The following is a 1,101,705-nucleotide window of genomic DNA, read 5'->3' as shown; positions in this document are numbered from 1 at the left end:
GGGTCATTCAATCGGTTAAGCATCTGAATCTTGATTTTGGCTCAGGTCATGATCTCAGGGCCCTGCGTCTGGCTCAGCGGGGAGTCTGCTTGAGGATTCTATTTTCCTCTCCCTCTGCCCCTCCACACCTCTCCCACTCCCCCCACAATGCGCGTGCACATTCACTCTAAAATTAAAAAAAAAATTTAATGAAAATTTTTTAATGAAAAATTTCAAACTGAATATTAGAGGAAATGATATAATGCACACCCATCACCAACATTGAGTAACTGCTGTCATTTCCCTATATTTCCTTAATTGTTTTACTTTTAACAAAGTATTTACAGTAAGTTACAGGTATGGAAAAAAACTTCACCCCTAAAGTATGATTCTACAAAATAAGGACATCTTCCTACACAACCACAACTCAGAGTCTCTATAACACTAAGTTAATGCAAATTTCATAATTTATAATAATTAGCCCACGTGCAATTTTGCCCAATTGTTCCCAAAATGTGTCTTTGTTCAAATCAGGGTACAACCCAGAATCACAGGCCGCCCTTGGTGGTGATATCTGTGAGACCTCTTTCAACCTAGAATCCTTGTTATGATAGCTGTCCTGCAGAAAACTCCTTCCAGATTCACCCTTTGCTTCGTCCTGGTGTCGTCCAGCTTGCTCCTCTATCCCCTAAATTTCTTGTAAACTGGAAGTTAGTTGTAAAGGCTTCAGGGATTCAGGCTCAGTCTCTGGGGCAAGAATCACCTGAGATGAGGCTCAGGGAGGCCTTTAAAACCAGGCGGGGGGCCAGAACTGTGGTGTGTCCAGCCTACAAGGGCACGCAAAGCTCCCGGCTCTGTCTGCTTAAAAAGCTGATCCGACTTCAGCAGGGCTGCCCTGGCCGGTGAGGCTCGGCTGCTGGTCCGTGGCCTGCACTTTGGGTAGCTCGGGGACAGCCTGCGCAGCGAGGCCTGGCTCCTGGGGGTGGGGAGGAGGGGGAGTCTCTAGGGTCAGCAAACGCCCGCTCCTCCGCTCCTGTCGGTTGGGAGGTGGGCGTGGCATTGGGATCAGGCAGGAGACAGTCGCAATTGTCACACTCTTCAAGTCTCTAGGGATGCTCCAGGCAACGGCTTGTCCCAAAGTGCCGGAACATTCTGACCAGCCAGAGACCTCAGGGTCTCAGAGAGAGAGTGCTCTGCGGGGGTGGTGGCCTCAGATGCCCCCTCCCCTGGACTGCGCCCCTCAGTCTTGGCCTCGAGGGCCCTGAGGGCCTGGCCGGAGGCGCTGAAGTGGGAGAGGAAGGAAGCGGGGAGCAGAGGAGGCCAAGGCTGCCGCCTCCCAGCCTCAGAGAGGGGCCTCGAGTAAACAGGAAGGCCTGGCGGCTCCACGGTGGGGGGGCTTCGGAGGGGTGGGGGCCAGAACCCTACTGCACATGTGCAGCCTGTGAGCACAGGGCTTCCTCGCTGGGGAAGCTGACCCAGAGAGGTTGTGTGATTTGCCCCAGGCCACACAGCAAGGCAGGAGCACCGGGCTAGACCCTCACCTGCCTCTCCTACTTCTGTCCCCTTCCTGGGGTTCTGGTTCAGGGTCTCCTGCCTGTGTTGCCTTCCATGGTTCATGGGTGCTGGGTGAGTGTTCGGCTTACTTCCTATGAACTCTGAGCCTTACAACTCGGAGTCCTGACCCGGTGGAATTCTTCTGCCTTCCGGATGGTCCTCAAGGGTTCTTTGGACCTCGGGGAGTGGGTTTCATCAGAAAGGCCAGCATTGGGCAGGAAGCAGGTACCTGGACCTGTCCTTGGGGAATGAGAAGGAGACTGAGGGACTTCTCTCTTCTAGAACAGAGCTGAGTCTGGCGGGACCGCTGACTCTTGTGACCACCATGTCCCCTTGGGGAATCATTCCCCCTCATCCGAGGCCCTGTCCTTGGGCTCAGCAAGCCTCCAACACCCACACCCTGAGGCCTCAGAATCACAATGTATGCAAGCTTGAGCTGCTAGCCCATGCATTTATCCCGTCAGTATTTCTACTTCTCAAACACCTCCCGCAGGCCGGGCGCTATTTGAAGTGATGGGGATGGGGCAGCCAACAAAGCCAGGCCCTTGCCTTCATGGAACTTTCGTTTTAGAGAGGGAGACAGACCCAAAAAACAATATATAGCGTGTCAGATGGAGCCCAGTTGCTGGTGTGGGGAGGAGGCTATTTTAAATGCAACAGTAAGGGAAGTCCTCACTGATCATGTGACATGGGACCCATGACTTAAAGCCCTGTGGTTATCTAGGGGAGAGTGTTTCAGGGAGCGGGAAGCGCAAGTGCAAAGGCCCTGAGGTGGGTATGTGCTCGGGGCATTCCAGGAACAGCAAGGAGGCCAGCGTGGCTGAAGTGTGGGGAGCGAGGGGGAGCAGAGCAGAAGATGAGGTTGGAGAGGGGACAGGGGAAGCCTCACTGGCCATTTGAGGGGCTCTGGCTTTTACACCGAATGAGACGGTGACCCAAGATGGGTGCGGAGCAGGAGGGATGGAACTTGGCTTAACTTTAACAACCCCCCCTTTACGGTGTGCAGAATGGGCTGGAGTAAGGGTGGCAGCAAGGAAACTCCCTAAGGAGGTGACTGCAATATTCTAGGAGGTGCTCCTGGTGACCAGGGTGGTTGGTGGCTGTGGGGCGGTGGGAAGCCCACAAACACTGGGAAACTGGGAGAGCCACGTGTCGGTTGGATGAGGGGTGTGGGAGTCAGGGTCCACCTCAAGGCTTGAGCAGTGAGAGGAGGGGTCTGTCACGGTCTGGGATGGAGGCACCGAGGCGGGACCAGTTGGCACAGAAGTGACAGAATGCGTTTCTGGACACACGAAGTCTGAGCTGCCTATGTTACCCCCAGGAGCCTGGAGCCGGGGGGCGAGTAGAGAGCTGGGAGCTATCAGTCTGTGTAGATGGTACTTAAAGCCACTTGTCTGGATGAGGGCACCCAGAACAGCACTTGTCAGACTTAATGTGCACACACATGCCCGGGGGGTCTTGATAAAATGCAGGTTCTGAGTCAGCAGGTCTGGGCAGGGCCAGAGAGCAGCTCTCAGGAGATGCTAAGACCACGCTTAGAGTGGCAGGGGACTAAAGCATATTTTACGGCCAAGACCCGCTGGTGGGTGATGAAATCGATCTAGTGGCTTGTGATCAGCATTTTAAAGGAAATGAGACCAGATGGATCCCATCGTAAGGGTATATATGTTCACAAAACGTGATTATTTGAGCCTGAGTCCCAGGGTTTGTGCTGGGACACAAAGTCATGGTCCCAAAGGTTTGTGAAAACCTGACCTGGGAATGAGGGTAAACAGAGAAGGGAAGAGGTCCAGGGGCCAAGCCTGGGAGGATGAGGAGAAACGAGTAAGGAGGCAGATAAGGTGACCAGGGAGGTGGGAAGAACAACAAGACGGAATATTCTGGAAGCTAAGGGAGGAAATACGGGCCCAGATTTGAATTATCCTCTGCTTCTCCCCAGCCCTGTTGTCATGCACACTTGAGTCTCAGTTTCCTGGACTGTAAAATGGACACATGACAGTCTCAGCCCATTAGGGGGCTGTAAGTTGGCACTCGGCACAGGCTGGAAAAGCTTGTTAATGGTGAGGTGATTCTGATTCTCGTCCTGGGCTTCAAGCTTCTCCAGGCCACCAGGCTGTCCTCCCATTGTCCAGATGAAGAAACTGAGACCCAGAACATAGAAAGGCCTTGCCTGAGGCCACCCAAGAGAGAGCCTGGATACCCCGACTCCCAGTCCCGTGCTCTCTTTCCTATGTACCCACTTTCTCCCTTGTCCTTGTGGGTTTGGCCCTGATGTCCTCAGCAGCCCCTGGCTCCAGGCCGGTGCTGGAGACAGACAGCCGCCTGGGGGGCTCCCCAGGGACTGCCTAAAATTCCTCCTGTGGCGAGTGGCCAGGGTAGACGTGCTCCATCCCTTCCTGCAGCCCTGGCCTTCCCAGACAGCCAGGAGGAGGAAGGAGCAGAATTTGTGCACCTGCCCACTGTGGGGTCGGGGCACAGGGGCCTGGCCATTGGCCACATGTCCCTCTGGCGTGTGGCGAGGCGGCCCCTGAAAACATTTGTATCAGTCAGAGCCCCAGCAGGAAACAGATGGCACGCTCCAATGGGATAATCTGAGAATTTAATGAAGGGCCTGTTTACCCAGGTGTGGACAGGGTGTAGGGAAACCACAAGGGACAGCTGTGAGGGCCATGACCACCCTTGGCCTGGAGAGGGCCTGGTCAGGGCTGTGGCCTTCAGTGGAGGGAGGCTACTAATTTGCAGTGATTCTGCAGGGAAAGAGCCAGAGGAATGAAACATCCCCCTCCCCCCTCTCTCTGATCTGTGCAGGGCTGAGGGGGTATGAGAGGCAATCGATGTGTCCATCGAGATGGAGATGGAAGATGGCTAACCCAAGGTCTGTCCCCAGTTGGGAGACCATAGGACCATCAAGCTTCCCAGGAACAGGCGACCCAGATGAGCAGTGGCTTCTTTCACGGGGGAAGAGGAGCAAGACCTGCCTCAGTTTCCCTATGCCTCCATGGCCCCCACCCCTGCCTTACCTTCCTGGGTACTTCGTGCTTTCAGTAAATAGATCTTTTTTTTTTTTTTTTTAAAGATTTTATTTATTTATTTGACAGAGATAGAGACAGTCAGCGAGAGAGGGAACACAAGCAGGGAGAGTGGGAGAGGAAGAAGCAGGCTCATAGCGGAGGAGCCTGATGTGGGGCTCGATCCCAGAACGCTGGGATCATGCCCTGAGCCGAAGGCAGACGCTTAACCACTGTGCCACCCAGGCGCCCCTCAGTAAATAGATCTTAAGGTCCAGAGGGTCCTGGGCTCTGTGCTGGGGACACAGCAGTGCAGAGGGATCAAAGCCCCCCCTCAAGGGGCTTCTAGTCAAGTGGAGAGACTCACACAACAGGACTCCGCACAGGCTAGGGCATGGTGGGGAGGCCTGGGGTGCTGTGGGAGCTTCAGGGTGACCTCCTCGCCACAGCTAGGAGGTCCCAACCTCTTTCTTCCTCCACAAGGTCTTTGGGGTCAGGGCTCCAGGCCCTCCTGTAACTGTCTGGAGGTTTTTCTGTCCCTGCCTGTAGCCTCTCCTGCTTTCTAGAGAACCCAGTGGGTCTTGTTTAGAACGTGTGTGGGGATGGATTGTGCAGCACGGGGGAAGTGGGAGAGAGGGAGTTTTGGGGAGAGCCTCCTATGGGGTCCCTGCTCTGGCCCTGGATGCCCCCCACCCTGGGACACGCAGAGCCACAGCGACATGGGTCTTCTCCACATTTAGCAGAGAAGGAGGTGAGCTTGGAGCCAGGCAGCCCTGAGGGCTCCACTTTCCTGCTGGGGGTCACGTAAGCTTCAGGGAGCCTTGTGTTCCTCTTTCGTAAATGGTTTAACGTCACTGGCCTCCAGGGGTGGCTGTGAGGATTCAGAGCTGATAAGGCGACCGCTAGGGTGGGGCCTGGTGCACTGGGGAGTTCAGCCCCGGGGGCTGGATTAACTGTCCCTGGGGTACAGACCCTGTTCTGAGGGCCTCGGGGGAAACCCCTCCATCACCCCCGCCCTTCGCCTGGTGGTGCCCACCCCCCCCCGCCATCTCTGTGCCCGCAGGAGCAGCCAGAGGAGCGGCTGCTCTTGGGACCAGCCCATCCTCCCAATTGCGGCCTTCCCACCTACAGCGCGTGGAGGGTCTCCCGTGACCCCACACCCAGGCCTGGCCAGGCAGCTCCAGGGCTGGGCAGCAAACCTTCCCCCAATCCCCACCCAAGGAGCCACGCCCGCCCTTCCCACCCCTGTGTCAGCTCCTGCAGAGACAGACACACTCCTGCTCTGCTCCCTCCGGAGGCACCCAGGGCTCCTGCCTTCTCCCCCCTCCCTGGGCCTCTATTTCCCCATCTGTGACCCAGGACGAGGATAAAGAGAAAGGCCTCCTGGCTCCATCCCGTGGGTGGGTCCAGCCAGCACATAGCACGATTTGTCTTCTCAAAGCCAGCACCTTCTGCTCCAGAACCCTCCATGATACCCCCCCAGCCTTCATTCAAGGCATCCCTCCAGAGCAGGGCCAGAGTCTGCCTCTCCAGGCTTCCTGTCCCCACCACACCCCCTGCGGGTCCCACAGTGGTCCGACCCCTTCCCGCCTCCTCGCCTTTGCTGGGGCTGGTCCCCTGCCCAACATACCTTCTCTACCCCCTTCTTCTCCACCTCTCCCCCGACTCACCCAGTCCTTTGGAGGCCAGGCAGCTCAGGCTGCTTCCTCTGAGCTCCCTTAGCCTGACCCTAGGTGCTACCTGGGACCAACAGCATGGTGGGCACACAGTTGGCACTCACTGTTTGCAGAATGAACAAGGGGCAGTTCTGGCATTGTCTCCCAGGCTGAGGGAGCATTGATGGGGGCGTGCTTCCCGTGCCAGGCCCAAGCTCAGCACCATAGTGCCTGGACCTTCCCAGATCTCACAGCAGCCTGGCCAGCAAGGCACCATGGTGCCCACTTTACAAACAGGGTGACCAAAGGTATGGAACCTCACTCGGGGTCTTGTGGCTCAGAGCAAGGAGAGCACCAGGACATCTGACTTCAGAAAGGCCGTTAAGGAGTGTCCCTCTTTCATCTGGAGCTGTCTTTTGTCCCTGGAGGATTTTCCACCCATGGCCGGGGCAGACCCATTCTTCCCCTGTCCTCCCTGGGCCCTGAGACCTCAGCCCCAGCTGCCATTTGGGAGTGTTCCTTCCCTATCCTGAGCCTCAGTTTCCCTACCTGCAAAGCAAGGAATGAGAAGCCAGCGTCAGGCTTCTGTAAGCCCCTTTTGGCGCTCAATGACACCTGTTTGAGTTCCAGCTCCACTATCTTTTTGGGCCAATTATCTCGCCTCATCAGTCCTCTGTTTCTTCATCTGCAAAATGGGAACAACTGAGCTCAAGGGACTAGGAGCTCCACCTGAGCCTCCTTGGTCAGGGCCCGGCCTCTGAAAGGTCTCCTTGGTGGGCTGTTAGGGTGATTGTTTTCATCTGCCCCCCCAGGGCCTACCAGATGCGCCCCATCAGCCGGCCCTGGAGAGGGTGGGGTATGTGGGGAGACCAGCCTGGAGCCTGGGCCCTCCCACCCCACTGCCTCCCCACCCCCCACAGGGCCCCCCACCCAGCGACAAAGCCCGTGGCACTTCCTCTCCCCGCCTGGCAGGCCGCCTGGCCCGGCCCCTTCTCTAAGGAAGCGCATTTCCTGCCTCCCCGGGGCCAGGCTGGATGAGCCGGGAGCTCCCCACCGCTGCCGGTCATACCACTGCCTCCAGCTGCAACCCCAGGCCAGGACTGCTGCCGCCACTGCTGTCCACAGGAGCCCAGCACCCCCTCCCCGCTCACCACCGGCCAGCGACCCCCGGCCCGGCCCTGCGCCCCCGTGACCACTTCTCCTGACCCCTCGGCCGCCACCTCAGAAGGCTGGAGCGGGGACGCCGTCGCTCCGGCCGCCTGTTCCCCTTGGGTTCCCGCTCGCGCCCACGCCGGCCCCCACGCCCGCCTGCAGCCCTGCCCCTGGACACCGGATAAGGCCCAGCGCACGGACCCCCTGGTGGACAGCATGGACCGCGGCACGCTTCCCCCGGTCTTTGCCCTGCTGCTGGCCGTCTGCTGCCTCAGGCCCACAAGTAAGTGTCCAGGGACCCCGGGTGGGGAGACTCGGCCCCAGGTGTTCCCGGGGCCTCCCCCCTGGTCCTGACCTCATGCCCAGTGGGGCTGTCCCGGGGGAGTTTGGACAGCCCAAGGTGGACACCATAGGGTGACCAACCATCCCAGTTTGGCAAGACAAAGAACTTTCAGCCCTAAACATCTCAAGCAAATGGGAATGAGTTATTTGCCTTAACCGTGGCCTCTGGCCTCTGCCCTCCCAGCTATGTCTAGTTTCTCCCCAGAAAGCCCAGGTCCCAGAGTGCTGTGCAGCCCTGGGAGGGTCTCCTGCCCTCTCTGGGCCTTAAGATTCCCATCTGAGGAACCTGTGGGAAGGTGGGCGTGTGGATTCACAGCACTGGGGCTCTTGGTTTAAATCTCACATGGTTACTTCCTCACGGTGCGATGTTGGGGGACTGCCTTTGGGCCTCTGAGCAAAGCCGGGGCGGGCACGGAACCCCTCTGGGCTTGTTGGGGGTGGGGGGGGCGGCGGCGAGGCCATGCTTGTAGAGAGCGCTCCGGAGCAGCTGGAGGGTTCTGTGTCGTTACTGCGGCTTCACGATTCGCTTTAGATTCCTGCGTCTCGCCTCCCCAGGGCCTGCGAGCGGCACCAGAACACTCGTGAACTTAGCGCTCTCCCTCTGCCTCTACTTACCCTCTCTTCCTCAAAATGCGGCAGGGTAGGGACATAGGCCCAGACTAAGGGTTCTGCAGGGGCTCCTCAGCCTGGGGCCTTTTCCAGGCAGTCCTGGCTCTGCGGCCTTCGGAAACTGAGCCGATGAGAGGCCGTGAGGAGCTGGGGACTCCCAGCCCTTCGCCCCCGGACAGTCCGATGGGCACCCCTTCACCCACGGCACATCCAGAAACACCCTAAAGGATCTGGGCTTGGGGCGGGGGGAGAACATAAGGGAAGAGCGCAGCAGCGGCCACCTCCCCACCTGATCCCACCTCGTGGCAATTTAAAGCCCCTAGTCCTTGGCCTCCAAACCCCTACCACTGCCTCGTTGAGCACACAAAACTGTCGCAGACACTAAGTGACCCAGCACAGATTTGGCCCTAGCCTTGTGGCTCCTAACCACGTGTAATACGCACCCCCCCCGCCCCCCTATAGCTCCCGGCAACCCTGCAAGATGGCTGCCTTTATCTCCCCATTTCACAGGCTGTGACCTACCAAGTTCACACAACTCAGACAGAAGCCTACCTGAGCTCCACGATGGGCCTCCAGGCTGCCCTGCCTTTCTCCCGCCTCTCCCGCATTTCTAGCTTGATAGCAGTGTCTTCTTCGTCATCATCAGAGAAAGATCCATGTAGATGTTTGGGTCTGGTTTTATTAGGATGGAAGGCAGTGGTGTGTTGGCAAATACTGAGCATCAGGGGTGGAGGGTGCTGGGGCTGGCATCTGTTCATGCCCATGGTGTAAATGCTCCCACGTGGCTGATTTCAAGCTACCAACTCACCAAGCTTGCAGTTGGGATGGAGGGTCCCCAGTACCTCTGTCCGGTATTTTTACCACCCATGTGCGACAGACATCTGACCTCAAGAGCATAGGTGATAGTAAAATGGAGCAAAATAATTAGGAAGTAATGAGTTTTGATATTTATTACCATTTTAAAAATACAACTTATGGGGCGCCTGGGTGGCACAGCGGTTAAGCGTCTGCCTTCGGCTCAGGGCGTGATTCCAGCGTTACGGGATCGAGCCCCACATCAGGCTCCTCCGCTATGAGCCTGCTTCTTCCTCTCCCACTCCCCCTGCTTGTGTTCCCTCTCTCGCTGGCTGTCTCTATCTCTGTCAAATAAATAAATAAAATCTTTAAAAAAATAAAAATAAAAATACAACTTATTTTTAAGCTTATAAAATTTAATTTTTTAAAGATTTTATCTTTAAGTAATACTCTACACCCAATGTGGGGCTCGAACCTACAACCCTGAGACCAAGAGTCTAGACCATACATACACTCCATGGACTCAGCCAGCCAGGTGCCCCCAAATTTAATTTTTTTAAGATGTTATTATTTGAGAGAGAGAACAAGAATGAGTGGGGTGGGGGGCGGGGGAAGGGGCAGAGGGAGAGGGAGAAGCGGACTCCCTGCTGAGCAGGGAGCCCCACACGGGGCTCAATCCCAGGACTGTAGGATCATGACCTGAGCCAAAGGCAGACCTGAGCCACCCAGGTACCACCCAAAATTTAATTTTTAATAATGGCTGTGTTTAATAGCCAGCTGGAAAAAACTGGGAGCAGGTACCAGTACCCCAGTGATCACAGGGTTCAGGGACATTCCAAACCACCCAGCTCAACTTTTTGACAGTCTGGGAAACTGAGGCCCATAGAGGGTAGATCGAGGCCCGGGGCAGGGTGTGGAACCCAGATCTCCACGCTGGGAGGTGGGGTGGGAGTGACCTAGGCATCCTCAATCAGGCCAGTAAAAATGGGTCCAAAACAGGTCCAAGGAAGGGTCCAGCCTCTGGGAACCCAGCTTGGCAGAATTTCTCAAAACCCTAACATGTGTACCAGCTCAACCTTCAGCTCTTTGGAGTTATTGCCCAACTCTGTAAACGTCCGTATGGTCCATAGGTGCCTGTAACAAAAACCCATGTGGAAACCACCCAAATGTCCATCAGTCTGGGCCCTGGCAAACGAGTTAGTATTCAGTGATACCATACAGCCGAAACCGAGAAAAAGTTGAATTTGTATCTACACTGCTGTGGACGGATGTCTGGGACACGTGTGAGGTGCTCGAACAGCAGCGACTCCATTACTGTCAGGGTGAAATAGTGCACGGTACGCATAGGGACGATCTCCACGTCCCTGCTCTCCAGCGCAAGCTTTCTCTAGGGAATTGTCTCTAAGACACTTTCTCGCCACACTGGGATTTTTTTTTTTTAAGAGCAAACATGTAGATTTTTAAAGAGCAATTTAATTATACAGTCACTTCAGTCTATTCTTCAAAGAAAACAGATAAGAAGGGGGGAAAATCACTTCCCAAGTTCCTTCATTCATACAGACATTGTTGGGTGGGCTGCCTACTGGGTTTTTTCTAGCTCTTTAAGGTAACTTTAATGCAGATGATCAACATTTGGGAGCCTTGGGTACCCTTCTTATGACCCAGATGGTGTCTAGATTCGTCATGTAGACTCCATAAACGTCCCATTGTGGTTCTGGAATTTTCTTTCCCTTAGATGTGCCATCCCGTCGTTTGTCTAACGAATCCCTTATTGCCGAATATTTAGGTGTTTTCCCCGTCGAGGCTAGTTATAAATACCACCACCGAGCACGTTTTTGGTATGTGCACCTCTTCCTGTATTTTGGAGTATTTCACTTGGATAGAGTCCCAGAAGTGGGGGTGCTGGGATTTAAGGCCCATGTTGGGTGGCTGGGATCAAAGAGTGTTTCCAAAGTGTGGACAAGCCTTCGCTGGAGGAGGGGGCAGAGGCATGATTGGAGCCCTGTGCTGCCTACCACTGGCGTGGGGATCTGGGCCTCTTCAGAGAGGGGGCGAGTGACACTGGACAGACACCGCGCTTCGGGGCAGCTTCCCATTTGCCAGGAGGTAAAAGAGGAGCTGTGTGAGCCAGGAGAGGAGGAGCCCCTGGGGACGGTGGGGACATGAGCCAGGAGAGGAGGAGCCCCTGGGGACAGTGGGGACATGACCGTTGAGATTCTCATCTCAGCCAGACGGAGAGTGACACTAAGACCCAGCTCCAGCCCCGGTCTGGGGACATCAGCCCTGGATGCTGAAGGGGACCAACATCCAGGGCTGAGCTGACTTCATAGCTGGGACAGGGACAGGGGTGAAGAGACAAATGTCCCCGCTGACATTGATTTGGCACCCACTTTCTGCCACACGCCATCAGACTTAAGTTCACAAGAGCCCAGTGAAGCAGACACACCTGTCTCCCCCACATCACAGCTGAGGACACTGGGGCACAGGCAGGTGAGGAAATTTGCCCAAGTAACTGCCTGGAGATGAGCAGCCGGGGCTGGCGCCCTGGGTCGGACCACCGCACCATACTGCCTGAGGGGAGATGAGAGTTGGTCCCCTTCTTGCCCCGACCCTGGCCCTCCCAGCTGGAGTGCCGCTGGGCCAGTCCCGACGAGAAGACTTCCACAACAGGGCTTTGAAGTTTGAACAGAAGTTGACCAAAAGGTCAAGTAAAGGAAGACCATTGGTCTGGGAGAGAGCAGGGCAGCTGCAGGCCATGAGGTGTGTTTGGAGGAAGAGGTCACCCCCCCCCCAGTGGGCGTGAGTTCCCATGAGAGCAGTCGCCAGTCCTGAGCCTCCTTGTGCAGCACGAGCCTGCAGGACGCGACGCAGGTGTCCTCTGACCAACGTTCGCAGCAACTCGGTGGGGAAGCTATTGTGATTGCCATCCTCCCCCTGGTACAGATACGAACGCTGAGGCATGGAAAGGAAGCTGGCAGGTGGCAGAATCAGGATCTGAAACTTGGCATCCATCAGATCACTGCCCCCCCCCCTTTTAAAGATTTTATTCATTTATTTGAGAGACCACAAGCAGGGGGAGAGGCAGAGGGAGAGAGAGAAGCAGGCTCCCACCGAGCAAGGAGTCCAGAGCGGGGCTCGATCCCAGGACCCCGGGATCATGACCTGAACCGAAGGCAGACGCTTAACCGACTGAGCCACCCAGGCGCCCCAGAACCCTGTACGTTTTAATTCCATGTTAGGTGGTGGAGTGTGGACTTGACGCTGTGGGCACTGAGTAGCCGCAGGGAAGACTAGAGAAGGGAGCCTTGAGGCTTCTCTGGGGTGGCTGAGCTGGAAGCTGGGACATCTGGGAGGCTATAATGGGAGCCTGAAAGGAGCAAAGGGGGATGGATAGCTGGGCGACTGAAGAAGAGAAAAAGCAGAGAAAGCCCATGGGAAAGGTTCTGCGCTGGTATTAGGAAGTAATGAGAGTCACTGTGTTCAGAAGCCTTACTGGGTACCAGGCTGACACACGGCTGTGCGCCAGAACCAGATTGCCCGGGTGCAAATACAGACCTTGGTACGTAATAGCTGGGCGACCTTGGGCAAATTCTGGTACCTCATGGATTTTGCTTCCCCAGGCGTCAGGTGGTTACAATAACAGTACTCACCTGTAGGGCTGCTGCAAGGATCACATGAGTGAACTCGTGTAAAGCCTCGAAACAGCACCCGGCTCTCAGTAAGCATGATGGAAGCTGTTTTGCTAATGGGGAAACTGAGGCTCAGAGAAGTTAGGCTTTTGCTCAAGGTGACCATTGTTTTGAGGGGTAGAGCTGGGACTTGACCCAGGCCATCTGACTCTGGAGTTGCTTTCCTTGACCATTATTCTCTGTGGCCTTTCAAGGTGCTGGGGTGACCAGGCAGAAAGCCCCGAGGTGGCTCTGTGCTCCTGGGTGGGGGCGGAGGAGGAAGGGGACAGAGGTGGGGAGGTGGCTCCTGGGTCTCTCGCTCGGGGCCGGGTCACCCAAGCCCCTAGCGGCGCCTCCTCCAACCCGGGTCCCGGGAGGCCCTGGCGTTTCCCTTGGTGCCAGGGGATTGTTTTCAGCTCTGTCTGGGCCCGCCTCCGGCTCCGGGAGACAGGCCCGGGCGTCATACTCCCTCCTGTCTCCCCATTCTCGTCTGCGGGGTGGGGGCAGCCAGGATTCGAAAAGGCCCCAAAATAAATGGACCTCTTATCTGATCTCCCAGCCTGGCCCGTTATCTGATCATTACATAATGGCCAGGCCTGTGGCCTCTCCCGCTGACGGCATGGAGGAGGTGGCCCCGGGCGGCCCAGGCAATCCAGGAGGAACTGGGGTTCCTGGAAGTCTGGGGAGGGGGGCAGGGAAAGTCCGAAGGAAAGGAGGAAGGCACTGCGTTAATCTGTAGGCCAGACCCCGGGTCACACGGAGAGAGGAGGGTCTGAGGCCCAGCCCGGTCAGCCATGTGCTGTGTGACTTTGGCACATCCCGCCTCTCCGAGCCTCAGTCTCCCCATCTGTATAGGAAAGGTTTGGACCAGGTAGCAGCCAGAAAGTCTGTGTTCACTGATAGGGAGAGGGAGAGAGAAGGTGGGGAGCATTGAGGGGCTTAGTGGGTCACCAGGGGGTGGGACAGCAGGAGACGATGTCAGCTCTTGCGTCTGCTGGGATGAGGGGGTCTGCTGGCCTGGGACACCAGTGACCTCCCTGTCAGAGGTCCCCCACCTGCAGACTGCCCTGTCCCACCACTTCACCCCTACCCCTAAGACAGTCCATTCTTCAGTGACTGAAGTCAATCAAATAATTATAACCCAAAGAACTGCCATATGGCCTGTTCTCATGGTGTCCTCCCAACAACCTCTGTGAGTTCTGTGGGTTCCAACTGTCCTTTCACAGATGAGGAAACTGAAGCCCAAGTGGTGAAATCGTTCACCAAGCCACATAGCCAGTAAGTGCGGGCCTGAGATTCAAACCCAGGTCAGCCTGGCTCCAGGGACCTTGCCTTGAATCAAAATGCCATATGACACTTACACTGTGACCCTCGCACACAGGACAGGGCTGGGGCAAGGACTTACAAGGCCCATAGTCGCCAAACATCCTTGTCCTGAGCTTATCCCTCCCAAGGTGCTGCTGGCAGGTGGCGTGGCCAGGGACGGCCATCTTGAGTCCTTCTCTGACCTCTGGGGCTTCTGAGCCCAGCAAGGCTGGCTTAGGAAAAAGACAGCCCGATAGCCTGGGATTCGGAAGAAGCCTCCCTACCCCCCTCCTCTGAGCTGGCGACGGCTGGACGTGCGGCCAGCCCCTCCGCGCCCATCTTTGATCTCCAAGAAAACAGGAAGTGAGCGCGACAAGATGGAGACACAAACTTCCAAACAGTCTCCCCTTCTCTGTCCTCCTTCCCTCCTCCGGAGCCCCCCCTTCCTCGGCACATTCCTTGGGACGAGGTGTAGGGGCCTCATTTCCTCTTCCTCCTCTGCTGGGTCAGGGTGAAATTCCATTCCCTTCCCTCAGGACCTGTGTTTCCGGGCAGCCCAGGAGCAGGCTCCGTGGCCCAGGCCTCCTCCCACAGCCGCCCTCTGAACCCGGGCCGCCCTTCTGGCTTGCTCCCTCCCTTGGGGCCAGGAGACTCTCAACCCTCCTTGGCCCCATTCCTTCCAGCCTCCTCGAGACGCAGGAGGGGAAGTTTTCCTCTCCCGGTCTTAGCTGTCGTCTCCCTTCGGAGTGAACCAGCCCAGAGGCTTGGGTGTGGGCACCCGCGAGCCCAGCCCCACAGCTAGGGTTGCCGGACGTAGCAAATAAAAATATAGGATGCCCAGTTAAATTTGAGTGTCAGATAAACAGTGAAAAAAATTTCGGTATAAATACGTCCCATGCAATAGTCAGGATATACTTATACTTTTAAAAATTCATCATTTTTTAAATTTATTCAAATTTAACCAGGTATCCTGCATTTATTCTGTCAACCCTACTCTTAGTCGCACTGCGACCTCAGGCAAGAAGCTTTTCCTTCCTGAGCCTTAGTTTCTCCATCTGTGGAATGGATATAATGATATCCACCTTGTACAGTCGCTAAGGGGATGCAGAAGGCCCTGAGCCAGTGCCAAGCGCTAGGCATTCCAAGCATGGGTGTGACTGTCCCCACCTGACTCTCACCTGGTGCTCTCTCCGGCTGTGCTTCCCCAACAGGTCTTGCAGAAACAGTCCATTGTGACCTACAGCCTGTGGACGCCGAGGTGACATACATTACAAGTCAGGTTTCTGAGGGCTGCGTGGCTCAGGTCCCCAATGCCACCGTTGAAGTTCACATTCTCTTCCTGGAATCCTCAAGGGTGAGTGCCTGGTGGCAGGGCTGGGGTCAGGGTCCCAGAGAAAGGCCCAGGGCCGATGGGATGAGGGGAGCCTTCCCTGCGGCTGGCTGGGAGCAGCCGGCCACGTTTTCACCAGGACCCCCGACAGGAGGGAGATGTGGGCATCTCACAGGGCCAGTAAGGGATGGCATTTCTGGGGCCAGTGTCCCGGAGGTCTTCTGGATGTCACAAGTCCGAGGTGGGAAGGGCTGGGTGTGGCCAGGGGCTGGAGAAAAGCCAGGTGGGCAGTGGAACGGACCAGACGAGCTCTCACCTACAGTGATGGGGAGCTTGCTGCTTCTCTGCTGACTGGGCTCCCCTCTGAGCTTGGGTTTTGAGCAAATGCTTCCCCCCGTTGAGCCCAAATCTCCCTCCCTGCAGTGTCCCCCACTGAACATCAGTGACCTGGCCAGGCAACCCATAGAGATTGGAAGCCACTGATGCCACCTTGGAGACCACTGTCCCTACAGAGGTCCAGCATTAGCCTAAGGGCCTCCTAATGATAATAACACACATAGGGAGTGCTTGCTATGTGCTAGGTTCTGGGCGAGGCTCGCGATGTGCTAGGTCCGGCTAGAGGCCTACTGAGAGCCAGGAATGTCTTCCATGTACGAAGCCTCCCCAGGGCCTATCTGCGAGAGTCTGGTATGACCCCCACTTTTCAAAGGAGGAAACTGAGGCAGGCCTGGACTGGTGAAGCTACACGCCCAAGGCCAGAGTCCGCACTAGATTCTGGGAGACCTCCAGCTCGGCTGTCCCCTGGCTCGCCAGCAGGTCTGTGTTCAGGCAGCATCTGGCCTGCTTGGGCTGGTGGCCACAGCGGGCTGTGTGGCCTTAGGTCCTGAAAGCGATTTAGTGGTGTCAGCTCAGTAAACTTGTGGCCAGGCTGCTCCTGAAACTGTTGAGTTGCCCCGCGTTTGTGTGGTGATAAGACGGTGCCCAGACCACCAATATCGGGGGGGGCCTGCTCCCCACCGCCCTGCCTGCCGCCAGGACTGTGGGCCTCGATAATCCCCAAACTGAGATAGTGCCAGACACACGTTAAATGGTTTCCAAAGCCATTGTAATTTTTTTCAAGTTTCGTAATGATATGGAACATGAGATTGCCCTCCTTAAGTTCATTTTGCTTGTTCTGATGACCACGTCTCTGGGTGACTGGGATCCCCCCCACACCCTAATCACTCAGCAATGGGCCAGAGTCCGAGAAAAGCCCCCTGCCAAGTGCCCAGGTCGGGGGGAAACAGATGTGTAGACAGCCAGCCAGGATCTGGGTGATGGGTGCTCTCTTGGAGAGCACAGGGCAAGGGTTCTGTGGCTGCTGTGGGATTAGACAGGGCTTCCTGGAGGAAACACCACCACGAGGATGGCCAGGAGTGAAGGAGGTGGTAGAGAAGAGCTGAGGACAGAGTGAACCACAGGCAGGTGAGTGGACCGTGGTCAGGGTCAACATGTGGTTCACCGTGGCCGGAGCTTATAGTTCACCTTGGGGCAGGGCTGGGGAGATGAAATGCCCTGTCACCATTTTACGGAGTTTGGTCTTTCTCCTGCAGACAGAGTCACTGGAGGGTTTTTAGGGTCATGGTAGGATGCTAGTGTGACTCGTGTCATCCTAGAACTCATGACAACAGACACCCCCCCCCCCCCCCGTCGCTCTCTGCCTCTTCTGGAGCATCTGGTTCTTAATCCAAGAAGCCCCAGGCCTGCCAGGCACATCTGTTTGTGGGGGTGGTAGAGAGAGCTGGGGTTCAGGAGACTGGGGTTCCAGCCTTGGCTACATCACAGACCGGCCCCTCATAGAGTGCCTGGCACACAAAGGGGGCTCCTTCCCCTCACTCTTCCACACACACACATGTCTTGAGCTCAGGGACTCGGCGAAGAATCACAGAGTAGCAGAATCTGGCCCAGGGCCTGGCAGATAGCAAATAAGCGTGTGCTGAATGCCCCGCTCGGCGGCCTTGATACAGCAGGTTCCGAACTCGGGTTCCGGAGCCCGACGGTCTGCAGACTGAACTCTGCCTTCCCACCTTACAGCCGTAGGACCTTGGGCCACCCCTCTAGGCCTTGGCTTTCCACGGGAAATGTGGGGACGATAACAGTACCTCCCTCACGGGGGCTTTGCAAGGATCCAGTGGGGGTAGAGCACGCAAATACTGAGGGCGGGCCTGCCCCGACTGACTGCTCAGGCTGCAGTAGCTCTGTTTGTTTTCGGTCTGTGTTATTACCCGTGTATCCATATGTATATTATGATAACAACATCTTGTCGTTATTACATGTTATTATCTTTGGCCTCCGGGTCTCACCTGTGAATACCCTCCTCTTGCTGGACATGCTCTAGTTTCCAGAACATCTTCACATCAGCCCACTAATTCGATCCCCAAGGTTATTGCTACCAGGTAGCGGAGGCAGGGGCTGTGAATCTCTTTTCAGAGGGGGCAATCGAGATCCAGCCCGATGGAGCTGGGCCTGCCCACCAGGAGCTCCTGGTCTCCCTGCCCCAAGGGCCCATGATCCTCCCAGACCCTACGCTGTGACAGGGAAGGCACCTTCCTCTCCAGGCAGCCCCCAGGAATCGGGGCCACAGCCTGACAGTCCCCCACCCCCACCAACAGTCCTTGCCAGGTGCCTGCTCGGTGCCCAGCCTGTGTTGGGCACTGACGGGGCAGAGAGAGCGCAGACCCGACCTCTGCCCTTGAGCTGCTTCCAAGCAGAGGTGGGCATCCGCAGCCCCGCTCCTGAGCGAGGGGATTGGCAATGGGGGGCACGCAGGGCTGTGGAGGGAAAGGGGCATTAGTGAAAGGCTCTCGGTGTCTAGGCAGACAGAGAGGGGGCTGAAGGGCATTCCGGGCAGAGGGCACCGCACACGCAAAGGCCTGGGGCCAGAAACCTGAGCTGGCAGCGTGCGTGGGTGGCAGCTGTCTCAGCAACCAGCCCCAGCCCTCCCGAGGTACGGCCACCGTCTTCAAACCCTGGCACACAGAAACGGCTTTCCCGGCCACCCTGCGTAGACTACGAATCCTCAGATTTCCTGTGGGGGGGCGGATGAGCTGCGGCAGCCAAGAGGCTCGGGGAAGAGAGGTCCATGGCAGACAGACGAGGGGGCCTTTGGGCAGGGGCTCTATCTCGCTGGGTCCCCGAAGGGCAGGCCGGAGCCTGGATTCCGGGAGGGGGCCCAGGGTCACATCCTGACCCGCGGAGACAGGAAACCGGCCTGGTGTCTCAGCGATTCCCGTCAGACCGACTGCACGGATCTGCTGTCGTCCTCACAAACCCCAGAGCTGGGGCAGCCGCTGATTCACCCTACTTCTGGTCAAACCCCGGGGAGCTGAGGATACCCCACCCACCCCCAAGCAGAGGGAAGCTGCCAGGCTCTGGCACTGACTCATTCCTGACCAGAGGGGCAGGCAAGGCTGCTCAGGCAGAGAGGGCGAGCGGGAGGGGGCCCGGGGATCCCCCAGACCGTCCTAGGAGACTGTGAAGGGCCGTGGAGGGCAGTGTTGCTCTCAGAGCTGGGCAGTGGGGGCCCCTGTTCAGGCCCTACAATTAATGGCCCTTCTCTGGGCCTCTTCCAGTTGCACCCCCCCACCCCAGGATAGGGTATCTGCAGGGCCAGAGGGACATGCCCACCCGGAGCCTGCCCCCGTCCCCCGAGTCCATGCCCTGGGTCCCTGGACTCCAGAATTCCCTGCCCCTGTGTGCGGAGCCTCCTCCCAGGGCCGCGTGGGGCTCTTTCTCGTCCCATCCTCTAGAGGGGGCACTGCATGGCTGGTGGGCGAGGTGGCTCTGTGTAAGGGGGCGGGCATGGCGGAGCTTGGGCATTTGGGCTGGGTTGCCCATATCCGTAGTCATGAAGAGAAGGAGGTGAAAAGAAAAGGCAGCTGGGAGCCGGGGGCTGCCATTTGTATTCTTATCCCAGGCCTTGCAGATATGAGGGGCAGGTTTGGGGGAAGGGCACGACGGATGGGGGGCCCAGCAGGGCTCTCTCACGGCTGTGTCCCCCAGGGTCCAGCTCGGGTCAGTCTGAAGTCACTCTCGGGCGGTTGGGTAGATGGATGGGTAATGGAAGGAAGGAGAACTGTGCATGCACGCGAGCGTTTGCTGAGTGACCCTCCCCGCGGGGTAGTGGCGGCACTCGCTGTTCGTCTCTGGTTGTTGCTGAGGGGTCTTAGCTTGTTCTCTTCCAAGCCCCTGGATAGACTTGCGCCTACTTCTGTGCCCCTTCACGAGCACCCAAGCCCCAGCCTGGACCCAGCACTGACCTCTCAGATTGGGAGAACACAGGCCGACCATGTGCTGCCCCCAGAAAGCAGCACGTCTCTCCTGGGAGGTTCTGGAAGCCCACTCGGTGTCCATCTGGCTAGAGACCATGACTCTGGGATGCCAAACACGGAGACCCCAGGAGGCAGGATAAAATCCAGGGACCACACGATACTAGAACATCGCTGAGCCCAACTCCTCAGACACAGATGGGGAGACTGAGGCCCAGCGAGGGGATGCCATAGTGAGGTGTGGCTTCAACATGTTCCAGCTCTAGCTGACTGCTGCCGACCTTCAACGCCAACCTCCCCAGCCCCCAGACCATGGCACTCCTCTGGGTGAGGGGGCGAGGGGGGACACACAGGTCGTGAGAGCCAGTCTGCTGTGTGTTTAGCTGGACAGCGGACACCCCACCTTGCAGGCAGCATCTCCGTGAGTCCTCGCAAGTCTGTGAAGTGGGCCTATTGCTCAGCCGATTTTCCAGACCAGGAAACTGAGGCCCAGAGAGGAATAGTGACTGCCCAGGGTTGCAGGTTAATGACTGAGCCCACATTTGAATTCAGGTCAGTCTGGCTTTGACCCCTTGCCCCTGCCGTCCTGCCAGTATGTATCATCTGAGTCTGCTGGGGTGGACGGAGGGATGGCTGGCTCCAATCTGGCCGGCTCCAGTCTGGACCTAGGAGGGTGGGGGCTGCAGGCAGCCCCAAGGCTCCACTCCTAGAAGAATTGCTGGAAGCAACTTTCTATAAGTGGCTACTACTGTTCAGGGCCTCCTCACCGAAATCCCCCCTTCCCGCCACCAACCGCTGGGCCAACAATGGCATCTGTGGGACACTGGCACAAAAATAGAAACTCAGTCTCCCGCCCACCCACTCAGGGAAGGGGCGGGGGTAGGCCTGAGTTGGCCCAGGTCAGAGCTGGGAGTGAGGGGCCGGCCAGCCTGCCTACCTCGGCTGGGCTCCCAGAATTCCCAGGATGCCTTTTGGAAGACTGGGAGCTTGGGGGGGGGGGGTGGGCAAGGCAGACCCCTTGCTTTGCCTCTGGGCTCTGGGCTGGGGTGGGGGGCGGGGGGAAGGGGGAAGTCAATGTGCGTATGAGTGACTGTGATGATGAGTCAGGGCCATGGGATGGAAATGTTTGCTGTGGAAACCCTACTGGAGTTTTCTGGTAACCAACCGGCCTCAGCTAGGTCCGGGAGCTCAGAGACCCCCGGGGGGCCAGGCTTTCCCGCCTCCCTGAGCTTGCACGCTGCTCGCTTGCTGTGTGCCCCTGCCCCACGGTTGCCCCTCTTTGGGCCTCAGCCCCCACCTCCTTTCCAGCCGCCAACTCTACCAGGAGGGACACGGTGACAACTGAGTGGTGGGTGAAGAGCTGAGTGTCATGACAAATGTCCCCGCAAAGTTCCAGCGTCATGACCCGATGCTGACTTCCGCTTCTCTTTTTTAACTTCCTTTATCTAGAGCCCCACCTGGTATCTGTTCCCAACCCTGTCCTCCCAAGTGGGGAGACTGAGGTACAGAGGAACAGGGACAGTACCCAGCGGCAGCAAGAATAGATGTTCACAGGGCTCTTTCCGGCCAGCTCCGTGGCTGCGCCCCTCGCTGCCTGTGGATGCCCACCCAGGGCAGAGAATGGACCTCATCCACTGCGGCCCGCAGCCTCCAAACCCCCGGGGCCCATCTCTTCACTGCGAATGGGGCCCCAGAGGTCACTCCCCTGGGTGAGGACAGACAGATGGGGCTGGACAGTGATGAACTGTAGGGTGGTCTGGAAGAACAGCAGGGTTGAGAGGGAGGACACGGTCCAGGAGAGCTGCCCAGAGGTCTAGGGGCAGTGGGCTCCACTCTGGCACCTGACTTTGCCCCCCACAGATCCCTTGGTGGCTTCCCTCCCTGAGCCTCAATTGCGGCACCTGTAAAATGGGAGGATACCTGAGTCTGCTTCAGTGAAAACCCACGTAACACGCTCAGTACAGGGTCAGGCGGGGATTAGGCTGAACCATGTGAAATTACTGATATTCAGTTGTTTTTTTCCGACAACTTCATCCAGATAACATTTGCCCATTTAGAGGGTACAATTGAATGGTTTTTAGTAGATACACAGGGTTGTGCAATCACATCCGACTGTTCAAGCTAATAGTACACACGCTATCAGGGTAAGGAGGCGGGGGCAGGTCCATTCTCAGAGATTCTCAAAGATTCTCATTCTCGAGGATTCTGGCAGGTCGGCTGTCCCGGGCCTTTCCCAACACCACCGAGGTGGGTCTCGCTTTGCTCGGGTTAATTTCAAGTAGTCTGCCAAGTATACTTCAATTTTTAAATAAATTAATGAATTAAATAAAAATTTCAGATAATCATAATTCTGGAACAAAACGTCAGTTCTGACATTTAGCTTTGTATTTCATATATTACCGAAATATATTAAATACAGCATTTAATTTTTGAAGTATTTAGAATGCATAAATATTGATTTTTTTAAAAGGTTTATTTATTCAAGTAGCCTCTACACCCAACATGGGACTCGAACTCACAGCCCTGAGATCAAGAGTTGCACATTCCTCTGGCTGAGCAGCCAGATACCCCTAGAATACATAAATATTTTAAAAAATTGATTTAAATAGATATTTTGAAAACCAAGAGGTTATAAACCCATTAGAAAACTCTAATAAAAAATGTGAACTTATAGGGGCACCTGGGTGGCTCAGTCGTTAAGCGTCTGCCTTCGGCTCAGGTCATGATCCCAGGTTCCTGGGATCGAGCCCCGTATCGAGCTCCTTTCTCAGCGGGAAGCCTGCTTCTCCCTCTCCCACTCCCCCTGCCTGTGTTCCCTCTCTCGCTGTGTCTCTCTCTGTGTCAAATAAATAAAATCTTAAAAAAAAATGTGAACTTATAAAACATACATTTGGAGCATTTATCATCCTTCTACAAATTCACATAAAAATAGAGATCCGAAGATTGGCAATGCCAGTGGTCACTAAAATGAAGAAGTTACTTGTAAAACGTTGAAAATGAAATCAATTATTCCCTCTTTTGTTTTAAAGAGCAAAGTTACAAACAAAGAGTGACTATGGTGTCATTATTGACTAACGGAAATATTTCTGGGCAGATTTTTCCAGTGGCTGAAACATGCTCTCTGGCTCTGTGACATCAGCTGGGGAAATGGCCAGGAGATAATTGCAAGGGAGATCTAAAACTTTCCACTGATGTCTTCATCTTGAAATACTGCTCTCCTCTCTGATAAGTATGAGGAGGCTTGGGGGGTCGGGTTTTATCTCGGTTGTAGAGGCTGCCAGCCTCAGAGAGCGGCTGGGGCTCATTGCTCGGTGGAATGTTTCCATTCATCTTTGTCCTCGCGAGTCCGTGGCGGGGCTCCTGAGGCCTATCCCTGCCTGTTCACTGGCTCAGAAAGTCTTTGAGCGGGGGCGCCTGGGTGGCACAGCGGTTAAGCGTCTGCCTTCGGCTCAGGGCGTGATCCCGGCGTTATGGGATCGAGCCCCCGCTATGAGCCTGCTTCTTCCTCTCCCACTCCCCCTGCTTGTGTTCCTCTCTTGCTGGCTGTCTCTATCTCTGTCGAATAAACAAATAAAATCTTTAAAAAAAAGAAAGAAAGAAAGAAAGTCTTTGAGCAGAGCTGAGGTTCGATCGTTCTTTCTTCTTTTTTTTTTTTTTTAAAGATTTATTTATTTATTGGGGCTCCTGGGTGGCTCCGTTGGTTAAGTGTCCTCTCTCTGCCTCTCAAATAAATAAATAAAATCTTTTAAAAAATTATTTATTTGAGGGGCGCCTGGGTGGCACAACGGTTAGGCGTCTGCCTTCGGCTCGGCGTGATCCTGGCATTGTGGGATCGAGCCCCACATCAGGCTCCTCCACTATGAGCCTGCTTCTTCCTCTCCCACTCCCCCTGCTTGTGTTCCCTCTCTCGCTGGCTGTCTCTATCTCTGTCGAATAAATAAATAAAATCTTTAAAAAAAAAATTATTTATTTGAGAGACAGCACGGCGGGAGGGTCAGAGGGAGAGGGAGAGAGACTCCCAAGCAGACTCCATGCTGAGCACAGAGCCCGACTCAGGGCTCGATGTCATGACCCTGACAGCGCGACCCGAGCCGAAGCCAAGACTTGGACACTTACTTAACCGGCGCCCCTGAAGTGGTTCTTTCAACAGAAGCTTTGCCTTGGGGGTTCGCTGTGTCCTTTTCCTTCTTGGGAATAAGGAGGTGTAGAAAAATGTGGTGGGGCCATGTGGTTAGAGCATGCATACCTGCTGTGTGATCCTGGGCAAACAACTTCACCTCTCTGTGCATTTCCCCGTCTGTTAAGTGAGAATAATGGTGCCTACCTCTTAAGGTTGTTACGAGGATTAAGTGAGTCCATAGGTAAAGCACTCGGAACAGTCCTGGCACTACGTAGGGGTTAGGGATTGTTATTACCGTGCATGTGGATATGACTGTTGTTAGGGAGGCGTTCTAAATGCATACACCATGGTAAACGAACACTTTTCATGCTGTAGGTGCCTCTCGGGATGTGATGATTTCAAGTTCACGGTCTTGTATCAAAATGATGGTATTATATCAACAGAAATATGGGCGTTTCGGTACTTTAGGAAGGCAAACAGGAATGCGGGAAACCGGGAAGGGCTGATGCCTCGACACTGCTGCCTAGGAACAGTGAAAGGGCACAGGGTACCATCCAAGTCACACAGGTGCTCACAGGCCTGGTATACAGCAGGCGCCCCACAGAAACCGCAAACTTTGATCTGCTGGATAAAGTTCAGGCTTATCGCAACTTTTTAAAATCTCTTTGGGTTTGATGAGACCAATCGCCTTCATCCATTCAGCCAATATTTTGTGAGCATCTCCCGACGGCCGGGCCCAGTGCTGGGCCCTGGGAGGCAGGGGCAGCCCAGCGGGGCAGGGAGAGTGGAGGGGAGGCTGCTGAGGAGGGAGTCTTTACGACTGATCCTGGTGCAGGCCTGACTGGTCTGTGTGTGTGTGTCTTTCTCCTGTCCCCACCCCAGGAGCTGTCAGAGCTGGAGCTAACTCTCCAGAAGGCCCAGCAAAACGGCACCCGGCCCCGAGAGGTGCTTCTGGTCCTCGGTGCAAACAAGAACATGCTTTTACGGTTGCAGGCCCCAGGAATCGCACTCAACCTGGCCTTCGTGAGTGTTAACCTCCCGCCCTGGGCTGAGGCTCTGGCCATGCGAGGCCCCTGCTCTGTGTCTCTGGGGGCCAGGCTCTCCTGCCCCGGCAGCCCTGCTTCTCTTTTTCACTCTGACATTATTCACCCTGCCTGGTGAATCCCATGGGGCCCTGCTGAGAGAGCCCAGGAGGCAGCAGGGTCTGGGGTGAAGAGTCCAAACCCAGGTGTGGGAGCCAGGTTGATGGGCAACCCTGGCCAAGTCCAGTCGTCTTGCACAGCCGGCCTTCCCACCTGCCGGGTGGCAGACCTGCATCCAGGGACTTCCCATAAGGTAATCTCGTCACTGTCTCTAGAAAAAGTTACACGACAGGTTTGAAAATATTTAAGTACAAAGGAAAAGGAAACCTAACCATGGTTTAGTAGTAGTGATGGTAACGAAATGGGATTGGGAGAGACATTTATTTATTTGCTCTTTACGCTTTGTTGAATTTGCAAGCTTTGCTCTAGGGAACATGGCCTACATTGGAGAAAAAAATATTTTGCAAAAATTCCAGTTTTAAGTGTCAGGCACGTCCACCAGAGAGAGGAGGTCAATGGGCTGGGAGCCACAGCAAGGGGGGGTCAGGGCTGGAGGAGGTGGGGTGGCCTGTGGGCACTGACTCCCCCACTGGAAGGCCCTGGGAGGTGGTCCCCAGATGGGAGCAGCTGCTGTTTACAGCCAGAGAAAGCAAAGGGCAGGGATGGGGGCGGACAGCAAAGCTAACAAGGGGGAGAGAAACACAAAGAAAAAGGGAACTAGGAAGAGCCAGCCTGTTGTGGGAGAGACAGACGGACAGATACTCAGATGAGAGAGGAGGAGGAGGAGGAGGAGGAGGAGGAGGAGGAGGAGGAGGGCTGGGAACCGAAGACAGACCCAGATCCAGGGCTGCCTGGGAGTCAGGCCCAGAGAAGGAGATGTTGGGGGTGGGGCGAGGAATCCAGGCTCACAGCAGGCACAGCAGAGACAGACAGACAGAGCCAGTGTGAAAGCCCAGGGAGCCACGGAAGCCAAGCAGGAGGGCAGAACTGGACCAGCCCCATGTGGTACTTCCCTCTGTTCCCAGGGGGGGTAAACCGAGGCCCCATGGAGAGCCAGGGCTTACCGGGTCCCCTCCCACTTAACTCTCCCCCCTTCTCGCCTTCCCTTTCCCCTTCCGGTTCCTGGGCCCTGAAGGCAGGGATCTGAGCCCTGGCGGGCCCTGGGTGACGCAGGGAACATGAAACGCACCCACAGGGCAGGAAGGTCGCAGCAGCTGCTGGCTGGGTCTGGGCCACGCCTTCCTCCCAGGAGCTAAGAATACTCAGGGATGGGGGTGGGGCACTGTAGGAGCTGTGTGTGTTTGTGGGGGGGGGGTACTACAGCTACCTGAAGAGGGGGCAGGGACTCCACCAGAGGGGCCACAGTTGGGTTTGGAACTTGGGCCTCTGTGTCTGACCCAGCACCGGGTGACTGACAAATGCCTTGCCTTTAATCCCTCTTACACCCCCATTTTACAGATGATGACATCCCCCAAGAGTCAGACTGTGTAAAGGTCCCTAACCTCCTCCTGCTCTAAAGCACTGCCCCAGCCCTTCCACCCTGGGGGCTGAGTTCCTCACCCAGGTGCTCATCACTTTGCCCCCTTGTTTAAATCCTGCTCCATTCTAGGTGGACCATTCTATGGTATCTTGCCTACTGCCACTGCCGGGGGCAGTCCCCCTTAGTATCTAGCCTGAAGCCCTTATGCTGCTGTTGCTTCAGAGCAATGACCCTGGCTTTGAAGATGGAATGCAAAGGAACTCTGAGTCAGGGGCCCCAACAACTTCCTCTGACTCCTTAGACTTCCACAGAACACCTCTTCCAGGAAGTCTTCCCTGTTTCCTTCCCCAGGGTCTCTCCTTGAGGCCTGGGCAGTAGAGCTGGTGAGGTGCTAGATCCCCCCACATTCCCATCCCTGTCCATCCAGAGACCTGTCTCGTTCCCTTGCTTCTATTAAATAACATCCTCCGTCTTCTGTTGTTTCAAGTGACTTGATGTGCAAGTAGTTTCTGGATGGTAAGATCCCCCAGGACAGGGACAATCCCCATTAGTCTTTCATTCATGCATTTATTCATCTGTTTCTTCTTTCTGTCCTTCCTCCCTTCCCTTGTGCAGGGAGCACCTGCTGTGTGCTAGGTATGTGGGTAAAGCTGACACAGCAGGAAAGTCAAGTATTTCTCAGTGCCTACTATGTGTCCAGCACCATGCGGGGATGGGCAGGGCAGACCCATGATGTCACAAGTGTGGGTTGTATGAGTAAGACTGTGGAGGGGTGGGGAGGTGATGTTTGGACAGTAGGATGAAGAAGGATGTGTCTCCGTCTGGCAGCAGGTGTGGAAGGGCGATGAGACAGATCTGGCTCTGGGTGGGAGGCTAATGAGGGGGCTCTGGACTTCAGATCCATCAGCCTCAGCATTCTCAGCCCTGCCTCCTCCACTCTGCCAACCAGCTGCCTCCCCAGATTACCTCCCAACCTCCTGAATGGGACAGAGGGGGCTCGGGGCCCAGGAGCAGCACCCTGAGCCTCCCTGTGTCTTCCCAGAACCCCAAACTGATCTTCCAAGGGCACCCAGGAGTCAACACCACGCAGCTGCCACCCTTCACCACCAAGAAGCAGTTCCTCGACTGGGCAGAAACGAAGGGCCCCATTGCATCTATCGCTGAGCTGAATGACCCTCAAAGCATCCTCCTCCGTCTGGACCAAGGTCAGCCTCCCCCACAGCCTCTCTGGACTCAGGACTCAGCTCTGAAGAAATGTGAATTCCTCAGGCCCATTTCTCAGATGTGGACACTAAGCCTCCACAATGGGATGTGATTTGCCGCAGGTCACATGTAACAAATGAGTGCTCTCTCGGGACAGTAATTTTTGGCCTAGAAAGCAGCACTTTTATTTATTGTGCACCTACTATACGCTCAGTCCTATGTTAGGCATTTGGAGATTCTGTGCAGACAGACCCAGATCCTGCCATCCTGGAGCCAACACTGGCGAGGAGATGGCAGTAAATATGTACACAGATGAATAAATTCCCTAATTTCCAGCCATGGTAAATGCTGGAAAAGAGGAAAGTGAGGTGATGTGCTGGTGGTCACAGGGCTGCACCCCTAACATGCACTATGGGTTCATGCCTTTACTAACCCTGTGTCCACAGCTGAGGAAACAGGCCAGGGGGCTTGCCCCCAGTCCCTTGGCAGTAAGTGGTGGAGGGGAGATTTGAATTCAGGTCCTCCCGGGCATCCCACTTCTTTGCTGCTCCATCCTGCCCAACCCTCCCCCCCTTTACTGTGGGTGAGGCCGAGCCTCTGTATTAGTGCCAGGCTTTTCAGGGAGGGAACTGAGGTGCGCTTGTCCCCACAGCCCCGAGGGCACCGTCCTCCTGCAATCTGGAACCCCTCAAGGACATGGGCCACACTCTCGAATGGAGCCCGCTCACCCCCGCCTCTGTCCGGGGCTGCCGTTTGGAAGGGGTGCCTGGCCACAAGGAAGCGCACATCGTGAGGGTCCTGCCAGGCACCGAGGCCGGGTAAGGGTGCCCGCCCCGCCCCCACCAAGCCCCGCCCCCACCAAGCCCCGCCCATCCCTGGCGAGGTTAGAGCGTCTTTGCCACCACCTTAGCCCTGGGACCCTCCCCTGTGGGCCAAGCCCCGCCCACCTCCACGCCCCTCCCGCCGGCCTGCAGTGACAGGTGAAAGAAGTCGGCGGCCGCCCACCCGACCCGTCCCGACCCGTCTCCATCAGGCCCCGCCCAACCCCGCATTCCCGCGCTGCGTTGACGCCGGGGTCTGTCTCCCCGCAGGCCCCGCACGGTGACCGTGAAGGTGGAGCTGCGTTGTGCTTCGGGGGATCCCGACGCTGTGCTTATCCTGCAAGGTCCACCCTATGTGTCCTGGCTCATCGACGCCAACCACAACATGCAGATCTGGGTGAGTCTTGCTCCGCGACCCAGACAGCCCTGCTGCGCAGGCCTCACCGAGGCTCCCCAGAGAGAAAACGCAAACTCCCTGCATGAGCACCCTGGCCCTGAGTCTTGACACATGCACCCCCTTCCTCTGTGCACCAGCTATTCTGCCTTCAGACCTTCACCCAGATGGTACCTCTTCCACGAAGCCTTCCATGATCCCCTGGAAAGGCCCCTACCCCAGCCTACAGGGTCAGGGAAGATTCCTGAAGAAGGGAGCCCCAAGCTGATCTGAAGGACAAACGGGAGCCAGTAGATGAGGGGAGGTGGCCCAGGGGTAGGAGACTGTAGGAGCAAAGGAGAGAGTGGCCCTGAGGCCTGGCATAACCCTGCCGGGCTGCGTGCCCCCTGACTGTGTCTGTGGCTTCCTGCTCTGTCGTTAGACCACTGGTGAATACTCCTTCAAGATCTTTCCGGAGAAGAACATCCGTGGCTTTGTGCTCCCGGATACACCCCAAGGCCTGCTGGGGGAGGCCCGGAGACTCAACGCCAGCATGGTAGCATCCTTCGTGGAGCTCCCTCTGGCCAGTGTCGTCTCGCTGCAGGCCCACAGCTGCGGTGAGCACCCTCTTCCCTTCCCTTGCCCCCTCCTGGGACCAGTGGCCAGGGCGCGGTGCAGCACCACCGAGCCACTGTGTGAGCCCGGCGCTTGCATCGGCCGGCGGGAGCCCCATCTTCCCCATCCACAGGCCGGGTCAGTGAAAGTAGCTAGTTATGGAAGCACTTGGTGCCCGGTGCCCGGGGAGTGCTCAGTGACTTGCCTGCCGGCTTCTGCTGCCCTAGCAGGTCGTGGGCTGCAGACCTCTCCCCCACCCGTCCGGACCACCCCTCCCAAGGAGAGCTGCAACCAGGAGCTGCTCCTGTCCCTGATCCAGCCCAAGTGCTCGGAAGACGTCATGACTGTGGTGCTCAAGAAAGATCTCATCTCAGTAAGCGAACCCCTGGGGACCTGGGGAGCTGGTCCTTCCTTTAGGCCAAGAGTCTTGGGATCCTGACCCAGGCAGAGAGACAAATCCCATCCCTCTGCAAGCCTCAGTGTTTCCACCTGTGAAATGGGCTTGATAATGGACCTGCCATGCAGGAAGGGTTAAATGAGGTCTGACACAGTAAGTGCTCAGTAAACGGGTACTAGTCATCGTTCGTTAATCCTAAATGCAGGCTGAGCCGGGCGGGCCCTTAACACAGGATCCTTACGGTATGATCTCCGCCTGATGAGGAGCAAGGGTACTGACTATAAGAATAACCTGGGATTTTTTTAAATGTGAAAAATTAGGAAAGAAAATCTCAACCTTCCTGGCCAAAGACCATGGCTACCAGCATTCTAGTGGGTTTCTTTCTGGAATGTGTTCTCTGTATTTCGTATATGGTGTTATCTCCAGTGCACTTGTCTGTCTCCTGCTATATTCACTTACTGTATTTTTAGAACTTTGACATATGTACTTAATGGCACTTTAATAAGCACAAATTATTCCATCATATTGGCATACGCCATAATTAACTCCTCCCTTGTTAGACATTTAGGCTGCTTCCAATCGTGCAACAGTAGGAAGACGCAGAAAATATCACCATGCATTCTTTATATAGGATTGTTTTCTTAGGCTAGATTTCCACATGAGCGAGATTGCTGGGTCAGAATGCATGAATATGCTGTAAGTTTCGATACATGTTGCCAACCCACTTTCCAAAAGATGATTCCAACTTTCCCTGCTGATTTAGGAGAGCATTTTGACGCTCTCTCTCCAGACTATTATTTTTGTTTAAAAAAAAAAAAAAACACCTTTGCCGGGGTGCCTGGCTGGCTCAGTGGGTGCAGCATGCGACTCTTGGTCTTGGATCATGAGTTCAAGCCCCACGTTGGGCGCAGAGCTTGCTTAAAAAATAAAAAATAATAATAGAATTTTAAAAATTAAAAAAAACCTTTGCCAACATGAGAGATGGGACATGGAGCTCCGTTCTTGTTTCAACTTATAATTCTTTGATTAGTAGTGAGGGTAGGCATGACTCCATGTGACTTATAATCACCTAAGCTCAGTGCTCTTCTTGATGACTTTTATAAGCATTTTATAGAAAGAAAAACATTGCAGGCCCTTTGTGCACCATTATTCGAAATAATTTCTCTTTGTTATATCTCTAAATTTTGGCCAAAGTGATTTTTGTGTTTGGGGACATTTTATTTTATTTTATTTTATTTTATTTTAATTTTATTTTATTTTATTAGATTTTATTTATTTATTGGACAGAGATAGAGACAGCCAGCGAGAGAGGGAACACAAGCAGGGGGAGTGGGAGAGGAAGAAGCAGGCTCATAGCGGAGGAGCCTGATGTGGGGCTCAATCCCAGAACGCCGGGATCACGCCCTGAGCCGAAGGCAGACGCCCAACCGCTGTGCCACCCAGGCGCCCCTGGGGACATTTTAAAAACATTGGGCCAGCCTTGCTGCCCATCTCCCCCTGTGTGATTTCTTCTGTTCTGAGGCAGGAAATCTCGGCCAGAGCCTTGACAAATCACCCATCATCTCAGGGATCTTTAGAATAATGCTTAAATCTGTAGTTAGGCACACGTGGAAGTTTTGGGGGGTGTGGGGTACAGGGGCAACATGAAGTGCCACCTGTCTGCTACCCGTCTCTTCTCACCCTCTACCTCCCTCCGGCCCAGCAGGTGCCAGGAGGTGAAGGAGATAGTGCGGGGCCCCACTGGCTGGTATGACTGCTGCCCAGGCCAAATACACACACACACACACACACACACACACACACACACAATCTGCCCATTTTCTCTGAGTACAGCATCCATATAGAAGAGAATACAAAGAAAAGGGTAGGAACAGAATTACCCCAACATGGAACATTCTGCCCGCTCACTGACTTAAGAAATGTGGTCAGTGTGCAGAGCTGGGATTCCAGGCCTATGTGTCACTGGGGCTTCACCCAGAGTCATTTTTATTTGGTGGGCCGTTATCTCCTCAGGTGGCTCCGGGCACCTGAGGGGCGGTAGCCATCAGGGGTGGCATTCTGGAGGAGACATGAGTTAGCTGGGTTCAAGTGGGAACTCCAACAGCTCGCTCAACTCGAAGACGCCAAGATTCTTTGACTCTGTGATCCCAAGAGCGTGACTGAAAAATTCTAAGACTGATTTTTCTAAGACCGGAGGTGGCAAACTGTGGCCCTCTGCCTGTTTTGTAAATCAAGTTTTATTAGCATACGGCCACACCCATTCATTTACATACATTCTAGAGCTGCTTTCAGGCTACAATGGCAAAGTTGGGTGATTACAATAGAGACCACATAGCCCACAAAACCTAACAGATTTACCATCCGGCCCTTTATCCGAAAAATTTGCCAACTCCGGATCTAAGAGTCTAGGGTTCTTTTTTTGTTTTTTAAATTGTATTTATTTGAGAGAGAGAGAGACCAAGAGAGCAGGGTGAGGGGCAGACAGAGAAGCTGACTCTTCGCCGAGCAAGGAGCCCGATGCAGGGCTCCATCCCAGGACTCCAGGATCATGACCTGAGCCAAAGGCAGACACCTAACCAACTGAGCCACCCAGGTGCCCCAGAGTCTAGGGTTCTGAGACTGGATTCTGCTGGTGGGATCTCCATGCCCCTGGGGCTGTGGGCAATGATTATATGTAGAACTCAAATGAATGTGTTTTTTTTTTAAAGATTTTATTTATTTGACAGAGAGAGACAGCCAGCGAGAGAGGGGACACAAGCAGGGGGAGTGGGAGAGGAAGAAGCAGGCTTCCCACCAAGCAGGGAGCCCGATGCAGGGGCTCGATCCCAGAACGCCGGGATCACGCCCTGAGCTGAAGGCAGACGCCTAACGACTGCGCCACCCAGGCGCCCCATCAAATGAATGTTTTTAAATACATCTGCGTTTATTCCAATTATATACATTGGGAGGAAAGTAGCAAACCAAGCTGTCCCAGGTGGTACTGCTTAGGACCAGGCTAAGGACAAAAGTGAGCGTGGTTCAGGAAAAGCATTAAGTCTTAACTGGCGTAGTCTGGTAAGATCTAACACAAGTGAAGAGGGGAGGAGAGCAATGGCTGTGACTCGGGAGCCATGAGCTCTGTCAGTCCTGGTGCTGGGGTGGAGGGACAGGCCGCAGAGAGCCCCACACGTCCTGACGGTGCCCCTCCCCTCCGACCCTGGCCCAGACTCTGAAGTGCACCATCACGAGCCTGACGTTCTCGGACCCCCGCTGTCACGCCGAGGACAGAGACGACCAGCTGGTCCTGCGCAGCGCCTACTCCAGCTGTGGCATGAAAGTGACCGAAAATGTGGTCAGGAATGAGGTAAGAGCAAGGGCGGGCAGGAAAGGTGTCAGCCAGCTTAGCTGGTGCCTCCTGACCTTCCAGGCCGGGCGGGGGGCCTTTGGGAGAGGGGGTGCGGTGCTCAGTTGGAAGACAAGCTTATTAGCCCTCGGTTAAGCCTCAGTCTCCCCATCCATAAAATGGGTGTGTTGGGTGGGATCCCCTCTGGGGTACTTTCTGGCTCTGACCTGCTCCTTGGCTCTTTTCCTGCAGGTGGTCGTCAACCTCTTGTCAAGCTCATCACCGCAGTGGGTGAGATGGAGGGTTACCATGCTAACCCATCTGGTTCAGGGTCCTGGCGCCCCTTCCTGGCCTGGGAGGGGAGTAGGCCTCAGGAAACTCAGGCCCCGATTCTGGCAGTCCATGTTAGCTTCAGGGTGCCTCAGTCTTCCCTTCTGTACAACGGGAGCAGCACTGTTTCGGGTTACATTCTTGGCCTCTCAAGTCAGAAAGTTCTAGTACGTACTAGCTGTGTGGCCTTGTGCCAATCAATTAAGCCTTCTGGACCTAAAGGTCATATCTGTAAACAGGGGCCTACGAAAGGATCTCCCCCATGGGGGCGCTTCTGAGCAGTCACTGATATGACACATGGGGAAGCATTCGCCCAGGCCTGGAGCAGAGCAAGGTCTTGATAAAGATTAGCTTTGTTTGTTTTGTTTAAAGGGGGGGTCAGGCAGCAACTCGGGACCCTGGCTCGTGCTCCCACCCCCGCCCCCCTTACCTTCCTAGCCGGGAACCTCCCAGACTGACCAAGCCCCCCTGTCTCCCACAGAAGAAGGTGCACTGCATCAACATGGACAGCCTCTCCCTCCAGCTGGGCCTGTTCCTCAGCCCGCACTTCCTCCAGGCCTCCAACACCATCGAGCTGGGCCAGCAGGGCTTTGTGCAGGTACTGGACTGGACCACGTAGGCCTGCCCGCTCTTGGGGTTCTCAGAGCCTTTCTTGGCACCATGAGTAGAGGGAAGGTGTGCACTGAACTCCCCAGAGGAAAGAGAGAGCCAGCAGCATGTGTGGCGGAGGGGAGGGACAGCCCAGGGACACTGGGTGGAATGTCCCCTCCTTCTCATTTGCTCTGGGTGCACCCAAGACTGTCCTTCCACCGCCAGGGGGAGCCCCAGAATGAGTCTAGCTTATTTCACAAGGGTGGTGTCAGGTAACTGACCATGTCACTCTTACCTACCCACGTAGGTGAGCATGTCCCCACCAATCCCGGAGCTCGTGCTCCAGCTGGACAGCTGCCACCTGGATTTGGGACCCGATGTGGACACTGTGGAACTCATCCAGAGCCAGACCGCCAAGGGCAGCTGTGTGAGCCTGCTGTCCCCAGGCCCCGCTGGTGACGTGCGCTTCAGCTTCCTCCTCCGTGGCTACATGGTGCCCACGCCCACGCCCGGCACCCTCAGCTGCACCGTAGCCCTGCGTTCGCGGAGTCTGTCCCCGGTGAGTGGGGCCCCAGCTTCAAGGGTGCCTTCGGGTCTCGGGTTTCCAGGAAGGGAAGTGACAGCCCATAATGGGGGACCAGCTGGTAAGGGGCAGAACCATAGACTGGTGTGCGGCTTCTGGTTACCAAGGCTACTCCTTCTGCCACCGACAGCCTGCTGGTGGCTTTGCTGTGCCCTGGACATTAGTAGGATTTGCAGCTACGTCCATCCACCCTTCCTTCCAGTACCCAGCCTTCCTTGCTTCCATCCATCCTCCCATCCCTCCTTCATTCCTTTTTCTTCCATCCACCCATCCTTCCACTATCTATCCATCCTTCCTTCCAACCACTTATCCATCCACCATCCATCCACCCATCTATTCTTCCGTCCATCCGTCCGTCCTTCCACCCATTCATCTGTCCACCGTCCATCCATTCATCCACCACCCATCTATCCACCCTTCCATCCACTCATCATTCCACCCATTCATCCTTTGCATCATCCATCCTTCCATCCTTCATTTCTTCCATCAATCCATCCTTCTACTGTCTATCCATCCTTCCTTCCAACCACTTACCCTTCCACCATCCATCCATCTGTCCACCATCCATCCATCCATCCACTCATCATCCCACCATCCATTCATCCTTTGTATCCATCTATCCATCCTTCCTTTTCTTCCATCCTTCATGCATTTCTTCCATCCATCTTCCATCTGTGTCCTTCCATTCTTCCTTCCACCCACCCCTCCATCCTTTCTTCCTTCCAATCATTCATCCTTCCACCATCCTTCCATCCTTCATGCCTTTCTTCCGTCCTTCCATCCATCCCCCTTCCATCTATCCATCCTCCCATCTGTTTATCCTTCCATCCATCCTTCCCCCTTCCATCCATCCTTCCTTCCATCCTGCCTTCTACCATCCCACCCAGTCCTCCATCCATGGTCCCTCTTTCCCACCCAGTCATCCATTCATTAGTTGATACTTCTTACCATCCCACCCAGTCATTCAGCCATAGTCCTTCCACCATCCCAGTCAGCCAGCCAGCCTCCTGCCATCCCAACGAGTCATCCATCCACCCAGGAATCCGTGCACTCACCCATCTTTCCCCATAATACAGTCACCAATGTCATTAAACAGGAGATCTCAGCAAAGAGGGTTAAAATAAAGGACACAAAATTCTGATTTTCTGCTTCCCCATCCAGGGGGGAATCCCTGTCCTCAGGCACACAGCCCTGGACACACATATCCCCAGGTCCTGGCACACAGAAGGGTCTCCAGGATTAGAAACGTTTCTGGTTGTATGAAGCTAGGCAAGCCTTTGGGGCCACTCCTGAGTAGGCCTGCCCCTTCCACTCTCAGTAGGCTAACCTGGCTTATCTCTCCCAGGTGTTCACAAGGGTCACAGATGCAGTGCAGAGCGCCCCACAGTCCTCATGGGATTCGGGAGTCTCCCAGGGAACATCCTGGTAGCAGCCAAGGGTTGTCCACCCAAACCCCTCCCTCAGCACGACTTGCCCTAAGGCTCACAGCTAGGAAGTGGTGGGATGGAATCCAAAGCCAAGGCCCCAGGGTGGGTTGGGACAGGCCAGGGTACAGAGCGAGGGAATAAGCCCGGTAGCTGCCGCCTGCAGGCTCTGCTATCCACCACTCTCTTCTCCTCCCCCAGGACGTCCACAGGACTATCTCCCTGCGTCTGAACATCGTCAGCCCTGGCCTGCCTGGTGAGTCTCTCTAGGGTTCCAGAAGCTGAGGCCAGCATGGAACCTGATGGATGGCCCAGAGGGCTGCAGCACAGACACATGCAGGGAGGACCCCAGAGAGAGCATCCCTGGGACGAGGGACAGAAGGGCCCCAGCAGCCTAGCATAGGATCCATGCTGCACCTTCTAGATAGAAAGCCTTTGCTCCTGACTACCCCATGGACCAGATCCCAGGCATTTGGGTTTTCCTAATTCCCATGGTTGCTAGCTGACCTTGCTTGGGGTGGGGGTGGGGGTCCTGGAATCAAGTGAGGCAGAAGGCACGTTAGAGCAGGGCTGGCCTCACCCTCTTAAGGCCCCCAGTGTGGAGAATGCACCTTCAGCCCGGGGCCCCCAACAGGCCGGAAGGGTCACTGACACTGGGGGCAGAAGTCGGGGGGGGGGGAGGGCACCTGCTTCCTTGCCACCCTACCTGGGTTAGGATGGGGCCCTGACCCTGACCCATGACCAAGAGAGCCGGGCTAATCACCCTACTGCATCCGTGGGAACTCCGTTCCAAGGGAAGGCCCATACTCACCCAGGAGTCAGGAGTGTAGACAGAATGAGGCTTGGGAAAACCCAAGAGCAGAGCTGAAGAGCCCTCAGAAGTACTCTGGCCCATTCCTACCATAGTAGAGGGCTCTGAGGGGGCGGGGATTGACCCAAGGTCACACAGTGGGGTGGGGCAGGCTCTGCACTCCCAGGCCCCACTCACTCTTTGCTCAGATTATACCATCCATTCTCCCTACAACTGCACCTCCATCAGCCTTGGAAGGCAGAGGCACGGCCCACAGGCCTGGCTGGGCCTTCTGGTGGATGGTCAGAACAGCCATGGCTCAGTGCCAGGCACGGGTGTGATGAACCCATCTGCTAGATGAGAAGACTGAGGTCCAGAGAAGTCAGGGTCGGGGGCCGAACTGGGACTGATGCCCAACCCTGTGCTCCTGGCCAGCCCACCACGGTAGGGGGCTAGGGTGGGGGCCGCAGCGCTGACTGCAGCCATCCTGCCCTTGCGCGCACAGACAAAGGCCTCGTCCTGCCCGCCGTGCTGGGCATCACCTTCGGCGCCTTCCTCATTGGGGCCCTGCTCACCGCCGCTCTCTGGTACATCTACTCGCACACGCGTGAGTACCCCAGGCCCCCTGCATGAGTGCTCAGGACCCCTCTGCCACCATCACCTGGGGGAGCCCGGGGGAGCCTCTGGGGGAGTGGGGAGCCCTGGCCGGGGCCCTGACCTCCGCCCCTGCCCCCAGGTCCCCCCGGCAAGCGGGAGCCCGTGGTGGCGGTGGCTGCCCCGGCCTCCTCGGAGAGCAGTAGCACCAACCACAGCATCGGGAGCACCCAGAGCACCCCCTGCTCCACCAGCAGCATGGCGTAGCACCCGGCCCGGAGACCTGGGGGCCCCCCAGCCAGCCCTCGCCCAGCAGGAGAGACTGAGCAGCCGCGAGCTGGGAACCACTGGCCATGAACTTGTCCCGGGACCCCAACCCCTCCACTCGACCAAGGATGGACCCTGCCCTCTGCGCCCACCCCTCCTGCCTCCCTCTCCGAGGCCTGCTGCCAGCGGGGGCACCAGCGTGGAGCACCTTGGGGTCCCCCCGCCCCACCCCACAGAACCTTCAAACCCAGCGGGCCTGGACTGCGGCTGCCCAGGACCACAGAGCGAGAGACCACTGCCCTATAAGTCCACGCTGTTGTAGAAACCGAGTCCCTGTCATTTTCGCCTGGATCCAGCACCTGGTGACCTGGGCTGGGTGGGAGGAGAGAACTCAGAGCAGACTCACCAGCCCACCCAGGCCTCCTCCATGGAAACAAACAGAAGAGGGCCAGCCCAGAGCCACCCGGACCTGCTCCCAGCGGCCTCCACACCTGGACTGGACCTACGCTGATAAGGGAAACAGAAGCCTAGGGGTGCCCAGCCTGGGAATAGGGGAGCCTAGCTCCTCCCCGCAACTGTCACCTGGAGATCCCGGAGGCAGGCATCCAACGGGAAGTGGCCCGTCTGGCCTGGACCCACCCCTATATACTCACCGCCAATAAATTAGACCATGAAATCAGTGCTGGGCTGGGCTGGGAAGCCTAAAATGGGTGGGGAGGTGACAGCTCTGGGGTCAAACCCTGAACCTGCCACTTGATTGGCTCTCTGACTGTGGGCAGGTTCCGTGGCTACTTCAAGCCAGCCAGTTCCCTCATCTGTCACGAGGTCTCTGTGGGAGGTCTGCAAATCCATACCGGGCCTGTGGCCAACGGACAGGAGTCCGGTGTTCTCGCTTCAGACCCGCCCGACAGCCTGGGCTCCTACCCGCTCCGGTTCCTGCATCCGTGGCAGCCCTCGGGCCTCTACCGTGTGCTTTAGGAAGCTAGGGTTTAAGACGCTCCAACATTTTGCCATTTCTTTTTTTAAAAAACAGTTAAAGGCTTTAATTGACTCCAGCCATCCTCGTCTCTAGTGGGTCCCAGGCAGGAGCCCTCTCGTCCCCAGAAGGCCACTAAGAGGTAATCTATCAACCAGCACCCAGCAGGACCCTAGGCCTGGCCAGGCAGCTCACACAGGAAGCTGGGCCTGAGCCAGGAGGCAGGCAGGGTGGCAAGGGAGGTGGGCTGCATAGTCTGGCCTACTACGACAGCGGGAGAACCAGGAAGCCCCCTGGCTGTCAGGAGGAAGGAGAGGCCAAAGGCACCCTAGGCTCAGACAGAGGATGTCCCATCTTAGCCTCCCCCTCTAGCCCTCGATCTTGCTGCCCAGAGCCCGGAACCTGGGCCAGTCTGGACAGAATCAGAAAAGCAGACAACAAAAGGCACCTAACAGGAGTTCATGGAGAGATGCAGGGCAGGCGTGGGAGACCCCCACTTCCAACCCCACTGCCTGGGCTACTGGGACAGGGCAGGTTCCAGCAGCTTCAGGACGCCGCCCACCAGGTGCAAGCTGCCCGTGACCAGTACGTGGATGGCGGCGGCCTCCCGGAGCACACCGGCCCCGCTGCCTGCCACCGGGTGGGCAAGGAGGCCCTGAGGGGGACTGGGTGGCTGAAAGACGGGGTCCCGGCCTTGGCTGATCCACTGCAGGGCGTGGGAGATGCAGCTGAAGACGAGGGAGCTGGTGCTGTGGGTGCAGGGTGGGCGGGAAGCCAGCAGCAAGGACGTGGGCTCACCAGGCTCCGGGCTGGCGGGGCTCCAAGGGTCCGGGCTGGCCTGCTCCTCAGCCAGGCGGCTCCAGTGCTGCTGGTGCGCAAGACAGCGGAGCAGCACCTGGTCCAGGGTCACCATGAAGTTCTGCTGGTCTGCGAGGCACAAGGAAGGGCGCATCAGCCACAGGAACAGGGGCGGGGGGCGGGGCAGGCACGCTGGGAGCACCAGCTCGAAGGGCCTCGGAGTGGGCCGTGTTGGGAGGAAACGGAGACGCAGACGGTGACTCACCCCCGGTCCCGGGGCCCAGCGGGACGCAGGCCCAGGCAGTTTAGCTTCAAAGCCGGAGCTGTTGTGCACCAGACCCCTCCCCCCACCAGCCCAGTTGCCTTCACCTGGAAAGCAGGATCCAGCACACGGGCGGGCTAAGTACAAAGGCGGGGCTAAGTACAAAGGCGGGGCTAAGTACAAAGGCGGGGCTAAGTACAAAGGCGGATTCCTGGACGCCTCCCGACAATCTGCTGCGGGGCCTGGGGATCTGCATGTGTTTTACACGATTTCAAATTTTTTTGAACGTGACCCACAGTAAATACACTTTGCGATGGCAACTCAGTACTCACACAGGTGTAGACAGGTGTCTGGGACAGGATCGTCCTAGAACAGTACCTCCCCTTCGTGCAAGGCACACATATATTTTCTACTTCATTTGAAAAGTGCTGGTTTATACCCACTAAATGGATGGTAAAACCAATGGCGGATTGCAGCCCGCAGCTTGAAAACCGTCCCCCCCCCGCCCCAGGAATTCTGTTTTGATATGGTGGTCACAATATCCGAAACGGACCAGAGAGTATTGGTCTATACAGTACCAGGAATCTAGCTCCTACCCTGGACCTCCCGTTCAGAAGCCCCCACTGTCACCATCAGAGCAGGCCACTGAAGGGCCTTCCGCGCCCCCCGCCCCCCACGCACGCCCAGAGCCCAGGCCTGTCACGTCTTACCTGCGCTGCCAGCAGACGACACGTCTGTCAGGTTAGGGCAGAAGACAGCATAGTCAAACTGACAGGGCTAGGAGGCCAAGAGGAAAGACTTGGGGTCAGAGGCCGAGAGGGTGCCCCACCACCCTGACTGGCACACAGCACTCCCATCCCCATCTCGGGAGATGCCCCACTCAGCTGAACTCGAGTGATGCCGTATAAACCCAGCCAGAGCACCGCAGCAGCCCGTCTGCCTCAGTGTACCCTGCAGGCCCGTAGCCCGGGCAGCATGGCCCACTGTACGAATGGGGACATTGAGGCTGGCTGGGGAGGGGGGACTTGCTTAAGATCACCCAGCTACGGAGCAGGCCCCAAATCCAGGATGGGGAAAGGCTTTGCCTGCACAAGGAGAGACAGGAACAGTCAGCCTCCTGGTCTGTCAACTAGGAAATGATCCCTAGGAACCACCTCGGCCCCGACTGCCTAGGGCACTCAACTTCCCTGAGCAGAGAGGGGCCCCTCCACGCTCTGTAGCTCAGAAACTCCTTGAACCATCTCTGAAATGCCATCTCTCATCTAGAGTCATATGCTAGTGGCTGACGGAGCATATGCCAAGCGAGTCCAGAGTCTGTACCTTACGCCACTACCTGGTCCTGCCTTTAACTCTGGGCTTCGGCCTGACCCCGCAGGACGAGGGCAGTGACCTAGACCTCCCGACGAGCCCGGGGCCTTTACGTTTAATCCTCAGTACCGTTCAGGGGAGCTCCACCTTAGAGTTGGAGAACAGAGGCCCAGGGGTGAAGGCACCTCTGGGGATCCCACGGCCAGAACCAGGGCTGGTCGGCCTGCCCCCCACCCCCAGCTGGCCCCTCACCTGCAGCAGCTTCAGCAGGGCCGCGGGATCCCGGTCCCCGGTGGCGTTGAAGAGCAAGATGCGTACCTCAGGGCCGCTGGGGGAGGGGCGGGGATGGGGGATGGTCAGAGAGGGGCACCCATCTTTGTTCCAGAAACTTCCCCTCCTGCCCCCTGGTCCAGCCCCAGCAGCGCCCCCCAGCGTCTGGCCCCTCTATCCCCGAGGCCCCACCCCCCTCTCCTGGCCCAGTCCTGACCCTGACCCTGTTCTCCTTCGCCCCCCCACCCTTTCCCCAGCCAGGCCCCACGCAGCCCCACCCCGGAAGCTCACCGGCTCGGCCTGTGGCTGCGGTGCAGCGCCTGGCGGAACCAGCGCACGCAGGCCTGCACGCTGCTGGCGGTGTGCGCACCGTCCAGGTACCAGGTGAGGGGCCCGCGCTGCAGCACCTGCGTCCGGCCCAGCCACTCCGTGTCCCGAAGCCCTGCAGCGGGGCAAGGTGGCCGGCTCCCACCCTAGTTCTCAACTCACACACACACACCCCACACCCCCATACTCCCAGGGCCCTGCTGCCGCTCTCCCTCTCAGCTGATGAGCCAAACCCCCCCCCCCCCCCCCCCCCCCCCGCTTACTCTTAGGCACCAGTCACTGGGATCAGCTTGTGGGCTGCCTCCAATGATGGGATCTTCCCGGCAGCCCTGGGAGGGGACTATCATCTTTTAGTCCCATATTACAAGCCCTTAGCCCAGAGAGATTAGGTCACAGAGCCAAGCGTGCCGGGGTGTGATCTGAAATCTGCCTGGCTCCCGTCAGGGCCCTGACAGTGGGCCTGGCACAGTGGGCACACTGGAATCATTGGCGAAAGGGGTTTAGCTGCTCCGAGCACCTACTATGTGCTGAAAGCTTTGGGGATGGGGGAAGCAAGAAGCCTGACAATCTCCCTATTCTCTCCAGACCTCACGGGCTTACGATGATGACAAGAACGCCAGTAGCAGCAACCACTGACTGGGCACTGTATCCCAAAGCCACCAGGCCCTGGCCTCAGCCCCTTAGTGACAATGGGTCCTGTCATCACCTCATTTGGCAGGTGGGAAAACTGAGGCTCAGAGTCCATGAACCAGGGAAGCTTACTGACTTCAGAGGCCTTTGTCCTGGGCACCATCTCAAACCGCCCCCACCTCTCAAACAGGAAACTCAAAGAAACATCTGAGGGGGCCCGGCCGGGCAGGCATGTCCAGCTCACCATGCCGCATGTGGGACGTGGGCTGGAACACGGGTGCCAGGGGCATCTGCCGCAAGACGCTGGGCCGAGACACCTTCAGCTCCCCGAGGCCTGAGGAGGGAGGGGCTGCCGTGTGGACTGAGCGTACACAGGACCTTCAGACGCAGGCTCCAGGGCCCCCTCCCCACGCGGCCGCCCACTTACCCTGGTGGCCCTTTTGCTGCAGCCAGCAGCGAGCCAGCTGCAAGGCCAAGGCAGCATTGGACCGCTGGTGCTCTCCCTCCAGGCCCAGGGTCAGCGGCGGCCCCCCTTCCTCCAGGGCTTCCAGTGGTGGGCACAGGTAGAGAGGACACTGCCAAGGAGATGGGCAACGGCGGCTCAGGGGAGCCGTCCCTGACGCTGTAGTTCCTTCCATCTTTCCACATCAACCAGAACCCACCAACCCTGCTCGGAGAAACAAAATGTGCTCCAGCTGGTCGAGCAGTTGCCCCTCACTGCACAGACGGGCACGGTGAGGCCCAAAAGGCTGACGTGCCCTGCCAGTCAGCGGCCACCCCCGCCGCAGGGCTTCCAGACTCACAGAGATGTGCTGGGCGCGGTCCTGCAGCACTGCCAGGGGACCGTCGGGCTGGAGCACAGTGAAAGCAGGGACGCCACACTGCGAAGGAGAGGACGGGAGGGAGACGGCTGCAGCTTCAGCCCATGCCTGGGTCTGGGCAGCTCACTTTGCCTCCCCCCAGAGGGGAGGGCAGGGGGCTCTTACTCCGGTCCCACACAGAGCTGAGACAAGAACCCAGACCCTGCTGATGCCCAAGACCCTATCCTGAGTCAGGGTCCAGAGGGCCCTGCCCCAGCCCCACTTCCCAGGCTGTCCATGTGCCTCCTCTCCCCAGGGCTGCCTGGTACCTTGAAGATGCCCCCTTTCTGCCATGCGATCTCTTCCACTGTGTCCCCCAGAAGGCTGGTGTGGTCGATGCCAAGAGAGGAGACGCCACACACCACAGGCTTCCTGCAAGAGACAGAAGGGCCCTGACGGTGCTGCCCTGGGCTCATGGCCACTGTCCTTCTCCCCAAGCTGCAGACCTCACCTGATGATGTTGGTGCAGTCGTAAGCGCCACCAATGCCCACTTCCACCACCGCCAGGTCCACCTGCAGAGGACCAGGAGCACATCAGGGGTCCCACACACCCAGCCTGCTGAGATTCCTCTCCCCAAGGCCTCGGACACAGGACTTGGGGGAGCGGGCACGTACCTTCTCTTGGAGGAAGATGTGGAAGGCCATGAGTGTGAGGAAGCGGAAGTAGGCGGGCATGGAGACACAGCTGCTGCTGTCCTGTGGGCAGGAACACGTCAGAGCCCAGGGCCCCGCCGCCTCTGCTCTGGGGAGATGGGGCTCTGGGACGCCCAGCACCCTCTGGGGTCTCTCCAGCGCCCCCTCCCCTGCCCGCCCACAGCCCTCCTGCGTGCGCACCTTGGTCTCCTCCAGCCGGTGGTAGAGGCGCCAGAAGTGCTTGGTGAAGAGCTCGGGGCTTACGGGCTGCCCGTTGATGCGGATCCGCTCCCGCACCTGCACCAGGTGGGGAGAGCTGCCGGGAGACCTGAGGTCATCGGGACTCCCTTCCCGAGCCCCTCACACCTGTCTTCAGAAACCCAGATCTGACCATGTCACTGCCCTGCTGACGATCCTTCCGGGACGTCCCTCTGGCCTCCAGCGTCCCAGCTCCTCACCCAGCCTCCCGGGCCCTGGGGGCGCTGATGCCGCTGGCGTGTGCTTCGCCTCTCCCACATTGCGACAGCTCCCTGCGGCCCAGCCCCTCCCGCCTATCTGGAGTTCCTTCGGCCTGCCCCCCTCACCTGGCTCATTCCACACGTCTTGACTGAGTTGGCCCCCTCCCCTCCTACCCAAACAGGCTGATCAGGAATGTGCTCTGGGCTCCAACAGGCCCCAGGGCTTTACACATCACACACGCGGCAGTCACTCTGCCAACATCTGCCCCCACACCGTCTGTCTTCCTGCCCCGGAGGGCAAGGCCCCATCTGTGCGCTCAAGGTGCAGCCCCAGGCCGGCCCACGAGGCTACAGGGGCCGAAGTCAAAGGCTGGGTTTTACCGAAAAAAATACAAAAAAATTTTGTTGAGGTTTCATTATTTTTTAAAGTAACCTTCAGACCCAATGTGGGGCTCGAATTCACAACCACAGAGATTGACAGTCGCACGCTCCAGCCACTGAGCCAGCCGGGTCGTCCCACCCCAAAAATCATTTTAGAAGCATGATCATCTGTCAGCTTATATTTGAATCCTCCAAGCCCCTCTCGTATTAGAAGTCCTTCCCTACATTTCTTTCTTTTGAACAAAGAACTGCGGAGAGAAAATATGGCCTGATTTCCGACGGTGACAGAAGTCACTTGATGGAACTGGTAAGATAAAAGGAAGCAAAAATCATAAGTCCTTCCGCCACGAGGACCAAATCCTGAGCACTTCACCGCCACCGTAATCCCACTGCCTTACTGGTGACCAGCTAAGGAGAGGTACGTGCAGTGCAGGGAGGAGGGCCCCACGTCTGGTCCACACCCCATCGTCTGGTGTGAGTTTGGGTGCCTGAGGCCAGCGGGGCGGAAGGGAGGCCCCGACACGTGGACATCAAAAGCTACCTCATCGCTTAAGCCCTAACAAGCCAGGTTTTCTGCTCCTTACTGCAAAGACATCCAAATTGATAAATATTCCTCTGTGATTTTAAAGCTGTAGGTGGGGGCGTCTGGCTGGTTCAGTCGGTAGAGCGTGCAACGCTTGATCGTGGGGTTGTGAGTTCAAGCCCCGAGTTGGGTATAGAGAGGGCTTAAAAATTTTTTTAAATAAAAAAAAAAATAAAAACCTGTACATGGAATTTAAGTTTGTAAAAAGCTCTCTGATGACTCCAGCTATGTACCTCGTTTACACATTCGAGTTGCTGCCCACCCCCTCCCGAATCTGTTTCATGACAAAAATTAAGGACTGCCACAAACTTTGGGCAATACGGTAAAAGCTAATGGAATGGTTATTGAATCAATCAACATTGGGCAGAGAGGCAGCTAAGCTCCTGCTAGCTCGTTCCACGCACCCCCCCGCCCCAGAGAGCTGAGATCCCACATTCCTGCACACCTCAGTACCTAAAGAATCCTGTCTTCAGGCCATAGCTGCGGAGAATACGTTCGGTGAAGGCACAAGTGGAACCCTAGAGAGAAAAGGTGTCCTGTGAGCGGGCCCTCACCGTCCCACCCCATCAGGTGGATAGCCTACCCCTGAGTCCTATCCCTCACCTTCCCCTTGGTCCCAGTGACGTGAATGATGTTCAGCTGGTCCAAGTCTTCCACCTGAGACATATAGACAACTGCCTCAGCCACAGACTCAGAGGTGGGGTGGGGGTGGGGTCGGGGCGGTCCCAGGCCCCGCCCACCTTACCTGCAGCCCACTCCGGGCCAAGTACAGCTTCATCGCTTCCAGCTGTGTCTGAGGGTCTCCCCGCTGGCGCTTCACCTGCTCCAGGTAGCCAGCATTGGTCTGCAGGGTGTTCAGTGTACGCACAGCATCCTGGCAACCACGGTCCCCAGGTAGCAGGTTAAGACTCACCAGCGGTCCACAGAAACAGAGGGACCCCAGGGCATCAGTGGCCAAGCCAGGGCACCATGCCTACCAATGCCAGCCCTGTGGCCCCAGCCTAGAGGTTAGGCACTGGTGAGACAGAAGTGGCATCTTTCCAGCTCTGGCAGAGACGGGAGCCTGGGGCAGTTTGGCCCCACCCAGGAGTGTCAGGCAAAGCAGGTTACAAGACTTAACGGGAGAAGCCTTGCTTCCTGTTCGCAGTTTGGGCTTCCCAGTCTTACGCCCCCCTCCAACACCGGGGCCTTTGCCCTCTTCCCTCCAATAGCATGCACAGCTATACTGGGCCCTAAATTGGGGGGGGGGGAGGTTGCAGGAGCAGAACCACAGAAGGCTGGGGTCTTAGAACTGGAGGAATTCGAACTAGGAATCCCTGGAGGCTTCCATGCCCAACGCTGAGGATGGGGTTCCACTTTCTGACCCAAAGAAGAGCTGCTTGAAGCATCCACATGGGGGAAAGGAGGAAGCTCAAGGAAGACGGGTATAACCGGGGTCACCCAGCCAGGAAGGGGGGTAGCTGCAGCCTCAGGAGAGTCTACACTGGGAGTCAGAGTGGAGATGCTATTTATTTCCCCTTAGGGCCTCAACAGCTGACCCATTAAACTGTGTCATCTGCCTGGCAGGCAACAGGTGTGGTCTATGGAAACCGGCCCCTACAACAGAGCCAGGTGGAAATTTTCTGTTCTCCAGATTCTTACCCCCACCAATACCCTGATTCCTGCCTGCTCACCAATCCCAGACACTTGGATCTCTATCTCCTGAATCCTGGAGACTCCAACCCCTGATATCAACTCTTGAATCTCTCAAGTCTGAACTCCTGAAACTCTTTCCCCTCCTACCCCCCACGCGCCAACCGCAAATTGGGACTCTGGACCGCCTATCACTGGGCGCCCCTTCCCACTAAGGCGAGACGACACTTCAGCCTCAGAATTCCCAGAACCGGCGGCCCAGGCCCAACTTCCTGGTCCCTGTCCCCACCCCCGGGCTCCAGGATGTCCCCGCCCCCGAGTCCCCCACTGCCAGGCTCCCGGTCCACCCCAGCCTCAGGCCGCGGAGTCCGGACGCTGTGTGGCTCAGGCCCGGCCCACGTGTCCTCGCACGACCGCCAGTCTGCCCGCGGGATACCTGATACTCCATGCCCGGCTCCTGCGGGGCGGGCCACGCGCTCAACCCTCGCCACGCCGTGACCCCGGTCGTTGCACCGCGCGGAGAAACTGCTGCCAGGAAGAGAGCGGCGCGCAGGTGGCAGCGTGCCTGCGACATAGTCCTAGCGCCCGTTACCTAACTCGCTAGGCCAGGCCCGGAGACGCCCCGCCCCGTCTTGCCTCGCCCCTGCCCTCCACCAATCAGCGCCGCCCAGGGAGTCCTCCGGAACCAATAAGAATCTGCGAGATGCCATATTTGTGAGGGGCAGGCCCGGGGCGGAGCGGAGCGGAGGGTTTCGTCCCTGTTTGTGAGGGGCACGCTCCCTGGGGCGTTCTCTGCGCTCAGCATCTCCGGGACCCGGCCACACCCCCCAAAATAGTCCCAGTCTTCAACCCTCAGCCAGGTGATCCGCCAGAACTAGCCCTGAGCCGGGACAGAAGACGGAGCTAGCGGACACATGTATGGAGGTCATTGAATTCAAGCCCCGAAATGACGCGGTTTAACGCAGAGACCGCAGGAGGCGGGTATTGGACTCTGCACTTCTGAATCTGACAACCCGATTGCGAGGCAATAGACCAAAACCCAAGCACCTTCGCCGCTGGGGCCACTGCCGTCCCTGGACAGCCTGGGAAGGCGTCCTGGAAGAAGCCACATCCTGGCAGAGGCCTGGGGATGAGGCGGAGTCAGCGAGGTGGCGGAGCGGGTGGGGGGGGGGGAGGTTTTCAGGTAAAGGCAGGGAACGCAGTGTGAAAAGGAAAGGATTAAGAGGGAGAGGGAGGGGCGAAGAGGGGAAGAGAGAGAATGGGAGAGAAAGAGAACCAGCCAGAGGGAGCTGCACTTCCACCGGATGGGGCCTAGTGCCCCAAAATGCCAGATCCAGCAGGACCTTGTAGCCTAAGAAATTTGGATTAAATTTGGACAACAATAAAATGGTCTTAAAGAAAAATGACAAGGGGCGCCTGGGTGTCTCAAGCTTCTGTCTTCGGCTCAGGTCATGATCCTTGGTCCTGGGACTGAGCGCCCCTCCCTGGGCTCCCTGCTCAGCAGAGAGCCTGCTTCTCCCCTGCCCCCCTGCCACTCCCCCTGCTTGTGCCCGTGCTCTCTCTCTCAAATAAATAAAGTCTTTAAAAAAAAGGTAAAGAAAGATGACAAGGTCAGGTTTGCACTTTGGAAGACTTACTGTGTGGAGAATGAACTGGGAGAGCCACGTGGGAAGGAGACAGTAATCTGTCCTAGCCATGGGTGAGGAGGACTCATCCTGGACTTTTTCCTGTCTTTGACCTTCTTGGCCCACTGCTTTCATGGAAAAAATAGCACGGAGATTCCTTTTTTTTTTTTTTTTCCTCTCTTCTTTTTTTAAATAACAAGGTATGCCTGTAATCTCTTTTTCAGATCCCTCGGTGGGATTAAAAAGTTTCTTTCACATAGCATTGCCATGCTCCCTGCTCTTGGTTCTCTTTCCCCTGTACTCATTCTTCAAGCATTTTCTCGTGTCCCCGACTGAGATCATTGCAATGACCAAACAATTTCAGAATGCTGTGATTTTTATGACATTCCTTAAGCAAGTTAATCAAGATGTTGCATTCTTCAGTGTGCAAGTGTAGACATAAGAGGACGCAGCTTTAGGAGAAGGCGATGGAACACGACAGAGCAGCCTGACTCTTGGCCACCCCAGTGATGAGGGAGCAGAAGGCAAGCCGAAGACAAAGCAGAAGCTGACACCCTGCAACCTCCCCTTACCCCCCCACTCCTGGATGGGACACGTGTGACATTCTTCCAGGAATCCTCCAACTATCTTAATAGTTAATGCCTTGCTAGAGGAGAAACATAGCCCTAACTTGAACATGGCAAGGCCTCCAGGATCTTGTAGGTCCCCTTTAGCGTATGAAAGTTCTTTTTTCCTTACCTCCCCCAACCCCATAGTAGATAATCAGCCATGGATCACAACCCCCGTGCTGCAGCTCTTTCCGCCCACGGGTCCTCTCCGTGTTCTTTAATAAACCACCATTTTGCACCAAAGACGTCACAAGAGTTCTTTCTTGGCCGTGGGCTTCGAACCCTAACGTCTTTCTGACATCAACCAGGAGGGCGGAAGTGAGAGTCACCGGTGAAGAATCCCCATCCAAAGGCTGGTGGCCTGGGCGGCGGGGCAGCTCCCGGCAGTGAAGGCTCCCGCGCCCTCCACAGCTGACCTGACTCGGAGATTCCCTTTATATAGCTCAGGTGCCAGAGGGGTGTGTGGATTTGGGGGGGTGGGGTGCGGGGTTGCTACAGACAACCCTCTCGGGAAGTCCCCACAGACAAAAGACAATCCTTCAAACAACTGATGGGATTCCAGCACCTCCCTCTCTCTTTCCTGCCAGCATTGGGGGCAAATATTTATCAGAGATTGTTTGATTTTGAAATAAACATATGACCTGTTGGAAAGATTCCATCATTGGCTGGACTTCTGCTCTTCACATCACCGCTGGGCACCCTGACCCTGGCCCCATGGGAAATAGAGAGGTGCTTCATTTCTTGGTTTTCTTCTCCTTCTTCTTTATCATTGAAATGTTCTCTATGCATATGCATATACTGCCTAATAACTGCATAAAAATGATTGTAAAGGAGCTTTACATGTTTTTCTTTGTGGGATCCTGGTGGGCTCAGTCCATACAGCATGCAAGTCTTGACCTCCTCGGGGTTACAAGTGAGAGCCCCAGGTTGGGTGTAGAGTTGACTTAAAAAGAAAAATCTTTAAAAATAAAAATCCAGTGTTTTTCTTTTGCTCACCCCCACCCCTCACCTTCCTCCTTTGGTGACCTTCAAGTAGGCATCCCACAGTTTTCCAAGCCCATGAGGTGACAGACTCATCTAGACAGCTATAGGACTTTGTCCATGCACGTGGCAATATTTTCTGCATCCTAACACTCCGTATTCGACAAGAAGCTTACAGGGATCCCTCGAATGTACTGACTTAGCAAATAGTTAAAGAGCACTCCTCTGGGCCAGGCCCTGTTCTAAACACTTTTTTTTTTTAAAGACTTTTTTTTTAATTTATTTATTCGACAGAGAGAGACAGCCAGCGAGAGAGGGAACACAAGCAGGGGGAGTGGGAGAGGAAGAAGCAGGCCCATATCGGAAGAGCCCGATGTGGGGCTCGATCCCGCAACGCCGGGATCACGCCCTGAGCCGAAGGCAGACGCTTAACCGCTGTGCCACCCAGGCGCCCCTAAACACATTCTATAGAGTTGGTCATTTATCCGTCGTGACCCTATAAGACAGGTACTAGTGTGAACACCCTCCAAAAATGAGGCGGCAGGGAAAAGGAGATCCCGGAGGGAGACTCCCTCCTCCCAGGTCAGCTTGTCTACATTCCTGAATCTTAAGGAATCTCTTTCTCTTTGCCCTGAGCAGAGGAGTTTGTGTCATTCTCCCCTCAGGCCTTCTCTAGAGCTGGGGGGGCGGGGCAGTGAAGGGGTTAATTTGCATTCTTGAAAATCATTGAGCTACTGACTTCAGTTCCACTTGGAAACAGAAATAGATGCCCAGGCACGAAGGCAAGCAGCAGCCCCGAAAATTCCAGGGGTCTAACTGGTATCATCCCAGTTGTGCAAGAAATTACAAGTGGTGACTGGGGCCTTGGCAAAGCCACCCAGTGGCCTTGGGCAGGTCATGTCACCTTTCCCCTGGACCTCTGTTTACTCCATGGTCTCCAAGGACAATGTTCATCATAGCCACTGACACGGGGAAATTTGTAGGAGTCATTTAAGGGGGGGGGTGGGTAGAATAGAGTTATCTTCTTTTCCTTATTAAAACTTCCTATTTTTATTTTGTTTTTAAATCCTAATATTTTTAGGGGGTGGGGGGCGCCTGGGTGGCTCAATCGATTAAATGTCCGACTCTTGATTTCAGCTCAAGTCATGATCTCAGGGTTGTGAGATCAAGCCCCTCTTTGGCTCCGCGCTGGGCGTGGAGTCTGCTTAAGATTTTCTCTCTCTCGTGGGGCGCCTGGGTAGCGCAGTCGTTAAAGCGTCTGCCTTCGGCTCAGGGCGTGATCCCGGCGTGATGGGATCGAGCCCCACATCAGGCTCCTCCGCTAGGAGCCTGCTTCTTCCTCTCCCACTCCCCCTGCTTGTGTTCCCTCTCTCGCTGGCTGTCTCTGTCAAATAAATAAATAAATAAAATCTTTAAAAAAAAAAGAGAGATTTTCTCTCTCTCTCTCTCTTTCTGCCCCTCCCCCCACCTCATGTGCTCTCTGAAAAAGATTTTTAAAAATCAAAATAAAATCGGGGCGCCTGGGTGGCACAGCGGTTAGGCATCTGCCTTCAGCTCAGGGCGTGATCCCGGCGTTATGGGATCGAGCCCCACATCAGGCTCCTCCGCTATGAGCCTGCTTCTTCCTCTCCCACTCCCCCTGCTTGTGTTCCCTCTCTCACTGGCTGTCTCTATCCTGTCGAATAAATAAATAAAATCTTAAAAAAAAATAAATCCTAATATTTTTTGAATGGCTAATACATCATATCATTCAAATAGAAGTACAAAAAATGTACAATGGGAAGCTTCCCTCCCATGCCAGGTCCCAGCATCCTAATTCCCCTCTCCAAAAGCAATCAGTTGTTTCCCGTGATCGTTCCAGAGATATGTTATGCATTTGCAAGCAAATATAAATATATCGAGATCTCCCTTTCATACTTGCAGATAGCAGACTATATACACAAGTCTGCGTTGTACTCTTTCCATTACCTTTATATCCTGGACCTTATTTTGGACTGTGTTGGTACCTAAGAGCTGCTCATTGGCTAATTTGTTTTTCTGAAGCGAGCAGTACTCCCTGGTGTGGAAGTATTACTGTGGATTTAGCCAGTCTCCTACTGATGGACATTTAGGTTTCTAATGTTTTGCCATCACAAAAGTGTTGCAACGGGTAACATTTTACCCTCATCATTTCTTCCATGTGAGCACATCTGATGGATGAATTCCAGGAAGTGCAATTGCCAGGTCAAAGGTGATTGGCATTCAACACCTTCGTACATATTGCCACATCCACATCCACATTGTCCTCCAAAGGGTAGGTACGATTAGTTTCCACCCCCACGCCCAAGCATGCACGAGCCAGCCATTTCCTCACCAACACACCTTAACCAACTTGGATCTTTGCCAATTGCATAAGTGGAAAAATGGATTCTCAAGGTAGTTATCATGTGCATTTATTTTATTTGGAGGATACTGAGCATTTGTTAGGTTTAAAAACCATGTGTATGGGGGCGCCTGGGTGGCTCAGTCGTTAAGTGTCTGCCTTCAGCTCAGGTCATGACCCCGGGGTCCTGGGATCGAGCCCCGCATTAGGCTCCCTGCTCCGCTGGGAGCCTGCTTCTTCCTCTCCCACTCCCCCTGCTTGTGTTCCCTTTCTCACTGACTGTCTCTCTGTCAAATAAATAAATAAATAAAATCTTACCAAAAAAAAATTTGTATGTGTAATCTGCTAACCTCTTTCGTATCATTGCTTTTTGTTTTGAAAGCCACAGATGTTCATAGAAGGAAACAGAGAAATGTGTAAAGGAGAAAATCAAAGACACCTTCATCCAGGTGTGGAGAACAAATGTTGGCTTTTTGGTGCCAGCATGAAAGTGTTCTTGCTCTCCAGAGAGAACAATACAAAGAAAGCCATTGTCTGGAGAGAAAAAAAAGAAAAAAAAAAAAAAAAAACAAGGGTGCAAGAAAATTGGCAAGTGGGTCAGTGCCCCCCCCCCCGAAGGTGGATCTGCAGGTGTGTGTGGAGGGCAGTAAGAGCCAGGGATTCTACTTCACCCCTACCCTCGCAAAGGGAAAGGATGTCATATCCATCCATTCATTCATTCATTCATCTATTCACTCATTCACCTTTGTGCCAGACCCTGGGCTTGGTACTGGAGGCACTGGGTTCTGGGGACAGACGACAAAGTCCTGCTTGCAGAGCGCCCTGTCCAAGGTGGGAAGACAGTAAAGAAGGAAACTCAGAAAGGAAGATATATATTTGCAAACCCTGATAACCATGATCAGAGCCATCCTCACTGCTACAGAGGCAGGGGGCTAAGGCCCAGAGAGGGACAGAGACAGCTTGGGGTCACACAGCAAGTCAGCAAAGGCCCCACGCTGGGCCCCAGGGTGGACTTTCTAAACTCAGATCTGCCTGGGTCACTGCCCACTCTCCTGGCCCATCACGCCCTCCAGATTACCAAAGCCCGTAAGCTCACTGTCACCTGGCTTCTACCCACCTCCCGCCTATTCCACCCCTGCAGGCCACCATCCTTGCAGCTGGCAAGGACCGTAGGAATTGGCCTTGGTGTCTCCCACCTCCAAGCTTTTGCTCACATTTACCTTTGCCTGAAATACCTTTCCCCTATACTTTTCCTCTTTGCTTTTATGGGCAGGTTGCTTTCAGCTAACTTTTGTTAAACACTTATCCCTGTACTTGACATTGCAATCTCTTTTCAAGTTCTCGAAAATTATGAGAATTAGAAGTTGGCCCCATTTTATAGGTGGAGAAATGGAGGTTCACCTGTTGTCAATGCGCTGTGTGACCCTGAGCAGTTTGCTGGCTTTCTCTGATCCTGTCTGGCCCTTGGTCTCCTCCTTAGTAGGGTGAGAGCTGAAATGAGCTCTGTCCCAGCCCATCATTTCTGGGATATCTATGGGTGGGTATTTCACTGAGGACAAGAGTCTCCAAAGGCCACCGTACTCCAGAGAGCCTGGACTAGAGGGGTCCAGCTGTCTCTCTCCTCCTTTCGGGGGGCCAGGGCACAGAGAGGCTGGTTTCAGTCCGGCCTCCTCCCCAGGGGCCTTCTGTGCTCAAACCTGCCGACATCTGTCTTACCCAGCTTCAGAGGGGGAAGAAGTGTGTGGGATTTTTTTTCAGTTGATCGTCTCGCTCAGTACCCGTGACTGTCTTGAGCACCTCCTCCCTCGGGGGTGGCAGTTAGGAGCCTCCCCCTTGCCAGGTGCTGCGCGGAGCCCATTCGACCAGGAAGGAACCGAGGACCGGAGGTGCGGAATCACGGGGACAACACACCCGCTGGCAAGTGGCAGAGCAAGGATTCAGCTCAGTCCCAGCTCCGTTTGATTCCAGCTGCCACTGATTAATTTATTTTTTTATTTTTTCCCCCTACACCCAGCGTAGGGCTTGAACTTACAACCCCGGGATCAAGAATCGTATGCTTTGCCGACTGAGTCAGCCAGGCGCTCCCAGCTGCTACTGATTTAGACCCTCTGATCAAGCTTGGGAATCCCTGGCTAGTTTTTCTCCATTGGTGACTTGGATTTTCTTAAATAGTTAACATGAATTCTTTCTAAACATCAGCTTTGTGGAGAGATCTTTACGTGCTGCTTCTGTTCCTGGACCCATTTCTCAGGGGAGGCAAAAGAAGGCCTACTAGGGAAAATAGCTCAGTCACTCACAGGGGTCTGTCATGCTGGGCCCCGGACTCCATCACCAGGCCACCCCTGGACCCTGCCCCCCTGCCGGCCCTGTGTCCTGCCAGGTGACCTGGTCATTTGATCAACAGGGCTCTGGCCTTGAGCTGGCTCTTACTTCAGAGGGAGGCTCTACTGCCTCGGGAGCCATGCGAAATGCGAATACCCCACAGCCCTCGGGGTGTCCTCAGTTCTCTGCCCCCTAGTGAGGGAACCCACACCGTGTGACCCTGGGCAAGTCACCACACCTCCCTAGGGTCCTGGTCTCTAAGGTAAGGGGACCTGGATGACCTCACAGGGGCCACTGATCTCAAACCCTGGCATCTGGGGCCACCCCTCCTCTGCTGCTGGGCAGAAGGTTCTGTGGATCAGGACGATCTGGGTAAGAGCGGCCTGGCCTGGCGTGCAGCCCCAGGGGACTCCGGCTGATGGCAGCCTTACGGTTCTGAGCTTCCGACCACAGTCCCGAGAGAGACGGAGGCGCTGACTCACTGTGTGCCCACTCAGCATAGAAGAAAAGAGGCTTGATGAGGCCAAGCAACTGTCTAGTGCCTGTCAGGTCCTGAACCTTGATCTCACTCGGACTCTTGCAGCCCGGCCGGTTCTACCCCAGCTCCAACCAGTGTTCGTCCCAGCAGGGCTAGAAGGGCCGGGGGGGTGGCTGGGCCAGTCTCCTCACCTTTCTGAGCCACATTTCCTCATCTGCAAAGCAGGGGTCACCGTCGTGCCCACCTCAGAGGGGTGGGGTGAGGAAGAATGGGAGGGTGCTGGGCCAGGAGCCCAGACCCAGCTCTGGATGGGGGTTGGAAATCTTCAACGGGCTAGGTCCCTAACTGCTCCCAACCACACCTCTGAATCTATAAAATGAAGACCGCAGGGGCCCAGCAGGTGGAAAGCACCGGACCAGGATTGCCGTCATTACTACTATTATTATTTAAATGACACTAACAAGCCTTCCTGAGAGAGCAGGCCAAGTTCAATCCCGAGATCCACTCTAGGAAACCCGCCCACAGTGCCTGGAGCACAGGAAGCCCCACAGGGGGGCCTCCACACCTCCCGAGTCGGCTGTCAGTTCTGCTCTGGACACCCCTCCCCAAGAACTTCCCCACTCCCACAGGGGGCGGGGGCTTCCGTGGAGCCTCCAGCGGGGTTAGAAGGGGGAACTGAGGCCTGCAGGAGGGCCTCTATCACCCCAAGCCCGTAGAACAAGGTTTATAGATGACAAGGTTTGCCCGTGGGGCCCCACCAAGTGTGGGGTTATCACTGTCGATGGCCTTGGGACCCGAGGCATATTCACACACATTACAGGGAAGAAAGAGATGGAAGCTTGGAGAGGCAGGCCACCTGCCCAAGGTAACCAAGCTCTCCTACCTGGAAGGAGGCCGTTTTAGCTGAGAAAGGGCTCCCCGATGGGCCCGGCCGCTCCATGGCTGCTCTCCACCACACCGTCTCAGCCCCTGGCCAGCAGGGCGCCAGGGACCTGGCACCTTTCATCCCTGGGCTTCCCGCACCCCAGCGGGGCTGGGCACAAAGTGATTCGTGGGGGAGGGCAGCTCTGCCACGCTCTGCCCAGGGTTCAGCTGGGCCAGAGAAAGGAGGGGGAATAGCGGGGATTCCCTCTCACTGCCCCTTGGCCTGGGCCTCCCCCCCTCCCGTGCGCAGGGAGGATGGTCTTACCTGATAGGTGTCTGCTCGCACCCTTGGATCGGCCCGGGGAGGGATCTCTCTGGGGAATCTCCCAAGTTCAATGAGTTAAATAACAGCCCGGGGAAGGTTAAAGGTGAGTGGGGAGGCGGGGGGTGCACAGAGAAGGGAGCTCTTGGGAAACTTCCAGACCTTGGGGCTGGGCTTCCCGCAGAACAGGGCTGGCCTTATCTGGCCTCTCTTATCACAGCCCACCTCCCCCTACAGTTAGGGCCCTTTGCGCCCAGGCTGGGAGCCCTGTGTAGCGGGGTTAGGACACCCAGGCACCCTTGACCTGAGGAGTGGGGGCCTGCTGGGGGGAGAGGCTTTGTTTCCCCAAATCATCTGCTCAAAAAGGAGCCAGGACACCGACCACGTTCCCAGCCTGCAGGGCGACACGGAGAGCCAGCCCAAAGGAGCTGGTGAAGGCCTCTCCCCCTGACAAGACACGGCCTCTTCAACCCGCTGCTGGCGTGGGTTGACTCACTGTGGTAGTTGGGACTCAGATGCCAGGCCCTCCTCCAGGTGCCGCGGGGGCACGCTCCACAGGGCCCTGCCCTCTGGGAGCTTTGATTCCAGGCCACGCCTCTCCCTCCCAGCACCTCTGGGGGAGCTCTGTGTTGGGGGAGCTTGGAGCCCACAGCTCCGGGGCTTAGGGTTTGTTGGTTTAAAATACGGTTTGACTGCATGAGTAAAAATGTGAATTCGGGAAATAGGAGAAAACACAGAAGGACAAAACCATCCAGAATAACCACGGGTAATGTGTTCCTGTGATTCCTTGTTTTTATAAAATGAGTTCAAGCAATAGATATTTTGTTACCTGCTCTTTCCACGCGTTGTTTCTGGAACATCTTTCTGTCCCAGCGCGCATGCATCCACGTCCTTTGTCACAGCTGCCTGGCATTCCATCGCAGGCCTGTGCTCTGCGCGTGTGGCCCGAATCCCAACCAGCAGCATCAGTGGGTTAGAGGTGCCCACCCCAACCTGGGAGTCCCGGGTCTGGGTGTGGGCCAAAGTGGGGAGCTGCTCGAACTTACTGAAGCAGAGGGAGGTTTTCCCAGCTCTTCCACACACACAGAACTGCCCTGAAGGTCACAGACCCACTGGGAGAAGGTAGCAGAGAACGGGTTAGGGGAGGAGCCGTTGCGTGGCCACTGAACACTTGGCCACATGGCCCTTACATCTATAGGACAAGAATCAACACGCGCCATCTCTACTGGGTCATTCCACGATGTCACAGCTCCCGTCTGAGACTACCCAAGACTAGCTGGATCCCTAATCCTCCTTTACGGTAGACGCTGCCGGTTCCTGGCTTCGGTCCCCTTGGTCCCGTTCTCCAGTAATCCTACGGCTCTCGGCAGGCCTTCACCTGAAGCACCCACCACTGACCCCGATGTGGCTCCGGTCAGGCCTCCCTCCCACTGTTTGGACCCATCAGTGGTGCTTGTCCACGTCACCACTCCCTCCTGCCCAGAACACCCTCTCCCTCTGCTCCCTTCGCACCTCATCGTTGCTGCTCTTGAGTCCCTGAGGACGTCCGAACACTGGAGGGCCCATGGGGTCAGACCTGTTTCTCCCTCTTGCCATGTGATCTCCTCCTGCCCTGGATCTTTCCAAACCATGGCACTGGCAGCCCCCCCCCCCCAAGTGTGCCCCCAGCCCAGATTCCGGGGGCCCTAGATATACACCTGCCGATGCCACTGGATGTCCGTCTGTCCTCTCCATCTGACCATGCTGGACCACCCATGCCTTGGCCCGACCTCCCGCAGCCCCCTAGGTCTCGGGGACGGCAGGCCTGTCCTCCCTCCAGCAAAGCCTGGGACTCTGGACTCCTCTCATTCACACTCGCATCCAACCTGAAAACAGACCTACCCTCACAGCCACGCATAAATCACCACATGCGCCAGCAGCTGCCTCACCAGGCTGGTCCGAGCCCCCGTCACCTCACGCCTGGATTATTCCAGCAGCCCTAACTGCTCCCCCCGCTTCCAGCTCTGCCTTGGTTTTTCTCAACATAGCCACTGGGACCTTTTGAAACGTGTGTCCCCCTCTGCACAAGGCTCTCTGAAAGCTTCCTAGCCCTGGATCCTGGCACTTGTACTACCCTCTAACCCCCCATTCACCCCATTTCTCTTGGGAATTTCTGCTCCCTTGTCACCCTGAGCCCCTCCACTGACTCCCACTCTTTTCCCTTCTTATTCCACTTTATCGTTTCCACACACTCTATCCCATCAGACTAGTTCGAACTTACTAGAATGTGAGTTCCATAGAGGTGGGGATGGCCACGGCTTGGTAGCTGTATTGAGTCTAGAGAAGTCTGGTCCTTGGAAGACGCAGACAATAAATACACCCTGAACGAAGGAACTATACTACCGGGCTGGTAGTGAGGATTCAATGAGGTAATGGGCTGTCACTGTGTCAGTGGAAACTTCTGGTAAGAGGAATTGCTGGGTCGGAGAACACTAGCCTCTCCCAGAGCAGCTTTTTATCTCCTTCAGAGAAAACATCTGACATTTAGGCCAGCCCCGTGAGTTCTCCCTCATCAGGTCATTCAAGACCTATTGACTTGAGGGGCGCCTGGGTGGCTCAGTCGGTTGGGCATCCGACTCATGGTCTCAGCTTGGATCATAGTCTCGAGGTCGTGAAATCAAGCCCCCCAACCGACTCCACATTGGGTGTGGAGCCTGCTTGGGATTCTCGCCCTCTGCCCCTTCCCCTGCACGCAAAGTCATTTAAAAAAAAACAAACAACTATGGACTCAATAGCCATTAGGACACCTCGCAGTTGTTCCATATGGATTTGATTACTTGCTAGCTGTGTTGAGTTGAATAGAAGCCCACGTCCACCTGGAACCTCAGAATGTGACCTTATTTAAAAAGGTCTTTGCAGGGGTGCCTGGGCGGCTCAGTCGGTTTAAGTGTCTGCCTTCAGCTCAGGGTCTCAGGATCGAGTCCCGCATCGGACTCCCTGCTCAGCGGAGAATCTGCTTCTCCCTCTTCCTCTGCCGCTCCCCACCCACCACTTGGGCTTTCTCTCTTCCTCACTCTCTCTCCCTCAAATAAATAAAAATCTTAAAAAAAAAAAAGGTATTTGCAGACGTAGCTGGTTAAGATCATACCAGGTGAAGGCGGACCCGAAATCCAACGACTAGTGTCCTCCTCAGAGAGACAGCCGCGCACAGAAGGCAGAACACAGGGTGAAGACAGGCAGAGACTGGCGAGCTTCATCTACAAGCCAAGGAAAGCCAAGGACCGCCAGCCATCACCAGAAGCTAGGAGACGGTCATGGAACGTTCTCTCGCAGAGCCCACTGATGGACCCTGCTGACACCTGGGGTTCAGACTTCTAGCTTCGAGAACTGTGACAGAATAACTTTGTTGTAAACCACCTAGTCTGTACGACTGGGTGATTTTCTACAGCAGCTCTGACAGACACTGGTCAGGATGTTTGGGGTTTTTTTGTTTTTAACTTCTGGCCTTCTGTGAAGTTGGGATCTGGAGATCTGGTTCAATTTCTACAGAGACAGGTTAAGAGTTTTGCCAACCTTCCTTCAGGCATCCCCTTCAAAAGGCCTCCTCCTGTGACAGGATGTAGAATTTGCCTTCGAGGCGTCTGTCCCCAGCTTCAGACTCACAGCCAGTGTATCCACCAAAATGTGCTTCTCCTCCAAGGACCGTAGCTCTGACACCTGACGCCCCAACCTTTCCTCACTGTTCTCTGTCCTCCTGCCCACTCGCCATCCTAACCCAAGTCACTGCCACCTCCCCCAGCCCCTGGAGAGCATCCTTCACCTGCTCTGGTCCTTTCTGTCTTGCCTCCCCGAGGCCACCCACTACTCAGCAGCCTGAGGGGTCTTTGCAAGTTACAAATCTGTTACCACGCGGCTGACGGCGAGCCTTCTGCGGCCTCCGGCCTCGAGTCAAGTTCGAGCACGTGCGTGAGCGACCACAGATGCAGCGTCACCACTGCGGCTGCCGCCCACAGCAGACCCTCCCCGGGCAACCGAGACCCTGCCTTATCGGTCTTCCCTCTCCCTCAGACACCGAGGGGACAGGAGCAAGGGAGCAGCATGGCACCCGCTCTTTGGAGGAGCAGGACAAGTGTTCTGGAAGGTACTCAAAAAAAAAAAAAAAAAAAAAAAAGACAAAAGTCTTCTGCAATTATGTCCAGGGACATGAACCGGGATGAAGAAAAGAATCAAGACTTGACAAATCAAATCCCAATCGTTAGGCCCAATGAACCCCAGAGGGTGAGGAGCTGGGGGTCTGAACACAGAACACAGCACGTAGCCACTTACTGAAAAAAAAAAAAGTCAACTTTAATTATAACTGACCAAACCGTGTCCAGGAATGTCTCCAAACTGAACAAAAGAAACATGATAAAATTCTCTATTGAAGAAACCAAGTTTCTGCCAACCCCAGGGCTTCTGAGGGTTGCGCCAAGAGCAGCCCACTCCTGGGGCTGGTTCTGTCCCCCACGCAAGTTTCTCATCCTGAGAGGAGGGCTGGCGACAGGCGAGGGACCTGCCCCTTCCTCCTATCATGCTGGGAACTCTTAGAAAGTCACTGGGGGGGGTGTGCCTCTCCTCCCACCCCGTTCCTGTCTCAAGGTAAATGGAGACCCTCCGGGCATCATCTCGAAAGCCAGGGAACGAGGCGAGGTACCCCAGTGCCCTCCTGGACTTTCAGCCAACGCTTTCCTCCAGTCCGCTCCGCTGGGGTGCCCAGCGCCCAGGGTGGGGATGAAATAAAATAAGCACTAGAGAAAACTCAAATGCCCCATCACCTCCACAACGCAAGTCACAGAGCAGAAAAGAAAGAACGCTGCCCTAATGCAAAGCCCGGGCAGCCGGCCCTCAGAAGACGCGCTCAAACTCCGTCTGGTTGGTGGTGGCGGGATTGCGGCTCTGGTTGGCGGACTGCTGGGTGATCTGGCTGCCCTTCCGGCGTGGCGGCGCCAGATACTCGAACATGGACGTCAGGTGCGTCGAGAGCATGCCCTTGAGATCCGAGGGCATGGGGTCCGACCAGAAGAAGTCGTGGTTGAGGGCGTCGTCACTGTCGATGCGCTGTGCAGGATCCAGCACCAGCAACTTGTCGATGAGGTCCAGCGCGTAGGGGTCCCGCACGTAGGCCTTCAGCCGGTCCTTCACCTTCCGTTTCTGGCCCTTGACCAGGTCCAGCTTCTCAAAGAGCTCATACTTGTCCACATTGGGCCAGACCTGCGCAGGACGCAGGGAGAGAAATGGTGTTAATTCAGGGGGTGCGTGGCTTGTCCCCTGGTTTGGCACCCGAAAGGACTAAAACTTCTCCATTCCGATGCTCCCAGACCACTCCTGGAGGGCCAACTTGACCTCTCCAAGGTAAAAGCAACAGTGACCATGTATCTGGCACACACCAAGTGCTAGGCCCTTTTACACAGTCTTCTGGAATACGCCCACCAAGCCCGACGCAGCCATTGTTGTTCCACAGACGAGAAACTCCACTCTGACGTGAGGGATTCCAATGCCCTCCCCAAGGCCACGAACTGTGATGGGGTGAGACTCAAGCACTGTGGCCCGTGAGGCTCTAAAGAGCAGGCCCTGTTCCTCCACCAGCCACCTCTCCAGAGCTTTCCTTCTATTCCACTACCCACTCCTCCCTTGCCAGGAAGACTTGGGATCTCTGCATCCTGTGGGGCCCGGGGGCCCAGGCAGCCTGGCCACGCACCTCAGGGGTGATGGAGCCACAGAGCTGGCTGATGAGGGCAAGCTGGTGCTGCTCGGTGTTGCCCTGCATGATAGGGCTGCGGGTCCACATCTCCGCCATGATGCACCCAGCACCCCACAGGTCAATGGGGGGGCCGTAGTCCCGCTCCCCTGGGAAGAAGAGCGCACCAGGAGGGCCCCTTGAGCCCGAGGGCCTCCTGAGACGCAATGCCCCGGGGCCGGCGGCTCAAGAAGCCCTGGCAGTGGGGGACTAAGGCCGGGTAAGTGCCCAGCCCCTGCCCCCCTCCGCCCTCTCGGGAGTCCTCACCGAGCAACAGCTCCGGGGGCCGGTACCAGAGCGTCACCACACGGTTGGTATAGCGGTTGGGCTGGCTGTTCTTGGCCAGGCTGAAGGCCCGGGCCAGCCCGAAGTCGGCCAGCTTCAGAACCCCGTCGCGAGTGATGAGCACATTAGCCGCCTTCATGTCCCTGTGCAGGATCTGCAGGAAGTGCGAGACGGCTCGATCGGGTTTCTGGGGGCCCTTCGGTCACACCCACCCAGCAGTGGGAGCCAAGGCCAACCCCAGCCTCAGTCCCTCTTTCCCCACTCCAACGCCCACCTTGTTTCTGTGGATATAGTAGAGGCCGTTGAGCAACATCTGCATGACCTTCTTGATCTCGGACAGCGTGAACTTGACTAAGACATTGCTCAGCAGCCCAGCAAGGTCATGCTCGCAGAAGTCAAACACTAGGTATATACTGCCTTTGCAGCGGTTATACGGGGAAGCTGAGATGGGAAGAACAGGGGAGGGGGTGAGAAAAAGAAAGTAAAAAATCCCACGTGCAACCCATTTTCCCACAATCAGCTTCTACCCCTCCAACCCGCGGACCCTCGGATATCCAGCTGTGCATTCCTTCACTGGAAAACTATTTCCTGAGTGCCTCCTCTGGGCCGGGGGCTGTGGCAGGCCCTGGGGCAGCAACAGCTACGATGAAAGGACCCGAGAGAGCAGTCACAGTCCATATGTCTGGGTTAAGAAGAGGCAATTTAGCTGTGTCCACTTCCAACTTTGCAAACAAAGCCTTAGGCTGTAAGTCTCATTTTCCCCATCTGAAAATGGGGGCAAGATCCACACCACTTACCTTTGGTTCGACAGATCTCAATTAAGTTGACCACATTCTCGTGTTTTAGAAGTTGGAGGATCTTGATTTCCCGCAAGGCTGTAATGGGGAACTGGGTGGGAGAAAGATAGGAGGGAGTCAGAGGCAAGCGACTGAACTACAGACCAATGAACAAGCCACGGGGTCCATGTTAAGGGGCACAAGTGGGGAAAAAAAGAGTAAGATCATGGGCGCTGAAAACAGCTGCCTCAGACGTTTTATTTGTAAAATGGGTGTAAGAATAGTATGCGCCCCTCAAGGAGTTGATTTGAGACAATAAACCGAAACAATGGAACCTGACACACACTTCGATGCTCCACAGTTTCTTCAACCTTTAAATTTTAGCTCTACGCCTGTATTTTAGTAGGTGGTAACAAAAACAGCTATTTAAAGAAATGTCCCGGCTAAGAAGCAGGTCTCTGGGAAGCTAGACAAGGGCTAGGAGGAAGTATGGGAGGGGACTGCTCCTTCTCAGCAGAGTACCAGTCACCCTCTTAAAGCCGTCACGTGCAATTTCTTTTTACCTTACACAAAACAAACGCTAAGGAAACTGTTTAAGCACCTAACTTCAGGAACCAAGGCACACTCTGCAAGCATGAGCTCCCCCTCCTGGCCCCAACCGTATTTACCTAAGAATGAAATACCAAAGGCTCTAATACATTTGAATAAAAAAATTCCAATTTAGAAGTCAAATTCCCTGGAATACAGAAATTCCCAAACTACCCCCCCTCTCTTCAGGCAAGAGCCCTAGCAGAGGCAGGGTGGAAACCCAACCCTGTGCCCAGGGGAGCCGGCAGGCCCGCCCACCCGGCCCATACTCACCCCCTCCTTCTCGTTCTCCATCAGCACTTTCTTCAGAGCCACCTTTTTGCCGGTCTTACGGTGCTTTGCCTTAAATACCTCCCTGCAGGCCGAGAGGGGGACCCAAGAGGTTTCATCAGGCCGTTTCTGCAGGGCCCGCCCCTCCCCCACCAGAAGAAGAGGGCAGGAAAAAGGGATTCCCCGGGCGGGGCTGGGCCCGGTACCCAGGGCACTCCCCTACCCTGCCACCCGCTATCTGCGGTCCTTCTCCGAGTCTCTACTTCCTCCCCTCAGCCTCCTCACCCCAGGCGTCTCTCGGAGAGCCCGCTCCCCTCGCAGGCTCCTCTCTGCATCCCCTCCCCGCCCCCCATCACGGGCCTCAGGCTCCTCCCCGCCAGCCGGCTCCAGCAGGCCCTGGCGGCTTGCGGCGCGGCCTAGCGAGACCAGGAGACACGTCTGGTGCTCCGAGGCTTCCCGACCACCGGGGCCCGGCCCTGGGAGTCCCGACGTCGGCCCTGAGGGGTGCAGGCCCAGGTTCCCGGTCCCCCGGGGGCGCAGCCTTACCCGAAGGTGCCTTGGCCGATCTTAGCGAGCTTCTCATATTTGGACACCTCATCACAAAAGGGGCACTCCACCGAGTCGTACTGCTTTGCCATGGCCGCCTCCAGCGCGCCGCCGCCACCGCCGCCGCCCCCAGCCGCCGCCGCCGCTGCTCCCGCTCCGGGTCCCGCCGCGGTGCTCCAGGCCCCTCCGCGGCCGCGCCACTTCCGCCTCCACGGCCACTTCCGGCCTCGCGGCGCCGACCCCGCCTCTTCCGCCCGCCGCCCGCCGCCAGGCCCCCTGGGACTTGTAGTTCCCGGGAGGCCAGGAGGAGCCGGAGCTGCAGAGGCGCCTCCGCCGCCGCCGCCGCTGCCCCCGCCTCCGCCGCCGCCACTGTTGGCGGCGGCCCCGATCGGGGGCGCGGGGAGCCGGGGCGCCGGGGCTGGGGCTCGGGGCGGTGCGTCCCGCTGCATCGGCCCGGGCCGCCGCTGCTGCCGAAGCCGCTGCCGCTCTGGCGCCCGATCCGGGGCCAGCCGCAGTGCCCTGCTCCTCCTCCTCCGACGGCGCCGCCTCCGCCGGGCTGCGCGGGGCGGCGGGCGGGGGGGCGGCCCCCGAGCCGCGGCCTGGGGGCTCCCTGGCCGGGCCCGGGCCCGGGGCGGCCGGGCGAGGGGGCAAGACTGGAAGAGCCGACGAGGAGGCGGCCCGAGAGCCCGGGAGGGGGCGCGTTATAAAGGGGGAGGTGCCCCGGCCTCGCCCTCCCCTCCCCCTCCTCCCGCCCCCTCCCTCCTCCCTCCCACCCTCCGCGGCCGCACCTGCCGCCGCCGCCGCCGCCGCCGCCGCCCGCCCGCCCGCTGTCCGCCAGCCGCCCTCGGCGCGTCACCGCCCGCGGCCCCTCCTCCGCCTTCGGAGGTGGGGCCCCGCGCTCTACACCTGGCTGCGGGGCGCCTTGCCGCGTGCCTCAGTTTACCCCCACATGTCAGCTGCCGCGAAAGCTCTCTCCTCCCCGGCTCGGAGTGCCCCTCCACTGGCGAAGGCGGGAGGCGCCGAGGGAGCGGCCTCCGGTCCTGGGAGGAGAGAACGGCCCCCGCCGCCGCCTCCCCGGGCCCCAGCCACCCGCCGTTGACATGGCAACCGACGGCCGCTAGGGGGCGCGGCGACACTGGAGGCGGAGAGCAAGCAACGCCCGGGCCTTCGAGCCCTGGACCCCCTGTTTTCTGGGAGGCAGGGATGAAACCCACAGGAGCCCCATCCCTGCCGAGCTGCGCCCCAGCTGGTCAACCCCGGGTCAGTAATCACAAAAATAGCTAGCAATTACTCAGAACCTCTGTGAGCTCAGGAATTGCTGGGTATTCCCGCTGAATCCTGAATCAGCCGCCCCATCGGCAGGTTAACTAGCCCATTTTACAGAAGAGGGCCTTGAGGTTCCAGGAGATGAGGTCACTTGCCCAAGGCCACAGAGTGACAGCGCTGGGACTGGAACCTGGTCTGTCCGGTTCTGAAGAGGAGTCTCCTGAGTCAGGCTACTTACGGTCTGGCCAGGGGTATCACAATGGTGCCGTTGGAGGCCTGCTGTCTCTATGCCAGGCCCCAAGCCCACCGCCCATCTCCTTCTCCGACCCTATGCCCCCTTCCCCTACTCCAGCCCTTCCCCAGCATTTTCCTGATATCGTCCCGGCTCCAGGAGCCTCTAGATTCTTCCTCCAGCTCTACTCAACAATCAACCCACATCAAAGCTGTCCTTTTTACCACCTCTGCACCCTTTCAGCCTGCCCCTCCTCTCCAGCCCTCTGCTGATAGGTCCTGAGTCCTGGTCTTCCCAGTTTGGTCTCTCCATCTGTCCCTCTCACTGTCCTTCCAGGTCCTTCTAAAATGGGGTCTTCCTGTATTTCCCTCCCCCACTGTGTTTCAGGAAAACACAAACTGTGACATGTGAGGCTCTTTCCAGCTCTCTCCCAGACCATGGCGGCAGGAATCTCCCTCCTGTGCTTTGCTAACTCCCTGGACCTTCCCTCCTTCAGGGCTGTGCTCCTCATTGCACCCTGTTACCTGTCTCCCTGCAGGAGGCCCTCAGGGTGGCCCGGCGGCTCTTATCCTCCATGGCTTAGCCTTGTAGCCTCCTTGTAGGAGGAAGTAGGTCTGATGATCCCGGCATCCCAAGAGACCCTGTTCTGGGGGAAGGCCCTGCCACAGAGGGCCTCGAGGGTCGGGTGAGCAGCAGAGAGCCTCCTCCCAAGGGCAGTGTGAGGCCATCAAGGGTTTTAGGCAGTCATGAGACATGTCAGGGAGTGATCTGGGGTCAGCTTCATGGGTACACTATAGAAGCAGGGAGGCATTGGCTAAATTGGGGGTGGGGAGGGCAAGGAGGGAAAGAATAATAATAATTGTAGTAATTACAATTTGTTGAGGGAAAATAAATGGTCCAAGCCATACATTCATCACTTTCTGAGAATTATCTCAATTCTCACTGAGCTATATGAGGTAGGTACTATTATCACCTCTATCGTACACTTAAGGACACTGGAACGCAGAGGTAACATCACCTGGCCAGGGTCAAGCAGCTGGCCTGCAGCCACATTGGTATTTGAACCAGGTTAATCTGGCACAAACCCCAAGCACTTAGGCATGTCAGGACTCTACCCATCCGGGCTGTGGGCAGAGCTAGGGCACAGCCAGGGCACAATACCACTTGGCCTAGGTGTCCTGGATGCCCATGGGAGGTATGGGAGGGGATGGTAGTATTGGGGGGTACCATGGTTTCAGGTGGCCTCCACCATCAGACTCTCAGGCTGGGGCCCCTGCCTCTTTCCCACGAGCTCTCCCTAAGTCACATCCTGTGGGCAGAGGCCTCAGCAGATGTTCCGGTGATGTTGTCACCTCCACCCTCCCATCCCTAGCCTGAACCCCAACATCCGCCAGTCACTTCCCCTCAGAGCTTTGGGCCCTTGGCCCTCCCTAACAGAGGCAGTCAGGAGCCCTTCAGAAGGCTGCCTCCCCTTCCCCCGGTATGGGGTCCCGGATCATCCAGGTGGAAGTGTGAAGAAATAAGGTCCTAGCTGGAAATGATTTCTCACTGACTCTGACTTCTGATTTGCTGGTTTGAAGAAAATGTTTCCTGCTTTCCTGGACCAGCTAAGCCGGCCAAGCCAGGCTTGTGGCCAGGACTCAGTAAATGTTTGCTGACTGACTGACCAGACTCTGTGAGAGCCTCTGGTCCTGCTGCCATTTAACAGTTAGGGAAACTTAGGCACAGAGTAGAAGAGGGAGTTACTGGCCAGCTGTTTGACTCTGGCCCAGCCCTTCTGTTTTCCTCTCTTGAGCAGGGATAGGTCGGGGGCATATGGAGGGAAGCCGAAGACAGGCTCATGGGTGGGTTGCTCCTGGCCGCTGGTATGTCCCAGAGGCAAAGGGGCACTGGATACGGAGAGACCAGACAGAGGACGGCAGTGAGATGCTTGCGGCCCTGTACGCCGTGGACATTCTGCCCATACCAGCCCTGTGTTGATACATGTCATTTCCCCGGAGCTTTACAGCACCCCTCTTGAGGTGGCTCGCATTGGGCCCAAGTTATAGAAGGGGAAACAGAGGCTCAGAGTGGTGATGTGGCCTGCCTGAGGCCACACAGCCAGGAAGCAGTGGAGCTGGGACTCAAAGCCAGGTTTCTGCTTTCAAAGTCTAGGGTCAGGGTGGTAGAGCATGTGACTCTCGATCTCAGGGTTGTAAGTTGAAGCCCCACATTGGGCATGGAGCCTACCTAAAATTTAAAAAACTGAAAAAAAAAAAAAGGGGGCGCCTGGGTGGCGCAGTCGTTAAGCGTCTGCCTTCGGCTCAGGGCGTGATCCCGGCGTTCTGGGATCGAGTCCCACATCAGGCTCCTCCGCTAGGAGCCTGCTTCTTCCTCTCCCACTCCCCCTGCTTGTGTTCCCTCTCTCGCTGGCTATCTCTCTCTGTCAAATAAATAAATAAAATATTTTTTAAAAATTAAAATTAAATTAAATTAAATTAAAAAAATAAACTGAAAACAACAACAGCAAAAACAAGGCCCAGGGTCATTTACCATCAGCCTACACAACCCCAATACCAGACAACTGGGTCCAGCCGGGAAAAGACTGAGACCTACAGTATAGCAGGCATGGGGCCAATACGAACATGAAGGGCCAATTCCTCTCTCAGGGAACGGGAGGTCTGTCTGGAACATGCAAATAAAAACACAAGTGAATGTAATATGGGTAATACTGGCAGTATGAGCGTTTTATTTCACTGCCATGGGATCATGGCAGGGATGGTGTATTTGTCCCATTTTATTGGTGGGAAAAACAAGGCTCAGCAAGGTGACCTGACTTGCCTGGGGTCCTGCACATGGGATCTGAACTCAGGTTCGCCTGGGTCCAGTGCCTTTGACTATGAAGTTGAAGGATTCCGATCCCTAAGAGTACCTGGCCAAAGGGCAGGCAAATGAGTCACAGACTGGGGGGAAGGGGCAGGAGGGAGGGGACAGAAACCAGAGCAGGGTTCCCTAGGGCACTATGGCTCAATCTAGAGCTGGGGCCACTCAGTGGAGGCAAAACTTGCATCCAGTTGTTGGGGGGAAGAGTGGTACTGCGGGCGTGGGTCCAGCCGAAGCGGAGCCGGAAGGCAGGAAAGCACTTGTACGTTCAGGGCTAGGAGCCCACGGGCTGCTCTGGGCCGGCCTCCAACCCAGGCTGAGGAGGGCCTGCGGGACAGCCACCCGCCGGCAGGTCCCCAGCCACACTCCCAACGGCCACTCCAGGCAGCACAAAGGGGGCTCTGAATTCAGCGGAGCCGCCACACTGAGCCCCATTCATTCTCCCAGGGATGCAGCAACTGTCCTGGCGCCCAGGCCAACAGCAGGAGCGCCCTAGCGCTCACAAGCCACAGCAGCACAGCCTCAGCGCGGCCGGACTCCCGGCTCTCTCGGATCCTGGGCTCTCCCCGGGGGTCTTCTGGGCCTGTGCCAATCTGCCCCCAGCCTGAACCTCCCCCATCCCTCAGCAACAACCACCAGGGGCTGCTCAGGCTACAGCAGACTAGTGTGGGCCAACATTTGCTCCTTTCATCCTCCCAACCACCCCTGGAAGCGGGAGCTCCTGTGACCCTATGTCATGGATAGAAACTGAGTCCCGAAGAGGCAGTGTCTTGGGAAGGGTCACACAATCAGCACTTAGCCCGAGTCACTGGGACTGGCTCCCAGGAGAGAAGCCAGGGGAGCCACCCTCTGCCTTCCAAGAAGACCTCTAGTTACCAGCCGCAGGCCCTGCTCTCTCTTCTGACAGCGGGAGGTGGGAAGGAGCACCGGCCTGGAAGCTAGGACACCTGGGTGTCTGTCTGTCTCGTCTCTGCTCCTCTTCAGCCTCCGTTTGCTCATCTGTAAAATGGGGACAAGAGAAACAATATTTACCTCCTAGGACAAGAGGACTGAGCTCTCTGGCTGGAATGTACTAAGAGACCAGAAGACGTTAGTCATCATTATTTTTACAGAGGACGCAGGAAGGGCCCCATCTGACCTTGGACTCCTCGCTCATAGGCTGGGTTGCCAGCCGGGGGGGGGGGGGGTAATCATGCCTAATCATGCTGGAGCCTCTGTGAGTTAACCGTGTCCCTTGCGTTTGTGCCCGTTCTAGAGATCAGGTGCCTGGGGCTGCAGAGGGAGCAGTAACTTGCTTGCGGTACACAGAGCTGGGGTTTGAATGCCCTGGTCTTGTGACCACCTCGACCCCCAGCAGCTGCTGACAGCCTCCGCAGGTGTCTGGGACAACCTGTGTAGGGGAGTTTCACTTCCTCATCTCTGTCCTGCCCATGTGAGCAAGACACACACGTACACACACACACACACGCGCGCGCGCACATTGTAGGGTGGAAAAGCAGCAGGCTGTGGGCTAAGGGACCTAAAAGGGGGCCATGTAACCCAGTCTGTGCCATCAATCTGCCGTATGACCTGGGTCAGTCCCTCTGCCTGTCTGTGCTTCGGTCTCCCCATGTCTGTACAATGGGTGTGGTGGACCAAATTATCCCCGTGTCCCTGCTGGCTTAAGAAGGAGGGATCACGCCTTGGTGGGCACCCATTCTGTACCAGGCTTTGCACCAAGTGCTGGACCCTGCGAGGTAGGCAATGCCCCCGCTCACGGCGAGGAACCTGAGGCTCAGGGAGTTCAGTGGCCTAGCGACAAAGTAGCCAGCCAAGGCTGGAACTTGGGTCTGGGTGGTCCCAGGGCCACAGGCCTAACCACAGCACTCTTTGCTGCCACCGGTCCTTCCCCCAGACACTGAGGCTTAGAACAAACTGCCCCGTGGGCAGGCCTGACTCCCGGCACCCTTCCAGCCGCTGGCCAGACCCCCTGACAGCCCCCTGCCCAGCGGGCTCCATTCCTGGGGCCTGTGGTTTGTCCCCTGGGGCCCTCCAGGTCCCATGGGCTTGTGGTCTGCCCCCTGCCCCCTCCAGCCAAGGCCAAGGAAGCAGCCCACAGGGGCCCAGAATGGGGGAGGCCCTGGCCCCCGCCCCCTGTGGAGAGGACGGGGAGGGTGGAGCTGTGGGAGTTTCACTGGTTTAAAAATATACAGAGGAAACGAGCGAGAGGGTGTGAGAAAGGGGAAGGGGAGGTGAGGCAGGAACCTTAACGTTGGTGTCCCGAGCCTCGAGAGGCCACTTGCCCACCGGCCAGGGGCTTTGCACAACTTGCCAAGATGACAGAGGTGCCCAAGAAAGCCAGCAGAAAGTTCAGTGAGTGCGGGGTGCCCTTTGCACTGCCCTTCATCCCTCTGTCTGTCCGTCCAGCTCAGCCTCTCTGCATTGTTTCTTTATCATGGTCTCATTTCCGTTTCTCTTTCTGTCCATCTCTGCCCCTCTCTGGAGCTCCCTGCTTCTGAGTTCCCTGTCACCATCCCTCTGTCCCTCTGGCCCCCTGTAGCTCTGTCTCCAGCTGGTTCGGCGCTCCATCTCTGCTTCTTGTCTCTGACTCTGCCCATCTCTGTTTCTCTGTCCCTGCATTTGTCTGTGTGTCCATCTGTGGTTTTCTTGGACCCCACGGCCGGGCAAGGGAAGACCTCCACACACTCCACACCCTGCCTCTGGGACTGGTTCACACGGAACCGGGGGGTGGGGGAGGGGGTTGCTGGGTTGGAAGTTACTGGGACTGGAGTGAGAGTGGGTGCACCATGGGATGCTGTCCCATGTCCCCAGCAGCAGTGACGCTGGGCCCCAGTGCAGCTCGATGAGGGGTCACACCCACCAAGGCTCTATTTCCCCATGTCGGTCCCCTCCTGGTCTCAGTGAACTTCTGCTTCCCCTGAGTCCTTCTGCCTGTCGCATGGGGGTGGGTGGGGGCCGGTGTACAGGGCCAGGATTATGACTGCATTCCACCGATGAAAATACTGGGGCCCAGAGACTTGCCTGAGATCGTATAGGGATTCAGAGCAGGGCTCAATCCCATGTCCCTGAATTCGGGCCTTGGTTTCCCTCCCTGTCCCACTACTGTTTCCTCCAGAACCCCCGTGCCCAGGAGACCACAGTTCTTGGTCCCCCTCCTGGTGACTGGCACATTTCTGGCCCATGGCATAGCTTTCTGAGAGCGGAACATCAGACTTTTCTGACAGTGTTTGGCAGAAGGCAGAGGCTAAGGCGAAGTAGGGAGTGGGTAGGGCTGGGAGGGAAGACCCAGAACTCTGAGCCCAGCAGTCCAGAGCCCTGAGGCCTCATCCAGGCTCAGCCCTGCTGTGTGCCCCTGGGCAAGTCCCTCCCCTCTCTGGGCCTCAGTTTCCTTTCTCATCAATGGGAGCATCCTACCTGTATATTCCAACATAGTGGGGAGGACCTGAGGAGTCAGAGGGTGTCCAGGAAGTGAAAATGCCCTTTTCGCTCATCTGGAGGCCATAAGGTTGTCAGATGGAGGTGACTTCGAGGAGGGGCAGTCCCACAGCTGGGGGCGGGGCGGAGGGACCGCACACACGCACCCCTGCGGAAATGAGGAGATTGGTATCACCCGAGCCCTGCCGCCTGAGTCAAGACCTTGCGCTCAGCTGACAGGAAGGACAGAACCTCAGAGAGTGGGCCCCCCAGGCTCCCAACAACCCCCTTCTCATTTCATCCCCGCCCCAGGTGCTCAAACACATCCGCCTCCCTCCCCCTCTCCCCATGCACGCAAACGCGCTCCACCTGCTGGTTATGCCCCCTCCGCGGTTCCTTCCACAGCTCTAACCTGCACTTGGTCATCTGCGAAAAGGGCAATTAAACTTGTGCCATTGAACTGTGCTGGGAATTCAGTGAGGTGACGCCTGAAGCATATCTGGCCAACCAGAGGCATTTACTGTGATCACCATCATTATCTTCGTTACTCGTGGAGGCTATTATGTTCTCTACATGCTTTCCTTCAGTCCTCCTGCTGCCCACAGGAGGTGGGTACTACAATCTCTATTTTGCTGATGTGGCGAATGGGGCTCAGAAAGGTCAAGCGACTTGCCTAAGGTCACACAGCTAGGATGTGCAAGAGAAGGGATTGAAGCCCAGGGCTCCGTGACTCTGGAGCTGTCGCGTTATACCATAACAGAGGGAATACCTGTGAAGCCCTGACCCTCCCTGAGCCCTCAATAAGGGGAATGACATGTATTTTTTATTGCTATTATTATCGCTGCTAACATTAACTCCTTTCCCTCCTCTTGCCCCCTGCCAGAGTTCTTCAAGTTTAAGGGCCTCGGTAGTCTCTCCAACCTCCCTCGGTCCTTCACGCTGAAACGGTCCTCAACCACCATCAGTCTCGGGTCCCATCTGGAGCCTGACCCCTTTGAGGCTACACAGGATGACATGGTGACTGTCCCCAAAAGCCCCCCAGCCTATGCCCGCTCCAGCGACATGTACAGCCACATGGGGACCATGCCTCGTCTCAGCACCAAGAAGGCTCGGGACCAACAGGCTACCCAGAAGACCAAGGAGGTGGACCCAGAACCCCACTTGGTGCCCCAAGGTCTGCCCAACCCTCCAGGCTTGGAGGCAGCCAAGGAGGTGGTGGTGGAGACCAGTGTCCCCCTGGAGGACACCCCAGCAGTGGGACCCAACCCTTCTGCAATGGGCCCCACGGAAAAGCCTGAGGATCCCAGTGCTGACAGAAAAGAAGAAAGAACCCCCAGGAATGTGTCTCCAGAAAGGTAGGTGCCCACCGGGGGGGCGGGGGTGGGACCTGCACGAATGGTGTCTCCAAGCCTCCTGCCAATAGAGCCTGGAGAGGACCACCCCCCCCAACAACACACACATCGAGGGGGAGGAATAAAAATTCTGCTCATTAACCAAGTGCTTACTACAGACCAGGCACTGTGCTTCATCCTTCACTTGCAATTAATTCTCAAAACAAAACAAAACAAAACAAAACAAAAACAACTGGGAGGAGATTCTGTTTTTACTGTATGACAGATGAGGAAGTTGAGATTCAGAGAGGGAAAGTCATCTGCCCCAGTCAGGTTTCACATCTGGCAAATGACAAAGTGGGATCTGAACTAAGACCCACCTGACTTGCCCTAGGTGACCTCCAGCAGGGGCCTTTAGCAGCTGGGTGGCTCCCAAGCCCCATCACTGGATCCCTGCCCAGCGCCCCCACACCCAAATCACCACCTTTAGTTCTGCTGGACACCACTGCTCCCCCTGGTTGCCACTTAACTTGCTTATAGGGTGAGTTGAGTTCATGCAAAAATACAAACAGTGATGATACGACCCTGGCTCCCACTGAAGAAGCACCCATCCTACTGGGGGTCAAAACCAATGTTCCCCACAGACAACTCTGTAAAGGCATCTCTTACAAATGGCGAAACTGAGACTCAGCCAAGGCGGAGCTGGAGTTGAGCAGAAAACTGCCTGCCTCCTGTGGCTGCACAGATCTCACCTCTCATGTTGTACCCACCACCTTCAAAGCCCTATAGCTGGGTGCTTCGTGCCCTTGGGAGACCCCTCAGTCCCAACCACAGCAATCTCCAGCTTTCACCCCTCACAGTCTTTGTCCAAACCACACCCATCAGATGTGCTTCTTGAAATAAAGAAGAACCCCCCCCCCCCAGCTGAGCAAAAATAACTCTAGGGCTGGTTCTGGGAGCTCTCTTCAATGGCTTTTCCCTGAGACACCAAGCACAGCTTTTGTGTGCTGGGGTAATTGAGTCTAGACCTCTGTTCAATGAGGAGCAAGACTTAGTAAAGCTGCAGAATGAATCCAGCCCAGACTCTGCCTCCTACTGACCCCATGACCTTGGATAAGTCTGTTTCTTCCTCTGAGCCTCAGTTTCCTTGTCTGATGGAAGGGCAGAATGATAGCACCTACCTTGTAGGGCAGTGATGAGAATTCAAGAATAACATACAGGACTTGTAAAATCTTAGCACAGTGCTTGGCACACCACAGAGTAAGTGCTTTTCTTTCGTCTCTGATTGCTCCAGGCTGCTGGTCTTTCTGACATCCCCCTCCTTAGTTCAGCCCTACTTGGGCGTGGAGAAGCAAGGATTGTATGTAAGGGAGTGGGCCTGATAGGTTCTGGGCCGTTCTGAGGCATCCTAAGCTCTGAGATGTGCATTGGGAGTTTGCAGGAGCGGGGCGCATGGAGGGGCGTGTTTAGGGGCGCGGCCTTTTCAGGCTGCACGAAGAACTGTCCGGGGAAGGTGGCGTTGGAACGGGGCGGGCCGAAGCGGAAGGGTGTGCTCGAGGGGCGTGGCCTTCCCAGCCCCGGACACTGACAGATGGGGCGAGGGCGGGGCGAGACAGGAGGCGGAGGGGCGCGAGGCGGGGCGTGTCCTTCCCGGCCGGAGGTGTAGGCTGTGGAGAGGCCCCCGGCCGAGGGCGAGGGGCGTGCCCGGGGCGTGGTCTACAGGTCAGGCTCCGCCCCCGGCGTACTGCACTGAGCTCCACAGCTCCGTGGCCTGAGAAAGGCGGGAGCCGTCGGGCTGAGGAGGTGTCCAGGCTGCAGGCAGTGACCGCGGGGAACCATGACTGCAGTGGGACGAAGATGCCCCGCACTGGGACCCAGAGGGTGAGTGACCAAGCTGGGCCTGAGGACCGCCTTCGAGGCTGGGAATGGTTTGAGGGGGAATCTGTGCCCTTGGGGCAACCAACAAAGCAGGATGCCCTGTTAGCATCAGGGACTTTTAAGCTTCCTTTTGATGTAATTCTGTCCCTGCCTTGTCCTTGCACAGGCTGGGCATTACTCCTCACAACAGCTCTAGAAGAGGGACATTATTATCATCCCCATTTTACAGAGGAGGAAAGGGAGATTTACTTGCTGGTCTGCAACAGTATTGAAGGTTAGAACTCCACCTTTCCGGCTCCTGCCCTTAAAGGCTGGGCAGCCCGTTCCCCTCCAATAGAGCCAGGGTCTCTGGGAAGGATGGTCCTGAGAAACCTTGAGGATGCCAAGTCTGGGACTCAGGCTTCCTCCCTATGTGCAGGGGTCCTAGTGGTCCTGGCAGTGCCTCCGGCATCAGGCCTGACCAACAGCTGGCAGAGGAAATAGAGAGACTGCCCTCCATCCCCCAATCATCCAGAGTGTCCAATGGTCCTGAGGGGGGTGGGGTTAGCAGATCCGATTGAGGCCCCTCCTGGTGTCCTGAGACCCAGTGTCTCACTAGCCCTCCAGACCAAGCAGGAGGCCGGGAATTAAACGTTTCTTCCAGACGCCCCCAAAGCCCAGCCCTGCCTCCCAGAGTTAGGAGAGCTGCTTTGCCTGTATGATCTCAGATTTGCCCTGCCCTACTCTGGACCGCAATCTCTCAGCAACCCAGATGGGACTGGAATGGTCTCTGATGATCCATACAGTCTAGAGAGGAGGGTACTTGAGAATTGCCACTGAGCAAGACTGGGGCCCCATTTCCGAATGTCCCAAGGGGGTCCTCTCAGTGGCTGCTCAGGGAGTGGTCTAAGCTGGGGTGGATGGTGTCCCTCCCCTACCCCCTGGGAGGCAGGGTGCACCTGGAGCAGAAGGAAGGAAGGGGAAGAGGTGAGGCTGCAGGAGTTTCCGGGTGCCCTGTTCCCTGCTGAGATCATGGGGATGAGGAGGAAGGAGGGAGGAGGGGCCAGTAGCACAGGGGCTGAAGGCCTTTAGATCCCAGATAGGAGAGCACCAGCCTTGCCTCACCCTAATGCCCAGCACCTCAGCCTTCTGCAGGGAAATAGCAGGTCCAGAGAGCCCTGACCCCCTCCCCTTCAGTCTGTGTTAAGGAGAAGGAAGGGGAGGCCCAGTGAAGGAAGGAGGCAGGAACACCTTCCACCTGCACCCATGCCTGCACACAGGAACTGTCAGGCCAGGGTCCTCTAAGAGGTGGTCAAGATCCGGTGCACAACCGGCCAGGCCCTGCCTGAAGCACCCCACGGATGCTGTCTACTACACAGGCCCTGTGAAGGGGAACCTCTACTTGCTTCATTTTACCAATGAGGAGACCAAGACTCAGAGAGGGGAAGGGATTTTCCTGGGGTCACACAGAGATTAAGTGTCAGAGCCTAGATTTGGTCCCAGGCTTGACCAACCCCCGTCACTAGGCCACAATTCAACTCCCGCAAGTACAAATCTCACAGCCATTTCTACGTTACTTAAATGACCTCCCATATGCCCCTGGAAGGGAGATAAAGGGAGCTCATTTTACAGATGAAGACACTGAGGTTTTGCAAGGTTAATATCTTGCTTGAGAGGACACGTTTCGTTGAGTTGAAATATCATTCACTTTAGTATTTCTCTGATGCAACTCTGCTCTGGACACTCTGGCAAGTTTCGGGGAGACAGCAGTGAGCACAGCAGACAAAACCCTGCTATCATGGAGCCCCTGTTCCAGTATGGGGGAGAGGTGATAAGACAAGGAGTTTTACAGTCAAGCAGAAGAGAGAAGTGCTAGGAGAAACACTGAAACCAACTAGGGGAATTGGTCACCATGGGGGTGTCTGGTGGTAGCAATTTAGGAAGGTTATAGCCAGGAGAAGGTCTCTTGGAGGTGATGTTTGAACAAAGGGATGAGGGAACAAACCCTCTTGATACCTGGAGAAGAGTGTGCCAGACCAAGGGAACAGCAGGTACAAGGGCCCTGAGGTAGGAGAGTCCTTGGCATGTTCGAGGAGCAGCCAAGACCCACAGTGGCTGGAGGAGAGGAAGGTGGGGGGCTGGGGAGTGGAGTGGTGGGAGGCGAGGCCAGAGAGGAAACGGGTTCAGATAATGGAAGGCCTGGAAGGCCCGGCAAGGACCTGGCTTTGACCCAGGGAGATGTAGCCATCGCTGGCCTTGAGCAGAGGAGGGCCTCACTCTGACTTACGTTTTATGAGGACCTCTCCTTTGCGGCGGCTTTGAATGGAGTCCTACTCACTGTAAAGTGTCACACCCAAGCGTCCTTTCCTCCCTGCTAGATCACAGACACCCAGGCCCCTCCACCCCCACTCCCAGGGCTGTTCAGAGGGAGAGGTGGAGAAGGTGGCATCCCACAGGAGAGCCAGGAACATCCAGCCCTGTGCCAGGCACTGAGAACAAGCCACGAACCAACCGCCCCCCCACCCCATTTCCTTTTGGAATGTTGATTCTGGTCCAAGAATTCGCAACACTCCCCAGAGTCCCACGACCCTCTCGGCCCTGCAGAGTGACGTCAGCTGCTGGGCATCTGGTAGTGATTACCTACCAGGGGAGGGGGCTGCGGTGGGCCCAGCCTGTTGGGCCTCCTCAGGCTCTGGGCGGCTGGTCCTTGTCTTCCGAAGGGGCCCAGCTGCTCCCGACTCTCATTTCCTGTGGAGACTTTCTCACAGTCCTCGAGACCCCCGGATGCCTCAGGCTGTGGGAACTGCTCTGGCTCAGGAAGGACGGACTGTACCCCCACCCCCAGCTGGAGCCACATCCCCCGAAACCCGCAGGGGACCTTGTTTGCAGAATCCGGGACCTCTGTGGAGTATGGGGAGGAAGTCGGGTAGATGGCTGACTGCACAACATTGAGCAACTTGCCCTGTCTGACCCTCAGTTTCCCCATCTGTAAATTGGGGTCAATAACAGCACTCGCACGCGCCAGGGGGGCATGGTGAGGACTAGATTGGCCCAGGTCAGCGTCAGTATAAGGAGCTGCTCTTGCGCTCGCCACGCCCACGTTATGGAAGAGTTCACTGAGCGCCCACGAGGGGCCCCTGCCCAGGGTCACGCTGCTTCCTCCCTCCCAGGGGAGGGCCCTCTCCAGAGCCCAAGAGGGTCTTCTCCCCTCCCATCCCTGCTCCATTTCTTCTTCTTGACATCGATTCTGGGCTTGTGGTCCCGTTGAAATATTAGTTTTCTTTGCCCTCCCCTCCTCACCTTCTCCTCATCTCCACCCTGGAGCGCTCCCCTTTTTCCAGGGGAGCCTGCCTCGTGCAAGGAAGGAAGTGGAGCCAACCCGGATCTGATCTGAGCAGCTGTGTGTCCCGGACCAAGTCACAAACTTCAGTTTTCTCCCCCTCAAGTGGAGCCTCCAGATTTCAGGCATTCAGTCAGCGTTCCGTACATGCCCTCCCCTTTCCTCTTCTCCAGCAGAAGCCTCGTCTCTGCCCCAGAAAGAATGGCCCCCATCTGCCCTATCCACACAGGGCTGGTACCCTTTTTAAACACCTGCTGACAAGCTCACCACTGGCAAGAAGACTGAGGGTACAAAATGGTGGCAAAGGAGCAGGGATGTCTTCAAGACAGTGGTGGCCCATCTTACAGGAGGTGGGGCAGGGCAGGGGCTAAAGCCAAGAGCCTACCTGGCAGAGAATCCCAAGGGCCCCATGGCAAGGTGCCCCAGGGAAAGACAGGGCTTTCTGCCTCCGCTCTCTCTGCTCAGGGCCTTTAAAAACCAAGGAGCACAGAGCAGTATTGCTTTCCTGCCGGGGTGAGTGATGGTCGGAGTGAAGGGTGGAAAAAATCTTCAGTCCCCCAGGAAGGGCAGAATGGGAGATCTCCATGGCTAGGAGCTGGGCAGCAGGGGGAGCCACACAGGGTTTGGGAATTCCACATCCTTCCTTCTCAGGAGCCTTGTGGCCCCTCTGGGGAGACAGTTACACCCATTTTACAGAAGCAGCAGTTGGACTTCAGAGAGGCGAAGGCGGGGGGGAAAGCTGAGAAGCAGGAGGCAAAGGCTGGGGAAGTGTCCGCTTGAGGCCATATGGCAAGGCCTGGAGGCCCAAGGGAACAAATTGGGGGTCAGAGAGACGGTAGACGGACAGCCGGCCTCTGCAGAGAGGGCCAGGGTGGGATGGGACAGCAGCTGCTCCCTACTGCCTCTTCCCCAGGATCCCTTGGGGAGCCTCACCCTTTCTCCCGGGCCAGGATGGAGGCCTCGAAAGTAAAGCTCAGATTTAAACCTCTGTTGGGGAAATAAAGGATAATGGGCTCTAATTACTGCTCATTAATCCAATTAATTAAGCTAATGTATGCAATAAGTGGTATCAGTTATCAGAACAAATCAGTTAATACAGGCAATTAAAGGGGTTGGTTATTTGAATAATTAATGTGGCTGATTAATGGGACTGATTTAGCTCAATTGTCAGTATTATTTATTAATTGATTTCACCACTAATATTTGATAGGAAGTGCCTTTTAAGTCCATGAAATAAAAAATAATTAATTGATGGAGCTGAGTTTTTCAAAGTGGAAGCTTTGATTTCTGCATTTGATCACTACAACAGGAGGGAGAATGTTCTAGAAATCTCCAAGCACACTGAGATCTGAAGGCCAAGTAGAACCACTCTGGACCTAAGGGAGATGGGAGGTTCCAAGCAGAGGGAACATCATGTGCAAAGGCCCTGAGGCTGGAGGGAGCAGAGCTCTTTAGAGGGAGTGGAAGCAGGCTAGAGTGCAAGGAGGAGCAAGGGGAGAGAGAAGGGATGGCTGACTGTGCCAGCCACAGAGGGCTGAGCCCTGAGAACCAGACTTTGTTGCATGGGGCTGCTGTGTGACATGTATTCATTCAAAAAAATCTTTATGGGGTGCCTGGCACTGCTCTAGGCAGATCCTAATTCCTGTCCTCTCAGAGCTTATATTCTAGCGAAAGAAGATAGACAATGCATGGCAGGTCAGATGAAGTGCTTCAGAGAAAAAGTAAAGAGGGAAGGGAGGTGGGGAGTGTTGAGAAGTTCACACTTTCAGATAGGTGGTGGGGGAAGGCCTCAATGAGAAGGGGACATTTTAGTAAAGACCTGATGGAGGGCAGGGTGGGAGCTCAGTGGTATCTGGGGGGGGGGGAGTATATCAGCCAAGGGAACAGAAAGTGCAAAGGCCCTGAGGTGGGGACAAAAGCCAGCAAGAAGCCGAGCATGGCTGAAGCAGCGAGAGTGAGGTTGAGCAGGGTAGGACATTGGGTGGCAGAGATGGTGAGAAGCCAGTCTGTAAGGCTGTCATGGGACTTCAGCCCTCACTCTGAGTGACACTGGGGCCACTCCAGTGGGTGGAAGCCAAGGAGATCCGTGGTCTGAGTTTCACTTAAACAGGAGGGCTCTGGGGGCTGGAGTGAGAACAAGTCACAGAGGACACACATAGAGGCAGGGAGGCCAGTGAGGAGGTGTGGCAATTGTCCAGGCAAGTGATAACACTGGATCAGGGGCAGACATGGTGCCATTATGTCTTGGAGACCCTGGAGTGCTGTAGGGGGAGGGTGAGCTGATGGGGACTAAGTATGGCCCCAAGCTGGCAGCTTCTTGGGCCTTGGCCTCTGCCCTGAGCTCCCCCATTGGCTCTGACCACCCCAGCCCACTCGTACCTTGGTGCAGGCTCCCTCCTCCCCAAGGCTCTGTTCCCTCCCCAGGGCCCAAGGGGAAGGAGACAGGAAGCGGGAGGAAACACTGGGGCGATCCCAGTGTCCTGGCCAATCTGTTCCCAGCAGTGGGCGGATTTCCGGGACTGAATAGCCGGAAACTCTGGGATGGGACACCTCACCCGGGAAAAGCTGGCAGGGGTGAACGTGCAGGGGAGGGGTCCCCACTCCACCTCACTCCCACCGCTGCTAGACAGACAGAACCAAAAGGGCTGTGGCCGGGCTGCAGCTTGAGAGACCATTTTTAAGTCAGGAAGGACTTCGCAGGAGGGAAGTTTAGCAGCGGGGACTCTAGAATGTCAGAACAGGGAGGGCTGTCAGACAGCTGCTCAATGAGGAGCCCCTGGCCTCAGGAGCTGGGGGAACCCCTGTGTGGAATTCTGCCCTGGGGATACACACCTTATCTGTGATTTTTAACGCTCAGATTTTTGGTTTATGTTTTAAATTGTTTATTTTATTAAATTTATGACATTTAAATGTAAGTATCAGGCTTCTGGATGGGAGGAAGCAGTTCCCCAATGTTTGACCTTCCTCCCTATTTCGCAGGTGGGAACACTGAGGCCCCTCCTAGCCAGAGAACCAGGGCCCAGCCTGACAACATTAATCCTAAGGCTAGTGATCAACACTGGCTGAGTATTTACTATTCATGTATTCCTTGAGGCCGCTGTAAGCTCCTGTGTGCCAGGCACTGTGCGGGGGGCTTAACAACGAATGAGACAAAGTCACGGCCCCACGAAGCTGTCAGGCAGCTGAGAGTCAACAAATAAATGTAAAATGGTCATTTCAGGCAGAGACTGAGAAAAATAAAGCAGGGCTGAGGACAGAGCGAAGGACCAAGGACTACTCTAGGTAGGGGGTCAGGGAAGGCTTCTCTGAGGAGGGGCATTAAGCAGAGCCCTAAATAAACTAGGGGAGGGGCAAGCTGCCTGACGATCTGGAGGCAGCACATTCTAGACGGAGAGAACAGCAACTGCAAAGGCCCCCAAAAGAGTGAGCTTGGCAAGGAGGTCAATGTGTCTGGGCAGAATGAGGGATAGAATGAGTGAGGAAGGCATGCTGGGGTTGGCAAGGCCGGTGGGCAGGCGCCACCAGGCCACGCCAGGCCCTGTAGGCTGGGGAACATATGGCCTGGTGGATGCCTGTTTTTCTGGCATAACGATGGTACCTCTTCACTATCACAAGGGAAGAAAGTTCTGGTTTGGGTGATACATTACATAGCCAGCCATTTGCAGGCCACGGAGAGAGGTTTAGATCTTGTAGGGTGAGAGGAAGGCGCCCAGGGGCGTGTGGGGGGTGCTCAGTGCATGTGACCCGCTTGTTTTCACCTGAGTGCCGCTGGGGGTGGAGTGGAGGCAGAGTGGGGTGTGAGAACAGACAGAGAACCAGTGAGAAGGCTGCGTGCCGTGTGCTGCACAGAGCCCGCCGGGCTCATGGATGGAGCAAGGGCCGGCCCTCGGAGAGAAGTGGTCAGGATCTATTCTGAAAGTAGAGCTGCAGGATTTCCTGATGGGCTGGGCGTGGAGCGTGAATGGAAGAGGAGGCACAGATGACTGCAGATTTTTTGGCCAAACAAAGCAGCAAGGATGCAGCTGACATCAACTGAGATGGGAAGCGGATGTTGGGGCTCAGGGGCCCGGCTGCAGGGGGCGGGTACCGACGGGCTTGCTTTGGATACGACAAGTTCGCGATGACTTCAGACATTCAAGAGGAGATGCTAAGGAGGCAGTTGGGTTTCTTGGGCGGGAGTTGAAGGGGCAGTTCCAGGCTGCAGCAGAGAAGGGATGGCATTTAAGGTGGGGGGGGGGCTCACAGCGCCCCCTCCCGAGGAAGGATAGCGTTTGGGAAAGACAGCCACTCCGGGCCTCTGGCCTCTCCAGGTCCCTGGAGGCTGAGGGGATCGATTCCACCACAGCCAACAGTCACCAGCACGGTGTGCTGCTGAGTGGGCCATTCTGCACTAGGGAGAGAGTGTAGGGTGGATGGGGGGCGAGGAGGCTAAGCCCCAGCCCGGGGCCACCGGCATTTGGAGTGGAGTGGGGTAAGAACGCTCCAGAGTCCTGAAGTGGGGTGAAGACAGCGTGATTCAGGAAGCCTGTCAGGCATGTAACAGTGATCAGCTCCCAGAGTCCTTGCAACAACCAATGAGGCAGAGGCTGTCATTATCCCCAATTTCCAGGTAGGAAACCCAGGCTCAGAGAGGTGAGGGGACCTGTCCAGGGTGGCACAGCTGGCGAGCAGAGGAGCAGCCCTGACATCAGGTTCCAGTGAGTGCTGTCAGCTGTGATGCCCCCGCCTGCCTTTGGTATGAGCCCTCTGGGACACTAGGGCCAGGTGCTGGCATCACACAGGTGGGCAGAGGCTGGCAGCTGGGGAGCCAGGTAGGGCTGGGGACACTCACCTCTCCTCTCTCCTTCCAGGGTCGCCGGAGAGCCAGAGGCTAGTGGAGACTATGTGAAGGTAAGCAGGGCCGAGCAGCAGTCAGCGGACGGCTCAGAGCCTGCTCCACGAAGGGCAGAGTTCTTTTCTGAGGCTTGTTGGGGCCAGACCTCACTGCCTGTTCCCAAAAGGAGAGGGTTTCAGGGTCGGGGCGGCACTTGGGATTCGGTTTCACTCCCAAGGATCTTTCTTCCCATGCCTGCCATCGTTCTATCCTGGCCCCAAACCCAGGAACCCCCATCGTTTACCACCTGCCCCCCCCGCCCCGAACCTGCCAGCTGCCCTGGGCCCTGGGGTGTCTCCATGCGCAGCCCCAATCCCACCTGCTCTCTGAGCATGTGCTGGTATTGAGAGGTGGGAGCAAGAAAAGATAGCTCAGTTTTCATCACAGAGAATGGGCCCAGCTCCCATTTACCACAAGCTTAATTTGTCCTGGGCACTGGGAATGTTGAGAATGCACCTTTGAAACAATGATGATAAAAAGAGTAACATAATATCTTGTGAGCCTACTGTGTGCAGAGAGCCCTGTGCTGGCTGCCAGCATTGGAGGGGAGACAGCTCTGAGCTCTGTACATGAATGAGGTCTTTGACTTCCTTCCTCATCACTGAGCAGGGAAGGCCTTCCTGTATCCATGTACATACAGAGAACTTGGGGCCCAGAGATGCCCATGGACGCACAGTGATTTGCCCACAGTCACACAGCTACTAGGCGGCAGAACTGAGACTGCAATCCAATTTTGTCTGATGCCAAGACCATGGACAGAGTCCTTGGCCTTTCACCTCCAGGAGCACACAGAGCCAGCCTCCCTGCTGAGTATGGCAGGGACAGCAGAGGGCTGGGAGCATCAGGTCTCGTGTTCGAAGGGCTCCTGGTTCACGTGGGGACCAGGAGAGAATCACATGGTGGTGTGGCCTCGTGTTTTGTAATCCAGCAGATTTAGTCCCAGATCTGCCACTTACTTGCTACGTGACTTTGGGTATGTGGGTCACTTCCCTGAGCCTCAGTGTTCACCTATATGAAATGGGGTAGCAGTGGCTCTTCCCAACTAGGGTTGCTATGGGCTCAATGAGTCCATGCTTATAAGTAGGGTTGCTGGGCCTGGAATAGAGCCGGCTGGCCCGGCTCCTGACCCTGTGGACATTCCATCCCCCGAGATACTGCCTATAAAGCCCTGTGTAAGTGACTAGCCATGAGGCAGCATGGGAAGTGCTCGGATATCTGCCCCTCGCTATCATCAGAAGCCTCAGATAGGAAGCCATTGGAGCTCAGCAGGTAGAGGATGACTTTCAGCTTGGACTATGGGGAGGGGGAGATCAAGGAAGGCTTTCTGGAGGAGGAGACATTGAAACCAAGCCATTACAGTTGACCAGGAACATTCACCAACATCCTGTCCCCAAAGGAAAAGCTGAAAAGGAGCAAAGACAAGCAGAGATAGACAGTAGAGTGGTCCAAGCAGAGGCAAGTGTGGGCAAGGTCAGAAAGCAAGCTGAGTGAGCCCAGGGAAGTGCAGCCCAGGGCTGTGACAAGTTGAGCTGCTCCTGGAATCTGGGCCCTGGCTCTTCAGCCCTTAACCACAGGGGGACAGAGGGCTCAGGGAGAACCGGCACCAAAGCCAGTGGGTAGACACAGGGGACATACATTTTAGCACCCTGCAGTTTTCAGATACCTAGCAAGGTAGTGAGATCTCCATCACTGGTGGTAGTAAGATCCCTGTGAGGATTATTAGCTTTGTATTTTTCCTTTAGTTTATGGGGCTAAAAATATACTTTAAAATACTATAAAAGAAATAATGCCTGTTCACTGGAACTAATTAAAGGATGAAGTCAAAAGAACATTAGTTTTAGCTTCAAGCCTCAGACGGTGGTAGAATCAATAGTCTGTTACCAACAATCCATTCCTGCCCAGAGGTACTAGCTTCCAGAACTCCAGGGTTCTCAGACCACAGTGTGAATAATTTGATTCCAAGTCAAGGATTCTGAAGTTCGAAGACCATAAAATTCCACACTCCATGCTCAGAGCTTCAGGTGTATTTGTGGAAAACAATGGAACAACTGAGGCCCAGAGAGGTGAACTCATCTCCCTAACATCACACAGCCGGTCAAAAGGATTTGTACCCTAGGCCTGACTGATGCAGAGTCAGTGACGGCTCCCCCTTAATTCTAGGACAAAAAGTCCAGACTGTAAGACAATTGGCGATAATAACATGCATTTATTGAGCACTTACTTTATGCTCGGCAACTTAATGTGCATCAGACTCAGCCAAGGCTCAGAAGGGTTCTGTTAGGTCAGCACAGGTATGTTTTCCAGAGGAGTGAATCCAGGCTCCAAGAGAAGGGGCTGGTGGGGTGGAGGTGGGGACCGGGCTAGCTGAACCCACGTTGGTGTCCTAAGCATTGAGCCTTACTGACTCTTTGCACCCCCAGAGTCTGTCAGTCTAGCCTCCCGCAATTCTCGATCGAGTCCCTGATTCAGGTGACAAATCCTGCCTGGGCTCTGAGAGATTTCCTGAGGGCACAAAGGATTTGGTCAAATGCATACAGGGCTTTTTCCAGCTTTAGATATGATTTAATTCAAAGTCTTTGCCTGCTCCGGGTCAGTGAAGGGTACGGTGAATCGGGGGAGCCAGGAAACCCCCCTCCCGGGCCCAGACATCCCCACCCTATCCCTCTGCCCCCCACCCCCCGCGACCGCCCCCCTAGACGGTCCTCTGCTCCGCTTCCCCGACTCCAGGCAGCCCTGCGGGGCTGGAGCGCAGGGGGCGAGGGGCGGGGAGCGGGGGCGGGCGGAGGGAGGAACAATGGCCCCCTCCCCTCCCCTGACCGGCTGGAGGGTGGGGTCTCCCCGCCCCGCCTCCCCGCTCCTCCCCCGCTAAGGCGATGAGGTAATCGCGCCGCTGAGAGGCACGCGCAGCCGGTGCCCAGCCCGGTCGGTCCCCGCGCCCCTGCCCCGCCGGCCGCCGCCCCCCGCACCGGCCCGGCACCGGACGCCCGGCCCCACCATGACCGAGCGGTGCAGCCTGTGGAGTGCCCTATCGGCCGCCGCCTGCTGCTTCTACCGCGGCTCTTTCGTGCAGGTGCAGGTGAGGGGGCGGCTCGGCCCCGCCAAGCGCTCCGGGCTGGGACTCCGGCCGCTCCGCCCCGGGCCCGGCGACCGGGAGCCGCAGCCGGGTGGCGCCTCGCAGGGTCTGGCGGGGCAGGGGCAGGGGCTGCGGGAGGGGGCGGGGTCGCCCCAGCCTCACCTCTGGGCGACCGGCCGCTCCGCAGGGTGAGGGTCCAGGCTGCCGCTCTCGGGACTCGAGGCTGAGGGGCTGCCGTTTCGGTCCTGCCTCCTCCGCAGGCGGAGCTGAGCTGGGGTACTGGGTCCTGGGAGCTGCGGTCCCCGGCGTCCTGCCGGTACTCCGGCGTGCGCTCCGGCCCCTGCGGCTGACCCGGGCAGCCTAGCTCCCCATTGTACCGGGAGCTCCGGGCTGGGGTCCGAAGGCTGAGTGAGGGGCGGGAAGCTGAACGGGTGCTGCGGGTCCCGGGGCTAGGGCCAGAGCGCCCGCCACTCTCCCGCCCTCTAGGTGGGCTGGGGCAGGCTCGGGGCGCGGGACTCCCAGCCCAGCCGGCCGGGCAGTGCGGATAGGCGCCGCGGCGGTGAAGGGGTTAAACGGAAGGGGGTGGAGGGGAGGACCTGGACCCCGCCTCTGCGGAGCATCATCTGGGGATGGCCTTGCTTGGGGTTGCCAGACCGTAGGAAGCTGGAGGGGGCTTGCTGGGCGCGGGCTGGGGGTTAGGGGTTAAGACCCTGACCGGGGATCTCTGCGCTTTTGCCTCCGGAGCCCCCTGGGGGACGCCGGGCGCGTCACCTCTGCGCTCCCCCGGGCTCACACACACGCTCCGAGCCCGCCTGAATGACGGCCCCGCCGGCAGCGGAGCGCAGCATCCCCGCACCGGCCAATCAGGCGCGCGCAGGCGGGGAGGCGGTGAGATCATCTCTGGCCAATAGCGGTGCGCCGAGCGCAAGGATGCTGCATTCGCGCCCCAGCCCGCAACTCCCACCCCCTCCCCGCCTCCCAGTCTTGGGAGCTGGGGACCCCCTAGTCGAGAGTGAGGAGGAGGAGGGCACAGGACCCTAGGGTTCCCCAACCCTGGGTGTGTGGGAGGACCAAGTTGGTTCCCCCAGATCTCCCTGTGACCATTGATTATGGCTGGAAAAGTGGAGTCCAGTCTCCCCACTCCCCGCCCCGTTTACAGATGAGGCTACCCAGGCTCAGAGAGGGAAAATGACTAACTCAAGGTCACACAGTGGTAGGCAGAGTCTTGTGGCCAGGTTCTTTACCTCATAGCCCACTCCCCTTCTTTGCCTCATGTCTATCTTGCTCCAGCCGTGGAACTGGGGTGAGTTCTCAATTACATGCTTTTTTGTCAAGGAGAAGAACCCCAGAAACCTGGGGTACTGGTGTTCTCTCCTTTGTGACTTCCAGTCTTCCATCCCCAGGGTGTGGTGTGGTATAGGGAGGGAGGCCAAGGACCCTGAAGAATAGGGAACTCCATACAGAAGTGTAGATATATGAGGATACCTCCATTTCAGTCAGCCCTCGGCCTTCCTACCCTTCAGGGGTATCAGTTTCTTTTTTTTTTTTTTTAAAGATTTTATTTATTTATTCAACAGAGATAGAGACAGCCAGTGAGAGAGGGAACACAAGCAGAGGGAGTGGGAGAGGAAGAAGCAGGCTCATAGCGGAGGAGCCTGATGTGGGGCTCGATCCCATAACGCCGGGATCACGCCCTGAGCCGAAGGCAGACGCTTAACCGCTGTGCCACCCAGGCGCCCCAGGGGTATCAGTTTCTACCCTGGGTAGAGGGCGTACAGAAGCCCCATCCCCAGGACCTGTCTTTTCCTGAGCACCTGTACCATCGCTGACCCCCACCATCTGTCCCCAGAGCCCTACAGGCCCCTCAAAGCCCCAAGTTTTGTGGGCCCATCACCAAGCTGCTCTGCTCCAGCTTTGCCCACCTCAGAGAGTGTCTCATTGTCCTCCCAGATCTCCATCTGAAATCCTCTCTGACCCCTCCACCCTCCTCCCCGTCCTGATCAATGGCTACTTAAATACTCTTTTCCCAGTCCCCACCCCCGTGCCCCGCCCTTCCCTGCCAGTGCCTGGAAAGCACTAAGCCACTCTCCACACAGCAGACTGAATCTTGAAAAACCCTCTGTGGCTCTGCTGTGGCCTCTGGGTAAACCCCAGCTCCCCACAGCAGCCTGACAGCCCCGCTCCACCTGCCCCCATCATCCTCTGCCCCTTTGAAGCCCCCACCCCACCCCAAGACCTTGGCTCTGCCTACAGGGCCCTGACTCTGCCACTGTCTTCCCAGAAACTCTTCCCTGCCCACCTGTTTGCCTATCTGTCCCTGTCCTGATGCTTTTACTGGGCTCATCCAGTCCTTCTGCAGGCCTCCGTGGAAACATCACCTCTTCTGGGACTCGACTCTGACTAGATGAGGAAGGACACTCTTAGCTGCTCCCAGAGCTTTCTGTGTATCTCTGAACATTCAGAAAACTGGAATTGCTTGTCAGTGTCTGCGTGGCTCTCTGAGATCACCTGCCTTGATGACCTTGGGGCCTCAGCCCCTGGCACAGGACCTGTCCCAAAGTGGGGGCTTAGTCATCATTGAAATAATGAAGTCAGAGACTATAGATATCACTGAAGCTGGGGATCAGGGTGTCTTGGGAGCAGTGTGGATTGGGGTAAACTGAGGCAGTGTGGGAGCAGAGGTGTGGGGAATGGAGCTTGCAGAGTTAGGCTCTGAGATCTTTGGAAGGTCTGAAAAAGCAGGGAGTGAATTAGAGGACCCTCGGGCCCTGGTGAGTAGGGGGTCCTGGAAAGCGATTGTCACCTGCACTGAAGCCAGGCCCTCTAGGCCCTCTTTCATCTGTCTTGCTGTCTGGCCAGTTTGGGGCCAGATCTACCTGTCCTAGAACAGCCATCTTTGGGGCCTGGAGTTGGGGAATGGGAGAGGAAGCAATGTCGCATGTCCTCACAGTGACGAGGACATCTATGGGCTAGTCACAGTACCCTGGAGTATTGTCTCCTTTCATCCTTGCAACCCAATGAGGCAGGTTCTATCATTATACCCATTTTACAGAGGAGGAGACTAAGGCCCAGAGAACTCAAAGGGCACAGCCAGGATTGGGCTGGGCTTTGTGGTGGGGCTGCACCTGGCAACGGGAACTCCCCTCCCTCTGCTCTTAGATATCCAACCCAGGGCCATGGTAACCAGGAAACCAGGAGTCTCCCCCTTGGGCAGGTGGAAGGGGGGAGTCCTGGGCATTATCTTCATTGAGTGACCTTTGGCTTCCCTGCTTGGCCACAGATTTGCCATCTGGCCAGGATTGCTTGAGATGGCAAGGAGGAAAGGGCCTTGGGAATTGTAAAGGACAGCAGAAGTGTCTGTGTGGGGGCCTCTGATTCCCTGTTTATAGCTGCCTCCTCCACCCTTCCACTGTATAATTCAGCATCCCAGAATGTATCCTCATCCATCCAGCCTTATGTTTTTGTCCTTGCCTTTGCCTGGGTACCTGCAGCCTTACCTCCCAGATCCACCTGTAGAAATCCTGCCTCTCCCCAGTGCAAGATCAGTTTGATCTTTTTGGTGCAGAGTGAGTGTTTTGTTGTTACTGTTCCCTCCAGGAAGGCTTCCTGGACCACTCCACTTGACTTCCATTTTATCTTCTGTCTTCTAAAAGCAACCCGGCTCTGTGCCGCTGTCCAGTACCGTGGTGCTGACCTTATTCTGCTCAAATGTTCCTTTCTCTTTCCCTTCCCCTGCCTAGACTACAAGCTTCCTTGAGGACAGGGCCTGTTTTGTTTACTGTCTCATTTACTCCTGGCGCATAGCACAGGGCCTGGTACACAGTAGGACTAACTGAGATTTCCTTACTCCTGCTGGGCTGGGGACTCACGGGTGAGGACATTTCTGGCACCTGTGCCTAAATTTTCCCAGGGTCCTGGGATGGAAGCAACTCACCTGGGGTGGGGAGGGGTTGGGAGAGAAGAAGGGAGAAGGCTTGGGACCAGATGCCAACTCTTTGCTGTCTCCTTCCCAGTTCTCCAAGGAGAAGTACATCCTGGACTCCTCTCCTGAGAAACTGCACAAGGAGTTGGAGGAGGAACTCAAACTCAGCAGCACAGATCTCCGCAGCCATGCCTGGTACCACGGCCGCATTCCCCGTGAGGTGAGTGGGCCCTGGGCAGGACCTCAGCCCTAGACGTTTCCACCCACCACCTCGGCCAGGCCCTCCCAAAGAGGCTCTGACCCACTGCTTGGTGGATTCAGTCCGAGTGGACTGCAGTGAGGTCTAACTCTGTCATTTACTGACTGTGTGACCTTGCACAGTCACTTCACCTCTCTGAGCCTCAGTTTCTTCTTCAGTGAGATGGATGGTAATGATAGTACCTGCCTTAAAGGGTTGCTGTGAGAATAAGTGAAACAATGCCTATAAAGTGCTTAACTTGATGTCTGACACGTGGCGGGCTCAATGTTATTATTAGTGTTGTTATTGCTATTATTATTACTATTATTTTTAACTGTTTTTTTCCATGGGTCTATACATTGGCCTCTTGTGTGTTTGGTTAGTGAGTGTCAGGGCCTAGGATTCTCAGTTTTGGCAAAATTGAGTTTCTGTGCCGAGGCCCAGATGGGCTGATAGTCACCTGTTCCCTCTTTCATTCATGCTATGGATCTTTGTCAAGCATCGACTCTGCCAGGCCCTGTGCTGGGACCAAGAATGTGGAGAGAAAATGGGTGATGGCTCCCCCGGAGGGTCGGTAGTCCAGTCAGAGCCCAGTCGAAGAAGGGCAGGAACAGAGCATCCATCAGGGAGTGAGGGCCGGCCCTGAGGAGGGGGTGCTGAGCACAGAGGCCAGTGAGAGATGGACAGGAGTTCACCAAGTGGGCAGGGTGGGAAGGATGTTCCAGGCAGAGAGGGCAGCCTGAAGGTACAAAGGCCCAGAGTCCTGGGAGAGCACTGGGTATTTGAAGGAACGAAGACTGGGAATTCACTCTGAATTCATTCTGCTCCTGAGAAGGAGCAGGTCTGAGAGCTGAGTTTCAGATTATGGCGGCCCCCAGCTCTCCCAGACTCTGTGTCCCTGTGCCTTACATTCCAGGGTGTCGTGTCCTCCCATTCCCGAGCCTCTGTGCACCTGACCCAGGGCCTATGGCTGAATTGCCGCCTCCACATCTGGGTCACTGTGTCCCCCTTCCTAAGCTTTAGATATCTCTGTTCCCTGTGTACCCCAGATCCCGGGTCTGACCCTCCCCTGCCCCGGCCCTGCTCCAGCCTGATCACTGCCTCCCGCAGGTATCGGAGACCCTGGTGCAGCGCAACGGCGACTTCCTCATCCGGGACTCTCTCACCAGCCTGGGGGACTATGTGCTCACGTGCCGCTGGCGCAACCAGGCCTTGCACTTCAAAATCAACAAGGTGGTGGTGAAGGCCGGGGAGAGCTACACCCACATCCAGTACCTGTTCGAGCAGGAGAGCTTCGACCACGTGCCCGCCCTTGTGCGGTACCACGTGGGCAGCCGCAAGGCCGTGTCAGAGCAGAGCGGGGCCATCATCTACTGCCCTGTCAACCGCACCTTTCCGCTGCGCTACCTGGAGGCCTGCTACGGCCTGGGCCAGGGCAGTGGCAAGGCTGCCAGCCCCGCCAGCCCCTCGGGCCCCAAGGGCAGCCACATGAAGCGGCGCAGCGTCACCATGACTGATGGGCTCACCGCTGACAAGGTCACCCGCAGCGATGGCTGCCCCACCAGGTAAGCGGGGACCCCTCGCTAGGCCTCAGTCTCCCCGTTTGGCAAGTGAGGGTATCCATCATCAGAGTGCTGGTGAGGAGTGGGAGGCCCAGCCCCTCTGACCTGGGAGGAATGAGGAGGAGGAGGGGCTGAGTGCAGGGTCTGCAGACAGCCAGGCCCCCAGCCACACCCAGTCGGCTACCTGGGCCCTGACGCTCCCCTCTCATGACCATGTTCCTACCCATAAAGGGCCCTCTCTCAGATACCCCCCAGCCTAGGGGACCCCTGGGTGCTGTCCTGTCCCTGCTGCTCTCCTTCCCGACCCACGTAGGTAGGCCAAGGCGGGCATTAGAGCAGAGGGCTTTGCAAGGGGATGGGACATTGCCAGCAACACTTTGATGACACCCAGTTTGCCTCTGGGGCTGGGTGAGACGAGGCCAGGCAAAGCCACAGCAGGGACTCATTCCTGAGGCTCTAGTGTGCACCCGGCCCTGTGCGGAGGGCTGTCTGCCCAAGCTCATCAACTCCCATGTCCTTCTGGGAGCTGGCTCCTGTGCACACCCCACTTTACAGATGAGGGAATAGGTGTAGAGAGGGGAAGCCGCTTGCTGAAGAGTGGGAGGACTGAGATTCAAACTATGTCTGCAACTCCAAAGTCTGTACCCCTCATTTCTATGGCCTCCCTGGTTGTTTGCAAAGAGACCCGCCATCCTGTGCCACCAGCACTTGGATAGGTCTCATCTCCCTAGGCCTGGGCTGGGTGCTATCAGCCAAGGAATTGCTGGTTGGAGTCTCCGTGGGCAGTAGCTCCTTTGCCTGTGGTTTAGAACCAGTGCCCATAATGGTGCCAGGATCTGGTGCTCCTCAGAATGTAGGAGCAGTGAGGAGATGCCAGCCTGGTGGGCCTGGTTCCCTCAGGCTCCCCATCCTTTCTGCTAGGCCTGCTTCCCAGGCAGTTCTCTAAGTTGGAGGCAACGTTCTCAGGGAAGAGAGCGGTTGTGTGGGTAGTGGACTATACAAACACTCCCCGCTCTGGGCTTCAGTCTTACATTTGCCAGTTAGTACTACACTCTCCAAGCCTTTTCTGCCTCTGACGTTCAGTCAGTCTAGGATGGAGGCAGAGGTGGGGGTCCTAAGGCCAGCTGAGGACCCTGCCCTCTGGGCTCTGTGCTCATGAAGGTATCTGCTCCACAGCACCTCATTGCCCCACCCCCGGGAATCTATACGCAACTGTGCCCTCAGCATGGACCAGATCCCGGACCTGCACTCGCCCATGTCACCCATCTCCGAGAGTCCCAGCTCCCCCGCCTACAGTACTGGTATGGCCAATGGAGGGGAAGGGGCCCGTGGGGGGAAGCTGGTGGGAGTGACCTTGTGTGTGCACACGTGCTCTGTTTGTCTTTGATGACTTCTGTTACAGTGTGTGGTTACGTGTGTTTCTACCTCTTTACTGAGAGGGATGCCCTGCAAAAATTCACACTAAAAACCAGACAGCGGAACTACTGATAGTGTCTCTACGGGTTGTCACACATTTTTCCCTAAACACAGGCTGGCCAACCTGTCATAACTACAAATTTGCCTTCGAACCAATTCCCCCAAATGTAAAAGTTAAAATTCCTTGCCCCAAATGATTTATCAGACTTTTTCTGAGCAACATGGCAGAGCGAAGTATCCAGGACTGAGGATTTCAAGCCCAGCTCTCCCACGTGCTGGGTAGTGACCTCAGGCAGGGCAGTTGACCTCTCTGAGCCTCAGTTTTCTCCTTGTAGAATGAGGATCGTGGAAGTACTTACTTCCCAGGATGTTAGGGTTAAATGGGCTAAGGTACAAAGAAGGATCTCACAGGCAGGAAGAGCTCAATATACATCACCTCTCATTTTGGGTGATGGTTTCACTGCCGTTGACCAGCATATGGCCAGCATGTTGCCAGCTCCTGGCACATGTGTACTCAATAAATCATTGCTAATTCATTGAGAAATAATTCCACACAATGAACTCCAGCAAGTGCTTATTAGCATCCCTGAATCACGGCAAGCTCCTCTAAGTAGTTCAGTGGTTCCCCAAGGCTGCAGTGGCCTTAGGGTAGGAGCGAGCAAACTCCTGGGGTCCAGGCAATTTGGGAGTATCCTTGAGGCCTGGTCAGTTTACCTGAGGCTGCCGGGCCTGGCCTGGGTGCAGGGAGGTGGGGACATCACCCCTATAGGGTGGGTGGAGCCTGTCCTTTGGGAAGAGGGTGGGAGAACTTCACGGGGTGGGGAGCTCTGGTAACTAGTCCTCTCCCTTTCTCTCCCTGCAGTGACCCGTGTCCACACCACCCCTGCAGCTCCCTCAGCCACAGCGCTGCCTGCCTCTCCTGTCACCCGCCGCTCCAGTGAACCCCAGCTGTGTCCCGGAAGTGCCCCAAAGCCCCCTGGGGAGTCGGACAAGGGCCCTTACGCCAGCCCCTCCCACACGCTCTGCAAGGCCTCCCCATCACCATCGCTCAGCAGCTACAGTGACCCGGACTCTGGCCATTACTGCCAGCTCCAGCCTCCTGTCCGTGGCAGCCGAGAGTGGGCAGCAGCTGAGGCCTCCAGCCGGCAGGCCAGGAGCTATGGGGAGAGGCTAAAGGAACTGTCAGAGCATGGGGCACCTGAGGGGGACTGGGGCAGGGCCTTCACAGCCCCCATTGTGGAAGCCACCTCTTCCTTCAACCCAGCTACCTTCCAGTCACTACTGATCCCCAAGGATAATCGGCCACTGGAGGTGGGCCTCCTGCGCAAGGTCAAGGAGCTGCTGGCGGAGGTGGACGCCCGGACACTGGCCCGGCATGTCACCAAGGTTGACTGCCTGGTAGGTGCTGGGAGAGCACTGGGGCAGGGAGAGAGCCTCTGTCCTGTGGCTTTGGCACAGGAGTCCAGGTGGTGAGGAGTTGGCATCTAAATTCCCCAAGTATAGTGAGTGGGTCTGGCTTCTGGCTTCATAGCTGTCCCTAACTTGCTGTGTGACTCTGGGCTGATCACTTTACCTTTCTGGGCCTCCATTTTCTCTTAAAAACAGCAACAACAACAAAAACAGCAACAACAACAGCACAAGATATTCTTGCTTCCTCTAGTTCGGCACTGGAACTGGGTGGTGCTGAAAGCCAGAGCTCCCTGAGGGCAGTTTTTGAGCCTGGTGAGAGTCAGCCTGGCTGTTCCAGAGAATGTAAAAGCCGAGACTACCTGCCCCCACCCCCCCTAGTGGACAAAATAAGCAAAACTCATAACCTGGACTCCTAAATTGTCAATGCCTGAGCCTTTGAATGATTCTCGACTATCTAAGGACCCAGAGTCTCTCTGCACCTCAGTTTCTCCCTCTGAAGTTTGAGGGGAACTGATTACTTTATGTGAGGTCCACACTGGCCTCTCAGCTCAGGAAGCAAGAAAAGAGTGCAGATATATTGCCCTGTGGAGAGTGCTAGGTGTGAAGGCAGCAGTTCTGGGTTCTAGGCCCAATGTGTGACCTTGGACAAATCCTTTCCCTCCCTGGGTCTCAGGTTTGTCTTCTGGAACAAAGATGTCCTGGTCACCTTTGCCCATATCAAACACCTCTGGGCATTTTCCCACTTATCCCTCATTTCACGGAAATGAGGGGGAAATGAGGTTCATTTGCTCCATGGCAGAGGGTGAGAGCTGGAATTCAAACTCATCATCCCAGCCAGGCTGCCCTCCTAGATAAAGCTCTCTGACTCCCAGATGGCTTGGGCCAGCCGCGACAGGAAATTAATCAGCCCTCTGGGCGTCCTTGCAGGTTGCTAGGATACTGGGCGTTACCAAGGAGATGCAGACCCTAATGGGAGTCCGCTGGGGCATGGAGCTGCTCACCCTCCCCCATGGCCGGCAGCTACGACTAGACCTGCTGGAAAGGTAAGGCAAGCACCTGCACCCGGGAGCTCGCGGGGAATCCCCCGGACTACCTCGCTGCCCTTTTGCTGTGGCCGGTTGGCCAATCAGAGTCTCTCAGCCCGGCTCCCATGGGTTCCGGCTACGCCCTCTATCCATTGACGAATCGCAACTGCTCGGTACCGAGCTCCAAGCAATCCTAGTTTCGCCAAAGCCTGAGTCCTATCTCCGGAGTCATCTTTTGCACCCTCTTGACCAATCACACTCCGTGAGCCGTGGCCCAGCCCATCAGTTCTGGCTACTCTTCTTTCTTAAAACTGTTCTGCCGCGTGAATTCCACTGATCGATCACAAGCCCCTCAGCCTGGCGCTCCGAAGCCTCCGGCCCCGCCCATGATTTACACTGACCAATCAGAAGCCCTTAGCCTGCTTTCCCTCGCTCTGGCCGCGCCCCCTAATCTCATTGACCCTTTCCAATCTGTCACTTTGGGCTCGGCCCTCCGCCCCTCGGCGCCCAACCACAAGCAGTAACAGGACCCCTCCCCTCTGACCTGGCCCTGGCCGCTGTGACAGGTTCCACACCATGTCCATCATGCTGGCCGTGGACATCCTGGGCTGCACGGGCTCCGCCGAGGAGCGCGCAGCGCTTCTACACAAGACCATCCAGCTGGCGGCTGAACTTCGGGGGACGATGGGCAACATGTTCAGCTTCGCTGCGGTCATGGGCGCCCTGGATATGGCCCAGGTACGGAGGGGTGCATCTCGAGCTGGGCTTCAGGAAGTCGGTATCTGGAGGAGCCCTGGGATACGTTCGAATAGGGAAGAACTTGGTGACTTTTAGGCAGCATCGGTGAAAGGGTTAACTGTTGAGAACTGAGTTCTCTAAGCGGTGACCTGCTCCAAGACCAAGTCTTGCCCCTTCTTGGGGCCTCAGTTTACCCACCTGCAAAACGAGTGAGGAGCATTATATGAGTTTCAAGAATATAAGATGGCTATTAGCGAGCACTTAACATATGCTAGGTGCTACACTCAGTACTTCATAAGCATTGATTCCTCAGAACAATCTTGTGAAGTGCCTTTATTGTCCCATTTTACTTATGGAGAAATTGAGGCACAGCAGTACTTGCCTAAAGTCACACAGTCAGAGACTGAAGAAGTTGGGATTGAAAAGCGGGTCTGTTTCCAAGCCCGAACCTCCTCCACACTCTACACTTGCTCTCCCATGCCTAGTCAGTAGTGACCACAGCTCCCAGCTCTGCTACCTAATTTTGCAATGACCTTGGGCAAGTCATTCCCCTCGCTGAGCCACAGTTCCCTCATCTGTAAAATGAGCTGTTGCAAGGCCTCACGGGAGAATGTGAAGAGCAGCCAGCACTGTCCCTGGTACATGAAAGATGACCATGATAATAACTAGTATCCCACATCCGGGTGTCCACTCAGCAGGGTGGCCTGTGGCCCATGCAGGTCCCTTCCCTGGCTGGGCGCTCACAGTCTGCTCTCCCCAGATTGCCCGGCTGGAGCAGACATGGGTGACCCTTCGGCAGCGACACACAGAGGGTGCCATCCTCTATGAGAAGAAGCTCAAGCCATTTCTTAAGAGCCTCAACGAGGGCAAAGGTACCTCTCCCACCTTGCTGTGTGACCCTTCCCTGTCTGGGCTGGCAAAGACTCTCCCGGTGTGGACGATGACGAGAGCTTGACTGAGCTCTGCCCAGGCTAATCTCTTTGGGCTCCCTTTCTGCACTTGGCAACCTTAAGAGCAGCGGTCAGGACCAGGCTCAGCCCTCGGGGCTGCGCCAAGGCTGCAGCAGGGTCAGCTGGAGGGGCTAGTCTTGGGAGTCGGGAGCCCTGGGACCTCAGGCAGATCCACCCGCTGCCTTACCTGTTGGCCGGGAGCGCTGCGGGTGGTGGGGCCTCCAAAGTCTCTAAGCGGTTGCCTTCCTCCCTGCAGAAGGCCCGCCGCTGAGCAACACCACGTTTCCCCATGTGCTGCCGCTCATCACTCTGCTGGAGTGTGACTCGGCCCCGGCAGAGGGCCCTGAGCCCTGGGGCAGCACGGAGCACGGCGTGGAGGTGGTGCTGGCCCACCTGGAGGCTGCCCGCACGGTGGCCCACCACGGAGGCCTGTATCACACCAACGCAGAGGTCAAGCTGCAGGGTGAGTCATAGGTCGCATCTGGGGGGTGACACGGTCACTGGTCACCCTGTCCGGGTCTCCCTCCACCGGATTGGCTCTCCCCTTTCCTCCAAACCTCCATTCGCATTTCTCTATTCCTCTGTCCGGCCCCGCTCCCTGACTCCTTTTCCTTATCCCTGTTTTTCACTTTCTTATCAGTTCAACTGTTCGTGAAGGCACCGGGTGGGGGTGGAGGAACACAGAGATGATTCAAAGAGCACCCTAGCTGTGTATCTTTTCTTTGAGCCTCTGTTTTCTCACCTGTGAAGTGGACTTCCTAACAGGATTACTTTACAAGTTTGTTTACAAAGCGCTCGGCCTGGGGCTGAGACACACCTGCGTGGTCCTCAAGGTGCTCCCAGTCTAGGCGAAAGGGAGAGCTCCCTCGTTAAAGAAGTGGAGAGAGAGTGGCTTCAAGCAATCCAGCTTTTACTGCTTTAGGCATTATTTAAGTCATAAAAGTTCACTGTAGGCAAATTGCAAATTCAGCTGAGCAAAAAGAAAACACCAAATCACCCACAATCACCCAGAAGCACGTGGTGAGAACATCCTGGTGTTTGTTTTCCTTTTTCTTTTTTTTTAGAGAGAACAGAATTTTTCTTACAAAAATTTACTTGCAAAATGTGTATGTTTCTTAGAAAGAGTTTTGGAACTTAGAGAAAAAAACAAAAAAAAAAGAAAAGAAAAATCTCTCTAAATTGACATTCATATTTTTATCTTCAGTAATTTAAATATTAGATGTTGCAAACGTGGTCATGTTCATTGACAAACCTTGTTGGATTCCTGGTGGAGCTGGGGGGTAAGGCCCTTAGGGACAGGGCCCTGAGGGATGTGTGGGCTTTCGGCAGGACCCCCAGCCTTCCCAGCTGGAGGGTCGTGCCCTGACCCTTGTGCTCTGCCTTGCAGGGTTCCAGGCCCGGCCAGAGCTCCTGGAGGTGTTCAGCACCGAATTCCAGATGCGCCTCCTCTGGGGCAGCCAGGGTGCCAGCAGCAACCAGGCCCGGCGCTATGAGAAGTTCGACAAGGTCCTCACTGCCCTGTCCCACAAACTAGAACCTTCTGTCCGCTCCAGCGAGCTGTGACCCCCGCGGACCCCTCCCCTCTGCAGCTGCGGGCAGCAACAGGGACAGAGGGGCACAGACCTCTCCCCAGAGCACCCCAGAGACACTGTGATCAGCCCGAAACTATTCTGGGCCCAAACCAGGATCTCCCGTGCACCTCCAGGGACCTGCATGGACCCTGGGCTCCACCCCACCTGCTACGTGCCCACCAAGTCTCCCTTCAGGAAGAACCAGAGCCCTGTTCCTCCCTCCAGCTTCTGCTTCTCTCCTGCCTGCTGAGGTGCCCTGTGTTCGAGCCATGGGAGGGTCCTCACACCTCACTCTTCTCCGGGCATCTGCCCGCAATGGACACCAAGGCCTCCATCCAGTTGTAAATATGTCTGTCTGTTCTGTAAATAGATGTACAGAAGCCATGTTCTTTCTTTCATATAATAAACTTTTATGACTCTTTCTTCTGTCTCTCAGGGGGCCCTGGTGGAAGGAAGTGTCTTTTCGCTTAGGTGAAAGGTGGAAAAATTCAACGGTAAATACTTTTTTAGCACCTGGCACATTCCAGATTCTACCAGGAGCCAGAGTTACAGCCCATACTGAAACCTAGTCCCAGTCCGGGGGGGCTCACAGACCAATGGGGGAAAGAACCAGCTAATTCCAACCAGGGGGAGAAATCCTGGCTAGCCCCTACTCCCATACCATTTCCTGCTTTGGGAGGCTCAGCAAAGGTTCCCACAAACGCACAACCAAGCATTCTTGGAGTGGAAAGGGTTGTTGAAATTTAGGATTCCAACTCTCCCCTGGAAAACAGAACTGGAGGGAGAAGGAACTCTCCCGGGGTCACAGCAACAGAATCTGGGTGTCCTGACCTGGAGTTCTTTTCTTTTCTCAACAGAGGGAACTACTTATTTCTTTTCAGGGCCCCAGAAAGGTGTGTGTGTGTGTGTGTGTGTGTGTGTGTGTGTGTGTGTGTGTAGGGTGGGTGGGTCAGGGAATCTCTAAGAAGGGCCATGAAAGCAGTTGTGTGTGTGTGTGTGTGTGTGTGTGTGTGTGTGTGTGTGTGTGTGTCAGGGAATCTCTAAGAAGGGCCATGAAAGCAGGTGTCTTAATTCCATGGGGAGGGGAGGTAGGCAATGTGGATCAACACAATTCCCATCCAGGCTGGAGGCCTGGAGAGCCTGTTCACTGAATATGAAACGTCTCGGGTCCTTTGCCTTCTGAATCCTTTGACAGAGAGGCTGGATAACCCAGTGCATCAGATCTTTGCAGCAGCTCGACTTGGGTTCAGTTCTATTATTTACTAGCTGGGTGGCCTTGGACCGAGGCTTAACCCCTTGGATCCCAATTTCCTCCTCAATAAAATAAGGACAAAAACAAAATCGATTCCCTAGGATTGATGTTAAAGCACTTAGGGCAGAGTAGCTGCTAGGTAGGGGACTGTCATTTTTCATACATACTGGATTGCCAATAATCATTTATTGATTACTTCCCGACTCAAAACACTTTATGTGTTTGTACCTCATTGAAACATCATCGTTTCTCTGTAGGGCAGATACAGTTACATTAAGACATATAAGGCTCCTAACACTAATGGCACCTAGTAGGTGCTCACCAAAAGCTATATTACTGAGAGCTCTTGTCATATTAAAAAAAAAGAGCATGGAAAAGGAGCTTTGCAAGGTTTAAGGTGCCGCACAAGTTTTTGCTACAATTGTTACGTCACCCTTTGTGGTCATAATCTTTTATTCTTTCGGCGCTATTATGGTCTCCTAGTTACCGTGGCCATGGAAACGCGGCCCGCCGTCCCGGATTGGGATGGTTCGCGGGCTCCCCCTACAGGCTATCTTCCTGTCCTGCTGCTGGATGACGGCTCGGGCCTTTCCGTGGGGAGCCGGGAGTTGTAGGCTACGGAAGGCGGCTGCCGCCGAGAAAGGCACGCCGGGAATTGTGGTCCTAGGGAGGGGCGGTTGGCCCAGACCCGGCTCCCGCCACACCCGCATGGCGGCTGCGACTCGCGGCTGCCGGCCCTGGGGCTCGCTCCTCGGGTTGCTGGGGCTGGTCTCGGCTGCGGCCGCCACCTGGGACCTGACTTCGCTGCATTGCCACTTCGGCACCTTCTGCGAATGTGACTTCCAGCCCGACTTTCAAGGTGAGGAGCCGCAGGAGCCCGGAGCGCAGGGGCCGGCGGACCGGGGAGCCCTCGGACTTTGGGGTTGCGCCCGGGCCAGACCTGGAGGGTAGAACCGGGGCGCGGGACCCGCAGACTTCCGGGTGGCCCGGGCCGGAAGTGGGCCGGGCGTTGAGGGACTGAGAGCCTGGAGCATCGAACTTGGGGCGAGGGTTTGGGGAAGCCTGTTTGGGGTCGAGGCAGAGCTCTGTCAGGATGGAGAGAGGCATTTGACAGCAGAGCCTTGGGGGGTTGGGCCTCCACAGTGGACTGGCCATCAGGGAAGAAGCCTGCCTTGAGCATAGGCCGGAGTCTTGGGCCAAACCTGTTGACAGCTCGCAGCCACTTAGAGCTGAGCGCAATGCAGAGGGCCAGCTGGTGGGAGCGCTGCCGAGCGGAGTCAGGTCTGAGGGTGGCTGCCGAAACCGCAACCCGAGTCCTCAAAGGCCCTACTCCCTTTCCAAAGACAGTTTGTAAAAGCGTCCGAGACACAGGGATCCCTAGACCAGGTTCCAGACATGACACCTCCCCACCCCCTTCGGTGACAAGCGTGTGTCTTCATCTCAGATACTGTCCTTCTTGTGGCCCTAGGTCTGGAGTGTGACCTGGCCCAGCACCTGGCCGGCCAGCACTTGGCCAGGGCATTGGTGGTGAAGGCACTGAAGGCCTTTGTGCAGGACCCAGCCCCTACCAAGCCACTGGTCCTCTCCCTGCATGGCTGGACAGGCACCGGCAAGTCCTACGTCAGCTCCCTGCTGGCACACTACCTCTTCCGGGGTGGCCTCCGCAGCCCCCATGTACACCACTTTTCCCCCGTCATCCACTTCCCCCACGCCAGCCACATGGAGCGCTACAAGGTAGGCTGGTGGCATCCTGGACCACCATTCACCTGCATGTTGGGGTGCCAGACCGTAGGGAGTGAATGAGTCCTGAGTCCAGAGAAGGGGGGGGAGTCACTCGCTCCAGGCCACACAGCCAGTTGGAGCCCCAGCTCTCAGGACCCATCGTGAAGAGAGCTTGAGATGGACAAGGGACACGGGATTGTATAGTTGCAGGTATTCTGTATGGAGCACTTACCTTTGCCAGTCTGCGTTACCTTCTTTCGATAAAGCATGGTCCCAATTTGAGCCTTGGAGTAAGCATTCAGTAAATAGTAGCTCTTACTACTATCGTTGTCGATTGCAGGGTCCTTTCCAGGCTGGTCTGTTTCAGCTGTCAACATTATTGAGAAGGTTCAGGGAGCAGAAAGGAACCTTCCTCTTTTATGGAAGTAGGAAGTATCAGAGAAGGAGTTCTGAACAGGCAGATGTGAGGCCTGGGATTGAGTCTCTCTCTGCTTGCTGACTTGCTGTGTGTGTGAGCTTGAACAAGTCTCTGACCCCTCCAGGCCACAGTTTTGCCACCAGCCCCATGAAAGGATTAGTTAGTTCTCTCTGGGAGACCATACGTGCCTGGGAAGGAGATAGTTCTTCCCTTGGGAAGAAGTCTGAGGTGAGAGGAGTACCTCCAGGTGCCTTCAAAGTCCTGCCTCTCCCCTGCAGAAGGATCTTAAGAGCTGGGTCCAGGGGAACCTCACAGCCTGCAGCCGCTCCCTCTTCCTCTTTGACGAGATGGACAAGCTGGACCCAGGTCTGATGGAGGTCCTGCGACCTTTCCTGGGCTCCTCCTGGGTTGTGTTCGGGACCAACTATCGCAAAGCCATCTTCATGTTCATCAGGTAGGCCCACCTTTGCAGCAGCATGGTGCGGGGACATTTGTCCAAGGCCTCAGCTATCCAGTCTCGGCCTGTGGTCCCACACCAGAATACCTTTCCCCCTGAGCCCAGTTGGGCTTTCCCAAAGCCCCTCACACTCTGGCTGTGACGCCGTTCTTTAAATTTTGACATTCTCAAAGCCCATTCTGGGTTCAGTCTTTGGGATCCTCACTGTTTCTTTGTGGAAGCCCGGCTAGGCTAAGAGTTTTCCCTCCTTTGTGGCCAGGACGACACAGACCCGAGAAAAATAGGACTAGGATTCTAGTCCCATCTCTAAGAGTTCTAGCTGTGTTTCCTTGGGCAAATCACTTCACCTCTCTGAACTCCCATTTCCTCTTCCGCACAGCAGGGCCAATATTAATGCCCCACTGTCCTCCTAGGGGCTGGGGGAGGGAAGGTCAGTTAGGGGACCCAAAAGTGTTTTGTAAACTTTAAAGTGCACGCACATATAGGTGAATTTCCAGGCGTCATGGTTGTAGACACGGGCTCTGGAGAGGGGCAGTGGTTCCTATGGTATGTTTGCAGTGGGTTTGGCTCCTGCCGGTACTGAGCTGGGTGCCCAGGCTCAGGTCGTGTTAAGCGGCACATGGGAAGCAAGGGCCAAATCCCGCCCCCCACGGTCTGAGCCGTGGCCCGCATCCCCCATGGTTTCAGCAACACTGGTGGCGAGCAGATCAACCAGGTGGCCCTGGAGGCGTGGCGCAGCCGCCGGGACCGTGAGGAGATCCGCCTGCAGGAGCTGGAGCCCGTCATCTCCCAGGCTTTGCTGGACAACCCGCACCGTGAGTTCAGCTTGGGACCCCCCACCCACCCAGGGTAACTTCAGCAGGCCGAGGCTGCACACCCACATCTGCTGGGCTGGGCCAGGTTCTCCCAGGGTCTGACGTGCGGCCCACTGACCCGGTACTTCTCAGCCCAGGCTTTGGCGCTCCTGGCTGTCATACGACCTCCCTGAGCCAACGCAGATGCTTCTCGCATGTCCCCTTCCTGCAGATGGCTTCTGGCGCTCAGGCATCATAGAAGAACATCTCCTAGATGTCGTGGTGCCCTTCCTACCACTGCAGCGGCACCACGTGCGGCACTGCGTGCTCAACGAGCTGGCCCACCTGGGCCTGGAGCCAAGAGAGGAGGTCGTCCAGGCTGTGCTGGACAGCACCACCTTCTTCCCCGAGGAAGAGCAGCTCTTCTCCTCCAACGGCTGCAAGACTGTGGCCTCCAGAATTGCCTTCTTCCTCTGACTCTCTGGATGGTGTCCTTGCCCTCCTCTCCCTGGCCAGGCTGTGCAGGAAAGCCCTGGGGCCTCTGCAGTAGGCACCCTTTTCCCAAGCCTCTTTGGAGAGTGAGACACAGAACCCAAAGTGAAGATGAGGAGGCATGCTGGCTAGGCCATGAAGACAGAGGGCCCTGGCCTCTTCACTGGCCTGAGGGCCTCTTGGCCTTTGCTTCCTTCCCTAGAGAAACCACTGGTGACCCCAGGACTTCAGTGAGCCTTGACCTTGACCTCCAGCCTAAGCCTTCTTAAAATGTGAATTATAACTCAGGGACTGTGGCTCGTGGTTGCTCTCTCCCTCTTCGGTCTGTGATTCTTGGCCCTTTGCTCTGGCATCATCCTCTCAATCATTCATTCCACACCCCGTGTCCCTGTCCTGTAAACCCAGGTGGAGACTTCTCAGTCTTCATGAACAGAGGGACTCAAGCTGCCACTTGGGCCTGGTTTTTAAAGTTTTTAATTTTATAAAAGAAGAGATACAATAAACTTAGCCATGGGACCAGAGGAATGTTGGCTCAGGTATCTAATTGCTCTGGAAGGAGGCTATTTTGCTGGGTGCCAGTGAATGTGTGTGGGGGTTAGAATCTCTCCATACCTAGCAAGACGTGAGGGGGCTGAATGGCCCCTTCAGGGAGCAGTGTAACTGCTGGGCCAACCTTTATTTTTCTGGGGTTCTGGCTCAGGCCCTAGGTAGTCGGGGGCTTTCTGAGATTTGGGCTCAATACCCAGGTGACCTTGGTTTTGCTGGAACCTGGGCTTGTGTCCTGCCTCCAGCTCTCGGCAGTCATGGTCTTGCTGGACCTTTGGCATTGGTCCTGAGTGGCCTCAGTGTTGCTGGGGCTCCAACTTGGATCATAGAAATCCTTGGTCTTGCTAGAACTTCGGATCAGTCCCCCACTCCGGCCGTGGGTGGCAGCCTTACTGGGTCCCCAGCTCTGGCCATGGGCAGCCTTGATCTTTCTAAGCCTCTGCCTTGGGCCCTGAGTGGCCTTGGTCTTGTTAGGCTTTTGTCTTGAGCCTTGGGTGGCCTACGTCTGGCTGGGCCTTCGGCTCTGGCCCTGGGTAACCTCTGTCTTGCTGGAACTCCGGCTCTGACCCTGGGCAGCCTCTGTCTGGCTGGGCCTCCGGCTCTGGCCCTGGGCGGCCTCCGTCTGGCTGGGCCCCAGGCTCTGGCTCTGGGTGGCTTTGGTCCTGCTGGGGCTCCGGCTCTGGCCCTGGGCGGCCTCCGTCTTGCCGGGCCTCCGGCTCTGGCCCTGGGTGGCTTTGGTCCTGCTGGGGCTCTGGCTCTGGCCCTGGGTGGCCTCCGTCTTACTGGGCCTCTGGCTCTGGCCCTGGGCGGCTTTGGTCCTGCTGGGCCTCCGGCTCTGGCCCTGGGCAGCCTCCGTCTTACTGGGCCTCCGGCTCTGGCCCTGGGCGGCCTCCGTCTTGCTGGGCCTCCGGCTCTGGCCCTGGGCGGCCTCCGTCTTGCCGGGCCTCCGGCTCTGGCCCTGGGTGGCTTTGGTCCTGCTGGGGCTCTGGCTCTGGCTCTGGCCCTGGGCGGCCTCCGTCTTGCTGGGCCTCTGGCTCTGGCCCTGAGTGGCCTCCGTCTCGCTGGGCCTCCGGCTCTGGCCCTGGGCGGCTTTGGTCCTGCTGGGGCTCTGGCTGTGGCCCAGGGTGGCCTCCGTCTTACTGGGCCTCCGGCTCTGGCCCTGGGTGGCCTCCGTCTTGCTGGGCCTCCGACTCTGGCCCTGGGCGGCCTCTGTCTTGCTGGGCCTCCGGCTCTGGCCCTGGGCGGCTTTGGTCCTGCTGGGGCTCCGGCTCTGGCCCTGGGCAGCTTCTATCTTGCTGGGCCTCCGGCTTTGGCCCTGGGTGGCTTTGGTCCTGCTGGGGCTCCGGCTCTGGCCCTGGGCAGCTTCCGTCTTGCTGGGCCTCCGGCTTTGGCCCTGGGTAGCTTTGGTCCTGCTGGGGCTCTGGCTCTGGCCCTGGGCAGCCTTGGTTTTTCTGGGGCTGTGGCTCAAGCTTAGGTCTTCTCTGTTGTTCTCCAACAGGTCTGAGGATTGAGTCTTCAGCAGTGAGGAGCCGGAGGATGTCACAGCAGTGGCTGAGGTGCTTTTGTATTCCTGGCAGATAGTGGACGTCTCTGTCTCTGAGGTGGACATGGTCCTGACTGGGAAGGATGTGCCAAGAGCATCTCTTAGGCTGCCCTTCCCAGACAGCTCCAGGAAAAGGAGGTGTAGGCCTCACCCTTGCCTTTATCCCAGAGGCCTTGCATGGCCAAGGGGAAGATCTGCCCAGCGCTCCTCAGCAACCTGAGCCCTGCAGGTGGGCCAGGGCTGTGGGATAAGTGGGAGTCACTGAGGGCTCACCATGCACCCTTCAAAGTGAGGATTATTCCTCCTACTTTATAATCACAGAGCTATAAGTAGCAGAGCCCAAATGCACATGCAGGCCAAGGAGTCTCTGACCCCTGACCTTTGCCTGCTCTGCTGCTTTGGCTTACTCAGGCCTGGCAGGATCACTGGGGACTTACAGCCCAAGATGGAGCCTGAAGAGGTCTGCTCAAGGTAGCTGTCGGACAGGGACCTCACCCTGCTGGGTGCAGGCTCCCGCTTCTCCTCCTAGGGCAGAAGACAGGTGGGGCAGTTGCAGGCCATGGGAGGCCCTGGGCAGGTGGCTCAGCTCTGGAAGGAAGGCCAGCAGCTTAGAGCTCCTCAGGGGGCCCCAGCTGGGGCTGGGCGGCAGGTGGAGAGGTGAAGACTGGACAGAAAGGGGAGTGATCAGACTAGATTGGCAGGGCACTGTGAGAAATTTCGGCAGTCTTCAAGAGACTGCTTGGGCCTCAGGTCTGCCTTCTGCAAAATGCAAATTCGTTTCAGTATGGGATAGTCCTCTGTCAACTGTAAAGTGCCGTACCCCGGGGCATGGCTAGTGAGGAACTGAGCTTTTTATGCTTTCCATTCTATCCCATTTTGTCCTCCTACATATCTGGGAGGGAACTACCGCTTTTACCATTTCATGGACCAGAAACCAAGGCTCCAGGAGCCTAAGCAGCCTGCCCACGACACTCAGCTAAGAAGCAGAGGAACAGAGCTTGAATCCAGGCCTGCGGGACTCCACAGCCGGGCTCTTGGCTGCCAGCCGCCTCTGGCCCACTCACGCCTGCCGACAGTACGGGATGTGTGGAAGCGGGGAGGGGGCAGGCAGAGCCCTAGCAACCAGCAGGCGCCAGCTCCACATCTCCCTGAGGGAGGGAGCTCACAATGACCCGGGGTGGGGGGCACGAGTTTTGTATTTTTGTGTTCTAGTGTGAGCTAGAGACTGTAGCGCTAGCCTTTTCCATTTACGGCCAGGGATGCTGGTCTTCCATCTACTTCATTTTCATAGCCTCCTTTGAACACAAAGGTACTTGCTGTCCGTCAGCAGCTGAGCAGACAGATCGTGGGCCTTTCCCAGGACGGAATTCTTGACCAGCGATGAGAACAAGCAGTCAACTTAGATGCATCTCACAAACAAGCTTAGTGAAGGGAGTCCGAGACAAGCAGGCACACCGTACTTGTCCACTGATGCGAAGACATGCACGTTCAGTTGTGATGTTAGGGATCAGGACAGCCTTGGGGGTGCACTGGGCTAAGGGAGGGGCCCAGCAGGGGGCACGAGGGGGCTTTGGGGGAGCTGGGAGTGTGTTCTTTCGATAGGTAATGGCGTCACAGGTGTGCTCCGTTTGTGAAGATTCATCAGCTCACTCACCGTTGATTTGTGTACTTTTCTATATTTATGTGACATTCAATAAAAAGTTCTTAGAGATGGATTTAAGAATTAAGAAAATCCAGGCACAAATGCCCAGTGCACACAGAATTTATGAAGGTGAGTGTGGCAAGGTGTGGGGAGGCTTCTCTGTGAGGGGCCCACATCTTCGTGCCCTTCCTCAGGGGTGCCCCTTATTGATACCATCCCCAACTCAGCAGAAGGACCCCAGCCCAAGTCACACAGTGGAGCGGTGGGCAGAACCAGGCCTGGATGCCAGCCTCTAGCCAGTCTGCCGTCCTCAGCCCCGGCTCCAGCTACGCTCCACCCCAGACCTCAAGGGCCATAGGCCCCAGCCTGTGTCCCACTTACCTTTTCCTCCTCCTGGAGGGCCTCAGCTTTGTCTGGACCTGCTGGTTCTTCCTTGGGGGTCTGGGGAGGGGCCTGGAGCTCTTCAGAGATCCCAAACAAAGGCTGCCACTGGAAGTGCAAGGCCCGCGCCTTCTGGCGCGCTCGTTCCCGCTCCCTGAGCTGCCTGCCAAGCCATGGCCACAGAGTGCTGGGTAAGCCCCTCTGACTTGGCCCACCATCCCCGGGGTCTAGAGAGTGGCCCGAGGAGGCAGCGGGGACAGGAGGAGCCTTGATGCCCAGCCATTTCCCACTCCGGGCCCGGGGCCCCCACTTGAGGAACTTGCCCCACAATGCCTTGAGGGATGCCAGCCTGCAGGCTGCTCTCCAACACCTGATCCAACTGCAGCCTGGCCAGGTGGGCCACCCGGCTGCAGAGCACCTCCTCCACCGGCATGCCCGGGAAGAGGCTGGCCATCAGCGGGAGCAGCTGCCAGGAGAGAGCCAGGTGTGGGCCAGGGCAGGGGCCAGACGACGTGGTGCCACCCTGCCCTTGCACAGCCCTTCTCAGCGCTGACGTGGGGAGGGTTTACAAATTGCTGATTTTAAGGGCCAGATCTCCTTGCCCCAGGAACTGGGAGAAGCCTGCGAGGAGGCCCACCGGGAGAGGGCGCCCTGACACAGCCAACTGTGGGTGCCTGCGCCAGCTCAGCGGGGTCTGACTGCTAAGCTAAGCGTATACCCTGGGGCAAGTGTACTGACTTCTCTGAGCCCTACCCTCCTCACCTGCAAATTGGGGGGGGGTGGTGGTGGTGATAATGTTAGCTGTCTAGTGGGGTGCTGAAGAGGGGTAAATGGCAATGCTGGCTGAAGTGGCTGGAACAGTCCCTGCCATAGTGTAAGTGCCTGGCATCGACAGCTGTTTAGTTTTGCTAGGAAATCAGGCTTCTTTTAGGAACAGGGAGTATCTTTAGGCAATGGCAGGTATTGACTCTGGAGTCTGTCCCCTACCCCTCGCACCCTGGCCCAGCAGGAACCTACCTTGGGTTGCTTGGGGTTGAGAAGCAGGACGGTAGCAACATCCAGGCGGGCCCCTAGAATGTTCTGCAGGAGCTGCCGGCTCCTGGCACGGTGCAGGTAGTACGCGGCCTTCTGGGGGTTGTGCCGGATGGCCATCGAGAAGTGGCTCTCCGCCTTATTGAACTGCCTGCAGGACACAGTGGGCCACAGGCTGCAGTGCGCTGGGCCCCGGGGAGGGACATGGCGGCTCCCGGGCCCCCCCTGGGGAGTTTGGGGGAAATCAGGCTGACCTCTGCTCCCCCACCTCCACCATATGCCCCCCTGCGCTGCTCTTCTACCAGCTACACTCTTAATGGCCCCAACACTTAAATGCTAGTGTAAGACCCCAATAACAGTGAATGTTTTTAATATCCTGGAGGAAGGAGGGCCTTTCACAAGAATCTCACAAACCCAGCAGCTAAAAATGAGAAAATTAATTTGACTATGATTAAATCCCAAATTACTGAATAGCCAAACCACCACAAAGGAAAGCAACAAATAGGGGAAATACATTTTCCCAGAGAAGGCAGATAATAAGCTAAGTTTCCCAGCCTACAAAGACCTCCTGTAACAACAACAACAAAAAGCTTTAATGAGCAATTTATTATTTTCTTTTAAATCTTACTTATTTAAGTAGGCTCTACGCCCAACGTAGGGCTCGAACTCACAGCCCCAAGATCAAGAGCCACATGCTCTACTGACTGAGCCAGCCAGGCGCCCCTTCATGAGCGATTTAACACCAAAAGGGGCAAAAGGTTTGGGCCAGCCATAATGACCAACATGCACGAAAAAGATGCTGGATTGCACTAGCACGTTAAACAGCAACGTAAATCAACTGTGGGGGAGCGCTGTTTTCTCCACTAGATTAGCAGAACTGAAAACAGTCCTAACACCCCCCACAGTGGAGGTCTGGGGAAACGAAGACTCTCCATTCCTGGAGGAAGTTTATAGTGGCTCACTGTTTGTGGAGAACAATTGGATATTATTTTTTTAAAGATTTTATTTATTTGATAGAGAGGCAGCCAGCAAGAGAGGGAACAGAAGCAGGGGGAGTGGGAGAGGAAGAAGCAGGCTCCCAGCAGAGGAGCCTGATGTGGGACTCGATCCCAGGACTCTGGGATCACTCCCTAGGCCGAAGGCAGATGCTTAACGACTGAGCCACCCAGGCGCCCCTGGATATTATTATGTTTTAAAATGTTAAATGTCCACAACCTTCAACAACAGTTTAGCTCCCAGCAATCTAACTACAGCACTACTAGTATAATGCGTGAAAATGTATGTCTCGCATGCTCATTACAATAAAAAACAAAAAACAATCCAATTAGTCATCAGTAGAGAGTTGTCTAAAGAAATGAATTGTGGTACTTCCATAGAATGGAATACTGTGCAAATAATAAGAGAATGAGGTAGTCCTATATGTAATGACGTTGGAAGTAAAAAACCAAGTCAGAAAACAGTTTGGCGTGACTTTACTTTTGTAAAATGATAATTGTTAATATATGTATAGGAAAAATCTGGAGGGATCTTTACCAAACCTATGGGGGGACTAGTGTCGGGAGACAGGTATTAGAAGGAACGTTCACGTTCTGAATTATACATTACCAAACACTTCAGTTTTTTTTACAAAAAGCTCAATTACCATAGCAATATTCAGAAAAAAGTGAAGAATTTTTCACGAACACTTGAAAACTAAAACGGTTATTTAGGAGACACACCTGGGAGAGCACTGGATCTTGACCCAGGGGTTCCAGCAGGTGGCTCTGTGCCAGCCCCACCCCACCCCCTGCACCTCCCTCCACAGCCCAGGACCGCCCGCAGCTCGCACCTGCTCCTCTGCTCGCAGAAGCCCATCTTCTCCTGCAGCAGGCCCATGCGCAGGTTGGCACCCTCGTCCTGCGGGCTCAGCGCCAGCGCCTGCTGGTAGTCCGCCTCCGCAAAGGTCAGGTTGCCCAGCTGGAAGAAGCAATCTGGGGCCCCGGGACGGACGCAGGGCTGAGCAGGCCCCCAACCCCAGTGCCCAGGAGCCCCAGCCCAGCCTGCTCCACCCCCCCTCCAGGGGATCCTGAGACTGGTGGCTGTGAACTCCCGAACTCCCACTCCCGTGGGCTGTGCAGGGCGCCTGCCAAGCTTTTCCGTGCCTCAGGGCACCTTTTCCCAGCCGCCTGATTCTGAGCACTTTGAAGAGACTGTAGCCAGTTTGTCTAAGGCAGGATGTGTCCCCAGGGCCCTGAAGCTCTTTCCCTCCCCGCTCCCTCCCTCTGTCAGGGGGCTCAAGCGCCCAGCCCAGGGCTTAGGGGGGCGAGGGGCCGCCCCCACTCACCGCCCCGGTTGATGTAGAGGCCCTTCTCCTGCTGCTCGTCCTTGAGGGCCTTGTTGAGCAGCAGCACGGCCTCCTGGTAGGCGCCCTGCAGGTAGCAGTGCACGGCGAAGTCGTTGTAGGTCAGCAGCAGCTGCCGTTGAGCCTGCCGCACCGTGCCCTCCTGGCTCTCGCTCAGCATGTCCAGCGCCTTCAGGAAGTCCTCCACGGCGGCGTCAAACTCCTGGAGCCGGCGGTGCACGGTACCCCTGTGTGGGAGGGACATGAAGGCCAAGGCACCCCCCCACTGGTGCTGGTGGCTCGAAGGCCCTCCCTTCATGCGCTACTTTGGGTGTGGGGCTGGCTCTGGATCACTACTCGGAGAGCCTGCTGGTCACAGGGAGTTTTGCTCTACCCAAAAATAGCTTCCAGCTTTCTTTCTAGGAAGTAGGTGCGTGAGTGCCAACCTCTATGCTAAGGCCTGTTTGTACCTGGGACAGATGTTTTACCCCAGTTTATATGAGAAAACCTAGACTCAAGCAAGTTAAATGGCCCCAAATCACATAATAAGCCCTGGGGGAGGGGTAGATTCAAATCCAAGCCTTGTCCACTGAGCTAGGCTGAGCCTCCCAGCGGGAATGCTCAGCAGGCCTGGGCGTCCGGGATTCCCAGGTGAACAAGGGTGGCTGCCTGCCCCTCCTCCAAGGGCAATAACAGTTAAGACCTCTCCCTGGCTTTGACTCTAATGGGGAGTAGGGAAAGATTATTAGAGGCTACTTGGGGAAACTGAGGCCTGGGGAGGATTGAGGCCTCTTCTGAGACCAAGCAGCAGGACCCAAGATGGGTACCCCCACAACAGAGTACCGGAAGAGGAAGAGGCTAGGGTCCAGAGGGTTGTTCTCGATGGCACAGTTGATGCACTGCAGAGCATGCTGTAGCTTGCCCTGCACGGCTAGGATCCCAGCATCCTGACGCGCCTGCTGGGCTTGGTCCACCATCGTCTGGAGCAGCGCCTTGGCCTGTGGGTGCTTGGGATCCAACAGCAAGGCGCTGTGCAGGTCTCGATAGCAAAGGCTGGGCTGCAGGGGGCCAGGGATGGCATCAGGGCAGCCAGCTAAGCTGCTGCTGGACAGGCACACCTCCAGACCATGCCACCCACCCTCGATGTCCCTGCATTGCTGTGCCACCTTTTTTTTCCTCATGAAAGCAGCAGGGAGCATTATGGGATAATCCCATCCCAGGCCCCATCCCCGCCGGTCCCTTTCCAGATGCAACACCCTACTGTAGCAGATGGCTCCTCCGTGGAGGACTTCAAAGCTCACTCAAGGTGGGGGGAGGGTGTGTCCTCCTGACTGTGACTGTCACATCCTCCCTATGCTCCCATGCACATGCCCTCCCCAACTCCCCTGACCTCTAAGCCCAAGACAACTCTGAGGACAGATGCAGGCCTGGGCAGGAGCAGAAAACATCCCCAGGCAAATACCTTCCACTGGGAGAGCAAGTCTGTCAGTCAGTCAACAAACAGTTTTAACAAGCATCCTGTGTCCTGTAGGGTAGTGGGTTGGACGGTGAGCAAACAGTGTGGACAGCAGTTGCAAGTGGAAGTCAGGAGGGGGAAGATGGCAGAGGCTCGGGACAGGGCTTTGGAGTAGGTGGGCTTGGGTTCAAGGGCGGCACCACGGAGAACTGGCTGTGTGACCTTGAGCAAGTCACCCAGGCCCTCTGGACCCATTTCCTCATCTGTGAAGAGGACAATGGGTTGTAGCTACTCAAATGATTACCTCAAGGATACCTTCAAGGTCAGCATGAGTCAAGGGCTTAGAACGTGCCTACCTATTACAGGGGCTGAGGTGGCAGGAGGGGCCAAACTCCCACAGCCAACAATTACCAATAATTACTAGTCTCCTGTCTTGGAAGGAGAATCTCTCGCTGACTCACTGCGGGGCCCAGAAGCCCAGCCCCCAGCACAGGGAGGCTCAGGTTTCCAGCTACCCCAGGATGGACCACCTGGTGACTGAGATGAGCCCGTCTATCCCTTCTCCCCCCTGAGTCTCCTAGGCCAAGCCCGAGCACCAGGCATTGTTGTGGATCCCTCCCTTTCCCTCCTGCCCTTCCCCAACCGTCTCTGCTCCTGACTTCCAAAGGACTGTGGGACTGGCCCCTTTCTGGCCACCCTCACGGCCACCCTCCCTTCCACCCTCCCGTCCAGGTGGATGGCACCCAGGCTCCCAGCCTCCAGATTTGCTCCTCTAGCCCAGACTCCTCCTGGCAGCCACAAGAGCTTTCTGAAGCTCCCTGCCCCAGGGAGCACCCTTTTGAGGCTCCTGCTGCCCCCAGGAAGAAGTCATGGGCCTCCTCGGTTCACAAAACCCTGCCTGATGCCCTCTCATACCTGCAGTCCCTCCTCTCTTGTGACCCCAAGTCTCCCTTGCTCCCAAGCTATTGCCTGTACTATCTGGCTCCAAGCCCAGACAGTGAGGCAAATAAGGAGAGACAGGAAAGGAGGAGGAAGGGCCACCTTATCTAACAGATCCTTGGGTGCCCCCACACTGTGCTGCTTCCCACATTTGTGAAATCATTCTCTGTGCAATCTGTTCAAGGACGTCTCCCTTGGGCTCTAACTTCCCTGAGGGCGGGGATGGCACAGGTTTCTCACCTGGTGGCTCCTGGGGGCTGACATAGGCCTGGCACAGAGCTAGATACGAGTGATAGCTGGACAACTATGCCGAGTGGTCAGCGAATGTCCCTACCACATGGGCAGCCTAATGGCCTCCCCTAATCTCAGGGTATGCTGGGGGCACCCACACAGGGGGAGGGCCACCCCCACCCCACCCACCCCACCTCCCCCACCTTCTGGAAGAAGTTGTAGAGTCTGGCTCGGAGGATGAAGACATCGGCATTGGTCGTGCCAAGCTTCACCTCCTTGGTGACGAGCGAGAGGCAGTCCTGATGCTGTTCGAGGGCCAGGAGACAGGCCATGCTGAGGACAGAGGGCAAAGACACTCTGTCTGCCAGGCAAGAGGGGCAGGAAGGGGCTGAAGGGAGAATGCAGCAGTGCACTGGGCACTCACCATCGGTAACGGAAGCTGGCTTTCTCCGGCTGGAGCGCAGAGGCTTGCAAGAAGACTTTCAGGGCTTCCCGGAAGGCACGTTGCTCAAACAGGCACTGGCCCTGGGGATGCAGGGGGCAGTCCCTTCTGCTTGTGACTCTGGCCCAGCAGCATCCACTAGCTACAGGGAGCACCCACTGGGGCAGGAGGTGAGAGAGACAAGAGCCAGGGACACAGCCCTTTAGATCTGGGAGAAACTTTAGGGGACAGAGACAGAGATGGAGAGAAATGGAGAGAAGGTGACAGAGATGGAGAGAGATACAGAGCGAGGGAGTGACAGAATTATACAGTTGGCAAAAGAGAGCAATACAGAAACAGGAACAGAGAGAAACAGAGAATCTTGGACTTTGTTGGTATTTTGTAGTTTGATATTTTTTATTTTGAATTGTAATTGGGGGGACACTATTACCTTTTTAGTGCTTAGAGCCTCTAGATGCCAGGTTTGTGTGGTCCGGTACAGTAGCCACTCGCTTCATGTGGCTATGCAAATTTAAATTAATTAAATAAAATTTAAAATTCAGTTCCTCACTCACACTTACTCTATTTCAAGGGCTCAGCAGCTCCATGTGGCCAATGGCTACCAGATTGGACAGTGCAGAGTAGACCACTGTCATCACTGCAGAAAGTTCTATTGGGCAATGCTGCAAAACTTTATCCAGCCCTGGTTTTAAACCAACTCTGGAGGTGGGAGAGGTCATGAGAGGGGCAGCAGGCACAGACGCAGACACAGGGACAAGAAGGGCCCTAGAGAGACAGAGCTGGTCCCAGCAGCAAGGAAAACCCCCCACAGCTAGAGGGAGAGCCAACAGGCTTGGATGTGAGGTGGGCGCAGTGGGCGGGCTTGCAAGCAGCCCCGGGCACCTGCAGGTAAAGGACCAAGGTAAGCCGCTCCAGGTACTTGGTGTTTTCTGGCTGGAAGGAGTAGGCCCTTCGCAGGTTCTGGGCGGCCGAAGAGAAGTCACAGAGTTGGATGTAGGCCTCAGCTCGTAAAGCGTAGAAGTCTACCTGAGGAAGAGGGGACCCAGGCTGCTGTCCCCTCTCCACCGTCTGCTGAGGCCTGATGCTCAATAACCAGAAGGGACTTGGTGGCCCCGAGAGGAGGAGCCAGGCAGCCAAAGTGACAGTGAGGGCAAAGTGTCAGCAACCGCCCATACCCACCCCCTCACCAGCTGGGAGTCCAGGTGGAGGGCACGGGAAAAGAACAATACCGCCATCTCCCAGTCCTCTTTCTCCAAGCACTGCAGGCCTTGGTGGTAGCTGTGGAGGCAGGGGGGCACAGGCAGAGGGGCTGGCCCTGCCTTTGACCAGCCCAGGGCATACAGCTGTGGCCGTGGGAGTGGGTTGGGAGGAGGGGGGACGTGAGCGGAGAGACAGGGTGGGGTCAGTAGACAGAGACCCAGGGAGAGGAGCCTGGTATTCTTGGAGCTCATCCCCGCCAGCAGCCTTTCATCTGCTGAAGTGGAAGAGCCCTATTATACGGTTGAGTTCACTGAAGGCCAGAGAGGGAGACTAACTGACCCAAGTCTGTAGGGCACACCACTGGGTGTGCAGGATAGGAACCTGGGACCGTGGGACAAGGTAGTCACTCACTACTCCCTGACTTTGAGGGGCACTGTTAATCCCGTGACCTTCGGTTTTACATCATCCAAGTTCTGGAACACCTGGCTGCTCCCAAAGATGCGCTGTAGGGTTCCCTTTGGGACTGGAAACACCCATGGCTTTGGGATGGGCTGTGATGGAGCCGGGTCAAGCTCCAGAGTATCCTAGAACCAAGGGACAGCAAGCTGGGGCAAGCCTCAGAGATGACCCCTGACCCTCTTACACGCTCTCCTCAGGTGTTTTACAGGATGGATGAGGGCTGGAAATGAGGCTGGTAGGAGGCACAATTTGGGTTTTGGTGGCACTCCCAGTCCCATTTCCTTTAGGGATGTTCCAACTTCACTCTCTCCAGTCCTGCCTCTCTCCCTCTCCTATGTCAAGGTCAGGGGCCAGAGTTCTTACACTCACACTGCACTCTGCTCTCCTTCTGGTCCTCCTCAGCTCCACCTCTTAGTTCCGGAACTCCCAAAACACCCCAAAACTCTAACGTCTCCAGCTCAGGCCCTACCCCAAGCTGCAGGCCCAGGAGGTCCCACAGCCCTTTGCATATCCTGTGGGACCCTCATGACTAGCAGGGCAAATTGAACACCTCACCTGACTTCTGCCCCAGGCGTTCCCACATTGGTGAGTCCACCTTCTCAGGCAGTCACCTGTGTCCTATCAGTCCTCGTGTCCTGTCTGTCCCACTTCCTGAAGATCTCTTAGTTCCCTTCTCTTCTCCGGCCAACTCTGACCTCCCCAACCGCTCACACGTCTCAAGCCCTCACTTTTCTGCACTGCGGCCAGGGACTTCCTGAATCGCACAACTTATCCTGCCTCTCCTGTACTTTTTAAAAACCTTTCCTGCGAACTCAGCCTCGGCCTCTTCTCTCCTGACCCTCTCCCGCACCTCTCTGGAGTTTGTCATGAATTCCCTTCCGGGAGGACCTCTGCAGGCCCGCTGCCGAAGTTGCCAGGAGCCATCTCCAAGACGCCCATAGGCTCCGCCCCCTCAGGCCACGCCTCCGGGATCCAAGGGTTGTTAAGAGCCGGAAGGAGGTTAGCAAATTTATCAGCCGGGGAGGCTGAGGCTACGTCAGGCAGAGGACTTGCCAGGTTTCCGCAGCGAGGCAGGGCCACAGCAGGGGCCAGAACAAGGCTCCCTCCTCCCAGCCCGGAGGTCATACAAGGGCTCCGCGAGTTCACAACAAACCCCACAGAAACACCGTGAGGAGGCACCGCGGAACGCGCTGAGGCCCCAGAGAACACCACCGCCCCGCCACTTCCGCTCCTTAAAGCACGCCGGCCCGTAGCCCGCCCGGGATTGGACGCTGGGGACAGCTGGCCACCGCGATTGGTCGACGGCTGAGAACGTCAAGGGGCGGGGCCGAGGACGTGAATAGGAATATCATGCCGCGGCTCGGCAGCCTGAGAGCGACGCTGTGGCTGAGGCGCGCCATGAGCCTGGGGGTTTTGGAACCCCGGCCGCCGGGGAAGCGGTGGCTTGTGAGTGGAGTGGGGGGCGGCGGCGTAGGGGCTCCCGGGCCCTAACTAGCTTCTGTTCTGACATTGTCTCCAGACAACATTCCCCAGATTCCTTGTCTCGGTTTTCTCATCTAGAAAATGGGTCCAGTATTCTGACGGGCCCTAAACTTCTGGGAACTCTGCTCTGACCGCTCAGCTCGCGGGGCCCTCAGCCTTCTGGAGTCTCCGGGGTTTCTGGGCCCCCTTCTTCGCGCCCCTTTCCCACTCTACCCTGCCGTCCGTTTTCCTTTCTCTGGCTTGGATCCTAGGGGGCGCTGTGAGGTAGAGGGTGGCGAGAAATGTCGGGCCTCAGTTTCCCTGGTGCCGCCCGCAGGTGGCCGGCCTGGGGAACCCTGGACTGCCCGGCACGCGGCACAGCGTGGGCTTGGCGGTGCTGGGGCAGCTGGCGCAGCGGCTGGGTGTGGCGGACGGCTGGGCGCGCGACCGGCGCTGCGCCGCCGACCTCGCCCTGGCCTCGCTCGGGGATGCCCAGCTGGTCCTGCTTCGGCCGCGGCGCCTCATGAACAACAACGGGCGCAGCGTGGCCCGGGCGGGTGAGTTGAGGGCACCCGAGGAGGCGGGCCGGGAGGGCGCAGGGGCGAGAGGGGGGGTTCTGGGCGGCGGCAGATCTGTTCACCTCCAGGTGCCTGTTGAGCTCCAGTTGCTGCGTATGGCCTTGGGTACTTGGAGGAATCTCAGGTTCTTTATATGTGAAATGGGGTTAATTGCGGTCCCTCCTCATGAGAGCTGTGAATCGGGACAACCTCCCCCCCCCCCCCCCCGGGCTGATGGGCAGTAACCAGGGCCACTGTTGTCTGTGCCCAGCGGAGCTGTTTGGGCTTACTGCTGAGGAGGTCTACCTGGTGCACGATGAACTGGACAAGCCCCTGGGGAAACTGGCTCTGAAGCTTGGGGGAAGCTCCAGGTGAGGCCCTGAGCAGGTCAGGGTGGGCCAGGGAGGAGCCTCCCAGTTGGAGTGGGGTATGAATGCCGATCCCAGTCTCGGCAGGGAATAGGGGTGTTCTGACCCCAGCCGGGGCTGGGAGGGGTGAAGGGTGCCAATCTAGGGAAGCACTAATTGGCCCTTCCGTATCCCTTTGAAGGGGCCACAACGGAGTCCGTTCCTGCATTACCTGTCTCAACTCCAGTGTGAGTCTGCCCCTCTGTCCTGCACTGGGTCTGGTGGGCCAGCATGGGGCCCCCGACACTCCTTATCAAAGCTCTCTGGGTCCCTCTGATCCCCACAGGCAATGCCGAGGCTGCGGGTGGGCATTGGGCGCCCGACACACCCTGACACGGTGCAGGCCCACGTACTGGGCTATTTCTCCGCCGCTGAAAAGGAGCTGCTGCCTCCATTGCTGGAGCGAGCTACTGACCTGCTCCTGGACCACATCCGTGAGCGAAGCCAGGGCCCCCCGTCAGGCTTTGTCATCACTGGACACGTGCCTGCCTGACCACCATGCCCACACACCTAGCCATGTTCACAGAGGTGCCACGCCAACTTGTGGTATCTGCTTTTTATAGAACTCTTCTCTGGGCTGCCCCAGGCTGCCTGTGGATTAAAGAGGGGACTGTGGCCACAGTGGTCCACTTCTGGAATGGGGATTGGTCTTCTCTCTGTGTCTTACTTGGAAAGTAGAGAAACTTCAGGAAGACTAAACTTTTTGAATCTTTTTGGAGAACCAGAGGTGTGGATCTGTAAGATTAAAGATGCGGCTTGAAGCTGAGGCCTCCTGGGTAGGGGGTGTCCCCGGGGATCCCACCCTTCCCCTGCCAGTGGAGGAAGGGCCAACAGGGTCCAGCAAGCCCCCTTCCCAGGCGACGTGTGGGCATGCCTTAGCACACTGAGGCCTTGCCACACTTTTCTGTGGGGAAAATGTGGGCTTAGAGAGCTGGGCACAGCCCCCAGGCCATACAGCTGCAGCGTGGCAGAGCTATGATCTGTACCTCAGCTGGCTGCTGTCTTGCCGTCCCTGGGGCCCTTGGCACTCTCACCTCAGGGCAGCTGTGCGCCTGGAGGGTTCCCACACGGGTGGTGTGTGAGAGCAGCCTGAGGTCCTCAGGGTTGGGTGGGATGTGGGCCCGTCGAGGTACCACGCCCAGGTCCCCCGGCTGGTAGGGTGTGATGCTGGATAGCTGCTGGGGCAGAGACCCCATCTTGGGTGGCTGGGTGCTGGGCTGGCTGTGGAGAAGAGACTGGCATCACCACCTCCATTTCATAGTTGAGGAGCCTGAGGTTCAGAGAGGCCTTGGGGAGCCAGGTTTCTGGTGGCCCGGGGTCAGCCAAGAAGAGCCCCTGGCCAAGTCCCACAGCTGCTGCCTCTGAAGTCATACAGAAGTCATACTCACTCACCTCTCCTTGCGTGGGCCATGGGGCTGGCTCTCTCGCCGGGGCCACACCGCCGGCTGGGGACTTAGGAGCGTGGCCGCGCTGAGCATGGTCAGCAGCTGCTGCAGCATCTCCTTGAGCTGTAGCTGGAACACAACATCAAAGTCGCCGTCCTCCTCATCGGGTTGCATCTGCCGGTGAGAGTGGGCCATGGGGATTAGGCCCGGAGTGGCCCCAACACCCACCTCTGGGAAACTCCAACCCCGGTGCCTGTTTTCTCCAAGTGTGCCCTGGCTATGGTGGGATACCCATTCTCCAAATGTGAAGCCTGAGGCACAAGGCCTTCCAGGGCCTCAGCGAGGGACTCGAGCAACTTTGAGACCTTCAGGGGATCTTTGGAGTGCAGGATCAGGAAAGGACAGACTTGCCAGGAGTCTCTCTAGGGGAAAGGTACGGCCTCTGGCCCTGGCCTGGCCCTCTCCCGGTATCCCCATTATCTCCAAGCAGTGTTTGACATTGGCCCACTCCCCCCGCCCCTGACTTTTACCCACTTCCTGTCACCTGTAGAATGTCCTGTAGGAAGACGGTGGCTTGGGCCAGGGCTGTCTCCAGACTTGCCCGAACCTTCTGCTCTTTGGTCAGCTCCTGCTGTTGCCGTTGTGCCTTAGCTTGCTGCCTCTCCAGCTGCAAGTTCAGCTGGTCTCTCTGACTCCTGCACCCAGGACCGGGACGAGTCAGCCCCCTCCCCGTGCTAGGCCGTTTCTCTCTAACCCACAGGGGCCCTCATCCAGCCCCAGGCCTTAGCCTGCTAGACAGACAAAGCCTCAAGACCCCCTCGAGAAAGGGGAAGCCACTGGCCTGTGTCATGGCATGTGGCCTAAAAGGGATGGGCTCAAGACCCCCACCCCCCCTGCTTGCCCCCACTGCTCACCCCTCTCTCTGGGCCACACCTCAGAGCCTGGTTGTCCTGCTGCAGCTGCCCAAGGCTCTGCTCCAGTTGGCTCAGCTGGAGGCGCAGCTGCTCGGTCTCCACTGTGCCCCGCTGATGCTCGAGGCACTTCTCGGTCAGCATGAGGATGATCTGCGGGTGCAGGCAGGTGGCCATGCCCTGGGCCTACTGCAGGCCCTCTGCCAGCCACGCTCCCCCACCTCAACCAGAGCTCACCCCGTTGTACAGAGAAGCCAGCCAAGGTCCTGGGGACCCAGCACCGTGTCTGGTCAGAGCCCCCGGATGCCCAGGGGTGGGTTCCACTTCAATGAGTTATGGGGCTTTAGACCAAATAAAGAAAAGCCAGAGGTGCACCCAGCACCCAGGAGACCCCACAGAGGACCCCGTCCCCTCACTGCTGCCTCCCTCATGACTGGGCGCCAGCCTGGGGTCCAACCCTGCCAGGCTGTGTTTGCCCTGAAGCAGCACCCCTAGGGTTCCCTCCTGCTTTATGTGCCAAATGCCCTGTGATTGAGGGCCTGGCAGGCACACCTTATGGTGGCCTCTGCTATGCCTGGCCATGACCTTCTGGGTGTTTTCCAGCAGATCCAGCTGTTTGCACAGCTTGTCCTGGGTGCCCTTGAGCTGCTCATTCTCCTGCAGCAGCTGCATGCCTTGCCGGGATATCTTGGACAGCTGCAGGGTGACCGTGTTGTTCTCTATGATGGCCCGCTTCGTCGTGTCCCACATCTGGTTAGTGGCCACCTTGCGGAACTCGGTGGCCACCAGGTTCACACGCTGGATGATCTCTTTCCTCAGTCTAGTCAGTATGGGTGGGAAGGAGGGGGCATCAGGCAGAGTTGGCACAGGCACTGCCCTCCCATGTGGGGTTCCCCAGAGTGCTCAGGGCCACCACTATGCTCTATTTCCCAGGATGAGCAGGTCTTCAGGCAGGAGGCTTTTCATGGTAGACCCTTTGTACCTCTGGCATTTTGACCCATATTAATGTATTATTTTTACCTATTGAGTAAATATAATTTAAGTCACCAAAAGTGGCAAAAGGAAGTCCAAAGATTCTCTAATGCCAGGGTAAGGATTAGAGCTGGGCGCTTATCTGTTTTCTCCTACTCTTTACAAATCACCAGCCAGGCTGGGGAGTTCTTGAGCTAGTGCAATCCCCCCAATTAGAAGCTGAGGCTGTCGGAGTCCTGAGGACTGAACTGTGCTTCGCCCCAGCACCCAGCTGCCCACCTGTCCTTGTCCAGCACGGACTTCTTCTCTAGGTTGTACACGTAATCCTTGTATTCACTCTCCTGCTTCCGTAGCTGGTCCTCCAGCGACGTGAACTTGTCTGTGAGCTCCTCCTTCTGCAGCCGGAACTCTTCCAGAGCTGCCAGCTTCCCCCCTGCCCCACCGCAGGGCACAGGCCTGGTGAGGGGCCACTTCGGGAGGGCAGGGCCCCCGCAGGGCAGCAATGGCCTTGAGCGATCCTCCTCCCTCCCCACTTCCTCCATGTCCTCTTGCCCTCCCTATGCTTCCTAATCCAGTAGGGCCAGACCCCTGGCCCTACAACATGTCATGCCCAGTCCTGCCCACGTTCATAGTCTTCATCTGGAATGCCCCCTCTTCCCTGCCACTAATGTTATGAAGCCTCATTCAGTTTCCACCTCCTCAGAAAAGCCTCCCTTGACTTCTGTTTTCTGGAAAATGACATTGACAGCAGCCACTGAACTTGAACACCTTCTCTAGGCCAGGCTCTAATGCTGTCCTTAATCCTCAAAACAATGCTTGCCAGCTAGGTGACCTTGGGCAAGACAATTCAACTTCTTGAGGTGCTTCCTCACCTACAAACTGGGTGATAGTATTTCCTTCCCTGGGCAGTGACTGGGACGATTAGAGAAGATAATGCGTGGGAAGAAGCCGCACATAGCTGCTGTTACTCAGGGTAGACCTATTATACCCATTTCCCAGATGAGAAAACTGAAGGTCAAAGAGAAGTGCTTGCCCAAGGCCACAAAGTCAGTGGCAGAGCTGGGATTAGAGCCCCAAGAGCAAGAGCGCTGGGTTTCCACCCCCATGGTGTGTGCCCCCAGACTCGCCTGCCAGTACTCCCCCTCACCAAGGATGATGTTCTCCGTAGTGAGCTGGTCCTTGGTCTCCTGGAACTCATGGCGCACCTGGGCTAGCTGTGCCTCAAAGGCATCTTTCTCCATCTCCTTGGCCAGCTGCAGGCTTTGGAGCTGCTCATTGAGGTCAGTGATCTCATCCACGCGCTGGTTGAGTGTGCGCTTGAGGAAGGCCACGATCTCCTTCTTGTTGTTGGCCAGCTGCTCAAACTCCTGGCGGAACAGCTTCTCCTGAACAGCCAGCTCGTCCCACTTGCGCTGGTACCTGGGGCGGGGGTGGGGCAGAGATCCAGGGAAGTGGGCAAGCCAGGCTTCCACGCAGCGAGGCCCGTTCCCCTGCACCTCCCATAGAGGGGCATTCGAGGTTCCTCACGTGGAAATCCAGCCTCATCTCCCACTGTGCCCCCTGATCTGCACTCATGACCACAGCTAACACCTGTGCTCAGCGCTTTACATCCATTACATCACCAGAATGTAAGCTCCATCAGGCCAGAGCCTTTGGTATATTCACAGCTATGTCCCCAACACCTAGGATAGTGTCTGGTATATACTAGGCACTCAGTGTGTATATGTTGAATCCATGAGGAAGTGGGTACTATGATAATTATACCCATTTTACAGATGAGGAAATGTAGGCTCAGAGGGATGAAGAAATTCCTAGTAAGTGGCGAAATCAGAATTTGAACCTCAGTCAGTCCGTCTGACCCTAAAGTCGAGGCTCTTAACCACAGTGTTTACTGCTGCAGTTGGCCAGCTCTGCACCCCCACCACCAACACGTTCATGCTTTGCAATCCCAAACCTTTGAACATGTCTTCCTTGCCTTTGTTCACTGAGTGAACCCTGGTGAGCCTCCTCAGTGGAGCCTTCTTGGACCCGAGCCACATTTGTGACCCTCTTTTTGGTGCCCTCCTGTCAGTGGGTCCTTGTTCCAATGGGCAGTCAAGACCTGATGTCATATCTATCTTCAGTTGGCAGACCCTGACCACCTCCACCTCTGTATTCTTGGGGCCTGACAGAGGGGCTCTGCAAACAGTAAGCACCTAATAACTGTCCCAAATGCATTATCCCCAAATACATTTCATCTGGTGTCTCAGCTTGAGAGAAACTTGGGAATTTTTAACAGTATCATATAATTGATTTACTGGTGTTCCCAGTAGAATAATTTGTAGAAGTTCTTTGGAAAGATGTTTTAGTTCATTATTTACTCAACCAACATCTTTTGAAGGGCTACTGCATACAGAACATTGGGCGGTACAGAGCTGAATGACCTGCTTTCGGAGTGAGGAAGCAGCTTGGTGTAGGGAGGTCAGAAGGGCCAGGGCTCCCAACCTAGCACCTCCTCCTGGGAGTGACTTCCTTCCCTGAGTCTCAGTCCCTCCACCTGTACAATGGGGATGATGTCAGGACCTCTCGTGGGACTGTTTCAAGGATGAAGTGAGCACCAGCACAGGACCCACCTGGTGCATATGAAGGACTCAACATTAGCTGTGAGTATCTGCAACATCATCTGGGGAAGAACTGCCTAATGGTCACTAAAGGGGTTTGTCTTTTAAGGGTCACCCTGAGACTAGGCTGGTGCATCGTAAGTGGGAGGAAACTAGTTTTAAAATAAGAAAAATGGGCAAGTTAGAGACCCCTCCCACACACACTACCATCTCACACTACCATCTACGCCACACAGTTACAGGGAGACAACCCTCCTCATTTACTTGGGCCCAGAGTGAAAAAACACCTGAGAATCAGTACAGGCACTCTGGGAGTGGGAGGGGTGGTGGAAGAAAGGACATAGGATCCACCCCCCTGCCGGGGGCTGCCATTTTCAATTCATCCCACTGATTGAACTCTGTCCTTTTATAAAGCACATAATCCCACGGGGCAGGAGTGAGGCAGGGGGAGGGGTACTTGCCTGAGGCAGGGTTGCCAGTTAGCATTAGGACCCCAGGAATCTGGGAGCCGAGATAGGGTGGGGTCAAATTGTGAAGCTTCTCAATGTTACTTATGAGAAAGCAGGCTGGGGGTGGGGGTGGGGTCTAGACATCACATGGGAAGCCAAACACAGGCCTAGGACCCCCTGAGTGAGCCTGCTCTTTCGTCAGCTGTAAGCAGGGCTTCTGACCCAGCAGACCAGCCTCCCTGACCCCACCCACCGGGCCAGCCTGTCCTCCAGGTCTCTGATCTGGATGTGGTAGAATTCTCGGTTCTCCTCGCTTAAAGCCGTTTCCATGGGCTTGTTGGCCATGTTGGGATCCTTCTTGCCACCTTTCTTCTTCTTGACCTCGGGCTCCTTGGCCCCCTTGGTTGCCTTCTTTTTGGGAGCCATGGCGGTGGCAACCACTACTCCAGGGCCCCTTTAAGAAGCCAGATGGTTGCTAAGGAAGGTAGTCCCATACATAGCAACAAACTGAGGGAGTGAGGCAGAGCTTAAAGGGACCCTGCCCTCTTCCTGGCAAGGCCGGGCTCTAGCAACTGGCCTTCCCCTCCAAGGCCAAGCACCACAGAGGCCCTGGGCCGGGGTGTCCCAGGCCATGGCATCTCAAAGATCGGGATGCCAGGCTCTTGGGGCACTTTTTTGGGCTCTGGGGAGACCTCACCTTCCCCCAGGTGGAAATGTTACAATGGGTGAGCCCTAGAAACCACCACCTTGCCAATCAGAGAGGGGGGACCTTCCCAGAGTCCCGAGAACCAAAAGAAGCTAGTGCCCAGGTCAATGAACCTCTCCCTTGACCCCTCTGAGACCAGCTTGTTAATTCTTTGGTGATATAGCTACATAGCAAATCATTTTCTCACTTCATCCGAAGCATGGTGGGGAGGCAGTATGCTAAGAGATGCCCTGTATCAAGGCTCCTAAGCTGGAGTCCCAGGACGTCCCTGTCCAGAGACTGGATCCGTTTTCCACAAGGCTTAGGGGAAGTGTCCCATTTGCTGACCCAGGCAAACAAAGGCTCACTGTAGGCTTTGACCTGGGATGGCAGCATCCTGGAGCAGGGGGATAGGTGGTCAGTGTCCTGCTGGCAGATGCCCTGGCTTGCAACTGTGAGCCCCACCTAGGCACCGGCCCCACCATGCTCCATCTCCCAGCCCTCATCTCCAGCCAGCTATGCCTGTATGCCTGCTGTCCACCCAGTGCTTATAAGAGCCCAGGCACTCCCTGGGATGGTGGCCAGGTGCTTTTCATCCCTGTTGTCCTAGGGCTCAGCACTTAGTAAGAGATCGCTGCAACTTTACTCTGAAAGTCTGATGGTTGGACAAGGGGAAAATCAGTATTACTTAAGCATTTGGGGCCAGTTTGAGTGGCTAGATCTTGTGATCTAGATCTTCCATTGGGCTGTTCCTGAGTTGTATCCTTTATAATAAAATAGCAAAGTGCTTTTCTGAGTTCTGTAAGTTGTTCTATGAATTATCAAACCTGAGGAGGGGGTCTTGGGAACTCTCGAATTTGTAGCCAGCTGGGCAGAAGTATGGGTAGCCTAGATATTCCACTGGTAGCTGGTAGATGAAGTGGGGGCAGTTTTATGGGACTGAGCCCTTGACCTGTGGGGTCTGCACTAAGTAGTGTTCAAAATGAACCACTGGACACCCAGCTGGTGTTGGAGACTCAGAGAGATAACATAGAAAAGTGCCATGCAATTGGTGTCAGAAGAAAACATATCTACTCTCCATCCCCAGTTCTGTGTTACAGACATTTAAGCTGGGGTGCACTGTTCTGAGCAGGTGTGGGCCAAGAAGAAGGGGGCTCCCTTACCCTCCAGCTCCAAGTCTGGGGCCACAGCTCCATCCTGGGAGGGCAGGCTGCTGGGCTTCCTCGTACGTCCAGTCCTATGTTGCAGAATCTCTGTTCCAATCAGGTACAGCAGAGAGGACTTCCCACACAGGCCCACCGGCAAGATAGAAATTCGGTGGGAGGCAGCAGGCTGCGAATACTTGGACCTTGGGCCCCACCTCAGTTAGCTTGGGGGCAGGGGCATTCCACACCAGTGGGGGCAAGCTCAGAAGACCAGGGGCTGCCACCCCGTAGTGCTCACTTAAGGAGCGCTGTCACTCCGGGAAAAGTGGGTCTGGCTCCCAGCTTGGGGGCAGTGGTTTATGGGTTCTGCTCCGGGGAAAGACAGGCTGTACAGACAAAGAGCTCCACTGTTCTACCGGAGGGAGCTCACTGTTTGGATCAGAGCTTCAAAAACTTCACGTGTAAGGACGTTGTCAAAACCAATGGAGATCTTGGTAGAGAGCAATGAAGAGGACTGGCTTAAGCCAAGAACCATTGGTTGAGCTCCTGGTTCCCTGGGATTCTTCTGGATAGGCCAGGTCTGTCTGATCCAGGCTGGGCCCATCCTGTGCCTCTCAACCAGCTGGTCACTTGTACGCCCGGTGTGGCTAGATGTTGGTGGGGGCAATGGAGGGACTGCCTCCTGTCACCAAGCAGACTGGCCCAGTTTGCATTTAATATGGCAGTTGGAGAGTCATAAGGGTATAAGAACAGGAGTGGTGAGACCTGCTGAGGTCTAGGCTTGGTGAGTACAAGCCCATTCCTGCCACATTTCAGTGGTCAAAGCAGGTCACAGGCAGCCCAGAGGAAAGGCGAGGACACGCAGAGCATGGTGGCCACTTTCACAATTGACCCCAATCTTGTTCTACTCTCTGCTTTCAGCTCTGGGAAGAGTTTCTTCAAGTTTCATTCCAGGACTTGGTGTAGTTTTAAAATATGGTTTAACAAAGCATGATACCTTGGCTCTGGAGTGACAGGCCACTCAGATCCTGAAGATAAACCATTTGAACAAGTTCCTTGCTACCAGAGAAGTGGCTTACTCAGCGTTGTGAAGGGAGGTTTTCAGTCTTGTGTCCCTCACACTTGTGTGTGGAAATGTCGTCTCAGTGCCTCCTCCGGCATGCTGAAGAACCTCCAACACCCAGGGCTAGAACTCGACTGCGGTCACAAGGTCTGTTCCTTCCAGCTCTGTATGAAGATCGGGAGGCACTGCCAACTGGGGGCACAGGCGAGAAGCCGGGCATTCATGGAGCGGGGCTGTCCTCACCGCTCTCGGAAACAGGGCTCTTTCAACACTGGCCCCAGGGGCCCTTGGCTCACAAGGAAAGCATCAACCAACCAGAAAACCACTTCTGAGCATGGGAGTTTGTCTTAGCCCGTTTGGGCTGCTGTAACAAAATGGTAGATTGTGTGGCTTATAACAACAGAAATTTCTTTCTCACAGTTCTGGAGGCTGGAAGTCTGAGGTTGGGGCCAGCAGAGTCAGGCAAGGGCCCTCTTCCTGTTGCAGACTTACTGTTGTGTCCTCCCAAATTAGAAAGGGCTGGGAGCTCTGTGGGGTCTCTTTTATGAAGAGCAATAATCCCATTCATGAGGGCAGAGCCTCCAAAGGCCCAATCACCCTCCAAAGGCCGGACCTCACACCATTACCTTGAGCATTAGGTTTTCAGCATATGAGTTTTTTGGAGGGGACACAAACATTCAATCCATAGTGGATATCTTTATTTTAAATTGTGGTAAAATAGCATATAAAATTTACCATCTTAACCATTTTTTAAAAAGATTTTATTTGTCAGAGAGAGAGGAAGAGAGAACACAAGCAGGGGGAGCTATAGGCAGAGGGAGAGGGAGAAGCAGGCTCCCTGCTGAGCAAGGAGCCCGATGCAGGACTAGATCCCAGGACCCTCGGATCATGACTTGAGCAGAAGGCAGACACTTAACTGAGCCACCCAGGCGTCCCCCATCTGAACCATTTTAAGCGTATGGTAGCATTAGTATGTTCACATCGTTGCACAACCACCATCATCCATCTCCAGAACTCTTCTCGCCTTGTGAAACTGAAACTCTACCCATTAAACACCAAGGACCTACTCCCTTCTCCTGAATCCTTGGTGATCACCATTCTACTTTGTCTCTATGAATTGGACTACTCCAGGGGCCTCGTATAAGTGGAATCATACAGTATTTGTCATTGTGTGATGGGCTTATTTCACGTAGCATAATGTCCTTAAGGTTCATTCATGTTGTAGCAGGTGTCCACCTCTTTGGGGCTGAGTAATAGTCCATTGTGTGTATATGGCACATTTTATTTACCCATCCGTCAACAGACACTTCGGTTACTTCCATCATTTGGCTATGAATAATGCTGCTATGAACATGGCTTACAAAGATCTCCTAGAGACCCTGCTTTCAACTCTTTTGGGTATATGCATAGAAGTGTGACAGCTAGGTCCTATGTGTGACCTAGTCGTGATTTATAAGAAGAGATACATCTTTGGACTTCTCTGTTTCTGGCACAGAGCTCCTAAAACCCTTGTAATTTCCTAAGTGATAAGTGTGATAAAGGTGTCTCAATATTATAACAAACTTCTTTCAACCACATCTGAGTTTATGTTAATGAGGCGACTTTTGGAAAGCACATAAGGATGGGGGCTGGTTTCCAGAGGAACCAACCTTGTGATTGGAGGGTTGGAACTTTCAGTCCCACCTCCTGACTGCTAGGGATGGGGAGAGGGGCTGGAGGCTGACTCAATCACCAATGGCCAATGATTTAATCAACCGTGCCTACATTATAAAGGCTCCATAAAAAAAAACAAAACAAAACAAACAACACCAACAAAAAGACTAGGTTTAAAGAGCTTCCAGGTTGACAAACCACAAGCCATCCATGTGTCCCTGTGCTGGGCCCCAAACTCCTTGGGGACAGAAGCTCCTTTGTTTGGGACCTCTCCCTATGTATCTCTTCATCTGGCTGTTGATTTATATCCTTTAATATCCTTTGTAATAAACCAGTAATCCAGTGAGTAAACTGGTTTCCTGAGTTCTGCGAGCAGCTCCAGTAAATTAATTGAACCCAAGGAGGGGGTTGTGGGAACCTCTGATTTACAGCCAGTGGGTCAGAAACACAGGTAACACCCTGGACCTGTGATTGGTGGCTGACGTGGGGGGCAGGGCAGTCTTACGGGACTGAGCTCTTTTTTTTTTTTTTAATGATTTTTTATTATATTATGTTAGTCACCATACCGTACATCCCTGGTTTCCGATGTAAGGCTCAATGATTCATTAGTTGCGTATAACACCCAGTGCACCATGCAATACGTGCCCTCCTTACTACCCATCACCGGTCTATCCCATTCCCCCACCCCCCTCCCCTCTGAGGCCCTCAGTTTGTTTCTCATAGTCCATAGTCTCTCATGCTTCATTCCCGCTTCTGATTACCCCCCCTTTCTTTATCCCTTTCTTCCCCTACTGTTCTTATGTTCTTATGTTTCACTTAGCATTATCTCCTCCAGTGCCGTCCATTTTGCAGCAAATGTTGAGAACTCGTTCTTTCTGATAGCTGAGTAATATTCCATTGTATATATGGACCACAACTTCTTAATCCAGTCATCTGTTGAAGGGCATCTCGGCTCCTTCCACGATTTAGCTATTGTGGACATTGCTGCTATGAACATTGGGGTGCATATGGCCCTTCTCTTCACTACGTTACGGGACTGAGCTCTTAACCTGTGGGATCTGATCTCTGGGTAGAGGGTGTCAGACTGGAGCTGAATTGTAGGACACCCAGCTGGTGTTGGAGAATTGCTTGATATGGGGAAAATGCCCACACACTGGAATTGGGTGCAGAATCAGGATATGGTGATTCTATTCTTAATTTTTTGAGGAACCTCCATCCTGTTTTCCACAGCACCTGTACCATTTTGCGTTGCCACTAGCAGTGCAGGAGGGTTCCAATTTCTCCACATCCTGGCCAAAACTTGTTGTTTTCTCGTTTTTGTTTTTTGGTAGTAGCCAACCTGACGAGTATGAGTCCATATCTCGTGGTTTTGATTTACATTTCCCTCCATGTGCTTATTGGCCATTTGTATATTTCCTTTGGAGAAATATCTATTCAGGTCCTTTGCTCATTTTTGATTCAGGTTTTTTGTTGGTGAGTTGCAGGAGTTCTTTATATTATATATCTTTATATTATATCTGGATATTAACTCCTTATCAGATATATGACTTGTAAATTTTTTTCACCTATTCTCTGGGCTGCCTCTTCACTCTGTTGATTGTGTCCTTTGATATACAGAAATTTAAAATTTGGATGTGGTTTAAATGATCTAGTTTTCCTTTTGTTGCCTGTGCTTTGGGTGTCCTCTGAGCATGGGATTTTAATGAAGAGAACAAGCCTTCTCTGAGCCCTTCCCCTCTGCAGAGGGAGCCCTCCTGCCAAGAGAGGACTCAAACTCTGCTCGTCACTGTTTGATCCAATTGAAAAGGGAAGCATGTGTGTTGACAAAGGGTCCTCCAAATCATTTTTCACTCTCTCAGTGACCGTTTCCACCAGGCAAGTTGTCATTTGCTCAAAGGATGCTGGAGGTCAGCAGTGGCTGGTTTTGACAAGCTTCTTGGCAACATTACCTCAGATGCTACTTTTTACTCTAAGGAGTAGAACTCTGATTGCTGTCTCTGTACTTTGGGTTTCTTCCCTACCTTTAGAGGTGGAATTACTTGGTTTCATTCTAGGATATACTCTTTTGTGATTGGTGTGAGGAAAGTGCTTGGCTTATGGACGAGGTCACCATGCCCACGTACTTACTCTCTGACAGTGTTCCTTCATGACAGGTAATGCACGGGGAACCAGGGAGGTGTAGCTTGCTGTCCTGGAAAATCTGATTTTTATTGTTGTGTCTTATTTCCACTCTTTTTTTGGTTGCTGTGTAAATGAATCATTTTTTTAAAAAAAGACCTATTCATTTATTTGAGAGAGAGAGAAAGCGAGCAAGCTCGCCCATGCAGGGTGGGGGAGGGGCGGTGGGCCAGGGAGAGAATCTCAAGCAGACTCCCTGCTGAGCGCAGAACCCAATGTGGGGCTCGATCCCACAACCCTGAGATCATGACCTGAGCTGAAATCAAGAGTCAGACGCTCAACCGACTGAGCCATCCAGGCACCCCTAAACTAATTCTTAAAGAGTTATTATCAGTTCCAACCCATACAGACTCATGTTCTGTATTCACATCAGAATCCTGTCGTCTTTTTATACCGGTCATGTTTTTCTTTCTTTTTTTTTTTTTTTAAAGATTTTATTTATTTATGTGACAGAGAGACAGCCAGCGAGAGAGGGAACACAGCAGGGGGAGTGGGAGAGGAAGAAGCAGGCTCCCAGCGGAGGAGCCCGATGTGGGACTCGATCCCAGAACGCCGGGATCACGCCCTGAGCCGAAGGCAGACGCTTAACGACTGCGCTACCCAGGCGCCCCGGTCATGTTTTTCTGATAGTAGAGAAATTGGGCTCTGGAGTCAGATCGCCATGTTTAAACCTAGGCTCTGCCATGTGCCACCTGGGGGTCTTGGCCAAATTACTCTGTCTTTGTGTCTTTGTTTCCCCATCCGTCATAGGGTCAATAAGGATACCTAACTCCTAAAATTGAGGAGATTCAGCAAGATAGATATAAACACTCATGCCTGACACATAATTGCTCAACACATATTAAGTACAATTGGAATTATTATCTCTCTCTCTATTTTATTCTATGAAGCGCTTTTAAGCCACGGGTTCGTCTTGTGACTGGGGATATAAGGTAACACAATGACCACCCTTTGCCTCATGGGTGGCCACTGCCCTGACTTTGGTGTATTTATCATTCTCGTACACGCATTTGCACATTTGCAACACGTGAATCCATAAGCAGTATGTGGCGCTTTTTATGAGGCTTTACCGCCTTACATAAATGCATCATTCTGTGTGTATTCTTCTGTAACTTGCTCTTTTCACTCAATATTAACTTTCTAAGATTTATTCACGTTGACAGGTGTAGGTCACGCCTCTTTAACTGCCACAGAGTTAGCCACAGTTTACCCGTTCTCTAGCTGAGGGACATATAGCTTGTTCCCAAAGGACTTCCGCAGACTCAGCTGGGGTCCAGCGGCAGCACCATCAGCGCGGAGCGAGCGCTTACCGTACTCACCACGGGCCAACTCGGCAGCACTCCTCCATAGGCATTCCTCACAGGAGGGGACGGAATCCCTCACCAGGGCCACGTGGAATGAGACCGACAGTGGATTGGACCCAGGCCTGCATGAGGCTGAGGTCTGTGCTCCTAGCCACTCTGCCAGTCTGTCTCCTAGGGATGAATGCCTGGTATCACACCATGGCAGGGGGACAGGCCCCCGAGCAGGATCTGGGTGACACCCTTCAGCCTGGCCCTGGCCCCCTGGAAAGGCAGAGTGACCAGCTACAGCTCACAGACCTCTCTTGGTCTAGCATTGCTCAGTTACTGATTCAGCCCCGTCTACTTTGGTTTCAGAATCCCCCGTTCCTCCAAGAATATCTAACACCACGGGAGACTTTTTGGAGGGGCGGCCCCCAGGCTCCATCTGTGCTGTGTAACACCAGAGAACTGCCAGAAGCATGAAAAGGGTCGGGTCTCTGCTGTTGGCTGGTGGTGAGGGGGGTGGAATGGAGAGAGGTGTCCTGGGTCAAAGCATGTCAGAGACAATCAGGGAGAGACTAGCAAGCCACTAGCGTGGGCCTGGAAGGAAGGAGTAAATGGCATTCACTCTGCTTTAACGTAAACTCAGTTTGGAGTGATTTAGAATTTAAACATACTGATCTTGGATTTCATTCCAGGGGCCTGGTTACGGGGGCAGCGACTATTGCTATAAGACGGTGAATGTCTGATGTCCCCCAGCTGGAGTGGGCTTTGCGGGCTACTGCCTTGCTCTTGGCCTCGGCCTCCTCATCCGTGAAACTGGGAAGGGAGCCACCCCGCAGATGCAGTACACGAGGGGTCTGACGTGGGGCAGGGCCTCAATGAACGGTCACCGTCACCATTACCTCCCTATCAGGCAAGTCTCACCAGCGGACAGTGGGTCGAGGAGGAGTAGCTTCCGCCAACTGGCCTCAAGTTGTTAGGTGTCTTCATGCCTTGAAGGAGATCAGGATTTGAATGAGACAGTGACTGAGGACCAAAGAGTAGATCAGAAGTTCCTACAAAGAACCCCACTCCCAGGTGCCTCCTATTCCAGCAGGCTTCCGGTGCGACCCCAACCTTAACCTAAGGGTCCACTCCCCAAGCTGGGCCAAACCCATCTCCGTCTGCGCAGGTTCTGAACAGGCTTCCGGAGCAACAGGATGTGCACCGGATTTCGATCTGGAGAGCTCCTAAGGCCAAAGGGCAGCAGGAAGGGAGGAGAGAGCATGAGATGGATAAAGTGCCCTCATCGCATGCCCCAAACATGCTGCCACCAAGTAGAGAGTGTCTGCAGACAGAGGCCTGCAGTGTCTGAGCTAGAGAGACATTCCCGAGAAGGAGAAATAAGACCAGGAAGCGCTCCCGTGACCACAACCAGTGCCCTGTTGCTGCCCGGGGCCCAAGACAAGCTTCGTGAACTGTCCTCAGATGTGAGACCATTACAGATCTTAGCGTGGACGATGCTGACTGGGGTCTAGAAGATTCTGGGCCACAGCCGGGGTGGCAGTCTCATCTGCAACGGACCACCTCAGAAGCCTTCGTCCTCCGGCTCTCCGGAGTAAGGCCAGACCAGGAGTCACCGAGGACACCGTGAATGGGTGCTGATTGATTTTATTAGACTCGAGTGCTTCAGTACAGAACGGTACAGAGATGATACATGTTTGTGCTTCAATACTTTCCAACACTGAGATTCTGAGAATTTCAAGGTAAACAAGTTTCAAGACAGACTAGCTTTTTTAAAATATCCTTTTGATAAATTATTTTTATATAAATAACAGAGAAAGGAAACCCAACATGTTCGACGCACAAGGCCCTGAAGCGCGAGCCCCATCTGGTCAAGGGGAGGGGACGAAACAAGCAGTGACAGCAGGAAACAAACCAGCGCAAGCACCTACAGCTCTGTCCTAAGGAACCGGGGTAGCTTCGGAGGGCGAAGGGACACGAGAGAAGAGGCCTGAAAACTAATCTGAGTGCGCCGGGGAGATTCCAAAGCCTTGAGAAGAGAACACCACGAAGCGTCTAACGGGGAGGGCGAGGCACGCGGTCCGAAAGGAAAGCGGGCGGCCGCGTGGAGCTAGCACGCACCACGTCTGCAAGGACGTCACGAGACAGTAATATGCACACGGTCTGCAGGGCTTCAGGGGTGGCGGGGGGCTGGGCAGGGGGCATTTTTGTGACTTCCACTGTCATATTTTGCGACAACAGCAGCAGAACACGTGGTGCGCTCACCATCGGAGAACGGAGAGCTGCTGAGTCTTGAGGATGACGACACATCCTTTCTGCATTTGCTTCTTTCATTTTTGCTTTAGAGCTAAGTTTCATACAGAGAATAAAAGGATCAATTTCTCTTACAAGCACGACGACATATGACCCCACACAACACAAAATAAAGTATTATGAAGTATCTTAAACTGAGGATAATCTGAGTGGGAAGAGGGTCTGCATAAACCCAATGGGCGTTTTTTCTGGCGGTCCGAAGTCGTAGGGGCGCAGACCCTTCTCTACAGGAAAGGGCCCTCTGCCCAGGAGCCTGCGAAACCCATTCCATTCTAGTTTGTTCCTAACCCTATAGCTCGGCCCGTGCTGACCCCACTGAGAAAGAGGAGCTCTGTTGGGGGTGGTGCCCAGGGAAGGAAAGGGTCTGGCCAAAAAGCCCAGCCTAACTGCTTCCCCAGGAGACGGAGGTCCTGGTGGGAGCTTGCTCCGCACTCGCTGGACACCAGGACTTAGGCCACAAGATCGCAGCACTGTGGACACAGGCGGGGGGTGGGGAGCGGTGACAGGCCGCACGCAAGCAGGCCAGCACCCGGCTTGACTTCACGTGAACACCTCCAGCCCCTCCCACAGCCCCAGCACAGGGAGGATAAACCACCGGGGAAGGCTAAGAGGTTGCTTCCCGCTCAAACCTCACAAGATGTCACCTGATCTTCAGTGCCAAGCTTATCTGGTTGCGAGCAGGCCGAGGGGTAAGAACTGGAGTGAAGCCAACAGATTAATCCTCAGTTTGCAATATTCCAGGAACAGACATCTCTGTGATTCCCAAAAAGAACAGGAACAACCCAAAACAGATTTTGTAAAACACCCAAACGTCTACCTTCCCATACTCAAGCAATTTGCGCATATCGCACTGGGTTATATACAAGGTCATGGAATCATAATAATGGGGAGAAGGTGTCCATTCATTCTAGACAGTTCTACAACTTCTCCAGCAGGGTGTCCCTTACACGGGAACTTCTCCTTTTAGGACACATATAGAAGATACTCTTTTTAAAAAACACAATGCATTATTTTCTTTTGTTTCACACAAGAAGAGGGCATCATTAAACACGAGAACGCAGCGGCGACAGTGCCGGCCAGGGCGTGCAGAGCTGGGGGAGGCGGTGGAGGGATGGGGTCAGCAAAGTAACCGAGGCGGGCAGCGGTAGGGGCTGTGGAGCACTGTGGGAAGAGGGCTCGTTTTTTGGAGGGGTGGCTTATGTTTTTAACTGCTTATTTCTTCATCTGTTTTATTCAGTTTCTTCAGCGTGTCCAGCAGTTTCTGTGGGGTGAGAATGTGCGTGGATCCTGGGGGGCAGAAAAGACAGTGAGCTTGCTGGCTCCAGTTTCCACCACGTCTCCTTTCCTGCTCTTCCGTTCCCCAGCTCTGCATCCGTTCCCCCACCCACACCCTGGTCTAGAGGAAGCAGGGAGGGGGTCAGGGGTGGGGTGTTGAGGCCACATCACAATAGGCCTGGGAGACATTTGGGGACTGTGGATAAACCAAACACATCCTCTGGCTTAGGCAGGGTCCCAGGCTATACCAAGGGAGGAACCCGCCTCTCCATCTGGGCTTAGCGGCATCTGCCAGGGGATGGGGCGCCTGCGTTTCTGATTCTCTCTTGCACTCGAGGTGAAGCCAGGGAGAGGAATTCAAAACCATATGGCAGGGGAAAGGCTGGGAAGGAGGCGGGGGCTGGCAGGGGGCTGTGTATGGAAAGGGTGGTGCCTGCTAGGGAGGGAGTGATGGGCAGAGCACCCTGCGGGAAGCCACTGACCTCTGATAGCCAGTGGGCTGGTACTGCCCTTGTGGGTGGGACCTCAGGCGTGAAAGGGGAAGGGCCAGGGTACCTGAGGCCTTACCTTGCAGAGACCGCACATTGTAAGAGATTAGAAATGCTTGCAAAAAACTTAAGCTAATGGAATTAGATATACTTCTACTGCAAAAATAAAAAAATAAAATAAATAAATGAAGTCCTTTTTCATAAGGAGAGAGAGAGAGAGCTAAGAAGTGCAGTAAAAAAAGATGCATGGACCGTGTGGCTTGGACATGGACTTTACTGGAACAGAACAGAGGTGACCGGTGTGTGAACATGAGGCCGGCACACATGCAGCAGCGGGCTTCAAAGAAAGAGGTCCCGGTGGGAGAGGAGAACTGAACAAAAGAGAGCCGTACTTGAAAATGTGCCTCCCTGGAGGTGCGGGCGAGGCCGTGGGCCTTGTGGGAGTGGGGACAGAAACTGCAGAGTGCCAGACTTCCACCCTGAGGGTAGGCAGAAGAAAGCTTTGGCTGGCTTGTTGGGGGTGATTCCAAATACCAGGGTCCCTGTGCCTTCGACCACTATGCGCTCAGTGGACCCGCGACTGCTGGGACTGCAGACCTTGAACCTTCCTGCTCCGTCAGACCTCTAGCTTGAGGGGCTTCTTCCAACATCCCCTCCTCTATAGTTCAAGCCCTGGCCACCCTGTCACTGCCCCGGGGGAAGAAACCGGTCCCTGGCTACTTAACAGCCTGCACCAGCCCCTGTGCTCGAAAGCTGACCCACTGCTCTGCAGACCTGAGGCTCCTTCAGCAAATGTCACTGGGCTTTCAGCAGGATGTCCCTGGGTGTTTTCACAGCACCGCCCTCCCCCAAAGGTACTCTTCCTGTGAGTCCTAAAGAAGGTCAAAGGCTACTCCCCAAGTGAGAAAGCAGGAATAAACATTGCCAAATTCTTAACAGTGAACCACTGCCAGAGTGAGGGCCTTCCGAATCTCAACTCCATGCAGTCTGTGCGTCTACATCTAGAAATCCTCCGGGTATTTTGTGCAGAGATTAACTTGGGGGCTTTCCAGGTAAAGGCAACAACAGTGCACATGCTAGAGAACCTTTCCTAGTACCCTGCCATGCCAGCCAGCTGAGTTCCAGGAAACAAGATAGAAGACTCGATTTGCTGGAAAAATCAAAAGGGAGCCTCTGGTCAGATGCCTATCCCAAAATGCTCCCTACCCTTGCTTACGTGCAAATTCAGTATCTGAGGGAGGCCAGAAAAGGTTAAGGAATCCATGCTCTAGAACTTTCTACCATCTGATGGCTGACCATCTGGTGTTCCCAGTCTGACTGAAAGAAGAAAATGTCCAGGACCAAGTATCTCTGCACTAGGCCTCGGGATTCCTGGGCCCAAACTCACTGGGTGTCTTTAAGGACCCAGACCAGCTGGTGTTAATCTGAATCACCTGGGAGCTAATTCTTGTCACCCAATCACCTGTCTTGTTTTACTCCCTCGGTCAAGCTTTTCACCACCACACACTGCACACGGAGCTGGGTGAGCCTGTAATACACATACTGCAGACCTGTGTTTTGGACCCACGGGGACCTGACCAGGTAGGTGCTGCAGAACCCCGAGCGGGTTCCACTGCTCTGAGGGTCCCTCTTATGCTCCATAACTGCAAGGCTAAGAAGTACAAACGGTGGTCTCCAAGCACAGTCATCCCAAAGACAGTCAGAGCATGGGCCAGACACAGTGAGCTCGGCCAGGACAAAGTCTTTCCACACTGAGAGAATCTGAAAATCAGAGTGTTCTTACAGATCGGCCAGTCTAAGCATTCCTGGGTTTGGCCGAAGCAGACCTACCACCTCAGAAGATCCAGGGAGGCACGAGGGAATGTGTGCATTTAAGAGCAGCCCAGGAGAGTTTGATGACCTACCAGGTTTGGGAAACATGCTCCGGCCCACCCCACGTCCTAAAGATGGGAGAAGGAAGCCCAGAGCGGCAGGGGGCTCGTCTGCAGCCCTTTGGTGGAACAGCCAGGCCCGGAAGCCATGCCACTGGTCTCAATTCTGGGCACCCTGGGCTCCTGGCCCTGGGAGGGGATAGGCAAGTGAATGCTTAAATAGCAGCTGGGCAATGGGTTGGCTCTGAACTCATATTCGAATCTGAGTCCCACTGAAAAATGACCCTTGTCTGACCCCAACTGGGAATAAAGCAAAACATTCAATATAAAAAAACAAAAACTTTCTTCCAAGTGCAAGTGCTGTGTGGCAGCTTTTCGGTGCACCTCCACTGGCTTCGGACGGCCCCTTGGACATGCCCTCAGGGTTGGTACTTTTAACACAATGCCCCCAGAGCTTGGGGTGAAGATCTAACACAAAGACTTCACTTTTGGACAATATGGAGGGACGACTGATTTATGGGATTAAGGTGAGGCTTGGTGGCATCTGTGAACTTCGGCTACCCACACCCTCTCCCTTCAACCGGCACCTGGGAGAGAGAGGTGCCAGAGGACAGAGTGGGTGCTGGTACCCACATGTGGGGCCCACCGGGGACACTCATTCACTGCTGAGCGGGAAAACTCATGTCTTAGAAGCTAAGTCACTGCAGACACTGACTTTGACAGGAGACAACCCCGGCCCTCTTCTGTCCCGCACTGTCCTCGGATAATCACAACAGAAGGGAGCAAGTCATATTTTCATCTGCCTTCTGACCTCCCCAGGATTAGGGCTCCACGTCTCGTGTTTTCCCAATGGAACTCTCTAAAACACAACACTGTCCCCAAAAAGCATTTCAGAAGCCAAGAGTACACAACTCAAGTCTATTTGTGTTCTCTGATCAGATGGCAGCTGAGACCCTCTGTGCTGACTGAACATAAAAAGAAAGGAAACCAGCCTGCGAGGGACAGGCGTTTTCTGAAGCAGGGACTCCCAGAGCGAATCCTAGCTGGAGCCCCTGGGGTCTGGCTTTCAGTCTTTCAGACCTTGCAAGTGGTCTGCCACTGCTGCAGCCTGGACTGCACATCTGTCCTTCTGTAAGTCTTAAAACACATGCTGCAGGCAAAGCTGCTCACCTACCTGCCATCTGTGCACAGAACCAGATGTCTGATTACCGACCAACCAAGGTACTTCTAAACAATGACTATTTTTTTTAAAACAATGACTATTTTTTAACAATTGCTTTTATTCACCACCCACTGGCTGCACTTTCTAGGGGAAGGCAGCTGGGCAGGACGGGAGGCAGCCCAGGGCCACAGCCAGCCGACCGTGCAGCGTGCAGGCTCGTCCCACGTGCGGCTTCTACCCTCACTACTGCCCGGGGGAGCCATCTCTCAGCCACAGGGAGGAAAGAGGAGACAAAGTGCATAGCTGCCTGTTCCGACCTTTAGAGCGAGTCCTTTTTTGGCCTAAGCATGTTCTCTTTATACAAACAAGCATGCTTCTGGTGCTCCCCAGTTATGGCTCTGATGGCCCAGTCCCCTGAGGTTCATCAGAGATTGCAAATGCATGAGGGTAGGCCCGCAAGCTTTGAGGCAGCCGATCTGAATGACCGAATTAGAGGGTCAGAGCTCCAGGAGCCTGGGGCCCTGCGATCCAGCCTCTCTGCATTCTGCACACTTTGTGCGTGTGGGGGGGGGACCTCCTGCAGTCACACAGGTGCTCATGGCAGAGCTGGGGCTAGAGTCCAGGCCTCGCCACTGCTCACAGGTGATCCGTGCTCCATGACTCACCGGGCCACCTCTCAGCCCAGGCAGGGGGTGGGGGTGGGGGTGGGGGTGGGGGTGGACACCGTCAGGGGGGTACATGAAGTCAGGTACACAGAGTGTGGCCTCGTCACAGACTGCATAAGAAGCTACAGAATAACTAATGTTATAGGGGGGTTCTTCAGTAACCATCTGTCATGTAACACATCAGAAGAGATGCCCAGCACATGTGAGGGATGGAAAGAGAGAGGAAGGAATGAGGACAAGAGTCAAATCTGGATGATCCAGCAGACAGACACGGGTTCCTGGCTAACAGGAAAAGGTACAAGTGTGGTGGGGGAGAGAAGACACTCTTTCAAGCAGCACAAGGCGTTAAGAACAGATTTTAACCCAAAGGTTCTCAGATCTCACTGAGAGACTTCAGTGGGAGACAGGGGTATGATGACTCAACTCTGGAAAAAAATCCACAGGAGAATGAAAATAAAAGCAGTTATGGAAAGATAAGTGACTACGAAGGGCCATTTTCCCTAGACGAACATGAGACCCGAGCTTTCCTCTGGTGCCTGGAGTTCACCAAGTACACAGTGGCTCGTGACCCCATCACTGCTTAGAAACTGTTCCTCGAGCCAAGTGCCTGTCCTGGGAACAAGGAATTTCTGTGTCTAACTACCACTGCTGTGGAGTCCATTCTGACGCGCTCCAACGAGCCTCCCCCACGATAGATGCCTGTGGATATCTCCACTGGACTTCTGCCTTCTTAGACATGATGGTCCCCTGAACGCCTGCTGGCCCCAAGTCCCCACACCCCAACACAAGCAGGACGCTATGTGTTCCCTGCCTGGTGCCCACAGGTTCCCCCGGGCCGGTAGGCTTGCGTGCCACGCCTCCGGCATCCCTCAGCTTCCAGCTCCTCTGAAGGACTGGTCACAGCACTTATGATCACTTCCGGAATAAAACCCAGGGGGCTGCACTGCCTGACTGAGCAGCAGGTGACCCAGGGCACGAGTGAGCTGGCAGGCCAGGGCCCAGAGGCTCTCGCGGCAGGGTCTGTGAAGGCAGCACCGGACACATTTTCAATTGGTGTTAAGAACTGCAAGCATTTTCTTGTTGAAAGAAAATCAAATAAATAAACTAAAAAGGGAAAAAATAAAGAAAAAGAGTGACGGAATAATCAAAGAAAACCCTTCAGAGTGGAAGAGTTTCTTTTCTGTAATAAGCTGCTTTTACTTTGTTTCTTTGGCTCTCACTCCATTGTTGGAGCCTGATCCTCAAAAGATACCCTAGAGGACTCCCTGAAGTCGGGGTGTCTCAGGTCCATGAGAAATTTGGTGGGAGTGAGAATGTGAGTAGAACCTGTGGGAGAACAGAGTCCAGCTGACTGCTTGAACAACGGTACGTTATAGGAGCATGCCAACTCAGGCCTACGTTTTATGCAGCCGATGAGGTGCGAGAAAGCAAGACGCGAGCACCGCACACGCACACGGGCCTCAAGGACAGCCGGCATGCACGGAGCAGGTGAGGCCACGCCGCGGACGTCAGCTGTCTGCGCAAGGCCTCTCCGCAGATCTGCAGGGGTAACTTTATCTCCCCAGGGTTCCACCCCCCACCAGGGAACCGCAAGTCAGGACCAAAGTCGAAGTGGGAGATCTACACCAAAGCCTGGCTGTGACAGCTTCTGTCCAGGGAAGCCGTGTTTGAGCTGAGAATTATTCAGCATATGCATGCAACACACACACGAGCAGGGGACCGAGAGAGCTTTGTCATGGGGTCCACGTAACAAAAAGGAGAAAACAACACAGGGAGAAACGGCAACCAGCTGGGGAAGTTCCAGGGAATGGGGAGGGGAAGGAGAGGATGTCCAATCTCCCCACTCAATGGTGGTCTCTAGAAAGGGGGTTGAGAGTGCCAGGTCCATCTTGACACACCCAGGAATGGCCATGCGGACTGGTATGCAGAACCTGTTCACTCTGAGAGCTTAGGGGGCACTGTGACTTGGTCACCCCAAAGCGGAGGTGTAAAACTGACACAGCTTATAGAGATTGGGGCAAGGCCAGGGCAGTTGTGCCGACAGCCTTCTGTCAATGTCAAGAGGCAGCCCGGGCAGGTGCAATCCATTTCAGTAAGGGCAAGATGGGGCAAAAGGAAGGCATCTGGGGAAAGCACGATTTTTCTCAGCTCACTCTTCCCCATCCAGCCCTAGAAACTGTGGAAACTCCTGCAGGCATGAAAAAGGAATAAAGTCTTCCACTGCCTTAAGTCAGTTCTAAAGAGCAGCTTCCTTTCTTCTGGAAAGGAAATGTCAGAAAGGGTATGGCCGGCCTAGAAGTCGTAGGCCCCTTAGCAGAGTCCAGCAGTCAGGCCAGTAAGTTTCGGGCAATATCTGCTCGCATGCTGTCTATCTCCAACTGACAGACAAAGGAGGGGGCGATAATATACCTTCCATCCACTGAGCATCTTCTGGATAGGAGGCCCAATGCCAGGAATCTGACAAGTCCCACCTCAGGCCCAGTAACGAGGCTGTTAAGTGGGTGTTCTTAAACCCGGTTTGGTTGGGTAACAAAATCGCAGCATGGAGACGTGGGGCGCTTGCTCAAGGTGACCCACTTGGCAGTGGCCGAGCAGGGATGGGAGTGTGGGTGTGGTGGAGTCTGTGATCAGGTGCTTCCCACCGCTTGCAGCTGCCTCTCATCACGAGACACAGCGCAGACACGAGGAAAGAACCTTTTGCCCCTTAGCTGCTGCTGTCCACAAACTTGTCTAGAGACTAAGTTTTGCAAGGGCAATGGAGAATCGAAGACAGAATGAAACACCAAAGCACGGAATGGGTCAAAGTGCGACGAAGCAGCCCCTTCCCTCTAGAACACATGCCCCCACTCACCTATTAGCACTTCCCACTTTCCATTGGCTTGGGTCACCTCGTAAGCACAACGCATCTCGTTCAGGCTCACGCCCCCAAGGATGAAAATAATGAGGCGGGGACCACTGCGGTACTCCCCTGGGGCCTTATTCTTATGCCAGTGCCCATAGCGGGCGCTGGGGTCAGGGGAGAGAGGGAGAAGGGAGAGGAAGGGGAGAAGGGAGAGAGAGGAAAAGAGAGAGAGATTAATTATGTTTATCTGCACTTAAGTATTTAGCACTTCATACCTCGGTGACTTATTTACACATTCATTCTGTACACCAGTGACCAAAACAGAGTAGTAGTAAGTGTTGGTTGAGCTGAACCGCTGTGCACATTATCAAGGGTTCTGGCCGCTCACGCTGTGAGCTTGTCACTCTCTTGGAAACAGGCAGGCTCAAGTTAGCTTTAAAGTTTGATGTGTTACATTCCACAGCTTCTCCCCTCACGGTGGCCGTCAGGCTTCTGCCCTCGAGCGTATGGGTTTCTAGGCTTGTCTGGAACACTCTGCTGGCAGTGAGTGGTGACGACGGAGTCAAGGCCCGTCTTCAGGCTGGCACGCTGATTCACGCACTGAGCACCTCACTGGGCCACGGTCTCCTCCAGCACCAAGGTGCCGACCCGAGGGAGAGTCAGCCGTGCCCACCAAGAGCTCTTGGTTTAACTGGGGTGGGTGGGGAGAAGGAAGCAGGTCAGAATCGTGCTACAGAGGAGCTCAGTGCTACTGGGACACACTCAGGGGAGGGCCTTCTAGCATCATCCGGGCATCACTGGAGAAGTCTTCCCAGGAGACGTGACACTGAGCTGCCCCTGAAAGACAGGCATTTCAGTGGTGGGATGGTTCCCAGAGGGGCCCCCCGTCCCTGGGCTTCTCTTAGTAAGTCTTCACCTTGTCCTCAGAAACAATGAGAAATGGGTTGCTCCCAGGTTAAGAAAATGGAGGAAACAAAACAAAAAGCAAAACAAGGAGAGCGAGTCTCTAGTGAAATCTCCACCCTTCTCCCTGACTAATGAAAGCAGTAAAGTCACTTTCCAATCCTGAAGGTGCCGGGGGCACATGTGGGTCAACACGGAGAGCATCCTTTGATAGTCTGCCATTGTCACCCTGCCTGGCCGCGGCACTACTGGGGATTTTGAATTTTACTCCAATGTTGGCAATCAACATTTGGCCTCCACTGGCATCAGAGGGGATATGCAATGACACAGGGGCCACGTGGGCCTCCAGCCTTGGCCCAAGAGAAGGTCTAAAAGTGAGGGCAGCAGGCTGGGAGGCCAGAGAGAAGACAGGCAGGCAAAGTGCGAGCAGGGGGATAAGGCTGTAGAGCGTTCATCCCGCGAGCTGCGTGCTACTCCAGGGCCCAGCACACCCTCTTTGGAGCTAGCGATGCTCCTGTCCCAAGTTCTAATGTTCATTCAGCCTTGACTGTTCTCAGGAGTCACCCCAGGTTCTCACAGTCAGAGAAAAACAGAGCTGCACCTGGCTTGGAGGCTGCCACCTCAGGAAAGGTAACAGATGCTGCTGTGGTCAGGGAACAGCCTGGGCCACATAGACGAGGGAGGCCAAGAAGACTCTGGAGGCAAAATGCCTTCAGACGTCATCGCAGAGCACAGCAGGGAAGGCTTCCCGATGCATGGCAGGGAGGAGAAAAAGAGGAAACGCTTTTGAAAACAGACCCCAGAAGATACCATGAGCGACCAAGAGAACACACAGTGTTGGAGAACCCAGGGACAGAAGGATGGATTGCGTCTACTCACATCTCCAAGCTGAGATATCTGAGCGTCACCAGGTACGTGGCAGAAACCCAACAAACCCAAGGCATCCACACTTGTCATCTACGTTTGCATCAGGAATGATTCTGAGAAACGCAGCTCTATGCAGACAGCACATTCATTCCCTTCAATTGATTAATCAAAAGCGAAAGCAGAATACACTGAGCACCTACTATGTGCCGGGCTCTGTTTTAGCAACTGAGGCTAAAACAGACACAAATCCCCACCCTCGTGAGGCTGACATTCTAGTCGGGGGAGACTGGCAGTAAAGCAAGAGAAACACAAATACTATACGATGTGCTGGTATAATCCACAGTGTGAACAAAAAGGGAAGAGGGAGAAGAGGGTTGGAGGAGGCTATCATTTTTTTCCCCTCTATTTTCTGTAACAGCTTTATTGAGAGATAACTCACATGTCATTCAATTCCCTCATTTAGTGTGTACAATTCAGTGGTCTTTAGTATAGTCACAGAACTGTGGACCATCACCAATTTTAGACCATTTTTATCACCCCAGAAAGTCCATACCCATTAGCAGTCACTCCCCATTCCCCCACCTCAACGCCCGCACCCCCCCGCTCCCCATCCCCAGCAATCGCTCACCTACTTTCTGTCTCTACAGATCCGCCCACTCTGGACATTTAACACAAATGAAATCATACAAGGTGTGGACTTCTGTGACTGGCTTCTTACACTTAGTATAATGTTTCCAAGCTTCACCCGTGTTGTGGCATGCGTCAGTGCTTCATTCCTTTCTTTGGCTGGATAATATCCATTGTATGAATACACCATGTTTTGTTTACCCATTTATCAGTTGATGGAAATTTGGGTCATTTCCACTTTTGCGCTATTATGAATAGTGCACCTAGGAACACTGGTGTAGTGTAATGTTGAAAAAAGGTAGTCAGGGAAGGTGGAGATTAGGGGCAAGCCATATACTGTCCCCATACACTGGGGACAGATAATTGCAGGCAGAGGGGAAAGCAAGTGCAAAGGTCCTGAGGCAGAAGTAAGCCTGTCATGTGCAGAGACGGAAGGTAGGGTGGCAGAAGTGGAGAGAACAAAGGGAGGAGTAAGGAATGAGTCAGAGTGGAGTGGGAAGCCAGAGTGTGAAGGGCCTCGCAGGCCGCACCACGGACTGGGCCTGCACTCTGGCTGTGATGAAAAGCAGTGGGACGGTTCCTGTGGATACTGCTGCTTCATAACAGGACTACCGTGTGGCTGACAACCAACCAGAGATGGTCCCACTTCTCCCCTGGCTGGCTCAGGATTCCCACTCACCTGACCGCGGTGGTACTAAAGGAGGCAGAGGAGCGGGTGGAGATATAAGGGTAGTGCTTGGTATCAAGTTTGTCTTCAATAGTGTCCTGGAAAGAAAAGAGACAGATAGTGGGCTTTTGCCTTTTGTTTGAGAAGGGCCGACAGAACCAAGGCAAGATGATTCAAAGAACAAGTCACTTAGCAAAGTGACATGGCCAAGTCTGTAACAAGCAGAGCTGCCCTGCCCTGCTGCCCACTGCCGGTGCCTGGCACAGTGTTCCACAGGGACCAGATCCTCTACAATCGGCTGGTGCACTGAGATCGGTTTGTAGGTCTGCTTCTTTAAGAGAAGTTAAAAAAAAAAAAACCCCAAAAAACTGCAATGGGGCGCCTGGCTGGCTCAGTTGGAAGAGCACGTGACTCTTGATCTTGGGGTCCTGAGTCCAAGCCCATGTTGGGTTACTAAAAAAAATAAACTTATACAAAACAAAACAAAACTGTATTAATTTTTCTTACTTCCCTTCTAATTTGTTTTTTTTTTCTTGTATATTCTATGTGAGTTCTTTGTGAGGTTATAAATGTTGCATTCTGTCCAATAAATTCCTGATACTTGCCATCAGTCTTGTAGAAGCTAGGCATAGGCAGGGTCTCTCATGCAAGACAAGACCTTACACTTCAGTTTTCCAAGGGTCTAATTATCCAGTGGGTGGATTCCAGCTATGCACCTCCTGCTGTCTAGAAATCTCCACCCCTCCTAACAGCTACCATGTGAAGCCTACACACGTCTCTTCACGGGGCTGGGGACAGGGGCAGGAAAAGAGTGAGGAGAACAAAGGAGCAAATGAAACAGAGAGGTGGGCTTTGATTACATTACAAAGAAATGTAATTGGTTTCTAGATGTTCATGTTCACCCATCCTTTTGGTTTGTGGGTTTTAAATATAGGAAGTTGACTCACTATATATATTTAAAATATACTTATTTTAACATATAAGTCAGCAGGAACACAGACTGCTTGAATTGACAAAGGAATTCTGGGAAAGTCCCTTCATTGTCAGGACCCCAGTCTTGTCCACCTATGGGAGCAGGAGCTGGACAGGGTAGCTCCAAGACCCACCCCAAAGATCTAGTGGGGCAGGATTCTAAGCAGGGTTCCTTCGAGCTACAAGCAGAGAGCAGAGGGACACCTCACATTCACAAATACGAAACACCTACTATGTCCAAGGCACAGTGCCAGACGACACATGAGCTGAGGGCGGAGGCCAAGGTATAAACAGCTGACTCCAAGCACTGAACAGATACCTATATGTAAACAGCGTCCCTGACACACACTACAGGAGTCCAGGGCAGCCTCTGCGGTGCTGGGAGGTCGGACGGGGGAAGTGTATGGGAATGGTCAGACCTGAAGGGGACTTTGAAGGAAGGCAGGGCTCAGAAGTGGAAAGGGAAAGCACCACAGGCAAAGCATGGATGTGAACAGAAGAGCAGAGGCAGAAACATGCCTGGCAGGGTCCCTGACTGGCGGGGAATCTTAGGGAGGGACTGGTTCGGGTCGCATCCCGAAGGCCCCTCCACACCCCCACCCCCACAGTGGCACTGGTTACTCATCTGACCTGTAGATGCCGGGATGTGTTTGCTTCTTTGGATACAGCACCATCGAGGGGCTCTACTCTGGGGCTACGTCATATGGATCATGGGGTCTGCATCTGGTGGCCTCTGGGGATGGCTCTTTCTACACCCTCAGGACAAGGCTATGGGGCCTAAAAGAGCCCAGAGACTGGATACAAATCCTCCGGGACAGAGAACCCCAGGCCATCACCACCACCCCACAGCAGGTGAAGCTGGAGGCCTCTGGGCCTGTAAGTGAAGAGCCCCAGGCCCTGGCTGTCCCCACACACCCTCACAGCCCTCCCTCGCTGACCTCCATGATGTCTTTAATGATCGGGGTCCACCTCGAGAGCTGGTAGGTCTGCTCGCTGATGCGCTCCTTCCGCTCGGGCTTGCTCCTGCGGCGCAGCGTGGACTGAGTGCAAACACACGCGAGATTAGATGGAGTCAGGGGTCATCTGGGCCCCTGTGACTTTGCTGGCCCTTGGAAATCGCTCCCGAGGACTCCCTTCAGAGAGTCAGCACTGGCAGAGTACGAAGTGGGAGGGGTTTTCCTGGAAAAGTTCAGCATGTGCCCCTTGGGCTTTTGCCCAAGAAACTGGAGCAAACGTGGTTCTTTAAAGCCACGAAAAATGGCAAATGTGGGTCAAACATATAAGCGCCATTCAAAAAAATCCTGGTAGTGGGGCACCTGGATGGCTGTCAGTCAGTCAAGTTTCTGACTCGATTTTGGCTCAGGTCATGATCTCAGGGCCATAAGATGGAGCCCTGTTTTAGGCTCTGCACTCAGCACAGAGTCTACTTGAGATTCCCTCTCCCTCCCCCTGCCCCTCCCCCCACTGGCACATGCATTCTCTCTCTCTCTCTCCATCTCTCTAAAATAAATAAATAAAATCTTTAAAAAAAAATCCTGGTAGTTAAAATAAGTTTGCTTTCAGTTATAGGAGAAAAGACTGCTTTGGGTAGTACTTGGCCTTTGATCTTGCTTCGAGAGTCCGGGGTGCATGAGTAAACCATCTCCGTTTCCATTTGGGTGCCTCTTGTGAACAATGGTCTAACAACACCAAACTATCTCCAGCTCTGGGTCTCTGGTCTGGGCTCAGGGACACAGTTTTTGACTCTAAGACTCCAAAAGAAGCGCATTTGCAACTCCAGCTTCAGAGCACCGTTGTGTGAACAACTCGGCGTAGGAAGAAGGTATACAGGGAGGTTCCCGGCAGAGAGCGCTGAACAGTGCTCGGGCCTCTTCCTCGAGCTCTGGAGCCACCTGACGCCCAGCCTCTTCTAGAGCGTGCCATGTGGTCGGGCTTCCTGGACACCCTGCCCTGGCCTGGCTCTGAACCATCACCAGTGAAGAACCAAGTGGAGAATCTGCTTGATGCTAAGCACTGTGCTCTCGCCCTCACAGAAGATGCTGGACCTGGGTGTGCAAAGGCAGAGTCGGACTGACCTCAAGACGCAGATGAAGCTCGCGTGACTCCTGTTTGGGGCTGGTTCAGACACAGCTCAGCTTTAATGACCCTGTGCAACTTCTTGACGTGCACACCTTGGTTCTGGGAGTTACACTTGTATTTTATTACATCTCTATACCTTTATTCCTCTGATTATAGTTTTCTTTTTCTCAATGTTGAGTGTATGTGTCACAAGGCACGTTAAGTAAGTAGGGGAGAAACGATAAGACATGCCAGCTTCCCTTTGCCTCTCCCTCCCCCTACGCAAGGCAGGCCCCTTACGTCAGTGACGATGGGCACCCCCAGGTGCGCCATGTTGGTGATGATCTCGCTGTCCTCTGGGGGGATCTGGGCATGCTGGATCAGTTTGTTCAGGTTCTCCTCAGTGATGCCTGCGAAAACAAGACCCCCGGTCACCACACCCAACCACCGTGCATCATACACTCAGAGGCAGAGCCAATCACCGGAAGGGGGACAGTGCCCCTTCTTCTCCTCAGGGTTAGGAGAAATGAATCTTCACATTAACTCCATGTAAGATGAGGACAAAATCAGCATTTTGATTCTACTCTGGCCACTCTGTCCCAGGCTATGACCATCAGCAACTGCCCCATTATGGTCTATATTTCCATCCGTCTCCCGCTTCCCAGCCATGCCTGCCCACCCCCACCCACCTCAAAGTCAAGAGTCTCAGTGTCCATCTTCTGCACAATGGACACTTATGGGCAACTATGGTGTGCGTGAAAATCAGTTATTTAAAGGCAGAGATTACAAATGTGATGCAAGGATCTGGCAGACACGCTCTCACAAATTGGCTTTGCAGTCAGTGGCCTCTCCCTGCTCCCACCCATCCTCTTCCATAGATGCCACACCTTTATCACCTCTAGAATTTATTGCCTCTAGTTGCAACTGATTTGCCTACATTTCCCCAAATGTAAAGAGCCCCTGGGATCTCTGTATTAAATATCCCTTTCCATGTCTCCTAAACTACTTTTCTGCTTTGTCTTCTCTCTCCTACCCGCCTCATTTGCCCAAGGGCCTATCCCCTCTTCTCTATCCCACCATTCCTACCATTCTTCAAAAAGATGTAGAGAAGGATGATGCGGATTTTGTCGTAAGTGCTGACATTTGCATCCAGCAGAATGGGGACGATGGCTCTCATGGGGTCCTTGATCTTCTCCCCTTCAGCATCTGTGCCCATGGCCAGGTCCTGCAGAAAACACACCATGTTGGCCCCATTCCTGGTGATAGTCTGGATGGATGGGAACTATGAGACAACTGATGGCCCATAAATGGGATTTGTTGCTTGGCTGGGGAAGGTCCTATGCAGGGGCTTCTGCTCTCGCAACGCCCCGTAATCAGCACTGCTGTCATGAGCACTGTTTTCTATGGCGTCAGTGAGAAGTGACGACAGCCCCAGGGTTCATTTTGCAAAAACAGAAACCACCATGATTTCTTAGCCATCTTGTTTGAAGGTAGGCAGCTCCCTCCGGGTGAGTGCCAGTGCACCTGCAGGGACTCCTCAGGTCAAGCCTCCGTCCTGGCGGGGCCCCTAGAGGTACAAAGCCCTGCTGAGGGATGGGGGCTGAAAGGGTTGCACCTCCCACACATGAAAAGCCCTGGCATTTTAAGGGGCCGCTGCCTGGCTAGACTCTCCCCATGTGCTCCCCGTTGGCACTGAAGGACACGCTTTTTGAGTTTTAGCTACTTCAGGTTTTCAACCTGTTTTTAATCTTCCAACTACTTTTAGGGCAAGGAGAAAAACAAGGGCTCCCGAAACTGCAAATCCAACCCAGGGAGATGAAGGAGGAGAGAGGGGCTGGCAAAAGGAGGATGAGAGAGAGCACAGTGAGAGCCCCCGCTTCATGACTCAGGCAAGAGTCAGATCCACTGTTGAGAGGCCAGAGAAAGCGGCACATCGGCCTCAGCAAACCAAGAACTGTTCACCAGTGGCTGCAACTCTCCCTGGAGTCCGGACAGGGCTGGCCTGAAGGTTCCCTCCTCAAATACCCCACCAGTCCATAACCATCAGTCTCGAGTTCATGGTCTGTCCAGGTCAAGGAAGGTGGGCATCCGCAGACCCCTTTACCTCTCAGAGCTACCACCAGCCTCAACAGACCTGAGTTGAATACTCTCTAAAGGTCCAATTAAACGTAACAAGTTCAACAAATACCATGGAGCACTTCTGAAAAGATGTACGCTTCCAAGGATTCATCCCGCCTGCATTTCTACTGATGGAGGGATGCCCTATTTTCCGGACAGTCCAGTTCTGTTGAAGAGGACGTCCTGTGCTTGCCGAGATCGCCCGTGAAACTGATGGACTTTCGCAGAGGCCACTTCCCCTTGGAAGAACGTCAATGAATCAGGACAGGTCTGACAAACCCAAGCTGGCCTGTCACATCGTGCCAGAAGATGTAACTCTTAGCTTCACACTGACAACCTGAGCTGTTCTTTCTCACTGCGGCTTCACACTTACTTAATGCCCTCCCTTGCCATAGAAGCTGACCCTAGCTGAGAAACGTTCTCACACTAGAATGGACGGCCAGGATTAGTGACTCCACACAACGCTCCTGGAAAATGTGGCAGCATTGTTATTTCCCTTTGCAGATGAGGAAAATAAGGCAGAAATGGCACATCAAACAGATTGGTGACAGAACTCAAATCCCAAACTGCTGACTTTCAGTCCTAATCGTGATCAGGGAGGCTGTGGGCGAGTTTCTGACACGCTACTGCACTAGCTTTTCTCAGCCTCTAGGTCTCCAAAGCTGGTGTGGCCACGGCAGGGGAAAAACACACTCAGAAGATAAAATTCAGCCAGCCTTGTCAGTGTAGGGCTCAGAGATGCATAGATCTCTCTTCAGACATTCCAGGGAGCCAGTAGAACGTCAGACATGCAAAATCCAAAAGACACAGCATTCCAGACCAATCTAGTCCCTACCATTGAGAGTGGAAGTACACTGACTGGCTCCAGAGTTGAGACAACGTGATCTAGCAGACTTCCCCATCTCTATATTCTATGATTCTGCGGGATGTTCAAGGTCAGAAGTTATAATTCAGCTCGGTCAATGGGCACAGCAAAAAGAGAAGGAAAAGGTCCTACCTGCTCCACTCGGCAGAGTTTATCCACGGTGCCTTGGTAATGCTTCATGCAGTCCTCGGCCAGGTGCAGGTGAGTTGAATACTAGGAAAAAGCAGAGTCTGTGATCAAGAAATCACTCAGTGGGGCGCCTGGGTGGCACAGCGGTTAAGCGTCTGCCTTCGGCTCAGGGCGTGATCCCGGTGTTATGGGATCGAGCCCCACATCAGGCTCCTCCGCTATGAGCCTGCTTCTTCCTCTCCCACTCCCCCTGCTTGTGTTCCCTCTCTCGCTGGCTGTCTCTATCTCTGTCAAATAAGTAAATAAAATCTTAAAAAAAAAAAAAAAAAGAAATCACTCAGTGACTCGCGCAACATCTACTGAGCTCCTACTACATAGGAACACTATGCAATGCACCAAGGAGACTCCGGCCTCATAAAGGAGATAAAACATGCATTCCAGCAGGAACACAAACATCATGACAGAAAATTCTATGTCAAGAGAGGGACAAACCACATTCTAAAGGAGGCAAGTGGAGGAGTTATCCTTTATGGGGGTAGGATGGTATGAGGGTTCTACAATGTGTCCACGAATTCTTTGACACCCCTCCTTCTAGGAGGTGGAGCTTAATTCCCCCCTCCTTGGGTGTCGGCTGGATTCAGTGATTCACTTCTAACAGAGAGTGTAGGATGGGATGTCGGACACTCCAGGTCAGGACGGAAAAAGCCCTGTGACTTCCTCCTGGCTCTCTCCCTCGGGTCACTCACTCTGGGGGATGCCAGCTGCCATGTCATAAGCGCACTGAAGCAGCCCAGGGGAGAGCCCCTGAGGTGAGGAACTGAAGGATAAAGAGAGAAAACGATGAAGAGGAGAAAAGAAAGTCATAGGAAATAAGCTATCCAGCCTTTCAGCTTTTCCTAATAAAACTGGAAGTTAATTAAAAATCTGTGGATTTCAATGTATCAGTTAGTACAGCAGGGTTCTGAGAGGTTTTACTACAACTGTTTATACTGAATATTCAAATCCGTCACTGGGATCGTCGTACCTTGCTGAGCTCTTTCTGGTACTGGGGCATCTTCTTCAGCATCTGGGACAGGTCCCGCATGGTGGTCTACAAGGGGAAGGAAAACAGGGTCTCACTGCAATGGCCCTGACCTAAGAGGCTGTGCAAGTGTGGTGGGCGCCAGGCAGGACAGCAGCCAGCACCAGACTTCCCAAATGCACGCTCAGAAACTCTCGAGATGAATCTGTTAAATCCAAGATCACCGTGGGTTTAGATTTCCAGGCCTCTGGTTCGAAAAATTATTGATCCAAATACCACAACTATCTTATAGGTGGGCAACTGAACTCCGAAGTGTAGCAATTATGTTTTACTTATTGGACTAGAAAGTTACTGAGAGCATAATTCTTGCCAGGAAAGAGCAATTTTTCTTTTTTGCGCTGCTCTTCAGCACACTCAGCTCAAGCAGTCTTGAAACTGAATTCACATTTCATCCCAGCAGAAAGGCTGTAGGCTCTACGGTTGTGTAGACAGGTAGAAAGAAGGAAGACCGTGGGAAATGGCTGGGATGTGCATCCTGTCAGGTGAAAGGGGTCTGTTTACTTGCTAACTGTGTGACCCACCTAATTCTACTCTTAGCCAACAAAAATGTATTGAGTTACTACTATATGCCAGGTTAGGTGCTGGAGACACAGGAGTAAAATGAACAAAAAAGAGACCTTCTTGCCTTTGTGGAGCTACCATCTAGCAGACGAGCCACTCCGACTGAGAGGGTTAGTGTTCTCCAGAAAATCCCGAGTGTGGGTGCGGAGGCGCAGAGAGGCACCTCACCAGTCTAGGGAGGAGTAGGGACGGTTTCCCGGAGAAAATGATGCCTGAGCCAAAGGACCAGGACTTCACAAGGCAAGGCCCAGGAACTGAGGCATGGCTGGAGCAAGGCGGTGGGTGCAAGAGGGTGGGGGGCAGACCTGAAAGTCTGGGGAGCCTGGTGGCCCAGTGCTGTAAGGTGTGTCCCTGGGTAAGACTTGACTCTACTGGAACAGAGTCACCAAATGGTTTTAAGCAAGGGACTGACACAATCAGAGCTGTATTTGCTTTGACCACGATGGGTAAAGCATGTCTAATCAACAGTGAGGATGAGGAGAGGACCAGGCAAGTTATGAGTTCTAATTCCACCACAAGCTAAAAAAGGTTCCATGGTTCTTAAGGCTTAAACTGAATTATGATCTAAAACAGTATATATTAATTCTCAGAGTAATAAAATGAAGATCTCTATAGACATCAAAAGATGTCTTGATCTCAATCTTGAATGCAAAAGTAAGACAAAAGGATATTAGATGAAGAGGGGACGATGATCTCCTAACTCACTAGTCCTGTGCCAAGGAGGTGCCCTGCCGGCGGCCCCCAGAAGCAAGACAGGGATTAGCCTAAAGGACACGGGCGCTCTAGCATGCATTTACCTTCTCTCCAGTATTCATTCTCTTGCTGGAAGAAAAATCTTTCAGAGAACGGGTGACCTCCCTAGAAGACAGAAGGAGGCAGCTAAGTTTCACAGCAACACATTGGGCCTCCACGTGGCTGCTACGGAAGTGGTGCTAGATTCTTCCTTTAGGAATACGTGGCAACTTTCCTGCCAGTAAGGTATGCATTTAAAGTGGTTTTTGAGGGAGAGAGAGGGGACACATCATTTTCCTAACTAATATTCTAAACCAGGGTCTCCGGGGGGGGGGGTACGGGATGATTCGAGAGAACAAATTGTTAGTACATCTATTAATGTTTATTTTACTCCATCCTTCTTAAATTAATGTTTTTGTATATACTATAAAACATACGTACTACAATCAATTACATAGTTAATTCATAAATAAACTTGCATATTGGAAAGTGAAGCAACATTTTCCTAAGGTTGAATGATCCAAAAAGTTTGGGGACCACTTTTCTGAACAACTGAACTATCCCAGACTGTGTTCTTTTCCCACTCTTCGTTGTGAATTTACTGAGGACATCACCAACTCGACATAGCAGAGAGAATGTCTTTCTGCAAAAGCAGAATTATTATCTATAGCTTAAACGTCTTACAAAAACATTCAGATGTTAGGGGCACCTGAGTGGCTCAGATGGTTAAGCATCTGACTTTGGCTCAGGTCATGGTCTTGGGGTCCTGGGGTGGAGCCCCGTGCTGGTCTGGCAGGGCTCCCTGCTCAGCACAGAGTCTGCTTCTCCCTTGGCCTCTGCCCCCCCCCCACCACTGTGCTCTGTCTCTCTCTCTCAAACAAAATCTACAAAAAAAAAATTTAGGTGTCAGGAACATTTTGAAACATTTTCAGAGCAAGGTACGGGTTCCGTATATACACGTCAGCTCTTGCTTGGAAATTTTAGGAATAACAATAGCGGAAGAAGATCACACAGCGGCTATACAAAAGAAAATCATGTAAAAGAAAATCAAACTGATACAGTGGAATCTGGATCTTTCAATGGAAGGACCTTCCTTCCTTCCTTCCCTCCCTCCCTCCTTCTCTTCATTCATTCATTCATTCATTCATTTATTCATTCATTCATTTATAAGTCGGCTCTATGTCCAACGTGGGCTTGAACTCACGACCCTTAGATCAAGAGTCGCATGTTCTACTGACTGAGCCAGCCAGACGCCCCAGGCATTGGCTTTAAACAATTAGTGTTTACAAAGCATTTCCTGAGAGTTACGGATATATTCTAAAACTACGAAGAGCCACCTAAACACAGAATAGATTTTCTCATTTGGTGAAACTGGCGTAGCTCAAGCTGAGATTAGAAGGGATTCATCATCGCTGGTTAGCATGTTGGCGAATTCATCCACTGAGCGGCTCCGGGCAAGTTGCCCAGTGTGTGCACATTAGCAACTGCCACCTGGAGAAAGGTCTCGCCCTGTACTCTGGGGTGAGCCCTGGAGCTGGGGTGGCAGGGCTGGCTGGGGTCCCTGGGGAGGGGCGGAGGCAAGGGGCTCTTACTGGGACACTTCTGCGATGTGCTTATGGCGCAATGCTATCCACAGGTCATCATCCTCGTCCAGGAGCACTTCCTTCACCCGTGCCTCTCCGATGCCACTCGTCTCGTACCTAGAGAGGAGACGTCCCCATGAAATTCATCCAACCCCCTCCGATTTACAACAGACAAGAGCTTACAGTCCTCAGTTCTCATGGATGATCCCACTACAGGCCTGCGACCATCTGATGGGGCACTGTCCCTAGCAGGTGTGCTGGATCAGCACCTGACACGGCAGCAGTTTCTCGGGCAGGGAGAGAGCCAGAGTCAGTGGACTTGAAGCTCTGTTTTAAAATCTGCGGGGTCACCTGGTATGTGCTCAAGCCAGGATACAGGTGGGTTCGGAGATACTTGTAAGGGAAAAGCAAAGATCACGCTTGCTCCTTCCTGGGAAGGACCGATCTCACCCTCAAATGTGTGGTACCTAAATTTTCAGTTTTAAAATCAGGTGCCTGCGACAGGTCCTCAGCATATTTTTACATGTGAAATCACGAACATCTAAGGGAAAGCAAGAATTACAGGTACCAAGAGGGAGAAAAACTGACATTCAGTCATATGTTTAGAAGCTTCATTTTGAAACCACTATCTTTATGATTAATGTTATAAAATAAATGACATGAGAACAATACAGTCTGTTTCCAAAAAAAGAAAAATTAGTTTTTAGAAACTGAGTTTTGGGTAATTGTTACCAAGAAAAATGTTGTTTATAATGAAAACAGCTCCTTTTTGCAAATAAAGTTCAGTAAGAAACTTCTGTTGATATATTTTATCATCATATTTCATGACCTATAATTAAGAAGTTTTACCTCTGAATAAGATACGCACGCACGTGCACGCGTAGACACACACACCCAACATATGAACCCCTCAAGCAGGCTCTGAGCTGAGGTGACATGAGCCGTGAACTAAAGATCTAAAGTTCTTGTTCTCCCCCAAAGGGGCACGAGCTCCCAGCTGCTAATGCCAAGTGGATTTGGGGACTCACAGAAAAGCGTGCAGGCTCATTAGCAAGACTACTTCAACGCACCGCTTTCCCTAGGATGAAAGACGTCCTTTCTCTTAGATTAGAGGCGCATTCCGTTTGTCTGCAAAGCCGCACCGGGTCCACATACTTACTTGTATACATCATTTTCGATGGGCAGCAGGTCATAACTCATAGCTTGAAAAGTCAGTTCATGAAGCACAGGGGAGCTGGGGTCGAAGCCGCGGTCCAGGATCAGGAGCTGGGAGCGCGCCTTGTCTGGGCCCTGGAAGGACAGACACAGGGAAGGCTTTCACAAGCCACCCATACAACTCCAGTCTCTCCCACTGGCGCAGCTGCCCCTCCTGTAAAAGCAGCCCCGGGAAGTGACCTCGGAGATAAAACCTACTAAAATAGCACTGACCAGTCCATTTGCTGCTTGACAGGAATACCAGTAAACACCGTGCAAAATCCAATGCGTCTATTTCCTAACAAGGGTCCTTTAAAGTAGATCCAAAACTGTGACTGGCGTCCAAAGTGAGCTTATGAAGGAGCACCGCCTGGGTTTGCTTACAAATAGCGTGACCCACTATCTAGTCTGCCTGGGACCGAGGGGGTTCCCAGGACCCGGGACTTTCAGTTTGAAAATTATGATAGTGATAGAATAGTTCTGTCCTGATTGTAGTGGGGGCTATATGAATCTCCACATGTGATGAAATCGCACAGAACCATCCACACATGCGAGCACACGTACAAACTAGTCCGATGTGATTAAGGGCTGGAGATTGTGCCAACATCAATTTTCTGGTTTTGATATTGTACTATTGAGGGGGTTCCCAGGACGCAGGACTTTCAGTGCTAACACTGGGAAAGTCCCAGCAAACAGAAACAGATGGGGCACCCTGACTACACTGAGCGGAATCTGATCCCCCCCACCCAAGGGCTCAAGCATCTCACTGGAGGCCAACAGGCAGGAACAGTGGCACCCATGCACACTCTGTAAGCAACAGAACCGAGCTGTCCCCAGGGCTGCCATACAAAACTGTGGTCACTTGGTGAGAGAGCCACGCGGACCAAGTCCAGACTTACCTCGCCCATTGTTGGGTCATCGGCTTTGTAGGCATCGAGCTTGTCTTGGATTAGCTGAGCCAGCAAAGCATTGTCCTTGTATTCCCTGACAAAGGAGGAGTGACACAGGGTGAACCGGCCATGCACTGACTGCCCGGAGGGTGGAAGGCAGGAAGTGCAGGAGGCTCAGGGGAGATGAGCTTCACCTATATTGTTCTTCTACGCTGAGGATATATTCACGTATTACATATATGATTAAAAATGACAAATAAAATACTTCACTCAGTGCCTGGAACATAAATGATTTTCTAGTCCCTTTAAAAAAAAAATCCAAATGGATACAGAGGTAGTCTTCCCAACTGGCTTCAGAAAAGCAAGCACACTTCAGCAGAGGTTCCTGGCCATCCACCCTCCTCCGTGACCAGGTTGTCTGAGCCTCACCCACCCAATTCTCACTTTCCTCAATTCAAATCCCCTTGGGTCTTGTTCTGTGTTGTTGGCAGGTGATATTTCTGCTGCCAGAGCCAGAACGATATAAGTGAGACCCAGTGGACCTTTCCTCTTGGCCAGGCCTGACAGCACTTCCCAGGGCTCCTCCTGACGGTATAGAGTGTGTAGCTGCTGCCTGTCACCTGGCCAGGCTCAGTGCTGAAGCAGCTCCGTTCCCAGTCCCGCTTCCCCCACAAATGAACTCCGAGCTCCCCCCACCCCGTCAGGAGATATGGCCCATTTCTTAATTTCCACCGGGCTTTTGTCAGCGAATACCAATAACAGAGGGAGGGGTTTTTCCATGGCTGCACATTCCAGCAGACAAGGTGTCAGTACGGAGAGGCTGCCACGATGATCCTCGGCACCACCAGTTCAGGCCCTTCATTCCCCCTGCAGCGGCCACCCCTCTGGGTCTCCCTGCCTCACCGCTGCTCTCACTCCCAACGCGCTGCACTCACTCCCCCGTGCAAATCCCCCCAAAGGTCCCCACTGGTAACCACTGAGCGACAAAATCCCAAGCCTGGCCTCCAGGGCCCCCAAGAATGGCTTCAGAGTTGCTCTACTAAGTTGCTCCACAGCCCTCCACAGACACTGTGCCAGAATGCCAATCCTCCTCAAATTTGCCCTTTGTTTTCCCAACTTCAAACTTCCGTTCATCCCAATGGGAGAGCCAACTTGCCCAGGCCCTTGGCTTGTCCTGTCCTCAGGCACTGGTCTGGCAGGGCCTGTAGTTTTGGTGCGCACAGCTTACGCACATGTGGGTTGGTGTGCATGTTACCTACCCTTCACAGATCACAGGCTTCTACGTGCAGGGCCTGTGTCTTCAAGATAAGGACTGTCTCCCCAGCACTTAGCACACAGCAGATAAGTAATAAGTGAATGACTTTATAAAATCTGGGAATATGTCCTTTGGAGAATTATCCTTGTATTTTATCTTACTCTGGAACACCTTTTACAAAGACAGTATTTGTTTTAAAAGGTTAGAAAGAGCTAAAAAACTACAGGAAGCCTGGGTTGTGGTTATACGGGGTTCACATTTAGCTGTTCGTTAACTGAATATATATATTTCCTGCTCTTTTCTGGATGCATTATTACCTTTTACAATAAAATTTAGAGAATATCAAAAACGTTGGAAGAACGATTATAAATGCAAGATACTCAAATCTTGACCCTCTTGAGACAACTGCCAGAGGAACCTCAAGATGAAAGGAAGCTCCTCGCCCGGTGGACACATGGGAGGCCACTGAAGGCAGACTGGCGCGCGGCCTTACCCCCGATACCGCACAGCCGGGTACTCCTTCAGGGTGGCACACAGAGTTGCAATCTGCTCTGCCAGGCGCTCCAGTATAGGATTCTTCATCTGAGCCTTGTGGGGACTGTAGAAGCTCTGGAAAGAGTCCGCGGAATCCAAGGAATACACCTGAGAAGGAAAAGAAACAAGAAAAAAAATTTTATAATGTATATCATGTTTGCATCCAAAATGGTGAGCTGTTGGGAGTTTTCTCCAACCTTGGAGTGAGTCTATGGAACATGTTTTCATTTATTCTACAAATACGGGCTGGGTGTCTGCTGCGGGCCAGGCATTGTGCTAAACACTTGGGAACTATCAGTGACCAAAACACGACGGTCTTCGAGGAATGCGCAATCCTACACGAGAATAACATAACCAGAAACAATAAGCACAACGAAAAGTAAACTATATGATATGTGAGAAACGGGTTTAAGCGTGTGAGAACACAACAGAGCGGGGAAAAGAATGCCTGGAGGGCCGCAGGGAGGGAGGACAGCAGGCTTCCTTGAGAAGGTGATGTACGAGCAAGGTGAGGCGTTTCTCACCAGCAGGAGACTTCCACGTGGAGGTAAGAGCTAGTGCCAAGGCCCCGGGGCAGGCATGTGTTCAGAGTGTCTGATGAACAATGAGGAGGCCAGAAGAACAGGAGAGGAGGTTAGTGTAAAACCTTCTAGGCCATTCTAAGTTTAGTTTTTATAATTAAGGGACAGACTGGAAATCATCTGTGACTGGGGGCAAATAAAGGAGCTTTTTTATGGATTTAATAATTTCTTATCCTTAGTAATATGTTGTTTTATTCTAGAAGTTTAAAATTTCCTCTCAAATGACCTAGTCTATCAGCTATCAGTATTTTCTCAGAATCTCACTTATGTAAACTACCCTGATCTTCTAGAAAACCTGCGTTTTAAAAAAAAGTTTATTACTTTTTAAAAATATATGAAATGCAATCTGATTGAATATGTTAAAGTTGTGTTTTGTTTAATCCAGGTAGGCTCACACAGAGAAAAAAAATTCCTGCCTTCAAGCTGGAAACAGGCTTGACGTTCAGTGCTAAGGGAAAGACGCCGTCTTTAGATGTTCACACTGTATGTTCTCCATCCCTCCTTACCCAAGAACAGGTCACTCTCTGACGTCTAGAAGCTGATCTATAAAGATGCCGTAAGCCACGGTCAACTTTTACAAAATGCCTAAGCGTTCTGTTAGTTTTGTTTCTTGTTTGCCGGGAGAAGACATGTTAACCAGTCTTACAAAACGAAGATACAAATTTTGTACGCTCTCTCACAATCAGCGTCACCTTTACTGGCTTAACAACTTAGTTTTTCCCCAAGGGAAGAGGTTTGCCGCCGCGCTCCGGCATCGGAAGTGTTAACAGCCACTGACAAAGGCTACCATCTGCTCCCCCAGCAGAGCGTGAGGGAGGTGATCTCTGCACAATCCAGTCTCCTGTGCAGCAGATGGCTGTCGTCTGATCCCTTCCCCTGCTCTCCTTCCCTGCTCTTGTAGGACTGGCTACCTTTGGTTATTCAAGGAGTCAGCCAGTAGGCGTGAACACTGTGAGCAAGGATGAAATGCACACAAAGAAAGGCGTGAGGGCTTTAAAAAAAAAAGTCAGAAATAACCCGAGAGTCAGATGAGGGCCTCGGGCAGACGCGTAAGTAACTCTGTTTTCATTCCATCAATGCCCACTTACAGCAGGTCATTTGACAATTCAGACTATGATGCCTTCCTCCCCCACTCTGCTTACTGCACTCCCGTCAGGACTTGCCCAAGGATGCAGACTTTCTACGCACTCCCCACTCAGGCTCACCTGGGACTCGTAAGGGAGAAATGCAATGTTGATTTCCGTCAGAGTTTTGATGACTTTGGCTGCTCGAGATTTCACCAGCTCATTAAACAGGGCATCTGGACAAGCTGCAAGAAGGACAAAAGACAGCGGGTTTCCCCGTCCACTTGCAGGTCCATTTCAACAGTTGCACACATCTGGGGGATTTTCTATTTTATTAGGATTTTAAGAAGGCAACTAGAAAGTTCGTCCCATCCTAGACTATCCCTTATCTCTAGGGTACAAAAGGAAGGGTAAAACCACCTAAATGGCCTTCAATATGTAACAGAGAAGCAAATGGCAAAAAAGACTATTGAGAGTTAACGAGCTAATAAAAACTACTTTCTGATACCAAGGAAAGGACAAAACCCAGGAGATTAAGAAGGGATAAGGAAAAGGCCTGTGATAGGAACAGACACCACACATCTGACACGTTTATGAAAAATGCAATGAGGAAAAACAAAACCACCGGCAAGACGGTGCAGGCATTTCTCCGGGACCCTCGAAGGAGCTCGGCTGCATGGGAGACCCACTTGGTGGGGAACCCGGGACTGCCAGGGGCTCTCCGGGGCCAAACAAATGGCTTCGCATTCTCAGAAATGCATTTTTGGTTTATTATTACTAATGTCACCTCTCTGCTTTTTTATGCATATTCGAACAGTATACAATTACTCTTTGCAAGAACCTTTCCCATTTTCTCAGTGGTGAGCTCTGTAGGGCTTTCCCTAAAGAGAAGAACGGTGGGTGCACTGTTATTGCTGAAGTTTTAAGCTAGCCAGCTCAACTCCTCTCTCCTTGCTATTAACAAATATTGACCAAGATGATTCTGCACTAGGCTCCATGTGCAAAACCTCCACAAAATAAGAAAGTGAACTCCAAGACAATGACGCAGTTTCCGTCTGCTACCATCACCGCCGGACTGGACAATCTTAGTTGAAAAACTGATGGAAATTCACTACAGTTTATGGTGATACCTGGAAGTCTATACAGTGAAATATCAAAGCTAGCATTGGAAAATTCTTCTCGGCATTAAACCTCCTAGTCCTTAGAAGAGGTGCTATTTTTCATTAGGAAGGACTGCATGACCGAGTAGGTTTGTCTTTGCGTGTTTATTTTTGTCTCTTATGCAATTTATCTTCTGAAGGGAAAATAAAAGCTCAGGGGAAACATGGCAACAACCCATTTCTTCCCTATTGATCAGCCTTGCTGTGCAGAAACGCTAACCTGGAAGGACAGGGGTAGCAGCTGCCGGCAGTACTTACAGTCCGTGAAGAAGACGTGCGCAGCCCGGTACTTAGCGGTTGGTGGGTCCTTAAAGTCACCGATGAGAGAGTGGACAGACTGTAGAGGGGAAAAAAAGAGGGAATTGAAGAAGAAAATGGGAACTATATCTGAACTGGGTTAAATCTGAGCTGCTTGTACAAAATTGCAGGGGATTTTTTATGTATAATTCATGTTTGGCCATAATGGAATTCTGAAGACTTAAAATTAGGATTGTTTCAGAGTTTAGATGAACAAAAGCCTTCTTAGCTCACTCCAGAAGACAGCACAGTTCTTTGGAGCCACTATAACTTGGGTTCCTAAGAAGATATTCACAGAAGAGGAAACTGGTCCAAAACCTTCCAGGAAACTCATACTGATGAAGTTCTGGCAACTTCAGATGTAAACCAGTTTTCGAAAGTGAAAAGAAAGGGAATGGAAAACTGAAGGGAATTTATACAGATGAAGAGACCTAAGAACACTATCAACCAAATGCAAGGAGGTGTATCTTGTCTGGATACTGACTTGAACCAACCTCCCAAAATGTTGCAACAAGTAATTTTCAACACAATCTGGACATACACGACCTGGAGGAAACGGACCCAAAAGTATAAAATGCCAGAGTTCTGAAGGTGGGTCACTCATTAGACACAGTGGATCTCCTCCCTAGAGAAGGAGTGCAAGAGGGGGAAATTAGACTGACCCGGGCCTGGCCTTCTGGACAGCGGTGGTGTTTCAGAGAGCTTAACGCACTCTCGCTCCACACCGCACCCCTCCTTCCCTGTCTGTGGACTGCACGCTTCATCAGAGCAGTGTGTTAAATGCGCGCTTAACCTAGAAACGTCAGACACTCTGCGCCACAGATGCCACGCCAGCACGTGCAACCTTAGCCAAAGCTCTTCCGGGAGCGGGACTTGCCTTCTCGGACGGAGTGATGAGATACACAGCCTCCAGGCTGGGGAGCGGCTCTCTGCGCTTGTTGATGTCTTCCACGACTAGAAAACAAACAGCGGCTCACGGTCAGCAAGCAAACAGAACCAGGGGTCACAGAACTAAAACAACCTAAACAGACCACCTTCAGACAGCTGCAGGTGAAAACCTCCAGGGCGTGGGGTGGGAATCATTTGCCTTCTCCTTGGAGTTACCACATTCCACTGCCTCACAATGCTCAAGAGGTTAGAAAACCTGAAATTTTATCACACTAAATATTTCCCATTTCGGTTTAAGTAAACTCCTTGATCTCGTGATTAAAAACGGAAAAAACCTCATTCGGTCACAAACAGTCTTTTATCCCTTCTTTGGTTTTTTTCTCATGTGTCCTAAATAATTCCAATTCCTTTAGAATTTGCACGTTGAGTTTGTTTACCAACAGTTGGATAGTTTTTATCATTTTCTTCTGTATATCACGTGAAGATATTCCAAACATGCCCTCAATACAGTGCCGTCCTTCCCAATAGTTCAAAGACTAAACATTATATTTTGTTAACTACAAGCATTTGGTTTGCTTATTTCTTTTACAGTTATGTCAGCTACTTCAACTGGAAAGAAGAGCTTCTGGGATAATCCTCATCTTTCCAGCCACCTGATAAAGCTCAGGATGTGCTATCTATGCTGTACTGTCCTCTGGTACAGAGAGAACAGTAAAATCACTTGGTGCCATTCTTCTCATGCAGAGGATTTAAGCAAATAAAAGCATCACTTCAGGGGCGCCTGGGTGGCTCAGTCGTTAAGCATCTGCCTTCAGTTCAGCTCATGATCCCAGGGTCCTGGGATCGAGCCCCACATCAGGCTCCCTGCTCGGCGGGAAGCCTGCTTCTCCCTCTCCCCTCCCCCTGCTTGTGTTCCTTCTCTCTCTGTGTCTCAATCAAATAAATAAAATCTTTATTTAAAAAAAAAAGCATCACTTTAGGATGATACCTTGTAACATTTAAAAAGACTTTTTACCCCAAATAATGTTCAAATACCAAAGTCCTTCAATTATCTACTCTACCACTAGTTACAGATTTCTGAATTTCATAGGCCAACAATACTTCCCCCAAAATGTTTTGGGGGTTTCACATAGGATTGCTAACTTTTCAATTCTGCCAAGCAAAAACCTTTTTTAGAACCCACCTTTGGGAGTTGGGAAAAGTCTGTGTGCAGCAGTGGGAGAGCTGAGCCCTCATCTACCACAGGGAGCTAAAAGATAACATCTACCATCAATGAATCCAAAGATAACAGTCTAAGTATTTATCTAGAAACTGCAAAAGGATAACCAAGAAAGAGCAGACCCTGAGGGAGAAGGGAGTGGGCCAGGATGCTGCTGCTTCTTCATTAGAAGCTCCTTAGCTCCATTTGGCTCTTTCCCCCCTTAACTTTTGTGCATATTTGCTTTGAGAGAGGAAAAAAATAGCTTTAAAAATTCAATGAAGAGGGATGCCTGGGTGGCTCAGTCGGTTGAGTGACAACTGACTCTTGATTTCAGCTCAGGTTATGATCTCAGGGTCCTGGGATGGAGCCCAACGTTGGGCTCCTCGCTCAACAGGGATTCTGTTTGGGATTGTCTCTCTCCCTTCCCCTCTGCCCCTCCCCCAGCTCTCTCTCTCTAAAATAAATAAATGAATCTTTAAAAAAAAAAAAATTCAATGAAGAAAATAACTTTGTAAGCTCAAAACAGGGGCAAACCCAGTCTTCGATCCCTGAATGACAAGAAGTCACAGTAAAAGCTATGTACTCTCATTTATAGGACTAGGCTTCTGGTGACAGATACACTGGATTTGGAAAAGTATTTTTAAAAATGAAGGACTCACATCCAAGGTGTGATTATACCCCCCCCCAAAATCATGACATACATATTCATAGTATATATTTCACATAGAATTTAATAAGAAAATCCATGATATATTATTACCATAATTTCACAATTTAAAAACATTTAACACCAAATAATAAGAAAGACATAATCTTAGAATAAAGGACAAACCTTTGAATGAGATTCATTTAGGTTATTGAAATCTCAACCCTCCTAGTTCTTCCTCCAATAATTGTGGTTTGGTAGTAATTTTGACAAAGACCAGCAACAGTCTGCAAGCCACAAATCATATAAAGTCTCCAGGGGACAAAAATTAGGAAGTACATTGCAACAGGTATGTTCCACTCAACATTTTTTTCAGAGGAAAAACAAAGGTTAACTTCCTTGTTTGAAACAAGAGCTCAGAAGGTATTGCTTTTCAATCTTCTGAGATAAGCTCAGAAGAGAATGCTGTTTCAAAGATTAAAACACAGGATCCCTCTTGAAAGGAGCCCCTGAGTAAGACAAGGGCTACACACCAATGTGAATAAGAGCTCAAGGACAGGAGCCAGAGGTCTGAGTCTTAGTCTCAGGTGTGAGACACTGGCTAGGGACCTTGAGCAAGTGACTTACCTTTTTTAAAAAGCCTATTTGTTGTGAAATTATAACATGCATTCCAAAGAGTGAATAACACATAAACATACAAATAATTACAAAGTAAACACCTGCATAAGGGCCTCCCCAGTTGGGAAACAGAACTGGCCAGCACGAAGAGAAGTGCACTTGGCATACCCTCCCTCCCCTCCCTCCAGAGAGAACCACTGTCCTAAGGAATGGGATCACTTCTCTTCATGGTTTTACCACATACACCTGCATTAAACAACAGCATAGCTTAGTTCTGCTAGTTTTGAACTTTATAGAAATGAAAGCACACTCTAAGTACTCTTTTGTATCTTCTTTCTTTGGCTCAACATTATGTGTTGAGCTTGTTAGCCAGAGTTCCTTCATTTTCGTTGTCTATACTATTCTGCTATGTGACTCTACCATGATTTATTTAACCCTTGTACTCTTTTTTTTTTTTTTTTTTTTTAAAGATTTTTTATTTATTTATGTGACAGAGAGACAGCCAGCGAGAGAGGGAACACAGCAGGGGGAGTGGGAGAGGAAGAAGCAGGCTCATAGCGGAAGAGCCTGATGTGGGACTCGATCCCGGATTGCCAGGATCACGCCCTGAGCCGAAGGCAGACGCTTTAACGACTGCGCTACCCAGGCGCCCCAACCCTTGTACTCTTGATGGATGTTTGGTTGTTTCCAATTTGGGGCTACTATGAACAATGCTCCGTGAACATCCCTGCATGTGCATTCTGGGCACACATGCCTGAAGTTGTCTAGGACAACCGTCTAACCGTCTGGCTTATAGGGCACATACACCTTCAACTCTACCAGATACTGCCAGTGTTTTTCAAGGTAACTATACCAATGGACACTCTGTCATACAGGAGTTCCCATTTTTCTACATCCTATCTGTCACTTGGCATTATCAGAATTTAAATATTCCAATTTGATGAGTGTATAGCAAGATCTCATTCTGGTTTTAACCAACTAATGTAAGTGGGCAACGTTTCATGGATTTCTTGGCCATTGGGATTTTCTTCTTTGTTAAGTGCCTGTTCAGGTCTTTTGTGCACTGTTTCTATTGGTGGCCAGCCTTCTCCCCCTTGATTTAACCTGCCTTTTGGCACATTTACCAGATATTTAATGATCGTCTAGTCCTGCATCGGGTGCTAGGGATTTAGCGATGAACAAGCCTTGGGTCTCTCTCAAGAACTTACAGCCTGACCACCCAGGTTGTTGGAAGAATCTGAGGTCAAGTGAGATAGTAACGAATAGGGAGGGGGAAAGCTTGCCACAAAGAGGCCTGAGTTTCACTCAAGGGCAGAGAGAGAGCTGTGCTCACTTGTTATCCCCTCGGTCATGATGTCCGTCATCTTACAGCAAGAGGACAGCATCCTCATGCTCAGCTGATCGACCACCAGCACCTGGAAGCAAGAAGAACAGCTTACGGCCTGCATGGGATTTGCTACAATTCTCTCATCAGCTTACTGTGTCAGACTTCAAAAAGCGCCCCAGAAAAACAGAATATTGTTATAAATACTTCCCATGGGCCAGAAGTGTGCTAACATACATGCTACCTTCCCCCCCATGCCACACCCAAACCTGACCCTCTAGAAGTTAGAACTTGTTCTTGCTGACTTAATTTTATAAGCTTAAAAAATTAAAGTTTTTCCATGATGAAGAAAATGACTACTCATAAAAAAGGCAAAAAAAGAAAAAAAGAAAAAAGTCATCTACAGCACCCACACTCAGAGAAAACCATATTGGAGATTACTTTTTCAGAGCATAAGCTTTTTTTCTTTTTAATTTTACAAGAGAACGAATACCCGTGCCACACATATGGCATGGAAGATGAGGACTTTGCTGCCAACACCATGAGGCTGTACCAGCACACATGTTGTCTGGGAGCATACTCGATCTCAGTCCAGACTGGAAGAACAACAACACGCCCGCCAGTCCTGGTCTAAAAGCTTCAGACCTGCAATTCTTCAGCGAACCACTCCTGTCTCCATTCAGCCCAGAGTGGAGAGAAGCCATTAGCTGAAACAAGGCTACTTCTCCTCCCCTTTAATGATATACACCGAGGTAACAGGAGCTAGACACCATGGGGACCGGAAAGCTCTATGAGCCGATTAGTTTCATTTTATGAGGCAACTTCCTCAAGATTAGTTTAAAATTCACAAGTCCTTAAGTCTATTACTGATGGGAAGGGTAAGAGAGAAAGAGGAGGACACGGATAAAGAGGAGGACGGACGTGCTGGCTAAAACAGAAGCTCACAAGGCTGAGGAGGAGACCAAAATCCACGCAGCAAAGTTGTTCCTGGACCAAGTGAACTTGAAAATGTATGGGCTCTTGACTGTAGGACAACTTAGGGGCAAGAATCATTGGTATAAACCCTCCAGTGACACATGGGGAAGTTCAAGTAAAACAGCGTGTTCTCCTGGCCCCAGACAACCAAGTGACTTTCTGAGTGGAGGACAGCACGCTTTCCCACTTGTATCACCCACTCCGGTAAGTGAGGACGTAATCAATCTGCCTGGCTTAAGGACTGCTTCCAGCATTGCTCTCAATGTTCTATAAATAAACAAGCTTCCTTCTTTGTCATAATACAGTCACAGATAAATGGGGCCGGACCAGACGAGGGCTTTCTAAACTGTTGTGTGGGCTCCTTGGAAATGTTCTCCGGAGGGACTTCTTTCTCTCCATAGCAAGCAGAATGATTTCACCTTCTTCTGCTTCATAGAAGAGGTTCTAGGCAATATTTTGTGTGAATAGAAAAGTTCCACTGCTAAAGTGTCCCACCAGGTGATCTTTAAGAGAAGCTTTATGACCAAGAGATTTCCTTACCAGGACTGCATAAAATGAGGCAGAATGGATTACCTTCTTTTGTACTTTCTGGACACAGCAAAAGTCTTGATTTCCTATTTATATACCTTTCCTCCAACCCTGTTTTCTTATATTTTCCACATGAACTCACCTGTTAAGACCATTAATTGTGCTCTTCTACTTACCTTCCACTCCCCCTTCTTCTTTACCTTCTTTATTACATCATGCATGATCTCTAAAAAAGGAGAGAGGAGAAAAAGAAAGGAAGGAGGAAAATTTAATGTAATGTTAACAACTTTCAACACCTGCTTATTATATTAGACTAGGTCATTTCCCCCCACAGACTTTGTTTTCTCTGTCATGCAATTCAACCAATCTGCTTACTGAGCCATAATCAAATTACCACAAACTTTGGTTCCTTTATTTTTTTTTCTTAATTTTTTTTTTAAAGTAAGCTCAAGGCCCAATGTGGGGCTTGAACTCATGACCCTAAGATCAAGAATTGCATGCTCTACTGACTGAGCCAGCCAGCTGCCCCTCTTCCTGTTCCTTTAATTTGGTGGTTCTCAAACTTTTTGGTCCCAGGACTTCTTTACACTCTTAAAAATTGAGGACTGCAAAGAATGTTTGTTAAGTGGGTAAATATCTACTGATATTTACCATATCAGAAATTAAACTGAGACGGGCACCTGGCTGGCTCAGTTGGAGTGTGCAACTCTTGATCTTGGTGTTGGGAGTTCAAGCCCAAGCTACCCACCTGGGTAGCTCAGTCAGTTAAGCATCTGACTCATAATTTTGGCTTGAGTCAAGATCTCAGGGTCCTGGGATCAAGCCGAATGTTAGGCTCCCTGGTCAGCGGGGAGTCCGCTTGTCTCCCTCTGCCCCTCCCCCTGCTCATGCTCTGTCTCTCTCTCAAATAAATAAATCTTTTAAAAAAAATCTTTAAAAAATTAGACTGAGAAATTTTTTAAGTGATCATTAATTCACTTAAAATAATAAGAGTAGGGGCGCCTGGGTGGTTCAGTCGGTTAAGCATCTCACTTTTGATCTCAGCTCAGGTCTTGAGCTTTGAGCTTTGAAAAGGTGAAAAAAAAAAATAACAAGAGGGGTGCCTGGCTAGCTCAGTTGGTAGAGCATGCTGACACTTGATCTCCAGGACATGAGTTCAAGCCTCACATTGGGCATAGAGCTTACTTTATAAATAAATAAATAAATAAATAAATAAATAAATAAATACAAGAAACATTGTTATGTTAACATGTTATGTTAACATAAATAGCATTTTAATTAAATGTAATTATATTTTCTACAATAAAACAATTTTTAGTAAGAATATTGGCTTTTTTAAAAAAACATTTCTGCAACTCTCTTTAGCTTCATAAGACAGCTGGGTTCTATCTGCTTCTGCAATCTGTTATGAATCATACAGCATCTAGAAAACTCTACTGTGTACTTGTGAGAGAATAAGAGTGAAGAAGGCAAATAACATCTTAGTTTTATTATGAAGACAGATTTGCTCACGGACTCCCCACAGGATCTCGGGTTTTTTGAGATTTAAATCTCAAAATTAAGTGGGTAAGAGGCTATGACAATACCTCAGGCCACATGAGCCCCCTCAAGCTCCAAAAACAGATGTGAAGGGCAGTTGTGATGTCTTTCTAACCCTGAGCACATCTGTGGGATGCTCCCCCCCAAAATCACCATTTTGGTAAGCCACAGTTGCTAGAAATGACACAGCACACACAGGTCTACCAGCCATGGAGTCTTCACAGGAAATAAAACTTTTGCCACTCTTTCTAAATCCAGGTGATACAAAGGCCTGGAAAGACTCAAAGGTGAGCAGTTGCCGTCAGCAAGTGTGTCTCAAACATTTAGGTCATTCTCTAGAGTATGCTTCTGAATTCTGCTTTTGATCATGTTCAATCATCTGATGTGTCATAAGTTTCCTAAAATCTTTAAGAACTCTGGGGCGCCTCGGTGGCTCAGTCGGTTAAGCATCTGCTTTGGGCTCAGGGCAGGATCCCAGGGTTCTGGGATCAGTGTCCTGGGATGTGTCGGGCTTCCTAGGAGCCTGCTTCTCCCTCTTCCTCTGCCACTACCCCCTGCTTGTGCTCTCTCTGTCAAATAAATAAATAAAGTCTTTTTAAAAAAAATCTTTAAGAACGTTTTATTTGATTATAAAAAAACTACACACTGCAGTAAGCATGGAAAACACAAAAAAGTATAAAGAAAATATCACATACTACTTGTATACATAAAAAAAAATCAAGAAGAAAAATCACCTGTAATCCTGCCAACGTGAAGTACATAATTAACATTTTAGTTTATTTCCTGCTAGCTTTCTCCATGCAACTCTACATAGTTAAGATCATGCTGTATATGTAATTTTGTATTATGCTTTTTTCATGAATAAGCTCATTTTCCCCATGTTAATAAAAATGCTTCCTGATTTTAAATGCCTGCATAGCAGTCCCTAGTTTAGTCAACCACTTTCACAATAGCCATTTAGATTACTTCCCATATTTCAGTGTGGTGAAAAACTGGGAACAAATACATCCAATGATAGGGCAGCGCTTAAGTCAATTGGGTTATGTTAATATAATGGAATACAATGTACTCACTAGAAATAATGATACGGTAACATATCTATTCACTCATCCACTCTCTCATTCGATAACATTTGCTGAGTAACCACTGTTTACCAGTCAGTGGACCAGGCACCAGGAATGAAACACAGAAAACATGGCAGAGCTCCCACAGAGCTTACGGCCTAGTGGAGGGAGCAGACGTTGAATCAAGTGCAATCTCGGCTTCTCATAAGTGCTCTCCAAGGTGAATAAACAAAGGTTATGACAGGGGAAAAAAAAAAAAAGGTGTGGACGGCTACCTTAACGGGAGGACCAGCTACGGCCTCTCTGAGGAAGTGAACCTCCTAAGGAAGATGCCAGCCATGCGAAGGCTGGAAAGGATTAGGAGCGGGCACAAAGGCGTGGGCTGGAAAAAGAGTTTGACATCTTCTTGGAACTGGCGATCATTATAAGGTGAGTTGGAGGCCAGATCATTTCGGGCCTTGATAAGGAGTATGATTTTATCTGAAAGGCACTGGAATGCCACTGAAGGCAGGGACATGATCTGATGTGCCGTAGAGGGGAGACTGGAAGGGATGAGACCAGAAGCAGGGCGTAGAGCTAGGAGGCCTCTGCAATCAGGAAAAAAAAAAATCAGCATGATTGGTGGCAGGGGTCATAGTGAGTAGTGGATGGACTTGATACATATTTTGGAAGTAAAACCAACAGGTCTGGCTGCTGAATTGGATGTGGAAGCCAGGGTGTGGGGAAGAGACATAGATAACTCCTGCGTTTTTGGCTCAAGCAAAGAAATTGATGTAAAGAAATTTGGAGATATAGAGAGAAAAGATTTAGAGGAAGAACTGACTTGTAGGAGAATACCAAGAGGTTTTTGGTGTTTTTAATTAAGATTGAGGTGGCTGAGAGACATCTGAGGGGAGATGGAGAGCAGGTAGCTGGAGGTAAAAATTTGGACTTCAACCCTTCCTGTCTAGGTACTCCCATTCCAAAATTCTCGGGAGATGCATCTGTCATGGGTATTGTTAACAGCCAATTCTAATGCTGCCCTACATTTTTCTAATCCAATACCGAAAAGGAAACAAGGATTAGAGCCCATTTTAGCATTAAGAATCAAGTAGCTGGGGCTACTTCCCCACAAATAATCCCCGGCAATCACACTTCATCTCTCTTGTAAGGCCTCTTTGTGTGGAAAGAAACAAAGCCTTCTGAGGCCGGTCCAGCCAGCAGTCTTATCTCTGCCCACCAAACTGTGTGTATAAACAGCCAAAACGTCCACCCCACCACCCAGCTAGACACCAGGGCAGCTTCAACTTCCCCAAAATCACGAGGACCACAGCCCTGGTGGACTCTGCTTCCCTCATGCACGAGGAGGTAAACAAGAAGGTTCCCTCTCAGCCACATGCTCTAGGTCCTGGGTAACTCCCAAATTCCACAATTCCGCCCACGCCCTGAGAAAAACAGCAGGTAGCTAAGATTATCTGGGACATCTCCACATGCACCCAATATACCAAGTGGAGTCCTAAAGCACAGGCTCTAGGGATAGCTGCAAACCCTTCCCCCCTTGTGAAGCCCTGCCCTGACAGCCCCGGCACCCAGGACTGTCTTTCACAGTGCTGTGTGTCAGGACACCTAAGCCCATGGCACACCAAAACATCTGAAATAGCACGACTAATATTAGACGGGCTGGAAGCTTGGGAGAAATGTGAGCATCACCAAAGTCCTTAAAATCCCCCCTTAAGTGGGGGATTCAAATATGCTAATGCTCTGTCCAGACCAGGTGCATCATCTGAAGGAAAAGTGCCTCCATTCTACAAAGAGATTTAAGGAAGTCTAAACTCAGGCCACAAATGCCCTCCTCTTTACCAATCCAAAGCGCAGGGAAATTCCAGAGTCGTTCTGGCTTAATAGTGGGCAGTTCTTCTAAAAGACGCCCTCTTGAATATAAAGCTAGTCACTCAAGCAAAGGTCACCCCCATCCCTCATGATTAAAAAAAAAAAAAAAAAAGTCAGACCAGGGAAAATCCAGGTTCAGGCATTTGCTAACGGTGTGAACTTGGGCAAGTTTAAAATGTTTTAAAAGCCTGGGGCACCTGGGTGGCTCAGTCAGTTAAGCATCTAACAATACCCATGACAGATACATCTGGGGCACCTGGATGGCTCAGTCAGTTAAGCATCTGCCTTCATGATCCCAGGGTGCTGGGATCGAGCCCTGCATTGGGCTCCCTGCTCGCATTGGGCTCCCTGCTCGGTGGCGAGTGTGCTGCTCCCTTTGCCCCTGCCCCTGCTCTCTCTTTCTCAAATAAATAAATAAAATCTTAAAAAATTAAATGTTTTAAGCTTTAGTTTTCTTAGCTGCAAAATTAAAATTATAATACTCTAATGACCGGTTATAAAGATTAAAGAGGTACAACGCTTAGTCAGGGCCTGGCACTCCACAAGAGCACCGACTGTCTGTCACTATAAAATACGTTATTCGTACAGACAAGGAATTACTTCCTTATGAAAATTATGACACATCACTTCCACCAATCAAGATTTTTGCTATAATGTAAAAACCTATTAAGAAGAAATACATATTGAAAATACAGCTTTTAAATAATCACAAAAATATTAGATAGCAATCTCTACAGGTATTTCGCCCAAAACTTCAAAGCTTCTCTGACCTCCAACACACATGTAATACGTTTTGAACTAAAGGCACAAATGTGTCAATGTAGACAATATAAATCTTAAATGTAAATCTAAAATTGAACAGAAGATTCCTTCTACCCCTTCTGAGGAGAGAGAGAGAGAGAGAGAGACCTTTGTTTATCTCGGAAGAGATGCATTAAAACCGAAGCACACGTGGGGGCCCAACACAGACGCATAGGACTGTATTTTTAAATTGCTATTACTTAACATTCTGAAAATTCGCTTAGACAAGAACACAAAATGGTGTATGAAATTGGTAAGGAATATCGGCCTGCAGCAATCATGGGAATCACATTAAAACCCTTATGAAGCTGCCACATACAAAATAAATACATAAGAACCAAGAGCACTTTTACCGGGCAACCAGGAGGACAGCTCTGCTACTTACCACTGCATTCTGGGCTGCGACTCCCCCCTCTAGACTCTACCCAGGCAATTCTGCTCTGAAGCAACGACAAGTCTATTCCTCTTTCCCTGGCAGCACTTCAAATACCTGAAGATGGAAACCACACGTCTCTTTGTCTTGCTCTGGGCTGGAGGGTCTCCTTGCTAAACAACGGGACCTGCTAGGTGGAATGAGTTTAGGGCTAAACAACACATGAGAAAATGGTTCAAATACTTGGAAACATGACTTCCAAGTCCTGTCAAGGTCTTCCCTAGGGGGCGCCTGGGTGGTTCAGTCAGTTAAATGGCTGCCTTCAGCTCAGGTCATGATCCCAGAGTCCTGGGATCGAGCCCCCACATGGGGCTCCCTGCTCAGTGGAACTTCTTCCTTTCTCTCTCCCTCTGCCTTTCCCCCTGCTTGTGCTTGCGCGTGCTCTCTCTCTCTCTCAAATAAATAAATACAATCTTAAAAAAAATATATCTTCCCTTAGAAATATCTATTTATACACAGACTACTGGTAACCTAGTAACAAAGCATTTACCGGTTTGTCTTCATGTAGTTCTTCATAGTATAGAAGTAGCACATTTTTGTTGAAAAATTCAAATAGATGTATAAATACAAAATGAAATGTTCCTCCTTACTCCCACTCTTGAGGGGAAACAACCACGAACAAGTCTAGCAGGCACCCTTACAGAGCCTTTTCATGCATATACAAGTGTATATGGGAATGTATGCACGTACACTCATGGCTCCTTGGCTGAGGCCTGGGAACGTTCAATAACTTTCCATGATTCTCCTTCTTTGGTGCTTAAGAGCCCTTATGTTGGAAAGAACCTTAGAGATCATTTAAGACCAGAGTCTAGGTCCCTCATTTTGGGATTGAGATAAACCCCTTGCAAAACAGAGCCATCCGGAGTGCGCAAGGCCATTAAATGGTCATTCCAGAGTGAGCAGATATGGGTCTCTGGATCCCCATTCAAATGCGCTTCCCACTATACACACAGTCTCTTGGGCTCTAGCATGGACTGGACTTTGAAACTGAAGCTGGGTGTGCTTTTCTGTTTCATTTCTATGATCACCTTGACATGGTAAAGCTAACTGATTCAGATGGCTTTTGGAGCCAGATCCTCCACTTACCAGCTGTAACCTTGGGCAACTTATTAAATCTCTGTGTCAGTTTTCCCATCTACAAAATGGGATGACCACACATGCCCCATAGAGTTAGTGTGGAGATTAAATGAGTTCATGTGTGTAGCGCACTCAGCTCAGTACCTACCACTGTTGATTTCACCATCACCATCTATTTCAAGTGGTATTTGACCTCCCTAAGATGGAAGGAGCCAGTGATTTCCAATTGGTTTCTTACTGCTCCTCCATGGAGTTTGTGACGTTTCCTGTTCTCCAGTTTGTTTCTCTGCATACAGATTCTTTCATCCACTCGATACTGATGACTTACTGAACACCTGCTGTATGTCAGAACTCCTTCCCGACATTGCAAAGACCACAGTGAACAAGCTAAACAAGATTCCTGCTCTTAAGGTGCTTACACCAAATATGGAAGGCAGAGACAGCCAATAAACACAAGGAGGTAAACAAGATCATTCTAGAGAGTGACATGTGCTCAAAGGAAATTAAAAAGGTTAATCAACAAGAATGTGATGGGGGTTTGAGAGAAGGTCCTCTGAGGAGGTGACAAGGAGGACAAACACTGTGTTGTTCCAGGGGGAAGAGTTTTCTAGGCACAGGAAGAGCAGGTGCAAAATCCTCAAGTCAGGATCAAGAGTGGTAGAGTCCTTGGGGCGCCTGGGTGGCCCAGTCGACTGTTAAGCGTCTGCCTTCGGCTCAGGGTGTGATCCCGGCGTTCTGGGATCGAGCCCCACATCAGGCTCCTCCCCTGGGAGCCTGCTCCTTCCTCTCCTACTCTCCCTGCTTGAGTTCCCTCTCTCGCTGGCTGTCTCTCTCTCCGTCAAATAAATAAATAAAATCTTAAAAAAAAAAAAAGTGGTAGAGTCCAGGAACAAAGAGAAAGCAATTATGGGGAGACCCAGCAAGCTCAGTGAGGAAAAGAATGGGTCAGGATGCACTCTGAGAGGTCGCCCCGGAGTCTCACCTGGTCTTTAAAGCAGTAACTCCTTACTGAGGACTCCACAAGTCACACATAGTATTTTGCTCCTGGAACACTAAGCCTCATTCATTCACCTTCAAACATGACAACTCCCTCCCATCCCTGAACCCTCAACTCCCACCCTATCTCTGGCATCCAGCATAAAATAATGATCTAGCAAATGCCTGTAGAATGAATGAATCCCCGAGTGGCATAACTGAGTAGAGCTTGCTGGGAGTGAAATGAGCGCTTCTGTTCCTAGTGTATCTCATGACCGAGTGAGGTGACTCCACCCAGTAGCTCGCTGCAACCACCTACACACCCCCTCCCAGGGCCGCCACTCCCTGACATCCCCCAAGATTCAGAACTCCCCGTTCAAAGATGACTGCCAGAGAAAAGCAGTCTCAGGGACTCTTTCCCAGGGACTGCTGGGGAGAGAGAACTCTTTATTCTTGAGGAACATGACGGGTAAACTATGGCTATAGTTTCTGGCTAGCCCCAAGTTTGCAAGCCAGAAAGATCTAGAAATGTTCTTCCCATAACTCTCCTCACTCAAATGCAGTGAGGAGTGTGGGTATTATGTGAATGTACAGATACAAATGCTCAAATCCAGAGTTTCTGCCATCTTAGCATTTCTCAATTAATTTTTAACCAGTGTCTGAGATAATCACAACCTAGCCAAAATACTTTCAAAACCTCATATTAAAGAAAAAGCACAATCAGGGGCGGCTCAGTTGGTTAAGTGTCTGCCTTCGGCTCAGGTCATGATCCTGGGGTCTTGGGATCGAACCCCACATCGGTCTCCCTGCTCAGCGGGGAGTCTGCTTCTCCCTCTCCCTCTGCACCCCTGCTTGTGCCCCCACCCCATCTGAAATAAATAAAATCTTAAATATATATACATGTGTGTGTGTGTGTGTGTGTGTGTATAGTCATCAGAAAAGGGCACCTGGGTGGCACAGTTGGTTAGGTGACAGAGTCTTGGCTTCTGCCAGGTCGTGATCTCAGAGTCTTGAGACTAAGCCCCGTACTGGGCTCTGAGCTCAGCATGGAGTCTGCTTGGAATGTCTCTCTCCCTCTGCTCCTCCCCGCCCCCCCCCCCCGCCTCTCCCAAGTAAATAAATAAATCTTAAAAAAAAAGTCATCAGAGAATTTTAGATGAACATTTCAAACTCAAAAAACAAATGCCATTTTGCTTAATATGGAATTGTTCCAGAGTGTCTTCATCTGAAGAGAGGCACCCCGGCTCACTCCTATAAAACATTACCTAAAATTATAATTTAATATAATTTTGTGTCTGAACTGTACTTTGTGAAAGTGAGAGACTAAAATAGAGATCACAAATCATCAGCCACAGGGCAAGGATGAGGTGCTGCTCCCTGTAACTGTTCAATGACAACTGCCTAACCTGGGAATGTTGTGTTTAGGTTAGCTTTTTAGGGAGTGGGGAGTGGGAGGGAAGGGAGAGGCCGACTGCTGGAGCGATCACAAGCTTTAGAACATTCAGAGGCTGGTGAACAATAACTTGATCACATTGCCCTTGCAAGCACACCCACAGATTACATAAGACTCCAGTGCCCAACGTCATGACATCCAACACTTGGGCTGCGGCCAGCATCTGAGAGGAGAGCATGATAAATAAATGCCTGACGTCCAAGAGCCCAAATCCTAACCTCAGGCCCATAAAGATGCCACATGGAGTTGCAGCAAGGACTGTTCACTGTCTCTTTTACAGAAGATTCTCATTTTCCATCTAATTGTCCCCACTCCGCTTCCTAAGGTTTAGAGCCAAAAGGTTAAGGAGCTAGAGAGTCTCTAAAGCAAAGCCTCACAGACCTTGGAATTTTGATTAGTAGAAAGGAAATCTCAAAGTAAGGACAAAACGAGATTAGAAACAGGAGCTCCCGGTAGCACTTTAGATGCAGTCACCCCACCTCAGCTCCAAAGAAGCATCTTCTTCCTAAGGTAGCTTTCCACATAATATCCTTGGATTAAAGGAGATGTGAAATCACCAAATACACACAAATAGAAAAATCAATTAAAAATGGAAACTGAAACAATTCCTATCTTCTTAAAATCAACAGCTTATAGTAGTAAATACTATTTAGTTGCATTAACGTTCTGCATAAAAAGACCAAAGACACCAAATGGTGAAATGGAGATTAATATTCTAGGACAGACAGCACTACGATTAGCTTGTAAGCACTACTGAATAAGACATTTTTAAAAGGACTCAAGAACGAGGGCCATTTTTATACGAGACAGTGATACTATCATGCAGTTATTTGGGAAGCATTTTGCATTGGCTAAAGAAAAAAAGGAAGGAAAAAAGAAAGAGAAAGAGAGAGAGAGGATGGGAGGGAGGGAGGAAACACACTGCCCATATACATCACCAACAGCAGCAGACCTCATCTGTTAATGTCCCCTTTGGTCTGCCAGCCTGTATTTGTTTTTCTGCAAAAAGCTTGTCCTCAGGACACCTGGGTGACAGTCAGTTAAGCGTCTGACTCTTGGTTTCAGCTCAGGTCCTGATCTCAAGGTCATGAGACTGAGCCCCACGTCAGGCTCCATGCTGAACTCGGAGTCGGCTAAAGCTTCTCTCCCTCTACCCCTCCCTGACTCTTTCTCTCAAATAAATAAATCTTAAAAAACAAAAAACAGCTTGTCCTCCTCCTAGTACAGACTATGATGCCTGCAGTAATTCCTCCTTGAACTGCAAGGACCTAGAACAGGTATCTAGCTTGATCTTGGCAGGAACATAAGATGTGGCCAGTATCTTAAATTTGTAAGTGTAGAATTTCAGGGCTTCAAATCACATTTCCTGACTTAAGTGGGAGTTTTCTCCCAGTAAGGACTAAGGATTAGAGAAAATATACTTTGGAAAGAGGGAGAAAGAATGGGATGTTTCATATAATCCCAGAAACCCAGAGCAGACAAAAGATCTAGCCCAGGGGTTTTTAGTAGAGGAGTGAGGATGCCCCCCCAGGGGCACTGAGCAATGTCTGGAGACATTTTTGGTGGCCACGGCTGCAGGACGCTATGGCATCTAGTGGGGAGGAGCCAGGGATGCTGCCAAACATCCTACAACACAGGCTCATAGAGCCCAAACGCCAATAGTGCTAAGGTTGAGAAACCCTGATCCAGTCCATTACATGGAACCCAAGAGAGATAAGTGACTTGTGACAGTGGTGGTAGGAATCATCTTATTTTCAAGTCCAAGATTCTCACTGGCCCAATCTGTTCTGTTCTAAGATTTAACCTGCTTCAGGTCATCAGGTCTGAGATGTGAAAAAATATTTAATCTTACACAGCATGGCAAGGCCATAAGCTCAAGCTCCTTCTGGAACCAACAATTCAGCTACTGTAGAGGCATCAAACTGCCAGAAGACAAAAGCCTCAGGGAGGCCTCCAGAAGGAGTAAATGCTCCCCCCTCACCACCACTCTCAGCCCCCAGCACATAAAAAGGTCTAATTCCAGGAAGGCTGCTTCCTTTTCCCAAATCCATGTAACTGGTTACAATTATATACCCGGAAAAGAAAACATCCTCCAGGGGTTTGGGCCCAGGATCAAGCACGGGGAAGAAGGTGGAGCTCTGGGGAGAAAGACTGAAAATCCAGAAGCAGCTGAGTTTGCACTTTCACCGAATACACAGGCTGGGTGCTTTCCTCTAGCCAGGCTTCCACACACTATAGAAAAGACGCTGCTGCTTACTACAACTGAGAGTTGGTTTGTTGTTGGCAAGAAAGGGCGGGGGGGGGGGGGGGAAGTGGCCCAAAGAGCCAGTCATTTTGTTATATTAAGAATCTAGGGTGTGGTGGTCCCCAGCTTCTGGTCGCTGGCCACTCCTCTCCTTCCTTCCTAGAATGAAGTTCTTATAAATGATAAAGTCTTATTTTCTACAGTAGATGTGTGGTAAGTGACTTAGCAAGCCTAGGAAAGCTGAACCCATCTGAAGTGGAATCCTAAGCCAGCAGTAGGGAACACGGAAAACCAACCAAAGGCATATCAACAGTTTTAGGAACTGGATGCACCAGGTACCCCTGGAACTTAAAAGAATGTGTGTGTGTCGGGGGGGTGGAGGGGTGGCGAGTATAGGGCATGTTGGTAGAAAGGTGTTTGGGAAACAGTTATATCCTAGGTTCCTTCTACCACTTCCCATCACTGCATGACTGTCCTTCTCCCAGCATAGCAGAACACTGAAAGTTTCCTTTCCAGAGTATGTAGAGTGTACAGGGTCCCTGGACCATGAGACTCAAGGCACAGCTCAGAGCCTGAGTCTAATACTGAAAACAGAGGGACTAAATGACCATGTGTACAGATTGTTGAGAGCTACCCTCCATATCTCTGGCCCTCTTCATCCACTCAGCTCCCAGAATTCTGATAGCCAGACCTTTATCTCTCAAGCAGGAGACAGACTTCTCCGGGGAATGAAGCCCAAGAAGAAAAATCTAAAGACACTGACATTGGGGATTTCCCAACAAAGAGCCCACCTAATTCAGCCCCATCCTCAAGGTCAGAGCCCCAATAAACATTTAAGTCTCTCATCTCAATCACAAGCAGCCAGATAGGGTTTGCCACCCATCTAAAGAAAGTTCCTACATGGAAAATAGAGACCAAAACAACATCGAAACCTGGAGCAAATACTGGGGCATCCCCAGTGCTCAGTCGTTAAGCTTCTGCCTTCAGCTCAGGTCATGATCCCAGCGTTCTGGGATCGAGCCCTGCATCGGGCTCCCTGCTAAGTGGGAAGCCTGCTTCTCCCTCTCCCACTCCCCCTGCCTGTGTTCCCTCTCTCGCTGCCTCTCTGTCAAATAAATAAATAAAATCTTTAAAAAAAAAAAAAAAAACCTGGAGGAAATAATTATGCAGATAATTTTTTATTTGTTTATTTATTTTTAAAGAGACATATAGGAAGATACCACATCCATGAAACAATAAGAGGCTATAAAAAAATTAAAACGAGCTATTAGAAATTTTTAAAGAACATGACAGCAGAAATTTAAAATTAAATAGAAGGGTTGGAAGATAAAGATGAGGAAATCTAGAAAACACAGCAGAATCAAAGAGGTAAATAATTGAAAAGATAAGAAAATTGGAGGACCAGTCCAAGAGGTTCTGCATCTCAAGAGTACTAATTCCATAAAAAGAAAACTCAGGAGAGGAAATCATTGTGAAATTTTTTTTTAAAGATTTTATTTATTTATTTTATTTTAGAGAAGGAGAGAGAGAGCAGGGTGGGGAGGAACAGAGCGAGAGGGAGAGAGAATCTTCAGCAGACTCCACACTGAGCACAGAGCCCAACTCAGGGCTCGATCTCACGACCCTGAGATCACAACCTGAGCTGAAACCAAGAATTGGATGCTTAACCAACTAAGCCACCCAGGTGCCCCTGTGAAATTATTTTTAAAATGTTCCCAGTAATAAATGGCATAAGTTGCCAGGTGGAAACGCCCACTGAATGTCTAGCACAGGGGTCAGCAAACTATGGCCTGCGGGCCAAATTCAGTCTGCAGTCTGTTTTTGTACAGACCTTAAGCTAAGAATGGCTTTTACACTTTTAAAGGGGTGGGGGAAAAGGAAGAAGATGTGGTAGAGATCATATATGGACCACAAAAACCAAAGTATTTACTACGTGACCTTTTAAAGAAAAAGTTTTCTGACCCTTGCCCAGCACAATGGATAAGGACAGACATATACCATGGCAAATGACTGCGAAAGTCCAGAACATTGAGGACAGAGTAGAAGTTTCAGAGGGGAAGATATAAAACATATACTAAAGGATCAGAAATCAAATGCCTTCAAACTTCTCAAAGGCAGCACTGGAAACAAGACAACAATGGAACAGTCTTCAAAATTCTGAAGGAAACCAATTTCCAACATAAAATCCTATGCTCCTCCGAACTATCAATTAAGTATGAGAGTAAAATAAAGATGTTTTCTGACATGTAAGGTCTCCAAAGAACTACCTCCCCTTTTCCAGAAGCTCCTGGGAGGTGAGCTCCACCAAAACAGGAAAGAGTAAACCAAGAAAGGAAGATAAGAAATACAGAAGACGGGATGATTCAAAAAACGTGGCGGGGGGGGGGGGGGGGGCGGGGGGCGCCTGGGAGGCGCAGTCAGTAGAGCATGAGACTCTTGCTCACCGGGTGCAGAGATTACTTTAATTAGTTAATTAATTAATCAATCAATTAAAAAACAAGTGAGGTGAAAAAATCCCAGGAGGATGGTGAAGAGACGAAGGTCCAGAGTCACAGTGGTGCACAGAGGGAAGCCAACCGGTGTCAGCACAGCGTGGCTTTACGTTTCCCCACAGGCATCGTGTCTGGTGCCCTGCACGGTTCCCTGCGGTATCATCTCACCCGGTGCAGCTCTGCTGCGATGAATTCTTTCAACCTTTTTTTTTTTTTAATGTCTGAAAAGTGTTTATTTTGCTTTGTTACTGAAGGATACAGTATATTCTCTGGGGTTTAGCATTCTAGGTTAGTATTTTGTATCTCGCAGTCCTTCATAGTTACTGCTCTACTGACTTTCAGCTTACATTGCTCCTGGCAAGAAATCTGCACCATCTTTATCTCTGCTCAGTATATAGTGTGTCTTTTCTCTCTGGGTAATTAAAAATTTTCTTTTTATAGCTGCTTTTAAGCAATTTGGTTATGATGTGCCTTGGTGTAGAGTTCCTCATGTTGCCTATGCTTGGGGCTCACTGAATTTCTTGGATCTAAGAGTTTATAGTTATCAAAAAATTTGGAAGAAGTTCAGCCAATATTTCTTCAAATACTGTTTCTGCACACCGCCCCCCCCCATTCTTCTCTCCTTTTGGGACTCCAATTATATGTACGGTACTCTTTGAAGTTGTCCTACAGCTCACTGATGCTTTTTGTTTTCTTCTTCAGTCTTTTTTCTGTGTTTCACTTTGGATAGTTTTTATTGCTATATCTTCAAGTTCACTATTTTTTTCTTCCACAATGTCTAACCTAACTCTTCAGTAAAAAGAGAAATAAAAACAAAGATAGCAAGAGGTTAACAATTGCTAAATCTATGTAGAAAGTAAGTAGGTGTATTATACTATTCTTTCAACTTTTCAGTAGGTTGGACATTTTTTTTTTAAGATTTTATTTATTTATGTGACAGAGAGACAGCCAGCAAGAGAGGGAACACAAGCAGGGGGAGTGGGAGAGGAAGAGGCAGGCTCCCAGCGGAGGAGCCCGATGTGGGACTCGGTCCCAGAACGCCGGGATCACGGCCTGAGCCGAAGGCAGACGCTTAACGACTGCGCTACCCAGGCGCCCCGGTTGGACATTTTTAATAAGATTGGGGGCAGGGAAAGAATGGGTATTACCACTGTATGAGAAACTGACCAAATCTTTCAGTTTCGATTAAAGCGTGAAAAAAAGTTATTACTTTAACTTGACTTTCAAAGTTCCTTAAAGGATAAATAGGAAGGGTGAGGTGACACAGAGGGAGAAACACCCCACTACATAACCAAAACAGTAAAGTTCAAGGTAACTCACCCAGGATTATCTGAGGGAAAGCAAACTGGAAACTCTCAGCAACCCCATGATTGCCTCATCTTCAAATCCTGAAGAACTTTTACCCAAAACATGACTAGGTCTGCAGGCTGAGTAATTTTTAAGGGGTCTGCCTCACAGTAGTCTACTGTGGAAAGCCTAGAGTGTGCAATGAACAGAGCAGAGGGCAACCCTAGCTCAGCTGCAATGTTTTACTTTCCTCAAATCCCTAGCAACTAGTCCCGACAATACTGATGTGTCCGGAGACCAGCGAGAGGCCTCTCTCCTTCCTCTCCTAGCACACCGGTGCTCAAGAAGATGGGTGAAAAGGAAGTGTGAGAGAAGGGGCCAAGGTCTGCATCGCCGTGTCACTCTCAGTATGGGGGCTCTGAAAACTATCTAAGCCTAAAAGGTCTTCCTTTTCCCCCTCAGCTGCCAAACAGAAGCAGCTTTGTTCCTACTGCCATTAAAGGAAGTTCATGAGGATCATCTGTGACTGGATTAGAATCAACTGGAAAGTCCAGAGCTACATCTAAGCACGATATAAGTGGCCTTTCCTCCCTCACTATTGTAACACTGCTAGTGGCTTATACTTGTCACTGCGAAAATCTACAGTGGCACAGACATGAAAATAGTACTCTGTCCCCAATAGCCACAGAGAAGGGGAAAAAAAACCTCCCACGGTGTTTCATCCAACAGACTAGTACAATCTGACTTCCTGCTCTGGGTGGGAGTCTGGACTAGACGCTTCTAAGATTGTTCCCAGAGCCAAGATTCTACACTTTGATGCCACCTTGACATAGTATAAATCCCAAATCCTCAGAGCTTTACAACTATATCCTCATTTCCACCTCAAAACAATCCTGAACAATGAAGTTCATACAGACACAGATTGACTTTCAGATACAGAGAGAAAAACTCCGGAAAAGTACCCAAGTGCCAAGCCTCGGAGCTTGGAGAGCAAAGACTCACCCTTTCCCGAGGAGTCCTGGTTGCCGGCTCAAGCTCGCTTTCAGACAGTCTGACGATGGGCCATGTGAGTCACAAAATCATAGACACTGCTCTGCTAGATTCACCTTCCTGTCTCTGACTCTCGAGGCTGCTGGCTACTCTTCCTATGCCCATCCGAAATGTTGGCGTCCCTTGGGGGAAAACCCAGGCCCTCTTCTGGCCTATACCCTCTCCTCTGTGATCTGACCCAATCCCACAGCTTCAATGACCTGATGACGCCCCAATCCAAGTCTCCAGCCCAGACCTTCTGGGCACATCTGCCCACGGCATACTGGCCATCTCCCCTTACACAATCCATAGGCACCTGAAAAACAATGCCTATAAAAGCACACCTCCCCTGGCAAAACTGTTTCTTCTCCTTTCATATCTCAGTGAATGCCATGACCTTCCAATTGTCTGCCCAAGCCGCCCAACTCCTTTTCCTCAACCTGCTCATCAAATATTCACGACGCCCTGACCCTTCTACCTCCACAGACTCCTTCATGTCGATCTTCTTTTCAGCCACTGCTACTTCTCCATCCCCGGCAGAGCTCACCATGCCCACCTCAACAGTCTCCAGCCTGAGCCACCACAGGAGCTTCCTAATGGGATCCTCTGCCCTCAGTCTCCCTCCCTCCCACCAGCCTCCACGCAGCAACCAGAAATCTTCCTAAAGTAAATTCTTGTTCTTTCTTTTTCTTAGTAGGCTGCACACCCAATGTGGGGCCTGAACTCATGACCCTGAGATCAAGAGTCAAATGCTCTACCGACTGAGCCAGCCACCCCCTAAATTCTAACCATGTCTCCCCCTGACTTAAAACCTTCAGTGGTGTTCTGTTGCTGGAATAAAAATAGAAGTCCTTCACAAGGGGTGCCTGGGTGGCACAGCGGTTAAGCGTCTGCCTTCGGCTTAGGGCGTGATCCCGGCGTTCTGGGATCGAGCCCCACATCAGGCTCTTCCGCTGTGAGCCTGCTTCTTCCTCTCCCACTCCCCCTGCTTGTGTTCCCTCTCTCGTTGGCTGTCTCTATCTCTGTCAAATAAATAAATAAAATCTTTAAAAAAAAAAAAAAAAAGAAGTCCTTCACAAGGGTAAGAAAGCCCCAAGCACCTCTCCAACTTCTCTCTGCACACTCCCTCACCCCATAGCTCCAGCCACATTGAACTTTTCTTTCTCATTCTCTTGCCATGCTGGGACATTCATCTACTTGACTGACTCTCCCCCGGGCCCCACCAACACCATTCTTCTCCCGCCTAGCTCCTCTCATCCTCCAAGTCTCCCTCATTCCCCAGGCCTTGTTGGAGGCTCCCCCAGGTGCTCCAATATCATCACACTATTGTGCCCCTCTCAGGGCACTGACCCCGATGGGCTACCATTGCCTGTCTGAATCCCACTAGGACCAGATCTACTTATACACCGTTATATCAGCTGCCCTTAGCACAGCTTCTGACACAGGAGACTGTATAAATACTGGTTGAATGAATGAAAACACTTGGTCCCAGAACCCTCTGAGGCATGCCGAAAAGGAAACAAGCTGTGATATATGGTTGGGGTTTCTCTGACATCTCAGAGATCCTCCAAACAAGGAGTGACTGCTGGAAAGTCTGATTCAAATCTGTATCTTCACAGCTGGGTTCCAGGAATTTTTTTGTTTGTTTTTCTCTACTTTTCTCCATCTCTAATTTCGTTGTTGTTGTTCCCAAGAATGAAATAGGTTTTGCTAGTGTAATAAATACTTAATATCTCATTCACTTCCTACAAGGTCAGCTTTTAGGACAGATAATTAGTAGAGATTTAAAATGAAACATCACGGGATGCCTGGGTGGCTCAGCCGGTAGAGCATGAGACTCCCGATCTAGTCCCAACAATATCGTTGTGAGTTTGAGCCCCACACTGGAGGTAGAGTTCACTTAAAAATAAATAAATAATAAATAAATAAATAAAGTGAAATATCAGTGGCATATGAGAACCAGGAAAAAAAGAATACTGGAAATCTGCCCTCCGAGAGCTTGCAATTTGAGCCATTAGTAGTTACTCCTGCTTCAGGGCCTCAGAGACACAGATCGAGAGCAGATTGGTGTATATCAGAAGCAAATTGCTTTGTTTTAAGCAATACAAATTCTCCCAAAGAGCATCAGAATGGACATCCGCTAGCTGTTGTCTAGTGATTATTAGATCCCGTGTCTATGAAAAGCATAGTAATTCATTTCCTTGACTCTTCTAATAACTTATTCACTAACCTTAAGCAGTAAACTAATCTCTATAATTATACCCGTAAAGTAGTAATAACCCCTTATAGTGACTCTTTATTGTCTTCCAAGCAATTTTTTTGTTTATTATTTAATGTGAGCCTTAAAAGAACTGTGTGATGCTGAGAGCAGCATTCCTAATTTTAAAAGAGGTTTAATAAGATGTCCAGGTCACCTAGCCACTAAGTGTGAGAACCGGGACTATCAGCTAGATGTTCTGACTTCTGGTCCAGAATTTTTTCCACTTACCCAATACTGCTTCTCATGGATAAAATACATATAATACCAAAAAACTGCGTGGAGGGAAAAAGGTAAGGAAAACTCTTACTTGCTGATATTCAGATGAAGTCTTGGACACCTCACCCTGACTTTAGGGCCAGGGACAGCCCTGCACACTAGCAACTAACTGGTTGAAGCAAGCAAAAAGACCAAGCTAGGGATTCTCCAACATTTCTCATGTAGGTGAGCCATGGGACTAGCGTTCACATTTTATAGCTGTTGAATTGCTAGTGATGACTATAAAATTTGGCCTGAATGCTCCACTAAAGAAAAGATACTTCATTAACTGCCAAACACCTGTTTGTCTAAGAGGTGCTGCATGCCAAAAAAGCCAGAGGGAAAATCTTTCAGCGCACATTCAATAGGCCCTTTTTGGATCCTGTGGCAGATAATATGCTCTTTTACATCTGATGGGTAACACACATGTTACCTGAGTCCCAAACCACCTGTTATGGGAATTTTGCCCCAATTTAAACTGCTAAAAAAGGTGAGGGGGGAGAGCACGCCTGGATGGTTCAGTCAGTTAAGCCTCTGACTCTTGATTTCAGCTCAGGTCATGATCTCAGGGTGGTGATCTCAAGGAGCCTCGTATCAGGCTCCGTGCTGGACGTGGAGCTTGCTTAAGATTCTCGCTCTCCCTCTGCCCTCCCCACCTCTTGCATGCTCTAAAAAAAACAGATTAATTAAAAACTGTCAATCCATGGGGCGCCTGGGTGCCTCAGTCGTTAAGCATCTGCCTTCAGCCCAGGGCGTAGTCCCAGGGTCCTGGGATCAAGCCCCGCATCGGGCTCCCTGCTCCACTGGGAGCCTCCTTCTTCCTCTCCCACTCCCCTGCTTGTGTTACCTCTCTCACTGGCTCTCTCTCTCTCTGTCAAATAAATAAATAATGGCAAGACAAAGCTGTACTCAGATGAAAATTCATATCCTTTGATACTTTATGAGGAAAAAAATTAACCAATCATTTGATTCAAGAAATTAGAATAAGAGGGGAGCCTGGGTGGCTCAGTTGGTTAAGCGTCTGCCTTCAGCTCAGGTCATAATCCCAGGGTCCTGGGATCAAGCCCCACATTGGGCTCCCTGCTCAGCGGGAAGTCTGCTTCTCCCTCTCCCCCTGCCCCTACCCTGTTCATGCTCTCTCTCTCTCTCAAATAGATAAATAAAAATAAAAAGACAATTAAAATAGACAAGTCTCTAGCACATATTTCCATGAAAATAATAACACAAACAGGGTAAAATGAGAGAGAGGATCATAACAATTAATACAGGAGATATTTTTTAAATTAACAAATTTAATTTAAAGTCAACAAATTTAAAATTTTCAAGTTGAAAGGCCTATTTTATAGGGAAATACAAATTGCCAAAATTAACTAAAGAAGTAGACAATTGGACAAACAGATGAATCAAATACTTATCCTCTCTCCTCAAAAAGCAACAAACGCAAATACCTTTATGGATAAATCATTTCTGACATTCAAGGAAGGGAATTCTTATGTTATTTCATCTATTCTGAAACATACAAAAAGATGGGGAACTTTCCATTTCATTTAATGAGAGAGAAATTCAGATATAGAAGATCTAAAAAAGATTTAAAAGAGAGAAAAAATACACATACATAAAATATGGTGCTCAACTGTTCATTCCAAATACGTACTGAGTGCCTACTATGTACCAGTACTATTCTAGGTGCTAGGGATACAACAGTGAACAAAATAGTCTATGCTCTCGTACGAATTACATTTGGCTGGTGGAAGCACGGATAAACGAGTAAGTACGAAATGTCAGATAGTGACAGTTCAGCACAGTAAGGAGGGGACAGGAAATTCTGGAGGAAAGTTTTCATTTTATATAAAGTAGTCAAGGAAGATCTCACTAGTAAGGTGGCATTTGACCAGAGACTTAAAGGAATTAAGGGAACAAGCATATTTCAAACATAGGGAACAATAAATACAAAGCCCCGAGATGGGAATATAATTGAAATGATCAAAGAACAACCAGAGGGCTCCAATATTAAAAAATACATATGTAAAAATAATAAGTAGAATTTAACAATACAGAAAAAGGATAATACATGACAACAAAGTAAAGCTGTTTCAGAAATGCAATGATATCCAATATTACAATTAGATTATACTAATAGATTAAGAAAAACTACATGATCATTTCAAAAGAAACTGAAAAAGTAGATAATACTGATTTAAAAAACAAACTCTTAGTAAGCTGGAACTAAACAGAAGTAGTTCAAATATCACTTTCTCAGGGAAGCTTTCTCTAACCTTCCCTAACTTAGGCCAGGCCTCCCTGTTACACGTGCTCATAGTGTCCTATACCATTTCTCTGTAATTCTTATCACAATTGTAGCTAATCATTTTTTGTACTATCTGTAAGACAACAACGTTAAAATCCTTTAAAAAAGTGAGGAGTTTAGGGGCGCCTGGCTGGCTCAGTCATTATAGCATATGACTCTTAGAGTCGTGAGTTCAAGCCCCATGTTGGGGATGGGGCCAACTAAAAATATAATATAATATAATATAATATAATATAATATAATATAATATAATATAACGTAAATAAGGAGAGTTTTTAAAAAATATATTTATTTATTTATTCATTTTAGAGAAGGGGGAGAGGCAGAGGGAGAGAGAACCTTAAGCAGATTCCATGCTGAGGGTGGAGCCCTTTGCAGGCCTCCATCCCACAACCCTGAGATCGTGACCTGACCTGAAACAAAGAGGTAGACGCTTAACCTTTGTGCCACTCAGGCACACCAGGAAGTTTTTTTTTTTTTAAAGATTTTATTTATGTATTTATTTGAGAGAGAAAGCATGCACCGTACGTGCAGGTGATGGGAGGCGCAGGGAGGAGGCAGAGGGATAAAACCTCAAGCAGACTTCATGCTGAGCCGGAAGCCCCACTCAGGCTCAATCCCAGAACCCTGAGATCATGACCTGAGCCGAAATCAAGAGTCAGGTGCTCAACAGCTGAGCCACCTAAGTGCCCCTAAATAAGGAGTTTAAAAAATATGATACTTTTGAGATGCCTGAGCAGCTCAGTGAGTTAAGTGTTTGCCTTCAGCTCAGGTCATGAGCCCAGGGTCCTGGGATGAGTGCTTTTCCCTCTGCCTACGGCTTCCCCTGCTTGTGCTCACGTCCTCTGTCTCTCTCTGATAAATAAATAAAATCTTTAAAAAAAAGAAAAATATTATACTTTTAATTAATAAACTGGGAATGAAGACACAATGAGACCACTCAGCAAAAGTAACTTCTAAATTTTAAATGAATTGTGTAAAAGGACAGAATCACAACCACTACAAGAAAAAGTAGGGGTTTTATTGTTGTTGTTTTTTAAGGCTTTATTTATTTGAAAAAGAGAGAGTGCACTTGCCCACAAGCAGGGGAGGGGAAGAGGGAGAGGGAGAAACAGATTCCCTGCTGAGCAGGGAGCCCCCTGCAGGGCCAATCCCAAGACCCTGAGATCATGACCTGAGCTGAAGTCAGACACTTAACCAACTGAGCCACCCATGTACCCCCCAAAAATTTGTTTTTAATCAAAAGTATACAGAAAGAGGGGCACCAGTCATTAAGCGTCTGCCTTCGGCTCAGGGCGTGATCCCAGGGCCCTGGGATAGAGCCCCACATCAGGCTCCCTGCTCTGCTGGGAGCCTGCTTCTTCCTCTCCCACTCCCTCTGCTTGTATTCCCTCTCTCGTTGGCTGTCTCTCTCTGTGTCAAATAAATAAAGTCTTAAAATTACACAGAAAGATAAAAGGTAGAAGATTAATGAAATAAACTGGTCAGATTTATTTACATACTTATCATTTATTGAAGATTTCCACTTTTACATTTAAAAGACAGTAAAAATGGTAACTTCAAATGAAAATAATATGTAGATTAGAAATGTAATTTTAACAATCTAATTTAAAAATTGGCAAAGGAGGGGGTACCTGGGTGGCTCAGTCAGTTAAGCATCTGACTCTTGATTTCGGCTCAGGTCATGGTCTCAGGATTGTGAGACTGAGCCCTGTGTGGGGTTCCACACTGTGTGTGGAATCTGCTTAATATTCTCTTCTTCTCCCTCTGCCCCTTTCCCCTCCCTCTCTAAATAATAAAAATAATAATAAATAAATAAAAATGGGTAAAGGATCTGCGTAGACATCTTTCAAAGAAGATCTACAAATGGCCCAATAAGTAGATGAAAAAAAATGCTTATCTCTAGCCATCAGGGAAATGCAAATCAAAACCACAATGGAATAGCCCTTCATATCTACAAAGATGGCTATAACAAAAAAGACAGATAATAACAAGTGTTGACAAGGATATTATGAAATTGGAAACCTTATATACTGTTGGTGGGAATGTGTAGCCACTTGGGGAAAGGAAATGGTAACTCTTTCCTCAAAGAGTTAAATATAGCTACCATATGACCCAGCAATTCTATTCCTATGTATCTGCCCAAGAGAATTGAAAAGACATGTTAAAAAAAAATAAAAATAAGATAGAAATAAATGTAACATGTATTATTCTATTCCATGAAAATGGTATATCACTCCACTTACTTAAGCCTTCTTTGATTTCTTTCATCAGTGTTTTATAGCTTTCAGCATATAGACCTAGAACATATTCCACTAGATTTATACAAATATCTCATTTTCTTTTTCATTCTACTATAAATGGTACTATTTTAAATTTCAATTTCTATATGGATTTTTGTAAACTGACTTTGTATTCTGCAACTTTGCCAAACTATATGTAATCCTCTTCATAGGGTTGCTCCCTTATTTGTGAAGCTAAGAATTATGATTTTCACATTGCAATAAAGCTAAGACACTAAAATATTAAAAGTAAATTTGTTAAAATGTCGATTCTTCCCAAACTGATCTATAGATTTAACACAATTCCAATCAAAATACCAGAAAATGTTTTTAAATAGAAATAGATATGCTGATTCTATAATTTATACAGAAAAGCAAATGAACCAAAAAAACCAAAACAATTATGGAAAAGAAGAACAAAGTTGGAGAACTCACAATACCTGGTTTCCAGTCTTACTTCAAAGCTACAGTAATTGGCACAGAGTGGATGTTGGTGAAAGCATACATACAGATCAATGACACAGAAGTGAGTCCAGAAATGGACCCACTCATATATGGCCAACTAATTTTCAACAAAGAACAAAGACAATTCAATGGAAAAAAGGACAGTCTTTTCAACAAATGGGGCTAGAACTGGACACTTACATACAAAAAAAATTGACACACACACAAATGAACCTCCTAACTCACACGATACACAAAAATTAACTCAAAATGGATCAAAAATTAAATATAAGGCCTAAAACTATAAAACTTCTAGAAGAAAAGACAGAAAATTTATAAAACACAAAATATTTGTGAATTTGGGCTGAGCAAGGATTTCTGAGATAGGATACCAAAAACACAATCCATAAAAGAAGAAATTTATAAATTAGAACTTTTCTGAAAAATACTGTTCATAGAATGAAAAGACAAGACACAAACTGTGGGAGGAAAGATTTGTAAATCATGTAACTGATAAAAGACTTCCACCCAGGATATACAGACCTCTCAAAACTTAATTGTAAGAAAATAACCCAATAAAAAATATGCAAAACATTTGGACATTTCAGCAAAGACATACAGATGACACTAAATGCATAAAAAAAAATGCTTCTCATCATCATCAGTCATCAGCAAAATGCAAATCAAAACCATCATACGGGGGTGACTGGGTGGGTTAAGCGTCTGCCTTCAGCTCAGGTCATGATCCCAGGCTCCTGGGATGGAGCCCTGCATCAGGGCTCCCTGCTCAGTGGGGAGTCTTCTCTCTCTCCCTGTGCCCCTCCCTACCACTCATTCTCTCTACCTCAAATAAATAAATCTTTTAAAAAGATTAAAATAAAACCATCATACCAATACCTATCAGAATGGCTAAAGATTGATTGATTGATTGATTGATTTTTAAGTAGGCTCCATGCGAGGCAGGCGTGGAGGCCAACATGGGGCTTGAGCTCACGACCTTGAGATCAAGCAAGACCTGAGCTGAGATCAGGAGTCAGATGCTTAACCAACCGAGCCACCCAGGCGCCCCAGAATGGCTAAAATTTTAAAAACATATAATACCATGTACTTACAAAGATGCTGGTAGGAACGTATATGGTATACCTACTTTGGAAAACAATTTGGCAGTTTCTTATAAAGTTAAACATACACTTACCACATGACCCATTAATTCCACTCCTAGGTATTTACATATCCGAGTGATCTGTTCACATAGAACCTGTGTGTGAATGCTTGTAAAAGCATATGCAAGTATCCAAATGCAAATAACTAAGATGTCCTTCAGCTGGCAAAGTGATAAACCAAGTGCATCCACACAAAAGAACAGCAGTCAGCAATGAGAAGGGACAAACTACAGACACAGGCAACGTGATGAGTCTCAAGCGCATTGTACTAAAGTTAAAGAGGTCATATTCAAAAAGCCACATACTGTATGATTCCATCGATGTGACATTCTGGAAGAGGCAAAACTATAGGGACAGAAAAGTGTTCAGAGTTTGCCCAGGGCTGGGGTGGAAGGAGAGGTTGACTAGAAAGGGCAGCACATGGGAATTTGAGGGGGTAATGACATTGTTCTGTATTTTGGGTATGGTGGTGGTTACATGACTGTATGTAATGGCTGAAATGTGAAGAACTATTCACTGAAAAGGGTGAATTTTACTGTATGCAAATTATACCTAGATTTTAAAACTGGAAAAAATACAATATGTATGTATTTCAAAAAATACTTGCTATTTGTATGCTAACCAAAGTTTCTACAGAAAAAAGAGGAGTGTAAGAATGAATGGAGATTGCTTCTATCTAGGTGCCCTCTCAATTTCTGACACATCCTATGAATCATGGCCTGGTCTGAAAAAGGTATGTACTTAATGTGCAAATCGAAACTGCATTCTTTTCTAGAGGAATGTGATTCTTACAAACAAACATGAGAAGAAATTGCTAGCAGCTAGAAAACAACAAGAAAGACAAATAGAACTCCCTGCATCGTTGTAACACACTGACAAAAAACTTCAGGGAACAGAAATAAACTGTGGATCACAACATGGATTTATATATCGAAACGTCATCTATTAACAAAGAATAGATATAAAATGCCACAGAAAATGAAATCCTCCTTTCCCTTACAATCTCTTTGTAGAGAGCAGAAAACAAGTACATTTTACAGAAAGAAAATGAAGAAAAAAGGGCAAAGATACAAGTAGAACTGGAAACAAGTTGGGTCAGATTACAACTTGTCCATAGGTTCTTCAGGCTGATTCTCCCATTTTCCAGTTCATTTGCACCTCTGTCAAGAAAATTTTTTTAAAGATTTTACTTCTTTATTTGAGACAGATAGAGAGGGCCTAAGCAGGGAGGAGGGGCAGGGGGAGAGGGAGAAGCTGACTCCCCACTAAGCAGGGAGCCTGATGCGGGGCTCGATCCCAGAACCCTGGGATCATGACCTGAGCCAAAGGCAGACACTTAACCGCCTGAGCCACCCAGGTGCTCCTTTCAAGAAATTTATCTTAGACTCCCTTCTCCCCCAAAACTTTGGCCCCACAGGACATAGCTAGTTTATCTTGTGCTCAAAATCCTCTAACACTTACTGACCCTTTTTGTGGATCTTTTCATGATGATAATATTTACTGAATTCACTGTGTGCTAAGAACTGTGCTAAGTGCTGCACTACGTCATATAACACTCATAGAACCCCCACAAGGTAGGTGCTATTATAACTCATTTTATAGTTTAAGAAATTGAGGCACAAAAATGGTCCCTTATTTGCCAAAGTCACATGGCTAATATGCGGTGAGCCAGAATATTATGCCAGGTAATCTAATTCCAAGAGCCCATTCTCTGAATTGCTATACATAAAGATTAAGTCATTCATTCAGCATCTACTGAGTCCCAAGCACTAATTCACACACTACGGATAGATAAAAGAATAAGACAAGCTTTACTCTCCCCTGAAGGAACTTCCGGTCTAGCTGGGCAAGACTAACACAACGACATGTAATACACTGAGTATATCCTGTGTAGGGGAAGCAGAAGAGGGGGTGACAGGGAAAACTTGGAAGTAACAGAGAAAGTTCCTCAGGATTGTCTATGTCTGTCACAACAGTATGAGTGTCCCATATTTCAGTCTCCCATAGTTCCTAGCAGGCTGTGATCGAACAAACATTGTTGAATGAACAGCTTAAAGTTGACCTACCTCCTCTACTTCTGTTGTGCCTGTACCTACTGCCACTCTAAAACTCAACTCAGAAAGATGTGACAAGTAGCCAAAAACTACATTTATCTTGTCCTCCATTGTATGCTTCATTCATTGACATTGCACAGAGTCAGCCACCGTTCTTAGCATGGAGTCAGTGGTGAACATGCCAGATAAAAACCCTGCTCTCATTCAAGTGGATCAAACAATCAAAGAAAAAAAAAAAAAACCCACAAAAAAACACAAAACAACTCCCCCCAAAAAACAAACAGAAAAAAACTGAACAAGATCATTTCAGTTAATGTGAAGTGCTACAAAGAGTATAAAATGAGGAAATACAATCAATAGTGACTATCAGGTGTTAATTTAGTTTGGGAAGACCAGGCTGCATAGGGAACATTTAAACTGCATGTTGGTTAAAAAAATTATTTATTTTACTTTTATTTTTAGAGAAAGAAAGGAAAAACTAGAAAAGCCCATCCAAAATTAGGTGCCAGAATTAACCTGTGTCACTGACAAATAATTGCAATATTTTTTCCCAAAATTTATACATAACTCAAATGTTATCAGAACAGATGCTGTTCACGCATTCACCAATTTTATGTAAAACTGATTTGCTTTTCATAAACAGTGGTCTTGCTTTATTTCAGAAAAGAAATTTTGGCCATATTGCATTACTGATTTTTTTTTAACCTTTATGCTGGCTTCTAAAAATGTGGCGGGGGGGGGGGGGTACTAAGGAGCTACAGCATGAACAAGGGTCCTGGCAAAAGGATGCAAAAATTTATTTCTATAACACTTAACGTTTTTATTTTAAAAGCACAGTATTCAAATAAAACATCTGAAAGAAAGTAACATGTAACACAACATTGCATATTTCAAAACCCTTTAAAAGGCTACTGGGAGAAAATGGTATATATAGAAAAATGAAAAGAGTTATTTTTTAACTAATGTTGCAAGGAAATGGACATTAGGTTTTAAAAAATTAATTAACACTGATTTTGGCAAGTCATTTAACTGCTACGAGCCTCCATTTCTTTCCCACAGGCAAAACGACATTAAAGGATCCCTCATGGGTCCTTCCAGCCCTAAACGCCTTGATTCTCCTAAGAAAATAGAAGGTAGATGATTCAGAAACTTTACTGCATGAGGAAGGCAGGTGTTACTGCGGGCACTTTTTAAAACTTGCTCATTTGGGTTTCAGTTTTTAAGACAATTTTCTTCTGATGCAATAGGTCAGGAAAGGCTGTACAACAAGTGGGAATATCTCCTATATATCAACGGAAAAACTAGGGAAGAAAAACAGTTGTGATGCTCAAAAGAAACGCTACACACATCTAAAAACGTCTGATGAGAGAGCGCTGTAATAATAGAATCACTGGAAAGGAAACGGTCATTTCCACCACTTTTATTCTATTTCCTTTCTTATCCTCTCCTGCAGAGAAAAGCCCAGTTTTAATTTTTTCCTAAATCCGAAAGAGGTAGCAAAAGCCACAGAAATCCTTACACGTTTTTTATTAAAGAAATCGCCAAAATATTGAAGAGGCATTATGTGTCTACACCTATCATCAATCTTACTTAGCACCGAGGACGCCGTTTCCAAATATTATCACCAACAGCCCTCACTCCGCTGCAGCCGACACTCACCACCATCCATTTTTAAAAATCCATTTACGCCGAGCCTTTCATCCAAACCCATCAACAACCATTTCCTCCCTGCAACAGTGGTTTGGACTGCCCGAAACGTCCAGCCAAGCCAGGGCTGGGTCCTGCCAGCAGGGAGACTGCAGACTGCGGTGCTGGGCAGAGCAGGGCAGCTCCTGCCGCCGCACGCTAAAGCTTTCCGCCTCCTCCCGAGTGATTTAAGAGGGTTCGGGACCCAGATAAGACCCCGCCCTTGCAGCCACGACCCCAAAACGGGAGGAGGAGAGAGGCGGCCTCAGCTTAGCAGAGCCAAGCCTTTGGATAAACAGGCTGCTCCTCCCCAGCGGCCAGCAGCGGCCGGGGCTGGGCGAGCGGCGCGTCGCGGCCGGTGCGCGCCGAGCCGCTCCCAGGTGGGTCTCCGCAGCTGGGGACCGCGGCTCTGGCTCCCGGAGGGGGTGGGGGTGGCGGCGCGGGCCGCGATCTCGCTCGTCACGATTCACCAAGCAGAGTGGGAAAGAGGGAGGGACTGGAGGCAGAAAACGGAACGGAATCAGGGAGCTCGGGGAATAAAGAAGGCAAGGAAGGGGAGAGGGAAGGGGGGAGAAGATGATGGGAGTGAAGAATGGGGGGGGCAGGGGAGGGTGATAGGTGCAGAAGGGGAGGGTAATGGGCTGCAGGGGGTAAAGGCGAGGTGAAAGGGAGGGATAGGGTGCTGGGGGTTCGGGAAGGGGGAGGAAGAAGGAATGGCGTGAAGGGGGGGATGGGGTGAGGGGGAGAAAAATGGGGGTGAGGAGGGAGCGGTGGGGTGGTAAAGAGGGAAGAGCGGGATGGGGATGCAGGGGCGGGATGGGTGAAGGAGGACGGGGTGAAGAGGGGAAGGGTGGGCTGCAGGGGGAGGAATGCGGGAAGGGGAGAGCGGGGGAAGCAGGGAAGCGGGCGCCGGCCGCAGGAGGCCGGGAGGGACTTCCCTGAGAGGAGGGCGGCGCCGGAATAACGGGACCCTCCCAGCCCCGAGCCCCCAGCCGGGCGGGGCGAGCAGCCGGCGCCGAGGCCGGGGCGCCGCGGGCAGGTACGGTGCCCCGCTCCTGCCGGGCAACCGCAGCCCTCGCCCGCGGGAGGACCCCGATTCCACTTACTCTCTCCGACCACGGCTTTGAGGCCAATGGGGGCCATCGCGCTGCGCGAGTCTCCGGGTTTCGAGTCTCCTCAGGCGACGCCCGCGGACACGGCTACCTCCCCGGGTCCGCGCGCTCTGCCGGCCGCAGCCCTCTGCTCCGCAGCCGCGCTCGGGCTCGACTGACGCGCGGACTCGCCGCGGAGGCGCGGCGCGAACCAGAGCGAGGCTGCCGACCGGCCGGCGCGCGCGCGCGCGGGCGGGGCTGGCCGGGGGCGGGGCCTTGTGCCAGCCGTCAGCGTCACCCGCGCGCCTCCGCCAATCGCACTGCGGCCCGGGAGCCCGGCCCCGCCCTCCGAGATGCGGCTGGACGCGAGGCGGTCCCTGGCTGGCGCGAAAGCCGCGCCCTCCCCCTCACCTCACGCGCCGCGCGCACTCTGGCAGTCGCGCGCTCCTGGGGCGCAGGGTCCTAAAGTCCCGTGCGCCGCCTCCGCACCTGGCCACAGGCTCCTGACAAGCTCCCTCTTCCTGAAACCGCGTTATGTCCTGTCTTTCCTCTTCCTGGGAACCCTCCATTTTCGCCTGCCCACATGAGGAACTCAGAGACTCCTAACCACAACATAACTGGAGGTTTATCGGCATCATCTCTCTCTGGGTACCTATAGCCACATACCCACCATTCACTGAGCTCTCATGTGTCAGACTCCACGCTAAGCGCTTTACTGCATCATCTCAATAAATCCTCACAGTAATTAAGAATTGTTTTTAATCTCTATTTTTAGATGAAAACAAAACAAACAAAAAAAACCCGAGGCTCAGAGAATTGAGCACTAGAGTTGCTCTCAGGCTGTGTAACATTCATTAGCAAATATTGAGTGGTCTCCCACTACTCTATGCAAGCTACTATTCCGGGTGTTGGAGCTACAGCCATGTACAAGGCACACTCGGATCCGAGTCTTTGGGCACTCAAAAGGCTAGAAATCTCGAAGTCCCAAGTCTGATAGGAATATGCTGTATTCCAACTCAGGTCTCAGCATCTCCTTACAGGAGTCCACATTACCAAAGTGGTCCCAAGCCAGTTTTTGATGGACTTTTTTTTTTTTTTAAGATTTTATGTATTTATTTGATAGAGGGCGAGAAACAGAGAGCACAAGCAGGGGGAGTGGTAGGCAGAGGGAGAAGCAGGCTCCTGGATGAGCAAGGAACGCGATGCAGCACTTGATCCCAGGACCCTGGGATCATGACCTGAGCTGAAGGCAGATGCTTAGCCGACTGAGCCACCCAGGTGCCCCTTTGTGGACTTTCTTTATTGATGAGGAAGGTTATTTTTGAAATATGGCACTGGACTCACCTCTGGCTTCAAAGAAAAGCAAATGAGTTGAGCCAATTAAAAATCAAAAAGGACAGGAGAGCTAGAAATCATAAAATCAGTGAATACTCATTAAAATCTTGGAACAACTCTGTGAGTTAAGTCCTCTTTTCTTAATATTATTAAGAAATGTAATAATATTTACAGATGAAAAAAATTGAGATTCAGAGAAGCTAGGAGCTTTGCTAGTAAGTGACAAAGGAAAGATCTAATTCCAAAATCTGAATTCTGAATCATTATTTTACACCAAGCAGTTAAAGAAGCTGAGGCCCATAGGAGGACTTTCCAAAGGCCACACACAATGAAGAATGGCAGAGCCAGGACAAGAGGCCACATGTCCTAGTTCAGCGACCAGCCCCAGGGCAGGAAGATTTGACCATCTTCTTGTCCCCACCCCAATCTACCCCAACAGAACTTTCACATGCTTTCACAGGGAGAGTAAGTGCTTGCCTATCATTTCGTCTGGGCTCTGCCTGTTACCCAAGGAAGGTATTGATAGTCTCAGGGTGCATTTGGGGAAGGGGGAGATAATTTGTAAATGTGAGGGAGCCTAGGATGCACTTGTAAGGCTGCATGCTCCCCCCTTAGCCAGCAGAGATTGCCCTCAAGGAGCCAGTATTCTAGCTGAGGAGACAGACAGGAATCAAGGAGTCAGACACAGCATTGAGTTACTGTCCTAATAAGTGATGAAACAGGACAGGGGCTGTGAGAGTGAGTAACAGAGCACGTGACCCGGTGGACCTGGTGAGGTACAGTCAGGGCAGGCTTCCTGAGATGAGTAAAAGGTAGCAAGAGGGGTCTGGGACAGTGTCCCAGGCAGATCTACAGAAAATGCAAAGACCAAGTGTCAGAAAGGACTCTGGCTTTTCCAGGAACAGAGAGGGGACCAGTGTGGCTGGAGGAGAGTCTGAGGGGCAGGATAGAGAGGAAAACCCCGAGGGGTAGGCCTCACTGCAAGGCTCCAGGACATTTTGGTAGCCTGGAATCTGTGTGGGGACTTCCTCAAAGGTCACAGACAATAAAATATAGCAGCTTGTTATTTTCTGCAGAGGGAAGGACAAAAAAAGAAATCTTTTCCTGTGGATGTGTACCTGAGATGTTCACTAGGGATGGCAAAAATCAGAACGGATGCTATTCTAAATAGGCTGGTTGAAAAAGCAAGTGGGGTGACAGACTGTGAACTCACTCAGGAACCCCTGACTCTGGACTGGAAGATTGGAATCTTTCCGTATGTGAAATCCAAGACCTGTCTCGAGACCTCCTGACATCGCTGAGCCTTGGTTTCAACATCTGTGAAACAAGGACAATAGAACTTCCTGGCCTCAGAGGAGGCAGCGAGATGACCTACACGTTAAGGTAAAATCCTCCATCAGTCATCATGCCTATTGCCCTTTGCTTTGTATTCTTTATTTGCATATACGTTTGATACACCCCAGGCACCACGCAAAGGGCCCTCATGAATTTTCATTGAATTCTCACTACAGCCCCACGAGGTCAGTGCTATTATTATTTATTTTTCCTGGTGCGCAGGGAGGTCAAGTCACTTGCCCAAGGTCACATGGCCCTAAGCGCAGACCGGGGACTCGCGCTCTGACTTTCTGGTGCCCAGGGGAGAACATCCAACGTCCAGGCGCAGCCCCAGTGCCCTGACCCTCTCCTTAGAGAGGTCTGGCTGTGTGGACTGCTTGCTGGGAGCATATCAACAACCAGAACCTGGACCTCTTGGGAATTCGTACCCAGGCTAGCCCTCAGCGCGGCTCCCCAGCCCAGCGCCCCAGCCCAGCCAGAGCGCGGGGCGGGGCTGCGGCCGCAGGATGCGCTGGGCTAGTCCGAGGCCCGGCAGGTGCGCTTGCAGCTGCGCATGCGCGGCCTGCAGCCTCTGCAGAGCCCTGGTGCGGACTAGCCGCTGGGGGTAGGAAGAGTCCTGTGATTTACGCACGGGTCATGTGACGGCAGGGAGCCTGCTTGTGGGTTGGCCGCTGCACCTCCAGGAGACAGGCAGGTGGGGGGATGGATGCAGAGTGGAACAGGAAGAAACTGGAGGTCTGAGCATAAGGGTGGTGAGCAGCGTGGAGGGACTAAGAGACAGGAGAGAGGGACAGACGAGCCAGAAGTGGCAATGGGGCTGACCAAGTTGAGCCAGAAGCAACCAGCGTAGTTGTTGCCACCAAACCTACTGATACTGTGGACCCAGTGGCTTGGGTCCCCTGCACACCCAGGGCCTGTTGGAGAGCCCTTCTTTCACAGTCTCGGGCTTGCACCTAACCCCCTCTGCTTTAAAGCCTCATCATCAACTGCATTTGTCCACGTTCACCTCCACCCCTTCCCATGGCCACTGGACATTTAGATTCCACTACATTCTTTTAGTAGCAGATTCTAAAGACTTCAACAAGATAATATTTGTAAGATTCTTTTTTTTTTTTTTTAAAGATTTTATTTATTTATTTGACAGAGATAGACAGCCAGCGAGAGAGGGAACACAAGCAGGGGGAGTGGGAGAGGAAGAAGCAGGCTCATAGCGGAGGAGCCTGATGTGGGGCTCGACCCCGGAGCACCGGGATCACGCCCTGAGCCGAAGGCAGACGCTTTAACCGCTGTGCCACCCAGGCGCCCCAATATTTGTAAGATTCTTTACCTAGTACTGGGTACCTAGTAAGGACCCAATGAATGTTAGCTATTAATATCATTAACAATAACATGAAGCTGTGTCCTGCCTTTGTTGCAGCTGTAGATTCGTGGCAGAGAATGAAAAAGTAATTGTCTCCATCACAGCCACCCACAGTCCTCAAACCTACAAAAAGCTGCTGGGCCTAGAGTCCTTAAGTTTGGTACATCCTTGGCCCCTAGAGTGAGTTAACAGATTTTTGTATTTGAGTTCAGAATATAATATCGAAAGGGCTTTTTTTCAAAGTCTAGGCCAGGGTCTCAAATTCAAAGGACTGTAGAGGCCATGTGGAAGGGAGTAACCACCCAGAGGTGGCCAACTGCCGACTACATGCCTTGCCCAGAGGGGCAGTCCTTACTCAGCTCCAGTCAATAGTTTTTCATGCAGCAGCCAAGGGTCTTGATGGTAAGAATTGTGACATCTCCCAATGGTTAAGTATTGCTATGGACTAAAAATATTTTTTTAGTAACACCACCATTGGCCAAACAAAAAACATCTGAGGACCACATCCAGCCCCCAAGGCACCTGCATGCAAAACTCTGGGGAACCAAAGGGAGAGGTTGGAGTCCTCCATTTGGCAGGTTCCCAGAGAAGCCCTGACTTTTACTCCCCTCACATAGAGCCCCATTGTGGGCAGGGCTCTGGACAGGCATAGTGATAGTGTGAATGCCTGACATCAACCACCAAAACCTTTCCCACTCAGCCTTGAGAGGCAGGAAAGAGTCCCTTTGCTCAGCCTGGCTCTGGGGCAGAGATTAGGGCCAGCCACTTTTCAAATGGACTAGTGAACACTGTAGTGGAAACCTCTACAGATGGCTGATGTGGACAGTTCAGACTTGCCTGGACTGTGAGAATCCCAGGAATAAGGAAAGAGCTATCCCCGAATGCCAGATACTAGAAGTCTCAGTGACCTCAGCCAGTGGGGGCTTAAAGCTATTTGTTTTGTTTTGTTTTTTTGTTTGTTTGTTTTAAAGATTTTTATTTATTTGACAGCATGAGAGCGAGCACAAGCAGGGGGAGCGGCAGGCAGAGGGAGAGGGAGAAGCAGGGGCCCTGCCGAGCAGGGAGCCCAACATGGGGCTCGATCGCAGGACCCTGGGATCAGGACCAGAGCTGAAGGCACATGCTCAACTGAACGAGCCACCCAGGTAACCCCTTAAAGCTGGTTTTATTTGATTTAGAAAAATAAAGAAATATGGCATTTTTTACACCGTGGGTATCAAAGAGCAATTTGTGTCTTTTACACTTTACATTAAATTGTTATAGGATCTCAGAGGAAGGAATTTTCATTCCAACTGGGGAAATAGTTTTGTTTAGATGTGTTTTGCTTCTGGCCAGTTTGACTAGAGAGATTCATGAAAGAAGTAGCAGTTTAGCTGAGCCCAGAAGATGAAGAGAGAGGTCAAATCCAATCAAGAAAAGAGGATGCGGCGCCTGGGTGGCTCAGTTGGTTAAGCATCTGCCTTCTGCTTAGGTCATGATCTCGGGGGGGCCTGGGATTGAGTCCCGTGCTGGCCTCCCTTCTCAACGGGAGCCTGCTTCTCCATCTCCCTCTGCTGTTCCCCCTACTTGTGCTCTCTGGCTCGCACTCTCTCTCTCTCTGTCAAATAAATAAATAAAATCTTAAAAAAAAAAAAAAAAGGGAGCATAGACCCGTGGTTCCCAAAGTGTGTGCTGAGGCACCCTGAGGTGCCACAGCAAATTAACAGAAGCATAGTAAAATATTTTAAATTTTGGAGAGAAACAATGATATCATCTGTTGGACACTGAAAACTAGTAGCTGGAGTAGTTCATAGTTTCAACATCAGACTTTCCTACATTCCTTTCTGTGACATTTTATCTTTGTAAAGCTGGGTTTTCATCAATTGATGTGACACGAAGCACATAACCCATGCAAATCAATGCGGAGCATGAAATGAGAGAGTCAATGTCTGATGTGATTCCAAGTTCTGAGAAGATGCACATATACTTTTCGTAAGTAATGGTGGTTACTTAAGAATTCTGTTTAAATATCTTTTCTTTCAATTTATGGGTATTATTTTTTCTTTCCTTTTTTCTTTTTAAAGATTTTATTTATTTATTTGAGAGAGAGAGAGAGAGTGAGAGAGAGAGAGAGATCATGATAGGGAGAGAGACAGAGAGAGGGGGAAGCAGACTCCCCACTGAGCTTCGAGCCCGTCCTGGAGCTCGATCCCAGGACCCTGGGATCATGACCCAAGCCGAAGGCAGAGCCCAACCAACAGAGCCACCCAGCCACCCCTCTTTCCTTTTTTTTTTTTTTTAAGATTTATTTATTTATTTAAGTCATCTCTACACCCAGTGTGGGCCTCGAACTCATGACCCTGAGATCAAGAGTTGCATGCTGATGTGGACAGCATGTGACCCTGAGATCAAGAGTTGCATGCTCTCCCAACTCAGCCAGCCAGGCTCCCCCCCTTTTTTTTTTCAAATGCCCATTAAGTTGTTAGGACAAGTTGTTCGGTCCTAACTACTTACTAAACAAAGCTGATAGGTATTTGTTTTGGTCTGGGATGCTATGAGAAAAATGACAGACACAGAGGCTACTGTCCTTGGGAACCTCTGGCATAGGCCAAGTGTGGTGGTATTCAGCAATGCAGCAGTATTTACTGAGCACCTACTATGCGCCAGACAGCATCCTAGACACTGGGGATGCAGCAGTGACCAGGAAAGAAAATTCCCATTGGTCATGAAGCTGACATCGTAGAGGGAGAAACATAATAAATAAGTAAATGATAAAATTATATAGTGTGTTAAAAGGTGATAAGTGCTATGATAAAAATAGTAAGGTGATCAGGAGTAGGCCTGGGAAAGGGCAGAGGATAGTTTTACTTTATTTACTTTATTTTATTATTATTATTTTCTAAGTAGGTGGAGCCCAATGCAGGGTGAAATTCACAACCATGAGATCAAGGCCTGAGCTGAGACCAAGAGCTGAATACTTAACTGACTGAGCCACCCTGAGCCCCTAGTTTTGCATTTCAAAGAGGAGAGACAGGCAAGCTGGGCTTCAATGAGAAGGCTTTGGATATGAGTTCAAAAGTCAGAAGGCAGGGACACCTTCGTGGCTCAGTTGGTTAAGCCTCTGCCTTTGGCTCAGGTCATGATCCCAGGGTCCTGGGATAAAGGGCTCCAGGCTCAGCGGGGAGTCTGCTTCTCCCTCTGCCTGCTGCTCCCCCTGCTCCTGCACTCACTCTCTCTCTCAAATAAATACATAAAAATCTTTAAAATTAAAAAAAAAAAAAAAGGAAGAAAGGTCAGAAGCCAGATACGGTGTCCCTGTCAGAACATAGGCTATGGATGACACCAGCAAGAGTGACTGGGATGACCCAGCTTAGGGTTGGTTATGTGAAGGACACTGGGAAACACTCAGTTTAAGGCTGAGCAGAAGGAGGGGACACCAGAAGGAGGCAGGAGGGAAATGGCTGGAGAAGTCTAGGGGAGCTGGGGGTGCACAGAGATGGGTTGGCAGAAGAACAGCTGGGTGAACCACAGATCAGGATCAAGGGCACTTTTTTGAATGGGGGAGAACCTCTCTTTTTTAAAACAAAACATTTTAAAAACACAGCAAAACAATAAAGCACATTCCCATGTGTCCCCTCCCCCAAATAAAGAAGAGTTAATGGTTTGCTTTAGAATGTTGTTGTTGATAGAAAAATAGATCTGGTTATATAATGTGGAATCCCTTTCCTCCCGAAACCCTGCTAAAGAAATAGCAGGGGAATTATAAAAAGTTTAAATCCGTAAGGACGCAAAGAACGGGGCATCGACTGGCTCAGTCGGTAGAGCATGTGACTGTTGATCTCAGGGACCTGAGTTTGAATCCCACGTTGGGCATGGAGCCTATTTAAAAAAAAAATTGCAAAAACAAAAAAAGGACACAAAGAACAGAAAAAGGAGGGAATGGAAGATGAGAGACAGTGACAAAACTCTGGAAGATGGACATGTAGCTAAGGGTTAATGACTGCATAGAGAAGAGGAGGTGGAAACATGAATCTTCACAAAGAGACCAGACTCAGCCACAGAACCGCGGAGGAAGCTCTGGATTCACTGGTACCAGGTACTCGGAAGGTGGGAATGAGGGGTAGGGCTGAGTAAACAAAGGACTGGTAAAGACATGGGCAGTCCTGCCACCAGGTCCCTGCCCTCACCCTGCAGAGCCGGGTGACCCCCCTCCCCCAGCAGAATCGTGAGGAGGTGGAACAGGAGGAAGAGGAGGACGTCAAGGACAACAGCAAGCCTGTGGGGGACCTACTATGTGTCAATCACTATTCCAAGATCTTTACATACATCGATCCATTTAACCCTAACAGTCGCCTGTGAGTTATTTACTATTATTATCCCCATTTTACAGAAGAGGAAACCAAGCCATTTGTCCAAGGGCTCACAGCCAACAAGAGAAAGGCCAGGATCCATACCGTGCCATGTGGGAGGTGAGGATGGACAGGAGAACACGGTGCTCTGTGGTTTGGACTTCATTTCTCTCTCCATGAAAAGCCATGGAAGGTTTTCAAGTATGGAAGTGACATTTATTTATTTATCCATTTAACATTTAATAAATATTCATCAGGTGTCTGCGGTGTGCTGGGCACTCTGCCAGGTGCTGAGGACTCTAGGGTAAGCATATAGACACAATGCAGGGCTGAGCCAGGGCAGGAACAGGGAGCCAGCGAGGCCTGAGGAGGGCCACCCAGTCCAGCCACGGATCTGGAAAGGACTCTTGGGAAAGGTGAAGGTGAGATTTTGAGGCTAAGCTGAGTTTGAGTGGGAAAGAGGGGTAGGGATGACGGGGTGTATCCTGAAGAGAAGCAACAGCAGGGCAGAAGGCCCAGTAACCCATCCGTGGCCGTGTTGGCACAGCCCACGTCGCAGCCGAGCGGAGGCTGGATCAGAGGGGAAGGCACCAAGGGAGGCGAGGCTCAAGTCAGAGCTCTAGAGTCTCTGGGAATCTTCTGGGGTGGGCATGGGAGGGGCTGAACATAATTGAGGTGAATCAAAATAACACTTGCCATTTCCTGGGTGCCCTTGTTTACCAAATGCTTCAAGCACAAGATCTCATTTAACCCACCTTGAAATGCTGTCAAGGAGATATGATGATTTATATACTTTGCAGATACAGACACTGAGATACAGCACATCCTGGAGCACATAGCAAATTCCTGGCTGAACCAGGATTTGAACCAGGCACGTCTGAGCCCAAAGCCTGAACTCTTAACCACACGGTTCTTTTTTTTTTTTTTTTAAGGTATTATTTGTTTGAGAGAGAGAGAGAGTGCACGTGCAAGCGAGCATGAGAGCAGGGAGGGGCAGAGGGGGAGAGAGAGGGAGAAAATATCTGAAGCAGACTCTGCCCTGAGCACAGAGCTCAACGTGGGGCTCAGTCCCACAACCCTGAGATCATGACCGGAGCTGAAACCAAGAAACCAAGAGTTGGACGCACAACCGATTGAGCCACCCAGGTGCCCCTTAACCACACAGTTCTGTTGCACCTTCAGATTTCAGAGCTTCTTTGAGCCAGGCACAGAAAGGTACACTGTGATTCCATGCGTTAGAAAGCTTCAAGAACCATCTAATCTATGATGATAGAGCTATCACATGGGGGCGGAGGGCAAGGAGACTGACTGTGAAGAGAGATGAGAGGGCACCTGGGGCTCTGGAAATGTTGTATCTTGTGTCTTGACCTGGCTGGTGGTAACATGGGTGCATATTTGTATAAAAGTTCACCAGGCTGCTCACTGAATTAGGTACTTTGTTGGATGTATGTTATACTGCAATTTTTATTGTTTTAAGATTTTAAAAAATATATTTTATTTATTTATTTGAGAGAGAGAGTGAGAGCACGTACAAGCCAGGGGAGGGAGAGGGACAAGCCGACTCCACGCTCAGCATGGAGCCCAACGTAGGGGCCCGATCCCATGACCCTGAGATCATGACCTGAGCTGAAATCAAGAGTCAGATGCCCAACCGACTGAGTCACCCAGACACCCCACTTCAATTTCAAAAAATTTGTTAAGGTAATCTTTGCCCAATGTGGGGCTCAAACTCATGACCCTGAGATCAAGAGCCACATACTGGGGGCACCTGGGTGGCTCAGTGAGTTAAGTGTCTGCCTTCAGCTCAGGTCATGATCCCAGGGTCCCAGGATGGAGCCCCGCATCAGACTCCCTGCTCAGAGGCGAGTCTGCTTCTCCCTCTGCCCCTCCCCACATACATGCTTGCTTTCTCTCTCTCTCAAATAAATAAAATCTTTAAAAAAAAAAAAAAAAGAGCTACATTCTCTTCCAACTGGAAGGCACCCCATGTTATACTTCAATTTTCTTAAAACAGGGCTTTCTGGAAGAAGTGCCGTTTGAAGTGAAATGGAATCATTCTTATGATTATTATATTATAACCATAAACCAAATGCTTGTGGCATACCAGACATACCATTTGTTGAGTGCTTATGATATGTCAGGCACTGAGCTAACTGCTCTACATGTAATTATTTTGTTTAATCTTTACTGTGGTCCTGAGTAGAGAAGTATTATCCTGCCCATTTTACAGATAGAAAATTGAGGTTTTAAGAATGAAGTGACTTGTCTGGGTCACACAGGAAGTGACTTAGCTGGAATTCCGGCCCAGGTTTGTCTGACCTCCCCAAGTCTGTGCTCTTGGCACCACCTGCTCCCCCCACCCCCTCGGGGAGGGGAGGGGTGGGCCTTGGTTTACAGAGGATGAGGCAGGAGAAACCAGAGAAGGCTCTGAGCACATTGGAGATGCTATGAGGCATGACCGCTTTCGAGGCTCCATACCTAATTTCGCTTTCGTAATTGTGTTTTCCCTTTCTTAAAGACAGCACCCACCACCCCTTATTGTGGATGCTTTAGGGTTCTACCTGCAGAACCTGCATCTGCCCTGGCTCTGACAGTGGCTGGGAGGATGGCTGCTCCATCAGGAGAATCTCCATCAGGAGAATCTAGAGTGTTACTTAGCAATACCTTAACCCCTGCTCCAGCTCATGGCAGGGCACCCTGGGATGTCATCACACGCCAACCCCCCCAACACCAGTGTCTTGTAAAGCGGACCCTGAAAATCTCAGAGCCTAAAAAAAGCAGGGATGCCCGCCCCTCCCAACTCAGATTAAACACAGGCTGTCTTTCCGGCCCCTCCAGCTTCCTGCCTCCTCTCCACGCCCCTCCTCCCTCCCTCTCCTCTCTTTGTCTACTGTCTTCCCACCTCCGCTTTTCCCTACTCACCCCTCTCCCTGACAGCAGCCTCCTTCCCACCTTAGCCCACAGAGAGTCAGAGGCCCAGAGCCCTCCCCACCCTGCTTCAGACCCAGCAGGACTCTCAGCGCTCAAAGTCTGGTCCTGCCTTGATGAGTGGCCCAGGCCCGGCACTTTTTCCCTCCGGGTATCAGTTTCCCTCCCTCCCATTTATGCATAACCTGGGCCCTGGGCTCCTTGTCTTGAGTCACACTGGGTGTCTCCCACTCTCTTCTGAGTCAGGAAGCATGTAGACAAGGGGGTCCATCTGGGGGACCTGGCTTCCCTCCTCACCAGCTGGCCACTCAGGGCCCTGACATTAGGCAAGCAGGGAAGGCAGGCTTTGGGTCCTGGGTCTGATTGTCCACAAGCTCAGGGCTCACTGCCCAGATCTTCGGGGCATCCCTGTTGGGGTCCCTGGTGGGGTCTTCTTGACCCCCAACTCCCTCCCTCTCTTCCTTCTGGGTAGTGACCCTTCCCCTAGCTGTGGATAAGCCCCCCCCTCCCTTAAACACATCACAGCCACACCCTGTATACGGCAGGAGCTGTTTGAGCAGATGTTTAATATACAAAACAAAAATAACAGTTATTTTGTTGAATGGATCCCCGAGACATTGAAGCATCTGTTTTCGACATCCCACCCCAGGGCCTAAAAATGCCTGCCGCCTTCCATGGCAAAACCACGACCACCCAAGAGCTGTTTGAGTATATTTATAAGTAGTTCTCTGCCCGGATTCACTGGAAGGCTACAAATAGTCCCCCACACCCCCAACCTTGCCTCTGATGGGGCCTCATGAAGGAGGAGACAGAACCTGGCATTCTGCGTTATGGGCTATGGCTTACTTTTGTTCCCCCTTGGTGTTTTCTTTGCTACGAACAAACCAACCAACCTATTTTACTCTAGAGATAAATCTCTTGGATTTACAGTTTTACTATGAGACCCATATCTTGCTACCCACCCCCCTACTGCTGGCCCAACTTTGGAAGCTCGCGTTGATAGAGTGCCTGTCTCCAAATTCTCTGCCAGGGCTGTGTCCATCACCGTTCCCCATCCCTGCATTTTCCCCTCTGACTGCAGCAGAGAGATCCTGGAATGATGTCATCAGACTGCGTGTATTCGAGTTTTGTGTATTTTTTTTTCTCACTTTTCATTACGCAAGTAAGACGGTACACCTCTGTTAAAAATATCTCAAAAATAGGGGCACCTGGGTGGCACAGTGGTTAAGCGTCTGCCTTCGGCTCAGGGCATGATCCCGGCGTTACGGGATCGAGCCCCACATCAGGCTCTTCTGCTATGAGCCTGCTTCCTTCTCTCCCACTCCCCCTGCTTGTGTTCCCTCTCTCGCTGGCTGTCTCTATCTCTGTCCAATAAATAAATAAAATCTTTAAAAAAAAAATCTCAAAAATAAAATAAAAAGAATTTTTTACACTAAAAACCCCATGGGACACAGTTAAAGTTGTACTCAGGTGAACATTAGCAGTCTTAATGCTTTTATTTATGAAAGACTCAAAAGTAAGTGAACCAAGGATTCAACCTAGGAAATTAGAAAATCGAGTAAAATAAAAGAAGAAAGAAAAATAAGATGAAAGTGGACATTAATGAAATGGGAAAAACATGCTAAGAGAATAAATAAAACTTGTTTGAAAAGAAAAAAGATCAGTTTAAAGAGACCGATAAAATGAGAGAAATCTTAACTAAAGGAAAGTCCGAAGAAAGAAAGCAAAGAGAGAAGGTAAAAATATGCAACATTAGGAATGAGGAAGGCAATACAAACACAGATATGGATGTTATTATTTTTAAATATTATAGTAATAAATTGGAATAACAAAAGGAAATAGATTATTTTTTTTTAGCAATACATAAACTTTCAAAATTTACCTAAGAAGTAGAAATAACAGACTAAGAACCATGGGAGGGTTTAGAAAGACAATTAAAGAGATTACATCCCAAAAGACTCTGGGGACAATAATAGGACAAACAGAGGCACCTGGCTGGCTCAGTTGGTAGAGCATGTGACTTTTGATTTCTGGGTTGTGAGTTCAAGCCCCATATTGGATGTAGAGATTACTTAAAAATAAAATCTTTAAAAAAAATAGGACAGGGCACCCGGGTGGCTCAGTTGGTTAAGCATCTGCCTTCAGCTCAGGTCATGATCCCAGGGTCCTGGGATAGAGCCCCACATAGGCTCTCTGCTCAGCCGGGAGCCTGCTTCTCCCTCTCCCTCAGCTTGCCACTCCCCCTGTTTGTGCTCTCGCTCTCTATCAAATAAATAAAATCTTTTAAAAAAAAATCAAAGCCATGAAAGAGAGGGGAAAAGAGACAGAACTATTCCAGATTCAAAAATTAAAGAAATATTGGGGCACCTGGGTGGCTCATTCAGTTAAGGATCTGACTCTTGGTTTCAGCTCAGGTCATGATCTCAGGGTTGTGAGATCAAGCCCCGAGTTGGGCTCTGCGTTCAGTGTGGTGCCTACTTCAGATTCTCTAAATCTCCTTCTGCCCCTCCCCCTCTCTAAAATAAATGAATAAATCCTTTTAAAAATTTAAAGAAATATGACAGCCAAATGCACTGGAAGCTACTTGATTAGATTCTGGAGTTAAAAAGAAAAAAAAACACAGCTATAAAGACATTAGGACAGAGATTCTGAATACAGACAGTGCGCTAGGGGCCCCTGGGTGGCTCAGTCTGTTAAGCGTCTGCCTTCGGTTCAGGTCATGATCCCGGGGTCCTGGGAACAAGCCCCGCATCGGGCTCCCTGCGTGGCCAGGAGCCTGCTCCTCCCTCTCCCTCTACCCCTCCCCCCTGCTTGTGCTCTCTCGCTCACATGCTGTCTCTCTCTCTCAAATAAATAAATAAAATCTTTGAAAAAAAAAAAAGACAGTGTGCTAGATACTATTATTACCTTCAGTTCCTGCTGGATGGGTAATGGAATTTTCTTGGTTGGGATAATGGGATTTTGTTTATGTAGAAGAATGTCTTAAATCTTAGGAGATACTTTTTAAAAAATGTGCTAAAGAATAGTGTTTGATGTTCGCATTTCACCTTTCAAGTAGTTGAGCAAAAAAATTTTAAGTGTGTGTGTGTGTGTGTGTGTGTGTGTGAAGAGCAACGCCGCTATGAGTGATGTGGGATAAGAGACTTCATGCAGTGTGGGTGCTGGTGGAATAGACTGTGCAAGGCCTCTATACCTGTTGGTAGTTGGAGAGATGGAAGTGGCATGCTTGAGGGCAAGGACACAGTAGAGCCCACATCTTATCTCTCACCCTCTTCAGCCTCAATGACACAGGTGACCTGCAGGAGTACTGGTGTCCTTTGCCATGGCTGCACACCTACCTGATCCCAGTACTCAGACAAGTTGAAGGAGAAGACCTGGCAGGAACCAGGGAGGCTACAGGCCCAGGATGCCCAGAATGCCCAGAACCGACAAGGCGAGTTAGCAGATCAGCGATAGCCACGTGTCAGCTACAGCAAGAGCCTGAGGCCTTCCGTCAAACCTCAGCGCATGAAAAATGGCTGCTCCTTCCACATCTTGAGCAAATTGATTCTGTGGCCAACCCAACTTGGAACCACACAGGGGAGAGAATTCTAGGAAACTTGGTTCCAGCTAAGTTGACACAGGACAAAGTAGAGCATTAGTGTGTGTGTGTGTATGTGTGTGTGTGTGTGTGAGAGAGAGAGAGCACAAATGTGACAAAATGTTAACAATCGGTGAATCTAGGTGAAGAGTGCTTAACCTTTCTATAAATTTGGAATTTTTAATAAAAAGTTAGAGGTGGGAAAAGGCACCAGGCCCAGATGGTTTTGCAACTGAGTTTTATCTAACCTTTAAAGATCAGATTATTCTTAGGTTATATAAACTATTCTAAACCACAGGAAAAATATGGAGAGTTTGTAATCCATTTTACTAACATTACCTTAGTACTAAAACACAATTTAAAAAAAAAGAAGAGGGATGCCTGGGTGGCCCAGTTGGTTAAGCATCTGCCTTCTGCTCAGGTCCTCATCTCAGGGTCCTGAGATGGAGCCCCACGTCAGGCTCCCTGCTCAGCGGGGAGTCTCCTTCTCCCTCTGCCTCTGCCCCCTCCCTGCTTGTGCTCTCTCTCTCTCTCAAATAAATAAACAAATAAAATCTTTAAAAAACAAACAAAACAGAAGCAGAAGAGAAGAAAACTATAGATCATTTTCACTTTTGGGTCCCAACCTCCACCCTTGAGAATAAGAGGTTTTTGTCACTAGGAACATAGTCGATTTATTACATAAATAAACTAAAGAAGGAAAAACACAAATAACTTTCTAACCAGAAAACCATGTTATTTCAGCATTGCCTGAGCTCCCGTACCACGCTCTACACTGGGAAAGCTATAATGGTTTGTACAGTGGAGTTTCCGCCCTTTTGAAAAATCACAGGTTTCCTGTAGTTGAGCCTTCAGTCAACCAGAGGAAGATTAAAGAGAGACCACAATTGGGTTCTAAATCGGAAACAATGACATTCCAAATGGCATTGGAAGAAGAGTGAGGGTGAACGAGAACCCAGGGCTGAGAAGTGTGAGCTGGAAATGAAGTTTGAGCTCCTAGCCCTTTACAGATAGGAAAATGGAGCTCCGGAGAGGGGAAGGGACTTACCCAGTTTCATAGGACGCCCACCCAGCCAGGTTAGCATGGACTTTAAGCACCCGTTCCACAGCTCCAGAAAGCAAAAGCCAAGCAAAGACTATTTTCTAAAACGAAGCCGACCCTACCACCTGCAGGTCGGCGGGAGGCACAGCAGGATCCTGGGGGCCAGAACGAGGGGAGTGGGATTGGTACTTTCCCTCTTGCCTCAGGTCCTAGTTTTGTTTAAATGTTCGATATTTTATTCATCATGGAATTTTTGGCATTAATTTTTAATTAAAAATACTTCATTAGGGATGCCTCAGTGGCTCACTTGGCTAAGTGTCTGCCTTCAGCTCAGGTCATGATCTCCAGGTCCTGGGATCGAGTCCCGCATCAGGCTCCCTGCTCAGTGGGGAGACTGCATCTCCCTCCGCCTGCCACACCCCTGCTTGTGCTCTCTCTCTCTCTTCGTCAAATAAATAAATAAAATCTTCCGAAAAATACTTCATTAATGGGGTGCCTGGGTGGCTCAGTCACTTAGTTGTCTTTGGCTCAGGTCATGATCTCAGGGTCCTGGGATGGAGCCCCATGTCAGACTCCCCAGTCAGCATGGATTCTGCTTCTCCCTCTCCCTTCCCTTCTGCCCCTCTCCCTGCTTGTGCTCTCTCTGTCTCTCTCTCACATAAATAAATAAAACATTGGGGTGCTTGGGTGGCTCAGTTAGTTAAGCGTCTGGCTCTGGGTTTTGGCTCAAGTCATGATCTCAGGTTCGTGAGATCAAGCCCCACATCGGGCTCCGTGCTCAGCAGGGAGTCTGCTTGAGGATTCTCTCCCTCTCCCCTCTATCCCTACCCCCACTCACCTCTCTCTCTCTCAAATAAATAAATCTTAAATAAAATCTTAAAAAATACTTCATCAAACTATTATTTACCTTGATTATTGAGATTTTTGGCACATACCCCCCATCCTTAAATTTTGCACCCTAGACTAGTACCTCACTTGTTTCCCATTCTCATTGCCTTATACTCCTAAAACCTGGAATCTTCATTCCTATTCTCATTCCCTCCCCCAACCCAGCACTGACATCTCATCAGAGGATCTCATCTCTTTTGTAGTAAGAACACAGGCAAAAATCCTCCCTCCCTCCCTCCCTCCCTCCCTCCCTTCCTTCCTTCTTCCTCCTAGCTCCTCTATGCCAGGTGCTGTATTAAGTAGACAGAGGGTCTCTGCCCTTAGGCAGTTATCAAGTAAGGAGGCATCCAGAAAATGCAGTGAAGTGTTACAAGAGATTTAAATGGCCGAGAGAAGAAGGACTGCATCTGGGATCATGGGAAGAAGAGTCTAGATGGGTTCCGTCCTATTTCCCATCCATACCTGCTGCTTCATCTATGTCTGAACCACAAATAACAAGTTATTAAGCACTTCCTATGTGCCCAGCAGTAGTCTACAAGCATTAGCTCATCAGATCAATGGCCCCTTGTGGTAGAGATAACGCTTTTACCTTCATGTACAAATGAGGAAACGGAAGCTCAGAGATGAAAGTCTTCACTCAGAGTTCCACAATTGGTAAGGGGCAGAACAGTGATTCAGTCTGAGGTCTGCCTGACTCAAAGCTGATTCTTGTAATCATTATTTGTCATATTTGTCGTTCAGCAAAATTGGTGCATGCCTACTATGTGATAGGACCTGTTTTAGGGGTGGGGGATACAGCCATGAAGAAAATGGTTAAAAATTCCTGCCCCCATGTGGCGTTCACTCTGGTGAAGGACTGGCAATAAACATGTAATTAAATCAAGAAGATAATTTCAGATAATAATAAGTGTCATGAAAAAACCCAAGCAGGGTTATGGGATAAAGAATCTGTATGCCAGGCAGCCTCTGCGAAGATGGAGCATTTGAGATGAGACTTGAATCTAAGGAATCTACCATGTGGATATTGGGAAAAGGAAACAAGAAGTGCAGAGGTCCTGGGGTAGGGCTAACCTAGGCACATTTATGGAACAGACCAATTGGTGTGGCTGGAACACAGGGAACAAGGAAGAGGGAGGGAGGCTATGAGGTCTGGGGCCATGTCACACAGTTGACCGTAATAAAGAGCTTGGATTTTATTCCGAGAGCAATGGAAAGCCTCTGGAGGGATTTAAGCCGGAAGGAGATGCGATGTAATCCATGTTTTTAAAGGATCACTCTAGTATGTGGTTTGACAACCTATTGCTATTTTAGGCCAGATGATTCCTTGTTGTAGGGGGGCTGTCCTGTGCCTTGTAGAATGTTTATCCCACCCCTGCCCTCTACCCACTAGATGCCAGTAGTACACTCCCAATCGTGACTACCCAAAGTGTCTCCAGACATTGTCAAATGTCCCCTGGAGGGCAAAAGTTGTTCCCAATTGGGAATGACTGCTGTAGTCATAAAAGCAAAGAAGGGTCCTGGAATGTTCCCTTGAAAGAGCTTGCAGAACCTGACAGCTAAGTGCAGTGCCTCATCTCAGACTGGACCCTGCATGGCGACGGGAGAATGCAAGGTGCTACTGAGTCAACTAACACAGCAAGAACATGAGTGTTTGGGGCACCTGAGGGGGGTGGCGCAGTCGGTTGAGGGTGTGACTCTTTGTTTTGGCTCAGGTCGTGATCTCAGGGTCGTGGGATCAAGCCCTGTGTCAGGCTCTGTGATCAGTGTAGAGTCCGCTTGAGGTTCTCTCTCCCTCGGCCCCTCCTGCTGTGCACTCTCTCTCTCTAAAAGAAATACGTAAATCTTAAAAAAAAGAATGTGAGTGGAAGATTAAATAGAAGTATTGAATCAACAGTAATTCCACCAAAGTTGCTAACTGTGCTACAGTTACGTAGGAGAGTATCCCTATGCTTAGGAAATACACACTGCAGTCTTTAGGTATAAAGAACCATAATGTAGGGGCATGTGGGTGGCTCAGTGGTTAAGCGTCTGCCTTTGGCTCAGGTCATGATCCCAGGGTCCTGGGATCGAGCCCTGCATTGGGCTCCCTGCTTGGTGGGAAGCCTGCTTCTCCCTCTCCCGCTCCCCCTGCTTGTGTTCCCTCTCTCGCTGTGTCTCTCTGTCAAAATAAATAAAATCTTTAAAAAAAAGAACCATAATGTATAAAGTCTATGCTTAAATAATTCAGAACAAGTTATAAACAAGCATAAATACATACACATGCATGTGTGAATGTTAAATAACACACATACATGTATAATCCTACAATATATGTTTATATCTATACATTCTTATGACATGCATGCAAATGAGTATGTATATATAGGTATATATATCTCCCCAGGTTAGGAAATAATAATTTTATCTGAGCAAAGGGTGTACAAGTGTGTTGCTTGTACTATTTTCATTCTTGCAACTCTTCTGTGAGTTTGAAATTATTTCCAAAGAAAAAGTTCAAAAAATTGCTCTAGTTTCCTACGTGACAAGTGGACTGGGACTTGGTGGGTCCTTCGGCTTCCCGAAACTCTTTGGGTGAACCTCTGCCTACCCGGCGACCCAGCAGCTCCGCCTCCGCGCATGTACCTAACTGGTATGAGTGTTTATGTCACCTGAGACTTGTACCGGGAGGTGCGTGACAGTGTATTCTTACTAGCCTCAAATGGGAACAACCCAAAAGCTCCTCAACAGTAGAAGGGATAAATGAGTGGTAGCTCCGTAACACGATGGAACAAATACACACAACACCACAGTTAAACCTCAAAGATGTAACACTGAGCGTAACAAGCAGACACAGAAGAGTGCCCGTTATATGGCGACGCCCTTTCTTTGCAGTTTGACCCCAGGCCAAATGGATCTGTAGTGGTCGGGATTGGAATATAGGTTACCTGTGGGTGGGGAGAGGGACCAGGCTGGTTTCTGGGGCTGGAAATGTTCTGTTTCTTGATCTGGGTGGGTGTCACCTGCCTGATTACACACATAAAATTTGATCAAGCTATGCACTTAGGATTTGTACAATTTATTGTCCAAAACTTTTATTTAATAATAATAATAATAAAGACCACTGCGGCTTCTGTATAGAGACTAGAGTAGGGGTGACTGGGGGAGCCACAGGGGGGAGAAGAGCAAAGAGGAAGTGAAGTGAGAGAAAGAGAGGGCTCAAGAGTGAACCCCAGATGAACAACTGGCGGGGGTGGGGGGTGCTGCTGACTTAAGATGGGAGGTCTGGGGGAGGAGTGGGACCACTGCACCCCTCCCCGTCCTCCCTTTCCCCAGGCCCTGTAGAAGTTAGATTTCCCTCCACAGCCGTGTCCCAGTCACCGCCAGGGGGCAATAGGGCCCTTCCTGACTGACAAGGCAACCGGAAGCCCGCAGTGGGAGCTTCTGCTGCTGGGGACAGCTGTGGGGCATGGTGCCTGGGTGGCCTCCAAGTCACCGGCACACTGTATTCCTTGCAGAAGAATCTTGTAGAATGGGGATGGAAGGAAATTAAAACCTAGAGCCCTGGAATCTGAAAATCGCGACTCCGGCCCTTTATGTTTAGGATGGGGCCAGGCTCCTCAAGGTGGCCATGAGGTCTTGCTGCTGGCATTCTCCACCTCTACCTGCCTCCACTCAATTCTCCCCCCACCTCTGGGAAGAGATGGGCTCCCTGCAGGTGCACCCTCTCACACGTGTGCTGTTTCTGCAGCCCGAGCCTCTCCTGTGGGCATCCAGCACATGCCTCAGGAGTCACTCCAGGATCCTTTCTTGACCACAAATGTGGGTCAGACTGGCCCCCTCTCCATCTTCCATCATACCCCTTTCTCCCTAAATTATATTAGTCAATCTACCTGATTCTTCAGCTCATCTGTGGCTCTGAGAGACAAGGGAGTGCCTGGCATGGGCTCTAAGAATATTTGTTGGATGAATAAAAAGACAAATAAATGAGTGAGTGAACCTAAGGTTGGAAGAAGATAGCATCTCAGTTAATCCACTTGGGGTTTTGAAGTTAAAGACCTGGGTTCAAGTACAGACAATGCCACTTATGAGCTGTGTGACCTTGGCAACTGTCCTAACCTCTCTGGGCCCCAGTCCCCTTTTCCAATTATCATAGTTACTATACAGTTTCAGTGATATGACGCATGTCAGTCCCTTAGCCTAAAATCTGCATATAGCATATGCTCAATAAAATGAGAATTTTTTTTTGGTGTGTGTGTTGTTTAAAAATGTAAGGGTGTGTGTGTGTGTATACAATTGTATCTGTTTCTGTAGGCTATATAATAAACTGTTTGCTTATGTCAGGGAGTGAAATTGGGAGAATAAGGTAAAATTTTCTTTTTGTGCTTTACATACTTCTGTGGCTGAATGTCTTAGGTTAAGCATATTTCGTAATCACACGGCCTTTAAATGAACAATGAAATCCAATATCACATGAAAGAATCCCCAACATCATTAGTCATAAGAGAAATGCAAAACAAAACCACCATGAGATACCACCCGTCACCAGTTGAAAGGCTAAAATCAAAAGGCTTGGGGCGCCTGGGTGGCTCAGTCGGTTAAGCAACTGCCTTCAGCTCCGGTCATGATCCCAGAGTCCGGGGATGAAGCCCCAAGTTGGGGCTCCCTGCTCAGCAGGGAGTCTGCTTCTCCCTCTGCCTCTACCCCTCCCCCCACTCATGCTCGGTCATACATGTGCGCCCACGCGCGCTCTCTCTCAAATAAATAAAAATCTTAAAAAAAAATCAAATCAAAAGGCTTACCAATACCAAATGTTGGCAAGAAGGTGGAGCAACTGGAGCTCTCTCACACTGTTGGTGGGGGTAGGAAATGGGACAACTATTTTGAAAAAATGTTTGGCAGTTTCTAGTAATAAGCATACTTCCCCCATAACCAGAAATTCCACTCCTAGCTATGACTCAGGCACCAGGAAGAAAGAGAATATGTGGCTGCAAAAAGACTGTATGCAAATGTCCACAGCATCTTTATTTATAATAGCCAAAGCCTGGGAGTAGCCCAAACGTCCATCAACGGGAGGATGTGATAAACTCTTTATGGTGTGTCTACACAGCGGATGCTACACAGCAGAAAAAGGGGATGAACTGCGGCTAGAGGGGACAACACGGGTGAATCTCAGAAACATGATGTTAAGCGAAAGAAACCAGACACGAAAGAAAATGTACTGCATTGCTGTTTCATTCCATTTATATGAAGCCCTAGGACAAACAACGGATTTACAGTGAGAGTCAGAACAGCGATCACCTTTGGAGGAGGATGGCCTGGCGTAAGAGAACTTCTGGGGTGCTGGAAAGGTTTCACAGCTTGATCTGGGTGATAGTTTCACACATGCATATGTAGACGAAAGTGGGGCACCCGTAGACCAAGTGGGGCGCCCGGGTGGCTCAGTCAGTTAAGCGTCCACCTCTTGGTTTCGGCTCTGGTCGTGATCTCGGCGTCCTGGGATCGAGCCCCGCTGTGGGCTCCACACTCAGTGGAGATTCTCTCCTTCTCTCTCTCCTCTCTCTCAAATAAATAAATCTTTAAGAAACCCCAAAACCTCATCAATCCATGCACACTGGTTCACAGCAGCTTTATCTATGACACCTCAAAGCTAAAACAACTCAGATGGCCATCAGTAGGCAAGTGGATGAAGACAGTGTGGTACAATCTTACTGCACAGGGTAAGCCAGCCATAAAAAGGAGTAAACTACTAATACAACACCATGGATGAATCTCAAAATTATGATACCGAGTTTTAAGGGGCGTCGGTGGCATGCACAACTCTGATCTCAGGGTTGTGAGTTCGAGCCCCACGTTGGGTGTAGAGATTCCTTAAAAATAAAATCTTTTAAATTATGATATGAGTTTTAAAAAAAGCCAGACAAAAAAGAATAGTAGGGTATGATTCTGTTTATATAAAATTCTAGAGAACATAAACTCTTCTGTAGTGATGGGAATTAAATCAGTGGCTGCCTCCCCGCTAGGTGGGTGGGAGAGAGGACAGAGAATTACAAAGGGCCAGGAGGAAACACTGGGGGGTCAGGGGTGTGTTTCATACCTTTATCGTGCTGCTGGTTCTGCAGATGTGTTCCTATGCCCCAAATCATCAAATCTAGACTTTATTTTTAAAATTTTTTAAACCATTTTTTAATTATTTACTTATTTGAGAGAGCAAGCAAGAGAGAACACAAGCAGAGGCAGAAGGAGAGGGAGAAGCAGACTCCCCACTGAGCAGGGAGCCCGATGAAGGGCTCGATCCCAGGACCCCGGGATCCTGACCTGAGCCGAAGGCAGACGCTTAACTGACTGAGCCACCAAGCACCCCAAATCTAGACTTTAAATATGTGCAGTTTATTATATGCCAATTATACTTCTATAAAGCAGCAAAAACATTTTAAAAAACTCATTGTGCATTTGATGTATGTAAATTAGGCTTCAAAAATAAAAGAAAAAGGAAAGAAAGAAACTCTTGTCCTGACCCTGTTTCCCAGATCGATACTTCCAGCCTCGTCCATGTCCCACGGGGTCCTTTCTTCTCACCTGGAGCACCCCAAGAGAATTTCTACAAATCATCGCTCAGCTGGTGCACCTGGGACCCGAGGCTTCTTTACAACAACCCTACTCCATCTCTCCCAGCCCTGCTTGGGTTCCACCTCCGAAGAAGCCACCTGGCTTTGTGCCACACCCTCCCGGCTCAGGGCTCCTGGGATCCTTGCCTCAAACCTCTATCCTGACATCTTCCGCTGTCCACCTTGTACTATCCGCGGAGACCCACCTGTCTTCCACACTCGATACTGACAGTCATCGTGAGAACAGCTGCTATTCAACGGCGCCGGGCCAAGCGCTGTACGTGGTTGATTTCATTGTCTCTCTACATCAACTAGGAGGACAGGGATTATTAGCTTCCTTTTGCCAAAGCCGAGGCCCAGGGTGGGAACAGCCCATGGGACCTAGTCCCTACAGCCATAGGAAGGTTAAAGAACATTCCAACACTACTCTTGCTCACCTTGATAGCAGCTGAGGCCCTTTCTGGTGGGCGGAGAGGAAGGATTTAGCATCTTTGGAATTCTTCAGAGTTACAGGAAGATACCTTATAGGGAGAAAGGTGAGTCACTTTAGGTAAAAGGAATTGCCTTCAAGTTCCCAGAGCAGGAAGAACGTGGAGGAAGTAGGCAGCATGGGTAGAGGACAGGCTCGAGGACGGTCTCTCCTTGGGGTTTTTTATTCTTATTAAATGTCTCCACATTTGCAGATGGGGCCCTTGGCACAGGGGTGGAGAGGGAAGACTCCCGATTAGCGGGTTCAGAGACCTTGGTTCTGGGTTTGCCAGTAGCTAGGTGGGGAGCCTTGAAAACATCTGTGTGTCCGTTTCCCCGTCTGTCCTACCGGCAGGGGTAGGCTATGTAGTGAAGTAAACCTGGGTTGAAAAACTGGCTTCCCAACTTCCCACCCGTGTGACTGACCTTGCCTCTCTGAGCTTGCGTTTCCTCATCTGCAAAATGGGGATAATAACAGTGCGGCCCTCGTGGGACCATCAGGAAGATAACAGGTCCAAGGGCCTGGCCCTGTGCCCAGCACGTGCCATACCCGTGTCCTTCCCATCATTATTCCTAGATGACGAATAAGAGCATCGGGGTAGTCCCTGCCCGGGCAAGGTGCAAGCCCAGGGACACAGTGGATCTCAAAACCACGTCCAACATTGGAAGAACTTCTCCATTTGGCACGATCCTCTCCACAAGGGAACGGGGCAGCAGAGGGGTCTCAGCCCTGGGTTTCAGGGTGGGGGGAGGATTTTGTGCCTGGCCAGCTCGGCAGAATGCTTAGCATTCGCTGACCTTCAGCCACTAGTTGCCAGAAGCACCTCCTCCCCCACCCCACAGACAGCAGACATGGTGATAATTAAGAACACCCCCGTACACACATTTCCAAAGGCCCCCCTGGAAGGGGGTACCAGCCCAGCAGCTGTCTCCTCACTCGGGGCTCCCTGCACTCGTGCACAGGTCAAATCCTCTCTGAGGGTGTCCGGGGGGCTGGGTGACTGGGGTCGAATCCAGTCCATGCTGCACTTGCCAAGCCAGCGGGGGACCTCGTGCGAGACTGCCCCAGCCTGCTGTCACTGACTTGGCTATTTCTCATGGAGCCACTGTATATGGGGTAGGACAGCACCGTCCTTGCAAGCTCCCTGCTCCTGGGTCCCTACCTGGTCCTTGTGGTCCTCACACAGTGGCCCTTGCCCACCCTGATGCCCAGCTCTGGACTATCTCCCCACCGCCTCTCTTCCTCTCCACCACCCCCTTTCTCTTGGGCCTCTTCTCTGTTCCTTTCCATGCCATGGCTTCTGCCCTCCAGGCTGGGCCCCTTGAGGGTGTGGGAACCAGGTCTCAGTCACCCTGGCCCACTCAGGGACTCAGAACCCAGGATTATTCTCATTCTATTCGGAAGGACCGCAGGACAGAAAGCAGTAAGACTTAAGGGAGAGAGGAAGGAGGGCCAGGCTGGGGAGGAGGTGGCCCCACCTCGAGAGGCCCAGCCCGGCCTTACCGCAAGCTTAGTCACATGGAGGGCTGGGTAGACCCGGCCAGCGCTGCCATCCTGGCCAGGCGCTGAGTCACCAGCTGGTGAGGGGCAGCTGCAGCCCAGCGGGAAAGCACGCCTGACATGGCAGTGGCCCACGCGGGTTGGTGAGGCCTGAAACCCCTCCTGGCTGGCTCTGGAGGAACTGGGAGTGACTAGCAACACTGGCTGGGCAAACACATCTCTCCAGGACTTGCCAGGAAGTCAGGAACCCAGCGAGGCTTGAGGTCTCTGCTCTTGGTGTGTGTGTGTGTGTGTGTGTAGGGGGTGGGAGGCCGTCTCTCACTCTGGAGGGGGGGGTGAGGTGAGAGGTAAGACTTAGTGCATACATCACCACGATGCACAGGCTTCTTGACAAGGGACCTGGGACGGGCACCAGGCCAGGGCCGGGGCTGAGTGCCTGCTGTAATCCTTTCATCGGGGCAATTTGTCACCATGTATCAAAAGCAGCAAAAGATGGTTTCTACCAGCCATTCTTCTTCTGGAAATTGATCCTCGTCAAATAATTGAGAAAATAAGCATCCGGTCATAGGCAAGTAGTTTAATGGAGCCATGCAAAGGAATATCACACAGCCGTGAAAAATCAAAAGAAAGAAAAAGTCAGCAGCATGGAAAGATGTTCATAGCATATTGCTAAGTGAAAATCAAAACTGGGTGAGCAGACAGTGGGCATAGCAGAGAATCTCTTTTCGTGTTTGAAAACTAGATGAGGGGCGCCTCGGTGGCTCAGTCGTTAAGCGTCTGCCTTCGGCTCACGGCATGATCCCGGCGTTATGGGATCAAGCCCCACATCGGGCTCCTCCACTGGGAGCCTGCTTCTTCCTCTCCCACTCCCCCTGCTGTGTCCCCTCTCTCGCTGGCTGTCTTTCTGTCAAATAAACAAATGAATGAATAAATAAATCTTTAAAAAAAAATGAAAACTAGATGAACCCATGAGTTTGGGTCCGGAAGGATGGTGGTGTGTTGCAGTATGTTGCAGCTTGGTGTACGGCTCTTACCTTCAGCTCTTCCTTGCTGTGTGACTTTGGATGGGTCACTTAACCTCACTGAGCCTCAGTTTTCTCTCCTATAATATGAATGTCCCCGAAAAGGGCCTCTTTCACAGAGCTGTGGGGAAGATTGATTAAGGCAGAGGATGTAAAGCCCACAGCTGAGAACACCAATGTTGATTCTATTTTTCACTCCCTGCCTGTTTGCTGGCACCCGGATACTCCCTTGTCTCACTTTGTTTTTGTTTTAGTTTTAAAGATTTTATTTATTTATTTGACAGAGACAGCCAGCGAGAGAGGGGACACAAACAGGGGGAGTGGGAGAGGAAGAAGTAGGCTCCCAGCAGAAGAGCCCAACGTGGGGCTCGATCCCAGAACGCCAGGATCACGCCCTGAGCCGAAGGCAGACGCTTAACGACTGAGCCACCCAGGCACCCCCTCTTGTCTCACTTTGGTGCTTTGGGGCCCAATATGGAATCATGACCTGTAGAGGTGGTGAGCACCCCCTTCCTGGAGGTATGCAAGCAGAGGCTCCGAATGGCAGGGACTTTGCAGAACAGACTTTGCTATCAGGCGGGGATTGGGGTGGGTGTGGCCGCCGCAGGCAGGAGCATAGGCAGGTCTAGGAACAAGGTCGTTGAGTCCCAGGGATCAGGTGGGTGTCCCTGTCACGTTCCTCTCCAGTGCCCTGGGCAGCGTTCTGCACATCACCCAAGCTCCCATCATGTCGACGCTAGGGATGTCATGTTGAATGAAGACAGCCCTGTCATCAGAGAGGAAAATCTATTTCAACAAATACCTGCACACGAAATACAGTAATTATGCATGAGCTGATTGCGATGGAGGAGGGGGATAAGGCACTAGGAGAAGAGGCGGACAGGAAAGGCTTCTCTGACAAAAGGTCGTTTTAGCTGAGGTCTGGAGGATGGACGGTGCTCGGTGCGGCAAAATCGGGAAAGGAAATCAGCATGTGTGTGAGCCCTCATGTAGACAGAGCAAGGCTAGTTTGAGGGTATGAAGGGTCAGTGTGGCTAGAGAAGGGCCAGGGGAAGAGGGGCAAAGGGGAGGCTGGCAGGAGCCTTCGACGCCCTGTTTGGAGTCTGGGTCTGACTTTGTCCTGAGGACAGTGGGAGCCACAGCAGGTTTGAAGAAGGGGATGACACTGTCGTATTTGTGTTTTACAGCAACCCAGCTGGCTGTCCACTGAGGAACAAAGGGCGGCAGGAGGTGCGGAGGCCACTAAAGGGCTGGGCCATCAATGGAACGGGGTGTGGGGGGGCAATTATGGGGCCTGGACTTGGGTGTGGTGGTGGAGCTGGCCACAAGAGGAGCAAGAAGGGGACTGGGCAGCCAGAGTCCAGGTGGCAGGTGGAGTGGCTGTGAGCTGTGTCTCCTTCCACTACCCAACAGTTAATAAAGAGGGGAGGTCCAGGCAGGGTGCCAGAGTCTCTTCCGCACCAGGGGCCATGCCAACTGGGTAAACAGCAGTGGACACATGATATTCCTTAAAAACAAAATCCTGATTCATTCACATTCCCTGTTGTTTACCCAAGGTGTTTGTTTTTTTTTCTCCTGGGCTATTTCAGGTCTGACAGGTTTGTGGGGAGAGCAGAGCTAGGACTCAGAGCCAACTGGGAGGGAGAAGGACCAGTGGGGCAAGGAAGGGCCCCTCCTCCTTCTTACAAAGCCAGGAAGGATCCTGGCCTGGGCCCCTACTGTATGTTCTGGGGCAAATCCCTTCCTTTCTGTGGGCTGCTGTCCAAGCTCTGGACCCTTCTGGACCCTCCCTTTCAAAGTAAAGTATAGCCTTTACCTTTGGGTCCTAGTTTCTAAATGTGCCTTAGGGTGGGGTGGGGTGGGGCAGGGCAGCCCTGCCGGGAGGCAGTTTAACAGAAGCCACTTCCTGACAAAGGACGGATGAATCAGGGGCTGTAGGTGGCATATCTGCCTGAGAGGGGGTAAGGCCCAGCAAGTGCACGTGGGTAGTCTTCCGTCTCTGCTCGAGATCTGGACCATTCCTCTTCTTTGTCCACATGTCTGGTATCTTCCACCAGGCTCTAGGGCCTGGGCCAAGGGAGGGGTATGGGAGAGCTGGTGGATAGATATGATATCCAGAGCCCTAGAAAAAAAGCAGAGACACCCCCCCACACACACCTTGCACTGTTGAGAAGTTCCTTTTTTTTTTTTCTTAAAGATTTTATGTATTTATTTGAGAAAGAGAGAGAGAGAGAGAAATCATGAGCAGGGTGGGGGGGAACAGAGGAAAAGGGAGAAGCAGGCTCCCAGCTGAGCAGGGAGCCTGAGCAGGGCTTGATCCCTGGGATCATGACCTGAGCAGAAGGCAGACGCTTAACAGACTGAGCCACCCAGGTGCCCCAAGAAATTCTTCCTTATAGAAAGAGCTCTTAAAAACCAATAAGAAAAAAGATATACATTCTTACACAAAAGCAAGCAGAAGATATGAATAGTAAAAATCCACAAAGAGCCAAGAAATGTATGAAAACATGCTTTAATTTATTCAAAACTAAAACTGAACAGTAAAACAGCCTCAAGTGTAGGGGTAGGGGTTCCCAGCTTTTCAGAGTTGAGAAATTCTCCTGATGTCTAATTTCCTGAAATCCTTTCCTCTTCCTCATATAGTACTGATGACTGTATTCATTTTTCTTTCCTTAAAAAAAAATAAGTTATTCTTCCTCCACCCAAAGATCATAACTGGCCTGATTTATTAACATAAAGTAGTGGAGAACTGAGAACTTTTTTTTTTTTTAAGATTTACTTATTTATTTGAGAGAGAGCAGAGGGAGGGGCAGAGGGAGAGAGAGAATCTCAAGCCTGCAGAGCCCAACATGGGGCTTGATTCCACCACCCTGAGATTACGACCTGAGCTGAAAGCAAGAGTCGAACACCTAACCGACTGAGCCACACAGGCGCCCCAAGAGCTGAGAAATTTTTTTTTTAAGATTTATTTATGAGAGAGAGAGAGAGTGCACAAGCAGGCGGAGGTGCAGGGGGGGGGGGAGCAGACTTCCCACTGAGCAAGGAGACTGATTTGGGACTCCATGTCAGGACCCTGAGATCATGACCTGAGCTGAAACCAAGAGTTGGATGCTTAACTGACTGAGCCACCCAGGCACCCAGAGAGTTGAGAACTTTTAAAGATGTTTACAATCGTCTCAGAATAAAGTAAAAAACCCTATGTTCTGGACACTCAAGGAGCCTCCCATCCGGTCCCACCTATCCATGGCAGGGGCCCCTCTCTCCTCTTCCCTTGGAATAGCCTCTGGGCCAGTAATGACTGATCTCCCTTGCCTTTGCTCATACTGACACCTTTACCTGGTGTGCCCTCGTCAGGCCTACCCACGTAGCATTTAAGTAAGTGTTGCTATGTGCATCGATGGAATATTATCTTTTGAAAATCCTTATAATTGGTAATTCTTCCAATAGAGTAGTTGTGAGGGCTGTCGGATGAGGTAGGGAAAGCCTTTGGCATGATACCTGGCAGGTGGCACGAGGTCCATGAATGGTGGCTATCCCTGGGTCTTCATCGACTAGGCTTCTTCTCGCCAATCAGGTCTCCGAGTGTTATCTCCCAGACTGCTTTCCGAGGTGGCACCCCCACTCCTGTCAGTTTAATCCTTTGTCCTATTTTATCTTAATGCTTCTCCTTTCTGAATCATCTTGTTTACTACTGTCTTTCTCCCTCCAGCAGGAGAACAGGGCTCTGCAAGGGCATGGATCCTGACTACCAGGTATACTGATGTATCCCCAACACCTATGACAGCGCCTGACACACAGCCAGAGCTCTGGATAGTCATTTATCATTTTAAAATCAACTTTATTGGGGCGCCCGGGTGGCTCAGTCGGTTCGGCATCTGCCTTCGGCTCAGGTCATGATCCCAGGGTCCTGAGTCAGGCTCCCTTTTCAGCAGGGAGTCCGCTTCTCCCTCTCTCTTTGCCCCTCCCCCATCCTTGTGCAAGAGCGCTCTCTCAAATAAATAAATAAAATCTTTAAAAAAACTCAACTTTATTGAAGTATAATTTACATACAACAAAATGCTTCCATTTAAAGTTTTATAGTTTGGTGAGTTTTTTGTTTTTGTTTTGTTCTGTTTTTAAGTTTTATTGAATCCAGTTGATTTTTTTTTTAAGTGAGCTCTATGCCCATCGTGGAGCTTGAACTCAGGACCCCAAGATTAAGAATTGCATGCTTTACCGACTGAGCCAGCCAGGCGCCCCTAGTTTGGTGAGTTCTGACAAACACGTACTCCTACATTACCAGCAGCCCAGTCAAGGCGTAGACCATTTCCAACCTCCTTCAAAGTTCCCCTCTGACTTTTTTTGTGGTCAATTCCCCTCCACTCCAACCCTAGGTAAAATTGTGAATGAATTTTGAATTGGGACTGGCCCCAAGGTCTGGAGAGAGCTATTCACATATGCACACAGCATTGTATAGTTTATAATGCCTTTCTACTTTCATAATCTTATTTGCTTTTCACATATGAGGCCATGGATGCTCAGAGAGACTAGGTGACATGTGACAGAGGGTCTCCAAAGCCAAGAAGTGGGGGGGGGGGGCTGCGCTAGGGGCCTGGCATTTTGGGCAGTTTGTGGGTACTCCAGGCTGACAGTCCCAGGTATACCAAAACGGGTGTCAAAAGGCTGCTTGTGGTCCCACCTCCAACCCCAACTGGTCCAGGCCTCCAGTCTGACTGAGGAGATGCCCTGGGGTGTCCGGATGCCAGGTGGCTCCAGCTATACACCCAGGGCTATAGTTTCCAGTCCCTATAGTTTGGGCTGTGGAGAAAAATGCAACGAGGCTAGCAGCCTCTCTTGCTTCTGATTACTTCTGTCCAGTTGCTCAAAGAGAACAGACAGACACTGGGTGTCAGGAGACATGACTTCTGGCTGGGTTCTGCCTCTGCCCTGCTGTGTGACTTTGGCAAGTCACTTTCCTTCTCTGAGCTTCAGTCTCCATCTCTGTAGAGGAAACCCTGGCAGCTTGACTTCAACTCCACCTGATGAGTCTCTGTTGCATGAATCCATCCTGCCCTTCAAAGCCTGGCCTCAGCCTGTGCTCTCTCCTCTCCCTGGAATGCTGCTCTCCAACGTCTGCTGTCAAAATTCTGGTTTTTCTTCTTGTAGCTCGGGTGCTCGTCCCTCTGTGATTTTCCTCAAAATGGAGTGTTCTGCTCCCTCAAGTTTCTATATGCTCTCGAGGGCAGGGACTGTGATGAATGACGAGAGAATGGTAGGTTCTATTTATGGAGGTGACCAGTCCTGTGCCAGGCACGGTGCCAGTCACTTGTGAAGTGCTTTAATCCTCACAACAAAGTGTCATTATTCTCACTCGATAGATAAGGAAACTGAGGTTCAGAATAATGCCACTTGTCCTGGGTCACAGAGCAGGTAGGACAGCTTGGACAACTTCTCTTCCCCCAACCCCAGCATTTTTTTTTTTAAAGTTTTCTTTAAGTACTCTACACCCCATATGGGGCTCAAACCCACCACCCCCAGATTAAGAGTCCTCGCTCCTGGGACTGAGCCAGCCACCCCTCCCCCCACCCCACATCTTGCAGAGGGCCTAGCAAGCAGGTATTTATCACCTACCCATATGCTGAATGACTGGTAAGCCACTGACTGCATCAGTGAGTGCCAGTATCACATCAATCAACTTCAAAACCAAGTACCTGTGCTCAGTAACGCTAACTTTTATTACCACCATTCTCTGCCTTTGTCACAGCTACATTAAGAACTGCCCAATTACAGGGTGGGATACATGGGTGGTGAGTACTCAGTCACCAGGGTAAGCAAGCAGAAACCGGATGACCTTTGGGATGCAGTAAGGGGAAGTCTGAGCATCAGCAGCCAAGGACGGCCTCCGCCACCCCAATCCTTGATTTGGGGGATCCCAGTTGTTAACCTGTTTTCCCTCCTGGCTTGGGGAGGTGGCGAGGGGTAGGACTGAAACGCATTCCTGTGGTATCCTGGACCCACCCATGCCCAGCCCTGCAGGCCTGATTGATATCCACAGGCCATGCAGGTTCGTGGGTTTTGAGTCTTTTATAAACTGGCAAGTTCTATTGTTTTTTCCATTCCTGCCCTGCCCTGTCTCACAAGCCACCTCCCGAGTGAAATACCCATATGCTGAGCCTGAGGAATGTCCGCCTGGCACTGGCACCGGGGGTGCCTTCTGGGCTCCGAGTCCTCCCTGCCACCTTCCCTTTCCCTGCACTATTGTGCAAGACAGGCGGGCACACCTTCTGGGGCAGGTCGGATCAAGGCCAGGAACTTCCTGAGAGCGGGAGGCAGCGGGCGGGGCTGGGGGCGGGGGCGGGGGCGGGAGGAGTGGGGTGCGAACGCCGAGTTCCCGCACCTCGGCCTCGGCGTCCCCTACCAGGTCCCCACGACCTGCTTGGCGTGATTCTCTTCCCGCGCAGATAGGGGAGGAGGTGACCCCAGGCTGGAGCCCCCCCAGGGCACTCCCCGTTCTTTCAGATGCCCCCACCGGCCCCATCTCCATCTCTTTCTTGGGTTCGGTCTGGGTCCGGTGCGCCCCCCAGCGCGTCACTGCTCGCTCTCCCTCTCTCGGACTGGTCTTTGTCCGGGTCTCGCCCGCAGTCCCGCCGTCCCCGGCCCCCCGCCCTCCCGCCGGCGGCCGCGGCGGGGGCGGGGCTCGGCTCGGGGGGCGGGGCCGGGCGGGGCGGGGCGCGGCGCGGCGGGGTTGCTGCGCCGCGGGCTGGGGCGCGGGGCGGAGGCGGCCGGCGGGACCGACGCGGCCGGGGCTGGAGCGCGGACAGAGCGGAGGCCGCAGCGAGGGGCGGCGGGAGCGGGCCGGGGCCGAGCTGCATGGCGCCTGCGGCGTCCTCCTGAGCGACGCGGGCAGCGACGGGCGGCGCGCGGATCGGGCCGCGGCTCTTCCTCGCCATGGGGGACGTGCTGTCCACGCACCTGGACGACGCCCGGCGCCAGCACATCGCAGGTGAGTCCCGCACCGTGCAGCGCGCTGGGGGTCCCGCGGGGAGCCCCCGGGCCACGCCCCCAACCCGGTCGCCCGGCGGCGCGGGAGCCGGGTCTCGGGGGGAATCAGGCCCCGGGCGAGGCGGGAGTGGCTGGACACCAAGTCCCGCGTCCGAGCTTGTTGCCTCCACGTTTGGGCGCTCCTTCCTGCCCCCTTATGAGCTCGCCCTTCCCCCGCCCGAGGGAAGTCGAACCTCCCCCTCCTCCACTGGGGCCCCTTACGAGCCGGTCCCTTCGAATCCCCCCAGCACACTACCCTGATGGAGCTATGGCCCACTCGGCCAGCGTGTCCTGATATTTCTCCCTCGCTGTCCGGGTCCCCACCTCGTCCTGGCCCCAGCTCTAGTACACGTGGCTGAGGCTTCTAGGGACAGGCCCATCCATGCCTAGTCTGAGCCTGGGGAGTAGGGCTAGGGATAGATGGGGTGCACAGGAGGGGTAGGTCAGAACCCCTGCCTTTGACTCAGGCTCAAGCAGGGTGCTCCTGCTGGCAGGCGTGTCCAGGGGGCTGGTCAGGGCTGGAGCCCAGCCTCCTCAGCCCCCTCCTTGAGCTAACCCTGCTCCCAGCCTGTCACTGCACGGTGGCCACTTCTCAGAAGGGCGACTGACCCCAGGCTTCCCTGGGGAAGCCCCAAGATTGCGGCAGGGCCCGGGGTCCCTCCTCCCCCAACCCTGGAGAATGGAGAGGTGGGGTGAGAATCTCAGACTGCCTGGGAAACTTCAGTTTTGTGGTTCACCTCTCCCGCCCTGGGTGAGGCTGTCTGGGTGGAATCCCAGCATCTGTTTCCCAGCCGTGAGGTCTTAGAGAAGCCTCTTAATGGCCTGGCACCGCAGTTTTCTCCTCTCTGACACGGAGTGAATAATTTCTTATTAATGGATTGTTGAGAGACTCAAGTGACCCACTTCAGGTAGCTTGCTTAGCACAGGGCCTGGCGCAGAGGAGACACCAATGCATGGGGTGCTGGTCCATGGGGTGGGTGCAGCCCGTAGAAGGAGTTATCTGTTCCTCTTGTCGAATTTGCCACTCCCTGTCCAGTGAACCCAGAGCACCGTGTTCACCTACATTTATCTTGGTGTGTCCTGCAGTCCTGTAGAGTTTCAGCAGCTGTGTTCTGCCTGCCTGTACCCCTTGAGAAGAGGGACCTGGTGTCCCTTAACTCTGTGTCTCCAGGTCCCCACGGGTGAACACAAAGGGAAGGGTTGTCCAGTGACTGTGGTACTGGGCCTGCTGCCCGAGTTCCCCCTTTGGGCCAGGCCTGGGCCCCGGGCGCAGGGGTGAGGGTGAGGTAGAGATGAGTCAGACCCTCTCCAGCCTCACACCAGCAGGGGGTTAAGTCCTGGAAAAGCCTTCTTATAGGACCGGCCTGGACTCTGGGAGGAGGAAAGCCTGGGGCGGAGTCTTCCTGTCCCCTCCCTGTCCGTGGCAGCCTCCTGGGGCTCTGTAACAGTCCATCCATTCACGACCTCCTGTTGGGGCCCCTCACCCAGCCTGGGTGGGGTGTGCTACTCCTTCTTCAGTGGGGTTTTTTCCTTCCCCCACACCCAGCTCTTGCTCTCCCCCCTCTTCCTACCTCCTGGGCTGAGAACTGCCAGCACCCCCCCACCCACCCCCATTTTACAGGGGTGGAGACTGAAACCACAAAAGGTGAAGTGTCCTCTCCTGGACAGGGTTGGGTTTGTTTTGTGGATACCAGGCTGGGTGGAAGAGGGTTGTACCCACTCAGCCTGCTGGCCCCTCTTCCCTTCTCAACACTTCAGTGCTATTAATAACCCTCTTCAAATGCCTCAAATTCCTGGTCCAGGCTCACCTGGGGGAGCCTCTTAAGTCGGGGTTGGGAGGTTGGAAGCCGGGGAAAGCCTCTAGCCCCCTCCCAAGGAAGCCAGCCACCTTAGAAATTGCTTTTGGAGGGAATGAAAGCTAGCCTTTGCCACCTCCAGTGATCCATGCACCCTCCTCACCCCACCCAAGGAGCAGCGAGCACTTTCATGCCAGACAATTAAAATTCCAGAGCCCTCCCTACCTGGGGCCACCCCTTTGGAAACGTCAGCATTTAGAACATCCCTTCCCACAGTGCTCTGGGCTCCGAGGTCTGTTGGGGTTCTGTGGTTTGGCGGGCGGGTGGCTCCTGCAGCTTCGTGCCCACCCTGAGCAGGTGAGCACGTGAATGCCAGCCTACAAGTCCTGGCAGAGGTCAGGCACACTCCTGCCCACGGTGCCATTTTGCTGCCACGGTGCCTTTCATCCTGGGATTTCAAAGCCCCTGACAAGCAGGGGCTTGTTCTCACAGTAGCAGCCCCGTGGGGCTGGCGGCAGGATGATTCCCTCCTACTTTTCATGAGGGAGCTTGAGTGGAGGAAAGAGCCCTGACCTGGGAGCCGGGAGGCCTGGGTAACCTCAGGCAGTCAGTTACTCTCTCTGGGTCTCAGTGTCCCTACCTGTAAACTGAAGGCTGTAGGCTGCCTGATGGCTGTAGTCCCTTCTGGCGCTCAGAGTCTAAGGGTCCCAGATTTTCCCCGTGAATCTCCTCCAGATTTGGGCCAGCTCAGGCTTCCAATACTGACTCCACATTCTGGCAGCTGAGGTCAACTTGGGCTGGCATCCTACTCTCAATTTTTTAAATCTGTAGAATGGGAATAATAGTAGTTTCCTGCTGGGAATTTCCTGCAAGGATTTAATGAGATAATGCTGGTAAGAAACTCAGCCCAGTGCTTTGGGGCATAGCAAGTGCTCGGCAAACAGTTGCCATTATTATTGAGAATTGTCATTTATTTTTTATTTTTTATTTATATATTTTTTAAAGATTTTATTTATTTATTCGACAGAGATAGAGACAGCCAGCGAGAGAGGGAACACAAGCAGGGGGAGTGGGAGAGGAAGAAGCAGGCTCATAGCAGAAGAGCCTGATGTGGGGCTCGATCCCACAATGCCGGGACCACGCCCTGAGCCGAAGGCAGACGCTTAACCGCTGTGCCACCCAGGCGCCCCTGTCATTTATTTTTTAAAAAGATTTTATTTATTTATTTGACAGAGAGAGAGAAGCTGCTGCAGGGGGAGTGGCAGGCAGAGGGAGAGGGAGAAGCAGGCTGCCCACTGAGCAGGGAGCCTGATGTAGGACTCAGTCCCAGGACCCTGAGATCATGACCCGAGCCGAAGGCAGGTGCTTAACCCAGGTGCCTGAGAATTGTCATTCACTCTGTTACTGATTCTCTAGTAGGTGAGGAGAGTGGCCAGGTGTTTGGAGTTTGAAGGGGGCAATTGTCGCTGTGGTTTGGGTCCTGTTTCTCTGAGATTCGTCCTGTCCCTGGCATTACCAGTGGGTACTGGTTCCTTGGATGCAAGAATACACCAGGGTTTTTAGAAACCTTGAATTCTGCGTTCCTTGTGCCTTGGCAAATGTGTGAGATGGATGTAAGCTGTCTTGAGTGCGTGTGGGGGGCAGTGATGGCCCCCCCCGCCATGACTCGGAAGGAGCTAGGACATGGAGAGGTGGAGGATTTGGCCAACCCACACCTTCCATCTGGCCCAGAGGACAGGGCTGGGATGAGAGAGTGGAAGTGTGTGGGTGGTCCGTGTTGGTGCTATAGGAGGGGTTCTTTGCCACCAAAGCTAGGAGAGAATAGGTGAGGGCGGGAGCTTACTATTGCTCAAGGCGTGTAAGTAGGGGCTGGGTGCTGTGCCCTTGGCAGGAGTCCTGGCATTGCCTCGGGGGAGGGCCCTTCTGCCTCCAGGACAGCCATGAAGGACTCAGCCCCTCTGGAAATTCTGTTGGCCGGGATGAAATTATGGGAGCCGAGGGAACCGCGTGCATGCATAAACTCCCCGTAAGATTTATTACCCGAAAGGGCTGGTAAGGTAGTTGGCCAATACCTGTGCTCCTCCCTTCTGCCGGGCTCACCTTTCCCTTTGCTAATTCTTTTTTAAATAGCAGCTTTATTGAAACATAATTCACCTGCCAGACAATTCACCCACTTAAGTGTACAGTTCATTGGGTTTTGTGTGTGTGTGTGTGTGTGTGTGTGTGTGTGTTCACAGAATTGTGCAGTCATCGCTACAGTTGATTTTAGAATGCTTTCATCACCCCAGAAACGCTGTGCCCATTAGTGGTCACTCCCTTTGCCCCCCGCCGTCCCCCACCGTGGCAGCCACTGCTTGTGTTGGCGGGTCACACGGTAACGCACGCACGAGCCACGCGAGAGTGTAAGGTGAGAAAGTATCTTCTCCCTTCGCTCCCACCCCTCCGGAGAAACCGCTGGAGTTTGATGTGTCCCTGTGTCCAGACACGTCTCTGGGTACACACGCGTTTAGCTCTGGCTGTCAGAGTTCCAGTGATGTGTCTCTGTGGTTGGACTTTTTCTCACGTCATCTGTTGTGAACATCTTTCCGTGTCGGAGCGCGTGAGTTGGCCCCGTTCTTCTGCGGGTGGGTTTCCTTCCGTGCGTGGTGCCGTTTATTTCCCCATCCCCACCGTCAACGGACATTTACTTGGGTGGTTTCCAGTGTTTTGCGGGAATTCGTGGCGCTGCCCAAACCTCGCACGTGTCCCGGGCCGGATTCTGGCGTCAGAAAGGCCTCGAGGTGGAACTCAAGGATCACGTTTTCACGTACTGACACCTCGAGCCTCTGAAAAGCCTGGAAACATTTGAAACTCCCTCCTGTTGGTTCCGAGTGCCTCAGTGCGAAGTGTTATCACCCTTTTTGACAGGCGGATAGGAGAAAAAGGATATCTCGTTTCTTTATAGAGCAAACCGAATAATGCCTTTTTCCGGATTGCGTTTGCAAACCTATCTCTCCACATTGGGGAAGGGCTGCAGGTCCCCAGCGTGAAGGGAGGAAGGTGTCCCCTTTTGGCCCACCCTCCCCCCCAAGGTGCGTGGCTTCCTAGTTGCTGCCCCGAGCTTTACAGAGAGACCAGGCTGGCCGGAAACAGTGCCCAGCCCCGCTTGGGCCTCTGCCCCTTAGCCAAGGTCCGGGTCAGCCCCTGGGGGTGAAGTGTCTGGGGATTCTGCTTTGCTCTTGTGTCAGTCTAATATAACGCTCCTTTTGTTGGCGTTGACCTTGCTCTGCCCCTCTGTCCAGCCTCCACTCTGTTCCTTTCCCATCGCCCAGGCCTGAGCTCTGGCCTCACCCCTGCATCCTTCCCCCACACATGGCCACAGAGACCTTTCTAAGCCCAAACTGGGCCATGGTCCCCGCCTGAGGAATGAAGTTTAGAGAGGGGGCTGGGAATCACTCCCCACCGTCCTGCGAGCCCCAGGCCAGTTTTTAGCAGTATTTCTTCTCTGTGTTTATTGTTCTGCATGCCTGAGACCATGACTCAATTTTTGTCTTGCTCCTTTCACCAAACGATTTATAATAAACATCTCTCCCTGGTCTCTACAACCTCCCTGCAAGCATTCCCAGAGACTGTGTCGCGTTCCACCCGAGGCCATCGTACAGACATTTTCTTAGCCTTACCCCTAATGCTGGGTATTAACATATCCCACTGTGACTAGACACTTGGTTTTCAGGGGCAAACTGAGTCACTGTGTTTGTTTCCGTTCCTGCTCTGGTCAGCTTCCCTGCTGCAGACAGACTCATCCCCTTGACCTGCTGTCCCCCAGCCTCTTCCACCAATCCGGGCATTTTGAGGGAGGCTTCTTTCTGGGCGCCTGCAATCCCTCTGAGTGTCTTTCCGGGGGCAACGAGCCCCAAGGGGCTGTCTGTGAGCCAGGGACAGAGACTGATGACATTGGCCTTTGGGTGTGTGTGACCAGAGGAGTGTGGCTGCTTCCCCAGCCTACCGCCTGCAGGGACTCCACTGATAGGTCTTCTGCCCGAGGGCAGTGGCTGATAGAGTAGGGAGGGGCCCTATCAGGCTCTGAACCCTATCTGTCCGATTAGCCATCCTTTAACTGAGCACTTCCTGTGTGCCAGGCCTCCCTGGCCTGTATTATCTCACTGAATCCTTACCCGCAGTGCCGTATCCCAGCATTTAAAGGTAGGGCAGAGCAGGGCAGCAGCAGGCCCACACTCGGGAGCCCAAGGCCTTAGCTGTTAAAACCATCCTTCGCTGTGGGTTCCTGGTGCCTAGATTGGGCCTGAGGACAACGTGGAAAAGGCCCCAAAGAGAGGCAGGAGGTGGGGGCAGAGGGCCTGGGAGGGGAACAGAGCGGCATGTGTCAGAGGCTCCCGTGGGTTGCACAAATATATCCCTCCTGACATTACTCAGTCTGAGACTCAAGTCACTCTTTGACCAGTCCTGTTCTCCTCCACGTGGCCCCCTCCTCCTCCGCAGGCAAGGCTCATGACTCACTCACCGTGGGTCTCCTTGAGGCAGGCATCAGGCATCATCCTGCGGTTGCAGAAATTCCTGAGCCGGAGCCGCTTTTTCCTTTCCCCCTGCCCTTCCCCCATCCGCTTCCCTGCCGCAAGATGGAGGGTTTTTCTCTAGATCGTGCTGGGCAGAGTTTTAAGGAAAGAGGAAGGCAGATACCTAACTTTAAAACTCTGCAGGGTGGGACAGAGCCACGCCCCTCTCCCGGTAGAATCTTAGGGCCTGAGTCACAGAAGGGCTGCAATCTTCTGATCTCACAGATTTAAAACTGGAAGAACAGGAAGTGCCCACCTAGGGCCCCGGGCACCTGGTTCGCCCCCCCCCCCCCCCCGAACTGTCCAGGTTTAGGGATGCGCTCCCCATGGCCTACGGAAGTGAAGGGACCTGCCTGGTGACAGAGTGGATGGCGAGTTAGAGGAAGCAGGGAGTCGAGAGGTTTGGCGCAAGGCTCTGCAGTCAGACTGCTTGGGTTCGAGTCCCAGCTTTGCCACTGGAGGGACTGGTCGTTTGGGGCAAGTCAGTTACCCTTTCTGAGCCTCAGTGTCCTCTGTGAAAGAGAAGGACAGCACTGGCTTCTTAGGGCACGAGGTCAGGAGTGGCGATCTCTGGATGGTACAGCACACAGGGCCGGTGAGGGGGGCGAGGACAGCATGCTGTTCAGGAGTGTGGCACTTCACCAAGGGACATGTGTCAGGTTGGTCCTGTGGCCAGAGGCACCTGTACCCTGTGCCATGTGCCCCAGGAAGAAAAGGAAAAAGAGAAAGACAGATGGGGACACCCACCCCCTGCCTGGCCAGGTGTGTCTAGAACTAGGCCTGTGGGTCTCAAGCCTGGTTCTGCTAACCATTTGCTGTGTGACCCTGGACCAATGGCTGGGCCTCTCTGTGCCTTTTCTCCCCATCGGTGGCCCCAGTATCTACTCGTGGGAATTCTCTGCCACTGAAAATCTTTTCTTAGGGATCTCAAGGTAACTTCCAAAGGCAGGGCTGGGAGGGTTTTGATGTTAGAAGTTGAAGTGGAACGAAGTCCCCATTGTGTGCCTGTGAGACCCCACAGAGGTGTGATGAGCTCTGCCCCAGACACACTTGGGCGTTCTTTCTTCTGTTCTTTCGGTCAGTAGTTACTGAGCCCCTCCTCTGTGCCAGGCACCGTACTAGGCACCAGGGACACGCTGATGCTCGCGCCTCCGTGGCTCTTGCCCACGTGGCACTTTCTGGCTGCTTCTCTGCAGGGTGAGCGAGGAGTGTTCTCGGAAGGTTCTGTAGGAAGGTGACCTAGTGGGGAGGGGAGGGTTGAGGTGACGTGGGGGGAGCCAAAGGGCTGGCCTTGGAGGGGAGGGGACTTTGTCTGGAGGATCCTGGGGAGGCTTAGGAGGGTAGGTGAGAGGAGGAGAGCCCAGTGGGGAGGGATGGTCTGGACCAGTCTGATGGGTATGGGACATGTCAGGGGACAGTGTGTTGGGGGAGACAGAGCAAGCAGGCGTCTGTGATGGGGACATGTGAGGCTGGGGAGAGCCGGTGTCTGTTCTTGCCAGCCCCGTGCGGTGGGTGGATCCCGTAAGGGTTTCATTAAGGCTGCCGGTGGTCCTGCAGCCTCTACTCCCATTCCACCAATGACGGGAGCCTCACGTCCTTCCTAGGCAGCTCTGAGCATGAGAACCTTCTTCCTTTCCAAGGGCAGAGCGGGAAGAGGGCTGGGCCTGGATTCTAAGAACCTGGTTTTGAGATCCTGTCTCAACTACCCTGACATTTGGCAGCTGTCTTCCCCTCTCTGGGCCACAAGTTTCTTACCTGTGAAGTGGGCATAACGGTAGCCCAGACTTGCGAGGTGATGAGATATTGAGGAGATGATGTGGGTAGAGCTCTTTGCGTTTTAGAAAACCCTGGCTCTTGTTGCCGTTCATCCTTACTGTGCATATGGCCCATGATAGGACATTGGCCAGGGGTGTCCCTCCTCTCACTGCGATCCAAAGTGCAGGGCGTGGGCTCCAGTGGGTGACGGGGCGCCCAGCAGGGGCAGGGGAAGAATGAATTGTGGTCTGCAAAGTGTGAAGCCCGCTCTCCCACCCACAGATCTGTGGCCAAGCCAACTGTAGCAGCTGTCCAGTCCCCTCATGTCGAAGAGAGCTGTTTGTGGCCAGCCAAGTTTGTTAAGCCAGAATCTTCTAGAAGAGGCCTTTGGGCCGGAGACTGCTCACTCTCTTGTGCTCCACCCACCTTTAATCACTCTACCTGTCTGCAGCCATTTATGCGTGCAGACTGGGAGGCGAGAGCCTCAGGGCTGCCAGGTGACCTTTGGCAGCTCCTCTCCCTCTCTGGCCTTGCTTTGCCTATCTGTGTAATGGGTCACTAGGACAATCTGTGGTGCCCTTCTAGTTTCAACCTCTTGGAGCCTGCGGACCGTGGGCTGCATTGAAGGGGAAGGAGAAATATTTGTTGCATGATGCCATCTTGCTGTGGAAGGAAGCGCTCTCTGGAAGCTGTCTAATGCCCAACCCGAGCCTGGTGGTGGGGATGAAGCGTTGACATGAGCCCTGATCTCGTGGGACTCATGCCAGCCGCGAAGTTTCCATCAAGCTGGATGTGATGTGGTTTCTGTTACAAAGACAGAGGATCTTTATGTTTTCCAAAGTGCATGTTGGTTTAAACCACTTGGTCAGCCCAGCCTCCAGAGTAGCATGTCTGGCCTTGCCCGAGAGGCAGCTGGCTTCTGCCACCAAGAGCCCTGTGGCCTTGGGCAAGTTGTGCTCCTGCTTGGAGCCCGAGCTGTCAGTAAACTGGGAAAGCGAGCCCTGCTTCTGGGGTGGGAAGCTTCTGGGAGGCAGTTGTTCCTGGCCCAAGGAAGGTGCTAGGCGGATGCCAGTTCTGTTTTAGCTGAGTCTGGGGGGGAGCTGTCATTTGCCCTGGCCTGCCAGGGATTTCGGGGGTGATCTGGACATCCAGAGGGGGTGGGAGCTGACAATTGTACTTCTGTTTCACTTTTTGTTTTTGCGTTTTTGTTTATTTTTTGGAAGGGTTCCCTGGTGGGAGGGGGGCGGAGAGAAGAGAGAACAAGGCTTCAGCTTTGGGAGGCTGGGCCGTGCTGGGCTGGCTGGGAAGGTTGGTCTGGGGTTTGCTCGTGGTCTCCTCAGGCCGCAGCTCCCCCTTGCCCTGAATTTCGAGCTTGCTGATGGACAGGGTCTGCTTTTCTTTTTCTAGCCTAGACCCTTCTTCCTCTTAGCTGGGAGGGACCCTTTGCAATCATCTACCCCAACCCTCCTCTGTTTCATGATTGAGTAAAACCGGGGCCCAGAAGGAGCAGAGTGCATACCTCGGGTGTCGGAGGCTGCAGGGCTGGGATGGGAACGTGGGCCTCTGACCCCTGCGTAGAGTCTTCTCCATCCCTGTCCCCATGCACAGCCCCAGACTGGTCAGGGAAGGAGCGGTTGGCCTGGGTGGGGCTGGAAAGGTTATAATTTTGAAAACCGAGTAAACAAACAAGGCCGCCGTGAGAGAGAGGAGCCCTGTGCTGGCCTTACAGATAGGCCTGTGTCTGAGGAGACAGCCCAGGCCTGTCCCCATGCAGACAGTGAGGTGTTGTGGTATATTAAAAAAGGCAAAGCTACCCTCCCCTCATGCCCCCACTCCCATATTTAAGGCTGCTGGGAAACAGGGAGGGGGGCTGCTGCCCGGCCTGGCCAAGGACAGCCCTCCCGGCTCGGCTCAGCCATCATTCACGGCTTCTGGGTGACTTTGGGCAAGGGGGCTTCCTTCTGGGCCTCATCCCCCCCCCCCCCCCGTCCCTAACGTGCAACGACCCCCTCTCCTAAGGAGGCTGGCGAGGGTGGGGGAGGATTTGAGCTGGGTGGTTGAACCCAGGGAGCCCAACAGAAACTCTTCATTTCTTTGTGGCTGGAGGCGGGGCCCCCTCTCCGAGCAGAAGGGTTACTTTCTCAGTGACCTGAGAGTCAGCCTGCTTCTGGGGGACAAACCTCCAATCCAAGGCAGGCCGGAGCAGGCTGCTCAGCTCAGCTTTCCTGTTTTCCTGTTGAGATAGGGCAGAGTCCGAGAGGAGCTGCTTCTGGGCCTTGCCCCGCAGTCTGGGGCTGGGCTGCATGTCTGGCCTGGAGCCCCCCAGGGTGGGGCCCAGCAGACTTCCTGTGAGATTAGGGGCAGAGCCTCTTTGCTCTCCTTCCCTTTTCCTAAGTTCCCTGTGTAGCCTCGGAGAGTCCAGCTCTGTGCATGGGCGCTCAGTCTAGCCTCCGTTCTGAGCCTCCGTTTTCCCCATGGTGCAAGGAAGGGGTTGGATGAGAACCTCTGCGAGGCTCTCTGGGTCAGGTTCCAGCCTCTGAAAGGCCTTGCAGGACCCATAGGATCCCCCCCCGCCCCGCCCCAGCCAGGAACACCTTCTCTGGGCCCCACCCATGGCGGACTTGTTGGGGTCCCCCGTCCAGGCCCCTCCTCACGTGGTGGTGGTAGATACTCCTCTAGGGTATGAGTACCGTGAGGGCTCAGTCCCCGTGGGCTCCCCGACGTACACAGTATGGCCTCGCAGGTCAGAGCCTGCCCCGCCAGCCGCTAGCCAAATGCCCTTAGGACAGTTATTTGGATCTTTTATGCCTTAGAATCATTAGCTGTAAATTGGGAGGAATAATAATAAACTTCTCCGGTGAAATTACATTATGCGTGTTTATTAATTACATTTATGCAGCCTTTAACACAGTGCTGGGCACCGTAAATGCTCCACAGTCATGTACAATGAACATGTATTAATGCAAGTTGTTTTAATTCCCCAGCAGTGGCTGAATAAGAAATGTCATTACAAGGTTTATAGGTCTTGCCGCGGAGGGGCCCCGAAGCTGTTTGGGCAGAGCGTCCGGGTAGGTGGAGAGGGTGCCTTGGGGGGGTAGAGGGGAGGGGGCAGATGCGGGTGGGTTCAGAGCCCTGGTGGCTGGTGGACTTCCCCTCTGCCCATCTGGAAGGAGTGGTTTGGGTCTCACTGTGTCTGAGACCGCAGGCCGGGAGTGCGTGCGGCCGCACACGGCTTCCTTCCTCCAGGCGTGTATTCCTCTCTGTCTGACTCACGCCTTTGTGCCTGCCTGTTGTTCTTGTCCTTGAGCCCCCGGGGGTGAGGCCAGGAGAAGCAGGGGCCCAGGGATTCGCTGGCGGGCAGGTGGACCCTATCCCCGGTGCAGAGGAGGGGACACCTGGGTCCTGGTCCTGGCGCCCCTGTCGACTCACGGGGTGTCAGGCACCGAGCACGTGCATGGACCAATGGCTCCCTCTGTGCTTGGCACCCGAACCAGGTTTACCCCGGCCCTGGCCCGTGGAGAGCTCCAGGCTAAGCAGGAGAGACGCCTCTAGCCAATGGTTACCGGTCACTCATTAGTTAATTATCAGAGGGCAAAGCGTGACCAGATGCCCACCCTCCTGGGGAGCTCGCAGGCGTGCTGGCCCGTGAGGACTGCGGTCCTATCCGCTCTGCGGTGCCTCCCATCTGCCCTCTGGCCACAGATGAGGAAGCAGGCTCCTGGTGACCAAGGGACCCGCCCAGGCCCCTTCCCTTCTTGGTGCCTCAGTTCCTCGTGGGGAAAATGGGCCCGTCGGGGAGGGGTGCTGCTGCTGGCTGTCCCCTGGGTTTTAGGCTGACCAACACCAGCCTCAGGGACTGCGCAGCCTGTGTCCCTGCGCAGAAACAGGAGGTGCGGAGGCCACTGGGACTAAGGCACTGGGTCCTGTAAAGGCTGTGTGGGAAAGGGCTGCCCAAGGAGGGCGGTCCTCCTCTGTTCCCAGCACCGGCAGGGGCAACGGCAGAAACGTGGCCCCAAGGCCCTGGGGAACCCTGGCCTGCCATTCCACACCAGGTGCGCGAGGCACATGCCACACCAGGAATTTACCTGAATGTAGCTAAAAGGTTAGATTATGTTACAACATCAGTTACAACAGGGAAAAAAAAAAGAAGGGAGGGAAACAGTGTCTATCAGTAGCTGATGTTCAGTGGTACAGTGAGAAGCCACGAACTGGCCGGACTTCAGAAAGAGGATTCTCCCTCTGCTCCTAGGGGTGGCAATAGCAACAGACGTTCGCTGGGCACTTTCCGCGCCCAGCCTGGGAGGCACCTGTGCCCGTGCATGGATGAGCGGGGGGTGGTTCAAGCCAGAGATGGTGGATTGAGTCCCCAAATGGAGTCCCTTTCTGTGCCCGGCCGTGAAGCTAGGTGAGGGTGGGGCCGGTGAAGTGGTGAGGGGTCAGTGGGTTCTCGTCCAACTGGAAGAGTCTGCCCCCCACCTGTCCCCCAGCCCATAGGTGTCCTCACTCAGCGTTTCGCCAGAATGCTGCTCCCGGCCCCCCCAGTGATGAGTGTGGCATGCTGGCCGCTTGGTACGGGATATGGGCTGCTGGAGGTGTGTGAGGCACACCGGGCTTGAGGACCCCTTTCAGCAGTGCGCAGGGCTTCCCTCTGGCTGTCTTTCTCAGGACCTCAGTGCTCTGTGCCTCAGTCTCCCCAGCTGTATAGTAATGGTGGCTGTGACTGCCATACTGTGAGCTTTACGATGCCGTGCCTGGTGCCTGGCACATGGTGTACTCAGAAGAGGTTTCTGCCCTCGGGGTCCAGTGCCCCCAACAAAGGAGGCTTGGCCTTTCAACTCTGAGCTTTCTCAGAGCTCCCCTCTCTTCTTGTTGATGTTGTTATATAAGCAGTTTCTGACGATCAAAGAAAAATTAGAAAATAAATGGGAAGAAAAATGAAAATCGCCAATAATCCTAACCACCCAGAAATAATGATTTTCAGGTGTTTCCTGATGCATAATCCACAGTGGGTTGTGCGCATCTGCATACGTGCCGTCTCCCTGCAGCAAGTCAAATGCTTCCAGAATATTCCATCATGCCCCAATAGTCTGCTTTTTAAAATTTATTTATTTATTTATTTATTTATCTATCTATCTATTTATTTATTAATTTATGAGAGAGAGAGAGAGAGGGCACGTGAGTGGGGGGAGGAGCAGAGGGAGAGGGACAAGCAGACTGCACTGAGCACAGAGCCCAACACGGGGCGCAATCTCAGAATCCTGAGATCACGACCTGAGCTGAAACCAAGAGTCAGATGCTCAACCGACTGAGCCACCCAGGTGCTCCCCCCAGTACTCTGCATTTTTACTTGCTCAGCCAAACTCCTTTTGCTGGGCATTCAGGTTGTTTCTATTTTTCATGGTTGTCAACAGGACTTTGTTGGATAGCCTTAAATCATTTCTGTGGGATTAATCTGTCCATTCCACCATTGTTTGAGAGCCTGCTCAGAGCCAGGCCACGTATGGGACTGTGGGTGCCGGATGGGGGGGCAGCCATGGTCCTTACCCCTTCCTGGTCCCTTTCTGGGAGGACAGACCCAACATGAGTTGGGTTCCTTAGCTGGGTGGGGTTCGAGGTGTCTTGGAGCTGGGGAAGCAGCAGTAACCCAGACTCGAGAGGCAGGGCAGGCTTGTTAGAGAAGGGGATGTCTAGGTGGGGCTGAAACGGTGCAGGAGGAGGAGGAGAGGGTCACTGCAAAGGCCCAAAGCTGAGAGAGTGTAGGTATTTGGGGGAAGCAGAATTCCCCAGAAACTGGTGGTTTTGCTCTGGTTCTTGCTGCCCCTAGGAGTAGCTCCCTCAGGCACAATACCTCAGTGATTATCATGCAAAGTGCCGGCACCTCTGTTCCTCCCTGGGGCTGGGATCTTCTAACTGGGGACACAGAAGCAGGGTCACGTGCCTTCCCCAGGTAAGAGTCCCCAGACCCAGGCCTCCTGTCCGTCTGCGTCTGCGGGTGTCCCTCCAGCCTGCCAGCCCAGAGCCGGCAGAGGCGGCTCAAGGGCGGGGCCTCCTCAGCTCCAGTTTCTCCAGACCCTCTGCAGGTGCTGTATCGTTTGACAGAATCTGCTGGAAAAGGAAACTGAGGATCCGAGCTTAGAGCTTAGGTGACGGGGCTCGGTTTGTGTGACAGGGGTGGTGACCTCTTCTGCTGCTGATACGTGACCTTGAGCTGGCCTGACCAGCACCTGACCCGGCCCCAACTGCACTGGAAGCCTCCAACTGCAATGGGAGGGGCCCTGGCTAACACTGCCCCTGGGGCTGGGAAGGGTCTGTCCCCAGGCCTGAGCTGGCCTTTCGGAAAACCCTGTTCTCTTCCTGTGTCTTAAGATGCCTCGGGGACCCAAGTGAGGCCCTCTGGTGTAATCTCACAGTCAGGGACAAATAATTTTGGTGCTGGGCGTACATCACTAACGGGATAGACAGGGTCCCTGACCCTGTGGGGGAAATGGACACTCAGCAGTTAATTATTAAATGGACGTTGTGTTGATGGTTAACGGGAGTTCTGACCTGAATTGGGGAGTGACTGTGAGGGACAGTGCTTCTGGTACCCCAGCCCGACGGGTGGAACTTGGATCAGTCTGATCGAGCTGGAACGGTGAGCCCGCGGGTGTAGTCCTGGGTCGGGAGGGAACACTTTCTTCAGTCACAGTCGGAGGGAGTTAGGGTCTTGAGGGTCCTGTGCAGAGGAGTCCAGCTTCTTCACTAGGTAGCCAAGACGGAGAGCCAGGAAGGGTGAGGGACTTGCCCAAGGTCAGGTGGCAGGCAGGGGCCCAGCCTCGGGGCTGCCACTCTTAACCCTGAATCATTGCCTGGAGCCTGTGCTTGGAGCCTGTTTGTCACCTCCAAGAAAGACAGTCTGTCCCCACCTCCCTTAAGGGATCCCCAGGGAAAGTAGACATAGAACTTGGACCTCATGGCTGAGAGCAGAGTTTCCCATGAAGCACAGATGGGGGTCACACAGGCACCTGGAATGAGGAATGTGAGGCTGGCAAGGCCTCCCAGGGGATTTGTCTTCATACCTTCCCTTCTGGAGCCGGAGGAGACCTGCAGCTGGTGACCCAAGGGTGGGGCAGGTCCTTCCTCCTCTGCGGGCTCAGGCCACAGGAGTCTTGTTATTTGAATAAGCTTTCCATCTTCTATCTGCATAAAGCCACTCCATGCGGAGGGTCCCTGGCATTCCAGCCCAGGATTGGGTTTCCTTCTGGCCCAGCAGCAAGCACATGAGTGAATTTTCATATTGGCTCATCTTCCTCCTTCCCCCACCCTTGTCTCCCTTTGTCTCTCCTTCCCTGGCTTGGAGAAGGCAGGCGCTCTCCCCCTGCCCCACCTCACTTGCTGTCGGGTCGGGGAAGCAGCCCGGGGTATATGCGCATGCGTGCTTCTGTGGGAGAAGGATGGATGGGCCGGGGGTGTTCTGGGTCCCGAGGCAGCTTGGGAAGGGCCTGACTTGGACTTGGTGAGAAGCATGTTGGCATCTGATGGGCACTGGCCCTTTTCCGGTAGGGCTGGGTCACAGTAACTGGCACTTCCTAGTGATTGGCTCTTATTGGAACGGCAGCTGGTATTTATCAGGTTCTTACCAACAGTCAGGCAGAGTGCCAGACGCTTCTCATGCATTGTCTTATTTCGTTCCCACAGCTCCTCTTTGAGGTGTGTATTATTTTTCTCCCGGTTTTATTGATAAAGAAACTGAGGCTTGGGAAGTGACAGTCAGTAGCAGATCCGGTCTGTCTGGTCCCAAAGTTTGTGTTTTTATGGCTCACCTTCCTCCTGTGACAGAATCTTCTCTACAGTCTCCTTGTGGCCATCCAGCCTCTGCTTGCACAACTTCAGTGACAGGGATCTCCCTCTCCCTTGGGGTTACCTCTCCCACAGGGGGCATCTGAGATACAAAGCCCTCTCCGGAGTTCTGTCTGTCTTTGGTTGGTCACTTGAGAACAGGTTCTCGTTGGGCTGGGACGTGGCTATGGCTGGGTTTCCCCAGCATCTGTTTTCCCAGGGAATTATCCGGCTCTTTTGTTTGGGGAGAAGAGCTAAGTCCTCCTTCCTTTCTCTGAGCAGCCCCTACCTGGGACTCGGCCCTTTACATGCCCTTCATCACATACTGAGCAAGCCTGAGCAAACTTGATGTTGAAACCCTAGAGGTATTTTCATTAGTATTGATCTGGACGTCTTAGTCAGTGCAATAAGACAAGAAAAAAAAAAGAGAGAGAGAGATAAATGCAAGATACCAAGAGAAGAAGACACACATGGTCCTGCCTGTGTGGAGTTCAAAGCACTTTTCCATCTAGCTTCTTTCTTAGCTTAAAAAAAATTTTTTTTCATTTTAAGTAATCTCTGCACCTAATGTGGGCCTCAAACTCACGACCCTGAGATCAAGAGTCACATGCTCTTCTGACTGAGCCAGCCAGGCTCCAGCTTCTCCCTTAGCTTTGTCCACCTTGTGAGGCTACCTGTGGGAAGTGGAGGCTCAGACAAGGAATTCACCCACCTGCGTGCCACGGAGTGGAGGGGCTGTGGTTGGCTGAGGTTTAGTGGTGTGTGGTTTGTTGGGTTCTTGCTTTCAGAATCTTCATTGATGTTTCTGTCTCCACTTCCCATTTCTGATTGGTTAACCTCTGAGGGATCAGGGCCCAGAAAGATTGGACCCCAAATATGTCACCTTTCCACCCCCTGAGTGGCCCCCTGAGGGACCGAGTAGCTGTTCCATTTCCCCTTTGCTGGCCCCCATTTCATGGCACGGAACACATTACAGAACACTGCCATATGCACAGGTGGACACACCATGGGACCCGTGAGCTTGTGAAAGACCCCACTACGCACCTGAACACATTTCCTGGCCATCAGCACTCGGGCAGATGGAACTTCTTTCCATCTGCAGGCATCGTTGTTGATAATACAGGACCCCATTTGGTCAGGCTCTAGATTTCCTTTCTTTGAATCCATATGACAACCTGGCCAGGTGGGTACTGCTGGTCTTCCCAATTTACAGCTGAGGAAAGTACTACTATTGATACTCAGAGTATTAGTCACATGCCCAAAGTCCTACTGCTGATGAGCGGTGGGGTTAGTATTTGAATTGAGATCTGATTCTGGAACCCTGACACCACAGTGTTCTGTGAAAGTACTCTTGACATAGTAGGTATTCCTAAATATCTGTGGATGGATTAATGCTTTCTCGAATATCTGAATTTGTGCATTTTCTGTGTCTTCTGCTCAGCACACTCTCCCCACTTGGCCCTCCTCCTGCACCTAGTTAGCCCTTCTTCATGGCTCTGGTGCTCCACTTCCTTCTGGAAGTCTTCCCCGACCCCACCGGCTGGGTTAGCTGCCCCTCCTCTGGGTTTCTGTAACTTCTCCTGCTGTTCCCAGTTGGAGGCTTACCGAGCTCATTGTAGGTTTTGTTGACAGTCTGTCCCCCTCATTAGGTAGCCAGGAGTTTGTCTAGTTCCCTCCTGCATGCCCTCTGCCCCGCGGTTGATGAATTCGGGCAACATGAAATGTGTCTTGGCTGGCACAGGATGGCCCCTGAGATCCTCACCTGACTTTGGCTCTGCCCCCAGCAGTCATTTCGGATGGCCCTGAGCTGACTGATGGGAGGACCTGAATTTCAGGCCTGGGCCCTGTCCTCCGCTCCTGCCTCTTGGTGGCTGATGGGGACGTGGTGGCTGATGGGGACGGGCTGGCTGGTGATGCTGGCGCCCGGCTGGTCACGGAGGAGGGGCTCCGTCAGGAAGGTCTCTGCCTGGGCATATTAAGGTCGAACTCCAGTCTGGGCACTGAGAGGAAAGTCAGCGGTGGGTTCTCACGCAGGTCGGGGACGGGGTTCCAGGCCTGTGGTGGGCACGTCCCAAGGCGAGCGCCCCGTGTCCTCAATCCAGCCTCGGTGCTCTGCGTGTGGGGCTGAGAGCAGGCACGTGTTGAGGAACACCTGGGGTGTGATGGTGCGGGTGCTGCCCGGCGGCCTGGGGGTGGATTGGACAGGTGGTCGGGCCCCGGGTTCGAGCGCTCCGGGGGTGTGGCGGGGTGAAGAGAAGGGAATGGAGGTGAAGGGTGTTGCTGGGAAGGCCGCAGGAATGGGTGAGTAGGTGCGAGGGGGCTGGGGTTTCGTGCTCACAAAATCGCTGTCCTAGATCTTTGCGCATCCCGACGACGACAGCGGGGGCAGAGAGAGCAGCCGGGTGTCCCCAGCGCAGGGAGGAGAGTACCGAGGCCCAGAGGCGAGGCTGTTGGAGCAGAGCGGGGATTTGTTCTGCGTCTGTCTGGTTCCCAAGCCAGGGCTCTCAGGGCAGGAGGCTGGGGGACTTGTACAGGGCCGTGCACAGTGGGCGGTGGGTGATCTTGGAGCTGGGTGGGGGTCCTCCAGGCTGCCTTTGACCCTCCCTTTGATCCTTTTGTCCTGTTCTGTTGGCCTGGGGTCATGGTGCAGAAGCCCAGCCTGAGGCTTGCTTGCCTGAGTGGAGGTGATGCGCTCCCTGGCAGGCATAGCGCCGGGCCCTGCGGTGGGCCCAGGGGAGGTGTGGTGGGTATGCCTGGTCCTGCCCTGACTGGAGCGGGGTGGGGGGGCTTGGCCTCCCTTCTCCACCCTCCGCAGCTTAGCCCTGTGCTCTTGGGTTCTGGGCTCCCGGAACAAGCTGCCAACTGTAGGCTGTGGGCACGGGTGCTGCCAGGCAGGGAGGGAGGGCCTGGAGGGGATGAGAGGGCTTTTGTTTCCCTGTTTGTGTCAAGATGGGAATCGACTTCCTCCCACCCAGCTGCCCCGAGGTATAAAGGAAAGGGCAGTCCCCGGTGGGCGGGTCTTCAGCCTGCCTTTTTTTCTTTCTGGCATTTCCCTGGGGCTCCACTTCAGCCACCTGCCTCCTTAGGCCCTCCTGCCTCAAAGCAGGCTCTTCCCCGGCAGACCTGGGTCACTGAGCCTTGGTTAAATATTTGCCAACTGAGAAGAGCTTTAAAGGCAGCTCGGTGAGAAATCCCACCGCCTTCCCCCAAAGCTACCTTTGCGATGGGGGGCTCCCCAGCCAGCCTCTGCCCTCCTCAGCCTCTTTCCTGGGCCCACGGTGGCCGTTTGGGCACCTGAAGCTGGATGGCGTTCCCTCCGGGGGTGGCCTTCCCCACTCAGCACTTGTTTGCCGGGCACCCCCCAGGCCAGGCATGAGCTGGGGCCAGGGAGACGGCGGGAGCGAGGTCTCTGTCTGGGGAGCCGGGTGGAAGGAGCCTTTCACAGCTGCAGTTGTGAGGAGAAGTGGGGGCTGTGGGTGGAGGCTGCGGGTGCTGGGCCTGTCGGGGGTTCCTAGGAGGTGACGTTGGAGCCTGGGGAGGAGGAAGAGGAGATGGCCAGGCAGAGGGGGAGCTCTGAGAGAGCATTCCAGGCTGGAGACCCCAAGACCAGAGCCAGTTTTCTGGGCACTAAATTCCCCCGACTTCTTTCTCTTCACCCTGCTCTCACGAGGAGCTGGGCCACAGACAGGACTGTGGGACCTCGAGTTGCTCCTTCCCCATTCCCCCAGCCTCAGTTTCCCCATCTGGCCAATGAAGAGCTTGGACTTCATCTCAGAGCACCCTCCCCAGGTGCACCTGTTGTCAGCATACGTCACTGGCCATTAATAAGGGGACACTCCAGGGCAGAGGTTCTGCTGGTGCCAAAGGTTAAGATCACAGCGGGATACCTTTATACTGCTCACCCTGCCCTTTGACTATTTGCACCAAAGCGGCATCTCCTGAGGACCCCTCATCGCCAGCGACGTGTGTGTGTGTGTGTGTGTGTGTGTGTGTGTGTGTGTGTAAAACTACCATATTATGCCCATTTTACAGATGAAGACACTGAGGCCCAGGGAGGCTGTTCTGAGCTCAGGGTTTGCTTCTTGCTTCAAGCTTGGCCCCAGAACACACTGCCTCTGTGAGAAATCCACTCTTCTCTCCCAAAGCCAGTGCTGCACTGGGTGCTGGGGATGTAGAAGGGAACAAGGTGCCACGTGTGGGTGGGGCAGCTGCCAGGCGGGCAGGGAACATCCTGGCAGAGAGACTACACATGTTCCCGAGCTCTTTCTCTGTTTCTGCACACACCTATCTAGGTGTCGGGATAGAGCAGCGGGCATGGTCTTACCTGTGTGACGCAGGCCAAGTCACTGCACCTCTCTGAGGCTCATCTATAAAATGGGTTTGAGAATAAATCTGGGTGGGCGCCTGGGTGGCTCAGTGGTTAAGCGTCTGCCTTCAGCTCAGGTCATGATCCCAGGGCCCAGGGATCGAGCCGCGCAGCAGGCTCCCTGCTCAGTGGGGTGTCTGAAGAATAAATCTGGGTGAGGGTTAAGTGAAATAATGTTGATGATAATTGTTAACATATATGGCAGCTGCCTCTGTGCCTGGCAGGGGGCCAAGTGCTACAGGCATTAGCTGGGGGGCCCCAATTATTATTATAATTATGTGCCAATGGGCAACACAGGAGATATTTGAGTGGGGCCTTGAAGGCGGGCTAAGACTTTGAACTATGGCATCGAGGGGGAAGGGGCTCCTGCTGGGGGACACAGTGCAGGTGAAAGCATGGAGGTGGGGGACTGAGGTAAGTAGGAAACGGCCAGGGTGGGCCCGGGGGAAGGAAGTGGGGCTCAGAACCTGGCGGCTCCTGGATCCGATTCAGTGTAGCGTCTGCAGGCTGCGGTGTGCCAGGCCCCGTAACAGGTGCCCAGAGCGTGGTGATGGGTGAGCCCCCCGGTCTCCTGGGGTGTTGGAGGCCAGCGAGAGCCTCCCCGAAGCACTTGGCGTGACTGTCCAGTATGTTTCCACGGCACTGGGAGCCTGGGTTCAAGCCTCAGCTTGGATGCAGTCTCCTCCACCTGACAGCTGGCTGACCTTGGACAAGTCACTGGGCCTCCCAGCTTCTTGTTCCTCGTTGGGGGCGACACCATACGCAGCTCCTGGGGCTGCCGCCAGAGCTCAAGGTCAAGTGCGGTAAAGCCCCTGCAGAGTAAGCCTGGTGTCAGCAGCCAGCCTTGTGCCTTCCCGGCTGTGTGACGCCAGGGAGCCTGCTTCACTGCCCCGCACGGTCCCTCCTCTGTCCACTGGGGTAACAGCAGACCCTCCCCTCCGGGCCCCACGTGGAGTCCCTTGCAAGGAGCTGGCACACCATCAGGTGACTGTCACGATTGGGCCTTGGCATGCTGCGGGCTGCTGTATTTATGGGGACATGTTTTTCCTTCTTAATAGCTGGCCCCAGGGAAGGGGTGACCAGCAGAGGGTCCCTTGAGGGCACCTGAGGCCGGCGGAGAGGGAACCTCGTGGGTGGCAGTCACCTTCCTGAGCAAGAAGGACGGCTTTGTGCATATCCTCTCATTCCTGGGACCTGGCCCTAGCCCCTGGGCTGGGCATAAGCCTCCCTTTCTGTGGTGAGGGATCTCTGGGGTGTGTGTGGGGAGCTTTATTGCTCAACGAGGGTGGCTCTGTGCCGGGGGGCGGCTCTGACTCTAGATCGCTGCCTCTGGCTTCTGGCTCTGAGCTTCCTGCTGCATGCTGGGCCCTGTCCCAGATGTGGTGGGTACTGCCAGGGGGAGTCTGATGGGGAATGGGCCTTTACCCACTGTGGGATCAATGGGGGGCTATGGAAGTAAGTGGGGGGGGGCCCTTACTGAGTTGGGGGCATCCTAGGGGCAGGGGCACTGGGGGGCTGAGAAATGGGCTTAGAGAAGGAGGAAGCAGTGTTCCTGACCTGGAGAGCAGCCTGCACAGGACCCTGTGGCAAGGAAGAGCGTGCAGGAGTTCAGTCTTTGTCCCAAAGGCAGTGGGAGCCATGGAAGGTTGTTGAGCAGAGAAGGTTCAGGGATATCCCTGTGGCTCCTGCATGCACAGGATCCAAAAGAGCCAGGAGTGGGTAGAAATTTGGAGGAGGGGGCAGGCATGGGATGGGAATGACTTGGCCGGGGGGCAGTGACTAGTGGCAGAGTCAGGGCTCAGCTGTACTGCTCAGCTGTACTGGCCTCTTGACTGGCCCCTAGTCAGCTAGGAAGTTCACCTTACCCTGAGGGCCTTGCCCTGGGTAGTAGGGCCTGGCTGGGGTGGGAATCCGGGCCCAGAGTGGAGTCCCCGGGGCCTGCCGCTGCTGTACTGGTGCCCTGAGCAAACTCCTTCTCTGAGGGTTATTTGTGGGGTGACCTTGAGTCAGTCCCTTGCCTTCTCTGACTGCTGTCTCCCTTCTGAACAAGGACTGGCTGGTGGGGGGGGGGGGGCACTTAGCTGATTTAACCCCCTCTCGGCTGTGGCTCTGCAGGGTTCCGGCTCCTGGTTCAGGCTCTTCTCATGGGCGGAGGGACCGGATGAGCCGGGAACAGGTCTGGCACGTTGCCCTCAACTGGGGCCAAAGCAGGGATGGGCCCAGTGTGAAGCCCCCGTGGTTGGCACGAGGCTGATACGATCTTGGCTGTAGAGTGCCCTCTTCGTCCCGGGGCCCTGCGGTCCGTGTGGAGGGGGTCCTGGGCCTGGGCTCAGATCCCGCATCTGCTGCTCCCCAGCTGGAGGACTTGGCAGGGATCCCGGCTCTCCTCGCCTGAAACGTTCCACCGGTCCGGACACCACCTGCCCCAGGGCCGAGTCACAGATGAGGGGAATGATCTCTGCGTGATGGGTGCTGGGCTTTGGCAGGACTGCAAGAAAGTGTTCGAGGATCTGTGGGGCGCCCCTGTGCTCCTTTCTCTCATCCTCAGCTCCACAAGCCCCTTCTCCTGCATGAGCCTCAGTTTTGCCATCTGCACAGTGGGCCAAGCCCCCCAGCCCCCCAGAGTCCGCGGGGGACTGCAGGCCACCCTGGGGCCTCCCACAGTCTTGCCCAGCCCCCGCTTTCTGAGTGTAGGAAGCAGCGTGACCCTTTATGTTGTCAGTTTGGAAAATCAGAGATTAACGTTCTTCCGGTTGCCTTGGCTTCTGTTGGTGCTGCTCCTGGGGCTGGGCTGGGCCCGGGGTTGCTCGGCTGGGCCAGGGGTGTTTCAAGGGCCTCTCCTTGAATTACAGGGACCTCGGACAAGGGGCACTTTATGGGAAACCCCGTTGGCAGCATGCCTCCTCTTTGCCAGAGTGAAGGCTTCATGCCCGTTAGCTCATTCATCTTGATCTTATAACCTGAGCAGGCAGATACCGTTGTGCCATTTTGCAGAGGGGGAAACAGAGGCTCAGAGAGAAGCACCTTGGCCAAGGCCACACAACTCGTAGATGGCAGAGTCAGGACTTGAACCCAGAGCCCGTGTGCCCAGTAGAGATGGTACCTTGTACCCAGGTAGCGTTGATGCCAAGTCCTGCCCCTGCCCCCCCCGACTTCACTTCCAGTCCTTCCGTCCAGCCTGGGGGGCCTGTGGTCAGCTCCGACTCAGATCTGACTCAACAGCAGCTCAGAGGAGATGCTGAGGCCAGCATCCTGGTCAGCTCCTGGGGCCAGGGCAACACTGATTAGATCATCATAGAGATTGTAGATCAGCTGAGCCAACAGGGACCCACCCACCCATCTTACAGATGGTACAATTAAGGCCCAGAGAAGATGGGACAAGTGAGGATCCAGTAGGTGTGAAGGTTCCCTGCCAGCTCTGACCAGATGGGGGCTGGAGACCCCGGGCTTCAGTACTGGCTCTGACAGCTGTCAACCGTGTGACCTTGGGAAAGTCACTTTGCCTCTCTGAACCTCAGTTTCTTCATCTCTAAAATGGGGATAGTAAAGTGTGCTTTGCCTGCCTCTTGGGACCAGGTGAAGGCCCCAGAAGAAAGTTTAAGGCAGGGCTTTGGAAATGGTATTGTGGTGCCATGTGGGAGACCGTTGGATAAGGAGGCTTTATGGGGTGGGGGCTTTGTACAGACTTTGAAACCCACCTCTTTCCCCTTCTGGGCTGTGCATCTCTGAGTAGGTCACTGGGTCTCCCTGAACCTCAGTTTCCTTATCTGTAAAGTGGAGTAATAGTATCTGTTAGGGTTCAGTAGGCTGCTGTGTTGAACATGTGTAAGGTTTTAGTGAAAGGCACACCTGATAAACTCTGGGGGCTCTGGGGACAGAGTGAGGAGGCCTGGATGGTAAGGGGTGCCTCTGGGTCACTCTTGATGGTCCCAAAAGGTGCAGCCCTTGGATTCTAGTTATCTGGGGGCAGAGTTGTGCTAAGATCCACAGAGATTCGGATGCAAGTTCCCGTATTCCATTAGCTGGCTGCAAGGTGTCACTCCGAAACAAGCCCCGTGAGGGAGTGTGTGTGTGCGCATGTGTGCGTGCGTGTGCGTGCGTGTGCGTGTGCATGTGCACGCGCATGTTTCACTCTGGCCCCCGAGTCCTGAGCCAGGTGGAGCCCACTACCCTCATACTGCAGGCTGGATGTGGAGCTGGAGGCCCCGGGGAGGGGGCAGCGGCCCCCTGAGGTCCCAGAGCACAGCGGTTGTCTGGGTGCAGATTGGGACACTCAGGTCCACTTCCAGAATTCACGGGTTGCCTTCTTGGGCCAAAGAGGGCCTCAGGAGCCCACAGGTGGGTGCTTCCCATGACAACCCCGTGGAGGTGCTCAGTGGGTTTTTGTTGACCTACAAGTGAAGTGACTTCTTGAGCCATTCATCTTTCCAGGCATTGGCTTAAATACCTGTCAAGTGCAGGGTTTTATTCGGCTCTGGGGCCATTTGAAGAATCCGGGTGTGTGCACGGGGCCCTGAGTCAGAGTGGGGTGAGCTTACTGCCTAATTCTGCAGGATGCGCTGGCGGAGGGGCACCGGCTGGGCTGCGATGCACGCTGGGCACTAGCACTAGCACACACTGACGATTGCGCCAGGGGAGCCCCTCCAAGGTCAGGTGGGCAGTGGGGCTCCTATGTGCCTCTTGCGGACCCCTGGCCTGGCTCTCCCACGCCCTTACCTTTGCCTGAGCCCCTCCTTCCTCCTAGTGGGCTCTCCGTTTGTCTGGCCTGTCAGCTGAAGACATACCTATCATTGTCACTATTATTTTGTGGTTCTTGTCCCGGTTCTTTAAAAAAAAAAAAAAAAGTCTTTCCTGGATTTTTTTCGAGCTATAAAAATTATATCTGCTCATAAAAATTTCAGTCTCTTACCATTGTTGTGATAAGCCGAGCGCTATTGTGATTACTAGTGACATCACAGTCACGTTTAGGGAGGTCCTGAGAGCACTTGCTGAGCTATCCCGCCACATGGCCCATCTTACGGCACCTGCTTGTGCCAGGCCCACCCGCCCGGGGTTTGCAGTCAAATCTCAGATGGATCTGAGTGGCCCTTCCCTTTCCAACTTGAGGCTCTGAGCTGGCTGGGAGGCTTCTGGGGCTAGGGGCTGGCACAGTGGGAACTCCTGCCCCAACCTTGCACTTGTCACCCGGAGGCTGGGAGCCCGGGGCTGGAGGCTGGGTCCCTGGCCCGTGCCATCTCCTGAAGCAGCACCGAGGCTGAGTCAGTGCAGGAGGGAGGACGGATGAGCTGTGGAAGGTGGGTGAGGCTGGCACATGCCCTCACACTGCTCCGTGCCAGCATCTCTGTACCTCCCAGCCGTTCCTGGGCCCAGGACCCCCCAGGGTCGGCCCTGCCTCTGGGGATGGAGCCACAGCCTGCTTCCTGTCTGTCCTTGGTGGGAGGGATGTCCTGTGGGGCCCTGTGGACCATGGTCAGAGCCAGGAGCGGGAGGGAGTCAGCAGTCTGTGGGTCTAACCCCCACTGCCTCAGGCTGGATGTGTGCCCTCTGGGGAGCCTCTCATACTCTGGGGCTCAGAGTGCCCTCTGGGGTGGTGAGCCTTGGTCTGGGTGGGCCCAAGTCCATGGCACATAGGGTCTTCAGACACTCTGGGAGGAGGCGGGAAGAGCTGGTACGGGCAGGTGTGGAGGAGAGAGGGGCCCCCGAGGCCTGGGGGACCGTCCACAGACACTTGGGCCGGGATGCTGCAGTGGGGATTTGAGCCATAAAAATCCCAGGGAGACAGCCACTGTAGGGTGGCAAGAAGGGAAAAAGTGGGGTGCTGAGCAGTGCTTACAGGAAGGGGGCTGCCTGGGCCCTGACCCCAGAGCTCAGCGGGCGGGACGAGCATCGAAGGCCAGGGCGGTGCCCATCGGGGTTCTCCTCCAGCACCGGCCGGACAGGCCGCTGGGGACCCTGTTCGGGGCTTCTCCCCTGTGAACCCTTTATCTCAGGAGGGGACTGCACCCCCTTCCCCAGCCTGCCTCTCTGAGGTCTTTCCAGCCCCCAGTCCTAGGCCCCCTACGGCGCCGGAGTCCTCGTCCTCTGGCTTCCTGTGGCACTTCCTTTGTACCAAGCACAAGCCAGTTCCTTCCAGGCTGTCTTAGGACATCTCTCAAGAATGTGCTCAGCGTACCCTTGCCAAGAAGCCATCCTGCGGCCCTGCTCCCTTCTAGCCCCCCACCCCCCAGTCTTCCCTTTCTAGCCCTCCTTCGGCCAAACTTGGGCCGAGCACACCCAGTTTCCTGGCACTGCCTGGGACCCTCCTTGAATCCTTAATCCTTTGAGGAATGATGTCACTGCTGCCCCTGGCCCGGCGGCTTCCCCAGTCCTGTGGGGCCTGGCGCAGAGGGGACGCCTAGTAACTGGCAAGTGGACACCCCCCTTTGCTCAGCACCTGCCTGTGCCAGGCCACAGGGATGAGCAGAAGGGCGCCAGGGCCACGTTCCCCGGGGTGCAGTCAGCTCTTAGATACTAGCATCCCGATCCATTAGGCTCCCGACTTGGGAGAACAAGTTTGGATAGTAAGGGACCCCACTCTGTGATCTCTTTGGTTCTGGAATTTCAGGTAGCCAAGGTTTTATCGGAAAACAGATTCAGATCTATATGGTTCTCGAGTTTGGATAGCGAGGCATGCCTGTAATTGTAGCTGGGTGAAGCTGCGGGGGTGGGGGCAGGGGTGCTGTCCTCTTTTTGGGGGTACAGGGTGCCTGGGGCCACTGCCTCTTTTCCTATCCCATTTTCTGTCCATTTCAGCCCATACCCTCTCCCCTCTCCACCCTCTGCCTACCCCCCCCCCCCCCCAGTCCTCATGCCCTCCACTCCTGGACCCTGGTCCCACAGTCTCACTCCAATAGCTTGTCCGCGTCCCATTGGGAGGGCTGCAGTGGATTTTTCTCCTCACCCCCTACCCCACCTGTTCCTCCTCAGCCCGGGTACTTCAAGCCTATCAGCTTCATCTTCGCCTTCTGGCTCCTAATGAGTCCCCTTGTTCTGGTTTTCACTTCCTCAGCCTCGCTAGCTTCCGCTCCAACCTCCAGCCCACCCCCCACCCCTTGCCCTGGGGCCTTCATGCACCTGATGGGATGATGGGATGTTGCCTTGCCCTTCCCGTTCTCCTCCCCAGTCCAGCCCCCGGGCCTTGAAAACCTAGCCACCGTCTGCGGGATGCAATATCTGGGTTTTGCTGAGAGCATGCTGTGGCTTAGGCAGACCTGGCTTCGAGTTCTGCCACAGGACAGCAGCTTCCTCCTGGGCCTGGCTTCCCAAGGGTCAGGGAAGATTCTGGCCCTCCTGGAAATCATGCTCTGAGGCTGGCGTACCGGGGGCTGGTCAGGCCTCCCAGAGCTGAGGCTGGAGGACCCTGGAGATCCTGCACAGCGGGAGAGTATCCGTGGGGTGTCTGGCTGCTGGGGGCAGAGTCGGGACAAAGCCCCGGGCTGAGGCTGCCTGGCCTGGTGGCTGAGACCCTGGCCCTCCAATCCTGGGTCTGCAAGCCACCTCGTCCCTAAAATGGGAAAACAACAGCACTGACTCCCTAGGGATTTCATGAAGATTCTTTGGGGTCCTGCATGCAGAACTTGCCCACCCACTGGCTCAGGTTCACACTCGCTAAGCCGCAGCTGTGAGGATGGTGACGATGATGTGATTTATCAGTATTAGCGTCACCTACGGTCCCATTTTCTCTCTTTGGCTCCAGTTCATTACCCCTTCTTGCCTGCTCCCCCCACCCCTCCCAATCCTGCCTCATCGTTTTTCAAAACAATTCCCATGGTCTTTGAGAGAGTTCTGGTTGTTTATGGTTTTTAAAAAATAGGCATTCAAATTCCTCATTTGTTTCCCCCCCCTCCTCTCCCCAGGTTGGAATCTAGACAGCCATGACCTCATTCCAGGAAAGGGGACCACAGACAGGGTCTGTGGAGAGGGGGTCCTTGAGCTGAGCTCTTCCAGAGGGAGTAGAGGGAGTGAGCCTGCCTGAGACCCTGGGTGGGGATGTGGCCACATGCTTTCAGCCCTTCTCCCTGGCCACCACCTCCTAGCAGGGCTCCTGGACTGCATCCCAGCTCCGCCACCCACTGGCTCTGTGACCTTGAGCCGGTGACTTAAGCTCTCTGGGTCTCAGTGCTTCTTCTAGGTCTTCTCTAAAATGGGAATAACACCAGCCCTACCTCACAGGGCTCTTGAGAGGATTAAATGAAATGCCTGAGAAGCAGAGACCAGCCCTAGGAGGCACGGCGTCTCATCAGCCCTTTCTTTGAGGAAGGACCGGGTCTTCAGACCTGGAATCCAAGGCTGGCAGAGATGGCCTGTCCACCATGGAGTCTAGTCTTCTTAGTGTTCAGGGAACTGAGGCCCAGAGAGGGGAGCCGCGGAGTGAGCCGGCACAAGCCCTAAGTCAGGACTCGAGTGGCAGCTTCTCGGGACCAGGAAATCTCTCCCAAGGAGAGGGCCTCCTTGTCATGGGTCACCACCCTCCCTGGGCCTCAGTTTCTCCATCTGTAAATAGGGATACCCAGGCAATGCGGGTCCTGAGCGTCTGGTGTGTGCTTGGCGAGCCCTGGAGGCCACGAGAGTCACCTTCTCTGTTCAGAAACTGCTTTGGCAGCAGAGAAGCAAAGGGCCCGTGGAAGCAAAAAGGTGGTTAACTGGGTAGATGAGTTCAGTTTAGAATGTTTATTTATTTATTTTTACTGGGGAAGGAATCACGTTGTAAAATAATTCAAATGCTGTAAAAGTGAATAAAGCCGAAAATGCAGTTGGCTCGGCCCTCCCGTTCCCACACCCAGGGGTCCCACCCAGAACAGGTGGGGGAGTGCTGCCTTCCAGACCTTTTCCTCCGTCTCCAGACATAAACAGTTTATAGGCACGACCAGGAGTGATTTTAAATGAGGTAATATTCAGCACGTGGTTCTGTAACTCGCTTTTCTTCGCGTGGCCGAGTGTGGGCACCTTCCCCCGGGTGGCACCTGTAGGTCCTCCCGTCCCAGGTGCACTGGTAATGGGCTGAATCCGTCCATGCACGCGCATCTGGCTCGTGCCTGCTGATTGCCTGCGTGATATATACACCTGTTCCTCTGCGAGTCGTTCCGAGGGTCCTTCCTAGAGGGTCCTTCCTAAAGGAGGGAGTGCGGCATCCTGGGCCCCGCGTGAACCCTTAAAACTGTACGCGCAGCTGCTGGTCAATTTCCAGCACCCAGGGCTCCGAGTTAAGGTGTCCGCTCCCCCGCACCCTGACTGGCCTGACGGGGGAGCACGGACCTCTCTGCCTGCATCTGCTTGGTGGCTGGTGCTCAGCGTCTTCCCACTCATCTGTTGGTTTCTCGTCTTTTCTCTTTGGTGATGTCTGTCTCAGTTGTTGCCTGTTTTCCTGTCCGAACATCCACCCATCGTGTGCAGGGAATGCACCTGTCCGGCCAGGAACGCGAGGCAGGTGAAAGCCGGAGCTTGTGCCAACGATTTCTTCAGGAGCAGGAATTCGGAGCTGGGCTGATGCCCCTCCCTGGGGTGGGGCTGCTGCTCGCAGGTAACCACGACGACCTCACAGTCTGTTTGTTCTTGCCTTCCAGAGAAGACCGGGAAGATCCTGACGGAGTTCCTGCGCTTCTACGAGGACCAGTATGGCGTGGCCCTCTTCAACAGCATGCGCCACGAGATCGAGGGCACGGGCCTGCCGCAGGCCCAGCTGCTCTGGCGCAAGGTGAGCGGTGCTGAGCCGGGGGCAGGGCGGGCCCCGGCATGGCCCTGCTGAGTGGCTTCCCGTCCCTGGGCCTCAGTGTACCCTTGTTGCCTCCATGGTCTCTAGGGGCCCCACCCAGCATCTTTTATTACTTTTTTTTAAGATTTTATTTATTTGAGAGAGAGCACAAGAGCGAGTGAGCACGAGCAGGGCTGCGGTCAGGGGCAGGAGGAGGGCAGAGGGAGTGCAGAGGGAGAGGGAGAAGCAGACTCCTGGTTGAGCAGGGAGCCTGATGTGGGGCTCAGTCCCAGAACCCTGGAATCAGGGCCTGAGCTAAGGCAGACGCTTCACGGACTGAGCCACCCAGGTGCTCCCACCCAGCTTCTGAACAGGGAAATAACCCGGTGGCCTTGCCAAGACCCCTTCACTCACCGTGGGGACTCCCTGCCAGCTCAGCTCCTCCATTGGTAGAGCTGGGGCTCTGGGATCATCTTGCCACACCTGAGTTCAAGCCCAGCTGCTCTCTCTTTTTTTTTTTTTTTTAAAGGTTTATTTATTTGAGAGAGAGTGTGAGAGCGTGTGCCCGTGAGAGCGGGAGGAGGGGCAGAGGGAGAGAGAAATCTCAAGCAGGCAGCAGAGCCCAATGCGGGGCTCGATCCCAGGACCCTAAGATCATGACTTGAGCCAGAATCAAGAGTCAGACGCTTAACCGACTGAGCCACCCAGGTGCCACTAGCTGCTTCTCTTAAAGGCCTCGTGCCCGTGAGCAAGTCACCTCACCTCGTGGATCTTAGTTTACCCATCTGTGGAATGGGGTAAGAGCACCCGCGCATGGTGGTTGTGAGGACGAGAGGACCAGTCAGCCGGGCGCCTGGAGCAGGGAAGGTGCTCGGGGAGCACTGGCTGATGGTGTCAGCATCATCAGCCTTGTCATTAGCCTGTTAGGAGCAGGATTGTGTTTGCCCAGTAAATATTTGTTGAGGGACTGGAAGCTGTGCGACTCCGGGCCACGGGTCAGCATGGACTGAAGGAGGCACACAAGGCCTCCTGGGAAGGGGCCCGGTGGTGACCGGCCTCCAAGTGGTGCCAGGGGCGGGACAGGCGGAGAGGAGGTGAGGGACAGTTGGAACACGGGCTGGGCCATGAGTGCCTCGCTGGAAGCCGGCAGCCCCAGGCCTGAGCCTGAGGGGTGAGAAGCTAGTCCTTGCTGCTCTGGGGGTGGGACAGGGGCCCTGAGTCAGCCCAGGGAAATCCAGGGCATTCCCATTCAGTGACCTTCCTACCCACCCCGGACAGCCCAGGGGTGGCAAGGAGGAAGGGTGCCAGCCCCACCTCTTCTGCAGGTGGCCTGGCCCCACAGTGGCCCAGCAGCAGCCCAGAGGCTACTTGCTCCTGGCTGGTGGCCTTGGGGCAGAGTGCCAGCCAGCTTCCCTCTGGGGAATTGGACTGGCTGAGCTGATCCCTCTGGGAGTGGGCTCTGAACCAGGTCAGCCAGGCCACCCCAGTGCTGCCGCTCAGGTCCTTCGTGGCTGAATCCTGGTTCGTGGGCTCCAAAGCTGTTCTTGCCCACCTTGCTGCGCCTCCCCACCCAGTCCTGTTGGCTTCCTCCCAGCTGCCCGGGTCAGCCTGTTCCTGGGCTTGGAGGGGGGGAGTCGGGACAGGACTGTAGGAGAAGGATGGAGGCTGGAACACTGTGCTCTGGGGGGAGAGAACTCGGGGGACCCGGCCCAGAGCTGCTTGCTAGCTGCTGACTTGGGCAGTTGAGTCAACCCTCCGGGCTCGGTCTCCTGACCTGACAGGTGGGTACCTCCTGCGGAGCGCTGTGGAGCTGACTGCGCGAGAGAATGAGCGGAGCAGGTGGGGCTCCTAAGGGGTGCGAATCCCAACTTGCCAGGTGACCTCCAGCCCGTGGCCTCACCTTCTCGAGCCTCCGTTTCTCTGTGTGTGGACTGATACCCAGAACAGCCATCATGGGCCAGAGGAGTGAGAGCAGCCTGGGGAGGGGGTGGGGATGTCCAGGGCCGGATGGGATTCAGCTCACGCGGAAAGGGACCAGTATGGGGCCGCTGAGGTGGCAGAGCAGAGCGAAGAGCCTCAGAAGGCCCCAGACTTGGGAGAGTTGGGGCTGTCTCCTTCTTGCCTCCACCCTCCCCCAAACCCAGGTGGTGGAAAATGTGTCCACTTACCATGACACCAAAGGGGCTGGAGCTGGTTTTTGGGACATGTTACCCTTTGGTGACTTCTCAGCGGAAAGGACAGCTGGAGGCATCACCTGAAACGAGACAGGTGGGCCTGCAGTCAGGGCCACACACTGAGCCAGGCCAGGTGCGGAGGCCACTCTGGTCCCACAGAAACTCGGGAGACAGCAGTAAACTGTCACACGATAAGCTGGGTCCTACGAAGGAGATCACAGAGTGAACTCAGTCCGGGGCAGGGTGTCTGGCCTCCTCTGGGTGACCCACCAGGGCTTCTTGGAAGAGGGGCCATCTCTGCTGAGGACCTGCCAGGAGGGGAGAACATCAGACTGAGGGAGCAGCGTGTACAGCGGGGCCGTTCAGTGGCTCGGCCAGGATGGTGGAGGCAGGACGCGAGCCAGGTTCCAGATTGCTGCTCGGGGTGGAGGGCAGGCCAGGGCTGCGCGGCTGAGCAGCTGAGCCTCCGAGCATCACGTGACCCTTCGTGGCTGGTCCCTTGGTATAGTGGCCCGCTCCCCACCCAGTGACAACGGAGGCCGAGGTGGTGCCCGGAAGTGTGGCCTGGAAGGGTGTCTGGCACGTGCCCACTCGTGCGGTGTCACAGGCAGCCTGGGTCCCAGTGACCCAAGACAGAGTGGTGTGTCTGACGGCACGAGGCATGAGAGTCTCTCTGCGGGAGGGACATCTGTAGCAATGCCTTTAGTACCCGTTGTAGGAAAGCCGCAATGACCCGTCAGTAAGAGGAGTAAAAGGAAATCACCCCCAGTCCCTGAAAAAGCAGGGAATTTTGGTCCCATCTTGCCACTCAGGAAACTGGCCATTGTGATAAATCAGGATAATATCATAATAGAAATAACAATGTTAATTGTCATAGTATCAGTTGTTTTTATTAGAAATAATACAGTAGCAATAGTAATAGTAAAAACCCCAGAAATTGTGTTAAAAATAGCAGCTGTGCTGTGTGGGCGCGACATCGTTCTGAGGGGTTATACTTGTGTCCACACCTGCAGTGTGGACCCTGAGGCTCAGAGAGGTGGAAAGGCTTGTCCAGGCTCCCGTGGTGTGGGGGGTGGGGCTGGGGCTGGAATCCGGGCCGTCGGAACCGGGGTCTGTGCTCTAACCATTCGCCACCCACCGAAGGTTCCCAGCCCAGCGTTGGAGAGCTTTGCAGAGTCCAGAATAATTTGCCTGGGCTGGCAGGTTCCGTTTCGTTTCCTGCAGGCCTTCCAAGGGAAACATGACTCTGCCATTTGAAAGTCTTAAAACCCAAACCCGCAAGCAACCGCCCATTACGGGCTGCCCCAGGATCTGGGGGTGGACTCCGGCTTGGGGGGGCGGTGGTTGCTGGGAAGGCCTGCCTGGGCCTCCCGCTGCCCCTGAGGTGGGGCTCCTGCCCTGAGCTGGGAGGAGGACCAAAGGGCGGGGGGCAGTGAGGAGGGTCTTACCAGGGTGTCAGGAGAGCTGTCTGTTCTTTCTTTCTAGAAAAGATGGGGATTTGAGAGCTGGCTTTGAGAGGAGGCCCCTGTCTAAATATAGCCCACTGAGCATAGCTTTGTGACTCAGGCAAAGCCCACTTGTGTGCGAGGTGGGGTGAGGGGGGTGGGGGGGGACCATTTTCTTTTCCTGTAAATATTTTTATCCCTGGGTAGGAAGCAGTCGCGGGGTCCTATTGTTTGAGTACAATGGGCCCTCATTTTCCAAGAGTGTTTTGGCATTTCCCCTTGAAGAGTAGTGGGAAGGTTGCAGGGGAGAAGGGGCCCCTGTGAAGACACAGGGCCCTGGGGGCGGGCAGCTTGGACCAAGGCTCACACCTGACTGCAGTGCAGAGGCAGACCCGAGCAGGGACGCTGGGAGGGGTTAGGCGCTGTTCATAATAGTACTTTCTCCCTGTATTACATAGGACGCGTGTTTATTTCTGCAGAAGGCTCCATACTTATTGCAGAACAGATAGAAGCTTTTGAAACTCCATTCATCCCGGAGTAAGCCTGCCCCCTGTGGCCTCTATCTCCCTTTCCTGAAACTTCCCGGTGTGGGTTTGCTCAGGAAACACGCTCTCAGGCATGCCCCCCCCCCCCCAAAGAAGTCAGCCTGTGGAGCCGGGAGACTGACACAGCCCGGGGAGTCCCAGCAGCAGCCATGGAGGCTCCGGCGTGTCATGAGCCGAGCAGACGGCCTGTCAGGTGCACGTGATGCTTGCCCGTGGCCTCTTACACAGTCCTCAAGATACCTGGCCGAAGTCACTGCTGTCCCTGACCTCATGGTACAAATGAGGACACTGAGGCTCAGACAGGGGATGTGACAGGCCCGAAGTCACACTGAGTCAGAGGTGGAGTCAAAGGTAGGACTTCTCAAGGAAGGTCTGGGCGTTTCTGCTGCCCACATTGTCATCGGTCTGTCAGGATGCTGGTCCAACTCTGAACCTTCCGACTGAGGTCCCCTCCAACCCCACCCAAATGCATGGAGTTCATCTTATTAGCTGTCAGAGCTGGGGAGGCTCCCTGGAGCCCCCTTGGCCAAGTTTTTGTTACCCTGAGGGGAAACGGAGGCCGAGAGCAGGAAAGAGACATTCCAGGGCACCAGGGCCTTCACCGTCCTGGCCCGTGGGCATTTCCCGTCAGGCCGGTGTGGCTGCTGGGGTGGTGGGTGGTCGGGGAATTAGCCTGCCATGGGCTCCAGAGACCTGCCCCAAGGTAGCCGTGCCTGTCTAGGGCCAGGACAGGCGGGAGACCTTGGTCCTGGCTGGGCCCCGAATGCTGGTGCCTGGCCTGGGTTCGAGTCCTGCCATCGCTGTGGCTCTGGCTGGACCTTGGGAAAGCCCCCCTGCCTGAGCCTCCCTCTCCGCATGGCTGAGCTGCAGCCCTGCCTCAGAGAAGGACTCGGGGAGCTCGGGATGGGGGATGTGCTCAGCAGCTCCCCCTTCTTGGGGGACCCCATTGCCCGGCTGGGCTGTGGGGGAGCCGGGCCTCACTCTCACCCCACTCACAGGTGCCATTAGATGAGCGTATCATCTTCTCTGGGAACCTCTTCCAGTACCAGGAGGACAACAAGAAGTGGAGGAACCGCTTCAGTCTCGTGCCTCACAACTATGGGCTGGTGCTCTACGAGAACAAAGTGGTGAGGCCCCCCCCACCTCACCCCTGCTCTGCTCCTTCTCCGCAGCCCCCACCCCCAACCTGCTTGTTTGGCTGGCTTCCCTCTAAACAGCCCAGCTCTGGGGGTCCCCTTTCCCTTTGCCTCCCCATGTAAGCAACTGGCCGCTGGCCCCTACCCACCTCAGATTGTCCAGTCCCTCCAGTTCCAGGGCCAGAGCTTCTCCCCACTGCCCGTCCCCCCAGCCCCCAGCCCCCAGCCTGCTTCCTGGCTGGGCTTCCTGCAGCTCTCCGACCACTCCCATCCTTGCTCTTCAACGGTCGTGACCAACTGCTGACACAGGAGTCTGGCCATTCCCCCCTCCCCCCACTTACCCCAGGGTAGCGATCCCATCTTTTTCCTTCCTGATTCCTCTGCCGCTACTGGCAGCCCCCCTGCTGCCTGGTGAGTGTCCCGCCCATTGTCCCTTATCTTTGCCCTGGGCCTTGGGGGAAGCGCCCCCTGGTTGAGCCACAGACCCAATTTCTTCTACCAGACATTTTTCCACAGTAGCGAAGGATAGGCCGGAGTGCTCTCTGTTCAAGGAGAATCGGGGTTAAAGAAACATAAACAATGTGTGCAGCAGCCTGATGGCCTCTGGCAGGGGTTCTCGAACTGGTAGCTGGCTTCAGAACCACCTGGAGGGTGTGTGACAGAGGTTGCTGGGCCTGCCCGGTTTGATCTGGGTCTGAGCAGGGCCGATAATTTGCATTTCTAACAAATTCTTAGGTGATGCTGATGGTGTCGATGACCTAGGACCGCACTTTGCAAATCAGTGCCCTGGAGGTCCTGAGCCACTGTGAAGAAATGTGTTGGGTAGTGACACCTAGTGGCCAGGGGCAGCACAGCAGCCCTGCTGTATAAGCTACTAGTTAGAGCCGCTTTTTACCCGCTGGGGTAGAAGAAAGCAGTGTCCAGACCTAATTCTCCTCCAGAGGGGACTTGTGTGGAGCTCTGAACCCACGAATTTGCCGGACAGTCAGGGTAGTGGTCAAAGACTCTGGACCCAGGAGGCGCACAGACCAGGTTCATGTCCTGGGTTGGCTGCACGCGGGCCGTGTGGCTAATGATGGTACTCACCTCTCGGAGTGTGAGGATTTTGTGGAAGGAAGCAATGCGGTGCACTTAGCACGGTGCCTGGTGTGTCATAAATACTCAGCCAGTGCTGGCTGCTGCTGATAGGGGCGTTAGTGCTGGTAATGCTTACTGCGTCTGGCTGAGGCCCTGAGCTGATCATGTTACGTGGATCGTCTCACGCGGTCTGCACGCAGCCCCGTGGGGTAGGAGCTGTCGTCGCCCTGGTTTAACAGGTGAGGACGCTAAAGCATAGGAGGTGAAGGAGCTTAATGTCCGCAGCACAGAGACGGTGTCCAGTGGAGCTGGGATTGGAGCCCAGAGCTGGGACCCAGGTCACTACGCCAGGTGGTTTCTAATCCCCGCAGTGGGTGGGCTCCTCCTCCTCCTCCCTCTCTCCCTCCTCCCCTTTCCCTTCCCCTCCTCCTCCCTGCCTCAGGCAGGCCACACTGAGAGGGCCCTGGAGCCAGAGTTGGAGATGGGGCTTAGGCTTGGCCACGCTGTTACACCCTGGGACCATCCCTCTTGTCCCTTCCTCAGGCCTACGAGCGGCAGGTCCCACCCCGGGCTGTCATCAACAGTGCAGGCTACAAAATCCTCACCTCCGTGGATCAGTACCTGGAGCTGGTTGGCAACTCCTTACCAGGTAAAGGACTCCCCCCGCCCCCCCACCGCCTGGTCCCAGGCTGAGATGCCCTGCTTAGATCCAGGAGGTGGCCGGGGGAGAGGGCTGCCCTGATCCCAGAGCTCCAGCCTCCATGTTTGCAGAGAGAGCGGCCAGGCCTCGAGGGACCGCACGTGCCCCCAGAGGGGAGGCTGAGGGGGGTTGCCTGAGGCCCCCCAGCGAACTAGGCGCAGGCGTTGGCTCCCACCCGCGTGCCCACTTCCTGAGCCTTACAGTTGCAGCTCTGCCGGGGGGGGGGGGGTCCCACTGTCTGCCCTTCCCGTGTCCCTGAGGCCCTGTGAGACCCCTGGAGAAGGTGACCGGGGTCACCCTGCTTTGTACACGGTGGAGTCAGTACTGCGTTTGCGAAGAGTTGTTCTAGGTGTCCCGTCCGCCCCGCCCTGTCGGAGGCTCCTAGAAGCCTTACAGGAGCACGTCTGCCTGCCCCATGATCCCAGGGAAACCGGGGGGGGGGGGGCGATCTGGGGGGCAGCCTGTGCTCCCAGATGGGGCTTGGGGTAGAGCGCCCCGTGTGGTTGAGGGCTCAGCCAGAGCCCAGCATTCCAGGATTCCAGCCCCGACTCTGGCTTTGTTTTTGTTGTGTCTTCTCCGGCAACTCGGCACTGGGAGGACTGACCTCGGGGTGTTGTGTAGACCCTGCGAGGTGCTGTGTGCGCCCGCGCCCCACACAGGCATGCAGAGCCAGGGCTCGAAGAAGAACGGTCACTGTGTTATGAACAGTGGTGAGGTCCCAGCCCAGGACCGCTTATCTCACTGGATCTCGAATATCCATGGGGACAAAATAGAGAAAAATCTCCTTTTATTTATTTTCTGGGAGGGAGGCGGAGCCCTCCCTCCCCCTTGGACATGTAAGCCTCGCTTTGGCCTCCACAGCTGAAATTTGAAGGGACACCCAAGAAGGTAACGCCCAGCCTCTGAGCCTGAGGGCTCCAACCGCGTTGCTTGTGCTTTAGGCATGGGGTTCAGAGCCTTTCCCGAGATGCAGTGCCCGCCCTGAGAAATGGGTCCAAACAGATGCCACGGGATTCTGAGGTCCCGTTAGCTGGGCTGCGGCGGATGCAGGGACAGAGAGGCATGCTGCCTCCGCCCTGACTTGCCGGTCAGCCCGGAACAGGCGAGCCCTCTCTGGACCTCAGCCGGCCGTGGCAGCTGGGCCCAGGGATGCGCCGCCTGCCGGCCCGGGCAGACGGAAACTGCAGAGGGCAGTGGCTCAGCCGGCGCTGTCTCCGCAGGGACCACGTCGAAGTCGGGCACCGCCCCCATCCTCAAGTGCCCCACGCAGTTCCCGCTCATCCTCTGGCACCCTTCCGCCCGGCACTACTACTTCTGCATGATGACGGAGGCCGAACAGGACAAGTGGCAGGCGGTCCTGCAGGACTGCATCCGGCACTGCAACAATGGTGAGCAGGGGGCGGGGCGCCTGGGTCACTCCCGAGTGGCGACACCTAACGGCTGAGTGCGGTGCGGCAACCCTGCTCTACGAGCTGTTGTTTCTGGCGGGGGGGGGGGGGGGGGTTGGTTGTAGGGAGACATTGCGATGCTGCCTTTTAACCTTCTTCCTTGAAGAAGACAGTTCTGTCCTGCTCAGAGAAAATTTGGGAAATTGTTCTCAGAGCGGGTGTGGTTGTTGAGCCCTTGGACCCTGGAGCACAGAACCACAGTCCTGATTCTGCTCCTTCCTAGCAACATGACTTCAGGACCAGCTTACCTCTCAGAGCCTGTATAAAATGGGATAATAGTCCGTCCCGAGTCTTAGGGTGTTTGTAAGGATTCACAGTGAGAGTCTGCTCGATGCTTGGTGTAATGACTAATTTATTCATTTGTTTAATTTCTCTTAAAAGATTTTATTTTTAAGCAGTATCTACCCCCAGCGTGGGTCTCGAACCCACAACCCCAGGTCAAGAGTTGCACACCCCACTGACTGAGCCAGCCAGCCAGGCACCCCAGGACTTCTTTTGTTGCATCATTTGTTGCCTTACCCCTGACCTATAGGGTAGCCTGGGAGTTCATGTCCTTTCTCAGGGCCTCGGTGTTCCCTTCTGTAGAGTTTTGAGGTCTCTTTCTGCTCATTCATTCAATGAACATTTTTAGTGTCTGGGCGCGGAGGCTGCAGGAGGGAGCCCGCCCCGGGTCCTGCCCCTGTGCTGCCGGCAGCCCCATGGGGGAGGCAGATGTTAAGCAGGGGGGGTGGCTGTGCCCGGTGCTGGGTGGGAGCCACCCCGGGAGCCTGGAGGGTGTGCATGTGCTGGGGGGTACTGACCTGACCCTTGTGTGCAGAGGGTGGGCTAGCTGGAGCTGATGGTTCTGCTGAGACCTGAAGGATGAATGGTCCTCGAGTGGGGGGAGCAGCGTTCTAGCCTGGAGCGTGGAGGGCAGCCTGGAGGCGGGGACAGTTTAGAGGAGGAGGTGCATGGAGCCCTGCAGTGGGGGAGGGTGACCCAATGCGCTGGGGGGCACTGGGGTCCCGACCAAAGGGCCCTGCAGGGCTCTAAGGAGTTTGATCAAAAAATGGGGACAATAGGGGTACTGAGCATCTTTGTGCCCTCGGGGAAGGAGCAGCCTGTGCTGAAACCTGAACTTGCTTCCTGGTGACCGGGCCTGGGGCGGGCAGGAGGCTACCACCCCCACCCTCCCTGCCCGGCATGCCTCCCGTGGTGGTGGGTGGACAGCGTGGGCACCCACGCCTGGAGACCCGGCTGCCGTGGGGACTCGGGTCGCCCCACCCATCCTCTCTGTGCTGCAGAGTCCGGTCTGGAATCTGTCAGGTGGGAGGAACCAGGCCTTCAGTCGGGCCAACCCCTGTCACCTGGGCCAGGCCCTGCCACCCACAAAAGGCCTCCTGTTCCCAGATCCCCTGGGGCTGTGGGGCCAGGGCTGGGCGGAGGCCATCTGGGCTCTGACTGCCGGGCCTGGGCACCCGCCCCCGCTCCTCCCTTCTTCCTCCCTCCCTGCCCCAGCCCTGGCCCAGCCCTGCCCTCTCCAGGTTTCCAGGGCTAATGGCTGACCTGGCAGGGCCACCCCAGGTTGGGGGTGGGCTCCCCACGTGCACAATGCGAGGATGACAAGCTCGAGCTCGGTGGGATTGCCGGGAGGGCTAAATGAGCTGGTTTGGGGTGAGCTCTTGGCCCTGTGCCTGGCACAGCTGGGAGCTCACCTGGGAGGCTGGGGAGAGCCCTGTGGGTGGGTGCGGGTGCTGTGGGCAGGAGGGGGCGGGGAAAGAAGGGGCAGCCTGCAGCTGGTTTTAGAGGAGCCTTCCTTCTACCCTGAGAACTGTGGGAAAGTTCTCTGCTTCCTCTAGCTTGGAGGCTGGGCCTGGAATTTGTGGATCCTGGAATTGCTCACTCTGGGGGCTGCCAGGAAGTAGGGGGGGGGTGGGCGGGGAAGGAGGCCAAGCTGGGGGGACGCCAATTCGTCCCAAGGCCCCCCTTACATCCTGCATTCCTGGAGCAGCTGGGGGTGGCAAGAGGCAGCTGGGGCACTGAGCTGAGCCCGCAGGGCGGGCCTGGGCTGCAGAGGTCAAGGCCTCTTCCTGTCTGACTGCTATCCCCCTTAGCCTGCTGCTTGGGACTGAGGAATGCAGTTTCCTTTCTCAGTCTGACCCTGATGACCCCACAGGCAGGAAGTCTCCAGGTCTGGCTGGAGTCCGCTGGTCCTGTGTTGGAGCCCTCCTGTTGCCATTCCCTAGCTGTGTGTCCTCGGACCAGTAACTTGGCGTCTCTGAGCCTGTCTCCTCCATCAGGAAAAGTGGGACTGAGAACAGCCATCCCTCACGGGGCCGTGTGAGGATGAGATGAGGGAATGTGTGCGAGGTCTTAGCCCCGGCCTGGTGTCTTGGTCTGCTTGGGCCGCCATAACAAAGCGCCAGACTGTGTGGCTTACGCAGTTGTGGAGGCTGGAAGTCCAAGATCAAGGTGTCGGTAGGTTAGTTTTCTTCTGAGGCCTGCCTCCTTCGGGCCTTGTCCCTGTGTCTTTACACAGCCCCCCCCATGGTGTGTGCATGTTTTACACCCAGATTCCTTCTACTGATAAGGACACCAGTCATACTGGATGGACTCCCCCATGACCTTATTTTACCTAAATTACTTCTTTAAAGGCCCTATTTCCAAATACAGTCACCTTCTGAAGTACTAGGGGTTAGGTCCTTAGCATAGGGATTTGGGGGGACACCACGCAGCCCCTCACAGCCAAGCTCAGGGGAAGAGCTCAGGAGGGGGGCCCTCGTTGTATGAGACTCCGCGGCCCAGCATGCGGAGTGGAGCTGTCCTGAGGGTCTGAGACCGCACGTCTGGCGGGAGCCAGGGCCCGGGACATCGCAGCCTCCTTCCCGCTGCCCCCACCCAGCATCTCACCTCCCTGCCACCTGGAAAGCAGCCCTGCCTTGCCAGTACCCCGGCTTGTTGTCTGTAGAATGGCAATGCCCTCAGGTGAGAGCGGTTGCATGCAGCGCACAGCCCGCGTGTTCTCGGCAACACTTGGTCTTGGGAGACCGTGCTCCTCCTCCCTCCTCTGGCCCAGTGGGCAGCACTCACCTCGGGCTCTGCACAGCAGCCCAGCTGGGGCACCCCTGAAACAGCGGGGAGACCCCTCCTGCCCCCAGCCTGGCCCAGGGAGCTGCCACTACAGGGATGGCTCTGGGCCCATTTCCCACCGCTGACCCCCTTCCGGCGCGGACAGGCGGTGACTCTGCGGTCAGCCGGATGTGAGGGGGTCCTCCCCACGCCCGGAGGGGCTTTTTCTCTGCGGGGGTGACTCAGCCTGTAGTCACTGCCGTGGGAGCTGGGGTTTGGGAGGCCCAGACTGCTGTTTCCCCTTCCTCGGCTCCGGGGACGCAGCGGTCGGGGGCACGTGGCCAGGGTGGCCGCCCCGCTGCCTGGCTCCGCGTGCTGAACCATATTCTTCCCCAAGTCGATTTTGCAACTTCCTGCTGCTCGCCTCCCCTGGCAGCCGTTCCGGGGGGGCTGTGCCTTGTTCCCCGACCCACCTCGCTGGCACGGGGGAGGAGGGCAGGCTCATGCGGGCTGCTGCCAGCACTACCAACAGCACGAGTCTAGAACTGGTATGTCGTGGTCAGACTGGAATGACACCCTGTCACTGCCAGGTGTAGTAAAGGGCGATGCAGCACGGTGCTGGGTTCGGCTCTGGGGCCCCTGCGTGACCAGTTCCCAGCCCGTCCTCACGGCTAGAGCCTCGCTGTGGCTGTAGGAGACCAGCCTGGGTCCCTGTTCAGAAGAGGAAACTGAGGCCCTTAGGGTTCCATGATCTGGAGCAAGGCTTGGCAAGCTCCAGTGCACAGCCCAGAATTTGGCCCATTGCCTATTTTTGCAAATCCAGTTTTACCAGCTCGTTGGGTTTCCACGGTGTCTGGCTGCTTTGATGTCGCGGTGGCAGAGCGGCGTGGTTGCCACAGAGACCATCTGGTCTGCAGAGCTGAAAATGGGTACTGGCTGGCCTTCTGTGGGGAAAGCTTGCAGGCCCCGACGTGGCCAGTAGGGGAGGGAGCAGGACTGGAATGAGGACCCCGGGGTTCCTCTGGCACCCTCTCTGCTGTGCCGGCCGCTTCTCCCGGCAGGGTGGGGTGACCTCGGGTCCCGGTTCTGCCACGCACTGCCCTGGGACCCCCAGCCGGTGGCCTGACCTTGCAGTCTGCTGTCGATCTGTAAAGTGGGCTTGAGGACAGTCTTGGGGCGGTTGGGAAGATTTAAGAAGATTAAGGAACACATGAAGGAGAGTGCCTCGATGCTGTCGGCGGAGGGTTATTACCGCTGTCACTGTCACCGCAAACACGACCACCACCACCTCTCTCGAGGCCGCGGGGCTGCAGGTGGGGGTGTGCATGTGTCTGCACACACGGGAGGGTGCGCTCGGGCAGTCAGTTGGTCTTGGTGAGGGCCATCGGGCCATCCCACCGACCTCCTCTCCCACTCCCTCTCCGGAGCAGGGATCCCTGAGGACTCCAAGGTAGAGGGCCCTGCGTTCACGGACGCCATCCGCACGTACCGCCAGTCGAAGGAGCTGTACGGCACCTGGGAGATGCTGTGTGGGAATGAGGTGCAGGTGAGGCCGAGGGGGCCGACGAGGAGACCGTGGATGTCACCCCAAGGTCCAGAGGGCGGGCCCAGGCACAGAGACTGTGGGCTCGGGGCACTCCTGGCTTGCAAGGAGACAATAAGATCGTTTTGGACAGGTGGAAATACTTACTTGATTCAGTACTGAGCACCTATCCTGACCCGGATGCTGGGGTGCTTCTGTGAATAAGAGGGATGCGGCCTTGGCCCTTGCTCTCTATCTAGCAGGAGAAACAGACATTTGACAAATAAACGCACGTACTTCTGTGTGCCAGTGAGGGGGGTCGGGGGGTGTGGTATTCCAGACAGGGAGGCAGCAGGTGCAAAGGCCCTGAGGTGGGACCCCCTGATTCTGAGGATCCTGCAGGTCCCCCGAGCAGAGAAGCTGGGACGTGGGGGATGATGCTCGAGAGAGAGGGCAGTGGAGACATGGAGCCAAGGCCAAGCCCAGAGGAGTTGGGGCTTGAGTAGAATGCGGAGAGGAACCTGCCAGCTGGGCGTGCTCTAACCCCTGCCCCGGCTTGTGCCTCCTGGTCCTAGATCCTGAGCAACCTGGTGATGGAGGAGCTGGGCCCCGAGCTGAAGGCGGAGCTCGCCCCACGGCTGAAGGGAAAGCCGCAGGAGCGACAGCGGCAGTGGATCCAGGTGGGTGCGTGTGGCCCAGAGGCGGGGGTGCTGTGCCCGCCCGGCACCCTCGCTCTGGCTCTGACGCCGTGCCGCTGCCCACAGATCTCCGACGCCGTGTACCGCATGGTGTACGAGCAGGCCAAGGCACGCTTTGAGGCGGTGCTGTCCAAGCTGCAGCTGGCCCGGCCAGCCATGGAGGCGACCATCCGCACGGACATGGACCAGATCATCACCTCCAAGGAGCACCTGGCCAGCAAGATCCGAGGTAGGCCACCTGCCATGTTTTGGGGGCCGGGGTGGACCTCCCGTCTGTGCCATGGACCCGTGTACTTTTCACGCCAGTGACTCGATTCATCGGTCATTTTACAAAATGAAAGCAAACGTGAGCCGTTGTTCGTCCAACCTCTGGCAGTTGTTTTGTGTACATTTCTGCAAACGCAGACCTTGAAGATGTCCGTTTTGTCGGGGACGTTCAAGCGTGTTGTTCAGCTTTGGCCGGTCACGGGCTTGAGCGCGGTTCATAGGCATCAGTTTAGCGGGGGTGATGCACTCGGATCGCGGTTCACTTTTTAGGGTCAGCGTACGTTCCCTTCCGTTCCCGGCCCCCTGGCCGCCCCGCACACCGGCCGCCTGCAGTTTTTGTGTGTGTCCGTTGCCTGGGGCCCCTTCTCTCCTCTGTGTTCTCATCATGAGCTGCGTAGAACACAGGGAGCTGACAATTATCTGGTGCAACGAACAGCAGTAGCCGGGCAGAGGAGAGGGAGGGACCTCACGGCACCCCTGGGGGGAGTGGCCTCGGTCTGAGTGTCCTGGGCTGCTTGTGCGTGGCCGCACAGGGCAGCGGCCGGCTCAGCGTGTGCAAAACGCAGAGGCTCACGGAGGCTACCAGAGTGTGCGTTGCTTTGTTAAAGCAACACGTCCCCTAGAGATGTGTTTCCACTCGAGCAAAGCGGAACGACGCTGGTACCTTTGGTTCCTTGCCCTCAGACTTGTAGAAATACCAGGAGCCAATCTCAGAAGCCCCTGTTCTCTGACGCGTGGATCTCTGAATCAGTTTGCTGGTGTCACGAGGGGTTTTCTTTAAAAGCTGATAGGGTAGCGACCCCTGGGCTCTGGGTCCCACCCGCTCACCCGGCTCCCTCGGGGCGCAGCCTTCATCCTCCCCAAGGCAGAGGTGTGCGTGCGGAACCACGTCCAGCCCTACATCCCGTCCATCCTGGAGGCCCTGATGGTGCCCACCAGCCAGGGCTTCACCGAGGTGCGGGACGTCTTCTTCAAAGAGGTGACAGACATGAACCTGAACGTCATCAACGAGGGCGGTGCCGACAAGCTGGGTGAGGTGAGGACAGGCCCCTGGCCCCGGGGACGGAGCGTGTGCTGGGCCTGGGTCCACTCTGCCCCCGCCAGGCCCTCACTGCCGCTCCGGGCATAACCTGTTACCAGAGGGTCTGCTGGAGACCAAGGGGCTGAGGGCGTGAGGCACTGGGGGCAGTAGTCGGAGGAAAGGGGAGTCACTGACCCTTGTCCACCAGGCGGGTTACTGAAGTCTCAAAGGACTAACAGAGGAGGGAGAGGAGGGAGGGAGGGAGAGGAGGGAGGGAAGGAGAGGCAAGCCTCTGACAGGAAGTAGAAATAGGTGCCCTTTCAGGTCCCTCGCCCATGGAGACGGCGCGTCTCTGTCACTTCTCAGTTACCCAGTTCTCAGGGTGCATAGCCTTCCACAGACCCCATTTTGGGGTACTTGGCTGCCTGAAGCCCCACGTGGTTGTCAGGTGCAGATCAGACGGATCCTGTACTCTTTGCCCTCCTCTTCCACACCCTGACCTGAGGAGTCCACAGACAGTACTAATCACAGAATTTGAGAACCAGAAAAGACCTTAGAGATCATGAGAAACTGTTGCCTGATTGTGAGGCTGAGGAATCGGGAGGCTCAGAGAGGGGGAGCCACTTGCCCGAGGCCACACAGCACCCCAGAAGGGATGAGAACCTCTCCCCTGGCCCCGAGCTGCTGGACTGTGCTCCAGCCTTCACATCCTTGTCCCTCGGGGCCCGGGCGAGCCGGGGGTCTGCAGGGCCTGCGACTCCGGGGGCCCCGGCTCAGGTCCCCACTTCCCCACAGTACATGGAGAAGCTGTCCCAGCTGGCGTACCACCCCCTCAAGATGCAGAGCTGCTACGAGAAGATGGAGCCGCTGCGGCTCGACGGGCTGCAGCAGCGTTTTGACGTGTCCAGCACCTCCGTGTTCAAGCAGCGAGCCCAGATTCACATGCGAGAGGTGGGCCCCGGCACCTCCCACCTTCCTCAGGCCCCGTCTCCTGGGGCGAGGCTCTTCCCTCCATGGCCTTCCACCCTGGCCCTGCCTCCTCGTGGGCCCCACCGCAGCCGCGCTCAGCCCCTGGAGTGCTCAGGCCTGCTCTGGCCTCTCAGGTGCTCCCATCTGCTGGAACACCTGTCCCTCTGTTCACCTGTTAATCCGGACTCCCCTTTCAGGTCTCGCCCTAGAGATCCCTTCCTCCAGGAAGCCCTCCTTGCTCCCCAAGCCCCTCCCCGCAGGGCCCAGGACCTCTGTTTCCTTGAGGCAGGGACTGGCCAGTGCCCAGCACAGTGCTAGCACCCAGTAGACACTCAGTAAAGATGGGGGTGAACCCGTACCTGCCCACGCAGGCTGCCCCCGTGCCTCCCTAGCAGAGCTGGGGGCACGGGCTGAGGAGCCCCTCCGAGGCGCGCAGGAAGGGGCTGTGGTCACTCCAGGGCCTTCACGTGCCCGCGCTGTGCCCTGCAGCAAATGGACAATGCTGTGTACACCTTTGAGACCCTCCTGCACCAGGAGCTGGGGAAGGGGCCCACCAAGGAGGAGCTGTGCAAGTCCATCCAGCGGATCCTGGAGCGGGTGCTGAAGGTGAGTGGCCTGGCCCGAGCCCCGTCCCTGGGCTGGTACCGAATTTGCTGCCCCTACGGGAGGCGCCACGGACCCCCTTGCACGGGCAAGGATCCCAAGGCTCGGGCCAGACCCGCGGGCTTCCAGCCCCCTGACCCGTCTCTCCCGGCAGAAATACGACTACGACAGCAGCTCGGTGCGGAAGCGGTTCTTCCGGGAGGCGCTGCTGCAGATCACCATCCCGTTCCTGCTCAAGAAGCTGGCGCCCACGTGCAAGTCGGTGCGTGTGCCCCTCGCCCCCCCCACTGCGGCAGCCCCTCCCCCCAGCCTGACCCCCCGCTCCTCTGCCCCTGCAGGAGCTGCCCCGGTTCCAGGAGTTGATCTTCGAGGACTTTGCCAGGTTCATCCTGGTGGAGAACACGTACGAGGAGGTGGTACTGCAGACGGTCATGAAGGACATCCTGCAGGGTACGGGAGGGTCAGCTGCGGGGCGGGGTGGGGGGAGCCTCACCGTCGGGGGGGGATGGTAATAGGGCTGCCGAGGGGTCGCCCTGGTCCCACCGGCTAAGCTGCAAAGAAAACCACGAGGCTTAGGCCTGGGGGTTGTTTGGGGCACGCTGTGTGGCCCTGGATGGGTAGCATCACTTCTCTGTGCTGTCCTGAGTGTCCGCTCAGGGCGCTGGCCTTACAGATGCGGTCAGATGAGGGACAGGAGGACACAGTGGTGGCCAGCTTGGGCTGCTGGTTCCCAGCAGTGAGGCCTGGGCTAATCACCAGTCCTGAGGCCGGGGGCGATGAGGGGGGGGGGGTCCTACTGGGCACCGTGGAGGGTGGGGTGGCGGCCGCGGGCCCTGTGCTGGCCGTCCTGACCCCGCGCTTTGGCTCCACAGCCGTGAAGGAGGCGGCGGTGCAGAGGAAGCACAACCTCTACCGGGACAGCATGGTCATGCACAACAGCGACCCCAACTTGCACCTGCTGGCCGAGGGCGCGCCCATCGACTGGGGGGAGGAGTACGGCGGCAGTGGAGGGGACGGCGGCAGTGGAGGGGACAGCGGCAGCCCCAGCGTCCCAGAAGCAGCCACCCATTCGGAAAAGCGACGGCGTGCCAAGCAGGTGGTGTCCGTGGTCCAGGACGAGGAGACAGGGCTGCCGTTTGAGGCCGGCTCTGAGCCACTACCACCTGCGTCCCCGGACAGTGTCACCGAGCTCCGTGGCCTGCTGGCCCGGGATCTGCGGGCTGAGAGCCCCCCGCCGGCCGGCCCTCTGCTCAACGGGGCCCCCTCCCAGGAGAGCCCCCAGCCCCTGGCAGCCTCTGAGGCCTCCTCGCCGCCCGCCTCACCCCTCCGGCACCTTCCTCCTGGAAAGGCTGCGGACCTTGAGCCTCCCAAGCCTAGTGACCAGGAGACCGGGGAGCAGGTATCCAGCCCTGGTGGCCGCCCCCCCATCCACACCACCACCGAGGACAGCGCAGGGGTGCAGACGGAGTTCTAGGCCAGTCCCCCCTGGGCTTCTGCTGGACATGGCGCACGGGCCACCCCCTCCAAGACACTGGCAGGCTTGGCTACGGCGGGGAGCCCTGGATCTAGGCCTCGGGGTGGAGGGCTGGGAGGGCTGTTGTGGCACTTCGGGTCTGGGCAGGGGTGGCCCACCTGAGTCACTTTATTGGGTTGGGTCACACTTTGTTCCCTGTTTTCTCTTCTGGGGGCTGATCTCGGGCTTCCTGCTTGTGCTGGGAGCTGGGCTCAGCCGAGGGGGCTGAGGAGTACCCGGCGGCCGCCGGTTCCCTGGGTCCTCCCTTCTGCTTTCTGGGGCCGGTTTCCCTCGCGGGTCTTACCCTCTTTCTCAGACGGATGTAGACTTGTTGTTCGCTGTGTTACTCGGCCACTGATTCTCTCCCTTCTCACCAGTGGGGGAGCTCATTGGAACCAGGAACATGGGGCATTGAGGCCCAGCTCTGGGTCCAGACCACTGTCCTCAATCCTGGCTGGGCCTCCAGAGGCCAGTTTTGGAGTGGACACTGGCCTTGCTTGCCCTGCTCTGGGTGAGGGGAGGTGCACAGACTTCAGGCAGTAGCCAGGCTGGGGATGCTGGGTTGGGGGGGATGCCTCATGGAGGAGGAGGAGGGGTGAGGGGCCGGGACTGGAATGAGAAGGGCCCAGAATGTGCTGGTCTGTGGAGAGGAAGTGTTCCAAGGGAGGGAAAAGGTGAGCGGCAGGGAGGTAGTGCTGGGAGTGTCTTCAGAGCAGGCTGAGGTGGCCGAGGGAAGGCTGCTGGAAGCTGGAGCAGGCTTTTGGATTCCCCACCCCCACCCCAGCCGAGTCTGGCTCCTGCCTGTTAGCACCCAGCCTCCGGGAGTCCCTCTGTTCCCCCTGCCCCTCCTGCGGCGACACACTCGGGGCTGGGACGGAGGGGCGGCAGGCTCTCAGAGGTGGGGTTTGGGGGGGTGTAGTTTCTGAGGGCCACCCCCAGGGTACGCAGTGTCCACGAGGGGAGCTGGGTACGGCTCCCCAAGGCACCACTGGTGGCCCCTCTGAGGATGTGGGGTCAGGCTGTGGCTTGGCCCCTGCTGCCTGCAAGTCACCTCACCCTGAAAAATTCCCTCCTCAGATGGGGGTGAAGGTTGAGCGAGGCAACTCCTCCCCCAGGCCCTGGGATCCCCTGGCTTCCCCAGCCCCCTCTGCAGCCCTGCCCCCTCCGTCCCCTTTATCCACTTCCTTGGGCAGGGGCTTCAGACCCACAGGACGTGTGGCGGTGGCTGGTGCTCAGGGACCCCGGTCCCCCCAGCCCTCATCTCAGACGTCTCACTAACCTTCTTCCACCACGTTCCGTGCTCACATCTCCTCTAGTGCCTTCTCTTGGGGTTTTCTCAGTCATCCTTCCCAAATATTGTACTGAAAATATTATGCGAACTGTTTAAGCTTTACTAATCAATAAATGATTTAAAGCCATCGACCTGTGTCTGGGGAGACCTGGGCCAGAGCTGGTCTAGGAACACCAGTGCACCCTGACTTTCTGGGCTCATCATCTGACCCCCTCTGCCTGCCTGGCTGGAGGACACTGACCTGGAGTGGGGTGCAGGGGGCACAGGGGACTGGCCTGACGGCAGCTCGGCTTTCTCAGCTGGATCGGCTTTCTCAGCTGGATTGGTGTAGGTGTTCCGCAGGTGGCCTCTGGTGACGGGGAGGCCACGAGGGCTGGCAGTGGCTTTAAGGCCAAGTAGCCCCAGGGCATCCACAGCGGGGATAGGCCCCTGGGCTCAGGGTGGGTCGCAGCGGTGGTGTGCACATTCTGGGGACTCCTGCTCACTCAGCATTCGCTGAGCACTGCAGGGGGCGGGCACCCGCAACCTGTGTAAACAGGCCCAAGAAGGCGTGGCTCCCTGGATGAGGTTACAGGGCACCCCCCCCCCCGACACACACACACACACACACACACACACACACACACGCACACACACAGCTGGTGGGGATGGTTGCCTCATCCAAGGGTGAGTGAAAACAGGCCTACTGGGTGGGATGGCAGCCAGTCACCTCGGGGGGCGTTGGCTTCCCTGGTGCCAGCCTGTCCATGGTGGCCAGAGGCTGAGGGCTGGGCAACAAGGGCCAAGGTGAGGAACTGCAGGAGCCTTGGGGCTGGAGACCAGACTTTCAACTCCAGTCTTGCTGTGGTTCTTGGCAAGTCATTACACTCAGTCTCAGGCTCCATCTATAAAAGTGGGGCTGGGTGGTCATCAAAGTCCTTCTCCCTGGGCCTAGCGAGGAGCCTGGGCGATTCGCAAAACGCTGTGCCCTGTGTGTCCCTGCCTGCCCAGGTCTCAGTCTCCCTCGGCTGAGCTGAGCCCAGGTTTGGGGCAGAGGGAGGGAGCCATCAGAGCTCCCGGGGAGTCAGGGGTGGGGGCTGAGACTGGGAAGAGGCCCCAGCTCTTGCCTGGAAAGCAAGACTTGAAAGGGGCCTTTGTCCCATCCCATCCCACAGGACTGAGGGTCCCAATCAGGGAAATGGGCACAGGGGTACAGGGCTCTCTGCCACTCTAGGACCAGGCCCTGCATCCAGCATTGCACCTGGGGTGAGCACTTAGTGCCCCCTGGTGGCCACTGGCCTGCACCAGGGTCCATCAGGTTTCTTACTGAACGCATGGGGAAAGGAGTCTAGAAGGCTGGCCAGGGTCACCGATAGCTGGAGGCAGAGCCCAGGTGCCCACCTCTAGCCCAAAGCAAACTGCCCTTGGTTCAAAACCATCTGCCTGAACATACATGATAAATGTGCAGCTCTAAGCAAGTGCAAGGGGCCTGGCTCCTTTCGACGGTGCCGTGAACACCCCGCACACGGCATGGGTTTAGGAGTCCAGACGCTGCCGGGCTCCAGTGCCGGCACCGCCATGTCCCAGCTCACAGGCCCTGGGTGCTCGGCTCTTCTCCGGGAGAGCAGGGAGTGCACAGCGCCACCCCCCCACCCCCCACACACCCTGCTCCGGCTCTCTCCATGGCCTTCTCGGAGCCCGGGCTGTCTGTGCACCTGTGATGAGGGCAGATTTGCACAACTTGGCATTTGGGAATGCTTCTACCCCCCCACCCCCACCCCCCACGCCGGGTTCCACCAGGCCCCAGTGAGGACTCAAGGATCAGGCCGGAGGTGGATTTATTCACATTCCTGCTTCGGGTGGGCAAAGCCCAGGGCCCGCCTGTGAGCTGCTCGGGGGCGGGTGGGATGCTTAGAGGTGCAGACCTGGAGAGCGGAGGGGCCCACGTGGCTTGTGGCACAAGGCCTGCCCTCAGCACACACTCGCACGCCAGCCTGAGGCCAGCCCGCCGCAGTCTGTGGCGGACACCACACCCCAGCACCGCCCCTGGGCCAGGGCCCGCCCGCACTCCTGCCACCCCACCGAGGGGGACGGCACTGTCGGCACTGTCCGTTACCCTGATGAGGACACCGAGGCTCCCAGAGCGCAGCGACCTGCTGCGGTCAGACCGCTGGGCAGTGGCAGAGGCCGGACACTCAGTCCTGTGCTCCGATGGCAGCACAGTTGCTTCTCCAAATCCCCCAGGCCATCCTCCCACTGGGAGTCCCCTGTTCCTCCAGGAGCAGGGGCGTCACGGGCCAGGAACACTCCGTCCCCCTCCCTCCCCCGCCCAGTGTGCTTGGCAAGGAAGGGCCGGGGGCAGCTCCCAGGCTGTGAGTGAGGGACCCAGGGCGGAGGGGAGCCGTACTAGTCTGTCGGAGCGGGGTGGGGGTGGGGGTGGCGGGCCTGCAGGGGGATGGTGGGCCGGGGCGGCGGGTGGCCGGGCTCAGCTGCTGTGGTAAAGCCGCAGGCGCTGCGTGATCTCCCGGCGGCACAGCGGGCAGGTGCGCAGGGGCTGGCAGCACTGGTGGCAGCAGCAGACGTGGCCGCAGTTGAGGAAGATCATCTGGGCCTGAGGAGAGACAGGGGGAGCGTCTGGGTCCTGCCCCTGCCTGTTCTCGGCAACAGGCCAGCGGAGCCCCCCGGACCTCTCGTCATCCTCTACCTTAAGAATCATGGTCATTACACAGCATCCGAACGCACAGAGGTGTCCCGCGACCCCCTATCGTGGACCCTCCGTGCCCTCACAGCTGCCCAGGAGGCCAGGGCGCGTCTCACCTGGCTTTCTGCGCACGGACCAGCCCCTCCGTCTAGGAAGGACTGCGACAGCGCGGAGCAGAAGCCACGTAAGCATATGCTCGCGCCTCGCTTCAGCACTTCCTCCCTTTAGGCCTCATCCTAAGGAAATAACCAAGGATGTGCTTCCAGCTCCGTCCCGGGCCGTCTGTGCAGCGCTGCCCGGGGCACAAACTGGAAGCCACCCCTGGGGCCCAGAGCAGGGGGTTTGGTTACAGTTACAACCAGCCTGTCCCTCTGCATCACGGCGTCCCGGGGCTTAGTAAAGACCCTGGAGGAATTCAACCGCCAACTCGGTAGCTTCTTTCCAGGAGGATCCCGTGGTGGGGGGAGGGGAGGGTTTTTATTCTATACGCTATACTGTTTCATTTGTATAATAAGCATTGATTTTGTTATGGTTTCTAAATATATACATTTTATAGTTTGAGAGAGAGTGGGGAGGAGGGCAGAGGGAGAGAGTCTTAGGCAGACTCTGTGCTGAGCGTGGAGCCTGACCCGGGGCTCGACCCCACGACCCTGAGATCGGGACCTGGGCCAAAACCAAATCAGATGCTTAATCAACTGCCACCCAGACGCCCCTAACTTTGTTATAGATTTTAAAAGATGGTTTTTTAAAAGTCTCTTTAGAAAAAACTGTGCTGTTGATATTTAATGACTTGGGAAATTTTCCTTCATTAAGTAGGGAGAAAAAAACCTCTTTTGAAAGAAAGTCCCAGAAAATGATATTAGCATTGCTCATATCTGGGTCATGGGATCACGGTAATTTCCTGTATTTTTTGCTTTCCTGTAGTTCCCAAAATTTCTAATGGATACAGTCTACTTCTACCACTAGAAACAAGTGTTTAGAAATAACACACATGCCTGGAAAGGCTCAGGATGGGCCCAGGATGGGCGCAGGCCAGGCCCGCAGGCGGGGGCTGGGGCTGCTGCGTCGGACTTACCTCCCGTTCCAGGCACACGACACATTCTGAGGTCGGCAGCTCCAGCTCTGCCGGAGGAGCGGACGGGCTCACAGACTCAGGAAGCTCCTCCGGGGCAGTGGGCTCCTCCGGGGCCCCAAGGACCTCACCCTTGGGTGGGTTCAGCAGCTCTGTGGGGAACAGAGGGATAGGCTGAGCCAGGGTCATGCCCCCATGATCCCAACCCCTAAGGGGTCCCCCGGCTCTGCCTGCCACGAGTGGGGCACTCGGATCCCACAGGAGGGGTAAGGGCGCCCTTATTTCTCTTTTCTGAGCCTCGTTCCCCCATCTGTAAGACAGGAGTGCGGACTCGCTGGCAGGGGAGGCCACGGTGCTGGTTAACTGGGGGCTTCTAACCCCTGACCGGTCCCTGGATCCTTCACAGCGAACCTGCAGAGGGCTTGTCACTTTCAGAAACCAGCAGCCACTTGCTTAAGACTTCAGGGCCACCTGGTGGTGGAGCCGTGGGGCAGGAGCCCTTCGTTAGGGGCTCCCGGTGCGGGGGGGGGGGGGGGGGGGGGGATGGAGGGCTGTGCTCACAGCTTCTCCACCAGGTCTCCCAGGAGACCACCCGGGAGCAGGGAGAGGAATGAGAAGGCCCCCAGGCTGCCCCCTCACCCCTGCCCCCGCTCTGCCCGGCGCCCAACAGCAGCACGTCAGAATCAGCCCTTACAAAACGTAGTCTCTTTCACTATCATGCAACATACACCAGCATCCCTGAGTCCTCTCCATCCCAGATGCCCATCCTGATCTCGGTTCAGCTTTTTCCAATTATGAGTTTTTATAACTGGAAAAACCAGAAGTTTTTTCTTAAAGGCTGTTGCAACAGTAGACTCTCTGAGGTACCCCAGTGCCCCCAAACCATCGCTGTGAAGGGGCTCTTCTGTATTTAACGTGACACCAAGTGAGTTCTGGGAGCAGGAAGAGGACATTAGGAAAAGGACTGAAGGTCTCCCGCCCCTTCTGCAGCTGAGAAGGAGCCGTCCCACCCGGCCTCCCTGCAGCTGGACAGCTCAGGAAGATGCTGGAAGCAGCCTCCATGGGGAAGGAGCTGCTGGTCCCTCTGGCTTCTGCTAGCCCTAGGGATTTTTTTTTTTTTTTTTTTGGAGACGGTGGGAGGCAGCCATCACCTGAGGGGCTCAGAGTGAAGGGCACCTTTGTTTGCCAGGAGGGGGACCCCAACTCCTGATGCCAAACTTATCCAGACCTCCAGTCTGACAGCAGGAAGGTGTCAGCAATGGAGAACATCTGGAAGGGCAGGAAGGTGTCTCTTTCATACACTACTTGATATTAAAGGACTATTAGCTTAATGCATTTTTTAGGTTGGGTCAATGTCCCCGGAATAAAATTGGCTGAAAGCTGGAGCCTGTGGACATCATGACGCTGCCACTGGCCCAGACACCCGGGGACCCGGGACCTTCTCCCTGCTGGTAGCAGAGCTCTTGCCGCAGCCCTGCAATCTGGTCTGGCAACCCCACCTTTGGTCTCTGCCCTGAACAGCCCCTGCCTGAGACCTGCAATGCCGTGGGCTTGCTCTCTCCTTCCATCCTTGTTCGACTCCCTTCCCTTCTCAAGGCCCCTCGGCCTCTTCTCAAGGGAGGCATTAAGCCCAGTGGTTCAGCCACCTGCCAGCGGTGTGATGTTATGGGAGATACGCTGACGTCTCTCTGCCTGTTTCCTCCTCGCTCAAACGAGAACAGCAGCACCCACCTCACAGCGCTGACTCGACATGGGGCATGTGAAGCGGCTGGTGAGCCTGGCGCCTGGACGGTGCTCTGCACACGGGAGCCCTGCCTCCCACATCCACTCCTACGTCAGCCACAGCACCTAGGTCTCCCCGGGCCTCCAGGCAGGTTACGACCTGCCTTTACCCCTCTGCACGGCGTCGCAAACATCTTTCCACATCCACGCCACAGGCCTGCCCCAGGCACGGCGTCAGGCACTGGGTATGGCTGGTTTCTCCCTCTATTCCAAGGGTCCATGGTATGTGGTTCCCAGTGTCTGTACCGCAGGTTTAGGGAAGGTTCTAGGACAGGGCACCAGGGGGCCTCTCTACTTCTACATGGAAACTTCTCCCTCTCTCTTCCCCCTCCTCCCCCTGCCCCCATTTTTGTGGCGTGTTTTTTCCATTTGGAAATCCTGTTCCTTTAGAGGGAACCTTAAGGACTGGTAGGGGCTAGACCCGGCCCTTAGTTCTCATCCTGAAACGTAAACAGGTGACCCCCCCACCCCCCAGAGCACAGTCCACAAGTGAGGTTGGGGCCTCTGCTTAGGAGATGCCCCATACTGGTACCTGGCTGGATCCTGGCTGCATCCAGCAGCTCCTGGACCCTTCGCAGGATCTCGTGCTGCAGGCCAGCTTCCGAGACGCCCACCTACAGCCGTTCAAGGGAAAGCAAGTTAGGCCTGGGCTGGGTGGGAGCTCCCTACTCAGTGTAGAGCCACCAGGACGGCCTCCCTGCCTGGCTTCTGGCACCTTCACCTGGAAATGCGGAGGCCTGGGCCCCCGGGTCACCATGAGGCAATGCAGCACCACAGCTGTGAAGGGGACCAGGGGGCGGGGAGGGAAACCGAGGCCCCAAAGGGAACAAACTCCAGTAAGAGCCACAGTTTAGCACGTGCTTGCCCTAGCTGGGGCAGGGACTGCGCTGACAGCTTCCCCTGCGAGACCGCACGTCGCCCCCACGACAACAGGTGAGTCAGGACCACGGTCAGGTTCACAGGACCAGGCCGAGCTGCTGAGAAGGGCAATGCTGGAATCACACAGACCCGCAGTGACACAGCCCCTGTGTAGTCCTTTTGAGCCTCCGTTTTTGGGTCGAGGACAGGCAACATGACAGCGGTGAAGAGCATGGCCTCTGGGACCAGACCACCCATGCTCGAGGCCCGACTGTGCTGTGTGACCTCGGGCGAGTTACCACCTTGCCGTGTCTCCACTTCCTCATCTGACAAGTGACAAGGATGACACTTGTCTACCTGGGCTGTGTGTGTGTGGGGGGGGGGGGGCTTCAAGGGGTTAGCATGGGAAAGCCCTCAGAACAGCGCCTGGGACTGACAAGTGCCACGGGGATGTTGGCAGTCCTTACTAATCGGCTCTTTCGAAGAGTCAACGAACTAACGCAACGCGGAGCTCAGCTCCTACCCACAAGGTCACCAGGCTCGGGCAGTGCTGCCATTACGAGGTTTGTAGAGCCAGGGTGCGGGGGCGGGGGGCAGGGCCGGACCAGACAACCTCCAAGGACTTGTCTTGGGCCTACAACGTGAAGGTCCAATCTGAGTGGGTGGGGTAGTCTGGGGTCAGGCAGACGGCGTGCGGGGTACACCCAGGGGGTGACCAGGTGGGTGTTCTGGCCGTCTAGAAGCATGGGGGCCCCGGAACATCTGCTCATGGCAGACCACACCCAGAGTGGCAGGAGAGCGAGCCGACGACGGATCGGACGGTGGCCTCATTCAGCCCTCCACCTCCCCCGAGTGGCTGCCGCCTCCCACCTTGGCCAGGTCCGCAGGGCTCATGCGGCTCAGCGTGTCCAGTGAGATGCGGTGGTGGGCGAAGAGGGGCAGGTAGTGCTCCGCCGACAGATCCACCAGGAGGGCCGCCAGCTGGCGCTCCAGGCCTTCCTCCTGCAGGACGGACCCAGGGGAGAAGCTGACTGCACCGCAAACACCGCCCCGTTATTTACGATGGCAAAGGCTCTGAACGCATTTAATGGAATATATAAAACGTTTCCTCGGAACTTTTCCTACAAAAATGCTTATGTGAGCACACAGATAAAGGCGCAAGGAAGTTCACTGCCAGTCTACCTGTAAACTTGAAAGTGGTAAGCGATCAGGTGCCCATCGAGCGGGGCTGTTTAAATCAATGAGGGTTCATCCAGGTACTAAATACTATGCAGTTGTCTGAAAACAATCAGGAGATCTATTGTGTATACGGCTAGAGAACTGCCCGTCACTATTAAGAGAAAAAAACAGTTTGCAAAATAGTATGTATGGTAGGACTCCGTTTTTACTAAAGGAACAAAAACTGGGGCACCTCGGTGGCTCAGTGGTTAAGCGTCTGCCTTTGGCTCAGGTCATGATCCCAGGGTCCTGGGATCGAGCCCTGCATCCGGCTCCCTACTCAGCAGGCAGCCTGCTTCTCTCTCTCCCACTCACCCTGCTTGTGTTCCCCCTCTTCCTGTGTCTGTCAAATAAATAAAAATCTTAAAAAAAACCAAAACCAAAACCAAAACCAAAGTGTGTTTGCGCGTGCATGTGGGCGCGTGCCTGTGTGGGCGCGTGCATGTGTGCGTGTGCCTGTGTGTGTGCATGCATGCCTGTGCGCGCGCGCATGGTGGAGGGGAGGGGACCACATCCGTCCCGCCCACAGCAGGTGTTTGCAGGCGGCCCCTGTTGCCCACCCGAGCCGGCGTGCACACAGACTCCGCCCCACACAGCAGTGCAGCTGTCTTCCTCTCACCAGAAGGAAGGCACCCTCTCTCTCTTTTCTGTCCCTGCCATGGCCTAGCACAGGACCTGGCACACTAGTCACCGGAAATACGAACAGCACTGAGCTGGAAGGATCAAGCAGCCGGGCACCGAGGTGCGGGAGGCTCTCCGAAACGGTGGGGGCCGACAGTCCTTACCTGCAGCTTCAAGGACAAGGGTTTCTGGTTCAACAGCCGTTGATACTGAATCAGCCAGTAATTTTCTTGCTTGGTTTCGCTTTTGGCTTCTAACTCTGTCTGCCAAGGACGAAGCAGGCAGCGTTAGTCGTAAGCCAGTAAACGAAAACCATAATGACAGCGACGATTGTGAACGAGGCTCTGGGCCGGTGGAGGATGCTGGGTATTCTACAAAGAACTTTCCCAGCCACCGCCATCTCACCACGTACACGACTGAGCCGCGGAAGGCAGGAAGTGCCTCTACCCCCCGTTTCCCGCCGCCAACAGTCTCAGCCAGGCACACCTCGGGGGGTACCCCTGGGCTTTGGATGCCTGCCACCAGGCTCTGCGGGCCCCTCCTTGGGCTCACGCGCCGGTGACAGGCAGGGAAAGAAATAGGATTCTAAGGACAATATGAGCTTCTGGAGTGTGCTTTACCCTCCGACAAAGCTGGAGAAGGACAGACATGCTACTGAAACGGACCCCTTCGCTCTGCCACGAACAAGTAGCCACCGAGCGCCGCTCTGGACCACCACGGCTGCAGGTGCCAGGCCAGCGCCACGAACAAATGCTCTGAACGGCAAGAGCCGCAGCTCACGTTTTCGGAGCGCTACGCACGCCGGTGCCATTTTCCTTAATTCGCTGGCTCTCGAGGGGTGTGTACCGTCTTGTCTACAAGGCACACCCGAGCAGCTATAAATACGCATCGCCGTGTTCAGAAAACACGTCAAGACGTTAGCAGTAGAGAACTCTCGGAAGTGAGAGTCTTTTCCTTCGTACGTTCCATTTTTTGCTTCGTGAGCCACTACTACTGAGTAACAAAAATGCTTCTGCGAATGGCGAGTGTGTTTAGGGAAAGCGAACCCATGGGCGATGTGGAATGCAGAAGCCAAGCGCACCAGAATTTCCCGGAGCTCTTCCTCTCGTCGCGCCTTTTCCTTGAGCAGCTGCCGGAGCAGGGAGCTCAGGGCCCAGCGCTGCTCCGAGATCATCTCCTGCAACACAAGACCATGCCCGGTGCCGCTGGAAGCTCGCGGCTCTGGAGCCAGGAGTCCCCCCAGGGGATGGCAGGATCCCCCCAACTCGTTTCTAAGCCGGCAGCCGGGACCCCACAGTGGGCCCAACTCAACTACGCAGAGGGTTGGGGGACGGAGCCGAGGGGTCTCTGTGCCTGGCATCCCCTCCCCGTCTTCTCCCCGTGGAGGTCAGGCCGGGGTGGGCTCTAGTGACTGATGACAATGGAATGGTAAGAAACAGCAAACAAAGGAAGTGACAAGCCACAGGCACACGACTGCAATCTCACGGACTACAGAGCATGTGGGCGGAAGCACAGGCGGGGGAGGGTTGGCGTGTAACCCCACACAGGTCTGGAAGGTTCTACCCAGACGGAAGCACGTGCAAACCAGAGTGAAGTCCTCACTTGTGTCTGTGTTCCACTCGTTTCTTACTCTCAGAAACCCATGGAGGCCCCAAAGTGGGAGCCCCACAAGCTCTGATGGGCAGGAGACTCGGGCACCTGCCAAGCACGGTGGCTACATCTTCTCTGAGAGCTCCCCGCCCCCTCATCTCTGAAGACTGCGGCAGGGCTCACAAAGGGATTTGCATCGACTAGCTTGCCCCAGCGTGATGGCCCTAGGACACAGGCTGGGCCTGGAAGATGATTTCCTTTTATGGAGGGGAGAAACGAAAGCCTAGGAAGGGAAGGGACCTGTCTTAGGTCACACAGCATATCTGTGGCAGACCTGAGACCAGGACTGTAGACCTCGGCACACTTTCACTGAGAAGCCATGAGACAATTCAAGACTTCTCCGCTGAGAACAGACACAACACAGGAACAGGGACAGACAGAAGGCACTGCTCAGAAGCCTGATGTGGGGCGCAGGTCCTCACACACCATTGATCCCTAGGCTTTTGGACATTTGGGCAGAGGTGAGGGCAGGGCAAGGTCTAGCCCTCTTCCCCTGCCTGCCCAGGTCACACAGCATGACTACAAAGGACAAAGCCCAGGTTCTGGACACACAGTCCAGAACGCCGCCTGCTGGTCCCTACTGCCCCATGCTCTACAAGCAGGACACCCAGGCTGGAGTTCCCAGAGAAGCCACCTGCAGGGAGTGACACAGTAACAGCTGGGCCCTCTCCTCCAGACATCCTTGGGACACCAAGAAAGCTCCTTCCCCAGAGGAGGTCAGCCCGTGAGTTGAACCAGCACCCCAGAAGCATGGTTTAAAGAGACAGGGAGCTCAGCAGTGACCCTGCTTCAAAACAAAGAAGATGCAGAGATGGAGATGGGCCCGGGTGAGCCTTGGCAATGAAACCCTCCTTCCTCTGACCCTCCTGCAGAGCAACAGGCTGCCCCGACCCTAACCTCACGGCCACAGAGGAGCCTGCCTGCGGGGGAGCAGCTGCGGGGAGGGAGGCGGGGCGGAGGGCAGGCCGGGAGCCCTACATACCTGCAGTGCCTCTGTGTCCAGGGCCTTCCTCTTTACCTCCAGCTGTGTCAGCTGCAATAACTCAGTTTCTATTAACTTAATCTAGACAGAAGACGAAACAGGGGTTTTTATTCACATTAACCAAGGTTCAAGTCTGTGCTGCTCTCTGAAGGCCAAGTGGGGCCTAAGAAACCTTTCGGTGGGGGGGTCAGGAATGAAGGGGACCTGGGTGCCTTGGGAACCCCCTCACTGAGGCATTAAAAGAATTAAGTTGTTTCAGGGCCCCAAGTGCTTGAGGGGCGCAGGGGGGCCTGTCCTCGAGGGCCCATCCCAGAGAGGCTAACGGTTAATGGAATGGAGATGGGCCTGCCCTTAAGGTTCAGGCCAGAGTGCAGAACGGACATGTGTCCTCGCTGAGCCTTGCACTTGCCCGAGTGTCTTGCTTCCTTTAACTGCAGTCACAGAGGAGAGCAGAGGGTAATGGAGTGACTAAGAATAATGATGGTAGCAGCTGATGCTTCCAGAACATTCTGTGTGCAAGGCTTGTGCTGTGTACTTTGTCTATGTCATGGCATCAAGTCTCCCCTGGTTATTAGGAGGTATTATTGTCTCCATTTTACAGATGAGGAAACGGGGCCTCAGAGAGTTTAAGTTATTTGTTCAAGGACACAGAGCAGGTTGGTGAGGGAGCCCCTTCCCGGGACTCTCCCTGCTTGGGGTCTGAAGGGGAAAGCTGGCCAGCTGGGTCAGAACCACCCACAGGGAAGATGCCTGGGGATCAGACCCCACAGCCAGTGACTTCTCCACCCTGAGCCTGTGACCCTGTGGCCCTCGCCCCTAAGTTGCTAGAGCCCCACCAACCCCTGGTCAGAGGAATGAGCTTCATGTCCGGCAAGGTGGGATTGAAATTAAAGAGGGAAATAAAAAGGTAAGTTGGTTTGGGCCAAAAAAAGAGAAAATAACAAAGAAAAAAAATAAACATGCAAAATGTAAAATTCAAAGTGTGCCGAGTAGGATGCGATGAGCATTCCCGCAGCCTGAAAGCTCCCTCTGTCTCCAGCCCACGCGCCCTCGACCCACCTGCCCCCCGGAAAGCCCTGAGGGTCCAACAGAGCCCACGGGGCAGAGGTCAGCCCGCAGGTCAGCACCAGAGCCCAGACCACAGCACAGCTCCCTCCAGGTGAGGTGGCCCCTCGGGGACAGCAGGAACCCCCTGCCTGCCCAGTGGGACACCCCATGGGCCCCAGCTCCTCAGTCTGAGCTGATGGGCGGCCGGGGTGGAGCTGACTGCATTTCCCCAGTGCGGGGTTCCCACCTGGGGCACGGTGGATACAGAGGCTACCCAGGGGCATCCTGAGAAGCAGCAGAACCGGTTACACGGCAGGGATGGCGCAGGGTGCGGATGGATGGAGAGTCTGGGAAAGCACGCAGGAAGGGGTCGGTGGGGGCCGCGCCCCCAGCCCTCACCTGGTTTCTGATCTGCCGGTGCATCAGGTCTTTCTTCACCTGGAGAGCCTCGAATGCGGCCTTCTGCATGGCACTCTGAAACAGAGATCACCGGCTGCTCGGCAGGGGCAGGGGCCGGGGCCTCGCGTGCCCAGGGGCCCGGGCCAGGGCCCAACACAGACTCCGCTCAGAAGCACCTTCACGGCGGACTTCTCTGTCTCATTGAGGGAATGTAACTCTTCAGCTCACTTGTTCACATGTTGGAAATTATACCTGTGAAAGGCTCACCAGTGCTGGACGCTACGTGCACTGAATTTCCACAACCCACGCGTGGATGATTTCACGGCCCCGTTTCGTGGGGAAGGTGAGGGGCTGCCAGAGGTGCGCCGTTCGGAAGCAAGCAGCCGAAAGGCCCCTGGCGCTGTCCTGGGGGCTCCACCTCCATCGAGAGATCACCACGTCCCGCCCCTAAGTCCTTGTGCCACATGGCACGGGGAGTGGGTTACCGCCAGGAAAGCGGGGGATGCTTCTAGATCTCAATGACCAGAAAACCACCACCCTCTCCCCTTCCCTGCCCCCTCTCCTGCGGGTCTGCACAGTTCTAAACATACGAAGCACCTTGGGTCTTGGACGCTAAGGGCAGGGCTCTGCGCAGACTTCTGACGCTCTGCTCAGGCTGCCTGTGCCCATCTTGAGCCCCCGCCCTCGCACCCCGGGCAAGGGCTCACCTCCTGCAGGATCTGGCTGATGGCTTTGTTCTGATCCATCTGCTGCCATGACAGAATCTGCTGGAACCGCTCATCCATTTCGGCCATGCTGCCAGAAAGACAGCAAATTAATTCACTCTCTGAACGTTCTCGGAGCATCTACCAAGAGCCAGGAACCTCAGAGATCAAGATACACCATGTACTTATTCAATAATAATACCCAAGCCGTACCTGCTGGGGGCTACATCCTGGGCTGGGCACAGACATGGAGTTGGTCTTAGAAGGAAGGTGACAGAGTCGGCGTGTCTGGGTCCTCTCGTCCACCCCTCCATCAGAATCCCCTCTACAATGACCTCGAAGCGGTAGCCTGGCTTCTGCCCTCCCACCTCCACCAACAAGGAGCTCATGACAGCCCAGGTGGGCCACTTGGGCTGAGAAAGCTCTCCTTCTGGGACAATAACATCCATACCCCACCCAACAGCCCCAGTACTTCCCACCCTGGCCTCAGATCTGCTCTTAGCCCCCAGAACAAGTCTAGGGATTTTGCCACAAAAACCCAAACCCGGAAGCCCCACATACGTCCTTAGTTCGGCATCATCTCGGTTTTGAGTTTGTTTCGTAATAACAGCTGTTATTTATTGGACCCTTTTGCGGCAAACACCATGCTCATTAAATCCTCCAACAACTCCAGGGGCAGGTACTTTGACTTATTCCCATTTTTCTCATAAGAAAATTGAGGCTCAGAAGGGAAATGGACTGGCCCCACACTTCACAGTTACTAACAGAAGAAGGAGGACCCGAGTCCAGGTCTGTCTGCCGCCGGAGCCCACGCTCCTAAGCTCGATGTTCTACCACCGGGAAAGGAAGAAATCCCCACACCGTGAGGGCACAGGGAGGCCGGCAGCTGTGCCAGAGCCACCTCGACAGGGGGAACCCCAGGGCAGCCAGTGCTCCGGGCCCGTCTCCTGAGCACCAGGGGCTCTTCTCCACTGGCTGTGTCGACGCGTGTGGCTCTGTCGGCAGACTAACCCACAGCGACGCCGTGAACTTGGCCGGCCAGACCAGAGCTGCCACAGTGCGAAAGCAAGCTATCATCGCCCCCTCCAGGGCACGCCGCTCTCACTCCCGATCTGCAGGCCCTCGGAGGTCGAGGAGCACACCACGGTCAAGAGCATGCCCCCACCCTGCCTGGGTTTGAACCCTGGCTCTGCCACCTGCTGGCTGGGTTTCCTTGGGTGTGTCATACAGTCTCTCTGAGCCTGAGCTATGGTGGCAAAACGGGGCGAATGACACAGCGCCTCGCAGTCAGTAAGCCAACACACACCTCCCGGCCGAGTGCCTGGCTCACAAGGCGTGCATGAGAAGTGGGAGTGACTGCTGTCACTCTACCAGAGCCTGACTCAATCGTGAGGTCCAGCTAGAGAGGTCGTGGAGAGCCGTCACCACGCGTCCCTGATGCACGGCCGAGGCTGGGGTGGGGACTGCAGTGCCCAGGGCTCACCCCACGGTCCTGGGCCCTGGGCCAGCGCCCCCAACTCAGGAAGCCTCTCCTTACCTTACCTGGAACAGGTCTGCTGGACCAAGCTCTGCCTCTGAGACTCGTAGGCCATCTGGATGAGCCGGTTCTTACAGCTCTCCGTCAGCATCTGCTGCATCGCGGCTGAGGAAACATGGGGGTGGGGCTGAGCAAGGGGCACCGCTCCTGGGGGCCTCGTGGGGGTTCACCTCGTCACCCCCCCTCACAGTCACCCTTAAAAAACACTTTTTCTAAAAAAAGATTTGAGAGAGAGAGAAAGTGAGAGAGTGCACGCACAAGCAAGAGGAGAGGGAGAGAGGATCTCAAGCAGACTTCCTGCAGAGCACGGAGCCCGATGCCGGACTCGATCTCACCACCCAGAGATCAGGACCTGAGCTGAAACCAGGAGTCTGCCACTCAACCGACTGTGCCACCTAGGCACCACCCCCCCATCCAAAATTTTAAACTATGGAAGGAACTTAAGCTTGAAAAGGCTAATCGTAAAATACCCAGCAGCATGCACACAAAATCTTTTATAATCTAATCTTCTCGTAAATTTTTAATGTATACTTATGGATTTTTAAAAAATTGAAAGAATTGAAAGCAGACAACCGAACAGATATTCATACGCCCACGTTCGCAGCAGCGTTATTCACAAAAACCAAAAGGTAGAAACAACCCAAGTGTTCACTGACAGATGAACAACACGTGGTGTATACGCACGTGAAATATTACTCAGCCTTCAAAAAGCAAAGTTCCGCCACCTGCGACAACACGTTCTGCTGAAAGAAGCCTGTCGTGAAATGACAAAGGCTGTAGGATTCCACTTACACGGGGTGCTAGTGTCGCCAGATTCAGAGACAGGACGTGGAATGGGGTTTCTACATGGGCCGGGGAGGGGGCTGGAGCATGTGTGTTTATGAAGTTCTGGAGCCGGACGGCGTTGGGGGCTGCTTGGCAATGCGGATGTGGGCCGTGCCGCAGAATCGTACCATTACAAGTGGTTAAAATGGCAAAGTTTAGGTGATGTGTTTTACTACAATGAAAAAAATTACGATGTGACCACACTAAACACAGCACTTCTCACTTTTTGTGACCACTGGCCCACGTGCACGTGGCCGTGTGAGACACTGGCTGCGGGGTACTGCAGGGCACGGATCACCAAAGTTTATCTAGATAATCTGTTTGGGGGCATTTGGTCTCTTTTGTAATTATTAAATGATAAACGTCCTTGCGCAATTTGATTATTTCTTAAGATTAATTTTAAGAGAAGCAGGCTTTCCACTGAACAGGGAGCCCAATGAGGGGCTCGATCCCAGGACCCTGAGATCATGACCTGAGCTGACGGCAGACGCTTCACCGACTGAGCCACCCAGGCGTCCCCAGAGTACGGTTTTAAGGCCGTAATGGGAGTTACCCTTTCTGCCCTCCAGAAAGATCCCGCTGGTTCACACTCCCTTGGCCAGGGCAAAGGACGGCCTGATACCATACGTCCTCAACAAGGCTTACTACCTTCTCTTGACTTTGTGCTGTTTTTATGGAAAATTTTTTTAGTTGTAAAAACAATACATGCTCGTTTTTAAAAAGCTAAGCGATAAGGAAGTTCGAAAAGGTGAAAACAAAAGTCCCCAGTACTGACACTATTTCTGATCAGTCCATTTATTACTAAACATCCTTCCGGAGATGCAAACACAGGTTTTCTTTCATATAAATGGTGGATAACAGTGACCTTCAAATAGGGACATTACTAACACCTCGTCAGGAGGTAGTGAGACGAAGCGATGTGTGGAAAGCGCTTGGCACGGGGCCTGGTACACAGTATTCCACAGCACCCCACTCCAGCCTCCAGCTCGGGAGGACGGGGCCAGCCAAGAAGAATCATTCCTTATTTTAAAAAAGGGGGAACAGACTCCTGGTCTTCCTCGGCACATGGTTTGATGCTCTCAGCGCGCAGGATTAGACAGGAAGCATCTTCCACGCCCCCCACCCCCATCAATTGCGGACACAGCATGGAACTCTGGGACTTCTTAGGAATGGCAGGATGGGGAACTCCCAGCAACACAAGAGGGGCCAACCACAGCTCTTGATAACAGAAACCCTAGGGCTTTTGTGAAATGCTCCTTCAGTGCCGGGCATCACGTCGTCTGACCCTCAAAATGACCCCATGAGCTGGAGAATTATCGTTTCCCCCTCTCACAGAAAAAACATGGAGGCTCCGAATAGTTAGGGCCCAGTAATGGCCCTGAGGTCATACGGCTTGTTCCCGAGTCAACCTGACCTCAGGGCCCATGCTTCTCTCCTGGACTTTACGGCCCCTCTTGAGCCCACTGTACGTGACCTACGGGGAGAAGGTGGCCTCCCCCCCGCCCCAGTCAGACAAGCTCTGTTCCCAGGACCCCACACCTGTCCCCACTCACAAGCAATCTCACGTCTCCGTAGGTTCTCAGTCTCCTCCTGGGTAATGGACATCAACTGTTCCATCCTTATTCTAGAACAAACAAATCCACCCATGTACTCAGCAGATGTAACACTTCCAACAGGGAGTCCCGCCTCCTTCAGGAAGTCCTCCTTGATGTGGCCGCCTAGACAAGCTCCTGCTGCATCCCGCACTTCCACTGGGCCCCTGTTTACCTGCGGTCTTGCAGGCAGAGTTTTTTGCATAAAGAGATGAACATTCCCTTCGGAAAATGGGCAAAGGACACAAACGGCCACTTCACGGATGCTTAAATATGAGTGACCAATAACCACCCGGAAAGAGGCTTACATCACTGACAGCTAGGAGCGCAACTCCTCACGGACCAGGTGGGGGAGGCGGGGAGGCGCCAGCACTGCGGCCGCGCTGAACATGAAGCGGCCCCGCCACGGGCCCTGCGAGGAGCGGCAGCCGGGAAAGCGGCTTCCGGAAGGCCATTCGGCAAGACCCATCAAAAGGTCCTCTATTTCCTTCAAAAATACCCATGTCAGTGCCCACGGGCATTTTTAGGAGACAGTCACTAGACTAGTGCTTGTAATTATGAAACACCGGGAACCTACATGTCCACAGCGAGCTGATTCGGATATAGTCACATAGTAAATACAGCTGGTACGCACACGGTCTCTGGCGGGAAGACATCCGCGATACAGTACGTGAAAATTAAAGGTAACTGCATGGCCGATGTGCACGCTGCGTGCGTGTGCGTTGTTCCCGCGGTCAACGAGTCCTAGCGGCTCGGACGGGACAACATCGTCTCATCTTTCTGCAGGGTCGCTCTCCGTCGGAAGCAGCATCTGAGCACCCCTGCCTCCCGCCCAGGCTCACGGGCTGCCCGAGGGAAGGCGGCACTGACTGGACCCGCGGCGCAGCCCAGGGAGAAGGTACTCGGTCAGCGGGCGCCAGGTAAACCGGCCACAACCGGGCACAACCGGGCCTGGCCTCCACCGCTCCCAGCTAAGGGGCCCGGTGAGGGGTTTAGTCCGCAGGGGTTCTCCCCGCCCCCCCCCAGCAGCCAGAGCAGCCAAAGGCCGGGAGCAAAGCCCAGAATGCTCTTCTGGGATTCCAGGGAACCAGGAGGGATTCTGGATAATCCTTCTGGGGGGAGGGGAGCGAGGAGGGAAGTGGGAGGGGAGAGTCAAAGAAGGGGGCTCTTCCCTCTCAGCTACCCTCTCTCCTAATTACTAAAGAAGTGCATCCCAATGAACCCGGAAAACAGCCAAAGATCACCACTAATTCCTGCCCCTCGGAAGGTCGGTAAGCCCCTCGGGGTGGCCCCGTGTGCTCTGAGCAGACACACGCGTGTCTCGAAGAAATCATACACCGCTTTGCTTTAACTGTAGCCCCCTCTTTTCTACTTCGCAACAGATTGTGTTTCCCTTTATAAGAAATGGGTTTTTCTCTAATTTATTTTTTACTGACCCTACAGTTGGACGTCATACATATCCTCACGTCTCAGTTTTTCTCAGGAACGTACATGTGTGTTAGACTTGCAGGCGGTGACTCTTTTTAGTTCAATATTCCCTAAGGAGGTGACTCTCCTTACAGCTTCAGGAGAACTTTCTGGCCTAATCCTTGAGAATCACAAGGCCTTCTCTCCCTAAACCTCTCCCCCGACCCCGAGGCAACACAGAGGAAGTGCTAGAGCGAAACACTAACCTTTCATTCTCCAGCGACTTCAAGATCTCAGAACTTTTCTTTTGCCTGTGGAGAAAACCCAGACCGGAAAGGGTCACTGCAGTTGTCACCAGCAGGCCTGTTTCCAACAGATGTGCCCTCCCCTTGCTGCACTGGCTGTGCAGAGGGGGCTGAGGACCCGGCCGGGGTTCTCAGCCCAGAACCTCGGGGCTCTGTGTCCTCAGACCAGGTACTCAGCCACACCAAGCCCCAGTGCCTCGTCTGCAAAACGGGATCGTCATAAAAAAAAGCTTCACGGAGTATCTGCAAAGAGTGAATGAGAGAATACACACAAAGTACTCGGCACGTAAGCAGCACCCGACAAACGGCAGCTTTCCGGGAGGCCTCGGCGGGGACAGCACGCCGCAGGGCACCTGGCAGGCCCGCCGGCTCGCTCGGGCACCGTGTGACTGCCGCGTGACGGAGTGAGTGAGGGAAAAGCAAAAGGAGGTCTGGAAGCAACAGGGGATGCGGCAAAAGCCCGTTTCTGGAGGCCTTCCACAAGGGACCCCAACTAGAGGTTCTGGAGAGCTCTGTCTGGCTTCCTTTCCCCCAAGCCCACGAGACTGGCTCCTGGCAGCGCTTACCCTGGAGAGGATTCGTTAAGGCAAATCTCACTACGGCTGACCTCAGCGGGGCAGGACGTGATCTCACTCTCCTGTTACACCCACTCGTGCTACGGATGGGACGCTCGGGAGGCACGGGTCTGAGGACAAGCTACAGACCAGGTCAGGCCCAGAGCAGATTCTTTTCTGTTTAGGCCGCTGCAAAATGCAGCGCCAAGACTGGACCCTGACAACAAACACCTCACGAAGGAATCGAGACTAGAGACGAGAAGGGAGAAATGGACCCCTATCCCGGGCTCTTCAAAGGGTACCACGTCAGAGGTCTCTGGGTGTGGGGAGTGGGGGCCTGACCTCTGGTTCTCCTGCAGGAGTCTCTGGATCCGGTTGGAGATGTTCTGCTCCGTCTGCTTCAGCTGCTCCTGCAGCCGCTGACGCTCGGCGTCCAGGTGACGCTGGTGCTCACTCAGGCCCTGCTCCAGCCGGGACTGCTCCTGCAGCGGGACACGCAGCCGGCCTGAGCTGCCAGGCCTCTCTGTGTGATCTTGGCCCAGGTCTTCCCCTTGCTAAGCCCCGGGCTGTCCATTACACACGAGGAGGCTGAGCTAGGTGATCGGTAAGGCCCCCCCCCGGCCCTGGAATATCAAGGGAGAGCTTACTGCCACCGCCTCCCCACAGCAGAGGCCCCCTGGCAGGGAGTGTGCGGACAAGCCCGACCCCACTTGGCCGCTCACGGACCTCCTTGACCGTCTGAAGGATCTCGTCCTTCTGATTGTTGCTCTGCTGAAGGAGCTGGGCATGCTCTCGCTGCCCGAGTTCCAGACGCCGTTCAAACTCCAGTTTCTCCAGCATCTTCTGTTCCTGCAAGAATACAGACCCTGGGGATGGCTGGCAAGGCTCTGCGGGTGTTAGGACATGGGAGCAGGAAGAGTACACACCTCTACTCCCAGCGCTGCAGGCTGTCGGTCTAACACTGAGCGACACCCTCCATGCCCAGTGCCTCCCATTACCCCCCCCCACCCCCACCCCCGGGCCCAACTGTAATGAAACATTCTGTTCACTGGCAGAGACTAGTGGTTTACAGTCTGGGGTCCCTGACCTCCGACTGCTCATCTGTGAGGGGGAGACACCCTGTCACCATCGAGGCTGCGTAAGGATGTGGAGAGGCAACGTAGTAAGAGGGAAGTTTTAGTTTACCTAATTTAGAGACGGGCAGAACTTGTTCCCTCAAATCTTTTATAATAGATCTTTGATAAGAAGAAAAGTGACCAAGGACAAAAGACATTTTCTTACCTTCCTCTTCTCATAGTCTGAGAACCTATTCTGGGGGGAGAAAGACAGTGGTCAAGACAAGGTGGCAGCAGTGGGATTCCCGGCCCCATGGCCAGAATCGTGGGGCAGCCAGACACCGGCTCCACCCCCAGAGCACTGCCTCCGAATGGGGGGGAAGGGTAGTCGGATAAAGGGTCCCAGAGGGTTCTAGCAGACAGCAGGGCAGAGAACCTGGGCCCGGCACACTGTAGAAAGCTCTTCAGGACAGTTCTGGGGGTGCAGCCCCGAGAAGGTGTGGTGCTCCGTAAGGGGGACCAAGAGGTGGGATGTGTGGTTCCTGTCCGTACAGCATACCCGAAGTGCCCCCAAACTCTAGCTCACCAAAACACTAACACACAAAGGAACACATTCGAGTTCCTGCAGAATTGTTCTACTGAGTGAAAACCCTGGCAATAATTGGGATGGTTACTTCAGTAAGTCGTGGTGAATCCATGCAGTGGGGTAACACAACTATCACGTTAACGGGGTGAAGGTGGGGAGCTGCAGAGAAAGAGGTCTGCCACCTTTCACTGAGTGCAACAGGATTCTGTTCTTGCAAGAACCATGGCAACAAAACTCAACTCCAAGTTTTGGATCTGTTGAGATACAGAAGGTGGGACCGCAGGGGGCAGGGTGACATTCCCTTAGTTTACGTATTTCTGTATCGTTCAGACTTGTAACGAGGAGCATGAATTACTCTTGCAGTTAAACATTAACCAACACACAGATGTTCTTAAGGGGCCCTTGTATTTAGTTACCCAGCTGGGAGGCCAGGAGCTATCTGTCTGAGCTGTAAAAGTAGCATAACAAGGAAATAGAGCTTGCCCCAGGCTGAGGTAGGAGTAAAACTTTTACAACTAACTTTGAATTATACAGATAATATCGGAATATATTTTCCTTATAAAAAATTAAAACACAGCATATAAGGTATCCATGGACCATTCCCGGCCTGAGCCTGGTTCCCTCCCGCCCCCCTGCCGTGTAACTACCATTATGAGACCTGAGAGCACGCATCTACTTCCATGTAATTTGTGTCTTTGGAAAATACAGAAGATCTGTCTGTGTGTGCTCACATATAAATATGTTTTAATGAAGCAAAATTCACATTCTGTAAAATTCATTCTTTTTAGTATGCAGTTCTAGTCATGTAACGGTCACTACAATCAAGATAGAGAACCACTCCATTACCCCCCAAAATTCTCTCGAGCCCCTTTGTCATCAGACTGTCCTCCTACCTCCCCAGCTTAATGGCTATTGCTGATCTGTTTTCCTATATATTTGGACCTTCTTTCTGAACATAAAAAGGGCACTATATTCCCTGTGTTCTGTAAGCCTGCCCTTTTCACTTACCCAGATGTCCTGTGATCCAAGCCTGAATAGATCAAGCACATAGTAGGGACAGGACACAGGTGGCTCAGCCTTTGCCCACTGGCAGACATTTAGGGGGCTTCTGATATTTTCCTACTGCAAATAAGGCTACAAAGAACATTCCTGTAAATGTGTCCTTGCCCAAGTGTCCCTCTGTGGGTATGTACCGAGAAGTGGGACTTCTGGATCATGGGCGACGGCCATTTAAATTTTTGACCCATATCATCAGGTTATCTTCCACAGCGGGAACACTAGCTTCCATTTCCAAGAGCAATTTATGAGGCCACACTCTGGCCAAGAAACTATCAAAGTGACATTTGTGCCAGTCTGAGGGAGGAAATGGTATTTTGTTTTAGTTTACCCATCTCTGATTACAAGGGGAGTTGGGCATTTTTTTTTCATGTTTACTGATCATCAGTACTGTTTTTTGTTTTTAAGTAAGCTCTGTGCCCAACGTAAGGCCTGAGCTCACGACCCTGGGATCAAGCGTTACGTGCTCTACCGACGGAGTCAGCCAGGTGCCCCTCATCTGTGCTGGTTTATTCCGTAAAGTACCTGTTGATAGATCTTTGCCCCCCCCCACCCTTTTTTCTGCTTGGGATGGTTTTCTGCTTCTTACCTCTTTGAAAGAGCTCTTTATATATTCAGTCTGCTAATCCTACATCAGAAATGTTTATTGCAAATGCTTCCTGAGAGTATAAATGGACGCAATTTCCCTGGATAGAGATCTCCCCCTCTCTAGTTCTCAGAAGAAAGATTAAACTACAAAGGCACTCACGGTGGCACTGTCAAACAGGGAAGGGGGACACCAGGGAACCTGAGATTAATTAAAAAGTCCTCGGAAGATAAGAAGCCAAACCCTTGGCAGTTGGTGCCCCCCTCCCCACCTGCCATCAGAGGCCTCGGGCTGGGGGCCCTCAGCGGGAGCACAGGTGGTGACAGAGGCAGCTTCTGATTGGCTCCAGTGCCAGGTGCCCCCGGCAAACCCTGACCAAGCTTCCTCCTCTAGGACGCCGGGGTGGTTAAGCGTTTGCCTTCGGCTTACGTCATGATCCCAGAGTCCTGGGATCATGTCCCATGTTGGGCTCCCTGCTTAGTGAGGAGCCTGCTTCTCCCTTGCCCTACTTGTGCTCTCTGTCAAATAAACAAATAAAATCTTAAAAAACAAAAAAGCAAAACAAAAAAAACTTCCTCCTCTACGCCCGTGCTAGGCTTGCTCACCGCCGGGACCAGGGAGGGCCAGCCCCTCACTGCGCTGACAGGGGGGCCTCCCTGACTTCTTCACAGAGAGCCGGAGAGTATGACAGGCGTCCTGTCCAGCAAGGGGCACGGAGGCAGGAAGCACTTGCTGAGAGACAACAAGGAACAACACAGCCACGACCCCCACGCTCGCAAAGCTTCATCCAGCAGGGGACACAGACATTAAACAAATCATCTCCCGTGTAATTCTCCACTTAGAGCTGCGATAAGTGTTCCCAAGGAAACATGGGGGCACCCGCAGAACATACAGCAGTAGACCCAACCTGGGCTGATGTGGCGGGGAGAGTTCTCGGAGGACACGGGATTCAGACACAAGGGAAGGAAAAGGCAGAGTTAGTAAGAGGTGAGCAGGGAGAATTCCAGATGGGGTGTGGGGTGGGGGTGGGGACTGCACGTTCAAAGGTCCTGAGGGGTCAGGGACCAGAGAGGAGCCTGGTGCACCTGATGTCTGGTGGGGTGGGAGGTGAGACGGCGCAGGCTTTGCGAGGGCATCTCAGCACGCTGGTCTGGACGGAGGTGAATTCCAGTTTGGAGGAGGAATCCAGGTTCTGCAGTTCCGAACATTCCCCCAGTGCCCGGGGCCCCGCGTCAGCAGGCAGTCACGCCTTACCTGCCACTCAGCCTCCTCCCTGGAGACTCTGCCTGTGGGCCCATCAGGGCTGTCCCGGGAGGTGTCGGCTCCGTCCTGCTCCAGGACTGGCAGCAAGTACTGAGAGGGAGAGTAATACTCCAGCCCTGACTCTGCAAGAGAGGACACAAACTGACCAGGAGGGAGGGGACACAGCCATCAGCTCCTGCAGCCTCCCCAGCATCCCAGCCCACCTGCCTGGTCCACTGCTCCCCTGCCCTGGACTGAACCAGACTCCCCATCTTGCTCACTAGTCCTGACGCCAGGGCCTGGAACGTGGCAAGCACTCAAGTGTCAGCTGAGTGAATAGATGGGCTGGCTAGCTGCCTCTTTACCATCCACGTGAGAATGAGGTGATGAGAAAGTCCTGGAGATTAGTGGAGAAGCCTGGGTCCATGATCTGTGTGTATGGGACCTTGGGCAAGACGCTCACCTTCTCGGGCCCTGCATAATTTTCTGCTGTATAACTTGACAGGGTTCGTACTCTTTACCCATCTTTGAGTGAGTTGCTTGCCTTATTCTTGCTGACCTACAGATGCTCTTTATATATTGCAGCTAATAACCTCAAGCCTAGAATTCATGACTATCTTCTTCCAGGTGGTAACCTTTTTAACTTAAACGATGGATCCTTTTGAGGTAAAGAACTTTCAGGGTTTAATATGGTCAAAGCTGTCTTTTGAAAATCTAAGCGGTGAAAAAATACTAAAAATCGCCAGTAGGCATATGAAAAAATATTCGAATAACCAAGGACACGACATTACAGTAATAGTAGGCTGCTTGGTTTATCCATCAGAATAAATAAACTTACAACAACTTTAAAGATGACACTTTAAAGACGTTGTTTGTGGGAAGGAGAAAAGGGTCCTCAGAAGCTTCTCTCAGGAATCTCGCGGGCGCAGTGCACAGCGCTTGGCCCCTTTCACCTGCCAGCCCCACTGCCGCCTGCGTTACAGGGATACGCCACGTGCCAGAGCGGGGTGGTTAAAATGCTCGCAACGGTGGAAGACGGAGGACCGGAAATAACCCTCTGTTCACTGTGAGGGGGACGCTACATAAGCTGTGGGGCACCACACATGTGACACACTAGGCACAACCTTAAGACAAGACAGACCCGTCCGCTGTGGGATAGGAAAAGGCCCAAGACCTACTCTCGCGTGAAAAAAGTGGGGCTCAGAATCACAACAGTGCGTTATCTTTTGTGGGTTTTAAAACATGTTTTTAAAAAAGCAAACCCCCAAACTTTACATACACGTGTATACCTACTACACTGTGTAAATAAATTGAAGTATCTCTTAAGCACATTCACTGCTTTATTCCTTGTCTTCTGCATACCTAGAAACCGCATACATACCTGAAAAACCTTTCTAAGGAAGGTAAAGGGTTGGGGCGGGGGGGATGGGTGGAACAGGTGAAGGGGACTCAGAAGCGCACCGAGAGTGACAAGCACCGAGTCATGTACAGAATTAAGTCCTCATGTGGTGCCCCTGAAGCTAACATGACACTATGTTAATTATACTGGAAGGATCTGGCTGGCTCGCGCATTGGCCCGGGCGCACATTAGCGGCACCTGTTGCTCGAGGACTAATTTGGTAGGTGTGTGGCCTGAGTCGCTGTTGTGTGACGTGTAACTTTTTTTGAAGCTGTCACACACACACAGGCGACAGCACGGAGCCTTCACGTACAGCCTGAGGAATGTTTAAGAGCGAACGCACCCTTATAAACAGGACTTTTTGATGGCTGGGTCGCACGCACGGGTGACCAGTTCCCCCACCGAGCGGGATCTGGGCTGTGCCCGGTCCGGGCTACTATGAACGGTGCTGCCGCGAGTATTTCCGTACTCGGCTTTCTGACATAGAGTCACATGCACGTTCCCTGGACACGCACGCAGGTGTAGAGTTGACGGGCCACAGGGCGTCTGAACGATCAGCTTGAGGAGATGTTAACAGTAATTTTTGGAGGCAGTCTCCGACTTCCACCCCCACCCACAGTGAGCGCGAGCGGCTGTTCCACACGTTTGTTCGTTCTTGTACTGACGTTAATTTAGCCATTTTAGGGGGCGTGGTAGGACTGACGTGTCTCTGTGCAATTTTAATGTGTTTTCCTATTGACAAAACTGATGTTGGGCACTCTTTTGGGATACTCTTGGCCATCTGGAGAGTCTCTTGTAAAACTCCTATTCAAGTCTTTTGACAACGACAGTGCGTTTTCCTTATAAATCTTTATCTGCTAGAAACAGGTGCTTTGTTGGACATGCATGTACTGCAAATATCCTTTCCAACTTCATGGCTTGCCCTCTCTTTCCCTAAATGGTGTCTTTCTGACGTTAGTGAAATGTAATTTATCAGCCTTCTATGGTTGGTGTTGCCTGCGTCCTCTTGAAGGAAGAAATTAAGGTTCTTTTTCCCACACGGATATCCAATTGATCTGGAATCGTGTACTGAAAAGACTTTGCTTTCCTTTCTCATTGCTTTGCCATGGCACCTCTGTCACCCACAGCTGACCGCACGTATGAGTCTTGGCCCTGTTGTACAAGTTCCCCAGGTGACAGAAGCCCCCAATTAAGACCAACCGCTGGACAGGAGGTGGCCGGGTACTCTGCCCTGCCCCCCAGGCACCTGGACCAGTGGCAGCCCTGGGTTTTAGCTGCACTACTACTCCTCCAAGTCTGGTCTACCGTGGCCTCGGTCCTGGATGACCCTGATAACCTCCTAGCTGGTCCCTGGCCTCCACGCTTGCTTTCTCCAGGCCCTTCTCCCTGCAGGTGGAGTGAGCCCTCTCCTGTGTGACAGCAGGCCCTGATGGCCTCTCGAGCTCCCCACCCGTTTCCCTCCCTTTGTGTGGGTGCCCAGCCCCCGGCCTCGTCTGCCGCACGCTTCCCACCGCCCTACCCTCTAGGCCCTTCACCATGCCTCTCCTCCCACCAGCAACAGCCTCCTCTCCTTCCTAAGTCCTAAAGGTCCTCAGCTTTCGGCCGAGCCACTTTCTCGGACCTTCCCGGACGCCCCAACCTAACCAGTAATTCCATTTCCTGTGACCATCTGCTTTGCCTGTGTCTCCTGCCAGATCTGGAGAGCTCCGAGCAGGTGGGGACTGTGGCCTCCCTGGTCTCTGCCATCCCCTGAGTCTGGGCTGGCACCGGGGGGCTGCTGGGTCCACGCTTGCTCACTGAGCAAAGGAGGCAGGGTGGCTGGCTTTACCTTTGCAGAGGAACTGCTGAATGGCCTGGGTGCCGGCACTGCACACCTCCTGCGGGGGGTAAATCATGGACGAGGCGTCGAGGCTCAGAGTCTGCAGACACAAGAGGAACCTCGTTATACGTGTTGTCAACACAATCCCTAAGCACCCGGTTTAGTTACGAAGCTGCGTGCTTACTGTCTCCTCGCTTGGCGGGGGCGCTTACCTGCCTGGCTCCTGCTGCGTCCCCAGCACCTAAACTAGTGTGTGGTGTGCAGTCAGCCTGTGATTCATGTTTTTGGATAAACATAAATAAGCGGGTAAAATAGGAAATTGTAGGACAACATATAGAATAAGATTCTATAAAATTTGGAGGAATATATACCAAACTCAAAATGGTTTCCTCTAAAAGGTAGATTCTGGGGTACTTTCAACATGAAATTGGAATTTTTTAGCAATATGATTTTTTTAAGTAAGAAAAAACCCAATGTTCATACGGGCACAAATGCACCTGCTTCCAGGTTTATGAGGCCCAGGAAACGGGGACCCGGTTCACACAAATGCCCACAAAGCTGCCCACAGCCATGCTGTGAGGTCGTCTGTTGTGTTTGTTGAACCAAGCCCTCTTGCTATCCTCTCACTTCTTCCCAGAGGCCTCCTGGGAAGTTACGTAAGCCCGTTTCAGGAGCTCATACCCTCTCTGCCGGCGACAGACAGGCCCGCCTCAGGGGAAGGCCTGAGGGACCAGGTCGGAAGTGGCTGAGGTGGAAAAGCAGCTCAGACGCCCCCCAGCCCTGGTGCGCACAGCCCTTCCACCTGGGAAACGCACACTGCAGTGGGGAGCCTGCCTGGGTGTGGGGGGCCTGAGAGCAGCAAACCCCATCCTGAGAGGCCGCATCTAGAGAAAATTCACCCACATGGGTAATACCGGTCACCAACAGTAGAGCGTGCTGGATGCTGGGGCTGACCACCTTTGTTAGGTGGCCACGAGCCACGCCTGGCCATGTAAGTTTACATTTTAACTAAAATGAAGGTGAATTTAAAGCTCAGTCCCTCGGTGGCACCAGCCACGTTTCAAGTGCACCGTAGCCACAGGGGGCCGGTGGCTACCGCATGGGACACACAGATTGCGGGCGTCCCTGTTATCGGCAGCGGCAGCAGCTGGACAGCGACGCCTGCGGTCATTCGGCCCCGCTGTCAGCCCCGGCCCGTGCTGTCCCAGCTGTGTGCCCTTGAACAGGGCAGCTGACTTCCCTGAGGCTCGGCTCCCTCAGAGTTCAACGGGCACCAGATCGCCCAGCGGCAGGGCCGTTTGATGGGCAACAGGAGACAACACGTGAGAAAGACCTGGGCCTTAACCGAGAATGGCCGCTTACGGTCTCATCCCGAAAAAGGGTTTGTCCAAGGTGCCACCAAGAAGCTCAAAAGCTTTTTTATTTTTTTGAAGAATGGATGTCAAGTACGTCACTCTCAGAGCTCCCACGAGCTGACTTACGAGGGCTTCAGAATATGAGCCGCCGTGCGCCGTGCGCTCGGGTCCGGCGGCCACTAAGCACGTGGGGCTCAGTTTATTTCAGTACAAACCAGGGCGCCTGGGTGGCTCAGTCGGTTAAGCGTCTCACTCTTGATTTCAGCTCAGGTCATGATCTCAGGGTCGTGAGATCGAGCCCTGAGTGGGGCTCTGCGCTCAGCGGGGAGTCTGCTTCTCTCCCTGGCCCTCTGTCCCTCCCCCTGCTCTCACACATGCACACACTCTCTCTCTCTCCCAAACAAATAAATAAATCTTTAAAAAAAAGGTACAAGTAAATATGTACTTCCTTGGTCATACTAGTCACACTTCCAGTGCTCAAGGGCCACTGTGGCTAGTGGCTACCGACTTGAGACAGCATAGTCACTGGGCATTTCCATCACTGCAGAAAGTTCTGTTGGACAACACTGTCTAGCCCGCTGAGGGAGAGGGGCTGAGCATCCTGTCCCTTCTCAGGCAGGCTGCCACAGCGGGAGGGACCAGCCCCTGGGGTCAGCCCCCTTCCTCTGCTATCTACATGCTCACCCACCCACTTCTGACACAGACGCCGAGGCTCAGCAGTCTGGCCTGAGAGGTAATTCACTGATGGCTCATCAGAGGATTCTGGGATTTTGGCCAGACTATGTGTCATTGTGGATAGATAGGGCCCTGTTCCAGAAGGTTGAGTTGCACAGAGGTGAAGCGCACAGACCCTCAATTCAGACCGCCTGCTTTTCCATCCCAGCCCTGCTGTCGCTAGCTGTGTGGACCCTCTGCAAGCTCCTTAAATCGTCCATGGCTCAGCGTCTTCATCTGCAAATGGGCACGGCGGAATCCAGCTGGCAGGATTTTCCCGAGGATGTTCCTGAGGATTCAGGGAACTGACACCTAGCCTCGTAAGCACCAGATAAACGTGGGCTGTCTTGTCATCACGACTGTGAGAGCCCCCACCTTCCCTGAGCAAGCTGCCTTGTGTCAGTGTCGGTTAAGGCCTGAATTGTGTGCGCCCCCAAAACACACATACTACGTCCCAATCCCCTGTACCTCAGATATCACTGTATTTGAATATAAGGTCTTTAAAGAGGTAAACAAGTTTGAAATGACGTCACCAGGCCGGGCCCTAATCCAGTATGACTGGTGTTCTTATAAGAGGAGGAAATTTGGACACAGGCCCATATAGAGGGAAGATGATGTGAGGACACACGGAGAAGACAGCCATCCTGGAGCCAAGGAGAGAGGCTCAGAAGCAACCAACCCTTGATCCTGGACTTCCAGCCTCCAGAGCCGTGAGAGAATAAACCTCTCGTTCAAGCCGCCAGCCTGTGGCACTTTGTTACGTCCACCCAGGGAAACCAATACAGGGATCCAAGAAGGGCCTGTCCCGCTCCTTGCTCGGACGAAACCCGTTTCTGCACCTCCAAGCGAGGCTGCTCTCCTCGTCACGGAGCTCTGGGCTCTGTGCGATCTGGACCCTCCAGACACAGCAACTGCCAGCCACGTCCGATCCCCCACTCCTCCCCTCACACATCCCGCGCTGTCCACCTCCTGCACTCCCCGTACTGTCCCCTGCACCTGAATGCTCCATTACCCGTGTCTACTTCTCCAAAGCGAGTTCCTCTCTCAAGGTTCAGCTCAAACACCACAGCTCTCACAAAGTGTCAACCCCACCAGGATTCAGCGTCGTCTTCACTCCAGAAGTGTGTTTTCCTGCCACCATCATGGCAGCAAAAGTCACATAACGACAACTGCTCGGCATCGGTCTCTCTGCGAGCTCCTAAGGACCGAGCCCAGTGCCCCATGACCACGGCAGGCGTTCAGGAACGTGGGAAGAGGGGGGTGGGTGCGCCAGAGAGAACCCCAGGCGAGAACGGCTCCGCACTTACTTCCAGGGTTCGGACATGCGCCAGCAGCTGTGGTAACCTCTGAATCTCATTCTCGCTGATGTCGAGAGTACGCAAGCTTCGGAGTTCCCCCAAGGTGTCTGGAAGCTCCTTCAGCTTGTTATCTGGAGAGATCCCAGTGGCACAGCTCAACCCCCCAAAGCCCCTCCACGAGCTTCCTGCCTGACGCCGCCAGGACTTGGGGGCACGTGGGTGCCTCGCTCTGGCCCCGGGGCATGTGCAGGTCCTGAGACCTGAGGCTACAAGGAAGAGCACAGGGGCCCAGTTTCAGTGACCTGGGTTCAAGCTCTTACTTCACCACTTACTAGCTGGGTGACTTTGGAAAACGGACTTTACCTCTTTGGGTCAGTTTTCTCATTTGTAAAATGGGGATAATGATACTATTTGGGCTCATAGGAACATCAAGGGGTTCAATGAAACTGTGCATATGAAGCCCTCAGCACAGTGCCCGTCGCACAGTAAGTGATCAGTAAACACGGTATCATTACTATCATTTAGATGTTACCAGTGAGTAAACTGAGGCATTTTGTGCAAAAAGTGCTTAAGGACAACAAGAGGACACGAGGGAGCTGGGGGTACGGGAGGCAAGCACCCTTCATGTGACCCTGGGCTCTGTAACTAGCACACTGGGTGGTCTAGAGCAAGGCACTGCTCCTTCCTTTCTTCACCTGTCAAGTGGGGAGCACACCTCCCTGCCCCTACCCCATGGACTTGGAGGCTCGCTGCATCGCTGACTGCGGAAGCGCTCCTCCCCGAGGGTGAAGCGCTCGCTGTCAGAACCCTTACTGTGGCTGCCGGACGGCTCTCCCCCAGCTAGGCCGCCTCTCCGGCCGCTCCTCGTTATTACAAATACGAGGGCCCGAGTCTGGGAGCCCGGCTGTCAGGACTGTCTGTCCTCCTCTCTGTAAGGGCCTGAAGAGTCACAGGAACTCTCCAGATGCCCTGTCTCTGGTTACCATGGAGACAGACCCCCCCCAACAGGGGGTCAGTCCAGTTTATAGGGACGCTCCAGGACTGGCTGTCCTCATGCTCAGGGGTTCCAGGAAGAGCGCTCTGTGGCTGCTGGCTGAGACAGCCCCGAACTGACTGCAAGTCATGGGGACGGGGCGTTCTGGCCCCTACCTTTCACATTGAGGGTCTGCAGCTGGGTCAGATTCCCAATGGAACGTGGGAGATACGTCAGTTGATTCCTTTCCACGTTCAATACCTAAGAGAGAGGGAAAAATGACCTGAGAACTCAGACGCAGAGAACAGTGTCTACCCCTGCTTCAGGCCAGGCAGCATCTGGGCGCCGCACACACCTTTAACTCCTCCCGACAGCCCTGTGAGGAAGGCGCCCATTGCTGTGATCCCACGTGAGAGATGAGAACACAGGCTCAGAGCGGTGAAGTCACGTGCCGAGAGCAGTGCCAGGCCTTGACCCGGTTCTCACTGAGGTCCATCACTTATGCAGACCACAAAATGCCCCATGATGGCCCCACAGTCAAGCAAGGACGAAGAAGGGCCGAGCAGTTTCAGGGACCTGGGGGAGGCAGCATGCGGCTCTAGAAATCCCAGTGTTGGGGGAAGGAAGCTGAGCTACGTAAAGGCGGTGGAGCTGCCCAGGGCCTCGAGGCCGGCGGCTGGTGGTGCCCAGTCGGGAACGCAGGCTCGCTGGATCCCGCAGGCCGCGCTCCCTCCCGGATGCGTTCCCGCTGTAAGGAGGGGAGCGGGGCCAACAGGGCGGCACGCTAAGTACTCATTAAACATGGATGCGATGGAAAGCTAAGCAGTCATTAAAAAGAATGTGGCAGATGAATATTTGATGAACCAAAAGATGCTTAGGAGTTATTGTCGGGTATCCAGAAGTTACAAAACAATGACTGCAACGATCCTATAAAAATACGCACGTTAAAAAAGAGTCCCCAGAGCTCCTACACCCAGGTGTTCACTGTGGCTTCCTAAGGGCTAATTCCTACTGTTCTGCCACGTGTTCTGTGTGCCCTTGGGCAGGCGACGGCCATCCCTCTGGACCTCAACTCTCCCATCTGTAAAATGCAACGACGTCACCCACATCGTAGGGCTGTTCACCCAAATCATGTCTCCTCCACGCTGGAGGCGGCGTGCGAGATGGGGGTGCTGCCCTCCGAGGACACGGCCCAGTGAAATCAGCACACCCGTCATCAGTAACTACACACTGCCAGTAGCGCTCCCAAGAAAACACGCTGGGGCTGAGACAGGGGCGCAGGAGGTGGACCCGCTTCGACAGCGAGGCTCGGAGGGCTCTCCGGGACCTCTGGGCTCAGACAGGATGAGCCGCTCAGACAGAGGAGATGTCTGCATGGAGAGGCCCTGCCGCGGTGGGGCAGGAGGGCCAGAGGGGGTTTAAGAGCTGACTGCGGGGAGCGAAGGGGACAGGAGAGGAGACTGGAAAGCAGGTGGCCCCATCGTACGGGGTCTGAAGGGGCACAGTGCAGAGAACGGATTTTAATCTAAGTGTGAAGGAAAGCTGCTTCTTCCTCTGTCAAATGGGGCTAAGCCAGCCCCTGCCTGACAGGGAGGCTGCAGGAAATCAACAGATAATATGAGGGAGATGCGTAGTTCCACGTGGCCATGCAGGGGACTAAGACTGATCAGAAGTGGCAGGATGAGTCAGAGTGCTGAATTCATCATTTCCTGCCTCCTTCCTCATGGAAGCTCATGATGAAATCCCAAAACACATGCCAAAAATACGGTATTGAGACTCCCACAGCTCAGACTGCCACGGCCAGGGCATCACCGAGCTTCCTGACAGGAAACGGGCAGGCGGATACGGCACCAAGGGCGGCCCCGGCCAGAGCCCAGCCAGAATTCTCCAGGCTCGGGCAGTTTCTCACTTGCAATCAGAGGCAGGTGTTCTGTGTCCTGCAGCCATACCTGGAGGGCGGTCAGCTGCCCTATGTCGTCAGGAAGAGCTGACAGCTGATTGTCGTGAAGATCCAGCACCTGCAGGAGGAAGACAAGCTTCGGGGTCACAGTCGCCAACTGAGAGAGCCCGCAGATCTCAGGCTTTCGGGAGGCGAGAAGACGCCGGGGCCTCTTCCCTCCTCTGGTCTTGAAACAATACCAGCCCCTCCTCTCCAACCACGTGATCATTCCATCTCAGCTCCTTTTTGAGAATATACCATTTCTTTCTTCTCTTATCAAATATTTATTTTTAGCCGTTGAGTGAAAACAGTTTGCTATGAAATGGTATGGATAAGTATTCATGTTAAAAAGGAAAACTCTCATAGTACAAATACATATTTACGTAGGACAAGACTACCAAATATGCAATAATATACGGACGGTGGATCTCCGGAGTGTGAGACGACAGGCATTTTTCCTCCTTTGCTTAACTGTGTTCATTTTTTTTAACAATACAAATGAGCAATACAGATGAGCAAAAAAGGCATAAATGACGTATATATGTTTCATTTATGTATATATAAAATAGAAATATCCATAAGTATAAAATGTATATTTAAAAAATAAGATGTTATTTGTTTCACTATAAAAATAACAAGTGTCAGACCAGAACAATAAAGAGAAGTAAAAACCACCCCAACTCCTACAGACCAGAGTTCACCACGAAAACCACTCTGATGCCCAGTGCTGCCATCCGTTCCCTCTTACTGTGTGTACCCACTGTCACAGCTCACGTTCATGAGCCAGAATAACCCCGAGGTCACGGGCCATGTGTACCGTGAATATGTCCCAGTCCCTGTCCTGGGGAGGCTGACAGTCAGGAGGAAGTCAGCCCAGATCACGGGGCTTTCACTCACTGACCGCATGATGCCTGGCGTTGCTCCGGGGCCTTCTTGTTTGGGCCCATCAGACTCACGCTCTCTGTGAGTTCACCTGCCCTGGGTTTAGGCTTCGCCTCTCTACCTGGTGGGAAAGCAACCTGTGGCTGCTTCTCTTTGTAAGCCCACCCCATGCACGGCACTCAGGTGCCCCCCACACTGTGCTAATCCAGCCCCAGCCTGACCGTTCGGTTAGGCCCGCCTGGCATGAACTTCAACAAAGGGAGCTTGGCTGTCACGTGGTACACCGGGCAGTGTCCCTGACCCCTGGCAGAAGGGCCCCAGTACCTTGATGGTTACGAGACTCAGGAGGCTGCAGGATTTAGGGAGCAGGGAAGTGAGGTGGTTCGTGTGCACAATCAGCACCTGCGTGGGACAGATTTGCGGTGCGTTAGCCGCACACGCGGCCGCGAGCAGGGAGCCGGCTTGGTGCAGGACACGCTGCGGACCCCGGCTGCCCGGTGCTCTCCGCTCCCCCAGACACCGCAGTGGGGGACGCGGCTCGGGATCGCAGAGCCTCCCAATGTGGAGTCAGATGACCTGAAAGCCTGTCATTTCAAGGATGAAAGGGGTCTTCCAGGCCTAATGCTGCCTTCCATCCCGAGAAGGGTCCCCGCGCAGCTGTCCTCACCTTAACCTCCCTCACGTCAGCATCTTCACGGGGCAAACAGAGAATAAGAAAGTACCTGGCTCCGAGGGCTGCCGTACGATTCACAAACCAACAGACAAAAAGCACTAAGCCCAGGGCTGCCCTGGGGTCCAGTGCTCAATCCGGGTCATCTGTTGCCATTTTTTTGGCATCGACCCCCGCATAGAAACTTCTAGTGGCAAGGAGCTCACCAGGCTGTTGGTATGGAACACTTTTTACCTCCCTCCATTAGATAACTCAGTTAGAATGCTCTTAGCTGTCTACGTCAAAGCTGTGATGCCTTTCTGAAAAATCATTCATTCCATTCTTAGTCTCGGCTGGGTGACCAGAATGAAATAAGCACAGCTTTCGTTACTATGAACAATGAGGTCACCCAGTGCTTACTGCGGCAGGCATCATACCCGGTGCATTCCTGTCTCCATCTACCTCCCTCCCTACCTGTCACTCTTCTAATTCTCATGATACCTCTGTGAGAGAACTAGAACTAGAACTAGGAATGTCTTCATTTCATAGATGAAGAAACGGATGTCAGAGTTGGCGGAAGTTGCCCAACTCACGAGGGGCAAAGCCAGGATGTGACCCAGGACCATCTGACACCAAACCCAACTCTTCTAACTGTGCAAACACTTGCTTCAAGCTGAGAGGGTGAGAATCAAGGAGAAGGGAGACGTCTACGCCAAGAAGACAGTGCCTGAAAGTCCCACCTGATTTCAAACAAGTAAATGTGCAATAAACGAGTCTATGAAAACGAAGATCCCCCTCACCTTCTTCTGTAGAACTTTGCATGTTGCAAAAGCCCCAAATGGAATCTAAGATAAGAGAAAGAAGAGTCAGTGCCTCCCTCCTGCCTTTTGTTTTCTGAGTGGCACACATGTGAGGGAGCCATGGGGCAGGAGGTGATCAAATCCTCATGGGTAGGGCAGCGCTAAGCAGAGAGGGTGGTGGGGGAGGCTGGTGAGGAATGCTGCTGGGATGTGGTCAGCCCTCCCCAGCCCTCCCCTGCAATCAGCTGGTAGGAGACTGCCCTGCCCGGCCCCGGCGCACACACCATCCCCATCATGAGCTCTATCGGGGCAAAAGAAAGATCTCTGGTGCTAGGCAGAGGATGGAGAAACCTAGATTCTTCCAGTTCCCTAGAAATCTGCGGGTACATTTTCTGGACTCCTTGATTCTCACAGGCTATGTTGAGGCCACCGATCATCTCAATTCTTTTGAATAAGAACAAAATCCAAGACAACTTCACCTGACTAATGCTTCTGGTGTTTTAAAAGCCCCAGTCCACATCTGTCTTTCTCAGGGACATGTGATCCAAGAAAAAAGGACAGATCAAATTCACAGCCAGAACACCACCCCAGTTTACCTCCGAGAGCTCACATTTAGAGATGTCAAGAATGTCATCAGCCCCAGCTTCTTTGGCCTGAGGATAAAAAGAATCATAATAAAAAATGTGTTCAAACAAAACACCCTTGCGGAGCAGACAAACCAGCCAAAGAAATACAGGACCAAGCAGCTGTAAGAGACCACAGACACCGTCTGGTTCAACTAATCCATTTTGCAGGTGCACCAATGATCCCTGCTTCAGTGCGGCTTGGGGTCCAGCACGCAAGAGCAAACGAACAAGTAATGACAACTGCCATCAGTTCCCTCGGGAGGGAAGTGGAAGGCACTCCCAAGTACCAGACAGGAGGCCTCACTGGTCTGCTTTGAGTCACAGATCGCCTCTGGGGGTCAGGGAGGCAGATGGGAAAAAGGGAGCATGCGGCATGTTTGGGGGCAGTGTGGAGCCCCATTCCATGAGAGCAGAGGTGGAGACGGGACTCAGAGGAAACCCACTTTCCCTCACCAGACACATCTGATACTCCAGGCGTTTCCGAGCCTCTTCACTGGGTTTCCGCTTCCGGAAGAAGAGCGGCATTCTTTCTTTCTCCCCCCGGAGTAATCTTCAGGACTCTAGGGCATTGGACAGAAATCAGGGCCTGGGGAATTTGTCACACCCGGGACAGGCAGCACACTGACACAGAACACATAGCTCATCTGCTGGACTGTGTGACCCTTGATGGCAGCGTCTGCGTCCATCTCAGCCACCCATCTGTGCCACGAGCCCAGCACGGCAGGTCTTTCTAAGGATGCTGTTTGAGAATGAGTCACAGACGGGCCTGATGAATCGCTTCTAGTTCCTGAAACACTGTCAGAGCGGCATCGGCAAGCCAAACACGGCATCAGCTACATCATAAGCAAAGAGATCTCTTAGTTGAACAAAAATTCCAAGGCCGTCCTCAGACACCTTACCACTCTCACAGCTACTGTGCCATCTGATTGTCATCACAGCTCAGTTTAAAGTGATGAAATGGACAGATGAGCTCCGTGATCTGGTTTTACGTCCTGGATTGTAGCAAAACCAGTGTGGAGCTCTGCTCCTTTGAGTCCTGATACTGTGGGGTTTGCCCAACTCCTTCATGCTCGAATACCTTAGCCCACACTAATTACAGTGTCCTGAACTCAGACGCCAGGTGCTTACTGCCTACCCAGATCTGCAAATATCAGCGCTTGATAAGGGATATCAGTGGGCCCAGGAAGCAATCATCCAGGGAAGCTATGGTTAACAGCACAGGCTTTGAGATGAAATGTAACTGGGTTTATGGAGGTTCCTCAAAAAATTAAAAATAGAAATACCCTACGATCCAGCAATTGCACTACTAGGTATTTACCCCAAAGACACAAAGGTAGTGATCAGAAGGAGCGCCCGCACCCCAATGTTTATAGCAGCATTATCAATAATAGCCAAACTGTGGGAAAAGCCCAAATGTCCATCCAGTGATGAATGGATAAAGAAAATGTTGTGTATATATACACAATGGAATATTACTCAGCCATCAAGAAGAATGAAATCTTGCCATTTGCAATGATACAGCTGGAGCTAGAGTGTATAATGTTAAATGAAATAAGTAAGTTAGAGGAAGACTAATACTATATGATTTCACTTATGTGGAAATTAAGAAACAAAACGGATGAACGTACGGGAAGGCAAAAAAAAAAAAAAGCGGTAGGCAAACCATAAGAGACTCTTAACGATAAAGAACAAACTGAGGGTTGATGGAGGGAGGTGGGTGGGGGATGGGTTAAATGGGTGATGGGTATTAAGGACAGCCCTTGTTATGATGAGCACTGGGTGTTATACGTAATGAATCATTAAATTCTATTCCCAAAACCAGTATTAAATTATATGTTAACTAACTAGAATTTAAATAAAAATTGAAAGAAAAAAAATGTAACTAACTGGGTTTGAATCCCAGATCTGCCATCCACCAACCATGTCACCTTTTTTCAATCTCTCTGAGCCTCAGTTTCCTCTCTGTATAATAATCTTACCAATACCTGGTTCTGGGAGGATCCAGTGATTTCATATATGTAAAATTCATAGCACATTACCCGGCACATAATCACTGCTCAATCAATGTCAGCCACATAGCACTATACATCTGACAAATACTTATTCAGAGCTCACTACAGCTAGGGAGAAGATGCAGTTTGAAGAAGATACGCACCCAGCCCTCAAGGGGAGGGGTAGAGATCACAGGTCTCCGCCCATAGGGGCGTGGGCAGTCCGGGGAGCCTGCCAACCTGCAGAGCTGGCTCAGGCCCCTCTTGTCACCCCACCTGCCAGCAGGGATGGGGAATAGTCTAAAACCAGCCCTCCCCCATCCCTCCCTGATGACAAGTCTTACCCTTCTGCTCCCCAAGGACTAACCCTCTCTCATCCCCTCCCCAAAATCCAGCCCTCCCACCACCTCCCCCATAGTGACCATCTCTTCTCCAGCCCTCCCATAACATCAGCTCTTCCCAACCTGCTCTCCGATGTCCACCCCTCATCCATTCCTTCCCCCGACGTCCAGCCCAATGGGAAGAACCACACCCATTCTCCCCAGGCTGGAGTGGGGAGAGCCCCACCTGGCTTTGTGGGTGCACCGATGCTCCTTCCCACGGGTGGACCCGAAGGCAGGCAGATCACTCGTAGGGCTTGGTCATGGACACCGGGTCGCAGACCACCGGGCACGAGCCCGGGCGGAGCCGGAGTCTGGTGTCCTCCAAACGCAGGAGCTGGGGACCGAAACTCAGAATCTCAGAAAGTCATGCAGACCAGGATGACGAAGTCTGAGACTCTGAGAACCATAGAATCTTGGAATTAAGAGTTGGACCTTAAAAAAAAAAAAAAAAAAAAGAGTTGGACCAAATTCAGACCCGAATGAATTTGTTTCGATAACCAAAATGCATACATCACAAGGGAGCTGAAAGGGGGCCGGTGGTCGCCACTGTCCTAGGGTCTCGGAACCGGGGTGCGGACCCCTTAGGGGAGGGGCGGGGATTTGCCATTGGGCCACCGGGACCAAAGGGTGACCCTCACGATAAGGGAGACTACAGAACAGAGTGACCCTGGAGCAGCCCTCTCTTGTCTGCCCCCCCGGGCGAACCTCCCCGAATCCCCCCTTCCGAGCCCCTAGTTACAACTCACCGCGGAGCTGGGTTCTCCAGCGGTCAGCCTCAGGCACCTGCCCACAAGCAACATGGCGGAAAGGGCGTCGCTGGGAGGGTGGGCGGAGCCGACGGTTCTCGCGACAGTCGCGCTTTCCTGCCTATATCCGGCGCAGTCAGAGGGCCATCCGGTCTTTTGGCTTTCGGCTCGGAGGAGGCAAAGGTGCAACTGTCTTCGGTCGTCCCGAATCCGGGTTCATCCGACACCAGCCACCTCCGCCATGCCGCCTAAGTTCGACCCCAACGAGATCAAAGTCGGTGCGTGCTTTAGATGTGGCTGGGGTGCGAGATGGAGCATCTCTTCTCCCCGCAGCCCGTCGGGCTTCAGGCCCAGGCGCCGTTGCCTTTCCCACGCCGGGCTTTTAAGCTGCTGCCTGCTAGAGACCTTTCCAGCGCTGCGATCAGGGCGCTGTGAGGTCCTGGCCGAGTCTCGGACTCATTCTGGGCCTCAGCTTCCCCACGTGTAAATGGGGAGGGAGGACCGGACGACCCGTGGTGGCTTTGCAACCCGCACGCCTTAGGGTAAGGTTTGTGCCCGGGCGCTTCCCCCCTCCACTGGGTTGGCCGGCGGCCGGGCTGCCTCCACGCCGGCCCGGTGCAGGCCTCGGTAGCCGTAGCTCAGCCGAAGACCGCTGCCCCACGTGGCGCCCGGAGCGGTCCACGCCAGGGAGGACGCGGCTCGCCCGCTGCGGGTTGGGTGGCCTTCTTGGCTCCCTGCTGAGGCTCTTGGTGCTGTTCCGAAATTGACAAGTGGTGTGGCCAGCCCCAGAAAGATTCGGAGAGAAGGCTGTGGCGCGGGGGCTCCCTCTGCAGCGACACTGATGTTTTCTTTCTCCCAGTGTACCTGAGGTGCACCGGTGGCGAGGTCGGTGCCACGTCTGCCCTGGCCCCGAAGATCGGCCCGCTGGGTCTGGTAAGTCATCCTCGTGGAGGGCGGTTTCTGGCTTGTGCAGATGAGCCCGGATCTGAGGTGCCTTCCTCGCTTGCGGATTGGCAAACCCCTACTACACCTCTGAGCCTCTGAAGTGCAAGTGCTTCCATGGCAAGGTCATGTACGAGATTGCAGGGTGCTGATACACTCCCCTGGGTCAAGATCTTAACTGCGACCTACCTGAGGGGTGGGCCAGAGGTCTTGCAGGAAGGTTTGGAAGAGTAGCTTAGTGACGCTGGGCAGCCTGTGTTTTCTAGTCAGGGAAATGGGCTTATCATTGATAGGCTTAAGTATCGGTGAAGAAGATTAAATGGGGTGTGGTTAAGATCCTGGTGAACTTACCTAGTAGCTTGTATACCTCGTTAATAGGACGAGCTTCACTGATGATCCCTGTTTACCCACTTTTCCATTTTATGCTTTTACTGAGCTTGCATTTCACTGACTATCATTAGGCTTTTATTCCTTGGACACTGGTCTCCTGAACCAAACATTGTTCCCACATGGTCTTGTTTAACCGGTGTCTGGCACGTTTCCTTGGCCCACCGTTTAGCTGGCACCCGCTGAACATCTTTCCTGTTTAGACTGGTGGTTATTAGGAAGTCTAAGTAGTAAATGCCCAGTTCCCATCCTTGGAGAAACCTCGTGTCTTTAAAACTCTCTAGGTGATTTGAATGTAACCAGTTTTGGAAATACGTACATTATTGCATGGGTCCTTATGGGAGGGTAGGTAGGTAGGTAAGGAACTTTGCCATGTTATGACCCTGGGCCTGCAGCCCCAAACAAACTTCACCTCTAGCCTCATCTCTCCAGTGTCTGCCCCTGCGGTAGCCATGCCTTGATTTGGTAGGTGCAGTTAACGTGCTTCAAACAGTGCCCTGTGTGCTGGCTTGGGGTGTTGGCCAAGGGGGAGGGATGGGTTTTCAGACTGCACTTAAACTCAGAGCACAGTGTGATGATACACCTTTCTTTCTCTAGTCTCCGAAAAAGGTTGGTGATGACATTGCCAAGGCAACCGGTGATTGGAAGGGTCTAAGGATTACTGTGAAACTGACCATTCAAAACAGACAGGCCCAGGTACTTGGTTTGAGTAGGAGGGCCGAGGGGGCAACCCTCTGGGATTCCTGGGGGGGGGGTTGCCACCTGCCACCAGTGGTGAGCTGAGGGCAATTCTAAATGTGGGGAAGGCTTTTTTGAGAGCGTGGATCAAGAAAGCAAAGATGTGGGCCTAATGCTAACTCTCGTCACTTGTGTGACATTGGGGAAATCACTTGGTGTCTCTTGGGCTAGGACATGTTTCAGATGGTGGAAATAACTCGAGAATGTACAGCAAACCCAGTCTGGCCCGTGTATTTTGAGAGCCAGGGTGCATGGCAGGATTGACAGTCTCATTGGAGGGTGGCGTAGGGCTTATTCACATGGAGACTCTCTTCTGCAGATTGAAGTGGTACCCTCTGCCTCTGCCCTGATTATCAAAGCCCTCAAGGAACCACCAAGAGACAGAAAGAAGCAGAAAAACAGTGAGTGGCCTTTTTCCTGGTAATTTGTGAGTGGTGGTGTCTACTGAGTGTGATAACTTAGTGGCAAGTGTTCCCTTTAACGACACCTGGGGGCACGCAGAGGGATTTGATAACCTGTTAAGAGAGCCTGGCACCACCAGGAAGTGTCTTGTGGCTCTTCCCAGTCCCCAGCACGGGGCTGGCCCTACTCCGTGCATGCAGGAGGCAAAGAGTAGGGTGAAGTAAGTGATAATGACACCAGTAATCAGACCACTTTGTGAGCTGGTGAATGCTCTGAACAGCTTAACCCCAGTGACCTAAACTTGCCTTTTTTCACGTTTAAAACCATCTCCTCCGTATAATATCGGCAAAGACTTGATTTTGCCCCAGCCACCCGCCACTGCACCGGGTCAGTTTCTGTCGGCTGGTGCAGTCCAGTGGTGAGCTGATAGTAAACCCCAGCTTAGGAAACAGGGTTGTTCTTCATGTGGATAACTCTGTGCCGAAAGCATGGGAACAGCCTGGAATAAAGACGAGGGAGCGCGTGATGTCGTCTGCTCTGGCCTTGGGTTGTGACCAAGCTTATGCTGTTTTTCTTTTCTGCAGTTAAGCACAGTGGAAATATCACTTTTGATGAGATTGTCAATATTGCCCGACAGATGCGACACCGATCTCTAGCCAGAGAACTCTCTGGTAAGTGGACAATGTGGAACCACCTGACTTGTTATATGGGGTGTATTCACTGGTAGCATTTCCCAATTTGAAGGGACGTTATCGTAAGACCCGCAATTGGGGTGCAGAATGGCTTGACATCAGTGAATGGGGCTGGATGTGTTTAAATCTGGTTATAAGGGACCCATGGAGACTTTGCATTTAGATCTTATGTAACTAAATGGAGTTCTGAATCTTGGATTGGATTGGAGGAGGAATGTCACTCCATAAAATAGGATTAATTCCTCCTTGCCTGCTGTGAAACTCCCAGGTATTTTCCCCGTGGTTATCTGAGGATTGTGAGGGACTGGAGCTCCTCTGATGCTATTTTCTTAATTCTAGGAACCATTAAAGAGATCCTGGGGACGGCCCAGTCTGTGGGCTGCAATGTTGATGGCCGCCACCCTCATGACATCATAGATGACATCAACAGTGGTGCAGTGGAATGCCCAGCTGTAAGTGACTTCTGTTTCACTTGCCTAAAGCAGGGCAAGAGCGGGAGGAAGGCTAAAGTATTCATGGAGACAGGATGGAACAGTTCTAGAAATGGTCAGTAGTGGGTGTGGACTAAGATTTTTTTTGTCCTACTGACACATTTCTTTTTTCTTTCCCACAGAGTTAACTACAAAGGAAAATATTTCAATAAAGGATCATTTGACAACCAGTGGACCTTTTGATGCAGCCTCTTCTGTGGGGGAACTAGCTCCTTTGTGGTCAGATGGTGGGCCCGTGGGGCCAGGGTGGCAGAACCTGTGGAAGAAGTAGCTATTTGGGTAATGAGCTCCTTCTGGGTGACAGATTGCTGCCCTGTATGGGACTAGCTTAGAGAAGACACCTAGAAAGGAAGTCTCGGGGCTTTTTGTAGGCCACGTATATGCATAGAACTCTTCATAAGAAGAAAATTCTTCCCCCAAAAGAAAACTTGTACCTCAACATGAATGCATGGCAAGGAATCTCTATTCCAGTCAGTCTTGAGTGGGCCAGGGGCCCGTGGCCCTTAGTGCACGCGAGCCTTCACTGTCCGTTCGGTATACAGCCAAGCTTCAGAAGCACTGATGGGAAACAAAGGAACCCGACCTCTGTCTTGAGTTCTTAAGAGTCATTTTCTAATGGCATGTTTTTGCTTTTCCTGAGTCTCTCTTCAAATAGTTCTGTTCATTTTGACTGAGCTCATGACACTCCTTTCTACTTCTAAGTGTGTGGTGGATGGAAGGATGAACCAAGATACCTGGGTACTGGGGTGAGTGACACCTGAGTAGCTTAGAGGGGCTTCTGGCTACCAGCCTAATGGGGGGGGTGTTTAGGAATAATTAACCCAAGAACTTAATGTCTTCGGCATTGGTCGTACTGCCCACATAATTTTGTCACTAGGCCTTTAAAGCAGGTGGGATTTAATCTCCCCTCCCCCACAAGCAGGGTTGAACTGTGGTGGGAGGGATTACCCTAGAACACTGGTGAATGAGGGAAGGATAAGCCTTCCCAGACCTGTGCCAAGTGACCGAGAAACCAAAGCTAGAGGCCTTGGGGGGTGATAGCTGAATCTGACTCTGAAGTCAAATGGTTACCTAACCCCAAACCACAAGGACTTATTGTGGAGAGGCGGTCATGCCGGCTGGGTGAGAGGCTGGTAGGTCAGACAAGTCCTAGGACCTGGCAAGAGAAAGGCCAACAATGAAAATCTTGCTTTAAAGGAAACCTCCACTCCGGGAAGAGAAGTGAAGGACCCATCGGCCTATGAACCAGGGAAAGAGGATAGGCATCAGGTCGTCCTAGGGGCTCCACAGAGGGGTATACCTTGCTGAGGCATTTCACTGGCTTCCTCTGGACACCCTCACCCTGTTCTGGGTATTTCCTTTACAGCAGCAGCAAACATTGAACATCTCAAGCAGAGACTGGGCTAGCAGTGTCTAGATTTTCCTATAGAGAGCTTTAAAGAGTGGATATCCCTCGCCCACCCGATGAGATAATAGCATGTAGAATCTTCTTCCCTTGAGTCACTCCCCCCCAAATCCTCTTTGGCCCTATTCTGGAGAAACTGTTCATTCCTGTCCAGTGTTGGTTCTTTTAATAGCCCTCATTCAAGAACCATCACCAAAATACCTGGCCTCCAGAAGGAACCAGTCCTTCACTCCTTGATCACTTACTCCTTACAAACCAAGGTTTCTGGAGTGCTTGTTATACAAAAAAGTTGGCCTCACTGAATACAGGTAAATTTCCAGTATAACTTGAGTTGAGTTGTTGCTGCTTCCTGAAGGGTTGAGAAAGAAGAGCGCTCCTGAGACCTTGCACCTGCGTATGTAAAACCAGGACTATTTATTCGTGGTGCTTTTGCACGTGGCTCTGAGGCAGACTGTAAAAGTCCGGTCTCCAGGTGTTTTCAGACTACCTGCATTTCCTGCCAGGTCCCCAGCCACTTTGGTCCGATCCCCGGTTACTCTCCAGCATGGAGTCTCTGGTGTCTAAGGAAAGCGGAGCTGCACCGGAAGGCCTTCCCACACTCCCTACATTCATAGGGCTTCACGCCAGTGTGAATCCTCTGATGCTGACTAAGGGATGAGCTCTGGTTAAACGCCTTCCCACACTCATTGCACTCGTAGGGTTTTTCCCCCGTGTGAATTATATGATGCCGAATAAGGGCTGAGCTCTCACTGAAAAATTTCCCACACTCGTTACATTTATATGGCTTCTCCCCAGTGTGGGTCTTCTGGTGGATGATGAGATTCGTGCTCTGGCTGAAGGCCTTGCCACACTCGCTGCACTTGTAGGGTTTCTCTCCCGTGTGGGTCCTCTGGTGGTTTGTGAGGTTCGCGCTCTGGCTGAAGGCCTTGCCACACGCGCCGCACTTGTAGGGTTTCTCCCCGGTGTGGATTCTCTGATGCTGAATGAAGGCGGCACAGTAACTGAAGGCCTTGCCACACTCGCTGCACTTGTACGGCTTCTCCCCCGTGTGGGTCCTCTGGTGGTTTGTGAGGTTCGCGCTGTGCCGGAAGGCCTTCCCGCAGTCGCTGCATTCATAGGGCTTCTCTCCAGTGTGAATTCTCTGATGCTGAACAAGGGCTGAACAGTCACTGAAGGCTTTCTCACACTCACTGCATTTGTAGGGCTTTTCTCCCGTGTGAGTTCGCTGGTGTTTGGTGAGGTTTGCGTTTTGGCTGAAGGCTCGTCCGCATTCGCTGCATTTGTAGGGTTTCTCTCCGGTGTGAATCCTCTGGTGCTGAATTAGAGACGAGCTCTGGCTGAAAGCCTTCCCACATTCATTGCACTCGTAGGGTTTCTCCCCAGTGTGACTCTTCTGGTGCTGAGAAAGGGAAGAACAGTAACTGAAGGCTTTGCCACACTCGCTACATGTGTATGGTTTTGCTCTGTGGGGCTTAATTATAGGGGGATTCTTCCTGAAGCTCTCTGTATGTGTTTCCCACTTCTGGGGTCTCACTTCTGTAGGAACTCTCTGTTGTGGAGAAAGGACTGGTCTCAGGTTGAAGCTGTTCCTGTGCTCTGACTCCCCAGGGGGCAGCTCTACACTTGTGTCTTGGAATGAATCTTCAGAAATGTCATGCTCGGGTGGTGATTCAGACATAATCTTCCAGTCTGAAAAATATTTAGAAAAGCATTTCCCCCCCCTTCAGTGGAAGAAAAGGTACCACCAAAATACAAAAGGCTGATGGGAGTTTGGCTGAGCTCCTGTGCCGACAGGTCTGATGCCCCAGCCCCTGCACCCAGAACAGCTGCCTCACATTTCTGTTCTGAACCGTAAATATTGACCGAGACGGCTCCTCAGATATATTAGCACGCTTTCCTCCCTTTCCTAAACGCGAGGGCTACAGACATTGACCCTGCTCTCCCTCCGGCGTAATGCTCCCTTCCGTATTTCTGATCCTGTGCTCTGCTTTGGCGACTACTGGACAGTCTCCACGTGTCTCGTTAGTCTCACAATTCTTGGTGTGGTTTTGGGCAATGTGCTTACCAGGTTTAAATAATTCACTTTAAAAAGCTGATGATCAATGCCAGCAAGATGAATTCTTCACCTATCGAATCAGCTAGATTTCAGAATTCTAGCGTCATGAGATCTCACACGCTGGTGTGACTGCATACACTGGGACCACCTTTCTGGAGAGCAATCTGGTTGCATGTGTCAAGAGTCTTTAAAATGCTGACATGAGAACCGCACCTGTAAGAATCTATCCTAAGGAACGAATAAGAAATTACACAAAGCTATGTTGACAGAAGTGCTCACAGCATTATTTGCTAAAGGAAAGCAAACACCTAAATAGATGTTTAATAAAGGAAAGACCATAATATAGCTAATAGAGGGACCCTATTTAGCAATCAGAGGCCATGTCTGAATGGGTACACTATAGTTCCTTCTGCAGAAAGGTATTTACTGAGAAAACACTGCAAAGATACACAGTGTGAGTGTAAACTGTGTTGTCTTTGGGTTGTGGCCTCAGGGGCAATTTTTATTTTCTTCAATGCTTATCTGTATTTTCTAATGTTCTCCAATGTCAGTATTAAAATAAAAGTTATAAAAACTTTTCAGAGAATATACAGTGATAAAAAGAAACCTGTTACATGAAAAAAGGAGCATGTAAACTTATACACTGTTATTTCTACTTTAGAAAAATGTGCAAGCTCTGGTCTGAGCCTCCCCATTAGGGGGCACCTGGCTGGCTCAGTCGCTAGAGCTTCTGACTCTTGATATCGGGGTCATGAGTTCGAGCCTCACATGGCGGGGTGGGTAGAAATTACTTAAAAAAGCAACACCTTTATAAAACAAAAATATATCACTGTATTGTGTTATATGAAGAAGATGGAAGGGGACCTCTGTGTGGTGGGATGATAGGGTACCTTGATTTTTTAAATCCTGTTCCAAATCTCAACCTATTTTACTAGAAAAAAGTCATTTTAAACAGAATAAATTAACACTGCTTTTATCATCAGAAAATAGGTTTTTTTTTTTAAAAGAAGAGTTAATGATTCTTAACCCTTTCTGGGATTTCCCTCATTTTAAGAGAAAACTTTCTAGTGTGAGTACTGTATACTATTGGGAAACTGAAGCATCAGGCCCCTTGCACCTCTGTCTCCGGCACTGGGGCTTCAACTAAGGGGGTGGAGTTTCAGGGAGGGCTACGGAGCTTCTTTTCACAGGGGTCAATTTTCCTGAAGATTCTTTCGGTCTCTACCTTATTTCTCAGAGAAGAGAATAGCAAGGTTAGTCCTGGGTGATCTTTATTTGAATTTCTGCATGGAATCTTGACCCGGCTAGCTTGGGTTAAATCTTGGCTCCACCTCTTACTGGCTACCTGATCGCAGGCAAATTATTTAATCTACTTCTTGGATGTATTATCTGTAAATGTAGCTCACAGAATTACTGTGAGGATTAAATGAGTTAAAACACATAAGGGACCCAGAATGGTACATTTTTCTACAGGTATTAGTTACTCCAATAGCCAGACTGAAACTTTTCTCCAATTACGTCAGGATCATAAGGCTACTACAGCACTCCACAGCTGATAACTTTTTTACATGTATATTAGTTTGTAAAATAAGATTTGGTTATCTACATTTTTTAGATAGAGACACAGCGACCACATAATTTAGTGGCTTACTCTGAAACCATGAAGTTCATAAGTGGTAAGCCAGGACCTGAAAGCCCATCTTTCATGGGTCCACATCCAAACCTGCGTCTACACCAATATTCTAATACCTCAGAGTGGGGACTGTGGGTGCTAACACCCCTTCCCAAGTTGTTTCTAACAACGTGCTGATCTGACCTCTTTAGGATCTTGAAACTCTCTGAGGCTGTGATGAAAACGTTTCCCAGAAGCGCAGCCATTGCCCTAGCCACATCACACCACATTCCATTTCCGAAGTTCTACGTGGGGGCTACCGCCCGGGATAAAAGGCCCCGCACGGCAGGAATGGGGCTGGCAGCAGAGGGCCTTGAGAGGGAAGCAGCGGGACCACTGTGACTCCCGTAAAGGAAGGATTTCAGCAAGTCTGAGTGGTTCCTAGGTAACAAGAGGGCTGAGGTAACGTGTGACAGGCTGTTTAGAAAGCAGATAGTAAGATGGGAAGGAGAAGAGTTCTGATCGACTGTGCAGAAAATCTGCCAGAGGCTTTGTTTTCGCGGCCTTTCAGCAAGAAGAATCAGAAAGTAAGATATAAAGCATTAGGCTACATTTTTAAACAAATTTAAAGCTTTGTCACCTTCAAGTTGTTCAGTTCATTTGTACTTCTGATGCTTTAAGTTTCCAAATATCAGAAGTGGCCGGAAGGCCAGGGAGAAGCTTCTGAGGCCCTGCCAGGGGGCGGAAGCGTGAAGGTGGCAGTGGAGTGAGCAGCCGTGGACGAGGAGCAAGAGATACACAGCAGCTATGGCTTCCCTTTGGTTTCTCCTGAGATTGTTGGTATTAGCCCTTTAGGAAATTCTAGCAGGGTCACGTAGAGGGAGAGAAGGCAGCCAAGGAAGGGCCAGAGAGGGGAGCGGCAGCAGGTGCCACAGCTGGAGGGACGGGTAAAGGTGGGCCCCTGAGAGCCTCAGTGAGGTGAACCCCAAGCACAGAACATGCTCGGCCTGCAAAGACGACTCTCTGTCCCCCAGAGGCCAGCAACACCACCTGTGGTCCCAAACGTCTCCCAGCCCAGGGGAACTCTGTCAGGAAGAGGTGTGGAATAGTGGGCTTTGGAATCAGAGAGACCCTGCTTCGAAGCCCAGCCAGGCCACCTGTTAGCCGTGAAGCTCTGAACCAGCAAGTCGGCCTCCCTCAGCTTTAATTTCCTCATCCGTAAAATGGGGGTAATAATATCTACTTCATGGGGTTGTTAAAATAATCAAATGCACTAATGTGTATTTCAAAAGGGCCTTTGCTTTCGAGACTCCCTGGCTTCGGTGCCTGCTCGCTTACCGGGACAGGTACTCCTCAGGCCTCCTCCCTCCAGCATCCATGGGCCTTCTTCCCTTTGTTCCAACTGGGAGTTCATGTCGGGCTGGGAAACTGGAAGTCCTGTTCAAGGGGAAAAACGGGCTTTAGAGATTTAGATGAAGTATAAATAGCCACCCAGAACTCAGGGAAGTGGAAACACACCAGTTAGGTCATTTACTTCATTCATTCAACCAATATTTATTAAGCACTTAACTTGGTCCCAGGCACTGCGGGATGCAGCAGTAATTAAGACAGATGAGGGGTCAAGTCAGGGAGTTAAGCCCCAAAAGCAAGTTATTTAGAAAAACAGGAACTTACTGAATATGGAGGAACTGGCCTGAAGGTCACCCCACCCTTCCTGGGAAATAAGAAAACAGGGAGCTGCAGTCTCAGGGGGAGCAAATGAAACTGCCTATTTCTCAAGCAGGAATGCAGAGACCTTTCACTAGGGATCCAGGAGGAATAAACACCATCCCTTCAATGTGTCAGAGCAACTCGGGATCAGTCAACACTGGAAGGTGCCGCAGACACTCGAACTGAGTCGATTCTCCATTTCACATGGCTTCCTTACCTAGCAGGACCAGATTCCTGGCGTTTTCTGGTATCCCCTCCATGAACTTTGGAGTTCCCCTCGGAGCAGGGATCAAGTGCTTCCACCCATCCTGGGTAAAAGCTACAGTCACGTTGCTGAAGGGCGTGGACCCCTGAAACGACAAGCACATTCCGTCTCGCCCACTGGCCTTAGGACATGAGGCAGCTCTGGGCAACTCAAGAAAAACTATTATCGATCACTTTCTTATTTTTTTTAAAGGTCTTGTTTATTTATTTGACAGAGCACAAGCACAGGGAGCGGCAGGCAGAGGGAGAGGGAGAAGCAGGCTCCCCGCTGAGCAAGGAGCCTGATGCGGGGCTTGATCCCAGGACCCAGAGATCATGACCTGAGCCAAAGGCAGATGCCCAACTGACTGAGCCAGCCACCCAAGTGCCCTTATCGATCACTTTCTATGTACCTAACACTATAACGGATACTGACACACAAAAATAAATCCAATACAGTCTCTTTGCGTGTTTACAACTCTGACAGACTTTATATGTAAATGGATAGAGTACATATACAGCTATTTCTATATAAAAGAAGGAACTGGGCAGAAACTAACAGGTGCTCGGGAACTAAAAGAGCCAGTGTAGACAAAACAAAATTAGAATGTGTAAATTTATGCAATGAAAAACCAGAAAGAAATGTGAAAGCTCAATTTTTCAGAGTGTTTAATAAATGTTCCTATGAACTCAGATATCACACAGTACAAAAGGAGAGCGACCGCCTGTAGTAACATGTCAGAGACAAGGGCAGACCAGCTGCCAGGATAACAGAGAAGGAATCCTGCATGGGGGATGGAAGAAGACCACAGAGAGGAGGTGATTGCTGAGCTGGACTTGAAGGAGAAAGGTTGTCAGATGGAGAAAGAGAAGGTTATCCAAGGCAGGGGAGGCACCATGAGCAAAGGCATGGAGGTGAGAAAGGCCTTGTGTCTGTTTTCAGTGCAAGTGGTGGTACCTTCACCTATCTCGTGGGCCACACCAGAAACCTGGGTGTTATCTTCCCCTTTCCTGCAACTCCCCACAAATCACTGTCTTCACCTTCCTCCACGGTATCGCTAGCGTTCACACATCTCTCTCCATGGCCCCGTCACTGCCTTATTTGAAGCCAGAATCATTTTCCAAATTATGTCCTCTAATGTACCTGGCCTTCAATCCATCCTTCCTACTAAGAAATATAGTACAATGGGACAAAGAGGGTCTTCTTTTAAAACCATGAAATATTTAAAACATTTGGGTCATTTTATAATAGTCAAGAGAGTAAAATCCACCATAAAGATTGAAGTGTCATGAACTATGTAACAAACAGTATGTAACTAATAAAGAAAACACTGTAGGAAGTACAAGAAGAAATCTGAAATACTACAGCTATGAAATGTTAAAATAACTCAGGCATTAGCGGGGTTAACGCAAAATAAACAACAAAATAAAGGTATGGAAGAAGAACTGAGCAATTTAATTAATAAGGCTGAGCTACTAAGAGCCATGGAACCCTGCGTTCTGCAATTCCACTACACCTGGCTGTCCTGGGCTGACAAAAGACACTCTGTCCCCATGGAGCACAGACAGCTGAATGGGCAGAGAACCCAAAGTGACGATTTTGGAATAGCTAAGAAAATAAGATGCACAGCCAAACACTTTCAATATAAACAAGAAAGGAAGAATATAAATTAGAAATTCAACTCAAGAGGTTAAAAGATCAAATTTTAAAATAAGTCTGACAAAAGTGAAAGCAAAAACTAAGAAAAAAAACCTGTTACTAAGAGAACTGATGAGAAAAATCCAAGAGGAGACTTTCTAAAAAGGAAAAGAAACAGATCAATACCCTCAATACCCAGTCTAGTCAGGAAAAAAGGGGAGAAGACAGTTCCTACCCTGGTAGTAGGAATATGCAAAGGAATACACTGGAACCGATTCTGCAGATTACTGTTAACGAGAGGGAGAAATATGAATCACATTCTGCAAAGTGGAAATATAAAGAAGGTTAAGAGCAAGACAAACCCATTTTGGGAAAGTAGAAAAGGAAGAATATGGGGGCGCCTGGCTGGCTCAGCCGGTGAAGTGTGTGACTCTTGATCTCAGGGTTGTGAGTTCAAGCCCTGCACTGGGTGCAGAGATCACTTAACAATAAAATCTTAAAAAACAAAAACAAAAACAAAAACGAAAACAAAACAAAGAAAAGGAAGAACAGAACTGAAAAGATGCAAATGAAAATGTTACGTGTTTCATCTTGGTAAGTTAATAAGGGTGAATTTGGGGGTATGTTTTCTATGTTTTTCAGGTTTTCTACAATGAACATGAATTCCTCTTGTAATTAAAAAACAAGAACAAAAAACCCTTTAATATTAAAAACAAAAAAAATAAGAGGCTGCCTCTGAGAATAAATTTCCAACTCACGTGGGCCCCAACTGTGAGGAGGCCAGCCGCCATTCCTTCATCTCCTGTGCTTTCGTCTCGGGGAAGGGCAGTGTCTGGAGAAGGCGGCTCTGGAGGAAGAGAGAGAAACCAACGAGGCTTAAGAGTTACAGCTCACCAGACTAGAGAGTCTCACATTCTCACTCTGAAGAAGGGGGTTCCCAGGACTGTGCACGGTGCAGGGCACTTGGGCTGAATCTGCAGACCGATTTCTCCATTCCCCTTCCTACCTCAAGAATCCCATCAATTCACTCAGACGCAGCCAGTCATTAGGGTAACAGACTCTCAAGCAGCGTAGGTCCCCCACTCACCAGCAGTGTGCAAATCACATAACCTTTAAAGGTCTCATTTTTCTCATCTGTAAATGGGAATGATAATCCCTTGTGAAGTTGCTGGGAAGATGAAAGAAAAATGCAGACAAAGCAGCTGGCACAATGCCTAGCGTGTAAGGACACAGTTTACAAATATTGCCAACTGCCCAGTTCGCTGGGAGAAAGTGGCTCTGCAGCTTTAAGACATTTGCCAAATCAAGAGAGGTAATGACCAAGTGGGATTCATCGAAGGAAGACAAGATGAGTTCATCAGATGAAAATCAATCTGCATGATATACCAAGGTGATAAAAAGAAGACTCCACATGGATCATTTCAATAAACACCAAAAAGGCCATTCTGTAAAATCTGTCACTGTTCCCTGATAAGATACACTCAATAAACTAGGAAGAGAAGAGAACATCCCCAACCTGATAAAAGACAACTACGGAAAACCCAGATTTACATCATACTTAAGAGTGGAAGACCGATACCTTCCCCTAAGATCGGGAACAAGACAAGGATGTCTGCTCTCAACACTTCTATTCAGTATTATACTGGAGGGAAGGGGGGAAAAAGTCATCCAGGTTGGGAAGGAAGAGGTACAATTATCAGTATTAGTAGATATGATTTTGTACATATGGAGCGCCTGGCTGGCTCCGTCGGTAGAGCATGTGACTCTTGATCTCAGGGTCATGAGTTCAAGCCTCACACTGGATATGGAGCCTACTTAAAAAATAAAATAAAATAGCTCTGCTATAACTAACTAACTAAGAAGAATAAGAAGAAAAGAAAATCCTACGGAATCCACACACAAAAAAGCCCTATCACAGCTACATAAGTTCAGCAAAGTTGCAAGATACAAGACGGATATAAAGACAACCCAATTAAAGTTGGGCAAAGGATGTGAACAGACGTTTCTCCAACCATATTTCTATACAGTAGCAATGAGCAATCCAAATATGAAATATAAAAAAAAAATCCATTTGTAAGAGCATTAAAAGAATAAAACACTTAGGAATATATTTAACAAAGGAAATGCAAGACACGTACACTGAAAGCTATCGAACACTGTTGAAGTTACAGAAGATACAAATAAATGGAAAGACATCCTATGGATTCATGGATTGGAAGATGATAATGGTGGGATGGCAGTACTCACCAAATTAATCTACAGAGTAAGTGTAACCCCTATCAAAATCCCAGCTGACTTTTTAATGGAAATTGATTAAGCTGATTGTAAAATTCATCTAGAAATGCAAGTGACCCAGAAAAGCAAAAGAAACTGGAAAAAGAACAAGTTGGAGAACTCACATTCACACTATCAAAGCCTTGTATATGGGGCGCCTGGGTGGCTCAGTTGGTTAAGTGTCTGCCTTCGGCTCAGGTCATGATCCCAGGGTCCTGGGGTTGAACCCCGCATCAGACTCCCTGCTCAGCAGGGAGTCTGCTTCTCCCTCTCCCTCTGCTCCTCACCCTGCTTGTGCTCTCTAATAAATATATAAAATCGTAACAACAACAACAACAAAAAGACGGAAAACAAATGTTGATAAGGAATGGAGAAACTAGAACCTTCATACACTGCTAATGGGATTGTGAAATGGTGCAGTCACTGGGGAACACAGTGTGGCAGGTCCTCAGAAAGTTAAACAGAGGTACCGTACGACCCAGCAGTTTTCTCCTAGCTACACAAACAAGAGAAATGAAAACACATCCAAAAATCTGTGCACATATGTTCACAGCAGCATTATTCATAATAGCCAATACTGGAAGCCACACAAATGTCCACAACGGAGGAACAAATTGTGGTATATCCCTTTAACGAAATGATTATTCAGCCACAAAAAGGAATGAAGTACATTCATTCATGTTACAACACGGATGAACTTTGAAACATTATTCTAAGTGAAATAAGCCAGACACATATATTCTAGGATCCTGTTTTTATGAAATGTTCAGAATAGGCAAATCCACAAGAACAGAAAGCAGAAATCCACAGACTAGGGGAAGAGGAAATGAGGAGTGATGGTTAACGGGTGTGGGCTGTTTTTTTTTTTTTTTTTAAGGGGGAACGTGAATGGGGGCGGGTGGGGGTGGAGAAGGGGGGCAGAGGGAGAGGCAGAGAGAGAATCCTAGGCAGGCTCCACACTCAGCACGGAGCCTCACTCCCAATTTGATCTGACGAAATGGGTATGGGCTTCGTTTGGGGGTGATGAAAATGTTCTGGAATTAAATAGTGGTGATGGTTGCACAACTTTGTGACTATACTAAAAGCCACTTTACTGTAGACTTTAAAAATGAATGTTATAGCATGTGAGTTAATAGCTCAAAAAATAATAACAGAAGAGACAGTACAGCCCTCAGAAAAAGAACTACATAGGTCTGGATATTGGTCTTAGTACAGACCTTATGTTACTGAGTTGTACCTCACTTCATGAAACCTTCATGTCCTCTGGTAGTTAGCACCGGGAGGATGAAAACCATCCTGCTTGCTCTTTCCAAGTCTCTGGGGGAAGACAACACACAATGCTGGATGTGAAATTGGACTTGAGTTACAGATCAATAAAGGGACCCCTTGATCTGGGGGAGGATGGCACAGATCTCGGTGGTGAAGATGACATACACGTTTGTTCTGTTCTATAGATTGTTCAAGATGCTTTCAAAAACGTTATTTGATGCTTACAGTTCCTAGAGGTAAACGAGGTCCTCCATGAAGAAACACAGGTCAAAAGACCTAACCGGCACCCCATAGCTTAAACAGGAATCCTAGCCTTCTGATTCCAAACTCCCAAATATCGCCTTCGACTTCACAGTCCAACTGCGTTGAACCGGCCCTCAATCTCACGTGGAGCCACAAGGCTCCTGTTCTGAGAATCCCTGGCTGCTTCAAGAACGGCTGGAACATCAGAAACAACAGGAGACCCTGGGTCGTCCCATTTTTCCTTCCCAGGGCCCATTTCTCCCGACTCACAAATGCCATCAGTGCATCAAGCAGATCGGGGTAAGAAGCAGGAAACTCAGATTATTCAGGCCTGAGCGCCTCGAACTTTCCTGACCCTAGAATTCTTTATTCAAAAAAAAAAAAAAGGTAATCCCCAACCACTGTGGAAAGGATAACCGCAGAGTTCTGGTCCCGGTCACACAGCTGTATTAGTGGGCAGGCTGGACAAGACGCCGGATCTCGGGCAAACCGCTCCCTCTACCACTCTTTCTCACCTCCTTCCTCCAGCATTTGGGTCCCACCTCGTGCCACCGCCTCCCAGCAGTTCTCTGAGCCTCAGCCGCGCTCTGCAGGCCTGCTCTGACTGCTCCCGGGCTGGACTCTTTCTCCGGCCTCTCCCCTCAGAGGCCGGGTCTGAGCCTGTGATGCTGGGCCCTGGGAGCTCGGGGCTGGCCCGTCCAGCCGGGTCTCTCAGTCTTTCCAGCGGCAGCCAGGCCTCGCGGCTCGGGAGCCCGTGGCGCAACCACCGACTCGGTCTCAAGCAGAACGCCTCGTGGAAAAAGCCGCCGCCGGGTACCCCAGAACGCTACAGGCTACCAGCGCGAGCTCAGAAACCGCGGTGGCAGGCACTGCTAAACGCCAGGCCCAGCTCCCGCGCCAAAAAGGACGCGCTCCAATAGCGCCACTTCCGGTCATGCGTACGGATCTCCCCGCCCCACGGGACTCCATTTCCCAGAAGTCTCCGAGCTCAGCTCCTGGCCCAAACCTCTCTCTCTCTCTCTCTCTCTCTCTCTCTCTCTCTCTCTCTCTCTCTCTCTCTCTCTCTCTCTCTCTCTCTCTCTCTCTCTCTCTCTCTCTCTCTCTCTCTCTCTCTCTCTCTCTCTCTCTCTCTCTCTCTCCTCTCTCTCTCTCTGTGCCAGGTTTGTGACCTATACACCCTTGTGGACCGTACTTCCCAGAGAGTCTCCGCCTGTTTTTGCTCCCGGAATCTCTTATCTACCATGCTTTGTCCACATGCCATTCAGTCCACCGGAATCCCACGGCGGAGGGACCTGAGGCGGGAAGGAACTTGGCCGCGAAGGATCCTGGGAGCTGTGGTTCTAGCGCAGGCGCGGACCTACGCTGGCGCTGGAGGCTTGATTTCTACTCGTTTCTCCTTCGTGGTTCCGCGTTCCCGGAACACTGTGTCGCGGGGGTCCTTTCTTAACGCGGCCTTAGCTCAGGGGCTAACCCTAACCACCTTCAGGGTCCTTTTGAGCCGTACCCAAAGTTTGGGAAGAGTAAAGGAAAGGAGGGAGGGCCCCTTTCTGTGAACAGGGCAGCCACGGGTTGGTACCCTGGAACTCGTAGAATATAAAAATCTATTAGCAGGAGGGAACTTCAGTAATTTCAGGGGCAGAAGCCCCGAATAGTGTTAATAGTGTTCCGTCAGCACTACTGCGGGAGGAGATTCCTAAATATTCTATCCCTTGGAGGCTTCTGCGCTGAGCCAGAGGATATTTCAATGGGCTTCCTCAGAGCACTGATGACATTTTCCCCTCTTGCCCGTTGAAAATGATTCACCACTCCGGCAGTTTTCTGATCACTAATTCAGTTTTGAGGCATTTTGATTTTAAGAAGATGGTAATGTGTTCCTTGGGAAGCAGAAAAGAGTTTGAGGGTCCTAAGGCCTCTTTTCATCTTGCGCAGTCTGTCCCTTTCAGCCACAGCTGGTAGCGTTTTTTTGCCACTAGGATTATCTTAAGTTCGTGGTTTTTCTATGAATCTTGTTGGGATTCACTCCGTTAGACAAGCCACACCCACAGACCTCTTTGAGATAAGATTTTCTCTACCTGCGGCTGCTGCAATTTTGGGCTTACAACTTCGGAAGCCAGAAGTCTGAGATGGATCTTGAGGCTAAAATCAAGGTATGGGGAGGGCTATGTTTCTTCTGGAGGCTCTAGGGGAGGATCGCTTTCCTTGCCTTTTCCAGCTTCCAGAGACTGCCTGCCTTCCTTGGCTCCTAGCCCCCTACAGTTGGTGCTGTTCTGCCCATGGCCACAAGGTCCCGCGGATGCTAACCCCATAATGGCCGGGGGGCAGTAGCGATTTTCCTTAGTCTTGGGATCCCAACCTGGGCCACTGGGAGGTAGCAGAGCGCTTCACTCCTCAACTGGTGCAATTCTGCCTATGGCCACTGGGTGGCGTCGGGGCATTCATTGCCTCGAGAGTGCAGAAGCCAGGATTCTCCTGAAAGTTCTGGGGGTAGGGATTGGATGTGGGGTGGTGGTGGGGGGCGGTGCAAAAATTTGCTTCGGGAGGGGTAAAGTACAGCTTCTGCTGCTGCACCTGTCCTTTGGGGATGTTCCATGTGCCCTCCATGATCCTGTGCCGAGCTTCTGGGGCAGATTCAAGACTGTCAGCTGGGGCTGACTCTAGTCCCTGAAGCATCTTGGGCTATGATGAGGAGGCCCCAAGGAAGTCCTAGGGAACCTCTGAAGAGTATGTGTGTGTGTGTGTGTGTGTGTGTGTGTGTGTGTGTATGTGTGTGTGTCCACAGTCACTGGTAGCTCTAAGTGGATGCTGGTAGCAATCAGACATGGTATGAGCAGGAGTTGCTGCAGAACCAGGGTAGGAAACAGAATATGAAGAGAAAAATGTGTAAAGGTTTCACGTGTCCCTCTGAGGCACCCTTTGAGCATCACACCTTTCGTGCAGCTCCCAACCTTCACCACAGCCTCACCACCAGCCGCAGCTAACATCAATTGAGCACTTACGCTGTGTCATCCCTAGTTCTAGGTGCTTTACATACTTCTCTCCTTTCATCCTCACAACAACCCCACGAGGGAGATAGCGTCATTATGCCCATTTTACAGATGAATACATTGAGGCTTAGAGAGGTTAAATGACTTGTCCGAGTCACACAGGCAGTGAGTCGTATAACCAGAATCTGGACTAAGCCCACTGCTTCTCAGTCACCAGGCTCCTGGACCCTGGGCTATGGAGGACAGAGGCCAAGGTACAATTGAAGCCACAGTGGCATTTTCCTGCCCACGAGTTTAACCGTCTCCATTTCCGTCATCACCATCACTTCCGTCTCTATTTTCTGTCTCCATCTCTATCACCATCATGTTTCCCATCTCCATCATCTCTCTCATCTCGTTCTCTCATCTCTCTAGCACCTCTCTCTCATCTCTCCTCTGTTCCATCTCATCTCCCTCTCTAACTCTAGATGTAGTAGCAGAATTATCAATAAGCAGAAAACCAGAAACAATCTGAATATGGAACAATGTGAGGTTAAGTTCTTAGTTATACAACAAAATCCTCTTAATTTGTTGAGTTTAACAAATATTTAAGCACCTGACCTTCGTCACACCCTATGACTCGCATGGCAAACAAATCGTTAGAGGAATGCAGAGAGCTTCTATTTGAAGCTGGTGGACTGAACTTACACATTTCCCCTTTCTCTTCCTCTAGTTGCCACTGAAATGACAGTGAAGGTGTGTGAAGGGAACAAAAACCATAACAGAACTGAGAACAGGTTCAGAGGTAGGGGGCATATACCAGCCACTGTCATTAAACCCCCCTAGTTCTTCATTCCTACATATGGACAACCAAAGCTCCCCAGATCCTTGAGCTAAACCAGCAGCATAGAAGAGAAGGACCAAGACAACCTGATTCATGGATTCCAGAGGAAACGAGAGCCTAGGAGACAACTTTCAAAAAATTAAAACATACAAATGGTTTTATTCATAATAGTGAATCCTGTGCGCTGCTGATGGGAAAACAAAATGGTACAACCATTCCGGAGAACCATTTGGCAGATTCTTACGGTGTAAACATAAACTTACCACAGGACCCGGTAGTTCCACTCCGCGCACAGACTTGTAGCAAGAGTTTATGGCAGCTGTAGTGATGATAGCCCCAAACTGGAACTCGCCCAGAGGTCCGATGGACGCTACTCAGCAATGGAAAGAACTGAGCTGCTGGTGCGCGCAGCACAGATGCGTGTTAAAAGCACTCTGCTAAGTCACAGAAGCCAGACGCAAAACACTACAAACTATGTGACAAAAAGTCTAGAAAATGCAAAGCTATCGAGACAAGACTGACTGCAAAGGGACGTGAAGGAACATTTTGGGGTGAGGAAAATGTCCTTTACCTTGATTGTGGTGGTGGGTACACAGCTGTGTATACATTCAACCTAAGTCATCAGATTGTTATGCCTACAATTGTTGAATTTTATGGCATGTCAGTAATGCCTTAATAAAGCTCGTTTTTAAAAGTGAAAGTACGTATCCTCAGGGAAACCCCAAAAGGCATTTCCTTCACAAAGAAAAGCATAGGATGCTAAATGAAAAAGGAATGTATAATAAGATATAATTGAAAATCATTGTCAAAGCCCCAATCCAAAGAAGGCTGGAGTGGTGATACGGATATCAGACAAAGCGGACCTCAGAACAAGAGATATTCCCAGGGACAAAGAAGGTCAGTTCATAACGCTGAAGCACAAAAATAATCAGAATATAACAATCCCCAGTGTGTGCAAACCGAGCGGTGAGCCCCAAGGCACATGAAGCAAAACCCAGCAGAAGGGCGAGGAGAGACCAACCCACATTCACAGTGGGGATTTCACACTTCTCTCTCAATGATGGATAGAACAAGTGGACAGAGGGTCAGTGAGGCTGTAGAAGACTTGAACCACTCTATTCGACAACTGACCTAACTGACATTTGTGGAACACTGCGCCCAACAACAGGATGTGGTTCTCAACCCCATCAGTGGGCATCTGTGCGGGCGCTAAAACGACAGTGTAGACATGCAGTTACTGCCATGGAAGACGTGCCTGCATGTGGACGTGACCTCGCTTCTGGAAGGCCCCAAGGAATCTGGACTTTGCTAAGGCTGAACGTTGTCCTGGGTATTACTTAGCATATTTTATTGAAATCAGAGTGGCTGCTGCAGAATCTTCCAGAAATTCTCCCCACTGCTCTACCCTGGACTCCACTGCACTTCCACTCCCCTACTCCCCAGTCCCATTACAAGGCTTAATGGAAAATGCCAAGGTGGGCACATGGTGGGACTGCACAACCTGGAAGTGAACAAGGTAGATCACGGAGGGGGAAGTGTGATGTCCTGCTTGTATGGAGTGATGCGAGAAAGGATATGTGTCGGGAGGGAGATCTTTCAGGATAGAACCAAATTCTTAAAAGAAGTTAACTTTGGAGAGGTACAGCTGTGAATAATTATTGTATCATTTATCCAAATAAATGAATTAATATTTGTAAAGTGCTTAGGGCAATGCCTAGTAGACCGTTAACTGCTATAAATATAATTATACTAAATAAATATAGGTTTTTCAATTTTCCTACAAGAAACATGTATTACTTATAAAGTGGATAATAAAAGTAATCTGTAAAAGACTTCCAGCTCTGTTAAAGTCAATAGAAAAAGAGATGCTTTTTTGTTGTTAATGAGATTCGATGACTAATGATCCAGGGGACTGAGGCCAAGGAAGGAGCCAGAAATGACCTCCAAGTGCCAAGAGGAAGCCTGGTGGACCATGAGAAAAAGGAAATCAATAGATGTTCATGGCAAGGCCCAGTTTGTGGGAGGCCTACTTTAGGGAAGGGATAGGAAAATGCCCTTTTCAAACACGCAAAGAGGCCATGACCTGATTTTCTGAGTCAAATCTTTATTTGGCAAACAAAGCTCCTTCCTGATAACACAGCCACGTGAGAGGAGAAACCAGGGACCACCCCCCAAAAGCATCTCCTCCAGAAAACGAGGAGTCAAGAGTCCCCCTCCTCTGCTGTTGCTTTTGCGGCAAGATGGAGATGGCCTGTGGAAGATGGACCACAGGGCAACAAGGCCCCTCCAAGATGTTCCCTCCTCCGGAGTTGCATGGGGGTGGCGGGAATTGGGCCCAGTGGCTGGGAACCTCATACCCATGGTCCGGTGGGCTGTAGAGAGCGGGTAGGAAGGAAGGGCCCTAGAGGACAAGGCTCCAAGCTGCGGTCCTGGATTCCAGCTCCCTGGGGACAGGCAGGGGCTCCAGGCTCTGGCTGAGGCCCAGCTTGGAGTCATAGACAGGCTCTGGAGCCCAAAGCCGGCCCTGCTAGGAGGGGCAGCCACTCACGAGAAGGGGTTGTCATCGCCCCTCAAAATGGGCTGTGATTTGCTCCAAAGTCTTTCCTTTAGTTTCAGGGACACAGGACAGAGTGAAAAGGACACTGAAGATGCAGAAGGCGGAGGCCAGCCAGAAGGCGCCGTAGGGCCTGAGCACTGCCTGCAAGGAGAGGGAAAGGCCTCATGTGGACACCGCAGGTCAGGGGCCCTCACGTGACCCCAAGCTGAGGCCGCAGCCTGCCTTGCCCAGGCTCGGGGGAGTGGAGGAGGCTCTGGCCTGGCCATCCAGAAGCCTGGGCCAAGCACCACGCAGGGCGTGGGTGTCCTGTGGATGGGGAAGCTGATGCTGCCAGACACCTGCTATCAAGTGACAGCTGGGCTCCCACCGCAGGGTCTGCTTCCAGGGCCCCCAGACCCACTCTCTACGCTCTGCTCTGGCCCTGCGCTGAGTTCTCTGCCTCCGGAGGAGTCTCTTCTTGGTGCCGGAGAGAACGGGTGCGCTCTCAGCAGGTTGAGAGGGGGCAGTGTGAGCACACAGGGCACTCGGGGCCCACCAACGTGGAGGGGAGAGCGAGCAGTTCCCTTCACTCAGAGCCTGGCCACCCTCCTAGTGCAGGCCCGGTGACCTCCCAGGTGCCAGAAGCAAAGCCCCCTCCCTTGTCAGCTCCTCCTTCTCTGGACCCGTCCCCCGCCTTCCCCAGAAGTTCTTCTCTCAGCCTCTCGGACACTGTGCACCCCGGGTCACTGTTAGGACCTTTACCATCTCCTCCCTCCTTTGTTGTTGGTCCCCCCACAGCTTCCAGCAAGTCATGTGCACCTCTCCGTCTCTGCCCTGGTCTTCCCAATGTTCCCCAGGGCAGCCCATCTGAGTGCTCCAGGCCCTGCAGAGACTCCAGGCCAGCCCCAGGCACCCACGCCTCTCCCGGCCTGCCCCTCCTTGCTCTCGCCCAGCCTCCGGGTGCTCCGTTCTCTCTCCGCTGTCCGCTGCCATCCCAGTCTGGTCGTAAAGGGTACTCTGTCTACCTCACTGCTGTCTCTGGCTCCGTGAACAGACATGGGCAAGGTATGTCCCAGGAGACGTGAGGGGAATGAATGGTTGAACAGGTGGCCTGTCTGCTCTAGAACCATCCTCCCCTGTTGGCTGGGGCACCCCTGAGGCAGGATCCAGGTCTGTGTCAGTTCATCCATGTGAAAGTCGCAGGATGTTAACATGAACTGATGCTCCCACAACCTTAAGGGGAAGGTGCCGTCACCCTCTTCCATTTTTAGCCAAGGAAGCTGGTTCGGAGAAGGTGAGCAGTATACCCAAGGTCACACAGTGGGAAGTGACCAAGGTGGGGTGAGAGCCCAGGCCTGTCAACTCCAAAGCCAGGGCTCTTCCTGCACAGCCCTATATCCTGGCCCAGGTCCCCAGCGTCCAATGGCAGAGGCCAGTCCTGCTGTCCTTCTGCCAGAATAGCCTGAAGCCTCCCAAGTGGTCACAGCCTGGGTTCCTCACCCTTCCTGGCCCATCAGGCTTCCCCTCATCCCTGCCCAAGATGGCTGGTGTCCCAGGAGGGTGGCTTCTGCCTGCACACGAGGCCTTCTACAGTAAGAGTAATTCTAAAAAGCGCTCCCCACTGACTACATGAGGGGGAGACCCCTGGAGCTTGCACTCACCATAACACTGCTGAACTCTTTCGTCACCAGGAAGGCCATGAACCAGTTAGTGAGGACACACACACCGGTGGCCATGCCCTTGACGTGCAGAGGAAAGATCTCAGACATGAGGAGCCAGGGGATGGGCCCCCAGCCCACAGCAAAGCCTGTGGGAGCAAGACAGGCATCAGAGCTCATCGTTTCCAGTTTGGGGCACCCAGCTCTGCACCTTCCTTCAGCGACGTCTCAGGCCAGTCCCTCCACTGCTCAAACATCAGGCTTTTCTCTGTAGGACGGGGTCATGATGGGGCCTGCTTGGAGGGCTGTTTGGGGCGGGGGGGGGGGGTGGTTAAGTGAAAGGGGCAGAGAAGAGCTTAGCTCAGTGCCTGGGATGTGGTCAGAGCCACAGACACAGAGGTGGGGACCTATGTGATAGGCAAGGCCTGGGAGGCCTGGATGTGCTGGGAGCCGCAGGAGCCTGGTGGTGACAGGATGTCCTTATAGCACCCCCAACCTCCCCACGGACCCCCTTCTCACCGGCGATAAAGAGGCACATGCTGCCCACTGCCAACCAGGCCAGCCCCACGCTGGCACTGGCGGGCTCCATGGAGAGAGGCGTCAGGAGGTCCACGTGTGAGGAGTTGCTAGGGCCGCCCTGGGTCAGCTTGAAGTAGGCACCGAAGGCACTGGTGCTGAACACCATGACCACACCTGCAAGCGGAGGGTGGCAGTGGGCGGGGCCCGGGGAGAAGAGGACCGCAGCCAGGGCATGCGGAACTCGGGGCTGGAGTCTCGGTGCGGTATGGCCACGGCACTGTGGCCTGGGTGTCTCTGAGAGGGCAGCAAGCGCTGGTGCCTGGGAGCCCAGACTGGCAGCACCCAGCCCGGTCCTGCCAGCCCCGGCTTAGACCTTGAACCGCAGCAGACTCCGAGAACCTCTTGGAGGCAGAGCCTCCCCGGCCCGAGGAGCAGGAGGGGTAACTGTGGCAGCAGCCCGGGTTTTAACCCCCACACGGATCATCTCTGGATCCTCACCATGGCCCCCCTGTTGCTCCCATTTCATACGGGGGAAACTGAGGTTCAGAAAGGTGAAGTCACTTGCCCTAAAAGACCACAAGCTTCCGAGTCACTTCCCCTCCTGGGTCCTCAGTTTCCTCATCGTAAACCGGGGCCCTGACGGTGCCTGCTTGGAGGCTCACGGCAAGGGTTCAGGCACGTACGGTGACGCTGTGAGCGCAGGCCTGGTCTGGAGCGAGCGCTCGGTAAGGGCGCCCGTGAGTCTCGGCCTTTTCTCACAGGTACTTGGCTGGCCTTTTCCTGCTGCCGTGCGGTGGCCTCAGCAAAGACCCTCCAGCCTGTGGTGGGGAGCCTGGCCCACGCCACCCCACTTTCACAGGGCCGACCCCTGGCCCTCGGGCCTTACCTGACAAGGTCAGGAGCAGCCTCCGCCCAGCTCTGTCCATGATGAGGGCCGCCATGGCCGTGAATAGCACCTGGATGACGCCCACGATGACCGAGGCTAGGCTGCTGTCCTGGGGAGATGGGCCGAGGCGGGTCAGGCAAAGACCCCGGGACTAGGCGTCCAGATGAGGCAGGCTGGGGCGGAGGCCTCTTTACCTTGAACTTGGCCTCCTCAAAGATGGTCTCTGCATAGAACATGACAGCATTGATCCCTGACAGCTGCTGGAAGGCCATCAGCGAAATGCCGATGATGAAGGGCTTGTAGATGCCGGGATGCCTCAGCTGGGCCGGGTGGAAGCCCTGCTCAGATAGAGGCCGGGGTCAGCGCTCCTCCCTCCGCCCTCCTGAGGGGCCTGCTGGCTTCGAGCCCCGTCCTAAAGCCTGGTCAGGGAGTGAGCCTCAGCTCTTATCACCTGGGCCTCGTGTCCGAGACAGGTCCCCACATCACTTTAGCCTCACCTTTTGTAAGGTGACAAGATCCTCACCTCCCTGTGCCCCCTCCTGATTTGCTGGGGGAACCAAGAAGAGATTATATGGGCACAAAGACAGGGGCTCCAGATTCCCACCCGCCCTGGGCCTAGGTCTGAGCTGAGCGCCTCTCCTGGTGCCGTTGAATCCCTACCACCACCAAGCACATGCTAGGACTCCCATCTTACAGATGAAGAAAGGAAGGCTTAGGGATGTGAAGGGCACACAGCAGGTAAGCGGCAGAGACTCCGTCTTCTCCCCTGCCCTACAACACCCCATTTAAAACTCCAGTTCCTCAACTCTGCACCTGGGTTTCCCTGTGACCCAGCCGGAACTTTCTCTTCCTGGAACAGTAAGGTCAAGGCTAGCGCCCGGCCAGGTAGTGGGGCTCCAGCAGGCCTTTGCTTGCTCACACACAGGACAACGCCCCCACTCGTGCCTCCGCTCCCCGTGTGTGTATGCACAGCCTTGGGGACAGGCTGTGCTGGCCTCCCTCGGCTGCAAAAGGGCCATATGTCGCTGCTTCCTACCTCCCCCATCCCCACCCTGCCCGGCTCTGGCTCCCAGCCCCTCACCTGGTGCTCGGCCCCGACAGGGGGCTCCTCCCAGACCTGCTCAGAGCCCCACAGGAACTGCATAGCGGCCGTGGCTTCCTGGCGCCTCTGCTGGCTCAGCAGGAAGCGTGGGGTCTCAGGCATGTAGCACATGAGCAGTAGCATGAAGGACGCAGGCGCACAGCCCAGGACAGCCAGCCAGCGCCACTCCAGGACCCAGCCTGGTGGGGGGGCGGTGTCAGACGTCAGAGCGGAGGGGGCCAGGCTGGATCTTATCAGGGCGTGCCCACCCTCTCACCAACCCCAGGGGCTCAGCTTGAAGGGTGGGGGCCTCACTACCTCTGTGTGGCTACGCTCGTGTTTGTCACCAATACTGTTGCTACCGACTGTGGTCGGTAAATATTGTAGAAACGCTCGTGGGCACATCAGGATGCTACCTCTGCTCGGTGAATGTTTATGTGCAGTTAAAAACAGAACGAGGCACTCGCTCTTTGTCTAAAAGGGAGGGGAGGGAGAGTAAATATGCACAGACTCTGGGAGGCCACCGAGAAGCCGGCCAGGTTGGCTCCTCTGGAGAGGAAGGGGGACAGAGTGGGAGAGACTTTTCACGGAACGCCAGTGGATCAGTAGTCACAGAAACTGGTCAATGAACGTGCTGGTTAGGACGAACTGGAGGTAGTTCTGTGGGCATACTGACACCCATGTGTCTGTCCCAAGCGTCAGTGTCTGTGTTTGGCAGGGGCTTTGGCACTCCGTGGGGCCGCCAAAGCAGCCAGACTGCTGGCAGGACTCTGAATTAGAATCTGGATGGTAAGTGGGCAAAAATCAAAGAGCCCAGACCAGGATGTCGCCAACTCTGAAGAACCAGAGGGCACAAACTCTGGGCCCCTGAAGCTCCTGTTCCCCACTGGGTCTCAGGACATCCCTTGATAATTCTCATTAACAGCCTTGGACTAGGTGGGGTTATCTCCACTTAAAGACAGGAGTAGTAAGGCTCCCTGGGGCAGTATGACTGGGCCAAGGTCACACAGCCAGTACGTGTCCCCTAACATGGGACTGTCTGATGTGAAGCCTCTCTCTACCCCAGTTCTGGTGAAAACATGTCTGCCTCCAGAAGCTTCCTCATGCTGACCCCAGCTCTGACCTTCGGGTCTCCTAGAATCCTCCTCTTTCACACAGCAAATCCAGTACTGGTATTTCTGAGAGACAAGCTTGGGCCCTCCAAGCTCCAGGGCTGAAGAGTTTTAGGGGTGTCCCAGTCACCCCTTGAATCCTGTTTTGTCACTGCGCAGTGAGGTACTGACCTAACCAGTCAGCTCCCACCCTTCAACCCCCTCGGAATGGGCTTTCAAAGATGAGGACATCACCTTCTCCAGCTCTCCCTGGAACGTAGTCACAGGACCCACATGTCCCAGGGGCTCCGGCAGATGGTCTGTGTGACAGGCTGTGTGACCTTGGACAAGTCCCTTGACCTCTCTGAACTTCAGGGTCTACACCTATAAAATGGCCACACAGCCATTAATGGGGATCAAAAGAGAGGCTGTGAAAGTTACCTGCCAGGTAGGCCAGGAGGATGCCTGTGACGACCATCAGCTGCACACAGGAGCCCAGCAGCCCCCGCACTCCGGGGTAGGAGATTTCAGAGATATAGACCTGTTGGCAGTGAAGAGGAAACTGTACTCGGGACGGAGAGTTCTTAAAACTGAAAAGCCTCAGCCATTCAGAGTTGAGGAGAGCCTCAGTGGGGGGGCTGCTGCAAGCCAGGTGGGCCTCTAATTGCAGGTCCCAGGTCAGCAAAGCCCACTGCATGCCTCCCCACCTTTCCAAGTGATCAGCAGCGGGTGTTTTAAAGGGGACTGAGGATACATGCATGGCTTGCTGATTGTGTGTGTGAGGGGGGCACAGAGCTCTTCAAACTTTCATTTCATTGTATGACTACCCTTGATAAAATGCAGGTTTTGATGCAGTACGTCTCGGGTGGGGCCCAAGATTCTGCCTTTCTAACTAGCTCCAGATGACACCCGGGCTGCTGGGCCAAGAATCACACTCCCAGTGGTGCCCTTGGAGTGAAAGCCAACTCTCTGCCTCAGTTGCTACCAGTGACTGCCACTGCTTCCTCTGGGCTCAGAGGCCAGAAAGGTCTTACCCATACTTCCAGGTTATTCTGTACCTTATGCCCATGGCTAAGATGGGTGAGTTTTTGTCCAGTAACAAAACCCAAAACATAAAATCCGACTTGGCTGCTGCCTGCTGCCCAGCAAATGCAGGTAAAACGAGTGGTGGGTGCAAAGGGATGACCAGGGAGACTCGGGGCCACTACTTTCAATCTTGACCAGGTTGGCATGTGGGTGGTTGACCATCCAAACCCCATGGCCAGCAGAACCAGCAGTTCAGTGGTCACCCTGCAGTTTCAGCTGCCAGGGTCCAAGCCCTTCCGCAAGCCATGCCAGGGCTATGTGTGCAGTCTCACTTAATCCCCACAACCACTGCACGAGGTAAGGCCATTGTTCCCATTTTACAAGGGGAGGAAACTGAGGCACAGAGGTACTCTGCCCCAGTAAGAGACAGACCCAGGATTTCACCTAGGTAGACGGCTCCCAAGTCAGCCCGGACAGTGGTGCATGGGAAAAGGGAAAGAGAGAAGAGGGGAAGCAGCTGGAGGACCGGTTCCTGAGTAGTGAAGGGGAACAGTAGAGCCCAGCAGCCTTTGCTGCCAGGACAAACCAGAACAGGATTTTCCTGCTAAACTGTAGTCAGCGGTCTGAATGACAATGGGAGATCTACGCCTTATTGTAGGCTTCTGTGACCATCCACAGACGGCATCTTATTTGTAGAGCAAAAGAGACACCTGGTTAAGTGGCACAGTCCTGGGTTCGAGTAATAGCTTCACCACTGACTAGTTGTGGCTCGACGAAGGGCTTCAGTTTCTGAAGCTCACTTCATCTGTGAACAAGGATAACAGCGGCTCCTTCCAAGGCCCGTCGCGGGGGCGAAGGAAGATAAAGCCGGGAGGGGCACGGTGCCAGGCACCCAGGAGGCCGCAGCCAGGGAGAACCGCGCCCCCAGGTCCGCTCCTTCCCGGTCCCAGGGCACGGGGCTGGGGGACACTCACCGGGGCTACGAGCGAGGCAATACCGCAGGCCAGGCCGGTTAGGAGGCGGCCCCCGAGCAGCATCCACACGTTCTGGGCGGCGGTGATGACGGCAAAGCCGACCACGAAGGGCACGGTGCAGAGCAGCAGGCTCAGCTTGCGCCCGGCGCGGTCCACGAGCCAGCCGCCCAGCACGCCCCCAGCTGCGGCGCCCAGGGTCACGATGGCCTGGGGGCGGGGCGACCGCAGGATGGAGCCGGGGCGCCACAGGGCCGCGGCCCAACCTCGCCCTCAACCCCAGCCCCAGCCGCCTTCTAGAAGAGGGGATGGTGACCCCCGCAGGAGAGCCGGGACGCACCCGGCAGAGGGTCTCAGTACCCGGCAGAGGGTCTCAGTGCCCGCCCGAAGCATGGTAAGCGCAGGGGCCCCTCGCGCGTGGGGTGGAGGAGGAGGGGCCCAGGCGGGCTGGAGCGTGAGCCCGAGGCCTCACCCCGAACCAGGAGGCGGCGGCGTCATCGAGGCGCAGGGCTGGGGACGCGGCGCGGCGCAGGCTGGGGATGGCCGGGGAGCTGTAGCCGAGCGCGAAGCCGAAGCTGAGCGGGCCCAGGGCGGCGGCGAAGGCGGCGAGGAAGACCCGGCGGCTGAGGGGAGCGCTGCGGGGACAGGGCGGCGGGTGAGCGGCGCCGGCCTGGGCGCAGCAGGAGGGGCGAGGCCGCGTCCCGGGCCCGGGTTCCCCCACCCGCTCACCTGCCGCCGGGCGGCCCCAGGAGCGGCTGTGTCTCCTCCGGGTCCTCCGGCGTCATGTCTGAAGCCAACGCCTGCTTGGTCAGCTCTGTTGCCTGAACTGCCACGGGTCCCGCGAGTGCAGCCGGCCCCGCCTCTCACGGCAGAGCCGGCCAATAGGCGGGGGAGGGGCGGCTCTGGGGCGGTATGAGAACTGCCAATGGGAACGCAAGGCGTGGTTATCCTCTGCGCTAGGAGCCACTCCCCAAATCAAGGCCGACCAATGGGAGCAAAGAGCCGGTTAGCGACGCTCACTGGAACCGCCCCTAGGACTAGGCTAGCCAATGTTTAGGTGGGGCGGAGTTTGTATGTGGGCCTGGAGTTGAACCATCCAATAGGAGTGTGGTGCGAGCCTAGAGGCGGGATCAGAAAGCCGCCTCAAGCGGAGCCAGCCAATGAAGGTGGAAGGCGGGGATTCAGGGGCTTCTGGAGCCGCCTCTCAGTCTAGCTTCAACCAATGAGGCTACCAGCTGGACGAAGGTGGAGCAGGTGCGCGGCGCAGCGCACTTCCCGCCCGGACTCTGGGCAGTAGCAGCCGTCCTGTCTGGTCAGCTCTGCAGTTCCTGCTCCGCGTTAACCGCTGCCATGGGACAGGGGTTGGACGCGCCTGGCCCAGCTTAGCCCACTGACAGCCGCAGGAGGAATGTCTCCAAACGATTTTCCTGGGCCGCTGTCTTTCCTCTCGGAACCTGGGCTGCTGGGGGCGGAGGCGTGGACCTGCGCGCCGCAGCCCACCTCCGTGCGGGTCATAACTCGGAGCCCACAGATTGCTGACAGCTACGAGCCGACAACCAGCAGGACCTCGAGGTGCTGAGGACCTGTGTTGGGCAGCGCCCTCATATGTGTGACTGATCTGGGCTAAAATGGTGAGCCCCAGGCTCCCTGTTAAACTCCACTCACTTCATTGGTCATTCTGACTGTTCAATCTTCATCTTAACACCTGCCATCTTTGAGTCTCCTGCGGGTATTAATAGCCAACTTCTGGGCGCCTGGGTGGCTCTGTCGGTTAAGCGTCTGCCTTCGACTCAGGTCATGATCCCAAGGTCCTGGGATCGAGTCCCACATGGGGCTCCCTGCTCAGCGGGAGTCTGCTTCTCCCTCTGCCCCTACCCCCCACCCCCTGCTCGCGCTCTCTCTCAAAAATAAATATTAAAAAAATAGCCACTTCTGCATGTGTGCACCCAGGTGACTGCTGGAGATAGGACCATGTCAGGACTCTGAAGGATCTTGCCATTTGTACCCAGCCCTTCTCTGGATGAGGCAGCTGAGAGGCAGTGCTGTGTAATTCTTGAAAGAACCAGGGCTATGAGAGTAAGAGGTTTGGCTTCTCATCTCTCTCTGAGCCTCTATTTCCTCATCTGAGTGGGGATGACAGTATCTACCTTCTGGGAGGGTTTTAAGCAGAGGCCATGTACGTGAAAGACCAAGCACGTGTGAAGCACTCACATGCTAGCCCATATGATTATGGAGGTTGTTTGACCTAGTGCAGCTTCCTGATTGTACTATCTTTAAAGACAGGCAACGCCGCCCCTCTATGCTTCCACAGCATCTTGTGCTCTGGTTATAAATTCTTATCTCAGCATTTATCTCTGCTGTGTGATCACTTGTTTACCCCCTCCCCCTTAATGGATGTACCTCTTCCTCCACACGGTGGGCCCTCGGTCTTTGCAGAGTGGACGAATGCCTCCGACTCCACGGGCAAAGTGCTGCAGTTACACAGTGGGGTCACTCAGCCAGTGGGGTAGGCAGAGGGGCTTCTGTGGACAGGTTGCTCCAGTGAACCCACCTAGCACCAGCCCTCCGAGCCACAGGCCCTACAAACCCACTCCCGCCCTCTGGCTCGTGGTATCCCTCCCAAAGGTGCAGCAGTCACTTCTTGGCCTTCGTAAGCAGATATTGCTGCCCGAGCCGCCTCTGACCCCCCTTTTATGAGCCAGTCACCATCGATTTGATTAATAGGGTCCACCTCTTGCCCTTTCTACATTCACTCCTCAGATGTGTGACCCTTGTCAAATCATGGGGCAGTTCTGATGCTTCCAATCTCTTTGGAAGAATGTTCTAAATCACCCTTGGTTTTTTCTATTCCAGGCAGAGAAGCAAGAAACTCCAGAAAAAAAAAAAAAAAAGATGACAGAAAGAACACACGGACAAGCTTATAAAGCTTACAAATTAGTTTAACATGAAAAACACCAGTCAGCTCCAACTGACACAAGGAACTCAGCCTGACTCTGTATGGTGGACAGGGGAGAGGGCAGAGCTCTGGGGTCAGAGATCTCACAGTTTCAAATCACTGTCCCTTTCTGAGCCTCAGTTTACTTATTTGAAAAGCAAGAATAATAAAACCTAACTCCCGAGACTTTTCTTGAGGTTGAGATACAGCGTGCGGGGGATCTTGTGTTTCCCCCAAATATGAAAAGGGGCAGAAGGAAACACAGAGGAGGAACGGCCATGCTGAGGACAGCGAGGGTCTACCTGGCCACACCTACAAAGCGCCGTCTGCATTACTCTCGCCCTCTCGCCATCCGCTGAAGGGAACCAGGCAGGCTTCACAGGGTCCAGCGTGTTGGGCTGGTTCTTGCACAAACACCACACAGGCAGTTGTGCCACAGGCAGACAAGGGAGCTCTCCTCACAGTGTGTAGGGCCCATGAGGAGGGAGGACCCAGACTTCTGTAAAATCTGTCAGATCAAGGTCATGTCAAACATAGCTCTCTGCACTCCCAGAGAAGCCCTGCAGAAGGACCCTCAGGGATGCTTTCACGGGGGAAAGCTTCAAGTTTCTTTTGGTGGGTAATATAGGTGAGAAGAGAGCTAATAAAATGGAATCCATCAGACTAAAGCCAAAGGTAAATTACCTTCTTCATACAGATCAAAATTTTTACAGTGTCGGTGAAACTAGGTTTCCCCCTTTGATCTCCCGTGGCTAGAGGCTGACATTTCACGGTTTCATTCGCACTGGTCAAGCCCACATTTTCTTCTCAGTTTGAGGACGGAGCAACAGGAGGCAGGTGATGATAGGAGGACAATCACTTGGTTCACGTGAAAGAGCAAAGCAGACCTGAACATGAGAAGGGAATTTGAGGATGATTTTGGTGGTAAGGAGTGACTATTGCCTGGCTACATGATTTCAGAGTAACAATGAAACCAAACAATCTTAAGACTTAACAGGCTCCTACCCCTTTCTTATTCTTTGTGAGACACAAGGAGGGAGCAGGAGTTTCTAAGAACTAACCATTCAGCTTTTCTCAAAAGTCTACAGGCAGGGACACAGCTGGTTCCAAACTCAGTGAACCGAAACAGCAACAGGGGCCAAAGGTGCAGGAAGAAAAGTTATTTACAATAAATTTTAAAAGCAATGGCTTTTCTTTATAAAAGAAACACATTATGTGACAAAAAATCAAAACCGTAATGAAAAAATAATTTTTCCATCTAAGTATATAAAATATAAGAGAAGGTTGCAGTAAATAAGAATGAACATTATTGATTTATTCAAAGTTTCAATCTAAAACCTCAATGAAATCTACCACCTTTATTACAAGGGGACTGATGGTTCCTGAACAGAAAGAAACAAAGGTCAAGAAGGATGGCACCGGACATTGGAGAAACCCAAACCGGCCAGGTGTGCAGAAGGTTTGGTCCAGTAGATCATGGGTGGGCTAAAAGCCACATTTTGTTGAGAAATGCTGTCAGAACTGGTTAAAGAGTAGAAACCTCCATAAGAAAATTAAAGATGGCAAACTCGATCCGGACCCTGTTTACTTCAGGTCAATAATGTCTTCATCCGAGAAAGCTGTGAGCTGAAAGGGGCTGCTGCCCCACACGGGGCTGCCTTCTCTGTCCACCACAGGGTCCTGGTCAGAGCCTGTCGAGTGGTAGCGCCCCTCGGGGTTGGCTTCTGGAGCAGAAGGACTTTCCAAGGAGCCCGTGGTGATTCTAGAAGAGAAAAGTCACGTGAGGGATCCCTGGAGAGCACTAGTGACCTGGGCCCCTTCCGTCAGGCAGTTTCCTGCTCATCTGAGCTCATAAAGCCTGTCTCCCCCCACCCCCCACCCATTGGGGGGGAAAGGTGGGGACATGCAGGAGTCACCCCCACAGAGCGTGGGGTCTGCAGTCAGCCAACCCTACCTCATGGGCTGTTGGGTGTTTTAAAGGCCAGCGGTGACACATAGGAAGTATTTGAGGTGTTTTTTTTACCTTTCTAAAGGACAAATCTAGATAATGTCATTCTCTGCCTAAAACCCTCCTGATTGGGGCTCCCTGTGGCCTGAGGATAAGGCTGAAAGTCCTACCCACAGGACTACAGACCACAGGATCTGGCCCTGAGGACCCTTCTGCCTCCTCCCAGCCCACCCCATCGCCTGGATTTCTCTTGTACTCAGGACACTCTCTTGATAGCTGCAAAACCAATTTGACTAAGTTCAGGGAGTTCACTCGTTCAACAAATGCTCATTTAGCCTGTGAAAGCCCCCGGCCCAGCCTTTGGCCGCAGAACAGGCCGTGCTGTGCCGGCTTTAGGGCCTTTGCCCCTGCTGTTTGCCTCATTCCTTCTAATTCGGTCAAAGCTTGGCTCAATGCCACTTCCTCAGAAAAGCCCTCTTGACACCCCTCTCCCAAAGCAGAACTTCCACCCACCTTAACCCATCACTTATCTTTTTAAAAATTTCCTTACAACACTTGTCACTACTGGAAACAATTTAATTTGCTTAATTGTTTACGGGTTTATGGTCTGTGTCTCCACACTAGAACGTAAAGTCCATGAGGGTAGGACTTGCCACGCAGTAGGGGCTCAGTTTATGGGATTAAAGCATCTGTGAGCGCTACCCCCTCTCGGCCAGGCTAATGCTTACTGGATCTATGAGATCTGGCTCGGCCTTTCCTGGTGTTTGAGACCCTCCCTGCTCCAAGTGTGGGGTGGCCAGCACTCCTCATTCCTCTGCATCACCTGCCACCCCGAATGCTGCAATTCCTGGGGTGTTCTTGTTGGCCATCCCCGCTGGCCTGTGGATCCCCTGAGAATGACCTTCATATCCCCGACACCCAGCTCAGTGCCGGGTGCTCTAAGAATGTGTGTTGAATGAATTAATGGAGCCTGGACATGCGCCCCCTTAACCTCCATACAGGAGCTTGAGGGACACAGAGGCTGCGAGGGGACGAATCAGTGGGATTTAACAAACGTGCATTGGCATGGGATACTGAACGGTCATCCAAAGGGCTGTACCTGTTTCTATTCCCACCAGAAGCATTAGAGCACCTGTCGCCCCTACTGAGCATTTTCATTTAAAAATATCTCTGTCAGGGGCGCCTGGGTGGTAGAGTCAGTTAAGCATCTGACTCTTGGTTTCGGCCCAGGTCGTGATCTTGGGGTTGTGGGATCGAGCCCCACCGTGGGCTCCATTCTTAGCTCGGAGTCTGCTTAAGATTCTATTTCCTGCTGCCTCTGCCCCTCCCGCTCATGCTTGCTCTCTCTCTCTCAAATTAATAAATCTTAAAAAAAAAAATCTCTGTCAATCTGGTGAGAAAAAAAAAGAAAAGAAAGTAAAAAAGGAAAAAAATCTCTTAATGTATTTTTATGAGCATTTGCTGAATTGTAACTGAGGTTGCCCCCTTTCCTGGGCCCCTCCCTGGGCCAGCCTAGGGGCCCTCAGAGAGAAGATGGATGCTGTCTGCCCATGGCATCATCAGTCAGCAGAAAGGGCCTCATGGCAGTGCCGTGACCCAAAGGGCGACCACCCTGAGCAGGGACGGCTGGGGATGGCCTCCTATACCTGTCACTGCTAGTTGATCTTGCTGTCCCTGGCTTGGGGCCTCCTTGGCTTTCTTCTAATTGCTTCCGGGCTTTTGACTTGGGCTTTGGTGCTCCTTCTGGCCTGGGTCCACCTTCATCAGAGAGGCCTGGATTATGCGGGAGAAGCACAGGTCAGAGGGTTCCTACCACTAGGCTGCCGTGGAGATAGAAAATGCCCCTCCCCCCTTTTTTCTTGGTTGGCTATTGGTGCATTATTGGGATAGGGTCAGGAAGTGTTGATAAAGTATATATTTTAAAGTAATTGGTGTTCTTGTTGGCAGAAGGTTTTTTTCCTGATCCTAAAGAATATATATATGGAGGGAGGGAAGGCAGGAGGGAGGGAAGGAGGGAGGAAGGGAGGAAGGGAGGAAGGAAGGAAGGAAACTCAGAAGGGTCTAGAGGAGGAGAGAAAATCTATGATCCTACCACTGGAAACTGTAATTCTCCAACTCCGAGGCTCAATTTCAGAAAGCACAGTGGTTTGTGAAACAGTGGCTGGCAGATCAAGCTTTCACGGGGAATAGTGGGTTAAAGTAGCAACACGCATACTTTGAAAGCACAATGGAAGGCACCAACTTCTAAGACAGACCGATTTTGCCGAGTCAAAGCCGGCCCGGTCAGGTGGCCTGCATTCCGCCCCAGTTGTCCGGAAACACGACTCCAGGCCAGGGGTGCCCTAAAGTGAACTGTCCTTGCAGTTTTAGGCCCTACAGGTCCCAGTTAGCTTTCAAACCAGTTCTTAACTGGTTTAACACATCACTTCCTTTTTCTTCACTTCGTTTTCACCATTTGGAACAAAAGTTTTTCTAGCAGTCTCGCCTCTGCATGACCATCACAGTGCTTTGTGCTTTTCCGGTCTGGTCTCCCATCAGTGTTACCGAGAAAAGGGTCTACCAAATATCTCAGGTCTGTGCCATCCCTACAGACCCGCCCTCATGGTCTATGGGCTTCGAGAAGCCATAACTGAATTGCACCATGAACATCAAAATCATGGTAAATTTAAACCTTCAAATACACAAATATAACACATTATCTGAGAACTGCAGGTTGTAAATCCTTCTAGACACTTTCTAGGAAATCCTACAAGTACAGATACTTATATTTTAAGAAATTGTGTCAGACTAGATCTCCTGTTTTGTAAACTGCCTTTTCTGCCCTTAGCCTGGTTTGGGCAGCCTTCCACACCAATAAATACAGACCGACACATCGTTGCTGGGGAGTAAACTGTATACTATTCCTGGGTGTAGCTGCGCTGTAATGGATTTATAATCCCTTGTTAAAGGGAAAGTTTCTTTTTTAACTCTTTGTTTTCGAGGATGATTAACATCCAAAGATGAAACCAGCTGGCCTATCTACAAACAGCGAGAACACAAAAACGGCCCGCCATTACCCAGCAGCTCCCTGCGTGTCCTGCTGGCTATTTCTTTAATCTCCATGCGGGACAGGGACAGGGAGTGAGTGACGGGAATGGCGGCGATGCCCAGGCCGATGGCCGTGGGAGGGGTGACGGCCTTGGAGACCAGAGGCGACTTCAGAGGTCGTTCGATGCTTCTGCCCACAAGGTTTCTGAGCGGAATCTTGTACAGATTTTTGGACGGAGTTTCACCTGAAATACGATTGAGAAAAGAACATGAGAACTTTAAGCAAACTTTGTACTATGAACAATGAGGGCGATTCAGTTCCTCAACCCAGTGAGCATGAAGGAAGAATTTATGCCGCATGCTGACCTCCCAGACCCCATTAGGAGCAACAGAGGGATGGTGCCTGAGGGCTTTGGTTTTAAGGGCACCGTTTTCACAGGTACGGGGCTAAAAATGCACCTGCTACCGGCTCTGCTCGCCCAGGAGGGGAGAGCCCTGGGAAGACAGACAGCTGCATCACACCCAGCCGCACCCTGCCTGCTTGGGGTGCCCTGTGCTTCCAGGGATAGGAGGAGTAACGACTGATGCGGTGAGCAGCCGGGAAAAGCACGGTGCTCAGAGCAAAGTGGTAACCACAGCAAAGGCCTCTGGGATTCGTGAGAAGAACCAGATGGAGCGAAAGCTGGGTGTGCTCTGTAGGTTTTAGGACTCTATCCTTTTGGCTATAAAAACCTACCAGATCATTAACATCCATGAAGGAAAAACACCTTTGCTGCGGCAAGTTGGAATCTCTAGCCCTCAACTCCCTTTTCCCCGTGTAATGGGCTTTTTTTGTTGTTATCACAGGTTCCTTTTTTTTGTAAAGATTTTATTTATTTATTTGAGAGAGAGAGAGAGAGAGGGCACAAGTGGGGTGAGGGTCAGTGGGAGAAGTAGACTCCCCGCTGCAACCAATGGGGGCGCCTGGGTGCCTCAGTCAATTAAGCATCTGCCTTTGGCTCAGTCGTGATCCCCGGGTCCTGGGATTGAGTCCCACCTTGGGCTCCCTGCTCAGCGGGGAGCCTGCTTCTCCCTTTCCTTCTGCCCCTCCCCCTGCCCCTGTGCTTGGGCGACTATGGACCCTGTCTCTCTCTCTCAAATAGTCTTTTTTTTTTTTTTTTTAAGAATGCAACCAATGCATTCAGAATGCAGGTTTTTTCTTTTTCTTTTTTTTCTTTTTAATAGTTTTAGATAGTGACTTGGTTAGGCAGTAATCACATGTCGATATTTGAGAATGATCTAGAGAAATCAGAATGGAGGGTTGCCTGGGTGGCTCAGTCGGTTAAGCGTCTGCCTTTGGCCCAGGTCATGATTCCAGGGTCCTGGGATTGAGTGCTGCATCGGGCTCCTTGCTCAGCAGTGAGTCTGTTTCTCCCTCTTCCTGTGACCCTCTGCCTGCTTGTGCTCTCTCTCTCAAATAAATAAATAAAAATCTTAAAAAACAGAAATCAGAATGGATTGGAAATATCTATTAATAAGACAATAAAATTGCACTTCACCTTCCCCCAGGGAAGAAGGGAACACTGGAGTATCTCGGCCTGGGGGTGTCTGAGGAGAATTGTGGGCACTGGCCCCCTTGGAGCTGCCTCCGGACGAGACCTCATTCACAGCAGTGGTCGCTGTGAAGTATATATCCGACTGGAATGAAAGAGAAAGCATTAGGGAGCTGCGTGGCTTAGAGCCTTGCACCCATGGTCCTCCTGTCATCACTGCAAAGCCCGCAACCGTTCTGGGCTTGGCCGCTCCGTCCTTGGGGCACGCAGTGTGGTAACGTGCCTGGGCAGGGGGCTTCCAGAGCAAAAGTCCTGCACCGCCACCCCAGGCCGTTCCCGGGTATTCAGTTCCTCACACTTTCCCTTACCTGCCTATTGATTCACAATAGAAAAGAGGCCATTTCCCACCTCTCTTCTGCAGACGCAAACCCAGCACACACCTGCCTAACAGGAACATCAGGCACGTGCAGTGTCAGACCCGCAAAGTATCTGGGATTCTTTTGGGTCCACTTACAGATGGGGACACAGACCATTCATTGACTGGTTCAGCAAACACTCACGCACACCCGCCCGGTGCTGGCTCTGGTGGGGACAGCAGGCGTGTGCCGGAGCCGGCTTATAACTGACCCGTGAGTGCCGATTTTCAGGGATTTTGCAAGTAAAACACAACCATTATTAAACGTAAATAAATAACATTAAAAACAAAGGTACGAAATGTCAGAATTCAACCATTTCTCATTCTTTGACTACGTTTACCATGACCTATGGTCTTGAGGTTATTTACATCAACTTTCACACTGGAAGCTGGACACCCTAATGGTGGGACTATTTACACCGTGGAAATTGGCAGGCACTACAGACCAGAGCTTGATTTGCTCTTTTGTTGACCATCTGGGCTTAACGGGATGGAGAAAATTTCTAACAGTGAAGACTGAAAGCAGAAATGAGTTGAAGCTAGTGTTAAAATTGAAAGAAGTTTTGGTTGAATGACCGGTTTGTATGAGAGTGAGAAACGGTTTAATAGTGGATCACGTATCAGATTGCATGACAGCAAGCTTACTGGAAAAAGAATTAACGCGCTGAGCTATAACTCGCAGCTGTAAAGTCAGGGTAGACCCGTAACCACGGCGAGCAAAAATTAACGAGAAGTATGTTGTGAGAGACAACTGGCCTACTAGATTTCAAGATAAAAAGCACTGCACATTTTACGATTTGTAAATCATTAGCTATTTTAATTTTTCTATCGGTAAAATTTATAACCAACTGAGATACATGATTATGCATGTATACACCCCCCCCCCCCAGAGGGCTTGTGGTTCAACCTTTATCAGCACACCCTTGGCGCTGTGTTAGTCCCGGACCCACTGACACACAGGCAGTCACCCACCCCCAAATGGATTCATGTCAGGATGGAGACGGCACCTCGGGGGCTGAGCGGGGGGCCAGCCGGGCCTGGCTCGGACAGGGCAGACTGTGTGGGGCTAACGCGGGAGGGGCCGAGACAAGACCTCTCGGATTGTGTGCCAGCGACAAAGGCACCTTGGGAAGTCATCTCCGTTCCGTGTCCCTCGGTTTTGTTCAAACTCTGTTTCTAGACATGGATTAGTCGGTTAGCCATATTTCACGGACCACAAAAATCCAGCTGAGGAAGGAAAGGGGCAAAGGAAGAATGTGATACCACGAGCTCTTCCTTTTCTGGACTTGGGCTGTCCCTTGGGGCCGCGGGGACCCCTGACCTAACCCAGGCTGATGGCACAGTCCTTCTTCAGCCCAGAGCTTGGCAATTGCTACCAGCACTGAGTGACACTCTAACAAAACCAAGAAGGGGCGCCGGGAAGCCCGAGGGGGCCACACACGAAAACCCGACGGCGCGACTGTTGTGGATGTCCTCACTCTGGCACACGAGGGGCCTAACTTGATGAGACCGCGTCCGCGCCCTCGCGGAGCTCACGGGCTCGGGGCTCCCAACGCCCCTCAGACGTGCTACTCACCCTGGAGGCCACGAGCTGCAGCTGCGGCACGACCGCGGTGTGGACCAGGTTCCCGTTCACCACCAGGCGGATCTCCATGGAGTCGGTGGTGAAGGCCAGGAGGTACGGGAAAGCACACACTGCAAGGCAACGGGCTGCGTCAGCTGCCGGCCCGCTGGCTGGTGGCTCTCGAGGGGCCCGACTGTCCCACAGTTGCCCTCACTGCTCTGGAAACTTCCATCTCCCCGCCTCCTCTGGCTGCTTCTCTTCTTCCTCCCCTGGCACGTCCCCTGCTTCTAAGAGAGACTCCTTCCTGAGACAGTCTCCTCTTAGTTGCCAAGCTTCTGCTTCAAGTCGGTGAGCACTGCCTCAGTTTCTCCTTCTCCCCTTTCCTCATAACCCAGTCTCCTGGAGACTCACCCGCCCAAGTCCCGAGAGACATTCCCCCTTCTTGTTCAGACTGGCGTTGGCACACCCTCCCCTGGGCCGATGTCGCTGTGCCCTGAACCCCCGCCTTTCCTGGGTCTTCATGCCCAGTCACTTGTTCCCTTCTTCTCTGTGCTTCTCCTGCCATGTATGCCTGGGTCAGGGCTGTGTCTTCTTCCTCACTGTCCCTCACAGGGGGCTGTGGTGTCTATGGGTTTGTTGAGGTATTTGTTAAAGGTCGGCCCCTCTTCTTGAAATTGTTTCTACAACACACTGACTTCCAGGCCCCACAACTGCCCTGGTTGCCCCGGGACCTCGCCTTTGGCCTCTTCACCGGCCACTTCATGCTCCCATGATGCTCCTTTATACTAGCTTATTCTCGTTTGCTCTCTCCTTTTTTTTTTTTTTTTAAAGATTTTATTTATTTATTTGAGATAGAGAAAAAGAGCAGGGAGAGGGAGAGGCAGACTTCCCGCTAAGCAGGGAGCCAGACATGGGGCTCGATCCCAGGACCCCAGGATCATGACCTGAGCCGAAGGCGACACTTAACGACTCAGCCACCCAGGCGCCCCTCATTTTGCTCTCTCCTTGGTGAACTCTCTACTCCCTTGGCTTTACCCAGAGTGGGGGTGACCTTCTACCACACCCATGCCTCTAGCCTTGCTGTCACAAGTGACCTCCAGTGTTGGGGCTCAAAACCTGAAAGCAATTTCAACCCTTCTCTCTCTCTCTCTCTTTTTTTTTGGCCATATCTCGTCTGTCACCAAAGCCTGAATGGTCCCTCCATTATCTGGATTGGATCTTCTGTTCTCATCTCAAGACTCTGGAATGTTCGCCTATCATCACATACTTGTCCTTAGGGGAAAACAGTACTAACTCGAACATTCTTGGCTCTGAGCTGACTCTTCACCAGGTAGATGCCCAGCTGTGAATCCTGAACCCCAGAAGGAAAGCACCACCACTCACGCCCGGATGTCTCCGTGGCAGGGAAAGTACCTGCGTTTCTGTGATCCTAGGTAAGCTATTCAAGCTTCAAAACACATAAGAAAGGCACAGAAGGCACTGTGCTTCTCCAAGTCAGTCGGCCTTTTAAGGCTGAAGATCTTGCTCTCAAATTGTAGGTAAAGGAAAGCAAGTCCCAGAAATGAAATGATAACTGGCAGATCCCCAAGTCCTGAAAACTGGGATTTCATGGCTCTCAAATGCTCACATGCTCACAACCGGGAGGCACAGGGGACGGCAACAGTCCCCGAAAGGGGAACAAACAGGAAAATTAAAAAGGAAAAAGAACACTTCGAGTACTCATCAGACTCACATAACTCATGGCAATCTAGCAGTGAGCCAGCGAGGTTGCTTACATGGGACTGAACAGTTCGGATGGGTCTGTGCAGGGGAAGAGCAAAGTGATCAAGGTTTTTCTTACCAATCGCGTAAGGAGCCTGGTTCCAACAGAACTGGAAATCTGACGCAGAGGGTTGAACCAAAAAAGAGCCCCCATTAAATGGGCAAACCTTTTTATAGATGCAACTGTCTGCAACAAAACAATAGCGACTCATTTTTTGTGAGAGACAATGCTTAGAGCCGGTAATTAGCTAAACGAAAACACAGGCAACCAGGATAGTGTCCTTTCTGCTAGGTCGTCATACGTAGCTGGAACGACATGGCCTCGACGCCAGGTTCTCAGCCAGGAGGCGGTTGGAGCCACAGCGACACAACTCCAGCAAGTATCACAGCTGCCATTCTGGGAGGATTTACTGCGTGCCAGGCACTGAGCTTTAAACACGCCAGCTTGTTCAATCTAAGTAACCTTCTGAAGTCGATGCCATTATTACGCTCAGTTTACAGATGAGAAAACTGAGGCCAGGAGAGGTGACGCGGCTTGTCCAAGTGTCACAAGTACCACACGGGGGAGCAGGGTTTGAACGCGGGTGTGCCTGACTGCAGACAAGAAGGGGCGCTTGATGAAACTCCCCGCCCCCGACGGAGGAGGCGCTCCTGCAAAGTGGGTCATGCTCTGAGCCTCACTCGGCGCGACGAGTGTGGTGCAGGCCGTGTACTCCCCGCCACCTCCCCTCCTCCACATTTTACCAGGAAAACTCGAAGCCGTATGCCTGTGTCGCACTGGGGAACACGAGCCAGAATGAAGTCCAGGTTGAACAGCTGCCCCAGTCCCGGCCTGCTCTGAGCTCTAAAGGTAAGTCCCGGTGGTTCGGATCCTCTCTGAGTGAGAAGGTCCGTATAGAACAAAGGCTCCTGTTATTCCAGAAGCCCTTCGTGTGTTAACCATACAGTTTTATTTTTAATTATTTTTAAAAACAATTTTATGCAGATATAACTTAGGTACCAGAAAATTCATCCCCTTTAAGGGTACGATTCAAAGTATCTGAGTACATTGGCAGGGTTGTACAATGTCACAATCTAATTTTATCATCTCTTCATGACCCTAAGAAGAAACGTCATGCCCGTTAAGCACTCACTCCCACCAGTTTGGACCAGAACGCTGTGCCCCGCGCCGTGGGAGGGCAGAGGCTGGGGAAGCAGGGCTGCTGGTCAGGGCCCGCATGGGGGCGAGCAGGAGGCCCTCCCGGCAGCTGCCACAGCCCAGCTGAGGCTCCCAACCTGTCAAATCTGTTTGGAGCGTCCTGCCCCATCGGGGCTTAGGGACTCCTTTCATGTGACCACTAGGCTTGCAAAGCAATCGCCTTATATAGTTTAAGTAACAGACTAAGTCCTTAGGAGAGGAAAAATGAGCCAAAGTCAGTGCTGTCTTGTTTTTGCTACAGTGGATTCACTAGGGGAGAAAAAGGTACCTTCGGTCTCAGCTGAGGCCCTTGCTCCCAGAGAGGACATGGCTGCGCCCTTTGCCTCCTGCCTGTGGCTCCGGCCGCTCAGAGGTGCAGGTGTGGCTGGTCCCCCCTCTTACCCTCTGGCCCATCTGCTCCTGCTCTCAGGGCTGCACCCTAGTTCACCCTTCTTCATCGGGTCTTTCCCCCCAGCCCACAAGCACACTGACTTCTCCTTCCACCTTCTAGAAATCTACTGCTCTTCCTCCTCTGTGACCTGTCTTCCTCCTTTACTGAACTCTGCCTTCTCTTTCTCCCCAAAGGAAAATTCTCTGGAAGGCTCTTCTGGGCTCCCGTCTCTACTTCCTCTTGCATTCTCTCCCATCTTGTGCCGTGGGGTTTGCTGCCGCTGCTTCCCAGGGACACCCGCACTCTCATCAAGGTTTCCTGAGGACCTCCACCTCGTGCTCCAGGATCCCCGTTCCCTACTTAAACTGCTGCCTTTCGGGAGATTTCCTTCCCTGTGGCTGCTGCTCGGTCTGCTGGTTCCTCCCATCTCTCTCCCCACTTCCCAGACCCTCAGTGTCCCTTACACGCTAACGAGGATCTCCACGGGCATTCGCCCCTCAGCCCCGTGTCTCCATCAGCCCATCTGGGAGGCACTGACAGTGTCCAGACTCAACTCTTGATCTTTCCTCCCAAACTTGCTCCTTTTAAAGTTTCCTACATCTCAGTAAATGGTATTCTCCATTCTCCCACCTGCTCAAGTCCCAAAGCGCAGCCTCCCTTCTCTCCCGGCCCACGCCATGTTAGATTCACGAACCGATGAGCCTGGCTCTCACATTTCAAGTACGCTGAGGGTCTAACCCTGTCTCAGCACCTCCACCGCTGTGTGCTGGTACCAGCCACTGTCATCTCTCATCACGTGGGTGCAGTCACCTGGTAAGCGAACTGCCTTACCTGCTTCTGTGAAGTTCTCCACACAGAGGCCTGCGTGGCCCGTGGTCCTTTTCACGCCTAGGTCTGATCCTGTCGCCCCTTTGCTCAAAATCTTCCAGGCTGCTCACCAGCTAAAAGGCCCTTCACCCTGAACCTGGTCCTCTTTAGATAGCATTTCTATCCACTCGCACCCACACTCACGCTGTTGTGGCCACACTGGTCATCTTGGGGTCACCCTGAAATACTAGCCTGTTCCCTCCTCAAGGTCCTTACACACCCCTTCTTGACTCCCTCAGGGTCGTCTCTCTGAGCGCCTCGTCCAAGGAGGCCTTCCTTCTCCACCTTCCCTAAATGGAGACCCGCGGTCCCCACTCCTGCCCACCTCTAGCCCCTCTCCCTGCTTGACGTCCATAACACATACCACCATTCAACATACTAGGTGCTTTTCTTACTTATCCTGTTAATTGTCTATCTGCCCCCTTGAAAATGTACACTCTGAGAGGCAGGGATTTGTGTATCTTTTACTCACTATGGAAACATTAGGTGTTCCGTAAATATTTGTAGAATGAGTGAACTACTCTTCCCTCGCCGTCCCCGCTCAGGAAGGACACAGCAGTGATGTGCTCAAGGCCCGGGTCCATCACACACATCTCCTCTCCACCCCCTTATCCCACCCCAGCTCCCACCAGGGGACAGTAGACTGCTGGTGGGTTTGAGGAGCTCTGGGCTGGAGGAGACCTGAGCTCGCAGAGCAGAGATCATGCTGGATGGCTGGGGATGCCGTGTATGTGCCTCGGGAGCTCAGCCTGTCCCAGAGTGGAGTGCCCTCCCTGAGAAATAGTCACCTGGGCATGGATGGTGTGACCCAGACTGCACTTCAGAGGCCCCTCTGCTCCCCTTGCCAAGTGAATAAGCCCCAGGGACCCCAATATGACCCCAGAGAAGTAGAGGGCTCTCCTTCCCAAGAACTAATATTGCTGGTTTCCGCACCTGAGGACAGGGGGCTCTAAATGAGACTGAACTGACTTAGAAAAGTAAGCAAAGCATGTTTCTTGAGCCCCAGAGCTGTGAAGCACATTCACACTTTATAGTGCTGGTGTCCATGCCTGGCCCTCCCCTAAACTGTGAGCTCACTGCAGTCCCTGGCAGCGCCTTTCACTGTTGTGTCTCAGATCTAGCATGTGCCTGGCACAGAGAAGGTCGTCCGTTGTGGTTTAAAAAGGGGCAGCCTGAATGGGGGTGCCGGGGTGAGGGGCAGGAGTCTAAAAATGTCGTGGCATAGGAAGGAGCTAGGAGTCCATGACCTTGCCTCCTTTGACCTTCCCCGTCCAGCAGGGTGACAGACACTACTTCTAATTTTAAAACAAATTTCTCTGAAGAAAAGTCCCTTTCTGCATGTAGAAAAGTCAATGGAGGTTACAAAACCAACTGGATGCTGATTGATGCTCTGATGAATCTGGAATAAAGGGGAAAAAAATATCTTGCCGTGCCTGGCAACATGTTATGGGTTTTACACGTATAGTCTGTTTAATCTTCACAGCAGACACGGGAGGTAGGTTTTGTATTCCTCACATGACTCACCTGGAAGTTAAGACTCAGGTTAAATGTGGTCACACGGAGAATCAATGGTACTTATGTGAGTGTTTCTAGTTTCCTTGTGTGATTATCTTTAAAACACCATCAGCAAACAGAGTTCACCTTAGTACTGAAATTTATTATTTGCATTAAAGGTGAATCATTACTGAAAGCTATGGTCACGGCCAAATTTTCTTTCTTTTTTTAAGTCAAGACTGACTCTGATATTCAAGATAGAGATTAATTACAAGAAAAAAAGATCCTTGGTATATTGAAGCATTTATACTCCCCCCCCCCGAAACTGATCCTGCAAATACATTTTTCTCAAAGAACATATAACTGGAAGTTATAATTTCTATTATAAAATATTTTCATCTTTAACATATCTGAGATAAAAGTCTCTTTATATGAAACTCTGAGTTTATAAAAGTTGTGCTTTACTTTTTGTTTTTTAATAGAAATAGAAAAAAAACCTGATGCAAATCAGCTGTAAATATTGGGGGGAGCAAGATCATTTGATAGCACCTTACTGACAAGGGTCTTCAGGGCACAGGCATCTGGATAGAAGCGGGTGAGCGCAGCGTGCACTGTGTGTGGGGGAATGAGTTATAGAGTGGCCTGGGGGACTGTGGGGGAAACCAGCTGGTTCTCTGGGCTTGTTCACTGGGGACCCGCCAGCCTGCTGGGAGAAGGAGGGAGATGGAAAAGGAAAACCAGATTCCTGACCCAGAGAAATGGAAGCAAGTGGCACAGCTGGGAGACAGAGGCGGGTCTGGGAACCTCGGGGATTCCCAAGGCCTTGACCCACATGGCATCTAAACACACAGAGCTTATTACCTTCTGACGGCTTGGTGGGTCTAGGAAAACAGACATACACACACACACCGATCCCATCTGAGATGAAACCAGAGCCTGAAGCCAGGAGACCAGCAAAGCCAGAGGAAGTGGAACTCCCCGGGGCTCCGTGAGCCAGAGAGGCCACCTGACCCGCACCTGGCATAGCACTGGGCCACTGCTGATCGCAGGAACGCGGCCTGCTCAGGTCCGTAAGCTTCCGGTTTGGGACAGGGAGGATGTCACCCACATGTTTCCATGTTCCTTCTCTTTTCAGTTTGGGACTAATCATCCCATTCTGATAACCTGCTCTATCTTTCTGTTCTGATCTTCTCTCCCACCTAAAATCCCTCCTATCCTTTTCAAGCAGTTAAAAGGAAAAAAAATTGACATCGGTTTGTAAAGCATTCTGCCACAAGTTTTTCCTCCCAGATTTTTCAATAACCTGGAAAGACAGCATGTGAAAGAGAAGAAAGAAAGAGATAAAGAGATCTTATAGAAGTGACCCTCCTGCTTCACTGGGCCCTGTAACCCAGGAGCCAGGGCGGCTGGAGCAGCCTGGCTGAGCCGTGGGGCCCGGGAACCCGGCTGGAGTGCAGGCAGTGAGCTCTGTTCCTGCTGTCTTGCCTGTCAGCCCCCTCACCACAGGGCTATCAAATCTCGCATCTCGAAAATGATTTTTATCAAACGAATTTCTCTGCTGGTAATTAGCTTTCCCATATTTACTAATCAAAAATCAATCGAACTATCAGCCCCATGTATATCGAAATCTATACAATTCTAGGCTGAAAGAATATGTTTTATTGTTTTAGTTATACTGGGCAGGCTTATCCAGGCAAATATCTTACTACTTTTAGCCTTAAAAGGATCCTTTTTATTGTAGTATCATAGTAGCTTTTGACATGCTGAAAATCCTTGAAGACCCTCTTTGCTGTGCTCGAGCTGGTCTGCCTGAAAGCCACCCTGCCACTGGCCCCAAGCCAACGCAGGTGAGGCCGGATACGCCAGGCTGAGGCTGATTTCGTTAACACCCGGGAAGCAGCAACGAGTAGAAGAGCAACCGTGGTTAAAATTTGGGGTGCTGGGGTCAGGAAGGCCCCCAATGTGAACCCTGGGTCTGCTGTTTTGTTAGCTGCATGATCCCGAGAAAGGCAGGTCACCTCTCCAGGCCTCAGGGACCTTATCTCCAAACCTCAGGTAATAACAATACCTGAGAATTCAGTGAAAGAGTCACTGGAGTCTACTGAGCACAGCGCCTGGCACACGGTAAGGGTTCCCTAAATGGAAGCCACTGTCAGCACCCCGTATCCTGGAGACAGTGCCACGGGCAGGCCCATCTTACCAGGAGGGCTGGGAGATCCCGCTTGGAATGCCATTTTGGACGCTCCCTGCAGTGTAATTAAGGTCATAGGAACAAGGCACCAGGTAAATCTAGGTCTGGCTTCCTTTAAATTGCCCAGGAAAAGAGCAGTTAATTTTAGCAACTTACAGTTGTAACACAAGAGCAGCCCGGCTTCTCCGTCTTCATACACATCAATAGCTGCCACGAAATTAACCTGAAATGAGAAAGGCAGCGGTGGTGGGCAGGCTGGACAGGACACTGCTGAAAGACCTTCTCAAGGTCAAGGCTTCGGCGGGGGTCGGGGGGGTTTGGCTTTCTGTAAACTCAGGTGCTGGGGAGTCACTTCCACCTCGGGCAGCCATGGTTATAATGCACAGAACCGTCTCTCCTTCCTTTCCCCAGTGGGACTTTGTCACCATCTTTTCTATCCGTCGAGGAGCTCTCGGGAGACGGGCATCTCCATTCTCTCTGTTAACAGGACTCCTATTTGGGTAGCGTGCTCCTGTTCCCAAAGCTTCCTTGCAGGGGGAGTTCAGTTCACTCGCACATCGGTCCTGGGGAGTACGTGGTATTCCTCCCACTTCACAGAGGAGGGAAGTGAGACTCAGAGATGTGAAGCTGTAAGTGACCCACTCTCACACTTCAGCTAGCGGACGCTCGCACAACCTTACCCACTCTCACACTTCAGCTAGCAGACGCTCGCACAATCTCAGAACCACTGGGCCAGGTCTTCCCTTCCATTCCCTCGCCCTCCTGCACTCGGAGGGAGGCAGCAGGACACCACAGAAAGGGCATCGGAAGACCTGGTTCGTCTTCCGTTCCTAGTTCTGGGCAAACTCGCCTCCCTGGGCTGCAGTGTCTGGTTTGAGAAGACAGTGCTCCACCTGGGGCTGCTTAGGTCCCTCTGGAGTTTCAAACCCCGGCCCTCTACACTAATCCCCTGCTCCTTTTTTTTTTTTTTTTAAAGATTTTATTTATTTATTTAACAGAGAGAGAGACAGCCAGCGAGAGAGGGAACACAAGCAGGGGGAGTGGGAGAGGAAGAAGCAGGCTCATAGCGGAGGAGCCTGATGTGGGGCTCGATCCCAGAACGCCGGGATCACGCCCTGAGCCGAAGGCAGGTGCTTAATGACTGCGCCACCCAGGCACCCCCTACCCCCCACTCCTTTCACTCCCTCACTGTCTTCACTGGTGGTCTGCCCCACCCCCCACGACTGGGGGTCTGCCCTCTTTGGCCTCCACAAAGATTTCCTTCTGCCCCAAACTGAAGACCTCTGGCCAAGGCTCATCTCTGCCCAGCTCTCCGCAGCCCCTGACATGTGGCATCTCCTCCCTCCTGGCCGCTCTCCCACTTCAAGTTATTCTTCCACATCTTGGCTCTTCCCTCATTTAGAAAAATAATCCTCTTCCTAGCTTCACACTTCATTCTGAACTCAAAATCCCTGACTCCCGCCCGTCAGGCACACGCTCTCCTCAGAGCTCCTGCTCACGTTTCCAAGGTTTTCGTTCTTGTTCCCAACCCAACAGATTCCACACCCAAGTTCCGGAGAGGCAGGAGAGGGAGCAGGGCCGCAGGCAGGGGCACGGACTCCAGTCAGGCAGACCCGAGTGAATATCCTGTCTACACCACTGACTGCCTCTGTGGCTCGTGGCAAACGGCTTAACCTCTGGCCTCAGGTCTTCGCCTGTAAAACTGGTGTTAAGGACAATAACTTTGCTGGCCTGTAATGAGAACTCCACAAGACGAGGCCAAGTGTTTCGAGGAGGGCCTGACACTGCCTGGTCAGCACTATGACCATCTTCCCCTCACACGTGACTAGTTCCCTCTTAAACCTCCTCCTCTTTGTGAGCAGAGCTAGCCCTGACGTCTCAGGGGGCCCCTCACTCCCCCAAGCCCAGCAGCCTCTTCTTCAGGGGCTCTCGGGTGTCTTGTGTGTGCCTGCTGCCGCCCCGGGTAGGAGCACGGGCCTGTCCCCCTCAGCTTGCCTCTCCAGCCCCTTCTGGAGTCAATGCCGCCCAGGCCCACCTGGGCTCCTCCTGCAGACCCTCCACCGGCCAGCCCTCCTCCCTATTGCTGTCACCACCACTGTGCTGAACCCCCCACTGGCCACCCTCAGTACGGGGTACTCCTCCCACGGGGCCTCTGCCGTGGCTCCGGCCTCCCTACGATGGAACCCCTGTCCCCTCTCGTCCGTCATCATCTGGCACTGTCCTAGCTGTCATTCAGCCCTTAGAAATGAATGAATAAGGCAGGGTTCCACCCCTCAAGAAAAAACCAGGAAAGCATTTAAATACATAAAACAAGGTACAACGAGCCAAATGCCATTAGCAAGAGCTGTGGGTGCTTGGGGCGGGGGGGTGGGGTGGGGGTGGAGACTGCGAGGCTCAGAGGTCAAATGTCAACTCTGGGAGCAGAAAGACTTGGGGACCAAATTCCAGATAATTCTTGCCTGCTATATATCCGACCCTTCTACCTTAATGACCTGCACAGTGTGTGTCGCCGTGTGACGTTCACTTACTTGTCTGTTGATCGGAGCCCCCCTCCCCAGTAGAGCATCAGCGGCGTGAACAGAGGCCTCGCCTGTGCTGTTCACTGTTAGGCACTCAGCATCTGCACGGGGCCTGGCACGTGGCAGGAGCAGAATAAATCCTCGGGGACTGCATGACTGAATAAAGGAGGTCCTGCTCTGTCATTCTAGAGGTGTGCGCCCTTAGGCCACTTGTTCAACCTCGCAGCCTCAGTTTCTCCACTTGTAAAAGGAGAGCTAGGAAGGACATCTGCCCCTGCGGGGGCTGGGATTCCATGAGGCCTCTTACGGAAGCACCCGGCACAGGGCCTGCTACTTGGGACATGCTCATTATACGTCAGCTGACACCAGGCCCTAGCTGTGGAACCGGCATCAAGGGGTATGTGACGTGAGGGAGCAGCCTTTGAACTCTCTGGTCCCAAAGGGAACCTTCCCGTCCCCACCACTTTGACTTAGAATCATTTCCTCGTCACGTGTCCTAGTACCTGTCAGTTGGATGACACTTACCCAGCCAGAGGGAGGACAGGAGGGGCCAAGTGCTACCAGCTTTGTAGCCTGGACATTTGTGGCCTACCCCCCATCATGCCTTGGGACGTGGCTGTGGAGGCCACAGCATGCTGGGGTCCAGGGCACAGACTTCTGAGTCAGAGAGCCTGGGTTCAAGTTCTGTCTCTGCTACTTATCAGCTGTGTGGTTTTGGGTAAACAAGCGACTACTCCTTTCTGAGTCTCAGTTTCCTTTTCTGTAAAAATGGGGAAGTGAACAGTACATTCCCCACAGTTGTTGGGCTGATTTCATGGGACAGGGCTTATGAGGTGCCCTGGCGTGGGGCCAGACACAGAAGCGATCATTCAGTGGTGGCCGTGTTTATTCTCATCATGGGAGGGTTATTGGTGGGAAAGGCTGGGACGGGACAGCCTGTGTGTTGAGAGGTAGGGCCCGTGTATGTGCTCGGGGTGGGGGAGGGAGAGACGCATGGCCATCACAGGAATAGAGGAAGTTCAGGCAGAACTGGACCAAGGTCTGGACATGGTGGCAGCAGACATCAGGGAAGTCACTGACATGCGGGGGCCATATGAGGGGGTCCCAGGGCCATGCTGACTGGTGGACAAGCACGCCTGCATGTGGGGATTGCAGGGTAGGCAGTGGCAGAGCTCCGGCCACGGGGCTGGCACTCAGGGATACCATGGCTTGGACTTAGTCACTTACTCCCTGGCACCCCCTGGCATTTTGTTCAGACCTCTATTAACACTTAGTGCAGTGAGACCTACCCCCTGGCATTTTGTTCAGACCTCTATTAACAGTGCAGTGAGACCCATGCTTTGATGCCTACGTGGGTCTCCCCAGGTGAGGGGCCTGGCAGGAGTCAGTCTCCGAAACATTGTTTCTTGACCAGGTGAGGACACTAGAATCAACAGAGCTTTAAAGAACATATTCTGGGTTCTCACTCCTAGAGATCCTCCTATAGTAGGTCCAGGGTAGGACACAGGTGTTGGCTTTTGATTTTTTATTTGATTAAAAATAAGTAATTCACTTTATTGGCATTTTAAAATGATAAAGGCAACATACGGTGGTTGCGAAAATTCAAAACACAGGTTTGTAACAAGCCAAGTCTGCACCCCACCTTTCCCGGCCCCAGCCCCAGCTGAAAGAGGGAGCCACTGCTAGGTCAGCGTCTGACCTGCCCATGTGATTCTGGAGTGAGCTTCCCACTGAGATCCACTGGGTCCTGGGCAGATGGTCAAGATGGGGACTTAGGCCCAGCATCTAAGCCAGAGACCTAGATCGCATGACCAGGTCTGCAGTTCCTTCTAGAGGAGACCTTTGTTTTAGGAAGGAGGTCAAGGCTGGCTGTTGGAGCTGGGGCAGCAGGTCACGATAGGCCTGTTGGTAAAATGAACTTGATGTTGACTTTCAGATTGCTGCTTTGAGGCTTCTTAAACATTTCCTCTCTTGACCTAGGGTTTCCTGAGACCCTCAGGTGGGGTTGAAGGCTGAAATGGGAATTGAATGGGCTTGGCTGAGAAGAGAGGAGGAATGGAGGCAAGAAACTGGCCAGAAATTCCACACTGGTGCCGCAAAGAGTAACTTGAATGACCCTGAAATGCCCAATGACTTAGGAGGGGTCGGCCCCCCTCTCTCCTGCCTCCATTGCACTGTGGCCTGGGCTGCAGGAACATCTTGGTAAAAAGCTAGTCCTGGGGACGCCTGGGTGGCTCAGTCAGTTAAGAGTCTGCCTTTGGCTCAGGTCATGATCCCAGAGTCGGGGATTGAGCCCCAAGTGGGCCTCTCTGCTCAGCGGGGAGCCTGCTTCTCCCTCTCCCTCTGCCGCTCCCCCTGTTCCTTCTCTCTCCCTCTCTCTCTCTCTCAAATAAAATCTTAAAAAAAAAAAAGCTAGCCCTGTTCCCACAGGCTGTTTCTAACTGGCTATTAGAAAACACTTTGTTCATTACCTTTTCATTTCTCTAGGGCTTATCTTTCCAATTAGACAGTAAACTCCTTGCAAAGACGAGGGGCTGTGTCTGAGGATCCATACGGGCTTAGCAAACACGCGGCAGCCGCGGATGTACCGGGGGATGGAACTGACCCACTTACATCTAGGAAAAGGCTTTAAATTTTTTTAAAGGTTTTCTCTTAGGGAAAAACTTAGTGACTTAGTTTTAAAAAGCATATTCAAGAACTTTCAGAAAACCAAAACAAAGGAGTCACCCAAGAAAACCACCTTTAATCTGATTTTTTCCTGGGCCTTCTGAGTCTTATGAGGAAAAAAAAAATCCATAAACACTCTAATAAATTAGGGTATTAAATATAAGTAAATAATAACAATCAGCAGAAAAAGCATGCGAAGTCTTAGGAAACTAGTTGCCAGGGAAGGGACTGATTGAACAAAGACCTGCGGAGCCATGATTTTTCTACCTCTTTTGGGTGGTCACACGGTTTTGAAAAGTAGGAAGGGCAAGAACTTTTTTTTAAAGCTTTTATTTTAAAGTAATCTCTACACCCAGTGTGGGGCTTGAACTTATAACCCCAAGATCAAGAGCCATATGCTCTTCTGACTGAGCCGGCCAGGTGCCCCCAAGAAGGGCAAGAACTTTTAAAGCCAAATCGGGCCCTTCCTCCTCAGAAGCTGGAAGAGGTTATGGGTTCCCAGTTGCTGGGATGGAGGGGCAGTCCTTCCGGCTTTAAATTAGGAAGAGGTTCAGGGCAGACTCGTTCTACTAGGTCTATGTCTGCATCAGCTGGCAAGACTTACAGCATATTGACCCCCACACACCCAGAAATTCTGATTTAACTGATCCGGGGCGGGGTCAGAGCACTCATCTTTTTAAAGCTTTCAGGAAGGTAAAGCCAGGGCTGAGAAGCAATGCACCACCGGCGGTTCCCAGACTCGTCTGAACGTAAGAATCACCTGACGATCATTCAAAACATTCCGAAGCCCCTATCCACACCCAAGACCAGCAAAATCTCTGGGGGTGGGACACGGGCAGCAGCAGCTTTTAAAGCCCCTCAGATGACTCCAGTAGCAGACGAGTGTGGGTGTCACCAAATATACACATATATGAGAAACGACAGATGACCTGTGATCGGTAACTGTGGAAGACAAGGTCTAACCATATCTAGATTTTTCTTTTTCTGATTTTTATTTCTTAAAATCTTACTCTCATTTGGTATTAAGTCTTAATACAGTAATGAGCAATTTTTTAATGACTATTTAGGTAGGGTGTGCCCTAATAGAAGCTGTATTTTTTATTTCTTGTAAAGCATTATCAGAAGGAATTCTGCAGTCTCTTGGACCTAGCTGGACAGGACTGGAGCAAGTCTGTAGGTTTGGAAGTCCTCACCAGGAACTATGTTCTCCGTGGGGGCCACACCCCTGTTCTGCAGTGTCCTTGGTGGCCAAGCCGGGGTGCTGGCTCCCCACTATGCAAACCTCAAGTGGCCCCAGTGTTATTGGGCCCTGCTTCCCAGTGGTAAATGGCCACGGAACTCTCCCATCTGCTGTGTCGGCATGGTGCAGCTCCAGGGACAGACAGGTCACCAGGTCTCAGGCTGGTGAGCGCTCACTGCCCCGCCACCCGCACCCCAGGGGCACTGATGCTCATACCCCACCCAGGCATCTTTAGCATTCGAATACAGCTGCAGGTGGGCCCTGGATCTCTTCCAAATCCCTGGACATCCCTGCACTCCGCACAGCTTGGCTAGAGGGAGACACTCTTTCTCTCTTCTCGTGGTGTCCCGTCCCTTCCTCCTTTCCTAGGGGGCCTCTTCGGGAATGGACCCAGGGGCTGAACCCACCCCAGCCACCCAGGCCCCAAGCTGTGGCCACAGAGAGGATAAGGCCCTTCCGGAGTGAATGACCAAACAAATATTCTCATTTCTTTAGTTACTCAGGTTGAGCTTTTCGACCCTTCGCCTCTCCTTTACGAGGAAGGATGGAATGGCAGAGGGAGATCTGGAAAAGCTAAGCAGGGCAATGGGGCAATTCAATTAGACTGAACCATTCTGACCTACCAGGAGGTGACTTCACGGGGTGCAGCCTGAACAGCGTATCACAGAACACCGCTGTGGTCAACTGCACGTGATTTTAAAGAAATCCTTATCGCGACCTCGCGAGGTTAGAAGACGCACTCCTGGTCTTCTCTGCTTCCCACTTGCCCTCCACCTGTCAACTCACCCTGTTGGCCTCCACGTGGTGCAGCCGGAAGGCCTCCCCCGTGCTCTCATTCACCACGTCGAACTGGTGTCGGTAAGCCACACAGATGAGATTGTCACTCTCCTCGGTTGGCCCATCTACTAAGGTCATCACCGCAGGAGAGTCGGACAGACAGATCTCCTGTGTGATTGATGATGACATGGGAGAAGGGGTCAGGACACGGAGCAGCCATTTTCATATCAACCACCCTCCCCCTCACACCCCCCATCCAGTAGCGGGTTCCACCCCCAGGTTCTACAGAGCCCTTTGCCGGCAGGGAAGGTGGGGACAGGGAAAGAGGGGCAGGGATTGTGCCAGACTCCCCCCTCCCACAACCTGTCCTCAAAACCCACACCTGGCAAAACCAATTCAACGGTCTGGTCCGTATCAGCCCTCAGAGAGTCCGGCCCTGTACTGTGATTTGATAATAAGAGTAACTTCTAACCTTGTTGAGCACTTAACACAGTGCCAGGTGCTGTTCTCACTCGATCCTCAGAACGACCTTGTCAAATAAGCAAGGCTATGATTCTATTTTACAGATGGGAAGACTGAGGCTCAAAGGTCACATGACTTGCCTACATTCGCGTAGTTTATGTGGGTGCAGCCAAGCCTGGAGCGCAGGAAATCTGACTGCAGAGCTGCTCCGCCATGTGGAGGCACACGCTCTACATAAACCATCATTGAGATGCTAATTACTGTAGTAAGACTCACGCCTAATTAGAGCAAGACTTTAACTTGTTTCAACGTCACTGTGATGGCGGTTCTGTCCCCCTAAACTGACTATCGGCAGAAATTGATATGCACAATTCAGGAGGCTTTAACCCTGGCAAAAATAATTGCTCAGCTCACCTACAGGTGAAGTCTGCCCTGGGAGCCAATGTTTGACACGGTTCACACCTAAGGTACCGAAGTTTTTAAGAAGGTAAGAGATGGTAAGAGCAGGAAAGGGACCGCAAGGAGGCTTCTCGCACAAGGTCCCACCCTTACTGGATCTGCCAATCCTACTGGCTCGGGCAGGCAGGGCAGCTTCTTCGCCTCTCCAGCCACCAAAGCCACCGTCATCTGTTGCTAGGATCCTGCGTTAGCCTCTTAGCGGTCTCCTTCTTTCCGCTCGTGCCCCTCACCCCCATGCTCTTCTCTGTCCAGAAGCCAGAAAGATCTTTTCAAAACCTCCCAGTGGCTGCCCCTTCTCACTCAGAGTTGAAGCCCAAATCCTAGCAACGGCCTTCAGGGCTCTCTGACCTCCCTGCCTTGCTCCCTCGGCTCTGGCCACTGTGGCCTCTTGACTGTGCCTCGAACAGGGCCTTGGGTCCTTAACTGGCTGCTCCTTCTGCCTGGAGTCCCCTTTCCCCAGATATCCTCCTCACCTCCTCCCATATTTCTCTTGGATCTCTGCTCAAAGGCAACCTTTTCAGAGAGGGCTTCTGGGGCATCCTTTCCAGAACAGATCCCCCCCTCCCTACTCCTTGTCCTCTCCTCCCTCAAGAGAATTAGTTCCTCCTTTACGTCTTCCGGCAACTAGAAGGTCATCTCCATGAGAAGGGAGACTGCTCATGGCTCTATCCCTAGTACTGGGATCGGCCCCAGTAGGTGTCCCCTGGCATGAATGAGCTGGACGGAGTGGAAAAGCCCCGAAGCCTCAGTCCTCTGGGGAAACCAGAGCAGCAGGCGGGGGTCCCCCCCCCCCCCACCCGCTGGGTACTGACCTGCGAGACAACCCCAGTGGGTGACTGACCCCGGGTGGAATGAGAGAGTCCGCCTCCCGACACCTTGGCCAGGAGAGAAGGGATCTGAAGAGCGGACCTACCCGGATGTACTGGAATTCCTCCACAGGGGACTCCGCCAGGGGAGACAGCAGGGAGATGCCGGCCACCCCGCCCGGCTTGGGTTTCCTCGTGATCAGGAGCAGTTTGTTCCGGATGGCGACGACTATCCTCAGCTCTCTGCTGTGGTGAGTGTTAATGGCATACAGGTGGCAGCCTGCGGAGAGACAGAAACGATGCTGAACACGTGACAGGGGCCTGGAAGCGCCCAGGCCTCGACAGTGTGGCAACACCTAAGGACCCTGGAAATTAAGCATAACCCAGGGGAGTGCCTGAGAACGTTGCGGCCACCAGGCAAACGGAGATGTGAAATACAAGTTAGGCTGAGTTTCAGGAAAATTAAGGAAGTCCTATTCCCTGTATTCTAGAGTTTGTGGTCTTAGCTTCACACCCATGACACCATATGAATTAAAGTGACAGGTGCGCGGAGCTCCAGGAACCAGAGGCTACAAGTCTCTCTTCGCAGATTTGTGAACAGAACTCAACTTACCTTCAAGCCTCGTCACGCCAGGCCTAGACTCTCCTCTAGCTCTCCACATGTTGGGCTACCTCTCAGGCTTCTCTCAGGGGAACAGTGATGCTATCTTGGTGATGTTTCCGAGTAAAAACCAAACCAATAAAATCAAATTCCCACGCATTTTTATTTCCAGTGAAATCTGGGCAGTCTGAGGAAAAAAAAGAATTGAACAGAAACCACCAAAATACGAAGACGGCGGTCACCTTTTGTTTTCTCCAGCTTGTTGTCCCTGCAGTCACACTTGCTCTTCACGGCCTGTTTGCCCTCGATGGCCTTGTGCACAGAGCTGAGCCTGAAGACAAAGAGGCGGGCATCTTTCCCTGGTGAGATAAAGAAGGTGCAGGAGGAGATGGCCGGGAAGACCGGAAGAGCGGATTGTGCAGGAAAGCAACTGCTACAGAACTAGGAGTTGAGGTGTTCTAGAACTGGGAAGAAACCCCACACTGCCTCCACCCAACAGTGCAATGAAGGCTGTGCCCCCCACCCTTCTCCCTCACCGACCCCCCTCAGAGAACAAAGGGCCCCCTGGGGACCCTGAGCACAGACCACCCACAAGGCAGTAGCTGGCATGACCCATGCGGTCAGACCACCGTGATCCTTGCGGTCGGCCACAGAAGGCTACCTGCTTCCCCCACTCCCAGAGGACACCACCGGGAAGGGGAGTATCACCTTTGTCTGCTCTGAGGATCAGAAGGTCCAGAGTCTCGAGCACATGCATCTGCTTCACCGGCAGGGTTTTGTCAAACACGGGCACTGATGGAAGGTCATCTGGAAGAGGAGACATGGTTCCCAGAACTGAACCCAGCCCACGCTATAAAACGTGCCTGTGAGTGGTCCTGGACCCCAGTTCTCTCCAGGCAAAGAACGTCAGCTTCTAGAGCGTTCGTAAGGTCAAACACTATTCTCTCAGCCCACGGAGAAGGACTGACATTCCTTCCTCTCTATTGGAAGCAGAGCAGCAGGGCCTAGAAACCATATTCTTTTCTTCAGTATTCATCAAAGAAAACGCATCATCTCTCCAACCCAGCTTTTACTGGCGGTGTACCAAACGGTGGAACGGCAAGTTAAAAAAAAAAGGAAAAAAAAAAGCTCAGTCACTTCTCTTAAGTATTTTCTTATTTTTATGTAATCTTTGAAATTACATCACTTCTTAGATTATTTTGTGTATCTCTCCAGAAAGCAAAATTAAAATTTCCTTTTGTATTTGAAACAAATAGAAACACACCCTATTCCATGCCTGGATCCGTATCAACAAGAGTTTACCTCTACATTTTCAGTATCTCTCCACAGAGGAATATGAAATCTCCTTTTCAGACAAAAATAAGAGAAATGTAGACTAAGTTGCCCAAATAACAGGAAAAGCTAATTGTAATGAAAACATTCAGAAAAAGGTCAGGTAGATGGATGACGGAAGACACGGCAATGATATATGTAGGATTTGTTGTTGAGTTTACTTATTGGGCATTTAAATTGCTAGAAAATACCTTGTTCCTGGGGGTCCCCAGGACAGAGAGGGCCAAAAGAAATATTAAGGCTCTTTCATAAGCAAAGGGTCTGTTCTGAGCTTGACATAGAATCATCGCAAGGCAAAGAGGTCCTGGGATGGTGTAGACATTTCAGGCTGGATAAGTGGCGTATTCTGTATCGGTGTTTGTCTGACATTTCGGTCTTCAAGTGCTCTGTTGTGAGTCTGATTTTGTTTCTTTGGCTACAATTTAGGTGCATGGGGCCCTGAGGGTCTTGGCTCTTCTAGAAATCTGTCTGGTTGGTTCATTCCTCCCTGGATGGTGAGAGCAGAGCTTTCATTGTCTGGACAGGGTTGATAACTGCTTCACAGGGGAGGGCTCTCCTGCTCCTTGCAGGCCTGTGAAGGCTCTGGATTTGTGGGAGCACAGAGCCTGCTAAGCTTTTGTTAGACAGAGGGCTTTGCTCTAGCTGCCCTACGTTTATTGCTGCAAATGTAAATTCTATGCTAGCCCATCAAACCACTCTCCCTCCTCTACCCCAGGCCTCCATCAGCGTAACTGATTCTCAGGCTTTGTGCTTCTGTTGGGGGGAGACCTGAATTTTCAAAACATGGGATGATCACGCCAACACCCATCGTCGTACCTGACTATATAACTATGGTTATTTCATTTTTTTTTTTTAAGATTTCTTTGTTTATTCGACAGAGATAGAGACAGCCAGCGAGAGAGGGAACACAAGCAGGGGGAGTGGGAGAGGGAGAAGCAGGCTCATAGCGGAGGAGCCTGATGTGGGGCTCAATCCCATAACGCCGGGATCACGCCTTGAGCCGAAGGCAGACGCTTAACCGACTGAGCCACCCAGGCGCCCTGTTATTTCATTTTGTGAACAGCAGCTAACATACACGGAAGATATCCTGCATGCCAGGCCTCAGAGCTAAGCATTTCACGTGTTATTAACTGAAATGCCCCAATGACCCTCTTACGTAGGAACTTCTGATACTCCCATTTAACAGACGAGGACCTCAGGCTCAGAGGTGCTAATAACTTGTCCAGCGTCACGTCTTGAACATGTGGAACCCAGGTCCGTGTGGGGACGAAGCCTGGACTCTTAGCCTAAAAGCAGCACCGCACCCCCGTGGATGGATGGGGCCACCGTACAACCGTAAGGAATATTCATAAACAACAAAAGCGCTTCGTTTGACATTTAAGACAGAGGGCTACTGTGTAGCAGCCCCCTGTGTACAGAATAAATTAGCATTTATTCTCCATCAAATCTTTCTCAGGTGGCTGAACGGGTTTACATGCGGCACAGGAAGGGGGAGGAAGCAAGGATCTGAGGAAGTGACACGTGACTTTAATGACTCCTTCGTAGCAGTGTTTTCCTTCTTGTAATCTCTTTATGAAGCAGTGATCTTTTAGAGCTGGCTTTTCTATGCAAACCCAAAACAAATGCTCATGGCATCTTCCATCCGCACTTAGTCTCCCTTCAAAGTAGCTTTTGCTACACTTAGAATACAAAGGATCTTGAGTTTTAATAATGACCTTGACAGAAGCAGACTCTCAAGGGGGTAGGTCGAATGAAATTAGGCAGATGCTAATGGGATACAGTGGAACCCGGTCACTCATGGAAACGATTCATAATGTGATTAAGTATCAACAAGAAAAAGGTAAACAAAGAAATAATAAGAGCATTCTGGCTTCAAAGCACAATGAGGAATACAAAGAAAGCCCTAAGGGTTATTCTCTTCTTACACAAGCAGATAGGGTAGCAGAGCTGCAAACCCAGGGAAAGAAAACAATAATCTGAGAAGTAAATCCAAGCTCGTGGGGTTGTACATGGCTACCACCTGTGTTAGACGACTTCCCTCAAGTTGGAAGAAAAGAATTTCCTGGCACATCACGGGAATCCTTGTATTTAACACTTCCATTAAATTTTAGATCCATAAATATGAAAACTTCAGAAGGGGACTTGGTAATCTTGGTTTGGATTTTACATTTAAAAAAAACAGAAGCAACGCAAATAGAATTGTGTTGTTGTTTAGACAAGCCCTACAAAGAGCCATTATAAAGCATATTTTCTCGTTCCTAAAAAGAACAAACAGCTAGAATATAACTTCCTTTCGTTCAAAACATTTCTCATAATTATTTTCCCAGGACTGTATTTTTTTGAACCCTGTGTTAAGGTAAAGACAATAATACGGGTAGGGTTTAATTTGATTTTAATAAAATGTAGTTGGTTTAGTGACCAGAGTGCTGGATTAGGAATCACCTCTGGGTTCCAGATTCAGATGGGCCACTAACCAGCTGTGTGATCTTGGGCAAGACACATCATTTCTTTCGTTTCTTCATCCATAAAATGAAGAGATGAGACTAAAGGTCTAAAGTCTAAAGTTTTATTTTTAAATAAATTATTTTATTTGGTTACATTTTGGCAAAAATCTGTGGACTTTGTTACCTTTCTAGCGCATTCACAGGGATATCCTAAATATAGTAACTGTTGTTTACTAAGTTACTACTGTGTGCCAGACACTGACCTAAGCACTGAGCATGGGTACTCATAATCTCTACAATCCCTTCCTGGAGTTATGCTCATCATTCCCATTTTGTTTATTTTGTCTGTTTTCATTATTGTAAACTAGTTTTCAGCCGCTTAAAAAACTGCACCCCCTTCAGAGAAATCTGAAGCTCACAGAGGTTCAGTTTTCTTCAAGATCACAAAGATTCTCTAATTGTTCTGTGGTTTCTAAAATTATTTAATTTAAATTCTCAACTTGTAAATTTTAGATTATCTGCCTTTTAGTAAATAAATAGGTTATATATACAATTATATATGTGTGTGTATATATATAAATATACATACATTTAAATAATTATGTTATGGACACACGATGGAAACATACATCAAAAGTAACAGATGAAGTCAGAAATAAGTCCATTATAAGCCTGGTCCGCCTTTCTTGTTTCCCCACAGAAGCTACCTACTTCCACTTCCCAAGGGCCCGACGCATCGCAGGCAATTAGGAAACACACTGACCGGGTTGGAAGAGGAAGTGAAGGTTGTGGCCAAGGATGGGACGATGTCACAGTTTTAGGCCATTATGTCACTCTCAGTGGTGGAGTTTAGGAATTTCATAAAACATCAGTATGGTAACCGAGACTGGGCAGCCTGCGTCTGTGCCGTAGAGAATGTGTCTGTGGAAGACACTGTCTCTATGCCTACGCCTCCCTCTGAAGCCCCAGGAGACGACTTGCTACCAGTGTTTAGACCCTTTATCATTCATCAGGAGTCTGGAAAAATCCAAAGGGGCCTCCTCCTGGAAGGGACCACATAGTCCTGAGTCTAAATGAAATCCCCATCTGAAGGGGAAGTCTCCCAACAGCATTCTTGCCAAGGGCATGTCCCACTGCTGGCTCATCTGCGGTGACAGGGAACAGACCACCTCCCCAGGCACACTGATTGTCAAAAAGTGTGACTTTATATTAAGTTGAAATCTGTCCTCCCATCAAATCCTTCTCTTTTTATATGCAACAAAACCGGGTTATCTAAGATTCTTATTATTTGTTTTGGACACCAAATACTTTCTGAATCAGAAGTCTTAAAAAAAAGGGGGGGGGCATATCCCTGAGATAGGAGCTCCAAATAACAAGGGTGTCCTTGTTGATTTAAGGTAAAATGTTAGAATCATGATAAGTATTGGCCAAAACGGAGTTTCTCTGTGCGGGTCATTTGACGTCCACGGACTAATCGGATTTGGGGAAGGCATGAACCTGTCAGGCACGACTCACCCTCCGGCTTGCTCGTTCAGAAAATACTCCCTCTGCTTGTCCTGAAAAGAAGGGGTTAATTTTGTAAGGAAGGGAAACTCTGCTAACCTCACTGCTGAGGACACATTTATTTAGAGAGCTGACGGGCTGTCACTCATCTTAGAAGTCCCACCAGTTACACGAACGAAGACATTTGAAGGAGCAGCTACTCACTAACCATCCACAAGCAAGACGCCAGCATCAGTGGAAACCAGCAGGGCCTGACCCCAGGGATCCGCACACACGGCTTCATGAGGGAAATTACTGCAGAAACACTGGGGCTCCCAAGGCTGCAAGGCAACAAAAGCATGGGGAAGTAAGTGCGCCAGAAGGAACACCCCGAGGCCCTAGGATGGAAATGTACAGAACGCCACTGGCGACCGCAACTCAGGAAGCTAAAGGGGCCTGCACTCAGTTTCTTTTTTCTTTTCTTTTTTCTCTTCTTTCTCTTTTCTTTCTTTCCCTTCCTTCCTTCCTTCCTTCCTTCCTTCCTTCCTTCCTTCCTTCCTTCCTTCCTTCCTCCTTTCCTTTCCTTTCCTTTCCTTTCCTTTCCTTTCCTTTCCTATCTTTCATTTTATTTTTAAGTAATCTTTACACCCAACATGGGGCACGAACTCATGACACCAAGATCGAGAGTTGCGCATTCCACCAACTGAGCCAGCCAGGAGCCCCTCAGTTACCTTTCTTAGGAAGAAAAGTCTCCTTTCAAATACATATGCAGTAGGAAAAGAGGGAAGTCACACGTTTCTGGCACCATGACCTGTCTCCATATGTAATAATCTTCCCTGGAGACAACAAAGCATTAGTAATGTCTTCTAAGCAAACATTTTTCCTTAATATCTGAAGTTGGACCAGTTGCTGCCTATTTTTTACAGACTTCACATGAACTCATCACCAAAGGAAGACCCACGTAGCTCTCCAAAAAAGTCAGATTTGTGTTGCTGAGTCAGTAAAATCATTAAGTCATGCACAATGCAAGAAGTTGATACAGCCTTAACATAAAAATGCTTATTGACTCACTTAAGGCTACAAAATCTTAGAGAAAAAAATAACATGTTTGTAAGAATATGGAAGGTGCTGCCTGAAACCTACTCATGCTCCCCGCACGATGTATTCATACCACCTGAACTCTTCCCCTTCGTCTTACGGTTGGTTCCGGAATCAGGGTTAGCCCTCCCTTACGGCTGCCCCCGAGCTGCGAGCTGCGTGGGATGCCTGGAGCCAGTAGCCTTGGCCTCAAAGGACAAAGACGTTTTTGGAATTCTCAGGGACAAGTCAAAGTTTTACATTTGTACCTTTACTCTCAATCAGACGTGCTCCCTGGGGGTGGTACAAGACCCTGTGTGCACATGAGTGTGTATGCACATGGGTGTGTGTGTGTGTGCACTGGGTGAGTGAGTCCATGTTTGCCTACTGAAAGTAGAAGGGGTGGCTATGAGGTCACCTTCCCTGGTGTCATCTGGGATGAGGGTAAATACTGTGTGTATTACTGCTCTCTTAGAAATGTGTGCTGTCCCTTTAAGAAACTCACAAGCCTCAAAAGAAATCTTCTAATCGCTAAGATGAGGCTCAGGCCCTTCTGGAAAGATCACAAAAAGAATTTGAAGACATTTTACAACCTGGAAAGGGCTACACAAGTGCAGGCCATTAATTGGAATGGCATTTCCCTAAGATGATGTCTGGAAATTCCGACTTTGTGACTTATAGTGGGAGGATATCAAGAAGCAAAACCACTATAAATGCCAACTGGGAGAGAGACACAGACATCTGAGCATTAGGTAACACCAAGACATAAAAACCGACTTTTCATAACAAAATGTTCTCTGAATTTAGAACACTTATGCAGAATACAGGTTCTTAACCCAGAAGATCTGAGGGTCCTAGAGGATCCATAGAGAGCTTCAGGAGGGGTGTGAAGCCCTGAAATTGTATTCAAAATGTTGTGTACAAGTGCCACCTGTACATTTTTATGGGCTTGTGTGTTTGGGGGGGTGTCCGCTGCTTTCCTGGGTTCTCTAGGGGCCGGGGACTCCAGGTCACCTGAGGACATCACGTAGGAAGTGTCAGCTATAGAAACTCAGACCTGGTCTCACAGAGGCTCCACTCTGAGGACTGATGACCTTTGCCACTGCATTGGACTCCCTTCTGCCATGTGAGCAGCTTGGTGCAGACTCTGCAGGGCAAAGATGTGGCCTAAGTGTAGGACTCCTTGCTGGAGCCTCTGAGAATGTTAACACAGCGCATGAACTGACGGATGCCTAGGAGGTTGACAAAGCCTTTTCTTTGGAAATAAAACACTCTTGGGAGCAGCATGTGGGACTCTGGCCTCTGCGGAGGCAGCTGCGTGGAAGTCCGTGGGGGCCTCTAGGTCAGTGTTTCTCCAAGGAAGGCCTGTGGCCCAATAGTAGGTTCTGAACGGATAGAAAAAATGGAAGTTCTTTCTTTGCTCTTCACTGGTGAACAAGTTACATTTCCACAGACTTTCATTTTTATGTATGCCTAAGAACTTCTTATCAAGAAGGTTACTAAATCCTGCTAGAATTTGGCATTTATAGAGCTTTTGGCAACACTGTGAATTCTACCATTCACACGAACGAGCCGATAGTGGGAATTTATGCAACCTTTGGAAAAGATGCTTTGCCATCAGTCTGGTCTAAATTGGTTGTGGTTTTCTAGCATCAGTTGTATTTTGAGCTCATCATTTCCCTGAAACCAGACTTTGAAGTGTATAGGTTCCGTAAGTCAGATACAAAGCATTTATACCTTTATCACTAGAGTAAATGCATTTGTAATTCTTTTGCTTTTATAACGGACACTTCTCTAGCGACGCACTGTCTGTGGGTTTGTTCCTTTTAACTAACTTTCACGTATTTGGAACACAGACATCATCAGGGACATAGAGATTTGTTTTACGATACAAAATCATGCAAATAGTAAGTTCCTATGCAACCAGTTTATTGTTCCTCTTCCTGATTACCACCTAGTTTTTTTTTCCCAAGGAAAGTGGGAACGAGAAGTAGATACATAGGCCACATAATTTCTGGGGTAACTGAATGAAGCAGTGGTTTCTCAGCTGTGGTCCTCTGACCAATGGCATCAGTATCGCCCGGGAACTCGTTAGAAATGCTGATTCTCAGGGCTCACCCCAGACCTACTGAATCAGAAATTCAAAAGGGGTGATTGTCATACACACAAAAGCTTGAGAAACACAGCCCTCGAGCTTTGTGGTGTGTGTCCAGGCACCCCACGAGAACTTGTCAGAAATGCACCACCGTGACTCCTCCACAGAGCCGTAGAATCAGAACGTGCATCTGGTTGGGACGTCCATACAGGCGATCTGCAGCACACGCGGCTTGAGGAGCCCTGCTCGGCCCGCCTGCCTGACCGGGGCTGCTCCCGAAGCTTGCTCCGCTTCAGCACGCAAAAGCACATGCATACTCCGGAAACTGGGGGCTCTCCCTAAATGCTACTCAACTTCCTCTGGGACTTTCCCTGGGGACCCTGCAACAGCCAAGCCCGTCTCCCTCCTGTCCCACAAATCTCTGTCGAAGAATTACGATAACGTCACTGACAAAAAAGGACATTCACAGATGAACTTAAGAGTATCATCGACTCACCTCTTTTTTACAGATCCCCGAAGCCACCAAGCTTGACGGAGCATCCCCTCTCACAATGGATTTCAGTTTTAGTGCCTTACAGAACAGAGATCTCTTTTAAAGTTTGTTACCAGGCAGTGAAAGAACAGCAGGCTCGACAATTGTGATTTGAAAAACATTTTTTTAAATAAAACAGGAGTAATTTTAGACTAAAGTTTCAGGTTCCCACACTGCCCTCTCGTTGAAGCCAAGGAATGCAGCCTACTGACAGCGTCCCAGCCCAAACGACCCCATCCTGTCATTTCAACTCATCAGTAGCTCAGTGCAGTGATTCCTACACGGGGAGGCTGAAAACATTCCCCAGTCCCTCCTCAAATTTGATGACTCAATCTCGGGAAGCAGAGTCCGGGTGCCTTTGAACAAGGACCCGCATCGGAGAGCCCCTGTCACACTGCACCTGTGTGGCGCAAAGTTACTTTTGCCCCTAAGCTTTCCTGGGTCACCCTGCTTGGTTCTCTCCTTTGGGTTGGAATCTGAGCCGCAGCTGGCAGCCCTCCTCCTTCTCCATGATGTGACAACGGATCAAGACAGAAAGCTGTGTCACCTCCCAGAACTGAGCCATAGGAACATCACGTGGGAGTGAGGAAAGCGGGAGAGATGTCCTCCGAAATCTGGAATAAGATGCTAGGTGGGAGGCGCCTAACTCTGAGGATTGTGCCCAAGCAGCAGGGTGGGAACTTGGGGCCTGGAGGACGCACCCCTCTGGGCTTACTTCTGCCAGGGGAGTTCGAGGTGCTTTTCCTACACGGGCTCCTCACTCTTCAGAAAACCCCCAGGAAGGAGGCAAATGGTACGTGCTCCCCTTACAAGAGGGAGCCCCGCCTGGGCCTCAAGGCCTCCTACTTGGAGGCAGCAGCACTCCCTCTTCGGCAGAAGGCTTTGCTCCCACTCCCACCCGCAGAGAACCCCGCTTGCGCAGTTATCAAAACCCTCACTCGTGGTTTCCACAGTAACCTTAAGAGGAATCACAGAGCTCCCACGGGAGTGCGCAGACAGGAAATTGCTCGCAGGCAGGCCATCTGGTGTGGATGGGGCTCACAACTGCACATTTTGCCAAAGAGGCTTCAGAAGAAAACCTACCTGTCCTATTCGAACAAACTCTGCCTGGCGGGCCTCCTCTTTCTTCCGTGCGGACTTGGGCGACTCTGGTAAGACGTCACTAAAAGATCGTCTATTGAGCATGTTCTAGAAAAAAAAAAACAAGTTACGCGTTCCAAAATTGGTTGTTGAGTCTCATCCTGTGGCTTCTCCTAATGCACAGACCTATTTGTCCAAATGCTATTTCAACTTTCTGTACCCGGTCACTCTAGAAGTATCCATGGAGCGTCACTCATGGGCCAGGGTCTGTGCTAGATGCCGGGGGTAGAAGGCCAACAGTTGGAGAGCCGGTGCTTTGGAATCAGGCACCCCAGCAGCTCCAGGGCTTACTAGCTTCCAACAGCGTGATGGAGCCGCCACCCTGCACAGCTCCAGGGACGCTGTTCGCACAGAGCGCCCCCCTCCCCGGAACAAGGCGTACGGAATTCTATGTGACCCGTACCTCTGGAGCCATGCGACTCCGTGGCCCTTGCGGTAACAATGGGCAAGTGAGTTAACTTTGGAGTCTAGGCGTCTTTGCATGGCTAATACCCATCTCCTAGGCGTGTGATGAAGACTACACGAGGGGATGCGTGCAAGGCGCTGGGCACACGCTCAGTAAATGACAGTTCTCTCCCAGGGTATAGTCCGAGAACGTGCACACTCCTTCAGTCAGCAAGTCCTGACCGCACGCCCGCTACTCCGGCACATGTGGGGGGTGTGAAACACGGTCCCTGTCCTCGTGGAGCACAGTCTAATGGCCAGAAAGACTGAGGAACTGATTACACGATTGGCACATGGGAGAATGTCTATGAAGGGGACATACATACAGTATTGGAGAGCATCTAACAGGGGGACTTGGGTTCATCTGGGGGCTGGGGAAGGCCTGCCTCGGACAGCCATGCTGCAGCTAGGACCTGAGGGGCACTGTGTCCGTATCTCGGCACCCTCTCTGCACCCCTCCCTGACTTTAGGGGAAAAAAAGGAATGGACAGATTAGTGATTATGGCTTGCTCTTTAGTGCCCTGGGGTTAGTCTGGCCTAATCCCTGCGAGTAGTTAGGGTGTACCCGCCAGCCGGAAATCAAGGGGTACCCTATAAAATGGTGGTGGTCACTGTGCCCAAGGGAAAGGACCATATGAGCACCAGCTCATTATGATAGTTTTCATCTCTGCATGTAAGCACCTGACACCCAACTCCCCGTTTATTTACAAGCATCACTGGTAGTGCCTTCTGCTGGAGTTTAGGGATGCAAGGAGTCTAGGGGAGTCTCTCTACTTGTTCTGTGCTTCCCCGTCAAAGGCAGGAGATGCTTCTGAACAGCAATGCTTTCACTCTGCATTAAGAGCCCATGGCATCTGGTGACCTCACACTGAGTCTGGAGGCCTCCAAGGAGCCCGGGTGCCCCTCAAGGCACTGAGGCGGCGCTGGGTCTCATCAGTGTGGAGATACCTTCAGCCTAGGAAGCGTCTGGCACAAAGCAAATCTGCAGGAAGTGTAAATGCTTGTTTCAGGTGCCCAAAAATGGGGCTAGCCAGTAAATCCCCAGATATCCTTAAAAATCTCCCAGTCTCTCTCCAAAATTCCCACTCTTGCCTATCCATCAGCTCTGTGGCGCTGGTAATGTTGAGTAGTACCACCAAGGACAGCCACCCCAAAAAAGCACTCGTCAATGCTCCGGGGATTGCTGACTGATACCCATGCCCCCAGCCTGCACTTCCATTTCCGCGGGCCTGTGATTTCTGAAAATCACTTTCCTGCATATGGACATTCAACACTCTCTCGTGGCAACAATGAAAGAACGAACGTCAGCCCTGTGGCCACAGCCTGGCATTAACAGCAGAGATGGAGATGACTCCCATGCTCTGCTAACCAGGACTCATCGCTAGGGCTTAGTTCTCCACTCAAACCCATGAGAAGGGAGGAAGACCACGGACCCAGGGTTACCTTGTGCAAATCTGGCATCAAATCCTGGTATAAAGATCGAATCAACATATCCAGAGTACGCCGACGTTTCTGGGCAAATGTTGGGGTTTCCAAAGTGGCTTTTTCACCATTAATTACTAAAATAAATCAAGTTATACAGGGAGTTACAAAAATTAACATGCTATTGAAGGATGTCCTTCTCAAGGAAATTCCCCACAGTGAATGCTATCCACTTCCCTAATACTGGTATTACCAGTGACAAGACCTTTCCTTCATGGAATAATGCTTAAAAACTCTCTAAATTTCTCTATACAAACCCAGAGTCCACAGGTATGCCTGTTTTACCTTTCCTGTTGGACTGTAAGCTTCCCGAGCAGAGGGTATATCTAATTACTTGAAGATCCAGTACATACCCAACCTGACCCCATCCACCATTCCTCCCATCCATCCATCCATCCATCCACCCACCTACCCACCTACCCAACCATCTAAACACACCCCTCCAACACATGGGCCAAACTACCAGGATGCCAGTCAACAGGATTAAACATATATTCGTTACATTTTGTTCAGAAAAGTAACAATTGCCTAACAAAGTACTAGGATCCTTACCCTAATGGGAGTTTCTTCTGGAAAAAAAAAAAGCTGGTGGTTAGTGGACTGCAGACACCAAGAGTCAGTAAAGTGGACTGTGCAGCTCCACATTAGAGCACGGGACAGAAAGTGGGCCTTAGGGGGTTGGAGCTTGAAGTCAAGGGTTTGAACCCCAGCTGCGCTGCCACACACTCTTAAGTAAATTATTTAGCTTCTCGGGGCCTCATTTTTCACTCTGTAAAATGGATATAACCATATCTCCTTATAGGGTCATTGTAAGAATTTAAATGATGTAATACATACAAAGAGTTGGCACCATAGCAGGCATATCAAACGGAATAAATATGAACTGTTACTCTGCTCACAGGAAGGGCCAAAGGAAGGACAGTGCTCACAGACTGAAAAATGAACTTGTTGGGCTCAGGCATTTCCTAGATAGGATCTGAGTGCTGGGGGCAAACTGGGCTTGTTTGTGGCAAGACATCTCTTCAGGAATTTCAACTGCATGCCTTTAAGGCATGCCTACTATCTTCTCTAATTCTGTGACTGGGAATTTTTTGTTTGAGGATATTTTCTCCTTAGTACTCCAGGGCGCGGGGGGGGGAGGGGGGGACCCTTTAAAATGACCCGTTTCAGCCAAATAAGGGGAAAAGGTCAAAAATTTTGTTGGAATGCCATTTCCTGTTATCGTGGAGTTTCCTGCTTGGCCTTCTTCCTCCCTCCTGCTGCATCCACTTTGAATTCAAAGACACTTTGGATCCCTTGGCTTCTACCTTTTCTCTCAGTCCAGCAACCCCTCCTGGTCCATCCTGGCCCCAAGCTCCATCCCTTCATCACCCCCTCTTCACAGCCCATAGCCTGGGTTCTTCCACTATATTGACTGTGCATGTTTTCAACTGTAGATCGAGCCTTCGCTTCATTCCACCCAAGCGTCCGGGGGTGGGGGGGGGCTGCTCCAAGTCCTCTGCTGACTGGCTCCATTTAAATCAGCAGGTACACTAGGAGGCTGGGTTCTGAGGTTGTGAGTCGGCTTTAATCGTGATTCAAGGACTCCATGCCTGCAGGGGCCACTTCCCTGCTATAGGCTCTCTGCAAAGACTGCTTACTTCCGGACCCCTGCCCCCACCACTTCCAAGACCCTCCCCATTTCTAGCTGCTAAACCTGCTCTCTGTTGCTGGCTCTTTGTTTCAGGTCTGTTTCTTGTTCTTCACCTGATCCTCTGGAATGAAACACTTGAACCTCCCCCCCCATTTTAAGATACAGGCAATTTCCCATACAATTTCGGATCTCTGTCTTGTTTGGAAAACTTGGACTATCTGGTAGCACTGGGCGCATGCTCCTGAATGGGGTTTGCAAGCTGAACTTGCAGCTGTAATAACCAAGGGCTGCTCTGGGGAGGGATGCAGCCAAGCTCTTGTGGTTCAGAAGATGGGGGCACAGGATCAGGTATTTGGGTATTACTGGTGGAGCTAAAATGTATACTCACCAGCTGGCGAAGCCTGGATGGTCAGGTTCTGCACTGTCACACCCATATTCTCTCTGTTGGTCTGTCTTCTCCTCCTCCCCCCACAGTAGCTAACAACTCCCCTTTCCCTAAGTACATACCCACATAACCACCCTTTGTCCCACCTGCTTCCCACTCTCCGACAAAGACACAGATACACACATAGCCAGAGATTCAGAAATGGCTATAGCAGAACCCTGGGCAGCAAGGCAAATTTGAGGCCCCCTGTATCATGAGCAGGTGAGAGTAGATAAACTTCAAGGCAGGTGGGCAGCGTAGTAGGTACAGACTGGGACACAGGAGCAGACCTACATAAACAACCAGAAAACTGCATATTTCACATGAAGAATTAACAGAACGTGGAATGGGATCAATGCTTAAACGATGAGATTTTTCTTATACGGCATCCTCCAAGAATCTGAAGAAATGTATTCTGATGTAGAACAAGTTGCAAAAAATTTCAAAATAGAAACTTACATTTCACTAGCAAAAAGTCCCTGAATTCCTGGTGGTCTGTAAACACCGGTGGGGATGGTAAGGGGGGGCCAAAGAGTGGTACGCTTTCTTCTGAAAATATTTTCAGCCTATGTAGAGAACATTTCAGAATTATTTGGTTTTTCTTCAAAGATCACTAATATTCAGACCTTAAAATTGTTCAGTTGCCTATGTGATATGTCAAGAATATTCATTCCATAGGAGGAGTGCCGTCTCTAGGCTGCCAGAGGCTCAGCCACTATGCAGCTCTCCCATGAGCGTTAGGGTAGAGGTTAAGTCTTTCTGCATCCTTCTTGGTCCAACCTACCAAGCTGTGGGCAAGGTCAGGAACCCTGGGAATAATAGCAAAGGCCACCATTGAGCACCCTGCGTATACCAGGCAGCATACTTGGTATTTTAAGACATAGCATCAACCAATTCTCATCAACCTGCCCAGGTAGTAGCATTACCTTCATTCTGTCCTATGGATGAGGTCTGCAACTCTGAGAAGTAAACTTTTTTCTTTTCAAAACCACAAAGTTAATAAGTGACAGGGCTGGGATTCCAACCCAAATCTTTTTGGCTCAAAGTTCATGCTCTTTTCACAACATCATGATACCCTTTTAACAGATTCATTTTTGAGAACAGAGGGATACATGGGCCAGGACGTAGCCTAGGAAAGGGGGTACTCTAGTCAAGACCAAATATGGCAAATTTGTGCCCATTTTAGAGTATAATACAATTCCAAACTGACACTGACCCTTGGGTCTGTTGCACAGGGAAACACTATATGGAACAAGCTTTTCCCAAAGAGATGACGGCTTTGAAGAAAGTTCTACTGGGTGAGGACACTCTTGTCGAACTGGTCAACAAACACGTGCATCCAGTCATCAAATGAATGCCAAATTCACAAGTAAACGTGAGAATGAGAACAAGCAACTGAGAGGAAGTCATCACCTACCTGTAATTGTCATTTTGTTGATCATACCTCACTAAGGCAAAAATATCTGTGGTGATGGTTAAGGAAATTAATCAACAACCCCAACGCTCACTGTCAATGGCTTGTGCCTTGAACGCCCTTGTGCGGAATCATCCCAGACCTGCACGTTGTGCTCAGGGCATCTGTCACTCTTAGGTTGAAATAGAGCCTTGACGTCTTTAAAAGAGTCCGCTCAGGAAGACAGAAGCTCAACTCTATGTGCTCATCCTTTGGGGAAAGAGTTTAGTCTCTCAGTCTGTCAGAAAAGCAATATAAATACGGCTATTTTGCAGGTAAGCAGCCAAGAAAGCAAAGAGAGCAATTCCTTTGCTTGCAAATACAAAACATCCCAATATGAAATTAGACATACATTTCCTCTCACCCAGTTTGAAAATAAAAGCAATTTAAATGTTTCCACTGCACACCTTCCCTCTCCTTCTGGCTTTGATGGACAAAACAAACCAAAACAAACCAATGCGGCTGGTGGCAGCCTCTCAGCAGAATCTCCTTGTCTCGTGTCAGGTGCGCGGAGTCTAAAATGGTTCCATGCTTTGTCCAGCTTTCTTGCTCCTCTTCCGCCTCCTCCCCTGCCAGCTCCCACCTGCAGCTTTCCTCTGCTAGGGCTAAAAGGCCATCGGTCCCTCAAAGCGTTTCCATTCCTGGACTCAGAGGAAAGAATCTGCATTAACTCTCTGCCTGCCCCTTTCCAGAAACAAATGTGTCAAGCCCCAAATCTAGAAGTTACAACGCAAGGAAATTCTAAAAATGATGACTACCTCTTGGTCGCTTAAAGAGCCACCTCCCTCGCCCCCCTGCATGGTACCTGGAGAAAACTTCTATTTTACAAGTACAACTGCTGCAGGAAAGGGGAAATAGTGGCCCTAAATCCCAGTGAATGGAACAAGATATCACTTGACGAGCAGGGATGGCAGCAAAAACCACTATCATTGAAGGGTAGGTGCATCTATGTTTTCTTCCCTGCTCTCCTGGAAGAAATGTGGCCGTTCCCCGCTTTTAAAAACTTACACACTGTATTGTTAGGTTATAGTAAACAAGTCAAATCATGCAGAGCCATCTACTTCCAGATGCGACAGGTCACAGTGGTCCTTCTCCCAACATTTTTACTGGAGTCTCCAGGGAACATGAATAGCTAGACCAGAACTTATTCTGAAAATGCCTATTAGCTGAATTTCATTTACTATGTACAACCTGCGGAAGTACCACCTTTGGGTCTCATGTTGTGGCCCGTGACCCAAAGCAACAGGGCCATGATGGCGTCTGTTGGGCTGGCCAAGCTCATGTCCTGGGTCTATCTGACTGAGCTGAGCTTGGACATTACAGAGAATTTCAGCAGGACTCTGCCAGCAGTATAAGCTAAGCAGAAGGAAAAGCGAATAGAAATATGATTGATTCCATCATCTCTTAAATTTCAGGAGGCGGGAATGCACTAGTTATCTCCAGGGTTTAGAATCAACAAAGAAACATTATTTTGGCTCTTTATTTTAACTGGCAAATTTTTATTTAACTAAATTTAACTGAATTCTAATAACTTCAGTTCAATTCAAATTTTTATTTAAAGTAGATTTCTCAGAGGGTTCACTACCTATGATTCTAGTTCATTTACTACTGATGGATCGTAGGGAGTTTCCCTTACTTCAAAGACTACCCAAGGAAAGGAAAGATATTCTAGAAGCCAAGAATTCTCTAAGAATGAATCCATCCATTATTCCAATGGATGGAGAAAGATGGGGGCAGAATTACCCCAAGGGAAAAATCCCGAATGGTGGCTCTAAAAATCTAGCAATGCAAAACAACTACGACAAGCAAGTCAACTGTCAGATTCGTGCTGAGAGTCATTTTAGTGCCATGAGGCTGACCAACAGCTCACTAAACTCATTCACAAAGGTCCAGGATACGTGTAAAGTGGGAGCGGATCATGGAAGGCTTAAAGGCAGGAGAAGGCTCCTCTCCCTCCTGGAACACAATGGTGACGATGTCATTTCCAATGTGGCGCTTCCTCTCCACCTGGACGTAAGCATAAGTAACATCACCAAGGAGGTCACTCAAACACGGCAGATTCACAGGGTTAAAACACTACCACAATACGGCAAACCGCGATGATCACGGAGCCCTATACTTCCGCCATCTTAGACTTCTTACCTCCCGTGTTTTACCAGCCCCACGTCCGGGCTCTCCTATCCATCTCCTCCGCTCCCTGCCCAATGCAGATCTGCGTCTCCTCTTGTCTCCCCTTCTGCAGCAGCCCCCTAACTCGCCTCCTTGCCTCCACTTTCTCCCATTTTGCTGTTCTAATTGTGTCCACCTTCACTCCGACTTCATCTCCCTAGCCTGGCATTCAAGGCCCCCAGACAAGAGGCATTGCGTCAGAATTCCCTGGGGATGGGGCTCAAACATGAATATGTTTATAAAGGCCTTAGCCGGTTCTGAAAGATGCGCTTGGTGAGGACAATGGGCTTACCTAATCTGACCTCAGCTGACCTTTCAAAAATGATCTCCTAGATCTGTGGTCAGCACATTTTTTTCTCTGCAGGGCCAGACAGTACCTAGTTTCAGCTTTGCAGAGCATACTGCTGGTTTACAACCAGGAGTTCTGCTGTCATCGTACAAAAGCAGCTACGGGCAATACATAAATGGCTAGGTGTGGCTGTGTTCCAATAACACTTTCTTTAACAAAACAGGCAGTATGTGAGATTTAGCCCATGCTCCATGGTTTGCCAAGCCCTGTCCGAGACCTTTGCTTAACTGGCCAAACAGAATGATTCACTGTCCGTGGATCCCCGATGTGTCCCCTCTTCTAGACCGTAAGCCCCCAGAGAACAGGATCCCTGTCTGATTCATATTCGATATTATTCCCTTTTTGCAAATGCAAATGCAGAAATGAAGGTGTCGAGATGTTCTAATAACTTCAGTTCAACTTAACTCAGAAAGTCACTATTTTTGGCACTGACTTCTTAGCTGCGACACCGAAAGCACCCCCAGCAAAAGGAAAAATGAGATAAACTGGACTACCTCAAGACTGAAAGCTTTTGTGCATTAAAGGGCACTACTGACAAGAACGGGAGAAGGACTTTGCAGACCACGTATCTGATAAGGGGTCATACCCAGAATATCTAAAGCGCGGCTGCAACTCAACAACAACAAGCCAAGTAACGTGATTAAAACACGGGCACCGGAGTTGAATAAACATTTCTCCAAAGACGATGTGATAAATGCATGAAAAGATGCTCCAAACTGCTGATCAAAGCCGCAGTGAGCCGCCACTTCACACCCATTAGGAGAGCTATTCCAAAATAAAACAAAACCATGAAAATACAAAAAGCCCGGTAATAACAAGTGCTGTCGAGGATGTGGGGAAAGTGGAACTCTCACACGTGGCTGGTGGGAATGCAGAATGGGGCGGCTGCTGTGGAGAAGGGTATGCTGGCTCCCCAAACATTTAAACACAGGGCTACCACATGACCCAGCAATTCCTCTGAGATAAGAAACTCCGCAGGAGAGTCGGAGTTCAGTTTTGGACCTGTTAGGCTTGAGGTGTCTAGCCCAGGAAGGTGTTGAGAGGAAGGCTGCACACCTGGGTCTGGACTTCTGGAGGGAGGTCTGGCCGGACAAGGAAATTTAGGTGGCATAGAAAAGCTCTCTAAAGCCCTGAGACAGGGGGAGATCACTGAGGGAATGAATGGGTAGGAGGGGGAGACGAGAGGGCCAAGAACCGTGCCCTGGGCCAGGCAAAGCTCCCCACGTGCGCCAAGATCGTAGAGCTAGTTCTGGCCGAGCTAGAACTGGGCCCAGACAGGCGGTTCCCAGAGACTGTGCTTTCACCCGGTACTAGATGCCGCCCTCAGGCCCTGGAGCTGGGGGACAGGCGATGTTAATTGGGGGGACATCACAGGGTGTTTGGAGGAAGGTGAGGTCCCAGAGAGGCATATATCAACACCCCCCCCCCCATTAAGGTTTGGTTCAGCGACAGAGAAGAGAGGTGGAGTCTACAAACTCTGTGAGAATTGGCTTCTTTATGTCAGATTTGGGATATGGCTCAGACCGTTCCACTCATGTTCTAGATGTTAGGAGGTCAATGAGCACCAAGATTTTATGAGCCAGGCTGGCCTCTGTCTTTCTGTCTGTTACGCTGAGCCCCGAGGTACGGAGAGGGGCTCACGGTCAGGGGTCCTTCTCTGCTCTGCCCTGCCGGGGCCACTGAAGGTTCACTAGCGTCCTGCGTTTGTCTCTCTGCCCACCTGAACGATCTCCCGGTGACAGAGACAGCCGGTGCCGGGCCAGCGGAGGGCCCAAGCGCTACACACAGAGACACCCAAGATGTTAAGAACACCAGGGTCCATCGGGGGACGTTTCACTGCTGACCTTAACAAACGGACAGCCCCTCAGAGATAAGGTTAACGACTTCTGAGTTGGGCAAAGGTTGAGCTGTCACATTCTTTCCTCCTGCCTCTCTGGCTAATGCCCCATCTGTCACGAGACATGGGCAGTTTTGGTGATTGTACAGGGCTGAAAAGGTTGGAGTGGGAGGAGGAGGAGGATTGTAAAACATTTCCGTGGAAGTTCTGTGATGTTACTGTTGAGCTGTAAGGGGTCAATACCATTTATGATGACTGGGAAGGTCAGCTCGACCCCTCTTCTGCCCATGATCCTAAGATCCCAAGAGATCCAGCTCCTGCGGTAATTTAGGTGGTCTCTGCTGTGCAAAGGAGGACGCCTTGCAGGAAGTGACCTCAGCCACTAAGCAGTCTTCCTGGGCCGGGGCACCTCCTGTTTCCACCTGACTTTTCCCAGAGCGAGCTCTCTACAACCAGAACAAGCTTACAGACTCCGGTGGGTCCCCACTGCCTGCAGGACAAACCCGCCAACTCCATACTCCAGGCCCCAAACCGTCCAACAGGGCCACCTCCTCCTGCCCCTCCCTGCCACATCCCCGAAGCACCTTGATCTCTCTCAACTGGAACGCCGCATCTTAGCGCGCTGGTCGGCATTGTGTCCTTCCCCCTTACTGAAGTCTTATTGAAATAAGAATTATAGGGTGCTCAGAGAAAAAGCCTTCTTGGCCCCTCACGTCCCCTCTTTAGGTTCCCGTTTCTCGCAAATCTTTGCTGGCCCACTGTCCATTCATGTTTGTGGTATTTATTCAAACAGATGCCTTCAATGTATAAAAAAGGGATAAGAAACTAATAAAAAGTTAAGTGGAACCCCCCCCAATCCTTCAAAAACCAGCAGCATGTATCTTTGTTAGGTCTGAATTCCCACAAGTTGGAAAGTTTTCTCCTGGAAATGGCCAGTCTCTGGGGTAAGTGAGGAGTGTCTCAGGTAGGTTTTCCCCCAACATGACACGGCGCGTGCGGACACAGCAGGCGCTAACCACCTGCGTTCACCTGAAACATGCCTGCCAACCATCGCTCACGGTCTGCTTATTTCAATTCCTGGGGAGTCTCTGGTGAGATACCAGGCACATGGGGAGAAGTCACACAGCGAAGGCAACACCCATGCAAAGCAGTTTCTTGAGTTTATAAAACCACACTCACGCATGCAAATACGTACACACGTTCACACACAGCCACGCATGGGCACTGTTATCGCCGATCCTTTATCTAAGGGGACAGCATCCGTGAGGATGGTTCTTCCCGAGGCTGCTGAGAGTCCAGATATACAGACTGTAAACGATATCCCTACATTGGTACCCGAGGTTCAGCTCGTATACGAACACACACAGTTTCTAATCCTATGAAATCAGAGCGACAATGTTTTCTCCACATTTCGGTCACTATTTGACGGTTTGCATCTTCTCAAAGAGCCTGTGTTCACACGTACCTGCTGTTTGTTCTCTTTGGAATATGGCAACATGGTGGAAACGTGGAACATGATCTCATGCCCTTGGTATACAGTATAAACTGACTGTATCCCTGTGGTGTCATCTGGAAGATACAAACACGCATTTAGTAGGTGCAGAGAATTCTGAGACTCTGAGGAAATAAAGGCTTTATTTGCAGGCTAGGTGATACAGCATACAGTTAGTACATTCCCAAAGATCATTCTGGATTATCCACCTGAGCGGAAACAACGGAATGGCTCACTTTCCAACTGATACAAGGCTCCTGCCCACATGGAGAGCCCTCTTCCTCCCCGCTCTGAGCTCGCTTGCTATCTGATTCACATAGAAGGCTGGGCTAAAAAGGAGAATGCTCTCGAATTCCTTGCCTTCCAGGTATTCCTGGTGTACAGGACAAAATTAACACAAGATGACGTCCAAATAATTATCATGTCCATAAAACAAAGCAAGTACACTCCCTGGCAGGTGGTATGGCGGCTGAACGCACGGGCTCTGGAGTGAGGCAGACCTTTTGACGAGTCACCACACCTTTCTTGGAGCCTCAGTTTCTTAATTTGAAAATGGGGATAAAATTAGTATCTAACTCCTAGGGATGTGTACAAGATTCTATTTGTAAAGTGCTTGGCAGGGTGCCTGGCCAGAGCGGGGGTCAGCAGATAGTGGTTGTGACGGTGACAGAGAGGCTGAGTATTGGCAATGGGGCTGGGGACCTTGCAAGCCTTGCAAGCTCACCACGTGCTCATGCACCTTGCTGGACCCTTCCCCACACTGCGGCTAGCAAGTTCGGCTCCAAGGTGCAATCTCATCCCACCACACTGCTACTTAAATCCGTTCATGACATCCGATTCCATTTACCATAAAATCCAAAATTATTCATGTGATCTCAAACTCCTTGTGGGATTGCCCCTTTCTCTTCTCCGGTCCCCCTGCCATAAAGATGTTCTCTTAGTTTCTAGAATATATCAGGTTCTCTCCCGACTCAGGGACTTCATAAATGTTCTCTCACTTAGAATTCTCTTCCCCCCTCAGGACTCCGATTACTGTTTCTCATCATTCCCTCGGGGAAGCCTTCTCTTATCCCCCAGATTAGACAAAATGCTCCCATGGCACTCTGTACTTTTGTTGTTGTTGTTGTTTCTCCAAGTTACTAAGGTATTTGGTAATTATCTGTGTAATGTCTGTGCTATCCCCTGGACTATAAGCTCCTAGAAAGGCAGGGACCATGGTGGTTTATCCGCTGCTACGTCCCGGGAGCCTCGCACAGCCCCGGCACACAGAGGCGCTCGACAGTAAGTATTCACGGGCAGACCATGGTCTGCCACACCGAGGGACTGGGAGCGCTGACTTGGTCTTGCAAAACTCAATGGAGCCCCCAAACGTGCCCAGCCACCCTGCGTCAGACTGGGTGTGAAGCCCTTCTCATCCCTCCCAGTCCATCCGTGCCCCCAGCTTGGGTTTAAATCCAAATACAGATCAGACTGGCTGCTAGAAGTTATACAAATGACAACAGAAGAGATCGGGAAGCGAGCTTACTTTTGGTGTCCAGACCGCCGCGGTAGCCTGTCCAGCCCTTTAGGGTGATTTTGTCACCCAGAAGATTTAAAAATTTTTGAAAAGCATCACTTCCAATTTCTGTAGGAAGAGGTAAAGTGTGAAGAAAGTACAGAATCAGCACGTCTTCATTTCCTAACTGCACTGCAATCACTCGAACATGAGCGAGGAGGCTCTGTAGATGTGTGTGGTGGGCGAACAGAACAGAGAGGTCACGCTTCCTTCCCGGAGACCACGCAGGAGATGCCACGGTTCCCAGGACTCCGAGGACAGGACAAGCACAGAACCAGACTGACCCACCTTCCTGCTGCCACACTGGGATCACAAGGGTTTAGTACTGCTGAACGAAAACACTGTTACTGCTTCTATTGATAATGAACATATCTAACGTGAAAGGTGCAAGAACAGGAAAACGGCACCATTTGATAATTCTCTCAACCATAAAAATCAGAGAAAGACCTTCCTCCGCTACCGGGACTAGGATGTAGAACTGAATTCTTCACATCCCACGTTATTATCCGGTTAGACTCCCTCTCTGGCGCCAGTGCCTGGTACAAGTTTGGTGACCAATAAATATTTGTTGAAGGAGTGAAACTGGGCAACATCTGCCCTACAAAGTTTACTCGAAAATTTACTGTACAATCCCACAGAGCAACTGGCTGTTTCTTTGTGTTAAGGACTCCGACTCAACAGGTAAGTTCCGTTTGGACCGTCAAGACAGCAACCAGGCAGAACAGGGTGTCAGCACAAATTAGGGGACACTTACCATTACTGAGCATCTCATCATCTGTGAGCTGCCCGTCTTTGGCAAAGAGAACCCCAAACTTGAAATTCACAGAGCCCTTACAAGAAGACAACAAAAGGTGTTGAATGTAAACTTTATCATCAGAACATATACAGTTACAAGGTGTGCTGTTCGTTAGGAAAACCTCAGGGACCAGGATGGACATTTGAGGCATCATTTCCTCTCCTCCGTCTCAACTTTGACCAATATTAACAAGATCATTCCTTTATTTCTATAGGTTTTGATAGCTTACGGTTGAAACTCTTTGTTTTTGTGTGAGTTAATTAATTGTAACTTCATTACTAACAGCTTCTGCAGGATGCCGGGTCCATTCTGTGGCAAACCACTGCTCAAAGAGCCAGCAGGAGCGCACAGGTCTGGTGCCATGTTCTGATCAGTTAACACAGGAGAGCTCAGTATAATTCAAGACTGAACACAACAATCTTCAGCTGATATCCTGTGGGGTCTTAGCAACAGACATGGAAAATGTAGGCAATTTATTCTAAAAGCCTGTTTTCTCCAATTCTTAAAGATATTTAATCTCAAGAAGTCACAAAACAGATGTGTGGGGGAGGGGGAAGAAAATCAAGAAGTAGCTAGTACAAATGTTCACTCTACTACCCTTGACTTTACTTTTTATTTTTTTTTAAGATTTTATTTATTTGACAGAGAGACAGCCAGTGAGAGAGGGAACACAAGCAGGGGGACTGGGAGAGGGAGAAGAAGGCTTCCCGCTGAGCGGGGAGCCCGATGCAGGGCTCAATCCCAGAACCCCGGGATCATGACCTGAGCTGAAGGCAGACGCTTAATGACTGAGCCACCCAGGCGCCCCTACCCTCGACTTTAAACACTGGATTAAAATCTGCTCCTGTGGGGATAATAAATACCAAATGCAAGACGACAGGTTCTGTAGGAAGAGAGAGGAAAGAGATTAGGTAGCTCAACAGTACTTTCAATATTTTTTTCCTTAAGCTGGATAACCAGTTTATAGGTCTTCATAATATTATTCTCCATTTTTTTGTATATCTGAAGTATTTCATAATAAAATAAAACCTGAGGTTGAAGAGAATCAACTTTTGCAAGGCCATCTGATGCAGCACTAAATGGGGGAAGTCTTAGTGGTCAATCAAGGGGTAGGCTAGGAACAAAGGTGATTAAAGCATTGGCCATTGCGTCATAGGCTGGGCGCGGGCAGTCAAGACTGAATGCTGGGATTCAGGACAGCTGGATCTGGGAGAATTGAGACTCCGAAAATCCAGGGGTCCAAGGCTTTGCTTCTAAGCATTTTTCTGTCCCCAACACACCTGAGAGACAGATGCACACCCATCAGCAAGAGTGGTTTTCTATCTAGAGAGCTCACAGGGAGAACGGGTCCAGGCCGAGCCCTTACCTGGGACCCCTCCACAGCTGCCTCTATGGTGGACTCTTTCCCATCACGCAGGCCTCAGCTCAAACGGCCGTTTCCAGAGAGGCCTTCCCTGACTTCCCACAGAAAGTCATCCTCCCCCACTGTTACTCTCTGCCATAGCCCTTTATTTTCTTAGCACTATCCATACTCTGTAATTCTTTTTCTTTTTTTTAAAGATTATTTATTTGGAGGGGCACCTGGGTGGCACAGCGGTTAAGCGTCTGCCTTCGGCTCAGGGCGTGATCCCGGCGTTCTGGGATGGAGTCCCACATCAGGCTCCTCCGCTATGAGCCTGCTTCTTCCTCTCCCACTCCCCCTGCTTGTGTTCCCTCTCTCGCTGGCTGTCTCTCTCTCTGTCGAATAAATAAATAAAATCTTAAAAAAAAAAAAAGATTATTTATTTGACAGAGAGAGAGAGAGAACGTGCACGCACAAGCAGGGGGAGCAGCAGGTAGAGGGACAGGGAGAAGCAGGCTCCCCAATGAGCAGGGAGCCTGATGTGGGGCTCGATCCCAGGACCCCGAGATCATGACCTGAGCTGAAACCAAGAGTTGGATGCTTAGCTGACTGAGCCACCCAGGCGCCCAAGCGCATTTCTGTATTTTTCAAATGTCTGCCAGAAATGTGTCTTACTTCCATTTTTTGCCTTCTACAAATCATACATGGAGTTCATGAAGTCTGTCGCCACAAGCGTGATTCCTAAGTGGATAACATACAGATAAAATCGGGGATGTCTCTGTTTGCCGCCGCTCCGCAGCAGCCCACCCTACACCCCCGCTGCCTTGCACAAAGTAACTCCCGCCAACAACCTGGGGCACGTTATTTCAGCTCCTTTGCATGTCCATCGACGTGTTTGGGAATCGGCTGAGATGTCACTGCCTCAGACAAACCTCCTTGTTCGATGTCAAAAACCTACTCCTTCCCGTGTCGCCTACCTTATTTTCCTCCCAGCTCTTGGGGCTATCCGTGTTACCGGGTTTATGTCTGCTCATCTGTGTGGTTTGTCTTGCCCCCCTAGATTGTAAGCTCCACGGAGGGACCTTGTCTTGCTCGTCGATGTATTCCCAATGCCGCAAACAGCACATGGTAGGAGCTCAGGAAAGATTTGTGGAATCAGTGAATGAATGAGTAAATGACTGAATATACACATGTGTGTTTGCCAAAACAACTGGGAATATACTGTAGGTTATTGCCCTGTGAATTGCTCCCACCTCCACCCCCCGGAATGTTACGTCGTGGAAAACTTTCCATGCCAGTAAATGAAGGTCCACCTCATTCTTTTCAGTGGCATCATTAGTTTTCACAATTCATTCAATCAGTACATCATCCACTTATTCAACCACCAGATACTTCCTTTGTGCCCTCTCTCTGCACTGCTCTAGGATCGAGGGATGCAATGCTGGGAATAAACTGAATAAGCCCCCCCTGCTCTCATGCTGCTCACATTCTCGGGAGGGCAACAGATACAGAGCCAGTCAACGAAAACACAAGTGTCAAGAAGAAACACAAGCCAGTGTGCAGGGCAGAGGGTGAGAGGCAGGGCGGTCAAGGGCAGCCTGTCCGAGCAGAGATCCTACTATCAAGGAGAGGGTGCGACCCTGAGGACATCCGGGGAGGAGCAGGGGGGTGGGAACAGCAGGCTCTTCCTGAGCAGGCGGAGGAATTAGCAAGTCAATGTGGGTAGTGTGGAGGAGAGGACCGGAGAGGCAGCATGGCTGTGTCACGCAGGTCCCCCGGGGGGGGGGGGGGGCAGTCAGGATTCCGGGCTCTACTTGGGAGTGGGATGGGAAGCCATGACAGCTTGCAACATAGGGGTGATCTGACTTGACATTTAAAAGGACCATTGCGCTGCTACACAAGAAACAAAACAGAGTAGAAGCGGAAAGTTGGAGATGCACAGTGCGGGCAAGAGAGGATGAGGTGGCATCAAGGGTTGAGAGCAGTCATGGTAGAAACCTCGAGAAACGTTTGAATTAGGGGTATATTTTGAAAAAATCATCACAGGATGTGCCGAAGGATTAGGTGTGAGACAAAGAGAGGTGTTAAGGATTTTTCCAAGTTTGGCCGGAGCCATTGGACAAACGATATGACCATTTACTGAGAGGCATGATATGCAAAAAGATTGCCTTCGATAGCATTTCTATTATTTCCCTATGTTAGTTATGTTCTTAGAAAACCCAATACATTTTTAAAAAGTGGGGCAACAGGGGATGGAGATGTGCATATAAACATGGCATCAGTAAATCGAATGTGCTAGTAAAGCGCAAACGCCCTCTCTTTGACTTAATGAAAATTAAAACCTCATTACTCACCCTGATTACGAGGTTAAAATTTGAATATTTCCAAGCAGATTTAAGTAGCTTGTTTTTCTATCTCTCTAGCTAGCGGCATAGGAGGTCCTGAAATATACCTTGAAAAACATGTCGGTAAAGTCTTTCAGTGACAGTAAGCTCAGGGAGCAAATCCATGTAGGGGTTTGACTGAAAGCAAAGGTCACGGTCGGGGTGAAGGGAGAAGCACATTTACAAACACAGAAAGAACGTAGCAGGAGCATAAGATTTCTTACCTCTTGTTCTTCAAGAACCAGTAAGTCCTGTCAAACCAAATTTTGAAAGTTACGGCCATGCTTAACAGTGATGCTTTTATTCTGACTTTCTGCGAAAGCCAAGCTCCTGTGTATGCCACTCCCCACCCTCACCCCCCAGAAGTGCTTAAAGTGTTCCAGTCTTGTTGTACAGAGTTCTGTAAACTACTTGGTCATCTAGGAAAGTCACATTACAGCACAGCGACCTGGAAACAAAGACGACGCATAGCAGCTGGAAGAAATACACAGACACCCAGGTTTCTCTATCTATTTAAAGCTAGCTTCTCACGCATTGCTTCTGGAAAGATTTTGGCCAAGGAAAGTGTAACTACGGTATAGCAGCCAGAAACAGATGAATAACATTTTTTAAATAGCACCAGCCACCCTCCCACTTGGTGGGAAGGTGCCTTCTTTATCATGCGGTTTATTTTCTGTTTACTTTTTGGATCTGAGACCTTTTCTTTCCTCCTCTCCCCAACACCTGTGGCTCTGGGCTTCCTCGGGTACACCTACGGAAAGCCGCTGGCAGCAGTGAAGCCACCACTACCGAGGGGCACACACACGTGCACACTCGCACACCCGGAATGGCGGGAAAGCACGTGGGCAGACCCTTGTTAAGGGAAAGAGAGTCAAAACACAGATGTCGGGAAAGCGGAAGGTGTCTTTTGTTTGGTGAAAAACAGGCAGAGTTATGATATAAAGAGGCAGAAGGTTGCCATATCCTGCTTCCTGGTCCTCGTTGATTCCGTGGAAGAGGGAAAGCACACAGGCATGCCTGGGCAGACACGAAGTCCGCCGAGGGGCCACACTCAGCGGCAGGATGAAGAAAGAAGCATCCCAGGGGCTCCACGGGTTTTAGGGCCTGTGTCTGGGGGTCCCGTCCGGGCTCCAAGAAGGGAAGGATTAAGAATATGATAACTTGTACAGATGAGGTAATAAAGGGACACTGGTAGCGGCATGTTTATAATTCTAAGCTGCTTTACAATTTGCTATCAGGAATTAGTTCTTAAGCATCGCATGGCTTCAAATTGCTTAAGGTTTAACCAAACACACCCATTTTGGCCTCAGTTCCACCTGGGGTTGAGTCAGGGTACAAATGCTATTTTAAACATTACATGAAAACAGAAGATAAGGGACTTCGCAACGCTCTGTATTTGGGGGTAAGCCGAGAACTGATGACTTTATTTTAAAAGCTAACTATTTTAAAGGCATGCAAGCAAAGGTTGCTTGTGCTCCCATCTATCCTCCTCGTTCCCTCTGAAGTTATTTCCCTGAAAAGCAGATGTAAGCACGATGCTCCCCCACTTCGAGACTCCACAAGCTCCCTGCTGCCTCCCAGATGGACCTCCAGCCTGCCTCTCCAGCCTCTTCCCTGTCACCTGGCCCTGGCGTCTGCAACTCCCGGAAACTCAGCTCCGACACATGGCTGGCGCTACGTGACGACTGCCCGTGTAAGTTTCAAGGGGAGAATTTCAAAGCTGTATCGATAGCAATAAGACAAAAGTTTGGCTGACATTTTTGTGATGGCCCTTTACCTAGATTATGACTCTAAACTTTTTCCTCCCAAGGCAGATCGCTTTCCCTTAGCAGTAAGTCTTGAGAAAACCGGATGGATTCTGGATACCTTCTATTCTCTACGGTACCCCGTGCAGTGTTCTATGTTACAGCTCAACAAACACAATTTGTGCTTTACTATTAAAAAAAAAAAACCTCACACTCCACACAATTCTACATCACTCAGTAAAAAGATGGGCTTTTAAGCCAGTAAGGTCCTTCTGAACATACACCCTTTTGGTTCCTGGATCAAGGACCATAGAGTTCAGTGGTTCTCAGTTGCGGCTATGCCTCAGAATCACTCATGAAACTTCTGAAGAATGCAGATTCCCATCCCCACCTGACAAATCGGAATCTCAGCTGTATGGTGCTTTATGATGATTGTTTTCAAAGCCCCACAGGTGATCCTGATTCGGCTCGGATACGAGGCTAAGAATCACCGATGGTCTGTCTGTCCTCATCTAACACTGTGATCCGATATATATACCATTATGAGACATAAAATTCTGTTACCTTTTGGATCTCGGGATGAAAAATTTCTCTGGGGCCTTTCTCAAATTTGTCCAGGTTCATGGCACTGAAATAGAAAGGACAGAATGAGCCACAGCATGGTGGAAACTTAACACGGAGCAAGTCTCCGTGCTTCAGAGAAACTAAATAATATCTCCTAGAAAAATCACAGCTGGATTCCCTGCAGGGCCGGCACACGGGAGATCAATGATCACCCAGGGTGCTCAATGAATGGGTACATGAGAGTAACCAAAACTGCACGGTACTTTATTTATATAACTGGCCCTGGATGGCACTCATCTAATAGGAAAGGAAGGGAGGGATGGGTTTCAGGCAGCCTGACTAACCTCCAAGATTCTTACTTTTATTTATCAAAAAAGTAGTTCATTGACATTTACGTAGCAGTTAAGGATAAAATGAAATGTAAGTAAGACTACCTGGTGTTTCTTTCTTCCTTCGCAATTCCTCTGCTATTTAGGGCAAAAGGCCCTCCTTAACAAGATGGTTCTTTCACGTTAGAGTGTCAACCTCCTTGAGCCTAAGTTCCTCTAGAGGTAAAACAGGGAGTTGAAATGCATGATCCCTAAGGTCCGTCATCTCGGAATCCCATTATTTGTAAGGTAAACACAGTAATAGCTAATATTTATAGAATACTTATCATAATGTCGGGCAGCCTGCTAAATGCTTTCCATGGATGACCTCATTTAGTCTCTGTGAGGCAAGTGCTATTTTATCCCCATTAAATTAATTTACTTTAAAAATTTTATGCCCATTTTAAAGGTGAGGAAATTGAACTAGGATAACAAAGCTGGTAAGCAGTAGAGCCAAGATTTGAACCTAAACTTCCCTGACTCCAGTGCTATTTTCATTTCCTTTTTAAAAAGTTTCCAAGCTCAAGATTGTTAACAAATAAAGATAAATATTTTTCTTCTATTGGCAGCAACTGTAGAAGTTTTGATCTTCTGCATCTTAAAAAAAACGTATTCTGGCTGAAATGTGCTCTGGCTACATGACTGGGGGGCTAAGAAGTGGAGATCTGACTCATATGACTAAATGAAATCATAACGAAATGAAATGTCTTCAAATACAAAGAAGAAAGGAGCTGGAGTAACTTCTTTTTAGGGGAAAAAAAAAAAAGCCACGGATCTTAAGCCAGTATAATTCTAAGTACTCCTCTCAAAGCCAGGTAAGATTTACAGCTCCTTAGAAGCAGCAAGATATTTCTGTGCTTAATAAAGATGTTAACCTCTTCACTGATGCTTTCATAGCGCAGGCTGCAGACTGCTCGGGAGAAAAGCCAGAAGGCCGAGAGCAGAAAGGAGAAGGTCTGCAATTTGGAGACCAACTCCAGCTTGAAAGGAGATCTAAACATTTTTGCTTCTGAATCTCAGTGCCCCTTTCATCAGCCAGACTTGGTCCCTGACCGATGGAGTCCAGATTGTCACTCTAAGAGACGTTCCGGCAAGTGTGCATTGCCGTGGGGACACTGAAAACACCATTTCTTCCCCAAACCAAGCTGCAGACGAATCGAGAGTAAAGCGCCAGGGCCCTGGGATAAGTGTTCCTACTCACACAACTTGGGCCTTGGTGGCTAACAGCCCAAGCGCAGGGATGACAGGGACCTGGGTTTAAATCCCAGCTCTGTAGTTTACCAGTGTGAGATCTTTGTCAAATCCCTTCACTTCTCTGAGGCTCTGATTCCTCCTTGGTGGAGTGTAGGTAAGAACAGATATGCTTTGTGGAGCTGGTTTAAAAATTTCCTAAGAGAATGACCACAGAGCATTTAGCACCGTGCCCTACAAATGGAAGCCACTGTCACTGTGATGTAGCCTTCTGGCTGGACTGGACGCAGCAAGAGGTACCGCCAGCGTGGTGACATTCCCGAGGGGGGTCTGCCGTCCAGCATGGGAGAGCTAGGAGGGGGACGGAAAGGTGGGGGCAGGAGCGGCAGCTGAGCGAGGAGCAGCTAGACCGCCTCTTCATTTAACTCTCTTTGCAAAGAATAAGCACATTCTTCTCTAAGAAGCATTTGCTGACATACGAGTTTCTATTTCAAAGCAGGAAAATGAGAGGAAAAATATTTCTTGATTTTCTTTATGAAACCGAAGTATCTGCATGCCCGCAAGAAAAAAGGAGCAGGCTACGTAGGCAGTTTGGAGATGCGTAAGAGCGGAGCTTAATTCCCACCACACGCTAGCTGTGTGTTGCTCTCTCTCTGAGCTTCCACCTCCGCCTCTCCACAGTGGGCTAACAGCAGTCCCTGTCCTACAGGCTGCTGTGAGGACAGCAGGGCGTACTGCATGTCAGAGGCGTAGCAAAATGTCTGGGACGTGGTCAAGGCTCCAGAAAGTAGAGAAGTGGTATGAGAACGATCGCAGGAGAAAGACACTTATAAAGGCTTGTGGTGTTGGGTTCCTCCTCTTGAGTACTCACCTTAAGATGGACTTCACAGAGAGAGTTTTTGTGGGACTGTACGGAAGGCATATTTTCTGGGTACCCTGAAAAGTCAAAACACCGGATTCGTGAGAAGTTTGGCAGTTTCCATCTCTGAAAGAGCCTTACCTGGCCATTTAGAAGAATATATGAATCTATACATGAAGAAATACATTCTATGGTGGAAAAAAGTCTTGCTCAGGCTCGACAATATCTTTCACCATCCCCCGACCCCAACATTATGGATTTAAGCATTACTCTTCAACGTATGAACTGGTGGGTCCTTGGTGTCCTGGTGCAGTGAGCAGAGGAGCCATCTGAGATGAGAAGGGGTTTGGTCTCTGAGCCAAGAGTCACATCAGCCTCAAAGACAATGAGAAGAAAGCAGTCTTTGCGTGTTCAATGGCACCTCCAGCTGATATCTCCAAGTCAAAGGCTTTCTGAACTAGAAATCACTTGAATCTTTCAGAGAGGTTTTCATAATATATACTTATAGATTTTTCTGTGTTTACTATTTTTTTTTTAAGTAGGCTCCATAACTAACATGGGGCTTGAACTCACAACCCCGAGATCAAGGGTCACATGCTCTACGGACTGAACCAGCCAGGCGCCTCTCTGTGTTTACTGTTTAAACTCTGTTTCCTCCTCTCTAAATGAGCACGCACTGTGACTAACTCATGGAAAATACTAAGTGGATATTTGTTGTATGAAAGGGAATGAATGAAGGGTTGCCTGAATGGTTCAGGCCCGTGCCCACACCACCCAGCAGAGATGAGCATATCATACTCTTTTTATAATCTCCAAAAAAGATATGATACAGATTTATAATCCACAAAGGATTTACACTGTATGTTTAGCTGAGGGGATTACGATGTAGTACACATTTAAAACTTTCTTTCTAACTTTGACTAATAATAAAATTGGCAGCACAAACAACTAGAAAAAGGCACAGGACAGGAAATTGGCAAGGAAGGATATAGGATTTTCCTTGTATTTTCGAGATACACGTGCCAACTCATCTGTCCAAGCCCTGAACACTGATGACAGAGGAGTAGAGTTCTTCAACCTCGTCAAGCCAATGATCTCTTTCGGTAAATTAAACATTCACACCCATGCTCCTGGAGAACTGGGAACCTCACCCCCGCTCCATGCTGGGGAGTGTGACTTTCCAGCTAACTATCAGAAGTTGCACTAGACAGAGCCCTTCTTATGGGTTCTCTATTAGCCAGTGTAGTTTACGTTACAGAGATTTTAGGGGATTTCCAATATAGAGGAATATTATGATGGGAACAGGCAGGTCACCTGTATGGGATGCCAACCCTTCTAGAAGAGAGTCTTGAATCTGACCTTCTTGTTCGATCCCTGCCTTGGCTACTTCTTCTTCTCACCAAGTGCACCAAATGCAGTTTTAAAGAGAAGCCAAGGGCAGCCTGAGGGGGGAATGTACGGCATAGGAGAGGATCCAGCCCCAGCCTGGCTGATGGTAACATCTTCATAAGCTGCCTACATGGATGCCAAGCCCCAGGCTCGGGGGGATTGTGGATTTGTATTTTTCTTCACCACACACTGGCAAAGCTCTTCCTCCCCATCTTCGCCCTCTCGTAGCTTTGCAGAGTTGCTCTCCAACAAAAAATGCCTTTCAGTCCTGTCTTCCAGTGGGACCAACAGAGGCACAGTCAGAGTCAAGTACACGTACCTATCAGGCAACACCAAGTGATCACTGCAAGGATATGGAAGTGCGTGTCGGACATTACCCCCTTTACGTGGCAGGTGTGTGTGTGTGTGTGTGTGTGTGTGTGTGTGTGTGTGTGTGCATGCACTCGAACCAGTGTCTGTAAGGCCACTGCAGTGATTATCCCTGAGTAGTTGGACTTTGAGCCTCTTCTTTTTACTAGCTGCATTGTCTGGATGGAATTTGTACAGTAAGTATGGGTTTCTTTTTGTTTGTTTGTTTAAAGTCTTTTCTTTGTGTTTAGAAGAAACACAGCACAGGGGCACCTGGGTGGCTCAGTTGGTTAAGTGTCTGCCGTTGGTCATGCCTCAGGTTATGATCTCAGGGTCCTGGGATCGAGCCCCATGTTTTGGGCTCCCTGCTCAGCAGGGAGTCTGCTTCTCTCTCTCCCTCTGCCTCTTCCCTGGCTTGTATGCTCTCTCTCTCTCTCTCACTCTCTTTCAAACAAACAAAATCTTAAAAAAAAAAAAAAAAAGAAACATAGCACAGATAGACAAGACTATTTAAATCAGGGTTCACACATTTAGCTATTCGTCTGTTTTAGAACAAAATGTGAGCTCATGGCAGAGGCTCATCGCTTCTTTGGGTTTCCTGCAGCCTCCAGCACTAGTTTTGGGCCCAAAGGGGCTTCACAACGGACCCCTCCTGCCAAGCTCTGCTTTGCTTTTTCAGTCCCTCCCATCCCTTCAGCACTGCCACTTGTAGCTGGTGGCAAACGCTTGCCCTACCCTGGCACACAACGCAGGGTCTGGATCAGAGGCTCGGGGGAAGGCACCGCACTTCTCAGTAGAGGCGGGCTGACTCATTACGCCAGCCCCACCGCCCTCACGGGGTCCTGCCGTCCAACTCACTCCTCCTTGACTTCTCCTAGTACCAGCAAGAGGAGTCCCAGAGCTCCTAATTTGTCTTGTCTTCCTTGTTCCTTCTTTATGGAATGCTCCCTGCCTGCCCCTTCCCCTACTTTTTTTTTTTTTTTTTAAGATTTTATTTATTTATTTGACAGAGAGAGAGAGTGAGAGAGAAAGCACGAGCAGGGGGAGGGACCGGAGGAGAGGAAGAAGCAGACTTTCTACTGAGCAGCTCGATCCCAGGACCTTAGGATCACAACCTGAGCCGAAGGGAGACGCTTAACTGACTGAGCCACCCAGGCGCCCTCCCTTACTCTTAATGTGGCTAGTTCCCCTTCCTCCTGCAGGTTTCTTTAAATGTCACCTCCTCAAAAAGCTTTTCTGCGCTATCTGATCTGAAGTTGGTTTCCTGTATCATTCTGCCTGCTCCTTCAGAGTGTTTCTCACAATTTATAATGCAACACAGACAACATCTCTCCAAATTAAAATAATCAAAATTCCCCTTGCAGGGGCTCCACCCTCCCTCCTCCAGTACCCAGCAACCTTCCCAGGCCAGGAGGTGGAACGGCTGTTACCGCCTGAAGGCAGAAGACAGGACATGGAGAAAATCCACTCCAGAAAAGTGGCGGAAGTACGAAACTGCCCTTGTTTGGGTGGAAGTTAGGAAGAGGGAAAATAGGGAAGCTAAGGGGTTAGATGCAGGGGCCCTTGATTCTGCCGTTCAGGGGGCAGGCTTGAGGGTGAGAGACACTGCAAATAGATCAAGATAAGACCTGGAGACACCTCAGAACATTTGGACTTGGGGCTCGCTTCCCAGGCACAGCCTTCTGGAGGAATCCTGAAGTCCAGGTAGAACCTGTTTGAACCTGATGAGGGGCAGTAACTCGGCAGCTTCCAGCGTGGATGGTCAGTAAGATCAGAAACAGAAGCCTAAAGCAGGGGCGCCTGGGTGGCTCGGTCAGTCGTTAAGCGTCTGCCTTCGGCTCAGGTCATGATCCCAGGGTCCTGGGATGGAGCCCTGCATCGGGCTCCCTGCTCAGCGGGAAGCCTACTTCTCCCTCTCCCACTGCCCCTGCTTGTGTTCCCTCTCTCGCTGTCTCTCTCTCTCTCTCTGTGTCAAATAAATAAATAAAATCTTAAAAAAAAAAAAAAAAGAGCCTAAAGCAATGCTTCTGCCCCTCCCCACCTGCTCTATGGCTTGCAGGGGGTGTGGCGGTGAGAGGGACAGAGCTGAGAGGCACAGTGACAAGCAGAGACCTGGGATCGGGTCCCAGAGGTCACTGTGTGCAGTGATTTCACCACAAGGGGCAAATGGCTGGGACTATGGATTTCAGTTACAGGTACTTTCCAGTGACACGAAAAGGCCAGAGGGGACCATTTATCTCTCGAAGGAAAGAACCCAGAGGGCCCCATGTGGGCTCAAGTTCCTCTCGTCCTGCCACCGTGAGCTCTCATAAGCCCTCTCCCCATGCACCCAAACAGCAACTTCATGAGGAGCACAGGGAGGGGAAAAAATTGGAAAGACTGTCCAAAAGAGGCAGAGTCATCCAAAGAGAATATTTAAACCAGAGAGACTGGAATAGCGTAATTAGCAAACACTATATAAATAAGTTTAAAACAAAAACAAGGGGCGCCTGGGTGGCTCAATTGTTAGGCGTCTGCCTTCGGCTCAGGGTGTGATCCTGGAGTCCTGGGATTGAGCCCCGCATCGGGCTCCTCCGCTGGGAGCCTGCTTCTTCCTCTCCCACTCCCCCTGCTTGTGTTCCCTCTCTCGCTGGCTGTCTCTCTCTCTGTCAAATAAATAAAATCTTAATAAATAAATACATACATACATACATACAAACACAAACAAAAACAGGCCAGGGGCACCTGGGTGGCTCAGTCAGTTAAGCATCTGCCTTTGGCTCGGGTCATGATCTCAGGGTCCTGGGATCGAGCCCCCGCAACAGGCTCCCTGCTCAGCAGGGAATCTGCTTCTCCTGCCTTTCCTGCCCTCCACCCCCACCCCTGCTCTTGCTCTCTTTCTCTCTCTCTCTCAAATAAATAAATAAAATCTTAAAAAAAAGCCCAAACAAGCCAGAAAATGGTCTTCCTGGTGCAGAAGATCAGAGGCTTTGGACAAGGGCACGATCACTTCTCAGTAGGCGAATGATGGGAAAAGACCGTCATGGGTGCAGCTGAGAACAAGCACAGTCCTTCAACATTATCTTCTAGCACTGGTACATCAACTCTGCTCCAGGACCGTTCTGATGATGGCAAGACTGACCCCCATTTCAGCGGCATGGGGAGGGAGCTGAGAGCTAAAACCTTTCTGCAAGAAATCATTCACGAGTAAGAGCTAACTCGGGTTTACGTTAGATTTTTAACTTGAACCTGCTTAAAAAGAGAAAAATTTCTGCAACATAACATGGACATTTATATAAACAGAGGCAGCAGAGCACACAGGTTAGGCTGGACTTTGGTGTCATTCATTAATTCCTTCAATAAATACGTCTCCAGCTACTTCTATGCGCCAGGTACCAGACTGGGTGAGAACAAAGCAGTTATGTGGCTTACCTTCGTGGAGCTCACAGTCTAGGGAGAGAGACAGGAGTCCAAAAATTACATACAGAATTAATTATGTACAGCGCTGACGGCTCGGCGTGCAGTCCTGGCTTCTCCCTGGCCTGCCGCCTTCTGGCCTGTGGCCTCGGCCACGTCATTTAACTCCCCTAAAGCACAATAATACCTACTGAGGTAATGCATTGGGAAGATCTAGTATAGTATGTGGCATATAGTAAGTGCTCAATAAATGCTAGATTTTATTGTTAGTACTCTTACTATTTTTAATCATCCCCAAAAGTTCCTAACTACAATTTATTCTGTAACGGTTCCTAGAAATTCTTTCGGCTTTTTGAAGTTGCTGTATAGGTATGCATGCATGCAACCGTATTTATACACGTGTGTGTATATACAAATTACTGTTTTTTTAAAGTGTGTGTATATAAAAAGATGACTGTTTCTTTACACTCCTGTATTATTTCTTTCTCAAAAATACATACACAGCAATTTTTGAGATACTACGCTTCTGAGATAAAATGAGCACACAGTGATTACGTAATGGCTTTCTTTTTTTTTTTTTTTAAGATTTTATTTATTTATTTGAGAGAGAGAGAGAGAGTGCGTGCAGAAGTGGGGGCTGGAGCAGAGAGACAAGCAGACTCCCCGCTGAGTAGGGAGCCCAAAGTGGAGCTTGATCCCAGGACCCCGAGATCATGACCCAAGCCAAAGTCAGATGCCCCACCAAGTCACCCAGGCGCCCCTAGGTAATGGCTTTCAACAAATGCATCCATAAAGCGAGACCACCACATAACAGGACTAATGTTTTCTGAGTGTGGTTTATTTCATTGCTTCTTAATTATATACTGTACTCACCGATTCAAGAGTAGAATGTTCTATCCTTCAGGTGTCTAAGCAGTTTAAGATCTGATGATTTGGGACACTGTGTAAATGTGGATTTTCAAGCAAGATCTCACTTAATACAGTTCTCAGCACCCCGTGAGCCACAGCCCAGAATTTTCCCCAGTTTTCAAAGAAGAAAATGTAGAGCATCAGCAATTTTCTCAAATTGACACGAATGAATTTGCTACTGATGTAATTTGACCCTGGTTTGCTTAAGTCCAAACCCTTTGTTCTTTCCAGTGTCTGTAATGCCTATGAAAAAATTCTCTGAGAAGCAAAGGAAAAAAAAAAAAAAAACCCAAGGGAAGAAAATAATGAGAAAAGGTAAGAGGTGAAAGACAGAGATCAACTCTAAGAATTATGAGAAGAAATCAGAAAAGAGAAGAAAAAGCCGCAATAGTGACCATAAGAGAATTTTCCTGAGCTACAGAGAGGCCTGCATTCCTGAGTTGAAAGGACTTGCCTTCGTTCAGGTCACTGTCCTCAGAAGCCACCACGGACAGAGGGTACTTATCTTGTTAAGTCTTGAGTCATCTTCCTACCTCAGGAAATTGATGAAAGGGGCTAAGCCTCAAAGAAATTCTAGAAGCACAGCTGATTGAGTGCTTGACTGAATGACCCAGGGAAACAGGAGTACCCTGTGGGCTGTACCCCTGTAATTGTATTATATTCCTCTAATAAATTTTGTTTCTTTTAGTTGAAGGTGAGCCAGCTGGTCCGTCTCAGTCTTAGTAACAGCCAAGGCTAATACTCTGTACAATACCCTTCTGTATTCCACTGGCCAGAGACGGAGGGAATGGACATGTCCGGGTAGTGGCCTGTGTGGGAGAAGTTGTGGTTACACTCAGAGCTTGAAGGCCGCACCTCTGAATGGTATAATCCTGAACATCCAAACTCAAAGAACCTCATAGAAAAAGACTCATCGGAACCACTCTGACAATGACACTAGTCAAACTGGGTGATGGTGAGGCTGCAGGGCAAGCCAGGTACTTACTGTTTTCCTCCAAAGAATTGCTCGGTATTGAGGGACACGCTGATGGTTTTGGTCAGAGAGGGTCACAGACAGGAAGAAGGGGCTCTTCTCTGCATCATTTCCAATGTAATTCTGATGGACTGGAAAACAGATTTAGAACGGTGAAGACACACTGGTTCTTCCAGGCCCTGGTGGGAGTAGACACTTTTTCCTTCCCATGTGAGCAGGGAACAAGAATCCCAAACCCCACTCTGGAAAGAACCTAATCACGCTCCCATTCCCCTTGGTAGTGACTGGTTCAGAAATGAACAGGTGACCAATTCTGGCCAAAAAGACAGGAGGAGAAATGGGTCAAGCAGTTTCTAGAAGGGCTTCCTTACTCTTGGAGATGGCCTTCTCCTTCCTCTGGACGTGGCGATGTCTAGAAGTGATGGCTGGAAGTGCTGCAACCACCTTGTGACCCTGAGGAGGGCCAGCCTTGATGACACCACTGAGCCTCTGAATCCACCAAGTCCAGAGCCTGCCTTACCTCTGAGTTTCTTGGCACCTAACTGATAGCACCAGCTTTCTCTAAAGTCACCACTGCTCTGCGCACTATGCTTTTGAGTGTTTGGGAGGATGACAACTTCCCCGCTGACTTCCTTCTTTATAAAGAAATATGCCTTGTCCAGTAAGTGAACTTCTTAGCATAAAACAGTATCAGATTTTTAAAAAGACATCGTTCGGGTTTGATCACTCTCATTATATAGTCCCTGCATCACATCTTCTATAAACACGTGCATTAGCCTGATAAGCAATTTATCTACCTCCTCTCGAATCCTGAAACAGTGATTATTCTTCCCTTCCTAGTCTCTCCTGTCGTTAGCCACACTCCTGCTTTCCGGCTTCCCACATATGCTCACCCGAGCCCTTCACTTAAATGTACACGGCTATTAACGACTGAGCTCTTTGTGCCAGGCATGGGGCTTAGCTGTTTCTCCAGCATAGCTCACTGAAACTCCTGTTCAAACCTACTCGGTGTGTAATAGTAATACCTCCACTTTACAGATAAGGAAATTAAGTCTCAGAGAAGTGGGAGAGTGACCAGTGTAAAGTCTTGTGGTTAAGAATGGCAGAACCAGGATTCAGACCCATTTTAGAGTCCCTGTGAGGGTAGGGAATGACTGCCTTTACCAGCGTAATTGCCTGGCACATGGTAGGTCATAAATACTTGTCACCAAAACTTACAGGACAATGCCTCTCTCGTTCTGTGGCGGCCCTGGAGCTCAGGGATCCATTTCTTTTCCTCGTTGCCTTGAACTAAGTGTTCAAAACCCACTACAGACAGGGCACCTTGCCTTCTTAGGTCTAAAGTTGTTTTCCACCCTGCAAATTCTTACGTCTCAAATAGCTATTTAGATGATAGGATCCCCCTTTAACTCCCAAGGGACAAAAATAACTGATCAAAAAAATGTATATTTTTCATAGATATATGAAAAATCCTAGGGCTGAGACTGAATTGAATCTTTCAATTGACAAAGCTATTAACCTGATATTAGTGACCCTAACTGGTTAGTTTTACACTTTTTAGGGTATTATACCAACACTTAATTTTCATTTTGAATATCCTTTCTTCCCAACCACCATAATGGCATAGTTACCTTGTCCTAAAAAATACTTGAAATACCATCTGGTGTGGTATTCTGGGTTCTCTAAGTGCACGTCTGTTCTTCGCCACGTCCCTGGCAGAGCGGTTGCATTCTGTAATCGAACAAAATTGTGCCATTAAGAGGCTTATTCAGAGAGTAAACAAGAAGCGGGCAATGAACCAGGGGCCTAAGAACCAGAGGAGTCATGCCAAAAGCGTACAAACAGGGCTGTAAGCACATGTTCTCATTAGAAAAGACACCACGTCCACATCACAGAAGCATCCTGAAGGTCCTTGGAGTAGAGGAGAAAGAGCCGAGTGAACCAGCACACTCAACATTTCCAACTTGAGTATAAACTTGAAATTTCTCTCCTTTCTGGTCTGAACCTTCCAAATATTTGGGAGTTGGTGCCCCCTAGAGGCACGCCCTTCTGTTTGTACCCCTGTAACAGGCCCATTTCACCTGGAATACATCTCTGCAGCCTCTTACTTGAATTCATATTTATTTGTAGAATTAAAAAAAAATTGTCAGGAAGTAACACAATTAATGGGGAAATTATGGATAAACATATTGAATAATCTGAATCCTCTCTCCAAAGATAGTCACTATGAATGATTTGGTATGGTTTCCTCTCACTCTTTTCTTACATTAGACATATTTTTCTTACCAAAATGCAATCATACTGAAACTCCATTGGCATCTACTTTGTGTCTTGCATCTACGGCAGACGACTGGAACATACTTTTCCGACTCCAATATGCCTCTGGTGATTTCCTAGATGTTTGTGGTCACTGGCTTTATCATGTTGAAGGGGGGTTTCCTTCAATTCCGAGCTTACAAAGAGGCCATTCTCAGGAATCAAAACCGAATTGCACTGAAAGTTTTTTTGGCAACTATTGAGAGAATACGTTAAATGGGGGGAAATCGCAGTAATGTAATGAATTATACTACTGGCTCTTCTGATGCTGAATGGTTCTTAAATTTCTGGAACCCATCCTACTAGGTCATGGTATAGAGTATTCGTTTGATACACTGCTGGATTTTTAAAAACTGAATTATGTATCATATTTGTTAGTGAGATGGAGCTTAATAGGTTTCCTTTCTGTATGAATTTCTGTCATGCTTTCAGAGTTATGTTACTTATAAAGTGAGTTAGGATGCTTCCTGTCTTTCTCCTGCTCTGGAAATACTGACACTCACTGAGACAGCTTTAAGGGTACTTGACATGCGTTAGCCCCACCGCATCTCCACCAACTTTATGACATAGATTTTATCTTATCCCCGACTTTCAGATGAAGAAAGTGAGGCGCGGACACTTCAGCTACGCTGCCTAAGGTCGCCGAGCTCATAAGTAGTGGAGCTGGAATGGAGTCAGTGCCAATTACGGAGGGTTGCTTTTTTTCTTTTTAAAAAATTTTAACCATTACGTCATTGTCTGTCTTCTTTTTTATGTTCTGCCCTTTTATTCCTCAAGGAGTAAAAAAGTAGGTTAATGTTTCTTAGCATTATTGTGTTTTTACTGAATTTTCTTGAGTTTTAAAAATCAGCTACTGATTGTATGTGCATATATACATATTTTTTAATTTGGAAATAATTTTGAGCTTACATAAAAGTTGCGGGAATAGGACTGCACAGAGCATCTGTATACCCTTTAACAGATTTACCTACTGTGAATATTTTATCCCATTTATTCATTTGCTCACATACACAGATGTAATTTTTTCTGAACCATTTCAGACTAAGATGCACAAATAATAACACTTTATCCCTAAATGCCTCAGTGTATATTTCCCAAGAATAGATATCTTCTTACATAACTACAATATAGCTTTACCAACTTTTATAAATTTAACATGGATACGGTACCTCTAATCTACCATCTGCTTTCCAATTTTGTCAACAGACTTAAAAATGTCATTTAAAATATTTTCCCTCTTGAGTGCAGGACGACTGAGTTGTCATGTCTCTTTAGATTCCCTTCTTCTGGAACATTCTACAGATTCTGCCTTTTACAACACTGACATTTTTTAAAGACTACAGCACGCACCTCCCCTCTTCTTTTTTAAAATCGAGCATGACTCATTCTGGGTTTGTCTGATGTCGCCCCACGATGAGGTTCAGGTCATGCATACCCGGTCGGAATGCTACACAAGTGGTGCTTGTCCTTCTCAGCTTATTGTACTTCAAGACATCCATCTGTTCCCCACTGGTGATATTAATGTTGATCCTCTGTTCAAGATGTTGCCTCTCAGTTTTGACCTTTTGGTGTGACTCAAGAAGAGCACATAATTGGATTTTATTCCCAGTAGAATTTCAGGATGATTCATTGTCAGCAGTATTCACTTTATAATCATAAACCAGTGGCAATGCCGATCCAGAGTCCACTACGCCATGGGGCAGCATGCAGCTGTGACACGACCTTGGGGTCCCCCAGCCAGCCTCAGGCGTCAACTGACCAGACACAGGCAGGTTCTAACTCAGGCATCTGGCCTTCGCCAGTCAGACGCCATGGCAGTTGGCACCACTGTCCCAAGGCCCGAGATCCTAGACACCATCAGCGGAGCCTGGAGAGGAGACTGAAGGAACCAGGAACTTTGGCCTCTGGAGCTTCCCGGGCTTGCATGGCACCGCACCAGGTCCTAGCTCTGTGCCTCTCGAGTTGTGAAACTATCACCCGTGGGTCCACCCGAGACCTCCGCCTCAGGATCTCTGCGGGCGGGGCCCTCGAATCTGTAGTTTCGCAAGCATCCCAGGTGACTCTGAGGAACACTAAACTTTAAGAAGCAATGCTCTATGTCAGGGGTTCTAAAAGAATCCAGGGAGGGCATGAACTTGGGTAACGCAAAAAAAAAAAAAATCTTTTTTTTTTTTTTAAGATTTTATTTATTTATTTTGAGAGAGAGAGACAGCCAGCGAGAGAGGGAACACAAGCAGGGGGAGTGGGAGAGGGAGAAGCAGGCTCCCAGTGGAGGAGCCTGACGTGGGGCTCAATCCCAGAGAGCTGGGATCACGCCCTGAGCCGAAGGCAGATGCTTAACGACTGAGCCACCCAGGCACCCCCCCCCCAAATCTTTATTTCCCTAACTTTTAACTAAAATGTAGTGTTTCTGGGGGACACCTGGTTGGCTCAGTCGGTAGAGCATGGCACTCCTGATCTCAGCGCTGTAAGTTTGAGCCCTACGTTGGGTACAGAGATTACTTAAAAATATCTTAAAAATTAATGTGTTTCTTACAATTATGAATGTATGCAGAAAAACAAAACAAAATGAAACAAACTACAGTAGAACAAGCAGCCCTGGTAACCATGTCTCTCTCTCTCTCTCTCTCTCTCACACACACACACACACACACACACAAATCATAGATACTTTCAGAACTCCTTAGAGTGGCTGCAGATATCTTGACTACTGTTTACAGTCTTCACTGTTCAAAATTGCAATAGCTATGAGTCCTGCTGCTGGATTTGTTATCCCATGTACCGATAAAAAAGGATATATATTACCGTATCATAAATTAGGTTTAAAAATCAGTCTGATAACTATTTCTTTTTTCTTTTTTTTTTTTTTTTAGACAGAGCATGCAGGGGTAGGGGAGGGAGAGAGACAAACTTAAGCAGACTCTGTGCCGAGCGTGAGCCCAATACAGGACTCGATCTTACTACCCTGAGATCATGACCTGAGCTGAAATCAAGAGTCGGACGCTTAACTGACTAAGCCACCCAGGCGCCCCTCTGATAACTATTTCAACACAACTGTTTTCCTTTGTAATCCTATGTATTTTGTTTTATGCATTCAAAAATATTCTGAGAAGGGGTCTACAGGCTTCACAGATTGCCAAGGGGGTGAAAGGACATAAAAGCTGACCCCCATACTCTAGATCTTCTGAAGCACTGAGTCTGCCTTCTCCCCTCCCAGAGGTCTGAACACCGGCAACCGCAGGACAGGATAACATCGGAGGAGCGTCTCAGAGTCAGAGATGGGACTCTGGCCAGTGGCATGCCCCATATCTCTATCAAGTACAAAGTGTCAGTTAATGAGGTTTTTAAAAAAATGATCCAAAAGCTATGTACTTAATTTTTGTCTTCATTCAATCCTTAACTAAAATGGGGGGGGAACCCCGACCCCAAAAAGTTGTGAGTCTCACAGAGTGAGACACTTCCTGTCCCTTGTTAAAATCACCTATAATGAGGTGTAAAGACAAGAGCACATGCAGGAACTGACAAACAGAGGAGACTAAAGCGAAGAAACAAACAAAAAGCCCCCTCTGCCCAAGATCGGACGTGCCAGAATGACTCCAAAAACGAGCACCGGTTTCTGATGGTATGTACCAGAAGTGGACAGGAAAGTGCACAAATCTTGAGTTACTAGTAAATGATTTTTAAAACATGTAGACACCCTTGGAACCACTCCCTGGATCAAGTCAGAAAACGTTTTCTCTTTACTCACGTCTTTACTCACCTGTCAGCACCCAGTCATGCTCCGGAAGGTAACCATTACTCTGACTTCTATCAGCACCATTCGTTTTCTTGCTCTTGAACTTCATAGAAATGAAATCATATCATGTGTATTTGTTTGAGTCAGGTCTGTCCTTCGGCACCACGTCTGTGACGTTCACCCATGTTGGGGATGTAACAAGTTCACTCTCTCCCACTGCCACGTAGCTGGTCCCCAGGGTGAACACCATGGTTCACGTATTAATTCTCCATGAGGGACATATGGGCTCCTTCCAGTTTGGGGTCATTAGGAATAAAGTCACATGAGCAGTCCTGTGTCTGTCTTCTGGTGGACACAAGCACTCATTGCTGTTGGGTTTGTATCCTGGGACCAGAGGAGGCAGACATTCATCTTTAGTAGATACTGCCGAACTTCCAAAGGGGATGCACCAACTTACACTATTAGCAAATGTGGAGGTTTCTAGCTGCTCCCTGTCCTCTGACCAGCTCTTAGTGTTTCAGGCATTTTCCTTTTGGTGGTTCTGGAGTAGGCGTAGTAGTGCCTCATCGTGACTTTAATTTTGTAATAAACCTTAAGTCTTTGAAGTGTGACCTATTTTACAGAGGATTTCAGAGATATAGAAACTTTGTCCACAGCATTTAAGGTGACAATGACACCAGAAACACTTCATTTATTTGATATCAACAAGCAAGTTTGGAGGAAATCCTCTGATTTGCCCAAACAACTAAAGATTAACACTGCAAATGCTTACGGTTATTTTATGCCCTTTTAGATAAACGTTTGCGAAAAGGTATTATGAAGAGTAATAAACGCAAATTTTTCTATGTTGCAGACATGCCTGACCATGCCCACAGTGTTAAATGAGTCCTGAAACTAAGAAATCCTGAATCATTCCTGTGTCAAATTCCAAAGCCCACAAAATCTCCTTGTTGACTTCATTTTTTTTTCTTTTTTAAAAGATTTTATTTATTTGAGGGACACCTGGATGGTTCATTAAGCTTCTGCCTTTAGCTCAGGTCATGATCTCAGGGTCCTGAGATGGAGCCCCACATCGGGCTCCCTGCTCAGCAGGGAGCCTGCTTCTCTCTCTGCCTGCTGCTCCCCCTGCTTGTGCGCTCTCACTGTCTCTGACAAATACATGAATAAAATCTTAAAAAAAAATAAAAAGATTTATTTGAGAGAGAGAGAGTGAGAGAGTGAGAAAGAACAGAGGGGGCGGGAGAAGGAGAAGCAGACTCCCTGCTGAGCATGGAGCCTCAGATCATGACCTGAGTCAAAACCAAGAGTGGGACACTTAACCGACCGAGCCACCCAGACACCCCTTTACTGTATTTTATTTTATTTCATTTTATTTTGTTACCCTATTTATACTTGTGGGTTGTGAAGGAGGAGGACTGAGAGAATCTGGCAGGATATTTTGAGGAGAATGCAATCAAAATCCACATAGAACACCCTCATTTTATCTGACTGCTTGCTCGTGTTCAACTTCAAACAGGGAATCTGCACCACACACTTGGACCACAGATGAGACCCCTAGTTTTATATAACACCTGGGAGTTTTCATAGTCTTTTCCAGAGTGAGCTCAATTAATGAGAGAAAGCATTTAAACGGACTTTGCTTTAGTTTCTAGGTTTAAATTGCTGAGAGAATGCTGGCAGTGAAGAAGATGGATTTAAAAAAAAATAACACTAAAAACTTTTGAATTGCAAATGCAAATAAATATAAGCTAGTTGAAAAAAATGAAACCAGACACAAAGTAAAATCCCTTTCTCTTCCCGTCTTCCATGTCCCTGTGCACATCGTTTTCCTCTGATAACCTCTTGGTGTGGATAGTCTCAGACCTCTCTTTGTATGGATTTACAAAGGTGTGTTTGCTGTATACATATGTGCACACATCACACATTCACATCCATGTCCACATATACACCTATATTCACAACACACACATATATGTATATACACATAGAATTTGTTCTCATAAATAGGATGCTGGTGGAGCTGTTACACTGAAACTTGGTTTTTTCCACTAAAGAAAATATCTTGGGGCGCCTGGGTAGCGCAGTCGTTAAGTGTCTGCCTTCGGCTCAGGGCGTGATCCCCGCGTTCCGGGATCGAGTCCCACATCAGGCTCCTCCGCTGGGAGCCTGCTTCTTCCTCTCCCACTCCCCCTGCTGTGTTCCCTCTCTTGCTGGCTGTCTCTCTGTCAAATAAATAAATAAAATCTTAAAAAAAAAAAAAAAAAGAAAAGAAAATATGTTAGGGGGCGGGGTGCCTGGCTGGCTCGGTCAGAAGAACACGCGACTCTTGATCTTGGGATTGTGAGTTCGAGCCCCGTGGTGGATGTAGAGATTACTTAAATAAATGCAAATTTTTAAAAAATCTTGAAATATTTCTATATCAGTATGTTTAGATCTACCTTGTTCTTTTTAGCGACTATGCAGATTTTTAGAAACATTCACCACCACAGTTGAGTAGAGATATGTGAACTATATAAACGGCATAAAAGGACTGCCATGGAAAGTCAAGGCTCTCTGTCTTCTTTTGGACCCGCCATTTCCATTTTCTAGAAACAACTACTGCTTAATTATTATGTATCCTTTTGGAAACTCTCTTGCATAGACAAACTTACTTACCTTTTTGTCTGTTTGTTAAGGAAATGGGATGACATCTACTAATCATTCTGGAACTTGCTTTTAGGTCTAACTGTATCTTAAACAATTTTCTATAGTATTACATATACTACTGCCTCATTCTTTCTAATAGCTATTAAGCATTCCATTGAATAAATATATCATAATGTATGTAATTATTCCTTTACTGATGGAAACTGAAGTTGTTTCCAGGTGGGTTTTTTTTTTTCTATTTTAAATAACCTTACAATACACATCCTAGCGGAACTACTGGCCAAATGGTGTGCACATTTTTAATTATTGCTAATTGCCCTCCCAAAAGATTGTACTCGTTTACATATCCCCCAACAGGGTATAAGAGAATCCTCCCACACGAAGGAAGATTGATTTATGAAAAGCTGAAAGATTGTCCCTCTGCACCACAATATACTAATTGATACATACAAGTGAGCTGTAAGGGAGGTCTCCAGTGATCCACCCGGGGGTCACGCTCCTTTTAATTAATAATCTGAATGAGCACACAGATGGCCGGGGAAGCACATTTGAAGGTAATATAAAGCTTCTCAGTGGGTTAGCTAATAGGACAGGTGACAGAATCAAGATGTAAAAAAAAAAAAACAAAAAAACACCTCTTGACAATGAGCAATTACGGACGCACTAATGAGATTAAATTTAGTATGGACAATGGAAAATCTTACATTTGGGGACAAATCCAAATTGCACCAGTACAGGATGGGGAAGGCCAGGTGCTACAAAGCAGGAATTTGCACCCATTTTACCCATCAGGAAACCGAGGCTTGGACAAGTTGAGTCATAAACTGGTAAGTGATAAAGTGAGGACTGAACCCAAGTTTGTTTGAAGCTAAAATTGTCTCCACGACACCTCGAGAGAGACTGGGGCGAGGGGAGCACACTGACGGTTCAAAATGAATCACTGGCTTCATAGAGAGAGTGTGCTTGGCAAGGAAGGGGATGCGCCCACTCCACCCCTGGCTGTGTGGGGGGCACCTGGAGCCCGGAGCTCAGTTCTGACCACTTCAACTTAACATTAACAACCTCACGTGGGGCCCATGACCAGCAGTGAGGATGACGAGGAGCAAGGAGCCCACATCTTAGGAGAAAAGCAGATGTCCTGGAATGCTTGAGGCCCATCACGGTGAAGAGGGCTAAGCCTTACAGAAAATGTAATAGAAACCCCGAGGGGAAAACACAGATAAATTCTGTCCAATAAAAAGACCGCTGGGGACTTCCTGAGTGATGAGGTGACCCTTGCTGGGTCTCTCCAGGGCTTCAGGATGGGGCCGCTCACTAGAAAGACCAAGCCTTGATCAGAAGCTTCTAACTTTCAGCCCCACAGTGAATCCTGCGGGAGAGGAGGGCCTGCAGATCGATTTAATCATCGATGGCCAATGATTTGATCAATTGTGCTGATATGATGAGATCCCTTCATGGTGGAGTCCAGGGAGCTTCCATGTTGGTGAAAACATTAAGGTGCTGGGAGGCTGGTCCTCCCAATGGGGGCATGGAAGCTCTGTGCCTGCCCTCGCCCCCCAGTACCTTGCTCTGGGCATCTCTCCCATTTGGCCGCTCTTGAGTTGTATCCTTTGTAATAAACTGGGGATAGTAAGTGAAGTACTTTCCTGAATTCTAGGAGTCATTTCAGCAAATCATTGAACCTGAGGAGGGGGGGTGTGGGAACCCCTGACCTTGTAGCCAAGTGGGACAGAAGTGTGGGTGACCCGGGGACCTGATACTTGCGACTGGCATCTGAAGTGAGGGCAGTCTTGGAGAGCGAACTCCGGGTAGTTAACGTCAGAACTGAACCGAATTGTAGGATACTCAGCTAGTGTCCAGAGGAAAACAACCTCTCAAGGAGGAAGCAAGTTTCCCGTTCCCGCAGAAGTGTTCCAGCAGGGACCGATGAGCTGACTGTGGTGAAGTTGGTGCAGGGACTCTTGTCCTGGGTGGGGGACTGGCCTAGACAACTCTAAGGCACTGAGAAACAGTCGACGGACTTCTTACCGCTCAGTGATGAAATGTACAGCAACGGGGAAGCATTTAGGAACAGCATTTTGACATTACTGTGACACACCGAAGTCATGCTCAGTGGGCTCATTTCTTTAAACAGAGTCCAGACCCATCTGGGAGTTACTCAGTTTGGTGAGGAATTACATGAAGGGGGTGCTGCAGACTGGTCACGCATAGTAGGACCACACCAAGTTCTGCAACAGATCGGAAACTAAAAAGCGGGTCCTTTATCACCAGTGGTCTGAGAAGCACTGCTCAGAGGCCTGGGGCTCACTGTGCCATCCCTGGTGAGGCCCTGCTTGACCACCCAGCTAAGGAGGGCTCTCCCTCTTCCTTTATACCACGCCCCCATCTGATTTCCCCACGGTACTTACCAACACTTGCTATCTGCCTGTGTATCTGTGTTACCTGTTTATTGACTGCTCCGCCTGCCAGTCCTTGAGGCCACCAGGGCAGGAAGCTCAGCAATCTTACCCACTCCTACATCACCAGTGCACAGACTACCTGGCACTGAGAAAGGATCCGAAAAATGAGGGTTGAATGAATGACACGATGTATTACACGATAAAGTACTCCTGATACAACGTTTGTTTTTGGTAATGGTGGGCTAGGTTATTCAACCAACCCTCCCACAGCAAAAAACTAAAACTGCTTGAAAAATATTAAAATCATCTCCTTAAAAGTCCTTGGCGTGCTCATAATATAGTCTGGAATTACCAGCCCAAACAGAGGCAACTGGGAACCCAGACAGTTAGGAGGACCACGGACATCTTTTTTAGCTTGAGGATATTTGTCAGTCTGGGCGAAACTAAACTTGGGCTTTGGTGGCCTCAAGAGACCAGAGGGCAGAGCATCAAACCCCCAGACCTGCTGAAGCAGGTCAGTCTAATAGGGGACCCACCCGCACTAAGCTGGGGCCCCAAAGGGCTACACGTTCGAGAAGGTAAACCAGAAGAGACCCCCTGGGCCCCAAAGGCTACAGGGAAGGTTGTCAGTGCTGAGGAGAGCTGAGCAAGGAGTGTCCCCCAGGTGTTATACCCACAAGACAGCCTCCATGTAAACCCGCAGCTCTGTTCTGCATCACTGGGGTGGTTTGGAAAGTCTCATGCTGGGAATTTCGTTTTCAGTCTCTGGCAAAAGAAAGTGCAAACCCTCTCTCCGATTCTGACATCAATTCCAATATGTGTTTTTTCCCCACATCACCAAGCATTTCTCCGACACCAGCTGGGTGTTCTGAAATTCAACTCCGTTCTGACACCGTCTACCTGGAGACAGCCTGAGATCCCACAGGTGAAAGGCTCAGTCCTACCTGTGCTTCTGACCAACCAGCTATAGATAGGAGGTTCCAATGACCCCGTCCTTGGGTTCAATTAATTTGCTAAAGTGGCTCACAGGACTCAAGAGAAACATTTTACTAACTAGATTACTGGATTAACTACTAACTAGATTCATTATAAAAGGATATAAGTCAGGAAAAATGCACAGGGCAAAGTATGGGGAAGGGGGCGGAGCTCCCATGCCCTCTGGGCGTGCCACTCTCCCCAAATCTCCCCGTGTTCCCCAGCCCAGAAGCTCTCTGAACCCCCATCCTTTGGGTTTTTATGGAAGCTTTGATTGATTAAATCATCAGCCACTGGCAAATGAACTCCATCTTCAGCCCTTCTCTTTTCCCCAAGGTTGGAGGTCAGGGGTGGGACTGAAAGTTCTAACCCTGTAATTGTAATGGGAGGTTCCTCTGGTCACCAGCCCCCATTCCTAGGGGCTTTCCAAAAGTCACTTCATTAACATGACAAAAGACACATTGCTCACCCTCTACACTTAGGAAATTCACAGGTTTGGGTAGCTCTGTGTCAGGAACTGCGAAAAAGACCAAATACACATTTCTTATTTTAAATTATGATATAAAACTCCCTACCAAAAGGCGACTCAACTTGGGCCTCCTATCAGTCCTAAAAATTCATTTTCAAGAGTGATACCAGTAAACTGTTAGGCGGTCATACACTCAGGGACACACAGTAGGCCACTACCCCATGAGCACAGGCCAGGAGAAAAATCACACAACAGAAAGCCCCAGCAACGTCACAGAGTGAAATGATCTGTCACAGATGGTAAAACCGTTATACTGACTGTGTGGAAAGAAAGCAAGGCAAATTCAACATTGTCTTCAATGAAACAGGAAGTATAAGAAGTGACTGAGCCACCTTGAATTAGGCAATGCTTCTTAGAAATGACACGAAAAGCATGAGCAGAAAAAGAAAATCTAGGTAGACGAGGCATCATTACGTTTAAAAACGTCTGTGCTTCAAAGGACACAATCAAGGAAGTGAAAAAGCAATCTGCAGAATGGGGGAGAATTTTTGCAAATCACAGATTTGATGAGGGTCTAGGATCCGTACTGTATAAAGAACACTTAAAATGCAATAATAAAAGGAGAAATAACCCAGTAATGAAATTACTTTGCAATCTGTTTCTTCGTGCATTTGAAAAATTTTAAGCAGCTACAAATACTGTCCCTTCTAGTGCACGGACGGCTTTAACGGACTCCGAGCAAGCCAGCCTGGTTTCCCTCTGAATCTCCCGTGCACTCAGGTCTTTTATCAGGGTGTACATTAACACTGGCCGCAGGCTTTCAGCTGAAGACCATCAATATAAAACACAGCCACAGCGCTCCAACTGAGCACTCACGCTCGGTGGCTCTGGTAGAAACAAAATTGAAAACAGTATTTGAGCCCTGATATCATATTTCCCAGAGAGGCAATCTGAGACAGGACTGTGTTTTGGACACAACAGACCAGTGATTTGTGAAATCAATAACTTCACCAAATGGTTTCAAAGATGTTAAGTGAACTGCCCACGGTCACACTGCTGGGGAGTTGTGGACTCACCGGCTGAACCCAGGCGGTCTGACTCCAGAGCCACTCCCACCCATGACCCTCCAGAGGCGGTTCCATTTTGGTTTTTGTTTGTTTGTTTGTTTTTAAGCTTTTATTTAAACCCCAGTTAGTTCACATACAGTGTAATATTACATTCTGGCGCACAATATAGTGAGATTCAGCCCTTCCGTACAAGCCCCAGTGCTCATCACAGCAGGTGCCCTCCTTCCTCCCCATCTCCTATTTCACCCCTCCCCTCTGGCAACCATCAGCTGGTACTCTCTAGATAAGAGTCTGTTTCCTGGTTTCTCTCTTTTCTTCCCTTTAATCATTTGTTTTGTTTCTTCAATTCCACATGAGTGAAATCATATGGTATTTGTCTTTCTTGGATTTATTTCGCTTGGCATGATATCCTCTAGCTCTATCGATGTTGTTGCAAATGGCAAGATTTCATTCTTTTTGATGGCTGAGTAATATTCCATGTATATCTATACCACCTCTTCTTTATCCATTCATCTGTCAATGGAAACTTGGGTGGAGACAATGACTATTAAATTAAGATCACTGAAGCTCAGAAACAAGTATGGAAGCCAAGCAGGAAGTGGCTACCCAAGCACTTAGTAGCGGGCCTGACAAATTCCTTTCTAGAAATATTCCAGGCTTCTTTTTTTTTTTTTATGTTATGTTAGTCACCATCCAGTGCTTCATTAGTTTTTGATGTAGTGTTCCATGATTCATTGTTTGTGTATAACACCTGGCGCTCATTGCAATACATGCCCTCCTTAATACCCAACACTGGGCTAGCCCATCCTCGCACGCCCCTCCCCTCTGAAACCCACAGTTTGTTTCCCGGAGTCCATAGTCTTTCATGGTTCGTCTCCCGCTCTGATTTCCTCCCCCTTCATTTTTCCCTTCCTTCTCCTAATGTCCTCCATGCTATTCCTTATGTTCCACATATAAATGAAACCATATGATAACAGTCTTTCTCTGCTTGACATATTTCACTTAGCATAATCCCCTCTAGTTCTACCCATGTCAATGCAAATTGTGGGTATTCATCCTTTCTGATGGCTGAGTCATATTCAAAGAAACAAGAGCTCTGAATGACACACTGGACCAGATGGACTTCATAGATATATACAGAACATTCCCCCCTAAAACAACAGAATACTCATTCTTCTCAAACGCATATGGAACTTTCTCCAGAACAGACCACATACTGGGTCACAAATCAGGTCTCAACTGATACCAAAAGATTGAGATTATTCCCTGCATATTTTCAGACCACAATACTTTGAAACTGGAACTCAATCACAAGAAAAAATTTGGAAGGAATTCAAACACTTGGAAGCTAAAGACCATCCTGCTTAAGAGGCAATTTCTAATCCCTGACCGGGTCCAGAATATGTCCTTTGGCATGGGGCAGGGCCAGGGGACACAGCCAGGTGAGGAGTGTTTGGGGATCTTGGGCCAAATTTACGTATTTCTTAGGAAGTGTGGATTTCCTCTAGACACTGGTTCCAGCAGGGGGCAGAGCTGTGCTTACATGGGGTGGCGGAAGTCTAGTACAGTTTGATCATTTCAGGCGGGAGGGCTAAAGTTTTGCAAAAATCTGGGGAGCACAAGGATGTCTTGAACCTCTGGGTTCTCTGGCACTTCAGGTTCTCAAAGTAGAAACTCAGCACAGTGGCTGCTAGCTTTCTGAGCACTGGAAAATGAGGACTCAGTGTTTCCGCTTCCAGATTAGCTCCTGGCACACAGCTGGCTGCACGAGTCCGTGGTAATAAGACCATTTCGTTTCAGGAGTTGGGTCATTTGGGGAGGGCTGTTTCCAAGCTTCAGAAGCAAATTCCCCTGGGAGTTCCTTTCTCTATGTGGGTCACTTGACATCATTGTGGAGGAGAGGTATGTGGGCACCTATTCAGGAGTCCAGCCTAAGATGGGACGGCCTCCTTGTACCTCACAGAGCAATGGCGAAGATACAGTGTTTGGGTATTGAAGTTAAGGCCAAAGCTGAAGATGAGAAATAACTTCCCAAATGCTGTGGCCTTTCAAGTTAAATCCATAGGCCTTCACCAAGAATTTGATCAAGGAGGTGGTTAGGAAAGCAAGGCTGGCAATACAGCAGTAGTTATGTTAACAACTCCACCATCATCACTAGTATAGCTGTCACTTCCTGACTGCTTACAATATGGCGGGTGCAGTGCTGATAGCTTGACAAGCTTGGCTCACTGACTCTTTTTAATAATCCTGAGACACTTTCCATTTTATAGATAAAGAAACCAAGGTTCAGAAAGGCTGGGTTACTTCCCTAGGGTCACATAGCTAGGAGATGGGGGAGCAAAAACTTGAACCCGGGCTTGTCTGACTACAAAGCTGGGGCGGGAGGTGCTAAAGCACTCTGACGGCCTACCTCTTAGGGAGGTAGCAAAGATGGAAAACACTGGGGCTTACACCACACTCCGCAGTTTTGGGGGTAGACCTCAAGGCGTAGAGTGGGCAGTGGAAGTCTGAAGAAGAAAGACAAGCAAGGTGAGTCCCTGTGGCCAGCAGCAAGGAAGACCTGGAAACCCCAGAAAGAGGGCTTGGGTTCAAGGATGGTGGACACCTTTCCTGGCGTCTTTCCTGAATAAAAATGACCTTTGGTAATTGTAGTAACTTTTGCATGTCTCTCCTGGAACCTGTGTTGCTCACAGGGCAATGCTGAGCTGACCAGCTCGGCAAAGGGGGAGAGCTGGGCTTCTGGGGCCACCCACAAAGGGTGACCTGGCTGTGAATTCTTCTTTGATCCCACTGCTGGCAGACCACCTTAATGTCCCTGGATTCATTATAGAGCTTTTAAAGGGTATGCATCACCCTATTAATAGCACCTTCCATACAGAGAATAATGGCATTTTCCCTTCACGTCTGCTTCAAGCAAAGCTCTGAAGAGCTCCACTGAGCCCTTTCCAGGCTGCACCTAGGCAAGTGTTCTGCGGTAATGAGCATCACCACTGCTCACCGCTGTAACTCAGGTGCTATAATCATGTGCTTGGTGACAATGCGGGGGTGGGGTGGGGCTTCCTTACCTCATCTGAAGAGCCATTTTCCACTCTGAATCTTCCAGCCCTTTGGATGGCTCCATCAGCATCACTGGAAATAAGCTAGGGGATAAGAGAGTGCTAGTTAGGTAGCTGGGTCACCATGTGCAAAGCCTCTTCTGTCTGTCTGTATCTGTCCTATAAGTAAGCCAAATGCAACGACAGCTGGAGGGCCCAGCCTAGAAGCTAATGGTCTTTCTGAAGCTCTGTCAGCCAAGCCCTCACACAGTTGGTGTCCACAGTCTTTAGGAAGCTGAAGAGTGAGGTCCCCCCAACCCACAAGAGTAGGAAAACAAGAGCATCAAATCTAAATGCGAACATTTTCAATAAAATCTAGATGTGAACATATTCCAATACTGAGAAATATCAAAGCGATGATCCCTGGAAAAACAATCTTAATACACATCACATGTGGACAAGTGCAGCTCACAGATGGCAGAACCGAAAGCCAAGTCTCAAGTTCGGCCGTCTTCACAGGAAAGCCCGAAAAACAATTAATGGCTGGCACGAACTCAAGGCTCTACTAACATTACAGAAAGCTCCTGTGCTTCATTCAGCTTTAAATGGTCTCCAAAAGGCCAATTAGCCCCTTCCAAGGCAGGCAGGCTCTATTTGAGCTCTGGCAACATGATGCTTGCAAACAGACAGTCTTCAAGGAGCTCACTGGTAGGATGAGATGAGTGAGATCGGGGCTTGGCGCATTAGTCCTAAAATTACTGACTCGAGATTTAACTTATTTTCTCCCAAATCTCCTAGATTTCTCAGCAGCAACTTGGGAAAATGACAGGTCTTTTTTTAACCTTTAAATCTGCCCACGATTTGTAGCCAAGATCTGCCAAGAATTTCCATTTCCCAGATTCATTAGAATGAGCTTGCCCTGGGGGAGGACACTTCTTACCTCTCTAACTCAAGACTTACCTGGTAAAACAGATAATACAATTTCTTAAGAAAGATGGTTATCTCCTATTTTCACTCATGTTAAGAGATATGAAGGTGTGAAAACGGAAAAAAACCAGGGGAAACCCTACAAAACTTCCCAAGGAAAATTATTTGCAAAGGCTGATAAATCTTTTCCATGATAAATATAGAAATAATAGTACGTAATATTGGAGCGCCTGGGTGGCTCAGTAGTTAAGCGGCTGCCTTCGGCTCAGGTCATGATCTCAGGGTCCTGGGATCGAGCCCCACATCAGGCTCCCTGTTCAGCAGGACGCCTGCTTCTCCCTCTCCCACTCCCCCTGCTTGTGTTCCCTCTCTCGCAGTCTCTCTATCAAATAAATAAATAAAATTAAAAAAAACCAGTATGTAATATTTATTGAGTGCTTGTAGAAGCGGTTTATGTTTTGGCCTTCACAAGTGTTAGTTCATTTAACTCCCAAAATAGCAATATGGGTGGGTACCATCATCGTTCTCATCTCCCAGTAAGGAAACTGAGGCAGAGGAAGGTAAAATAACCAGCCATAGTCACATCCTAGTTAGCACCTGGGAGGCCTGGGATGTGAACACAGGCAGCCAGACTCCAGAAACCCGTCATCTTCACTTAACTGCTACCCCACCTAACCGTCCTCTGTGGAATGCCCATAAAAAGGCCCAGGTTTTCAACCTAAATTTTATCCTGCAAAATCATTTCTTTTTAGAAACAAATAAAAATATTGTTACGTGTATGTTTAGCTGTTTATGGCATCAGATTATTACATGGTCGGTAAACTGAAGACGAGCAACAGAGGCTGTGTGGTCAAAGAATTCAACCCTGCCCAAGAGAGGTCTGGCCTTTGCTCTCGGCTTCCGAGAGGTCATCTCTAAGCCCTGGGAATATCTGGCAGGCGTGTCTGTTTACCTGGGTCTTCGAGCCACACAGGAGAATAACATGACTCGTGGGCGGGGGGTGCTTTGGGTTATACCATATCAGATCTGCCTGTGGACACCAAGACTCAGGTGAGCGTTCCCGGTGCATGGACTGTCACTGTTGCCAGGAGGGGTTAAGTGCTGTCTATGAAACTACTGGGAGACGACAACTGGGCAGCTCTGCATGCGGAACTCTCCTGGACTCTGTCCCACGTGTCTGTTCCCTTGGCTGATCCTAATCGATCTCCTTTTGCCGTAATAAACCATAAGCCAGCCTAGCAGCCTTCACCAGATTCTGTGAGTCCCCTTCTAGCAAATTATTGAACCTGAGAGCGGCCCCGGGGACCTCCGTGCTCTGCAGTTAATGTCAGGAGTGAGGTCTGGTGGACTGTTTCTAGTTTAGAGAGGCCAATTCTCGAGTACAAGAGCAAGATGAATGTGGGTCTCCTGGGGTCACTGCCATTTTCACAGGGGAAGCATAGAGGACTCAGTGCCATTTTCTTCTTTGCTTGTGAGCTTCTATTCACTGTCTGTTAAAATATTAAAATACAGGTTACAGCAAATAGGTTTCAAGTCAAGTGTTCTTGGCGTAGGCTGCCTCAAGGGCTTTGGGAGAAGTGTTCTGAGGTCAGTTCTGGAGAGAAAAGAGAGCTGCCATCAACTGATACACCTGACACAGGTGTATAAAGAGATAAGGGGACACGTGCTCCCCTGAATTAGAGGTGGGCTGGTACACTGTAGCTAGTCTCAACCAGGACTCAAAGGCTTGGGAGGAGAGCCGACAGTCATTCACTGATTCACTCATTCATTCACCTAACAAAAATAAAATGTCCACCACTATATTCCAGACACTGCCAGGCAAAGGCAATAATGCCCTTTCCTGTGGTGAGATTAGAATGAGAAGTTCATCGCTTCTTTTGCTTAAAAGGTTCAAGAAGCAGAAAGGAAGAACATGTTTAATGATCTGATGGCTGGAAGGAATTTGGCCCCTTCTGATCTGAAGCCCACAGGCACAGAACTTGGGCTTCAGGCTGACATGTTTGACTCTCGCACCTTTCCCATCTCCGCCACCACCATCCGCACGCATGTCACTGGCATCTTTCACCCGGATGACTGCACCTGCCTCCTTACAGGTTGATGCACCCGCCCACCATCTCCAACCCGACCTGCACACCACTGGGCAATTTCGGCAAACTACAAATCTGACTGTCCCACAGTCCCGCCTCTGTCCCAGCACCCTGCTCCTTCCCACCAGAGGATGGGCACCCATGGCACTCCCTTGTCCAGAAGACCCTCTCCCATCTTCCCCTAAAATACTCCTCCTCGGGGCACCTGGGTGGCTCAGTCAGTTATGCCTCTGCCTTTGGCTCAGGTCATGATCTCAGCATCCTGGGATGGAGCCCTGCATTGCATCGGGCTCCCTGCTTGGGGAGCCTGCTTCTCCCTCTCCCTCTGCCTGCTGCTTCCCCTGCTGTGCTCTCTCTCTGTCAAATAAATAAATAAAATCTTTAAAAGAAAAAAAAAAAAAAAGACCTCCTCCTCGTCCCCCACATTCACTGCCAGACCTCACTGCCTGGGAAGATGACCCCAGTGTAACTGCTGGAGCACTCCTGGGAGTTGTGGTTTACATTTCTTGGTGTGATCACGTGATTCCCGCCATTTCTCCTCATGTGCTCCCCTGCGCCCCAATGCTAAGCCCCATGGAGACCGTGATGGCTTGTTTTTCTCACCGCCACATCCCCAGAGCTAAGCACCCTGTCTGACACAGTATAGATGTCCACTAAACACTTACCAAATAAGAAATATGTGACTAGATGAAGGCCGAATTCCTGCCGAAATGACCAAAGGAATATAAAATTCGGGGTAAGACCTAGGCCAGTCTTGGAAACCAGAGGTTCATGACTCATGCAAGCAATTTCAAGGGAACTTACTGGGTCTAACGTAAAGGAACGACCAGTGTGAAGGACAGGCCAAAGAACCCGAATCACCACGTGCAAGGGAAAGCCGGGCTGCTGGTAACGGAATCAGATCCAGCACACCCAGCTAGCACCCTGGGCAGCTGCTGGCAGGCCCGGCTGAGGGGAGCGTGCGTGTAAGGGCAGTAGGTGGGCAGGTGACTGACTCACTGGTCGCGCTGGCAGAGTGACTTGGCGCCGGCTGGCCGAATGGCAGTCCCAGGGCTCGCCTCACAGCTGCTTCGGGCAGCTGGCTACGTAAAGCACAAGGTGCCGTGCTGGCCGGGGCCCGGGGAGGACTAGTACACCAGCCGATGTGAAAGGAGACGGTGCTCCAGTGAACTTGGGGATGAGAAAAATAACAATGCAGGAAAAAAAGTCCTTTTAATGCAGCAGAGAAGCTGTTTCTGTCAGTAATTTTCCTTCTATTATTCCTCATACCTGTGATCTGGCTAATTAAAACTACAGAAAATCGAAACTCGTCCCTTTGTCGGAAGATTCGACTCAGGAATGAAATAATGTCTACTAGCACCTATCTAAATGTCCAATGCCACGTAACCTAGAAGCTCCCTGCCCCGCCTCTTCCAATGTGGTGCAGAGCTCTGGCTGCCACCAAAATACGCTCTTGCCATCTTCTGTAGGACGGAATGCCCTGGACACATGGCCAGATCAATTTCCCTTAAGGCAGCTGTTTGACTTAATTCTCTCCACTTGAAGATGGTCCAAGTCCCGGGTGGCATGTGGGGAGCTAGGCCCTTTAGGGGGGAAGGTGCCTCAACTTTTCTTCTAGGAGATACCCAAAAGAGCAATGAACAAAACCCACGGAAAGCAAGGGGGTAAAAGATCAGAGCAGAAATTATAGAATTAAAAAGACAGTACAATCAATAAACACTGCCGAGAAACCACCAGCAAGTCTGATTTTAAAAAGCAAAGAACAAACATGAATACAGAGTGATAATAAGGAAAACATAACTGCTAAGAAGAAAGAAATTTCTTGAAGCATGACAGACTGCTACTTGAGACGGTGCAGCATTATCAGAACCTTCCTTGAAATGGACATTTTCCAGAAAAATACACATAATGAAAACTGGTTTTGGAAGAGAGAGAAACCTGAAGTACCAGCACCTGCTTGTAGAACTGGGGCAGTAGTGAGAACTGGCCCCACAGAGGGGCCCTGGCTGCGGGGGCGGCATGTCCCCACGGGGGTAGCCGGCTCAGTCACAGGGAGGCTGGCTGCGGCCAAGCCTTCCCTCAAAGGAGACAGCAGCAGAATCCTTTTGCATTTGTTTTAAAGCAGAATTCAGGGACAGGGTGTTAACATCAGTAATACTAAGAAAAGAGGGCAGGACTTTTATTTTATTTTTTTTATCTTGTCTGACATTTCCGATTCAGTCATACCCCAAAGGAAGGGCCGTGCTGAGGAAGACTATCTGAGAGAGAGAGAGAGAGAGAGAGAGAGAGAGAGAGAGATGGGGGCGGGGGACGCAAATCAAATGATCTTTTGACTCAGGAGGGATTCCTTCAGAGTTCCCACACTATCCAGTGCTGTAGCCATGAGCCTCATTTAAATTTTACGTTACTGACAATAAAATAAAATTTAAAAAACCCCATTCAGTTCCTCAATAGCACTAGTGACATTCAGGCGCTCAATACTGTCATGTGGCTACTGGGCTGGACAGTACAAATCACACACTTCCATAGCCACAGGAAGTGTTGTCGGGCAGCACTGCGACAGGCTGGACATGGAGACCATTCTGCGTGACCAGGATCGAATCGGTTTCTCAGGCGGAAACTCCTGAGAGTTAGTTAAATACACTAACGATGGTGGAAATTCAGGGAAATTTCATATCTCAAGTAGAGGCTTTGGTCCAAACTCAGCCAAAGTGTAACAGATTCATTTAACACTAAGCTGTGTTCAATGTATTAGATGTTTTATTTCTGGAAAAAAGCACTATCCAAGCAATTATATCCAGTCGTATGATTTAACAAATTAATTTAAAAGAAAAAAAAAACCAGGAAGCATAAAATGTTAGTCATTAACTACTGTAAATAAGATCATTATTCGTTTAATATTATAGGCAATTCAGTGAGAATATTTCCTAAGTTAATATGAATACATAATTTTTCAAAAACAAAAGACTCTTTCTCTTTCTACTTAATTGCTTTGTTTCTTTGGGCTGGTGTTTGTTTCCATTCTAAAGCAGTTCAAGGATTCCCTGTGACCTCTGTTATCACGCACTCTACAGAGGTCACGTTCAGGTATATAAGTCACAGAAACAGTATTTTAATCTAGGATAAAATCTCAAAACGTTAATAATAAGATACATCTTAAAACGCAGTATTTCAAATTTGTACACCCAACCCTCCCCATCTCCTTTCTTTCCGATGAGTGGTTCTGAGTGTGGGTTTGGCACGCAACTGCTCGGGTTCAAATCTAGTTCTATACTTATTAGTTGTGTGACTTTGGACAAATCACTTAATTTTTCCTCTCTAAATTTTGGCTTCTTTACCTCTAAAATAGGGACAATGATTGTAGCCACTTCCAGGCTCATGGAGAACATTCGATAATATAAAATATGTAATGAGCCTAGAACAGTGCCTGGACATAGGGAATGCTCAATAAATGTCTAACAACATATACTAATACTAGTAACAAAATGATGAATACAAAATGCTCTGATTATTACAGTTAGTACGATTAAACTATTTTTAATGCTGAATTTAAATGCTTGGAAGCTCTGTTTAAACATTTGTCTATCTAGCAAACATTCGTGAGAGCCTATTTTTCAGGGCCTATACTAACTGTTGGACTTAGAAAGACAAATGCAGCATGATCGCTGCCCTGAAGGAGCCCAGAGCCTAGTGGGAGAGAAACAAACATATAAACAGATAAATCACCACACAATCTAGTTAAATGCCTCAACAGTAGAAAGAATGGGGTGCTGGGGGAGGTCAGAGGCTGGAGAGACCAACTCTGCCCGGGGGAAGTGGAGAAGCTTTCATTGCTGTAATGAAATCTATTCTAGAAGGTGTACAGGGCCTTTGAGAAATGATTTCCAATGGAAGATTTTTTTTTTTTAACCACAAATACGAGTCAAGAAGACCCTTCTGACGCTGTCTATGCAAATCACAGACACACACATACACCCATACAGACACATACACCTGACTTCGAAAGCGCTGCTCAGAAGGGATGAAAGAAAGTGTAAATGTTTCCATCAAAAACAATTGCTGAATCAGTATTTTGTATGCCTGAAACTAATATAACACTGTATATTAACTATATTTCAGTAAAAAAAAATAATAATAATAAAGGCCAGGAGCCAGGGTCAATGGGCTTAAAGCTGGGTAGAATGAGCCATCCCCCGACTGACTTGTGTGGCTCCTGGGCCCGTGTCCTGGTCACCCTTGGTGACTTCCGCTGCCTGCAGGGAGAGGCAAGGAGCAGGGGTGGGGACCAGAGATGCTCTCTTTTCTCCCTCTCTTTACCTGATCCTACTCTGCTTGTGCCAAGGGCCAGGGAAAAGCCCTGGGGGCTGGGGCGGCTGGCATATCTGGGTTGGTCAGAAGGTCGTCCAGCCAGGATAACGGATGTTGACTGAAGGAAAACCACCAAGGCCTCAGATCCGGGCTCAGATGCTTTATTGCTATCATCATCCCTGGCCACCATCCTCAGCAAACGCAGCGTCTGTCACAATGATTCACCTGCTGTCTTGAGCTCATGTCCTCTGCTTTCTCAAATCTAATGACCTCACTTACCTCACGGCTTTGCCGTCCACTGCTAAAACCCTGCACGTGTGCTCACCCGCACTGGCATAGCTCGGTTATCACATACCTAGCTTGTAACCCACCTTGGCGTGTTAGGTGTATGTTCGGGCCGGGGCCTGTGGTCAGTACGTCAATGCTGTGCTTCCCAACATATGGGTCTCCTGTCCTGCCGACCTCTCCTCCTGCCCCGCATCAAGCCCCAGCTCTCAACCACCTGCTACCAAGGACATTCTCTCTCTTTTTCTTCTGTGTTCAAAGACACAACAGTTTCCGAGAAACTAGGCCTACAAGCAGCTCAGGCTACTTGACCCTGGCTAGACCTTCACGACCACTCCCTAATTCCTTCCTCTGTTCCTTTCTCACGTTCCATTACACCTCCCGCCTTGGTTCTGCCTTGTCGGTCAGTCCAGATACACCCTTTCTTCAGAGATGATGACCTCTCCACCTATTTTACTGAGAAGTGTGAGGCCCGTCAGGATGAGTGCCATCCTTTGACCCTCCATCTCAAAATATATCTGTCTTGGTTTCCTCATTAAAATAATATCTGACTATTGGTCCCTGATACTCAGCTTCCCTGTAAAATACCCATGAAGATTCAGCACGAAAGAGGACAATGCAGGAGTCTGAGAAAGACTGCTCATCCTGTGGCCACGATCTGAGGACATTTTCTACTTACTCTATGGCCGATGGAGAAGAATGGAGAAACACATTTGATCCCTGACTTTGTTGCCTGACACAGAGCAAATCTGTGGTCAGCACAGGAAGCTGGACGGCACTTTATTTGTCCCCCTGCGGTCTCATCTTGGCTGAGAGACGTTGGGTCTGTATGGAGAACGACAATACGATATCGGGAGTCACCCTTACATGCACGGGTGCTGCATTTTAAGGCAGCTGCTGTCACGTTAGCGCCCCAGGTAGGGAGAGGGACAGGAGGAGTCCTGGAGCGGGGCTTCCTGGGGAGTACATACAGTTTTGCCAGGATGCCCAAGGGTGACTGGAATGGGGAAAGATTCAACCTCGTGATAACCTCCATCGTATTCTTTAATCCACACAGAGGCCATTTTCTCAAGCTTAGGTAAAGAGCTGAGCACACATTACTTCGATACTCCCCTTCCAACCAGACTGCTATCTGTCCCTCCCTCCCCACCCCAGCTCGTGCTATACATATAAATTCTGGAGCCACTGGTTCAGAGCAGCCAAAGCCAAGCATGGAGAGCATCCTATCTCCCTCCAGCAGAGCTTCACCAGATAAACACCAGCTAGACGCTGGACAGTGATCACGGAGCTCTGCACAACTACTGGCCATTCGGCTGGTCAGCTCGGAGAAGCTACAGCACCCAAAAGGACAATGAGAGCCGACGGCCAGTCACATATTCTGTCTGTTGAAAAATACAAGGTCCAAATAGCTCTTTGTTTTTATTTGAAGATTTTGTAAAAAAAAAAAAAAAAAAAAAAAAAAAAAAACCCAAAACAACCCAACATGGGAGCTACGAAAAAAAAATCCTACAGATGGTCTTGAAAACTAGAAAGGAAAGCACACCATGTTTTTACACTCAAACCAAAATAAAATTTCAGAAAATCAGTTGTTGTGCTCAATAAGACAGAAGACATGATCTTTGCAACAAGTGTATAAAGTTTTTGGAAGGGATTAAAAAAAGAGGACCAAAAAACGCAAATGCGGGATTAACATCCTTGTTGACAGGAAGCAAAATGTTCATTGTAGAAGACAGCAACAGTAAATATATTCTTTACTTAAGATGCTTCCCCACAATGAAAAGGAACAAAATGAAACAAAAAGAATGAGAAAGAAAAGACAGTTATAAAGGATAGAGAAAAAGACCTTTCTTACTGTTGTGTAGGGAGGAAAAATGAGAAATAATCCAAGATAGAGCAGAAGACAATATTCATCCCTGACATAAGACCAGGGACTAAGAATCAAAGAGATGATGGGGCGCCTGGGTGGCACAGCGGTTAAGCGTCTGCCTTCGGCTCAGGGCATGATCCTGGGGTCCTGGGATCGAGCCCCACATCAGGCTCCTCCGCTATGAGCCTGCTTCTTCCTCTTCCACTCCCCCTGCTTGTGTTCCCTCTCTCGCTGGCTGTCTCTATCTCTGTCGGATAAATAAATAAATAAAATCTTTAAAAAAAAAACCAAAACAAAGAGATGAGATGTTTTAGGCAAAATTAATGAAAAGAGAAACACACAGAGAAGTTACGGGAAATTTTAAAATAAAAGAGTAAAGAAGATCTGAGAAAAATCCCGGCGGGAAAGCTCATCAAGAAAAGAAATAAACTGCCCTGGGCTTCTGTTCAGAACCGTACGGCAGAAGCTGACCACGCTGGGTTGAATGGTGTCCCCCCAGATTTACGTCCACCTGGAATCTCAGAATGTGCCCTCATTTGCAAAGAGGGTCTTTGCAGATGTGATTGAGTAAGTTAAGATGAGGTCATACTAGATTAGGGTGGGACCGAAATCCAATGGCTGGTGTCTTCACAAGAGACAAGAGAGGCGGCGTGCAGACTCTGGGATGCAGGGAGGAAGGCCTCTGAATAAGCCTGGAATGAGAGGGCTACAAGCCGGAAGAATGACCGGGATTGCAGGCAGCCCCGGAGGCAGGAAGAAGCAAGGAAGGATTTTTCCCTAGAACCTTCTGAAAAGGAACATGGCCTGGTGTCATGTTGATTTTGGACTTACAGGCTCCAGAACTGTGAGAGGACACGCTTCTGTTGTTTTAAGCCATCCAGTTTGTGGCCATTTCCAACTGCAGGCTTATGAAATGAATACAGTATCAGATCAGAATTTGTCAAGTTTTAAGAGAAAAAGGTGATCATTTGGAAATTTTAAAACCAGTCAAGTTATTCTTGTGGAAGCCATTACTTGAGACAGCCCCTGATATGTAACGATTGAGAACAGATACCCTCATGTACTGCCTAAAAACTTACGTGGAACTCCAGGACAAGGACCCCATAGTATGGTTCTGGAGGTCACAGCCAATGCCATCAGACACAAGGGAGGAAGGCATTCGGGTGGGAGGAGAAAAAAGTTGTTTGTCTAAGAGCATCTCCATCTCCAGAAAGATGAAACTTTGTTTTGAAATAAAGATACCAATAAAATATACAAACCCATTTTGTATACAAATTTAATTTCTAAAGGGGCATACAGTAAATCTTAATAGTTATTACCTGTAGGTGGTAGGATTACAAACGAATTTAATTTTTGTGCTTTTCAGTATATTTCAAGTTTTCTATGACGAACATGCATTCCCTTTATAATCAGAGAAGTATATTTAGAAGTGTGCTGGCACACACACACACACACACACACACACACACAAAGACTGGGAAGTAATATAAAAAATCTGAGAAGAGGAAAAGAACTTATCAGACACTAGATTTTTAGCAAAACCGATCTTTTAGCTAATACTTGGACCTCTGGCGGTGAGCCAGTGCCACTGGAGACACAACCACAACAAAAGAACCATAAGCCCCGCCCACTAGAAAAGGTGAAATGCCCACAACTAATTACAGTGTAAAAAATGACAGGTGCCATAGAGAAAGGTAAAGAAATCAAGGGTTCTTTTTTAAAAATTTTTTTTGAGAGAGAGAGAGAGGTGGAGGTGGGGGGTGGCAAAGGGCAGAGGGAGAGGGGAGAGGGAGAGAGGAGAGGAAGAATCTTAGGCAGGCTCCATGGCCAGTGCAGGGCTCCACTTGGGGCTCGATTTCATGACCCTGAGATCATGACCTGAGCCGAAATCCAGAGTCAGACCCTTAACTGACTGAACCACCCAGGTGCCCCAAGAAATGGAGGGTTCTAATGGGTGAAAGATGACTTTCCCATAGGGAACTCAGGTAAGGCTGCTTGGAAAACAGACCTGGCAGACACATATTTCAAGAAGGTATTTTAGAAGGAAAGAGAGCCATAAAGAGGCCCCAGGGGCCTGGGTAGTGGTGGGTGAAGGCCTGCTCGGCTGGATCACGGACTATATGAGCAAAGGCTCCAAAGACAGGCTGGAGAAAGACCGTGGGAAAGCCTTAAATGTCAGGCTAAACGGTTTCCTGCTTTATTCCATAAACAAAGGAGAGATGCTGAAGGTTGTTTGAAATCATCAAGATCATGTTGACAGAGCTGAGTATTTGGGAAAGAACTCTTTACGGCATTAAGGAAATCAAAGCCCCCAGACTCAGGTTAATTACAGCTGAGCATTCTGACAAACTGGATGTAATCTTATCAAAACTGGTGGAATGGAATCTGCGAGATGTCAGGGTGGCAAGACGATGTGCCAGAAACTCAGGGAAAGAGGAAATGACATAAATGTCATACAAAAAAGGGAGTACACAGAAGCAAACACTTGCGCTCTTTTTTTTTCCTTCTTGTCTCCTTAAGAGATCAAAAAAGAAACATGTAAGGACCTTAAAGTCACTTTCATTATGGAAGCTTGTAAAAACTGCACACCATTCAGCCCACCCCAGACATAATGAATCAGGGCCTGAAGTTTAAACAAACTCCCTCAAGTGACTTTTATGGACAATAAAGTTTGAGGGGCATTGGAACAGGCCATAACAAGCCAAGATAACAGAACTTCGTGGTAAATACAACCTACTGGGATAAGGTGGGGGGGACAATCTTGAACAAGTTATTAATCTCTCTGAACTTTAGTTAGCTCACTAGTAAAATGGGTGTAGGAACACCTCATCAGGTGGTTGTGGAATTTGCGTTAGTATACATAACACACATGTATACTGCCATGCATATATACACGTGTCTGCGAGTATCTATCTCCCTACCGCTCAAAAGGCTGTCTGGCATTGATGTGCGCATGCACGTGAATAAAGAGCCATCTAGCCGTCAAATCTATCTAGGACATAAAACCAGTAAGATTTGCTAAGAGACTGGATGTGGGGGATGGGAGATTTCCTGGTTTCCGGAATTAGCAACTGAAAAGAAAGTAGCACCATTCCCTCAGTGGTTTGAGGTAGGGAAGAGGGACAACCTGAGTTCAGTCTGGGACATGTTGAGGTGCAGCCGCCTTCAGGCCGTCCCAGGAGAGACATCCAGTGGGCGTTTGGGCAAATGGTTCCACGTGCCGTGGACAGAGATCTAGGAAGAATACATGGATGTGTGAGTCACGGTCCGAAGGCAGTAATGAAGCCACGGGGTGGGAGAGATCACCAAGAAGGAGCGTGGAGTGGGAGCAGAGTATCTGAGACGGAGCCCTGACGAGCATCAAAATGTGAGGACTCGGCAGAAGAGAGAGAATCCGTAAAGAAGCTGAGGTGAAGCAGGGAGGCAGGAGAGCTGAGGCACAGGCGTGGAGGGAGGAGAGAAGGTGTTCACAGGGCCCAGGCTGCAGACTGGTCCTGGAAGATAAAGATTAGGAGCGGATTTGGTGGCGATGAGGTCTTTGTGACCTTGGCAAGAGCACGCTCAGTGAGGAAGGAGAAGAGGAAACATCCAAAGAAGGAATTCAGAAGGGAAACCGTGGAACTATCACAGGGATCAAAACAGACTTCAGAGAGCGGCTGAAATGTGCTCCCAGAGTAATTAAAAAGTCTTCACATCTCTTGAGCAAATGCGGTTTGAGATTATATTTTAAAAGACTGCACCACAGTGATAACTAGAGTAGACCGATTAAAAAGCTGAGACCAAAAAGCATACAATCCTTTTCTTACACATAAAGGAAACCAAAGTCACTGCTTTAATTAAATAGGTAAGATAGTTCCATATAAAAATGAGAATATTAGCTGGGGCTCAACCGTAACAGTGGGGTGTGAAACCGGAAGCCCTTTGTGGCCAGTCAGCCATGGCAGCCATGCTGGACCCCGGGGTGTGACTTGCCCTACCCTCACCTGGTGGGGAAAAGCAAGGGAAGCCAACTGTAGAACCCACCATGGATGCTCCCATCTTTTACAAAGACGGGGAAAAGCTGCTCCAACCCGTGAGATGGATGTGTACCTGAAGAAAGCAGGGACCTGACCTGAGACAGGGCGGGCTGGAAGGCCAGGGCCTCAGCTGAGGGGCACTGGGAGGGACCTCAGTGAAGCCTCAAATGCTCTTGCTCCTACCACCCTGGGGGAATGTCCCCCAACCTGCCAGGGGGCAGTTCGTAAGTTAAAAGGGCTAGACTGGCTTCTGAGGGCCTAAAACAGAGCTCTGAATGTTCAGAGTCCACATGGTGAAATGCTGGAAAACAGACCAAATTCCTTTTCAGCTTTAACAGCACTGAGAGAAGTAAAAGAGTGGTTTTCAAGTGTGTGTGTGTGTGTGTGTGTGTGTGTGTTGGTGGATCCCACAGTTTGGGTGGTGGACCTGCCTAAATTCAGAAGTAAACCCAGGTTCTTAAAAAGCATTTTCAAAACAATGAAAATACTTTCTCTTCATGAGAACAGTATATAAGGTATACAACATGATATACTTTCGACCAAATTAAAAATTTACTTTCGCTACAACGGATGGTACCCGGTCTTACTAGAAGCTGAGGGGGCTCCTGTGACAGGTGCAGGGCAGGGATCGCTCTGGCACAAGTAAGATGGGAGAGGCAAAGGGCATTACCCAACAGGCACCAAGAAAGTGTGTGTGTTTGAGACACACATGAGAAATTTGCCTCCTGGGCATATGAAAAACCACAATCAAGGCAGAAAACTTGATTTCCTGTGAAGAATTTACCAAGCAAACAATCTGTTAACAATTTGCGTCTCTGGTTACATAAAAAATAAACTGTTACACACTGGTCAGAATTTGAAGTTATTTTTATAGTATACCACGGTACTATGATACCCCACTAGTTGAAGACCACTGGAGTCCGTGAACAAAGACCCCGGGACACCAGTAGAGGGTGTAGGAGCCAGAGATGGGGAGCTGAGCTGGGGTCACTGCAGCAGCAGGGAGATCATCCCACAGGGAAGGACATGGCAGCACAGGGATGGGAGGCACCAGGAAGAGCACGAGCAACCCCAGGCCCACAGAAGGCTGGGAGTGGAGTATCTCCAATTCTAATTGTTGTTGTTGTCGTCGTCTTTTAAAGTAAACTCCCTACCCAATGTGGGGCTCGAACTCATGACTCTGACATCAAGAGTTCCATGCTCTACTGACTGAGCCAGCTGGGTGCCCCTCTCCAGTTCTAGTTTTGAAACTAGAGAGCGTGCTGGTGCTGAGTATCATGGAAGTGGCTGTTCCCAAGACTTTTATGCAGGAAAATTTAGCGGACTTACTTGGCATTCTTATTACAGTGTGTGTTTAGCTAGTGGATTTGGCATCATTTTGGGTCTCAACTATCCAAGATGGTCACCGAATGGCTGGTCAGGTGGCGCTAATTCTCCTCAAGTGTTGTTGAGCTTATGAAAGTAGGTCATAAGTCACATTATCTCAAAAAGTAGGGTGGGGAGGAGACAAGGATCAAAGTCATTCTATAAACTTGACTACCATCAACAGCGACAGAAGATACGCTGTTAAGGGCTGGATATGGAAATGCCTTGTTTGCTTACGATCTACCTTATTTTTATTTTATTTTAAAGATTTATTTATTTATTTTAGAGAGAGAGCGATCATGGGGGTGGGGTAGGGGAGAGGGAGAGAGAGTCTTAAGCTGACTCTACTGAGCTCCGAGCCTGATGCCGGGCTCAATCTCACGACACTGAGATCACGACCTGAGCCCAAACCAAGAGTTGGAGGCTTAACCAATTGTGCTACTCAGGCGCTCCCTACCTTATTTTTAAAAAATGTTTAAAGCAGCTTACCAAAATATCTTTTCTTTTTTTAGAAAGAGAGAGTGCACGCACGCGCACACTCACATGAGTGGGGGAGGAGGGGCAGAGGGAGAGGGAGAGAATACCGAGCAGGCTCCACGGCCCAGTGTGGAGCCCGACGTGGGGCTTGGTCCCACGATCCTGAGATCATGACCTGAGTGGAAATCAAGAGTCAGACACTTAATTGACTGAGTCACGCAGGTGCCCCTTTCTGAAATATATTTATTCAAAGGATTAAATTAGATACAGAACAAGTTCAGAAAAAGGGCAAATTAGGTGTGGGTAAATAAAGTAAAAATAAGAGAACCAGATTCGGATGTATGCTGTAAAGTCCTTTAAGGTAGTTAGAGGCAAGCCATAAATAGGGCTCTGAGCTTCCTGGAGGCCAGTGCAAAGAGGAAAAGACCCAACTCATCCACAGGATTCCTAATGCCTATAAGATTAACAACAAAGCAGCTTCACGGGAGAAGCATCGTACTTTTTGGTCCTGAGCAAAACTTTTCTCATAGGTCCTCTTAAAAGTGACACTTTGTGGCACACTGAGAAAAATCCTCAAGAGCATCTTACAAGAGACATACCATCTAGATCCATATGGCTCTTTTCCATTCTGTCCATCAGGGCAGGGTAAAGCATAACGCCAAGGCACAGATCAAGAGAAGCAAGTCTAGGAGAGGCCACAGACAGCAGGCCAAGTGTTGGTAGCTATCTTATGGTTAAGATTAATCCAGGAATTAAATTTATACCATTTATGGCACGGATGTCTCTTTGGATAATTCTTTATCCACATTCTTCTTAAAACCAAGCTTGTTAATATTTGGCCAGAAGAGAGTTTAAAATTATACGTTTGGGCTAAACCCTCAAGCAGGCCTTCTCTGTGGTGTTGATTAAGGGCAGAGGAGTGGTTCCAACAATCAACCTCATTTCTTTAGAAAACAGCCTATAAGCAGCAGGGTCTGTAAGAGCACGGGCTTAGAGACTGAGAGATTAGGCCCGGGGGCTCTTGGAGCCACACAGATCTGGGCTGAAATGTTACTTTTACCATTCACTGGCTGTGGGACCTCTCTGAGATCATCAGCTAAATGCGGAGCCATTCACCTTCCACAAACGTCTCCTGAACCCCCACGAGGTGCAGCATAATCAAGTAACACGTACCGCCCACAGCTGTTCGTGAGGGTCAAACAGGTAAACGCACCTAAGGCATTTAGCTCAGTGCCTGGCACACAGCAAACATTCAACAGACGCTAAAACTAATAATAGTAATAACAAAGTAATAATCACAATAAAAGACTTCTGGCTCCACTACGCTACAGAAATCATTAGAGGATGAAGGTGTCAGGTACTACTTCACAGAAGATGGTTCCAAGAATTGTAAATGTTAGCTGGGAAAGGTTCTAAGTCACCCACAAAGACACCAAAAATATCCGCGAAAGCACCCACATTTTTAAACCACGTTAACTTACTGGTAAATGCTCCAAGCTAAACGTGCCTGGAGGCACCTCACTGAGTCAACCTGCTATTTAAGACTTAGATATGAGCCAGTTCCATTTTGGAGAACATCTGCCGAAATGATGATTTTAGCTGTAGAACGTCGACGTCTTGATGTTTTGATGTTCCTGAGGGAAACGTGCTGGTACCTTCAATAATCTCTCAATTTGGTAATACTACATAGAATATAATTTCTCCCATAAAACGCCTATGAAAACAAAAAGCCTCCTTGACCCTGAGTAGAGAACAAACCAGCACTGCGTCAGGGATGCTGGACGGGTCGCTAAATCACTCACTAGCCAAGAATCATCTTTCTGTACGACAGTCCCACAGGCATAATTCAAATTCGTGCCTGAGCGAAAATACCAATCACTACATATCAGCCTGCAGGAGTCCTCAACACTCACGACCTCAAATGTGGAAATCTGCAGATGCTAAGCAAGTCCAGTGTAAACCGTTCTTTTGATAGTAATTAGGTAGTACAGATAGCCTTTGAGGCCACTGCGAGTTCATCACAACAAAACCATGCCGTCCGCACAGAGAAGCATTTATATGTTTCTTTCCTGTACAGCAGGGGAGCATGCGACTCATCCAACTGCGGGCTTCAGTCAGGAAGGAACACGTTTAAAAACGATTGCGCGGTATTTAGCTGGACTTGAAATTACCTTACAGACCGTGGCACCCCCAGAAGTATCAAGATGTAGGGTTATATGAGAATCAGCAGCGGGGCTGGGCAGGACAGAGATCTATATTGTGCCCATACCATTCGTCATTCGTAACACATCCGTTTCGTATCCATTGAGTCAGAGGCCAAGAAAAGATCAATAAAAGCTACAAACAATCTTTGCTTTTCCTGACAGATTTCCATAAGAAGTGATGAAGAATGGTCGATGGTGTAATAGCTATGCCTTGCCGAGAATGCTGCCATGAGAGACCGGACTTCCAATCCTCAGGAAGAAAAATGGCATCTGTTTTAGATGGAATGCACCGCAAGCTAATGAGTCCAATTATATTGGGGGAGGGGGGCCAAAGAGGCTTGTTATTCCTTTCTTTTACTTCTATCTGGTGGGTTAGGCTACTTTCTAATTTTAACCAAATTGAACCATTCATTCATTCAATCAATATCTACTAAGTAACGAATGCTAAGCATTGTGCTTAGTGCGAGGGACACAGTGGTAACTGAACAGCCATGACTCCTATTTTTAGGGAGTTTATAATCTGCACCCTTGTTTATGGTAGTGAAAAAAGTGTCAAGGATAACGGTCTACTGGCAGAAGAAGGAATTTTCACCAGGTGCTCTTAGTTTGAGCTCTTACATCATCTACTGTTAGAGGCAATGTCAGAGATGCATTCGGGGTGTCATGCTGTTTGAAACTGAACTGCATCTACAACCTTTCCGGAGGAAACCCCCCCATCCACTAACTCTGCTGAGGTGCTGGGTCTTGGAGGCCATATTTATACCACATGACCCCACTTCCCTGAGCACTACAGTGTGAATCAGGGATTGACACCTGAACCAGAGGAACCAATCCATGACATTCTACTAGGCATTTGAAATTAGGGCCCAAGAATGAACAGACTGTGGTGGGTGCTGGGGCTGTAAGACTAGGGGAAATGGGGGATTGGAAGTCAATTTAGCAATAAACAACATTTAATGAGAACTTAGTAAGTGCCAGACCCTGTGCCAGGTCCTAGAGATACAAATATGAACAAGACAGACATGGTTCCCACCCTCATCTCTAATGGATGAGAGAGCAGTAAGTAAATAAATACATGAAATAAACAGTGTGCTAAATACTATTAAGAAAAGAAACAGGATGCTGAGTTACAGAACAGCACGGAGAGAAGGACTACTTGAGGTAGGGTGGTTGGGGAGGCCTCTCTGAGAAGGTGACATTTAAGCTGAACCCAGCCATGAGAAGTGATAGGGAAGCCCATTCCAGGCAGAAAGAAGATTAAGTGCAAAGGCCCCGGGACAGGGAAGAACTCGTGTATTCTCAAGACCAAAACAAGGCCAAATGTGTGAAGCACAGTGAGAGAGCAGCATGAGGGAGGATGGAAGAGGCAGGCAGAACCGGGATCACACAGGTTCTTGTAGGGCTTTGTAAAGGCTCTGGACTTGAATGGGCAGCCAATGGAGGGTTTTCAGAAAGAAAAGACATTGTACTGCCAACATTTTAAAACACCACTCTGGTTTGAGGACAACATATAGACTAATGGGATAGAAGAGAAAGCCCAGAAATCAACGCTTGCATGTATGGTCAATTGATTTTAGACAAGGGTGCCAAGACCATTCAATGAGGAAAGGGCAGTCTTTTCAACAAATGGTTCTGGGAAAACTGGATATCGACATGCAAAATAATGAAGCTGGACCCCTATGTCATTCCATACACAGAGTAACTCCCATTAGATCATAAACCTACTGAATGAAGTTGGACCCCTACCTTACACCATATACCACATACAACAATTCAAAATGGATCAAGGAAAAAAAAAATAAAAGCTAAAATTACTGAATTTCTAGGAGAAAACCCAGGGGCAAATCTTCCTGACACTGGATTTGGTAATGACTCCCTGAATATAACACCAGAAGCACAGATGACAAAAGAAAAAAAATGGATGAACTGGACTTCATGGAAATTACAAACTTCTATGCATCAAAGGATATTGTCAACAGAGTAAAAAGGCAACCCACATAACAGGAAAAAAGATTTGCAGATCACATATCTGATAAGGGAATTAATATCCAGAATATATTAGGAACTCCTGTAACTCAGTAACAACAAAGAAAAAAAATGGATGAACTGGACTTCATGGAAATTAGAAACTTCTATGCATCAAAGAATATTGTCAACAGAGTAAAAAGACAACCCACATAACAGGAAAAAAGATTTGCAGATCACATATCTGATAAGGGAATTAATATCCAGAATATATTAGGAACTCCTGTAACCCAGTACCAACAAAACAAACAACGTGATTAAAAAATGGGCAAAGGAGGCAAAGAACTTGAATACCGTTTCTCCAAAGGAGAAATACAAATGACCAATAAACACATGGAAGGATGCCCAACATCCTCGGTCATGGGTAAAAGGTAAATCACAATGAAGCACCCCTTTACAACGCATCAGAATGGTTATTAAACAAAATGGAGAAAGTATTGGTGAGATGATGGAGAAACTGGAACCCTTGTGCATCGCCGGTAGAGACATAAAATGCTGTGGCCACTATGGAAACACGCTTGGGAGTTCTTCAAAAGTTAAAAATAGAATTATCACATGATCCAGTAATTCCGCTCCCAGTTAACAGACCCAACAGAATTGAAGAAAGCAGGGACTCGGACACAGACTGGCACGCCAATGTTCACAGCAATATTACTCACAATGGTGAAAAAGTACAAGCAACCCAAGTGTGCATTGAGAGAGAGAAATGGATAAGCCAAATGTGGTGTATACAAAGGACAGAATTCATCCACGAAAGGGAATGAAATGCTGATACATGCTATAACATGGATGAACCCTGAAAATACCACGCTAAGTAAAACAGACCAGACACAAAGGACAAACGTGGCAGAGCTGCACTTACATGAGGCCCCTACAAGAGGTAAATTTATAGAGAAAGAGGCAGAATGTAAGTTACCAGGGGCTGGGGAAGAAGGGCTAATGTGGACTTACTCTCTAATGGGTACAGTTACTGTCTGGGCTGATGGAAAAACGCTCTGATAGTGGATGAGGACGATGGTCACATAATGCTGTGAATATACTTCCCGCCCCTGATTTATACGCTTAAAAATGGTAAATTTTCTGTTGTGTATATTGGACCATGATGAAAAGAAGTGTTAAAAAATCCCGCCCCCGCTGGGAAAGCGGATGGGAGAGAGGGGACTGCGCCCTCAGGGGAGCTGGTCCACCGAGAGGACGGCATCGGCTTCCTGAGAGTGAATGGAAGAAATCACAGGGACCGGAGAGAACCTGAGAAATCAGCTGCAGTCTGATGGCTTTCTGGTCACAGGAGGCCCAGCTGGGCTTCCTGCACGTCATTCTGGTGAGCCTCACCCACACACTTTCAGTGAACTGCCTTAGACTTGAGCTGGACCGAGTGGGGCCTTGTTCCTTGCAAGGAAACAATTCCTGATGAAGGCAGGGAACAGCTGGGATCCGGCAATGCTGGAGGCTGCTGGTTCCTAAAGCCAGACCACAGCTCCAGGAGGGCAGAGAAACTGCTTTTTCCCTCCGCTCAGTGCCTAGCACCGTGCCTGGCATGAGGTGGGGGGGCAGGCCTTCAATATGTGGGTATTAGATGAACGCTGAGAACCTCCCCTCCCCGAGTCTATAAAGGTCTGAGCTTCCATGTTCTCGCTCACCAGATTCATACCCATTTTAAACCAAGGCAACTGAGCCCTCAAATCTGTCCTCATTATTGATGTCAATAGCCAAGCTTGGTTCTTCACAAGGACTTCTACCTCATTTGTTCAAGGTCAAAAGAAGTCTATGCCAAAATTTCAATTCTGCACCCTTCTACAAACTTTGAGTTTCAGGATGCCCAAGATTTATTGGGTTTCCAACAATATTCATCAAACCCGGTGTGAAAAACAAGTTAAACTTACTTTCTCGTGCACATAGAAAACACAAAAATGGTTTTTAATTTAATAATTCAGTGTTGGTCATAGATGAGAGAAAACGTCTCCTTCCTTAAAACACTGGAGTCAGAATTTCAAGAGATCTTTAGATGGCAAAAATGGAACTTGGCTCATTTGATTTTTCTCAACCATTCCAACAACCAGGGCATGCCATTACTGACAAGGGAGAAGCTGACACAACCTAATTTTACAAAAGGAGGGGAACTGTTACCCAAAGAATTGTTTATAATGATGTTGGGCTATTACACGATTAAAATGGTACTCAATAACAAGAAGACGTTTGTGAAACACGGCTGAACGAAGAAAAGAGGAAGACAAAATTATATGTGTAATTTGATTACAGCTAGGTGAAAATAGGTTAGTCACTATAAAGACTGGAAGGTATCAAAATGAGATGAAAAAAGTGGCAATGGGGCAGAGGAATTATATGTGGAATTTTTAAATGTATTTAAAATTAACTTTATACTATTTTAAAAGTCAGCTAGCAACACACACACACACACACACACACACACACACACACAGACACACCCATGGCTCTAGAACAAAAACGTGAACAAATGGAAGGAAGATTTTTGGTCAGTGAGCTGCCCCATCAGGTTGGGGATAACCAAAGACGAGTCTGGGGTTCTCTAAGGCGGGGTTTCTTCAAGTGTTGATCCTAGGACCAGCGACATCACCATCCCCTGGGAACTTGCTAGAAACACAAACTCTGGGTCAACCCCAGACCTACTGGATTGGAAACTCTGGGGATGGGGGCCCAGCAGTCTGTTCTGATAAACTCTCCACGCAGTGCAGATGCCTGCTCAGGTTTGAGAACCACGGCTCTAAGGACCTTCCCAGCCTGCCAGCCTGTGCTTTCCACAAGTCTATAAAGGGTCCAGCTTTCACACCTTTGTTGTCTCCCCAGACACCACTCTCACTGTTTACAAGAGCTTCATATGACTTACTGGAACAGGTCCAAAGTCTACTTGTGAGTCAAGGTCCTCCTTTTGCTACCAAATTTCATCTTTGCCACCATGGCTCACTAACATGGACTGTGCTTATATGCATCATCTCATTTAATCTCTTGACACCCCTATAAACTAAATAATATTAATATCCCCATTTATATAATATATAATATATAATATCCCCACAGATGAGAAAACCGAGGCCAAAAGAAGTCCAAGATCGGACAACTAGGAAATGATGAAACAATATGACTTCAGGGCACAAGTTCGTAAGCACCACTGAGGTTCAGAGAAGTCCACAGACGGTGGGTGCTGGAGCTGGTGTGTGAAGCCAGGCCTGATTTCAAAGCCTGCCTGCTGTGTGGCCACTCAGCTCTGCTGCCTCACTCACTCTGCGAGACAGGGCCATTTGCTCACTGCCCCTGGAATACATCACTGCCAAGAATCACATTGTTTGCAAATATCCACTGTCTGTCTTCTCTACCACCAACCCACGTCCGTCCTACAGCCTCCGCGAGGCCTTCCCGGCTGCTTCCCTAAGATCCCTGGCTAGGATGGGTCACTTCCTCCCCTCTCTTCACCCCCACCAGGCCCTATCTGTATCCCTCTCAGGATCTTTACCAGTTCCTGCCCTGAATTATAGTTCTACACATGCTCCTTTGGGGGAGGTGGTGGTCTGAGTTGGCCCGGTGCCACCAGTGACGGGCACAGAACACGCATTGATGGAGTCAATCAATGTGTCTTTTATGTGACTAACTTCATTTTCTAGATATTTTATGTATCTTATCTGCCCAGCTCAAGACAGTAAGCTCCTTAACAACAAGGACCAAATCTTTTACTTATTTTATATTTTCAAGAATACTCAGCCCTGGGCCAGATACACAGTCAAGTCTATAATATACAAGTGAATTCAAATAGAATGCTACTGGTACACAACTCTGTTATAATCTGTCCTACTACTTAAACCCTGCAAAAATGCAGCATATATTAATGGAGGAAAATTAGGTACTACACAAAAACGGATCCAAGCAACTCTTTTTTTTGTAAATAGATAGAAATAATAAATTCAATGTTTTTAATAGTGTTAAATAATAATCAAGAGGATTCTATGAGCACATTTTCCTGAAAATTTGTTCAAATTTCCATGCAACTGGGGGGAAAAAAAATCACAGTTCTTTTAAAAAATAGAGGCTAAAATATGCCTTCATTATTCCTCTTTTAAAATGAAAGCATTCTATTTTAAAAGATGATAACATAAACCCTAATGTCTCTCGTAAGGAAAATGTGGATATTTTCATTCTAGGTATCTATCATCTATTACAGTATGTTCTAGCCCAACAAATAGACTTTTAACAGGAAGAAAAAAATCTCATAAATATTCTAACTCCTACCACATACCCAGAAAGCAAAGGTACAGAAAATCAGAACATGTATTTCAATAATGTTTAAACCTCAAAAACTAGATTTATCAACTTTTAGGAATAAGATAATATAAGAACCAAATGCTGCCTCTCTTAATTCATAAATCATTTAATTTAATTCTATACCCCAATTACGTGCACCAGAGAAAAAAATACCAAGCCACAACATATTTTTAACAAACTGGAAGGCACAGATTAAGAGTATGTAACAATAAAAACAAACAGATAAAGATGATCAAATTATTATGGCCTTTCAATAGTCATTTATTCCCATCCCAGCCTTACACGGTACCCACATGGTCTGACAGTAAATATACAACAAAAGATCTGATGAGCTTGGCGATGCTCTAAATCTAAATCAATGTTCCACCACCGAACAGACAGTGTAAACTTACCAGCTCCACAGATCCATAATGTTTCCTACTGAAATCCCCACGTCTACAGCCTAGGTCTTCCGAGACAGAGCTGGAACAAAAATGCTTCATCAGTATTATACATAGCGATCTGGCCACAAACCTTCTGCAAAAATCGACTACCATTTGCAAAAAGGGCTGCTGTGGTACAGGCTTTGCCCCAGCTCCTCACTGCAGGGGAGCCTCCTTGCAACAGACACAGTCCTCAGCAGCCATGGCAGAGCCCGGCGCTCACGGAGCCCTCGGTAAAAAGAAAAACACCCGAGTCATCCCTGGAAGTATAGGCAATGATTGAATTAAATATTTAGTCATTTGGAATCGATTGAGATTTCCAAGGCTACTGGTGGTTTATAATTTCATTTCTGTATAACCAAAGGGGATGAGAAGCCCTGCAGTAAACTTGAGGCCAGGGACAAAGCTTGCAATTATCTTTCCTTTAAGAGAGCCTCTTTGTCCCAAATATTCAACATAAAAATAACCAGCATTATTTGATGCTATAAAGCAGAAATGAAACTTTAAATAGGAGGAGGAAACTTCAAAATCCCGGTAGGCCCCACCCCACCCCCTTTCATTTATGACAATATGACAATATGAAAAAAAAGAAAAAAGAGCAGCACTGACAGAAAATCCAGAAATCTAACTTCAAGGATCTTTCGTTTTTATGTAACAAGCGCTAATACTTCCCCTGCACCCCCCCACCCCCAGGCTTAAATCAGATAAGAAAAATCACACGCATTGTGAAGAGCAATTAAAACAAGGGCAAAACTCTTACTGCATTTACATCTTGAATGCAGAGTTCCACACTCAAAAGACACAGATCTTATCGAGGAGTCGGTCTATTTAGGACCCCAAGCGGTGCTCCTGAAACCACCGGAGCTCCACAAATGCGAGCAGCTTTAACAAGTTTCGTTCTCGTAGATGTCATGCAAATAACTCTACGGAGCCGGAGAAAACGAGACTGCACGGGAGCGACATGTCTAATCGCTCCAAAATATTTGGTATCTAACATGCAAAGAAAGGTGCATTTTGTACCTTTTCATCCTTCCTTAAAAGGTAGCTACATTTTCTAAATCACAGCCTTCTTGGCACGCTCAGAGAGAGACTGACTCCACTGTTCCGCATCCACAGACCTGACTCTTTGCCAGGACACTCTTTGATAGGCTCCAAGCAAGACAGCATGAGAGAAATGAGGGTCTATTGGTATTCTGCGTCCACCATTTCACAGAGATGGCTGAATTAATCTTATATGAGAAATTTAACCTTTTGTAGTCCTCATTTCCTTAGCAGAAAATGTGCAACAAATTAACGAATCCAGCGTGGAAGGGTGCCCCAGATATTTCCCAGGCTACCATCGTGCTTCCAGAGACAGGATTTTCTAGCCCCCCAAAAAGTCTCTGAAAGAGATTTAAAACTTCCCTCCATGGCCTATTTCGGTCTGTATTAAAAATGTCCTCTATGCCCATTTTCCTAGCCCGTTCTGAAAACCCTCCTGGAGAATACTGCCAGTGCCCTACATAACAGCTTCTGGATCCTTCCCCGGCGGCCCTGGGTTACCAAGAAGAGTGGTCTCCAGGAGCATCTCTGCACCAGGCCAGAGATGGGGCACAGGACGAACGCCCAATGGCTGGTGACTGAAAGCTCTGTCTGCCCAGTGCAGCCTACCTTTTCAGTTTTTTTGGGGGGGGCACCACCCCACCACCACCAGTGGCAGCAGCTTCTAACACAAATGACCAACATCGTGAGAAGAGCAAGGGTGCTAGGCTCTGGGCCCCTCCCCAGGTGGCCCTAAGCACCACCAAGGGCGTTCTCAGCTCCCTAACTTTGCCAACAGCCAAAAACTAACACAAAAAAAGATGACCACCCTGCATCCTGGGGCAACACCCTTAGAAGCTTCATAGCGGGAAAGCAGTGTCCTATGAAAACAACCCAGAGAGACAGAAACAGAACATCTGCTATCCGTTGCCCTTCTCCCCCTCTAATTACATTTCGTGCAATTCGCTGTGGAGACAGCGCTTGCTAATGGCGAGAGCCAGGCTGAACTATATGGGGTGCCTTTCTGCGGCTACCGGAGGCCCTCGAACCGCCATGTCACAAAACCCTCCGGCCTCCCCGACTCCCTCCCCAGGCTCCCTGGCCCCTTGGTACCCAGCACAGGAGATGTGATTAAAGGAGTCCCCCAGAGCTCCAAGAGGAGCTTTGCTCTCCTGCGGGTCCCAGGGCCTGGCCTCGTGCTCAGCACAGAGTGGACATGCAGGAAATTTCTGCTGTGCTGATGAAGGTATTTGCACATTGTCTGGATCTTACCTACAAATGCCTGAGGGCACCCTAGTGAGTCCCAAGGCAGGCTGCCTGTTGACAGTCTCCCTCCTCTGCCAGAGGTCATTCGTCCACCAGTCCAGACAGTCCTGGCCCAAGAAGCAGACACTGCTATGTACCCGCCAAAACCTATTCTCTTTTCCTCTTGGGCTTGTCACTAGACAACATTTCCCAGCCCCTCTTGCCGTGTGATCACATGACTGAGCTCTGGCCAAGAGAATATGGGCTGAAGCGCTCATAAGTAAGGGAGGCCCTTACTTTCCTTCCCCTTGGCCAGCAGGGTGGAAAGGACTACAAGGACCGGCAGGAGGACAGAGCTTCAGGACAGAAAAAACCTGGTCTCTGAAAGACCAAGTGGAAGGCCACACCTCCAAGAACATCTGTATGAGAATATGCTGTGAGCAAGAATCCACACTGAGTTATCTCAATCCCATGGCATTTCGGTTTACCTGTTAAAGCTGCCGTGTCACCCGAACTAACACGGAAGTGGGTACCTTGCAGTGGGGGTGCTACCACAGCAACAGCCTAAAATACATGGCACCTGCCTGGGAGGCAGGCAGCCGCCAGTGAGGAAATGGATCTTGGCGGCTGGGAAGATGGCGATCTAGGGAACACAGTAGCAGAATATGTGACAAAACATATCCCCACAGTTACGTCGAAGGGGGCCCTGTGCCTTCTGAGCCTGCAGCTCTAAGGGAAAGTGGTTGGATACAGCAGTGAGGCTGTGCCTGGCTCCTCCTGGCTGGCCTTAGCAAAGCTTTTTTTTATAAAGAAGAGACGAGCCCAGGCAAGAACCGGATGGGTTTCACACAAAGGAGAAAGGTAACAGAGAGAGTCTAGACACCAAGGGCCTCGCAGCTTGAGAAATCACTGTTTCTGGGTCCACACAGGAAGAGTTCTGTTGTGGGCAAAAATGATGGGTACCTCCTTCCAGACCCAGCCCATACATATTTCCCACGAATAATCCTTGCTCTCTTTCCTCACCCACTAGCTGACTGGAGAGGGTTGTGAGGACCAACAGGGGTGAAGCCCCAACAAGAAGGAGCCTTGGTCCCTACGTGACCATAAAGAAGATCCCCAGTGGCATGAGTGAAAAATAACTTTTATTATTCTATGTCACTAAGATTCAGAGTTTATGAGAACAGGTGATTTTATCTTAACGGCTACAGCTCTCTGTCGTTAACAGACAGAAGAATAACTCCCACAGAAAGGGGCAGTCAGAGCGCTGGTGGGCCAGGATGACTCTCAGGGGTCAGCAAATCACAGGCCCCCTGACCGCCTGTTATTGCAACCAAAGTTGATTGGCACACAGCCACGCCATGTGGTCACAGGGAGTCTGTGAGGGCGTTCGCATCACATCGGGGCTGCGCTGAGCAGCTGCGACAGAGATTGCATGGCCCACAGAGCTCAAGCTATTTACTGTCGCCTTTTACAGAAAAATGTTTGCCCGACCACTGCTGTATAGCCTCGCAAATCCCTGTCGCTGGTTTCAGGCCTCCCCATGAACTGGGATTAATAAAGCCAATGGAAATACTTGAGTCCATGAGAATCCCTGGGGGAAGCTTTCTAAAAATGCAGATTCCCTGGCCCTATTCCCAGAGGTTGTGATTCAGCACGGCTGTGACTTTAACAAGCAGCCGGGGGAATTCTGATGCAGGTGGTCCACAGATAGTGTTTTGGAAAAATACTGCTCTTCCAGATGACTCCGGAATCCCTGGGAAACCCATCGGCCATTCTGCAGCACTTCCATCAGGAGAGACAAGGCCGTGTTTGTTTTAACGGGAGGACGCGTCATATGGTCCTTGCCGGCATGTGATTCGGTCACAGATATATAAGTTCTTAACCTCTCTGGGCAATAGTTCCCTCCTATATAAAACGTGGCTGATAGTATCGCCTACTGAACAGGGTTAGAAAGGATAAATTAGAAAGAACAAAGAAAAGTCTATTTTAAGCACAAGTTCTGTCACATAAACACTACTCAATGCGTGTCAGCTATTGTGTTATTACTCTCCTTAGTGGTATGAATTCGCAGGTTGTTAGAGCCCTGGGAAGGGACATTTGACATAAAGGAGTATCCACTTTTTAAAGAGTTTTAAATAAGACACCACACCCCCACAGCAGAAGAGGGGGTTTGGGGCCAAGTAACAGGCCTCCCGGGACGGGGCCAAGTGCAGCCTCATGGCTCAGCATGACGTCTCCTCCCTCAAAGGGTTGGCCTAGCAGTGTGACCCCACCTAGAGAATTGCTGGGACCCAAGAGCATGTCACCAGCACAAGGCAGGTGCAAAAAAGAACCAGAGAGTTTGAGCTCCTCACTCCCATGCAACGTGTTCTGGGCTCTAAATAGAAACTTTGTTTTAGCAAATTAATGTGTGAGGATGCTGGATCACACCTTGCAAGCATGCACAGCGCTGAGGACCTTCATGTCACGTCTCTAAGTAAGGCCTGGGATGAGAGCAAAGATTTCCAGCCCCACAAAGAGGCTAGAAAAATTACCATTATATAAATCAGGTTCCCAGAAAGCAGGACAATCCCCTCCAAAGAATCAAACTAAATAAGGAAAGAGAGGAAGCTGACACTCAAGGGATACGGGTCCTATGCTCAACTGACCTAGAGATTCGTGATCCCCCCTGCCGACCGGCCAGACCCCACCAATCCAGGCCCCTGTCATTTCCAGCCCTGCTGAAACAGTTAAAGCCAATAGCGACTGCGGGGACTCTTCCTGGGTTGGCAGAGAGAATTTGTGAGAAGCAACAGGCTGATTTTCAGAAGACTACTGACAGCAGAGTTCAATGTCAGCAGCACCAGGACGAGGCCTCAGCCCTCTTGATAAGCAGATAGAAATAGACAGACGGAAGAGAGCTCCCTATTTGAGGAACAGAGAGGCTAAAAAATGTGCCAGACTACAGATTTAGGCTTGGACAGAGCGTGAGCCTCCTAACCCCAGGAACCGGAACAGCTTACTGCAAAGAAGGGACTGGTTGTCTCTCCCGAAGGTAAGTGACACCAGAAAAGCCGAGATGCAATTGTACAGTAATTTCCAATGATGAAATGGAAGAATTCTGTCCTCTTTTGAAGGCAGTTCAGATACGAGGAAGGGAGAATCAAGCAGGCAGATTTGTAGAGTGTAAGGAGCCCTGGAAGTCAGAGCCCCTTGGGTCTTGCTTCAGACACAGCTCCCTGTCCCCTACCCTCTTTCTGGGGTTGCAGCATCACGTGTTCCTTGGACCAGGATGTTAGGTTTAGCATACCCTTAGCAAGTTCCCCCAGCCGTAAGGGGGTCAGACAGGGCTGGATTTGGAGCTCAGCTCTATGGCCCACCAGCTCTGTGACCCCAGGCAAGTTACTCATCCTCTCTGAGCCTCCTTCCTTGTCTGTATTTCCATCTCCACGGCAAGATTAAAATATACCATAATGTGCTTAGCATGACACTTGACGCACAGTAGCCACAAAATAAATGTTGGCTATTCCAGCTGCCGGGGACCTCATCTGTCGTGGTCATCACCATGCCTTTTGTGTCTTACAGAGTACCTGGTTCATAGCCGGCTGCTCAGTAAATTGGTTGAATAAATGAATCATGAATAAATGATACTGTCTGCTCACCTTTGCTCTGCTTACACCCAGGTGGGTTCCTGCCTCCTTCTCGTTCCCCTTCCTCACTCCCCATCTGCCATTAGATACTCTGACAACCTCTGGGCACATCCGGTGTTACTTTCTTCATCACTAAGACACCTTTCTCACCTGAATCCTCTTTTATCCAACATTCTGGAATGTACTCCTCCTACAGTATTTATGTATCCACTAAGTTTCCGACAAAGACACATGTCCCCGGAATTCACCTGGTTCTCTACTAGAATTCAAGCCTTCTGGTAATTCCTTGCAAAGTTCCTCTCGATAATGATCTCAACCAGTGCCTCTGAAATTCTCTCTCTAGATAAAAAACAGCAACCCTACCACATGCTGTCAAGGACTGGAGCAGCCGGACCCCTCACACATCTCAGTGGGAATGGAAATGGTAAGCTAAGCCTCTTTGAAGAACTGTTTGGCAGTGACTTATAAAATTAAACATGCAGTTACCCATATGACCCTGTAATTACACTCTTGGGCATTTATCCCAGAGAAATGAAAACGGATAGTCACAAAGATCTGTATACAAATGTTTCGTGGCAGCTTTCTTCAGAATAGCCCCAGGTTGGAAAAATCCTCGAAGTCCTTGAAAGGGCAAATGGTTAGGGGGCACCTGAGTGGTTCAGTTGGTTAAGCATCCAACTCTTGATTTTGGCTCAGGTCGTGATCTCAGGGTTGTGTGGGATCGATCCCCGAGTCAGGCTCCGAGCTCAGCGGGGAATCTGCTTCTCTCCCTTTCCCTCTCCCTCTGCCCCTATCCTAGTTCACACTCAAAAATAAGTAAATAAATCTTTTAAAAAAGGGAGGGGGGCAACTGGTTAAACAAACCATGGTATATCCAGCCCATGGAGTATTGCTCAGAAATTAAAAGAACAAACTGCTGATACATGTAGCATAAATTTCCAGGGAATTACGGTGTGTGAAAAAAGCCAATCCTAAAAGGTGTGATTCCATCTATCTAACATTCTTTTTGTTTTTTTTTTAAAGATTTTATTTATTTATTTAACAGAGATAGAGACAGCCAGCGGGAGAGGGAACACAAGCAGGGGGAGTGGGAGACGAAGAAGCAGGCTCACAGCAGAGGAGCCTGATGTGGGGCTCGATCCCGTAACGCCGGGATCACGCCATGAGCCGAAGGCAGACGCTTAACCGCTGTGCCACCGAAGCGCCCCCCATCTATCTAACATTCTTGAGCTGACAACATGGTAGAGAGGTGGGTGTGGTTATGAAGGGCTGCTTGGGGAGCCTGTGGTGAGGAAGCCATTCCCCGCCGGGCCTGTGGTGATGGCTAAACAAACCCACCCATGTGACAGGACTGTGTGTAAAATGGGAACCTAGGACCAGTGGACTGTATCGGCCACAACTTTCTGGCTGTGATACCGCACACCAGTGATACAAGGTGCTACCATGGGGGAAACTGGGTAGAGGGCACCTGGGATCTCTCTGGGTTATTTCTTTATTTCTTTTTGTAAGTAAGCTCTATACCCAGCATGGGGCTCGAACTCACGACCCCGAGATCAAGAGTCACACATTCTTCCAACTGAGCCAGCCGGGCACCCCTCTCTCTGTTTTCTTACAACTTCATATGAACTTATGATTCTCTCAAAATAAAAAGTTTCATTTAAAAAAACTCTATCTGAGTCAAAATTCTTTCACTCATTCAATAAGCAGTTCCTGAGCAGGTATGAGGTACCAGGTCCTGGGCTCAGGTGCTAAACCTGGGATGTGTGGTCCCTGCTCTCACAGTGCTTACGGTTCAGTGGGAAAATGTCAAGGACACAGGACTTCATGGGAACAGAAATATTGTGGAAGCACAAGGCACACCTGTGGAGAGCAAATATGGTAAACTGTAAAACAGTCTCTTTTTATCCCCTCAGGAGTCAGGTGTGGGTGCCCAGAGCAGAAGTCCGGGGTGGGGGGGTTTGTCATGCTTTTCTCAGCTCAAGACCCACCATCCAGAAAGCTGGGAACCACTGCTTACAAGAGGATTCCTGCAAATGTAAGGTCTGTCCCTCTGCTCTCTCCCTTCCCCACCCTTCAGTGACCTGAGCTTCTCTTTTCCTTTAAGAAAAGGGACTGAAGAGCCTTCCAGCTCCGAGGATAATTTGCCCACAGGAGACCTATACAGGCATGACCACAAAGTATTAAGTAGAAACTGGTTTAAGGGAAAAAATATCAACAGAAAACATATGTTGCTGCATATCTCCCTTGATCACCTGCAGATCTGGCTTCTTTGGGGAAATCCCTCTAAGGTCTGTGTCCCCAGGTCCTCAACGTTTTCCCACTGAGATGCACAAGACCTGCCTCCGACTGCACCCGGACCCTGCAGGGAGGCACGCTGTCCAGAGCAGGTGCTTCTGAACAGTCCCCCACGTGCCAAGGATCCTAGAGAACACCCAGGTCATTCTGACGCTTGCGACTTAGAATGGTGTGGTCCTTGGACCTGAGCCGGTTAGAAATGCAGACTCTCAGCCCCCCCCCCCAGAGCTCATGAAACAGAATAGCAGGATCCCCTGAGGACTCATATGCATATGGAACTTGGGGAAGCACTGATTTTAGATCTTGGTTCTCAAACCTAGCTATATATCGGAATCATCTGGATTTTTTTCTCTAATCTGTTTTATTATGAAGTATTTCAAGACATAGAAAAACAACATAATGAACATTATAAGACAGACCTGAAACCCCTGGGTACATCTCTTTGGTTCCACTGTCATCTCTCCCTCTCCTGAAATAATCACTAAATAATATTGGTTTATACTTCCTGCTCGTATTTTTATATTTGCACTGTGTACTTATTCATAAACAATATACAGTATTATTTAGCATGTTTTAAAATTTTACACAAATATATACCATTACTATGCATGTCTTCCTGCAACTAGCTTCTCTGGCTGAACAATTTGTTGTTGAAATTTGTACACGTCGATACCTGTAGCTCTGCTTCATTCACATACACTGCTGCAGAGTATCCTTCTGGATTAATGTACCACTGTTCTTCCATTCTCCTACTGCTGGATATTGCAGTTGTTTCCAGGTTTTAAACAGCGCTGTAATCCACATCCTTTTATATCTCTCCTCCAGTACGATGGCAATCATGTCCCTAGATGACATACCCAGGAGTGGAACTGCTGGGTCATATGTGCATCTTTATTTTCTCTATGCATTGCAGATTTGCTTTCCAACGTGAGTGTAGCAATTCACCCTCCCAACCACAGCATGGGAGTTGTGGGTGCTCCGTATCCTCAATAACCCTTGGTGTTGTCAGAAATTGGTTTTGGCCAGTCTGAAGGATGTGAAATGGTGTCTCACTGGGATGTGGTTTCAATCTGCACTCCCCTGACAACGCAAGAGCTGGGACATCTTTTCCTTTGCTTTTTGGCCATATGGGCTACGTTTTCTAGGATTTGCCTATTCCTGATTCTTCACCCACGCCATTTCTATAGGTTGTCGGTCTTTTCCTAATTGATTTGTAAGAATTATTGGTATGTTCTGAATACCAATCCTTTCTGGTTAACAAATCACAGATCTCTTCTTCGAAACAGTGGTTTTTCTTTTAAAAATCTGCTCCTGGTATCTTTTATCATGGAGAAATTAAAAATTCTAGTGTAAACATTTTTCAATCTTTTCCTTTCTGGTCTTTGTTTCTCTGACTTAAAAAAAATCCTTCACTAACACGTCATAAAGACAGTTTCCTGTTGTCCCCTGCAAAAGTCTTAGTTTGCTTAAAAATTTTTTTAATGCTTTTTTATTATATTATGTTAGTCACCATACAGTACATCCCCGGTTTTCGATGTAAGGCTCGATGATTCATTAGTTGTGTATAACACCCAGTGCACCATGCAATACGTGCCCTCCTTACTACCCATCACCGGTCTATCCCATTCCCCCACCCCCCTCCCCTCTGTAGCCCTCAGTTTGTTTCTCATAGTCCATAGTCTCTCATGTTTCATTCCCCTTCTGATTACCCCCCTTTTCTTTATCCCTTTCTTCCCCTACCGATCATCCTAGTTCTTATGTTCCATAGATGAGAGAAATCATATGATAGTTGTCTTTCTCTGCTTGACTTATTTCACTTAGCATTATCTCCTCCAGTGCCGTCCATGTTGTAGCAAATGTTGAGAACTCGTTCTTTCTGATAGCTGAGTAATATTCCATTGTATATATGGACCACAACTTCTTAATCCAGTCATCTGTTGAAGGGCATCTTGGCTCCTTCCACAATTTAGCTATTGTGGACATTGCTGCTATGAACATTGGGGTGCATATGGCCCTTCTCTTCACTACGTCTGTATCTTTGGGGTAAATACCCAGTAGTGCAATGGCTGGATCATAGGGTAGCTCAATTTTTAACTTTTTAAGGGACCTCCACACTGTTTTCCAGAGTGGCTGTACCAACTTGCATTCCCACCAACAATGTAGGAGGGATCCCCTTTCTCCACATCCTCTCCAACAATTGTTGTGCTTAAAATTTTTTCATCTAAATATATAGATGCCCAGTCCCTACCCCAAACCTCCTTGATCAGAATCTTCAGGAATAGGATCTAAGCACCTGTATTTTTAACCAAAATAAATTGCAAAGGTGACCTGAGAAATGCTGACAGACCAACTTCCCACCCACTGGATGCCCAGGGAAGGCATCTTCTCTACAGAACCCCATAGAACCAGTCACCTCCGCCTCTTTCACTGGCTTGTTCTTTCTCTTTTTGTTCCCAAATGTGAAGTGCTCCCTGAAGTCCGTCTTTTGAAGGACTTGTGCACTTTTATGGCATCGATATTACTAACAAGTTCCAAATTTACATCTCTGGGCTTGACGTACACTCAGTTACCTTTCCTGCTTCTCCCAGAAGTGCCACGAGGTCAGTGTGGTTTTTCTGAAACTGATCCAACAATGTGGTTTCTCACTTCTGCCAGCACTCAATTATTTCACAGTCTCCAAGCTATGGAATGAATCACTGTTGACTTCTCCCTCCCAAGCTCTACGGTCAGTCCTCGACCATGGAGGGTGATCAGCCCCTATCCTCAGCCAGCCCAGTCCCTCCATCCAACAGGTCCTCATGGTCTGAATCCCAGATGCCAACAATGGCCTCATCAGTCTTCCTGTCTCCTCATCATACAATCTTAGGGTGGAAAAGACTTCCAGAGACTTTCAGCTCCACAGACTTAGGGACCATCTGGGGTCCAACCTGTTATCTGTGATTGTGTATTCTCTACCAGATACTTGAAAAAGAGCTACCCAGTCTGTACTTACACACCATTAGTGATCACAAACACAATATGCCCCAAGGCCCTCTATTCTGACTATTAAACAGTTTTCTCCAGGAGTGAATTAAAGTCCATCACCCCTGGATTTCCACCAGCTGATCCTACATCTTCACCCTTTCATTCTTCTTCAATTTCTTTTATTTTTTATTTTTTATTATGTTATGTTAGTCACCATACTCTTCTTCAATTTCTTTACCATCACGTTCCACCCCCCACCCGCACCACTGTGGGGTTGGGCCTGCTCCCCTTCCTCTGAGCACTTCAGCCACTCTGCCTTTCTTCCTTTGCCTCCAGCCCATGAGCAGCTTCTGGGTTTCTCATGTTAGGACCTGGAACGCGCTCTCCAAACTCCTTCTTCTTTCTGACCCACCCCCTGCCCCCAGACTAGAAATTCCAAAGAAGGGGTTGGATTAACACCTGCCTCTCCCACTAGAGTATAAACTTCACACTGGCAGGATCTCCCTTGGTTTTGCTCAACGCAAAATCCTTAGCACCTAACATAATACCTGGCACAGAGTCAGGAGTTGTGTAAGAATGAATGAATGAATGAATGAATGAAAGAAAACAAGCCAGCTCACTCTTTGGGGCCATATAAAACAAGTTAAGATCACTTCTCTAGGAAAGCCCTTCAAAGATCTGAGGAGAACCATCATGTCCCCTAGGGCTTTTCTTCTTTACGAGGGGCCAGGAGTAACACAGGAGGGTGGGGTGAGCCAGACTAGGTAGGGTGAACACAGAAGCTGCTCCATAACTTTCTCTAAGATCAGGCCTGAGAACACCCCCATGTGCTCTCAATTTCACAATCAGCTGCTGCTGGAAGTGAGCTCCATGAGACAGCATATTCATGAAATCTGTTTTGAGTCAGACATAAGAATATTGTAAATGTTGCCTCAGGTTAGAGTATCAGGAAATCCATTTCAGAGATTAATATGATGCCAGTGATACGAGCAAACAAAGCAAATGCTGTGGGAGCCATCACAATGGAAGAATTGTCACCTCATTCACTAGCTATCAGTTCATGAAGTTCACATTTCCTATGCCTGGTGGCTGGTGTCTTTCAATAAGCAGGTGATACAATTAAATGCAAGTGACTGGCGCTGTAACATTAAAAAGTGGACCAGGTGGAAAAAAAGTAGATCAGGCACAAGTGCCAAACTCACCCCACCGTATACTTAAGATCCTTGCAGTTTATTGCATGTAAATTCTAGCACAAAAAATTCTTTAAAAATGTCACACAGAGAAAACACAGAACCCTGACCTTAAACTTAAATAAATATCTATGTGTACAGAGAAATTATATGTGCATAAGTGTTGCCTACATTTACTTAGCCCTGTCTAGCCCACCATTAATTCACTGCTTGATCACTCCTTCATGAATCCTCAGTTCTACAACTGTAAAATGGGGCTTGAAAAATGAATCAATTCAACAAATACTGATAACCACAGTACCTTCGTCATAGGGCTGTTGGATTTAATGAGAAAATACATATGAAGAAGCACTTAGCAAGATTTCTACTTTGAGCACAGTACGTATTTGAATAAACAGAAGTTGTGCTCCATGCCTCTCATTAGGAAGATGTGTGTGATGCTTGAAGAACAACACAAAGAAAAAGATCTCTTTGTGACAAGCTGCAATTTGTTGTAATCTAAAATTTTCACACTTTAGGAACATAGCTGTCGGGGAGGAAAAATTTTTCCTCTACTCTCTTAGGTTTTGAAACTGGGGTCTGTGAATTAACCAAACAAAAAGCTAGATTAACAGAAGTCAAGACACAGAAGTTTAATTTTCAATTTTACATGCACAAGGGCTCCACAGAGGAGAAAACCCAAAGAAGCAGCTAGACTCAGGCGTTTATATACCCTTTTAACAAAGGGCAATAAATTGTGGAGAAGTGACTAGACAAAAGAAGGACCTGAGGCTTCCAGGAGAGGTAAATCATGGTAAGATAAATACAGGGGCAAAACTAATAGTAGATACAAGTTATTTAGTAAGGCTTATTTAAGCAGACTCGTCTTGATGCCTTCTCTGTCTCTGGCGATAGGGTTGTTCTCTTCCTCTAGGTATGGGAGAAGATAGGGGGCACCTTTACAACGGGAAATTTATGCCCTGCTTTTAAGCAGATAGGGGGAGGGCAGAGTTCTTTCTGTGAATTTCTTCCCCATTGCCTTCAGCTCAAACTAATCTTTATGCCAAAGTAGCATATTTTGGGGTGGCATATTCTGATCCCCTTCATAGCCAATACCAATATGTGAAAAATTCTTGGTCTCAAGCATAGAAATAAATGCTCTGGAACTGAATGAATTTTACCTTGAGGTGACCTAGGAGAGCGGAGGGGGAAGGCCCAAGCTACACTTTAAATGATCTCTGTATTCTCCTTCTAATTTTCTGGACCAATTTAGATCCATTCCATGCTTATCTGTGTGCAGTTTTCCTGCAGGCACGTTCAGACCATGTAGCGGAAGAAAAGCAGCTTACTTTGTGCTTTTAAGGTCAAACTATATTTCTGAAAGGCTTTCTAAAATGTTGACTTTACTAAGCTACTCTGATTCTGAGATAGTCTAAGAAAATGAGACTATGAAGCCAAGGGAGAGAAAGAGCTTTAAAGAAAGCAAAGAAATAGATAAACCAAACTTACAGAAATGTAGGAGGCAAAGTATTTTAATAAGAACATTTATCACTATAGAAGATGACAAGAAAACAAGTCTGCTTCCTAGGCCAAAATGGGACTTATAAAAATGAGTGTTAGCTAGGTGAATTTAGGGCAGGGCAGCCTAAGCTATTTCCTTTTGCTCCGTAAGAGCAGCGGTTAAAAAGAATAATACTATCTAGTCACTATTTATAGTGTGTCCTTATAGTGTTCTGTACTGTACTTTGAGATGAGGTGAGCACCAAAAATGGGTTGCTGGCCCTTGAGGACCATAATATTTCAAAGAACAGAAAACTTGAATAGTCTTAGCAATGGCATAACCTCCTTAGGAAACCTGATTGCTTTTAGCTGTTATTCTCCAGGGGCTGTTGAGCTCCCGTGGTGAGTAGGGCACATGCAGCTTCAGTTCCCGGGAAAGGGCCAGGATGTCCTGGCAGAGTGAGACTATACTCCTCCTGGTTCTCAGATCACATGAAGCAACAGTGCAATTTTTAACTCCATGCCTAGCTTGATCGGTGAGGATCCTCTCCTTCTGTTTCAGGCCACCTCCCTCTCTGGGGACCTCTCTGCTCCTGTGCCTTCAAATATCACCTCTAAGTTAACAACTCCCCAAACCAAAGCTCCACTTTGGATCTTTCTCTCCAACTGCAAACTCGGACTTCCAAGGGCGGGCCCTAGTTTCCATGGACACCTGGGCAGCCCCGGCCCACACTCACACCAACTCCTGCGTGCGGCTCAGCAAACTGCCATCTTTTCCCCAGTCAGCCTCCCCAGGCACAAGGTTCAGAGCAATCACCCATGTCTCCCCTCACACCCAGCACTGGTGGGTCGCCGGGGTGCTGTTCCTGCTGCCTGCACAGCACTGCTTTTGAAAGTTGTATGTTTGTAACTGGGCATTTGTATTTTATTCCTTGAAGAGAGAATACACTCACTTGGTTCAAAACCCACAGAGCCTAGAAGGTTGTACAGGGAAAGCCTCCCTTTCTCTTGCCCCCTCAGCCCCTCATTTCCTCTCATATTCCTCCCAGAGAAGCTTAGCGATTGACAAAGAAAAATGCAAGTTCCCTTTTCCCCTTTCCCCACACAAATGGTAGCATGCTATACACAACCCTTGTTTTTGTTATTTTTTCATTCAACGTACCTTGGAGATCTTTCCAAATCAGTACCCAAAAAGCTCCTGTATTCTTTCTTATGGCCACAAAGTACTCTGCTGAGTGGATGCGTCATATTTTATTTAACCAGCTCCCCAGGCAATGGTTTTCCATCTTTTGCTATTGCTAATACTGCTGCAATGCCCAGGCTTGTCTACCATTTTGCACCTACGGGCGTGTGTAGAATTCCACGATGTCTTACAGTCCCTCGCTGCTCCTCTCTTCTCTATTTCCATGTTCTCTGCATTAGCTCAGACCCTCATCATCGCAGACAGAAGCCTCCTAGCTAGCACCTTTGCTCTATCACCCTTCACTTAAGACCCAACAAATATTTAGCGAGCACTTTCTACGTGCCAGATGCTCTGCTAAGACAGGGAAGAACAAGAGAGGAAAAGCAAAGGAAACCAAACAGACCCTCAGACCTCCTAACCAGACCCCTGCAAATCTGTGCCTGTCTCACAATCGTGGGAGCTGTGGGAACTTATCAGTAAATCAGAATGCTCTCTTCTCTGTGTTTGGAATCAGTTAAGAATTAGTGACAAGACTCAAGCACATGGAAATCAAAATATCAACTTCCTTACTGTCAGAGTCTCACTGGTGAATGTAATTGAGCCCGACCGCCAAGTGGGCTTCCTATTACGCCCCCATCCCTCCTGTTTAGACCGTGGAACAGGCCACTTATGGGATACTTGCCCGGATGCTTGCCAGGGCAACTGCTGTCTCAGGACTGTTGAGCTCCAACGGGGGAAACCAAGGCAGATGGGCCTCTACGCCTGCCTCTAGAGGACTCGGGCGTGTTTTTCCGAACAACAACAAGACAGGCAATAACACACAAGCTCTGTGGGCAACCAAATCCCAAGAGTGAGAGGGGAAAGGAGAGGGGGACAAGTTAGCGGTCCAACCTCTCTCCTCCATGCAAGTGGGGCAGGAGGTGCTCCATGGTAAGAAGAGGACAGGGGAACAGAATTTCCCCAATCAGAAACCAGAAAGCTTACATTCTAGCACTGTGTTTTAAGTTTAAGTGGCCCTTCATTCAGGAACAAACTAGGTCTTTCAAGGGTTTTGGAAGCTGTTTTAAAAATGTCGTAAGTACAAAACTGCCTGATATTCGTATAATGCCTGGAAGACAAACTCTTTCAAATACATGCCAACTTTCCTCAAAAGATCAAAAAGTAAACAACTGCCAATTCAGCCTAGTGAGGGAAATGAAGTTTGAATTACCCGTTGTAAGGAATCCAACTTTTTGGTAGTATATCGTCATGAATCATAGTAAAAGCGAATTAGCAGATAATTCAGAGGGGATTAAAAACTTTTCAAACTTTCTTCCTTCCCCTTCCGGCTGTCATCTTTTCAAGGCAGAATGGCCCTGAAAACCATCTTTCTAATAGCTTTCCTTTTTCCCTAATGTACTGAACACGTCTAGGAAGAAATTTTACCTCATTTCAGGTCGGTAATGGTCCTGAAACAAGGTGATGAATTGGGAGGAGTGAGGACTGCCGAGTCTTGCCCTCGGCCTCCTGCCCCCCCTTCCCGAGTGAAGTCGCATTATTCTCAAAGGTGCTCCACAGCCGCCTGGTCAGCACATTCAGTTGTCAGACTGCAGTTCCACCTGCAAAGTTTCGGTTGCATTAGACACCACAGGCCAGCCGCCTGAGTCCCACCACGAGGCATTCCAGGGAAATAGGTTCCGTATTTTTGAAAAAACTTCCTAAGTTATTTTTGTGATCAGTCACAGACCACTCCACATCTTGAAATCCCTCCAATGGCTTCCATGACCCATCTGAATCCTGTTCTCCTACCTCTTGATGACACCTTTTCTTCTCCAAGCCTACTCTCCTTACCAGGGCAAACAGCAATTATCTCCTCTTCCCCTGGTAACATACTCGCCCACAAAACCACAAAACCAGGCGTGGACATGTAGCCCAGACCTTTCCCACCGTTCTTCTAATGAATGGGAAAGACTTCCTCTCAAGTTTCATGCTGTCTGAGATCACACCACCTGCTGCACGGTGACAACTCACAGACAGTAGGAGACAATATGGCCAACAGAGAAGCAGGGCTAAGAATTCAGAGGACATGGGAGTAAGAGAGAAATGGACTGACCTGGCAGCATTTGCGTCCTTGGATCTAGCCATCCCTGAAGCCAGATCCGCCCCTTTCCTTAGTTTGGTTACATGAACCCAGACATTCTCCTTTTTTGGCCTAAACTAATTTGAGTTGGATTTATGTAACTTACAACCAAGACGACACAGCCTAGCCCATCTCTTAATTGGCTTCTGGCCTCATTGCTGTACGCAGCTGTGAAATTAACTTTGCCAACGCAGGGCTCAAACCATCACCTGCGTGTCTCAAACACCATTCAGAGTGTTCCAGTGGCCCAAGATCTTTTACAATATGCCCCTCAATCTGACTTCCCAGACTTCCTACTACTGCACCACACAAGAAGCAAACCAAGATCTGGCCATCTAGAATATCCTCCTCCCCATCTCTGCCTATTAAAAGATAGTCCAGAAAAAGAAAAGAAGGAAGGGAGGGGCTCCTTTTTCCAGGTCCACTTCATATTACTGCCTCTGAGAAGACTTTCCTAAGCATCTTCTGCCCCCAGAGATGTAACACTACCCCTTTTCAGTACTGATGGCATTTATCTAGTGATCTTTATCTTATCCTACCTTGGGTTTTGCATTGTCTCATCTCAGGGTCCTCTCATTAATGGCAAGATCAACCACTCAGTTGCCTGAGTCAAAACTCAGAGGGTCCCTTACTCACCCCACCAACCACACGTGTGCCACACTAATCTTCCTCTCTAATATTTCTTGAATCAATCCCATGGTTCCTGCTACTCATTAGAAAGCTTATATCTCCTCCCCGTCCACTCTTAATGTGGTCCCCTGCCACCAGCCTTATCCTGCTGCAACTTAGCTGCCCACTGATACCAGTTATTTTTCCAATTAGCAAATCTCATCATGCTATGCCCCGGTCTACAGACTCAAAACCAAACTTCTTAGTGGGTGGTTAAGCCCTCCCACTCCCCAGTGGTTAAGTAGGCTTCTGTCTATTTTCCCAGACTCACCACCCACCACTTCTCAAGAAGCACTGGCCAAATGAGACTGTTCGCAGTTCTCTAAACACTCAGAGTGCCTTGATGCTGCTGGCCTTTGCACATATGGTCACCTCTGTCTGGGAAGGGCTCTCCCACTTCCGCCTGGTAAAGCTCCATTCTTCATGTATTCCCTCCACTGGGAAATCCTTAGACTGCCCTAGGAAATAGCACTTTCCTCAGCCCGCTTCATCTGGAAGGAGAGGCTTTCTTTGCATCCCCAGTGCCTAGCACAGGGTCCAGCACAGCACACAGGTGCTCAGTGAATTGTCTGTTATCAGAATCTGTCCAGACTGGTGTCCAGTAAGATACTGTTATATTCTTCACTTGAATATGTATGCATATATATTCATACATATCAGGATGCTCTGGGGACGCCTACATTCCATAAACACTCTGCTCCTGATTGCATGGCTGAGCACCCTGAGGTTAGGAGACGGGCACTGGAGCTGGAAAATCTAGGTTCAAAATCCCGGCCCTGTCACTTACACGCTGTCTTGGACACGTCTCTTAATCCTTCTGGACTTCAGCTCCTTATCTGTAAAATGGAGCTAACAGTAGCTACCTCATCGGGTTTTCCATGAAGACCAAATGAGAAACCGCATTTAGGATGTTTGCCCACGTTCCTGGTACACAGGTAATCAATAAATACTATTGAATGAATGAGTTAATGAATAAATGAGCAGCCCACAGAATGGCAGAGGTTCTTTAAAACACATTTTCTAGCCCATTTTCCAGAGAACCCAACATCCGACTCCTGGTACAATCATTTTCAAGTCCGGCCCCTGAGTCTGGGGTCCAGTCCTTGATCCGGACTCGGTTCGCTAACCGCTTCTCCCGGCAGCTAGCCAGCCGGGCGGCCGCCAATCACCAGGGCCTGGGCCCACCCTTAACCAGATAACTCACCAATAGGGCCCTCCAGATACCAATTCGGTTGCTTCCGCTGCATCTCATAGGCTCTCCCGCAGCCCTGTCTGCCTCTTTGACTGCGTCATGCGCGCAGAGCACTACGGGGCTTGTAGTCTAGAAAAGAGGCTGCTGCGGGTACGCCCAGTGTGGACCAGCTGCCGCTGCGAGCTCAGGAGGACCGCAAAGGGACGTCCTCTCCACCGCACCCTCAGTAGATGGAGCCCCTGTTTCACTGCCCTTCGTTGCCAGCAACAGGATCATTCTGCTCAGATAATTCAATATTTACTGAAATTTTAGGTTTCAGTTTCAGATTAAATCTCCTATGCTCATTAAAGGGCCATTTATGGGAGGTATGGTGGTCACTCTGAAAAGCCGGCGGTGACTCCAGACTCGCCCTGGTTTCCTTGAAGAAACACAACGGAACTGGCAATCGTGAATTTTTCTAAACAATGTGAACCTTTGTACTTTTTAAACGGCATTAGCTCTTCAGATTGTAAATTATCAAAGTCTCCCCATAGCCTAAGTTAGAAAGTTCAGACCCCTTGGCGAGGCACAGAAGCTGCTTCTAACTATTTTGTATTTATTTAATTACGTGTGGTCACTTTTGCGAAAGCAGCATTTCTCAGCCTTTACGGCATTTGAGAATCACCTGGGAAGCTTTATAAAGTACTGGTATTTGTGTCCCAGCCTAGACCTCAGGATCTTGGAGGAATAAGGCAGGCTTCCTTGTTCTTAAAGCTCCTGGGGTTGATTCTCATGTGCACTCAGCGTTGAGAACCACTGGTTTAACACCTGTCAACATTGCTGAAACATTCTTTTCATGAATCTGGGCCTTAGCTCTGTCGTTCTTCTGTTTAAAGTGGTCTTCTTGCCCCCATTGCTGTCCGGGCCAAGGCTCATCCTACTACGGATCTCAGCTGTACCCCTTTTTCTTCCCTGTGCTCCGGCAGAGTACTTACTCCTACAGCACTTCATACTTGGTTCTTATCAAGTAGGACTGGAGTTATTTGGTTACTTGTCTGTCTCCCTGGACAGGCTATCAGTTCTGGGAAGGCAAACACCCCGAAGAGTCCTCTTTGGCCTACTCCAGAGTCACTGAACCAGAATCTCTGGGGTGGGCCTGGGGCATAAGTTGTTTACGCTCTGCAGGTGATCCTGATCCCTGCCCCCAGCTATGAATTAGCTTCACAAACGCACTGGGTACAGCAAAGTGTTGATAAATACTTGTCACATTGAATTGATGAGGCATCTCATTTGTTCGTAAGTCAATCATGTTGTTGTACCTACTAGCCCCTGATTCCCCTGGACGCTGAGCTCCCTGATTTGTATTCTCCTCTTCATTCACTTATTCATTCATCCAACAGATATTTTTGTACATAACAAAGCCCTGAGGATTCAGGAGTAAACAGGAAAACACAGTTACCACCCTATGGGACTTGAGTCCCTATTACTTATGCTATACTTATTATTATCACTTCTTCTGAATAATATTGGATTTTCCCCCCATGTAGATATGATTTGCTATTCAAGGGTAAGGACACTGCCCTATTCTCTTATATCCCCAAGATGCTCCTGGCACACAGAAGGCCTTCTGTAAATGTTTATTGAATCAAGGCAACACATTTCATAGCACTTGTCACAATCTGTTAGTGTTTATTTGCGTGATTATTTGATGAAGGGCTATCTGTCCCATGAGCTGCAAATTCCCTGAAGACAGGAACTGAATCTATTGTGCTAACCATGCCTGACACAGGGCCTGGCCAGAGTGGGTGCTCAGTGACTATTGCCAAATAAAGAAAGAAATACACGAGGAAGGCATCATTAAGAACAGAAAGGAAATCTCGGAACCGAACATCCACTCCCCACTCCCCTCTCTATTCTCCCTGAAAAGGTAAAAAGTATTTTCTTTCTGAGCATTAAGGGATTTCAGGTTAGACTGAGCATGGGCCCAAACAGATGAGGTTTCTTTTACTTACTTACAGGTTGACCTGGGACTCTACTTCAGGGTCTCCTGTTGGCCATGTCTGAAGAGGCTGGATGCCAAAGGAGAGAGACGACTTGGCTTTCCATAGAAGGGTTTGTGCCATCTGACTCCTACAGGACCCCTTGGTCAGCGGATCCATCAGTGGGCCTGGAGGCTGAGGTGCCGGGCTGAAGCAGAAGGAGTTGGGAAAGGCACTGAGATCAGAGAACAGGAATGGCAGGCCAACCGCTCTTACCTCGAGGCCAGCCCCCACCAGGAAGTCAGGAGGGACGAAGCCAAGGCACTTCCAAGACCCAGGTGCCCCAGCGAGACTGCACCACACCCTCGTTGCACCAAGCGATGCCCGTGCACGCTGTGGGAGAGGAAGGCGTGTGCCCCAGGCCCCGTGCAATCCTGTCACATCCCTCAGTACTGAGCGAAGTCATCCACCATGTCAAGTGAGTGGGGTCTAAGGTAAAAGGAGGACCAGTGAGCACTCAAGCCATCACAGACTCACTCAGAGAAAGACAACATTCATTCAGTAAGAGAAAGTTCGGTCTAGAGTGCTTTTGGAGATTAACTAGACGTGGGACCTCCATCGCCGTGTGAGTCCCACAATACTTGGTTTTCTCTCCTTATTTCCAATTAAAATATGCAAGAAAAGCCATCAAAACAGCCTATGCTGGCAACAACACTGTAGACAGAAAGGACCAAACCGACCCTTCAAGACTAATGGCATGTACAGGACATAAGCAGCAAAAGCCCGCTGACTAAATAAATGAGCTGCATAGGAGACTACATTGAGAAACGTGTTCCTGCAACCTGCCTGCTCCTTTCTCTGAGGACACAGCGAGGAAAGTGGGAAAGGTAGTTCTGGGATGAAGGGGCTGCTTTGTTAGGGAAACGCAGGCATCTCGGCTCCGGACTGGAATTATTTTCTAAGCCAATTAGCAGCCAGCCTTCTTCCCTCACCCCTACCTCCAGTGACAGACGAATAAGCAAACTAAATCCAATTCCTTGGAAATGCAAACATAGAAATCAAAAGCCATCTCCAATGGCACTCTGGTCAAAAGGGACTCTTTAGAACGCCTTCTTCATAAAGACTGTGACAAGGCAAAGCACAGAAGGCCTACTGGCTCAAGCGGCATTATCAATGAGGAGGCGGCATCTGCAGAGGGAACCACCATCCTGCCGCGGAGCTGCTGCCAAGGGAAGGGAGCCTCTGCAGCCTCGCTGCGTGGAGCCAGACAGGCGCTGCCCACTCCCAAGCTGCTACAGTGGTACCAGCTAGGCTGCGGGCATGTTAGGAATGAAAGAAAGTTCACTGCTGCCAGGCCCATCTGCCATTCCTCCTTGAGCGGTGACCCAGCTTCCCCCAGGGCCTGTCCTGGGCCCTGAAGCCACGTGCTGCATACCTGAGCCAGACTTCAGATAATCTCACCCTCGGATGGCTTGAGGCTACTTATCTGGGCAGCGACTAGACAAACATCAAAGGCTCAAGCCTTTCCACAGCTGACAAACGGCAAGAAGCCAAGTTCCTGGGATGTTATCAGTTATTCTTTACTCAGTGGGACCCCCCCGCCAAGCCTTCTGAAACCCACGCTCCCTAGAGTTTATGCTGCCTTAGCAATCAACAAACAAATAAACCACAAAGCAGGGCTTCTGGATGAGAAAGAACATTTTTTGTTTCCTTTTGAACCTTTAGATTTTTTTAAGTTACAAATAATAATAATAATAATAATAAATGCAAAAAATTTATTAAGAAAGTGCTTCTAAAGGAAACCCATAAGGGAGTAGAGGAAGCAGGGCAGGGACGTGAGGTTTCTCTTGCAGGCAGAGTCCTCTGAGGGGACAGCTTTGGTTTGGGTGAGCTGGGCTGTCGTAAGTGGCCACCTATGACAACCAAGCAGCTGATATGTGGGCAAAGAGAGCTGTGGACACGTAAAAATACATGCTGATTTCCAAGACTTAATACACTGACAAAGGATTTAGAACATCTCATTCACAATTTCTATATTGATTACATGTTGAAGATAAAATTCTAAGAATATTAGAATTAATTTTAATGTGGTTACTAGAAAATGTAAAATCCCCTATGTTGCTTGCTTTACATTTTGGACAGTGTCGCTCCAGGCAGACTGCCCGGCACAAGGTGCTGAGGGCCACGGGTGGGGCGAAGCCCCAGGTACACACGCACCCAGAGCAGCTGCAAGGGAGTGGGGGCTGGCGTGGGTGTTGGAGCCAAGGTGCACTGAAGAGCGGAGGGGAGAAGCAGCCAGAAATGGTAAGGGGACCTGAGGGGATCTGACAGTGCCCACAACGTCCCCACCTCCACTCCCTTCCCACTTCCAGGTAACAGAGCAGCGCGATCCCTAGCGCTCGGTTCTCTACCTCTCTGCAAAGCTCTGTGTGACACCTATGTCTGTAGATGGCGCCATGTTCTGTGACCTGCTTTTCTACCTAAACACAGTCCTAGACATCTCTGTACATCAGTCACTCCTGGTACATCTTTTTTTTTTTTTTTTTTTTAAGTTTTAAGTCATCTCTACACCCCACGTGGGGCTCGAACTTACGACCCCGAGATCAAGAGTCGCGTGCTCTTCCGACTGAGCCAGCCTGGCGCCCCTACAGGTACATCTTTTGAATGAGATAACCTTATGTACTGCTTACATTCCACCTTTTCACTTATTTTAATCTTTAAATACTCAGGTTATTTCATTGTCTTAGCATGTGATTCTCTAGGCCTAGAATCTTTAAAAGTTTGTTTAAAAATACTTAAATGTGAGTTCTTTTAGACTTTCCTACCATTTACTTTTATCCTTTTGCCATAACTTTCGAGTTTCATTCTTTTCCATCCTTTCAGCTAATTCCAAGCTTCGTTTTCTCACTGTTCAGACTCCGTCCCATCACTGTGAGTTTTAATCTTTTTACTCACTTGTTAGCTTTTTTAGTCTTACCTTCCCAATTTACAAAAATGGATGTTCCTCTTCATCTCCTGACATTTTAGCTTTGTGGTCTCACTGCTGAATATATCTAGCAGTTGAGAAACTTCTTGGAAGGATGGCAGAGCAAGTGTTCATTGGCATAACTCCTTGGAACCCATGGAAATAAGCAAAAATGGCTCAATATATAGAAGAAACTTCCTGAAAGAAGAGAATGGCCTAACTCCATGCTCTGAAGATCTGCTATATACAATATGTGTGGACAAAGTGAAAGTGAACGCCGAGTCCTACCCATCTGACGTCAGGTGAGGGACACGAGCAAGAACGTTCTAAAGGCCTGACAACGCCTGATTTGGAGGAATGAGGGCTGGAAGCATGGGCGAGACTGGGAAGAAGCGGTTTTTTCTTCTCTCTTTTTTATTGCCACTGCCCCAGTCTGCTAATAAGAAGGGCTGGCCTAATCTGAGGAAAGGGTGAAGGCGAGAGGAAAAAGTGTATCTTAGGAGCCATTAGACCCTCTTGAAAGCTATTAGCCAAAAGGACATTTGAGTCCACCAGAAGGCAGCGCATGGGAAATCACATTGACCCAGGTCATCTTTGGAGGGGCCTGTTTGCCCTGCAGTGGGGGGCGGGGGGGTTGGAAATTCAAGGCGAGTCCTGCCACGGGCTCACAAACCCCACAGGCACAGGAGCCTGGCAGATGGGAGGGAAAGCCTGAGGAGAGAGGAAGAACAGATGGCACATTCCCACTGCCTCTGGGCCCTTCCCGCTTCCTGAGGCGCGTCCAGGCCAGCCCTCCAGCTCCAGCTCTGAAAGAGAAGCTTCACCATTGCTCAGATGACCAGGGATGGGAGTCAAGGTGAATCTGCCCATATTGTTCGTGGGTAAACACAGACCCAGACAGAACTGCTTCAGTTCCAGAATGAACATGCAGGAATAAACTAGCACAGGGCCTATGAAAAAAGGTTTGCAAAAGGCAGATGAAGAGTACAGATCATAAGATTTTTGATAGGTATCAGATGAAAATGTTATTAACAGCTTGGTTTTCTCAAAAAAAAAAAAAGAAAGAAAAGAACTCTCTCAAAACAAAAGATCAAATAATACAACAGACAGACTGCACGTGGCTCTGAGATAAAATGCCCTAGAATGTGGCTGGGAAAAGGTTGATTCACAGTGTCCATGTGCCTTCTGGGGGGGGTGCTGAAGGAGAGGACGAGAGGGTGTCTATGAGCGAATCTCTGTGTAGGGGGCTTTGGCATGTGCCTGTGTTTTTACGGGACCGAAGACAGCCCTCAGAAGCAGTTTACAGCTTTCTCCTCTTCGGTTCTAACTCCCAGGCCCTCCGTGTGCCTCAAGTGTTAGTATCTGGGTCTTCAGGGAGGTGAGTAAAGAGAAACGTGGCCTGCTTCTCGTGGCCACGAGGAAACAACAGCAGCCATTGAGGAAGACTCAGCGGGCGCTCCAGTTGGGGACCAGCACTCCACTTGGGGACCACCGCCAGGCTTGGCCAGGCCTGGTGAGGCGGCAAGAAACAGACATGGAAGGATGCAACTGAGGCACAAGTGCTATCTCCCTTGCGAGTAGGCAGGCCCCTGAATGCAGCAAAATGTCATGAAAGGCAACAAGGTCTCAGTTCTGGCCCCTTCCAAGTGGTCGACAGGCCCCTTGGTACAAGCTGCTTTGACAGCAGAGCATCTGTGGAAATCTCCTCAGGAACCTGGGAGCCTCCTGGGAGCCACGCCCACTCCCCTGCATTCTTGACCTTGCACGTTATTCCTTGCTCTGATGGCTGGCTGGAAGCAACCTTAAACTAAGCACAAATCATCATTCTTGCCTCTCTTCAAACCAAGAGCAGCTTTTGGGATCTGAGCTGGCTCCGCAGGCACAGGAGCAGAGCTCAGGGCCCGAGAAAGTGGATTCCCTCTGTCCCCAAATGTTATTCATTAGTTTGCCCATACTTTGTCTCCTCCCTCCACTAGAATGTTCACTCCATGAGAGCAGGAACCCCACTTGTCTTATTCACGGTGCATCCCCAGTGCCTAGCACAGAAGTGCTTGATAGTTGCTGAGTAAGTGACTGTGTGAACCAAAACCAGGAGGGAGATATTCATCTGGAATGGGGAGACTATGTCAGACTGTTGCAGCCGCTCTTCAATGAGGTCACTGGTGGCTTTAGTCAGACCGCTGTGGGACCTGTTCTATTTCTTTGCCAATCTCTGGCAGGCAGCTCCTTTGTGAGGACTGTGACAAGTGCATGGAGCAAAGACAGTCCATCTGCAAAACATCAATCCAGGCTGATGAACGGCACAGACACTGGAAGACACTTACTGGCTGGCAGGCCTTCTAAAGACGCTTTTCTTTCCCGTCATAAAATGCAGGACTGGTACCTATGTCCTGACTTCCATTTGTGCTCAAACTATAGAATCCCTGATACATATAGTTGGCAGATCCACTTCAAGCACCAGCTGAGGCCTGATTTCTTGTTTTTACCTCCGTACAGGGAACTGTCACTAGCGTGCTACTAACTTTTGATCAGTGTGTCTGATTTATTTTTGCTGTGACTGAAGAAAGACGCTGTTTGTGGCAGCTACTGTGGAATGACTTGCTCAATACCCATTTCAGCCCCATTCCAGTGCACAAAAGTTAGAAAGCTAAAATGTCAATCCCCTACCCGTCTTTGCAGTTTAGAGTTCTGGAGATGAATTAGATTCCACACATCAGACGCACTCACGAGAGCCTCTCACTCACAATGAAGCCTGACGGATTCAGAAAGAGGATACAGGGCGCCATCTTGCTTTTGTAGATCATGACAGAGCTGTGGTTCTGGAGTCGGTGACTTCTTGATTCTATAGCTTTCCGAAGCTGCAGTGGCAGCTTTGGGATCAAAAGAGTTGGTAGTGTGGCTCTGCAGTTAGCTCAAGGACTGGCAGGTTCTTGACCTCTATCAGCTTCTTGTTATGAATGGCAGCCTTCCTGGTCATGGCAGAGCACGGTAGTTCTGGGGTCTAGGAGCTGTTCTTGGGGGCTCAGACTAGAGTCTGAGCTATCCACCCTGCCACAACTTTGTAAGCACTTAATTTCCTATGTCACTATTAAATCTCATTCTGCTTATACTAGGTAGAGTGGATTTTGTGGTCAGCAACCAATTCCTGACCGAGTCTTAGAGTGATCTTTGTCAGATTGGATTTTGAGCTTAACAGTTCATGTGACCCTGCGCAGAGTGGGGTAGGATTTTCTTCTGGTGGGTGCAGTGGTGGGTACATCCTCCAGGGGGAACAACGAGAGGCTAAGTACTTTTATGGACTATGTAGAAATTTTGCCTTTTGAATACAAAAGAGAGCGTGCTTGCAGCACTAAGCATTTCTGCTCAAACAGCAGAGAAGTGCTAAAGGGCGACCCAAAGAACAGCATGCTAATTGGGGATGCTTCTCAGGTCACTGCTGGAGCGGGTAACCGTTATGTTCTCGCTGGCACTGACCAGCTTAACACTGCTTTGCACCTTTACAAGTGTGCCGCCAAAAACTGTTGTATCCAAAAGTGTGCCGAAAACACAAAAGAGTGGAGAAATACTAGTCTAACCTACAGATGCTTTAACATCTCCAGTAATAAAAATTGTACGGCATCTTGAAGGAAGCCATGCTGGCATGGGCCGCACCGACTGCTGGAATGTACTTTCATGTGTTGAGCCCAATCTGTTTTATTATCCCTCATACCCACTGTGATTTTAGGTCTAGCCCAGGGCCATACACAGAGTGGAGTGGGCCTGACTCCTTTTTCATTTGACACGCTTTCAAATGTGGGCAGGCAGCTATTATGTCCTCTGTGAGTTTTCTCTTTTTTAAGTAAAACACCCTCTGCCCCTACTGAAATCTTTTCTCTTTACTGGATCATTCCCATCGGATATAAACATCTTTATAAAAACAAAAGCAGAAAACCCCAAATCAAAACCAAATAAAACAAACCAACAATTTTTCGACTCACAGCCCCTCTGCTCCTGAGAAGAGCTGACTATATGCACTGTTTCCAGTTCCCCTCCTTTATCTCCTGAAGCCAGGCCAGTGAGACTTTCATCCTCACTGTTCCAAAGAAACAGCTCTTGTCAAAAGGCCACCGATGACCCCATGACGCTAAACCCAGTGGTTAATTCTAAGTTCTTCTTGTTTGACCTATCAGCAGCATTTGACACAGAAAACCATGTCCTCCTCTGTTTTTTTTTAAACTGTTAATTTACACTGATTTCCCCCAAATAAAAAAAAAGTAATTACATCATGTATCCACGATATAATGGTTCACATTTAAGTCTCAAAGTCTAAGTCCTACTTGGGGTTTATGTGAACAGTTAATAAATGTCCATCAAATCACAGTTGTCCTTCCTGATTAATAAAGCTTACTGATTTCTTTTTCCTAAAGTCTCCTGGTATCCTTTTTCTCCCCACATTTTTTTCCTTTTCCTATTTCCCTGTGACTCACAGTCGTATTATGTACCAAACAAAAACCTTGATGCGTTCTGTCAAAAACTTCCTACCTGAAATCCATATCTGCACTGTCCGATGAGGGAGCCACAGACCACACATGGCTACTGAGCACTTAAAATGCGGCTAGTCTGACTTGAGATGCTGCAAGCGTAAAATACACACCAGAATTCAAAGAAAGTGCTGAACGAAGTAAATTATCTTCATTATTTTTAATACTGATTGTGTGTTAAAATGGTAATATTTTGGATATATTGAGTTAAACAGAATAAACTATTAAAATTAATTTCACCTGTTTCTTTTTATTTTTTAAGCTATTGCTCAGAGAGGGGGCACCTGGCTGGCTTGGTCAGTAGAACATGCGACTCTTGATCTCAGGGTCATGAGTTCAAGCCCCACGTTGGGCGTGGAGCCTACTTAAAAAAAATAAAAAAGATATGGCTACTAGGAAATTTTAAATTCTATTTGTAATTCTACACACTTGCTACTACCAGAAGAAGCCATTTGTTCCTTTTCACTTAACATATATGAGCATCCTAGATATCTTTTCAAGTCAGAAAACAGAGATTGGCATCAATCTTTTTAATCTTTTTGGCATCAAATTATTAGCATTATATTGATACGTTTCCAAAGGACTTCTTAATTTTTTTTTTTTTTTTTTTTGCTTTTACAAGCAATCCTACAGGAGCAGCCTTTAACATAAACCTCCTTGGGCAGCAGCGACACCTCACCGCTCACTCTCATTCACTTCTTGTCCTCTACGATCCTAGCTCTAGAGACAAGCGGATGCGTGGCTCCCATTTTCCCACACCTCTACACTTACATATGCTGCTTTATAATTGTTCTCCCCCACGGTAAAACCAGCAGTGAGTCTCACTGTACAGGCCAAATCTCTTATAATTTTCTTACAGGCTCCACCTCTGTTCAGATTTTCAGTTCTGGAAGCCAGACAACCAAACATAATTTCTCATATTAACCTTCTAAAGCAAAACGAATTTGACTATTGTCTTCCTCTGAGAAAGGAAGCTGGTTTGTATTAACTTAAACTCTTGGTGAATAATAAAAGTTGTTTTTTCCCTTCTCTTAGGAGAACAGACATAATATGAAAATTAATTTTCTTCTGTTGGCCCTAAGAGCCCATTATGTCAGCCTAATACAAGACAGCTCTTAATAATCCTTCCCAGGAAGACTGCTGTTTTTCCAAAAGAAAACTGACAGCAGCAGATTTATTTGTGATTAAATACTTAAGGGCCCGACACAAACAAGAAGAATAACTACATAATATAGAGAAATGAGGATTATGAAAACAGCCCACATTAAAATAATAGTTTACAAAACTACCTGGGGGGGAAAGAGTCTCCTGGAAAAACAGAAGAAAAAAAAAATCCGAGAATCTGAAAGTCAGGAGAAACTAAGGAAGAAGAAGGCAACACGATGCATAATGGATAATTGTTCTTTTCTGATCCTATCTTGGCCTTGAAAGCCATGTTCAGGAACAAGAAAGCATTTGTCTTGGCATCAAATTTGTTCTCACAAGGTGTAGGTTATATGCATTACTAACAAGGAAGCCACTATGTAGGAAGCAGTATTTGAGAAAGCAGAAAATATGTTTTCTATTTGTGATTCAAAATCTCTTCTATGTAGGGCTCTGCACCCACTGTGGCTAAACTTAGTAAGCATACTTGAAACACTCAACTAAGGTAGCCTTTTACAATGAGAACTAAAAAAATACAGAAAACCCAATGCTGTGACTCTGGGGTGGCATTTGGGTATCTATTTTAGAAAGCTTCCCAGGTGTAATGGCACTTTTTGGGGGGATGGGAGGTCAACCCAGGATCAATTCCACTTCTGGTAATCGCACTATGGTTTTTCCTTTGGGCAATCACTTCCTCTTGGTCTCTATGGACGGAAGTGATCTCATCTCTTAGTTCTGGGTTGGGCACTTGACCCAGACCCAGCCCATTAGCATGTTTTACCCCCTTCTAGCCAAAACAACTGGTTCAGGGATGAGCATACAACTCAAGAGATCCAATGAATGTCAAGCTTGGGAAACACGCTCTAGAACTATTGAGAGAGAGGCACTGTCTTTCTGCTGGGAGTGGGGACTGTACGCTGGTAGAAAACAAGCCTGAAATAGTTAACTTTGCCTCCACGAGGAAAGACCTGGAAAATAAGTCCACCCAGAAAATGAAGAAAGCCTACGGACGACGTAATTTGAGTACCTAGATCTACCCTCTCCCAAAGCTTGCTTGGTCCACTCCACAATTTTGCCATTCTATGAACCAATAATTTTTCTCTGCTTGTCATTCACTGACCTCAGAAATCTTAAAAAGTATTAACTACTGGTAAGGCACCAATCAGAAAAGGTGTGATGCATTACTAGTCCTGCTTGTAGCTCGAGAACTGCTCGATGATCGCACCTGCGTAGCCAGGAATGAGAACCACTTGACAACTGAGTCTATGCCCCAGAATGCAAGCCACCACTTTTCACCTGGCATCACAACCCCAGACATTGCTGCTGCAAGTAGGTATCAAAGCAGAATCACGAACGATGGGTGGTCAACATAATCAGGCAGGCTTTGACTGCGCTATTAGGGAAAGGCAATAGAGTTGCCCAATAACAAAAAGGCTTGCAGTATGGGCTCCTTGACCATAGACGTAATAAGTGGAAGGTGACCTGCTGGGAGGGTTGTTATAAAAAAGATGCCTGCATTGCCCTAGCGGGGTGGTTCTCAAAGTCTGTCCCTGGGCCAGCAGTGCTGGAGGCTTGTGAGAAGTACAATTCAGGGGCGCCTGGGTAGCTCAGTCGTTAAGTGTCTGCCTTCGGCTCAGGGCGTGATCCCAGAGTCCTGGGATCGAGCCCCATACTGGGCTCCTCTGCTGGGAGCCTGTTTCTTCCTCTCCCACCCCCTCTGTTTGTGTTCCCTCTCTTGCTGGCTGTCTCTCTCTCTGTCAAATAAATAAATAAAATCTTAAAAAAAAAAAAAAGAAGTACAACTCATAGACCCACAGCCACCTAGTGAATCAGAATCTGTAGGGGTGGGGTCCAAGGAACTGTTGTAAGAAGGCCTCCTGGGGATTCTCCTCTGTTAGGTCTGAGAAGCACTGTATTAGATGAGAGCACCCTGGTTCCCGAACAGTTTCCTGAGCCCCATCCCCTGCGATTCTGATTCAGTAGACTTGGGGTTGGGCTTGAAAATTTGCATCTCTAACAAGTTGATGCTGCTGGTCCAGGGGCCACACTGGAAGAACACGCTCTGAGAGGTTAACCTGTTGTCTACAGCTCCATTCAGTGTGGACAGTCTTTGATCTTTAGAATTTGCCTTTCAAATTCGATTCGATGTGTAACCCTGCTAATACTGTGGCTCATATGTGGTTTGACTCTATGAAGTGTTGCAGCCAGAATGAGAGAATGTAGCAATAGTGATTTAAAATGACTCAAGCTCATTAACTGTATTTCTTGATCACCACAAAGTCACGAAAGATAACAGGTGTATTTCTTAAAATATATCTTTGAGCAACAAAAAGAACAGGGAGACCTATTTGCCTCCCTCATCCAAAGTACGTGTCTCTGTACCTCTCACCACTGAAACCCCCTTAAAGTTTTTTTTTTTTTTTTAAGATTTTATTTATTTATTTGACAGAGATAGAGACAGCCAGCAAGAGAGGGAACACAGCATGGGGAGTGGGAGAGGAAGAAGCAGGCTCATAGTGGAGGAGCCTGATGTGGGGCTCGATCCCGTAATGCCAGGATCACGCCCTGAGCCGAAGGCAGATGCTTAACTGCTGTGCCACCCAGGCGCCCCCCCCCCTTAAAGTTTTTTATCACCCAGTTCTAACCAGTGCTTTGTGTACCTACTCTTCTTCTCTTCGATCCCTCTCTTCCTAAATCTGCAGCTCAAAAATGCAAAAAAGCAAGGCAGGACCTTGCTCGGAGGGGGAGGGGAGGAAGAAAAATTGAATGGGTAAAACCAAAATTTTAATGAGGCAAGAGAAGGGAAAGGTTGAGAACTTGCGCATAAACGTGAATCACTTTGGTCCGGAAAAGTTGCCATTTGGTAATGCTTTGTGCCAGACGCTGTTTTCAGCACTTTGCATCAATCAGTTCATTCAAAGCTGACATCAGTCCCGTGAGTCAGGTAGGTGTTACTGTCATTCTAGAAAGGAGTTAATCAAGGGTCAGAGGGTTAAGCAACTTGGCCAAGGCCACACACACGACAAGTGAAAAGACAGAAACTTGAACCTGGGTGTGTCTCCCTCCAAAGTCCCTGTTCTTGAACACTATCTGATACGCCTTCCTACAAAATGAGGACAAACACATCGACAGCAAGTGGTTTAACGGCGTCAGTGTCTTGCCTTCTGGCTCCCAGATTTCCCAGCTTGTCTCCCTCCCTGCCCCCTACCTGGATGCCTAAAGCCTGGGCCACACCCCACGTTGTTCCTTTACACTCGTCACGGGCTGTGTCTGCCCGCCAGTTAACTGAGCTGACACAGGCCATTTAGCAAAGACAGTTGCCATTCTGAAAGTCATGCCGTTTTCTCCTGATGTCAACATGATTGAGTAAATACGGTTAAACCAGATTCTGAAAGGTCCTACACATGAGGCAGTGGCATTTAAACTTGACACAACAGGAAATGAGAAGTAACTGAGGCTTTGGAGCAAAGGAGGCTAAGCGGGCAGCATGCCCACAAGTGAGGCTGAGGCTCTCATCCCTGGTTGTCTGTCAGAATCACCTGCAGAGCTTTCTGAGCATTCACACACCCCATTCCCACCCTGGACCTTCTGGAACAACAGATCGGCTGTAGGTACCCACACACTTGCATGGTTAAGATCAGTCACAGGTAATTTTTCTCCTCCTGGCCCTAACTGTCCATTATGCCACCCCAATACAAGACAGCTGTTAATAGTTTCCCTTAAAAGTGAGGTGATTTGGATTAATGGATTAAAGAGGATTTTTTTAAAGCAACAAAATAAGAGAAATTGTAGATGAACACTGATCTGTTTCAAGTTAGGAAATTATTTTCTAATTAAGCATAAACAGGAGGAATAAATAGATGTGACTAACTTTTAAAAAATAACAATAAAAACTATCGAAAAACACTAAAGAAAGTTAAAGGGCATATAATGAACTGTGAGAAATACGCTACCTATTTGGCCACAAAAATTAATTTCCTTAATAAATAAAAAGTGCTTCAATTCAATAAGGAAAAGATAAACATTCCAAAGGAAAAATGGACAAAGTGCATGAATAGATCTCATTTTCAAAAGAAATACAAATTATAAAGAAACATGAGAAAAAAGTTTCACCTCACTACCAAACAAAGACACGGACCATTTTAGCAAATATTTATAAATGATAATGCCTTGCATTGTGGTGGGAAAAACAGGCACATTTATATGCTCTTGGGAGAACTGTTAACTGGTATGAAGTCCTGGCGGGCAATTTGGCATTATGGTTCAAAAGCCTTTAAAATGTCCCTTTTCTTAGATCCAAACATTTCCATCACTTCTATGAACTTATCTTAAGGAAGTGATTACCTCTTTATACACAGACTAATGCACACAGATTTGATGTGACTTAGTAAGAGTGAAAACTGGTAATACACGGCAAGTATGATAACAAAAAATGGGTTAATGGGGCTCCTGGGTGGCTCAGTCAGTTAAGTGTCTGCCTCTGGCTGAGGTCATGATCCCAGGGTCCTGGGGTCGAGCCCTCTGTTGGGCTCCTTGCTCAGTGGGGAGCCTGCTTCTCCCTCTCCCTCTGCCTGCCGCTCCCCCTGCTTGTACTCTCTATGTCAAATACATGAATAAAATCCTTTAAAAAATGGGTTAAATAAATTCTCTTGCAACAAACATAAGTTATTTTTATGATCAGAAAACTGGTAAGCATTATCTCTAAGGTTTATACGATATTACCATGGAGTTTTAAACAGAGACCTCTGGAGAAGTCATTTTGTCTTTCTGGTGGGAGTCATGGAGACAAATGATGGGGTGGTAAAAGTATGAAGTTGGAGGAAGAGAAAAATGTTCTAAATTGGCACTATCCAATATCATAAACATTGGTCACATGTGGCTATTTAATTTAAAGTCAAATAAAATTTAAAATTCAGTTCCTTAGTTGCACCAGCCATATTTCAATAGTGCTCAAGAGCCACAGGTGGCTAGTGGCTGCGGTATCCACCTGCACAGATAACAGAATGTTTCCATCATTGTGGAAAGTTCTGTTGGAGAGCGCTGACCTAAATGTTCTACCTCAGGCCTGGATTCAGCTTTTGGCTCATCTCTTCAGCCTCATCCCTTGGTACATTTTTTCCCATCCAACGCGCTCCAGCAGCGAGTGTGAGCAGCAGCAGGACAGAGAACCTATTTGCCTGGTTCTCCCACTCTAGTGGGGGAGACATATTATCCAGGTAATTACACACAGTGCTACGTGGAATAACAGATATATACAGAGATTACTGATACAGTACAGAGCTCAGCCTAGGGTTCATGGAAGACTTCCCAGAGGAAGAGGGGACAGGTGTTACTCGAAAAGACTCTTCTAAGTAGAGCAAAGAGCATGGCAGGAGTAAAGGCACAGATGAGAAAAAGAGCATAGGGAAAGAACTACCGGCTGGTCAGGCATTTATTCATTGCATAGACAGTAAATGTCTGTGTGGGCCGGGCCTGAGGCAGGCTCTGGGGCCACAGTAGTGAACAGGACCCGGATGGTCCCTGCCCTGATGAGGCTTACACTCTCATCAGTACTGCTGGGGGCGGGGGCACTAAGGGCAAGGCAAGCAGTGCAAGGGCCTCCCACCTCATACTAAGGATCCTGGTTTGTCAGCCTAGCTGTTGATTCCCCTTTTCGGCCTCAGTGAGGGCTAGAGTCCCACCTCCCATCTTTCTCTTTGTCCCCCACCCCGGTCTCCCTCACTGCTGTGAGGCACAGAGAGCTCCTGGAGAGGGGGGTCGTGCTAAGACCCCTCCAGCGGCCAGTGAGGATGTGGACTTGAGAGGTAGAAGAATAAAGACAGAAAGTCTGGTGGGGAGGCTACTGGAGCCATCTGGAAGGCGGGGGCGGGGGTGAAAGGGCAGGGCCGACTTTAGCCAGGCTGGAGCGCTGGAGCGGGAGGAGGCACTCCGAGTTAAGAAAATGCCCGCTGAGAGAATGGGTCTGGCAGAGTAGAGCGGGTGGAAGGCGTGTCCGTGGAGCAAGGTTCCAGGGAGAAGGAACCCAACAGGACAGTTTCAGGAGAGTTCCCCAGGCCAAACGAGGGGGCCGGGATGGGCAAGGGCTCCCCCAGCAGAGGAAAGGCGTCCGCGGGTCAGACGGGCCCCAGGGGCCCGGCATGTTGAGGGGGCCACACGGCTCCAGGATGGGCGGGGCTGTGAGGCAGCAGGTGTGCGATACCTGCCAAGCCAGGCTGCGAAGGCTGCAGGTGGCCTGGGTCCTGGGGCAGCGCAGAGAGGTTCCCGCAGGAGGGAGACCTCCCTGGGACTTCAGGGGGCTATTTCCCGACCTTGTCCTTGAGCATTTACAAGAGGCGGCACGGCACATTCTCCACAGCCCGAAATCCGCCTGGAGCCCGGCTCTGCTCGGGGCCTGCCTCAGCACCGACGCTTTGGGGGCGTCTCGTCCAGTCTGGGTTCCCGACACTCGCTGGTTCTTCTCTGGGGTGACCCCTCCCGCACCTGCCGCTCGGGCGGCCCACCTCCCCCTCGACCCCCCGCCGCTCGGCCCTGGCTCCTCGCCGGATCCCTTCAGAGCCCCCCAGAGACGCCTTCCCGCGCCGCGGCCTCGCAGCCCTCGGTCCCCCCAGACCGCCCCCCACCCACCACGTGGCCGGCTCCCCGCTTCCGCCCCTCCCGGCCGCACCCCTCCCGGGCCGCGGTACCTGGGGCTCTCGAAGCTGCACCCCCTGCGCCGCAGCGCCGCCCTCTTTTGCCGCAGAAGCGCAGCGGCCACCCCGCCGGGCTCCGGCTCCATCGCCCCGGGCGGGGGCCGCGGGCTCGGGCGCACTCGGGTGGGCTCGGGCCTCGGCGGGGCTCGGCCGGCCGCTCGGCTCGCACGCCGCAGCCTATGCCCCGCCCCGCGCGCCACGGCCGGCCCCAGGCCCCGCCCCAGCCCCACCCCGAACTTCAGTCCAGGCCACTCCTTGCCCCGCAGCTGGGTCCAGACCCCGCCCCACCCCCGCCCCGAACTTCAGCCCCACCCACCCCGTGCTCCTCAGCCAGGCCCAGGCCCCGCCCCGCCCCCGCCCCGAACTTCAACCCAGCCCTCCCCGCGCTCCTCAGCCGGGTCAAGGTCCCGCCCCAGCCCCAAGCTCCAGCCACGCCCTTCCCACGCCGGACCTACCCGGTTCGGGGTGGGCTCTCCTCACCTCTGTCGGGCTTAGACACCCAAAACGCCCACCCTGTCCTCTGCGCGGTCGGGCCCGCGGCCCCGCCCCTCCCGCTCCTAGCGCCTCAGCACAAACCCAGGCCCCGCCCCCCTACCTCTCACTACTGAGCTCCCGCGCGGCCCCGGCCCTCACCCAAAGGGTCGGCTCCCTCGAGCGTCGTCCCTCCACACCTCAGTGCCTCCTGGCCGTTTCTAACGTAGCAGCGTCCCTCTGGGGGCCGCCCTTCCCTGTGTCTCGCCCACAAGCACGGAGCCCCCTTTTCTCTCTAAAGCCCCCAAGCATGAGGGTCCACTCACTCTCACTGCCTTCAACCCAGCTTGGGCAGGGCTCCGCCCACAGCCGCGTTTCCCCCAAGCCCCGCCCACGGCACGGCCCCGCCCACACCGCCTCACCTGCTTGGGCTTCAGGCCCTGGCGAGCGACTCGCAGGGGTAGGATTCTGCCCTCAAGGCTAAACAGGCATTTTACCGTAGTCTGCGTTAGCTCGCATCTCTCTCCATCCATTAAGTGGAGGTACTGCTGTCTCCTGGTGGCCGTTCGTGGCGCCTGACGCAGTGAGAATGAGGGGCTGGAGTTTTGCAGGTGACCAGTCGTGGGTTCAAGTCTTGACTGGATGTGATGTACTCTTTCCAGCTGTGTGACAACCGCCACACCTCACCGTCCTCACCTCCTCCCCAAGTCAGATGCATCTGTCTCAGAGCCCTTGAGCACCGCACTGGGGCTAAGGGCAGCATCCCTACCTGGGTAAAGTTGGGCGTCACTGTGCTATCTAAATCGGGAGAAGGAGGTAAGTTAGGGGCCCTCAGCAAGCAGGGCTTGCAGTGGCTAGGGTGGTGTGGCGGGTCCTGGGGTGGTGGAGAAGAGCCTGAGTGTGTGTGGGAGACTCAGCCACTGAGCTTTGGAAGGCACTAGCTGAGAAACTGAGGCAGGCAGGGACGGGGCTCCCATGATCCGTTTTGATCCTGTCACTGGCACACACTCCCTCATGACTTTCCCGGCGCTTTCACTGTAATGCCTGGACTTCTTTGCTGCTGCACATTCCAGCAGAGAAGCCAATCTGGATAGAGAATGAAGGAGAGGAAAGAAAGAGGTAGGAAGCTTTCCGCTTCTCCTTCCAGCCCCTTGACATTCCACCTTGGTCCTCCCATCATTTCCATGAGACAGCCTTGTAAGACAGTACCCCCCTTTTCTTAAGCAAACTAGAGTGGGTTTCTGGTTTTTGCCTAACATCTTGAATTCCCCCAACATATCTTTTCAGACCTGGATCCCATTACTCCCCCAAATCCTTTATTCAGTGAGACTGGATTGGCTGCTTTTCCCAACTTCATCCTGCTCCTTCTCCTTTCTGTCTTCCTGCCTCCCCCGTCCTCCATGTGTTCAGCAATCTCTGAAATGAATCTCCAAATGCCCCCATCCCCTCCCCAGATCCTCCATCTCCCTGAGTGCCCGAAGCACTGACTCTATCCCTTCCTGAAGGCATTGTTCCCATATGTCATTTATGTTTTAGTAACGTCTAAGCCAGGCTCTGAGTGCCCCAGACCTCCTTGATGTCTCTATCTGGCACGGCAACGGTTTACAAAGTGAATGCTAAATTCACTTGAATAATAAATTGAGCAATGTTCATTGGAAAACACATTTAATTTCAAAGTAAACAAAGATGTACATTAAAGTATTTAATTAGTGAAACAATTATCAGTGTAACAAGCTGAAAAATACAGCAAACTTGATACAAGACTGAGGTAACAAAATACTTCACCAAAAATCTAAAGAATCCCACAGAGGGCTGATGTTCAGTGGTTATTGCGGGTGAGACAATTCACAAGAATTAGAGAAAGTCCTTACACGACTGCATGCAGGGGGGTCTGCTGGAAAAGAAAAACAGCCCAGGAGAGTGCAACAGATTTAACAAGAAACGAATTAAAATGTAGAAACTGATTTTCAACTTACTTTGAGGAATACATAAGAAATTGAAAACTACTCTGTACGCAACATTTTGAATGCTAAGTGAAAAACCATGCATTTTGGCACGAAATTTATTAAAGATTATACCATACTAATAAATTAATTACTAATATTTCATTACCGAATGGTCACAGTCATTCAGAAATGGGTAAAGAGATGAACGATTATAGAACGGACAGATGATCCTTCACGTTGCTGCTGCAAACAGGGATTTCAGGACTGCCCCCAGCGTACCCACCCTTACGCAGCACAGGACTCCGAGGTGGTCCACCGTACAAATTCTCACCACCCAAGAAAATGCAGCTCTCGCTCATGCTGTACTTGCATTTAACATGGAAATTAAAACTAAAAAAGCCTCTGGAGTAAATACTGTCAATATTCTGGCCTTACCCTCTCATTGCACCTTGAGTCCTCAGCACGCCTGACCATAGCTCTGTGCCTGGGTGTTCTGCGACAACTAGCCTCTAGGACAGCGACTCCATCTAGTTCTCCTTGCAAGTGAACTCACAGATCAAGAGGCTATTCAGTCTGTTGAGCGTTTTGAAACCTTTCTGGAGGAATGTGCACAGGGTTTCTACCCTGTGTTAGGAGAGAGGCAGGGTCTTGCCGGAGGAGATGTCATGGTGAGGATTATTTGTTCGTTGAGTGTGGTCAGCTCCACGAGGGCAAGGATCAGCTTTGTTCTCAGCCATTTACAGTATATCCCGGGTAGAGCCTGGCACACAGGAAGCACTCACTAGAGTCATGAACGAATGAATGAATGAATGAATGAATGGGTGGTGTGGGGCAGAGAATGTTCTTTCCAAGGGACTCTTGTAGTTTTTTTTTTTCTTTTTAAAACATGAAATCACACAACATATATGATGTGAGACTGGTTAAAGCCATTTATGAAGTCATGCAAAATAAGTTAGGTTGTGTTTTTAGCAATGTTCACCTTGATACAAGCATTAGTAACGTGGGTGCAGAGCTGTAGACCCCACCTGTGGAGTGAAATCAGGCCCTGCTCGTGAAAGGCTTCCCATTTTCATGGATCGTTTTCCACTTGTAAAATGGCATCCTAAAAGATACACGTCTTGGGCTTGGGAGGTGGGAGAGGAAGATGATGAAAGAAATACTGGCCATATTGGTAAGGAAAAAAAATGCTTTATAAATTCAGTTGGCAAGAGAAAGTGGGTTCTTTTCTAAACAGAATGCCTTCAAGTATCTTCCTCTTTAGGTTCCATGGCAAGACAGGGTGATGAATGGGATTCTTCAGGGAAGGGAAGGGAGGCCGCACTCTCTCACTGGGCACACTCAGAACATTATTTCTACTGCTCCCCACTGAATCAAACCTCCATGAAGCATTTCAGTTGTAAGAATGCACTTGGCTGACCTTGAGTTATAAAACATGTTCCAACTGAGAGGGGCAAAAATTATTCCCAGGGACAGGTGCATGAGCTGTTCTTAGGGCATCATAATGACACCAACTACCTACTCCACGATTTGTAGACAGCATTCTGTAATTTTCATTTGGGGGCACCATGATCTGTTTGCTCAAAAAACAATACAAAACAAAAACCAACAACCAGCATATGCATGCAGACATATCACCTTCAATGGTTTCACAAACATTTGTGCATTATGGATAGTCAAAGAGCAAAAACCAGAAATGCTTCCCTCCGGGGTGAGAATCCACCCATGGACTTCTCCCTTTTGGGCTTTGTACCTGGCCTCCTCTGTGCCAGCCTGAGGGTCTCCTCACCCACTGCTTGCAGGACAAACCAATGCCGGGAAGATGATCAGCACTTACATGCGTGGCCCCACATCCCAGCTGGAAGAGCCCAGCATCTTTCAGCCTGTCTCTAGGACTCTTCCGGTACCTTCGAGGTTCTTACCAGCTCTAAAGGCCTTTGCCAACAAGGTCTAAGCAGACTCTTCAAGAGTCCACGCTAAGAATGTTTCTAGGAGGGGATGTGGGATCAGTCTCAATCAGAGAGAAGACTAAACATTTTGAAAAGAATTGCAATTGTGCTATTTCAAATTCAGCTCAGAACAAAATTTTTGCAAAAGATAAGAAAAATGTGTAAAGGGCAGAAAATGTGCTGACTGAAGGGAGCCTGAAATTCTGAGGTTTTTGGATGGATATCTATAGTATTTCATGCAAGAAGAGCCAGGACAGTTGAGTGGAGAAACCCAAGGAAAATAAGTAGCTGATTTTCAGGCTTGCGTTTTCCTCTGAACTCAAGACTTCAAAAAATATTAACAGGTAGAATCAGAGTGTAGGTTACAGCATTAACACTGCATGGTTCTGGTGAGAGGTGCTGGAGTGTTTGGTGTTTTCATTCGGCCTCTGGATGCCCATTTGAGTAGTCATTGGTGTGAACTGGGTGCGCGCATCTGGACCCCGGCTGTGCGCGGGTGTGCAGAGCACTCACGGCCAAGGTTGGATGGTACCAACATTACCACCTGGAGCTTCTCCTGGCACGAAGTATTCTAGACTTTGCTCCAAAGGCGCGTTAGTTGCTGAGCACACTAAGCCTTGACCATAAAATAAGACCCTGACAGCAACTGCTTTCCTCACCAATTCATTGCAATTTTCAGGAAAAGCTGTCACCATTTGACCAAAATACAGTGGTGGGTCCTTTGGTAGTTTTAAAATCCACCTCTCACAGTTTACTGGTGAGGATGTTGTTTTGAAACATCTTGCCCAGAAACTCTTAAGGGTGGTTTGATGTCTGACCAGTGTGAGCTCGGAAACCATGACAGCAACAAAGACCCAGGAATTCAGAAAACCATTTCAAGGTTTCCTTCTCAGAATTCAGACACCCAGATTAGAGAGGGAGGAAGGGAGAGAAGCTATGGTGATAAAGCTACCATAAATAAAGCTAACTTTATTCCTTGTTTAGAATAAAGATGTATTTGTGCAAAATAAAACTCACTTAAAAATAAGACAGACAGTGACTGATAAAGGACGTTGTCAATGTGAAGAGCGCTTAACTGAATGCAGAGCTGGGGCCGCTCACTCCCCGGGCTTGGCTCTCTTGTCACCATGGTCATCAGCAATTGTGCCCTTGGACTTGGATGTGGAGAACTTGCTGGTGACTGCGTTTGGGGGCAAGACTGGGGGAGCTTAAGGCCTCAGTGTCACTCAGCTCCCCAGTGTAACCAGGAATCCCAGTGGGCCCCGCCCTGGCAGTAGATGATGGGAGCAAAGCCTTGGCCTGCGGGAGAGGCTGGTACACAGCGGCTTCTGTGAGTGAGCATGGCAGCCTCCGAGTGCTTCCTAGGAAGCTGGGAGAAAGTGTCACAACTTCCCACTCTGGCATGGTCCGGGGGGAGAAGACAAGGGCTTTCAGACCCTGCAGGAGAGGGGTGGGAGGGAGCAAGCAGGCCAGCCCAGTCCACAGTCCTGAAGCCGGGTCCTGTCTCAGAAGAGCCAACAGCAACAAGGCCTGGAAGGGACCCGGGGGGCCCAGAGAGCAGGCCTTCCAGATGAATAGCACCCATAGGAACAGAAAACAAGACACAATTTAAGGCATTGTTTGTTTACAGTAAAAGAATGCAAGGAACCCTTAACATAGGAGGAATCTGGGCTCTCACTCTGACCTTCCTCGGTGGACAAGGCTATCACGTCGGGTTAAAGCAGGGCCTCAAAGCGAATGAAGGGTGTGATGTCACAAGTCTTGTGCCAAAATGCATGTTTCTCAAAGAGTTCACACTCGCTCACACGCACACGTATACGGCACGCACACGCAGAGGACGCTTTGGGGGTTGTACAAAATCTGAGGCAGCCCTGTGGGTGAGCGACCCCGTGTACTTGGGGTATAAAAAGCCAACTCCATAGCCTGTTCCTTCTCTCTGGCCCCTCATGCAGGTTAACACTGTCCACTCTTGTGCAGGAGAAAGCACGGGGGACCCAACGTGGGCCGGATGCTCTCTAGTCGAAGCAGCAGCTGGTGGACGGACGAAGGCCCAGAGAGGGAGGGTGGGGTGCACAGTCTGGGCCCAACCACGGCCCTGCGGGGTGGTGCTGAACAATGAGTGTCATGAGAGTCGCTGGGGATTGGCGGGTGGACCCTGCACTGGCCGAGCCCTCTGGACCGTAAGGCCGCAGGCCTAGTCCCCTTGAGTCTGGCCGTGAGTCCCCCAGCACCCTGGCCAAAAGCCTGTGCCCAGGACATGCGCTTCGCCACCAGTCCCAGGCTGGGCTCCCGGAAGCCTCTGAAGTCACGCCGAGTCCTGCAGAGACTTACTCAAATGACATAAGGTTTGCAGGTACCTGGAAGAGAAAGCTCAGCCTCTTGTCAGAGTTCCAACCTTTCAGAATGGGACAAGGGGCGCCCCTAAATGAAGGGATCAGGTCTTTCCCAGTGAGTCTGCGAGTAAGCGGGGCATGTGGGGAAGAGAGCCTGGCAAGAACCACGGCCACTGTTTGTCAAGTGGCCACTGTGTGCCAGGCACTTGACATCATCGTGTCCAACACCCAATGAGGCAGGTTCTGGAAGCGTCCCCACGACAAAGATGAGGACCCTGAGGCTTAGAAAGGAGAAGCCCACCTCTAGTAAATGGCAGGCCATGGCCCCAGAGCCCATGCTCTCATTCACTAGCCTAGCAGCAAAACAGAACTGCACTTGGAGTGGAGAGGAGGCAAATTCTGCAGGAATGGGCATAAGCCTCTGGATGGGAAACCAGCAGGCAGGGGTGGGTGGTGAGGGGGTGGCAGGAACTGAGAAGCGGGAGCACCAGGAAGAGTGATCGGGACGCCAGGACCCCCAAGACCTTCCCATAGCTGTGTCCCCCGGACATGATCCCAGCTCCCTTTGCTGGGGAGACCACCGGCCCAAGGTCAGGGTGCTTCTCTCTCCCTTCATACTGCCCCCGGCCCCAGGCTCCCCCACCCCCCTCTGCTGTTGGGTTCTAGGAGATTTGATGAGAAGCAATTTCATCAAAAACAAATCCATCTTGGTGTCAGTTTGGTCAAAGTGATGAATTGGGGAAAAAAATGCGTCTCCCTGCACCAGGAGATAGTTATAAGAATGGTCACAGTAGCACTGTTCAAAATAGCAAAAAGCAGGAAATCATTCCTGGGATCACTGCCAGAAGAATTAATAAAAAAAAATATATCAGTGCAAATAAATGAATGACAGCTACACACATTGACACAGATGAATCTCAGGAACACACTGTAGGGAAAAAAGCAAGTCACAGAAGAAAATATCCAGTTATGGTTCTATTTTTAAAAATGTTTTAAAAAATGTACCCAGACAATACATTAAGGAATCCAATACGCATGCTAACATTTTAAAGGAGCAGTAAATAAATCAGGAGAGCGGTTAGAAGGTGCAGGCCGATGGGAGGGACACAGAATTAGGAAGAGGCCCCTGGGGGAGGGAAGTGTTCTGAGGCCCAGGGAGGTCCTGCCCTTAGGCTAGGTGGGCAGGGAGCTGGGTGTGGTTTTCGAGCTGCGGTTTACACCTTACACAGGTTGTAAGTAATGTTTCAGCGTGTTTGGTGTTGGTACAAACAATCTGAAGAAATGCAAGCCCACCCAAAAGACAACGAATCCCAGCCACTGCGATTTCCCACGGGAGTAGACGCCCTGCTGTGATTTTCGAGGCAGCCCCTGCATGACGTCACAGGGATGTGCTATGCTTCATTTAAATAACCTGCCGCGGAACAGGTAGCGGCTGCCAACTCTTTATATCACATACAGCATGGCGCAGGAATATGTGGTTGAAAGGAAATTCTAAATAAAAAGGGAAAGAGAGTAGAAAAAATAAGAGGTCCCTCTTGCCTAGGTCTAAAAATTGGACAAAAATACTTAAAAGTTGCAAAACTTTGCCATGGCATACTGCATTTGCCATACATGAAATTCAGTCTGTCCTTCTGACCAAACACCTGCTCTGCCAGGTGGGTATGACCCAGTTGCCTGCCACCTGCTGGAGCCCCAGACACACCCCATGTGGCTAGCTCGGGAAAGGTCAGGGTGCTCGTCCTCTCTTAACGTGACCTGAGGCCCTTGCATCACCTGTCACCAGGTGACTGTTGACCAAAACCCCTGGCCTTCCCACCATGGAGACGAGCAATCGCATTTGTTTCATGTAAAAAAATATACATAAGCACTCTAGACACCACGGAATGATAGTTTCTTGCATATCTCTTTAGAAATTTTATATACAGGGACATACATATTATAAATATGCTTATGTATTTTAATACAAATGAGATTGCCCTCACATATGTTTTACCCTTTGCTTTTTAAAATTTTTTAATTTTTTAAAGTAGTCTCTGTGCCCAACGTGGGGCTCAAACTCATGACCCTGAAATCAAGAGTCGCATGCTCTACTGACCGAGCCAGCTAGGTGCCCCTATACTTTGCTTTTTGCTTCTAAGAGCCCCTTTCAGGATATCACACACGGATCTGCTTCTGTCCTTCTAATTGCTCCCAGGTGTCAAACAACAGGGATTTACTGACGGTCACAGAGGTTTCCATTTTTCCCTATCAAGGACAATGCTGCAGTGAACATTTTTTTCAAATAGCCTTCACACCAAAGTGGGGCTTGGATCAAGACCTGAGCAGGGATCAAGAGTTGGATGCTTACCTGACGGAGCCACCCAGGTGCCCCTGCAGTGAACATTCTTAACCACACTGCCTGTGGACAAGTGTGGGTCTATCACCGCGACAAAGTGCTAGCAGGCAGACAGGTGAGTAAGGGACTCCAATGCAGTTTATTTTGAGCTTCCCTGTGGTACCTCGTGTTTTCCCTTTGTCAGTCTTTCCTACTGTTTTAGTTTGTTGAGAACTTTCTACCTTCTGCTTTCTAGCTTCTCATGATCTATAATCTGAGCAGCTTGTCACATATGTTCTCACGTGACGTTACATATGAAAATCCTGACTAGAACAAAACCGAGACCTCCCTCGGATTTCCGAGAACCACTCGGAGGGGCCTGAAGTCCCGTGACTGTGCTGTCACCAGCATCCTCCCAGACCCAAATGCCTGCTTGTGAACTAGGCTTTGCCGAGGCCCCCCTCACACCTCAGAGCTGGTGCCTCCCAGCTGCTACCACCCGAAGCCGGCACAGCCTACTCTCAAGTTCTGGGGCTCGCTGGGTCCCCACACTGAGAGGGACCCACTCCGCAGTGCCCTCTTCTGGCTGATCCCTGGGGAACACGGACAGGGAAGCTTAGGGACAGGAGCACCCCCCCCACCCCTCCCACCACTCCCAGGGGCAGGAACGTCCAGCCTGCCACATTGGGTGCTGGGAGCTGGAGCAGCCATGCCTCTCAGAAGCCTGGCAGCCGAGGCTGTGCTTCCAGGACTTTAGCTCGACTGTGGGAGGCTGGGCAAGCTGGGGGCCCTCTGGGAAGTGTGAGGCCGGGGAGCTCAGGGAAGCAGGTATAGACTTTGGTGGAGGGCGGACCGGGGTTAGATCTCATTAACCTTGGACCTTAAACCAGTGCCTGCCACACTCTGAGCTTCAGTGTCCTCAGCATAAAATGGAGACAGTAAGAGAAACATGCCTCACAGGGATGTTGGGAGGATTCGGCCAATTCCCACACGTAAAACATTTCCCATAATGCCTGGTCCTGGGCGAGGCGCAGACCAGAGGTCCCGCTGGCTCAGATACACCGAGGAGCAGCCGTGCTTGGCTCTCAATATTAGCTAGTAGTAGTATTCCTAAGGGTTGTGGAGCAGGGAGGCCCCGTTGTCAGTCGGGAGTGTTCCCACAAATCATCTTTTGGAGGGGATGGTCTAAATAGATGCTATATCCTGATCCTTGGGGAGATATCGCACCTGCCACCAAACTGCCCAGCGGATGTTTCCGTGGCGTTTCCCTTAGTAGAAAAGACACAGGGACCAGATTCACAGTTCTGGACCGGAGCTGGGCTTAGTTCTAAGCTGAGCAGAGGGTGCCTGGTCTCATGGAGAAAGGCTGATCAAAAGAGGGTGCCTGGGAGCACAGCTGATAGGCTCTGAGGGAAGGAAGAAGCCCTGTTTTCGATGGACCCATAGTCCCAAGGGTGGGAGAGGATATTTCCAGAGATAAGCAGGGTTTCGGTGACTTTACCTGAGGCCTGTTGCTTTTACATGCGTCATCCAAATGCTTGTGCCACAGTATTGCATGAAACCGGGAACCAGTCTGGAACTTGTAAACATTGCCTGACGGGCAGAGAAACCATTGGTTAGGAAGAGGGAGGGTCTCATGGGAAGGCCCGCCTGTGACTGGGGCAGGAAGATAAATGTGAACTTAGGTTAACTAAACCAAGGAATGTTGGGAGCAGCTGAAGGTAAGCTCGGGACTTGCAGGGGCAGAAGCTCTGCGGCCTCCGGGCTGTCTCTGTGGACCATTTTTTGGGCCGGGGTGCATCTGACTCTGGTGAAGCCTGTGGACTTCTCAGGTGTTATTCTCAGAATAACATTTTCAAATGCATAAAATAAAATACAAAGGAGATCATTACCACGGAAATGCAGTTATCGAACTACTAAAAACACTTGAGCGATACAGTTCTAGACCTGCTTCTCGATTAATGCACCAATATCAAGATCTCGGGGCAGGTCTGACACTGTACTGTAATTCCAGAGAGATGAGCAGGAATGTCACTCTGAGAAACCTGCAACCATACGTGACAGGAGAATATCTGCGGTTTCTCTTAGACATAAAATCACAGGTGTTGCAAACATTCTAGTAGTTTAATACTCGTAAATAAAGGCGTGAGAAGCCACAGAAAACAAAGATGTGGTTTTTTTTTCACCACTCGAGTTCACAGACCCCGGCCACCGTCTGTGTCATATTTCCCTCTGCTTGGGGACAGTGATCTCCTGTGCGCTAAGGCCCAAGAGTGGCCGTGATCCCTGTGGCCATGTGGTCCCCAAGGCAAGCTTGTGCAGGCACAGCCTTTACTTCCACAAGAAACCACTTCTAATCCAGGCCTGGAAACTTGAGGAAGAAATTCCAGGGGTGACCAGACCGGGACACGCTATGATGTGTGTGTAGCTGTGTGTGGATTCAATCGCACAGACATGGAGCAGAGAACTTGGCTCCTCTCCTCTCCAGTCCCTGGGCCCCTGGAGGTTTCCTGTTTCTTGACTTCTCAGTTAACAACTTTAGAACCCTGTGGTCTCTCTACTGCAGATCATCTGTATTACCTGGGAGATTGTTAGAAATGCAGAAGCTTGGTCTCCACCCCAGATCCACTGAATCCAAATCTGAATTTTTACAAGTTCCTCAGGTGATTTGTATGTACGTGAACCTTGCACTAGAACATTCCTGAGAAGATGTAAAGATGCTTGGAGACTTGACAGTCCCAGAGACTTTGCCTGGCTAGAACCTGAGACCCCGGTATTTCGGGGTTTTGCCATGTGACATGGGCCTGGAAGACAAGCATGAGCTATTCTTTTTCTTTTCTTTTTTTTTTTTTAGTATAGTTGACACAAAATGTTACATTAGTTTCAGGTGTACAACACAGTGAGTCAACAAGTTTATACAACACGCTACGCTCACCACAAGTGTAGTTACTGTGATCACCATAAAACTCTATTAAGATATCATTGACTATATTCCTACGACTTGTTCATTCCATAACTGGAAGGTTCTATCTCCCACTCCCCTTCACCCATTTTGTCCATCCTCCCAACCCCTCCCCTCTAGAAACTATAAGTTTGTCCTCTATAGGTCTGATTCTGCTTGTTTGTTTATTCATTTGGTTTTTTGTTGTTGTTGTTTTTAGATACCACATGAGTGAAATCATATCACATTTGTCTTTCTCAGTCTGACCTATTTCACTTAGCATAACACCCTCTAAGTCCATCTACGTTGTCACAAAGGGCATGATCTCATTTTTTTTTTACGACTGTGTAATATTTTTATGGTGTGTGTGTGTGTGTGTGTGTGTGTGTGTGTGTATCACGTCTTCCTTGTCCATTCATCTATCAAAGGACACTTAGGTTGCTTCCATATCTTGGCTATTATAAATAATACAATAAACATGGGGTGAATATCTTTTCGGATTAGTGTTTTCATTTTCTTTGGGTAAATACTCAGTAATGGAATTATTGGATCATATGGTATTCCTATTTTTTAATTTTCTGAGGAAACTCCATATTCCTTTCCACAGTGGCTATACCAATTTAGTTCCCAACAATGATGCACAAGGGTTCCTTTTTCTCCACATCCTACCAACACTTACTATTTCTTGTCTTTTTAATTTCAGCCATTCTGATAGGTGTGAGGTGATATCTCATTGTGGTTCTGATGTCCATTTCTATGGTCTATTCTGAATGTCAATGCAAATAGGGCTCCTGGACAAGATGGTGCCCAGAATCTGTCCTTCCACCCAACAGAGTCATGGGGAAGGGATGGAACCAGGAGGAAATGGGAGATGACCAGACAAGTTAAAGTTGGGGCTTTTGTAAAAGGGCTCTTCTCTGATTCGGTCTTGGACCACAATACTGTGAGAGTCTCATGGCACAGGTAATGTCAGGGGTGTCCCTGAAATCTCCCAAAACCCAAACCCTTCCAGCCACACGGTCCCTTCCTTATGCAGCATTTTATTATTTGTTCCCACGACCCTGAGGCTACAGCTTCAAAGGTGATGGGTAGCCACAGGTGAGGCCACAAAAGTGTGCCATGCCCACTGGACATGCTCAGTGGACACAATGACCACTCTCTAAGCAGTTTTCACAGACTAGTGTGGGGACCCTCTGACCACCACCTAAAGCAAAGGGAAAGCAGCAGCCCCCAAAAGTTCCTACTGTTTCAAAATATACATTTAGCAGAAGAGGAAAACAGGGCAGAAGAAAGTTGTGGGCACCCAGCGCCAGGACTGCTGCCTACCTTTGTCGGGGTTATTCAGCTGGAAGATATCGGGGTGCTCGGGGTCGTCAGGCAGCTGCACCATCCAGCCCACAACGGAGACTTTTTTGCCGGGTGTGGATTTATACTGGGGAAGAACAACAGCATAACCCGGAGGTCCATGCCCTCCACTCCCCGAAGAAGCTGAGCTAGGCCTGGCAAGGTTCCATCCCACCCTTGCCACCTCCCCTGCTTTCCTCCCTGCCCCCACCCTCCCAGGTCACACTACCTGAAGTCCCAGCACGGCGAGTCCTTTCATGGGACTTACGTGTTTTCTGTCTGTGCCCCGCAAGGACTTGGCTCCGTAGTACAGGAGGGTGGATCCCGAGAGTATGACCCAGTACCTGGTCCATGAGGACAGCTACAGAGGAAGGGGAGGCAGAGTGGCAACGCTGCACGTGGTGGGGGTGGAGTCCCACCTCCCCGCCCAGTTACAGACCCGGCCACATGGCTGGAAGGGTGTCCCCTTCCTCCCAACCAAGGCCAGCACAGGCCTCATCTCCTCCCTGGCCCCTCATGCATCAAGGTCACTTCCACCCAGGGCCTGGAGGAGGGAGGCCCTCCTCCTCAGTGCCTCTGAGCTCTGAGCCCCAAGTCCAGCCTCCCCTCTCTGGCTCCTTTACTCTGAGAGCCTTTCATTTTTTCACCTTCTTTAAGGCAGTGCCAAGGCTTAATTTCTATGTGCTCAGGTGACTTGGGCCCAAGAAGGTCCTGGGGTAAAACTCTTCTAAAACACAGACATGCTAAACCATAGCCTAGTCGAGCCATCCTATCCGCACTGGTGCGCTCCGGCTGTCTGAATGTTAGCACGTGGGACGTCTGCGCACTTAGAAGGGGGAAAAGCCAACAGGGTGGAGCTACAGGTATTCTTTCTGTTTCTCCAGGCAGCAAGGCTGGGATTCCCTCTTCAGGGGGCTCTGCTCCTTGGTTTAGGGAAAATCACTTAATGAGCGTTTTGGTTTGCAAAGGCGAAGCAAGTATTCTCTCCTGAAAGGAGTGAGGCTGAGTGTAGAGGCGGACCGTCTGCATCCCAGCCTACAAGACCCCCTCTGCGTGCCGGATGGGGCTACGGCACTGGCAGTCGTGACAGCAGCGGCTTTCAGACCTCTTTGATGACACCCACACGGTGTAGAACACACATGCACACACATGTCAAACCGAAAGAAACTTCATGAAACAATACTCACCTTTATTACCCATTCTATTCTATTCTGCTCACAAATACAGGTCATGACCCATTGGACTGATTTCATCACTTACTACTGGGCCAACCAGCATTTGGGAAAACTCTGCTAGTGGGACACTGTCTCGCCCTGGCTCAGAATGATCGAGGCCTGAACTCTGAGTATGGGAGAGAAGCAGGCAGGTTCGTACAATTGGCCAGATCCAGGGCCCCACGTCACAGAATGCTCTGTGGTAATCTGGGCCCAAGGGACAAAGTGCAGCCCAGGGCTACAGGGAAGACTCTCCTTACCCACGAGCCACCTGGCACCGGCAGACAGGGTAGTGTCTGGAGGTGACAGCTGGGCCAGCGCCCTGGCAACTTCACGGTGGGCACAGGCAGGAGGGGGTAGCTTCAGGGGGCTCCATGGGCAGTGGACAGGGCAAGCAGGGGGCAGAGCAGATGGGAGCAGATGCTGCCTGGAGACACAGCCCATGGGCTGTTTGTAGGAAACCCTCGTGTGGATGCTCTGTGGTACAGGGGTCTCTGCATGTGGCTGAGGCCCTGCCATGGGTGGAGGTCATGGAGCCAGCGACATGTGGGTCCAGCGCAGGTGACCTGGGAACTATGGTAGAGCCTCAAAGGCCTCCTGATGCTGCTGCCACGGGGAGAGAGGGCATCTGCAGCTGGGGATACCGCACAGGCTGTGCCAACCCTCTCAGGGGCAGTTCCAACCCAACGCCCAGGGGTCTGCAGGCTTCCACCCCCCACCTCCCCGTCACAGCTCTGGCTCACCGCATGCTCACCGTGTGCATGGCTGTGCATGTAACAGTTTTGCTGAGTCCTCGACAACGTAGGCACTATTTTATCCCAGTTTACAGATGTGGAAAGTGAGGCCCTTGCCCTGGAGCCCAGGGCCCTCCCTGCTGCCCCTGCTGCCTCTGCACAGAGGTGGGTCTGCACTTACCGCGGGTCTCCGTCCCTCCTTGAGCAGAGTTTTCCTCCTCAGAGGACCCTCCATGGTGGGCACGGCGGCTGAGCTCCCCAGTGTACAGATGCACGGGCCCGTGGGGCTGGGGGGAGACCACCAGTCAGACACTGACCAGGAGGAGCCGTGGTCAGGCACCCTCTCCCTCACAGCTCCCCACTGCCAAGTCCGTGATGCTGTGCCAGGCCAGAGGACTCAACATTGTCGGGGCAGGTGGCCCTGGGCTGGCCACAGCTGAAAACTTTCACCCCCACCTTTCGGAGCACCTCAAGGCCCTAGGCTTGGTGACAGAGCTCCCTATAACCCAGACCCCAGCAGCACCACCACCTGCTCCTGACCTCTGCAGTGGCTTCCTCTTGGCCCTCCCCCGTGCTCCCACCTTCCTCTCCACCTGGGAAGCCTGGGGCCGTGCAGCCCCTCCTTGTGTTGGCAGCAGCCTGGAGGAGCAGAGAGCAAGTGGGGGAGGTGGCGGTGGAGTGAGAAGAGTGAGAAGCAGGGCCTAGGATGGTGGCCAAGCCCGGCGCCTTCGCCTCAGGGCTTTGGGCGCCACCTACAGGTAAAGACAGCCAAGTGCAGCACCGGCCTGGACCTGCCCAGAGGCTCCAGACGGCTTCCGCTCAGTGGGTGGGCACCTCCCCATAGGCATCTTCCTCAACTTGGTGCCCTTCCTCAGGCGGCTCTTCCTCCACATGTGGGTGAACCATCCACCATCCACCCGGCTGCCTGAACCAGAGACCTGGGGGGGTTTCTCCTCTTACCCCTCCACCCCTGCAACCTACTCAATCCCAAGGATGTACTGATCCCACGTCCTATATATGCCTAACTGCCCCTCGCAGCCATCCCACGCCCACCACTTTAGGCCAGAACTTGTTCTTCCTTTGGACAACTGCCCGATGCTCTCCCCTGGCCTCCCTGAGGCCAGTCTTGCCTTCCTCCTGCACACTCTCCAGTTCTCCATGCCACGGCCAGGATGATCTGGTCATGCCGCTGTCGGTCACCCCCACCCCCCCACCCCATGGCTGGGTCCCACCTCCCCAGCCTCATCTCCACCCTTCCCCTCTCTCACTCCCCAAGCCACCCTGCTTTTCCTGCCTCCCTTCGGCTTGGGGCACTCTTATTATCCCTGCACCTCCCCTCCCTGTATTTGGTTCATTCCCATCACTCTTCCAGTCGTTTCCCCAGAGGCCTTCCCTGCTCTCCCCTCCCAGAACACCCCACCTCCTCTCTGGGACCATCAGGGATCTGGGATTATCGGTTCGATCTCTGTCTCTCCTGTGGCAGCAGCCTCTTGGACTGTGGCTCATCCAGCTGCCTCGAGCACAGCGCTTGGCATCCAACGAGCAACCTAAGCTAGCTGTCAAGTAAATAAGCACGCGAACAAACGAGTACCTGTAGACGCAGCTCCGGGTCCTGGGAGAATTCCGAACTGGAACCCGCCAGTTGGGCCCCAGCGTGGCATAGAGACGTCCCCTGCTTCAGAGGAAAAGGGGTGAGTTTTAGCAACAGCCGGGAAAACCTGATACTCGGAGGAAGCAGGGGCGTCTCGGACTCTGTGGGCATTGACTCAGGAGGCTCCAACCCCAGCTCTTCCCGCACCTCCTACATCACGCGGCGGACACATCTGGGGCACAGCTGGAGCTGCCAGGCCAGTGACCACGATGCCCCCAGAGCCTCCATCAGTGTCAGGGGGTGACCAAAATCAGGCACACCCACTTACCCAATGTGAAGCTGACACGTTTAATAGAAAACGCCGTCCAGCCCCAACAGTCTATGGTAAATCCTATGACAAGGGCATACACAGACACAGAACCGTGGGCAGTCTTGCATGTCGGGCCTGCGGGGGCGACGGGCGCACCGTCCTCACCCAGCAGCACACAGCTGAATGCCTCTGTTTGCTGCGTCCTCTCCATCGGGCGGCCTCCTCCGCTGGCTGCCGCCAGACCCCTGCCATCTCCCCGTGGGCTTGCTCCTCCGGCTTCTCTCCCACCTGGTGTCCCCAGTTGGGTGCCTTTGCAGGGGAAGGTACAGCTTCCAGAGTAAGCAGAAGTTCAACCTATTTGGGCGAGAGGCTTCCGTCTTTCTGTCTCTTCTCGTCAGCTCTTCCTCCTTCAGCAGGACGATTTCCTGTGTCCACGTGGTCCTCAAGCACCTGCTCCCCCCTGCAGCATGGGGTCTCCCTGGGCCAGCGCTTTCCTGGCCCGTTGGCCAAACAGGGATGTAACCCCATTTATAAGGTCAGACAAGCTCAAGATTGCCTTTGCAAATACTCTCTCTGTTTCCTGCTGCCAGTCCTAGGTTGCTGCATGCGGTCCCACGGCATTGGACTCATTCAGGGCAGCGGGTCCACCATAGCATAAGTGAGCTCAGGTACCTCTGAGGGGGCAGGGTCGCGTGGTTCCCTGCCCCTCGGTCCTCCACTGGAGAAGGAACTGTTCTTGATGACCATCTTGGGTCTGTCGTACACAGGCTCGGGTTCAGGGCTGGTAGGAGTCTGATGGCCATCTAGGCCAGCTGCCCATCAGCCCCTCCTCTTAAGGTGGTAAAGAGCCACAGCATGTGCGTGGCCCCTCAAGTCCTTAGATGTAATGGATCTCAGCCTTCCCCAGCACACCTGGGTGACAGACGATGGTCACAGGCTGATCCCACCCCCACCATGACCCGTGGGGCAGATGAGGCCCTGGCACGCCCAACTCTCAGCCCACAGGCCGGATCGCCTCCTCCCTCCCCTCCATTCAGAAAGAGGCCTGCAGTGCAGTGAGTGAGCAGGATGTTACACGTCATGACAAATCTGCTCTAATTCATGAAAAGCTCCAGGACTTTCACCATTACGGGAACACTGCTGAGTACTTCACAAATGTTATGACCCGTGCTGAAGCAGACTGCTCAGAGGGCTCACAACGGACTGCCTCCTCCCCAGCCATTACCAGAGATTTCTTATGAGTCAGGGCAGCGAGCCTTTCTGCGATGACATTCCTTGTGTCCAGGGGACGTCTCCTCGTTTGATCTGGATTCCTGCTCTGAACTGCCACCTGTCTGGAGTTGGAGATGGAGCCACCCTTTCCAGAGCTGGGTCCTCCGGCCCCTTCTTCTCCACCTTTCTTCTTGTGAGTCTTTTTTTTTTTAATTGATCTGATTTGTATTTTTTTTAAATGATTTTTTATTATATTATGTTAGTCACGATACAGTACATCCCCGGTTTCCGATGTAAAGCTCGATGATTCATTAGTTGCGTCTTGTGAGTCTTTTTGCCCTGGTGCCCAAGGAAAAGGTGCAACAACAGTGGGCTGTCCACAATGTCCAGTAGTTCCACCAATGGGGGGATGTGGTTGGCGCCGCTACTTTCCCTCCTTTCGGAGATAGTCCACGGCTGCACACTCAACAGATGTTTGCATGCCTGACACTTGCCAATGGAGAGCTTTAAGTCAGCATCTTCCAACCTGTCTAGCCTTTTAAGCAGCCTTTCTCCATGTTCTTCCTAAAGGCGTGGGGTGCCCCCCAGTGCACTGGGTGGGGGAATGCAGGGGTGCAGAGATCACTAGTGAGTGAGGGCTCACACGCGCAAGGCCACGACACTCATCCTCTCTCTGGACCTTTATTTAAGCACATTATCTTCCCCAGAACAGGGAAACTGAGGCTCAGTGATGGGAAGACACTTGACCAAGGCATGAGCCCAGTAAGCCAGGATTTGAACCCTGTTCTGACTCTACAGCCCAAGCTCCTCCCATGCCTTTCAGGGTCTCAGGGAGGCTGAGGTGTCACATGTGGTGGAGACTGCCACGGGGACTGGGTCTACCTTATGGGGGCTTTGGGGCATTCTCCTCCCGCACGCACCACTTCTTGTGGGTCTCTGCTGCAGCTCACACCGATCGGGCTTTGTCAGTGTCTGTGAGACTGGACGGCCCCAGCAGTTGTAGGCTCCAGATCTCCCCTGGTGGGTCCAGCTCCGGGGTCTCTTGGCCCTTGGTCTCTGCACGGGAGTAATCTTCCGGTGGTTTTGGCTGACTGGCACTTAAGAGCAGCTGCCATTTATCAACTGCTGACCATGAGACATACCGTTTCTCCCACCTCTGGGAGGGGCACTATTCCCACCCTGTCTTAGATGAGGAGACAGAGGCTCAAGGAGGTGAAGCCACTCATCCCACCGCACTGGCCTGCCATTAGGGATGAAGATCAAGTATTCACAAAGGGAGGCTGGCTTTCCTGTGTGAGCAGAAGGCCTATGTTTGTCAAGCTGCTCCCAGTGGGGAAAGTCAGAGTCTGCTTCCCTGGAACCTGGGGGAGTGACCCTGGCCTTGAAGGTAAGCGTAATGGTGACTTTTCCCCAAGGCCAGCTTTCAGAATAGTCAGCGTTGTGGTGGCCAGCCTTCCTCCCCAGGTGAGCCCTGCAGGGCTGGAGGAGGGCTGTGACGGTTGGGGTGACTCTGGCTGGGCCCAAGCAGGCTAGAATCAGCACAGAGGAGCCAGGATCATCAGCCACTGGAAGCAATCTGATCACGGCCCTGCTTTGAGATTTCTTATTTGAATGTTCAGAGCCAGAAAAAGCAAAATGAATGGGCAGTGATATCTGGTGAACTCAGAAATCAGGGGATTTCTTGGACTGACGTGGGGGGCTCCCACTCCAGAACCACAGACACCTTTCCCAGCATGATGCTGGGAGCAGAATGTGGCTGAATGCAATGTACCCCAGGGAGGCCATTTTACTGTTTCCTCTCAAGGATGGATCTTGGGCAGTGGTGGGGAGAAGGGATGTAGCAGGCAACCCTACTCACAGGAAGTCTGGTCTGGGGAAGATGTAGACTGGCAACCAAGTAGAACACTTCAGTCCCAAATGGTGTACAAAATGATGATGGTGGTGGTAGTGGTGATGGTGATAATGATAAGGATGGACTGACGAGAACAATGGTATGGTGATGATGATGGGGTGATGGAGATGATGGGGTGATGGGGAAGATGGGATGGATAAGGATGGGGTGATGGTGATGATGCAGTGATGGAGATGATGGGAAGTGTAAGGATGGGGTGATGGAGATGATGGGAAGGATAAAGATGGGGTGATGGAGATGATGGGGTGATAGAGATGATGGGAATGATAAGGATGGGACGATGGTGATGATGGGGTGATGGGGATGATATGGAATGATAAGGATGGGATGATGGTGACGATGCAGTGATGGAGGTGATGGGAAGGATAAGGATGTGATAATGATGATGGGGTGATGGTGATGATGATGTGGTGATGGAGATGATGGGAAGGAAAAGGATGGGATGATGGAGATGATGGGAAGGATAAGGATGGGATGATGGTGATGATGGGAAGGATAAGGATGGGGTGATGGAGATGATGGGGTGATGGGAATGATGGGAATGATAAGAATGGGATGACGGAAATGATAAGGATGGGGTGATAAGAATAATAGGGATGGGATGACGGTGATGATGGGGTGATGGGGATGATGGGAATGATAAGGCCAGGATGGTGGTGATGATGGGAAGGATAAGGATGGGATGATGGAGATGATGGGGTGATGGAGATGATGGGAAGGATAAGGCCAGGATGGTGGTGATGATGGGAATGATAAGGATGGGATGATGGAGATGATGGGGTGATGGGAATGATGGGAATGATAAGAATGGGATGACGGAAATGATAAGGATGGGGTGATAGGAATAACAGGGATGGGATGACGGTGATGATGGGGTGATGGGGATGATGGGAATGATAAGGATGGGATGATGGTGATGATGGGGTGATGGGGATGATGAAGTGACAGTGATGAGGAGGATAATGAGGGTGATAGGGTGGTGGTGGGGATGATGGGTGCTAGGCAATGTGCTAAGCAGTACTTATTTATTTTCTTGTCTAATCACACTGAGATCTTCTATCCTGAAAATCAGGAATACTATTAGGCAGGCACTATCTTTTTGTTTTGTTTGTTTTAAGTGGGCTCCACACCCAGCAGGGAACCCACTGTGACGCTTGAACTCACAACCCTGAGATCGAGATCTGAGCAGAGATCAAGAGCTGGACGTTTAACCGACTGAGCCACCCAGGCACCCCAGGCAGGCACTGTTCTTATCCCCACCTTATAGATCAGGAATCTGAGGCTTGCAGAGGCGGAGTAACTTGCCCAAGGTCACAACACTAGGAAGCGGAAGAGTGGGTAGTGCTCTTGAGGCGGAAGCAGCTAGGGTCCTGCCTGGGCCAACACCGTCATGAGAATTCAGACTAGCCAAGGCAGGTCTGAAAGGCATCTTCCCCTCAATAGTTTTTTAAGGTACACATTAGGTAGTATCATGGGGATTAAATTTCATAAAGCTCGAGTCCCCATTGCTGGTTTAGGAGGTTGGGGAATAGGGAGAAGTCTTGGGTAGTAATTACATTGGGGTCTCAGTAATCCTGTCTTAGCAGAAGTAGGATCCTCCACGCCATTCCTCTATCTCAAGTGCACAGAGACCCTTGAGATAGGATTGTGCCTGTGGAAGGGCCCAGAAAATGCTGTTCATCAACAGTGTCCACCTGCACCAGCAAAACCTTAATGGGAAGCCATTCCATTAGGCCAGAGCTTGGTCCCAGCCACTTCTTGAAGATTGACCTTCATCTGCAGACAGGAAGCTGCCACTCTGAGCTCTGCTGGACCCTGGAACAGCCCTTCCAGCAGTACTTGCTAAAGGACTTTTTCTGCTTATAAGTCACTCACTCACTCTTCTCTGGGCAATGTCCCCGATCTACTGAGTGGGTCTCTAGGACCATAGTTGTACTGCTGTTTAGCTGAGTGGATAGAACAACACCTGATCCAAGCCAGGTCAATCAGATTTTCTCTCACGGCAATTAAGAACCAGATGTGAAGGATGGGAAGTCAGGCTCTGTGGCTGGATGAGGGCATAACACGTAAACTTGGAAGATGTGATATGTCCGTCTTCCCCACTGTGAGCTCAGCAGCCTAGAAATCTGGTCTGCAGAGAGGGGAGTGCAGCAGATATATGTGGAGAAGGACTGATTCAAGATGGAAAGACATCCTGCCCACTGTCTAGGACCTGACTCTGAGGGGTTGTAGGTACTGGACAGAGAGGCTGTGGGCTGAGATCCCTCAGCTACCTGTGACGCCACAGCAGCTAGAGGGCAGGGCCCCGCCCTTGTCTGTCAGGGACCAAGGACAAGGTCAAGCAAAAGGCCCAGGGAACTGCTGTCCACTGTTCTCTCTCAGAGGAGCCTGAGCTTCTGGGTGGAGCCTCATTTTCCAGACTTCAGTGTCAGTTGCTGAACAAGGCAAGAGATGGCATCTTTGAGGGAAACCCGCATCGGAAGCTTGGCACACCGTCCAACTGGGCTGCCACAGGAGGCAGAGCTGCAGAACGGAGGCACAGAGCAAGATGGAGCTGGGGAGCCAGACCAAGGGGTGGGTGGGTGAGAGATTCCTGGGCCTCAGCCACGGGAGTGGGAGGAAGGCAGCGAGACCCTCTGTGAAAGTCACCCTGAAAACAGCCGCTCTCATGTGGCACTTCAGTAAAGGGACCCCTCACCGCCCAGATTGCCTCCAGAACAGCCCCCCCCTCTTGAGATGTGTGCTTCTTCTCTCACACCTCATTCCTCTGGGAGGGGGGGCAGCCCTCTACTGCACCATTGGCTGTGGCTCTGAGGTCACTGTCTGCCCGCGCAAGTGTAAAGGTATAGAGACAGCTGTGTTCTTCCAGTATCGGTCAGGACCAGCTGGCGGGGTCTCCAAGAAGGGAAGCTCCGCTTTACTGAAAAGTGTTCTGAAAGCTCTTTCAGGGCAGACACTGGCCTCTGGGCCCAGGCGGGGTGGCCGTGGCTTCCAGAGAGACAGAATCTGCTCCCCTTTGTAGAGCAGGAGCAAAGTGGCCTGGGCATGAAGGGAGGCCCCAGTGGGGCTGAGCACTGTGTGGGTGAAGGTGGGGCAGGGAGGCCCAGGTGGCACAGTGAATGTGGTCCCTGAGTTGTGTGGGAAAGAGTGGCATTTAACAAAGGTTTTCAAAGACTGGGAGGCAAACCCTCCCCTCCAGCTCTCCTGTGGGCTCTTCAGGAAAGTCTCGAATGCTCACATGCATTTGAGGGAGTGGATTCTTTCTGGTAGACATGGAAAGAGGCTAGTGCAAGATGGAAATGTCGACTGGAGGCCAGGCGACGGGAGCTGGAAGCCAGGGTGCAGCTTGGGTCTCAGAGAGGACTAGAGGGCTCATCCTCGCCCCACGGGCATCTTCCAAAGCAGCTGGCCTCCTGCTCCCCTCCTCGGGTTAGGATCCTAGAGCTAGGTCCCCAGACAATGAGAAGCAGGACGTTCTCCCTGCAAGCTGCTGGAGGCAGGGCTGAGCATCTGCATGGGTGGGCCAGCTGGGAGACAAGCTCTTGCGGGAGGTCCCACCCAAAAAGCACCTACTATGGACATTCCAATGGATAGTAAATCAAATGCCAAATTCTAAGTGGAAGAGAGAAAAGAGGAATGGTGTATCTTACAGGGTTCGCCCCTGATTAAGTACAGCATCCTCTACGGGGGGCGGGAACCCTCTCACTGTCTTCCTCCCTGGTGGCTCTGGTCTGGGTCATGGGCGTTCATCAGGAGCTGTATTTGCTGCCCTCAGAGACTAGCAGGACGCAGTGGCTTAATAAACAGCCACTGATTGAATGAATGAGGGAATGAGGGAATGAATGAACCAGTGAGTAAGCTCAGGTCTGGATCCTGAGACCATGCCTGCAAAAGTTTCCCACTCAGTGTCCCCTCACTGGCCTGTGGCCAGGGGACACTGGCTTGCCTATAAGGCCTTTTGTCCGGATCTCCCTAGAAGCCCCCTGACTGATGCTGACACAAGTCGGAGTTCTGCTCATCAGATCTGGAGTCTACCCTGGAGCCTGTCCAGTTCTCATGTCCACTGCTGGGCTGGCCCCAGGGCACAGGCAGCGGGGCCCACTAGCCTGAGCAACCCAGAGCAAATACCCCTCCAGGAGTCCTACAGCAGGGACAGAGGGAGTGGGTTCTAAGGGCTCAGGGCGTTGTTCCTCCCCTTTCCAGCCCTCCACCTGGGCTTTCACAAAGACAGAAAGACTGACCAATCGACATGGGGCCAGTCCCTGTAGCTGTCACAGTGGCCCTCTGGACGAGGCCAGGAGCAGAGCGGTGAAGAGGTGGGCTCAGCGTCAGGAAGATGTGGATTTGGGTCAGCTCCGCCCGACCAGAGGAATGTGAAGCAGGACAAGTCACTTCACCTCTCTGAGCCTTGCTGTCCACAGGTGTAAAATGGGGACACTATGAGTAGCCACTGTGCAGAAGAGCTTCAGGATTCGGTGAGGCCAAGACAGTGCCTGGCGCACACGGAATGCTCAACGAAGGTCACTTATGACTTATCACTTAACGTCCCTCTGCCCTGTGAGGACTTGCTGGGGGGGTTCATCTCCTCTCTGGCCATTTAATGATTATGGGGACTGATGAGACAGGAGGCTTCAGCACCAGAGGAGAAGTGAGGAGTGGGGGAGAGAGATAGAGAGCGAGCAAGAGCATGTGTGTGTGTGTGCGCGTGCAAGTGTGAGCTGCGTATGTGTGAGCTGTGTGTGAATGTACACGTGTGTATGTATGTGTACCCACGTACGTGTGCGTACACAAGTGCACGACTGTGCGCATATGTGGCATTTCTTGGGAAATGTGTGCACATGCAAGTGGGAGACTGAGTATGTGTGTGCGTGTGTACAGCATATGTAACTGGGTGTGCACACGGCCCTGCACGTTGCTGGAGGGGCTACTCCGAAGGGCAGTGCACATCTGCTCTCTGCAGCAGTCCGCCTCCCTTCACACCTCGAGTCGCCAGGATGCCCGTTCACCTTTGGTGGCACCGCAGCTACGGGAGCTCCCTGCTCAGAGTCTGTCTTCCCAGAGCCCACCCGGCGCCTGGCACAAAGAAAGCATCAGCTCTTGGAGTAGATGCAGTGGGTGGACTCCTGAGCAGGAGGCCCCGTTCCGGGGTCGGAAGGCCTCACCACAGGAAGCCAAACCCCGGGCTGGGATCCGCTTCACTGTCACAGTGCCCAGCAGGCTGCGTGTCAGCCCAAGGCTTGAGGCCATGCGGGTGTAACACTCTCAGACCCCACCAGGCGGAGCCACGTGCCCATCTCCACACCAGGCCCAGCTTAGGCTTCCGGTTTTGAGAACCCACATGTTAGACCAAATCTGCTTGCAGGTCTCCTCGGCAGCTCGGCCTGAGGAAGAGGTGCTGGCCTCAGGCTCCTGGGCTAGCTCTGGACGGGATGATGAGTCGGGCTGCTCAGAGCATGGGGCCGGGACCCCCACCCCACACCCCCCCTGCTCTTCCACCCCCCACTCCGAGTAGGCCCTGCCCCTGGGCTGAGCTGACCTGAAGAGCCACAGAGCAGCCTCCCCAGGCTGGGCCAGCGAGGGGCGGTGGGGGTGGGGGTGGGGCTGGTCCCTGCCCGGAGCCCTGAGCGCCACCCTGGGAGGGAGGCTGAGCTGAGGCCACACTCACCTTTCCAGCCCTGAAGACATCTCTTCACTAAACTCTGAGCTCTCACTACTGCCTGGAAAAGGAACACAGATCAATGAGTGTGGCAGCCTCACAGAAGAGGGGCCAACCCAGAGGAGTCTGTTCTCCTGGGTCAGCAGGCCCAGGTCCCTGAGCTCCGCAGAAGTGCCGGAGAAACAGCTTTCTGACCCTGTGGGCATCTGTGTGACTCGGGGTTTTGCTGCTGCTATTTCTGACTCGCTCTCCTGGGAGGGTCCAAAGAGCTCGCCCCAACACCTGCTCCCGGGTAGGTCGTCCATTCCTTTCCCACTGCCCCCCGAAGGCTGCGGCTGCCTGTGCACTGGCCCACCAGGCTCTGTGCGCCTTGGCCTCTGTGGCGGCCTGGCCTGGCCCTACCACTGCCTCCCTCCCGGCCCAAGTGAAACCAGTGCTAGAGCAAGCCTCACCTAGTGAGGACAGAGGCCAAATGAGCCCTTCTACTCCCAAGGGCCAGGACTGTCACAGCAGCTGCCTGGCATGAGACAGAAGCCTTGAGGAAGTGGCCCTTCACCTCCCGGCCAGCAGACACAGGAGAGAAGCTCCACCTTCCCCGGCTGCCCTCTGGGGCGGACTGGGACACCTGCCCTCCAAGGCCTGGCTCTGGCCACAAGGACACCTGTCACTGCATGCTGCCGAGTCCTTTGTGCTCCCCCTCAGACCTTGGAGGTGCCTCGCTTCGGCACTCTGCCGGGGCTGCCTGCTGGCACCAACCCTGGGCAGGGGGAGAGGGGGAGGGAGGAGGTCTCAGGCCCCTCGGGAGTCACTGGGTGGCGAGGGCTCCAAATGGGGCACATGCACACATGGCAGCTTGCTCCCGGGCTCTCAGGTCCATACAGAAAAAACACCTCAGTTTCCCAAGAAGGGGAGCCAAGAACCAAACCGCCTGGTGATCCCCTGTCTGGATACTGGACAGTGTTGTGCCTGACTCCATTTTCTGAGTCAAGGCCTGGGCTCAGGCACAGCTCAGAAAGTTTCCTGGATGTAAAATAGCTGTCCTGCTGCTGCCCAGATGAAGGCTCTGGGGCTGGCGTTTCTCAGACTGGTTCCCTGGAAGCTCCTCCCCACCCCTACCCCATTCCAGGACACTTCAGGAAAAGGGTTCTGTGACCAGACTGGGAGAACCTGCAGACTCTACTGCCTGTCTGGAGATCAATAATGCCCATCAGCCTACTCAAGTCTCTGAGAACAGACCTCCTTACCTGGTTCAACCCAGCCTTTCCCTGACATACCCCAGAATTCTCCTCCCCAACATACTGACACCTATGAACCACGGGCTGCACTGTCCTGAGCTACTGTAAACCCGACTGGGTCCAATGAGGATGACTTCGTCCCAGGCCAGGAGGCAGACACAGACCTTGCGTGTCCGAGCCTTTCTGGGGGTGGGAGACAGCTGCCCCCAGTGATACTGCCTCAGAGACCGGCCTTATTTCACAGGGACGTGGGACCTGGGATTCCCACCCTTCCCCTTCCTCCCACTTCCTTCCGGGGCTCAGGCCCCCCCCCCCCCCCCCCGGCAGACCTCACCAGATCAAACTCCCGGGCCAGGCAACTGTCTAAGCCACCACCAGCCCTGGGAGGGCTCCCTGTTAAGGGAAGCAGACAGACACACAGACACATAGACTACGGAAGCACAGGCACACTGAACGGGCACAGCCAGTGGACAGTGTACTTGTCTGTTGGTAGTAATGACAGGTGACCTGGGCGCCGCAGGGGGACGGGCCTGGTACCAGAGCGCAACAATGTCCTCGGCTCTGACTCCAACCTCTCTCCATCCTGGCCTCAGCGATTCGGTTTCTGTTCCTTCCATGGACATAAATACCATTTCTGGCTGAAGTTCACACATGCAATTTTATCCCTGAAGATCAATTTTTCATCCTAACTCTGGCTTTCCAGTGTGAAGACAAGTACACAGGAAGAACCCGGTGGCCCGCCCAGCTGCTGTCCCCAGGCAGCTTTCCCTACTTGGCTCTGCACCCTGGGGCTCGTGGCCCCCCAGGACGGAAGCCCCACGGGGGCAGCAGCTGGGCTTTGGCAGCTACCAACCAATGACAGCAGGTCTCAGGCGTGCGTCCGGCGGCTCCTTCCACCTGCCTGCCGCGCTCAGGGCACTTGGTGAGGCCCAGGAGACCAGGAAGCAGAGGCCTCCTTGGCTCTGGCCACGCCTGTAGGGAGCCGCTTCTGCAGGGGGTGGGGGGCCACCGGGCGCTGCACAGTGACAGAGACAGACACGGAGCACACACCGGACTGTGGCCCGCCCGCTGTCGTGTGCAGGCCGGAGACGCTTACCTAGGGAGAGTCCATTGGTGACGGCAGAGGAGGAGGTGAGGGCGAGGCCCCTGCGGGGGCTGCGGGACTCTAGGACACTGTCGTCCAGCAGGTGCCTCGCTTTCTCCGATGGGAATGTCGCACTTTTACTCTCAACTACACTCAACTGACACATCATACTGGAAAACGGAAAGGAAGAAAGAAGGCGAAGCTCCTTATCTGTGGGTAACAGCGAGTTCACCTGCCCCGGGCTCCTGAGCAGACGGTGCAGCCGAAGAACCACGGGACAAGTCCGGGCTCTGCCCTAGCTCACGGCATGACCTTGGGCAAGTCACATTCTCTCTCTGAGCCTCAGTTTCTTCATCTGTCAAATGGGGACTAACGATACTCTCCCTGCGTCTCTCAGGATGACGACAAGGCTCAAGTGAGCGGACAGTGCTTGTGGATGATGGAGCCACACAAGGGAAGGGGCAGCATGACCCTGTGGGCAGCTCGCCTGGTTCTGGGGCACACATCTGGTCCAAATCCTTGTTTCAACCTTACTCACCACGGCAAGGTACTTCACCCCGTTGAACCTCACAGGACTCCTTCTTACAATGTATTTAATATAGCACCTACCTCGGAGGCCTGCAGGGGCTCAGTGACATAACACTTGACAGGCACGTGACAGAGCAAGCCCTACACACTCAGAGAGCAACCCTTTCCCCCTCTAGCCTGTGAGTGACTCCAGGGCCAGCGTGAGCTGGCTGAGGCTCATGTCTTAGTGGTGGAAGGAAGGAAGGAAGGAAGGAAGGAAGGAAGGAAGGAAGGAAGGAAGACGGAAGGAAGGAAGGAAGGGAGAGAGGGATGGAGGGTAGGGAAGAACAGAGAAGGACGGACCCAGCCATTCAAGAGTCTGTGCCCCACACCCCAGGGACACAGGCATGGCTGCCCCGGCCATCATGAGGTCCACACATGCCCTCCAGCTGTCAGTCCCGTAAGGCCGGGCAAACCAGCGGCAGGTTCACCACTCTGCAGGCTTTCTGAAACAACTGGCAAGCAGAGACTCTGAGCCCCAACACTGGCAGGTGCCTTGAGACACTCAGTGATGTCCTGGATGACAGTCACAGTGTCCACTGGACTCTGGAGTTTTCCGTTAGGGAGGCACTAACCAAGCTTGGGTAAACTTTCTGGAATCCCACCATTGCTTCCCTGCACTTCCCTGCATGCTTCCCTCCGTTGGCTCCTGAACAAGTGATACCCACCACCAGTACTCAGGCTGTGCTGTTGCAGCTGCCCTCCCTCCAACTCCTCCTGAGCCCGTGCCAGCTGAGGAGGGCACACCAGCCAGGGATACCGAGAGCACTCATCAGATGGATAAGAGAGCCCCCCAGTGGGCAAGCCCATGCCCCATGCTCAGCCCAGTCTGGAGCCCACAGCGGGGGCGGGGCCGGGGGGGGGCTGCTCAGTCACCCACTTGTTTCCCAGGCTGTGGCTCTTCCTGTGTCTCGGGACAGGGGGTGTGGGGAGGCTGCCAGCAACAGATGCATCAGGACAGGTGGGTCGCCGGCTGAACCTTGCAGAGCTGGAGCCAGCGGAGGGGCCTGCGAACAGAGCAGAGAGAGTGACGGTAGGGGCTGGGCTGGGGAGGCTCAGAGATGATGGCCCCAGGTCGGGTAAGGCACCAGGCCCAGCGGTCATATGCAGGGCAAGGTTCACAGCAGCCTCATGGCTTTCTACTCATGAGACGCTGACTCCTCACTGGCAGGATAACAAGCCTCTGACCTGTTAAGATGGCTGGTGTCGTGCTATACACGGTACCCCCTGACCAGGCAGCGCCACTGGCTAATACTGTGAATGTGCAGATGGAGGTGGGAGGCGGGCATGGGGTTGGCAGCCCGGCCTGGTTTCCCCATGGCAACACTTATCCAGGGCCACCCAGCTGGGTAACTGCATTGAGACCTAACAATGTATCTTCTGAGTCCGAGTCCAGTGCCTGTGCCCTGTGCCCCTGTAGCCACTTTCTGTTCTCTACTCACTCAACCAAAGGTGATGGAGGGCTTCTCAGGGGAGGCAGTGGATTTACCGAGGTAGGGCATGGCTAGGGAGCAGGGGTTGAGACCCCAGGCCTATCAGTTACTGCCTGGTGACTTTGGACAGGTTATTTAACTTGATCCCTGAGCCTTGGTTTCCTCATTCGAAAAGTGGGAATAACTCAGCTGACCTTGCAGGTGGCTGGGAGGTCACGAGGTCATGTACATGGAGTTTCACAGACAGCGCTCCTACTTGTCTGATTCTTTTTTTTTTTTTTAAGATTTTTATTTATTTATTCGTCAGAGAGAGAGAGTAAGCGCACAAGCAGGGGGAGCAGCAAGCAGGGGGAGCAGCAGGCAGGGGGAGAAGCAGGGAGCCCAATGCAGCACCCGATCCCAGGACCCTGGGATCATGAGCCAAGCCGAAGGCAAACTTAACCGACTGAGCCACCCAGGCGCCCCTGTTTGTTTGATTCTGATAATTATTACTGTGTTGTCCCCAGCCCTAGCCATGGGGTAAAGGGGAGGTCATGAGAGCCGGGGGGCTGGGGCCACAAACCGCACTGGGTGCCGAATGCAGAGACTGAGGCAGAATCCTTTGTGTGGCCATGTCCATGGCTATCGTTTGAGGGGCGTGGTCCCGACCACTATTGTACCCTTTTATTTCTGTGGCTTGGAAGGAAGGTCTTGACGGAGGGACCCAGATGCTAGTCTAGCCTTAGCTACCCAGGACAGACGCTGGAAGCAGGAGCCGGTGCTTCCGCAAGGAGCCTGGCCGCTCCCTTCAGAACACATCAAACACACAGCAAGTCCACGAGTTGCCGCCAAACCACGAGGGGGAACTTTCCTGGAGGGCCTGTGACATCCATCCAGAGCTTCGGATCCTCCACGAGACGCTGCAGATCCACAAGGGCTCGAAGCACTCCCTGTCCTCCAGCGCGCCTGGCTCATCCGCATTTTCATGTCTAAAATATGAGCCCTGATCCCAGCCTGTCGCTGCACAAAGTCTAGCTCCCTTCTGGTTCTCCGGAAGGTTCGGGAGGCAGGGGAAAGCACATCATCTGGGGCGTGGATGTCCCGCTCCCCGCTGTCAGCTTGCCCCTGCCTCCTGTCCACATCCCACAGCACACACACCTCCTCCTTCAGATCCCCCGACCCCACCACCAATCCCTCTGTCCTTAAGCCCCGGGCACAGCTTGTAGACCTCTCCCTTGCAAGCAATGCTACTCTCCACTTCCGTGAGGAAGCTGTGGCTATCGGGTCCCACCTTGTGACTGCCGCCAGTGGCCCCATCCACACGCACCTCCCTGCTGGGCCTGGGACTCAGGACTTGTCCCCTCCCAGTTCTACCTGCTCCATCTGAGAAGTCACGCCATCACCTCCCCTTCTCTCTGTGGCCCCTTCCCCAGCCTATAAACACACCCTCGTCTCCCCTTCTCTGTGAACTAAGGTCCCCTGGCCCCGTCTTCCTCCTGGCCAGTCGCACCCCTCAGAGGGCTGTACTCCTCATAGCTCTGCTTCTGCCCCCATGCCCATCTCTAAGTCACTGAAATCTGGTTTCCATACCCAGTGACATTTCCATTGACCTCCTTTTTGTGAAACTAACCAACACCCGCTGTCCTTCGGCATCCAGTGCTGGTGACCAGTCCCTCTCGAAACACTGGATGTCCTGGGTGTCCGTGAGGTCTCACTCTCCTGCCTCTCCCTGTGCCTCTTCATCACCGTCACTCTGTCTCTTCCACGAGCTCCTTATCCTCCAACAAGCTCTCACTTTGGTGTTTTCTACACAGGCTTCCCTCTTTGGCTCCTGATTTTTATTTGATTTGAACTCACCAGATATGCCGATGACTTTGAAATGTATACTTTTCTGAACCTGAGACCAATATACCCAGGACACTTGCATCTGAACTTCCAAAAGGTATCCTAAGTTCAGCTCAGTGAAGGCTGAACCTGGAACCTCCTCCTGTATTTCCAACTCTGGACACTCAGCCACCTGGCCTGGAAGGCGGGGTCGTCTCGGCTTTTCCCAGACTGTGACTTGCCTCTTCTCTTCTTATCTCCTCTTCGCTTGCCACACACAATCACCAAGGCCCCCCAGATTCTGTACATCCCCTCGCACTCATCACTCATGTCACTGCTTGGTCTGAGTCCCCACGTTTTATCTTCTACCTCCAGTCTGAGCCTCTGAAATCCAACCCCTGCACAGCTTTCTGAAAAAATGAGAAGCTGGGCATGCCATTTCCTTGCTTGAAACTGCCAGTGGCATGGTGTTCAAACACTGCCTGACCTGGCCGTTTGAGCTGATCTTAAAATCCTGTTGGAAGAATAAAGGGACGATGTAGCCAAGACAGTTCTTAAGAATAGTAGAGGCCTTGCCCTACCAGATATCAGAACAAAACACAAAACAATAGTGATTCACACAGTTTGGTGCCGGGGCAGGGATAGAGAAACAGTTCAGTAAATCAGGAACGAGAGCCCAGATCTGCTTCATCATGGTGGTGTCATTACATGTCAGTGGGGAAGGGATGGTCTTTTCAGTATATGGTGCTAGAACCACTGGGCTCCATGTGGAGAAAGATGAAATTAAGAGTCCTCCCACCTTATATTACACAAGTGGATTCACATCATGAATGTGAAAAGCAAAAATGTGAGACTACTGGGGCAAAACAATAAAGCAATCTTTATGACCTTGGGGGAAGAAACAAAAAACATAAACCCTAAAGGACAAAAAAATTGAACTTGGCTGGCTCAGTCCGTTAAGCGTCTGCCTTCAGCTCAGGTCATGATCTCAGGGTCCTGGGATCGAGCCCCACATCGGACTCCCTGCTCAGCGGGTACCTGCTTCTCCCTCTCCCTCTCCCTCTCCCCCACCCCTGCTTGCACACGCTCTCTCTCAAACACATAAAACCTTAACAAAATGAACACGTGTGATTGCATTACAATGAAACATTTCTGCACCAAAACAAACAAATAAAAGACAGCAAAAATGTGAAAAGGCAAGTTGTGGTCTGGGAGAAGAGATCTGTCACCCACATCGCCAGCAAAGGATTCATGTTGAGATAAAGAATTTCAAGTAATCAGTAAGAGAGAGACAAACCACACAGAGAAAATGGGTAAAGGACACAAATGGGAAATTCACAGAAGAGGAACCCCACATGACCAATCACTACAAGGAAACGTGCTTAAACTTACTGGGATAATGGGAATGCAAATTACACACTAAAAATGAGGAAAAAACCCCACTTTAATCTCATTAGATTATAAAAAATTAATTAGCCTGACCAGATCAAGTGTCAGCTGGGACGTGGGAGGATGGGAATGCTAGCTCAGGGCTCCTAGGAGTATCTGGAAAGCAGTTAGCAATGGTGAGTGAAGGTGAAGATGCCGTGCCTCTGCGAGGAGGTGATTCCGATTCTAGGAATCTACCCTCAGGAGACTCCAGCCTTTATGCACAAGGACACACGTGCACAAGGATGTTCAACGTCGCACTGTGTGTAACAGCAAAAAAGCGGGAACAATCTACATGACCCTCCGGAGGGAGAAGGATAAATGAGGCGGGGCTATGCATCCAACACATCTGCGGAGCAGAAAACAGTGAAGAAACCGGATCTGCAGGTGTCGGTACAGATTAAATCCTACAAGCAGACGCTGAAGGGAAAGTGTAAGGCACAAAAGGGTGTTTACATTGAGGCATGGTGCCCTTTTTGTAAACATTTTAAAACAGGCAAATCAAGAGTATATTTGTCTGTACATGAGTATATATTCAGTAAAATGTAAAAGCCTGCGCAGGAATAACACAAACCTAAGAGAGTAGATGCCTCTACAGGGAAGGAAGGGTGGGGTGAGAGGGACTTTTGCTCTAACTGTAATGTTATTTTACTTAAAAAATATAAAGCAAATATGGCAAAATGTTAATTTGTGTTAAATATGGATGGTGGGCACAATGGGTATTCTCTATGTGTTCAGTATTTCATTATTTAAAATGAGAATACTTTAAAAACACATGCATGCCTACTGTGTGCCGGGGCTGTGCTGGCATCTTCCATTTGCCCTCCAGATTTGTCCGGCACCCTTTCCTACCCTGTGCCGTGAACTGGGAGCTGCGCTATGACTCCTTGTTGGGTCAGGTCTATGGGGAGCCCTGGCCAGAGACTGGGGATGAAGGAGAGAGGCTGTGGTATCATCTCCTCTAGACTTTCCTTCGGGGTCACCCCTGAGAGGCAGCAGTCTCCCCAAGCCCTCTCTACTCTGGTTTTTGTGACCGCTGCCTCCCTGCACTCCTGTTCCAGCCACGGGGTGCTGTGCTGTCCTTGGGGTTCCTTATACCCTGCCCGTGTCTTTATAAATAGCCCCTTTCTGAAGCTCTCCTGCGATCACCCCACTGGGCTGTGCCATCTGTGCCCTGCTGCAGCCCTGCAGTCCCTTCACACTTAACCCACACAACACCCCTCTGAGGTCTGGGTTCTTAGCCTTAACTCACAAATGGGGAGGCAGCAGCTCGAGAGCTTAAGCTTCAAGGTCAGGAGCTGGTTGGCAATGTAATCAGGTTCAAGTCTAGGCATTGTGACTCCATGGACTAGACACCTGGGGCCACCCACCCACCTCCTCCTCCAGGAATTTCCCCTTCCCACCCTTGATGGGTGGGAAGCCAATGTCAGATCAACGTGGCCTAGTTCCTGGCCCTGGATAGGGACAGACAACCCTCCCCAGGACTTTCAGATTTGAGCCTAGAACATGTTTGAGGACAATCACTTTTTGGTGGATGAGAAATAAAACTTAGACACTGTTGATGCCGTGTCTCCCTGCTTGTGGAAAAGGAAGCTGGTCTTTGGTGAGAGGCCCATAGAGGCAAAGAGCCAGGTGGGAGGGAGTCCTGTTTGGTTCATTCCTGCAGGCAGTGCCTCCTGTCCTTCCCTCCCTGGCTGCTCAGCCCTTCCTGGATCCCATAAGCCAATGGTTCCCTTTTTGGTTGAGGCAGCCAGGGCTCGTTTCTGCTGTTTGCAGCCCAAGGAACCTGACCAGGAGGCCCCACCACACCACACTGCCTCTAGGTAGGCTGCCTGGGTGACCTGGCCTGGTAACTGGAGACAGGGAGGCTGTCTGAGGCTGCAGAAAGTGTCTCGAAAACAGGCTCTTACAGACCAATCCATGATAATGAAGCCAGAGAGGCGGGGCCTCTTCACCAACCAGAGACGGCCAGTGGAAGGCCTTTGAGGGGTCTGCGTAGGTACTGCAATTGTACTTAAGCTTACTGTCTGTGTGCATTTTCCTGGGAAGGCGCTGCACACTCTAATTGTTAACCAGGGGATGTGGCAGAGGCATTTGGAGAGTGTATGAGAAATGGAGTTACGGGGCGCCTGGGTGGCTCAGTCGTTAAGCGTCCGCCTTCCGCTCAGGGCGTGATCCTGGCGTTCTGGGATCGAGCCCCACGTCAGGCTCTTCCGCTGGGAGCCTGCCTCTTTCTCTCCCACTCCTCCTGCTTGTGTTCCCTCTCTCACTGGCTGTTTCTCTCTCTGTCAAATGAATACATAAAATCTTAAAAATAAAAAAATTTTAAAGGAAAAAAAAAAAAAGAAATGGAGTTTCTTGGGCCCATCCTGAAGGTTCTGATCTCACTGGCCTCAAGCGAGTCTGGTCATTGGTGTCCAGGTGGTTCTCACGCGCACCCCAGTGAAGACCTTCTGCTCCAAAGTTGGAACAAAAGCGAGCAAGCCCCTGGAGGAAACGTCTCGTGTGGGTGCTCTAGAGAGGAAAGGGAAGAGTGGAAGACATCCTGCTTCGTTTGTGTTTTGCACACATATTGCTCAATAAATGAATCCATGCTGAGGGTGGAATTCGCCTTGTTTATCAGTGGCATGGACGCGGGATTACACTGCCTGAGTCACCCTGGTTCCTGCCATGGGTTCAGAAAGTATTTTGTAAAGGTCAGCTTGCAGTGCTCGCCCCCTGCGGTTTGAACTGGAACTCGACTCCTTGTGTTGTCATAGTAATAATAATGGTGAGAATTACGGTTGAGTGTTCGGTGTGGGGACCGGGTACTGCGTTGCTGGGGCGTGCTGCCCCCGCCACGTGCCAGACTTCAACCCAGGGGTACACGGCTAACCCGGTGGTGGCGGGGCAGGGGGTGGGGGCAGGTCTAGCAGTTCAAAGGCCAGGCGTTAGTGAAAACCTGAGGCAGAAGAAACAGTGTCACATCTGAGGTGATCTGACAAAAGCAGGTGGCACTTCCTCCGGGAACCGTGCGTTGGGTAAGTCCAACTGCTACTCTGCCGGTGAAGGTGGAGAGGACGAACATCTAGGGTGCACCAGCTTCGGGCCGGGCTTGTCCCAACACTTGCACATCCTATTTCATTGACTCGTAGGCAGCTGGTAGTTTTACAGTCGCCGTGTTAAAGGGACATCCGAGGCACATCAGGTCACGCACTGGAGGGGTGCTGGCTTTGCTCCCTCAGCTGGCCGTGTGTGCTGTGCTGTGCCCAGAGAGCTGGACTTTCCAAAGCTCTTCTGGTAACCTCTGTGGCTGTCCCACTCACTCCGGCTCTCTCTCTTTCTCACCTGTCTCCAGGTGCTTCCCGCATTCCGGCTCTGACCCGCGTGTTCCGGCTCTGACCCGCGTGTTCCGGCTTGCCTACGCCTCCGGACTCGCCCTTGGTTTCTTCCGCTCAGCTCCTGATTCTCCCTCCAGGACAAGGCCCAGATCCGCCTCCCTCTTCTTGCTGCTTTGCACGGCCTTGGGAGGCACGCCTGGCCTCGGATGGCCCTCAGCCCAGCTCAGGGGAAGGGTGGGAGGCCCAAGCAGTAGAGGCTGTGATCTGCCTGGGTCCAGTGCCCAAGCTGATGCTGCTCTGGGTGCCCTGGGTCTCGGCCACTCCTCCCCCCTGCATTGTTGACCAATAGCCTGGTCTGACGCTTAAGCAGAAGAATTTCCATTCAGTTGGGACTTAGGGACGGGGGTGGCTTCTCTGCCAGTAAGTGACGCTCTCTGCTACTGAAAGGCCTCATATTCCTGCCCCACTAAGCCTGGGGTGGCCACCACGTGACAGCACCAGGGACACGTGGCTTCTGGGGCTGTTTCTGAGCTGGGCAGCTGGCAAGTTTGCTTCTCTGTGTCCCCTGGGGCAAGGGCAGGGGTGGGGGCAGTGATAATGAGCTGGGGTTCTGGCCTTGCTTTGCAGAGTGTGGTCCCCGCTGCCCAGCCCGATATGGCACGAACAGCTGGAAAAACTGACCATGTGGCTTGACTATCTCAGAGGATTGCTCTATTTTTCCTCAGCATAATTTTTCCATGAATAATCTTTAAAGCTCTTTAAGTGGCTGTTTCTTTAGCAGTTTTAGTGGAACATATGAGAACTGACAGTCTCTGTGGGGAACGAGATATCATGTTGAAAAAAAAATCTGGTTTTCATTACATTTCTCTCAAGAAACCAACAAGCTGCCCAACAGACCACTCATTGATTGGAAGAGAAAAGAGCACAAGGCCTTCTAATAACGGCTTTGCAGTGGGTGGGAGGCAGGATGATGAATGGTCCTAAGAACTCAGGATCCAGAGGCAGACAGATGTGGGCTCCAGTGTTATCTGCCGCGTGCAGGCTGAGTGACCTTGGGCAAGTCACCTGGCACCTCTGAGCCTCATTCTACATCTGCAAAACAGGAACAGCGGCCCGAGCCAGCAGCCTCCCTTCGAGGAGGAAATGACACAGCATCCCTCCCTCCTTCCTGCAGCAAATGTTTCCTGACCCCAAGCCAGCCCTGAGCCAGGTGCTGGCCAGCCACACTGGATCACAGAGCTGATGTTTTGCTTTCATGGGGTTTACAGTCAAGTGGGGGAGAAAGACAAGTATGCAGATAAATAAACCCGGGAGGGACACATGCTTTGATAGGAGGAAAGAAGTAATAGATACAATAAGAGCAATAACTGCACCAACAGGATACATGGTTTGACTGGAAGAAGAAAGAACAGATATGATAGCAGCAATAACTCCACCAACAGTACGACTACCATGCCAGTAATGACGGTGGTGATGGTAACAGCGGGCCTTCTCCGCACATCTACAGATGCCAGGAACTGTGCTGAAGGCTTTACACAGGTGCAATCACACTGCGTCCCAGGCACGGTTGTCGTCTCGATGCTACGATGTGGGACCCGAGGTCAGAGGGTTAAGGAGCTCGCCAGGGCAAGCAGCTGGTGGGCATCGGAGATATGAGCAGTACACCTGAGAACACGGGAAGGTCGGAGAGGAGCCGGAGGGTCTGACATCCAGGCTGGCCCAAGAGTTCCAGCCGATGCAGGGGCGTACCCAGAAGGAGCAGAAGAGCAAAAAGCCCGAGATGGCAGACAACAGGAACTACTAGAGAAACTGCAGGGAGACGCCTGGCAGAAGAGCTGAGGGCAGGGGCTGTGTGTGTGGTGGTGATGCGGGGGGGACGACCAGAGCTGCAGGGCCATGTAGGGAGCCTGGAGTTTAATGCGGGAAGGTGTAGAGATTTTTAGGAGGAGTGGTGATGTGCTCGATTCATACTCTAGAAAGCTCACTCTGGCTAAAAAAAGCACATGGATGGGGCCAAAATGACAGGCCAGGAAGGAGAAATGAGGACGAGAGGTGTCTAGGAGGTGTGGTGGGAGGGGGGCTCAGGACAGCCTCAGTGGAGGCTGGTTCCGTTCACTTAGGAAGCAGGCTTGGGGGGCTGGTGAGAAGTTCAGATTGGGACTGGTGTCTGGAGGCCACTGCGTGCGGTGTTCAGGAGGCAGATGGCCCTGAGGACAGATGCATCCAGACAGGGGTGTGTGGAGCCCTGGGAGAGGGCAAAAGTATTCAGAGTTGTAAACTCAGTGAGAAGAGGGAAGGCCTGGGACAGAAGCAGCATTTGCGGGATGAGAAGAAGAGATAGGCTAAAAAGGAACTTGTGTAGAATCAGGGTCAACAGAACAAATATTTGAGAAAATTGTCATTTTAGATGCATGAGGAGAATGACCTTGGGCTTCACTTGTAATTCTAATGGAAGGCCTCAGAAGCGATGCACTGTTTTCCTGGACAGCAGCCCCATCCTCAGCTGTCACTTCTTCCCCCCAGAGGCACCTTGTGCAGGCAGCACCCATCTTTGGGGCTGGAACACATAGCAATGGTCTCCTTCCCCAGGGTCCGAGTCTCTAGGGAGAGCAATCTGGAGGGGCCTAGCCTGCCACCTGAGTCGGCTGGCCAGTGCCAGGAGCCAGCGTCCTCCTCTGCCCACCCACGGCGACCACAGCAGACAAGCCTGAAACGCTCCAGAAACGACCTTCTGCTCAACTAGATGCTTCTCTCAGAAGAAGGGAGAAATGGAGGCAAGAACTGTTGACCTTCCCCCTTTGCCAGGGGTGAAATTAGCGATGGTAGGGCTTCCACTGAGATGTAGGCCCAGTGCTGCCAGCACACACGTCCTGAGTTCTGAGAGGGCGGTGACCCCCGTCCTCGGGGCCAGGCACTCCGGTCCCTTGCTCTCCAGTGGCTTGCACTTGCCTTCAGGGGCCCATCCACTTGTAACTAAGGAATGAGATGGGATTTCCTGTTGACCAGAGTCTCCCACCAGCACCAGCTCAGGGAGGCGGGGGCTGTCCAGGCCCGAGTGCACCAAACAAACGGCCGGGCCAGGCATAGGGTTCTGGCTACAGAGGGGCGGGCTCTGCAGAGGACGATGGGGAGCCTCATTCCCACGGGTTTCCAGCAGCATCCCCGTCCCTGCCCTGGGTCGGCACTGCCCGATTGAAGCAGTCTGGCAGCCGGCGGCCGCTCGCAGGCTACTTTCCAAGTCTTGCACACTGGAAATTAATGGGAGGCAGCTGTGGTGAGGGGACTCGGAGTCACAAGACTCGAGTTCCAGTCCAGCCTCTGCCTGGGCTGCCGGGAGCTCGGCATCCAGTCTCCTCGGCCTCCTGAGCCTCTCTGCGTTGTAGAAGGGGAGTGACCATGGCTGGATCTGAGGCTCCAGACAGCGTCACCGGGGCACATGGCGCACGGGGCGAAGGGGGTTCTGTGTCTCCTGGATTCTTTACTGTGTGTTCTTTGAGCCCTGTTCCCAGAGCGGGGCCCTCCCTGGGGCTGCCCTCTGGCACTCAGGGACTTGCGGCCCTGTGCAGAGAAAGCCCTTTCAGGCCGGGTTTCATGGGCGAGCCTGGGAGCCGGTCACTGTTACATTCACACACATTCTTTGTTTCTCATCCATGCAGCTCTCACGGGTCCTCGCCGTGAGCCAAGATCTGGCTCACACATCATTCAGAATGCCCCGGTTCATTTCTTTCTGAGAAATGGCATCCGATCGCCCTTCAATAGTGGTGAGGCCCAGACGCTTTCTCCCTAGAGTCAGAGCAAGCAAGGCTGGGGAAGCCGCTGGTGCCATGTGTGGAGCTGGGCCACAGTGGGGCAGCAGAGTGGGACAGAAGAGGGGTGGCGTCTCTGTTCCTCTGCTTGACCTTGATGGAGCAGGCTACTAAGAAGAGAGATGAGGAGCAGAGCAGATGTGAACTTCCAGAGCGAAGAGGCAGACACTGGCTTATCGGCTCTCGAGCGCCTCACCTGGGCCCCTTAACCCATTCTGAGAGTCTAGAAAAGCTAATGGAGGAGCCTATGGAAGGGGGAGTGCCCACCCCCGCCCACAGAGTGTTCTCTTCTTCTGCTCACTACTCTACAGTAGAGAGGGAGGTCTCTACAGGCCACTTAGGGAGCCTGAAGCATGTCCCCAGCAGTTGGGAGACCCAGGGGACTCCTAGTGTCTTACTCAGGCATGGGAGCCCACACGGCCCCAGCCAGAGGACAGTGGCGGCCACACCAGGGTTAGCTGCATTCGCAGGTCTGTCAGGACAAGGAAGGGTGTGGCCTCCCACCGACCACAGTGGCCCCTTGAGAGGAGAGCTGGCATGGAGTTAAGGGCTTGCAGAGAGGCAAGCAGCTGCCCGGGGGCACAGACTCTGTGAAGGAGCTGCAGTGGTTCCAGAATGGACTGACACATGCCCTGGTCAAGGAACCTGTGGGATCTCTGAAAAACCCATGAAACTGCTCATGTGAGGAAGCATCAGTACAACAATTGTCACCTGGAGGGTTCCAAGACAGCAGAACCCACTGCTAAGACTATGTCCTTTGCTCCAAGCCCCAAGGTTAGCAAGCCAACTGAGACAGAGAAAGTCCTGGTGGGGAGAAGGGCCAAGTACCCCCAACCCTGACCATGAGAGATCACGCCCCAAGCCCCCCAGCCAGGGGGAGTGAAAAAGATTTAATGCCAAATCAGGTTTGGAGTTGTGATTCTTACACAGAAGCGGCCTTCTAAGAACCAAGGAGGGACAGTGTATGACTCAAAAGTGTCTCTAGGAAAGGCCTGGATGTGCCAAGGTTGTCATCCAGGGCAGCGATGACTGCATAGACACTGTACTTCCTATTACTGTACTGCATAGACACAAAGGGCAATGGGGCAGAGCCCAGGGTGCTCTAGGACCCTCAAGTGCATCCTGCTCGTTCCACGCACTGGATAAGGGCAACCAGTCCAGACCCTTGGGCTTAGCAGCTGGCTCTGCTCCTTCCTCCATACGAGAGATGAGGGGGCCAGCGCCGCAGTACCTTCCCCTACAGAACGAGGCTATCGGCCCTCACCTCACAGGGTAGGTGTGAGGGTCCTGAGTGAACACACAGGAAGCACTTACGACAGTGCCTGGCGTCGAGTACGAGCTCAATGCCTGCCGGCGGCCGCCACCCCTGCCACCGCCACCACCACCACCATCTCTGAGCCTCTGTTTCCCTACTCGGAACCAGCTGGTGGTGGTTTTAACACGTCGACAAATTCTCAACACTGCCCCCGTTGAGTGGTCGGGTCTGAGTCCCCTCTCCTTGGAACTGGGAGAGCCTATGTGACTGCCTTGACCAACGGAGTGTGGCAAAAGCAAGGTCACGTGACTTCTGAGGGGGTCACACAGATGCGGTGACGCAGCTTCCACCCTGCTCTTGGGACCTCTGCTCTGGGGGAACACTGCCATGTAGGAGCTGACAACTCTGAGGCTGCCATACGGTAAGGAAACCCAGGCCACGTGGGAGGCCACGCGTACATATGTGTTCAGCCCCCAGCTGTGGCCCCGTCAACAGCCAGTGCCACGTGCATCCAGATGATTCTAGCCCCTAGCCACTGAGTCCCTCTCAACCTTCGAGTCCTTCTGGCTAAGGCCCCAGATACTGTGAAGCAGAGACAAGCCATCCTGGCTGTATCCTGTCCGATCTCCTGACCCACAGAGCCTGTGCCTATAACAGAATGGTGGTTCTGAGCCACTAGGTTCCAGGGTGGCTGGTTGTGCAGCTGTGGTACCCAGTGCAGCTGCTGAGTAGTGAGCTGGACTTGAGGGAAGGGCCCTCCAGCTCCCTGTCCCCTACTCTGACAGCTGTGTCATGCTGTCCCTCCATCAGGACAGCATTGGAGTCTGCCCCGTATGGGCCATGAGCCAGCAATCCTGAGTGGTGGGCATGTGCCAGGTGCTGGGCTGAGAGCTTTCCCGGCACAGTCTCAGCCCTGGGAAGTAAGCCTATGTGAAGTATTTATTCCATGGCCGTGTCACCGATGAGAACACCGAGGCTCGGACGGAGTAAGCCATGGCCCAAGGTCCCACAGCTGGTAAGTGCTGGAGCCACGCCGTGAACTCAGGTCTGCCTGACTCCAAAGCAGGGCTTTTCCCCAAGAGGCAGTAAAACAAGGAAGACACAGAGGTGTGTGGAGAGCAGGTCTGAAGGTACGAGCACAGAAACCCGAGGCCCATGCTGAGATTTTCCATGGCCTTGCTTTGCTGCCAAGGACTCTTTAGAGAAAACCTGTCAGTTGGTTCAGCCACGTGGAGGCGGGGCTCACAGAATCTGGAAATGTCTTCATCGGTTCCAAGGCACACACAAACACCACTTGCCCTCTCTGGGGGTCAACGTTCTTTATGATTTTTGCTCTCCAGGAAAATATTAGTTCATTTATATAAATGAAACATTACATATGGGGGGGGCGGGGACTGAAAACGTGGCATTCCTGGCCCTCTCTCTTCCACAGCCCAGAAACTGAGAAGGTTTCTCCATTTCCGTTCTCACAGTCTATTTGTTGGTGCAGAGCTGCCAGCACGGCCACTCCCCAGGGTGGAGAGCGGGCAGCTCTCTGTGGGGCGCAGGGGCCATCACAGACACGAAGGGCATAGCCTCAGCCTGGGACCACACTGACGTGAACCAAAGCCTCTGAGAGACCCAAGTCCCGGCTGCTCCCAGTGCTGGGTCAGCAGGTCTCAGCACCTGAGGCGGGCGAGCTGGTGAGAGAAGTGGGCACGGCCCCACGGAAGGGTCAGGGAGCCCACCAACCATTTTGGTCTTACGCTGGCCTCCTCTGGCTCCTTCCTGTGCCACATCTCCTTGTCCCCTCACGGCTCTTGCTGCCTGTTTCCCTGCTAAAGCCCAAGCTCCATGCGGGCAGGTGCCTTGTTCCACTGGGTACCCGGCTCATCGCAAGGGCCCGTCACAGTAGGCCCTTGATCTGGATGTCCTGAGTGCGCGAACCAACGAAGGCATCTCGGGTCCTCTCCTTGGCAGGTGTGTGGGTGGGTGCCTGACTGCTGGAAAGGGAGCCTGGAGCCGTAGCTGAAACCCCCATCCCAATTTGCTGAGGGAGGCTGCGTTCCTCCCATTCCTGGGACTGCAAGAGGCACATTCCTGTCCCTGGGCCGGTCGGGCTCCTGCCACGCAGCCTGGTCTGATTGCCAGATGGTGAAAGGCCTCGTGGGAGCTGCCCCTCTGGTCCTGCCCTCCGCAGGACCCCTCGGCTGTCCCAGGCTGCAGCAGCACCCGCCTCTCTGTCCTCGGAGAGGCTTCGAGGCTGCGGGTGGGAAGCCAGGACCACTGAGCGCGTCGGAAGCCTTCCAGACACTCCCAGGCCCTCTGGTGATCAATGAAAACCTTAACATCCTGCTTCCAGGGCTGAAGCCAGGGCTTTGGAAAACTGGTGGAAAACACTCCTGTGAGCCGGGCTCACACCACTGTGTGAAAAGTGCCGCATCAGCACTTCCCCAGAAGGGAGTGTGGAGTCAGCAGTCGGCAGCCCTGGAGCTGCCTCCCAGAGCCCAGAGCCTGAAGGGTCCGGCCAGGAGCTCAGAGGCCGGGCTGAAGAGGCGAGGACAGGCGAGCACGGCGATTTCCCCAGGGCCCCTGTGTGCCAGGCTCTGGGGACGCCAGATGGGGTCCTTACGTTGGGGGGCCTTCAGTGTGTGTGTGGGGAGGCAGACATGGGACAAATCTGCACAGATAAGACTTGAATCCCCACGGCGGGGGGCGGGGGGCGGGAAGAGCCGTGGAGAAGTACAGACCGGCTCTGCAAGAGTGGAGAACGCTGGGTTGGCAGAGTTTCTGTAAAAAGCCAGATGGTGAATATTTTAGGCTTTGGAGGCCATAGGGTCTTTGTCCCAACCTCTCAACTCTGCCACTGGCACGGAAAGCAGACACAGACAATATGTCAACGGATGGGTGTGGTGTGCTCCAGTACAAAACCGGGGCTGGGCTGGATCTGGGCCATCGTTTGCCAACCCTGGTGTAACAGGGGCCTGACCTGGGCCAGGAGGGTGGGGGTCCAGTGGGAGGAAAGCACCCCTGAGGCAGCAATGCTTCATGAAAAGCTGAAGGCTGATTCAGTGACACAGGCACAATCCTCATAGTGATGACAATCACATCATCCTAGTGAAGTTACACTTGATGAGAAAGTTCTGTGTGTCAGGCACTGGACTGTTTCACACACGTGGTCTCAATAAATCCCCACAACAACCATGGGAGGGAGGCATTATGATGCCCACTTTACAGATGGAGAAACTGAGACTTGGCGGGTACGCCGACTCTTCTGTTTGCCCCCTCAGAAGTCGAGTCCTCCTCGGCTCAGCAATCTCTGGAATTGGTGACCTTTTCTTTCCCAGGTCCCTCAGCCTAGAGGTGCTGGTGCCTCACCATTCTTTACATAATTCCCATTTCAGTTTCATTTAAGTCTCTTCGTGTGAGCCAGGGTGTGGTGGGGGGAGCAATTCTCTTTCTTGACAGGATTCTGACTGATGCTGGCAGTTGGTTAATTTGCTGGGTTTTGGCCTCACATAGCTAATAAATGACAGAGCCGATGGAGGGGACGGTGGCTAAAACAGCAAAGTCTGTTGGACCCTGGGGAGGCTGGGCCAGGGGCTGGGTCCTGGCTCCCAGGCCCTGGTTTCCATCATAGGCAGGGGTCAAGTCAGTATAGCTCCTCCTTTCCTGCCCGGGGCTCAGTGAGAAGGTCAGTTCTTGAGGCCCCCAATTAGCAGTGTTAGTTTCTGAGCCTGGGTCCTGGTCCACAACCTCCGGCCTGGCAGGAGGAGTGGTGGTGCTCAGTGGAGAACTGGGCTGGGGGCAGAGGTGGGGCCCTGGTCTCTTCTTCAGGGAGAAGGTAGTGAGGCAGGTGCTGGTCAAGTGAAGGGACGATCTGGGCCAGATTGATGCCTAGGGGAAGGGGAGGCCTCTGCTGTCATCTGACCTGATAATAAGCAGCCTGCGAGCTTGCCGAATGGCTGATACTCGGGAGCTGAGGCTGGCAGATGAGGCTGCCAGGGCTGCAGGTGGGTGTGAAGGGCCCTGGGGAGCAGAAGGCTTTCTGAGGCTCAGGGATGAGGCTCCAGCAATAAGACCCGTCTTGTGCTCCAGGCTAGTGTGCACCAAAGGCCCACCTGGAGCCTCAGACTGGTCCTTCCTTCCTTTCACCCACTCATCCATGAACCCGGGGAGGCTCGAGCACCCATACAGCACGAGCATTATGCCAGGTGCTGGAGACTCATCCAGCGGGATGAGTCTAACAGGAACTAAGTGAGGCCCAGTGACCAGACAAAGAGAAAAATTACAAATGGGGGTGTCATCAAGAAACAAAGAGCTGAAATAAAGTCTCTCTGAGTTTAGAACGATGAGCAAGAGCCAACCACGGAAACACGAGGGGAAGGCATTTAAGGCATGTGCAAGGGGCCTGGCTGGGGAAATTTCCAGAGGCCTTGCTTCTCTCAGGCAGAGATGAGGCCCGAGTTTGGCCTGTGGATGGAGAGAGTCGCTAGACAGAGGCAGAGCTGGCCCCTCAAGGAAAGGCTAAGACGTTCCCTCTGCCATCTCTCTTCCTGTACTGTGCCTCGCCCCCCTCACGGCTCTGCCGCCTGCCTCCCTGCTAAAGCCTAAGCTCCATGCGGGCAGGTCTTCGCCTCATTCCCCTTGGGTGCCTGGCTCACTGTAAGTGCCTGGCTCACATCAGGCCCTCCCATCTCTCCCTGCTCAGTGGCTCCCGCATGCAGGGAGAGGGAAGTGGGGACGGGCCAAGCGCAGCAGGGGCAGAAGTAACGGAAGCCTGCAGCAGGAAGGGGCCCTAGGAGATGAATCCTCTGGCACTGTCCAGAGGGGAGAAAGCAAGCCTGACTGTGGGGACTTCTTGGCACACGGGGAAGGCCAGAGACTTGGTTTATCCTGTTAAGGCATGTTAACCAGATAAGGCGGCAGAGGCCTCTTACTCGGACTAATCTGAAGGAGATTCAAGGGCAGAATGCTTTTTGATTTGAGCCCACTCTGCTTCAGAATTTTGGCATTACCTCCTGAAGAAACAGTCTTGAGTGGCTAGTGTTTCCTACCATTCCTTCTACGGCCCTCAACAATTGCTTTAGAATCCTGCTATTTCCTACATCCCTCGGATGGGAACCCTGTACCAAACCCCTTAATCACTAGGGACACTGTGTGTATGTCCCAAACATGTGAATAAAGCTGATGCTCCAGGAGGGTGAACCCTCCATGTCTGGAGGCACCAAGTCTCCACGCATTCCGTGCACCCCACCCCTCCAGGGCACATCAACCCGAGCCCAGGTATCCGGCCCAATGCTAAGGGCCCAGGTGACTCGGAGAAGAACCTAGGGTCTTCTCTACCCTGTGCATGTTCCCAACCTGAGGGTATGATCTGGCCTCTCTTGGGGCTGTCGGGTCCCAGGCTCTTTCAGGGAGCCCCAGCCCAGAGGTGACCCACAGGGGCCCCACGGGTTAGGGGCCCAGAAGGCTGGTGTACAAGGGCTGCTAGGATCGTGGAGTCTGCCAACCTGCAACTCAACTGTGCCCTTGATGCCACAGTCAGAGCCAGCCCCGGCAGCCATGCCTGGGCCATTAGTGGGTGTGTCCCCACTCGAGGTGGCTACAGTACCTGCGAGATCTTCCTTGGAAGAGACCAGTCTCGGAGAGCTGCTTCCCGGTTCAATTCTGAGTGACAGTCTGGAAACAAAGATTTTCACGAGATCAGAGGGGCTCTGGTGTATCAGAGGGGGACTGATCACATGTGTGCTTGGAGTCGGGAGATAGGACTGCTGCTAAGGGCTAGAGTTTCGGAGCCCAGGAGCCCTTTGGGGTCTGCCCCAGATCTCAAGACAAGCCTGGGGACTAGGGATGTTTACTGTGCCATCTACCAGATGAGGAAACTGAGCAGCATAAAGATTACGTAGCTTCCCCAAATTCACAGGCTAGCAAGTGGCAGGGCAGGCAATCAACCCGGGACTGTCTGACCTGAAATCGGTGTATTTAATCATTATTCTGCATCCCTTTCTCGGATGCCCCAGAGAGGCACAAAGCAATGGACACGTTATGAGGACTGGCACCTCAACATTATCATCATCATCATCATTATTATTATTATTATTAGCACTGATTAAGAACCTCGGGGTGAAAATGATGGAGTGAAGCCAGATGCCAGACTCCCCTTCTCCCAACAAAACCAACAAATAATTATAAAGGCTCAGGAGTAGAAGAACTTACTGGCTGCAACTCCTCAAGGAAAGGGGCATGAACTGAAGCCATGAACTTCAGAAACTTGCAGCCAAGGAAAGAAAAAGATTGTGGAGTCACACCAAGAGGTGTGACACAGCAGGGCTCCTATCCTGCCCTCTGAGGCTTCTTGGTAGGTCTGAGTAGGAGTCCCTACCCTTCCCTCTTTGGAGTGGGACCACATGTTGGCAAGAAATGGATGAAACGGGTGGACGGCATGGTGGATACTCTGACAGAAATGAAGGTTCCCCTGAGGGGGTGATTTGAAACCTGAGGGTGCCCCTCTCTGGAATGGGATACAGCCCCCAACGAGGTGGAGGAAACCCTGATACAGGCCTTTTAACAGAGCCCGTGTGTCTAAAACACACTGCTTGCTCCCTGTCTCCTTGGAGTCTGAGCCCTGCATTCCCCCAGGCTACAGAAGAAGGGAAAGACAAAGCGCCCTGACCTCACAGCGCACAGGAGAAAAGCCAGCCCACCTCACAAGCACGGGAGCAGGGTCAGATGCTGCCTCCCTCCATTGGAGCCATAGACTAGCCAGATGGAGCTTCTCAAATGGGAGCAAGACAGAAAGAAATGGTACAGCAGCCTAGCAAACATCCTCTCAAATAAAAAAGGAAAGAGAAAGGAATAGAGCAGTGTGCAGATCGTTCAGCCCAGGAGGCAGCCCCAAGGGACACAAGAAATTCCCCCCAAGTGCTTTGAGCAGGAGAACAGCTTATTTGGAACATGGGTTGAATAAAGCAAGAACTGAAAAATGAGACGATGACACAAAGGAGTAAGATGGAAAGGGAGACTGGGGTCCTAGAGGACCAATTAAAGATCAGATGAATACCTAAGTAGAGACAGATCGTCCGAGTGTCTGGGAGGCCAAGACAGAGATTACAGCCACTAGGAAGAAGCTAGGGGACATGGAAGGCAGATAGTACCCAACATATGGATGCCTGGAACCCCTGAAAGAGGAAAGCCAAGAAATGAGACAGAAGAAGTCAAAGATAACCCGAAGAGTCCCTCCAAAATGAAGGGCATGCCACGTTGCAGGGAACTTTGGTACAGAACACACCACTCTGAGCCATTCCTCCTGTTGTGCCTTTGAACTCCAAGGAATCCTTCACCCACCAGGCAGATAAAGCAAGTCACTTACAAGAGGAAAGGATCTGAGTGGCTCAGACTTCTCTACAGCAGCATCTAGTGTCAGATGGCAACGGGAGCAGGGTCTGTAAGTGCCGCAGGAGAGGCACAGACGTGCACGGCCCCGTGAGGCGAGGCCCCGTCACACACGGACGTTTTCACGAGGGAAATCAGAGCATGCAGGACTTGTAAAAACCTGCCTCATGGGGAAATCCAGCTAAATAAGGGAGTCGTTAAAATAAAGACTCCAGGAATGGAAAAGCTGCGGAGGAACACAGGTGGTAAGAGTTCAATCTGTTTAGGAACACTAACCAGTAGGAGTTATGGTTCCCGAACATAATGCATACGTTATAAAAATAACGTATGGACTGTGTAGTAATCATAACGCGGCTAACAAAAAATCGGAAGATGGTGAAGGGGGGGAGAAGGCAGGGGAGAGGGCTGACATTCTCATCTTTCATAACCAGTCAACTGACCCCGCGCACAGTGGAGACTTGGTTAAAACAGGACTCACGGACTCAAAGCTCTTCATGTTTTTCTTGACCTCTCTTGGTAATCTTAGAAGGCTCTTTTAGGAAATTATATCTCGTGTGCTGAAGAAATATTTATTTGAAGAGAAGCAATTCCTTACATTTTATTTCAGTTCCTTTTTCTGGTTAAATTAAAATACTTTCCATTAAAAATAGCAAGTGTAGCATGATCCGATTTTAATAAGTTCTATCATTTCATCCAACCATCTGTCCATCCTTCTCTGTGTCTCTATGCACTTCCTATGCATTAAAAATGTCCAAAATTATTTTCACTTTATGCTAAAGGCCATGCTTTCTAAGTGGTAGGAATTTGGGTAATTTTTCTTAAATAAGATAAAATGGACAAAGAGTTGAGAAAAACAAGCACTGTTTGGGTCCGTGGCACAGTGTCTCCCAAGCAGATGGGGGCGGGGTGTCAGAAATGTTCCATCATCAGGTAATAATGAAGCCACTGCGCCCTTTTGGGTGGGGGACAAGTCTTGGGACGTGAGTTGGGCCATGGAATGTGGGCTCCTCAGCAGAATCACAAGCCCTGCATGTCCTGTGTCCCTAAGAGCCAGGGCCTCCCTGGGGAGGGACCCCATCCACGGTCCAGGCCCTGGGGGAGAGAGTGCAGGCTTCTTCCCTTGCTTTGCCCACTTAGACCACAACAAAGGGCCTTTGTAAAATCCAGGCTGACTGGTTAGCAGTAAGCACAGGGGGTGTTCGATGTCCTTCAGAATGGAAGGAGTAATTACGACCTGCAGCTTGTCCAAGGATTATCTCATGGTCAGAAGTATTTATAGACCATTTTTCTCCTTAAAGGATATTAGTGTTAATGAAAAACTGCTGTCTCTTTAATTGTACTACCGGCATATGAATGGAAAATATTATCCCAGAACCTAAGTGGGAATAATTTCACACTCTGGGGTACTCTTTTCAGGAAAAGCAAATGCTTTGTAAGTAAAATGAGCTTAATTTGCGGCAAGCATAATTTTAAGGGTAATCTCTGGCCTCCATCTGTTATTGTTACTATTATGTAATAGATCACAATTTCATATAATACTCTGCTCTAACAAAATATTATACAATAACAACTAAAGACATTATGTCTATGCTCCCTAAAATGGCTAATTATTAGAACCAGCCAGGGAGCTTTGAAAAAACACAAATTTCCAGGCTCCACCACAAACATATGGATGGTGATAAAGCTTCCCAGGTGACTCTGATTCACAGCTAGGGCAGAGAATGACTACTGTCGACACGGCCAGATGTGGAGCTGTTTCAACTGCCATCCCCAGGGTCCTAGTGAGCACATCAGGAGTGACCGGGGGTGTCTCTAGTGGCCACAGTTCCCTACCATTTTCAGTGATTTTGATGAAGACCAAGTAATCAAACTGGTCAAATTTTTGATACAAAGCTGGAGGAGATAAAATACATATATATATTGGATAATGGGATTCAAAGGAACATGACACCTGAAGCAGCCAATTAAGATGAGACTTGAAAGAATACATGTAAAGCTGACATTTAGGGTAAATGATCAGTTACAAGATGGCTGAGATCTGCCTTGATATTTCCAGTCAAATGAAAAGTACTGAGACTCTTAGTTGGCCTCAAGCTCAAAATGAGCCAAGAGAAAGTCCAATCAATGTGGCACAGAGGTGATCTGAAAAATCCTCCTTCTCCCTCTAAATACATAGAAATGCTGGATAAATTCCCAGGTGCCACAAATGAAGAGCCCACTGAAAGCCAGAGCGGGGTGAGTGGAAGATGAGGACAAAGGGCCCACAGGGGTCTTCGTGGGAACCGAGTCTACTCTGAAGGGCTGCGTGGGATGGAGATGGGGCGTCAGCCAGTGCCAGATGGCAAGAGTCCTGCAGAAAGCTGGGGCCACAGGGAGATGCCTCGTCCACGAAACAGGCTCTTGGAGAACTCTGTCAGCCTGGAGGCACGGCTACAGCACTGCCCTGCCACCCAGTGCTGTGGGGGGAGGGGGAGTCACATGTGATGACCTGGAACACAAAGCCTGTACCACGCAGAGCCGTGGAATCCGGTTCATGCTACCCATGCAATGTGGGAAAGCCAGGCCGAGAAGCTGACAGGACAATCTCCTCAGATGTACGGGGCCTGTGCGGCTGGGGCCAGAGGTCACATTACGTGCTTGCGCTAGTGTGTGCTGATTTACGGGTGCTGCTGCGGTGACCTTTTGCAAGCCCTGCAGATGGCAGCTCACTGGTCCCAAAGGGCCAGGCGAGAGAGCGGGCACTCACTTGTAGTTGTCATCTTCCACAAACTTCTGGAGCTCTTCGATGTAGCGTACGGACTTCAGGTACTTCTGCACATGGGGCAGGGTTGTGAGGTGATCTGCAAAACACGGACAGAACCCACAGGCTTCAGCGTCTCCCCGTCGTCCCCGAATGACAAGTGTAGGAATCACTGATGCAATCTGCCCTCAAGGAGTGCCCCCCCACCAGATGGCTGGGCCACAGACCACATACCCTGAAGTCACCACCATTCCTTAGCTGGGGAGAGAAAGGCCTCCAGAACAGACCAGAGCCGGGTGTCTGTGCCCTAAAACAGGTTTCCACTGGGGCAACTGGGCAAGCCTCCCACCCCCTGCATGACAAGAATGCGAGATGAATGAACAAACCCCATCCAGCCTGGTGCAGAGGTCCAACCCAGGTCCGAGCACAGCGTGAGAGTCTGGCCCATGGGCTGGAGTTACTCCATCCTGGGAAGAGTGGGAGGGGCCTAGATTCCTGCGTACCTGTTCTGTGCCAGGCTATGCACCAGATGGTTTCTAGAAGGCATCTGCTTTAACTGTGACACTGCCTCATTTGGGGGAAATAATATGCCTGTTACACAGAGAAAGAAACTATGGCAACTGGAAAAGATCACATCATTGAGAAGTGGCAGAGCCAGGTTTCGTCCTTGTCAACGGACAACTCTACCACATTGCACCCCACCTCTTTCCCAGATGCCCTCCACAGACTTTCACGGTCACTGCACTCCAAGGGGGTCGAAAAACCTCTATGGTCCTCTCTGCCATTCCTCAAGGGGTGGGACAGAACAAGTTGAGGGAAGAGGTGAAGACAGTAAAGGAGGCTGTGAAGAGGAGCTGAAAGGGGGTGGGGAGGGCCCCTCACTCTTGGGGACGTGCATCCAGGTGCTGCGAGGCACTCCTGATGGCTCTGCCCCTTAACTGCAAGATTTGGAACAGGTCATTCTGTTTCTCTAGATCCTCACTGTACTTGTTCTGGGGATAATGACACCTTCTTCACGAAGCTGATAACATCTGAGAAGATGCAGATGAATGAGGGTGACAGTTGTACGAGGATCTACTGAGCTCTAATGAAATGCTGGAATGTGCTAAGGGCTCTGCACACATTGTGTCCCCATTTCTACCAACGAGTAAAACTCACACTTAGAGAAGAGGAAGTGACTTTTCAGGAGGCAGAGCTGAGACTGGAGCCCGAGTCTGTCCGACCCCAAAGCCGTGTGTGTAATCACCCTGCAGGCCAGCGGGACAGCAAGTGCTGATGTACTTGTGAAGGGAAAGAGCCTGGGCAGGGGAGGACTGCACGGGAGTCTGGACCCCTCGCAGCTCCTCTGGTCAGGCCAGCTGATCTGGAAGTGCCCATGGAAGCGTTTGGGGTGGGAGGGATTTGCTTCTACAAGCCCACCCCACAGAACCCCACCCTGGCTTTCCTGTGGCCTTCCCAAATGGAGGCTGTTAGTTTTCTCACGCCCTGTGTACTGTAGGTGGGGTTGGTTTCCGTCCTGACCCCCTATGCTGCTTCCACACTTTTATACCTCCAGCCGCTGTGAAAACCCTGCTCCACAGAGGCACATTCCTTCAGCTCTGTCACCCATTCCCTTCTTCATTGCTGACTCCTCCCGGCTGGCACCCTGGTCATTCTTGCCCCTTCCTGGAGGACCGGAACACCTGGCTCACAGCTGCGTTCCACACCCCAGAGTCCACCGTCATCCTGGGTGAAATTAGCAACTGCATGGATGGCCCATCCAGCGTTCTGACTTCTCTCTTCCTCAACTTCATCTCTGACAACTGATCATACTTTGGATCCGGTCACGAGTAGCAGAGCCTAGCCAGTTTCTACCAAGTCAGCTCCCTTTTTCTTCTAGGCCCACAGCTAGACTACATGTCCTAGCCTCTCCAGCAGAAATGATGAGCACCATGTACAAATCTAGTCCATAAAACCTACTCTTGTATGATTCTCTGTCCTCCTGCATCTGCCGGATGGATGCTGTGTTCACTAGAGGACCCTGAGGCCATGGGACACGGCGGAGCCACAAAGTGAAGGAACCCGGGTTCCTGAATCTTCTTGGAGGACAGTTGCCCAGGGGCTGCCCACAAAGCTCTTCGTGGATGAATGCCCTGGGAGCCAGAAAGACCTGGCTCTGCATCCCCAGATGCGTGATGTCAGATAAGGAACTGAACTATTTTCAGCCTCAGTGTCCTTGTCTGTAACACAGAGATGGGAACAACTAGTTTTCACAGTCTTTGAGGATCAAGCCTGTGGGTAAAGGGTCCAGCACACGGTAGATGCTCAAGATATTAAAATGAAGAGCTTTTGTAGAGTTTGCTGAATCCAAATTTCAGTGATGTAAGATTTCACAGTTCCAGCAACCAGGGGTACTAACCGTAGCTGCAGGAAACTTGTAAATCAGCGATTATTCGGAGAATATTGTTCATCTGATTGGATCGTTGTTCGTTTTCCATGATGCTGCCTGAGGCAGGATATGCAGAGTCAATGTAGATTAAATCCAGAAGATAGATCCCTAAAATTAAAGAAGGTATTTAGTAATGGTGGGCACTCATCATGAATCAGAACAAACTAGCACAAAACAGCACTGCTGTGCTAGACGGTCTAAAGGGTGACTTACAGCAGGCCGAGGTACTACTCTGACCTCACTTCCAGTCGGGACTACTACTTCTCACATGGACTGCTCCACTGCAATCAAGCGTTCGAGTGACAGCCAAAATGAACGCTGGCCAGATTTTGGCATTTCTAGTTCATACACTCTCCAGCCACAAGAATTTTGTCCTATAACCCAACTGGAAAGTAACAGGCCATGAAAGGGACAGATACCTGTATTTTTCACGAACCGATGGCGTTGGATAGATCTAAAGTGTCAGATCCAGGACAACGCCCATTTGGACTGAATTCGGTTTTTTATTTGTTTACTTAGCTATGTGTCTATTTTTCTATCTACATGCACACCCCAAAATCATAAATTAACTAAGAGAAAAAAGAAGAAATAAAAAAAGCAACAGTCCTTGGTACAAAGAACTAAGGCTGGATAGAGAATTTTCTTGAGGGTACTTAGTAAGAAAGTAACGTGTGATATGAAAACATGGCTACAGTAGGCCAGTGTGAGCCTCAGCACAGCCTCCTGGCATCACCCCAGCTGGGATTCGGCCAGCGATGGGAGAGGAGGACTGGCTGTACAGCACGATCCACACCCCAGGCTCTCTGGAGGCGTGCGTGGACAACGGATGGGATGTCGTCCCAGCAGCCCGCCATAAGCACTGCCACTACACCTACGATCCTGGTGGGCTGAGCAGGAGAAGGAATATAAAGCAGAATTCCAGACAGAAAACACTGGACAAGCGAAAGAGGAGGGCAGATATTAAATACGAAAAGCACAGTTGACTGAGAAGATCTAATGACTGCAAATTTCTATGCACAAAGCAACACTGCATCAAAATATATAAAGCAAAAAACTGCTGGAAATGAAGTGAGTTCAACAAAGCCACAATCATAGAAGGAACCTTTGGCATGTCTCTTCCAGAATGTGTGTGTGTGTGTGTGTGTGTGTGTGCGCGTGTGTGTGCAGATGTGCACGCTCACATGCATGTCACTGTGTGCACGTGTGTAGACCTACAAAAATACACACGCATATGCAGATATATGTACATATCTGTGCATATATGAATATTGAGTAATGAAGTTAACAAGATTGGTGTTATATAAATGAAAGTATCATTCTTTTCAAATACCCATGGAATACTTACAAAAATTGGTTATATATTAGACTATAAAGAAATGCTCAGTAAGTTCCAAAAAGTAAATGCTGTATTACCCACATTCTTTGACCTTACCACATTACATCTAGGATTTAACAATAAATATAGAAAGAATTCTAACTGATTAGAAAACATACACACACACACACACACTCATAAGCCACTCTCAGGTCAAAGAAAAAGCAAAAAATACAAAACAAAAAACTATTTGAACGTAATGTCAGTAAGAACACTATATGTCAAAATGTATGAGATTTGACCAAAGTGGTACTCAGAGGAAAATTTATAGCCTTACAAGTTTACTATTAAATAACTACTAAGAATTATGACAAATCTAGTTAACTAGGTATTTAATATAAAAATTGTGGGGTTTTTTGCATGGATGGACAAGCACTGCACTGACTCGTACGTGCATTATCTTATTAATCCTTACAACAACCCATTTTGTAGAGGAGGAAAAGGAAATGCAGAGGGGATGCATCACTTTCTCCAGGCCACACAGCTGGTAAATGATGGAGGTGGGAGTCGAACCCAAGCCTGCTTCCCCAGAGCACAAACTTCCTGCCATCACAGTGGACCGCTGGTGCTGGATACCATGAGTCATTCGTCTGCTTTAAAAATAGCTACACATTGTTACGGGAAACCATTAAATCACAGAAACATATGCTAGCACTTCTAACTGGAGCCATTTCTACTTCCTTTCTTTCTAGTGTCACCATGTTTCCAAAATTTAAATAATTAGAAATAATTTCCCTTGTATGGAAGCTCCAAGTTGGGTAGGTTGAAATCCACAGATGGATTCTCTCTTTGGATCTTGTTTTTCCTCTCCCTCCTTAAAAACGTAGTCTAGTTACTTCCCCAAGGATTCAGCAGAGGCAATCCTGAAAATCCCATTACTGCTTCAACCACAACAAAAAGTATCCTCTGGTGCTGAGCATGAGGTGACGGGCGAGGGGACACGTGGCACCCCTGTTCTAGCTGCAAACTCTGTGCAGGCTTGAACCCAGCTGACTGAGTGGCAGAATGAAGGCTCAGCCAGAAGCAGAGATGCTGGGGAGCAGGTAAAGGGGGGGGGAGAACAGAGGCTTCCGGAAGCTCCACACCAGCTGGGAACGTACCTCTTAACCCATGTGACCCTGCCATCAACCCCTGAGGGTGGAGGAAAAAATGAAAGCTCAGAGAGATTAAGAAACCCGTCTAAGCCTCACAGTGAGTGGGTGGGATTGGAGCCCAGGTCTGTCTGGCTCCAGAGCCTGTGTTCCGACCCACTCACTAGCCCTCAGAAACACATGGGGAATCAGCTTTTCTCAAATAACACCCTCAGCATGGAAGGCTTGCTCTGTGCTGCCCTGCGAGGGCTGAAGCTACCCTCTGCTTCTTCTCAGGTCCTTGGTTATGCAAAGGGAGGCCAGGAGATGCTCTCCTTCTAAAGGATGGCACACCATTTCTAGCTCCTGGTGCCCGCTTGCACCCCGGGGGGCACAGGGAACTCACTACTCCATCAGAGCTAATTCCCCCTCCACAAAAGGCTCCAACACCTGTCTACCCCCCCAGGACCTGAGAGTACAGGCCAACACTGTGACACACTGAGGATTGGGGGGGTCTCCCCCAAAAGGCCTGTCCCCAGCAACCTGGGCAGACATTGCGCCTTGGCAATGCCTGGACAGAAAATCCATCTAAACATCCTTTCAGTCCCCAAACAAAAACTGCCCCAAAGGCAGCAAATCTTTTACAGTTAATACTGTGCAAATCCAGGGAAATCTTTTCAGCATCGTTATTAGCCCATAACTGGAAATATTTAAAAGCCTAAACCGTAATGAAATCATAAGCAGAGTCACCTCCCACTTGTCCTGTGCCAGCGCCGTGCTAAGGCCCCACGTACAGTTAGCACTCCCCACAAGTGCAATCCGATACTTATTTGTATCATTCATGTATTTAACGTCTGATTCCCCCATCAGACTTAAAACTCATCAGAGCGGGAAGTGGGTCTTGCTCCAGAGCTCAATCCCCAGCAGCTGGAAGAGAGCACGCAGGAGCTGCTTGGTAAACATTAGCTGAATGAAGGAGGGCATGAATAAAGGCAGATTTTATGTAAGCCACACAATAACCTTCCCAAGTACACCACTACCCTCATTTTGTAGCTGAAGATAGAGACACCGAGAGTCAAGTGACAACAATAGTAAAATAAAGAAATAATATTTTTATAAATGTATTTAAAATTCAGTACTTATTTTGTCTTTTTTTAATTACTTTTTTTATTTGAAGTGTAGTGGACACACAATGTTGCATTAGTTTCAGGTGTACAACACAGTGACTCACAAGTTTATACATTACGCTCTGCCCACAAGCGAGGCTGCCGTCCGTCAGCACACAGTGCTATTACTATGTCATTGACTATGTTCCTCATGCTCCGCCTTTTATTCCCGTGACTTATTCATTCCATAACTGGGCGCTTGTATCTCCCACCCCCTTCACCCTAAAATTTAATATTTGAAAAAATTAATTTAATACTTAAATAAATAATAATAACAAAACCGAGCACTTACTACGAGCCGGGTCCTACGCTAAGAGCTTCGCCCAGATTATGGGATCATAACAATAACACAGCTGCCAGAGAGGTTTTATCTCCATTTTTACAGAAGAAGAAACTGAAGCTGAGAGAGCTGCTTCACCTATCTGAGGCCACACAGCTGGGAAATGGCTGAGGCAGGATTTGAACATAGGTTTGTCCTGCCATATTGTCAGGACTTCGTTTACCCCAGTCAGATCTTCTGGTGGCCAGCAGCCAGTGAGGCAAGATGACGGCAGAGCTGGACCCGGAGGTACCCAGGCTATGGTTCTCCCTGCCTACTTTCCCCTGTGGGGTCAACACTCTCCAAGAAGGCTCACAACTATGTTGCTGCTACCTCTCCCGGCTACATCTTCCATCTCCTCCCCACCGCCTCCCTGGCACTCATCATGGCGTATCTATCCCAGGTCCCATCGTCACTGGGCCCACTCAGGCCTGAAGGCCCTGCCAGCTCTGCCACGTGACAGGCAGCAGTGGTGCCAGTGGGAGAGTGTGGGGCTTGGAGCCAGGAGACTTGGAACCCCAGCCTTGCCACTTGCCAGCTGGGTGGCCTCAGTTTCTTGATTGTGACTGGGGGTAATGAAGGTGGTCATGAGGAGTCTCCTGGACCGGGGCCTGGACCACTGAGGTGCCCAAGAAGCTGAGCTGACCCTGCCTCCATGGTCAGGCCCCACTTGGAAGAACATCGGGACACCCATGGGAGGGATGCACCCATCTGGGTTTGCCATAACCATGGATGGCGCCCAGATGCCGACCACGTGGCGGCCACCCACCTCAGACAGGCCAGTGCTGGGAGATTCCGTCTGGATTGGGACGGCACAGCTGGGATGTCTCAGCTCCTGTCCTATTTATACAGTTACTGCAGCAGATGAGGCTGTGTTAACGGCCTTGTTAAGATGGACAGTAACTGGACCAGCCACTGGCCCTGGCCGCCACAGGGCTGAGCAATGCCAGAGCCCAAGGCTAGACTGGGAGGTGCAGATGCGTAGCAGGAAACAACGGTACGAGTAACAGCCACAGTCTGCGACAGGAAACGCTGGCCTTGCCTGAACCACCGCACCCTCACAGCGACCGGCACTGAAGGTACTCTCACTCTCCCACTTTACAGAGGGGAAAAGCGACTTGTCTAAGGTCATACAGCTTGCAAGCGGGGGAATCAAGATTTGAATTCAGGCCTGTCTAACTCCAAAAAATTGGAACAGAGAGCCATGCTCAGGGCTGGGGACTGGGAGTCATCGGCTGGCACAGGGATGAGAGTCCCAGCCGCCCATGCTGTGGCCCGCCCCCCACTCCCAGAGGATGCTTCTGGCTGCTGGCATCTGCCCCCTGGCTCGCCCACCTGCCGACTGGACCTCCTGTGAGATGGACAGCTACCCAGAACCTACTTCTGCTCTGCCCCCTCCTTCCATGCCCCACCCAGGGCTTGGTGACACTCTGTGGCTGCGATCCCAGTGCCAACCAGACTGCCACAGTGGGGCAGACAGCCCTGGGGCCGGCCGTGGGCAGCCCTCAGCTGGCTCTGCTCTGGATGCTCTCAGGGGCATGTGGCCAAACCTTCTTCCTGCCAGTGAATGCAGGCCCCCCACCAGGGGTGTCCACAAGGCGCCCCGGCCCCGAGGAGGGAGCGCCAGGCTGACAAAGGAGGTGCTCTCCTGAACAGACACCTTCTCTTAAGCTGAGGGACACCCATGGTCCGTGGCGCAGAGCCCGCCTGAAGCTGGGCGCCCCACCTCCCGGAGCAGAGCCGCGGCTGGCACCCGGGCTTCGCCACAGCCCAGCAACTCACTGCTCTCTTGTTTCTCCCATCGCCACCCGCCTCACTTCCATCCCAAGGCTGGTTTTGGTTTTTCTCACACAGCTATCTATTTAATAAGGAAAATTCTGCTGTGTTGAGGGGAAAAAACCCTCCACAGCATAAAAATATGCCACAGTTCCGACACTTTCCTTTTTCTCTCTCCCTTGCCTTTAAAATTTGAGATGGAAGACTTTTTCCCATGTTCTCCTGCTCTGCCTTGAAAAGATCACTTTCAGACTTGAGAAATGAGGCCTGCTGGCACCCAGAACTATACTTGTGTGGTTTGATCACATAAACTGTCTTGATAAATTCCAAATGAAATAACAAAGCAGCAGCTCATTAGGGTTTTGGTTTTTTGTGTTTTTTTTTTTTTTTTAAGAGAGCACAAAGCGATTCCATCTCGTGCAGGAGAGGTCAGCAGACAGCTCGGGCTCCCTGTCAGGTGCGGAAGACTGTAACTTTTACTTGGTGCCCACCAACTAATATCAATCATGCAAAACACAGACTTCAGGACAAATCCTCCCTTAAAGAACAGTCCTTACATGAAATGTGTTGGAAGCTCCCTGACATTGAGACCCATGTCTCCCAGGTCTGCAGAAAGCAGGCTGACCCAGGCAGTCACATGTCAGGTGGTCAGAGACCGTTTTTCTTAGATGAGCACATGGCCTCGTTTATTTCTTGGTGTTGAGGCTAATGAATCACAAAGGCACGTGGGCAAAGTCCTGCAGCCTGCACAGAATCCTGGGGTCCAGGGGAGCCAAATCTGCTCCTGGCTCCCCGAGGTGAAATGAGGACACAATCACAGATCCTCTCATGCCATAGGGATTACCTGGTAATCCTCAGATGCAGTGGGGTAACCTACTGTTTGCTAATGTTCTCTAGGGAGCTACGGGACCGTAGAGCAAATGCCAGTATTCTGATCAGCAGTAAGAAAGGGTGTGAGAACATATTAATCTGGTTATTATTATTCAGCTTGTTTTGTGCTGGACACGATGCTAAGTAAATTACACATACTGTCTCACTGACTCCTTCAACAATTCTATCGACAGTGGAGAAGAAACTGGTATCTATGTCTGCCTAATATCCACCCAAATCCTTTTGGGAACAGCCCTGACTTTTCCTTTGGGGGAAACTGTACCTCCCATACTCATAATCCATGTGGTTCTAATAAGCCCGGAGCAATTCCATTCCTTCCTCTGCCCTGGGGGTAAAAACAAATTTTAAAAATGAATCATTTGGGTAAGAAAAAAAACACTCCAAATAATTCAGAGATGAAAGAAGAAATGAAAGTTAAAATCACAAACTATCTACATACAGGATACAGTCAAAGCTACAAAATTCTATTCAGAGAAAAATCCATAGCCACAAATGCTTATATTAATAATTAAGAAAGTTAAAAAAAGAAGCGAACTTATCACAGTGAATGAGGAAAAGAACAAAACACAGCAAAAGGAAGTGAGAGAAAAACAATTAAAAATACAAAAGCAGAAATAATGATTTAAAAAAGTAAGAGCTGCAGGGTGATAAATAAAGCTCAGAGTTGGTTCCCTGAAAAAGTCAAACTTGACAATCCTTTGGTACGTATGATGGAGGAAAAACAAAAGAAAGAAAGAAAACACAGATGTATAATGTTAGGGATGAGAGAGAGAATATGATTCCAAATATGGAGGAGATGTTAAAATAGGAGTATGTATCATTTTTATGGCAACGTATTTGAAAATCTAGATGAAAGGGGTGCTTACTAGGAAAATCTACCTTCCCAAAATTGTTTCGAGAAGAGGCAAACACCTTCAATTATCAATAAAGAAAAAATATTAATAATACTGAGAAAATATTCTAATTAAATATCCAAATGGCTTTATGGAGCCCATCTATAAAACTTTAAAAGAACAACTGATGTTATTTAAACTGTTCCAGAGCATAGAGAAAATCGGAAATATCTGTAGTTCTTTTTATGACTCTAGCATAATCATTATACCAAAACCTGATAGAAATGGCATCAAAAAGAGACCAAGGGCACCTGGGTGGCTCAGTCAGTTAAGCATCTGACTCTTGGTGTCAGCTCGGGTCATGAGCTCAGGGTCATGAAATCAAGCCCCAAATTGGGCTTCACGCTGGGCGTGGAGTCTGCTTAAGATTTGCTCTCCCTCTTGTTGCCCCTCCTACCTACATTCACGCTCTCTCTAAAATAAATAAATAAATCTTTAAAAAGATTTTTTAAAAAAGAGACCAAGCTCATTAATAAATGAAGATGCACAGATTCCAAACAAAATACTGGCAAACAAAATTCATCAGTATTTTAAAATAATATTAGCAGTTAGTAGTATATGAAAGAATAATACAGGAAATAGGTTTATTACAAGAGTGTGATGATCTGGAGAGATGCTAAAAAGCCATTGATAACTTTAATATCCATCCCTGGTAAAGCACTGAGCTAGGAACAGACTTCCTTAATGTGATAAAGAATGCACGTTAGGAAAATTAAAACAATGTTCTTATATGAAAATATTAAATATTAAATAATGTTCCTAATATGAAATGCTGCTAATAAGAATGAGTCATCCTGTGATCATTTAACACTATTCTGGACATATGAGCCAGTGAGACGAGACAAGACAAAGAAATGTGTTATAAATATATTTTTTTAAGATTTAATTTATTCATTTGAGAGAGAGAGGAGAGAGAGCACAGATGAATGGGGGGAGAAGCAGAGGAAGAGGGACAAGCAGACACCATGCTGAGCATGGAGCTTGACGAGCCCCTATCCCAGGACCCCAATACCACAACCTGAGCCAAAATCAAGAGTTGGACACTCAACCAACTAAGACACCCAGGCGCCCCAGAAATGTGTTATAAATATTAAAGACACCTATAATTTTGCCATTATTTTCAGGTGATACAGTTATCATATTAGTTATATAATTAGATAATCTAGGACACTCAACTGAAACACTGTTAGTACTAACAGAATTAAGTTCAAAGAAATTATACATAAGTCAATAGCATTCTTATATACTAGAAATCATCAGCTAGGGGCACCTGGGTGGCTCAGTTGGTTAAGCATCTGCCTTCCGCTCAGGTCATGATCTCGGGGTCCTGGGATCGAGCCCGATGGGGCAGGGGCTCCCTGCTCGGTAGGGAGTCTGCTTCTTCCTTTCCCTCTGCCCCTACCCACCCTGCACGTGCACACTCTCTCTCTCTCTCTCAAATAAATAAAGTCTTAAAAAAAAAAAAAAAGAAAGAAATCATCAGCCAGAAAGTGGAAAAAAAAAGAGATCCTGTACACTAAAAACAGAACTATAAAACCCCTGGGAGTAAACGTAAAAAGAAATGTGTAAGATCTATACAAATAAAACCTATTTGACAGAAAAATTACATAACACGTATTAAAATAAATATGCACATTTCTTGAGCTTATTAATCCTGTGAAGAATCTACTTCACCGAAATAAGAGCACGATTCATACAAATAGGAACTTTGTCTCTCTGACTCGCTGTACTTTCCTTGTTACAATAATGTAACACTTTGATAACTAAGATAAAAACTCACGAAATAAAAATATCTTAGGGATATAAAAGAAGATGCAAATAATGAGGACATATGTAATATTCTTGGAGACTCAACATTGTGAGAATGTCGATTATTGCCTAATTAATATATAAACTTCATGTGATCCCAAAATGGATTCCTAGGTTCACCTGGAAGAGTAAATACATGAAAATAGAACATTTTTGAAAAGAAGAATGAGAAAGGCGGCTTGTTATAAAATGTGCTATGAGCCTAGTCATCATGCAGTGCAGCACTGTCCAAAATGAGACAAAGCAATGGTGGAGAGTAGGGAGCCCAGCAACAGACACACAGACACACAGAAAGCTAGTAAAGGATAAAGGTAGATTTTAAGTCAATAGCGTCTGTCAATAAATGGCATTGGGACAAATGATTATCCATTTAAGAAAATATAAAGCTGGATGTCTACTTCGCTCCTTAAAATAGAATAAATTGCAGATGATTTAGGGATTGAGATCTAGATAGGAAGAGTGCTAGAATAAAATACAGGAGAATCTTTTTGTAACCTTGGGGTATACAAAGGCTTAAGTGTAACACAAAACTCAAGCCATGACAGGAAAGGCTGATATTCTGGTCTCCATCTGAACAGAAACACTTATGCATGGTCAGAGAAAGTGCCATGCTTAAAGGTGAAAGGCAAATGTGCAATGGAAAAGGTATCTGCAGTTTATAACACAATCACTGGTTCTGATATATAAAGACCTCCTATAATAAAGACAAATAACGTAATAGAAGATGGTCAATAAAGGTGCCAAAGATGCTGAGCTTCACTACTAATCAAGAAAGTAACAAATTAAAACAATATTTTCTTTTCTGGCTATTTATACCGGCAAAGGTCAAAAAGGTTGATAATACTTTGTGTTGACAAGAGTGTATGGAAATAGTCACTTGTCCAAGGCTGACGTGGTATAAAGTGATAGAAACTTTTAGAAGGAGAACTTGGCAGTACCTATCAAAAATTTCAAAGCTGTGTTTTCCAGGATCCAGCAATTCCACTTCCAGAATGTATTCTACAATATTGCTACAAATTAGCAAAATAAACAGGGATATTCATTACACCATTGTTTGTCATTTATAATTGTGAAAAATGGCATGGTTTAGAGAAATGATTTTTTATCCAAGCAGTGGAATATGATGCAGCTAATTAAAAGGATAAAATATATTTCTAAGAACCAACATGAAAAGATATCCATAATGTGTTTTTAAGTGAAAAAAATCAGGTATGATTTTGTAGACCTATATTGATTCACACATACAGGCACATGCACATGAAAGGGGGTGCAGGGAGAGAGGATTACTGCCCCAGCTGTTAATGGTAGCCATCTTTAGGGATGGAATTGTAGGGTTATTTCCTGCTTTATACAATTTTATATTTTTTAAGATTTTAGCTGTGAATATGTACTACTTTTAGAAATATAAAAGAGCAAGGTCTATCTTTCCACTCTTCGTTTCAACTATTAGAGAAGCAAACACATTTTGGGGCAGGGAGGAGGGAGGTAATATTTTACAGCATGATTTTCCGAGCATTCGTAGCTCCTGGGGAGGACTTGGTCTTCATGTTTTCATTTAAAGGCCACCGATCTTCATAGACTGCCTTTGATCTTGTCTCCGGGCTGCTGTTAACACTTCATTATCTCCTGCCTCCTCTCTCTGCTTTCGGTCTCCACCTTCAATCTACCCTACCTCCGATGATCTTTCTAAAACCTAATCATGAGAGACTATGGACTATGAGAAACAAACTGAGGGCTTCAGAGGGGAGGGGGGTGGGGGAATGGGATAGACCGGTGATGGGTAGTAAGGAGGGCATGTATTGCATGGTGCACTGGGTGTTATACGCAACTAATGAATCATCGAATTTACATCGGAAACCGGGGATGTACTGTATGGTGACTAACATAATAAAAAAAATTTTTTTAAATAAAAAAAAAAATTAAAAAAAAAAAAGAAACCACTAAATAAATAAATAAATAAATAAATAAATAAATAAAACCTAATCAGACCATGCCCTACCCCAACTCAAAATTACCCGAAGACTTTCCATCCCCAGAGGGCAAGTGTTTGTGGCCTTGTGGGTTCTGTCCCCACCTGCACTTCTGGTCTCTTCTCCTGCTCCCTCCTCATGTGATGCTCCAGGTGTGGGCCTCTTGTGGTTCCCTGGACAAGCCCTCTGCTCAAGCCTCTGAGCTTGGCAGATCCACGTCGTCCCCTTGCCCACTCGGCCTTCTCCTCCAGCTGCTAGCAGACTCCTCCTGGAGCAGGTTGCCCTTCCCGCCACTACAGCATTTATCACACACTCCTTGTCTTACCCAGCTCTGCAAGCTCAAGGGGCCAGCACCGAGCCTAGCACAGAGTAGGGGCTCAGAAGATGTCTGGGGGACGACTGGACTGGCTATTGGGTCTGCATGTGCACATACTTGACTCTCTGGTCTGGCACTGAAATTCCATTGCTCAGTAGAAGAGCGTGGCTTCGGCCACCGGGCACCCCACTCCACAGCCACCCCGTGAGGATCAGCCCTGTGTTCCCGTATCTCTACGCTAAATACCCATGTTTCTCTGAGTACTACAATGGGCTTCCAGAGTAGCTGACGTCACCAAAAGGAAACGCAAGATGATTCCCCCAGTGAAAGCCTCGGAAACCTGCCTCATATTGGGTAGAACTGAGGCTGCCCATGTGCCAAGGAAAACACTCCCGAGCTTGTCTTTCCAACCCTGGCTCAGAGATTCGCTACTGTGCACAGAAAGGCTTCCTGGACGTCCGAGGCCGCCAGGATCCCAGCCAGAGAGTGAGCTCACAGGCGGCTGCTTCATCCACCGAAGTATTTTCCACTTCCTCTAATGTGCTCACGTATCTGTGACCACACTTCACCTAGTCTTTAAGTGTAACAAAAAATAACTGAGGCAAAGGTAAAACTGTCAGATTTAGTCATTACTCAATGGAAACTGTGTAACAAGACATGACATTCTAAACCTCAATCACCAATCTCTGCATTCCCTGGAAAACAAGCAACAGATTTTCAGAGGGTCAGCTAGATCCAAACTGATTTTCACTTTCGTAAAGCAAATTCTTTTCTGATTTTGCTGAAATGAGATATTGAAAGACTCCTTGGGCCCCTTTGGAAGAAGGAAGGCATCTGACTACTAATTTATTTGTGGTTTTCAAGCTCAGGTGTTTTGATCGCTCTCTTTCTTGATAGAGATGAGAGGATGTGAGTCCCCATAGGACTGTCCTAGAAAACCTGCTTTCAGGGAGTAGGGCTTCTCCTGCTCCACAGTGGGGGCTATCTCTCTGGGTTCTGTCCTTCTCCAGGTCACACTGTGTCCCCTAGGACCCCAGCCCAGTTATATCCCGCCAGCCCCGGGGGCAGCCAGGACTATTCCAGTGCTAAGCAGGAGTCTGAGTCTGCAGTCTGGGCTGCTTTCACCAAACCTGAGCCACCAATGTCACCAGGGCACGAGACTGGCCCCACCAGCAGGGGGCACTGGAAGTACTCACGCCGGTGCTGGTCTGAGCTTGTGTTTCTGGTGGGATGGGAGGGTAGAGGCTGGGGTCCTGCGGCAGACTGGAAGGCCACCCACACTCACTCTCCTTGCGCTGCCCACCAGATGCCATTCTCTCAGGAAATGATTCAAGAAACCTAATCCCCTTGACTCTGGGCTCCCAGTCACCTCCTTGAGACCCTGACTTCTACTCTAGTTGGTTCTACCCACCTCACTCAGTCCTGGCCCCTCCTCTTCTCCACAGCTCATTGCCATTCCTACAGGCTTTGGGCCAATGTCCCATTAGAACACTCCTGGCTATGTCATCAGAGGGTGCTTTGCTGGGAAGAGAGAGGCCAAGCAGCAGGGCGGTATGTCTGCTCACCAATCAGAAGCAGGAGGGGGCAGGAGGGAAGGTGGTGGGTCTCTGTGGGGAGAGGAAACTCCACGGGCACAGGGCGGTGTGCTTAGGGACCAGCCCACGCAGTGATGTCCACTTCCTTGTGAAAGAGCATTAGTGTTCCAAACAATCGCTGAGTGCCTCCCCACTCTAGACACAGGTGTACACAGGAGAACCAGACAGGTGTGGTCCCTGACCCTATGAAGTATACAGGCCAGGAGAGGCATTCAACAGAGTCATTAATTACACAAATAATTAAGGGTGTGGAACTGCTAAGAAATAATACTCTAGTATAGACTTACTTGAGGAATTATCCTTAGATGCCAACGAGAGGCACGGGAGGAACCAGTGGCATAAGAGACAGAAATGGGTTGATTCTGTCTTTAATACTCAAGGAGTTCATTCTACTTTCCCCTGCCTTAGCTGCTTTTCTCAACTCCAGAGATGTTAAGTAACCTGTCTGAGGTCACTCAGCACATACATGGCAGAGGTGGGATCTGAGCCCAGGTCAGCGGGTTCTAGCGCCCATACTCTTACCTATATGTTATATGCCATACTTACAGGTCAACACATACACTAGACAAATGATATTAAAAACTCGAGACATCTGGGGTGCTTGGGTGACACAGTGGATTAAGCATCTGACTCTTGGTTTCAGCTCAGGTCATGATCTCAGGGTCATGAAATCTCGCCCCACGTCAGGTTCCATGCTCAGTGAGGAGTCTGCTCGACACTCTCTCCCTGTCCCTCTGCCCCTTCCCCCACCCCCACTCTCTCGCTCAAATAAATACATCTTTAAAAAAGCCAACTCAGACATCTGTGTTCAAATCCTGACATTGCCGCTTATTTGTTCATTGTGATCCTGGGTGGGTTCTTCAACTGCTTTCTTCACCTGGGAAATGGAGACAGTGCCTGTAACCTTCTCATGGCGCTGTGGTGAAGTCTAAAGGAGTTTATGCACATGAAAGGGGCTAGCATAGTAGCTGAAGTTACTTGCAAAAAAACCCAACAACTTTAAGAGTGGATGGGGGAACGTACCTGTTTCTGGAAACCTTCCAGAAGAGACTAGACAGCTCCTCACAGAGCCTCCCCTGACCTAACACTAAAATTTTTGTGAATAAAAAAAACGACGGGGTCACCTGGCTGGCTCAGTCAGTGGAGTGTGCGACTCTTGATCTTGGGGTCGTGAGTTTGAGCCACATGTTGGGTGTAGAGATTAATTAAAAATGAAATCTTAAAAAAAGAAAAAGAGAAGAGGGGCACCTGGGTGGCTCAGTCGGTTAAGCATCTGCCTTTGACTCAGGTCATGATCTCGGGGGCCTGGGATTGAGCCCCACAACGGGCTCCCTGCTCAGTGGGGAGTTTGCTTCTCCCTCTCCCTCTGCCTCTCCCCCTACTCGTGCTCTCTCTAAAGTAAAATACAATAAAATACAATAAAATAAAAAGAAAGAAAGAGAGAAAGAGAGAAAGAGAGAAAGAGAGAGAAAGAGAGAAAGAAAGAAAGAAAGAAAGAAAGAAAGATGAAAACAACCTCACCAAGCCTGACAGGCAGCCTTATTGCTAGGACCCAGGAAGAAACTAAACATACTATAGGCAGATGAGAGGACAGAAATGGAACAAATGTAGACCTTGTCAATTTGTACCTCTTAGGACCTACCCCCAGACTCACAGACCCAAGGATCTGTGATCTAGAAAACTCAGGTCGATGACCAGTATGTTGCCCAGCAGAAGCTGGTCTGAGGGCTCTGGAATATGCTGGATGGCTCTTTGCCCTCCATCTACTCACCTCTACTTACAGATTGTGATGCCCAGAAAAGAGCTGGAGTGTGTCCACAGGGAACCCCAAATGCCTGTCAATAAACCCTGAAGATATAATAGATTTCACCTTATTCAAGGATACGGTTAGAGGGAAGAAAATCCAACAAGGGAGCACATGGAAAAATACTGCTGAACTATGGAGTCTGAAATGCATGAAGAAGGGGCTGAGCCACGAGAACACATGTCCTCAAACGGTCTATTCCAGGATCCAAAAGAAGGTTCAAGACGCTTTTTCTTTTCAATACAGTACAAGAAGACAAGGCTTTGGTGACAGGAGAGAACTGTCAGAAGTGAAACTACATGAGAATGAGCTAGACAGAGAGATGCCTGAGATGAGAAAAGAAGAAAAGAAAACTAAGAAACACAACAGAAGAAATAAAAAAAAAAAAAAAAAACCAGCAGAGGCAGCGAGGAGCAAAACGAACACTTGGGAAGCTTGCATCACTGGTGTGGAGGGCCAGTTTGGCAACGTCAAATGCCAAGGGAAAGGACAAGGGAAGAAAGAATATAAGGGCACGTGGGGGCCTAAGAGCAGACAGCTGACCCAGGGCAGCGGTCTTCCCAAGGAGTGTGTGCCAGGGCCCAGGAAGGAGACCCAACCCTAGACATATCCAGGATGAATGTCTGAATTAAAAAACAAAACACCACCACCAACAAAAACCTTGCAAAGATCCAGGCAAAAAGCAAAAGCAGCAACAACAACAACAAACTCAGAAGAGTGACCCTGACCCTCCCCGTGAGTTGTAGGGACCCCTTTCGCTCTGCTCCAATGGAACCTGACGCTTCCCCGAATGTCTCCGATGACGTGTGGTACCTGCTTGCCTGCCCAGCTGCTTCGCTGTGGGAGGGGGAGCGTCTCGAAGGCAGAAGGACTGTTTATTCACGAAATGTTAGTGGACATCTGGTGAGTTGTCAATTGCTTTGATTTTTTTTTAAGAAGAAAAATATTTTCCCCTAGTAATTATGGTACTTAAGTATAAAGACCCAAAGAGACGACATATGATTTTGGATGCCGTAAAACTTGGTCAATGCACATTTTTTCCACAGATTTATGAGCACATTTCACCATCGCAGACTGAGGGCAGCAGCAGACGTCAACTTCTGGATACACTGTGGGCAGAGTACACGAGCTCTAGCCACACTTCCCCGTCAGCAGCATGCAAAGCCCAGAAACGTCTCCTGCAGATGCCGCCCCCGGGGACGGGTCAGCTCTGGGTGCTGCGGGTGGGCTCTAAGGATGAATGCCTCCCTGTGGGCCCAGGGGAGAAGCCCCAGGTGATCAGCTATACAGTCAGGGGCATTTCTGTCAAGTCCAGTGTGGGGTGTGGAGAAGGGTGCTTCCTGCTGACTCCCTATGCGCTGAGCACCGAGCCCCAGAGAGCAGAAGCTTGCACTTGGCCATGGACCACGGGCTGCCCTGAGTGGAGCTGACCATGGTAGGGGTCGGTTGGGAGGGTGAGGTACCCCCAGGGACACAGTAAGAAGGTCTATTCAGAGGCTGAAAAACCTCGTCTCTGTTAAAGAGGAAGAGCGTCACCTCAGGGCAATGGTGAAGGAAAATAACTTGCAAATGTCCTATTTCCTGGCTGCAGTGGGCACTGCTCTGGGCGAAGTCCTGCTCTTCCCGTCCGACCAGAGTTTCCTGACAGTGATCTGGCCTGGATCTTGCTCTCAGCAAGACTCTCTGGTGGCCCAGCGTCCATACACCGGGACCCCGGGGAGGAGGGGTTCAAATCGGCTCCTGGGACAAGACAGCAGTGGGGTGGGGAGAGGGGGAGCCTCAGGCAAGCCAGTGCTGGGCATGATGACCACGGTCATAGAGTTCCTACTGTGCGCCAGGCTCTGGGCTGAGAGTTGCAACTGCACAATCTCTTGGGGTCCTCATTTTACAGAAGAGGAAGTGAGGCTCAGAGAAGCTAAGCCGTTTGTCTGAAGCCAAACAGTGAGTGTGTGGCAGAGCTGAGACTGCATCTCAGGTCACCCTGGAGTCTGGGCTCTGACCTGCAGTGTGGCCTTGCCTTGCCCTTCCTCATCCTGGCCCCACAGGACACCGCAGGACTACGCGAAGCCTGTAGAGCTGGGGTGGGGGCACTGCCAATTGTGGGCTGAACCCGAGCCAAGCCTTGTGCTCCGGGCCTTAGACCCTCTCCTCAGCTCACCTACCCACAGGGCTCCAAGGAAAGCATCACTACCCCCATCATCCAGATGGGGAGACTGAGACTCAGAAAGGTAGGGTGATTTTCCAAAGGTTTCTTGGCCAGTAGCTGGAGAAGCCAAGATTTGAATCCAGGTCTGGCTGGCCCCAACCCATGCTCTGTTCAACACGAGGACTGCCTTTCAGTCTCTCAGTTTTGTTTCACACCAGGAGCTGAGTCCTGTGGTCCTTGCCTGGAAGTCTGAGTCATAGACCCTGACCTCAGAGGGGACAGATGTCCTTCTGGGGAGTGGAAACATCTCTGGGCCAGAACAGGACATAGTTCCAAGTGGATTACCAAGAGCTCAGGCAGAAAATCTGATTTATGGCCCACCACACCTCACTCCGACTGGCTCATGGGTCCCAGCTCAGCCATGGCACTGGGGTGAGGCCCCCAAAGCCAACGTTTCTTCAGTAAGAGGTGCCCACTCTGGTGTTGGCACCTCCCTTGCCAGGGGCCTCAGGACACAGCTCCTGAGATTTCTCAGCGTTGACACTTGAAGACGACAGTAAGACACCAGCGTCAACCAGCAGCCGGGCTGGGCCTGAAAGCATAGCAGCAGCTGCTCCAGGGATTAAGCAGTCCTCTGGAGGCCAGCCTGGGAAGCTGGTCCCATTGGTGCCATTTAGGGTGGGAGCTCTGGAGCCAGCAGTCTCTGGGGAGGGCCAACTCTGCCACCGACTTGCTGCCAGTGGCCTCAGAATGTTCCTCTGCCATCTGATTCTCAGTTTCAGCTTCTGTAGCAGGGGGCAGCTAGTGGCACGCCTCCCTCATGTGGAGGGGAGATGGAAGGAGTGGAGGTGTGCATAGCCTTCTGCATCAGGTCACTGCTCAGTAAAGGTTGGGGTGATGGTAATGACATTCGTAGAGAAAACAATCTCTTCGCAGGCCCAGTCCTCTGGGAAATGAGGACCCAGGTGGCACCTTCCACCCCACCCCACTGTCCCCTCCTTCTTGCAGCCCCCCACATCCTCTTACACCCACAGCAAGGGATGAACATGGATAGGAAAGCCTGGAGAGCAACTCATGCCCTGCTCCTGCCTGTTCTCTGGCCTCTACCACAGCCAGAGCTAAGGGGGAGGGGATTCCAGTGGCCAGCGGAAGCCTCTCGACTCTTCAGAGCAGCCAATAGCATTGGGGGACCCAGTGTGAACACCCACTCCATGAGGTGACCCTGGAGAAGCAGCCTCAACCCTTGGGCCTCGTCTCCTCATTTGTTCCCACCTCATACGTCCACTCTGAGCACGAAATGAGGTATTACAGGCAAGCCAACACAATGCCTGCAGGACAGCAGCTTTGTTCATCTGGTCACTCGTCCATTCGGTCAGTCGTGCGTGCGGTTGCTCATTCAGCCAAGGGTTGCCGGGCGCTGCCTCTGCCAAGCTCTGTGCGGAGCTCTGAAGGTACGGCGGTGAGGAAAACCAGACGCGCTCGCACCCGCCCTCACGGGCCTGACGATCAAGCCCGGAACAGCCCCAGGCCGCCCTCTCGTCCGCATCCCCCCTCCCCTACTCCTTTACTACTTGGCTGGGCACGGAGAGCACCAGGTTGGTGGGTCGCAGCTGGGCAGTCACAGCTGCACGGAGCGGGCGGCAGCCTCAGGAGCCTGCTTATCTTCGGGGCGACCATAACTTCTCATACACCCAGCCTGTGAGCACTGTACCGCCTCCCACAAAATGTGCTTTATTTCTACGACGTGGTGCTCAAAAAGGTATCATTTTTTTATACCACGTACACTGTCCCCAGTTGCAGGAAGGGACTCGGGGTTTTATAGCTACTGATGAGAAATTTAGGGTAGTGACATCTTATGAGCTTTGCCGTCAGCAATTCCACGGACTGGGGCAAATTAGTTCATTTATCTGGGCCTCAACTTCCATTTTTGCAAGAGGAGCATAATTCCAACCTTGTGAGGCTGTTCTGAGGATCGGAGCTATTGTGTGAAAGCCTTTAACACATTATCTGGAACAGTAACAACGATAATTGTCACACTAATGACAACATCTAACATCTATTAGCATTTACCATGTGCCAAGTGTTGTGCTAAGGGCTTCTCAGGCACTAATTTATTCTTTTATTCAACAAGTATTTATCGAGATACCAGATGCTATGGATCCTGCAAGGAAAACGACCAATACAGCCTCTGCTTCTGGGCAGCTCCCTGCAGAGAGGAAGGGTCAGACAGTGAGCAAGCCGCTGCACCAATGATTATAGAATAGAAATTGTAACGATAACAACAGGAGAAGTACACACCTCCATGTGAGTAAATGCCATTACATACGTATTCTAAAGGAGGAAATTGAGGGTCAGAGACGTTAGGCAACTTGCCTGAGGTTGCAAACATGGTAAGAAGCAGAGCCGGACTCCAGGTCTCATTAAATGGGGCTTATTTTGCCTGTAATAGCATTGGCAGTTCCGAATCGGGTACAGAGGGCCCCATGTCCTCAGGGCCCCTCCTCTAGTCCAAGAGCAGCTGCTCAGAGCAAGGCAGGACCAGAAGTCAGCCTGACTGAAAGTTGGCCTGACAGCAAACAGGCTTACTGCCTCTCCTGAACCACCAAGACTGGCAGCCCAGCCAGCCTGGCCCTGCCACCGACCAGTTCCATGGCCCTGGGGACCCCGGCTGTAAAATGGACACAACAGGAGTATTCCTACAAGGCTGCCCTGAGATCGCGCAGGCAAAGTGGCTGTCCTCACGTAGACACGGAGCGTCACGTTGGTCTGCCCTCCAGCAAAGCAGATTTCAGGAACGAAACAGGACCTCCCTGAAGGGTGAGGGCCCATAACGCACTTGCTCAAGCTCTCTCTCTCACTCGCTTGCTCTCTCTCTCTCTCTCTTCCTTCCTTCCTTTTTAAATTGAGATATAACTGACATATCCATAGCTCTACTGCTTAGCTTGCTTTACTTATTATAATGTCATCTTAACTTCACTCATTTACACATCACCTTCAGGATTTTTTGCCAACGTAGCACCTATGTATTTTTTTACGTAACATAAAATTTACCTTTAGTGACACTTAGTACATTCACGGTCATGTGCAACCATCACTGCTATCTTCTCACCAACCCAAAAGGCAATCCTGGGTCCATTTACTCCCCGTTTCCCTCTCCCTAGGCAGCCGCTAATCTAGTTCCTGTCCCTAAGGATTTATTGACTCAGAACATCTCATACAATCTGTGGCCTTTCGTGGCTGGCTTCTCGCAGGTAGCACAGTGTTTCCAAGGGTCTAACCTGCTGCAGCAAGTGTCAGGACTTCATTTCTTTTTACGAAGGAATAATAGCCTATCAAAGCAGAATGGCACATGCCTACATCTCTTCATCAGCTGGTGGACATGTGGGTCGTTTCCATCCTTCGGTTATGGCAATAGTGCTGCTATGAACATTCACATTCAAGCTCTTGTTTGTACACTTGTTTTCAATTCTTTGGGAGTATAACCCCAGGAGTAGAATTGCTGGCTCACCATATTATTTTTTACTTAATTTTTAAATGAAATCACGGATTTATTGTGCTAATAACATTAAGAGAAATACTTAGCTATTAAAGTACGAGAGGTTCTCTACGTGCCATCTAAAATCACAAGGACCACGAGCAGTGCATGTCCACAATCTAGCAAACTCAAGAGTTCGCATATTCCTGCATTGGCAGTCCGTGAGTCTGCCAGCAGTGGGCCACTGCGGGGCAGGGTCGTAGGAGCTGTGGCTGGGTTAGATGCAAGGGTGCCCTGATGGGTCAAAAGCAGTGTTGGCAGGGGCCCACCAAGGCTCAGAGTCAGAGAGGCAGCATCAGTTATCAGGGTAAGCTCTCAGCCCACATTGTCGTGGGAACGTGGGCCACAGAGGAGAGACAGAGCTGGCATGGAAAGAATGAGGTAGAGGGCCCAGGGCTTTGGCCGTCAACAAGAGACTTCAGAGCAGAGACCCCTGGAGGGGTCTGGGGCTAGTCCCAGGCTGTTCTGCCCTTCTTCGCTCTTGAGGCCGACTCTCTAGGTACTAGGAGGGAGGGCAACGCGAGAACAAAGGGGCTGGCCTTCAGGCTTCTCTCAGACATTCTCCAACCGGGCGTCCTGCCCCTACTTGGAGACCTCTCTGCCTCGGTAATTATGGGACGCCTAGAAAGAAGGGGTTGTTTCTGATGGAGACTCTTTCATCTCTGACTTAAATTACACATCATGCACCAATGTTTTAACTCTGATGTCCTCTAGAATTCAAATGAGACATAAACATACTCCCAGAAGCACAGAGTCTGCATTCATTACTGGGACCACCTTGACCAAATAAGAGGTGTCACCACATCTATTTATAGTTTAAACATCTTTCCACTGTCTTTCCCTGAAAATCTATTGAGGCAGTTCCCACACAAACAAGGAAGAACCCGACCCCAACAATCATTCATTCATTCGGGTTCATGTCTGGGGGTGGACAGCAGTCAAGTCACGGCTGGCATGGGGACACGGAGAGAAAGTATGCGGGCTCTGAGCACAGAAACGGAGTGGACAGAGACACATAAATTCATTAAAAAAAAGCCACCATTAGAATGAATTACATCAATAAGTTTAAAGTGAGACCCATGCTGAAAGCCAGCACGGCTGCTCTGAGACGGGAAGGCTCAGACGCGGCTGGCAGCAGGGAGAGCTGGTACAACCTTTTTGGAAAGCATTAGAGATTTCAAAGCCAGAAAAATACTGGTGTCCTTTGACTCAGTAATCCCACTCTTAGGAACTTATTCTGAGAAAATAATTGGAAAAGGAGAGAAAAACTTTGTACACACAAAGGTATTCATGGGAAATCTAGTGGTTAAACACAAAGAAAACAACAAAAACTGGAAACATTCTAATGTCAGACAATAGAGACATAGCTAAGAAAATGAACGGCATGACGAAACTACGGAGAGACGTTAAGTGCTGGAGTGGTGGGATTTTAAATGCTTTAAAAAAAACCTTACAGCACTGTTACACGGTTTGCGTACTGTGCAAAAGAACATACTAGTCCTTAGGTGAGATAAAACTTTCTTCTAATCATTGATATTTACTGTCAGATTTAAGTTTGATTTTCACCAAAGGAGCAGCAAATATATTTCAATCACATACATAAATATCAAGATTCAGCAAGCTCCCAAAGAAGAGTGGTTTCCTCCCCAAATACCAGGAAACCTCATGATCCTCCTCTTTCCCCGTTATTTAATCCGCTAACCATCGTGTGCGGCGCATGAAATGCCAGTGGCCCTCCCCTTGGAGAGGGTCCCACAGGCCGGTTGACCTCGCCTGACCCACCAGGATGGTTCCCTGGTGCTCCTGGTACTGCCTGGCTCCTGCTTCCCTCTGGACACGCCCGCCCCTCCCGTGACCTCCAGAGCTGCCATCCCACGGACTTCCCCCCCCCCACACACAGTTAGGTGTGACCACTCAGCCCGCATTCCAGACCCTCCGTGGTGTGGCACATACCACTCCAGTGTGGGGTGACACTGGCCGGTGAACGTGCCACTAATAGGACACTCGATTTCTCCTCTTGGAGTCTGAGACCAGGGCTTCCCTTAACCTGCACATGGGCTGGGTGTGAGGACAGCAGGCTCACTGGCCCCCAGGAACCTCAGATGCATCCCTGGCTCCCTGTGAGGGGACCAGGCAGGCTTCCAGCGCTCAGCCCTGGGCATCTGTGGGCACCAGGCAGGAGAGCCCGCAGCCTTTGCTAGCCTGAAACCTGGCCTGCTCCCCTGACTTACTTCCCAGCGCCTGGGCAGAAGGCAATTTGAGAAAAGGCATGAGGCCTGTGTTCTCCCAGAATGTTCCAAACAGAGCAGCTAGCATTTACAGTGTTGCTCCCACTTTCATCAACAGACCTATGTGAGGCTGGATTTTCACAGGCCACTGTGGAAGGCACTAAGTGTTGGGATGGGCTGTTGAATCCATACTCCAAAATGACAACTTCATACCAAAGATGCATTTACATATAAGGTAAAAACATGCAATAGAATTTTATGTTGTAATTTTTTATATTCAAAACACTTAAAATACAGAATACAGTTTTTAAAACTAAAAAAAAAAAAATGTTAGCAAAAGCCTGGCAATTGTCCTTACTTAGGAAAAAATATCCTTCATTCTGAGATTATACCCTGCTTACATTGTTAGTGTTAAAATGTCCCTTCCCCTAGGAAACAAAGATGATAGTTTATATTTTATTGCCATTAAAAAAAAAAAGGTAACAGCCTCCTGAGAGTCTTTAAACTTTCTCTCTGAAGTTTCCCTTGCTCCTGACATCCGAGGCCCAGGACCCACAAGCCTGAGGTCATATGTGGCTCTCTGGCAGCAGTCAGACCACAGGCTGGCACCGAGAGGGCCAGGGCTGGAGAGCCCAAGGGTGGCTTCCGAGCAAGGCAAGCGGCATGGTCAGCAGGAAGGTGGCTTTGTGGGGCTGCAGGCTGGAGGATCTTATCGAAAACTAAAAAAATAGCTAAAGGTTGAGTAAGTAGGAATTTCAGTTTGGCACAAAAATCAAGCTCGAGTTCATCTCTTTTCTCTATTATCTGTCAGAGTTTACTGTAGGGTTGCTCACCTGAACCCCCATCTCGTTCACACCCGAACCCCCAGGCACCTCTGCTTGGCCAGGTGCAGGCCGGCGAAGCCTGGACTCAGGAGGCATCTGCCAAGGGCCGCTGTAGAAAGCACTCAGCACTGCAGAATGGCCATCCCTCCGAGTGCACAATTTCCAGCCTCAGCAGGGCCCTCGGCCCACTCCACGGTCTTGCCCCTCCTTGGTCCTTCTCCCATTCTCTTCGGTGGCTGGTTTTCCCCAACAGCTGCCTAGCACTCCCACTCCCAGCTGCCCTTCCTGCAGGCACCCTGCCTCCTCAATGAATGACCTCAGCTTCCAGCTCTGCCCCCCTCATCTCTCTGCACCCACTTTCCACCCTGCTTTCCCTCCAGGGTACTGCCCTTGCCCCTATCTCCTCCATCATGGACCCCCGGGCTCACCCTATGCTCAGAAGGTCATCTTTAATGTCTCCCTATCTGCACTACCTTATTTTTTTAAGGTCTGATAAAAAAGGATATTTATGTTCATCTTAGAAAACACAGAAAAGCGTGAGGAAATAACTGCCTATGGGTTCGAATTTAGGGTGTCCTTCACATAAACACACTCATCTATATAAGTCGACTGCATATTGCTGCATGGTTCTGGGGGACTGTTCTGCTGGAGGAAGATCCGTCAGTGGAAGTGGAAATGTCCCAACCTGGCTTGACACGAAAGCATCATCATAAATCCCGGACACCCCAGACGACTTTTGTGAAAGCCCAGAGATAGGCAGAGGCCACCACAGACCCTGCTGCCCATCTGGGGGACACAGGTTCTGTCCAAGCCCTTCTCGACAGCACATAATCAGAGTTATCACTTTACACAGGTGCCAGATGGCTCTAGGGTCTGGGGCCAGATAGCAGCCTGCACGCCTGACCCTGTCAGTCAGGTACCCCCTGCCTCTCCACCTTCCGGGGTCCCCCAAGGCCAACTCTCAAGGTGGAAGGAAAAGCAGGAAAAAGAAAAGGACGGACCTTGTGGAATGGAGAAGAGGGGCTGATGGTGATGAGAGAGCCCAAGCTCCCAGCTCCCCTTCTCCTACAGGCTTGCTGCCACACCGTGGCAACAGCAACAGCAATAGTAATTGTAACAACATCAGAGCTCACCATGGGCCAAGCATTGAGACAAATGATCAACAAGTGTCATCTCTGTTCCCCAGAGTGGGGACACACTCCACGGAGAGGATCATGGTGGTCTGGGATGGTCACCTGTATCTATTTTACCATATATTAGAAAAACCATTGCACAGGGGCACCTGGGTGGCTCAGTCTGTTAAGTGTCTGACTCTTGGTTTTGGCTCAGGTCGTGATCTCAGGGTTGTGAGGTCGTGATCTCAGGGTTGTGAGGTCGTGATCTCAGGGTTGTGAGATCAAGCCTCGCGTTGGGCTCTGTGCTCAGTCTGCTTGAGACTCTATCTCCCCCACCCCTCCCCCCACTCGTATGCGTGCACTCTCTCTCTTTCAAATAAATAAATCTTTAAAAAAAAACAAACTACTGCACAGATACAAATAACATAGATTTAAAGGGAAAAACTAAGAAGGTTAAGGAATGGTGGCAATGGTCACAAATGCCCAAAGTCTGGGGAAGCACCACCTTACTGGACCCTCACTGCAGCTGCTGGATGCCTGACAAGGCACAGGGAGCTTACGTGGCGCCCCGGGGGGCGGGCACTGGGGTTAGGACCTGTGCCTGTCTGAACCCACAGCCTTGGCCTTCCCCGCCCAGGGCTCTGCTGAGGCAGTCTCTACTTTTCCTCCCCTTTGCCTTCACTCTGCTGACCTGCAGGGTGCAGGGCGGATTCTCTGGGCTCTGGCCTCCTGATGGATCAGGCCACTGGCATCCATCTCCCCCCAGGTCTCTACTACGGGTCCCATCCGTATGGGCACCTGTGGCCAGCACAGCCGGGCAAACAGCAGGTTGAGTTCGGGAGCATTCGTGCAGCTGCTGAGCAGGCTGCCCCCTTCCCGAGAAGAAGAGTGGGTGGTGTGGACGGGGGTAGTTGGATGCAGCCCTGGCAGTCACAGTTTCCTGGGGCCTCCCTCGTCAGAGTGACCCAGGAACGGCAGGGTCTGGAAATTTCTCCCTGCCACAGCTCCAGTGGCCTCCTGGGAACAGGGGCATGGGATGGCCCGTTGACTCTTGCCTCCACAGACCTGTCACATGTCAGCACAGGACAGTGTGACCCACCTTCTGGCCAAACCTTTGTCTGAGGCAGGAAAAGCCCAGACAACATGCTGTTGGCACAAGGTCTGGAAATGTCTCTCCAAGAAGGATCATCTTCCATCCCTTGTAAGGACAGGCAGCTGAGGTTCAGGGGCCAAGCCATGGGAGCAGATTCAAGGGAGAGACAGAGATCCTATGGGATCCTAGGGGACCCCAACTAGGGCTCCTCATTTCTTAGGACCAGAACAAGAATGTGAAGAATACAGAGTAGAACTGGGCTAAAACTTACAGCCAATGAAAGTGTCGCCTTCCCCCCAGTGCCCATGACCCAGTGTGTTAATGATAAATACTGGTAAATGCCATCCGCTGAGCACCTAGTGGATGTCAGGCCCGGGGCTTTACCTGCATCAGAGAGCTCCATGCTGTCCCCATGTAACCTCTGAGGCAGCGGATGTTAGCCACGCCCACTTTACAGACAGGGACACTGAGGCGCTGAGGTGCCTGAGTCATACGGTTCTGGAGCGGTATGTGGTGATGTGGACCTCGGTGGGACACGCAGCTCTGCAGACTGACAGCAGGCATGAAGGGCTCTTCCTTTCTGGGGGCTTCTTTGACAACAGACTACAAGCAGCAATCTGTGGGTCTGTCGGACACCTACTCCCCGCGCCCAGGACAGCTCTGGCTTCTGCCCCTCGCACTGGCATCGCGATTACTAGCGCCCGTTCATCCTCTCTCTTCGGGACTCCAGGCTCCCGGGGCACTGCACGAGCACTTCCCAAGATGAGCGGGATTTGGCGCTCTGGGCTCTTGTTTCAGCGCTGCCCCTTACTAGCACTGCGGCCATCGACGAATCACTGCTCTTCTCTGTGGCTGTTTCCTCCTCGGTAAGGGTTGGCGGGGCTGGAACTCACGCTCTAACAATTCACGAACTGACTCTAGAGATTAGTATGTAATAAAGTGGACATCTATGGATGTAAGCACGCTGTGCTATGCGTGGGTACTGTCTCCATGGGCTGGGCAAGGCCTGCTCATGCTGCCGTCGGGGCTCACACCGCGCTCCCTCAGAGCCCTCCCTGCCCGCCCCGGGCTCCTCCTCTGTGGTGCTCAGCCGCTTTGTGGTTAAAGGAGGCTAGGTCTTAAGGATATCAGTGGCTGCCGTTCTCTGAGGGCTGTGTGCTCACTCCACATCCTAGCTCCCTGAACACTTAGGGGGCCCCATTGACAGAGGAGGGATCTGGGCCCAGAGGAACCAAACAACCTGTTCAAGGTCATTTGGCCAGCACGCCAGGGGGTGGATCTCTAGGCCATGTCTGCCCAGCCCCTTAACCTCTACTGGTTGATTATGCAACACCTGCCAGGGACCATTTCTGCTCTCCCCTCCTCACAGCTGTCTCCCCAGTGGTAGGCACAGTATCTGCTACAACACAAGCTCTCCCATCATATTTCTTAAATAAAAGAAAGGGAAAAAATGTTTAAGTCAGAATCCTTTTGGCTCCCAGTGACAGAAAGCAGTTTCAAATGGGGGAAAGACTACAAGGATCCTAGAATGGCTCCCAAGACCAGAGACTGCACCATAAGATCTGGGGAGTGTCAGGACAGCCCCAGGACAGGGGCTGGGGTGGGGCCTGGAGCTGGGAGCTTGCTGCCTGCACAGCTCACTCTCTCCACCCTTTACTGTTGCCCTCTCGGGGCTCAACGCCATGCCTCATTCCCTCAGACTCTCCACGTGGCAGAGGCCAGGGCCACTGGCAGCTGTGGGGTCAGGACATGATAGCTTTGTGACCTAGGAAGAGAGATGCTCTGGCTTCAGAAAAACAAAACAAAACAAAATAGGCAAAGGCTCCAACTGGCCTAGTGTGAGCCCCCAGTCTGGCTGGAGATGAGGTACTGTGACTGGACCAGTGAGTGGGTCAGGTAACCCTCTGTGGTCAGGTGGCAGGTGGGAGTCAGCACTGGGTGGACAGAGGGAACAGCCTTATCAAACAGGAAGTTATCAGGTTATCCAGCTTGTGCTTTAAGCTTTTTGTCAAACTCAACTACTAATAATTATAGGACAGTTAAAAATACAACCCTGTTGTGAACTGAATGTTTGTGTCCCCATAAAATTCATGTGTTGAAATCTAACCCCCCAGGCAATGGTATTAGGATGGGGGGGTGACTTTGAGGGTGATGAGGTCATGAGGGTGCAGTCCTCATGAATGGGATCTGTGCCCCTGTGAAGGAGACCCCAGAGAGACCTCTCACCCCCTTCCGCATTTTTGGACACAGCGAGGAGACAGTCATCTGGGAAGCAGGAAGCAGGCCCTCACCAGACGGGGAATCTGCCAGTGCCTTGATCTTGGACTTCCTAGCCTCCAAAGCTTTGAGAAATGTTTGCTGTTTAGAAGCTGCTCACTTCATGGTATTTTATCATAGCAGCCCGTTCTAAGACAAACCGCCTGCCAAGGCTGAGATAAAAACCCCAGGCCATGGGTCATTCCCGTGACCATCTGTTTCCTTCACACGGTGGAGTCTACAGATCTCGATTTCTGAAGCTCCTGCTTCTTGCCCTCCAGGAGACTGGCAAGGGGGACAGAAGCTCCGTGGGGTGAGAGGCCAGCGGCAGTCCTGACATCCACTGACTATCTGACAAGCTATAGAGAAGAGCATGGGTGTGGAGTAAGGCAACCAGACCCTGACCTTTGACCACAAAGCGGAAGGCGCCTCACCTCCGACACTGGGGATGAGCACACATTCCCACAGAGATGATGAAGGTGGTCATGGTGATAGCTCACAGGTGTGCACGTTTCTGGGGTCCACGACTGAGCTCAGCATTCCATCTGCTTCCTCCCCACTGTGTCTCGACGACCACCCTGATGTGGGAGCCCTGTCTGGTCACGGTTCCAAGGGGAGAAGAGTGAGGCTCAGAGAGGCACATACGTTGTACGCAGCGAGCTGGGACATGGGCTCCTAATCCTTCTGGACGCCTGGGTCAGGCTTCAACCCCACTGCCGTTTGCTGCGCAGTGGTGAGGAGGCCGGGGAAGGGGGTGGTGCTCCGTGATGCTCCACAGACTTTGCTCATCTTGCCTTCCTCTTTCTCCTTCTCCTCCTTCACCAAATCCCTCCCCCCACCACCAGGGCCTCCCTGGCTGCCAGTGCCAGCAGGCCCTGCTCGTTTGGACGCCCCACTCTGGACCACGGCCAGTGTGGTTAATTAAGGATGTGCCTCTGCCCCACCTGCCCCACCCGCCCCACCCGGTGAGTGGGGCCTTCGGGCATCTGTGGGAAGTGCTGGTGGCCAGAGCAGGGACCCCCAAGCTAGGGCCTCTAGACGATTAAGGTCACTACTACTGACTGAGGAATTTGGGTCCACTGGGGGTACAGATGTGAAGTACTGTATTCTCTCCGATACACACTCCCTAATGTGCTGCACTGACTCCCCTTTTCCATTATGGGCAGCAGGTCCCCTAATGAAATCTGGGCCAGATTCTGTAACTTTGCAGTCACTTTCCATTTTTAGCATGGTTGCATTAGAAGATTTCAAACTTGGTTCTGTTTATGTGAAGACTCCATCCAAACGGAATTCAATGCTCATGGCTGTTCTCTTTTCCCCCCACGTCTCCCTGGGGGGTTGGGGGAGGTAGGAAGGAGAGTTCTGCTCTTTTTCAAGCCCCTTCATTTATCTGAACTTCTTCCACTAACCCTTCCAGACTCTGGCAGTTCTCACAGCCCACTCTTTCCAGAAAGGAGATCTGCTCAAGCTGGGGTCACCTGTCGGGGGTGTTGAATCTGGTCTGGTCTGGTTCCCTCTGACGCAGGTGGCCCTGTCCAGCTGGTGGTCTCCATGCAGGTGGAGATCTGGGTCCCCTAGGGATGCGTTCAGCTTTGTCCCAGGCACCAGGGGCCCATGTCCTGACCCCTTCTCTAGGAAGGGTGTGTCCCACCGCATGGTGTGGTGGCCGCCTGGGTTGCACAGCTCCTGCCCCACTGCCAGCCTCTGTCCCTTGCACATGCAGACCTAGTCACATCTGGGGTAGTTTTTGGCATCTCGTGAGGGCCACGGAGAACTGGAATAAAGGGCAAGATCCAGCTCTTCTCTGTACCAAGTCCTTTCAACTCCTGATGACTCTTCAGATTACCCCCTTTACACACCACTGCACGGAAACAGGCATCAGTTTCTATGTTCATATGTGACTCAAACTTTGGGGGCTACATGTCAATCGCCTTCTTCCTCTTCTTCCTTAGAGAGGGAGAGGGGTCTGGAAAGGGGATCTCCTGTGCTCTCAGCTCTGGGGGGCTCTCCTACGCTCCCAGCAGGCCTAAGGGTCCTGCAGTTTATCACATGCCCAGCCCTCCCCTAGAAGCAGAGGCACCCCAATCTTCACAAAGGACTCTCCCAGAGCCTCCTTACCCGGCTTTGGGGAGGAGAAGCACCTGTCTCACCACAAAACAACACCTGCTGTGTGTCTAGGACGTCCCTCTTGCTCAGAACACCCGTCCAGGAGTCACAGGAGTGGGTGTGGGAAGAAGCCTGGGCACTGGAACTGGGGGGCAGGAAGCCATTGCCTGGGTTTGGTTCCAGCAATCATTAAATAGTTACTCTCAGTTGTTCAGAAGCTCTGGGCAGCTAGACGTTTGTTAACAATAGAGGGGGCGAGGCATTTATTTTTACTTAATGCAAGCAGCATGTTTCACAGACAGTTTATACAGCAACATATAGAAAACAAAGATCTGAGTCAATTGTGGGGGCAAGACTTCGCTCTGAATGACCCTGGGCAAGACTCTCTACTCTTCCAGGACCCGGTTTCCTCATCTACACAATGGACACTGGAGTAATCTAATCTTGCACCTCCGACAAGGATGTAATATCCTGAGATAATAAAGCGTTTTGATTGTATCTGGCACAAAGCAGCCATAAACGTCATGGTAGACGTGGTAGCTATTCTTATTTATAGGTGTTTTCAGAACCAGAGTTCACAAGAGACACAGAAGGGGTCTTAGGCAGGGAAAGGATCACAGGCCACTAACCCAGTGTCCCAGGGCATCTCCAGCCCCGGCAGAGTAGCCTCACACAGTACCAGGCACAGAGTCCTCCAACACACTTTGTCGAATGGGTGGTGTTCTCTTAATTCCAGGAGACTATTAATCTGCTACTTATTAAGGTATTCTGAACACAGATTTAAACTGCATCTGCTCCAGCAACCAAAAGAGACTGTGCGTCTAAAAAAAAAAAAAAAAAGGAGAGACCCCTCTGTGTGTGGAGGGTGCATGGCCCTCCCAGTCCAGCCGGGCAGGAACTGGCAGCTGTCTCACGGCGCCTGCCCGAGCTGGATGGCGGCCTTGAATACTTTCTTTCTTAAGTGAAGCTCCCCTCTGTGTGTGCTGAATCACAGCATTCACGGGGGGAGTGGGGACAAGAGCATTTACTAAGTGGATACCAGGCATCAGTGAGAGCAGCCCAGGGGCAGTGGGCGGGTGATCCGGCAGGGCCCATGCTCCAGCAGGACTGGAAGGTGAAACTGGTTCCCCTGGCCCTTCAACTCCCACAGTGGGTGCTGGGGGGGTGGGCAGATGAACACTCTGACCACAGACCTCGGCAGGGGAGAGACCAGGCCCAAAATAGGCTGAGCGTCTGGGGCGTCAGCTGGGATTCGCCCCTTCCAGCAAGTCAGGGCTCAAGCATTCTGTTTACCAAACGCTCTGCACACATAGAAACCAGGACCGTCTGGGTTCCACGTTAAAGGGGACGGGAGGGTCCTCCCTCCCCCAGGGTGGATTTCGAGGTGTTGGAAGCTTCTCTGACAATGCCCGGGAGGAAGGCCAAGGCCCAGGGCTGCCCAGAGTGAGCCTGGCAGTGGAAGAAAGATGATGGCAGCCTGCGGGCGGGCGGGCGGGCGGGGGCTCGCCCTGCTGGGGGAGGAGGGCAACCCGCCCCATGCAGCCCCAGCCTGGCAGGTAGCAGAGAGGGGTGACGTCTGCAGGCAAAGCAGCTCTGCGGAGGGGGACGCCACCGCAGCACGCTCTCGAGCTCGTGAGAGTAATCAAAACCAGCTGAAGACTGATCTGCCTTTCCAAGGGCTGCCAGAGGGACTTTCCAGCGAAGAAGCTGGGGACGGCTCTTTTCGGGGAGTGCTCCGTCATGCTGCTCTGCTCTCTCCTGGGGTGGTGGGGCTGGGGGTGGGCATCGTGAGAAGGGCAGCCCCCCGGGCCTCCTCCTCCCGTGTCCTCCCCATGGCCAGGCTCCTGCTCCTGTGCACATGTGGAAGGAGTCAAGTCCGTGCGGACTGCGGACTGGCCCCGCAGCTGAGCCTTACGCACACACATCCTTACTGGTCACAAAATGGTGCGGTCAGTGCCTTTTATCCCTGCTTTACAGATAAGGACGTTGAAGCAGACAGAGGACATGAGTTGCTGCTCAAGGCCACACAGGGAGCGAGTGGTGGAACTGGGATTTGAACTCAAAACTGTGGTTCCAGAGCCCATGCTCTATACCAGGGCACCGGCCTGCCTGGCAGGATGATGACCGGGGGAAATAAAGCACTATGTGGCAGGCACTGTGGGTACCTTACACTGTTTAATTCTCATGACAGCCCTGAAATATAGGTATTGTTTCACCATCTCCTATTTAGAAAGGGGGAAACAAAGGCCCATATAAGTTACTCGTCCAAGGCCATTCAACTAGGAAGGGCAGGCCTCAGGCTCAAACCAGGTCCCTCTGACACTAGCACCTGCCACCGCGCCACGAGGCTCTCCAACAACCTCAACAAATTACTTTGCTGTGGGCCAGGCACTATGCTGGGCACTAGGGAGCCAGAGGGGGCCCACCCCACCCTTACAGCCTGCTGGCGGGCGGGGGAGCGCCAATCATACTATCATATAGGTAAACCTAAAATTTCAATTGTGAAGGAAATCACAACTTCCTGGCCTGTCCTCATCAATGCTTCAGAAGGTTTTCTGGGGGTTGGCGGGGGGGTGTGTGGAAATAATTTATAGAAGTAATTTCTGCAAGATGATTTATTATCTTTTTCATGTGCCTTTTACCTCCTATTCTGTACCAAGAAAGCAAGTGGGAATCATGTCAATGAGACCGGTCGAATGAGCCTTGTTTCAGAGTCCAGACATCACCATGCTGCTGAAACTGAAACACTCCAGATCCCAGGTCAGGGACGCGCAGGCATCTAGTGTAAGGGACGGCGAGGGTGAGGCCAACAACATCGAGCCAATACCCAGGAAACGGCTGCGAAAAGCCAAACCACACTTTCCCTCATCCATACATAGCCAGCATCTCCTCACATGAAAAGTAGGTACTGGGCACTGCTGGGCCACCCCAGATTCACCTTCTTGGAAGACTCATCTGTCTCGAGCAACGGCTCACACAGCGCAGTCCTCATGGGCACTTGTTAGAAATGCAAATTCTCAGGCCCCACCCCAGACCTATGGAATCAGAAAGTGTGCGACAGGGCCTGGCAAACTGAGTCTGAGGCCCCTACAGCTTGAGGACCGCTGACATGAGGTGGGCCAAAGCCACGAGTACGAGGAGCGCAGCCCTGGGCACCTACTATGAGACAAGCACATGACACTTGTCTCAATTAACCTTCCTGATAATTCTGGGGATAAACAGCATTATCCCCAGATGAAGACGTGAGCATCAGGTGCCTCCCTGAGCCGCCCAACCTCACACCGCTGGGAAGGTGGAGAGCTCAAAGACTATGATGCTTGAGAACTGTGGCTTCAGGCAGGCCCAGATACAGATCCTGGCTCGGCCCCTCACGGGCTGTGTGGCTCTGGGTGGGCTCCCTAGCCTCTCTGAGCCTGAGCTACCTCATCACTTAAAATGGAAGACATGATCAAACCTCTCCTGGAAGGTTCTGTTTTTGACGATTCAATGAAATAATCCACATAAAAGGCCTCCCACCATCCCAGGCACACACTGAGTACGTAATAGATGGCAGTATTTTGTGACAGCATAGCTCTCATAAGCCCCCAAGGCCTTTGAGCTCCCCAAATTGAGGCAATCAAGTTCAGGCATTGAGTCTTTTGAACATTACTCACAGGAGAGCCCTTTAGACAAGTGTAGTGCCCGGCTCCTCTTGTTTAGAAACAGTTCTATTGGATTTCTGGGACTTCAGCCGGCGAGAAGCAGCAAACCGGGAGAGGGATGGGGAGGCCAGGAAGGGAGGGTGATTGCTGCCATGGAAGGAAGAGCTAGGAAAGGAACAACAAACACAGCTGCCTGGGGCTCACGGGGCTTACAGGGCACCGTCAACAGTGCCCTCCACCCTGCAGCCTGCAGTAATGTCAGTCTATTCGAGACGACTGAGTCACCAAGGAGAGGGCAGTATTGTGATTCGCCAGGATTTACAGAGGTTAGCACGCATGTGTGTATCTGTGCGAGTCAGTGTGAAAAACTTAATGAGAATGGGTAAGAAATTTTAAACATTGGATGACTAAGGAAACAGCCTTGTAGCTTTCCAGGCAACTGCATTATCTACAGTGACTCGGGCCCTGGGGCCTGGAGAGCTACGGCATCCCCGTGACCCAGGCAGATAATCCAGCGGCGGAGAGGGCAGGTGCCTAGTGCCAGACTTACTCAGGTGGGGCCTGGGGCAAGTCAGGCAACTTCCTAGGCCTGGGTTTCTGCATCTGAAAACGGCAGAACCTGCCTCCCAGGGCTGCGGTGAAGATGAGGGTGCACTCAGTAAACATTCTGAATCGTTGCTGGAGGTACACACGTGCACGCTCCGTGAGCCTGCCTGCCCCCGCGTCAAAGGCGGTATTGTCTTCGGACGAGCTGACTCCATGTGTAGGCCGCACAGGAAGACAGGAGCAGGGAAGCACTTCTTTGGCTAAAGGATGGTTAGTGAGGCTCTGCGGGGGCGGTTCCAGGGACAGTGACAGATATGCAAACCAAAGAGGGAAACTAAAGGACACTCTCTGGAGAGATACAAAATAACTAGTGATCTTCAGAAGACCCAAATGTGTTGGAAATCCAAGATAACGGGGCTCCAACTTACTAACGGAAGACAGCCAGCATCTATCAAGCACCTACTGTGTACCAGGTATTTGCACTTGTGCTGATTCCCTCATTCCCCCCAGCTGTCCTGGAAGGGTGGTATTGCTATCCTGGTTTTTAGATGAGGAAACAGACGCAGTGAGGATAGGTAAAAATTTCAGAAGTCACGTGGTTAATAAGAGGTAATGGTGGAACTCAAACCCAGGCCTAGCTGACTCCCACTGCACCAAGACAGCCATGGTCCTACAGGGAGGGAGCTGACAGTACACCTGTCCTTGCTTTCTTCCCACCCCTTCCTCTCCTGCCGGCACCTGCCACTGGCCAACCCAACCCAAAGTCAGAGGCAAGGAAGCCCACTGGGGGAATCCATATAGATCAGTCTCTGGGCACAAGGCAGGGTTCAAAGACAGGTATGGGGCAGCAACTGGAAAATACCCAGTGGAGGGGAAACCTGACCCCTGCCCTTCAGGGTTTCACCCTCAGAGCCGGAATCTATCTAGCCCAGGCCAGGGAGGATGAGAGGGAGGCCAGGGAATGGTCTGGAGCATGGAGGGGCTAAAGGAAGCTTTCCGTACCAGCTGTCTTTACTCCTTGCAGGGCCTGTGTGGGGTGTCCCCAAGATGGCCCACCCCAGACCTACTAGTTGGAGAATCGGGGCAGGTCTGGGGATCTGAAACCGGGGAAGATGCAGGAACAATCCCTTCCAGTTTTCCAGGGTCACAGTTACAAAGTTCTTGCATCTTCCTGACAGTGCCTGCTGCAAAATTCTGCCTTCCAGGTTTGGGACAACAGAGCTACGGAACTCTGCTGAAAGCAATTTCCTGCAAGCCCAAGGAGACCCTGAGCTCTCTGCATCTCTCTGGATATGGACACCCAGCTCAGGAGCTACCTCAAGGATGAGAACAAATTAGTTCAAGAAGTGGGGTAAGTCTCCAGTCCACTCTAGCCTGTGGGAACATTCACAGCAATTCAAGCATGTTCTATAGATCCTCCCAGCACAACTGCCTCACCTCAGTCTCATTCCCAACTTCCCTAGAGATTTCTTTTTTTTTTTTTAAAGATTTTTTTTAAATTTATTTATTCGACAGAGATAGAGACAGCCAGCGAGAGAGGGAACACAAGCAGGGGGAGTGGGAGAGGAAGAAGAAGGGGGAGTGGGAGAGGAAGAAGCAGGCTCATAGCGGAGGAGCCTGATGTGGGGCTCAATCCCATAACACCCGGATCACGCCCTGAGCCAAAGGCAGACGCTTAACTGCTGAGCCACCCAGGCGCCCCTCCCCAGGGATTTCTGGGAGTGTCTGGGGTGGTGGCTCCTTGCCCCAACTTCCTGCTGCCAACTGCTTCCCCCACACTCCTGGAGGACAGTGCCCCACTGTCAGTGCTTGCTGTGGTCGGGGCTGTCATGTACAACTGTATAGGGTGTGCACTGCCCAACGCTACATGAAAATTCCCACTGCAGGTCACTACTTTGCTCCCAGAATTCGATTTCTAGGGCATTCAAGCGGCAAATCTTCAAGGTGCTAAACAGCCCAGCTTCATCCTCACCATAGTAGAGTCACACTGGGTTCCTGTCAACTCTTCCTCCAAAATCCTAAATCCAGCCACTGGTCACTGTCTCCTTGACACTGCCCTGGTGCCCATCCCCGGCCTCTCACCTGGATAGCCCCTCAAGTTTCCTAATGGTGTTTCCCTGACCATTCTCCACCCAGCCCCAAGAAGGACACTGAGAAAATGCAAAACAAAGCATAACATTTTCCTGCTTAGAACCCTCCAGGGGCCTGCACTGTATGCAGAATAAAACCCCAAGGCTTCACCTGGCATAGATGGCCTTACAGGACCTGCCCAGCCTGCCTCTCTCACTGCCCCCTATTCCCCCTCTCCCACTCGTCTCTGCTGCTTGGTCACAGTGGCCTCTCCATCCCTCAGCTAGGCCAAGCTCGTTCCCATCCCACGGATTTTGCATGTGCTGTTCCCCTTGCATGGTTGCCTCCTTCCCATCACCAGGGCCTTGGCTCATCTGACCCTCCCTCTCAGAAACTCCCCTGGGCACCCTGTTGAAAGCAGCCTCCTTCCCGCTCCCACTCGCCCCGTCTTTACCTACTTCATGAACCAGTTCCATCAGTCTTTCAAATGATCTCATCTCTGGCACCACGTAGACACTCCATAAACATCTGTGGGATAACTGGATAGGTGTCCTGCACAGGAATGGGGGGCAGGCCTTTTGCTGTGCTCTGTGGCACCTTATCTTCTGGCCCCAAGTCTCTGGGCTCAGCACAGCATGAGCCTCGCGTGTTCCCCGAGTGCCACAAAAGCAGCTCCCCCAGCCTTTGCAGAGAGCCCTCGCTGGCCTGGGGCTCAGAGCCGCTCTCTGGGAGCCGGGCTGCCTGCAGGCAGCACGCTGGTGGCACCAGGCATGACCACGGCCGGAGGTCCGTGCGCCCAAGGCTACACCTGTGCGCCATCTCTCCCTCGCTGCACGCCCTCGGGCAGGCTACTTAGGCTCTCTAACCTTGTTTTTCTCAGCCCAAGATGGAGGACAGTGATGGTTCCTACCATGTGGAGCTGTTGTGGGGATAAATAATTGACGTTAACAGCACAGAGCCTGCGACCCATGAGTGGTCAGCCAGCATTGTTTCTATTATTCCTTCCCCTGAATTTGTCTCCCACCTGTTCCTTCAGGGACCCATGCACACGTCTCCCCCCATCTCTGCTTATGGGGAGCAGCTCCAGAGACCTGCCAGGGACTGGCTCATCGTAATCACATACTCACTCTGGGTCTGGACCCCAGCTATACATTTGTGAACGGCAGCTCCTGTGGGCTCTTTAAGAAAAGGGAAATGATGGATTTACGGAGAAATGATTAATATCTGCACTCACGAGATGAACACGACATGGTCCTGTCCTCGAGAAACTCATGATCGAGGTGAGGAGAACAGGGAGCAGGCAGAGGGGTCCACTGGGTGGGGCACAAGGGGGCAGGCCATGTCGGCATGGGATGTGGTGCCCAGGCCACATGTCCTCCAACCCCGTCCTGGAGTCGGGGCAGTTCCCTAAACAGGCGGGTGGGGACATTAAGCGGTTCAAAGACTACACAGAACCTCATGTCAGTTCAAGTCAGATTGTGCCACCAAATGAATTTGAGCCAACCTTTGGGAAAAAGGCTTGCTGTTTTTCTAGAGCTTTCGGATTCTGGATTTGTGGGTAAGGGGTGTGGACTTACAGTCAGGGCCAAGTTATCCATGAGGCACGGTAGGCACAGTGCTTAAGGCTCACGATACTTTTGGGGGCTCACAAAAATGTTCTAACTTCTTTTAAAATGAGAATAGGAAGTAAAATTTTAGGTCAGAAAAACGCCTTAATATTCAGTATTAACATATTTGTCTTTACACCAACGCGGTCATGGAAGGTGATCTTTAACATTTTTTAGTGGAGGAAGGAGCTCAGGAAGGCAAAGTGCCTCATCCGTGCTTGGAGCCCTGCTCTCTGCAGATGCTGGGAAGACTCGGCAAGATAAGGCAATGACCAGCACGGTGCCTGGTACACTGTCAGCATTTACTGCACGACCACAGCGATGGTGACCACAACGTCGTAAGGGTCTCATTTTCCTTATCTACAAAAGGGACTAATAGCTGCCCTCCCCACTCCCAGGCCTGCTGTGAGACTGCGGGAGATAACAAATGCCAAAGCACTTCGGACCTGGCCCTGCCATGCCGAGAGGGGCTGATGTACGACCACCGCCATCATCCACCCGCCCGTGGAATACGAGCAGATGTCCGTCTGCTGCCCCACCCACACCGGGCAGGACGGCCCGAAAGCCCAGTGCAGGTGCTGCCTTCTTCTGTGCACCTGCCTGGCAGATGGACCGCTGGGAAGGGGAGAGGGCAAGGCTGAGGCAGGGGCACCTGGGAGCCCCATCAGTGGAGTAGGAGTTACAGGGGACCCCCCGAATCAGCTTGGGGTAGGCCTGGGGTAGCCCTCAGAGGTCTGGGAGCAGCCTCACGATGTCAGGGACGTGTCTTTTTTATCTTGGGTCTCCTCTCCCTTCTCCTTCTACCCAGACTCCTAAATTGCACTCTTGCTGCCCTCAACCCCAAGACGCTGAGTCAGAAACCCTGGATGTGACAGAGTGAGGGCGTTTTGAAGGCCAGCATTCCCACATGGCTGTTCAACAGACATTTATCATGTGTCTCTTTGTGCTAGTCCTCTAGTGAGACGCTCCAGAAGGAGTCCCGCACAAGACAGTGGCAGGCTTGCCCTCAGGCCTCTCCGATGACTCCACCCACTGCGGCACCAGCACCCCTGCCCCGTGCCCCCACCCTGGCCTCAGGCCTGGGAAGTTCACCCTGTCAGTCTCCTGCCAGAAGCCCTCAGTCATCTGCTCCCCTGCCTCCCTGAAAGATAAGCAAGGTCAGCAACAGCTTGGCGGCTCCCTGGGAGGAGAATCCGGCAGGTGTCTGTAAGGGGGCTGTGGTCTTCCCCCACTGACCAGAAAACTGCCCTCAGTCCCTCATCTCCTGTTTGGGGCAAAGATTCTGTCTGAGACAGACAATGTTCCAAAAAGCCATTTTTTAAATTTTTTATATAGGTGGGGCGCCTGGGTGGCTCAGCCGGTTAAGCATCTGCCTTCAGCTCAGGTCATGACCTCAGGGTCCTGGGATGGAGCCCCACATCCGGCTCCTAACCCTAACCCTGCTGAGCAGAGAGCCTGCTTCTCCCTCTCCCTCTGCTCCTCCCCCTGCTCGTGTTCTCTCTCTCTCTCAAATAAATAAATAAAATCTTTAAAAAAATGTTTATATACCATGAGATGATTTTAAACAGCTTTGGAAAATTTCTGTGAAGTGTTTGTTATGACAATACAAAGAAAACCAGCACACTAAAATTAAATCTCTCTTCCCTCTGCTTCTTAGTCTCCCCTCTTGGGGACAGGCCTCTGCATCAGCTGCAGTAAGAAGAGGGCAGATGAGGCCAATCGAACATTCCTTAAAATACTGTTATAAAGACAAAATGAAAACCAGTCAACTAAACATCTTAGCAAATTGGCTTTGGGCAAATTGACCTGGAGCCCAAACTCTGGTGCTCAGATGGAGCTTAATAAATATTTGTTGACTGAAGAGCAAATGTGTTTGACTGTTAGGTGATGTCCACGGTTAAGGAGAAGGGCTACCCTGACTCTGTTCCTGGCAGGTGGGTTGAGAAGAGGGAATGAAATGGGCCATACGTGAGCTAACAACAGGCTCTTGAAGCAACTTTGTAACTGAACATGCATCCTGTGCTGACTTTTGGATAAACTTGGTTGGCCAGCATTGAACAGACACAATGTCCTCAGAGGGCTTTCCATGTGCTGGGACATCCCGTGTGACACTGGGCAGTATAGGATAACAGGTAGCACTGCCTTAGAATCTCCCAATAAACATGAATCTCCAAACTTCCTACCAGGTCCAGGGAACACATGGTGTCCCTGACAGACATGGGGCGGCAAGTCATAGGACCTGCCGACAGCACCTCCCGGAGAGGAGGGGACCAGCTGGCCGAGTCTTAGCTTAGAGGCAGCTGTTGCATTAAATCTGGAGGGAGGGAGGCTTTTGGCAGTTCCACAGGCTTCCTGATGCTGGACACTCCCCTGGACCTTTCCAAGACCAGCTGACCAGGAGAGGAGGGGACGTGCTTCTTTGTCCCTTAACCACGGGTCAACCTCACTGGATGGAGCCTCATCACTCACACTGCCATAATTCCTTGACCTTGAATCTGAGAAGTCATCAACTATTAAATGTGTCATGTTCTAATAAAAAAAAGAAAAAGTGTGGCCAATTAGCCCCTGACAGGCTGTTAACTTTAAGACGCCTCCTGATTTCAGAGATCTTAAAACAAGAAAAAATGTCTTAGAATTAAAGAGATGTTATTTGTTTTCAGGACAACTGTGTTTCTGCTTGCTTTGATGCGGGTCTTAATCCCAGTTCCATTACTTTCTAGCTGTGTGGCCTGGAGTGAGGAACTTTACTTAGTTAAGCCTCGGTCTTCTTGTTAGTAGAACAGAATGGTAATACTTCCTTCATAGGTTATGAGAGGAGAAAACAATGATGCCTATAGAATGTTGAGCTTGATGTCTAGCATATCATAATTAGCTCTAACAAGGCTTGTGGGGACAACACATTTCTTCTAGTGCTCAGGTGGGTATACTGAGCTGAATTAATCTAGGAACTCTTGGGGCTAATATTTCCCAACAGACTATAACCAAGAGCAGGAAGGGCAGAGAATTGAATTAAGAACCACCAACCAGCTGGGTAGGTTTATCAAGGGCACTGACAGCAGTGAGAGTACAGGAGATTTGGGGGAGAAGATAGATTCAGTTGGGATGTGGGGCGTTCCAGCTGGAACTCCAAAATGGAAGAGTAGATTGTACTGAACTCTCTGGTCAGTAACAATGATAAACTCTGGACAATATACAAAACAACTGCTTGAGGGACGCCTGGGTGGCACAGCGGTTAAGCGTCTGCCTTCGGCTCAGGGCGTGATCCCGGCGATCTGGGATCGAGCCCCACATCAGACTCTTCCGCTATGAGCCTGCTTCTTCCTCTCCCACTCCCCTTGCTTGTGTTCCCTCTCTCGCTGGCTGTCTCTATCTCTGTCAAATAAATAAATAAAATCTTTAAAAAAAAAAAAAAAAAACAACTGCTTGAAAGCACTCAAGTACAACCCAAAGCAACAGAAACTGGAGGAGACATGGTTTTTGAAAGATGGGAAGCACACTAGGGTACTTTCCAGTCCATGGTGCTAAACGGAAGAGCAGAACTGAAATGGAATGCAGCAGTATTACTGGCTGGGAAGAAGATAAAGAAGTTGGGCACTGAGGCTGGAAACTGAAGGGGAAAATGCCAGAAGGGAGATAGTCATGGAAGTGGGAGCTCCAAAATTACTGTGCAAATTCCCCTCAAATCCTTAGTTAATCCTTAAATTGTACACATGCAGAGAGAAACTCCACAGGGCCCAAAAGAAAGCAGTAGCTGGGAAGCAGGGAATTCAGAAGATGAAGTTTGGAGTTCAAGTCCTGCCAAGCTAAAGGGACTTTGCAAACACTTAAGGCTTCTGATTTAATCCCAGAAAAGCCATGCCTTACCAATAAGCCCAGACTACGAGTTATACCCTAGAACTATAGACAAAACCAAAATAAACCTACCTGAACAAAACCTAAAACCCAAACCTCCACAAGATCAAGGGAGTATGCCAGGAATTTAACCACCTGCCAGAACAAAACACAACATTCTTTAGAGGAAGGCAATAAAATACAAAGTCTTTTCAATGTATCATACAAAATGTCCAGTATACAATTTAAAAATGATAGACATGTGAAGAAGCAGGAAAATGTGATCCATGCTCAAGAAAAATAATAGTCAAAAAAACCAGATCCACTGATGAGCCAGATGTTGGAATTAGTAAACAAGAACTTTAAAATGGCTATTAAATATATGCACAGGATTTTCAGGAAATGAAGGATAGAATGAATGAGAAGATAGAGAATCTCAGAAGAGAAATCCTATAAAATAAAATCCTATAAGAGAATCTCAGAAGAGAAATCCTATAAAATAAAATCCTATAAAATCCTATAAAAATAAACCCAGTGGAAATTCCAGACCCCATAAACACAGTACCTGACATAAAACATACTTAGGATGAAATTAACAGATTAGATCTATAGAAGAAGAGGTCAGCAAAGTTGAAGACCAGTAATAGAAACGATCCAACTAAAGCACAGAAAGGAGAAGGAAGGAAGGGAGGGAGGGAGGGAGGAAGACAGAAGGAAGGAAGGAAGGAAGGAAGGAAGGAAGGAAGGAAGGAAGACGGAAGGAAGGAAGGAAGGAAGGAAGGAAGGAAGGAAGGAAGAAGGAAGGACAGAAGGAAGGAAGGAAGGAAGATGGAAGGAAGGAAGGAAGGAAGGAAGGAAGGAGGAAGGAAGGAAGGAAGAAGGAAGGACAGAAGGAAGGAAGGAAGGAAGGAAGGAAGGAAGGAAGGAAGGAAGGAAGAAGGGAGGGAGGGAGGAAGGAAGGAAGATGGAAGGAAGGAAGGAAGGAAGGAAGGAAGGAAGGAAGGAAGGAAGAAGGGAGGGAGGGAGGAAGGAAGGAAGGAAGAAGGGAGGGAGGGAGGGAGGAAGGAAGGAAGGAAGGAAGGAAGACAGAAGAAAGGACGGAAGGAAGGACGGAAGGAAGGACAGAAGGAAGGAAGGAAGGAAGGAAGGAAGGAAGGGAGGGAGGAAAGAAGGAAGGAAGGGAGGAAGGAAGGAAGGAAGGAAGGAAGGGAGGGAGGGAGGAAGGAAGGAAGGGAGGGAGGAAGGAAGGAAGGAAGGAAGGGAGGGAGGGAGGGAGGGAGGAAGGAAGGAAGGAAGGAAGGATGGATGGAAGGGAGGGAGGGAGGGAGGGAGGGAGGGAGGAAGGAAGGAAGGAAGGAAGGAAGGAAGGAAGGAAAGGAGGGAGGGAGGGGCAGAGGGAGGGGAAGAGGGAGGGGAAGAGGGAGGGGAAGAGGGAGGGAGCTTCACTGACCTGTGGGACAACACCAAATGTATAAATGGAGTTCCACAAGGGGAGGGAGGAAAGAATTGTACTGAAGAAATATTAGAAGAAATAATGGCCCCATATTGCCTCACACAACCCCAAATTTAATGAGACACATCAACTCAAAGATCCAAGAAGCTCAGCAAACTCCACACAGAATCAGTGCAAAGAAACCCACATCTATTCACACCAGAGTCAAACTGCTAAAAACCAAAGATAAAGAGACATCTTAAAAGATATCAGAGGAGAAGAGACTCACTATGTACACGGGAGCAGTAATAAGGACGAGAGCTGACTTCACATCAGAAACAATGTAGCCAGAAGACAACTGAAAGGCATTTAAAAACTGCTGAAGGAGGGGAAAAAAACCACATCAATTTGGGATCTGTGAGGCTTGAAATGCTGGTGAGATGCTGAGTTTGCAAGACACAGGGAAGGCCCCTCCCAAGCAACCCCTTTTATAACACACACTGCACACGCACTTCTGCCATACACAGTACCTAGTAGAACAGCCCAGCATTCCCGACAGAAGAAAAACCTGTCAGAAAGGTGGTAAGACATGAAAGCACATGCAATCATTTAAACAAATTGTGGGACGTAATTAAGATTGTCTTCTGCCACCATGTAAACCTCACACAGGATGAAAAACATCCTGATAAAAAAATGTAAAAAAACAAAGGGAGATTCCCTTCTCCTCATGTGCTGTAGTCACATGCCACTTTGGTCCAATGGGCAGCTGGAAATGTGGGAATGGTGTTCCCCAAGGAGGTCACGGGGATTCCAAGCTGAAGTGAGGAGGCTGCCGAGCAAGAGTGGAGAGGTGTTTGGGAGCAGGGAAGAGCCACAGCCCCGTTTCCAGAGCAACCACTGGACGCTTAATGCCAGGCTTGTGCTTCCGGGGCACCCTATCACTCAGTCCTCTTGAACCCTGAAGAACGAGTAGCAGCAGTCCTTTTTTTTTTTTTTTTTTTTTTTAATGAGAAAACAAAGTTTGCGGGAGAATAAAAACATTGCCCAGGTTAGTGGCAGAGCTGGGATCTGAGCCCAGGTCTGTTAGACTCTGAGCCACAGCTCTTCATCCTCCCCAGCCCAGTCACTCAATTATTCACTCCGCTGGACTGGGCTGCACAGAAGGGGAGCTCTGTGTGGCCCACGCCCACAGCTGCTCCAGGGCTCCAGGAACGCACAGCCCAAGGAAGGAGGCGATGGGAATGACCATAGCCAACACTGAGTACGTACCGTGTACTAGCCAGTGTGCGTTACACTTAGTGTGTCGCATCTTATTTATTTTTCTCAACAGCCCTATGAGGTAAGTCCTTGTAACCTCTCCATTTTACAGATGAGCACAGTGAGGCTTAGAGCTACTGAGTGGCAGAACCAGGATTTGACTGCACAGCTCTCCAGCAGCATCCTTGACTGCCCAAGGCCACCTCAGGGGCGAGGGATGTGCAGACATGGACAGGGAGAGGCCACTCAGGTTTCCTCTCCCACTTGATGGGATCCTAGGAACTTTGAATTGTGAAAGCAAATTTGCTCTAGTAATCGGGGACTTGGGCTGCACCTGTTCCCAAGGGAGGGTGGGTCCTGGAAACTCCCCCTGACCCAGTGAGTCCCATCACCTCCACTTGCCTCTCTCACCAGGACGGCTGCAACCATCGCCCACCAGCTCCAGATGCCTTGTCTATGGTTCCCGCCAACTCGGTCTCTATTCAACAACTAATGGGGCCTTTCAGAAATAAAGGCAAGTTGCTCGAAACACTTCAGTGGCTTCCCACTGTCCTTGGATCAAGTCCCACCTCTGAAAAGGCCTTGTCTTCTGCCGTGCTTCCCGTCTCTCCTCAGACAAATGCACTCCTGGGAAGAACTCCCTATAATTGCTCCAGCTATTACTGCTGCGTAACGAATTACCATCCAAACTCGGGAGCCTCAACAACCACTTTCTTACCCCCGTGGATTCTGTGGGTCAGGGATTCAGCGACAGGATGGTACAGTGGCTCATCTCTGCTCCCGATGCCTGGGGCCTCAGCAGGAAGACTAGCTGGAGCTGACTCATGGCCGGAATCGAGAGGCGTCTTTCCTCACACGTCTGGGGGTGGGTGCTTGCTGTCAGCTGGCACCTACGCTACACCTGGCCTCTGCATGGCAGCTCGCAGGTAGCTGGACTTCTCCGGGTCTAGTGTGGCTCAGGGTTCCAAAAGAGAGTGTCCCAGTGAGCAAGGCAGAAGCTGCACTGCCCGTTCTCACCCAGCCTTGGATATCAGGTCGTGTCATTTCCACTGCATTCTACTGGTTAGAAGTTAAGTCACAAATCCACCCAGATTCAAAGGGAGGGGACAGAGACCCTGCCTCTCAGTGAGAGGAGTATCAAGATCTCGTGTTGGACTAGGAGATACTGTTGGGGCCATCTGCAAAAAAGCAATCTGCCACACGGTCCTTATGCACCGTTGTTCCTACCCAGACCATTGCCTCTCCCAATCACACCTGCTAATTCTTACCTATCCTTTGGGTTTCGGCTGAAACACCACATGCCTCAGGGAGCCTGCCCCGACTGCCAGGCATAATCCAGCCTCCTGCTTAGATACCCGCTTAGTACCCAGCACTTCTCATGTGTTTGTCTGTCTCCCCTCCCAACTGCAAGCTCTATGAGGAGAGCAGCTTAGGCTTTTGGTGCCAACTCAGAGCAAGTTCCCAATAAACACATCCTGGAGAAGCGAGACAGCACGAGAGAGGAGGAAGGGGGAAAGAAGGAAGTATGCCACCCTCCAGGCTGCCAAGGGTGCTGCTCAAGAAGGATCCAGCTCCATTCTGTGTGCTTCTGCTGATCTTGAGTCTCCAGCCTCCCATGGCTTCTGTGCAGACCACGCACAGGGACCCTCCAGAGTGGGTGGGCACCTTCACCCCCACGGTAGTTGTGGGGAGCGTATCTGTCCAACCCAACCATCTGGCTAATGTTGTCGCCTGTAAGCTACCATGGTCTTCTGGTGAAGACTGACCTTCTAAAAAGGAAGGGGACTGACAGATGGAAAAGGGAGCGAGTCTGAGCAGGCTGGGAGGAGCTGAGGCAAGAAGCAAAGTTTGCTCCCTGCAAAGACCGGAGCGGCAATCCTGAGGAGCAGAGGACCACAGTGGACCTGCCTGCCCAGGAACCAGCAACACGGTATGCTATGCCTGAGGGTAGGGACAACGCCACTGAAGTTTCTCTCCCGATCTGTACCCGAATGTCATCACCACCACCACCACCATCACTAAACTCTTTTAAAGAGGAAAGAAGAGTCACCACCAGTATTTCACACCGCTGTTGCCCAGGCAGAGACACAAACCTGTGCCCAGCTGCTCCCTTCCCAGTACCCGCTGGCCTCCCTCCTCTGTCTGCGGTGCTGACACGTCTGTGGGATTGCTCACTCTGTGGGGCTCCAGAGCTGTCTTCTCCTTTCTGCTCTGACTCTGTGAACACTCACGAGGTCCACCTCAGTGACAGACTCTGCGCTAGGGCCTCTCACCAAGTGTGCTCCTCGAAGGTCTGGAGGTCACCACAGAGATTCTGGGAGTGTGGTCCCCGGCCTGCCCACCTCCTGAGCGCTGAGTCCAGCCCACGGAGGTGCCTTTGCCTTGCACCAAGCCCTTTCCTGCGTGACACCACGGAATCCATGAAGGTAGATCACTGGTCTTAGCTCATTTACCGATGCACGAAAGGGATGCCAGAACCATGAAGTGACCTATTCAAGGCCTCTAGGTGGGAAGTGGCGGGCATTTCTCCCGTGCATACCCCCACCAACAGCCTGTGGTATGTCCAGTGTCTTAGGCCACCGCCTCCCACCATCTGTCAGCAAAGATCCTGCCAGCTTCTGTGCAGACAGCCTTGGGTTCCCTCCCCGGGGTTTAGAGGTGAGAGTGAGGCCTCTACGAAGGGCACCCATGGGGAGAAGCCATCTGTGCGGGGCTGCCCTGCCTGCTCGGCTGGGGCTCTGTGCGGCAGTGCAGGGCTGAGGGAGCCATCCAGGGGGAGGACCTGCTCCCTGCTGCCTGTGTGGCTAGAGCAGATCTAAACCCATTACCTGAGTTAGAGAGGAAGCTCTCTGCCTCGGCAGAGCACGCTAGGGGCGGGCGGGCCAGGGAGTAGAGCTGGCCAGGCTGCTCGTGCCAGGGAAGGAGGGGCCGGGCCAGTGAGGGCCGCCAAAGCGGGCTGGGGCGGGAGGGGCTGGGCCAGCTGGGGCCGGAGCTAGTGTGACATCACCGGGCGGCCCGCCTCTGTCTGGGGCTGAGGGGAGGCCCGGAGCCTTTCTGGGGCCTGGGGGATCCTCTTGCACTGGTGGGTGGAGAGAAGTGCCTGCAGCCAACCAGGGTCAGGCTGTGCTCACAGTTTCCTCCGGCAGCATGTAAAGGCTCCACAAAGGAGTGGGGAGTTCAAATGAGGCTGCTGCAGATGGCCTGAGGATGGGCCCGGAGCCCTGAGCAGTGCTTCCCGAGTCCCGGACCTGCAGAGCATGGCACTGAGGCAGACGCTGGCCCCTGCTGGGAAAGGAGGCAGGTTGTAAGCAGCCCCGGCAGGACCCCTGGCCAGCCCCCGCCCCACCCCCGGCCCAAGCCCGGCTGTGGAGCACAGCAGAGCAAGCAGAGACCAGTGAGGCAGGGCTGCTCGGCGGCCAGTCCAGCCTGCGACTCGGGGACCCCTCCTGGAGGCCATGGACAGGCTGCCCTGCTGACGGCTGGGGTAAAGCATGTGAGGAGCTGCCCCGGGGAGTCAAGCAGGAGTGAAGAGGTAAGGGGCCAGCTCTGTGGCACCAAGGGACAAGGGGGCAAGAGGCAGCAGCTGGCCCCATGCCTGGGGGTTCAAGAACCCTGACCCCTCCAGCTGGGGGTGTGTGCAGCTGGACCCCAGAGGGGGTCACTCTTGCTTTTGTTTGGAGCCAAACAAGGCTTCTGCTGGGGTACCTGTGGACACCTGGGCCGAGGGTGGCGTTCTGGGGGCATGAGACCACGGGCTGGGGCTTCGAGAGCTTCATCTGTAAGCCCCACTCTGCCGCAGACAAAGAGCCTTTGGGGTGAAGGCAGGCGGCTCCCGGGCACGGCCCGGCAGCTGGGGTGCGTGCGTGAGCGCGTGCCTGTGTGTAGGTGTGTGCTTAGGGGGACGGGGGTAGCCCAAGGACATGGGAAGTCGTTTTTAAGTTTTGGGTTCCCATGCACCCTGCCTAGAGACTATGCCGAGGCAAAAGCAAAAGCAAACACTGTGTTGCCAGAGCCGGGAGCCCTTGTTCAGAAAGTTCCCTGGAGCCCAGCAGCCTCTGCTCACCGCTCAGCTGGGGAGGGGAAGACCCAAGGGGTCCAGAGCTGGAAGGGACACATCAACCAGAGATTTCTGTCACTGTGGCTCAGGGCAAAGTGCTGCCCCGGCTTTCCCTGCATGTCCACAGACGCCTGATCCCGCCCAGCCCCTGACGGTAGCCCAGGTCTCCAGCAGGCTGTATGTGGCAGGGAAAGAGCTGAGGACCAAGCTTCCCCGGCACCCCAGCAGGGGGTACAGCGCCGGCTCCACATTCCGAGTCCCTTGAAAGCACTCAGCATTAGATAACATTTCCAAACAGAAATTCTTCACTGATCCCTCCCTTCTCCTTCTGTGATATGTGTGTCACGGGTCAGCTATTGCTTCTGCTGTGGGATTGTGAGAGCTCCCAGAGGCCAGTTCGGTTACTTAGAAAAGGATCTCCTTTCACCAGGGCTCTGAGGAAAGCCGAGAATGCCACTTCCGAAGCTGGCCGAATGCTCCCCGCATGTATTTTCCCACATTGAGGCAGAGTAAGGTAGTGCTCGTGAGCTGGGTTCAAATCCTAGCTCTTCTACTCAGGAGCCACGGGACTCCGGCAGAACACTCAGCCTCTCGAAACCTGTTTCCTTTTCTGCGAAATGGGATGATGACACCACCCATCTCTCAGTAACAGCTAACACACTGCACGGACCCTGAGCCAGACGCTTACCAGCTCGAGGGGTCCTCACAGCCACCCGACAACACAGGTACTACTGCTCAGCCCCATTCTCCCCCTTGTACGTAGGAAGCTGAGGTACGGAGGTTCAGGGATGTGTCCAAGCCCATGGGTTAATAAGCGCCAGCACCAGGACTTGAACCCAGCCCTCTGAGCCACATTCTACTGCTTTCTAGGAGGAGCACATGGGATCATGCCCGGGAAGGCCTTCGCATAGTGTCTGCTGTGTGGCAAACCCTCCGAAAACGTTAGTCACTGAGTATCAGGGCCCATAACAATCAGAATCGCAGAGACCCAGGAAGAGCAGGGACCCAGATTCTCTCTGTGCTGGACAACCTGTCAGAAAAACCCACCAGGCGAGCCAGCATGGAGGCCTCTACTGCCACCCGCATGGGGTTGGGGTCTTCCCAGGAGCTGAGGGGGGCTTTACGTCTGCAGTGAATTGCAGCATGCCCAGGTCCTTGAAGTCCACACTAAGGCAGGGTGCGTGCACCGACAAGGGACCCTGCATATATCTGATACCAACCTTACCACCCACATGGGGGCTACTCGTCTGTCGGGCTCCTGCCAGAACTGTAGTAGGTGAGGAAAGGGAGCCACCTCTGTGTGCAGGGAGACCAATGCCAGGCCTATCCTAGGATCGCAGAGGAGGACGCAAGGACTCCTCCCCCAAACTCTATCTCCATCACCACCTGGACCATATGGAGGCCGAGGCTGGTGCATCTTAGGACAGTAGCTTCTCTCCTGTGGGCTCAGAGGTCACACTGGATTCCCTGAACTCTGGAGAGCATTTTGAAAAGCTGACATTAGATATGTGCATCTCTAGCACAGGCCTCTGGGGCCGCAGAACCTGCAGGTTTCCCAGCTCTAGGCTGGAACCACAGTGGCTCACTGTGCTCTCTGGGCAGCCCTGTCTGAACACAGGCTCTGACTGACTTCACGGGTCTGGCTAACAAAAATTAGACCAATTGCTACTCAATAAAGGCAGTCGTGGTAGAACAGACAAAATGTGTGAAACACATGGCCCAGGAGGGGACTGCATGGTATTGCTCTAAGTTCATGGGCAGAGCAACTAAGCCGTTTCCCCATCCACCCCTCCATCCCACAATGATCTATTAAGTACCGGCTGAGGTAAGTAAGGCATATGCATTATCTCATTTCGTCCTCAACGCAACCCTAGGAGGTACATTCTAGTTTTAGCATCCCATTTTTCAGATGAGATATCTAAGGCTCAGAGAGGTTAAGTAACTTGCCCAAGGTAACACAGCTGGTGATTATGTGGGCCTTGAACCCTGGACAGCCAAGGTCCAAAGTCTATGCCTTTCCCCACCTCACTCCACTGCCCTGTTCAAGGAATCCTGACTTCTCTTCTCCTGACCCTGTCATGGGGTCCCCCAGCAGCCAAGTCTGTTCTGGTTACTGTCCTCCAGAATGCTTATACCACGCCACCTGAAAACCACGTGCTTACCTGACTTTGATACATCACTCGCTTGTCAAAGAAGCCTCTCTCTGAGACAGAACAGGCATTATCTACCCCTCTTACAGATGAGCCCCAGCACGGCTACACAGAACCATGGGACACTGGCACCAGCTCAGTGGGGTGCAGCCTCGGTAAACATTCGTCTATGTGTGTGAGATACCATGCATGGGTTTCCGACATCCCTACTTGGAGAGTCCACGGGCTGCAGAATCGGAGTGCACGTCCTCACGGTCTGCACTAGGCCACACTCAAGCAATCCCGAGAAGACATCAGGGGGACAGCAACCGGTAGCTACCTTAGAACAAACAGCAGCCCACCCAAGGCAGGCACATCCAGCTTCTGGCCTCTCTGAATCACAGCCCATTTCACCTGAAATGGTCTCAACTGACAGCAGTCAGATGCAGAGGGGCTCTGCTAGTAGGGCCCAGGGCCCCGTGGAAGGAAGCAGAAGGTGAATCTAACAATCACATAAAGGTACAACAGCGAGAGACCTGCAAAGAGGGGGCACGTGGCACCAAATGGGTGGTGCTGTCCCCATTTTACGGAGGAGGAAACTGAGGCTTGGAGGTTACAGTACCTCGTCAATGTCCCTCCAGTAGTGGGTCAAAAAGCAAGGATTCAAACCCAGATCTGGACTCCCCCTACCCCAGCCCACTGCCATCCTGGATAGACATACTGGGGAAATCTCAAGAATGAATCAATTCATTGAATAGCATTCTTTTCTGTGAATTTATATAAAATATCCCAAATAGAAGGGTTATTCAGCCTCTGGCAACTGGGAGTTTGTGGTGATAGATAGGTCACATCAGAACCTCATGCCAAGGGTAGTTTCAATAACAAAACTGTCTTCCCTCATATCAACTGTAAACCATATGACTGATTTAATAACAGCCTGGGGTGGGGGGTGGCAGTTAAAACGTTACAATGTCCTGTTACACGTGTAAACCAATTATAAGACACATTCTGATCACAGAAATGTTCACATGTTGGGGGGGGGTCAGGCCTCTCACAATTGAGCTATTGTGTTAGGTCTATTCTCAGGCGAAACCAACCAGCCCATCTTGGGGCCAGCAGCCCCAGAGCCTCGGCCTCGTCCTGCTGCCTAGTCTTCCAGAAAGGCGAACACAAGATCCCTAAGAAAAGCCCAGAAAGGGGGTGCCTGGGTGGCTCAGTTGGTTGGGCATCTGACTCTTAGTTCCAGCTCGGGTCGTGATCTCAGGGTCATGGGATCGAGCCCTGAGTCAGGCTCTGCGCTGGGTGTGGAAACTGCTTGGAATTCTCTTTCCCTCTGCCCCACTTTCTCTGTCTCTCTCTCTAAAAGGTGGGGGAAGCCTAGAAGGAAATCTGTCCTTATCTCTAAGAAGCACCCGAGGAACAGCTCGGTTCCAGGAATGACCAAAGTGCTGCCTGAGGTGGCCCCAGTCCAACCTCCATGAGGGAAAGGTGGTATCTCTTAGTCACTGCTGGACCTCCAATACTCAGTGCTGGCAGAGAAGGGATGTGTGGAATGGAGGGTGGATGGATGGATGGATGGATGGATGGAAGGAAGGAAGGAAGGAAGGAAGGAAGCCTCAGACCCAGACAAACAAGTCTCTCAGTCCCATGGTGCCACACAATTCCCCTCTGTGTCGTCCAGCCAAGGCCCCTTTGGGGTGTCTCTACTCCCACCTTATGCCACACTACCCAATCCTCACCCCAGCTGGACTGGCTGCCCCTCCAGCCCCCTGAGCCACCCTGCCAGGGTACTGATCACCATCCCCCCTGCTCTCTGTCCTGCCCACTACCGTGGGCCCCTTAAGAGCAGGGACCCACCCCGCCTCTGCTCTATCTCCAGCCCCAGCACAGTGGCTGGAACAGGGGAAGTGCTAGAGAAATACATTCAATGAATGAAATCCTTGAAGTCCTATCCATGAATCTAAGTGCCGTCCTGGCTATTGGGTATTCAGAGGAGAAATGACCCTGACCCCACTTTTAAGAAGCTCACAGTCTGGGGGTACACAACCAGATGAGCTGTGTCTGAGGTGCTGTGATGGGTGCAGGAAGCAGCCACAGCTACTCCTGGGGGTGGAGGAGAGGAGAGAGGGGCCACCGCCGTGGACGGTGGCTTCACAGGGAAGTAGACTGGGGAGGTCAACTGAGAGAGGGAGACAGGCACGTGCATCAGGCCAGACATGGGGGAAGGTGCTGCAGCAGAAAGAAGAGTGTGTGCAGAGGCAGGAAGCGTGAGCGTGAGCACAGAGGCTCTCTTTTAAAGCAGGACACCAATCCGACCAGCTGGAAGCTGTAGAAAGATGGGCCTGGAGCCGCCTGCACTGTGGAGAGCAGGGGAGCGAGTGTCCAAGGCAGCGGGGCCAGTTAGGACTGTGTGGGTAAGAAACCTGGCTCTGGGGCAGACAAACTTGGTTCCAGGCCTGGCCTCACCACTTGGTAGCTCTGTGGCCCTGGGCAAGTGACTTCATCCCTACCTCTGTCTCCTGTTCTGTGAGATGAAAATAACCATAGGCCCGACCTCACAGAGTTACTGGGATCTGAGCGGTAGGCACAAAATGTGCTTGTCCCGGTGCTCAAGGGAGGAGCCCATGCCAACAGGCCGAGGTGGCCTTAGGTGCCAACCACTTGGCCTGGCCTAGAAGAGCAGTTCCAGGCAAGGTCCAGAGTCCCCAGGAAGCCACTATGGGGCAGTACTGTCTGCCCAGTCCCCGGCTTCTCCCTCTCATCTGAGGTTCCCCTAGTCCCAAGGCTCCAGAGCACACCAGGCATTGCTGGAAACGTAGCAGCCAACTCAGAAGCCGGGCTCTGACATGGCTTCTGCAGACTTTCCCCGCCTCGGCTCTGCTGGCCAGGGCTCCTGGCACAGAGGGCTCAGTGAGCAGGCTTTGGGGGAATCTCAAAATGGTTCCCAAATAACGCACCATGAAAAAGTAACAGCAGCATCCTTGTCCCCCTGGCAAAGGCAACCAGCAACCCACTGCCTAACCACATCCCGTCTTGCCCTATGATCTCACAGTATGACCACAACCCGCCTCCTCCATGAACTCAGTCAGCCCTCCCCTGGAGCCAGCAGCTCCCCAGGGGCAGGAGCACCAGAGCCCGGGGCATCAGGCAGATTCAACTCCCCACTGCTCCTCTTCCAGGCACATCAGTCCGATCCCACACTACCTGCCTGTATGGCTCCTGCCTCTGTTCTCATCACGCATGACACGGCTGGACCCGGGCTGTCACAATGCACGATGACTGGCTGGTGGGGAAGGCTAGGGGATGGAAGGCCGGATGGACGAACAAATGGTTTATTTGAAGGTCTTATGAGAGCTGAGCTGGCAGGGTCTGGGAACTGGCTCCAGACTCCTTGGGTGCCCACATGGCCTTCTGGTGGGGAATGAATCACAGGATCCTAGGCTGGGAGGGGATGGCAGTTGGAGATGTGGCTGTTCCCTCCCTGGCCCCCAGGCTAGTGGTGAATCACCTAGGACAAGCGAGGCACAGTTCCTTCAGGTTTTCTAAGGTGAGGACATCACTGCTCATCCTAGATGCCCATTTTGGGGTCTTGCCACTTGGATAATCAAGAAGCTGTTTCTAACATCCAACAAAACTCCCCCTTGTACCGACCTGAAAGCCATTTCTACTGATTCGGTCAACAGTGACTAAGAAGCAATCTGCCATGAATCACGCTGGCTGGGAAGCAAACAGACAGGCACCTTTTCTTTGTTCATGCTGGTTGGAGGGATGATCTTGGTGGAAGTGAGGGCATGGGCATTGCAGCTGACAGCGGAATCCTCCGATATTGATTCCAAGGGACCTCAGACAAGTGGCCTGACCCCTCTGGGCCTGGGTGTATTCTCCTGCAAAATGCAGATAGTAATACTTTTCTCCTTAGGTGTAAAGGGACCATATAATTTGGTACCCAATCGGGACACTTTTGAAACAAAAGTAAGAGGGGGTGCTATTAATAATTACGTAAGATAACAGGCCCCAGCTGGGGCCAACCTTATGCACAGGACTGTAAGTGCCAATAAGAAAGGCACTTACACACCAGGCACACGGTGAGTTTACCACAAACAAACAAGGGCTGTTGTTATCTATGCTTTTGGTCATATGGTCAGCTGGGTCCTCCGGGGCCCTTTCTTCTGGAATTTTCCTTTATCTGGGTCCCTCCCACATCCTGGATTACCAATTCGTTTGGGAACCACCTCTCTGGTACACCATACACCTCAAACAGCTTTAGTAGGAAAAGCTGTCAGCTTTGAAGTCTTTATTTTTTCTTCTCGGTCCTGATGTTGCCTTAACAATCACGATTTGTGCTCAGGCCTATCAGACTCACTCAAGCAGAGCTCAAGTTCCTGGCTTCCCCAAAGCCAGACACCAGGGGCCAGCCAGGCACACTCAGGGCCAGGTGGCAGTTCCAGATTCCTGCACTGCCTTGGCAGGGGCCCACTTCCCAGGCCTCCTGCAGGGCCTCTGGTCTGGGCTCATCCTCGGCCTTCTGTGATCACAGAATGGTGGGGCAGGGCTGGTGAAAGAGGCAGGGGTGGGTTCTGCGAGCTCCTCACATGGGACTATAGCCTGGATGGGTGACACAGTGAGAGCTGGCTTGAACCCAGAGGTTTCCCTGGGGTCAGCAGTACTGAGGATCCCAGGAGCTCTCTTTCTTCCCTTGCCTTTGGGGGTCAGACAGCAATCTCTTTTGAGTGTCCTGTCATTCCAGCACTTTTCTTTCTATATAGTCAGCATGGTATATTTTGGGGTTCTGTTATTGGCTCTGCTACTTAGTAATTCAGTGACTGTGGGCAAAATGACTCATGGTCTTAGAATCTCAATAGTTCCCTCACCTGCAAATGGGGATAATTGTCAGCCCTGCTGTTAGTCTTAAAAGCATCTTTGTGGGAATTAGAAAATGGCTGTAAAATAAATATACCAAACTACAAACACTGTTGAATGTGAGTTGTGCTCCCTAGAGTTGCATAGTGTACGACTTGGGCCACCATGCATGGCAGCCCTGAAATAACAGGGCTTCCCTCCTGAGGTTGTTGGCAGTATTAAGTAAGATCATGTATATAAAGTGTTTGAGTCATAGTGACAACTGACTGTAGTTATCATCCTGAGTGTTTGAACTTTCCTCAGTCCTAACCCCCGGGCCACCAGCTTCTACTACAGGGCATGACACAGAGCTCCAACTTATGAAAAACGGTTCTTCCCACAAAGTGGCCCCACGCCTGGGCTGCAATGCCATGGTGCCGAGTGGGACGTGGACACACGGTGTGTGGCCCCACTTCACCAGGCCAAGCAGGGACGCTCGGGGCTGTCCACCGGAGGCTGGGTGGGACCCAAGCCCAGGGGAGGCCGCCTCCCAGTGTGCAGGGGCCATCACGTGGCTTGGTCACACCAGCTCCACTTGTGGGGAGGGAAACCCGTACATAATGGAAACTCCTCACAATACAATGTGGAAAAGCAATTTCAAGAATCGTTTTTATTTTCATTTCGAAGCCAAGGAAAACAGTTGGAGTTGCTTTTCTTTGTTGGTCAGAGGAAGAAACTGAGGAGCACAGCTTTGATTGTGATGGAGTTCTTCTCCAGGCCTAAGATGGCTGGCATGCTGGGGAGGGTTATTTCTCTTGGGGTGCAATTAGTTGAATAAATATCAAAAGAGCAAAAGTAAACAAACTCATTACTGCCCATTAAGAACTGCCAAAGTAGCAGAAAACCGAAAAGGGGGTTAGAATCTTTAAGGAAAACAAATGACTCCAAAGCCAAGGACAGTGCAGAGTCCAGCCCTTGGTGTCAGGCTGACCTGAGCTCTCAGCTGGGTCAGCACCTGTCTGGGATTCAGTGTCCCCATTTACAAGTGGCGGACAACCACCTGTCTAGACTACCTGCGACAGTGTCAGGCACCCAGCACGGGGCCCTGTTCCTTCCCTTCCTTGTGTAACCCGCTTGGCCCCAAGTCACTCCCGCCAAGCCCAGACCCCACGGAAAAGTAACAGGAAGACCCAGAATTGTGAGCCGCACAACTGGTGGCACCGCTAGCAACGTCATCTTGAGCGAGATACCGGACACCCCCTGGAGCTGCAATTCCCTCACCCACAAAACAGCACGACACAACTAGCTAGCTCTGAATGTTGGGATGATTAAATGAGATAATGCGCGTGCAGAGGGCCTTGTGAACCTGAAAACCTGAGTGTTAATTATCAAGTTTGGTGCTCTTTTTAATTGAACAATCTCAAGAAATGCTCTTTTAAGACAGCACGTCCCTGCACTGCGTCTTCCCGTCTCTTGGCTCCCACTCCCGCCCAGCGCCGCGTAAGATCCTGGGACAGCAGGGAATCCGGGACCCAGTCTAACCAGAGGGCAGCTTTAGGGCTGGGCCTAAAGGGTGAGGCCAGCCAGACCTCCTGCTCGGGGCCCAGCTCTGTGACCCGCACAAGTTTCTCCTCTGAGAAACGGGAGGAGCATTAATCGCGGTCTCTCCCCAGGGGGGCGTGGTCAGGCTCCTCACTGGGTCCGGCTTTGCTGTCCGCCACCATGCTGCTATCCTGTTACTACCATCTCTAGTTTGGGAAGCATTTCTATGGCCCTTAAGTAGCGTGCAAGGTGGGTTGGATCGCCCCGTTTCACAGAAGAGGCTCAGCCTTCAGGATCCCAAGTCCAAGGGCACAGGCTTTGCTCAGGAAGCTCGAGAGCCCACGTGGGGGGGGTGGGGATTCGATGATAAACAGTGCCATCCTGCCAGGTGTCGAGGCCTGGGAAGGTTTGGAAGCCAACCTTTTTCTGGAGCCAGGTTGCCTCCCTAGGCCCCTGGCAGTTTCTCGGCCAAGGCAGAGGCCCGCACCAGCATCAGCACCAGCACCGGGAGCACAGCGAAGTGTTTGCCACCAGCTGCCTCAGGTGAGCGGCCGGTGGGAAGGCAAGGGCTGCCCGCCCCAGCCTGCGGTGCTGCTCCTCCCCATTGTTCTGGGCCAGGCGTGGCCACGGGCTGGTGCAGGAGCAGCCAGAGCGCTTTGGAAACGAGGCAAACACTTACAAACTCAGCCCGGTTTCCACTCACGTCACTGCTGCCCTACCTTGAAGCCCAACCCAGACCAAAGGCTGCCTAACACCTTTCTCTCCCCGGTCGCAACGCCTGAGCTGGCCATGCAACCACGCTTAGGCTTCCTCATTTGAGCAGAAAACAGCTCTGAGTGGCTCTGGGGAGCCCAGGGTCTGTTTGGTCACAGCCCCCCAGCTGGGGTACAAGGTGGAGCCTGAACCTAGGCTGCTCACCAGAGAAGCCCCAGAGGAGCTGGGGGAAGACCAAACCCTCAGCTTCTGTGTCATGCTGATTTTAGCATAAACTAACGTGGAGTCAGCAAGTGATCATACTAATCCATTTTTTAGTACGAAAGTCCAGATTTAGAACATTTGAACCATGAGAGACTATGGACTCTGGGAAACAAACTGAGGGCTTCAGAGGGGAGGGGGGTGGGGGAATGGGATAGACTGGTGATGGGTAGTAAGGAGGGCACGTATTGCATGGTGCACTGGGTGTTCTACGCAAGTAATGAATCATGGAACATTGCATCAAAAACTAGGGATATACTGTATGGTGACTAACATAACATAATAAAAAATTAATATATAAAAAAAAGAACATTTCTATGCAGTTAGTAAGAGTCTGAAGGCTGGAATACATGAGATCAGATGAGGGAAGCTCTCCTGACCCCTCCAATTATTCCTGGTTCTGCCACCTTCCAGCTGTGTGATCTTAGGCAATTCACTTAGCCTCTCTGAGTCTCAGTTACCACATCTATAAAATGGAAAGGACAACAGAATCTTAACAGTATCTACTTTGGGGGGATACATCAAAGTAGAAATGCCTGCAAATGTTTTGTGCAGGGGCAGGTACACAGTGGGTACTCGGTAAATAGATTCTATGGATGTTATTGGTAAGTGTAAGAAATGGCCTCTGGGGTGCCTGGGTGGCTCAGTTGGTTAGGCGTCTGCCTTCAGTTCAGGTCATGATCCCAGGGTCCTGGCATCAAGCCCCACATCAGGCTTCCTGCTTGGCAGGGAGTCTGCTTCTCCCTGTGCCCCTCCCCCTGCTCATGCTCTGTCTCTCTCTCTCTCTCAAATAAATAAATAAAATCTTAAAAAAAAAAAAGAAAGGAAGGAAGGAGGGAAGGAAGGAAGAAAGAAAGGAGGAAAGAAAAAGAGAAAGGAAGAAAAAGAGAGGAAAGGAAAGGAAAGGAAAAGAAAAAGAAAAGAAAAAAAGAAAAGAAAAGAAAAGAAAAGAAAAGAGAAAAGAAAAAGCCCCCTCCCGTACATCTGGCGCCCCCTCGGGCAATCACCCGCACAGGCTCCCCTGGCCCTGCCTCTCTGGAGCCCTCCCAACTGTGTGGCAGCTCTGTTGGCAGGTGTGCCTTTTCATTCAGGCCAGAAATACTGATCGAGTGCCTGCATATTCCAGGCCACGTGCCTGGCATTGCAAATGGAGGAGACAACCCTCTGCCCTTGTGGCGATTCCATTCATGGGGTGGGGTGAGGAAACATTCTACATCTGCTGACTAGGTGGGGAGGTCACAATTTTAAATAATTAGGGTGGGCCTCACTGGGAAGGTGATATCTCAGCAAAGACCTTAAAGAGGTGAGGGACTGACTGAGTGATAAGTTAAGGGGGTAAGAGTGTTCCAGACAGGGAACAGTGTACGAAGGTCCTGAGTCACAAGAGTGCTTAGTGAGCATAAGGACTGCCCAGGAGGCTGGAGTGGCTGCAGCGGCATAAGCAGAGGGATGAAGGGAGTCAGAGATGAGGCCAGGGATGGAGGGAGGCCAAGTCCAGGAGAGCCAAAAGCGCCTTCTAAGCTTTTTCTCCAAGATGAGGGGCTCCCGCAGGATTCTGAGTAGAGGATTGGACTTTTTAAAGAAGGATCACTCTGGCTGCTGGGTTGAGGACAAAGGGCAGGAGCAGGTCCAGCAGCAGCTGGGTCCAGGTGAGGTGAAGGTGCGTTGCATCAGGGTGCAGGAGGTGGGGAGCAGCAGCAGGATTTTGAGAATATGTCCAGGATATTGCTATTACAATTCGGAGGTGAATCAGATGTGGGGTATGAAAGAAAGAGAGGAGTCAAGGGTGACTTCAAGGTTGTTGGCCTGAGCAACTGGAAGAGCAGAGAACCTGGGGTGAACATGCTGGGATGGAGGTGTGAGGACACCAGTTCACTTCTGGATAAGTTAAGTTTGAGATGCCTAGTAGATAGTTGAGTGGAAATGTCAAAGGGGCAGTTGGATATATGTGTCTGGAGTCAAAGGGGGAGGTCCGGGCTGGAGAAATAATTGTGGGAGTTCGCAGCGCCTGAAAGCCACAAGACTGGATGAGATCACTGAGGTAAACAAGAGGTCTGAAGACTGAGCTCTGGGTCCCCCAGGACAGGAACAGGAGGAAGAACCAGCAAAGGAGACAGAAAGGGCAGCCAGTGAGAAGGGAGGAAAGGGTGATCTCTAGGAAAGGAAGTCTAAGGAGGGAGTGATTGACCACAACGCCCAGTGTGGAGAGGAAAGTACTAATGAGGACCAAGAACAGGCCATTTGGCCTGGCAAGTGAGGCCACTGGTGATCCTGTCCAGAGCACTTGGAGTGGAGGGGAGGGGCCAGGCCCGACGGGAGTGGGCTCAAGAGAGAACAGGAAGAGAGGGACTTTCTGGAAACTGAGTACACACAAACCTTCCGAGGGTTTTGCTAAAAGGGGGAGCATAGAAACAGAACAGTAGCTGGAAGGGGGGAATGTGAGATCAAGAGAGGACTGACTTTCTTTAAGTCGAGAGAAATAACAGCATGATTATAGGAAAAATGTGATCATGCAGGAGAGATGGGGGAGAAATGCCGGAGCGATGTCCTTGAGTAGGCGAGAGGAGGGATCTGTGTACGTCCGTCCCCTCCCTCTTGGCCCGGCTAACTCCTGCTCATCCCTCAAGGGGTCAGTGTAAAGGTCACTTTCTCAGGGAAACTTTCTTGAATCGTCCGATTAGGTCAGTTCCCTGCTCTACCCTTTCACAGCATATGTTACTGCTGCTCCGTGGCTCTTAGGGGCTGTGCCATGGTGTGTAAGCCCTGTGAGGGCAGGGCTGGCTCTGGCCTGTTTGCGGCTGTACGTCCAGCAGCCAGCATGCTGCCTGGCACCCACAGATGTTTGATGGATATCTGGTGAAGGAACGAACGGTCCAAGAGCACAACTGAAACAAATCCAGAGACACAAGTCTGTTTTCCGCTTCGGCCGGCTTTAATCACATTGCAGTGGCCAGGACCTTGCAGTTACTGGCTACTGCAAATATTTGGATAGAAGAGCTCAGTTGTTTGTTCCTGTTTGGGCTCTCTAGCTTGTCTCTAACACACAGACCAAAGCCATGTGGCTGGACATATCCTCCTGTTGACACTGTCCACTACCAACTGAACACATTCCATACTGTGTCTAGTGATTCAAGCGTTCAACAAATATTTGCTGAAAGCCTGCTTACTGTAGCATCCTGCGGACACAGGATGGAATCAGCCATAGCGCCTGCCCTCATGGAGTGTGGAGTCCACTAGCGGAGGTCACACAGAACCCCTCTGCACCACGACTGTGACAGGTGCTACACTGGGAAAGCCCGGGGGTTATAAACCTGTAGAACGAGGAGACGTTATGGTCTGGGCGGCGGGGGGGGGGAGGGGGGGTGCGTGAGGCAGAGAAGGGAGACCAGACAAGCCTTCCTCTGTCTCCCTGCCTCAGCTTTGAGCTGCCCTCATGCGGGTCTCAGGCCTGGGCCAGGAGCTCGGCGAGGGGGCTGGGCTTTGGGGCTGGCTCCGGGAGTGGCAGGGCTGTGGCCTCCTGCCTTCAGATGCCCTGGTCCCCTCCCGTTTCCTCTTTATCTCTGCTGAAGCCTGCCTGTCTCCTTCTGCGGCTTCCAGAAGGGCTCCCTCCTGAAGCTGCATTTTTGGAAAGATCTGCCTGGCGAGGAGGCTGAGCTCATTTATGGCACAGGCCGCTGGCAGTGACAACACCGTTACTGAATCTCCCTTCTGTTTACTTTCAGGTTTTCATAGGCTCTGTTCGCCAAGAGGAACCACCATTTTGCAAGGACCATGAGGCCGCTGTGCGTGACATACTGGTGGCTGGGACTGCTGGCTGCCGTGGGAGCAGCTGCCGGCCAGAAGGAAGGCTTTGAGGGCGCCGAGGAGGGCTCACCCAGCGAGTTCATTTACCTGAACAGGTACAAGCGGGCCGGCGAGTCTTCGGACAAGTGCACCTATACCTTCATCGTGCCCCAGCAGCGGGTCACGGGCGCCATCTGCGTCAACTCCAAGGAGCCCGAGGTGCTCCTGGAGAACCGGGTGCACAAGCAGGAGCTGGAGCTGCTCAACAGCGAGCTGCTCAAGCAGAAGCGGCAGATCGAGACGCTGCAGCAGCTGGTGGAGGTGGACGGCGGCATCGTGAGCGAGGTGAAGCTGCTGCGCAAGGAGAGCCGCAACATGAACTCGCGGGTCACGCAGCTCTACATGCAGCTCCTGCACGAGATCATCCGCAAGCGGGACAACGCGCTGGAGCTCTCTCAGCTGGAGAACCGGATCCTCAATCAGACGGCCGACATGCTGCAGCTGGCCAGCAAGTACAAGGACCTGGAGCACAAGTACCAGCACCTGGCCACGCTGGCCCACAACCAGTCCGAGATCATCGCGCAGCTCGAGGAGCACTGCCAGCGGGTGCCGGCGGCCAGGCCCGTGCCCCAGCCGCCCCCGGCCACCCCGCCCCGGGTCTACCAGCCGCCGCCCTACAACCGCATCATCAATCAGATCTCTACCAACGAGATCCAGAGCGATCAGAACCTGAAGGTGCTGCCTCCCCCTCTGCCCACTATGCCCACCCTCACCAGCCTCCCGTCCTCCACAGACAAGCCATCGGGTAAGTCCTTCCGGGAGGGAGCCGCTCCATCTGGGGCCTCAGAGCCAGGCCCAGGCTTCCCTTGGCTAAGACCGTAAGTGGGGGAAAAGGCACGGTGAGCTGAAGCCGGGCCAAGAGACTTGCACAATCCCCCAGCGATCTCTTGGGCCCAGCCTCGGCAGCCGGTGTGGTGAGGGGGGCCCACGTTCCTTAGATGGAATCTCCAAGGTAGAACCAGGACACGGGGAGAGTCTCAGAAGAGAACAAATGTTCTCTGGCTTCTGATGGGAAAGAGACCCAGGCCTGTAGTTTTCTGGGCTCTGCTGAAAGGCTCTGTGCTGGCAAGCAGGATGTCTCTCCTGCAAGCTCCTGCTCTTGTACTGGGCCTGGCACAGATCTGGCAATCGGTAAATGCTCACCAAAGGAATAAGAAGCCAAAGGAAAAGAAAGTGTTATCATGGCAAAAGTATGATAACACAATGGAGGGGCCAGGGGATGGGAAGGAGTACATTCTGAAGCCCACACATTTTCTAGAGTCTGCTGCTGTTTCGACTTTTCTGTGACAATTCCATATACTCTTAAATACATGGTTCATCTTAAAATATGGTAATTCTCAGAAATCATTATGGGGGAGGAATAGGGCTGCTGGTATGTTCCAAAGCTTGACTAGAGTACCAGCATTGGGCACTTTCATGGATACTGTATCACTAACCCCTGCAGCTCCTCATGGAAGGTTAAATGACAAGACTAACTTGCTCACAGGCTTAGGATCCTCAGGCTGGATTTGAATTCAGGCCTTTACACTTTAAATCTAGGGCTGACTCCTCTGTGCTCTGGGATGAGTAGGAGCCCAGCCCCCTGAAGCTCAGCCTCTCATCCATCCAGGACCCTGTGAGCCTTCCAGATGGGCTGTCAGATGAGAACTGGATTGATCTTTGCAGAAACTAACCACATATGACTTTGGTCCCACTTTGGTGTATAAGCGGGGAGATATTTTTACTGAAACTATCCTGCTTTACACTTATTTCACACTTCTGAAAATAACCACCAGTACTGGGAAGAGCAGCTACTTGCTAATTCCAGAAAGGGGGTGGCCTGAGCAGAAGACAAGGGCAACCCTGTCTGCAGGTCGGCGGAGGGGAGCATCTGCCTGCAGCATCTCACACCTCACAGGAAGGCCCTCTACTGGGTTTGCGGGTTGAAAACAGACGCTTTGAACAGACTGACCTGGATTCAAATTCTGATTCCCCGACTGATTAGCTCTGGGATATTAGGCAAGTCACCTTGCAGAGGCTCCGGTCCCCTGTTTCAATCTGTCGACTAGGGATAGACTAAAACAATGCCTACCCAAAGAGGAGATGGAATACTGCAAGGAAAAGAAAGAAAAAGTGCCTGGAGTGGTTCTGGGCCCATGCAAAGTCTCCATAGCTGGCAGCTCTCGGTATCCTTCCGTTTTGGTTTCTTTATCTTAAAGCAAGGAGACTGAAATAAATACACAGTCCCTTTCTAGTGCTGGCATTCTACAGCGAATGACTGGCTCATCTGTACATGTGTCTGTTTTAAATCGGAAGCTCCAAAAGGGGGGGCAGAGCGTGCACTGTGTCTTGATGGAACGCCCAGAGGGTAAAACATGCCCCTGGGCACCAAACGAAGACTCCACTGAATGTCATACTCCTAACGTCTGGCTGACATCAGTGTTACCCAGCAGACCTCCTCTCGCTTAAGCAGCTCTGATTTCTGAGTCAATAATTTCAGGATCCCTGAGCTTGAACTGAGCTGAAAGGTATCTAGTGTGGGAAGAAAGACTTAGGTTGGGGCACTCGTGTGGCTCAGTCGGTTAAGCGTCTGTCTTCAGCTCAGGTCATGATCCCAGGGTCCTGGGATCGAGCCGCGCATCAGGCTCCTTGCCCAGTGGGGGGCCTGCTTCTCCCTCTCCCTCTGCTTGCCTCTCCCCCTGCTTGTACACACACCTTCTCTCTCTCAAGTAAATAAATAAAATCTTAAAAAAAGAAAAAAGAAAGACCTAGGTTTGCACCTACCTTTTAGTAATGGTTTGCTTGTGAGGAAGTTACTTAGCTCCCTGAGCTGCAATTTTCCCCTCTGTAAAATGGGGACAGGAGTTATAATACTGCAGGGTTGTTGTGGAAACTCAGTGCATGTGATACTATGTCACGTGGGGCAGCCAACCACAGATGTGCACCTACTCTGTGCCAATCCCCGAGCCAGGCTTGGGGGAACCAGTGACAACTCTGGTCCTGACCTCCAGGGACTCAGTCTGGGGGAGGTGGCAGATGCATGAATGCACTAGGATCTGTCCAGTGCCTACTAGCTCTATCCCCCAAAATTGGTACATCAGATCTGATGAAGGATTTCTCTGAGGGGGAACATTTGTCAAGGCCAAAATTTCCAGAATATTGTAAGAATTGATGGGACCCACATAACAAAGTACCTGAAAGCAGGAATGCAGTGAAAATCATGGGCTGTACAGTCACTGTGGTAATACCATGGTGTGTTAAGTGCCTTGCAGAGCAGTGAATGTGGGGCTCCGGGGACACTATGGTGGCACGCGTGACTGAGTCTGCCTGGACTAGAAGGGAGAAGCTGGACAGAGACGGGACTTCTGGGTTGCATCTTGAATGATTTGTAAGGGTTTACCAGACGGACCGAGGAGCTGGGAAACAGGGTTACTAGTAGGTCCTTGATGGAGAGGAGTCTGTGCAAAGTCCCGGGATCATGACCCTACTTCTGGCACCTCAAATGGTTTGGCTCCCCTGCTTCTTCACAGTCACAGTCCGGCATGGGCTGTGTGCATTCCAAGGCCCCTGCACACACCCAACCCACTTTCTCTCTCACTTAAGGAAGCACCCCGACATGGGAGGCAGTGGAGTGACCTTCTGTGGACATGACAAATGCACTATAATTTACCCTTTTCTTTTTTTTTTTTTTTTTAAGCAAAGTTCTCCCAAATGTTGGAAGTGATTGTTGGTAACAGATTCCCTGTGACCGGCCTCCCCACTGAGCCCCCACCCACGGTGTTAGCAGCCAGACCTGGCTGTGGAAACTGAATGGGCAGGGAGGGCCCGGGCTTTTCCGGGGCCTGGACGACACTGGGAGGAAAAGGCAGATGGCCTCTCTCAGCCAATCGGCAGGGAGCTCTTATCAGGCCTGTTCGGAGAGCCTGCCGGCAGGTTCTGAACCTGAAAGACAGAACCTTGTTCTGTGCTCTTACCCACAAGATCTTTTGTTCCCAAAGACATCACTCTGCCAGAAACACCTTTGTGTGCATGACTCGGCAACTTCTAAATCTTTCATCCCCGTAACCTCAGAGCCATCCGCTCTTTTCCTCATCGTCTGGGCTGCTCAGCCCACAGCACACCCTTCTCCAGGGGACTGAGGGAGCCATGGCCGCTTATCTGGAGCTGCACTCACCAGCTCGTTCCCAGCCAGACAGTAACAGGCTGGCCCCAGGCCCGAGAGCCTGAGGGAGAGAGGCCCAGGCAGCTCTTGGCTTCCCTGGTGTCTGACGTGGGTTCTGTCCTGCCTCTGTCAGGTCTGGCCAGACCTGGGGCACTTCAGTTAGGACGATGTTGTGACGAGGCCAAGGCCAAAGGGCCCAGCTGTGGCCCTTTCTCCCGGCGATCCGGCTGCTGTTACCCACCCTTCCTCTTTTCCTCTCCACTTACTCACACATCCCCTGACCTCCTTCTCCATGTGTGTGCCCTCAACACACACATATGTACACGTGCATCAATCAGGTCTGCTAAAGAGGAAGGCTGCAGGGGTCACAAAATGGCACAGGAATGGACAGGATGGGGCCTCAGCACTGGCCTCCTCCCAAGATGGTCTGGGAGGCCTGGGACACTGTCCCTCGGCTCTGCACAGGCCAGCCACGCACAGGCCAGCCCTCCTGCCATGGCACCCATCCTCGAGAGAGATCAGGGGAGGAAAGACAGTGTTAGGACGAGCTGCCACAGCAAGGCCATGCCTGAAACAAATCCTTAAAAAGCAAAAGGAGTAGGCATTTCTAACTGTTTTCTCTCCAGAGAACATAATCAGCTCAGTTTGTCTCTCAGTGGATAAAGAAGGGACCATAAAATAAAAAAAGAGCTTGTTAGAGACCTTATCATCCCAGAGCCTGTCAGTAGCACAGCCAAGTTCAGTCCCTGGACTTGTAACTTCCAGGATGTCGAGGTTCAGAGAGGTTAAGTAACTCAGCCAAGACTACACAGCTAGTAAGTGGCTTAGCCAAGGCTCAAGCCCAAGTCTGTCTTAACCATTCTGGGATACTGCACGTTTCCATGGAAAGGCTGGAGGGGAACTGGTGTGAAAATCACTCTATAAATGCTTGACTTGGCCCCAGGTGCCAGCTGCCTGGGACGTGACCCTCCATCACTATTTCATGTACTGGGTTCCAAGCGGCTCCTTGTAAAAGAGCTCTGGGAACAGAGGTGTGGATTTAGTGGATTTGTTATTAGAACTCGCACAGTTCTAACAGAGCAAGACATTGTCGCTGCAAACTCATCAATATCGTGCTGCCCCCTTACTCAGGCCTGCGAGGAACCAACCGAACCAACCATCTGTACTGGCTCCCCAGGCACACAAATGGACTGTCGTGGTGACTTGTGCAGTAGACTATATCACAACCCTGAGATGCCCCCCCCCCCAAAAGACAGAGAGAGAGAGTGAGAGAGAAAGGGAGAGGGAGAGAGGGAGAGAGGGAGAAAGATAAAACAGAACTGAGTTAGGATCATACTGCAGAATGTCTAAAACAACTGAGCTCTCCCAACAGAAAACGTAACGTGCACCTGACTGCCAGTAAATGGACCCAACTAAAGTTGCAGATAAATCAGGTTTTTAATTTGTCTCGAATCTGAAAAAATTCTCTGGGTGTATTTGTATTCAGCATTTTAACATCCCGCAAAATCTAAAGGCCTAATTTCTTTAAAGACGCTAATTCTAAATATATAAAAATCAGCAGATGTGATCTGTTCTTGGGGCCACACCAGGTGGCAACCACATTGTTTCACTGCTAACACAGAGACCTCCCATCCCTCCCAACAGATATCCTATGGCAGACACCTTGAACAAGAGTGTTTTCCTAGATGGCTTTTCCCTCCTGTATTTTATCTCCCCCTGTGAGGTAGGAAATATGTTATGTTAGATTGTGGTTTTAAAATAGACAATAAGGGGCGTCTGGGTGGTGTAGTCGTTAAGTGTCTGCCTTCGGCTCAGGGCATAATCCAGGCGTTCTGGGATCGAGCCCCACATCAGGCTCCTCTGCTAGGAGCCTGCTTCTTCCTCTCCCACTCCCCCTGCTTGTGTTCCCTCTCTCACTGGCTGTCTCTCTCTGTCAAATAAATAAATACAATCTTTAAAAAAATTAAAATTAAAATAGACAATAAGATACATTACACTGTGGCTTCCACTCCTTCTGGAGGTCAACCAATTGTCGATCCAGGTGGGTGCAGACCAGCTCTGGCGACTGGGCTTCCAAGCCTGAAGCTCGGGAGCGGGGGTGGTTGGAGGAGCATCTGGGATTTGTGGGGATGTGAGTGAGGGTGGCTGTAGCCACCACGGGCTCTGCCTTTCAGTTCTCGGAAGCTGATGGAAAACCCAACCCAGCTCTCTTGCCTCCAGAGCCTGTGCTGTTTTCACTGTACTGTGCTGTCTTGTTCCTGAAATGTTATTGTGGAACAAAATAAGATTCTCAAATTCATTACAAACTACGTAATCCAGTGATATTTCAAAGAGCATTCTTTGCTAGCTTCTTCATAAACAAGAGCCACTCGAGTTCAAGGTGGGTCAACTTCCTCCTAGCTTTGCTTTCTCTTTTCTCCTCGGATACCTCGGGGAATGGATCACAGCCTTTTGAGAGTGATGGCTAGCTCTCCCGCTATTACTCGGGCATTTTCCAAGGAAGACATTCAGCTAAATGCTCAGGCTCTTTACAGTCCCAAGGGATAGACTATCAACTTGTTACTATTTAAAGTGGTGATCTGGCATCTGTGGCCTGGAAATCCCAACAGTTTGGCACTTGGCAAACTGAAACTTATCTGGAAAACCCTGGAGCTCAGGCCTCTGCAGCCAGCTCCCTAGCCACACAGATGATTGTTGTGGTACATTTACGTAGCAGACTGAGTCGGAACACTGACATGCTCCCCCAGAAAAAAACAAGTGATAAAGCAGAACGAAGTTAGCATCACACGACTTGGTGTGTACAACGAAGGTGGTCAGGTTGGCTGAGTGCAGTGGGGAGCGCGCTTGCTGTGGAAGTAACGTCTCCCCTTCAGCTACCCCTGTGAGGACTGAGGAAGAGCACACTCACAAGAAGCCTGACGATCCTGGCTCTGGACCTCAACCTGAGCCCGGGCAGCCCAGGACCTGGACTGGTCTATGCAATCCTTTTTTCAAATGAATGAGTGATTTTCCTTGAACAGATTTTTAATAGAATAAGTTAGAATTACTGTGTATACAGAGAAATTGTGCTAAGCAAAAGAAGACTTGAGTTTAAATGACAAATATAATATTTTTAAAAACAAAAAACACCCTCTAACTGTTGAAATGAAGATATCTTAGGTGGTCTGTCTAGAGTCACGTTCAAAAGAACAGAAAATCCAATCAGCTGGCCCTATTCCAAGATAGAACGTGCCGACTTTCTACGACAGACTGTCCAGACTCTCCCAGGTTCGGGTTTGATCCTGATTATCCTCTGCTGTGGGGCCCCTGTTTCCAGACAGACTTATCATTGATTCTCAAACTGGAAAGAACAGAATGAAGGTGACAAAGGGCACACGGCTCACGATGGTGAGGAGATGGAGATGGGGGGAGGCATGTGGGGCACGAAGTGACGCATTCTCGGGTGGAGACTGGCAAGACAGACACACGATCACGCCCGAGGCTCCTGCCCAGAAGGATCCCAGAGACTGACGACAAGACGCAACCCAACTCAGACAGTGCAGCAGGGAGAAGCAGGGCCAGAAGGCAGATGGGAGTTCTAACCCCAGAGCCTCCCCCTTCCAGTGATGCGGTCTCTCTGGGACTTAGTCTGCTCACTGTTGCAGGAGCTCGTGAGGATGGAATGAAAGCGCATGGAAGACATCTGGCCGGCGAAAGGCTCTACATACATGGCAGTCATCATTCTTACCATATTCCAGTAGAGATAAATATATCAAGCATTATGGGAACCCCGAGGAGGATTAAGTAACTCTTCTGGGGTTCAGGAGGACTTCCCAGAGGAGGAGATAAGGAGACCGAGGGCATAGCAGATAAGCTCTCAGAACCACTGCCAGCAATCATCCAGAAACCATGAAGACTAGGCTTGGTGCTAGGCAAATGCCCTCTTTTCAGAAAAAGAAAGAATAAGACACTAGAAATTATATATCACTTGGCTTAAGCCCCAGTAAAATCATAGAGAAGATTACAAAGAGGGGTTTGTGAGCATTTGAAAGATTAAAATGTGATCGGTGAAGGCCAACATAGGTTCTCTAAGCGCAAGCCCATAGGCTGATTCCCTTTCTTAGAGAGGGTTCATGGCTGGCAGACCACAGGCACGCCACCTGTCCAATACCCGTGGGTTGCAACCGTGGGTCTGACAAGCCTTCCACGATGTGCTTGCAGAACCACACCATCAATCTCTGGCCTGAGAGAGGCTTATTCATTCTTATCGCTATATCCGGGGAGCCTTCCTACGCTGCCCACCTCTACGTCCAGGAGCCTCCCTCTCCCAGGCAGCCTCAGGCGCCACTGACCGCTGAACCCAGGGAGCCCCAGGGCTTCACCCCCACCAGTCCCAGGAGCCACAGTGAGCCAGTTCATCTCTGCACACAGTGAGCCCACCACAGTCCCTGTAGGGCTCACCCCTTTTCTCCTTTAAATTGCTTTAAAGCCCGTTTTTTTTCTTCTGCCCAAAGGTAGTGATGGAAACCCAGGAGTGGGGACAATGCTTTTGAAAGCATTCTTTGGGAAGCAATCCTGTAATATCTGTTTATCCTAAGGTCAAACCAGCAGAAACAGGACCCTTTAAGCTCCTCGAGGGCTCTGGGAGCTCTTACTTAGGAGGTCTCAGAGTATATCACACCCACTGAAATACACACATCTAATGTAACTTTTACTGTAAAAAATTTGAAAGGATTTTTTTAAATTTCGCTTTTGAAATTATTTGGCCAAGAGTAACGCAATTAATTTACGGCTGGCTCTGATTTCTCGGCAAACATCAGACATGTTCAGGAATTCTTGGGAAGTCTACCTAACCTACAAATTGTTTTCAAAAGTAATAACATTTTTATGAAGACTAAATTTAACAATTAATGAAGTTGACAAGATGTTTCACTTTGTAGAAATTTAATTACATACTTATAAATTTTGATTTTGCAGTTTTCTTTTCAAATTTTAGAGCCAGTAAATTTTTTTAGGCCTCAAACACTTTCATAAACTCCTGAAAAGCTCTTTGGCCCCAGGCATTATGCCTGTCATCTGTGGACTAAAATGGCCTCAACAGCGTTTGGACCCTTTCCCCAGAAGGACCAGAAATGATAACCATGACGTCAGCTCTCAGGCCCTATAGGAACTTGAAATGCCTTTGGGAATATACCAGCTGTTCCTGTTATTGTTTTGTAATCTGGTTCAATGAAAAGTGGTGATTGACATAGAATAAATATGTTCACAAAATATTATTTCCCCAAGCCTTCTGGATAAATGAGGCTCAAGCAGCACACGTAATCCTTCCTCGCCAACCCCCTCCCCAGATGTCTGCTCTCCTGCCCTCGCACAGGACACCCAGCAAGTCCTGATACTGGCCAGAACAAGGCTCACACCTAAGCAGTCCACGTGCCCTGGCTCTCAGATGGATTAATTTGGATAGGAAATTCCAGATCCAATTTCAACAACTAGTCATTTCTCCTGTTAGAAAAACGTTTAAGGGAGTGGCAAAAAGACTTTTTGGAGACAGATCGTCAGTGAGAATAATTGAAAACAGTATACCGTTCTCATGAAAAAGCAGCGTGTCTTGGTACTATCACAGAAGCCTCTCCCCAGTGCCCACGTACGAACTAAAGCATCCCTAGAACATTTCCCACAGGCCACAGGGCCGCTGCACAGCCTCAGAGGGTCAAGTCCGAGACTTGGGCTTACAGGTCAAAGAGGCCAGTCAGACTGCTGGCCAGCCATGAGGTCTGGTCCCAGCTGATGGCCAGGAAGGACTCTGCTCCTCTCTGCATGCCTCAGGAAGAAAAGCCAGGGAGAAAAGCCATCACCGTCTGCTCACTTCTTAGCTCCTGGCCTCGGGGGTGCAGCCAGCAGGCTTGGTCAGATATTCACAGGGCCACGTTTCCCTAGAAGGGAGGGGTGGCTACACTGACAACTGATATAGCTGGTAAACCCATTTCTCCATGGGACGTGAGTGGGCAGGTCAGGCTGAGCTAGTCTGCCCCAGACCCAGAGAGGAAACTAGGCAGTTATGTGTCGGTCTGGCCTGGCTGCAGGCTCCAACCCAGCTTTGCCAGGAACCTCATTGGGAATACTGAGCATGGCATCAGTCATCTGGTTTCCTAGTGGCTATGTTCCTTGTGTACAAGAACCCCAGAGAGGGGGAAGAAGCAGGGAAGGGACTCAGGCACCCAAAGCTGATCACTCCAACACTCACCGCATTTGACCTTGGGGTTTGGGGACCCAAGACCTATATACTTGGTGTTCCCACTGCCAATACCCCTTCTTCTTGAGGCCTCCTGACTCTAGGTCCTGTGTGCTTTCCGCACCCTGTGTTGCTTCTCTAAGGAACCACGCGGACTCAGCTCAGCCATGGCGACTGCACTTCCCTTCACATGGAACGTTCCGGCTATAGCTCTGCCGAGAGTGTAAATATGGTCTTTATAGAGATGAGGTCGGGCGCTACTCCACTCGGAGCCTTGGTGCTGCTGAGTTAGTGTTGGCCTGGTACTCTGGGCAATGCTGCCATTTCAGAAGAGGAGCCAAGCGAAATATTGCCTGGGCACTTTGCATGGTTCCAAAGGGAGAGCCCTGCCCACTGCACACCGAAAATGCAGTTTCATTGACAAAAAAGATTTCCATTCTTCATTTCAGTATATCTTTGGGGGTCTCTCCACTGAAGCTGTGACTTTTTAAATGTGCTTTGTGGAAAACATCTACCAGAAAGTAAATCATCATGCATTTAGTCTTGCAAATTCAAAATCAATGACAGTAACATACTTGTGTGTATGCGGTTGCGGGTATGTGGAGAGTGGACAATGTCAAAACCAGCAGCTTTCATCCAGCGCGGGAAAGAACGAGAGAACCCAAGCTGGCACCTGCCCTGGTGGGCCTCACGCTGGGTGCTCTTGTACTCCTGAGGCCCCCAGAACAGGTGGGTTCATTCCCCCTGTGTACGAAAGAAGAAACTGAGGCTCAAGGAGCTTCCCAAGGACACATTGTGAGGCGACGAAGCCACAAGATTTGCGCCAAGGGCTCCTGACTCCTGTATTTACCTCGGTTACAGATTTCTCAGCAAAGTAGGACATTCTGAACCAGCCATTTTCATGGAGCCATGGGAGAGTCTTACTGCCGCACCTTCTGCTTCTTGATCATTTTACTGCTGCCAGTTTTTCCATGCTAAGGGTTCTGTCTGACTCGTTTTCGTCTGTCATTTAATTTTCTGACCTTGGCCGCGGGTGCCTTTACTGTAAGAAAAGGGCGTGTTTCAGCGCAAGAGGTCTGTTCGCACCCTGCTCCGCAAGGGTTTCCGAGGAAAGACTGTCTGGAAACGTGGCTGCTGCTGATAGAAGCTGATGGGTCCTGAGTATCATCTCAAGTGCAGAGCGAAGGGGACACGGAGAATTTTTTTGTAACAACAGAAAATACTAAATCCCTCTTTACTAGTTTATTCCTGCTCCATGATTCTAGAGAGGACGCCATACCTAAAAGCCTTAAATGAAAGATTTACCTGATTTGCCCTAAAGATTAAAAAAAGGGGGGGGGAATCCTGCATTTAAGAACATACTAAAATAGTTGAAAATGGGCAAAGGACACCAAAAGGTAGACAAGGAAGAAATATCACCAATAATGGTTTTGGAAAGGTATTCATATCTTAACAAAGAAGTGTACATTTTTATTTTTTAAACCTGGCCATCTGGAAAAGATTAAAAATAGTCCTAGGGACACAGGGATAAGTCAGCCTGGGCCCTGGAGTTCACTCTGGTTGGGGAAAAAGAAGAGAGCTTCAGACTGTGGGCTCTGGACCACCCAGACCACCTGCGTTCTGACACTGGATCTGTCCCTTATAAGCCAAGTGACCTCGGGGGTGTCACCTAATGTCCCCATACTCCCATTTCCTCATCTGTCAAATGGGTGACTACCAGCTACCTCACATTTTAAAACACTTGCCTTTCTTTTATTTTTAAAGATTATTTATTTGAGAGAGAGAGAGGAAGAGCGTGCATGAGCAGGAGGAGGGGTGGGGGGAGAGAAGGGGAAAGAATCTCTAGCAGACTCCACACTGAGTGTGGAGCATGACACGGGGCTTGATCTCACCACTGGGAGATCACAACCTGAGCTGAAACCAAGAGTTGGACACTTAACCAACTGAGCCACCCAAGTGCCCCTAAAATACTTGCTTTTAAAAAGACCCCTTGGGATGCCTGGGTGGCTCAGTTGGTTAAGCGTCTGACTTTGGCTCAGGTCACGATCTCAGGGTCCTGGGACTGAGCCACGCATCAGGCTCCCTGCTCAGTGGGGAGTCTGCTTGTCCCTCTCCCTCTGCCTCTCCACCCCCCAGATCAGGCTGTTTCTCTCTCTCAAATAAATAAATAAAATCTAAAAAAAAAAAAAAAGCTTTTTGTAGAAATGTCAATGATAAAGCTGAACAACTGATGGCACCCACAAAAGCTGCTCAGGGTGGAAGTCTGAGACGGACCCCCCACTCTCCCAGTGGCCTCCAAAACCTCTCCCCACATGGTGCCTCCTTCAAAGCCAGACTGTCCCTCTGAGAACCCCACCAGAGCCCCACGTGGCCCTGCAGTAAAAGGGCTGGCTGCTCGTTTGGGGGGGGGGTGGATATGTTTTACAGGCCTCTGCCGGACCTTCTGTCACCAGCATTCCCATCAAACGGCCTCTGCTGTGCTTCTGACGTGGGAAAGAGCTGGGAGCCCTCCCACGCCTGCTGCGTGCTCTGCTCCAGCTGTCAGGGACAGACTCTCATTCTCTGCCTTGGTCCCTGGGGCTGGGGGCTGAACACAAGCAAAACCTTTTTCTCTTTCCTGAACGCTCTTTCTGGAGGTCCAGCCTCCCCTTCCCCAGGACGAAGGAGGCACAAGGTAAAGAGGGAAGCAGTTACCCTGGGCTAATTGTCAGTGGAAAACACACATGCAGACCTTTCTTCGGGGTGCTTTATTCGGCACTGGGGGCAGAGAGGGGTGAGCAACACCACTCCTGCCCTCCCATGAGGTTCCTGGGGGGGGTGCTCAAACACAGTGCAAGGGCTCAGGAGAAGCCCACCTGAGCTGTCTAGCAAAACCCCCCAAACCCAAACTTTTCTCATTTAACCATCATGTATGGACTAAACAAGCCCAACTACAACCAGGAAAGAATTTGAGAAGTTTGATCACTCAGCTGAGGACACCTGCCACCGATACCCCTCCCTGACGTGAAGAGAAGGACAGGAACGCACTGGAATTCAAACGGAAAGAAGGCTGGCGAGGTCAGCTCACCCTTGCTGGGCATCAGAGCAGCCCCCACCCTGCCCTAGGCTTCCACTACCCAGCTCAGTACCTGCCAGGGCGGGGGCTCAATAAATAGTTGTTCGGATAAACACACACATTCATAGAAAGAACAAGATGGAACTTTCTTAGCACGTTTGGTCTTAACCATTCTTGGTTTGAGGACTATTTCGAAGAGAAGCTGAAGCAAATTGTGGCAATTTTATTTTATTTTTTAAAATATATAGTTCAATGGCTAGGTCCTGAAAAACTTCTGAAGGTTCCTGAATCAATAAGGAAGAACCTAGCTTCTTTGGACCTTGGAGACTCCAGTTTCAACCTTCTTGCTGATGAGACCGACATCCAGGAAACCGCTAGGAGAGGTGGGGTCGGGGTGGTGAGGGGCTTATGGCGTCTGCTAAGACTCCCAGCACCACCCATTCCTTCTGACTGGGCTGCCCAGGCTCAGTGAAGTCCCAGAAAATCACAGAACCCATCTGGTCTCAGTTTCAGAGAGAGCCACAGACCGGGAGGCTTCCTGGACATCATCCTTCACATCCGCAGACCTGCTTATACACCAGTGACCTCGGAACGTGTGAGCTCTGAGCCTCTGGCCTGCATGGGCTTCCTTTGGCAAATACACAAACTGGGCTGAATAGGACCAGTCCCCCTCAAAAAAGCTGTTTGGAGGCCAGTGTCTGAATCTCAAAAAGATCCCGAAACCTCTGGCTATGTGGCCGAATTTTGGTCACGGCTTCAGCACCGTGACGCCGTGGTAGTTCATCATTGAAGACCGCAACTGTCCCTGAGCACTGCCACTGGAACGGCAAGTGTGCAGTCAGAACACAGGTGGCGCGGGCCGACCTCAGCCCTCGGACTCGGGAGGGCAGTAGCTCCTACCTCCCTGCCTGGGGCGGAGCGGACCCACACTCTGATCCTCCCTGCAGCATGTTGTCAGGCACATCTCCTTGCACACTATGACCAGCCTCAAAGAAAAATCAGTGCAGGAACTCCACACAGATGATCTCACAATCCCTACAACCTTGAGTGAGGTAAATATGACCTCCCTTCTACAAACCAGGGAAACTGAGAGTTTGCAGAGGTAAGGAAGCTGGCCCAAATCACACTGTGATGGAGTCAGAGCTAAAACTGGGCCAGGAATTCAGGCACCCTGACCGCTAGCCCTGGGCTCTTACCTTTCTATCACATTATTTCTCAAACTTACAAAACTAAAGTTGGTCCCCTCACACCGCAGGCCTATGGCTCCCAGCTGGAGCCCTGCAGGAGGCTGTGCCTGCTTGGGGGTACAGCCCGGGGGGGGGGGGCGGGGCAGGCAAAAGCAGGACTCCATGCCAGACTACAGGGAGTCTGTGACGTGCACACCTCTGTATCCCCAGGTCCGTGGAGAGACTGCCTGCAGGCCCTGGAGGATGGCCACGATACCAGCTCCATCTACTTGGTGAAGCCAGAGAACACCAACCGCCTCATGCAGGTGTGGTGTGACCAGAGACACGACCCTGGGGGCTGGACCGTCATCCAGAGGCGCCTGGACGGCTCTGTCAACTTCTTCAGGAACTGGGAGACCTATAAGGTGAGGACTCCAGGGCCTGTCCGTGCTGCCCACAGGTGACTGGGCCACCCCCTGGAGCCTGACAACCAGCGAGAGAACCACTTGGAGGGAAGGGGCATGCTGACCTGTCAGGGCCTTTGTGGCCCCACGCAAGAAATACTTGAGGGTCATTTCTGCAAACCCACCAGAGCTGGTGGGGAGCAGCAGCCCCTTCCCTGCTTGCCACTGGCAACTGCTGCAAGATACGACTTAGGTGTGCAGACCACACAAGGCTCATGGACAAGGTGGGGATTCCGAAATGCTGGTATGGGGTGGCCCCTCACCCCAGCCCAGGCAAGGGGAGCATCTTCCCCCCAGCTGGGGCTTCCAGGAGGAAGACCTGTTCTCACAGCCCAGAAGGGGAAGGTCCCAAGGGCCTGTTGTAGGGAACTGCAGGAATACTTGGGCCCTAATTCCCAGGAAGCTGAATGCTCATCCTGGTGGTAGGAAAGGCTGCTGGGCTCAGCCATACACCCACCCCCCTCCTCTAGACAGAGGCAAGAGTAGCTTAGTTCACCGAATGCCACCATGTGCCAGGCGCCATGCCAAGTGCTTCCGTCCATTACCTGCTTTAATTTCACACCAATCCCAGCACAGAGATACAAGTATAGATCCAAGTTACAGCTGAAAAGGGGAAATAACTCACTTGGGGTTGCACAGCTACGAGGTGGCAGAGCAGTGAGCCGAGGCCTCTGACACCGAAGCTTACAAACTACCCTACGTCCACACATGGCCCTGCGCGGCCCCTGCCTGTCCTGGCTGCTCCCAACCTACATCCTGCCCAACCTACGTCTTTGCTTTCTTCTCTTTCTCCTCTGCTTCCTGACTGAGAGGTTCCTGAAGACCCACTCCATCACCCCTTCCTCCTCCTGCCCATATCCTTTTTCTCTGAGGCAGGAGAGCACAGTTGTTAAGACTGGGTTCCTGGTTCAAATCCTGGCTCACCCACAGGCTCTCTGTGACCCTGGGCCTCTGTGGACCTTGGTTCACCCATTCTAGGGAGGATAATAATAGTACCTAGCGCTCAGAGTTGGCACAAGGATTAATAAAATAACCTATGTAAAGTCCCAAGAATAGTGCCAATATACTACTCGCTCACTAAATACTAGCTATTATTATCATCAATGAGCCTATTTTTAAGTCTTTGAGTGCCACCACCAGGCTGATGACTCCTTAAACTACACATAAAAACAATAACAAAATCACTAACTTTAGACCTAGAAAGGAGCCCGGGTGAATGCGGCACACACTTGTCGGCCCATTCCTGTCTGGTGCATTAGAGCTTACACAAGACCCTCATACACAGCTCATTCCCAGAGAGGGACGCTGACGCTCAGAGAAGGTAAGGATTTGTCCAAGGAACTCTTGTTGCAGACCTACTGTGTGTTGGGCTCTCAGTTTACCACATTACGTGCGTTCCTACAACAACCCTGTAGGGAAGGTGACCCAGTGTCCCCTGTGTTCACACAGTGCCTGGCACACAGTAGGCACTCTTTAAATAGTCTTGAATGACGCATGATTGAGGCTCAGACAGGCGACGTGGCTCATCAAGTCACAGCCAAGTACAGAAGTGGGGACTGGAACCCAGGTCTGCCTTAGGCCCTACCCATTTCTGGTCTCCTCTGTCCGGGGCTGAGCATCCGACAGTGGGGCCCTGTTGGCTGAGGGCACTGCCTGTTCCTCACAAATGCTCTCCTCCGTTTTCCCCAGCAAGGGTTTGGGAACATCGATGGCGAGTACTGGCTGGGCCTGGAGAACATCTACTGGCTGACGAACCAAGGCAACTACAAACTGCTGGTGACCATGGAGGACTGGTCTGGCCGCAAAGTCTTTGCCGAATACGCCAGCTTCCGCCTGGAGCCCGAGAGCGAGTATTATAAGCTGCGGCTGGGGCGCTACCACGGCAATGCTGGAGACTCCTTCACTTGGCACAACGGCAAGCAGTTCACCACCCTGGACAGAGACCATGATGTCTACACAGGTAGGACCCAGTACATGGCAGGGCAAGGAGGTCAGCCAAAGCCAGAGCTTCTGACTCAGGGCCTGAGAACAGGAAGGTCCCAGGGCCCAGCGGCCCGACCCTGTTCCTATTCCCTGAAAGCCCATTCCTCTGCCCACAGACCCCCTTCACAAAAGTTGCATCAAAGTAGCATTTACAAAAAGGGAAAGGGAAAGAGGCGTACAGATTACACATCTGCGGGCCACTCTGGGCCAAGTGCTCACCTCACTTCTCTGCCTGAGGAACCAGGTGTCATGGCCACACACCTGGGTGATAATGCTGGCCCCGCCTCCTACCAGTCATGTGTCCTCGGACAATGCAGCTTAATGTCTCTGAGCCCCATTTCCACATCCAGAAATTAGGACAAAGTGTACCTCGCGGGGTGGTGAGAAGGTCAGAAAGTACCTCGAGTGCTTTGTCTGGAACTTGGCAAATAGGGCTCAACCCAAGTGGGTTGTCTTTGTGGTTACTATTATTAGCATGTACTGGTAATACGCTGCAGTAGGGAGCTATTAAGAGGAAACCAGGTGGGAGACATGAAGTGATTTGTCCAGGGTCACATGCCTCAAAGCCAGGACTTTACTAAGAAGCCTTTATTAATAAAAAACAAGGAAGAAAGCAGAAAATTGTAAGAGGCACAGATACAGTCCAGTTCTGAGTCCAGATGTCAGCCTCCCCCACAATGGAGCCTCTCGAGGCCCCACACCCAGTTTCCTGACATGCGGGCCTCTGGGCCCTAGCTGCCTGGCAAAGTCAGCGGGGCGCTGCTCCTGTCTGAGGGGCCAACCCTACTCCAGGCCAAGGCTGTCTGTTCTCATGGGCAAACTTGGCCCCCTCCCTGCCCCCTCCATTTAGTCCTGGTCTGCAGGCCAGGCCACTCCCTCCTCTATAAGGACCATCCTAGGAACTACCCGCTCTTGAGGCAAGCTCTGCTACCTCAAGGAGGGAGGGCCTCACTCCAGGTCACCACGGCAGCCATGCTCTAGCAGACTCACCACACTGGGGGACATTTGGACACCTCGCTTCTGACTGGCACTGAAGGGGCCCCCTGAGGAAGCAGTATCTCCCCTTCGGCCAGGGCTGCCAAGGCTTCCAGGAAGAGCAGGGCAGGAAGATGACCCTCAGAGCTGGTCAGATTCTGGGGACACAAGGGCCAGTACAGCATTTCTGGAGGGCCATCATGGAGAGCAGGGAGAAGACTGCCCTATGACCCCAACTGTCAGGCCTGTCCAGCAGCACAGTCAGTGGACAGCAAGGAAGTGAACTCCTTGTCCCTGGAGTCATGCACAGCTAGCTCAGGCTTCCACTCACAGGGAAGGCTGGCCGTGGCATGCCAAGGGCTCTCTCTGCTCTGCAAATCTAGCACCGCCATTTGGTCCTTGTGGCCTCAAGTGATGGCCTAGAGGAGTCTGAGAAAAACTCTGGGAACACCGGGACTGCAGACGCTCTGGGTGCCTGAGCTGAGTCTCCCCTGAGCTTTCTGCCTCGGCCAGGCTGCTGCCTCCTCACATCGCCCCAAGGCCTCAGCTGGAGCAGGGCCGCCAGCCCCACTGGGCCCCAACTCCCAAGCCTGCTTGGGGCAGCCTTTCCCTGAGTGGGGGGTCCCCTTCCCAGGCCTGCTCAGGAAACTGGGGGCCCCCTCTTTTAACTAAGAGCAGCCCAAGCAGCCAGTGGCTCCTCTTCCTCTCCTTCCAGAGAAGGCCAATGCCCCTGCACGCCCGCTTGCACCTTGCCCACACTTTTACTGTTGTTCCGAACTGCTTGTCCTTGGCAGCAAAATCCGGCGTGATGTGATAGTGCCAAAAGTTTTATGAAAATATCTTTCTTTTGTGAAATCATAAAAAAATATTTGGCTGGAATACAGGCTGGGAGGAAGAGAGGAGTGTTTCATCTTAAACACTTCTTTTGTCATTCTATAAAAACTCTTGATCCAACAGTTGCAACTCTGAAAAAATTCCTAAGAACCCAGTGGCCTCTTCCCCGCCCACCCCAGATCATTCTGCTTCCTATTCCACCCCACCCCCCAGGCACTTCCCCTGCACAAGCCCTGGGCTAACGGCTTAACTGTGTGCCCTCGTTCCATCCCCGAGGCCGTCCTGTGAGGGAGGCACCATGCTGAGGACAGTTCAGTGGCTCTTCGAGTTCACTGGTCACAAGGCCGAGCCTCAGAGCTTAGAGCAAACCTGAAGTGCAGCCCACCTCTCAAGAATTCCTGTTCCTAATGCCCCCCCCCCCCACCCCCAGAGATGGCCCTGCTAAAGTCCCCGAACAAACGAGGGATTCGGGTAAAACTGCCTCCTCCCTGTGACCTCCTCCCTTGTCTCCGGCAGGAAACTGTGCCCACTACCAGAAGGGAGGCTGGTGGTATAACGCCTGCGCCCACTCCAACCTCAATGGGGTCTGGTACCGCGGGGGCCATTACCGGAGCCGCTACCAGGACGGAGTCTACTGGGCTGAGTTCCGAGGAGGCTCCTACTCGCTCAAGAAAGTGGTGATGATGATCCGGCCCAACCCTAACACCTTCCACTAAGCCAGCTCCCCTCCTGACCTCTCGTGGCCATCGCCAGGAGCCTGCCCCCGCCATGCTGGCCCCAGCCCAGCAGCAACTCCCCGTCAGTTCACCGGGGGCCAGGAGGACGGGGCCGCTGGATTCTGTTTTCCCAAGGCACTGCGGCAGATAATGGAACGGAATCGACACAGTATTCTCTGTCCCTATTGCTTTCCTTCCTGTCAGAGATCCCCTTGGGTTTGCACACGGCACAGGACTACAGACAAATCCTTCTTTAAGGAAATTAAACCCCAGTAAAAAAAACACAACTGCACAATCCTTTCATAACATACATGTGTGGAGCCAACCTTATGCACGTGTGTGTACGCCAGAGATATGCACTCAGATATCTACCACGTGTACTATATCTAGATACATATACAGGTTACACATACGTCCAATTCTCAGATGCTGAAGTTGTTACCAACAGCTTTGCTCTTAGGGGAAAAGCGTCAGGTTCACTTCGTGCTCCTTGAGTCTAAGAGCCAATCACAGACTGTGTAGCTCCAGTTCAAAGAATAATCCTTGGTGTCTGCGTGCCAGGATTCTTCCAGGAGTGTCTACACGCTATTCACTCACATGGAGGCTCCCTCCTTCCTCATTAAAGAACCCCTTTGGGCACCTGATCAAATTTCAAAATCCCCCTCCCCCTCCATTTCTAGACTTCCCTACTTTCTCAGGACTTTTCCACCATCCATCCATCCATCCATCCATCCATCCACCCATCCACTTACTCCTTCATTCAACAACAGTCAGGAAGCACCTTCCGTGTGTCAGTCCTTGGTCACTCACTGCGGTTCCAGGCACCCTCTCTGCTCTTCTGTACCCCTTCCTACACACTCCTTACCTTTTCTGTCATAACATCCTTTCTTTCCAGGCAAGATTCCTTAGCCTCTGAGTAGAAAACAGTTTGGGCTCCAGGTTTCTGGTCAGGAAAGGGAAGGCCAGGCCCGGAAGCTAACTCCCGGCCACGTAGATAATGTATTCGCAGTTTTGTATGTTCCATTCACACTTTAGCCTCCATGTCATTTTAACCGTCACAGAAATAATAACCTACCTTGCCCAGGAGATATTCAACTGAAGAGAAGTCATCACCCGATCGTTGGGGCCCCCGAATGGCTACAGACCAAAGGTCCCATGCTCTCAGGCCGACTAGAGTCCGCATCTCGTCCCCAAATGACACTTCTCTGGAGAACAGGTGCCACAAAAATGATAACTGGCCACTTCTCATGAGCTCCTGAATAACCAGGAGCCCCCGGACGCCGTGGCTGGTGTGTTGCAGCGTGGTGGCTTTCTGAGTCCTGTTGGCCACGAAGCGTCAGACTCAGTACTGCCGGGACTCTTGCCAAGCAGGGAGCAAGAGCTGAGTCCAGGTGAGATTGCCCCGGTGGGCGCGTGAATGGGGGTGTGCGAGATGTTGGAACGCTTGGTACTGTCCATGTCTGGGTGTGTGCCTATTACCTCAGCATTCTCACGAAGTGTACCATGTAGCATGTTTTGTGTATATAAAAGGGAGGGTTTTTTTTTAATATATTCCCAGATTATCCTTGTAATGACACAAATCTGCAATAAAAGCCCTCAGTGCTACTTGGACGTATCTACGCTGTGTGTTATTGCTTTAGGATGCCTTCCTGGGACCTCCTATAGCAGAGCCTTTTTTGAGTAAAACCAGGACATACACCAAAATCATTTAAATCACACTCTCCTTATTTTTGGTTTCTACCTACACTGGCAGGAGTCCCAAAACAACACCTTGAAGGCTCTCTGGGACTTAACCTCCTTACATCCAGCCATGTCTTCACTGAACATCCTAGAATCACCTCCTAGACAGTGCAACCAACCCCTGAAACGCCTCCCCCCAGGTCTGGTCCCATTTCAACAAAAGGCACCATTTATCAGTTGCTCGGGTCAAAAAAAAGGACTTCTCCCCCTGCCTTGCCAAGGCCAATCCATCCATCCATCCATCCATCCATCCATCCATCCATGGAAGCCCTCTTCTCTGCCTTTGTGTCTCCTCTCCCCTCAACTACTACAACAGATTCCCCACCGGACCAGGAGCCCCATACCTCTGTCTCCCTCATTTCAACCGACTTCCACACTAGCTGCCAGAAAAACACATCTGTGGGCTGGGAAGTCATCTCTAGGCATAGAAGGAAAACCTCAAAACCAAAAAGGAAAAGACTAAGAGACATGTCTAAAGAAAACCCCAAATTTTCTGCTCTCTAAAAAATAAAATATGACTGAGATTGAAGGCAAATATGAAACGTGAAAAATACGGGATTAATATTCATGCTATACCAAGAACTGTCTCAAATTAAGAAGAAAGATACAAACGCTATGATAGAAAACTTCGTAAGTATAGGAACACATTAGAACACAAATGGCCAGTAAACAAGAAAAGATGCCAACCTCAGTAATAACCAGAGAGGGACATTAAATCAAGCACAAACCATCACACGGTGCCTATCAGATTGGTAAAGATGAAAAAAATCTCCATGTTGACAAGTGAATGGAGAAATATGTACTCTGTGTACGCAAGTACAAACTGATTCCGTATATTTGAAGAGCAACTTGGCAATGTGGGTACCAAATATGAATATATGTATGCATCAAAATTTAAAAACACATATACCTTTAGACCCTCTTCTCAGTAGCCAAGTAATACTGCCACATGAGAGCTGTTTTTAGCAAAGACGCGGTTGGAGAGAGAGAGATGTTTACTACAGCCTACTATGTGCTTAGAATTGGACTTAATGTTTTCTTATGTAACCCTCACAGCAGCCCTGTGAAGAAGGGACTGTTCTCACTTCACAGGAGAGGAGAAAATGAGGCTCACAGTCAGACTGCTGGTAGGAATGCTCTAGCAGCAGTTAATTCGGAAGGTGCTGGGTATCAGGCACTAAGGGGTCTCAACTCCCTTCTCCCAAACCTCTAGTCTAGCTGATGCTGGGGTCATCAGCTGTTATATGCTATTTGGTGAGAGTATCTCAACCTTGGCTCACATCACAGCCAGGCCTCCTCACACACCTCGAGTGCAGTGTCCAGGACATAAGGACTGATGGTAAAGGAAAACAGGGTCCATCCAGCCTTACTGGTCACCGGTCTTGGATCCAAAACCCAAAGCAAATAGTTCTGGAAAGCCGTGCTGGACAATGTGGAGCAACCCTTTTTCTAAACTAGTTGGGACCCAAACAAAAGCAGGCCATGATACCAGCTGTTTCTCCCAACCCCCACCCCAAAACCCAAAGATGAGTTAAACCACACCCCAGCCATATGGAAGGAGAGGAAGGAATAAACCCATTAGACATGTGAACTAGCTCTCATTGGTGTAAATTGGGGGTTTGACCAACAGCATCGAAGAAGAGAATAGTGGTGGGCATGGGGGCTCCTGCAGCATGCCTTAGTGCCTGCTGTGTGGCTCCGGCAAACACAGTCAGCTGGCACCCTGAGGTCTGCCCAACTCACACCAACAGCCCTCCCTTCTCTCCCATTCCAGCCAGTGGCCTTTTAAGGCCTGCAGTCATAGGAGCCCTACTGTCACTAGGGTCTCCATGGTGAATGCAACCACAGACCACACGGAAGTTGGTGAAACCCAGACTTTCTCCTACCCCAGGCAAGCCCCCACAATCCAGTCTGGGCCAATACCTTGGTCGCTGGGGGCCACTGAAATGCTGGGCTTATGTGGGGAACATGGCAGGAAGACAGTGATGTTCTCCAAGCAAGTGACACTGAGCAGGACCCCCTTCCCAAAATCTTGCCAATTTGAGCAAGACTGAAAAAGAAACCTCTGAACTACTGAAAACAACAGTCATGGGAGTCTAGGATGCTCGTAATCTACAGATGCTTTTTGGGAACTCCAGGGGTCCCCCCCAATCTCCCGAGACCACTTCATCTGTTATATGCAGGCTTGTAAAGACTCTGGCTTACAGTAAAACAAAAGCAGACAACTGGAATAAACAAAAAGGGGACGTCTTAAGTGTAGCAAAATGTTAAAAAAGGCATTCTTTCTGCCTTGGTTTTATCTGAGACACCAAAGACTAAGGGCAAAATAAAAGCTGCCAAGTGTCCCACGTTCTACAGCAAGGCAAGACCGTTATATGTGTGTGTGTATATATATATATATATATGGCCCCAAACGGATTCTACATTAGCTGACTGCCCATCCACAGCCTGTGTAAGAAGTGCAGAAAAAATACCCTGGGGTGGGGGAATGAGCGGTCCTTATGAAATGCTCCCCAGCTACCACCACCGCATGGAGGGTGGGTACTTCCCCTCATCCTAAATCAAGGGAGTGGCACTTCAAGGGACTGTTCCAAAGGTGTGGCAAGGGCTAGCAAAAGCACTATTACCAGACTCATGCCTCAAGTTTCCAGGCCCGTGGCAGAGAGAAATGAGAACACACTGGAGGAAGGTCTCCACGGTCAATGCACCGACAGACCACAAGGAAGCCAGCGAAACCCAGACTTTCTCCTACCCCAGCCAAGCTCCCACATTCCAGTTTGGGCCAATGCCCTGGTCACTGGGGGCCACTGACCCCCCCAAAATCTTGCCAATTTGAGCAGAAGTGAAAGAGAAACCTTTGAAGTACTGAAGACACAGAGGGCACTCGTTGGAGGGACACGGGGGAGGCAAGGATATGGTCTCCTAGGAAGCGGAGGGCAGCCTAGAGGGTGGGGTGGAGGGCGGTGCAGGGGGCCCGGGAGCCAAGGAAGGAGCCATAAGTGGGGGGGTGGAGGTGCAGGATCACCCCATCATGGCAGCTGAGACCGAGGTGCCCAGAGGGAAAGTGTCCAGCAGCCGCCGCCACAGAGCACAGGTGCTCGAGCATCTGCGTACCCGCAGGGCACAAGCTCTGCATTACGACGACATCGGCCACGTAAGAGGGGCCTTGACCTCCCTTTTCCCTCTCCCCTGGTCCAACCTCGGTGGGCAAGTGGGAGGCAGAGGGGCTGTGGGGTCCAGTGACAGCTGACTGTGGGCCCTCCCCCGCCCCAGGTCTCTGAGTCTGGTCGGGCTTTACAAGTGCAGACTTCCAATTACTACTCTGGACTGTCTGTGGTGACCGGGTGGTTAGAATAGACACAGCTTTTTCATTACTAACAGCAGAAAGATGAAGGGGCTTGCTAAGTTTTCAGCATCGACTGGGAAAAGAGCTAGTCCACAGGGCAGGCTGGAAAGGACGCTGGGGAAAAAATTAAGTCGTTTTTTTCTTACACCTGACTGAGTCCAGCTCATTTAATAAGCTGGTTACATAAGGACACGAGGTATCTCCCAGAGTCCATGAGCAGGGACGCAGCTGGGCCTCACGAGGGCCAGGAACCAGAAACTGCCTGGAAAGCCTTCAAGAGGCAAGGCAGCAGCTTTCCCAGCTTCTCCCCCTTCCTTTCCTTTTCCCCTGCTTGCAGGTCTCTCTGTTTCTCATTGTGCATCCATCTGCTTTTCCCTGCATGGAATTCCTGAGCTCACATGTCCTCCTGGTCTCAGTGCCAGCAAAGACTTACAAGTACCCTCCCTTCCAGTGCTCACTCCGGACCAGAGGCTCCGACTGGCCTGCTCCAACTGGCCTACTCGGGCTGGGTGTCCACCGCAATCCTATCAACTGTGGCTGGAATGAACACTGCTGCTGGAGTTCAGTGATGTGGGGGCAGTTGGGGGTGGTTCCCAGGATCCCAGAGAAGGAGGGGTCTCAGCCTGGATCTATACCCAAGAAGGTGTCTACACTGTACTTTTGCTGCTGTTCATTCCCCTACTCTCCAGAGACTGCATTTTGGTGGCTAGATGGATTCTGTCCCACTACCCATTAGATGGTATCTATTCCTCAGCACCTCCCCCCCTGCCCACTCCTGCTCTACCCTACAAAGCACACCTAACCCTTCTAGGCCCTGCTGGGTCACTCAACATGACACCTAGCTAGGCCCAGATGGGCTCTTCCTGCCCTTCCTGGATTCACTGAGTTTCTCAATAGTCTCTGTGGATACAGGAGGCAACAAGGTCCCCACAGCTGGAGTCTTCCTGGCAGTATTTTGCTCTGGATTACACTCACGCCATCTACCACCTAAGGGGTGTTGTCTGTGTGCCAGGCACCATGTATGTCTCTTTAAATCTCGTTAACAGACCTGTGAGGTGGGTCTTCTCATTACACTCCCTTTGACATAACAGAAACAAGGCTCGGAGATGTTCAGTGACTTGCCAGAGAACACAGCCTCAGCCACTCAGGATTTGCACTCCTGCTACTGCAGCATTAGATCACCGTCCGCAAGGGCAGAATGAAACAACCAAGGCCCCTCTCTCACCCTGTGATCACCCCCCTACACATCTGAGAAGCGTGGCGGCCTCCTGCCCACGGCTGCGGTTATGTGAGCTAGCCCGCCAGCCCATGTGTGCAGAAGTAGCTGGACGGACAGTAGGTCCCCAGATGTCAGGAAGCCAGTCCAGGGCTATTTACCAGGGCTTTGCCTGGGCCAAAGGCTGGGCCCTGCCCATCTGGCTTCCACTTGTCCTCCAACCAACTGACTCAGCCCCATCCTTTGGCAGTTCCAGTGTCACCTTGTGCACCAGTTCTACCTGGTCCAAGCCCTGGGCCACATCATCTGATAGCTGGGTCCCTGTCTGCCATCTCCATGCCGTCAGGCCTGGGGCTTCCTTATCTAGTCTCTCTCAGATCCAGAGGCAAGCCTGACCCAGCCCTAATCTGGGATTCTGCCACTTGTGGACACAATGCCTTGGTACCAACCATCACATTCAAGTATTCCTGTCTCTCCTGACATGGGGCAGCCTGGGGCAGCTCCGCCCACACATGGGAACCCAGACACAGATAATCCCTCTCCTCTGTGCAGCCTTGCCGAAGCACTTCCACGTGTGGCCCTCCCAGGTGGCGGGCCATCTGGCTATCCCATCCCCTGCTCGCCACTGGTCATGATAAATCTGGCTCTATGGGCTGGTCAAGGGGTGCTCCCTGTCACCCGACTGAGCATGTGCACCCTCCCGAAGCTGAGGGATAGCTCCCTGGGTGGACAGGCCACATTTGCCCTGACCCTTAGGGGGCTGGCAGTGGTCCAGAGCTTGGAAGGGTAATGTAGAAGGGTAATGTAGAATTAGAATTCCCTTCTGGAGCCATGTGATGACCGAGGCCAACACCCTCATCATCTCAAAGAGGGAAAAGAATAAGAAGCAGCACGAAGCCTCCTTGGAGCCCGGAATGCTGACCAAGCCCCAGGCAAGTGTGCGGGCACGGACTTCTGTCAGCCTCCTCTCCAGGGGGACCCAACAGCCAGGCAGCCCTTCTTCATTGCTCAGGGCAGCGCAAGGCCGGGCTGGGGACACAGGAGAGAGACTGAGGACAGATGCAGAGGCAGGAACAGAGGGCGGCTGAGCAGTTGGGTGGGAGGCCTGAAGGCCTGGCTGCCTGACCCTGGGCGCAGGAGAGCTCAGGGAGCACGTGTCTGAAGTAGAAAAGCAGCTTCTCTGCCAAGAGCACAAAGGATTGGCGGGTAGAGAAACGTGTATTAAAACAAGATGTCATCTTTCACCTGACATTTTCTCATAAATAAAAAGAGGTCAGTAGGACCTGGTGCTGGTGAGAGCGGGGCTGACAGGCATGCTCACACTCCCAGCCAAGTGTAACTGCCACCTTTCGGAGGGTGTTCCCACAGGCGCTACCGGACAGAAGTCACAGACAGGCAATCCAGCAACCCCTCTCCCCACACTCAGTGTTCTGGAAATACTCTGCAGGTAAGCAGAGACACCCCGGTGAAGATGTTCTCCACTACACTTTCCCTCAGAGGGAGAGCCCATCAGTTGGCACACGGCTGGAGGAACCGGCATGCACCCTGGCCCAACTCAGCGAACCACCCAGGCGCCTGCCACGGGCGCCATGGAACCACTGGACAGAAGGAAGAAGTTCTCTATGTGCTGCCTCCGAACAACATCTGTGACTCTCTACACAGAACAAAATGTAAGGTGCAAAGCAAAATGAATAAAATGTCCCCATTTTGGTTAAAAAGCACAGTATTATTTGCTTCTCCCCCCCCACACACACATGCACATACATTAGTGTATGGGGATTAAAATGTCTGGAAGGATACACACCAACTGTTAATTGTGGTTGCTTCTGGGGAGTAGGCAAGGAAGAAGGGGATTTTCGCTTCTTACTTCACAGACTTTTTTTTAGTGTGAGTTTTACAACTAACAATGTGTTACTTTTATCATCTAAAAAGTTTCGAAGGGAATGAGTGGGTTCCTCCCCAGTCCAGCTTTCTGGGTGGCCACACAGAATGGACGTCTTCCTGTTTCCTGAGCAGCCATTCCTGGACTTCTGAAGGTCTGCACACATTACCCTCTAAAGCCCAACATACACTTGAGTAGGGAACTACAGCTTTTCTGAAGGTAGCCTTCTAGGCCCTTCTCAGGCACCCGTCTTCTTAGAGAACTGCAAGAATTCATTACCTCTCAAAATGGCAACCACCCCCTCTTGTCCTATAGGATTTGCTCCTCTCAAAATTAGCTTCTGAGACAGACCTAGCACTTCCTGCTGCCCTAGAAATCGATCTTACTGTCTTTTGTGTGCTCAGTTTTACAGCTGAGGTAACAAAGTAATAAATGTGGGGTAGTGATCAAGGTTGTGATATGCGTTAGTTCTCCATTGCCACGTGACAGATTACCCCAAAACTCAGTAGCTTACTTATGTATTACTTTGCAGGTTCTCTGGGTCAGGAAGTTGAGGGTAACTTAGCTGGATGCCTCTGGCTCAAGGAGTCTCAAGTGACGCAGTCAAGCCGTGGGCTGAGGCTGTGGTCTCATCTGAAGGCTCCACTGAGGTGGGCTCTGTTTCCACACTCACTCACATGTGGCTGGCGGCGGTGGGGGGGGGGGGGTTTGCTCACAAACACAAGGCAGCTGGATTCCTCCAGAATCCAAGAGATAGGAAGAGATCCAAGAGACAGAGAGAGAGCAAGCACCTCACACTGAGGGCAAAGTCTTTAAATAATCTGACCTCAGAATAGATGTCCCATTATTTCTGTCATATTCTATTTGTTAGGAACAAGTCAGTACGTTCTGCCCATGCTCAAGGGGAAGGGATTACACAAGGACAGGAATACTGGGGGTCAGGGAGCACTGGGGCATCTTACAAGCTATCAACCACTCAGAATCTTTCAGATTCTCGGTGTCAATTGTCTTAACTCTCCCTTCAGACCAGCAAGGAGACACACAGGTCACCAGGTTAGTCCTGAGGATGGAGAAACTCATTAGCTCCTCCTCCACCCCCAACCTTTGTCCTGCTTAGGGCTTACTGACTATAGCCACCCATCTCAAGCCTCCACTCCATACAGGAGGGTCTCCAGAGCTGTTCTTTCTCAGTCCAGTCTGGGTTTCCCCAGAGGGTGAAGGCTTTTTACAGGGAACTGCAGCATATTCTGAAGTTTCTGGCTGGGCACTGGGTCAGACTGGGTTGGGCACTGGTCTTACCACTAGGAAGTGGTGCTGCAAAGTGTTGAGACCTTTAACATGAGTCCTGTTTGGCTTCTGCAGCTGTGAAATAAGTTAAAAATAGTGTCTCCCTCAGAGGAAGAAGCATCGGGAGGATACATGAGATAACTCTCATGAAGTGTGTGGTGCAGTGCCGGTCACGTGGGAGAGAATAACCAAGAGTTGTCATTATCACTATTGTGAGCTTCTGATTAGAAATCCGGAGACGAAAGGTCAAAGCAAAGCAATCATCCTGATGAGTACACAGATTCCTGCTATGAAAACACACTTCCTCTTGCACAAAGTGGGCTATGCTCTTACCTCCTTTTGGGGATCAGACACAACTTCTTGATGCAGAGAAATGCAGACCGCAAGTCCTCCCTGTGCCCCAGAAGGGACAAAGGTGACAAGGTGCTCAGCTCTGCGCAGCAGAGCAAACGTCTCCCCAACATGCTTTCCTCCTGCACTGTTTCTCTCCATGGAGACAGGGGCACTAGACAGAGGATGCGTGAGTTAAGGCTGGGTGGAGCCCCAGCCAGAACATGAGACGTTGAGTTGCACTTGGTATCCGCCTGGCATATGACACTGGCTAAGTCATAGGTCAAACTGTGGATTTTCTCACTCACAAAATGGGGGTTTTAAATAACATCCACTGGCTTTTTGTAAAAATGGAACATGACTGTGAAGTCCCAGGGAAATGTGAATTTTAAGGTAATAAATCTTCAGACTGCAAAAGTAAAGGCAAAATTCTCTTCTGGAAGGGAGAGGTTTAAGAAAATATGCAGCTGTCCACACTGCAAAATAATGGAAAAGATTTCGTTGATCTGGGATGGTAGCTGTCTTTGCGATTCTTCTGTTGACTAGGAAGCATGTCTGAGATGGGTCCGAGGGCAGCTTTTCCCTGCCTGCTGGGCCTCAGAAAGGATGGATGCCTCAATATGAGGAAGGGGAAACTTGATCAAAGGCTCTCCTGGGCTAGGAAAGGGAGGGCCATAGGTCGGCCCTTGAAGCATGTGGCCATCAGGCGAGAGGAGAAAGGGCATGGCCCCGGAGCTCCAGGAGCAGGCGTTTGAGAATGCAAGCTTAAGCTTTTGTCTGTGGCACTGACATCCCCAGATCCGTCCTAAACTGTGCTTCCCGAGGGAAGGAAGGAGGAGCCTGGCTCCACATAGGTCCAGCAGCAAGGACTGGGTAGGAAAGGCAGAGATGCTGGAGGGAGGGATCAGCGGTTTGGAGCCAGGCAGCCAGCTGAGGCACCATGCAACCACCAGGATGGATCCGTGGAACAAGTGAGTATTCCTTGGGGATCCTTAAAAACACGTGGGGTGGAGAACTGAAAACAAAAAAGTCTGGATTTCCTGCATGTAGAATGGAAATTTTTCAGTTGGGCATTAAAGGAGAGGATTACCCTTAATGCTGGTAAACCTGGGGACAGCTGGATAACAATGTGGTCACCCCAAACTGGGAGCCAGTGGACTTGGTCCTGGAGTGGTGGTGGCCACTCCGATCCATGTTCTGGGAAGCAGAAGTGTTGCTGGCATCAGCCAGCCCAATCCGGCCTGGCTTCTGTGGGTAGATGGAGAGAGCACTGTGCTTGCCCTCTCAATCCGCTGTAAGGAGGCCACAGCTCAAATGCACACGTTGACTCTCGAAGTCAAAGCACAGGGAAATGCCATTCGTCTCCATCAGGTGTAAGGGACATGCTCACTGACAACTGTTTAATGTCTTTCCAAGGCTCTGCTCTGAAATGAACTGTTTCTGGGGGCGCCTGGGTGGCTCAGTTGGTCAAGAATCCGGCTCTTGATTTTGGCTCAGGTCACAATCTCAGGGTCCTGAGATCAAGCGCCACGTCAGGCTCTGTGCTCAGCGCAGGGTCTGCTTAAGATCCTCACCCTCGGCCCCTCCTCCCTCTCCTTGCACATGCGCATGCTCTTGCTCTCTCTCAAAAATAAAAATAAAAATAAAAACATAAAAAAATAAAGGACCGCGTTTAAAAGGCTTTCTTTCCCTCCCCATCTAGCCATTTCTGAACTACAGTGATGCATCATGGGCTTCTGCATGGTCCCCTACCTGGGTCTTCCCTCCTCCAGCCTGCCTTCCTCAAAGCTACTCACAGGCTGCAGGCAAGGAGCTGTGTGTTAAACGCAAGTCCAATCTGGCCACGCCCTCGCTTCAAGTCCTCCATGGCTCCCCACTGCTCTTAGGGGGAACTGGGGCCTAAACTTCCCACTCATGTCTGGGCCCAGGCGAGCTCACCCCTCCCTTTCACTCCAGCTGCTTCTCACAATACCCTCCCCCTCGTTCTCTACTCTCCAGCCAGTTTTTCCAACAAACATGTTTTTTCCCCACTTCAGGGCTCTTGCACAAGCTGTTGTCTTTGTCTGGCATGCTCACCTCCCACCTCTTCACCCGGCTTATTCACCCTTCAGGGCTTTGCTCCAGGAAACCCTCCCTAGTACCCCAGACCAGGTCGGGGCGCCTTTATCTGTTCCTTTGCCTTTCCCCTCATAACGCTCAGCTTACTTTTAGTTTCTTGTTCACTGCTAGCGATCAGATCTGGGCTGTGAGCTCCACCAGAGGAGAAAGGGTGTCTGTCTCGCCCATCACCTAACAAGAGTGCCCACCCATCATTCGATGGCAGGCTCGAGAACACACCATCTTGCAGAAGGCTGGCACATGTTGCCCTTAGGCTCAGAGTGCGAGCCCCTCATTCACCTTGCTGTTCCGGGGGCTTTGGGGCATCAGCGTAAACACTTCTTTTTAAAAGTCTTTTTAGGTCTATTTGTTCTGTACTCAGAAACAACTTGCCTTTATTTTAAACCTCAGAGTCCATGGTTGAAAGTAAAGGCTTCCTTTACCTATGGCAGGATCTGCTTGTCTGAAGGAATGTCTTAGGTTCTAGAAATTTCCTTCATATATCGGAAGTCTGGGTAAATTTACCAAGTATATCTAAATGTTTTCTTATGATTTAGAACTGTCAGAATACCTAATTTTTGTTCCTTGAGGGATCATGATTTTCCACACTGCCTATGGTTACTTTTAGAATCAGCTCTAAACCTTTTAAAATCCATTACATTCTTAATTTTATGTAGCTATTTCCTGGAGGGAATTATAGGTAGTGAAAACCAAACACCCTCTAAGCCAATAAAGCTGTTTAGAAATAAATGGTTGAGCCATTCTTCACAGCTCTTGCCTGCTTTTATTATCACTGCAATCTGAATTGGGTACGAACAAGGAGCTACCATCAGATCAATTTAAGCTGCAAATAATTGACCTATTTCCCACCGCTATTTTTACGCTTTGAAGTAACTGGGAAGAAACTTTTTCAGACGGTCTTATTTTTAAAATGTAGTAAGTTTTTCCCTCAGTGTTTTTTAAATTACATTTCACGAGAAACAGTGCGCCAAAGTACGGCCAGCTGGCCCTAAAATTTGCATGCAAAGGAGCTGGAAGACACGCACACGGTTATTAACACCGGCTAGCGCTATGTGAGGGCGCCTTTACAGGGAGCGGGGGACACCGAGTGAACAGTCCTGGACAGTCCCAGGAAACCAGTTAGCACAGAACCTTCCACAGGCGTTTAAGAGACTCGTTACAAAAATAAACCCCATTCTTGCCATTAGAGGCAAGTATCTGCTGGAAGCGTCCAAGGTCTCTCGCAACAGAGGCAACAAAGCAGCAGGAAATATCAGGAACTGACCTGAAGTCCCTCCCAGAGAATAATTCCCTCTCCCTGAGGGAAAGACCTACAGTGAGGATTTTGCCAAGGGAAAAAGAAATGGTTTCAGACATTTTTTCCTATATTGTACTTTCCAGGAATTATGTAACTATTCCCCCTTCAATAAACAAATCCAGTCCTGGGACAGGTTGGGTTTCCAGGAGGAAGCAGTACTGAAACCACAACCTGGATGTGGGCAGGGTCTGTCCACAGTGATCAGATGGGCAGGTAGGGCCCCAACTGCCCTCAGGACGATGGGCCCACTAAGCTTCAGAATGGGATCTTGCTGCCTTCTTTTTAATGAAACTGAGGCATCCCCCACGCTAAACCCTCACACACAGTCCTGAGAACAGAAAGCATGTTGGCGTCATCGCCTGTTCTCTCCCTCTTGCTGGTGTGTGTCAGGAGTCGTTCTGCATGGGCATGAGAAATGCAGCCCGGCCGGCTGAGGGGGAAGGGAAATCACCGTCAGCCTGGAAACACGGAGCAGGGCAGCCAAGCCGGGGCTCTCAGAGGTAGAAGCAGGAGCGCTGAGCCACACCGAGGCCTACACAGAGCCTCTCCACTACCTAATTCCAGGAAGAGGCAGCTGAGATGAGGCCGTCAAGGACAAGGAGGGCCACGGCTCCAGAAACTCAGGGCTGGAACAGGCTACGTGTCCACTGCAAGGGCAGACCTCTCCACGGGCCTGACAAGAGCCGTCGGGTGACACACGAGGGGCCTGTGGCCAGTGGCCTGAGGAAGTGACTCAGGAACTTGGTCTGATTACAAGGGACAGGGCTCAGAAAGGGGAGATGGTATTGGTCCACTTTGCCCTCAGAAGCCCCAGAACAGAGAATGTCGCAAGAAAGAGTCAAGACAATTCATCCCACTTCATATAGTGTCTGATGGAGGACACCCACAAGTCATAAATGGCAGAGGACACACAGCTGGCAACTGCAAGGGAGGAACAGGAAAATAATGACCTGGACAGTAGAGGTGGGGCAGCAGGAGAGGGCAGTGTCAACAGCTTAGGGCTTATGGCCAGACCATGTGGGCCAAGTCCTGGCTCTGCCATTCTCTAGTTACGTGACCCTAGGCAACCTCTCGGTGCCTGCTGGCTTATTCACTGGGCCATTATGAGTATTCATTGAGATAATGCCTAGCAGGGTGCCAGGCACAGAGAAAGCAGACAATAAACAGAAGCTCTCATGATCATTCTTAGGAACAGAGAAGAGGCCATCCTTAATCATCTGGGAGGGCCTCTGCTAGTTGACCCATTGGACCTGCACTAAGCAACCCTCACCCTCGTACTATCTCACTTTATCCCTCAGTTGATTAGCCTGGGGCAAAGTGGGAATGGGTCTGTGAGCTGTGTGTATCAACAGGCCCTCCCTCTGTAGATCTGAGATAGTGATTTGCGTGTCAAGTAGAAAGATACTGTAGTAAACCATAAGAGAAGAACAAGGAAAGAAGAAAAAGGCATAAACAAGAAAGCGCAGACTGATGTTTGGTTCAATAATATGGCATACGGGGCGCCTGGGTGGCACAGCGGTTAAGCGTCTGCCTTTGGCTCAGGGTATAATCCAGGCGTTCTGGGATCGAGCCCCACATCAGGCTCCTCCGCTATGAGCCTACTTCTTCCTCTCCCACTCCCCCTGCTTGTGTTCCCTCTCTCGATGGCTGTCTCTATCTCTGTCAAATAAAATAAAATCTTTAAAAAATAATAATAATATGGCATACGACTGAACGAACGTGAAAGAGTACTCCCCTCCTAAAATGCAAGGACTCTCATATTGGGTCCAACTCAGTACAGTCTTCACACTTAAAGCAATCTAAAATATTCAAACCTAAAATATAGGCAAAGGTTTAGAAAATAAACGCAAATGAGAAATAAAACAGATTTCACAGAATTAATATCAGACAGAAGTAAACGCAATTAACAAACAGAATCAAGATCATTTTGTATGGGACACTTCACCATAAATTTTCAATTGTTATAAATCTCTATATACTAAATAATGTAGGCAGAAGCTATCAGAAATGCAAGGGAGTCCAACATATATTTCTGTTCTTGATAGACTAAGTTGTCACAAATTAATCATTTAAATACTCTAATGCAATCGTAAGAGTAATTTGAGAGATTTCACTTTCTTGTCCAGCACCCATGAAACATTTACAAACAATGATTTTATATTAAACCACAAGACAAATGTCAAACATCTTTTAAAACCTAGAAAGTATATATGCCACATATCCTAAGCCCATGTAAAAAAATTAGAGAGAAGACTACATTTTTAAAAACCAAAGCTGTTCCTAGCAGTGTGATCATGATAGCCAAAAAGTGAAACAATTCAAATGTCCATCAAATAAATAAATAAAATGTGGTGTTTCCACACGATGGAACATTATCTGACAATGCAAAGGAATGAAGTAGCGATTATGTTCCAACATGGATGAATCTTGGACACATGATACTAAAGGCGAAAAAGCCAGTCATAAAAGACCACATACTGTGCAATTAAATTTCTATGAAATGTCCAGAATAAGCAAATCTATGGAGACAGAAAGTAGACTGGCGATTGCCAAGGACTGGGGGTGAGGGCAGAAGAGAGCTGGCCAGAAAGAAAAGGGAGTGACCGCTAACGGGTGCGGGGTTTGTCTTTGGGATGATGAAAATGTTGCAAAATTGTGCTGATGGCTACACAACTGTGAATAGACTGAAAAAACCACTGAACTGGACACTCTAAATGGATGGGACATAAATTCTATCTCTATAAAACCATTTGAAAACAAGAAGAATATTCAAGCCCTTAAAAATTAAAAAACCATTACCTTATTACATGGATAAAAGAAAAACTGAAACTATAATCACAGAACACTTAAAGAATATCACTGAGAACACTGTATCACAAAACATGTAGCAGCAATCAGAGCGAAATGTACGCCCTTGACTGTTTTCCAAATTAAAGTGGAGAGAGTAATATTTATGCAAATGAGCCAATAATACAACCAAAGTAGTTAACAGAAATAACAAAACAATGTAAGGAAAACAGGAGAAATGAACTATAAAAGATAAAAGCAGAAATTCCATATTTCATCAAATATAGGACATCATTCTGAAACACACAGTTATCTTATGTATAACTAAGAAAAACCACTGCCAATTAAACAACATCACAGTGCTTTGTTTGCCATCAATTGAAAGATGCACCCCAACTTCAGAGGTGCTCAAGTGTGGAGACAAAAAGTACATCTTAGGATGACAGAACATAGTAAACTAGAAAGCAGAAGGCCAACGCAACTGATAAATAACGAAGTCTAATGCTCTGGGAAGACCAACAGACATACCTCTGACAAAGCAAATGAAAAAAAAGAAAGAGAAAACAAAAATGCAAACTATCAGGAATGCAAAGCAAATACAAGATGCATACATAGGAGGCTAAAATTTATAGGAGAACATTACATAAACCATGGTCACAGAAAACTAAATGAGGAAAAGAACTCTATGCAAATAATTTCGAAAACTTGGGTCAAGTGGACAATTTTCTACGAAAATTATATTTCCCAAATTGACTTTAAAAGAATTTGAAAGCAGCGGCGCCTGGGTGACTCAGTTAAGCATCCGACTCTTGATTTCGGCTCAGGTCATGATCTCAGGGTCGTGGGATCTCTGGGCATGGAACCTCCTTAAGATTCTCCCTCTCCCTCTGCCCTTCCCCCTATATTCATGCTCTCTCTCTCTCTTTCTCTCAAAAAAAAAAAAAAAAAAAAAGGAATTAGAAAACAATGTTCATGGAGGACATTTGCAAGTTGTCAAAAATGTGCTTCCAAGAAATTAACACTAGATCTCTGAAAATATTAGGGAGCCACTTCTATAAAACCTTAATTTTCCTATTATTAGTACTACTTTTAGGTCATAAAAAGACAAAATTTTTTCATAAAATTAGTATAACCATGAAATCCAAACTACAAGAAGCATTTTTCACCTATCAAATTGGCAAAGAAAAAAAAAGGAGAGCAAGGAAAAGAAAAAAAACCACACAGACGAAAATACACAGTATTTGTTTACATGGGAAAAAACAGATTTTATCCCCTTGCAATGAAAATATAAGCTCCTACAGCCTCTATGGAGAGCTTTTTGAAAACATCCATAAAAAGGCAAAATTCTGCACATGTTTTGACCCAATAATCACACTTCTAAGAACTTATTGTAAGGGAATAATCATAACCATATGCAAGAGGTTTTTGCAATAAGGATGCTCACTGCAATATTTTAACAACAAAAATGTTGAGTCATCCTAAATGTCAATGTTAACAAATTCAAGTTTGGCAAATCCATGCAATGGGGTTGAGATGTAGTATAGAAACATAGGTAATAACATTAAATGTTCATTATAAATATGGATTTTTATATCCACTCAAATGAAAGGATATGATGCAAAACACTGATTATATCTATGTGGGGTGACAAATGATATTAATTTTCTTCTCCTAATCCTTTACAATGACCATGTATTACTTTCTAATCAGAAAAATCAATAATCATTAAAATTTTGCTGGTACAAACCTTATAAAATAGATTAATAATGCCCAGAGCAGAGGAGTTTTGGCCTGAGTTCCCCTCGTTCAAGAGGCTGTGGATGAACCAGTAAAAGTCTTGTGACCCTTCTGGGCTGTAGGCTGGGGAGACTTGTGATTCACAGGTTACTTACATAAGAAGTACAATATCCCTTGTTTCAAGGCCCTCAGTGAGGTTCCCATGCTTGGGAAGTATCGAAGGCCTGTTCCAATCCGAGGAGCTAACCAATTACCTCTTTATCCATGGCCCATGCTGCTTCTGGAAATTTCTCAACTAGAAACTGTAAAAACATCTTACTTGGCACTCAGCAGGTTTCTTAATAAATAATAAGCCAATTTAGATTCCTACCTAGATAGGGAATACTGGGGACCATCTTCAGGCTTCGGATATATTCCCGGGTCCGCTTGTAATTATCTTCTTTAGACATCAGGTAGTCCAATTTCTCAAAGGTGGTCTTGTCTTTTCGATTCAGAAGCTGAAGTGAGAAGAAAATACAGAGTATGAGAGACAAGAGAAATAAACCAGAAGAAACTGGGGGGGGGGGGGGGAGGCTAACTGTGCACAAAGAGGGAAATGTCCTAAATGACATGTCTGTAGTGTACCAAGTCCTGGGCACAACTGAAGATTTTAAGAGGCTGTTGCCTGTAGAGATGAAAGTTTCACAGCCTCGATTTTGTCATTTTTCACAGAATCTCACACTTGGAAGATGTCCTCCAAAGCTGTGTAGTCCACAATTCTCAATGATGCCACAACACCCTCACAGTACCTGCCTCCAAGGGCGCACAGACCCTGCAAAGGCAGGGGCTCACAGAGGGAAGCCCATTCCAGGAGAAAGGTCCCCCAGAGTCTCTACAGCGCTACACCAGGTCTCTCCCTGGGTCCACAGCTTCTTGCTCCTTCCTCACCATCTTCCCCACTGCTGAAGGCCCCAGGAAATTTGACACGGTCCACTCGTGTGTGTTGAGCCCACAGCCAGGCCGCCTCTCCAATCTAGGCTATCCCAGACTCCCTGCAGTTTATAGCTGTGTTGTATTTATACTGGGAACAGTATTTTAATCCAAAGACACGGAACTTCTTTGCCATACGCAGCCATCTACGGGGTGGCTTAGTTAAGCAAAGACAGGCTGAGCAGGTACCCACAGCCACAGTATATAAAGATCCTTTATGACTGAGCTCTCCAGTATGGAAATCTTGGTCACCAGGGAAGGGATGGTCATTGTACATAAGGTGCCTTCTTAGAAGGAAGGAATGGAAATCTGAACTTCTGGTTTTCCAGACTTGATGATAAGGACTCGTGTTGTGGTTGTCAAGACCCAGTGCCAGGAAATGGCAATAAGGCTCCTTCAATAAAATGGCTTTGAGGAAAGGAGTCTAGGCAGGGAGACCTGGCTTCTTAAGAGGATTTGGGGGAGGGTCACTCGGAGAGGGCTGGCTTTGACCCAGCATGTGGCTGGTGTTGGGAGCTTCCTCAATTTCAGCTTCCAGAACCCAGTGCCTCCAGGATTTGAGATCAATGGCTGAGCCCAGCAGGATCTATGGGGTATCGCTGGTCAAGCTTGGTTTTGCGGCCCTGATGGTCAATACAAGGATGTGGGCCTATAGCCCTGCCACATCCATCAGCCAGTGTTCAACTGCCCCATCATGCAGCATGGAGAAGTGGGACAGTCACTGTCCAGCACCAGGGGAAGCAGGCCTTTTATACTCAAGTAATCCCTTTGGTTTAGTACAAATACAGTGCAGTTCCTAGGACCTGGGTCTGCAAATCCCAGACTCAGGCCACGTCTAGTGCACCAGAGAGCCCAAACTGCTCGGGGCAGGCCCTGCCCACTTCCTTGATCCTCGGCCTCCAGAGTCACAGAGGATGCAGCCGTATGAAGGCCCAGCTAAGCAGTGACAGCTTAAGGACTTCAGGGAAGGAGGCAAAAGAATTAGCTGAAAAAAAAGGTCCCAGTGCTGAAGAAGTTCGAAAATAAACAGCAAGCTTTTTCCCCCCACTGAGAAATTCAGGACACATGAAAGCAGAGATGCTACACAGACGCTAGGGACATGGCTGCTTAACTGGCTTGCAACTCTGAAGCTGCTACTCACTATCTCGTGAACAAATAAATGCACAGGAAATAACACGACCTCCCATTCGCTTTTTGTCTACCATAATGTACACCTCATCTGATCTTTACAAAGCCCAGCGACACAGACGAAGCCAGAACCAGCAGGTTCAACATCACAGAGATCAAGCGACCGGCCTGAGAATCCTTGGGGAATGCCACTCAATAGAGGAGAGGGACGTATATTATAGCAGCGAGGTAAGCAAATAGAGACCAAGAATCCAGACAAATAAATCAATTATGGTCAAGGAAGGCATCAAGGAAAGCTCTACAGAGAGAGGAGCATTTGAAATGAACATTTAAGGATGAGAAATTCACTACAGAACAACATACACCCAGATCAGAACCAGATATCTAGCTGTGAACTGCCCCATTGTAGAGCTGAGCACACTCCTCACTCTGCTGGCCAGGACGTCATTTCTCTACTAAATGCAACCTAGAACCCCACTGAATTCTTTGGCAATCACCCATGTTCATGCAGCAGTCAAACAAATCCCTGTTATCCTTGCACACTGCAGCCGAGCCATGCTGCCATCCAATGCTCCCACCACTGGTTCCCTGGACCCAGCGGGGGATTGCCCATGTCCCCCTGTCCAGGTCCAGCCTACCTGCCTATCCTGTCAAGTGCCTCTATGCATGGTACCGCAGAGGTGATCAGCCTGTCGTCTATGTCCTGGATATGGACAGATGGATATAATCAGGCCAATATGAAGTTAGAGGCCTGAGGGATGTTCCTGAAAATCACCCTGTACATTGACTTCAAACCAACAACTGGGGTTCTTTAGCAGAGTGAGACAACCAAAGGTAGCCACATTTGCATGCTTCCTAAATTTAAAACCAGGCTTCTCCAGGTCATACCCCCCCTGTTAACCTTGCCTCTGTACACATACTTCCTACCAACCCCCTCACCACGCCTCCCCCACCCCTACCATCTACACACATTCACAGACATTCAGAAGGGCTGGATCTGGTTAACTTCACTCATCTAATCCATTCTGTGCCCACAAATGAAATTCAGGATGGCATCTGATTACTGAGTAGTAATGCAAAGGATGCCAGAAGACCGAGAACATCCATTTCCCATGCATGTATTTGAAATCTACTTGAGAACTTCCTCTAGCAAAATAAAGGAATAAACCAAATACAGGAAGATATGGGATACAGGAAACAGTGGCTCCAATCCAGGAGTAGTAAATGGAGGCTCTGGGATGACAGATGAACAACCACCCTTCAGAACGACTGGTTCACATAGTATCAGCCCTGGAAGAGATGTCTCCAGAGAAAGAGAAGGCTCAGTAGAAAACCTGATAGGATAGATGTTTGGGGGAGGAAACAGATCTATTTATTATACATAATAAAAAATTAAAATAAATAAAATGCTTTTAAGATTTTACATATTATGCAAATGTCTCACACTATAAAATAAGTTTATTATATATAATAAAAATCTAAAATTATATTAATTATATATATATAGTTGAACCTTGAGCAACGCAGGGGTTAGGGAGCTGACCACCTACACAGTCAAAAATCCACATATAACTTTTAACTCCCCAAAAACTTAACTACTAACACCCTATTGTTGACCAGAAGCCTTACTGACAATATAAACAATTAACACATATTTTGTATATGTATCATATACTGTATTCATACAGTAAAGAAAGCTAGAGAAAAGAAAACATTAAGAAAATCATAAAGAAGAGAAAATACATAAACAGCATCGTACTATATTTATCGAAAAAATTCTGTATGTAAGTGGACACACGCAGTTCAAACCCATGTTGTTCAAGGGTCAACTGTGTTATATAAAAATCTGGTAAAATATACATAATGATATTGTATATATGTATGTGTGTATGTATCTACCAGACATACCATCTATCTACCGGATATTATACATATATCATGTAACATATATTCACTATTATACATTAGATATACTATAATACTGTAATATATATGATATACTATAATATTATATTATAATTATATAACACTATAATACTATGTTATGTAACATTATATATTTTATCTGGTAGATAGATGGTAGTTAGAATAAGAATTTTTTTTTAAGGGAATCAGAAATTCCAGGGAAACAAAAAGGTGTTTCAGGAAGGACACGTTACTCATAGTTTACTAGTTGACTATACAGAGAACTGTATTCACACATTCCTAGTAACTAAAACACTGACTACTCCTTTAACAAAAGTGATTTAACTATAGTAACATGGATGCTTTGTTTTGTTTTTTTAAGTAGGTTCCATGCCCAGTGTGGAGCCCAACACAGGGCCTGAACTCACGACCCTGAGATGGACCTGAGCTGCAATTAAGGGTCAGATGCTTAACCAACTGAGCCACCCAGGTGCCCCAGTAACATGAGCGTTTTTGAAGACAGAAGGTAGTTCAGGAAAACTAAACCAACATCCACCATACAAAAAAATCACCAACTATAATCTAAAGCAAATGGGTCAAGAAATTGCACCAAAAGCACATTGGTGAAAATGTGACAGAAACTACCAGAAGAAACCACTAAGGAACTGGAAGTGGTTGCCCTTGGGGAATGGGATATGGAGGATGGATCAATGAGTCTTAATTGTTTCACTAAGCCTTTCTGTACTTAGTGATTTTTAAAATTAATGTGCCTGTATTGAGCTGAAAAAATTCTTTCAAGCCTTAATTTTTTAAATATAGAGTTTGTTTATTCAAAAAAATTAACAGCATTTATTCAAGCATGTTTTAAATTTTTATTACAACTAGAGCCATAAACTGAAAACCTCACACAAATTGAGGGTCCTTGAGATTTCAGACTTGAGGGAAGCCTCAGGAAGGAGCCATCAAAACCATATACAAGAAAATAAATTATTTGCCGCCAGAGTCAAACAGATACTGAAAGCATTCATGCTCAGGAAAAGACGTAAGAAAATAAGATCAAGGGGCGCCTCAGTGGCTCAGTCAGTTAGGCGTCTGTCTTTGGCTCAGGTCATGATCCCAGGGTCCTGGGATTGAGCCCTGCATGGGGTTCCCTGCTCAGCGGGGAGTCGGCTTCTCCCTCTCCTTCTGCCCCTCCCCCCCCGCTCCTGTGCTTGCTCTCTCTCTCTCTCAAATACATAAATAAAATCTTTTAAAAAAGAAAGAAAGATAAGATCAGGAAAGAGTTCACTAACTATAACAGGCAACTTCACTTCTGGCAAAGCTGAAGCCATGAGGCACCCTGAGATTTCTTCCACAATATTAATAATGACTGGGGTTAGTTGTGCACTTACATGTGTCTCCCTCAGCAAACAGCAAATCCCACGAAGGCAGCAGCCATGCTGGCTCTGTTCACGCCACCATTCCCCAAATCTGATATGGCTCCCAAAACAGAGAGCGCATTGCCTGAGTATTTGTTGAATAAAAGAATGGAAAAACTAACAATGGTAACTTAAAAAATCCAAATCTTTGGAATATTTTGAAAACTCCAGTAACTCTTGGGTAAAAGAAAAAAATAAAAGCCAGGATTATGGACTGTTTACAAACCACAAACAATGAGAAACCATATGTTAAGCTATGTGATGAGGCCAAAACTGTACTGAGAGGAAAATGCATGGTTTTAAACTCTTCAAATTAAACAAGTGAGAATATAAACGAACTAAACATTCAACTCAAGAAGCTAGGAAAATGCGTGGGCGGTAAGTAAGGGAAATCAATTAGTAAATAAAATTAGAAATTGATATGTTACAAAACAAAACTGAACGCCAAATCTACACAAATGATAACTAAACCCAATAACTACTTTTTATATCAACAAAACAGATAAACCCTCTCTACAAATAGGGCAAAAAGCAAAAATATACAACATTAGAATTGAGCAAGGGTCTGTGACCACAGACGCAAAGTACACTAGAATTACAAAGTAAAAATCAAGCCCCAGGATACTGATATTACCTAATTTTCATGATGCCTAGTGTCAGCTGCGTGGGATAAATGGGACTCAGAAACCACAGGGTCAAAAGCCAGGAAGATCACAAATCTTGGTCAAATAGGTTGCTTTTGGAAATTTCCCTTATCACACACACTCTGAGAACCTACATGTGGCAGTTGTATTTGACTAATGATGAAAACTTCCCTCATCTGGTAAATAGCTCAAATCTGGAAGCTGTCTCCATGGAGGGAAAAAGAAAAAGTCCCTCCAAATCGTCTTTATGAGGACACTGGTATCTTGTTCCCTCGCCTTGACAGAGTAACTTTTCTTGATACATGGAAATGCTTTCCAACAGAATAACATTTCTTGATACGTGGAAATGCTTTTCAACAAAGAGCCTGTTGCTCCAAATATGTTAAAACTGGCTCAAAATTCTAATTCAATTCCAGTGTCTACTGTTGGTATGGAAAGAATTTGTAGTGCTGTGGACAATCTATGGACCGATGGGTTGCGCAGACTGAGTATGGAATGAGTACAGAGTAAAACAAGGGCACTTAGAAGAAGTCATTTTTACCTCTTTTGATTCAAACTATCAGTGTCTGAAAAATAAATAAGCTATAGTCACGTATCTAATGTAAACTATTTGCGACGGAGCCTGTCGTAAGTAAGATAAGGGAAACCTGTGACTTGGAAACTTCAGAGGTACCCGGGCTAGCTGTCTGTCCCTGTTTGTCTTTGACTAAGGCCTTCTGAAACTCTGTACGGATAGAGGTTAACTTGCGGAAAATGTAGTCATGTCCACAGACAGGCAAATTATGTCTCATGAAATGTCACTGATTATCACCCTGGGAATACCAGTTTTGTAGCCATTTTAAAAATTATTTTGGCATTCTGGGGTGCCTGGGTGGCTCAGCTGGTTAAGCGTCTGCCTTCAGCTCAGGTCCTGGAATCGAGTCCCGCATCAGGCTCCCTGCTCAGCAGGGAGCCTGCTTCTCCCTCTCCCTCTGCCACTCCGCCTGTTGTGTGCGCTCTCTCTCAAATGAATAAATAAAATCTTTTAAAAATTATTTTGGCATTCCTTAGGTAACTATGAAAGTATAGTATTCTGGATTCTCTTTTGATAATATGTTACTGGTTATAATATCTTACTCGTTCTCTCATTAATTAATGAGTTAAAATCTTTGGCAAGTATTCATTTTATATCTATATGAGTCATGAGTTGACCTTTTAAAAATATGATCCTTTAACAGTTTACATGCACACACACATATATATACATACATTCATGTGCATACATATGTAATATATAATCTTCTAGGACAATTTTTATGTGTTTCCAGTAAATTTGCTAAATTTTTAAAAATTCTGCTCATAGTAACCCAGGGAGACATTCTCACAAAGCCCCCAAACTAGAGCCAGAAGGCTGAGACTCATCCCCAAATCAAAGCCTACCAAGGGCCCATCCTGGCTCCAGAGTTGGTCTGGGTAGGTGAGTCAGTCAAGCATCAAATGTGTATCCCCACTTGTCCAACCTGGTTGAATAATGAAAATGGCTAGCTAAGATAGGAAGGGTCAGAAACAATATGAGAGGGCTCTGGAGAGAACAAACTCCATTATGGGAAGGAGGACCTTCAAGAAGAGGTGGTCAGAGAAACAGGTCTCTAAGGATTTCAACCAGCAGAGACAGGGCTGGAGAGGCCTTCAAGGCCAAAAAAAAAAAAAAAAAAAAAAAAAGCACAAACAGTGGCCTGGAGGTAGGAACACACATAGGGATGCTCAAGGGGGCAGCAGTTTGGCAGAAATGTGTTTTGGACAAGACTGGAAAGGTAGATGCACTCCTATATCTACTGCAGCATTATTCACAATAGCCAAGATATGGAAGCAACTTAAAAGTCCGTCAACAGACAAATGGATAAGGACAATGAGGTATTTATATACGATGGAATATTACGCAGCCATAAAAAAGGATGGGGTTGTGCCATCTGCGACATCATGGGTGGACCTACAGGGTGTTATGCCAAGTGAAATAAGTCAGATCGAGAAAGACAACGCCATGTGATTTTACTCAGAAACCGAATAAATAAACAAAGAAACAAAAAGCAGAATCAAACCTGTAAACACAGAGAACAAATTAATGGTTGCCACAGACAAGGGGGTTTGGGGGATAGGCACAATGGGTGAAGGGGGTGGGAGACACGGGTGTCCAGTTATGGAATGAATAAGTCACAGGAATAAAAGGCAGAGCATGAGGAATACAGTTAATGATACTGCAACGGTGTTATATGGTGACAGAGTAGCTACACTTGTGGAGAGCACAGCATAACGCACACACTTGTTGAATCACTACCGTGTACACCCGAAACTGTAACATTCTGTGTCTGCTACACTTAAAAAATAACAATAATTTTCAAAAGACTGGAAAGGTCGTAGAGAGATGGAAACTTGCCACTTGGCAAAGTATGTTTCTAGCGTTGCCATTTGGAAACCACGGACACAGGATGACCATTTTGGCTACTTGTTCTACTGTCCCGATACTTCCGCTCAACTTGCAAATGGGGCACCAATCTCGAGTCACTCAGCACGAGCAGCAAATACTAATCAAAGGGGGAAAGAATGAGCTGCCTGTGGCCGTGTACGAACAGGAAATTCCTCTCGCCCACTCTTGCGTCTCTTCCGCACAGGACTTGGGCCACAGAGTGGCTGTGTTGCTGGTGGTGGCAGGTGCTCCACTGGCCACAGCGGAAAGGCGTATGGTTTGTTTTTTGAGGTCAGGAAGGACGTGTGAAGTAGGTATGGAACCTTTCAGTATTTGCTGCCATTGCCAAAATGCCTCTACTGTGTCCTCTACGCTCTGCAGCAGGCTCACTACCTGTGAGCATTCTTTAAGTACCACACTACCAAATACAAGTCCCCCCCAAAAAAAAACACCCGAGACATACCAATCCTCTTATCTGTTTTTCCTGTTGGTACACGGCCACAAGCAGCTCATTCTTCCCCCTTTGATTAGTATTTGCTGCTCATGCTGAGCGACTCGAGATCGGTGCTCCGTTTGCAAGTTGAGGGGAAGTATCGGGAGAGTAGAACAAGTAGCCAAAATGGTCATCATATGTCCGTGGTTTCCAAATGGCAACGCTAAAAACATACTTCGCTCTGCATCTCCGCTGACTCTCAGGGATCGCCGGAGTCCAGGGTTAGGAATCCAAATGATAGTTAAAAATTGGCTGACTAATATACGCATTATTATAAAACTGGGGGTGGTGAGTGAATGTTCAAATGGCAGGTTAAAAAGAACGGCACCAAAAGGGTTATATCAGAACTTCCCGCTTCGCAGCAGTGGTGGGCGCAGAGCCCGCAACCAAGCAAGGGGCAGGGGAGTACGAAAAACGGTCTTTGATCAGGAAAGTGAAGACACTGGAGCTCTTCCGGGGCGATCACTCCAGCAGTGGTGTGAGGAATGGCCAGAGAGACCAGGGGCAAGGAGAGTAGCCCAAAGATAGTGATGATCTCAGGTCAGAGGTAACTGGGCCTGGCTTACTTGAGAACAGTCAAGAAGAGTCAAAAATAATGCTAACAACAGTAACAGCCGCAACAAATACTCACCCAACACACTTCCGACGTGCCCGACACAGTTCTCAACATTTTCTCATGTATTTACTTGTTTAATCCCTACCATAGAGGTAGGTCCGAGGGTGAGCCTGGGTATCTGATTCAGGAGCCTATGCTCTTAATCGCCATGGGACATACTGCCCCTCACTGCCTGGCCTACGGTCCCCACACTAATTCAGGTCTTGCGTACTCAGACCCCATAGCTGCCTGAGGTACAGGCTGGGGTGACAGTCTCCCATAGGTGACTTTTTTTACTCATGCTTTCATGGTGCTCCCCCAGGCTGGACAGAGATGTTCTGATGGGTGACACTTGAGGGTTTTCGGGTTCCTATGGGTAGCTGAGTTCCAGCCCCCCATGTGCATGGGGCCTGCAACCTGGACCCTCCACCCATGTGCACAGGAGAACCCTAGTGCCAGCTGCAAAGCCGACGCACAGCGGTTTCTTTTCAACTGTGCTCACGGTGCTGACTCTGAGAGCACGCTTTATTTCTAGCACATGGTGACTTCCCTTTCTTGGCTTCTGGTTTCGGCTTTGCATCTTGGTTTTTAATTTGGTTGTATTTTATCCAGCATTTATTTGTGTTTGTGTGTTTGGAGCAGGCAATCGGGAAGGAGGGGCTTATTCCCTGTCAGCTCCGTCTACCATATTGCCTCAACGTCCAAAACACAATCTGCTAAGAGAGTCTTCTGGCATTCACGATCACTTCCTGGAAACCAAAGCTTGATTTCAGACATGCCAAGCGTGAGCTGTCAAAGGAACATGCAAGCAGAGGGCTGTGCGGAGCAGGCGTGGGAACGTGGGTCTAGGGCTGCAGAAGGAGGCTGAGTGTGAGCTGAGGAGACAGCCTCCACTGGGCACAGAAGTGATGGTGAAGCTCTCCGTGCTGTTGGATCCCCAAGGGACAGGAAGCGGATGGGAGGGCGGGAATTGGGGTCAGAGCCTCGCAGAACACTTCCATCCAGTGGGCGAGAGGAACAAAAGCAGTTAGGGAGGAGCCAGCTGTCAGAACAGTGAGAAGAGGACTAAGCCAAGGGACGGAGATTTTTCAAGAAGGGGGTGATGAGGTGTCCAATGTTGTGGCAACGTAAGGAAGGTGAGGGTGAAAATGTCAGCACAGTTCATGACTGGGACCTTCTGAGAAGCAACGCAGGCATGGCTATGAGGAAGGACAGGGGAATGGGTAATCGGAGGCGCAAACATCGGTTTCCTCTGCCCTCCATATCCTCACCGCCTCACCCATCTTGCCTCCTACTGAGCCAAAGCTCAGGAAAGCCTGAAAGAGGCAGCCCATGCCCATCACCACCTTCTCAACAACATCAGACACAGGGAGCAGAGGCACTTCCTGAATAAAAGACTCACAAGCCCGAAATATGTGAATGCCACACATCTGCCTTCTCAGGACATTTGCAAAGTGGCTGTTCTCCAAAATGCTTGATGACCCCGTGCCCCCAGGTGTCTGAAGTGAGAGCCCCACTACCAGGAGGTTCCCTTTCCAGGTCCGCACCCTGCAGACCAGGCCGCCTGGCCCAGTGGCTATGAATTCCCCCTGCCGCTGCCGATGAGTCAAACTGCCTGGATCAATTCAGCAGAGGAGAGAAAATCATGATAGGAACATGCAGAGAGCCAGCAGAGCGTGTGTGTGTGTGTGTGTGTGTGTGTGTGTGTGTGTGTAGCACATGACTATAATTACTGTAAAGAGTGACTCACCCAAACTCCAGGAATTCCATACCCCCAGGTCACTCGTGAGTAAGTCAGCCTCCTCCTGGGACCACTCTGATCAGAGAAAAGGCTCCACCATCATCCTAGCTGCTCAGGCCCCAAACCTAGAAATCCTCTTCATTCCTATCTTTTCCTCCTCTCCAACATCCCACCACACAATCTGCCAGGTCTGCCCTCAGAATGGCTCCCCTATCGGTCTCCTCCTCTCCTGTGTCCTGTCACCCCCCCATCCCAACCAATACCACCTCACTCCTGGATACTGCCTGACCTCCGGACCAGGCCCCATTTCCCATCTTGACCCCCTGCACTCCCGCTTAGCTTGTTTTCCACACAGTAGCAACAGTAATTTAAAAAACAAAAACCGAAAAGCAGCTGTAAGCCAGATCATGTCCGGCTCCGTGCACTTGAAATAGAACCTAACTCCTGTCCTGGGCTGTAAGCCCTTTGCGGCGGGCCCGTTGCCCATCCACGGCATCTTGTATCAATCTCCTCCTGGCCCACAGTGCCCCTGCCACACTGGCTCGGAGTTTCTGGATGGCACCAAGTTTCTGCCCACTGTGGGTCTTTGCACTGGCTGTATGCTGATCCTGGCACGGCCGGCTCCCTGTGTCACTCAGGCCTCAACTTAACGCAGTCTTCCTTCTCAGAAAGACCTTCCCTGAAGCCCCATGCTCCAGCAAACCCCAGTCATCCTCTCTCACACCCTCCTGTCTTGGTCTCCTGTGTTACTCCCATTCCCATCGGACAGTTCTTCGCTCACTGCTTCACACACTTAAGAACGTTTATCCATCACTTCTTATACCAGCAAGCCGGGACATGTGTTTATCCTCCCTCAATAATGTGTCTGTCTCCTCCGAACAACACAAAAGCCCATAAAGACAGGGCCCTTGACCGTAGCCTCAAGGCCTGGCATGGAGGAAGCATTCGGTAAATATTTGATTTGCAGAATGAATATGAGCCGCACGGTAGCACATACTCAGGAAACCAGAATTGACCGATTCTGTCTTGCTCACGTCGCATGGCCTTGAGGCAGCCAGTACTCCCAAGAGGCCCCAGTGCTGGGATGAATCAGACCCTGCCTGTGCTTTTCCAGGCCAGCAGAAGGTGACTCCCTCCCTGTTTGCACATGAGCCAGCATTTATTAGGGCCTACTATGTGGGAGCCTGTCCTCAGTGTCAGTCTCCAACCCATCCCAACCCACTCAGCTGCTGGCACTCCGCAGTCAGCCATGGACAGCTCAACGGGCTGCCCTGCCCTACAGCTAACGACCAACTGGCCCTCACTGGAGCTCATCCATGGTGCAACCAAGTAGCAGGTCTCCGCCCACACCCATAACTCCCTTCTGTCCGGGTTTCCCAGATATCCAGGGTTTCAGTGCCACCCAGGGACAGCACTCGAGGAGCGAGTCACACCCTGCCCCTGAGGGCCCGAGTGTCAGCCTCACTTCCCAATGTGTGTGCCTATTTCTCTCTGCCCTGTGCTCAGCCGGATTCCGACATCAGGCTCCATCACCGACCAGCCATCGAGCGCACTGGCCGAGAACATGGACTGTGTCGCCAGTCAGGCAAGGCTGCATCACACCAGCGCTGGCAATTGCCAGCCCTGGGATCTCTGTCGGGCCACTGCACCTCAGTTTCCTTCTCTAAAAAATGAAGACTCTAGGGACACCTGGGTGGCGCAGTCAGTTAAAGTGTCCGACTCTTGGTTTCGGCTCAGGTCGATCTCAGGGTCATGAGACAGAGCCCCACGTCAGGCTCTGCGCTCAGTGCAGTCTGCGTGGGTTTCTCTCTCCCTTCCCTTTGCCCTCCCCACCTCCTCCTCTCTCTCTAAAAATAAATAAATCCTTTTTTTAAAAATGACGACTACAAAAGCACTGACCCTCTGGGCTGCTACGGCAGGGCCGCCCATGCTCCTGCTCCCCCTTGCTCTGTGGGCCCGTGAGGTCTCCCCAGTACCAGGTCAATGGAAAGGTGGGGAGAAGGGACACAGCTCTGTTTTGGCAATATTTCTACGGCTAAACCCATTACCAGAAATAATAGCAAATGAAGAATCAGATTCAGCACAACAGACATAGGCGATCTAAACCACAAGCCTATACTCGGCTGGACACCAGGGATACAAAGAAGAATCAGACCTCATCATGAAAGAAGGCAGTCTGAGGGAGAGGAAGACCTGTCAACAAAACCACAGAGCAGATGTGCTGTGTGCTTGTAATGACAGGTGTGGAGAGAGTGTCAGGAAGGGACGCAGCTGCCGATTCCGCTGGGCTGGGGTGATCTGGATGAAGGTGAAAAAGGATGAATTTGGCCCCGTCCATTTCTCCACGCTCTGTGCCAACCACTGTCCTAGGGTCAACAGGACAGGTGGGCGAGAGGGGGCCTGCGAGACTCCCTGGCTGCCCTTACCAATGACACAGTTTCTGCGGGTCATGGAGAGCCACCACATAGCTGACAGGGAGGTCTGTGCACGCCGAGATTTGTAATTCATCTCTCTGAGTCCGCACATGGCTCCCAGCAGCCCAAGAAACAAGAACTGCATCTAAATAATGGAAAATTCATTTGAAAAAGACTCTGTAGGCAACTTTTGAAAAAAGCCTCATGGCTCAGATGGACTCAGGGACTCACAGGTCTGGCAACGACGGGAAAGACCAGTGGCTTCCAAACTTGCTTTCAAGCTCTCAAGCCACTGCCGAGCTGAAATCCACCCAGGAGCCCAGGACATCAAACTGCAGCAAACAGAGTTGCTCTGCTGGAAACAGTGCCGAGGTGTCTACTCGGCACCTCCCTCCTCTCCCCCAGCCCTGGTGGCCCTCAAGCAGCTCCACGGAACCCTTGGGGCTCCACGAAGCAATGACACAAAACCACTCATCTAGGCCAACCTCTGAGTCGATAGAGGGAAACAAGTCCCACCGAAGTCATGCTCTGAACAGCGGCTGAACACAAACCCAGTTTCTGACTCCAGGCTAAGATGTCTCGCTCCACTTTGCTAGGGCTAGGTCTATGGAAAACAGCAATTTAAAAAAACAAGGCTCATTTCTGATCACCTACAACATAATCCCTAAGTGTTTTAAAGGCCCCTGAATTAGCCAAGTATGAAACTGAGCCCAGCCCCACAGACTGGCAGAAAGAAGTTCGGAAATGAGTTGCAGAAGCACAGCTGACAATTTCATATAGTTTCCTTCAGTTCCGTGGGACATAAACAGGTCTTGAAAGGCTTGGGCTGTGTGGCTGTGGGAGAGACCCTGGACCAGGCGGGCCAGGAGGTGAATGCTAACGAGCTATGGAAATAGCAATTACTTCCCCCATGTCAGGCACTGCGCCAAGCTAAGGAGGATAAAGAGGTCTGAGATATTTTTAAAGTATTTTTACAGCAGAAAAACTTTCCTACAGACTCAATTATATAACTATCAGACTCCACCTCTGAGCTGAAATTATCCATGGCCTTCAGGAATAAAAACAAAACAAAACCCCACTTCTCTCTACATGAGGGCCACAGGTCTCTCCAGAGAGCCTTGTAGCTATATGGCCAGCAACCCAGGGTAGCTGCGAATCATCAGCCCAGAGACCTTCCTAAGGGCAATTCGGAGCCTGTCAGAGAAGAATGCCAGCCAAGTGGAGGGCAGAAGTCATGTCACTGACCCAGCCTCTACATGTAACCTTATGGGTCCAGGAAGGTCCACTCGAGGGAGCTCTGGCCTCAGCCATGTTGTATCCTCACAGCTTCCTCATCCCAAAATGGGGCTGCGCTCCCTGAAGGAGACAGGATGTCCAGGGAACCCACGGTAATCCTCTGTGACCAGCAAAGGGCAGAGAGAGTAAGCCTTCGGGGGCTTCACCACTGAAGAACTTCACCGTGAAACAAGAGCCAAAATCAAAGGAATTAACTTACAGCCCAGGTTTTTGTCAGCCTGAAGATGGGTGCACTTTGTAATGCTGATACCACGGACATGAGAGAATGAAGGTTGTTGAGTTCTAGAAGTTTCTGAAAAAAGATATGGAATAGATTATTTTGCTGCTACAAACAACAGAACAAAAACATGCTCAAGTGTTACCAAATGTTGTCATATTCATGAAATTCAATTATACTTAAAAATATCTCATGTAGAAAATATAGTTCTATGGAGTTCATAGAAACCATATGCTCTTTCGCTTTCAAATCGTCAAAAGGTGATTCTGCATCTCAAACACTTGCAAAATTTTGTAAGCTGACTAGTCTGGTTGCTGGACAGAACCATGGTGCGGGATATGGTTTGATAATGTCCTTTATGTTCTTTTTTCCAGACGAATTGGAACTGTCCCAGCAGGCTTTCGTAAACTGAAGCCTCGGCTATGCCAACAATATCCACGTGGGTCTTCTGCGACTACCTTACACCCGGAACGAGAGGGGCTGAGGGAAGCTGCCACCCATCTGCGTGATCCCCCTCTGCTAGGAAGACAGAGCTCTGGCCTCTCAGTCACTTAACCGTGCTCCACGGTGGTAAGAATATTTGGATTCAATTCAGTCTCACACAAGTTCCTCACCATGGAAGACAACAGTAGGAGACACGGCCGAGAGTAAGTACAGAAAGACGTAACTGCTCTGTTCTAGGTTTGGTGCTGAGGGAAATCTGCTAACGGGACTGGGGTTTACTTCTCACTCTTGGGAGCCAGTGCAGTTTGGGCTAGTGAGTGAGCTCCATGGAACCAAGAGACCTGGTTCAATCCCAGCTCCCAGCACCCGTGTGTCCTGCCATGAGTTGCCGGCGCCCTGGCGTGCTCACGCCTTCAATGAGGAAGTTAACCACGGCATGGGCGCTACACGGGATGGTGCGTGCAAAGCGCCAGACCAGCACCTGGCACTAGGGTGAGTGCTCTGTGCCTTGTGGGCTGCTCATCCCTTATCGGGAAGACTTCTCCCCTGCCTGTCCCCGCACTTGTCTTGGGTTCTACCAAGCTCAGACGCCCCTTCCTCAAGTATGTCTTTCCTAACCCTGTTCCCAAATCTAGGGAGACTGGGGACCCTGTGTGTGTGTTCCCACCGCAGTCTGTGCATCTCCTTAGCACACTGGGCTGTAGCTGCTTTTACCTGCTTCTCTCTCGCCCTGGACCCTGTGCTCCCTGAGAGCAGGGGTGAAGCTCATCTGCCACCATATCCCTAGCACCTCACACAGCGCACAGTAGGGCCTACTGAACGAGTGAATGAATAAAAAGCCCTTATGCCTAGTCCTCATGGCTCTGTTCCTACTCAGGGATTTCTCCCTTACCACACAAGTTAATACTTCCTTTCACACATCTTGTAATAATCTCTAATTGTTCCCTGTGTATAATAATTGATTCTCTGAGAGGACTGAATTTCATCCTATGTATCTGAATTGCTATGCCTGCCACACAATTTCTTTTAGAGCTGAAGGTCCTCTGGGAGATCACCTAATCCACCCCTCTCATTTCGCAGACGGGAAACTAAGGCCCAGAGGAAGGAGGGGCGTGCACAAGAACACACTCAGGGCACAGTGCCAACACTGAGCCACCGCTGGAAGACGGCAGACGTTAAGGAGGGATCGTTTTGGATTCCTTGGAGAGGGACTGCAAACTCGTTTCCTGGAAGCACCGGAGGACTAGAACTTCATCCTGCTTTCTCCCGTGGCCCAGCATGAACTCACGGACAGTAACAAGCATCGTTAAACCCAGCCCCAGCATGGTCCCAAGCACTTCAGAATGCACATGACGTGGAAGTGTCTGTTGCCCCTGACATACTTATGGATGGATCCCCTCAACCTTCCCAAGAGGGGCAGCAGAGCAGCTCCCCTGAAGGCAAAGAGACACGCTCGAGCTCACTCACTGTAAGGCCCTGGGCCTGAGCACTTACCTCTCAGAACCTCCCCTTCCTCCTCTAGAAGTGGGAGAACAACAATGTGAACACCAAACAAGATCATGTCAGTACAGTGGCTGCTATGATGCCCGACTCAGAAGGGCATCAGTAAAGGTTAGCGGGCCTAGGATCTGGATGGGAACACAACACGTGCACACACCACATAGCGAACTAGGCAGAACAGCAGCGCGCTGCCCAGATGCAGGCAAGCCCCTTGGTCAGCAGCAGCGTAAGGGGAGGAGCTGGCAGCATGATGAGAGTGGTCCAGGAAGGCCCACGGTATCACGACCTGGGCTGGCCGACGTAAGGGAAGAGGAGGGGAAAGGTGGGATACAGACGTAAGCCTGGTGCTCAACAACTGGAAAGGACAGAACCTATCAGGGCAGGGGCAGGAGGTGGGAGTGGGGGCCAGCAGGGTCACTGGGCCTAGGCCTTAAGCTCAGGACGGGGGTGGGGTGAGCTCTGCAGACTGTGGACAAAACCGCAGGATGGGATGGTATCACGTAGCCCATCAACCCCCAGTACAGGCTGAATCTGAAACAGGAGGATAAATGGACCCCAGAGGGAGCCCCCACGGCCTCACAGAGAGTCTGAACAGCCAGCTAAAGAGAATGGTTGGCTAACATAATAATGGGTAGAGGGCCACACCACCATGTGTGCACAGGGGCGGGGAGGCTGAGTGGGCACCTAGGTCGGTCTTACAGCCTGGAGGAGTCAGGTTACAGCCTTCTGTTTGAACCCAGCCCAGCATGCCCAGAGCAAAGCAGCTCTCAAAGTACTGAGGAAACACATTCTGCAAAAAGTAAGGAAGGGAGGAAGGAAGGAGGGGTGGGAGGGAAAGGGAGAGGAAGCGAGGGAGAGGGGGAGGGAGGGAGGGAAAGAGCGGAGAAAGGGAAAATAATAAAAGAACTTACCTTGGCTATTTTCACAAAATGGCTCAGGATTTCTGCCCTTATTTTTAAAGTCTGTGCGGTTAGAATTTCTCGAACAACCCAAAAACTGACCTGTAGAGTCAAACACACATACACACACACATATACACACATACCAGAGAAGTGGTTAAATACTGGACCACCCCTGTCGCCCTCACCCACCACAGACAGGGATTTCCCAGAGGTCAGCAAGCTGGAAGAGCACAGCCTGGGGTTGCAGGTGGTTGAGGGTTCCTTTATGACACCCAGCCCTGCAAATAGGTCCCTCCTTCAGCACCTCCTCTCGAACACACACAGTGTGCCGAGAGAGACAAGTACTTTCCTCATCATCCGGGGGAATTACTAGGATTCCACAACATATGAATCTCTCTGAAGCTGTGGCAGGAAATTTTGAGATGAAGCAGACAGATTCTGCTCAAAAGGACCCCTGTTGTGGGAAAACCATGGATGGATGGTCGGATGGATGGATGGACAAATGGCCAGACAAACGGGTATGTTCACTGGGTGGACCACCATGAGATCTATATCCCCAGCCAGACCTCAAGTAAGTAGGATTCACCAATATTTGCACAATTGTAACAAATTTAATTTTCTAGGAGAGGTTCACCCAATAATTTAAATGATATGAAAGTGTCTTTCAAAGTTCCATAAAGCAACGCAGGTGAAGGGACATGTTTTTCTGGAGATCACTTATGCCAAAAGGACACGCTGGTACTTTGGGTTCAGAACATTATTCATGCTTTAAAAAAAAAAAAAAAAAAAAAAACATTATTCATGCTTGACCTCTCACAGAAATCAACATCCACAAGCCCCTGAATCCTTTTGGGAACAAGCAAGTTATCTACCAGGGTATAGTTGACTCATACGACACCTCGGTACGACACAGAAGGGCTCCGTGCCAACGAAGCCTGGGAAGTGGTTACTTTTTTGCTTCTGTCTCGCTACTGTAACAACAGTGCTGCGTGCCACGCAGATGCCCAAGGGTGGAATGACAGCACAGCGGAGACAGAGCTGAGCAGGGTACAGGGATGTGTGGAGCTGCAAGGAAGGTAAAGGCGCCTAAAACCTCTTGTACTTGACAGAGAAAAACAGGGATATTCCAGAGCTAACAAAGCCCCTTTAATGCTGCAACCAAATTTTTTCTCTTTCCTGAAATAGTCACTTTTCAATGAGAAAACAAGGAAAGAGTAACCAGGAATCAAAAATTTGCTTTTTATGTTAAGTAGGAATATTATAGAAAAGTTTTTTCCACATAATTATCCGCGGTTGCCTCCAGGACATGCCCGGGTTTCCATAGAATCATTTTTTCCAAGGAATTGCCTAAAATTAAGTTCAGACTCAAACGTTTACTAGCCAGTTATGGAAGAAAGATTTTCTGGACACCAAATGATATGCCCATAAACCTTATATTTTAATACATGCACATTTTTATGCCACAGAATCTCAAATGTGATAGTTTATATGTATAATTTAATAGATTCCTGTGTGCCAAAAAATCACACATATTTAAGGCATAATGATGGAACATGGCAGAGTTCACGCTGATCTACAGCACACGAGGCCTCTGCAACCCCGGGTCAATTCCGTTCAACAGACTGCCAATGAAGCCTGCACCGTGTGAAGACTCTAGGCACTGTGAGTCCAGACCCTCTCAGCCCTTGCCTGATACGGAGGTGACCAAAGGATCCTCCAGAAATCACATGGCAATCCCGCACATGGAAGAAGTTCAACCGAAGCGGACTGGAACACGGGAGAGGTGATGAGAGGGGGAGGCCTGCTGGAAGAGGCAGGCCTTGAAAGATGGGTAGCCTTCAAGCAGGTAAAGGTAGGATTGGGGTATCGCTGTATACACCACGACCAGGGAGGGCTGAGCAGACTGACTGGTCTGGTGTTGCAGGTGCTCTGTGGGATCAGGGTAGAGGCGGGAATCACAGCTGGGAAGGGCACTGAAGGCCAGATGGCGGGGGTCTGGAACACCAAGGTGACTAAAAGAACCTTAGGTGCTATTCTACATGGGGAGACTTCCAGAGGTTTCCGAGCAGAGAAGTGACAGAGCCTCTGTAGGTGCAGGGACACCCATCAGGAAGCTGATGCAATGGTCCAAGTAACAGGTGGGAGGCCTGCGCTAGGGCCATGCTGAAGGAGATAGAGAGAAGGGGCAGATAAGAAAGACATTACACAGGTAGAAGCGGCAAAGTTTCAACATTTTTTATTCTCTTTTCTAACTACAAAATTTAAGAGAAGCTTAATGCAGAAAACAAGGGACACACAGATAGGCACAAAAGGCAGGAATCATTTGCCTTCATTCTTGTATACAAACCACCATGACAGAATTGTGGTTTCCGTCCTTCTACTCTCTTTTCCATTCACAGAACACACGTCTGTCTTTTTCAACTAAATTGGTATATTTATCATCATATTATCACAAGAATTTTTAAAAGTGAATAAATAGTCCTCTACAACATAATGTTTAGCAGCTGCCAAGTATTCCATCCTAGGGATGTACTATCACTGAGCATCCATCGTTGGATAGCTTATTTCTAATTATTTTGTTGTACTAAGCGATGCTGTGGTGAGCACTTCAGACATATATATTTATTCATTTTTAGTTAAAGTCTTAGGATAAATTCCAGTAAGGTGGAATGAATAAAAGTATGTGCACCTTTTTTCAAACGTATATATTTAAAAAATTGGCCTCTGAAAGGTCTATTTGTTTATCCATCAACAAGTTTGAACTGATCCATGCCCCCATGCAAGGCAAATACCAGTTATTACGATTCTTTTTTTTACTAACCTAATGGACAAAATGTCTCATTGTTTCTATTTTGCATTTCTTTCATAACTATTCAATTGACATCTTTTTTGTATTTTTTTTCAGTTTTTTGTTACAAATATTTATGAGCCATTTGTACTATTTGCCTTGTGAATTACCTACTCAGATCCTTACCCATCCTTCTAACGGGATGTCTGTCCCTTTACTACTGATTAGTAAAAGTTCTTTGTGTAGTAAGAAAATACATTAACCCTTTGTGGGCCATATACTGTACCAAGAATGCGGAGAAACTGGTACTCTTATACACTGTTTTGGGGGTGGGTGTAAATTCATAGGACCATTTAGAAGAGCAACTTAAGTATACCTTTCGAGTACTTACATTCTCTCTAGAATTTTTATCTTATGAAAACACAGAAATTTGGAGGAACTCATCTACAAGGATTCACCAAAGTACTGTTTATAAAGAAAAATAATAGGGGGAAAATGCCCATCAATTGGAAACTGGTTACAGAAATAATGGTATCACCTCAGACTTTGGAAAGAAGTCACTATGGAAGGAAGCGAGCTGTTGGAATTATTCTGCAAAGGAAGTCTGTCTATTCTTCCCCATTTATTTTTGCAATCATTTATTTATATCAGAAAGGACTCATGGATATTTATTTTACACTTTGGGTTATAACCCAACACTATGTTATTTATTTTGTTGCTTAAATTGCTCCAGCTTTGGCCACTGAAAGCTTTTTCAGTTCGCTCCTGTGTTCCTTTGACCTACCCCAGCATTGTTTTGTATGGTTGGTTGGCTGGTCTGAGCACTTCCTTATTTTCTGGTACCGCTACAGGCTCATCAAGATGCTATTGCCCCAGGACTAAACCAGCCATTTCTCCAAGGAGCCTTGGTTCCTTTGATTAGAGAACAGTATTAGAAACCAAGATCTGGGGGCGCCTGGGTGGCGCAGTCGTTAAGCGTCTGCCTTCGGCTCAGGGTGTGATCCGGGTGCTCTGGGATCAAGCCCCACATCAGGCTCCTCCGCTAGGAGCCTGCTTCTTCCTCTCCCACTCCCCCTGCTTGTGTTCCCTCTCTCGCTGGCTGTCTCTCTCTGTCAAATAAATAAATAAAATCTTTAAAAAAAAAAAAAAAAGAAAGAAAGAAACCAAGATCTGGGTGCTAGGTGTGCTTATTACTACTGGGCTGTCACTGTTTCTAGGTTGTCTTGGCTGGCAGAGCAAAGTAATGTATGTGTGTGCGTGTGTGTGTGCGTGTGTGTGTATGTATACTAACCCAAGTGCATATACATATCTATAAATATTCCCATATGTAACCATCTGTATCTATATTAAAATAAATATGAGTTCATATTAATGTCTTAGCCTGCTACCCTTGCTTGTCTATAACTTTCCACTCCAACAGTGAAAAACCTGGATCCTATCATCTACCATGCATTTCCTTAATTGTTCAATTCCAGTATTCATGTATAATGGCTTCAGAATTGTTACCCAATCCTCCAGGGAAGCAACTATATCAGCTAGAGTACAGAGCTTATATACAGTTCCTTTTGTCTTTAGTCTTACAGGCTCCATTCATTTCCAAAGTTACTTAGATCAGCACCTTCTTCCCTCATCCCACCTCAGTAATATTGTTTCACACATTTATAATATGTTTGGATTTTTTTATTATGTTCTGCATTCCACTCCAGGATTCCTTAATTTTCACAATACACTTTTTAAATTTGCATATGCTTAAGTTTACTCTTGGTGCTGTAAAGTTCTATGGGTTTTCACAAATGCATATGGTCATGTATCCAATGATACTATGTATCATACAGTATCATACAAAATAGGCTCACCACCCTAAGAAATCCTCTGTGTTTCACCTACTTAACACTCTCGCCTTCCCAAACCTCTGGCAATCCCTGATGGATCTGTTTATCATCTCTAGAGTTTCACCTTTTTCAAAAATGTTTTTACATTCCCCAGAATGTTTTTAAAAAGCTAGGGGTGAGGGGAGGATGGGGGAAGGTGGAGGTAATCATAAATATGTCACCATTTCAGACTGATTTCTTTCACTTAGTAATAAGCATTTAAGATTCATCCATGTCTTTATACGGCTTGAGGGCTTATTCTTTTTTTTTACGAGTGCTCTTCCATTGTATGGATTTACGTTTGTCTAGCCATTCACCTATTGAAGGACATCTTACTTACTTTCAGTATTTGACAATGATGAAAAAAGCTGCTATAAACGTGTGTGCGCACATGTCATGTGTGTATGTGTAGACATAAGATTTCAAAGAAGCTGGATAAATATCTAAGAGTGCAACTGCTGGACTGTACCATTTTGCATTCCCACCAGCAATGAATGAGAGTTCGTGTTGCTCCAGATACGTGCCAGCAACTGGTATCGTCACTGTTTGTTTTACTTCAGCCATTCTAACAGGTGCATGGTGTTTTGCATTTCCCCAGTGACAAATGATGTTGAGCATCTTTTCATCTTTATTGCTATTTGTACTTCCTTGGTGAGGTGTCCAGATCTTTGCCCATTTTTTAATTGGGCTGTTTTCTTACTGAGGAGTTTTAAGAGTCTATTTTGGATACAATTCTTATATCAGATATGTGTTTTGCAAATATTTCCCCAGGCTGTGCTTCATCTTTTAATTTTCTCATCAGCATCTTTTGCAGAGTAGAAATTTCTAATTTTAATGAAGTCCAGCTTATCAGTTCTTTCTTTCATGGATTGTGCTCTTGGTGTTACACCTAATAACTCATCACCAAAGGTCATGTAGATTTTCTTCTATGTTTTCACCTAAAAGTTTTATAGTTTTATCTTCTACATTTAGGTTTATGATCTATTCTGAATTAATTTTTATGGAAGATCTATTGTCTGTGTCTGGGTCCATTTTTTTACATACATAAAAAATGTTCCAATTGTTCCAGTACCATTTTGTCAAAGAAATTACACTTCCTCCATTGGGGCAGGTTCATATATATGTGTTTAGAGTCAAATTGTCAAAAGAACACATGATCCAAAAAAGGATAAGCACTTCTGTGCTCTGTGGTGAACTCCTTGGTGCTGAGATACAGCCTGGCCCATAACACAGCTCAGTGAACTTGGATGAGTCCTTCCATCCCTCTGTGAGCAATATGAACAAATCCCAAGGGACGCAGATCCCACAGAGAAGCAGGCAAGCCCACTGAGTCTGACCAGGACACTGGCCGCTGGGTTTCGGGTTTGGGCACAAGAAGCCTCAAATCTGCTGGCAACCTCCTTCCAATCAGCTGATCTTATTTTCCCTCTTATTTTCCTCAAAAACATTTGGATGTTTACTACATGCCAGACACTGAGCTAAGAGTTCTTTATATACCATTTCACTCAATCTCCAAACCAACTCTGCAAGGTGAGTCATATTATTATTCCCATTTACAGATAAGGAAACTGAGGCTCAGAAAGGTAACTGACCTGCTTCCCTTATCTGGAGTCTGATGGGGAACTTTGTTCTCACATATGAAAGTCTGCCAGGAAGGGATGCCAGTCAGTTCATCTCAGAGAAAGCAGCCCAGTGGCTGACCAGGGCTGTCTGCTGGCCAGTTTTCAAAACAGAGCTACGAGGGCTGTGTCCAGAACCCGCTGGCTCTGAGTAGCTGAGGCTGGCAGCAAGACCATTTCTCAAAGCGTTCTGTTTGGGAAAATGCGACCACTTCTGGCTCGCTTCACCCACTTGGTCTGATCTGGACACAATGCAATTGTTCGCAGAACAAGCTGCACCACCCTTTGCCAAGCTGACCTGGCTTCCGCCTGCAAGGCAGATTACATCAGAGCCCCCAGAAGCCCTCCTCCAGGAGCTCTGTGGCTGGTCAGAGGTGGGACTGAGCTGGCTCCCAGTCAAATAGTTTTGCTAAGGAAGCTATGAATCCTCTGATAGCGTGTACACATCTGTTTTATTTTTTAAAGCCTAAGCTTGGTTGAAAAGGGAGATTTTGAAAAGAAAGAAAAAAGAAACAAAAGGCTTGAGAACTTCTCTTTTCAAAACAAACAAGTACATACAGCCCCTACTCCAGATGCATCTAGACCCTTCTTAGTTCCTATTATAACAACAATAATGCTAACTCCAATCTTGATCTTCAGATGAAATGCTGGTGCCTCTCTGAGGCTCTCCCCATCCTTGGGTGGTAGCCAAGGCTGGGGAAGCCTGGGGAGGGCTGGGCAGTGGTGATGCATAGGGACCGGCATTTCTGAGCAGGGAGGCCCAACTGCAGGGATGGCCCAAAGGGAACCCAGGCCCATCACCCCGAGGTCCAGTCACGCACACTACGTAATCTCTAATCCACTGTCCTCATTTGAAAGAAGAAAGAAGAAAAGCTGTCAACAGCACCATTTGGGGGTTTGGCCCACTCAAAGGGGGTCTTACAAGGTAGCTTACTAGCAAAGATCACATTCTGGCAGATCTGGATAAGAAGCCAGAAGTCTACTGCCCTGAGTTGGCCTAAGCCCCCACCATCACTCCCTTACGTGGGGGTGCAAATATTCATACCTGGAGCAAACGTTCTGGTTGGACCAAGTCAGTTTGCAGCAGTATGTATGGGGCCAGTGGCCCGGCCATCAGGCACTCAAAGAAACTCAATTCAACAAGTGTTTTCTGAGCATCTCATTCGTTCATTTCCCACATATTTACTAAGGGTCTATTATACGCCTGACATTAAGCAAGGTGGCGGGAGGCGCAGTGGTGAACAAGATAGAGCCCACAGACTGGCATGGAAGGCGGAGGTGAAAGAGTTCCACAGAGTGAGCACAGATGAGCAAAGGGCCACATGGAGACAGCAGCACAGGGTGCAGTGAGGGAACATATGACAGAGAAGACCTCACACAGGCTGGGGATTCATGGAAAGCTCCCCGCAGAAGTGACATTCAGGCTGGTGAGACTGGGAGCTGAACAGGGAGGAAGAATTCTGAGCTGAGAGGACAGCACGTCTGGGGGCCTGATGGGACAGGGAAGAGAAGGAAGGCCAGCCCAGATGGCTGAAGCCCACGGAATAGGGGAAGGGACAAGAGATGGAGCTAGAGGGGTGGACAGAAACCAGACCCACTGTGCAGGACCTTGCAGGGCAATTAAGGGCTCGAGCCTTAGCTTAGGTAGAATTGGAAGCCAATGAAGTGATTTAAACCCAGGAAAGATGTGTTCAGTTCCACCTGCTGTGAAAAAAGAACCATGCAGGCAAAAGGACTGATGGGCGGGGTGGTTCGGGAAGAGGGGTTTGGACCTGGGGCCAGAAGCCTGGGACTGAAACCTGGCAGGGTGCCCAGACCACAGGGGACAAGACTGCTACCTGGTCAGGCACACACAAGGGGTACTACTTACCTGGTTAAACCTCCGGGTAAAGGCCACAACGTTGGGGGCGAGACTATGTTTCTCCTTCTTACTCCATCCACAGCTGGCAAGTTCCTAGGAAGGACAGAGTCAGTTTCAACAGTGATTCTTCCTAATCAGGACACAAAACACACCAGGGGCATCTAAGTGGAATGTGGACACGATATGCGGAAGAGCCAAAGCCCTGGCCATCCTTTTCTTCACCAGGGTGGGTGAGGGTTCTCCTCCTCTGGAGAGAAGGGCTGGATCTGTAGATGGAGGTGCAGCCTGGGACGCCCCCCCCCCCGCCCCCACCCCGAGGTGAAGATGGGAAGTGGGATACTTTTCTCCATAACCCCAGCCACATTTCTCAGGACTTCAGTGCCAAAATATCCTTAACCGCAAACTGCCTGTCTGCCAGCTCCCCTGGGACCAGAAGTCCCTTCTGAAAGCAACCTGTCTGAGAGAGGGCATAATGTGTGAGCTAGCAGGATTCATCTCCCTAGGTGAACTTAAAATTAAAATATGACTAAAGGATCTCAGAGGTCATTGGCCACGTGACATCCTCCATTCCTGGAATCAGAGAACATCCTGGCCCAAGCCCACTAAGTCAGAGAAGCTTCTGGAACTACCTCACACCCCTTCCCGAAGTTGGCCCCTCCCATATCTCATACAACCAACAGGGGGGCAGAAGGAGAGATTGCCTTTAACATCTTCTTCACAGGCCTTGTCTCTTCTTTCCTAGCAGTAATCTGAATCATCATATTACTTACATTTTACCCATCAGTGAGGTTGGTTCCTACCCCAGGGAGCTAACAGGAGCACTCTACCAGGATGACTTGGGGTGCCTAGGAGAACCAGGGAAGACCCACTACCCAATGCCCAACTACCCAATGCCCAGCATGCTCACCTTGTGGCTTGGGAGCCCTGGCAAAGAATGGAAGAAAGGGGGCAGATTAAAGTGCTCTACCTCTGAGTTACAAGCCCTCCTTTTAATTCATACCAGGCCTTGCTATTATTAACAACATTTTTTTGCCACACATCTGGAACTTTAATAAGATCTTTAGTGAGAGCCAGCTGCCCACCAGCTGGAACGGGGGTCTACCAGGAAGTCAGGGAGGGCAGTGGGAATGGCCAGAGACAAAACTTGTTGGCTGAGCAGCTGTGCCCAAAGTGCTGTGCCCTACGAATGCTTCTCAGGACCCAACTATAAGCCACAGAGGGGCGGGCACGGTGTGAAGCCTGGTTGGAGGCAATGGACAGCTCAAGATACAAGATCCAATGGCCTGGACCCGAGAGCGCTCAGCCACCAAGCCGGGGCTATGTACGCGGCTCCTCTTCCAGCTGCCTCCCTTCTGCAAATGCACCATTATCCTCCCGTCACCCACACGGAAAACACTACCATCCCTGACCCTGCCAAGTCCTTCACATCTTCAGTGCAGACCCCAAGTACCAGTAATGACAAGGATGCGGACCAGTGCTGCCATTCAGCAGGAGCCCGCGCGTGTCAGTCAGGTGCCGGCCTCCGCACGTCTCCTGTCATCTCACAGCACAGCACTCTCACTGCCTCCATTTAGTAGACAGGAAGCGCTCAGGATTCTTCCTCTTGAAGGAATACCTTGACCCTATCTCTTTTCAAAAGTAGGCGTGAGCCTCTCTGAGATGTAGGATTTACAGTTTACCATGATTCTTCCCATTCTGAAAATGCGTATTCAACCCGCCTCAGTTACACTGAATTCTCCTCCCCTTTAGTACACTTCAATTGATTTTGCAAACGTGTATCACTGCCCTTTCCAAGTTTAATTGTGAGAACCAGAGCCTCCCTCCTCTGTGGATCCCAAAACCAGTCCTAGAAAGGTATGGGTTACAATCAGATAAAAAAGAGAATTCATAAACCTGGCGATCAAGGACTGGGGCATGGTTGTTGCCCAGTTTCTGGCTGATAGTTACTTCTTTGTTTTTTCCCTGAATTCTTTAATAGACAGCAAAAGTTATATACATATACGTGTGTGTATGCGTGTGTGTGTGCACACATGTGGTTTATGTGTACACACTTAATTAAGAGTCTGTAATGTCATTTAGAATTAGACAGACCCAGCCCCATCCTGGCCTCCACACACCAGCTGCATGATCTTCTCGGACACAATCTTCCCAGAATCTCAATTTTCACATCTTAAAATGGGTACGACACTGTATTTATCTATGAAGCTCGATATGATGATTAAATGAGATTAAGACATGCAGAGCACTTAGCACAGAACAAGTACTCAGTAAAGGTTATCCCCCTTCCCCTCCCGAGAGTCCCACTGCTGTCAGACCCAGCGAGAGCTCCAAACACCCTCTACTCTCCCCCACACCACGCTCTCATTGGGATCTTAAATTATTAACAAAATCTATTACTATTTCTCTCTCACTTTGCTGATGTCATGCACACAGGAACCAAAGCAAGAACTTAATACATCTGCCCTACATTTATTTGATAAGATCATTTCTGAGACCCTGATTCATAAATGGTTTGTGCACTTCTTGGGTTTTGAGAGACACATAACATTCAAAATTAAAGCCTCAAGAGAGGAAAACACTACGTTTGATAAAATGGATGGAGAAAGGCCTTAAGAGCCAGAAGACCCTGCTCTGAATCCCAGCCCGGCCACGTACTTGCAGGACGATCCCGAGAAAGTTAACCTCTGCCTGTACCGGTTTCGTTGCTGACGAAACAGGGACACCACAATCAACTCCACAGACTGGTGGCAGAGACTGAAAGAGGCAAAGCCTGGCAGAGGAGGCGACGCGCAGGGCGCGGGTCTGGCTCACAGCACTGGCAAGCAGCATTTGTTGAATGAATGGAGTAGGAGCATTCCTCAGTGTTGAAATCTCCCAAATTCAAGGCAGAAAGGTTTATCAGGATCTCAAAAGAAATAAGACCATTCTATCTGCACTAAAACAAGTCCTGGGCCCAACCTCCTTGGCACTGTTCCTCTTCTGTGTTTGGCCTTATAGGATTACAAGAGATTCCATCTGTGTGAAGAGGGTTTGGAAAATGTGAAGTAATAGAACAAAACTCTTCCAGTCACTAATGCCTAAAAAAGGTCTATGCTATGGAACCGATCTGAGTGTAATTAAGTTAAAATTGACTGGAGGAGACAAGGCTGTTCTAGAAGGAGACAAGGGGCTGGGCTGAGACTGGTGGCCCACATCGCTGGTGAGCCACTCAGCTGCCCCTGGGCTGCCACACACCCCCTCCCAAGGGCGCTGGGGCCCTGATCTCGGCCAGTCTGTCCTTGGCTCTGAGTTCTCTGCTGAGGTCAGCTGGATGTGAAAGAAGAGTACGAGCCTGTATAGTCCTTCGCCAGCTTCCTCCGGGGCCTCTCCTCTGTCATGTGGATGCTCCTTGGCTTCATCAGAGACAAAACAGAAGCTGTGAGAAGAAAACCTTCTGCCACCAAATGTGCAAATTCACCTGTGTCCTCTCCCTTCCTCAGCTTCAATGGAAGAGAGACCCTTTCCTCAGGGGATCTGCTCTCCTGGGCACTGGATCTCATCTCCTCCCCTGCTCAGAAGCCTTGCCCGCAAGCCCTCTCTCCTCCCTGCACCTTCACCCCCTTCCTCTCCATGAAGAATAGTAATAGGATGATAACAACAACAGGGACAGTTATGATGAAAGACATCTTTTCCAGGCCTCCAGGCTCCTCCGGCTCCTACTCTTTCTTCCCCTTCCCGATGCATTTCCTGAAAGGGCTGTCAGTACCGCTTCCCTCTCCACCTCCTTCCCCGCCCCCCCTGCTCCACTGACACTGCTCTGTCCTCTACAGATGATAGCCTCCTGGCCAGACAGCCGCCCCACCTCTTCCCGCTCCCTGTCCCTGCCCTTCAGCACCGTGTTCTCTGGTTGTCTTCTCGCGTCTCATGACCACCATTCCCAGTCTTATTTTCCGGTTGCTTTTTTCTTTTTTCTTTTTCTTTTTTTTTAAAGATTTTATTTATTTATTTGACAGAGATAGAGACAGCCAGTGAGAGAGGGAACACAAGCAGGGGGAGTGGAGAGGAAGAAGCAGGCTCATAGCAGAGGAGCCCGATGTGGGGCTCGATCCCATAACGCCGGGATCACGCCCTGAGCCGAAGGCAGACGCTTAACCGCTGTGCCACCCAGGCGCCCCCCGGTTGCTTTCTTCTGTTCCAGCACTTTCCCCCAATCCCACTTAAATCTGTCCACAGTCATCTTCTGTACTGTTCCATGTCCACAGTCCTCCCCAGAAGCCCACATCTACTGCCATGGCTCCCACTGAATGTCTGTGCACAGCCTGGGCTTCTCTCCTGAGACCCAGACCAGGATATTCAGCCACCCCCTGGCCACACCTCGTTGGTACCCCACAGGATCCTCAACATCAGTGGGCCCAGAACCCAAAGGAGTCTGACCAGCTGCCAAGGCCAAAAGAAGCTGGTGCCAACACATGGCCCTTCCACACATGTGCTTGATTCTGACTGCAATCTTTTCCAAATCACGTTCCTAAAACATGTCCCCATGGAACATGCATCACTTTAAGGAAAGGTCACTAATCTGACTTCATGGAGGACTACCAGGTTGCTGCCGGCCAAGAGCCCCACATTACCATTTTGCTCCCTCCTCCATCCTCCATGTTTCTTCCCATTCCTCCCGTTTTAATATCTGGAACAATCTTCAGAAGAACTGGCGGGACAACCACACTTGGTCAAAGGAGTTCTAAAAACACCCCAGGGAGTAGATGACCCACTGAGGCAGTCGGGGGGACAGTGCCAGTTTTGGGGTTGGGGTGGGGTCTAGGGAGTAAGGCATTTTAGGGCCTAGACTCTGGTGACATGGTTAAGAACAGGCAAATAGGGGCGCCTGGGTGGCTCAGTCGGTTAAGTGTCTGCCTTTGGCCCAGGTCATGATCCCAGGGTCCTGGGACCAAGTCCCACATTGGGCTCCTTGCTCAGCGGGGAGCCTGCTGCTTCTTCCTCTCCCTCTGCACCTCCTCCCTGCTTGTGCTCTCTCCCTCTGTCAAACAAATAAATAAAATCTTAAAAAAAAAAAAAGAAAAAAGAACAGGCAAATAATAGAGGGGCTGCCATTGTCCTTCAGGGACTGTCAGGCCTTGTCACCCTCAAGGAAGTCACAGTAGCCAAGGTGTGTGACACCCACATGCTCCTAGCGTGGAAGTGGGGGTGCTGGGGCTGGAGGTAGGAATGATAGCTCCTCCATGGGGGCCTCCCACCTGGAACCCAGCAGTGGGGCTGGCTCTGGTCTCAGGAGTGAACTGGGAGGGCACAGGGTCGAAAAGAGAGGGACCATGGAGTCCAGCAGTTGAGGGGTCAGATGGACTGGGGCTGACCTACAACCAACTGGCTCTGGGATCCTGGGCAAGTCACTTCCACTCCCAGGGCCTGACCTTGTGCATGTGAAAACTGACAACGATATCCACCTCTCTCACAGAGTAGTTATAAGGAGTGACTGAGGTGATGTTTGTCAACTGCTTAGCATAATATCTGATACATTGTAAGTACTTTCAATGTGTTTCTTAAATAAATAAAGTAAGGCTCAGGGGAAAAGGCAGCATGGGCAGGTGGGAGTAGGGGCAGATGATCCAGGCCGGGAGGGATCCGGCAGTCTGATGGGGATAACACCCAGAAGAGGAGTCCCTGGGCGGTAGGATTCCCAACTACTGGGATGAGGGCCAAGCTCCAGCCAGATAAGCAAAAGCAAGATTTACTGACTACCAACTTTGTGCCAGGAACTGTGCTAACACTTGACACGTGCCATCTTGTGTCATCCTCACAGGACCCTCAGCGCAGGTGCGATTGCAATCACCCCCAGTTTCTAAATGAAAAGCAACATAACAAGTAGGTGAATTAATTTGCCCAGGCCACACACGCAGTTGGTGATAGTGGGAGCATGAGCCTGTCCTCACCAAAGCCAGGACAGAGCTGCAGGCCTCACATGAGACTTCAGCAGGCTCCCAGCCTCCAGGAGAAGCCGGCGGTAGGAAGGAACAGACCAAAGCAGAGGCTGGGCTGAGAACAGCAAGACGGCCAATGTGGCCGGAGCGGAGGGTGGGAGGAGAGGTGATAGCAAAGGAAGTGGGTGGGAGGCCAGGTCATAGCCCAGCCTGGACGGCAAGTGAGGACTGGATTTTATTTTATTGAGTAGGGTGGGAAGGCAACAGAGGGACTGGGCAGAGATAGCGCCCAAAGCCTCACGCACGTGTTAGGTTTCATTGCCCTGATAACACGAGCAAGAGAGTGGCAGAGTGGATGTAAACCCCTCGAGTGCTCTTCCACTAGACTAGAGTCTAGTTTGTACTATAATCTCATATGTGGGGTAGAATATTCTCATGGGAGGGCAATTCACTTTAGTAATTTGAAATAAACACCTGCAAGGACTATGTGTGTATGGAGAAAGGGGGGAGGCAGGGCCCCGGGAGAAATGAACATGAGGGCCTTCAGAAGGCCTCAGAACCCTGGCTGGCCAAACCACAAGAGGAGAAAAGAATCACTGGGGACAAATGGGTACCTTCTTTGGCATCAGAGTATTGTCCGGGGGGAAGAGATCACTGAATAAATACAAGTAATTCATCTTTCTCAGCTTTCAGTCCTACTAATTTCTATAGAATAACAACTCACAACCACTACTGTTTCATCGACTCCTCCAACTACTGTCTGGAGTTAGGACACATGTAGATTTAGGGTCATGAAGATGATGCAAATTTCCCAAAACATTCCCTATCCAGCCCCAGTACTGTGCAGCTCTGCACAATTAGAACCAGCTGTCAACGCAGGGCAGCAGCCAACTGCAACCCTGTGAACAGCCTCCGGTCCATGTGACAGAGAAAGGGCCCCCGTGAACAGAAGGGACAGGAGCCACCGGCAGCACAGCTCACCCAGATTCCCAAGCCCAATACAAGCCCATGGGGCCACCTGTTCCTTTTCCACTCTTTTGCTGGGGACTGTGCTCAATTCCCTTTCTCCATATTCTTGGGAAATGCTCTTTCCAAGTAATAGCATTCAGATGTCTGCTTTTAAAAACAATACACTTTGGCTTTTTTGATTAGGGACCCAGTAAATGTTCAGGACAGAAAACCTGGACAACACAGAAAGCCTGTAGAAGAAAATGTAAACCATCCATTAGCCTAAAACCCAGAGAAAACCAGAGTTTACACTTGGTCAATAATACGGACAATAAGAACAACAACTAATATTTATTGAGCACTTACTAAGTGCCACGTACATCAATCATTGTACACCTGCTTGTCCATCGCTCGGTGAATCCTCACAACAAGCCCAGGAGGTAAGTACCATTACTGCCCCATTTTGCAGATGAAGAAAGGGAACCCTAGTTGGAAATGTTAAGCAATTTGCTCAAATCCTCATCTATGGTCAGCATGAGGGGCAAGACTCAGACCCAGGTCTGTCTGTCTCACAAGCTTGGCTCTGAGCCACAGAACACCTCTGTCTGCAGGGCGGTGGCCACGCCCCACGCACAGGCGCAGGGGCACACACACGCGCACACACACTTGCTTGCTCCCTTGAAAACGGTGCTCCTGCCATGTCTGGGGCTCCTCAGCCTACTGTTGTCCTCACAATGCTTCCTCACATCTCCCCAGCCCTCCTTTTGCAGAGTTGTTATGACACGCATGATACCTCCTAGAAACAAGTCATCCTCATTGTCCCCTGTGGGTGTCCCTCTGAGTTCCAGAAGGAAATTTCAGCTTGTCCCTTCGCTCTGCTTTGGTTTTCCACAACACTGCATCTGTGCCCACTGTTTCCACGGCAGTTTGAATTCAGGAATCACGTTTTTCGGCACAATCCAACCCTCCGTCATCTTGATCTTCACATGCCACAGGGCCACCCTGAACACTGCTGGGAACGCAGAATGAAATTTCTGCAAGTACCAGCTTCACGGGAAGGCGCAGGCTCGGACCCAGACTTCGCACTGCCTTCCATTGATTGGCCAACTAAAACTTTTCTGTGTCTGGTGAGTATGCTAAACACCACGTCGGAAACCGGAAAAGTTAACTCAGAGGTTCCAGGGCCACGTGATTTAACCAGTGAGTCCTCTCAGACTTTTACAGAACACTGAATTCTTATGCTAAATAATTTATTCCAGAGCACAAAAAGTGATGGGAAGAAGCCCCAAACCCTGACACCTAACAAATACAGAACAAGGGGGGAAAGAAGGACCCCATGACCTAGCAGGTTTGTCTAAGAAATACAAGAATAAGCTAATATTTTGAAGACTATTAACACAATAACAGCACATCAATAAATCAAAGAAAACATGTGATACGGTCCTCTCAGATACTGAAAGGTAATTAGCAAAATGCAATATTGCATTTGAGATTTTAAAAAGAAAAAACAGCGTGCCTGCTGGGTGTGAAGCTGGCTTGAGATTCTCTCTCTCCCTCTCCCTTCTGCCCCTCCCCCCACTTATACACACTCCCTCTTTCTCTCTCTCAAACAAATAAATAGTTGAAAAGGAAAAAAAACAAACTTCTTAGAAGCTTAGTAATACGCATCTCAAGCCAACAGCCATCCTTATAGTGAAGAGAAGAGAAAAACCGCTGGAATTTGGATGAAAATGAGAAACAACAGGGGGTGCATGAGGTTCCTGGTCTAAAGCACAGAACACAGAAGATGATCTGAGCGGCTTTCTTCATTCTCGTCAGGATGGTACATTCGTTACCTACAATGGACCTTCAGGCATTAAGCTTGACTTCCTCATGCATCCCTGGTGGAGGAAGGCCTACGAGCTATAACCCAGCACTGGTCAACAGAAATACCACACAAACCATGTATTTTCAATGTTCTATTGGCCACATTAAAAAAGGGGGGGGTGGATAGGTGAAATTAATTTAACGATTTATTTTATTTAACTCAATATAGCCAAAATACTATCTTTCTGACCTGCAATCAATATAAAATATGACAAAATATTGGTGAGATAGTTTGATTCTTTTTTTGTACTAAGTCTCAGAAATCTGGTCTCTTCTTTACACTTATGGCACACTTCAGTTTGGACAACAGAGTTCTTACCATTGTACAAAGTCATGACATTAAAATATAAGGTATACTGGGGTGCCTGAGTGACTCAATCAGTTAAGCATTTCAGCTCAGGTCATGGTCTCAGGGTGGTGAGATCGAGCCCCGTGTCAGGCTCCAGCCAAGCCTGAAGAATGCCTGAGATTCTTTTTCTCCCTCTCCCTCTGCCCCTCCCCACCCCTACCCTGCTCACTTGCACTTTCTCTTTCTCTTTCAAAAATAAAATAAAATAAAACATAAGGTATATTCATTGAAAAGGAGGGGTCAGGATAGGAGAATGGAAGACAAGCCAAGAAGCCTCATCAGTGGGGCCAGGGTGAGGTGGGGAGCCACAAGAGACAGACCCAGAGAGCAAGGTCAGCCTGGGACAAGCGGGAAGAATAAAAGGGTGATGAACCTGCACACGACGGACCCAGCTTCATTACGTCCTCATTACATGAGTTCTGTCCCCACCTCCACTCCCCATTCCCGCAAAGGGAGCTGGAGCTTGTCACTAAGAGGTTAGGCAGGTCCAGCCACAGCTGTTAGAAGGACTCGGGTTACAGATAGAATGACATAAATTCAAAAAAGATGGAGAAAGACACGTGCAGTTCACACGGGCGATGTCATGCTTTTATGGGGACTCTCTAAGTCAGGAGCGCAGGGTTCTAATCTCAGCTGTGCCTGAACCCCCTTCGAGACTCTGGGGCAGTCCTAACCTCTGTGGGAGCTCAGTTTCCTGTCTGTAAAGTCCAATGGCACCGGATGGTCTGTAAGTTCCTCCCAGTTCTCCCATTCTACGAGCAAAGAGAAGTAGAGGCCACATGTCTGGCTTTATATAAAAACACTATTAAGTAAGACCTGCCTCTGGAGACTGCGTGACTGCAGTGGTTTTCCTTCTCCAAGTGTTTTGGGGGGGTGTGAAGAGGCTGAGTCTGAGAGGCAGTTATGAAGGGGTAGGAGTCTCCAGGCCCCACAGGGATGGAGTGGACATGACAATGTGGTGAAGCAGGAGACAGGAAACAGCTGTGGGGGAGGCGGGCTGGGGCAGATGGGGGCTTATGAGCAGAAAAAACACGAATGACCAGTGCAAACTCAGGTTCCAGAAAGAAGGGGAGGGAAGCAGGGAGCAAGAGAAAGGGGAGAGGGAAAAGAGAGGGGAGGGAAGGAGAGGAAAAAGGAAAGAAAAGAGAGGGAAAAGACAGCAAAAGGCATTCCAAAGCAGGAGGGCTCAACTGCAGGCCGGCTCTGGAGGTGGAGTGCGGCGGTGAGAGTTGCGCGCAGGCGGCGCAGGGACGAAGACACAGCGAGCTGCGCGGGGCAGGAGGGGAACTCAGGAGACAGAGAAACAAATGGGTAGCACATGTGAGGCATCCCACACATTTTCCATGCTCCTGACAAAAGGCAGTCTCTGAAGATCTACAAGTCAGGAGCACTCATGACTGGCTGGTCAGACACCAAGCAGGCAACCCTGGCCACCTAACACCTCGGACCCATCTGCGGGGGCTGAGACCCAAATCGTATGGCCCCGACTCTCACCAGACAGGAAGAGAACGTGGTGGGAATACACGGAGATAACCAACCACTGGCCTCATGGCTCGTCCTCATTTTGCAAGGCAAGCAGGGTCCTTCTGGACAAGCTCAGGCCTGTTTCCAGCCTGAGAACAATAATACTAAAACAACAGTAACAACAGTAGCAAACAGCCTGCTGACTGTGTGCCAGGCACTAGGCTAAATACTTTTCCTACAACGTGTCCCCTAATCTTGAACGATGGCATCCATTGGGAAGGGCTATTATTTTTTATTTTAAGTCATCTCTACACCCACTGTGGGGCTCAAATTCAGAACCCCAAGATCAAGAGTTGCACACTCCACCGACTCAGCCAGCCAGGTGCTCCGGAAAGGGTTTTTATTGCCCCCAGTTTACATGTAAGTAAAACTGAGATTCAGAGAGGGTAACTAACTCATCCAAGGTCACACAGTAAATAAATGACAAAACTGGGATTCAGATCCGGTTTGCCTGACTCCAAAACCCAGACTCTTAGCCGCTGCGCTCTCAGCCTGGCCAAGCATTGTTACCACAATCTTCCACCAACATTCTGAATACTACTGACTGAGGATCCAGAAAGCAGAAGGCAGTACAGAGGCTACGACATGGAAACGACAGGGAGGGAAGAGAACTAACTACAACGTACTGCCTGTTTCCTACTTTCTAGGTAGTGTACGATGTACTTTTATCTACTTCATTTTGTTTAAGCCTCAAAGGCAGACCACGAAGTAACATTTTTTTAATGTTCTCTGGGCAGTGTTTAATCAGGTATACTTGAATATAAGACAAATTTCTTCACAAAACAAAATATTTGTATATGCTTAGAGTTTTCTAAGCCCCCTTTTTTCAGACAGCAATAGAAGCACCTCCTTACTAGCACCCTATTAAGAAGATAATATTTTGAGCTCTGCAGAATTGTGTGATTTTTTTGTCATTACTAAAACAGTTTCATGTATATTTTTCTTTTTTTATTACTGTAGTTGACATACAATGTGATATTAGTTTCAGGCGTATAACACAATTCTAGATAATCTACACGTGACTCAAGTATACATTATCACGGTAAGGGTAGTCACCATCTGTCACCATACAACGTTACTACAATGTTACTGACTATATTCCCTATGCTACGCCTACAGTGTTTACTATTCCATTTTATAGATAGACCATCTGAGGCTCACAGAGATGAAATAATTAATGCAAGTTCACCTAGATAGCAAACGGCAGACACCAGGGCCTGAGCTTTTAATACAAAAAGGTCCCAGAGGGAGACTGAGGTATGAGCTACGATAACCAGACAGGGACAGTGGCTGGATAGGCTTCATTCAAAAAAGGCCGACGGGGGAGGAGGAGGCTACTGTAGAAAATGATGAGCCTGGAGGTGGCACAAGAGCCCAAGGCTGTGCCGGCCCTCCGGACATCCCCCGCCCAGCTCCCTGCGGCGCCAGGCTGACGGCAGGACGGAGCAGGGCAGAGCTGTGCAAGGGGCCACGGGTGAGTGTTCACTCATTTGAGATTTTTTTTCAACCCATCACACTGAAACAGTCTTCTCCCCCACCCATAGTAACTTGTTTTTTGATCACAAGCAGCTTGAAGCCCCTGGACAGAGCAGGATTTTGGGAAACAAACCAAGACTTTGATAAATTCCAGCAAGGCGACACAGTGCGATGTGTTACAGCGGTGTTGGGCTGTTCTGACATTCCAGCCGTCTGACGGTGACCACAGACGGCTGCTGCGCAAGGAGACCGGGAGGAACGGCTTTCAGAAAAGCTGTTTCCTCTCCTGAAAGGCTAAAAGGAAAAACCAACCTTTCAAATGTTTGATCTATACAGGGATACTTATTTAAATTAAGTGTGAGGAAACCTTTCAGACACTAGAGCCACAAGTAAGCCTCTGATGGCATGAAACCACCTTTTATACGGGAGTGAGACCATGACTTTGGTCCCACCCTCGGGCTTGGCCAGCTTCTTGACGCTGTCCCCAGTCCCCATCTAATCAGTAATACCCAGCCAGTCTCACCCAATGCCTCCTCTGTGCCAGGCACTGTGCAAGGCTTGGGGACCGGGCATTGAACAGGCATTTGCCTTCCAGTAGAGAAGACAGACATTAATTATGAACGTGTTACGAGGCACCTAAGGACAAGGTCAGAGTGTGACAACAGTGTACCAGGAGCTGGCTTGGCTGAGGAGCAGGGACTCGCACTCAGTCAGATAACAGAGAGGACTGTCATGGAGGGCAGCATACCCAGCAGAGAACAGCAGGTGCACAGGCCTGGGGGTAAATCCGAGGACCAGGGTGGAAACCAAAGTGGGTCTGAAGCAGAGGAGTGAGTGCGGAGGGCCAGGGGGAGGGCTGGGAAGGGATGAGCCAGGTCTCACACGGCCTGTACTTCCATCTTACAGACATGGGACTGATCCTAAGGGGAAACGAGTGGAAGTTTTTGAAGAAGTTCAGGGATGTGGACAGAGATTTGAAAACTGCAAGGTGCAGTAGAGTGGGATGGGGCAGATGTGGGTATAGAGCTGTCCTCTGGGGGATAAGCACGTAAACTGAAGAGACAGTGGCAAGAGGGCAGCCCGAGGCTGGGAGGCGGCACTGCGGGGAGAGCCGGAAGGTGAGGAGATGGGGTGCAGGGGCTGACTAGGAGGAGAGAATGTGAGAGAGAGGAGGCACCCATGACAGACGCCACGGTTCTGGCCCGACCAGGTCAGGACCACAGCAGGGTTCCAGGGAAAGAACCAAAGGTTTGGTCTGGGGCATGCCATGGCTATAGGGCCCACCTGACTTTGGCTGCTGCTTAGTCAGCTTCTTGAAGGAAGCACAGCTCTACCGGCCTACCGACCAAGTTCCAAGAACCCTGGGCACGGCATTCAAAGTCTCCATACTGGGGCCCCCTACCACTCATCTAACTTTCTACATGCCCTCCCCCTCGCCTTCGCTCTAGCCAAACTAACCGGCTACTGGTCCCTGTGTGTGACCACTTTCTTCCCAACAGCCTTACCCGTGTTCAAGCTGCTCCTTCCCCCTGGAAGGCCCTTTCTCCCGATCTTGTGTCCAAATCCTACCAATCCCTGCAGGCCACAAACAAAGAGGACCCCCTCCAGGATGCTTTGCCCACTGCCCCAGCGAGAATTGTTGGCTCCCCTCCCAGACAGCACGTGGTCCATCCCCTTTAGTGTGGCCCTTCTAATTATTTATAGAAATTTCCCACCTTTCCCATTAGACCAGGGACTCCTCATTCATCCTGCAGTGCCTGAGAACACCAGGCAGGGAACCTCATGTGTGGTAAGTGCTGGACAAGTGAATAATAAGCATGGAGCCCACTAGCCCAAGCAGGCCCCAGGGACGCCTCAGCCAGCCACAGGAAGGGTGTCTGGAAGAACGTCCCTTCTGATTACATGCAAATCTACAACTCCACTCAGAGACCTCAAACATGTGGCTCCCTTGCACAGCAGCCTTCCTCCAGACACCACGCACACTCAGCACTGCAGCTGGGACCGCCCAGTCTGCTCTGGCCACCGACACATCAGAGGGCAGTGGCTTGGCACCTCCTACAGCCTCACCATCACCTCCAGGTGTCACCTGGGGTCTGAAATGGACTGTGGGGACGCTGCAGGCAGGGGCTGGCCAAGAGGAGGGAAGGGCAGCCGAGGAGCAGCAAAGTGGGGCAGGGCTGGGAGGAATGGTGCGAATCTGCCACACAGGGACAGGGACGGGCCCCGGGCATAACATTTTGAGAGCCTGCCCTCTCCAAAAAGTTTATCCACAATGCAGAGGGGAGGAAAAGGAAAAAAACAAGAGATCACAACTCATTTTATGAGTAGGTTTTATCCAAGAACCTCATATTTTCCACTGAAGGAAAAGCCGATCTACATCTAAACTTTCAAGACCTACACTCAAGAGAAAGAAACAATCTTCAGCCATAAATTAAAAGCTTTCTTTAAACTCTCATTTCCCAGGAGAGTCGAAGCTTCGCAGCCCTCCATGCCCCAGCAGTTGGGCCCTGCTGTCCGCCCGTCTAGTCAGAAGGCAAACAACACAGGCTATTTGTAATGACAGGCAAACACTAATGAATTTCAGAGCACGACTGGTGCTTGCATTTATGGATCATAAAATCATCTGGCTTCTTCTCCCCCCGTGCTGACATGCCAATGAGGCAACCCCGAGTATTTACAGGCAGGAAGGGGCTGCCAGGACCACTCTGTGAGAGGGAGGCCGGGGGTTGAGGGGGATGGCTTGTTAACCTTCCCATTACATACAAACCCATTTTTATGCTCTTACATTCATAGCCTAAACCTTGGCAAGCAAAATCCCATTAAATGGTTATTTATTTTTTTAAACATCTTGGGGTGGGAAAGAGAGTCAACCGAACTGTCCCAATTGCCTAAGGTACAAATCTAGTCAGAAGTTACCAAAATGGCTTTTTAAATATCAGCTACATATAAAGAAGGATTTAAAACGCAGTTAGATTTTTTCCAGTTAAACATATAATTTGTTTAATACACCCTACTAAATTGTAAGTGTCTAGAGGAAAGCTACTTCCATAAAACATAGGCTTTCAGTCTAAGAACAGCACACACGGGCTCAGCCACCAGGGCAGACCCCCTCACTGCCCAGCCAAGGCAGAGCCCCATCCCAGCCACACTGCCACGACCACCCGGGAGGAAGGGACCACGGTGGCTTGGGACTCCTTCCATCCAGAGGAGGTCTGGGGGAGCCTCTACGCAACCCAGATGGCCCAGACTGGCCACAGGTTATTTGGCGCCCTCCAGAAGCCGACCCTCATTTCTCAAGGAGGAGCACATCAGGGTCAACAGGAAGAGTTCTAAAAGCAGAATGAGCTCCTGTGTAAGAGGATCTTTCTTGACCCCAAATAGCTGTGTGAAGCTCACTTCCTAATGGCCAAGTGTCCCCACATCTGACCTAAGCTATGTCCGAGCGAAGTCTATCTAAACATGGACAATTCAGAGCCATTAACTTGCAGGAACCATCACTCATTCAACCAACTCCTCCCCAGGCCCTAACCCCCTTCTCTGGCTCTGTTCAGAAATCTGCACAATATGAATGTGAAAGGCACCAACCAGAGCAGATTGGTCAGAACCACAAGGTCCCCAAGAAACAAATGACATATTAGGACAAGGGGAAACTGAAAGACACTGGTTCCCCATGACTTGCATTTTGGGGGTGTCTGCCCAGCTCTTGACCATTCTGGGAACTGCAACTTGTCCTCAACCCCATCACAGGCATATCACCTCCAGTGATACAAACCTGACCCCCACTGGGCCATTAATAATTCCTTGTGTATGGATTTGGAATCTAGAAGGAGGAAGAGAGAAAAATGTCAGCATGTAAGGCTCAGGAGCCCTGGGCAGCCATGTTGTGCCCCCTTGCTGGTAGGGAAGGGTCAGAAGAAGCCAGTGGAAGCCCCGAGAAAAAGAGGAGGAAGGGCAGAGGAGATGAAAGACTAGAGTCTGACCAGACTTCCAAGCCCAGAGTCCAGCCTCTCTCCACTTCCAGGTTCCATGAGACACCACTGAAGGTTTACAGTAAATTCCCCTTTTGTCAAGCTGGCTTGAGCTGTTTTCTGCTACTTGAAACTAAAACCATCCTGACTTACCTGGTCTCCCACTGATCTGTTCTCAGCCCATCAGCCTGAATGGTCTCAATGAAGACAAGGGCAAGGAAGGGATGGGAAGGCCTGATGGAGGCCAAGGCTTGGACAGCCCATCTTTCAGAGACACCAAACAAACAAGAGTCCAGGGACCTCCTTTGGAGAGTCAGGAGTCAAGAACCATAGACCAGGGATATGGCTTCTGAGGGATTCTAGAATCTGCTGACACTCCTGATATACAGTTTTGCTTTCCTGCTTCCATCCAGAGGGGTTACCAGTTAAATTTCCACAAAATCAGGGCTGTGGGGTAATCCTTCAGAGAAGTGGGAAGGGTATGGTTAAGTGAGTATCCTGTCCCACAGGCACCCTGGGGGACTTCTGCTCTAGGGTATGAAGGTTTCAAGAAGGGAAAGCTAGCCTGAACCCGGAGGCTCAGGGACTCAGAAGAAGTGAACTGCGTGAGGCCACCCAGCCGCAAGTGGAAAGGCCAAGGTTTCAACCTAGGTAGGCTAGAGACCAAAGTCCATGCTCCCAACCCAACTCCTTTGGTAGATTTCACCTGCCAACTCTTCTTTCCCTAGGGCCTTGGGCAAAGAATTTCAGACCATCAAGAAAATAATAATGAAGTTGGACCTCTTCCCCCACCCCACCCCCCACCAGAGAGGCTATTTACAACACAATTGTCAATGAAGGGTGGTCCTGTTGGATGGGGGGGGGGGGGAGCTGTAGGTGCTGGGGTAGCTGAACTGCTCTGCACAGGGAAGGGAGATGGATGGTCCTGAGAGAGGAATGCAGAGCTGGGAAAGCCAGAAGAGCCCGGGATCAGCTAAGGGGCCCACAATGATGGCACATCCAGTGGATGTTTTAGAAACAGTGGTGCCTACAAGGCCTGTTAAAGCCATTGCAGTAGCTCCCAAGGTTCCCTTTCCATGAGTCTCCATGGCTCCCTAGCACTTGTGCACCGGATTCTTTGGGAGAACTTGCAGCAGTTGCCGCTATCACTGTGGTCCAGCATAGAAATGGTGTATGTGTCAGAAGCAAGTCTCTGGGAACTTGTATGGAAAGAAAGCTCTGGCCTTCCTAAATCCATAGAACTGGAATTCAAGATTCAAGACCAGTTTATATCCATGTCAGAGAGACATCTGTGTGATGATGATGACAACAACAATTGAGGGAAGAAGAAAAAGAGGAAGAGTAGGAACACCAGCAGCAAACCCTGTGCTGAGCATTGATTATGTCCCAGCCACAGTGCTAAGTAAGGATTTAAATGCATTACCACACAAACCCTCCCAGTAACCCTAGGGAGTAGGTACTGTTGTCATCACTATTTCACAGATGAGATAACGAAGGCTTAGAGATGCTAAGGAACCTGCCCAAATTCACACAGCTGGTTTGCCATGGAGGCAGGATTTCAAATTCACACGTCAGAACCATAACTCATGCTGCTAACCAGTACGCCACAGAGTCTCCCCGAAGATATGGTGCTTGAGCCCTGACTCCTCCCTTTCCTTTCTGGAGGGTTCCTACCCAAGGGATCCTATCAAGATGTTCCTCTCCACTCGGCGTCTCCCCATCCAGCTGCTCTGGTGATCACTGGGGCCACTTCTCTCAAGGCTGCCCCGTCAGGGGTTTTGCTTTCCCAACTTCCAGGAACACTCTGGCTTCTAATGAGTCTCCAGTGGCATGACAACCCCTAAGACCCATTCATAAGCCTAGGGGTCCTCCTATAGACAGGGCCGGGTCAGCAGCCCCCAGGAACCTAGAATTCTGCAGGAGAGCATGAGGATTAGGTCCACAGAATAGCCCCAACTTGCACCTTCTGGCACTGGGCACCTCAAATTCAACACACACAAAGCCACATTCTCCAAGTGCCCTACCACCCCCTTCATCTGCTTGATTCCTGGCCACTCAGTTGCTTGGGCCTCTCTGCACATGACCCAGCCATGCACAGCATTTCTTGCAGGCCTTTGTCCTCCCTGTCTTGCTCTCTCACCTAAGGCCTTGGCACCTGCTCCTCCCTCTGCTGGAAATACTCCTTCTCCTCCCCTTCACCTAACCAACTCCTTATCATTCCTCAGGGCTTGGCTCATAGATCATTTGTCCAGACAAGCTTTTCTGAACCCCCTCCGTCACCCTAAACCAACTCGGACGCCCTTCTACGCACTCCTGTGGCACACGTAACTCACCGACAGTAGCCCTTACTATTCCTTACTGACGTGCTTCTTGAATAGGCCGTCCTCCGTCCCTAGACTACAAGCAATGTGCAGGGGTGGCACCCTAAGGATCGAATGTGTTCACCTTTGTATGTCCAGCTCCCGAGTAAGGACCTGGCCATGGCGGGCACTGAGTAATTCCTGACTGAATGAGAGGTACCCTCTATCAACTGGCAGGAATCAAGTGATTTGTGAAAAACTGAGTTTTCCAGACAGTGGAGGTTCAACTCTTTAAGCACAACAACTTTTTATTCAGTGAGTCAATGAAAATTAACTGAACAAGTACTATGTGCCCAGCACTGTGCCCAACATCTGAGAGACAAAGATACCAGAAATGGTCCTGCCCTTGAGTTTCAGAGTCTTTGGAACCTAAGGAAAACTATGGGCTCCTTCCCCAGTAAAACGTGAGTAACACAATCGTGAAATTTTGTACACAATTTATCTTAACATTAAATCTAAATGGAAAAACCTCAGAGATTATTTCTGACTTTTTCTTTTCTTTTTTAAAATATTTTATTTGAGAGAGAGACGGAGAGCACAAAAGGAAAGCAAGAGGGAGAAACAGACTCTTTACTGAGCAGAGAGCCCGACGCAGGGCTCGATCCCAGGACCCCGAGACCATGACTGAGACGAAGGCACATGCTTAACCCACTGAGCCCCCCAAGCAACCCTCTCTCTGATTTTTTCAAGCAAAAATGAAAAAGTAATACCAACACATCCTGAAAAGAATCAAAAGAAATTCCAACTGTGCCAAAAGGGCAAACACAAGCCATAGTGTGGCTCCTGCCACAGCCTGGCATGAGAGAGGCAATTACCACAGGCTGACATGTGGACCCTTTACCCCACCACCTGGCTCTCCCCCTGCCCAGCCCTATGACTCTGGGCACACCAATGAATCTCTCTGGCCTCAGTCTTCTCATTTGAAAATGAAGATAATAAAACCACCCACCTTATAAAATCATTGTGATTATTCAATGGTTCCGTTTATGTAAAATTATTACAATAGTGACTGACACATAGTAAGCACTCAAAAAATACAGGTATAATTAATACTACTGAATGTAAAGTTAATAATGTAAACCGCTCCTTGACATCCAGTACACAGGATGCTCCTCAACGCATGACATGTTGACATTCGGGCAGCCTGGCTTTTTTCTTTACCAACAGCTGCTAAGAACCCTGACTCCCAAGGGAAGGCAGTGGCCCACCAGACCATCATTCCCACAGCCCACTGATGACAGTCATCGGGTGTCAGACATCGAGGACTAGCACCATTCTCCACGAGTTTTCCAGCTGGGTCAATGCCCCATCACTTTCTCTTCTCTCGAGCCACTGAGGAAAGCGGTATAAAGGTCTCCCTCACTGATGGGTTGTCCCCAAGAAGGACTGTGTCCGTACTCCCTCTGCATGTTTGGCTGAGCAGCTGAAGCCTTCCAAAGAGAAGGACACCGCTTCCAGGTGTCTCCAGATTTCTGCTGCTGAGGGCTTAGCATGCCTCTGTCACTCCCAGGCTGCACAAACATTTCATCCAGCAGCAGAAAGTTTACAGACTTGCCCAGCCCTGTCTCCTCTTCTAGAGGGCAGCATGGCCAAAACGGCCCATAGAAACAACTATAGTGGTGAACTGATTTACCTCATTCACAGGGCCAAAAATATCTAGTAAGGAAGCCACGTCATGAATGAATTCCTCTTTCTCTGTTTTGTGCGTTTTCCTTTACTTTCAAACAAAAAAAAAATAGAACTTCAGTTTGAAGTTCAGTCAAGTACTTCAAGACCTGTCCTTTGGAGAGCCAGTGACCTCCTGCCTAGTCGGAGCAGCTCTCTGTTCCGCTCCATTTCACAGCAAAACCTCCCGAGAAGGCTGGAACCCAAGGCCCCAGGACCGACAGAACTGCAGGCTTTCAGAGCAGGCTTTCAGGACCACTGCAGTCTTGGACATCAACATTGGCACAGAAAGTCTCAGCCACAGTGGCAGGTGGGCCTCCTTGCTTCATCAAAGCTGCAAAACCAGATGTGTGGCCAGACAAAGCAGATGCTTCATCCATGCAAGATAGCCTTGACATTCCTTTCAGTCAAAATTGAGCTTGGCGAAGAAACGGACTGCCATTTTGAACACTTGGAAGTTTCCCAAAGGAGCTCACAATATAAGAATTCTTTTTGGATGTTGACAACATACAGGTAACAGAAACCAACAGGAGCTGATTGATGCACCAAGATTGTCATTAATAGTTTGTGCAACGAATTTCAAAAGAAATGGCACAGCTGCTGATTCTTTCCATGGCCTACTTCAAAATACCAGAAGACAGGTCGGCTCTTCTAGAAATGATATCATTTGACACAGGAACTGCTTTAATCGCTTTCCTCTGCTCTGAGTCACAGCTCAGCTCAGTCAGGTCCAAGTTACGTGGCTTCACCAAGTTCTCTCCTGTCAGGAGTGACTTCTTTGGCAATTTTGAAGGCTGTTTCAAAACAAGGCTTTTGTGTTTGGGTAAGTCCAACTTTTGGAAAATGGCAGGCCTTTCCAAGTCAAGCCTCCTTCTCCCCAGTAAGGCTTCTTCCCTTGTCCCCCCCCAACTTCCACCATGCAGCTTTGGGATTTGTGAGTGCTCCCTCCCCCTTCCAGGCGTCATGTGATCACTGCAAAGCATCCTATCACGGAAGCCTGAATTTCTGGTTATGAAAGTAAGACCAAAGATTACGTAAGCTTCGCTGCACTCTTTCATTTGACATTTTCCAACTTAATCTAGGATCGATGTAAACGCAAACAGATGCACATAGTCATAAAGGTAAGGTACAATTTTATAAATCCCTTTCTCAGAGAAAATGTTATACAACAGAACACAGTGACAGTGAAGACTGTCATCACCCAGATGTATGTGGTGGAATCTTACACCATCCTACACACTTTCAGAGTAGAATGATACCTTACTATAATTTGAGAAAAACAACTTTTTCTCCACAAAAGATAGTTTTCAAAATAAAAAGTTTTCAAAATAAAGAAGGAGACGTTTGCTTCTATTTACGACAAAATAACTAGTATCAGATTAACTATAAAAATTGCATAAACTGGGACCCCTGGGTGGCTCCATTGGTTAGGTGTCTGAGTCTTTTTTTTTTTTTTTTTTAAGATTTTATTTATTTGACAGAGATAGACAGCCAGCAAGAGAGGGAACACAAGCAGGGGGAGTGGGAGAGGAAGAAGCAGGCTCACAGTGGAGGAGCCTGATGTAGGGCTCGATCCCAGAACGCCGGGATCATGCCCTGAGCCGAAGGCAGACGCTTAACGACTGAGCCACCCAGGCGCCCCAGGTGTCTGACTCTTGATCTTGGCTCAGGTCTTGATCTTGAGAGTTCAGGACCCTCATTGGGCTAAAGTAACAACAAACACCTGGCCATTTACAGATAGAGAGCCACCAAGCCAGGATTTGAGGGCCCAAGACCCCAGAAGTAAGGGAAACACACGGAGGTGAGCTCTATATTCACTCTTATTTCATCCTCTGACGATGCTTGTGTTGACAAAGGTGCAGAACAACTGAAACCCTCACACCGCTGGTGAGAATGCAGCTGGGGTAACCACTTTTCTAAAAAAGATTTATTTATTTATTTGAGAGAGAGAGAAAGAGCAGGGGGGAGAGGCAAAGAAGAGGGAGAGAGGGTCTGAAGCCGGGAGCCCGACACAGGGCTCCATCTCATGACCCTGAGATCACAACCTGAGCTGAAACCAAGGGTTGGACGCTCAACCAACTGTACCACCCAAGCACCCCTGGGGTAACCACTGTTGAAAACAGTGTGGCAGTATCTACTAAGCTGAACATACACATTCCTTGTGACCAAGAAATTTCACTCCTGGATATTACACTCATGAGAAATGAGTGTTTAACAAGACATGTTCAAGGATATTTGTAACAATGTTATTCATAATAGTCCCAAACTGGAAACAGTCGAAGTATTTATCAACATTGGAAAGGGGAAATAAAATGTGGTCTACCCACATAATGAATGGAATACTATACAGAAATGAAAAGGGATAAAACTCCTGCTAACACACAAAAACATGACAAATCTCATGCATATTATGTTAAGTAAAAACAGGCAAAACGTATCTGCAATAGGTTTCCATTTATATTAAGTTCACAAACAGACTGAACTACTGATAGTGATAGAATTTCAAATAGAGGTTACACTTGGGGCTAACAGTGACTGGGAAGGGCATGAGGCAGGCTTCCCAGGTACTGGTGCATTCTATACTTTGATTCAGTGGCAGCTATATGGTCTGTTCACTTTGTAAAAATGCACTGCGTTGTATCCTTAAGATTTATGCACTTTACTATACGTACTTTAAAAATCTCTTTAAAAGACAGTACGAATGCATGGGATAAAGCTAAAACAATGCTTAGAAGGAAATTTATGGCACTAGACACCTACATTAGAAATGAAGAAAGGTCTCAAATTATTGACCTTAGCTTCCACTTTAAGAAACTAGGGGAGCAAATTAAACCCAAAGTAAGCAGAAGAAAGTAAATAATAAAAAATATGAGCAGAAATCAACAAACTAGAAGACAGAAAAGTAATAGAAAAAAATTAATGGAACCAAAAGCTCTTTTTTTGAGATGAATAAAGTTGATAAACTTAGCCAGACTAAGCAGGAAAAAGGAAAGGAGATGCAGATTACCCATACCAGGGATGAGAGAGGGGAAATCATTACAGATGCAATAGATATTAAAAGGATAAAGGAATATTATAAAAACTTCATGTGAATAAATTTAACTTAGATAAAATGGAAAGCATTCGAAAAACACAACCAAAGCTTACTAAAAACAGCAGCAGATTCTCTGAATAACTCCGTATCTATTAGAGAAATTGAATTCATTTTTTTAAGAGGGGGAGAAAAAGAGAGACAGACAGACAGATAGGAGGATGGGCGGAGGGAGAGGGAGAGAGAATCTTTAGCAGGCTCCATGCCCAGCACAGAGCCCAATGCAGGGCTCAATCTCTTGACCCTGAGATCATGACCTGAGCCAGAATCAAGAGTCAGACTCTTAACCAACTGAGCCACCCCGAGAAGTTTAATTCATGGTTAAAAACCTTTCCACGACAATCTAGCAACTGCACTCCTTGCCCAAAGGAGTTGAAAACTTACATCCCCACAAAAACCTAGATATCCCTCACTAGGACAGGTAAATGGATCAATAGTGGCACCTCCAGATAATGGCACATTATTCAGCAATAAGAAGACATGAGCCATCACATCATGAAGAGACATGGAAGAATCTTAAGTGTATATTACTCAACTGTAACTGTCTGATTCCAACTCCATGACACGCTGGAAAAGGCAAAGCTATGGAGACACTAAAAAGATCAGTAACTGCCAGAGGTTGGGAGAGAGGGAGGGATGGACTGGTGAAGCACAGAGCATTTTCAGAGCAGTGAAACAAGCGTGTATGATCCTATAATGGTGGATATATGTCATGTGCATTTGTCAAAACCTATATAATATACAACTCCAAGAATGAACCCTAATGTCAACTAAGGGCTTTGGGTAAAAATGATGCATCTGTTTTTTTTTGTTTTTTTTTTACATGTTTACGATCATGAGTTGTAACGAATTACCACTCTGGTGGGGATGTTGATAGTGTGGGAGGCTGTGGGGGGGGGGGCAGGGAATATGTGGGAACTTTGTACTTTCTGCTCACTTTTACTGTGAACCTAAAACTGCTCTATAAAACAGTCTATTTAAAAGGAAAAAAGCCTTCCGACAAAGAAAACCCAGGTCTACATGGCTCTGCTGGTGAAATCTACCAAATATTTACGAACATTTAAGAAAAATCATATCAATTCTACATAAACTCTTCTGGAAAACTGAAAAGAAAGGAATGCTTCCCAACTTAGTTTAAGAGGTCAGCATGGGGCACCTCGGTGGCTCAGTTTCAGCTGAATTTCTGACTCTTGATTTCAGATCAAATCGAATCTCAGGGTCATAAGACTGAGCCTCGAGTTAGGGCCCACACTGAGCATGGAATCTGATTGTCACTCTCCCTCCCCTATGCCCCTTCCCCCACCGCATGGGCATGTGGGGGATAGATAGATAGATAGATAGATAGATAGATAGACAGATATATGATAAATAAATAGATCGATTAGCATTATACTGATTCCAAAACCAGAAAAAGACATTCTACATGAAAAGAAAAATACAAACCAATATTCCTCATGAACACAGATGCAGAAATTCTTAACAGAGTTTTAGCAAACAGAATCCAACAATATACAAAAAGGATTCTACACCATGACCACGTGGGGTTTATCGAAGGAATGCAAGGTTGGTTTAACATTCAAAAATCAATCATGCAATTCTCCACAGTAACAGACTAAAAAAGAAAAATCACGGTTATCTCAATAGATGCAGGAAAGGCATTTGATACAACCCTATATCCATTCCAGATAAAAATTCTCAGCAAATTAGGATCAGAAGGGAATATCCTCAACCTGATAAAGGGCAAATGTAAAAACAGCTAACATCATCCTTAACCATGAAAGGCAACTTTTCCTTCAAGACCAGAAACAAGCCAAAGATACCTGCTCCCACCACTTCTACCCAACACCGTATGAGAGGCTACAGCCAGCGAATAAGGCAAGTCAGGGAAATAAAAGGATCCAGTTTAGAAACAAAGAAATAAGACTGTTGTGATTCACAGAAAAATCATCTATGTAGAAAATTCTACAGAATCTACAAAAGAGCTAGTGGAGTAAGTGAGTTTAGCAAAGTTGTAAGATATAAGGTCAATTAAAACATTTCCATATTTCTATAAACTAAGAATGAGCAACTGGAATTTAATTTAAATAAAATAACATTTACAGCAGCATAGAAAATGCAACACTTAATCAATCTGACAAAGGTGTGTAATATCTATACACTGAAAACTTCAACATTACTGAAACAAATTAAAGAAGATCCAAATGTGTGGATACATACAGCGTGTTCATGGTTCAGGTGACTCAGTATTGTTAAGGTGTCAACTGTCCCCAAACTGATCTACAGATTCAATGTGATCATAATCAACAGCAGGCGTTTTTTTTTTTAAGATTTTATTTACTTACTTGTCAGAGCAAGAGAGCACAAGCAGGGGGAGTGGCAGGCAGAGGGAGAAGCAGGCTCCCTGTTGAGCAAGGAGCCCTATGCAGGACTCGATCCCAGGACCCTGGGATCATGACCTGAGCCAAAGGCAGACGCTTAACCGACTGAGCCACCCAAGGCATCCCAACAGCACGCATTTTTGTAAAGCTAACAAGCAGATTTTTAAATTCATATGGAAATCCAAAGGACTAGAATAGCCAAGACGACTTCAAAATAGAAGAACACATTTTAAGAACTGATTCTACCTGATTCCAAGAAAACCATGGAGGAAGTGGGAAAGGAGGGAGGGATTGCAAGGAGTGTGAGGAAACTTTCTGGGCGACAGGTATGCTTACTGTTTTGATTTGATGATGGTTTCACAGATATACACATACATCCAAACTCACTGCATTGTTGGCTTTATTTATGCATGTTTGTTATATACCTATTACATCTCAATGAAGCTGAAAAAGATCTCATTCAGTTCTCATGTTCAATTTTTGAGGTAGTTATATTACCATCTCCATTTTACAGAAATGGAAACTGAGACTCAGAGACAGTAAGTGACCAGTGTGGTCACACAGATACACACCGAATTCTTCTCACTCCAAAGCCCAAGCTCTTAAGCTTTGGGCCATATAGAAAAAAACACTTTTCTATCTGCCTCTCATTCATTCAACAAGTATTGACAAGTATTGATCCTATAATGTGGCATTGTGCTGGGGCGCCTGGGTGGCTCAGTAAGTTAAGTGTCTGCCTTTGGCTCAGGTCGTGATCTCAGGGTCCTGGGACTGAACCCCGTGCTGGGCTCCACACTCAGTGGGGAGTCTGCTTCTCCCTCTCCCTCTGCTGCCCCCCCCCACTCACGCTCTCTCTCCCTCTCATTCTCTCTCAAATAAAAAAATTGTTTTAAATGTGGCACTGTGCCTGGAGTAAGGGACCACAGCAATGACAGAGAAGGCCCTTCCCTCAGAGAGCCTGACACATTGCTGGCCCAGGGTCCCTCTAAGCTTGACTTATTAGCACTGTTGTTCCTTTTCTCCTTGCCACATCCCTGACTTCTCTCAAAAGAGAACAAATGCCTTGTGAGTTTCTGCCATGTGCCAGGCCGTCTGCCTGGGACAGGCATCATTTCTACTTTACTGATAAGGAAACATGCAGGAACCTAGCATGATCACACAGTTAGAGACCAGCAAAGTTGCAAATGCAGACCTTCCTGCCCCTGAAGTTTAGGGTCCTCCAGTCACATCAAAACTGCCTGGAATCATGCAGCTGCTCTTAACACAGAGTCCACACAAACCTTGTTTTCCTTACAGACAAAATCACGACCAGGCGCCAAGTCCCCAAGGATAAAAACAGCTGTTCACCAAAGGTTCTGTTTTATGTTATTAATTCATTTAAAAGGAAATTTGGTTTCTAACCAGCACTATTGTCATATCCACACCCAAGAAGAGAGGAAAAATGAGTCTGGAAGGTGCAAAGTGTTGGTTTCATTGGATCAAATACACTGCTGGCCTATGTCTGCAGCCAGACCTGATTCCTGTCGCGGCGGCTCTCCCCACCCTTCAGACAAGTGTTTTTCTGGGGCTCAGGAGGGACTCCAAACCCTCCCTCCAGCACGAGTGGAGTTGGGGGAAGCCTTTTCCACTTGTTTCCACTGTGACAAGAATTCGTTATAATGGGGAGAGCAGCTACTAGGAAATGAGAAGCAGGTAACAAATGCAAACTCAGAGCAGTCACAGATGAGAGAGGCCGCTGCTCAGGCTTCCGGTGCGAACATCAGTGCTGACGAGCCTTACGCTGGTGGCCACCTGCCCCGTGTCCTGGCCCCGACTAGAGCATACCTGGACCACCCCCTACTACCTAATTCAGTTTTTTGAACCAAGGGAGGCACTGTAGCACAGAAGTGAAGAGGACTCAATGAGATATTACCATGATTATCACTGCCACATTCGAAATGTATTCAGTAAGTGACATCAGGACTGGGTACTGTGCTGGGTCACACGATATGAAGGAATAGTATCGGCACGATCCCCGCGTCCATAACCTAGGAGGCAGACAGACTGGAAATAACTAATTATTCAAACTTTTAAAAGTTATGACATTTCAGCACAACGGTGCAAAGTGCTACACACGGCAAGTAGGAGACAGTGTGGCGAGCGGGAGGGGAACGTGCACGACTCCCAGTCTAGCGCTCCCAGCTGCTCGCTCCACCTCTGCGACAGGTGGAAACCGAGGAGGCTGTGGGTGGCATGGAGCAGCAGGCCTGGGCTGGCTGAGGCTGGGAGGTCGGCTGCTGGTCCCTCACACTGCCTGGCCAGCAGGGTAAAGGAGGTGTGCATCCGAGGAGCAGTGGGGAGCCCCAGAGGGATCTAGGCAGGACAGGGTCAGACTGTGGCTTTGGAAAGATGTCTCTGGATGCAGAAAGGAGGTTGGGAAGCAGGAAGAAGTGTGAGGAGATGTGATCGGAGGAGAGGTGGCGGAGGCTCAGGATAGGCTGGGGTAGTGGAGGGAAATAAATGGTCTGAGAAAACTGCCCAGCATGTGACCTGAGAGAGGGGTTTTAATGATGTCATCGAAACCGATCTCCTCTTTACAAATAACTGCCTGCTGGCAACGAGCTTTCCTTCTCCTAGGGCCAAACGCTGTGATTCCAAGGAGCAGCAAAGACACACAGGGTTTGTCTGACATCCAACACTGACCTCGGCTTTCTGGAATGCCCGCTTCTTCAGAGCAGGCAACCCAGCATCCAGACAAAAGGCCAGAGGGTCAGGTTCCTGAACCCACAGGCAGTGTTTTCCTGCACTGCAACGTGTCATGTGGCCCAGAGGAAATGGTGTACTTCATCAGGCAGTCTTCCATTCCTACAGGCCAGCCTTCTGCAAACCAACAGATGCTGGTCGAGTCACGCTCAGGAGCCTCAAGCCCTGAGGCAGGAAGGGTGAAGGCAAACCTCTCTAGAGTAACTGCCCTGCAGGGACACAAGCTTTCTCTGGAGAAAGCCTCTGTGCCCCAAAACATTCATTAATGCTGCTCCCTTCCTCATTCTAAGCCACCTGCCTTTCTCTCTAAGCCCCAGCTTCCCTACGGGGCTACAGTGAGGACAGCAGAGGGTTGCAAGCCCACCCAGACGAGCCCTTGCCTGCCTTCCGCTAACACTGAGCTCCTGGCCTGTGCCTCGAAGCCTGGTGGCAGGTGCTAGTGACACTCTGGTCCCTTACCTCATGCGGCTCCCAGTCCAGGCCCACAGCTGTGTTCTGGGTGAGCCCAGGCTACCTCCTGGCACCTCAGCTCCCCTCCACGTTGCTATCAGCACCCTTGCCTTTGGCTCTGGCCCACGGTCTCCTCCTCTCACTCTCCTGCCGTCATCTCCAGGGACATCGCTAAACTGGGTGGTGTGCATGGGTCACACCATACCACCATCCTCCAGGAGAGACCTTCATCGTCCTCCCACTGCAGCTTCCCAAAGGCACAGCCACGTCCCATCAAGCACAGTCTCCTGAGCCTCCCCACCTCACAGACCCTGCACTCTGCCATCATTCTCCCTCGACGACCTCCTGACCTCCAGCTCATTCTCAGGCTCCAAACCAAATCTGTGCTTTGCCCCCTGCTCGACCTCTGGTCCCTCAGTCCTTCTAGAGTCTTCCAGGCCGTCAGCCCTCTCCAGCCCTTCCGGCCTCCCTCCCCCAGAGTAAACATCACTGATGCCCCTTGCTCTGCTTCCATGCTCCTTGGGCCTCCTCCTGCCTCTGGAGTCACTTCCTCTGCCTCCTTCTCTGCCCACTGCCCTTCCTGCTGTTCCCTGAATGCACAGTCCACTCCCCTCTGTTTCTTCTCCTCCCGGGCCTCACAGCAGCCTCATAACCAGCCCAAACCAGGCTCCCTCCTCTCCAGGGCTGCCTCCCTGGCCTCACACACACTGTTGCAAAGATCCTAATTGGTCTCCCAAGTCCAGCTGGTTCTGTCTCTGGCAGCGAGAATGAACTTCCTAAAATACAGTCTGTCCATGTTATTCCCTTTTTGAAATCCCTCAGTGGATCCCCCAGTCCAACAACGTGGAGCTCTGCCTCCTGCCGGTCCCTACCACCCACTCTCTTTGACATCTCTGCCAAAATCTCCCCCAAATACTTCCTGTCTACTGTATGTTCACATAGCTGTTCCTCCCTCTCGCTGGATTGTGCCCCCTCCCACTGTGTCCCCTTCATCTCTGTCTCTCCAGCACATAGCCCAGCAGACTGATGAATGAACGACTGAGTGAGCAAGTGCAGGTCAGTCACTACTGGGGACTCTGGCAGTGGGGATGGCAGCACAAACTAGGGAAAACACAGGCACACAGAGAAGCTTTCCGTCTCACTGAACTTGGTACCATTAAGACTCGTTTCCTTCATGCTCAGACCCACTAGATGTCCATCCACGTGCCTCTGTGACCCTGCACGCCCCCAGCTGCCAGTGGGCAAAAGAATGACACACGGACTTGTGGTAAGCCCCTGCTATGCCGACATGCTTGGCAATGGGGCCCTCGAGGAGCAGAGAACCGAGAGAGCAGCAGGCTCGCCTTTTCTCCTCCCCAGCCACCCGGCACCAAAAGTAATGTTGAATCTCGCTAAATGTATTATCTGCCTTTTCAATGAGTTTTTCACTCTGCCTGAAATGCCCTTCCTAACTCCCATCCCCTTCCCCAAACCACCCATAAAATGCAATCCCTTTCAGCCTGCCAGCGTGCCAACTCGTGCCAAGGCAGAGCGACTCCCCCAGCAATGTCCGCAGGGTCCTGGGGCACCACGGTGTGAGTCTGCATCCAGACCTCAGCTTCACGAAGGCCATCCAGGGGACCAGGATGTGAACTCAGACCTCAAGGACTCCAGGAAGAACGCTCTTACCCACTCCGCTAGTGAAAGCGCTGCCTCCTTGGGGCCAGCGGCTCCCCCACAGGCACTGCTGAATGTTCTGCTGAGCACAACCTCACGTCCGTAAAGCACACAGCCTGTTCAAACTGTGTACCACTGAGAGCAAACGGCCAAAGCCATCGGGGACAGACAGCCTGCAGGCACTATACTAAGTTTTTACACACCCACTGTAAGGTTAAAAACTGTGATTTCCCCCATTTTACACAAGAAAACAGAAGCACAAAGAGAATGAGTAACTTGTCCAAAGTCTGAGCTCCTCAGGGTGAGGCCGGGACTCAACCCCGGCTTTGTCAGAGTCCCTGCTCTTGAGCACCGTGTGGGTGAGTGGGCCCAGTGGCCCAGTGTGGACAGAGCCCAGGCCTGAGGAATGCACAGACCACATTCATTTTCAGCACCTTCTAAGAACAGTAGATTCCCCCCCTGACGCTGCTCCCCGTTGACATGGAAACCAATGACAAAACCAGTTCTGAGAGTTCCACTGGCCTCTGAGAAACTGCTGGGCCTTCAATTCCATGGGCTGGGAGGTTGGGCATAATGATGGAGTTGGGCATAATGACAGATGTGGGAGGGAATACTGGTGGGGACAAAATGCCACCGCACAAATGTACCACACAAGGCTGCCGCCACCAGGACCGCTCAAAAAGACCTCCTTCACCCTAAGCCCTGGCAGCCAGGAATCTACCACAGTGGTGATGGGTTCTGGGCCACAGTGTAGAAGTTAAACCCAGCTGTGAGCCATTATGCTGCAAAGTTATATCTGTATTAACTCACCAATGTTTGATAAAATTGGTCACTTGTGAGAGTCACCGGGGAACAGGGCAGTTGTGGTTCTTTATTTGCTAACTTCCATTTTCCTTATTCTCTGCCAATCCTTAACTCACCGTCTGCCAAGCTTCCTCTAAGCCCTGGGACGATGCTCTTGCGGTCTCCCTTGCAGAAACAAGCAGAAGCCACAGTTCTACCCTCAGTTATCAACAGCATTTGGAAATTTGAATCTTCAAAGGCTGAGCTCACCAGGCAAAACCCTTGTTTTGGGGGAAGCGGTTCCACCACAAAACAGGCACCCTGGTAATAATGTTCCCTTAACTGGTACACCCCCCACCCTCGGCAAAGGGCCTAAACACAGCCAGATAACATTCCGCTCCCGCGCTTCTCCCATTCATTCCTTCTCCCCTCATTCAACAAATATTGAGTACCCACTGTGCTCCAGGCACTGGGGTTCAACAGGGTTTCTCAGGAGGCGGACTCCAGAACCGAGTGAGCATAACCCTCCTCTTCTGCCCTGGTGCTTCCAAGAGCCTTCTGGGGAAGTCAAGAAGGGGGGCCACAGGGGTGTGGAAGTGGCACGAGGGAGGGAAGACGAGAAGAAAAGGTACTAAAGACAGACACTGCAAAGAAATGTTAAACTGTAATCCATAGTCTACTGGTTAATTTAATACCGATATTATTATTTTTAAACTTGTGTGTGTGTGTGTGTGTGTGTATACATATATATGCTGACATAATACAAAAATGTAATTATTGAGTGTTGTTAGAAACCAAAACTGTCCGTGTAAAAGAAATCATATGAAAATCAAGGGAATTAAGTTCACAACACTGTAATGCCAGATTTGCGTTGGAAAGATCAACATTTATCAGTCACGTGTCAACAAGATAATGTGATGTAACAAGCAACCCTCAAACCCCAGCGGCTTACAACAGCAGTATTCACTTCACACTCAGGGGTCAGCAGAACAGCTGCGGTTCCGCCAATCTCCACCGGCTCACTGGGCGGGGCCAGGTTAGGCTAGAATCAGGCTCTGGGTTCAGTTCAGGTCATCTATGACATCCTCATTTGGGGATTCAGGCTAAACAAGCAAGAGCTACCCATATATCATGAAGGGTGGAAGTTCCACGGGGGCTGGTCATGCCTCTCACTCACCACGTGCATGCTGTCACTTATGCCCAAGGCACAGGGCCAAGTCCAAAGTCAGCAGGATGAGAAACAGACACCACCCACAGGGAAGTCATGACAAGGATGAGGAGGGAAGGAAGAATGTGGAGAAAGAATACCACCTACCCTAATTACGAACTCATGACTTCCTTTTATTTATTTTTTATTATTATTATTTTTTTTTAGAGAAAGAGAGAGCACAAGCAGGCAGGGCCAGAGGGAGAGGGAGAGAATCCCAAGCAGGCTCCACACTCAGCACACAGCCTGACACGGGGCTCAATCCATGACCCCAAGATCATGACCCGAGCAGAAACCAAGAGTCAGACACTCAACCAACTGAGCCACCCAGGCGCCCCATGACTTTTCCTTTGAAAAAGTATTTCTTTACCCTGTCCACCAAAAGGGCCTAAAAGCAACTGCAACCTCTTCTCATGAGTATCCTTTCACCCAGATTGTGGTTTCTGAGCATTCATCTCCAGTAAAAGAAACCAGCACCCCGAAGGCACACCCCATTCCAGGTCTTCAGCAGGAATTGTACAACAGAACACTGATATAGCTCGCTGTGCCAAAGAGCAAGGAAGCCATCCAAACCAAGGGGTGGTGTTAAAAGGGTACAGGCGGTAACACGAAAGGGCTCCCACTGGTTAAAGACAGGACAATTTACGTATCAAAAAAAACAGTGACTACAGCTCACTGAAACAGACTCCCAGTCCCTCTCTAACCCTCTGGGATCACCATCTCCAAGGACGGAGCCCAGGCGTCTGTCTATATGCCTTTACAGAGCTCCCCAGCTGATTCGGACGCACAGGCAGCACTGAAAGCAATGGTCCGCAGGCTTCCTGATCTGCGTGCACGTCACTCACAGCGTCCATCCTGCTCTCAGATGCTGGCCTCTGCTTCCCGGGAAGGCTCGTCAAACTCGTAACTGTCCTTTACGCATGTCCCTCCAGCTCTGGGGTGGTCCAGCCACAATGTGGCAGGCCTCATCAAGAAGAAAAACTCCGGTTTTCAGTCTGCTAACAACAATAACAGCAAAAAAGCTGGGGCAGCTCCCAGGAACCTCCTTTTAACCACAGTTTTGACAACGACAATGAATTGGAGCAAACTTTTCCATTTTTAGCTAACATAGATCCAAGACATCCACGTTTGGGGTTTCTCCAGATACCTCAAAGGAGTTAGTTTTTAATCCTCACTCTGTATCAGAATCACCTGGAAACCATCTACAAGATGGGGTTGACTGGGCTCCAGGCCCTGACCCAGAGATCCAGATTCAATGGTCAAGGGTGGAGTCTGGCACCCCATGTTTCAGAGGCTGCCAGGCAATTCTGAGGTGCAGCCACATTTGACACCCACAGCTCCAAGCGAAAATCTTGAAAGCAAAACATCTCCACCTTAATGTCTTATCACAATCGGAAACAAGATGTGTCTTGGATGAGGCACCTTCCGAACCTCAGTGCCCTGGGGAGAAGCCCTGGTCTGCCCCTAGCTGTGCCTCTGAAGAACTCCCCACCACCGTCCCTCCTACAATCAGCCTGAGCAGCCAGCTTCCCTGGGCACATGCAGGTTCAGGATTCAGGGCTCACGGCGAGCTGGGCTACTCTCCCAGACGCTCAGGACAGAGAATAAAGATCCAAATGTCTAAACAGCTCCAGATCAAAGCTAAGCAGAGAACGTGATCACAAATAGCTTCGAGCTGAGAACGAAGGCAGCCATCACGAAAATACTCCCCTGAAAGTCTCCAAGAGGGACAGTTGTTCTATTTTTTTTTAATTAGAAAGAATGGATAATTTCATGTTAGAAGATAACAGTAAAAGACTGGAAGTCAGCCAGTTCAAAAAAGCAAACATAGCTCTGCTCCCCAAACCTGATGAACACAGCATGCGTGCACGCGCACACACACACACACACACACACACACAGAGCACTACAAATCACTGCCACGTCTTCACATAAACGCTGAGCGCAGCTAGAAGTACTAGTTTCCTCCTAATTTGCACTAGGTTAGATGCCAGCTCTCAGAAGGCCTGGATCCTTTGTCTGGCTTTGTATTAAAATATGCTGCTTTTCTCAAAGCCTTAACAGCTACCATACTATAAGAGGAAGGGCTGCATGTCAAGAGAGTTCTGGAATTCACACCATGGTTGCAGCAGACACTTTCTGACATATCTCCCCATGTGCACCCCTCTTCTCTAAAATGTGTACCCCATTCACCAGACTGGGTCCCCTCAGCTGTGCTTGCTCACCTTGGCCGCACAGTCCTGGCCTAGGTCATGAACCAGCACCAGTCACGTGGCTCAGCAGGGCTGGACTGAGAGCTACTGGTCTCAGTCTGGAAGGTGGACTAAAGAAGGACCATGTAAATGCAAGCCCTTCGGGGAGGCCAGGTTGGATCACGTGAACAGATAGGAAAGAAGGCAGGAGAGCGGGGGCGCCTGGGTGGCACAGCGGTTAAGCGTCTGCCTCTGGCTCAGGGCGTGATCCCGGCGTTATGGGATCGGGTCCCACATCAGGCTCCTCCGCTAGGAACCTGCTTCTTCCTCTCCCACTCCCCCTGCTTGTGTTCCCTGTCTCGCTGGCTGTCTCTATCTCTGTCAAATAAATAAATAAAATCTTTAACAAAAAAAAAAAAAAAAAGAAGGCAGGAGAGCGAAAGAGAGGAAAAAGCAAAGCCAAGAGGAAGAGACAGCCTGAGTCTCAGTTGGCTCTCCAGCCACCAGAACTCCACGCTCACGGATTCCATAAAGTGCCCCTTTATCCCCATAATAAACTCCTCTTCTGCCTATTCAGCTACTTTGAAATGGATTCCTATTACTTGCCAACAAAAAAAGAACCCCGACTAAAACAACTCGAAAGCCTTGTTATCAACTACTAAACACTTCCAGGATATTTTTAAAGACCCAAAGCGACTTTTTTCTCTCTATTGAATATGCTATTTCTAAAAATGTACATATGCTCTTAATGTAAGTATGTATATGTTTTGTTGTGGCAACTGGTTTCGAAATCAGAAACAAGGCAACCACCAGAATTCGGGATCAACAAAAAGAAAGCTCTCCAGAAAAAATGTTCCCTCACATCCCGTTCTTACCATTCTCAACAGCAGGAGCCTGGGAAAAGGGATCAGTGTGGGAAGGCCTGGCTCAGACCCCAGCCCGGCCAGGGTGGACCAGACACGGTGATATTCTCTGCAGAACCCAAACACCTGGTTCAAAGAATGAGCACCACCAAGAATGAGAAGCTCCTGGGTGCACTCTTTAACAGGGACTTCAGCCAACAATGTGTTTATAGAGACTTCAAGACAGAAATTAAGAGTCGCTCAAACATGGCTGACTAAATCATCTCTTCCCAGCCACAGTGTTTACAACAATTTAAAGGACAAAGTACAGACCTCCGGCTGGATGGCTTTAAACACAGGTATGTCCATTAACGTGATCTGGCTCTGCAACAAAAGAGAATCAGCGTTAGAATATACTGGAAATCAAAGGTACCTTTGAATCTACACAGAGTAACAACACATTCTCCCTTGAAATAAAAATCAAGAAAGAATAGAAAAAACAATTTTCTAAAACGCCTCTCCCATCCCTTCCCCCTTCATAAATCTTGACCCCACACCCTACTTTCTTTAATGTGAGACAAACTCTCAATTTAAGAATTGATGATAGTCATTTAGGGGGTGGGACTGAGATTAAGGGGAACATTTTTAGTTTGGATATTTTTGTACTATTTGAGTTTTTGTTTCAAGCATGAACTACTTTTGTAATTTAAAAAAGTTGCAGACACAATATTAAAAATCAGAATGGTAAACAGAGACACTATCTATTACTCTAAATTTAAATTTAAAAAAAAATTGTAGCTTATAGAAATCGTACATTTCTTCTGAAGTCTAAGCCTTCTCTAAATTATACGGTAGAGTGCTGCTCGAGATGCAGCCGTGGACCAGCGCCGGACCACAAACTATTTATTCCACCAGCCCACAATGAGATAACTACAGAACTTGAGAGCAAGCATTTGGGAACTTTTATAACAAATTGCCACAACGTTTGCATTGTGTTTTTTTTTTTAAGTATCAGTCCTCAACAGATGGGAAATGAAAAAAACTGGCCCTTTACCACAGCTAGCTTGCGAAGCACTAATGTTGTAAATACAGAAAACACACATCTAGTTAAAGGCTGTCCCCATGGTTAGCTGTTCATCGGGTGACAGTAAGAGAAAGCACCATTGCTGACAATCTTTGCAGGCCAAGGCATCCACTGAGGTGACTTCACATGGTCTGCCCGTCTCCATACGTCACCTGGGATGCCAGGTGTCAGTTAAGAGACACCTCTGTGACAGGCCAGGGAAAGGAGAGCCAAGGGTGTTTGGATGCCTCCTAACTTGAGAAGACACCCTGCCTGTGGCACATAGGTCAAAGGGGAGGATGTGATGCAGTGGAACGAACAGGGGGTCTGGAATCAGCAGGGCTTGGGTGTGTGTCTGGATACCACTGCTAATATGCTCTTTGACACATGGTTTAACCTCTCCCAGCCTCAGGTGCCATATCTAGGAAATGGTGACAATAATCCCCATCTTACAGGATCTTTGGGAAAATTCAAGAGAGGAAGTGCAGAATGCCTGGCATCTGACAGGTGCTCTCTCTAGATATGCGTATGTGTGTATACATACATATAGACATGCATATAGAGAGAGCGCATCTATGCATGTGCATAGAGAGAGACAGAGACAGAGACAGACAGAGAGCATCTGTCAGGTGCCAAGCATTCCACACCTCCTATCTTGAATTTTCACAAAGATTATATATATACCGTGGATCCTTGAACAACATGGGGGTTAGGGATGCCAACACTCCATGGCCTAAAATCTGCATATCAGGGTGCCTGAGTGGCTCAGTCAGTTAAGCGTCCAACTCTTGACTTTGGCTCAGGTTATGATCTCAGGGTTGTGAGGTCGAGTCCCACATCAGGCTCCATGCTCAGCAGGAAGTCTGCTTCTCTCTCTACCTCTCTCTCCCTCTGCCCCTCCCCTCACTTCTGCACTCTTGCTCTAATATAAATAAATCTTTAAAAAAATAAAATAAAATGTGAATATAACTTTTGACTCCCCAAAAACTTTGCTAACAGCCTACTGTTGACCAGAAGCCTTACTGATAGCATCAACAGTTGATTAACACATTTTGTATGTTAGATAAATTATAAACTGTACTTTTACAAAGAGGTAAGCTAGAGAAAAGCAAATGTTATTAAAAAAATCATAAGGAAGGGAAAATGCATTTACAGTACTGTATTTATAAAAAAAAAAATCTGAATATAAGTGGGCCTGCACAGTTCAAACCTGTGTGCTCAAGGGTCAACTATGTGTACATGTGTGTTTACATATTTACACTTACATGTCATACATATGTGAAGTCACATGGATGGGCTCGTACTGGCATGTGAACTTATGGTTCCTGACCAATACATGAGCTAAGAAATAAGGGAACCGTTAATTTGTTTGAATATTCAAGCATCAAAGTTGCTCTTAAAGGAGGTTGTTACTTGAGTCAACAAATAGTCATGAAAAAGCCTCATGTCAAGAATACATTGGAAAAATGGCAACACACACAGTATGTCAAGTGTAACCACAATCCAGGGCTAAGGTATAGAATTGTGGTTGCCTCTTGGCATAATTTAAAGGTGGTCCAAGACCACTGGATTCCTGAGAAGCACAGGATGCAGGCCAAAGCGTACCATCCTCAGGGCTGAGCGGGAAAGGGAAATAAGCAGGTGGCTTCTGTGGAGAGCCTCTCTGTCCCCTCCAACGGGCCAGTGCTGGCACTAACGGAAGCTCAGCAGAGAGATAGCAAAGGCACCAGGCATAAAGAAGCACTTGGCAACCGAGCCCGTCCGCCTCTGGGTCTACCCACCAGTGGCAAGGGGGCACTAGACGTCAGCACAAGGTGGATCTGGTCCTCGTAATCTGGCGTCGAGGGACAACTAAGGCCAGGAGGCCTGCAGGTCTGTGTGTCTGGCCCAGAGCTATATGCCAGGCGGTACAAACACACTGGCATTTCTCCTGCCAGAACCATGGAGAGTGCTAGCCAAGTCCCCTCACATTTGGATTAATTCTGCCATCCCGGGGAACAGAAAGGCCTTGTGAAAACAGGAGATTCACGCTGAAAGCTCAGAGGGCCTTGGAAATCTCTCCCACGGCTCAAGTTAACTCCCTACCCGGGAGAACTAGCAGGATGTTTACAATGTCATTTAGGACGAGAACCAAAAGTCTGCTAATGTGAAAATGAGAAAACTTCCTCTCCATCCTGCCATCACTTCTAGGGTTTGCTACTGAATTTCCAAATGATTTATTGAAATAGTGGCTTTACATTTCACATTTTTTTGGATGGTCCAAGTTTTGAGTATCCTAATCCCTGCTCAGCCCCTAAATCAGAAAACGTATTCAGGTGTTTTATTCAAAATAAACAACAGAAGTCACCAAACTTAAAATAGATTGGCTGGTCGCAAACACACAATCTGAGGGTTTTCAGAAGACTCTCTCCCATTTCTAGCCCCTCAATTCTGACCAAAAACGATGCAGAGTCCAGAACAAGAATATGTCACTACATAGGTAAAATCATCAGATTATAAATTTCATGCCATCTTACCACAAAGCCAAACACACGTGTAAAAGCGCTGATGCGCAGTCCTTCCCAGGAAGCGTGGCCACTCCAAAGCCAGCAGGTCTACCAGAAAGGGAGGGTATGGGCGGGGGGGCTCGAGGGAAGTCCGGTCCTGTCCCCCCTCACAGCAGCTCTCAGCCTCAGGAGACCTGCCTGCAGGGGAGAGGCCCCGGCTTCCTGGAGAGAAGGGGCATTTCCTAGAGGTGTGGTGCGGCCTCCACAGAAGTGGGCCCACCTGGTCGACAAGCAGCACTGGTCACGATGAGTACCGCGCACTGTATGGAAGTGTTAAATCTCTACATTGTGCACCTGAAACTAACATTACACTGTGTGGTAACTAAGTAAAAACAATGAACGAACAAACGCACGAATGAATGAACGAACGAAATCAGCAAGCCTGCCACGGTGAGGCACACATGCCTGGACTGAGGAGCACACTCATCATCAAGTCTCTCAATGGCTTCTCCTTATTTTGGGACATAAAGCATCATACAGGATGCCCAATGAAACTAGTGGCCCTGGCGATGCCTTCCTTATCCTAACTTCTCCTCCCATCTCCTCCTTCCTCCTAGTCCAGGGCCTGCTAAAAATCCAGGCTTTTTAGGGAAATGGCTCAACTCCACATATTACAAAACGTTTCTGCTGAGGTGAATTCTTCAGAACGGAGAGACCTATTGAAGCACCTCACAATGTGGCCCTAAAGAAAGCGATGGCTCTATGTGGATCAATGAAAGCTACTTAGCCAAAAAGGAAACAAAAAATGTTTTCTGCATATGTTGAAAGTAGTGTTTCTCTAACACTGGTGACTAAATCCCATCTTCCCAGCCACAACCTTATATCAAGGCTCTCAGCCCCCAAACAAAGAAACAAAAGCAGCTGTTGGCAAATCAGTGGCATATTTTATAACAGAAGATATCTTCACATTTGCGTTTAGATCACCCCACCAACTCACGGCCAGGAGGGCTCACGGAACAAAAGGCAATCAGCTCCAAAGATACATTCCTACTTCTACTCCCAGAGCCACAGGAAGCACGTGTCTGGCAAATTTAGAATCACAGTCAAGGAAATGCAAATTAAACAGGAAGATGCCACTTGTCGTCTGTCAGTCAGTGCCATCAGGAGCGACAGGACTAGAAACTGCTCTGTTCTTTTCGGAAACCAATCTGGCAGTAACCCATTAAAAAAGCTCTTTAACTTTGGATTTTTTTAAAAAGCCAAACCTATAAAAAGTTGCAAGAACAGTATAATGAATTCTATAACCTTTCACCTAGCTTCACTAATTAACATCTTGCCTCATCTGCTTTATCTCTATGTATATAATTATACATACACACTTTTTTCGGAACCACGCAGAAATAAAACGTAGGTATCATGACTCTTCACCCCTAAATCCGTCAGCATGTTATTTGCCAAGAACAAGATCATGCTCTTATATAACGATAAAATTATTACATTTAGGAAATTTATCATTGCTACAATAGCATCATCTAATATTATAGTCCACATTCAAAATTTGCTAAATATTCCAATATTGTTTTTTATAGCAATTTTCCTTGATCCAAGATCAGGCACTGCACTTCATATTATCTTCTAAGAAGTGAAATGAGCATACTGTTGACGCAACAATCCCTACACCTACACAATGAAGACCACTGGTACATAAGGAGACTTTATATAGAGATCTACATTCAGATACAGATAGAAAAATAGATGTTTACTACACCATTATTTGCAAAAGCAAAAATCTGGATACAACATAGGACACCATGAAAAGGGAGCTGTTGAAAAAAAAATTATGGTATATCCAGACTCTGGAATATTATGCAGCTATTAAAAATTAGAATTAAAGGGGCTCCTGAGTGGCTCAGTCAGTTGAGCATCTGACTCTTGATTTCAGCTCAGGTCAAGATCTCAGGGTCATGAGATCAAGCCCTGAGTTGGGCTCCATGCTCAGCGGGGACTTTGCTTGGAATTTTCTCTCCCCCTCCCTCTGCCCCTCCCTTGCTTGTGCATGCATACACTTGCTCGCTCGCTCTCTCGCTCGCTCTCTCAAATAAATAAGTCTTTAAAAACAGAGAATTACATCTATACATATTGACCTAGAAAGATGTCTATGATCTATTGATGATAAAGTTCCAGCACTGCTTTTTACTTTGCTTTCGGCCTACTGGGGAGTAGAAGAATGGAGATCTAGCTGTAGATGTCTGACATCAGCCATGGCAACATTTTTCTAGATATGTCTTGTGAGGCAAAGGAAACAAAAGCAAAAATAAACTACTGGGACGACAACAAAATAAAAAACTTCTGCAGAGCAAAAAATAAGCCAATCGACAAAACTAAAAGACAACCTACTGAATAGGAGAAGATATTTGCAAATGACATATCCAATAAAGGGTTCATATCCAAGATATATAAAGAACTGATATAACTCAACACCAAAAAACCAAACAATCCAATTTAAAAATGAGCAGAAGACATTAGCAGACATTCCTCCAAAGAAGACATCCAGATGGTCAACAGACAGACACACGAAAAGATGTTCAACATCACTCATCATCAGGGAAATGCAAATCAAAACCACAATGAGATAGTACCTCACACCTGTCAGAATAGCTAAAATCAAAAACACAAGAAATGACAAGCGTTGGCAAGGACATGGAGTAAAAGGAACCCTCTGCACTGTTGGTGGGAATGCAAGCTCATGCAGCCACTGTGGAAGACAATGGAGGTTCCTCAAAAAATTAAAAATAGAACTACCCTACGATCTGGTAATCACACCACTGGGTATTTACCCAAAGAATACAAAAATACTAATTGGGAAGGATATGTGCACCCCTGTGTTTATAGCAGCATTATTTACAATAGCCAAATTAAAGAAACAGCCCAAGTGTTCATCAACAGATGAATGGATAAAGAACATGTGGTATAAATATACAAGGAATACTATTCAGCCATAAAAAAAAAAATCTTGCCATTTGCAACAACATGGATGGATCTAGAGGGTATAATGCTAAGCAAAATAAGTCAGAGAAAGACAAATACCATACGATTTCATTCATATGTGGAATTTAAGAAACAAAACAAATGAGCAAAGGGAAAAAAGAGACAAAGCAAAAAACAGACTCTTAACTATAGAGAACAATCTGATGGATATCAGAGGAGAGGTGGGGGGGATGGGAGGAACAGGCGAAGGGGATTAAAGAGTACACTTATCATGATGACCTCACTAAGTAATACACGGAACTACTGAATCACTATATCATACACTTGAAACTAATATAACACCTATATGTTGACCATACTGGAATTTAAAAATTTTAATAATAAATTAATTAAATAAAATTGCACATGTGATTCAGATTATATTCCTGTTGGATAGTATTGGTCTAGAATGCCAGCCCTGGTTTTCAATCCCAGATAGTGCCACTTACTCTCTGTGTGAAGAAATGATTTTCCTCTTTAAGCACTGACTTGCTCATCAGTATACTGGGAATAATAAATATACCTAATGTACCAGGCTGATGTGAGAAGAAAATTAGATAATGCATGTAAAGCACTTAGCGTAAGACCTAGACATGGGAGACGCCTGGGTGGCTAAGTCAATTAAGCGTCTGCCTTCCGCTCAGGTCATGATCCCAGGGTCCTGGTATTGAGTCCCACGTTGGGCTCCTTGCTTCTCCCTCTGCCTGCCGCTCCCCCTGCTTGTAAGTGCAGTCACTTGCTCTCTCTCTCTGTGACAAAGTCTTAAAAGAAAAAAAAAAAGACAACTCTCTTAAAAAAAAAATTAAAAAAAAGACAAAAAAACCCTAGACATGGCAGGTGTTCAAAAATGGGAGCTGCCCTTAATTTTACCATCCAGCATTAGGTGAATAATCAGGAGATGAAGGTTTTAGACCTGGCTCGGCCCACACCTGGCTATATGATCGAGGCAAAAAAAATTAATCTCTTAGATTCTTCACTTCTTTATTAGAAAATCAGGAGCTAACAATCTGCTTCATTGGGTTATTCTGAAGGCTGAATTCTTTCAGTCTACATGTATTCATTGAGTACCTACTATGAGCTAGGCACCATTCTGGGCACTGCAGAAAAAAGCAATGAACAAGTCAGATAAAGCTCCTGTCCTTGAAGAGTTTCTGTTCCAGAGGAGATACATCACAAAAAAATATTATTATACAATGTAATGCTGGGAAGTAATAAGAAATATGAAGAAACTGGAGCAGGGTAGGGAAAAAGAGAGTGATGGAGAGATGCCACTTTAGCCCAGGGACAGAGACATATGGAGAAGAGCCAGTAGGAGTGAAGGAAGAGAAGGACAGGGCCCTGTGGCAGGGGGACTCTGGGTGAATCTGGATTAAAAGAAGGAGCCAAGGTATAGCTGGGGAGCACAGAGATGGGAGCAGGAGAGGAGACTCGGCCAGACTACAGGGGGCCCTGGAGGCCTTGGGAGGAATGCAGATTCTCATTCTCATACGAGGCAGCTACTAGAGAGCTTTACACAGGTTTTTAAATGATCCTTTGGCTACACTGAAGGAGGTGATGCCAGGCTCAGCATGGCACAAAATAAATGTGGGGGCCGGCAACGGCAAAAGGCTGAGATGCGGCCCAGTCAGCTCCCCCAGCACCCTGGAGGGCGTGAAACCTGTTATAGCAAAGGGGACAGGGCGGAAGTGGGCGTGGCAGGAATTAGGTCAGTGGTGCTGCAGAGAATGACAGCCCTGCAACAGTGCTTGCAGTCAGGCTCCAGGTCACCCCAGAGGCAATATACTCCTCCTCCACCCTCAAAGCGCAAAAGGAAGAAACTAAGTCATGGCAAACGAGAAGCCAACTCTGCACCTGCGCCACAAGGACAGCCCTCAGTCAGACGAGCAGAAACACACTGGCTGGAGAAAAAACAATTTTTAAAACATTTATTATTACAAAATACTATCTTCTTCCATAGAAAAGTCATTGTAAAAATGTAGAAAGGAAACAAAAAGAACCAGAAAGAAGAAAAATTAAATTCCAATTAACTAGAATCCTACAACCAGAAGTTAGAGTAAATAATGTTGGCTATTTATAACCAAATATAATGAATACATAAACAACAAATCTAGACCTCTTCCTCGGCAAACAGAAATATGCGTGCATTGCACGTGCTTTTTAAAATGACACTGTCCTCTATTAATGGTGCTGGAACTTGCTCCTTTCACTTACTATTCGTATAGACTGTGCATGACTTCCAAGGTGGTTAATTCTAGATTGATGGCAGTCTTTTTAATGCGGCTTAGTATTTCACAAAGAATATTATATCTCACAGTCCCTACTACTGGGTATATGGGTTGTTTTTGCCATCTCCCCCATCGCACCCCGTTTTGGTGCCCAGACACTCACATCAGTTCCATTACTTACAGCAAACTCCTCGGGACTCACTTTCAAGACATCGAAGACGACGGCATCGTAGCTCTTGCTGGCATAGTCGCAGCTCTGGCCCTCCAGAGAGTCTGAGCTGCTGCTGCCCTGCGGAGACAGGCAGAGAGGGGCCGCCTGAGCTGTCGGGCTGACTCCCACACCCAGATCGATGATGCAAGAGTGACAGCAGCATACAGTGAGAAAAGGTCCTACTGCCCGCTGCTTCGCCCCATTCCAAGCCCCGTGTTAGGTACTTCATACGCACGCTCTTGTTTAATTCTCGTAAGAACTGAGTACACACTATTTTTATTCCCACTTTACAGATAAGGAAGCAGAGGCAATGCCACCTCCCCCGAGGTATCAGAGCCAGGAAACTGGAGAGCCAGGAGGTGAACCTAGTTTCGCGTCTACCTGACACCAGACGCCTACCCTCGATCACTGCCCCCAACTGCTTCCAGCCTGTGGTGTAGCTGGTGGGTTAAAAAGATATAGCCCACTCTTCCTTCGAAAGAACAGGACTTCACAACCTAGGAGGCCTGAGGCAATCGTCTGTCTTGTTCAGTCTCTCAAACATTACCTGGTTTCACCTTTGTTTTTTGGTTTTGTTCTGTTTTTTTCTTGAAGTCATTGAAGGAAATTCTTACACAAAATGTTAAACTGACTCTCAAGGCTTATTTCATGTATGGGCCATTTGGAATTCAAAGCCAGTTTGCTGATGAGGTGAGAGGTAACCAACAGGCTTTGGAGACGGGCGTGAAAGTTATATTTAGTAGAACCCCTTATTACGGAGAATGCCATGAGCCCTGCATGTACAGAAGGGGTCTCCCATAAAAGAGCAAGTTAAAACTCCCCAAATGTGGCCAGTTTTATGAAACCCAACACCGTGGGGACCCCAGAATGTTGAACATACCTTCTCTTCGACTTTATTTAATTTCATCAAATTCTACTTTGGGGAACCAATCAAGCTTACCACCCAAAACTTGTGCCCTGTTCATAAATGGTTTTATTCGTCTCAACCCATGAAGAGGGATTTTGTGGTTTCCATTAACCTCAGTATCTTGGACCGGGATTTAGAGAACATGCTTTTATTAATTCTTCTTTATTTCACTCTTTCCAAAATGGCTATATCTGGAAAAACTTCGCAATCTTACTGGAAACTAGAGTGTTTTTAGGCCAGTGAGGGAAACCAACAGTCAACAACTGAGAATGTGAGGTTAAAAGGAGGAGTGGAAACTCAAACCTGTAGATTTCAGGAGGCCTGTGTCATTGAAAGGTTTTACGAATGAAGCTGCTATACCCAAAACTCTAAGACGATCTGAAGCAGCAGCACATCATGGTGGTTAAGAGCTCTGAAGTCATGCCTGGTGGAAGTGCCAACTCCACACCAGCTGCTGCCTGACCTCACACAGGCTACTTCACCTGACCGGCTCAGCTCTCTGGAAAACGGCAACAGTGACACCTCCTCCCCTGGGCTGTGGTATGGGTTATAGACGACGGGGCTAACAAAGCGGCGGGCAGAACTCCCCGCACCCCCACCCCCACCCCCGCCAGGAGACACTGACTCAAGGGGCCTGGGCGGGCTCAGCCATGGCTATTTTAGAAGTTCTCTGAACGATGGGACATTCTCCCCTGAGGAGAATCTGAGCTAAACTTTTGAGATGTAGCTAAGACGAATGCCTCTGAAATTGGCAGTCTGTCGTGCCCCTCAGTCTTATGCACAGACTCCAAGCAGGCAAATACCTAGAAGTCACTCTGCACTTCCACACCCGCCTTCCAGAAAGTGACCACGTCAGGTGACAGGGTGGTTTTCCTCAGCGTAGTGTCATCAGGGTTAAGAGCACTGGCTTGAGCGTCACAGGGGCCTGGCTGTGAATCCCCACCCACGGCCAGCTGTGTGACTTAAGCCAGTTTATTCACCTCTTCCTGCCTTAGTTTCCCCATCTATAAACTGGGGGTGAAGCAATAGTACATACCTGATCGGGCTACTGTGAGGATTAGTGGGATGGCACCCATGGAACATGCAAGACAAGGGCCCGGCCGACAGGACGCGCTGAATTATGGGGGTGGGTGTGTGTGGTGTTATTCAACCACCAGAATTTACTGAGTACTGCAATTACACATGTGTTCTTTCCTTCAACAACTATGTGAGTATTACCATGTTCCAGATACACATATGCATGAACACACAGAGAACATATGTATAGTATATGTGTACATGTGCATACACACACACACACAGATCAGAAAAGAAAGAAGCTTTACTCTAAATGGAGAGTAAATGGTAAATGAAAATAGAAGTCTCATTCCTCCAGTTACCGAAGAGTCCATCCTGGGATTTCAGGTTTCATAACTTTCCCGTAACACCCCATCGCATCTGCCCCAGACACACGCGCTCATACAAGAGGCCTTATTTAATCCAGTGTTGCCCCAAATACATTAGTGGTGGTGGTGACGATGAGGCAGTGACTTCATTTAAACCTATACTGGCACCACTGAGGAATTTTAAAAGGTACTCACAAGTCTGTTTTCAGAAGCAGAGATCAAAATAAGGAATTTTTTAAAGGTTTATAAGACATGAATAAGTTCCTGTGAATTTCTAGCCAATCACACAGGATCATTTCAAAAGCCCGGCTCAACTGTGAGGGACTGAGCGTTCCCTCGCCAGTCTGTCACGGGACCAGGCACTACACATTCGGCAAGGTGGCATCCCTGGGCCTGAGGACACCCACGCCTCTTGCATGCCTCTGTTCCATCACTGCACTTGGAAAACAAACCCCCACAACCCCAAACCCTGGGGCAGGGGCCCTAGCCCAGGCCACTCTCAGACCACCAGTCCTTACAGCCATCTCCTACTGAGCAAGGTAAACAAGAACACAGGGCCAGTTGGAATCACTTCTGTCTGACTTCATTCTGGAATGTGGGACTTATTTATAATCAGCAGCAGCTTTTCTTGGGAAAGGTCTGATCCCATCTTGCCACCAAAATGGAATGTGGCACTTGCTACAACTGGACTGGGCAGGTGTTTGTTTTCCTTTGAAGAGAACGGCTGCAGAAAATGTACTGATCCTCAGGGCTGACTGCCTCCCAAATCTCACGCCGGGTGTGGCCAAAGGCCTCAGGCACGCTAACAATGGCCTTATTCATGGAGCCTTGCTGCCTTGCTGTCCACAACTCAGCTGGGGCCTGGGTCCGCTGAAAGGACCTCCCCTACCCCCACCCACTGTCCCAATTCTCACAGCCCCTGTACCTGTGGAGTGGCGGAGGTGACCAACACGCTAGCCATCAGACCATTCCTCTTGTACATAGTCTCCGGGCCGCAGGGAGCTTCAGGGCAGCCTCCGTGGGTGACATAACCTGTCTGGAGAAGTCCTGCAAGGCAAGGGGGCTCATGAAAACCAGCTTCAAATGCAACTTAATCCCACCCGGGGGCGGGGGCTGGAATGCTGTGCTAGACTAGAGCAGAAGACCCCAGAGAAGAACTTTACTTTTTTTTTTTTTTAAGATTTTATTTATTTATGTGACAGAGAGACAGCCAGCTAGAGAGGGAACACAGCAGGGGAGTGGGAGAGGAAGAAGCAGGCTCCCAGCGGAGGAGCCCGATGTGGGACTCGATCCCATAACGCCGGGATCACGCCCTGAGCCGAAGGCAGACGCTTAATGACTGAGCCACCCAGGCGCCCCCTACTTTTTTTTTTTAAAGATTTTATTTATTTATTTGACAAACGGAGGGAGAGAGAACGCACATGAGCAGGGGGAGGGGCAGAGGGAGAAGCAGACTCGCTGTGGAGCAGGGAGCCCAACACGGGGCTCAATCCCAGGACCCTGGGATCATGACCCGATCTGGAGGCAGACGCTTAACCAAATGAGCCACCCAGGCGCCCCGTGACCTTTGTTTTAAATGAAAGCAGGTAAAGAAGACAAACGAATTCACCGTGTCTCCCCGTGCACTCAACCGCTTCATCAGTAACAAGGTGGTAACAGCTAATACTTGCACAGTGCTCAGCGTGTGCCGTGTACTTGACAAACAGTAACTCAACGGACCCTCACAACAGCCTTGGGCAGGTCCTCTGACACCCATATACATGTGAGCAATCTGAGGCGCGGGGAGGGTAAGTAACTCATGCTTTGGTGCCTTCACTCGCACCGTCCCCTGAGCCCATCATCATTCACGGCCCTGCTCAAATGTCATTTCTTCTGAGTATCGCTCCTGGACCACTCGAACCAGAACCAGACGCTCTCCTGCCAAGATGTACATACCTCTAGCAGAGCGTTTATCACGTCACTGAACATCACGGAACTGTAGCTGCCCCCTGCTTTTCAGCAGGAAAGTGACCGGGAGAGTAGGGAGGATGTAACAGGTAAGAAAAGAAGGTAGAGGACCCGGCTGGAAGCCAACTGCAACGACGCAGGCCAGAGCTGAAGGTCCTCTGCGCTAAGTAAGGTTGTCACAGTGAAGTCAGAGAGAAGGAGACGGAATGGGAAACAGCAGGGGCAGAAACTGATGGGGAAGGGGGACGGCAAGAACGAGCTGAGGGTGAATGGTGTCTGGCCTGAGTGCCAGAAGGATGGTGCGTCCCTCCTCAAGGGAAGGAACAGAGGTGGTACAGCAGATTTGTGGAAGATGACGATGAACTTAATCTGGGATATATGCCGAATCCGCGGTGCCAGAAAGAAAATCCACCCTGAGGACAAGATCTCACCCAAAGCCCACTGGGGAAAACAGTCTGGAGGGAGACGGAGAAGATCTCCGCCCTGCCTGTGATCTTGCTGGAGCCTCAGTCACAGGGCCCACGGTGGAGCAGCGTGCCAGACAGGACAGAGTCAAACACCCGAGAAGTAACATCAGAGCGCCACAGGCTCCGGCCACGCACGGCTCCAAAGCCACGATGGCTGTTCCCTCACAGCCGCTCCAAAGGCTTCCGTGAGCTGTGTCCTCCTCAGCGACAGCCTGTGAGCCATCCACCTTCCCTCCTTTCTTCCCCCAGACACTGAGAAGAACCAGTCTGAGCTCTAAGTGACATTTGGGGGCCAACTGGGGACAGATGGATATGGACATTTAGATGATATCGAATTACCATTCATTTTCTGGGGTGTGACAGCAACAGTAGGAGGTTAAATAGGAGAAAGTCTACCTGGGTGACGCACAGAACAGAATTCAGAACTAAAGTTAGCTTATAACTTAGTTTCAAATCAATCCGCAAAATACACTGAGGTCGAGTTGAAGCAACCACGTCACAATGCTAACAACTGACATCCACCGACTGGAGTTCACTGCACTAGTCTCTCAACTCTTCTGAATGCTCAATCATTTTCATACTGAAAAAGAAAGAAAGGGGGGGAAAAAGCACAGGTCCGCTAAGTTTTTCCTCAGAGGCCAAACTCCTCTTTCACAAGCAGGGAAAGGGGACGGGTTGGAAACACTCATACGTCAATCATTTCTGTCCTTGGAGAAGCCATGTCCACGGTTACCCAGGACCCGGAGCCTGTGGCTGGGGCAGGTTGGGAAGGCAGCTGCACAAAAGATAGGAAGAGGCCTTCAGTGAAAGAAGGCCTAGGAATGGGGAAGGGAAATGCCCCAGGGAAAGGCAAAGCAAAACCACAGTGAGCTACCACCTCACACCCGCTAGGACGGCTATAATGAAAAAGACAACACCAAGTGTTGGCAAGGATGTGGAGAAACAGAGCCCTCATACATTGCTGGTAGGGAGGCGAAAGGTACAGCTCCTTTGGAAAATAGTTTGGTAGTTTCTTCAAAAGTTAAACATACACTTACCAAATGACCAGCAATTCTGCTCCTAGTAGCCACCTTAAAATAAGTGACTTAAAATAAATGAAAGCATATTTCCGCACAAAGACACAGACGTGAATTATTCATCAGAGCCAAAAGTTGGAAACAATCTAAACGCTCCTCAACTGCTGAATGGATCAACAATGTTATATGTCCATACGGGATCAACAATGTAGTGTGTCCATACGGGATCAACAATGTTACGTGTCCATACGGGATCAACAATGTTACGTGTCCATACGGGATCAACAATGTTACGTGTCCATACGGGATCAACAATGTTGCGTGTCCATACGGGATCAACAATGTTGCGTGTCCATACGGGATCAACAATGTTGCGTGTCCATACGGGATCAACAATGTTGCGTGTCCATACGGGATCAACAATGTTGCGTGTCCATACGGGATCAACAATGTTGCGTGTCCATACGGGATCAACAATGTTACGTGTCCATACGGGATCAACAATGTTACGTGTCCATACGGGATCAACAATGTTACGTGTCCATACGGGATCAACAATGTTACGTGTCCATACGGGATCAACAATGTTACGTGTCCATACGGGATCAACAATGTTACGTGTCCATACGGGATCAACAATGTTACGTGTCCATACGGGATCAACAATGTTGTGTGTCCATACGGCGGAATATTACTCAGCAGCAAGGAAATGAAATACTGATAAAAACTATAACATGAATAAACCTCGAAAACATTACACTAAGTGAAAGAGGTCAGGCCCCAAAGACCGTACTGTAGGGTGCCATTTTTATGAAATGTCCAAAAAAGGCAAATTCACAGGGACAGGAGCACATCAGTGGTCGGCTGGGGTGGAGGCAGGACGGTCTGCAAATGGGCACAAGGGATTTTTCTGAGGTGACGGAAACGTTCTAAAACTGGATCACTGTGACAGTCCCACAGCTCCGTAAATTCGCCAGAAGTCACAGAAGCGTACACTTTGAATGGGTGAATTTTACAGTATGTAAATTACACTACAGTGAAAGCAGCAGCCACCACCTCGGTTTCATGGTGGCGACCTGAACTCCCATGTTTAACTGTCCCCTTCCACATCTAAGAAATATTTTAAATATTAAAATAATCCAAGAAATATTAAAATAGCAGAAACAAACTACATTAGCACATGACAAGAGAGAAGGGTTATTAATAAGCAAAAAACTTTGAGGAATTTCCGCTGCAGAAGAGATAGGACCGCAAGGAGGGGAACCAGCCTCTGGAGCAACGGGAAGGCCTCCCAGGAGTTAGATGGATGGAACCCTCCAACAGACAGCCGATGAGAAACTCAGAGACTTCAAAGCAGGGAATCCAGAAACTGAGGCTGAAAGTAAGGCCAGCTCAAGAGCTCAAAGCAGCAGCATGAGACTGGCTCAAGCTGCAGAGCTGTCTCAGACCAGACACACCAGCTCGTGTGCACTGGGAGTCGGGGCCAACCCAGCCAGGCGCTCGATGCCAGAAGCCACCAGCTTGTTGGATGGACCATGCTCAGATCAGCTCAAGCCAGACTGAAGTGACTGACCCAAGCGCATCCCCACGGCAGGAGGGCATAGGAGATAGCCAGCCTGATGTTCCTTGTGGATCCAACTTGCTCCTGTTCCAGGCTGAGGTGGGCTTCACTCCTTTCAGGGTATGCCTGGCACTCTGCGGGTTTTCACCAAGGGGAACCCAACACGGAGCCCAATCTGCTCAGCCTGGCCCCAACCAAAGACCTTGGCTCTCCCCAGTTGCCTGACACCATAAATTCTCAGGTCACATGACCCTTCAACATAGGTGCCACATTTTATTCTCACACTCTCTTCCATGACTGGTCATTGGCTCACTCCTGCATCTGAAGGACACCGCCAGCTCTGCCCATTTCTCCAGCATCGTTGGGGGTGGGGTGCACTTAGGTGCCCCTGTTCACACACCACCAGCAGCACACCCAGGGCACAGCAGCTGTGCAAAGCTGGGCTAGGTGCTACATTTCTAGCTCATTTCATCTTCACAACAACCCCATAAAGGGGAGACGCTTCTACTCCTAGAAACTGAGGCTCTGAGAGGTGATGTAACTGACTGCTACTTGAGTGATGGGGCTAGGGAGTTCAAAACCTGGTCGACACCAGCGCCTGGGCCTGGGTCTCCTCCAAGAGCCCACGAGGACCCAGCAAGAAAATGCATGTAAAACACTCCGCCCAGGCCAGCCCCAGACCAAGCACTCAATCAAAGTTATTAGTTACTATGAGTGTTAATCTAATCCTACAGTTCTATTCATTTATACCTATTTTTTTTTCCTAAAATAATGAACAAAAAATTAACCTCAAGAAAGCACAGCATCATGCTGTGAAACCACAGGCCCCCCTGCAGGAAAGAGGTTCCCAGCAGTGTGAGTCCAGGTGTCTAAGGGCAGGGCTCCTCCTCCAAGAGGCCTGATCTGCCCACCCACACCCCTCTGGCCCCCCTAGAGACAAAGCATATCAGCCACAGTGTGCACCCCTTATGCTTCCTACAGGCAGCCTGGGCTGGAAAGGAGCACTTGTTTGACATCTGACTCCTGCATGTCTTGCCATGGACACAAACAGCCTAACTTATGGGCAGTGACTCTCAGGTAAGTGATATTTCACATGCTAAGAAACGACAGGACCAAGCAGAACAGAGTATCCTTTCCGGGGCCCAGAGAAACCCTCACCCATCCACCTTCAGTCCCCAGCTCCTCATTAGGGACCACTCTCCCATTTAGGGAGTCAGCCTGGCCCAGGCCCCTCCCTGAGACCTGCTCCTGCACCCCACGGGAGGGCCCCTGATGACGGCGACCACCCCTCCCAGGCCAGACTGACTGGACCAGAGTGGCCAGTTGATTCTCCTGAGACACCAGTCTCTGCTGGTCAGCCAACCTGAGGCACTGTGTCCTCGCTTCTAGGGGGTGGCCAGATCCTGCCTGGTGCAGGGAGAGTCGGCCAGGGTGTGAGGGGAGCAGATGCACGGGGAAGCTGAAGGCAGAGTCTGTGTCTGAAAGAAAAGGAGAGCAGCGGACCCGGTTCCCACCCTGGGGCTCTGTGGTCGATGCCTCTTTTTCAGCGGCTGGTAGTTAGAGTGCCTTTCCAAAAGACCTTGACCAGGGCTACTTCCTAAACACCAAGTTCATGCCAAGCCACCAGAAACCTGACCCTGAAAACACAGGGGGCTCATCTGAACGGGGAAACATACGCATGTTCATTCCCTCATCAAGCTCCTACTTCATGCGGGAATCATTCTAGCTAGGAGTTTCTAACGATTTTTGTGCCTTGGACCCTTTTGGCAGCCTAGTGAACCCTCTAGGTCCCTCCACACAGGAATGTTTTTACATACATAAAATAAAATTACATAGGAAACCAATTACACGGGATTACCCAGGAAACCAATTATATTAAAATACAGTTATTAAACTATTTTTAAATACTTTATAACATGATAATGTATATTTCTTCATGTAAGGGAATATATATATATTTTTTTATTGTTGCATTAAATAACAAGATCTGTTGGCAGGTTTAATAACTACCATAATTTGAAAGTAGTTATGAGCACGGATATTCTAAGAGGCCAATGACTGTTATGTGATATGAAAATACCTGTGATTTTTATTGGTGACAAAGTCCCAAGTACTATTATTATTACTGTCTATATTAGTAACTGAGGGAAATGCTAAATTTCAGTTAGAAGTTGGTGAAAATAAAGATGTCGTATTTTCCCATCAAAATTCAATGATGCCTGGGGGCGCCTGGGTGGCACAGTGGTTAAGCGTCTGCCTTCGGCTCAGGGCGTGATCCCGGCGTTATGGGATCGAGCCCCACATCAGGCTCCTCTGCTATGAGCCTGCTTCTTCCTCTCCCACTCCCCCCTGCTCGTGTTCCCTCTCTCGCTGGCTGTCTCTCTGTCAAATAAATAAATAAAATCTTTAAAAAAAAAAAAAATTCAATGATGCCTGGTCCAGAGGCCCTGTTCCAGGCACTGGGTACATGAAGCGAGCAGGCCCTGCTCCCACAGAACTTACATTCCAGTGTAGAAGTCAGAAAATACACACAAGGATACAAAGAAGATAACTTCAGATACTGAGAAATATCTCAAAAAACTAAAATAGGGTGGAAGATAGTATTTGCCAGGTCATCACAGAAGGACACTCCGAGGATGTGAGATTTGAACTGAAAGCTTGGGAAGGAGTCAGTCCATAAAAACCACCGTGTGTTCTTTGCAGAGGGCACAGCAAGTGCAAAGACCCCAAGAAGCACCTGAGCTTAGCAGACCTATGATGGAGGCAGATGGAACCACGCGGGCAGAAGGGAGCAGACAGCCAGGCTGGGGCCAGAGCATGAAGGGCCTTGCATGCCGTGCGGAGTGTGTGTGTTTCGTCTGGAGTGCAGTGGGAACCCTCTGCTGTACCGGAGGACTTTGGGCAGGCGAGTGACAGGATCTGACCTTAACTGTTTTTGAGGTCACTTTGGCTGCTGGGCATAGAACTGGATGAAGAGAGACGAAGTCAGAGCCTTGGAGGCAGCAGGGGTAAGAGAGGACGGAGGCATGGACTGCTGGCCACAGGGATGGGGGATGGATCTGGGAGGGGTTCTGGAATGAAACAGACAAGACCTGGTGATGGACCACATGTGAGGGGAGAAAAAAAGGGGAACCAAGGATGACTTCTAAGCTTGGGGCTGTCACTAGTGGGTAACAGCCACATGTCGCTCAGCTGTTCATTCATTCACTTGTCGCCCATCCACTGAGCCTACTGGTAGACCAGTTCTGGGCATCCAGAGTCAAAAACGACACAACCCTGCCTTCCAGGGTCATGCAGTGTAGTGGGGAGAACAGCCAGTAAGTAGATACCCAAGGGACACACGCTCTAACAGATCACAGGTTCACCCTGGGGATCAAAGAGGACATCACTGAGAAGAACCCTTGAGCCGGCTCTCAAAGGACCAAGTGGGAGTGTCTCAAGGAAGGGGCCAAGGAGGGTACCCTGAGCGAGTGTGGAAGCCCAGGGCGGGAAAGGCCTAATGACACGCCGGTGCACCGGGAGCACAAGGGAGCAGGCTCCCCTCCTCACCAGACTCCAGCCCGCATCCATCCTAACACACAGTGGTCAACAAGCTAGGCAGGGACCCCCAGAGAGTTTGTTTTAACGGATGGCCCTGACTGAAGCCACAGCCACAGCGTCTTATCTCCTGGTCACTCCCTCATCTGCTCAGCAAACCTGGCGAAACTTCCCAAGCCCTGCTCTGTGCAGAGGATTCAGACCAGTCCTTGGCCTCAAGGAGCTCACACACCATTATCTGCTCACCACTGTCATCATGACAATTTATTAGACACTCTACTCCAGGCTCTGGCTAGGGATCTCCATGCATTAATTTTTTTTTTTTTCTGGTGAGGAAATGGAGGTGCAAAGAGATCTGTAACTCGGGGACGCACTTTTACAGGCCTGCACCGACCATGGCCCCTGCTGGACAGGAGCAGTCTGGCAGGCAGGCAAGAGCCCCAGCTCTTTCAGCTTGCCATTTGAATCCGAATCACACCAAAACCCCATCTTTCCATCCTCCTCCGACTCTCTCACCTCACACACACACACACACACACACACACACACACACGCGTGCGCGCACTGCTAATGCCTCCTTGGAAACCAAAACACTGCCGAAGAGCAAGCAATTCTCATGATGTAACTTCGCAAGAACGTGGCAATTGTATCAGGACCACAGAACAATCCCTCATCTCTTGTTTCTGTATGACAGACTCTGTTCTCGTGTGTGGGCTCCCGGAGAGGGGAGGAAAATCCCATATGCCACGTTGGTTTCCTTCCAAACTTTCAGAATTCTCCTTCAACGTCGCAGGTTCAGGAAACCAAGAAAATAACACAAGACAGTCTGGTGCAGACCACTGTTGAGAAGGCAGAATAACCAGTTTTTCCTAAGCGTATGGAGGTTGTTTCAAAGAAAATACACACATCCAGGAATGTTCAATTACAAGAGAGTGATCTCTTCCAAATGTTTCAGACAAGCGTGGAAACAGATCTCGGGCCCTGCTGCAGAGCCCGCTTCCTCAGTGCGGACTGGACTGCTCTCCGTAGACGTGGTAGAAGCTGGCTCCACCTTCGTGTGTCTTGAACAGAAGCCGTGACAAGACGAATAAGAAGGAAACAAAGAGGGTGGTGGGCAGAACCACCCCTCCATCACTTCAGGAGCGGTGTCTGTATGTCTGTCCACACACACACACACACATACACACAGAGCCACAGCATGCAGATTTCCAATTACCAAAAGGCTTCCCCCAAAGGTAACCATCACTCTAGTGCTGGGCCACTGGCCAGCAGCTCCAGAAAGTCCCCCTGTGTGGGCTGGCAGGGCTGTTATCTCTACCTCCTCCTGACCCTCTCCAAACTGGCCAAACCTCTTTTCCTGGCAAGCAGCAGCGTCTGGCGGCTTTCAAAGAGAGGCCCGGCCACGTAAGCACATGTCAGACTTGAATGCCATCACTCACTGCAGCGCTCCCCGCTGCTCCCACCCCGCACCCCGTCCCTTCCAAACCACCCACCAGATGTTCAACCTCCAACATCCCACCTTCTCACTGAGGGGGGGAGAATGGGCTGGGGAGGCGCCACCATGGCTGTGCCTCTGTGGAGGAGAGAAAGCAGCAGAGCGTGGGAGAGAGGGCTGGCTTTAGGGATGGAGGTCCGCAGATCTCACTAAAAAGGGATGAAACTGAGCGAACCCAGAGAAAAGGACGAGGAGGGCATCTCCTTGGGGAAAGGAAGCACCTATATTTATGGAGCTAAGCTAGGCACCACCAACAGGCAGCAATCCACAAATTCAGGTGACAGGCGCGGACTGAGTGCCGCCCCCCCACCCCCAGTCCACACAGGGTCTGCTGAAGCCAGGGAGGCAGAAGTGGATGAGGCCCATCCTCATTCTCAGAAACCTTAGTCCAGCCCAGGGGCACCTAACCTTTCCAAGGAGGAGGACTTCCTGAATTTCTTATACAAAAGTAATACAGATGCATGCTGAAATTGTAAAAACTGAATAAAAAGGTATAAAATAAAAAAGGAAAGTCTCCTCTCCCCACAACACCTAGTCTCTGTCCCCAAGGTCACACAGCATTTATGCACACATCCACACACGGAGATACAAGTAAATGCACAGATAGGTACGTAAATGTATTTCAGAGTCTATCCTTTCAACACTAAAAAAAAAAAAAAATTAGTTCTATTTTTGGTATCTGTTGACTAAGAAAAAACCCTTGGTAACAAAAAGCTGTTATAAATCACCAACACACTTAATCTGTGGTCTAATAATCACAGCATTACCAAATCCGCTTGGAACGCAGCAAGGTGTATTCACAGCACCCATTCTTCAGCCTGACAGAGCTCGGAGCACACGTGGATTTGGGGAGGCCTTCCAGCAGCCTGGAGTTCAACACCCTCCGCCCCCCGCCGCTTCCCAGCTGCAGGTGAAGGCCTGGTTGAAGCTAAGAACAAGACAGCTACAGAGCAATGTCTGGGGCAGGAGAGCAGATAAATCAGGACCTGAATTCTCACCTGTCACTTACTGCGCCCTGGGCAAGCCGCTTGAGCTGAGCAAGCTCCACCTTCCTCGCCTGTTAAACAGGGAGAATCGTGATACCCACCTCGCAGATTGTCCAAGGGGTCCCTAGGATGCTGTCGGCTAGGAGTGGCTGGTAAATGACACCTAGCACCCCTCACCAGCACGCTTGTCCCCTGGGGCGGGGCAGGCACGGGCAGGGCAGGCACCGGCAGGGCTCTCTTAGCTCAGACCACAGGACATCACATTGAAGTTGAGGCACCAAGAGAAATGTGAGTGAAGAATATGCACTTCTCATAAAACCAGGGAAGGTTCTCAAAAGAAAACCAATCCTTTGGTTAGCTGGATAGCTTTCTAAGACCCTCTATGAAAAGGCCACTAGAGCTTCCCCATCCCTCATGCACGCACATACAATTACTCTTGAAACCAAAGGCTCCTCCCTTCCGAAACAAGGCTGCAGAACACAGGTGGAGGGGAGAGGTCCCTACATGCAGCCACCAGCTGGTAGGCAAGGCCTGATTTCACCATAGCGGGGGAGGCCGACTTGAGGGAAACAAGAGGCCTAGGGATCCCTGTGGGTGAGGGCTTAAAGGGAGCATCGGGAAATGGGGGTAAAGCAGAGAGCAAAAATGAGGGTGGTCTACCTGGGGCATACCAGACTCCCTCAACAGCCCTGGGAGCACCCTGGAAAGCTTTCTGCATATTTGGGATCATGGTATCCAGACAAGGGCCCCAGTACCCGCTCCCTCTCCCCGACTCTGCACAGCCCTCATCAGCCACCTACTTTATTTTCATTAAGGTCCCAGGAGCATACACTCTGGGGAGGGCAGGCAGTGTTGCCTGGAACTGGACGAATGGTGTCCACCTGGGCAGCCATCAGCAGAAACAACCCTCCCTGTGGAACACGCCCGGCCTCACCACAGCCCCCAGGTCCAGACAATCCAGCTTCTGCTCGAGGGCAGCGCCCTCCTCATACTCTCCCTGTCGCACCCCTACCTCACGGTTGGTTCTTGACACAAACAGAGGGACCCTTCTAAAATACCAACCAAACACTCACAGGACGTACACTAAGGAGGGTGAGCTCTCCTGCAGGTAGAGCATACCCAGCTGCATCCCAGATCTTTCTCCAGAAGGAAGCCAGAGGAATGCCTGAGTGGTAAGAGAAGGCGCTCCATGTCCCAGGCAGTGGCTCATCCAGAAGCAGGCAGCGGGAAGAGGAGAAAGAAGTCAGCCGGCGGCATCAGCGAGGGCAGCGCCACTCGGGGCGGAGCTGAGGACAGCCTGGGGCTCCGGAGAGCCGGCTCGCAAACGGGCGGAACAGGGAAAGCGGGAGGTGGAGACTGGGGTTTTCTGGGAACTGGAGGTGACTCCTGAGTATGTTCTCAGGCTGAAAATTAGTAGCAGAGGGCAAAATATTAAAAATGCCAGAGAAAGGGGGGATGCCTGACAGCACATCTCAGAGAGGATGGTAAGGTGGGACCGTGGTAGCTGCTCCCCCTGCCCCCACAGGATGGGGGAGGATGGTGACCGCTACTCAGCCCTTCGCTAGAGCAGGGAGGCCCTGGGGAGACTGGAGAGCCTGGCTGGCACAGGGGGCACCCATGCCGGGACACAGGGGCTCGGTGAAGCAAAAGCACAAGAACCAGACCAACGATCTCCTAGTGAGGACTTGATGTGACCCTTGATGGGAACAGGGAGCTGTCCCAGGCCGGAGGACACCGATAAGGCCCCACAACTAGATGCAAGAAGGGATCCTAGACTGAGACAGGAACAGAAAAAGAACACCGGGAGGGAAACCGGTGGCATCTGAAAAAAGTCGACAGTCCAGCTCATAGCATCGCACCTGTATCAACTTACCTAAGTTAATCTGATAACTGGATTAAGCCTGTGTACGCTGTTCACACGTAAGCTGCAGGAAGGGTACATGGAAATGCCGTGTACTACTGTGCAACTTTTCTGTAAGTCTCAACTAATTTCAAAATAAAAAGTTATATTTAAAAATTTAAATTTGCCCCCCCACAACACGCACACACAAAGCAGGCCTAACACTGGGCTCACCATTTCCTATGCCAACCATTACCTGAGAGGTGCAGCTCTGGGGGGCTGAGGGTCAGGCATTTTACACTTGTTACCCGTGGGCCAAACATACCTTTTCTATGGTAGACAGAGGATGGGGCTGGAAGACAGTTTACTGTGAGGAGCAGGGGGTCCCCTTCCCCTTCCTAGTCCCTGTCAAGGGCAGAGGAATTACTGGTCTGACTGGTACCAGTCCAGGTCACTGACAGCCACGTCTGTTTGGAGCATTCCTAAGTACCCAAACGTCACACACCCGTTCAAGGCCCCTCTTCTCTCTGCCGCTGCCGTGAGACCCGTGGGACTCGCACATGCACCCCTACATGTGCCTGCCTGGCCTGTTCCTGTACGCTGCTGGCCAGAGGAAGGTTAAGACCCCAGGCACAGGTCAAGCTCCGGGGGCGGGGGAGGCCGCCCTGGGCGGGGAGCTCCTCACTTGCCTCAGTCATCTTCGAGCAGAGAGCCCTGTGCCAGATACCAGCAGCTCGTCATGGGGGTAGGGTAATCTGATTCTTTGCTGCTCCTCCTTGTCATGAGGTCGAACTTTAGCCATATCAAGGTGAAGAACAGGTTGCCAGAACAGGACACCCACACCTCTTGGGCCTTCCTGACAAACACCACTGCGTCCTGACTCATCACGCACAGCCTGGCACTTCCCAACTAAACAGGAAGGAAGTTGTCTGAGAGCAAGACGGCGTGGGTGAGGTCCGGCCAGAGAAGGACAGGGAAAACCACCTGGGCAGCAGCACAAAGCCCAGGAGGAACAGGGGTGCACCCCAGGAGGTGGGAGCAGGCAGGTGGAGAACATCATCCTTGGATTGAGGCCGTCTCCAGGTGCCATTCCACATTCCATGGGGGACACTGCAGCGGGTGGCGTGGGGTGGCGGTACCAAAGCGCACAGAGGAAATGGCATTTTCCCATCAGACCATATAAGCAGATCTAAGTTCCAAGACAATGAACTGGGTCCACACATCTGCCTTCCCCTCTCCAAACCTTGTTGAGATGAAAAAACAAGAAGAATAAGAAATCTGTTACAGTGTTGAAATACAGGGAAGGATGACATCACCAAACCAGAAATTCAGAATTCCTAGAAGATTTGAGGCAAATGGAACTGGACTGAGGAGAACCTCTGAGTGTTAGACATCTGGCCACAAAATCAACGGTCTCTCCCGTCCAAACAACACCCGGCTAGAAAATGCAGCGGCCTGAGAGCCTACTAACCAAACGTTACCCAGAGATAAACTTGAAAAGAAATGTACAGGAATCATTTGAAGCAAACTGTGATATTTTCCTAATGAAAAATAAGACAAATCAAAGGAGAGACGTTCCACTACTCTGAATAAAGAGACAATATTGTAAAGACATCAATTCTCCCCAAATGATCTATAAATAAAATACAAAGTCACTCTAAATCCTAAGCGGATTCATTTTGGAATTTAACAAATTGATTTAAAGTTTCATCTGGAAGAATAATTTTTAAAAGCTAAGAAGTTTTGAAAAAAAAAGCAGTAGGATGAGAAGTGACCCGTCCTGCCAGGAAGCCACGGAGAGATGAACGGATTAGCAGGACGGAACACTGTCCAGATCACAGGGTCAAGTACACGTGAGACTTAATATCTGGTCAAGATAGCAATGCGGGGGCGCCTGGGTGGCTCAGTCGTTAAGCGTCTGCCTTTGGCTCAGGGCGTGATCCTGGTGTTCTGGGATCAAGCCCCGCATCCGGCTCCTCCACTGGGAGCCTGCTTCTTCCTCTCCCACTCCCCCCTGCTTGTGTTCCCTCTCTTGCTGGCTGTCTCTCTCTGTCAAATAAATAAATAAAATCGTTAAGAAAAAAAAAAAAGAGCAATGTGAATGGTGGGGAAGGACGGATCATGTAATAAATGTTGATGAAACAATCTACTATTCATTTGAGGGTAGAAGGATTTGTTTAAAATCTTACCCAGTATCTTAAGAAAAACAAATGAGCACAGAGAAAAAGAGAGAGAGAGAGAGAGAGAGAGGCAAACCAAGAAACAGACTCTTAACTAGAGAAAGCGCACTGACAGTCACCAGAGGGAAGGTGGGTGGGCGTGAACTAGTTGACGGACGTGAAGGAGGGCACTTGGATGAGGAACGGGTTTTGTACGTGTTGAATCACTAAATTGTACACCCGAAACTAATATTATGCTGTATGTTAACTAACTGGAATTTAAACAAAAACTTCAAAAAAAATAAAGATAAAAGTAAAAATAAAAAATTTTACCCAGTATCATATATAAGAATAATATTTTGATAGAGATTTAACCAAATGTAAAATCCCCATAAAAATACCAGAGGAAACATTAATCATTACTTTTTAAATAACTTTGGGCTGAGGAAGTCCTCTCTAGGGTGATACAAAAGCCAGAAAAACAAAGGAAACCACTGGCAGATTTAACTACATTAAAAGTGAAAACTCTGTGTAAGAAAAGACATCACGAAAAAGATGTAAGACAATGAAAACACCAGGGAGGGGGTGTCTGAAACGTCACATGAGAGAATGAAGCAAGATCCTTAGTATGGAAAGAATCCCGCCAAGAGCCCGGCTCAACGCTCGGCAGGCATGCTGCCTCGGCCGGGGGCCTGTCCTCTATGCCCCAGCTTGTCACCTGCAAAGAGAGGCACTACCAGCAGCACATTTCTCATGGGTGTGAGGACTACACGAGATGCTGTTTTGTGAAGCACTTCCCCCAGAGTCTGAGCAAAGCAAGGAAATCATCAGACAGGCAAGGCAAGAGTATGTTCCAGCAAGGTCACTGGCCGCACCACCACCTGCAAAGAAGGGAAGAAAACACCGGAAGACCTTATCGGTGTGTTTCAGTGCGGGCAGCTGGGGCACATCCATGCGGGGGCCCCCAAGCCGTGGTTTAAAATGATGAGATAGATCAGTATCCACAGACAGACAAGGATGTCCACCAATTCAGGACACGGCAACCGTTATTAACTGACTGGCAAGTAGGTGCTGAAAGTCTAGTATGTGTCAGGTACTGTTCAGGGGCTGGGCACAGAGCAGTGAAGAAAAAGCTGGAAGCCCCCCGTACATTCTAGTGGCAGACAATAGATAAAGCCTGCAGTGAAATACATGGAGTGTCAGCTGGTGGTACGAGAGGAAAAAAGTAAAGCAGGGCTAGGGGCTAGGCAGAGGGGAAGAGGGGTGACAATTTTAAATGGGGAGGTCTGAGAAGTGCTGAGAAAGTGACATCTGGACATGTTTCCAAACATTTACGCACTAATGTGGACACATTCCATTATTAATACCACTACCTCTGAAAGGTTTACAGCACTTTCAGGACACCTGGATGGCTCGATAAGTCAAGTGTCTGCCTTCAGCTCAGGTCATGATCCCGGGGTCCTGGGATCGAGTCCTACATGGGGCTCCCTGCTCAGCGGGAAGCCTGCTCTTCCCTCTGCCTGCTGCTCCCCCTGCGTGTGCTCTCTGACAAATAAATAAATAAAAGTCTTTTAAAAAAAAGTGTACGGCACTTTCACTTTCTACTTTTTGTACACGTCAGTATTGTTTCTTTTAAAATTAGTGATAAAATAATGCTGTGAGCAACACAGCACTAGGGGGAAAACTGAAAGTGAACTTCCCCAGACAAGCACTCCGGGATGGCTCACAGCCAGGTATTCCAGACTGAGGAGGGTGGAGTTGGTGCCTGGTGCTTTGGCACCACCTGGTGGCCATTTCCAACCACGTCAAGGAGAAAAGAGGCAAGGTACAGAATTGTACAAAACGCCACCTGCCCTGTGGACAGGGACTAGAAGGAAAATGGACAGCACAAATGCACCCTGATTTGTTGGGATGACAGAGTCATGGTGAGATTTATTTAGCTTGGATTTTCTATCATAGTTTTATAATGTTTCATTCATTTATGTGTAACTTCAATGGAGCCGTCCTATGGAACAGCCAAATGTACTGGAGGGACAGAAGTGGAGAGAGGTGGGGTGGGTGGCACAGAGCCATAAAACCAGGCCATCTGCACATGTATCCCCAAGAAGGTTGGGGAATTCAGAGTGACCACCTCAGGTCACTCGATCCGTGGAAGAGGAGGGGTCTTCCCCAGTGGGAGTGCCTAAGGGACAAGGTCCCAAGAGTCTGGCTGGGATACGCAGCCACATACCTGCCCTCAATGAATCATCACTAACTGAGCATGTGCACAGACCACTAAACCAGTGCCTCTTCCCCAAAGCCCAGAGGAGACTGAGGGATAACCCCCGGGTGACGGGGAGGTGACACTGATCACAGAGGACTCCGCCTGGGACGCTTATCCCTTCTCCACCCTCCTGGTCCTCAGTCTATGGAGAGCCCCTCCACTGAGTGCCCTGCTCTTAGCCCGCCCAGCACCTGTCACCCTGACAGGGAGTCAGTCGCTGCTTTCCCTGGGCATGTCCCCGCTCAGCCATGACTCACTCTGTAAGGTGAGTCACAGCTATCTCATTCACCGCCAGAGACAACACCTGCAAGTCCACTGCCCTGGGTTTGAACGCAGCTCTGCTACCTACCACCTCTGTGACAGCGGGCAAATGCCGCTCTAAGCTTCAGTTCTCCCCCTTACCCACCTCGTGTAGCCATTGTGAGAACTAGCAGCACCAGCTCACACTCAGGAGTGCTAAGGGGTGCCAGGTGCTCGTCTCAGGGCTCCGCAGGTCCTAAGTCCCTGAGCTGAAGAGTCTCCGTGGGGTAAGTGTTGTTACAGTGTCCGGCATAGGAAGTTCTCAGTTATTTGAGCCTCAGTTCCCAGCACAGTACCCAGCAGTCGGCTGTGTTCTCAATAAAAACGGATTAACTACTCCCCAACCTACTGTGAAAAGGGGCAAGGTGAGAGCTAGACTGCGACACTTAAGTCACCCCAGCAGCACCACCAGCCCCCAAAAAGGTTCAAGGACTGCACTAAAGGACTTCAAGGAGACAGGCCCTCCGGCGGGTACAATCACCCCTGCAGCACTGGGGAGGGTGGGGGAAGGAAGAAGTAGTACAAATACTTGGGGCTGATGCCGGAGTTGGAGTGGAGTGGGGGACAGCGACACTCTGGCCTCAGGCTCAGGGTCAGCTCAGGCAGGACCCAGGTGGAAGCCACCCCCTGGGAGCGGCTTCAGCTAAAAGCAAGTGAGACTTGCCTTAACAATCCCTCCAGCGGGATCGCTCCCAGGCTCCCTACGGACACCTTCAACACACCCAACCAGTAATGGCCCCATTTGAACATCGCGTCCTATCCTTACTGTCCTTGCTTTCCATGTGCTTCCTTCTGATTCCTTGCATTCCAACCTGCTCTCAAGTGGTCAGGGCTGTGGTTCCCACAGGGGAAGGAAAGAGGGGGCTGAGAGGTACCAAACCCATTGAGAACCACAGGCCCTGCCTGCAGGGGAGCACCTTCTGTGTGGGGAGTGCGTAGTCTCTGCCAGCCCCTTGGAAGTGGCAGCCAGCCACTGAAGGAGAGATGCGCAGACAAGAACAGGTGCCAAAATGTTTCTGGAGCTCACCAGCGGCCACGCCTATCCTGCTGTCTCTCACAGCCAGGTGTAAACAGGGGCCGTGAAAGCATCCTCCTCCCTCCTCTCCTTCTGGCTCCTTCCTGCTCTCCTTCCCAGTCTCATTTTAGATGTTACTTCCTCCGGGAACCCTTCTGTGACCCTGTTATGTCTTTCTCCTACAGGCCTTTAGAGCACCCAGACTTCTCTTCCATGGTACTCATCACGGTTGTCCTGAATCATGTGTTCGTCTTCCTCCCTGGACCAACACTCAGCTCCCTCTCCAAGACATCCAGTAAGAGGGTCATGCAAGCTGCGACAGGAGCCGGTCCATGGCTTCCATGGCTCACAAACCCTTTCCGAGCAACCTTTGTGCTGTTGTCTATTTATGTTTAGGCTCCAGAACGAGATGCTCAAAAGTCAGAAGGTGCCAGATGTTACAACTGATGGCCTGAACCTTCAGCTTACAGAAAGGGAAACTCAAGTCTCCTTGCTTAAACAGTGACGTTTATAAAGACGGCCTCAAAAGAAAAGACGGAAAGGAAGGTACAGTTACTTATCTGTGTTGTTTCTTGATATTTAAGTATTTTTAAATTATACTTTATTGGACTTCCTGTTTAAACTACAAAAGCAACAGATCCGTGTTGCTATAAGCCAAACCCAATAGGATGTACAAATAAAAGCCATCAACCCACCCTCCCCCTATCGCTCTCCCCGTTCCAGCCACCAAAGGTGATCGCAGCAAGCAGCAAGCAGCAAGGTGTATTCCTCCAAGTTTTTCTGCCAAGCAACAAAAATACACGTAACCAAATGGGACTCATACCAGAAACCAAAGTCATACTGTGGGGCCCAGGCAGATCTTGTCACTGGTGAAGCCGTAGGAATGAAAGAATAAGGACACACGGGGCCTGTGGCTAACTACACGACTTAGAGCTTTCCATTTTGAACATTTGTAAAGCACTAATTGGCCAGCAAAGCAACCAAGAGGGAGATTAGACAGTGCTCTTTGGGCTGGGGAGCAGAGTTGATAAAAGTTCAGATTTGGGAGCCCTAGTCACATCCTGGGCCCAGCATCTACTGGCTGGGTGACCATAAGAAAGCTATTTAGGCTCTGTGCTTCAATTTCCTCCTCTGAAAATAGGTGATCCAACGGTACTACCTTGTGACTTGTTGTGAGAAGAGAGTCAGTTCGCTGTGTGACGCACTTAACACTGTGCCCAGCACACAGAATTCTCTGCCACCACGGGTCACCAGTTTGCACCCCCTGCTGGAGACGTCATCACGCAATTTATCTTTGAACCTACCACCGGTTGCGGCCTTCTCCCAGGTCAAAGAAGAGAAAGCCGGCTCCTTTATAATCACTGCCTTCTGCATTGCTGACAGCTGCTCCCGTTCCTCCCACCTTTTTGCCACTATGAACAGCGGTGCAGGAAACAGCTTTTGCCGTTTTTTTTGCATTGCTTTTGCATTGGTGCTTTATTTCTACAGGACAGACTCCTAGAAGTATACTGACGGGTTTCCAGATTAGGGGTATTTTAATATTAGATATTTTCAGATTATGTTCCCCAAAATTTAGAACAATTCATACACCTACCAGCAATGTAAGAGAGGACCCACTTCCCCATTTACTGGCTACAGCTGGTTTTATCAATCTTTATAATTTTTTGCCAATTAAAAAGGTAAAAAAGAAAACTCGTTCTAATTCACATTCTGCTAGTGATTATCTTCTGAGGCAGAGAGCTCAACTTCTTTCCTTCCCCCTTTCTTCTTTAGCACAAGAACGCCTGTTTTTAGCTAAGCACACCCTATGCTTCCTTGCAGCTCAGTGTGGCTAAGCTCTGCTCAATGAGGTGTAAATGTTAGTGCTGTGTGAGACTTTTGAGAAGTGTCTGGAAGGGAAAGGGCAAACCCTTTCCCTCCTCCCTGTCTCCTTCTGGCTTGTGGAATGCAGATGTGATGACTGGAGCTCAGCAACCATCTTGAATCAGAAAGCAATCAGCTATAGATAGAAGAGCAGCAAGACATATAAGGAACCTGGGTCTGGGATGACTTTGATTCCACCATTACCAGCCTACACTGCCCAGCTCTTTACTTTTTCATGAGATGAAAACATATAAACCCTTATTAAGCCATTGTTATGCAGGGGCTATCTACTATATGCAACCAAATCTTGTCCTAATATGCCTTCTGATCCCCAAAAGTCAAAACTGAACATTTTTCCTTCCAGAACACAAGTAAACAACTATGCCTCTATGTTTCATTTGTTGTATTTATTTAGGTGTCCTCAAAGTGGACCGCTTACTTCCCCACTCTCGGCCCTTCTCCCAAAGCCTTAGGTTTTGCAAAGGTGGTTTAGAATTTTTATTTTCAGCCTATTATGTTTTCCCACACAGTTCTCCTGTAGCTTAAAAATTAAGAACTCAACACAACAAAAACCACCTCGCAGCAGCACTAGCCCCTGAAATTAAAGCATATGCACTGACAGGTACACTGCTTCCTACGCTCCTGCCCGTCTCATCATCCCTGCCCTGCTTTCACTGTCCTTCCACTGGACAGCTTGACCAGGCACTTTCTCAGCTACACTGAATAGATACTGTATGTTTTATGCCGTCTAGTGTCTGAAACCCCCTTCTGCTGCACTAACCCGTGAGTGGCATCTAGGGCCAGGTATACAGAAGGCCGCGGCCCCCCCTCCCGTGAACAGTCTGCAGACACCAGTCCACTGCCTTCCCGCCTCCAGGGTTGAACGTGGGAAGCCCAATGAGAGCCTAATTCTCTTTCCTTTCAAAACCTCCTCTTTCTTCTTACAAAGTTTTAAGATTTTTCTCTTTCTTCTTGGAGTTTAGGAATTTTACTAGAAAACAGGCTAAGTGTTGGCTTCATTGTGAACTGGATGAATCCACTGAATCTGAAGAATCATGTCTTTCTACAGTTCACTGAAATGTCCCTCTACTGCTTTTCTATTATTCCTCCATCTGTTCCTTTCTCTCCTTCTAGAACTTCTATTACCCCCACGCCAGGTCTCCCGGATAAGTCCTCTCCGTGTCTCACACGTTCATTCATTATTTTCATCTCTTTGTATTATTGCTCTGGGTTGTGAGGCATTTCTTCTCTTTGACCTTCCAAACCACTAATTTCAACTCTTCTATTGATCTTTGAATTCAAAAACCGTGTTTTTTTAGCTCCAGAAAGTGTCTGGTACACCTCCATCTCATCCCGCTGCAAGATCCTTCCTTGTGAATTCAAGTTCTTGAGTGGCCTCTCCATTCATCCTGCCTCAAAGAAGCGACCGCTCCAAGTGCGAAGCTTGGCTCCCTCCTTTCTATGACGGAGTCCCTGAAACCGTGTTGTCATTTGTCTTTGCCTGCTGGAGGACACAGCGTACCCCCTGTTTATGCAGCAGTAGCAAGCCTGGGGCTGGGACAGCCTGAGGCCCCTTGCGCAAGAGAGCTCAAGTGAAAGACGCTGGTGAACTGGGATCTTCCTGCTGAAAAGTAGGGAGGAGAGCCTCTGCCCTTGGGTCCCCAGTCTGGCGACGACGAGAGAGAAAAGTCCTCTCCCACCTGCAGAGGCTGGGAGCAATCCTGCCCAGACCCCCCATGAACCGCGAGTGGGCAGCCACAGCCCCTCTCCTGAAATCCAGTTCTTTTTTTTTTTTTTTTTTTTTGGTCCTTTTTCTTTTAATTTTTTTTAAGTTTATTTTTTAAATTTATTTTTAAGTAATCTCTACACTCAGCATGAGGCTCAAGCTCATGACTCCTAGATCAAGAGTCGCACGCTCTTCCGACTGAGCCAGCCAGGCACCTCATCCTGGAATCCAGTTCTGATAGGACCCAAAAGCACAGACAGTGGAGAAGAGCTCCATTTCTAGAACAAGACTGACCTTGAGTCCAATCTCGGCTCTGCCACCAACTTGCTGTGTGACTTCAGGGAAATCACTTCTGAGTCTGTTTTGTCATATGCTCCCACCTCTAAACCAGCAGTTGTTTCCAGCATCCTCCTTAGGGGAACAAATCCCACCACGCAGGTAAGCTTCAGGGAAGTGCTTCTAAGCACTACATGTAGTTAATCATGTAACAGCAAGCAAGACTGAGTCCCCGGGAGGAGAGCAACAGAAACTGCACCTTCTGCTTCTTTTGTGATAATGGGTTGACAGAAGGATAAGGCTACCAGAAGAATCTGAAAAATACTGTAATATTTTAGCTTTTAACATTTTTGTGACTGCTCCTACCTGAACAGAATCTCCCAGGATTCTCTTAGGCAAACACTCTCTGCCACTCCCCCTTTTATTCTTTTCTTTTTTTTTTTAAAGATTTTATTTATTTATTTGACAGACATAGAGACAGCCAGCGAGAGAGGGAACACAAGCAGGGGGAGTGGGAGAGGAAGAAGCAGGCTCATAGCCTCATAGCGGAGGAGCCTGATGTGGGGCTCAATCCCATAACACCGGGATCACGCCCTGAGCCGAAGGCAGACGCTTAACCGCTGTGCCACCCAGGCGCCCCTCCCCCTTTTATGTTGTCTCAAGACCTGAGGCCCATGGCCACAAAGGGAATGGATGCTGAGAGCCATAAAAGAGTCCAAGCTGGTTTCAGCCTAGTAACATTTATTGAGCACCTACTGTGTGTAAGGTACTGAGCAAGGTACTGCGTGAGACACAGTAAAGAGCAAGACACAACCCCTGCCTTACAAGAGCATGAAGTACAGTCACGAAGGTCAGACAGGGGGTACAGGTGCATCACAAAAGCACGATGCAATGCAGAATGCAGCCAGGGCCGTGAGGAAATCAAACATGTGTCACAAGGGTTTAAAAGGAAGGAAAACAGGGCACCTGGGTGGCTCAGCTGGTTAAGCGTCTGCCTTCGGCTCGGGTCATGATCTCAGAGTCCAGGGATCGAGCCCCACATCGGTCTCCCTGCTCAGCAGAGAGTCTGCTTCTCCCTTCCTCTGCCTCTTCCCTGGCTTGCGCACATGCTCTCTCTCTCACTCTCTCTCTCAAATAAATAAAATCTTTTAATAAAAGAAAATAAAAATAATGAAATGAAATGAAATGAGCTCCAGCAGCCGGGGAATGCGGAAAAACCCTCCCAGAAGAGGTGCCAGGTTAGGATGGGCAGACTCTCAGGGAGCAAGAATGGGGGCCGGTAGGGGAAAAGGGTGGCAGGGGGTTGACCTGTAGAGTGAAGTCTCTTGAAGACAATGACCACATCTTATCTGGCCTTCATCCTTCCTCCCACGGCCAAGCACCTCACACAAGAGCTGGCCCTTCTGATGAAGGGAGGGTCTGAGGCAAGGACAGCTGGAAGTGGTGGGTAGCTGAACTGGAAAGAGAGGACAGGGGTCTGTGGGGAGAGATGGAGACCTGACTGAGGCTGAGAGAAAGGAGGTCACCCCAGCTTGGGGAGTCAGACACAGAATGTCTGTCTTCTGACCACTGGAAGCAAAGGGGGTGACAGCACGACAGGGCAGCAACACAAGGTTTTGCACAAAGAGGAGGTAGAGGAAGAAAGGGAGAGCCCTTGATATAAGAACAAACAGAGAAAACCTCAGAGTTTAATCTGGCAAAGGAACCCCTAAAACACCCTGGGCACACATGGCCAAAGCTGCCTGATGCCCCGAATGCTGCCCTGCAGCTCCTCGGCCCCGCAGACGTTTCTCTGGCTGCAACCCCACCCGACCACCGGTCCCGGTGTGCCCCTTCCAGCCCCTGTCCATCACGGCCCTACGCTCAAGAAAGCACATTTCACTAAGGTCCATAAACCAACTTACCAGGAATACATGATGGGTTTCATAATCCCAGTCCAATAGGATATACCATCCCAGCACGTCTCTTTCCAAACAGAAGCCGCTGTGAAAGTAGGAGGAATAACTCCATTGACATCGATGTTCCAATACGGTAAGACTCGTTTTTTAAAGCTCAGCAAGGTCAGACCAACTTTAGCGCTCTAAGATCTGATTTCAACCTGTCCTTTGAAATGTCAAATACTTTTCCCATAGATCAATATTTGATATCACCATTAGCCTACCAGGTCGCAAAGCCTGTCCTAACTGTATCAAAGTCAACTTAAACATCTTCGGTCACTATTCTCCTTTCCCACCATGCTCTGGATACATGCTGTGGTAAGTACACAAGGGTTTACCTGGGGAATCAATCCCAAAGAAAGCATTGGCTCCATGGGAAAATACATTCTGGCAGGCCCAAAATACAAGCCATGGCCTCAGGCACTACCCAGCAGGAAAGGAACTCAGGAGTGCCCAGAAACAAACACCCCTGCCCTCAGAGCACGGGGCTGTGGAAAAGAGAGTGTGTGACAAGGGAGGGAGTGCCTGGCATGCCCCGACTCCTTGGCGACCCGCTGACACAGACAAGCATCCCGCACACGGTGCCTGCAAAGGGCTCCCATCGCTGGTTTCTGTCCTCCAAAGCACCCTCTCTCTCCACACCTTCACACCTCACTCCACACCCGGTGGGCGACTATACCACCTCCTTCACTGAGGAAAGTTGACTTCAGCTCTCTTGGGCCCCTCCTTTAACCGAAATGTTTCTGCATCTTCTCCTGGTCCTCTGCTCCCACCTCTCAGAGAGGCAGCTAGCTGCCTGAGACCCAGGGACAACCACTGGCCTGGGCTCGGGGCTCAGCACCTCCCTTCCTGGCAACCCCAATCTCTTCCCTCTCTTGGTCCTACCCTCTACCTGAACACACCTGCAGCTCTCCCCAGTCTTCCACAGAGCTCTGACCCTTGAGCTCCAGGCTGCTTCCCACTGGACACCCTGGCCTCCTTAGTACCGCACTATCTCACTACCACCCACCTGGTAACACTCTACCTGACCAGTGGTGCTGCTCCCTCCCAGGCCACCAAGACCTCCCAATTTGCTGAGGCTAGTGGCCTCAGGCTCTCCCACCTCTTGGTAACTTTTGACATAGTTCACTAGGCCCTCTTTCTGGAAACTCAGCTCTCAGCCCCTAATAATGACTTTGTCGCTCTGTCTCCTCCCATCCCCTTAGTCTCTCTGGCCTCCTCCACTGGCTCCTTTCTTCTGCTGGCCCCTTGCTTTTGTTCTCTCACCTTTCAGAGTTCTCTGCAGCCCTTGCCCCTGGAGGCCTAACCCCTACTTCCCTCTCCAGCTTCACCACCTCCTGTGTCTTACACTTTACGCTCCAGCAACAAGGAAACCAACCCATACACAGAACACCCACTGAACTGCTTGAGGCTCACCCACTCACCCACCTGTTTCCCACCTGCTTCCCGCAGCCAGGCTCTGCTCAGGCTGCCCCCTTGGTACGACCCTGAGCCACAGCTCACCAGATTTCCCGATCCTTCACTACCAACAGTTGAGAAATATTAAGCCAACACCTCTAAAATACATATGCTTATTTGTAAATTAAATATACATTTTAATGTACCAACATGTTACATACATTATAAAACAAATGATCACAGCAATAAAGATGAAATAAGTTAAAATAATTATTTTATATTATTCATCAATACAAAAACTTTCATTCCCATTGTTTTAATAAGAACATGTGACTCATATGCTTCCTTTTTTCAGTGTTTTTTCAAGATTTTATTTATTTATTTGAGAAAGAGAGAGTGAAACAGAGAGCATGAGCTGGGAGAGGGACCAAGGAAGAAGGAGAAGCAGGCTTCCCAATAAGCAGAGAGCCCTACCCAGGGCCTTGAAATCATGACCTGAGCCAAAGGCAGATGCTTAACCACCTGAGCCACCCAGGCGCCCCTTTTTCAGTGTTTTAAATATACTTTTTACAGGGTCACCTGGCTGGCTCAGTCAGTAGGGCATGCGACTTGATCTCAGGGTCCTAAGTTCAAGCTCCACACTGGGCGTGGAGCCTACTTAAATACACTTTTTACAGATGTGCAATATACATACAGAAAAGTGCACACAACGTAGGTGCACAGGTCAAAGAATTCTCAGAGTGAACACATCCATGTAACCAGCAGCCAGATGGAGAGACAGAACATCACCAGCCCCGCCCCCCAGAAACCCACTGCTCCCCCTTCTATCACTACCTGCCCCCAGAGGGGTAGCCACTATTCTGATTTCTAACAGCACAATTTAGTTCTTTTTAAACCTTATATGAATGGGATCACACAGTTTATAATTTCTGTGTCTGAATGAACACTGCATCTGCGAAATTCATCCTGATTTTTCACTGAATTGTTATTCATTAACTCTAACCTGACTACAGTTGTCCACTGTGGGAGTTTACCACATGTATCTGTCCATTCTACTGCTGATGGACACTGGGATTTTCCAGTCTGGGCTAGGACAGATGGTGCTGCTCTAAACATTCTTGAGCATGACATTTGGTACATATTTGTATGCCTTTCTGTAGAGCCGACACCTTGCAGTGGAACTGCTAGGTCATAGGGTATGTGTATGTTCAACTTCAGTAGATGATAATTTTCCAAAGTGGCTAACGCAGTTTACACTCCCACCAGCAGGGTGCGGGAGTTCTGGCTGCTCCACATCATCCCAGCACGTAATATGGTTTTGTTTCCGTTTCTCATTTTAACCATCCTGGCAGATAAGATCTCACAAAGTAAGTATTACAGTTCCTTGTAAAGATGAGGATAGTGAAATTAAGTGCCTCTCTCACGCTCACAAACCTAAGGGGAGTCAGAGCAGGACCCCAGGTCTCTGGAGTTCCCATTTGCAGAGAAATACTGTTTCCAACATAAACACCATAACAAAAGGCTACAGCACTAACAGGAGAACATGCTTGTGGACTATGCCCATCCTAACACTCAACTCATGACAGAAAAAGCAGCATAAAATGGTCTATCAATCCGACTTTGAGACAGACACACAGAAAAAGTCTGGACAGATATACCCCAAGTATTAATAAGATGATGGCTGATAAAAAAGAATAAAATCTTGCCATTTGCAACAACATGGGTGGACACAGAAGGTATTATTATGCTCAGTGAAATAAGTCAGAGAAAGAGAAATACTGTATGCTTTCACTTATATGCAGAATCTTAAACAAAACAAAACAAAAAACCCAGACTCCTAAATACAAAGAACAAACCGGTGGTTGCCAGACCAGAGGTGGGGACGGGGGCACGGATGAAAGAGGTGAAGGGGATCAAGAGGTTCAAACTTCCAGTTATAAAGTAAGTCAACACCAAAATAAAAAGCATTTGTACAGCAAAGAAATCCATCAACAAAACAAAAGGCAACCCAGTGAACGGGAGAAGACAGTTGCAAATGACATATCCAATAAGGTTAATATCCAAAGTGTATAAAGAACTTATATACCTCAACACCAAAAACACCCCAAATAATCAGATTTAAAAATAGGCAAGGGATCTGAACTGGTATCTTTCTAAAGAAAGATATACAAATGGCCAACACACACAAGAAGATGCTCCACATCACTCATCATCAGGGAAATACAAATCAAAACCACAATGAGATATGACCTCACACCTGTCAGAATGGCTAGTATCAAAAAGACAGGAAATAAGAAGTGTTGGCAAGAATGTGGAGAAAAGGGAGCCCTCATGCACTGCCTATAGGAATGTAAATTGGTGCACCCACTGCAGAAAACACTTGTGGAGATTCCTCAAACAATTAAAAATAGAATACCATATGATCCAGTAATTCTACTACTGGGTATTTACCCAAAGGAAACAAAAACACTAATTGAGAAAGATATATACACCCGTATGTTTGTTACAGCAAACATAGCCAAGATATGGAAGCAGCCCAAGTGTCCACGGATAGATGAATGGATAGAGAAAATATGGCACACATATATACACAATGGAATATTATTCATCCATAAAAACAATGGAATCTTGCCATCTATGACAAATGGATGGACCTAGGGGATATCATGCTAAGTGAAATTAGAGAAAGACAAATACAATATGATTTTGCTTACATGCGGAACCTAAAAAAACGAAACAAAACAAAAAATATCAGACTCTTAAATACAGAAAACCAATAGTTCCCAGAGGGGAAGTGGGTGGGTGACAAGCAAAATAGATAAAGGGGATTAAGAGGTACAAAGTACTGTACAGCATTAAATAAGTCATGGAGACAGAAAGTACAGCATGGGGAAGACATTCAGTAATATTATAATAACACTGTTTTGTGACACATGGTAATTACATTTATCACGATGAGCACTGAGTAATGTACAGAATTATCAAATCACTAACCACTATGTTGTACACCCAAAACTAATACAACATTGCATATCAACTATATTTCAGCAATTAAAAAAAAGAAGAAGAAAAGAGATAATGGCTGTTTTTTAATTTTTTTTTGGTCTATCTTTATTTTCTTACTTTTCTACAATTAACATTTAATAATAAAGAAAAGAGGAGGAGGAGTCCAAGATAGCGGAGTGAGACCTTAGTTTCATCTGGTTCCAGGAATTCAGCTAGATAACTATCAAATCATTCTGAACACCTGCAAACTCAAACAGAGATCAAAGAAAAAATAGCTGCAACTCTACAAATAGAAAAACGACCACTCTCTGCAAGAATGACAAGATGGGAAAACTCACTTCAAAAAAGAGAACTAGAGGCAGTACTAACTGCCAGGGACCTAATCAGTATGGACGTAAGTAAGATGTCGGAACTAAAGTTCAGAATAACAATTATAAAGATACTAGCTGGGCTTGAAAAAAGCATAGAGGACACTAGACAATCCCTTTCTGGAGAAATAAAAGAATTAAAATCTAACCAAGTCGAATTTAAAAAGGCTATTAATGAGATGCACTCAAAAATGGAGGCTCTGACTGCTAATTAGTGATATATTAGACAAAATGATGGAGAATAAAGAAGCTGAGAAAAAGAGAGAGAAACAACTACTGGATCATGAGGGGAGAATTCGAGAGATATGTGACACCATAAAGCAAAACAATATTAGAATAATTGGGATCCCAGAAGAAGAGGAAAGAGAGACGGGGGCAGAATGTATACTGGAGCAAATTATAGCAGAGAACTTCCCTAATCTAGAGAAGGAAACAGGCATCCAAGTCCAGAAGGCACAGAGAAAATCCCTCAAAATCAATAAAAATCGGTCAACACCTCGACATATTATAGTTAAACTTGCAAATCTCAGAGATAAAGAGAAAATCCTGAAAGCATCTGGGAACAAGAGGTCTGTAACCTACAAGGGCAGAAACATTAGATTGGCAGCAGACCTATCCACAGAGACCCAAAGGACTGGCATGATATAGTCAAGGTGCTAAATGAAAAAAATATGCAGCCAAGAATACTTTATCTAGCTAGGATGTCATTCAAAATAGATGGAGTGATAAAAAGCTTCCAGGACAAACAGAAACTAAAAGAATTTGTGATCACCAAACCAGCCCTACAAGAAGTATTAACAGGGATCCTTTAAGCAAAGAGAGAGTCCAAAAGTAACACAGACCAGAAAGGAACACAGACAGTTTACAGAAACAGTTATTTTACAGGTAATACAATGGCATTAAATTCATATCTTTCAATAGTTACTCGAAATGTAAATGGGCTAAATGCCCCAATCAAAAGACACAGTGTATCAGATTAGATTAAAAAAAAAAAAAAAAAAGCAAGACCGGCAGACAGCCCATTGATAGGCTGTCTGCAAGAGATTCATTTTAGACCCAAGGACACCTTCAGATTTAAGGTGAGGGGGTGGAAAACCATTTATCATGCTAATGGACATCAAAAGAAAGCTGAGGTGGCAATCCTTATATCAGGCAAATTAGATTCAAACCAAAGACTGTAATAAGAAATGAGAAAGGACACTATATCATAATTAAAAGGGTCTATCCAACAAGAAGATCTAACAATTATAATATTTATGCCCTTAACATGGGAGCAGCCAATTATATAAGCTCATTAGTAACAAAATTAAAGAAACACATCGACAATAATACAATAATAGCAGGGGACTTTAACACCCCACTCACTGCAATGGACAGATGATCTAAGCAGAAGATCAACAAGGAAACAAGGGTTTTGAATTACACACTGGACCAGATGGACTTCACAGATATATTCAGAACATTCCATCCTAAAGCAACAGAACACACATTCTTCTCGAGTGCACATGGAACATTCTCCAGAATAGATCACATACTGGGTCACAAATCAGGTCTCAAGTGGTACCAAAAGATTTGGTTCATTCTCTGCATATTTTTGGGCCACAATGCTTTGAAACTGGAACTCAATCACAAGAAGAAATTTGGAAAGAACTCAAAAACATGGAGGCTAAACAGCATCCTACTAAAGAATGAATGGGTCAACCAGGAAATTAAAGAATTTTAAAAATTCATGGAAACAAATGAAAATGAAAACACAGCTATTCAAACCTTTGGGATACAGCAAAGGCAGGAAGTATATAGCACTCAAGAAACAAGAAAGGTCTCAAATACACAACCTAACCTTACACCTAAGGAGATGGAGAAAGAACAGCAAATAAAACCTAAAACCTAAACCCATCAGGAGAAGAGAAATAATAAAGATGAGAGCAGAAATCAATGAAATAGAAACCAAAAGAATAGTAGAACAGATCAATGAAACTAAAAGCTGGTTCTTTGAAATAATTATGAAGATTGATAAACCCCAGGCCAGACTTACCAAAAAAGAAAAGAGAAAGGACCCAAATAAATAAAATCATGAATAAAAGAGGAGAGATCACAACAAACACCAAAGAAATACAATTATAAGAACATATTAAGAGCAACTATATTCAACAAAATAGGCAATCTGAAAGAAATGAGTCCATTCCTAGACACATATAAACTACCAAAACTGAAACAGGAAGAAATAGAAAACCTGAACAGATGCAAAACCAGCAAGGAAACTGAAGCAGTATTCAAAAATCTCCCAACAAACAAGAGCCCAGGGCCAGATGGCTTCCCAGGGGAATTTTACCAAGCATTTAAAGAAGAATTAATACCTGTTCTTCTGAAGCTGTTTCAAAAAACTGAAATGGAAGGAAAACTTCCAAACTCATTTTATGAGGCCAGCATTACCTCGATCCCAAAACCAGACAGAAAGCCAACCAAAAAGGAGAATTACCGACCAATATCCTTGATGAACATGGATGCCAAAATTCTCACCAAAATACTAGCCAATAGCACCCAACAGTACATTAAAAGAATTATTCACCACAACTAAGTGGGATTTATTCCTGTGCTGCAACAGTGTTTCAACATCCATGAATCAATCTGTATGATACACTACATAAATTCAAAAAAGGACAAGAACCATATGATCCTCTCAATAGATGCAGAAAAAGCATTTGACAAAGTACAGCATCCTTTCTTGATTAAAACTCTTCACAGTGTATAGGGGCGCTTGGGTGGCACAGCGGTTAAGCGTCTGCCTTCGTCTCAGGGCGTGATCCCGGCGTTATGGGATCGAGCCCCACATCAGGCTCCTCCGCTATGAGCCTGCTTCTTCCTCTCCCACTCCCCCTGCTTGTGTTCCCTCTCTCGCTGGCTCTCTCTCTCTCTGTCAAATAAATAAATAAAATCTTTAAAAAAAAAACTCTTCACAGTGTAGTGATAGAGGGAACACACCTCAATATCATAAAAGCTATTTTTGAAAAGCCCACAGTGAATTTTATTCTCAATGGGGAAAAACTGAGAGCTTTTCCACGAAGGTCAGGAACACGGCAGAGATGTCCACTATTACCACTGCTATTCAATAGAGTACTAGAAGTCCTAGCCTCAGCAATCAGACAACAAAAAGAAATAAAAGACATCTGAATTGGTAAAGAAAAAGTCAAACTCTCACTCTGAAGATGTCATGATACTTTATGTGGAAAACCCAAAAGACTCCACCCCAAAATTGCTAGAACTCATACAGGAATTCAGCAACATGGCAGGATATAAAATCAACGCACAGAAATCAGTTGCATTTCTGTACACTAACAATGAGATAGAAGAAAGAGAAATTAGGGAGTAGATCCCATTTACAACTGCACCCACAACCATAAGATACCTAGGAATAAACCTAACTAAAGAGACAAAGAATCTGTACTCAGAAAACTATAGAAAGCTCATGAAAGAAACTGAAGAAGACACAAAGAAATGGAAAAACAGGGGAGCCTATGTGCCTCAGTCGGTTAAGCAGCTGCCTTCAGCTCGAGTCATGATTCCGGGGTCCTGGGATTGAGCCCTGCATCAGGCTCCCTGCTCAGTAGGGAGTCTGCTTCTCCCTCTCCCTCTGTCCCTCCTCCTGCTCATTCTCTCTCTCTCTCTCTCTCAAATAAAGAAAAAAAAATCTTAAAAAAAAAAAAAAGGAAAAGCATTCCATGCTCATGGATTGAAAGAACAAATATTGTTAAAACGTCTATGCTACCTAGACCAATCTACACATTCAAAGCAATCCCTATCAAAATACTACCAACTTTTTTCACAGAGCTGGAACAAATAATCCTAAAATTTGTATGGAACCAGAAAACGCCCTGAATAGCCAAAGGGATGTTGAAAAAGAAAACCAAAGCTGGTGGCATCGCAATTGCAGACTTCAAGCTCTATCACAAAGCTATAATCATCAAGACAATATGATACGGGCACAAAAACAGACACATAGATCAGTGGAACAGAATAGAGAACCCAGAAATGGACCCTCAACTCTACAGTCAACTAATCTTTGACGAAGCAGGAAAGAATATCCAATGGAAAAAGGACAGTCTCTTCAACAAATGGTGTTGGGAAAACTGGACAGCCACATGCAGAAGAATGAAACTGGACCATTTCCCTACACCATACACAAAAATAGATTCAAAATGGATGAAAGACCTAAATGTGAGACAGGAATTCATTAAAATCCTAAAGGAGAACACAGGCAGCAAACTCTGTGACCTCAGCCACAGCAACTTCTTGCTAGAGACATCTCCAAAGGCAAGGGAAACAAAGGCAAAAACGAACTACTGGGACTTCATCAAGATAAAAAGCTTTTGCACAGCAAAGGAAACAGTCGACAAAACCAAAAGATACCTGACAGAATGGAAGGAGATATTCGCTAATGACATATCAGATAAAGGGCTAGTACCCAAAATATATAAAGAACTTATCAAACTCAACATCCAAAGAACAAATAATCCAGTCAAGAAATGGGCAGAAGACATGAATAGACATATCTCCAAAGAAGACATACAAATGGCCAAAAGACACATGAAAAAATGCTCTACAGCACTCAGCATCAGGGCAACACAAATCAAAACCACAATGAGATACCACCTCACACCAGTCAGAATGGCTAAAATTAACCACTCAGGAAACGACAGATGTTGGCAAGGATGTAGAGAAAGGGGAACCCTCTTACACCATTGGTGGGAATGCAGACTGGTCCAGCCACTCTGGAAAACAGCATGGAGGTTCCTCAAAAAACTGAAAATAGAACTACCCTATGACCCAGCAACTGCACTACTAGAGATTTACCCCAAAGATACAAATGTAGTGATCCGAAGGGGCACCTGCACCCCAATGTTTAGAGAAGCAATGTCCACAATAGCCAAACTATGGAAAGAACCCAGATGTCCACCAACAAATGAGTAGATAAAGAAGATGTTGTGTATACACACACACACACACACACACACACACACACACACACACACACAATGGAATATTACTCAGCCATCAAAAATGAAATCTTGCCATTTGCAACAATGTGGATGGAACTAGAGGGTATTATGCTAAGTGGAATAAGTCAATCAGAGAAAGACAATTATCATATGACCTCACTCATATGTGGAATTTAAGAAACAAAACAGAGGATCACAGGGGAAGAGAGGAAAAAATAAAAACAAGAAACCAGAGAGGGAGACAAACGATAAGAGACCAAATCACAGGAAACAAACTGAGGGTTGCTAGAGGGGAGGGAGGTAGGGGATGGGGTAACTGGGTGATAGACATTAAGGAGGGCACATGACGTAATGAGCACTGGGTGTTATCTAACACTGATGAATCAATGACCTCTACCTCTGAAACCAATAACACATTATACGTTAATTAACTGAACTTAAATTTTTTTAATGGGTAAAAAGAATATAATAAAAAATTAAAATATAAGGAAAAAAACTATTTTTTTAATTGAGGCATAATCACATACCATAAAACTGACCCTTTTAAACTGTAGAACTCAGCAGGTTTTAGCATATTCACTAAGTTGTATGATCACCCCCACTATCTAATTCCAGAACATTTTCATCAGCCCCAAAAGAAACCCTATACCCATTCCATCATCTCCCTGGCAGCCACTAATCTACTGTCTCTATGGATTTGCTTCTTCTAGACGTTTCATAAAAACAGAATCATGCAGTATGTGGCCTTTCGTGTCTGGTTTCTCTAGGATGTTTCAAGGTTCATCCATGTTGTAGTATGAATCAGTACTTCATTGTTTTTATAGCTAAATAATACTCCATTGTATGGATGTACCACATTCTGTTTATCTATTTATCAACTGATGGATATTTGGATTGTTTCCACTTTTGGGTAGTATGAATAACACTACTATTGCTATGAACATGCCTGTACAAGTTTAAGTGTAAGCATCTGTTTTCAACTCTCTCGGGTACACACCTAGCAATGGAATTATTAAGTCACAAGGTAACTTGATGTTTAATTTTTTGAGAAACTGCCAAATTGTTTTCCAAAGAATCGACACCATTTTACATTTCCATCAGCGATACGCCCTCCTACAGAATGAAGGTGCCAGGGGCGCCTGGGTGGCTCAGTCAATTAAGCATCTGCCTTTGGCTCAGGTCATGATCCCGGGGTCCTGGGATCAAGCCCCGCACTGGGCTCCCTGCTCAGCGGGGAGTCTGCTTCTCCCTCTCCCTTTGCCCCTAACCACCATTCATTTGCTCGTACTCTCTCTCTCAAATACATAAAATCTTAAAAAAAAAAAAAAAGAAAATGAAGGTGCCAAGCAAACCTCTCCAGGGCAGTTCAAAAAGATGATGCCCAGAGGAGTCACCACCAAAGTGGCCCCCGGTACACTGTATACCTGCACAGCACTTTATTAGCTAGGAAACACATGCCCAGGCAGACTGGAGGGCAGGGAGCTTGCTTTCAAATCTTTTATCCTTCATATCTGTCTCGTTCTTTAGAGTGCAGAGTGTGTTCATGTGGATAATCTCTGGTTTAAGGAGGAATTCCTGCTTTCACTGTTAATTATGGCTTCATGATACATCTTCTCTCAATGATCATTTCATTTGTATTATACTTATAATCATAATCACAACCACTCTGAAATCATTTTATACTTGAATGGTCCCACTCTCATTGCCAATCCTTTCCTTCTTTGACTTGCCCATAGATGGTCTTTTAATTCCTCTCTCAGTGACAGAAGCATGCCTTCCAATGATATTTTCCCCCAGAATGGTGCATGGGTGTAGCAAAAGCTACACACAAGGTGTGTCCTTACACAACTGAAAAGAATTTCTGTTACCATCTAATGGGAACTAGAACTGGGCTGAGAATAAAATTATTTGGTCACAACCTTTTTTCTCAGAACTCAATGGGCACTGCCCCACTGCCCTCTGGCACCTATGCTGTAGATAAGTCCGAGCCTAGCTAGATTTTTTCCCTTTGATTTTCTCACCTTTCTGCCAGGATGCTAATGGTATCCTCTCCTCTTTTTTGAAATGAAAAAATTATTTCAGCTGGATATTTTAAGTGGTAGCTAATTTTTGCTAATTTTGCCTGGTTCACAATGACCCTTATAATCTACAGATTCGGGTCCTTCTTCCGTTCAGAAAAACTGTGGCTTCCTTCTATGCCATTTGTTCTCGTCTCCAATCTGGTCCATTATCCACATCTGGGGTCTCCTCTGTTGCTTTCTTGTCCCTTCTGAGAGTACCAGTCTGTCCTCCTCCTGACTCCCTGACTTTCGGCAATACCACAATTCCAGATGCTGCCACCACGTGCTTTATCTCCTGACGTGCTCTGAGTCCACAAGCCCCTTCCTCATCTCCATCTGTTGACTCATCATCTCACCTTTCACAGCATCCAGAACTTCTCGAAGAGGACAAAGAAGATGATGTTCAAAGCTGGGAAACCTTTTACCCAAAGCTTCTCTTCCTCTATTTCTCGCATGCCTTTGCTTATTTATTTCCCTTGATACTGAGGATCTTTTCAGTGCCTCCTTGCTAGTGTTCCTTCTCCTATTTGTTCATTTTCAGATGAGGACAGGTGAGGTCTGGCCTGACATTTATCCAAAAATTGTAGACAGATTCTCTTTGGTCCCCTCTCTATTCACCCTTATGGATTCAAGGCTTCTCAGACGGGGCTGTGGGTGAAGGCCCAGCACCGTGTCTGTCACTCAGCACCTGGGACCACTCTTCGGTGACTGCCTTCCCATCTCTTGCCTCACTTTCCTCTTCTATAACACCGGAAAGTTGAGCTCATCTTTAAACATCACCAGGCTCTCTACATTTTTATGGTACTCTTATAAATCATACGGATTTAAACTTTCATTTTAGTTTGGAGCCAATTATCAAGGATTTTGCTAAATACATGTATAAACAAGTAATAACCTATTTCTTAAGAAAAACTCACTATACTTTATTTAAAATTAAGCAAATCACAAATATTAAGCTCAAGAAATAGACTTCATTTGATTATACATAAGAAAAGACAGAATTATAAATAATTTACCAAGAGCTAGCAGAGTACATGCCCCGGGGAGGTACTGGGTATAAAATGTATACAAGAAAAAAAAAAGGAAAGGAAAGGAGAAAGAAAGGGAGAAAGGGGGAGAGAGAGAGAGAAAAAAAAAAAAAAGAAAGAGAAAGAAAGAAAGGTCCACAAGAAGCTATACACAACCAGTTGAGAGTCAGCCTTTCTCTCCCTGTCAATCTACCAAGCACCCCATCAATTCTAGAAATCTCTGTCTTGTCTAAACACTGAAAACCAGGTGGAAGCACTGTGATAACTACGTCATCGCTGGGCCTGTCTTTTCAGAGCCCACAGACGTTATAAAGGATAACACTGATGGAGAGCTTTTTATTGGCACACACTCTACACACATTATCCCACTTAATCCTGGCAACCACCTGTTAGGGGACTCACTCCTCCATGGTCTCTGGCACTCCAACATGTCCTGCTGGGCATGCCAAGAATGCAAGGTCCTGACCAGCCTTTACCCAGGCCATTTTTCAGGATTGTACTTGCAGAGAGCAGCCTGGAGGGGTGAGACAATGTCTCCCTCAGGGGTGAAAAGCAGGCTTACCTACTGCCTGCTATAAAGCAGCAGGTCCCCCAGATCAGTGTTTCTCAGCTGAGACACAGAAGCACAGCATCCATCTGGGCCCGTGGCATCACCCCCATGGGACGTGGAAGGAAGGGAAATGGACATACACGCTGATGGTAGTAATAAAGTCCTTTGTCTCTGACTCAGGCATTACACATACAAAGATAGAAAGTAGACAGGGAAAGTTCTGCCTCCTAACTCCTCCCAACCTGAGTCGTATAGCCCACCTCTCCTAGATCCCACGACAGAGCTCAGCATACATCTTCCTATCTTTAATTCCAGGTTTTGTCCTTCCACTCACACTCATCTGGAGTTTGCACTGCAACATGAGGTCAAGCTTAGCAAATCTTTCCAGCATTGAAAGCCAAATGCCCCAACAATGTAATAATCATTCCTTCCCTCGCTATTGTGTAACTTGATGGCTCATGAATTAAGCTCCTGTGCAAGTTAGCAAAGAAATCACTTCTTTTCCAGTCTAGTTTCCTGCTTTCACCTAAGCACCATATGGAATTAATAAATTATTGCTTTATAATAAGTTGTGAAGGCTCAACCATTTATAGGCCATATATACCCGGCTAATCTCCACTACTCTGAGACTCCACATCTGTTAAATAGGGCCAGTAATGGTGAGGCTGGCCCCCAATAGCCATCCTCCTCTCCTTCTTTAGTAACAGAAATTCTGGTTTTTAGATGGACACATGGTTTCCCTGAATAGAGATTACATTTCCCAATCTCCTTTACTGCTAGGTGTGGCCATATGACCAAGATCAGGACAATGGGATTCAAGAAATGTCATGCACAAATTCTGGAAAGTGGCCCTCAAAGGCTGGAATGCAGATGCAAAAGCTAGAGCTCCAGCAGCCATTTCAGGTCTTGAAGTGACCTCAGACTTGGAAGCCATTCCCAAGATAGCCTCATAATGGAAGGAGATAGAAAGAACCTGAGTCTCTGACCATGTGGGCTCTATAACTCCCCTAAGCTGATTACCTCTTGACTTCTCACACATAAGAGAGAAATTTCTATTTTATTTATGTCTTTGTTACTTTAGTTTTCTGTCACTTGTACCCCAAACTACAGAGATGGGTCCCTCATAAGGGGAGAGATAAGGGTTATATGAGAATTTATATCACAAAAGCTACCCAACAGATATCCATTTTTACATTCCCCCAACAAAGGGTCTAGCACTGTTTTCATACGTAGCAGACAAACTCAAACATTTGTTGAAATGAACAGGAATCTGGAAGAATGAAGGCCACTTCATTGTCCTAAAAATTTTTTAATGTTTTTACCAATTTATTTTTCCAGATGAATATCACTATTTTATCAAGTTTTATAGATTATCTCATTGGAATTGCCAACATTTGGAGATATGGTATTGTCACTATAACTGTTTAGACTTCCCTGGAAAGCGCCAGAAATTAAATGATGGCTTATCAACTGATTGATTTTCATCCTATCCATCCAAAAAGCATTTAATAAGAGGCTACTCAGTAACAAGCCTCGTCATAAAAATGAGACTTTGACATTAACAAACAAATGTCAGGTAAATAGTCTCTAATGCCACCTCCCCCCGTGCCCACCAAAATACTCAGGGAGATAGAAGAGGTGATACGAACCGACACCATCACTAAAGACTGAGGCTAATGTGCTAGTTTGTCCTTATCACCTTATCCAGCTGTTGATTCAGGATCCCCCTGCCTCTCTGCTTCACAGCCAACAAAACTCCTTTGATCGAGGTTCCTCAGCATAGTGCTATTTCATTTCCTATCAAGTAATGTTTCTGTGACTCTCCATTGTCACACTTATCTTCTCAGTGTTTGAATCTTTAGCAGTGGATCTGGTCTTCCCTCCCATATGGTGATGTTCACACAGCTGAACCTATTTTTGCTGAAGTTCTTTACATCACACACGTGCTACATTGGTGGGGTTCAGTCCAGTGCAGGTGTCCGCAGAGGTACTCACACAAGGCTCATATCATCATTAAGCCCATTATTACTGTTGTTTATTCAACCATTACTCTGTGACAGATACTTTGGTAAGCACCTTCCCATGCTAATATACCACTGAGTCCTTAGAATAATTCTCTAAGGTGGGCCTTGTTATCCCACCCATTTAAAGTGAGAAAACACACCCTAGTGAGTGAGGCCACAGGAGGTTAGGTCACTTACCCAAGAACACACCATCCATAAGAGTATCTTCACTAGCTGTGGTAGTGTGTCCTTGAGCAAAGGCAGGATTTGAACACAGCTTGGTCGGCCCCAAATTCTAAACCATTTCTCTGTGTTCCATCCCCCAAGAGCTGAACAGTGTTTTCTGTTCTCTACTGGTACACATACTCCCATCCACTCATCTGCTCCCTTCTCTTTGCTAAGCATTGAGGTTTTTCAACTCAATGAACATTAATCCTTTTTCTTCTTCCTTTCCTGAGGGGCAAATGGCTTCATACCAGGGTGGTGGACCCTGATATAAAGGACAGCTATTCCCCTTGAATTCTCCCCGATCCTTACTCACCAGCCCTCAGCTATGGTTTTCAGCACCAGGGCCAGTGCCAACCAGGGCTACCTTCCAGGTCTTTGGATTCAGGGTAATAAAGACACATGTGGGATCAGATATCAGATTCTTGTTGGCTGTTTCAGATTAAAGGCTCTTCACTGGGTTCTGTAAGCTGATCTCAGTCAGGCATTCAGGTCTACCAGAGGGATGGACTTCCACTTTTGCCAATTCAGGATCCCCCGCCGCGAGCAGTCTGGGTAAATCTCATGTGCTCTAACTTGAGACCCATCTATAAGTTCTGGAGATTGTACAACAGGGTCTGACCTGCTATCCAAGCTCAGGATACATGGGGGGCCACGGATGCACACCCCAGTCATGGGGCTCCCACACCACCTTAGTCCAGTCTGCATGGCTTTATCATCTTCCCAGGACTTCCTCCCATAGTTCTGATATCTCCCTTTCCTAGGATCTAGACACACACCCTTCCCACTGAGGTTGCTGACCCATCCTGAACCCCAGAATGTTGGATGGAGCCCCAACTTTCCTGCTTCAGAAGCCAGAGATTTCAGACCAAAAGACCACTGGTATAAGGCATGAAGAGACTCCTTGAGAAGGTTCTCAGAGAAGCTTAAGGGTTGAGCCACTGGCTGCAGCCAAGAGCCTCCCTCAGTCTTTTGCACAAGAAGCAAAGGTAACTAAAATGACCTCTCTCATGAGAGACTGGCTCCAACATTAGTGAAAATAAGAGTGTCAGTGGGAGGCCCTGGAGCACCCAGCTTCAGGGGGCAGGGGCAGAAGCCCTGCAGACAGAGCTGGAGGGGGATGGCCCAGTCACCAATACGCATACCATCATCTTCCTAGGTTACTCCTTCCTCACTGACCTTCTCTTACTCCTTCTCTGACTCTTCCACTGTGCTCTACCCCTCATGCTAGTACTCCCCAGCACTCAGGATCCTCCGCTAACCAAGTAGAGCCTTCCTGGGTAATTTATCCCTCTCCTACCACTTCCAGGGCCAGCTATACAAGGATGACCCCAAGTCCCTCTCTCTAGACCAGTGGGGCATTGGAACCACCTGTGAAAACTGCAACATACAGATGACCAGTTTCTCTCTCCCAAACACCACAGAGGATTCTGATGCTCCAAAGACATTTTAAAGATGGGTTGTCCAAAGTCCAAAGTCTGACCCAGACCTTTCTCTGAGCCCAAGACTAGCAGGCCAGCTGCCAAATGCTATCCCAAAGGCACCCCAAACTCAGTTTGGCTATTGCCAAACCTGAATTCACTACTTCTCCTCAAATCAATACCCCTTTCCTATTCCTTATCTCTGTGATTGGCCCAGCCCCTCACATCACTTTAGTGAAAAACCCTGACCATGCCCTCCTCGCATCTGCTAAATCTACAAAGAGGGAGGCCTCTACCTCGGTTTCTCTCGAACCTGCCTCCTCCTCTCCATCCCCATGGTCAGGTTCAGGGACAACGTCCCCTCACTCATCTCCCACACACAAGTCTCCTCCCACACCAACCATCCTCTACACCAGGATCATAACGAGCTGTGTTTCCCTCCTCCTGTAACTCCGGAACGATTCTCTGCCGGCCACAGGATAACATCTAAACTCCCAAGCACTGCCTTCGAGTCCCTCTGAGTACTGACCCAAAACCACCTCTCTGACCTCGTCTCCTGCAAGTTCCTTCTCCCTGTCTTCATGAGCCTCACACTTCAGCAACACCACACGGGCTCACCGTTCCCGAGACGCAGCCTGCTCTCTCCTGCTTCTGTGACTCCCCACGATCTGTTTCCTCTGCTCAGGTCCCTCTTCACCTGGGAAACTGAAAATCTCTCTGTAAGATCCTGTGAGTCTGATTTCATGCCACGAGCTTCCATTTCCACTACTTTCCACCCCAGAAAGCACCACCATCACTTATCTACACTTCTCTGCCAGGTCTGTGAGCTCCCGAGGGCAAAGCCTGCAGTGTCAAGCCTAGTTACATGTCCAGTGGATGTTTACTTCATGAGTGAAAACCGCCAACGAGATCAAGAAGCAAAGAAAGCAACCCATCTTTAAAGCAATAAAAATAAAGCCACCTGCTATCCTGGAAACCATGGCAGGCATTGCTTCAGTAATGGACGCTTTGGGTGATAGATGGGAGTTCTGAAAAAGAAGAGCCAGCAACCAGAGAATTTGTCAGGGAATGCCTGCACAGGTCAAGAAAACAGTGCCGTGACCACCGACCACCGGGGTGTGAACACTGCAGCGTCTCCCTCACACTCGGCGCTCCAGCCACACTGGCTCTCTGTTGTATTTTGAATTCACCACCATGCCCCCGCCCCAACAGGGACCATGACTATGCAGCTGCCATCTCTGCACCTGGTCAAGTCCAACCAGTCTTTCCTCTGGGAAGCCACTCTGGGCCTCCCAGCCAATAAAGCCGCCCTGTTTACAGCCTCTAGGCACCCTGTACTCCTTTTCTGTAGCCATTGTCAATGCTGTAATTAATGTTTTCTATACTTGTTTGTTATTGTTTTTGTACTTATTTTTATACTTCTCTAACTTTGTTACTAGACTATGAGCTAAAAGACAGCAAGGACCAGACTCATCTTTTTCCTGTACTGTGGCCCACACTCAGCAGGCCCTGAACAGAACTGGACGGATGATGGATGGATGCACGGACAGTCAGATGAACTGGAAGACAGGCAAGGACAAGGAACACGGCTGCCTTTCATCACTGCTACAATACTTCCTATCATCCAGCTCTCTTTACTCTGACTCAACCCACGAAAAGAAACCTCAGATTTTAAAACTGAGGCTCTCCATGGGGCTGGCTCAGTCTGTAGAGCAGGCGACCCTTGATCTTGGAGTTGCGAGTCTGAGCCCCACACTGAGCACAGAAATTGCTTAATTAAAATAAAAAGATAAAACTGTGGTTTTCCTACTGACAAAAGGATGCATACACACCAGGGATATTCCTCTTCACTTGGAAAGCAGGCGTCACAGCAAACTGACACCCCTCGCATTCTGGGTTCATATCTGGTGATTTTTCTGTAATACCACGCTGCTCTCTCTGTTCCACAAGGATACTGGCTATGTTGATAAAACTGGGTTCCAAGAATCTCTCAGCCCTTAAGAAGCCCCCTAAGATCATGAGGAAGCTCCCTAAGATCAATACACGTGTTGCCAACAAACCACAGAGGCACTGCCTTTTCTCAGCCAGTCGCCACCACCAGATCCCAGAGCTGTACACTCAGTGAGGCCTCAGTTCCTCTTTCCCATGCACTTATGCTATTGATCCAACAAAGGACTTTGACGCAGAGGTTTTCGTCAGCAATAAACGCTTGGTGGACATGGTCTACGTGCCACGTTATATGACCTGCAGGCAGTTGTTGAGGAATTGCAAGTGCAAAGGGATGTGCTAAAGTCCATAGGTTTGGCTGGGTGGGGAATCAGGACACCTGAGTACGAATCCCTGGCAAAGTCGCCGCTCTCAGCTGCAAGGTGGGAAGAGTAGCCTCAATGCCCTCTAACTTTCAGGACAGACAGACACTACATCTGACAAGTGCAAAGGCCACAACAGCGCTCATTGCAAAAGTGCCGGGTAGCAGAGATACGCAGAGATAGAGAAAGAAGCTAACTGGAACAACCCGCATCTTTTGAAAACAGCAAAAGAATGCTATGCATCAGTCATCAAGTAACTTCTAATCTTATCAAAAAGCTTCCCAACAAGAACAAATTCTAATTTTAGTTGTCAACCAATCGGCACAGGCATCAGTAATTACTGTACTTTAGCCACCTGCAAGTAAGATCAGGGTTTCCTGTCCCTAGAATGAAACCACACCTTAAACCCATCACGCTGAACTGAACTCAAGTTCAATTATCAGGAAATTAAAATAACTAAAACCAAGAGAAACTATGACAAGTACCTCTTCCAAGGAATCCCTATTTCCTTATCTCCCCTATGGCGCATCCAAAGTCAGCAGCCACACCTTGAAGCAGCACAGGGTGTGAGAAAAGACCCTAGAGGGGCCCTCAGCTTCTCCCACAGCTACGTCTTGGGCATCTGTTTAACCTCCCTGAGCTTTCGTCTTCTCGTCTGCACCTCAAAGACTGCCCTGCAAGAATCAATATGAGGCTGAAAAAGCAGGTGTCAAGAGACTTTGTAAAGTGTTGAGATATTTTATAATGAAGGGACCTCAGATCCAACAACCTTCCCATTTTCTAGATTCAAATCAGTTACTGGATACTCACCATTTACTTCATTTGTTCATTCAACAAACATTTATGGGGCACCCACTACGTGCTAGATGCTATGCCAGGCACTAAGGACCCGATGGTGAGCAAAGCAGCCCCAGTCCAGGAACTGACGGGACTGCATTACAACGCGCTACAGGAGACAGACATCAACAACCACTACACCACGGAGCACACTGTTACACCCTGCAGGCCGGGCTAATGATTTGGTCTTTTTTCTAAGAGAAATCAGAAGCCACTGAAAGGTTTTAAGCAGAAGGAATGACATACTCAGATCATTCTGACTGCCTTGTACTAGCCTTGGGCTGGGCCTGGGATATGGCAAGAACATACTCAGGCTCTTCCTCTACAAAATCTGATTGGGGGCGGGGGGGGTGGGGCAGTCACCAGGAAGCCATCATTAGTCACACGGCGTTACTCCATGCTACAGCAGGGTGCTGTGAAAGCCTGTCGGGGAACAATCTATAAATGTTAGTGGACTGAAAGTGCTGGAGATATGGTGCCTAGAGGAAAGACAAAACTAAACGCAGCTACAAAAGGGACACAAATAAGAAATACCTCAAAATAGTGGAAGTCACTAATTCCACATAACAAACTTTAGTGCCACAAAAAGAGACACAGCATATTCTCCTGAATTTATTAACTTGTTTTCCATAAATATTTGATTACTCAGAAATGTATCAAAAGCACAGATTTCTCTTGACCTAGTTATCAAGCTTATACAAGAGTGAGAATTATTGCATTCAATAAACCCGAATTTAATTACATTCATTAATCTTTCTTTCATCTTTAATAAGATGATTTTCAAACAAAACTCTGAATGAGGCCAAACATAAATTTCTTCTGATTGCTCAAGTAATTTTCTTAACCTTCAAATAAAACCTTATAATAAAAATATTTAAATCCTAAAGAGGAAAAGTATAAATGTTGTATTAGTTCATATTAAAGACCCTCTATTCACATGGAATCACAGAACAAGGGACAGAAAGAATGTGGGAAAGCAGCCTTCATTTCCCAGACCAGCTGGAGACAGGGCCCACCCTCAGGGTGACTCCATCCTCTCCCTCACCAACAGCCAATTGCTTTTGTGGGAGTCAAGGCTTGCATCTGTGGTCCCAACAAAGGCTGAGTTCTGCCTGCCACCCTGGGTGCTCCCACTAGCCCCTGCCACCAAGGATATCTGAGTTTTAACATATTCCTTGTGCAATAACTCACATAACTTCCATAGGCAGTAAATTAATATCTCCCCAAAAGCATCCTACAAGCCCTCTAACAATGGCCGAAGAGAACATTATTCTAGCTCGCAATAACTGGGTGTTCATGATGTGTGAACCTTATGCTAAGACCCACTCCGCATCATCTCCTTGAAGCCTTTTAGGAATCATGGAGGTAAGTACCATCACACTTCCCGTATGGATGAGGAAACAGAGGAGTGGTCACTTGCCCAAAGCCACCAGGGTTGTGAGTGGTAGAGTCAGGACCCAGACCCACATTGGCCTGACTCCAGAGTCTTTAAGCTCTGCCCTGTCACTCTGATGTCAGGAGATAAATCTCCTCTAAGGAACATAAAGAACTAAAGCTCTGTAGAAAAACCGTGGGATGATTTGCCATTCTGGGTCTTTATGTCCTCTGCTCTCATCCATAAGTACACATGAAATAAGCCTGGCTTGTGCTTCCCCTTGGGGAAAAGTCATGAAACTGATCAGTGCAGGTGATACAAAGTAAAAAAGATGCTCACAATGGTGCTGGGTGGGAAACTACCTTTGAGAAGAGATCGTGTAAAAAAGGGGGAAGAAACACTTGTGGACAAACCCGTAGCCTGGGGTCAACAGGGCCTATGAGGGGTGTCCCTAGGAGTCCTTGAGCAATTTGTGACTTCAGAGCTGGTTTCTTGGACACCATGGCCATCACCTTCACCATCCCACTAGCACCATTACCACTACACTAGAACCCAGAGAAAACAGCCAAAGAGGTGCTTCTCGGTGCTCCCTAAGAACCACAGATAACATGTGAGCAGTCTGTAAGCATCAGCTTTCTGTCACGCACCATGATAAACATTCCACTGCATCATTTCACTGAATCTTCATCAAGAGTCCTAAGTTAGGTAACACCGTTAGCTCCATGTAACAAACTAGTAAACCTAGACTCACAGAGAGGAAGACACTTGGCCAAGGCCTTGTGTATGGAAGAACCAGAATTTGAACCCGGGTCTGCCTGGCTCCAGAGCATGAATCTGCTTGGCCACTTTTTTCAAGGTCTTCTGTCATAGTCAGTCACCTTCTGGTCACCTTCTGTTTGCATGTGGTTCTTCCACCAGCCATGAGCTCCTCAAAGGCAGGGACAGAGCTCCTTCATCTTCATATGCCCAGCATCCAGCAAAGGGTTTAGCCCAAAGCAGGAACCCAGCAAGGCTAGTTAGTGAATGCCCATATAAAGGAAGTAAAGCCTCCTCTACTTTTAAGAAAGTGGCCCTAAAAATGCCCCAGAATGCCCCTCACAGAACCCAACCAAACCAACTGTCCATTACCCCTGGTCAAAATCCACAGACCCCCACTCCGCTCCCTTGAGCCTGCTCCTCCACAACCCCACTCAAGGGAAGGATGAGCAGTCATCCTTCCAAGGAAAGGCAAGGTGGGCTTCAGCAAGTATGACCAGTCCGTTTTTAGAGTTGTCCTTTTATCTGCTTCTCCCTCTTGTCCCGGAGCACCTGGAGAAATATTTCTTTCCTCCTCTCCCATCTCCAAGACTTTTTGGACAAGTATCACCAGCCATACCCAAAGCCTATAGCTCGTACATGGCACAACGCACGCCTGTCTCGGACTCAGAACTCAAATACCTGGAGAGTGAAGGAGTAGAGCCCAGAGACCGGGTTTCACCAGAGACCGGATGGCTTATCAATAAGAGCTTGCCAACATTCGGCAGCCATGATGGAGGGAAGACCCATCACAATGGCCAAAAAGAACCTACCCTGAAGTCTCAGCAGTAAAGAAAGTAGGAGTTTCCCTGTGCGGGGAGGAGCCACAGACATAAAGCCGTGCATGCCATAACACAATGCATACTCTGATCAAGGCAGGCACACAAGGAAAGTGAAGGGAACACAAACAGGAGTGGTCACTTGTGCCTAAAGAACAGAGTAGGTTTCATAAAGGTGGGGGATATTTGAGCTGGGAAGCCATTCCCAAATCACCCAAGGAGAAGTCATTGTTTCCTGCCTCCATGACCCCCATACTGCTCATCGGGCCCCAACATTGGGCCCAACATCGGGCCACCATAGTGTTCTACAATCAGTGGCTTATGTGCCTGTTTCCCTGCACAGTAAGTGGCCATCTCAAGGGCAAGGACTTTGGGCATTGTCCACAGCCCACCTTCAACTGCCCAGTAAGTATCTGCTGACAAAGAATAAGACAGTCTCCATCAGGTTATTAATAACATGGCAGCTACCCCTTCTGGGGCATCTACTACAACCTGCTATCACAGCAAGTACTTGGTATGCATGATCTCATTTCCCCCACACAAAAACTCCAAAAGGCAGATTTTATTAACATCATCCACTTTACAGAAAAGGAAAGTGAAATTCAGAAAGATTAGCTAGATTGTCCCAAGTCATACAGCAAGTAATAGCTGAACTTTGAATCAAGGGCTGAACGGAAAATCAGTTTTCAATTACTAGTAAACAAATCCCCTTCCTTTCTCTTTCTGTCGTCTGCCTTGCTTCCAGATACGTGGATTGCCTGTAATCTATTGTTCAATGGGACCGAAGCCATTTGTTTCCCAGAAAAGAACAAGGGATGTCCCTTGCTACTCTCCTCAACAATGACTGCTAACCATTTCTGGGTAAACATCATGGGGGAGGCATGGACAAAACTGTGCTTACAACATCAGTCAAAAACATTTATTAAGAAGGAACTGTATGTACCAACTGGAACATTTTCCAATGTTGAAACAATTTCCAAAACAGATCAAGTGAACAGACCTCGGAGAAAGTATGTACAGACACTATTCTTTGGGTAAGAGAAAGAATATAAAATAAACAAGAAAATGGTAATAGTGGCTGCCCCCAGGAAGAAGGACTGGCAGCTTGAGGCAAGAAAGACCCTTTATAATTTGTTCCCCTCTGAACTACTTGCCTTTAAAAAGAGAATCCATGTGTGATTTTTATTTTTTTATTTTTTACTTCTTAAAAAAATAAGATTAAAAACACCATTTAAAGACACCACTTTTTGCCGGGCCTCTCCCAAATGCTTACATATAACAGCAACCACAAAAAGTATATATGCTGATGAACAAAAACTGCATGAACTTAATCTGTGGTAAAACAGGACTGTGAAACAGCTTTTGTCTTTCATGCTGAGGATCACCTATTTCACCAATGTTGCAATATGTTTTTGCAAATAAATCAACAGAATTTTGAAGACAGAGATACAACATACATATAAGCAGCAGGGACAACACCTTCTTCCTAAACTCCTCCATCTGTTCCTTCAACAAGTATTCAGTGAGCACCTACTCTGTGCTAGGCAAAGTGCTAGACAGACTTTTTTTTTTTTTTTTTTTTTAAAGAACTAAATGGCAGGTCATTATTTTCTTCCCTCCTGCCTTTCAGGAGAATACAGACAGCATACTAATGAGAAGAATGCCAGAGCAAGGACCACCCTTGATGTTCATAGTCTAATAACACCATTCTCACTCGGCCTAGAAAAGGGAGGTCCGGGGAAGGGATTTGATCAATGTTACATAAGAAGTGAACGCCTCAGAATTACCAGTCCTGCTCTCCCTACATGCTTCATGCTGTTGTGTTGAAAGATGAGCAGTCAGGGAGGGGAGAAACGGACCCTAACACTGAGTGCCTGATATATCAGGTGCTTTCACATATCCTGTGTCATTTATTCTTCATAATCTCTCAAGGTGGGCATGATTATACTTGTTTCACAAATAAGGAAAACAAAGCTCTGCAAAGCTGAGAAACTGGTGCATAAGGCTTCCAACACAGACCTGACTTCCAAGCCAGAGCCTTCACCCTCCATACTGAACAGGAAAATCCATTTAAAAAGGTAGACCGGGGGCGCCTGGGTGGCACAGCGGTTAAGCGTCTGCCTTCTGCTCAGGGCGTGATCCCAGCGTTATGGGATCGAGCCCCACATCAGGCTCCTCCGCTATGAGCCTGCTTCTTCCTCTCCCACTCTCCCTGCTTGTGTTCCCTCTCTCGCTGGCTGTCTCTATCTCTGTCGAATAAATAAATAAAAATCTTTAAAAAAAAAAATAAATAAAAAATAAAAAGGTAGACCGGGTGGGGGGGCCTGGGTGGCTTAGTTGGTTAAGCTTCCGACTCTTGATTTCAGCTCAGGTCATGATCCCAGGGTTGTGAGATTGAGCCCCACCTCAGGCTCCATGCTCGGCATGGAGTCGGCTAAAGATTCTCTCTCTCCCTCTGCCCCACCCCCAACTCGCACGAGCATGCTCTCTCTCTCTCTCTCTCTCTCTTGCTCTAAAATACATAAATAAATAAAATAATAAATCTTTAAAAAATAAAAATAAAAAATAAAAAGGTAAACCAGGGGCATACCACAGAAAGCCTCGGGTTTAATATTTCCATTAATGAAGTTTGTTTCTCAACCCCGGGTATTGTCACTCCAATAATAACAATCAAAAAGCCGATCCCCTCATTATTCAATGCATGTTCTAATTTTTGTGTGCCACCAGGTTTGGGCTTTCCTTTTTTTTTTTTTTTTAAAGATTTTTTATTTATTCATTTGACAGAGATAGAGACAGCCAGCGAGAGAGAGAACACAAGCAGGGGGAGTGGAGAGGAAGAAGCAGGCTTCCAGTGGAGGAGCCTGATGTGGGGCTCAATCCCGGAATGCCAGGATCACGCCCTGAGACGAAGGCAGATGCTTAACGACTGAGTCACCCAGGTGCCCCTGGGCTTTCCTTTCAACCCACAGATGGCTATCCAGAGGGCAGCAATCCCTGAGAACCATTTACACAGTTTCTGCTAGGACAGAAAGGAACATCACACATGTTGCTTCTAGACCCTCTGGGTGCCTGCCATACAATCACAGGCCCCAGTAAGGACCCATCCCTGAGATGCCATCCCCATCACACCACTGGGTCACTGCCACAACACCTGAGTGGTGTGAGAGAGGCCAGCACCGTAGTGGTTAGCCTCCAAAAGTTTCATAGCTTCTAAAGTAAAGAAAAATGCAGGCCAGTGTAGGAGAATCCTCCTCCTGCCTTCTCTCCGTCCATGCAATGCACGTAGGAGAAATGACAGTTTGGAATGGTCAAACTGCTGGTGAATAGAGGTACTCTGTGCCAGAAGGTCACACACATGGGTACTGGCCATCTTCTGGACAGGAGGAAGCCCTCTCAGCTTGATTTCTTCTCTCTGCCCCCGTAGGCAGCTAATGAAATTCTCACATTCCCTTCTTTTTAGTGTCCTCCTTCTAGAATATGGCAAAATCAGAGTTCCTACTTGGATGGGGAGGAGGAATTCCATAAGGCTCAAGCCTAAGCCTCATGATCCAGCTCAGAGTCCTCAATGGGGTTGGGGTCTAAAGGTCAGGAAACAATTAAATGTTCCTCACTTTCTACCTGCCATTGCTCCCTGCCACAGCTCCCTCAGAGGTCTTGATCCAAGAGACTTGATCTGAGACTTTTGGGGACTCTCTTCCACAAACCTCTTCCCAAACTCAAATAAGAAAATGATCTAATTAGAAATACCCTGATTCCAACCTCTCCTTTAAACCCCCAGTCCCTGACTCCAACCTCCCCATGGGCAAAGAGGAAGGAGACTCATAACTTTACCCCACGATTTGCTCAGTAAGCATTTTTCCATCCTATCCTCTCAAGGCCCCTGGAAGGCACAAAAGGCAGGTAGCTCGATGCTCAGATGCTCGTTTTGCAAAGGAAGACAAAAAGCTCAGAGAGGTGAAAGACTCTCCGGGGGTTACACAGAGGCAAAAGCTTTTGAACCCTCATTTCTGTTCTTCCCCCTCACCAGGCTGCCATGTCAGTCTTTTGGAGACTGCCATTACTAAGATCTGCAGCAGCATCTGGTACCGGGACCCTTCAAGCTTCACACTACTCCAGCAAGCAATATTTCTCAACTACATTTCTAATCATCCAATGAATGGCAACCGCCGACCCCAATCGAGGCATGCCCCCTGCAACAGGGAAAGCCCCAGAGACATGAAAAACGACGCGCCCCACTTAAGGCACAGCGTGGCATAGGAGAAGCCACCAGTCTAATAACCGGGACGGCAGAGACCCAAGTCAGCCTCAGGAGAGGCACAGGCAGGCCTGTCCGGCCCCTCTGGCCCAGCAGCAACCCTCAAAGCCTCCAGAATCTTCAGGAAGCCCAAAGGTCCTGCGCCCACCCCAAACCCCCCCTGGACAACGGAGAGGGCTGCATTCCCTTCTCCAGGGACCACTCACCCTCCGCCCGCTCCTCACCTGGGGCACCGCTTCCGGACCTGCAAGCACTCGGGGCCCCGCCCCCCGCCCCTGCAGGTCTCCCTGGCCCCGCCCTTTGCACCTGTGGTTTCCTCAGGCCCGGGCTCTCCAGCAGCTCCGGCCTCACCTCGCAGCCCCCTCCCACTGCCAAATCTGTGGTCCCACCTGGCCCCACCCCCACACCTGCAGACCCTCTGCCCCGCCCAACTGCCTCCACCAGCCCCGCCCCCCTGCACCTGCAGCCTGTCCCCACCTCCACCCCCACACCCGCTGCCTTTTCTACCAACCCCTCACCAGACCAGCCCACTTAAGGCCCCGGCCCGGCCCCCAGCGACCCTGAACCCGCCCGACACCACCCCTGCCCCCCCGGCCCCGCCTCCCACCCCGATGCCCCTCCCCGGCCCAGCGGCCCCTCCGGGTCCCGCCCCCCGCACCTGCAGCTCCCTGCGGCCCGGCCCTCAGGGCCCCGCCCCGCCCCGCCCCGCGGGCCGCTCCTCTCACCGCCCGCTCTCGCCGCCGCCGCCGCAGTCCCGGCCGGTCACCTTGACGCGGGCCGCAGTGGCTGCCGCCGCCTCCTCATGGCCCTGGGAGCGGCCCAGGCGGCAGCGGCGCCTTCGCTCGGAGGCCGGGGCCGGGCCGAGCCGGGCCGGGGCCGGGCCGGGCGCAGCTGGAGCGCGGGCCGACGCGGGAGCGGAGCCGGTGCCCAGCCGCAGTAGGAACCGTCCGCTCCTGGGCCTGAGCGGCGGGCCGCGCAGCCAATCCGCGCGCGGCGCCAGAGCAGTCCACCCAACCAGCTCGTCTCAGAGGCGGAGACACGCAAATCGGCCTGCTGGGCGCGCCAGTGCGCAGCCGCTGCAGCTTCGGTCCTCGCCGGCCTCGGCCTCCGCTCTAGCCTGCGGACGCCTTCTCAGCCTGTGAGGATGCTCCGCTGTCCGCACACCCCTCTCAGCGCCCCGCCACGCCCATCTCCTTCCTAGAAATAGCAGTCCGTCTTATTCCCCGCACTGCCTACCAGGCCTCATACAATGTCCCCTTGAAATCCCTACCTACGGTTCACCGTTTTGAACAAAAAATGGTTTTGTGAGAGACATCACCTTAACGCTCATTCTTTACATCTCGGAGGTAGACACAGAACACAGCCCGTCAGAGCCAGAAGACACCTCAGAGCGCCTGGGGTCCTTCCCATTTACTTCACAGCTGGGCAAAATTAGGCCCCACGAGGTGAAGGGACTTGCCCAAGACCAGCCAAGTGCAAGGCGGAGAAATGAGCCTGTCTCTCTTTCCCTGCCCCCACATCCTTTACTCTGCCGGGCGATGAGGTAGGCAGGGAGGTTAAGATCTTTGATTACAGTCGCAGAGGTAAGAAGTTGCAAAGACAGTCGAAGCCAGGTCTGTGAAACCCTGGAAGTCCAGGAGCACAGTAGGGCCCCTACATCCTCCCTTACTCTGATTGATTCTTGGCCACGTGGACATGGAGAACGTTATTTTGGCAATTTTCCAATTCATTTGGAAGTAACACCAGAGTATGGAAAGATTTGGTTCCTGCTTCCCAAAGCTTATGGAGGAAAAGAGAGAAACGATCAAAAAGAAAGAAAAGTCTGTGGAAACTGAACCATTCTAAGTCTTCCGGGGTCTCTGAGGGAAATTTCTGCCATTTTGCATGAAGAAAATCATCATCATCATCAAAGAAGATACTTTCTTTTACTTGAGAGCAAAAAGACAATGCGCTGCAATGGTTCTGCTCAAAGCTTCCGGATTCAGAAACGCACAGGGTTGTGGTTGAGTGTAAAAGCTGGAGAGACAGGCTGCCTGAGTCCGAGCTCTGGTTCTGCCACCAGCTGGCTGTGTGCAAGTAACCAAGTTACTTAATTTCTCTGTGACTCAGTTTCTTTGTTGAAAACTGAGTATGGTGAAAATCAGAAAGGCCATTGGGAGGATTAAAGGAAGAGAGCCTGGTACCTAAGAGGAGCTCACTAAGTTTAGGACAGTTTGCAATATATGCTTGCTAAACAGCATTTATTATTTTTATTATGCTTGTTTATAGCTTCCGAGTTTTCTTCGGTGAACATATTCTTTTGTAATACATCAAAAAGTTGTTGTAAACAACATGTATGTGGAAAAGTTGCTCACTATCATCTGCTATCAGGGAAATGCAGATCAAAACTCCAATGAGATACCACTTGACATCCATTAGAATGGCTAAAACAAATAAGATGGACAATCATAAGAGCTGGTGAGGAGGTAGAGAAATTGGAACCCATATACACTGCTGGTAAGAATGTAAAGTGGTGCAGCCACTTCAGAAAACAGCCTGGCAGTGCCTTAAAAGGTTAAACTTGGAGTTACAATATGACCCAGAAATTCCACTCTCAGATATAGACCCAAATGAAAACAAACATCCTTACAAAAACTTGTACATAAATGTTCATAACAGCATTATTCATAATATCCAAGAAGTGGAAATAGCGTAATGTCCATCAACTGATGAATGGATAAATAAAATGGGACATATCCATACAATGGAATATAAACAGAAATGAAGTAATGATATCTGCTACAACATGGATGAACCACGACAACATGCTGAGTGAAAGAAACCAGATCACATACGATTCCATTTATGTGAAATGTCCAGAACAGGAAAATCTGTAGAGACAGAGAGTAGATTAGTGGTTGTCCAGCACTGGGGGGAAGGAAGAATTGGGGGTAATGGCTAAGGCACATGGAGTTTCTTTTTAAGATGATGAAAATGTCTAAAATTGATTGCTGGGATGGTTGCACAACTCTGTGAATATACCAAAAGCCATTGCATTGTACACTTTCAATGGATGAATTATATAGTGTATCGATTATATCTTCATAAAGCTATTTTAAAAAGTTATCATAGGGGTGCCTGGGTGGCTTAGTCGGCTGAGCTTCCAACTCTTGTTTTCAACTCAGGTCATGATCTCAGGGTCATGAGATCGAGCCCCACATCAGGATCCATGATCAGCAGAGAGTCTGTTTGAGATTCTCTCTCTCTCCTTCTCCCTCTGCACCCCCCCCACTCTCTCTCTAAAAATACATAAATCTTTAAAAAATTAAAATTAAAAAATTCAAAGTTATCATAAAGTCTGATCAATCATGTCACTCCCATGCTCAAACACCATATAACAGGATATGGAGAGGATCTCAGCTGCATCCACTAGAGTTTGGATTGCCTTCCATCAACGTGTGATGCACTGATGGGGTACTCTCAGCATCTCATGTGTTTGAGTCATTCTCAATGAGGGAAAGGAACTTTTGAACCACAGGAGAAAAGGAGGGTTGGAGAAGTCACCAAGGGGCAATCTCCTGGGCCAGCTGTCTCTGTGTATACTTGTACTTCATGGAGAGTTAAGCTTTAGGACAGTTCAAGGAGCTGTTTTCATTAGAGATGCTAGTCAACAGGGAAGCTGTGACATACAGACTCCAGAGTGGCCCCCACAACCTGTACCTCCTGATGTGATTGGCCTGTGTGATCCCCTTCCCTGAGTGTAGGCAGGATCTGACTTGCTTCTAACCAGTAGAATAAAGCATTATTCTATGTGATTATATTGCATAAAATTATAACCCATCTTGCTAGGAGAGTTCTCTCCCGCTGCCCTTGAAGACACAAACTGCCATGTTGTAAGTTGTCCTATTGAGAAAACCACTTAGCAAGGAACTGAGAGTAGCCTCCAGCCAACAGCCAGCAAGAAACTGGGGCCCTCAGTCCGGCAACCTGCAAGGAACTAAATGATGCCAACAGTCACATGAGCTCAGAAGCACACCCGTCCCTTGTCGAGCCTTGGATGAGACTGCAGCCCTGGCCAATACCTTGATTACAGCCTTATGAGACCCTGAGGCAGAGGGCCCAGCCAAGCTAGCCTGATTCCTGACCCACAGAAACTTTGAGAGAATACATGTGAGGTGTTTTAAGCTGTGACATTTGTGATAAAATCATTATGCAGGAACATATAACTAACACAGAGGCACAACCCATCCTGTCCTAGTGCCCAAGAGGCAGCTTCTGTGCAGAAACCATCAGGGCCCAGGTACAGTGAGATTCTGGGATGCAGCACTCCTCCAGATCCTGGGGGCTTGTGTCTCTGGTGGCATCAGGAGGCAAAGGAGAGGGTCTAGAAAACAGTACCACTGTTGGGGTGCAGATAGCAGTGGCAATGGTGAGATGTCCCAAAGAGGAAGCCGACATCAACGTGGGCAGTAAAGGGGAAACTGGAAGAACAGGGGTTGAGAATAATGTTTTCAATTCAGTCAGTTCTAGAAAATAATGATGGCTTTGCCACTTCCCAGCTATGTGGACTTACATAAGGTTTCTCATGTATGAGAAGGTAATATTTAGAGTACCTACCTTGTAGGGTTCTCCTGAGGAAAAGTGAGTTAATCCTCTAGTGGCCATGAGAATGCTCCTTGCAGACCTCTAACCATTGGGAGCTTATCTGACCAAGGGCCCAGCTGCTGCATTATGAAACCCAAAAGCATTTGCACTAAGGCAACACTACATATGGGCTGCGCTCAGTACATTTGGGCTGCACCCAGTGATGGACCATGGCAGGGGATCTAATGCAGGCCTGCCCCAGGGTGGTAGTGGGACTCCTCTGCTGACCATCTTTGGTTCAAGGACTCTTCAACAGCCTCACTGAACCTCCTTTAAACTGCATGGTGTACAGGATGCTTCCACACACTTCCTTCCCTCTCTCCTTCACTTAGGGTCAGATTTGCATCATAGTCTCATGGCTCTCTCAACCTTCCTCAGCTCCCTGCCCATTTCCCCTAATAAAATCACCACATACTGAATCCTGTGTGGCATCTACTTCTCAGTGAATCTGGACTGACACCAACAGTACCAGGAGTGATCAGGAAAAATAGGTGGTAAGATGCTGATTTAGGCTGGCTTTCCCACTGCCTAGCGTACAGAGGATGGCCTTCTGAAGAAACACAGAGAGTCCTCGGAACAAGATGATGGCTCAAATGCTAAAGATTTCACTGTTGGTGACCTGGGAAAAGATCTCTGTGGAGGAGAATACTGTGGTGGGTGTTGGGATGCCAGCATTTTAAAATATATGGGGAGAGGGGTACCTGGCTGAGTCAGTCAGAAGAGCATGTGACTCTTGATCTCAGGGTCGTGAGTTCAAGCCCCACATGAGGTTTAGAGCTTACTTTTAGAAAGTTTTTAAATAAACTATATGGAGAGAACAATACCTACAGAAAGACAGGAAGTTAGTTGGTTACAGCAAAGTTGTATTACAGAAGGATAATGAGAGACTGAGCGTTGTCAAGGGGTGGTTAATGGCTAAGGTTGAGAGCCAGGGAACTCTGGAGGCAGCTTACAAAGAGGTCCTCATCACCTGTGTCGGTGGAAGAGCAGACACTTTGAGTGGCAGGCTGAAGATCTGATTGTTAGAGTCTAGAGCTCCAGAGATGTTTGGAGTTCTTGGCTCGCTCAGCCGAGGTGAGTCTGCTGAATGAAGGGCAAGGCCCCAGCGGGGAAAACCTGGGATCCTAAAATGTGAGACAGGAATATCTGGATGTATGTTCCTGAGGATATTGAGTCCACAACGTGCACCCCAGGGCCCTCTGGGCTTGCCAAGCTAGAACACCTTGCCTCAGTAAGAACTGGAGCCACCACAGTGTTGCGACCAGGTGCTACAGAAGCCCTTCTCCAGAGACAGCAGGTGCCCCCACCTCCTCTCCAGCCTGCCAGGCTGGTAACTGGGGTCAAATCCCAGCATAACCTGGCTAGGGGATGCACCAAGCCTGATAAGGTAAAAAATAGACCGTATACCTGAAGAATGCAAGAATTAGCCAGCATGGGTTGAGAGAAGCCAGGGGAGAGTACCTCTGGGGTTCAAGAAAGCTGGAATGCAAGACTAGACAAGCAAGAATTTATTGACTCAAGGGGCACCTGGGTGGCTCAGTCGGTTAAACGTCTGACCCCTGGTTTCGGATCATGTCATGATCTCACGGGTCAGGTTGTGAGTTTGAGCCCTGCATCTGACTCCGTGCTCAGCAGGGAGTCGACTTAAGATTCTCTCCTTCTGCCCCTCCCCCTACTTGCTCTTGCACACACGTGCTCAAGCTCTCTCTCTCAAATTAATTAATTAATTAATTAAAATATAATTCATTGACTCGGGAACATGTTCTTAGGACACTTTCTTTAACATGCAAGCAAGGACCCCAGCTACTGGAGTGGCTCATAGAAGCCTGGTAAAAACAATGGTCAATTCTCAGTGACATGGAAATCCCTGAATTGCCCTAGTAGATAGGTAGACGTGGGCATGCTGAAAGGGACATACGGTTATGCTCACTATTAATGGTGTCCATATTTGCAAATAAGCCTATTGCTGACATTTATTTGTAATCCAAAAATAAATACTTGTAGGACTTCCAAGGTCACTCACAGACCAGTAAAAAATTTGCGTTCCCTGATGTGCACATTCCCAGCAGAAGTGAAGCAAGGTGACCCGCTACTTGCATGTGCAGCCCTCGCACTGTATACAGGTGTTCTTTTTGCAGCCTATCGAGCACCATGTTTTTCATTTTTGTGCTTCTGTGGGTGATTTCACTGTGTAAAATGATCTCTGGGCATAGTGCTAAAGTGCTGTAGAGTATTCCTGAGTACAGGAAGGCTGCGATGGGCCTGAAGGAGAAAGTGCATGTGTTAGATAAACAGTTCGGGCATGAGTTATAGTGCTGTTGGTCATGGGTTCAATGTTAACAAATGAACAATACAGTTGATCCTTGTACAACATGCGTTTGCACTGCACAAGTCCATTTATATACGGATTTTTTAAAATGATAAATACAGGGGCACCTGGGTGGCGCAGTCGTTGGACGTCTGCCTTTGGCTCAGGGCGTGATCCCGGAGTTCTGAGATCGAGCCCCACATCAGGCTCCTCTGCTGGGGGCCTGCTTCTTCCTCTCCCACTCCCCCTGCTTGTGTTTCTTCTCTCGCTGGCTCTCTCTCTGTCAAATAAATAAATAAAATCTTAAAAAAAAAAATAAAAATAAAATAAAATGATAAATACAGTCCCATACAGTCGATATATCTTCTTTATGATTTTCTTAATAACATTGTCTTTTCTCTAGCTTACTTTAAGAATACAGTATATAATATATATAACCTATAAAATGTGTGTTAATCGACTGTTTATGTTGTTGGTAAGGTCAACAGTAAACAATTACTAGTTAAGTTTTTGGAGAGTCATAAGTTACATGTGGATTTTCCACTGCACAGAGATCAACAGTCCTAACTCCTGTGTTGTTAGGGGCAACTGTATATATTAAGTAAGATGTCTGTAAACAGATATACACATAAAATAAGGTTAAATATTGATTGGCTGACAAAAATATTGTGACCAGGGACTTGCAGGAACCTGACTCTATATTTCCCCCTAGGTACAATGGTTTAGTATTCACTAACCTAGCGTTCACAGTGACTCTATAGGGCATCACTACTGCAAATAACTAGAGTTACCTGTACTTCTCATTGATAGAAAGAGAATCTAACTAGTAACCCTTCTGGCAGGGAATGCTGGGAATTGTAGTTCCCCTAAGCGTGCACACCCTTCATACATGGGAGAGCACAGAAGGGGAGTGGTATTCAGTTGCTGACAATCTGGCACAGTATGTTCAATCATTTAAATGCTTCAAAAAATATTAACAGTTGCCCTAAGTTTTACAACATACATCTTTAATTAATTAGTCTCTCCTCAAAGATTATCATTTCACATATGGTTTAAAGACCTTAATACCATAAGGAAACATGTAATGACGGAGTGAAGCGGCTCCTGTTCCTAAGGCTGGAGGAGGAGACAGAAGGAAGTAGAAGTTCTGATCACCAGTTATCGTGTGTGGGTGGGAGGGGAGGGTCCCCACACCAATAAGACATTCTCTGACACCAGCTGGGTGTCCTACAATTCAACTCCATTCTGACACCAGCTACCCAGAGATAAGATCAGATCCCACAGGTGAAGGGCTCAGTCCCACAGGACTGCTCCCTACTTTAACCACCAATCACAGGTCCAGGGTGTTACCTGTGCTTCTGACCAACTGGCTGTAAATCAGAGGTTCCCAAGAACCCTCCTTGAGTTCAATTAATTTGCTAGAGCTGCTTGAAGAACTCAGGAAACCGGTTTACTCACTGGATTGCTGGTTTATGACAAAGGATAGTAAAGAAGACAAACCAAGGGGCGCCTGGGTGGCTCAGTCATTAAACATCTGTCTTCGGCTCAGGTCATGATCCCAGAGTCCTGGGATTGAGACCCGCATCAGGTTCCCTGCTCAGCGGGGACTCCGCTTCTCCCTCTCCCTCTCTCCCTACTCGTGCTCTCTCTCAAATAAATAAAATCTTTTAAAAACTAAAAAAAAAAAAAAAAAAGAGGGAGAGAATACAAATCTATAGCCAGATGAAGAGACACATAGGTCAAGGTCCTGAACAAATAAGCTTCTGTCCTTTTGAAGTTTAGGGTCCAATACAGGGGCATGTGGAAATGTTCTGATCCTTCTTTTTTGGTCTTTTTGGGTTTTTCATGGAGGCTTCTTTACATAGGCATAATTGGTTGAATCACCGGCCACTGGCGACTGATTCAACCTCTAGCCTCTGTCTCCTCTTGAAATAGGGGGTAGGGCTGAAAGTGCTCATCTTTAAAGGGGGTTTCCCAAAGTCATTTCATTAGTATAAAACCAGCTGTGGTTGAAAGAAGCTTGTTATGAATAACAAAACACCCATTTCGCCCTATGGCTCTGAAGCATTTTTTTAGGAACTAAAGATAAGAGACCAAATATATAACAAAAGATGCTCCATTGTTCTTATAGCTTAGGAAATTCCAAGTCTTTTGGTAGCTGTGAGCCAGGAGCCATGGATGAAGACCCAAAACATAGGAAAAATGTATCTTGGTCATCTGAATGACCAATATATATATTTCTTATAAATCACAATATCATGGAAAGATTCCAGGTTATTCGCACCCTAGAAGTTCAGAAAAGAAGCCCAATGAAGCTGATCCAGAGAATTGTGAGAAAAATCAATTGGTTATTGTTTCAAGGCACTAAGTTTTGGGATGGTTTGTTACATCGGAATAGATAACCAGCACAAATACCTTCCTGCTCTGTGCACATTCTCAGACGTTTATCCACATGACTCTTCCCAAAGCCCTCTCTCAGCATCTTTCAGTTCTTTTCTTTCCAGATCCCTGACCATCCAACCAAACCATTAGCCACTGCCCACGAAACTGTGTAGAACACTTCTGGTCATCGCTTAGCCTGCACAAAGTGGACAACCAAATGCATTGGCCACTGAGAGGATTTCCCTTTACACCATCTTTTCAAAGACAGTCTTGAACGGGGCTGTGATTTTTAGCAGTCTATTACCAGGAGGCATTGGCATGGGTGTAGATTAAGGCTTGAAGTTTAGATTCAAGTAGAGGAGGCAATATGGTAGGAGTAGGTGTTATGAGTATTTGAGTCAACTACTCATACGACTTACTTCTGGACATTCTTAAGTCCAATCTCATATCCCATTTCTACTTGATGATGGATTACTGCTGCCCAAGCCCAACCTATGGTTTTGTGGATCAGGTAACATTCAGTTTATCTGGGTGGCTCAGTCACATGGTGACTCAATGTTCTAGTATTAAGAAATGGAGATGAAAACATTTTTTTAAAGATTGATTGATTTATTTCAGAGAGTGCACATGTGCAATTGAGGGAAGGGGCAAAGGGAGAGACTCTTCAAGCAGATTCCCTGCTGAGTGTGGAGCCAGATGCGGGGCTCCATCTCACAACCCATAAGATCATGACCAGAGCCGAAACCAAGAGTATCACGCTCAACCGACTGAGTCACCCAGGTTCCCCAAAACATTTTTAAATTAAATTAAATTAAATTTTTAACATTTTATTTATTTATTTGAGAGTGAGAAAGAGTGATCTGGGGGGAGGGGCAGAGGGAAAGGGAGAAGCAGATTCCCCACAAAGCAGGAAGCCCAATGTGGGGCTCACTCCCAGGACCCTGAGATCATGACCTGAGCCGAAGGTAGATGCTTAACCGACTGAGCCACCCAGGTGCCCCCCAAAAACATTTTTTTAAATGGAGATAATAAGTAATAGTACCTACCTCACAGAGTTGTTCTGAGGATTCGAGGAAATAATGCATGAATGGTACTAAATATATTGTCTGGCCCCTAGTAAATGTTTTATAAACGGCAGCCGAAATTGATTGGTGCTACGGGTAATAGTAGTAGCTTCCCAGGTGGGTCTGCTGAAAATTAATGGTGAAGTCCCCAGGGTAACCTATCCTGAGAGCCAATTGGTTGACCTTCCCCTGATACCAACCTTACTCTCTGCTGCGATATTTTCTCCGAGCCTTTTCAACTTTGGCATTTCTGTAGTAGACAGGCCTGTAGTGTTCACTGAATTGAGTTCTACTGCCTCCCCATGGACACAGGGTAAAATCTGAATTTCTTAATATGAAATAAAATACATCTCAGCATCTGTCTCCAACCACCCTATCCACCCTCATCGCCTAACTGCTAGCATTGAAAAAGCATTTAGCATGTTTCATCTCATAAAAGACATGGTTTTCATTCAATAAATATAGGTATCCACAGGTGCCACAGGGGCCATTAGGTATGAATTATTATCTGATATAATAGCATATGTTGCATGTACATGCATATACTTTAACCTAAATACCTCATAGAACACATGTTCTCCTGTAAGTTGTTTTTCCACACTCAACAGTATGTCATGGACATTTCTCCATGACATAAAGGTTTATTTATTTATATCACCATTTTAACTGATCCCCTACTACAGCATTGTAAGAATGCACCAGATCTACTGATGAACGTTATGGTGGCTTCCAACTTTTCAGTATTATAGTCAGCACAGAAATGAATAAATGTATACATCTTTTTGGATTATTACTTGTTAGACTGTCTTCTTATGTTAAATTCTCGAAAAGATTTCTGCTAGGGGTGCTAGGAAGCTCAGTCGGTTAAAGCATCTGACTCTTGATTTCGGCTCAGGTCATGATCTCAGGGGTCCTGAGATCAAGCCCTGCATTGGGCTCCATGCTGAGTATGGAGCCTGCTTAAGATTCCCTCTCTGCCTCTCCCCCTCCCCCTCCCTCTGTTAAAAAAAAAAAAGAAAAGTAGTATTGCTGTATTAAAAGGAACATACATTTAAAATTTTGAAACATAGTACCAACCTACCTTCCAGCGATGTTACACCAACTTGTATTTCGAACACCAGGGTGTGGATGTCTCATTTCCCCCGACCCTCATCAGTGCAGGGTATTGCCCCTGCATAAGTAGGAAAATGGTCTCTCGTTACTGTTTTAACTGCCTTCTATAGAGGTAAAACAGCTTTACCGTGAACTTACTAGCCTTGAGTACACACTCTTCTGTGGATTGCTTCTTTAGGTCCTTTTCCTTTTTGAAACTGGATGCTTCATCCTTTTTAAATTAATTAAAATTAAATTTTAATTTTAAAAGCGCTTGCTCTATAGATTGCAAAGGTTTTCTTCTAAACTCATAGTGGTTTTGTTGTTGTTTTGTTTTTGGTAAACATGTTTTACATCATAGGTAGTCAAATCTATTTTCTCCCCTAGGATTACTTTTTGGTCTTATCCTTAAAAAGATCTTCCCCACTGCAAAAGCAAATAAGTCACCACACACACACACACACACACACACACACACACACCCCCGTTTTTTTTTTTAAGTAGGCTCCACGCCCAGCATGGAGCCCAGTGTGGGGCTTGAACTCACGACCCTGAGATCAAGACCTGAGCTGAGATCGAGAGTCGGATGCTTAACCAACTGAGCCACCCAGGCGTCCCTCACCCCCTTTTTTAAAAAAACTAGTTTCTTCATGGTTTCATTTTTCTATAATTAACTATTTAATTTTCCTGAATCTTGTTTCTAGTCTTGTCTCCTCTTCACTTATCTGGGCCTCCTCCCTCAGACTGGGTCTCTCCTGGTCGCTTCTCCTTCCAGCAGGTTATAGATTCTTAAGGGACCTCAAAACTAATGTCGGGCAATTTTAGCCCTAAGGCTGAGGTCTCCACTTGCAGGATGTGTCCTCTGGTTCCAGCCAAGTGAATGCAGTTTATATCCACTGGAGGACTCGTAGCATTTCAATGCTTTTCCACAGTGCACCAGGGCTGGCAAAGGGTGATTATAATGTAATTCCTTCCAGAGACAGCAGGAGGGAGTGGTGTCCTGGAATCCTCACGGTCAGGCCACCTGAGTTCTGCCACTCAGAACCTGACAGGCTGGCCATCTCAGTGCCCAGAACAAACCTCAGGTGCAGAATACCCTGTCCCTGGGTCCTTTGCCCTCAGAGAGTGCTCAGGGTTACCGGGCCCTGTCACTGGGGGAGTCAATGAGGCTATAAGCCTCGTCTGTAATCCACACAGAGGCCCCAAGAAGGATACCACCCAATTCTTTCCATCTGAGCTTAGACCATCATATCCAGTAGCATCTGACACTTTATAAGGGGGAACATTTCCACAAGTAAAACTGTAGGCAGACAGGCACTGGGTTTACCTGTAGGGTGGATGTCTTCGGTCCTCACAAGCCCTGCGGCTGGTCACCCCCCTGACTGCAGTTGAAAGTGGGGCCTTTCCACAGAGCCTGGTGGCAGGAGGTCCCTGCAGGCCCACCCTGGGGACCGGGGGACCACCGAGTGGAGGGAAAGGAGGCAACCAGTAATTTAGTGATTGAACACCTGACAGCGTTCCCATTTCACCACCAGCCTGGCCAGGGGCCCTGCAGGCGAGAAGGGGGTGAGCAAGGCCGGAGCATGGGGAGGCAGTTGTGTTGAAAGGGCAAAGAGGAAGTGGGAAGAAGCCAGCGAATGGCCCCACCGCCTTCCCTCCGCAAAGGCAATGTGCACAAGGCGGGACTCCCTTTGCTGAGTGGGTTGGTGCCAGTGGCCTGTGAGGTCAAGAGAGCCGGAGTGCCCCTGGAGAGCAGGGCGAGAATCGGCTGTCACTGGGTGAGGAAGCTCTCAAAGGGAATGTCTCCCACGCTTCGGAGGAAATTCAGATGCAACAAGCCGTGCTCAGAGCCCAGATCTCCCCCAACTGAGTAAGGCTTTTGATTCTCACATTAATACTGGGAGAAGTGGAAAGAGTGAAGCTTTGGAGGGGAAAATAACAACAAAACCCACGAAAGACAACTAAAACCAGCTCCAGGGACCCAGACAGGCAATGAACAGACCGGCAGACACAAGCAGTTAGAATAAGTCACACAAAAGTAATGCGTTGGCCCAAGAAGTGTTCTTCCAAGTGAGAGAATCCGCCACCTCGGTTCCCACAAAATGCTGTTGGAAACGCATCTCATAATAGTATTTGTTAGAGCTCTGAAGAGGAGGGCAGTGGGCAGACAGAAAGGGTTAGAGTGTCCCCGTGGCCTAGATTCTAGAAAAAGTAGCCCGGAGACACATTTAGCCTAGAGAAGCCCAGAGAGGGCTGGAGGGAGACTGTCATGCTCTCACTGAATATTTAAAGCACGTGTGGTCCCAGAGCATGGAAGGAGGGCCGAGGGTCCAGCTCCAGAGAGGCAAAATTTAGGCTCAGGGAAAGGATGTTATCGTGGAAAGCTGTCCAAGATGCAGTCTCTTGAGAAGCAGCCACTTTCCACAAGCAAGTAGACACGGGAGATTACTTAGGTGGACTCCTTACCGTAGGAATCCTGGCATTGGGAGGCAGGGAACAGGTAGCCTGGGAGGTGCCTTCCCACTCTTAGGAGAGTGTAAGGGTCTTCCAAGTTGAGTACTCTGTGAAGGGGGCAGAATTCCAAATGAGTTACTCTCTGATTCACACATTTCAAGGAACACAGACACACGCATGGCACCCGAAGGCGGTACCAGCAAGCTGCCAGGATCCGTTCTAGCTCAGAGGCTTGGGCCACTCACAGCTCCTGGTGGGGCCCAGGGGAGCCCGGGCAAGGACCACAGTGGCGACTCTTCTGTTGGGACACAGAGAAGAGTGACCAGGGGCTGATCAGAGTGCCAAGGCCGGGCAGAAAAGGGATGACGAAACATTTTCCGTGCCAGGACCTCACTGCCTTTGCAGCAAACTTGAGGTGGGCTTGTTGCAGAGCTGGGACGGGGCTGGGGGTGTGGGGCGGCACCACAGCCACAAGCAACACCTAGCTCACCCCCCCAAATGGGAACGTCGCTATCCCCCTAGAGGCTCAGCCATAGTGATCGGATCTAAGCTCCGTTAGGCCAGACGCAGGAACAAAAGAAGCCCTAGTGAGCAACCTCTTCCAAAGACCAGGGGCAGGGGACCTATTTGCTGTCTCAGAGTTGGATCGGAAAGGGAGGCGCTCTCCCCCACGGACTCAAGCAGGATGCCCTGTGGGTGATGCATTATAATCCAGCGTTCGTGTAGACAAACCTTCCCTTTTCCCCTTTAGAGTAACAGCGCGTTCTTGACCACGCACAGCCAGGTCAGCAGGCTTCATTATAAAACTTTGGCCGAGCAGGGCACAGCAGTCACCCCGTGAGGGCTCCACGGCAGGACCCAAGCTGACAGGGTTCTGCATGTTTCCTTCCAGGTGGCCTCTTTCTGCTACTTGTGTTCTGAAAAGTTTTGAGCCCTATTTGCTGACAAAAGGTGCGCAAGCCAGGTCTGTTGTGAAAAACGGGGAAAACACCACGGGATGTTCAACATAAAAGTCATGCAGACATGAGGGGCTTTCAAGGAAACGGCCCAGGGAGCGGGAGGAAAACCAGCAATTAGGGATTGGTGGTTGTCCTTTGACATTATAAAGGGCATCATAAACATCACTGAAGCCGGGATGGCTTAGCCAGTTGTGTGAATTGTAATGGCAAGAAACGGAAGTGAAGACAGATCGTGCCTTCAGGGCAGATGAAGAGCCAGCTACAGCTGGTGGCCTTTGTCAGCAAAGCAGCTCGGTGAGGTCTGCTCAACCCGGGCTCCACATCAGTGTATCTGCTTCAGGTCATGCTCCCATTTCCAGGACCTCACCCCCTCGGGATGTTCCTCTACCCCTGACTCTTGACCTTGGGCTGCCTTTCCAGCCTTAAGGAGAAAGCCTATGGGAAGCCATTGCCTCACCAGTTATCTGAGCCATGAGTCCAACTCTATCACTTGATAGATAAACTGGGACTAGAGAGGGTGAGAGACCTGCTTATGATCACGGTCAGGCACAGGCTCAGCTAGAAGCCAGACGTCCAGACTTGAAGTTGATACACTTTCTCCATCACACCCTCGAGTGGCTCAGGAGTCCCCCACCCCCAGCTAGCACCTGAAGCTGGTCCCACATGGAGCTTTTACACGGGGAGGTGGGGGGCATCTCACTGCCCACTGGACTGAAGAGGAGCCCTGCTGAGAAGGGAGGCCCTGTTTTACGGTAAGGAGCCAGGAGCCAGGCAGCTCCAGCAGACTAGGAGCCAAGTTTAATCCCTGCCTGTTCCCCAGCCACGCTGCCCTGCTCAAACCTCCCAGAATACATGCATTTGCTCATTCGTTTAATCCCTACTGGTGCGGTGCCAGGTCCTGTGCTAAGGATATACAGGCGAGGGAGACAGCCCTGGATCCCTGCTGTCACGAAGCTTACAGGCTAGAGGGAGAAACATTAGCTGAACAATCTCACTCATCAATATACAATTACCAGCCGAAACACATGCTCTGCAGGGCAGGAGGCACGCCGCTCAATCCGCGCCCGGTTAAGGGGCCTGATCTAGAAGGGCTGCTGCTGGAGGCAAGGGCTCCCCGACTGAGGGAGTTAACTGGCTAACGGGGAGAAGACAGGTGGAGACAGCGGACACACCGCAGACAGCTCCACGCTCTGCGGCCAGAATGAACACGGCACGTTCAGGGGAGCCAAGGGGCTGCTTCTGCAGGCAAGTGGGGTCAGGGGTCACCGGCGATTCTTTCTAGGGGAGACTGGGCGCACACGGGGGCCCCTGACAATCGGTCTTTGCCACACAAGAGAGAGGGATATAGAAATACATCTGCTTCTTTCTTGTCTTCCCAGCACCACGGTGGCACAAGGGCTTTTTACGAAATCCTCACCTCTCAAAAACAGCGGTTACAGAAATTATGACACGGCAGACGTTTGTAGAGCCAGCAGGGCTCACGGAGGCCGGAGGGGCAAACACAGAGGGAGGCCACAGCACATTTGCTCTAGCAGCATTTTTATTTACAAACAGCAATTTCCATTGACTTTATACCATAAAAAAGCCATTTACAAGCAAGAAACAAGAATTCAGAACAAAATTAAGCAGCACTGAAATATTCATGTCACAAATCTAAAACAAAATGAATACAAGAGTAAAATATCATTTGAATAAATAGTCTTAAATTCATGCTATAAAATAATCCTTAATGGCAAGTTACTAGTTGATACAGCATCCGCTTAGCTAGCTTCATTTACTTCATATGGTGGTGAAGTGTGGGCTTGTGAGGTTACCAGTTTATATTGCAAGATAATGACACTGTGGTAAGTCATTCAAATTGCTCAACCATTTATAACGGAAAAAAATGTTAGCCCTACTAATAAAAGTGGTGAGAGAGATGGTTTTCACATTAGGAAAATGGTCATTCTCAAAGAAACCAGGTAAGTTTACCTCTTACTATAGTCAGGGCAGCAACCAAAGGCTTGGGCAGCAAGTCCAAAGGTTGAATTCACAGCATACTTGTCACTGAGGGGCAGCAAGAGGTCTGGTTACTGCATCTGCGGCAGGGCTCACTCAGGACTTGACCAAGAACTACAGGAGCCCTGTGTGCGCCAGGCCCAGAGGGGAACCAGGGAAAACAAGGTCCTCTTCCGGGCCGAGAAGTCGAGCACCGGGCAGAAACAGTGGGAACACTCTGGCACTTACTGAAGAAGACGTTATGTGACGTGTGACAACCATTACAAACTTGGAACAATGTGAATGACTCTTCTGAACATTCAGTTCAGCTGCACTGAGTAATATGAAATCTATGATTTATGAACTAGATAGTTTCATATAAAGAATTTACATAATTCCCCAATACTTTCATATATAAAATTTAATAAATAACCCTGACCAGTCTAGAAGCACCATTCAAGGGGCGTGTGCCCTTGGAAAATAGTTTAGGTGTTGCATATTTGAGTCCCTTTCAGTGGAGGCTTCACAGGAAACCATTACAGAATTTAACAATAACAAAGACGACAACAAAAATCACAGTAACTAATAGAAAAAGTTAAAATAAAATACATTGATTTCTTTAAAGTAAAGCTCATTCACGTAGGTGATTCCCACCCCCCCTCCCCCCCAGCCCTTGTTTTGTGTTCCTGCAAGTTCTTCCTAGAGTCTAGGCTGGAAAAATATAAGTAAAAACAAAACCACACATAAGGATATGCAGGCCTATGGTCTGGGCTAAGGGAAAAACAAAGACCTGGTTATAACTGCTATGAGAAAAGACATCTACTCATGCTCTGGAAGCTGGAAAATTATCGATTTAGTTCTACAGTATATTCTGCTTAACAGTGAACCGACAGTATCCTTTCTGCTGTTACACACGCGCGCGCACGCACACACACACACACACACACACACACACGCACGCACAAACGAACAAAAAAACAAAACTGCCAAGGCGGAGCCGATTGGGAGGCTTTCCACTGACCAGAACTTAACTTGGCTTCATATGCTGTATTTACAAATATAAGTTCTAAATGTATTTACAGCTTTAGTAGAAATTAGAGGGGAGAGAACTGATTAGAATGAAAATAACTGTTTAAAACCACAAACATTAGTAAAAGTATAAAATTCTTTGTTTTCACAGTTTGTAGGAACAGGTGAAACACCTAGAGGAAAGGACGCCGTCACTGTCTTCACATTGTCTACGTACTGGAGAAGGTAGCGCAAGAAGAGACTCAATTATGAACGGACCTGTGTGAGCTCAGGATATGTTCTGCTGTAAAAGATTTCTTCACATATCACTTCTGTCTTAATTGACTTTTGCATTTGTTATAAATGAAACATCTAACCTAAAACTGTACAGAAATAGGGACTTTGCTTTCCAAAAAGAGTTGCTCTAAGGAGTTACACAGCGAACTTCGTCTGCGGACACGTGAAGGGACCTTCGGGGAGAATGTTTCTGTTCTGTGGCCATGTTCATCCTCCTGGCACATCCTCATGTGACAAGGCACAATTAATTGCTGCTGCCCGATCTGAATGGAGTTAACCTTCCACCCGCCACGCACACTGAGCAGCACGACGGCGTGCTCGCTCAGAGAGGCGGCCCAGCTCTGCGCTGGCCTACGCGCTGCCTCCCCGAAGCCCTGTGGAACCTTACAGTACTGGGTTATGGCTTGAGAATTCATTCTTAACACTGCTAGCAGTGGAAAGGGTAAAGTGTTAGCAACATGAATGGGAGGCAAGTGGAACTTGCAAAATGTGGAATCACGGTTATTAGAGAGAAACTCAATCAATGTTCTGCCCCTTAAACAGTCCCATTACAATGTTTGAACCTGAACTGTACAATCAAAGCAATGTATAGTTTTGTCAAAGACAATTTTGGATAAGTCACTCTTTGGTAAACTCAAACCAGTTAAACAAATCGACAAATACAAAGAACTCCATGTAAATAAGGTTAAGACGGACACGGTGACAAGAACCAGGATATTCGAGGTACCTGCCCCCAGTGCTCTCCCCTCCTGACTTGTCTCATCTCTCACGGAATGCTCTGGAGACCTCTCAGAAGGCCCCCAAGCCTGAGTGAAAAGGAGGTGCCTTCCCTGAGCCTGACCTCTCATGTCCTTGATTTGGGCATTTCTTGTCACGAACTTAATTTGTATCACCACACAAATTTTTTGCATTTAATTCTTAAAAAGAAAAACCAAAACCAAACTTACTCATGTACGGGGGAAAAAAAAAAAAAAATCACAAACATTTACCTGAAACCCCAGAACACATTTCAGTGGGTAAACACGTGGGGTCCAGCCTCCCCTTGAGGCACGCGGCTTTGACAGGAGCTGAGCAAGTGCTTCAGGGAGAGAACGCACCCCTTCCTTAGGCAGTCTGACAGGAAAAGGCAAACTATATACCCGGTTCAGCAAGCGCCGCTCCTCGCGAGCAGCAGGATTAGAGTGTAATCTGTACGTAGTAACACTGACGTGGGGCGCGGCAGGTCACACGGGAACGACAGAGCCCGTGTGCTAACGACCCGCCACCGCACCGCCACCACCCCCGGGGGGGCTATCGCACACAAGGGCCTGAACGATTTTCTTGTCTCAAAATAACAAAACCAAACAAAGACCTCCCCCCAAATCACCCCGCCCTCCCCCCAAGCCCCCATCATTCTTGGTATTTTAAGAGCCAAAAAAGCATGGAAAACCGGCAAACGTCTAATTTTGTATTCCTTGAACTCCTGGCCTCTGAGGCTGGTCTCTCGTGTCTGTTTCTGTCGCAGGTGGTGTGCGCCGTCCTCCGGCGGAGGCGCGCTGCCCGCGGGTCTCGGGGCCCGGGCTCTGCAGCGGAGTCTGGGGCGCCGCCGCCCTCCGCCGCCGCCCTCGCGGACGCGACTCCTCGGTCGGAGTGGACGGTACCGGAGCAACCTTGTAAAGCCCGTTTTGTTTACTACACGCACACGGGTAAACAAAATCTAGAACTGAAGACATTTCCTAAAGTACTAACAAAACATTATTCAAATAGGACTCAGGTATGTTTTCATACAGTAATGTGTTTGCCAGCACATGCTTTTGAGGTCTCTTTTCAAGCTAAAAACTCAAGAGAGGGAAAACAAAACAAAACTGTAATTCGCTATTACCATTAGATTTCACATTTTCTACAACTATACTGACCTAAAAGATACAGAACATAAAAATAGCACCACGTGACCAAAAAAATGGTGACACACACACAGATTTGGTGACACACAGAGTATCTTAGAGGGCTTTTTGACTGTTGGTTTCTTTAAGCAGGAAACACTGAGAGTGGGGGAGCCACTGAGGCTCTCGTTAGCACACACAATACTAAGATAGATATATTGCTTGCAATTCCCGTAGAGTATATCTTTACAAAAAGTACAAATTCCAAGTTCTGCAGTTTCCCTGGGAACTGCATGTAGAAAAAGTTGCTGTGCACCTGAACTAGCTGTTTGAAAAGAGAGAGAGAGAGAGAGAGAGGAAAAAAAAACCCCACAACACTGCTTGGAGAATTTTGTAGACAGAGCTACAAATCCCTTTCCTTTAGTGCGAGTACTAACTCGTGGTAGAGTGATTCGTTTTAGTTACCTGGTATGTATGTTTCTACAGTACGGAATGAAGGTAGATTCGTAGGCCAGTAAAAACATTGCAAACCACTGCTCCTTTGGGGTTGGCTAATATAACACTACAATATGTAAAAAGGTCAGCACCACGGGTCATCCAGCTTACCTACTGGACAACGAACAAAAAATTCCAAACGGTTTCCAACTAGAGTTGTATACATTTTATGGCATTTGGTTTATGTACTTGTTATGAAGCAGAGCTATGAACACTGTGATTTGCTTTGCTTGCTTTTGGACACAATGATTAATATATATGAAAACCTATCAACATTCTTTTGTAAGGGAAATAAAGGGTCAAAACCCTAACATTGGGTAGGGACCAGACAGAGTCAAAAGCCCTGTTCACATTGTATTAAATTATATATTCCTCTTACATTCACCTCAACCAGAATAAAATCAAATTTGAGAATGTATATATACTATATATATAATAATCGCTTTATTATATATATATATAAATTGTCTAACTACCCCTAAAAGTAATTTTAAATTAGAAAAGGTTACCCATTTGTATCAGCTGACGGCATCCTGGTCTCTCTCCATGGAAATGCACTGGTGCCAGCGCACACAACGAGAGAGTATGCCTCTTGGCAGAGAATGTAGGGTCAACCAGTTGGCATAGCTAAATCACTGGCAGATTTTGGATTAAGAGTTCAGCCAAAGAGGAATACTGTCAGCCTGTGTTTTCCCTGGATACGTTGCCCTTCATGCTTTGAGCTCCTTGGGAGAGGGAGGGTGGGGGAAAGGATAAACACAATGAAGTGTTCCTTCCAGAAACCTTAGAAAAACTGCCAAGAGAACGAGAGATTTCCAGATGGTTGGGAAAACCAAAGACTACAACAAAGCAAATCACAAATATGCATTGATTAATGTGCTTTGTCTGGGTGCACTTCGTTACCATCTTAATCAGGAGCGTCAGACACTGTGTGAATTTCCATCCGGGAATCTAGGGCCATCTCTGAGGCTGATGCATCGTTTTCTAGTTTCTGTTCCACGTACACATCTGTTCTCTCGGGGGACTCGATGCGACTCCTGACTTCGGCGACGCCGGGGTGGTTTTTCCGCAGGTGCTGGTTGAGGGTACCTTGGAATGGAAAGCACTTGCCGCAGATCTCACAGCGGAATGGCTTGTCATCGGTGTGGCCCCGGATGTGATACTCCAGTTGGTCCTTGCGTGTGTACTTCTTCCCGCAGAACTTGCACACAAAGGGGGTGATTCCCATGTGGAGCCGCATGTGCCTGTCCAGGCTTCCTTTTTGGTTGAAGGACTTCCCACAGTAAATACAGATCAACCTCTCATTGTATGGGTACCAGTGCCCTCTTGCACTCCTCTCCCGGGGACTGCTCTCATACCCGGGGTTATTCAACATCGCCTCGCTATCGGCACCCTGCACCAAGCCCTGCAGATCACTGTGCAGGTGGACAGACAAAGCCCGCTTTTGGCGAGCACGCCCTCCTCGAAAACAGCTCAGCATGGATCTGGACGGGCTAGAATTACTCAAACTTCCAAAAGCTTCGGAGACGCTGGCTGGCTGTGAGGCTGCTTGGGAATAAGAATACGCATGCTGGAGCACGGAACCGTAGGACCCCACGTTCACTGCCACGACTTGCTCCCCGTCCACCATCTCCGTGTGGTACCCATCATCCCCCAGGGAGGAGCTGTCGGAACAGCTGGGCCGGTCGGACTTCTCCATCTTCACCTTCACCTCGGTGATCTGGCTCTCCCTCACCAGCAGGTCCCCTTGCTCATGGTCCCCCTCTATCTGAATCTCGTACTCGGAAACGCTCCCACTGCTCCCTCGGTCCGAGTGCCCTTCCTCCTGTAAGCGGCTGCGCAAAGCTTTGCTGGGCGTCGTCTCCATCCGAAGATCGCTGCTCGTCGTGGGTTGCCGTACCTGAGAGCAATACGGAGGGGAGATCTCAACCGGGTTGGCAAAGAAGCTGCTGTCCTTAACTCCATTACGACTCTCTGTTGTCTCCTCGGCGCCGACAGTCACAGAGTCAACATCTCCAACGCTGATTTTTGAATGGATGCTCTCCAGGATCTGTGTGCACTTGTCAATGACACACTGCATCTGAAGAAAGCTGGCTGCAGTCAGAAAGCTGACAACATCCTTCAGCTGCAAGGACATTCTTCCAGTGTAACAAAATGAAAGCAACTGTTCAAACACATTGGGATTTTTAATCACGGATATTGACAAGCCACTCATGGTACTTAATGCTGAATGGTCCCGGAAATAGGGGGAGCTGGCAGCGAGGACTGCTTTGTGGGCTCGGAATGGCTGACCCTGAATGTGGACAATGATGTCACATAGTTTCCCTTGCAGGCGGAGTTCGTTTAGCTGGCTCAGAACAGTGCTGCTGTACTCGGGCACGTCAAACTGAATAAAACTGCTGCTGTCCATTTCTACTGACATGAAGCGTAATCTGCAGAAAGAGAGAGTTTCATAATTCACCAGTGACTCCTCACTAAGTACAAGCAGCACAAACACAAGCTTGCAAAAATCACACCACGACCATCACCACCACCACTGCAGCTACTGTGCCTCCACGGGCCAACCTGGGCATTCTTCCCCTTGCTTTCAGTCTTTCAGGTCTTGGTCAATTCACCTAAAGTCAGATAACCTCCATTTCAAGCAGCCTACTGCCCCAACCGTCTAACATTCATCCTCATCAAAATTATAACACCTTATATATAGATAGTAGGGCCTTTCCAGCTGATTGAGAATTTGATATCCTTTTAGGAAAAATATTTCCCTGTTTCACCTACTTCTAAGGATTTGGAATACTTTGTAAAAAATATGCAAACTCATCTAAAAAAATGTTCTGCCTTACTTGTATGTTTCCAATTGGTGTTTTTCAAGCAGACGGCATACCAGATACACTGAATGGAGCTAAATCCTTTTTAATTTAGAATCTGAGTTGTTTTGATGTGCGTTTTTTCCTCTTCAGTTCTGCACATCTTTCTATCCTTTTGGGCTGGCAACTGACTCTTTCAGTGAAGAGCTTTAGACAGGGCAAGCACCAAGAGTGACGGACATATCACAAGCCTGTCACTGTCCACCAGTGCTCACAGCGCACGCACACCGTGGACAGGCTGGCTGCCCTTGCCAAGAACCCACGGCACCGAATCACTCACAACCATGGAAATGGATACAGCCCAGTCTTTGCTCTCTGACCAAAACACAATAAAATCAGATCTAACAATTATATTCTAGTGCTTAAAATCCAACCAACAAGAAATTTAAGTACCTTCTGAATAAACACCGAATCAAAAGAGAAAATCAAAACGGAACAGAACTATTTAGAAAAAAAGAAAACTCACATCAAATCTGCAGCAAGAAGGATTAAGGAGTAAAGTTCAAGTTTACTTATGTCTTCACCTTACTTGAGAATGCATCCAAAAAAGGAGATGGCGATACAGGTGAGGAAGCAAACACAGGACTGTGCTAACAAGCGTAGAGTGTAGACGGTGGGTGTACACAGGTGTTTTCTGTAAAATCCACCTTTTTTGTATATTTGGAATTTCTCAACATGAAATCTTGACGATTTTGAAACAACAAATTTTAACAGGGAAAGTCAGTGCCTTAAAAGGTTTTATCATTAAACAACAAAGAAGAAAAATATATGAAATCACCGAAGAGGTCAGAAAAGAAACAACCAATTAAACCCAAAGAAAGCAAAAAAGTAATGAATACAGAACAGCATATAATCGCAGAGAAAATTCTTAAAATTATAAGACACAACAATGTGCAATTAAATCTGACGCTTGCAGGAAAGGATCAACCAGTTAGTGTGACTAGATCACACCAGAATTTTTTTTTTATCGTTGTCAGAATCTGAGTTAAAACATTTTAGTTAAGGAGGAATACTGTGCCCTTATTTATCCTAGATTTATGATTGAAATCAATTTGAAATCTGTACGGAACGGACATATTTTTAGAATAACATAAATTGGCAGAATTAAATAAAAAGAAACAGAAGTGCCAAAGCATAAATGATCTTCAGGCCGTTCACACTGTTTCAGATGCATGTTGAAACATTTAAGGCATCTCAAAAAAAAAAAAAAAAAAAATTAAAGCATCTCAATTTATATGGCTTAAATCTGATACCAGAAAATGGTGAACAGGATAAAGAAGACGACTGTCAACTTTACCTAAGTAAACAGATTTTAAAGTCCTCAAGGAAATACTCAGAAACACAACCTATTAAAAGAATAATATATTGTGACCAAATGTAAGGATGGCTACATGCTAGAAAATGTATAAATATAATCCGCCACATCAGTAAGTCAAAGGAGAAAAACCATATGGCCAAACCAAAACTATGCCAAACGTGGATTTTAGAAAGTTAAATGCCTTTTCAGAGTAAGGAAAAAATAGGAAGAGAATATTTTCTTAATGTAATAAACAGTACCTACTGCAAAGCCAATGGCAACATCATCCTTAGAAAGGAAACATCATATCTGCATTTCCCAAAATGTACTTAGTAGCACACAAGCCCATGCGCTAGACTCCATATCCCTACCTCCTAGGGGTTAAAAAATATATTAGCATAATAACCCACCTGAAAAGTCCTGCAGACAAGAATTCTATTCAACTCAGCAGTTTGCACACTCATTTAAGGTGTAACTTCTCTCAAGGTACACATGTAAGTATTCCCCAGAATTGGTGTTCCCTGGCGCACACTCTGGTGAACACTTTTAGTAGAGGCATTCCCATTAGTCCCTGGGAGGACACTAGGTTGTCTGTCCATCACTTCTCTAACTTAACGTTGCTCTGGAAGCTCTAGCCAAAGCCACAGACAGGAGAAAATTAAGGCAAAGAGCCATCAGAAAAGAGGAGGTAAAATTACTATTCAAGGCAGACAGGACTATTTACACAGAAAACACAAGGGAATCACTGGAACAAATCTGTTTAGAAGCAGGAAGTAGCAAATGAAGCGTTTCAAAAAACTACTGTACATAAAAAACCAGTTAGGTAAGATAATGACAAGTCATGACCAACAATAGTAACAGAAACTATAAAATACCTGGGGGATAAACAAAAAAGAGTCAGGATCTACAAGAAGAAAACTGTAACACTTTAATAAGAACAAAAACATGTATAAATGAAGATACATATCACACTTCTGAAAGATTCCATACTATAGACACTTTACCCCCAAATTAATGACGATAACGCAGCCCGATGAAGTACTTCCTTAGTAACTTCACAAAGTGATTTTAAAATTCATCTTAGAACACTGCTGTCCAACAGAAATATAATGCCAGCCACATGTGTAGTGTTTTCTAGCAGTTCCATGAATAAAAATGTTAAAATTTTACATTTTTACTTAACCTAGTTAAAGCATTATCAACACATAATCAATGTTAGGAAGTTATTAAGGAGACCTTTCACATTCTCTTTTTCATACTAACTTTTTGAAATCTGATGTCTATTTTACACTTACAGCACACCTCAATTGGGAATAACCACATTTCAAGTGTTCAATAGCCACATGTGGCCAGTGGCTACCACGCTGCAGACACTGTAGATCTAGAAGAATAAATACTGAAGACATTTTAGAAAAAAACAACCACAAAAAACAGCCAAACATACAGATGTCAAAATGGATGATCAGGGGCGCCTGGGTGGCTCAGTCGTTAAGCGTCTGCCTTCAGCTCAGGGCGTGATCCCAGAGTCCTGGGATTGAGCCCCACATCAGGCTCCTCCGCTGGGAGCCTGCTTCTTCCTCTCCCACTCCCCCTGCCTGTGTTTCCTCTCTCGCTGGCTGTCTCTCTCTCTGTCAAATAAATAAATAAAATCTTTTTAAAAAAAAATGTATGATCATGCTGGAATTCATTCACTCTGAGTATGTACTGTCTTCTCCACACCAGGCACAAGGGGTCCAGGTGAGCTCGAATTCTCTTGGTAAAACTATGACAAGGGCTATGAGATCTTTTGTAATGGGGGACGGGGAGGTGCTGCAGACTGAAGGAATGACACACACAAAGAGTCGAAAGCCTGAGCAGGAAGGAAAGAGGCGTTAGAGAACTGTGGTACAGTTGGGGGAAGGACAGAGGCCTCATGAGGCTGTGAACGTAGGTGGGAGTCAGACCGGATGGACCCCGTGGGCCATTTCCAATCAGTGAAAAAGGAAGAATTTTTGAAATAGATGCTGTTTGGATACTATGAATATATAATAATAAAGTTAGATCCCTTCTTCATCACATACCCCCCCCAAAACTTCTAGAGAAAGTCTTACTAGGCCCAAAAAACAGATACCAGAGGAAAACACAGAGATTTAATCACGGAAGAACTTTTATACATTTACAAAATGGCTTTTGACCAAAAACAAATGAACAAAAGACAAATTATGAAAAATACGACATATATGGCGAAGAAGTATATAAAACTCTTACAATAAAAACAAATTTAACAATTGAAAAATGGGCAAAGACTATGAACAGATGCTTCAAAAAAATTAAAATAGTCTTGAAACAAAGATAAAGTGCTTAACAACATCAATAAACAAATAAAAATTAACATGAGATACAATTCTTTCTCAAATTGGCATGATTTAAACCCAGTTGGCAGGGCTATAGGGACTGCGGCGCTCTCGTATACTCCTGGTACGCAAATACAACAAAAGCCTTACGATGGCATTCCTCTTGATTCATCACTATCACGGATATAGGCACAAGAATTTATCCATAAGCATATTCAATTACTATAGCAAAACAATGAAAACAACCAAATTGCCCACCTTCTTGGGAATTATTACAGCATAGCACACCTGTCTACCAAACACTATGTCATTATTTAAACTGACGTTGAGGAATGCAAAGTTAGCTCTACAAAATCCAAGCCCCAAGAGGGCAAGGATTTTTATCTGTTTTATTAACTATCATCCAGCTTACTGCCGGGCACATAGTAAACACTCCATAAATATTTGCTGAATGAATATTTAATAACATCACAAAAAAATCAGGAAACAAATCAACAGCAAATGAGCACAAGGGATCTTTATGGGTGATGGAAATGGTCTAGAAGTGGGTTATGGTAATAGCTGTATAACGTCATAAATTTACTAAAGATCACTGAATTGTACACTTAAGATGACCAAATTCCATGATATGTAAGCTGTACCTCAGTAAAGCTGTTAAAAAAAATCAGGTAACAACAAAAGTAGGATATTTCTAAAATTATGTATATACAGATATTAAATATACATAGAAATAATACTGAGAGATATATACAGAATGGTTACATTAATGTTAAGATTAAAAATGTTTTTACTGGGGCGCCTGGGTGGCTCAGTCGTTAAGCATCTGCCTTCAGCTCAGGGCGTGATCCCAGAGTCCTGGGATCGAGCCCCGCCATCGGGCTCCCTGTCCTGCTGGGAGCCTGCTTCTTCCTCTCCCACTCCCCCTGCTTGTGTTCCCTCTCTCGCTGGCTGTCTCCCTCTCTGTCAAATAAACCAATAAAATCTTAAAAAAAAAATAAAATGCTTTTACTTTCTTCTTCGTACTTTCCTGCATTTTCCAAACTCCTAACAGTGAACATTTATTACTTGGAATGACAAAAACAAGTAAAATAAAAAATACCTTAAAATTCCTGCCGATGATAATTTGACAGACGCTGTTGGCGGGGTGTAAAACGAGCAAATACTTTGGAGGGCATTTTAGGGATGTCCATTGAAATTACAAATGCACGTCCCTCATGACGGAGGAACTTTAGCCCTAGGAATTTACTATATAGCACTGGACAAAACGACAAAAGATTTGGAACAGACTACATGCCCATCGAGAGGAGTGTGGTTAATAACTTATAGGACGCCCATATTTAAGGCTACTATACAACCGGAAAAAACAAACAAGGAAGCTCTTTCCATACTGACATGAAATAATCACCAAGGTATCTCGCTGAGGGAGAAGGGTGCGGTGCCGAGCGGTACAGGTATTGTTTGTATAAAGCACCGTGAAAACACACACACACTGCTGTGTCAATATATACACATTATGGATATGCGCAGACTATTTCTGGAATGATGCACAAAAACAAATAACCTCTACTGCCTCTTGGGAGGGGGACAGGGTAGCCAGGAGCCCCATTAGCTGTCAAAGAATCTTTTTAGACACATTTCTAAACTATCTGAACATATCATTAAAAATAAGTAACATTTTAGGGGCAGGGGTGCCTGGGTGGCACAGCGGTTAAGCGTCTGCCTTCGGCTCAGGGCGTGATCCCGGCGTTCTGGGATCGAGCCCCACATCAGGCTCCTCCGCTAGGAGCCTGCTTCTTCCTCTCCCACTCCCCCTGCTTGTGTTCCCTCTCTCTCTGGCTGTCTCTATCTCTGTCAAATAAATAAATAAAATCTTTGGAAAAAAAAAAGAGTAACATTTTAAAAAAAAATTAGGATATCTCATCCAGTTTTTAAAAGACAGGAAAAGATCATAATAAAACCGTGGAGGCACAAAGTTGGGAGTCAGATCTGCGTTCAAATGACACCTGCTTTCCACTTGTAAAACTTGGGTGAGATACTTCATAAACTTTCTAAGTCTCAGTTTTCTTATCTTGAAAATGGGAATAATAGTCCTTGTCTCATGGCTTGTTATGAGGAATACAAGTATGCAGAAGTACGAAGCACTAGGGGCGCCTGGGGGGTGCAGTCAGTTAAGCGTCAACTCTTGGTTTCGGGTTTTGAGATCACAAACCCCCCTCGGGCTCAACGCGGAGTCTACTTACAGCTCCCTCCCTCTCCCTCTGCCCTTCCCCCTGTGTGCACGCATACGTGCATGCACGCTCACTCTCTCTCTCTCAAATAAATAAATCTTAAAAAAAAAAAAAAAGGTAGGAAGCACTCAGCACAGTGGCTGCTTGGCCCACAGTATCAAGGTTAGCTGTAACACTTTTTTAGGGGGACAGGATGGTATAACAAAAAGACCTGGCTTTGAAGGTAGACTTGGCTATGAATCCTAGCTCTGCCACTTTCTGATAAAAATCATAACAACGAACATTTAAACAGCCACGTGGTCTTAGACAAGTCGGTTAACTTTGATTTCCTACCTAGAAAAGGTCTCAGAACTACTGCCCTATGTGATTGCGGTCATGATTAAATGAGGGAAATTCATGCACTGAATGTGTATAAAAGCTGGCATATAACGAGACTTATCTTGCGCTAAACACCTTATATATATTAATTTGATCCTTTTATCAATTCTGTGAAGGAAATACTAGGACTGTTCCTATTTTATAGATGAAGAAACTGAAAAGCAGTTCAGATACTGCCAAAGGTCCCACAGTTAAAAGATGAACTTACTCCGACTCGGGAGGCTGTGGTCCTAACTACACCAGACTGCCTTCTAGAAACACAGATACTGCCTGGCATGACAGAAGGGTGCGTAAATAGTGACTCTGGGAATTAAAACGCAAAAGGAAGGTGGCCTTAGGTTTTTCAAAAGATGCAAAGGTGTGGGCAAAAACCAGTAGAAAAGAGCAAACAATGAAGCATTTCTGAAACAGTCTACAACTGAAACTAGCCTCCCGGTGAGGCTTCCTCCTCCTCTGCGTGGCTTTTTATCTTCTCCGAAGAAAAGAAGAGAACTACACTTGAAAGAAAATCACTGGAGAGAAAAACCAAAGACCATGATTAACACCTAAGAGAGGGATTCCAGTTTTCTGCAAATGAGAAAGGAAGTGCTTCACTCTCCTCTCCTTTACATTAACACCTCCTTCTGGCCGTGACAATGAGATTCAAAGCCCTCTGCCTAGAGCTGCTAACAAGCCACACTCCAGAGGAAGAGGCTTCTGAAAGTCTGACACACAGGGAATCTGCAGGTAACTTCAGCCCTAGGCACGTTACCAAGCTTAAAGGAGCAAAAGGCATAATGAACCATAAGTTCTACACCCAACGACCTGATTTGTCAGGTGTAGTGGCCCAGGGGTAAAGCAAGTCAGAACCTCTTCAAGAGACAATCAAGTTCAAATATGATCCCCCACTCCTCTGATCAGCAGTTTCCCAACATGCGCTCCCCACTGGTTTCTTGTAGGTCTTGATTCCTCCCCTGCACAGAATGTCAGCGGGCCTACACCTAACTTAGATCAATGTTTCATTAGTTTAATCTTAAAAAAAATTTTTTTTTTTAAGATTTTATTTATTTGACAGAGAGAGACAGCCAGCGAGAGAGGGAACACAAGCAGGGGGAGTGAGAGAGGAAGAAGCAGGCTCCCAGGGGAAGAGCCTGACGTGGGGCTCGATCCCAGAACTCCGGGATCACGCCCTGAGCCGAAGGCAGATGCCTAACAACCGAGCCACCCAGGCGCCCCTGTTAGTTTAATCTTTAAAATAAAATATACGCACACAAATTTCAAATCCTAGTACAGAAAATATAAAATGAATAGCAAAGCTCTTCCCCAGTTCCTCTTCCCAAAGATAATCACTGGTAAGAGTTTTCAGTGTTCTTCCAGAGAAAATTATAAACACATATCAGCCTAAATTGTTCTATACCCTGTTTGTTTCTTTGTTTTATGTATTTCATATACCCTCAAATCTTTCCACGATAGCACAAACTCATCTACCTCATTACCTTCTCCAATTTCAGAGTACTCCACGGAACACTGTGTCACAATGTACTTAACCAAGCCCAACTGATACCCCAAACAGGAAAAAATTTAAATAGCCACGGTATTTCCTCTAAGCAGAAGACTTTGCTAGGATCGTGGTTTCATTTCTACCGATCATACCAACTGGGTCCCAAAGGCAGCGGCAGCTACCCTCACCCACAGCACATGAAGTCCCTGTCCCCCCCATAACTGCCAATAATGAGCATTACACTTTTTCACTTTTGCCAGACTGATCAGTTTAAATGGCATCTCATGGTTTTGAAATGCCTTTATTTAATTATAAGTGAGGCCGATCATCTTTTCTCATGTTTAATGGCAATTTGTCTAAATTTGTCTTCGAACTGTCTGTTCGTATCCTTTGCCTATATTTGCATTTTTTATTGAATGTCAGAGCTCTTTGCAAATTAAGGAAATTAGCCTTTTGTCCTATATGCTGCAAATATTACATTTAATTGCAATCACTAAATGGCATACTAACTGGGAATTTAAATTATTTTTCTACATGTATAGGAAATATTCATTCAATTTCAATCTTCTGCATGCACAAACCAAAGGGAATTCAAAGACGAATAAGACTCCCAGTCTTGCAGTTTGATATGGGCTTAATGCAGATTCCTCCCAACTCAGAGAGATGTGGGAATGAAATTCATTTTTGATAATGCAGAGAAGTGATTTATATATTAGTTTTTCATCTAGACTAAGTTTGCAGCTGCTTCAGAAGACAATAATGAATTTGATTACTCCTCTCACTAAATAAATCAGAATCAGTATTCTTTAACTCAACAGAGTAATCACAGGTCTGTCACATTATATTAAGAAGCCATCCCCAAACTAGACATTTCCACTGCTATTTTCAAATTTAAAAAACAAGCATTTATCAGCTGGACATTTTTCTTCAATACCATTAATACTTTTTCTTTCATTAATACTTATTTTAACTATTTTTTTCTGTTTGTTTGTAAAGACCACACTCTGGATAAGAACATGAAATACCTCTTTAGAAAAACATACATGGTAAGGACTTAGTTGCAGGGGCTGCTGGAAAGTTCAAGTTGTCACCTCCTCAACTTGTCCTCAGTCCTCTTCTGCTCATTCGACTAATGGTCACAAATACCACCTGCTCTGCCCATTGCTTTAATGGGAGAATACTTTCAACCCCTGGAAGCAGCCTTCACCCCACACACAGCATCTGCCAAGGTCAGCTGATGATACTGTGCCAACACTGGTCTCAGTGGGTTCTGGGAAGGACCCCCTCTGAGGTGGGCAGTCCTGACCCTTCATCCCCTTCCTTGTGGCCAGCCACCCTTACACCCGCCTCAGCAACTGTAAAAGGGGACCACTGTCCCCTGCCACACTCTTCAGCCTTCTCCCTCACTTGGAAAGCCCATCATGCTCATCGTCATCAATAACCAACACTGACTGAGTGCCTGATACAGGCGAGGCACGTCATAGAGGACTTATATGCATTATTTCCCTGAATCCTCTTGCCCTCCCCCAAGGGAGGTACTTTCACCCCTCTTTTAGAAACGAGGAAACCGAGACTCCAAGAGGCTAACTTTCCCAGGACTGTTGCAAAGTCTACCCATCCAGACTTCCTACACAGTAACTCCTGATGCTTGTCGAATTTGCCCTCAGGGAACAGCAGGACCAGCAGAAGTCAGGAAGAGCTGAGGAAAAGGCAGGATGAGAAGAAAGCTTGCCCTAGGTTACATTCCTGCCCTGGCGTGGTGGCCAGGAAAAGGGACAGGAACAAGTGGTAAACATCCCCCTAATGCTGCCAAGGGCTCCTACTGCTTCTGTGAGGAGGAAGGGGATGGAGAAAGGCGAGTGGGGATATTTTATTAATATTCATCAAAATTACAAATGCACGTCCCCTGTGACTGAACAATTTCAGCTCTAGGAATTTACTACAGCACCTTCTTCCTCAAACAAAATCTCCAAGAGGAGTAAGGGCTTTGAGCAGGGAAAGGAGGGAGGGAAAAAAAAGAAGGTCCCAGGTGGTTCTGCAGCTGAGGAATGGTATGCCTTCCATCTGCACAGCTTTTCCCCCATCAGAGCCCCTTAGCCTGTCTGATTTTACCTCCTTTATTTTTTTTTTAAGATTTTATTTATTTATTTGACAGAGAGAGAAAGAGAGTGTGTGTGCGTGCATGCTTTTGCAGGGGGGGGCGGCAGGGAGGGGAGAAGCAGGCTCCCCTCGGAGCAGGGACCCCCGATGCGGGGCTCGATCCCAGGACCCTGGGATCATGACCTGAGCCGAAGGCAGATGCTTAACTGACTGAGCCACTCAGGCGCCCTTAACTCCTTTAAATAAACAGCTATCTTCATGCTACAGCCTCAATAATTAGAAACCACTGGCCCAAGGCTCAAGCAACTGGTCCTTCTGGTGTTTAAAGGTGGAAGTCACAGAGCAGACGCTGCCAAGACACAGGTTCAGCCCAAGTTCAACAGAATTCTAAGCAGCGTTGAGACTGGTGTTCAAAAAGCCAGAGCAGACTGTAAGGGGCCATCCAGGATTGACCGAGGACCGAGGACAGCAGCAAGGCAGGCACAGGCCAGGGGTAGGCCAGCACCATGAGGAGTGGAGAAGGAGCACGTTCAGGAAGAAAACGGACCCGTGCTGGGGAGTGAAGGCACACTGGGCGACCAGAGAAGGGAGGATGTTTCCACAGTGAGGCACTGTGGGCACAAGCCACGGGGGAGAGCCACACCGGATGACCCACGCACAGGTCAGCCTAGGTCCTCGCACAGACCTGAGGTCAGGAGCGGGGTCCTAGAGATAAACATGCACGCGTGCTCTGCAAAGAAAACTAGGATCCGATGCAAGACCACATGACAACAAGCCTTAGTTAGTAAAGCTGCCTGAAATCTCGGCAAGGTCCCACCCAAAAAAGCTACGGAACACGGCACCACACCCATGCGTCAGGACAAGACCGTGTTCTGAGATTCAACATGGGAATCTTACCCCCGATCTGGGTTCCAAAGCTCACTAAAACAAATGCATTTTACCTGAAGGAGCTTGAGAATAAAAAAGCTACTTGGCAAAGACAGCAAAGCCACAGTCTAGCAGACAGGACTGATCCTGACAGGGGTGAACAGATATACCAGTTAATCCATACTCTGCTCTGCCTTTCACCCTGCTCTTCCCACTGGGTTTGAGCAAAACGTTGAACAGGTAATGACTGCCCTCCCACATGGCAACACTAGATGCTCAAAGGAAAGAAAACGCGGTCAAGCGAAGCAACACGAGTCTTCAAAGGTGTTGCCTGTTTACGGATTTCTTAGCACCAGGGACGGGAAAGAGGGTCCTATTATTTTCCATTCAATGCCAGTATGTTCTTATGACAATATTTTTTAAGACCTCATTATCACCAAAAAGTAACTGAAAAAAGCATGGATAAATTTATTTATAATAAGGACATAAAGATCTTTCCAAGCATGACAGAAATCCCAGAAGCCACAAAGGCAAAGACCAATACATCTGACAAATACGACAGAAAAAATACCCTCAGTGAAAACCAGAAGTGAATGACATATTGAGAAAAAATACACGCGCACTTGACAATGGACTACTTTCCAAATTCCTTAATTTATATTATAAATCAATCAGATTGGGATGACATAGAAAGTCCTATGAAGAAGGTACAAAGGAATTAACAATTCACAGAGGAAGAAAAGACAACCAAAAAACACATGAAAAGATGTTTAGCTTTCTTCATGACTAAACTCATGTGAATTAGAGAAAGAAAAAATGAGATACCAGTTGTGACCCATCAGATTTGCACACATTTAAAAAAGAATTGGCAAGTGTAATCCTGAGGGACGATAACCTGGTCAGATCGATCAAAATGCAGAAGGCATTCACCACTTGGTCCACCATTAACTGCTAGGAATTGACCCTCCAAATATACAGTCCTTACGAGAGTACGTTAGAATATATGTAACAAGGATGCCCCCTAAGCATTTTTTATTTGCTGTAGCAAAAAAAAAAAAAAAAAAAAAAAAAAGAAAGAAAGAAAGAAAGAAAGAAAGAGAAAAAGAGCGAGAGAGAGAAGGGGAACTTCAAAATCCAGCAAGAGGAGACCGGCTCAAAACAACAATGAAACACTACACGGCCATGAAAAAGGATAGCTAGATGAGAATGCTTCAATACAGAAAGAGTTCTATTATTGAGCCCAAACCAGCAGGATACAGAATACTTATGCATATGTGGGATTCTTTTCATGTACTTTTCTTAAAAGAATAAATACACACTGCTGTGTGCACTCTGGAAAGAATCACATGAAACTCTTAATGTCGGGGACGTTGGGAATGAGGACTAAGGACCGGGGAGAGGGAAGGGAAACAGGCTTCATTTTATACTTCTTGAATGTTTTATCACATAGCTGTATTATTCTCACCAAAAGTTTTTTTAAGACATGTGTAAGATTCTACCTAAAAATATATAATTTTGTAAACCAAAGAATCTAGAGAAAGATAAGCTGCAAGTGGATAATTAGTGTATCAAGCAGACAATTATAGAGGCAGAAACAAAGAACTATGAGGAGGAATGACAAGACTGATTACTTTTGACCAAAAAGATTTTTCTAAAAATCAAAACAGAACAAAGGAAAGCTTCCTGGTGTTAGTAATATGTGAACGGGGCTTTGCATTTCAAATGGAACAGAAAGAACACTTCAAACAGAACTGATGGCAGGAGCAGGGAATAAAGGATTGAAATGTGTGGTGTGTGGAGTAGTGGCTGGGGCCAGGTTCCAGGGGTGACAGGGCAAAGAGGAGAACCACCGTCGGGACGCAGAGGGCCTTGAACATGAGATTAGAAAACCCCAACTCAATTCTGGCAGCTGCCAACTTGAACATGAGTCCAAAGAAGGACTCAACAGGACTTGGAGACTGCAGGATGCTATCCCTTCCAGGAGGCAAGTGAGTTCTGCCTCAGAGAAGAGTCTGGGTTGCCCACTGGGCATCTGTGTAGAGCTGTGTGACAGGTAGTGGGAAGGGAGGGGAGCTGTACAGAAACATCAGATGCTGATTTGGGAGTAACCAAAAACTGTACTAAGATGAGAGATGAGACAGATGAGACAGGTAAGATGAGAGAGGAAACAGAAAAAAGTTTAGCTGAGAGCAGAAAAGTTTTGCTGTTTGCTCCTATGCGAGGTACTCTAACGTGGTCACAAGAACAAGGTAACACCCACACTTAGCCCTGTCCTCAACACAACATTTCATGAATAAAGTTCTGCATCGGGCCGGCCTTCTTTTAAAGCTGTAAGGACACAGAACAATGAAAACCAGAACGCAGACTAGTGATACCTTCCCGCGCTGCTAACCCATTCTGAAGAGAGCCTGAAGATGAGAGAGGGGACACTTAAATGCCATCTGGGCAAACACCCACATGGGCCTTGCAATCCCCTCTACAACATCCTTGGGGAAAGCCCTGGAAGTGTTCCCCCGTAAGGACAACCGGAACAAAAGTGCAAGCATAAAATCTAAGCAAGGGGCAACATGCTGCTGAGCGCACACCCTCGACTGTGAGCGGAGGGCAAGGCCCGTGTGCCCAGAGCCCAGCACTGTGTCTGGCAGAGAGAGAGGTTCTCGGCACATGTCAGCTGACTTGACCTGAACCAAGCCGGTGGCTCAAAATTCCCGGAGGCCACGATCACTACACCTCCAGCTCTCAATTCTCCCTGATGAAGATCCAAGACCATCCCTTCCAGCAGGCAAAATCTAGCAAGGGGGCTTAGGCCCATTTAACCCAGAAACACTCTAATTTGCTCCACTTCATTTAAAAATACCCAGTGACACTTCTAAGAAAAGAAAGCAAGGTTACGAATCTGGGAGTTAAGGCACCATGAAGTACCCATTATTCTCAATCAAGATGCTCACGATTCCAAACCCAGATCTGCACCTGCTGGGTTCAGTCACTTGTGGACACCAGAGCCACAACTCAACCTCGGCTTCCTCTATCAGGCACTGAAGACCTAAGATCTCTAATTTCCATTCCATACAAAAAGTCATGAAAAAGACCACAGATGGAAGCACTAGGGACAGCAGGCATGGTAACAGCAGTAACAACTATATAAAAATAACTTTTCTAGGTATTTCTGCCTGGGTCTAGATCAAAACTAAACTTGAGCTGTCATGAATTACAATCTAATCCTTTAGAAAGCAGCAGCCGAATAACACCAGGGCTGCATAAAACATTCTGGTGCTGCTGAAACCCAATGCATGAAAAAAATAAATAAAATGGCATTCCGTGATGGATATTCATGAAGCACTCATCCTAATTTAAAAGAAAACAAGTCTAGAGTTCTTACTGCATTAATTCATGTGAGCCTGAAAGAACATTTTTATCCAAACTGTTAAGATTTCCTACCAAGGCGTTAACATTCTCCAAGTCTGCTCAGTTACACTAATTCTGAGAGTACGGTTTGGTTTGACAGTGGGGTTTGTCTTTCAGTCAATGCAGAACATCAGAAGCTTCTTCTGAGCTGTCCTGGCGGGGTAGGGATGGCCTCTCTAACCTCACCTGCAATGTGAGGGACTAACAGTTATACTCCTACTGTGTACCCTATGCTAAATAAGCTCTTTACCTATTCACTGAACCTTCAGGACAACACTCTGACATAGACAGTGCAACTATCCCCATTCTACAGATGAGGAAACAAACTCAGAGAGACGAAGGACCTTTCCAAGGTCACTAATGACTGTCGGGGGCCAGGATTTGAACCTGGATTTGTCAGTACCCTGAGTGGGAATTCTTATCTCCGATAAGACTTTAATTCAGGCACACTGGTGAGATGCAGGGTTTTTCCTGGTACCTGACTCTTACTGATCAACTTTGAGTGGAAAGAGAATTCTCATTTAAGGATGTATCATTACATCGACGCAATGATAATTAAGGGTTTACACTGTGTTGTACTTTGAGTAGTTTGCAGCCATTTCTCTGAATGATGTCCATTCCGTCCAAAAACATCTCTTTACCTCTGTCTGTGAAGTGGGCAAGTAGATGTTTCACGAATTCATCCCGACTGAGAAAGGTAGGTTTCAGGCAAAGGAATGAATAAGCTTTCTTAAGGCAAGAACTCAAAAATGTCAAGAAGTGGCATCTCACCTGCTTACTGCCGGCACTTCCAGGGACACCAGGTCTGGGAAACACAAGTCCCACCTCTTAGGACAGAAGGATTAGAAAAGCTCACCTTGACTTGCTTTCTTCTGTGAGGTTTTCCGTGCCATCAATATCAACCAGAAAATAACCATTAGATATTAAACTGCATTCTGCTGATGACCTTCACTAAGCTAAATTCAGCAGTCAGCTATAAAACATTAAATGGACACAATTAAGAAGTTTGAAAAACAGGAAGCAAAATTTAAACTGAAGTAACATGAAAATGAATGGGAAGAAAACAGTGAGAGCATTCTAGATTCAGGATACTGACATTTTCAACAAGTGCTGCAACGGAAAGGATCCAGAGATATGTCAAAACCCAAAACTCATTTCTCCACCTTGATAAATTTACACCTGAAGATGACGATGATAATGAAAATGTATTGAGCAGTTAATAGGAGCTGCAAACTCTGCTACGTCCTTCATATGCGTATTTTTTTCATTTTAAAAGTCGTAGTAACCCTATGAGATGGATTTTATTATCCCCACACTACAGATGAGAAGATAGGCTCAGAGACATTATACAATTTGTCCAAGTTCACAGAGCTAACAAGCGGCCTTGCTGGGATTCAAATCCAGGCCTGATTCCAAAGCTGAAGTTCTTTCCTCAGTCTCCAGCAAAAGAATTACATGACTTTTTTCTTTCCCATAATCAAAAGTAAACTTTCTAATCTTTCAAAGATTCGTTTTATGCTATGTGTACTCTAAGAATGAAAGCGGAAAACATCCACTTGGAATGGCAGCATGACACGTAAGTGATATATAACAGAGAAAGCTGGTCATTGATAAGATTCCCCTTTAAAAAGGACGGGAATCAATTTTTTTTTTTTTAAGTTGTTTACCAACAAGCATCAGGAAGTATTTGAGTATCTCTTATAAAAGTTCGACTAACGTATTGGATACCACCAGGGCTCCACAAGAAGTATTAAGACACAATGCCCTCAAAAAAACTCCCGCTCCAGCTGGGACAAGAACAAGTTCAATAACCAAGCAACAAATGCTGAATCCTGAGCTTTAGATTCTGAGTGCCACAAAGGCATGGGGGTAGGGCAGTCAGGGAACACTCTCTGGAGGAAGTATATCTTCAGCAGGGGCCTGAAGGAAGTGAAATGGAGAATTTACACAGAGAAGAAAAAGGAGGCCAGCACTGCAGAAGGGGGAACGACAGGAGCCAAGCCCTAGAGGCAGACATAAACTTGCTTCTGCAGAGGACGGATGGGAGAAGGAGAAGCAAGGAATGGTTCAGATAGGTGGGGAGGGGCCAAACCAAGGCGAGTCTTGAAAACATAGGGCGGGCAATGGCTGGGCACAATGGGGCACACAAGAGGGCCCTACTCAATGCCATGGCCTCTTAGGTGATTTCCTGGCCCCAAGCCTCTTCTTTCCCCTCCTGCAAATTACCACAAACCACCCCTCGTCTCCTGCCACTCACCACTGACTTTAGAATAGTTTCAACTTTGGCCTAGTGTTCAAGTTCTTTCAGGAACAAGCCCCAACCAATCTTTCCTCCTATCCCCTTTCCCATATGAACGCTTCTCGACAAGGAGACTGGTCTATTCACCAACTCCATTGGATCACTGGGCCTGATTCCTCTTTTCCTATCTGAATCCTACTCATCCGTTAACAGCCAGCTCAAATCCCGCCTCCTCGCTAAGCCGTCCCTGACCACTCAGCCTCCAATGACCTCCGTCTCTTCTTCTTCTTAATTCTATAGCACACAGCCCTGTCTCATCAATCAACTACCTTTTCACAGGTAAAGCCTCCACACCTAGTGTAAAGCTGCTTGGAGGCTGTGTGTCTTCCAATACTTTCCCCCACCACATGCAACAGCATCTTGACATTTAATAATCAAGCAAGCACTCAACTCTTTTTTTGACTTCCTATATTAAGTTTGGCATTAGCATAAAGGAAGGAGGGGGGAGGCGGGGGACTTCTGAAGTCACAGACCAACTAAGAAGCTGTTGCAATAATCCAGATGTGAAGCAAAGAGGGCCTGGACTAAGGAACAAAGAGAAAATGGGCAAATATAAACAACAAAAAAATTTTGCATGCAAAAACTCAGCAGGATGTGATTGACTACTACTAGGGACAAAAGCAAGGGATGAAATATGATTAAGGTAAGGTTTAGAAACACTTCTGGGAATCATTTTAAAGCCTGTCTGAAACCAAGTGTATTAAGTGGCTAGAAGTCTACATTTGCAAAAAGTCTTCAGTGAAACTGCCCAATGTCTTGAACCAGGGACAGCCCTTCCATTTTCAGACACATACAGACTGGCAGACCCACGAGGGTCTTTAGAGAGCTAATCTAAAACCCTCACTGATCAGATGGGGAAACTGAGGCCCAGCGTGGAAGAGGCTTGCTGAAAGCCTCAAGACAACTCCCAGACTAGTGCCGCCCTAAAGCACAACCGCCCAGCCTAGAAGGACACTGTTTACACCCCGAGGCTAACCCCAGCCCGGCCCTCCGTAATGGCAGGACCGACTGAGGGCTAGAGTGACCATGGAGACGTCTAGGGCCAAGCAGGACGCGCCGCCGCCTGTTTACCTGGAGAAAGGCGGTGGCGTGGGGCAGGGGGTCCGTTGCAGCCACCAGCAGGGCCGACCTCGCGGCCCGGCCAGGCTCTGCAGGTCACTCAACCATCCGGCCTCCCCGTACAAAGGGGGAGCGCCCCTGGGGGCGAGGGGCCCGGAAGCATGGGATCCCGAGACGCCCGGGGCGGAGGCTGGGGAGCCCGGGGCAACCTGCCGAGCGCGACCCTCGGCCCCGACGGAGGCTCCCGGACTCCGGAGCCGAGCACTGTTGGCCTCTCCGGGGCGAGCGCCTGGCCAGAGCAGGTGCCCGGGCCTCCCGACCCCGCCCGGCCTCGGCTCCAGCCCGCGCCGCCCGCCCACCCGCCGGCCCGCCGGACTGACCAGGCGCGGAGGCGCCCGCCCCGCCGCGCCCAGAGGGAGCCGGACAGCGGCCATGGGCTGCCCCCGGCCCCGCCGGCTCCTCCGGCTCCTCGCCAGCCGCCCGCCTCCCCCGGCCGGCGCGCCTCACCTGCCGAGAGCGCCGCGCTCACATCTCCCGCCCGCGGCGCCCCCTCCGCCGCCGCCGGCGCCAGGCCCGTCCCCGCCGCTCCGGCTGCCGCCCCAGCCCGCGCCCCCCGCCCCCGGAAGCGCTTCCCGGCCCCGCCCCCTCGGCGCCAGCGCTTCCGGGCAGGCGCGGACGGGGGCGGTGGCGGCGCGGGACTAGGCTCTCACCAGGCCTCCGGGTCCCAGATCCCGCCTCGGCCGCGTCTAGGAACCTCGCGGCTGGCGCGTGGGCGAGCGGCGGCTTTGGTCCCGACTCCGGGAGGGGGGGAGCGGCGGCGACTTTGTGCCCCACGGCCTCCCGCCCGCGTTCTCCTCGGCGCCCCCTGCTGGCGGGAGGAGGGCTCCGCAGCGGGGCGCGCCCCGGGTCTCCGGAGAGGAATGGGTAGGCCAGGACCCTCGACAGGCCACTGCGGCGGGGGCCTGCGACCACCCCTGGCCCAGCTCTCCCCTTCCGAGACCTTTGATCCCACAGCCCTTCGGGCGCCTACCCCTCACCCGAGCCGCGCCCGGCGGGACAGCTGAAGGCAGTAAGGTGCAGTTGTTAGGACCACGGGCCTGGGGACCTGCCATATCGGGTCACTTAACGTATGACCTTGGGCGAATTACTCCCCCCCCCCCCCAAAGCGGGAGATAACAGTTCCGAACTTGTGGTTATAAAACCCCTGTCGCAGAGCAGGCCTCAAAAAATGTGCATTTCCAGATCCTTGGAGACACCCCAATGTTGACACTCGGCTGCAAGTGCGAGCTTGGCCAACATTTTCCTCTCTGCTTTAGGCTAATTTAACCCCCTTTGAAGAGGTTTGCATTTTGGTGGATTCCTCCGTAGTATTGGCAGGGTTTTATTTTCCCTTTTCTGACTTTGTAATAAAAATTAACCAGGAGTCAAGATACCAGCTCTTCTTCAAGATACAAAGCTGATACTTCCTGATGCTCCTACATCCTTTGCAAGCAGGAACTCTTTCTCTGGGATCTATCAGATGGTCATCTTCCAATAACAACAGCTACCCTTTGTTAAGCAGTCTGTGCTGGGCACTGTGCCGACCCTTTATAGACATGACCCCCTTTAATACACAACCCCAGAGGGTAGCCATTAATTATTAGCTCCATTTTATCCAGGAAGGAACTGAGGCTCAGAGAGGTTAAGTGACATATCTAAAGAGACACAGCTAAATGGCAAACTTGGGATGAGCTCCCTAGCTCTCTGACTCGAGACAGGAACTTCTTAGGGCAACAGAATATTCCAAACACAGAATTTTAGGTAACCAGTACCTAACTGCAGGCACCTGGGCAGACATGTCACTCTCTACTTACTACTCCCGTTGAGCTTTGTCCTTGAGATCTGTCCCCGAGAGTGAGATCAGTGAACCCAGGGGCACAGGAATGCATCTTCTTGTCACGTCAGGTTTCCTCAGGACCCCTGGGCTGACTCACAAGCCCACATGAGTGAGTTCCTGTTTCCCGTCAGAGCAGCTGTGGGCCTCCTCATTTTAACTGATCGTTGCTAAATTTGTTGGTAAGAGTTGGGGTCTTCTTGGCTGTAATACAGTATTTGCATGTCATTAAGGACTATAAAGACTAAAAGTGTTTCACCTTTTTGTCATGTCGCTCAAAGTTACCGGCCATCTGTCCATTGGACACTGGGTATTTCCCTCACAGATGTATTTTTATTCCCCCACCTACTTGGGCTACTAAACTCATATATTTTTCCAGCCCCCTGCTTTTATTTTTGTCATTTGGCTGATTATGTGTCATAATCTTTACTAATTTATTTTAGTTAGAAAATCATCGCTTCTCCACAATTGGAGTGTCTGTGTTTCTGTTTTCCCATAATCTTGGTAGCATTTTCAAAATGATTTTTTGGCCCATTTGAAATGAAAAAGAGGCTAGAGGGTGATGTATGGGCCTCATCTTAATTTATTCCACAGTTATCTAGCCTTGCCAGCAGTGTTTATGAAATGATCAAATTCACATTGCATCAAAGTCTGGGCTTCACCTTCAATCCAGTCAAGGAGTGGTTTTGTCATTATGGGGGTCAGCGTTTGTGACAGTGACAGCTGGTGTTTGCTAACATCTGTGTTCCTTCTCTTTTGAGGCACTTGGCTAAAACACATCTCCCAGCCTGCCCTCCACATCACATGTCAGTGGAGATAGTGTGTGAAGTGCTTGTAAGAATTCCCTTCCCCGTCTTTCCTTCTCTACCTCCCTAGGACAGATTCCACTGAATCTCCAGTTCTCACCTATTTCAGATTCCTGAGCACTATCTGATCCCAGCCTCTCCCTCTTCTGGTTCCCACAAGGAGACCCTTTCTGCCAGAAGTCAGGCTATGCTACGTGCCTCTAGCCCACTTAAAAATCTCCGGAGTTTGGGGGTGCCTGGCTGGCTCAGTCGGTAGAGCTTGCGACTCTTGATTTCAGGGTTGTGAGTTTGAACCTCACTCTGGGTGTAGAGATTACTTTAAAATCTTTAAAAAACAAAATGAATAAATAAAACATGAAATCTCCACAGTTTGGCAAAATCTGTGTTGGCACCTGTTAGACACACAAGACACACAAGAGTCTGGGGGTTTCCTCAACCTTGCTCCCCTGGCCAGGACGTGGGTATGCCCGCCCCTTCCTGCCTCACTATCTAGGTAGTTCTCGGCCAGCAGGGGGCGTCTGTCTCCCCAAATAGTCCCAAGATGTCCACCGACTTCTAGAACATCCCGGAGGGTCAGGGGTTCCTTCCACCTGGCCACCTCTGCAGGGTGGTGTCAGTGTTCCACTGGGCCAGGTAGAGCCCTCTTCCTTGGAGACCCCTCTTGTCCCCCCTGCCTGTGTGACAGTTGGTTCACGCCTCTGAGCCTCTCTTCTTCATCTGTTCAGTGGTGATTGGACTGCGGGGTGTGAATGTGGTCTCCCTTCCCAAGGGAGGGAAGCCAAGTCTGGGCAGTAGAGTGCTGTGGCTAAGCAGTGAGGCGGACCCGGGTCTCCGTTCCCGCTCAGCCACAGAGCTCCGTGATCTGATCCAGGGCAAGGCACTCATCCCACTGAGCGCCGGCCTCCACCTCTGCGTGCAGGGTGATGGTACCTACCTCCACAGGTAAATAAGATAATGACACAGTGCTTCCAGCGTGGCACACTCAAGAATTATTCTTGGTCAACAAGAAAGCAGGGGAGACAGTCTGGCTGTGAGAGCCCCTGCCTATTTCCATGAGGCCTTTTCTCACTTCCTGGAGAGATGGCCTGCTGTCTCCTCTCCTCCTGTCTCACCTGCCCCACTTCCCAGTGGGCCTGCCTTCCTGTGGACCTGAGCCCTGCTGACACCCACTGGGCACAGGCGCTGCCTCTGGAGTCCTTCTTCACTGTCCTTTTCTTCCTGCTCTCTCGGTTTCCTGCTGATTCTCCAACGCCACCCCTTTAACTAACTCTGCTGGCACTCTGTACTTCTCCTTTGTAGTGACCACAATGGTAATTAAATAATTACCTGTACAATTATGAGTTTAATATGTGTCCCCCACCACTAGCCTATAAACTCTATGAGGGTGAGACCTTGTCTGACTTCTTTCCTGCTGTTTCCCCAGTTCTTGGTACTCCGTAAGTGTCTGTTGCATTAACAGATAATGATTGGTTACCTGTTTTTGTTTCTAAGTCTATGTTCCCTGTGGACAGGGGCTATTTAACCGATCCATTTCCTCTGCTTCCTGTGGAGAACCTGGTGCTGAATGAGCAGTAACAAATATTTGCTGAGTGGAGTGAGACAAAGAATGAATGAATAAATGAACGAATGAAGAGTGAACCCCTCTTTCTCCCCCCCTTTACCTGCAACACACCTACAACCAAGTCTTCCCATCCGTGTAAACAGTCCTTGGTCCTGACCAGCCCCAATTTGCAGCTTCCCTTGACCCATGAGCAGAATAGGTGAGAAAGACCTTCCACGTTAGTAGGGAATTCTCATTTGAAAAACAATGTTTTCGGGGAATCTGCATGGATCCTCTCTGCCCTGCTTCTTGCGGAGGACACACCTGACCTGGTCAAAAGGGAGGGTACTCGAGAGGGTACATAAATCCCTACAGGACCGGCTTTGGCCCAGAGCATTTACCTCCCACTTACCATCAAAGCCATTAACTGCAAAGTTTCATACTCACACTCATATACACTGTGGTAGGCAGTGTTGGATTCTGGTTAAGAGAACGGGGGAGTTGTTGTTGTTGTTTTTAAAGTAAGCCCTAGAGCCAAGGTGGGGCTTGAACTCATGGGACCTGAGTTCAAGAGTCACGTGCTCTACTGACCGAGCCAGCCAAGTGCCCCAAGAATGGGGGAGTCTTTAGAGTTGCTTTGGGTGAATCACCTAATCTTTTTGACTTTTTGCTTTTTCTTATTTCTCTGAAAATGGGACCTAGTATTACCGAATTTCCTCTTTTAATCAAGAATGCGTTCTGGTTCACATTTAAACATTCTTGGAATCAGAAGACATCTTATAATCAATGAGTATATTTAATCAGGTTGCGGGGTTTTTTTGTTTTTGTTTTTGTTTTTTTTGGTCCCAAACACAGATCAATATATCCAGAGTATATCTCAGAATCAGTAGCATTCTTGAGAGCGATGTCTCTCAAGACACAGCCCCGTTGTAACTCACAGGCATATGTCTGACTCAAGTCAGTGAAGTGGAGACATCTGCAAGGAGCTAGCCTGGTTTAAAAGGTGACTTTGTGCTCTCAGTGTTATAAACCAGGCACAAACCCGCTGGGCACGCCTTGGATTTCAGTGAACAGAGCAAACCGCACGTGAAGAGCATTCACGCCGCCACCTGTGTTTAATGTAAAGCCAACATCCTGTCCATCAAACACGAGACTAGAAACGCTGCTCGCCGTCGCTCAGAAGTCAGAGGGCTTTGCAGGATGACTTTGATGACCAAGACTCTTTAAAAAGATACCCGGGGAGGCGGAACCTTTCCTCCCTAAGTAAATTTCCCTAGAGCAAATAGTTCCATTGACCTTAGACATGACTTCGGTGCTTTCCTGAGTTGAGAGCTATTTAAAAATAAAAGTCATGACATCTGATTGTTTGAAGGTCTCACTAACGATTTCAAATATGAGGATCTGGAGAGGGGGCTGTCTCTTTTGTCTCTCGCTCTCTTTTTTCCTTCTGCTAGTCCTTTAGTCCTTTCCTCCTTACAATAGAATCAGAAGGAAAGAGACCCTTTGGGAACAGAGTCCCCAGACTGTGGGTCTGTGGGATGGTCCCAGGCATTGTGGAAAGAGGACAGTCCATTTTTCTTTTTCTTTTAATGAGCTTTAATGAGGTCTGATGAGGATTGGCCAATGTAGACATTCGTTAACTGCCAGCCCGACCCTTGCTTTTTTGGCTTTTGCTGAGCGTGAGCAAGGTGAAAGCATCTGGTTTTTGATCCTCCTAGAGCCCCTGTGCATCCTGGCCTTGCTTGTGCAACTGCAGAAATCAGGGAGTCCCAGCAGGGGAGGTGAGATCACCATGCTCGAAGCAGATCCGCTGGGCGGTGGAGGCATACAATGCCTGAGAGGCCCTGGTGTGATATCACTGTTGCATATTTATTCATTCAACAAATATTTATTAAGTGCTAACTGAGTGCTAAACGCGGCCCTAGGTGCTGGGGATATATAGCAGTGGACAGGGGGAAGAAACCCCCATCTCTCAGAACGGCCAGGGAAAGAGAGGCATAAACTAACAAAACGTACAGTGTGTTGGATGGAGAGAAGGGCTATGGAAAAAAACGAATAGGGAAGGGAAAAGGGGAGACGACCATACATCACCCAGTGAGAGAGTCTGGTACTAGTTTGAGGTTCTCATCCTCTATGTCAAACCAAAGGATGCTCCCAGCTGCCGGCCGAGCAGGGGTCCACGGCACCATCACCTGCCTTCTTGAACTTAACCTTCTTCCTCCCCGCTGACATTGAGCTGGGGTTTGCCTGAACCCCGTGTACCTGCCCTGCTCTGATCAGTCCTCTTCTGCTGGGCTCCTCCAGGATCTGCTCCTCACTAGCTCCTATGTTTGTTCCGTCCCCTGGCTGTCCCCTGGCCTCAGCTCTGTCCATTCCCAGAACTGGGCTGACTTTGTTTTCAGATTCAGTGTTTCTTTCACCGTATTTCCAAGATTGGTCCCATAGTAAAAAAACACAAACCCTGGGCAAGGATAATCAGACTCTATGAAGCTCAGTTTTCTCATGGTGATGGGACCTGCTCCAGACGATTATGAGAACCCCATGAAATACAAAGAAAAGTGGTTCTCAGAGCCTCGTACTTGGTGGGTGCTGAGCCAGTAGGAGCTGTTAAAATACGAGGGACTGAACAGCAATGCAAGGGGGGGCCCAGCATGGAGGTGCATCCTGGCTTTGTCTCCCCCACCCCTCTTCCAGATCTCCCCTCCTCTCCCCCCACTGGACACTGTCATTCTCGGCTCCCCTTTCATCATGGAGCTTAGCTCCTTGGAATCTTTGCCTCTGGCCACTTAAAGAGAAAAACTCTTCAACTCATCTGCTGCCTCCCCCCTCCCACTCCCATACCCTGTCCCCCCCCCACGCCCGACAAGAAAGTCTCTGTTCAAAGGGGATGATGCCTTTCTTGTCAGTCAAGACTCTGGAAGATGGTGGTATCTTGGACCTTTCTTTCTTCCTGATGACCTGGTTTGTAAGACGTCTTTCTCCTCTCTGAAAATAGTAGCTTTTCAGAACACCCAGCAACCTTGGCGTTCACTGCCGAACTAGCCAGTGGGTTACATTTGTCCAGGGTGCTCCTTTGCCCAGGGAGAGTCTCAGTATTTGTGCTCTGACCCTTCTCCTGGCCGGAACCAAGGCACCTGTTCTATTTCCCACCATGGAGGCTGGGCTTTGCTGACACTTTATACAGCAATGCTTCCTATTTTTTTTCTTTTTTACCTGTCCTCAGTACTCACATGGCACTCAAAAAGTGAGTAACCTCTGCCCATTCTCCTCTTCCTTTAAGCTTCTTCTCGTTTTTTCCTTGGAATCCCAGAGTTTCAATGAAGTTGGACGTGCTCGTCTGCTTTGGATTCTTAGACAGGCCTTGTAGGCCTGATGTCTTGTTAGGGGTGCCTCAACTTCTGGTCGAGCAATAAATTAAGGACACAGAACCTATGGTTAAAGCTCACTGACCAAAGGGAAGATGGGCAACCTCTCTGAACCTGTGTTCTCATCCGTAAAAGGGAGAGAACATGTGTTCTGACCCCAAAGGCTTGTTGGCAGTAGTACAACCAGATCACGACCATAAAGCCCTTACGAAGTGCCTCATGCCTGATAAACACGCAGAACCCAGTCGCTCATGTGTCCGTGCTGGGGTTGGTTAGGATGAATCTGATTTTCCTACGGAGGCTTCTCTACTCTGTCCAGCCACCCGGAAGCTATCACCCGGAGCCCCGAGCGTCTGCTGCCTCCTGTCGGGCATAAGCTGCTTCACGGCAGACCTTGTATTGCTCTCTTACAATTCTTAGAAGTCACCAGCATTTCCTGTTGTCAGGGGCTTCCTGTGACTCAAGAGCAGGGACCCTGTCTTGTTTCTCACTGTAGTTCCTGTGCCCAGCACCAAGCTGGGCACAAGGCAAGTGATCAATAAATGTTTGAAAACAAGGAACAAAGTTAGGACAAAAAGAGGTTGGGTGGTAGCTGGCTCCCGCTAGGGTGAGATGGCTCCGAACCAGGAGGCACAGAATCGCAGAGCCCCCCCTGAGTGGGCAGCCCCCCTTCCTGGAGGCAGATCGCCCCCTGCTGCACCAGCCCTCCAGAGTCATCACTCCAGCCTCCTCTCGGAAATGCTGCTTACCCTGCCTTTCCACAGAAAGCTGAAAAACAGGCAGTTTACCCCTGAGAAGTGAGGAACAGCAATACTCCAGGTGCTAGGAGCGGGGTGGAACTGACGTTGCTTCCTCTCCCAGTGAGGGCGTCCCTGGTCCCCTAAAACAACTAATGATGTGTTCTAGAAACCCACCCATGGGACAGTCGTTCATTTCAATAAATTGTGTGGAGCTCTTCTTTAAGTTTTGCTGCTGCCTCAGCCTCTGGTCCCTCTCCCAGTTAAACTTCCTCAGCAGAAAGGCCCTCTTGAATTTTCGGCCACACTCCAAAGACAGCCTGACCATGGCCCTCTATCTTTGGAGACCCAGAAACTCAGGAGGAAGAGTTGGAGGTCAAAGAGCGAACAGGGCCCTTTCTTTGCTCAACAGAGTTCACGCCATATTGTTGACCCAGGAATTTCTCCAAATACCCATCATCTCCCTCGTCTGCATCACATTCCTTTAGTTGGGAGTGCGGTTTCTCGCGGATGAGATTATGTATGACAATCTCACGCATAGCCGAAACGGGTCTGCTGCAGAGTGTGGTACCCTGATGGAGTCTGAGCTGCAATTTTAAGAGCAAATGAATGAAAAATGGAGTATGGAGAACTATAATCACACGCAACCACACGGATAAAGCTCAGAAACACACCACCGAGCTAAAGAAGCCACTGGAGTATGTACTGTACAATCCCATTTAAATAAAGCTCAAAAATAGGCGAAACTAATGGGGCTACTGCCAGTCAGGGTAGCTTACTCCTGGAAAGAGGAATGAAGGGAATTTTGAGCCCCGGTAGTTTTGATCAGGTTACGGGCAACATGGGTACGCTCATTTTGCGAAAGTTCATTGAGCCGAGCATTATGATTTGTGTTCTTTTATGCTTGATCATACTTCAGTTATACAAAAAAAGCGCATGTGGCCAGCAGGAAATCCTGAGGTCCAGGACTGAATCACACAATGATAATGCAAATATTTGTGTAAATTTTTTCACAGAACCATGAAAAGACTAGCATGCCCAGCCCAGCTCGCTTATGTCCAATAGGGGTCATTAAAATCTACCGGGAGAAGATGCTCCTTTCCTGGCGCAGGAGAGGAGCTCATCCAGAGTCTCTTCCTTGATCACTGTCTGCACATATCATGACCCCTAATGGGGGCCGGGGGTCAGTAGCAGCTAGAAAGCACAGCTATTGTCTGGTGAAAACATGTCACAGTTTCGCCTGGAGCTGATGGGGTCCTATCTGGGGAGGGGCTCCCCAGCAAAGATTGAGACCGCCCATGCACCGTGCAGAATCCCCCCAAGTGACACTCTGATCACAGGACAAGCTGCCTCCCAGGCATTCTATAGAAGAGCAAGCTGACTTTCATCCTGCTCAAGGCTGGGGGGGGGGGGATTCTTTGGGGTTGACTTCTGAAAGCCGCAGTTTGTGACTCTGATAAGATTACTCAAAGAACAAGGAAGAGACTGTGTTTTTAAAGTGAGCCAAGCTAGTCATTTTTCTAAGTTCAAAAAGCAAATACAGCTGAATTCTCTTCAGCCTCCATTTGCAGAGGGTGGAGGGATCGGAAGGCGCGGAAGCCGCTCGGCTGTGGGTGTGACTGTCGTCCTTGACCTGGTTTGAGACCCGCGCTCGGTTCCTGATTCCAGGCACCAGGCTGTGACAGCCACTCAGGGGCTGGTGGAGGTGCAGCAGGGTCCTCTCGGCGAGTCGGTACATTTCAGGCCGCAAGAGGGGAGCGACTCGGATGTGATAAAGCCAACCTTCAACACCCAGTCATTTCTGAAGCCGTTCTTGGCTTGGGGGTGGCTGGTTATAAAAACGCTGCATTTTGCTGGATGACGGGGTTCACAAGAGGGAACACGAACAGTCATGGCGCAGTGTCATACATTTTCAGCTCTCACCAGAACAAGACTTTGATGTCTTTTTATCTCAGTGAGCATTTGATCTCCCCGGTCTCTTACCTTGCTACTGTCCTACGCAAGCCTCCCTAAGGATGCAGCAGACAGTTCTGACTTCACCCAAACAAGTTTTTTGGGTGCCAGGCCCTATGCTGTAAGGAACACAGAAATGGAATGGACACAGGAACAAGGTGTTTACACCCGCTGGTCCTCGCAGAGCTTAGCAACGTGCATACAAATGATGCCTGCGTGAGTGACGCAACTGGGCGCAGACTGAACTGGGCAGGCTAGTGGAAGTGGAAACTTCTTAGAGGAGATGGCCTTCGAAATGGGCTTTATTCTGGGCAGGAGGAGAAGGAGCATTAGTAATGCTCGTGGTTACAAGGAAGTTGAGGGCAAGTTCAAGGCAAATGGGATTTGGCTGGAGAGTAGAATAGGCAGGATGGGGAAATAGTGGAAACAGACCAGAAAGGAAGTCTAAGCCTACAGTCTGGAGAGCCGGGGCCTACTCTGGCAGGACTTGGGGGTTTTAGAGCAGCTTGGGGACAAGATGAAAGACAGAGGCTGGCAGGTATGTGTAGGATGAAGTGGAGCGAGACCAGGCCGGTGCAACAACCCAGGTGAGAGATAATTAGGACAGGGGTGGTGATGGCTACACCTTCCAGTCGTTAAAGAACCAGATGTAATTGAGTGTGTGTGGGGATAGGGTTCTTGAGATTCCCCTCGTGACCTCTGTGGAGAGAAGAGGCTGAGTGCTGCCCGCTCTTGAGGACATTTCTCAATTACATTAAAGGAATTTGGCTGGGTACACGACCAGTGCCAAAAGTCCCGTGGAAGCAAACCAAGTTCAGAAGGAACGTTCGTAGTTCTTGCTCTGATGGCCCCGTCTAGGTTAACAGCAGCCCCCTTTGGGCTACGAGTACAGCTTGCCCCATTCCAGCACTGACACCGAACTTGCCCTACCTGAGCTTGTGGTGGCTCCTCCCACCAGGCGCCTGTTCCACACCCAGGAGACCACATTGGCCAACCTATTATCTGTCACTCAGCCCCCCGAGGGAATGCAGCACAAACACTGCGTCCTGGGTCATTTCTCATTCCATTGGGTTAACCTTCCTGACAGCTCTGATCATTGCCTATGAAATCAAAGCCACACTCCTTAGCCTGGGATCTGTGGCCCTTCGTGACCTTGGGCACCAACAGGGTGTAATTGCCACGATCTTGGGCTCACTAGAGTCAGATGACCTAGTTTAGCATTGCTGGGTTATAGAAAGATCTAAGGAGATAGTACATGTAAAGAACGTAGCACAGAGCCTGGCAGTCAATGCGCAGCAGTTGACATCCATTACCATAGGAACAGCTTGGCTGCCTTTCACACTTCCTCACCTCCGTGCCCTTCTTCATACTTTTGCCTCTGGGGAGGCTGGCCTCTTCTTCACTCCCATCCTCAGTTCAGCGGATCAGAATTCCACCCAACTCTGCTCCGGAGCTGCCGGCACCAGGAAGGCTTCCTGCATACCCCTAGTCACTCTGTCCCCATGTGAGTCTGTTACTGATACCAGTCTTACCTGCCTCCAGAATGGGAACTCCAGGAGAACAGGGATTTTTTATGTTTTACTTATTGCTATATGACCACACCTAGAACAGCACATAGTAGTATCTTTTTTTTTTCTTTTGAAAATATGACTCTGTCTACTACACAGTGTACTCTTGAGGGGCCTGTTCTGGTTTATTCTGTAACTTCCATATTGTCCTTGTGAATTCAGTTATGATGAACTATAGTGGGCAAATTATGAGAAAAGGATTCTGCTCCAAAAGGGGGAATGGAAAAATTCTGGGAGGCAGAAATAGGAGTCAACTGGGGAATTTTTATTCCCTTTCTCCCTTGAGATGACAGTGAAGAGTTAACTGGAAACCCAGAAAAGCAGGTGAGATTGAGGGTAACTATACAGCTATTACAGGAAATGGTTGTAAGTTGGGTTTTGGCTTGCAGATAAATTAGGTTCAGTGGCTCACACTATATCCAGAGCTAAGAGTGACCCAGTTACCATCCACAGGTTTCTTTGACAAGTGTTCTCTTGAAGTTGATGGTTAAATTTTATTTACAGGTCTGGATTCATAAGGTTTAGTCAATTATGTGACATAGACAGCAGAGGACCTATCCCGAAATGTCCATTTCTTTGTCTCCTGGAGTGCTTTTCACAACCTCTGAAGACAAGAAAATCAGCTTCTGAAGGCCCAGGCCAGGGCCAAAGCTGGTGGTCCATAAATATTTGGTAAATAAATGAGTGAATGAACCAAAGAATAGACCCTGGAAGGATATAAAGCTCCTCTTGAGATCTCTCATATGTTTGCACCGATACCGTTGAACTATGCTTTTTAAAGAATAAATATATGGGCACCTGGGTGGCTCAGTCAGTTAAGCATCCAACTCTTGATTTTGGCTCAGGTCGTGATCTCAGGGTCCTGAGATCGAACCCCACATCAGGCTCCACACTCAGTGCAGAGTCTGCTTGTCCCTCTCCCTTTGCTCCTCCCCCATGCTCTCTCAATCTCTAAATAAAATCATAAAAAAAAGATTCTCTCTCCCTCTGCCATTCCCCGCCCCCACCTCCTTCTCTAGAAAGAAAGAAAGAAAGAAAGAAAGAAAGAAAGAAAGAAAGAAAGAAGAAAAAAATGCGTTTAAGCATTACTGAAATCATACTAGTGTTCTGAAATTTTGAATTTTTCTTGATCAACTATTATTGTGTGGGGGGGTGTACGGCAAAATTTTCTAATATTCAGAAATGATCCTTCTACTTGAAAAGATTAGAGACATTTGGCTTAAGATGCTTTCGAAAGCACTTCCAGCAGAACTCTTTGACACCTTCTTGGCAGAGCTCCTTGCGAGAGTCACATGCTCACTGCTGCCCTTTCTACTTTCAGATGGCCAGAAAAGTCTCATGCCATGCTCCCTTGGAGCCAATTCACCAGAAACAAACTGTCTTTATTGCATATAATCCCCCAGGTTGTCTAGCCCAGATTCTGTATTTCCCGACTGTAACATTCTACTGTTCCTTAAAGCTCAGATCAGCACAATCACAATTTGAATATTGTCCAAAAGCAACTTTTGGTCCTTAATCAATTGCTACAAATTTCAGTATTAGATGAAGCACCAAATAACATGTAACCATCTGTTTTAGATGGTGCCAAAATTTCACTGAAAATATGCCCTCTTCTAGAACAAGCTTCTCAGCAGAAATTAACAACAACAAAAAAATTAGTCACTTTTCCTTCACTATAGGGCTGGTATATTTAACAAGGAGTGTGATGATTCAGTTTATTCCGCTTCCAAAGCAAGTTGTCAACGGTAAGTTCCTGACATTCTGGTTTGAGCCAGACACTGACTGTTCTCTACCAGAAATCATTGTTTGATAAATCCCAATGTCCTCTTCTGCCTGACTTTACTGAAATAAACCAGGGTCCAGTATTACAGCGAAGTGGTTGCTCAGATATAAAATCTTTCCTTTGGGTCAGAAAAGAGGACCTGTACTTATCTCAGGATTCTCAGCTAACAGGCAATTTCAATGATACTTAGGTGGCATTTGTTGGAAGAGGGCACAGCAGGATTGCTGGGTGCCCCTACTTCCTAAGAAAGGTCTCTGACGAAGTACAAAGTCCATGGCTGTAACCGGTGGATAAAGACTGACCAATGAATCTGCATTGATTATTATTTTTTAAATTTAGCAGTCTCTCTCGACTGTGCCAGGAACAGGACTGTGCCAGGAACAGCCACTCAGAGACAATTAAGACATAGTTCCTGTTTCTGAGGAGCTCATTGTTTAGCAGGGGATGGGAATGCGTGTAAAGGATGGATAGTTCATATGAAATCACAATACAGTGACAAACGCGGCGGCAGAACCAAGTTCAAAACGAAATGGAGGGGAGGGGGGTGGGGGATTGGGATAGGCCAGTGATGGGTATTAAGGAGGGCACATATTGCATGGTACACTGGGTGTTATATGCAAATAATGAATCATGGAACATTGCATCAAAAACTGGGGATGTACTGTATGGTGACTAATATAACAAAAATATAACAAAATTATATATATATATATAAAAGACAAAACGATATGGAATCACTGAGTGGTGTGACCAATTTCCAGGGGTGCTCAGGGAAGGCGCCACAGATTATTTTTGCAGAACCTGGAACAATAAAAGGGTTTCCAGGAGGACAAAGGTTAGGGAGTTGTGGATGGAAAAGAGAAGGAGGAGTATTCAAAGCAGGGAAAATCATCCACGCAAGGATGCAGAGAAGCCTAAGGAGAGCAGCCACAGCCCAACTGGGGATCGGCAGACAAGAATAGACAAGTAGGCTACTGTCAAGACTGGGGCCTTGGGCACCAAGCTGAGTGAGGATCCCATCGGGTGGATCATGGGAGGCATCGGGAGTAGGTCTGCTTAGGAAGGAGGAGGGTCTGGGGCAGTCGAATGGCAGGAGACTACGAGTGGAGACTCTTGTGAAACAGTGAGTGGCTGTCCCAGAGGCTGACAGGAACAGGGTGGGGCAACTTAAGAGATAAGCAGGTGCTACTGGTGAAATCCAACATCTCCTGGAGATAAACACCAGAGCAGTGGTCAGGGGGCCCAGAAAAGCCCTTGGCCTTCGGAACTCCCCTCTAGATTATTTCCGTTCAAATTTAACACCTGGGGCACCAGCCAGCAGAGTGGGATTTCCTCTGGATGATCTGAAACGAACCTTAGGCAGGCAGTCACCGGACGGCAACAGAGCCCATACAAGCTCAGTGGAGCCCAGAACTCAGGCTGCCTGGGTTTGAATCCTGGCTCTGCTGTCAGCATCCTGCTAGACAGGGATGGCAATAGCACCTACCTTGCAGGGCTGGTGTCAGAGTGAAGAGCTAATCCGTGGAAAGTGCTTAGCACAGTGTGGAACACAGTGGGATCTGGGCAAATGAGAGCTCTACGGAGCATGCAGTTGGTCGGCTAGCATGTGAAATGAAAGTTGCTTTGGCCAGAGGGGGTGGGGGTGCGGTCATGCTCCTTTTCCCTGTCCATCCCTTGGAGTAAGCCTCGATAGAAATTTTCTACCAGCTGGGAAAGTATTGGACTCTCCCCATTCCTGGGGTTAATTTCTACCTGTAATTCCCAAGCCCAAGATATTCAAATAGGGTTAGCTGTTGATGCCAGACCTGGAACAATCTCAGCATAGAGTCTCTACTTCTCCAAAGACAGGAAAGTGAAAAAGCCTGAGGGGTACTGGGTGAGTCACCCATCACCTAAAGGCACTGGAAGGATAATCCAGCCCAGGTGCATGCTCCCCAGCATCAGAAGCCAAGCTCAGTGTCGTGCAGGTGGAGGACAACTCTCTGAGATTCTCTGAATCTCACCCTCAGACACAGCCAGCCTGCTGTCCCAGGAGTAGGGTTTAGAAAGAGGTTTCCCTGAGGGGGAAAAAACCCACCTGTCCAACAGAATAGGAAGCTGTCATCCTTTCCTGCTACATGGAGTGGCCTGGAATAAAATTCTACCTCAACGGAACTGTTAAGAGGAATAAATGAGTTCATACAAGTTAGGTACTTAGCACATATTAAGCATGCGATGAACCTTCGCTTAGAACTATTATTTTTAGGCTGTAATCCCAATTCTCCTTACACCTGTTAAAGTAGGTATGGTGTTCAGTGGGTTGAGTGGATGTTCGGAGCCCAATAAATATACAGAACTTCAACAACAACAAAAATTCTCTCCAAGAAAAAATTCTCTGTATCTTCATAGTTTGAGTAGATAAACTATACTTCCCACATTACGAGACACTACATAAATAATGTAAAAAGGAATCCTTTCTGGTTTGGTTCAATGTCACTGGTGTTATTTTATTTTATTTATTTTTAAAGATTTTTATTTATTTATTTGACAGAGAGAGACAGCCAGCGAGAGAGGGAACACAAGCAGGGGGAGTGAGAGAGGAAAAAGCAGGCTCCCAGCGGAGGAGCCCGATATGGGGCTCGATCTCAGGACCCTGCGATCACGCCCTAGGCTGAAGGCAGACGCTTAACGACTGAGCCACCCAGGAGCCCCCACTGGTGTTATTTTAAAGCCTACCATTTCTACTCAGCCAGACCCTGCAGGAATTCCAGCAGTGTCTGCCGATTTGGCATCCACCCATCCCTGAGTGGACTGTCATGCAGGTGAAGATCTTTTCAGAGAACCCTAACAAGTGAGATTTTATCACAGCATTATTGACCCCCAAATTAACAAGACAGGGGCAGTTCTAAAAGCACTCCTTGGCTTCCATTAATAAAGGTTAGCTGTTACATTAGGCAGACCAGTATACTCTGGGGAGTAACTAGTATCTTATTAAGTTATAAATACATTTAATGGCCTCAGTACTGGTTTCTTATTTTGGAATATGAGGAAGGAAAAATGGAACTCATAATCATTAGAGTCTAAGTACAATGCCACTATTTGTTATAACGTATATTTACCTACAGTACTGCTTACGGACTACCTTGTTTTTCTAGAGCCCACATATTCCCTCAAAGGACACTGTGACTCTCCTGTAATTGTAGCCACAAGAAAGTGGTAGATTATAAAATCACATTACTTGGTTTTGAGTCAAACGAGTCAGACCAGTTCAGAGTAAGACTGAGACTTCCTTCCCCACTCTCAGTTCCCTTCTGGTTTCTCATTAAGGGGAAAAAAAAGTGCCGTCCGTGCCCATCTCCATTCACTGAACTCTGAACAGAGCGCTGACCAAGTTCTCTTATAAAGAACACAAGACAGAGTTGGAGGGGCACAGAGTTCTTATCTTCCACTTTCTGCACAGAGAACAATCATATTTAAAATCATTTACCAAATAATAAATGGCTATTACATCAAGCTCAAGCTTACCTCATTTCCTGTTGCTGACCTGCTAGCTGGTCCATTGACTGTGGGCAAATTCTAGAGCTGTGTACCCTCCAAGATGCCCCGGCATGGAGACTGTCTCAAGGAACACTCCGGTGGTTTGGTGGGAAGCGGTCCCTGAATTGACTATGAGGAAATCTAAATAAACTGCACAGGTGTTATACGCTCCATCTGGGTTACACCCCTCACATCCCACCCCCCTTCTGTTCCCAAATACAAACGAGCCACTTCCATCTCTTGCTTTCTCCTGATAAGGAACACAGTGCTTCTCAACTTCACACCCCAGAGGTCTCCGCCCCTGCGGGAGCTGTGTGAGGAAGCCTGCTCCCCAGGTGGGCTGGACTGCGGGTAACCAGGGGCCTCAGCGCCGGTCAGGGGGGTCACCATGCCGCAGCGCCTAAGCTGTCTGCCCTTGGTCAGCGTGGACAGGCCCCACCTCAAAAAGGGCTAGAAATGGTTCTTCTGGACTTCTTCCCACACAGAGAATGGCTAAGCTAGCTGAGGCAATCTGTAGTTGGCTTTAAAATCAGCAATGGGGAGGGGAAAAGAAACCTCACAACAAACAGTGGTAACAGAAGGTTTGTGTGGGAAGACGGTTAAGTTTGGTCTAAAACAAGCAGTGTCTCTGGTAATGAGCTGTTGTTAGGAAATACGTGGGCCCCCTCAGTGCCTGCAGCACTTTTAAAGAGCACGGTTGCTGTTTCTTGAGGGTTTTTTCAGGGGGGATGAGTGGGGGAAGGCACAGTGAGGAGAGGGAGAGACCCAACTAAAGAGCATGGGGGCATTACAGGGCACCGGAAGAAGCATCTCCAGGTGGTGCAGCCGTGAATCCCAGCTCCGCTCTGCAGCCACTGTTGCACCGTAACAGGACTACCTTCTCTCAGGCACAACGGCTCCTCCGGGAAATGGGTGTACCTAAACAATCAGCCGGGGTCTGGGTGTGAAACAGAGGGCACACTCAGCTGGGGTGCCTGACTTTCATAAAAGGGCTATTTATAAAGGGTGTGGGCAGGGTTAGGAACTTCTGTGAGGACAGTGAAGCCCTCCAGGGCTGGCAAAACAGGGAGTCAGGCCCAATCCTCTGCTGGCTAGGACAAGGAGAGGGTGTGGTCACCAAACCCTGAAGCTGTCGGACAGGAGCTGCGGCCTTAGGCAGAGGAGGCCGGCCACTGTCAACCCACACCTGGCAGGAAGGAGCCAGGAGAGTGAATCCACCGACCTCTCCTCGAATCCACCAAGCTCCTTCCAGAGTATCTCTGGTGTACCCTGACCAGAAGACGGGACAGGTCTGCAGAGGCCAGCCTCCAGAGCGAAGCACGGAGTAAGGAGGGGATCTGGAGGTGCCAACAGAATATCTAGCACACCTAACACCTGATGGAGCTGGTGGGGGGTTAAAATGAGATAATCATCATAAATGCCTGACACAGCACATGCTCACTCACTACCCACTTGGTCAGACTATCCATTTGGCATTTACTTCTCAAAAGGCCACAATATAACTTTTATTCTCAGGGGGCAAAAGCCAGGATGGAAACAAAGACATGTGGTCATATAACCAGAGTGAAAAACAAAACTTTTACAAAGTTGACGGATAACATTTATTAAAACATGTCATACAAAAGGGCATGGTCTCTTCTATAAGAAGAAAATATTAAACAGTAACATTCAATTAAGTAAAACCATGCTGTACACTGAAGACAGCAATATATAAAGACAAAACTATTCAACTTTTGCAACACAGGCATAACATTTCACAAAATATCAATAAGATATGCACCTAATGATAATCTGTTTATCATCAAATGGTTCTGTGATCTAAGAGTCACCTGACTTGCATAAATAAAGTAATTTTCTGGAAGAAACATTGGGAACCTCATAAAAGGAAAGAAGGCAGCAGCAACTGACATTATGACACAGGCTTCAAGCAACACTAAAAAAAAAAAAAAAAAAAAAAAAAGTCACATTTGCAAAATGTGTTCCAGCATCTTCCCATTGGGCACTATCAGTAGAGATTTGAAATAAGAAACATGTACCTTTAAATATATAAGTAGCAAAGAAAAAACCCAAACAAACAAACCCTGGTTTTACTCAACAAAGTTAGTGACCCATGAAAGCAATTAAATGACAAAATTAGTGTGGCACAGATGGGGGTGGGGAAGGGGGTAAATATGCTGCTTGGTTTCCAGCATTCCTAAACGAGACCTTTACAAAGACAAACACCTGGATTTGGTGTGATGGAGCCCTCCCCACCCTCACGCAGGGGGCTATGGCAAATCCCCCTCCCCAGGACAAGCACAACTGGGCTGCTTCTGCTCTGCCCCCATGTCACTTCAGGGGCAGCTTGGGGATGCGAGTGCCTCCGCAGGAAGGGGTCACTGAGACCGAGCAGCTCTCCCAAACAGCTAGAAGCCAGTGCCGGGTCAGTTTAGTTCAGCAAATGGCCACTAAAATGGAGAAGACCCTTTCGGGCAGACTCTTTGAAAGTTGTGGCCTACCGAAGGGACTGGAGGAAGGTGAGATCTAGAAATCAGAAATCAACAGGATGGGGCCCAGGGAGCGCCTGAGGGTAACCCTCAACACGTGAGGAAAGGCTACCAGTCCTTCCTTAGACAGTGATCCCTACCTGACCGAGTGGATTGCTGTCACGTGCAGATCTAAAATTAAAGGCATGGTATAAATACTACTATTACATACCACTGGTGGTGCCTTGAAGCCCTTTCCCACTGGGATTGGAGAAGAACCACAGTTAAGACTCAAAGTAGGGGACATATACCTTGGTTGTAGGCCATTAACACGATCCCTGAAAGACTGTTTGGAAAATGTTACCCACAACTATCCAAACTCATTTGGAAGGATAAAGATTTTCTAAAGCTGTACTGAGGCTACGGAGAGAGACTATCCAACCCAGAATGGGCAGGAAAAAAAGGTAGTAATCCAGTATGATCTCCTAATCCTAAAAAGCAAAGTCTATAAAAATTCACTCTCACTATCCAAACTAAGGCAACCTCTTTCCCCCCGCCTCTCTGAACATGGCCAGCATTTCAGATGCCCAACCACCTCACAGGGTCTGGCTGACCCAATTAGCTACCCGAATTTTAAGGGAAACCCCAACTACCATGAACAACCAAAAACAGCAGATGTGAGGAACTTACACTTTAAATTCTATACTTAGCTGATGTACATCTAAGGATTTCGATAAAAGACACCTTTCTTCACAACACATGAGATAAGTCCCAGCACAACTGACTACGTCCCAAACTGCCACCCAAGGGCTGCCCACCACTCCTGGCTAAACAAGAGTTCTTCAACATTACTCATAACAAAGGTGCTGGGCTAATTTCAGCATAACTGAAGAACCATGATTTTTCTAGAATATTTTTATTTTACCTCTCAGACTCTTCTCCCAAAATGTCCCAATGCTCATTTGAATACAATCTTTAATGGGAAACAGCACATCAAACCTTCCCAATCATTAGAAAATGACCTGCTAATACCATGGGAGAGGGTGATCAGCTTTTGGCAGAACCAAATGGCTTCACTGCCTTGGTACTGAAATCAGTAGGAATAAAAAAACAATTTCTTCTCACACATAACGGCTAGGATCATCCCTAAAACCCATTGGCTTCTAACATGAAAAAAAAGAGGAGCAATTGAACTGTTTGCACAGTCACCTCTATACACATCTGTCAGGTATGCAGAGAAAGGACTGTTAACTGGTGAAGTTTCGACACAAAGAGAATATTAATGTGGCAAACAACCAAGAGGTAATATCTAGTTTCTAGGTTAAAAAAATCAATATATATATATTTATAATAAAGTTTTAAATACAAAGTGCTTTTTATATATCGAGAATGATACAGTGTTCATGAATAGATCCCTGTTTTGTAATGTTGATTACAAGAGTTAACTGGTAAGTAAGTACTTTCTTTCCCCTTCCGGACGACAACGTTCGACAAGTACATGCCTTTGTGGCTGGAGCGTGAGGACTGGAGGCCATTGCTAGCAGTGTCTATCACATAAGAGCAAAGCCAAACTTTTAAAACAAAATTTCACCTCAAATCCGGGAAAAGTTATTTTTATTTTAAGGAAAAAAGTTTCCACTTGGAAGTAAAAGACCAGTAATTTGTGGAAAAGCTGACATAACAGTAGCACCCTGTCCTACCCTGGTGAGAACTTCAGGTACCTGACGCAGCTTGGAAGCATCCCGAACAGAAGCTTCCTTTTTAACCTAAAACATCTGCCCGAGCTGCAGAAAAGGTCGCAAGAACAGCTGCTTTTCTTGCTGGTTTCTGGTGCGTACAGCTAAGTGGACTTGTAAATTTATGCAGCTTTACCTAGAATTTGGGAGCATGAATCTGTAGACTACTTTCTAAAATTAGGATTCCTTCTCCCCCCCTTTGAAAACACATTCCAGCACTCCTAAAGAACTGGCAGCATTAGCTCAGTGTGCCCCTCTAAGACTACCTCCCCCCACCAGTGTATTTTCAAGACTCCTCTTGCTTGGGCAGTTGTTTTTTTTCTGCCGCTCAAAATTCTGCTACTCAGCAACTCTCACTGACAGTTGGGAGTGTCACTGTGGCCCCCATAAACTCCTTCTGCTCACAGGTAACTCTCAGCCATCACTTCTGGCTCGTTCCCACTAACTGTGGTCACTGACTGACCTCTTCAGGAAGCATCATAATCTGAGAGAGAAATGGCTGCAGCAGCCAATGGTACCATGGTCAGAGTCAAAGCCGGCTAGACGCCTACTAGCCACAGAGCAGATCCCGCTGTGTGGATGCTATAATTAAACAGGATTTGGGACAGCAAACCAATTAGAAATACCTATCTCTGGCACCCTAGAGAATTACAATTAGATACAATTGTCCAAACTAAATGTTAGTACTAAAATACAAAACTTTGCCTTATCAAGAGTCTGAAACACATCGTGACAGTGGCATCTTAACAGAAATTGAAGCTTGTACCGTAAGTTATTTGTTTCATACTTAGAACGTCACCCTCTTAGCATCTCCATAGGTTTTTAGTTAAAATACCCTTCAGAGAGAATAAAACCAGAGGAGAGGGCTCTGTTAATCAATTTCGCATCCTAGGAATCACATTATTTGTAGCTTTTACATTAAGTAGCATTTCATTCAGTGAGGCAGCTACCGAAACAAATCCACATTACCTAAGTTATCTATGGTGAGAGCTAAATAAAATTCCGACATGACCTTGTAATGAGTGATCAAAACTTGCTGCCCCCTGAAACAGAACTGGTAGGCTGGAGTCCAGTTCCAAGCGCAGGTGTCTCTATCACCAAGTCCACCTGCCTCAATCACAACAACGAGCCTGAAGTTTTACCTCGCCAGCTGGGAGGTGGGTTAACTTCTCCCCATTACCCACTCCAGGCCTGGACAGGAACATACAAATTTGAGGAATTAGATTTTTAAATTGGCCTACTTAGAGCTGGTCTTTCAGAAATATCTTCCATTTTTTTTAAGCTTCTCTCATAATAGCAAGTAGCACGCATCATCTGTGCCCAGATTTGCATAATTACCATAGTTTATTTTTGTGCCTGCCACTCAAGGGCCAGATCCTATTTTTAGTTAGCCTCAGTCGTATTCTGCTCAGCCTTTGCAGCTTCGTAGGACTTGGTACAAGAAGTCACATGCCTGTGGAAACTGTCCCTCCACATAAATCTCTTTGCACAGATATTACACTCATACGGCTTTATGCCTGTATGAATTTTCATGTGGCCCACGAGATGATGCTTCATTTTGAATTTCTTACCGCAGACACCACAGCCATAAGGCCGAAGACCGAGGTGCATGCTCATGTGTCGATCTCTCTGACTCTTGTGAGTGAAACTTTTCCCACACTGACAAGGATACAGCTTGTCGGTGGCTGAGAATCCTAAATGGGAAGCTTCTTCTTTAATCCCTGTTACCATTTCAATATTCTCACTGTAGCCTGATGCTAGGGCAGTCTCCTGTCTGTGCCCAATTAGATTCCCATCTGACCTCTCTCCAGAAAACTCTTCCATGGAAGAGCCATAGAAATCCACCTGCTCATCGTAATTGCTTTCATCAGCCTGTTCGTCGAACTCTGCTTCCACCTTTTTTTCCCCGACGTGGAAGTCCTCCTCTACGCCCGAAGGCTGCACCGAGTGCTCCGTCTGCATAGTATTGATGGATTCAGTGACCTGGTGCTCATCATAGGGGGCGTGCACATCCATGCCCTCACATGTCTGTTCAAAGCGCTCGGGCTTCACATGGATCCAGCGTTTGTGAGCCATTATGCTGGGCTTGCTGTACATGGGACGGGTGTAGTGGAACTCGGCACTGTCGCTGGCCCCCTCCTCCCCATCCTGGCTCGCCATTTCCGTGCTCAGCCGGTCATGCTCTGTGGACGAGTTGCTGGGAAGGTATTCGTGCTCGGTGAGCTGAGATGACAGCTCGTCTTTGGTGCTCTCCTCTTCATTCTCTCCATCCCTCAGTTCTTGGGCTTTGGGGAAATCAGCATGGCTCCCAGAGCCCAGCTCAAAGCTCTCTACCAGGCCATTATAACTACTGCTGCTTGGAGACTGGTGGTCACTGCCATGATTTAGCTTCTGACAAAGGACTGTAGGGTTTCCCTCTAAAACCTCAGTGCACTTGTCTACCACATGCCACATCTGGAGGAAGCTTGCTGCTGTTAAGTAACTAACAATTTCTGGAGCAGGCATGACTAGGCGTCCCGTATAACTAGATAAGAGAATGTTCTCAAATACTCTTGGGTTCATCACATCAGGTAAAACAATCCTCCTGCTGTTTTTCAGGAGTACCTGGTCACAAAAGTAGGGTGAACTGGCAGCAAGAACAGCTTTGTGTGCCCGGAAAATGTGGCCTTGGACAACAATGGAAACATCACATAATTGTCCTTGCTGGCGCTGCTGGTTCAGTTTTTGCAGAATGGTGCTGGAAAAATCAGGAAATTCTACTCGAAAAGAGTTTGTTCCAGGCTCCATTTCATCACAAATCTTGTGCGGTGCTACAAGAGAAAGAAAAATTAGTACTAAATCCAGCCCAAAGAGAAACTGACTGAGCACTAAAAAAATTAAGACACGTTCTATAGTTCCATCGGGTCCCCTTGCTGTGGGCATTAGTGGGGGGAGCAGTCATCCCCCAGAGCAAGGCTTTCTGGGGTGAGTATGCCAAAAACAGGAACCACCCACCACTCTGCACAGTATTAACTCTTGATTTTGCCTATATCTGTGAATGAGAGAATAGAATCCAGAGATGTGATCTGTAAGCTATACAAATCTCCTAAATAAAACAAAGTAAATATTTCTAGTCCAAACAAACATGGTACCTACCCAAACGACAGAATTTTTAAGAAACCTCAGATTCGATCCACATTTGCCAAGTTGGGGTGAGGCAGTGAGGATGGAATTGTGAGAAGGAAAAACTATGTAAAGGTTCTGAGACAAGAGTGAACTCAGCAACTGTAAGGAACTGCAAGGAGATCAGTAGGCTAGACGCCAGTGTGCGAGTGAGGGGAAAGGGGCTGACGTGGCCAGAACAATCTTGCCTTTGGTCCTTCAGCACCACAGGCAGAAACCAACCGAAGCCCCAAACAATGTGAGTTTCTCTGCTAGCCATCAGAATTTTAGCCCTTTAGGAGCTTCTGATGTGAAGCAGAATGAAGTGGGAAGGCAAGGTATTCCTCCTCTATCTGGTGGTCTCCAAGTTGTTTATAGACCAAAGAGCATAGTAAATATTGTCCCGTTACTGAGTGAACTCAATCCGAAGATAAAACTATAACAAAGAATAAAGGATCGCCTATGTTATTACTGTAAATATATTTTGTGGGGTAGTAAAGCATTAGAGAAAATTTCAAACAGTAACAATCAACAAGATAAACTCTGTCTGAGATCCTGCTCATGTCCCATAATTCCATGGTAAATTAAAATAAACCAGTAAACCCAAGAGATTTATTAGCACTATCCGTCACCTAGCTCTAATACTATATCCAAACACTGTTAAATGCCAGATTTTCTTTTTTTTTTTTTTTAAAGATTTTATTTATTTATTTGACAGAGATAGAGACAGCCAGCGAGAGAGGGAACACAAGCAGGGGAGTGGGAGAGGAAGAAGCAGGCTCATAGCGGAGGAGCCTGATGTGGGGCTCGATCCCATAACGCCGGGATCACGCCCTGAGCCGAAGGCAGACGCTTAACCGCTGTGCCACCCAGGCGCCCCAAATGCCAGATTTTCTAAGTATGAGATTAAAAAAAAAAAAAAAAGAAACAAACCCAAAGACTGAAAGTCATCTTTGAGAGATAGGGAGAAAGACCAAGAAAAGAAACTAATATTTCTTGAGTAATTACTATATAGCAAGGACTGTACACCTTTTTTTTTCACGTAATCTTTATAATGACTCTGCAAATGTGGAGACTGATATTCTCAAGTTCAGCTATTTCAAGTAACTTTCCCAAGGTTAAAATAAGAACTAATTTTTATTAAATGGGGATTTGATTCTAGGTCTCTATGACTTCAAAGCCTATGCTATTTTCCCTATAACATCATTCTGCTTCTTCTAGGAAGATGTCAAAATACCAGGTTACTCATTAATAATTTTTAAAGGTAAGACGGTATTTTTAGAAAGAAGTATTAATTTATGGTCATGATAATTTAAAACAAAAATAGACCAGGAAACAAACTATTTAGGTATATGCAATTTCAAGAGGAGAAGTTAAGTAGTATATAAACTAAAACTTAGAAGTATGGAAATTCTGAGAAATATCTGGGTAAACAGATTCTCTTGCTACATCACATCACTGTAGAATTTGGGTTTTAGCTATTTGAAAAAAAAGGGGGATAATACACACATGTAAAGACATTTACAGAAAATTCTTTAAAAAAAACCCAAAACTCTTCACCACTTATTCCTACTCCCCCTCCCAAAGAAAATCACCATTAACAAACTCATATATTTCTAGAAACTTCTATGTGCTTATATAAGAATAAATCATATATATCCTTTAAAAATCTTTACCCAAATGGGCTCATTACCTACATTTTATTCTGCTTTTAGCTTTTGTCACTTAATAGATCTTGCAGAACTTCTGACATAGCATAGACTGATTGTGTCCTCCAAATTCATGTTGAAACCTATTTCCTCAACGTGATCGCATTTGGAGGAGGGTTTTTAGGTGGTGATGAGGTCATGAGGGCAGAATCCTCATGAATGGAATTAGTGCTCTTGTAAAAGAGACACCAGGGGCACCTGACTGGCTCAGTCGGTAGAGTATGTGACTCAATCTCAGGGTTGAGTTGAGTTTGAGCCCCACATTGAGCGTAGAGTTTACTTAATAAAAATACTAAAAAATTAAAAGAGACACAGAGACTACTTTGCCTTTTTGGCCATGTGAAGACACATGGAAAAGACAAGCTATCTATGAACCAGGGAGTGGGTCCTCCCTAGACACAGAATCTGCAAGTGCTTTGACCTTGGACTTCTTAGCCTCCAGAACTCTGAGAAATAAATTTCTGATGTTTATAAGCCGCCCAGTCCACAGTATTTTGTTAGAGTAGCCCAAACGGACTAATGTACCACATTAGCACAGAAAGAGCTAATTCAGTTCTGTTTAATGATTATAAAGCTCCTGCTATATGGACATACCCTAATTTACACAGCTCTCTTCTTACAGAATTTCAATTGTCTGGGCTTTTGAAACTATGAGCAATGCTATTGTAATATACACAATATAATTATACATCTGCACATAACTATCTTGGCATATCTTTGGAAATATCTATAAGGTAATCTCTACCAATGGAAGAGCACTTGACATTCTGATGTGTATTACCAAGCTACTTTCCAGAAAGGTTGCACCAAGACACACTCCTACCAACAGTAAACAACAGTGTCTACTCCTCCACACTCTTAACAACACTAGACATTATCAAACCAGGAAAAAAGTTTGCAAATCTCCTAAGTGAATAATCCATGATTCATTGTTGTTTTGATCAACATTTAATTATGAATGAGAATGATATTCTTTATTCTGGTGTTTACTGGTCATTTGTTTTTCCTATAAATTATCAGTCATATTCTTTGCTCAAATAAATTGGGCAATTCATCCTACTGATTTGTAGTTTTTTTTAATAAACGCAAGAAATTAACTTTGAAATGTAATACAAATTACCCAATCTTTGCTTTTATGGCTCCAGGGTTTTGTATTAGACATAGAAAGGCATTCCCGACTCCAAGATTATTTTTAAAAAGTAAAATGAATTATTTAGCTTTTTTCCCCGGTACCATTTTTAAAAAAGCATTTAAATGTTTAATACACAAAGAGTTTGTTTTGGCAGAAGGAGCAAGGTTGGGATCCAGCCCTTTTCCCTCCAAAATATCTAGCCTATTTTCCCAACACTGTTACTGAATACCAATCTTTTCCTTAAGATTTCAAGTATCTTCTGTGGAATCTTAAGTGACTGAGAAGAAGACTTTTAAAAACAATCTACAAAAATAAATGTCATAAATGTCGTAAGTCATATTAGAGGAAATGGTGGAGTAGGAAGCTCTAGGGATCAGTCCCTCCACCAAAACAAGCAGTAAACTGCTGAATAATCAGAATCAACTATTTCAGAACTCTGGAATCTGATCAGACACTTGTAGCAACCAAGACAATGCTGGCTGAAGGGAGAGGCTGTTGTAAGAGAGCTGTATGCACAAACCAACTATAATCCCCATTCCTCACCCCTGCGCCAGCCTGTGGGACAGTGGCCCACATTCCTAAAGTGGCTGGATCATGCCAGGGAGGACAACAAGGATTACGTGCTTCAAAAGCTGGGGGGTTTGCATTCTGCCCAGTATGGTGGATCCACACAGCTTTGTTTTGGCCCGCTCAAGCGGCAGTGGCTTCCCCAGCAGCATCATAATTTTTTTTTTTTGATCATAAGATTTTAAAAAGATAAACACACTTCCCTGCCCCTCCGCCCCCAGGACCTGGGTTGAAGTATTTAAGGAAGCTGTCAGGTCACAGGTTGACCACATAATAAAGCAACAGAAACTTCACTGACTACATGCAACAAGGGATATAGACTTTGCAAAATCATTTGGAAAAACTGTCATGCAAACAGACAACTGCAGCCCTCATCAAGTGACAAAAGAAATCCCGTAGGATGGGAAGAATCTGATTTCAAGAGTTACCATATTAGAATACATGAAATGTTCAAGCTCTTAACCAAAACTACAAAGTATACAAAGAAAAAAGAAAATAGGTGCATTCACAAGAAAAAGAATATTAGAAACTATCCCTGAGGAATTCCAGACATTGGAATTACTAGCCAAAGTTGTTAAATCATCTGCCTTGTATATGCTCAAACTGCTTTAAAAAAAAAAAGACAAACCCAAAAAACCCCACTATGCACAAAAAACTAAAGGAAATCAGGAGAAAAATGTCAATAAGGAGACAGAAATTATAAAAAGGAACCAAACAGAAATTCTGGAGCCAAGAAGAATAATAGCTGTGTTGTGGGCTGCATTGTATCCCCTCAAAATTCATGTTGAAGCCCTGACTTCCCAAGTACCCTAGAATGTGACTGTTTTGGGATATAAAGCCTTTAAAGAGGGAATTAAAATAGGGTTGTTCGGGTGGGCCCTAATCCAAAATGACTGGTATTCTTGTAAGAAATGAAATTTGGACACACAGAGAAACGTGAGGTGTGCACAATGTGAACATACAGTAAAAAGGTGGTCATCTGCAAGCCGAGAAGAAAGGCTTCAGGAGAAACCAAATCTACCAACACCACGATCTTGGTCTTTTAGCCTCCAGAATTGTGAAAAAACAAATTCCTGTTGTTTAAGCCATCTAGTCTGTGGTGTTTTGTTTGAAAGACATAGGAAACAAATACAAATACAAATTAAAAATCCATAAGAGGAGTTCAATGACGATTTTTTTTTTTTAAGATTTTATTTATTTATTTGACACAGAGAGAGCCAGCGAGAGAGGGAACACAGGCAGGGGAAATGGGAGAGGAAGAAGCAGGCTCCCAGCGGAGGAGCCTGATGTGGGGCTCAATCCCAGGACTCCGGGATCACGCCCTGAGCCGAAGGCAGACGCTCAAGGACTGAGCCACCCAGGGGCCCCATCAATGACAATTTAAAAAGGCAAAAGAAAAAAAATCAGCAAACTCAAGGACAAAGCAATTGCAATTACCCAGTCAGAGGGATAGAAAGAAAAATGAGAAGAAATTAGCACAATCTGAGGTACCCCATCAAATGTACCAACATGCACACCATGGGGGTCTCCAAAGAAAGAAGAGGCAGAAACAGTATTAAAAGATATACTGGTAGAAAACTAATCAAATTTGATAAGACAAACGCATACAGCCGAGAAGCTCAAAAAGCTCCAAGCAGAGTAAAATTAAAGAGCTCCACATTAGACACACTAGAAGTTAAATAGCAAAAAGTCAAAGACAGGGAGTTGAGAGCAGCAAGAAAGAACTGCCTCATCACATAAAAAAGGATCTTTAATAAGATCCACAGCTAATTTTCTTTCTTTCTTTTTTTTTAAGATTTATTTATTTGAGAGAGAGCAAGAGTGAGAGAGAAAAGCAGAATCCCTGCTGAGCAGAGAGCCCGCGAGGCAGGGTGGGGCTCGATCCCAGGCAACGTCAGGCACCTAACTGCCTGAGCCACCCAGGTGCCCCTTCACAGCTAATTTCTCATCAAAGACCGTTGAGGCCAGAAGGCAGTGGTATGACATTTAACGTGTTAGAAGAAAAAACTGTCAAGTGGTAATTCTCTATCTGGCAAAACAACCCTTTCTTGAATAAAGGAGAAATTAAGACATTCCCAGATAAACAAAAGCTAAGGCATTCATTACCAGTAAACCTCCTCTACCAGATACGATAAAAAGCAGTCCTTCAGGCTGAGATAAAAGAATACTAGGTAATAATTCCAAGGCATATGAAGGAATAAAGACCACTGATAAAGGTTAACAACATAAACATAAAAGCTGTTATTATTCTTTTGACTTATAACTCCTTTTTTCCTGTATGCTTTAAAACGCAAACGCATAAAACAATACTTATAAATCTATGTCAACAGACAATGTATGAAGATAATCCATGACAATAACAACATGAAGGGGGAGGGATGGATATGTAAGAAGCAGAGTATCTGTGTACTACTTAAACTAAGTTTGGGGGTGCCTGGGTGGCTCAATTAAGTGACCAACTTTGATTTCGGCTCAGGTCATGATCTTAGGGTCCGGAGATGGAGCCCCACGCTTAAGAGTCTCTCTCCTTCTCCACACCTCCCCACCCCCACTCAAGCGCACGTGTGTGCTCTCTTAAAAAGAAAAAAAACCGGAACTAAGTTTGATTAGTCAAACTAGGTTGCTGCTAAGTTTAAGATGTTAGTTGTAAACCTCAATGTAACTACTAAGAAAAGAATATACATGAAAAGGAAAGATGAGAATCAAAACGGCATACCAAAAGAAGAGGAAATAAATGGTTTTATTTTATCTTTTTTAGTTTTTAAAAGGTAGTAATGGAGGAATTGTGGAACAAAAAACATACAAGATAATACAGAAAACAGCTAAATGGTAGAAATAAATCCTTCCTTATCAGTATTTAAATGTAAATGGCTTAAACTCTCCAATTAAAAGGTGGAGACAGGCAGAACAGATTTAAAAAATATGATTTACTTGTATCTTGTCTATAAGAGACAACTTATAAAAGTAAAATGATAGAAAAGATATTCCATGCAAAGAGTAACCAAAAAAGAGCTGGAGTGGTTATATTATTATCAGACAAAACAGACTAAGTCAAAAAGGTTATGAGAACAAAGGACATTATATATTGATAAAAGGTTCAATCTATCAAGATGATATAACAACCATAAACATATATGCACCTAACAAGAGAAACATATGGAACAAATATATGAAGCAAAAATGGACAAAACTGAAGAGAGAAACGACCAATCTACAACAAGGGGTGGTGACTCCAATTCCTCACTTTCAGTAATGGACAGAAAAAAACAGACTTAGGATCTACAAGGAAACAGAGGACTTAAACAACACTACAACAAATCAATGACAGCTAAGAGACAGCATACAGAATATAAAAAGGAAAAAAGCTCTGATACATGCTACAATGTAAACACTGACAACATTATGGTAAAATCATGCTCAACATTAACTTAAAGAAGCCAGGCACAAAAGGACACGTTTAATTCCACTTATGTGAAATATCTAGAATAGGCAAATTCAGAGGCAAAAAAGTAGATTAGAGGTTATCATGGGCTCAGAGGAATTATGAATGGGAGTTATCATTTAATGGGTAGAGTTTCTGTTTGGTGTGATGAAAAAAATTGGGGGGGGTCAGAAAGCAGTGTTGTTTGCACAACATTATGAGTGTAATTAATGCCACTTGAAAATGGTTAAAATGGCAAACTGACATTTTTTACTATACATTAAAAAAAAAAAACTGGGGGGGGAAGTCACATAACTTTATTTTCAACTATGTCAAGGTGGTAACGGTCCTTATAATTTAAAAGTATCTGACTTCTGGGGCGCCTGGCTGGCTCAGTTGGTGGAGCATGTGAATGCGACTCTTGATCTCAGGGTTTTGAGTTCAAGCCCCATGCTGGGTGTAGAGGTTAAAAATAAAATACTTTAGAGAAATAAAAATAAAATATAAGTATCCGACCTCTGCCCTTAACTTTGGGTGAGTGTGGTCTTTCTACGTCCCTGATCTTAGTAACATGCAAAGCCTGAACCTCTCCTTCAGGTTTTCCTGCTACCTCAGCCTATTTATAAGCTCACAAGCACTTGTGATCTATATTACCAGTATAGCTGCTGTTTCAATTTTTTAAGAAACTTTCACATTAGTAATTAACTCACTAAAATAAACATATAAATAAGTAAACCAACATAAAATACTATATGCAAAGTACTGTGGGGGAATTTCTAAAATGATCATGGAATCGCACTGTCCAGAGTTTATAATCTGGTAGGGGAGATTAAAAAAAAAAAACACATGCATACAAACCTGTTATTCAAAGCAAAGCATAATAAAAGCACAAGAGAATTATAAACTCAAGAGAAATTCAGAGGAGGGGAACTGGTGTATCTTACAGTCAATGTATCCTTTTACAATAAATTTTAGTTTCACCAGAGTTAAGAGGGAAGACTTGAGAGCGGTATATAATTCTTCCCATCTACCATATCCTAACCAAAATAACCTACAAAAAATGAAAAAATTGGCCTTGGTCCTGGAAACTAGGGACCAGAGTTATCTGGTTAAACATTAAGGACAGAGTGGAGATAGGGCCAAACTGAAAAGAGACATTACCCCTGTAACTCCACCTACTACCCCAGACAATCCTGAGAGAAGAACACTAATGCCTGTTCGTTCGGAAGGTCCATCCTCGGCTAAAATCCCAGAGTGGACTATGGGACAGGCCCTGCAGATTAGCAACATTCAGAGCTGGCTGCATCGGAATATCAAAGGTTGCAGAGTGCCTCAGCAGAAATTTTTTAAAACTTGACATGAGAGGGTGGGGCTCAGTAGGAGCCCCAGGAAGGAGGCAGAGACATTTGCCAGCTGGGCCAAAGAGACTAAAGTAGGTCCCTGGTATCAGAATTTCACTAACACTTGGGGTGCCTGGGTGGCTCAGTTGGTTGAGGGTCTGCCTTCAGATCAGGTCCTGGGATCAAGCCCTGAATCCAGCTCTCTGCTCAGAGGGCGTCTGCTTCTCCCATTCTCTCTCCCTCTGCGGGCGCGCTCTCTTGCTCTCAAATAAATAAAATCTTAAAAAACAAACAATTTCACTAACACAGAAGAAAGTGCACAGAGCTCAAGCTCTCCTAACAGTATCTAAGCTAGCCTCTGGCCCAGCCATTCAATTCAAGTTAACCCCCGTGTCAGGATGGTTCAGCCTGTCCTCCAGCTAAAGAGGAAAGAGTTAGTTCTAACAGCATTCGGGTATATGGTAAAAAAAATAAAAATAAAAAATAAAAAACACCAAACAACCCACCCACAAAGGGGGAAATTTTTCAGACCCAAGCAGAATGTTTCCCTCTAAAGGATTAAAAACCCGGTTGGTTTTATTCTTTAAGTACATAGGGTCTGTAAATATATTCTACAATAACAAAAAAGAAGAAAATAGTAAGGGATAAACAAAGAGCACAGTTTTGTTTTGTTTTTTAAAGTAAGCTCTATGCCCAATGTGAGGGCTTGAACTTAAGACCCCAAGATCAAGAGTCACATGCCCTACTGACTGAGCCAGCCACGTGCCCTTAAAGAGCACAGCTTAGATAACATTTTTATTTTTATTTATTTTATTTTTACTTTTAGTAGGCTCCATGTCCAGTGTGGAGCCCAAAGTGGGGCTTGAATTCACGACCCTGAGATGAAGACCTGAGCTGAGACCAAGAATCAGACGCTTAACTGACGGAGCCACTGAGGTGCCCCTCTAGACAGCATTTTAATTTTTTAAAAAGATTTTATTTATTTGACAGAGAGAGAATGAGAAAGCGTGCCCAAGCAGGGGGAGAGGCAGAGGGAGAAGCAGACTCCCTGCTGAACAGGGAGCCTGATGTGGGGCTCCATCCCAGAACCCCGGGATCATGACCTAGGCAGAAGGCAGACACTTAACTGACTGAACCACCCAGGTACCCCTAGATAGTATTTTTTAAATGATGTTTCCACAAACTTATGAAAACATGGTCTTTCTGGGAAAAAAAAAAAAAAAGAGCTGATGACTTAAAGATAAGATGTAGAGAAACTAATAACAGAGCAGAAATGTAAACAGGCAATCAGGAGCAGAAGTGCCACAGCGGAAAATGGAATCAGTGATGTGGAAGGCACTCTGGGGAAACTTCTATCAGAATGCAAGAGGAGGATAAAAATATAAAAACAGAGAGAGAGAAGAGAATAAATAGAACAGGAGAACAGGGAATAGAGATCCAACGTATGGCTAGTTAGTGTCCTTGAGACAAAGAACTGAACAGAGTAGAAGGAGAAAATAAAATATTTAATAGAAGAAAATTCCTGAATGAAAAATTTTGAATATTTAGAAGTCTTCCCTCAGTAGTGGGGACAAATTAGCCCCAAACAAAATGCAGCCTTGGTCCTGTTAAACAGATCTTGAAAACAAGCCTCAAAAGGATCAAACTATTTAGAATATTTGCATAATACAAAAATATCCAGACCCCAAGAAAGTAAAATTCATGCCTGGCATCCAATGAAAAATCACCAGGCATGCAAAGAAGCAGGAGAATATAACCCATAATAAAGAAACAAAAAATTTGATCAATAGGAACAGACCCAGAAATGACAAATTTATATAATTGGTAGAAAATTCTATATTACATATGTTTAAGAAAATAGAGGAAAATTAAGCATAGTAAGTAAACAGGGAAACTATAAAAAAAAGACCCAAACCGAATTTCTACAGATTAAACACAAATAAGCAACACTGAGGAACAATAACACTGCAGGAAAAAGATGAGTGAACCTGAAAACACAGCAATAGAAACAACCTAAAATAAAGCAGAAGGGGGTGGGCAGGACAAAAAAAGGAGAGGGGAAGGGGAAACAAAGTATCAGTGAACCCTGAGAAAACTTCAAGGCACCTAACTGGAGTCCCTGAAGGAGAGGAGATGGAGGGTATAAAAACTAAAACTTATTTGAAGAAATAGTCAAATCTTTCCAAATTTTATGAAAACAACAAATCCACACACCCAAGAACCTCAACGAATTCCAAGAAGCATAAAGAAAACTTCACCATGCCACACCATAATCAAATCACTTCAAACAAGGAGTAAGAAAACTCTTAAAAGCAGCTAGAGGGAAAAAAGCCATTTTGTACAGAGAACCAAGGATAAGAAAGGCTGAAAACTTCTTGTCAGAAACATTGTCAGTCCGAAGACAGTAGACAATGCAAGACAGGCATCTTCAAAGTACTAAAAGAAAAAACTTGTCAACTTATATTCTATACCCAATCAAAATAGCTTTCAAAATAAAGGCAAAATACTTGTTCAGATACAGAAAAGATTACAGAATTCATCACCAAAAAGGTCAAAAGAATGGGTATATGAAAACAACAGCAAGCCAGGCAACATTATTAATATCAAAGTAAGATTCAATGTAAAAAGCATCAAATGGGATAAAAGCTTATTGTTCTTATTTTTTTTGCAAGTTTATTGTTAGTTGATGAATTCCATAATTCACAGTGAGAGTTATCTGGCAAACTATGTGTAAATGTAATATAATCTTCAGGAAACAAGACTGACATAAACATAACTGTAGTAAGAAATATACATTTCCCTCTTTTAATCCTTAAGTCAGGTAGGCAAAGGATAATTGGAACGCAGAAACTTAGATTGGTATCATTGGTAATGCTAATTTAAATGAAACATACAATCTCTACAGTACACAAATAACATATCTTTTTTAAGTTTTCATAGGACATTTACAAAAAAAAAAAAAAAGTGGGCACAGAGAGCATCAGTTATCCCCAAAGCAGAAATGCACATACACAGCACATTTGATCACATGTGATTACACAATGTAATAAATCCAGAAATATTAAAGAATAAATCTTAAAAACCCTACCCAATAATTAAACAAAATTCTTAATTCTAAAACAAAGAAATTAAAACTGGCAAATTCACAAAATTAGGAAAAAGAAATAGAACACAATGACATTATAGAAACTTTAAGATAGGAGACAATTCCACACTAAGAAATTTTTAAAATCTCATGGATAAAAAGTTGTAGAGAAAAATATAAATTATCAGAATTAACCTGAGAAGAAAAAAAAATCTGAACAGATAACTGTGGAGAAATTACCAAACAGTTCAAATGATTTCCAAAAGCACATCGGGCCTAGAATAATTTATGGGAAAATTCTGTAAAGGAAATTAATTCCTATGCTGTATAAACTGTTTCAGAGGGGAAAGAAGAGCAAGGGAATAACTGTGGGAGAAAACTTACTAATTACTTTTATTTAAACCCTGGTATCAAAATTAGATGTGAAAAAACTACAAGCCCACCTCACTTATTAACTAACATAGAAAGAAAAATATAAATCACATGTCATTCTGGTTTGTTTTCTTTAAGCTCTTGTGGGTCAAGCGCACTGTGAGTATGGCACACTGAAGAAACTGAGTTATTGCTCCCATCCCACTGAGGGCAAGGTCCTCACCTATGGTAAAACTACCACCAGAAAGCCAGCTCACAGGCTCTCTCTGAGCTCTTTTCCACTCAAGATCACTCCTGTGCTTCCTTCTACAAGCGATAGGGTGTGGTGGGAGACAAACCTGGGAAGGATTGCTGGGACTACCCTGCTAAACGCGCAATCGGACCTTTAAATGTGGGCACTGGGGGCAGCACTGGAAACTTCTCAGTGATATGCTGTGAAATATGTTCAGGAAAGACAATCTGCTGATGCACTTAAAAGCAGGAGTAAGTCTGAAGTACAGGCTTAATTATAAGATTTCAGCAGGGGCGCCTGGGGGGCTCAGGCAGTTAAGCACCCGCCTTTGGCTCACCAGAGTCCAGGGATCAAGCCTTGCATTGGGCTCCCTCTTCAGCGGGGAGTCAGCTTCTCCCTCTGCCCCTCACCCAGCTCTTGCTCTCTCTCTCTCAAATAAATAAATAAAATCTTTAAAAAAAAGATTTCAACAAATATAATCAAGGTTTGACGCAATGAAAGTAACAGTGCGTATGGAAAACAAAGAACTGGTAGGACCGACTGAATTGGTAAGCAGGAAGATGCAAGGGTAGCGCAAGTGAAAAGATAACCTCCAATGTGGGAGAAAATATATGCATATCACATAGCTGTTCAGTGACCTGTATCCAAAATATATAAAGAACTCTCGAAATTTCATAGCAGACAACTGAAAAACGGGCAAAGGATTTGAATAGACATTTCTCTAAAGAAGATATACAAATGAGCACACAAAAAAATGCTCCGTATCATTATTTACTAGGGAAATGCAAATTCAAACCACAATGAGATATCACCCATTCAGATGGCTATGATAAATAAAACAGACAAAAACAAGTATTGACATAGATGTGGAAGGATCAGAACCATTATACACTGCTAGTGGGAATATAAAATGGCTCAGCCACTTTGGAAAACAGTTTAGCAGCCCTTTAAAGAGTTAAACATAGAGCTACCATGTAACTCAACAACTTTACACATAGGCATATACCCAAGGGCACTGAAAACATATGATATCCACAAAACCTTACACACAGATATCCACAACAGCATTATCCATCATGGCCCAAAAGTGGAAACAACCCAAAGGTCCTCATCTGATCACTAAATAAATAGAAGGTGGTATATCCATACAATGAAATATTATTCCTTTTTATTATGTAAGTATTATTGTATTATGCCATTCTTTGGCAATAAAAATGCATGATAGCACCGCTGAACCTTGAAAACATTATGCTAAGTGAAAGAAGTTAGATACAAAAGACCACATCTTTGTATGATTCCATTTATAAGAAATGTCCAGAATAGAAAGATTTGTAGACAAAAAGTAAATCAGTGGCTGCCAGAAACTACGGGGAAAGGAAAGGGCAGTGACTGACTGCTGGTTTTTTTTTTGGGTGGGGGGAGGGGTGATGAAAATCCTCAAATTAGATTGTGGTGATGGGTATACAACCCACTGAATATACCAAAAAACTTTTAATTGCACATGAATTGTATCTTAAGAAAGCTTTAAAAAATAAAGTAATGCAAAGTAAACTAGTTACCTATACTGACTACGAAGCTTCCAAACCGGGTAACCAGGAAAATGTTGTAATTAGTAGAGATAATAACAGCATCTACTATTTATTAAATGTGCACATTGTACCAAAATCTGTACAGAAGCACTGTATGTATTTTATCTCATTAGTCCTCAAAATAACCCACTGGATAGGTATTTTTTATTCCTATTGTACAGAATAGGAAACAAACAGGCCTAACTACTTGCTTAAGGTCATATAACTAGCGGATGTTTAAATTGGAATTTAAATTCAAAACACTTGCTCAGGCCCAATACAGCCTGATGATAGTATGGAAGGTAAAGGTGAAAAATAAACACAAATTTTCACAATATAAACAACTGAAATAATTTATAATACACAACATATTCCTAAACTCCAGAGCAAATTATGTACCATCATTAGACTTAATGAGATACTAGCAATTTTATTTATCTTGCACATAGTTAAGGAAAACAAAACAAAACAAAACCCAATAGTAACAGTTCTAAAACATGCACACCTATCCCCACTCATTCCCTCCATAGTTCATGGAGGCTCTCTGGTTTTCTTAAAAGCAGGGAAAAACAGTGAAATATTGAAGAATCACCAAGCTCTAGATGACCTTCAAGATCTCTTCCAACTTTGATGAGTTTAATAGTAATCTGTATTTATTATACAGCTAAAGAACAGTATGTCAAGTTTTATACATTATTTAAACACAATTACAAGTCTGAAAAACACAGATAGCAACATAATAGGGAAGCAGACCCATCAGCCTTGAAGCCCTCCAGAGATTTCTTAATCAGAACAGAGGGCAATTTGCATGCTTACTGTAGGGAGCACATTTAAACACAGTAAATACCACTTTAGTAAATCTAAAGACTGGCACAAGTGTACAAAAATACCAATACCCCATGCCCACCAAAATTCTTTACATTAGTCAAATGCTTTACAGTTCACAAAGCAGACTATGGAAACCTGGGTCTTACAATACCCCTGAATCCTCATACTCATTTTTAAGATGAGTAAACTGAAGCTCAGGAAGGTTAAAGACCTGCCCAACATCATACACCTCAAAAATGGTAGGTCAGGATTCAAATCAGTTCAATTTAAATCTATTATTTTTCTAAGTTAAAAAAAGTCACTCAGCAGAGAAGTTTCTCTGAAGTTAAATGCTGTAAGGGTACGATGTAAAGCAGTGACTGGTCTTAAAATATGCAAGAGCTCCTCGCCAGAAAAGTAAAAGAAACTCTGGTCTAGAGCAATTAAATACAACTACATTATTATTTTTGCTGAAAAAGAAACCATTTTAGTAAGTAACTTTAAAAACCTGTCTTTTTAGTAAGTTCATAGCTTACCTAATGCAAAGCTGTATTCCTGGGAAAAAGCCCCTTATGTCATGGCCATCACAAAGCAGTACGGATGAATGAGGAAGAGGAACCCATTTCTCAGTTTTGCTTCAAATTAAAATGGCACTGATTTCTGAAAGGAAAAATCATGTTGAAAATATAAGAGAGATTCTGGTGACATTTACTATGTCCATGTGCCTTGCTAATAAATAATACAGGTGTGTGAGCAGCAGAATGAAAACTAATCAAGACTGGTATTTTTTGGTTATATTAGCTTCTATTCTGTACCTTCTTTGCTTCTGTGTTGTATTTTTTATTTTTTTTAAAGATTTTTATTTATTTGACAGAGAGAGAGAGCACAAGCAGGGGGAGCAGCAGGCAGAGGGAGAGGGAGAAGCAAGCTCCCTGCTGAGCAAGGAGCAGGATGTGGGACTCGATCCCAGGACCCTGGGACCATGACCCAAGCTGAAGGCAGCCAACTAACCGACTGAGCCACCCAGGCACCCCCTGTGTTGTACTTTTTAAATAGACTTCTAATTTTGAAATAATTTTAGATTTACAGGAAAGTTACAAAAAACGCCAAGAGTTCTGTACACCCCTCAACCCCTTGCCCACTTTTAATAACATCTTACATTACCATGGCACATTGGTTAAAAGCAGAAAACCAACACTGATCAATGTCTATGTAGCTTTACAGAATGAAAAGACCCTTTGGAAAAGTGTTTTCAGTCTCCAGACCATTGCCAATCAGCACCCCTACAGGTTCTAATCGGAAGACTTTAGCCAAAGAATTTAATAAAACCTATTTTAGCATTTAAAAAAAATTAACTACCTACTTGATTCTTGTCTCCCCCGAATTTTAAGCCACTGCTGAATGTTTTACTTAAAACTTCAGGGCAAACATTCCATTGTGGTAAACTCTGAGATTCAAAAGAGAAGGTATTGTTCTAACCACTAACTTCCCACTTATCAGTCATCCTGCCATTACATTACAATATAGCCAAGGAAATGGTTTTAAATGCACTCTCATGTTCCTTAGCATTTGGGGTAAGAAGCTCAAATCAAGAAAAGCAGAAGGCAGAAACAGCGCTCAGTTTCAGGAAAATGATTAGCTACAAACCGACGAAATAAAGGAAAGTTTGCCCTCAACACGTTACAAATAAGACAAAAATCTTTCTATTCCAACTGTAAATATAAATAAGGTAAAAAGGAAAAGTTCATGAAAATGATAGAGTACATTCAACTGATTTTAAGAGCCATATTTCAAAATTTCCGCAATCAGGATGTGATGGCCATGTGGAAATTTTAATGCTTGCCACTGCCTGAGACAATGATAGAGCATTCCTGAGAGCCTCATCAGTGCTTCTGAAGACATAAAGGAGGACACTGTGGAAAAGTACGGACCCAACTGTGAACTGAAAAGTATTCAAAAGGGTAGCAATGTTAAAAGTTTAACACTTTAACCAATTTATTTCACTTCTTTTTCTTTTTATTTAGGCTTTAGAATGATGTCATTCACAACGTTGTGCAACCATCACAACTATCCACTTCCATAACTTTTTCATCATCCCAAACTAAAACTCTGTATCCATTAAACAATAACTCTCCATCCCCTCGTCTGCCAGCCCCCGGTAAACTATATTCTACTTTCTGTCTCTATGAATTTGCCTATTTTAGATACCTCACATAAGGGGACTCAAACGATATTTGTTCTTTTGTGTCTGGCTTATTTCTCCAGTGAGTACTTTAGTAAAGCAAAGAATGAAATCTCAAATTATTAGGTTTCTTAATAATTTAACCGTACATACTGACACAATCTCTGAACTAAGCATACAGCTTTCCCAGAAATCCTGCTGCTCCTTGAGCCCCAAGGAGCAGAGAATCTCAGACTGACCCTTCCTTTGCCTGTAGACAGGCCCATTTAAGCAGCTGGAACTGAAAGAGCAGGCTCCTGAGAGTCCTGGAGGCCATCCTGGGGTAAGTGGATGGAGTCAAGGGAAGTCGGGAGATATGCAGGCTTAAAAACCATGGGTAAGAAAAGGCAAGGATTTATCAAACTACTTTGGCCCCGAGATGGTCTCCCGTTTGCCTGCCAGGAGGAGCTCCTGCACCCAGACGCTTAGGTTGGGCGACACCTGTCAGAGTTGAGGCCAGACCGCAGTCTAGTCACTGAGAATGTCACCAGTGCAGGAAACTTCACGGGGTCATGAGTCACTTTGCATGGCTCAGAGGTCCGGACAAGCCTGCCCTGCCCCGCCCAGACAAACCCAGTTAGGAAAGGCACAAACAAGAAAGACACAAAACTGGCAGAAACACAGATGGCCAAAGAGCACGGCTGACAGGCAGGCCATGAATGAGAGTACAGACTGAGTGGGAAACACAGGGTCAAGAAACACAAGCAAAGTAGAGACAAATAAAAACAGGGTCCAGATAGAGATGGGCTCAAGAGAGAAACAGGAGAGAAATACAAAGTTGACAGGGGAAGAGTTGAGAGGCAGAAAGGGCAGGTGACAACAGGTGACAGAGACCGCAACAGAGGTGAAACACTACTTAGAAGTAAACAGAGACAGATACCAGCAAAGTCCGAGTGCAGCCCTTCTCCTGGCCTTGCCTCGAACCCGAGGCCGCCACGCCGCACCCACACTGCGCCCCCGAAAGGCCGGCGGACGTACCGGGGCGGGATCTCTAAGCGCTCTGGCCCGCCGAGGTCCGCCGCCGCGGGGTGACCTTGGGCGAGACGCTGCCTCGGGGACCTTGGTGTCGCGGTCCACGTACCAGGCTGGTTGGAGACCGCAGGAGTCGGACCGGGGTGGCAGAACTCCAACTGCCAGAGCGCGGCTTAGGCATCCCGGTCTGCGGAATGGGCCTGCCGGGCCGACGGCGCGCGCACGCCGGGACCTGCAGGGAAGCCCTTAAACCTCTCCGGCTTCCCTCCCTGCCCTCTCGCTACCTGTTGTCCGGACTCCGCCGTACCTGCTCAGGGCTCCGCGCTCACATAACCCGCCCGCCGGACACTTTCCGCCACCGGCGTCAGGCCCGTTCAAGCCGTCGCCGCCGCGACCGCCTCAGCCTGCGCCTCCCGCCCCCGGAAACGCTTCCCGGTTCCGCCCCCGAAACTGCCAGTGCTTCCGGGGGTGCGTCAGAGAGAAAGCGGTGTGCGCATGCGGGACTCGCTTTCGGGGCGGGGCGTCAGAAGAGCGCGCCGTTGCAGGCAACTACTGCGACGGGCAACCTGGCTCAGGTCAATAGGCTTTAGGGACTATGAGTGAGGCCACTACTGGGAATTAGGGAGCTGATACTAAGTCCTAAATCCCTTTCAAACTTTATCTCTCTCATGCTGCCTAGCAGAGATCGTGTCAAGTCCGTTTTTGTCCCACAGTGCCTTTGGCACGTAGTGGATGCTCTGTCAATGTACAACGAAAGGAACAGTTCCCTCTGTGTGGCAGGCGCTGTGCTGGGTCCCCCTAAGGACCCATTTTGTTCAGGTACCAGAGGAGATCCTTTGATCTCAGGGGAGGTAGATCTTCACTGCTGCTAGAAGGCATGACTCATTATTAGTCCAAACTATTCATGGTAATCTCATTAGCCAGTGGTTAGACAAGGCATAGTCATGTGAACAACTTCTGGCCCATAATACTCTTTTTCTTTTTTCTTTTCTTTTCTTTTCTTTCTTTTTCTTTTTTTAGCAAGGTCCACTAGGACTTCTAGTTGAGTATGCTCCTTAAGTGCTTTGCCATTTTTATTTTCTTCCTGCCTCTAAGCAGACCTGAAATTTGCAAGTCCAGTCCCAATCATGTGCCTGTGATGTGACAAGCAAATGCTAAAGCTGGCAAAATGGAAAGATTGAAAGCCTAGGTCTCATGACATTAAGCTACAGTTCTAGCTTACCTCTGGATGTTTTGTTGATGAGCCTAATACATTTCTTACTTGGACTTTATTTCTAGCAATTGTAGACTCTTCAAATATAACAGCAACAAAATCTATTAAAATGCTAGGAGAAATATTGAAAGCACCCTTTTCAATACCTAGATAAGCTTGTGAGAAAGTCAGGGAAATCATCTGAGACCAGGAAGAAAGCAGAAACACAAGCCTAGAAAGTTAGAAAGGGTTGATATTCAGAAGTTATGTGGAGATACAGTCTGCATTTGTTCTGATTGGTTAGCATGTGTATTATATTGATAAATATTTTGAAAATCATCTCTGGAGGTAGGTAAACAATGATGTTGCGACTAGCTGGAGGGGCATCTACAGAGGTCCAGGCAAGATGAGAACCAAATTGGAATATCAGGTTGGGACCCAAGAAGGGACATATCTTTAGGGGAAGGATAAATGAGAGGGGGGAAAATCTGCCTGGAAGAGATAGGAAGCAAGGAAAGTTGTATCTCTCTGCCTTGGCTCTAGCTGGAGAGGCAATGCACTTTACACCTAATGGATGCATGGTTAAAGTCTGGCCATCACATGGCCACAATGTTTTCATGGTCCAAAAGCTCACGAGCTGAACATTTCAATTTAAAATGGACCCGAGTTGATAGTACCTATGGTGGCTGAAACAAACACATGTTCTGTCTGGAAGAACTAACTGTCAACCCAGGTCTCAAAGAATTCCCACAGATACGCTTCCAAATGAATATGAACTCATAATCAATAACCACAAAACCCATAAGGAAATAAGCAGAGAAGTCAAGCAGCAGAGGCAGATCTGTTTTCTTTTTTTCTCTTTAAATTGTTTTCTTTTTTTTTTAAGATTTTATTTATTTTAGAGTGAGAGAGCAAGCACAAACAGAGGGAGGAGCAGAGGGAGAGAGGAGGGAGATAATCTCCAGCAGATTCTGCTCTGAGCACACAGCCCAATGCGGGGCTTCTCCCACCACCCTGAGATCATGACCTGAGCCAAAACTAAGATTCAGATGCTTAACTGACTGAGCCATCCAGGAACCCCAAGATCTGTTTTAAACGAATAGCTCATTGGAAGGTTTAAGCACCAAATTAGATGAAGAGTAATTAGTGAACTAAAAGATAGATTTGAAGAAAATAACTCAGAAAGCATCCCAGAGAGACAAAGAAATGGAAAAGAGTGAGGAGGTTCATCATAGGCTTGTCAATTATGTTAGGAGATTATAAAATGAATGTGGGCAAGGCAATTGTCAAATAATGATTGAGAATTTTCCAGAATTGATGAAAGATAAGAATCCTCAAGAAATGCACTGAATTCCCAGGTATGATAGGAAATAGAAAACCTAGATCCATTCTGGTGAAACTGCAGAACACCAAAGCACAAGAGATAATTTTTTTTAAAGATCTATTTATTTATTTTGAGAGAGAACACAGGAGTGTGGGGGGAGGGGCAGAGGGAGAGACTCTCCAGTAGATTACGACCTGAGTGAGGAGCCCGACACAGGGCTTGATCTCATGACCCTGAGATCATGACCTGAGCCAAAACCAAGAGTTGGACAGTCAACCGACTGAGCTACCCAGGCTCCCCAAGAGATGTTTTTTTAAAAGCAGAGAGGAAAGTCAGATAATCTATAATGGAATGACGTGATACCTACTCCTGATTGTTCAATGGCACTAATGGGAGCAGCGATAATAATAGTAGCATGAGATAATATCATTAATGAAATAATCACCTTAATGTGATGAGAGAAAATAATTGTCTACCTAGAATCGTATATTTAATCTTTCAAGAATGAAAACAAAGTACTATTCAGATCAACAAAAACTAAGAGTTTCAGGGCACCTCATGGCTCAGTTGATTAGGCGTCTGACTTCAGCTCAGGTCATGATCCCAGGGTCCTGGGATCGAGGCCCGCATCAGGCTCCCTGCTCAGCGGGGAGTCTGCTTCTCCCTCTGCCCCTCCCCCTGCTTGTGCTCACCCTCTCTTATAAATAAATATATATATTTTTAAAGTTAAAAAAAAACTAAGAGTTTCTACCAACAGAATTTAACCGAAGGAACTTCTAGAAGATGCATTTCAGGAAGAAATAAAATGATCCCAAGAGGAAGCTCTAAGGAACAATAAAGATTGCTGAGCAAATAAAATGGCAAACATGAGTAAATGGGAACAAATATGAGTACAAGAAACAAGAACAATTAATAATTTGTGGGATTCAGAAAGGCAAAACAAATAATGGAGTTATTGTACATAAGACGATAACTGAAGGTAAAGTGTTATGAAGGATGCATGAGTTATCTATTGCATAACAAACAGCCACAAAACCTCAGAGGGATACAACTATATTTGTTTATTGCTCACACATCTGTTGTCAGCTGGGGGTGGATTAGGAAGCTCTGCTGAGCTTGGCTGGACTTGCTTACGTGCCTGGGCTCAGCTAATCTAGAATGGTCTTGGCTGAGGGCCTTTACTCAGCGCCATGTGTCTCACTCACCAGCCAGGCTGTCAGGATAAGTTCTCATGGCAATGGCAGGGACACAAAAGAGAGCAATGGAAATGTACAAGCACATTTTCAAGACTCTTTTTACGTCTAATTAGCCAAAGCAAGTCACATGACTGAGCCCAGTGTTATAGCAGAAGGGAGCTATGAAGGATCATGGCAAAGGGTTTGCATACAGGGAAAGTGAAGAGTTGGAGCCATTGGTTCAGTTAAACCAAGGTCTTTGTACTGTCCATAAAAATATTAATTAGCATTAGACTTTTGATTAAGTATGAACACTAGATTTGGGGGCTTACCATTGAAAGAATAAAAATAGAACAATAGACCAAACCAGAAGAAGAAAAATAAAAATTCTTAAGAAGATTGATTTTATTTATTTATTTATTTATTTATTTAAGTGGGGGGAGCACATGAATGGGGAGAAGGGGCAGAGGGAGAAGCAGACTCCCCACTGAGCAGGGAGCCCAACTCTGGGCTCAATCCCAGGACCCTGGGATCATGACCTGAGCCAAAGGCAGGTGCTTAACTGACTGAGCCATCAAGGAATCCTGAAACAACATTTTTTTTTAAAGATTTTATTTATTTATTTGACAGAGAGAGACAGCCAGCGAGAGAGGGAACACAAGCAGGGGGAGCGGGAGAGGAAGAAGCAGGGTCCTAGCGGAGGAGCCTGATGTGGGGCTCGATCCCAGAACGCTGGGGTCACGCCCTGAGCGGAAGGCAGACACTTAACAACTGCGCCACCCAGGCGCCCCCTGAAACAACATTTTAAAAAAGAAGGCAAGCAAGAAAGGAAGAAAGAGGGGGGAAGGCAGAAATGAAAACATAAAACATGAAAAAAATACAAAGCACAAAATAAAGTGGGAAAAGAAATGCAAATGTATCAGTAATCATAATAAATACATTTTAATAAGCCTTCTAGTTAAAAGAAATTCTAACACCAAGGTTTTGTTTTGTTTTGTTGTTTTTTAAAGATTTTATTCATTCATTTAAGATAGAGAGTGAGAAAGAAAGAGAGCATGAACAGGGGGGCAGGAGAGGGACAAGCAGGCCCCCCCCACTGAGCAGGGAGCCCAATGTGGGGCTTGATCCCAGGACCCCAGGACCATGACCTGAGCCGAAGGCAACACCCAACTGACCGAGACACCCAGGTGCCCCCTAACACGAAGTTTTTTAAAAAAACATCAAGCTACCTTGGCCGTAGCAACTTCTTACTAGACATGTCTCTGGAGGCAAGGGAAACAAAAGCAAAAATGAACTGTTGGGAGTTCATCAAGATAAAAACCTTCTGCACAGCAAAGGAAACAATCAACAAAACTAAAAGAGAAGATATTTGCAAATGACATATCTGATAAAGGGTTAGTATCCAAAATCTATAAAAAAACTTATCAAACTCAATGCCAGAAGAACAAATAATCCAGTCAAGAAATGGGCAGAAGACATGAACAGATATTTCTCCAAAGAAGACACTCAAATGGCCAACAGACACATGGGAAAATGCTCAACATCACTCGGCATCAGGGAAATACAAATCAAAATCACAATGAGACACCACCTCACACCAGTCAGAATGGCTAAAATTAACCACTCAGGTAACGACAGATCTTGACAAAGATGCAGAGAAAGGGGAAACCTCTTACACTGTTGGTGGGAATGCAAGCTGGTGCAGCCACTCTGGAAAAGAGCATGGAGGTTCCTCAAAAAGTTGAAAATAGAGCTACCCTACAACCCACCAATTGCACTGCTAGGTATTTATCTGAAGGATACAAAAATACTAATTCAAAGGGGCACATGCACCCTGATGTTTATAGCAGCATTATCAACAATTGCCAAATTATGGAGAGAGCCCAAATGTTCATCAACTAATGAATGGATAAAGAAGATGTGGTATATATATATATACACCACATCTTCTTTATCCATATATATATATATGTATATATATATATATGCAATGAAATATATCTATATATCTATATATATATATGTGCAATGAAATACTACCCAGCCATCAAAAAAGAATGTAATCTAGCTATTTGCAACAACATGGATGGGGCTAGAGTGTATTATGCTAAGAAAAATAAATCAGTCAGAGAAAGACAAATACCATTTGATTTCACTCATTTGTGGAATTTAAGAAACAAAACAGATGAACATAGAGGAAGGGGAAAAAGAGAGAGAGAGGGAAACAAACCGTAAGAGACTCTTAACTATAGAGAACAAACCTGAGGGTTGATGGAGGGATGTGGGGTGGATGCGCTAAACGGGTGATGGGTATTAAGGAGGGCGCTTGTGATGAGCAATGGGTGTTCTATGTAAGTGATGAATCTCTAAATTCTACGCCCGAAACCAATTTTACCATGTATGTTAACTAACTAGAATTAAATAAAAGCTTGAAATAAAAAAAATATGTAAACTGATCACATATAAGTGCAAAAAGAAAATGTGTTGCTATGTAACATTATTGAAAAAACTTGATAAACTGGGGCGCCTGGGTGGCACAGCGGTTGGGCGTCTGCCTTCGGCTCAGGGCGTGATCCCGGCGTTGTGGGATCGAGCCCCACATCGGGCTCCTCTGCTGTGAGCCTGCTTCTTCCTCTCCCACTCCCCCTGCTTGTATTCCCTCTCTCACTGTGTCTATCTCTGTCAAATAAATAAGTAAAATCTTAAAAAAAAAAAAAAGAAAAGAAAAAACTTGATAAAGGAGAGCCATTACAAATTATCCAATTTAATTGTAGGTGAAACATCTATAACTGACTGAGGAAAAAGTCTGCAAATGTCTGGAAGGATTCTGCTCAAGGATTGTTCCATAAATGTCTTTCGTTCCTTGTTTCATTAAAAACTTGAGGTGGAAAATCATGGAAAAAAATAAATAAAACATCAAGGTATATACTGTTTGAAACAAAAAGATGGGGAATTTTAATTAAAAGAACGGTGAAAGAGATTACATGCTGGGTCTGTTGGCTATTTTATTAACTTCGGATAAAATAGACTTTAAGGGAAAAGCATGGCCAAAAATAGTGTTATGGATTGCATTATTGTTTTTCAATAATTTACAGCCCCTCCCTATAAGAGGCCTGTATTTCCCACCCCATGGACTTCAGGCTTGGTCACTGAAACATGAAGGGAAGTTATGTGTGCACTCCTGAGCACAGCTTTAAGAATCCTTGTTGCCTCCCTTTGCCACAGGATGATGTCCCAGATGGGGATGCTGTGGCCTGGGTCCCTGAATGAAGATACAGAATGAAGAACGGGTAGTGCTATGCATGACCCACAAAGGACAGAGAACCTGAGTGAGAAATTAACCCTTACTGTTGTAGGGCACTGATGTTTTGAAGTTAGGTGTGGTCATGTGACTTTCTTTGGCTCAGGTCACATGAAAGGTGTGACTTCCAGGTGGGTACTTTGAAGAGCGAGTGAGTGATTCATGCCATCATGCTATCTTGCAGCCTAACTTAGCAAAAGATGACTAATAAAATGAAGCTATTTTATAATGAGAAGACTTCAACTTACCAGAAGTACATAATAATTCTAAATTGTATGCACATAATGTTGTAGCTTCCAGCGACAGTCTAGAGTAAAACTTGGTGATAGTACAAAAAGGAATTGACAAATTCACCATCATAGTGGAGGTTGTGGAATTCATCAGTGCCGTCTACCAAACATTTGCTGTCTTTCTCCTGGGTGAATGGTAAGCCCTCCCTCGAACATAGATATGACCATGCAACTTCCTTTGACCAGCAAGAAAAAGGAATTGAAGTGCCATGTGTCACTTCCAGGTGGGGGCTTTAAGAGCCAGGGCATGATTTTCCTCTTTCCTCTTTCTCTCTGCCATGGAGACCAGCAGTGCTCCAGAAGGTGGCCGCCCCATCAAAATTAGTCCTAAAGTCCTTCAGCTTAACAGAAGCAGAGCCCCAGGCTGACCAGAGAAAAAAACAGAGAGTAAAAAAGAGATATGCTTTTTTAAAAAAAAGTTTTATTTATTTATTTGCCAGAGAGAGAGAGAGAGGGCACACGCAGGGGGAGCAGCAGGCAGAGGGAGAAGCAGGCTCTCTGCAGAGCAAGGAGCCTGATGTGGGACATGATCCCAGGATGCTGGGATCATGACCTGAGCCAAAGGCAGATGCTTAGCCAACTGAGCCACGCAGACATCCCAGGAGCTATGTTTGGAAAGCTGTAAGTTTCTGAGACTTTGGAGTTGGGTATTTATTATTTTAGCAGAACCTATGTTACCATGACTAGTGCAGATGTATCTTTCCATTTTTGAATGAAGGTACAATTTACAGTTAAATTTACCCTTTTTAGAGTATGGCTTGATGATTTTTTTTTAAGGATTTTAGTTATTTATTTGACAGAGAGAGAGAGAGAGAGAGAGAGCACAAGCAGGGGGAGCAGCAGAGGGAGAAGGAGAAGCAGGCTCCCTGCTGAGCAGAGAGCCCGATGTGGGGCTCGACCCCAGCACCCTGGGATCATGACCTGAGCTGATGGCAGATGGTTAACCAACTGAGCCATCCAGGCGCCCCATGGCTTGATGATTTAAAAAAAATATTTTTTAGTTTTTAAGTAGGCTCCATGCCCCATGTAGGGCTCACACTCACAACCCTGAGATCAAGAGTTGCACGCTCCACTGACTGAGCCAGGCAGGTGCCCCTCGCTTTATGCTTTTTGGTAAACGCATAATGTAACTACCACCAAGACCAAGACGCAGAACAGCTCCAGCAGCTGGAGAAATTCCCTGGCGCCCCTTTGTAGCCGGCCCCTCACCCCTGGCAACCACCAATGTGTTTTCTATCCCCATAGTTTTGCCTTCTCCAGAATAGAATCGTATATAATAGTATATGCAGCCTTTTGGATCTGGCTTCCTTCACTTGGCATAATGCATTTGAGATTAGCCCCTGTTGCTGTGACTTCAGTAATTTATTCCTTTTTGTTGCGAAGTGGTGTTCCCCTCTATGGAGGCAACCCGGTCTGCTGAGCGTCTCTCGTTCTTGTACTAGTACCTGTTCACATTTATCTAGTAGCAAGAAAGTCATATTTTCAACATTTTGCCCCAGACGTCTTCCCCCAACTCTAAAAGTTCCTTAGACAAATTTGCTGCTATTCACATCGTCACGCACAACCGTTTTATGAGCTGTTTCTCTCTACTTGACACAGGGTGTCTTCTCTTGCCCCCTAGGACTGTTTCCCCACCACTTTCCAGCCCCCTGTAAACTCTTTCTTGCTGCTTATTCCTGGTCCCAAACCCAACACCTCGGGGTTGAGGTTTTTGTGATGGCAACCTCCCCGCTCCCAACCTCTAGCACTAATTACTGAGTTGGTCTGCTAGTACTGAAAAAACAATTCACCCCAAAACTCAGCGCCTTAAAACAACAATTATTTATTCTCATTCATGTGTCCCCACAGGTCAGCGGTGGGGTGGCTGATTTAAGCGGGGCTCAAGTGGGCAACTCTGCTTCAAGCTGTGGGTTCCTCTGGGCTTGGCTCCTCGTTACAGGTCGGGCTCAGGTCTGCCCATGTGTTTTCATTCTGCGTCTGGCTGAAGGGACGGGAGCGACCCAGGGGAAACTCTTCTCAGGAAATACAGAGACGAAAGAGATCGAGTTGCACTGTGCAAGCACATTTCTCGTTTTTGCTTCTATCCTCCCCTTTCACATCCCACGGGCCACAGCAAGTCATGTGGCTGAGCCCACAGTCAAGGGGAAAGAAAGTACACTCCCCTTCTAGTGAGGGGAGCTGCAGAGTCACCTGGTAAAAGGGTAAGGGAGGGGGGAAGAATTAGGGCCAAGAACTCAATATATCGTCATTACTCTGTATCCTAGAATGAGAAGAATTTGGAGGGGCCCATCCAGGAGAGGGGGTGAAGAGCAAGAATGAAAGCCTAGAGAAGCCAGCAAGAAGGTGGGAGCCCAGGGGGGGATCTCTGATGCAGGAAGCATGAAAGTTCGCTTAAGATAAAGGATATTTAATATGTGCATTTCAGGAGTTTTTGTCTTGGACGCCTGTGATGTCCAATTCCCCCCTCCCCCCATCTTCCTAGTCTTTCAATAAAGGCTGTTAGACCCACAGAGGCCCTGCAGAGGTGGGGTGTGTGTGTGTGTGTGTGTGTGTGTGTGTGTGTACATCAAAGGAAGTGTTAAATTCCTCTGGAGACAATGAGGTCCTGGGGCAGAAATAGAATAAATTCAGCAAAAGCTGGTACTTCCATCCAGGAGTTACTAGTGAGAGGTAGACCCCGGCTACTTGCAGGCATCTTGGAGGCACGCTGAGCTCTCCACAGGACAGGTGATGCTTTTCCCGCACATCATATTTGTATTTAAAGGGTCGGGAGGCTAGCTGGAATGCGGTTTATAACTGGGAAGATCAATTTCTAGTCCAAGGGAGGTTAAACCCACACCCTTGCCCTTCTGCCTAGGATTTTAATTCTTCCTGACCCAGCACTCAAAGCGTTCTACTCTTATTCTTCCCTTGATGGAGCAAAGTCTTCCTTTCTGGCTCCCTCCTGCCTCCCGTAGGTCCCCACCCTCTCCATGGACCACCAGCTCGGCTCCCCCCTTCCTGGCAGCAGGCGGCAGATACCTTGCCAGATACACCTCTCTAGCTGTGGGTGGCCTGCCCTCACTCATGCTGCTGATTTTTCCATAACTTTCATTCATTAGTGTAGTAGGCAGAACAACAGCTCCGTAAAGATGTCTGTGTCTGAATCCTCAGAACCCGCGAATATGTTACCTTCCATGGAAAACGGGACTTTGCAGGAAGTAGTTAAGGTTGAAGACCCAGAGGTGGGAAGATTATCCTTAATTATCTGGGCAGACCTGATTTAATCACATGAGTCCTTACAAGTGAAAAAACTTTCCTGCCTGGGTCTGAGATGAGATGGAAGGGGAAAAAGGAGAGATCTGTCGCATTTAGAGAAGCTCAACCCCCTTTGGTTAGTTTCGAAGATGGGGGAAGGCAGCCACAAGCCAAGGAATGTGGGTGGCCTCCGGAAGCTAGAAATGGTCCTTGGCTGACAGCCAGCAAGGAAACTGTCAGTCCCATAACCTGTAAGGAATTGAATCCCACCAAACAACCCGAGTGAGCAAGGAAATGGATTCTCCCCTTGAACTTCTCTAGGAAGGGGGAGCTCCACGTCCGACTTTTGCCCTATACCCTCTCTCTACAGGATGGCTCTACGGAACTGTGAAATAATAAATTTGTGCTGTTTAAGCTGTTAAATTTATAGTAATTTGTGGTGGCAGCCATGGGAAACCAATATGATTAGTAAATGTTTTTTGAGGGCCTGCAATATTCCAGGCCCCACGCCAGCCTGCAGGAATTAGGGTGAATGAAACAGTGACAAGACCTGCCCTCAGAGAGTTTGCAGGGCAGCAGGAAAAGAGAGGTAAAAAGGCAGTCTTGGTCCAGTGAGGGAGCTAAGGGCTGTGGGAGCAGAGAAGAGGCCCCTCACTTGGGCTTGGAGGCCGGGGAGACAGTAGGGAATGGCGGAGATTGTGATAAACTGGAAAGTGCGTGACCTCTCAAATGCCAGCCTTTTGTTGCCATGACAACAGTCTGGTATTGCTAGTTCCTCCCATTTTCCAAAAGTAGCAAAACATCCAGATTTTTAGGTGAGAACTCCTGATTGGTAAATGTTGGCTTTTTTTCTTCATTATTAGAAATCACGATGTGAGCCAGGTTAACGAGAGTTGGCTGAACTTGGTCCTCGGAGCACCCGTTTTCAGTTTCTGTTCTCAGCACACGGTGTTCTGCCAAGCCTCGAGTTCTCCACAGGGAAGACCACTGTGTGCAGCCTCTGGGAGCCCCTCAGGGCCCTGGGGGTGGGGAGGAGGCTCAGTCGTGCCGCCTCCTCCAAAAACGCTCGGCAGTGGAGCCCACAGCTCACATCCTCACGCGGCCGCTCGGGAGCCCACAGCCTTGCTGAGCCTGCCCGGTCCATCACATCTAATATGGGTGTCAGCAGAAAGTAAATTAAATCCGCTAGGCTATAATTTGCGAACGAAACATTTTGTGGCAGTAACTAAACAGAGCATTATGTTTTAATCAGCTTTTTAAAATGTTGTTTTAAAAATCATTTTATTGTGCAGAAGCTGGTACCCTAAGAGCTATAATTCCTGAACGAACAGTATGCTAATGCACTCCCCTCTAGTCTAGACGGTCTTACCAGTGCGGGCATTTGTCTTGGTGCTCTTAAACCTACATATTTTTACAATAGAAGTGCCACACTACCTTCTAGCTGCTCAAATGGGGAAACCCCAGCAGTGGCTTCCCTAGAAGGATTGCCTTTCACCCTGGTTTTGAAAGAGAAACAGATTGATTGGTCTGTCTTTGATTTTATCTACCCATCTGTCTGTCTGTCTATCAACAAGCACGTGTATACTGCTAAGCATTTTGCAAATATTAGCCGAAAGAATTCTTCCACTAACCCCTTGATGGAGGTGTTATTCTTACCTCTTTTTTATTTTTAAAATTTTTTAGAAGATTTTATTTATTTGACACAGAGAGAGAGAGTGAGAGAGCACGTGTGCACACAAGCAGGGGGAGCAGTAGAGGAAGAGGAAGAAGCAGGCTCTCTGCTGAGCAGGGAGCCCGATGTTGGACTCGATCTCAGGACCTCTGGGATCATGACCTGAGCCGAAGGCAGACATTTAACCGACTGCCCCACCCAGGCGCCCCTTCTTCTCTCTTTTTTAAAGGTGAACAAATTGAGGCACAGAGAGGTGAAGTCACTTGTTGAAGATCACACAGCTGGTAAGTGATGGAGATGGGAGCCTGGCTCTTGAAACTATTCCGAACTGCCTGCCAAGCTGCCTCTTCTATCTGAAGCCCCCAGCTCATCCATCTTTCTGCTACTCCTGTCTCGTCTCCTGGGTATTTGTTTATTCCTTTGCTTTATGAACATTAAGTGTCTGCTGTGTGCTAGGCCCTATTTCAAATGCCGGGGACCCCACACTGAGCTGTCCCAATGTGGTCCCTGCCAACGGGGGCCACTGTCTGGAAAGGAGCACAGTGGAGCAGTCAAGTACCACCCTCCCTTGAGAAAAAGGAAGTGCAGCCAGCCCTGTGACAGGCTGTGAACACCTTTGTTGGACTAGAAAAAGGTGCCCGTTGCTCCAGCCATTTGACTGCCGTCCGTGGGAAAACGGTCACACCAGGGTTCATATCCATGACCCATGACGGACCGGCGGTCAGAGGAGGGGCCGGAGACACGCCGCGCTGGCAGCTGAGATTTGAAGGCTGAGTAGGGTGAGTGGCTGAGAAGAGTGTTGGGTGGCTCGGTGCCGGCTGGCTTCGCTAAGCTGGAGCCTCCTTTCTCAGAATGCCCTTCCCTGCATGCTCTCGGACAAGGCTGGCTCCATGAGAACTTTCTGTGAAGTTAGGAGGGTGGAGATGGAGCCGCAGCCAGGGGACGCAGGCGCTTTTGGGGCTCCCATGAGGATGCCGGCCACAGACTCGGGAAAGCTGCTCGCCCACACCTACAGTCTAAGGTCAAATTCCAGAGTGAAATCCCTTCCTGAAAAAAATCACTCCTAGGGGCGTCTGGGTGGCTCAGTTGGTTAAGAGTCTGCCTTGGGGTCAGGTCCTGCTTCTCTCTCTCCCTCTGTCCCTCCCCCACCCTCCCACACTCAAGCTTGCTCGCTCGCTCTCTTTCTCTCAAATAAATAAATAAAATCTTTTAAAAAACATCACTCCTAGAGTCTCTGCCTCTCTGAGCAAAGGGATCAGTGCAAGGACTAGCAAGAGGTAGGGCTGGAAGGATAAGCAAGAGTTAGATGGTGAAAAGCTATTGGAGTTTTTCTTTTAATTGAGATGTAATTTGCATACTATAAGCTTCATTTTTTTTTTTTTAGCTTCATCCTTTTAAAGTGTATGATTCGGTGTTTTCAGCACATTCATAAAATTGTGCAACTATCACTACTATCTCATTCCAGAACATTTTCATCACCCCAAAAAGAAACTCCATATCATTAGCAATCACTCTCCATCCTTTCCTTCCTTGAGCCTCTGGAAACTATTAATCTACTTTCGGTCTCTTTGAATGTGCCTCTTCTAGACATTTTATATAAATGGACTCATCCAATATGTGGCCTTTTGTGTCCGGCTTCTTTCACTTAGCATAAGGCTTTCAAAGTTCATCCAAGTTGTTGCATATACTGGTACTTTTTTTATTTGAATACTTCACGGATTTGCATGTTATCTATGTGCAGGGGCCATGCTAATCTTCTCTGAATTGTTCCAATTTTAGTATATGTGCTGCTGAAGCAAGCTCTATTGGTACTTTAAGAGTCACTGAATAATATTTCATTGTATGGACATACCACATTTTCTTGATCCATGCGTCTGTTAATGGACACTCAGCTACCTTTTGGCTGTTATGAATAATGCTGCCATGAACACTGGCACGCACAAGTTCTGTGTGGACACCATATGTTTTCAAATCTCTTGGCTATACACCTAGAAGTGAAATTGCTGGGTCATCTGATAACTCTATGTTTAATTTTTTGAGGAATTGCCAAACGTTTCTGCAGTGGCTGCATCATTTCACTTTCCCACCAGCAAGACAGAGGAGTTCCAATCCCTCCACATCCTTGCCAACATTTGTTTTTGTCTTTTTTATTGTAGCCAGCCTAGTGGGTGTAATCTGTGGTTACATTCCCTAGTGACGAGCGACGTTGAGCACCTTTTCATGGGCTTATTGTGCCTTTGTATACTTCTCTGGAGAAATGTCTGTTCAGATCCTTTGGCCATTTTAAAATAGATTTATTTGCATTTTATTGTTGATTTGTAATAATTCTAATATTCTGGATACTATATCCTTATCATTTATGTGATTTACAAATATTTTCACTTTCTTGATGGTGTCCTTTGGAGCACAGAAACTTTAATCTTGATGAAGTCTAATTTATGTTTTTCTTTTGGTTGTTTATGCTTTGGTGTGATATCTAAGGAACCATTGTCTAATCCAAGGTCATGAAGATTTATACGTACGCTTTCTTCTAAAAGTTTTTGCTCTTTTGAGATCTTAGATCAATTTTCAGTTAATTTTTGTATATGGTGTGAGGTTGGGGTACAAATTAGTGGTTTTGCATATGGAATATCCAACTGTCCCATCACCATTTGTTGAAAAGACTAAACTTTCCCTGTTGAATTGTCCGCACACCATTGTTGGAAATTTGTTGACCATAAATACGTAAGTTGATGTCTAGACTCTCAATTCTATTCCATTAAACTATTATGTCTATCTGTATGCCAGTAACTGAAAGGCTTAAGACAGAGGAGGGGTGTAGAAAGAAGAGGAGGAGCCAGTGGGTCCTTGTTCCCAATTCAAGATCCTCCGGGCTCTGGTGGCATTTTTTAAAAAAGATTATATTTATTTATTTAGAGAGTGCAAGTGGGAGGAGGGGCAGGGGGAGAGGGAGAGAGAGAATCTCAAGCAGACTTTGTGCTGAGCATGGAGCCCTATGGGGGGCTCGACCAAAGGCCCTGAGATCATGACCTGAGCCAAAATCAAGAGTCAGATGCTTAACTGACTGAGCCACCCAGGCACACTGAGCCATCAAAGTTCCTGAACAAGGGACTGATGTGATCCAATTCATGTCCTGAGATCATATGGGTTATTTGTGAAGAATAGATTGCAGAAGGCAAGGTGAGAGGCACCAAAATCCTAGTGGGAAGGTCCTGGTAGGAAGGTTTTCCAATGGTCCAGGGAAAGCTGAGAGATGCTTGAGGTAACAATGACTATGGGACAAAGAAGAGGGCTTTTGATAAGTTCGAAGGTAAAAGGAGGGGCCTTGAAGAATGACTCTGGGGGTGAGGGCAGAGGGTAATCTGGCTTTGGCGTCCTTTCTCAGCCTGAGTGTTTACATCTGTAAAATGGGCATGCAGCAGCGAAATAATCAATGTAAATCATGTAGGCTAGCGCTCAGCACCGTGAATATGCAAAGGACGGGCAGACACAATTACCACATGCATCCTGTTGTCATGCTTGGATTGGGTCCTCAGAGGTCCAAGTCCGAGTCTTGTTTATCCCTTGACTCCAGAGAATGATGGCATGGACAATTCACAAATCTAAATTCTGTTTTAAAAGTGTTCCCTGAAGCACCAGGTCTGATTTTCCTTGATCCCTCTTCTCCCTTCCCTTGTGCAAAACACTAATCTGGTCTCCAGCGGGCTTCTGGGAGAGCTGCAGTTCAGCATGTGGTCAGCAGATGGCACTAGAAGCTAAGGGAAGGCTCCGCTCCTTGGGCTTTCCCTGCAGTCCCTCCTCGGAGCTCCTCTGTCTCCCCATTTCCAGAGCTCTCTCTAGCTCCTAGGCTGCCTTTGCAGTAGGGGTGAGGGGCCTGAGGCCGAGCCCTCTGCAGGCTCCTGGGGACCCAGACCCACTTTGGAGAGGTAGAAAGACCCTGCTGAGAGCCCTGAATGGTTCCTATACCCTGGAGACCTCCCCACCTCCACTCCCACCCTCTCTGGAAATTATAAATAGGACAGCATGGGTCCCAAGTGAGAGGGAGGTTTTCCTCAGAAGAGCCACTTCATCTGTGAACAAGGGAGCTATGAAACCTCTTAGAGCAGCCCCATGACCTCCCTGTCCATCCTGTGTAAAATATGAAATAAGAGTTTTAATTACCAAGCTTGGAAGCCAGCCGACATGTTTAATGTTTAATGTCTCCAATGCTTGTGCCCCAGGCGTACAGGCACTGACAGAATTGGGGTTTCCCTTGGGTTGGCTCCGAATGTGTTTGGAGAACAGCCAGGCTGCCTCTTTCCCCCACACCTGGGAGCCTCCTGTAGCCCGGCCCGGGCCCAGGCCTGCCCTGGGCCTCCCACTCCCTGAGGGATGCGTGCCAAGACGGCTCGGGGGGGGCCATTCCCCACCCTGAGGAGGACTCCCGAAGGCATCTAGTGCTGGACCCAGCCCAAGGTCCTGACAGAGAACCAGAGTCAGTGAATTCAGGCAGCTGAGAAGAAGGCACAAGTAGAGACAGACAGACCTGAGTTTGAATCCTGCTTTCCTGCAAATGGCTCAGTCTCTCTGGGAGTCCTTTGTATGATTCTTAAAGTGGAGAGTGTATTTCCTATGTTATAAATTGTTACTAATAATAGATGGCCATCGTTGAGGCTTTAAGTGTGGCTGGAACCCCGCTAAGCACCGCACACGCACCATCCCTTTGTCACCCACACCAGTCCTGTGAACCGGCTAAGTTGTTACTTGAACCCAGGACATTCTGACTCCTGAACCCCTGACCCTCAGGGTTTATATGCAAAAGAACTTCAGAGATTAGAGATGTGAGCTTGAAGGGGACACTGCCAGCCAGTCCCAGACCCTGGTTTGTCCTACACTTCGGTGGACCCTCATGCCTCAGAGACAACCAAGAAAATTGCTAATGGGGACTCAGGACAGAAGTCGAAGTGAAGGCACTCATGTCACTGTTGTTTGGTCCCCATTTTACTTTCTAGAGAGAGGTGGTGGGCATGCACGCTGCATCTGACGGGTTGATATTGACTCTCAATACGGATGGAGTTTGTAGGACCATATTGTGCCTGGCCACTCACCTTGGTATGTCATTGGTCTCATGCACCGTCCCTTATTCAGCTGGCTGTGACCAAGTCGGTGCTTTGTGCATGGATGATAGCCAGTGACAGGGTGTGGGCATATCCAATAGTTGGAGACACTTGCCTTAAAAGGTAGCAGAGTTGGTGGCATATAGGAGGCCTCCTCAATGCCTTCTGCAGCACACCCAGGCGGAACAGGCACGGTGGGACAGGGGAGGGAGGTGGCAGTAAGCTCCACTTTATAGCCATCAGATGGGGACGTGCTGGTGAAGACATGCGGATGCAGGAACCCTTGTCCTAGCAGGAGAATGAACTGGTGGGGCCGTGGTGGAGACCATATACCCCACACTCCAGCAATTCCACTTCTGAGCAAATACTTCAGAGCGTCTCTCACACAGGTAGACAAAGAGACCTGCCCAAGGATGTTCCTCGAAGCATCTGCTGAAATGCCTACTCATAAAGGGATAGATAAATCACAGGTGGCATATGCAAATGATGAACATCATGGCGGGGTTCAATGGAATGAATTAGAATGACGTGTATTAACACAGGCAGATCGTAAAAATGTAATGCCAAAAAAGATGTCTGGCAAATACTACTTGTATATGTTGCAATATATATTTTCATGCTACGCGCACTCACACATTGACAACATAGGAATGTCTGCCTGTGGGGCGATGGGGAAGGGAGGGGAGGCAGTTGGAGAAGGGAGATGAAAGAGACAAAAGCAAAGCAAATAAACACACAAGAAGACCCATGTGTGGCCAATAATGACTGAGCTGAACTGACTATATGAGCAATCGAATTCTGTGCCTCTGAGATCCAAAGCAAAAAAGCAGAGAATGACAGAAAAGGGGGACAAGGACTTCTATAAGTTTTTTTTTATAAGACCCTGAAATTGTTGGTCTTTTGGTGATTTTCAAAACCAAGCCGATAAGCATGTCATCCAACCTGAGAACTAGTCACTGGGCTCTGGCTTGGTGCCAGGTGCGTTCTAGGTGTGATATGTGACTACCTCACTTTATCCTCATAGCCACTCCTTGAGCTATTGACATGCCCCTTTTACAACAGGGTTCAGAGCGGTGCCCAGAACCATCAGTTTGCAGTGTAAACCCAGCCCCTGCTACCCTGTCTCCCTGCGTAAAAGGATTGTAATCCAGAATCCCTGTGGGGTTCGGAAAACACATTTCTCCAGGATGGCCTGTAGGTGGCGCTGTTGCAATTGGTCCAGGACAGGGGGGCGGTTTGCGCCTATGAGTCAGGGGTAGGGAGGACCTTCAGAGGATGATGGAGGGCCCTTCCGGGTTTGGGTGAGGCCCTGCTCACCAGCAACCAGGGCATACAGAGCAGGGAAGAAGGTGGGGGCATGGATCCCCTGCCAGGAGAGCACTGTCCTGGGCTGGAAACCTGCCTTCCATTCTTCACCCCTCCCAGCGGGAGGAGCGAGACCATACCCCCTCCAGGACACTGTTTTGTAAAGACCTGGGCTCTGTAGGGAGCTTTCAGGGTTAGGCAGATAAACCTTGATCAGCCTGCTAAAGGAAGGGTCCTCCTGTCCCCCACCTTCTTTTTCTGGTGAGCTTTGGGGCCTTAGGCCAGATGCCACCTCCTTGTATGAGTTGACGGGCGGGGTGGGGGGTGTGAGGCTCGGGCCTCAGGCTCAGAGATGAAGGCACTGCAAGCCAGGCTGTAGGCTATCCCCTGTCCCCAGGTCATTCCACTGCCCTGGTCCTCAGATGCTTTCTGGTCAGCGAGGCCCAGGTGCTTGGCCACCATGATGGGGGGAGGTAGGAGAGGAAAGGGAAAAAGGAACAGAAGCCCTGGTGCCTGCTTGCTTGACACAAACTCATTTAGGGGAAGAAGGGGGGCATCCTCAGAAGGATATAGGAATGTTTCATGGGATCAGAGGGCAGGGTGTGCAGCTGGTACTGGGCATGGAAGATCTGGAACCAGGGGAGAAACATGTACTCTCCTCTCTTCTTCCTTCTGCTTCTCCCTTTGCAGACCATCTTTCTCTGTGTAGTTCTCCACGTGGCAAATGGCCACCCCTGGCTGGAGGGCCACCTCCTGCTGTTCCATCCCCATCACCTTGCTGACCAATGTCCTAGTGTCCCAGTTCCATATCCTCCAGACAGAACCTCATTGCCCAGCTTGGTCAGAGTTCACCTCTGGCCAGAGAGGAGTCCTGTGTGGCATAAACATGACCCCCTTCACTGGTAGCCACGAGAAGAATCACCAGAGTTTGAGAAAGGGATCCCAGGGCTTTTCACAAGGAACATAGCCCAGCAAACAGTAGGTGATTGCTAAATAGTTGTTGAATGAATAAATAGATGGATGGATGAATAAATGAATGAAGTGTATTTCTTGGACCCCTGCCTGGGGCTGCCACCATCCTTGATGAAAAACCCAGGGCTGGTCCCCTTTGTGTCCAACATGGTACTGTTGTAGAGGCAGGAACTAGTCACTCTTAATTATGTCAAGATGCAAATGGGTCCTGACAAGTTCCCCTCACCAATAGGCTCTTTGCTTTCTTCCAAAAAAGCTGGTCGCCCCAGCGGAAGGTAAAGCCACCCAGCCCAGTGACACATCTGCCTTGCAGGTATGGAAGGGGACAGAGGCCGGGGGTCCTGTGGCCCCCTGCAGCAAAGTCTGAGACAAGGCCCGGGGTGTAGGTAGTTTATTTGGGGTGTGATCTCAGGAAGCAGGAGTGAGGGGGCAGGGAAAGGCAGGAAGTGGCAATGGAAGGCTGCATTACTGAGCTCGCAGCTGTCTGTAGCAGGGGCTGACTCCTCCATGGCCCCTGTGAGCTGTGCAGAATGCCTCTGGGAATTCTCTCCCTGGGGGTAGGGGTGGATCTATTGCCTCCTGCCTCCAGTAGGGGGGAGGATGTCCTCAGGGGCACTAATTCCTCTGTTTCCAGGTGGCGCTTGAGTGCAGGTGAGCACAAGCCAGGGCGCTGGAGAAGGGAAAGACATGCGGAATGCACTTGAAGTGGGACTGTCAGCTCCGCGGGAGTCTGGGCTTGGATGGAACTGCCCACCGCAGCTGCAATCAGAGGTGAGCCAAGGGGATGGAGAGCAGGGCCCTGGATTCCCTGGAATGTGCCCTCTACCCTGCAGCGTTCCTCTCCACTACAGGGTCAGGAGCTCCTACAGTCACCCTTCCCTTCTGGAACCTGTCTGTTCTGAGCTTCAGTTCTGTAAACACGATTGACGCTCTGACATCACTTGTGCCACCAACTTAAAGAAGCCAAAACTGAATCATGACCTTTATGTCAAACCAGTTTCTCTTCCTAATTGTCCATCCCAGCATCCACCCAAGTGGACAACCTAAGACTCACCCTCGGCTTCTTTGTGGCTGCCACTCTCCATGTGTCACTGGTCACCAAATCTTGTGGATTCCATCCATCTGCTCCCCACTTTCTTCTCTCCTCCCTCCGTCCCTCCCATCCTTCCTTTCTTTCCTTCCTTCCTTCCTTCCTTCCTTCCTTCCTTCCTTCCTTCCTTCCTTCCATTCCTATCAAACTAGCACAGATTAAAAGAACAAGACTGAAGACTGTCCATTTTGAGGACAGCGTGCTCTCCTGCTTTGGCGACAAGAGGGCATATTGATAACCTTTTGCAAGGCAGTGTGGCAGAAAACATCAGTAGTCACAAATGTTCTTATCTTTTAATCTAGTTTTCCTTATTCTAAGAATCTGTCTAGAGAAAATAGTCCTACACACAGAAAAAGCTTTCTGCACAAAAATATTCACGACATTATTGTTTATACCAGCAAAAAACTGAAACAACCAACAACAATGACAATAAACTAGACACAACCTAAGTGTTAACGCTAGAGTAATGTTTAATTTCACTATTGTGCCTCTCTCCAGCTGGAGTGCCCTCCAGTGTTGCTGTTCTCTGGGTGTCTACCCTGTGCCATCTTTTCTTTTCATGCTACACGCTCTGCATGGCGTGGGTCACCACCTACATTGACCATTCTCAAATCTTTACTTGCCCAGACAGCTCTCTTGAACTTCTCGTCTGTATATCCAATAGCCAACTTCTTGCCCAGACAGCTCTCTTGAACTTCTCATCTGTGTGTCCAATAGCCAACTAGACATTGTACTTGAATAACCCAAAGCCAGTTGACCTCAAGAGTCCATAAGTAAATTTCATGCCACCTTCAGCCCCCTGCAACCAGGCATCTGAACTCAGTGGATGGCACCACCATTTTCCTGAATATGCAGGCTAGAAATATGGATGTCCACCCTTCTTCCCCCTTTCTGCAACTAACTCATCACCAGGTTCTGTTGATTCTGCTTTCTATGTTATTCTCAAGAGCATTCATTCGTCTCCATCCCACCGCCACCATCTGTAGAAGGGATGGCCACGTGTGGGTAGACAGTTACTTCTAGCTCTGCTTCAAACCACAGAGTCTTCCAGTGAGGTGAGCTGGCTCTACGGGGAGGCGGTACCGCGTGGCAATGTCTGCAAGCATTCCCCCATTCATTCACAGACATTTGTTGAACACCAACTCCGTGTTAGACCATGCATGCTCAATGGCTCAATGGGGGTGCTATCACCCTCCTCCAGGGGTGAAAATTCTATTCTTGGAGGGCGAAGAAATATTTAGCTCTTACAAGGTTTTGTGGCCCCCCAAAGCGCAAGCCTACTCGACAATATCTTATTCCTTAGTATTTAATTTCTCTCATTGGGGAGAATTTAAATTAAATTAAATTTTTCTCCTTAGAGGAGCAATGATGGGGAAAAAAGGTTGTGCGACACCATGGTTGGCTTCGGTGGTGCGGTAGCCACTGAGTCAGACATGGGCCCTCCCTGCGCAGAGCTTTACATACTGGCAGCGAAGACACACATTAAATTAGGATACAAGGACTAAGGGAAAGAAGCCAGACTTAAAAGGCTGCATACGCTATAGATTCCATTTACATGGCAATTTGTGAAAGGCTAAACTGTAGTTGCAGAAATCGGATCCGTGGTTCTAGGAAGTTGGGTGTGGGAGGGGGGTTCACCCTAGGGGGCATGAGAGAAGTGGGATGGTAGAAATAGTCTATATCCTGACGGAGGTGCTGGTTCCACAGCTGTAGGTTTATGAAAACTCATAGATCTGTACACCAGAAAGGGGTGAATTTTACAAATACACAAGTTATATCTCAATAAAGCTGCCTTAAAATTATTATACAATAAATGATGTGTTTAGCAGCGTGGTGAGTGTTGCACAGAATTAGCGATGATGGGAGCAAGCAGCAGGCAGCCGACCTGGTCGGATCATGAGGGACTTCCCCAGTGAGGCAGTGTTGAGCAGAGCTCTGAAGGGCAAGTGAGCACGTACTGCGAGAGGGCGGGGCTGTCGGAGCCACTCCACAGCACACCTCTAGGGGGTGTTATTACCACAGAATCAGTGTATTCCTGGGTCGTGGAATGCAGTGGCCTGGTGGAGCAGCCTGGGCAGGACGGCACATGATGTCCTCCAGGGGGTGGAGAGAGACCAGTGGGCCAGGAGTCCAGAGGATAAGGAAAGGAGTAGCTGGTGACAGGCTGGGGAGGTGGGCAGTAGTCAGACCCTGCGGAGCCTTAGGGTCCTATGGGAGATTCTGGAAAGGGAGTGACTTGATCAGCTTCGCCTTTGCCAAAGGTCACTGCTGCACCGTGGTGAAAATTGGTAGGTGGCAAAGTGCTGGCAAAGAGGCGAAAGATGTTAATTTTTTAAACCTGGTGGTGGTGACAGAGATGGACAAAAGCGGACCGATTCTAGAAATATTTAGGAGATAAAATCAAGTCGACTTGGTGGGCAGTTGGATATGTGGGATGGGAGAGAGCAAAGGGGTCAGGGGACCTCTGGCTTCTGACTTGTCCAACTGGGAATGTGACGGTATCTTTCTGAACTAGAGAACCTTCGGAGAAGGACCAGGTTAGTCGGGGGGGGGGGGTGTTGGAGATCCTGTGTCCAGTTTTTTCAAGTTGGAGTTGGAAGTGTCCGTGAAGGTCACGAGCGATGTCAGAGCGGAGGCATCTTTTGGGGCATCCAGGTGCTTACATGCTACTTGTCAGAAAGCTGTTCCTTTCTCCAGGCAGGGGTGAGTTCCTGAACCCCAGCCATGTCTAGTAGGATCAGGGATGAGCACCTGGTCTAGGGAGAGCTGAATCAGCAGCTTGAGACTTGAAATGGAAGAGATGGAGGGAGAGGAGACAGAGGTGAGACTGTGCTGGTGGAGGGGTTCATGGGGGGACGGTGCACCTGTTGCTGCTGACCCTCCTGGCACAGCCCTGCTTCGTGCCCAGTCTGAGGTCTGGCTGTCTGTCTACCTTTGACCTGGATTCCATCAGATAATCTAACTTTGCAACTCCTAAAGCCTTGACAAAGCCACCACAGATACCTGGATGTTTTTTTGCTGTGCCTCTTTCCTTCTTTCCTCCCCCCCTCCCCCACCCTCCCTTCCTCCGTCCCCTCCTTCCTTTTCTCCCTTCCCTCCTTCCTGAGATTTTATTTATTTATTTATTTATTTATTTATTTGAAAGAGAGAGCAAGAGAGCGAGCAGGAGGAGGAGCAGACAGAGAGGGACAAGCAGACTCCGTGCTGAGTGCAGAGTCTGCTGGGGCGCTTGATCTGATGACTCTGAGATCATGCCCTGAGCCGAAATCAAGAGTCCAATGCTTAGCCGACTGAGCCACCCAGGCGCCCCTTTTCTCTCTCTCTCTCTCTCTTTTTAGCTCTGTTGGTATTTGCCAGATTTTCTATTTTCTTTTCTTTTATTTTTTTAAAGATTTTATTCATCCATTTGAGACAGAGAGAGAGAGCACAAGCGAGGAGGAAGATCAGAGGGAGAGGGAGAAACAGACTCCCCGCTGAGCAGGGAGCCCAACTCGGGGCTTGATCCCAAGACCCTGAGATCGTGACCGAGCCAAAGGCAGAGGCTCCCTGGACTGAGCCACTCAGGTGCACCTCCATCAGTATTTTAGTGAGTTTATTTATATTTAAACTAACTTTGTAAGGCAAGTCCCCCCCTTCATCATTGCCTTTTATTTCCCAAATTTCTTGCCCGTTCTGTGCAATTGCTCTATTAGACGAACTACAGAATCAATCTCTTAAGATACAAATGTCCTGTAGAGATTTTATTGAAATCACATCAAATTTATAGATTACTTGAGGGAAGATTGACAATTTTGCAATACAGCCCAAGACCAGGATCCATTTCTCCATTGATTCAAGTTTGTTTTTTTTTTAATGTCCTTCATCCCACTTCAGCATGTATCTTTGCACATATTTTGCTAAGTGTATTCTTTTTTTCCCTGGTGCTTTCTAACTTGTTATTGCTGGTGTAAAGGACAGACATCGATCCTGGTATATTTATCACCTGCCGTTATCCTCTTTACTCAATAGTCTAATTAGTTCCTGTGGCTTTCCAGCTCATTCTGTTGCCTTCTTGGGGTGGACAAACACATCATCTACAAATAATAATTTTGCCTCTGCTTGCCAAGATGTATATCCCTCCTTTTTTTTTTTTTTTTTTGTTTTTGTTTTTGTTTTTGTTATCTTGTCCTCTTGGCTGGAAACTTCAGAATGAGGGCGAGTATCAGATGTGACAGCAGGCACCCTTGAAATGTTACCACCTTGAGTAGGAAGACTCTAATATGATGTTTCCAAAACTGACATCTGAGAAACGCTGGTCTGCAAGATGCTGGTAGTTTATTGAGAAAAGAAGTGTTCTGGGCTCAAATAACTTTAGAATAGGCTGAGTTAAACAGAGACAAATTTGTTTCTTTAATTCTGCAATAATCAGAAAATCTGATGCAAATATGCCTGATAGGATGCCCAAGACTAAGTAACGTATCTTCCACTGATTGGACCGGCGACCTTTTCTTCGTCCTGCCTTCTGTTTAACATATCCCAGAACAGCGTTCTAACAGGGCAGTGTTGGAACACCTGCTCTAAGATTTCACCAGTAAGTATGATGTTTGCTGTGATTTCTGGGAAAGGAATTTTGGGGGGAGTGAACAAATAGTTTTTATCATGGTTTTACTTAGAGTTTTCTTAAAAAATAGAAGCGGAAGTTGAATTTGATCAAATGATTTTCAGGTATCTATGAAGATGGTCATATAATTTTCTGCTTTTAAATTTGTAGAGTGAAAGTTCACCACAATGCATTAAGTGTGGTTTAAGATACCCCATGGGGTAATGAACAGCAGGATCGCACCACGGAGGAATGAACCAGATGAAATGGAGCAACCAGCAGCCCGGGGCCGGCGGGGGCGGGGGGGTGATGCTCCCAGAGTGTGGCTGTAGCATCCAGTATGTTCCCTCTCCAGCTGTAGTTCACTGCCTCCTGGTAGTTGTTCCTGCTGTGACTTAAATATCCATGGGCGTAATTCTGAGTTCTGTGGCTGGCGAAGACTTCTAGGCTAAGAGCAACAATTCTAAGAATCCCCTGATTATTTGGTACAAATTTTGTAAAACCAGTCTAGGGAGGCTGGCCTGCAAGAATACTGGGAACATAGGGACGTACCCTCTGCCTCCCTGCTCCTTGTGTTTCCTGCGCTGTCCCTTTTTTTCTCCATTCTTCCCACTCAGAAATTAAGGCATTTAGTTGACCCCTGGTTGAGAAGCCAGTCTGAGTGGAGAGCTCAAGCCCATTGCCGACTGGATCATCAAGGGGGTTTAAAATTACTATTTTTACAGATTTATTTATTTATTTATTTGTGAGAGAGGGAGAGCACGAGCAGGGGGAAGGGCAGAGGGACAAGTCTGCTTGGGATTCCCGAAACGGGGCTTGATTCCAGGACCCTGAGATCATGATCTGATGCTTAACTGACCGAGGTGCCCTTAAAATTATTTTTTAAATTAATACTAGCATTTAGCCATTGTTGAGTGCTTACCAGGTACCAAATACTTGGCTAAGTTTGTCAAATGAATTATTGTAATTTAATCCTCCCATCCCTCTGAACAAGATTTTATTATTTATATTTTACAAACTGGAGAAGAACCAGAGAGGTCCCATCACTTACCTGGGTTACCCAAGTAGTTCCTGGTAGGTGGTGAAGCCAGATCCAGAACCTGACAGTTTGCCTCCAAGACCCACACTCTTGAGTTAAACTTGCTTTCCAAGAATAAACCTGGTAAAGATGGGTTACCCTTCTTATTTGGTTCTTTTCGCTAATGTATTATTTAGAGGTTTTGCATTTAGGTAAGATTTTTAAACAATCTTTTCCCTTTTTGTGCTTTAATTGTTTTTGGTATCAGTCTTTACACAGGACTCATAAAATGAACTGGGAATCTTCCATATATTTTAGTGAATTTCAGTGCTTTGGAAGTTTTGGAAAAGAATTTAGGCAGTTGTTATTCCTAAAATGTTTTCCAATTCATCTGTAAAACCATGTGGTCCTAGAGCCTTTGACAATCGCCTAAAACTTATTTGCTACATCATTAGTCTTCTCTGGTTTTTCCCTAACGAGTTCATTTGAGTCATTTTTATTTTCCTGAAATAATTTAAATTTACTTAGAAAAGTTTAGATTTATTAGCATAAAGCGACACATAGTGTTAGATAAAATCAAAATTTTTTTCTCTGTATTTCTCTTTTAAAATCCCATCTTAATCATGATGTGTTTTATTTCTTTTATTTTCTTCATAGACTTGCCGGAAATTTAATAGTAATAGCAGCAGTAGAGAAAAACAACAGCAAACATTTATATAGTGTTTATTGTATGCTGAGCACTATTCCAAGCTATACTGTTTCACTCAATCTTCATAACATCCTTATATTAAGGTGAAGAAACTGAATCACAAAACTAGTAAGTGACTTGCTTAAGGACACACATCTAACACATTGTGGAGCTGGGATCTAAACTGAGGCAGCTGCTGATTTCATATTTACAAATTCTTTCCTTCCGTTTATTTTAATTTTCTTCTTCCAACTCTTCAAGTTCAATGTTGGTTCATTTATTTGTAATCTTTCTTATTTGTTAAAAAAAAAAAGTGTTTAAGGAGATGCCTGGGTGGCTCAGTCAGTTAAGCATCTGTCTTTGGCTCAGGTCATGATCTCAGGGTCCTGGGATCGAGCCCCACATCAGGCTCCCTGCTCAGTGGGGAGTCTGCTTCTCCCTCTGCCGGCTACTACCCCTGCTTGTGCTCTCTCTCTTTCTTTCTTTATCTCTCTGACAATAAATAAATAAACTCTTTAAAAAAGCATTTAAGGTCATAAAATGAGTATAGCTTTGGCAATAACCCATAGGCTCTGATATTACTGATTTTTTTCAAAGAACTGGCCTTTGATTTCATTGATTATTATTTTTCTGTTCTCAATTTCATTGATTTATGCTCTTCATTATTTCTTTTCTTCTGCTTGTTTTGGGTTTAATTTGGTCCTTTTCTGGTTTCTCAAGATGGAAGCTTATATACCTCATTTGACACTTTTTTTTTTCTAATATAAGCATTGTGATACAATGAACTTCCCTCTTGGCAATGTTTTAGCTGAATCTCACAAATTTTTTTTATTGTGGCAAAAAACACACAACATGAAATCTACCCTATTAACAATTTTTAAGTGTATAACACAGTATTGGTAACTATATGCACATTGTCATACGGCAGATTTCTAGAACTTTTTCATGTTCCATAACTGAAACTCTTTTTTTTTTTTTTTTTAGATTTTATTTATTAATTTGACAGAGAGAGACAGCCAGCGAGAGAGGGAACACAAGCAGGGGGAGTGGGAGAGGAAGAAGCAGGCTCCTAGTGGAGGAGCCTGAGGTGGGGCTTGATCCCACAATGCCGGGATCACGCCCTGAGCTGAAGGCAGACGCTTAACGACTGCGCCACCCAGGCGCCCCTCATAACTGAAACTCTATACACATTTCCCCAACTCCCATTTTCCATCCCCCACTAGCCCCTGGTGATCGTCATTCTCCAACAACATTTTACATATTGTATTTTCATTTTCATTAAGTTCAAACTATTTTATAAATTTTCCTGAGACTTCTTGAGTTTCAGGTTATTTAAAAGTGTGTTACTTAATTTCAAAATATTGGGGGATTTTAAAGGATATTTGTCTGTTATTGATTTTTAGTTTAATTATATTATGGTTAAAGAACATTTTATGATCCCTGTTTCTAAAACATTGTTAAGGTTTATTTTATGACCTAAGATAGGTTTATCTTGGTGAACGTTCCACGTGCACTTGAAACAATGTATATTCTGCTCTTTTTGCATGGAGTGTTCTGTAAATGTCAGTTAGGCTACACTGATTGATAGCAATACTCAGATTTTCTATATCCTTGCTAATGTTTGTTTAATTTTTCGGTTGCTTGCTGATAGAGGAGTGTTTAACATACCAATTGTAATAGTGAATTTCTGTATTTCTCATTTTAGTTCTTTTAGCTTTTGCATTACACATCTTGAAACTTTGTTACTGTGTGCGTACACATTAAGGATTTTTATATCCTCCTGGTGAATTAGCCCTTTATTATGATGTAATAGCCCTCTTAATCCTGGTACTATTCCTTGTTCTGAAGTCTACTTTGCTATTAATAAATGTACTCCAACTGTCATATTTTTCCTTTTTTTTTTTTTTTTTAAGATAAAGAGAGCATGAGCAGGGGGTTGCGGAGGGGCAGAGAGAGAGCAAAAGAGAATCTTAAGCAGGCTCCACGGAGCTGGATGCAGGCTTGATCTTACAACCATGACCTGAGCCAAAATCAAGAGTCAGACCGTTAACCGATGAGCCACCCAGGTGCCCCACTCCAACTGTCTTTTTTTCTTTTTTTTAAGATTTTATTTATTTATTTGACAGAGACAGCCAGCGAGAGAGGGAACACAAGCAGGGGGAGTGAGAGAGGAAGAAGCAGGCTCCTAGCGGAGGAGCCTGATGTGGGGCTCTATCCCAGAACGCTGGGATCACGCCCTTAGCTGAAGGCAGACGCTTAACGACTGCGCCCCCCAGGCGCCCCCCAACTGTCTTTCGATCAGTGTTTACCTGGTATAATTTTTTCTATCCTCTTACGTTTAACCTGTGTGTATGTCATTAAAGTGGGTGTCTCATAGACAGCATGGTGCCTTGCGTGTGTGTATTCAATCCAATCTGACAACGTTGTCTCTCAGTCGGTGTGTTTAGACCCGTCTTCTGGCTGCTGAGATGGAGTTTTTCATAGTCTCAGCTCCATATGACCTGGGCCACCCTCCGAGCAATGCAGAGACAGATTGAGAGAGAAGCATAAAGCAATTGCCCCCTACACTCTTGAAGTCACAAGGGCCCCTTTGTCTGGATCATCGGATTTTCTCTTGGGGTTTTAGGTGTCTATTGCCACCACCTCTGCCACCACAGTGGAACACGGTAACTGGGTCACCCTGGGACAGGTCAAAAGAGAGAAAAGAGAAAAAGATACTCCACACTGCCTGATTCACAGAGGCCTCTTTTTACAATTATCTGTCCAGGAAAATGGGTTTCTCTTGGAGTCTTTGCTGCCTGCCTCTGCTGCACTGTTCTGTATTGGGGCCACCCTAGGGTGAAAAGTGGATGAGAAAAGAGGAACGAAACCCTGAAAACATACCCCATAAGAGTCGTCCTTCAAGTTTTGGCCCCCTTGCCAATGTCGGTGTCCTCAGGCAATTGCCTCTTGTCTTTTGTCCAGAACTTTCCTTTGTAATGAGACAGAAAGATTGGGCAAAGTGGCTCACTTTACCTTGGCCGGCACCACCAGAAGCCCGGTGCAGATTTTGCAAATTGAGTTGGTGTGTAACATAGTTACATACGTTTAAACTATTTATTGATACTTCCCAATTGTTCTTTAAAATGGCCATATCAACTTATATTCCACCAGCACTATACGAAATCTTTCCCTCTTACCAACAACTGACATCCAGCTTTTGAGTTTTTTCCCAATCTGTTGGGTGAAAAAAGAATAGTACCTTGTTGAATTGATTTCAAGTTCTGTGTTGGCTAGCGAGGTTTGACCATCTTGTTATATATTTTGGGTCATTTATATATCCTCATTTGTAAGTTGCTCCTTCCTATCCTTTGCCCATTTTTCTGTTTGGTCATTTGTCTTTTTATTATTGATTTGTAGAAATTGTAATTTCTACTGTTTGGAATTTATTGAGGTTTACTTTGAGACTCATTACTTAATCAATTTGTTTTTATGTTCTGTGAGCAATTGGGGAAAAAGGCATTCCCTGTTCAAGTTCCATCTCGATATATTAAAACAATCTTGTTAATTGTGTTATTTAGGTTGTCAATAGGATTTTTAAAATATTTGATCTGTTAAGTTCTGAGACAGATGTTTTAAAATCTCCTAATCTGGTTGTGGCTTTGTAAAAGTCTCTTCATATTTCAGTTTTTGTTTTCTATGTTATTTTCTGCATCTTTGTCCATATGTCTGATTCAGATTCATAATTAATCAATTACTTAGTGATTAAGGGCAGGAACTATGGTGTTATGTTGTCTGCATTCGAATCTTGTTTCTTCCTCTTACAAAACATGCAGGTGCAGATGGCTTACTTAATATTGCTAGCCTCGGTTTCCTCATCCCCAAGTGAAAGGGGGTTAAGAATTGTTGTGAGATTAAATGAAATTTTCCATGTGAGTGTTCAGTAAGTAGCCATTATTACATTTTCTTGATGATTGTACATTTCGTCAGTTACAAAATACCTCCAGTTTCAGAAAAGATGTTTGCAAATGACATATCAGATAAAGGGCTAGTAGCCAAAATCAATAAAGGACTGATCAAACTCAAAGAACCCTAAGAAAAAAAATATCCAATCAAGAAATGGGCAGAAGACATGAACAGACATTTCTCCAAAGAAGACATGCAGCTGGCCAAAAGACACGTGAAAAAATGCTCAACAGCACTCAGCATCAGGGAAACACAAATCAAAACCACAATGAGATACCGCCTCACACCAGTCAGAATGGCTAAAATTAACCACTCAGGAAACGACAGATGCTGATGAGGATGCAGAGAAAGGGGAGCCCTCTTACACCGTTGGTGGGAATGCAGGCTGGTGCAGCCACTCTGGAAAACAGCATGGAGGTTCCTCAAAAAGCTGAAAATAGAGCTACCTTATGACCCAGGAACTGCACTGCTAGGTATTTACCCTGAAGACACAGATGTAGTGATCCGAAGGGGCACCTGCACCCCAATGTTTAGAGAAGCAATGTCCACAATAGCCAAACTATGGAGAGAGCCCAGATGTCCACTGACAGATGAGTAGATAAAGAAGATGTGGTGTATACACACACACACACACACGCACACACATGCGCGCGCGCACACACACACACACACACACACACAATGGAATATTACTCAGCCATCAAAAAATGAAATCTTGCCATTTGCAACGATGCGGATGGAACTAGAGGGTATTATGCTAAGCAAAATAAGTAAATCAGAGAAAGACAATTATCATATGATCTCACATGCGGAATTTACTAAACAAAACAGAGGATCATAGGGGAAGAGAGGAAAAAAATAAAACAAGATGAAACCAGAGAGGGAGACAAACCATAAGAGACTCTTAATCATAGGAAAAAAACTGAGGGTTGCTGGAGGGGAGAGAGGTGAAAGGATGGGGTAATCAGGTGAGGGACATTAAGGAGGGCATGTGATATAATGAGCACCGGGCGTTACGTAAGACCGACGAGTCACAGACCTGTACCTCTGAAAGCAATAATACATTAGATGTTAAAAAATATATATATCCCTCAGTTTCATTTAATGCTTTTCCCTTTAAATTATGCCTTTAAAAATATGAACATTACCACTCTCTCTTTATTCTATTTGAATTTTCTCAAAATGTACTTATCTAATTAATTAATTAATTTGTTTTTTATTAAGTAAACTCTATACCCAACATGGGGCTTGAACTCACGACCCTGATCAGGAGTCCATGCTCTCCTGATTGAGTCAGTCAGCTGCCCCCGTATATTTCTATTTTAAATCTTTAATAATTATTTCATTTTCAATGGATCTCTCTCTTTTTTTAAAAAAAAGATTTTATTTACTTCTTTGAGAGAGAGAGGGCATGAGCGAGAGAGCTCGAGCAGGGGGAGCAGCAGAAGGAGAGGGAGAAGCCGGCTCCCCACTGAGCAGGGAGCCCAGATGCGGGGCTCGATCCCAGGACCCTGAGATCATGACCTGAGCCGAAGGCAGACGCTTAACCGACTGAGCCACCCAGACGCCCCTCAAGAATCCTTTTGAAAAGGTTGCATAATTTCACAACCACATTGTCAACCACTAGATAGAATTAACTGCACGGTGAACAATTCTGAAAGAAAACCAATAAAACGCACCTAAGCCATTAAAAAAAAAAAAAAAAAAGCTTACCAGATTTGATTTCGTACGGACCACATTTAAAAAAAGTCTTTGCTTGATGAGCTGCTTCTTTGAATCACTTTTTCAGAAAGGATGTGTTGGTGGTGCAGGTCTGAAATGTTCTTCCTTCTCAGTATTCTGCTGGGTATGGCGTTCCGGCATCGCTGTTCTCTCTCCTCAGACTCTCGAATGTTTTCTCCCTCACGCTCAGTGTCGTAAATGAGATGTCCACTGACAAGCTGTTATTCTTTCCCTTGGCAGTAACTTTTTTTCACTTTCTGGAAATTTTTAACCATTTTCCCTGTAGTTCTGGGTCTCATATTGTTAGTCCAACATCAGCATTACGGGGTGTCAAAATGGAAGTTTGGGTACTGATGGGGATTAGGAGACCAGCTCCCTTGTGGGACGTGCAGAGAGTCCGTGGCGAGGAACCGGTCAGCCTAGTAAGAGAGGCTTCATTGGAACCATCTGGAGAGCTTGATATGTAGTCCCTGAAGCTAGGGCCCACAGCTGACTGGTGTCTGAGGCCCAGCTGAGAAGTGTAAAGGGCTAAAGTGGGCTGACTGGCTGCTGGAACCTAAGGGAGGCATCTAGATGCTTCTCGTGAGCCAGAGGTAGAGTTGTCCTCACCCTTACCAACAGGGCGGCACGGGGGGCTGGACATACCACAGTCGAGCGAAGCGGAAGGTATTGCCGGTTCCTCAGAGCTGAGGAAGGAGTAAGCTAGCAGCCAGAGTAGAAGTGCATTTGCCTGGGGAGCAATCCTGTGATTAAAGGTCTTTGAAGAACCCATGGCAAGACCCAAGAAAGAAAGTCATCTTGAACTCCTGCCAGGCCTGGAGAGTGTGATGGCCACTCCCAACAGTCCAGTCAAGAAACAGCTTTCCTGTTTCCCTGTTCCCCTTCCCTCTCTTTCCTTACCTCCACCCCTGGGACTGGAGGAGCCAAAGTCAGACTGATGAGGCTGGAAGAGAGGGGGGAAATGGAGAACACATTGGTCAGGCATTCATCTGTGCCTGTACCAAGGCATCTCTGTGCCATCCCTGTGGATGGAGGGAATACATGACTTATACACCCGTTCAGTGTTTGAGGAGAGAACCTGGCTATGTCTGCCTCCAGCAGGGAACCTTCCCCTCATTTCTCTGGGTACATCTAGTCTTAACGTTGCTCATAATCTCCAGACCCCCTTCCGATCTCCGCCGCCACTAAAACCTCCCTAGGTTTTAGTAAAATTCTAAGTGTTACAGTCTGGTGTTAGTTGGAAGAATTTTGGGGGTGTCGAAATTTGGGACAAAGTAATGTGGGGAGAGAGCCACAGTATCCTAGAGAAGAGGTGACAGGTGGTCAGGGACGACTGGCAGAAACCCCTGAAGCCACAGGCCTGTTCACGAGGAGCTGGGCCAGCAGAGCCCACAAGCAGCCCTCCAAATTCCTGCTCTCCCGGAGCCAGAGAATTTCGTGAGCCCCTCTCTGATGAGGGAGCGGGATGAGGGCTCGCACGGCTGTTTTTTGGACGTTACAGGGAAGGGTGGCTCGGGAAGCTAGAGAATTTGGGAAAAGTGATTTCACATGAAAGAAGGTATAATTCCACTCCGAGGCCTGTATCTAAGACAAATGAAAAATGTGTCTGCGTAAACCTGGTAGGAGTGTCGGTAGCAGTCTGATTCATAATAACCGAAAAGTGGGTACAGCCGAAATGTCTGTGAACTGAGAGCACATAAACAAAATGATAGGGGCATGTGGGTGGCTCCGTTGGTGAAATGTCTTTCTTTGGCCGGGGTCATGATCTCAGAAGTCCTGGGATCGAGCCCCGCATGGGGCTCCCTGCTCAGTGGCAAGTCTGCTTCTCCCTCTTTCTCTGTGATCTCTCTCTTTTACTTTCTCTCAAATAAATAGATAAAATCTTTAAAAAAAAACCCAAAGTGATATATGTATACGTGAAATATTACTCAGCAATGAAAAGCAGTGAAGCTTGTACATGCTACAACATGGATGAACCCTGAAAACATGGCGAGGGAAAGAAGCCCGTCACGGAAGACTGCGTGTTATGATTCCATTTATATGAAATGTCCGTTACAGGCAAATCTGTAGAGGCAGAAAGATCAGTGGCTGGGGGTTGGGGGCAAATGGGGAGTGGTAGCTAATGGGTGTGGAATTTCTTTAGGAATGATGAAAATGTCCTAAAATTAGATACTGTTAATGGTGGTACAACTCTGTGGCTATTAAAAAACCACTGCACTGTATGCTTTAAATGGGTGAATTTCAGGGTGTATGAAAAAAAAGAATTTCAGGCTGTATAAAGTAGATCTCAATAAAGCTGTAAAAAATGTACATATGGTGAAATTCAGAAACAAACAAACAAAAACCCCAACACAAGCAAGTGTAGGACTAAGGCCTGGGGGAGGTACTGGGTAGCTTTTGGACATGGTGGGTGTGAAGAACGGGCAGGACATCTTAGGTGACATCACCCTGCTTTCAGACGGCAGAGGTAGGGGCAGGGCCTTCCAGACGTCACGATGGGTCTTGCCTGCCTATCCAGGAAGTGGCAGTTGCCTCACGGAGAGTCCCTGACAAGGCCCCGGGGACAGGCGGTCCAGCAGATTTCCTCTGCTCTGGTGATTCCTCCTTACCACGGGAGTGAGGTTCTTGAACTTGGCACTTTGAAAATTAAAGAATGAGCGGAAGAGAAGAACAGCAAAAGCCCCACTGAGGCGTCCATGTTTTGCAGTCTCTGCACAGCCCACAGCAATCCCCTTGTCTGAGCCCTTCCTGCCCTCCACCTAACAGAGGAGCACCCCCCACCACCACCACCAAGCCACGCTTACTAACAGACCCCTTGGCAACAGTTATCTGGCCCAGGCTGTGGCTAAAAGCTTCTCAATGGACGTGAGGAGGGTGGGGAGGCACCGGGTTGCAAGACCAGATGGGCCTCGGGGAGTCTTGTTGAAGCAGCACAGGAACTTTCCTCCAGGAAGGGCCCTGCCCAGTCAACACTGGCTGGAGTCGATGTTGCCTGGAAGGCACGACCCTGATCCTACAGCCTCAGCTGCCTGAGCGCTGCCTGGTGTCTTTCTTCCTTTGGGTCAGGCAAGACGACTGTAACCCCAGGAAGGCAGAACCTAAGTGTGGAAATCATGAGGAACTAGAAAATGCACATTCTCAGTGTTAGAGAAACTTCGGTTAAAGACTAAATAAGGTGCCACAGGGAGGTTAGTGATCATTCCGATCCAATTTGTCCAGGTGGAAGATGTTTGATGCATTTCTTTTTAAGATTTAATTTTCAAGTCATCTCTATACCCAACGTAGGGCTCGAACTTACAACCCCAAGATCAAGAGTCACACGCTCCACCGACTAAGTGAGGCAAGTGCCCCGATGTCCGAAGCATTTAAAAGAAGATGAAATGTTAAGAGGGGTGTGATTTTTATCTAGACGTTTAATAGTATCTGAGAAAATTTATAATCCCATTTTTAAATGTAAAGTATTGATGTGCTTTCCATTACAGTGATTATGGAGGTGGTGGGTCCCCCGCAGGATAGTCAAGCTGGGGGCAGCACCCCACCCCGAGGGGGCAAATCAGTGAGGGTTTGCCAGTGTGTGACCGCCCGCAGCTGAGTATTCGAGGGATGAGCGCGGGCCTGCCTGGAGGTTGTGAGCGCTGAGGTGCTGAAGGACGGTGATCAGCAGTATGGCGGTTTAAAGATGGCGGCGGCGGGGGGCAGCTCGGCCCAAGTGGGGCTGGTTTCCCGTCAGCCATGCTGCAGCAGGGGCAGAGTTTGAAGTTCCAAGGACCAGCGGCCACCATCAATTTGGACCAAAAACCTAGCTTCACCAGTTGGTGTGGAAACAATGCTGACCTTGTGCTGAGATCCAGGGAGGCCATTCTTACCCACGATAGAGCCAACAGATGTGTTTGGCAACCTATTTCTAGGATAGGCACTGCTGGTGTCATTAATTCATGAGTTTTCTGGTATTATCCCTTGCCCCATGGGAGCTTCTATACTTCTTTTTTACAGATTTTATTTATTTTATTTTAGAGAGAGAAAGAGAGCAAGGGGGAGGAGCAGAGGAAGAGAGACAAGCGGACTCCACACTGAGCGCGGAGCCTGATGTGGGGCTTGATCTCAGGATCCTGACATCATGACCTGAGCCGAAACCAAGAGTCGGATACTCTACCGACTGAGCTACCGAGGCGCCCCTCCGATTTTCTGGTAGCCACACTGAAATAAAGGAAATGGAACAAGTGGAATTAATTTTGTAATATACTTTACTAAACCCAGTGGATCCAAAATATCATTTCAACATAGAAACAATAAATCACTATTGAGATTTTTTTTTTACATTATTTAAAAATATTCATGGTGGTGCCCGAGTGGTTCAGTGGGTTAAGCAGCTGCCTTCGGCTCAGGTCATGATCCCAGGGTCCGGGGATCAAGTCCCGCATTGGGCTCCCTGCTCAGCGGGGAGCCTGTTTCTCCCTATTGCTCTGCCTGCCTCTCCCCCTGCTTGTTCTCTCTCTCTCTCTCTGTCAAATAAATAAATAAAATCTTTTTAAAAATACTCTTTGAGATGCAGCATGTATTTTACGCTAACAGACGTGTGAACTAGTCGCATCTCAAGGGCTGAGTAGCCACACGTGACCAGTGGCTATCATACGGGATGGCGCAGACTTCAACCGTAATTTATTTAACTGTGTGCCTGCTGATGGAGATAGAGATTGCTTCCAATGTTCACTATTATAAGCAATGCTACAATGAACATTCTTATGCGTATCACGTTACACATGCATATGATTATTTCTGTAGGATAGATTTATAGAAGCGAGGTTTCTAGGTCAGAGAGTTTATGCATTTTATAGTATAATAGATATAGCTAAATTACTCTCTAATAAGGCTAAACCAATTTATACTTCCACCAACAGTACATAAGAATGATCATTTTCCCACACTCCTGCTAAATTGGATGGCATTCCTTTTTAAAAAATTTTCCTTTCTCTCTGCCCTTTTGCATCTGTACGCTAGGAACTGCATGGCATCGTGCAGGGGAAACCCATTTCGAAGCTGTATTTTTTTCTATTGGCTACCACTGTCAGCCACATGGAGGATGTGTTTGGCCATGTAGGTAAAAGAGAACCCAGTGAACATTGGCTCAAATAAATCATTTTTTTTTTCTCATGAAAAAAGAAGTCTGGAACAAGGTGGCTGCTTGTGGCTGACCCCATGACCACCGAAACCTTCAAAGTTCTTTCTGTCTTCCTAATTTAATATTCTCAGCTGGTGGGCTTTTCTCTCCTTATGGTTGTTATCTTAGGGTCACAAAGTGGCTGCCACCACTCCAGACAGAATGTCTGTGTCCCAGGAAGGAAGGAGGGGTAAGTAGGTGGCACTAGCTACTTCTTACCCAGCCGCACTTGGTAGGATTGCAGGCCTTCAAGAAGCTATGAGATAACAAACAATCTTGCTTCAAGCTCCAGAGTTTTGGGGTGATTTGTTAGGCAGTAACAGATGACTGATGCAGTGTGTTGGAAGACCATCTCTTTGGGAGCAACCAACTCCCATCTCTGTATTATTTTCTTGCCCTTCAAAAACTCACCCCTTCTCACTCAGCTGTGGGGCAAGGGCAGCTGTGGTTGGCAGGGAAAGGTAATTTAAAGGCATTCAGAGAGCAGAGAAGCCCTGGGCAAACCTTTACCATGGTTTCACACTTTCTGATGAGTTTCTTGGGACTTCATCTCAGAAGAGAGGCCAGGGATGGAGATCCTGTCATTGCCTTGTGGACTCGGGTTTCCGTGAGGAACACTCCTGGCTTCTCTCTGCACCCCTCACTGATTCTGCCCCAAGGGAGCTGAGACTTCATTGGCGCATTTGGGGACAGGAGCTGAGCATGCCTCACACAGCCTCTTCTGGGCTTTCTTGACTCTGTAGGCCTGCCTGCAGGGAGAGTGCAGGGGTTGGTGTTGCTTTCCAGAAGGCTCTGCCCTGCAGGGGACAGTCCACAAACAGAAAGGGCAGTTCAGATCAGAAGGAGCATACAAGAGAGCGCAGCGGGTGGCTCATCTCAGCCATGCCCTCCATCGGACTTGATCATATAATATATACGTATCTACATCCAAAACAACTGCACTTTTTATGAAGATATTAAACAAGGTTTACACAAGGGAAGGCCCAGGCACCTGGATCATTGTGGGTAGTGGTGCGAGGCAGGTTGGGACAGAGGTTGGAGCGTGTCTTGGTTGTACCTCTGTCGCTGATATTGGGGGTGACTGAGTGAGTGTGTCTACATCCATCTGTCCCTCTTATGTAACAAGGACAGTGAATCCTGGGTCCCCCCTTCCAGCTCTTGCTTCCCTTCTCTGGGCAGGTCTCCCACCGGCCTGGGAGGGTTTTGACCCCACCTCCTTTCCCTGCAGAGGGCAAGGACCCCGTGAGGCCCTGACCACACACGGAGAGTCTGATTCCTCCAAAGCACCTGCTGGCCAGAGCCCCGCTTGGGACTGCACGTGGAGGGTGTGGAGCAGCCCCACCCCCCCACAAAGCTGCACCGGCCCCTGCTGCTTCCCGGCATCCCCGATCTCTGTTCAATGCGTGATTTTTTACGATCGATCTTCTATCCGGCACAATCAGATTTATGGTTTCGGCATCTTATGAAATTACACAGATGTTGCGGCTCTGCTTCTCTCCAGGACAGTAAAAGGCAATAACATTCTTGCAGATTTCGACAGCAGGCAATTCAATAAAGGGCCATGTATATTTTATAAGTACAATAAAGACAAGGCTCTCTGCCCGCACTGCGGCCCGCCAGGACCCAGCACTGCACCGGGCGGCCGCCCGCACCCCCCTTCCTGTCTGTTTGTCGATCAGGTCTCTCCCACTGCCACACGGGGGACCGGGGAGATTTATCCCCTTTCTGATCCATTATTTAAGTTTGGCTCCAGGGACCCTGCAATGGGGGCTGTTTAAAATTTAAAGGTGTTTGTGGAACTTAATACTTTCCTCCTCCTGATTTGCACTATAAAATTTTATCTATATTTTTGTTGCCCCATAAAACGTTTCTATCTTATCGGGATGGCTTGTCCTTTTACGGGCAAATCCATAAATACCTGATGAGGTGAGGGTTGGTGGAAGGTCTCACAGAGGAATCCTAGGGGGAGACAGGAGAAGAGAACCGTCCCTTGGTCTGCCACAGACACCCTGGGTGGCCGGAGGTGGGGGTGGGGGGTGGAGGGGCACCATACCTCTCCGAGGCTCAGTTTCTTCACCTGCACAGTAGCAAGAACCATAGCACCTACCGGATAGGGCTGTTGTGATGATCCAGGGACACGTGGCACCAAGAGTACTTGCTTGGTGCCGGCCACAGCATGTGCCAAGGCCCAGGGGTGGGAACAGTGGAGGGAAGGGGCTCCCTCTCCAGGGCAGGATGGCGAGGTGCCAGGCCAAGCTGGGAGCAAATGCCTGTGCCAGCTCAGCATTCACTCACCTCTCTGTGCCTCAGTGTCCTCATTTATGCCACCAAGACGTTGGGCTACATGTCTCAGAGCCGTGTTGTGCGGTTAATGACTTCATGTCTGCAAGACGACCAGCTCTGTACCCTGCACGTCCTAACTTCACAAGGGTCAGGTGGGGCCTTGCAAGTTACAGGCAGGGCAGGGACTGGGGCAGGGCAGGGACGGGGGCAAGGCAGGGACTGGGGCAGGGCAGGCGAGGAGCCCAGGGAGCCAAACGCAAGGAGGCCTCGCTCTCAGAGGGGTACAGGTGCAGGCTTGGCACCTGCGAGTGAGGCCTCTTTGCATTTGGTGCCCTGTGCACCTCCCTTGCCTACCCTAACTGTGGCCCTGCCGCCGGGCTCTCTTTGGTGTTGGCAGGTGTGCAGACGTCGCTGAACAAAAGCAGAGCCCAGGATGTGGGCAGTGGGAGCAGTGTTCACAGTGGGTGGAAGCAACGCCTCCTAGAGGTCTAGGCATCGCCGGAACGGGGTTAGAGGAATTGTGGTGTTCCCAGGGCCAAGCCCGGCTGGGGCTCTCAGCTGCTTCTCACCGATGCCTGCTGTGTGCCAGGTACTTGCTGGGCAAGTCAAACCGAAGCTCGACCGTTACGGCGTGCCCCCGTCTGGTTGTGGGGACGGACACAGGCAGGCATGGGTGGGCACCAGGGGCTGTGGCGGGCACGCAGAAGAGAAGGGGCTTCTAGTGAGGACGTGAGATGAGTCAGGAGAGCCTTCTTGAAGGCGGTCTCCTGAGCTGGATCGAGAAGGAGGAGGAGGAGGAGGAGTTTGTCCGAGTGGGAAGAAGGGCATTCCTCCCAGAGAAGCAGCGAGAACCAAGGCGCCGAGTGTGAAGGCGTGCTTCACGGGTCCCACGACTGGAGGTCAGTGTCTGGGTGAGGAGCCTCGTTCCTTGAAGTTTCCGGTGGTCAAGATAGAGGTGCAGGTCATCAGAAAACTGAAGGGCAGACCGGAGCCGGTCAGTGCCTCGTGGGGCCTGGGGACATGGTGGGAGGGGTGTTGGTTAAGGTGGGGCCAGTCCCAGCACAGAGCCCACAGCCCAGAGGGGTGAGGCCAGGCGGCTCAGACGCTGCTGTAGGCTGACGTCACCCTTGGCTAGAGCCCCAACCGTCTGAGTGCAACCGCCTCAGTGTCTTGTGCACTGGCTCCCAAACTTGGCTTCATATCAAGTTGATACGGGCCTTTCCCTGGTCCCTCTGGGCCCTAGGAGGTGGGGGTAAGGGGAGCAGGATCGGGCAGGTGTGATGCTGAACTGCCACCTGGTCACAGCAGAGACTTCAGCTGATCTCAGCAGGAGCTCAGGACCTGGGATGGCCCCTCCGAGTCCCTCCAGGTGGAGGCAAGGAGGCCAGGACTTGCACTTCTGTGCTAAGCAGTCACTGGACGTCGGCCATCCCGAAGGAGGTCCCAGCGGCCAAGAGTGATTCCTGGGCATGAGTTTGGTCATGAGCCTTCAGCAGGTGACCCTCTTGGAAGCTGAGGGAGTGAATGCCCTGGTCCTGAGGGGGTTCTTGGCAGCTTACGACAGCCTCCAGGACACCAGCCTCAGCCTGTCAGGGGAAATGGCTGGGTACCCATCCCAGTGGAAATACAGACCTGCCACTTCCCATTCATTAGGGTGTCTACTACCAGCGAAACCGGAAAAATAGCATGTGTTGCTGAGGATGAGGAGAAATTGTGGTAAAATACACATAAGCTTTATCATCTTAATAAGTTGTAAAGGACACCAGTGACATTAGTGCATTTGCTTCACGAAGGGTTGTCGTTGGAGGGGCTGTGAAATGGTACCGCTGCTATGGGAAGCCGTCCGGTGGTTCCCCTAAGAATTAAAATAGAGGGGCGCCTGGGTGGCGCAGTCGTTAAGCGTCTGCCTTCGGCTCAGGGCGTGATCCCAGCGTTCTGGGATCGAGCCCCACATCGGGCTCCTCCGCTGGGAGCCTGCTTCTTCCTCTCCCGCACCCCCTGCCTGTGTTCCTTCTCTCGCTGGCTGTCTCTGTCAAATAAATAAATAAAATCTTTAAAAAAAGGAATTAAAAGAGAATTACCATACGATCTAGCAATTCCGCTTGTAGGTGTACACCCAAGTGACGTGAAAGCAGGGACTCCAAAGATACCTGCACAGCCACGTTCACGTTTAACCTGAGTGTCCACTGGCGGCTGAGCGGCTGAACAGAACGGAACGCAGATATGGAACAGGATAGCATTCAACCTTAAACAGGAAAGAAATGACAACACGGATGAACCTTGGGGACATTATGTTAAGTGAAATAAGCCCCTCACAAAAGGACAGATACTGTGTGATTCTGCTTATGTGAGGTCCCTCGAGTCATCAAGTTCAGAGTCAGAAAGCAGGAGGGTGACGGCCATGGGCTGGGGGCCAGGGGAGCGTTAGTGTTCAATTGGGACGGAGTTTCAGTCGTGAAAGATGGAAGTGTTCTGTGGACGGAAGGTGGTGAGGGCTACACAGGGTGGGAATGTGATTAACGCCACTGAACGGGACACTTAAAAATGGGTAAGGTGGCAAATTTTACGTGAGGTGTATTTGATCCGAATTTAAAATTAACTAATTAATTTTGAACAATCCAGAACTAGAGGTCACAGGACAAGGAGTGTCCTGGGCACTTCCTCCTCCGGGCAGTCCCCCTTCCCGAGCATGCGGTCTCTGTGAGAGCAGCTGTTTTGTGCAGGGTGCTCAGAGAATGCCAGTGGGTGGGTGCTGTGTCACTTGGGTCCTCAGGGAGGCAGAAACTGAGAGGGTTAGGAAGGCAAATGGTCCTTTGAGGAGTAAGTTTCATGAAGGGAGACAGGAGAAGGAGGTAGGCTTGGGTGGGAGGCCACAGATCGTGGTTCCAGCCCGATAAAGCTCCGGGACAAAGGCTCAGTTGGAAGAGTCCTGTCCTGGATCCTTCCACCACCATTTTGTGGGGCCACAGTCCTTGACTGGCGCCACCCCAAGAAGAACATGACTTGGCTGGGAAGCTGAGGCAGACCTGAAAAAATGAACAGCTAGAGGCTGCCTGCTAACTTCCCTCCCTGCGGTAGGCCCACAAGCTCTTCTGTGAAGGGGGTTCTGATCAGGACACAGCCCAGTCTCCACAGCTGTCTGCCCATGCTCAGCCAGTGAGGCCTATCCTGGACTTGGATCTCGGATCTGGAGTAGAGTCGGTGTCTGGACAGTCAGAGGTGTGACATGGCCAACTCTGGAGCCCTTGGTGGCCGTATTCTGTCACACGGACATATGGGCTGAGGGACAGGGGAGGCAGATGTGTGGTGGGAGAGGAGGGTGAAGCAGGGGTGCAGAATGGAGCAGCGACAAGATGGACGGAGAAGCCCACAGCGCTCATTTCCTGGTCTCAGCAGTTAGGCTTAGCTGCCGCCTGCCCTTCCCAGCCTGGCAGTTCGCCATGTTCTTTTCCAAGATTCTGCCAACAAATCCCTCCTTTTGTTTAAACTACTTGTTTAAAAAAAAATCACTGTAATCCAGACTTTTAACCAATACGGGGAAGATTTGCTGGGGCTGGAGGAAGAGGAAGAAGACGCGCAAGAGAGACAAGAGGACCAAGAGGAGGAGAATATGGGAAGAGCTGTGGCTGAGGGCCGTCCTGCTCCTCTGCGGGCATCTCTTGGGATTCATCATGACCTTGCCCAGGCTGGGGATGATCCTTCCTGGATTCTGGGTGCTGACAAGTGGAGGTGCAGATGAGACTTCACCGGAGACTTTCAAGGGCTTCCCCACTTGAGCCTCTAGGATCACCTTTTGCTGTACGCCAGTGGGCCAGGAGATCTGTTCCCCCGGTAGAGGCTTAACTGGGCCCTGAAATTCATCACCTTTCATCAGACCCTGGAGACGGTAGAAAAAGGTTTATAAAATAAGTTCATTGAAAAAGAAGTGTACTTTAAAGTAAGGAAGAGAATGTTCTGAGCCATAGAACCCGAGTACTGTCATTCCACTGGATTCCTTTGTTCATAGCAAGTCACAAGGACAGCCCTAGACTAGCAGTCACAAGGGCAGTCGTGAGGCTTCACCTCTTCATGGGAGGAACTGCAAAGTCATTTGCAAAAGATTTCCGCCATCCTTTTTTTTCTTTCTTTCCATTTGCCATGTCCTGGCAGATTGCAAAAATGGTAGATTGCTCAAATTATTTGCCTCTCCATTTTTATCCCCATTATACAGATGAGGAAACTGAGATTCAGAATTTCAGTGATTTGCTCAGGGTCCCACAGGCAGTGAGGAAAGGAGTAAGGACATGGGACTGGAACATAGTCTGTTTAATTCCAAAGCTCTTGTCCTCAACGCTCGTGGATGGCAAGATGTGGAGAATCACCCTGCCCCTGTTGAGGCTGACCAGGTGCCCCCAAAGGCAGCCCTGGCCCCCACATGGGAGTGGAACACAGAATTCCAGGGGAATTTGACCCTTCCTAGGCAGCTGTGTTTTCTTAGTGGCCACTTAATTTCCAAATGAAATCTCTTTAGGAAAATCCTAACTTTGTGTGAGATGAATTAATACAGAGCATGCGTGGAGCTTTGAGAGGTAGAGGACAGGCAGATGCAAGAGGGTGCAGGAGAGCCAGGGCGGGAGGGACGGACAAAGGGAAGTAGGAGGGGAGACCAAAGAAGAAGGGTGATTGAGAGAGAGAAAGAAAGATAGCTCGGTGATAGATGACAGGGAGACAGATAGGGATGTAGAGTCACGGAAGCATTTAATTGAAGATAGAAACTGAGGAAGGGATAGAGTGTGAACTGAGAGAGAAAATGGAAAAACAAAGTGAGAAGAGAAGCACAGTAAGAAACAGAGGTACAGAAATACAGAAGCAGCAATTTGACGGATGGAGAGGAGGAATTTCACATAAAGGCACAGAGCCGAACAAAGGAGAGAGAGACAGCAAGAAAGGAAGAGAGAGAGATGGGAGAGAGAGAAAGAAAAATCATCATGAGAAAAAACAGAACCGATGGAGATCAAAAGTGACTGAGACAGAGGAAGAGAGAGAGAGGGAGGCAGAGGGAGAGGGAAAGGGAAAGGGAAAGAGAGGGCGGGAGAAAGGGGGGGAGGGTGAGGGAGGGAGAGAGAGAGAGAGCTAGAAAGAGAGGGGGAGAGAGACAGAAAGAGAGGAAGGGGGAGAGGGAGGGAGAGAGGGCGAGGAGGGAGAAGGGAGGAATGACAGGAGGGGACCAGGACAGAGGCAGAAGGGCACCCACTCTGGGGACGGCCTTGCTCTGCCGTCCTCGGGGAGGCTGACACGGAGGGGCAGCGACTGGCCCTCCACTGGAGGCGACCCTCCCCCGCCACTGCAGCAGGGAAGCCCCCTACCCCCGCAGTACCAAGAACTCAAAGACAGGAGGTATTTGGTGCAAGTATTCCTCATTCTGAACAGAACCATTAATGTATTCTAAAAAGCTTTTTAGCTGTGGCCTGCTCTGCATGTTATTAATTTCTTTATTACAGATCTTGTTATTTTCAGAGGTCCCCAGGGACCCATTAACAACGGGTTTTTATGGGAAAGAAGTCGGCTAAAGTGGTGGGAATAACCGCTCCTCAGCCCTGAGTCAGTAATCGGAGTTGCACCGAAGATAATGTAGGCTGTTTTAATTTCCAAAATAGCAACAGTTCAGACACTTAATTGCAGTTTTATGCCCTTTTTTCATGCTGCCGAGTGTAAAATATGTGACCAGTAATATATAACAGCTAACCACTGAGCCACAGCCTGCCCCGGCTTCCTCGTCTCTCCTGGAGAGGGACGCTGCCGGGAGGAAGGAAAGTGGGAAGAGAAGCGGGAGGGAAGGAGGGAGAGAAGACCCTGCGTGGGTTTGTCTGAGCTCGAAACACTATAGACTCAGTTCTACCTCCCGTCCTCTCACATCCTCCCCAACCCTTTCTCCAACTCAGCATCCTTGATTTGAAACTTCATATTCCATCACCCATCCCAGTTTTGTTTTGTTTTTTTTCCGATGGCTTCAGCATCCCCCACAGGTTGTAAGCACCTGGCCCAGGTGACCACAGGTGACCAAGTGTGATAAGGTTGTCCTCTGTCACAAGTTCCCCTTCCTGCCCTCCCCCAGACCCTGACCTTCAAATGCACCAAGGAAATGACCACACCAGTGAAAATGCACCGATGGACCGAGCCAGTGACAGCCCCTTGAGCCTTTTCCTGTGTACCCACGGCGACCCCCAATAAAGGCACTAGCCTGCTGGTCCTTGCTGTCTTGACTCCCCACCTGCTTGGTTGAGCCGGCTCCCCTGGGCTTTGTCTCTCTAGGACCCTTGGGTATCTCACGCTTCGTTACACTAAGCCTCTCCTGGGCACCCTCCTGCAGCCGCCCCTGACCAACCATCACCTAAAAGAACACAGCACAATCTCTCAAGGTGGCAACAGACAGGAAATCTTTTCTGAGTGAACTGCGTGAGTCTGCGGGGTGATGGTGTAGGGTGTCCAGGCAGCGGGCTCAGTCATGAGCACCCCGCTGGTGAGTGTTAGATCTGGTGAGCTGGAAAGCTACTTGTCTCGTGGGTACCAGTAGCCTGCATTTCTTTTCTGATCCCTTCGTCCTCTGGGGACCATTAAAACCTTCTAATGTGTAAAAGCTCCCGGAAAGCTAGTGCTGAAGCCTTAAGCAGCGTGCGGCACATGGTGAAAATCTATGGAGTTGATGACACGGATTTCCGTTTTCCTCTTAGTTCCTGCCTGGCACCCAAGAGTGGAGCACCCAAGCTCCTTCCGTGGGCGCAGCTCAGCTCTCCCCATGAACAAGGTACTTTTCACAAGTAAAGAGCAACTCTCCAGAGTTCTCCGATTTACACAATACCAGCTGAGGGACTTTTGTGCCTCGGCTTTGCGTGAACTCCCGCCTCTGAGCACTGCCCCTGGATCTCCGGGGGAGGACACCCAGCTGTTTTACTGGGAGACTTGGGCCCCTTGGGCACAGCTAACCGGACCAGGTGTGGACACGTGACCCAAGCTGAGGTTTTTCACAGAGCAAAGGAGTCTTAATCAATGGCTGAAACTATCACTTGTAAAGTGAATCAGAGAAAGACAATTATCATATGGTTTCACTCATATGTGGACTATAAGAAACAGGGCAGAGGACCGTAGGGAAAGGCAGGAAAAACAGAACGGGAAGTCATCAGAGAAGGAGAAAAACCATGAGAGACTTAACTCTAGGAAACAAACTGAGGGCTGCTGGAGGGCAGGTGGGTGGGGGATGGCGTAACTGGGTGATGGGCATTAAGGAGGGCACGTGATGCCATGAGCACTGGGTGTTATTGAATTCCACATCTGAAACTAATGATGTATTCTATTTTGGCTAATTGAATTTAAATTAAAAAAAAAGAAATTATAACTTGCAAACTTACAAGCTGTAGAGCCACTGTATTCCCTGTGCTGGAATGTTCTGTTGTTAACCTGGTTAAGGGAAGATCTGCCTGGGGCAGAATCTCTTTCCAGAGTAGAGTTGTCTAAAAGAGGAATGTGGAGGCGGAGGTGTGTTAGCTGCCTTTACTCTATGATGGTCTTTGTGGTCAAATATGGTGATGACAGATGCCAAGGTGTCCAGAGGATCGTGTGGCTTTTGTCCTTAATTCTATTAACACGGAGTATAACATTGATTGATTTTCACATGCTGAACCCGTCTGTATGCCTACAACAAATCCTACTTGGTCATGGCGTATAATACTTTTTAAGTTGATGAATTTGGTTTCCTAGTATTTTGTTAAGGATTTTTACATGTATATGCATAAGGGCTATTGGTCTATAGCTTTTGTTTTCATGTGACATCCCTGTCTGGTTTTAGTATCATGATAATACTAGCGTCACAGAATAAGTGAGAAACGTTTTCTCCTCTTCTATATTTTGGAAGAGTTTGTGAAGAATTTGTGTTAACTTTTCTTTAAAAAATCAGTAGAATTCACCGGTGAAGCCTTCTGCTTCTAGTCTTTTCTTTGTGGAAAGTTTTTGATTACGAATTCAGCCTGTTTACTTGTTAATTACTTGTCTATTCAGTTATTCAACTTAAAAGCCTGAGGCGCCTGGGTGGTTCAGTTGGTTAAGTGTCTGACTCTTAATTTCGGTCCAGGTCATGATCTCAGGGTTTTGAGATTGTGCCCCGCACTGGGCTCTGTGCTAGGCTTGGAGCCTGCTTGAGATTCCCCTTCTCACTCTCTTAAAAAAAAAAAAAGCCAGTTTCAATAGTTTGTGTCTTTCTAGAAACACGCCCATTTCGTCTAGATTATTTAATTGGTTCATAGTATTCTTTTATAACCTTTTTTATTTCTTCAAGTTCAGTAGGGCTCTCTCCTCTTCAATTTCTGAGTTTAGTCATTTGAGTCGTCTCTGGCAATGGGACTTTGAAGGGGTATCAACCCATTCCGCCCTTTCTGTTGGCTGCCAGGTTTTTGCCGTAGTCACAGGGAAAGGGCTAGTGCAGAGCCAGGGCGAGGGGAGATGAGAATAGAGAAAGTTAAAATGCCATAAAGCTAGCTGTTCTCTGAGATGTAGCTATTGGCTTTAAAAATAATAATAATAAATGCTTCCCAGATTGCTGCAAGCCTTTGGTTAATTTCCCAAGTTCTGAAAAAGTTGTTTCTGACAATTTTTGCCAGTGTTTTCATTACTTTTATGGAGGAGGGAATTTTCAGAGGTCCTTAAAATTGCCATTTTTGCTGATGTCATTCTTCCTTTTTCTTAGAGGTACATAAAATAATAGTGTTTCTTACAATTGATGACATCTTAGATTTGATAAAATATAGTAAGCCTTAGCAGTAAAGCACAGCTAACTAACTAATGGGAGAGTTAAGAATAAGGTGACACTAAATGTTGGACAATAAAAAAATAGATGATGGGGTTGATACATAAATTAAATATCTTAGTCCTTACGTTGTTATGAAAAATGATAGAGATATTGATTATTAACTCTTGACTTTGTTACATCAATTACTTATGTTAAGATGTAAGGATAAGTACTCAGGTAAGAGAAATAGAATATATAACTTATGAACCAATTAAAAGGAAAACAGAAAATGATTAATTCAATGGAAGGCAAGAAGAAAGAAAAGAACAAAGAAAAACTTAATGAAGAGACACATGCAGACCCAGAAAGATGTTCTAAATAATTACAAATAAAATAATCACAATAAATGTAATACATTAAATCCACCAATTAAAAGATACAGTTTTTTTAGACTGGTTTGAAAATTCAGCTACATATCCAGGGCACCTGGGTGACTCAGTTGGTTAAGTGTCTGACTTTTGATTTCTGCTCAGGTCATGATCTCAGGGTTGTGAGATCAAGCCCCCGCATGGGCTCAGCACTAAGCTCAGAGTCTGCTTGGGGTTCTCTCTCCCTCTCTCTGTCCCCCCACTGACACGTGCTCTCTCTCTCTCTCAAATTTAAAAAAGAAATGTTTAAAAAATTCAGCTACATAGCCTATTTACACCTTAAAAAATGAAATAGGTAATAGTAAATGTATAGATAGAAATATACAGTAATAAGTAGATACTAACCAAAAAGGAGATGTTATAACAATGTTCATACTAAATGAAATGAGCTTTAAAGAAAAGAGGAATATTAGGAAAAGTGGGTGAACTTCCCAGGAAAAGATAACACTGAACTTGATACAGCCTAACCCTTTTGCATTAAGCAAAAATCGACAAATCCCCAACTGTACTAAATTTTAACACATTTGAGATGGAATAAGAAAAAAAAAAACTAGTAAGGATAAAGAAGATATAGAAGACTAGACAACAGTATTAACTATTAGTTAATATAAAGAACCCCTGTAGAATTCTGAATGTAGCAAATGGAGAATATATATTCTCTTCATGTATATATAGAATGCTTATAAATATCAACCCATTCTATCACATAAAAGAAGACTCAAAAATAATGAAAAAACGCTATCCCACAGAACTCATGGAATTAGAATTTAATAATAAAGGCCAGCCAGAGTGGGAAAACATCTCTAAGTAATTAATGGATTAAAAAGAGATTATAACATCAATTATACATATTTATAACTGAAAAAACCCCAAATATTTATAATTGAACAACTAAAACTCTACATGCCAAAACGTGTAGATAGTGTCAAAGTAAAAATTAGAGAGAAAATTATAGCCTCGAAATAACTTGAACCAAATTTTCAACTCAAGTAGATTTAAAAAAATGAACTAGAAAAAAAGGAACAGAAGTTAACAACAAAATCAAAAGTTAACTCTTTGAAAGGACTAATAGATAACGTTAAGGTTAATGAAGGAAAAGAAAGAAATGTTTAAAAAGGGACATAAGTACAGACACAATGGAGATGAAAAGGATCATAAAGGAATGCTTTGAATGACTCTATGCTAATACATTTAAAAACTTGTATGGAATAGACATCTGCTTTATAAATCTAAAATTGATCAATATTAGCTTCAGAAAAAAATAGAAAACAAATACAGATCTATAACCACTTAAGAATTTGACCTAAAATGAAAACACCAGAACTTGGATATTTTCCAGATGAGTTTTACCAAAATTTCAAGAAACAGGCAACTCCTGTCTTAAACTGTCTCATGAATAGAAAGAATAAAGCTTCATCTCCATCTCCTTTTCTGTGGCTGAGAAAGTCTTGATACCAGAATTGGAAAAAAGAGTATGAGAAAGAAAAATGATAGGCTAGCTTCACTTAAGAATATACATGCAAAAATCCTTTTAAAATGTTAGCAAGGGACGCCTGGGCTGCTCAGTCGGTTGAGCGTCTGCCTTCGGCTCAGGTCATGAACCCAGGGTCCTGGGATCAAGCCCCGCATCAGGCTCCCTGCTCAGTGGGGTGCCTGCTTCTCCCTCTTTCTCTATCACTCCCCCTGCTCTCTCTCTCTCTCAAATAAATAAATACAATCTTGGGATATCTGGGTGACTCATTCGGTTAAGCATCTGCCTCTAGCTCAGGTCATGATCCCAATGGTCCTGGGATTGAGTCCTGCATCAGGCTCCTTCCTCAGCGGGGAGCCTGCTTCTCTCTCTGCCTGCTTGTGCCTCTGCCTGCTGCTCCCCCTGCTTGTGCTCTCTCTCTGACGAATAAATAAATAAAATCTAATAAATAAATTAAATAAATAAATAAATAAATAAATAAAATCTTTTAAAAAATAAAATAAAATAAACAAAGGTACATCCAGACAATGAAATAATATCTAGAGCTAAAAAGAAATGAACTCTCAAACCACAAAAAGTCATGGAGAAACCTTAAATACATATTGTTAGGTAAAAGAAGCCAATCTGAGAAGGCTACATACTGTTTGATTCCAATTATATGAAATTCTGGAAAGAGAAAACTATGGAGATAATAAAAAAAAAAGAGTGGTTTGCAGGGGTGGGGTGGAGAGATTTTTAGGGCAGTGAAAATACTCTGTATGCTATTATAATGATGGCCATAGATCATTCTACATTGGTCCAAACCCACAGAATGTACAACACCAAGAGAGAACCCTAAGGTAATCGATAGACTCTGGATGATTACGATGTGTCAAAGTAGTTTTATCTTTGGTTAAAAAAAAGTACCATTCCACGGGATGCCTGGGTGGCGCAGTCATTAAGCATCTGCCTTCGGCTCAGGGCGTGATCCCAGCGTTCTGGGATCGAGCCCCACATCAGGTTCCTCCGCTAGGAACCTGCTTCTTCCTCTCCCACTCCCCTGCTGTGTTCCCTCTCTCGCTGGCTGTCTCTCTCTGCCAAATAAATGAATAAAATCTTAAAAAAAAAAAGTACCATTCCAGTGAATAAATGTTAATAATGGGGAGGCTATCTATGTGTGGGGGCAAGTAGTATAAGGAAAATCTCTGTGCCTTACTCCTAATTTTGTTGTTAACACAAAACTTCTCTAAAAAATTTGCCTTTTAAAAAATATTGTCTTTAAAAAAAAAAAAAAGGAAGGGGAACCTAGGTGGCTCAGTTGGTTAAACATCTGCCTTTGCCTCAGGTCATGATCTCAGGGTCCTGGGATTGAGCCATGCATCGGGCTCCCTGCTCAGTGGGGAGCCTGCTTCTCTCTCTTCCTCTGACTCTCCCCTGGCTTGTGCTCTCTCACTCTCTTTTTCAAATAAATGAATAAAATCTTCAAAAAATAAAAAAATAAAAGAAAAGTACATGGAATAAGGATAAGAAAGGTAAGAATACATTTGCCACTATTCATTTTTTTAGAATATATCAAGGGGCGCCTGTCTGGCTCGGTCAGTAGAGCATTTGTGACTCTCAATCTCAGGGTTATAGGTTTGAGCCCCACACTGGGTGTACAGCTTACTTAAAAAAATTAAATCTAGAGGCACCTGGGTGGCTCAGTATGTTAGGTGTCCAACTCTTGATTTCAGCTCAGGTCATCATTTCAGGGTTGTGAGATCAAGCCCCATGTCAGGCTCTGCTTGTCCTTCTCCCTCTGCTCCTCCTCCTGCACACTTGCTCTCTCTGTCTCTCAAATAAATAAATAAATAAATAAAAACTTAATTAAAAAAAAAGACAACTTTCTCTCCCTCTACCCCTCCCCTGCTCACTCACGCTCAATTTCAAATAAATAAAAAAATTTTAAATAAACAAATGAATAATTTTAAAATTTAAAAAAAATAAAATCTTAAAACATTTCTCTCATTTTTTGAATAATAAAAATAAAAACATATCTATTAAGCTAAGCACTGGACGATACAGAAACAAGCAAAAGAAAGTTCCTGCTCTTACAGAGCTTTCACTGTAGTGGAAGAGGCAGACAAACCAATAATTTATAATATGTCAGCCCTAAAAAAAATAATACTGTAGGGGTAGGGGAGTAAAGAAAGCTGTGTGTATGTGCCTGTGTGTGTTACTTGATACAGGGGTTAGGGAAGACCTCACTGATTCAATGATATTTGAAAAAGGCCTGAAGATCATGAAAGAGCGAACCAGCTGGGATAAGGTAGTTCTAGGCCCGGGGGAATGGCAAGTAAAAACATCATTTATATGACTTTTTATGTAGAAAATCCAAAGAAAACACACATCATTAGAATTAACAAGAGAAATTATCAAGGTTGCCAGATACAAGATAAATATTCAAAGACCACTGAGGCGTCTAACAATAGCAGCAACCAGTTAGGACACAGAGTGTGAAAAAGAAAGAGATTTCATTTCAATGGCAACAAAATCAACATAACTATGACTAAATGTAACAGAAGATACACAAGACCTATGTAAAAATGAATTCGGTATCTTTATTGATCTAATAAAATTGAATCAAATAAGATCTAATAACATCTAACAAGTAATATCTAAATAAATCCATTATGTTCATCAACGGAAAGGCTCAGTGTTGTAAAGATAGTGAGCCTCCACATATTGATATGGAAATTAAATGGAATTCCAAGCAAAGGCACAGCAAGGTTTTCTGAAGAAACTTGGTAAACTGATCTTAAAATTCCTACAAGGATAAGGGCCAAGAACACCGGAGACCATTTGGAAGAGGAGCAAGAGGATAGGGAGATACTCAGCCCTACTGTTTCAGGGTGACAGTAGCTGAAACGAACAAACCTCAACCTCTTTATGACTGACACATGATAAAAGCTTATTTCTGGCTTCTATCAATCCAAAATGGACGTTCCTGATCAGTGGGCATTTCTCCTTCAAGCAGCAAGTTGTAGACCCAGTCTTTTTCAATTTCTGGTTCCCACCTTTCAAGGTCACCATGTATGTTTTCATCAAGCTAGTGGGAAAGGAAAGAGAATGAAGGATCATGCATGGAAGTTTTTGTAAGCAATGCCCAGAAATGGTGTACGTTGTTTCCATGCACGTCACTGGCCAGAACTCACTCATGTGGTCACACCTACTGCCGGGGAGGCTGTGAGACGGAGCCCAGCAGCGGTCCCAAGAACGAGAGGAAACAGGTATGGTGAAAAGCTAGCCAGTCTCTGTCTTACCTGCCATACGTCAAGATTTCTTATACAGATACAAGCATCGAAACTGTGTGGAATGGCACAAGATCAACAGAACGAGAAACATAGCCCAGAAACGGAATTATGCAAGTATCAGAAGTCCCTATATGACAGAGGTAGCTTCACAAGTCAGTGGGGGAAGCGGGGAGCCATGTAACATATGGTGCTGGGACAACGGGCCGTCTCTCTGGGAGCCAATATAAAATTATATACATGGAGGGCCGTATACAAGAACCTAGGTGACTTGAGGTTCTAAATGTAAAAGAGCCAAAACTTTAAAATAATTAGAAGAAAGTATCAGAGACTATCTTATGGTTTTGTTTAGGCAAAGATTTCTTGAACATGGGAAAGACAGAGAGAAAGAAGGGAGGAAACACCAACCGTGAAGGAAAAGACCGATAAATTTGATTCTCCTTTCTGCTTCATTGTTTTGTCTATTACTTGCCCAAACCACCGTAAAGAAACACGTTCTCAATGAAAAGAAATTTAAAACTACAAATAAGAGAGAACCTTCTCAAAGTAAAAAACTGTAAAGGATTAAGACTCAGATTACATAACAAACTTCAATAAGATAAAGGCGAACAACCAGCAGAACCAGGACAAAGGATACGAACAACTAATATGCAAAGGAGAAAACGGAATTTCCTATGAGAAATTAAAAGATGCCCAACTTCACTCATAATTGTGGAAACACACACACACAAAGGTCAACAATATGATATCAGATCACATCAATCAAATGGGCAAAAATTTAAAAGTCTGGAAATACCAAGTATTATTAGTAAAGATGTGGAGAAATGAAGACTCTTGCACACTGCTGGTGGGAGGGCAAATTAGTGCAAATCCTTTGGAAAGCAATTTGGAAATACAGCTTGACGATATACACATCCCGGGACCCAGCAATTCCTCTCCTTGGTATATGCCCCAGAAACATTTTGCTCCTAGACACCACGAGACTCACTGGAGGGTGCTCATTGGAGGATTATTTACAGTTGCAACAAAATTAAGAAACAATCTGTCTACCAATAGCAGAGTAAATAAAGAAAATATGGCGTTTTTGGGCAATGGGCTACTCTACCTCGGGTAAAATGAGTGAACCTGGGCTAAGAGCATGAGCAAATCTTGGGAAAATAATGTTGAATGAAAGCAAGTTGACAACGATCCCGTTCAGGTAAAAATGTGCACAATGGCGATAACAGCTCGTTTAAAAATTAAAAATATACAAAACAAAACTATAATTTTATGGATAGCTACATAGTGAAAGCATAAAAATGTGGATGGGCAGGACACACACTGACTTAGAGTTACCAGTGAGTTAAGTGTCAGTGAAGAGAGTAGTGAAAAGGAATCAGGATGAGAGCAAAATCAGATAGAAACAATATGGCAAAATGTTCATGGTTGCTACATATGGGTGATGAGCAGAAGGGCTTTATTATCTTATCCCCTATTCTTCCATATGTGTGAAATAGTTTATGTCTAAAATTTTAATAAAATAATCTCTAAAAATCTTAGGGAAAGATTCCAGTTAGCCTGTCCTGGGTCAGTTGCCCATTTACGAAGCAATCAGCTGGAAGACAATGGCAGTTCTGGCTCTGGGTATACATATATGCAGAGTTCTGGGGATGCGGATAGTGTCCTTGAGGGAGAAGGAAAGCACACAGACAACACCAAAGGTGCGGACTCTGTGCTGGGCCCCGGGGCCTAAGCAGCCAGGATGTCTGGGAAATTAACCAAGAGCACATTAGAATCCCCAAGGAGCTCCTTTCAGGAATCAAAACCAAACCTGTCAGAATTTTCCAGGCCTTCACATTTCAAAAGAGCCTGCCAGTTGGTTCTGATGGGAAACCCTAGTTAAAGAATAACCATCTAAGGCCTTGGGTTCAAACCACCATGTTGAATCCCTGGCTCAGGTGAGCAGGGCCCGAGCTTTTATCCACCTACCATGTGCCTGGGTAGGGACTCCTTCCCTTTGAGAGACAGCCTGTGGACAAAGGAGAAGACACACATGGGTAGACTAGTTTCTAGGAACGCCGCATTTCCAGACTTCATCCTCCAATAACTTCCTTGACCTTAACCACCCACCCTGGTTCCTCTGAAATTCGGCGTTAGGAGGTACATTAGGGCGAGAGGAACTTGGGCTCCCCCTAGAGGCCAAAAGTGTTAACGTTGGTGATTCTCCGACGCTCTTCTGTATGGTTAAAAATAACAGTAAGAAAACAATCACGGGGCGCCTGGGTGGCTCAGTCGATTAAGCGTCTGCCTTTGGCTCAGGTTATGATCCCAGGGTCCTAGGATCGAGCCCCGCATTGGGGTCCCTGTTCTGTGGGGAGTCTGCTTCTCCCTCTCTCTCTCCCACCTCCCCTCCTTGAGCTCATGCTCTCTCTTGCTATCTCAAATAAATAAAATCTTAAAAAAAAAAAAAAAAAGGAAAGAAAACAATGGCTTCCTGGGCACTTACTAAATGCCAGACACTATGCAGAAATGATGTGCCTAAAGTCCCCAAACTAGGGAGTGGCAAATTCCGGATTCGAACCCAGGTCTGTCAGAGCCTTATCTTGGGTCATTAAAGATCCTCCAGAGTGTGGCAGCCACCAGCCTCCTCTCCTTACGCCTGCCTGCAGTGACACCCTAGAGTCTACTCTTCTACAAGTACACGGAGCACCACGTGGTGGCGGTGCTTCTGTTGATGCCTTCATGCCCTTATTGTTGCCTCCCTGCGTGGTGTCCCCTGAGTAGAGTACCCTTTCTACCAAAACATCTATGTGGCAAGTCCTACTAGTTCTTCAGGGCTCTGAATGTACAACGCTGTTGGTTGCTTACCTGTCTCCCCCATTCCGCTGTGCACTCCCAAAAACGGGCATCGACTTACTCATCTCTGTACCCCAGCCCATGAGCGGAGCGACGGGATGAGCGAATACACGAATGAGTGAACGAATGAATGAATGGTAATGGCGATGACAAGCAAATGGCAGCAGTGGCAGAGGGGGATGCGTGTCTGTAACCATGGTAACAATGATATTGCTGTGTGATAGTGCCAGAGGTTGGTAACCATGGCAACACTGACAGTGAGGCCTGTTTGGACAGTACTAGCGGGGTCCACTGCCTGTCCATGCCAAGCCTGACCTGCTCAGTGGCCAAACAAGATGATGAACGCAAGCAGCAACTGTTGTCCTGCTCCCAAGAACGCCCCCCCCCCACTCCCAGGGCTGAGTTTCACAGTGGTCTCATCCTCTTTTTGAGTGGTCCATGAGACTCCTGGAAAACCGTGTTGGGGACGAGGGGGTACAGTCTGCCTGGATGTGTGTGTATGTGTGCAGGCAAGAGGCAGCTGGGTGGGCAAATGTGTAAGGTGTAGTCTGCGCTAAGGCTAGTCTTGTTCCCGTGAGTGCCCAGGGAAGGGTCTGCCGCGAGCGTATTAGGGGAAGAGGGGCAGCCCCCTACGTGAGTGTGGGGCAGCGCCAGATGCGTGGGGCGGTGTGTACGGAGGGAGTGTATCAGTCCGTCGCGCGTGTGGCCGTAGTGCGATGTTTCTGGAAGGGGCGAAGCGGGGTGTGTGTGTGTGTGTGCGCGAAGCGGGTGTGTGTGTGTGTGTGTGTGTGTGTGCGCGCGCGCGCGTGTGTGCGTGCGTCCTTGTGCGAGCGCGCGTGCGCGCGCTGGAGCTCCGCCGTGGGGGGCGGGGTTCCGGGGCTGCCGGGCGGGGACCCTTGGCCGCACCGCCCGCGCGGCTGGACGTGGGGGTGCTCCGCCCCATCCATCACCCGGAGCGCAGCGAGCAAGGCGGATATCACGGTGTCACGGGCGACTCGGCTCGCAGATCTTATCCTCTTCATTTCCGCCTGAGCCCAGCCCGCCCGCGCTGGCTCCCTGAAGGCTCCATCCATCATGGGGGAACGCGAGGGGCTGCACGGGGTGGGGGGGACTCTCAGACGGCGCGGAGAGGGAGGGGCAGCGGGAACCAGAAGCACCGTTCGACACATGAGGAAGGACAAGTGGGGGCTGGGGGGGGGACTTCTGAGTCCGCTCTTTCACGTCGGGGAGGGGACACTCTGCCCTGGAGGGGACGAGGGACAAGGAGCCAGCCGGGGCCCTAGCCTGGGACACTCGGCAGGTGGCTGGGGTCCGGATCCCTGGGTGTCTGGCCTCTCTCTCCCACGCTGGGGGGCAGCGTGGGGAGCGGGGAGCTTGTCTGTACCCCAGGCCCGGGGAGGAGGTGCTGAGGCGGGGCCCGCACCTGGACCCTGCGGGGCAACCCGGGGCCCGGGCCGCGCGGGCGGGGCCGGGCTCCCCGAAGGGAGGCCTTATTTCATTTCCCCGCGCTGCTGAGGTTTCTGCGCAGTGTCTCTCTCACCTCTTTAAATTTTACGGCGCTTGGCTTGTGGCCGCCGGGCCCCGCCCCGGGGAGGAAGCGGGTGCGGGGTCTGGGAGCCTGCCCCGGCCGAGGGGTGGCCCCCGCACGCAGGGCGCGGGTCAGGCTCGGGGCGCCCAGACTCTGCGGGGCACCCGGCCTGCGACCCCCCTGTGGTTCCCCGGGACCTTCCAGGATGGGGGTCTGGGCTGTCCCGGCCCAAAGGGCGGCGTTTGCCTCGGAGCGCCTCAGGCCTGGCCCCGCCCCTTTTCCAGACTCCTGGGCCTGCCGCACCTCCCTCCTCCCGCTCCCAGAGTGTTGGGGGGGGCGGTGGTGGGGGGGCGGTGGTGGTGGGGACTGATGGAAGAGGGAATAGGAAGAGCAGAAATAGATACCAGCCTTGGGGCCCCAGTCGCGTTGCCAAATCCACCCCCCACCCCCACCCCACCCCCGCCAGCTTCCCTTGGAAGCAAGATGGTGCTCCCAAGTCCAGAGGCGAGGTCAAGTACACAAACCTCTGGTCGCTGATAGCCAGGCCCAGCACCTGCTTGGAGATCAGGTTGGGGGCGGGAGATGAAGGGAGGAGAGTGAAGAGGCCACTGGCCCCCACAGGATTGCCTCAGGAGCCTGAGATGACTTCCTACCAGGGTCAGTCTGAGGGAGGGGGAAGGAGTGTGGCCTTGCCTGGCGGGGTGAGGGAGAAGAGGGGAGCATGAACAGCAGATGACTGTGAACATGAGAGGGGGTGTGAGGGAGAGAGAAGTGTGAGCAGGATGTGTGAGGACGTGGAGTATCTGTGGATCCCATTAAGTGGGGGAGACACTGCCCATCGAAACAGCCAATTAGGGTAGAGTCAGGATTTGCACACAGTTCTGTCTGACTTCCGAGCCACCTTTCTTAGATTCGCAGTCATCACCTTGATTTCTGGACAATTCACCGCTTATTAATAGAGCCCCAGTCTGTACCACCAAGCAGCCACCCACGTAACTGTGACAAGTGTATAACTGGAAGGAAACAAGGCACAAAACAGAAACTTGGCTCCCCTGGCCTGGGAGATGGGCCCATTGGCCCAGCAGTGGGAGACGCCGGCTGCCCAGGATGCCCCCTTGCAGGGGCCGGGGGACACCAGGACTGGCGCAGTTCAGAGCAGGGGCAGGGTGGGGGAGGGCTGTGGGGGCAGAACTGCAGCTGGAACTCCCCACCTGGTGGCTGAAGTCTGCTGGAAGCCTCCGGGCTGAAGAAGGCTCTGAAACATTTTTTTTTCCTCCATTGACCTGGAGAGGAAATGTCCTGGATATCACACTCTAGGGAGCTCAACCACCGGCATCTTTATGAGGAAAATTGGTCACCTCCACGTGACCCAGCCAAGGCCTGATATGGCCGCCCCTCCCCTATTCCCACCCCTGCTCCTGGTTAATGCTCCCATCTTTTTCACGCTCCTCACGTACACTCTCTCACCACATCCCGTTGATTTACCCTTCTAAACATCTCTCAGATCTGTCCTCTTCTCCCTCATCCCTACCACTACAGTCATCGTCCCCAGCACCCATCCATCCTCCATACTGTGATGACAGTTGGGCCATGTCATACCCTCTTAAAACTCTTTAAGGGCTGCCTGCTGCTCCCAGGATACAGTCAGAATTCACAGCATCCCGTTCAAGGTCTTCAAGCTCTGGCCTGACTCCCCTCCGCAGCCGCCTTTCCTGCTGTCCTCACCCTGCTTTCCTAAAGTCACTTTACTCTTGTGTGCTTCTGAACCTATTGCATGTGATTTCCTTTGCCTGCCGTGTGTCCTTCCCTCCTTTCTCTACAGGGCTGGGTTCTCATCATCCTTGGAGGCCCGGCTCAAAAGTATCCTTCTGCTCAGGGAAGCCTTCCTGGAGAGAAACCCTTTTCTGTACTCTCATGACATCTGTGCCCCCTGGTCCCCCGGTGATAATAGGCTGTCAGGGCATGTCTGGCTCTTGCACTAGACTGATTGCTCACTGAGGCCAGGAGTCCTCATTTATCACAGGAGCCCGAGTACCTGGCAGAAGGACGCATGAGGGTATTGCTGTTGAATGAGAAAGGGGAACTTGGTAGTGTTTGGGACCTAATACCAGGCAGCCCCCAGCCTGTTTCTAGACTTCCTTGGACCTGGGGCCCTGAGGCCCCCATAATTGGGGTGTGGGTGTGGAGAAGGGGGCTGGTGAGTGGCTTGTTTGAATATTACCGCTTCACACAAATTCTCTTTCCTCTGAGCACCCCCTCACACTGCCCCTCACTGCTGCAGAAGACCTACCTGTAATGAGGTCTCAAGATTCAGAAATGTCCACTCACTGCCTGTGGCTTTTGCATCTCATAGGATGACTGGTTGTCATGGCAACCTGAGTGCAGGAAGTGCCTGCTGGCTCCCTTCCCAGGGTGGGAGCAGCAGTCTGAGTGCCCTGTGCAGGCGCTGGTTGAGCCAGTCTGAGATGGTGCTGGATGGCTGGGGCCTGCCCACTCTGAGCCAGACTGGGTCTCCTCATTCTTTCCCCAGCAGAAGCCTGGGAGCTCACCCCAGAGTGTTGTCCTGGGCCTGCACTGCGTGCTCCAGGGTTGCAACCCCGTAAATACATTTCTTTTCCTTTGGGGACCGGCAACCCTCTGGTCAAATACTCATGCTTGGGCTCTAGAGTCACACGGAATGGCTTCTAGCCTTGACTCTGCCACTGGAGGGCTGTGTAGTCTTGAGCAAGACATTTAATGTTCTGAGCCTCAGTTTCTTCATATATAAAATGGGGATAATAGTAGCATCATGGGATTTCCACTTTTGGTGAGATGGTGAACTTGTGCTCCAAAAATTCACTAAAATTCAGCTAGATTCTGCATGAGTTACTAAAATAAACAAAACAAAACAAACTAGCATTTTTAATGCATTGCCGGGTTTGTTAGAAAGTAAGGGAAATCTCCACTAAACACCCTCTGCCAAGAAAAACACAAGACAACGGGGAACTGAAACTAAAGCACTGGCGTGGTGAATAACAGGGTGACAGGAAAATTAAGCTGAATGTTGCAATAAGTGCCGTGATAGAAAAATTAAGTCAAGGGCAGAGGCAAGGTGAGAAAACAGCATGAAACTCCTGCACTGAGCCAGGGTCTCTTAAAGGTGGTTGAAGTATCTCCAGGGGAATAGCAGCCTCTGACTCCTGGCAGAATCAAGTGCATCTCAGGAGGAAGGCACCTTCAACGTAGGTCCCCAGGATTCTTACAGATTCAAATCAACAAAACATGGGGCACCTGGGTGGCTCAGTCAGTTAAGCATCCGACTCTTGGTTTTTGCTTGGGTCATGATCTCAGGGTCTTGAGATCAAGCCCCGCCTCTGGCTCTGCGCTGACTGTGAAGCCTGCTTAAGATTCTGTCTCTGTCTCCCTCTACCCCTCTCCACCCTTGCTGCACCCCCCTCCCAGCTCACATGTGTGCTCTCTCTCTCTAAAAAACTTAGGTTAAATTAAAGTAACAAAACATCAGCTCACAATCAGCGATTATCAAACTACAAGGAAACGAGCCACCATGAGTGAGAGTCAGCAATATAATAAACACTATAGTTAGATACCTTTCCTAAATACTTTGGCTATTAGAATTACTAAATACAGAATATAAAACAATCATGTATAAAATGTTCAAAGAAATTCAAGACGGAGGGGCGCCTGGGTAGCGCAGTCGTTAAGCGTCTGCCTTCGGCTCAGGGCGTGATCCCGGCGTTCGGAGATCGAGTCCCACATCGGGCTCCTCCGCTGGGAGCCTGCTTCTTCCTCTCCCACTCCCCCTGCTTGTGTTCCCTCTCTCTCTGGCTGTCTCTGTCAAATAAATAAATAAAATCTTAAAAAAAAAAAAAAAGAAATTCGAGATGGAATGCAGAACAATTATTGACCTAAGACTTGTGTACTCATAACTTTTGAACACGAGAACAAAACAAAACCTGAGGGAATTCACCACTGTTAGACTTTCAGTAAAGGAAAATGATCTCAAAAGAAAGAAGAAATGGGGGGCACCTGCCCCCGCCCTGCTCAGTCAGAAGAGCATGTGACTCTTGATCTCAGGGTCCTGAGTTCGAGCCCCACATTGGGTGTAGAGATTGCTTAAATAAATAAATAAATTTAAAAAAAGAAAGAAGAAACAGTGAGTAAAGAAGTGGTAAACATGTAGGTGAATCTAAATGTATAAATTTTATCAATAGTAATAATAATGTCTACTTTGTGGGCAAAAAAAAAAAAGGCAAAACTCAAATACTGGACATCAGTTGTTTATAGTTTGGAGAGGTGATTGGAGTTAATGTGGTTGAAGGTCCTTGAATTATTTGGGGGGTGGTGGAATAAGATAATTAATAACTGTAGACTTTTTAAGTTTGAAAGATATAATTTTAATGGCAATTACTTAAAGAATAGAAAAGCAGTATGCATTTACCAACTGTAGAGGAGAGGAAATGGAAGAAAGGGGGAAAACCCTCAATTTTTAAAAAAGTAAGAAAGGAGAAATGAGATGCATGGAAAAGATGGTGGATCAAAGAGAAGCACAAAATTAGATGGCAGATGCAAGTCCAAATTTATCGCTAATCTTACAAAAATGCAAATGTGCTAAATTCTCTAGTTAAAAGACAGAAATGATCAGATACTTTTTTTTTTATTCAACAGGGATAGAGGCAGCCGGCGAGAGAGGGAACCCAAGCAGGGGGAGTGGGAGAGGAAGAAGCAGGCTCATAGCGGAGGAGCCTGATGTGGGGCTCGATCCCAGAACGCCGGGATCACGCCCGGAGCCGAAGGCAGATGCTTAACTGCCGTGTCACCCAGGCGCCCCCAGATACGTTTTTAAGTTTATTTGTTTATTTATTTTACAGTAATCTCTACACCCAACATGGGGCTCAAACTCATGACCCCCAGATCAAGAGTTGTGTGGTCTTCTGACTGAGCCAGCCAGATAACCCACATAGAAGATCTTTTAAAACCAGCCATATGTGGTCTCCAAGACCCACTCCTAAAACATAAGGACACTGGAAGCTGCAAATAAGGGTATTCATAATGATACATCAGAAAAACACCAACCAAAGGAAAGTTGGAGTGGCTTTATTGGTATCAAACAATAGAGATTAAGTTAAATATTATTGTAAGAGATAAAGGCAATAAAGGTTTTAATGCATCTGGAGGATAAAACAATTGAATGAATTAAACAGCCTCAAAATACACAAGCAAGAATGAAAGAACTACAGAGAAAAATTCATAAATCTGTGATTATTATGAAAGATTTCAACATATCTCTTGCAGTTACTGATATGACAAGCAAAGAAAAAAATTAAGATATACCAGATTTAAACTACAAACCCGAGCAAGTGGCTGTAGGTAAAATCCTAAATCCAACAGTTAGAGAATACATGTTTTCATGCACACATGGGAAATTTATAAAAAGTGATCATACTAGAATACAATGCAATTCTCAACAAATTATAATAACTGGTATCATACAAATCATGTTTCCATAACCTATGATGCAAGTAGGTTAAAAGTTGATAAAATGATGAGTGAAAAAAATTTCCTCATGTTGGTAAATTAGAAAAAAATCACACTGGAAATTTTTAAATACTTAGAACTGAATGAAAATTTTATATATCCAAACTGGATATGCAGCAAAAGTGGTAGTTTGAGGGAAATGTGGAGTCATAAATACTTATATGAGAAAAAAAAAAAGATTGAGAATGAGCTAAGCATCCATCTCACAAAATTAGGAAAACAAGAACAGAATTTGGTGAAAGTAGAAGAAAGGATACCATAAATTAACAAAATAGAAAAATAAAGATACATAGAATCAACAAGGATGAAATTGGTTCCTTGAAAGACTAATAAAACAAATAAATATAGGCAAAATTTCAAAAGTAAAAAGACACAGGCATTAATCAATAATATTAGAAATAAGAAAGGAAATATTGCTACAGATAGAGCAGAGATTAAAAAGATAAAAACAAGGGACACCTGGCTGACTCAGTCAGAAGAGCATGTAACTCTTGATCTCAGGGTCACGAGTTTGAGTCCCAGCTTGGGTGTAGAGATTGCTTACATAAAACTTTTTTAAAAAAAGATAAAAAAGAGAATGTCTTATACAGGTTTGTATTAATAAATTTTAAAACAGGCAAGGTATAAAAATTCCATGAAACACATGACTAATCAAAACTGACTCAAGAAGAAATAAAAATCCTGAATAGTCCCATAACCTCCATACATAGAATATATAGCTAAAATAGTTCTAGAGTTCATAGAAAATATCAAGCCTAGGGGAACCTGGGTGGCTCAGTTGGTTAAGCATCTGTCTTCGGCTTAGATCATGATCTCTGGGTCCTGGGATCGAGCCCTGCGTTGCGCTCCCTACTCAGTGGGGAGTCTGCTTCTCTCACTCTCTCTCACCCCCTCCCCTCCCCATCACTCATTCTCTCTCTCAAATAAATAAATACAATCTTAAAAAAAAAAAAAAAGAAAATATCAAGCCCAAATGATTCCAAACATCCAAAGAACAGACATTACAATTTTATACATACTCATCCAGAGGATAGAAAAGAAGAAGCACTCCTCATCTCACTTTGAGAAACCAGTCTAACTTTAATTCCCAAACCAGGACAACTCATGTGCCTACAAACGAAAATCAAGAAAGAATAGGAGAAAATTGAATCCAACAAAATATTTAAAATCGTGACCAGGGGCGCCTGGGTGGCACAGTGGTTAAGCGTCTGCCTTCGGCTCACAGCGTGATCCCGGCGTTATGGGATCAAGCCCCACATCAGGCTCCTCCGCTATGAGCCTGCTTCTTCCTCTCCCACTCCCCCTACTTGTGTTCCCTCTCTCGATGGCTATCTCTATCTCTGTCAAATAAAATAAAATAAAATCTTTAAAAATAAAATAAAATAAAATAAAATAAAATAAAATAAAATAAAATAAAATCGTGACCAAACTGGCTTTGTACCATGAATGTAAGGGTGGTTTGACCTGAATATATGATAGATAGATATATATATATGAATATAATATGAGTATCATTAATATATATTATACCATGTATAATAGTTATATATCTTATATTACATATTAGAGTATCATATATTATATTTTATGATTAGAAAGAAATGAAACTATAGTTTCCAGATATGATTACCTTAAAAAACCAAAATAATACACTGAGAGATTATTAGAATTAATAAGAGCTTATGAAGATGGCAGGATATATGATAATGTTTAAAACTAAATTGCCTTTCTCTATGCTTGCTTATAAAATGATTCAGAAAAAGACAACATTTAGGTAATTGACAGAAAGTAAGGACTCTAAAACAAAAGCTAAGAAAAGGTGTGTAAGACCTGATATGCAGAAAATCTTACAACTGTGTTGAAAGATATTGAAGTCCTACATAAACAGGGAGGTTGACTCTGTTCAAGGAGGGAAAGACTCGTTACTCATATTTTATCAATTCTCCCTGTATTGATCTATAGAAGGATTATAATTTTGATCAAAATCCAACAAGACATTGAAAAGTACTTTACAAGCTGATTCTAAAATCTCTGTGGAAGAATGTGAGGCCAAGAGCTAGCATACAATCGTGAAGAAGAAATGGTGGTAAAACATGCCCTAAATGCAATGAAGACTCACGTACTTAAGATATGGAGTCCCGGCCCAGGACTAGCCCAACAGACCAATGCGACAGAAGCAAATGCTCACGTGCATGAAAACTGACGTACAATAGAACCAGCTCTTTAGACCCCTGGGAAAGGATTAACTGTTCAATGCAAGGTGCCTGAATAATTGGTAATCCATACGAAAAAGTATGAAATTGGGTCTTTATCTCACCTGTATCCTAAAATAAATTACTTTTTAAAGATTTTTTTAATTTTTGATTTTTTTTCTTAAAGCTTTTATTTATTGGAGAGAGAGACCGTGAGAGAGAGAGAAGGAGCAGGGGGAGAGGGAGAAGCAGACTCCCGGCTGAGCAGGGAACCTGATGTGGGGCTCGATCCCAGGAATCTGGGATCATGACCTGAGCCGAAGGCAGACGCTTACTGACTGAGCCACCCAGGCGCCCCAATCAATTATTTTTCTAAGATTTTATTTTTGAGTAATCTCTACACATAACCTGAGGCTTATACTCACAACTCTGAGACCAAGAGTCACCTGTTCTACCAACTGAGCCAGCCAGGCAGTACTGCCCCCCAAATAAATTCTTAAAGGATTAAAAATTTTAAATGTGCAAGTGAAAACTTTAAAATTTAAGAAGAAATACATAAAAGAATAGCTGTATGACCCAGGTAGGGAAGGATTTTGTAAATAAGGCCAAAAAAAAAAAAAAGTCAAACCATAAAATGTGTAATAAATTAGTCTACATTAAAATGAAGAACTTCTAGTTCACGAACTGGAAGAAATTACTTGTAACACGTATAATTAGCAAAGGGTTTGTATCCAGGATGTATTAAAAAGAAAACCAAACAAAAACCCTAGAAGTAAATAAGATTAAGAACCAAAGAACATTGAGCAAAAGACACGAGTGAGCATTTCCCAAAAGAGGAAACACCAGTGGCGAACATACATATGAAACGGTGCTCAATCTCGTTAACAGTACGGTAGTAAGGAGCGAATTGAAATCGTCTGGGGCAGGTCAAAATTCGTAAAGTGCAGTCCAGGATAGGGAGCAACAGAAACCCTTATTCGTTGCTGGTAGGAACGTGAATAGTAAAATCACTTCAGAAAACCCTGACTTTGTCTTAGAAAGGGGACCCTGTGCGTATCCCAGGAACCCAGCCACACCCCTGCCAGCTTACGTTCTGGAAAGACTGTCTGGCGTGTGGGCATTAGGAACCTTGTAGCTGGACGCTCATTGCAGCATTGTTCATTCTAGAGAGAAGCTGGATGAACCTAGATATCTGCAATAGGAGAATTAATACATAAATGGAATGTTCCGTTACAACAAACAGTAGCTCCGTGCGACGCTGTGGATGAATGCTGGCCATGATAATGATTTTTTAAAAGGAACTAGTAGGAGGCTATGCATAGTATGATGTCTCTTGTAAAAAGCTCAAAAACAAGCAAAATTGAATGATATATAATTTGGGGTATTAGGAATTTTTTTAAGATTTAATTATTTGGGAGAGATAGGGAGTGAGCGTGAGCAGCGGCGGGGGGTGGGGTGCAGGGAGCGGGCAGAGAGGAGAGAGAGAGAGAACCCTCAAGCCCACTCCCGGCTGAGGGCGCAGCCCCACGTGGGGCTGGATCCCCCGACCCGGAGATCAGGATCTGAGCTGAAATCACAAGTCCGATGCTCAACCGACTGAGCCACCCAGGCGCCCCTAGGATTTTTTTTTTTTTAAAGCAAAACTGTAATAAACACAAAATACAAGATAGTGGTTATCTTCAGGAGTGAGGTAGGGGAAGGAATGGGGTGGAATACAGAGGAAGATTCAGTGGTTTTGGTAATGTTCTAGTTCTTATCTTTGGTCATGTTCACAGGTGTTCATCTCGTGCTGCATAACTTTCATCAGTCATATATTCGCTCTGTGTATGTATCAAATAGACCATAATGAAAATAAAAACGAATCCCACGTATACGCTTTTCTAAAAAACAAGAAATGGGGCGTCTGAGTGGCTCAGTTGGTTGAACGTCTGCCTTCGGCTCAGGTCATGATCCTGGGGTCCTAGGATCGAGCCCCACAGCGAGCTCCCTACTCAGCAGGGAGTCTGCTTCTCCCTCTCCCTCTACTGCTCCCCCGCTTGTGCTCTCCCACTCTGTCAAATAAATAAATAAAATCTGAAAAAATAATAATAACAAAAACCAGGAAGTAACCCCAAAAGAAAGACAGCAAAATAAAAGGGCTGGACAAAGATACAGATAATAGGGCAAAGGCAAACAAAACAGGAGGCAGGAGTGCCAACATTGCCATCCAGGTAGAACTGAAGTCTAAAAGCATTACATGGGACAAAAAGGAACATTCTTTAATGAAGGAAGACACAGTCCCTGAGGAGGATAGAACAATCATAAACCGTTTGTACCCAACAGCAAACCAGCCACCTATAATAAAGCAAAAACTCCAGGAAAAATGCAATTTCAGGAGCCTGTCAGACGCCTCCTCCTGCACGGTGGTCAGAGAGACCCCCCCCCGCACCCCCCCCCCCCCCCGTGAGGGTGCTGCTCGCTGGGCCCCCTACTGAGCACTGCCCTGGCTTTAGGGAGTCCCCACTGGGACAGGGGCCTTCCCTCTCCAGTGATCTGGAAAGGGCTGAGGGAGTGTGGCCAGGCTCCCAGGGGTCCCACTCTGGCCTTGTCCAGTCTCCCAGCCCCAGTTCCTGCCCCTGCTCCTAGATCCAGGCTCCCCGTGGGCAAGCTCTTGCTCATTCTTACCTGCGTGCTGTTCGTCAGCGTTCTAGGTTTCTAATCAACGGGATTTCTTCTAAGGGCTCTTCTGGCAGTGGGTCTGGGGTGGGGGGTGTGGTGGGGATGGGGAGGCTTTAATGTGTGAAAATGAACCCATTCTCCTCCCTTCCCCTTCCCATGTTCCCATCTGTGCCGATTGGCTGTGTGAACTTGGCAAGCCGCTAACCACTCTGAACTCTGCCCTCCCCTCTAGACGGCGGGGCAGTGATGTCAGAGCCACAGGTGGTGCCTGAAGTGAGGCTGGGCTGGCTCGGGAGAGGGAGGGTGGCTTTCCGGCCATCAGTCTCCCTTTCTCCCTGCTTCTCGAGTCCTGAGAAGGCCCGGCTTGCCGCTTGCGGGCCCCTGCCTGGGAGGCAGCTTAGGATGGGCCGCACCCCTCCGCCTTGCCTTTGAAGCCTTCCTCCAGTTCCCCTGGGAAGAGGCCTGCCTCATTCTTCCCTGTCCCTCGGGCCATTCCAACTCACTCCTTGGCCGGGAGCCGGGTTCGGTGAAGCCCGCTCCACCCCTCAGAGGGATAGAGTTGCAAAAAATTGGGAGCTTTTCCCGTCTGTCCCAGCCTTCCTTCTGGGCAGGGCTGCTTGTTTATGCTGGTAACCTGCTCTCACCGAACAAGCTCCTTTACCCCTCAGAGCCTCAGTGTTCTCACCTGTGGAATGGGGACGATAATAAGAACACCAAGTGACAATGCAATGAGATCGTGCCTGGAGGCGCTGGCCCGGCAAAAGGACCTGCAAAGAGCAGCTGTTGGAACTGTCCTGGCCAGGACCCTATTTCTAGGGGTTGGCGGGGCATTTTACAAACCAAAGGTCCTTTGCAGTGAACTGACCTCTTCCAGAGCTGCCGCTTCTCTTTGTTTCACAGAACGGGACTGCGGCTTTCTGCCCTTGTCACAAGCTCTCTGTTGCTGGACATTTTTGCGATGGGTATAACCTGATTATTTGCTCATTAGCAACTCAACGCCAGTAATTCACTTTTTCCGTTGAGCTCTGTGGCTTATGGAGTATCCCACCGCCTGGCCCAAGTTCCACGTGTGGGGTAACCCAGGGGACCCCGCACCAGGCAGGTGCTCACGGCCACAAGAGCTCTGACGGCAGGAACTGCTCTTGCGGCGACGGTATGTGTATTTTATGCTAACAACCATCGGTTTCATTTGTTCTCCGGAATCTCGGACAATGTCCAGTTGAATGGAATCGCAGGAAAAAAAATGCCCCCCAAACACCGTCTCCTCTTAAATGCCAGCTCACAGTCTGAGTATGTGTTAGGTAGAGTTCTCACAAACGATATTTGTATGAACAAAGTGGGGCGATGTTGCAAAACTGGGGGTTGGGGAGGTACAGGGTCCTTACTGTGTCCTGTTGAGAGTCATTTTAGCTATTCTCTCTGAGCACTGACTTTTATGCCAGAAACTTGGACATATGATCTCATTTATTTGCCCAATAACCCTGTGAGATGGTATGGGTTTTAGTCGGGACTCTTGGGTGGCAAGTGACAGAGACTTAACTCTAACTAGCTCAAGCAGTAAAGGGCTCTATTAGCCATTTATTTGTTAACCCCTTCAGGCCTCCATAAACTGAAGCCATGGTCTGTCTCTCTGTCCCTCTTCCCTTTTCCCTTCTGCCTGTGAACTGGCCTCGGGCTCTAGGGCTCCGCCTGGGCAGAGCTTAAGCAGGAGAGAGGCATAAACCAGGGCGGGAGTGGGGGGCATGAAGCAGAGCTGCCAGCATCCCAGTAACTTGTGATTCAAGAAGGTGCCCCAGCATCATCCTCGGACCAGTCACAGGTAATGGAGTACTCTGGCCAGGAGGCCTAGGCCACAAGACTCAGGCTGACTGGCAGGGACGAGCTCCCACTGCCCATGCCTCGATGCCTCCTCTGGCATGGCCCCTGAGGTCATGGGAGGGCCAGGAGCCTGTCAGCCTCAGAGCATGGGGAAAGAAAGCTGGTGTCTCAGGGAACACAGCTCCCAGAAGCTTTCCTGGCCTAAAAGGGTTGGGGGAAGCCTTGCCATTGCAAGTGCCAAGGGCAACCCCAAACACTCCCTCCAGGGCCCTTGGGCTCCTCCTGGCTCAGTGTTCTGGGCTGAGAGTTAGCTTCCCGGGTAGGCAGAAGTGAGGGGCACCCACAAACAATCTTAGCCCCATTGTTTGAATGCCTGAGTTTGGCTGAACCCTGTGACCAGCTCACTTGCTCATGTGACTCTCATGATGGCTCTGTACTACCCCTCAGTTTATAAAGAAACCAAGCCTGGGATGCTTAAGTGACTTGTCCAAGGTTACATGGCCAGTGAAGAGTAGAGTCAGGACTGGAGCTTGATGACACTGCACTGTACACCCCCCGGAGCTGAAGGGGGGGCAGAGCACCCCCAAACCCCAGAACCCTAGTGACTGAAATGATCAGAATGAAACACTGACTCCCAATCAGGGGCTTCCAACTATAACTCAAATCCTCTGTTCTAGAAGCATCCATAGGGGCCTGTGGTCTATGGGGGTAGACCTGGACCCCGCATGTCCCTGGAGAAGCTGAGGCTGCGCTTGGTCCTGGGCAGGGCCTGAGCCCGCTCTTCTTCTTTGAGGAGCAGAGCATGTGTGCGTGGGGTTGGGGGGAGCTCAGCAGTTCTGTACTCACCCTTGTGGTTTGCCCGCAGGGCTCAGGGAGGGCTGATGCCCCAGGAGCTAAGTGGAGCTGATGCCCCACTGATAATAAGTAGCCTTTCTCTGGCTTTTAGCCTCCCTGAGCCTTAGTTTCCTTATCCATAAAATGGGGGTAGTGACAGCACCTGCCCCGCAGGTCCGGGTGAGGAGTCGGTGAGATGGGCACAATACGGCTGGGAGTGGCTAAAGCAGGTGTTTGAGAAGACGTTGATATTTGTACTCCCTTCCACCTCCCCTGGTTCTCCTCCTCCTGTATCTTTGTCACTGCTCCAGCTCTAGTTCAAATCCCAGATCAGCGATTCCCTAGCTGTGTGGCCTCAGGCAGGTTACTCGGTATTTCTGAGCCCGTGTTCCTGGTCTGTAAGATGGGAATGCTCACCCCTGCTTCTTAGGGCTGTAATGAGGAATGCACCGCATCATCCCTGTAAAGCTTCCACACAGGGCCTGGCGCACAGAAGCCTTCGAGGAGGAGGATTTCTTCCCTTCTTTCTTTCTCAGGCCTTAATCTGAAGCCATCCCCACATCATTGCCCAGGCTGGCTGCCGCCTCGGCTCTCACCTGCCTGACTCCCGACCGCCACCTCGTGGCCTGACAGGTGACTGCATGTTCAGGAGTGAAACAAACTAGCTTCTGGTCTCCGGGATTGCGTAGCAAAAAACCCCCTTTGTTAAGGGAGGCGCTGCTCACAGAAAGGTCCTAGGTGTTCTGTTACAGAGGAAAGACGCACGAGGGGCTGCCTACCATTGGGCCAATTCCAACTAGACTCTGCGCTAAGAACTTTCCATGCATCGCTCTGATTGGCACTGATATGGATCAGAGTTTTCCAAATGAACAGATAAGGGCCCCTGGAGCCACGGTGGGCACAGCAAGGGTTCCAAGGCATCGACATGTGCATTTGCTTTATCTGTAGAGTGGGTACAGGGGCTTTTGTTGTTTATGCCTCTTTAGGCCACAGATAGAGCCATTGCATATACTCTTCTGCGTTATTCAAAATCTCATTGTGTGTTGACTTTATTCTCACCTGAAGCAGACAGCAGTTTGTCCAGCACCAGGGATCTCAGCTCCTGCCATCTCTGGCCTTTGGATCCTGAGTTCGACCCAAGTGTGCCCCACCTCCCTGGGGACTTGCCGCTCCCCCCTCTGAGCACTTGCTCTGGCTGTTCCCTCCCCCGGGTTTTTCCCTCAATTTTCAGCTACAGCTGACCAGCCCCCCACCCCCGCCCCTGGTTTATGCCTCTCTTCTGCTAAAGCTCTGCCCAGGCGGACAGGCGTCCTGGGAGACCATCCCCGTTCTCCAGTCAAGCCCCAGGGCTTGCTCTGAAGTCAAAACCATAAATAGAGTCCCCCTGTCTGTCTGTCAGTGCCCAGGGTCAAGATCTGCCTGATATGAGGTCCCAGGACGCTAGAGGCAAAGAGGGCATCTCAGGCAGAGTGGCGGTGCTGGCTGTAGGAGGGGGACTCTGGGCGGAACTGGGAGAGCAGTGTGCCCATCTGTCAAGTGGACATCACAGCCTTTCTGCCCTAAGGGGCTGCGAGGACTAAGTGAAGCGAAGTGTGCAAGGCTCAGCACAGTGCCTGGGGCACGGGCGGTCCGGCAGGCAGGCGGCCACTGGAGAGCAGACTGGCTTCACTGCCCGGCTCCAGGGGCGCTGTTCCCATCATGCTGGGGGGCTGCAGGGCCCTGTGCGGCGCCCTCCTTTGACCATCCTCCTACTGCCTGCGGGACCACCCGTCTAACTGCCCACCTGTCCAGGCTCCTTCTGAAAAGCAGCGCACATCTCACCTTCTCCAGTCCAGGGCTCACAGCCCAGCAGGATTCTCGAAGAAAGCTGAGGGCCTGGGAGCCGTGGAGAATATCGGAGGCAGGACTGCACTGGGGCTCAGACCCCTTGCAGACAAGTTTTATAGGGTGGGCTCACAATCATGTTCCTCTCCTGGGACCACCCCCTTCTCAAGGACCCTCTCCCACCCCCAAGTTCCTGGGAGAAATCACCCTGGAGCACGGTGCTTCTCTCTAAGCCTTGGTTTTCTCATCTGTGCAATGGGATGAGCACTGTTCCGGGTTGTTGCAAAGGTCAATGGGCTGAAGTCTGTAACTGGCAGTGGCGGCACCGGCTGGTGTTTGTCCTGTTCGAATCTGACCCGGAAAGGGGGGCCTGGAGGGAGACCTCCTCCCATGCCCTCTTTTTCCCCAGGGACCCGGCCTGTGTTTCTCCCACCTCCTATGCCTTCACCTTCTGGGCTAGGAGGAGAAGACAGGCAGGAGACAAGGGAGCACTGGATTAGCACACCCCCTCCTCTCCACCCCCTCCCCACATTTTTTAGTGACAGGATTTTAAAGGGTTGCTGTAGGCAAGAGAGTTGGCAGCCCACTGCTGGGGGTGGGGGGGTGGAGCTTGGAGGCCCCTCTTACAGGAGCCGGAGCCTGGGGCTTGGACGTGAAGACCCGGTTTAGTCCTGTCTCTGTGCTGAGCAGCTGGGCTGAGTGACTTAATTTCTCTGGGCCTCAGTGAGGCCACTCTGAAGGTAGGAGAGTTTCCTTGATCCCCAGTCCCTGAGCTTGACCTTGGAGGACCAGAGCACAGGGCCAGAGAGTGTGGGCTTGAGAGGACAGCTGGGGTGCTGGTGAGGCCATGGATTTCAGCCAAACCTGATTTCGAACCTTGGTTCTACTGCCCCTTGTTACCTTTGTCATCTTGAGCCGGTCACTACCCCTTCTGAGCCCTGGGTTCCCTTCTGAAAAATGGGACCTTAATACTTGCTGTTCAGGGTGTTGTGGGGTGCAAAGGAAGACATGAACGGGAGCACCTCAACTTGTCTAGACTCCTGGAAGCCACGTGGCTGAGAATCACCTACAGGCTGCAGAAGAGGGTGCCAGGTGGACCCTAGGGGGCGCTGGTGCCCGTGGGCTGAATGAGAGCAGCTAGAGGTGGCTTCCAGGTAACTCTGGCCACAGGAGTGGGGACAGGAGGCTGAGAAAGAGCAATCAGAAGGATGGGGAAAGGGGGAGAACATCAGATCTGTGGACGTGAGGCTCTGCCCACAGTCTCATTGCTTCTCTCCCACCCCCAAACTGAGCTCTTCTTCTAGTTTAGGAAAGTTACAAGATTTTGCCTGCCCCTGAGATTTTGCGCAAGGCAGAAGTACTGCCAGACACTCTTCCCCACCCAGTCTTCTCCATGCTGGCTAACTTCTGATTGCAGCTTAATATGTAGCTTCTTCCAGGAAGCCTTCCATGATGCCTCACCCCTCCAGGTGAAGTTGCATACCCCTGCCACAAGTCCTCTCCGAACCACAAATGAGCTTATATCGCAGTCTACTTCCTTGAGGCACAGACCTCTGAGCCCTGGTTCTCAGCCTGGTAGCTGGCACTTAAAGGTCCCATCATGTTGGTTGGTTGAAAGAATGTGTTGGGGAACGGGAGAGTGTGGGATGGGATAGATGCATTTGTTTTAAGCATGGGGGTGGTTCGAGATTGGGATGGGCCAAGGATGGGGAGGTGAGGATTATGGGATGGGACAAGGAATGGGTTGGGGTGAGAAGAGGGACCACAAGCCCTCCCTCCTCCTTGACCAGCTGTCCCTGACACCCATGGAGAAGTCCCTCAGGCCTCGCGCAGGACTGGCTCCGGCCCCCCTCCCCCCAAGGAGAGGCAGCACAGGCGTGTACGGGTTGGTTTATTTACAAATATACTGATGTCTCATCTTTTGTTGGTGTTTCCATTTTCTGCTTTTGTGGGAAGAGGCAGAAGGTGAGCGTGGAGGGCAGGGTGGGGGTGGTGATGTGGTAAACGCTAATAAATAATTTAACAATGACAAGTTATTAAATAAAATGTGTCTGGGGATGGCGGGTGGGCAGTGAGAGTCTGTACAAGGAAAAGAGAGGAATGGCCGATGGCTGGTCCCCACGCCCAGCTGGGCTGGGCTCCCGTGGGGCCCTCGGTGGGGTGGGGGCACCAGCAGACAGGCTCATTGCAAACTGCACCTTCCAAGGGCCAAATGTGGGAGGGTCTTTCCTGCTCCCCCAGCCCTCAGGCCTCGTGTGCCCGGGAGTGTGGATAGGTCTGTGAGCCTCCATGTGCGTCCGGGTGTGAGTGTGTGTCTGTGTGTGTGCGTGCGAGTGTGGACCCTCTTCCCCACAGGGCGGAGTGAGTCCCAGAGCTGCGGGTGCTCCCAGGCCGGAGGTGAGGTCCTCACCCCAGGTGGTGCCCAGAGCTCAGGCCAGGCAGGGCTCAGCCGGTTCTCCCTCCCCCAGGCTCCCTGGGCCCCGAGCCAGGGGGGAGCGGGCTCCACAGGGGTGGGTGAGGCAGCCTCAGGGCTAGGGGGCAGCTGAGCCCCCTAAAGGAGTAGAGGCCGCCACCAGCCCTGTGACAGTGCCTGACCTCGCTTGGGTCCTGCTTACCCAGGGACAGTGGACTCCTCTCCACCCCCTCCTGCGAAGCCTCCCAACATGCCCCGCCCGCTTGTAGTGACCCCCTCCACACAGGCTCTGCCTGCCCCAACATCTGACCTTTGGAACCACAGTGTCCCTTTGTGTGGCCCCCAGGAGACTCCATGGATCAGGCAGATGAGGCTCTGGCTGGGGGAGGACCCCACCTTCTTGTCCCTCCTCTGCCTTATTTGCTGTGTTACCTGGGGCAGATTCCTTCCTCTCTCTGAGCCTCATCTTCCCTAGCAGGGAACCAGAACTCGGTTCCTAACACTCCCCCTGCCCATCTCGCACTTTCTGCCTCTTCCTCTGGACCAGACCTTTGCTTCCCTCTTCCCCTTGGGCTTCCCATCCCAGCCACCATGGATGATGGGATGATGGTCGGGATGGGGAGTGCTCCTGGCTCCTCACTGAACCCCTAGTCAAGGCTGCACTTCCTCCCACACAAAGCGGGAAAAGCCTGCTTATCTCAGCTCTCCCCAGACCCCAGCGAGCCTACTTGCCTCTGCATGCTTCTGAGGGCTGACCCTGAACACTGACCTCCTTTCTCTCAGCCTCGGGCTCCTCATCTGAGAAATGTGTCCCCACTAAGATATTGACAGAGCTGGGTCAGAGTGTGAATGCCTCTCCTTCTAGAAGAAAGCTCCTCAAGGGTGGGCCCTACGTCTTGTTCATCTGCGTCTCCACACCCAGTCCAGGGCTGGGCAGGGTGGACACTGGTGTCTGGGGGAGCCTGAGCGAACTGAGGGCAGTGAGCTGCGGCACAGAGCAATCACCTAACCATGGCTGATGGGGTGTCTCTGGCCCACGGGGCTCTCTGAAATCCCTCTGGATTTGACCATCCATGGGACATGAGTGCGGGTGTCTCTGAACCAACTCCTCGCAGGGAGCAGTGCACAGTGGGGGCAGAGCCGGGGCTGGACTTGGGGGATTATGAGACCCCGAGTGAGAAGAGGTGCCCCCCAGGGGCTGGCAGGAGTTTCCTAAGACAAATAATGCCCCCCTGACCTAGAGGCCATTCACCAGACGAAGAAGATGAGGGGCTGGCATGGAGGCCCTGCTCCCTCCCCTCTCCTAGCCCAGGCTTTCTAGGCTGGGATAAAGGGACTGGACCAGATGCCCATTTCTGAGCTTCCTTCCAACTGAAAGAGTCTGGGAGAGAAGGACCAGGGCTCCTGGGGGTTGGGGGGTCTGCCCCTGGGCCTGCCCCAAGTGCTCCCAGCATGATTTGGACCACGTGAGCACAAGAAAAGGAAGGGGAGCATCTCTTAAGAAACCATCGTGGCTGCCTAAGGGACCCCTGGTGGCCCAGGACAAAAGACGGTACAGAGCCCGGGTTGGCTGAGGCTGCAGAAAACCGAGAACAGCAGCCAAGATCCCTGTGAGAGTTTGTGTGGAACGAGGAGGAAGCGCCAGGCTGGCTGCTCGGCCGAGGGGGCTGCTGAGCTGCATCACCCCGCTGACAGCTCTGCAGCAGCCGAGGTCGCCCCACTGGACAGAGGACAAAACCACAGAGCAGGCTGGCGAACTTTGAGGATCCCAGAGAGAGCCAGGCGGAGGGGCCCAAAGGCAGAGAGAGACACCCACCGTCCTGTTCGCTCACAGGCTGTACGGGGCAGATCTCAGGGTGGCAGCCTAGGGCTTGGTGTCAGAATTAAAGGCAGGGCGCCCAGCACCTGGTGGAGGACACAGTGGCCACCAGAGGCCAGCGAGGGGCCACTGAGAACAGTGCCTATCAGCCTGACCTCGCTTCCTCTTTGACAGGATCAGAGCTGAGTGGATCCGGGGTGGGGGTTGACGCAGCCTATCTGGCTTCCAGCGGGGCATCTGACAAAAACGGGGCTGCAAGTGCCCTGGAATGCGTCATCCAAGGAGGGCTGGTTCATGGGCCAATACCCAACACCAGACCGGGAGAGGCCCTGACGGTTCCCGTGCCTTGGGTGAGAGACACAGGGCTGACTCCTGACATCGCAGGGACAGCAAGCCAGTGGTCACAGAGCTGGGAGTGCAGAGAAACTCCACTGAATCAGATGAGAAGAAATGTAGCAAGTAAAAAAGTCAGGGTCCTTCGCTGGATCTAAACCATACATGCCCCCTCCCCCACATACACACAGAAAACCGCTTAGCGGTCACGTGTGTGAGCGTCCGGGGATTCAGTTACAGAAGGGTAGTGTGAGTTTCCAGGTAATGTGGCCTCAACTGTTCACTACATTTTGGGCCACATTAACAAAGGCAGGGTGCCTAAAGCGGGGGAGGTGGCTGGCTGATGTCAGTGGGGGAGATCGGGTTATATCTGTTCCACCTTTAGAGGGAAAGCTGTAGCCCAGCTGAGGGCACGGCTTTAAGAGAAGGAACTGGAAGAGCCTGGCTTTGAGAAGTGAAGACTCAGGGCTCAAAGAGGCAGAGGCAAAATCTGCAGAAAACGGCTAACCTGGGCCCGATGCAGCAGCGGGCTCCTCGCCACTGGACGAATGCGAGGGGCAGAGGGAGCCAAACTTCAGATGATGTGCCAAGTGGGTGACTTGTGAGGTCCCTTCCCGCCTGGAGGTTTTGCCATTTGTCCTACCTGGTTCTGGGGACTCTGTCTCTGCCCTGCCTGCTCAGGCTGCTCCCGTTTAGGCTGAGGCTAGGATACGTCTGGGTCCACGTGTTTCAAGCCCCAAACTCTCCCCTACCTCCCTCCCCTCCTCCCTTCTCCCCTCTTGCTGTAAGAGGAGGGGGTCCCTGCCCCGGTCTGGCCTCTTTCCCCTTCCTGATGTGGCAGGGCTGGCCCAGAGACCGCCTCTGTGTCATTTTAGCGTGTCTGTATCTGTGTGCATATCCTCGTGGGTGTGCCTTTGAGTGTCCGTGCGTTTGCAAGTGAGGCTCAGTCTACCCTCCCCAGGGACTCCCCCTCAGGGCAGAGCCGGCGTGGGCTTGGCACACCTGCCAGGCTCTTCCCCACTTCTGTTCCAGGTTCGGACTGGGATGGGTGAACCCAGGCTGGCGGGCCTCGGAGGTGGGGGAGCTGGGCACCAGCCCAGGGCACAGGGACACGCCCTCGCAGGTAACAGGCACAGCACACGACATCATCGCACTGGGGCATGCAGGGGGGCCCTGCCCGGGCCTAGACCCGGCCCCTGGAGGTTGGCTGGACACAGAGAGGACGTTTAAAAAAATAGAGAGAATTTAAGCTTCCCAAAAAAGAGATGGGTAGGGAGAAGGAGGCGATGGAGGCCGAGGTGGGGCTGGGAGGCGAGTGGCTTTCCAAATACTCTGGGTCCCTGGGGTGACACGGTCTCTGTGGGCAGGACGCGGCCCTGCCCAGGCTGCGCCCATCTGCCTGCCCGGCTGGCCCAGGGGAAGGGCACCGTATGGCTGTGTGTAGAGTCTGTGCGGGCTGGGGGGTGGCCGCGGAGGCCGCAGGCCCACCCCACGACCCTGGCCCAAGCGTCCATGTGGCCGGCTGGCTCTCAGGAGGCGAAGTAGGAACTCTGCATGGAGTAGAGCCGGTCGATGGGGTTCCCCACGCGGGCCTGCAGGGAGCCCACGTCCGAGGAGCCGAGGAAGCAGTCGCTGAGGCTGGTTAAGGAGGTATCGCTGTCGATGTCGTGGAAGATGGAGTCGTTCCCTGGGGGCAGAGGGGGCGTCAGGAGCCGGGGCGGGCGGGAGTTCCTGGGGGGCTCTGTCAGCCCTGCAGGCTGTGTGGCCAGAGGTGAGGAGGGATGGGATGACCTGTGGCAGCAGCGGGGGACCAGAGGTGCTGAGGGCCACGGGTGGGGTCTCGAGGGCACCCCTTCTGTCGGGAGGCGACAGGTGGGCCGTGTTGGTGGGGCCTGCCTGGGCCCTGGGGTGGGATGTGGATGTTGTGGCCCCCGGCCTGCCGGGTCAGGCAGCGAGCGGGGGCGGTGCTGGGGTGGGCAGGGGGTAGGGCGGCTTACCATAGGGGTTCATGTGGTCACCTGGCATTTGGGGCGGCGTGAGGCCCTGCTGGAAGGGGTCGCTGCTGCCGTAGGGACTCTGCTCCATGGCCACGATCTGCTGTTGCGGGGGGGCCAGTGGCGTGTAGGAGGCCATCATGCCCTCCATGCGACTCGACAGGACCTCTGGGGACAGAGCACACCTTTACCGACCGGCCCTGTCCACCCTGTCCAGGAGCCCACCCCGCCCCCGGGGAGCCCTCCCAGATGTACCTTGGGAGTTGCCACTGACCTCCCACGTGACCCCTCAGGCCACGGGGCCCACTGCAGTGCTCGTGACTATGACCTCCTCTGGACTCCCCTAGATTCCAGGGCCACTGAATCCAGGTCACTGACCCCTGTCCCCTGTCCCCAGACACACCCTCCAGCTCCTCTTCAAGAATCAGTTTAACAAAAGCCAGAGACCTCCCCTCCCCACGTCCTCCCTTCCTCTAGTGGCCCTGCCCTCCAGAAGCTCACTGCCTGGGGGACCCAGACACTAAGCAGGAAGTAATGATTCAACATATGGGTGCAATGGGCTCCCTGCATCTGGGAGCATCAAGGTGGGGCCCAGGCCAAAGAGGCTCAGGGAAGGCTTCCTGGAGGAAGGGACCCCCTGACTCCATGTAACTTAAAGAATCAGCAGGGGTTCAACCACACCAGGGTGCAGGCATGCCCTGCCACACACAGCAGAGGCAGGGAGGGGAGAAACTAGCCAGGGGGAGCAGGGAGCCCCAGGGGGAGCAAGGGGCTGGAGCCTGAGGATGAGAGAAGGCCAGGGATGGGGAGGAAGATGGTCCTCTTTAGGCCCAAGCTCAGCGTGGTTCTCCCTGAGGCTATAGGAGGTCCGTGGAGGGTCTTGGCCAGGGAGAGGCTGTGGAGAAAGGCTGGCAGGGTGGAGGCTGGAGGCAGGGACCATCGAGGAAATTGAGGTCGGGGCTGGGGTCCTTATTAAGGTGGGTGTGGGAATGACAACTCCTGGGAGGGCATGAGGGACACAGGACCAGAAACCACTGCCCTACTTGGCAACTGAGCAGATATAGTGACTGGAGGACCGGAAGGGTCAGCGGTGACTCCCAGGGTCCTGGTGTGGGCACTGGCGGGGGGTGGTGCCATTTGCTGAGATGGCTGGGAGGAGCAGAGGGTGTTTTGCGAATGTGGTAGGAGGGGCTGCTGTGTGGAGTACTGTAAGGGCTGGGAGGAGCTCAAGGGGGACCGTGGAACATTCTCGGGGAGGCTGCATCTCGGAGGCAGCTGGGAACACAGGAGGTGGCTGGGAGACCAGAGACAGTGGCCACAGCCCCAGGAGGCCAGGCTGTCTTAGGAGAGGGGGGCAGCGGGGGCAGAGAGAAAGAACTGGGCTCCAAGGCTCATGTGCAGCCAGGGACACGGGCCTTTCCCTGGAGCCCCTATCTCACTTAGGAACAGGTGGCCCTGGGGCTCCCACTCCTCTTGGGTAGTCCCAAGAAGCTCCCTGTGCTCTCCCTTCAAGGCTCAATGTCCCCATGGGGCTTGGGAGGCTAGCCCCCTGGCCCCAGACGTCGTAACAGCGTTTTGGCAAAGCCCAGGGTTCAGGGGCCCGGCTGCTGCCCCTCCAACTGGCTCCTTACCACCCAGCAGGAGCCCACCCTGAGCTCCTCAGCACCCTGCAGAGAGACTCTGGAGATCCCTGCTGAATTCTACTGTGGGCCGTGGGGTAGATGGTCATGTTAAAAGCACAGGCTTGGGGTGCCACACTGGGGGCCGAGGCCAGCTCTGCCCCTTACTAGCCGAGTGATCCCAGTAAGTCCTCTGGTCTGAGCCTCAGCCTCCTTGGCTGTGAAATGGGCTGACAATGCCCTTGCCCTCTGGGATCAGTGGGCACTCAGTGAGGCGGAGCATGGTCAGTGGGGACAACCATGACTGGCGCACCCTGAGGGTTGGACATGGTTGCAAGTGTCTGTCTGTTTGCTTGAAGTAAGCTCTACGCCAAACTCAGGGCTTGAACTTGTGAATCTGAGATCACACACTCCACCAATACGCGCCCCAGGGGCGAAAATTCTGCCACCCTTCTGGGCAGCCCACCCATCCAGCTCTCTCCTCCCGGGTCCCGCATGGGGTCCCCACCACCTCTCTGGATCCCAGCAGGGTCTGGGGTGGCAGCTCTCAGAGCCCTCACAGCCCTGGTGGAAGGCGCCCAGGTGCGGGGGGACGGGGGGGGGAATGCTGTCACCAGAGGCTGAGCCTGGGCCCTGTCGCCCTGTTCCCGGCTCACCTTGGCCCAGCCGCTGGGAGTTCTGCTGCTCCTGCTGCTGCTGGTGCCGCCGTGCCAACTTCTTCATCTGCGGGGGACACAGGTCGTGCCAGTCCCCACCTCCCTGCCCCCGTTCGTTCCCGGCCCCTCCCAACAGGGCCCCGTCTTCTGCCTGCACCCCCACTCCAACCCTGCCCACTGGGGGAGACAGGTGGCCTCTCACCTTGGCTCTTTGGTTCTGAAACCAGACTTGGACCACACGCACGCTGAGGCCCGTCTCTGCCGCCAGCGTCTCGCGGACCTGCCCGGTGGAGGGACACAGATCAGGCCTGGGGGGGCCGGGGCAGCAGGCCAAGGAGGCGGCGGTTTGGGGGAACTGAGGGATGGGGGGGTGGAGGGACGTCCCCGGTCCCAGTGAGAGTGGTGGGGGCATTGTCTGGGAAGGCGGCGGGTGTGGGGTGTCAGCCCCGCCCCACCCCAGCGGCCCCTCACCTTTCGGCAGGGCTTGGAGGACACCTCAAAGGAGGCCTTGAAGGCTCTTCGCTGCTGCGTGGTGAGGATAGTCCGGGGTCGCTTGGGCCTCCGGGGGTCCTTCCCGTCGTCCCCACTGCCTTTACTCTGGCTGCCCTGCCCCTTGGCCGGCTTCATGTCCCCATCCTCGTCCTCGCTCTTCACTGTGGGGGACACACCCAGCCCATCAGTCTGTACAAGGGTCTCCAACCTGAACCCTGAGGCCATCTGTGGCCTGGCGGGATCCCATCAGCTCCTGCCAAACCCGGCCACGGCTGGCCCCCCGGCACTCAGGACCCCGGGGCAGCACGCCAGCCTCTGAGAAACTGGTTCCCATGGCACCAGCCCAGTGCCGGCGGGCCCCACGACCCAGCGAAGACCCCAGGGAGCCTTGTTTCTTGGAAGCTTCCAGGGACTAAGAACGGTCAGGCAAAGACATACCCCAGACATTCTCACACCGAGTATTCATGACCACGGCACGCACGCCACACACACAGAGTCATGCTCTCAACCACTGAGGTGCACGTGTGCACTGGCACGTGGGCTCACCGAGGACCGGGCACACGCAGCTCACAGAGTTACACACACACAGGCGCATGCTCCCAGGTGGGGACATACAGGCACGCACACACCCAAACACACACACACACATGCAGAAGCATGTGCATTCACCCAGAGACACACCCACGCCCACCTTGCCCATGCGGCCACTTCCATGCCCAGAACTGTGGGTCTCAGAGATGCCAGCCCCTGGTGGACTTGATGCGCCTCCCGCGGCCCCTGAGTTGGAACTAGTCTCCTTTTTCCAGGCCCACCTTCCTCAGGGCATGAACCCCAAGGGTGGGTCTCCTCCCTCCAAGACCCCCGCCCCAGGCCTGGTATGAATGGGCCAATGGCACCTGGCCAGTGTCTGCTCTGCCATGAGAGTCCAGGCAGCCACCATGGTGCCCTGCCCACGGGTGGACAGAGGGACAGACGGAAGGGGAGCTCACTGCTTCCTCCAAGGGCCCTGACAGTGACAAAGCTCTTCCAGATGGGCAGGTCCTGTGACCGCGGACTCTAGAAAGGGCTCAGAAGACCAGGGCATCTCCTCTCCAAGCCCTCTGCTCCTGTCCTCCCCACTATCCTGGAATGACAGGGCCCAGCTTTCTCCCTGGCTTTTCCCTTCTAAGACTCATTCCTAGCTGTACCCACCCTTTTGCCAGGAGGGCTCTAAGATGGCTGAGTCCTTTTGGAGGCTGGAGCAGAGCAGAGAGGTGCCTTCATCCTGGGAAAGGGGGTCTTTGCCTCCAGCACAGAGGGCCCTGGTCCCCCCACCCCGCCGGGAAACAGAAGAGCCCTGGCTGCTGCTCCCACTGCTGAAGGATGTGTCAGAGCCTGGCCTCTCAGCCACCAGCAGCCTGCAGACCTGGGGCCGGCAGAGACACCTGTGGTGCCGTGCCACGGTGGCGGCCACAGCAAGGCAAAGGGACAGCGGGGTTGGGGGGCCAGAGAGCAGGGTACATGTGGCGCACATGTGTGAACACCACACTATGTGTGAGCATGTGGATAAACGCGTGTGGCCGTGTGCATAGCTGCTCAGTACGTGTGTGATGTGTGAGCTGGGTCATGTGTGCACATGTATGGATGCATGTTTCAGTGTATGCACACGTGTGTGTTCCCGGGTGTGGGTTCGTGCATGCTGGGAAATCTCAGCATACGTCTACAGATGTACATGTGTCCGTGCACATATGCTCCTGGGCATGGGTATCCACACATGCATCATATGTGCGTGTGTGTGTACATGTGTGGTCCCATGCACAGACACTGGTGTGCGAGCATGCGTGCCTCAGTGGTAGTGTCTGCACGTACATTTGTGTACTTGGGGATGTGCACACACCTCGGTGTCCATGTGCACCTGCACACGTGCGTGTGAACACATCAAGGCCATGGGCATCAGGATGTGTTGTCTGTACAGAGCTTGGGTCCTGGGGTCAGGACTGGGCTTCTCCGGCAAGGCCCCCTCCCCACCACCTGCCCCCCCCCCCCGCTGCCTCCCCAGCTCCAGCCATGGCTCACCAGAGTCGGACTCGTCGGGACTCACGGAGCTGAGCAGGTCCTTCTCCTTCTCGTAGTCCCCCTTGCACAGCAGCTGGCCCTCCTTGAGCACAAACTCGTCGCCCTTGCGGAGCTGCCGCTCGCACACGCAGCAGCAGAAGCAGCCCAGATGGTACACACATTCCAGCGCCCGCATCACGAACTCTGTGGGGGCGATCTTCTCCATGCAGCCGCTGCACTTGGCTGCGAAGAGCCTGCAGGTGCACAGGGTGGGCGCATTAGCTCGGCTCGGGGGTCCCTCCCAGAGGCCACTGTCCACCAAGGACCTCTCCCTCCTGCCGTCCTGACCTTCCACCCCAGGTAGGAGAGGCCCACCCTGGGCGCAGAGCCAGATGTGGGAGGGTCCCGTGGCCCTACTCTTCTGGTTCCCAGGGCCCTGGTGGCCCAAGAGTGGGGGCTGGGCATCGTGGGGGCTGGGCACTCTCCTGGGTGCTGCAGCTCAGGGCCCTTCCTGCTCAGAGACACCGTGGCCACTAGAGGGCAGAGCACAAGGTCAGCCTCAACCTTCCCCAAGAGCCAGGGGATTCCAGGGCTGGGTTCCAGGGCTGAGAAGGGCAGGCAGCCCCCTGGTCCCATCTCCCTTCACTCTAGGACCTGCCCCGCCTCTTCTCTGCTCCCCCCACCCTTCCCATATCCAAGCAATCCTTAGCCCTGTCCAGCCCACCACCCAGGCTGGGCCGCTCCTCTCCTGCCTGAGTGCCTGCCCCAGTCCCCTTCCTGGGCTCCTGGCCCCTCTCACCCTTCCACTCACCCTCCAGGATGAGAGCCAGAGGAAGCTGTCTAAAACACACATCTGGTCATGCTGCTTCCCTGCTCCCCACTCTGCCATGACTCCCTGGTGCCTCAAGGCCCTTCACATCCTGCCTCTTCCTCTTACTGTCTTCGCTCCTCCAGGCTGCAGCCCGATGGGACAGCCTGCGCTTTCTCCACAGCACCTTCCCACTAGCCTTTTGGCATGTTCTTTCTTTGCCCCTCGGTTGGGCTAACCCCCACTTATCCCTCATTTCGGTGTAAGTGTCTTTACCACGTGTGGACATTGAGCACGGACAGCGTGCCAGCCGCTGCTGTAGGCATGGTGCGCGCAGAAACGCATTTAGTCCTTGCAACGACCCGATGAGACAGGAATGAACACTGACCCCATCGTAGAGATAAGGAAACTGAGGTGCCGAGAGGCGGAGTCACCTGCTCAGGGTCACGTGGTAGTAAGGGATGGGGCCGACGCGGAGCCTGGCCTGCTCCAGCCCGTCCGTGACACACTGAATCCATCTTCCATCTCTGGAGACAAAGCCAGGCGGGGGTCTCCAGCCAGCGTGTGCAGAGGGTCTGAGCAGCATGGCCCCTCCTCTGCCCTCACCTACTGACCGCTCCTCCTGGCTCCCCCCTCACAGTCACGTGCCCCGCTCTGTGGGAACTCAGCCTCAACAACACTTTGATGGAAAAATTTATGAAGAATCAAATTATTGCTGCTGGGAGGGAATTAAAACCATTTTTCATTCCCCACGTCCCTGGGCCACGTCTGCGGGCGCCACCTTGGGAGCGCCGTGCGCATCCCATCCCTCTTTATGGCCCGCCGTAGCAGGCACGGATTACAGCTGCAGTTCTCTGCTAATCGGTTCTGGAACAGAAACGGCCATAAATGCAAGGCACTCGGCCTGCCTCCCTTCCCGGGGCTGCCATCAGCGCCGCCCACGACGAGCTAGCGGGGCGCGGTGCACAAGGCCAGTCTGAGCTCTGCCCGCCGCCCTGGCACCCGCCGGGGCGCTCAACGTGGGGGCCTCCCCCAGCAACCCCTGCCATCCGCCTCTATGCTACCAAGCAGGCTCCTACTCATCCTGCAGTGCCCAACTCCAGTGCTGCCTCCACCGGGAAGCCTTCTTTGACACCCCAGGCAGGGGAAAGTGGCCTCCTGTATGCTCACCTGAGCTTCCCTCAGGCCTCAGTTCCCTCTACTGTGAAATGGGCATGTCAAGGGGACATCCCTCCAAGGGCTGTTGTCAGGATTCGATGATACTGGGCTTGTAACTCGGTAAATAAGAATCACATCAGTGACAGCACATGAGCCTGCCAGCTTCCAATTCTGCAGGCGTTCCGCAAGGCAGGGCCTGGCTCTACCTGAGCCTCAAAAGGTCCTCGGTGACTGTTTGCAAAGCAGGTGAGTGGAGGCTTGGGGTGTGTGTGGCAGGCAGACAGGACCCCGCTAGCCCACATAGTGGATGGCTTTGCAAGGGGAATACAAGCTGGATCTCGGCTCCGACTTGGCCCTTTGGCTGGATACCTTTGTTCAAGGTACAACCTACCCAACTGTCCATGGCAGCCTTTGGCAGAGGCCCCTAGGAATCTGGCTGGCTGTCTAGCTCTGCCAAGGGGCTGGGAAAGGAGCCAGGTTTCCAGAACTTAATGCTCAGACAGGGAGGATGCTTCTGCCCTGCCCTCCCCCACCCCCACCCCCTGTCCCCTCCCCACACTTCTACCTCCTGATCTAGGTGCCACGCTAAGGTCTGCAGCCTGGCCTCAGTAGCCCATGAACAGATAGGCGCTGGCTGATCTCTGTGCCAGTCTGGCGGGGCCGGGGGCCCAGGCCAGGGTCAGCGCACCTCCAGCGGCTCCTGGAGAGGTGGCCCTCTTAGGTAGGGGAGGGGGGCAGCGGGAGGGGTGACCCGCATTTGCAGGCACCCGCCACCATGCAGGCTGCATTCAGAACAGCCGTGCTAATGCCTTGGCAGCAGGGGGTCGATTGCTACTTTCTCCAAACTCATCAACACAATCTATTATTAATACTTCTCCAAAGGCTCGGTGCCGCCATTACCGAGGCAGTGCCAGCCACTCGGGGCGTCATCTGTTATCTAGATTGCAAAAACTCGGGATATAAAACAAACTGCGCACACTTTATAAACGGAATGTGCCATCCGCTTGGTCTCCAAGCATCTCTCCACCCAATAAAACATCGGGGGGGATGCATGAAATACTCACTCCCAATTATGGGGCTGCCTTTGTCTACGGAGCCAGGGTGAGCGCGACTAACGCACGTGTGGGAGGGGCTGGGGGCACCAGCGGGGTTCCCTCTTCCCCGTGAGCCCCCCTCCCTCCCTCAACCCCTCCCATCGCAAAGGGCTGGTGGAACCGGCCACTGAGAAGCAGGCCCAGCCACAGGCGAGTGGCACTGGGATTGGATGGACTTGCGTTCAATGCCTGGTTCCACCACTTCCTGGCTAGTGACCGGACAAGTAATTGCCTCTCTGAGCCTCAGCTTACTTATCTGTATAATGGGCTCAACAACACTGCCTGCTTCTCCATGTGAAGATGCAGCGGGTTGTCAGTGTAAAGCAGTGGGCACGGAGGGAGAGGTCAGTGGGCTGGAAAGCCTTTGGAAGCCTGGAATGGGCCTCTCCAGGAACGCTGCACAGAAGCTGCAAATACTCACCAAAGACAGAGCAGCTCAGGCTGAGGAGCTCCGAGCCTTCCTGCCCTGCAGGGGCCCTGGAGCCCGATGCGAAAGGCCCTGCCAGCATCTAAGGCACTGGCTTTGGAGCCTAGGTCACGATCTCAATCCTGACTCAGCCACTCGATGGCTGTGACCTTGAGCAAGTCTGAGTCTGTGTCCTCATCTGTAAGATGGGGACAATAGTCCCTACTCCCCAGACTTGTGCTGGGCGTTCCAGATGGGTGTGTTTCTGCTTCCCACACTTGGGGTGGAGGGATGGTGGGGTGCCAGGGGAGGCTCTGAAGCTCCCACTCCACCTGTGGCTTCCCCTCCAGCCACCTGGCCCTCTCGGTGCCAATTCCCTGGTCCAGGCTCCCCGCTCCCCCAATCCAGAAGCTCCAAATCCAGAGGGCAGCTTCATGACCACACCACAGGCACACAGGCTTGCCAGCAACTCACACAACCCCCCCCCCCCATTCTCCATGTAAAGCGCCAAGCCTTTCCTCCTGCTGTTCCTAGTGTCTAAAAACACCATTCCTCCCACCCTCAACCTTTGACAAATCCTTTCTGAAGGATTCAGCTTGGATATCCCTTCCTCCAGGAAGTCCCCCTTCTCCTCTCCAGTCTTTGATGTCTTCCTCGCTGAGTTCCCCATCCTCAAATCTCCTCCCCATTATGGTATTTACCCTAAGGAATCCACTTTCCCTGTTTTCAGGTCCACTTTTCCAAGCGTCACCTCCATCTTTGGAGCTGAGCACAAGGCCCCAGATGCATGAAGGTAAGTGTCAAATGTGTGTGCAATGAACGCTGAACCAACCCATATAATCCTGCTCCACCTGTGAGGTAGGGCAGGTGGGTCCCCACCCCCAGCGTGGTCTGGCAGGGGCACCCACCACTGGCCTCGGGAAGACAGCGCCATCTGCAGGAGAGCAGTGTGTGAGGGGTGTGCTGGAACTAGCAGCCCAGGGTTCCAACCTGACTCCATAACTTTGTCCCTGTGTGACTTTGGTCAAGACATTTAACCTCGCTGAGCCTCAGTTTCTTCATCTATGAAATGGGACCAATGGTACCTACCTACAGGGTTGTTGGAAGGGCCTACTGCATGCAAAGCCCTTGGCACTGTGCCAGCATGAGGAAGGCACCCCATGTGGGGCGCCTGGGTGGCACAGCGGTTAAGCGTCTGCCTTCGGCTCAGGGTGTGATCCCGGCGTTATGGGATCGAGCCCCACGTCAGGCTCTTCTGCTAGGAGCCTGCTTCTTCCTCTCCCACTCCCCCTGCTTGTGTTCCCTCTCTCGCTGGCTGTCTCTATCTCTGTTGGATAAATAAATAAAATAAAATCTTTAAAAAAAAAAAAAAAGAAGGCACCCCATAGAGCTGCCTTTCTCTTGTTCTCTTGTTGCCCTTCTCAGTCACCTCCCTGGGGTCTCTGTCACTCCTGGGAGCAGCCTTCCTGACACCAGGTTTACAGGTCCCAACCAAGCGTCCCCCTGATGACCACCCTGGGTTCTGGGCCCTTCTAGCTCCTGTCTGGCCTGAGCTGGCAAAGCACTCCTGGATCAATTCTCTGTGTGTCTGTCTATCTCACTAACATTACTGAGCTCAATTATCATTACCTGCATCACCTCGTGAAGACCTCGAAGAACCCTAAAGGAAGACACTGTTTCCATCCACATTTTACAGATGAGGACACCAAAGTGCAGAGGGCAGGTTCAAGGTCACATGGCAGCAGCACCACCATATACTCCCTCCCTGCTCTGTGCATCCAAATATTTCTCTGCCCACCAATCACCCTTGTCCTTTGCTGGGGGTAACATGCCCTGGTCTGTCTGCCCTCAAGGCTCTGAATGCCCAAGTTCTGATCACTCAGCCTCAGCCCAGCACCCAGCAGGTATAGCTGAGTGGGTTTTTCTTAAACCAAACTGAACATCTCCCTGTCACAAACCCATACCCCCTCCCCCAGGATCATCTGTGATTTCGGAGTAAGAAATTCCCTTTTTAGGGACATCCTTCCCTTGAAGAGTCCCCAGCTATGAGAACACATCTCTGTCTCCTCTGAGTTTTTATTGGTTTATTTGTTTAATGCTCAATTTATTAAACTCATAAAGCTAATAAACAAAACTCTGAAAACCAATTTTTTCTGGAGCATTTGAACATGGATTACAAATCTGATTAATTAATTTCTCTTAAGCCACTGCCAAATGCAGAGAGGCAATGCTGTACGTCTGATTCTTTTACCTCCAATAAAAGTGGCTTCCTAACATCCTGGGGACCCTCCAGCCTCTCCCTTCGGGTTTTCATCCCCAGGTCTTCGAGTCCATAAGCATGCACTAGGCTTAGAATCTTGGCTCTGTCCCGTCCTAGCACAAGCACAATACACAGGCCCCTTCTCTCTGAGCCTCAGTGGCCCCATCTGTTCAATGGGGATAACAGCTGGGCTCCATGAGGCAAGCTGAGTAAGTAGGCACATGATTGCTGTCATCATGGCTTCAAGAATCCCGGCACCTGTCCCCCATCCTCGCTGAGTAGAAGCTCGTCTGTCTCCTCCTCACTGTACTACCATTCCATACGCCATGGCTACACCTTACAGTTCATGCAGCCCCTGACTGGGGCCTCAGTCCAAGAGCGCCCAACAATTTCAGGATAAGCCCACAGACCTCATCATGGTGCTCAAGGGCTCCCGCAGCGACACGCCTGGCCTCAGCTCCTCTGCTCCAGCTGCCAGACCTCTCACTGCTCCCTGAAAACAGCCAGCCCTTCCTGCCTCCTTAACGCTTAAAACTCCACCTGCCCCCAAAGCCTGTCTTCTCGCCCCCTTTCTTTTGCTTCTTGCTGAACTTCTCTTCATCCTTCAAGACCCAATTCAAGTGGAACATCCCCTGTGAAGCCTTCCCTGAGACCTTGATACTTGTGTGTCTGAAGCTCTCACTGACCTAGAAATCAGAAACTGGATCTGATTCACACACACATCCCACGCTGGGTTCTGACATGGAGGAGGTGACCAGTGAGTCTCCGATGAATGAGTGAATAACCTTGTGAGAAATGAAATAGGCAGCCATGTAGGACGAGAGGGCATTGGCTACTCTGCTTCGAGGAGTTTGAGAATGCCGCCAGTAGTGAACTCACCGCTCTCGGCCCATGGCCCCCTTCACAGCGATACAACCTGGAGGTCAAGTCCTAACCTCTATATCGCTTACGTCCTTTACAAACCTCCTGTGGGGCTGGGGTCCACTTGTATCCTCATCTCTAGTACACAGGGAAGGCCCCCTGGGTGGGAGGGCCATGTTGGTATTCAGTGACTCCCCTGGCCTTACGTGATTGGGTCAGACCTGGACACCTGGCTCAAGGTGGGCCAATCCATTCTCTGTCCTGTGTCCCTCCCTTCTCCTGCCCATCAAGAGCTTTTTGTCAGCCCCCTGGGCTTACAGCAGCATTCTCCACATCTCCAGCATCAGCTACGTGGCCCTGGGTCATTCACATCCCACCCCACTTTTCTAAAGATTTATTTATTTATTTATTTATTTATTTATTTACTTGAGAGAGAGAGAGCACGTGCATTCAGGACAGCAGGCAGAGGGAGAAGAAGAGAGAGAATTTCAAGCAGACTCCCTGCTGAGCCCGGAGCCTGAGACCATGAAATGAGCTGAAATCAAGAGTTGGATGCTCAACCAATTAAGCCACTCAGGCGCCCCTCACATCCTTTTCTTGAGCCTCAGTTTCCTCTTCTGTAAAAAGGGGGTGTTGATCTTCCCTCCCCTGGTGATTGCGAATCTGCTGAGTTCTAACCTGTGTGAGAGGGTCTAGTGCAGTGCCTGGCACAGAGGGCATCTTGGCAGGTGTGTCTCCTACTTCCTCCCCAGTCCAAGTCCTACCATGGTGCCGGGACACAGGTTCTGGAACCTTCTCTCCTCACCTCCAATTTCAGTAGGAAGCCCCCGATCACATCATGGGGTCTATGCTCTCCCCATCTGTCTGTGCCTCTGAGGTACAGGCTTCCTTCAGATCCTCACCCAGGGCCACACTGGGGACCAGGCAGATTTGCACCTGGCTTCCTTTAGGGTCTCTCCAGACCCAAGTTCCACAGTCCTTGGAAACACTCCCACCATGGGGAGGGAACCGCAGCGCTCGGTCCCACCGGCTATACCTTCTCCTGTTCACTCAGCAAACACCCATGGAGGCCGACTCTGAAACAGGCTCGTGCAAGATGCTTGAGGGACAGAGTGGAGCCAAATCTGGTCCCATGGGGGCTGGCATAGCATGACATGTTCTTTGATAGGCTACACCTGGAGGGCACAGAAAATCATGGCAATCAATCTGGAAGAAAGCTGGGGACTTCCTGCGAAATGTGACACGACACATAATTAAGAAGCTGGTTCTGGGGGCACCTGGGTGGCGCAGTCATTAAACGTCTGCCTTCGGCTCAGGGTGTGATCCCGGCGTTATGGGATCGAGCCCCACGTCAGGCTCTTCTGCTAGGAGCCTGCTTCTTCCTCTCCCACTCCCCCTGCTTGTGTTCCCTTTCTCGCTGGCTGTCTCTATCTCTGTCAAATAAATAAATAAATAAATAAATAAATAAATAAATAAATCTTAAAAAAAAAAGAAGAAGAAGCTGGTTCTGGGGCGCCTGGCTGGCTCAGCTGTTGGGCGTCTGCCTTCGGCTCAGGGCGTGATCCCAGCATTCTGGGATGGAGCCCCGCATCAGGCTCCTCCACTATGAGCCTGCTTCTTCCTCTCCCACTCCCCCTGCTTGTGTTCCCTCTCTCGCTGGCTGTCTCTATCTCTGTCAAATAAATAAATAAATAAATAAATAAATAAATAAATCTTAAAAAAAAAAAAAGAAGAAGCTGGTTCTGGGGTGCCTGGCTGGCTCAGCTGTTGGGCGTCTGCCTTCGGCTCAGGGCGTGATCCCCCCATTCTGGGATGGAGCCCCGCATCAGGCTCCTCCACTATGAGCCTGCTTCTTCCTCTCCCACTCCCCCTGCTTGTGTTCCCTCTCTCGCTGGCTGTCTCTATCTCTGTCAAATAAATAAATAAATAAATAAATAAATAAATAAATACCTTAAAAAAAAAAAAGAAGCTGGTTCTGGAGTCAGAAAGAATGGTGTGAAGAGTCTGACTCCCAGCTCTGCCACTAACTGACCTTGGGGCAAGGACCGCAGTCCCTAATCACTGTGACGTGTTTAGCCTCTCTGGTCCCAGCTTTTGTAGGCGCGCTGGGAGGATCCCAGGACGGCATGGTCCCAGAGCACTTAGGGCGGGCTCCTACACAGTAAGTGCTCCGAACAGCGGCCAACATGACTACTGTCTAGGGCTGTCTGTGATGATGCCATTGAAAGATGAGCGGGAGTTCAGAGGGGCGCAGGGGACAGGACCCTAGACACTCCCGGGGGTCCAGCCGCTGCTGGTGGAGTTTGCCTGTCACTTGGAGGAGCTGACGGGGTGAGAGCAGGCAGAGGGAGCTGCCTGGCCTCCTCCCTCCCCGGCTCGTTGACATCTCCCCCACGTGCCTGCCGCGTCCTTATCATTCCGGGCGTAGCTGTTTTTTATTTTGAGACAAAAAGGGGCCTGTTGATGGGGATCCAACTCAAACCAGCTGCAAACATCTGCTTTGATGCGGCGGCGGCGGCGGGCCAGGCGGGCGGCGGGAGCCGCAGGCGGGGGCCCCGGTGCGCGCGTCAATCACGCGGCTGGAATGCGCGGCGTGGCCGGGCGCTCGGACCGGCGGCCGCCGGAGCGCGGGCCTCGCAGGGCCTCTTCGCGGCCTCGCCGCGCCGGGGCCGAGCCTGCAGCGAGGGCTGCCCCGGAGCTTCCTGCGGGCGCGCAGACCCAGCTGTGCGGGGCCGCCGGCTCCGAGACCCTTTGATCCGGGCCAGGGGCGCTGTCGGGAGCCCGTGGCCCGGGCTGGAGGTCACGGGCCAGCGGCAGGGAGGGACGGGCACAGCCAGGAGCCCTGGGTACCATCCAGGGGCCAGCCTGGCCAGGCAGGCACACTTTCGGTGACTCCACACACGTTTATGGAGTGCCTGCTACGTGCCAGGCACAGTCTGGAGGGTGGGGATAGAGAAGTGAGGCAAATGGACAGTCTCTCCCACCCCCAGCTTCCATTTTAATGGGTGAGGGGACAGGCAAGTTAAATCCCTAGCATACAGAGTGTAACAATTGGTGACAATGTGATGAAGAACGATGGAGGGGGAAGAGCAATGTGGGTGGCCAAGGGTTCTAGAAAAAACTGTCAATGGCTATACTGAGATCTCTAGGTGGGGGGATCCCAACAGAGGGAACAGCAAATGCAAAGGGCCTGAGGCTGAGTGGATCTGGGATGTTGGACAAATGACAAGGAGGCCCTTGTTGCTAAGGCAGGTGAGCAGGGGGGGGGGGGCTAGGGCAAATAGAAGCAGGGGGCACATCTTGTGGGGCTTGGCTTCGTGGGAGGGTTCTGAGCAGAGGGGGCATCTGATCTGACATCTTTTTTTTTTTTTAAAGATTTTATTTATTTATTCGACAGAGATAGAGACAGCCAGCGAGAGAGGGAACACAAGCAGGGGGAGTGGGAGAGAAAGAAGCAGGCTCATAGCAGAAGAGCCTGATGTGGGGCTCGATCCCATAACGCCGGGATCACGCCCTGAGCCGAAGGCAGACGCCCAACCACTGTGCCAGCCAGGCGCCCCTGATCTGACATCTTAACCAGGTTCCTCAGGCAGCTGTGTAGTGGTGGGGGCAGGAGTAGGGAGACCGATTGGGAGCTTATCTCAATAAGCCAGGCAAAAGATAATGTCTGCTCGGACCCAGGGAGGTGCTGAGAAGCAATCCGAGCTGGGATGTGTTTTGCAGGTGGACAGGGACAGGAGAGGATGACGGAGAAAGGCTGGATGCATGATTTGGGGGCCTGGGCAATGGGCAGGACGGAGTTGCCATTAAATGACATGGAGAGGGAGGCCAGGTGGAGGAGGGGAGCTTGTGGGGTAAAGTTCTGCACATGTGAGGCGTGAGCTGCCTTCTAACAGCCATGTGGATGCATCCAGGGGAACTGCATATAGAAGTCTGGAGTTCAGAAAGATGCCCAGGCTGGAGATACTATTTGAGAGCTGCCAGGATACACACACACACACACACACACACACACACACACACTCCTAAGAAGAAGTTGCTGGGTGAACACAGCTTGGCACGGGATAACTAGCCTCTCCCCTTTGGGACTATTACCCCTGTGGTGGGTAGACGCAAGGGCCAGCCTTTGCCTCATGAGGCTCTTTTCCATCGGGGGTGCTGGGGCTTCTCTGGGGATCAGACCTCGCCTAATGGCATCAGGGAGAGACAACGTGCAGGACCCGGCAGGAGGAAGGCCAAGCATCACCTCCTCTCAGCATCCTCCCACATGCCCCTTCTGGCCCTCTAGCCTGGGCAGCAATCAGAGGGTCAGTGGGCTGAGGCCAGGCCCCAAGCTAAGGCTCTACCTGTATTACTTTATTAACCCTTGGGCTGAAGCTCTTCCCTCTTTTTTCTGTCCTTCACTGATGAATTCATTGGATGATTCTTTTAGTCATTCATTCACCTAACATTCATTGAGCACCTACTATGAGCCAGGCCCTATGCTGAGCTCACAGTAGGAGCCTTCTCCTCCTACCAGCTCATCAGACCCCTCTGAGCTGATCCCAGGTTCCCTTCCCCCATTCTCACTGAGTCACCAGCTCCTGGTTGCCAAATCCAGCAGCCATTGCTACTGTTATTACTAAAATTTACTGTTTCCTACATAGCAGGCCCTGTGCCTTATCCTCACACAGACTCCTCTCCCATAAGACCCCTCACAGGTAGGCATTGCCACTCTCTTTTCACAAAGGAGGAAAGTGGTGTTCAGAGAGGGTAACACAACCGCTCAGCGTCAGAGCTGGGATGATAGCCCGGATGTTGGGCTCCGGAGCTCCTGCTGTTCTCCCTGACTCGCTCTATGGTTTTCTGGACCTCCCTGTGCTTGAAGCGCTCTCCTGCCTCAGCCTCCCCTCCCCCCCCACCACTTGGAATGGCTTTGCATTTGCTGTCTGCTCAGAGCTGTTGGGCCCATGACCTGGGCTGGGAGGTTACAAAGAGGTGAGGGACTGACATGCAGGTAAAAGAGGACAGACTCCACACCACAGGATGCAGAAGTCTCTGGATTTCTCTTCAGGGTCCTGAGTGGTCAGAATAGGCCAGGCCCATGCCTGTGTGCCCAGGAATGGCTGCCAGATCTGGGAGAGGGCCTGCTGAGGTACAAACTCTGCTGGGGGGCTGGGGGGGGGGGTGTCGCAGAAGACTTCCTGGAGGAAGGGGCCATAAAGAGTGCAAAGGATTGAAAGGGGGTAGCGGTAGGGCTGGGAAAGGAACAGGGGGGTGTCTGATTCCAGGGTCTGGGCTCTGTGTAGGGGCAAAGAAGCAGAGAGGCCATTTTCAGGAATAGGTAGACAGTTGGAAGTGAGAAAGGAGAAGGGTCAGTCTGGAAGCCTCGAATATTGGGCTACAGAAGACAGGTCCACCCACTCAGCCTGCTATCCCTCTGTCTATCCACCTATCCAGCCAGCCATCCACCTGCCCAAGTATCCACCCATCGCCCACCCAGCCACCCTCTCAGCTGCCCACCCATCCATCCGCTGCACCCATCCAACCATGGCACACACACTCAGGCACTCGCTCGGTGCCAAACCTTGTGCCACGACTCCTCCTCTTGAAAGCAGAAACTGCCTTTTAAGGCTTTGGCTCTAAGACTTGTTGATTCTGTAAGCATTGACCAGACACCTGCCATGACCACACTGTGCTATGTGATGAGGAATCAGCGGGGGACAAGACACGGGGTCACTTCCCCTCCGTGAGCTCCTGGTGTGACGGGAACAAGGTTTTCCAGGAGAAAGGAGGTCTCAGGAGGAGAAATCCAAGGCTCCTCGGGAGAGCCTAATGCTGACCAGCTGACATTTTGGCCTCATCATTCTGACCCCGAGGACTTGGGCTCCCTGGACACAGACCAGAGCATTTTATTCAGGGTTATAACGACACTGATGCACTTCCTTTGAGTGTTTTCTGGAACAACCTCCATTAAAGCAATTTAATTTTTTTATCAATTTTCTTTCTCGTGCAGTTAAATAATTTACCACTTTTTCCATTTCCATTTTTATTTTACTGAAATTATTTTCATTGAGATAAATTATTTTCCGTGAAAATTTTCAGTAAAGTTTTGCTCTCCCATCAGGTTTGTGCTCGAATTACATCTTACCGATTGCAGAGCTCTGACTCTTTGGTTACTTTGTACCGTCTTTACTGTGGGTGTTGTCAACTGTATTTAGTACTGGTTAGTTCACCAAGCTAAAATATCCCCCAGGCTCAGGTTGGGTGGGTGGTTTTCGGTGTTACCAACGAAATCACCAAAGTTTATGATCACACGTATTATCAGGTAGTCAGTGAAAACATGCTCAGGGTTAAAACCTTGTGGTCAAGACAGCCTTGTGGGTGTCCTCGGTTGGGTGCAAGTGTCCAGCTTCAGCTGGGACACTATAGGTTAAGTGTACTCCTTCTTGCCTTTCAAAGATTCAAAGACAGTGACCCCTCCCCTGACATCTCCCTCTCCTGGTTACCTCTCCCCCTCCCCCAGGTTCTGGTGGCTATTTTTCCACACTCTGGTCAAGAGCCTGGGTTTGTCCAAATAGCAACTTGGGCCTCTAGGGGCGAGAAGAGCCATCTCCTCCCCTTTTCCCCACCCTATACTCCTCTTAATGTAACCAGAGATAACATTAAGTTTGTCAGCCCAATCACTGAGGACCTCGCTGCCCAGCCTCTCTCCTGAGATCTGCACCAAGCACCCCTACCCCCTACCCCACCCCACACACACCTGTGCTCTTGCTGTCAAGTTTCTGAGCCTCACCCTGGCAGACTTTGCTACTAAAATGTCAAACTCACAGGACTAGCCCCTGTACTCAGCACTTCTCATGTAGCCCCTCCCCCACGCATATGGGCCTCACCTGTAGGTGAACCTCATGACCACCCTGGCAGGTAGGAGTCCCTTCCTTACACAGGTCACCCAGCTGGTCAGGTAGGGCCAGGGCCTGGCTGGTGACCACCACATTCTCCTGCCTTCCTGGAGGTTGGGAAGGTGGCTGGGGACAGGGGAGCAAATGTCCCAGCGGTTTGGGAGCTTGAGACCTGTGGGTGGCCAGGACGCAGTCACAGTGAGTGGGCAGAACATGCTCCCCAGCTGAGGGGCCTGGGAGATTAAGCCGACAAGTGGGGGCACCAGAGCAAAGGACTCAAAGCCGGTGGGAGGCAGGAGGGAAATTCTGGAAAAGGAAACCCCTGGAGGTGTGGCTGGCATGATTTCCCACCCACAGCCAGACCCTGTGATAGGGAGCAAGAAGAGGCTCTGGGAGACCGCCTCCCTGGGTCTCTGCCCTCCGCTGGGCGGGGGGAGGGCGGGCGAGGGGCGAGCCCGGCAGCTCAGGGCCGGGCACCCGGGATGGGCACCGCCGCGCACGGCCGCTCGCGGGGTTGGGGGGGACGGGCTGCCCGCCCGCCCGGCCGTTTAGTGGGTAACTGATCGCCCCGCGCCCCGCCCCAGCCGCCCGCTGCCCGCCGGAGCCGCTTAATCACCGCCCGCCCGCCCGCATTAGCATAGTAATGGCCTTTAAATTGAGCCTCTTTGTTTTTTAATTAAGCTCCCAGCAGGTACAGAGAAGAGCGATTATTGAGGAAGCTGCCAGCGCTAATCGCCCGCAGTCATTTGACAATTAAAAAGCGCCGGTTTTAACCCTTTCCCCGCGCCCGCAGCAGTTCCCCCAGCATTTATCCAGCGCCCACTGTGTGCGCGCCTGCCCCGGGGGCTTTGCAGACCCCGCCTCTGGCAACTTGGAGAGGTCTCTGACAATGCCTGCATTTTGCCGAGGAGCAAACTGAGACGCAGAGAGGGGAGGTAACTTGCCCAAAACGCACAGCCTGAGCATGGGGGAGCAGGAATTGGCAGACAGATTGCTAGAGAAATCCAGCTGCTTAAGCTCTGCTTGGAGTCCACCTTGTGAGTCTGGTAAAATCCTTCTTGCGCTTTAAGGCCCCGGTGGGCACCTCCCTGCCCCATGGCAACAGCCCCTTGGGAATTCTCAAGGCATCCTCTCCTCCCCCTGGTTATGCCATACCCCAAATACGGTGTGTCAGGCTCAGTGCGGGGCACTGGGGAAGTGGGGACCAAGCCAGAAGTGGGCTCAGCCCACATGGACCTCCGCACCGGGAAGGGAGAGACGCAAAGGTGAAGACAGTCACAATTGCTCCTGATCCAGCCCAGGCTGGGGGGCGCATCCGAGAAGACTTTCCTGAAGACAGGCTTGTGCACAGAGGTGCGAGAATCAGCCAGACCAGGATGGGAAGCGGTGGACAGGCCAGGCAGCGGAGGAGACAGTGAATGTGAAGGCCCAGAGACAGGACCAGAAGTAACCAGAATAAAAGGTGCAGAGGGCGTGTGTGTGGAACAAGAGGTGGCTGAAGAGTGGCAGGAGCCAACTTGATGGTACAGGGTCTCCTTGCCGACCACCTACTTAAAAAATGTGTTATTTAAAAAAAAATAATTGAATTTATTTTTGAATAGGTAATGCATTGGATGGTTTAATATTCAAATGTACAAAAAGGTGTTGGCTTCGATCTCCTCCATCCCATCCCCAGCCATTCAGGCTCCCCAGAGGCAACCAGAGCCTTTCATTTGAGACCCCTTCCCAAGATATGCAATACCTATGTAACACACAGGAACCCAAGAGTATACTGTAATCCCCTCCCCCCGATTTTTTTTTTTAAATGAGGACTAGTTGGGAGTTTTGTCCTCTTTTTTTTTGCATAAACACCAATTTACTCTAAAACTGTTCTCTGTGCACCCCCTTCCCACCGCATAACTGTGGGCGAGGATTCCACATCTTGGCCTGGAGCACCTCCTTTCACAGCAGCAGGACATTCTCTTGTATGGGCAAACCCTAATTTATTTAGCCGGTGCCCTGTTGATAGCCTTGTGGGCCATTTAAAGGATTTTTGTCTTAATCTCAAGAGCCATGGGAAGCCATTGAAACGTTTTAAGTGGGGAGTAGCTTGAACGATTTACATTTTTAAAAGATCACTTTGGCTGCAGAGCAGGGACCCGGGGTGGGGGAAGCACAGGGTGGAATCTGGAAGACCAGCTAAGTGGATCACTGGTGGTGCCTTGCAGGGGGGAGGTGCGGGGGGGGAGGGGGGGGCTGGGCTGGGCTGCAGGAGAGGGAGAAGGGGTAGGTTATCAGAGAGCGATGTAGCGATGGCCTGGGCATTGGGGTGGATGGGAGGAGCACTGGATGGCTGCTGGATGGACGAGCAGTGACCAAGATGCGGACACACGGTAGTGGTTGGGGGACCACGGGGAGACTCCAGGTCTGCAGTAAGCCCCATCCCACTGCACTTCAGACCCCAATCCATCACTGGGTCTGGGATCTCCCCCCAGGTCAGACTCTCCAGATCTGAGCCTCATTCTGCCTCAGCCAGCCCCAAGCCCCATCTCCGCCTGCTCACTCTTCAGAGGGGTCTACAGCGAGTGGCCCTGAACCCCCCCCCCCCCTTCCTCCACTCCAGGCTGAGCTGCTGTTTGTGAAGAGGGGCAGCCCTGAGCAACACTGGCAGCTGGCTTTTTAATAAATATAGAGGAGGCTCCCTGGGCATGGGGGTGGGGGTGAGGAGGAGGGCTCTGGAGAGAGGGACCATTTGCTCCTGGTCACCACCGGAAGAGAAGCCCTTCTCTGCTCTTGGCTCCCCGGTTCCCTGGTGGGGGTGAGGAGCAGACTCTCCATGCCCTGAGCTCCTCTCACCGTGTCACTTAGCGCCGCCCCTGGCTCCCAGAAAGGAGCTCCCTCTGACTCCGCTGGAGGCCACAGGAGGCAGTGTGCGGGCGGCACTGCGGGCAGCGAGGGGTTAACAGCCCGCCCACCCCCATCTATCAGCCAACATCTCCCAAACAGACGGACAGACAAGGCAGCTGTCCAAACAGGCCTGTGTACCTGGCCACAGCAGCAGAGAGGACAGGGCAGTGGCTGTTTACTCTGCTCCCCTCCCCCACAGTCACACACTCACACGCCCACAAGCCCTGGCAGGGCATTTCCCTGCAATCTTGCCTTGGGGATGCACCCTCCACTCCTGAGTCAGAAGGTTCCCAAAAGCTCCTCTCTGAGACTAGGAAATGTCCTTGCTCAGGGCTCTGCGGGGGGGGGGGGGGGGGGTTGGGGGCTGAAATGGCCAGTAGGCCCAGTGAGCAATGCTTCCCAAAGCCCACTCTGCGAAGAGCAAAAACTGAGTGCCTTGAAGCTGGGTGACCTGGTGACATTGGGGCGCCTGGAACATCATCATCTCAAATCACTTCCCGGGAATGTCTGCTCAGGGTGGACATGGCTCCTAGTGGGGACTCTTGGGGCTTCTAGGGCCCCATGCCAGGCCCCCTGGACAGCTCCACATCGGTGTACCCACACTCCTGCCTCAGGAGAAGCTGACCTCCTCGACTGGCCTCCAGACAGGTGTCTCCTCCTCTGTGTCTACTGCCTGAGGCCACCAACTGCCACCCTCATCTCTGCCTAAGCGACGCTGGGTCCCCCTCTCCCTTGACACCTGTCCCCACATTTGCCCCATCATCAGGCTCCTAAGCGGCTCTCAGATCTGACCGTCCTCACTGGTGGAGATCTACCTGTGGGGCTGGGGTGTGTGAGGTGCCCACGATGCCAGCCACCAGCACGCCAAGCCCTCCCCCTGTATCAGTGTCCCCACTCACCTCCCCAGGTTCCTTCAGATGCCCCTTCCCTTGGGAGGCACCCCCCCCACACATACAATGTCAGGCTCCCCACCTGCATACTGAGCGCCTGCTGTGTGCCTGGCTCTGGGCAGAGCTCATGCATTATTTACCTCTCTTCCCCTCAACCCTGTAAGGCAGGGGAAATGATCAGCCATTTCACAGATGAGAAAACTGAGGCTCAGAGAGGCCCCATGCCTTGTGCCATGCCTCACAGCTACAAAGTGTCAGAACCCCAAATAAGAGAGAAGAGCAGTGTGTGATATGGTAATGGAACAGAGCCTCCTGCTTAGTATGTGAGCGGAGTCCCTAGTATGGTGCCTGGCACAGGTGGGCAGCGAGCGGGGCACAGTTTGACCGAGTCCCTGTTGCAAAGTGCCCCGTGGATCTGTGGACCTTACCACTACCAGGCCATCACCTGCCTCATGGCTGGGCTGGCATTACTGGGGGGGGGGCAATGGAAATAAACGCTCCCCCTCCGCTGGGGCTTTCTGTGTCCTGCTTTACGGAGGGGCACTGAGGCTCAGAGAGGGAAGCTCTTGTCCACACTCAGCCGGCTGGGACACAGTGAGGCCAGGATTCTGTCCTGGGCTGTGTACCACACCCCCCCCCGGAAGCCAGGTCCTGGACCTCTCCTCAGCAACCCCCACCCAATGTGACATCTTTACGGCACATGCTGGGTCTGCGAAGGCCTGGATGGGGTGAGGGGGAGGCAGGACACCTCTCAAGTAACGGATTGTAAATTCCTGGGCCCCGGCTTTCCATCCCTAACAACCTCCTCCCGGGGCTCACAGCGCCTGTCCCTTCGCAGTCAATTTAAATGAGGGGTCCCAGACCCTGGGCGTAAAGCATTCCAGACTTGGGAGAGGGGGCAACTATTGTTTCTCTGGGAAAAAATAAAATAAAATAAAATAAACCGGGTCTCTGCAGCTTCTAATCACTCTCACATGTGCTCTGTGGTTCCCACCGAGGACAGCCCTCTACAGTGTAGGAGCCCCTCATGGGCACTGACCCTGCTTCTCCCCAGAGCCCGTCAAGCAGGCCCCGGATCCCCATTATACAGGGAAAGAAACTGAGGCTGGAGGGAGAGAATAGAGAGCTACATGCCCTCGTCCCCCATCCATTTCATGCCAGACACTGGGTCTCATTTAATCCCCAATAATCTCACACTGACTCACGATCCCCATTTCACAGAGGGGACAAGTGAGCTCTTGCTCACGGTCATCAGCCATGATCTCCTTGGGCAAACAGGCTCTGTGGAATCTGAACCCCAGCCCTTCTGACTCCAGAGTTGGAGACCTTCACACCATGGCCATGCAGTGTGGACTCCCCAGGTGAGGAGCACCCGTTGCTCCTTGGAAGGGGCCTGGTCCCAGCAGCCCTGCCCTAGGCAGGTCCCCCCACCACCACAGCCAGGGCCTGAGAGCACCAAGACTGGTTTTTAATAAGGAAGATGAATTTTCTTAGAAGCCCTGGATTGGGGGGGGGGGGGGGCAGGGGCAGCAGAGGCTGCCCGACTGAGGCCCTCTCTGCCCTTCTGGTGGGAGGGGAGCAGAGGCCTGGCCCAGTGGCCTCTCTGCTGGCTGCTGGGGGCCTGGGCTGTGGGGGGCCACCGCCCCAGGCCTGGAGGGAGCTGGCTCTGCTCGGCCCGCGCTCTCTCCCCGCGTAAGCCCACAGGATATTACACTGCCTTTGTGTGCCTGGTGACCCAGCTGCTGGTTATTGAAAAATTCCACCGCTCGGTGCAGGGCAGGCCCGCTGACCCCTCATCCCGGGACGCGCCTATCTTTCAAAAGATACGGGATTAGAGAGCCAGACCCGACCTGGAGCAAAGCCCCGTCTGGGGTGTCTGTGTTTTCCTGGCCTCTCGGGATCCTGGCTGGAGTGGGCTCTTGGCGCAGGATTTAATTAGTTGGAATCAGCCTGCGATTACTGCCACGACTGTTTACCCAGCCACTCTGCAGTCTGAGCCCTGCTCGGAACAAAGATGGGCCCCTCGGCCCGGCTGGCCAGGCCAGGGGCCCCAGCTGAGCCTGGGCCCAGCTGCTGGGAGGGGAGGGCTGCGGGCCTGGCCAGGCCTTCTGCTGGCGCACCTCATTTAGCCAATATTTGTGGGTTTTTGCAATGCAAAGCATCTACGTGGGGCTTTTAAAAAATTAAAGCATCTCAAGAAATTTATGGCCGATTTCCGAGCGGGGCCCCTCCCCCCAGCTAAGGGCGGGCGGCGGTGGCGGAGCAGAGCCGGTTTACCGGGTGGGACTGAATCTGTAGATGGCACGGGTGAAGCGGGTGTGGGGGCTGTGTCTGGGAGGCCGAGCTCTGGGACAGCTGAGCAGGTACCCTCACCTTGCGCTTCCCTTGCCCCCAACTCTGCCACCTCCGATGCCCTCTGGCTGTCTGGCTGTCCCGCACGACCCTCCAGGCAACCAGAGTGGTAGCGGCCGGCGTGGTTAGGGAAAAGAGGTCTGGGTGTGTATTAGCCGCCTGATTCTCATGCCTACTCACTACGCATGTGAGTTTGCTTGTTCCCACATGCGTGACTTCCACCACGGTCCACAGGACTCCACCCATAAGTACCTCTCCGTACACATGCCTGTGTGCACCCCTGGATTTCACATGCCAACAGCCTGCAGCCCCCCCATATCCACCTACACGTGCCTGCCAATACTTACACGCATGTTGGCCCTATATGTGGACACACCCGTCCACACCCAGGGGTAGCCACTCACTACCTGGACGTCTGTTTCTGCCGAACCCTGCTCTTGACACAAATATACGAATGTGAGGGTCTGCACCCATGTGCACACGCATGCTGTCCACACGCTCTCATGTGCATGCTAACACACGCCACCTTTGAGCACTGCACATGCGTACAACCATATCTACAGGCTAATTCCGAGCACGTTCCCACATTTATACCCACATACAACTGCTTACACGCCCGTGAGCACACACAGAGGCACATATGTTTCCGCCTGTGGGGGACGCCTCTACTCTGGCAGGCATTTGTCCGGCCATGGGAGGCTGCTGGGGCGGTGTCAGGGTTCTTCCTCTCAGAGGGATGTCACCCAGATCCAGGGGCAGGTGACTGTTCTGGGAACCCAGTCCTGCTGGCCTACATTGTGGGAGGCTAAGGCACAGGCCAGAGATACTCTTGGGAATTCAGATTTGGGAGACCTCTCAAAGCCAAGTTTCTAGAAAAGCTGCCAGGCTGAGGTCCAGGGTGGGGCTGGGGGCCTGGCCGCTCTGCCCACAGGTGTCCTCAATCCCTGGCCCAGGAGCCCAGCCTTCAGCTTCCTCTGAAGGAATCATCCCACTCCTATGCCTCCCCCCACCTCTGCCATGGTCACTGTGGTTCCCGTCCTGCCTCGTGGCCTAGGATGCTTGGGGGGTCATCCTGGGGGCAGGGGCAGGAAGTGGGATGCCCAGATTTGAAGGGACTTTGGGCTCCAATGACTTCCCTTTCCACCCTGCCCTAGATACAATTGACCCCCAGCCCCAGAGCCACATGACCTCACAAATACATAGACACAGGGATGTGCCTATAACACATGTCTACCTGTGGACACACATGTGACACATATGTAAGGTGACCGGAATGCCATCTACTCACCCAGGGAAACAAAGCACGGGCACTGTCACCTATCCACTTTTTGCTCCTGCTGGTCTGCCGCCTGGAATGCCCTCCCACCTTCACCGCCAGGGCAAACCAGATTCTTCCTCCCTACCCCTCGCCCCTGCCTGCCCTTCCTCTTCCACTCTGGTTGCCGGCGCCAGGGCTGCTCGGAGCTCAAGTGCCCAGAGAGCCCCTTGACTGGGCTGGACCCAGGCCTGTCACAGTCTCTGCGTCCCACTCGAAGTGGCACACAAGTCTGACCGCATCTCGGTGTCCTTACCCAGTAAAGCATCTGCGGGCTTTACTTTAACAAAGGAGGAAACAAGCAAACGCTTTCCCCACACTGTGAGCGAAAGGAACCAGCCACCTGAGGGCTTCTGGCTCCCTGGCTGAGGATCACCCCTTGCTAAGCACCACCCCAGGAGGGCCTGGGCAGGGTGAAAGCTGGGGGCCCAGGGTGGTGGGGCTTCTTGGGTGCCTGGAAGATGTGGATTCACCTCAGGCTTGTGACCTTAGGCCTGTGACTTCACCTCCAGACCCTTAGTTTTGTCATCTGTAAAATGGGAGGTTACAATCTGCCTTTGCAGGGCTCTGGTGAGGACACGATGAGATGGTGAATGCGGAGAGCCTGGGACAGTACTCAGGAAGGGATTCTCCCCTCCAAAGCCTGACTGTCCCCCAGTACTGAGGTCCCTGCAGGCCCTTGGCCTCATTAAGAGCTGACTCGGAACCCCAAACTCCAAAATATTCCCTCAGTATCCCTTCCTTGCCCTTAGTCCCCTAACCTGCCAGGGCACTAAGCTCCCCTTCACCTCCTCAACCGGCCAGGTCTTGCCTCCTGGCCAGCCACGCTGAGGAGACTCTGTCCTCGCCCACTGCTACCACGTGTCCACCTGCGCTTCCTTTATTTTCCCAAACCACCATTCACCTGGCAGTACCCAGCACCTTCCAGATCCAAGGGTCCCACCCACCCATCCATCCACCCATCCATCCACCCATCCATCCACCCATCCATCCATCCATCCACCCATCCATCCATCCACCCATCCATCCACCCAACCACCCATCCATCCACCCAACCACCCATCCATCCACCCATCCATCCACCCATCCATCCACCCACCCACCCATCCATCCACCCACCCATCCATCCATCCACCCATCCATCCACCCACCCATCCATCCACCCATCCATCCATCCACCCATCCATCCACCCATCCATCCATCCAACCACCCATCCATCCATCCACCCATCCATCCACCCAACCACCCATCCATCCATCCAACCACCCATCCATCCACCCATCCATCCACCCATCCATCCATCCACCCACCCACCCATCCACCCACCCATCCACCCACCCACCCATCCACCCACCCACCCATCCATCCACCCACCCATCCATCCACCCATCCATCCACCCACCCATCCATCCACCCATCCATCCATCCAACCACCCATCCATCCACCCACCCATCCATCCATCCAACCACCCATCCACCCACCCATCCATCCACCCACCCATCCATCCATCCACCCATCCATCCATCCACCCATCCATCCATCCACCCATCCATCCATCCATCCACCCACCCATCCATCCACCCATCCATCCAACCACCCATCCACCCATCCACCCATCCATCCATCCGTCCATCCAACCAGTCCATGTTTTCTGAGCAGCTACTACGTGCCAGGACTGTGGAAAGGGCTGGACGTCTAAGCTCAGACCCTCCTCGGCCATTTGCCACATTCAGCCATCCCTCTCTTCTGGAAACTATGAAGGGACACGGTCTTGGCCTCAGCCCCAGCGTATCTGCGCATTCCTCATTCTCCGCCTCTTAAATGCCAGGACCCCCAGGGCTCTGTCCTCTTATGGCTTCCATGATCACTTTGACGCCAAAAGCTCTCACGCCACCCCCTTCCCGTTCTGTCGCACTGACCCATCCTTCAAGCCCCCCTCTTCCTCCTCTGGGCTCCAGACCCCTTTACCCACCTGCTTCCTGGGCTGTTCTGAGTGGGTGCCCCCAGGGCAGCGCAGCCAATGTGTTTACGGCGTCGTTCCCGTCACACAGCACATGTAGACAAAGATGTATGTGCCGGGACATTTGCTGAGATATTGTGTGCGTGTGACAGCGAGGCACTGGCTCCAGCCCAAAGGGCTGTCAGCGGGGGGCTGGGGTGGACAGGTCAATAAATCACAGCTCACCCATTCCCTGGACTGCTACATCGTGGCTGCAGAGACACACCCACGTGCGTGGACACGGGCAGATGTCCCCAGCATGTGGCTCAGCGGAACAAGCACGTGCAGGGCGGAGCAGAGCAGAGCGAATACGGATCCCGTAAAAACGAAAATCAATTGCATGTGCACAGAACATGCTCGCACACATGTAAGAAAGGTCTGGAAGGTTACTCCTCAGTCCACTGACCACCTCTAGGAAGGAGTTAAGGGAAGGGGTGAGGACTGTCCCATTTTGCTTGCCTTACTTCTACTTCGTCTGAATTTATTTCACAGTGAGCAAGAGTGACTTCTATTATTTAAAAAAGAGAGAGAGGGGGGCGCCTGGGTGGCACAGCGGTTAAAGCGTCTGCCTTCGGCTCAGGGCGTGATCCCGGCGTTCCGGGTTCGAGCCCCACGTCAGGCTCCTCCTCTATGAGCCTGCTTCTTCCTCTCCCACTCCCCCTGCTTGTGTTCCCTCTCTCGCTGGCTGTCTCTATCTCTGTCAAATAAATAAATAAAAAATCTTTAAAAAATAAAAAAATAAAAAAATAAAAAAGAGAGAGAGAGAGAAAACGCCCCAACCGGGTTTGCCACTTCCCCGTGGGGGAGCTCCTTGTGACCACCTCTTCTGGACGTGACAACCCCCCTGCTGCGCCCCCAGGCTGAGGTGTAGGCCTGCTCACACCGGACTCCTCTTCCTCTCCTGCTCTCCCCACGAGGCACCCCCATCCCCGTGCACCCACCCTGCTGGCCCTTCCGCTGGCCTCCTGGCCCCTCCACCTGCCTCCTGGCTCTCTGGGAATGACAGGGTATGTCCGCTCAGCAAAAGGGCAGAGCAGCCCTGACGTCTTCTGTGTGGCCTCACAGTCCTCCTCAGCCAGCCAGAGCCTTCCACATTTGTGTCTGCCTGGAGCCCTGAGATGCTGCCAGCCGGGGGAGAGGCCGCAGACACATCCGCTGTCATCAGGGCTGGTACCTGGCAGCTCCCTCCCAGGTCCCTTCTTCCTTTTGCCCCTTCTTCCTCTGCCCTCATTCCCCCCCTTCTCTCTTGCCGCCTCCCCTTCCTCTTTCCAGAGGTGGATTTAAGGCTCCGGCAACACAAAGGCAGGTTCCCCCTGATCTGGCCCCCGCTCTCTTGCTTGATCAGCCTCACGCAAGGGCTCAGCTACTCTGTGCGCTGAAACCCTGGCCCCCACCTCTGCGCCTCTGTCCCCACCCATCCCTCCTCCTGGCCTGCCTGCTGCCCCCCCCCCCCAAGGGCTGTCTGCGAATGCTTTCCATCCCTCAGGGCTAGATTCGACCGTGTGCTTCCTCCACGGAGCCCTGCAGCTATGCCCTGCATCCTCCTGTGGGCTATTCTTGACACCCCGGGCCCCTGGAAGGTGGGGAGCAGAGCAGCCAGACCTGAGTTCAGATCAAGTCTGTCAAACCTCAGTTTTCCCATCTGTAAAATAGGGCAAATACGGTTGCTACCTCATAGGCTGGTCCGGGATTAATGAGCTCTAGGGCATAGCACTCAGCACAGAGGCACGGGTACCCCGAAAAGGATTCCTCTTCCCATCTTTGTTTCAGGGGCACACTGCAGCCTCTCAAGGCAAGTTCCCTCTGGCTTTTGGTCAGCTTTTGCATTAACCCTGGAGACAATGGTGCAGCCCTCAGGGAGGGCCTGTGCTCCCCTCCTTAGGGAGGGGGGTGTCTGTGCAGGGGGACACAGCTGAGATGCCCCAGGCTGGCATCCCGGGGGTGGGTGGGGGGCAGCTGGTGCCTGCTCTGTTCAAAGGCCAGCAATTCTCCACGGCTGGCGAAGGGCGGGTAGGGGGTCAGAGAGGCCCCCTCCTCCCAAACACTCACCACCCAGGGGAGGGAGGTGGTCCGATCAGAGACTCAGCGACTCCACCCCCGCAGCCCAGCACTGGGAGTGCTGGAGGGGTCTTTGTTTCTCTGGAAAAGAGGGGCTGCCTCCCTTTCCCGGAGGAGCCCTCCTGGAGCAGCCCTGCTGGCCGGCGGCCACTGCGAGCCCCACGCTGGACAAGCCTTTTTGCCAACACTCAGTAAATACTCAATACTGCATTAAAGCAATAAATAGTCATTTTAAGGAAACCGAGACTCAATTTAGCCACCAGAGTCAGGAGCAGCGGTTAGCAGGGCTGCGGAATGTCACCGCACAGCTGGCAGCCCCGCCCCCGCCCCCATGGCCCCAGCCCCAGCTCGAAGGGGAGACTGAACAAAGGGCCATGCCAGGCTGCACCACCCCTCCCCCTCAATCAGGTTACCGGTGGGGGTGGGGGGGCTGGACTCAGCCGGCAGCTCCCTAGAGCTAGAGGAAGCCAGAGAGACAGGAGGGCATGGTGGGAACACCCCACCCCCACGAGGGGACAACAACAACAAGGACAACAACTATAACAACAGCGACACTAGTGGGAAGAAGGCAATCCCCACTGAACGTGCACTTGCTTGGTGCCAAGCACGGGGCTGAGTACTGCTTGTGCGACATTTTATTTAACGTTTCACCCTCTCCAAGGTAGAGACCTCGATCCCCATTTTGCAGGCAGGGAACCTGAGGATCAGGAAGGGGCATTCCTTTGGTCGAGGACAGGAAAGATTTTGCACAGCTTGGGCATTTATTAAGCACCTAGTACAAGGCTCTATCACTGTTCGATCCCGGCTCCCTGTCAATGGCCCCTCAGCCTAGTCCAGAGAAGGCTCCCTGCCCTGAGCCTGTCCATCTAATCAGGTCGGGGAGTGTGCTGGGCTGCGTGGGGGGATTTGGGGGGCCAGGGCCTGTGACTTGGTCTCCGGAGTTATGTGGGCAAAACAAACAAGGCTCCTCTGTGAAGAGCTGGGGGATTTGTGCTCATTGCCATGGAAACCACATAGAGCGTGGGGGGGAGGGGAGCCTGGTGCTAGGCTCCCCTTTACAGATGTAAGACCCCCACAGCCTCAGACCTGGGGCCGGCTGTGGGTGGCCTGGAGGCCGCTGGAGGCAAATGAGGGGTGGCTGGACAGGCGTCCCTTCCACCTGGTGTCTCCCTGGGCTGGGGTGGGAGGCAAGACCCTGGCACAGAACTCGGGCAGGGCTCCGTGGGCACTGCTGGCACGGGAGGGCAGAGGAGCCCTGTCAGTCAGGACATGCCAAAAATACCAGGCAGAGATAAGAGCAGCAGCTCCTACCCACCAGGCTAAAAATAGCCCTGCGCTGGGAGGCAGAGAGGCCAGAGAGGGGGATTCCCCGCGGACAGCCTGGCCCACTGCCCCTGCGCCAGGGGTGGCCCTCTCGGGGACGGGCCCATCTCTCGGGCAGGACAACCGAGGTCAAGGACAGGGTGAGGGCACTCGCATGCTGTCTCAGAAAAGGCACTCTCAAGTAGGAGGGCCGGCTCCGAGCCAGGTACTGCTTGGCTCGGGATCAGCAGGTTTCGTTTCTTCCAAAACAAACGGGGATGATGATGATGGTCGTAACAATAGCTATGGTTGTTAACGCCTATTGCACACTCGTCCTCTGCCAGGTACCATTCTAAACATCTCACGTGTTCTGTCTCATTTCAGAAATGGGGAAGAAATGATCATTATCCCCACTTCCCAGATGAGGAAACCGAGGCTCACAGAAGTCCCCTGCCAAAGTCCCACAGCTGTGGGAAGTGGCAGAGCTGGGATTTGAAGTCATGTCTCTCTGACCCCAGAGTTTTTAAACCATAGGGTGTTTAGCTGAGGCCGGCAAGGCCCAGAGAGGGGCATTCACCTGCCCCAGGTCACACAGCAACCAAGCTAGGATTGGAACCCAGGGTTTTCTGACTTCCAGATCCCAAGTGAGTCACCACAGCAGATGCCATCCTCCTCGCCAAAAGTGTCTGGACTGTGCCCTTTTGTTCTTTCCACTTGGCAGCCTTGCCCCCACTCCAGCCTCCTCTGTCTGCACTGAGGGTACCAGCCTCTCTGCCTGTCCCCTGTGGCACAGCCCCGCCCAGAGGAAGGCCAGGCCAGAGCCTGGGGCTGCCCTGTCTAGACACTTCTCGAAACTCGGCAACGGTGGCCGCTCTCAAGGGCCCGGCTTGGCTGGGCCCGGCAACAATGGGCCCTCTGTGCCCAGCTTGGGGCCTGCTTCAACAGGCCGCCCACCGGTTCCCAGCCCAGCCCCAGCCAGCCCCACACACTTCCGCCATACCTCCCCAGGCCCCTGTGCCCACCCTGGGAGCAGGCATCCTTCCCCCCAAGGGCAGGGCGTGGGAGTCACACGCAGCTAGACCAGGGAACTGGTTCTGCAGAATTCCCTGGGCTGTGCTCCCAGGCTGGGAGCCAGGAGGTCTCCAGGGGCAGGAACCAGGCCGGACGCCACACACAGGCTGTGACATTTCAGTCCCTGCCACCACCTCAAGCGAAGAGGCTCCTGGCCCCATTTTACAGTGAGGGCAACTGAGGCCGAAAGGGAACTCCCGGGCTTCCATGTACTGAGCAGTCACATGGGCCAGGCCTGTGCTAAGCACCGCACATGGGCCATCTCTCAGCCAGCACAACCTCTGAGCACAGGTACCGTATTAACCCCATTTGTTCAGATGGGAAAAACACCAGCTGAAGGAGGAAAAGTGACTTTTGTAAGGCCACACAGCCGGCAAGTGGCAAAGCAGGGACTGGCAGTCACCTGGGTCTGGCGGACTCCAGGTTTCTTTAACCCTCAGGGTGCTGGGGGTATGAGCCTGTGGGAGGAGGAGGCGGGCAGGGGGCTCTGCTGCCCCACAGGTGCCCTCTGTGCCCAGTGGGCCTAGCGCTGGGAGAAAAGCCCACTCTGGAGCCATTCCGCCTCCACAATCCCCACATTGTTGATTCATTAGGTAATTTCCCTGGAAGCACCAGCTGTTCGGAGGGTGGGGAGATGACTGATTGAGGCGGTTAGGGGGGCTGTGGGGGCCACTGGGGAGGGGTGCTGCAGCCTGCCCGGGCTGGGGCAAAGGTCGTGCCTGGCCAGGTGTCCTCCCTCCCTGCCCTGGCGGCCACACCTTGCAGGGACCCCTGGGGGCGCTAAGGACAGTGAGGGGCAGGCCCAGCCGCTCCCACCAGGGCCTGGCATTTCCAGGTGTCTGCCTGATGATGCCGGGCCACAGCTCCGTCTCGGGCTGGGGGGTTGGGAGGGGCAGGCCGGGACCCCACCCGGCCCCACAGAGCCCCAGGCTTCCGGCTGGCCCAGCTGAGCTGCGGCAGTTGGGGTAGGCAGGAGGGGTCTCCCTGGTCTATGGCTCCTCCGAGGGCTGCCTCTCCATGGCCTCAGGGCTGGCCCATTAAACCTGCCCCACTGCCCAATAAACAGACAGCAACCATGTGCTTCGGCTCAGCCTCAGTGCCCCCCACACGCCAGCCCTCCGCCCACCCCCCAGAGCAGCTGCCCTGGAGATGTCTGCCGGCCCCATCCCAGGCCGTCTCTCCTGGCCTGCTCAGAAGCCCACTCCGGCCCTGCTGGAGCTCTTAGTGAGGGGCCAAGAGGGCCCTGAAGGCATGGCTGCGTTGGGTGTCTACACCGCCTCAGGTCACCCTGCATTGGTGTGTCCACACTGGCCTTAGCGGTCACCCTGCGTGCGGTGTCCGCCACAGCAGGGAATCTCTCCTGGCCTCGGAGGTTCTGCGTGGACAAGTTCTTTCACGCTTCCTCCCTAGGCTACCCCTTTCCCATCCCAGATCTTAGACCTTGGTTTTCTGAGGACGCCTTCTGTGGGTTAAGAGCCCTGGCTCTGCCTCTCCAGCGGCTGCCTGCGCACCCTCATTGTGCGCCATCTATTTTGTCATTTGTGTCCTCAGTCCTCCCAAAGAGCCACAGAAGCACGGACTGGGGCTGGCTTGGGTACAGGTCCTCAGGGAACACTGGTGTCTGATGAAGGAAGGGACAGACAGATACAATTAAGCGAACATCCCCCAGAGTCTCACAGCAGCCCTGCAACTGAGCTGACCTACCGTATTTCAAGCCCCGCCACGGTGCTTCGTGTGTTCTAGGCTTTGGTACCCGCGCTTTATCAGTCGTAACCCAGTGAACCCTCACAGCGACCTGTGGAGGTGGGTAGTGTTATCACCCCCAGTTTCCAGAGAGGTTACATTATGTGCCCAAGGTCTCAGTGGTCGAGCTGGGGTTTGACCCAGGCCACCTGTCTCCTATGTCCATACTACTTGCTGCACTAATACACTGGCCTCAGAAATTACTTCTTGGGCAATGCCAAGAGGGTCTACACTGGCCACAGAAAGCTTATATTGCCTTGGCCACACCAGGACAACCTCTAAGGTTAGTGTAGACACACACAGGACAGCCTCGGAAGCTAAGGTAGACCAACCTACATAGGACAACCTGTGCGGCCAATAACAATAACCCTTTCCAGGACAACCTCTAAGGTCAGTGTAGACATACCGAACAATCTCTGAAACCAGGCCAGTGTCCACAGCCAGAAGATGGAGCAGAGTCCCTGTTCTGACCTGAACGTGGAGGAGGCTGGATGGGCCAGGGCCAGCCCTGCTGGGGTAAGGGGAAAGTGCCTGCAGGGCTGGCCCATTGCTGGCCCAGCTGGGGCACAGGAGGGCCTCCTGGGGGAGGCGTGAAATTGCCATTCTCTACCGAGGGGCTGCTGCTGGAGGGAGGCTTCCGGGCCCAGCTGGGAGGGGGGTCAGTGGGCGCCCCTGGACACGTTCCGCCCAGGCCCAGGACCCTCCTCACCACCTGCCCAGCACTGGTGGCCAGGACAGGAACCAGACAAGCCTGGGGCATGAGTTGCCTGAAACTGTCATGCTCTGTGGGGCAGGGGGTCCATTCAGGCCTGTGACAGGGCCCTTCTGGGGCCAGACAAAAGGCACCAGCTCCCAGCAACAGAGAGTAAGGAGTGTGCCTGTGTGTGTGTGTGTGTGTGTGTGTGTGTGAGAGAGAGAGAGAGAGAGAGAGAGAGTCTGTGTATTTTGCATACATCTCTGTGTGTCTGTCTGCCTTTATGTGTGTCTGTCTGTGTGTATATGAGGGAAAAGAGGCCCCAGCAGATCCACCCTCAAACATGCTGGCCCCAGCCCCAGGAAAGCACAGCCTCTTAGCCTCTGGAAATGTCCCCCCGTCCTGCACCCCAGCCCCAGGTCTGGCCGGGACGATCCGGTGGCGAGGCTTCCAAAAGCCTCTGGCCCACAGTACAGATGTCCCGCCTCTGCCAGGAAGTCCTCCCTTCCTACCCGCCAAACTAAGGCCTGAGATGGGCAAGGGGCTCACTGGATCAGGACGCCTGGCCTCTCCTGCTGCAATTAATGCAAATGATTTTCCAAGGTTTTGGCTTGATAATTTGATTATTTGTTCAGCATTTATCTTAAGCAAAGTGGATGACAAATAACTGCAAACTAATGTGATAAAAACCATTTATAAAGCTGCCTTGTTCGGGGGCCTTCTCCTAACTATTTATGACAAGGTAATAATGCTGCCGTGTGCGTCCGCCTGACTTTAAATTGGTTACTTAGAGGCATGATGGATGAGGGGCGAGGCCACCTTCTTCTGAGGAGAGCTCCTGATTTCTGATCTCATTTTTGAGGATAATGAATTATATCTAATTAGACCTTCCCAAATCTAATCAGGAGGTGGGAATTTGGACCAGAGGGAGGGGCTGGCAGGCGGCAAGGAGGGCAGAGGGTCAGCGGGCGGGGTGCCCCCAGGCCTCTGGAAGCCTGGCTGCCTGGGGGAGGGGGCAGCCCAAACTGGGAGACTGGCTTGCTTCCGGCCCACTCTCCATGCCCTGGCCAAAGATATCTAGAGCCGACAAGTCTGTCCCTGGCTGTAGGTCCTTCCCGACTCTTCCCCCAAACTCCAAACCTGGCATTTGGTACCCTTTGCAGGCTCAACCCCTCCTGTCCCCATTGGTCTATTTCTTATCCTTCTCCCAATTCCTACAACTCAGCCATCACTCTTCCCAAACGCGGTGTTCTTATTCATGCCTCTGAGAATTCCCTCTCTGCCCTCCGCATCTAGGAATCTCCAACTCAGCCCGTCTTTTAAGAAGATTTTACCATCTACATGCTACTTCCCCCACGTGAGGCCCCAAGGCCCCTTTGTTCATCCCTTCACCAGACTGCTAGCCCATGCTGGACTTTGATGCTAAATGAAGGCAGCACCCCTTCTGGCCCAGACATAACTCTGAACAGAGTGCAAGATGGATTTCAGTCTCCTACTCACTCCCTTGGCTGGGTGCCCTTGTGCAGTGAACAACCTGAACAACAGTACACAAACAGTCTTAGGTGCTCTCACAAAACTGGGAGCTCCCTGGGGTTCCCTTACTTATCTTTGTATGTTCCATGCTCAATAAGGTGGCTGGCCCACAGCACATCCTCACTATTTGCTTGCTGAATGCCTGCCTGATTGAATAGACAAAAGCACTGAGATTGTCCTACTTCAAAAACTCCAGCCTGTCAGCTGCAAGACTAGGGCATCCATGGCCCTGTGGAAGTGTCAAGGGCTCTGTAGTGAGGATGCCCTGCCACCCTCCCTCGTGGGGCTTCTGCGATCCAAAGCCCATGGGCCTTTCCCTCCCCTCTGCCCCCAGTGCAGGCAGGCAAGCTGTTTGCATGCATAAGATGAGCCTGGAAATAAGTCACTTTGGGGTAGCAACTTACACATTACAAGCAGAGATCTGTTTGCAGAGAACCAGAAGTATGATCAGATTCCCAAGTGCACTTCGCCTGGTCTGTGTATTTGGTGTGTCATAGAAAACACCTGCCCAGTCTCTAAAAATGCCCCCTAGTGCTTTTTGCACATTCCTGTGTTCATGCTTTACAATTTTCTCATTTTCCTTCCCAGAGACGGTCTTATGTCCGCTTTGTCAGGCTGGAGATGCCTACCTCGGTGGGAAGAATCTTTTATCCTAGTGCTTTTATCTTGCCCATTTCCCACTTGTTTTACTTTTTTATTTTTTAATTTTTTAAAAAAGATTTTTATTTATTCATTTTATTTATTTATTTATTCTCGCTGGCTGTCTCTATCAGCCAGCGAGAGAGGGAACACAAGCAGGGGGAGTGGGAGAGGAAGAAGCAGGCTCATAGCGGAAGAGCCTGATGTGGGGCTCGATCCCGTAACACCGGGATCACACCCTGAGCCGAAAGCAGACGCCCAACCGCTGTGCCACCCAGGCGCCCCTGTTTTACTTTTTTCTAAAAGCTCAGAATAAAATGTAATAAAACACTCAAAAACATGCATCCATGTTGCTTCAAAGGCAGCAGCGGGGCCAGGTGAGGGGCTGGGAGGTGCCGGTGCCACCTCAGAAGGGGGTGATTCTTCCTTTCATCAGGTGAGGGGCAAATGCTGGCTCCAGGATGGAGGACAGTCTGGGGGCACGGTGCATAACATCTCCAAATGTGGCCCCACTCAAGTGCAAGGTCAGAAGGCCTGGTGTCCCCCCAGCTCAGTGGTTCTCACCCAGGGACGAGCCTACACCCCAGCCCTAGGGAACTTCAGTGGTATCTGAAGGCATTTTTGGGTGTCATGACCGCGGGGGGGGGGTGCCAGTGGCATCTTGTGGGTAGAGGCTGAGATGCTCCCCACAGAACAGGATGACTTGGGCCAAGTCCATAGCATCAGGCTTGAGGAACACTGCCATCTCCTGTGGTGTAGACTCTCACCAGAGCTCAGCTCTAACCAGCCGAAGGCACACACGTCCTGAAGGATGGACAGTAGCAACGTGCCACCTTCCTCCTGTCGGGCTCCTACGTCCTACCTGCCCTCATTCCCTTGAGCTCGCCAGAGCATCACACTGCTTCCTTCCTCGGCATATTATCCCAGATATGCCTTCTCCGAGCCGCTTCCGAGCCCTTCCTCCTTGTCTGTTTGAAACCATGAGCTGGGGGACACAGCCCCTGCTGCTGGTCTTCCTCTTTTACTTCACTGAAGGACTTAATGAGAGCCTCTGATGGCCAGGCACCAGACAAGGACTGGGGGGTTGACACCTGCCTGTTTTCCATTCCTCATATAAGACACCTGCAAATAATGAATCTGGTAACAGGAAATTAAAAACAACAACAACAAAAAACAACCAAAAATCTCCGCCACTGCAGTCGACGACCTCCTGTGGTCAGACAATGGGACTCCTCTACTCTGTCCTAGTTCCTCTTCTGTCTTGGCTGCTAGGATGCTCAGAGTTCACTTTAATCTTCATCGTGGTAAGACGTTAGCTTGGGTACTTGATTTACTTCCCCTACACTCTCCACGAATTTGACCCACTGTTTTTAAGAATCTTGGAGGGCGCCTGGGTGGCTCGGTCAGTTGAGCATCGGACTCTTGATTTCGGCTCAGGTCCATGATCTCGTGGGTCATGGGATCGAGCCCCGCATCAGGATTCTCTGCCTCGGCCCCCGCCCCCACTCGTGCTCTTTCTCAAAAAAAAAAAAAAAAAAAAAAAAAAAAGGATCTTGGGAGCTGCCTCACGCTCTTTTAAGAAGTCACAGTTGTACACCATGAACAGGGAACACACCACCATCCCCACAGCAACCGGAGCCACTTTGTGGATTGTCTGCCCCACGCTGTCATTCTCGATGACCAAAACCGCGGCATCCCACCTTGGGAACACACTAAAAACCACTGCGCTCTTCACTTTGAAATGGTGAATTTTATGTGAAGTTTTATGTTATGTGAATTACATCTAAAACAAAACAACAACAGTATATTCTCATTTCTAGCGGAGGCTTGAGAAGTCAAAGGACTTGCTCAAGGTCGATTCAGTCATTGAACAAATATTTTTGGGGCAGCAACTGTGGGCCAAACACCGTTCTGGGTGCTATCAGGACACTGGTGAACGAAACAGCAAAGACCTCCGGCCCCGCACTGCTTATGCTGTGGGGAGCTTCTCAGCTGGTAGGAGACAGAGCCAGGATTCCACCGGAGGACGCCAGTCATCCTGAGGCCCCCCTTCCCATCTGCCTGCCTGTCTTCCCAGTTGGGACAGAACAACTCTGTGCTGGGCAGGACCCCCAACTTTCAGCGCTCTGGCGAGCTCCCTCTGCCTCACCCACCCGCAGCCCATCTGGCCTGTCCCCTCAGGAGAACCAGCGTGTCCCCACTGTCTTGCACAGGGAGGACACTTAGATATTCTCATCAAAGGGCACTGCCACGGAAGGGCTGAAAGACATAGCTAGCGGGCCCTCGTGGCTTCAGGTGCTCCAGGCCAGGGCACCGTGGAGGGCCTCCCCAAAGGGCAGCTCTCTCACAACAAAAGCAGGCTTTATCACTCTCACACCTACTGCTTCCCTGTCTCCTCCCAGGAGCCGCATGTGGAAGACACTATCCTCACCTCCCCCATTTCACAGGGTAAAGGGACTTGTCCAAGGTCACACAGCGAAAAACAGACCCAGGACTGTGTCACAACTGTCCCTACTCTTCCCACTGGCCCACCCTGTTCCCTGTGGCAAGCTCTAGGCCTGGCATTCAGAAGGTACCCAATAGTTGTTCCTTTATTTCCCTCTCTAGAGTCAACCGCTCAAGCCTTGGCATTCAGGTCATGGGGGAAAAGGCAAAGGTCACAGGGGAAGGCTCTGTAACTGGGACACGTGGCTGCACTTTGGCAAGAGCAAAGCAGTCCCCTCCCCCACCAGCCCCAGCCCCCGGCTGTCTGTTATCACCCCAAGTGGGTACACCAGGCCAACCTGCGTACCCAGCGCCCGCCCACCCATGTGTTCATCATTCATGCAAACTAGATTTGGGCGCCTGCTCCCTGCCATGTAGACACAAGGCTCACAGCGCTGAACCAGACACAGTCCCTGCCTTCGAGTTATTTGCCGTCTCTGGGGAAGACTAGCGAGTAAACAGACCATGACAATACATGGGATTGGGGCTGGGATGGGGGAAGCACGGCGGGCTGCGGGAGCCTAGCCAAAGGGCAGCGAATGCAGACAGAGTGTTGGGGAAGGCTCCTCGGTATTGTAGTCCAGCTGAAACCTGCAGGACAGGCAGGAGTTATCCTGGAGGAAGAAGCAGGGGTGGGTGCTGGACCCCAGTGGTGGGGATGCATCCCAGGGCCGGCATGTAGCCCAGGATGGCTGGAATGCAGGGGGAAAGCAAGTATGAGCCAAGGAGGTGGGCAAGGCAGAGCTAGCAGTGTTTTGTGTTCCCGTCCCAACAGTGGAGCTGGGAGACATCCGGGGTCTGCAGTGATGCGGCTAAGGCTGTGTTTGAGAAGGTTCCAGCACAGTGGGTGGGTTGGCAGGGCCAAGCCTGGAGGGGGAGAACCCAGGTAAAATGGAGCCAGGAGCCAGGGCAGTGGTGGGAGGATGGAGGAGAGAGTTTCAGAAATGATTAGGATTAGGTGAGGGGCACCTGGGTGGCTCAGTTGGTTAGGCGTCTGACTCTTGATTTTGGCTCAGGTCATGATGTCAGGGTCATGAGATCAGGCCTGCACTGGGCTCCGTGCTCAGCGGGGAGTCTGCTTGAGATTCTCTCCCTCTCCCCCTTCCCACTCTCTTCTTTCTCTCTCCAAAAAAAAAAAAAAAAAAAAGTGAATGGCCAGACATTGATGATTGGATGCTCGGGAGCAGGGAACAGAGAGATGTACCAGGTTTTCAGTGCCCTGGTTTTCAGCTTGGGAGCCTGGTAGATAGAGGTGTCATTCACTAAGATTAAACGAAAGAAAACATAGCAAAAAACCCAAGGGGTTAGGGATGGGGGTTGGCATTGGGGGGGGGAAGGGAGGGGGTGGCTATAAAGGGGCAACAGGAGGAATATCTGTGAGAGAACTGTGTGTATATCATCCGTGGGGGTGGACACAGGAGCCTGCACGGGAGGTAAACTGACACAGACCTACGTGCACACGCTCAAACACACGCGTGTAATGCAGGAGAAATCTGAATACGATGGGGACACTGGATTGATGTCAATGTCCTAGTTGTGACATTGTACTTTAGTTATACGGCACATTTCCACTGGGAGAACCGGGGTCAATGGTACAGGGATCTTTCTGCCTTACAATTGCACATCAATCTACAATTGTCTCAAAACAAAAAGTTGAATTTAAAAAACAGCTACGTGGGGGAGAAAAAAAAAAGCCCGGGGCGGGGTGGGAGGGCATGGGTTTGGGGTTGGGGAAGGGTCTCAAGCTAAGTTGACTCCCAGCACAAAGAGAGCCAGGCTCCGCAGCACTCTGGGGCCCACTGCCTGGTCCCTGCCTTTGGGCCCCCTGGCCCTCTACCTGGTGTCCCTCTTCCATCCTGCCTGGCCCTGGACTGGACTAGCCCCTGGTCACCTAGTTTGGCCTCCTCTCCCACAGGTTCTTTCTTCCCTATAAACATCATCAGGGTCACAACTCCACGTTGTGTAGTGTCCCTCCCTCCTCCCCCTGCCGTGCCCATGAGTGACCTGTGACCTCACGTAACCATCCCATCCCCTTGTTCCCACAGGGAAGTACGGGCTTCTGGGACCAGCACCACCAGGCCCACCGCTTGTCGTCCCCCCCCCCCCCCCCCCGCACAGAGCAGCTCTGTTTTGAGCCCACCCAAACGCACCAAGTCACGCACGGGTGGGAGCTGTGTGGACTGACACAGTGATACAGCGATATGCACACATGGGCGGACACAAAGGCACACAGACCTGCGTTCGCGGAGACGCGGTGACCGTGGATGTGCGCGCAGATGCTCGTGCGCGAACAGACCTGGAGCCCCGCCCCCCACCTGCGGAAGGCTTCCCTGCCAGGTGCAGCGATCCCGCCCCAAACAAATCCCAGCTGATAAGGACACTGCCTTTGAACCGGAGCCCTTCCCTCTGCTGTGATCAGATAAGCGAGCAGGGAAGAAAGAGAAAATCCCCGCTTTTTCTCCTCAGACTCCCGCTGTGCTGCTTCTCCACGCAGAGGGGCTGCCTGGGGGCCTGCGCCCTGCCCCGCCCCGCCGCGCCCCCTCTCAATCACGCCGTGGATCACAGGCGCAGTGACAGGTCGCTCCTCCGGTTTGGGTTTTAATCGGGGGAGCTGCAGCCCCAGGCAGCCAAGCTGGGGCCCCTACACCTGGGTCTGATGGGCCATTTGGGGGGGCCTCTGTTGTGGGGACCCTGCCTCAAAGGTCCTGGCTTGTGGGGACCCCTGAGCCTCATGGGGTATCCACTTAAGCCCCCCCCCCCAGGCACCCTGGCTTGTGGTTTTTTGTCTCAATAGCCCTGGCACATAGCATCCTCTACCTCAATAGACTTCCCCTATTTTGTAGGATCACCTGAGCTCAAACCTCGGTTGTGGGGCTCCTATTCAGACCAGAATGTGGGAACTTCCATCTAAGATTCTGGCTTGTAGGTCCCCACCCCCCTCAAAGGCACTGGTTTAGAGGATCCATGGGTGCACACCCCTGCTTGTTGAACCCCCAGCTGAGGGCCTGGCTTCTGGGGAATCCTATAGATCCTGGCTCTAGAGTTCAGAATCCAGGTCTTCAGGATCCCTCTTCTTCCCCATAAAGAGCCAGGCGCTGAGACCCAGGAGGCCTCAGGAGAGGGACCTGGGACCTGGGGGAGAGGGGTCAGGCCGGTAGGTTAAAGGGGCAGGGTTCCCACGGCCCTGCCTGGGGCTGAGGCGTAATTAGAGGTCTCAGGTGTGTGTGTTGTGAGGAGGGGGTGGGCTGTGAGGGCCTTCGTATTGTTTATCCTTCACAAAGACCCCCAACAGGGGGCCACCGTCCCCCCTTGAGACAGCTCTGTGTCTGAGCTCTGGGCTGCCCCAGTTCCCTACACCCCGCCCCCCTTGCACCTGCCAGCAGCCTGCCAGGAGGACAGCAGCCCTCAGGGGTCTAGGGACCTGCATGGGGTCTGTAGCCAAGAGGCCAGGCTGCCCTGCAGCCCATTGCGGGTCGGAACCCCCTCCAGCTCCTCCCAGCCCTCCTTCCAGGTGCCTCCCCGCCACTCAGCTGACTCAACAGAAAACCCCATGATTTATTTATGCCCAGGAGCAGCCTCTGCCCAGGATGCAGATGGAGGAGGCTCCATTCAGCCCTAGAGAAGAGAGGGAGACGGGGGAGAGGGAAGAGAGACAAACACACAGAGTGAGAGGGAAGCAGGCATGTCTCCACCCTGGAGCCCCATCCTGGCCCCTGTCCCCACATCCCCACATCCAAGTGCATCTTTCCCCATCACTGCCTCATCTGGGCCTTAGCAGACCCAATTACTTATAATAAACAATTCCGTTTATCTTTATCAGAATCATTACCTAAATTGGCTACATGACACATACTGTTCTCTAAGTGCGCCCCGGGGAGGAGGGGCCATAAAAGCCAGGTTCTGCACTCCGTAATTATCCCTCTATGGGCCATAAACCATTACACTGGTGTTTAAAATAGGTATGGTGAGCAGTTTCCTGGCCCACCGAGGGCCGCCCAGGGCACCCATGGAAAGGATGCGCTCAAAGTTTTGCTGTGGGCAACAACTTCCAGCTGCTCGGAGGCTCCTAACGGGGCTCCTGCGGGGCCCTGGGCACGCGGTCCTCAGGCAGGGAAGGGCAGGGCAGGGTGTGCGCGGCCGGGCTCAGGAGTGGCCAGGGAGGGGCTGAAGGGCCATCACGGGGCTCTCCCCTGGCATAACGAATGTTCTTTCCCGACCGCCAGCCCCCCTCCCCCACGGCTGCTGACTTGGGCTTTCCTCACTGTTTGGAGAAACGCCTCCACCGCCCATGGGGCTGGTCTCCCCCTCGTCATCCCTGGGGAGGCCCACGTCAGCATCTCACTCGTGATTAAAACAAAACACCCGGCTGCCCCCTCGGAGCCCCGCCTGTCTTTCAGCTGACCCGTTAGAGCTGCTCTAGTTTGTCTTCCCAGAGGCCTCCGCTCCCTCTGGCCTCCAGGAAGGCTGCCCGGGTCTGCATCCCTACAAATGTCCCATGCCCCTGGCAGCCAGGACTGCTCGACAGCAGAAGGCCCTCGGAGTCCTGTCTGCACAGCGTTCAGTGGCTGGGCATGGAGACTCAGAAGTGGTCAGACAAGAGTTCCCAGCTGTGCAGGCCCCACAGGGACAAAGGGGTGTCGTTATGGAGGGCTCCTGGTGGGCCTCTGCCTGGGGACATGAGGAGACGATGAACAGGAGTTCCCCAGGTTGAGAAAAGGAAGGAAGAACATTCTTATCCTCAGGTTTGGCAGGGTGCAAAGCTTTGGAGGTAGGGATAAAGCTGATGTTCGAGAACAGTAAAAACATTCTGAGTGCTTAGAATAGTGGTTCTCAAAGTGAGGCTCCCCAGAATAGTGGCTCAGCATCAACGAGAACCTTATTACAAATGCAAGTCCTCAGGCCCTACCCCAGGTTTTGTTTTGTTTTGTTTTGTTTTTAGTTATTTATTTGAGAGACAGAGCAAGTCAAAGAGAGTGAGCATGAGCGGTGGGGAAGGGGCAGAGAGAGTGGGAGAGAGACAAGCAGACTCCCTGCTGAGCAGGGAGCCCAACGTGGGGCTCGATTCCCAGAACCCTGGGATCACGACCCAAGGTGAAGGCAGATGCTTAACTGACTGAGCCACCCAGAAGCCCCCCAACCCCACGTTTACAAAACCAAGAACTCTGGGGAAGTGGACATAGCAGTCTGTAGTTTAACAAGCCCTCTGGGGATTCTGATGGCTGCTTGGCTTTGGGAACTCTGGTGCCAGAGCATACACAAGGCGGGGAGGCTGCGAGGCTGCAGGGGATTCAGCATCCCCTGCTGAGCCCTCACAGGAGCCAGTCAGGATCAGGACGTACAGTAGTTGATGCCCCAGCCGGGGGAGCTCTGAGTCTGGAAGTTGCTGGAGTCTAGACAGGGCTAGAATCATTGCCTCCCTCTACCCAGTTACTTAGTCCCAATCTGGGGTCCCTACTATTGCAGCTTCCTCAGTCCTGGTGGCCCTTTTGGCCCTGGGCAGCCTGTCTCTCAGTCCTAATGCCTCCCACCGGCAGCCCGGCATCCAACCGCCTGATTCCAGCCACTACCTTCGGCTGGAGAGACATCCAACCATGCATCTGTGCTGAGCCACCACTGTGCCCATCTCTGTGCTCCTTGCTTTATATTCGTTATTTTCCCCACTATTCCCAAACTCCCCTAGGCGAGGGATGGTTAGCACCATTGTACAGATGAGAAAGTGAAGACTGAGAGAGGCCAAGTCACTGCACAAGGTAACACAGCAAGCGAGAGGGGTTGAGATCTGAACCCAAGTCCTGTCCCCACCACTCTGCCCAGATGGCACCTGTGATCTCCAGCTGCAGGGCTCCAGCCCCACCCGGTTCTCCTAGGGCAGCAAGGGGCTGGTGCCCACGGCAGGCAGACCCGAGGGGCTGCTGCCTGCCTCGAGGCCTCCTTAATGTGCCCATAACTCATTCCCTGGGTTCACTAATGTTCCCCGCTATTAGTGCCGAGCACAGCTAAGCAAACTACAAAATATTCCTCCGACTCAACAATCAATTTCCATATTGTTACAAATGGAGTCCACGCCCGCCACGGTTCATTTTTCTTCAAGGGCCTTTTTTTTTTCTTTCCTTCTCTTTACCCACTACAGTGAGGAAGTCATTACCGAGTGTTATGAATTTCACAACGTGCTGAAAAAATATAAATGCGTACCGCATAAAGTCAGGGCCACATGCTGGAGAGCTGCCTTCCCCTCCCCTGCCAGCTCTGAGCCTCCTCCCCTCGTGGCTTCCTGAGAGGGTCATCCAGGCACACAGCCCTTGAGCCACCTGGGGCCACTGACTGTTCCCCAGACGAGGGAGAAGGTGCTCCGCATTTCTGGGTGTTTGCATCTGCTGTCTACTGCCGAAGCCCTTCCCCTCAGGTCCATCCCATGGGCTTCCGATCCGCATCCTAACCCAGTTCTTGCGCATCTGTGCAAAGCTGTTGTGCAAGGCTGTTCACCATGGAAGTGGGCGTCATAGTGAAAATCTGATGAAAACCCCCTGTCCATCATGTGGGAACTGGGCCAGTGGACAATGAGGAGGCGCTGATATGCTGACATGAAGAGTACTGTCCAGGAACTGCAAGTTGCCAAACGGCACGTGCAGCATAATCCCATTCTGTCCAAAAGTTATGCATAGACAACTGAGACTGAATGTGCAGAACACTGTCGGGAGGAATTCATCCCATCCTCTGCAGGAGTCCATCTCCAGGGACTGGTCCAGGCTGGGGGATGGGGAGGGAAGGGATGTTTCCCATTTTTGTTTATACACATTTTATATTCTATATCATCTGAATTTTTCCTAGCATGCATTGCTTTGGTAATAATAATCATAATAAGGATACTGATGTAAAAGAGTTCATTTGTTGCCTCTTACCTAAGTAAGACCCTCCCTGACCCACCAAAGCAAAATATGTTAGTCCTTCCTTTTAGCAAACCCCCGAACCTTGACTCTAGAGCTTTTAGGGCATGTATCGTGCTCTGTGTGTATCTCCCCCACCTCCAACCCCTGCCCTTTAGGCCATGACTTTGCTCAATTCACCTCAGCAACTCTAAAGCCAGCACACAGTGTGAGTGGGCACCCTGCCCCCCCAGGGCAAGGACCTTGCCTGCAGCGGCCCAGCACTAGAACACGGTCTGGCATAGGGGAGGAGCTCAATAAAGACGCGTGGACTGAACCAAGAGTTTGATTCTGGGAACATTGTCTCTAAGAGCTAGACTCTGCTTATCCCCTAGAAATGGAACCCGGGAGCTGAGTGGCTTGTCTTACAAATGTGCAAACGGGCCCTGGTGCCGCTGGAGTGGAGTGAAGTGCACCTAGTTGTCTGACTACTTGTCTGTCTCAAGCGCTGGGCTGTGAGCCCACAAGGGCAGGCTCTGTCTGTACGTTTCACTGTTATCTCTTCATTTGTCTAACATGGGGTCTGGTATGGGTAGACCCTCAGTGACTACTGGCTGGCTGGTTAGCTGGATGAGTGGGTGGATGGATGGACAGACAGATAGGTAGATGGACAGGTAGGTGGATGGGTAGATGGATAGGGAGATGGGAGGATGGGTGGGTGGTTGAACAAATGGGTGGGTGGATAAGCGGATGGATGGATGGACAAATGAAGGATAGATGGATTAGATGGATAGGGGGTACAGAGATGGATGGATGGGTGGATGGATGACTAGATGAACAGATGGATGGGTGGATAAATGGCCGGGTGGACAGATGGATGGCTAGATGCATGGGTGGGTGGGTGGATGGTAAGGGTGCGGTGGGTGGATAACTGGGCAAGAGGGGTCAGCACACCTTCCTGCCCTTCTAGGCGCTCAGGCATTCCTTTTGTCATTCACGTTCTACTCTGGGGCATCGCCCCATGTCACATGGAAGCAAACTGAGGGTCTCTTTCTTGAAAGGAAGAAAAGAGGTTAGCCCAATATTTTGCTCCTGGTCAAGAAGTCGGGGATCTCAGGTCTCAAAGAAGGAGAACTGAGCCAAGATTCTAACCCCCTGCCCCTGGGTTAATAATCCACTCAGGAAGAATTTAACTGAGTGTCTACTGGGCATCAGGTACTGTACTAAGCGTGCCGAATGAGCCAGGGCAGGCCCGACCTTCACTGGTCCTCCATCCCAGTGCACAGCGAGACTGTTTCCCTAAACAACCTCCCTCATCAGCTTCTCCCCACTAACCCACCCTCCAAGAAGCAGTTGGGATGCCACTGCTCCCTTGCTTAAAACCTCTCTGTGGCTCCCTTTGGACTCTAGTGTCAACACAAAACTCTTAAACACGGAATCTGAGAATTCTGAGGATAAGCCCCACTTCCTTTCCAGCTGTACTTGGAACCACTCTCCAGTGACATCATTCCCTGCCCTCTCCTTCTGTGCTCAAGGGCCCTGCAGGGCAGACCTTCCACCTTCAGCCCTTGTGAGCCCCGTCTCTGACTCAAAGGGTCTACAGGATTGTCCTCTCCATGGATCTTGCTTCCTTCCAGGCTGCCCTATATGGTTGTATAGGTTTTTCGCTGAACAAGATGCTCCTCAAAGGGTGAAATAGGTTGAAATTCAGTCCATGCTCAGCTTGCTAAGCCACGTACCCTGTAGGGAGGGCTGCGTTAGAAGTGGTTCTGCTCCCTGCCGGGCCCTAGGACTTCCCTCAAGCACAGCAGGGATGGCCCTGGGTTTGTATCACTGGCGTGCACATCTGTCTCCCTTATCGGAGCGAGTGCTCCCTAAGGACGGGTCCAGGTATGAATCCTCCCTGTGCCCTTCCATAGGGCTGACAGGCCCGGAGGAGGTGCCAGTGAAAGGTCTGCCGAGGTCAAGTGCAGAGTTCTGGGGAAAGGTGCCCACGTGATGTGGAGGGGGTGTCTCTGTGAGAGGGGGGCTCCCTGCTCTGAGGAGGGCTCCTCACCAGAGACCTCCAGTGGGGTGCAGGGAACCCAGCCAGATGAACACAAATCAGGAGCAAGCTGGAAGAACACAGCGAGGTAGGATGCTTGCTGCTGCTGGGACCAGGTGGGAGAGGGGAGCAGAGGGCCTCTCTGGGGTAAGACTGACAGCAGGTGGGCTGGGAGGGCAGGAGAAGCCCCCAGGCCCTCCCCCCCCACCCCGTGCCTGACAGCTCTTGGCACAGATTCTGAGGAACTCAGCATAATCGCTGAGAGGGCCTGTCTTGCTCCAGAGAATCCCAAGTGAAACATGCCCGTCTCCATCAGCACCTGACTCAGAAAGATGCACCCAGAATTTCCCTCAGTGTCAAGACCAGTCAAGTGGAAATCTGAGTCTCCTCGAACTCTGCAAGAGGTTTAGTGGTCCCATTTTACAGCGGAAGCGGAAGCGGAAGCAGAAGCTCAGGGAGGGGCAGTCACTTGCCCAAGTTCCAATGGCTAGGAAGTGGCAGGGTAGGGGCCTTGCTCTGTTCAGCTGGGGGGCAAAGCCACTCTCTTCCCCTGACGCTTCATCAAGGGCGTCAGTCTGTGCATCTCACAATCCTGCCAGGAGGAGGTGGAAACCGGAAGCTTTGGATTTAGGGAACAGCTGATTCCCAAAGTACACGGGAGGCCCAAGCAAGTTATCCAGGAATTCTGAGAGGGCAGTAGGTAGGAGGAAGGGATGGGGGTGGGGGGGAGACACTATCTCCCCTCTCCCTTTTCTGTGCCTGACCTCACCATCCTCTGTCTGCCATTAAGCTTAAATGGTGACTTGGGAGGAGCCTTCAGTCAATCAATAGCTCACCCAACAAACAGGTTTTTCAAAACCCGCAGTTTATAGATTTCTCTCCCCATCTCATTCTTTAATCCTGACAGCTGCTGAGCTGCTGGGGGAGACTCTCCAGCCTGGGAGACCAGGGCTGCGGATGCCCTGCCGGTGGGACGCAGGCCGGGGAAGGCCAGGCGCCTGAAGGCCCAAGAGCCAGCAGCCCCATCGCCTGGCAGTGTGAGCCAGCTCGCTCTGTGCAGCTGGGACAGATGGCCTGGCCCACCCTGGTGGCAAGTGGGCAGCGTGGGCCAGCGGTTGCGTCTCCAGCTTTGCAGCCCAGCAGACTGGTTTTCGGGCCCCACTTCCGCCCCTTCCTGGCTGTGAGATGTTAGCAAGTCACTCGTCCCCTCTGAGCCCGTTTCCTCATCTGTGAAGTGGGCATAAAAGTGGTGCCTACCTCATAGGGCTACTGTGACAATTCCATGAGGAAACATGGTACCCAGTATGCAGTAAGTGCTCCATAATTGTTACACCGTATTGTTTCTAGCTAACCCCTCCCCCTTTTCTTAAAGATTTTTTTTTATTCATTTGAGACACAGAGAGACAGAGAGAGAGAGACAGAGAGCAGGAGCAGGGGAGAGAGGGAGGGGGAGAAGCAGACTCCTCACTGAGGCGGGAGCCTGATGCGGAGCTTGATCCCAGGACCCAGAGATCATGACCTGAGCCAAAGGCAGACGCTTAACTATCTGAACCACCCAGGTGCCCCTCGCTAATCCCTTTTTTAAGACCCCAGGAGCCCTTGCCTACCAACAAGCACTGGGGAAGGATAGGGGAGCACCCATGACACACACTGTCATACCAGCCCTGACCTGCAGAGAGGTGACTGTAGATCTCAGGATGCTTGGGACAATCCTGCTTTACACCTGTGGCCCCAGCATAATTAAGAATAACATCCACTTTTACTCTGAAAGCATCCCTGGTTTAGACAGTGAATGACTCGGTCACCTAATTTGTTGAGCTGCTCAGCTGTATTAGGGACAAATGGATGTCACTAAATCTTGTCAACAGTCCAGGAGCAGGGGTTGAGCTCCAGTTACAGAGTAGGCAACTGAGGTTCAGAGAAGGTGTGTGACTTGCCCAAGGGTACAGAGCAGGGAAGCGACCGCTGGGCCTAGAGTGGGCCGACCTGGGATCAGCCCCACTGTACTGCCCACATTCATCTGTTCTTCTGGGCTCTATTGGGACATGCAGGTGAAGGCTCAAGGATGGAAAGCTGGTGCTCCTGGGGGCAGACAGAGGCCTTGGGACCCAAGTCCCTCCTGCAGCTGTCTCGGCACACACCTCTGCACAGGCACGTTCCAGAGAGCAGACCCAGCTACCTGGAGAGCTCCCCCCAGCTGTGCACACCAGTCAGCCTTACCCAGGATAACAAGCTGTGAAGATCTTATCAGGCTCCTGATGGCTGATGCTGATGCTAGCAGGCTGTCCCCCTGCCCACCGCAGCCTCAGCCTCCTCCCAGGCTGGGGAATCCTGTTTTCTTTCCTAAGTGGAACATCAGATTACTCAGGTCTGATTTCACTGCTGATTGCAGGGGGTAGGGGGTGAGGGGAGCACTTAACACTCAGACAGCTCTCAGGACAGGGTGAGGCCACCCGAGGGTGCTGCTTATCCATCACCCGCTGACAGTGTCCCATCCACATGTGGGCCGAATGTTTCACTCCATTGTCCCTTCCACCCCAGGGTGGGAGTTTCTGAGTCAGCCAGAGGCCAATTTGTCTCAAACCTCCAGGATGGACAGGGGAATTACCTGAGGAAACCAGGAAAAGTGTTCCTTCTCCTTGTTTCCATCCTTCCTTCACTCACTCACTCACTCACTCACTCATTCATTCAACAGATTCTCCCCAGTATCTATAACAGGAGAGCTCATCTCCAGGTACTGCCAGGGCAGTGGGGGGGGGGGGGATGGTGGCGAGGCAGTGTGAGGAGGGCTGGGGCGGCTGGGGTACCCCAGGGAGGCAAAGCCAGTCCTGCAGGGCGATGGCAGAGGCTGCCAGGGGACTGACCCCAGAGCTGGGTCTTACAAGGATGAGCGGAGTTTGCCTGGTGAAGAGAAGGGAAAGCTATCCTTGGTGGAGGGGACGGTGTGGACAGGGACATGGAAGCAAGAAAGACAGTTGAATGTCCACAGAAAGTGAGAATCGGGAGAACTGGGCATCTGGCGATGAGGCATAAGAGGTATGTGGGAAGAAAGCTGTGAACAACCTTGGCACCTGACATCCAGACTGGAATCTCTCCCAAAGGTACCAGAAGATCTCAGAATGGCTGCAAGGAGAGGTCCAAGCATGGGCTTTGGGGCTTCACTCATTCACTCAGTCATTTGCTCAACAGTCTTTCTGGGATCTGGGATGTACCAGGCCCTGTTGCAGCAGAAGACAGGCTATGAGCAGGACAGTCCTAGCCCCTGCCCCATCAGGCCCCCTGGGCTGGCCAGGAACACACATATGAACATACATTGCCATGGCTTTGGTGGCATGGGGGATAATAGAACTGTTCGAGTTGGGGGGCTGGGGTGGGTGTCAAGGGGAAGCTCTAGAGTTTCCCTATGACCCTAGCAGGAATGCGGGCTCTCTGAGCCTTGGCTTCCCCATCTGTAAAGTGGGGATGACCGTGCTCCCTACCTTGTGGAGTTATGAGAGCATGTGTGTAAAGTGCTCGCCCAGGGCCTGTCCTGGGAGTGTGAGCGGTTACCACAATTGCTTATATTTCAGGGGGCAAGGAGCTGGTAGGACTGGTATTGAGAACAGCGGCCATGTGGAAAATGGATTAGACACAGCAGAAGCCTGGGAAACATGGCCGGGTGAGAATTTCCCAGAAGATGGAAAGGACAGCCCTTCCTTCCCAAGAGATGCAAAATTCCCTCCAACACAGAAGCCACCCATTGTGCCTAAGCCAGTAGCCTGGTAGGTTTTGCGGAAGAGACTGGCCCAGAGACAGAAACTGGGGCCAGTGATACTGAGGAGATGGTGGAGAAGGGAAGGAGGGGGGTGTGCCAGCTAAGGAGTGACCGTCTCTCCGAGCCGGCACGGCCAGCCCAGCCCTGGGAAAACCATACTACCAGGCACCAAGGTTAAGGGCCTTGGAAGCGACACACACTTGGGGTCATGTCCTGGCCTGCCATTAGCTATGACGCAAGGCAAGAGTTGTAAATCTCTCAGAGCCTTGGTCTGTGAAATGGGGCTAATAATACACCTATTTTTCCTGAGAAGGCAACAAGACAATGTGTTCAAAGCATTAGCATGCTGCTGGGCACACAGCATCCAATAAAAAGAGCAGTTTGAATTATTTCTACATCCCCAGAGGCCTGGACTCCAGCCTCCCTCGTGTTCAGGAAAGGTGAACTTCCAAACCAGAACGTGGAGTCTGCAGGCCATGGGGAGCCTGGACAGACCCTCCCTGGAAAGCCTGAAGATGAGCTCCCTTTTGTGCCCCATGCCAGGCTTCCTGCCCAGTGGAGCCCTGGGACCCAGAACCATTTTCCCTGCTCACTTCCAGGAAGGCCACTTGGAAGAGTTTCCTGAGCTTTTCCAGACTCCTTTTTCCCAGAAGATGTTTTAGGAAATCCTGAACAACTAATTGCTGGTAGTCGGGCCCAAGTTGTCATGCCATGGGCAGGGAGGTTTTGGGAGCAGCCTCTCCAAGTGTCCTCCGTGGCCCCACCCTGCTAACCAAGGGCAGAAGGCCACTCCTGGTTGGCTGCCCAGCCTGTGCACTCACTGTCAGAGAAGAAGGTGGCTGAGCTCAGGGGAGCTGCCCCAAGGAGGCGGGGGATCCTCCACCTTGCTCTGGGGACCTCGGCTTACTCTGTGCTCTCTAGTCCAGCCTGGAAAAGCACCAGCACAGCGTCCAGGAACCCAGGTCCAGGATACGTAGCAGCCAAGGCCTGCCCTGGCCATGCTGCCATGCTTAGCCTTTCCAAGAAGGACAGAAAGGGAAGGAGAGGTGCAGGCAGGGGAGTGGTGGGGACATCCCTGACCTGGGACTTGGAAGTGTCATTTGGTGAATGTGGCTGAGGGCGTCGCAAGGACTTGTCACACAGATGACAGGCATGTCAGAGTTACCCTCAGTCTCAAAGGTTCAGGACTGATGTAGCCCCTGCCCTCAGATGTAGGCCACAAAAACCAGGGGCAGTGGGAGGGCTGGCCTCCCTGACTCCGCAGCTGCTTGAAACAGGACAGGGCAATGACCTAAAAGCCACTTGGAGAGGTCCTGGGACAAGGCCTGCAGGCCACAGAGCTCAAGACAGCGGGAGCAATGGACTGTCTGCTGGCCCCTCTGCCTCGTCCTGGGTGCCACAGTCAGCTTCCCCACACTGCAGCCCCAGCTCGGACACCAGCCGTCAGAGTCCCCCACCCGGAGGCAGGCAGACAGGCACCTGGGCCCCATGGCGCAGAGGGAGCTCTCCCTTCAATGGACACATCCTTAAATACATACAAGGGTGTGTTCTTTTTCACCCCCTTCTTTCTATACATTGGGCTCTAAAATCTGGGCCATCCCGCCACCCACATTAACTGCGTTAAGGAGGAATTATAAAAAGAAATCAAATTTCCCATAGCATTTGAACGCCATTAAAATGCCAAACAATAAACTACCAGGCTGCAAATTAGATCAGTGGAAATATCAAACACATTGAGGTATAAAATCCATAATCGCATTTAGTGGCAGCCGTCCCTGGAGAGGCCCTGCTAAAGATCATCACAGCCCCACATATGAGAAGCTATTGACAGAGGAATAAAAATCGACAGGCCAACCAAATAAACCGTGCAGGCTTCATTAAATATTCAGCAACGGAAATTTGACTATCCCAGGCCTCTCCCCTTGGTCCCATCCTGAGCCCTTCTTGGCCCAGCTGGGGGCTCAGACCCTGGCCCTCCCCAGCCACCAGCAGCTTGCACAGGCAGGACCAGAGGAGGGGGTCAGGCGAGGGTGGTGGGAAGGGGGGGGTGAGGCTGCTATAATAACAGGGGAGCTCCATCGGGTTATTATTGTTGGGCGGCTGTTATTAGCTTTCACCCTGGAGTAGGTGGCCCTGAAGTCTTTAATTAGGTCATTACGGGGTAATTTCCAGGGAGGTTTTAACTCCTTAGCAGCTGAAGAGCCTCCAGCCAAAGCCCAGATGCCCGGTGGGGCTAGGACCTGGCCCCACCCCGGTGGGTAAAAGGGCCAGGGGCCAGGGGCCAGGGGGTGGGGGAGGAGGCAGGGCAAGGCTTTGTTGGAACCCCCACCCCCACCCCAAGGATCAGGCATCAGGCTCACCTGCCCCAGGACGATAGATAGCGATGTTGGGGCAGGCTGGCCCCAATTCAGTGGGACCCCAGCCCATGGGTATCCTATCCTCTGCAGGGTGGCTGCTGGCCCCGGCCCCCTGCCCTACCCAGCGGGCCCTCTGCTCGCCCCTTAGCTCCTCTCCTTCCCCCTCATTCCTTCCCTCTCCAATTCTCCTTCCCACCTCTTCCCCTCCTTCCCTCCTCTCCCCTCCCCTCCCTCCCCTCCCTCCTCACCTAGGAGCCCCGCTGCCATGTATAATGCATGCAGTGGAAGCACCCAATAGGATTAGGCACCTCCGCCCGTCTTTGCGAGAGAAACTTTATGTAAATGACTGATGACAGCGCTATTGTGTGAGGAATATCAATGGAGTAATTACAGTTACATCGGGCGCCCGCGCCGCCGGCTCGTGTTAATTTTTCACCGGCTCCCCCGGGAGAGATCGGAGCGCGCTCCGAAGAGCACAGCTAATAATGGGAGCTCGGAGCCGCCGCTGCGCCACGCGCCCCGAGGTCTTTCTGAGCAGACTGCTAAGCACTGGCTGTCTCCCCGGAGAGCCGAGAACAGAGATAAAATGATTAAAAACTGCCAAGCGGGCCTGGCAATCACTCGCTCCGCTGTCAGCCCGAGACAAGACAAATCTCTGCGATTTTTCTCTTCCCTCCTCTCCCTTTGTGAGCCCCCAAGCTGGGACGTGGGGGGCCGGGTGGGGTCGGGGTCAGCTCCCTTGGGTGGCAGGGCCCCCGGGCAGGGCAGCGGTGGTGGCGGCAGGGCGCTGGCCTCCGGGCTGGGGGTGGGTGCCGTCTACAGCGAGCCTGTGGGAACCCTGGAGGCCCCGCCACTCGCCCCCTGTTGGGCCCAGTGAGCCAGCTCTGCTCATTCCTCCCAGGAAAACTGGCACACCTGTTGGGGGCCGTGGGTTGGGGCACACCTGTGAGGACACACCAGCCAGGGCACACCCACTGGAGCACACCTGTCCTGACCCACCTGCCAGGGACACCAGCAGGGGCTCACCTGGGCTAGAGGCTCCTCAGGCTTTCTGGAACCTGCCCCCTGACCCAGAACTGAACCATCTTGGCCCCTCTCCATGAGCTCCAGACCCTGAGACCCCTGAGATCCCAGCTTGGGCACACTGATGAGGCTCCTTGATCACAGGCCCAAAGTAGATCCCCGCTCTGGGCCACAGAAGAGGAGGAGGGAGTGTCTGTCTCCTCCCAGGGTCTGGGTTCCACCTGGCGGGGGCAGGGCTTCCTAAGTTCCTAAGTGTCCACACCTTTGGCCATAAAGCTAAGCCTGGGCCCAGCACCAGAGAAGACAGAGAGGAGGAAGATGAGGCCTTAGAGGAGGGGAGGGGAGACGGAGGGCTGGGGGAGGGCCTGTCGCCTGCTCCTACCTCTGAGAGGGAGCGGGGAGGGGGCTGGCCTGCCAGCTGCTGCACCAGTCCCAGAACAGTCTTCCTCCATCCCAGCCGGCCCTCCACCCACCATTCTACAATAAAGGTGAGAGGAAATTCCTGCTGGAACCTGGGCTGGGCTCTTGGAGCTGTGGCCACACACGTCACAGTCCAGGAGGAGCCATCTGCGGCTCCACTCGTCATACCCAACCCCTGTGTCCGTACACACACACACACACACACACACACAGGAACAGGTAGTGCCCTCACCGACGCGTGTGTGCACCCTCCTGTGCCCTGCCATATCAGCGCACAATGGCTGGCACACGCGCGTGCACACACAGCAACCCTAACGTGGACACTCACACCATATACCACGGAATTACACATGTCCCCTCACACACACAGAGCATCCCCCCTCGCTGTCACACACAGATACGGGCAGACAGGTACAAACATGCGTGTGCACCAAGACGCGAGCTCACTGACAGGCACACTCTGTCTTAGGCACAGAGGATGATGTGAGACACAGACACTCCCTACAGTGCAGTGTGCAGGCACACGGGCGCAGGCAGGGACCCACACACTGCCCCTCCCCACCACCAGCCCTCCCACAGCAGCGGCTGCTGCGCTGGCATTCAAATTCGGGAGGATAAGCCCCAGTCCCCCAAGGAGGCCCTGAACCTGCCTCTCCAGATGCTGCCTGTTCCCAAGAGCGCTGAGCCCCCCACCCGCCTGCCGTTGGCCAAGGCAGTGAGCTGTGAGCAGATACTGCAGCGATTAAACTGTTCCCGCCGATTTACGATTACGGCAGTGATAACCCCCTGCCAGCACGGCAGGAAAGCAAGGCAGAGGTGGGGACAGCAGCCTCGGCTGTGGCCCAGGGGTCAGGACCAGGTGGTAACTATGCCAGAGAGGGCTGGTCGCTCTGAGACCAGCAGCTTCCAGCCCACGGGCTCAAGGCTCCCCGGGCTGCTCCAGGGCAGCACAGCTGGACAGAGAGCTGCCACCTCACAACTTGCCATGGGCGCACGCACACACACACACACACACACCCTTGAAAACAAAGACACACAGGGATACACAGCACGCCTAGTGCCCACTGCCGTGAGTCCTATACATATTCACCGAGTCCCCACCATAGGCCAGGTCTGGTGACACCCCCAAAGACACCCACGCACACTTGTATTTACAGCCATTTGCACTCAGGTAGACACACCTCAACACAGCTTCCCTCTGCAATCCATACAGCAGAGTGAATTTCAAGCTTAAATCTGACCTTGACACTCTCCTGCTTAGAATTCTTCCATGGCTTCCAATGGCCCTTAGAGTAAAGGCCAGATTCCCCAGCACCGTCTTCAAGACCTTGCATGATCTGACCTCTCTCTGCACCCCCACCATGGCCCACTTCCAGGCCTTGCACATGCTGGTCCCTCTGCCCCAAAACTGCACCACTCCCCTCTTTACCAGGAAAATCCCCCTGCCCTCAGCATGGACAGCTCTTCCTCCAGAAAGCCCTCCTCCATACCCCTCAGTCTGGGAGAGGAGCCCCGTTCCTATGGTCCACAATGTTCCATGCTTTCTCTATCACAGCCTTGACCAAGGGACCACCAGGGACATGTCTCTCTCCCAGAGGACAGTGAGTGAGCTCTTTGGGGACAGGGCTGTGTCTGACTTGTGCCCTCGGCACCTGGGACAAAGACACAGTAGCCTCCCAGTAAACACCAGAAAGGAGGGAGGAAGCCCCAGGTGTGGTTCTAGGTCCTATATAAGACTGAGGACTGCGAAGGGCTGGGACTGAAAGGGGTTTTGGAGAAGGTGCTGGCATCAAGGACCCCCAGAGAACCCTTGGGCCATCATCAGGCTGCCCTTCTGTGGGAAGTGGCTGTCACTCCATCACTCACCATCCCCAGTACCCGTCCCTGGGCCGTGGAGTGGGATACCTCCCCACTGCCCAGCACTGAAGGGCTGGCGGCCCACGGGGCAGGCTCTGGCTCGGGCTCTCCCCTCCTTTTCCCCACGAGGCAGCAGCCCACAGCTCCAAGCGGTGCAGCGCTAGGAGCTTCCAGCAGGCAGGCCTGAGTGTAACCCACCCACTTCCCAGCTGGGTGACCTCCAAGCAGCCTCTCTGGGCTCCAGTTTCCTCAGATGCAACCTCGTGAGGCTTTAATACTAGTAAGAGCAATCATGACAAACGGCAGCTTCCGTTTCGTCATTTGCTGGGGTTCTCGGTTGGGGTTTTTAGACAGCCCAATGTGTGGGGGAAGAAACTGAGGTTAAGCGGCAGATAGAAGCAAGATTGGGACCACCGGCCTCTGAAACACGCACTTATTCCTCTGAACCGCCAAGGTCATGGGTGTGACTGTGTTGTGTCATGAGTCAAGAAGAGAGAATGACTAGGACCCTCCAGGCGTGTCAGCCTCTAAGCCTGGACTGCCCTGGCCACAGCATCTCCTCTGATTACTCATGGTTTTCAAAATCTTCTCATGTCTACCTCTCCTCCTTGTACCTGTGCCCTGTCTGCCCAAGACCCAGCGATCCACCCCCTTTGTCTTTTGTGTGAGCTCCAGGATGTTCTCTGTTCCCCATGCGACACGCGGGCAATGAGCGAGCGGATGACAAGCAGTTGCCTGGAAGAGGAGTGGGGGGATCGGGGAGGGGCAGGGGCTCGAGTCAGACCTGGCTGTGAGGTGGCTGTGTGGCCTTGGGCAGGTTGAGCCTCAGTCTCCTTATCTGTCAAATGGGAATGATAATCACTTCCACGCCTCAGTCCGTCAGGGGGCTTCATGGTGTGGTGCGTGTGACAAGCTTGGCCAGGGCTTGGCAGTAGCAGGTGCTAGGACTTTGCACAAGTCTGCTGAACTGAGGTGACCTGAGGAGAGCACGGGCAGGGATGGAGCCGGGATGGGAGGGGATGCAGGGAACCCTGTTTCTCTCAAAGGACCACGGCCTTGGGCCTGGTCCATACCCTCCTCCTCACCTTCCCTGACTCTGTCCAAGCCTGGTAAAAGCTTTTCAGCCTTCCCAGGCAGTCTTCGTTACCCCTTCCTCCAGGCGTCCCCTCCCTAAGGACCCTTCCCTCCATCACAACCCTTCAGCCACAGGATTATCCTCACCACCCTGGTCTTTCCCTGCTTCTGTCCTCTGTGGGGCTGGAGCTCCAGCAAGATCGGACCAGCTGAGTCACCTCTGTTCCTGGGTCCCTGTGGAGTGGGTGGAGGAGGATGAAGGTGGGGGCCAGCCCCAAGGAGGTGGGTGAGAGGGAAAAGAGGGGGGCAAGTTGGGCTCTGGAGGCCTGGAGAGGGTCAACTGGCCTTCCTGGTGTAATTCTGTCAGAATTCTTTTTAATAACATAAATACTAATGACCACTACAGTAACAATAGCTGTATAGGACACATTTCTTTCCCTTGTTGTTCTTTGAGTAATGAGCTTTGTGCTAAATGCTTCATATCCTCCTACTGTTAATCTTTCTAAAGACCTGGACAGAAGGAAGAGTTGTACCCATTTTACAGATGAGGAAACTGAGAATCAGAGAGGTCAAAGGACTTGTCCAAGACGGTAGCTCATAGATAGCATTAGGGTGTGCTCAGAGTCTGGCACCCTGGGGTGCTGATAAACAGGGGTGGGCTGCTGCAGTAGGTGGGCAACTGGAAACCATGATGGGGACAGTCCCTGAGCCCCCACTATGTGCTAGGCCCACTCCTGGCATCTGTCTTCCCTTGGCTAGACCCTACCCGGCTTGGCGCCCCAGGGCCCATCTGGCTGGGTCTCCTCCGGGCTGCCTACCCCCTTTATCATGAGCTCCCCAAGAGCAAGGCCTGCATCCAGCTTGTTCCCCAGGCCCCCCTAATGCCCACACAGGGCCTGACAGGGAAGGGGCTCCACACATAACTCTGGAATGCCACCTCTGGAGATGAGCCCATCTAGGATTCTTGACAGAGTCCATCACTCCTGGGCAAGGAGGTGTTTCTGGTTTCCACTGTGGAGCTTTCTGGATGCCCCTTCTCAGCCCATTCTGCCAGGGTCACCAGCTTCTCCTCTGAGGCCCCCTGACTGCTCTTCATCCCCAGGCATCCAAGGCTGGGACAATCTGCTCACCTTGGCCTGCTGGTGTCAGCCCAGCACTGACTGGAGCAGGGGTCCTTCTGGGCTGGGCTTTCCTCCTCCCTCCCTGCCTTCAGCATGTATTCAACTCCTACCTGGGGCCTTATGAGCAGGGGCCACAGGAGGATAAGCATCTCAGAGGCCACCTGGTGGAGTGGTTGAGCTAAGGTATGTCACCTTGGACAGCTAACGTTCTGTGCCTCAGTTTCCACATCTCTGAAATGGGGATAATAACAGACCCTGTGTCTCACAGACTTATATGGGCTTAATGAGATAACTCAAGTCCTTAACTCAATGCCTACACAGTATAAAAAACAAATAAAACCCTTTACTTGCATTGTGTTACAACTGTGTGCGGGGAGAACCACATTCGGAGCAGGCAACCCTTCAGGAGTAAAGGGAGGGAGGAGCTGGAGAGAGGATGTGCTGATAGACCCCCGTGAGCTTTGCCTACTTCCTGCCTCCCAGAGGGTACTAGTTTTGCCCCCCAACCCCCCATTCTGGTCCCCACTGTAGGCAACCTGACCCTTACATCCAGGGGTTTCGGGGAGAGAAGAACCCTGGCCCAGCCAGAGTCCACACGTGCTGCGATCCCACCATCCATCCAGTTACCCACCCACTGAGGCCACGTGTCCAGGTGCAGGGAGCCTGCGTGCACCAAGACAGACAGATGACCATGGCTCATTCGTTCATTCAGTCCATGCAAGCTAAGCACCTACCCAGGACAAGGCCCCGTGCCAGTCCGGGGTGTACCCTGAGCAGAAGTTCTCAGACCTCAGTGTACACAGATTTTCCTGGAGTGGGGCAGCTAGGAATGAGGATTCAAAGTCTCCACCCTGACAGGTTGAGTCCTTCCACAGAGCTAGGAATCTGCATGTTTAATAAGCACTGCAAGACAGACCCAAGCTCGGGAGGCAGGCACGAGGGAATATGGAGCCAGAGAGATATCATGAAGCTGATGATTTTTCTGCCAAGCTTCAAAGGAAGAAGACTTTTTTGGAAGAAGAAGGGATGACGGAGGCCAGCAAATATATATCCTGCACAGCCGCCACAGCCTGAGCCAGACCCAGACATGGACAAACGTCTGAGTTTGTGGGGAACAGTAGGTGAGCTGGTGGCTGAGCACAGAGGATGAGGGGGCAGGGTCTGACCAAGGAAGGCCTGGAAGGCCAAGCTGAGAGCCAAGAGGAAGAAGTCATTTGAGGAAAAGCCTCAATGGTAGAGCGGGGAGGTCTCCTTAATCCCAGCAGGCCTGGTTCCAGCTCGAGCCACCCAGGCCTCTGTTCCAAGCCCAGGCCCCCAGCCAGAGACTCAGGGACTGGGGCTGCCTACATGATTTGAAGGGCCCAGGACAAAATGAAAACGCAGGGTGCTTGTTCAGACCATATGAAGAATTTCAAGAGGGCGACAGCAGAGCATCCAGCCAAGCACAGGGCCCTTCTGAGTGTGAGGTCCTGTGGGACTGCAGAGGTCACATGCCCATGAAACCAGACCTGTGAACGACCCAGACAAGGGGTCACCCTTGCTGGGACCAGCCCAGAAAACTCGGGACCCCAAGGCCTTAGCCAGGCAACCCAGAACCTGGGGCTTCCAGTCACCCCAGCTCTAAGCCCCAGGTCTGACTCTCCCTTTGCCCCATCGCCCTCCCCTCAACCCTCAGAACAGCCTCCTAACTTTGCCTTGAACCTGTCCCTTCTCCAGCCCCTCCACTGCCCTCACCTCCAACGAGGCAGCCACCCCCTCCTGCCAGTCTCCAGTCCCCAATCCCACGCAAGTGCTGCCAATGTCAGCTCCATAAAGTGCCTCTCCCGTTCTGTCACCCACCTGTACAATAATCTTCGATGACTCCCTTCTGCCCGTAGGATAAAAGCCAAACCCCGTTGCATAGCTACCGGTCCTTGCCCCCCTCTGCAACCCTGCATCCCAGCAGCCCCTAGGTAGCCTCTCCAGCCAGACTCACTGTCCCAGCCCACTTTCTCAGCCCACCAATTTAACCCCTAATATTCCTGCTTCCTATGCCCCTACCTGGAACGCCCTCCCGAGATCCTCTCAGCTCCCGCCTCCCATCTCACAGGCACCTGCCTGGGTAACCCATCACAGACCCCTGCCCACTGCCCTTCCCACGAACAAAAACAGCTCCCACGAACTGGTACGGCTCCTGGCACACACTATTTCATTTAATCCTCAGGACAACCCTAGAAGCCAGGTTCTTTGAGTACCTCCATTTTACCAATGAGGGAACAGAGGCTCAGAGAGGCTGAGGAACTTGCCAAGGGTGGCCCAGCTAGAAACACGCTGAGCCTGGTGTCCAGCTCAGCCAGTCGAGCTCCTGAGCTATTTCTCTATACTTTTCTTTCAATACTAACTGAGCACGTACTAGGTAGCATGCCCTGTTCTAGCCAAGGCACGGTGCACACAGAGACCTCCGGCAAAGACACTGCCTGGCACATATAACCAAAGCCAGACACCTGCTCAGGCCCAACACAAAGGACAGTGGGAGCATCGGCAACAACATCTGCAAGAACCACACACCTCATCTGAAGACATTGTGTCTGCTTTCTCTTTTAAATCTCATCACTGCTCTCGGGCAGGTGTTGGTCCTCAACACTTAAGAGAGCTTCGGCACAGAGAGGTAAAGCATCAAACCCGAGGTCACACAGCCAGTAAGTGGCAGAGCTAGATCAAACTCTGAACCCCGTGGTTCCAAAGCACTGGCATCCTTTCTCGGTCTACCTGACAAAGAATCTGGTGAAGTTCTTGGCCTCCCAAGGAATCAGTGCTGGGGTCATGAAATCAGAGAAGAGGTCAACATGCCCAGGTATGGGGACAGAGCTGGCATGATTTCTGCTTAACGCTGCCCCTGCACCCCACCCACTTCACCCAGGGTCTAGCCCGACCTAGTCCAGCTTAGCCAGGACTTGGCTCAGCAGCTGAAAGTTCCCCAGCTGGGTTTCTGGTAATTAGCTGCGCGGACGCACCAGTCTCTTACCTAATAACCCTCGTGACCTCGTGCCAGGAGCTCTCACCAAGTGGAGCACATGCTTGGTTCCATGATACTCCCTGTGCCCCAGGGCGAGATGTTTCCTTTTACAAGTTCTTGTTATTATGATCATTACTGTTATTTTAATTTAAATCTCTGACATCCAGGGAGATGTTTCTCTACAGCCACAAGGGCATGTCTGTGGGAGGCTGGCACTTCGGTGACTGGCCTGAACTCTTGCCACGTGGGACGGCCGGACCAGTGGGCGGCCAGCTCCATCCTCCTTTAGGGCTCCTCCGCTGCTCACTTATCAGGCTGACATCCCACAGGGGGGCCGCCGCCCTGCCCGCCCCTCCGGCTCCAGGCCTGCCGACTGGAACCAGACCTGGAGGGGTGGGCAGGCGGGGGCCTGTGGGAGGGGGCCAAGCCCTCGCCACAGGCTCCTTTGCAGTTCAAAGTGACACACTGAGGCGCTGTCCCCTTCAAAGGGCAGACAGCGCCTGCCCTGAGCTGCTGTACCCGCAGGGAGGGGGTAAAGGTGGCCCTGTGAAGGCTGGTCAACTCCCATCCGTGGGCTGGGCCTGCTTCCCTGTGCCCGGTCCTGAGCAGGGCCCACACCAGTGGCTAGACCTTGCAATGTGATCCTGGGAAAACCGCCTTCCCTTTCTGAACTTCCCTGCTGTCACTGTGTATTTGCGGAGCACTCAGAAGGCACTCAGGGACGGTCATGCATGATGGTGACAATGCTGATGGTAAAGATGATGACTCAGTCTCTCTGAGAAACAATACCCCAAAGCCAGAACACCTGAGTGCGATTCCCATCAGCTGCTAGCTAGTTGTGTGACCCAGGGCAAGTCGCTTAAGTTCTCTGTGTTTTGGTTTCCCCATCTGTAAAACAGGGCTAGGAGGGGATGACGGCTCATGCCAAGGAGCCACAGACACACCCATCCCCTCAATGCCAAACCATGTCCACCTATTGCCAGGATCGTCATTCAGCCCAAGTGAGACCCACCAAGAAGGTACGGTTCAGGTGCTCCTCCCCCCCCCCCCCCCCAGGCTGACATGTGGTCAAGAGGACAAGTCTACACACCTGCAGAGGATGGAGGCATGCTGGTGCAGCTCCCCACTGGCTCTGTGATCCTGGGTGTGTGGCTTTACCTCTCTGAGCCCCAGTTCTGTCACCTGGAAACCTGGGTAAACAATGGTCCTTTTAGGAACTCTCACCGAGGTCTGGGGTGCCAAGGGCTTAACCCCAAGCTTAGGCATAACGTGTGCCCAGTACGTGATAGCTTATCATCGCTACCTTATGCTGTGTGACCTTGGGGAAATCACAGCGCTTCTCAGGTGAAGCTTCAATGTTGCACAATGGGAAATGATAATAAGAATGCCTGCCCTGGGGCAGTGAGAAGACTCAAGGAGCTGATTCCCATCAAACCCACAGGCCGTGTGCAATAAACACTGGCCATTCATTATGAAGCATTCATTCAACAAATAACATTGACCTCTAGTGCCTGGCCACCACAGGACACTGAACCCAGCAGGGGGCCAGATTCTGCCCTCCCAAAGGATCCCTGGAAATTTTCTCCTGACCAAATGCCTGGGCTCCAATCCCAGTTCCATTTAACTAGCTGTGTGACCTTGGGCAAGTTACTCAACCTCTCTGTGCCTCAGTCACCTTATGCATGAATGATCGCAACACCCACGTCACAGCCACAACACCTTTAAAAACTGTTAAGTGCTTAGAGCAGTGCCTGACAAACCCTGAGCACTGAGCAAGCATCAGCTATGGGGTTCTTACTGTGGCTGCTGCCCTTGCGTGCTCTCTGGGCCAGGCCTGCCCATCAGCAAGCCGCCTGCAGCCAGCCGGGCCCCCTTCTGCAGCTCAGAAACTTGGGAAGTGTTAGCTCCTGCGAGGCAGCCCGAGTACCCTGCAGAACGGTGGAGGCTTCTGTGAGCTTCCTCTCTGGGCTGTTTCCCCAGCAGCTGGAACACTTAGAAAAAAGCTCCCAGCCTGCTGGGCTTGTCAAAGCAGGGCTGGCTTTACTAGAACCAGCTTTGGACGATAATTCTGCGGTCATAACAACTATTTTCTTTACATACTGCTATGGTAAGGGGAACCCCCTGCTTTTTTTTTTTTTTTTTTAACCTAATTGAAGACACCATCAAGCGTAAATATGCTGGAGTTTTTAATAAAAACATGATGGAGGAAAACATTCAAAGCTCAATAATCAGAAGCAATTTGCATTGTGAGCGGAGATGTTGCTCCCACTCCCCACCCCCTTGGCTGTGCTCTGTGCGGGGCTGGTTTTGGGGTTGGCAACTTTAGACCTATGGCAAAAATAATGAACAGCAGTGAGGCTTGGAGATAGTCTGAAAAATATCCTGGAAAAGAAAAACATATGCCAAAGAGTGTGGTGTAAAAGTCATATTTCATGCCTGACTTTAGAGAATGTTAATAAGGATTAGAACCATACTCCAACAGAACAACTATCAGTCAAGGCGGGGTAATTAATTTTGCTTCAGATCTCTGCTTGGGAAAATGAAAGCAGTAAGTGTTGTTTCACAGCACAGAGATTCCATCACACTAGAACAACCCAAAGAACTTCCAAAGCTGTGTCCTGATCCCAGCTGAAAGAAACCCGACTGTTGCTGGCGGCCTCTGCTGATCTGTTGCCGTGTAGATTTGGGGATCTTTTCCCAATGCTAACAATATCAAACTCTTTTTTTTAATTTCAGGATTGGCTAATAAATATGATTAAGATAACACATCCCAAACCACATGTCCTCTGCTCGGCCTCCAACATGTGGAGTACAGATGTGTCTTCCGTGTACAGATGACCCAGCCGGCTGCTCCCCTGAGGCAGGGACCCTGGGAGACGGAACCCCAAGAGGTCCCAGCAGTCCTCCAGCCCTCTGTGGCCCTGGCCAGGCCGCTGGCCTCCCCATGACCCACTGTAGAGAGGAAGGGCCAAGCCCAGGGTGTTTGGGAGTCAGACACTAGAAGGACAGAGGGATGGTGGGATGTGGTCACCTGGCTCTTGTCCTTCAATGTTCCAATTTAGAAGATAAAACTGCCAAACATGCATGGCTCCATGCTATCCAGAAAGTTCTCAAACTCATTCCATCATGAAGACATGCCTGTTACCCCCTCAGGAACCAGGATTGAAGGGCCTTCCCCTCCAGTGACCTCAGACTCAGGAAGAAAAGAGGAAGCCAGTGACAAAGCCAGAGTCCGGGAGCGGGTTCTAGAAAGAACTGTGGAGTTGACACACAGAGCCCTAACTTGGCAGTGGGTAGACTGGGGCTCCTGTCTCCATTCTGCCACAACTGAGTGAACTTTAGGGCAAATACTAGCCACACCTGAGCCTCGGTTTTCCCGTTTCTACAAGGATCTGGAAGAGCTCTTCAGCTGGGACCCACTAAAGCAGCCCAAGGTCTGCGTGGTGGGTATCTCCTGGGTGCACCCTCTCTGGTCACTGAAGAGGGTTCTTGGAGGCCGCAGGGAAAGCAGGCCCTGGAAATAGGGCAGGGAAGCCTGGGCCTGTTGGTGTTGACAATCAGCCAAGCTCCAGCTCTGGGGAGAGGAGGCAGCAGTCTCTGAGGCAAGAGTCCCTCCCAGCCTGACCAAGCAGAACCCCCCAACCCCATCCCCAAAGCAAAGCTTTGGATTAAGGTATAAGTGAGCCTACTTCTCGGCTTTCCCCTGGGGCTAGGAGGGAGAAAGGAGGAGTCCCTGAGTTCGCTGAGGCCAGGCAGAAGGGCTCGAGTGGGCAGAGAGGGGAAGGATATTCCACCATAGCGGTAGAATGAATGAATGAATGAATGAATGAACGAACGAACGAAGGAACGCATGAATGTATGTTAGAGGGAGGTGAGGACCTCCCAAACCCATTACAGCAGGCAGGCCAAGGGCACCTCCTGAGAAAAAAAAGGCCACTAGGAGTCCCTGGGGGAGGGGTAGTATGACCTGGATGAGCCCAGCTCCCTGCAGGGAAGGGGTGGGGTAAACTCCAGCCACTGGCAGAGGCTGGAGGGTCTCCCTTCTGGACCACAGGCTACTCTGGGGAGACAAGGAGGGTCAGGCTCCTCCTAAGCTGGATGGGGTCAGAACCACCTGGTGGAGGAACTCTGTCACTAGCCCTATGGCCTCCTTTCAGCTGGGACCAACTGGGCACTGACTGCCGCATTTCTGGCCCCTCTTACCGCTCAGGCACTGGTCTCCCCGGAATACCCCAGACCTCTTCCCTGCCGAGCAGCCCAAGCCGCGGGCCCAGGGCTCGGCCAGGCCGGGCTGATATGAACCATCTGCGTTGTCTTAGGCCGCCCCTCTGCCCACTGTCCCTCTGAACTCGGCCGGTTCCCGCGGGCCGTTTGATGCCTCGTAGGGTCACAGACCCCCGCACACAAATCACCGCCGCGGGGCTGGGGGTGGGGCGGAGGCGCTGAAACCTAATCCGCAAAGTTTGCTCTGCCGCCAGCTCGCTCCTTCCCTCGCTCACTCAACCCCCCCCCTTTCCAAACAAGGCTTATTTTTCTTGCCAAAAAACCAAAGTTGGTATCAAGTGTTTCGAGGGAGAAAGTCTCTCCCCCGCCCCAGCTTGGGAGGAAGGGCCGGAGCTGTTGGCTGAGACGGGGATTGCAGAGAGGGCTCTGGGAGGGAACCCGCGGGAGGGGAGCTCCGGCTCCCAGATCTGTCGGTCCCCGTCCCATGGTTAATGGTTGCAGACCCAACTGTCTCTGACCCTGCCCTGTCCCCCTGGTCCCCTGCCCAGGCAGTGCTCTTTCTATCGTGGCTCTCCATCCCTGTGGGGCCAGAGATGGAAGCATCACTTCCTGCCCCTTCTCCCTCCCCATAAAACAGCCCTTGCCTGTCGCTTTTACGAGGTGACACCCTGCTCTCAGCCCGATCCTCCCCGCACCGGAGCCTGCGCTTGGGAGGGAGGAGACGGAGCAGCCAGGCATCTCCAGAGAGCTCCCAGGACGCACTGGGGTCCCTGAGGCTGCCCCAGAGCACAGACTAAGAGCTTTAAAAGGAGGCTATGGAGCCGGGTGCATTAGAGACAAATTCCTCCAGTCTCCTCTCTGGCTCCATTGACTCTGGGGCCTTCGGTCTGAGATCCTAGAAACTGGCCAGGAGGTAGCCGGCCTGGTCCTCCTCTGGAGGGGTGCAGAGTGGAGCCCTGGGGGCACGCAGGTTTCATTTGCTGGGTGTTGGTTTTGCTTTTGGTTTTTTCAGCCGGTGCAGCGACCCGGAACCGCGCCCAGCCGTTTCTCCGACGCCCGCGGCTTCCGACTGTGCCCGGAGGTGAACGCCGGCGGCTAAAGTCCGCGCCCGCGGCGCCCGCTGTGCGGGCTGGAGTTCTAGTTGTCGGAGCAGGCAGCCGGGGCTGGGGCAAGGCGGCGGCGACGTCGAGGGGCCGGTCGGCAGACCCAGCTGGGTCTGCGCGGCCCGGGCGGGGGAGGGGGGCAGGGGCCGGCCGCAGGACGGATCTGCACACTGTGGGACAGGGGTGGCGGCAGCAGCGGTGGCGAGAATAAAGGCGCCACGGGCCCGGCGGAGAAGCGGGTTTCCGCGGGGGTCGAACAAAGGAATTCGCCCTCAGAAGAAAGGGGCCGAGCGAGCAGCCGGGAATGGTCAACCCCGGAGCCTCGCAGGAGTACGAGCGTCGCGACATCAGTCCCAGGGATCCAACGAAATCCGCCCCGCGCAGGACCCCAGCCTGGCATCTCCATTCGGCCTCTCCCTTCTTGTCAATCCCGCTTTCATGGGGATGGTGGGTGTGCACCCCCCAGCGCCACCTTTCCTGGGAAGAGGGGACAGAGCGGCCCGTGCTTTCCGTCAGTGGAGGCAAAAAGTCCCCCCCCCCCAATCGGCATCCTCTGGTCGTGGGGCCGTTGCCCCCATTTTCCAGAAGCTGACAATTGAGGCTCCCAAAATCAACCCCTTCCCCCACCCCTGCTGCAATGCATGGCGGGCTCGGGAGACCCAAGCGCCCTCGGAAACGAAAGTCGCCCGGGGGCAACAGGGCCGGAGCTCCCCTCCTCCCGCCGCCCTCGGAAGGGGTGGAGGGGACACGGTTGTAAGGTGCTCGGCTTCTTTTCTCTGCTTGACATGAATAAGGGGATTAGGACGGCAAGTTTCCGTCGTTCACTCCGACGGACAAAGGGCCCCGCGGTCAGAGCGGCACAGTCTCTGATTAAACGACAGAGCCCTGTCACTCAGCACCATCCTAGGTACTTGTGTTCGTGACATAATCTTATTAGAAGATAAAACCAGCGAAATCCTTTCCATAATGAAAAGTTACATTTAATGGCTGGACTCGCCCCCCAACCCCTCCCGACCCTGCCCGCCTCCTCCCGTTGCTGTTGGATATGGCTCGCCTGTAATTGGCATTTAAAGCACCAAGTCCGAGAGAAAAACGGGGTTTAGGGTTTTTGTAATCCCCCTAAACTGTCTTTGTTCGAAATCTCCACAGATACAAGTCTGTTAAGAGTAAATATTTGTGGATTGATACAACCACATTTCCCCCCTACAAACCAAATCTGAAAAAAATCTGCCCTCCCGCCGCGCTCCGGCCGGGGCGCAGGAGGGAGGGGGCTGGGGTCGGCCGGAGCGCCTGCACCGGGAACCCTGCGTTCGGGTCGCCTCGCCGCCTCCAGGAGCCGAGGGAGTTTGCACATTTCTCAGGCGGGAGAAAGGTCTTAGACTCTTTTTTCAATTTTCTGTGCACTCGATAAACAAACCTCCCGAACCCGCCGCTTTTGGGCCTGCCCGAGGGGGTCGGCGGGAGGGCTTGGGGAGGGGCGAAGGCTTCGCTCAATTCCGAAAGAAAATTCTCTCCGCCCGCTTCGCTCCCTTCAAGCAGGTTTAAGTGGCTCCGAGAGGACTCTCTCCTCCTGGGTTGTGGGAGATGCGACCCAGCAGGGCGCCCCGAGTCCAGCCCAGGAGAGCGCCGGGAGCCGCCAAGGGCCCCCGAAACACGAAGCAGTCCGAAGGCTGCGGCGGGGCCCCGGTTCCCCGCTCCAGCCCAGCCCGTCCCGGGATCGGATTCCTTCATAAATCAGCGGCTGGGTGAAAGGGCTGCGCTTTAGAAAGGGCAGGACCGTGTGCGCGTATTAGAGCGCGCGGTTCCCAAATCCGGGCTAAACCCCTGGTGACACCGAAATTCATCAACCGCTGCCGGCGCCCGTGGCTCGGCCGAGGAGCCCCAGAGCCGAGGAGCCTGTGCACCGCGCTGCCCCACTTGGGGAAAAGAAGAACGAGGAGCGGGAACCATCGGAGAGGTGGGCCTGGAGGAGTGCACGGGTGGAGACCTCTGAGAGCCGCCCCGCCCGCGCGCCCGGAGCAGCCGCGAAGGAAGCTCACCGCCGGGGGAAAGGCAGTTATTCTAACCTTTTTCCTTCTCTGGCAAGGGCTGGCCCTACACGGACATTCTGGTGCGAAGAGGGCAGTGACCCCCACCCCCACCCCTTCCAACCCTGGGTCAGTAATCTCCACCACACACACACCTTTCAGGCTGGGCGCTCTAAGGTGAATCACAACTGCTCAGAGCAGAATTTGGGGCTTTGGGAAGACCAGAAATCGAGGCCTTGGGGATCCCATCTGCTTTGGGAGTTAGACCCACCTAGGAAAAATCTGCTACAGAGTAACTCTGGGCCTGAGAGAAGTTACTTAACTCCCTCCACCTCCGTTTTCTCACCTCCACAAGGACCTAAAGCAATAAAGGCCAGTACACATCGCAGCACTCAAGAAATGTCAAGTCCTTTTCTTTCTAGATGTACTACTGTGGCCTGCCCCTCTGGGTCAGTAAGACTCCGTTCCTGTGAGTTCCTATCTACACTGGCCATCCTCAAGAGTAGATTGGATAAAAGCAGGACCTATGTGCCTCAGTAGTAATAGGGGACCATCCACAGAGGACCAGCTTCTGACAGCCAGACTTGCCCCATTCCCCATTCCAGGGAAAATTTCAGAACACAGGCCCCAGCCCTGAGCACGCAGCAGGAGGGTGGGCTAGGCCACTCCGGGAGGCCTGTTGAGGAGGCTCCATGCTCTGGGCCCATGTGAAAGGCAGACAATGCATTCCTGCCAGGCAGGGCGTCTCCAGCTCACTTCCCAGGCAGGCAGGAAGGAAACATACATTGACTGAATGCCCAATGGAGGCTGGCACCTTTGGGTTTGTTTTACTTTATTCTCAGAGATCGATTCACTTTATCCTGTGAGATTGTAACCCTATTTCACAGAGGAGGAGACCAAGGCTCCAGAAGAACTATGAGCCCTTCCCTAAAGACCCTTGGCTTGTGTCACAAAAGCCAGAGACAGTCTTGATCCCCGATCCAGACTTGCAATTTTGTTCTTTCCTTTGAGAAAACGTGCCCCACCCAGAAGGCTCTCCATTTGCAGGAGGTGGCTTCCAGAGCACCTTGGTCCTCTCCATCTCCACAGGCTCGGGCAGCTCCAGGCCTGGGCGGGCACCCACACCCTGGCAGCCCCGTAACTATGGCAATTCAGGAATCACATGACGACAGTCACTGAGTCCCGGAGGAAAGCAGGAGGTGGGAGAAGGGGGGACAGCAGTCACACCCAGCTCCTCCTGACCCAAGGCTGCCACTCTCCTCTCCTGTCGCTGCTGCGGGACCCAACAGAGCCGCCTGGGGGTTGGGGGAGCCCCTGGCCCTCCTATGTTCTAGCATGCTCACTCAGCTTTATGCATATAGCCAGCTCGGTGGTCTCCTCACTCTTGCCAGCCCTGGTGGGCACCTCTGTTGCTCCGGGCAGCCCTCAGAACCCTCCCCGCTGGCAACCACCTCACAGTTCCCAGGGAAACCTCTTAAGCAGGGGCCGGCCAGGAAGCAAACATCTTTGTTTCTTCTGGAACCAAACTCCAGGAACTAGGTTTTTCCTTCAGCAACACTTCCCCCAGTTCACCAAGTGCCGGGCAAGCCAGGTGCTCTGCCATCAGCCAGCACACTCGGTCCAGGCCAGTCTGAGCCAGGCTCGGGACTGAGACAAATCACCCCCCCCAATGTACTCACATATCCCTGGGACCCCCATGCTCCCCCAACCCCCCTTCGGGGCCCCAGGGTCGACAGGGCAGGTCCAGTGGCTGCCAGTCAAGAAGCTGAACAGAAATGGATACAATATTGCCCCGGGAATAACAAAGGAAGGGCCCATGCAGAAATTTATTTGTTCTGATCAGGCGAAGCAAAGGTAAAGGGCAGCGAGGAAGTGCTGTCAGCCAGGCCTGAAACCCAAGAAAGTTGCCATTCTGAGCACAGTGGCCCCTTATACCCCACCACTCCACAACACAGCGGTAGTTAAAGCAAACACAGACCCTTCACTGCCCCGTCAGTTACACCTTCCCCCCAAAATTACACAAACTTTGAAAGATTTTTCTGAGAGAAGATGGATGCTTCGGGAGACTTGAGGTCAAAACTAGGCTGTTTAAAGTATATTATTAACAAATAAACATTTACTGCAAAAAAAGAGAAAAACCCTATAGGCCACCGGGGAACCAAATCATGTTGCTTTTGGCTTCAAATGACAGGAGACATTTATGACATGAATGGAGAACACCAGCCGGTCGATGAAATGGCAAACGTCTGCCACTTTGCTTCCTCTGCTTTCGTGAATCAACTTTTTCAAATATGGTTTTCAGCCTTACCCTCCCTTCACTACCACCATCTCCCCACTTCTGACTGCAGTAGCAATAAATATATATAATTTTGGTTTTGCTCTCTGCTGCCATCAGCATAGAACCTGGGAGCTGGAGAGGGCTGGGTCAGCCAGAAAGCCAAGGGCTTTGGGTACTCCTGCACCCCCGGTTGACTGACAGCTCACACGGGCTCCTTGGATGAGTGGACCATCCCTTTCTTCCTCCCTCCCCTGAAGCTGAGGCCTGATTGTGGTGTCCAACAAATTGGAAGTTATAACTCATGTTGTTGAATGTATCCTCCATTCCTCAGCCTAACTAATGCCAAAGTAGGACTGGGATTTTTTTTTTTTTCCTTTTCTGTTTTAAAAACCTCATAGCCACAGGACAGAGGAAATTCCCTGGGGAAGCACAGCCAGCCCATCCCGGACGGAACAAACCTCTGTGGGCTGAAGGATCCTTCTAACCACCTGAGCCGGTGTTTCTCCACCTTTTAAGCCTCATCTTTCAGAGAAACATACAGATCCCTGGATCCCTTGACCTCATTTCCATTGCCCCCCACCCCAGAATCTCTCCCTCAACCTTGGAGAAGTTGGGCTGAGCTTTTTTCCCCTTATCATTTGAATCACAAAAACAGTAAGCACGAAGGGTTTTCCAAATATGAAATTATATTATTGAGTACGCTTTTCCAAGCTATTCTTGGACCCTGAAGATTCTAATTGCTCCCCAGTGTTAAGATCTTTGCTCTGGACCCATTACACTCCCTCTCACAACCCCCAAGGAGAAAGAGGCCAGAACACCAGGCCCATCCTGCTACCTGCCATTCCTGATAATACACAGTTGTCAGTGTTCTTATCTATATAATCAGAAGTTTTTTTTGCCTCTCTGGAGGTAGTGAAGAGGATACTGGATCCCATGGAGGATGGAAAATTTACTGAAGCCCCACCAGGTACCTTGTGTCACCTTTACGACCACCCTGGGAAACTGTACATCAGCCCTAATTTGCTGATGGAGAACCTGAGGCTCTGAAACAGGCAGTCAGTTGGCTAAGACCACATGGGTGCCGAATGGTGGGGCTGGGAGGCAAACCCAGCTCTGCCTCAGAATCTAGAGCTCTTCTCCTCATTGAAGGAGGCTTGGCCCTCACAGTGCTCCACTCAGGCAAAGGGAATGATTTTCCCAGGGGTGCCCCTTATCTTCCCTGCATAGAGAGGCTCATGACAAGCCTACCACGCCAGCTGCACCCTTCTTTGGCATGAAACCCATGGGCAGCTTTGTGTCTCCTTGGAGACAAGACATTCCTTGCCATACTGCTGGTGATAATGGTAACAACAATAATTTCCCGAGTATTAATATGCCAGGCGAGATGCCAGGTCTTCTGGGGCGTGTGACCGCGAATCCTTATTAGAATCCTTTTCCCCAGGTGGATATGTCCCCATTTTACAGAAGAGGCTCAGGCAGATGCCAGGACAGTGTGGTCCTAAGCCTGGCTCCAGTGGGGGAGGGTAGGAGGTTGCTGAGGGTCGACAATCACCTACTCCAGAGGAAATCCTCACGGCCTTCTTCCCCGACTCAAGAAAAATCCGGCAAACAAATTAGGCTACCCTAGCCCAGAGCCTGGGGAATACAGGGTGAGCCAGGAGTCAGCTGTGAATAATGCCTCCGTTCATCGGCAGATGACTGCAGCTTCAGGAAGGCCTTGGCTTACCCTTCTACCTGCAGTTGAGGTCCTGGGGTTAAAAGGAGGGTGCCGTCCCAGGGGCCCGAGGGTCCCCCAGACTTAGGCTGGCACAGTGAGAGCCCTCAGCCCTCAAATCCCCAGGGAGTGCACTACCGCGGCCTTTCTATAAGGCCAAGCACTGGCTTTTCCTTCCAAGTGGATCAATTTCCAGGACAGACCCTCTACCGCAGGCTGTGGGCAGCGACCTCTGTAGTTCTGGATGAGACAGATGGGGCCATGCCAGCGGGGATACCTACTGGTAGTGGAGGTGCTGCTGGTAACCGGCACCCTGCAGGACGGCCTTATGGGAGGCCTTCCGAGCTGGGAGAAACAGCAGGCAGAAAAGGCAGGAGGCTGACTTTGCTCGCTGCGAGCCACACCCCTGCTCTGCCAGAGCTGGTGCTCTGAGGAGAGGTGAGCCTCCCTGGAAGGCCTTTCCCGGTGTAAACACTTCCAAGGAAAGAAGGAAAGGAATGTGCTGGGAAGAGCCAGGTTGGGCCACTGGAGCCTCAGCCAGCTGGGGTAGATTTACCAAAAGGAAAAAAAAAAAAAAAAAGAAAGAAAGAAAGAAAGAAAAAGAAAAAGAAAAAGAAAGAAAGAAAAGAAAAATCACCCCAGGACTCAGTTTTTTTTCCGAAACTCAATCAAAGCCTCGCTGCCCCCCCTTCCGCGGGTGGGCGCATCCTACCTGGGCAGGCGAGCCCAAGGGGACCCTCGCAGGCTCAGCGGAGCCCTGTACTCTGCTCGCCGAGAGGCGAGGCCGCCCGGGCAGGCCCGGCGGGCGGGAGGGCGCCGCCAGCCCAGGACGCCGAGGTGGGAGCACGGCCCGCGCAGGAGCGCCGCGACTTTCGGCGCACGCAGGGCCCCGCTCGCACACCAGCGGATCTAGGGGTCGCCAGGCCTGGGAGCTGTCTTACAAGCGATTAGACTCCATTTTGTGACAGATTTTTGGACTCTCCCACCGACCCTCCCCCCTTCCGGAGCCTCCTCCAGGAATTCGCCACCTCCTTAGGATAGAAACGCTTTCCAGACGAGCGACAGACGGCAAGAAAAAAGACTTACATAATTCTATTTGGCCAAGCCACCAAGAAAAAAAATGGGGCGGGGGGGGGATTATGTTGTCATTTTTTTTTTCATGTGTTCTCCGGTGGAGGAAGGAGAGAGAGGTGTTCGTGATTTTGCGTTTGGAGGCCCCGTTTCCTCCCGGTTTCTAACCAGGTTTTGAGTCCGAGAAGGAGCTCCGGCTGCGGAGGGGCTAGAGCCTCAGGCGCAGAACGATCCGACGCTTTTTTTTTTTTTTTTTTAAGAAGGAGCCCCCAAAAACACGTACGGCGAAAAAAGTAAACTTTTCGAGTTAGGCGTGAAAATGCCTAAATGCCGTGGCCCGCGCTCTGCTTCGTCCGTCCAGGACGTGCGGGTGGATTTGATCAAATGCTATTAAATGTGCCCGAACGTCAATTAATCACCCCCATGGTGCGTAAAATAACGTTGCGCTTCTGGGTGTCCCGGATCTTTAAAACAAATCGAAAGGAAGAAGAGACGCTTAATAAAAACAGCAATCTCTTTCTAAGGACTCAGCCCCGCAAGCTCCTCGTGGGGCGAGGACACATTTTCAAAAGTTATTGGGGGTGGATGTTAATTCCCCTATACCGCTGACACAAAGGCTCGACAAAATCGAGAAGGCACGTTTCTGCGCCCACTTGCCTGGATTCTCGTCTGAAAAGCATTTACGCACAGATGCAATAAATATGCATCTGCGATCCTCAAAGAAAAAAATAAATCGTGAAATACACTTTTATTGTGCAAAAGAACATCGCTTCCCCCGTGAGCCCCAGCCTGCCTCGCTGGGCTGGCTCTCCCTGAGAAACGCTGAGGCGAGACCCGCCGGGGTATTTGTCCACAGGATTGTCCTGATAACAACCCCTCCTCAGCCCCCAACCGGCCCGCCTAGTGCAGATACCTAATTGGCCTTATTGGAAGAAAGACGGGGCGAGGGAGGAGGAGGGCACCGTGAGGGGCGTGAATAATGCCCGCCTGGAGGCTGCCGCCTTGCTGGACCCAGACTCGGAACTCAAGACCTGAGATTCACCCAGCGCCAAAATTCACCGGCAAACACATCCCAACTGCATTGAAGCATCAAGCTCTCAGAGAGGTGCCTTTTTTCTCTTTTTAAAAGCAAATAGGCTTTCAACAAAGCAAACACAAATGTTTAATGTTTCATTGTTTTGTAAAATTAGGGGGTTGGCCGCTCTGCTGTAAGGGAACGTCCTGCTCAAATTTTGTGACTACAGTTCTGTGCTCCGAAGAACCAGGGAGCATCCTTTCCTTGTTTTAAACAGAAGCTCCGTAAAGGACTGAGGGGTAGAGGAAGAGTCCTGGCAGATGCATACGAGAGGTTGGAAAGGGTCCTTCCAATATGTAAGACATTTTTCTTTTCAAAAAGTCCGCACAAACGACTTGGAGGCCCATTTCCAGTTTCCTGGGCCTCCTGCCCCCCACATGTTGAGTCATCCAGGCCGGTGGCTGAGCTAAGTTAGAAGTGGCACTGCCAGAGCTGAGCTAAGGGTCGGGCAGGCAGAGGCGCAGGCTGGCAGGACGTGGGTGGCCTAGAAGTTGGTGAGCCCTGCCCCTTGGCCAGACCAAAGCCCCCAACCACATCTACCCTAAACTACTTTCCCTCATTTTATTTGTGCTGCTCTTTGCCTGCTTGTGGCCGAACTGACTGGCGGCCACACTTTCTTCTGGAACTAGAATCCTATCAGTCCAGGGCATAGCACAAACCCTACCAACAGCAGTGTGCCTAATTTGGGGTGCTCCAGACAGGGAGAGGTCTCAGCAAGACTCTGGGATCAGCAGAAGAGTTGACTCTCTGAAATGTACCCCAATTCCTGCCCGCAGAGCCCCCAGGGGGCAAGATAGAGCAAGGTGCAAAGAGCAAGTCCTGTAGGACACTCCAGACCAGGGGAGCACAGTCAGATTAGGTGTTGTTGTGGGGCTTAGCCAGAATGTTTCGGAGTAGAACCTAATACCCTCTCTAGGGCTCTGGCCTACAGCCCCACTATTTCCAGGCCTCAGCCAAGCAGCTAGAGAGATGGAGATCGGGCACCCCAGCTGCTCCACTTCCCATCAGGGCCTGGATTTAGGAACAGTCCCTGGGGAGACAGGTAGGCTGCAATCATCACCAGGCATTGGCAGCCCAACCTTTTCCTGGAAGTGTGGGCACACACAGCTCCCTCTGAGGCCCAAACCACCTGAGAGCCTACTCATCCTGCAGTCCCATCTAAAAGGGTCTTTTGGGCCTCACTAGAAAGTTCTTGAATGCACCCACTTGTCTCCGCAATGCCTCCCTGAGGGTGCCCACACCCTTCTTTCGGCTATTGCTCCTCTCTGCCTTCTTTCCAATCACACTGCCAGGCACAAAACCCAGAGGGTCAAAATAAAAAGCCCGCATCTGCTCTTATCTGTCCCAGCACCTTGCCAGACAAATCCATAGTCTCAGCTAAAAACAAAAGTCAGCAGGTAGGGCTCAACCCATAGTCTCTGGACTCAACCCTGAGGCTTAGGCTACGCCAGGGCAGAGCAAGCCACCCCCTTCTCCAACACAAACACTGTGCAAGAAAGAGGGCCTGCTGGGGAAGGCTGACTTGGGCAGTACTTCATCCCCGCCCCCAGGAGCCCCAGATTGTGGTTTGCCACCTCTTGAGGTCCTCTTCCTAGACAGTTCCTACAGCCAGCAGAAATTGTGAAGTGCAAAATTCCCGCATGGAACGCTTTGGAGGGAATGGACACTCTTTTCTATCATGGACTGAAAGTCCAACAGGGAGCATGGCAGGAAGGGGGCATCCTGAGCTGCTCAGGCAGTTCAGCAGCCCACCCCACCCCCTGCCCCAAACTCCACTTACTTGCTCCAGGAACCCCAGACCTCCATAAAACCCTACTTTTGGGAAGCACACCGCCAGGGCCTGGCTCCCTAAAGCACTGTTTTCATTTGGGAATCAATTCTTGGTCCCCAATTTAGGCTTCACTGAGGTCAGGCCCTGCCCCTGGACAGAGGGATGGTATCCCCTAGTTGGCCAAGGGCCTTGTCCTGTACCACAACCAGTGCAGGTTTCCAGACAAAAGAGGGCAATTAGGGACCGCCAGAGGCTCCCTGCCACCCCACCAGTGGCAGCCAGGCTGGGATGGTTCGTCCCTGCCGGGAGTCGCGCTGCCCGCAAGCCCTCGGAGCTGATGGGCCCAGCGGCGCGCAGAGCCGGCAGCTGGGCGGACGCGGGCCTGGCCTGGCAGTGGGGGTGGCCGGCTCGAGTGCCGGGCGGCGGCAGGGAAGGAGGAGGACGAGAGGCGCTTACTGTTGGTAGTCTTGTTTGCAGTACAGTTTCCGATCCCGGAAGTAGCAGCTGGTGGTGAGGGCTTGCTGACACGCCGCGCACTGCAAACACTCCTCGTGCCAGGACGACTCGTTGACTCGCATCAGGAAGCGGTCGGAGATGGGCCGCTGGCAGCCCTCGCAGACGGCGGGATGCGGGCAGTCGGAGCCTGCAGCGCACAGGGCGAGAGCCGGGCGGTCAGCGCCGACCAGCCTGGCCCCAGCGTCCCGGCCGCGCGGTGCCCGCAGCCCGGGCCCCAAGGGCGAGGGCAACCCGGGAGCACCGCCCGCCGCCTGCACTCCCCCGGCCGCCGCACCAGGGCCCGGGCAGCCTCAGCTGGTTCGTCTCAGTCCGCGGACTCCCGCGCGGAGAGGCCGCGGGACTCGAGCCTTGGCTCAGCGCTGCACTCTCCCTTTCTCCGGAGATCCACCGCTTGGTGTTACTACATATGAGAACCGGCACGGCGCGGGGTAGCCGGCTGGGACCAAGACAGGCGAGGTGAGGCTGGGGCGCTTGCTGGCTGACACGCCCCACGGTGGCGTTCGTGGTCTTCTGTCCCCAATCTCCCCAAAACCTGTAGTTTGGGTGGCCCAGGGGACATTTTTCTCTTAGAAGCTCCCCCACCAAGTGACCTGGCACCGCTCCCAAGCTTGCTAAGGTGACTACTTGGGTCCTCCATCACTCTTGCCTCCCGCCTTCTACCCCCTCGGGAGTGGCAGCTCTAGCACCAAGGCCCAGTGAGGATGGTGGGTGGCAGCTGGAGCTGTCCTAGCCTCCCTCCTCCTAGGTGGTGTCCTTGCAAACCTCTGTCTCCTCACGATGCCTGTTTGGGGTGCCTGTTGCCCCTCTAGCGATCACTGCAGGAGTCTAGTCTGTGTCCTCCCGCACCCCCATGTCCTGCAAACTATGCCCTTATTCCGTTGCTCTGGACGCCTGTGTCCATCTCGGAAGGATGCCCCTGTCCCCTGCCTATGACCACTCGGGCGCTCTGACGCCGCACTCACCCAGCAGCACCCCCAGAGTGGCGGGCCCGGGGCGCAGGGCGTGCTCCTCCATCTTGATGCCGTCCAGCATCTTGGCGCAATCCGTCTGCCCTCGGGGGAAGCACCTCTCCAGCGACTCGGGACCTGTTGCTATATCCATGGGACGCGGGGCGCGCCGCGGGCCCCGCCGGCCAGGGTGCTCGCCCGCCCGCCCGCCTGCCCGCTCGCCGCCGCCCCGGAGCCGGGGAGGCGCGGCCCCCGCAGGGTTGGAGCTGCGGCAGGGGCCGCCGGCCACCCCTGGCGAGCGTGGAGCGCCGATGCGCTGGCCCCGGGCCCCGGCGTCGTGCGGGCGGGCCGGGGCGCTGCAGTTCGCGCTGCGTTCTCCCGGGCACTCGCAGCCACGCGCGCCGGCTTCTCTGTCACCTGCTTGTCAGCCCCGGAGCCGGGCTGCGGCGGCGGCGGCAGACGGAGCCGCGGGGAGGAGGCGGCGGCGGCAGCGGCGGCGGAGGCGGCGGCGGGAGGGGGAGGGGGCGGGGGTGCAGGGGCGGCCCCGCGGGCTGGGGGGGCGCGGGCGGCGCAGCGGGGTCCCGGGCGGGGCGCAGCGGGCCGCGGGGCTCCAGGCGCGCTTCCCGCACTACTCCAGTGCCATGGTGCGCCCGAGGAGCCGCTGGGTTTAGAGCTGGGGTTGGCGGCGGAGGGATACTCCGGCCGGGAGCCGCCTCACCCCTCCTCAAACTTCCTGACATTTGAACTCATTGGTGCGCCTCGTATCCTTGCGCCGGGATGAGCCGGCGGCTCCACGTCAAATAGTACCGTCGCCTCCCCCCCCCGCGGGAGGGTTCCCCGCGCCCCCAGCTTGCGCCCCGCTCCGCGCCTGGCCCGGAGCGCGGGCCCCGGCGCCCTAGCCAGACCGAGCGCCGGCTGGCCCCGTGCAGAAGTTTGGGTCACCTTCGAAACAAATCCTTCTGCCCCACCCCTTTGAAAAATTGATTTGGGAGTTGGGGAATGAAGGCTTTCTTTTTTCTTGCTTTCTTTCTTTATTATTAATATTTTGTAAAGCTTCAGCGCTAAGAGGAGTGGCCCCATGCGAGGCCAGACTGCGCGGAAGGCGGGGAGCGCAGCGGATCCACCAGGGGAAGGCGCCGGCCGAGAGTGGCAGCCCGGGGACCCCATCTGTCGGCCGAGGTAGGTCGTTCCGGGCTGAGTTGACGTCCCCTGGGCGGCGGCGCCTTCCCGGGGCCCTTTTGGTCCGCGGAGAGGCTGGCTGCTAGACTGAGGGACGGGGACCGTCAGACGGGAAGAGCTGCTGGCCCAGGACCGGCCAAACGGGGTCCTGGCCCAGGGAGAGGGGGTTGAGCCCCGGATTTGGGGTGAAGGGTCCGGAAAAGATTCAGGCGTGGCAGAGATTGGGTAGAGGGGTGAGCGAAGATCCTGGAAGGGCCCTGAGATCAAGGATGGGGAGACTTTGGGCAGGCGAGGAGGGTCAGGCCCAGGGTAGGCGCGGAGAGTTTAGAGGGGGCGATTCCGTCTGAGAATGGGGTCCCCGGGCAGAGGTGGGGGCAGTGGATGAGAACCTGGCCTCGCAGGATTTGTAGTTGCACGGGTAGGGGATGGTGGCCCTGGGGTTGGTAACTGAAGGCCCAGGACGATGTGTGTTCGTTTGCTCGATGGAAACGGGATTGGCGGCTGGGATAGGCTACTTCTGGTGGCGGAGGGGCCCGGCGAGGGGTCTGTAGGCCGCACCTGGCACGGACAGCGCCCAGGTCAGACTGGGCAAGGTGGGCTTTGACGCTGGGCAGTGAAAGGTCGGCAAGACCGAGCCCCAGGCTCTCGCGCCCCCTGGGCCTGGCACCCGCTCGGCCTGGCACCCGCGTTCGCTGCGCAGGCCGAAGCGGCCGGCTGCTGTACGCCGCGTCTAGGCTGGCTGTGTCTTCGGCTCCTGGGTCTCCGCAGAGGCGCGGCTCGCCCGGGAGCAGGGGGGCCGGTGCGGGCCCGGGGCAGGGGCTGGCTGATCCCTCGAGCCGCTGCGGGGCGGCCCCGGCCCCTCCCGGAACGGAGCAGCGGCGCGGAGCGAGGCGGGGGCGGAGGGCACGGGAGGCGGGTCCCCTGACCCCGCTGGAGGCGAGAGGGCGGATCGGATTTGGAGCCTGCCGGAGGCTTGGTCAGAAGTGGCCCCCTGTGCCGCGGGGCCCCGCGGAGGGGCCCGGCTTTGTGGAGGATTAGAAGGCTCCCGCGCGATCCCAGTCCCTGCTTGTGTGTCGGTGGGTATCTGTGTGTGTGCGCGCGTGTCGACGCTCCCGCTTCGGAGTCTGTTGCATGCCTGTGCACCCGTGTCTGTGCAAATGCAATATTCTGTGTCCCTGAGACTTTCTGGGCTCGGAGTGTGTGAATTTGTGTATCTGGGTGTGATTCCCGTGCACATGTGTGTGTGCCTCTGTGGGTCTTAACATGCCTCTGTATCTTCTGTGTGTTTGTAGGTCTTTGTGTGTGTCGCTGTGTCCGTGTCGTTGTATGTGGGTGCCGACCTCTTTGTGTCTCTCAACCTCTGTATTGTGTCTGGGGTACTTTTCTGTTTATGTGTCTTCGTGTCATCTTTGTGCGTCTGAGTGTATCTTCGAGTTTCTGAATGATTCGGTGTGCTTGCATGGCTCAGAGTTTTTTGGGTTTTGCTTGCGCGTGGCTTTGTGACTCCGTGTATTTCTCCACGTCTTTGTGTGTCTGTATCCAGGACGGTGGATAAGGGGATATGTAGCTTCTCTCAGACGCCCTTGGCCCCTCGTGCTTGCGCAGCCTGGAAGGCCCTGCGCTCCCAAGGTTGGGCCTGGGCCTGGGCCGCCTTCCGCCGAGATCTGGGGCGCGGGCGCGGCAGCTGCGGGAGAATTGGGCAGGCAAATTTCGGGCGCGCACAGCCCGGCGCAGTACTGGCAAACCGACCGGGCGCATTCTGCCCTCTGCTGGCAGCGTTGCGTCCCTGCACCCGCTGCCTGTAGGCGAGAGGGTCCTGGTTCCAAACCCAGACCCTCGCCTTCTCCATCAGAGGGCACTTGGGAATCCTTTCCTGTCTCAGGCCCTGCACACTCACCCCAGATCCCACTTTCCGGGTGCAGCGTTCCATCACCCTCCTCCTGTCTCTCCACCTCCCTGTGACCGGCCTCTTTCTCTCCGCATTTCTCCCCTTTAGCCAAATGGGGCCCCCTCTGGCCCAGCCTCTGTGACTTCTGTGACCCTCAGGCTGGCGTCTAGAGTTGTGTCAGGGCCAAGGACTGCCCAGGGTCGCGTTCCTGAGGCCACCCAAAAGCAAGGTCTCAGTGCAGGAGGACGTGCCAGCAGCCCTGCTCTGGTGTTCCGGGTTGGTCTGTCCTGGGGCACATAGAATCTTGGTACCTCACCCCCACACCCCTGCCCAAGTCAGAGCCCACACCACCATGGCCAACATTCGGAGGGCCACGGATGGTGCTCAGAGCCACCTGAGGCTGCCGGGTGCATGCCCGACCCAGGCACCGGCTGTTCTTTCTGGTCTGGGAGGGGCTCAGTCCACAAACCTGGGGTCCCCCTCCACGTCCTCTCCCTCCCCGCTCCAGGTCTATTCACCCCCTCACCACACCCCCTCTTTCCAGATCACCATATAAATCCTTTTTCTTGACCTTTGTTCGGGCTTCCGGGTCCTTCTTTCCCCCAGCTGAGTCCGTGGTCTCGGCTCCTTCGCACTACAGACGCGCAGAACACCCAGGTCTCTCTCAAGCACAATCGTGGCTCCCGCCCTCCCCACCACTTGCCCTGCTGAAGAAGTGGCCAGCTGGATGGTAAAATGGGGAGCCTAGGTCCGAGTCAGGTACTGTCCGTAGGCGGCTAGCGGCATCTTGCTCTGCGCAGTGGAGCCCGTGTGATCTGGCACCCGCCGACACCCCCCCCCCCCCGGTCCCCCGCGGCCCTGGATCCAGGAGGCCCCTAGCCACTTGCACCTGGGTGCTCCCGCCTGTCTGGGATTCCCTGTGGCTTGGACTTAAGTTGCTGAAACAGCTTCAGATTTTCTCCACCTAATGAAAGACCCAGTCAGCTGTTTGGAATCCCTTGGAAGGAAGCAAGAATTGAGAGGGAAGCTCAGCGCGAGTCCCCGCTCTCCCAATCCTGCGGATGCCACATCTCCGTGGAGCCCTTCCCTACACCCCCTTGCTCCTCTCTTTAGGGGCCCTGCACTCCCTGCGCCTGCCTGTGCTACTGCTCTTCCCAAATGCAGCCCTATGACCACCGCCTCACCACGGCGGAGTCCTATCCGTCCTCCCCAAGGCTATGTTTCTGACCAGAGCCAAACCCAGGTCCCCTCCCAGTTTGCAACCCCAGCTAGAAGCAAGGATTCTGGGCAGGGATGGAGTACTGGGCCGTGCCCAGCAGAGTGCCACGGAGCATGAATGCACGGAGGAGGGGCTGCACGGGTGCCCGATTCCGCCCTGCCCTGCCGGGACAGTCAGGGCTGTCAGGGCTGCCAGAGCACGCAGACCCCGTCCCACGCTGCCCCCGTGCCATTGGTCCTGGCGATCGTCAGATCCGCGGGAAGCAGACTGGACCAGAGCCACCCCATGCAAGGACTGGGTTGGGGGCCACTATTCCCAGGTGGCAGCTGGGATCTGGAAATCCAGGAGCTCTGGGAGTGGGGTAGGACAGCAGCATCAGAGGTGGTGTGTCCCGGCTTTTGGAGCTAGTGGTGACCACACTTTCTTCTGAGGACTTCAGCATGCCTGACCCTAGGACATGTGGGGCAAAGGCTCGGGCCCCTTCTCAGCTGGCAGTGAGATGAGTGCGTGTGCTCTCGTAACCCGGTCACCTTCCCACAGCCCAGAGAAAAGTTTCTGTGGTCTTCCTGTGCCTGTGGAGAGCTCACAGAGCCCCAGAGCCACGTGGAGGTGGTCTAAGCAGGGATCCCTCTGACTCAGGGCAGAGAGTGGGTTCTCACTTTCTTTCCCATCTGGGGTTTTCTAGGCTAGGGAGAGGGAGATGGCAGAGGGTAGGATTTTAGGCAGAGTTTGTTGGTGAGACCCAGTGTGTGTGGCTCTGAGGATGTGTGCTCATACATGCCTGTCTGCAATGTGAAGGACTGCCCCAGCAAGGTCCTTCTGTCCTCCTGCAGCCCAGACCCACCTCAACCAGCTGGTGGGGGCTCTGGCCACAGGCCGTGGCTTTTCAGTGCAAAGTCTGGGTCATTAGTCATGGAATTCCTCCCTGGTGGGTTAGGAGCTCAGGCTCTGATCTAAAGCCTTCTGTCTGTCTCAGGACTGGAGAGGGACAGTGCCCTGGCCAGATGGCCCACAGCTACAGTCTTCCACTGGCCAGGCAGTGAGTAGGAGTGGTCAAGAGCAGGTCTCAGGGAGTCACCAAAGTCTGGTTCAGGATGTGGTGGTGGGACTCCAGAAAGTCCTGTCCTCTATCTGCCCCTCAGCTTCCTCATCTGTAAAGGGGGTATAGGAATAGCATCTGTTCCACAGGATTGTGGAGAGGATGAAATGTAAGTGCCTACTACAGTGCCTGGCACACAGTAGGCCTCTGTAAGTATTTGGTGAATAATGGGATAAAAGGAATCCCTGGGACTTGGGGAGATCACAGCTGCCTCCTCCGAGGGGGGAAACAGACACATGCTGAGCTCAGCCATTTATCTTCCTTTAGGGCAAGCAAAACTCAGATCCAGGCAGCTGTGGGCTGGGTGCAGGAGACTTCCCGGACAGTGCCTAGATGTCCTGCAGAGACAGCCTCAGCCTTCTCCAGTTTCCCTGGCTGTGGAGCCTGGGTCTGAAAGTAGCTTTGGAAGGCAACAGAATTAGGGGCTTCAGCCTAGTGCATCAGAACTGACCATGGGGGACTCTCGAGGTGCCATTTATATTTATTTCTTAAAAGGCACTTTCCTCAAGAATCTTTGCATTTCTTGCCAAATGGATGGGCTGGGTTATTTCAGCAACCCATCGAGAACCAGGGGCTTCCCCTACCAAGGACCTGAGCCAGAACAAAGAAAAAAGCCAAGGACTGTATTTGGAGCCATAAAAGCCCCATTAGGACATAGAATAACTTGCGGGAAAACATTTTATATGAATTGGACACAAATTCACGAAAGCAAGAAAGTTCATTCATCTCCACCCTGAGGGTCTGTGGCTGGGGAAAGGGGCTGGGTGTGATGCGGAGGCCAGCGCCCATCCTATTTGATCTTTATCTTAAATCCACTTCAAAACGCTGGGGATCGGGGGAGTTGGAGGTTTGCCCCTTCCTGTAATTATTTGGTGTCTAGTAAAGTTTTTATGAGTGTCTGTGCAAATACATGCATTTGATGTGCATTTGTTTTGGCGAGTGCCTCTTTATATAGGAGGCGTGTGCGTCTTCTGTTGGCCCTCAGAAAAGAAAAGAATGAGAGTGAAAATAAAAATAAGACGAAGATATCCGGACTAGGCAGAGGGGCGGAGCGGGGGCAGTCCTCTCACGCCCGGGCTCCGGGGTGCCAGGGGATGCTGCCAATTGAGTTTGCTGCTGCTCAGGGCTGGGAGCAGGCTGCGTGAAATCCAGATTCTAGAAAGCTCTTTTGGAAACAGCATTCTGCCTGCCTTTTGATTAACTCTCCACTGGGTGTTCTTGGTGAAGTACGATGCATAATAAATAAAGGTGTTTTGGGGGGTATTGCTTAATCGTTGAAGCGGCAGACTATGCCGATTTCTCTAGACTTTGAGCTCATCAGAATCTGGCCAAACAGGCAGGTTGAACAGAGATGTGGCTTCCCGCTCTCCCCAGACGAGGAAGCTGGGGCGGGGCAGGACGGGTGTTCCTCCTGGGTGGCTGGGAAAGCAGGGGTGCTCCGGAAGAGTGAGGTGTCAAGGACGAAGGGCACCCGTGCCTGTGTCTCAGCTGCGGTGCAGGATGCAGCCTGCGTGTGCATTCAGTTCCCCATACTGACTGTCTCTCCTCCCAGAACTGCAGCCTTGATTGATTTGTTCTAAAATTATTTTAGCATTTTTATTGAAGTTATAATATCCACCTCGAGAAGTATACAAAGCATAAAATTACAAAGGGGACACACTCATGTCCCCAACACCCAGATCAAGAGAATATTTCCAGTTCTCCAGAATCTCTCCTTATGTTCCCTCCCAGGGCACACTGCCTACCCCTCTTCCAAGGAAACTGCTATCCTGGTTTCCATCACCATACATGAGTTTTGCGTTATTTTTGATTGTATATAAACGGAATCATATAGTATATACTCCTTACCATACCTTGATCGTGAGATTTTGGTTGAAAATACAGATTTTCTCCTGAAAAATCAGGTGTGATCAACTTAGACCCTCATTCCAGCAGGGAGATGATATAATCTAGAGCTGAATTGTGTCTTTCCCCCTCCCCCCAATCTCTCCTGTCTCTCTCCCTGCCACAGGACACCAATCCTCTGCTGCTTGCCAGGGGGCATTTATGTTGGTAACTCCTGGTGTAAGCCTATAGCTCCTGCCCCAACTTCAACACCTCCTCAAAAGGAATCACTGTACATACACTGGGGAAGTACATCTAGAAGCTTCTCCCATCCCAGTCCCTCCATCTGCATCCAATACTCTCTGAGGTAGAAATCCTGAGACCTCTTAACAGGTGAGGAAATCAGCACTGCAGAGAGGTGAAGTCACTTGCCCGGGGTCACACAGCATTTAAGTGTCAGATTCTGGATTCAAACCTGGGCTGGCCGGACTCCAAACCCCAGGCTCTTGTCACCTCCCCACACAGCTCCCCTGGGCATCCAGGCCCAGGCGTGAACAATCCCCTCCTGCCTCCTTCCAGCAGGGAGGAAGCTGGACTTTTTCCAAAGGAAACGCTGGGAAACACAAAACCCAAAACAGAAAACAGGGCAGGGATGGTTCCCAGGCCCCGGCAGCGTAACCTCGGGTAATGCAAGTCTCATCTGGGATGGGCTGGTCTGGACTGGTGCAGTGTCCCCAGATGCATCGAGGGAGGGTGGCGTCATGCCATCCGCTGAGAATCTACCACGTTCCGGGCACTTCCTGTGCGTGGTTCCTGAATCCTCAGTGCGCCCCATTTTACAGATGAGAAAACTGAGCTTCAGAGAGGTCAAATGTCTCACCTTAAACCACAGGTGTATGAGTGGCCATACTGGGTTTTGAACGCATTAATTCTGACTGCAGTGTCTTTGCTCTGTGCCAGATTGGTCCCATTCTGCTCCTTGGCTCAGCCTTCTTATCTAAACCGCCTTCACTCCCCTGCTATGATGGAGGTATAACCAGGTGCTTCCTCCTACGTGAGCGAAGATTCTGGAGTCTGGTTGGCATGGTTTGGGGCTTAGTTTTAGGAGCCACATGGTGGTTCTCAGGGCCTCAGTTTCTTCACCTGGAAAGTGGGGATGATATTACTACTTCCCATTACTATTTAGAGGTTCGACAAGTTCTGTGGGCTTTTGAATCTGGAAGAATTAGTAGTGGCCTGTTAGAGGGCAAGTGAGTCATTGGTGTGCAAAGATCCTGAGGCAGGAAAGAACTTGATCCATTGGAAGCATGTATGGCTGGGTGAAAACAAGGATGTGGCTGCAGGTGTGGGCAGAGCCTGACCACATGGCATTGCTGGTCATGATGAGGAGTGTAAACTTGAACCTGAGGGCCGTGGGGAGTCATGGGAGGGTTCAAACAGCACCGTGCCATGGCCAAGTGTAATTTCTTTAGGAAGATCTCGCTGGCTGTGGTGAGCGGTGAGACCATAGGCAGGAGGCCGAGTGACCAGGCCTTTGGGTCTCAATATCCCTTTTGTATGGAATGAGGTTGGGCCGTCCGCAGAGCAGACCTTATCCTCTAATTTCCCATAGAGGTTGTGTTTCCAGATTCAGGGTTTCATGTTACACAGTTATTCTTTCTGGAATGTGTCCCCCGAGCAACCCCGCTGGACCCTCTGTGGAAGGAGGGGCTCTCCTCAGTGCAATATGCACATTTATGCAAAGAAGTAAAGCATCTCCTGCAGCCCCAGGGCTGATCCCGAGACAGTCCTGCCACAACAGACGGAACAGTGTTCAGGAATTGGGACAGGCTACAAACATCACTAATAACACTAATAGTGACGATAGTAATTCTCCTTTATTGGTGACTCTAGGCCCTTTGTGAAGCCTGCAACACCTGTGATCTCATGGAATCCTAACACAGGCCTGTGAGGTAGCTGGCATTGATGCCCATTATGCAGATGGGGAAGGCGAGGCTCAGAGTGGGGGAAATGCTTGCTCAAGGTCACTGAGTGGCAGAGCCAGGTCAGTAGGTGCTGCCCTTACACTGCCACCTGTGGGTGCCAGGCAGCCACAGAAGGGTGGTGAGCCAGGCATGCTGCTGAGCTCAGTGGGATCCAGACAGCCCTGCAACTCTTCCCAGTGCACAGAGAAGCCAGCAAATTCCATCCCCCCGTCCTGGCTTCCACCTACCCTTCAGCACGCACAATCTGCCTGGCAGTTATTCTCCCTGGAAGAGCTTTTCCAAACCCAGGAAAAACTTCCAAGTCTGAAATCCTCCCAGTGGCCCCTAAGGCCTCCTGGCCCGCGTCCCCCTCCTCCCCCTTACTCTCTGTGTCACTCACCAACCACACTGTACATATTTTAGCTTCTCAAGCAGCGCACACACTCTCTCCTGCCTGCAGGGTCTAAATGGGCTGTGCCCTTTGCCTGCAAGGCTCTCTCTGCTCCCTTTTCCTCACTTACTCCTATTCGTAAGGTAAACATCAGTGTAAACATCACCACCTCCCAGAAGCCTTCTTTCGCCTCCTGGACCAGCTTGGGTTTCTCGCAATGTTTTCAGCAACAGGTGTTTCTCCTTCAGGGTGAGATGAAATTACCTGTCCCCCACTCCTACCCACCCTGCAGTCTCAGGGAGAAACCCAGGAAGGTTCAGGAAGGAGTGGTGGGGAGGGCACCACTCAGTGTCAAAGCAATGGAAGGGGTTCTACAAGTCGCAGAAGGGACAAGGGCCCTTGCAATATAACATAGTCCACATCATGCTCTCATGATGGTTGGGGATCTGTCTCTCCTTTGTAGAGCAGCTGAGGACTCGAGGCACAAAACGGATTCTAATGGCAGAAGTCCGATTGTTTGTCCTGAATGATCATCTAATTTCCTTTGTCCCCCTCACTGCCTTCCCTTCTACCCAACAGCACTAAAGATAGGGTTGAAGATGCTTGGATTCACAGCCCATGCTAGAGAAGATGCAAAGGAAGATTTGGGCCTGCTAGATTCTAGGGGAGGGTGGAACAGTCTGGGGAAACTGAGGCAGCCAGGACTTGGGGATTGGAAGAGCTAAGAGGCCTGGCGGTGGGGATGAGAGAGGGTGAGGAAAGGAGAGGCTGGTCTCTGGGGATTCTGGATGCGACCAGGGGCTAGGTCCTGTTCATAAGCACCCAGTGCCTGGTGGTCACTGTCAGAAATCTTCCCTTAAGCCCCCCTGTCTGCCACTTGTGAGCAGAGGCCCTGCAGGCCAGCTCCCATGGTGGGAGCTCACTGTGGGGCCAATTGGAAGGTGACATCCCCAAGGGGACGCTGTAAAAAGGAAAACTGTTTTCAGGGCATTGGAGTGCAGGAACAGTTTAAAAACTCTGTTTCCTGGGGTGCCTGGCTGGCTCAATTGGGAGAGCATGAGACTCTTGATCTCGGAGTCATGCATTCGAGCCCCATGTTGGGTGTAGAGATTACTTAAAAATAAAAAAAAAAACTTAAAAAAATAAAAAAAATCTGTTGCCAGCCATTTTTTTGAGTAGCTCATTCTTTCTAATAAAGGAACACTAAAAGGCAAACACAAACACCAGCCTTTTAGTCACCAAATGCCCTCTGGATTAGGAAGCATCCCACCGGGAAAGTAGGGCAGGCTTTGTGGGAGTCTTGAGGCCCTGAGCGCTGGGTTCTAGGCTTTGGGGGAGCCTGGAACAGTCCAGGACTGCTGGAGAGGGCTGGGGCTGTCCAAGGAGAGCCTGGCTTGGGGAAACAGTGCTGATGCCAGATGATTCCATATGTTCCCTGAACACATGAGAAGGGATGGGAAACACCCTTGTATTTCTCTAGTGAAAAGATATCCCCCAAATGTTTTTGGTCAATTTGAGTATATAAATTCAAGATGCTGAAACTGTCACATGCCTACTTAAAATATTACATTTATGAGTTGGGTATTACCTGCAAAGTTACAATCACAATTTTTATTATAATTTTGGATGTTTATAACAGTAATCCAATAGATGGGTTAAAAAGAGATAATAAGTGGGGGGGGGCTGGGTGGCTCAGTTGGTTAAGCATCCAACTCTTGATTTTGGCTCAGGTCATGATCTCAGGGTCATGAGACTGAGCTCTACACTGGGCATGAAGCCTGCTTAAGATTCTCTCTCTGCCCCTTCCTCTGCCTCCCCCCCTTAAAAAAAAAAGAGAGAGAGAGAGAGAGATAATAAATATAAATAAATGATTTTTCTTGCAATTTCTGAGACAGTTTAATTTCAAGCTCCTTACATTTCTTCCTTTTTATTTTTAATTGTGATAAGATACACATGACATAAAATTTACTGTCTTAACCTTTTTTTTTTTTAAAGATTTTATTTATTTATTTGACAGAGATAGAGACAGCCAGCGAGAGAGGGAACACAAGCAGGGGGAGTGGGAGAGGAAGAAACAGGCTCATAGCGGAGGAGCCCGATGTGGGGCTCGATCCCATAACGCCGGGATCATGCTGTGAGCCGAAGGCAGACGCCCCAACTGCTGTGCTACCCAGGCGCCCCAAACCTTTTATTTTTTAAAGTAGGCTCCACGCCCAGAACGGAGCCCAGTGTGGGGCTTGAACTCAGGACCCTGAGATCAAGACCTGAGCTGAGATCAACACTCAACTGACTGAGCCACCTAGGCGCTCCCCTCCTTCACCATTTTTAAGCATACGGCTCAGTGGCATTAAGTAGAGTCGCATTTGCTGAGCAACCATCCTCATCATCCAGCTTGAGAGCTCTTTGCATCTTGCAAAACTGAGATTTTGTTCCCATTAAACACTAACTCCCCATCCTCTCCTCCTGGCAACCACCATTCTACTTCTTTCTCTATACGTATCTCATATAGGTGGAATCATACGTATTTGTTCGCTGGTGACTGGCTTATTTCACTTAACATAATGTCTTCAAGGTTCATCTGTGTTACGGCGTGTGTTGGAAATTCTTTATTTTTAAAGATTGAATAATATTCCTTTGTACATATATGCCACGTTCTGTTTTTCCATTCTTCTGTTGATGGACACTTGAGTTGCTTCCATGTCTTGGAGGCTACCATGAGCACGAGTATACAAATATTTCTTCAAATCCCTGCTTCCCCTTCTTTTGAATATATACCCAGAAGTGGGATCGCCAGATCCCACGGCAGTTCTTTTTCAATTTTTGAGGAACGACCCTCCTGTGTTTCATAGTGGCTGCACCATTTTACATTCCCACCAGCAGGGCACAGAGTTCCAATTTCTCCATGTCCTCTGAATTTTTGCTAGTAGCATCCTAATGAGCATGGGGAGGTATCCCGTTGCAGTTTTGACTTGCATTTCCCCGGTGAATAGTGAGCTGAACATCTTTTCATGTGCTCACTGGCCATTTGTGTATCTTCTTGGGAGAAATGTCTAGTCAAGTCTTTTGCCCATGTTTGGTGTTGTTGAGTTGTAGGAATTCTTTATATATTCCGGATATTAACCTCTTATCAGGTATATGATTTGCAAATATCTTCTCCCATACAGTTGGGTTGCCATTTCACTTGGTTGATTGTGCCCTTTGATGAACAGAAGTTTTTAGTCTTCAAATCCAATTTGCCTATTTTTGCTTGTGCTTTTATTTTTCATTTCATTTCATTTTTATTTCATTTTTGCCTGTGCTGTGCCTGCAGTTTTGAACCTGTGTCCTTTGTCTTGACTAAACCATTTTGCAAGATGTCCAGCATCATTTCCCAAAGCGCTTGTCTCCACTTCTAAGTTGCTTGCCATACAAAGTCGTGTGTGGTGCTGAATTTGTCCCGCATCACAAATACCTATTTGCCAAACGTTGTGGCACTAGGGTTATATACTCACTTTTCTTGCCGGTATAAATTCATGATCTGTACAGCTTCTGTAATACATTATGAAGTAGACTGTAAAAGGCTTGTTTGCACCAGCATGCTGCCCTGTGTCTGCCAGGCCACACTCCCAGGAGAAATTCTAAAGCGACACAAAATTACTTTATCTCTTTTAGCCCACTTGTCGCGTTACTGTGATTAACATCCAAAATGAGCATGAATCGAGGTCATCTCAGGATAACGCATTTTTCCCAAACAGCATTGCATTGGTCAAAATGAAATAACTGAGAAAGTGCCCCATAATACAACCTACTCTGTAAGGCAGCAAATGCAAGGAATAATTTTGGGGGAAAGGCCCTACTTTATATTCTGGCTATCTAATAATTAATATAAAATAACAACAAGCAGTAGCAGCGGTGACCACTGTGTGTTGGGTACCACTCCAGCCAGTGCTGAGCTCAGTGCCTCACACGCGTTCTCATGCTGAATCCACACAACAGCCTTATGAGGAAGGTACTCATATTGTTCTCAGTCTACAGATGGGGAAACTGAGACTCAGCCAGGTGAAGGCACATGCTGGGGGAGCTGGGATTGGAACCTATGTCTTTGAGAGCCCAGAATCTTAATCATTACATGACCCTGCTTTTATCCACTTGGTTCATACCTGGCCATGAGCACCCAGTGCTGCACGTGATCCAGAGAGGAGTATGCCCTCAAAGGTTGGGTTTATAATGTTCCTGCCTCGCTCATGCAAATTTGGCTGCAGTGCTGGTGCCCAAACCCAGCTTTATTCCCTCTACCCAGTGGTCGGTGCTTATTCCCAGGTGTCACGCTGATATGGGAGAGGGCATCGCCCATGGCCCCTCCTCACCTCTGCTTAGGCAGGTTAAGAACCAACTCACCAAAAGGCACTTAGAAGGAAGGAGTATTGGAAAAAAAGTAGCCACTCAGGCCACATTTGCACAGAGGTGACCACACAAAAACATCAGAGACACAAGAGATCCTGCCTCTGCCTTTGTTAAGTGGTGCTTTTATTTTTTATTTTTGGTAAAGTTTTTTTATTCTGGAAAACTTCAAATGTATATCAAAGTAAAGAGAATAATGTGCCAATGGATTGTTTGGCAAATCTTGGACTCTGTAATATTTCAATCGTAACGATTTTGGTATATCTTTCCAAATGATAAAGATATCTTAAAAAAAAAGATTATAGCCATAATGCCATTATCACACCTGGAGAAATGATCATCTCACAATTCTAGTCAATGTTGACATTTCCCGGATTGTCTCATAAATGTTTTTATGCCTCGTAAAAAAGACTGTATGTGTCTCTTAAGTCTCTTCCAATCTGTAGTCTCAACCCTCCCACTCCCTCCCTCCCTCTCTCCCTCTTTCCATCCTCACCTCTTCATCCTTGCCATTTATTTGTTGAAGGGACTTAGTCGTTTCTCCTGTCGTGTATCCCCCCCGTGTGGCTTGTATGCTTGTATTCCTGTGGGGTCCTGTAACCTGGTCCTCTGTCCTCTGCATGTCCTGTTATTAGATCCAGGGGCTTGATCAGATTCAGGTTCAATTTTTGGCTGTAATACTTCACAGGAGGTGCTGTGTCTTTCCGTCAGGAGGCCCATAAATGTCTGGGATCTCTCTCTTTGTGATGTCAGCGGTTATCGATATTCATTGCCTAGATTCACTATTTCATTAAGGATGGCAAAACGATGACCTTCTAATTCTATCTTCCTCCTTCATTTTTTAGTTGGACTGCTTGTAAAAGGGAACTTCTTCTCACCAACCCTTTAGTTACCCTGAGGTACATGATACCCTGAATATCACTTAATATGGACAATGGAGGCAGTACAAAGCCCTGCCTCTGTAATAGTTTTCAAATAATGAGTTGATTTTTTAACATCCTTGGAGTTATTTTTTTTTTATTGAGTCTTAAAAGTATCGTGGTGAACATAGGGATTTAATGTTATTTGCTGTTTTTTAATCCTCTGCAATTATTCTTCCTGTTAATGCTCAAATGACCTCATGTGGCCAGAGAGAGCCTCTTAGGTTGGCTCCTGAGACCATCTGACCCCAGAAGACTTTGATAACGTCCTTGTTTTTTTGGAAGAGCAAGATGCCCTGGACTCACCTTGTATATTTTCTGCCTGGAATCAGCTATTTCTCCAAGAAACCCTGGTTTCTTTGAGTGGGGAATGGGAGACCACAACTGAGGTTTAAGCAATGCTCATTGCTATTGGGTTGGTCATTGTTTCTGGGCATTTTTAGTGGACAGAAGTAGGAAATACATTTGTTTTTTTAAAGATAGAATATTTTGTGAGTCATAATTGTCAAAACACAAAAGCAACCAAGATGCCCTTCAGTAGGTGAACAGATAAACTGTGATACAACCACACAGTGGAATGTTATTTGGTGCTAAAAAGAAATGTGCTATCGAGCCATGAGAAGACATAGAGAAACCTTAAATGCATATTGCGAGGTGAAAGAAGCTAATCTGAAAAGGCCACGTGCTGTATGACTCCAGCTATATGACATTCTGGAAAAAGCAAAACTATGAAGACAGTAAAAAGATCAGTGGCTGCCAGGTGGTGGGAAGAGGAAGAGATGAATAGTCAGAGCACAGAGGATTTTTAGGGCATTGAAACTATTTTGTACCATGCTACAGTGGTGGATATGTGTCTTTAATCAGCTGTCCAAACCCACAAGAGGTACATCACAAAGAGTGAAGCCTGATGTAAACTATGGACTTTACTTAATAATAATAATAATGTATCAGTACTGGCTTATCAATTGTAACAAATGTACCCCACTAATGCAAGATGTTAATAAAAGAGGAAACCGGGGGAGAGAGGGAGATGAAGGGGGCTATGGGAACTCTCTGTACTTCCTGTAAGCCTAAAACTGCTAAAAAAAAAAAAAAAGAATATTGCTTTATTAAAAATACATCATGCGTTCATATTGATACTTTTTTAAAAAAAGATTTTATTTATTTATTTGACACAGAGAGAGACAGCCAGTGAGAGAGGGAACACAAGCAGGGGGAGTGGGAGAGGAAGAAGCAGGCTCCCAGCGGAGGAGCCTGATGCGGGTCTGGATCCCAGCAGGATCAGGGCCCGAGCCGAACGCAGACGCTTAACGACTGCGCCACCCAGGCGCCCCCATACTGATACTTTTTAAAAGAAGATTTTATTTATTTGAGAGAGCGAGCACACGAGTGGGGGCGAGGGGCAGAGGGAGAGGGAGAAGCAGATTCCCTGATGAGCAGGGAACCCACGGACCTGGGGATCATGACCTGAGCTGAAGGCAGCTGCTTAACCAACTGAGCCACCCAGGTGCCCCTCATATTGATACTTCTAATTCAAATTCAAGACCACAAAGTTTCTACTTAACCTCATCCATTTTACATCTGTATGTCCTTTCTTCCAGGCTGGGTGTCCTTTTCTCCAGTTCTCAGTGAAAGATATAACTTACTTGCTGAGCCCCACTTCCACATCATATTCTCAGATAAGAACACCAATACCACCAACAGTATAATTATTGATTTTTTTCTTTTGCAGTTTATTTATGTATTTTTGCCTTGCCTTTAGGAAATATATTAGGGATAGACAGAATTACTGTGCTTTAGTCATGGAGTAATTCCTCTGCATGCAGTTATCAAACTTACTATAAGTTCGCTTTCTGTTTGTTTGTTTTGCTTTTGATATTTGGAATTCTTTTTGAAACAGTTGACATTGTTTTAGGATCGTGTGAAATATTTGCCTGGTTCCAAGTCAGGTCTACAAAACACGGACTATTATAATCAGCCCAGCTTCTATCTCTCCCCGTCTACCCAGTTTCCTTCCTCTACCTTTCGGTAACTTTTGCTGCTTCAACATTTTGGCTTTTCCTTTCATTTTAAAATTTAATGCCTCTTCTTTTCTTAGATAAGTGGAAGTCTAGTCCGCACACTTCTCCAAATTTTAAACCACATTTCTTTCTAGTCAAGCTCTAGATCATTGCAGAGGAAGGTCTTACTCCAGGCTTGGTGCACCATCATGGTCTACCCAATTTGAAATAAATTGTTGAGGGTCTGGTACCACTTCTAGGCATTCTATAGAAGACTTTTCACATGCTGACTGAGCCTTCGGGCAACCCTATGAAGTAGGTATTATCTCCCCATTTTGCAGAATCGGAAACAGGAACTCAGTGAGCTGGGGTTTAAACTCATGTCTTCCTGATTCCACCCATTCATTCACAAGTATTTCTGGAGCACCTAACTCTTTTTTTTTTTTTCAAAGATTTTATTTATTTATTTGACAGAGATAGAGACAGCCAGCGAGAGAGGGAACACAAGCAGGGGGAGTGGGAGAGGAAGAAGCAGGCTCATAGTGGAGGAGCCTGATGTGGGGCTCGATCCCAGAACGCCGGGATCACTCCCTGAGCCGAAGGCAGACGCTTAACGACTGCGCTACCCAGGCGCCCCTGGGGCACCTAACTCTTATTTTGGACCCCATCCCAGGGGCTGGAATACAGAGATGAACCACAGTTACGGCACAGGACTGTCTGTCTGTCCATCTGTAGGTCCACCTGCTGCACTGGGATCTCCTCAAGGGAATCTGTGTCTGATCCACTCTAAGCATGTGCCCAGTACAGCAAAACCAGTGGATGTTTGTTGAATGAACAAATAAATGAAGAAAGAAAGTTGAAAGAAAAACAGAGCTTCAGTTTGTTTTGGAAGTCTAATGCCTCTTTTTTTTTTTTTTTTTTAAAGATTTTTAAAATTTATTTGACAGAGATAGAGACAGCCAGCGAGAGAGGGAACACAAGCAGGGGGAGTGGGAGAGGAAGAAGCAGGCTCCTAGCAGAGGAGCCTGATGTGGGGCTCGATCCCAGAATGCTGGGATCACGCCCTGAGCCGAAGGCAGACGCTTAACCGCTGTGCCACCCAGGTGCCCCGGAAGTCTAATGCCTCTTATACTCAGAAACCTTTGTAAAAAATTTAATAATTTCTAAATTATGTATACAATCTACGTCATTATAGAAAATTTGGAACATATAGAAAAGCACAAATGAGAAAATAAAAATAATCCATAGTACCAGCACCCAGAGTTAGACTTTCTGTTTATTCCTTTGGTCTTTTTATTTTTATTTTTTTAATTTTTATTATTTTTTAAAGATTGTATTTATTTATTCGACAGAGATAGAGACAGCCAGTGAGAGAGGGAACACAAGCAGGGGAAGTGGGAGAGGAAGAAGCAGGCTCCTAGCAGAGGAGCCTGATGTGGGGCTCGATCCCATAATGCCGGGATCACGCCCTGAGCTGAAGGCAGACGCTTAACCGCTGTGCCACCCAGGCGCCCCTCCTTTGGTCTTTTTAAATTTATGGATATCTTTTTTTTTTTTTAAGAAAAAACGTTTAGATCATGCTATACCTATACATGTATATATAAAACTGTAGTTTGCATTAAAAAAATCACTAACGATGTATCACAAATATTCTCCTAATTGAACATCCTTTTAAACCTAAGTGTCTACTTAGAGGTTGGATTTGTTTTTACTGGTGATGACTTTCTTTACCGTATGCAATAATTATAAACTCAAGATTAAGGCTGAAGTCACAACAAGAATATTTAGCAGGTTTCTAGGCTGTGCACTGTACCTGAGCGCCAGCTGCACAATCTTTCCCTGGCAAATGCCCAGGGAAATGCCATGAGGATGTTAGACGGAAGCATCAGCCTTACCTGGCTCCTTTAGTACTTGGAATTAAATTATCATTTGCGTTTTACAGTTCTGATCTCTACAGGTACCACGAAAATTCCCTCTTGGCTACAGAGGAACTAGGACAGGCATCAGAACATGTGATTAAGGGCTGGCTCTGGAGTCAGACTCAACCTAAGCCTGGCTCCACCTGAGATGGCTGTGTGACCTTGGCAAGGAACTTTCCTTCTCTGTGCTTCAGTTCCCTCAAGTTTTTAAAAAAGATTTATGTATGTATGTATGTATTTAGAAAGCGCACGAGCGGGAGGGGCAGACGGAGATGGAGAGAGAATCTCAAGCAGACTTGGACTCAACATGGAGCCCAAAGCTGGCTTAATTTCACAACCGGAGATCACCACCTGAGCCGAAACCAAGAGTGGGATGCTTAATGACTGCACCACCCGGGCACCCGTCAGTTCCCTCATTTTAAACACAAGATAGCAACTGTTTCCACCTCCACAGGTGGTCTTGAGGACTCAAGAGTACTATGCCTGTCACATGCTAAGCCACCAATAAATATCAGATGTTGTTATAACCTGTTTGGAGCGTCTTCTCTTTTTTTTCTGAATTGCACTTACCATTTGCTGGTGTCAGGGCTGCTCTTGGCAACTTGTCTTGATGAAAAGATACGAAGCAACTGGATGGTGACCATCTTGGAAGGAAGCATTGGCACAAGCATTTCAGGTGTGCTCTGACCCCGTCTGCACCTTACTCAGCCAGGTACCCTAAAACCACTGACAGGGGCTTATGATTTTGTTTCTGAATTAATCAAAATAATGTACGAGTAATCACGGAAAGCAATAACACGTAGTAAATACATTTATGGCCTTTCAGGTTAGACAACGAGGGTTCAAATCCTCCCTCCGCCCTTACTTACTATCTATATGGCTCTGAACAAACTATTTCCCATCTCTGAACTCTACCTTCTTCATCAGTAAGTTGGAGAGCATTGGAGTGGATGGCCGTTTTGTCTGTTTATCCCCAGCTGCATCCATTACTCTGCTTTTGCCTTTGCTTTGGAGGAACCAATTCTCGCCCTCTCTGAACCATGATTTCACTCCCCGGGGGCGTGCGTCGGGGCACGTGACCTGGGCTGAAGCCAATCAGTGCGTCCATCACCTGGCCAGCGATTGGTTGGTGGGTGGTCATGTGACCCAAGCCAGTCCAATGGCGTGCCCTTCGGGCTTGTGCGAACCACCTCTTTTCCATAGCCTTGCGGTTGTGAGGGTGGGCTGGTCCCCGCTGCAAAGCCTTTTGCTTCCTAATGAGAGCCTGCTCGCGAGGAGTAGAGCCAAGAGAAACCAGTTGTGGTGGACAACTTTTGAGCCCTTCATGATGCCAGCCATGATTTTCCACTGACACAAGGTAATTCATCCTCTTTCTTTGCTTAAATCAGCTTGAGTTGGGTATTCTGTCCCTTTCAATGGACAGAATTCTGTCTACAAAGCTATAGTATCAGGAAATGTATAGAAAGCCCTCGATACCGTGCTTGGCACGAAGTACATGCTTAATAAATGCTAGTTGTTAATATTGTTGTTGCGAGAAAATGCAGATAAAACAAAAAGGAAAATCAAGGGGAAACGTGCACATTATTCTTTATTTCACCCCTTAGGGATAATAAGGTAAATATTTTGAAATTGTTTTCTTCCATTTTCCTATGTGTATGTATTTATAAAATCCACAATGAGATTCTCCTCTAATACTGTATTGTACCTTATTTCACTCAGATACAAACCGAACACATCATAAAGATATCTCTGTGCAGTGCTGTCATTCGTAGTGGCTGCATAACATTTTATGGTTTTGCTGAGTACTCAGGTTATCCCTGAGTTATTTTTGTATAATTGGCGTTGTGAAAGCATTCTCCATTATCTGTCAATCGACTGATCTGTCTCTTTGTGCGTTTCATAATTTTCTAATGATCCGTTTCTAAGACTAGGATTGTGGAGTCAGTTTTACAGATTGAAAAACCTACATTTAGAAGTTTTATTGAAATGCTTGTTCTGAATAAAATACATGTCTCACGTAGTCTTTTCAGGCTGCCAAGACAGCATACCAGAGACTGAGTGGCTTATAAACAATAGAAATTTGTTTCCCACAGTTCTAGAGGCTGAAAAGTCCCCGATCAAGGCACCAGCAGATTTGGTGTCTGGTGAGGACATGCTTCCTGGTATAAACACCTGTGTCCTCGAAAGGTGGAAGGGGTAGGAAACGCTCTAGGGTCTCTTTTATAAGGACACTAATCCATACATGAGGGCTCCCCCTCATGGCCTGATCACCTCCCATAATTCCCACCTTCAAATACCGTCACACTGGGATTAGCCTTCAACATATGAATATTGCGGGGGTGGGGAGGGAAACATTCAGTCCGTAGCAGGACATTATCAAACATTTAAATGCCTGTTCCAGACAACAGGGAGCAGCGTTCTGTGGGCTCTAAATCAGACCCTGTGCAATTCTGTCGTCGTGACTTCTAATCCTCCTGTAGGGGAGGGACTGTGGGGGAGGGACTCCGTAACCGAATTCATCAGCCTGTGATGACAGTAAGCTGGATCTTGCTAGCTCTGAGCACCAGCCTCTTCACTCAGGAGACCTAGCACCTTGCCGAGCCCCATTTTTACAGGTATTTCAGGGAGACCCAAGGGGTGTGTAACATGCACCCACAGGTAAGTCCTGGTTGTCATTTTATTTCAAAAGGAAAAACTAGAATTGCGTTTGTTTGCAGATGACATGATCATCTACACAGAAAATCCAATGCAATCTATAAAAAAGCTGCTAAAACTAATAAGTGAGTTTGGTAAGATTTCAAGATATAAGATCAAAAGACAAAAATCAATTGTATTTCTACAAACTAACAATGAATTACAGATTCAGTTTTATAAACAGAGCTATTGAGCTATAATCTGCATAAGTCCTGGTCATCATTTGACAATGCCTCTATCCTCCCTCACCTGTGCCACTGCCCTGTTGAACAAAGTTCATTACCATGGCCCCTGGCCATGTCAGGACTCCACCAGGGCCCACTGTCCACTCTCCCTGTGAGCTTCCCGTGCTCTGATGACCCTGGAGGGGAAAGAGAGGTCACTCCTCTGGCTATTGCTTGGTTAGGGGCCCCACGGCAGGGCTGTTTGGGCACCATTTTAGTGAAGAGGGGCTTTCTTCCACAGAGCCCCTGTCCTCCTTAGGGAGCAATCACATTGCACACTGGCAGGAGAGCTGTGTCCACACCCGTGGACTGCCACACTGCCATCCAGAGCAGCCGCAGCCTGCCCACGCCCGCCTCTGCTCCTCAAGTCCTGGCCTGAGTCTGGCCTTTTGCTTTCTCAGGGGCCCTAGGGTGTCACTGCCCCTCCCTGACCATGTGCTCCCATTGCCCAGCTCCCTCGTTGCCTCAGGTTGTCCCAGGTTTGAACCTGCCACAGGTGTCCTCGCATCCACCCCAGGAAACTGCCTGGTCTCAGTGGGCACAAATCGCTACTGAACTGAAGTGTGTTGCTGAACTTGGATGTGGGTACGCCTCAGCCCCAGTTAGGTGGTCCACTCCGTGACACAGATGCAGAGCTGGAGGTTCAGAGAGGCCCTAACCTGCCCAAGGGCTCACGGAAGGTTATGATGGAGCCAGAATTTGTGCCGTTTCTCTCTGACACCAAATTTTGTGCTGCTTCTGCTGTGTCTTCCAGGGCCAACAATTTCCCACCCGTTTCTGAAACCCAGGGTCTAAGAGGCTCTGAACAGGGAGCCTGGGGGGGGGCAAAGGGGTGTTTGGTGGGTGAATGCATGGCACTCTGTAAGAAAGACAGCAGCTTCCCCCCTCCACATGCCTGGGCTCCAGTCCCTGCACACTCTGTCCCTAGGGCCATCCGTAGGAAGCGTCTCTCCCTTAAAACCTACTACCAGACCCAGCTTTCTACCCTGGGGCTCCTGAGTTTGGAGGCCCTTCACCTGCCTCAGACCTGGGTGGTGTTGGGATGGGGTTGGGTGGGAGGGAGGCTGGGATTTGACAGGCAGCTGGGCTCACTGGGCTGCAGGCCTGGCCTCCCCCCCCCTCCATCCCAGCTGGCTCCAGAAGGGAAGCGGGGGTGGGGGCAACTTCACAGGGAAACTTTTGTTCTTGCCCAGAACAGACACAGGCTGGGGACCTAGCTTCCCCTTGGCTGCCACGGAGACTGGGGCCACTTGAGTTCATGTTTATTTTCACAGCGTGGATTCCATGGAGATAATCGGCCCTGACAGGGAAGCCCTGGTAGAGGGCTTGGGCCTCTGTGGAGTGCCTACTATGTGCTGGGGCCAGTGAAATCCACAAAGCAGCTCCAGGGACTAGACGCGGAACCACACTTGACAGAGGAGGAGGCAGCCATGGTGCAGAGAGGGAAACCACTTGGCTGAGGTCACACAGCGGGTTAGCAGAGAACTGGAAGGGGAGGCCACTGCTCCTCTAGGCTCTTTCTACCTTATGCCTGAGTTATAGGCAGAGGATCTCAGTCTCCCTGGGGGCTTCCTGGAGGAAGTACTGCCTAGGGCTCCACACAGGCCAGGGTCTGGGAAACAGGGTAGAGAAGAGTGGGGTGTCTCTTTGAAGGGCTCCCATCCAAGCTGAGGCCTTGGGCAAGCAGCATGCTCTGAGCCTCAGTCTTCTCGTCTGCATAAGGGAGTTGATAACAGTGTGCGCCTTATCAGAGGGCTGTGCCTATCAACTAGGAGGAAGAACTCACTCATAAGCATTGTTAGTATTACTATTACTGCTACCCTTCTATCCCACCCGGTCGTCAACCCTTGGGCTTGCCATGGGCTCCAGGAGTCTCCTATAAGACCTGTCAATGCTATTCCCGAATGGAAGCATTTTCTGCCCAGGCTGCAGGGGATGGGAGAGGAGGGCTGAGCCGCGTCTGAAATCCTGCTGCTGGTCTTCCCTGAGGAACAGACCGGATTTCACAGGGACTCACCCCCCCACCCCCAGTTAGGCACCACCCCTCACCGCACTGCATTCTCCTCATGGGGCCGAGGGCCACCACCAGACCGGCCTTCCCCCTGCCAGCCCCATCCCAGGCCTTCCCCAGATCCTCCCTCCACGTTATTTATTTATTTTTCTGTATTTACTTTCCCCGTTAGTTTATTTCATTTCTGAAATACATCTTGAAGCCACAAATAGACCCAATTCACCAGGCCAGTTACGAGCATGCCAGGAAGACCAGCATCTGACGTGCGAGGACCCGAGGAAACAGCCGAATCAAAAACCAAACATGGAACCAATAAAATCTTTAACCTGACACTACAAACTTCCCACAGACTTCAGAGAAATACCTCCAGAAGTGCACGACCTTTTAGTTTCTCCCCAAGGCTACCTCCTCCTCCAGCGGGGTCTTTCTAAAATACAGATTTGACCTTGTCACTTCCCGGCTTCAAAACCCTTCGATAGCTCCTCATTATTTATTATTCTTATTCGCTAACATTTATCGCGGTCCTCTGCTGCCGGGTCCTGTGCTGAATGCCTGTCGTGCATTTTTTCCCGCGGGGCAGGGACCGTTGCTATCCTGGTCTCGGGGGTGAGGGAACAGCCACGTGGGGGGACGGCAGGGTCACACAGCTGGCAAGTAGTGGGGCTGGGATACAAACCCAGGTCAGTCTGAATCCAGAGCCTCCCCACCTCCGTGCCGCACCGCTGGATTCCGCAGCCTGCCCTGGCGCTGACATCCCCCCATCTCCGGCCACACTGCTTCTCCCTCTGTCTCTCTGCGTTGACCCTCCCCACTCATCACTTCTGGCCCTGTCTCAATGCAGAAGCCCCACCACCCCCACGGGCCCAGACCTCCACCCGGCGCCCTCTGTGGGACCTCCTTGCCTCCCATGACCCGCCAGCTCCTGTGACTTGAACTTCAGAATTGATAGCAGTTCTTGAAGTGTCCTGTTTTGAAATAAAAACCCTCCCTGACCTTGAGCCTCCTGCTAGCTACCATCTTCTATCTCTCTTCCCATTTCCTGCCAAGCTTTTAAAAGGCCAGTGTGTGGCCCCCGTCCATGCCCACCCCCTTACCTGCACCCACCGCTCAGCTCTTGGCCCTCTGCCCCCCTGTCCCTTCCCCTCCCCTGCAGTGACGCGTGGCCTTCACGTTGGCTAGTCCAGCTAGTCCGGTCGTTAGGCCTTCACCTCACACCGCTTCTCTGGGCCACCACCTTCTGGCTGCTCCTTCTCTAGCTACTTCTTAGTACCTCTTCCTTTGCTCCGTGTCTCAAACACTGGCATGCTGTGCTGTTCCAAACCAGGCCCACAGCATCCCTGCACTGCCCCATCCTCCCAGGGAGATTCAGCCACTGTGACCTTGGGGGATGTCCAAACCTGCACCCCAGCCCTGGCTTCCCTCTAGAATACCATAGCCAGCTGCCTGCTGATGTCCTGGTGTCCTCACCGGGACACCCCATTTATCCCTCAGACTGAGTGCATCCCCACGGGAGCTCCTCATGGGCCCTCCTCTCAGGCTGCTCACTTACCAGAAGGTGAAATTGCAGCATCTTATGGACTTTTCCCTCTTCTCCTTCATTCTCTAGTCCTCCGGCTCCACATTGGGCGCCAAGTCCTGTTGATTCTACCTTCTGCACATCCTGGGTGGCCCCTTCCTCAGCACCCCCGACCACTGCCCTTGTCCAGGCTGCCATATTCTTTTGCCTCTTCCCATCTCCAGCCTTCCCTTCCAAACCCTTCTCCCCACTGTACACAGAGTGATATTTTCCAAATGCAAATGTAATCTGGTTATGTCCCTTCAAGGGCTCCCTGTTGCTCTCACAGTCAAACTCATCTCAATAAAACCCCTTACGATGTGGCCCCTGCCAGTGTCTCCCTCCTACTTTCTAACTGGGGAATCTTAGATCAGTTCACTACCCACTCTTGCCAGTCTCCCACACTCGAGGCTTTCCTGCCTCCATGCCCTTGTAAGAGGTGTTCCTTCTGACTCAAACACCCTTCCTCTCTGGTCCTCCAGGCAAACTACTATTCATATCCAAGTCTTCACTCAAGTGCCCCTTCCCTTTGATTGCCCTGGAGGACGCAGGTGCTCCCTTGCTCACAGTCCTGCTGGACCCTATACAGGCACCAATGAAAGTGGGTATTTATTATATCATAATAGTCTTGTTGTATCTGTTTATCTCCCCCCACCCCACGCTTCCACTGGGATTGGGAATTACTTGAGGGCTGGATTCAGGGAGGATTTCACTCTGGGTCTTTGGTGCTCAGCCCATGGTCTGGCACAGAGGAAGGAACTTGACAATATTTGTTGGGTTCCGTTCAACTCAGAAAAGAAAAAAAAGAAAACTGGAGTGGAAGTTTGGAGGACCGCCTGGGGGTGGCTGAGATGGCCAGTACTGGGGGCTTCAACTTGGAACCAAACTTGGGTCTCTTGGGTGGTATAATCTAACATCCACCCCCATCCTGGGGTACAGAGTCCCACATAGTCTTGGACTGGAAATGGGGCTCCAGCTTCGTGGATGAGTTCAGGAGTCATCCCTCTTGGAGCCAGACAGACCTGGTTTTAAATTTCAGCCCCTCTTCCCAGCCTTGGGCAAGTCCCATCACCTCTCTAAACCTGTTTCCCCTCTTGCAGCTGGAGGACAGTCATCGCCCCAGGACTGCACAGATTCCAATAAGGTAGCTAGCTACACCAGTGTCGACACTTAGTGGGTGCTCAGGAGATGTTCTTTCACATAGTCATGCAGTCTTGGGGCCCCCCATTCCTCCCCCAGGGAGACCCGGCCTGTTAGAGGGTAATGGCCAGTAATGGTAGCCACTTTTATTTACCACTTGTGCTGGGCACTGTGCTCAGTGCCCTACCTGAATTCTCCCAAACCGTCCTCCCCATCTGCCAATGAGGAAGCTCAGGTTCAGAGAGGTCAGACTGTTTGCCCAAGGTCACACAGGCAGTGATGGATGCTGGGATTTGAAAGCAGGCCAAGCTCTTAACAGCTGGTCTGGTCTGTGTGTCCTTCCAGGCCAGGCTCGCCCAGACGGCTCCTGGTCCTGGTGAGGCTCAGCTTCCCTCATAGTTCCCCCAGCCAGGCAGCCTTTGCCCGCTCCCCCCGCCTCCCCTCTGCCCACTGCTAGATCTGTTTAAACTAGCTGAGCAGGGTGAGGTGGGGAGGCCGCGGAGAAGGTACGGAGATGTTTGTTTTCCTTGGGGGTTTATATCAACATTGGTCTTGACATTTCGCCTGTTATTATGTGTGGTTCTTTAGAGGGTGAAATAATATTTTCTTTTGCTTGAGAAAAGGACAAAGTTCAGACAGAGCCCTTGGCCCCAAATGGATTTTCCTCCTTCTCTGCTTTCCATGTGCCATAGCTGCTGCGAGTCCTTGGAGCCATCTCTGCGGGGAGGTGTCCTCCCCGGGCTGCGGATATCCCCGGCTTGCTGGGGACGCACCAGCGTGTCGTAGAGTCGCTTCAGGCTGCAGGCTCTGTCCAGGGATGCCGTTGGTGGGTCACACCTACCGTTGTCGCCACACGCATGTGTGGTGGAGGCTTCTGTGGGCTGTGGCTGGGTCCTTCCACATTTGTTCACCTTTTTCAGATGCACGCTGCGTCAGTACACTCACCATGCCACCCTGGACACCCCGGGGGTCAGTGCACGCCGGTAGTGCTGATGGTGCGGACAGCATACCGTAGGTAAATCCCAGAGGCTCGAGAGATCCTCCTGGGGCTTCACAGACCGTGTGCTTTAACTGGGCACCTGGAGACCTAGACATTCTCCCCGGTGCGTGGAGAAAAACCCGAGCTCCAGGCACATCCTGGGTATTCGAGTTGTACACAGCGTGCTGGAGGGCAAATGCGTGCAGGGACTCTCGGTGGCCTGGAGACCTTGTTCTCTGGGTACCTTCCCTCAGTGTGCCACAGGTGACAGCCACAGGATGGCCACCGCCCCGGGTTCGCCTGCCAGGGCTGCCGTGAGATACTACCACCATCGAGGTGGCTTAAAATAACAGAAATTTAGTCTCTCACAGTTTTTGGAGACCAGAGGTCTGAAATGAAGATGTTGCCAACACTGGTTCCTTCTTTCTTTTTCTTTTTCTTTTTTAAGATTAATTTATGTGTATTTAAATCATCTCTGTATCCAACGTGGGGCTTGAACTCACAACCCCGAGATCGAGAGGCGCACGCTCCTCTGACTGAGCCAGCCAGGCCCCCCAGGATTGGTTTCTTCTAAGGCCCCCAGGGGTCTGTTCCCTGCCTCTCTCATTGGGTCTGCCAGCAGTTCTGGGCATTCCTGGGCTTGTAGCTGCACCACTCTGATCTCTGCCCCTGTCTGCACATGGCCTTCTCCGTCTGTGTGTCTCCTCTGGGTCTGTGCCCCTCTCCTCTCTTACAAAAACACCAGTCATTGGATTCAGGGCCCACCAAAATCCAGTGTGTCTTCATCTTTGCTTACTAATTACATCTGCAAAGACCCTATTTCCAAATAAAGTCCCAGGCTGAGATGCCTGCTGGACGTGAATTTGGGGTACTGTCCACCCAGTACAGCCCCCATGCCTTGAGCTCTCTTTGTGAAGAACGCAGTACATCACCTCACTTAGTCGTCTGAAAATGAAAGTGGTCGTTGTTGTCCTTCCATCTTGTAGTTGAGGCAGCTGAGGCTTAGAGGGGGAGCTTCCCTTGCCCCGGGATACGTAGCTACTCTAAGGGGTCTAGGCTTCAAACCCGGGACTGCTGGGGTCCTGCCGCCACACTGCCCTGTACAGCAGGCGGCTGAGGACACATTCCATACACACTCCAAATCCCCTGACTCAGGGCTTCTCGACCGTGGCTTCACTGACATTTGGGACTGATTAATTTTTTTTTAATTTTAAAGTTAATTTATTTAATTTATTTATTTTTAAAGATTTTATATTTATTTATTTGAGAGAGTGGTGAGTGAGAGAGGCAGCTCATGAGCAGGGGCAGAGAGAGAGGAAGAGAGAGAAGCGGACTCCCCTGCTGAGCAGGGAGCCTGACCCGGGGCTCAATCCCAGGACCTGGGAACATGACCTGAGCCGAAGGCAGATGCTTAACTGAGCCACCCAGGCACCCCTAAAATTAATTTATTTTTTAAAAATTTAAGTTCAATTAATTAACATATAATGTATTATTAGTTTCAGAGGTAGAGTTCAGTGATTCATCAGTTGTATATAACACCCAGTGCTCATTACATCATGTGCCCTCCTTAATGCCCGTCACCCAGTTACCCCATCCCCTTCCCTCCAGCAACCCTGTTTGTTTCCTATGATTAAGAGTCTCTTATGGTTGTCTCCCTCTGTGATTTCATCTTGTTTTATTTTGCCCTCCCTTCCCCTATGCTCCTCTGTTTTGTTTCTTGAATTCCACAAGAGTGAAATCAGATGATAATTATCTTTCTCTGATTTACTTATTTCGCGTAGCATAATACTCGCTGTTCTATCCACATCCTTGTAAATGGCAAGGTTTCATTTTTTGGACGGCTGAGTAATATTTCATTGCAAATATATATATTCCGCCTCTTCTTTAGCCATTCATGTGGGACTGGACTGATTAATGCTTGATTGTGACGAGCTGTCCCATGCACCGAAGGAGGAAGCATCCTTGGCCTCTATCATTAGACGCTCGTAGAACCTCCCTCCAGTTGTGACCACCAGAAATGCCTCTGGACGATGCCACATGTGTCCTGGGGGGTGGTGGTGACATTGCCTCAGTAGAAAACCACTGCTGTGGATTTACTCCTTTTGGGACAAGTGGTCTGTGTAAGGGGACCAGGGCTTGCCTCTTAGGTGTGACAGGGAAGGTGCAGGGTCATGAGGGGGAAGAACGATGAAGATGATGGTGACGTCAAAGCATGTGACAGGCCCCCCTGCCTGTGGCTTCTTATTTGTTCTGCATGCCAAGCCCTGAGGAACCCACGCTGGGAGGCTGCTGAATGAGATCACAGCAGCTCAGCTTACCTTTGCCACTTCGCAAAAGGAAAAGTCCATGTTGTCAACTCCCCCCGGCTGCTCCCTGGGGCCTGGTGATACTTCCTAATACCCCAGGGGTTTAGAAGCTCCAGGCAATCTAGGCTCTGGGGGTGGGGGGTTAACTGTACCCAGAATGGCTCAAAATGCTGACTGGTGGATTGTTGCTTCTTTGTTGACCTTTATGACCTTCAAGGGCAAGGCACCTGTCTGGGTGGATCCAAAGGTAAAATCGTATTTTTGAGAAGAGCAGCTTTTTTTCTCCCCAGAATGAAGGCCTATGCACTTACTAGATGTTCTATGCTAAGTATGCCTGGTCCCAGCTGACAAATGGAGAGTCAGGGTTTCCTAGTCTCCTGCTCTGAGAGGAGCAGTCAGGCTTAGGCAGGGCCTTTCAATCGACAAACATTTACTGAGCCCCAAGTTTGTAGTAGGCCCAGCTTCAGGTGTTGGGGATGGAACGCACATGGAACTTGAGCGTGATCGGAGAAGCATAGAAGATGCTGTGAAAAGAGGTTGCAAGTGCTGTCTTGGGGGGACTTGGGGGCTGGGAGGGCCACTCTGGAACGGGCGGCCAGAGGGGGGCCTCTGTCCTAGCCTGGGCTCCCCAGAAAGGAGGGCCTGAGACAGAGCTTCGGTGCAAGTACTTTATGGGAGCGAGGGATGCAGAGTGAATCAGGGCGGAGGGGAAGCCGGCATGGGGACGTGTCTTCAAGTCGGCCACTGCCATCAAGGGACAGTATGTGCTCAGTCCCGTAGGACAGGGGGAGGGGGAGGTGTCCTGTGTTTGCTCGCTGCATCAGCCCCCATCGGTCAAAGGCTCACCCCACTCACCGCTCAGCGGTTTGCCCCACTGGGTGTTATCTCTTCCTGCACACTTGGGTTGCAGATGCGGGAGCTCTGAGTGGTTTTCACTGTGCAGTGTGCGGGGAGAAGCCCTAATGTCGCAAGTGAGCCAAGTGCGGCCCCGCCTGAGGGAGGCTTTGTCCCGTCGCCCCTGCGCGGCTGGAATAGAGGCAGCAGAGCACGCTGGCCCCTGAGTGCTGCAGACTGTCCGAACGGCTTCTCTGAGCAGGTGACATTTGGGCCGGGACCCAAGGTGAGAATGAATCAGTTGTGTGCCTGCCCCTCGGAGCCACCTGTGAGGACACCTAGAAAGAACGTATGGTTGTAGGGTTTTTTTCTTTTTCTTTTAGTACAGAAAGAAATGAAAGTGTTATTTTATTTTATTAGCCACTAGTTTCAGAAAGGTAGAGCATTTTATTTTTTAATTATCGGAGTACAGTTGACACACAATGTTACATTATTTTCAGGCATATAACATAGCGATGGTGTACATTATGCAATGGTCGCCACTAGAAGTCTGTTACTTTCAGAAAGAACTGGTGGTTGTGGCTTTTACTGGTCATGTCTTGACCTTTGGGGAGACTTTGGGCCAAGCCTTGTGAGCCTCGCTGGTTTCTGATACCGCACAGAAGCAACTCTGGGTCCTGCAGAGATACAGCCGATAGGAAGTGCCTGTTGGGAAGTCAGAAAAGCCATCCAGCGACATAAGCCAGGGGGTGGGCTCCAGCTGGAACCTTCATGATATGGTGATATCTGTGGGTACTCTCGTAGCTCTCCAGCGGTGCTGCCCAATAGAAATGCATAAAATATATGCACTTCAAAGTTTTCTAGAAGGCACTTAAAATAGAAGCAGACGCAAGTCATTTTAACAAAATATATTACTTAATTTAATATATAAAAATGCTATCATTTCAACATGTGGTCAATACAAAAAATTAATGAGACGGTTTATATTCTTTCAATTATATTATGTGCTGGAAACCTGGGGTGTAATCTGGTGTGTCTAGCAGGACCTGTCGGTAGGTGCTGGCCATATTCCAGGTGCTCAGTAGCTCCGTGTGGCTAGTGGCTCCTGTTGGACAGCTTCGCTCTAGACGAAAGACAGTGAACGATCTCTCTGTGCCCTTTCCCCAGTTCTACTCCAGTGGTAACATAGCCCCACCAGGAAACTGACACTGATGTGACCCACAGGGTTTATTTAGGTTCCCCTGTTTCACTTGTGCTCATGTGTGTGTGTATGTAGTTCTGTGCAATTTTATCACATGTGTAGACACATGGATCCACCCCTGCAGTCATCATACAGAGCCGTTCTCTCGCCGCAGGACCTCCTGGTGTCCTTTTATAACCGTGCCCCGTCTTTTCCGCATCTCCCATTCTCACCTCTGGCAACCACTGATCTATTTTTCGTTTCTAAAATGTTGTCATTTCAAAAACATAAATGGAATGGGGCGCCTGGGTGGCTTAGTCGTTGGGCGTCTGCCTTCGGCTCAGGGCATGATCCCGGCGTTATGGGATCGAGCCCCACATCAGGCTCCTCCACTGGAGGCCTGCTTCTTCCTCTCCCACTCCCCCTGCTTGTGTTCCCTCTCTTGCTGGCTGTCTCTCTCTGTCAAATAAATAAAATCTTAAAAAAAAAAAAACATAAATGGAATCGTATGGTACATGACTTTGTGGGACTGGCTTTTTTCGCTCAGCACAATTCTCTGGAGATGCAGCCAAGAAATTGTCTGTGTCCATAGCTCCTTACTTTTTATTGCTGAGTAGTACTCCATGTCCTGGACTTAGCTAAAACCTCGTGCAGCCAGGGGCTGCACACGTGTCCCCGGTGGGCCCTTCAGAGCCCTTCTCCCTTCAATGGTTGAATAGAAATCCCATGGCTCATAGCCAGACAGGCTCAGACTGATTTACAGTGGTTAGTATTTAAATGACAGAGGGTGAAGGTTAAGATTAGGATAAAGATTATACAAGATAATTCATACAGTGTTTAGCAGAATGACTGGGAGTAATACGTGCCTGCTAAACATTAACCGAGATAAAGTTATTTACAAAAGCAAATTGGGGTTCCCTCTAACGCACAGAAAGCAGAAGCTTGAGAGCTCCCAGTGCACCGTCACTGAGCACAGAGACTTTTCTCCTGTAGATGTCTCCGACCGGGTCGCCCAGCGTGGCCCGCTGGGAAGTACAGGCGCTGGATTCAAGTGTGGCCTGATTCTAGGTTCTGCATGTTGCTCTGTTTGCCCTGATGTCAGAGGCTGGGGAAGACCATCCTTGCTGGCCTGATGGGTCCCAGGACCCTCAAGAGGAGCATGCTGAGGCCGCTTCCTCCACCCTCCCACCTACCCTACTGGCTCTACCCATCCTGCCCAGCCTCTGCTCTGCGCTGCTCTCTCCTGCCCCTCTGGGTGGTCGCATGCTAACACCTGCTGTGCCAGGCACTGCTCTCCACCTGCCTGTGCTCAGAGGTCCAGCCCCTCTGCTGTGATGCACTGCCCACGCTGCCCGCACGCAGACAGTGGCATTTCTGCAACCACTGCAAATTGTCGCCCACCGCACAGGCCCACCCTACCGCACCCACCTTCTCCTCTGGGTGTGAAGTTCAAGATCAACATGGATCCTCCATCCCTCCCCAGTCCTTCCACAGCCTCCCCATCTCTATAAAGGGAAGTCCTTGCTGCTACTTGCTCAGACCAAATGCCTTGCTTTTTTCTCTCGCTCCACACTCCACCCCATTGGGAAACTTCTCAGCAATCCCTTCCGAGTATATCCTGACTCTGAGCACATCTCCCACGCCCTGACCACTTCACTTGTATCCTGTCCGGGGCACTGTCACCTTCTGCTCAGAGGACAGCAGTGACCTCCTAAGTGGCCTCTGTGCTTGTAACCTCTCTGTAATGCACCCCCCTCCCCACCCCAGCACTCCTCACCTCCTTCCCTGCTCTGTTTTTCCTGGAGCACCTAGCGCCATCTAACCTACGATATTCTTTGCCTATTAATTTTGTCTGGTGCCTGTCCCTGCCTTTCTAGAACATGAGTGTTATGAGGACAGGGATATGGGTCTGTGTTGCTCTCTGCTGTGTCCCTAGAACAGTGCCTGTTGCATTGCAGGACTGCGTAAATGCTTCCCGAAGGCCTGCATTGCTCTGCACGCACAGCTTAGCCTGTGTTGGCCCCGGGCACAAGCTGTCCTTGCTCCGGAAATGGAACTCCTGGTCCACACTGGATTCACTGGCTAAGGTTTAGCTCTTCCCTTGCTCCATGCATTGGGCTCACTCCCTGCATCGTTGTCATGGTTACCAAAAGTCCAGAGTGGCCCTAGATGTGGGTCTCTCTTCACTGGGGGCCCATTCACCCAGGAATTTGGCACCGGTTGGCTGCAAAATTGGCACCAGCAGGACAGTGACACTTGTCATTCAACCCTGGCCGTGTGTCACCAACCACTCTGGGTTCCAACTGCCAGATGCCACTGGATGCCCCAGGGTCTTCCCGTCCAGTAGGATTCTTCGTACCCCATTACTTCCAGTAGGGCCATGGAGATTGCAGGGTTGTGGGGAGGGGGTCAGATGACGATTCAGCAAAGCGCTGCCGTGTGCTGTGCCTTCGCTGGCTCCTAACATCAACCCTGGGATGCGGGTACTGCCATCAAGGCTGCATAGTGCCCAACACTTGCAGAGCAGGGGGTGGAGGGGGAAGCAGGGGCTTTGGGTTGATGTCTGCAGGTCAGGGACTACTGCAGGATCTGTCCCCAGAGCCACCTGAAGGCCACCTAGCATGAGATGTAAGAGGCTGGGGTGGGGGTGAAGGTATGTTCTGGCCCTTCCAGATGCTCCCAGGGACTCAGCTTTGCATGGGGTTTTCCATTGCCCCTCCCTTTGGGTTCCACCTGCTTCTGAAATGTAGGGGCTGCAGGAGCAAGGGTAACCCCCCCCCAACATGGCCTGCCTGGTGAGGTTGGGGCTTGACTTCCCCTCTCACCGTGTAGGGATGCTGACTGCTCGGAGCACACGTGCCATCCCTGGGCAAGGGTGGACCGAGGCGGTGCTGCAAATGGCATGACCAGTGCCACAGGGACACAGACAGGGAGAGGGTGAGATCACACAGTGGCTGGGGGTGCAGGGGATGGTACTGGGCATGATTCTGCACTGGACAGAGTCAGGGATACGGTAGAGTATGGCCAGGGACAGCAAGACAGGACTCTCTAGTGGGGCAGTCCTAGGGGACACAGTTCTGTTGACAGGGCTCTGGGGAGCCTAGTCTAGAGCTGTTCCAGGGCCTCCTATCCCCTCCCCTCCTCAGGTCTCTCAGCCTTACCCATCCACCCCACCCCTGCCTTACCCAGTCCAGGTGCTATTCCTCATGTGCTGCCGCTGCCACCGTCTGACGCGCCTTTGAAATCTTATCTCGCATCTTGTTCTCTGCTTCCTCCCTGTCCAGGCCTCATCTGTCTCCTGCCTTCCCCCCACCCCCCACCCCCCACCTGCTTCCCATCTGTGGCCCCTCCCCCTCTCCCTGCCTGCTGGCCACTGTCTCTGTCCTGTCCTGTCAGCCTGGCTCCAGCTCCAGCCCTTCCCTACCTCTCCAGGGGAGATTTTGGAATGGTGGGTGAGGACCCTGCCTCCTGCCTCCTGCTTCCTGCATGCCCTGAGCCCCCGCCCCCGCCCCCAGCCCCCTTCCTTGATCTTCTTTCCCTTCACTGGCCCTGACCCAGCCCTCAACCCCTCAGGCTCCCTGGTCAACTGCTCGAGCTCCCTGAGGCTTGGGTCCCAAGGCCCTTTCTCCAGGTCTTCTGACCCTCTCAGCAAAGGCCACTCCTCCCTCCTTGAACTTGCCCAGCCCAGCCTTTGCCTGTATCCCGTGAGTCACGGATGCCTGGAGTTCTGTTTCCAGTCTGTGACCTCTTCTAGGGCAGGGACAACTCCACCTACATTCTTTACAGATGGGGAAACTGAGGCTTGGTGAGCGGGTGCACTCTCCCTGGTTCTTCCTAAATCTGGCTCCATTTCAACCTTTAGGCCCCAGTGTGTGTGCCGCCCCTCAGTGAGGTTGTCCTGACTGCTTGACGGAACACAGCTCCTTCCCATCCCCTGGCGCCCACGCACCCTCCATCCCTGCACCCTGGTGTCTTTTCCTTTGGGGCTTCACCTTCCACTGTGCAGGGAAAACAGATGGCGATACCCTCACCTTCCCAGGGACCAACGGCAGCTGACAGTGGGCCAACCTCGGTGTCCACAGTGCCCCAGGTGCCCCAACAGAGGCCTCCAGCTTCCTGCCCCTGTCCCGGGGGCCCCAGCTGCCTCCGGAAGCCTCTGTCCTACGGAGTCAAAGCCGGAGTGTAGAGCCACGCAGCCTGCTTGCACTCAGACCCCAGCCCTACCACCCAGCGGCTGAGTGAGCGCAGGCACGTAGCTCCTTCTCTTTGGGCCTCACTGCCTGCGCCTGTAAATTGCCGAGGAGGGTGATGAGGGTGCTGTCTTGGGAGTGTTGTGAGAATTACAGAGTTAATGTATACAAGACATCATGCAGCAGGACCCAGCACGTAGTAAGCGCTCAGCAAATGGCCCTTCTTGCTCCCCAGCGCTGCAGTGGCAGCAAAAATATAGTAGCAGATCATGCACTTGCACGTGAAGGTAACTGTCCCCGGATGTCCCTCCTGCGTGCTTTACAATCTCGATCTCTTTGAGTCCTCTCAACAGCCACTTGGATGTGGGCTCTTGCTCTCGTCTTCCAAATGAGCAGCCAAGACACAGAGGGCAGAGGCCCACCCAGGTCACACCCCGGCTAGCCTGGAGTTAGGACATGGAGGCCAGCAGTGGGGCTTTCAGGCCGTAGGACGCTGGCTCAGGCACTTACCACGGGGTGAACCTGGGAGCAGTCATGTGGACCCTCAGCCTTAGCTTATGCATCTGTAAAATGGGGATAATTGGTCTTACCTCACCAAGGCACAGTGAGAATCCAGTGATGTCTACGGGCTTACGCAGTGATCACTCAGTGAATGGTGGCTGACCGTAGAAGCTCAGGGCTGGGGTTTGCCCCTGGCCTGTCGGCTCTGAGCCTGAGCCTTCCCTTCCATCTCCATGGCCCAGCCTTCTAGTTGCACATGCTCTGCTAGGGACGCTCAGGCCTCTGAAACCATGTGTACGTCGACCACAGCTTCTGGGAGGTGAGGTCTACTGCCCCATTTGGAAGCAATTGGGGCCTGAGTCTCTTGGGCCTCGAGCCCATGTTGAACTTATTTGAGGCATTTGTGTCTTCAAAGTCGAAACCTAAACAAGGAAGGGAGTGTAACAGGGTGTTTTGCTGTTCGTTCCGATTGTCCTCCTCTGAAGTGTATCACTGGCCGACACCTCAATGGCTGCCCAGCACAGGCCTGCCTGGGTGGGCAGTGAGCTCCTGGGCATGAGCCTGCCACTGCCCTGAACCTTCCATGGCTCCCGCTGTCCAGAGGGACCAGAGGACAGCTCCGAAGTGCATGACCTGGGCCCCTTCCTGGCTGTGGGATGCTGAGCAAGTGCGTATCTACTCTGAGCCCCCGTTTTCTCACCTGGAACACATCGAAAATATTCTTTACCTTACAAGTTTGCCGAGAACTGAGGGATTTCCTGAGATGCAGGACTTTCAGTGCTAAAACCTGGAAAGTTCCAGACATAGCAGGATGAGTTGGTCACAGGGTTGTTGTGAGGATGCAAAGTGCCTCATGGGTTGCTTGGAAAAGAGCAGTGATGGCTGGGGCCTGTGTGCACCGCACTCCACAGTTTCTATCACCTTTCAACTCTCACTTCACAAGCTGGCTGGTGATCCTGCTGATTCCCCCTACTTTGCAGATGAGAAAACTGAGGCTGAGAGAACAGGCAGCATATCCAGGGTTAGACGGGGTGGCTTAGTGTGAATGCCTAATCACACAGGGACAGGAAGTCACCCCTGTGTCTGGAGGGTGGCGCTGTGTGGGAGTGTCGTGCCCAACAGGTAGTGTTTCCCCGAGTAGTGGAGATGGGAGCCCAGGGGCTGCCAGCTGTGAGGGAGGTCCTACCTTCTCCCGCTGTCTCCCCTCAGGGTGGTGAAGACTAAAGGGCTGTGCAAATGACACTCTGGAGAGGGCCAGACACCCGGCCTCCTGCTCACAGGCCTTGTCCCCAAACTCTCACCTGCCCAAGCCCCCTGCTATCACCGTGCTGGGTGTCCCTGGGCTTCGATTTCCTCTGTAAGGGGTGAGTAATCACAGCACCTACCTAGCACGGGCTTTTTTTTATTTTTTATTTTTTAAAGGATTCATTGAGGTAATTTATGAAAGAGCTTAGCAGGATTCCTTAGTAGATGCAAAACAAACGTTAGCTAACAATAAGATTATAGTGGGTAAGAATAGTATAATTCACAAAATGTTTTCCCCTCCAGCATCCCACTGAATCCTCACAACAGCCCTAGTTTGGGAAGTGGCTGTGATTCTCCCCATTTTCAGATGAGGAAACTAAGGCTTGGGTCAGGGAGGAAGTTGCCCAGAGCTGTGCAGGAAGTGGGGCAGGGCTGAGGAGGCCAGGCTAATGGGACCAGACAAGCCCTAGGGCCGACCCCATGTCCCCTTGTCTGACTGCCTTTCAGCCTGTCACCCTCCTGCCTCTGCCCCAGGACGGACTTTGTCCTTCGGGCTTCACTGAGAGCCCACTGGCTCTCTGCCCCCCTTTCCATTGTGCTTATCACCAGCAGAAATCAAAGTACTGGTTTTCTTACTTATCCATTTCTCCCACAAAAATGTCAGTTCTAAGAGGTCAGGGACTTTGTCTTTTGTTCACCGCGAAGTCCCCATGCCTGGCACAGAGCAGGCCTTCTATAAACTGTCAAATGATTTGATTATCTTCTAATTATTAGAAGAACAAACGAAACTTGGTGTTTCGCAGCCCCAGTTGTAATGTGATGCAGTGCCTGATTCGTGCCAGCAGATGGCAGCAGAGAACAAGGTACCTGATGGGTGGAGCCCAGGTGAAGTTCACAGGTTGACTTTAGAGCGTGGGTGCTTGTGTGTGTTTGCACGCATGCACGCACGCACGCATGTGTTTTGCATGTACTGCCTTCTACCTCCTCCCCCTAACCACTCTTCAGGCCTGCAGATCCCAACCTGATAGAAGGAGGCCTTTTGCAATAACGTGTACTAACAGCTATCACTGATTAAGTACAGAAGCACTATGTGCCAGGTACCATATACGCATCATCTCATTGGACCCTCACATTAGCCCTAGTATTACCCTCATTCTGCAGACAAGACAACTGAGGTGCAATAATATGCCTCAGGTCACACAGCCAGTGGGAAGCCAGGACTGTTAGACCCGGATCATTCCCTCAACCACCATGACATAAGATCTCTGAGCTTCAGTTGCCTGTTAGCAGACGCGGGCGGGGGCCACCCCAGGAAGGCCACCCTTATCTCTAGAGGTGTGCAAGCTGAGCTAGATAAGCACTCACCACAGAGTGCCCAAAGCCACTCCTGCCCAGGTACAGCTGGGAACATAATTTTCAGAACCCAGCACAAAATGAAAATGTGGGGCCCTCTGCTCAAAAGTGATTACAAATTTCAAGGCTGCAACAGCAGAGCATTAAGCCAAGCATGGGGCCCTTCTAAGTACGAGGCTCTGTGTGGTTGTACAGGTTGCATACCTTTTGGGTCTGGGGCAGGTGTGCAAGGAACGGGTCTCAGGAGCCCCTGGGACATCACCAGCCTGACCCTGCAGGAGCGCAGGGAAAAAGTCGCCCTCAGCACATTTCTTCTCATAAGACGGACTCTGTATCCCGGCACCTTTTATCTTCCTTCCCTGGCGGTGATTTATCTCCATGTGAAGGGCTGGGGCAGCCTCAGAGACACAAGTCCCATTTGATGGTCCATGAATCTTTCGTTTGCCAATCCTCTGGTCACTCTCTGCGTGGCCCGGGCGGACCCACCACTTCCTTTCTGCCAAGTAAGGATTAGAAAGCCATAAAACAAGGAACCCAAACCTCTGGTCAGAGAAGCACACACATGGGCTTCAGATGCGCTCACTGACTGGCAGGGGATGGATGGGGGCTGCAGGACTCAAGCCCTGGAGTGGGACCCCTTTCCCTGGGGCCACCATTTCCAGTCTCCTGTCCCATGTGGAGGGGATTTCCTAGCAACACTTGGGGTTATATCTGTTCAGGGTCACCCCCAGAGGGAGAGGTCTTGGCTGAAGCCAGAGCTAGAGGTGGTCCTGGTGTGGTCAGGGAGTGAGGACGCTCAGGCTGAGCTGAGTGTGAGGGCTCTGGTCAAGTTCAGGTGGGAAGAGCTGAGCATGCATTATGTGCTGGGCAGTCAATACGTATTGTTCTCATTTCTCACAGCGTTGTTCCCATCTGAATAGTATGGGTGAAGAAGAACCTGGGGCTCAAGAGGGGTGAGACCACTCACTAAGTCCCACAGCCAGAAGTGATGGGTTTTAGGATTTTAATCCAGGTGAACAGATAGCAAAGCTTTGTCCCAACGAGAAATTTTTAAACCATAGCATTTGAAAAACACATTACTTATTTCTTGAATGTGATCTATTTTTTAAAAAATTCCAAGTTGTAAAAGGCAGGTAGAACAAAATTCAAAAGTGGTATAAAATAACATTAAAGTTTATGTCTTCTTCTCCCTTTTCCTATTGTACGTTGCCTCCCTGCTTTTATTTGAGTATATTCCCAGAGGTGGAATTGCTGGATTGCGTGGTCCAACTTCATTCTTTTGCATGTAGATATCCAGTTTTCTCCACACCATCTGTTGAAAAGATTGTCTTTTCCCCACTGAGTAGTCTTGGCATTCTTGTCGAAAATCATTTGGCCATGCACATGAGGATTTATTTCTGGACCCTCTCTTCTCTCCCATTGGCTTATATGTCTGTCTTTGTGTCAGTACCACACTGTTTTGATTAATGTAGCTTTATAGTAAGTTTTGAAATCACGAAGTGTGAATCCAACTTTGTTCTTTTTCAGGATCGTTTTGGCTATTTGCGGTCCCTTGAGATTCTATATGCACTTCAGTTTTGGGGGATAAGTTTTTCTATGTCTGTAGAAGGGATGTTGAGTTTGCGTTAAGTATGTAGATTGTCTTGGGTAGTATTGACATCTTAAAAATATTAATTATCCTATCCTTGAACATGGGATGTCTTTCCATTTATTTGCCATCTTTAATTTCTTTTCAGAAATGTGTTGTAATTTTTATCATACAAACCTTTTACCTTCTCAGTTAATTCCTAAGTATTTTATTCTTTTATTAATGCCTTTGTAAATGGAATTGTTTTCTTAATTTCCTTTTGAGGTTGTTCATTGTTTGTATACAGAAATGCAACCGATTTTTGTGTATTGACTTTGTATCCTGCTACTTTGCTGAATTTATTAATTCTAGCCATGTTTTGCTTGTGTGCATGTGTAATTGCAGGGTTTTCAACATACAAGATCATATCACCTGTGAGCAAAGATAATTTTACTTCTTCCTTTCTAGTTTGGATGTCTTTTAGTTCCCTTTCTTGTCTAGTTGTTCTGGCTAGCATGCCCAGTACATCTTGACTAGAAATGGCAAAAGCAGGCTTCCTTGCCCTGTTCTTGATCTTTTAGGGGAAAAGCTTTCAATTTTTCACCTTTAGGTGTGATGTTTGTTGTGGGCTTTTCATATATGGCTTCTATTACATTGAGGTAGTTTCCTTCTATTCCTTGTTTTTTGAGTGTTTTTTTTTATTTTTTATTATTTTTATTTTTTTTAAGATTTTATTTATTTATTCAACAGAGATAGAGACAGCCAGCGAGAGAGGGAACACAAGCAGGGGGAGTGGGAGAGGAAGAAGCAGGCTCATAGCGGAGGAGCCTGATGTGGGGCTCGATCCCATAACACCGGGATCACGCCCTGAGCCGAAGGCAGAGGCTTAACCGCTGTGCCACCCAGGTGCCCCTGAGTGTTTTTTTAAATCATGAAAGGGTGTTGGATTTTGTTGAATGCTGTTGCTGTGTCACCTGAGCTGATCATGTGTTTTTCCCCCTTCATTACGTTAATATGGCACACTACATTGATCGGTTTTCAATCAAACCGCCCTTGTATTCCAGGAATGAATTCCATTTGGTCATGGGGTATGATCCTTTAAATATGTGGTGCAGCACATTTTACACTTGAGATTCAGTATTATAGATGTGCTTGTCTGTCGAATATCAATCTCGTCCCATTATATTGAGCTCATTGAGGGCAGGGACCAAGTCAGTCTTGTTCATCACTTTTTCCCCAGCACCATGCACAGGGCTTGGCACAGAGTAGGGCTCACTAAAGAATGAATGAATGAATGAATGAATGAATGAATGAGTAAACAGTAAAATAACAGAAGTTAATCCAAGTAGATAACAATGGGGGATTACATGTGATTTAAATTTTTTTATACTTTTCTTTTATACATATTTATCCTGATTTTATTTTAGTATACATTATTTTGATGGTAGAATGAGAAACAGCTCTGGGTGCCCAGGGGAGACAGGGTTGAAAGGCATGAGATCAGGACAGGAAACCTAATAAGGAGGCTGCTGGGATGTCCAGGTGTGGGACGATGTCAGGGGAGTGTGTACCAGGGACTATGGGGACCAGAGCCTCAGTTTCCCCTTTGGAAAATGGGACTAATAGCCACTCCTGTACTTAAATTGTGAAGGTCAGATGAAAACAGCCATCATTTATTGAAACTTACCCCATGTGCTTCACTGTCCTATTTAATGCCCCTATTCCCAGTTGAGGATTATCATCTTTATTTTCCAGGTGGGGAAACTGAGGCAGTGGTCCATTCAAAGCCTAGCTCAGCCATAATATAAGCCGTGTGACCCACAGTAGTTAGGTTCTTTTTAAAAAAATTTTTTTTTTATTTTTTAGTAGGGGGAGAGGGAGAGAGAGAACCTTTTTTTTTTTTTTTAAAGATTTTATGTATTTATTTGACAGAAAGAGCAAGAGAGCATAAGCAGGGGGAACAGCAGAGGGAGAGGGAGAAGCGGGCTCCCCGCCGAGCAGGGAGCCTGATGCGGGGCTCGATCCCAGGACCCTGGGATCATGACCTGAGCCGAAGGCAGATGTTTAACCATCTGAGCCACCCACGTGCCCCAGTAGTTAGGTTCTTAGCTTCCGTTTCCCTGTTATGTATAATGGGAGAGCAACAGCCCCTACTTCTTGGGGTGTTGTGTGAAGCCAACAGCATTGTGCACAGAAAGCTCATAGATTACCTACCTGGATGGTCCAGCAAATACAAGCTGCCCATCATCACCATTACCGAACGCAGTGAAGTTAGCATCCTAGAGTCACACAGCAAAGTGGCCAAGCCAGGATTCAGCCCAGGTTTCTCTGACCCCAGAGTCCAGCTCCTTCCAGTTCCTGGTGTCAGGGGCTCCCCTGGTCAGCAAGAGCTCTGCGTGGCAGGTGCCTGCGTGGAGCTTACTAGGGCTGAGTGTGAGAGGGCTCTGTCCAGAGCTTCTCCTGGGTGATACAGTGTGGACAGGGGAGGGGTCAGCCATTGTGGCCCTGGGGGGGATTTTGCGGGGACTGTGTGTCCAGTGCAGCAAGCAGTTTCCCAGCAACCCACGCGCCACTAATGGGCCTCCCTTCATACAACAATACACTGAGATAACAGACAGATTTAATTAAAAAGAACACACATCCTCCTCTGTAGGGCGGCTACAGCCAGGGTGTGGGGCCCGCAATTAAAACTTAGCTCTATAAAGTCAGCGCATAAGCGTGGGTGCCTGGAGCTGCCGCGTTTTCTAAAAAGAACATCCCCACCCCCACATGCCCACATTATTTATCGAGTTAATTTTGTTCTCTGGCCACAGGGTGAACCAACTCGGAGCCCCGACCCTGACTTGCCTCCCGCTCCCTGGCTGTGCCAGGCCAGCACTTGCCTCCTTTGGGGAGGAGCCAGGCTGAGATGGCCAGCTTTAAACAGGGAAGCCCTGGGTGGGACTCGCCCTGGCTTTGTGGTCCCAGGCAAGTGACCACTCTTCCATCAAGAAATGGGGCAGAACCTGAATCTGCCCCCCAAGGCTGGGTGAGACCCGAATGAGGCACGCGGTGGGCACTCAGAAAGTGTCAGCTCCTAGTATTGTTGGTGTCATGACCACTGGTGGGGAGAGCTTCTGGAAGGAGACCAGGAGGCCTTGGTGAGAGGGAGGCTGGGATGGTTGGGGAGGCCCAGGCTGGGCACTCAAAGTTGTAGATATAGCCATTGAGTGGAGACTTCGGAGTCTGAAGGATCCAGGTTTGAATCCTGGTTCTGCCACTTCCTAGCTGTGTGGACCTGCGTGAGTGATTTCCCTTTCTAGGGCTCTGTTTTCTCTTTTGTCAAGTGGAAATGATAACAGAAACTTCCTTTTGAGTTGCAGCCTGAGGAATCCACAAGCTGGGTACCACACCTAGCACTGAGTGAAAGCCCAGGAGGTGTGGGTTTGGGCACTGTGGCCCCGGGGAGGCAGCTTTGAAGGCTGAGTGGAGGGGTAAGAGATGCCTGGTTTCTTGCCTGGCTTTGGGCACTTTTCTGGAGGCCAGTAGCTCGCAGGCAGAGGGGCCCTTCCGTGCATTTCCTTTCCAGGTGCCCGCTGCTGTCAGGCTGGGGACGGGGGCTCCTGCCTTGCAACCAGATAGGTGGCCTGATAGCAGGGTCTGTGAGACAAAGCTATCGGAGACGTCAACAGGATACTGAATGGGCTTCTCTGAGCGGCGGGTACAGGATTGCATTTGGCTCAGATTTAATTAAAAAGACTCAAATCTTTCTGATAATCCTCCCAGCAACGGCTGGAGCAGGGCCTGAGGCAGGCTCCCTGGCAACGGCGCATCCTGCTGATAAAGAACTTTGGGGGGGAGGATGGGAGGACACAGTGAGCCCCCTCAGCTGGCCCAATGTCTCTGCTATCAGCCCTGCCCATCACCCAGCCAGAGAGAGACAGCAGCTGCCACCACCCTCCACCCCACCCGCTCCCTCCCCGCTCTGTGCCCCTCACTCCTGCAGTGCGCATGGGGTGGGTTGCTCTGTTCTTGGGTCTGAGCCCTCTGCCCAGCCTTCACACCTACTCCCCCAGTCCAGCCGCCCAGGTCTTGCTTTTCTCCTATTCCTCCCCTAGTGTACCAACATTGAGCCTGGGGTGTCCAGTTTTGGGTGTTCATCGAATGGGCAGGTCTCTGGCACTGCTTGCAGGCTGAACCAAGAGAGGAAGGGTGAGGCTGGGCACCCACGCCTGCACCCTAGCGGTACAGCTCCCCTCCCACGTCCCAGGCTTCGCTCGTACTCTTCCCTCTGCCCAGTCTCCCATTTGCGGATCCTGACTAGTCGTTCAAATCCCAGCCCTAGGTGTCTCTCCCAGCCCTCCTCCCATTTACATATAAGTCCAGCGCAGAGCTTGGCAGAGAGCAGGGGCTCAAGGGTTAACTGATGACTGACCGAATGAAATAGATGAGCAAGCCTGAGCTCGGTGCAGGAGTTCCTTTTTTTTTAATATTTATTTTTAAGATTTTATTTATTTGATAGCACAAGCAGGTGGAGCGGCAGGCAGAGGAAGAAGCAGGCCCCCGCCGAGCAGAGAGCCTGACGTGGGGCTTGATCCCGGGACCCTGGGATTATGACCTGAGCCGAAGGCAGATGCTCAACCAACTGAGCCCCCCAGGCGCCCCGAGGGCAGGCGTTCCTCTACCAGTTTACCTCATTACTAGGCCGGTGACCTGACAGGCAAATGACTTGTCTCCTCTGTGCCTCAGTTTCCTCTCCTGCACATCAGAGGCACCCATCAGGAAGGTGGGCTGCCCTGTGGGGGGGATGAGCTGTGATTCCTGCCAGTTTATCACCTCCTGCCCCTCGGTAGGGACCTGGGGGTGCACCGCATGGCCCCAGCTTTGGCTCTCCAAGGCCAGATAGCAGGGCTGAGCCGAGTCTTCCTCTTCACCTTCTTCTCCCTGGACCCTGCCTCATCCTGGAACCCATTACAAAATATTTTAAATTAAATGATTTTGATAGGCAGAGGAGTTAAGGCCCCTCTTCGTGCCTCCCCCCGCCACCGAGAACCACTGCTGTCAGCTTCCCGAGCTTCTTCATGCTCACGGACATTCGAGATGACCATAAGGTGTGGACAAAACAGAACGCTGTGCTGTGGTCTCTCCCTTGCTCTTTCCACGTACTGGGTCCTGAAGATCTTTCCATGTCGCTGTGGAAGGGTGCACGTCTTTTTACAGACGCATAGTTTTCCGTGGAGCAGACGGCCCGCTGTGATGGACATTTGATTGTGGTCTGTCTTTTGTTATTATTAACAGAGCTGCTTGGAAGAACCTTGCACACACATCATTGAGTCCTTTGTAGAGCGATTGCCGGAATAGAACCTGTTGGGTTGAAGGTGTAATCCGTTTTAATGCGGTAACTCAGGCGTTCCGTCGTTCATTTATCCGTCAGGAGTGTGCCTACTACGCGCCACGCACTAAGCCAGATGGAGAGGGCTGATGGTCGAATGAGCCAGGCCTGATCCTTGTCCCCTCAGAGTATCAACTTCTACCCACCCTGTCTACTGCTGCTGGAGGGCTCCCCTCACTCAAGAGCCTGCTGTGGCCCCCTATGGCCATTGGCTCACATTCAGAGTCCCAGACTAAAGGGTGCGGTTCTCTGTGCTTTCTCATCCAGCGTGTTATGTTCTTATTTTCCAGCCAAACCTTCACCAAAGCTTCCTTGCTGATGTCACCTTTGGGCAACCCCGGAGACTAAGCCCCACGCTGGGTGGGTGCGTCTGCTACGGGAGCACCTGTGATGTGCTGGGCTGCTGCGCTATGTTTGGGAGCACTGGCTCTGGGGTCAGACCATTTGAGTTCAAATCCCATCCCATCACCCTTGAACCCTGTGGCCTTGGGCAAACCACCTAAGCTCCCTGGCCTTGGCTTCCTGATCTGATAAATGGGGACAGTTACCTGACCTGTTTCCAGGTTTGTGGTGAGAAGGAGATGATCTCAGGTGGCTAAAGCAAGCACCAGACAGGAGCAGACTGGCCTCATATGCTTGCTTAATCCCCCCAAATACCTTCTGAGGGGGGTTATTGGCCCCACTTTACAGATGAGGAAGTGAAGGCAGGGTCAGGGTTGGAATGTGTTGGGCTCCAGGTCCTTGCCTTCGATCACCAGACTCTCCAGCCGCCTGTGGGTCCCTATCTGCACGATGACGCCCACTCTGCCCTCCACAATGGCCTTTCTGGCTGGCTCTGTCTTTGCGGCCCTTCTGCAGGGCTCTGGCTTCTCTCTGCTTATTCATTCCGTTGTGGCTAAGGTGCTATTCTAGGAGCTCAGGATTCAGCAAAGAACAAAACGGATGTTACCTGTGATGATCAGAGTTGGTGGGGGGGGGCAGGGTGTGGAGGGAGAGAGAACCCAAGAGAAAGAAGAGTCTCAAAGGAAGCCTGGGTCAAGAAGCTGGGACAGGACAGAGACACACCTGGAAGGGGGGGTGGCTTTGGTGGGTGAGGGGAGGTGGGCAGAGCCTGGGCAGAGGTGCTGAGGACCCTCCGGGAGTTTGCCTATGCAGGGGTGAGCAATGAGAGGGCCCAGATGCTGGTGCAGGAAGTCCAAGGGCTTTTCCTTTAAGCATGGAGACCAGAGCAGGGTTAGGGCCACAGAAATATGGAGAGAGAGATGAGAGAGGCCTCTCATAAAGGGGCTGGAGGCAGAGCCCAGCAGGAGCGGTTGGCCACAGGCTGGGCGGGCCCCTGGTGGAGGGACATATGTTTGGGGCCACCTGAAGCCCCAACTGCCCTGGGAAGAGGAGCTTGTTGGGGGCCAGCCAGCGGGTAAGGGCCAGGGGTGGGGGTGGGGGCCCAGGGAGAGGACCAGACGGCCCTGGTGAGGTCTTCCCATCACCAGGTGAGTGCTCGCTCAGAGCCCCTGTTGAGCTGAGAGCATTTACGTGGACATTCTCATTTCATCCACACAGTAGCCCAGTGATGAGGCACGGGCATTACGCCCACTTACCAGAGGAGGGATCTGAGGTTAGAGAGGATGGGAGTTTGCCTGAAGCCGCACAGTCAGGGGCAGTGGTGGGATCTGATGTCCAGAGGCCAGGCCTTGGACAGGGTTCCCGTCTCCCAGGGAGGAATCCTGGAAGACGCCGCCCCTCTGCCTGGGCCTCGGCACCTGCTCTCTCAGTTTTCCGCTCTCTCCTGGCCTGTGTTCGGTGGGGGCAGGCACTGGAGGCACAGAGGGAATCGGGTCCAGGCTCACCCCACGGGCTCACTGTGCTCTTCTGATGTGGGGGTGCATCACAGAGGCTGCCAGCCATGCTCCCCTGCCCACTCTGGCCTTGCCCGTTGCTGACGTCTGGCCTCTGTCATGCTGAGTGCTGCGGGATACTCTTCCCACTCTCACCGGGTGCCTGGGCCCGGGGCCACCAGACTCCCTGAGCTCCAAACCAGAGGGACGGGGAGAGGAGCTGGGGTTCTAGGAACAGGACCTGTGTCACCCGGTTTATCTCACCCCATCCCCAATGTCCAGAGGCCCGTTGTAGTGTGGGAGTGGGGAGTTTGGGAAAGATGGGGAATGAAGGGCCCTATGAGAAATGGGGAGCACAAACGTGTGTGTCAGGATGAACCCACACAGACTCCAGGGCCTTCCGTCTCCTCTCCCAACCAATGTCACACTTTCCTCCAGTCCTCCTGCGTCACGACATCCAGGGCTCGGCCCTCACCTGCCCGAAGTGCAGTGTGGGGCAGAGGATGCAAGGAATCTTGGGAAGTTATGAGACCCTGTGTGCAGGGGGGTCAGGTGCTGAGCCCAGTGGAGAAGCTTGGGGGAGGTGTTGGATTGGGTGAGGTGCAAGGGAGGAGGGCCAACACCCCGCCCAGGTCCAAGATGAGATTCCTGAGCTGTTGGCGATTCTGTGCCGATCGGGAAGCCCCCGCTCTACCCACAGCACGCCGATTGGAAGACAGGCATTTTCTAATGGGGTGCTTGTTGCTTATTAATGTGTGAGAATCATTTATGAGCCAGTGGTTGTGAGGGAGGAGGGGGAGGTCAGGGGAGTGCCAGCCTCCCTGGTCAAGAGAGGAAGGTTCTAGAGTGTTCTGCTTGAGCATCCTGTCTCCAGGATGGACACAGTACACCAGCCACAGTTCAGGGCTGGAGGCCATCTGCCCAGATTGGGGTTGGGAGGGGTGATTGGAGTCCAGGGAAGGTGAGTTGTTCTGGAGACCCCGGGAATCTGGGTACGGGGTGGCTGCTGGCTATTTCTGGTGGGGGTGTCTCTGAATACTCATTCAGGATTGGCTTGCATGGGTAACAGTGTGCCAGGAGGCAGAGAGGGGGCCACATCCCAGATTGGGAAGTTGTACCTGTGAAGGTGTGAGGGGCCAGGCTTATTTCAGGAAGAGTGACAAGTTAGTGGGGGCGAGGGGGAATGTGGTTCCAGGGAGACGGGGTGCTGTAGGACTTCAGAGAAGGAAACCGAAGCCACCTCACTAGAGGCCTTGAATGTTGGGATGTCAGCAAAGTGCTAGCTTCCAGCCCTGGTTTGTGAGCTACCCCATCCCCCGGCAGCCACCAGACCACAGTGCCCTCGGCCACCTCCAGCGAGCTGGCTGTGCCGGGCCGGGCCGGGGCTTGGCAGCGTGACTGTTTTTATAAGCTTTCAGGTGAGTGTGATGCTTGTTTGGGATGGAAATCAGGAATAGTGGGGAAGGAACGCTAGGGAAGGAATCTTTACTGGGAGTGTGCCCAGGGCAGACTGTGCCAGCATGTCTAACCCCTCGGGTCCCCCACTTCCACCGTGTCCCCAGACTCAACCACGTGGCCCATTGACCAGACTGTTAGCCACCGATTTTCTAGAGAAATGATTAGTTTCTGTTTTTTTTTTTTTAAGATTTTATTTATTTATTCCACAGAGATAGAGACAGCCAGCGAGAGAGGGAACACAAGCAGGGGGAGTGGGAGAGGAAGAAGCAGGCTCATAGTGGAGGAGCCTGATGTGGGGCTCGATCCCATAACGCCGGGATCACGCCCTGAGCCGAAGGCAGACGCTTTAACCGCTGTGCCACCCAGGCGCCCCTAGTTTCTGTTTTTTAATCAGAGTTATGAAAGTAAGGCACACAATACCTATTCAAAAAAGTTTCGGGGAAAATGACAAATAGAAAAAATAAAAACTATTTGTAGTCCTGTCACCTAGAAACCAGCACCCTTTAAGATATTAACATATATCTTCCAGGAATATGCATTTTAATTTATTCAGCATTTTTTTTTTTACTTTTGGTGAGAGTGGAGAGCCCTCACTAGCTGGGTGAGGGGCAGGGGCAGAGGGAGAGAGAATCTTAAGCAGGCTACAAGCTGAGCGTGGAGCCTCACACGGGGCTCCATCTCATGACCCTGAGATCATGACCTGAGCCGAAATCAGGAGATGGTTGCTTCACCAACTGAGCCGCCCAGGTGCCCCTCAGCAAATGTTTATTAAGCCCCAATTTTGTGTCCAACAGTGAGATGAGGTAATGAATAAGCTAGATACATACAACACACACACACACACACACACACACACACACACGTACACACACACATTTTTTTTTTAAGATGGGATCACACTATTTGTGCTATTCAGTAAACTGATAATTTTTGACAGCCTTCCCATGTGGAAATACACACACATATTTGGCAAAACATTGTTGTTTTATTTTTTTACATTAAAAAATCACAAGGTAAAAAGTGTAGAAGTACCAATGGCTTATATCCCATCCCCCTTCACCCTCCGCTGTTAACAATTTAGGGGGGAGCATCTTTTTAGGATTTCTGTGCCTGGACGTGTAAATATACATACTTTCCCACAACCACAAACACCCTATACATACCGCTTGGCATTTGCCTTTCATGTTTAACCAGAGTCTTGCAGGTGGTTCCGCATCAGCACACACAGTCTCCCTCATTCTTTGTAATGCTGCTTAGGATGGGTGTGTAACAATTAATTTAGCCTTTTCTCTAAACTTTTAATTTGCATCCAGTTTTTCACATATTTATAAACAGTGCTTCACTGAATACTCTTGTGCATAGAACTTTATCATGAAAGATAAAGTCCTGGAAGGCTGTTAATGTGTGTTGTCTCCTCCAGAAGGCTGCACCTGTTGGCTCTCCCACCGGCTGTGAATAGGAGTGCCACTTTCCCTGCATCCTTATCAGCACTGGGTATTACCACTCTTTTGAATCTTGACCGATCTGATAAGCAAAACGTGCTGTCTTGATGTTACAGTGATTTGCCTTTTTTGAGCATGGCTGAGGGTGGCACTTTTTCTTACCTCTGCGGACCATTTTAATTTCTTTTCTTGTGAATTGTTTCTATTGGATTTCTAGATTTTTAAGAGATTCTTATATGTGAGTATATTCACTTCTTTCTGTCGTATATTTAGCAAATAGCCCTCCTCCCTCCAATAAGAGTGTATCTTTTATATTTGGCTCATTTGGAATACATTTATGTAGTTAAATATAGCAATTAAAAAATTTTTTTGGCCTTGGAGTCATATTAGAAAGATCTTCTGCACACTCAAGATTATAAAAATGCCAATATTTTCTTCTAAATTCCCTTCTAAAGGCTTGATAAATCTGGAATTTATTTTCATGTAAGGTATGAATTGAACTTAATTTTCCCCCAGTGGTTCCCCTAATGTTTCCACTTATTTATTAAAAATTCCACTATTTCCTTATGGATTTGAATCCTATATTTTGCTGTATTTAATTCTCATTGTCTTTGGATCTGTCTCGTTAGCATGCTTGTCTCTTCCTCTGCCAGTGTCTCTTTGATTTATTGACTATAGTTTTACAATATGTTTTGTTATCTTATAAGCAAACTCTCCTCATTAACCTTTCTTTGCAAAAACATTTTTGGTAATTCTAACATCTGTATTTCCAGATGAATTTTAGAATTATTTAATTAAAAAAATAAAAATCCCACTGCTTTTTGTTTATATTTGGGTTAAATTTGTAGATTACTTTGGAGAAAATAAGCATTTTATAGGTTTTTATAGTAATCAATCTTCCTATCCAGTTTTCCAAGAGTGCTATGTCCCTCAATAAAGTTTTTTAGTTTTATTTGCATAGGCCCTATACATTTCTGGTTAAATTTATTTGTAGGCATTTGGTACTTTTTATGGCTTTTATAAATGGGATTTTTTTCCATTATATTTTCTAACTGCTTGTCACTGACATATAGAAAGCTATTTCTACTTATCTTACCACTAGCTATTTTACCAAATTCTCTTTTTAGTTCTAATGATTTTTTACTTAAGTGTCGATTTTTGTTTAAATTTGATTTAATTCAATTTAATTAATAAATTTTATGTAATTTTTAAATTCAAGTTTCGTGTTTATCGGCAAACAGCATCTTCATCTGAAAATGGTGATGCTTTCTTTTCCAATGTTTCTACTCTGTCAACTCCCTGGGAGGCCATGATTGTTTGGAGTGGGTGGTTTACATCCCTGGACTGGGAATCATGAATACCCTCAGGTGTGGCTTAGTGAGCTGAGCACCACTTCAACCCCTCGGGGTGGCCAAGAAGAGAAGGGTGTGTGAGTGTATGTCTGTGTCATGAAGACGAAAGGAGGAGGACTCCTGAGCCAGCAGACCCAGGGTGACGTGGCTGCGTAGTTGCCATCACAGCTGTCCTTGTCAGCAGCCTGGGCTGCTTCGTTTGTGTACCCCTGGCGTTTCCTTCTTAGGTACAAAGTGTGCATAATATTTAAATTGAGAATGGGCATTGAATGCAGTGGACAATGTAAGTAGCGTTTCCTCGCGTTGACCATGCATTCTCGGACCTGCGTTCCTAGAATAAATGCTCTGTAATCATGCCGTATTATATTATGCTCTTAATGTTCTACTAGATTCTCTCTGATAGCGTTTGACTTCCTGTTTCCCCATCAGTATTTCGGAGGAGACTGGTCTACAGGGCCTATGGCTCTGTCTTTGTGGGATTATGACATTAGACTTGTACTGGCTTCACAGGATCAGAGGTGAAACGTTCCATCTTTTCCTACTCTCTGGAACGTATTAGTTGCATGTGAACGATCTATTCTTTGTGAGAGCTCGTAAAGCCATCTGGACCTGCTGCCATTTTAGGGTCATCTTTCCAACACTGAAATTTGGCTAGGCCACATGCTTTCAGCAGCTTCTCACTGATCCAGGGTAGAGTGCAAGGTCTTCAGCCTGACATTCACGATGCATCGGCTCTCACCCTTTCCCCTCTCTCTCTTATACTCTGGCCACACCTACCCTCTGGAAGTTCCCCAGACCCTGCAGTGGGAGATTCAAGAGGGTAGGAACATGTGTGTTTTGTTCGGTGCAAGACCTCTGACACTCTGTAGAAGCTTCCCTTTAAAAGGTATTCTTTGAGTTCTTACTGAATGGCATTCACTCTGTTAAGATTGCTGTATCTTTTAGTTTATGTCGGCACATGTTCACTAAGCATCTCCTTTGTGCCTGGTCATGTGCTGGCCCTGGGGAGAAAGAATCCCAGGCCCTGTCCTCAAGTTGCTGTTTGGCTGTTGGGAAAACAGGTGAGTAGAAAGACCTTATACACAGTGAGGTAACTGCAGTGAGGGGGATGTGAAGGGGCAACAGGGGAGCACTGGGAAGGGCTACCTGACCCAGCCTGGGAAAGAAATCAGAGAGGCTTCTTGGAGGAGGTAGCCCTGGATTTAGACTTACCTGGTAAGGAGAACTGGGGACAGGCTCTTCCAGGCCAACAGGATACCGTGAGCCAAGCTCCAGAAGGAAGAGCCAGCACAGTCCCCTTCATCTCCTCGGGACACCTGCACTTGCCTGCTAGTGCATCTGTGCTCCCCCTGCTGAAAACCTGCGCATGGCTTCTGAGCGCACTCCAGATGAATTCCTAGTCCTTGGCACAAACAAGGCCCCTGTGTTTCTCTAAACTTACCGGATCGCTCTATTCCAACCGCTGCTGTTCCTTGCATAGTCCCAACAGTCCTAACCCAGGGCCTTTGCATGGCTCTTCCCTCTGCTTAGAGACTCACACCTTCACTTTCTGCAGGTCTCTGCCCAAATGTCACCAATTGGTGAGGCTGTCCTCTACCCCTATAGGAAACAACCCCCTAAGTTACTCTCCGTCCTTATCCTGCTTTATTCTCTTCCCTGCTGGCAAAGCCACCTCATATTATACACGCACATATATATGTTTGCATATACACACATACATGTGTATGTGTATTTCATAACCTATGATATGATATGTATATGATTTTTAACTTTTTTTTTTTTTTTGCCTGCTAGAATGAGAGTTTCAGGATAACAGGGATTTTCCCCGCTCACTCTTGTAGCCCCAGTACCCAGAACACCATCTAGAGGAATGTGCTCAATAAATGTAAGCAGTTTGGCATTGCTGGGAGCAGAATGTGCCTGAGGGAGGAGGTGGGAGACGAGGGCCAGTAGTTAGCAGCAGGAGGCTGGGGCGAGCCTCCGAGGATAGCAAGGAGCTTGACCTTCTCCTGGAGGTGATTGGGAGCCAGGAAAGGGTAACAGGATGAGGCTTATGCCCATTGGAAGGGTGTGCACTGGAGGGAGTGAGAGAGTGAGATCAGCAAATATTGAGGGCTAGTTACCCCAGTGCAGGCAGGAGGTAGAGGTGAAGGGCTGGTAGTGGGGATGGCAGGCAGGGAGGAGACCAGATGGATGGCCTGGCCGCTGGGGGGTGAAGATGCCCCTCGCTGAGCTAGGGCGTCCCAGGGGTGGGGCAGAGATTCCATTCTAGACCTGTCACGTCCGAAGGGCTCCTGGGCATGCTAGTGGGGATGTCCAGGAAAGTGGGGTCAGGTGGGTCTGGAGCTCAGGAGAGAGGCCTGGACCGGCGAGGGGTTTGGGGCTTGGAGCGTGGGGAGCATGACATCATTGCCATTATGCCATCACCACCACTCATAATCTTCAAAGCAGCTTTTAACTGGGTGCCTTGTATGTTCCAGACCCTGTGCTCAGAGCTCTGGGGAGATTCTTTGTTGGCTCTTCTCTAGAATCTGGTGGTGTGCTGGCGCAGGTCTTACATCCAGCTCCCTGGAGAACCCACCAACCAACCCTGATGTGTAGGGCTTGCCAATTTCCATGGTATAAATACGCCCACGACGGCTGATTTCAAGCTACCAACATGATGCCCTCAAACACGGAGTTGGAAAGGGATGTGCAGTGGCTCACCATCTTATGACGTTGTTATGACACCGAGACAGCGGACAGAGACAACCTCAAGAGCATCAGCGAGAGTAAAATGAAGTAAATTTATAGGAATCAATGATTTTGGAGTATTTATTAACTTTGATTTTAATATCACTTATTTAATTGTAAGTTTATAGAATTTGATTTCCAACTGCAGCTGTTTTTAACAACCAGCTCACAAAATGAATTTCTGAAAACGAACAAGTGTTTTTCAGGCCAGTATCAATCAATTCCAGCCCATTGCTGCTACAGTCCCACTGGGAGGTGAAGTGAGGTCTGGTAAATGAGAGAGCTGGGTATCCTTGGGCAAGTAACTTCTTGTCCTTGAGCTTCAGTTTCTTCATCTGTAAAATGGCGACAATTAATGTATCTCCCAGGAAACTGGACACTCAATGAACTCATGTTTGTAAAGCACCTGGCATACAGTAAACGCTGGACAAGTGGGAACCCTAGTGTGTGATAGTTATTTTGATAATAATAATCAACATGGATCCTGCCCTTAAGCTATTCATGGTTTAGTGGAGGGAGCCGGCCGATGATAAGACATACACACGTTCATAGGATTCTGATTCGGGCAGAAAAGAAAGGCTTCCTGGAGGAGGCTGCATTTGAACCGGGTCTGGCAGGTTTGGGAGAAGAGGGGCCCAGGGGGTAGGGGGACGCATTCCTGGCTGATGGTTCACAACAATCAGAGGCTAGACCCAGGATGCAGGAAGATGAGAGTGCCAGGTGAGGCTTCAGGCAACAAAGGGCACATGGATGCCAAAACAAAGTCTGAACTTTCCTGTGAGGGTAGTGGGGAGCCCCAGTGGCTCTTCAGCAGGGCCTGAGGGGGATCTGATTGGCTTTTTGGAACATCAGTGCGACTGCAGCAGGGAGGAGGGCCAGGAGGGGGCAGGAGAGGAGGTGGCATTGGCCATGGGTGGGGTGGGGTGGTGGGAATGGAAGCTCACCCATCTGGGCTCCTTCGCTGTGCTGGGTGGGGCTGGGGGGTGTCCAAAGACACAGGCTCCCTTGACCCCTCCTCTCCCGTAGCTCCTGGAGGGGAGCAGCAGGGTTCCCTCCCTCAACCACTCTCATCCCCAGACCTGCCCAGGCTCAGGTCCAGCTCCAGCAGCTAATCCTGGTCACACTGGGTCCCAAGGCTGGGGCGGGGCAGCCGGGCAGCTGGCCTCAATTAGCTGGGGAGCCGGGTCTGGACAGTGTCATTAGGAGAAAACCAGAGCCCGGCCATAAACTCTAATGAATGCATTAATGGAAGACTTGTGCGCCTCAAAGGGAAAAAAAAAAGCGGGTCTAAATAAAGTTATTAACACAGCCCACCTGTGTTCGGCTCTTGGCCTATATTGTTCAAATAGCCCATTAACTCCTGAAGCATCCAGTCTTGAAAGTGAGCCCTGCCTCTCTGAAGCAGACGCTTAACTGCGTTCATATAATTCAATTAGACTCCACAGTCATGGTCCAAAGGCATTCTCTGGGCTTTCATCTCGGTAATGGCCTGCAGGCCGGTGTGGGGAACAGGGGGTTAAAAAGAGAGGCTTGGAACCTGCCTTTTGGCCTGACTCACCCCATCACCTGGAGAGGCCTCCAAATGAGTTTCCTGGGGTGGAATGCATTCCTCATTCACCCGCCTCTCAGATGGTCTTTGGTGCCTGGAATTTGAACCCAGACCCTTCTCATGCCTTCTCCGTCCAGCAACCAGCTCCCTGCCTCCCCCTTCAGCTCCATCCCCCTCGTCCAGTGGTCCAGCAGTCCAAGGACCCCGACTCCACTCAGCTGACCCTATTAATAAAGAGTTAAGAAAATTCATTAGGAAGTGGGCCTTTTATAGATTCCATTAAAGCCTTCTTCCTACTTCTGTCACCGAGAAAGGATAAAAATCCTTTTATCACTGTACAACTTGTTAATGTTCCACCCCGGGAGCACTTCATCTGTAATAAACATCTTCACGAAATATGCATCCCCAGGGAGGAGCCGTTAATTTCCTCAAGGCCTCACACATGTAAGGGGTTTTTACTGCCTGCAGGTGCTTCACGATATTGCGTGGGCTTCTAATAAACGTCCAGTAAACCGCAGGTAGCGCCTCGGAGAGGGATGGGCCCATGCACCTGTCCACAAAGGGCCTCCACACGCCGCACCTCCACCTTCTGTCGCCCAGCCCTGGCACGGCCAGCTTCGGAGACGAGCCTGCCCCTCGGGACGCCTGCAGGTAAGTTCCTACAGCTCTAAAGTCCTTCCGACCCGCTTGCAGAGCCTGGGGGGGAGCCGGGGACTCGCTGCCATTTGACGCCAGGAAAATTCCGCCCTGGAACTGACACACCTTGGCAGGAAGGGCGAACACACGAAGACCGCGAAGGCGTGTTCTCTGGTTTATTTCTCGGTTTCCTTTCCTTGGTGGTTGTGGGGGAGTCACCCCCGTTAGGGTCTGTTGTGGAAATGTGATTATCGACAAATTTGACTTGCGTTTTCTTAATAACTGAGATGGAGGGGAAAGAGAGCTTGTCTCTCTTAAGTGCGATTCATACGAAATGTGTTTTGCATATCTGCAGGGCAATTTTTGGGATGTTAAAAATAATTGCTAGAAAAATACGTTGCAGCTCAGTCACTAGAAAAAAAGATTACTTAAGGAGCATTCCGCGAAGTAATTAGAAGTTTGCATTTAATAAATATCGCTCTAGTCTCTGGGATTCTTTCCAAGTTGTGATTACCAAATTAATCGTGAGGTATGTGCTGGGTACAGATCTGTGCCTGCAGATAGGATGACATGTGGCCGGGGAAGCTGGGGACACCGCCAGGGGCCCTTTCTTAACCTCGGTGTGAGCTGGAGAGCAAGCCCCAGGCTCCTGGGCGTTCGCAGAGGCCCATGGGGCTGTTGGGGGAGATGGCGGGGGTAGGGCCTGGCTCTGCAGCCCCTTTCGGGACCAACCACCCCGAGGACCAGAGGGCTCATTGCTAAATCCGACAATTAATGCCGCTTCTGGACCCTGAACAGCTGGCATTTCTGGGACACTTACACGGTGGTGGGTCTCTGAGGGACATGACCCGAGGTCCGCACGGTGGCCCAAAACTTCTGTGAGCTTGTTTTTGTTTCAAATCTGTGAATCCTGAGCGTTGGTGTTCACCTGTGCGGGACTTGCTGCCTCGGTGCCTGTGCTGACTCGGGGCGCACACGCTTCACCCCAGGGCAGCTGCCCACGCGAGGGAGGGAAGAGAGAGGACTACCAGATTCAGCCCTCCTGGGACCCCCGGGCCTGTAGAGGCACCACACTGGGGCCCCAGAGGCTTTTGGAAAGGGGAGATTCCTCAAATCTTTCTGGAAGCACTGAGGCGGAAAAGCTAACTCCACTGTGTTTGCAGACCCCCTCCTTCCCAGGCAGGGGCGACAGCAGAATCCCAGTCTCAGAAGCCAGGACTGTGAGGCGAGGCAGAGCTGGGCCTTTGGGATGTGCCCATTCCTGGTGTGGGACGACAAATGATAATGAGACTGTTGTTGCCGACAGCACCCACTGACAATACACGTCCTAACGCTCCTAAGCTCTTGAGATGGGTCAGGGCCAAGCACCTTAGGGGCTTACCTCTGGAATCTTCCTAACTACTCCTTTATAGGTGAGGAAGCTCAGATTTAAGAGGTGAGGTTAATGGCCCAAAGTCACCCAACAGAGGAAGAGGAGGAGTTCAGGAAGGCCTGGAACAGAAGCAGAGAGCTCTACCCAGAGCCCCTCCTGGAGTTCTCCCACCAAATCTTCAAGGGAGGTCATAGAGTCCCCACTTTCTAGATGAAAAAATTTGGCTCATCTGGCAGTGGGGGAGCCTGGCACGGCCTGGACATCTGCCTCCTTCCCCTAGACATGGCTGCCCCTACCCCCTACTTCTCTGGGCTGGGAGGAGAGTGGGGTCATTCACCCCCTGACCCAGCCCTTGCCGGTCAGCCTGGCCTGGCCCAGCAGAAGCCATAGGAGGGCTAGGGAGCCTGAAGGGGCATCAGAGGCCACACTGGACATGATGAAAGCCCTGGAGCGCGGGACCCAGCCGAAAGGTTAGAGGAAGCAGGATTATTCCGCCCGGGGAGCGGAAGGCCCAGGGGGCAGGGGCCCTGGCTAATGGAGAGCACCAGATGCTGACCAGCTGTTCTCTGTCTCCTTCGGAGGCCCAGCAGGACCAGAAGGGCTTCTACAGCAGGAGGGAATTAGGGGGGATAGGAGAAAGAACTGGCTGAGGGAATGGCTGGGCTGAAGGCGGCGGGCAGTCCTCTGAGGAGCTGTAAGAAGTAACAGGAAGGCCATTCCTAACTGGGGCCTGAGGCCGGAGAGCGAGAGAACGTGGAAGGTTAGCCTTCAGGGGCTGCACCCCCTTCCTCTATGATCTGAATTAACCAGCAGCTCCGGCATTCTGAGATCCCAAGCCTCCGACAGGAGACTCTGAGGCCACTTCCCCAAGCTCCCTGAGCAGTCAGGGGTCTGGGGAGTTCCACGTCTTAGGGGCATGGACCCACATAGGCCAGAGACAGCCGGACCGAGAAGTAAAGACCTTCAGCTGTCAAAACCCCTAAACCCCCACAGCTTATCCAAATAAACGGCACTAAACTGTAAAGTGTTAGGAAGTCCTGCAGAGTCCCGACAATGAATACATGGGTGCTTTGAAATAATTCAGCTAAAATTTCTAGGCGTCCACGTTCAGCTGGTGCCCTAAGCAAAGGCTCCGTCGGCTCACTGGGTGACCCAGCCTGGTGCTTCCTCCCTCTGATCAGGGCCAGGGTCACTGACCTGGGGGGGGCTTGTGTAGGGAGGACTGGGTGAGACCCTAGAAAGCCCGCCAAGGGCTGGCGTAGAGCTGATCGCTTCCTTCCTGCAGACCTCAGACCTCACTCCAAGCCCCAACTCCTGGTTGGGAAAACCAGGGTACCAAGAGAGGGTGGGACAGGCCCATGGGGGTCACACAGCAGGAGGATGGCAGCCAGGCATCGTTCCCGGTGCAAACCCAAAGCAGTGTTTGCGTGACGACTTGATGCTGCTTCTGGATTGGGAAACTTGGATGTCCCTGCTCAGATTCCTCTACCCATTTGGAACTCCGGGCCAGGGCTGTCAGATCAAATACAGGGTGCTCCTTTCAAATGGAATTTCAGATAACAAGGAAAAATTTTTTGGTATAAGTATGTCCAATGCAATATTTGGGACACATACTAAAACAATTATTCCTTATTTGAAATTCCAATTGAATGGTGCATCTTGGTTTTTTTGTTTTTTTGTTTTTCGGGGTTTTTTTTGGTGGTGTATTTGTATCTTGCTAAATCTGACAATTCTACCCACGGCTCCTTTTCCAGTTGAAGGTGCCTGTTCCCTCCTAGGTGAGAACCTTCCAGGGCCTTCTCTGGCAGCAGGAACCCGGGTTGGAAGCACTTGCTCTTAGCATTTGGAAATGCCAGAGGCCGTAATCACCCTTTCACTGTTGCAGAGTAGAAGATGCATTTCCCTGTGCTATTTTTCTTTCCATATATATTTTTGTAGGGGGCTTGTGGGGGCTCCCTCACAATGAGATTTATCCCGGAAATGAGGCATTTTTGAGTTTGTTGTTTGTAGAGAATGTGGTAGTGCCGGTGGGCCGCCTCTGCGTTGTCTGGCTTCTTTTCGAGAATACGGAAAACAGCCGCTGTACGGGAAACGTTTCCCTCTGATGCTCTGGGAGCTCATCTCCTTGCTTTAAAACTTGCTAGGACACAGGTGAATTTTTAAGGGGTAGAGTGGAAGGAAAGAAAAAGACCAAGTACTAGTGCCAGTTCTTGGGGGCAGCTCTTGGAGTGTGATTCCTTGGATCGGTGGTATTTCGTTTTTCAAATTATTGGGGACTTTTTTTCAAAAAATTATTTCCAAAAGACCATTGTATTTGCCTAGGAATAGATTTAGGTCTTTTTCTTTCTCCCTTTCTCTTAAGCTTAGACAAAAATATTAAATTATTTGGGCTGAGTAATCAGGAAAAAGAATATTTGCAGAGTCAAAGACAGATGTGGGAAGAAGAAACAGATAAAAAGGAAATAAAAGGCATGCTAGGAAAAGTTCTATTAGATTTTCTTTAAAATTTTTTAATATTTGATTTTATACCTTGGAATAGTATCCTAATTGTTTCAAATTGCCATAACAAAAATTTCAAATTTTGATGGCTTTTTCTCACGTTTTCAAAATATTTGATGGCTTTTTCTTTTTTTAACCTCTTCCTGGACCAGAAGAAATATCCCAATGTGGGAAAAATAACATGTATTTCCTTTCTAGAATGGTATTCAAAGGCAGGCCATCCGCCTCTGTTCTTAAGATTGCAGAATTCTGCAAAACCAAAATCCCAGCATCGATTCACACCAGAATGAGAGCAGGGGGGTGTTTATCAATGTTCAGCCAAGCCTGAATCATCACTGAGTGAAGGGCGCAGCTGAGCTCTCAGGGACCCAAACCTCAGCCTTCACTCCCTTTCTCTCTCCCATCCATCCTCTTCGCTCTAGGAGCATAGACTCCAGATCAGAATCTTGGCCCCCAGCCTGGAGCCTGGAGCTGCAGCTTGATGTCAATTATGGCCCAATTCCAGAGGTGCCATCAAAGAGTTAACTAGGATGTCCCAGTGCGCAAATGTGGGATAATTGGGAAACAAATTCTACAAACATCCTGAAAGGGGCAAAAGACCTTTGATCTTTCTATAGAAAGGCAGACATTACAGACGTTACTGCCTTTTGGGGCCTGCACACATCTCATACCAGGTTAGAGGATGGCATCTTTCTGAGAAATCAGCCGACACCTAATTCCATCGTACCTTAATTATCCTAACTGGTTTCGTATGTCTCAGGGCATTTTTCCCAAAGATTAGAGGAGAAAGAGGGACTGACAAAATAATTAAATATGCAATTTGCCAAGCGTGGGCAATATGGCTTTGAAATCACCTTTTCAGGAAGTTTTACCGCTTGTTCATGGACATGTATATTGCAGGCTTCAGACTTTTATTTAAGCTCTTTTGATTGCCTTAATGGATTAATACCTGAGTGCCATCAGCGAGGGGCTGAGACCCAAGGCTGTTTCTAATTTTGCAAATATTGCGCCTGCTTCCTCTGGTGTTATGACAAAAACAAGTGTCTAGAATTTGCCTTCTCACTTAAAGCAACATGCTGATCCCCTCAAATAATTGCCTGATGTCAGAATCTGTGTCTTGCAAGTGGTGTTGTCGATTTCAGGAAACTTCCATGATGCCAGGGGCCTGGGCTGTGGGCGGCAGCGTTGGCAGGACCAGACAGGCCCGTGTTGCGCACAGGGCCTGGATCGGTTTTTGGGGGGCATTCCCGAAACGAGCCTGTGTCTCGGGACTGCACAACGCCTCTCGAACTAAGGCCCCAGCAGCATCCAGGGGTGTGGAGGAATGTGTTACTGTCCCTGCTTATGACTCCTGCCGTGGGTAAGGAACATTCCATAGGGAAGGGGCGGGGGTGGTGCTCACTGGGATTTGGAGAAGAATCTCGGCTTAGACTGCGGCATCGGAGGGAGGCATCCGGAAACCAGAGCCCGGAGTTTGCTCTGGGGGAATAGTTCGCATTCTGTACTCATGATGGGGGAGCTGGAGTTCAGGAGAAGGAACTGGCCAGAGTGATGGCACCGTTCCCATCTTCTGGCCGAGCTGGGCGGCTCAGGGCGGCGTCCTGGGGCCCGTTCCAAGGACGGGCGGGCACAGCCTCCCCGAGGACATTTCGTCTGGTCTGGGACATCTGGGGGTGCCCCGGGCGCCAAAGACGGAGCTTTAGGGACACTCACAGTAGCTGTTGTCGAGAGGGGTGAAAACAGAAGAGAAAAACAGCCCCAAAAGATGAAAGGATAAAGGGAAGAAGACACCCGTATCCAGGCTTTCCCGCCGTCCACGCACACTCGCCCCACGCACACCGATATTGTCTTTGAAGGCTGAGGGCCCAGCCTAATTGTCCTGGGGACGCGCGGAGGGCCCGGTGATGCGCGGAGGGCCCGGTGGTTTCATGGTTCCCAGATCTCTCTAATGAGGCTGTGGCCTCTCTCGGTGGGGACGCTGCTCCCTGGAATCAGCTTTGATAAAGCGGACGGACCCGTCTGGGACGAGTTACCAGGTTTTCCTCTCCTTTTGAACCCTGCGGTGGTTTTGCTCTTTCATGGCAACAGAGCAGGGCCAAAGTCTCTGGCCTCTGTCCTCGGCAGACGCAGGCCATCCCACCTCCTGGCTCGGGGGGCAGGGAGATGGCAGTCCCTGGATGGGGGACGCTGGCCCAGGCCGCAGGCCGTGGGTGAGCAGGGGGCTGGAGACTCAGCATTTCAGACCCACTCGCCAGCGCACTGACCCCCCGGGGACGCATTGCCTAAAATGCATCTCGGCAAATCCCAGCAGCCGGGGGCTCGCTGGTGTGGGGCGCGCACACAGGCCAACAATAACACGTTAAGAACACTCACCGCTCATGGTGCCAGGCACCACGCCAGGCGTTTGACAAGGGTCATCTAGTGCGGTAGCACTGCTGTGCCCCTTTCACAGAAGAGCAAAGGGAGGCTCCTGGAGTTACTAGGTAGCTTGCGGTCAGAGGCGGCATGGGACTGAATCTGTCCTCCCACAGTCCCGGCTTTTAACCCCTAGCCCTGCCCAAGGGGCAGGAGCCTCAGCTGGCCCTCAGGCCCCCTCGACCGACCAGTTTACTGTCTGCACAGTTCCTCCTTCATTTCTTCTTACCAGTGATGGGCTTTCTGAGGCCACAGCCATACAGTCTGCAAGACCCCAGTTCTGAGGTCCCTGCCTCCTCCATGTGTCCAAAGGTTGCCCTGGGCAGCCTCTCTGGCAGGGAGGGGGCATCGAACCAGGCACCCTGGGTGGGAGGAGAAGAAAAGAGCTGCTCTAGGCCCTTCATGGCTGCCTGCTGGCCTCCCGGGACCCCAGGAGGACCTTCCCCACCCTCCAGCCCAGTGGGACAGGTCTATGATCTCTAATGGTTAGAACAGTATATCCTCTTATGTGGTCCCTCCTTGTCAGAGAGGGAATCCCTTTGCCCCCAACCCATCCCCCTTGCTGGCTTGAAGATGTTGAGCAGCCAGAGAAAGGCTGTCCCATCCCAGAGCCCTCACATGGGAGAGGGCCTGGTTTCAAAGGCCACTCCGGGGAAGCTCACCTGGATACCTGGTTCTGGCCAGGTCAGATTTGTCTCTGGTCTAGCAGCTTCTCTGCCGCCACCACCCCCATCTCTGGCCCCCGCTGCCTTCCTCCTGCCCTGATCCCAGCTGCCTGCACATCAGGCTTTCCCATGCCGACTTCTCAGGACTGCCGCCTGCCTACCCTTCCCTACGGCTGCCCAGGAAGACAGGCGGCAGGTGCGCCCAGTCCCCACACACCGCAGCCTTTACCTGATCTGTGGTCAGCCGGGCTGTGAGGAAAGACCTTAACTTTATTCTAACTTGTGAAGAGACCCTCGATTGTAAGCTCTAGTTCATTCCATCAAGCTCCCAGTTTGTGCCAGGCTCTGGGCCGGTGCCAGGAGCCCGCAGCGAGTGAGACGGATGTGGTTCCGGCGCTCGTGGAGGGGTTTCTGATGGTTATGAGCCATGGATTCAGGGCCACACGCTTCACAGACGATTGGGACGCCCCGGAGCCTGGCTGTGCCGTGAGGAGAGGAAACCATGGACATTACCTCGCACTTGGTGTCTGAGGACGGTCCTGGCCATGGTCCTTTTGGGGCTCCGGGGATGGTGTCTGATGGGGCAGTCACACTTCTGCGGCTTTGTGCTCCCGTCTGAACCAACTCTTTCCACAGCTTGTGGCAGAGCCACGTGAGGCCTCCATTATGAGCCCGGCAGAATGTTCTTTCCTGTCTCCTCGTGGATGTGTTCCCTTGTCCCTCTGGGCCACGTTTGTGGCGAGCGTGTGCAGAGGGACACAGAAAAGAGAGCGGCATGATGAAAGTGAAGGATTTCCCCCAAACTTTTTTATTATGAAAAATATTCAAACACCTAGAAAAGCTGAGAGCAGAGAACACCGATGGCCCTACCCCCACCTGCGAGACTGAACCCGTGTAAACGTCTCACCGCACTTGCTTCTATGTATGCGTCTGTCCGCGGTTTTTGCTGTACGTTTGGAAGGACGTGTCGTACGTCATCCCTGAATAGTTCAAGTGCGCGTTTGCTGCGAGTAAGAAGAGTCGTCTCCATGACACCGTTACCATTTGAAGAAAATTCAGAGTAACTTGAGACGTGGGCTTTGGATCGTGAGACATAAGTGCTGGTACCTCAGAGAAGCGAGAGGCACAGCAGGACAGGACTATTTTAAAAGCTGCCTTTGGTTTCAGTCTGCATACGGGGCAGCTAGGAGGGGGTCGGGATGACACTCGGTGGCGGAATCCGAGCTCTGAGAGAGCAGAGGCTGGCACACAGTAGGCGCTCGGGAGGCCACAAGGAAGGCACGCCAGGCCGGGGCCCACCCCTCCGTCCTCCCTCCTACCCTGTCCTGGCTCCACCCCTGCTCCGGACAGGGGCCTGCGAGGAGAGCCGGGGCCTGGCAGGCCGACTGTGGCTGGGTCTCAGTCTTTGTGAGGCCTGGGCTGATCGGGGTACCCCGAAGTCCCGAGCTGCCCTCAGGGCCATCAGAGCTGGGCTGACGGTGCGCTCTGGTGTCTCCCCAGGCGCCGGGCGGCCCCTTCTTCCACCTGCCGAGGGGGAGCATTTTAAGGTGTATCTGTGGCCGTGACCGTGTACTTGTGCATGTGACTGTGTACGTGTGGGAGGTCGGAAGAAGAGCTTTGCTCCCGTGGAGTAGTATTCAGCTTGAAAAAGGAAGGACACTGATGCAGGCTCTAACACGATGAGCCGAAGGACAGCAGGTGAAACAAGCCAGTCACAAAAAGACAGACACGGTGTGATGGCCCACGAGGGACGTAGCTACAGGATTCGGGTTCATAGACGTAGACTCGTGGTTGCCGGGGGAGGGGCCGTGGGGGGTTGATTAATGGCTACGGAGTCTCAGTTTTGCAAGAGGAAGAGCGTTCTGGAGATGGATGGTGGCACGGCCGCGTGAACGTCTTAATGCCAGCCGCACACTTAGAGATGGTGAAGACGCTGAATTTCACGTTATGCACATTTCACTGCAAGAGAGAAAAGTGGGGTTTTGGTGCCCGTGACTGGCGGCATCGCGGGGCTCTGTTTTAGAACGATGGTGCCCCCACCCAGCTGCCCCTTCCCCGGGGATCGCCACCGCTCGCTGTTGCTCAGAAAGCCGGAATGTTGTCAGTCAGAGGAAGTCGAGTGGAGCCAAAGATACTTGGGAGTATCCGACCCAAGACCTGTTTCTGGAAACGGTGCCTGATTTGAAGCGAATCTCACCAGCCAGGAATGAAACAGGCATTTTGTCAAAGGAAAGAACTTGATGAAAAATTGTTTTATGAAACCCGAATTTTGGCATGTTTTCACATTTCAGTTTGTCAGAAGGCAGACCAATAAATGTTAAACATGTTGTTTATTATTATGCACGGTTGATTTCTTTATGATGACAATTTTATTTTAAAGTTCGTCGTAGAGGAGTGCAGGACGGGTGGGGGAATCTAGACGAGAAGGGCCGAGAGACAGTTTACAGTGTATCCCTGTAGGACTATTGGGCAAGCACTTTTTATGAATAACGACAAAAAAGGAGGTGGCCCAGGCCCAAGGCCTGCTCCCGAGGCTCACTCGGGCTTCGCGCGGCTGCGCTTGGGGCCCCGGTTACGGAGCTCCGGGTGCCTGACTGTGGCGGGCCCCGCTAGCTCGCGCAGGCCCCGGCTTGCCAAGCCCCTCGGCCTTGCTGCTGCTCCTGCGGTCTGTTCCTCCGGCGATATTCCCACCAGGCCTGCTGGTTTGGGGTTGTAAGCGGAGGGTGCTGGGACCAAGAGCCTCGGTGCCAGCCTCTCTCCCCACAGGGTGTGGACGCCCGGCAAACCAGCCACAGCCACCCCAGCCGTCCCGAGGGGGGAGAGGTTCCACTTGCGGGAGTTTCCTTTACTCTCCCCTGGTCTTCACTGTCATTGGCTGGAGAAGGGGTCAGGTTCCAGCCCCTCATGAGCTGAGGGCAGAGGGACCCAAGAAGACTCTGAGGTCGCACAGCTGGCCCTTCCTGCTACCTTCCCTCCAAATGCCTGCTTCCTCGTCTGTGAAATGGGGTCTCCATACCCACCCCTTGGGGATGTGAGCTCCCATTTCTTGGGTGTGCACCCTGGCCTGGGTGCTTCGGATGCAGTATTTCACCCCAAACCGAGGACCACTCTGTGTCCGGTTCCAATCCCCATTTTCAGATGAGGAATCTGGGATCAGAGAGGGAGCTCAGTTACCCAAATTGCCCAGTAGTGAAGGTGGGGCTGGGCTGGGGTTCTCAGTCTGTCTGCTCAAACCTGTGGGGGAAATAGGGTGACTGCTCTGCCCTGGCTGGGTCAGGGTGGGCGCTTGGTATCCACGAGGTGGCCTGGCACCTGGTCTCAGGCCGAGGAGGAAGGACAGGCTTCCATTGAAGCTCAAGGGTCCTGCCAAACGTGGGCAAGTGTAAGCTCTTGAGGGTCTCTCCCTTGCTAGAGCTGGGGGTCTTGGGCTCCTGGGTCCATGCTCTTGGCCCAAGTCTGGTCAGCTGGCAAAGGGACTGCCTGGGCCCCACCCCATGCGAGAATCCCCATTTCTGCTAGGGTGGTGGGGTGCTCTTTGGTGAGTGGGCTGGGAAGCCAAAGTGGGGGCAGCAGGTTTAGGGAACCCCTGAGGAAGAGAGGCAAGGACTCGCTGTCCTGCAGAGGAGCTCTCCTGCGGGTCCAGTGCTACAGTGGCCCTGGTCTGCTGTCACAGAGCATTCGGGCAGAGGGCCACCTGCCCAGCCCTTCCTGAGGCCCCTGGTGAGCGCACTGAGGCTCGGGCCAGTCAATGTTCCCACCTTGGGCTGCCCCACCCTCTGCTTCCCTTGGCATGTTTTGAGGAGAGGGGTTGGAAGGAGGAAGTGTGCCCCCCCCCCCCAGTCCTCCCCACCAAGGCCTTTGTCAACATTCTGTTTTCACACCCAGACCTGGGCCAGTGGCTTTGAACACAGATATAGATCAGGACAAGCTGAGGGGGCCAGTCAGGGGCTAGTTTGGCTTGTTTGGGGTCGTTTCCCTAGACTTGGCCCAGAAACACCTCCAGCCACCCTCTAGGGCCCTTGATTGCTACCCCTGCTGTTAAAACACTGAGAAAGAGGAGGTGGGGGGGGGATTAGCACTGGACGGGGAGTGAGTGTCTTGGCCCTGGCCGCTGGCTGTTGGCAGGGGCGCGGGGGGGGGGGGGGGGGCAGCTCCTGCCCCTTCTGACCCGAAGCTTCTTCAGCCGCTGGCTGGCGGGGCCTCCAGCAAGGCAGCCCGATCCTCCATAAAAGGATAAGGATCTCATTCTTCACTTTTTAAGCCACACAAAAGCCGTATGCATAATTAATGTGCAATAAACGTGAGCAGCTGGAAATTAACTAAATGAAAAAATATATATACTTAATTGTAAAAATTTAATTTTGCTTTTATTCTTTTCTTTCTTTCTCCCTCTCCCTCCACCCCCCGTACCCCCCCCCCCCCGCCCTTTTACAACTTGTTATATTCTTGGAGCCCCTCAGATCTCGCCGGAGATCATATTCTGAAAGCGTCGCCTCCTGACCTCTTGCCAGGGAGCCGTGGACAAGATCAGTTTTAAGCAGCAGCCCAGCTCGTTACTCTCCACAGAGGTTCTGAGCGTGCCCACGAGCAGGGTGTTACTGTGTCACACAAAGGAATGTTGTAATCATCCCCCAAGACCTTCCTTGGGGGACCTCTGTGCCTGACTTTAAGGCCTTTGGTAGATGTAATTTTGAGAGTTGCCTTTTGAAACTCGGAGAGCGCCCATCACGGTATTTAAAATTCCTGAACATGAATTCAGTGGTTAAAAAGCCAAAGGACTAAATACATTTACATATATTCAAACAAAGTATTTGAAGCAATATCATCTAAGGCTTCTTTACTTCTAATTTTTTTTTTTTTAAAGGACAAGACCTTTTCTAGATGATAAGATTGGGTGGCAAAATTTCTCAGAGGAAGAATTTATTGACACGTTCTTATTGTCACATCTCTCAATAAAACCCAAGGATTCGGCCTCAAGAAACAACCCATCCACTTGAAAGATTTTTTTTTTAATTATTTTTTTTAGGAAAACACTCTATTAACAGATACTTTAAAATATGATTTATTGCACACATACAACAACAATAACAAAATATCAGATCCTTGGAAATAAATCACTGCCGATCCCATCTCCCTTACATGCCAGCTGTTTTCCTGTTTCTGCTGTCTCTCTCTGCCTGGTCTGTATCAGCAGATAATTTTAAAAGAGGCAGAAAAATCAAGAGACCCAACCCAGAGGCATCTAGGCTGTTTGGGCGAGAATCGTGTTTTTAGAACATCCTGCTTTATTCTGGACAGTTCGTCGCTGGCCCTTCTCAAAGTCTTTTCAAACAATAACCAACTCGGTGTGTCCCCGAGTCACTCTGTTACCAGATTAATTTATCACAAGGAGTCCGTATGCTTGCTTATGCTGGCTGCCACCTTTGCCTAGGTACCTGGTCTTGTCTCGGGTGAATTGCCGTCATCCCAGAGATGCCCAGTCGTTGGGGACCACCGGCAAGCCGTAAATAACCAGGTCTGCGGCTGCAGATCCTCTCTGGGCAGCCGGCCTCGCCCGCTCCAGCACGGCCCAGCTGGCAACTACGGCTGCCTTTGTGAACAGGTGGTCCGGGGGTGGGGGTGGGGGGTCGAGGCCAGGCAATGAGCCGGGGCAGCGGGCCGGCTTCTGCAGCACCCTCTGAGAACCGGCCCGTTTGGAGCCCGAGACACCCACCCAGCGCTCAGCCGGGCCCCAGCCGCAGACCTCTGCGTGAACAGGTTCTGACACTAAAAATCAAGGTCTGTCGGCTGTTGTCATAGGAATGCAATATCCTCTGGAGGTCCCCTTATTAAAAAGCCAAGTCTAGCTGCTGCTGCCTGGGACAGATTTCTATTCCGTTTGTATTGATCATGGGGAAATGTCTCATTCCCTGGCTGACAAATACAGTCAGCAGGGAGAGAGTTCGTGTGTGCTGGAAAACCTTCGTTTCCACAGTGATTTGGGGGACCCTGAGCTGAAGCCATGGTCGTGCTCCATGAGATGGTGGCGGGTAACCACTCTGATGCGGCATTGCAAACGGGGGCGGGGGGGATGTTACAGTCTTGTGGAACAATGGAGCCTGCCCAGGCTTCAGATTATCCAGTGTGGCCGCTGCATTTCGAAGACTTCAGGCCAAGAGAGGGGACTTGCCGTACCCACACCCCAGGTAGCGGCGTTTCTAGGAGTCTGTCCTACAGAGAATACCTGTGTGTGAAAGGATATTTAGCACAGAGCCGTTTGTAGGTGCAAAAGGCGGGAAACCACATAAATGTGCGTTACCGGAAACTGGGTTATTTGTAATATATATATTATATGATATATATATTATTAAGCAGAACCATGTTAAGTTGCCAGTTTTGCTGGTCAAAACTGGCTGGATATTGACCATCTCATGGTCGAATCTATCACATCTATTAAATGGAATGACATGCTGTCTTAGGAACAAGATGGAGAACTCTCCAAGATACGTTATGAAATGAAAAAAGCTGCAGTATAGTGTACCTGTTATGCTCCATATGTGTTTTTAAAAAAGGCAGTAGACACGTATTTGCTGGAATAAGCCTCAACTCTGGAAGGGGACCTGGGGGATTGTCCCTGGCGGCTGCCTTGCGGGGGGGGGGGGGGCTGGGGACTGAGGAAGGGAGAGAGCGAGACTCGCTTTGCCCTTCCCGGCGTCCGTACCTTCGGCACCGTGCCCTCTGTGTGTGTATGGCAGATGGAAGGTAAATTAATTAAACTGTAAAACACAACGATCAAAATGTCCGTGAAGCCCTCATTACTGGGTGTTAAGAGCTCAGACTCTGTGGTCTGAGAATTCAGGGCTTTAGTCCCTTCATCTCGAGCAGCCTCAGTTTTCTTATCCGCCAAGTGGGGGTAATGGTGGTGTTCACTTCATGGGCTGGAAAGGAGGATTTCCTTGAGACCTGAACGGGGAAAGCTCAGCACAGCGGCCAGAGAATTCAGTAAATGTTACATGTTGTTCATAGCACACGCGGACGTCCTCACAATGACTTGCTTGGCATTTTCATTTTCTCGGAAGAGAGGCTGAAACTAGCTGTTTGCGTTTGGAGTCAGGAGCTGCGATTCCGGAGTGCTGTGCGGACCTCTGTTTGGGGGACCATTTCGTAACGCAGGGACGCCCCCAGTGCGTGTCCACGGTGGGTCTGATGGTTTTTTTCCTGAACCGGTGAATGGTCTGCATCTCTGTCTACACAGGCAGGTGAACTAATAGAATTAAGCTTATTGGTTTAATTCCTCTGGGCCCCCTTGGTGAGGGGAGAGCAGCTGGATGAATATTTTAATTAAGCTCTGACACCCAGAAGTCAAAGTCCCCGAGTGGTCCCATCGGGCAAGGTCTTGCAGTTTGGGGTTTAATCAAGTTCGGTTTCAGAGTTCAGATTTCTTCCTGGACAGAAATATGTCATTAGGCGTCCAAGATTTCCACTGGAAAAAAAAATACAACTTGACTGTATTTTCTCTAGAGAATGACACCATGATTCGATTAGCCCCTTTTCCTTGACATTTTGCCCATTTTATTAACTTCTGCTTTGCTTTTAAGCAGGCAACTACTGTTTTACTTCCCTGAAGAAGCTCATAATATTATAATTCAAGTGTCAGGACAGATTAGGTTAAACGAACTGTGTAATTCCCGAAGGAAAACAAACTTCAAAACGGACGCGGTTTGCCTTGTAACGTGTCACGGATTGCATTAGCGTTGAACGGGCGATTCTGTCACCTCATGTGCCAAAGTTGGCTCGAATGTTCCCCACTCTGCAAGGTGAGAAATTACTTAGCTAACAAAACATTTCGTTTTCCTCTCTTTGCATTCTTTCTTTATGAGATCCTGAATGTGACATTTTCACCAAAAAATCCCTGTGCTTATTTGTGAAAAATGTATATTAAAACCAAAACCCATCAAATGGAAAGAAGTCACAGATGGTTTTATTCACAAGCAGTAGAATTAATGGCCTCTCTTCTCTTTATAAATATTAGAAGCAGACGAGCTCATTACGATTTCACCCTAATAAAGAAAACCTGCTCGATTTTGACAAGACACCGACTTATCTAATACGTCTCTTAAATAACAAAGCTGCTTCCCGCCCGTAAAACACGGCTCGCCAACACCAGCTTTACCTGGACTGCTCCTAAATTAATGAAAAACACTCGAATCCAAAGAGAGCAAAAGAAGTAGGGGGGGGGCCGGGGGGTGCGCGGAGAGATGAATTCAAGGGATTTTTCAAAATGTGACTGATTTTGAAAAGAGCGAGTTTTGAAATGTTTACTTTGTGGTGGTTTGAAATTTTTACATCTTTCAACAAAGCGAGCAGAGAAGTGAAACCATCTGAAAGGGCTTTTGAAAAGAGCGAATCAGCACAAGTTGGATGACGCTGTGGTTCCTTTATCTCGGGCAATCTGTGCCCATCGTGCAGGAGGGAGGCCCGGCCCTCGCCCCCCTCTGCTCCTGGAGCCGCGGAGCTCAGCCGCCTCGGCCCCGGGCTTCAAAGCGCTGTTGGCAGCGCGTCCTGGGAGGGAACCGGACACCTCACTCCAGGGCCCGCTCGGCCGGCCAGCTCGGTCGTCTCCCCCAGCACGGCTGCCTGATGCGGTCATCTCGTTAGTCATGGAAAGCCGGGCCCTCTCTGTTGGTGCCGCTTTCACCACTTACTAAGTGAGAAGCGGGAGGCTTTAAGATGTTTTTTCTCCCCAGGGCCGCAGCTCTTGGGGCCGTGGCTTATCCGTCATTGCAAAGATCCGCTCTCTGAGAAAGGGACCGAGACTGAGCCAGCCCTGGCCTGGGGGGGAGGGGGGGTGGGGAGAAAAATGAGCGGCACATGGGGCCCACTGTCCCACGACCTTCTTGGCTTGGCTCCCGTGGAAAGGCGTGGGCTCCTTCATCTGAAAAATGCTGCGGGAACGCCTTGGGGGAGGCAAGCCACAGAACTTAAGAAACATGGCACGTCTCCGTGGCTTTGGTGTCCCAGCCTACCGATGGGGACTCTCCGATGCCGTCCCCAGCTTCCCCCAGGTCCAAGACCAACAGGGACTTACACCACAGAGATGCAGACCCCTGTACAAGCTGCGGGGGGGTGGGGTGGGGGTGAAGGTGGGATTATTTCTAGGCAGCTCTTTAGAAGTGAATGATTCCGGTACCTCTGCTTTGTCTCGGGAGCCTGCATCTCGCTGTTCTGTGCTCCCTTCCTCCAAGTGAGGGGCTGTGGCATCTCCGACAGGCCCAGGTGGAATTCTGAGTTCTGAGATCATCGGAGTCCCTCCTTCAAGCCTTGGTTCCACAAGCATCAGACTCCTGTGGGGAGATTTTGGGGGAAGCAACATGTTTGAGCCAAGAACCCATGATTGAAATTCTCCAATAAATCCCTCCCAGCTGAGCCCGTAGGGTCTGTAGTTGGTTCAGCAAGCAGGGATGGCAGGAAGGGGGGCGGGAAGGGTTGCAAACTTCAAACAGGACCTGGGCTTGGGGGAGAGACTGCAGAGGGGGGAGGCCACCGACAGAGGGCTGAGAGTTAATTAAAGAGGCTGCGTTGTGGGATCCTATAAACGCGGCCTTCTCTATATTAAAGCGCCAGCGACTCGAGTTCTGTGCAGGGATGCCCTCTCGCCCGGGGCTGAGGCTGGAAGGGGGGAGGAGGCTCGAGCCCCACTTAGGGTGGACATTTGCAGCCGTCTGGAAGGCCCCAGCCAGGAGCACTTTGCCCTTCCACCAGGAGTTCCGGGCGGGGTGGGAGGGGGGGCAAGCCTGTGCTCAAAAGCCTCCTTCGACACGGAGGGTCGGCTGCCTTCCAGTCGCTGGGCTGGACACGTGACCTGGAATGTAGGGGCCATCATCCCTCCCATTTTACAGAGAGGGAAAATAAGGTTGAGAGAGGCCAAGTCACTAGTTCAAGTGTATACGGCTGGTGTGGGGGACAGGCAGGGTTGAAACAGGGATGGGGCAGAGACCAGCAAAGGATAGGTCGTCCCTGCTGCTTACATCCCGCCCTCACCTTGCCTCAGCTCAGCCCCGCCCCCTCGCACTGTCCTTGACATTCAATCAGGTGCCGGTGATGTCTGGCCCAGCGATTGGGGCTGGGCCTCCCCAGCTTCCCGGCGACAAATGGTTCTCATTTGAAAGAGAGGTTATAAAAACACATGCCCAAAGACACTGTCAGAGAACCGAGGATTAATCTCATTTCAGTCAAAGACCATTCCAAATATTTTTTGGGGGGGATATGGGGGCAGGCAGCAGCCCGGGTTGGGAAGGAAGTCAGGGTTCTGGGCGGGCCGTTCAGGTTGTGGCGGGTCTGGAAGCATGTTGTGATGTGGGCTGGTGGGAGTCAAGGGTCACCCATACCTGGCCTGGCCAAGTCTGACCCGAGGTGTTGCTTTGCTCCCCAGGTCCTGAGGCTGGCTTCGTGGGAGGCCACGACTCCAGGGCGGACCCCCAGGCTGCATTCGGTACCTTGGTTTTTTCGGGCCGTTTCAGTTGCCAAAAGGAAGGGAAGGATTAGACGCCCGGGACGTTTTCATTTTCTGCCTAGTGTCAAAGAGCTGAGTGTTTTTGCCTGGTGACTCAACCAGAGAGGGCCCCGAGACCAGGGTGGAGGGGCGTGGGCACTGCCTCGGAGTCGCCTGTGAGCTGCGTGGGAACGCCCCGTTTGAGGCAGGGGCGAGAGGGAGCTCCAGCTGTGCTCTGAGCCAGCGGCTCCAAACCCGGTGGCCTGGTCCCTAAACAGGCTGTGTGCTTCCGGAGCCCAGGCGAGGGGCCAGACTCTGGGGGGCAATGCTGAGCTTTCATGACAACCTGAGTAGCTGCTTTTCCTGAGAGCTGCGGGGTGCCAGGCAGCTGCTGCCGTCTCTGTACAGTGGCCTTGTAAGGACTTCCTTGTCCCCATTTTATAGCTAGGGAAACTGAGGCTCAGGGAGGTAGGTGCAGGGGAAGCTGGAGGACGATGATAGGATTCCTTTAACCTTCTCAGCAACTTTCCCAAGTAGGGACTGTTGACTTCCCCATATTAGGGATGTGGCAGTTGAGGCTGGGAGGGGAGGCTCTGTGATGCGACTTGTCTAGGCCCATCCGCAAGGGAGGGTGGAGCTGGGGGCTTCCCTCCCAGAGCCAGGGTTCAGGCCCTCAGCTCCTCGGGATTCCAGGGTAGGGCAAGCGTGGCCGGCTCGGCCCGTGCTCCATCGGGGCGATCCCCATGGGCCGGTTGGGACCCCAGAGGGACGGAGGGGGCTGGCGCTGCGGGCTGGTGGCCGCCCAACCAAACGTCCACGGCGCAGAGCCGAAGGATTGATTATCCGGGCCGTTAGATGAACTCGCAGAGCTGCGCTCTTTCTGGAAGGGTGGGAGAAGCACTAGCACTGCTACGGAGGGGTCCCGGCCGGGCGCAGCAGAGCGCCCCCGCGCGGCCGGATTCGGGCGTGCACACCGGCGGCTCCGCACTGCCCTGTGCTGCAGGCAGAAGGGCCTTGCAGGCTCGGCCCTTTTCTGAAACCCTTCCCAGCAGCCTTGAGAGGGAGCTGCCAGGACAGCCCTAATTTTACAGAGGAGACAACAGGCAAGAGAAGAGTGCAAGAGAATTCCCGGGTTCCCCCAGCTGGGAAATGGAACTCACCGTGGGGTTTGCCTCCCTGCGGAGTGTCCTCTCCCTGCGAGTTGCTGCAAGAGGCTGGCCCAGCTCCTGCAGGAGCCCAGCCTGGGGAGCCCGTGTAGTCGGTGGGTTGGGGTGCTGGGAGCCCAGCTCTGTAGCTCTTGCCAAGCCCACAGTGGCTCATTACCCCAGCAGGAAACTCAGACGGATACAGCGAGGCCAGTGCTGAGTCTGGAAGCAAATTCCAAACACAGAGCACTTGGGCCTTCTGGCAAGACTCAGCCAGGCAACACTGCGGGGCACGAGCACGTACTAGGCTGGAGGTTCCCACTCCAGGTGGACAGGTCTGGGGTGGGCCATGGTCCCCTTAGACACTCAGTCCCCTTTCTTGCCTTCTGGGGCCTCCCCATGGCTAAATGCCTTTGGGTCCCTCCACTGCCCGCAGCTCTGTGCCCTGCCCTGGGCCCAGCAGCTTATGGGTCTGAGTTCAGTTCCTCAGGAAACACCGGATGACTCGTTGCTGTTACCCCAGAGCCCCGCAGTCACATTCAGGAGAGGCCGCAGAGCTGGGCGCTGAGTGGGGCCCATCGGACCTCTAGGAGTGATCCCCGCCATCACCACCGCAGGACAGCACGTGTCCATCCGGGCCGCTCTCAGATGCAGCTCTGGGGTTGGGCATTCCTGGCTTGGGCACCCTGCGCTGGCTCTGGTTTGGTTGGCTGTGTGCTTCCCAGCCTCTCTGGAGCTTCCGTTTCCTTACTTGCCAGATGGGGGAAGCCCTGCGTGCAGGACGCTGGAGGCAGCATGGGGAGCCACTCTGGCCATGTTTGCGGCTGCTGTGTGGACAGGTGTGTGGCCCCCACCGCCCACTTGTTCACCCTTCACTGTGAGCACCCTCCATCTCGGGCCAACCCTGTGTGGGTTCCGTGCACACTTTGTCTCCTCCAGGCCCCCCCCCATCTTCCAGGGCTCCTCTCCGAGGGAGGGTCCTGGCAGGAAAGAAAAGGCATTTTTGAATCTGCTGGGAGGATAGGCAGATTCTTAAAGCAAGACATGGAAAGCACTAACCATAAAGGAAAAGATTAATAATTGGACTATATTTATTAATAACATCTTAACAAAATTTTAAGTTATTTTTAAAACTGAGCTATAACATTATGTTTATTTCAGGTGTACAACATGGTGACTCGGTGTTTGTATATATCGTGAATTGATCACCATAACAAGGCTAGTGTCACCGGTCACTATACATAGTTACAAAATATTTTTTTCTTGTGATGAAAACTTTCATGATTTATTCTCTTAGCAACCATCAAATATGCAGCACAAGATTATTAACTGTAGTCACTGTGTTGTACGTTATATCCCCACGACTTAGTTCTAGCACAGCTGGAAATTTGTACCTTTTGACCCCACCCACCCCCACTGCGGCTGTAACTACCCATTTCCGTATCTATGAGTTGGGTTTTTGTGTGTTTGTTTAAGATCCCACATGTAAGTGAGATCATATGGTACTTGTCTTTATCTGGCTTATTTCACTTTGCATAATATCCTTAAGATCCACCCAGGTTGTCACAAATGGCAAGATTTCATTCCTTTTTACGGCTGCATGGTAGCCCGTTGTGTATCGATCACACCTTCTCTATCCGTTCATCCACCAGTGAATGCTTGGGGTGTTTTCAAGTCTTGGATTTTATAAATAATGCTTCGGTGAACACGAGAGTGCAGATATTTTTTCGACTTAGTATTTTGGTTTTCTTCAGATAAATACCCAGAAGTGGGATTGATGGGTCACATGGTAGTTCTGGTTTTAGTTTTTTGAGGAACCTCCATACATACTGTTTGCCATGGCGGCACCGGTTTCCATTCTGAACAACAGTGCTCTGTACCCTTGCGAACACTTGCTGTTTCTTGTCTTTTGGATAATAGCCATTTTAACAGGTGTAAGGTGATCTCTCATCATGGTTTCGGTTTACATTTTCCTGATGACGAGTGATGCTGGGCATCCTTTCACGTACGTGTTGGCCATCTGTCCGTCCGTCTGTCTGTCTTCGGACAAATATCTATTCGGATCCTCTGCCGATTTTTAAGTCAGATATTTGGGTTTTTTGCTATTGAGTGCCAGGAGTATAACTTCAGTTCATCAAAAGACAGCATTAAAAGGGAGGACAGGACAGGCAAGCCATAGCGTGGGAGGAGATATATGCACGTATACATGTTAAAGAACTCACTTTGAGAATATATACAGAATTTATTAAATAAAGTAAGGAATAGACCATACAATAGAAAAATGGGCAGGAGACGTACCAGGTTTTCACACAAGATGATATGCAAATGTTCAATAAAGGTACGAACACGTGCCCAACCTCTTTAGTCCACAAGGAAATGCAAATTTCAGACGCAATCAGATACTTCACGTCTACTAAAATGGCTAATTTTTCAGGCTTGAATTTGTTAAGGATGTGGAGCAACTGGAACTTTCGTGCATTGCTGGTGTGAGTGTAAATTGCTACAACCATTTTATTTTTTTAAAAAGATTTATTTTAGAACCCACGAGGAGGGGGGAGGGGCAGAGGGAGAGACTGTCAAGCCGACTCCCCACTGAGTGAGGAGCCCCAGGCGGGGACTCAGTCCCACCACCGCGAGAGCATGACCTGAGCTGAAACTGAGAATTGGACACTTAACCAACTGAGCCCCCCGCCCCTTGCTACAACCATTTAGAAGACCGTTTGCTGGTGTTGCCAATACTGAATATACGTGCCTCTCCTCCAATCCAGCAGTTCCGCTCGGGACGGTTCTGATCCCTGCGGGGATGTGGATGCGTGTCCACCCAAAGACCGTACGTGCTCCGTGTCCACCGCGCTGCTCACCGCAGCCCCGGGCTGAAAACAACTCAAAAGTCCCCTGGCAGTCGGGGGACAAGTAAACCCTTGTAGTCACAGTGTGGACCACTACCTGCTTATTCAGTTGTATGTTTTATCTTTTCCGGTCGTATGTGATGTGAAAGAGCTATCATTTTGGTATAAGTTTCTAATCCTACCACCATATGATCAGAGATGAGTTTTTTAAAAAATGTTTAAAGATTTTATTTATTTATTTATTTATTTAGAGCTCAAGCCGGGGGAGGGGAGGTGGGAGAGGGAGAGAGAGAACCTCCAGCAGACTCTGCACTGAGTGTGGAGGCTGATGCAAGATCTCACGACCCCGGGATCGTGACCTGAGCTGAAATCAAGAGCCGGGTGCTTGACCGAGCCATGCAGGCGCCCCAATCAGAGATGATTTTAGGGTGATGTGGATACTTTGGAATTTGTTGAGACTTCTTCAGTGGCTTAGTACGTAGTAAATTTTAAAAGGATATGAGATCTATGTTGGGTCGAAAGTGCTGTGCTTCTTAATTAGGCAAATTACTCAAATCTTATCTGCGCATGTATATTTTTTAATTGAGGTACGATTGCCATATAACGTATCAGTTTCAGGTGTGCGCTGTGATGATTCGGTGTCTGTGTTTGTTGCCACATGGTCACCACGATAAATCTAGTGAAAATCTAGTGAACATCCATCACCTGTACATAGTAACAAAAATATTTTTCTTGTGATGAGGATTTTACAGATCTACGCTCTTAGTAAGATTCAAGTATGCAATATAGTATCATTAGCTATAGTCACCGTGCTGTATGTTCTATCCCCAGGACTTAATTCTCTTACAACTGCAATTTGTATTTTTGACCCCCTTCACCATTTCCTTCTACTCCCACCACTGCCTCTAGCAACTGCCAACTTGTTCCCTCTATCCCTGAGCTGTTTTTTTTTTTTTTTTGGCTCTACATATAAATGAGATCATACAGTATTTGTCTTTCTCTGTCTGACTTCACTTAGCACAATGCTCTTGAGTTCCATCCATGTTGTCACAAAAGGCAAGATTTTATTCTTTTTCATGGTGGAATGGTATTAAATTGTATGTACACACCACACCACACATCGTCTTTATCCAGTCATCCACTGATGGACACTTAGGTTGTTGCCACGTCTTTTCTTTTTTTTTTTTTTTTTAAGATTTATTTGACAGAGAGAGACAGCGAGAGAGGGAACACAAGCAGGGGGAGTGGGAGAGGGAGAAGCAGGCTTCCTGCCAAGCAGGGAGCCTGACGAGGGGGTCGATCCCAGGATCCTGGGATCATGACTTGAGCCGAAGGCAGACGCTTAACGGCCGAGCCACCCAGGCACCCCTGTTTCCATGTCTTGCCTGTTGTGAATAACGCTGCAGTAAACATGGGGGTACGGGTACCTTTTTGAGTTAGTGTTTTTGTTTCTTCAGATAAATACTCAAAAGTGGAATTGATGGGTCATACAGTAGCTCTATTTTTAATTTCTTGAGGAACCTCCATACCATTTTCCACAATGGCTGCACCAATTTACATTCTCACCAACAGTGGATGAGGGTTTTTCTACATCCCCTCTAAAACTTGTTATTTTTTGTCTTTTTTGATACTAGCCCTTCTAACAGGTGTGACGTGATATCTCATTGCGGTTTTGATTTGCATTCCCCGTGATGAGTGATGTGGAGCCTCTTTTCACCAGTCTGTTGGCCGTCTGGATGTCTTCTTTAGGAAAATGTCTATTCATGTCCTCTATTTTTTAATCAGATTGTTTAATTAATTTTGCTACTGAGTTGTACGAGGTATGAGTTCTTTATATATTTGGGATATTAACACCTTATCAGATACATGACTTGCAAACATTTTCTCCCATTCAGTAGGTTGCCTCTTAGTTTTGTTGATGATTTCTCCTGTGCAGGGGCTTCTTAGTGCATGAAGTCCCACTTGTTTATTGTTGTTTTTTTCATTGCCTTAGCAAGTTTTTTGATCTGACTCCAAAAGCAAAGACCAATATCATGGTGCTTACTGCCAATGCTTTCTTCTACGAGTTTCATGGTTTCAGGACTTACACTTAGGTCTTTCATTCATTTTGAGTTTTTAATTTTTGTGTATGGTGTAAGAAAGTGTAAAGAACAGTTTCGTGTGTGGTGTAAAGAAAGCCCAGTTTTGTTCTTTTGCATTTGGCTGTCCAGTTTTCCCAAAACCATTTATTGAAGAGACAGTACATTCCCCATTGTATATTATTGGTCCTTTGACATAAGTTAATTGACCCCTATGCATGGGTTAATTTATGGGCTCTCTATTCTGTTGATCTATGTATTTGTTTTATGCCAGGACCATACTGTTTTGATTATTGCAGCTTTGTAATATAGTTTGAAACCAGGGAGCATGGTGCCTAGAACTTTGTTCTTTTTTTTTTTTTTTCAAGATTGCTTTGGCTACTTGCGTCTTTTGTGGTTCCATACAAATTTTAGGATCCTTTGTTCTAGTTCTATGACAAATGCCGCTGGAATTTTGATAGGGGTTGCACTGAATCTGGAGATTGTTTTGAGAAGTACAGACATTTTAACAATATTAATTCTTCCAATCCATGAACATGGAATATCTTTCCATTTATTTGTGACTTCCATTTCTTTCATCAGTGTCGTATAATTTTCGGTGTAGAGGTCTTTCACCTCCTTAAATTTATTCCTGGGTATTTTATTCTTTTTGATGCAATTTACAAATGGGATTGCTTTCTTAAATGCTCTTTGTGATGGCTCATTATTAGTGTATAGAAATGCAACTGATTTTTTGTATATTTATTTTCTATTCTCCAACTTTACTGAATTCATTTATTCCAACAGTTTTTTGGTGGAGTCTTTCAGGTTTTCTATTGTATCTTGTTGTCTGCAAATAATGACAACTTCTTTCTTCCCAATTTGGATGTATTTTATTTCTCTTTATCGCCTAATTGCTCTGGCTAGGACTTCTGATACTACGTTGAATGAAAGTGGTGAGAGTGGGCATCTTTGTTTGGCTCCTGTCCCTGAAAGCTCTTCACCGCTGAGTATGTCAGCCATGGGCTTGTCCTATAAAGCCATTATTATGTTATAGAGAATGTATAGGCATAGGAACGTATAGGTACATTCCCTTTATACCCACTTTGTTAAGAGTTTTTATCATAAATGGACGTTGAATTTTGTCAAATGCTTTTTCTGCATCTATTTGATTCTTTGTTTTGTTAACGTGGTTCAGCATTGATTTGTGGATGTTGAACCATCTTTGCATTCCTAGAATAAATCCCCTTTGATCATCGGACATGATCCTTGTAGTGCATTACTGAAATTGGTTTCCTAATGTTTTGTTAAGGATTTTTGCATCTATGTTGACTAGGCATACTGGTCTGTAATTTTCTTGTGGTGTCCTTGTCTGGTTTTGGTATCAGGCCTTGTATTTCATGTTTTATCAATTTGGCTAGTTTCTAAGTGACAGTAAAATCTTCAAGTGTAATTGCTGATTTATCGGTTTCTTTTCCTCTCTGGCCTATTAGTATTTCAAGGCTGACGGGCAGGAACAGGTTGTTTTGAATAAGACCCTATTGTTTCCAGTATCTTCCTCTCTCTCGGGAGGCTAGTTTTTGTTTATATTAAACTCATGTTCTGTTGGGCTATCAGTTCTTCTTCTGGTGTTGGTTGGTCAGTGTCTTGTGTTCCTTTTGGTGTACCAGCTCTTCTGGGGTCTGTTTTTCTCCTATGGATTTATTCTTGGAGACTCTAAGCTTCATGCTGGTAACACATAACTGAGTGATGTGGTGAAAGCCCAGAATTTAGCTTGGATGGTTCTTAATCTCAGCTATACACTGGCATCACCCAGGGACACTGAAGAAGACTGACTCGTGGGTCCCCCTCTCCAGAGACTCTGATTTCATGGATCTAGGTGTGGTCTGGACACAGGAAGTTTAAAACTCTCTAGGTTGGTTTTATTATGCAGTTAAAGTCATGAAACCTTGTGCCCCCTCCAGAGAAGGACAAGGAGGACAGGGGGAATGGATGTGCCATGGGTGTTCAACTGTGCCAACGTCTGCCTATGTGCCTTACCTTCAGGAGATCCAGACCATCATGGAAATGACCAAGACCTCTTCCCAGCACCCCTTTTCCTAAGACTCACATCTCTGGTTGCACTTACCTGGCCCAAGGTGTGGGGAGATGGGAGGACGGAGCTCAGGGGTCAGCTGAGCTGCTGTTTTGGTGGTGAAAGGATGAAATGATCCACCCAGGGCAATGTGTGGGTGTGCGTGTGTGCGTGCGTACGTGTGACGAATGAGCATAGCCAGCAAATTGCTCCCCCCGTGTCATCTCTCATCTGTGGCATTGGCCATCTTTCCCTCTGCTCTCCAGCTCTTCCCCAAAGCCAAGCCCCTCCTGGCTTTGGTGTTAGCTCCTGGGATCCACTGATCTTCTTTCTTTTGTGGCAGCCCCATAAGTTGGGCTTGAGGGAGAGAACCAGCAGCTCATGGCCATTCATCTTCCTGCCACACACACATCACGGGTCTTATTGGATGCTGTGGCTTCAGAGATGGGCCAGGTGAGGGCCCAGTTCTCATTCTGGTCTCTGGCCTCTTTGCGGCCAGCATCAGGACTTGTCCAGGCAGAGCTACTGCTGCCATCATAGTCCCTGGGGTGGTCACAAGCCTCGCAGCGGGTACCACTGGGGCCTGTTCTTCTTGGGCTGCTCAGCAGTGGAGTCCAGCCCACCTGTCTCCCCACCCACTTTGAGGAATTCATTCAAAGAGCATTTGCTCATGCCTGTTTTTTATTCTAGGCCTGTACTGGGTGCTTGATTTGCATTATATGTGTGGCTAGGGAGAAAGGTGTCCTAAATGAGACCTGTAACCCTTTCTTCAGGAGGAGATCATCTAACGAAAGGATCGAAGGGCCGCATATCGCCATTGGGTCAGTGGTTCCAGTGTACAAGGTGTGGAGTGGCTTGAAGGGGAGGAATGTTAGTTTTGCTTCCAAGGGATCAGGCAGGACATCACATAGGACACATAGGAGGTGTATGAGTGGAGTCTTAAAGGATGAGCAGGACTTGACCAGGCAGAAAAATGAGGGAAAAGCATTCTGGGTAGAGGGAATAGCATATGCAAAGGCAAGGAAGTACAGAGTTTAGAGTATGCGAAATCACAAATAATCCATCAGAGAGATCTGCAGGACGTGAGGCTGGGACAGGAGGTGGGGTCAGACCGAGAAAGGTGGTGTCAGGAAACCTGAGGGACTTCAGTGTCGTTTTTAGGGTGAGGGG

The 1,101,705-nt window shown here is 50.4% G+C and overlaps 20 protein-coding genes, 2 long non-coding RNA genes and 2 other non-coding genes across 63 annotated transcripts; 9 read left to right on the top strand and 15 right to left on the bottom strand.

Moving 5' to 3' along the window:
* Window positions 1-7,151: 7,151 nt before the first annotated feature.
* On the top strand, window positions 7,152-38,375 carry ENG (endoglin). Of its 4 annotated transcripts, none has more exons than XM_026514023.4 (15): window positions 7,152-7,631; window positions 15,279-15,421; window positions 24,707-24,847; window positions 27,429-27,591; window positions 28,242-28,407; window positions 28,681-28,807; window positions 29,226-29,400; window positions 29,629-29,771; window positions 33,001-33,138; window positions 33,370-33,408; window positions 33,929-34,045; window positions 34,346-34,597; window positions 36,247-36,301; window positions 37,341-37,442; window positions 37,572-38,375. In XM_026514023.4, exons 1-15 carry the CDS (start codon window positions 7,565-7,567, stop codon window positions 37,694-37,696), a joined length of 1,953 nt encoding a protein of 650 aa, XP_026369808.1. In that variant the 5' UTR covers window positions 7,152-7,564; the 3' UTR covers window positions 37,697-38,375. The 4 variants fall into 4 exon arrangements, with proteins under 4 accessions (XP_026369808.1, XP_026369807.1, XP_048079069.1 ...); XM_026514022.4 differs by having other exon boundaries at window positions 7,164-7,631; window positions 29,626-29,771; XM_048223112.2 differs by having other exon boundaries at window positions 7,198-7,631; window positions 33,932-34,045.
* Window positions 38,376-38,709: 334 nt separating this feature from the next.
* FPGS (folylpolyglutamate synthase) lies at window positions 38,710-56,367 on the bottom strand. 8 transcript variants are annotated; one of them, XM_048223116.2, is made up of 16 exons: window positions 49,178-50,309; window positions 47,251-47,342; window positions 45,928-46,056; window positions 45,786-45,839; window positions 45,636-45,700; window positions 43,962-44,076; window positions 43,743-43,823; window positions 43,579-43,640; window positions 43,397-43,499; window positions 43,071-43,148; window positions 42,695-42,842; window positions 42,512-42,601; window positions 41,602-41,752; window positions 41,293-41,368; window positions 40,443-40,509; window positions 38,710-39,599 (listed from the first exon to the last, which is right to left on the bottom strand). In XM_048223116.2, the coding sequence occupies exons 2-16, from the start codon at window positions 47,260-47,262 to the stop codon at window positions 39,190-39,192; spliced, it is 1,641 nt and encodes a 546-aa protein (XP_048079073.1). In that variant the 5' UTR covers window positions 47,263-47,342; window positions 49,178-50,309; the 3' UTR covers window positions 38,710-39,189. The 8 variants fall into 8 exon arrangements, with proteins under 8 accessions (XP_048079073.1, XP_026369813.1, XP_048079071.1 ...); XM_026514028.4 differs by lacking the exons at window positions 47,251-47,342; window positions 49,178-50,309 and adding an exon at window positions 56,074-56,367 and having other exon boundaries at window positions 42,512-42,616; XM_048223114.2 differs by lacking the exons at window positions 47,251-47,342; window positions 49,178-50,309 and adding an exon at window positions 56,074-56,366.
* Window positions 56,368-60,677: 4,310 nt separating this feature from the next.
* CDK9 (cyclin dependent kinase 9) lies at window positions 60,678-65,004 on the bottom strand. The gene is made up of 7 exons (XM_026514021.4): window positions 64,597-65,004; window positions 64,054-64,135; window positions 63,214-63,304; window positions 62,691-62,857; window positions 62,399-62,570; window positions 62,093-62,241; window positions 60,678-61,605 (listed from the first exon to the last, which is right to left on the bottom strand). Exons 1-7 carry the CDS (start codon window positions 64,686-64,688, stop codon window positions 61,240-61,242), a joined length of 1,119 nt encoding a protein of 372 aa, XP_026369806.1. The 5' UTR covers window positions 64,689-65,004; the 3' UTR covers window positions 60,678-61,239.
* A 6,163-nt stretch (window positions 65,005-71,167) lies between these two features.
* SH2D3C (SH2 domain containing 3C) lies at window positions 71,168-100,097 on the top strand. 3 transcript variants are annotated; one of them, XM_026514019.4, is made up of 12 exons: window positions 71,168-71,308; window positions 73,254-73,725; window positions 83,749-83,788; window positions 90,858-90,986; window positions 92,115-92,569; window positions 93,743-93,867; window positions 94,845-95,380; window positions 96,320-96,435; window positions 96,984-97,155; window positions 97,916-98,027; window positions 98,362-98,568; window positions 99,493-100,097. In XM_026514019.4, exons 1-12 carry the CDS (start codon window positions 71,272-71,274, stop codon window positions 99,666-99,668), a joined length of 2,577 nt encoding a protein of 858 aa, XP_026369804.2. In that variant the 5' UTR covers window positions 71,168-71,271; the 3' UTR covers window positions 99,669-100,097. The 3 variants fall into 3 exon arrangements, with proteins under 3 accessions (XP_026369804.2, XP_026369805.2, XP_057169754.1); XM_026514020.4 differs by lacking the exons at window positions 71,168-71,308; window positions 73,254-73,725 and adding an exon at window positions 75,443-75,582; XM_057313771.1 differs by lacking the exons at window positions 71,168-71,308; window positions 73,254-73,725; window positions 83,749-83,788 and adding an exon at window positions 86,767-86,847.
* Window positions 100,098-101,583: 1,486 nt separating this feature from the next.
* On the top strand, window positions 101,584-105,336 carry TOR2A (torsin family 2 member A). Of its 3 annotated transcripts, none has more exons than XM_026514014.4 (5): window positions 101,584-101,787; window positions 102,397-102,662; window positions 103,347-103,522; window positions 104,213-104,340; window positions 104,478-105,336. In XM_026514014.4, exons 1-5 carry the CDS (start codon window positions 101,637-101,639, stop codon window positions 104,576-104,578), a joined length of 822 nt encoding a protein of 273 aa, XP_026369799.1. In that variant the 5' UTR covers window positions 101,584-101,636; the 3' UTR covers window positions 104,579-105,336. The 3 variants fall into 3 exon arrangements, with proteins under 3 accessions (XP_026369799.1, XP_026369798.1, XP_044245557.1); XM_026514013.4 differs by having other exon boundaries at window positions 101,585-101,787; window positions 104,552-105,336; XM_044389622.3 differs by lacking the exon at window positions 102,397-102,662 and having other exon boundaries at window positions 101,699-101,787; window positions 104,552-105,336.
* Window positions 105,242-117,870, bottom strand: TTC16 (tetratricopeptide repeat domain 16). Its single transcript, XM_057313770.1, is given in 14 exon segments — window positions 105,242-106,974; window positions 107,338-107,425; window positions 108,924-109,082; window positions 109,243-109,389; window positions 109,941-110,106; window positions 111,784-111,925; window positions 112,279-112,523; window positions 113,119-113,333; window positions 115,105-115,234; window positions 115,326-115,426; window positions 116,226-116,369; window positions 116,531-116,621; window positions 116,955-117,127; window positions 117,853-117,870. Coding segments are annotated over 14 exon segments (3,279 nt in total). The 3' UTR covers window positions 105,242-105,514.
* Window positions 117,871-118,246: 376 nt separating this feature from the next.
* PTRH1 (peptidyl-tRNA hydrolase 1 homolog) lies at window positions 118,247-120,487 on the top strand. Its single transcript, XM_026514016.4, has 5 exons — window positions 118,247-118,448; window positions 118,801-119,020; window positions 119,292-119,391; window positions 119,570-119,615; window positions 119,714-120,487. The coding sequence occupies exons 1-5, from the start codon at window positions 118,353-118,355 to the stop codon at window positions 119,918-119,920; spliced, it is 669 nt and encodes a 222-aa protein (XP_026369801.2). The 5' UTR covers window positions 118,247-118,352; the 3' UTR covers window positions 119,921-120,487.
* On the bottom strand, window positions 119,972-126,215 carry CFAP157 (cilia and flagella associated protein 157). Its single transcript, XM_026514018.4, has 9 exons — window positions 125,998-126,215; window positions 123,843-124,114; window positions 122,975-123,128; window positions 122,276-122,543; window positions 121,746-121,876; window positions 121,357-121,507; window positions 120,820-120,986; window positions 120,462-120,648; window positions 119,972-120,162 (listed from the first exon to the last, which is right to left on the bottom strand). The coding sequence occupies exons 1-9, from the start codon at window positions 126,168-126,170 to the stop codon at window positions 120,091-120,093; spliced, it is 1,575 nt and encodes a 524-aa protein (XP_026369803.2). The 5' UTR covers window positions 126,171-126,215; the 3' UTR covers window positions 119,972-120,090.
* A 4,594-nt stretch (window positions 126,216-130,809) lies between these two features.
* Window positions 130,810-200,752, bottom strand: STXBP1 (syntaxin binding protein 1). Of its 5 annotated transcripts, none has more exons than XR_008959995.1 (19): window positions 200,514-200,752; window positions 170,868-170,917; window positions 169,198-169,279; window positions 165,389-165,465; window positions 164,473-164,551; window positions 163,196-163,299; window positions 161,369-161,517; window positions 159,630-159,714; window positions 158,696-158,826; window positions 157,546-157,653; window positions 156,019-156,079; window positions 154,604-154,669; window positions 153,583-153,663; window positions 151,554-151,692; window positions 150,768-150,877; window positions 149,348-149,449; window positions 147,450-147,535; window positions 134,679-134,746; window positions 130,810-133,943 (listed from the first exon to the last, which is right to left on the bottom strand). XR_008959995.1 is itself a non-coding variant. In XM_026514009.4 (19 exons), exons 1-19 carry the CDS (start codon window positions 200,548-200,550, stop codon window positions 137,275-137,277), a joined length of 1,785 nt encoding a protein of 594 aa, XP_026369794.1. In that variant the 5' UTR covers window positions 200,551-200,752; the 3' UTR covers window positions 135,389-137,274. The 5 variants fall into 5 exon arrangements, 4 of the variants coding, with proteins under 4 accessions (XP_048079133.1, XP_026369794.1, XP_026369795.1 ...); XM_026514009.4 differs by lacking the exons at window positions 130,810-133,943; window positions 134,679-134,746 and adding exons at window positions 135,389-137,357; window positions 144,383-144,537; XM_048223176.2 differs by having other exon boundaries at window positions 130,810-134,746; window positions 200,514-200,726.
* A 32,879-nt stretch (window positions 200,753-233,631) lies between these two features.
* On the top strand, window positions 233,632-283,491 carry NIBAN2 (niban apoptosis regulator 2). Its single transcript, XM_026514007.4, has 14 exons — window positions 233,632-233,851; window positions 263,780-263,910; window positions 269,070-269,198; window positions 270,828-270,933; window positions 272,205-272,372; window positions 276,911-277,026; window positions 277,578-277,682; window positions 277,767-277,929; window positions 278,816-279,003; window positions 279,784-279,939; window positions 280,447-280,563; window positions 280,715-280,822; window positions 280,899-281,010; window positions 281,433-283,491. Exons 1-14 carry the CDS (start codon window positions 233,797-233,799, stop codon window positions 282,032-282,034), a joined length of 2,256 nt encoding a protein of 751 aa, XP_026369792.2. The 5' UTR covers window positions 233,632-233,796; the 3' UTR covers window positions 282,035-283,491.
* A 1,673-nt stretch (window positions 283,492-285,164) lies between these two features.
* On the bottom strand, window positions 285,165-322,799 carry LRSAM1 (leucine rich repeat and sterile alpha motif containing 1). 7 transcript variants are annotated; one of them, XM_044389621.3, is made up of 26 exons: window positions 322,697-322,799; window positions 322,135-322,382; window positions 320,030-320,409; window positions 319,547-319,603; window positions 318,951-318,995; window positions 317,826-317,903; window positions 316,630-316,698; window positions 314,857-314,941; window positions 313,717-313,838; window positions 310,350-310,440; window positions 307,135-307,265; window positions 303,879-303,908; window positions 303,324-303,446; window positions 302,940-303,079; window positions 302,005-302,049; window positions 300,293-300,363; window positions 297,920-298,019; window positions 296,381-296,468; window positions 295,674-295,748; window positions 294,228-294,308; window positions 292,677-292,772; window positions 291,760-291,858; window positions 290,627-290,758; window positions 289,431-289,512; window positions 287,120-287,268; window positions 285,165-285,954 (listed from the first exon to the last, which is right to left on the bottom strand). In XM_044389621.3, the coding sequence occupies exons 3-26, from the start codon at window positions 320,099-320,101 to the stop codon at window positions 285,829-285,831; spliced, it is 2,187 nt and encodes a 728-aa protein (XP_044245556.2). In that variant the 5' UTR covers window positions 320,102-320,409; window positions 322,135-322,382; window positions 322,697-322,799; the 3' UTR covers window positions 285,165-285,828. The 7 variants fall into 7 exon arrangements, with proteins under 7 accessions (XP_044245556.2, XP_048079145.1, XP_026369784.2 ...); XM_048223188.2 differs by having other exon boundaries at window positions 313,717-313,973; window positions 320,030-320,136; XM_026513999.4 differs by having other exon boundaries at window positions 320,030-320,136.
* Window positions 322,800-322,838: 39 nt separating this feature from the next.
* On the top strand, window positions 322,839-326,518 carry RPL12 (ribosomal protein L12). The gene is made up of 7 exons (XM_026514006.4): window positions 322,839-322,974; window positions 323,556-323,629; window positions 324,623-324,721; window positions 325,083-325,164; window positions 325,750-325,836; window positions 326,197-326,309; window positions 326,471-326,518. Exons 1-7 carry the CDS (start codon window positions 322,938-322,940, stop codon window positions 326,474-326,476), a joined length of 498 nt encoding a protein of 165 aa, XP_026369791.1. The 5' UTR covers window positions 322,839-322,937; the 3' UTR covers window positions 326,477-326,518.
* On the top strand, window positions 325,537-325,665 carry LOC113266647 (small nucleolar RNA SNORA65). The gene has a single exon (XR_003320451.1). It is a non-coding gene; the product is annotated as a small nucleolar RNA SNORA65 (small nucleolar RNA).
* Window positions 326,519-326,793: 275 nt separating the features above from the next.
* ZNF79 (zinc finger protein 79) lies at window positions 326,794-340,015 on the bottom strand. Of its 4 annotated transcripts, XM_026514002.4 has the most exons (6): window positions 339,315-339,710; window positions 338,505-338,604; window positions 335,772-335,860; window positions 333,349-333,481; window positions 332,760-332,858; window positions 326,794-329,442 (listed from the first exon to the last, which is right to left on the bottom strand). In XM_026514002.4, exons 3-6 carry the CDS (start codon window positions 335,802-335,804, stop codon window positions 328,286-328,288), a joined length of 1,422 nt encoding a protein of 473 aa, XP_026369787.1. In that variant the 5' UTR covers window positions 335,805-335,860; window positions 338,505-338,604; window positions 339,315-339,710; the 3' UTR covers window positions 326,794-328,285. The 4 variants fall into 4 exon arrangements, with proteins under 4 accessions (XP_026369787.1, XP_057169752.1, XP_026369786.1 ...); XM_057313769.1 differs by lacking the exons at window positions 338,505-338,604; window positions 339,315-339,710 and adding an exon at window positions 339,992-340,015; XM_026514001.4 differs by lacking the exon at window positions 338,505-338,604 and having other exon boundaries at window positions 339,315-339,717.
* A 60-nt stretch (window positions 340,016-340,075) lies between these two features.
* On the top strand, window positions 340,076-344,438 carry LOC130544056 (uncharacterized). The gene is made up of 2 exons (XR_008959994.1): window positions 340,076-340,946; window positions 342,496-344,438. It is a non-coding gene; the product is annotated as an uncharacterized LOC130544056 (long non-coding RNA).
* Window positions 344,439-344,690: 252 nt separating this feature from the next.
* Window positions 344,691-353,230, bottom strand: SLC2A8 (solute carrier family 2 member 8). Of its 3 annotated transcripts, XM_026513994.4 has the most exons (10): window positions 353,104-353,225; window positions 352,847-353,009; window positions 352,378-352,584; window positions 350,819-350,918; window positions 349,287-349,486; window positions 348,400-348,543; window positions 348,206-348,314; window positions 347,320-347,493; window positions 346,804-346,949; window positions 344,691-345,304 (listed from the first exon to the last, which is right to left on the bottom strand). In XM_026513994.4, exons 1-10 carry the CDS (start codon window positions 353,157-353,159, stop codon window positions 345,167-345,169), a joined length of 1,437 nt encoding a protein of 478 aa, XP_026369779.1. In that variant the 5' UTR covers window positions 353,160-353,225; the 3' UTR covers window positions 344,691-345,166. The 3 variants fall into 3 exon arrangements, with proteins under 3 accessions (XP_026369779.1, XP_026369780.1, XP_026369781.1); XM_026513995.4 differs by lacking the exon at window positions 352,847-353,009 and having other exon boundaries at window positions 353,104-353,186; XM_026513996.4 differs by lacking the exon at window positions 346,804-346,949 and having other exon boundaries at window positions 345,219-345,304; window positions 353,104-353,230.
* A 3,373-nt stretch (window positions 353,231-356,603) lies between these two features.
* Window positions 356,604-498,417, bottom strand: GARNL3 (GTPase activating Rap/RanGAP domain like 3). 2 transcript variants are annotated; one of them, XM_026513997.4, is made up of 30 exons: window positions 498,224-498,417; window positions 482,311-482,481; window positions 461,301-461,370; window positions 437,085-437,159; window positions 422,043-422,142; window positions 420,424-420,542; window positions 413,409-413,473; window positions 410,979-411,042; window positions 408,894-408,920; window positions 404,902-404,977; window positions 404,118-404,216; window positions 402,566-402,669; window positions 398,644-398,752; window positions 396,710-396,755; window positions 395,752-395,858; window positions 393,197-393,312; window positions 391,253-391,357; window positions 390,134-390,208; window positions 386,695-386,806; window positions 381,916-382,014; window positions 381,450-381,566; window positions 380,714-380,886; window positions 378,889-379,047; window positions 371,833-371,899; window positions 365,636-365,743; window positions 363,808-363,926; window positions 361,823-361,961; window positions 360,314-360,529; window positions 358,904-359,030; window positions 356,604-357,071 (listed from the first exon to the last, which is right to left on the bottom strand). In XM_026513997.4, the coding sequence occupies exons 2-30, from the start codon at window positions 482,451-482,453 to the stop codon at window positions 356,894-356,896; spliced, it is 3,114 nt and encodes a 1,037-aa protein (XP_026369782.1). In that variant the 5' UTR covers window positions 482,454-482,481; window positions 498,224-498,417; the 3' UTR covers window positions 356,604-356,893. The 2 variants fall into 2 exon arrangements, with proteins under 2 accessions (XP_026369782.1, XP_044245554.1); XM_044389619.3 differs by lacking the exon at window positions 498,224-498,417 and adding an exon at window positions 497,585-497,727.
* Window positions 498,418-499,709: 1,292 nt separating this feature from the next.
* RALGPS1 (Ral GEF with PH domain and SH3 binding motif 1) lies at window positions 499,710-776,968 on the bottom strand. Of its 4 annotated transcripts, XM_057313765.1 has the most exons (21): window positions 776,809-776,967; window positions 748,645-748,723; window positions 725,215-725,336; window positions 721,968-722,075; window positions 713,319-713,369; window positions 677,586-677,669; window positions 669,447-669,536; window positions 666,574-666,666; window positions 651,699-651,825; window positions 551,958-552,095; window positions 549,566-549,659; window positions 545,039-545,106; window positions 527,281-527,407; window positions 525,846-526,003; window positions 523,524-523,575; window positions 514,425-514,508; window positions 513,015-513,120; window positions 511,154-511,246; window positions 510,868-510,973; window positions 508,102-508,193; window positions 499,710-504,310 (listed from the first exon to the last, which is right to left on the bottom strand). In XM_057313765.1, exons 3-21 carry the CDS (start codon window positions 725,269-725,271, stop codon window positions 504,281-504,283), a joined length of 1,758 nt encoding a protein of 585 aa, XP_057169748.1. In that variant the 5' UTR covers window positions 725,272-725,336; window positions 748,645-748,723; window positions 776,809-776,967; the 3' UTR covers window positions 499,710-504,280. The 4 variants fall into 4 exon arrangements, with proteins under 4 accessions (XP_057169748.1, XP_057169747.1, XP_026369774.1 ...); XM_057313764.1 differs by having other exon boundaries at window positions 499,710-508,193; window positions 776,809-776,968; XM_026513989.4 differs by lacking the exons at window positions 523,524-523,575; window positions 525,846-526,003 and having other exon boundaries at window positions 776,809-776,966.
* On the top strand, window positions 599,669-635,193 carry ANGPTL2 (angiopoietin like 2). 3 transcript variants are annotated; one of them, XM_044389616.3, is made up of 6 exons: window positions 599,698-600,190; window positions 601,146-601,440; window positions 613,923-614,788; window positions 628,848-629,041; window positions 630,770-631,040; window positions 633,389-635,193. In XM_044389616.3, the coding sequence occupies exons 3-6, from the start codon at window positions 613,972-613,974 to the stop codon at window positions 633,586-633,588; spliced, it is 1,482 nt and encodes a 493-aa protein (XP_044245551.1). In that variant the 5' UTR covers window positions 599,698-600,190; window positions 601,146-601,440; window positions 613,923-613,971; the 3' UTR covers window positions 633,589-635,193. The 3 variants fall into 3 exon arrangements, with proteins under 3 accessions (XP_026369776.1, XP_044245551.1, XP_044245552.1); XM_026513991.4 differs by lacking the exon at window positions 601,146-601,440 and having other exon boundaries at window positions 599,669-600,190; XM_044389617.3 differs by lacking the exons at window positions 599,698-600,190; window positions 601,146-601,440 and adding an exon at window positions 613,123-613,478.
* A 6,098-nt stretch (window positions 776,969-783,066) lies between the features above and the next one.
* LOC130544055 (uncharacterized) lies at window positions 783,067-788,022 on the bottom strand. The gene is made up of 2 exons (XR_008959989.1): window positions 787,542-788,022; window positions 783,067-783,294 (listed from the first exon to the last, which is right to left on the bottom strand). It is a non-coding gene; the product is annotated as an uncharacterized LOC130544055 (long non-coding RNA).
* Window positions 788,023-792,487: 4,465 nt separating this feature from the next.
* ZBTB34 (zinc finger and BTB domain containing 34) lies at window positions 792,488-817,529 on the bottom strand. The gene is made up of 2 exons (XM_026513984.4): window positions 817,422-817,529; window positions 792,488-799,036 (listed from the first exon to the last, which is right to left on the bottom strand). Exon 2 carries the CDS (start codon window positions 799,024-799,026, stop codon window positions 797,512-797,514), a length of 1,515 nt encoding a protein of 504 aa, XP_026369769.1. The 5' UTR covers window positions 799,027-799,036; window positions 817,422-817,529; the 3' UTR covers window positions 792,488-797,511.
* An 18,103-nt stretch (window positions 817,530-835,632) lies between these two features.
* On the bottom strand, window positions 835,633-859,277 carry ZBTB43 (zinc finger and BTB domain containing 43). 5 transcript variants are annotated; one of them, XM_026513980.4, is made up of 3 exons: window positions 859,131-859,277; window positions 856,167-856,290; window positions 835,633-841,066 (listed from the first exon to the last, which is right to left on the bottom strand). In XM_026513980.4, the coding sequence occupies exon 3, from the start codon at window positions 841,041-841,043 to the stop codon at window positions 839,640-839,642; it is 1,404 nt and encodes a 467-aa protein (XP_026369765.1). In that variant the 5' UTR covers window positions 841,044-841,066; window positions 856,167-856,290; window positions 859,131-859,277; the 3' UTR covers window positions 835,633-839,639. The 5 variants fall into 5 exon arrangements, with proteins under 5 accessions (XP_026369765.1, XP_026369767.1, XP_026369766.1 ...); XM_026513982.4 differs by having other exon boundaries at window positions 858,830-859,257; XM_026513981.4 differs by having other exon boundaries at window positions 859,108-859,257.
* A 13,433-nt stretch (window positions 859,278-872,710) lies between these two features.
* LOC113266636 (U6 spliceosomal RNA) lies at window positions 872,711-872,813 on the bottom strand. Its single transcript, XR_003320442.1, has one exon. It is a non-coding gene; the product is annotated as a U6 spliceosomal RNA (small nuclear RNA).
* A 61,902-nt stretch (window positions 872,814-934,715) lies between these two features.
* Window positions 934,716-1,018,279, bottom strand: LMX1B (LIM homeobox transcription factor 1 beta). Its single transcript, XM_048223207.2, has 8 exons — window positions 1,018,066-1,018,279; window positions 1,017,044-1,017,230; window positions 943,402-943,634; window positions 941,326-941,507; window positions 941,057-941,134; window positions 940,855-940,921; window positions 938,583-938,747; window positions 934,716-938,272 (listed from the first exon to the last, which is right to left on the bottom strand). The coding sequence occupies exons 1-8, from the start codon at window positions 1,018,202-1,018,204 to the stop codon at window positions 938,115-938,117; spliced, it is 1,209 nt and encodes a 402-aa protein (XP_048079164.1). The 5' UTR covers window positions 1,018,205-1,018,279; the 3' UTR covers window positions 934,716-938,114.
* Between the last annotated feature and the right edge of the window lie 83,426 nt (window positions 1,018,280-1,101,705).

This window comes from Ursus arctos, unplaced genomic scaffold (assembly GCF_023065955.2).
Source record: "Ursus arctos isolate Adak ecotype North America unplaced genomic scaffold, UrsArc2.0 scaffold_18, whole genome shotgun sequence".
In the NCBI taxonomy this organism is placed as follows: Eukaryota; Metazoa; Chordata; class Mammalia; order Carnivora; family Ursidae; genus Ursus; species Ursus arctos.
The sequence above is the reverse complement of the archived record's forward strand: the minus strand, read 5'-3'. Positions and strand labels throughout refer to the sequence as shown.

Excerpts from the sequence above, each read along its gene's own strand:
- ENG (XM_026514022.4), top strand. The coding sequence starts at position 7,565 with ATGGACCGCGGCACGCTTCCCCCGGTCTTTGCCCTGCTGCTGGCCGTC. Across the intron at positions 27,592-28,241 it reads CCTCCTCCGTCTGGACCAAG|CCCCGAGGGCACCGTCCTCC; the intron begins GTCAGCCTCCCC and ends TTGTCCCCACAG. Across the intron at positions 36,302-37,340 it reads CGTCAGCCCTGGCCTGCCTG|ACAAAGGCCTCGTCCTGCCC; the intron begins GTGAGTCTCTCT and ends TTGCGCGCACAG.
- FPGS (XM_026514026.4), bottom strand. The coding sequence starts at position 47,388 with ATGTCGCAGGCACGCTGCCACCTGCGCGCCGCTCTCTTCCTGGCAGCA. Across the intron at positions 43,824-43,961 it reads ACCGGCTGGAGGAGACCAAG|GACAGCAGCAGCTGTGTCTC; the intron begins GTGCGCACGCAG and ends TCCTGCCCACAG. Across the intron at positions 41,369-41,601 it reads CGCAGCCACAGGCCGAGCCG|CGGCCCTGAGGTACGCATCT; the intron begins GTGAGCTTCCGG and ends CCCCTCCCCCAG.
- CDK9 (XM_026514021.4), bottom strand. The coding sequence starts at position 64,688 with ATGGCAAAGCAGTACGACTCGGTGGAGTGCCCCTTTTGTGATGAGGTG. Across the intron at positions 63,305-64,053 it reads TGGAGAACGAGAAGGAGGGG|TTCCCCATTACAGCCTTGCG; the intron begins GTGAGTATGGGC and ends TCTCCCACCCAG. Across the intron at positions 62,571-62,690 it reads ACTATATCCACAGAAACAAG|ATCCTGCACAGGGACATGAA; the intron begins GTGGGCGTTGGA and ends CACTTCCTGCAG.
- SH2D3C (XM_026514019.4), top strand. The coding sequence starts at position 71,272 with ATGACAGAGGTGCCCAAGAAAGCCAGCAGAAAGTTCA. Across the intron at positions 92,570-93,742 it reads AGCGATGGCTGCCCCACCAG|CACCTCATTGCCCCACCCCC; the intron begins GTAAGCGGGGAC and ends TCTGCTCCACAG. Across the intron at positions 97,156-97,915 it reads GCGCCCTGGATATGGCCCAG|ATTGCCCGGCTGGAGCAGAC; the intron begins GTACGGAGGGGT and ends TGCTCTCCCCAG.
- TOR2A (XM_026514013.4), top strand. The coding sequence starts at position 101,637 with ATGGCGGCTGCGACTCGCGGCTGCCGGCCCTGGGGCTCGCTCCTCGGG. Across the intron at positions 102,663-103,346 it reads GCCACATGGAGCGCTACAAG|AAGGATCTTAAGAGCTGGGT; the intron begins GTAGGCTGGTGG and ends TCTCCCCTGCAG. Across the intron at positions 104,341-104,551 it reads TTTGCTGGACAACCCGCACC|ATGGCTTCTGGCGCTCAGGC; the intron begins GTGAGTTCAGCT and ends CCCTTCCTGCAG.
- PTRH1 (XM_026514016.4), top strand. The coding sequence starts at position 118,353 with ATGCCGCGGCTCGGCAGCCTGAGAGCGACGCTGTGGCTGAGGCGCGCC. Across the intron at positions 119,021-119,291 it reads GCGCAGCGTGGCCCGGGCGG|CGGAGCTGTTTGGGCTTACT; the intron begins GTGAGTTGAGGG and ends GTCTGTGCCCAG. Across the intron at positions 119,616-119,713 it reads TTACCTGTCTCAACTCCAGT|GCAATGCCGAGGCTGCGGGT; the intron begins GTGAGTCTGCCC and ends TGATCCCCACAG.
- CFAP157 (XM_026514018.4), bottom strand. The coding sequence starts at position 126,170 with ATGGCTCCCAAAAAGAAGGCAACCAAGGGGGCCAAGGAGCCCGAGGTC. Across the intron at positions 124,115-125,997 it reads CTGGAGGACAGGCTGGCCCG|GTACCAGCGCAAGTGGGACG; the intron begins GTGGGTGGGGTC and ends CCCCCGCCCCAG. Across the intron at positions 120,163-120,461 it reads AGGCGCACAGCTGCCCTGAG|ATCCACACCTCTGGTTCTCC; the intron begins GTGAGAGTGCCA and ends TTAATCTTACAG.
- STXBP1 (XM_026514009.4), bottom strand. The coding sequence starts at position 200,550 with ATGGCCCCCATTGGCCTCAAAGCCGTGGTCGGAGAGA. Across the intron at positions 163,300-164,472 it reads GCACGTCTTCTTCACGGACT|CTTGTCCAGATGCCCTGTTT; the intron begins GTAAGTACTGCC and ends TCCTTCTTGCAG. Across the intron at positions 137,358-144,382 it reads AAAGTGGGAAGTGCTAATAG|GATCCACGCACATTCTCACC; the intron begins GTGAGTGGGGGC and ends TCTGCCCCCCAG.
- NIBAN2 (XM_026514007.4), top strand. The coding sequence starts at position 233,797 with ATGGGGGACGTGCTGTCCACGCACCTGGACGACGCCCGGCGCCAGCAC. Across the intron at positions 272,373-276,910 it reads CATCCGGCACTGCAACAATG|GGATCCCTGAGGACTCCAAG; the intron begins GTGAGCAGGGGG and ends TCTCCGGAGCAG. Across the intron at positions 280,564-280,714 it reads TCCTGGAGCGGGTGCTGAAG|AAATACGACTACGACAGCAG; the intron begins GTGAGTGGCCTG and ends CTCTCCCGGCAG.
- LRSAM1 (XM_048223188.2), bottom strand. The coding sequence starts at position 320,101 with ATGCCGCTCTTCTTCCGGAAGCGGAAACCCAGTGAAGAGGCTCGGAAA. Across the intron at positions 313,974-314,856 it reads GCAGACCCTCAATGTGAAAG|CCTCAGGTCTCAGGACCTGC; the intron begins GTAGGGGCCAGA and ends TCTTCCTTGTAG. Across the intron at positions 285,955-287,119 it reads TCGTGTGCCTGGAACGGGAG|GCCCAGATGATCTTCCTCAA; the intron begins GTAAGTCCGACG and ends GTCTCTCCTCAG.
- RPL12 (XM_026514006.4), top strand. The coding sequence starts at position 322,938 with ATGCCGCCTAAGTTCGACCCCAACGAGATCAAAGTCG. Across the intron at positions 322,975-323,555 it reads CCCCAACGAGATCAAAGTCG|TGTACCTGAGGTGCACCGGT; the intron begins GTGCGTGCTTTA and ends TCTTTCTCCCAG. Across the intron at positions 324,722-325,082 it reads TTCAAAACAGACAGGCCCAG|ATTGAAGTGGTACCCTCTGC; the intron begins GTACTTGGTTTG and ends TCTCTTCTGCAG.
- ZNF79 (XM_026514001.4), bottom strand. Across the intron at positions 333,482-335,771 it reads TCCTCACAGTTGGGGCCCAC|GGGTCCACGCCCTTCAGCAA; the intron begins GTGAGTTGGAAA and ends TTGTCGTTTCAG. Across the intron at positions 332,859-333,348 it reads CAGGAATCTGGTCCTGCTAG|GACTTCCAGTTTCCCAGCCC; the intron begins GTAAGGAAGCCA and ends CCCCTTGAACAG.
- SLC2A8 (XM_026513994.4), bottom strand. The coding sequence starts at position 353,159 with ATGACGCCGGAGGACCCGGAGGAGACACAGCCGCTCCTGGGGCCGCCC. Across the intron at positions 348,315-348,399 it reads TTGAGGAGGCCAAGTTCAAG|GACAGCAGCCTAGCCTCGGT; the intron begins GTAAAGAGGCCT and ends CCATCTCCCCAG. Across the intron at positions 346,950-347,319 it reads CATGTGCCTCTTTATCGCCG|GCTTTGCTGTGGGCTGGGGG; the intron begins GTGAGAAGGGGG and ends TTGCTCCCACAG.
- GARNL3 (XM_044389619.3), bottom strand. The coding sequence starts at position 497,676 with ATGGAGCCGGAGCCCGGCGGGGTGGCCGCTGCGCTTCTGCGGCAAAAG. Across the intron at positions 422,143-437,084 it reads AAAATGGCTCTTCAGATGAG|AATGCAACCGCTCTGCCAGG; the intron begins GTAAGGAAGCCC and ends GTTCGATTACAG. Across the intron at positions 408,921-410,978 it reads TTCATCCCGAGATCCAAAAG|GACTTACTGGTTCTTGAAGA; the intron begins GTAACAGAATTT and ends TTGGTTTGACAG.
- ANGPTL2 (XM_026513991.4), top strand. The coding sequence starts at position 613,972 with ATGAGGCCGCTGTGCGTGACATACTGGTGGCTGGGACTGCTGGCTGCC. Across the intron at positions 614,789-628,847 it reads CTCCACAGACAAGCCATCGG|GTCCGTGGAGAGACTGCCTG; the intron begins GTAAGTCCTTCC and ends CTGTATCCCCAG. Across the intron at positions 631,041-633,388 it reads AGACCATGATGTCTACACAG|GAAACTGTGCCCACTACCAG; the intron begins GTAGGACCCAGT and ends TGTCTCCGGCAG.
- RALGPS1 (XM_057313764.1), bottom strand. The coding sequence starts at position 725,271 with ATGTACAAGAGGAATGGTCTGATGGCTAGCGTGTTGGTCACCTCCGCC. Across the intron at positions 677,670-713,318 it reads TTAAAGCCATCCAGCCGGAG|GAACTTGCCAGCTGTGGATG; the intron begins GTCTGTACTTTG and ends TGTCCTTCCTAG. Across the intron at positions 549,660-551,957 it reads ACAAGTTTCCTGCAGCTACG|ATCACCTCACAACCCTGCCC; the intron begins GTTAGTACCCCT and ends CGTGTTTTGCAG.
- ZBTB34 (XM_026513984.4), bottom strand. The coding sequence starts at position 799,026 with ATGTCAGTAGAAATGGACAGCAGCAGTTTTATTCAGTTTGACGTGCCC.
- ZBTB43 (XM_026513980.4), bottom strand. The coding sequence starts at position 841,043 with ATGGAGCCTGGAACAAACTCTTTTCGAGTAGAATTTCCTGATTTTTCC.
- LMX1B (XM_048223207.2), bottom strand. The coding sequence starts at position 1,018,204 with ATGGATATAGCAACAGGTCCCGAGTCGCTGGAGAGGTGCTTCCCCCGA. Across the intron at positions 941,135-941,325 it reads CCTCCAAGCCCTGCCGAAAG|GTCCGCGAGACGCTGGCGGC; the intron begins GTGAGGGGCCGC and ends TCCACCGGGCAG. Across the intron at positions 940,922-941,056 it reads TTCAGAACCAAAGAGCCAAG|ATGAAGAAGTTGGCACGGCG; the intron begins GTGAGAGGCCAC and ends TGTCCCCCGCAG.